Source organism: Oenanthe melanoleuca, chromosome 3 (assembly GCF_029582105.1).
Source record: "Oenanthe melanoleuca isolate GR-GAL-2019-014 chromosome 3, OMel1.0, whole genome shotgun sequence".
Lineage (NCBI taxonomy): Eukaryota > Metazoa > Chordata > Aves > Passeriformes > Muscicapidae > Oenanthe > Oenanthe melanoleuca.
In genome coordinates, this window is record NC_079336.1 from 48794743 (window position 1) to 49948175 (window position 1153433).

Below are 1153433 nucleotides of genomic sequence, written 5' to 3' on the forward strand. Positions count from 1 at the left end.
GATGGGGTGGAATTTAGGCTGGGGGCTCACAGTGCAGTTATGCTTAGGAGGAAGTTCTGCAGGGGTCTGGTACTACCTCCTGCACAGAGCTGAACTGTTGTCCACATTATATCATTTTACTCAGGAACTGACCTGTGAAAGTTTAAAAATCTCTGAGGATGAATCTTATGCTGTATCTCTGAGCACCTGTTCTGGTGCTTACCATTCTGACAGTGGTATTCTTTTCTTTCCTCACTGGAAATTGTGATTGTTGTGTCTGTGAGAAGACCCTGGTTTTGCCTTTTCTGTAACTGCACTTTAGGCTGTGGAAGCTTGCAGTTAGTCCTTACTCTTAGCCTTCTTCAGGGTGAAAATAACCTCTTCCCTCAGCCTTTCCCCATGCATGCTCTTATCCATGTCACTGACCCTGCTCTGGCCTGTCTGCCAGTCACACCTCTTGCACTGGGGTGGCAAAACTGGGGACAGGACAGCAGATCCCCCCACAAGTGTCAAGAAGAGGGGAATAATCATTTCCCCCAACTCCTTCACTGTACCTCTGTTGATGCAGCACACTATGCTGTTACCCTTCCTCCTTGCAGGGATGCACTTCTGCCTCAATTTTAACTTTTCTAACATGTTTTTTCTGCAGAATCATTACCCAGCCAGCCACTTACTAGCCTGCACTGTTGCACTTCCTTTTTCTGTCCCAAGGCATTAAAAATTATCTTTGTTGAAGTTTGAGTCTTTGACTTTGAGCTAATTTTTGGTCCAGCAAGTGATTCACCCATCTTGTAGTCTAGTCATCCAGTCTATATCCCCAGATTTTACAGTTATTATTTTTAATTAGTTTTCTATATTCCTAGTTCCATTGTTATAACTTAAAATTTTGCTCTCTGAGTGAATGACAGCAAAAACTCACAGGGAAAGCAAGTTTTCCTTTTTCATTTAGCAATGAAGAAGAGTGATTTTTGTCTGAATGCACTATCAAGCAGAAGCTCCTTCTGGACAGTGTCTGTAGCATAAATATTGTAATGTTATTACAGGGAGAGAGAAATACTGAGTCAGGCTGAGTGGGTAATAAATAATGCCCACCTCAGCTAGTGCCAGAAATCACAAGCAAGCATGTTTGTGAAGATGAGAGAGGAGTGCTGTGCATCTGCACAGGAGGACTAGCTCTGAGTACTCTAGCTATGAACATCCTGGCAGGTCCTAAAGGCAGCAGGAGGATTATTTCACAAGTTACAAGTGGATGCCAAAGATTAACTGTCCCAGCCATCTCCCTCCCTGTAGGACAGTTATCATTTTGTTCAGTTTACTGATTGGGCACTAGACTTCCAGATGAATAATCTCAGCAAAAGTCAGTACATTCAATTTCCTTGAAGCAGGAGTGCTGAAAACTTTCACATGAAGTTTAATAAATTTTTTTCTCATTAAATTAAAATTTTATTAAGTGTATTTGGTTCCTATTGCTATTTTTCCTGCTTTCTCTGGAGTATTTACTGGAGTAAAACATTAATGTTATCAATCAAATCAATTAATGTTATTGATCAAATTTTCAGTGTTATTCCTACCATATATTTAATCCAGTAAGGGTTCTGACCTAAAGAATAAGTCAAACAAATTTAAGAGCAGTGGTCTGCTCACTCTAATGAAAATAAAATACTTGATTCAATGGAGTAATTTCAGCATTACATACACAATTTTTGACCATATTTCTATTCCTCCATAAAGGAAAAAAATTTTGTTTGGAGAGAACAATGAAGTACTTTTTCCCTTATGAAGGGAAGAACTTTAAAGAATCATGTTAGCAGAGAGAAACAGAATATATAAAAGCACAGATGCCTGAAGGAAGAGGCCAAAGGAGACAACCATTAAGTAATTGGATTAACCTCTATTTGGCCCTTTTCAGCTGAGAGAGATTTATTTTGATAACATGTTGTTTGCTTTCTTCCAGGTTTGCACACAATGTAGCAGCCATTCTCAAAGACTGAAAAAGAAATTGAAACATGCATTTCAGTAAAAGTCCCTGTCTGGGTAATAAAATAAAACATCTTTCAGTAACTTGAAATCTGGAACAAGATTGTTCCAGTAGCCATAACCTGAATAATACACAGATGGAGATATTTTTTACATAAAAATTCTTTCTAATGGCAGCTGTAAGAACACCCTCAGGAGCAAATGAGAACTTCTCTCATTTTACTTGAAAATAGATTTAAGAATAAAAAAAAAGTATTTCAAATTAGAATAAAGCATCAAAATCTAAGACTTTTCAAGTTGAAATTCCAAAGAACCTTTGATTCAAATAAATTATATTTTACATTAATTTATAAAAAAATTTCATCAAGATCTAAAAAAATTGATTGTGCTTAGGTCAACTATATTAGGTGTAATTTAAAAACAAAGTTAATTCCAAATAGAAAAACGTAAGTGTTTTGTTAGAAAAGATCAAAACAGTTAATTTGGACAATTTTGAAAGTTAGAACCCAAATGTTTTCTTCTTATATCTTAGCCTTCTCTACAGATATATAATTTAAATATTATGTAACAAATATATACATTTTATAGGAACTGTAGGAACTGCTTATTTTTCTCAGGCCCTCCATCCTAATTTATCTAGTTTCTGAATATGTTGCTTGAGGAGAATTTCAGCAAGGACATGTTGCATTTTCCATTTCTGTGGATGGGTTTTTATCAGCATTTCCTTTGTCTTCTGTGAGCATAGGTCTGGTGTGAGTGTGTCCATCTTTTATTGAGATAAGGATGGGTTTGGGGCCAAGGGGAGGCTGGCTGATGTTTGACTTGAAAGGAATCAAAGTGCTGCCTGTGGGAAACAGAAGGAACAGATGGCAAAGAGAATATTGGGACTTTGACTCAAAGCAGCAAAGACGAATGAAGCTACTTCACTGCTAATATTAGAAAATCTGAGAGCTGCTGTAGAGGTTGGGATCTAATGTTTTTCCCTGTCCTTCACTCTCATTTAGTTGTGTAGTTTGGCTTATTTCTTTAGTCATGCATTTAGTACCTATTACTTAGAGCTCAGACTTTGCAATGACTTTTACTAATACTTTGCAACTGTCTGGAGACTGAAAATACAAGAGAATTCAAGTCTGTGCTCATTCAGAGCATATCTTTCTGGAGTGCACACACTAATGTTCCTGTATTTGTACTCTCCACACAGTAGGAACTAAATAGGATTTTGTTTAATTTGCTGGCATTGGATAGTTTCAGTCTCAGGATCTTTGAAATAGTGTCAAGGCAAGGAGTTTGCCCAAACATTTTGTCACTGGGAGTCAGAATTTATATGAAATTGTAACAGATAATATCATGGTAATTACTGCCCCAATATCCTGACTGCAGCATAAAATCCTTTTCATAAACCTATCAAACTTCTTAAAACCAGATAGTTGTTTTTGGGTTTTTCCCCCCTAACAATATAACATCTGGAAGGGCTGGTTCTAATGCTGTGTGAGGTTAATGACAGCACTTTCTTTTGGTTTCCATTATGTATTGACAGTTTTATAAGTAGTTGTCCTCCTCAAGATTTCTTGAAGATTTTCTTCAAAAGCTTGAGTATTTAATACTGTTAGAAACTTTGTACATGACTGCTTATTTATATCTTTTACAGTCCCATTCTCTTCACAGAGAGAATATTCATTTCATCACATAAAAATACTTTTAATGAAACTGGTGTTTTTTTCTTAGCTAAAAGCTTTCTGCTTGAGTTGCCTGGGATAGGATTTCCATGAGAAGATGTATTTCTAGATCTAAAAGTTTATAAAATATCTAGAGGCTTGTGCTTCCTTTGTGCTCTCACAGGTTTAGGCATAACACTGAGCAAAGTCACTGAAATATGATAATATTTTTCCATTCTGCAGCTTTTTGGTAACACTTTTTCACCAGCAGCTGTCACACTTCCTGATTTTACACTGAAGATCCAATGCTGGACTAATTACAGAATGTTCAGGGAACACAGAATGCAAACCAGAGCAAAAGTGTTGTTAGAAGCTAAATTCAAGATTTACAGTTCCTTTCCCTCAATCATTGTTCAGGATTTCAGCTCAGAAGGAACAAGATAGTAAATATGTAATTAAAATGGCATAAATCTTACAAATAGTGCAGTTTCAGACAACAAGATTTCCTATTGCAAAATCACTGGACCTATGTAAGCTCTACTTTTTGTTAGAAATGTGGAGCAAGACCTGAGCTTAACTTGTAGAAAACATTATTATCTATGTGTTTAGTTATGAAGCAAAATCAGATGTAACTCCCAATAGGAAAGACATATACAGACATATTTGAAACAAACTTTCTTCTATTGTCTTTATGCTGTCCAAGGAAGTGCTTTGATGCAGGACCAAAAACAAAGAGATTTCTGTCTCTCCAGTGGTTTCTTGCCTTGGGCCTGATGCGTTGGGGAGTGAAAACATGAAATTTTAGACACATGTCAAGTAGAATTTTCTCAAGTTTGGGGTTTTACCAGACCCTTTGTCCCAAAGGATCTTAGTCATATTCTCACCATACCATTTTCATCCAGCAGAATCAAGAACTGGTGGTTCTTGTTTAGAGCCTTGTGCATCACCTTTTGCCTGGATGCCAATTCTATCATTTCACTGTCCATCCTCTTTCATCTTTTAATCTGGAATAGGAATCACTGATACATGAAGAGAGTGAACTGGTCACTTGGCAGGAAAGAAACATCATTCTCTTTTTCACTCTTGCCTACCCTGTGTCTTAATTTTCCTTCCAGAATGCAGCTATTGACATCCATCTATGCTTCTCTCGGGCTAAAGATATTTTGTTCCCATCTGAATATGAAATATCTAGAAGGTAAAGAATAATCTGCTGTCCTGAGTCTTGACAATAGAGGCAATTTCACCTGTTTCTGCCTTTGCTGTAGATAGTGTTGCAAAACAAGTTTCCCCAAGAAACTAAGGAACTGGAGGTTGAGAGTTGATAGTTTGATGCCAGGAAGCAGCACTGAATTGTTTGACTGTTGAATAATTTATAGGGAATGTATAAGTTTTCATGAGGAAAGTAGAAAGTGTATTTTTTGGTAATGTCACATGTATAACACATTTTGGGAGAGAATAAAACAGAGCAAGGTCCTTACTAAAAGCCTGAGAGGGTCTCACTGGAGAAAATGTGGAGTTTTTTATTTCCCTCAGCAGAAAAGCAAAAAAACTCTGTTCATCACTAGATGTCACCCCATTTCTCCACTGTTTCAATGGATGTTTTTCTCAAGGTAGCCAGGACATTACTTGTTGAATTATTTATTTTTTAACAGAGGATGTGAAGGCACAGTGACCCCAGTTTTCTCTTGTGAAACCCTCTTCAGAAATAACTACTTTGAAAGTCAGTGCAGTACATAGGTGAGACACCCTAGGTATGTTTAATTATTTAAGTTAACTTTCATCCTCTTTTCCCAGCAGTCTTAGCAATTTTAATGTGCACTTTTAAGGGAGACTGTTACAAATATAGCATCTCTTTTTGCTCTGAATTAAGTGCTGTTTTCCCTCATGTTGAAATTTATTTTTTCTGGTTTTTCTGGAAGTGGAAAAGGACAGGTTCATATCTTAGAAAATCCAGATTTGGCTTGGATTTAATTATAGCTAATAACTGAATAATACATGCTAGGAAAGATGTTGTGAAAACCTTTTAAGGGGGTATTGACATGACATATGTGGCCATGTGAATAAAACTGCTTTTCTAGTGGTTTATTGCAATGATGAAATTGCTCTGCCCTCAGGAGCTGAAATCTAAACCACACAAACAAATTTGGGTGACTTTTCAGGAAACAATATATGGGTTTTAATAGAGCAGGCAATGGATTCTACAATTGTTATTTACTGTCATAATTTTAAATCTGAAGCAGAGATATGTTTCATTTAGATCAGTTAGTATTTCAGATGAACATCAGACATTGTTATTAGCAGAAACAATGTAGTCAAAATAAGAAGCTAGAAGTGAAATGTTTGCTTTACAATTTGATTTTTCATCTACAGGAAATTGTATGGGTATTTTTTTGCCTAGATACATTCTTTTGTGTATATTTGCATAGCTGCATCATATATCAAACATCAGTCCTCATCCTCATGCTTCTTCATTTTGGAATTGTTAGCTATCAGATCATAGCAGCTCTTTGAGCAACCTCCTACTTTGTAGTCCTCAGTATCACTTCTTCCTGTTACTTCAGTCTTGAGGATCATCTAGTTCTTTCCTATCATCTCTGAATTGATAATGTTATTCTTTATTAGGCTTTATAAAAGTTTCATTATTACAGTCCTAGTTATTTTGTTCTCAACAATGTTCTTAGGAAATTAAATTAATTTTGCTGAAGAACTTTCTTCTGAACCATCATTTCTCTAAATGTCCTCCCCAGCCTGACATATTGATTTCCAATGGGTTACAAAACAGATCTTTTTCACACATGAGAAGCAATTATAGTTTCATTTTATCTTTCATCAAAGTTCTTTCTACTAGAAAATTTGTAAGGAAGAAATTCAAGCCCCCTTAACACTGAAGAGATCAGACATAAAATTAAGTAAGTATCTTTCCTGTTTGGATAAATTGTGTACATATTTTAAGGCCCCACATGTTGAAACAATTGCATGATCCTAGGAAAAACATCATTCAGTCACTCATAGCTAGGGCTTATAATTTAAATACAAGGAGTGATTTATTCTGACATGTAATAAGCAGAGATATAAGTGAGGAACTGAGAAACCAGTCTGTAAGTTACAAGCAGCAAAATATTTGAGAAATTTAAGAAGGCATCATGTTGCATAAACACTTTTCTGTTGTATATAAAATATTATATACTATATAAGCTCTTTATGAAAGATAACAATCATATGTCACAGCTGGGAGTTGTTTCACTGCATAAAAATTTAAGAAAAGTAGCCTTTTGAGTACACAGATTTTGTGCTCTAGCCCTTCATTTTGAGATTTATCCTGGAGACAATTGCACAATGCTTTTGGATTACAAAGAAAAGATTGTTTGATTCTGAAATTATAGTTATAGGAAGCTTCTTTCCATTCCATGAAATAGCTCGAAAGTTGATTAAAAAAAATTGTGAATGTTTACCTGAATTTGACTGATAGGGACAAACCAATAAAAAACATGAGAAAGGAGAATTGTGCTTTCCTAATATGTTACAAGAATCTATCCAGAGAAATTATTTGTTACTTTACTGTTGGTTACAATACTTGTCCTTTACATGAGCTATTTTGTTCCTGTATTGTATTTCATGGCAGGTATTGGACTTGAGTTTTGTTTGTTTTGTTTTGTTTTGTTTTGTTTTGTTTTGTTTTTCTCAGTCCAAGCAGGCTATCTGGCTCTTTCCAGAGATTTTAGAAAAAGGGAAGAATCAAAGAGAACTATTACAGTCCCAAATGCTTTCAACCTAAGAAAAATTATTGTGGGATAAATTTGTTTCATTAACGTGTTCAAGTATTTTCATTCCCCATCAAGAAATAATGATTTAAACATCAAATGATGTCTAATCAACAGCTTTTTTGATTTTCAACTCATTCCCACAAAGCATGATGAAAATATATTTCTTCTGAAATAAATTTCTTCATACTTTTGAAGCTTCTGTTCTAGTGATAGAAAATTGTACTTTGATGAGCAATAATACCACATCCGTTGGAATTATTTCTCTGAGATTCCATAGATATAAAATAATTTCTTTTCAGGAAAATACCATGCCTCTGATACTGATTGCATAGTATGGGTATATATTTTCTCTAATTTCACCTTTATATAGGGTTGTAAAAGTAATTAGTAATTGGACTAAAATCTGTGGATTTATTTTAAAATGACTGTAAGTGTTTCTATTTGGAAAACATCGGTCTGTAAATTATGTGGTAGAGAAATCTTGTTTCTCCAGTTATTTCCGTGGGGTTATGCCACTTTCCTGCTAGCAAAAGTCCATTCAACTAGCCTGCAGGAGTCATACCTAACATTTGTGTTTTTAGAACAAGTATTTTTTATTATTTCAGAATAATTTTCTTAAATTTAACTTGAATAATCCTTGTATTTTTTTTTAATTTAACCATTTATTTGGTCGCAGACTCCATTATTCAAGTGGATTTAAATTCAACCCTGGAGCATTTTCAAGATCAAAGTTTCTTGAAGAGAACATGAAATAAAAAGCCTCCTCCACAGAAGCTGGTTTTTTCCACTCTTCACTAAATAAGGTATAGGAGAATCAGGAGACGAAATAAGGGAAATGAAATATTGTTTAAAAGCACCCATCAACAGGAATTGTTGCAAGAAAATATCTGAGGTGAAAGGCTTCTTTGACAAGCAGCAAAGTTGGCTTGGTTTTCATAAATTAGAGGGTTGTAATTTATTTGTCTTTAACTGACCAAATAAAAAGAAAGGGAAGGTGGTACAAATTAATGCAGCTGAAAATTGGAAAATTGCCAAATAACTAAAATAAATGGTAGCATGTCAAAGGTTAAGTCATTTCTACTTCAATAATGTACAGGAAAGCAGAAGTCACCCTCCTAAAAAAATTTAAAAAAATTAAATCCTTCTGATGGGAAACTTGCCATGTCATAGCTCAAGCCAAGTAATTTCTGAATTTTACCTGGTATTTAATTACCTTTTTTTTTTTTTTTTTTTTTTATTCCAAAGAGAACAATACACAGTAGATAGCAATGTGAAAATGATGAGGTAATAACAGTATATTATGTCATCAAAAATTTTCACTTTGGTACAGAAATAATACTAAACCACAAATCTGCAATTTTTTTAGACAGAGCTCAAGTACTAGAAAACCTTCCAGAAAGCAGAGTTGTATGAGTACTTTTTCAAGATCAGTTTCTAAAGGATCATTGATGAGACTTTATGACTGCTCATGACTGTTTCCTTTATGCACCTGTGAATGGTTAGGCCAATTTCAACAAAGTTTTTCAGAGGAGTTTATTCTTAAATTTATTTTCTTCCAGAAAATGTGGTGTGAAGTGGTCCCTAGGTGGAAGAGCACCTATTGGTGCTTCTCTTGGTGCAAAAACATGTGGAGATGGGAACTGCAGTAAGCCATCCAAGTGGTGGTGCACTTCAGAACTTCTTCAATAGGGAGAGTCTGGAGCTCCTCCTAATTTGCTGGGAAAATGCAGAGTGTGCCATGGAGAGGGTCGAAGGGCTCACAACATTCTGGGAGCAGGCCATAAGGATTTGGCAGACATCTGAGATGAGGAAGATTACAAGACTATGGAAGGCTGTGGAAGGGAGCTACTGTCATGGAAGGAAATGGGGGCTACATTAATTCAGCTGCTGCAGAACAACACTAGTTTTTGTCTCCTTTATTTATTTGTTGAATTAATAACGCTGCTCTCCATTATGATCTCCAACAAATATCTTTACCTTTCTATTCCTTTTCTCTTATGTGTAATGATATTAACTTTCTTTCCATAATTTTGAGAAGCACACAGTTAAAAAAATTATAAAACTTCTGAAGAATGTGACTCCAGGTGGGTAATTTTTTATTATTTTATTATTTAAAATAATAGGGTGGTGTGCAAAGCCAATTTTGGCAAGGATGTGTCATAAAAATTTTATAGAGAGAGAATTAACTCCATTAATGTGTTGCTGAACTAGTGAAAAAGAAAGGCTCATAAAAGTGTTTTGTAAAGAATCTTGGGGATGGTGGAGAATGATAGACCTTTTTAAGAAAAAAAAATCTTCTACAGTATGATAGGTTTAAGAATGGAGAAGAGTATGACTGGTACTGGAATGAGTGAATTGATTGCATGGTGTATATGAGACATCAAATGTTGATGTGAGACCTAGGAAGTTCCAAAAAGTATGTAAAAAAATCACACTGATGGATTATTGGTATTACTTTTTGAAAGGACTGGCTTAGTCTTTTAGATGTTATGACAGTGATTCTTTATTCATTTACTTCTGTTTTTCAAACCACAGGAATCACATGTTTCACAATCTTCTTTGCAGAACTTGTGTTGATTATTCTTTGGGGATAAGTAAGGAACTTAATATAGGCAGCTAAGTTTGCCTAGGCTCCCTCTCTAGTCCATGAGGAGTGATGAGCCCTTTCAGAAGGTGATTCAGAGAATTTAGAATCAGTTTCTGTCTTCACTGGCTCCATTAAGTGTTTATACATGATGGAATAGATATACCCCAGTCAGGATATATCTGGTGAGAGGCAATCACTGTTATGTGGTAACTTATTTGTTGATGCACCAGAATAATCAAGGGGAAAAGTGCTACAGCTGTCAGATCACTTTTTAATACATCTGTTTTCTCATGGAGAGAGGGTGGAACTGTTGTGTTCTTGATAAAAAAGAACCCAAGTATCCCATATGGCCAGAGCCATATGAGAAAAAACAATGACTCAGGATCTCACTTCTTCAGATTCTGTCAGGGCTTTCCTAATGATGTCTCACGAACATATTGATCTTGTTGAAAGCTGTTAGTTCAACACGTTACCCACACAGTATATGTTCAGATGATCAGTCTTTTTCTTCTTCGTGAAATCTCTTTTTCTAGGATGCATTTCTCCTTAGGCAGCTTCCCAAAGTCTAACATTAATTATGCACCAGATTCTAAGGGAGAGTCAACAAAACCACCTGATATGAATGAGCACAGCTGAGCATTGACAGGCTGTTAAACATTTGGGATCTTTGCACCAGGTTTTCCCAACAGAAGGGTCAAATGCAGATGGACTTAGCTCTGCTTTCACAGGGCTAAACCTGAAGACAATGCACTCTATCTGGGAGTGTCAAGGTGAATCAGAATCCAAAGTCATTTCACCTTGGAGCCTGCTAAAAAGGTGCTTTCCTCATACAGAGGAACATTCTTTTCCTGGTAGCATATCAATGCTATCTGTCTTACAGAGGATACTGGATTTTGGCTTAGTTTCTTTCTGACATGTAGTACCAGGAATTAAAATATTACTGTTAACTTTGCTTTGGTATTAGTGTGGTTCATTGGATTTATCACTTGCAAAAACCTAATTAAGACAAATTAACCATGCCAAGGATCACCAGACTTGCTTTATTCATGATTGCTTGCAATATAATGGAGAAGAGACCACAAAACTTCAGCAAAGGTCAGTGCACAGAATGGCCAATGGGGAATACAACTATATTAATCCAAATTTTCCCCCTAGCTGGAAATATTTTGCTGATAAATAACCCTGGGAGAAATGAGTCAGAAATTGTCCTTGCCAAGCTCAAAGATCCAATTGACTTTAAACATTAGGGAGAGGTGAACAGAGTCAGCATGCACAGGAGAACCTTTCCTTAATAGTAGACCATAAATTAATCACTTAATATTAGCAGATGGCTGCTAGTGCAAATGAGTGGCTTTTGACTTAAATTAGCCTCTACTGTGACACTTCCCATGACAAACTGAGAGGTCTGTCCCATAAAACATGGATGAAGAAATGCAAATCCCTTGTGTTCAACAGTGGAGCAATTATAAATATTTGTAGGCTTTCCACCAGAAGCTGGCAATTTGACTATGCATAAAAGATCTGTTAATCACAGATGTACACATGAAGTTCTTACTCAGCTATCCCATCTCTGGAATGTGCTAATTATGTGAGGATTCAGACAGCCCTCCTGCAATCCCCACCTGGAGTTCTAAGGGCAGACCACCCTGCCCATCAGAGATGATGCAAAGGGAGATGCTGTGTATATGCACATGTGTGTCTGTGTAGGATGCTTGTGGGGACCTGAATATCTGTCACTGTCATACTCAGAAAGGCAAGTGTGACAAGGCAATCCTTATTTATTCACTGAAAGAATAGAGATGGACTTCATGCACAAAAAACCTTGAAACTAAAAAGTGCTGATGATCAAATCAGGAATTGCCAGCAGTGATACTGGCTTATGTAATTTGGGCTTCTTTTCTTCAGGATGTGAATTGAGAAAACAATTCCTTTCTCAGCTGGCTGAGCTGTCATGTGGAAGTAATGCTCAGTCTGGCTTGAAATCAACTTTTAGTACTGAGTTCTGCTATCCCATTGCTATTCCCTTAACCTCTACAGTTGCTTTTATTATAAAAGTTAGTCATGTGCCAATAACAAGTTCTCTAAACACCATGCTGTGGAAAATGAGTAGTTAAGTTTTCAACAGAGGGCTGATGATGGATTATTTTTGTCAGGAGATTAATTGTTTTATTGGGTTCTGCTGTTCTGCTCTGCTCTTAGGCCATATCTCATCACTTGATCCTATACTGTTTATTTTCACAGCCATAAATTTGGTGAGTTGAAACACAAGGTATCAACCACAGTATGTCATTTTGCACTTGAATAATTTTGTGACTGATTTTACCTAATCTGCTACATAGATTCAAGTATCTACCTAGATCTCCCATGGTTCTCCATTTTGGTAGAGGGTTGTGCTTCTCCATTGCAGAATAGTTGGATGTTGGCAATCTGTATGTTGGCAATCTGTGTGTTGGAAGTACTCAAGCATTTACTGGGGCTTCCAGGCCTGACATATGCAAAAGACTGCTGTATTTCAGTTTAATGGCCATATTAAATTTAAGCCACTTGGGCACAGCCAGATTTTTGCAAGGAAGCTGTCTCTATGGAAAGAACTTCTAAAAGGGAACCAGATGTTTAATTCTGAATTATTTCAGCACAAAGCTTATTCTTAGTGTTTGTTAATAAACACTGGTAACAAAGTACATGCTTTTTAAGAGTCAAGCAGCATTGCACCTCTTCACTATGCTGGAGTCAACAGTCTGCAGCCCATTAACCTTGCATTCTAAACCCCTAATATAAAGCTCCTCAGAGGTTTACTGAAAAGCCACTACAAAAGAGATCTTCCTGTTTCTTCAGAACTGCAGACCTTCAGAGCTTAGACACCTTTTCTCAAATAAACACCTCAGAAGAGCACCCTCACAGGAAATCTGTGTTTTAGATAGTTTGTGCAAGTACTAGTGGAAATTAACACGTGTTTCTTGACAAATTTTGAAGGTAAAAAAATTATACCAGCAAAAGATGTGAATGTTTAGTTCACTTTTTCTTTATTTCATTGCTCTGTAAAGCAGCACAAATAAAGACATCCCAGTTTCAAATTTTTTTCTCTGATGAATGACAGTATAGACTTGGGCTCTTCAGGTTGAAAAAAAAGGTATAATTTGGGATTCAAGAGAATATCATGAAATCAGGAATATCATAAAGAACAAAAGTAGGAAATGACTGTAGCAAGTGGCAGGTGAAGACAAAATAATGGCTACGTCTCCTCACACAGCCTGCTACTAAACAGTGGAGCCCATTCACTCCTAAATATTTTGGATGCTGGTATTTCACAGAGTTTAAAAACTGATTAAACTCATGAAAGAAGAATTTATTTAAGATTACTAATTGGAAAGAGAGACTTAGCTCAGGAATCTTATTTCTGATGTTTTTGGTTTTCCAGGGAAAACACCATTATGCATCTACTCTCTTCTTACTATTTCCTAGGCATCTTCTGCCATTGATCTGATGAGAGCAAAAATATGTCTATTTTTCTGTTCTGGTGGAAAAAAATTTCTAGTCTGGTTAAGTGGTGTGCTGTTTTATTGCCCTAGGAGAGACTCTGCTTACTTTACCCAATTATTGGTGTATGCTGATTGACTTTTCCATTTAAGTTGTTAATTGTTCATGGAGTAGACAGGAGAATTGAAATCCTTCTGACTTCCCATTCCAGGTTGTATCTCTCAATCCAGTTGAGCAGGTCTTTTGTGGTGTAGCTAATGCAATGCAGTGCACTGTAGACTTACACAAGCTATTTTTAAATGTACTACCAGGATCCTAATCCACTCACTCACCTAGCTTGCTCATGGACTCCTACACAGCTATAACCTAACAAGTAAGCAAAATGAACTCTGCCAAGCACCTCCTTTGCTTTCAGTAGTTCCATGACATTAGGTGATGCTCCTTTCCGCTTTTTCATGTTTCATCTTTTGTGTGGGTTAATCCTAGCTTAGTATTTGGAGAACACTTGCAATTGTCAGGAAAGGAACAGGTTTCACCTTTTATCTCTCTTGGCTGACTGGGCCACTCTTGCAGCATTACAATACTTGATTCTAATTGCAAACATCGATAATTGTAATGAATAAGTGCTCTAATCTGAGAGTAATTTACTGTTTATACCATTTGCATGTATGCGGCTTTCAGGACTATCAGAAATCGCACAATAGGTGTTAATTAACTACTGAGAACAACTTTTATAAACTAATACTCCTTATTCATGTATTTGTACAAAAGAAAGAGACATGAGAGGGTTATATACAGAAAATAAATTATTCAGAATTTGAAAAAAGACATGGCATGAAATATGATCAATTTGATGCAGACAATTCACTAGAGACATCTAAAGAGCATTCAGTGTGATCCATGCACATGGTGGCATGGAAAGTGAATGAAGTTGACCTCAATCTGTTGAGTAGCAAAGAGGCTGAAGAGGAAGTTATAATGTAGGAGTTAGTCCAGTTGGTAAGGGATGGAGAATCCACAATTTTAAATAATGTAGAAATAAAGACACATCACATCCTAAGTGCCATATTGCAAAGAGAATGTGTGGTGGTTAAAATGCTACTGTTGGCTGGATAGGTCTTTATTTTGTCACAGAAAAAGGGAAAAAGTGTCTTCCATGTAATTATTTATATTGCCCCTTCTTTCTCTGTTGCACTGCAATTATGAATTTGGACATGCCCTTTGGCTCACTGACTAGCTTTCTTAAAACATGCATAAGGAGAAGAAACAAGAGAAAGCCAAGTTTTAGGGACAAAATGATGATAAATTTAAGCCCTGAACTTCACCCAGGGATAGAAGCACTTGGGTGTGATGTCACCCATTTCAGTGGTGCTGCAATTCAGTAAATTGCAACACAGTTCACTAATAACCTCTTATGTACATGGTTCTCTGAATGCACTCCCTATATGAAGTATTTATGAAGAACCTTAGCATGGATATGTGTTACCACAAAAATGAATATTAGTGTCTGCACGTTAAAATTTTGCAGAATAAAGTCTTCTATCATATGCTAAATCAAGCACACAGAGCATTAAGAAATTATATGTCACTTGTCTGCTTTTTCTTAATAATCACTGTTTCATTGGAACTCTTGCTTATCTAGAGCACAAAAAATGCCAAATGAAGTTTATTTTGATTTATTAAAGATGTCTTGCTAATTTGATTTTACTCATAGGTTTTCATTTAAGTGAAGTTTTCATTGCTTTTATTAACAAACTCAGTCAGTAAAAATAATTAGTAATAGAAATCCTTTAACAGTATTACACTATATCTTTATTATACCTTAATCACTCGAAAAGGGTACCTGCAAAAAAATATTAAAATGACAAATGCATTTATGATGTTAACTGAATCACATTGTTTTGACTGCATTTTCATTATAATTTTTTTGTAAGGCAAAAATTGCCAACACATGGGACCTTAGTACAAATCCAAGTTTATTTACAAAGTGTGAAAAATGTTGAAAAGGATGAGGAAAAACCTGTAAATTAAGACAAAGATAAAGCTTTTCAATTTTATTTTTCTATTTTTTCTTTATTGATGGGTTAAAACTTTTTTTTTTTTTTTCGGCAGGTCTTTCTTTTGAAATGCTTAGAAGACTGTCTTAGAAGACTTTCCATCTTTTATAATGGAAAGGTCATTTTATCTGATAAAATAGCATATTTTAATAACTTGTTAAAAAAGAATTCAAGACGTATTTAGTTACAGGCAAAACTGAATGGATATGGTGTCCATGAATTCATGCTGTCACATTGCAATATCTTGGGTTGGGGTGGTTATTCAATTCCATAGACCCATTTAGAGTGTGTGTATAAATAGTATGTGACCTGACGTCCAAATCTGTTTCTTTGAGGAAGCTGATTCCTTCAGACGTATTCCAAGCATGCTTAAGAATCATTGTCAACAGTGTCAACAGCATAGTGAAATTGAGATGTATAATGGCCTATTCAGTACAATAATAGAAAATCCAGGGGGTATTTTTGTGTTATTTATTACAAGTTAAGCATGCTGTGAGTGTATGTGCTGGTTTTGCCTAAGGTAGAATTAATTTTTTTCACAGGGGCTGTGTTTTGGATTTATGCTGGACACAGGGCTGATAATGTAGAAATGTTTTTGATTTTGCTGACCAGGGCTAATGCAGGGCCAAGGCTTTTTTTACTTTTCATACTGACACTGAAGAGGGAAGTTAGGGGGGGTATGGAAGGCTGGGAGGAAACACAGCCAGGATAGATGACTCCAACTGATCAAAGGAATATTTCAGACTGTATGACATCTGGTATTTGGGGATGTGTGAGAGAATGAAATGTTAATGTTTAATGACTCAAAGTATTGGACATTTGCAAAAGTAGCAGGGTGCACACATCACCAGAGTGTACAAGCTGGGTGTTGGACAAGATAAAGGAGGAGACTTAAAATCCTGTGAGGTGGGATTGTTCTTCTTATTGTGCCAAAGTCCTTACACAAGTGACTCAGCTCTGAAAACTCCCCTCCAGGGAAGTACCAGGACATCTGTAGACCTGAAGCCATTCTCTTTTCTGATGGGCCATAATTGACCCAGTCATGCTGATGTAAGTGGCAGCTGTAATGTACTAGAGGGTGTCATAAAATAGCAAAGACTCTTCACTTGGTGAGAAGAAAAAGTACAATTAGAAACTATAGTGGAATCTCAGTTCACTAGGTCACATGGAATTAAAGGGATAGAGGGAGTGAGAAGACAAATTACACTAATGAAACAAATCTGATATTAATACTTTTGTTTTGGCATCTAAAACCTGACATAAATACACTGCATTGCACCTTTTCCGTACCTCAAAGTTATTGCCATATACTGAAACCAAGTCCATTTCTAGCTTTACTTCTAGTCACACAGCATCACAGAATCATAGGGGAGTCTCACATGGCTTTAGTGTTGTGAAAGCTACCGAGATATGCTCTTAACAGCAAGTGAAGGAAGACTTATTCCTCTCGTGGGTAATTCATCCCAACCCTCAGATTTTTATTTTAGATTAGGTGAACTCATCAGCAGTTACCAGTCTCTTTCATTGACTAGAGACTTATCATTAAATGCCTTAGACTGGACACCTGACAAAACAGAGATAAAGTGAGACAAATCACGTTCAGTGTCTTTTGACTAATACAGTTCCATATTTAGCTTTTCTTCTATATAGTCACATCTTCACTGTGACCCATTGGGAAATCAGAAATTCAGCCTCAGAGCCTGCTCACAGTTTGTTTTATAGATTTATTCTCATATAGACTAAGGTAACAGAAGTATATAATGCAGATGGATTTTTTTTTTCATTTCTCTACATATTAAGGCAACTCCAGATGCAGAGGTTAGTCCAGCTGCAGGAATGTTAAAACAGAGTTTGATTTCTTTATGTTGGTGCTACTCAACATTTGTGAAAGAGCAATTGTGAGATTCACAAAGCTTTCACTACTGAAGTGAGGTCTGACATCAGAAAGAAGCTTAATGAATCTCACTGTTTTCCAAAATATCTGAAAATATGCTATAGTATTGAATGTGAGAATGCAATAGTTTCCATGAAACACCTCAAATGCTGTTTTAGAAGCTGGTTAAATTTAAAGGTGCATATAATTTCTTGTCACTTCAGAATTTCTTGCTGCAGCAAGGAAAAGAGTAAGGATATATACTAATTCAACCATAGCACTTGGGGCTAGAATGGGGGTTGTGAAGTGATTACCCTTGCTCCTAGGCAGGATCAGCTATTACAGTGTCTCTCTTGACACTTTTATCAAACCTTTCCTTTAAAGGTTATGAAAATTCTGTGGGGTCAAAATTTTTCCACTTATTAATTATTTTTACAACTAGACAGTGGTATGTAACATTTAACCAAAAACCTGAAGTATTTCTATTTTTTTCTTTGATAGTTGGAGCTAGGCAGAGAATCTAATCCTATTTTTATTTCTGCAGTGAGAGGAGTGTATGCATTTTCTTCTTTTTGTTCTCACACATCAGGATTTTAGTCAGCAACCAGAATCACATTTCTGGAAGTAATACACCACGCAGATTAAAAGAGCTGGAGCCTACTCTGCAGGAAAAAAAAATTAGATCTGAATATTTGTTGCTTACAGAGAATTCCTAGTATTGTTACATGAGGTTATACTTTTTTGCAACACAAAGACAGAGTTATTAAGCCCAGGGCTGCTGTTTGCAAGAGCATGTAGTGGTTAAAAAGAATGAGTTGGTTTTTGTTCTGCCATGAACAGAGTTACTGGGAGATGCAGGCAATGGAGCAAATATTTCATAGAATCTTGTGGAGGGCTGAGCCAGGACTTGTGGGAAGGGAAAAGGTTTTACTGGTGTGATATCAGGCTCTGCACTTCTCTTCCTGAGCTTACATAGAAGACACTCATCTCATGAAATAGTAGTGATTATTTTTTAATTTGACAAAGAAAGAACAGTTGCATTATCTAATATTTGTTCCAATATAAAAGAAATTAAGCATATGAAGAAGCCTTTGGCCACATTAAAAGCACAGAAAAGAGCAAAATTAATTAATTTTGGTAAGGGTTGGTTTTCTGTCAGACACAGTGATGAGTTCTGGGCCTTCTGCTTTCCTTTCTTGTACCAGTGAGAATATAACAGAAATTATTTCCCATCGAAATTGAGTTAGGGAATAGAATTCATTGCATTTTTTTGTGTAATCCAACATTTTTCTAAATGTTTAAATGAGATGAGTTCAGGTTTTACTGTTTTGTTTCTGTCACTTTGTAGATTAAAACAAGTATTAGCACACAACATTATACAATGGACTCCTGATAGTTAAAGATAAGATGATTTTTAAGCTAAATTATCATTATCATAGTATCTAATTACTAATATATATTAATGTTTGTATTGTTACTATATGCAATTGAGATGTATGCCAAACCCCATGTAAATATGTTACAAATGGTGGTTACTGATAACAACAATTAAGAGGAGCTCAGGAGCATGAGCTGGGCTCATTCATAAAGCAAAAAATTCCCAGTCCTCACACACATGATGAAGCTCATCTCCATAAAGACTTTTGAGACCATATCTGGTGGGTGAGCTGATTACTTGCCTGTGAGGTGACAGCAGTTCAGTCCCCAGGAAGAGCCAAGCTTTCCAGCACATCACAGTTGCAAGCTCCAGTGCCTGGTCATCAGTTTTCCAAAGAGCACTGTGATCACACTACACAGAGACTATTTTTTCCCCTCCAGAGGATCTAACAGTCAAAATTTAGGATGATGTTTGTCCATCAGTACAGTATGATACAGACATCTCAGTGAATTTGGGCGCTTGCCAGAAAACAGAGAAGGAAGAAAGATAATGCCAATTTTTTAGAGGATCAGCAGATTCAACTGCAGAGCTTGCAGATTGATGCTGGCTAGGTCAGTTGATTTGATCAGGGATTGATATCCATCAAAGCTATTGCAAAAAACAAAACAAAACAAAACAAAAAAACCCCAAAACCAGACAAAGCCTGCTTGTGATTTTTCAAGGGAAATGGCTTGAATTCCTGTTTTGAACATTAGCACTGTACATCCAAAGATAGTCCCTCAGAAATACTTGCAAAATTGACTGCTACTGCCCCAGGGAAGAACAGAAAATGCTTGAGAATAGTAAAATCTAACTTTGCAGCAGTGACTTTATGGTGTCTTGGTTTCCATCACCTCCAAATCACCAGAACCTCATGTCCCCTGTGCCTTGACTTTGCTCTCATCTCCTTTCGCTGCTCTCCTCCTTCTCATTTCTTCCTGGGGTGAGCAGCTGCTTGCAGATCTGATCTCTCCTCTCAGAGAGAGGGAGAGGGAAGGAATGGAAGAAGGTTTTTCTCAGGGAGGAGAGATTCCACTAGCACTCTTGCACTTGTATTTGTGTCTTTAATCTCTATAATGTGCGTGATTTTTCCACTCAATAGTTTTTCTCTAGATATATTTTTCATAAATTTAAAATTGGTCTCATAAACCAGTGCCTAGTTTAGCTATTTTGGAAGGCTTTCTATTAAGCCAAAGTCAGTTTTCAAACTCTTAAATAATTTGAGTTAGTTAATTTTAATATATAAACCTTAATTTTTAATGTACAAATGTGTGCACGTTTAATATGATCTAACATGCTGTCCTAGCTAAACATCTCAGTACTCAAAAACTGAAAATATTTACAGCTTCTCCACTTTTTCATCTCCTGGAGAATAACAGTGATGGGGTTTATTTGAATCTGCATCTCTTGAAGGTTTTCACAGTAGAAAAAATCTGATTTTCAAAATCGAATACAATAATGATTAACACAGACTCATCAAAGCACTACATTGTAGTGATTTATTCAGATCTCTGCCTCATGTGAGCCTTTGTAGTTGGCCAAATCAAATTTCAAGAGTCACAAATTGTCAGAGATTCATCAATGTTGATGGAAGAACAGTAACAAACCATTACTAATGTGGCTGTAGTTGTGTTTGTGGAAAAAACAGACAGGTCTTCATCATTGGAGACTGAAATCTCATAATTACAGACAGCGTAAAAAGAGGGTGCTTAATCTACAAAATTTTTTAGTTTGGCTGAAGCAGATTTCAAAGAATTGCACTATATTCCAGCTTGAGTTATTATGCTCCATACAAAAGACCACAGGTTAAAATATAAGGGCCTATTTCAGCTTTAGATTCCAGGAATTTGCAATTGTGTGCTAAGCACTTGCTTAGGTCTCTGCAAGTGCATGTCCATAGGAGTCCAGGTCCTTGCTCATCCAAACACAGACATTTCTCCTCATCAGTCTCTGTATGCTTTTTTTTTCAATGACTGTCAAAGTGCAGCTAGCTAGCTAGGGTGTAGCCCCACTAAATGTATTTTTCAAGTGATACCTGTTTGAGCCATCAACAGGTAAGAATTCAGACACAGTCTCTGTTGTGTATTTCAGGATTTAATTATTGTTTGCTATTTTTAAAATCAACTTTTAAAGTGTGGGAAATTATTGGAAAAGGTCTTCCTCTGGTCTTATTAAAAGTATTGAACAATTTAATTTGAATAATTTTCTATCACTTAAAAGTTTTGGTTAAGACATTTATATGACCAAAATAAAAGAAGGGTCTGATCTAAAAATGGATACCAGAATTTTCTTGTACTAATACTTCCATTATAATTCTAAAGTCCTCAGCTCCATCCTACAACTGAGTTCTCTGCATCTTGGCTGGTGATATTATTTATATTAATCAGTATTAGAGGAAGTGTTAGAGAATGATTTTACCACTCTAATATAAGCATTTATCTAAATAAAAGCAGATAATTATATATATTTTGGAAGAAAAAGAATGACAATGATTGCATGTGATAAAAGACCCCTTCATAGCAGAGGTCTCAATATGAAGGGTGATAGCTGTCAAATGGGATCATACCCAAACTTGTTAACTGCTCTATTTCTGCAATTTTTTTAGGGAATTTGTCAACTAAATTGCAGAAATCCATTTCACTGTAGTTTGGTAGTCAGTCCTGTCCGTGACACAGCTGCCCACAAACAGATACATCTGTAAAATATCCCCATGAATCTGTGAATTGGTGTCCCATACCCGGATTAATTCTGAAGTATTCTTGCCCTTGATTATGTTGACTTGTAATTTTCGTTAATTGTAATGCACTGAAACTGTAAGGCATCAACAACATTCCTATCAGCTAAAAATGCTAAATTATTTTTTCCTTTAAATCATTAACTTTTGGGCAAATTAGAGTCATGCTGCTGGCTATATTTTCTGGAAGCTGAAGCACCCAGATGTTTCATTTTCATGACATTTAGCATTTAATAACCTCACTGTTGCTGGTACTAATTTTCTAAATGCCTTTTCTGCTTTTGTTTGGAAAATAAATACATGACAAAATGCTTTGGTACTTCAATTTTCTCTTCTAGTCTTTGGGGAAGATTCCAAAATAATTAGCTAAATGATCAATCAATTTAAAAAAAAAGTGAATTTGGAGCTGGTTCACAATGTCCCTATAAGCTATAGGATTCTATTAACTTCTATTACATCTGCCCAGAGGTAATAAATCAGTTGGCAAGGCATTAATGGGAAAAAACACTCTTGACAATAAACTAAAATGGAGGATGATTTGTATGATTTAAACAGTAAGGATCTTAAAATCTTAGAAAAATGGGCATTTTTGTTTTTATCTTTGACTTATTTTTTGTGAATTTAAAAGAACTCTTAATGTTATTTGACTCATCACTCCAGGTCTTTGCTCTAGTTACTAATTTGATTTATCAGAGAACATGTTGTCATTCCAGTTGAAATGTGGGTATGTTAGCATACCTAGGTAATCACTTACATGTGTAAGACAGCAGAACGCTGTATTGACTTTCAGACCCAAAAAAGCCATCAAGCAGCAGTGATTTATTCAGATTTTCTCAAGGCAGACTCGTACACACACACATCAAAGCAAAGGAGACTCAGCTGTTTTGGGAAAGTCTGGCTGTGTGACTTTGGCAGGAAGATGCAGTTTGGAGAGGCACGTGGAAGGTTCTCATCGAGTTGTCTTCATGTTGCCTTTTCTTCACTGAAATGCTACTTTTAAGCTTTAATTTAACAACATGGTGTTCAAGACATCTCCTTTGCATCTTTTCTGAAGGAAAAGAAACCCCTCAGGAGGTGGGTTGCATGATAAATGCATATTTATATCTTTGTGATTCAGTTGGAAATTATGGCTGGAGTACTAATGTTAGCAGCTTTATTTTCCCATTTCTTTGACAGGATCAAAACTAAGGAGACCTAATTTTGTGATACTCCTTTTTACAATTAAAAAAGCAGGTGAATTAAATGTTTCTGTTTTTCTTTACCACAGCTAAAATTTTTCAGTTTGATGATTCACTTTCAAAAAAGATTGCTTTCTTCTTCTAGCTGGAGCTTAACATGGGATTATTGGGAGAACAAATTAATTCCTGAGAAAAATTTAGCACAAAAAATGAAAAGAATTTTAGAATTATGAAAGCAAATAGCACACTTAACAGAAAGAAACTTCCTATTACCTCTGTTACTACCCAAATTCAGCGGTTTGCTGTTTCAGCCACCAGCCATACTATCTAATGCAATTTTATTGGTGACTGAGACAAACCCTTAAGGTTTAAGACATGGGCATGCTTATTACCATTAAGTATTCTGAAAGAAAATTAACGGAACATCTCAGGTACAATCAAATCTGGGAAGAAGTTTGCCTGTTGGCAGAGTATCCTTTAGAATTACAGAGTGATAGAATGGTTAGGGTTGGAAGGGACCTTAAAGATAATCTAGTTCCAGCCATCCTGCCATGGTCAGGGACATCTTCCACTACAGCAGGTATCTCAAAACCTTGTCCAACCTAGCCTTGAACACCTCCAGGGATGGAGAGTCCACAACCTCTCTGGGCAACCTGTTCCAGAGCCTCACCACCCTCACAGTAAAAACTTTCTCTCTAATATCTAAACTAAATCCAACCTCCTTCAGCTTAAAGCCATTCTCTCTTGTCCTGTCACCACATGCTGTTGTAAGAAGTCCTTCTTTAGCTCTCTTGCAGGTCCCCTTTACATACTGGAAGGCTGTTATTAAGTACCCCCGAAGCCTTCTGTTCTCCAGGCTGAACTGCCCCATCTCTCTCAACCTATTCTCATAGGAGATGTGCTCCAGCCCTGGGGTCAACTTAATAACTCCCTTCTGGACTTGCTCCAACATTTCAACATCTTTCTTGTGCTGGGGTTCCCAGTCCTGAACACAGTAGTCCAGGTGGGGTCTCACCAGGGCAGAGTAGAGGGACACAATCATTTCCTTTGATGTGCTGACCACTCTGCTTTTGATGCAGCCCAGGATACAGATGTCTTTCTTCACTGCCAGCACACACTGCTGAGTCATGTCCAGCTTTTCTTCTACCAGCAGCCCTAAGTCCTTCTCCCCAGGGCTAGTCTCTTTCCATTCTCTGCCCAGCCTAAAATTGGTTTTGGGACTGCGCCAAACCAGGTGCAGCACCTCGCACTTGGCATTGTTGAACTTCATCAGGATGACCTGGGCCCACCTCTCAAACCTGACAAGGTCCCTCTGGGTGTTATTCCTTCCCTCCAGCGTGTTGACTGCCTCACACATCTGGGTGTCATGGGTGAACTCACTGAGGGTGCACTGAAACCCACTGTCCATGTCACCAATGAGGATGTTAAAAAGCACCAGTCCCAACACTGTTCCCTGGGGAACACCTCTTGGCACCGCTTTCCATTTGGACATGGCACCACTGACTTCAACATTTTGAGCATGATCATCCAGCCAGTTCTTTATCCAGCCAGTGGCCCAGCTGTCAGATCCACGTCTCTCCATTTTAGAGACATAGATGTCACGAGGGACAGTGTCTTTGTTCAAGTCCAGGGAGATGATCCCTGTTGCCCTTCCCTCATCCACCACTGCTGTAACACTATGGTAGACAGCCAAGAAATTTGTCAGGCATGATTTGGCTTTAGTGATGCCATGCTGGCTGCCAGCAATCATCTCATTGTTTTCTGTGTTCCTTAGCAGAGTTTCCAGGAGGAGCTGCTCCATGATCTTGTCAGACATTGAGGGGAGACTGACTGACCTGTCGTTCCCTAGTTCTTCCTTATCTGCCTTTTTAAAAAAGGGTATTATATTTCCACTTTTCCATTCAGTGGGAACTCGACCAGATTGCCATGACTTCTCAAATATACTGGGTAGTGGCATAGCCACTTCCTCAGCCAGTTCTTTCAGTACCCATGGCTGTATCTTGACAGGTCCCATGGACTTGTGCACCTCCAGGTTCCTTAAATGGTTTTGGACTTGGTCTTTTCCTGCAATGGGTGGAGAAGAAAAATGGAACAACTTAGGTTTTTCTTAATACAGAACAAGAATCAAGCCAAAGGGAACACAGGGGTCAATATTTGAGCAAGAACATATTTTTCCCTTTGAGAATAAGCAACTCATCCAAAGAAAAAGGCTCAAAGTTGTAAACAAATTTTATCTATTGAGTATTGGTAAAAGAGCAATGTAATAAAAGTGGCATCTGGAAAGTGCAATTTTTGTTATACTTTTCCCAAAGGAAGCACTACTGAATTGTTAGACTATTGGACCAGGCAAAATAAAATGTATTCTAGAAATTTTATTTATCTCTATCATAATAAAAGACAAAATTGAAAACTGAAGAAAACTCTTCTTCAGTATGAGATGTATTTACAACAAAACCAAACCAGTCCTTGAGATGTGAGGACTTCAGAACAAATAGATGTGTGGGGTATGTATCACAAACAAGCTGCATACACAAAAATCCGTAAACCAAGAGAAAACCCAAAAATTGTTGTGTTATTCCATTTTTTAATCAAATTACTAAAAATTCAGTATTGTTTAGCCCACAGGTGAATAATATGACTCAAACATTTGCTAGTTGAGAATTTCTGGAGAACTTCATTCAGGATAAATGAATGCTATGAAAACTTGAGTTCTAGTGATCTTTTTGGGTGTATAAATAATACATGTTTCATATTTTCAATTTTCTTTGTATTTCTTCCTTCTGAAGACCTAAAAGGTGGCAAAAATATCACCTCCTTTAAGATGATTCTTTAGCAAATTCTATTTTTATGGATGGTTCCTGCCTAGGAACCTTCATAAAACATTTTGTATTTCCTTTTATTTTGTCAATTACCAGCCTCTCACATCTTCACTTTCATCACTACTACTCATGTAACATTTTTAATTTTTTTCTTGGCTTCCAAAATCTTCAATCCCTGGAAAGAAGTGCTGCCAGTGGTACGTAACTGAGGGCAGTCAGATGCTGACTATCTAAATTCAAAGCAGCTTAAATGGTCAGAGTTCTCCTTAAGGGGGTAAGTCTCTCATTTCTTCCTATACTGAGTGGTGGAAGAAAAGTTTTAAGATAGGAAAGGAAAAACTATTTCAGCTGCTCTCCTGAGTGCCTGTATCTAGCAGATAAAGACATTTCTCTGAAACTGTGCTTACTGCACTTCTATCACGTTGTCTTAGAGTTTTTAACATGGAGAATTTGGCATCTAAACATGCCAAAGAGTACACTAAGTAGTTAATTGCTGTGTATAAAAAAAATCTAGCTGTGAAGTTCTAGAGCTGGGAATTGGTGGGATAAATTTTTGTGGCAATGTACAATTTCCATATGTTCTGTGTTCTAAGTGGTGACCCCAAGTGTGGGACAAATATCATTTTGTTGATTTTTAGTACGACATGTACAGGATCTGTGTAACAACCAGCTGTGATGGGTCAGCCTTGGTTAACACCCAAACCTCCACCCAGCTGCTCACTCCTGCCCTCAGGGAGAGAAAGTGGGAAGAACAAGAATGAGAAAGCTCATGGGTCAAGCTAAAGACTGGCAGATTGTTTGCTAGTTACTGTTGTGAGCAAAGAAGACTCGGGGAAAATAAGCTCACAAAAATTATGAATTCCTGATTTGGATAGTGGGAAACAGAAAGGCAAATATTAAATTAACATCTTTCCTCTCCCTTTCTCGAGTTTAAAGTCACTCTTTCACACCAGTCTCTGTCAGTAATGGTTGGTCCACGGTGGTTCCTCTTCACTGCTTTGTCCTTCTCAGACTTTTAGCCTGCTCTGGCATGGGTGTTTCACAGCCTATGGGGAAATCTCTGCCCTAGTGCCCAGCAGCTCCTCTTCCTCCTCGTCTTCTGACCTTGGTGATCCATTTTCTTCTTCTCACTCTTTTTGTTCTTCTCTGTGGCATTTTCGAACCTTCCTTACAAATGCTTTCCCTGAGACACCATGGCAGCAGGGCTCAGCTGTGCCCTGTACCTTGGAGCCATCTGGAGCTGGCCATGTCCAGCCCAGGACACTCACAGGGGTTACCCTGCAGCCCCCACCAGCATCTGGGCACCTGCAGTGCTGGGCACCAGCACAGTTAATCACTAAAGAAGACTAAATCTTCTTACCCAGACTCTCTGAGCACCCCTCACTAACTGGTGCAGGAGAAATGGGCCATTGAGAAAAGCACTGTTTTGCTGGAAGGTTTTAAAATGGATGAAACTGGACTCCATGGGTAGAAGTGTGAAACTGAACAGGGACTGAGGGCTGGGGATGGGGTCTGAGGACTTGCACCAGCAAGAGCAAACAGCTCTGGGTCAGGCAGCAGTGTAGAACTTATCTCACTGGTCTTGCTGGAAATTGACTGCTCCTGTTGACTTCATCAGGATTTTAGCACCTCAGAGAAAATTGCGCAGAAAAACTGCTGAGCGACACACCTCACCTGTGGGATGGCTCACCAAACTCTGCAGGGCAAAAAACTCTTGAACCCCAGTGCAGAGCTGAGCAACTGCAGCTGTATCACCTCCAGGCTACAGTCTGCTTCCCACATCTGCTCATCTGCCTCAACATTCCTGATACAGCATAGCTCCTGTGGGGTGTGGGAGTCGGGAAAATCACAATTTTTTACACTCTCGGTTTCTTGGTGGCTATTTTCCTTATTGTCTGAACTACAAACTTGTCACTGGAGAGCACAGCTTTGTCTGTACTGGTTGTGCAGTTGTATTATAAATAAGCACTTTGATGAACATAAACGGTTTGGTGTAGATGAAGTCACACCTTGAATGGCTGCAGCAACAATTCAGCTTTCCATATGCCAGAGTGTAATCAATAAAATGTGTTAAAAAGCTGGCTAAGTATTGCTAAAAGCCCATTAGGAGTAAATACAATGCTGGATGGGTAATTTTTCCAGCCTAATTGCATCTTTATAATCAGAAGATTTCTAAAGCTTGCATACATAAACCCTTGTCCTGCACTTGTGATTTCACAGAACAACATATCACAGCCACTGAAACAGGGTTTGTATATTTTATTTTCCAAAATATATAACAATCAGCATAAGTTTTTGCAATATTTCAGGCTAATTTGAGTAAAACCATGCAAACCAGGAACTTTTTTTAAGTTTCCAGATGAATTTAAAGAGAAAAAAGCTTGCCTCTCTAAGTAAACCAGTTTTTTCTGTTTTTCCAGGCAGTGACTAAGATTAGGGAACAAAATTAAATGATTGATTTTACATCAGTTATGCAATTATTTCCAAAGCTTTCAGATATCTAACATTGAAACATATCTAATTGAGCACTATGGAAATGAGATCCAGAACAAATTCTTGTCATCTCCCATCTCAGACAGGAAGGAAGAATTAAGGGTAACTATAATGAAAAAAAAAAAATTCCAAAAAGAAGACAAAAACAACAACAAAAAAGGCTTAGAGTATATTATTTTTTTTTTGTCCTGATTGTTTGCATTAGATAAAATATTGAATTAACTAATTTTGCAGAAAGTTAGAATCTCATTTTTAAGACAGCTTTCACAGTAAAATCTAGGGCAATAGCATCCATCATAATATATACAAAACCACAATTTGGGAAGGAAAAAGTTGCTGGAAATATAAAAAGAGACACCAAAAGAAAATTGAAGATCATCATTCTACCATTAAAAATTCTCTGTTGGCAGTGCTATCTCCAGAGCAGATTTCACAGGGGTCTGGGGGGCCATTAACCATGAACACTCATATCTACACTGTGATTCTAAATGGGAATAGCTACTTCTAGAGCAGGACCTGCTCCTACCTCTTTCTGGTCACCACTGCCTAAACTGCTTGTTGCAATGACAGCTTCTGCAGCACATGACCTGTGCAATATCAGAGCACATTAAGACCAAGGATCCAGCTCATGTGAGGTCATGACCAGCAATAGAGAATACCAACTGGACCCAGCACTGTATCAGCAAAGCTTTCTGAATTGCACTAAGCTGTCAAAGAATCAGCTGTCCAAAACTCACACGAGTCAATTATTTTATTAAAGTAAGATGATGGGCAGGGAGAGTGTAAGGGGGAGGAGACCAATGCTATCTTGATCTATACTAAAAATAAAAAAGTGATATATAGTTTTTGGCTTGTTCAGACTCTACAAGTAGTGGGTTTACACAAAGAGGATGTTGCTTCAGCAGGCAATTACATAACTAAGGTCACGGCTGTATATTTCCCAGATTAAATGCAAAAATATAGTAAGGAAATGCAAACAAATAGCAGCTGGCAAAAATGCATTATTTACATTGCCAGACAGACTGATGAGATGCCAGTTTTCATTTATATACCTTTAAACTGATCAAATGCCATCTTGTTTCTTTTTTTAGGACAATAAATCCTTTATTTCTACATAAATGCACAAAAGAAGGTTGAGGACAAGCACACTTTCAGTTCTACTGCAAGCCATTTGCAGTAGTGTGCTGTGAGAAGTCTTTTCATTTCATCTTGTAAAATGAGATACCTGGATTAATGCATTTATGTTTCATTTTTTCTGATTTTTTTTGGGGGGGTTTGGTTTTTGTTGTTGTTCACTGATCTGAGATAGCATCAAATTCACATAATTACTGGAAATTTGGGTTGCTTTAGTTTTGTGAATGGCATCTCACATCCTAGCTTTTCATCTGGCTTAAGCTAATAGCAAATTTTTGGCTGGTATATTGTCCATTGACATGGTTTTTGCTGCAAAACAATCTGATTTAGTCACAGAAGAAAAGTGGAAGCACTATATTTAATTTGTTTCTTCGGACCTTCATGTCACTAAAACAGTGATTTTCCTAAATTTTGCTACGTGTTTTCACTTTCTCTTCTCCCTTTGGGTCTTAGGAAGAGAAGAGCTTGTATTTCATCAACAGGCTGGGCAAACAGTCCATGCTTTTACAGTTTCAGATTAAATAGAAATATTCATCATTAACATGACTGGTGGAGTCAACTTACTGACAGTGTGTTGAGCTGCTCCGTGTAAGTGTGAGCTTCAGGCTACACTGGTCAATGAGACATAAAAATAGCACCAGTCACAGAGCACATTTTCATGACTTAGTGAGGCATTTTCCTGTCAGCAATTTGATTGAACGTCGAGAAGAAATGGTTTAGGATTGCAGCTAGTCTTGCAATCTTGCTGATATAAGAACTACATTCAACCTCTCACTCCTTAGATAAGATTAAATGGAAAACAGACTCACTTCAATGCTGAGCATGTAGGTAAAGAAAAACAAGAGCAAAAGAGGCAGGAAAACACACGCACATGCTCACACACACAGTCACATCAATGCTTTGTTAGCATTGCAGCCTTTCCATGAGAAACTGGGCACTTTTACATTGCTATCTTTGTTAAACACGGTTCATTGTTCTGCTTGTTCTGCCGCTGCCCCATGGAAACTTTTTCCAGGTACATGAGTGCAAGTGGATCACGTTCTTGCAATGACAAGTACCACTGTAGCTACTGTGGACCTCAGCAGGAAAGATAAAGTGCAAAATGTCAGTGATCACAGGACTCAGTCTCTCTACTGCCCCGGTTTCCTTGTCTTTCTCTTGGAAGTCTTTGAGTGAGTCTTTTCTTCCTTGTTTGAAGGGGGATTAATAGGAAATTGCAGCCCAAATCCATTAGGTCCATTTAGGAAGACACACTGAAAGTAGCGGACAGGAGCTAGGAAAACAAGGAAGAGATGATTAATGTTTATGGTTTCCAAACTGGGGGCATGAGCCTATTCCATGTTCCTTCAGAAAACATCTGCATGAATTTATTCCCGTTAAGTCAGTTATAACATCACAAATTTCTAGTGTGATCACAAGCCAGGTCTCACATCTCAGCAAGATTTTAGCTAAAAAGCTCAATGAGAGATCTTGTAGCACAATATGAGAAATTATTGACAATTTCACATTTAAATACATAATTTTTCTCAGTGTTATAGTCTACTACTCCCAGAATACTTGCATTTTGGGATAGCTGAATGTAAGCCCCCAAAATTCACACATATATTCTCTGGTTTTTATATTTCACAGTGACTTTCAGATATATTGAAGAGTTTCAGAAAGACTCATATTAAATTCATATCTAACTCATATCTATTTTATTAGACTTCAGGTGAATTATCTTTTATTGTAAATAGAGGGATCATAAAAGACTGTTCCTATTTTCTGTCCTTTCACAGTCATGGATATTTTCTCCCTTTTAATTTTTGAGCACTATATATGTAGTCATACTTTCTATCATGTTTTAAAAGCTTTCAAGAACACATACTTCAGCACAGATGAAATTGATCTAATTGGCTTCAAAAGCTGAGTTTTGCACTGTGAGTTTATTGACAAGATTTTAAAAGACAACTATTAATCAGTTATTTGTTTGGGAAAATGACTGGAGGAATGCTGGGATCTGAAACAAGTCAGTTTTCAAGCAATTGATTTTCTGATGACTTTTTTTTCCCCTGCTATTCATACCATATTAAAAAAAGAAAATTTAGAAATAATTAACTGTTGCCTATGACAATTCTAAACTGAGATGGACTTGAGGGCTCCCTGCATTATAAACTAGGGTGCAGGCTTTATTTATTGACTTCCAGGTCCCACTAAATGGTGGAAAACAGAGCAGTATATCAGAAGTGCTGGTGTATCAATCCAGTTGTATTATCCTCTGTGGTTTTCTTGCCTGACTCGTGCAAAGGTTAAGTCCTTTTTGGCTAAAAGCACACTTTAAAATAAAATTGAAAATTAGATCCTTCTGAATCTAATGCGTTACTGCTTTTACTAAATCTATGAATGGAAATTAGTTTTTTCCCCCAAATTCTCAGTGTTTCTGTTTCTCTGTGAGATGAATCTCAGATTTTGTTTGAAAACAGATAAAGCAACTCCCCTGATTAGAGTTTACAACCCAAATGTGCCAGACTAAGGTTTCCTGTGAGGCTTGACAAGCCATGGACCACATGAATGTGCTGAGTCCTCCACCACTGACCTTTTTATGTTCACACATGGCCAGAAACAGAAAGTTTCTGAGAAATAATTTCAGCAAATAGACTTATTCCATTCTTGAACTAAGGTAACTTTTATGAGTAAAAGTAACTGAAAACATTGTATTGTCAAGTGACCCACTGTGATTAAAACCAGTATTTTCCTACCAAAATACTTAGTCAGAGATTTTTCAATCAGATCTTTTAAAAAAATCCCACAAACACAAAATCCCCTAAAACTTAATCACAGTGGATGCGAGACTGACAAAGAGAAATTCCTTAAAGGAAGAAAAATGCCAATTACAAATTAGTCTTTTACAGTTAAAAGAAAACAATTTATGTGTATTTCTTTCATCTATGCAAAAATTAAAAGAAAAAAGTCAATTACACTCTTCATGTAGAAGACAATTAGGGCACCACACACTTTCTAGCCTCAATAAATACAAATAAATATTTTACTTATGGGTAAAAAAATATTACCACCCTGTGTTTTGCATGCTATTGGAATATGAAAACATATCTCTTTTTTCTTTACATGCATTTGCAAAGTTCTGTAATAGACTGACTTATACAGCTACATACTTGCAAGTATTTTAAACATGGTGATGTTATTTATGTATTGCAATTATAGCATGCCTGACACCACAGTGTTTTCCAGAGGTATTACCTGATTATTATTCTAAAACCATTAGTAGAACTAGCTGCTGCAATCATTTCATTTGAAAATCTCATGTATAATCTACTGTTAAAAGCCATTAAATTCATGAAGGGGAAACTTTAAGATTTTTGCAACTCAGCCAGCAGTTACAAATTAATTATGTGGCCCATAATTCTAAATCGGAAAAAAAGAGATAGAAATTAATTATTTTGAAAAAAAATTATGTAGGGATCATGTTTGCTTGGAATGTGAAATGCTAAATATCACTTTATAATTGTTTACTTGGAATGTTAATGCTTTGCTGTGTTATTTCTATCTGCAGTGTTTGTGAAATAAGCCTTGTTTTTTGGCTGGTATGTACTCGTGTTGATTGCAATATGTTGAAGTGATATTCAAATGTTTATATAGCCTATTACTTATCATCTATCTCTAGAAAACATCAGAAAAAAGTTGCATTAAGAGGAACCTCAGGAGAAATAGGGATGGTACTAATGAATTTTGTTAGATTTTGCTGCTAATTGTTTTCATAAGACTAATGTAATTTGTTTATTTGTTTCCAATTTGTGAAACTTTCAGTGCTGAAATTAGCCGCAGGCTATATATATATATATATATTTTTTATTTTTTTTTGCATAGATCACCAAATACCCCCAAAGGTATATTAAAAAAATACAAAATAAAAACTCCCCAAAACCCTCACCCAACAACAGGGTGTTTTGTTTATTTCTCTGCCTGAAGAGTAGTAGCAAGATAGGATAAACATATGTGCAAATGGGACAGGAACAAGAACAGGGAACTACAAAAGGCAGGATATGCAAAACAGGTTTTAAGGTAAGGAGGAAAAACCAACCATGCTTCTTCCAGGATGTGCTGGTTTTGGCTGGGGCAGGTTTTGTTTTCTCTGTAGTAGGGGATACAGGACATTGTTTTAGATTTCTCCTGGAATCAGCGTTGATAATGCAGGAATGGTTTAGTTCCTGCTGGGAAGGACTGACACAGCCAAGGCTTTCTGCCTTTCTCTCCACCTCACCAGCGAGGGGCTTGGGGTGCACAAGGAGTGGGGAGGGGACACAGCTGGGACAGCTGAAGCCAACTGGCCACAGGGATATTCCTGTGGATACTCCATATCATATGGCATCGTGCTCAGCAAATAAAGTTTGGGAAAGAAAGAGGGAAAGACATTTGGAGTGATGGCATAGGAAAGGAGTGAATTAATTCCTTGCTTTGCTTTGCTTGGGCGTGTGGTTGTTTGTTTTATCTATTAAACTATCTTTTTTTTTCAACCCAAAAGCTTTGAAAAAACTTTTGTGTTATTTTTCAACAGTCTACAAATATAAAAAAGGTTTGTATTAATAATTTCAAACTGGATTTTCCTTGGAATGAATCTGAAATGTTTCATTTTGAAAAGTCCCCATTTTCTTCAAATGTTCTTTTGAGGGTTAGACAAACTAAGGCAAAATGCTTAATGAGTTTATCCTAATATCCTAAACTAAGGCTATGCTTACACCTCATTTAAAACTTAAGCAGATTCACTTGTAAAAGATTGAACAATGTTGATATGTTGCAGAGTATGTGTGATCTAGTGGTTACCATTATAAGATTACAAGATTTGATAAGCAAAGTGTTATGTTTCCAATTGTAGGTAGAGAAAGATGTAATTTTCAGGTTTTGGAAACAGTCAAACTATTAAAAAAGCCTTTTTCCCATACTGTCTTTATAGATGGTGTTTTAATAATTCTCTCAGTGCAAAACTACTAACTCATAAAAGCAAATTTCATCCTCATTCCACTGTGGAATAGATCTTTTATATTTTATCTAATGAAACAATCACCGCTTTCAAATTGACATACTGCGAGTCTCCATATTTTCTGGTGAGGATCTCATACTTCTTTTTTTTAAGGCAGATGAATTTCATACTTTTTGTAAACTGAATTGTCTGTCTCTAGCATATTCTAACTTGTTAGGTAAAACAAAGTCAGCAGCCCATATAGTAAGTCTATGCAGGGTGAAATTGTTTCAGTATTACACTTTTTATTATGGCTTCTTTACAATTTCTGTTACACATTACTCATCTTAGGCTGCTTTATCTAGGAAACCTCAGCTGCAAAACATGCAGATAAGAAATTCATTCAGAAAATACTGACATCTGTGGAACTGTGTCTGCAACAGTGTTATGATACAAACCATAGTCAAGAGAACAATTTGAATTTTGGCATGCAAATAAGAACACAAATACATCCCACACTGCCTTTACAATTCTTACATTCAATATGAATGCAGAATGTGTCTTTTAAAATGAAGAGGGTTCTCACTTTGAGAGTATTGTCTCATATCTTCAGAGCAAATGTTAACAAAAAGAAAAAGGAAGGAACAGTAGGAGAAAAATGTGGTTTTACAGTAGACATATTGAATAGACATTGTTATCAGCTTAAGCAGGAAAAAAAAAAAAGCCTTATATCTGGGCTATACTTTTGTTTAGGATTTAGTTTATGAGAATTCATGTAATTACTTAAATGCCCTTATGATACTGAGGAAACAAAAGGTCAATGCTGGAAAAGTGTCATAACACTTTTTAAAAATATTAGAACTGGTATTCTTATATGAGAACATTTGATACATAAGATGAATTAATTTCTAAAAGGCTGGAGGAAGTGATATTTGCTTCTTTCTTTTTCATTTTGGGAAAGGAACAGGAACTTCTTTAAGTAATCATTGCTGGGACAGAAATCAGTCAGAGAGGGAGCAGCCAAGATGAGTTCCAGAAAGAAAAGGAACAAACAAAATCCCCTGGATTCAAAGATGAGATTGTGTGAGGTAGTTTAGGGCTTATACAGTGGAAATGCTAAGTGCATTCCACAGTTACTCATTAAAGTATACAAATATTCCATGGAGCTTATTTGTGCTCTTGATTTCTAAGTGCTATGCATGCCACACAGAGCTGGTTCCAAGAAATGACAGGAATATTTCAAGAGCATTGTCCTGGTGTTTTCAATTCTTTAGCAGAAAGGAGGAAAGCATCCTATAATAAAATTTAATAATCCTAAAGAGCATAAACTTGTTCCTGTTTATGTATTACAACGATTAAAGTCTCATTTTTATAAGGTTCAGATAGCTGTTTTTAATGCAATTCACCAAATTAAATATTCATTAAATAGAAAACTCTTTTAGCATTCTGTTATTATAATAACAGTTCAGTTATTAAGGGAAAATTACAGAGAATGTGTGACAATTATTTTCTAGTTTGAATCGAATTTCTTCACTTAAAGACTGTCCTAATAGAAATAAGCAATTTAAAAACCACAAAAATTCAGACAATCATAGCACTAGAAACTACTATTTGGTAAGCAATTACAAATGAAAGAAAAACTTTAACAACTACTTTAATTTCCTTGTGACTTCTTCTCAGGAATGCACATGAAGTGCATACAAATTTCAGGAATCAAAACTGAACAACATAACAGCAGAAAAAAATTTATTCCAACTACTTGATAGCCAAAGATTCTTTTCACTTATTGAAGGGTCAGGAATAGAAACAAGTACTTCCCCAGTACATTCCCAGTATGACAAAGTGACCAGACAAAGCACAGGGCAGATGGGGAAAGGAAATCATGTTGAATCTTCCATAAGTATCACAAATTTTTGCCTTCACAGCTGCTAAAAAGAAGAATGTAACTCTTTGTGCTTAGTGGCTCTGTGCAACTGACATTTAATTACATCTTATTTCTTCAATAGAAAAGTTGAATGCTGAGGGCCTCTGCAGGAGATCAAATACTGTTTTCTTAGCATGCCCTATGGATACCTGCTATTCAAAACAACATGTTTGGGTCAAAAATAAAATTATTTATTTTTCAATAAATTATTTTCAACTCCTTTCTTATTCATCATGCTATACTGCCACTCTCAGAAATTACAATGCTTAATGAGAAGAAGGATGGGGAAAAAAGAGGAGAAAACATTTACATGTTCATTACAAGTAAACAAGAAATACCTCTACCACTTTAAGTCAATTCTATATATCTAAAAACATCCTCTTCAAATGACATTTTTCTAGCATTGTATAGAAAATGGATAGACAGGGAAAATAAAGCAATTAAGCCATTAAGACACCTCTTTTGCATCTTATTTTGTGTCTTGAATAACAAAAAAATATGAAGAATATTTGGAAAGTAGCTCTCAAAGCTACTTTCAAAGTGTCTGTGATGTAATGCAATTAATTATGTATCTTTGAAAAGACCATCCAAGTTTTCATATCTGTTTTATCAAGGGGTCTGCCAAATAATAATTATGTAATGAAAAAGGGCTAAAGATGTTTGAGGAACTGAATTAAATACTAGCAATAACATTGCTATTAGAGCCATGAGAATTCAGATTCTTCTTAACAGCTTTTTTTCAAGCATTGTGGAACTTCTCCAGCAAGGTCTAGAGAAGGTAAAATAGATTTATTTTATAAGAGTTAATATGCCTTTTCTCACAAATTATGCTCAACAGAGAAAAAGAACACGCAGAAGATTGCTCCATATGAGTGTCTGTGGTCCCAAATTTGCCCCCAAATTTTACTAAATATACAAAAGAAATGAGCCTTTATCAATGTTTCAATGTGGAAAAAAATAGTATCAGTACAAAGTCAGTAGAACTTGTCTCTAATAGTACTTCCTTAGTATAAAATATGATGAAAATGTACCAAATCAATAGCACTAGAAAGGCACTCTCATTATAGTTAATGTCGTTAGAGGGGAAAATATCATCATAGTAAAAAAAAATATGAGACTAAAGGAACAGAACTGGTTAAAAGTTATGATCTATCACTTGTCAAAGTCAATGTTCTTTTTGAAATAAAACAACAAAGCTCAATGAATGTGATCTTTATTCTAAGAAAACCAATTCTGCAATAGAAGGGGAAATTTATTATTTCTTTCTTTTAGCTTGAGTGTGATATATTATGCCTAGCAACCATTTAGGGAAAAAATTCTCTATTTTGTTAGCTGTCTCTTGCTTTGTCTAGTGAGGAGGCTAAATGGATAAATAAGCTGTATATTTATGGAATATTGTTACGTTCCATGTTATGATCACTGCACACAAACCACGTAATTCTCCCATAAATGTGTGAATATCCCCAAAGTGACATTCCCCCAAAAGTCATTAAAAAGATGATTTTTGTTAGACAGTAAAACCATGCACAGTATGGTTAGAGAGTAAAACCACAGTGCAACACATAGTGGCAATGCAGACATTTTCAACAAAGCATAGCAATAATCAGAGAACACAGGCTTTACAATTTTGCTAGCATTGAGTTTTCAAAGGAGTCCAGTACTGGCATGATTTGTTTTATTACTGAAACATAGGAGCAAATGGATGAATCATTCAAAAAGTTTTATGTATATGAGAGGGATCAGAACTTATTGAATTTTTTCACAGTGCAATAGTAATTATAGGAAACTACAGTGATTTTGGTGGGCAGCAAAATCGAATTGGATTCTCTTGCTATTGCTCAATAAACATTGATGGTGTCATGGTAGGACACAACATGTGCTGGTCATGAAATTTAGGCATGTTGAAATTACATTGTCAACTTATTCCTACGTCCAGTACATTCAATTAATGTAATTTCAACATATCATAAGAAAATAATTGTTTCTAAATAATTATCATTCACTTAAAGACTGGTTTAAATTTTGCATAAAAACAGATTTATGTACACAAATAAGGATAAAACCAAAGAAGAAGAAATAAACAATCAGGGGTCTTTTCATGTTAATAAGAATGGATACCAAGTAACTGGAAGTTAATACCATATATTTATTTTGCTGTAAGGCATGGGATAGAGAAAGGAGGAAAGGAGAGGAGAAGGGAGAGGAAAGGAACAGTGTGTGATAAGACAGTTAAGCAGCAAATGAAAAGGAAGCAAGTGTTTGGTGGTATAAGTGATTTCTTCATTTCTAACTGAAATCTTTATTAAATAAAGATTTGGGGGATTGTTGGGTTTTGTGTAGCATTATGTCCACACGCTTGTCTTCCTCAGTGAGAACTCTTCTGCTGGGAACAGCAGACTTTTATGACAATAAAAACTCAGTAAAGAGACAGTGTTGAAACTGTCAAATAAAGCTGAACTGCTGGGAAAGCCTGATAGAACCAAATTCACCCTACTTAGCAGGCACTGGAGGCACTACCTTCTGGATTTAGCTCTAGACATGTGACATAAAGCTGGAAGGCAATTCAGATTCTGCAGGGATGAGTAACCCATTGGAGAAGCTTCTCTCTGATTTACCACGGAGAAAATATGCTCTTTTCTAAGTGCTTAAGATCAGAAAATATCAGATCTATGCCTGTTTGCTACTTACAATGACAAATGGAGCTAAATTAGAATGCCTTCCTCACCCTGAATTTGCAGTTCTGGGAATAAGGGAAGACAGGAAGAAGCTGTAGGAACTCAATAGGCTATCTTCTTAAAATATTTACAACATCTGCTGCCACTGATTAAAAAATTGCATCACATAATTAGGATTTTTCCACTGGACTTCACTATACTGATTATAGTCTGGAAACATGAATTCACTCCAATATCAGGATGCCTGCTTTTAGCTGATAATTTTTTAAAAACAAAACCTATGCTGATGAAAAAACATGGCAGCAATTACTTTCCTAAAGCTGAAGAGGGATTTGAAGAAATGGCCATTTATCTGAAACAAAGATAAATAATCTCTGACTCAGAAAACTGCTGAAGAATTAAATTTTGTATATAACTTTACTCCCACAAAGTATGTCATGGGAATACATAATATGTACTTTTTTTTCTTCTCATGCAATGTGATTTAAGAAGATATGCCAGTCAAACTAAAGGGCAAAATTAACATAGCAATGTTCACCAAGACATTAGACATTTATATTTTATTTGTGGCAAAGTTGGTCAGAGACTTATACAGGTATATTTTTGCTTCATTTATCTTGAAATAAATTTCATGTGTATTTACAAGTGTTTGGAGACATTTAGTTTAGTTTTAGAAAAATGTTTTGACACAGTTAAGGGGAAAAGAATGAACTCGTTGTTCAACTGCATAAATAACATTACTAATTTGATTAATTTTTCAAATTTAGGCAAAAGAGATTCTTTCTACTGGACCTAAACCAGTGTACTAAATAATAAACTTTTTCATTTTTTTCTTTTTCCATAAGCTATGACCCCATATTTAATTACACCACTCTGTCCTGCATTTATAGAAAACATAGATGTTTCTTTAATAATTTGCTAGACAAATAAATTTTGAGATTAACATAAGAAGAAATCAATTAATGAGTTAACTGTAAAAAATCTCAGCTTTTGATCACCTTTTGCATTTTTTGCTTATGCTCCAATTATTTTTTTTTCCAAATGTCCTTTATTTCCAGGATCACTCTCTATGAGTTTTCCCTTAGTGTATTCTCTGGTAGAACTTTTTTCATCCTCTTTTGGTATAGAAAACAACTCCCAGCTCATGTGGCACATTATTAAGTGTAGTAGGAGAGGTCTAATAATGTTTGTGGACCAACATTTAGGGTGGACTTTAGACACTTTGAGCAAGATTCAGGTTAAGTACCATTTGAAATCATGTTCACAAAGCAGATCTTCAATGACAACGGGAAATATCTCTGTACTGCAAGCTGCAGAGCTCTCCAGATACTGAACTTTGTGCTGTGCATATGCATGAGTCACATGAGCCATCTCCATACATTACTAGGTGTGCCTGGGAGCATAAAAATGAGTCTGCAATTATTTTACCCAGTAACCATTTTGAAGTATTTTACATAATAGGTTTCTGAAACAGAAACAGACCTACCTAATAGATGTCTTGTCTATGACTCTTGTACTGATGGATCTGGAATTGTGCAAAGTTGAGAGGGACAAGCAGCTTGAACTCCACCTACATTATTTTGTAACTTGGAAGCTCTGGTGCCCTCCAGGAAAATAGAAACTGTAAAGCTGAGGCTTTCCAGTTGAAAAGGGCTTCAAAAGAGTATCCTCTTAACCCTTTGGAGACTACACAATGACTACAAAGGTATAAAGGAACTGTCATTGTCTCTCTCATTTTAAAAGCAAAGTACCTGCAGCTGCATTTTGTCAAGGGCTGTGGGGGTCCAGAGTATTCCTCTGGCTTCCTTGGAAGGTTTAAGACCCCCCTGGCGGGGTCCCCAAAGACCCTGGAATGGGACCCAGGTGTCTCGGGGGCTGGATATGGCTCCTTGGAGCAGTTTGCCAACATTGAGAGAAGAAATGCAAGCCACAAAAGTAAATGGAGTGTAAATTGGACTGTTAGAATGTAGAATTAGCAGATTTCTAAAATGTTTGTGATAAGGGACACGTGGCCAAGATGGAGAATTGGGGGTGTGAATACCTCTTCCTCCTTCTTCTTCATGTCATCCATGCTGGGTGACATGCTGGCACTTTTAGATTGGATGAGAACAGATCTGGACCATGTAACAAGATTGTATTGTATTGGGGGTCATTTGTAAATACCTAGTACGTAGTTTAGACTATAAAAGATAAGTCCTGCCTCTGCCAGGCGGATTCTGCCATGGACGTCTGGCGAGCAGACTGCTGTTCGCTGGACAAAGCATTCCTGAGATAAGCAACAATAAACAACCATGAAAACCTCTAAGAACAGCCTCCTGCAGTCTCTCATCGGCGGGCATTGGAAAGAGCTGGGTTCCAAACCACCTGCATGTCCACCAGAGGTGATCTCAGGTCTAAGGAGACACCTCAGGATGTGACAAAGGGCCTGATGAAGGTGGCTTGGTTGTAATCAAAACACATCTGGCAGACAGCAATTGTTATTCATGTTTCTGGATCCTAATGAGTGTTTTGTGGGAAAAGAACACTACTCCAGCACTTTTCCCTGTTTCAAAAGCAGGGATGTAGGATACAGAAAACTCTCTGCTTGCACAGTAATGTGCCTTATGGATGTATAAACCTTAGGCTTTATGGAACCTCTCTGACACACTCTTTTGGACATCAGAATTTTCTAAAACAATATTTTGTCTCTGACCTTTTATCTTAGACAGGGATTTGATTGGCAAGGACTCGTTCTGATTATAGATCTTCAGGATTTATATCTTATAGATTTTAAATAAGAGTATATCAATGAAATCTGTAAAGCATGGTTGTGGAACAGCTCAATAATTATTTGCATAATAATCAAAGGTTCTGAATAGCTAATAATATTCAAGTGTTATTAACATATAGCTAATATTTAGTTGTTACAATTAACTGAATTTATTTGTTAAACTAAATGGAATCATCCCTTCTTTTTTCACTGTGTTGATAGCTGTGAAAACTTATGATTGCTTTCTGGGTAGGTTGCCTCTAAACAGATTCCAAATAATTCTTGTCATAAGGCAAAGATGATTGAGATTCAACCTCAGTATTTTCCGACTGAAAACAAATCTAGACAATAAATAAACTCAAGGTAAGGTAATTACCAAATATAGCAAAAAATATAAAATAAAAAAATTAGATCTAGGGATAGATGTTAAAAATCTCCTGTAGAAGAAATAACATCAACCCAAGGTGCTTGTAGATTCTCACCATGAAGTTTTTTTGTTTTGAAAGATAGGACTTAAACCTTTGGGCATTTAAATAACATCTCTGGATTCATAATTTAAAGTATAATGTCACTATGATGAGAGGGTATTTATAAACTCACCATTAACATAAAACCTGATATTTTGTTTTCTTTTCGGTATATCTACAGATTTTGAATTTCAAAACTTATTACAATCTATTAGAAATTTTCCAGTGACATTTAGTCAGTTTCAGGACAGAATCTAAAGGTTTCATTTTACCTAGTTACCAAAATATGGCTTAAATTTTTCCCTATGTCTTTTCTACATAGAAACAATCAGCAAGATTAATTCACGGTAAATTAAAAAGAGGTTTATTAGTCCATATAAAATGTTTATTTGGAATTAAAGCAGCCTCAGTGAAAATTTCACAGTAGGTTAAACTAACTGAAATCAAGGTCACCTTAATTCTTAATAAATTCCACTCCAGCATTAAGCATGGTTTAATTGTGCCCTTTGGACATATGCATCTTCTAAATGGGCAGTATTCCTCCATGTCTTCATTTAGACAAGACTGATGAGATTTGGTCTCCAAGTATTTGCTTAAGAGTCAACTTCAGAATAATGGAATGACAAACAGCAACTTGCTGGAAGGCCTACATAATACAGGCTTGGTCCTCACAGTTCTGACCAACATGAAATGTTGGGACATTCCTGTATATCCACAGAATGGAGGATGTTCTACATGGACTCTCCTGCAAGCAGCCTTAGTGCACAGTTCATCCTTCTCTAATGCTGAGTTCTTGTACTGGAGTGTGATGAACACCCCAGAAAATCTTAATGAGAATAACCTACAGAAACAAGTCTTGTAAATAAATGAAAAGAGATCTTTTACAAGAAATTCTGAAACTTCTCAGAGTGTCAGTTTCTTCTAATGATATTCTAGCAAATAGAACACTTTTTATGTCCAGAAAACAACAACATAAATACTAGTAATTTATTGCTGAATTCTGGTTAGAAAATTCCAGACAGTATAAGCTTATGCAGCTGAATTTCTGGAAGAAACTGCTGAGAGTATGTCAGAACCATCATACATTAGAGACACAGAGACTGGTTGGCAAGGAGAGTAGAGAATATAGTATCTGCAGTTCATCACCTGTCTGTAGATGAGAGCTACCTTCACTGCAGAGACAAAGTTCTTGCCTTCTCTTTTGACTATTGCAGAATATTAAAAAAAATTGTTCAATGCATCTATATTATAGAATATTAACAATGTTTGTATTTAATGAAATTGAAAAAACTTGCTACTTCAGAACAATGAAGAAGATCATATTTTACTCCAAAGTTTTCAGATGCTCTAGAACCAAGGAAAAAATGAAGTGGTGTTACTCTCTTTCAAAATAGTTATATATGGGAAAAAAAATCTCACATAGTGCACTGCTGACAAGTTTACATTCCCATAGCACTGAAGAAATCTCCTTCATAGTCTTCCATATGGCTGTGATATCAAACCTCACATCAAATAAAACTTTCTTTGCTTTTGAAACTGTATTACTAGACAGAAAGTGCAATGCACTAAAACAACCTCAGTAATAAACCAATCCCCACACACTTACAAGACATATAATGAATTCAACCCCTGCAGTTGTTGAGGTTTCCATGTGGTGATGAATATGTGGCATTGAATATGTATTGATAATATGATGAAATGATTGCTCTTTATGCTAGAAAATGTTTGAGAATTGGTATTGCATTTGAGAATCTCTATCACTGCAGTAGATGAAAAATCTAACTTCATTCCATAAGTATTCTTGCATAGTATGTTCATATAAGCAGTGTTCCAACTCTGCTGAATGTTAATTCCAGTTTTCACAGAAGTACTTTAACAAGTTCTTTAACAGTTTCCACATCAAATAAAGTTTCACTCATGTCAAAGAAAGTTTCAAATGTCTAATAATATATGAGTATTACATAATAATATATGTAAGTCTATTTATGACACATCTATTTACAAGGAAGTTTTCATGAGTGGTTTGGTTTCACTCGATCTTTAGAATAATACACACTTTTCTCTAATTAAAAGAAAATACATATGAGAATAGCATCAGTTTCATTAATTCTCACTTTTCACGCTCTTGCAACACAGCCTCCCTTTATTTCTGCCACTTTTGCACATCTGTGGGCAGTAAAAATGTCAACCCCTTCAACTGACTGTATTATAAATGCAATATGCATTGGTTCCAGAGCTGTCATCCAAGAGGGCTGTTGGAAGGCAGTTAGAATAAATATAATCAACTTTTGATCCCTTTAGATTTTCTTTGATATTAGCCTTGAAACAAACTAGAACGTGTATAAGGGTACAGATGTTCATATAAAGAGTATGGTAGATAATCCTCACTAGAGAATTGAATTTGTACACTCTGAATTTCATGCCAAGAGTCAAAAAACCTGCTTCTGTGTGCTTCCAAATACATTTGTTATAAGATAGAGACAAAAATGAATTTCCCAGAATTCCTGTGGGGTTTGGTTTTGGTTTTTTTTTTTTTTTTTTTTTTTTCTGTTGGTAAATTTTAGTCTGAATACAGGTGTCATCTTTGACATTTAGGAGAGGAAAAAGGAGAGGAAAGCATTTTAATTAATTGCCTGCAGATCTACAAGAGAGTGAAATTTAGTGTCTACTGCACATAGAACCATTATTTATGAAGGGTAAAGTAGTGCTTAAAATTCTGTTCAAATGTGAAACATTCTAAAATTGCAGCTATGTACAGCTTTTAAAATTGCTTATTCTTCTCTATCTGATTGCTTTTTAATATCAGGGAAAGGTTGAAGGGTTCTGAAAAAAATCCAAGATCATGGGAATCTACTTTATTCAGCTTTTGAAGGCTGAATGAAGATTTAGTATTTAAAGTTTTAGATTAGCTCAGAATGTGTAAATCCTTTTGTACTTCCATTTATCAGAAAAAGAAATAGCATTCAGTGCACTGGGAAAAAAAACCACTGGCTTCATCTACATACAGAACAGGGAAATGTTATCAAGTTGCAATTCAAGTACACATGACCTGAGACTTGGTCTAAACTTTTAAATTCTCAGTTTGAGCAAATACCTAAAAACAACATCCATAAAAGGGTAACTTATACTTAAAAACAACATCCATAAAGAATAACCTTGACGTTCTTCTAGAAAACTTTCATCCATTGTCTGAAAGCTACCTATTCTTTTCAGCAGACAAAGAATATTTTGAAAACACTTAACATGTAAAGCCAGTTATGAAGAACTCATTTTCCACAGAGCTGCTTATGATCTTAGAAACATCCAGTTGAGAAAAATTGCCCAGTGATAATGTACAACTAAATTAATAGTTGCAACCATAATAATTAATGTAAACTAAAGTCATAGAAACACAATTTTTGAATTATGTAAATTTTGTAGGAGGGTGGTGGGCAGGAGAAAATCCAGTTGGAGAAAATTTCTAGTTTTACACTAAATTTGGGATTTTGATGCGTAGGTGAATTCTTTTCTCTCATGGCAAAATCTTTGGTTTAATGTTCTGTTTATATATTATGGCTAGCACTTCCTGATCTATAAAAGTTCTGTGTTAATTAAACAGCATTAAATTTCTGATAGCATGGATTCTGCCTTCTGTATCTGTCAGTGGATAACATAATAATCAAGAGGAATTAACATGTACATCTGACTCCATATCTCTGTGTTCCTGATTAAAGAAAATAAAATGAAGAATAAGAAAAGCTGTTCTTTTATGTAAATGTAGTTGCCCTTATAAAACAAAATGAGCCATGTGTGCAAATATTTTCATATAATTCACATGGTGACAAATCCAAGTTTTTTCTTAGCACTTAAATTCCATTTTCTCTTCCTTGAAAACAGATTGTCCTGCACTTCTTTTATACTTAGATATCTTTTTTATTATTCTATGATTTAATGTCTCTAAATATGGATAAAAATATAGTTCTAAATAAATAGATGCATATAATTGCACATATATTGCACATTTTATATCATGGTTGTAGGAATCTAAATCATTCTATTTACAGTAACGAGGTCAAAAAAGCATGTACAACAAAACAGTCTGGATGATTAGAAGTGAAATACTTTCCTCAGCAATTTAAGACTACAAAGTTGCATTAGGAGGAATCATATTCACATGTTGCAGATGTTTTCTGTGTAAACCTGATGTTTTTCAGTTAGATCTCAGGTGAGATTAAAGACTTTGACCCTTGTCTGTCATGAAATAATGCAGTTGCCCTGAAGTCATAGCTATTAATTTAATTTATAGTAGTCAAGAATCTGGAACATATATTTCATTTTGCTGTAAACTAATAAAGACAAGATTACACAATGGAAGGAGATTTTCTCCTGAGATGCCCATCTTTATTCACCCTTTTTGCTGGAGTGGAATTGGGGCAGACTGTGATGGGACAGAATTAATGTGAGAGAAAACAAACTGAACATGTTTCTCCCTATGTGACTTTGCCACAGAAAATATTTTCCATGAGGAGAATATATTTGTTTTAAATACTGAACTGCCAGATTAATTACTGACCTCTTGTTTTATAAAGTAATCAGATGAATATATGTTTAAAAATTTAGGAAGGTGCTAAAGCAATACCATTTCAGCAATTCATTCTTCACAGGGGCAAGATTTATGGATTTGATTTCCCTGGCTTGTCTCACATCTTGTCCAATAGACTTGAATTAGAAATGTGAAAATGCTGTAAGTGTGCTCTCCCTTAAAAAAACAAAACCAAAACCAAAACTAAACAAAAAACTCCCACCCAAAACAAACCAAACAAAACCAAACAACAAATCATAACTTTCCTGAATCGTTTACAATAAAGGAAAATCATGTACCTGATGTCACATTTTGATGTCGTGGATCTTCTTTTACTGGTGGGACACAAAAAAACCCACAATTAATTAATCTACAGTTTCAGGTCAAAATATGGAAATACTTTTCAGTAAGGACCATGTTTGTTTCTTGGAATCATGTCCCAGATAGGAATTTCTGTAAACCAGATTTTTTTAAAGCCTGACTCTCCTAGTCCATAATTTAAACAGATAAATTTTCTGTCCAGTATAACCATATAAGCAAACTGCTTCTAGGTAGAAGTTTAGTGAACTTGCTCTGGTTCCACTGCTATCCTTTGAGGTTCAGGATTTCAATATGCAAAGTTTATATGCAAGTCATTGCATTTAACCAATGTAGAGGAGATGTTCATGTCTTCAATCACTTACCTAATAAAATACTGTAATTTATTGCTATTAATTATGTTTAGAGATATAACAAAAACCATTTCTCCATTTGCATATTACTGTGAGAAAACAATCAAGGCAGTGCTGTGTCCAAGAGGTTAGCCAGAATATGGGTGATCATAAATTCTGTCTCATGTATAAAAAAGGGCTCCTTGTTATCAGAGTAGTTATTTTCCAGCATGAAGCTGGTGACCTGAGCCATCAGACAAGCTATGGAGATGAACTTTGCCCTGCCTCAGTAGGGAGCTGGAAGCAGACTGAGTGGGGACTGCTAATCCTCAGCCCCAGTGCTGGGGGCAGGACAGGTCACAGCTGTGCCAGCCAGGAGGGTCACAGGCAGGGCACTGCTGCAGCCAGATTGGGTGTGCTGATGGAATCCTTGATGCTCATATGCAAAGGAGCCACCAGACATTCAATTACTGGGGATTTATGTACAATTTCATCATTTTGGCTTACTTGCATGTATGTAGCAAGACTGAAAAAGCTCCTCTTTCCAATCCCATAAAAGCCCCCAAACCTAAATGTTTGCATTTTTATTGATGTTTGCAGAGATTTTAATCCCTTTGTTACCTTTAGTTTTTTCATCTTTCAGCTGTTTCTTCTCAGTTGTTTTCTCTACAAAGGAAAAGTAGCACAGTTAAAGTTCAGTAAACTGACTTTGAATAGACTTTATTTAGAGTTTTCAAATAAATTTCTTTGCAAATTAATGCAGATATTTTAGGGGTTGCCTCAAACAACAATACATGCAAATTTGCAATATCATACTATTTTTATTGTGATCTTCTACATCTATATGAACACATGGAGTAAAGTCCTACCTTCTTTTTCCTTAGTTGTCTTTGTTTTTCTTGTGGCTAGAAAGATTTGCAAAGAAATAACATTAAGTGATAGGCATCAGAAATGCAGGGCTTTTACAACGAGTACATTGCACAAAGATTCTCTCCCCAGTAATTTCCCTGGAAGAATTACTGTGGTAAATGTGTCTCATGGCATGTTTACAATGTCTGTAATATTGTAACAGTGCCTGCTACACTTAGTGGCAGTTCCAGTTCTGGGCTTTGTGTAGAGTTGTTAGAAATTGTTTGAATATTGCTGGTTGCAGAGTAATTTAGAATCCTGGTAAAGGCTTTAGCATTTGAATTCTGTAATTTCCTAACTACTGCCAGATTTTTCTATTTGTTTGTGGCCAAAATACACTAGGAAAGGCCTCTGCCTATTGCTTGCTTCTTAATCTCTTTCCCAGAGTGATCTCAAACATCTGAAGGAAATAAACAAAAATTCCCAGAATATGGAGCTGATGGACCTTTAGAACTATCATATGAGACCATTCAGAAGTCCTGCAGCAATAGATTATGGTTTATTTTATTGAGGGGTGTTTTTCTGAATCTATATTCACTTAGAGCACGTTCTGTTTCCTTTTCCACATCCTTTTTCCCCAGCTGAAAATGCATTTGTTCTGACTCCATTTAACAAGACAGGTTGAAATTAAGCAATGGATATCACTTTAGACACCTGAGCCCATTTCAGTATTCCCTGCTGACTACAGCAGAAAAATAGCTGGCTACCTTCAAATGGTTCATTTTCACTTTGCATCGTCCAGCCAGCTGTAGTAACATTTTCTTCAGTGTCCTCTGAAGACCTCACCTGATGCACACCAGCTCTTTCTGTGAGGATCACCTGTGTCTAGCTCACCAAAATGTGCTGCAGGTGAACAGTGCAAACCACATAACCAGATGAAAAGAAGAGCCCATGGCAGAGACCTGTGTGGCTGCAATGCTGTCCCTTCACCCATGCTGATTTATGTTATCACTGTCCCTCACTGATGAGCAGCATGCATTCATCAACACTGCTATGTTCATTAGTTCTTTCCATGAGTAATACTGGAAAAATGTAATATTTACCTGATGTTGGGATTTCAGCTGTTGGCTCTCCAGGAAAATAACAGCAATGAAGAGAAAGTGGGCAGGGAAGGGAAGGAAAAGAACAAGAATTTCAGTACTATGTTTTTTTAGGGCATTTAAATAGATCTTCTCTTTCATCTGCAACTTTTCTGCAGGGTATTAATATACAAACAAAAATGCCTTAACAATGGGCATGTATGTAGAATTTCACACTGAAAGCTAAGAGTCTCACTCTTTAAAGTACTATAATCCAGCATGCAATGATTCCTGCAAATGCAAACACTGAGCCAATCCAAGATTTCTAGCAAGCAAATATTTAAACATACTTATTTTTTAGTGTGTCTTCAAGGTTATAGCTGACTATACTATTTTTCAAAAAATGTATTCAATTTGTTACCTGTCTTTTCTTACTGTCCACATCTCCCAACCAAAGAGTGACACTGACCTTGAATATCTGACCCCTATCTAAATTTCTTCCATACTAGCAGTTTGCCTTGCCTTTTAAGAATAAAATTTCTTGAGAGTTTTTCCACACCAGCTAGCACAAGAGAAGCATATATTCTGGTGCTATTATAATACCCAAAATAATTGATAAAAATTGGTCAATCCAAAGGATAGAAATTCTCTGGTGTAAATCGTCATCACTCTTTTTAAATCAAAGAAATTAGCATTGTCATTTTGAATCCAAGAATTTTTTTACCCACCACTACTTCATTAGTTCCAGTTTTATGTAAGAAAAAAAATTTGAAAGAAAAAGAATGAAAGCAAAGCTCCTTTTCCTAGAGCTTAGAGCAGGACAAAAAAGGAATAAGGTCACAAAACATTTCAGAGTATTCCTTTGATTGAGTTATCTCTGTACTTTTCCTCCTGCTGAGTTTTGGCTTCAGATTAACATGAGCTCACACCAAGGTGAAAATGTTTCAGTCAATATTTTTTCAACAGACTGAGAAATTAAGCATCATTTTCCCTAACACATCTCAGGAAACTTCCACTGGAGTCTTGGCCCATAAGGAGATCTGTAAATGTCAGTGCTCAATGCTTAGGCACCATGGGCATTCTGCAAAGGCCACTTTTGCTGCTATTAAATGCTGACATGCCCAAGTCCTTTAATATTTACCTCTTTGTATATAATCTTGCTCATAGCTTCTGGAAGCTGACACATTACTGCACTGTTGCCCATGGAATAATTAATATGTTTTTTTCATTTTCAGAAGAAGGAACTAAGATTTTTTCTGTGGTACTAACTCTAGGACAGAGGTTCATGCTCTCACTTCCTAATTGAGGAAGTGTCTCTCTGAGGGATCTGGATGGGCCCAGTTAGGTGCATGTACCCTAATTTTGGATTAATGGATTTCCTTAGACAGTCAGGTAGGGGGAGACTGTTTACCAGAAGGGCAGTTGGTTTGAGCCCCTGTTTAATGAAATGTAAGGGCCATTCCCTCTTCTCAATGCAGCAACAAACTTCCACTTACTCTGACGATGTTGAGAAACATATTAACCCTATTATGGGGCTTTCATTATAATCCTAAATGGGAATATAATTTGCCAATTATTAGGGTCTTTTTAAAATATCAGCCTACATGTCCTTCCTCTTGACTGCAAACTACAGTTTGGTATTCCTGCATGTGTAAGATCTACCACCAGCTTTGTTTTCTCTTCAAGATAATGTCTCACAATGTGCAGGGAGTAAATTCTGTTTCATTACACATTCAATGGTCAATGGTTGTCAAAGACCCCCCTGTACAGTAAAACAGAAATAGAGGAAAATAAGATTTACTAATTGCTTTTAAAATTCAGTGAGTGACTGTGTGGTCTATACCTGCCTGCCAGGTTACATCATGGCAACAAATTACTACTATGAAAATGTATGTGTCATTAATTTGCCCAGTTTTCAAAGTCAGCCTTGTCTTTATACCTGCTCTCCCTAATGATCCAATTTCTTTACTAAAACCACATTTACTTTTACAGTAAGACTGAACAAGATACAATGCATGAATGAATTCAGCTCAGGATAAATATATTAATTTATTTTACATTCCTACTGGACCTGAACTCCAAAATCAGTGGGTATTTTGTGTTCATTACCACATCTCATACTGAATTACATGATAGCTAGGTTCCTGTTATGGTAAGTAGACTGTACACCTGGCTAAGAAATACATGAAGCAAAGCTATATAGACCTCCATAAATAAAGAAGGCAGTGATCCATCTAAGTGTTCTCCTTTAAGTGGAGAAAGTCAATTTAAAATAGATAGCTCTGGTGTTTAAAATCTTAAGCTAGATCTATTCAAGGATGGTTTGTTCGAAAAGAGACAGTGTATTTTGTAAATGACCATAGGTCTGCTTGTTACTGGTTTTCCTTCCTTTTCTTTTTCTTTTTTTCATTTTCTTTTTCTTTCCCTTTTCCTTTTCCTTTTTCTTTTTTTTTTTTTCTAAAGACACTGTTAACCTTTATAATCATTTCGAGCAGCAGAATATAATCTCATGAATGTAGTACAAACACCCCTCTGCAAAGGTCAGGGAAAATATCCTGGCTATTTCTTATATTCACAATATACCAGGGCAATATAGCTCTTGATAAAAAAAAACCAAAACATTGTATACAGTGATTTTTGTGATGAAAGCATAAGGAATTAGTCACTTAAATCTGTGACAATAGTGAGGGCCATCACTGGGTCTTTCAGACAAATCACTGCAGAAGACATTACATGTCAATATACAGATCCAGTGAAAACAAGACTGAACAAAAGTGAATAATAGAATTAAATAGAACAACACTTTCTTAAAATACTGGCAAAAATGGAAATAAGCCCATGGATAGCTACACAGGAAGTAATAACTTTGCAATAATAACTCGGAATATTGCAGCTCATGGATGATGGAGATCCTTCAGCATAGGCACATTTCAGATGCCTTGTGCTCACACTTCCACTTCACATCTGAGGTTCAGAGCAACACTGTTTTCCTGCAGGTGTTTAAGAGCAGGTTTCATCCTCCCTAACTTTAAGCACCTAGCACAGGTGACTGGTTTAGGAAGTTTAAGTGAATCCTTTTGCTTTGCCTTGTCAGCTTACTTTCCATCAGAATGACACATGGTCTTGATGTGCCAGGCACAGCACCAAAAAGAAAACACAGTTCCTGTGCTAAAGAGGCAGCAGCTAATTCATCTGTGCAAGTTCACACTTCAGCATTTTCACAATTCAAAGCACATAGTACAAACATGGTCCTTCTGATCCTTATCTGACCATGCTTTGCAAAATGTAATGTGTAATGACTTGCCACAATAAGCATAGATCCAGTATTCAGCTGTTTAAGGCAGAAGCCTGCCTTAAAAATGACCTTAAAAAGGACACTATTCTATGACTTCAGTGGAAGTTTTCTGCAATGTGACAAATTCCCCTTGAATCCTCCTTAAAACTAATCTAAATTGGAAATATTCCTTTCTCTTCTTTAATTTAATTTAGGTTTTTTATTTAAAAAAGCTTTTATTGGAACAAGGCAAACAATATGCTTAGCGAATTAATGATGTAAGTAATTTCCAAACGGTAAAAGAAGTAAGGACAAGGTTGTCAAATTCAGTCATGCTACATGCTATTTTCTTATTTTTAATAAACAATATATTTGCATAAATATAAATTATACATCTACACTCATCTAAAACCACCAGAATATCGGTTTTGCTACCAGTGTAATTTACATCATTTTCTAGGGAGCAAAAATTGGAAACAGTGTTTGAATCTTGCAGCTTCACATATTGCATTATAAATGTGCTTGATTTTGTTGTATTTGGCTGTTAGTAAGCAGACAGAATACAAGAATATCTGTAGTATAAGCAAGAAAATAGCATTATCTAACATGACAAAGTTGCAAAAATGCAAATTGAGAGAAAATGCATCTGAAAAGAAGGTTTATATTCCATAAGAAATAAATCATTACACATACTTGCAGTGTTTTTTGGTTTGACTGAGAAGTAAAAAGAGGGAAGAAAAAGATCAAAACAGTCAGGTTCAGCATAATATGGTTATGGCAGAGAATGTTTTTATTTGTTCTATATGTTTCCACACATCAAAACATATTTTTACTAATCTCACAGTAATTAATAACAATCTAATAATGAATGATAGTAGTAGGAGTCTTCTGATTTACAGACTGCAATTGTTTTGCTAGGGTTGAGAATGACTAATATTAACAATACAAATTTTAACTCTTCACTTATTTCCTTTCATGAAGAAGCATGGAGCAGACATATTTTAAACCCATGATGAAAGTCCACAGTGAAACTGAACAATGCTCCTTCCAGCACCAGCATCAATTTTGCTGTCTTGAGCAAGTGAGACTGTGCATGAGTATGATATCAGAGACACTGACCACAGATGATGGATAGTGCCAGAGCAAGATCTGAATAATATATCATATGATACCTGCAAAGGATGAAAATTAAAGTATTGCTCATCCTGGGGGGTGAACTCTGTTGTGAAGTCCAAATAAAAGGCAGATCCCCACAAATAATTAGCAAAATGGAGCCATTTAAAGTAAACAGTTCCAGAAAGCAGTTCAGATTCTTTGCTGGCATATGCCTTTGACATCAGTGGAATTACAGAAGCAGAAATTTGACCTTTGATATATACCTATATCTATATTTTAAAATGACAACCAGCATTACAAGTATGTATAGTGCAATTTAGTTTGTGGTACAGAATGTCAGGGCCATTCTATACATCAAAATGGATCACAGGGCCACGGTCTTGACATTTGTCACATGCAATTGTATTTCACTATTTCTTTAAATAACATTTTCAAAATAAATATGCAAAATAAAAGGCAGGATTGCTTACCTGGTTTTGTAAGGGGAACATCTTTTTCATGTCTGACTGCTTCATGCTCTAGGCAAAAAACAAGAGCTTAACAAAATTGCCATAATGTTTCTAAGTTACATTTTGGACTGATGGTTTTTGTTTTGTTTTGGTTTGGGGGTTTTTTGGGATTTTTTTGGGTTTGTTTTTTTTTTTTTTGTAAGAAGGATTGTATGCATGCATTTTGGGATTAAACATTTCCTTTCTCTTGTTTCATGCTGTTATTTTGAAAAAGAAACCCATAAATGTATGGTCATTAAAAGATTATCCACTGAGGGATCTGCCTCAAAATAGCAAAGTTCATTAGTACTGCACATAGTTTCAAAAACATAGCTATTATTAATGCTACTAAGAGTCATGAATGTGTCTTGAGGAAAAAATAAGTTGGTAAGGGTCTTATAATTTCTTAAATGTAATTTTTATCTATTTTCAATTTTTATTATTGGAGAGAGCAGAGTAAACTCAGCAACCATTCACTCATCCTTTGTTCTTGATTCAGATATAATTGAGATGAATTCCTAAAATCTTGGACGCATATACTGTTGCATATGAATAAATTATATTTAGGTGTGCAAAATGCTTCTCATCTCCACATGCCTGCTTCCCTACCCCTCCTCTCATCCTTCTACTTCATAATTATTGCTGAAAAAATTGCAATATATGTTATGTTGCTGGAAACAGAAAAGTTGAAAAAGTTTTTTTTTTTGGGTTTTTTTCAAATAAGTCTAGCAAACAAAAGTCAGAAAAAACCCACCCCACAAACTTCATAGCACAGTAGCAGCTCTGCAGTGGAAACTGGGGCCAATACATTTTAGGGCTGTGGAATCAATGGACTGCTCTGCTGGCCTTGTTTCCAGGTGAGGTTTCCCACAGCCTAAGAACTGTGCATGACTTTCCTTTTGAGAAATGAGGACCCCAAAGTATTCTGGAAAGTGGAAAGTGCTGAAAATGTGAATGGCATCTGAAAAAAGGGCAATATTCCTCAGCCTTTCTGCTGCTCAGGTGTATAATTGAACTACTAGTAACTGTGATTTCAGGTGGGGAGACAAGTTGAGAAATGCTGAGATGATGACATCATATGGGAATTCAAACATTTTTATGAAGCATGAATGAAAAATTGGTTCAGTGAAGGATAATTCATTTCCCATATCTGGACTTTTTGTGATCATTAAATTATTTGGGGAATTAATTGACAGTTTAAATTATTATTATTGTAGTTTAACTTCCATTTGGAAGGTGTGAAATGTATAGAAAATCAACAAGCAGGTGTGTGTGGTAAGTTAGGTTATAGACCTTTCCTTGAGTTCTTTTTGACTGAGAAAAATTCAGGATGCAGTTATATTAAATTAATTTCCATTTTTCTTTCTTTTTTTTTTTTTTTTTTTTTTTTATTCAACCCAGATAATTTTTAGTTGAGATTTTTAAAAGATTTGTAACTCCTATATGAATTTTTATTGTTGTGACTTTTGATATGGGAAGAGTAGAATGAATTCAGCCCTGCACTGAAGCAACTGGTTATGCCAAATAGCAATGACAAGACAGTATGTTAAATAAAAGGAATGGAAGACATAAAGAAGACTATAGAAGACTATAAATTTAAGCAAAACTAGAAATTTCCTAGGGCATGATTCTTAATGTAAAAGTCAGAAAAAAACACATATCCAACAATTTTAAGGGAATTTTTCTGATTGAGGTAAGAATCACATACTTGCTGTCTTTGCCTGGGCTACAAAAGACAAAAGAGGTTAATTGTAATAGCTAGATACAGAAAGAGGAGAAAATATACTCTTTTTTCCCCCCTTTTATTTTTAACATTGATGCATTTTATTGGAGTCAGTTCTTACTTGTTCTGAGCTTCCTCTACTTGTGCAAGCATGCATAGCATTCAAACCCCTAAAGTTTAGACAGCTTTATGTTGACTGCCAGTGATGATGAGGATGTTCTAATTTCTTGACTGACTCTTCACAGCTTCTAGAACACTCTTTAGTACTTGGTTTTTGGTGGTTTTTTTTTTTCCTGTCACCATTACATTAAAAAACTGTCACAGATAAGACCCAAAGATTTAGAGTTTAGTCCCGAAATATTTTTCTACATAAAACTGATCCAAAGTGCTAATCCATCTAATAAGTTACTCTCATATTTAGGATCTTTTCAGAGGTCCCATTTAGAGCTACACCTCATTTCACTAGCCTATCTCTGGCTAATGAGAGGCTGGAACAAGCAGCTAAAGAGCTGAAAGGCCTTGACCTCTTTTCATCATTGGAAAGACAATTCTTTCAAGACAATAGAAAAGAAGCAACTGCCAGCAACTCTGCCAGTTTTGCTTTATCAGTTACATATTTCAAAATACTATAAAAAATATTGCAATGCAAATATACTACACTAGATGAAGTCCTGAATAGTGTTTAATATCCCGCATCTCCCTCCATAAATCAGGAGAGAATCACTTATTCTTACCTGACTTCTCAGTGGGAGTTGCCTTTTGTTGTTTCATTTTCTCCTCTGTATTGTGAAAGCAGCATTAAAATCACAATGTGTTAGCATATAATTGGGAAAATATTTCTATAGGTGATATTATGCATATGGTTCACAATGACAAAATAAGTGCATGTCTTCAGCATCACTATCCCATTACAGCACTGTAAAACAGCATGCAGGCATTATGAGTTCTGACTGCATGGTGAGATCATACTCATGGAAGAAGCAAATTACTGGCCTAATGTCTCAGCTGGTGGAAAAGAGCCACATACCCTTCAGCATCCTTCAGGCAGGCACTCAGGAGGAAACCACCCTATTCCTGCATCCATCACACCTTTGCCAAATTTCTCAGTGTCTAAGTCCAACAGTGTGGTATCAAACAACACTAAAAACTTCTGTTTAGATACTGCCTAACCACAAACATGGGTGGAGATATCCTTACACTCTGAAGATGAGGAGGATATGGAGACACCCAAGGATGTATTAGCTCACAGAGGGACACAGGAGACAGTCTGAATGCCAGTCCATACCCCCTGCTGCTGGACAAGCCTACCTAGACATATCTGGACATGTCACAAGACCTTAGAGCAGCCTTCAGCTTCTCTGATCTCATGGGAAAAGCTGCCCAAGCCCACATGCTCTTGCCTGTGGATTGGCTCAGCACAATTCTCAGACAATGTGGACCAGTGTCGACATCAGCCAACAGAGCTGAACTTCCTCTTCTCCAAGTAAATTGGTGGACTGCACTTTCTAACAAAGTGGGGCTTGTTTTACCTTCCCAATGCCCCAGTCGGGTGGAAACTGGGATGTTTATGTTCAGATTTCACAGAATGACTTCATTGGAAGGGACCTTAAAGATAATCTAGTCCAACCCATGCCCTAACACCTCAACTAAACCAGGCAACTCAGTGCCATATCCAGTCTTTTTTTAAACCAAATTTCTACTCATCCCAGTTTGGTTAGTTTTAAATTCACTCTACCTCATCCTTTTATAGCTCTACTCCATTTTATGTCAAATTCAAGCCCCTCTCCTAACCTCTACCTTTCAATAATCACATAGGTTGCTAAGCTCTCCTTATATATGCTTAAAACACAGTCAGACTGTGTTTGCCATTCCTCTGTCTGAAATCAGTTTGCAGCCACCTCCCTCTGGCCCCTTCCTTTCCACTGAGGAAGGCATCAGATTGAAGATTGCAATGGCTGGGTGGAGATCAGGTTGGGCAGATATCTCTTGATCCCCTTCTTTTGCTTGTTTGGTCTATTTCTGGAAGAAAATCAGTACACCCTGATGCATTCCCTGACAGAATTATAGGTGGTGGTTGCTTGGCTTTTTCCCTGAATTTCTAGCCACTGGTTGTAGCCAGAGGGGAAACTGAAGGAGTAGAATATCCAGATATAAGGAGAACAGTATCTATAAGGGAATACACTTCAAAGCATCAGGAAGCTTCATAAAATTGTTCTGTTTAACACATTCAATATAAAGAAAAGCAGAGAATAACATATGATAATTATAATACATATTTTTCCAAAAACAGAAGTAATATTTCTAATTTTTCATGTATTTTTTTGTTTTCCATATCATGAGGAGTCTTGCAAATAAAAAAAATAAACCATTTTGAAGACTTCATAAAACCATAAAGAGTAAAAAACAAATTTTATGAATATTTAAAAGAAAATCCTGACCTTAAGTAAGCCCAAAGTTTAAAGTTCTGAAATCTTTCTTTGAAGAGAATTTATTTGCTCTGTAGGGCTCCAGTTATGCAGCTCTACAAGCATTAATATTAATTTTTTTCCCTGATGTACCTAATTTAAATGGAAAGAGTAAGGCTGTAAACATTTCTCTGTGTATTGCAGGTATTTTCAGCAGAATTACATCAGGAATGAATTCCCTTGCTTTACTTCCTTTCAGTGACACACAGAAAATTCTCTTTAAATTAAACTTTTCCCTACGGGATCAATATATTTTCTGAAGTTCCATAGTATTTCAGTCATGTGATACTTCTGAGTCTGATGACAGGGAAAATGGTTTGAATCTGCACTGGATCAAGGTGAAAAGGAGGCCACTGTTTTGTACAGAATGAAGCTTTTATAATTCAAGCTGCTAACTCAAGAGCACTCATTGGCACACAGCAGGCAGAAGCACTATTACCACCAGTGCCTGCAGATTAATACTTCTAGTCATCAAGAGGAACTCAAAACAGCCTCTGTTCTCCAACGCAACCATTAATCACCTGAGAATTGAGATTTTATGCTAAAGGAAATTTAGCAAGCATTTTCCTATGTTTTTCCCCTTCAAGCAGTTAAATTCCAAGGGCTTGGGGTCTGGAATGTACTGTATTATATTAGAGTAACATCCTAACCAGTCTATTATTCCAGTTTGTGACACAGTGCTCTGATGTTTGAGAATGCCTTAGCAAGGAAATTTATTTTCCTGCTGCTGTGTGGGTGATTGGGCTGACTGTGCTGCAGGACTGATTTGATTTAGCAGGAAAGGTGAGTGGTCATGTCACCCATCCAGGCAGCACTTTCTGGCCACCACTGTGGCCACCAAGCTCCTTACTAGGACATTCCTGCCTTGGCTGAACTCACCTGATGCCCAAAGAATTCTGCTAGCTGTTAATACACAAAAAGTCATCAATGAGTTAAATAAAAAGCTTGGCCTATGTGTCTTAGAAAGAAGAAGAGAGAAGTATTTTTTCCCTATTGACTAAAACCCAATACATCTTTACTAAATCAGATCCTCAAGATTTCAGGAAACCTCAAAATTAAAATGCATGAAAATACTTAACTTACAAGGTAGACTATTGTACATTATAGAAATGAATGAGAAAAATACTAAATACATAGGAGAAATTAATTTCTTTAAAAAATAGGGAAAAAGTAAATAAATAAAGCTTCCTGGCTTATCATTGAACACACAATGGTTTATTTAATCACTTGCTCATGAGCACTTCATTTCAATGTGAAGTTCAAGCAGCAGCACTGCCAGCAAAGGTCAATGGGATGTGGATATTTGCTTCCTAAGAGGATACTGCCTCTTGAGTGGGGACTGGAAAACCACTCAGGAGTGATGCAAGCTGAGCAGAAATAGCTGAGTTCTCTGTGAGGTTACCCTCTTAGTCTTGTTAACTCACACCTGACCCAACTGTGGACCCTTGAGTTCCTTCCTCCTCAAGAAACACGATTAAGACAGAACTGGTTGGAAAGGGGGGCCCATTGTCCTGCTCACTGCAGCTAGTTATTATTTACAGTTTGCTCAGGTGCACAATCAGTCCAGGAATAGTTGCTATTCTTGGTTCAGCTCCTGCCTTTTTTGAGTTTCAGGAACTGGAGGCTGACTTTACTGCTGAGTGTGTACTCTATGAGATTGTAGTTGCTCCTTTTTGGGGGACCACACTCACTGAAAAGGTTGAGAAGAGTTAATTCCCAGTACACCTCTTTGATGTAGTGCAGGGCATTAAAGCACTCCTTCCTCAGACACTGGAAAATGGATTTTGCTAATGCTTTTTACTACACTGGTGAGAAAAGTCACAAGAACTGTCAAAAACTCTGACAACTGAATCCTTTTAGTTAAATTTTACTCTCATTTTTGCTCCTCTCCAAGACGTTGAAAAATCCCATGGCACAAAACAAAACACCTGTGCCTAGCTCAAAGAAGTATCCAAGATTTGCAGACCACACATATCCTCATTGAGTGGAGCTGGTGTAAGTGGAGGTTACTTTGCCAAACCTACCTGGCTTAGTCTGAGAGACAGCTTTTTCACGTTTAACACGTTCATGCTCTGAAAATAAGACCCCTTATATTAGAAGGTTTTTTAAATTTTGGAAGATTTAAAAAATAAAAGATTCTTATTATATTTTTAAAAGATGACTTTGCATTACATAGTCCCACTAGATCAGAAAAGAATTTCTCAATTTCTCTATATTTCTCAATAAATGATGTTTAACTATTTTTTCTTATAAAATTTAAATAATAGAAAGTCTTTTTAAACTTTTAAATGCGGCTTAATTATTTTCTTTGTATTTTTAGAAATATAATAAAATTTCTAAAATTTTTAATTGCTTATAATATTAATTGTGATTGCTATCACTGATCTGTGCAGAAAATTTCTCCTTGATGTTTAATATAGAAATGAAGGCAGTTTTATTACAACAGAAATGGGGTTTTCCCATATACAATGACAAATAAAACTCCAGTATCCTGCATAAAGAAAAAAAAGAAAAGAAAGCTTTCCATTTGGCTGTACTACAGCTTAACTTTCTTCATGTTAGCTAGTATGGGGATCCCATAAATATAATGTGAAGCACGAACAATAATGGATATAAGTCAGTATTATAATATGATGTGTATGCAATTTTGTGCTATTTAAAAACAGCCTGCTATTCAAACTCCAACATTAAGAGGCAGAAAATAATTCAGGGGAATTTCAGAAATATATGTAATTTGGATTTGTAGCTGTGTCTAAGCTAAGCTTAGCCTAAGCTGTGCAGCAGGTCAGCATTGCAGCATACCAAGAATTAAATATCTAAAACTTGAGGCAGAGGCCTGGCCAAAGAATTGCACAGACTCTCCCCCATCTCTCCCCCTTGATTGTTTCCCAGTGCAAAGCTGCCATGGAGACAAAAGACATAGGTGGGTCTCAGCTGAATTGGAAAATGGTCTCCATGTAAATTGGAACCTGTGAAACACACCTGGTCCTGCATTACAGAGTCATTGAAAACCAGTTGCATAAGTCAAAATGTTGTGTGAGTTTGTGTTGATGAATTCCCATTTAAGCTGCTAAGTTTTGTGAAAATAAGAAAATACCTTCCTTCTGAAAGTCAAAATAACAATATTCTGTATTGCCTTGGTACTTACTGTGCTCATGAGGGTTTTCTGAGGTAGCTAGAAGTAAACAAAAAAGGCATATTTTAATATTTTTGTAGCTGTGATTCAGAATTTAGTTCATTTCTTAATGACATTTTAGACACATAAAATTCCAGTGAAATCTGTCTTGAAGTGTGCAGCAGTTACATTTTCTTACTTACACTGTCCACCCCAGACGCATAAATGGAACACTTAGCTATGGAACACAGGTACCCTGAATTTCTCATTTAGCCAAAATTTGGTACAAACACCCCTGGAACTCTCTGCAGCTCTTCTGAGGGCTGAGTCACCCTCACTAAATGCTGACCATAGGAACCTAGGGAAATCACCTGGCTAAGTAAGGTGCTTACCTTACTTAGTGCCCACTAAGAGACAGGGAAAATTCAGACCATGTGGTCTCTAATAAAGACATAAAATTAATTTTAGCTTGAGTGAGGAAACAACACCTAGGGCAGTCTAAAGATGAGTCCCTGACAATTGCACCTGTTCTATGAGACCAGAGAATTTCAGATGGATTCAGAGATACTCCAAGAAGCAGAAAGTCATTTGAAATTGTTCATTAACTTCAGTAGGCCACTTCTAAACAAAAGGATTTCAGCCCTGCAACTTCTAAACTTTGTGCCATTTCATTTTCTGCATTTTTCCAGGAAAAAACATTCCCAGATGTGATAAAACTGAAAACCTAGTGAATACTTTCCATGGATGTTAAGACACCATTCCTGAGGCAGAGGGAGCTTGGCAGCTGTACCCAATGTCATTGTTGGTTCTACAGAAGGAAGCAAAATGTCAAGACCTAGCCCTCCAGCTGGATTTTTCTTCTTGACTTTTACTATGCAGCTGTTGTTTTCAAGAGAAAAAAGGCTCTACCACCTGCATGTTTTCTGTGAGAGAGAGAGAGTGATCCCACAGAGAGATGTGGCAGGGCAGGGGATGAGCTGCCTTTGCAGCCCCAGCAGCACAGCAATAAAACTGAGCTCCTGAGCTCCACAGCTCCCACCTGGGACAAAAACCCCTGTGCATGTGGGTTTCTGTTTCACTTGTTTTCTTTGCAGTATAAAATCCACTTCCTTTTTGTATCCAGGCTCTAATCCAAGCTGTTGTTGTGCATTTAAGGAGGCAGCAACTGGATACGGTACGCAAAGTAAAAAAAATAAACCAAACCAAAAACCAGAAACAAAAAACCAGAACATTTTTGTGGGTAATAAAGAGTAAAGATAGAAAGTAAGTGTATATGCTTGCTCCAAACTGAGGAATTAAAAAAATAAATCAAAGGAAGAAAGTGTCCTATGACAAAGCCACATTTGTTATTTTTATGTGTGTAAGTAAAGCTTTCTGTAAATTTAGCCTCATTTAATGCCTCAAAATCAACCAAAAAGTAGTTCCCTAACCATCATAATCTGAAGCAAATTCTGTTGTAACTGAGTTTCCATGAAATATGTTGGAAATTTGTAGAGGAAATAAATATTTAATTGTGTCAAAATACATAGTGAGATATGCTCAGGTAATACGAATTTCAATTTACAAAAAGGAATTTCAAAGCAAAAATTAAAATCAAATCTGAACATTATACCAGGGCCTAGTATAATGAATTACATAACTAATACAGGATATTGTGTCACATAACTCTTTCAGTAATTCACCCAAAATAATCAGAGCTAGCTACATATGAACAGTGTTAATTTAAAGACTCTACTGGCACTGCTTAACACATTTTACAAGCAAGCTTTTGTAATAACATCCTTATCTAAAAATCAAAACAAAACCATTACTTCTTAACTTTCCAGTGAAGCCAGTACAATTATTTCCCTTTTTATGCTGGTAAATATCAGAGAATGTTTAAAGCAACAGGAACTCAGCTAAAGTCTGATCTCTGAAATATGTGAAAGTATCTCTGTTGTCCTTTTCCATCTTTTCTGTGGAGGCATTAATTAGACAAAGTTGTATAATGTCAGCATCAAGACAGATTAAACACTGAGATTTCTGCTATCTGTGCTTTGCCTAAAAGGCCAACTTTCTTGTTTCTGGCATAACACTTAGAGATATTTTGATTAAATAATGAAGATAGATATTCTAAAGTTAAAAGTCTCTAGAGTGCTGGTTATTCTAAAACATATCTATATTTTTTCTATTAAAAATGCCCAAACAAAACTCCAAGGTGAAATTCTGCAATGGTATTTGGCAAAAATAAAACTTTATGTTTTGCAAACTGTGATTTCAGTCCATTCAATATTAATGTATTCTTGTGTGTCATTATCTCATGAAAAAATGCAACTCAAATGACTTACAGATTAAGCAGAAAATTAAAAAATGAAATCCCAAGACCCTTAGATTAATTTTTACAGTATCACAATTATCTATGACATGGGTACCTCGATATTTACTCCACTTAATGAAAACAGGAAGATGATAGTCCAGGTCAGACTTTCCAAAATATTTAATCATATACATTATTTAGCCTAAAGGTGAAAAATTAAAGGCTGTGTTCTGCAGCTCTGGCAATCTCACATAGCTCATGCAGTATCTTGCACTGAAAGTACAAACAAGCATTTTATGTTTTGGCCACTGATGGTGAGAGGGTGTTGGGCTAAATCAACTCTTGGTCTCATTTCAAGTAGTTCTGATGTCATTAGCTAACAGGACTACCTACTGGGTAAAAAAGTATTTATTGTTCAGTGTTAACTTTCTAACTTAATATTAGAAAATTCAGTCCCAAGTGAGTGTTTTATCTTCATGGTTTAACACAAACTATACTAGAGAAGGAACAAGGCCTGATTTAAATTGAATGCAGCTAGATTTTTGATGAAGTATTTGAAGCTATGTAAGAACTGGACCAATGAAATTATCTGGTTCTACTCTCAGCAAAAATTTGAAACATCTTTTCTGCCATTCTAAATTAAACTTGAAAAACAGAATTCATAGATATCTTGCTGGTTTTCACTTAATTTTTTTTTACTTGTCTGCTATTCTGAAGGCTGCAAGGGTATTAATTATATATGGCATATTTTTGTAAATTAGAATCTGATATGGGTTCAGGAATTAAATAATACATTTTATTGAACCATAAATTGGTAAGGCTAAAAGCAGAATGTGCTTTTTGATTATAACATGTCTATTTTCCATCTGGGTAACAGTTATTTGCTATTCAGACAGCAAATGCATTTCTGAGTGTGTACGTTCTGTAAGAAAAGAAAATATTGTGCAGGAAATAAAAGCTATGCTTTACGTTTTAGTTAAGAAAAACAGAATAATAACACATGTTGTAGCTGGGGAAAATTATTTCAGATTAGATAGTTACAGGTGTATTATAAATAAGAAATCTACTTTTCATTAGACATAGTAAGAGCCTGGTTTATTTCCCATTAAACAGAGCAAGAGATTCTTTACCATGTTTTGGAAATTGCATGAATACACAACACACACATAATGTTAATCTGTAACTACATTGCAGGCCGAGAGAGATCAAGATCAACAGGAATCTTCTAATGGAATTATCAAAATTTGAAATGTATGCATTCCAGTTTATGCATCATGACAAAGGTACAATTTGATTTCCCTATTTAATATGAGTTCCTTCTCCCTGAACTACTGAAAAACTATTTGTCCTTTAGAAAAATTAGTGGACATTACTCCTTCCAAATTTCAGTTGCAAGAACTTAAGAGATCACATAATTTGCATAATTTAAAAAAACCCAGGTTTTGGTCTAGTTAGGTCAAAGTTTTTCAAACTTTGGAGCAACTGTATTATTAAGTCAAACACAATAAAATATATTTCTTACATGTCTCAGATAATAAATTCAGAATAAAGGGGATTATTAGGATTTACCATTCTGTTAAGGAGCAGTTCCCTACATTTGTGAAGTTATTGTCTGTACTCTTTGTCATTCAAAGGAGAATTCAAATGTACTCATAAGTTTTTTAGATCGGCAGACCTGATCTTTCATATCTGCCTGTGCCTTACTCAAGTTCTTCTGGCTAGATGAGCAGCTGGCAGACTGTGTTGCAAAGCCGTCTACTGAGCATATGTCTAAAAAAAGTGACTCAAAAACCAGATTAGCTGCAGCAGGATTCCTAAAAAGAGAATGGCTTGTGCTCGTCCTGACCTCTGCTCTACATTAAAAAACTACCTCGACAGAGTATGACCAAGAGTTACCCCTGGCTGAGGCAAAGTAAAGGAAGCAAGAAGTGTGTGGTGGTGGCATAATAGGGGAATATGATTAAAATATAGTGCAGGCTGTAGGAGCCTTGTCCTCACAGCATCCCTTAATTCCCTGCAACATCCATTTTACATTTCTGGCTTGCTTTAGACCTAGTATTTTCCAGGACATTTGTCCAGGTTTCTGAACATTAAGGAAGTATTATACCATATTAACATGATAAGTATGAAATTAAGGCTAAGAATAAGTGATTAGCGTTGTCTGGAATATTTGTATGAAGATAGACAGCTTGATCTTCTTACTCCTACTCTTGGTCTAGGAATGCTCCTCTGAGTCCGTGCATCTCCACAGACTTCCTTGGATCACTCTGTCAGCAGTGGCTAAAGGATGATAATAGGATAAATGGTTAAGACAAACCCTCTTAAAATGCCATGGTTTTCCATTGTCATTAATAACTAACCACTGATATTAGAGCCTGTAGGGTATTCACTTGCAACAGACTGATCTTCCTATTGCCACTTTCCACCAAAAAAAGCTGTCAGGCTTCTCTCACAGTTCTTTCTGCCTTGTTTTTATTACCAGGGTAGCCTGGCCCAAGATTTCTGTCTGCTTTCCTAGAGAAGCTGTGTTTGAGCCCTTGCTGTTTGGTTTGTTTTATACCTTGAGGCTGCATATTGAAAAACGAGCTGACTCTTGGTTTTGGAGGATTTTGTTGATGTTGTCTAGAACTACTTGTTTTTTAAGACTTGTTTTTAACTGTCAGTTCAAGAGTACTTTATATATCAGAGAAAACCAAAAAGTAATAGAAAGAGAGGAAGGAAGGGAGAAACTTTATCATGGTGTAAATATAATAGAAGTAGCAAAGAAGTACAGACATTTCCAATATTTTTAAATTACTTTTAATAAGAGGAATTGCTTCAACTTCAATCTGAGATGCACGCCTTTAGGAATCATCAGTAATGTTCCCAATTTTTCTCTGTTTCCCAGTTTGTCACTTAAGCTCTGGGAAATGTATGTTGTTGGAACAGCAATCTTGCATGAGGCACTGAAAACTAATATCTTTAAAGTACTATGAGTCCTAAAATCCCAGGAGAACAAATCTTCCATCGACAGAGTTGGAAAGAATAAAATTTCAGTCAAATGTAGATGAGGTACATCTGCTGCATTAATGCATTTCATCTTTAGGCATGTGTAGTGAGAGACCTGAAGAGCTTCCTCTCAATATCATCCTCAGCTTCTGACGTTTTCATGTGCTGTTCCCTGAAACTGTGGGATGGGAACACACAGATGAGGGAGAGTATGCTAACAAGCTTTCACTTTTAGAAATATCAGCTTTACATTTGCATATAGCTAAGGCAAAACAGAGTGGAGCTTGGGCTGTCTTTATTGCAACATGAATTATTGACTCACAAAGGAAAATTGAGTGAAATCAGGCAGACTGAAGTTTATAGGATGTTAGAATGATTTTTCAGAGTATAGATGTTAGTTTATGCAAAAAATGTTCACCACTATATAAAAAATTGGAGTGCCAAAAGCAGCACCTCTTGCTGATGTTAATATTTGTTATAATTGAATCTTCAGTTATAATGCCTGTTATTGGTGAGACCTGGCAAACTAACCCCCTGGGTCCAGATTCCATGCAAATAGTTTGAAAAGGAGCTTCTTAGTTGAGATCCTTCTTATCTATTATTGGAATTGTAAAAGTAAAATAATGGCTGAAAATATATTTACATATGTTATTAAGTAAATGTGAAATAATAAATTAGAAAAGAATAAGATGACTATGAAAATTTAGGGAAGAAGAATTTTGGAGGAGATATTAGCTGATTTAAGGGGTGGAGAACAATAAAAATTAATAGGCTTTTGAAAAAATGGACTTTTCACAGCATGCTACTCATTAACATGTTGATTAAAGCAAAGGGCTAATGACTAACTTCTAGAGACATAACGGTACTGAACCAGTTTTGTTCCTCATGAAATGCTGCTGATCACTGCTTTTGCTTTAATTGCAACTTTGTAAAAGCACATTTCTGCAAATGATGTCTGCCTAGATAAGAAAAAGAAAGGTAGATTGACACTAGAAGAACTATTCATTCTGGAATTGCATCTGAATAGAACACCTCTGAGCATTCATTTGCACACATCTTTGTGCAGCACAATAAAGTAATAGTTTATTCCATGGGGAAATTTTCAGCCAATTAAAAGTGTTATGTGGATATGCAGGTGTTCAAGCATATTATGCTGATTGACAGGTGTGTTTCTGACATGATGCTAATATATACGTGTTATACCTAACTTACAGTAACAACACAGGCCACCAATTACACAGAGCACTCTTTATTCAGAAATCACAGCTGTTTCATAATCATTAAAACAGTAGTTTGACTGACTCCAGTTTTTGGTAGCAGGGGCTGAATAAATTACTGTTGTCCTTTAACGCAAATAAGAGCAATTAACACAAGTTGTAATCATAACTGCAATTAAAATGCTATGCCAGGTCTATCTATATGAATAATTTTGCAGGTTTGTTGTAATATAAGACTTAAAAGAGTGTAATATCAATTTCACCTTGAATAGATTACAAAATTGTAACCAATGTCAAGGTTTTGGTTAAATCATACTAAGAATAAAAGTATCAGCATTTTTTTAAAAAACATGGATGCAAGCTATCATCATTAGTTCTATGTGCTATAACTAGGAGTACATCAAGGTGTTAGGTAGATAAACACAGATTTCACCTTACTGTTAGAATGTCTACATTAAATATTTGCATTAGATCCTCCATCCTGGTACAGTGAGTGTGGATATTCAATCAGTTCTAAAGACCTACAAATGACTTATTCCTTCTCACTTCTTTTTAATGTCATATTCATAAAAGAGAGGGATAGGTTCATTAGCAACAAGCAATTCCAATATTCATTGACCTTTGTTTTCTGTTCTTGTTACTAAACCGAAACTACATTCCCTTTTATAATTAAGTGAGAAATAACAGTATCTCCAGAGTAATTGCTCCCTGACATGGATACAAGACAGATGAAACAATGTGCAGATCTCTCCATCAGCGCTATACTGAGCCTAGGGTGTGCACTTTCTTTGTAGATGCCTAACTTTAGACATCTAAATTTGCATGAGGAAAAGTTTCTTAATATTTACATTACTCTGAGTATCTAAAAAAAAATTCTTAAAATTTATCAATTCAGTGAAAAGTCATGGGCTTGAGACATTCACTCCTCTACCTGCTTATATTGAATGGGTCAAGTCTTATCCCACTGAAATACCTGCAATATGGAAAGTTCACTAAACAGAGGTTGTACAGATCATGAAGTATCACATAACCATATAAAATGGATGCAAATTATTTATACCCTTAAGATAGTTCAAGTGGTCAAGCAAATTTCAGTCAACTGATGTAGCCTTTTCAGATAATTTTCTTTATTTAATATAAATTATCTGTTCATCAATATTCCTTGAAAATGCTGGGGATTTGTTATTTTAGCATGGGAAATCAAAGCTCACCAGTGCATGGGTAGCCATCTATTAAATTGAAGACATCTTTAGTCAGGAGCGGATTTACATTGAAAAACATCTTACTGGAAGTTCAAGATTCCTGTAAAGTGTTCTTCAGTAAAATCACTTTATTTAACTCTTGATCTGATGCAGCATGACAATATTAACTACAGTTTGGAAGATCCTTTGGGCTCCATCTTGTGGCTATTTCAGTGATTGTTGCCTTGGAGAGAGCTGCCTGCCTTCAGCTGGTCAAAACATCACTTCTAGTTTCAACAGCATTCTAGCATATGGCTGTATTTATATTTATTATTTTCTTGTATATAATAGAGATATTTTCTATTTTAAGAAAATGGTTTTAAAAGTGTTTGTAATGATTTTTTTTAATCCCTTTGTTTAGGATTAAAAGTTCTGTTAAGAGGCTATGTACTACAATGTGCAGTTATGGAATTAGATAATCTACTTTCTTATCCTTTGATGCTTGTAAGAAAATGGCATAATGGAGCTGTGGTTCATCTTGAACCTGTGGCATCTGCAGCTGAGCAGAAATCCCATGCTACCATGACCATTTTCTTTATGAATAAGATGTCTGACTTCTAATGTTTCATTTCCCCCTCCCCCATTTTTTTGTTTGTTTGTTTTTCTTTCTCTTTTTTTTTTTTTTTTTTTTTCCTTTTCAGTTTGGAAACCATCTTGATTATTATATGTACTGAAAAGGGATGCTGCTGTGCCCTGGACAGTTTATTCCACATTCTGTATGCAGAACAGCAGTTTCCAAGCCATACAGTACCATTAAAAGGAGTACTAGAAGGAAATTAATCTTTACTAAATTGACAAAAATATGTAGTTTAGAGCTTGAATATACATGTCTTGCCCATTTTTTCCTTTTGTTTGATTTTAACTGCACTCAGAATATATACATTTTTTTCACCACAATGAATTTATTGAGAAAAAGTCTAAATGTGATCCCACATACTCTCCTGTCAATCAATTTTGATGAAACTTGTCACATGAATGTGATTTTCATTTTGCTTTCTAAAAACTAGTAAATGAATTTAAGAGCAAGGTGTCAGAGTGCTAATGAATGCTGAGAATCAGAATGGGAGTGCTGCTATTGACAAGCAACCAGCTCCTGCATCTCACTGACTTACAAGTCCTCAGAATATCTGTCTGTAGGCAGTCTACAGAGCAGATGAGACTCACAGGGGTCTTGGAGTAGATGTGCTCTCAGAAACAAGGCAGAGCTTGCTCTCTGTCTCTTGTTCATTAGCTCCAAGGAGAAACCAACCCTCTGGCAGCTCAGGTTCATGAATCACTTTCAGTGAGAGTGTTCTTACACACACTTGTGAGAAGGAGCAACCACAGGGTTTATGACATGGCTGAATCCTGTTTGGTCCACTGGAAACACAGGTGTAAAGAATCTTTACAAAACAAGATTTCCTGACACTGATGGAGAGAGAACTCACTAAGCTTACTTGCTTTAGATGTCCAACTCAGTCCATGTCCTCTATAGTCAGAAATAAACAGGGCATGGGAGATATCAACTGAAATAAGAAATTCCACTTTATGCAGAACTAGGAAAATATGAAGTTTTCTTTGATGCTGAAATATTTCAGCATGTTGCAAGTCTGCTTACTGTTTTCTGGACATGCCCTGGAAATGATGGGATTTATATCACTTCACCAACACCTGGGCTGATTTTAATTCAATTCCTTGCTCACAGTGCTATGAATTATTAGCAATAGTTAAAAATTTTTGTGTACTGGCAGCCAGATTTGCTCTTGGGAAATTTAGGAAGTGTCTTTCTCATGAAAAGGTTTGCTGCCTCTTGCTCTTTTGGAATTGACATTTACACATTTCTGTGACAGCTTCTCTATCCCACACACGTTGAAAGAAGGCATAACATGATGCTGGAAAGTAAAGCTGACCATTTTCTAGGACTTTGGTCACAAAATCCTGGAGACCTAACCTTTTAAAGAGAAATAGTGAATGCCTAAATTTCATGCACTAATTGTGCCTCAAGGTTCCTCTTAGTATCATCCATATTTGGAGAAATCAGCACAATATGTAATCTTTCTCCATCTCAATTTTGTTCTTTTCTGTCTCTTGCCAGCTCCTTCAAATCTGATTTATGCCATGCACAGAAAGTGCCATCGACTGAACGCGTCATTCCATCTTCTCTTTTATGATGGCTTGTCACTCTGTACTGCTCATTATTCTTGTTTCTCTAGATGAGGGATGTGTATTTGAATAAGACAAAATAATTGGAGAAAGCTTCATGTAGAGTACAGTGTCTGTGTGCTGTATGACTCACATGAGAAGTGGTAAAGTGCTGTTTGAACTGGGCATGCTACTACCACAATATATTTTGGATAATGAGCCAGTCAATTTAGAGCACTGCCTAGCTACTTCTATTATTTTTGCAGCTGTGCAAAAATACTGTATCCTTAAGCAAAACCAGTGAACATTATCTTTTTTTATTGCCATTCAGAGGACTACACATGCACCCTAGAGCAATTTCTTGTGACAATAGTATAAGCAGAAATAAATAAAGCCTTATCATATTAGGAGTTAGAGAGTAACATGCAATATTTTCAATGTGGGGCCTGCAGAGAGGGGGAAGCTAGATGAGAAAGCATGGCAACTAAAGCATGGCATGTTCATTTGTTGGAAGAGGCCTTCTTATTTCTCTCCAGTTTTTCAGATTAGTGCATATCTGCTAAAGGCAGGAACATCACTGAACCAGTTTTCCTTACTCACTGGAAGATTTCATTTTTCTGGCTTTTTTTTTTTTTTTTTCCACTATAATCACTACTTTCCTTGCTGACAATGTTGGTTATGATATCAGAAAACCAGAGGGAGGTTTAATCCAAAAAATAAATAAAGTGGTAATATCATAAGAATGACTAGAGATGAATTTCAGTTCATACTTCCATGTTTCTGTGAAATAGGTTGGTGGTAACCAGCAGGGTGAGATACAGCCTGAGCCAGGTGCTTGAAAGTAGCCTACATGTCCTTGCTAAAAAATCCTTTCAACTAAGAAATCAAAGGAAACTTTTTTATGCAGAAGAAATATAGAAAAGAAAATGCAATGGAAATATCTACCTAACTTCAAAGAATGTTCATGAAAAATACATTTTTCAATCAGTTTTGTTCGGGAAGATTATGGTTAAGGGAGTAGAAAATCCTAACTGGTGAAAAATGAGCACTAGGTATTTAAAACAAATACCCTTGGTGTTCTTCTGTAAATGAATGGGTCCATAATCTGTGAGAAGAGAGAAGTAGCACCCTTAACAATTGCCTCATTCTTTTCTTTCCATTAAGAATGCAGCAGTTCATGTTTTTAAACACAACAGTCATTTTGATATCTGAAAACCAGTGGCTCTAAGTATAGCTGCCAGTTTTCTGATTCTCCCTGCTTCATGTGCTACCTTTCATGCCTCAGTTGTTGCAAATTAATCTTTGGACAAAATATCCTGCTTGATATCTATTAGGCATGGTTGTTTTTGATAACTGAAATGAATTTTATTGTTCTGTTAAAGACATGAAATGAAATTTTGGCTTCAGTGGAGTGAGTGGGAATTTTGCCACTAACATCAACACAGCCAAGATTTCACTCATGAGCAGATAAAACAGTTGAGACTATAATTTTTTTTTTCCAGTTCAGTTAACAGCTCTGTACAGGGATAACAGAAAAAAATAATAAATTAGTAGGACTGAAAATGTATTCAGGTATAGAGAGCAAAGGTTGGCTCCATTGTTCAATTATGTGAAATCATAGAATTTCCTAATGGCAGAAGACACATCCTAGCCCTTCCCGCCCCAAAAGGTCTCATCAATAATAAAGGGGGTTTTTCTCATTGAATAAAATATAAATCTCAAATAATCCTAAGAAATATATGGATATGTTCTGAAAATGTTCCCATTGCTCTGTTTAGTGAGAAAGACAAGATTTATAAACTTGGTATACAATAAAGTTGAATAGGTTAAAAAAAATACCATCTTAGTGCAAATTTTTCATTATTTTTGCTGTTTGAATAAAATCAGAAAATTGGGAAAAAAATTGAACTCAGCAAATCTTATTCCAAAACACAACACTATAAATAGATATTTGGGGTCTGATAAATACATTATATTTATCTTTAAATAAAAGTAATATTTTAGGTTGTGATTTAGGGCAATTTTTTCCAGTAATCTGTTAAAATATCAGAGAATGAGTTCAGCAAAGGTTACATGCAAGCTCCATAGGTATCTGAAAAGAGGAAATTAAACGTGCCTAGAAAAGCAGCTTCTGCAAAGAACAAGCACACAGGTCAGCATGCATGGTGCACTGCATGTTTTGTTCTCTTTGGCAAATCCTAACATGGTAACAAAGGCCTTTCATTTTCCTCCCAGCCAGAATGATGAAGTGTCTGGTACTGGTCTGTACTGGCCTGTTTTAAAAAGGAGCTACCAATAGTGGAAATGACAACAGTGTTATCACAGTAGGAGCAGATAAAGTTGGCTGATGTAGCACACGAGGTGCTGTATGTCATCACAGTGCTGTATATCATCCCAGCTGTATCACTGAATGAAAGAAACATTTCTCACAGCAGTCACAGCCTCAAAGACGTTTCAGTCAAGGGAAAAGATTTATTTACCTTTCTTCTCCCCCTCCTTTTTCACTGCAGCTGAAATAGAAACAAAAATACTGTGTTCTCAAAATTGAAGTTAATAGCAGCATCAGTAAAAATAATTCAAGCACCTATATGAGCCTTTGTGTGCATATCTCTAACCACACATATATTATGTCACAAAGGAATAAATTTCTTTGCCAGATGAAGACACTGAAGCATTTCCTCAGAGATACCCAGCTCTGCTAGTGATGAGAGCAAATTCCAGCTTTCTACACCCTCACATGTAACTCGAGTCATGGTCATCCTTCCTCCCAGATATTGATAATGGGAGAGAGAGTCATAAGTGAATATTTCAAAATCAACAGTGAAGGAGAAGGATAGACTGTAATGGCAAGGCATAAAATGGTAAGAGGAGTATAGAGAAAGGTTATAAGACATCATCAGTTTAAGTGAAGTGTGTGCTTTTTTGCTATTAGAAATAATAGTACTAAAAATATGCATAAAATAAGAAGTAAAAAACTGCCTGAAGTTATATTTCTAAGCCTCTGCCGAATATCAAGGTTTTCAAGATTTGATTACCCAGCAATCCCAGCTCTAAATCCCATAGCATGAATTTTATGGGAAGGAAAATGGAAAAGAGTCTGGAAGAAAACTGATACTTTAAAATTTAAACCAAATATAAAATACCTGGAATTTAGTTCCTCAGTGTAAGCTGGGATGTGTTCCCAATATTCAAACTCTGGAGATGGATAAAAGTGCTCTAAAACTCAGCCCAGTATTCCAATAAAACCTTGTGTACATCTACAATAAGTGCTGTGAAATCAACAAAATTTTACCAAAAGGGATGAGGTGGCTAAAATGAGAGTTACCTGCATTTACAGATGACTGCTGCAACTCTGATGGAGATGAGCCAAGCTTATTCTTAAATCTGTTCAAAATCCATGCACTATCTGTTGCCCAGCCTACACTCATAGGACTGAAACTTCTAAAAATGTTGTTACAGATGTCACTTTATTTTTAAATAAATTCTTTTAGAATTGGTCTTAGTAAGTCTATGCCTTAGGCTTGCATTTGCAGGCAAAAGAAGAGAGAGGAATTAAGACTCAGAGCCCATGCTTCTCAGAAAAGGGTGCTCAGCACCCAGCTGCCAGCATGAATGGATCTGATGTGGCACTGGAAATGGAAATGAACAAGCAGAATTATAACTCTGCCCTTCACTGGATAATGTGCCCTGGTACAGCACAGAAATCAAGGATCATGAGGTCAGAAGTGGATAGACCCTCCCTAGAAGTTTCAAAGGTTTGCATTTTGCCTGCTGATCTCTGTCTCCTCAGTGGTCTTGAAATGAGAAATCATTTTACTTCAAACTGTTTGTACATTTGGGTACAACAGATCAAGAAGGAACCAGTTAAACCTTGAATTACTAAAATGCTATTTATCAATGGCCTGTGGCAAAAATATGCTGATTTCAAAGATTTTTCATGTTTTGTAATACTTACTCTCCTTTGAGAATTTTAAATTTTAAGCATCTCAAGAACTTGCTCAAATAAAATGGTTTCATGTCTAGAATCGATGAAAAACAAGGTTACCAAGATCTGGTGCTCTTTGCAAACACTTCACTTTTTTAGGTAATGTGTGTATCAAAGCTGTGCTGTGCACCTTTCACAAGCAGTTGTTACAGCAGATTGAGCAGTTTTTACCTCCAGAGACTGCTATAGGAACCTCAATGGCTTTTGAAAGGTGCACTAGCACAGCTTTTTGTGGTGTGTTGATGTGATTCCCAAACCAACAGAAACCCCAAATATCGAGACTCTGGGAGGGCTGATAGGTGAAGGTGCAGTGCACATCTGGGCTCATCCTGACTCCTGTGCTGCCAGTTTATGGGATGTGGCTCCTCCTGGCTCCTGTGCTGCCAGTCTATGGGATGTGGCTGCTCCTGACTCCTGTGCTGCCAGTCTATGGGATGTGGCTGCTCCTGGCTCCTGTGCTGCCAGTCTATGGGATGTGGCTGCTCCTGACTCCTGTGCTGCCAGTCTATGGGATGTGGCTGCTCCTGGCTCCTGTGCTGCCAGTTTATGGGATGTGGCTGCTCCTGGCTCCTGTGCTGCCACCTTATGGGATGTGGCTGCTCCTGGCTCCTGTGCTGCCAGTCTATGGGATGTGGCTGCTCCTGACTCCTGTGCTGCCAGTCTATGGGATGTGGCTGCTCCTGACTGCTGTGCTGCCAGTCTATGGGATGTGGCTGCTCCTGACTGCTGTGCTGCCAGTCTATGGGATGTGGCTCCTCCTGGCTCCTGTGCTGCCAGTTTATGGGATGTGGCTCCTCCTGGCTCCTGTGCTGCCAGTCTATGGGATGTGGCTGCTCCTGACTGCTGTGCTGCCAGTTTATGGGATGTGGCTGCTCCTGACTGCTGTGCTGCCACCTTATGGGATGTGGCTGCTCCTGGCTCCTGTGCTGCCAGTTTATGGGATGTGGCTCCTCCTGGCTCCTGTGCTGCCAGTTTATGGGATGTGGCTCCTCCTGGCTCCTGTGCTGCCAGTTTATGGGATGTGGCTGCTCCTGACTCCTGTGCTGCCAGTTTATGGGATGTGGCTCCTCCTGGTTCCTGTGCTGCCAGTTTATGGGATGTGGCTGCTCCTGACTGCTGTGCTGCCAGTTTATGGGATGTGGCTGCTCCTGGCTCCTGTGCTGCCAGTCTATGGGATGTGGCTGCTCCTGACTGCTGTGCCGCCACCTTATGGGATGTGGCTGCTCCTGGCTCCTGTGCTGCCAGTTTATGGGATGTGGCTCCTCCTGGCTCCTGTGCTGCCACCTTATGGGATGTGGCTCCTCCTGGCTCCTGTGCTGCCAGTTTATGGGATGTGGCTCCTCCTGACTCCTGTGCTGCCAGTTTATGGGATGTGGCTCCTCCTGGCTCCTGTGCTGCCACCTTATGGGATGTGGCTCCTCCTGACTCCTGTGCTGCCAGTCTATGGGATGTGGCTCCTCCTGACTCCTGTGCTGCCAGTCTATGGGATGTGGCTCTCTGTGCTTCTGCTCCTGAGGCAGAGCCCAGCCCATCCACGCCTGATGCTGCACCTAAGGCTGGATAGTTTCTGTTATTATGCAATTATATCCTGCTGTGACATTTGTTGGAATTTTCACCTTGGCCACAGTATTTCTGATGGAATGTACTGTAAATGCTCAGCAAATCTCATGAGACAGAAGAGGCCTCCTTCTGACCATTGTAGCATTGCTCTGGCCAAATCCTGCTACTCAAACGTAAAATGACAAGGAATAAATAAAAAGGAGCAGAACACTGTCCTTTACATTGCTCTTTCAGAAGCTGAGCAATGTGTCTGAATCTGAAAAGCAGCGAAAAGATGGATGGTTAACCCAAGGAACTTGGTTTGCTGGTCATAAAATGCTAGATTACCTGCTGAATAATGTATGGTATCTAGGGAGGGAAGGACATGAAACAGAGTGATGAACTAGAAAATGTGATGCTCCAATATAAGAGACGCTCTTGCCATGTGTTTTTTACTCTTATTATTTGGAGAAGGAACAAATTTTTGGGCCAACTGTTTTGCTCTGTATTGATGATACTTGTCTTGTAGTTCTGGAATTAGGAATTTGTACACACAAAGGTATTCTATTAGCAGCTGTAAATCACAGTCTGTCTTTTCTAGGCTTATCCAAATCCAATCATATTTTTCAGTTACTATAAATAGTATACAAAGCAAAACATATTTATCAAGAATATACATACCATATTCTGGAATTATAAGTCTAGATTGACAACTTTTACAGAAACCAGAAATGAGCATTGTCATATTTTAGGTTTTGTGAATAGGTTAAACATTTCATTACAAGCCGTGGAGGACTCTATTAATTTTTTTTTTTTTTTTTTTTGAATGTAGGGTGGGAAAATAAGGTAAATTCCAGTGATGGAAAGGTCAGAAAACTGTGATAATGTAACAACTATTTTCAAGATGGAAAAAAAATCAAGTTTAAGATTGTTCTATTGTTTTGGACTTTTATCAGAGATTGGAACCTTGATCACGAGCAAGTCCTTCAATCTGATACATAGTGGTGTTTTCAAAGGACTTTTTTCTGAGCTGTTGAGCAAACACAAACTTTTCCAAAATTGTGAAGATACATTGAAAGCAGCAAAAGACTTGAAAACACTGGCTCCCACTCAAAAACAGTCCTTTCTATGTAGTTTTATGACCCAGCAACAGTCTGAAACAGGTATTTAGTCTGTCATATATACTGTCATAGAAATTACTTCTATAAATTCTCCCTTTATTTCTTTATAAGAAGCAATTGGTTTTCATCCTGAAACGGGAAGTTTTACTTTATTTCTAAATTTACAAAAGTTAATTATAAAAACTGCATTTCCATAAAGATTTCCAGCTTCTCTCTGTCATCTCTAAAGAGCCCTTGACTTAGATTTTGATTTTCAGTCTTATCATGATGATGCTAATCAATCTCACAGGGAATCTTGAATCTTTCCAATTTTATTTTGTATGAGATTTTTCTTGTTTTTGGTAGCCCATTCCAGTGTGACATTATCATGTAAGGGTTTTGTACACAATGCTCGAGACAAGATGCAACCTTGATTTATAATTTGTAACAGTATATGCATTTTTCCTAATGCATTTGCCTATGAAAGAAAAAATTTCACAGACTTGTCTGCAGCAATACTTAGATACTTTCCCGAAATTACATAGTGAATTTAGAGATAAATATTTCTTTAATATTCTCCCTCCATGACATATTTTATTCTATTTATTGACTAAATTTTCTTTGACATAGTGCTGTCTGTTCACCTCATAAATTCAATGTATCACAGCCCCTTCTGATCCTGAATTCTTTAACTGATTTTGTCATCTTAAAATTTCATTACATTGCTATTTCTAACTTATCTTGTTGTTTAGGGACTATAACATGAGTCCAGACAAGGAATCATAAGCAATTATTATGTAAACAAGCCACAATATGAAAATTAATCAATTGCTCTCTGTTTCTTAACCAGATATTTATTTGGTTTAATACTGTAGGTCTGAGGCAGCTCTTTGGCTTCTGCAGGAATTCTTGTACTTAAACTTTATAAAGGTCTGTTTAAACCATTAAATACATGCTGTGCTTATTACTTTATTAATATATTGAAAACAGTTATTACTAAGACATAGTTTTTGTTTCTAGATAAAACACAGGGTGGAACTCAGTGTTTTTCCAGATATTTGGTTTTGTTCTGAAATTAATTATGAATTCACCAAATATCTGACAGATTTTTAATTTCTGAATAACCCTGGAGTAATTTAAGAGTATTTGTCATGACGCAGTAACTGTTTTGTCTGAAAGTGATTGACTAAGTCTGAAAGTTTTGACTAAGTTCTTATATTTATTTTGCTTATAAACATGTAAACTGTAGTGAAACAAGATCAAATTCAAACTCATCCCATGTGTCAGGTACTCCATGATAACTGCTCATATACATGCTGTTATGCTGAAGTGAAAACCACCTCATGTAGACAGCTACAGTAAAGCATCTGGCATTCTCTGAGCTGATAATGTCTTTGCCCATCTCACCATAAATTGTCCATCTGTTCATAGCTTAAGAAGAAGATACTCTTTTAAAATATTAAAGAATTATACAAAGTGATATTTCTCTCTCAGACATTCCTAGAAGATATTTTTTTCTCTCTCTTTCAGTTTTTTTTTAATTCAGAATTTCTCTTATCCATATCAAGTGAAATCATACTCATGTTAAGAAGCCTCAGTTAAAAGAACCAGTATAGTGAGCATCATAGATGAGAATTTAGCCTTTAAATTGGCTGGAGCATCAGTTATTTAGAATGATTCTCATTCAATAGCAAGAAAAACCTTTTGTGCCTTTTTCCTCCTCTGGTCCAGATTTTAATGAACAGATTTGGAGAAATAACCTCTTATTCAATTATATTAATGTATTCTATCACTAATGGGCAAGAATAATGTTACAGCTGAACTCCCTCATAACCTGCCTATCCTTTTTGCCTTAATTTGTAAGATATAGCTGCTGACATACTAAAAAAAAATTTATTCACTAGATAACCCCCAAAAAGTTTACAGTGTTTCTATCTTTATTGCCAGCAATGCCTTAATGAGAATACACAAGGATATTGTCTAGAAGGAAAGTGTGCAAACTCTGGGTTGAATTATCAGTATTCACACTGTATGGATCATTAACCCCATGTGCTGGACCCAGCTACTACAGGGTTAATATTTACAGTATCAAAAGGGGGCACAGCCAGGGCCCAGAGGTAATTCTCCACCACCTCACATCATTTCCTGGGGATGGAGGCAGGATGGATTGCAGGTTGGGTAGACAGAGAGGTCAGTTGTTGCCTGGGGTTTCCACAGGGATCATTCAAATGTGAATCACTTGATTTTCTGCTTGTACATTCTGCCATTAATATAATTGCTGCTATTGTTCATTGCCTTATTTTATTGCTGTTTCCAGCAAATTGTTCTTGTTTCAACCCAGAGGCAGTACCTTTTTGGCCTCCCGTTCTCCTCTCCAGCCTGCCCTGATGGGGGAGTGAGGGGAAGGTGAGTGAGCAGTGCATGGTCTGGAGTGCTCCAGTGGGAACACTAAACTGGGGAATATCATTCCTAAACCACAGCAGTCCTCTCTCCATAAAGTCACTCAGCAGAGGTGGCAAGAGTGGGGTAACGTTCCTGAGCAAATTCCCTTGGACTGTGTGTGCCTGGAGCCTGGTCCAGTGCACCAGGACATAAATCCAGAGGGACTGTGATACACTTGAGAGGAGAGCTTGTGTGAACGTCGTGAAGTTAAACAAGGCCAAGAGCAAGATCCTGCACATAGACTGGGGTAATCCCAAGCACAAATACAGACTGGGCAGAGAATGGATCGAGAAAGCTCAAAAAAGAAATATTTGGAGATGTTGGTGGACAGGAGGTTCAACATGTCCCAGCAATGTGCATTTGCAGCCCAGAAACCTAACCATGCTCTGGGCTGCATCAAAAGCAGCTGGGCCAGCAGGGTGAGGGAGCAGATTCTGTCCTGCTCTACTCTGGTGAGATCCCAGCTGCAGTACCACGTTCAGTTCAGAGGCCCACAGCTTGAGAAGGACATCTAAACCTAAAGGAAGCCATGAATATGATCAGAGGGCTGGGGCACCTGCACTATGTAGACAAGCTGAGAGAGCTGGGCTTGTTCAACCTGAAGAAGGGAATCTTTTGGGGACATCTCATAGCAGCCTCCAACAGCTGAAGGGAGACTATGAGAAAGACAAACACAGTTTACAAGAACATGTAGTGACTGCACAAGGGGAAAGGGCTTCAAACTGAAAGGGATTAGATACTAGGAAAATTTTTTTACTGTGGGGGGGATGAGGTTCTGGAATAAATTGCCCTGAGAAATTGTGGATGACCCATCCCTGGAAGTGTTCAAAATCAGTTTGGATAGGGCTTTAAGAATTTTTGTCTTGTTTGATATGTCCCTGCCCATGCCAGGGGCGGGGGTAGAACTAGATGATCCCTCCTAATTTAAACTATTCTACACATCTATGAGAAAATGGCAATAAAACAGAATAAGCCTGATTCTGTCAGCTCTTGAGAAGCACATTGTCCTAGTCAGGAGTATCCTTGTTTCTGATCTAAAATAATATGTGAAACAATAATTTTATGCATTGAGAATTTTGATTTATTGCATAAACATGCACCAAAAAAAAAAAAAAAGGTTAGATTTATTTCTGGACCCCTCACTTTAAGGAGGACACTGAAGTGCTGGAGTGTGTCCAGAGTGGAGCAATGAAACTGCTGAAGAGTCTGGAGCACAAGTCTTATAATGAGCAGGTGAGGGAGCTGGGGGTGTTGAGCCTGGAGAAAAGGAGGCTCAGGAGAGACCTTATTGCTCCCTAAAAGTGCCTGAAAAAAGGATGTAACCAGGTGAGGGTCAGTCTCTTCTCCCAGGCAAGCAGTGACAGGACAAGAGGACAAACGGCACCAGGGGAGGTTCAGGCTGGGCATCAGGAGGAATTCTTCACAGGAGGGGTAACTACACATTGGAATGGGCTTCCCAGGGTGTTGGAGTCACCACTCCTGGAGGTGTTCAAAAGCAACTGTAAATGGCACTTAGTGCAATCATCTAGTTGACAAGGAAGTGTTCTGTCTAAGGTTGGATTCAATAATCTTGGGTGTCTTTTCCAGCATAAATGAATCTGTGATTTTGTGATTTAGAGGACTTTCAGGATGCTATTATGGAGTTCTGCTTGTACCAGCATGTAGCAGTCTGTAACCCCAGAAAATACCTAAAGTATCTGTAGACATCCTTTCATTTGCAAACCTGTTTTTACTATTGAGAGTGTATTTCTACATACATATGCAGGTGCTTATTCAGCTTCAATATTTTCCTTCAGGAAAAATAATAAAAATATCAAGTATCAAGCCATGGCGACAATTCCACACTGTAGTTTGCCATAAAACATACCTCATCATTACATAACCTACTTTTTGGAATTAAAATTTTAACTCCTTCTTTTTCTAAATTGGTGTTAATTCATATTATGTATGTTACTTTTGTTCTTTTTTTTCTTATTTTCTAATGTCTATTGAAGAATATTTACAGAGAAATGCTGACCCAAAATGGAAACTTTATACCTGCTATTATGACTCAGTCTTGGTTATATACGTGTCATTATCTTAGTCTGACTTTTAAAGCTCTGGTATTTTTTGAAGTATTTCTTACTGACAGTGTGAAGCAATTGTGTTCTGTAAGAGATGGGTCATTTGAACAGGCTGATATCGAGATTTTTGTGTACCAAATATATGTACCTTACATTTTTTTTCTCTATTAGTCAGGATTTTGTGTTATAATTCTACATTGAATGTGTGTGAATTTGATTTTCAAATTTCAGAAATATATGTATTATAACAAAGGGGTTACACTGAGGCCACTTCTGTTACACTGGATTTGACAGGTTTCTGTATAGTAACAAGTGCTAAACCAAACATTGCTATTTCTTAAGGCATTTTTGGTTGGTTAGTTTAACCTGAGATGTCCTCTGAGGAAGCAGCCCATGTACTCTCAGTTGGCTAAAAAAGCAAAGTGCTCATAAAGGTGACCTCTTGCTCACACTTGGTTCCAGGGCAATGGCCACAAAATCTCTGGAATACTATTTCCCAGAGAGGCTTTTCTCAAACTGTCTGCCTGATGTATGTGACATGCCACTTATCATTGCTAGGAAAGAGAGGGTTAGTGATGCACAGCATCCCACATGAGTGCTTAAAGCCACTTTACACATTGGGGTTACACTCTTCTGACAGAATGTCAATGTCTTGTCATGCATATTCAGTGTCACTGAGTTAGTTGTATTTGCTTTTGGAAATGTTGTACTTGTTTGAATTCCAGAAGCTAAGAAACAGCATTATTTGTCACATGAAACAGAAAAGACAGAAACAACTTTTAAAAACTTGTAGCCACTGAGCTGAACTGCCTCTAAAGGAAGATTGTAAAATTGCTGTATCACCAACTTTGATGACTAGCAAATTACTGAATCCTATTGTTGACACAAAACTGGTGTCACTATGGATGAATGTGCAAACTGAGATATTCCCACTCAAGCTCAGCTTTCCTAATCATCTTTTCTGTTGCAGTCCTGCTTCAGGGGCCTTGAAGGATCTGTAGTTCTGCTCACTGGGCAGGCCTAAGTTACACAGGACTTATGAGGCAGTTGGCTTAATTGTGTGTCTGACAGAACCTAATTCAAATATTTTAAGCTATTTTAGAGTCAGATAGAGTCAAATAGAAATGCTACCTCGGGTGTGAGATATCATTTGTTCTCAGTGAGCTGTGCAAGGCATCAAGTACATCCACAGATGACACACAAGGTTTATGCAATAACTGAAGTGGGTAGTGCTCATCTTGCTTGGGAAGCTGGTAAAGGCTGTGCAAACCCAGTGCTACCAAACTTCATTAGATTATGGCATTGCTAAACCAAATATCCTGCTGTAAGTATAAAACCAATCAACTCTACTTCAGACTTCACCCACACTTCTTTAACAGAACAATCATAGGTGTCTCTAATGAGACCCCCAAAGTACACTAGAGTTAAACTCAGCATACTTCACACTAAACAGTCAAATCTACATTCTTGTGTTTTGACAAGCAGGAAATTATAAGACTGTAAGACAACACAACAACATAGGCTTTTATGTTTCTTACAGTGTTTTAATATGTAGGTTAAAAAGTTAGGCCATGTAGAAAAAATCTGCATGAAATTAAGGTTCATTTCTGAACACAGCTTGTACTTTCTACTGCTGTACCATAAGAAAAATCTTGCTTATGTTCTATCAGCTACTACAGGAAGAAGACTTAATTTTACCATAAAGAAAAGAGAGATAGTAGAGTCAATCAGCTCTGGGTAGTAACTTTCCTTTTCAAATATACCAAGCATAAATCACTTCATGGGCAGCTAGTGGAATTCTACAGTGTTTAATTAAACACATCCTTTCTTGAAATAGTTCCGTTTTGGAATTTGACAGGAGTTGTTATTCACCAGTTGTTTCACAGTTTAATCAAACTGAGTTAATGAAGTTATTTTTAAATACTTGTTCTTTGTATAGTTGGGTGGGTGTTTGACACCTCACTGAAGCTAATTCATTGGCACTGCAATTAAAACATTTTACAGACATGTATTTCTTCTTTACAATTCTTGATCTTTTTAAGTAAATAGGATTTTATTTTCATTATTATTTACATTAAGCAATCTTCCAACCAGAAATATTTATGAGAAGAATTAGAGAATAAATTCAATGATAAGGTCAAGAGTCAAATACTTAAGGGTCTAATTAATGTTTATTAACCTAACTGTGTTTCACAGACATTTTTGCAAGAACCTAACAGGAAGATCCAAGGCTTTGCTTGCCTCAAGCTTAAAATACAAAACCAAGTTCTGTTAAACCAATAATCAATGTACAAAATTCTGCCCACACTTAGAACCATAGAATTAAAGTTGTAAAAGAATTTTAAGATCAAGTCCAAGTGTCAGTCTAGCACTGCCACCATTTTTTACTGCTAAACCTTGTCCTCAAATGCCATATCCATAATGTTTTTTAATACTTCCAGGAAAGATTCCTCTACACTTCTCTGAATGGCATCTTTCAACACTTGCCAACTATTTTTGTGAAGAGTTGACTTGCTGTTGACTAAAGTAAACTGGATGGAACAGTACAATAATGTATCCCAATTTTTCTAATGCTCTGGACCTTGAACTGACAACTCAGGTTCATGAGCTTTGACTGCTACAAGGAGTTTCACACTACTTAAGCCCTAGTTCATTTTCATAGAAATATAAAATGGTTTGGGTTGGAAGGAACCTCAAAGATAACCTAGTTCCAGTCCCCCTCCCATGGCAGGAGGGATGCCATTTCCTAGGCCACCTTACTCAGAGCCTCATATGACCTGGCCTTGAACACTTCCAGGGGTGGATCCACAACTTCTATGGGCAACCTATTTACACCTTCACAGTACAAAACTTCTCCCCACATCTAAACCTACTCTCTTTCAGTTTGAAGCCATTCTCCCTTGTCCTGTCACTCACTACACGTTCTTGTAAATAGTCTCACTCCATCTTCCTTGAGGACTCCCTTCAGCTCCTATTAGGAAGCTCCTATTAGGTCACACCAAGGCTTTCTCTTTTCCAGGCTGAACATTACTTTCCTCACAGGAGAGGTGCTCATCCCTCTAATTATCATGGTGGCCTTCTCTGGGTTTGTTCCAGCAGGTCCATGTCCTTTTTGTGCTGGGGACCCCAGAGCTGGATGCAGCTCTGCAGGTAGGATCTCACCAGAGCAGAGCAGAGGGACAGAATTACCTCCTGTGACCTGCTGGCCACACTGCCTTTGGATGCAGCCCAGGATACAATTGGATCTCTTGTCTGCAAGAACATATTGATACCCAGCCTCTCACTCACCAGCACCTCCAAGTCCTTCTTGACAGGGCTGCTTTCAACAGCAATTTTTTCTGGTAGCACTTAAGCCTTTACTTTGATTCAGAATGATATGCAAAGTAATATCTGATTTTTGCTATTCTTCTATATATTAGGTGAAATAGCTGCACTTGAAAACTTGTAAATGTTGTCTTTCATAACTTTGTCAGAGAAAATATTGCCTCAATATTTCTAGTATTCCTTCGGGAAACTTTAAAGATGGGAAGCAATATTATTCAATTATCTGAAACTGTTTCCAAAACCAACTGGAAGATTTTAAGATTTACTACTACATTCCCATAATTTAAAGAACTGCCATTAGCTAACAAGTTATTACATGTTTTTATCCATGTTAAATTATTTACACATTTAACCTGAGTGTTTTCTAACAAAAAAGTGACGTTTTGTCCATATGCAAATAGGATAAAAGTAAAATAATGTTTTGTTTTAATTTATTGGATATAAATAAAAAAACCTGAACATAGTTGGTTAATTAAAATTACAGTGCCTAAAAATGTGTACTGTGAATTGTAATTGATTTTTATTTGATGGTTAGTGCTTATATTTCAATATGAGAAGAGAGAGAGAAAAGTGCAATCAAATAATATGTAGAAGTAAAATGCAATCTGAAATGATTAATTTAAATATAATGAATGAGACAAAATAAAGAAATAAGAAAATAAGTCATTTTGACTTTAGAAACAATAAAATACCACAGCTACAACTTGCTTGTATAGCTTCATATGCACCTTCACTTGTTCAGCCAGGTAAAAAGAATGTTCAGCAGCAAAAGATGCTATTCAAGGATATTTAGGAATAGCTAACCAAAGAAACTAGGATTTAATTTGTGACCCCTTGCACAACAGATTTATTTTTTCAACTGAAACTTATGTTAAGGTTCAGTTCAACTTGGGATTGTTACCTTTTTCCTTAGGATTAGTTGAAGCCTTAATTTCTTTTCGTTTTGAAGAGTCTGAAAAAGAAATCAAACACAAAAATGAAAGGAGAAATTAGCAACGTAAACATACACTGTGCTCATTAGTACTCTGTAACAAATGTACATAACACCAGATCAATCAAAAGCATCAAAGAGTTAGAATTAAGAATTAGAACTTCCATTTAATTCAATAAAAGGCACAAATTAAGTTGAAAGCAAACCAAAATAATTCCCACTAAATTTGCTGGCAAAGTTTCTGCAGGTCAAACCATGCACTCATTCCTGTGCAGCCTATTATTTCAACCTGTCATGTGCATTCAGTAGCAGCTCTGTTACTAATTCACTCAGAACAGACTATAGCACTCCCAGTGCAATATTGGCTGTGCAGTCAGACAGCAGTTAAAGAACAGCACAATAAGAAGGGTTACGACTTTATTATTTCTGAATCATGTCAGACACTGCTCCTTTCAATATATCAGATCTATTAAATGAGAAGAATCTAGGTTTAGTCCCTTTTTGCCAAGAGCCTGTAATTCAAAATATATCAAAACTGCACAGAGATACCAGCAGAAGACTTGTTATTTGCCAGCCACATAATGACAAGACATTACCTTTCTCCTTTAAGGCTGCTGGAGGCTTCACATCTTTTCTTTTACCAGCCTCTAGAAAGAAACATTTAACATTTATCACAAGTCAGGTTAGGGAAATAAAATGACACTTGAATAGAAAGCAAGTCAAACAATTTGATATGTGGAGAGCAAAAGAGATGTGATAATTAAATGGATTTAACAGCATGGAAATAAAGAACAGGACAAAAAAACAAGGTCATCCATTCATCTTTCTAGTCTTGGATATGCAAAATAATAAGCCTTCAATATGTCATTAGTTTCTTCACATTTTGAGAGAATTGTGGAGTCCTCTTTCAAGCAGACAATGAAGAATTACTTACAAAGAAGAAAGAAATTCTACAGAGCATTTGACATCAATGACTTTTTCTTTTGCTGAACCCAAATAAAAAATTAATCCACATCGATACAATTGAAATTTTAGGAATACTGGTCTTTAAAGCCAGAGGCTGCTGATAAAGGAAAGTGGGAGTTTTTTTTTATTCAGGAGTGACAAAAGGACCAGCTACTCATTCAGGACTCCAATATTCTTTTAATATTGAAAAGGCCACATGGGTATTGCCTGTGAACAAAATTTAACTTCCTGCATATATAAGGCCTTTTATGATGACAGGCACACTGGCTATAAAAGAAGAGCAGTGCTCATCCTTCAAATGTATATTCACATATTTTATGTGAAAATGAATAGTCTAGAGACTTAATCATATCTTTAATTATTTGTCTTCAGTATATGACAAAGTATTAAAGGAGATGAGAAAAAAAACCCCTGATATTCTAGTTTTCTCTTTCTAGTAACTGACAAGGCAGAACCCAAGGACAAAAAAACCAAACCAACCAACCAACCAACCAAACAAATCCCCAAAAAGCCCCCCAGAAATTCAGGAGTTAGCTCCTGTTAACTACTAAGCACAAAAAACCCCAAAACTATGATCTTCTTTTGATGCCCAGGTGAGACACAGGGACTGACAGGAGTGGCATAGATGAGGATTCTCAGCCACAAGGGATGTCCTGGCTTCATTTCCTGAGGTTTTTACAAGGAATAATACATTCCTTGCAAAAGTGTGTCATTTTGTTCTATATCTATTCAGCAGATATTGAATATCTCCAACTTCTAAAAAAATGGGACTTTGTTACAATTTGGACTTCAGGTGTGCTGTTCCAGCTCTGGAGCCAGGCACAGTTCTGATAGCCTTTGCTGTTCAGTTTAATTTTTTCAGCTGATCCAGTACTCTAAGAGTGTTTGATACACATCACATTGCAACAAACAGGGTTTTCTCCAAATTGATGCTATCAAGCAACCCCTGACCCCTTGTGAACAGTTAGCAGTGGTCTTGCAGCTGAAAGGGTTAGAGACAGATATGTATGTGCCCATGTTGCCAACAAATTAAGAAAATATCTTGACACATCAGTCACCCTCAAATACCTGGATCTGTCAGTAGCCTCCCCCAGTTTCATTCTCAGGCACCCACATTCCTGAGCTGCAGCCACATGGACCAGATTTAGTCTAGTTCTCTTGAGTAATGTTCCCACCATGGGATTTAGACAACTCATTTTTGACAAACTAACATCAAAAAGTGGTATAAAAATAAATTTTACTATTTCCACCAAGATACAAATTCAAATAGTCATATTTAAAAGAAACCCAGATGATTTCTAGGGATCCTACTGGGATCTGTACAGCACAAATATTATTAAAAACAACATTGTGGCTAAAAAAAATCTAAACAGGAACCAGGATGGGTTTGGTTTTCCACACTTCTATATTCCCACCCAAGAGCTCTTTCTAGACTGAATAGCTCTTCTGATATTCAGGTCTGGATTTCTTAACTTCTTCACTTACCTTTTTCTCTTAAGATCTCTGGATTCCTGGGATTTTTTCCTTTCAGGGAATCTGTAGGGAGATAATTATGTTTCTGAGACTTAGAAGACAGGAGTACCCTCCTTCATTTGAAAGAAAACTCAATAAATATTTAAAACCAAGACAAAAATGGTGATCATAAATAGATGCAAGCTTGACCTCTCTTTACATCCTCTCCAGAAACCAATTTGTATTTTTAAAGCAATAATGTTTGTAGCAAAAGTAAGAAGAAATTGCTTTTGGTGACTGTCTGTAGAGACCACATAGAAGAGAGAAATTCAAAAGGAAAAGAGGAAAATGCAAGCAATGACACAGGATTAGGAATTCTTTGGGTCTTATCCAAAACTTCATGAAGATAGTTTCTGCTTTCTCTGTCTGAAGAATATATCTTTTGCCTCAGTCCTTCAGGGAATATGAATTCAGGGTCAGCAAGCACAGGAAAAGCATACACTATGTTGTGCAAACAACTAATGCTTAAATCTTTTTCAACCAACGCTCTCTTGACATTTTAAGTGTATTTATCAGGGAAATTAGGAGAAAATAGTTTTATTCAAAGTGAAGAAGTAATTTGATAGGCTTATGAATGCATGTGATTTCAGTGAGAGAATGTCACAGCCTGCAGAATGTTAAATCAACCCAGCTTCCATCTGACAGGATATAGCACCTAAGCTTCTAGAAAAAAACCTGCCATTTATAACAAATGAAAGTAAACCAAATCTTCAGTAAAACAGGAAAAGCTAAAATAGGATCCTTTACAAAATAGTTTTAACTCTGAACATCCTCCTGGCTGCCGTGGTACCAGGAAGCAATCCCACTTATCCATCTGGATTTAAGTGTGAGTTGTAACAGAAAAAATTCCCTTCCAGGGACGCTGAAGCTGTTGGGGAAACCACACTGCACAGGGATAGGTTATGAAATTAGGAGCCTGATCTTCACAGCAACAGATGGACTCTTCTGGGGACTGAGAGAAAATTCCAGTGTGAAGCCTGACACCTTCTGAAGTAGCCTCTATGTTGACTATACATAGAGACAACAGCTGCCCCATTTGGCCACTTTACCCTGGGCACACTGGTGATCTCAGTGACCAGCAGCCACTCTTACAGCCACAGCCACAAATCCTTGGCCTTGTGGGTTTTGTGCCATATGCCCATGCTGGTTTTTTGCCATCTATGTAACAGATTTCCTTCAGATTTCCTGCAATCTAAAGAAGGTTCAATACTTTTGACTCTTACAACTTTTGGATACAACTCTTGGTGCAGGACACTTTACATGGTGCATCACATTTCCCACCCTCTGAGCCAAGGATACTGAGATCACCAGTTCTGCTTTTCTTCCAGAGAGCAGGTTTTCATTTTCAGAAGTTTAAGCAGGTACTCACTGAGGATTTTTCAAACTTCTGCTCTTGACTGACCACTTTATTGCTGGTCCCAGAAGGGGAAAAACATTTCATCATAATGCTTTTCTCCCACATTCTACTCCAGGGAGGAAGCTAGGTCAGTTAGGAAGATGGTATAGAATAATGAAGCAGCAGAAGTGAGTGATATACTCAGAATAAAGACATACTTCTCATGCAAATGACAATGACAAATAAATAAATGGACATAGAAATGTGAACTGCTGCTGCTCATAATATAACTCCATTTTTAAGGGGGAAAAATGTATGTTACAAGATAAAAAATGCCATGGGAAAGATATTATGTCATGTTACTTTTGCTTTAAAGGAAATACAAGTATTGCATAGCAAGTGCAAATCAGCTCATTTGTTTCTTTAATGACAGTATACTATAAAGTATACGCCAAGAAAGAAATATACACTACTGACTTATTTCCCCTATCAATCTGTGCATAAAAATAAATAGGTTTATTATCCACACATATCTGACATATGAAAATATTCAAAAGAGATCCCAAAACATGTCAAAAGCAAAGAAAAAGAAAAAAAAGCATTTGTTTGGAAAATAAATCACGGAACACAGAGTGAGAATGAATTTATGTTATCTATACGGGAAAATGCTGTCAATTTAATAACTCAGCATAATGAAAATATCTCAGAAAAAAATCAATGAGGAGGCATATATGAAATATTACAAACTTTTAGTATCACTGTTACACCCTCTGGATGAATGAACTTCTACTCTTGTTAGCTGAGTAACATACCTAACCAAAAACCATGTGGCAAATTCTACCTTAGAGTTTCACTGGCCTCAAGTTATTTGAATATACTTATGTCAACAGAAAATCAGTTTTTATATTTGTGAGTATAAATGGGCTTTTTTACTCTTCTTTACTGCAGGGAAGAATTGAAAAGCCAGTCATAAACTCAGATGGAGTCTTGAGATGTCCTGTATCACTAAAAAATGGAAAACTTATTATTCCAGTGCTCTCTTTAACTACTCTCAATAAAATTAGGCTCCAAGACTGAAGACATTTTATTAACCTCATAAAATAGATAAAGTAACTCTGTAGGGCTATGATCTATAGAGTGTCCCAGCAACAACTCCAAATTCAGGGATTTATTTTTCCTCTTTCTGCTTTAAATAAAACCACCATGCTTCAGTTTATGAAAAACAGCTTGCTTTAGGATAAGGTTTTTGGTCTGGACATCCTCTTTATTCATTCAATCTTAGCCCATCCTTCAAAGGGAATGAGGTGTCAAGATGTGATGATGCTTCTTTTATTGCATAAGGTACCAGACACACATTAATCACGACAGGTATTTAACACTTCTCCTAGAAGTGTTCCTTTATTTAGTTTACATGAATAGTAACAAACTCCCAGGATACATAATTAGGAACTATATGCAGTCATAAAAATCCTTGTTTTCCTGTGTCCTTTGATATAATTGCACTTTCCAGAAAGATCCACTTTTGCAAAAAAAATTGCAAAACACGAAGTTGCAAAGAGTAAAAAGAAGTCCCAGTGACCTGGTCAATAACCTTCACAGAGGCTCACTCATGAGGCTTGGAGAGGTGATGGAGAGGGGAAGGAATGGCATGCAAATAGGTTTTGATTAATTTATGAACTAAGTTTGGGCAGATGAGATGTCTGAAATGGGGGACAAATAATGCTAAACACATATTTATGCAGCTGAGTAATCCATAATGAAATAAGAAAATACACAGCTAAGAAAGGCACCAAGATTTCTGGAAGTTTCTCTCCACAGCTTTTAAGTTGTTCCTCCAGTCTTTGATGCTGATATATTTTTGACTGAGCTCACTAATCAGCACCCTCATTTTTAGGCACAGGCTCAGAGCTATGCCAGTTTGGTGACTATTATGGGAAACAGTGGTGGCTGCATCAGCAAGAGCTCCCAGGATCTGAGGGACAGGCTCAACTGGGCTGCACATCAGTGAAGGGCTCAGGAGCCCGTGATGTCTTCACAGATATATTCAGCAGCAAGTTTTCAGCTCTATTGACATTTAAAAGAAATTACTGCCTGCTCTTTTCTGAAGGTTAGGTGGAGAACGTTTAACCTCCTTAGTCATGTTAGAAGGACCTGTAATTACTAATAACTTGGTAGTTGAAGTTGTTGATATGTTAAACATGAGCACAGGAGACAAAAAGCAGTGCTGTGGCCACTCTCAACAAAGGACACACTATGAAAACTTTTACAGGGCTGGCAAACTAATGTTCATTTGCTCCAAATAAAATCTTATCAAAGAGAAGGAAGTTTTGGGTCTTCTCTCTTTTTTCTCCTCTCCCTGCCTCCCTGTTGAAAGGAGCAGCAGGCTGAATACACTTGCTCCACTCAGGGAAATAGGGGGCAGAGCTGTCACTCAAGTGCTGCTTCCAATTTTCCAGCACAACACCACCAGGCACACACAGATTATAGGCAGTCTGTGGAGAGGGCCACAGGACTCCATAGAGCTTGGGTATGCAGATAACCAAGCCTGTGTAAATGGGGCATGTGTGCATTAGGAGTAGAACACACACAGAACAATATATGCACCATAGAATTTGCAGATTGCCATAATGTAATTTAAATTTTTGAATAAAGAAGTGAGTGAATGAACATAGCTTCTAGGATTTTGAAAATATGTCTAGCAATAAATTATTCCTCCTTTGCTTTTTATGTTTTTGTCATCTCTCAATAGTGCTTGAATTGACCTCTTCCTTCAGTTCTTTTTTGAAATTGCATAGAATGACTATAATTTGAAATAGTTATAGACTAACATCTATATATTGCAGACCATACCTATCTATATATAGCTATAGATTTATAATAGTTATAGACTATAACTTAGAATAAATATTAATTTGACTATATATATGGTAGAGCTTTTTATTCTGAAGATGTCATAAGTAACTTCTGCCAAATAAAGTTATTTCTAGAAAGGAGGGAAGAAATAGGATGTGCAAAAAGCACCCAATAAAACAATTGATGAAAAGAAATTTAACTGAGTTAACCATCTACTCTGTTTAAATTGATGAAAGAGAAAAGGATAAGGAATACAGGAAAGGTTCCCCCCAGCCTGAAGATCTGGAGTTTTAGGTATAACTTTTACAGAGTACAGAAAGCATTTTTCCCACTTGTGCTCATAAACCCTATTTTCTTCCTATTATGATTAGATATCTGTGAAATGATTCAGTTCAGAATTTCTTAACTGGCCCTATTAAAGACTTGGCATTGTTCAGAACTTCTTTGCAAGGTTCTTGTCTATTACACAGAGTGATTTTTGATATTGATTTAGTTAATTTTGAAAATTTTGAAATTTAATTGTCTTGATATATTCTATTTATATTCCCCCCCCCTCCACCTTTTTAAAGCTATAGATCTTGTGTAATATTTTAACTAATGAAATTTTGATTGGTTAAAATTTATAATGGGAAATATGGATAATGATTGCTTTAAAAATTGGCATCTTCATTCTACTTTGTGTGCTTTTAGGAAGTCCTATATTTTATTATGTATTCTTACCTTTTTCTTTTAAAGATGTAGGATTCTTTCCTTCCTTTTCTTTCTCATGTTCTGTAAAAAATATTTATTAATCTTCAGCTACTGTGTTAAACAGTTAACATCTAATGCCTCTAGCATAATGATTGAATAATTGCTGGTTTCTAACTGACACAAGATACCAATTAAATGTGCAGCACAAAATTAATTTTCATCAGTTTTAGCATGCTCATAAAGTGAAATCACAAATTCCTTAAATTTGATGAAAGAACAAAGATCACTCAAAACTTATTTCACTTTGAAGGTTGTAAGAAGTGTTAACAAGTGTTCCTAAATTCTGAGTTTAACCTTCTAAATTTTTATAACTAGTGCAACCTGTGTTCTCTTTGAACTTCTTATTCAGGTAATGCCAATTAAGTTTCATAGTAAATTTACTGAAATAGTATTATGGTTACAAATTCCAACTAAATTATACTTTAAAAACTGAAATGGCAATGCATTCCAAGTTTGTTTTTTTTTTTTTTTTTTTAAATGTACAGTTATATACAAATTACATATACATATATATATATACACACACACTTACATATGTATATAAGAGTAATATACAGATTTGTCTTGCCATCTTACCTTTATCCTTTGTGGCAGCTGGAGATTTTGATTCTTTCTCTTTTCCAGGATCTGTAAAAGAATTAGTCACGCCAATTAAGTGACAGTCAGAAACCACAACTGAGGGAAACAATGAGATTTAACCAGAGGAGACAATTAAGCATATAGGTTGTTCAAGAGATTATGTATTGGAAGACATGGTTAAAAATGCAGTTATTGGAAGATTTGTACAAAATTCACAGGTATCATTCAGAAAGTTCAGTCCACAAAATGTGTTTTGTAGCTTAACTTTTGTAGATTTAATTATAATCAACTTAGTATGAGACAAGGATTGTTTTTCAGTGTTCTTAACCAGAAAGGTCAAAGCTGATGCTTTGCCAAAGCAAAAGAGAGTTTTTGACTTATTGAAGATGACTGTGGCTCATTCCCCTTATCTGGGATTGCCCATTCTTGCTGAGCAATGGCAAGGGTCTCCTTATTGGATCTATTATTTTCTAAAAACCAGATGCTGTTCAAAGTGAGTGAGCAACACAGCAGTGACAAAGAGGTGGGTGAAGTGTTGCTTTCATTCTGCCTACAGACATGTAAAGATGGCTTGGCCACACCAGAATTCCTCAAGTCAGGGAAGTCCCTGGAAAAAGTAGGAAATTTGCAGCAGATGGAAAACAAGAATTTGGTTTCAGACAAAATGTGAGATCATTATTCTGTGCTGATAAAGTGTCTCCAAAGCTTTCCACCACAAAATTAGAAAGGCAGATAAGTCTGTCCCAAAACAGTCTATTCAAAAAGACTAGAGACTTAGATTTTGACATCCTGCATTTTAAGTAATTTAACAATCTGACTGCTGGTTAAACTGTTTTGTACATCTGTCATCTGAGAAATGCTAACAGGTGTTTTCTGGAGAAAAATAAAAAATACTAGGTTCTCCATCACATATAAAGGAAAAATTCCTTCTATTGGAAAACAGCAGCAATTCAGTGCCAGAAGATATTGAACAAACTGTTAGAAGACCCTCATGGTTTCTACACATAGGATAAGAAGTCAAGACTCCTGATGAGGAGGAGTTTTTGTCAAGGAAATGGAGGTTGTGTTTAGTAGATAGATATGAAATTTATATGAGCTACAGTAGGCAGTTTTAGTGGCAATTGTTTACTGCCTTAATTACACACAGTTCACAAATTGTCTCTTTTATAATATCTGCATAGATTGTGTCCAAGGGCAATCTATCATGATATCAACAAAGCTTCTTTTTCATGGTTTAGTATTTGTGTCTGACTAAGACAAACTGAGGTCCAGGAGAATCTGAATTGAAAGAATCTATAAATAATAACTTTTTATTTATGGTAGAAATAGCCATCAAGTGGAAAAATCTAATTTGCTCTTGACATTGAAAGTCCTCTTCTGTTGCAACTGATGTCAAGAGAAATTTTTCATTATTTTTCTCCTTCTACATTGTGTTCCTAAAAAGGCAATTCTAGATACTTCCATACAATATTATTTTTAAAGGAGAAGACTTGGGAAAGAAATCTGTTGAACAAGGTCAAAAATGCAATTTTATTGAAATAAAGCTGTCTCTTCTATTCTGCACTACACCCCAGACATTTGCTTCAGAAACTACTCCTGCTCTCTTGCTTTGACCTTCATGTTTTGTACTCACCAATTTATTATTCAGTCCCTTATTTTCAAAATGAGAAAATATACAATTTACTGGAGATATCTGTAGGCGTATTTGGTGGACGTATTCAGACATAGTGCTAAAGAAAAAAAATCCAGATTTTAAATATTAAATTAGTCACAGAAAACTCTGTGAAGAGAAATAAAATCCAGTTGGAAGACTGAAAAACTTTTTTTCGTCTGTGCTCATGCATAATGAAAAATTCCCAAGAGGTTTCATGTTCAGTGCAGTAGCATCTACAAAAAAAGGAGGACAGCTGAAGACAGAGCTCCAGCCAAAATAAGTAATTCAAAGCATGACATAAAGCATTTACTTTCAGAAGCCTGCCTGTAAGAAATTAAAGCTGTTGTACACCTCCATTATTAAGAGTAAGTTATCCAAACTCTTGTGGAACATGTTATTTTAATGAGTAAAACTATAACTTACTTCCTTGTTTCATCTTTGGTTTATCTGGAGAAAGAGAAGGGAAGGGAAACAAAAGTGAAAGGAGAAAAGAAAATGGAAATGTTAGAATACATGGTCACATGGGAAATTTTAAAAAATATAATTAACTAATGAAAATATATTTAAATGCCTGTTGATCTTACATGATTAAATATATTTTGAACCTCCATTGTTTCTTGACAGTGTGTGAATAAAGTTCATGGCTCCCACCTATTGCCTTTCATACACACACAAAGAACATGAAACCCCCAGCCTGATATGGCCATCTTTAACTGATGGCAAGTCTTTCTTAGTATTATTGGATACCAACAGGAGAGAGAAATATTTTTATCATCTCTTTTAAATATTATTTCTCAGTAATAGGCATTAACTTCCATCTGAAGAAACCATCTGATATTTGCTCATGACATTTTTCTAACAAATAGGTCAAATAGTTAAAGTTAAGTGCCGTCTTGCTCATCTTTTAACAGTTAAAAATATTACATGTAGTTTGGCTTTACAACAAATAAAGGACCATTGAACTGAGATGTTGCTATGATCTTTCAGCCCATTTCCAAATGGAGGGATTTGAATTCAAAGCTGCAATGATCACTAAAACCTCTGTTTGAAACAATGGAGTTATGTCTTGACTGCTAAGCAAATCCAGCCTCCAACATCCAGATTTTCCTGCATCTCCTCGTACTGTTTTTCTTAGATTGCAAGTCTCAGTTTTGACCAGGACTGAATCCCTCCACTTTTTGAAATGCATCCTGATGCAAATTGCTCTTCTTCACTCTTCAAAGTGAGTAATACAAGTATAATATTTAAAAAGTATCCCAAAAGGTTTTTTTGGCTTGATTGTCTTTGGGAGATCAGTGTGTTGGCAGCAGCTGCATACATACAGGGTGCAGAAATGAGAAGCAGAAGGAACTGATGTGTGAAAGTGTTTGTGCTCACTTCTGTGCATCAGAGGAACTGAGCTGCTGCCAGCACTGGGAAGTAGCTGCAGAAATAGTCGTGACAGACATTACATGTTGCTCTTATTCCTTTGACTCAGAGAGAGAAGATAGTGCTGGCATGGGGAGACAGTGCTGCTGCTGACTGCTCTCATGGGAAACAGTTTGTCCTCCGTATGAGTTCTTTGGGTATCACAGCCTGTGGTTTAGAAAACACTGCTCCATGCCAGCTATGTGAAACTAAAGTTTGTACTGCTCAGTCTGTGCTCTTAATGACACAGTTAAAATGTTTGACAGATAAAATCCCAACCAGTTGGGATGGTGGTACATTGTAGAAAGGACAAATCTTACACAACCACACACCTCACTGCTGCATGAGACAGACAAAAGGAGGGGAAACAGTGCAGATGTTTGGAGAAGCACTTGTGTGGCAATGGAAAATAATGTGGAGATACTCAGCCTAACAATGATGGAAATCTAGGCCAAGGCCCACCTAATTATAACATTTTCCATGACAACTACCAAGCAGCTGACAGCTGCTGCAGTGTCTGTGCTGGCTGGAGTAATTCTGAGTAAAGCTGAAGCTGAGAAACTGGAGAAAAGAAAGGGATAATAGCTTGACTGACCAAAGCTACACCAGTAAACATATCATACACCTCATACTAAAGGTTACTGGCAAGTTCATCATTAGAGCTCTAGCTGCCATTTGAGCATGAGTAAATACAAAAATCACCTTAGTAGGCAGATAGGAAGTGCATCACATAAAGGAAGCCTGAGCTAATAAGCTTTGGGGATTTAGACCTCCCTTTTATTACTTTGCTTCTTACCACACTAACCTAAAAAGAACGGATTGCTTTTAACAAGAATGCAAGAAGCAAGTATGCAATATATAATGTTGAAGGTGATAATAATAATAATAATAAAAATAAAACTTTAAAAAATATATAAATGTATATAACAGGAAAAGACACATCTTTAGAGGGTTTAAGGCATCAATCCTTCTCTTTTTGTGTTCACCCAGTGGCTTGAGTTTTGTTTTGGCCTTGGTATAGACCATTCCTTGGTATTCCTGCTGTTGTTGGTTTGGGACACAGGATGCAGACTTTGTGTCCCTCTGAGGCATGTGCCATCAACCTGTGGTTTTTGCAGTCTTTCTTCTGGTGTTCCCACTCAGACATTTCCACTCATGCCTTATCCATACCAATCCTAAGATTTTTGTAAAAAAATTCTACAAGGTCTGGTCTCAAAAGTTTTTGAGATTCTCTGCAGTGGACAGAGAATCCTTATGTGACTCTTCCTGGGGCTGATGTTTTAGCTGGGACAGGAAGGGCAGCTCAGCTGACTTCAGAGGGACTTTGCCCCTACACTTCATCGGAAGTTACTCCATCAGACTGAGTAGCAGAGGCTGATCCCTGTCCAGGCTACAGGGGCAGGAAGCCTCTTGCAAAATCAATAGGACTCTAAGTCTCAGCACAGAACCTTCCATCTGAAGTGGGCAGCTGTCTACCTGAAGCTTTTTGTTGGGGTGGCAGTTTTGTGGAAGTGGGACAAAGCCAGTTTTATAATGGAAATCCTCTGTTCTCTGACAAACACAGCAGAACTCTGAAAAATACTGGTGAACCAATGGATTTAAAGGTTGCTGTCATTCAGCTCTCTGAATCTGAAGTTATTGTTTCTGTGCCATTGTGTTTTAAGAGAGATAACGCCAAAGTGTTTTGTTTCCTTTTTACCTTGCACTGCTGCCTTTGTTGCTTTTCCTTCTTTTTTTTCAAGTCCTGCTGCAAATAAAAGATACAGTTTAAGTAAGATTTCTAGTCAGAAGTGTTTCTACATCAGCCAAAGCTCTTCTTAAAGGCTTACACATTATTTTGAGTCAAAAGATTTAAAAGATTTGCAACCATGAGATTCCCCACCAAGATATGAATACATAATAGATATCTTTCATCTGTCTGAAATAAGAGTGATTTATTTTCTTATTTTCTTTCAGAAAATAAGTACTAGGTATGCTCAAACAGAAGGTGGGGCTGCCCAGTGCAGGGGGCTTGGAACTAGATGATCTTTAAGGTCCTTTCCAGCCCAAACCATTCAATGATTCTGTGATGTCAGGTGAAAGAGGAGCTAAACTGCAGCACATATTATATAACAGAGAAGAGAGCAAACCAAGCAGGGCTTTACCTTGCCCAGCCATTCCAGTGTTCCCCAAGAAAGCAGTTTTCTGCTTGCCCCAGCAGAAACCTCCACTCTGCACCCCTGACACAGCAAGACATTGCCCCATATTCTCAGTTTTAAGCACGAGGTTAGTCTCAGTGAAGGTAGTTGTATGTTATAACATCTAACTTGATCTTTCTGAGTGCTGAGATTTCTGTGGGCAAGCAAGAGGTGTGAACCAGACCACCTGTGCTGCAGGGCTGCTTAACCTTGTCTGAGACCAGGGGAAGCAGCTGCAACAGCCCAGGTCAGGATGGTCATATGGCCATGGTCAGGTGTGGATGTCTCCAATTGCTGAGTCACAAGCTCTGCAAGCACAGTTCATAAATTCATTTACACATCTTGGGGTAAAAGGGATATTAAGGATGAAACTAAGAAGAGGTGGTGCAGGAAGGAGTACCATTAGATTTTGCTCATATAAATATGAATATCTTTTATAGCTTCTGAAAATTTACACTGCAGGTTTGGTGATGTACAAGATTATATCTTTAGGACAACCTATATATTTCTTATCTCATTTAATTATTTGGGGAAATATATTAAATCTATAAATTTACATATTTAGCTGTAAATGGCATTTCCAACACTTCACTTCCATAAAACCAAGCTATTGTAGCCATTATTTATAACTCTTATGCTAAATAAAAGCCTTACCTTAATTTAAAAGGCTATCCTCTCACAATGTTTGAGACAGAAAATATTGCATTAAGAAAATAAGCTTAACTGTCATTGTTTGAAAGTAGTGTAAAGAACAAACAATCAGCATAATCAGCAGGATGTAAAGTGGACAGTGAAAATTAATTTACATCTGATGGGTATAGAAAATGTCTTTGCAGCTTTGGGGCCATTAGCACATAAAACCACTTCTCAGCTTGTTATTCCATCCTGCCATTTTATTAGAAAAAATCACAGTTGAAAATTGTGAGTTTAGCTTTTAGGGACAAAGTAAATTCTGAGGGTCATGTTCTGTTATCATTATTCATTCTGAGAAAAGGAATTCAAAAGACCTTTGAAGTGCCTCCTTGTGTGCTCACTGCTTCCCTGCTGCCTTGACTGCAAGTCTGGCCCCAGGGGCACCACCAGGACACCCTTTCAAGCGCATTTTGAAACTGCTGGGCATGATGGCTCAGGCAGATCAGCTCAGTTAATAAGCTATGGCCTGTCTGCAATGTCTGCTGGTGGGCTGGGCATCAAAGGAATGATCATCTGTTCCTGGATTCCCTGAATCTGGGGTTCAGTGAAAGGTCAGGTATCAATAGATGAACTGCTTCATGTTGAGTGGGATGAACCCACTCACAGGCATGAATTAGTCCCCTGTGATGTGAGCAGGTGTTTGTGAGCAAGCTCCATGTAAACACAGAAATGTTGCACTTCTGCACCTTGGTTACCTCAGGGAAATTATTTTATTGAAGATAATCTTCATTTTTCCTGAAAATAAAATGTAGGTTGAAAATATGTCTGGCTTGATCCTCGAAGAAAAAAAGGGATTCCATTCCATTTCTATCCAAGTTCCTCATTTTTTATTGGTGTTCATGGACACAGAGAAAGACAAAGAGAGCCAAAGACCCTTAATATTTATTGCAGACCTCTGCTATTATCATCCCTGTTACCTGGGCTCAGATCAGCAGCACTGCTTATACTAACCATGAACTAGACACTGGCAAGCCAAGATGAATCTGAGCACTGAGCCCTGCCATAAGCAACACAATATCACAGTGCTTCTAAAAGGATTACTGAGGTGGTCAATATCTTGAACAATAAGCCTATTTGAATATGGAAAAAAAAAACATGTGAAAAAAGGGACACCAGGAGCCTGTCCAATTCACATTCAAAATATATTTTTAGCATTAAAACTGCAAAAGCAGCTATGACAAGAGTTAAATGAGTTATTGAGAACTATTTTCTTCAAAGGATTTTTATCCTTTTTAGCTGAGATGAAAGCAGTTTTGGTTCATAAAATTTCTGAAAATCAGAATACTAATTGAATAAAAGTATTTTTTTTCTGGATACTGAACTGCAGGCTAGAAGTGCAATACAGCTTTCTGAGAAAATCAGGTGTTTAGTCATCTAATGTATGTGGTGGTGGTGGTAGACCATGAGTGTGGTTATCATAAAGGAACCATCCATCCTTGAGAAACATTGAGGCTGCCATAACAAGCAGTGCTGTTAACAATATTCTGGTTATCAGTGCATTCAGTAATGCAACACCACTCCCATGAATGAGTGAGTGCTTGTAAAGAACTTGCTGAGACAGGACAGAGCTTCAGCAACTTTTGGGAACTGCCAAGTAACATCATCTAGACATGGCAGATCAGTATCTGGAAGGACAAACAGGACATTCTGTTATTCCCTTTGCTTTTTCAGAGGAGAGGCACGAGCTGCTTTGGTGATACTGAGAGGTCTTTTATCATCAAGGTAATAGTTGTCACTTTGAAAGTCTGTATAAATAGGAAGCCTGGCCATGCTGAGTCAGTGTTTGAAATAAGATTCAGGAGGTTTAGTTTCTGTTTCTATCAGAACACAGACAAATTTTCTCAGTAGGTCAAGATGTCTTCCCTTCCACTGGGCATTTTCAAAGTTCTTGTCACTTCTGAATGGCAGCCTGAAAGATGATCTCTTTGTGAAAAATGCTCCTGTTCCAGGTATTCCCTATTTAAAAAAGCCGCTCTTTTAGCCATATGACTTAAGTAACATGAATGTTCTAATGTATTATAATTTTTCCTCTGCAGAATGGCAGGCATTAAAAAAAATAAAGAAGTAATACAACTCTCCATCCAAAACCAAACACATGAAAATCTCTTCATGAAACAGTAAAAAATAAAATAAATGCATATGAAGGTAAAATTAGAAATTTGTCAGGAATCCATATTTTCAGTAAAATATAATTTTAAAAAATAGATTAAATAAGTGGAGCAACACTCCCACATATATTTTGTCATTTCTCAGCAAAATTCTTAACAACATGTCATAATGTAGATCAAATGGGCAATTTAATTTATAATTGTTTCTCTGATTCCATCATAAGCTATTAGGAAAGAAATGAGAGACAATTCAGCAGATATTGTTTTATGCTGAAAGTGGTCAGGAGAGCAATTCATCAGTCAAATATTTCTGCAGTCTCAATAGTTGTAGGTTACAATCAAATTTGTCAGAATATTTTTATCCCAAAAGAGTCAGGTTGTATAACTAGCATCCATATCAAAAATATGCATTCTAAAATGTCACTGATTTTAAAGCTATTTTGGCATATTTGCTCAGTGTGATGGAAGACTGAAAGAAATCATTCTCACTGGAAACAAATAAACATTTCACTCACTGAACCCTGAGGTCAGAGGTTCCTCATTATGACATCACAAACATCAATTAATCATTAATCTAAAAAGTGTTATGTTGTGGTTTAAGAACTGTTCAGTTATAAGAAAAAATGAAAAAATGTCATGCTGTAGTGGCTTGTGAGAAAATGCAAGAAAGCTCTATATGAGTTTGATAGCTCATAAAAAGTACAGGCTATTGGGAATGGCCCAGACCTCCTTCTATGCCAACTGATTAATTTTTTTTAATTACTAAAGAAGAGAATTTCATCAAAAGCCTTTCTTTCTTTCTTTTTTTTTTTTTTTTTTTTTTTTTTTGTCTTTAGAACAGAATTGTTTGCCTTCCATGAATATGCTTTAAAAATTTTACATTTTCCAACACCTACTGAACACTGAAAATCACATTGTGCTCAGAGAGTTGCTAAGTCTCTCAGGACAAACAGCAGCAAAATGAGAAACAAACAAATAAATAGAAACAATGTAGAACAAAGAAATATGGATTGAAAAGCAATGATTTTCTTCAGACTTGGAGAAAGGTTAAACACTACTAAACGACCGCTGTTACACACTACTACAATTTCTCTGCATCCCAAATGAATATAGAAGAGTTCCTTTGTGATTCTTACTAAAAGACAAAAGTGACAGCTGTAACATTTTAATATAAATATGATTGTTTTCCCTAGAGTACAGGCTATGTTTGAGTTTCAAATTTAGCAAATGAAGTTAAATTTAGATGACTTGCAAACACGAAATTTTTAGGAAATCAACAATTACCCTAGAGCTAAAATCAGCTCATTTTTATTTAATGAAGAATAAAACAAAGTTGTCATTATTTACACACTGGAAAACAATTTCAAGTTCAATATTGATTTGATCTTATGGTCAAACTAAAACAGCTGAGGCCAATACTTTCAGTTGTGAGACTACTCTTTTGGCAACAGAAATAACAAAATTATTCCCACTTTTCCTACTTATCCTTAATTAAGTGAACTTCCTGAAACTTTTTTTTTCCCTTTTGTCTGAATCAGAATGCTTATAAAAAGTATGATGTTCATTGACAGGAATAAACATGGACTAAGAGTGAAGGGTGGTTTGTTACCTGGCATTCCATTTTCCATTATTGTTTAAGTTACAACTGAAATCTCTAACATTCTTGAAGGCAATTTGGAGTTAGTAACTTACAATGTACATATGTAAAAACCAGACACTGATGTGAAACAAGTAAATATTTGCTATATTTGCTCATCTTGAATTTATGTCCTTGATGTTTCTCACCAGTCCCAGCTGCCTGTGCCTTGTGGAAAGGAGCAAACTTTGGAGCAAGCATTGATGCTCCCACACCTCCTACCTTTTGCCATCGACAGTTCATGTATGAAAGGTGGGAAAAAACTGCTGATCCAAACCTTCCTGAGAACCTCCATAGAGAAAACAGCTGTTCAGTCACTGAGTTTGTCTTGTTAGACTGGTAAAAAGTGAAATATTGCTTTGTGTCATGTCTCTGTAGAATATTGTTTACTTCTCCTTTCTTCCTGTCATGAAAGCCTTATGGCTTGAGTTAGGATTAGAAACTGAATTTCATATTGTTGGAGAATTAAAGTTAGTCTATGAAAAATTTGAGGAAAAGATGCCTGCTTTGAGATGCTGCAAGGAAGACACCATTCTAATTTAAAGGGCTGTTTGCTTTAAATAAGTTATACTGCGAAAAGTTTTTTGCACAAGGAGCTTTTTTTCATCACAGTAAAGTCACAGTAGCATTCTTCCATTTCAATTTTCAAAACAAATCAAATTACTCACCTTTTGACTTTGGAGTTTCCACAGATGCTGTAAAATAAGACAAAACATTCACAGAAACAAATTGCATAAATGAATAAAGAAATTAATATTGATCCTAAAACCTCTTCCCTTTGTCATTATGCTACCTATCTATGCAGAGCAGGAGTTCATTTTTTATGTAAAGAAAAACTGACACACACATGTGTTGCTTGTTTAGATAGTCTCATGGCAGATAACTAATTAACCTGCAGAATAAAAGCAGTGGAAAACAAGGCCAATAGATAAGTTATATATGGAACTTCAATAGCTCTGCTATTTTTAAATATGAAGATGAGACAAGGAGTAAATTAGGCTCTAGAATGGGCATATATTAAACATAGGTGGAACGTATGCAATAGAAACATTCTTTTAACTATTTCAGTGATTTGCAGAAGCTAGGATTTTTTTTCTCTTTTTTTTTTTTTTTTTTTTTTTTTTTTTTAAATTCTATTAAAACTTCTAGAATTGATGCAGAGGAAGATCCAGATTCAAAAGTCTTCCTTTATATAAATTTTCTCGGTTTATTTTCTTTACTATTCTTCATAGCAGCATTAAATAAATGCAAATTAATTGAATTATGGCATTTCTCTTTTTTTTAATTATTCACACCTTCATTCTGAAGCACTGTGACAGGTTTTTATTTTATAGGAAAGAACAGATTCATTTTTCTACAAATTGACTGTATACTCTAGATATTTCTTGCTCCGAATTTCTATCTGAGAAAATAGAGTCATCTGATGAATGAGTCATCAAGCTTGGCTGCAAAAGGAGAAAATCCTTCTGCTCTCCCAAACTCAGATAAACTGGAGAAGTGGATTCCACTTGGGAATAAGAGCACCTTGCTGCAGCAATAAAATGCATGGGTGCTTGGCATAAAAAAAAAACCAAAACAACCTACTTTTTTCCGACCCTCCACATTCTGAATCTTGTATTTGCTGTTTGTTTCTCCATCCATTTACTGTAACTTTCTTTGAAAAGACAAACCTTTAAAAAGCTGAAATAAGGAATTTTCGCCCTCTTGTTCTTCTCAACATTTAATTAGATCTCAGTTCTGGAAGACCAAATGGCTGCTGCACATCCATTCAATTGCTTAAGTTAATTAACTTTAATTAAACCAGCAAAATACATTAATGACTTTATTTTTTTTAGCCCTCTACCAAATCCTGTCTCAACTTAAAATTAAACCAGATAAATGAGACTCTAAAACTTTTACAAGACTTACCATGTACTTTTGCTTCTTTCTTTGGTGCTTTGCCTGTAAAAACAAATTTTTAAAAGTATCAAGTGATGTATTGACTTCTGACAAGAATTAATTAAAAATATTAGGATACTTTAAAAGTAAAATAAAAAGGAGAAAATATTCACCAGATTCCATTACTTTTTCTTTTTTATGTTGTTCTGAAAAAGAAAAAGAAAAGCAAAGTGTTCATTTCTCTTCTTGTAATGCTTTGTTTTATTGCCTTGGACAATCATTTTTCATGTTACTATTGGCCATTGGGTGTGACACATTCCTATGGACTTTCAGTTGAGTGAGTCCTTCCCTGCTTTTCAGTGTGTCAAAGTAGAGCCTTTATGTTTGTAATCAATTTGTTCAGTGGTTTTCACACTGAATAAACAGGGTCAGATTAGCTGTTAATTAGGGAGAGCAAAGGATTCATCTTTTATAATTTGGTGCTGAGAGGAAACCGTAGAAACGGTGGAGGTTAAAACATCTGCAGTTTTGCTTTATGGTGGTTTAAATGGAGGTCTGCAACCCAGTTATCAGGACACAACTGTCAGGTGCTTCAGGACACCTACTTTTTATGGTAGTTTTTGTAATACCTCTTTCCATGCTGCAAGAATGTGCTTTAACACCCCCTCACAGAAGGAGCAGGGCAGCCTGCCACAGACACAGACTGAACAACATCTACCAGCCAGTGCTGATATTCACAGTAGCAAAAAAAATAGTCAAGCTTCTTCTGTCTGCAGATGCTTTTAAACAGCACATGGAAAGGCTGAGCTGTGCAAGTTTGAATCCACACAGGAGCATTTCCTAAATTCAAGAGTATCTGAGCTGACTAATCACAAGATATATCAAAGAATCATCACATAATAGAATATACTGAGTTGGAAGGGATTTATTGAGTTCTAACTCAGGATATTCTATGATTTTATGATTCACAATGATCATTGGGTCCTGCTCCCAGCTCTCACAGAATAACTGCAAGAGTCACCAAATTCTGTGTCTGAGAGCATTGTCCAAACACTTCTTGAACTCTGACAGGCTGGTGCTGTGACCACTTCCCTGGGGAGCCTGTTCTAGTGCCCAGCCACCCTCTGGGTGAAGAAACTTTTCCTGATATCCAACCTGAACCTCCCCTGACACAGCCTCAGGCCATTCCTGGCCCTGCCACTGCTCAGCACAGAGAAGAGATCAGTCTCCCCTCAGTCTCCTCCAGGCTGAACAAACTAAGTAATTTCGTCCACTCCTTAAATGACTTCTCCACTAGACAATTAAGTGTCCTCACAGTCCTCCTCTGGATGCTCCCCAATAACTTTATATCCTCATATTGTGGTGCTCAAAACTGCCCACAGGACTCAATATGAATGTTTTTAAATACAAGCTCATTGCTTACCAGTACCTGATGACCATATTTTTCTCCAGGTTTATTATAGGTTACATTTGTATTAAAGCTGAGGTATAGAGGTGAGCAACATTAATGTTTAAATAAATGGTTTCCACTCCAGAATCAAGATATAAAGTTCCATGTTCAAAGTGATTCTGAATGTTGTACCTTCACCAAAAGCAACCTTATTCATAGATGTGACCTATCATTCAATTGAATAAGAAAAAAGGAAACCAGAACTGCCAACATAAAATTAAATGTGTTTATCAACGTTAATATGAATAGTATTTCCATTAAATATTAATTTGTAATCAATGTTATTATTGACTCCACAGTGGGCAAATGAAAGACATATAATTCATGCAGAGCTATGAAAATAATTAATATTTGAAAGGACAGACTGATTTTAAGTATTAAAAATCCAAGAATTGTTAAGTTTTAGACAAAATATATCATTCCTTCATATTCCCACTCCAAAAAAGCTTATATCAAACAACACATTTCCATTCTCTCTGAAATAAAATATTGTTTTGTCTGAGTTTTTAAATCTCTCTGAAGAGTCATAAATAATTAAAAGAAAATTTTCAAAATGAAGTTTTGAGCCAAGTTGTTCAAAAAAGTTATTTTTCTTTTTTCCCCCAAACCATTATGGAATTACATTACAACTTTGAAAACAATATCTTTGAGCCAAAATGTACCTTTCAAAGCATAAAAATTAATTGGAAATAGAGAGCAAGTTGGCATTTATTGCCTGAATATATGTACTTTCTTAATGGCATCCTACTACCCTGGGTTGCAATTCTAGCACAGGTCAAGGAGGGAAAATAAAGCAAAAGCTGAGAGGACAAAAGTTTGTGACTCAGTGGTTTGACCTCCTCAATGCTCTTATTCATCCACATCTGCAGCTTTTGTTTTGTGGAGCCTGGGTGCTCTTCAGACTCTCCACTTCATGCAGGTATTTTAGGACTCATTCTGGAAATGAAAATTTTCACTGGTATTGTGGAGGTTTCTGTTTTACTATTGCTCAGGACAGATTCCTGGAAACTAAAGGAAATGCAATTCTGTCATTAGTGGTTCTGAGGCAATTATTTTTCTCTCTCATTCTCTCAGCTCTCAAGAGATCAGGGAATGATCCTAGCAACCCTCAGCAAGTGTTTGGGCAAAGTATAAAATAATCAATTTATTTTGCTTTATTTCACAATCTTTTCCCTAAACTGCAATCATTAGGGAAGGTCTAAAGAGCTTCTTTCATAATAATTTTATTTCCAGAAGCATATGAAATAAAATCTTTTTCCATGAAAAAATGAATAAAATAGAATTTTACAACAAGCATTTCTGGGAAATCTTACATGATATGAGATTTCAGGTGATTCATGTCTTGATATTTGAATGGAATGAACTAAAAACTTTCATTGCATGAGCCATAAACTGCAGGAAATTTCAGACCTAGCTATTTCCTGTTTGCTACAAGTTACAGTTGCTTGATCTCAATGTCTCATTCTTTACTTTTTTTGTACTTTCAAGTAGTTAGTATGACACATGAAAGGATATTGCCAGCTGTAAACACATTAGACATTTGTCATGGCATTAGTCATTATTTTTATATTTAACAGTTTTTTACTGTACAACATATTTTTATTCAGGGAAGTTTTGCTGGTAATGTAGTATTTTTCTACCATGCATGGAATTGGGATTTGATTTAGTTTGACATTTTACCATCTTTATTTGCTCTGATGCTTTAAACAAATGGCTTTTTTCTTTTTATGAAAACTGAAAAGTTATGTATACCATGCCCATAAAACCATACAAATGTGTTTTTTGCTTCATTACTAGTGACATACTCCTAGGCAATCCAGAGTAGGTGGGAGACAGAAGAGAACCTGAATCTGCCTCTACAGCTCCTCCCACATTATTCCCTAAAGCAAAAACAGTGCTGAAAAGCATCTAGGCTGGCAAATTGGCTAAGGTGTATTTTAATCTTTATTACCAGAATAGACAGCCACAAAGTGTGACCCTCTGCTACCCAACAGGAAAGAACAATTGATTTCCTGTCATAACTGATATAGGTATGTGCACCCATGCATGAGAGTATGTGTGTACACTTATTATTTTCTAATTTAAATAAAGCATTCATGTCCAAGAATGGTTCAGGAAAATAAAAAATTGTTTGGTAATGACACAGATTGGAAAAGTTTAAATAAATGGCATTTCAAGTGAATTTGCTGTTGTGTGGGATGCACCACATGTTAATTAACTAACATCATTTTGTTTGCACTCAGTAGCTGCATAAAAATGGTGCTTTCTGTACTGTTGTTTATCTTTTACCACAAAATTTCAGCCTACTGTTGTGATATTCTATGCAGTGTCTTACTTAAATCCTTAGCAAAAACTTAGCTTGGTCTTATAGTTTTGTAATCTTGGTTTTATAAGCTATATATAAAACTTCTCAGACTTTCACATCATGTTGGTTAATTAAAACCAAATGAGACACAAAAGTAAAGCTCTCCAAGATATACTGTCATTAGGAATATTTTGAACATAAGCATTTAGATAAAGAGGAGATCCCTTTAGTCCCTTCTGCTGAAGGGAAATGTTGCAATGAGTTCAGTCACTTTGTTAGACCTGAGATAATCCACACAAGAGTCTTGCATCAAACTAGATTTTTCCTGTTCTTCTGCTCCCAAGTAGTATGTGTTCTGCTATATTTCACTGCTATTCTTACTTTCTTGATCATTGTAGAAAACTTCACCATTGTTTTACACTTTGATTTATAAAGACCATGAATTGTACAAATACATTTCTTCCTGGAATAAGAATACACCAAAGAAACCTCTTACATTGTGAAATCATGCCTCAGATATACTAGCTCCTCTCTATATTATCATCTTTTGAGGAGGGCTACAAACAGTTTTCCTGATGGGGTTTTGTGATGAAAAGGAAAGTAGGTGACAGCTCTCTGTATAAGTATCTTAGAAATCTGCTACCTTGTTGGGAAATAGAAAAAGAAAAGAAAGAAAAGCCTGGATGAAATGCAACTGTATTCAGTTCTTTCTATTTGGTCTGAGGCTTTTCTTCACAGGCAGAAAGCAATGGCATCAAAACTGTCCATCATAAATTGTAGATGTAATATAACCATATATGTTATGGAAAAGTCTAATCCATACCACTGCTCCCCTCCAAATCAAGTGGCATTTTCATAATGGTTGAAATTAACCGGATTTATTCCCATCCTTGCAAAGTGAAGTTGGTACCACTTCCAAAACATTAATGCCTGGGAAGATAATAATATCTGTAGTGTATGTGATAGTTCAGACTCAGCAAGGCTGAAGCATGCCCTTGAATGCTTTGCTAGGTGACCCTCCTGGTGGATGCAGAGAAGGCTGTGGATGTTGTGTACCTGGACTTCAGCCAGTCCTTTGGCACTGTCTCCCACAGCACACTCCTGGAAAAGCTGCAGCCCATGGCTTGGACAGGAGCACTCTGTGCTGGGTTAGGAACTGGCTGGAGGGCTGGATCCAGAGAGTGGTGAATGGTGCTGAATCCAGCTGGGATCAGTCACCAGTGGTGTTCCCCAGGGGTCTGTGCTGGGGCCAGCTCTGTGCAATATTTTCATTGATGGCATGGATGAGGGCATTGAGTCTTTCATTAGTAAATTTGCAGGCAACACTAAGCTGGGAGCGTGTCCATCTGTTGGAAGGCAGGATGGCTCTGCAGAGACCCTGGAACAGTTGGATGGATGGGCAGAGTCCATTGGGATGAAGTTTAACAAGTCCAAGTGCCAAGTCCTGCATTTTGGCCACAGTAACCCCCTGCAGTGCTACAGGCTGGGCATGGTGTGGCTAGACAGTGCCCAGGCAGAAAGGGACCTGGGGGTGCTGGTGCAGCTGACTGAACATGAGCCAGCTGTGCCCTGGTGGCCAAGAAGGACAATGGCCCCTGGCCTGTATCAGGAATGGTGTGTCCAGCAGGAGCAGGGAGGTCATTCCTCCCCTGGACTCAGCACTGGTGAGGCCACACCTGAGTGCTGTGTCCAGTTCTGTCCCCTCAGTTTGGGAAGGACGTTGAGACACTTGAGCAAATCCAGAGGAGACAACGAGGCTGGTGAGGGGCTGGAACACAAACCCTGTGAGGAATGGCTGAGGGAGCTGGGGGTGTTCAGCCTGGAGAAAAGGAGACCCAGGGGTGACCTCATCACTCTGTACAGCTCCCTGAAAGTTGGTTGTGGTCAGATGTGGGTTGGTCTCTCCCACTAGGCAGCAACTGACAGAATGAGAGGACACAGGCTCAAGCTGTGCCAAGGGAAATATAGGCTGAATCTTAGGAAAAATTTTTTTTGCAGAAAGAGTGATCAAGTTCTGGAATCATCTGTCTGGGCTGGTGGTGGAGTCACCATCCGTGGATGTGTTTAAAAAAAGACTGGATGTGGCACTTGGTGCCATATTTTAGCTGAGGTGTTAGGGCATGGGTTGGACTCCATGATCTTGAAGCTCTCTTCCAACCTAGTGATTCTGTGATTCTGTGAACTCAAGATGGAGTTTAAGACATGTCAAATCCTTGTTGAAATTGGTCCCAATTCTAGCCAAAAGTGCACTTAAATCATTAAACAAGTTCAGGGTGATGAAAGTTTCCCAGCCTCAGAATAAAGCACCTAAGAATGCCTTTTCTGTAAAGAGTAGACACTTCTATAATCATTTTAGCTCTGATTTTTAAATTGCACTTAATTTGATCCTACTTTATTGACATTATTGTTATTTCATGTATGGATAAAAATCATTTTTGTAGTTAACTTGCTCCCCCTGCCTTGCTTTTAAAGTAGTGCTGTTTTTGTGTTAGCAGTACAAAAGTACTTTGATGCACAGCAAATATCTGATGACAAAAAAAGAAACAAGTCTTCATTTACAGTACAAGTGTCTTCACACACACTGTGATCTGAAAGGAAGTATTGGAAATTCTTTTAACTCTATATTATCCTGAAACAGAGAAAACTCAAAGTATAAATGCAAAATAATGTGCCAAGCTATGAGACAGGTAATTTCAACATCCTAGCAAAAGTAGTAAAAATATAATGGATTTTAGGCCATTTACTCAAAAACATTTTTAAAAAATTGGTGAATAAAAACTGGATTTCAAATTAGAAAGCTTAATGTAAAATAAGCTATTTCATGATCTTTTTAAATAAATCCTATATGTAAAGAATTCATGGTTGTAAAATAAAATCTAACATTAGCAAATTCTTCCCCTTTCAGGGCATCATCTATCGTGTCGTAAGTAAAGAATTCATCTTTGCTTTCCCATTCAGAGTCAGAAAATGGCTCAGCTTACATAATCCTGTGGACATTTAAGACATCATGTTCTGTAATATTTTCTCAGACTTCAACTGGGATGAAAATGTCAGTAAGTTGAGATGATTTGTGGAATACATCTCCATCCATATAATAGATTCCTGCAGATATTAAGTGGCTGAGTGATGGACTACTGCACCAGCACAAGGTTTTAGCTGCTGAGGGTACAGTGCCTTCCTGGCAGACCAGGAGCAGAGCCAGCTCTGAGGCTTCAATAGAGCCTAGTGGAAGCACCCTGGGACAAACAATTGAGGACCAAGACCCAGTTTCTCCTGTTCTTCAGCATACAGCTGGGGATTGAGATCAGATAATTTCCTGCTACTCTGCAAAAAGAGGCAAGCCTGGAACCAACAGAAAGAAAATTACTAAGTCAGAGAAGATACGATGTTTAACTTCCCAAAGAACTAAGGTGGGACAGAGGAAGAATTATGCTAAAATGGATCAAAAGAAAGCTTTGGTGATTAAGAAGGACTACAGAATTATCCTGGATCTAATTCCGAAGACCCTGAGCAGCAGTATTAATACAGGTAGGGCTTCATTATTTTGTTTAGTGCTGCACAAACACCTGCTATCTGAGTGAAGTTTTATTTATTTATTTTGTACAGAAATAAACTGCAAAGCTTGTCCTTCTGCATTCAGTAAGTTATCTCTGACATTTGTTCCCCAAGAGATGGACTGTAAACCTGGAATATAAACCCGGAGAATGGCCGAACTTATGTTCTGCATAAGTCTGAGAGGGTTAACTTCAGGGAACAGAAAATTGAACTGTCTATTCCAGCTACCAGAATAATTTTCTTGGTGACATCAGTATGACAGAAATACATGCAGAGATACTTTCACCAGATGCTTATAAAGAGAAATTTCAGGGCACACAGAGGCACTCAGATATAAGATCCTGAGGAGAATGCAAGATGGAAGACTTTACTATGTCCCTATAGAGTGAGAAAGGCCATTTTCCTTCCTCTAAAAGTACTTACAGGGAGTGTGTAATATAAATTTGACCCTGGTTTTTGAAGTCTCTCCTCTTGGATGAACTACACATATCTACATAAGATGAGAATACATAGTTTGGTAGATAGATGGGTGATACAGAGGGTGTGGTGCTGTGAGTAAAATAGATCCCTGGTGTGTGACTTGAGACCTGAGTCTGAGAAACCTGACAAACAATCCATGATAAGCTTGCCTGTTCCACTATGTTGCTAAATTATTCAATAGAAATACTGATTTTTATTAATCTTCTGTAACATATGATTTTAACTTTCTATATACTTGTGTCCTACAGGTGATAATTAAAAGATAATCAATAATTCAGCTCCTTGATAAAACTTTTCTTCAAACATACTTACTGTGCCATAAACTTCTGGGTTGTTTTCCTTTTTATGTAGACTAAAACTGGTTATACCTTATGGCAATAGCTTTCTTGTTGATATTTTAGTTACAATCATTTATCTTTAATCAAGAATTAAAATAACTTCCATTCTATGTCAATAGGGTCTGTTACCAGTAAAACCAGTAGTTCTGTTGTAGGCAGTGATCTGCATCTATAGAACCCATGCTCTAACCAAGTTTTTCAATATAACCTGCTTTCAAATACATAATAAATTCTGTACTTACCCTATGGACTCATTTCCTATATAATTTCATACAAAATATCCTCCATCTGCTTCTTACAAAGAGTGGAAAGATTTGAGGCGTAATAAAGTAATAATAGTTCTAGTACAACTGGTAGTAGTCAGTTAGGGACATTGGATGCAGCTGAAATCTGAGCACTTAAAATTAGCTATTGTCTGTCACACTTATTTTATTCTTTCTGGATCCAGACTAAATTTTATTGATTTTTCAAGGGGGAAATTGTGCTCAAAAAGAGTTTCTGTTATGAACCCAAAGCAAGTGATGGATAAGATTTGTTTTTGCATATGTGTGGAGAGGAAGATGGGGAAAATTAGGCGTTAAAACCCAGTAATTAGGCAGTTAAGTGACAGTGCAAAATCTGTTAAACATACTGTAAAATTAAATTAAAAATTTCAAGACCATTCCATGGAAATTCTAAGCAGCAATTAGGATTTAATTTTTGCAGTGTTGAAAAGAGTTAGAACTGGTTTTTAAATCAGGCAATTTATCATGGGAAAGGGCTGTCGCTGGCTCTGAGAAACCCTTCAGAGAGAGCCTGCTGGGCTCAGCACGAGGGGTGCCTGAGGAAATCCTGTGAAAGAAACCTGTGCCACTCCTCAGGGCAAAAGGAGGGTAGGTCACTCTCAGACCTGTTCTGCTGTTACTGCTGGGGAGACAATGCACTATGCAGAAAAAAATAAAAAGAAGGAATGGCTGCAGGATTTAGAATGGGAATATCATAAAACAGGGTAACTGAGGAACATGTGCAAAAAAACATCTTCAATTCTGGTTTCTCCTTTTAGAACAGCACCACTTGCATATATCTAAGAAACTATTCTGCATTACAGCCAACTATTGTGATCTCAAGCCCAGTTTCTGATGATTGTCAGAGTGGTGATTTTTTCCAGTTAGAGAAAATCTAGAAATATTAGAAAATATCCACTTTCAAAGTTAAGTGATGGAAATTTATTGAGGCTATTATTCCTAGAGCAGCTGTCAGCTTGAAGATCCAGAAGTTCTCATAGACTTTCAAACTCTGAATTGACTTTCTTTGCTTTCTGTGTATATATATACATATAGGGAGATAAAAATAGTGCATGTTGAATTAGGCAGGGATTTCTCAACCAGTGACATTAAGATCAGGAGCATATGTGATGTAGATGCACTGTGAGATGACCAGCTGTGCTCTCAGTCTGTTCAGTCTGTTAAGAGGAGTAAACCTTGAGCTTTAGGCATTCTTGGGTAAAGGTTGTGATGTAATAAGATATGTGGAAGAAAATGAAATATGAAATTGGATAATGTATTTAATTTACTGTGCTAATAGGCAACAGTCTCCTTACGATGTTGCCAAACATGCATATTTAATATTTTGCTATGGTGAGTTATTCTGGCAGTAAATTAGTTTTCAGAGAACTGAAGGGAAAGCTAAAATGTAGAACACAAAGCCTACTGCTCTTTATAATTTTTAAGGCAAACTAGATATTTAGAAATGTGTAAGAACAGACAAACTTATTATATTTTTCCTTAAAAAGCCATGCCAATTTTCTCCCTTTCTTTATCTTAAGCAGATTACAGTCATCACCACTCTTGCCAACAAGCAGACTCATTGGAATATTTTTCAAACATGAACACAAATATTGGATGCAAGCAGGTGGAGTGAATTAATTATAAGCATATGGTTCTAACATAACGATTTCTACAGAGTACTGTTGAGACTTCTAGGGGTCTAGCTATACAACACACTTTGGCAACAAAGCTGCTTTAAGAAATTACCAGTGACATGAATATAAATGTTTGTGGAGCCAGACTTGCTGAAATGATCCAGGCTGAAAGCCTAGCCACACACACATTCCTAGGACAGCTTTCAGCTCTGAGCCATGGCAATGGTGGGGTTTACACTGTTGTGTTAGCAGAGGTGAGCATGGTGTCAAACAAACACAGCAGGCAGGGATGGGGAGCACTGGTGGGAAATGGTTCTTCCCAAGCCAGCTTCACACACTGCATTGTCCAGCCCCACAACATGTGCTGCAATAACCCAGACACTCTGATTCCAGCCTGTGAGTCTCTGTGGTAGAGAACTGCAGGTGCTCCTAGCTTGCCCTGATCCTTGACTAACTTCCAGCCATCCCTACTGATGCAAGTTATTATTCCCTTTTCCAGTGGAGGAGAGCTCTGAGCTAGATTACTGAAACGGTCTGAATTAGAGAAAGATAGCCAGAAATCTTAAAGGAAAAAAAAAAAACAAAAAACCAAAACAAAGCAAAAGCAAAAAGAAATAAAAATATCTCAGATCCATAGAGGGGGGATCATCTGGAGGCAAGAAGCAGCAGAGGAAGTGTGGGGCTGGCTGCTGCTGGGATGCCAGCACCTGGCACAGCTCAATAACACAGAGTCTGGTGCAGCACCAGCTATCCTGCTTTAGACTAGAATAATATTACTGTTTTATACCCTCCACAATTTCATGTGGGAATTCCTGAGGGGTTTTTTGATAGTTAATATAAAATGTAGTCAAAGTACTAATATGATGACTATTCAGGTTGTTATTCATTATATTGAGTTTTACTTAATTAAGCAGAAATGAGATGTCACATTTTTGAAGATGGCTGTGAAGCAGATGAGATAATAAATAAAAATTATTAGATTTTTACAATCCAGTCTAAATTTAGATAGGAATTTATGCCATTATTTGTTTTAAAAAAGCTTACTTGTCTTTTCAGGGCATGTTTATAATTATCTAAGAGCTCAATTTTGACAACCTACTCTTAGATCAGCATTTTGAAATATCAGATAAAGTTCTCAAAGGGCTCAAACGCAGCTTTGCATGGAAACTAGTTTCTGTAATTATTGCTTTTAAAATCGGACTTCACATTCAGATTATTTTTTTTATATCTCAAACCCTGCAGAATGGCCCAGTATGGCACCCTCGTAGCTGCCATGGGAGGAAAAGAAGCAAGCATAATTTTAGAAATCAGTGCTAAATACTTCTTTTCTTAGCAAATATTTCACATATTAATTATCCTGATTTAGAACAAAACAGGCAAAAAACCACCCCAACAACTAACAAAAACCACTGGTTTATGTACAATCCAGCAGATGGTGCTATGATGCAATAAACTGGTTCAAGAGTACAAGAAATACACTGCATGCAAACATTTTTCTCCTTTACCTGGTGCTGCTGCTTTTTTGATGGCAGGGTTGGCTGCAGGAGCTTTTGCTGGCTCTTAAAAAGAAATAAAATTAAACCATTTATTACAAAGCATTATATTTTAAAAACCCCACAGAAATCTGAGGAATGCCTTCCAGCCAGAAGCCTGTACAATTTCTTTAACTGAAGAGTTAAAGAGATTACACAAAGGGAGAAGAGCTAAGTTATCTTCAATAAACTCAGAGGCAAGAACAGAATAACCAGCTGAAGGGCTAGTAAGCTCTGGTTTTTATGCACTGAATCCCTTCTTTCAGCTTTTTATCAGTTCAATATCTATTGGCAAAGCAGAGGAAGGAAGGCATGTAGGGGTTTCAGCATGGCCTTGTCCCTCAGGCAGCAGCTGTGTGCTGGGAGCCTCTTGAGCTGTGAGAGCAGAAGGTCCTGAACCAGCCTCTGGCAGCTGCTGAGGATTCCCTCTTGTGAATTCTGCACTGGTACCTCAGGGGATCCCACAGCTCTTCACAGTGGCATCCTTTCCCCTAGTCTGAAACTGGCCCTGGTTAGAAAAGGTAAAATTGGGCTGCTTTTGCAAAGTGAATCCAGACTTGGCTATACCAGGAATATCCCTCCATCCTGAAGAATGTAGGAGCATTGGGAGGACACCTTCACATTTGATCCTGCTGTTGAAAGAGCAATTGCTGTAATCTCCTAGCAGAGAAATGTGCTCTCTCTGGCCATTTAACTGTTCTTGGTCTTTTCATGAAGCACTTGCATTATACTGTCTTACTTTGTAGAGCATGTCTTTGCAGAATGAAGTCCTACTGATGAATGGTGTGTGCATCCCCAAGTGGATTTGGGAATCTCAGCCCCATACAGAAGAACCTAAGTAACATACTAGATTTATTCACTCTTTATTAGAATTTAGTTAATTGCTTTTATCCTCAGGAACTACCAAAACAAACTGTACTTAAATCAAAATAGTTTAACACATATCCATAAGCTAAACTCCACCAATAGTCATAAAGGATTTTTTGTATCTACTTGAAGGTTCTTTAAATTAAAATTCACTATTTCATATCTTGAGAGGAAATAACTAATCATTTTAATCAAGAGCTGAATTAAAAAATGATAGTTAATCCTTGACATCTGTCACTGTATTATTACAATGAAAAAGAACATGGCTAAATCAGAAATGTAATTTTGAGTCCTTCCCCTCCAGTATTTTGAGAAGTTCATAAAAGATGCATCAGATTGTCGTGTGAAGCAGAATGAAAACAAAATATAGTTTGCATGTATGGGATTGTTTTATTTCCATCCATTCAAAAGCCCACAGCTGATAATAACATCCTAACTTAGTTATTATCACAGCATTGTAATTATTTGGGATGCTCACTTCTCCTTCAGGGAAATTTGTGGAAGACCTTGAAGAATAATTTACTTTGTATCACTTTTCTGAGTGCCTCTTTTTGCAGAATTTAAAGATCCAACACACATGTTCTACAAGTGTCAAACGTACCTAATACAAAATAGCAGGACTCTCTCATTTATCCCCTTCTGAGCTCTCAGCTAGAACATGCTTGACAGTGAATTTTTTTAAACTATTTTTCATGTCACCTCTGAAAACAAAACAAGTTAGGATTGTTTTTGTTGTACAAAGATTTTGATTTTGCTTTTAAATATTTAGTATCTGAGCAACTAAAATAATTTTAAGAAAAAATAAAATTAAGGATATGTTTGACTAAAAATGTCTTAATTTATTTAATTTTCATATAACTTTAGTAGCACTGAAACAAAAGCTCCAAAGTTTAAACTGGTTTTTGCAAGCATACCATTTTCAGTTCTTTATTCACAAATTATTTAAGTGCTAATGATTCTGCATCTTTATATGAACTACTTTCAGCTGCAAATTCCATTCTGCAAATTCCACTCATGTTGGATGAGGAATTATGTATCCAAATTAATAGGTCCTTTAAGACCTGCTTGAACAGGTACTTGTTTCACTAACAGGACATTACTTGTAGGGTAAATCTATGAAATGTTTTGTTAGATATTTCTGCAAAATTTGCATAAAAATCCAATGTATAAGCTTTTTTTTCATTGCCAAAAGAAATTTTTCAGCAAATTGCTGCAAAACTGAGGGTGGCAGGAGATTGTTCTGCCATAGAAGTCACAAAAGTTCATACATGGAAATGAGAGTCAGGGCACTCTTTAACTGTGAATTTGAATCAGATTTTGAAGCCCCATATTTTTCCTAATTTTTCTTTTATACTGTACTTTCAGAACAGAATGCTGAGTAGATTAAGTCTTACCAAAGAGACTGCCTTACTGTCCCTACTGTGTTGAGGCATTGATGCCTGCAAATTTGCAGAAAAGAAAGATGTAGCTTTTCCCTTTTAAACAATATTGTGTTCTCAGAGCATATTTTGGCTATTTTTTCAGAAGAGCACAATTCCCTTCTCTCTTCAGCCACAGAAGTTTCTCTGTTGGAACGAGAGATACCTAGACAGAGCCCTTGTTTTGAATTTGTGAAGATAAATTTGGTGTTCCTCACTATGTTGAACTCTGAGACTTCCCAGCCTTTTTATGAAAATTGCTGCCACTGAGATCACATTCAGCTGAGACCTCAATTTGACATTTCCTCCCCTATGAAACCTTTGTTTTTGAAGACAGTGATAGGAAAGAGATGAAGGCAAAACTGTCAGTCACAAAGAAGAGTGTGCACGTAGAAGTAAGAAAAGAATGGATTAAGAAAGTAGGAGGCAGCTCAAGTCTAAACACGCCATTTTCCAATTATAAACGCTGTAGCTATCTCCTTGTTTTTTCAACAACTCAATAACTATTATTTTTGGATTAATGAAATGCACTTTTTGAAACTGCATAACATAGAAAAGAGACAGTAATTTCTTACTTTTGAGTTCTTTGGATACAACAGCTTCTTTTTTATCTGTAAGAGAAAAAAACCCAAACATACACATAAAAACATAGTAAGGATAAAGGTGGACAGAAAACTGCAGTGTGTGCTTTAGAGGTAAGTCATTCCATTTCTGTTTTTTTCATGGTATAGTGGCACTAATTTAACCTTAAGGGTAAATACAGGAAAGCCTGTGTGACCCTGAACATTCTTGTTTCATTTTGGTGTGGTAATATGTGGGGTTTGACATATGATTGCTATGGTGGCTCACCATGTGCACATTGTCAGGCTGCAGGAACACTAGGGAGGATGTGCCAGCAGCCTAAGAACAGACACACAATAAAAGGCACTCTCTCTCTGCAGTTGTTGGCAATCACACATCTGAGGACTAGTTTAGAAGATGTTCCCAACACCTTTTGAGCCTGGAGAAACTCAGTCCTACATACGGTCCATGCAAGAGCAGGCAATGTTCATCCCTGGTTGACTTGAATAAAATTGAAATTACTTAGCTGAATCAAAATGCAGTGTGGCCAGGCAACGTACCAGAAAGACCTAACTAGGCTGCTCAGTCCCACTTTCACTTAAGGTAGGATTTTTGTTCAACTTTTTTGCAGAGCTCTTTTTTCTGATGGCTGACGGGTTTGGAATCTTTACTGAGGTGATATAAGTGTGCAGAAACACACAGAGATAGCTTCTCTCTCCATTATAATTCTCTGTGCTATTCTACCCCAGGGCTTTTAACTGGGTACAAAATCACCCATTTCTAGAAACATTCTTGGTGCTTCACATACCTTTTTCACTAGTCTCACCCATACAACCAAGAAATTACTCGTGGGGATCCTGTGGGACAGGAGCAAAGCAGAAGGTACTCCCCTGAATTGTAACAAGGAAATTAACATCCTCTCTAATAAGCTCTAGTGTGCCTGGAGTACAGGCAGGATAATGCTTATGTCCACGACATATATGAATGATAAATGAATTGTACTCTTAAACACTAATGTAAGAAATACTTCAGGCAGAAACTGTCAAATTAAATTGCTTGAGAGACTATGCCATTACTGCTAATAATACAAAGTTGCTTCCTTTTCTGTTGCTTTCTAAATTGCTGTGGAGAAGTTGATATGAGATAAGGTAATGCAAATGACTGCCAAGTAGTCTAATAGTCTTGAAAAATTTGGAGGAAAAATATATTTCTATTTGGGTGATATGCTGCTCTGAACTGAAATATTTCTGGGTTAATCCTCTGCTTCCACTAACTCTCTGTGAAAGCATGTTCTGCAGGCATTACTTCAAAGTATGATAATTACCACATTTAGATGAAATTAATCATGAAGCAGCTTCCAGCCATGTTATCTGGCTAAGGAGCCTATTGAAGCCTTCAAGAAATGCCTATTAGTTGCCAGATATGGAAATTTTGAAAAGTATATATTGCAATGATATGAATCATTTATCACAATAATCTTCCATTGCCAGAGGTTATAAAAAAATAAATAAATTGACAGCATCATTTACAATAACAGACTGGATATAAATAAAGCCCTCTTTATTTCCTTTTTTCATATAAGTTGCCATTTATTAGGGCAACATACTTTCATATATTTGAAACCCATAATTTTTTTTTTAAAGAATCAATGTGTTTTCCCATCATCTGAAATATATAACAAATGATAAGTATAGTAAATAGCTGGACAATCTTTTCAGCAAGAAAATCTTATAATTCGGGGGGGGGGGGGGGGTTTGTGGTTTTTTTTAAATTTGTTTTTAAAGTGCAGAATAATTACCAATAATTGATTTCAATAGCATATATTAATATGAAAATGTAAATAGTGTTAGGATATTCTTTTCAAGCCAAGGTATCTTGCATTTGCTTTCTAAAACCATATTTATCTAACTAGGCTGGAGTGATTTACAGAAAATTGTCCAGAGGAAGTTGTGTAGGACCTAGAACGATGGAAGTGCCTTTGAAGGTTTTTAGCATTTACATCTACACACTTCAATGAAATAAATGACCTGGTTGCAGAGAAATGAAGAACTGTTAGATCTTACAGAGGGGAAAACTGATCAGGATTTCTGAACTCCCTAGATATGGTTACCTGTTATAAGGCACAATTAACACATAACTTGTCAACTCAATGGAAAACAACACCAAAAATGAATTGACCAATGAGTTATACTGGTGCAATTTAAGACAATTAGAAATTTGCCCCATTCCTTTTTTCTTTGCACAGGTCTAGGGTTTAACTTTTAAACTATGGGAGTGTGGTTGGGAACACAGCTTTAAATCAGGTTTTAAGATTCATTATGTCTTTTTCTTAAAAACAACAGCAATATGTTCTCTTGCTTCTTGAGGGGATTTTTTTTTCATGTTAGTTAAGAAGAGGAATATCCAAAAAAGCAATTTCTTCAGAAAATTTTGAAGACACATTTTATATTTAGGTCTTCTTAAAGGGCTGCTATAAACCACCCAAGCACTGTGCAATTCAAAGATTTGGGTACCTTTGACAACCCTATCCATTTCCTTCTCTTGAAGAAACCTGCAACAGACTTTAAAAGGCAAAGCTCATGAAATAATTCTTCATCTGTGGAACACTGTGAAGCACCCTTTTTTACAGCTGTTCTCTGGAGGTATTTGAAGACAATTGTATTCTGATCTATATTCTCAAAAAGTATGCATGCTTGTACAAGCTCTCCTCAGGTAACTGGACAGGTTTATCTTTTATTGACCCCGGTGAAAGACTAAATTACTGTAATGCTTAAAAAATTACTTTATTTTAAAAGATATTTAAACAAATATGATCTGACTTTGTTCTTATCTCTACAGGCTAAAACAATCAATTTTGAATTCAAATTAGGAATAAGCACTTGGCAGGCAGCACAGATGTATCTCAGTAGAAAAGCAAAGCAGTATCTTATTTTTTTGCCTCTTTTTAGCACATAGCTCGATCTTTTCCTCAGGCCTCGATCAGCATCCCTTTGAAGTAAACTACCAGTACACAGTAGCTACAAATGACATCTGAACTACACATGGGGCAAGAAAAATAATAAAAAAAAAATCCCTGTAAGCTTATATAGTGCCTTTCATGGCAGTGAGTCCCTAGGAGGTTGGTAATAAGCTATTAGACAAGGATGCCCCAGTGCTCTCATACAGAGTTTGGTTTTTTGAGTTTAAATAAACTTTCAAAACAGAATATTTCAAACACTGCTCTGAAGTGAATTCCAGATCTGGAGTTCACAAAACTTTTACACTTTTTGACAATGGACTCTTAATACAGTGTACATTGTACATTTCAGAACAAGAGATCTTCAGCAGCTCCATGTAACCTATAATTTTGATAACTAAAAGAAAGTTCTGGGAAATAAATGGATCTTGAATTGTACTCTCTTGAAAGGCTTCTCAATGCCTTTTTTCCTAGAAATCTTGCACTCAAACATACCTAAGGGTATTAAAAAAATCTTAGAGTATTATTCAGACAAATGAGTATTTCAGAGACAGTATATTGATAACTCAGATACTGATGCACCATGTTAAAATAGCAGCTGAAACCCTTCTTATTTTTAGAAACATTACTGTGTATGTTGTATATAAAACAACCTTTCTATTTGGAAGCATACAAAAGAACATGTTGGTAATATCAAATTTGCAAACAGAAACTAATTTCAACATCAGTGGACAACCACAGTGTGCAAGCTGAATGGTAGCTAAAATCCTAATCAAACATGGTGTAACCCAATAGATTCCTCTGCTGCTGATCTGGACTAAGTACCAAAACCCTGGGGAATTAATAGATGCCTCTGGAAGATATGATTCACTAAATCAAAAGCTACACAAAAAAATTAAAATATTAAGCAGTTACTGAAGGAGGAATTCTCACCCGAAACCTCAGCTAAAACTTTCAACAACTTCTGTTTTACCTGATAATCACACACTAGAATGGACTTAATCAAACCCCACTGACCAGTCTACACACACCCACAGAAAATAGGTTCTGAGATGACAATGCCTCACACAACATAACCATAGCTCTCCAAGCAGAATGTTCCTAATGAGACTCACACAATTCTTCCCTCGTTTCTTGGTTCTATTGTTTTTTTTTGACATAAGTATTCAATTCATCTTGTGATTAAAAGTGGGGGAATAAAATGGCAGGAAATTAAAGTGGCAGAAAAATGAAGAGAAAATTCAAGATTCAGAAAGAATTGTGCTGAAAATAAAAATAATAATTTCCAGTGCTTTGAAGTCAGGTTTTTCAGAAATAAGAACGAAAGCTCCTGGCTGTTGTTACTGACCAAAGCACAGTCAATTGAGTGCATGCTTTGGGAGCTTGGTTCTGGCTTTGCAAGTACAATGCAACAGCAGGGTTTTCCTAACACTGCAACTTACTGCTAAGGTTCCCTTTGCTGCCCTGAGCAAGCATTCACATGACTGGAAATAAAAATGATAACAGGTGGCGTCGGATGGCTGAGAACTTCCATCATGTGAGTGGAAAACATAATTAAAGTCACCTAGACACCAGTCTCACTACTGTCTGCTCCCAAGCCAGCAGATGTACCAGGATTTAGAAACAATTTATTAAGTGGCACAATTTGCAGCTGCTAATGTGATTTACAGTGGTGAAAGAGGAACACACTCCAGATAGCTGAGCATTTTTCAAAATGAACTGCTGTTGAGCATATATTAATTAAACAAGGACTGTCAAACCTTCTATTAAAATATACTGTGATTTAACTTTTTTTTCCCATTTATTTGGAGTCTTGGAGTTCTTAGAACTGTTTTTGAAACTTTTTTCCACAATACAGTATTGATTTTAACTAACATTCCAACAATTCTGGGAAGTGTTAATTCCTGAAGTGTCTTTAAGGCTTTCTTACTAAGTTGCTTTTTAATCTATATTATTTTTGATAATTTCTCACTAATCACATGGCATTACTGAAGTAATTTTTACCTTATCACATCAAAAAGCTTTTTGGAGTATTTTAAATTTTTATTACAGTCACTTCTGAAACAGCAGATGCCCACATATTGGGTTGTTATATCAGAGTATCTACCCTTTCCGGTGTAATGTTCCATTTTATGATAAAGATGAAAAAATTCCATACAACATAGAAATGAATAGTATTTATTCTTAGTAGATCTAAAATATTTGAAGGCTTTATCAAAACTGCTCATATTAATCTACTATTAAATTTTTAACATGCCCGAACCCCTAAAATTTGACAGCATAAAACAGCCATTTAGAAATATCAACATTTCTCCCACATTCAAAGTTCTGTGTTTGGACCAACATTTGATTTTGTTCCCTTTCTTAATCACTGAGCATGATATTGCCATATGCTCTGTGACAATTTCTGGCAAAAACTCTTCTTGCCTTTCCAAAATAACATTTCTTGGTGGGCATGAGAAAGGCATCTCATTTCACCAAGGAGGCTGAAGTTGTGCACAAGGGAAAGCAAGGTACAGTGCCACTACTGCTTCAGAGCTGCTCCTGACACAACACATGACAACAATAAACTCTCTGACCAGAGTTTAACTATCTTGCTTTGAGAATAACAGGGAAATTCTTTGGCAGAGACCAGTAAGCCTTGAATCCCAGACTGCAGGTTTTGCATTTCTATCTTTAGCCTGCAGAGATTTCCCCATGAAAAAAAAAAAAAAAAGAAAAAAAAAAAGTGGGCGAAACTGAAGATAATGTTATTTTAGCTGGGTAAAATGAGCAGATGCAGAGCTTCTCAGTGTTAAAGTCAAATTTTCTCAAACAATATGAGATTGGACTATAAGACAGAAATTTTATAATTAACTGATAAACAATGTGGCATGTAAAGGTGCTTGAATAGAGTAGGACAATGAAAAAGGAGTTAGCTAACTAAAATTTCTCTTTTGTTGATAAAAATATAATATGTGATAGTACTCTTAAATGTAGACAGATAATTTTCCACTGGAGCAGGAAAAACATGCAAAACTTGCCATCCACTCTCTGAGAAAGGTACCTTCTCGCCTCAGCGTTCCCTAATTCCTCTCCACCCAGTAGCAGGCTCTTTGATAGTTTCTAAATTTCTTTGATGTCTCCAAATCTCTTCTGATCACCAGCCTTGGAGGTGTTGTTTCCTCCCTGCAGTGTCTCCTCGCACCATCACGTCTATCACCATTTGCAAAGCATCTCTATATTCTGTGCAACCAGTGACTGCCTGCAAGCCCTGGGCACCAGAGCATCCGAAGCAGATAGCAGCCTAAAGCCCCAGAGCTTTTCAGAAAATGTTTTGGCAATGCACATGGATGAAATACTAAATGTTATCTCAAACAGATTTCCCAAGATCATTAAAAGGGTTTGCTCAATAGAGCAAAAAATAAAGCAAGAAGAGGGGGGATGTGAGCAGACAAGTGATTCAGTTACAGTAAGAAAAAGCCTGCACTTGGGGAATGGCCAATTTCAAGTATAACAGTGGTTCATGGTTCCACTAATTGGTGATTTCTCCTTTCTACTTTGTAATTGCTGGAATGGATTCAGTTTCTCTGACTGCAGAGCAGGTAGAAATTTATTCATGTTAAATACATGCTTTGTGCATGAACAGTATCCTGATTTATATCAGAAGTCCTGTGGCCAGACAGCCTAGGGCAGGGATCTCCCTGTACTCGATACAGGTGAGGCTGCACCTCCAATTCTCTCTCCAGTTTTGGGCCCCTCAATTCTTAAAATCACTGAGTGACTGGGTTGAGTTCAAAGAAGGGCAATGGAGCTGGTGAAGGGTCTGAACCACAAGCCCTGGGAGGAGCAATTGAGGGAGTTGGGGTTGTTTAACCTTGAGAAAAAGAGGCTCTGGGGGAACCTTATCACTCTCTCTGCAACTACCTGAAGGAGGTGGTAGCAAGATGCAGATTGGCCTCTTCTCCCAGGTAACAAGCAGTAGGACAAGAGGAAGTTGTGCTAGAGGATGTTTAGGTTGGATATCAGGGAAAATTTCTTTGCAAAAAGGATGCTCAAGCATTGGAAGAGGCTGCCCAGAGAAATGGTCAAGTCATTATCCCTGGGTGTATTTAAAGTGCATGTGTGTTCTCTTGGAGAAATGGTTTAGTGGTGAACTTGGCAGTGATGGGTTTAAGGTTGGACTCAGTAAGCTTGAAGGCCTTTTACAGCCCAGAAGGCTCTGTGCTTCCATACTATCGTCTGTGTTCTTCAGGCATGGTTTAACAAAGCAAAACTCAGGAGTGTGGTATGGGGTTCCAGTCATCCAACACAGGAAGCTATAAGTGCATCTAATTACAGAAACTGTAGTCCTTTTGAGAAAAGGTAATGGTAGTTTTATGTAGCAAATGTGAGTAATAACATTACTTCCTAGAACTTAAGTATCAGATATTTCCCTGGAATAACCTGTCATTTGAACTAGTGTAAATATTAAAAGAGATGAGAATTTTCTTCAGCATTTTTTATCCTTCATTGAAAGATCTGGGGGGTGCACTCTAAACTTTTCTTAATAAAGCTCAGCACCAATACTGTTTGAATGACTCAGAAGAGAATTTTGGGTTAGAATCGGCATTGTTAAGTGCATGTATGTTATGCATCCTTGTGATTTTTCTTTCTGTACTTCTCAACACATTTGCATTTCTTTCTGTCTGTTGGATAGACAGACGTACAGATGGCATCCATAGACAGTATCACTAGGAATAAGATATTTTCTTATCTCTGAACACAGATGCTGTCAACATTCTCACTCTGTGAGATGGGAAATCTTAAAGAAATGTCCATCCATTCATCATTATAGATGACACACCACTACAATTACACTCACATAAGTGAGGCAGAATCTATGAGAAAGCGACTTCATGAAGAACATACTGCAATCAAACTAAAAATCAATGCTTTTATAACCACAGTTATGTATGGCTCTTCCATTAAGGAACATTTGCCTCTTCTATTTTCCTAATCATTCGATAATACTTTATCTGACTTATTTTCTCAGAGTAACATATAGCAAACCACAAAATTGGCTCTGCTTCTTGAAAAACAGATCAGGTGAACAAGCACAGCCATTGGAAACATTTATTGAAAGGTTAAACAATCATAACTAAAGTGAAGTGTAAAGGCTTATATTTTAAGTCAGAAATACCTCTGATCTATGAACCTTTACAGGGGAAAAGCACACAAGAGACTGAAGTATACTTTCAATTCAATGACATGAATGTCTTTATCTAATATGTACTAATCAAAACTTAGTAAAAGCTTTTAAAGCTTTATTTCAAGGTTGAGGGGCAGAAAAATCTTTTTAAATGTTAAAGAAAAGAAAAGAAGGAAAATTATCCTGATCTCAGAATATGAAAATTCCTCCTGACTGACTTTAGCTGTGAGTCAAGTAATGAACTTGTCTATTTAGAAACAGCAGAAAATAACACTGAATAGTTATGTCATTTCTACCTGGTGGATGTATCTGTGCACGGACACTTAACATAGAATAATTATCCCAAATATCAAGCCTGCTGACTCAGATGTGCATCTTATTTTGAAGGCATAGAGCAGTTTTCCTTCATTAAAGAGATTAACTTTGTATTGTTTGAGGCATAGGCATATTCTAATCCTGTTATTTCTGGATGTGACTGGAAAAATAAACATTACATTAATCCCCAGACCAGCATAAAGAGGGTTGAGGAAATAAATTAGATTCTTTAATTGAAGCTATGCCACCCAGCTGCTTGCACAGCACAGGTAGTTCTTTATGCATATTTGAAAGTCCAAAGGCAAACTGTTTCTTAGGTTGCCTGTGTGGACTTTAGATTATTTATCACCTTCAAGCTTGATTATTTCTAGTATTGTATCTCCCCAAAAAGTTCTTTATGAGACTGACAATACAGTGTAAGAAGAGGTTGCCTGTCAGACACTAAATTACTCCTCTGCCCTGCTCATGGAAGGTTGTCCTGACAGCTCAGCAAAAAGTGAGTGGTAGCGCAGACCCAAGCCTCCTCCCTTTTATCTGCATTTATTCAAGGGTTGACATTTCTAATTTTTTGTCAACCAGATCTTACCAATATCATTCACCATTTGCCTCTCTCAAATCTCTCTCTACTTTGTGTAGTCCAAGATGGAAAAGAATGGAGTGGAGTGGGGTGGGGTGGAGCGGAGTGGGGTGGAGACTGCAGCCAGATACTGTCAAAACCCTTGCACTGGAGGGAGCTCAGTGGTACTTTCTAGTTGAAAACCAAGAGAGATAAAGGAAGAAGACCTGCTGTTGAGTCAACAGCTCTGGTAAAATTGCTTTCCTTGGGCTGATGCATGTCCCAGTCCCAAGATTCTCTCAGATACTATACTGAGATACCCACCACCAAGGTACCACCACCCCTCACTGAGTAAAGGTATAGATGTACTCACTCATACATAAATAATACAAAAGTAAATTAAGAATCAGCAGCAGTTAGGGAATACTCTGTCATAACTTCTGTGCTAAGCTGATGGCCTGAACCTCTCTTCTACCTCACAGGGAAGCATATTGGGTAGAGGTATTCAATGCATGCTGAATGATCTTGAAGTCAAACACTATCACTGGCAAGCCTCCAACCTAAACCTGTCACAATTTTATTAATACATTTTATTCTGTGAACAGTTAATGTGAGTCCCTAATGGGTGCTAGAAGCCACTGGCAGAAGCAATGATTTGAAGATCCAGGAGGAGGTTTCTGTTTGGCAGGTAACCCTGAACAAGTCAGTCCAAGCACCCTCTGATCTGGTGAAATGCTCAGTGTAGAGTCCCTAATGGGACACTGACAGGCTGGTTGGGCACAAGGGTCTCAGTTTTCCTGGGACATGGACAGACAAATCAAGCATTAAGGGTTTAAGAAAATCTTTCTTTTTCATGTGATGGTGGGCAAGGATGGGAAAGAATCAGTTTCTGCTAAAGCTGATTCCTAGTAAAGGAAAGAGGAGATGAGTCTTCCACCGGAGAGTCTCCACATCAATTGCAATGGACACTCAGACTGAGTCAGTTCTTATTGTGATGTGAAGGAGAGACAAGGAGAAGGCAGGAAAAACTTTTTTCTAACTCTTTTTGTCTTTGCATTTCATCTGATTTCTATCTCTTGAACACTGAAAGCTAACCATGTCCTGGAATGGCACAAGTGTTGGCTTTCTTCTGGTATAGATAATGTTACCATTCCCAATTGAAAAACTCTTTTAATAGGTAATATGGCACAGAAACACCATGGTGACTTTGCAGCCTCTGTACATTTTTACAAAAGCAGAGGAAGTGTTTAGGAGCTCAGTTCTCACAGAAAATCAATGGGAGCTATGTGTCTGGCCTTCAGGTGACATGCTGCATCTTTAGGCATGCTTTGAAATCATGTTGTCAATCACTGATGATGATGGACCACAGAATTCAAAGTCCACTGAGTGCTTTGAAGTTTCGGTGTAGGACATGTTTGAACTGCCTTTTGTCTTCTTCCAGGAGCAGACTCCCTTAACAAAAAGTCACATGGAGACCATGGGAATTGCCTTTCTGCTGTGTTTGCATCTCTGTTCTGCCAGATTTTTTTCCCTTCTCCCTCACTGTGAACTTTTTATCTGTTTGGGGAGATACAATTTGATTTTTACTAAATAGCCATATCTGTCTTGAGGATTTCTGGAAATGTCAATTAGGAAAGCAGGCTTTTCTATTTTCCATGGAAGACTAAATACTTAGAGGATGACTACCAGTCATGTGTTCAGCTTGAAAAGGCTTATAAAAATAATGCAGAATGGAATTTCTGTTTTTCCAATGTACCTGCAAGGCAGTTGTCTCCAGCTGCATTCCTGCAGTCTCTTTACTACAATCTCTTTTAGCTGATTATGTATATCTCTGAGGGTGTACCTCTGCAATGCTCAAGGCTAGAACACACCATCAGGCTATCTAGTCTGACATTTTTTTGTCAGAGACTCCTATATTTCAGCTAGGCACCTTTTCAGCTGATGTGTATTTTTCATTAGGTAAAAAATCATCTTCTGCAGACACCAGGGAAAGCAATATCCACCCTGTGCTGTGGTAGTTTATCACTCTTAGTGCTTAGAACATGTACCTCATTTTCAGTCTGGATTCAGTTAGCTTCAGATCCCAGTCATTCATTCTTTTTAGGCTGTCCCTACTATGTTAAAGGGAGCTGTTGTAGCCAGAATCCTTTTTTTCTACTTTTTCTGCAAAGGTACTTAGCATCTACAATAATCAAGTCTGAAGAGATGAATTTAATACTTTATTCTTCTATGTGAAAAAAAAAAAAAAAAAGTCATCCTTATTTTGAGATAATTCAAATGACTTCTTTTTTTTGTTCTTTCTCCTTTTTGGACATGCAACTGCCATTCTCTTCAGTTTTTTATAGACAGGGGATATGTTACCATGGTCAGTGTCCCCTGTTATAAGGTTTATGATTTCATGTCTGTGTGAAAAAGAATCAACCTCAATTTTCCATTCACCTTGTCAGTTTTAAAGCCACCTTCCAGATGTAAATGTAAGTGCCAATATAACATGAGACAGTAGGGAATTGGGCCCTGAGGTTAGAAAGACTATATTTGGGTGTCACAGGAGAACATAACTCTGAGTAATGGGATAAAATTAAGCAAGGGAAAATTTAGGCAGACTGGAATGAAATACTTCTTAACTGTGAGATCTATGAGGTTGTAGAATAATCTTCTGTGGGAATTGATAGAGGCCTAGTTACTTCAGATATTTAGAACTAAACTGGTTAAAGCACTTGAAGATATTCTGTAAGGAATTATCCTGCATTGCCAGAAGGGAGGATTAGATGACCTAGTAGGTCATTTCCATCTCCTCTTTCTGTGATTTTGTTGTACAAAGCCCCACAAACAGAAAATTGCTATCAAAGTCAAGAGATGCCTCTAAACTCTGCTTGTGTAAGAGAAAAAAGAGTAAATTACATCACTTGCTGGTAGCTGTGCAGGAATCCTAATCCAGCTTTTCTGTGGGTTAGTAAATGCTACCAGTGCTAATGGCTGCATGCATAATTTGTGAAAGCAGAAGCATCTACTAATGAAAAAAATGCCAGGAAACTGCAAGTGAATAGGATCCAGAAGAGGAGCAGTAGGAAAGAAAAAATCAGAATGGACTTGACATGCATAATAGGGTCATGAGCAAGTTATTAGTCAGGAATGGATTGGCCTGTAGTAGAGGAGATGAAACCTGAAGCTGCAGTCATCCATCTGGGAATACTAGGTGGGTACAGGTTTTGGTGTATGGGCATTGAGTCATATAATGATATAACCAATTGAAATAATAATTAAGATGAAATCAGAGCCAGGGTCTTTCCCACAAGCCAAACTGCAGAACACTCTGCAGAAATGTATAAGTGGATGAACAGTCTAGCAGAGAAAACTGTCAAAAGAATATTGATAGGAAACATCCTAGAGAAGGATCACACAGTTGTAAGGTCCTTAAGTTCCTCCTTTTGTGTGTGTTTTAATGTGGTTTGTTCCTAAAACTGTTCTCAATTTGTAACACACCATATTTCCTTAATTATTGCTCTTATACATTCATCTGCATGAGGAATCACAAAGCAACTCATTGCTTATTATTTCTGTTGCTTCATTTTTACATTTGTCTCTTCCAATCTTTCTAAATCTAGCTGCAAATAAATGCAAACTATAGGTTCCTGTTCTGGGTTCAGCTGGGAGGGAGAAGTTAATTTTCTTCACAGCAGCCTGTATGATGCTGTGGTTTGGATTTGTTACTCAGACATTTTTAGCTAAACCTAGTTTTGGCTGTTGTCAAGCAGTGCTTGCACAGCATCAGAGTTTTTCTTTTTCCCACTCTGTGGGAAAAGGTTGGGAGAGGACACAGCTGGAACATTTGGACCAATTTAGCCAGAGGTGTATTCACTACCATATAATGCCATGCTCAGCAATAAAAATTGAGAGTAGAGGAAGAATAGGGGAAGGATGTCCTCTGCTCCAACTGGCTGGGCATTGGTCTGCTTGGCAAGGTGATGAGCAATTACACAATTTGTTTTTCCCCTCTTTGTTTTATTTATGAATCTGTCTTTGTCTCAGCCCATGAGTTTTCTTACTTTTGCTCTTCCTGTTCTCCTCCCTGTCAGGTTGATAAGGGGAGAATGGATGAGTGGCAGTGTGGGTGTTTAGCAGCTGGCCAGGGTCAACTCAATACAGTGTCTTTTCATCATGAAAAAAAAAAAAAAAGGTAAAAAACCAGTCAGACAGGGTTCTACCACTCAAAATTCCTACCTCTTATTATAGCAGCCATTCTGAAAACAGGTCTGGTCAATCAAAAATGCATCATAGAGCTTAAATGTGCACTTCACTTCCTAAGTGACTCAGTTTTTACCTTTTTCTCATACTTGGTTTAATAAGCCACAAGAAAATTTGTGAATAAACATGTTTAATTTTCTGAATGTGACCAACCACTTTCAAAATACCGTAGGCTCTCTTGTTCTGATTTCACAATTCCATGTTTTCCTTGTAAGCAGCCTAAATTGTGACAGCCTCTACATCTCACTGGCTGTTGCAGATCTTACACTGTAGCCTCCTCCAAAAACACACATCATCCTCCCATCTGCTGACATCTGTCATGTGTCACCTCACACAGGGGAACATGAGACACATCACGGCGTCCAAGCTGGGCTGCTTAAAGCTGTCAGACACTCAGCTGGAAATCCACTCCTGGCAGGGGGCAGGGTAGAGGGAGGAGTTTCAAACCCTGCTCTTGAGAGGCAACAGAGGTGTCTTCCCACAAGTGTGTGCAAGTACAGCCCATTTGCACACCAGGAAAAAACTGGGATCAACATCTGTATCCCCCATGAAACATTCAATCTCTTGCAGTTAGATCAGCCCAAAACTTTTCAGGATGTGTGGTATGCATCTACTTCTCTAGATCAGTGGGTTAGCCAAGCATGTTTTTTTCCCTAATTATAGCTTTTGTCATAATGTATATTTTAATTAATTTTTCCTTCACTGTCAGTACTGAAAGTATTTACATTCTAAAATTATTCTTCTGAGAATAGTGCCACATTTAGATGACATTCTAAATATATAGTGACATATTTCCAGCCATGAAAGCAGTAGGATAAGCAGCATGGGGAGCTAAGTAGTAGGTTCATCATTACTTCAGCAAACTCTTTTAAAATAGTCATATTTGAAAGTAAACAACAAAAACCCCTCAGGCATATGGATTGAAAGAAAAAAATAATTTGCCACCAGGTGTCAGTAGTGGTTCTTTTATTGTCACAGAAGGCTTAATATCAAGGCTGAAAAGGTAGCAGCTGAGCCAAGATAGCCACAAAATTTAAACCATTTTTAAATTGTCATTCAGACCAGGAATTTAAAAATATCGAAGGAATTTCTCTTCCTGCCTATATAGAGGACAATAACGAAAGAGATACTGTTGGTGTATAAAATGGTCTTTTCCATCCATTTTCTGCTAAGCCATTGTGGTTTTGTTTTCAAATTATAAGGACAGTCCTTTAAAGAAAATGCATCTGTGGTCTACGTGTGCAAAAAGTTGCCTGGTCAGTCATGTTTGCTCTTGTCTGGTCACCTCCACTCTGTTTACCTGCTATTGACTTCCTCCAAAAAGACTTTCCTTAAAGACAAACTTTCTTGCTGTCTTGATCTCACTGGGTAACAGAGTAGCAAGTAGCAACCTGGTTATCCCAGTTTTGTGGCAGCCATAATGCATTGTTTTCAACTTTTAAGTCCAAGATTAACTTTTAGTTTTCTTCTTTCATGACTGCAGAGAGACTTTGCTTGGTTGTTATAGTGACATAATTAAAATGCACCTCAGTGTCTGCAACTTTAAGCCCTCAGAGACTTTTCCTATTTAGGATGCAAAGATTTACTGTGGTGGATAAAGAGAGACATCACCACTCCCCTCCTCTGCTAACACTGCCTGGTGTGAAACATATGACACGGAATCATGCGTCAGAGATGTATCTTTACCATATTCATATCTTTATCAATGACCTGCATGAAAGGATCAAGTACCCCACAGTCAATTTGTGGACAATACCAATTTGTGTGCAGGAGTGTTGATCTTCTGGAGGGCAGGAAAGTTCTGCAGAGGGATTTGGGCAGACTGAATTGATGGGCCAAGGCCAGTGGGATGAGGTTCAACAAGGCCAAGTGACAGATCTTGCACCTGGGTCACAACAACCCCAGGCAGTGCTACAGGCTGGGGACAGAGTGGCTGGGAAGCTGACTGGCAGTAAAGTCCATGGGGATGTTGGTTGACAGGCAGCTGAACACCTGCCCAGCTGGCCAAGAAGGCCGATGGCATCCTGAGCTGCATCAGCAATGGCGCGGCCGGCAAGGCTGGGGAAGAGATTGTCCCTCTGTACTCGGCATTTCTGAGGCCACACCTTGAAACCTCTGCTCAGCTTTGGGCCCCTCCCTTCAAGAAAGTCATTGAGGTACTGGAGTGTGTCCAGAGCAGGGAGACTGAGCTGCTGAAGGGTCTGGACCACAAACCTTATGAGGGGTGGCTGAGGGAGCTGGGGTTGCTTAGCCTGTAGCAGAGCAGGCTCAAGGTAGCACCTTATTGCTCTCTACAGCTACCTGAAAGGAGGCAGGTGTTGGTCTCTTCTCCCAGATATCCAGCAATAGGACAGGAGGGAATGGACTCAAGCTGCTTAGAGAAGGTTTAGACTGGATATTGTGAAAAATCTCTTCACTGAAAGGGTGGTCAAGCCCTGGAGCTGGCTGCCCAGGGAAATGGTTGAGTCACCAGCTCTGAAGGTATTTAAAAGATATTCAAATATGTAGAGATACAGTTTAGTGTGACTTGGCAGTGCTATATTAACAGTCAGACTCAATAATCTTAAAAGTCTTTCCCAACCTAAATGATTCTGTGATTGTGTGGTAGATGCATCAAAAAAAAAATGAGTGTGCAACTACTGCAAGCTAGTTCTTTTATTTATAGAGCAGCTCCAATGCTCCTCTGTAGAGGTTTGTGTGCTCTGTTGAGAGCATGCATGTACCAACACAACAAAATGGAAATCAGATTATGCTCCCTGATCTGGGGCACATAGATCTGCACACTGGAACTGCTCAGGGAGGTACTTAAGTGTGGTGGCCTTAAAACATTTATCACTGAGGTCAGAACTGAGGGATTCTTGCACACTGGTCCTGCTAATAAGGCTTTATGGTTTTAGCAAAACCATTTTATTCCTAGACATCAGCTGCATTGTCTGATGTCTCTGGTTTATCACGGGGGAAATAATGAAAGTGTACAAAACTTTGGGATCTTTAATCCAGCTAGCGTTGGTTTAGCTTTCAGAAGATATATATAAAGAGAAGATAAATATGAGGACAACTGGCCTGGACTGCATGTCTGTACCTGAATTTCCCCATATGGAAAGTGGAGAAAAACACACTGACTATCTTTCTAAAGAAGTTAGCTAAGATTTATTATAAAAATAATGCAAGAAGAACAAGAAGATCGTTAATGACAGTTGAAACAGAAGTTTAGGTAGGAAATGATGTGATGATCCAGGCTGACATTTTTATTGCTTTATAAACTCATTTTACCTATGTGATTTGTTTTGGGAACCAAAACCAAGTGGGAACAGGGTTTGCAACAATGAAGACAAAAGCTGGTGTGAGAATCATTTCTAGGAAAGCTGATTCAAGAAGGAGCAGGGAAGCTCCAGACTCTGGGAAAGAGACCATCAGGAAAAAAATCTGAAAGTAAACTATTAGTGCCTGGAAGCACCAGTCTCTGTATAATCATTTTCATGTAGGGTTGGACACCAAAGCTTTAACACAGAGGGTCCCTTTTCTCAGATTGCAGACTGGAGCCCCCTGGGCTGATGTGCCCCAAGCACCAGGACAAACTGGGAAAGCCTGGCAAAAGCTGATACCTGCTGAAGTGCAGCAAGCCCCTTAAAGGGGATTTGGAGATGCAGCTCCTTCTTTATCCAGAGTAGGTCTAGATAGATTTCTGCAAAAGGTTTTGCAGTCTGACTGTGCCAGACCCTTGTGTCTGATAATTATGTTTGTTTGTTAGACCTCTGAGTTTCTAACAATGGAATTATCTATTTTTCAGGACAATTAACACAATGCTTTTGGATGAGCTGAAGGTCAGAGGATTAATGTGGTTTTATCTACAGTGCATTTTTAAAAGCTAATTAAGAATCATTCACTTTGCTCTGTACTAAAGACTGAGAACATTTCATATTAGATGACTCTTGATCCTCTGCAGCAGCAGAGGGGGAAGAGAGAGAGAGAGAGAAATGGGGGAAGAGAGAACTGGAGAAAGAGTGAGCTGACATGCAAATAAACAAATATATCACAGGGATACTGTTAACGAAGAGCAATAAAAAACCTTTCATTCTGGTAGCAGTCGAGATAAAATTGTCTCTTGGACCAAAGCACCAATCTAAAATATTAATCTGCAAATATATTCAGTATTTGCAATTACAAGCATTCCTTGTTAGAGCAAGAGAGATGGAGAGGAATACAGAGAAGTGCTTCTTTCAGAACATTATTTTGGGGATGTTTTCATCACTTAGTGCTTTCAGAGCTCCTCTTCCTGTCTCTCTCCCTTGAGCCTGACAGCCTGTACATGCCACCATTCCTCTGTGGGGAATTCCTGATTAATGGGCCTCCAGCCAGACACGAGTCTTCTGGGAGGAAGCACACAAGGGTGTGGAGCAGCAGTGGGACTTGGGTGCCAGGAGGACCTGGGAGCAGAGGCAGCTGCCCACTGCCATGGGGATGAGTGTGGGTGGCAGTGACAAGGCAGCTTGGCCTGAAAACACCTCGGCTTCATGGATTGCAAAGGTCAGGGGATGCAAAATGAGACACAAATCAGAGATTGAAAACCAGGGTGAGGAGTCTGTTCTCAATGCTATGGCCTCTGCCTAGCCTTTTGAAGGGAAAAGGTAAGAAAATTGGAAGCTGTTCTTTGCTTTTGGACGCTTATCTATTCTGCTGATCCAAGTACTCAGAGGTTGATTTCTGTGTCTGTCCAAATTACATAAAGACTATCAAACATTGAGGCGCCTCATTTCAAAACTGGGCTATGCACTACTGTTCTATTGATCAAATATGGCAAAAATTTCAGGCTTAAAACATTTTAGGAATAAAAATGGTGTTGCCAATCAAAGGTAGAAAGTGCACATGCTTTCAAAGAACAAGCTGAAAGAGAAATAACAGCAATATGTGTAGCTAGAATGCATTATGGATTACCATCCTCTTACACAATGACTAGTAAACTCCAAAAATGCAGCAACCTACAGAGCTAATAAAAGTCACAGAAATGTGCAGATATCTTGGTTTGTCTAATTTGTGTCTTTCTAGCATTGGTGGGATAACTCACTGGATTTAGCGACTGCTTGTGAAGATGAACATATTAATAACTTTATGCTGCTGCTCTGCCATAAAATGTAATCTTTTACAATTCTGTATTCTCAAGTGAAATACAAGCTTAGAACCAGAATAAAATTACAAAAGATATTTGAAATGTTAGCTTATGTTCTTTTTAAACCTGGGTTTATAAATTAAAATATGCAGCTTAGCTAGGAAAAGAATATTCTCTTTCATCCTTATCCCTTAGTGTGTACAACTCCCTACTATAAAAGACATATTTAAATATGGGGCTACCAGGATAGTTGTCCCAGGTAATTTTTGCATTTTTATATTTTCCCAAACATAAATTGCTATTTTTCTTTCCATCCATAAGTGCTTGAATAGGAAAACTTATGCAGACCATATATGATTAAGTGGCAAAGAAACCAGTTGCTTATGGAAAATTGCATATGTAACCCACAATATTAGTAAACAATGGACTATAGATCCTTTCAGCTTTTGATAACCTTAAACAGATTTAAATAAATAGAAAACAGAGAATAAGGCTTGCCTTGAGGACATAGTAAATATAGCCCTGAATATTTACATCCTATTTTGAACTTTTGTCCGTGGCTTTAGGTATTACACTAATCTACAGAAAGGTTAATCTGAGTACTTTGAGGCCTTGTAGAATGATATATATAAAGTGACAGATAAAGCACCAATTGGAATCAGTGTTCCTAGGTATTCTGATGGTGATCAACCACTAGACTGAGCATTTTGTTTCTTCTTGATTTTAATGAGACTGTTTTGCAGGCTGTGTCACTTACTGGAGATACTTTTGCATTTCTTCATTAAATGTACTTGCAGATTGACTGAAATAATGGTGGAGAAAATTACATCATTTTTAGTGTACACAAGATCCAAATTGCTAATTTCTGATCTTGAAATGAAGTATTTATATTTTATGCATAAAACATTTAATTAGGTTTAGGATTTTCACTAGCTGTAATTTTTTAAATAATTTTTTCTGGGCATGAGTAAAAATTCAGAAAATAACCATCTATTTTCTGCCACATTTAGTGATTTGATATGGTAATATTTTCATTTATTACTTAAAATTATCTCTATTTGTAAAATAATTCATGGAAAAATATATGCTCTCCGTTCAGTCTTTGCCATGTAGCCTTTGAAATTAGTTATGCTCTTGATAGATTTAGTGCATGAGTAAAAGCAGTGTTTGTAATTTATTTGTAAATATATTCATATTTACAAATTAATTATATTTGTAAAAGCCCCAGGATCATAGAACAGAAAATTACATGTATTGTATATACAGATATAGTAATATAATATAATATAATATAATATAATATAATATAATATAATATAATTAGACACAATGCATATATATGTGTGTGTGTTTAAATATATATTTATAAAAATATACTGTGATACATCTGTATCTATCTGTATCTCCACTTGGATTCTTGAATGATAATGAACTATATACACCCTTATCTCAAATGCTTAAAACTTGAATGTGCTTACACTAAATACTCAGATATCACTGCAGAGAAAGTCAGAGTTCAATTTCTTACCTGCTTTTTTAATTTCAGGGACAGCTGTCTTCTCATGAGCTTTCTCCTTTTTTCCTGTTTTTTCTAAAATTTAATTAAAGAGAGTAATTTAATGTGCTGGAATTCTGAATCATACACTCAAATATGCAGTCAACCAAGTCCTGGTGGGCACATACTGAAAAAATGTGACTTATTTGGGAGTTCAGATTATTCCCTTATAGCACTTGCACCCAACTAGCCACAGAGCAATCAGCTGAAAATGAAAATTAATCAGTATGCATCAACTATGGATGATTTTGACCTTTAATAATTCATCAAAAGTTAGGCAAAAATTATCAGTGCATGAATGTGGCACCTTTTAGCTTAAGTTCCAGTAGCAATGAGATCACTAAAAATTAATGAATGACTTAAATATTTCACATGAAGCAACACCTTAGTGAATTTTAGATGTTTTCTGAAAACATATGATTGAAATATTATTTAGATGGATACCATGACTTTGCAGCTTGGTCACTTTAAGATTCAATTGTGGTTCTAGAAAATAAATAGATTTACCCACCTTCAGAAACTATGTGCCATGAATTGAGTGATATCTTCCATGAGTTTTGTGTATTGCAGTATCTCTGTATGCCTTTATATATTGACTCCATTAAATTATTTAAAAAGCCCATGGATGGCCACCAAAGAGGACATTTAATATGTCCAAAAATTAGTTTAGGAAATATTGAACACATTAGACATTAGATACTGAAGAAGTGGAAAGAGCAACTAAGAGAAGGACAATACAGCCAGAAGCATAGGATTAACCTAACAGAAAACCATGCTAAATGAGCTAGAAGTGTGAATAAATCTGAATGAGGCCACATAAGAAGTGTTTTCAAACCATACCTTTCATCTTAGTTTCAGTCGTAGTCTTCTTTTCATCACTCTTTTTCTTTTCCTCTTTTCTCTCTAAAAATAGAAATTGAAGTTTTACACAGAAACACACAAACAAACATGTATGTACGTATGCAATATGTTTAAGATTTGATAAACTGGTCACTTATTACCAGCAGCTCAGAGAGTGAATGTAGTGCTAGGGATAAAACTGGAACAAACATGCACACCAGATTATTAATTAAATGCTAATTCAAGAAACTATGCTCATTAACCTGGTGTAACTAAGAGTTTATTGTGGTGATTCAATAGCCATACACCTGTTCTGCTTCTTTTGCAAGAACTGAATGAATGATAGCAAAACTTGCACATGGTACTTGGGAACAACTGTATAATGCCATGAAAAGCTTGCATATGCAATATGCTTTGATAGCACTTTTTATTAATGAATCTTTAAAATTGTCCTTACAGGACTTCTATTATTCATGGAGAGTTGTTGTTAAAGCATTATCTACAAAACATGACATTATTTCTGCCTCTATTTTGGCAGTTATTTGGGCAACCGTAGAAACAAGGAGCAAATTTTTTCCTTTTTTAAAACAAGCTACAACAATTTAATTACTTATTTCATCAATGCTTCGAATTAGAAAACTGAGAGTTCAGTAAAGGATATGAGAAAGTTTTAATTCTTACGTCTCCTTTGGGAAAGGAATCCCCTTTTTGGTGGGAAAGAATACAAGAGTAAAAGAATAGCAAATCTAAGTGCTTTTTAAATTGTTCATCTACAAAAAGCCAAATTTATTACCAAACAGTTTGTGCTGCATGGCTTTGGGTATTGATATAGCTAGTGAAACTATAGTTTTTTTTGTGAGCTTTTTCTGTTACAAATGTGGATAAGAAACCAAGATTTACTATCTTACAAACGATAATATGACTTTAAGCAAGAGTCTTTTCTTTAATTGAAAAATATTGAAGGTATAGGAATATTTTTAAATCCAAGAGACTAATATACTCCTGTCCCTTGCATAAAACTAATATTATGATAAACAAAAACAAACTTACTTTTCACTTCTTTAGGTACCACAATAGACTTTTCTTCTGCATGAAAAAAAAAAATATATACAAGCAGGGGAAAAAATTAAAATTTATACACTATTTTATCTAAACAAAAAAAAAAATGTATGTTTGATTTTTGAAAAATTGAAAAATTGCTGGGTTTATAGAGTACCTGAATTCCATAGTCTGTCCATGTTGATTTAATGAATAAACTTATTTTGCCTATTGTGGAGGCAATGTATTTATTGATATTCAGGATCTCCTCAAATGATACTTCTGCTGATTTTATGACAATTGGTTTTAATATTAAGCATAATATAGATGTGTTCCACTTCTTTCTTGTTTTAAACAGATTTGTTCAATGTGTTTCCCTTGTTATTGTCTTCAGAAAATTCTCACGTGTTCTACAGAATGTTTCAGAGTTTTATGTGCTTAATTCTTCCTGCTGAAACTCTGAGCACACTACACTTCAAGCTAGAAATTCCTCTGTTTTGTGAGGTTTCTTAGGTATGTGTAAAGTATCAGAGGAGTGCTGATCCTGCACTAGCTTGTTTGGAACTTCATATTCTTGTGTACTTTAATATTCTTATTATTCTCTCTCTCTCTCTTTGTCTCTCTCTCTCTCTCTCTCTCTCTCTCTCTCCCTCCCTCCCTGCAACACTTCTCCAGAGACTTGCACTAAGGAGTGCGCCTGTCTTGTTGAAATGGAAGTCCTTTCAGCTTCAGATTTCACAAAAGCTCTTCCACAGCTCCACTTTCCTGTGCCGCCTATGACTCTTCAATGAATTATTCCCACATGTAATGTACATCTCCTCCAATTTCTAAAATGTGATTTAATTATTTGCGTACTCTGGCTGAATTAACCAAAACAGTTAAACATGCTAAGTGTGTCATTTACTGATAGAAAAGAGCTTCCTTCTGTCTTTCTTCCATGACACAACTCACAGTAACTAGAGGCAGAAGTGCTTCTGGGACTTCCATACTGTCCATTTTTTCCTAAGTGCCTCAGTTCTGCTGAGTTAGATTGATTTTTTTGGTTTCTTAAATTTCTGGTGCTAGGTGATGCACAAGAATAATTTGTAAACCCAAGGTCATTACAATAAGATTTTCTTTAATCTGAGACCATTTATGTCTTTGAACTTGTAGCATTTTGCACGCCTCTGGGGCCCAGAAAAACCCACATGAAATCTGCCTTAAGTTGCATAGCAAGGTCCAGAGCCATATGCATCTTGAAAAACACAAGCTAAGGTATGGAGCTTTGAGAAGAGAAGCTTTGTATGGAAGATGTACAGGAAGTGGCAGGAATTTTTGACAATAACCCAAACAAAGATGATGACATCCCTGGCTGCAGAACCTTAATTGCAAAGTCATTCCACCAATTAATCCCACTGACACAATTTTCTTCCAAACTCTCAAGTTGCAGTATTCAGAGTGTTCAGGCATCTTTGAGATGTCTACATTTGTTATGAAATTTCTGGGGCATGATTACACAAAAGTATTAAAGGACTGTGGCCCCTATTTTCCAATTACACTGCCTAAATGCAGGATAACCACTCTTGCTCAAGTCTGAGAAAAACAGAGCTTCCATTCATATCTAGCCCCACTGATGCCCCTCACAGCTACCAGTGAGAGCAATTTCTGTAAACGAGAACCATGGACTTGGTAAATGGTATTATGGAAAGAGCTATTTCTGGCTTAAGGAAGTAATCCCATTTCTTGAATAAATTTATTTCCTCTCAATTTAAGCAGCTGACATTTAGAATGTTGCACCTTAAGTGTATATTTAACACTAGCAAGACTTGTAATTTCTGAAGCAGTAAATGTAGTGTCCTCTATGCAGATATGTACACAGCTAAATTAAGAGGCAGAGCCAGTAATTAAATAGGAACTTAGGCAGGTCTTTTGCACTGTAAAAAATGAACCCCATCTGTGAATCGAAAGCACTTACATTTTTAGGTAGGAACACTTACAGTACTACAAAGGGCCAGCTGCATAAAATGGGATCACAATCTGCACAAGTTGTGGGTTACACAAACAAACACAAGGTGCTTTTGAGGATTTGCCATAGACCACAATATGAGATTCAAGTGCAATTAACTATTGAAAAATCTATTGTTATTGCTACTGTTTCTTGATAATGCAACTAACAGGATTTTTTCACCAGTAGCATTAATCCTGAGCCACATTTCATGGACAGTGTAAGACATACAAGTACAAAAACACCTCACCTTTAAAAGACTGCTGTACATATACAAGAATGAAATAGGGATAGATGCAGCTGGAAGAGGACATGACAGAATCAGTCAGCAAGGTCAGCAAAGGACTTTTCATTTAGTCAAGTTTTTTTTTCTGTAGGCTCTATGCAGAAGTAGAGCTTGATGTAGTATAAGAAGGAGTCCAGTGAACACGAGTATTGTGAATTGAAGAACTGATGTAACATTCAGGTAAAAAATTATTCCTCAGTGAAAAATAAAAAGAAGCAACATAGAAATTGGCTTGCAATGTGGCTGGATTTGAACAAGAACAGTCCCTGAAGCAAAGAAACCTCTGAGATGGAATTATTTATTTTTTATTAAGAGACGAAGGAGTGAAGCCAGTAGAAATCCAAGTAAGATTCAACAAAGACCAAGAAGGAGGTGTTTCAATCTGAATTTCATCCACCATCTTGACAATATCTTTGTGTTATTCTCATTGGAGATCAGCTAATTCTTGGACAATGGTGGGAGGGGAGATAACAGAAGCATGCTAACAATGTGGCACTTGAAGTCAGGCCTGGTAAGACCAGTGTGCTACTCTGCCAGTGTTGAGTGGAATCTAAATTTAGGGATGAACATGAGTTACAGGGCATAGTGTCATGGGAATGCTGCACAGGAACTGGAAGAAGAAGGTGTCTTAGAGCTTCTTTACCATATTGCTCCAGATGGTCCATGCCCTTACGGAAAGTCTGATTCTGGAAGGAATTGTCAGCTCATCCCATTCTGTCTGAAAAACTGAGGTAAGCAGGGAAGGAAAATATAGCCGCAGATTCCTTCTGGTGGAGAAGCATGCATATAGCAAACACTAACTAGTGGGACTGAATGCCAGAAGTTCGGAGATGTTTTGGTTCCCATTAGCTTTCTGAAGTTCAGATCCTCATAGGAGGCTTATCTGTATTTATTTAAAACCTTGTTGTCAGGAAATCTCAGGAGGAAAGCTCATGTGAGAGACTTTGGATATTTATTGCCTGACTTTGTGAAATGCTACAACAGCTTTTCTTGCTTACAGATTCTAGTCCAGGCAGAACTCAGGAGCAGCAGAGACACATGTATACTCACTGACATACAAAATAGAACAAAACAAACATTAATTCAGCTTTTCCTGAGAAACCATAATTCAGACTGAATGCAGTGACTTCATTCCGGATAAGACTTCATTTCTTTTTATTCCAAGCAGCTCTGTACATTTTAAGCTGTCACTGGCATAATTTTAAAAGATCATTCCAACAAAACTCAAGCTGCATTTGAAAAATTTTATTTCCTTATTAATTTTGAAGGGATTACAGTTGTTCTTTGTTTTACTTGATGACTGAAATTCTTTCTCTGTTGGACTCAATAAAAATTTTGCTGTTGATTTCGGTGGGAGTTGGATATCCTTTTAAATATTAAAATAACTCATTGTATCTCAGTTTTTGATGATATTTCTTTTCTTTTGCCTTGGCCTGCTGCTTAGAGTAGAGACTGACAATGACTGGTCATTAGCACTTCTGATTCTAAACCATTTAACAGCCATTCACAAAATAGGATGCCCTAAGGGTTACAAAACTTTTGGAGAAATGAATAAATAATGAAAGAAGGTGTTTCTGATTAGTTTAGGATGTCATGAAAACTAACACTTCTAGGATTTAATCTAAATTTCAAGTAAAAATTTACTTAGCTGTCTTTTTGGGAAAAAAAAAAAAAATCCCTTTCTGGGGTGAGTCCTTGTTGATCTGGTTACTATCTCTATGAGAAATAGCTCTGTCTTGATTCAGACAAACTACTGAAAGACCAAGAAAGATCAAAGAAACCTAAATAGTATTAATCTAAAGCTTCTAAAGTTCTCAGAATTTCTTCTGTTCCCACACAAACACATACATGTGCGCACACACACATGCACACACATGCTTTCTCTAACTTACAGGTGATTGCTTAGGCCAAAATAAAGTGTATTTCTTTGCAAAACCACTTTGTTCTGCAGAGTAATGAAATACAATTTCTTTTCATATTGGGCAAGTGAAAGGCTCTTGGGGCACACAGATGACTGGAGATATAGCACACCCTGAAGGCCTAGACAATCTCTCCAGCTTGACTTTGTTTTCTTGAAACTGCTTCACTGTTTTCAAATCTCAGTCTGAAACACTATTTGGCAGCTGTGAAGATTGCTTATGGAGATATTTTTGAGGCCTGCAGAATCTATGCAATAGAAATATCATGCTTGAAATTCCTAATGCTTTTATGTGACCTACATAAATATTTCTTATTTCTTCCTGTAGTGATTATAGACTCCTTTTTCATGGCTCTGTTGCATTAAGCACCAGAACTCTTTGTTAATTGCATGGGCCATATGTTGCCCTCACTAAAGAGCACAGTGTGGAGCTAAGTAATAAAAATACAAGTGAGATGAAGCCAGAGTACACACAGCAAGTCAAAAAAGAGGACAGACCAACTTCCATAGCAGCAACAGAAACTCCACTGGACAGTGCTCAATGATGCAAATATGATTATGATGAATACTTATATTCCTAGGGAAACACTGATTTTTTATGGTACAACCTTTACTAGTAACAGCCAAAACAACACATCTAAGGTAGTTGGGCTAGCCTTCTCCATCCTTGGGACTAATGTTCCCACTGGACAACAGGAATCAATGTCAGGACCAATTCTGTTACCAGTGCTGGGAAGGGTTTTGCTGACACTTTTTATGTGGAATGCTTTTGAGCAACAGTGTCTGAGCTTTAGTAATGGCATGAGGATGTTATGCAAGGACCTCTTTTGTAAGAGTCTCCCTTTTCTTTCCAAAGAAACATGGAAGTTCTGCCTTTGAAAGCCTGGATTAACTTAATCTCAGTATTTTCCATTTGCAGGTGCAACATATGCAAAACATTATTGTTTTTCTATAACATTTAAAAAGCACTATGAAAAGCTAAAATAATCTTCAGAGTTATCTGTTTGTTTTTCCTTTTCCTAGACTTTTGTGAATATTTATTTTCAAAAGCATACTCTAACATTTCAAATTGTATTATAAATGATGAGAAAATATAATAATAAGCCTAATCAAAATATCCATATCTTATAAATATTTTTTCTTGCTCTAGTAAGCTTTTCTCTTATGTCTGTTTCACTTTTTTGCATTTTTCAATAGAATAAAAGTAGTACAAAAGAGCCTCATGTCATTAAGGAAAATGTCAAGGGCTTTCTGAAACAGTGAAGATTTAGGGTTTTTTTCACTATAGCTAAATCATTAGAATTTGCTGCTTAAATGTCTAATTTAAATCATTAAATAGCTCACTTTGAAACCTTGTTCATATTATTTCAAAGGTTTTACTGTCTTCAGTAGAGACTCATGGAGATATAAGGCCCATATATCTCAAAAAACTCGTTATGCTGTATATACAGCAATGCATTAAAATCAACTAAACTGTTAATCTATTAGCCTAGATTAAACCTAACCCATTGCATTACAATATTTCTAATAGGAATATTTTTCCTTTTTTCTGTTTTTATTCTCTCTTAGATTACAATTTATCAGAAAAATGGATTTTCATCCACAGCTCATGTCAGTGTTTTTATGAATATTCTAAATGAAGAGAAAATTTTCAAAACTGTGCCTTTTATAAAGGGTTGTGTCTTGAATCACAATCTCTCACTGAAAGGATTTTTTTAAGGGTAATTGACTCTACAGTATAGAAGAAAAACAGAGGTTTTTTTATAGAACAATCCATGTACAGAAGAGAAGGCAGACATTGACAGATTGTACAGAAGCAGATTGATTTGTACAAGATTTATACACTGCAGTACATCAAGGGAGCTTTGTCAAAATTTGTATTGACTTTAGTAATTTAGATATTCTTGGTTATATCCCCTAATGTTATATTCATGAGCAGAGATATAGACTAGAAATTCTTCTTAAGACAGTCAAATAATGTACATTCTATATAACAACATAGGTGTAGTTGCCAATTTAGCCTCCCCAGGAGTTTTGGGGGAAGTTAATATGTTTCACAGCAATTTGCTTTAATGCATTTTGCAAAATTTGCAATTAGAGGATTCAATGAACTAAAAAAAATACTTTTTTCCCCTCATAGATCCTCTGAACATGTTACAGAGATTTTTTTTTTTTTTTTTTCTCAGATACCATCAGGATGGCAAGGAATGACCAGTGTGCTTCAGTCAAGGAAGGGGAATATTTCAGAGCTTGTCATGAGTCATGATTCATTAACATACAAGAATGGTTATGTTGATGACTCTTCCATGGTAAATGCTCTCCCACTCAAAGATTCAGGAACATATTTTTAGGACAATATAACTTGGGAAATCATATTCAGATACAGTTCTGTTCAAATGCTTTTTGTGATACACTGCTCTTTGAAGCAGTAAAAGGCATAGGTCTCCTTGAGATCATATACCACATGCATTCTTTCCACCAGGAGAAGGATTTTGATATACACTTCTCACAAAGGTGCTGTGACCTTGTGAGAGGGCAGAGACATGCTATTCTTAGCAATTAACATGGAGATTCCCTGATAACTAGCTAAGCCTCTGATCTTAGTTTTTACACTTGTCTAACTGCAGCGTCTTCCTGAGTGATTGCCCTGCCATGTCAGAGAGGGAAACATGAGAGGAGAATCAGAAAGGAAAATCCTTTTCATGTGAATGTGGAAATGGAGGAAGGTAAAAGCTGTGTGAGCTGAGCAAAAATTCAGGATTTAGGAGAGTAAATCACAGAGAGTCAGCATACACTGCAGAGAAGTTTTAGCATGTCAGTGAATAACAAAATAAAAGAAATCTAGAGTTAAAAGAGGTGTGGAAGACTGCAGCCAAGGAATAAGCAGCATATTAAATTCAAAGTTCAGATAGCCATGGAGAACTGATCTTTTCAAATTACTGGTGACACTAGTGTCCTGACGTGGCAGCATCAGTGTCAGCCAAGCTGAGAACACTGCTTCCAAATACTTGTGAAAGCTCCATAAAAAGATAAGATAAAGAATTTAAAATTAGTTCTTTACTTTCTAGTTTACCAAACAAGGTTTCCAAGATTGAAATACAAGTAGATGCTACATATCAATGCCTTTATCTTCACAAATTCCTTTACCTTCTTTCTCTTGCTCACCGTTACAGGATCCTATATTTTGTTTTATTATTCTCTGCTGTTGGGGATCTGAAAATTCAAACTCTTCATTGAAGTTTTAAGGTAAGATCTTTGAAAAGGACAATCAACCATGAAATAGGAGAGAATGATCTGTTCTTTTCTTTCTGGCCAGATTACTACAAAGCAATTTTCTTTTGGACCAGGAGATATCTGAAAATTTCAACTCATGCACACACTTCAATGCAATTTATTGCTTACTACTAGAACCTAGTGTAAAAATTGGGATTGTCTTAAATAATTATCTCGTTTCCAAAAGATTTACTGTGGAGCTGAAGGAAGAGAAAAAGGCAATGACAACTAGAGAAAGTTTGAGATTTAATATATAATAACAATATACTCTTTTTCTAAGGCCTCAAGAATTTGGCATAGCATAATTTCTACAAGACATTGGATACTATCCAGGATAAGCATTCTATTTGAAGGTATCAAATAATCTAAAAATTTTATATATATGTGGTACATACACACCACTATTTCCACCTTATCAGAAAACAAGAATGGTCCAAGATTACCTGAGGCAGCAATGGCAAAATAGAGCGATACTGAAAACATGTCAATCTAGAAAAAGAGCAAGATCCTTTCAGCCTTCACCAGCTGCATGATTATATATATAATATCACTGAGTTGGAAAGCCTAGGCTGTAAGTAGATTGGTTTAATAAATTTTCTGTGTGATAAGCATTCTTTTGTTCCCTACAGTTTTACCTTTTTTTCAGATCCGGTTCTTCTGTCAAAGGCTAAGCCGGTCTTGATGTTACATAAAGTATATTTTTCGGTTAAAAAATGCTTCAATTTGTTCTCTATTATGAAAAATTATGATTCTATTTTCAACTATATTTATATGAAGAATCTTTTGTTTCTATCTGTCCCTTCTCCTGATCAGTGATATTTAGTGATGTACCAGTCGTAAAGGTATCTAAGCACTAAGAAGTCACATGCAGATGTCTCTTCAGCTATTTTAGAGATTTAAATTTCTCTGCCTACTCCTCTTCTTTCCTTCTGACATTTTGCCAAATATTCTCATAAATTACTTTTTTTTTCCCTAGGGCTGAAATAAAGCTTCAGGGTTTAAGGTTCCTTAAGGCACTGTGGCATATTTTCTCATATATGGAAAACACAGAACAACACAACATTGCAGCTTTTCATGGTAACATTTTACAAGTACTTCTGCCTTCTTCATTTCCTCCAGACCTCTTGCATGAAAAGTATTGTATCCTAGTGATTGGCCTTGAGCCTTAAAGGGAATTTAGTTATATGGTTCTGAGCAGATAATCTCCCCCAAATTTGTTTGCCAAATGGGTGTCTAATTTGCATTCCCAATTACCTGAATTGCATGCATAAATGAGCTAATGAAACAGACAAATGTGTAACTGGTCATAAATAGTCATTTCTATGTGCAATTGCAGTAATTGCATGCTCCTCATGATTTTGAAAATCAAGAATCTAATGTTAATTTGATGCTAGTCATCTTGTGTAATAGTTATATTTAAAGATTAAGCTTATCACTCAGCAAATGTGTCAGACTTGTTCTATTATGTCTTTTTTCCATTATGGTTAATTGATGGATAACAGAGTTTAACATTGCAAGGACTTCTTTCTGCTAATAAGCTGGGTTCAACCATTTTCCTAAAGTAAGCAGGACTGCAAATCTATTTCTATACTGTCTCAAAATAACCACAAATTTTTACTCCTTTAAACACCATGTTTAAAAAGAAATAATCATTTGAGGTAACAAGATTTTTGGGGAAAGACATAATAAGTCACATGACTATTTTTATATAAATGTTCTGATTCACAATTATCACAGAAATAACAGAAACATCTAATTAATGCAACACTTTGTATCAGTCATGGGTCCTGGCAAAACCTACTTCTCATTTTTTGTTTTCAAATGCAGGAAATCTTGTAGCTCTTGTCACTTATTCTGCTGATACCCCATCTGTTTTTCTCATAGACTGCAACTGCTTTCTGGGTAACATAGAACTTAGACCTCTATGAGAGAAATTAGTGAGTGCTGTGACTGAAGGACTCGACTATCATATGAAAACTGCTACATAATTACACAAAAACACTCAAGTGTTTTGTACTATTAAATTATATTGTGTAAAGACCAATAACATATATTGCAGTTGTAGTTCTGAGTCATTGGACATAGTTCATTTTAAAATTAAAATGAGTGTTTCAACCACTTTACAGTAATGATCAGACTATAAACAATATAATTCAATTTCAGGGATTATGTTTTAATCTTCTCAATGTAAAACCTGATTTTATATTTCTCTTTCAGTGGTTTTAACAATAGCAATATGATTGATAAACTCAGAGCCAAAAATATTGCATTCATTATTACAAATAATGCACAGAAGAATTACTGAATAACAATAGCTGAAAGAATAATCTAAAGTATATTAAGAAGATAATGTTGATTATGTTTATAGTTGGATAGCAAGTTATGGCTGAATGCCATTCAAAGCATTTTACAGATTAGGCCTTAGTCCTGTAATCTGTTTCACTCAGGAAATCCCCCAAGCCATCTGTGAGACTACTGTAAGGAATATTTACATCATGTCATGCATTTGTCAGTGTGTCATTCTTGTCCCAGGCTTAGTAATGTGATCACTTTTGTAATATAGGTTATATTTACAAAAAAATTTAACAAAACCCCATTAGGACAAACAGTCAAGTTAATAAGTAGAAGCCAATAAAGGTGGGAAAACTCAAACTTGCCTTCAATAGCTGCTGGTTTCTTTCTTGGACTGTGTTCTAGAAGCAGACGAGGTGGTACGAATTCCTTATGTCCTGCACCTAAGAATACAGGTTAAGAAGCATAGAAAATGTATTCACCAACAGGCTGAGCAGTTTCACTGGGAGGCTGAGCTCCCTTCAAAACAATTCATATTAAAAATATTACAGTGTGCACAAAAACTAATATATTTCAGACACTATAAGAAGGAAATGTATTCTTCAACAAATAGAGTAATTTATTTTTAAGAGTCACATTTGAAACCAATGAAGTCCAAGTGACTCAGACATATGCTGAAATGCTACAGTTGTTTTTCTTCCTTAACTCAAAAGAGAATAATAATACTATGATAATAAGGTTACATATTCATGATGCCTCTTCTACTACAAAGTCTTATTTTCATCTGTCAGACAAATGATCTTCAGTTGCTCCCTTAAGTCCACTTATTATGAGCTCCTGGAAACACTGTAAAAATTATGATATTTGTCATCCTTAAGGATTATTCTTAATTAGCCAATACCAACCAGGTCATGCATTGTAAACACTGATGAGGTTCTGATTCCAGCTGCTGACTGAACCACCTCTACTCTCTCTGAGTGTTCAGCTGGGACTTTCTGTACTGTCTTAGCCTATGCGCAGATATAATGTTTTGTACAAAACACTTTTCACTTCATTTCTCCGCAGATTCATGAGCATGTTTAATGTATTCTTATATTACTTATGCTTCTTTTCTAGTTTATGAAATATTTGCAGTCTCCTTATTTCCTTTTAAGTTATTTCACTGGTATATAGTCTCAGTAGCTATCCTGTCACTGTCATTTGGCAAGTGCAATCGTTTTTGACCTGAGAAATAAAATTAAGTTGTTAAATATAATATTGATTCAGTCTTATGCACCAGCATACATTCACTGCACAAGAGTCCACATGCAAACAGACTAAATCTGTTATATCTTAGTTCCAGCTTCACATGAGAAACTCAAAGCCATGCCTCATGCTTGATGATAGACACAAAAGAAATTAAGGTTTTAATGGGCCTTGGAAACTGCAGCATCTTACTTCCCCCTCTCATTTTGCAAAGGTGTGCATACTCATGGGGAATGCATGAGAAAAACATCATCTTAAAGACAGCAATGGGATTTGAGCATCATGGACTTAATGTTATTGCATCTCATCAACATATGTACAATTGCAGGCACATAATTTGCAAGCATGTGGCTCAGTTCATCCAGCAACTTATATAAAATATCAAACACAGAGTTGTTCAAACTTGATGTGTGCCTGAGCCACTGACAATATGTTACCACACTGATAAAACCAGTGTACTGAAGGTGCTTTGCAACAAATGGTAATAATCCCACATTTTCCATGTATTTTCTGTCTTGGCGATAAACCCAAGTGGATATTTACCAGCCTCATCTCAGAATAACTATAGCCTTAAAATGAATGTTAGGCAAACTTCAGGAATCCAGATGTTTAGCCATGATTTTCCAACCGCTGTATGTCTGAAAAAAAATCATCTTGAAGTTGCAAACTGAACTACTGAGCTGCTGATTACCTTTGTCGCCAACCAGAATAAAAAAGTGATATTCATAACCAGGTCAACACACAGAAACTCGAAAGATTGAATTTCCAGTTCAGAATGAGAACAGAAAACAACATAGCAATGTATGAAGAATAGGTAATCTTATTTTTCCTTCTACATTTGATCAGTCAGAGAATAAACATTAGTTATTTTTTTTTCTTTTTCTTTTTTTTTTTCTTTCCAAAACAAGACCACCTATTCCCCCAGTTAGAAAAAGTGATAGTTTTTATAACTTGGATGAATATATTGTGTGAAAAAGGATAAAGGTCAGTGGCTCAGAATGTTGAATAGGTGAGTAATGATGAAGGATAGTCAATAATTTGGACTGCTGTGTGGTATCTACAGTGTAGGGCAAGGATCTAACTCCTCTAGGTCAAATTGTAGGCTGGCCCCATTATCTTCCTGTGCTCTGTTGTGGCAGCAGTCTTCTAATGATTGCAGCAGCGTGAGCATAATGCCAGTATGATACCACTTATTGCTAATGACTTGTCAAGTTCTATTTTATAGCTTTACAAGTTTTAAGCAAATCATTTATTTCATGCAAATTGACCACACTATATAATATGAGAATGTTTTAAGTTTAAGCTTCACAGATCAAAAACTTTCCCTTAGGCCAAAATGTTTGTTCTGAGCAGGTTCCCATCCACTCTGATAAAAGGCTTCTTTAATGTTTCCATGTCTTATTAAATGTTTCTCTATTCACTTTGATGGGAATGTAAAGGACAGTAATGGATAAATATTTTATCCATTCTTTTGATTAAATATATGAAAGGGGATAACCTAAGTCAAATTTCTTTTCTTTTTCTTCTTCTCTCCTCTTTAACTTATAAAGCACAAGTGGTTTTCTGCAGTACAGATGACTGATAAATAGAAATTAGGAACTGGCCTCAACAGATCAGACCATTAGTATTACTGATGTCTACTGTCTTGACTCTAGCAGTGGGCAGTTGGACACACATCCATGATGTAAATGAGAGAAAGTCAGGATGTTTTTAGTGCTCTCAGTGGACAATCAGATTAGTCCATGAATTGCAAGAAGTTGTTATCCAGATTACCACTATTATTACTGGATATACACTTATCTCACAGCTTTATAAATGCAGTCACAGAAAGCACTGCATAGTTATTTGCTTCTCGTTTCAAACCTAGCCTTCATTTTATTGCTACAAGATAAGCCACTAAATTTCATTTAAGATGCTTTAAAAATATATAAAAAATTAGGTTTTGAATTCTCCAAAAGACATCATTGCAAGCACAAAAACGTACATGCATTTCTATGCCAATTTGTCCCTAAAGTTGATCCACATTTCCATGTGTCCATGCAGCTGTGCTACAAGTATCTCCTTCATATATGATATTGTAAACAACTGACAACAAATTACTCTGATGAAAACTGAAAGAGGGAAACATTTTGTATTTAGGCACGTGGGAATGATCTCACCAAGAGAAAAAGTGTCACATTAAGACACGAGTACCCTCCTCCACAGCCTGAAAGGAAAGAACAGGCTGCAAGGATGAGTAGAAGGTTTAGGACTCTAACTAGGTAACATGAATAATTCATTGAAAATCAGCTAAAGTCCTCAAGCTCTGGGAAACTTCTGTCATCAGTGTTTATCAAATTGCTTGAGATATCTGGAAGAAATTAATCCTGACTTGGTTTATTAATATTTTAGATTTTTTATTGCATGATAAGGAATACAAGACAAACTTTAATTACCTTACTTTTCTCAATCTAGGAAATGTCTTTCTACGTACGTCAAAAATGTCATGTTTGAATATTGTGTATAAATTGATTTCCTATGATAATATCAAATTATGTGTTGTCTTTCTTTCCTGATCTTGTGAGTTCAATTTTTCTGCAGCAATCTTAATAAAGTGTCTAAATATATCTTTCTAGATAAAAAACTGAAATGCTTGTAAAATTTATTATTATTATTACTATTATTATTAATAATAATAGCATTATACAGGCATTTCAGATGGGTGAATATTCCAATTGGATATAGAGAAAAAAAGCCATTACAGAGTGTAATATGTGGAAATACCATTCCTATGACTGTTCTTTTCCTCATATCCATATACCAGTTAATTAAACAGCAGGAATCCTATGGTCCAACAGCACCAACACTTTGTTACAGTTTCTCAGTGCAGCAAAATGTCTTTAAATAAATCTCATTCTGCTCAGATATGACATCATTCTCTAGTGATAGTAAAAATCATTCAAATCAAGTAATTGTCTTTGCAGAGTTATTTGTTACGAAAAATAAATTCCTGTCAAATATTTAATGAATGTTGGAACAAGGCATGGATCAGCAGAATGAGGTAAGACTGCCAAATATGCTTTTAGTGGACTGAAAATATAATGGAGTCCAACCATTTTGCCCAGGCTTTCAGTTTTGAGCTGTCAGTTGCTACTAGTTAAAGGTGAGTCTCTTCCCAGCCAGATTAGGCTGTGACTGTTCTGGCAAACAGTCTGTTCTGGGGAAGTGTTTCTCTGCTTAGTATGTGTGCATGAAAAACCAGGAGCAAACTGTTTTCATTAAGAAAGAACAGCTGGGGATCAAGAGGTGAGATTGTATAACTGTACTGAACAATGCAAATGCTCATTTTCTGGAATGCATTTCTTTAAATAAAAGACTGATGCCCAGTATAGGCACTCCTTCCTAAGGAACACACTGTGACACAAGGATTTCATGCACACTGTCAATTAAATGGTGCCTGGGAACATTACTGGGCTCTGGAATGCAGACATACATATCCTGCAACATATTTTTTGGATAGACTGACAACTTTGACTTGTGCCAAGCAGCAGTGTCTCAAAAATTTCATCGGCTCAGTTCAGGAATTGGCAGGCTCCAGGGACCACTCTCAACAGATAGCTGAGATACATCCAGCCCATTTTGACCTTGAGGAAGTGCACTGGATGTGGATCTCTCTATGAGGGAAAAGATCACCTTCAGAGAGAAAACAGTGGAGTTGAGTTTGATTTAGTAATCTAGATATGGCCACATAATAAAATTATGCCAAATGGGAAAAAAATAGTCTAAACAGGATTTTAATGACCTATTTGGAACTGAATTTTTGACAGGGGAAAATGGAATTAATGGATAATAAAATAAGACTTTTGAGAAAGTATATTTTAGTAGCAAACATATATTTCAGTTTTTAATTGCACTCAGGATGTGGCTCTTTATTAAATGGTTAATTGCCTAACATAAAGTGAAACTGATTTTGAATAAGGTTGATGATATTACTTAAGAAAAACCTATGCTAGAGTAACTGCAGTGATTACCAGTAGCAATGCAATCTTTTAAATTTTAGTGTTATGTCATGCTGACTATCAACCAGTTTCTTTAATGATCCATGAGAAAAGAAGAAAAGGAGAGATGACATGGGCAATGCCAAATATATCTATCTGGCTATGTTCCACTATATCTATGTATTTAAAATTCACTAACAATATAACAAATGATTTTGGAACTCTACAGAGAGTCTAACCTACAAATAAAGCACGTTATTGTTAGATACTCCCTGAACACACAGACAATGAAACCAGGCCTACACAAATAACCTAGCTGCCTTGGGAGTCCAGCCATCTATTAAGCTGAAAGCAAGGGCCAGTAGGTCAAAACTGAGGGTGTAGGAAGGAAGGATGTACACTGATACTCTAAATTCTCTTTTGTAAGGGAGTAAGGGGAAGGATTAAATTTCTCTTCTCAAGGCACCTAACAATAAGTAACAGCAACTTGATAGCCTTCTATTTTTAATATATAAAGATTTGTGTTCATCCTTTGCTGTTCATGATGGATTCCTATACATGTTTCTATGTAGTAATAATATATACTATATGCATGTGCATACATGTACATATAAATGCATATCAATATTTGTTTAGAATGAATCATAGAAAGCTTAGGGTTTGAAGGGACCTTGAAGATCATCTAGTTCCAGATTTCTGCCATTTAGTTTAGTGATGTTTCTGAGCAGAAAATACTTGATTTGGTAATTAAGCAGGTGTGAGAATCATTTTTGCAGACTCCTGGAGGTTGTGTGAACATCAATTGCTGTGTTGTCACTCAGACACCAAATCCAATTAAAGTCACAGCTGGGAATTTGTTTGATATATTTCTTTCTTTTCCTGTGCATTTGTATCTCGCACAATGTAAGTGTGCAAATAACAAGTGTACAAATGAGGCAGGCAAGAGACATGCGGGTAGGGCTATTGGCATTTTGGGGTTTTTTTTTCTGTTTTAATTTAAAGTGGATACTATGGACAGAGCTTGTAGTTTAATCTATTTACAAAACCACATCTCTTGAAAACTCCCTTACATAGATTTTTACCACTAAATCTCTCTATAGCTCAATCTATATTTGTGAAACTGTTTTAATTTTTATGTTCAGAAGACTGAAGTCATTAAGGAGTTAAAAGCTAAGCATTAGCAGTTTTGTCATTATACATTTAGTAAGAAGTCACACAGCCTTTCCTGACATTAAAATAAAATTGAATTGAAAAAAATTGAAAATTGAATTTGCTGCTTCCACTTCCTCCCACCATTTATCATGGACAGCTAGCAGGTAAAAATAAACCCACATATTATGTTTAGAAATATTGAAAGATGGATCTCAAAGAACTAAGTACAAGGACAGTGAAAATTGTGGGTTATTGTGTGGTAATGATGGGTTATTATATGCACAGTGGAGTACAAAAGGACTGTAAAGGCAGATTATAAAATGAAAAGACATATCCAGTCTTTCTCTCTCCCCCCAAATAACCTTTAATAAATTGGTATCATATACAGTGACCCCTAGCATAATTAACATGAATATCAGGAGTTGGAATAGAAGCTTTTTCTTCACAATATGAAGTATCCAATTAAAACAGAAAATAAACCACTGCAACCAAATACTTGCAGATAACAATTAAACAGAACAGAGGAACCCCATAAGCTGTTATGAAGAAAAGTAATAGACACTGACTATGCCATGTGAGCACTGCTTAGTAATTTATGTTCTTTGTGTTTGGTTTATATGTACATATCATTGTTTCAACCATCCTTCGTCCAACTACATCTAGAAACATTCAATGCTCAAGTCAGAAAAGCTAAAAGTGATTGCAGCAAGAATGCTGATACTTTATGTCATCTTCAAGTGATAGTGCATATGCCAGTTTTGCAAGAGAAAAGCCTAACATGGATAAAATCAAATTAGAGATGAAATTTCAGATTGTGGTAATCCCTCACAATATTTGTGGATAATGAATATATTTAATATAGAAATCACTGGAAGTCAAACTAAATCCAAGTATCTCTGTCCCCAAGCCACAAAGTTTTTCATATCTCTGAGTCTTTTTGCTAGAATGAGACAAACAAGAAGTTAATGCTTATGTTACCTGTCTTGTCTATACTTGACAATCACCTAAAACAATGAATCCATAACCATTTTTCAGAAGTTAGAATTTCAATAATGCAGTCTGAACCTAGAGGGAAAAGAGCTGAGAGGTTTTATTAGATCAAATATCAGAGAAGAGCCCAAAGGTGCAGAGGTGTTGGCTCCTAACTCCTGTTTATTCAGTCCCACTGAAATTGCTGGGAGCTAAGTGCCATGGCCATAGTTATGAGAAATACTGGAAGAAAAACCTGCAATACTGGAGATATTCATTATTTTAAGCCAATAATTCTTTGGTAATTATTGATTCTTCTTTCCCTTTAGTTTTGCCAGGGAAGATGTTCTGCCCTTTAAAGATGTTATTTTTAGGATAAATAGTCCTGGGATTCACTGTCATGAGTTTTAACCCTTGTGCTCGAGGCATCCTCCATGATTTTTGGGTAAATGACTTAACATGTCTTTCCATTGAAATTATAAATGGATCTAACAGAAATAAAATAAAAAAAAAAAAAAAAAAAAAAAATTGGACATTGTGAGCATACAGCTACTAAAAATTCCAAATCCTAAATTCTATGAAAGTGGAAGCTCTAAAGGATGAGCTTTTGTTCTGATGAAAAAATTGTTTAGGCTTCTTTTGTTTGAATAATTTGGATAGGGAATATCTTCCACATTTATTCAAGAAAATATTTCTCTCCATTTCTTCTTTTACTGTTTCCCTCACTCCCAAATACTATAGTAACCAGAATGCATTTTTTTTCCAAGTGGCACCACTGTTTCCTTGATTGCATCAACAGCTTCTCCTGATAATATAATTTGAAATCTTATAGAAACCTTGTTAGTTCAAGTCTTCATTTGAACAAAATTCTTGCTTGCACATTTGCAACATATTTCTTGAATGTATGTAGGCTCTCTCACTACCAGACATTTAAAAGTTAACTTTCAGACAGTTATATCTAGATAAGTCACCCAAGGGATCCATTTATAGTCAATGGAGAGAAATTGGTACTTTCAAAGGGTAATTCATCTTTTCTATCTTAGGCATCTTTCTTAGGATGAAATTGTCCTCTGGAGGCCTCCATTTCATACCACTGGCTATAAAGACAGCTAAAGGTTAAAGCTGGGCAATTAACTTTTGGGTATCTAAGTGAGGTGCAATGAATTGCAAACATTTTATTTTGCAGTTGTCCATAAAGATAATGCTTCATGCCACCAAAATATTCCAGGACTAGAAGAGCCATACATAATTTTTCACACTGTATAGACTGTCTGGTAACATATTGCTCTCAAAAACTCCAACAATTATATGTGTGGACATTGGACACCTTTTGAAATCTATGTTATTTACTTTGTCAGATGATACTGTGTGTGCTGAAGGACAAAGTGAAGCAACAGGAAGGAAGAAGGAAGATGAATTGTCAGAGGGGAGAATAGAAGTTCCTGATGAAGAAAAAAAAAGTGGTTTTGACTCATTATAGGTACATGTCATAAGTTACACATCTTTTTGACAGAGCAGATACATGCAGGAAGAAAGCTGAAATCAAAAGAAAGATGCACCTGAAGAGAGAATGGTGAAAGGAATGGATCTGCCACAGATTACAGTCCCAGTGGCTGCAGATGAGATGCATAAGCAGGTGGGCAGAAAACAAGGCAGGGAGAGCATGTGTTGCTTAGGCCAAAGCTGAACACTCTTCTGTCTACTGCATTTCATATTCTCAGAACAGAGGAGGTGAGGAATTCTTGCTAAGCTAAAATGCTTCATGATGGAATGTATCTTGTCAAAGTACTTGTAGATCTTTTCCATGCTCTTTTTATCTATGTGATATGGTAAACTGGTACCATTGCTGTTGTTGAAAGTGAGCCTCCTCATTTTCCAGCAAAGACAGCATAGAATTCTATATTGGGATGAGAAGAGTAGCTTCTAGTTTCACAATAGAGAAATAGGCTTCTCCTTATTAACAAAAAATGCGGGAGAAAACTGGAAGCCCTTCTTGATGATGTTTCAGTGTATTCAGCATCAGGAGGTGTTTAAAGGCACATTGTATAGATGGCAACTCTTCTCCTTGTCATTAAAGATGAGAGATTCAATGTATGATGATTAACTTCCCTAGGAACTTTCAGAATTCTATTCTAACAGTAGCAGATTCATTAGCTCACGTATAACTTTAGAGTTATATAACCCAGCTTATAAAAGTGACTGAAGCAGAAGATTGTGGGTTATCATGTCTCATCAGAGATAAATGTCTGCTTGAAACCCATGTAGGATTGCAAGGATTAGCTTTACTGAAATGGTTGCCATTTAAGATGCTGTTTAGTTTAAGCAACTCTGTGATAGAGCCTTGACTCCAACTTACTCTGACAACCTCCCTATATTAATTCCAAGTGACTCAACCCTGCTTCCATCTCTTGTGTATTTCCTGCTTACACTTGAGTAATGACAGGAGTTCCTTGTAGATCCATGCAAGTCTCTTGCCCTCCTTGGTTTCTTGCTCATTGGGGTGCATCATTCTTGAGCTTGGAGGAAGTGATCCTTGAATACCATCCAGATCTCTTGGACCCTTTTCCCATGAGATCTGTTCCTGTGGGATTCTCCCAAGAAGATCCCTAAAGAGGCTAAAGTCAGCTGTCCTGAAATCCATGGTTTCAATCTTACTTGCTGCCCTGCTTCCTCCTTGCCAGTGCTGAACTCCACAATCTCATGGTCACTGCAGCCAAGGCAGACCCCAACCCTCACATCTCTGACAAGACCTTCCCTGTTTGTCACTCTGAGGCAACCAGCACACCATTCCTTGTGGGATCCTCCACTACCCATCACAAGAAGTTGTCAACAATTCACAGGAGCTTCCTGGACTGCTTGTGATTTGTTGTGTTACATCTCCTGCCGATATTAGGGTAGTTACATTCCCTCAAAAGAACCTGCACCTGGGACTTTGAGGCTGCTTCAAGCTGCCTGTAGAATCCTTCAATTTTTTAACTTATATGATATAACATCAGTATCTGTTGTAATAATTTTAACTGGAAATCAATTATGACAATGAGTCATTAAATGCAATTATCATTTTACAAAGTCACTTGCTAAACTTATTTTTACTTTTTAAATAGAAAACAAATTGTTTATTATTAGCTGTTTAGGACAGGTTTTTGGCATTTAACTTTTGCCTTTATTTTCTAAATAGCTTACTTTTCAAAATTAAAGCAATTGAGTCTTCTGATGATCCTCCATTGAAATCACCCTTCACTTTGAAACTTTTTACTGAACTATGTGAAATGTTTATAATGCTAAATAGCAGTAATAAAACATAATGCAAATGTGAGAATAATTTCTTTACTCTAATCTCTCTGCATTCACAGCTTAAATTGTTTTGTTTCCATTAAAATCAATTATTTAGACTCACACCAGCAAAGGTTTTTGGCTTTCTCTTGTATCACATAATTTTGACCCTCAGAATGCCTTGCAGTGAACTATCAAAGAAAGACATCCATTCCTTTCTGCAGAAGCAGAATACCACACATTCCCTTTGTAGCTGTTTCCAAGAGAGGGAGTGGTTCGAAATTTTTTGGCCAAGTTACAATGAAGTGCCATAAGAGTGTTGACAGATGCAACTTCATGTGCCAGCTTCTGGCTCTGATTCACAGGGGGATGATATAAACTGGGAATAATGGATTGTTGTTTTGTCTCTGTGGGATGGTGTCAGGATTGTATGTTGATAACATCCCCTTTGAGAGATCAATGTCATTTCAGAGTTTGACAAAATAGACAGGTTTGGGGTGGAGGGGCAGTCATAGACAAGAATCTTGTTAAAATTAGATCAGTGGATACCCTCTCATAGTTTCTTACAGCTGAATAGAACTTTAAAGAAGTAATATTTAACTCCAAATGACAGTTAATGTTTATTGTAAGAATTGCACATTAATAAAATAGTTAGAATTTTTTAATAACTCAAACTTAATTTTCAGTTTGTCATACATGTATTTAAAATTACTGTTCATTAATTCTTTCCTTTCAGACTCCTTGAAAAGTATTCAAAACTCTCCCAAAATATTGATGGACAATTACCTGTCATCTCTGAAGAAGAATCCAGATGAGTATTTTCAAATTACAATATTGTACAATATTTCCCTCAGCAGGTAGTAAAAAAGTAAAAAGTTTAAAAGTAGAACTGGAAAAGTCTCACTGCCCATGTTTTTCTTTTGTATTTTGCTTAAAAAAAATCTGGCTTGCTTGTTTTCTACCACTGGGTGCAGGGCCATTGAGTTGTTCACACCAAAAAGCATCTCTCCATAGGAAAAAATAATACTCTTTAGCATTTAATCTCAAGTGTGAAAGCCCATAACTCAGCTGAAAGTTTTCATGCTGAATTTCTCCGAACAGCAAGCTAATAATATGCTACTTTCTTATTTATTATGAGTGATTTCTGTATCTTTTTCTAATTGCACTTCATTAACTATATCCCCAGAGAATCAATATCAAAGTTATATATGTAAATGTATATGTAACAAGTTGAAATGTTACTCCTTGTCATTGAGATATCCACAGCACATCCTAGTCTAATCAAGTAGGAGTGACACTTAAAAATAGTTCAAGAGCCTAAAGCGTTTTGCTATCTGAACAGCGGAGGGCAAGTATTTAGTTCCAGTGCTACAGCCCACCCACAGCAAATAGAGGCATTTTAATTTTCAAAATTAGCCTTTATTTTTCTGAGAAACAGAACTACGATTTTGTTTTGGTTTGGTTTTTCTTTTTTTTCAGTAATATAGTCCATGGTCTTTCAGTAGTGATGCACCTTTATACCAGTGTCTCCATATTTTTTTGATATTAAATGACAAATATCATACTGAGAGTCTTGAAATTCTCTTGCTGGATTGTGTAATAACAGTAGTCCCTTCTCTTTGACAGAATATTTCTTGACAATGGAGGAGAGGTAAGCCTTGGAAGAAAATTGTAGACATGAAGGATTTTCAGTCTACACTTTCCAGGACCAAGCAGTCTGTAAGATTCCCCATGGATACTCATCACAATTTGTCTTAATATCTTGACTCTTCATGTTTGTTGGGGGGGGTGTGTGGGGGTGTGTTTCATGAGCATATGTGCAAAAGGTGAGGCTTCAATGCTTTTTTTAATGACAAGGATGGATGACTGTTTTACCCTATAGCATACTGTCTTGCAATGTACACATGCTGGAAATCCTGGTGAATTTCTCCAAGTCATATATATTTTCAACAGTATAAGATAGGTAAAAATTGTCTACATTGCATTGGCTTTCATATTGGCTTTGGGACTGGCTTTGAGACCCTGGCATGGAAATACACAATAAACATTTAAGGGTACACTGATGGAAGGAACTGATATGGCCACATTCCTTTGCAGTCTGGCTGTAATTGGAAACAGCTATGTAGTGGTACAAGCTCCATAGGGCTGTCATGTGCTTCAGCGATAAGGTTTTGGAAAGTGTAAATTGTAATAATACCATAACTGTGCTCCCATTGTCTTTGTTGCCAATTAGGCAACTGTAAAGATCCTCCAGCAGTGAGTCAGGTCTACTGTGAAATGCAAGTGGTTTAACCAAAACCAGAACAGAGTAAAACTATGCATGCAAAATAAACTTCTAAGTGATTAAAAAGAAAACAAAATCACATCCTGAGTAGACAACATGGCTGTGAGAAAAAAAAAAGGTGCCTTTTATGACTAAATACCCAAGACATGCTTATCACTCTTAATTCATCATGCACAACACCATGCTGAGTCCCATGCAGAAAGACAGACATGCAAGGATCCAATTTCAGTAGCTGCAGAACAAAAAAGGCATTTCATCAGAACAGCTCCTTGATCTGCCAGAGTAGTGGCTGACAAGCATTGCAGGGAAAGCAGAGGAAGAGTGGGAAAACAGGTGTATGGCACAGGGGGAATAAAATAGAGTAAATCTAGTTAACTAGAGTATTGTGGGCTCCATGCTGAAAGTGTGACCAATTAGTGCCCCTGAAATCCCTCCACATGGGTGAGACTCTCTAATGTCAAAAAATAGTTATGAAAACAAGTTTTAAAATTTCTACTAAAATAGAACCCTTTCTCTTACCAATAAAAAATAAACTATGAATAAGAACATTAAAAATACTACTGAGAACAAAATACAGGACTATCAAACAATTTATCAAACACATGGAATAGACTATATTCATGAAACTACATAAGTCAGTGATCTTCTGCATCAAAAATGCTCTCTTGGACTTAAGAAATGCCAGTAGAAAAATGAAGGTACCAGTCAGAACTAATGTTCTTAATAAACAAGTTTTCCACCTAATGTTTTAATTTTTACAAGGAAAACTTGGAAAATTAATCCTAAAAGAAAGGCATATTAATTCTTTCTTTACAGGCAGACAAAAGGAGTTTGGGCGGAGAAATTTGTTAATGCTGAGACAGTTCAGCCTCTGCTGAGCAACTGTAGTCCAGGGACAAATAAGGTCAGAAAATCTATGAGAGGTGATTCAGCAGCTCCTCTGAGAAATTGTCACTTATCACAAGCATGTTAGACACAAGGTAAAAAATATTTGTAAGGCCCATTTCTCAAGAGCTAAAATCAGAAAGCAGTTTTTTATGCTGTATGCAGTAGGCTTCAAGTGGTTGACCTGTAAGTGTGTCAGCAGAACCCAACTGGTCACTATTGCAGTTGTGACATTTATGGGAAGGACTTCTGGATTAGAAAAAATGAGTTTATGAGTTTAAAACTCCACAATTATCTAGTAAAGGGCTGAGAACCTCAAATACTTTTCTTTCATAAAAATTAAAATGTCTTACAAGTTATTTGATATTGATACAATTACTGTGGTTTAAAGGAGGGCATCCATAAAATTTGTCAGTATCAAGGACAAATACTAACCAGAGAAACAAGAAAACCAGCTAGTGCTGCATGAAGCAGCTTAGCAAAAATTCTTCCTTATATGGCTTCCTTGAATTCCCTGTGTACATTTCATTCATTTTTTATAGCTAAGACTGCAGTGTCACGTTGCAACTTTGAGCAAGTGAAGAATATTTCAGCTTCATTTGTTAAAAGCAACACAAGAGCATTAACTGACCTCCCATAGATTGATGTGACTGAAAAAATGCATTAATTGATATATTTTAAAAAGTGTATCTATTAATGAAATCTAAGGAACTGAGCTTTACTTTTAATGTTATTTGTTTGAGGACTATAAAATGCAATATTAGGTGAACTACTTTCATATAAATTCCTGCTTAAAATTTATATTAAAACAAAAAACTTATTCTTAGAAGTAATGCATATGAATTTTTTATAATAGAAATATTTCAAAAGTACTTTGAAAGACAAAAATGCTGGATGATATTACTATTAATGACATTATAATGTAATTATAAGGTTTTTGCCTAAGGAATCAGAAAATTCATGTTTGATGCAATCAATCACAGAAAATTCCAATATGTCTATGCAAAGGAATTTTCTACACCAATTTTATTTTTTCTCTTTCACTAATGGTAATATTGAGATTAATAGAAGTTATTCCTTATTTAAAGGAATTGCAGTGTCAAGGTGACTGTAATTTAATTCCTCAGCTGATTTGCACTCAGAACTCTGTTTGGACAAAGTTCTTTACCATAAAATACAGAGAAAGACAAAAGGATAAAATACACCAGATTGTAAAGCTAATTGGATTTTAGGGTTATTAAAGATGTTTTCCCCATGTTTATCTATTCAGTAAAATGAATTACAGCAATATTTCTGTTCACAAAAGTACAGAGTAAAATGGGCACTGAGAAAGACAGTAACAAACTAACTGAGTACTGTTTGTTGGCACTCTTCTCAATGATTTCCATAAATCAAGGCTGATCACACCTGACCTCTACTGTGCTTCTCAGAAACACTTTTCTGGAGTCTGGATGTTTCAGCACTGCCTGTCACAGCCAGTGGGTTGACTAAAGCTTATTTTGAAGGCAATGCTTTTTGTTTTCCCTCCCACAAAAGTGTATCTGGCTTCAGCACGACAACGATCTGCAGCATTTAACCTCAGCGGTCAACAAGTCACTTGAGAGGTCAAAAATAGTCACTTTACAGGTGGAGCCCCAGCTTTGGGAGGTGTTAAGGGGCAGTCCTTTTCCATTTCACCTAAAAAATTGATTATTTCAGATACTTTATGACTTACTTCCATTTTTTGTAGCCTTATCCTGCCACCCTAGTTTTTCATTCACCTATAAGGCCATTTGCTCACCCTATGTTCATTTAATGTCTTTCAGTTCTTTAACCTGTGGTTTCTTGCCACAAGTCTGTCATAGCACACTGGTATGATACAAGACAAACACTGGAATGGAAGACTCATGTCTCTTATCTTCTGAAATTCGAGTTGCTACAGTATCCCCTCACTATATCACTGCTCCCCTTCATGGTTTTCCCAGTTTCCTCGTAGCTGGAAAGGTCAAAATCGAAAAAAACCCACACTCTCCCTTCCTACAGCATGTCTGCTCTGCCTCAGGAGAGTGTCAAATGGGCCAGGGAACCATCTGGGAAAAAAGAGCTTTTTCACTGCTGTTTGTAAATGTCAGGAGAACTGTAAAAAAGATCCTGAAGATCTCCATGATAGCATTTTTCATAGGATTTGTTAATGGTACAGCTGTGTAAATCCAGAAATTAGGTTCTTCACAATGGTACAGGGTGTTATTTTTTAAATCAAAGCATGACTGGCAGGCTCTGGAAAGTTTGGCAAATTGTTCTCCCCCTCTGAGCCTAAAAGCAGTCCCTCTTTATAGCTGGCTGTCTTTAGCAGTCCTAGAGGAGATGCAGAATTTTGTTCTTTTTTGATGGAACCCACTACCTCTCCATGTCACTCTTTGAGAACAGGACACACAAACCCTCTCCCTTCAGAACCCCAAGATTGTTCATTTTCTCTCCACGAAAATCTTTGTCCTCCCTCTCCCTTTTTGGAGTCTTTCTGTCTCAGCTACACCCTTAGGACTTCCCAGGCTCTGTCTGAACCTGGGCATGTCAAGAGAGAATGTCAGCCACAAGGCAGACATAAGGAAAAGAACAACCAATTCAGAGGTGCACCAGTGGAGAGGTTGTTGAGCAAATAACTGAATAAACAAAGCTGGTAAGGTTTAGTGTGTCCTTAAATATTCTCTCCTTTACTCTTTTAATGGATATGATTGCTTTTCATTCCAAGGGTTATGTCTCTTTGCGGTATGTCCACACTTCAGCAGGAAGAATATTTATTAAATAACTTTAGGCTCAAGTGACTTAATGTTATTAGATGGTGCTCAGTCATCATCAGTAGCTCTATCTTCTTTTTTTCAGTGAGGAATTAAGTGCCTGTGTTCAGGCAGATTAGCATGGAGATGTGGGAAGAGAGAAGATAAAGCACAGAAGTGGTAGATCAGCTAAGGTATTTTATACACTAACAACAATGGAAGTTCTATTTTTGAAGCATTTTGGAGTTAAGGTTTGCTATTTGTGGAGAAAAAAAAACCAATAAAACAAATTATAAGCTATTAACAATAAGCTCTTTCCTCTCGCATCTCAGCCAAAAGAAGCATGGAAAATTTTAGCAATTTCTACAGCTTTCCATTGACTCTACTTTTAACATAACCTTGATTTTAATTCATGCATTGTAGACAGAAAATTAGAAGCTTTAATAAAACAGCCATTAGCTCTTATGCTTTATTAAAACTATTTGCACACTCTTTGTTGCTCTTGTGAGACCTTTGAATAATAAAAAACACACTTTCAATACATAAGGGAGCAAAAACCCTCACAGAAACAGAAGATTATTAGAACAGAGTTGAATGATATAGGAAAGTACCTGGATAAAAATCCCCTTGCGCAAACATGTCAATCACATAGCGACAGAATGCATATTGATCTAACAGAGCAAAAAGGAAAAGAAGAGTAATGGAGAGAGTAAATTTAGAATGTCATTTGTATTTAAGAGTGAAGATAAAGTTTGGCAGCACAAGGACATCTCAGTAGCCTTTTCATAGGTAGTCTTGCACATTATATATTTGTGATTTTTCCTGACTTTCAAGTGGTTTGTATGTTCAGAAAATGACAATTTGTTGTCCAGATCTGATTCAAAATCTCTAGCCAAGAAATGCAGAGCTTCCAGTGTCCCTGAGCTACCACTTTGTTTTTTGGACTGGCTTTGCTTGGCATATATCATAACTCCATACACAAGTACAGTGCAAAAGGCTACAGTGGGACCTGCTGGCCAGAGATCTCATAGACTTTTCATCATCTGTGAAGATTAATTTCACAGAGAGCTGATAGAAAATTAAAAAAAAAAAAAAGTTTTGTATCACAGTACTTTTTAAATATGTTTTTAACCTTATATTAAATATACATATTTAGTGAATGAGAATATAAAGAGAACCCTGTGTAATTGCACTCCTAGAGCAACAAGATTTTCCACAGAATTCTGCTGTTTCACGACAGAATCATTTTTCAAACGTTAATCCTTACAAATACATATGCAAATATATATATATTATATTTGTGTACATATCTATTTTCTCTTTTTTTAAACTCTACTATTCAGAAATTAAGGCTTCTGAATCTAAACAGATTGCTGATTCTGGAAGTGTTGATTGTCTATTGACTTCTCCCATACATAAGAAGAGCTGGAGAGCTTAATAAAAATTTCTAACATTAAGAATGGTGAGGAAAACTTATCAGTTTTAACCAAGCACAAAAGAATTTCAATATTACTGGATTCTTCAGCGAGTCAGAAAAAACAGCTTGTTGCCCCAGTGCCCACTCTAAGAGGCATTTGCTTTGAAAGCTAATGCTGATGTCTAAATGCCAGCTCTGGTTATCTAAGTTAATTCTCAGTTGTCCTTGAGTGAAGCATATTCATCCATCTGCCCAAGACTCTTCTAGCACAGTTCCTGCACTGTAGAAGTTACATCTCTTTCTCTCTCCACCTCCTGTGGCATCTCTGTCTCACCCACTTACAAAGCCACTTGCTTTCCCCATTGCCAACTCCAAAATAAAATGATGCTGTCTTTGGAATAATTAAAGTTTTGGAAATGGCATTGCTGTTACATGTAAATGCAAAATGTAATTCCCAAGTATGGGACACTCATTATGTTATTGACTTTCATACATAGGTCATTGCTATGTCAGTATCACTTGGTGCTGAGGCACTTATGTGACTGCTGCTCTGTTTTATGGACTGACAGCAGTCCTTGGATGAAGAGCTGCAGCTCTCGAGTCATTATTTCCTATGCAGATATAGAAATCAGGAAAAGCTTTACCAACTCAGGAAATATCCAAACACTTTTTCTAGTTGGTAGAAGCCTAGGCAGCTGTTTTCTGTTAGTGAAATGGTAAGGGTAATACTAGCCAAGATTGTAGAGCCTGGGGTAAAACTTTCTGCATTTACACAGGGCTATGGCTGTAAACATTGCCTTTAAAACCTCTGATGAATATTCATAATAATTTTTACTTTCATATTTGGGAATTCAAATTTATCAACTTTGCATTCCATCCTTGAGGCTAAAGTATCTGCCCTAAGTCTATATGATAATTCTAAAAAATAAAGAAATAACAGTGTGTGTGTGTTAAAACATGTACAGATATATTTTCTAAGCCCACCTAAAGCTACTGAAGTCAGCAAAGTGTTTGCCCTGACTTTGACATAGTTTCAATAGGCCTCAGTGAGTATTTATAAATAAAATGGAGCAATGCCAACACTTTACCCAGAAAACAAACGGCAGGGCACAGTTCTTGCACAAAAAGCTGCTTTTCTTAGTTCTCTTTTGCCAAAACAAGCTGTCTCTATCCTTGCTACCTGTTGGGAAGATTTCCTGGACTATTTGGGGCATTGTACAAAAGACTGCTAGAGGATTCAGAACAAAACTGTGGCAGGTGACAGCACACTATATGGACAGCTCCAGCCTATGCTGGTTCTGTTTGAGGGCCTAGAATCACACCATTTCATTGATATTAAAATAATCTATTCTTTAAGCATAGTAGTGTTGACCAGAAAAAAACCAGACTGTGTTGTTGATTTTAGGTGGGGTTTTTTGTTGCTGTTTGTGTTTGTTGCTTGTTTCTGTGGGTTTATCTTATTTTGTTTTGTGGAAATGTAATTTGAATAAACTTTTTAAGAAAGTCTTAAACTTCATTGTACTTCAGAAAAAAATTTTGTATTAATTTTCTCCTCATATCATTTCTTTAGCAACTCAACCCAAAAAATGAGATTTATAAAAGAAACTGTGAAACTTTCCATAACAAAAATATAATTTCTATATAGCATAGCAAGATGCACTATAACATCCTGTTTAAGTTCATAGGAATGCTATCAATTAGTAAAGATTAAAATCAAAGGAATTTTAAATGAATATGATTTTTAAAGTGCCTCTTCATGGCTGAAAATCCATTTTAATCTAAACTCCTTATTAAAATGAGAATTTCACACTTTAGTTTTCACATAAAAATCTGTAATGGTGGCACAAATATTCATATAAGTACTAAAAAACCATGTCAAAATTTTTGACTAGGTTCTTAATGATAAAAATACTCATAGATGTTTCTGTCTTTAGACTTAATGTGATTTACTCAGGAACATGACCTATTTTTTAAATTTTAATTTCGGTACTGAATGATGCAACAACTCTTTTGTGATCATTTCCATATTTTTACATTGTTTCAGATAAGCTGGCAGAGCTACTCCCTTGAGCAAGTAAAAAATTGCAGGATCAGGAAATTTCTGCAAAACTGTGTCGAATTTAAAATTATGTTCACCTTGGGTCACAGTGGGACTGAAATGTAAAAATGAATATTTTTAGAGTGTCCAGCTGTTCAGCACTGGCTTATGGTGGAAAAAAGAAGCACAACAGTAGGAAGTGCAGCTTTCACTTGATGTACAGAGCCCTGCCTTGAGTGATAAAGGGAGCTGAAGAGGCTTCTTCCTTCCTCCACTCCAGCTGCTTATTCTCATTTTCACCTGCTGGGATTCTGTGCACACTCACTGGGGTCACACTCTAAAGCAGACTTGCAAAGTGATCTGTTAATGCTTGATGTCAAGATGTCATTTTGCTAATATTTATCAGCTAAAGTTGTTGTTGGGAATCCCACAAAAAACCAACAAACAAAAAACCACCCCTATTCTATTGGTCTCTGTAATTTTTGATCCCTACTTAAAATATTTTACCCAGCGTTTCTTTTTGAGAGCTTTATCCTGAACAGTATGGAGTGGATCCCACTGTGCACTGAAACTCTGCCAGAGCAGACAAAAATTTAGAGAAGATTTTCACCTCCTAAGTGCACTGAACACTTTGCTGAACTTTGTCCTTTGTCAAAGCAATCACTGTGATAGATGCTGCTTTGATTCCATGCTTCAGAGATCCCAATATTTCAAGAAAAAGACAAAATTAACTGGAATAAAAATAAATGCTAAAAACTACTAGTTCACAAACTATGCACTTCAGAAAGTGAGCTATGTCTCAAACTCTCTGTTTTCTAGAAAAGTATAATTTAGGCAACTCCTCAGGGGTCCAGAGAGTTGGTTAAGAAAGTCTGAGAGAATCTGATCAGGAAGACTCAGATATCCAGGCAGGGACGGCTTCTTTGATGTTCAGGCACAAGGATTTATCTGTGGTTAGCAGCTGAAAGGATCAGATAGGTGCACTGTGCAACACTGAGCTGCCTCTTTCAATGGCAGAATAATCCCGTGGCTGCAGAGCGGCAGTGCAGACAGAAAGCCAGGTTCTGCTGCCTACATTCATACAAAATTGTGCTTAGTGCCACGGAAATGCCACAGGGAAATCAGGGAACCAGTCTGTGCAGCCTGGGAGTAGAAGAACCCAGGCTTACTCTGCATATAGCCAACATCTTGTTAGCTACATGGTGTCAATGCAAGTTGATTCTTTGTTTTATCACTTAATTTCTTCCTTTCACAAGAGTAAAGCATTTCTTTCCTTTTGGAAGAAATTTGGAAGCTGTTCACATTAAATTACATCAGGCAGATATGCCACTATGTTGTACAACACCTGACAACCTCCTACAATATGATGTTAGATAAATAATTATATTCCCTTTACACTGTTGCTTCTTTAATTATGGTTACAGAAGACATATACAGATGTAGAAACAAACCAAAATTCCCAATAGGTCATCGGACAGTCTGAATTTTCGAAAATAACTCTGCTTGCAATCTGCTACATTAGATGCTGAACAAATCCATGAAGTCTCAGACCTATCTGAAGGGAAATTGGTCCTTGGTAAAGAAGGATTTAAATTAAAATGAAATTTTAGCAATGACAAACTTCTAGAACTTTCTGATTATTTACATTAAACTTATTTTATTTTCTATAATCACGTCCTAGCAGTGTGAGGTTCATGTGGAATTTATTTCTACTTTTGTTTCTCATGGCTGCACTTTGGTCCTTGACAGATTTAACTCCATTCTTTCTCTTTCTTTCCTACTACCTCTTTAGGATCTTCATCTGTTTCCTCCTCATTTTGTTTACCTTTCTTGTCCGATTTAGTTACAGTCTGAAGAGCTTTCTCCTCCTTTACTTTCGTTTTGGCCTTTATTAGCCCAGTTTCTGTTGCTTTTGTCTCTGCCTTCTTGACCTTCTCTGCCGTCTTTGCTTCTCCTTTTCCATCCTTCACTTCCTTTTTAACTTTTGCTTCCACTTTAGTGCTCTTTACTTTCTTCTCCTCTGCAGGTAATAAAGAAAAAGCTTTCAGTGTCATTCTCTGTCCCCAAGATAATACTCTGTGCCATTTACTTTATATTGTGCTATTAATAAGGAGCATTTCTTCATTATTAACAGCTTGGTAAGATCTGATGAAAACTATAATCCCCTCGAACCAGGCAGAATTAAACAGAAATATGAGATCCAAAGAAGTTTTATCTGCAGTGCTATACCATGTACTTGGCTGATGCTAAATATAATATTACTCATATAATATTCAGTGTTTCTAACATGATAGTTTTCATGGTAGAGGCGAGGGAGAAAGATGTTGGTTATTAAACAAACAAATATGGTACTATCTGAATAAGTTTAGACTTCAGAGTTAAACTCTGTTATAAACTGGAAAAATAGTGCATGGTTATTTTTAAGGTTTGCTTTCGTGCATCGATTCTAGGTCTCAGCCCAGGAAGTTTTGAGTTCTTGAGTCTGATCTACATCAGGTCTCAGGGCTAGAAGTGTTTGAGACAATTCATAAGATGCCCTTCAGCACAGTGAGGAGGCTTCCAAGGAGAATTACCAAGTTTTAAACATGAGTACTGAAGCTACACAGAGCTTGGTGAGACCCAAAGCAAAGCTCTTTTTCTCACTTGAGCTTTGCATGCTCCCAGCATGTGTGTTTCTACTTTACTCCAGTGGAAAATCCAACAGTAGTAGAAACTACCACAGGATATGAATCAAATTAATCTGTTTTGTGCAAATTTCATACTCCTGCTTTCTTCATAGATCTTAAAGTCTCCATCTTTGAGGCAAAATTTCTATGCTACCAAATTTATGTTTTCTGTAAGGCTCTAGACTCCTATTTCTGTCAATTCACTGAGATGAATAAACTAATTTTCTCAAGACATAAACTGGAATATATAACTATTGCAAACCAGAATTCAGATATTTATATAAGAGCATTGCTACTCCCACACAAAGACAGGTATTGCCAATTAGTGGAGAATTAACTTCCTTAACTAGTTATAGTGAAAATGTCTGTCAGATCCCTTGCAGGTAGGCTTTTTTCTTTTCCAGTGAAATGGTGGTACACACTTCTATTCTCAATTTGAAATTTCAACAGATTTTGAAAGGGATCAAGCATAGAATTAAGTCCGGGATTTTCTACAGATATTTAATTCTGATTATATATTAGTTATTATATATTATATTTTAGTTTCATGTAGCTTATTTTTCATGCACATTTATAATCTCTGCTTAAATAAAATAAAGTTTATGCATTTCAATGTCCATTCAGTTCCAAAAAACTGTAGTTTTTTTCAATAAATACCTTTGGGAGGAGGTTTCTTTTCAGCTTTTTCATGTCTTTCAGGTGCATCTTTTTGACTTACTAGAAATGAGAACAATTGTATATTAGAGAAAAAAACTCACAAAGAACAAGAAAATATTTTCAAACACAACATTATCAATGGGAATTTCAGACTTCCTTATGATTCCTGTTTCTCAGTTTTCAATACTCTAGTTTTCAGATTCATATACTGTGGTAAAAACCTTCAAAATCTCTCTTGAGGCTCCCTTACCAGAGGACAAGTGAGTCATGCAGATCTGAAGCTTCCTAGGGACTGCTTTTACTGCATATTCCAGATGAAACAAACTGGCTCATGTCAAGTGCTGAACAGACACAGAGCTGGCCTTGTGCTCCAGCCTTGTGGCTGCATTTGTCTTACAGAAAGATGTTTTTCTTAGCTTGGGCTCATTGTCTACAAACACAGCCATAAGTCTGGAGCTCACTGCAGAGCCCAGCTTGAGTGAGTTCATGTCTGCATAAGATACACTGTGTAAACACACACACAACTGAGTTCTAGAAAGGCTGTTAAAATTTTATGCAGTTCTCTATCTTTGCTCTCCTGGTCACCAACCAGACAGAATAGCAGAACAAACTAGCCTTGAGAGCTAATTACACTTCTTTCAGCTGATAACTACGTAATAGCAACATCCTCTCTAACTGAATTCCATCCTGGAATTCCAGCCTGTACAAGACATAATTGATATTTAGACTTGGTTTTAATTTTTTTAAGATTTTTTTAGATGTCATGTTTAAAAAACATTCATATCAATGAGGCTTCCTGGAGCCTTTATCAGAGTCTGAAGAATTACCTTGAGCATAAAGAAAACCTGCTGACTGTGTGGGCAGTAGCCACATGGTTTTCAGCATGTCCATTCCCCAGAGCTGGGCAGGACCTGAACATTTTCATTTCCTAGGGACTGCAGGTGGTTGAAACAGCCCCTCAGCACTGCTGGTAGCTGATCCAGTTAGAGCAGACCCCTGAGAAAAGGGAGCAGGCAGTGGAAGGCTCAGCAGCACACTGCTGGCAGAAATGCACCTTTGGACATGCTGAGGACAACTGTCCTGATGCCCTGAGGCCACAGGGGCTCACAGCAGTGAAACCACCCAAGAGAGGGCAGCATGGCCATGTCACACTGCAGCCACAAATCTCCACAGCTACAGTGTCCAAATTCTTCATAAAATTTTCCAGCCAGTGACTGGAGTCGTGGCTGCTATTACACACATTAAAGCCCTAAGTGATTATTTGGTTAGCTAGCAGAAGATAAATGGGTAAAGAGGCTGGCTGCTTATTAGGACTATCTCAGTGATTCTTGGAAGGTATTTGCTTTTCAAATCAGCACAGACACTGTGGGCATTTATTTTCTCTGGCTTACTTCAGCATGACTTCATTTTATGAAAAAAGTCACACACTTTCAAGCTATGAGCTGGAAATAGAAAAAAATGAACAATATCCCTGTAAAAGAGAGACTGGACAATGGCTGCCCTTCAAAATATTTTAAGGCTTAAAGTCTTCATTCTGCTTGCTTTCTTTCTTTCTTCACTTTTACTTTCTGTTTTACATTTCTCCTTAGGCTACAGTCAAGTCAAAAAAAGGATGATTTGTATATTTGTATCTATATTGCCTGAAAATAGTCAAATTAAATACAGTTAATTCATGCATCTCAGCATTATGAGATTAATTTCAATGTCATGATGTACTGATACAAATATACATTGCATAATATTTCTTCAAGAGTTGACTGAGTAAAATAAAAAGAAACAAAGACTGAAACATCATTATAGAAATATTTGCCAAGGAGAAATATCTAACCTCAGAGGAGAACAATCAAATGCCAGGCAATAATAAATGTTAGTCTTTAAAACACGGCATAATAGGGCAAGGTGATTGGATTTTTAAATTTCTCTGTCCAAACCATAGCCAAAGATGGAATTATCAGTCAAAAGAATAGTGAAAATCACCCCTCACACACCAATGATATTGCTATGATAATTATCAGATATGTAAATATTGACCAAAGCCACTGCTGCCATAGAAGACAGTGAAAATCATATACTGAAATTAAAATGTTATTGAAAAAAAAAAAAAAAGGTGAGAAAATGAAATTCTGTTTTTGGATATGATGGAAGACCCACACTGAGAGACAGTAAATACTCTTGTATTAGGTCCACATCAGGTTGAAAACTAATACACAAGAGAAAATGTTTTCAGGCAAATTACTGAATCCCTTTGTGAAGAAACAGGCATCAGGGAATTAAAATAAAATAGTCATAGGTTTCATCCTTCAGTTTTGTAAGAATTGTTTGTAATAAACTCTGCATCAAAACCGAAGAGTAAAGCGAAAAAGAAAATTCTGAACAAGAATTCACTCAGGGGCTGATCAAGACCTGCTCAGGCAAAATGACAGCACCCCAAAAATGTACATGAACTAGAAAAGCTTTTTACTTTAAATACTTATCTCCACACTCTCCCAAGATTCAAGCACTTAAACTGTACAACTTTTTATGATGATCCACAATACCTTTAGATGGTGCTTTCTTTTCTTGTTTTTCTGGCTTTTCAGGTTTCTCTTTGTGAACAGCTAGAAATAAAACCAATATTCTTAATGGTCATTTTAAAAAATTGCATTTAAATGAGAAAAGGATCAAGAAACACAAGTAGGCACCATGGTTATGCATGCAAAGAATGAAAAAATATTGATTCAGCTGCTGCTGTTTATCGTTGATGTCTGGGATCATGGGATTGGAACTTTCAAAAACTCCTCTGCCATCACTGAGGTCTTTGCTGTTGGCTGGAGGAGCAGCAGCCTTTCTAGCTCCACTGTAATCTCATGAAAGAAGACAGTAAAGAAGAGTCATACTTATTCATACTGTTTAATATATTTATATACTGTAATTTACTGGTTTATTTTGATTTATTATTATTTTTTAGCTTCCTGTTTATTACCTTGGCTAATTTCTAAAGGATTTTCTGAACTTCACAGAACAACTAACAGTTTTTCCAGCTATGAATGATTAAGCACTATAATTAATTACAAATCTAATTGCAGTGACATTATAACTAATGTTCTTTGGGGCTTTTTGTTTGCTTTTAATTTCCACCTTACAAATTGAAATTAACTGCTCTGTAGTTACTAGATTTCTGGCTCAGGTTTCAGAATACACCTGAGTCATGAGGTAGTCACTGAGTGGTGGGTAATCTGAAATGTTCTCCTGTGTGGGCTCTGTTTTGGGATTAATGTTTGCACAGTAACTTGTCCATGGATGTGCAGAGCTGATATTTGCATGGCTGATGTGCCCTGAGGTGGCCTGTGGGGATGATGTGTGTGAAAATATGCAGTTCTCTATTTGAGTACAGTGCATGAGATTACCCTAGGAACACAAAAATATTTGCGTGCATTGAGCTGGTGTTTAAAAAGAAAGTAAGAATTGGGGAAGATAAAACAGTGCTACACACCTATTTATTATTGCAAGTAACTACTGGAAGAATTAATCCTGGCCTACTCAGTGGCTGTGCAATTGCCCTATGCAGTATTCCCTTTAAAATGCTTTTTTTTTTCCACATGGCCTTCCTGATTACCTGTGTGACTGATCTGTCAAGTGCCTTTTTCTTGGATGACCATAGTCTCTTAACAACCATTCTTATTGCAATTGCTGGAAATACTCAGTGTCATCATAAGATTACACTAATCAAAGTAAAAAATATATTATCTGCTTTCACCAAGAAAAAATAACTAACAAAAAACATGCAGAAGGAATATTAAAGGCTGCTTAGTGTATAAAACTTCAAACTTTTTTATTATTTCATTATTTTTGTTCATCATATTTTATAACTCTTTTCTTCAATCAAAGGGATACATAAATGGAAATTGAGTAGAGAATTAGCTTTGGGGTGCCTCCCAATGTAAAATAAATTCTGACATTAAATAATTACCTGCATGCCTTTCCTTTTTTTCAGGTTTTTCTTGTCTTTCCACTTTGTCTTTACTTGTCACTAGGAAAGAAAGCAAGCAAGCATTATATATACCAAAAAATAAAAATAAAAATTTAAAAGAAAAGATCACCAAGATAAGCCTTAGGATACTAAGTGGCAGTGTGTTTCTGCTGAGCTGCCCTGTGCATATTTTCGCAGTGTACATCATACTACAGGGCTGTGAGCAGCCAGCTCTGGCTAACAAGTTACTGCCATGGTAACATGCCTCAGCTGCTTGCTGCATAGCATCTTCTCTTGCAACTGTGCCAGTTCCAGGAGAATTTCAGAAAACTGTCGATCACTAAGGCACAGCTCACAGTAAATGCTGCTGCTGTGATGGAAAGAGACCTTCACCTTGGCCACCCCATACTCTGTCAGGCACAGGTTGTAAAAACCCTGGTTTCAATCTGGGAGCATCAGAGAATCACAAGTGCAAATGATACATCTGTGCCTTGCCAGCTGGCTTGAAATGGATGACCAGTAATGGATATGGATAGCTAGTAATGGATACAGACATCTAGTAATGGACACTAGCTGAGATCAGTCCCTGGCAATGACCATCTTAGAACCATAATTAACTACCCAGTATGTGCAAAGTAAAACTAACATTATGACAGTGGAAACTGCATTATGCTATCCACTTGTTCACAAAACATTTTCCACTTGCTTTTCTTAGGATTTCACTCCATGATTTTCCAAAAAATGAAAAAATAACCATGTGGGCTTTAGGGCAGATCTGAAAGAACAGCTGTGAAAATGCAAGCCTAGCTTAAGTCTAACTCCTGTGGAGTTTCCATCCAATTTTAGTAAAACTCCTTTTGTCTAACATGAGGAAATATGGAACTTCTTTTACAGTGCCATGAATTCCACATGTAACTGGATGCAAAAGAAGAGTGGTGAGGCAATATTCAGGCTTCCACATTTTTAAGCAGTATGGGGATGAAGTACACGAGAATATGGCTGACATCTCTGACTGAGAATGCTAAGTGACTGAGACACTTCTAGTTACTCTCTGTGTCATTAAATAACTTTCTTAAACTTCATCCCAGAAGTTTATTATAGATTAGATTAAGATGCTGTTTATACTCCCCATTATCTTGATCTTGAAAAGGCAATGTATTTAATGTAGAAAATTAGCAGCAAAAATACAGGGATGCAGTCTCTGGGGTCTCCCACTTACACTGCAATGAAATGGACCTTAGAAAGACACACATTCATAGTCTTAGTTTTGAAGTTTAATGTACAGTCTGAAAGTAATGTTTATATCTCTGTGAAAACAGAGAATCTCTATACACAGTAGTGTTTCCACAACAGTTTTGGCAATAGTTCACTAAATAAAACCAATAGTTCACTTCAAGAAAAAAATACCATTAGGTGGACTGAATATTCATAGGATTTGTTAGGCAAAGTAAGGCAGTATAATTGTCTTTTTTTTTGTTTTTTGTTTTTTTTTCACTGGCTATCTGAGTTTGGCTGGGATAATTCTTTTCTTGTTCTAAGAAACTTAATAAAACATTAAATATTGTTCTCCTGTGAACAAGTTGAAGAGTTCCCCAAGTTTTCCACATTATGACATAAGTCTTGAAGATAAATTCATTATTTAATATGTGACATTACTTCCTTTGCTTTGTCATTTTTTCCAAATCCCAGAAAAAATTTCACGTTATCATAATTTTATTTTCTACTAATAAATATTCACTCTAACAGACACCTCAATTTATATGTCTGCCTTTAACTTCTAAAATCAGTCTTGTTGGCTCAAGTCACTTTGAATTACTTATATGAAATGGAAAAGCTCCAATCAGAGACCATTAGGAAGGCCTAGTCAAGCACATTTCAGGAGGTGCATGTTCACTTGTGTTCTTGGCCTTAATAGGTCTGCTCTGGCTGGATATTTGGTCTTCCCTTTTCTGGTTTTTGGTTATTTATTATGATCATTGGCCTGTTTGCTCTTCAAGAATGTGCTTCTTCCTCCAGCCCAAGACTTCATTAGCCATAAGTTGGTGCAAAGGACACGTTCTCAGAAGAATTAAAAGTGTTCTGACAAGTAGGTGCACTCCACCAAAATTCCATTTTGCTAAAATATCCTCACAAAAGTCAAACTAGATGGCAGCTCTTGTAACCCAGAGCTAACTCATGAGCTGTGGGTGGAGAGTAAACAGTATCCTGATTCTGACTCCTACAACAAATCTGTAATTTGTTGCTGGCATACACCACCAGGAAATTATTAAGTTCTCTCTAAAACCTTTCCCCAATGTCTCTGAAATTAATCCAAAGAATTTTTTTATTTTTTATTTTTTAAAGCAGATTTCCAAAGCAGAATGTCTACAGGGACCATTTCTAGTATGTTATAATTTACTCATTATATTTTGGTGCAATGTATTCTCAAGGACAAATAATATGCTTGCATTCATTTAAGAAGGATAAAAAGGACACCTATTTGTGTTCTGGACATTTTTTACATAACTTACTAGTACAATTAATATCTGAATATAATTTCAGCTTTTCTGTACAATGATGAGTTAAAATTGTTTTTAAAAAGCTCATTCTCCTTCCAGCTGGCTTTCACAACACCTCCTCCATCCTTAAACATTATTGAGATCTACAGGAACAGTCTAAGAGTAATAGATTAGGCTATTTTGAGTCACTGATAATAACACAAAGAATATCAAAGGCTGAATACGTACCCTTTGGGGGTTCCTTCTTCTCAGTTTTTTCTTGTTTTTCAGGTTTGTCTCGGTGTGTTGCTGCAAATAATAAACAAATAAATAAACCCCCACAATAAATCTGTAATCTAGATGTATTACACACACTTATGATCTCATGAAAGTGATCAAGGAAAAGCCTTTGTAAACCCAAATAATGGATTTTAGCTCTGAGTCACTGGGACTTGATGATATATAGACCTTCCTAATGTCAATATTTAATTCCAGACCCAAGAGAAATATTTTCCTTGAATAAGTCTTCACATATTAGACTATATTTTTCTGAAAGAAGTGATTATTCAGCAACTTTAATCTAATCAGTCCTTTCTCTTTCGGTCCCATTACACAAGCACCCTGACTCTAAGACTTCTGACAGAGGAAATTATTTTCAGCCCTTGACAGCATTGCTTTCTATTCTTAACAAAAAACCGGCCAGCATATTGCTTTCTATGCTATTTTTTTCTTTATTTTTAGCTGTCACTTCCGTCACAGGATGGATTAACAAGAAAACATCTCTTTTAATCAGAGTGTAACCTCAGGAAGAGCAGCTGTTCAAAACACAACTGACTCCATGCCCTGCAAGAGGCAGGCAAACATGAGTCCTCATGGACTCTATTGCCCACCTAGGTCTCAGACCATGTTGTGAAGTGGTTCAATTCCATGTACTAATGATTTTATTCTTAGTAAACCCATACTACTAAAAGAACAGCATTTTGTAATTTCAGGGAAAAATTATTTTCTTTTCTGTACCCAGGTTTCTGGGAACAAGTAAAACAAATTCTGATTAGATAATGGTGAGCTTTATAAACAAGCACATTATGCTTTTGTATCCATTCATTTCATCAGCTTTGCAGAGAATTCCATTCCACAAAAGTGCAAGCACTTTTTTGTTGGCTGTGTGTTTCCACATTAAAAAGCAGGTTGTGTTCATTTAGAGAAATCATTCAGAACATTCAGTAAATTCATTATGTCTTATAAGTGTTTGGATTACTCAAAATTCATTTTCAGTCATAACAAGTAAATTATTGCTGATAACAAACAGCAGTACAGTTGAAATAGATTGAAGAGAGATATTTCAAAGCCTTTAAAAAATGTGGATAAAATATTTGCAATAAAAAAAAACAGGCTGTGAAGAAAGCAACAGCACCAGCAATGTATTATTGAATGCATTAGAGACTGCAACTTATTCAAAAGCTTTAGCAAACCTAGGAGCATTCCAAGAAAAAAGCATTCTCCAAACTGAGTGTTTTTTGCAGAAATCGTATCATGCTTTTCCATCTTGCATTTGTATTAGCAGATGCTGTCTCTATCTAAACATTTTTGTCAGTTTTGGCTGGACCAACAGCACAGTTTTGCAAACAAGGGGTCTGTGATGGTCAGTGTGAGTGAAACATGAGCTTCTGCACATTCAGACAAAAGCTCTTGTAGTCTCTATGCCAAAAAATACAGCTGAACTATGCAGAACAGACTGATAATCAGAAAGCTTGTTTTTGTCCACAGGACATCTTACTTATGTAAGAGAATTTATTGTGGGTTTTAAAAAATTTATTGTAGTTTTTTCATAGTATTCTCTTATTTTATGATTTGAGAAAAAATCCACACAACAACAGGCAAACAAACAAAAAAAACCCCCAAAAAACCAAAAGAAAACAAAAGAAACAAAACCCATACCCACACAGCAAACTCATAAAATGAGCCTTGAACAACACTAACTGAATTGAATGCCAGTAGACCTGGAAGTGGACAAAACAGCTAATTGAAATTTGTTTCATATCCTCAAAATAATGCAAATAGCAAAAATGCAAGGAAATACTAATATTTGTGTGAACTACTGCATAAAACATGAAGAAGGGATTGGTTGGCCCCTTCTTGAGAAAGAAAAGTAACTTGATGTATCTGGGCAGGGAGCCTGGAATGTGGATAAGCAGAGACCAGGCTGGCATAAGCATAAGCTATTTTTCTCTTCCCAATTATAGGCTGAAGGTGATCTCTGGTTAGTTTGAGAGCCTTATCCTGTGTGTTGATATCCCCATAGCCTCAGAGGTTGCTAATCTCAGATTGTAATGTTTATCATTACCCCTTATGGGCACTGTCAGAGCTATGGCTTCCCTTATTTGGAGAGGGCAGGTGCTGCCAAAAATTAAAGTGTTCATGTTTCAGGGCTGGGATCATTGGCCATTTTTGACTCGTCAATCACAAGACCAACAAAATCCATGGGAGCTTTTGATCTGACACATTTAAATCTGATATTTCTTAGCATATTAACTCTCCCCTGAAATGTCTTCATGTTCAACATCATATGTAGTCATAAAAGCTCTGTCATAGAAAATGCATCACTGCCTACAGATCTTTTCCATATTTTGTCACTTGGAGATAATTTTCTTTGTCAAGGGCTTAATATATTCCCTTTCTCAAGCCCACAATTCTAGGTGCAAGCATTCAATTTTGGAATTAGCTAGTCTGGCCATACTGCCATGTTTCTGTGAAACTAATTAGAATTGATTGGATTTTCTTTTCTATATTAAATTTAAAAAAAAATAGCAAAATAAAAAAAAAAAGCACAAGCATATAGAAATGTTTTTAAGGCTATTTACACATTCAGTGGCTGAAAAATGCTGAAGCTAAAACTGTTAATTCAGCTTGAATTCAACAATTTTATTAGCTTTATAACACATTTTGTATTTAAAAGATCACCTCTTTTGTTACTTTTGCTACTAGGATGCTGGTGACATCCCCAAGAAAAAATAATAACTAGACTTAAAAGTCAAGTAGATTTATGGCAATTGTGGAAGCTAAAATTTTTCCATAAATTAAAAGAGATTTTTTTGGACTTCCTTGCAAATACCAAAAAGTCACAAGCTCAGAATGAAGTGTTATTAGCATTGGAAAAAAAATATAACACCCCAACCTAATTTTCACTAACCTAGATTTTGGAAATTGCTGAAACATTTTTGCATGTCTTTGAATGAAAATTCAGCCTGAGGCAAAAAGATGAACATGGGAAATCTCATCCTAAATGACTGGAGTGTGATAAATTTATAAATAATCTAAAATAGAAGCTTATAATGGAAAACTTTAAGGTAATTTAACAATGTATTCCAAACCTAATATTGCTATCTTCTTCCTAGAAAAATAAAAATAAGAAACATTGCAAATACGTGAGAGGATTTTCCTAATTTCAGTCATCACCACAGATTTTATTTGAATCAAATTGAAGACATAATGAGGGAGGATGTGATTTCGTTAATCTTCAGTAAAGTTCTCCAACGAAGACATTCCACACTCCAAAACTGAAAGTGGAAAGAATAAGACACTACTTCTATACCTAAGAGAAGCAAAAATAGTTTCCAGCAGAAGTCTTAAGTCTGCTGCTTAGTACAGAGCCAGGTGATGAGTGCAGTGAGCATGAAGCAGAGATTGCTCACCCCAGCCAGGGGACTAAGTGCTTGTCTGCAGAGCAGCACTCCCAGGAAAGTTAAGATAAATGAACTAATGCAATGAAGTTAGAGTGCATTAGTCAGAGAGCATTAAACCTCTGTGTGGATGCTTTCATTCGGAAGTAAAGCAACTTAAGATGTTTACAACTGAATTCTTCTTGAAGGACCACTGAAAAAAAAAGGGGTTGGCCTGGAGAGGGGCATAGACTCGCAGGCCCAAACCCATAATTAAGGAATCTATGGCTGTATGGCCATCTGTACCATGTTCTCCAGCATAAAGTGAATGCAGGCATAGCTGTATCTGTTCCTTGAGGAATCAGGCTAGACAGACTTGTCTGTGTATGAAATATGCCTTTTAATTTATTAACTTGGTGAAACTATGTGAATTTCTAGCATACTAGGATTTGCATGGTCTGCCTCCATTTATCTGTTTAGTTGTCTTAAATACTTTGTATTCCAGCTACAGCAAATGAACCATCATTATATTGTTTTCTTCCATGCCTCACTCCAACAGCAGTGTATTACTGAAGTGATTTTGGGAAAACTCATACAATAAATCAACCTTTTCCCATTCCTTCTCAATACTTGTTTTAATTAGAGCTATTTCCCAGAAATGCAGGACAATTCATTTCACTGGTAAGATGAGTTTTCCAAAAAATCAGAAATTGTCGTTGGACTTCCATTAGACAGAACTTCTATACTTACTTTTATCTTGCTATTTTTTATTATCATTCTTACTTTTTGCAAAATAAGGTGTAATTACCTCTTATTGATTGTAATAGTGATAACAATTATATCACCTATTTCTTAAAAAGGCTTCAGCAGCAACTCAGAGTCCTGCAAAATCTATCTAGAACAAAATATCTTGATGCTCAGGAGAGTTGTGCACACAAAAATAATCAATCCCTTGTGCCTCTACTGGCTGATCAAGCTCCTGGTCATGCAGTCCAGGTGCCACTGCACTTGTGAAATTAATAATGCCTCAAACACCAAATTGGAAAGACCCTACTTTGTAGTGAATTTGTGCTTGTGTGCACATGTTATCATGAAATAATTTAAGGGCACTTAAGTATGATCAATGGCTTTGTGAAATAATTTCTCAAGATTTCAAGGTTTAAATTTGCTACAATAATTGAAATAGATATTACTGCTTATAAAAATTCATAATAGTTTATCAAAATATTTAATTAAAAGCAAATTTTAGGGACACAGTTTGCCTGGCTCTCAATACTGTTTGAATCTTTTAATTTCAGTCACTTCCATCTGGGATTTTTATTCATTATAACTGTTCCTCATATTTCAGTTCAATCTTTCAAAAATGAGGCTTTGAGATTGAACTCCCTTGTAAATTGTGGGACTCGTACTCAGAGGATTTTGCTGTACAAAAAAATATCATTAAATTACTCTTAAAACTCCAGTGTTCCCACTTGTTGGGCAGAAGACAGAAATAGTTTTTCTGTCTCCTGCTACTACAAATATTAATTTTACTTCTGGATTTTTCCTGTTAATAAAAGACTGTTTGTACATATTTCCTGAAGGTACTTTAGAAGGTAACAGTAAAATTCACTAGGGATTCATGCCTTTATCACACTGTAGACAGAGGCCAGATAGAATGTTTTCTTGTAATTGTTCGTCCTATGAACAAGTCACATTGTTGAGATTAAACGTAAAAACAAAATATAAAAGAAAAAAATTGTTTTGTGCTTCAGCAACTAATTGTGTAACTAGAGACTGCATTATCAGGCACATGAATAATGGGGCTTAACTAATAACACCTGAACACTTTTTTTCTTGGCATCTTATAATTTCTTTGTAATAATTTCTGCAGTGCTAATATTGTTCTGTGTAAAGAAATGCACTTTTGTATAGATGAAATGGTACACAAGAGGCTGTTTTGGTCAAGATTGCAACATCATTTGTGTTTTTAAATTACTTTGCTTGAAAAGACCTTAACTGGGATCCTTGCTAATGGATCTGAGTTCATTACTGCCTGGCCTGCCCACTGGTACCCTAAAAAACTCATTTTGATAAAACATGATTTATTAAATAGTTGGGAAACAGTTCTAGTCAGTCTAGATGACCCTGATTAGCACAGAAATGGAGGTGAAAAATACTATAAAAACATTTTACAGAGGTGTAAAATGCTGTAAAACCACACTAAGAATACATATAGAAATGAATATAAATGCATGAGTGAGGGTGTATATTTATACATATATAAATATGTATAAAGCTCCTTGCTTCCTCCTGCCACTATCAAGCTGAGCTCTGGTGTGTTAGAGGGATGCTCATCAAGTTTTACGTGGCCTGGCCTTCATGGAGGAGCTCTGTTAGGCAAAAAACCCTTCAGATATCCCAGGAAACATCTTTGTTTATGTGACCTCTGGAAACCAGTCCAAACCAGTTCCTCTGTGGATTTTTGGAAAGTGCCGGTTATAGGAGATTAAACAGTCTGAAAAAGATCAGGTTCTTAAAATGGAAGTTTTTCTTATCTCTGATGCACACCTGGCTCCCTCTTAACCATGACTTCCTAACTTGGATGGCACCCACTGGCCTATAAATTTGCTTTTTTCCTTGACCAACATACTTCATGCATTTTGCACCAGAGGAAGTTCATCAGCACTCCACTTCCTTGCACCTTTGCTAGAAAAAAAGATTTCTGGAAAAGTATGGGCAGGAGAATCTTATTATGAATGTGCATTTTCAATCCAGCTACACAAGCATAAAATTACAATTTTTTTTTGTTAATGCTAAGGTATACATGAATTTTTGATCATTTGCAGTCCGTGCCAACTGATCTTTGAAAGCTTCTATGATACAACAGCAGCAGTTAACCAAGTTAACAAACAAAAATTATGTAGTTAGCAAAGGCACTGTATGTTGCACAAATATATGTGGGCAAACAGACAAAAAACCCAGTTACCCTTTGCTGGTGTTCGTTTTTCAGGTCTCTCCATTTTCTCTTTTTGAATTTCTGGGAAAAAAAAGCAACACAAATCTATTAATATTAAAATAATTTTTACACACAAAAAAATCAGATGAATTCTCATACTAAAAAAAAATTTAAATTACAAAGTGCTTAAAATATTACGGCTGCACCATGCTTTGTCACCTACATGATCAGAGTTATATACAATATAGTTCAGTTTTATATATATATATACACAGACAATATATATAGAGAAAAATCACAATATTAACTGTCTTTAATAACTATTCTGTTTTTAATTGAGCCATACAGCTACTTTTAAAGGCAAGAATAGGTTTTGCTGATCTGTAATAGATATACAGTAACACGTGTTGGTCATGATTCAGAAAAACATTATTTACAAAGCATTTTTTGTATTTATCTTGAGTTGTTTACCAAGATTAGTATTTTATGTTTTCCAAATTACCTTCAGAAGGAAAAAAAAATGTTATGTTTACTACATTTTCTGAAATTGTTAAAGCTCACATACTGAATTGGTATCTCCAACACACAGTAGAAGGTAGACTCAATGCTCTGTACAAACTACAGAAAAAAAAGTTCCCTGGTTAGTGATCGTTGTCTCAGAGAATTACTCATTTTGACCATGCTGTACACCAAAAACCGAGAACTGGCTTCTTAGAGGAGGAAGGGGTACAGTATTTATCTGCCCTTGTTATGCCATTCCATTTGAACAAAATTTTTCAGCTGTAAAAATCATAATAAATTACTACTATCTACTTCCATATAAATATTTTTTCTACTGTCCTGTCTGCTGTGTTAAAACCAGGATGATATATAAAAGGTAAAATGTTGATTTTTTGAAAAAGAAAACCAGAATTCAATCAAATCTGCATAGCTTTCTTTGCACACCTGTAGAAATTTAAAGGACATTTATTATAGCTGTGAAATAAAGTCATTAAGACTATACAGAGTGCCTGGTTTAACATATTTTGCACATATTTCCTGCAGTAGGAAGTCACTCTAAAATACTGTATGAAATTTTTTTTGACAAAAGCAAATGCAAATCTCACTAGACCCTGTGGGAGATGCCTTGTATTTTGGTGTTACCTGTGGTCTGCAGGATCTAAATAACAAGAACACTGACCTCAAAATTAGTCCAACCAAGAAAAAGTTATGCATTTTGCATGTCAAGTCTAAGAAACTGCTCCAATGCCTATTGAGGACAACTGAAATATTTCACTTACAACCTTAGTTATTTTCTCAGAATACACATTGCCAAAGAAATCCAGCAGGAAATCGAATTTTCCCTGCCCAGATATTTTACATAAGTCCTTGAAAATAATCCAGAATGGTTTTATTGTACAGTATTTGGTACCTGAAATAATTATTGTGTGTAGTTTGCAAAGACATAGCAACTCTATGGCATCAGGCTATGTTGTCTCCAGATAGAGAGACCATTATTTCACTGAGAGGGTAAAATACATCACTATTAGCCCCTAATGCATGGAAACATAACTAAGCTAATTATATGATGTCATTAGGCTAAAAAGTGTTTTTCTACAGTTTTCATCTTGCTCTTTTCAGCCTGGGTGCACAGTTTATTTATTGTTCTATAAACCTCAAAGGGTGAGAATAGGATGAAATATACTTCACTGATTTATTGTATTTCAGCTGACTCTGGATTATTTTTCTTTTGAATATGTGAGGATATTTTATTTCTGCTGACTGAGAGAATTCTGTTGCTGGATTTTCAAACTTTTCCCACTTGTTTTGCTTAAATGGCTACATGGTCTAGTTTAGGTAGCAAAAGTGGTAGGAATGGTGCAAGACAGGAACAGATGGAAGATTGCCCCCTAATTCTGGGCACATCAGAGCAGTTTTCCCTGCCACTGCTCCAGACTGCCTCCAAACACTGACTCAGGGGACTTAAAGAAAGCTGAGTCACTTCCTCTGCATTGCAACACACAGTGGAGACATATCTCACCCAATTCAAGAGGTCACCCTACATACAGAGATGAATATGAATAAATCATATTCTTCAGGCAGAGTCACTTACACAGACACAAATTCCTTGCTTGTTTAAAAATGCCTCAGCTCTGCTGCATTTCTACCATATATTATGTGTCTCACTACAGAAAAAAGGCCTATCTTTCTTGAAAAAATAAGCATAAAATAAGAATAAATATTTGTTATTAAAAAAAAAAAAAAAAAAAAAAAGAAAAAGTAAAGGTTTTAAAATTACTTTTGATTTAGGGAATTTACTGCTAGTTTGACTGCAAAATAGGTATGGAGCAATGACTCTAGAGCTGGTTATTTAAATCAGGCTCACACTGTACCAGCAGTGAAGCTTGCTTCAAACAAATATTCCAGTAAGGTGCACCAAAACATACCTTTTTAGACAGCCACACTGAGAATCTCATCTAATTTTCTGCTACAATTAGGATACTACACATCACAAAGAAACCTACTCAAATTCCTAGAAGTGAAGTACTTCTTCTTAACACATAAATATGTCCATATTTGCTTTGATATACTGTAAAGTGTCCCACCGTTAAGGTCTCCACAAACTTCCCATTCCATTCTGAACCATCATGAAAAATTGCAGCCTGGATCATATAAATTCTGATGCATTACATCCCAAATTTTCCCAGTACAAATAAATCTAGTGTCAACATAAGCTAAACTGGATCAATTTACAAAAAGAAAATAGTAACTATTTGCTAACTTCAAAACATAAAATCAAGAAGCATATTAGATTATTAAAGATTTCTTGTTGTTGTTTTATGAGCGTTCTGATACTCTCTGCTTCATCTTTTATGACAAATAACTTTAATTTTCTAGTAATCACATCATATCTTATTGCTGAGTTGACAAAGTGGTTGTAATATCATAGAAGACTTACATGGCCAGTTTAAAGCTTGTAATTTATCTCTATCAATGTGACACATTGTTAATAAATCCTAAATATTAAGAATGCATGTTTAGAAAAATGACAGAATCAAGCAGCCGCAAGGATAATCTTTGTCACCACAGCAACCATCCAGATTCTTTATGAGAGGACAGCAAAGTTTATTAAATTATTGTAAGGGAGTATATATTTTAAAAGCTATATTTCATTGTTTGTTTTCTTAAATTATTAGGCAGACATGAAAAATTATCTTTCCCCTTTTGTTGCTTGGGTTTTAAATAGATAAGTATTTCCTTAAATATGGGTACTGTTTGATGCTAATTTCTCTAGACCTCAGGTCTTGTGCAGATATACAGAACATGCAGGATGATTATTTTAAACAACTCCAAGAAGGAAAGCTAGGAGTCTTCTCACTGACCATGTCAAGATGCTGAAAGGAAACAAATTCAACTATATTGCTGTCAGGCTGATTTATCTGTGTTGTGTTGACCCAAAACAGACCTTAACAGTGAGCTGGGGATCAGTATTGCAGGCAGCTTTACTGGAAATCCCTGCTGAACAACAGAGTCTTGCCAGTAGCTTCCCCACCCCTCACCCAGCTAATTTTCATTAACAGCAGTTGACAGTGTCTAATGAGAGCACAGCACTGGCTGTGCACTCCAGCTCCAGGAAGATCAGGATGGGAGAAAAATCATTTCAGTTCTTTGAATCTGTGTAAATTAATGGGTCAGCACTGTGCAGGTTTACATCTGTGTGAATGAAGAGCACAGCCCTTCATGCTAGGACATGAGGAGATTCTCCTGGTTCCTGATTCCATTCTTTGTCTGTCTTTGTGTTTCTGATTTTGTTATGTCCTTTTTTACAACATAGTAAAATTCATAGCATTATTCACAGCTATTTAAATTTTATTGTGTTAGAATAGCATCAATGTGCCTTAGCCTGAATTACTTTAGGTATCACATGGAGCTATAACACAATATAATTATCTCATCTCTGTTACACAGGAGTTCAAATTTTGAGGGACATATTTCTTCTCATACTGGGAAAGCACAGCCTTGCATCTTGCTTCATTAGAGGATAAAATGGTGAGTAACATTCTGGCATTGTCAAAACAGCACCTACACCTCACCCTCCACTGAGTTTCCATCTTACAGAAATATACCTTTAAAAGAAATCCCCAAAACCTTAACAGAAATGGCAATGATATAAGAGACAAGGTGAGAAAAAAAAAAAAAAAGAGTCTCCATTACCTAAGTTGACCCAGAAACACAGCAAAAGAACTGGGATTTTACCTCTGAACCTGACATTCAACATTATCCTCCATGCTTAAAGCCATCCTGTTACCACTTAAATACTGCAGTGAATAAAGAATTTATTTCAATATATCTAGTGTTTTAAAGGTATAATTCAGCAGATGGAATTTTCTATGAAATGACAATAGATTTTTGCTAACAAATTTTACCAGCTGGTTACCTTTTTCATAATCTGTTGCAGGTAATAATACAGTGATATACACCTTCAGTGCTTTGACATTCTCTCTCTTAACAAATATCTAAGTGTGAAAAGGAAAATGAGTCCAACTCAGAGTCTGGTGAGCCAGAGGTTAATAATTTGCTTTTGAGCAGTTAAAATCCTTACACCTATTGCCAGCAATTTAGTGGGGCTATGTCCTTGCTAGTTTATCAAGACTAATTGGTAACAGGCAGCTGATTATCCTGAAGAGTTGGTGGAAACATACTGAGGGCAAGGCCAGAGTTAGTGGTGTTAAGAGCTTTAGAAGATGAGAGAGATGTCATTTCAAATGTGTTTTTAGATGGTGTCTGTGTGAAGAATTGTAGTCAACTCTCTTGCTGTTGGTATCCTCAGGAGAAATTTGCAATTGTGCAGCTGAGGTCTATTTTTAATCTAGATAGTACCAGCTGGTGAGGGTGACAGCTATCCTTGCGGGGCTAGGAGGAGAAGAAAGGAAGCTGTGCAATAGAGCAACTTCTATCTCACTACGAATACATCAAGTAGCTGTGCTCTACAGGCAGAAAAACAACACAGCAAAACCAAAAAAAACACCTTGCAACAGGAAAAAAAGCTTAGGGACAAAAAAATGAAAGCGAAGAAATTATTTAATTGGGGAATTAAATTGGCATATTGTGCCTGTACCCAGGAACAAAAGACAGTGGAATAGGTGGCCTTAAACACCAGCATTCAGTGTTGGAAACACTCAGTGACATGTATGACTTATTCAGGTGACTTCCCAGCCAGCTTGCCAGCAGCACAGTCTTATCCCCAGTGTTTTCTTAGATCTCACCCTGTTCTGGGGATTCAGAGCAACTTCAGCTTCCTAAAGTCATGTATCACAAAAGCTTCCTTGAAAATGCAACAGGGAACAAATTGCTCCTATCAATGAAAATGCTGAACAGTTTGTGTGCTCATCCACGACATGAGGAACCAGCCTATTTAACAGTGCCTGTTAAATATGATTTCAGAAATTTTTATCTGCCTCTTTGGAAATTACAACCACAAGTTAGAGTGAGAATAAAGGGAAAAGGAAAAGGAAAGGAAAGGAAAGGAAAGGAAAGGAAAGGAAAGGAAAGGAAAGGAAAGGAAAGGAAAGGAAAGGAAAGGAAAGGAAAGGAAAGGAAAGGAAAGGAAAGGAAAGGAAAGGAAAGGAAAGGAAAGGAAAGGAAAGGAAAGGAAAGGAAAGGAAAGGAAAGGAAAGGAAAGGAAAGGAAAGGAAAGGAAAGGAAAGGAAAGGAAAGGAAAGGAAAGGAAAGGAAAGGAAAGGAAAGGAAAGGAAAGGGAAAGGGAAAGGAAAAGGAAAGGTTATGTACCATGTCAGGTTCCAATTGCCTTGTTCAACTGAGGATTTCCTTTCCATCCAAAGCCTATTATTATTATTATTATTATTATTATTATTATTATTATTATTATTATTATTTTGAGTTTTGTTTTTCCCCTGGTAAGGTTTCCATTTGAAACAGAAAGGCAATATCTTATCAGGAAGGTTTTTACAGGAAGGGAGGTACTTGCAATTATCTTTGACTAATTGTCCTGTTAGCAGCACTGGCATCCTTCAGGGAGACCACATGCAGAATTTTTATGGTGGAATTTTAATGGCTGGGCTTTTAAAAGAACTGAAAGTGGAAGATATTAAAATTTTTCAATCCTTAACATTCTACCATAAAGTTTTATTCTTAATATACATAAAGATGTTTACATTGTGTTTTTCGTTCCCAGACAGCAGTCCTGTGCCTTGGTTCTAAAATCTAATATGAAAGCTACTTGCACTTTGATTAAAATCAAAAACCAAAAGACAGACAACCTTTTTACTCCAACAAAGCAGAGAAGTGCCACGTGATCAAAACCAGATTTTATTTTCCTTCAGTGGAACATGAAATTGTCTTTACATGCTTCTCCTTATGGATGCCAGACTTCAAACGTGCTACTGGCCCAGTGTTAAATATTCTTCTTTGCCAATTTTATCAGCCTGCATTTAATTGAGTGTCATTTTCTAAAGAAAAAAATGCAGGCAAGACTTTTAGACCTCTTAGAGTAAAATTATATATACAACTATGCCTAAAATCTCTAATCTTGATTAGCACCAACAAAATATTTTTCTGCACTAATATATTTAATTGGTTTTGGTTGGGGTTTTTTTTGTTGCTGTTGTTTTTGTTGTTTGTTTTTGTGAGATGTTAAAAATACAACAAAAAGAAATCATAGACTCAGTTGTCCTACCAAGATTTCAAAAACATGAACTCTGCAGATTCTACCATACTGTATTAATCCATAAATAGTCCTTCCTTCACAAATTCAATCACTTTAGGATCCAATCAATTTGATTTTGGGGGTTTGGCCTGCAGAAAATAGAAGTTTCTGTGGGTCAGGAGCGTGGGCTCCATTTGCTACATCTCTCCTTGGCACAGCAGCAGCTGTGAAGGGATCTGAGTTCACCCAGAAGTATGCAAAACCCCCAGTTCTGATGGTGTGGGTGTAATCGAGTTTTGGAAAAGTCTCTCATTTTCCAGATCAGGCACGGCAGACTCCAGCCTGTGGGGATCTGTTTAGTGCCCTCTCCTCTGAGTGAGAACCTCCCCAGAGCTCCATTACAGGGGCACAAATTAAGATTTCTACAAAGATTGCATGGATATATGAACTTAATGTTTCCCCCAATTTAAGAGGATAACTTCAACAGCTGCAAAGCTCTCTTCTACACTCCTGTCCAGGGTCCCTGCTAGCCTTGTGGCCCAAAGTTCTCACTTTCTCTTTTAAAATACACTTGGTAAAATTGGATTTAAAAGTTACAGATCAAATTGGAAACAAATCACTATACTGCAAAAGGCAAAAGAACTATAATTGAACATCCCTGTACCTTTGTGGTATATTGCCATTTTTTCATCTGCATAATATGGAAAATATTTTCTTTCTTTTATGAAATCCTATTTTATAATGTATACGCTATTGCTGTATTGATCAATGTAAGTAAAATCAGATGAAATTGTTAAAAGAACATTAATAACAGGAATGGATGCCACAAAAATGAAAAATGCAAAAAACACATATCTGGAAAAGCAGTTTAACATCAGAGAATTGAACCAATCAATGATTTCCATCTTTTAACACAGGGTGTACTTTACACAAAGATATGCAAAAAGCTTTGGAGTAAAATGTAGCCTAGGGAGAAAGCAAAAGCCTTTTAGTGAGATCTTTAATAGCAACTCATATCCAGAGAAGTGAACATTACCATACAGCAACATAAAAGAAACTGAATTCAGGAGGCATTATCAATACAAATGGGTATATACTTTAGGGAGGAATGAAGCTTTGTAATTATTTTTTTTAAGACACATATATGTCAACTACACTGCAACACAGTTTTCAGGTTGCATTTATGGTATTCTGAATTTATTTTTTCTAATTCATTTCCAGACTGTAGCCTTAGATTCACCAGAAGTTGTGGAAGGATTACAGCCGTGCAAACACAGTGTCCTTTCACTGGGTAAATGCTTGGTGTATGGAGAGCTCCCTTGGGAAATTATAACTATATTTTTAACAGTTCTGATATACTTCCTGAGGCATTTGCACTGGTCACCTTAGGGCAACAACAAGGACTTCTGTCACATCCACTTTGTCAGCTGGTCTAATCATACATTCTTTGGTACTTTAATAGTTTAAAACAGTCTGGCACACATGATAAATTGTTTGTCTAATAACTTAAATATTTGTCAGTTTATTTACCCTACCCTGCCTGGACACTGAGAACTTAGACTTGTACAGACTATCATATCAAAGCTACTTTTAAATCCAAATTAGAAAATCCCTGCCTTCTCTAAGCACATTGTTTCTTCTCCCCTGTCCCAGGCAAACTTGTATATGTTTACTTAATCACTATACCAAAAGACGATGAAGGAAATGGTCTAGTATGAGAATCTTTCCTTTTGGGAGCACTTTTTTTGTTACCACAAATCAATACCCAGGTCTAAACAAGCCAATAGATTGTGCTGGATAAATTGTGACTGGCCTAACCTTGGGGTGGAGAAGGGGTTAATAGGAGTGGGTGTCTGGCATCAGGTCTGGGGGAGCTGCAGCTTGGGAAGAGCTGCCCAGGGTGAGTCAGTGTAACTGACCATTCCCTTAGAGGCTGACACGTCTTTTAAGAGCATGATGAGTCTTCAGCATATTAATAACCAGCCTAATACTCTGGCAATGATGCTCTCTCTCATTTGAACTGAAGACAGATGGATAAGGTGCTTTGCCAAAAAAGTTATTTCTCTTTTACAAAATTTCTTGTGAACTTTAACAGAAATTTCTAGCCTGTGTTGGCTTTTTGTTGTAATCTATGAATTTTTAAATTATGTTTTCCTATGAAAAACGTCAAAAACCCATTTTTCTGTCTCATATATAGGCTAACTCAAGGAAAATTAGAGATCTATCTCTACCTGAAGGAAATGTTTTTTTTTGATGTTTGGTAAAAATAATCTGAAGCAATAATAAAATTTTCCAGTAACACAGAGATGGATAACTGTCGTGATGGTGCTTTATTTATTTCTCTGCTTTTTAATTGAATAGCATTTATTGAAATTAAAATTATTTTCAGATTAATAAAGACCTTTTTTAGGCATGATTGTCAATGTTGAAGTGTTTGCACTTCTTTACTATTTACAGATCTTTGTTTCCAATTTTGTGTTTTCTCAGCTCTTTTCCAAACTTGCAACTGAGGCCAGTAGTGTCTACAAAAGAAAAACAAAACAAGAAAAAAACAAAAAAACACCCCGCACTTTCTTTTTTATAGCAATAATTTCTAGTAAAAACATATAGGCATACAGCTGTCAAATAATATAATGTGTCTCTAAAGGTGAAACTAACCCTGAAAAAATGAACAAGATTATCAGTTATAACTATTATAGAAAAAAATGAAACCAAAAGCAAATTAAGCCTGAAAGAAAGAACTTAATTTCTCTGTCTTTTGTGAAAATGTCCTATACTTTTTGTATGTTGAGAATATGCATTGTTAAAGGCTGCAAAGTCCCCTCCAGAATAATCTTTCACTATGTCCACTGAAGAATATACTGCTTTGTTAGACAATATTAAATGCTCATTCTTTTATAATTATTGAAGATAAATATTAGTGATAAGACTTGGACTGGCAAAAATAATTGTAATAAAAAAAACGGTGCTTGAGAGGTATTTTCATATCTTCTAAAGGATTCTGAAACTGATATTAATCCCATTGCCTGTGGAAGCCCATTGTCATTACCTGTACTTCTATTATCTTTGCTTTTAATTTACATCTCTAGGAAAGTGATCTTTGCTTTCAAAGTCTGTGATTAGGCTTTTCTTCCTTCATGGCTAGACAATGTCCTTTCCACTCCCCTTGAATTTTTTTCCAATATGCAATTGTATTGTGATACCAGTAATCTCATTTTTTTCAGTTTGTACATTCCATTATAAAGTAAGTTTTGTGCAAATATTTTAACATTCATAAAAGCTGCTAGTCAGCAAAGCAAAAGAGTGAAGGTTTGTCCATTCACTAAAAATACACATGGAGATTTTTCAAAAATTCTCATTTTATGCATGAACACGACAATAACTCTAAGTTAGATCCAATACAAATACTTAAATATCAGGCACAGCAACCATAGTGCACATTTCCAGAATGAAATTTCAGAGAGGTTTCCGTAAAAATGTGAAAAATGTCAATCTGTTCATATTCTGGAGACTGCAGTAGTGTACTGCACAATCTCACTGGGTTTTTTTCTTGTTTGGAATGTTCAAATGCCAGTGTCACCTAAAGAAGGATCCTTCATAAAGCTATAGATAAAATTGCTGCTCAGAGCTGAAGGGATTTTGATACAGAAATGGTGCTTTACATGTAGGCAGAGAAAACTCCATAACAAAAAAAATTTGGTTCTAATATAATGGATCAAATTAACAATTTGACACCCAAAAATCTCCAGATCTATTTGTATAGATGGTCCTTTTTTAGGGTCCAGCCCTAACAGCTGCAACATGGAAAAAAATCATCAGTTCAGTGTCTTGTCTTATTTTGCTTTGTTTTAGAAAGCTTTTGTTCTGGAAATCTTATTTATGGACCATGTAAATGACAGCACAAATTAGTTAGGAAAAGCTGCTTGGAGGGATCTGCACCTTGTGCTCAGGGGAGCAGATTGTGATGTGTGTGAGTGCTACCTGCAGGAGCTCACCTGAGCCCTCAGCTCACCTCCCAGGGCTTTGCCTTCTGCGCTCACGAGCTCTAGCGCTGGGACAGAATTTCACTGTGCCCAAGCACAAAGGCTGCTCACTAGACCAACTGTGGAAGATGTTACTTCCCCCAAACAGTGCCTTGAAAACAAAGAAACCCCTTAGAGCATGCCCCCCCTCCTCCTTATCAAAACTTCTGTTATCTCTTAGGATTCCTCTTGGTTTTTAAAGTTGTTAAGTGATTGGTCTTTTCTTACTTAGAATTTTAAGGTAATTGGTTAGTTTGTAATTTGTAGTTCTTATTGGTTAAGATTTCAATCCCCTAAAAAGCTATAAAAAACCCTTTGTTGTATCATACAATGGGACTTTGTGAGTAGATTCCCTTCGAAGAAATAAAGATACCTTCAGAACATCTACAGCGAGTCTCTGTCTCATCTCTGCCGGCGAGTGTCCTCGGGGCTGGAACGAGTCCAGTCTCCAGGCAGCTACACCACACCACACCACAGAGCTCTCAGAAAACTTCTGCCTAGCCAGGTTTTACATGTTTGTAACATGATGTTTATACAGTTTTAAGAGAGACAGTAGCACCTCTGAGGGGCTGAGGGGTGCCTGTCACCGAGGAGAGGCGCAGTGCGCCGCACTGGCGCTTCCAGGGACTCGTGGCTTCAGGCCACAGACGTTGTATTTCTGTAGCCCTGTAAAAGAGGTGACAAAACCAAGCACAAACAAGGCCAGATGCTGTCTGCCAGGATGAAATGGAGACCTCCAGTCCCCTGGGGATGGTCAGTTACTTGAGGATGTTGCTATGTGAAAGCTTATGGCATTACTTGTGACAGAAAGGGGTACTACCTTCAGCAGGCCCAGCCAGGAGGAAGGTTTTTGCAGGGAGACAAGGATAAGAATGCTTATACTCTAAATGACAAAGGGAGAATCTTGAGCACACATCCAGGAAGTGGAAAAGCCACTCAAAATTCATTTAACTGTTCAGGCAGGTGAAGTATATTTGAATTTGGGCCTTCTCACATCAATGTGGCTGCATTATCCTCTAAGATACCAGGTCTGGAGAAATCACCCGCTCCTTGTCCATTTCCTTTATACCAAAGATAGAACATCCTCTCAGGATTCATGTCCAGAGCCAGGCAGTGAGCTTTGAATAGTGAGGAAAACATTCCCAGCCAGCAGTTAGATACTCAGCTCCTTGGATGGAGCAATTTTAGCTCCAAACAACTGTATTATTACTTCCAACTGCTTATAATTTAAGCAGCCTTCAGCTTGTTTAGGTGACTTCTCCAAATTCTGTTTCTACAGCTTTGCATGCCAATGAAATGGGTAAGGCCTGTGTCACTGATTTCCAGAGAAGAAGGGATTGCAATGCTGATTGCATTGGTGGTGTTGTCCATGGTGTTTTTGTGGATTATGCCTCCCTAGACATGAAGTAGCAGCACTTTCAGCCTGGGCCCTACACTGGCACACGGTTCCACCCATGTAAATCCTTGCCAACAATGTGCTACAGCTTCAGACTCTGTGCACCCTCTGTAAAATTAAAAATGCACCTATCACTGTGGGAAAAGAGACAGGGTGATGCTGACGGTTTTACAGTTCTTACAGATGAAGTAAAGAGATGGAATCTTTTCCTTCACTGTCTGTAAATTTTCCTAACATGAGAAGTCATCAATAGAAAGATAACTGGTTCTGGTCTTTAGGCCTATTAATTCCTTGGATTACAGATTGAGACTGAAAAAATGTTTCATTAAATAGAAGCCTGATCCAATTCTAATTAACTTCAGAGAAAACTGGATTGTAATCTCAGAAGCAGCTGGGGTGATTGATTCTTCAATACGGGCATTTACCTCTTGAGAATTTGATGGATACCAAATTCAGTTCACATAGGGCTGGTTACACATCCTACTGTTCTTGAGCTTTGCTCAATGTGGAGAAAAAACACACCCTAGTTTTAAAAAGCATTACATTCTATTATTAGTAATTCCAGTCTTCTAATATATTTGCATTTTGATTCAATAGAAGTTGAATATAAGTTTTATGTTTCAGCAAAACAATTTCAATATCCATAAAGATTATAATATAAATCCTATTTCCTTCACTTGTCTGCTTTAAAATTTCAATGATAATTAAGTATTTTTTTCAGAAGATTAGGATGCAGTTCTTTCTTTAGGGGCCTGTGTTGGCTTCAGGTAAAATGCTTGACAGTACCTCATCATTATTTCTCGCTAAATATACTTTCCGTATTATTATTCCTGAACTTTATTTCTATCCAGACTTACTTATAACTCCTTGGCATTAACAGGAGCTCCTCAAGCATGATAAGGATATAAATAATATTTCTGTAATTCTATTTTTAGATGAATTTTTTTTAGATTTTCTCAGTAACAATGAAATAGTAAAGAATTCTCGTGGACCAACAAACAGCTCAGTAAATATTATTATTTGTGTTTTGCATTTAATAAGTTTATTAGAGCACAACTGAAAAGGTTAGTAGACTGCCATGTAACTATGAACAGAATTTATGTCACATATGTACAGTTAGTTTTTAAAATTATTACAAAGTATTTTCTCTCTAATGTTAAGCAACTCACTAACCTTTTTTCAGGGAAGGTTCTACTTCACCTAAACCAAGAGAAAAAAACAGATATCAGAGAAAAGATTAAAAAAACAAAAACCATACCAAACCAAACAAACAAAAAAAAAACCTCACAAAAACAAAACAAAAAAGAAAACAAAACCTTTTTTTTCATGTCGGATCATTTTTTTTTTCAAAAAAAATATTTTTCTTCTTTATATGCTAAATGACAAGCATCTATTCTGAGATTTTGGATTTTTTGTAAAAAATCTATCTTGCCACAGAGTTTGGGGTAGATAAATTCAAGATGCAGTAGTAACTAAGGAAATATCCAAATATTTGTGCATCTAAATTGTGAATAAAATTAAGAATTTACATTATCTTTCTACATTTTAAGGAAAGGCTCACTGGTTCTTTTAAAATTCCAAATAAAATACATATGAAGCTTAGCAAGATTGTTAATCTAGCAATGCTTCCAGTGAAACCCAAGGCAAAAATGTAACTATAAGCACTTGATTGCTGCAATATGTTATTGCACCCCCATGTAGGACAGAGAATTTGAAGGAGTGATCCTGAGTGACTGGCTAGGGTGCAGCCTCAGCTGCACTGACTACAACACAGGGTGGGCAGAGTGCCCAAAGCACTTAATTTTTATGTTATAATGCAGTAACATGTCTCACTGCCTATTCACACTCCAGGTTGGTGATGAAATTCCACTTGTACAAAAAACTGGCAGAGTTAAGATTTCCAAATCTAGTGAACATAAGATCTCGAATTTTTGTCTGTCAGGTATTTTATGACTTTTCCTACTGCCATTAAAACTTAGATGCTCGAGTGTTTGAAAGTTTGTTCGTGCTTTGGGAGCTATGAAAAGAAAAAAATGCACACTGATCACATTTTGCCAAACTCTCTATTTTTCATTTTTTCTGTTTGTCAGCCTTAGGAGAGACTGGCTTTCTGCTAGTTATAAATAATATCTCAGAATAGGATGCCCGATTCACAGACTCACATGTAGCAGCCTATCTATTAGCATTCATATATGGCGCTAATATAAAAAGCTCATGCACATATTTAAAAGGTAAACACTTGGTAATATCTCAGGTTTCTGAACAAACAGGTCGAAGTCAGTTTCAGGACATGTCACTTTTTAATTATATTCTGGTGTAGCCAAATGGAATATAAAATAAACTACCGTGAAATGAAGATGTCACTCCTACACGTATCGCTTGTCAGAATGACCAAGATGATGTGACACAAGGATCCACTACTGACTGTGAGCAGTCTCTCTCATACTGGGGAACTAGGTTTTATTTTTTCATTTTGCTTTGGTTTTTTGTTTTTGTTAACAGAAAGACAGTTATTGCCAAAATCAAAATATTAGTAATTTACTTTCATTTATCTGATTATGTCAGATGAAGTATGATGTCGTAATTGTAAAACTGTAATTTCTAATAAACTGAATTATTTGCAATATGCCACACAAAATCCTGTAAGTTCAGTTGAAATGTCATATGTTTTTTAGTTTCTATATATTGCCCCGTCATCAATATGTTAAATTTTAAAAAGTTCTAAATTTCTTGAAGTATCTTGTATATTTTCCAAGGTTCTTTAGATTCTTGCTGGTTAAAAGAAAATTGTTATTTCCATTCTCTGAAGCAATATCCTGATGCATATTTTGGTTGTGGCTTTGAAGTCGTATATGAATTAGTGCTCTTTTCTTCAAGATGTACTGATAGTAATATTTAATTCTGACAGCTTTTCTGTAATAGTACATAAAACACGAGATGAAAGCTAACAAAGAGACCAATTTGCTGATTGGAATAGCCAGTGGATGCTTTATTAGCAACAATGCTCATTTTTCCTTTTGTTTGACCTTCTTGTCTGTGATGTTAGAAGCTGAGTAAGCCATTTTAATGCGTGTAAAACAGCAGTTAGAGCAGGTACAGAAGTCTTTACATTACAAATACCTTCATCACTGTCATCATCATCACTCCATACGATGTCAGACAGTAAAGAAAAAAAGCCATAAATCCAATCAGAAGACTCTTCCAGTGTCTCATGAATGATTCTCAGTGGTTCTGTGCTGAGCTTGTGAACAGATCTTCCTGAGTGCAGAGTTTAAAACAAAAGTGATTTGAAAAAAAGAACCCAAACCAAAAACTCCTACAGTAATAAAAATTAATCTTCATTTTATACAGGACTAATTATACTACCTCTTTTAGCAGAAACTATTGTGAATGTTAATTTTTATTATTCAATCATTTGAGGACAGCTCTCCTTCCTGTGGAAGACTGGTATAAACTGTATCTTACTGCACTTGCTGTTCACAGAGTAAGGACCCATTGTATAATTTAGTCTGATGTTGTACTCCAAGTTCTGGCTCTCCTTCTGAGGCTTGGTTGAACAAAATATAAGTATAGATTTCATTCTAATATTCTTCATTTTAGATAATCTCTTCATTTCAGCCTAATTGTTAATCTGACTCAGATCCCCTACCTCTTGATGCCCATCTAGAATTCAGTCCCACTCATCTCATATCTCCCTGCTGAGCTCCTTCCTTCACACAAGTCCTGGCTGAAGAAATTGTTGAGCCTTGGATTAGCCACACACACAGGTCATGTCATTGTCATGGACCACACGTACAGGATGGGAGGAAGAACACTGTGCATACTCAAGCCAAAATTAACCTGAGCTCAGAATAAACAAGGATGCAAATCCAGACAGTGGCACAGAGACAGGATGTGTTTTCAAACACATACTCCTTTGATTCTGGTCCTTCTCTCACAACTTTTCTGTGATTTCTTACACGGACACTTGTGCACATGTGCACACTTAACCTGTTCTGGTTGTACTGCCCCTGTAGGCAAGCAAAGTGGGAAACAAGAAGGCTGTGCCGTTTCTTGTCCTTCACCTTTCTGGAACCTCTGATGGGAGTGAGACTTCTGCTCCCCTCTATATCCACCCCCAGGCAGCACAGCCATCAGTGGGTAATACTGGTAATACCTTAAAGGCTTTTCCAATTGGAATTTCACCAGATTTCTCTGTACCTGAATCACTACTTCAGAGGGACTTTCCAGACTCTGAAAGACTTTTTCTTCTGACCATTCTGTGCAGCAATTTTTTATTTACTTGAACTTTGTACCAAACATTGCTTAAGAGGGACAACCCTCATTAAATGTTACTGCCCACTGTACCTGAAACCACAGACTGAGTCCTTGCCTGGTCTGTGCTAAGCTTTTCCACAAATACAAACAACTGAAGATAGATACAAATGTGATTTAAACTTTTGGCCTAGTCCTGCTCCTAGGGGTTTTGATAGAAATATGTACACTGAATTTAACAGTATCAAGGTGGGAACCATACCTGTTTTGCATTGCCTTTTTATAGGTAAATATTTTAGTAGGAAGCTAAAGACAATCAGAATTACTTCTGATTGCAGTGTTCTGACTCACAAGCCAAATCTTAGTATTAATCAGAAGCAGTCTCACATGGACTTGCAGGCTAAAAATCATGCATGGTGCAGGCTTAAAAGAACGTTTTCAGTGACAGCAACTGTATGAACAGTTATTTTCTATTAAATGTTGTAATGAAACTTAGATGTAGCTTTATTTGAAATATAAATGCATCACTAAATTGTGCATTTTATTTCTAATAAATTATTCTGAAACACGAGAGACCAGGCTGATTTTCTATTGGTTTGCACCTTCTTGTTGCAATGCAGACCAAAGAAATATTAATTAGTAATTAATATTTTGTGAATATTTTATTATATAGGTGTATGCTGCTGAACAATCAGACACATCAAATAAATTAAAGGTGTGACATGATGCAATGACATAATTGCAAAAAAATTAATTTAGAGTACTACTGTGCACACTATTTTATTCAGAAGGACTGAGTACTAAACCAGCTAATATTCACTTTGTTTAGCATGACAATTATTTGTTTGCATTGTCTTTATGCATTGAGATATAGAGATTTAATTTTTTCAAGTGATTTGCCACAAATTTTCTTCTCAAGCATTAATCAAGAAAAGGAGTACCTATATTTGGGCTCTTCAAAATTAAATCTGTGACCTGACCCCTGATGCCATTTGCACTTTATGCTAATCTAGAGGTGCTAAGGAGTCAAAGTGGACTAACAGAATGGACATGGCCACAGATGACTTAGAATAACCAAGATTTTGATTCACGAGCAGGGATGGTTTAACTTTGGACAGCTGCCTTGATTTTCAGTGTGTCTATCCATTCTCCTTTTACCCACTGGTTCCTTAGGGAGGGCTCAGTTGCTTTTATAGCCACAGGTTTTTACAGCTGCAGGGACTATAGCTGTAAACTAAACAAGAACTGGTATCAATTTATTTTAATAAACTGGTCTATCAACTAGCACTTCGAGAACTGCTTCTGTTTCACAGGTAGCAGAGCTGTCCCCCCTGGGCAGGCAAGGGAAATGCTCAGAGAAGTGCAAGATCAAGAGCAGAGGAAATTATTCCAACCACCCCAAGGCAAGCCATCTTTGCTGATGAATCAGTCTTCAACATCATATCCTGGTTTTAATGCATAGCATCTTCATACCACACTATGTAAAGGGATTAGAAATTGTAAGTGTCCAGAGGCAAAATTGTCCAGTCATGCCTTTGCTAACAGGTCAAGCTGCAAATCCTGTTTAACATAGAAAGTTCAGAAAAAAAGTGTTTGGAGCTGTTTAGAGGACACTTTATACATATTTGCAAAATGAAATTTTGTATTTAAACAGATACCATGAGCTCACTTGAGATCTGATGCGAATGGCACACACCCTGAAAATTATGTCCTCAAGCAGAGATGTTCTGTTTAACTTGTGTTGTATTTCCACTATTTTTAACAGCAGTGCTAATAGTAATGATGTCCTCTAGAATTCTTAAGAACACCACACCAAGTAATGTTGAAGTGAAAACTACAATTGATTAAATCCATGCTTTTAGTTCTCCAAGCAACTTCAACAATATCAGGTACTTTGTGGTCCCTAGTAGAATGAAATACACTAAAATAACAAAAATTAAACAAACCAATTCTGGAGTTAACAAGTACAGATAAAGATTCAATTTACCTCATACACATGCAAAAAAAAGACAACCATTGCCAGAAGATCTACATACTCTGGCTTCAAACGTGAAGCTGAAAGAATGCAGATTTTTATAAAAAAGGTTGAGCTTGAATTTTTTTAAATTTAGAGATGTCCAGAACAGAAAAGCATGATGAGATGTTTTAGAATCATCTTGTATTTGATAGATATTCGACAGATTAGCAGTCTTCCATTCAACTTGTCATTCCTTAGGAAATCTTAGCAGACTAGTTATTTTAAATGTTAAGCTCACAATATATTTCTTTTGCTCACACATGGTGTGTAATATAGAATTTGTAACTAATCTGTAGCTATAATTAGTATTATTATAGATTAATATAATTGATCTAAACTGTAATTAATACATCATATATCACATAAAATCCATTGCTCTGGAAGTAGAGGGGGCAGGGTTTTTAATTTACACTGTAAAGAGCCTTTATCAATATAGAATATCTCTCAGATAGATACAGACTTGTGAAGTTTTACCTTTTGTTCAACTTTTATATAGGAATTGAGCCTATATATTTTTAAATCTGAGATAAAATAGTAAACAATTAATAAACATCTGTTGAAGGAGGTCAAAAGAAAATTATTATTGAGGAGGTTAATTTCTGACATGAAATATACAATTAATATTGAAAATTTTAGTGGGCTCTATGCCATTACCTTTAATCAGAGTTTAAGTTCAGATTTTCATAGAGAAATATACCTTCAGAAGGCAAGTGTCTCTCTTTCCTCTGAAATCTGTCTTAGGGTTACATTAATTAATTTCTAAAGACACCCACCTCTTTCCATTGAATAGAAAGAAAGTCTGAAAAATTAGCACGGACATGTCACCTTATTTTTATATTACTGAGAACATGGATCCTGCTAGTGATGCTGTTTCAGATTTAAATCCTTCTTCTTACTGTATACTTTGGCTAAGCACTTAGATTTGTAACTTTACATTCATAATTAATCCCAGGTCTATACAACAATCTACCTTGACAGATTACTTACATTCCAGTACAGCACAGATTCCACAAAAAATGCTTTGCTAGAACATTTTGTCAAAGTCTTTTATTATTTGTTACAGTATAAGAGATGTTTTTTAGATCAGTAAAAGTTCCTCTTGTGCTGGTGTGTTTATTGCTATGAGAATAGTAACAGTTTTGTTTTCAGAGGAAATATGACCTTCTGGAAAATGCTGAAATTTGGAAGAATTAAAGCTGACAGAGGAAGAATTCCTATCAAATGGAAGGAATTTGTATACCACCTTTAAAAGAAGTCTTATTATAGGACAACTTAATTGAATTTGATTAGAGAATGTTTTTTAGCTGTTGGAGATATCTGGAAGATTGTTTGGATTTTCCAAAGTGATTTTTGGATACAAGAATTGAGTAATCACATGGTATGATTTGCTGTGGTCTCTCAAGCAAATTTGGTTAATAGTCTGTGCCATTTATTCCTGTGACGTGCACAACAAAAAGTGATTAATTAATTATCTGTGCAAATCACTTCAGTCATTATTTGAGTCTTAGTAATTCTGTCAGAAATGTAGTTTCCCATCAATCTTTATTGCTTGTCAAATGGTTAAATGTTCAATCTATGCTAAGGTGTTTTTTTTTAATGAATCTCAGCAAATTAGTTAATAATTGTTGGATTTTCATCAATTACATATTTTGACTCCAGTGAATTGAATGCAATTAAGTTACAAATGATGGTAATTATCTGGTGCAAAGATTGATCTATGAGATACAAACTACTTCATTGACACTGACAAGGTACAGTTGGTAGAGACAGAGAATTTCTATTGTGTTTGATATAATACAAAAGCCTAACTCTAGCTTGTGGTAATAAAATTTATTTTTCAGTAAGATATTCTATTACAAATATAAAGACCTATATTTTAATTTGAAAATTTATATATTTGAAAGTTCGTTTTTTCCTACTCTGTGATCTTTTGAAAACTGTATGTAGTCTAAGAAACTGAACTCATTATACACATAGTCTCTTATTATTAACATTTCTGTTTATCAACAGAACTGTCCTTAGGTCTCACATTTCTGTTTCATAGACTAATATTTTTATCAAGCTTATAGCTGTAAGCCATAAACAGGTAAAACTCTGGGTGGTACCACTGAATTATTAGTATAAAAGCACTAATTTAATTTTTAATTATATTGCATATAAAAACTGTCAAAGAAAGCACAGAGACAGTTTTCTCAGTAATTTCTATTTTATAAGTATGTATATTGTAAATATTAAGACTACAGCCTGTAGCTGTCTCTTGCTAATATGAACCATAAGTAATTATATTGAGGTCAAGTTCATAGAGGAAACTTCACCTGAAATTGAACAAAGAAGCAGTTTTAACTAGAATTTACCTGCCAAAATTTAGAAAGAAATTCACAAACTCTCACAAAGTAATTGAGTAATTTCAGGTTCATTTGATATAGCCCTAGATGTCGATGGGACTGTATGTTTAGTATGGGCTTTAAGTGTAGTTTGTATTATTTGATTTGGTATCAGCTGTAAGGTTTTGATTTGATAACTCAGATCTTCATTAGGTGTTTTTTTCTGAAACACATTTTATCTAAAATAATTTGAAGCTTTATTTTTTCTCATTCTGTGGGTTCAGTTCTCTGACTAGGAACACAGATCTTCACATTAACAAGCTGCTTATAATTGCACAGCAGCATTTTTAAAGGGTGTTTAAAGAGTAAAATCAATACCTCAGCTTGACACCATTTCCTGGGACTCTCCTGGCTGAGGGCATCTCTTAGCTGTCAGATCTACTTCAAGCATGATGTGAAAATGAGGAATAGGCTGCTGCAAGCTCCAGCCAGGCAGAGTTGGGGTTAGCTGAGAAGCAGTGCTGCCTGTCCTGGCCTCTGCTCGTGCCCATGCTTTGTTACCATCCACACACATATTCAGAACACTGCAGGCAGAGGGTCTTTACCAGGTGGGGAACAGGGATCATCACAATGTTGTGAGTAGGTGGCTATGCCTGATGGCAACAGGATGAACCCCAGAATGGGCAACAAAAAAATGAAGAAACACCATTAGCAATAATGAATGTTCTCAGCTGTCTCTTGGCTAAAGGAAGCACTTAAGGAGCAAAGTGAGGAGCTGTTTAATCTTTGTGGGGCTGCTGTTATGTGGCAGAAATTTGAGTTCAGTAAAAACAAAAACAATGTGCTGTAGGTGTGAATCACAGCAAGGTAAAAATGTGGTCAAATAAATACAGTATTTTCACAAGTCATAAACAACTTCTATTGCTGAAAAGAATATATTACATATAGATGATTCTAGTTGAGTTACTTCAGTTTCTTCAACAGTAAATAACCAAAGAATTGCATCACTGCAGTTGTCATTGAAATGAATTTCTGGTTTGATTGTTTGTCTAAAATTAGAAATTTCACAGGTACCATTATGCACTGGAAATGTGCTTTGTATTTTGTGTCCCATGAAGCATATTTAAGAATGAATTCTCCTCTCAGATCCTTCCCTATACATTAAGACGGTTTCTGGAATTTCATATTTTCAACTACATAACCTCACAAAGTTTGATCTATCAAAATTTATTGTCTTTTATACACTGGAACTTTTGGGATGAAAGCAGCACTTGCCATACTGCAATAGTTCATAAACTGCCATTCTTTTCAGTATAAACTCATTTTCTAGGGGTTTATAACTCAGCTGTGAAACCTGCTGCAGACTGAAACATGAGAAGCGAGATGCCATCTGAGCAGCCCTTCTTTAAACTGGAATTGGTCTTAAATCCCTTTAATGGATTTTATCATGGAAAAGAAAAAAAATGTTTTGTAGGTTTTAGGTACATTAATTGAAGTCTCATATAATTCAATTAAGAACTTCATTAAGAACTTTGAAATAGATAAGCTGCTCACTCATGCTTTGAATTGACATTTATAAATGCAGTATAAAATGAATTTCAGACTATAACACTGTTTTGATAAATTCCAGAGTAGGAGATTTGTCTAGGGCTTTACGTGTTTGAAAAAGAGAAAAAAAAATTTATTCCATTAAGTTTTCTGGTGGTTTAAACTAATCCAGAAGTTCATTCTTTTTCCTGACTAAATGCAAATATATTTTCAGTTTTAACACTGGTGGTTATATAGTCATAAAACACAAGAACAAAAATAGGTGTACTCTTCTTTTTTCCAGTTCTTAAAACTTTCCAGAGAACATTTGCCAACAGGGTGACTAGTGATATGATGTTACAAGGGGAAAATGATTGTGTATATTCCTTATAATTATTATACACTCCCCAAGGCCAGACAAAATCTGTGACTGCAAGACAGTAATAAAAATGCCCACAAGTTCAGGCAGGGAAATGGTGACTTCAGACTGTGTTATTCAGAAGCTACTATGGGAAATCCCACAACACTTGGCCAGATGCATTAACTTAAAAAGATTTAAAAAAATATAATTAGAGAAAGCATCTGACTGGATGCGAGCTCCATGCACTGTTAACTCCCCATTCCTAAAGGCATTACCTCCACAAAGATCTGCCTTTGCTGCAGGTCTCTAAAAAGCCTCTTTATGTGAGCAAAACAAATTAGCCCCAACAAAGACCATCCTCAAGTTTTTTTGTTTTTTTGTTTTTTTTAACTTAAGAAAACAACATAGCAAACTCATTCTGCTATGTCTATGTGTGTTTTCTATATTTTCATCTATATCCTTTTTTAGGTAATTTTGAGTTTCATAGATTTGGTGAGGCTTCATTAAGTTTGATTTAGTCTGGCCTTTAGGTGACTGGCTAAATCACTGTCAATTTACTCTGAATATTGAACACCCTGGATCTGAAATTAGGGGGATGTTAATTAGCTGTAATTGGTCACGGAGATGGCAGGAAATTTTGAACGCTCTATTAGCCCATTAGCAAATATGGATTCCTGGGCCATCAATTTTAAGGGCTAAAATAATCTTAAATTACTGAGTTACATTTACCAATTAAAACGTATAATCCAGTTATGTGTACAAGAAATGCATGAAATACATTCATGAATTATGAAGTTAAGAAGGCGTGTTTTCCAACACAAAGGATGGAAGCAATTAACTGTTGCAAAGCACACATAAAACCAAAATTATTTTTCTTCATTTCTGAAAATATTGAAAATATGTGAGATCCTTCAATGTGATCTACTATTTATTCTGTATTCATACACACTGTGTAATGCATAAGATTTTTAATTTCTTCTCTCAAGCTTTTGTAATGCATGTCACCTTCATACCAAGTTAGAAAAATTTCAGTCATGTTCATAGTTGTACAATACAGCACGATAGGAATGCAAGCTTTCATTTGATTCCTCAAAGGAATGAGCATAATGCACTAAAGCACAACACTGCAAAATTTAATTTCCTTCTTCTGGGTGGATAGAACAGGGATGAAACTTTCAGTACAGATCTAATTCTTGTCTCATATTTTCTCCAAATCCACTGCTAAAGGTAAAGCTGATTTGCAGATTCTATCCCTGTCCTGAACAAACTGACACATAACCACCCAGGAAGCAAAGCTTTACACATGTAACCTGTGATATGGGCTCTCCCTTTTATAATAGATCATAGCCAGCACCTCCTGAATAATATAGAGTGCTATAGAATTTACAGATATGTAAAATTATGCAAAACTGTATCTTAAATCTTTCTGTAGCTTGAATTCATGTAATCTAACTTCACTTGCCTAAACCCTAAATGTTAACCTCCCTCAACCTCCCTCATTCTATAAGCTACTTTACAAATGCTGAATGAAGAGCATTTAAAGAAAAAAGACAATTTAGCACATCTACTTTAGGATGAAACTAAACATCTCCCTTTCATATCATTCTGGGACAAATTTCATCTTATATAAATTGCCAAAATTTCGCACACTTCATAGTTTACTTCCAAAAAAATATGAAACCATGGCAATCAAGAGGCAAAGCCTAAGGCCTGGCACTCTAATCACAGAGGGTGGTGTGAAGTTCATACTGATAAATTAAAAGAATATATAAGAGCTAAAATACATATACTGATAATTTATGTCTTTTGGAATTATTTGCCTTTCAGATAATGAGAGCAAATATGTTAATCATTGAAGGAAGAGAATGCTCAGGTTCAAGTTTAAAGTGTTTCCTACTCAGCTCATATGTATTCTTTTTATTGGGCTCCATGAATCTCTGTGTACTCTAGGCAACTCATAATCTAGGGCATTGCACTTCCTATATTTTCCAGAGGTTAGCAGCTCTGTAGTGTAATCAGGGGGGAAAATTCCATGTCTATTCCTCAGCCACACAGTTCCCTGACTGGTTTAGCAGGTCAGCCTGCTCCTGCTGTCTGCTGCACTGACTCCTGTGCGGTGCAGTCACTGCTGCAGCTCTGCTGTGGAGATGGTCATTTCTGGCACAGAAATGTAGTCAAAGTCCCTCTGGGAGCCCATAGATCAGAATCCTCTTCCTCAGCTTCCTAACTGTCCTTCAAAAATCTGCAGGCTGCTCCTCAGTCACCCTCCTGTCTCCTCTAGGCTGAGTTCAGCTCTCTCAGCCTGCCTCATTCACATGCTGTGCATACGTTCTGAATTTGAACTTCATGGAACTTCAGGTAGAGAAACTGGAAAAAAATTGAATGCACTGGCTTATGAAAGGCAAGTGTTCTTTGAGGAAAAATACACTGAATTTTCTCTGGTTTATGGATTTTAAAAGCACGCAGCTGAATATAATTAGCATTTTTCATTTTCATTTGAAAACTAGGAAATTAATTTTAATCATGCTTGCAAAACTAAATTCACAGTCCTGAATATAACTATTTGCTCTTTTTATGTAGGTCTGCTTTTTCAAAGAACAATATCAAACCCAAGGCAAAAAAATTACTAGGTTTTAGATTTAAAGAGACATTTAGAAATATGCTTCAAATTCTACTTTCTATGTGAAAAGAAGGCATTACTTCCACTTTAGGCAAACTGTCCAAAAGTGAAAATCATTCTTGTGTCACTTATGCCAGCTATGTGATTCTATGTAAAATCTTTGGCTATGTCCATGGAATTTTGCCAAATCACCGGGTTTAACTCATAAAAAATTCAGCCAGAAATCAGGAGTGGAAACCTAAGGGTTATGATAACAGCTATGCAACTATCCTTATATATATGTAAATACAAAAAACAGTATAATAAATCCTGGTCTAAAGAAGTACAGCAGTTCCTTCTCTTAATGTTTGACCATCAAGACCAGATTTGAATGCTGGCTTAATTAATCACTTAGGAACAGAAATATTGCTGGGAAGGAAAATAAATAAATTCATAAACTTAAAATACTAAAGTATCATCTCTCAAGAGACCTTCACAAAATAGAAACTCACCCTGACAATTAAATTTTACATTGTTTTATTTCTACATTCTGGTCTGAAAATGTCAGTTTCCATCAGGACCTGTGAGATTTAAGCTCATTTAACCAATACAATGTGAACAGAATTCCATCTGCTTAGAAAGTTTCCTTTGGACTCTGGTAAAAATACAGATTCCTATTGCTTAGCACTACCTGAATTTTTATTGAACATGTGTGATCTGACAGCCAGTGCAGAAATTTCAGAGTTTAAAAGTTTAGTCTGAGTTATGCAGTGGTTCTTGACTTTCCATTGAAAACATAATAAGAACTTGATTAACTGATTGACTGATTGATAGATTGATTAATATTTAATATGGAAAACTAAAGCTGAATATGGCAGTTTCTTGGTTTATTCTCTGTGTTGTAGCATCAAGTGTTCCGTGTTCAAACCAAAATCTGATGCTTATTTTGGAAGGATCTCTCAAAAATAACTTTTTACTTTCCTGATACTCCGGAGATGTCCTTCTGAAAGCAAAGAGAGATGAGAAAAAAAATCCAAGAAAGTTTTGTGGTACATTTTCTCCACATTTCAAGCTCTGTGACGTCTATTGATCCAGGATTTGTTGGTTCCTTTCAAGATCTATATGTGTTTCAAAAGCTTCCTAAGTAAATCTTGAAGTCAATATTGATATATAGCAGGACAAAAAAAAATCTATGAATTTATCAGTAAACTAATAAAGTCCAGGAAATTTACTCCAAAACATCAACTCAATTTCTTTTGAATTAAAAGGCTGAAGTCCGAATTTCAATTCCTAGTTAATTATTGTGACAGATGTGTTAACTTTAGAGCTGGAGTTCTCATTTAAAGAAGATAAGGACCCTAATCATTTGTTTTCTCGTTCATATACATGTTTCCCAATTGCTAATGGCTGTTAGCCTCACAAAGGTTTTACTGCTGAAGGCTTGTTGAATACCACATAACCTGTAAAAACATAGGTAATTAATTTATTTTTCATTATATATCATTGCCAGGTAAGACATATAAATAATCTATTTCTTTCTATTTGCTGCTCTTTTTTTCTGTTCCTCAATTAGAATCAGAGTCCTTGTACCATCCACATAATTTTCATCTTTGTCCACCGTAACCAATACCTTCAACTTGTTCATTTATCTAGCCAAATCTTAAAACTAGGCCAGAGTTATTCCCTTATTGAAAACAAGGCCGTGTCTTAGCTTGTATTAAGAATCTGGTCCTCTGTACTTATGGTTTTTGAACATCAGTTTTAGGGTTAACTGTTAACATATTCATTTTTCAGGATAAGAATGAGCAACAAAATGGAGAGACTTAAATTATAAAGGTGTATGATGTGTGAACTAATGTGTTCTGACATTTCTCACAATATCTTCTCTTTTGTTAAACTCAGCAGGGACACTGTGCTGTCCCCAAGGAGGTGAGACACAGGCATATTTACATAATAGATGCTGCTTAATAAATTTTAAAATTTGAATATACAAGGAGTCATACAGAATATGTTGAGTTTTACCTGCTAAGGTTTTGTAATCCACCAAGTCAAACATTACAATAGCTACTGCTGACCAGGTAACAATCAGAGCAACAACAAGAAGCCATGCAGCTGGTGAGCTGAACGTTGTCACAAGGTCTTCTGTCACTGACTTCTTGCCCACTTTCATGGGTGACGAAGGAACGGATCCGTTCTTGCCATCGATTATCGTCGTGGTTGTAGACATGTGTCCTGGACAAACAGACAGTACAGAGGAAAATAATGTAACAACTTGGAGCCCTAAAGCCCAGAATATGAATGCTGTTTTGAAATCGTTTTGTCATCAGAATGTTTAAAATAGATATAAACGTGTTACTAAAAAAAGGGTTCTTGCACTTTCTGGAAGAAATAGTCACAACCAGGCTTTTTTTATTATACTATGACATTTTCTAGTCTGCTACAAATAGCTACAGGCCTAAGAGAGTGATTGATGAAAGCATAAAATATTATTACCCTCCAAAGGATTGTCTTGTTATAGGCTGTAGGCCAGATTCTCAGGTGATGTGATTAAGTGAACTTCCTTTGACTTTAATGGACCTAATGCATCTATGCCACGTGAGATTTGGCTGGAATTCTGCTGTGAAGGACATGTATCAGTAGAAATAGAAATGTATATACTTCATTTCATCTAACAGAAACACAAATCATTTCCACTTCCAGGATCCTTAAAAGTTGTGAATAAGATTGTAGCTGTATTTTAAATTCCTTTGTTTGTGGAATTTTTCACTTAATGAAATAATCTCTTAAGAAACAAGAGTTAGAATGTCAAAGTAGACTTAATTCCAGAAAACACAGGTTTAGTAATAAAAATAAGGAAATTGAATGCTACTTAACTCAGTAACCAGCTGACACACATTAACTATGTAATGAACAGTAACAGTAGTGACTTAACCTACTTCTTCCTGAGGTATTAAAAATACTAATTCTGGACACAAATGCTAATTCTGGACACAAACCAGAACTATGGCCACAGGAACCTAACTGTATGTGAAAATTCTCTGCTTTTTAAAATACATTTTGATAACCTAAACAAACTAGGGAGGTATTCTTTTCCATTATATACAACAACAATAGTTAAAATATTCCTTACACCAAAGTTCCAACTAGTGGAAAACTACGGTATCCCCACTTAGTTTGCAGTATCTTCTTGTATACTACAGCTGAAATCTTCAAAGATATATTGCATGTGTTCTTGGTCTGGTTAATGACCCCAAATTTCATAAACTAATTTCAGTGATTTAAGGGACCCTTGCCCACAGAGACATCTAAAATTTCGAGGAATCAGGTGGCACTTGGTTTGTGCAGATCTTTGCTTTTCACTTGTCTTCTGTCACAGTTGATACCACCTATAAAAGTTATATTTTCTGTGTGACAGAGTTGCTCTATACGAAGGTAAGCAGAAACAATTTCATTTTTGGCATAGAAAATGACAATAGGCACTGAGAAACATTTCTGGAGCTAAGGTATAGGCTGTTGAAGACTTTTCAACATTTACCATCACAACCTGTATTTAGACTCTCTCTCTGAGAATCACATTTATAATGAAGAAATAAATTTATTACTCATACATACATATATTTTTCCTTCCTATTTTACCCAAACAAATCTTCAAATCTTTATGCTGATGAATACTGGTTTTGTTCCTTTCCTGTAGAATGTTAAAATAATATTCTAAAGTGATACTGAAATGCCCTTTTATGTATCTGACAAAATCATATAAAATTGGGAAGGACGATTTTGGTGGAAGAGGTTCCTTAATTCTTAATCTGTCATACCTGTTGAGTTTTCAAATTCATACCCCAATCTCTTCTATAATTATATTTTATTTTATTTTATTTTATTTTATTTTATTTTATTTTATTTTATTTTATTTTATTTTATTTTATTTTATTATTTATTTTATTTTATTTTATATTGTATTAAGTTATTAATACATTGTATTAATGAGTAATTCCTTTAGCTCTGCCTTTTAATTTTGCTTCTGTATAAGCAAAATCTTGGTGCTGATCAGTGCCTTGCTTCAAGCCCTAAAAAACTGCTCTGCTACATAGCAAAGTTTTAAAAGCAGAAGATTGGCATATTACATGCCTTTTGTTACTTATTTGAAATTTATTCTTATTTATAGAATATTTATTCTGTGTATAAATAATATATATCTCCTAGGATAGAATCTGTACAATTTTTGAAACATATTGTGAAACCATCACTGCTTCCATTTCTTCAAACAAAAATTCTAGATCAAACAATTCACAGCAGGAGGAAAAATCTGCCAAGTGACAACTAACAATAAAGATCAACTTCCTAAGTCAAATTCAAAATTAATAGCATTTTGTAATCCTGCTGCATACAAGATGCAAGTAATTTGTGCATGTAACAGGTCATAAATGACACATTATTCATTTTTTCCCCTTGGGGATATCAGTCAGAGTTTATGATGTGTAAGAGAGAATAGAAAGGTACTGTCTCATCTTGACAAATCTGATTAGCATCACAGCATGTCTTCAAGGACATCCTAGTGGCAGATATTTGCAGTTATAATATGAACAATTAAAACTGTATGTGTTCATCCAGATACAAACTTATAATTACCAGTCAAAGGATCATTCCTCTAGGTCTGCTGATAAGTAAATATAGTTCCTAACTTTTCAAACACAGGCCACTATGTGTCATTGGTGAAGAAAATAGTAACTGATGATTTATCAATCAGAGCAATGCTGCAGAGACAGAGCTCGGGTATGCTAGAAGGTTATCTGTGGCAAGCTTTTGGCTGTTGATATAGCCAAGTCAGACTTTCCCTTTAAAAACTCAGGATGTTATACAATAAAATCACTGTCGTTGCATTCATTAAAGTGTAAGTAAACAGCTATTGATTCAAATTTGACTGGAAGTCAAGCTAGGAAAATACTGTTATAGTGCTGGAAGTTCCTGATACAGGCGCTTGCAGTGTCATTCAGGGGCCTAAGAAAGATCTCCGATGTTTTAAATGCTTTACATTATCAAAGACATCCTCACAGGACTGGCAAGCAAAATCTACAGGAAGCAACTTTGGAACTCCCTAAAAAAAAACCCAGACAGGATGTCCTAAAACAAACAGAAATTAGAATTTTATGTCCCTAGACACCTATATCAACAAAACTGGCTGGAGGATTTTATCTGATGACTCCTGAGAAAGACATTGTTTGCTGCTATGTAATCTCATGTGGGTGGATTGTATATTGATACCATCATAATTTCATGACTCTGAAATGAAGAGGCAATAACACTGAGATGATTTCTCTCTCTCCCCAAGCATTCTGTTATGGTAGTATCCAAGGTGTTACCCTCATGCTTTTCTCTGCCTGTTTCTTGCTTTTGGGTGTCTAGCTGCTCTGCTCGTTTTTGTCCACCTCCTACCAGTGCTGACTTTCCCTACAAACCTGCAGTGATGATATTTACAGAGCTAGACAACAGAGAAAAGGGGTATGTATATACAATACCTCCATCAGTTCAGCCAGCAGTGATTCTCCTTTTTCTCAGACAAGTGTCAAAGTTAGGCAGAACTTGTGCCCAAGAGATCAGCGAGGCTTCAGGTGCCCGGTGGGGGACTGAGGAAAACGGGCATTTTTGTTGCTTTGGGATCACCTGATTGAGTTCTACATTTACAGTTAGCAGAGGTAATTCACCAACAGGGTAAAATCAGATTGCTGAACTTTTATAGGTATCCTTGCAGTTCATATAACAAACATTTTCTCTCTCAAGACAAATTTCTGTGTCTGTCTTACAGCCAGCATGAATCCAAGTCAGTTTACTTTCAGTGAGCACTGCAGTGGATCAGGAGATTCATGAGCAGATCAGTTGTCCCTGCTTTGGGAGAGGCAACATCCATCACAGGAGTTGAGGGTGCAGCTGAAGGCTGCTACAATTTCAGCCATCCAATTTTAATCCACTGCCACATGTCTGCTAGAGCCTCTTGGCACTTTGGGTTGTGATTGCTATTGATTTTCAATGAGGATGGGAACTTAAAAAAGTTATATATACATTTCTATAAAAAGATTACTCCAGGGATATATACCTTTGACTGCACGTCACAATTGCTCATGCACACAGGACTATCCCATCGGGTCACAAATGTCACCTTTACATCAACAGATTGATTTGCTAAATTCCAAACAGCTTCCAAGATTCTTACTATTCCTCTGGTTTCAGAGTTGTCACTTAGAATACAATCTGAAGACCCATAAGGTCTCGTAAGTATAAATATACCTTGACAATTGGTGACAACTCTGAGGAGAATACTGTGTAACTTTCAGAGTCCAGAGTGAGCTTGTAGTCCTGACATCTTAGGTAAAATATCCATTATATTTGTGGGCTGAGGCATTTTCTCCTGAAAACTTAATAAACATAGGAGTCCATGTTTAAGGATGGATGCTTGATTTTACAGTTCAACTGCTACACCTTCTACTACTCTAGAAGAAAAATGAAACAGAAAAAACTAAGCCTCCAAAACTAACAAATAAACCCATTCCACTCAGACTCATTGAGGTGTAAAAGAGTAATTTTCTGGTGTTTTGTCACTTCATAACTATTTTATGTGTAACAATCTTATTCTGCCAATAGGACAAAAAACCTAAGTAAAATATTTAATGTGCAATCCCCTTTGAAGTCCAGGCATATTAAAAGCAGAATGTTAGTCACGATACTAAAAAAAAAGAGGTTGTTCACTTTTAAATAATAATATTGTTGCTAGGGCAATGCAGTTGGAATGTGAGAAACCTCAGTGCAGTCTGCTCTAAACTAGAGAGCTGGTAGATTTTGATTTGTCTCTTGTACTCCCCAGATGAACACTCCAGTAAACAGGCCATAGAGTATTCTGGATTCAGGTCATTAATGGCTCCTGTTTGACCTATTCCACTTCACTCAGAATATTTAAATACTAATTAAGGAAGCAGGAAAGAGAAAAAATGGCTGTATAAATTGACACTGTATGTTAAGCACCAGCTCAAGCCCTGGGCTTTAACCTGGTGACCTTTTCATTCCACCACTGTTGCGATCAGGCAGGCAGGAGGCTCAGCCTGCAGGAAATAGGGGACCGCAGGGAGAAGAGGACAAGGGATTAGAACCCTTCAGTGAAGAGCTGGGCAATGGATATAAAATAATCTACTGCATTTTTTTTTGAAGCTCAGCACATCACCTGTAGTGAGTCCACAGACCTGCAGGCATCACAATAATCACTCTTTCCTCATGCAGAGAAAATGATTTCTACCACAAGAAAGGATTACACCTACACTTGTTGTTCAGGTGATACTTATGCCTGACTGTGACATCCTCCTGTTTCAATCTCTCTGCTAGAGTTTCTTCTTCTTTGGCTTAAATGAACACAAAGGAAAAGACAGAATTAATTCTGTGGTCAATAACTAGTACCTTACAATAAAATATTAGTAATTATATTTTTCTCTGAAGCAACCTAATGACTTTTTTCATTCTTTTTGACTTGTTTATATATTTATGTGAAAACAAAATGCTGAGCAGAGAGAGGAGAGGCCCTTATGACCCACTGTATGCTCTGAGCAGAGAGCCTCTATCATCTTATCTGGCCAGCACCAGGGACCAAAAATGCAGATACTGGACAACTACCAACAGAGCGCAGAATATTTCAGAGAAGAAAGAGGAAGAGCACTGCAGCTGGTCAAAATCTTTTGATGTCCTCCAAATACTGCTGAAGGATGCAATTAAAGAAGATTACAAACCACTTTTTGGGGAAGATCTGTAGCCCTGGCAAACTTCGGTAGGTTAGAAACTCAGCTAGATTCACTAACATGGATCATGATTTCCATTGGACATACATGGAAACATATAGGTAAGACTTTTTCTAATGCAGAGAAGGAGATAGAAACAGGGAGAGAACTTAAATAGGCAAATTCAGCTTCTCTTTGAAAACTCCTTTCTCTCACTGTTTTCTGCAACAGATTGTGAGTAGGACAAGGATCCACAGTGCAGCCCAAAAATGGGTGATGGGCAGCTAGTATAGGACTTCTGACTATGGACAAGCTTCTAAAAGCTTTTGAGCAGGAATGTGAAAATTTTAAGGAAAGCTACTTTATTTAGAGATGCAGCAAAAATTGTCTCTTTGCTTGACTGGCATTCAGCAATCTCTTCTCTTTGTATCGAATTATATCCCCATATAAATGAATGAATGAATGAATACCACTGGAATACCTAAACGGAAAAATAAATAAATGGAGTTTCACAGCTAATGCCAGAATTTACTTTTAAATTCATCACACAATTACTGGAAAAAAAAAAAAAAAAAAAAAAAAAAAAAGAGGAAAACCTCTCAACACTTATCATGTGTATATTCACAACTTCTCAGACTTTAAGGTAGTGTTTCTGCAGACTAGAGGTTTAGAAAGCTGTGTCTGGGACTCTATATGAGAGAACATAAGCAGATTTATCAGTGACTGATAGTTATAAAAATGTAATAATCTTTATGAAATGTGGAAAACAGGGCTGAAGATTATGCAGCCACCAATTCTACATGACAAAAGAAATAGAATAGGGGTTATGGAATATGGAGAAGATGGTGTATGAAAATTAGCTGAATGATTGGATTCAGAAAAGGCACTTATAATTATTATGGTGGTTGGTGCTGTGTACGTTTTTAATTTCCTTTTCTGTTATTATATCTGTATTGGTTTTATCTTTGATCAATACAGAACATCTGATAATTTAAAGAAGGAGATAGAATTAATCTTTCTATTCATTGTCCAAGAAATTATGTACACCAATCTTTTCATTTCATTGATTTCAATAAGCAGCTTTTAGAAGAAAAGATACATTCCATCAAGCCATTTCATTAACAAGTCCAAAAAAACTGTGTTCTTCATATAGTATTAGTAAATAATACTAATAACACACTGCTATGGGGTGAAAACCAGAAACTATTAATGCTGTATACTAACATGTGACATATATTTTGGGATTGTAATAATTGCAGTTGCTTAGGGTGCTGTGGTGGGTTGACCCTAGCTGGATGCTCACTAAAGCTGCAATACTCCTCTCCTTCCCTCGACAGGGGATAGAAAAAGGAAAAACTGAGATAGAAACATGAAGAAATCAGGCTCCTGCTATCACCACAGACAAAGCAGATTTGACTTAGGGAAATTAGTTGAATCAATTGGAATAGGTAATTAGAAATATTATCTAAATCTTTCAAACACTCTCTTAATTTCACTTCAGATTTTTCTACTCCTCCCTGCAGAGCTGCAGGGGAAGAGGGAATGTGGGTTGTGGTCAGTCAGTTTATTACATGCTGCATCTGCCACATTTTTTCCTCAAGGGGGGGATGCAGTCCATGGAGTCTGTCCCATAGGAGACAATCCTCCATGAACTCCTCCAACCTGAGGCCTTCCCATGGGCTGCGGTTCTTCACAAACTGCTCCAGGGTGGGTCCCTTCTCTAGGGTGCAGTCCTTCCAGAAAAGGCTGCTCCAACATTGATTCCCCAGAGGGTTGCATGTCTGCCAGGAGCCTGCTCCAGCATGGGCTTCCCATGGGCTCACAGCCTCCTGTGGGCACACACCTGCTCAGGTGTGGAGTTCTCCAGGGGCTGCAGATGGATATCTGCTGCCCTGTAGGACTGCAGGGAGCCAGCCTGCCCTACCATGGGCTGTACCTTGGGCAGCAGGTGCCTGGGGCACCTTCTACTTCATTGATCTTGGGATCTGCAGTGCTGTTCCTTTTACTTATTCTCTCTCCTCTCTCTGGCTGAATTTTTTTTCCTCCCCTTCCTGTCTTTTATCTCAGAGGTGATACTCTCATCATGATGCAATCAGTCTTTGCCAGTGGTAGGTCCATCTTGGGGACTTAAGATATTGGGTCTGTCAAACACAGAGAAAGCTTCTGGTAAGTCCATCCAGGAACCACCTCTGTAATCTCCCCCACTACCAAAATCTTTCCATGAAACCCAGTACAGATACACAACCCAGTACACTACCATGGGCTAAGTGGAAAAAAAGTGAAGGATCTCAGAAGAAAATAAGTGGTACTAACTAGAAAACCTCCATAGCTGTATGATCACAAAATTACTTTCCAGTGATGTAAAACCAGGTTGCAGTAGGGACTGGACAACTACATGTAATGAAAAAGGACTTTTGAATATGAAGATATAATCTCTGACTCAGGAATTTTCTTTATTTCATATCCCTGAATGCTGAGCAAGTATATTTGCAGGGCAGAGTCTAAGCATTTAATGCCTGAACTTAAAACTTTTTCCTCAGCCAGTGGCTCCTGAAAAAGACAAGATACTTTCAAACCTTCATTTTTCATTGTCTAAAATTATTTCAATGCATGCATCTGATTTTTTTTCCCCCTGAGGACAGTTGCAAAGATTGTCTTAAAAATACTTTTGTTTATATAAAAGATTGGTTGTACCTCATGTAAGTTGACAAATGTGGTTAACTCCTTGCCATGCAGATTCAAATTATGTATTTGAACCTTTACTGTACAAAAGGAGTCAAAATTCCCTGAAGACAATCTGGACTTCACCTCCCTACTGATCAAGGAGAGAAATTCAAGCAGTAGCAATAGAGGATGGTTTGTCTAGAAAATCCCAGAGAATGGAATGGGGTAGTAGGGAAGAAAGGGAGGCAGAGATTGGAAAGCACACCTGGGAAAATCAATTTGCTCTACCAACCAGTGTAACTGATAAAAAAATCATCAGAAGATTTTGGAAAAGAATAAGTATACATGACTGCAAAAAGGTCTCTTTGCTACAATCAGATTTCCCTTGCAGAAGAGAAAATTTCTTTTACAGGCATGCATCACTGGGTCCTGTTGAGGAAGTATTAATACTAGCTTGTTCTGGAATAGGCCAAGGTATGAAATGTATAATTAGATAAATTACATATGAAGAATCTACCTATTTGTGCAGATGTCTTGAAGCAATCTGAGAACTTCAAGGAGGGGAAGTGAAAACCAGTTTCAGTCAGACCTAAACTACACTGTGCTTTAAAATACAATCAGCAGTAAAATAAGTTCACTCCCTCTCAGCTGATATACTTCTAACCTTTGGCTTCAGAGTGCCTGTTAGGTCAGCAGGTATCTGAAGGATTTAGGTGCCCATATCCCACTGAAAGTTTATAAAAGATGAGTCTTAAATCACATTAAAAGTTGAACTTCAGATTTTATAAAATCAAAGCTGGAGAATGTGCAGTTGAAAAGACAAGAGAAATATCATTTGCTGCAGTTTAAACTAGATACTAAGATATGGAAAAGGGACACTGAGCCGCTTCCTTTGCAAAAGGCACCAGATTTCACCTTTTCACATTCTGAAAGTTAGAAATTTACATTTTTCTCTTTTAAGTATCTCTTCAGTTTGATATGTTTCTTACATTGTCTTAGAAATGTGATTTTTTAAAAAATCAAATGATTCATTTCCAGCTTCTCGGTATGCAGATGAGATGAGAATGCAACTGAACACTCAATCCTAAAATAGCAGCAGCCTAAAAAATCCATTATTTGTTTGGTCCCACATCTGAATTTTTTTATTGATCAGTTGTAATACTTTCTTTTCTTTGGAAATAAATTGGTGCTCTGAAACAGTAAAAAGTTTTTCTTTCCCGTTCATCCTAGCAATCTGACATTTCAGAAAGAGATGCCAAAGGGATATTTAGACACACTTCTCAGTTGATATAAGCTGAGAGGTACATCTTATCTTTTAAAATGTCAGAATGAAAGTTGGAGAAAAACGATTGCCATTTATCTCTAAATAGCAGTAGAGCTTATGAAGCAAGAGCACTGTGTGCAGTCCCCTTGTTATTAGATTTTGGAAACTCAGCTCCACACACCCTTGAAACATTCATAAAGGATTAGAAAAAAATATTAACTTAATTTTTATTGTTGCAAAACAATTAATCTGTTCTCATCTGTAAAATGATGATAGTCCTGATAAATAATGAAATGCAAATGCAATTCCAGATCTGAGCTTCCGCTGAAGGAACTACGATTTTCTCTCAAATAAGTGTATTGATGAATGGCTGATTATTTTTATTCCAAGCTAACATGACCATGAAGGTTGGACCAATTTTATATGTCTTAATGGACTGGCATCTACAGATTCTGAAAACAAAAGTAGTTCTAACAATAATTTACTATACTCTCTGCAAGTTATGGTGCAAGTCTGACAAGTCTTCCATACAGAGCTACCCAGTCACTATAGCACTAAAATATGGAGTTCACCACATGCATGACTTGAATGTATATACTCATAAGTCATATTGAAGAAACTTGGTTGCAGGTCATTTACCAGAGACAGAAGATAAAGGTATTTTTTGGCAAACTACAGAAATTGCAATACTAAGTTATGCAGTACAAACACACACACACACACTTATATATATATATAGAGAGAGAGAGAGAGAGAACTTTGTTAAAAATTGGAGTAAAAAATTCTCATCTGACAGAAGGAGAAAACTAAAATAAGTGCTTGTGGCAAGTTAACCATCTATGTCACTGTTAGATCTCACCTGTAAATGGCAATTTGCAGCTAACTACATTATAGATCATCCTGTCTGTGAGAGAGAAAACTGAAAGCAAGCTGCTGAAGAAAACCTATGTGCCTTACAAAATAGTATACCAAATTTCCCAAGAGACGGTAGTTAGCTGTAGGAAACAGATGAACCAAGGTCTATCTTCTGTCAAGAAGTTATTTTTGAATAAATACGGGAGTACTCCATGTGTAAACTTACAGAATAGCTAAAGGCAAGCCCACTACAAAGGCATCTAAAATACTAGGGAAATTAGGTTTTCTGAAACTTGCTTTTAATGTGTTTTTCCTATCAAAATATAAACCCAAAATTATTTCTGATACAGTCTTTTTATTCAGTGTGTTCCCATAAGAAAAAAATTCTAGGAAGCAGTGGCAATCATTATAGAAACAGCTCATCTGCAGGCTTTGGGTTTTTATTTTCTTCTGTTTTTGGTCTGAAAGAATGCTTTGGAAATTATCCTTTCAATTTTAAGGCACAAGAGGGATCTTAAACTGATACAGATGAATAGAATTCAGTGTTTAGTAAAAATTAATTATATGTTTCATAATTTTCTTTTTGCAATAATAGTTCCCAAAATTGTAATTTGAAGTGGAAGTTTATCCTTGATAGGCTAAATTAATAACAACTTTAATCTCTAATCTTTACTTGGAAAAAGGCATGATCTCTAAGGGCAGCTGAGACATGCAGGATATGAGAACAGTTGATCTTTGTTGAGGGTTCATATTCACAACACACCTGTCATTTAACATATATTCTGCAATTCTCAAGAGCTGAGAAATCCTTACACTATTTTACAAAGATTTCTTTAATACAGTCTTGTGCCAGATGATCACATCTTACAAGAAATCTTTATTTCCAATCAATATTAAGTAATCTTGGAAAATGGGATATTTTTGAGACTGTTGAGACGAATTCCTGAATCAGCTACCATAATTTAACCATATCTTAATCACTTTTATTCAGGATTATACTCTGACCAAGTTTTGGAACTTGGTGTGAAAAACTTTTCAATTTAAGTTTGATGAGAAAAATTAGTACATAATATCCACACATAGGTACAGAGCCCTGGATACCTTTTCTCTTTTTCTCCCTGGGCAGGTGTTTTTGTGGAACCTCATGTACACAGTGAAAAAACAAAGAAGATTTAAGATTCTTTGAAGGCTACCTGAAGAAAAACCAAAGTTTCTTCAGTAACTGTATCCATTCTCTGTATCCTTCCTCCTGCCAGCCCAAATCAATCAACACCTGTCTGCAGAATGAGATGATGACTAGGTTTTATTTGTTAGCAAGACCTGAGTTTTAGCCACGAGTAAATTAACAACAAATGAGTCTGTTAATGCATGTACCCATACTTAAGTCCAGAGAACATATGATATTGCTAATTTTCAGTGTTTTAAAATTGTTTTATTTTAAAAATTTATCTATGCAGACTATATCTATAATATTTCTTCACCCTTCTTATGTTACGCTTCTAAACACATAACACAAACCCAGAATAATGCATTATTATAGGCTTATGTGTTTGTTAAATATGTGAAGTAAAATATTCTTGTCTACTGAGAGACATTTTTGTAAAATTATTTTGTTATAAGGTTCCAAATTCTAGAATAGAAATTCAAACTACACACTCTTAGGCAGAGCACAGAATCAGAAAATCCTTTAGGTTGGAAAAGACCTTTAAGATTATCCAGAGCCCAGCTGTTAACTCCAAGCACTGCCAGGGCCATCACTAGACTATGTTCCCCAGTGCCACATCTTTAAAGACCTCCACCATTCCTCTGGGCAGCCTGTTCCAATACATAAGCCCTCTTGCCATGAAGAAATTTTTTCTTAATACCCAAACTAAACCTCATCTGGCAACACTTAAGCCATTTCCTCTCATCACATTTCTTGTTCCTTGGGAGAAGATACCAAACCCCACCTGGCTACAGCCTCCTTTCAGGTGGTTGTAAAGAGCAATAAGGTCTACCCTAGATGCTTCTCATAAGACCTGTGCTCCAGATTCTTCAGCAGCATAGAATGTTGCAAATTTACCATTAACTTTAACTGAATCTCATTGCACATTTCTAGTCAACATTGGCATAAAATTGAAACAAAATGTTGAAATGTCTGAATTCCTCTTTCTGAGCAAGTCTCTGCCCTATGTATGTATGTATGGGGAATCCATTTCCTTATATTTTTGGAATGTGACTTTTTCTGAAGTTCATAGCCTCTCACAGTTCCTGTGTCTACTTTATAAAGTTAGACATAACGTTCAGCCTAATTTGGCAGTGGAAGACTAATTAACATGTAAGAGGACTTCAGCAGAGCAATCCTCAAAACTCAGTGATACATCTTAGAAGAGAGGAAAAGCTTTCCAATTATTTTAATGACATGCTCAGCCCCGAAAGCTTTCAAAATGCTAAAGCTTTGCCTCAGTACTGTTCAAAATATTTTATTTCAAGTTTAAAAAAAAAGACACCATCTTGAGGTGGCCCCTCGATGTTATTATTGCTAACTGGAACTGAAAGTGAGCTACATTAAGGAAAATTTTGACCTGGTTGGAATGATAGCTTCCTTATTGCCTCCCATGGATTCTGAATCAACTAATCTTTAGCATCTGCTGTAAACACACACAAAGTCATCACAAAGACATTCAGCCATGCTTCACGAGCTGTAACACCTCCCCACATTCTCTGCAGAGCAGATCCATATAGCTCCAGTATTCCTAGCCCACAGTAACAGCAGGTGCTGCAAAGTTTCCACCCAGCCTGAGCGCCTTGTGAGAACATCAGGCTCTTGCAGGACCTCTATAATGTTCCTGGCATCTTGCCTTGACCTTCGGTATTTTGTGCTTTGCTCTCTGACTCTTGGTAGGATAGGAGGAGACAAGAACAAAGTTGCATACCTATGCCTGAAGCTCAATCATTAAAAAGCATATTTATGAATGTTTGTTCTAAATTTGTCCCAATGTTTTCCACCTGACAGAAAATCCCTTTTGTTTTATATCAATAATAGAGATAGGAGCTGATATTGTTTCCCAAACAGCCTGTCCTGAGCTCATAAGTTTTCTAATTACTCTCAAACATGTCCATATAAACACAATGTTCTCTTATTTACTATACCTTCAACAAAGTCTCAAGTCATATTAAAATTGTGGAATTGTATTTTGTGTATTTTTATAGCTCTTCAAATCTGGATTCATTTGTCCCTAGTCTTGTAATATTTATCTTCTGTCCGGTTCATCTGATGCAAGGCCATATTATTTTCATTCTGAAGAAAAGAAGCAATGGGACTCTCCTAACTTCTGGCTTATTGCTCCTCTACACTAAACATAACACAGGCTTCCCATGAGTGTAGTTGTTTGTCATCTTCAGCCATCTTTGTAAGCTTTTTATATACATTCAGCATATGTATAAAATTCTTTGAATATTTCCTTCTTGGATTTTAAGAATACTTAAACTACTGTTACCTTCTAATTTCAGGAAACTTTCAAGCTATTGTGTGATATTTCTTTAGTATCAATACAGCAGTTTCAACTCAAAACTTTGCCAGTATAATGAAAAGACATAGAGATGTCCTCTACAGTAGAAGTGGATGGTCCTTTCTAAATTTTTACTAAAGCTTTCAAGAGTTACTCAGTTATCCTGCCTACAATTTGCAAGATTCTGCTGGCCGTCATATTCTAGTCAAAGGCCTATTCATCATCTAACCTTTCCTTATTAATTTCCTTTTCTATTATACCAATAGAGTGCAGCTTCAGCTGTAATTATTTAAATGCTAATAAATGAAAAATGCATACTTTCACATCTATTGAAAATGAACACTTTACAGTCAATATTTCAGCCTTATAGCTTATATTTTCTATTTTTTTATGGTCATGTAATTGATAATCTTTCACTCACTAACACAATCCATGTTCCCAGAACTACAATACATTCACAATGCTATTAAACTCTTATGCTGGAAGACAAGAATAGACACAAGATTTATCTAATAAAATTGAATGAGTAATAATGAATAGCATTCACAATGTGAAATAAAGGAAGGCCTTAAGACATTTTACTATACTTGCTTTTTTTATCCTGATTTTTTTTGTGGTTTTTTTTGTTTGATGGGTTTGTTTGTTTGTTTGCTTGTTGGTTGGTTGATTTGTTTGTTTGGGGTTTTGTTTGTTTAAGATAATGTTTTATTTAGACCTTAGGCCAAGTGTAACACAGGAAGTGTAAAATAAACTGTATAGGATGATCTTAAAGAACTTTATTTACATACTTCACAGCCTCCTGTGCACTCCTCAGGACCTGAACAGGCAGAGTATTTCTCACAGGTAAGGGGAGAAAAGCTAAAGTGTCTTTAGTGCTCTTTCATCATTGGAAACTGTGACAATAAGATATCAGTCTCACATACAGCTGAGCCTGACCAACAGTCCAGATCTACAGTTTATTTTTATTCATCTTGTTGATCAGGAGAGGAGCTATATTTTTAAAGGGACATCCATAAGATATGTGATAAAAGAGGGAACCATAAAATTTTCTTGACCCCAAATAGGCAGACATAGGTTAGGTGGTCTTCACTCCATTTCCAAGTGCTCTCACCTGGAGCACTACAACATGAGAGTCACTTTGGTATTTATTCTTCAGAGTGTGCTATTCCCTAGTAAACCACTGCACAAATGGACATAGAAGACCATTAGACATCAAGGGCTTGTTAAAATCACCATTCCCATGATCAAGTATTGAAAACGTTGGTAAAAAGTCTGCATGTATGAAAAAGTGTAAGATCTATTTTTCATGCAAGAATATTGCCATGATTTTTATCACACACAGGGTATTTCTGTCCAGACACACTTCAATTCACATCACCTTTAGTCAGGAACTACTTTTTTTCAGAAAAGAGTATAGATTAAAAAGAGTTAGAGTGCTGAAATATTTGCAGATTCATGTAGTGGAAATTTTAGCAGGTAACTTTTATACAGAATAAATTCTGATGATACTTTCAGAAACATGCAAGCCATGAAAATGGTATTTGTACAAGAGACCCACAGAAATTAATAGTCTATATGTTTGGAAGTTTACATTATTAAAAAAAAATTATTGTGTCAAAAAAAAAATTCATTAAATTCTGGTTATAAAATCACTGAAGAAAAAAATAATTTATTATTTCCTTATCTTCCCTTTTCATTGCCCTGGCATTTAAACAAGTTGTAAAGGTAAAACAAGAGTTGTGTTTCTTCAACCAAAAGTAAATCAGAAAGGTGCAAAATGCTAATAAAAGACATAAAATATGTGCTTTTTTGCATAAAATATGTACTCTTCTTTTTCAGCTGATGAGACACCACTACAGTTCTAGTTCTATTCAAAGAGATTGAAAATATGCTCTTCAATCACTGTGGGAATAAAAGGTAATATTTCTATATTTAATGTGGCAGGAAATCTTGATTCTTTTAATTAAAATAATGAAATGCATGAAAGAAGTGGAAAGATTGAAAGCTGACACAGATAGTCCTGACTGTGGCTGAAAAAAGGTGGATATTTTCCAAAGCCAAACTCAGAGTTTTAGCAAATTTCATGCAGATGGCATTCATTAAAAGCCTGTGTAAATGCATCTGCTTTTTGAAGACTTATTTAATTAGGAAAAGTGAAAAACCTTAAAAACAAAAAGGATTTTGTTATTAGTAATAGCAACAAAGGTTATTTTAAAGGAATTGACTGGAAATATTCAATGAGTTGGCAAATGTAAAAGAGTTTACAGTAAACACCAGAAGTGCAATAAAAATAGGACTAAGGGAAAACTTTGAATGTTATCTTCAAGAATTGGAGTGTAGAGAATGTACTCTGTGAAAGCTGAAAATATTAGCTGAATTTTCATTCCCACTAACTTGAACCAGTTTAGTCTATGGGAAGGTGGGTCTCACTTGTATATTCCTTAGAGACAACTGAAAAAAAGAAAATTGTTTTAATGAGAAAACTACTGAGCCAACTAAAATATTACAACATACTTTCAAAAATACACTGAAGTTTATGAAGTTTACAATGTCCTTCTAGAACCTAAACTTTAAGACCAGGTGCAGTTGTCAGTGAAGTGTATGAAGTGTGAAGATTTTAACACCTTCATTTCTCTATCAGCAGATACACAGCATATTCTGATTTAAAGTGTTAATGTAGCTCATGATTAAGTTATATTTACTTAAGTGAAGTGCACCCCAAAAGAGAATGGGCATTCAGGGAAGGGAAGGGAAGGGAAGGGAAGGGAAGGGAAGGGAAGGGAAGGGAAGGGAAGGGAAGGGAAGGGAAGGGAAGGGAAGGGAAGGGAAGGGAAGGGAAGGGAAGGGAAGGGAAGGGAAGGGAAGGGAAGGGAAGGGAAGGGAAGGGAAGGGAAGGGAAGGGAAGGGAAGGGAAGGGAAGGGAAGGGAAGGGAAGGGAAGGGAAGGGAAGGGAAGGGAAGGGAAGGGAAGGGAAGGGAAGGGAAGGGAAGGGAAGGGAAGGGAAGGGAAGGGAAGGGAAGGGAAGGGAAGGGAAGGGAAGGGAAGGGAAGGGAAGGGAAGGGAAGGGAAGGGAAGGGAAGGGAAGGAACACTGTGCACAACCAGGATTTCACAGACTTTTGCAAACACTCAATTTTTTAGCATACCTTATATATTTTCTTTGTATTGATACCTACTCTTGTGCAAAAGAAGAAACCTATTGGTGTTTTTTGAGTTGGTTGGTTGGCTGGCTGGTTGGTTGGGTTTTTTGGCAGATTGGAGATTGATTTCCTTATTACATAGCAAACTACCAGCTCCAGGTAACTAAGAAAATGTGTAGACAGGGTGGGAAGAAAATCCAGAGAATTTTTTAAGGACTTATAAGCTATTACTCTACCATTTCTTTCTAATCTTTAACACAAGGATCTGATATTAATCATAACTCTTATGTCTTGTGTTCCCACAAGACCAGGATTTCAGGCTTTTCCAGAATAGTTTGCAGACATCATACAGGGCAAGAGGAAAGGTCTCCCTTCCTGATTATTTTCATAAACATAGAAAAACTGGAAGATGTGGAATTGGCTAAACATCAGATATCTGGGCTAGAAAATAGACACATAGTATAAGGTGTTTTTTTTGTTCTTAGTTAAATAGCTTCACCAGAAGAACAGCTGCTTCCTCCAGTGGGACAAGACCGACACTGGAATTGCTCCAATGCAACCAATGTGCATCTGTCTTCAAAAGAAGATGTAATTCATATCTGCCTACCTGGGCATTTTCAGGGGAAGATGGAACATCTGGAAGTTAAAATTGTATTCATATTTGAGAAATGCCAAGAATATATAAACAACTTGATGAGAGAGGGAAAAGTGTCAGAGTCTGCAGATACAAGGAATCAATGATTACAACTTCATGATATTTGCAAATAAATATTCTGTGTTCACAGCTCCAAGTGTCTAAGTACCAGAGAAAGAACAATGGAGAGGTATAGTTGAAATTTTGTAGAAAGTTTACAGTATCTAAGACAAATTTCTGCTGTGCTGAAAAACTATTTAAGAATATGAAGATTTCTGATATTTGAGAATAAACTCAAAAGCATTCTAACTACAAGGACTAAGATGTACTGTGCTTCTTGTTCTGGTTGAAGAATCACTAATTTAATAGGATGATTATTGGCAGTACAAAAGGGGGAAAAAGTGAGGCATGAAGGTGGGTTGGAGAGGTGTGTGCCTGTGGGGAACATGGGCTCAGCTGCCCACTTCCCAGAACCTGGGACATGGGACCACTGCAGCCATCCAGCAATGAAGGAGAGGCATCCCTGCAAATGGCTCTGGCAGGGAGTAGTGAGGAATCTCAAAGGTCCTGAAGCCTACCAGATGTGGCCATTTCTAGGAGGATGAGAATGTTGTGATCACTTTTTTTCTTCTTTGTGTTTCTCATGTAACTCAGTCATCAAGTGGAAAATGTAAAGCAGGATTTATATATCAGAACAGCACATGGAAGTACTTAAAATATTTTCCAGAATTTAATCAAAAAATCACAGGATCATTTAGGGTAAGATCTCTGAGATCATCGAGTTTAAACTTAGACTGTTCCCTTCCTTGCCAAATAGACTATGGCACTGGTTACCATGTCCAGTTTTTTCTTGAACACCTCCAGGGGTAGACTCCACCACCTCCCTGGGCAGTCCATTCCAATGTATTACAATCCTTTTAATGAAGAAATTATCCTGTAGTTCAGCCTGTACCTCCCCTGGTGCAGCTAGAGGCTTTGTCTTCTTGTCCTGTTACTTGTTGCCTGGGAGAAGAGGCTGAACCCCATCTCTCTACAATCTCTTTTCAGGAAGAGAGAGAAAAGGTCTCCCCAAAGCTTCCTTTTCTCAAGGCCAGGGAGGGTGCTTTTAGATAGTTGTATAGTTCAATATTCAGTTTGCTAGCACATTGAAGCTTAAAATTATTACCAAAAATATTTTATTGTGCAAAATATTAAAGAAATCAAAGAATCTTTACATTATTTTAGGATTCTAGTGAAGAGACTGCTTACAGCTGCATGAAGTAAAGTCATTAGAGCAATGTAGTCCTGAGCTAAGCACTACCACAGGGAAAAAAATTTGATCCAGTGCCACTTTATAGTCCTGACAGCCTCACAGATGTGGTATTTATTTCTGATCTACACTTAGAATGACACACTGAAGAGTGGATAGCAACACTGTTGTAGAAGTTTTACAACTGACTAACTTCCCCTTTTATGAAACTGCCCTTAACATTCAGAGTGTAGAATACATTTGCTTACTCTGATTGATGGCAAATATATGTGCTTAAAACGAATTTTCTACTAATTAGTTTTTAAGACAAAATCCTAGTTCTCCTCACTGTTCTCTCTGTATAGTTAAAATTATCTTAATTTACTAACTCTGGCAAAATTGCTGATTCCCCTTCCCAATGCACTAATATCTGCATATGCAGATTTTAATTCACATTTAATTTTAATTTTAAGTGTATGCTGAAACCTCATCAATATTTGTAGCTAACCTTGCCAAGATTTCCCCAAATTGCTTTCTTATACAACTGTAGCTATTTTCTACGTAATTTCCAAAGTTCATTTCTTTCCAGAGTAACAGTGACCTAGCAAAGTTTCCCTTGTAAATGTTCTTACATGAGCTTTGTATAAAGAAAACAACAAATCACTGGACATTTCTGGTTCAGTAGGAACTTGCAGACAAAATACAATCAAATTGTATTACAATATCTATGGATATCTCCCTCATAATAAATGAAAGAAATAGGCAGGCAGCTATGTCTCTGAGCAGAGTGACACACTGCACTTATTTCTCGAAGGGGAAGGAGGGGAGAGAGTAAGTTGGGAGAGTTTTCACTTCTATTCATCTGGAAATTCATCACTTCATCTGGTTTGCTAACAGCAGAGCAGAGCATTACATTCTCCAGAGAATTTCACACAGCTTCTATGTAATCAATATAAAATCACAATGTCAGAACAAGAGATGCATTTTAGGATAAATGTATCTCATATAGATTAATTCTGCTTGGACATCTGATGATGGGGAATTTTTTTTTTCTTGCCAGTATTTAGTTTTAAGTTGACACGCTTCTCATTAAAGTAAAAACTTTATCAAACATATTTACAGATTAAAAAAAAATATTTTCGTGCCCTTTCATTTTTGAATCAGCAAAAAACTTATGTTCACAGAATTCATTTTTTACTGCAAAATACCTCTTCATCAACTTAATCAGTTAAAAGATAAATTTAGTGCAAACTAGTAGTGGTTCTGCTCCAACTCATAAGACACAGTCAACCATCTAGTCATGTAGATGTCCCAGATAGGCAGGGCTCACATTCAACCTCTACCACAGTTTTTTTGCTATAATACTGTTATTCTAGCACTCCTGGTAAAGAAAAAAAAACCCAAACAACAAAAAAAACCACCAACAAACCAAATCAAAAGTAAATATGAGTGAGTCTAACTTGGGATGCCCCCCTGTAAAATGCTCACGTTTTCTACTCCTATCCTGAATGGTGATGCAAAAACTTCTAGGAAAGAGAGAGTTTTAATGTTTTCCCTAGAAAAAGCCATTGAAATGATACTAAATTTATGTTGCAGTTACAGTTTGAATATTGTGATTGCAAACTATTCAATGTATCTAACCTCACCTCTTTGGGGTGTTAAGGTATATCCTACACCAGATGTGTTCATGTACTATTACAGCTGACTTCAGAGTTGCATGGATAGACTTGAAGTCAGAATTAAGATCCTACCTGCTATAGGATAAAAAGGTTAATGCAAAATAAGGACCTTAACATTTGAATAGATGTATTAAATTATGCCTCTAAAAACAGTAAAATAGTTACCAGAAAACTATATTTATGGTAATTGTGTCAATTGTGAATAGCCTCTCAGCAAAGACTGAAACAAGATTTAGCCCTTCCTGGCATGCATAGAGAACCACAACTTAAATCTACATAATGGAATATAGGAAAAAATTGAGTTCATTTACATACCAAAGGAGGCTACAAAGGCTTAGATTCATTGTGCCTCTGACAATTTGACTCCAGGCAAAGGTACAGAGATACTTTTGAAGTTGTGAGAACATAAGGACGTACAGAGAGTAGCAGGTCTTTACTTATTACATATTTGTAAAGGATTTTTTAAAAGTATCTTTGAAGATAGAAAGAGGAGACTTCTCCAGTGAGAGTTTTTCTGTTCCTGGCATTTAATATTTTCCTTTCTTATGGTAAATGCCTTTGCATGGCACCAAGCAGAACTTCTAGACCAGATGCAAGATCATACTGTGCTCTCAGACTTAATATAAAAGAAGGTCAAACCTGCCCCTGGACTGAAGTGGGGCTTATTCAAGACTTAAAGCCACAGCTTTTTCATTCTGTTTTGTAAGGAAGTAGCATTGGCTATGATTTTGAGCAATTGAATTGATTTGAGTGAAAGTATAACATAGGTAAGTTTTAGCATATGGATAATTTGGGAATTAAAAAAAAAAAAAATTAAAAAATTGAAAATCAGTTCCTTCTATGGATTTTTTTCTATTTTGCTTCCTCTACATTGCATGACCTGTTTTGTTAGCTCATCTCTTTTACTCAAAATATAATGAGTCTAAAGAATAATGTAGCTGCTAACAGTGTGCTTTATGATGTTCTTATATTTTACATGGAGAGGAGAGGAACAAAGAAAGCATTGGAGGCTATGAGGAAAAGGACAGAAGATGGGTCAGAACAAGATCTGTCACCTGGTATTTCTGCTGCCTATTGGTGTCGCTATCTCTTCCATTAGTCAAAGATTTGGTAGCCATGCACTTGCTTCACAATTCCCAAAACAGACTTTCTTACATTAATCAACTGCTGTAGGCACATATTAGGAAAAAAAGCAGAAGCTAAATTTTGCTGGTCCCTTTTGACCACATACAGCTTAAACACACTCCCACTCAGGAATCTAAAGTCTGAATGGACTATTCCAATGAACTAAAGGTAGAGAGATATGACTAGAATATTAAATATTGAACAAAAACATTTGAAGTTGACAAGAGAACATGACATATGACATATCCATATGGATAATAAGCTCAGTTGTCCATAGTTTTAAGGTAAATATTTAGATGCAGTGACTTTATATCTTGTTTATCTTGCCTACCTACTTCATGTACTGTTATGAGTACATCTGTCAATGAAAAGCAGCAAGGATAGGAAGCCTGCCTGTTTGCAAGTTCTCTTTGCCAAATCTTTGGTTTGGTTTTAAATCAGTAAAAAACTGTGTTTGTTTTTTACACCTCTCAGAATATATTTCAATATTACTGTTGAACAATCCTCCTTTATAAGACCCACTAAAATCAGGCTGCAGTGGGGGAATATAAGCAGGGAGTATAATTGTTGATGCTTTTTGAATCATAAACTAAAGTTTTCTATAAATGTCATTTTGAAAAAATGCCCTTTAAAGTTAAAAATTAATTTAAGAACACCCTGTGCTAAGGACCACACTTTCACAATGCTACAATTTTATATTACTAATTATAGGAGTCACATTTATTTAAAAGGAAAAAAAAAAAAAAAAAACTATGATAGAGCCATTACAGTTGTGAAGAGTTAGAGAAATCACTGAATTGTTGGAAACCACTGGCTGAGCAGATGCAGTCAAATTAAGGAAGTCTTTTTTTGAGAGTATAGCAAGTTTGCAAATTCAAAAAATGTATTCCTAATTTCAATTTATTTCACTGTTTGAAATAATTTTTATCTTATTTCTATCAAGGGCTAATAAGGATTTTTTCTTTTTAAGTAGGAAATATTTTGTCTTCCCCTAATATTTGAAATAACATTACGTGAAAAAAAAAAATTAGCTCTATCAGTTACATATTCTTGTAGGATGCAGTGGCCAGGATCTAAATTAGAAATAGCACTATATTTGTTTAATAAATCATTTAATTATCAAAACAAGTTATATTTAAAATAGACTTTTTCTATTTAACCAGTATGTAAATGTACACATATAAACAATTTTTAAATTCTGGATTTGAACCATTTTAATTGAATTACAATTCCCATCCTAATGAAACTTGACAGAAATCACAAGTAAAAACAAAATCATTATCTAGCCAAAGAGAAATGCACCATTTACCATCCTCCAACATTAAACCCCCACCCCAAAAAAACAATATAAAGAAGTTAAGGATCTGGATAAATGACTCCCAAAATATAGAATTTTTTATTAGACAGATATTTAAGTTATCTTTCTTTCTAAAAGGCACAAATTTAGTGGGAAGGGGTGTATTCAGTTGCCATATTAGTCTCTTTTGGGAAAAAGAATGATAGATGACATATGTAAAACACTTGAAAATTGCTAGTTTGAAATCCAGGTTCCTTGTTTGAGGATTTAAATCATTGTTAAAATCCGTGATCTAAAAGTCTTTAAATCTTTTGGATTTAAAGCAATTCACCCTCTACTACTGTAATATGGTTTAGCTGGTAAAATGAATAGTTTGCTCTACTTAAATATTTTTAAACAGAGAGAAACCTGTAACTGTCAGCATCAGAAAAGAAAAAGTTTTCATTTCTGTAAATAGATGACTTGCTTCAAATAGGGTAACTCTGGTATGTTACTCTTTTTTCAGTACTGAACTGAAGCCAGGCCTGTATTAGGAAATGTTTTAAAGTAAAACACTTTCTGCTTTCCAGAACTGAGCAGTGAAAACAGACTGAGTCTACCTCTTACTCAGTATTTATATTGTAGGCAATGCATAAAAGTACTCAAAATATTTCTAGACTAAATTTCTTTTCAATGTTTAGGTCTCTGAAACTGTAGATTGGGACTTCTGAGAATGTAGGTAGTTGCACAGACTTCAGTTTTAAGCCAGTGGTAGCTGATCTACCCAATAACTTGAAAACACTAGTAGGATTTTAAAAACATTTCTCTTCATATAAGAAACATTAAAATATGATCCAAATACTTAAGATCACAAGGTTCTTTTGGAAAAAAAAGTGAATAAATATTCAGACCTACAGTCCAGCTGTTTGCCCACAAGTAAACAGGAGCTAAGTGCACACACACACACTTTTAGCCTGATGTGTTCTAATGTCCTCTGGTTTGTAGGTTTTCAGTCTTCCTGCTGTCCAGAGCTGAGCTCCTGACTCCCTAAGGGGCTACCTAAGGTAATGGATTATATGTAAGTGTTGCCTTGTAGCAACTGAAGGTGCATAAATACAGTATTGGCTTTGAGTAGCATTGTCCACAAATTCTAAAAACTGAAAGTCAAGCTAACCAATTTGACTTCAACAGGCTATGAGAAAACACCAAGACTGAAGCCAAACTAGCCAGCATGGTTGTACAGGCCCACAGTCATGGGGGAATATAATTTTTAAGGAATTTCAGTAAGAATTTGGAGCATCTTTTCCCCACAAAGACTTTTTTACAGGCAGACCTGGTGTTTCTCACTCTTTTTTCCACTTTGTGCAATTAGGCTGTTGATTTTGCCTGATGTTTCTGAACAAGAACAGACAGATTTGTTAAAAAAGTCATAACTAAAATTGTTGTATTTTCCTTACCCTGCTGTAATAGGTATACTGTCTTCTTCCTCATCAATATTGAAAGGCAGAAAAACAAGATATCATTTCATTTTGAAAATTTTCTAGATGCAATTAGATTCTACAGAAGCATCCTAGCTCCAAGCATAAACAGCAGTCTAACTGAAGGGTAGGAAACACCTCTTATGCCTTTAGCCATCAAAATGAATCATCTAATCCAATTTATGCATCTAGGCCCTGTTGCAGTCAGCACAACTGGCACCTCTAGCAGCAACTCATGAATTACCATGAGAAGTAGCTATCTGCCTCTTGCCTCTAGTGTGCCTTCATTAAACATTGTGCCAATTGAATACCTCTGTTAGCTGCTGACCATCACACCCGTGAAATAATTGGGATTTTACCCTCTGGCTCTTGTGTGTTATTTCTCATACATTAGTTGTTTCATGTCTGTTAATCTTGAAGCATACACGTTTTTGCCTTTTGAAATGGTTTAAATCTTAAAACTTTTCTAGTTATCCAATAGCCTGAGAAAAGGGCTGAAATGCAGAAGCTAATTTTGATTTTGTCACTGACAAGCTGTGTGTAGCCTTGGGGCTAGCCTGTCTCCTTGCAGCCTGCTCCCAGACAGGGGAAATATGTAGCTGCATAGCTCTCAGCAGCAAAATAAGGACCAAACTGTGACTCATTGTCACATATCTATTTGACTCCTGCTTCTCTCTTGCTCCACTGGGGAAATAAGTTGTGGCAGACCAACAGCTGGCACAGAAACCTTGTCTTCCTCCTCTCCTCACCTCCCTGGATTAGATCAGTGCACAGTCTCCAGAGCACTGCAGCAAGCAGAGCTGGCTCTCTGTTCAATCCTCTCTGTGTGGGAGGATGAAGTGTCAGGGGATGGCCATCAGCCTTGCACTGTGACCTGCAGGAGGCTGGGCTAGAAAGGACCAGCTATAGGGCTGGGCTGGAGCTGCTGTGCACATACAGATTAAGCTGTACATTGGCAGGAGCCATTTCTCAGAGGTGTCAGCCTTTTTCTGCTCAGTGGTGGCAGCTCCAGCTACATCTGCCACTGAGGCCAGTACAACCCCTGTGTTCAAAGCCACAGTGGAGTAACAGAGTTAGAGACCCATGGCTGTTCAGTCTTAAGTGGACCACAGCAAAGATCCTGACTGCTGCAAGAATATTCAGTAACTGTTTAAATGTAATAATTAAAAGAGCAATAATTAGTATTCATTATAATAATATGACTAATACTAATATTAATATTAGATCCTGAGAGTATAGCACAGATAGAGTACTTAGTCTCTGTACTGAGTCTTTGTACTTTTTTAAATACAATTTTAAGGACTTCCACTTTTTAACAGTACATTTCTGTGATTGCTATGACATGTAATATGAGAATGCTGAAGATAATCCTTTGGAATCTTCTAAATACTTGACAGCTAGAGACATAGGTCCTGCCAACTTTCTAAGGACATTTATGAATTGCTGTCTTCAGGGATCTCATTTTGTCTTTCACAGTGTACATTTCACCAGTATTTCCACAACTAACAATTTGTAGCTGTGTGAAAGAAAAAGTAGGACATGTGGGTATTGGGGCAAGTAGACAGTGTAGGGCAATTCCTTACTGGCTACATATTTAAGTAACCTAATCTCACAGTCATTATCATGATGTCGACCTGAAAGAGCTCCCCATTGTCCCCGTTCATCTCTGAACGGATCATTGTCCTGACACAGTGTCAGGAGGAGAGGCTGAGATGTGCCATGCCAGGGCCATCTCTCTGAGCCAGCATCCCTGCTGTGCCCTGCTCCCTGGTGTGTCAGCATGGCACCCCAAAAGGCAGGGACAGCCTGGCTCTGGGACTGACAGCGGAAAAAAAAGTTATAAATACCTATTGCAAGGAGCAAGCCATTCAGGCCTAGCAAAGTCATGAGGAGCCCAGCAAATCATGGGCTGGGAGGCATTATGGAAAACAAAATGAATTGTGTGAAGCAGTTGAATAGTATTTTGTTTATCCAATCTATATGTTGTTGAAGTTTAAATATAAACTTTCGGACTGTGAGTGCCATACTAGCCCCAGAGGAAAACAAACTGCAGTGAAACATTAGCTCCAGGCTGAATTCCATAAATAAAGTTTCCATCTTATGGATACAGTGTTTAAAAAGCAGTCAGTCGCTACAAGTGCATTCCAAGCACATGAAAATAAAATAAAACTAAGCCAAACATAACTAAACTAAGCTAATTATACAGTTTATTTCCCTGTCATGTGGAAGGTCAGCTTACTGGGGAGCTGATGCCCCTTATCATCTAAGTCCATGCTTTGTACAAAAAGCCCCACAAAAGAGACAACTGTTACAGATGTAAAAACACTCCTGTAAAAACACCATAAAAACAAAATAAAAATATTTTCAGACTCTATTGTCTTTCTCTCTATGGTCTTTTGTTTCATTCTAGAGTCTAATTTTCTTCCTTTAATAAGCTAAATGATTGAAAAGTCAGACTGGTTGGAAAGCCTTGTATTTTTTGTCTTTAATTTTGGACCAAAAATCTCGCTAATTTGGTTATTTCATAGATTTGCCTCAAAACAGCAGAAAATAACCAGTGTTTCCAACAAACCTAGTTAAGAATATCTGAATAAACCAGTGTTAGTATTTGGGTTAGGGCTGTCAGGCTGAGCCACCTGTTTTGGCAGCATTTGCAGCCAGAAGTAGATTATAGATCAGTCCAACTGCTGATTAAAAAATCACATTGCCTCCCTGCTGTGGCTAACCAGACATCAAGCAAGGATCGTGCCACTTGACACAGTCCTAACATCAGCCCTTAGGAAGGAAGGGGATCACTTTCTAATAGCACTTAATGCAGACCCTCTTACAGGTATGAACATAAAAAAATGGAAGATGAGAGCTACATCTTTCAAGCACTGGAACACCACATAAGTTCGAGAAAAATAACAAAGATTACTCTCAGAAGACTGTTTAAAAGCTTTTTGGGTTTTTTTTGGTCATTATTTAATTTTTGTCACTATTAAATTCGAATAAACAGTGGAAAAAAACTTGGAGTGAAATTCAACTAAAATATTCAGTATTAAAGAGTTTTCCATTTTAAATATATCCCCCCTCTGACTTCAGCTGACAAAATATTGTTATGCATCTAAAATGTTATTTAAATATGAATAGTGAGGAAATATTAAAGTACATGAAACATTCACATTTTAGAATATGTATTTATTGGTTGATACAATTGCCTTTAATTTTTACAGGCTGACATCACATATTTATTTCAGCACAATTTTCACTGACTCTCTTAGAAGTCTACCTAAATAAGGATAGCAGAGGGATTTTTACCTCTTACCCTCAGTAACTTCATGTAGAGTTCACAAATACTCTGTGCTCCCTATGGAAAAACAGGACCAAAATAATAAGCTATTCTGACTCTGACAAATCTCTAATTGTAAGGGGCTACCAAAACTTTTTCTGAGCAAAGCCTTGAGAATAGAACACCCTGAACTTCAGATATTCCCTGTTTGTATCTCTCTAATGGAGCTGCCTAAATAATGGTGTTCTGCAAATGAAATTAAGGTTATTTTTAGAGGTGTACAGAAAACTTGCTTTACTACCTGGTAAAAACTCAGGCTATAGAAGTGAAAAAATAAAAAAAAAAACCAAAAACCAAACCAAAACAAAAGAACAGGAAAGAAAAGTAAAAAGGTATCCAGAAAACAAAACTAAATGATCCTGGAGTAAATATATTATTTGCAAGAATAAGAACAGCAAATCGTTTTGACATGCCATTCAATTATACTACTAAAGCACATATCATTTTTGGTTAATTATATTTGAAAAGAGTTACTGTACCTTCTGCTGTTATCTCGGCCATGATGATGGTAAGAGATACTCTGTTTAAAAGGTCAAGATTTACTGTGGCAGCTGAGATAATACTTCTGGGTTGCTGACTCTCGCAGGAGCTGCAGGATGAGAAGGAGGGAGGTCCTCTGCTTTTTCTAATTGTGTTCCTTCTTCTTTTATGCTCCCTGAAATGTCTGTTTCCTCTGCAGAATCCTCCCAGAACAACCCAAGACCTTCCAGAAGCAACACTTAAAGCTCAGTCTAAAGTGTCAGCTTCTATCAAAAATAGCCATGCCTCAGAGTGAACCTTCAGCACGTTTTTCTAATATCCTCAGAACTATTCACACCACAAATAAAATGTAAAAAAACATAGCTCTGAACAGGACAGGAATGCATGGACAGGCAACAAAAAAAAAATCAAAAGAACTGGGAAAGAACTGTTCAATGCTCCTACAGCCTTGCTGGCATAATTGCAGTTCTTTGGGGGGTATGTCAGGAAACATGAAATATAGAGTTCAAAGTAACCTTATCCATCCCAGTACAACTTTATTCTTAGCACACTCAGTGCTTAGCACATTCTTCCTGGCCTTATAAGGCTTGGGGAGGGTCCTATGAAGCTCACCGCTAAGGGGGAGGGTAAATTTAGGTGATTTTCTCCACTTTGACTCTCAGTTGCAGATCAGGAGACAATTAAGACACTAATTTAAACCAATGAAGTTGGTTTGGATTTTTTTCGGTCCTTTTCTGATTTGCTGCAATTATCACATATACCTGTGAAGTTCATCTGAGTAATACAGAATACTGTAAAAAATCTTAAATTATGTTTTGTATAGTCTAGATACATGAATGAAATATGCAAAAATATTAAGCAGATCAGATTTGTTTTTCTGGGTCTGATTCATGGAAAATGTTTAAGTAGCTCAAAAATTCTGTGATTTTTGAAAAAATTTTATAAAACTGAAAACAAGTAGATTCTTAAAAGCATTTAGAGAAAGTAAAATACAACAATTCAAATAAGAATGATTATTTTAAAACCAGAGCAATCTTTTCCTTGCACTGCTTTCAATTTCAGGGCTGTAAAATTATGTATGTGGTCAACAGCTTGAAAATGAAATTAGCAGAAAAGTGCCCTCAAGCCAGCATACCTTTACATAAATGTCATCATCACATGAAACAAGAAACCATCTCAACAGCTCTTGCTAGTGAACCTATAGTCACCTTGTCTCTGCTACATGAGCTGGCATTTACACTTCTCATCTCCCCCCAGGAGATATGAGCACCTGGCTCTGTGGCAGTGTGGAGAAAGGAATCTATTTATCCAATGGACAAGAGGCAGAAGCAAAGGTTCACTGAACAGCAAAATCACCACCAGGATTTTTCTCTTCCCTCTACTCTTAACACACTTCAAACGTTCCACATGTCTGAAAATGTTAGCTTTTGAAATGTTAGCTTTTTCTAGCCAAAGCTTGCAACCAGTGCTGATCCCCATTCTTCTTTAGCTCTGCTGACCAAATGGTTTGCACTGACAAGTTTTGATTACTTGGTGCTAAGTACTTAATGCCTTTCTGATCTTCCCTCTAGCCTCTGTTGGCTCCTTTAGCCTGTTCTTCAGTAGATCCTCCTTACTAAGGCTGATAAAGAGATTTTATGTAAAACCTTATTTCTTCAAAAATACTCTTCCATGAATACCAGAATGGTCCAAGGAATCACTTTCACATGTCAACAAAACAGCTGCCCACAAAAGGTCAGTGGTTAGTAAAGGATGATAGAAGGTGTGATATTAAGGCAAAACCCTTGTTCTTCTTAATTATCTCTCTTCTGCTGAAGCAATTCCATTTTAAATTAACAGTTAAATATTTGGGGTCACCTATGTTTTGACAGCTTTACTACTTCTTTGAGATGTGAGACAGATCATCTGAATACCCAAAACACAGGTCTAATCAATCCGGAGAAATCAGGATTTTTGACTTGTATTACTATTCAAGTTGAATAAAATAGTAAAATCTTGGGAATGTGGGGAGAGAGATAAATGGGGGAAAATCATGTTTGAATCATTTCCTTTTTTACGTGGCAAGATCCTGAGATTGTGGACTACACACAGACACAGGTGTTTGCATGACTAACTGGATGTGCATGATTGTCTGTCCCTCACCACTTTACATTTCAGCTCCTGCCACCTGCCCTCCTTCCTCCATGCCTTACTTCCTTGTTACTGTTTATGCTTACCCTCAATCATGGGCTGTTATTCTGAAATATAAGAGCAGAAGAAGTGAGGGAATCAAACGAATCAAACTTGAAATCAATTTTCCGCAACATCCTCCCAGGAGCCAGAAAGAGAAATGGTTGGTACCCTCTGTGTCCCTTGTATGCACAAAAAATTCATTCTGGGAAGCAGGCTAAAGATGCCATATGCACCAATATCTTACATTTATAAGTGTGGCTTTAGGCAACTGTATTGGAAGTTGCAGAGTTGCTCCCTTTAAGGAGGAAAAAGTCAAGGGAAGTGGGTATCATATTTACTAGAGATAATCATAGTCTTGTTGAAAATACACAGAACTAAAATAAAACAAGTTATGAGTATGTGCCTATACGTTCAATCTGAAAACAAGCATTGTCATCTGGAAATTATAAAGAATGTTATATTAATTCTTTAGAAATCTAAGCAAGGGAAAATCTGATTTTTTTTTTTTTTTTAGGTCAAGTTAAAGTTTTTTCAAAACATGAAGTTTAACTCCTGGTTCAGTCCAGGAGTTTCTGTGAACTGTAAACTAATCTGTGAAACTCACATTATGCAGAAAGTGCAAAATTTATACAAATCTTCATGCAACAAAGTAAACATTTTCCTGGCCTAGCTTATATATAGAAAATTGCATTTTAGTGGGAACCTTTTCTATCTAACCTGAACAGACATATTCTTTTGTAAGATGCCCTTTCTCTCTCCTTAGTCCCCAACAATAAGTTTGGTTCTTGCAAATGATATCTAAACCTGGACACACACAAATTTTCCATAATTTTTTCTGACTATGCCCTGGGAACAATGAGAAAATGCTCTTGCCTCAAGTTAGCAATAGATATTCCCCTCCTACTCACAGGGGTTACATAGTAAATGAACTGTCCTGGGATCAGTTCTCACATTCAGTGGTAGAAGGCATGGAGGGAAGTGTAGATTCAGCTACAGCCTCACACCAAATTCCTCAGATACACAAATCTGTGTTAGACAAAATAAAATGACAGTTCTCTTTGCTCTATAGTTGCCTGGGTAGGGAAAAAAATAATAAGAAGAAGAGAGGAGAAGGTGGTATTATGTGCTGCTGCTAATGTCTGCATGTAACCACATGCCTTGATCTCAGACAATGCATATTTCACTTAGAACCCTAACTGATGAAACAAAGTATAGCAATTATTTGAGAATTTTTTTTAGGGAAATGTCAGAAGTTTATTATTCATCAGATTCTAATGCCAACTTGTGCTTATTGGTGAAAAGTTTGATTGTTAATATAACAAAGTAGGAATATACAAATACTCTATGAGCTCATTTCTGGGTAGTCTTGATGATATTATTAAAAAGGAAATTGGGATAGACAAGAGTTCACCTGAAATTATGAGGTAATGGGAGGAGAGACTTTGATACTGATATGAGGAAGTATTGGAGGAATTGAGTATAACTGTCATTCAACAAGAAAATGCAGGACAATATTTGAGTTGTCTGACAACATGTTACTGACGAATTCCCAGAGCTCAGTCCTACTGAGAATCAAACTATTCATGATAAAAGAGCTTTGTATCCCACTGCATGCTCAGCAGCACAGCTGGGTCAAGGAAAGGAAACTTAACTTTAACTCTGATATACCCAATGGTGTCACCAGATCAGATGGGAGTATGCTGTTATCAGAAACACCCAGTAATCAACTGATAAGAACTAAATATAGGGTGAAAGTATAATGCCAAGGAGAGGGTGAATGGCACTGAATCTACTAACAAAGAGATATGCAGAAGCAAATATAGGATTAGAGTGATATCTGCCAACTGAGCTTTGATGTGCATATGGAGCTGGTTTCCTCTGAATCAGATTTTTACTTTTGATGCTTTAGTTTTGTTTAGGAATACTGTTCCTTCTAGAGGAGATTTTCATTCAGCCACACTGATCATACTGTGTTCTCCAGTATGAATAGGAACACACATTCTGGTGCCTTTGAAGTCCTGATCAGTCAAGGATGTAGCTGTGGCTTTCTATAAGACAAGTTGTCCATAAGTTGTCTATAAGTTGTCCATAAGACAACTCTCATTTTTTTCCCCCATTTGTTATTGATATTTCACAATTAACAGGTGTAATCAACATGAGCAAAATACATATATATTGTGGATATTCTGAAGCACACCCAAAATATAAAGCAAAGCAAGACCTTGATATCACATCTGATCTGGGTTAAAACTTGCCATGTATATGTTTGTCTCATGAATCAATTTGCATCATTTTTCAAAGAATTGCATACATAGTACTTTTAAAAAAGTTTTTATTTGGCATGTAGGAGACAGTAGGTTGAACCCCATAGTGGATCTGTCCTACATTTAATGTGAACTGCTGACAGACAGATAAGGAGCTCCCTCACTGTAGGCTGATTTGTCTGAATGCAAATCAGCCTCTGCCTGGGGACAGCTGACAAGCACACTGGGGTGACATCACCTTGGCACTCTGAGCTCATTAGAGGGCACTTCCAAAGCTATATGATAGAAACACAGCAGGCACAAAAGAACATATATATGATACTGACTATTCTGCTTTACTATGGAAAATATCCCCTATTAGTCATTCTACTGCAAAACTGCTGAAGTAGCCTCAGTCAAGGGGTGTGAATAAAGAACATTTCCTAGCGTCCAAGAAGGCCAACTGATTATAAATCTACTTCCAGGAAATAAGAACATCCTACTTAGTCTTCTTGCAAGCTGGCCAAGTAGGCAATCTATGGCAGGAAATCAGACTAAAACAGCTCCCTAGCTTAGGAAAATTGGGTGTTTTCAGTGTTTTATCTCTAAAAATTACTACTATAAGCTATGTTCAGGGAGGGCATTTATTGCAGCATGTCAAGGTAGACTGCATTTGTATGACCTTCAGCAGTTCCATATAGCACACTTTTCATTTTCCTTTGATTACTCTATTCTTGCTATTCTTGATGAGTATTGCTTTATTATCAGCTATGTGACTTTACTTTCTCACCTAGAAAACTACTCAGAAGCCATTTCACAGACAAGTTCTATGACACTGAAAAAGGAAAGGAAATCTGGAGCTGACCCTTTTTAAAAAACAATGACAAAGAGTACACTGTAATTATCTTTTTCTTCAGGACAATCTCTATCCAAGCTTGACCATGGACAGAACATAGAAAGTTGCCAAACAATTATTAGAGATGGGGATTGGCTCTGACACAACATGAATTACCCCTGTCAAATACTGATTGAGAACTGTTCAAGTATACCAAAGTATTTAGTGTCGGGTCAAAAATGTCCTTACAAAGCCAGGTGACTTCAGTTCCCATGACTTTCCTTGAGAACAGGGAATTATCTGAAAAAATTCACTGACTTAAAAAAAAATTGAAACCAAGTTTTTATGCTGAAAGAACAAGACTGAGAAATATACTACACAGAAATACCTAAAAAAAGAGCAAAATTGTTCTTGTGCTTCAGATTTCAAACCCAGCTCCAAATTTCCCATAATAAATTTTAAATATGTCTCCATATCTTAGCCTTATGAAGAGTTTCAATAGAAATCTGCATTTACTGTTTTTTTTTTTCCCTAGATATGACCATAGTCTAGCACGTTGCCAAAAGAAAAGATGGAAAGACAATTTTGAACAAAAGTCTGATGTCAAAAGACTTAGACAAATAATTTTTTCCATGCCAAGTACTTGGGGAAAAAATGAGTAAAACTAAGTATCAAGTATCTTCAATAACGTGAATGCTTTTTGGGATGCTTTAAACTATCTGCTCAGGCTGACCTTCACAACCAAGGGAATATCTCATCTTCCTTTCCATTTAATAGCTTGTTCTCTGCTTGATATGGTACATTATGTCCCACATGTTCTTAGATGCATGCTGAGTGTATCTAAACTAAACATCCCTAGTCACATTGCCAAAGTATTTGCCTTGCAAATAAACCCACTCCAAATGTCAGGAGGTCCATCCAGATTTTGGCACTTTCATACTTTTCTGAGAGCAGACACTCAGTATCTAGGCACAGTGAATTAGAAGGTATTTTCAAGCAGTTTTTGTCCTGGACATCTCTGTGTGCAATGCAGCTGCAGGTCTAAGAGTGGTTTTGCTGAGGGTTTGTGTCTCCTGTGTTTTGTGTTTGGCTGCTTTTGGATGTCAGGTTTTTCTGCTATTCCCAGGTCCCTATTTTCCCTGGGAAATGCTTGAATTCTGCATTTTGACAGACACAATAGATATCAGCTCCTGGCAGTGGATAAATCATTTTCTAATGAAATTAAAAATCTGCATATGAATTAACTCTCTATGTGCCACAGTGATATATCCAGCAGTACACAAATGTATGACTCAAAATGCTGAAGAAAAAACTGAATCTGTTATTTGTCACAAATATACAGAGAGACAGAGAACAAAGAGAAAAAGTCGACAAAGTATTTCAGCAATTATCATCTCTAAGAAAGAAATTACATGAAAGAAACCAGTTTTATAAAAAAAGTTTCTTTCTACAGCAGCTGTAATTTTTCTTTCTATTTCCTCTTTCTTTCTCCTACATTCTAGTCACAGTCTTGGAGAGATCAAAGCTGGAATTGCAGATGAAGAACCCACTTTATTATTATTATTATTGTTATCACTATTTAAAAAGCAAATCTAATCTGGAAGCTTTTTCATTAGGCAATTTGGCTTCTTTGCAGAGTAGAAGAGGAAACCAGGAATTAGTAAATTCACCCTTGTCAGTGCTGACAGCTCTGACTGCATTGAAAAAGGTATGTCTAAAAATTAAAGGATCTTTTAAAAGAAAACATAATTTTGAGCATTGATGTCTTTACAACACATCATAGCACATATATATTAATTTTCCTTCAATAATACATCACCATATCTGATTGTGAGTCAATTTAGATAACTGTCCAAGCTCCAACATATGTCCATAGTAAACTTCTTTATGCAAACCATAAAGAAGATTTGTCTGCAAAGCATTTACTGAAAAGAACTACTTGGTCTTTCTTTGTCCCCTCCAGTCACCCTGAAAGAGCAGAACACAAATAGACCAAATGTCAAGGACTACAACAATCCCTAAGGGACAGTTATACCATTTCTTGTTCCAAATTCCCAGTTTAAATGAAAATAAAAGCATTACCCCAGAGGCAGGAGGTGGAAGATCCTGAGCTGTGTTTCCAGGGCTGGGAAGGCAAGGCAAGGGCACTGGGGACGGCTGGGAGCTCCCAGTGCATTCCAGGGCCTGAGGAAAGCGTGCAGAGCTGGGGCAGAGGGCACAAAGAGCAGCTGCCAAGGAGCTGCTGGCAGGTGTCCTGGGGCCAGGACAGCCAGGGCTGCCAGGGCAGCACTCGAGCTGCTGTGCAGCCCAGAGCAATCCAGACTGGGACACAACCATCCACAAACAGACTGGGACACACACATCCCCTGGGGATCTGGCCTCAGCCAGAGGGTTTGTGCTTGAGATCCTTCTGTGGGTCTTGGAAACAATGATAACTAAACTTGTGGTTTCTAAACTCATAGGCAGTCTGTGAAGTGGACATTTGGCTATAAAATCCTATTTTATATGCCTTGTACCTTAAAGATTTTTCTCTCTGGTCACTCCTGCTTCTTCCGCTTTCCTCAGCTACCTGGAAAGTTCAGGGTTTTGTTAAAAATTCATATCAGGAGAAAGGTTTTGAGAAGAAAATGTAGCCTGGATATTTGGATTCTGCTTCACCTAACAATGGTGCCTTATGATGAACAAGGATAAACATGTTTCTTGTTGCAGGGGTACAGATAATTTGTTGTATTCTGGTTTTATGCATTCTTGTCCTTAAGGAAAGTAGCTAGGGTTATAGTCAGTCTCTGAGGAAGGCAGATATATCAGTACTTCTATTTTCCACATTTTCAGAGTAACAGCAAAAAAAATGTTATTCATTCTACAAACAAGAACCAGAGCATGACAGCTGAGTGGGGCAAACCTTTGGTTCATTTGCAGAAATAACAAAGGCCACACAACAACAGATACACAAACACAGGACTGAAAGTACAAGCCAACAGAACATGCATTTTGCACAATCAACCATAACATGATTTTCACACATCACCAAACTTGAGCTAATGTCCAGAATCAGTTTGTAAGCCATATACAGAAAAGAGGAGCCTGACAGAAATGTGGGTGTTACACAGTCCTGGGAAGGTTATGCAGAGGCACAAGACTGCAAGTAGTGGTGGTTCATGCCACAGGCAGAGTTATGGTCCCAGTTCCCCTATGCTACCTGTACTGACAAACCTGCTCTGTAAATGGTGCCATCCCACTTTCTTTGCAGCATTTGTCAAATGAGTCCTTCTTACCCCATTATCCCCATCAGTAAATTCTGTTTTTAGTTAAAAATCCCCTAACTTTTCATTTGTCACAGTAGTGCCCTGACAGCAACAGGAACTTCACTTCTGGCAGACTAAATCTTAATGGTCTTTCTAAACCACTGAGAGTAATGCTTCTACTCCATACTAACACCAATGGACTGGAACAGAAATTTACTCCTGCTCTTTTCCTCCTAAAAGACTGAGATCTGTGCATATCAGAAAGACCAAAAAACTCTTTTATATTGTCTGAGTCTACAATGTCTATCAACCCTTTTATTTGATTCAAAAAGTGTGGAGAATCAGGCACTTACATCTGGTGGTCCTGAAGCAAATTCATGTCTTGGATGCTCTGGGTGTTTTTTGAGGGGTTAATTTAAACACACCTGTCATTCTTAAGTACAAGGCAGTTAGAGTATATATATTAATATTCTGCTGAATTATTTAAAAGATATGACTAATGATTCGTGTACCATAAGACTGTTATCTGCAAAAATAGCATCTGTGTCAATCATTGCTGAGTGGTTAGGATTTCAGCACTAGCATTTATCAGTGTTTTTAAGTCCTTAGTGTGAAGGATTCTGCCAGGTTACCAGCTCTCCTGCACTTTTAGGTGTAAAACCCAACCTACAGACTCTTTCACATTGCCTGTTTTAATCAGGGATGAATAAGAGCAAAATTTGGAGTCTCCTTCCTGAGTAAAATCTCATAAACTTTCTGGTAAACTAGACTGTGGAGTAAATATCTTAGACAGACTGGTGTTATATAAGCATTCTTTCAAGAAAGTAGAAATTGTTCCCACTCATTTTTTTTCCTGAGTCCAGAGAGAGCAATATTATCTAATGCAATAGCTCAGGGACTGAACTGAATAAAATCTACTTACTAAAAAGAGTTCTTACAGTCCTATGGCAGTGCCATTGTGTCCTCATATGTACAAAACATTCTTCAATTGCCCTCCAGAAATGAGCCATCACCAAGAAGGAAAAAGAGCAAGTATTAAAAAGCATGAAGAGCAAATTTTGGTACTTTAAATCATGGCACAACATACCTTTCCCCATGGTATGTGTCTGACATCAGATGAAGAACTTTTGCCTTTGCAAGTTATTCATGATAATTATCTAGAGGAAGCTTTTTGTTAGTTGTTGATCATGCATTGCAGTAGAGGTTCTAGCACCAAAGAACCTCTTTCTCATCCAACCTAAACAAATAAAGGCCAATTTTAAGAGTTTTCAAAGATCTCAGCTAAGGCAAGTGAGAACTGTAGGAAATTTCAAAATCAAAGTGTTGATTATGTACTTTATTGCTTGTATATTTGCATTCAATAATTCTACATATGCAATGCTGCATGCTTGTACATATGCAATCAATAATTGTAAACATAAGTAATTGAAAACACATATATGCTGTGATTATGCTGAAATACAATTTTATAGAATTATTGAAAGTTTTGCAGTCACTTGATGAGTTGTCCTTCATCAAATGCACAACATAGCTGGAAATTTGGGTCAGGTTATGGAAAGAATGTGTGAATGTGTGAATGAATGTGTGAATGAATGAATGAATGAATGAATGAATTAATTAATTAATTAAATGAAAAAAATGAATGAATGAATAGTAGCCACATATTTTAGGGGTCTAGTAATTTATTTCCATAACTGAGAGTATGAAGATATTGTCTCTCAGATTTTAGTTTAATTTTGTAAACTTTTTGTTTGCTTTATTTTTCTTTGGAGTACTACAGATACACTGTACAAAATCCAGTAATTCATGATTTGAGGGTTATCTAGTAGTCTCACAGAGTGGTAGCAGCTTACCTCATCACAGTCACAGGTTGTGTAAATCCCAGAAGAAAATACTGGAAAATTTTGGGACTCAAAGCTTGAACAGCAGCAGTGCTGTGGTGCCTGTGTCTAAAGACACTTGAAAGCAAAGGTCCACTGCTACAGCACGAGCTGCAGCAGGCACAGGGAAGTGGTTATCTTGCTTTTTAGACTTGTGCTACCCCTTACCAGAGGAGGTATTAGACAAAAGTGTGCCCTTGAGACACTAAAAAGATATGGCTACATCAAATAATTTATGAACTAAATGTTCATCCTGATGCCTTAGTCATGAGAACTATTTTCTCACAAATTTTCAGATTGGACAGCAATTTATGTCCACAACTCTAAAGAAGAGGTCATGAGCTTCACTTGAATGTGTCTCTCTTAGTTGCTACAATTTTTGTGTTTCCATTAGGATTATTTCAGTTGTTCCACAGGCAAATAAGCTAAAACCTCATGATATAAAATCTAAATTATTATTTAACAAACTTGTGCAAGACTATGGAACCCTGTGTAACAAGCTTACACCTGTGATTGCCTACTGTGTGTGTTGCTCAACATCAAAATAATACAGGGAGTATTCATCTGTCACTATTAAAAAAAAAATAAATCAGAACTATTAAAATGTACAGTCAGCATGAGAATTTTAAATGCTTTGACACATTTTTGTAAAAAAAACCCCACACTTAAAAGCTATTTTTCAAATAATTAACATTATTAATTCATTGCTAAAAAGATTATTTGCATAATTTTTAGGATCTATAATTAACACAGTGATTTGTATGAACACTTTAGTCTTGAAAGAGTTTTAAAAGGCTCTCCTTTCAAATCAAGCTTCTATTTTTATAGACACAACCAACAGGGCAAAATTAAATACATATGCCTTGCTCTTTATACTTTTCATACTTATGTTACACAGAGAATAAGTGTATTTTGAGGCTGTTTGAAAGGAACCACTGGTGAGAGAAATACTGTGCCTCAGCCTTCTGGCAGCCTCACAATGCAGTGTCATTGAGGTGGAGGAATTCCACTGCCAATTGAAATTTTATTCACTGTTACAGCAGATAATGGCTTCTCACACTTTACAAGTTCAGAGACAATTCCCAGCATTTTGTACCTGCTAGATTCAGGAAAAAAAAAAGAAATAAACTTGGCTGCACGAAAAAGTATGTTTAGAAAGTTCAAATGCCAAAATTCAAAATCAGAAGGACATTTTATACCAGTATGTGTAAAATAAGGGTGGCAAAAGTAGTATTCTCTTATCCTTCCTGACTTGGAAAGAGAAAAAAAAAAATCAGAATTTGAAGTTTTCTGTGTTATGCACACATCCCCTTTAAGATAATATAGGTTTAGAGACCTGGTAATCTCAATGAGTCAAAGCAAGCTTGCAAAAAAAATCACCTCACTTTATTTGATTACTGTATCTTTGGTTTCTGCACAATTACTACACTAATTTTGCAAGGAGAGGAAATTCTGAAGAATCTCCTAATAAAAAAGGGAGCAAATCTAACCCATTAATTCAGCACAGTATAAAAACACTCTGTCTGGCCATACCTGCCAATGAAATACCAAAAAAAGCCCTCAGAAATAAAACAATGATACTTGATGCGTTTTAATTTTGATGTTAGAAAAAGCATTCTTCAGCCAAAATGTCAGTTTATTGGTCAGATTGTATCAATACACTGCAGCTATTTTACAGATCAATATCTACTTTAGCCCTGTCTGGCAGATTTTAAAACTGTCACCTTTTGGGGAGTCAGAAACTCTACTCTCACTGCTCTGAATAACTTGTCAGCTGAAGGCTTGGCTTTTTATTGCAAAACCAGGCACACACATAGTTGATTGTAAAGAATTCCTTTAAAAGTTTTTTATAAAATGACAGCCTCTTATCTCTCTCATTTCCCTCTGGAAAAATTTGAATTCACAAATTTGATTTTTTGTCTTCCAAATTTTCAAACATCTCCTGATCTTTGCAATGTCAGATCGATTCTGAGTTTGAGATGAAGTTAGGTCCATCTTGATAGCCTTGTTTCACTATTCCATCTCAAAGTCCTCATTAAAAATACCTTAAAATTATCATTTGTTCCTTTAGTTTGAGATCTGCCACAAAAGAAGCACTGGAACAAGATATTCCCCTGGTATTTCTCACACATCTACTGTCCTCTGAGCTTGCATTCACTGCCAGGACACACAGCCATTCTGCCCTGCAGACCTGCTCCGTCTGCTCCCATCAGGTTTTGGCATTTCTCATCTCACAGCACCAGCCCCACCCATGACAATCCACACCAGTGAGCACCATCAGATTGCTATCATTTCGAGCCCCTTGGCTACAGTGAAAGCTCTCTACCACCTCAAAAATTCTATTCTTTAACTCTGTGGAAATGAGGTGGATACATGGGCTGATGAATAGCAATAGATTGCTTTGTGTTGCAAAGATCATCAGAAATAAGCTGGACAATTTCCATGTTGCACTTGTTTAGACTTCAGATGATCAGCACAACACAAAATATCTCCAAGTCTATCAGTAGTTAGACTAAGCTGACTTTTCCTTGGAGCAGAAGAAATTAATTATCCTAATGGAGCTCATTCTTTCTCTATCACCAAAAATCATGCTACAGACAAAGGCAGAACTAGCCATAGCCCTTTTGTCCCCTTGTGAGTCTCCAGGCACTGTTTCTAACCAGATGGAGCCTCCACCTGTCACTTGAGGCAGGGTTTTTTTGTTACTTTAATACACCACATCAGGGAGCTTAGGAGCAACTACTGGCAAACACCTTCCCTCTGGATGTACCCACCTCCATGTAGGGAGCTGGCAGCTCCCCCTTTGTGTTTGTAGTGGTGTCACATAATGCTAATAACTTCTTTGGTGACTGTAAAGTCTCCAGTAACTGTTGCAGATGTAAGGTTGAATATAAGCACCAGCCAAAATCAAAACCCTCCAAGCACCTATTGCCTTGATTTCAAGGTTTGTCGCATTTTGCAAAACAAAATTAGGGAGCTGATAATCACATCTATCCTTTGAGACCTTCACTGTCTTTGCACACCTACCTGCTTCCAGCTGACTTGACAGCTTGCCTAATTTATGAGACAGTTGCATCAGTGTTTGTACTCTTTCCATTTTAGGGATTCAACTCACTCATCTCAGCTCTCCCTGCCAAATCTCCTTAAGGATCAGAATTCAGGGGCAATATATGGACATTTCTGTATTTCAAATCTGAGCTTAAAGTGGAGACTAAAAACTAAATAAAGGACAAAGTCAACAGCTAAATCAATTTACTGAAGAAGGAAAGATTTATTATTCTGAACAAACTATTGGTGCACTGATAATCAGTGGTGGATAGTAGCAAAAAATTCCATGGAAAAGCTTTATTATTGCACCTCTAATTGAATGTACAAAGATGTGCTGGTTATCCATTGCAAAGACTTAAATACAATCTAGTTAAAAAAAATATATCAGTGCATATATATCAGGACTAAAGGGCGCTGTGAAACTCCTTCTGCTCTCACTCTAAGGAGCTGAAATGTATCAAGTTTATTGTGAATAAGCAGCGCTATTAATTTACCCATGCCTATTTATTTGCAGTGTAACAGGGGTTTGGAAAGAGAGAAAAAAGTTTTCATGAGAATTGTGATAAACAGAAATATTCCCTCCAAAAATAGTCCTGTGATTTTGTCCTTTATTTAAGCCTCCTCTCAGGATTCCAGATTCTTACATGTAGTTTACAGTTTATCACTGGCTCAAATTATCCTTGTGACTTAGAGCATATTCAAGGTGCGTCAAATATTGGAAAGGCTGCTTTTTAAAGTTTATTAATTATTTTGGGAGTGTGCTTATTACTGAAATCACTGAAAATTTCAACTTGACATGCATTTCTTTGCACCAAGATATAATGAGTTCATGAATCAATTTACTTCTGCTGTATTTCCTCCTAAAATAAAAGTATGTAATCTCTGTTTCTGTCTCTGTCTCTCCATTTGCTTTAAATATGGATGGACCACTTGGCTGAAAACTGTCATAGGGTATCTGAGAACTGAAAAAAAATAATTATATTAATTTTCACTGACTGAAAACTAAATCATGAAATTCTCCTCCTACTACTATCCACATCTATATGATGTATATAATGATATATATCCTTTTTATTGTAACTATTACTGCAACTAAAACAGAATCTAAAAGTTACATGGAATGAAAAGGAAAGCTTGAAAGCAGAGAATTAGTTTTTAGCAGTTTCTTGTCAGGTCTCTATTGAACAGCTCAAACCTAAACACCGTACAGGGATTTAGTTTAGCAACCTTTGTATTGCTCCTAACCCAAATTTGGAAAGACAATGTTTAGTGTTTCAGTAAAAAGGCAAATTTTGATACTCTGCAGCTGAGCCCCTATTTCTATATCTGACCTCTCAAGGAATATGGGAGAAGTAACAGTGGGAATGGACAGTGGAAGCACCCAGAAAGAAGAAAATGTACACAATTTTAAAAAAATTATTCAAGTCAGATTGTCATAAAATGCAGTTTTAGAATGCAGTGGGAGGTACCAACAGGAAATTTAATAACAGGGAGCAAAGGGAATTAATTTTGGAGTTGCTATGTCCTCTATCTGCATTGCCATTAGAGAAAATGATTTTGAAGGTTTTTTCTATAGACACCTCATTCCCAGAGGTTCAGTGAACACTTTCTAGGAAAGAGAACTTGATAGGGTCAGTAAAAGGTGAAGGGTTTACAGTGCCTGAAATACAATAAGAGTGTCTGAATGTCACTTCTAAAGTCAACCCTCTTGCATCCTGAATTAGACTCTTAATTTTTATTCCACTGGTGATTTCTTATTATTTTTTTTCTTTAGTAGAATAAGATAACAGTTTGAGTAATAAGAAATTAATTTCTCATGTGTGAGTGACAACCAGTTCTAGACTGGCAGAAGAAAGAAAGGAAATGGCAGATATAAAAAAACATCTTCTTAGAACTTCAAGCACCCTGATCCTTTTTGTTCTGCATAAGTATGCCTATTCTGTGTAGAAACTTTTATCATGTATAAGGCAAAAAGAATAGGAAATACCTTATGTCACATTGACTCAAACATGTTAGAAAGATATTTGAGCCTGGAAACTTTGAAAGAGTGATTGCTTTTTGAGTAGGCAAGCACAAGAGGTATAAAATACTAATTTTTTGTTATCTGTTTCCTACAACTATTATCAGAACTGCCTTTTTTGCACAGGTAATGGTTGATCTATAAATTTTATTATACTATAGTTTCAAGTTGGAAAAAATTTTGACCTTATAACTCAAAGGAACAGTCTAAAGAATAGGCAAAACATGAAAAACAAGAATGAGTATTTTGCCATTAATAAGCCAAATATCTCTAGTAGTTCTTTTCAGTGCTCCAAACAGAGAATATTTCAGTACTGAACATGATCAAAATTGTCCACATTTTTCATTTGCTGCTCAAGACTAGAATATTGTAGATATATTGGTATCTTGTGTCTGCATTCACTCACACTGGAAAAGGGATTGTATTGCTCACTATATTTTCTCCCTGCCAACTCATTCCAAAGTGCACTGGTACAAACTGTTTGTTTGTGGATATGGAGTTTTGCCAAAGGGGTCATTAATGGCCATGTGCTCACTGTCCTATACACAGGCTAGAGAAAAAGAGGAAAGTATTTCCAGCCCCCTGTCACAGACATGCAGTACAGCCAGGGACCAAGCCCTTTTAAAAAATCAGCCTATATTAGACATGTTAAAGATCCTCAGTGAATGGGAGTTCTGGGGGGAAAAAGCATTAGTCACTTGATTTCTCATTTTTGAGCCATAGTTGGACAAATTGCAACTTAAGTGGGAATTCCCAAGTAGGAAGGTCAGTACTATGGAACAGTGGGAGATACCCTGATACTGGGGAGCCCTTGTCAACCCCATAACAGAAGGGAACAAGTCAATTTTTAAAAGTTTGATGTTGCCAGACCTACCATTTGGAATCAGGATCAGCATCCAGGGAATGCTACAGAAGCCTTGGAAGGGAAGATTTCTCTCCTCAGCAATCTTACTTTGCATTATGAAAGAAGTAGTATATAAAAAATCTTTCCAGGTAAGGAATTAAAGATTGAATGTCCAGCTCTGAAGATGACCAAAAATCCTTTTTGAGATGGCTAGCACTTCTATTTCCAGTTGCATACTAATTTAGAGATTTGTAATGGCTAATAATAACACTCTGAACACCTTCAACACTCTTATACCCCAAAATGGTGTTTTCCTCACTTCCAGTGAACCCTACCATGGGCACTGGGATAGCCAAGATCAATCACATGCCTGCCATTCTCCATCTGTCTCTGTCCCTAAAATACCTCAGGACTGCTGTAAAGTTTGCAAAGAGCCTTCCTGTTTCTGTTTTCCTCAGTTTCTGAATCACAAGACTTGGAGTTTTTATAGCCCTTATACACCACTAACCTCAGTCTTCATCTCAGGACTGGGCAATCAAAGGGGAGGTTAGATCATATAGCCAAGATTTAATATTCTTCCCCTTAGTTTTTATTTTTTATCTTTTTTTTTTTTTTTTCTTTTAATAGATAAATCAAATAATATTAATTGAGTGGAACATCCCATTTTTGTCAATATTTCTTACATTTGATTAGTACAGGGTTATTTTCTATTTATTCAATGGTCAATTAACATTATAGAAAATCAAATAAAATACCAGGTAAAATAGATATAAATATTGGAAAAGTACAAAAATACCTAAATGATAATACTTAAAAGAAATTGAGAAATAACTTCTAGAAAATTTTCTTAAATTTAAAAATTGGGGAAAAAGGGAAAATTATTAATCAATGACATGAAACAGGGAGTCTGATTATCACATGATGATAATTCCCCCAGGCCTTTTCAGCAGTATTCAATCCAAGTTATAAATAACATCACAGTAAATGCAAACAGCTAAGTTACACATTCATTTTCCATTTTATCACTGTGAAGATCTTAAGGGATGCATTCTGGATGATGTCCATCATGTCTGTCTTGCAAAATGAGCAGAATTCCAGGTAGGAATCTAAATAATATATTTTAGAGAGGAAGAACATTCTTAATTTTTTTATAAATCTTGAAATGTAAGAAATTATTATGGAAAATCTCACATCTTTCATATTCAGAATGCAAAAATGTATTTTCACCTCTGAATCATGTCTGTGAGAATACCAGAACTCTAATAATAGTCATCATATTTCCATTAGTGCTTATATTTTGTACCTAAATTACAGAACATTGTGTGGCAGATGGTAAGAATACAGATTAAAAATGTGTTAACAGCAACCCACTATGGTGTCTGTAAACTTTGGGATTTTTTGAATCAAGAAAAAATCACAAGCTTTTAATCAATTTACAAAAACTGATAGGAATAGGCAAACCTTATTAATAGCTGAAGGAAATAGGAAACATTTACTGTCAAGCAGATTTTAGAGAGGGTTTTGTATACAAACTATATCTTAGTAATTTTCACCACTGTATATTTTCACCCTCAAATTCAAATTAATTTAAATAGCAGGGGAAGGCAGACATAAATATATTCTGGGAAGGCATCATTACAAACTAAAACTCCTTAGAGTACCAGCACATCATGTGTGATCAAACTTGATCTATTCTGGTTAATACACAGATTAGTAGATTTCAGAGGCAATGTTTGACAGGGTCAGTGGTCCTTTTATAATCTTTCAGCTGGTGCCTTAGGCATGGAGATGTGAAAGTAGCCCCATTTACTTGCTGGAGGTTTCTTCTTTCAGCAAAGATGCCAGAAGAGACTACTTCTTCCTGTTATCAAATTATAATTTAGGTCCACAATAGAAGTCCAGTCAGAACAAAATTCCAGCCAGAAAATATGCTTCTGCACAGCTGTATGCAACTGATGAAGACACTTTTCAGGAGGTGAGCTTTGATGATCCTTGTGGGCCACTTCCAACTCAGGATATTCTGTGATTTACAATTTTCACATTCCCTGTGAATACAGAACACTCAGTGTTCAAGATTAACAAAAAAGAAAGTGTAGAAAGTACACAAACCTTGGCCATGATTTATATATCTCTTATAGTTTGCTCTCCGGTTTCTTAGTTCTCAAGCTTCCATGCTTTTTGTAATTATTTCTTTGATCACCTCTATACCCTTCAAGAAACACACTATACAAATTCTTTATCATCTATGGCTCAAATTATCCTATAAAAACTATGTACATTTGCTGTTTTGTTATTGTGCAAAGTTTGTAATAGGAGCAAATCCACTTAAAAATAATTTCTATTTCTGTTTTTTATCAAAATACATGCTTATTTTCTGTGGTAATTCTTAAAGGAAAGCAATTCAAAAATATTCAGAAAATAAATTAAAATAATCACAGGGAAAACATGATTTCCTGTTGCAAAGACATCCACTTATCTTCAGATATTCTTTTTCTATTCTTATGCCAGATGTGAATTTGGCTCGCATTCCCTTGCATACAAGCCTATTGCAAGTTTAATCAAGTGATTAAGAGAGCTGTTATTTCATTAGTACATCCTTTTACTGATCATTGTGACACATTAGTCATAGACAAAATGAGTATCAGAGTCTTGATTCAAAACCTGTGTATTGTCACTTCCACTCCAGTAACAATTTTTGTCTTTCAGTCTGCAAGAATGTAATTGTACTAAATAATCCGGCCCAATAACACTTTCATCTCTGCCTAAAGGGTGTTTTATTCCAGAGCAATGAAGTTTCTGTTTGGAAAGAGGGAAGGAGGGAAGGAGGGAGAGAAGAAAAGAAGGAAGGAGACAAAAAAATGGAAATGGGTATTTTTTTATTATTATTTTTAAGCACCTCTTGACATGATGGAAAGATTTGTTATAACTAATCAGCCAAGTACCTCCTCCATAACTTGTGGCAAAATTGATCTAACTACTTCAAAAGCCCTATGCTACAGTGTTCATTTTCCTGCATTTGCTCACTCATTTATGCAAATCACTGAGGACAATGGATATGAGGAAATGAGTATTTATTTGTAGTGGATTTCATTGAGAAAATGACTTCATAGTGTGATTGGTGCTATTAATAGTTAGAATTAAAGTATTTGTATTACCTAACACCCATATTTGAGATATAAGTGAAAAATACTAGCAGTTTCCAGTAACACAGAGACAAATTATACAAAACTTAATCCTTTGGTGAATGACATATACCTCAGATTTTCAAAATTTAGAAGACTGTAAAATCCATCCCCTCTTCCCACACATCTTCAGTTTTATACTATGCAAACATAATCACATAATGATGGAAACCATTTAGGTATTCACATACTGTGATGATTTTGCCATTTTGGAGCATATTGACCAAGAGTTTGGCTCAACAGCCCCAGGTGATTTTGTGTCCTTCTGAGGGTCACCTCATTGCCAGTGACTCAATTTCCTGGAATGGATCTGTGACTATTCCATGACTGCCATCTACAGAAATCAGATTCAGCATGACAATGAAAGGGTGGCCAATATTAATCCTTAAAAGGTGAGTTCAAGGAAGAAATTTTAGTAGCTGAAAGCAAAAGCTATTTTTTTTCCTTCCTGTACAATCAGCTACACAGCTCAGAGACCAGCGAAAAAAACTATTTCCAAAGATATCCAAAACTGGATATGATCTAATCTAAGGAGTATGCCATCTTCCTTCAAGAGAGAAACAGACCTTTTAATTTTGAATCAGAGTGGGGACCTAATTGAACAGACCAATCTTTCCCCACAATCTTTCCCCAACTCAAATTTTTAAGATAAATGGATTTGTAAATAGTTGTTCATTCCACCAAGAAAAGATAATTTTCAGGTTAGCCATTAAGGAAGTGTTTGACATCTATTATTACAGTCTAAGGGCTGCACATTCACAATGCCACAAGGTGTGAAAGGGTGTGCTGTTACTTTTTATTGGCAAGTGTGCTGTGATGTAAAATGTGTGGAAGTACAGGAGATGAAAGAGTTATACTGAAATTCAATAACTCTAGCATTGCATGTAAGCTTTGAGAAAAACAGAAACATGCAACTCTGTTGCTGACAGGTAATCAAAGTAGTGGCTACTTTTCACAATTGTTTTAAAAAGGGATTTTTTTTAATAGAAGTTTGAGGTTGTTTTAAAGTATAATTAGTACTGCTCCTTTAAAAATGACACTAACTACCAAAGAGAAGCCAGAAGAATGAAAAGCATTTACAAAAATCATATTTAGTCTCTTGTAAATCCTCTAGCCTCCAAAAAAACAGAGGATAGCCCTGCATTTTGTTATAGGTTTCATCAGTAGATTCAGATCCAGAGCTGCGATTAAGACCTGAAAATCTTCAGCTGAAAGATTCACTTAGTACCAAATATGTAGCAATTACCATGAAATTAAGTTCATTCCACATTTTAGCTAATCACCATGGAAACCTATATTCATTGGCGCCTAATTGGAAATGTTCCCGACCTGGAAAACACTGTAGGCTTAAGAATGCATAATTTCTTATTTAAGCAATTGTACTATTTTGTGTTTGTGACAGAACATCCTGACAATTTTGGCAATAATCCCAGAGAAAAATATTTTTCTGAGAGCCTGCTTCTTGCAAGTGTTTTTCACGACCTAGTGGGACTTCTGCCCTAGAAGGTGGCTTCATCAAGCCACTTCTACTGTTTGTGTCATTAGTACCCAAATACCCAGTCACAGGTGGTCAGAAGGCTGCTGTCCTTGTAACTCCAACCTGAAAAATAAACAGAAATAATAACGAAGGTTACGTCTCTCCATCTGAAAGAAAATTGTGGTGCCGTGAAACCATTAGGAAAACTCCTACCAAAAAATGCTCTTCATGGATTATTTAGCTGGCCATAACACAGTAAAGAGGAAAGAGTAACTACAGGCCGGAAAAAAAACCCTATGAAAAGGAAATTTTAGCTAAGAGTCATGCCACTAGACTGAACTCCAGAGTATTGCTACATTACAGAGACTCTGGTGTCAGAACTAGCTGTTTATAAATCAGTTCTGGTTCATCTGCTACCACACTGTTTGATTACCATGAAAATGCTTCCCAAACTGCTAACAAAAGCATTTTTAAATACATTTCTTTCATCCATTACTGTCTTCAAGAAGTAAAAATTAATCCTCATTAAGCAGTTAAAAAAAGGGCACAAAGTACTTCAAACTATTGGAAATAGTTCTGGGTTTTTTTTTTTCTTTCTGTGAATAGAAAGATTTAGCAAACTAAACTGTTTTCTACTAGAAAATTAATTAAATGATGAGTTGCAAGACCATATTCCTCAAAACTACAAAGCAAAATTACAAAACTGAAACGAAATGTGATTGTGTATAAAAAGCCATGATCTTCAGATGAAGCATAATATATTTATCTGTTTTTCAAGCATGCCTTCAAGTAAATAAACTAAGAAATATGCAATTCTTTTCCATTTTCATGGGGCTGAGACTTGGTCGTGCAGACTGGCAGGATATTGTGCAATAAAGACGTTGGTTCAGATTTTCTCTGTGTACAATCAACTTTCTGGATTTAGTGGGGAACACACAGAAGTAGTGCAAATGTTTCAGCATTTAGTGAAGGCTTTTTTGGATCAACTACAACAAAGGTGTGGAAGCACAGAAAACACCTTTACTCTTTCTATTCTTGAGCTCCTGTTTGGGCTTTGCTTCTGGCTCCCATCACATACATCCTGCTCACTGCCCTCTGTATTTCCTGGTCTTGGCTGATGAGTAGGTACTCTTACTTTTGCTATGAGCACTGCTTGCTGCAAAGAGTCTCAGTTAGAGACTCAGGTTATTTACAGCACACATTTAATTCTCTCTTTTTCTTACAGTGAGCGCTGCCTCAAGGTCATGCTCAGTCTTTGGTGGCTTTTCCTGCTGGTGGTGCTGCTGCCTCAGGTTAGATATGGCCAAGTCCTGGGTGTCCAAGCTCCTGAAATGCAGTGCAGCCTCTTCAGTGCTAAATGCTGCTGCAAAAAGCTGCTCCCATCCCTTATCCCTTCCACTAATGGCCTGTTTTTCCCCCATCCTTTTCTCTTTCTCAGGGAATAACCAGCATATAATCCCATCTGAATTCTCTCCTGTGACTGTGAGCACAAGATGATAAAAAGAGGAACCCACCATTTTCCAATTAGGACCAGGGTTTAGCATTGTCATGAGAGGTTAATGTTCTTTTTCCAATAGGTGTTCATTGCAGTACTCATCACACTACACTCTATCTTGTTTGCTAAATTTGAGTTTTCATCAGGGTTTTGCTGCCTCTATAGCTAAAAGACCAAGTACATCTTATTTGTTCTTTCAGAGAAGCAGCTTCCTGTTGGCTGCTAAAATCTTACATTTGAGATGTGTTTAATAGATTTAAATGCTTTATGTATCTATTACATTGACTTTAAGACCTTCCAACCCTTTGGAACCATTCCTATAAGGTAGCATGGCCTAGCACATTAATTTATCTGGCATAAAGAAAACCCTTAAATTTTGTCTTAACAAAATTTGATACATCTGATAACTGAAGTTCGGGAACATAAGTCTCTTGCTCTTCTCCTGAGAGCCTTAAAAACAATCAGTCTTCAGATAACTAGATACATTTATTCATTTTATTAATGTATTTCTCTCTGAATAGAGTTCCTTTTCTCCTGAAAATGTTTGTCAGACTTTGAAGTTTTCTGTTATCCTAACATTTAAGAGTGTTCAGAGTATTGTTAGCTTTTGCCAAAGTATTCTCCCCAAGTCTTCTTATTGCCCTCAAATCAGCCATTCCCCTCCTGTAAATACTTACATGATGAATAAACACACACTTAAGGCAGTTGCTCTACAAAATGAGCATTTTTTTGAGTTCATGGCTTTATTTCTTGTTCTCTATAATCTATTCCCATAAATGAAACTCCAGAATGTAAATTAGAACATGCATATTTTAATTCTGATTGCTCTCTTAATGTTTACATGACTGTCAGTACCTTCCTTTCTATATGCTTACCGTGTTGCTCTGTTAGGATGGCAAAGAGATGGCAAAGTGATAGGTGGGAAATAAGGGGTTTTTTGCACTTCAGCTGTGCAGAAAAGGAATGCAAGAAATTAAAATTAGAATTCATCAATCAAAAAGCAAAAAAAAAAATCACAGCATAAAAACAATCATAAATATTTATTATCAATTATGTTCATTGTAAACAGCAGAGTAATAGATTTTGTTTTGTTAATTTATATTGAAGACAAGTAAATAAAGGGCTAGTTGTAAAAAAGTATTTGTGGTTGTCAATTCTTCCCCAGAAAAGCAATGATTGGGAGACTCTCCCATGATCCATGAGATAAATATTTTTAGTGATGGAAACAGTAAAGGCAAGACTAGGATAACCAGGAAGTTTTCAGATAGAGGAAGTTTTCAGCTTTCATATCCTATGTGATATGACCAAGTACTTTAATATTCATCTAACTACAGACAAAATGACCAGACCTTGCCTTTCTTATTTTAAAAGCCATCAGAAATATTCAGGTTACATTACTCACCGTATTGGAATTTTCTTCCCCTTGGTATAACCTTAACAAGAACATTTTGGAGACCCTGTTCTTCTTCTGGGAGCATATTCTAGAGGTTATCTGCAGATGGGAAGGCTTCTCATTGAAATTTAACTTTTTGGGACTAAATACGCCATTAAAAAAAACACTGAAAAGTTAATTGAGTCAAAAATAACACTTATGAAAGGAAACACCTCCATTGCTCCTGAGTATATCCTTCTTTGTGCATTCTTCTGGTATGTAATCTTTCTGAGTGTTTTGGTTTGGGAATGGTGTTCCCAGTTTAGTGTTCCCACTGAAACTTTCCAAATCAAGTGCCATTCACTCATTACTCCCTCACTCAACTCCTGCAGCTGCTGGAGAGAAGAATTTAAGACATAAAAGGTAGAGATTATGGGTTGAAATATGAACAATTTACTGGAAACAGTAGTGAAATAAAAACCTAACAGTAACAGCAACAATATCAATAAAAGAGTGTAGAAGAAAAATACAGCATTCTCCTTTCAAGTACTCTGTTACTTAACCAGAGTTCTGCAGTTGTTCAAACCATTGGAGAGAATAGCCCTTCAAAATCTGGCCTGTTTTCTCCCTCCTTTTGTGCCACTCATGACTAGCCTACCTCAGGGCAGATCTCTGAGTTACCTTTCTGGAAGTCTCTGTCCTGAATCTAAACATGGAGTTGACTGTACTGGCTCTAAACCTGGTCCAGGCCATATTGAAAATACGCAGCACACAAAGCATCAACAGAGTGTTTTCCTTAACATCCAAAGGAAATTCAGAATTCTCAAGCTGCTGTAACAAGTCTGAAGGAGAAAAATGATGGGAAAAGCTGGGGAAAATCACCCTCCCCTGTTCTCTCCATAGACAGGGTATGGTTATTAATAGATGCCAAAAGGTAGTGCCCAAAGTAAGGGTAGGAGGGCAATGCTGAATGCACATCCCAAATGACCCTCATTGGCTGTAATGTTCTCTGAGTACAGACAAACCAACCCTGACTCCTCTCCCTGTACTGAAAAAGAGCACAGCTTTGGTCCTATGCTGTATATATGGAAACATATACAGGGTTATGTAGCACAACCACGTGAACAGTCCAAGAAAAATTGTGACCAGTGTCACTGGTCGTAACGTAACAAATGCTTACATTAAATATTTTCCAGTCCTCTCACTGGGCAAACCTGCTGCTATCTCAACACTACATGCCCCACATTGGGTGCCAGATAAGGCTGTTGTGGATTAGGAATGGTGTTCCCAGTTGAGTGATCTCACTAAAACACTACAAACCATGTGCTGTTTGGTCACTCGCCCCTCTCCCTCCTTGTCCCCCTGTGGCAGGATGGAAATGGAAATTGAAGGCACAAAAGGTAAAGGCCATGGGTTGAGACAAGAACAGCTTACTGAAAACAGAAATGAAATAAGAAACAAATGGTAACAGCAACTATATTAATGAAAGTGTGTACAAGAAAGGAGAACAATTCACCTGTGAAAAAAGCGCACTATTTGAGAACCTGCAATACCCAAACCACTGCCACACTACCCCAGACCAGAGGAGAGCAATGACATGAGGTGACAAAAAATAACTTCTGGGTCCTGGCCATGCCCGCTCCTGGTTTCTGCAAAAGTTAACCCTGTCTTGTCTGGAACACTGAGTATGTGACTTCAAATAATGAAACTCTCTTAAAATCATAATTTTAATTCCAGAAGTCAGTTCTGGGAAGAAAAAGTTGATACATGAACAAAATACATGTGTATCTAGCTAAGGTAAACCCTGTCTTCTATGGAGACAAAGAAATGCTGACAGAGGGATTGAGATCCCTGTATTTTTTTAAGAGAGGAATTAATTTTAAATTTTAAAAGGAAGAGACAAGAGAAGAGACATAGTAATAGGGTTCTGAAAGAGGAGAATTTGAAAATTTTGAAATACCCATTTTATAAGGTTAATTCATATACATCTGTTATTAAAGAAATTTATGGCTTTTTTTTTTCTAAAAATGTATTTAGGAGCTTGGGCAGTACAATGAAAGGTGTTAATAGAAAACATAAAAAATATAATTGTGCTGCATTAATTGAGATGGAATAGGTTGGCTGGACTTTACAAAGTTGTTCTCATAACACTTGCTTTATAATACTGTGAACAGCTAAGTAAAGTTCAGAATTTGAGTGTCATGATAATACACACTATCCAAAAGCTTTTAAACTTTTATTAAACATAGAGAAATAACCAGAGAAAACCGTTAAGCTTTATGACATATAAGGAACTAAACAAGGCTCATTTTAAACAACATTTTTACTGTTACTCACTTCTTTTGCTCTAAATCTTTTAGAAAAAGATTTATATCATCCTTCTGGATGGTAGTAGCTGTCCATTTGGGACAGAGAAAAAAAAAGGAGGAGCTGTTCAAAATGAGGTTTTTGCTGCTGTCTATGTCCTTCAGAAAAAAATAGGATAAATAGAAGCAGAAAAAAAAAAAAAAAAGAAGGAGAATTCAGATTCTGATTCTGAGCTTCACTTTTAAATTATAGACTAGGCTATAGACTAGAAGAGGACACATTCTTGCTTTGGACTCACATAATCCATAAATCCTACACTGGGACTTCCTTTCCCTATTTGTTTTTGGCAAGGTGTCTGAGGATATGTAGATTTATTTGCCCATAATGAGAAAAGGTGGTCCAGTGGCCTGGACAGAAATCATGGGGTTCTAGTCCACCCTTCAGAAAATGGGTGTGAACTTTCTGTAATAGGAAGGCTTCTCAAAATCATTAACACATCTTGGCTATACAAAGAGCTGGGAGGCTGCCTTAGCTAATCCACTAATATTCATCCCCCCACCACACAGATGGCTCACAGCTGTGCTGCCTGAAGAAGTTCCTCTTGTCAGCCAGAAAAAGATGAGGTATTTGCTCACTAGACAGTCTCTGTGTGGGGCTGATAAAACCACCATCAGCAGCAGGATGTTTCTTCAGCAATGTTTATGAGATGAAGCTGTAGCTGGCAAAAAAAAGGACTTTTTTGATACAGAAGACCAAAAGAGAAAGGGAAGAAAAAAAAAGGAGAAAAAGAAAATGGAGATAAACATCTGAGGGAAGAGGTGGCATTAATGCTTTAGCTCATATTGTGAAGATGGCCTTTGCACTTAGTTGTCTTCATCTGACATGGTATGTTCAGGGCATTTTTCACAATTCATTCTCAAAGTTTTGGGTGTTACAATGGAACCCCAAAAAACTTGGATGTGGGACCCTGGGGAGTGGATCTCACTTCTTTCAGTAAAGTAGCTTGATGTGTTGGTGGGATGATCCTGTCCACTTTTTTTTTTTTTTTCCCCACCAAATGCAGGAATATTTTGTCCCACACTTGTCAGACTTGTGTGTGTCAGACACGAATTTAACACAGTCCTTTGCAGATAGTTTTGTTTGTATTTTTGTTTACTTGTTTCTGGGTTTTGGTTGGGTTTTGTTTATTTGTTTGTTTTGAGGAAAAGAACAGCTTGACACAGTCAGTATAATACTGGCTTAACGATCTCTGTATGAGGTGAATTTAGAAAGCCATAGATTTTGCTTAGTAAACCAATTGCAATAATTGCACTGACAAACCAAACCCATTAATTGAAGAACATGTGTCAGAAGCTAATTGTACAGAGGTTAAATACTCCTGATAAAAGTGAATCCTTTTTTTATATGACATGACTTGTGAAGAAAATGTCAATCTACTTTATGTTCTGTGGCTGTAACATTATTCTTCATAGACTAAAACATGTCCACGTGAGTTATATCAGAAGTTGCATACTACTGATCTTTTTACCCCTGAGACTATTGCAAATGTCTGTCATTAAGGCAGCTAGAGCTAGCCAGTCAATGTCAATCAAAGCCTGTGAGGCATTTTACAAATTAGTCCCTACTGATATATAATGACATATGAATTAAAAACAGGAGATGGAGCCATTTTTCATTGTAACAGCTAAGTTTCCAATTAGCCTATTTAGCTACTTTTATTGTATGTGCCATGTGTATGCCATGCATGTATTACTCAATGCATTTTAATTAAATTACACAAATACTGGAAGAAGCTAACATTAAATCAGAAATTTTTCAGTTGTTTATATGTATGGAAGTAGGAGGAAAATAACATTTCCTGCTTTATTCTAAACTTCATTTTACCTTCATCATTTGCTTCACGCTTTTTCATACACACACACAGAGACTTAAGTTATAACCAAAACCTTTCTGACAACACTTTAGGGTTAAATTTGGAGATTAAAAATAAAAATCTTGGGTAGAGAATACCCAGAACAGAAATATTTATCTCACTCCTGTAGGTTAGCTTAAATCTCATTATGATCATTGATTTGCTCCCACATTTTACCAGAGAAGATGGAATGAGAAGCTAATCCACACACTACAAAGAATTCCTTGGGGTTATTGTTGCACTCCTGTAATAAACCTAGCTGAAAGTATACTTCTTTCAGTTGTGTTTGTGTACCCTAAAACAAAAACACATGGTCAATTTCCTCTTCAGGAGATTTGACAGGGGACCATGGAGCAGAAGAGAAGGTGGAATGACATTCTCACAACTTCTCTATTCCCTGTCTAGGCATCCCCCAAAGCATAAAACATAATTCAGCAGCTGTTTGATAAGCTGCAAGAAACAGAAAATTGATGCTGTGTCAGGAGCTGCTTTGCTCTAGTTAGATTAGAAAATTTTAATTATTTTAATTATTCTTTATTGCTGTAGATTTTAAGTAGGGAAGTATCTTAATTTATCTCAATTTCCAAAATGTATCTCGTTCATGTGTAGTATTCTCTATCAGAACAGTAATCCTACCAAGATTATTTTAGAGTTATTTTCATGCTACATGCTGATTTTTGCATATCAGATATTAAGTATTTTAGACATTGATTTATCATTTGTCATTTATTTGACCTCTTGTACTCAGAGAATATTATAGTTCCAATAATTAACTTAGATGTTGATTCATTTTAAAATTATATAACACCACGAAGAATAAGATTATTTTCAAGGAACAAAAATAAATAAGCTTCAAAAAATAGAAGAAAATTACACATTTCAGATAACTATGTCAAGTAGTTGCACAAATCTGCTAGAGTACAGAAGAATAATCATGCATAAAAGAAGGAATTGGTAGAAATACTCTTTATTTTCAGAAGAATTCCATTCCAAAGCTTCTTGCCACATATTGTGTTTTGAATCTTCAAAAACAGCCAAGGGATTTACACATTAAAGTTGCTCTGGAAGTGTCTTTTAAAGTTCTCCCTAGGAGAACAGCCTGCAAGAAATTTTGTGCAAGGAGTAATTAGGAACTAAGGTGTACCTGCAAGCTGAGCAAATGCAGAATAACACCATCTGTGTAGCAACTCTCATTCTGCATAGGAGTTATTCCCATAATGTCACCTTTCTTCACTTATTAATCTGATTGTCCTTATTCCACACTTTACCTACCCCTGTGTATTCTCCATCTAGAGAGAAAACTTGAACTCAACTGATTGCATTTTTTAAACAAATTATTAAAGAAACTTCATTTAATGAGAATTAAGTTATTTACTAACTCTTCATGAAGTGACATTACTTGTTGAATTGTAATACCCTGCTACCAGTTCTTCACATAGAGCTGAATGTTATATGAATGTGGTGGAACACAAGTGCTACAGCAAACAAACTGACCAGAGAAGGTAGAGATAAAAGCAAGAAAGAGAATTCACAGGGATTTCTAAAGCCACGGGGCACTGCAGTGTAATAAGTAGAATAAAAGGAGACAAAAGAATCAATATGAGTCAAACTCTTTTGGGGAAGGTGCTTTAAAATGTTTTACAGATGTGATCTACAATCACTCTAGAGAATTCTATACTATTATTAAAATAAGGGCAAAATTCCTGAAAAACTTTACAGGAGATCTTTATTTTCCAGATATAAATTAAGAATAAAAGCCATTAAAATCAAGAGTCTGAGAAAAGAGTTAATTGTTCTCTCACAGGGTAAATACAAGAAAGAAGTGAAAGTGATTTACAATGAAGGGCAGAACTGACATTAAACAAATTAGTGTACATTAGTGAGGAATTAATTCAGGCTGGAAATTAGAAGCTATCTAACAATCCTGAGACCTGTGTTCCAAAAGGCTCAGCATGTGACCCAGAAAAAGAATACATTTTATGCTGGAATATGAGAAATTTATGATGGCAGTTGCATGATAGTTATGTGTCCTGGGCAGTGATTTGAACGTGGGAAAAAATAAACCAAACCAAGACCAAACACCTCCTGCCAACAGTTCCATTGACCTGCTACTTATCATTACTTAAATTTTAAGCATCAATTATCTGCTCAATATACATTTGGACACTGCAAAGAAGAATCCAAATCACATGCAGCTCACATGATAGAAATAATAACAGAATAACACTGAGGTTTAAAGAGAGCTATTTAGCAAAAAAATGAAATTATGATGGTGTCTGCCATAGAAAATTTCAGTAAATATGTCAGAGCCAGGTCATTTCATCAGTGAGATGAGGCTCAGTTATGGCCAACTTATTAGGTAGAAATGACCCAAGTGAATAATTTTTAAAACAGGGAAAATTAGGTGAAAAAATGGGAAGTAGCTTTTTGGGGAAAAAAAAATCAGAATTTAGAGTTCACTCATTTTCTCTCTCCTTTTTTTTTTTTTTTTTTTCTTTCCTCATAAGCAAAATAGTGTAGTTTAACTCCATATTTTTCAAGCATCAAATTATCCTAGATGTTGCTTAAGATCAGATTTATATAAAAACATGGGTGCAGTAGAATTTATTAGAGCTCAATAACAAGAACCACATAATGAGAAATATCTCTCTGAAAATTAAAGTTTTAGTGTGTCTTTACTATTTATTTTATTAATCTAATGCCTTAGATTCATGTAGAAGGAAGTGATTATTATCCTGTGATTATGTCCTGTTTGATTCGTATTATCTCTTAATTAGATTAACATATGCTGTAACACAGACACTTGTAAAAATAATTGATGGTAAAACAGGGCTATCATGGATATAAACATTCCAGTCATCTTGATGCAATTCAGAGATCTTTTCTAATGAATGACTTGAACAAAAGTCTGGATTTGGCTCATACTCTGTGATAATAACTTAGAAATTGGGCTATATTGTTATGTAACTTATTTAGTAGTCTTACAAATCTAGCTAAAACTATAAAACAAAGATTAAAAGGAATACCTTGCAATTGTAGGGTTTTTTTGGTCCTGTTTCCAGTCTCAAATATCTAGGCAAAGTTTCCATTTTTACAAAGCAAATATAAATAAATGAATAAGAGCTGCCTCAGAACATGATCCCACAGATGGCTGGGGACAATTTCTTCTTTGGAGTCATGAACCTGAATCTTCATGGCAGGCATTTGACTTAAATCCATCAACACCTTTGAAATATTCAGCACCACTGAAACAAATGAACTTGTTTAAGACTAACAATAATGTACATTAACAGGGCATCTTCTAAAACAATGACATGGAGAGTCACTTCCTTGAAAAATTTTATTCCTCACTTCCTAAGGCATATTTGAAATGTCTGAAAATTAGTAAGAAAACTGTTCAATTACACCAAGAATCTGAGAGAATAAAAGTGTTTTTCACTATATGTAGAGCTTTCCTTCAACAACTGGTAATGTAAGATTAAATGAAGAAGTGTCATTACATGTTCTTTGTCTGGTATTTAAAATTATACTATTGTCTTCAGCATCAACTCAGACTTTTATTATAAGCAGTGCTTAGGAATCAGTTAGCCTTTGACTGCCTTAAGGAAAGCATTATTTGTTTGAATATCCCCTGTTTATATTCCTCTTTTTGTAATGTTTCAGCTATTGGGCTCAGCCAGACATACTTTATATGAATTGATGTACAAATTACCCCAGTATTTTAAATTCTATGCTCCTACTTCTGATAAGCTCAGGTTGATGCCATGACATATTCTTTCACTTGTAAGCAGACACAGCATGATTCATTCATATCTATTCCTCTCAGCAGTTACTTGCTTTATTTTTAACCATGAAACTGAAAGGAAAAAAGGAAAATTAGGGATTATGTGGATCCAGGGTTATTATATACTTAATATTGAAACAATTATTCACTGCTAGGATCAACCCATCTCTTAAGTAACTTTTGCATACTGTCCTAAGAGTATGGTCAATTTTTCTTCAGATAATTTTATGGGTCAAAGGAGCAATTTCAAACAAAAAAATACTTTAATTCATAATGCACTTAGACAAAGACAATTGTCCCTTTACCCCCCACCCCATTCCAGAACTAAAACAAACAGTAGATGCTGTGATTCTTTGGAGCACAAGTCATTATTCATCCTTGTATGATGTCAAATTGCTCCAATTTTATAAGAATTTTCATGTTCAGATACAAAGATTTTCAGAAGGAATTGGTTGTATTCAAGACTAAAGTTGCAGCTGAAAAAGTTCAAACTCATTATCTGTAATTACATTCTATTCTGTCTGTTTTTACAAATTTCCGGTCTTGCTGTGTTTCTTTTGAAGTCAAAAAGTTTTTTCAAGTGACTTCATTGTGAAAAAATCATCCTTGTAGTTTTTAAGGGATAACTCAAAGTCACAGGATCATAGAATCACAGAAGAACCTAGTCTAGAAGGGACCTCAAAGACCATAAGGTCCAGCCTTCCCTGGGAAAGGGAGAGGAAGTCTAGATGAGAACAATTCCTTTCTCCTGTTAGACTCATTGCCTATATTTTATATTTTATTTTATTTTATTTCTAAAAGTTTCACATCTAGAAAAGACCTGCAGTCTTGCAGTAGATGGATGGTTATGGACATAAGAATTATGTTCTCTCAGAGAAATATCTTTTATGCATATATTCTTCTGAGACTTACTTCTTCTGTTTGAAATGTAAACCAGCAGCCAGTAAATGTATGTAGGAGCTCTTTTGTGAGACACAGGGTGAAATCCTGCTTCTCTTACCCATCAGGTAGAACCTTCTGAACTAAAGGGCCTGACTATTAACTCTGCTTTGAAATGGAAAACTTGGCGGGCAGAAGATTTCACCACTTAAAAGAACAAGGTACACTGATAACAGTTATCTTAGAATTCAGATGGCTCTCTTGCTGCAAAGGTTGCACTAAATATAGAAATTGTTTTGAGCTGAGGACAAAAACCTAGAAAATTCTGCAGAAAACTGTGGTCTAGAAAAGGTTTTTTGCTTGTGAAACTTCTCACATATTAGAAATGAAACAGATGCTTAATTAAGGCCAAATTCCACTAATTTAAAGGATTCCTTGTTAGACCAAAATCTCGTGATTTAGGAGAACAATGGTTGCCAGATTTGGCTGATTTGTACTGTGAGTCAGAAAGAACAAAAAAAGAAGCATTATTCCTTTTTGTCTGCAGTCACTCTCATACAATCTTTTCCTCCCAGCTTAAGAGCATTAGCTCAAGAAGCAGAGAAAGAAAAGGAAAACAAGCGCTCATCTAAAACAAATTTCATTATGTTTTTTGGCCAAAAAGATAGGTTAATATTTTTGGCAACTTGCATTTTTCCCTCTGCAGCTGGAATTCAGCAGCTCATAGCTCTCTGCCAAAACAGATGCATAATCTAGGCCACTGCCTCACAACAGCTTTTGTTCATGTTGTTAAAAGAAGCAGTTTCTAGATAAATACAGTGATAATCTTAAAATCAGAGAGTTTGAATAAAAATGACAGAATTCACTTGTCCAAGTTGGAGTGGAGGAAACATCTGGTTGCAGAAGTTAGGTATGGAGATAGCTTTTTTTCATTTCTAATAAATACACATTATTATTTCTTCCATAAATACTCATAAAATAAAGATCAGCCTGGTAGTTCTAATTCTGAGGATGATCTACTGATGAAATCAAGCATTTTTTACTATATTCTATTAATATAAATGCAATCATCATGTTATCTTGAATATGAGAAAAATTAAATCACCATAAAGTTTTTTGTCCACATTCCTAAGTATTTTTCACTCAGAGTACTGATTTTATTACTTTCTTTTCAAATAGATTTACAGTGTAGATGTGATACTTTCCACTCCCCTTTTTGATTTTCTATTTGCTTCCCTCTCTTTTCCTCTCTCTCTCCATACACACATACACATGCATATATTTACCAATTCAAGAAAATACTGAGAAATGTCCTATTTTTTTATCTGGGTGGAAATGGGTGCTTTATATGGAGGATTTGGGATTGTTATTTACTCAAATGTCTCCTTTCAAAGCACTTACACTATTTCTGGTAAACCAAAATCATTAAATTCATCGGTTTCAGTAATGTTTTATCCAGACTCAGTAGTTTTATGGAGTTGATCAAGATCTTCAGGAAAATTTTGTGAACTTGTAATCTGTTGCACACAATTAAAGCAGTCCTGCATTTTAATCTCTGGAGGCCATCTTTTCCCAAAGTATGAGCTGCTTTAGAAAAGGTGGTTCAGGGCAAGATTTCATAGCCTCTCTGGGAAACCCACTTCAGTACTTGATTGCACTCACTCTGGTGTTGCTCTTTCTGTTACATATTGAGAGTTTACCCTCTTGTAACTTGGGACTGTTTTCTTTCACCTCTGTCTTCCAAGAATAGTCTGTCTCTTTTTGTTTTCCACACACTCTCATTTGATGTTGAAAGGGAGCAGTAAGAACCCCATTCAGAACATAATTCTCTCAACCTTCTCTCATATGTCATGTGCACCAATCTTTAATCATCACAGTGGTTCTCAGCTGAATTTACTCCAATTAGTCAAGGTCTTTTGGAAAGCCCATCATGAAGAAAGCCCCTGAGGGTGGATGTCACAAGTTTCTTGCTCTTCCACAAGCCAGCCATTCTTCTTTGTGTCCCAGCTTATGGGATGTATTTTTAAAAAGAAATATTTCAGGTCCAGAAGTAGTCTGCCCTCTGCATAGTGCAGATCCCAAGCTGGTGCTTCTTCCTGGCACCAAAACAGCTAAGGATGTTGATACAGATAGGTCCAACCAGCACCTTATTAGTCTGAGTGTCTGCAAAGCAGTGAAGTTTGTTAGAGCTTCATGGTTAGAGCTTGTTTCCTATGGAGTAGCTTTTTTCTTTGTTTTTCCTCTATTAATTCCCAGGATTCTGAAGAAGCAGTTACAAAAGCTATATGAGCTGATCAGTCATGTCAAACTTCACTCATTCTCCATTAGGTCAGTTCAGGTGCATTTATACCACTGATGGTGAATCTCTGATTTCTGCACTGTCCAATGGATCCAGACATGGATTTTCTGTAGATACATGGGTTCACATGCTGTGTATCCATCCATCCATCCATCCATCCATCCATCCATCCATCCATCCATCCATCCATCCCTATGGTCTACAGAATAAAATTAATCTAGATGCAAAAATCTACCAACACAAAAAACCTCCAAATCTAAACCACAGAAGTACTTCTTTGTAGCTATTAATGGTGAAACAAGCAGGACATTAGATGTGAATTAAACATGACTTCTATACCAGCTGATGCAAGAAAGATCTTGGCATCTACTTTGTTGTGCTTTTCATGCTAAAATATTAATTTTGTTTAGACATGATGTGCAGAATGATATTGTATTCTAAAACAGGCAGTATTGTCTAAAAGCTTTCCTAACTAATAACTATTTTTGATATCATTTGTGGAAAAGAATCAATATGCTTTAAGGAAATATCATCTCATAAAATAAAATAGTTAAAAACACATACTCCTACATTATGAACAAAGACATCATAAAAAGGAGAGGAGAGGAGAGGAGAGGAGAGGAGAGGAGAGGAGAGGAGAGGAGAGGAGAGGAGAGGAGAGGAGAGGAGAGGAGAGGAGAGGAGAGGAGAGGAGAGGAGAGGAGAGGAGAGGAGAGGAGAGGAGAGGAGAGGAGAGGAGAGGAGAGGAGAGGAGAGGAGAGGAGAGGAGAGGAGAGGAGAGGAGAGGAGAGGAGAGGAGAGGAGAGGAGAGGAGAGGAGAGGAGAGGCTTTTTTTTCATTAACTAATCTCCAAAGTTATCGGGGAAGAAAATTGAATGTATTGAGCATGTATTTGGTAACTCTTAACTATGTACAAAAGTTTGTTGGCCAAATTCATGGCTGCACTCATCAAGCTCCGTTCTCAAGAAGCAATGAATTTTTAATGAACATATTGTAGTTAACATTGTTTTAAGACAAAAAGAAAAATAACTATAATGAACCACAATGGGCATAATTTAATGTTTTTATATTCCTGCCATATGTGATATGTGTTCCTTTTGTACTGCCTGACACATGTATCCCTGAAGCAACAGCCACATGAGGTCACTGTTGTTCATACATGAATCATAAGCTCGAATCACATTTTCAGTTGACTGAAACCAAAATGTGTGACTGAAAAATAAAGTTGGCTGTATTATACATCAACAAAAATCTGTGTTTCACAGCCTGCAAAGAGAATTTATTAACATGGGAAATACTAAATACAAACATTACATGCATAAAATACAAAATATACCTTAACAGTTACTTTGCATTTGAAAAACAGCTAAAAAATATCTCATAACAGCTGAAAAGAGCATGGGCACTATCTACTATATTTTCTGGAACTGTCTCTGTAATAGTTACTCAGTTGTGCTGGTGTAATAGCATGAAAAGAGTTTCAAGAGACTTAGAACTTGGTAATTATTTAATTGCTTATGTTTCGTGAAAATTTTTTTCCTGCTTTTAAATGTAAAGTTTATTGTCTTCAGAAGCATACAAATGCAAAAAGTTTAATTTTACAAGCAATGTGAGATGCTCTGGTATTAGATAAGCAAGATATTAGACAAGCATTGTTATGCAAACTTGTATACTGAACTGTGCAAAGCCATCCAAGCTGTGAATATGCTTACAAATTTTTTGTCAATTCTTAAAATATATTATACCTATTATGCTGATAGACCTTCTCTGAATGATTCATCCATTCATGTGATTATATCAGCATACATTATCATAACAACATCTCTTAAAAGATTACATAGCATAAATGAATTCAGTATTATGAGATTTCAGAGAGAGTACATTTCTTTTTTGTTGAATTCTTCTCATAAAAGAGTAAAGTGTCATATTCACCAGTGCTATGTAGTCATGAAATTAAAAACCTTATCACGATCAAAATCATCAAGAGAATAGAACAGAAATAGCAATCAAAAATGTCAGCTGAATTTGAAGAACTGCATAATTAAAATCTTACTCCCAAAACTAAATCAAAGTCACATTTGTATGCTGAAATTCTTTCAGGGAGGTGGATTTTTTTATGCTGGTGTATTTATCAGCATGCATATGGATGCAAAAGAACAATTTGTTCTACTAATAAAATAAAAGATAGCTTTAAAAGTTGATTAGTTTTTGCTATGTCTTTTATCAAACTACCATGCATATTAACTTCTACATCTGAGCATTAAAACACCTCACTACATAGTGTAATAAAAGACTACTTGAATAGAACATTAACAAACATTAAAAAAAAATATATGTGCTCAAAAATTTTTGCATTCATTTTTTCATCTGTAAGCAGGTGAGTAAATAAAATTCCTCATATTATCCAATTATTTCATACCTTTGAATTCTCATACGGGATTTTAGAGATCATGGAGAAAACTTAAATGTTAAATGTATTCATCTTCAGCAAAAGAGCAACAAAATAATGAGTCTTAAAGGACAGAGCCTGTATAAAAAATGGATGGAAAAGTGGGTCAATACAGGACATTATCCCCAGTTTTTATTGTCTGTATGTAGCCTTAAAACTGAAAAAAAAAAATAGTTCTCATAATTAAATAATCATTAGCTTAAACTCTACAGCTGATGTGACTACACATAATATGACCTCCCTGTTTATGGAAACAAAACATGGTATAATTACAAAATATAATTAACTACACTAATTAAGCTATAAAATAACAATAACTCTCAGTAAGTCTATGACTGCAATTTGCTGCTTAACTGAATTAATTCATGACCATAAAGGAAGGCTAAAAGAACTAGATGCAGAAGTGAAAGAGTTCTTCCAGCCTCAGAAACAACTAAATTTTGAAAATCTGTCAGAATAATTGGTGACTAATCAACGGTGGGAATGGGTGTGAGTGTGCATGGCTGCAAACATCATTCCCATAGCTGGTGGCCCTTCCATGATCTGAAAGGACAAAAAAAGTTTTATCTCAAGGTTCGTTAGCAGGATCCACAAAACAGCAGTTCAGCCAGCTCTTAAAGAGGAGTCACATAATTACCCACAGAAATGTTGATTGATAGGGAAGCAACAAATGGGTATTTTTACTTGTAGAGCACAATACATAAAATTACTTAATAACGCTGTGATTGTGCCAGGATGCAGGAAGAAAGGAATTTTTTTCACTTCCTAGACTCAGATCACTACCACGGAACAAATGAATACTTTTATTTTGGCTCTTATGGCCAAATAGATCTTGATTCATTGTACTAAAAATTGTCCTAATGCATCTGATCTTTTTAACCATACCACCTGTCAATTGTTGTACAAGATAAATATATGAGAGATATTTTCAGTAACAAGTCATACGACAAAAAATTCAACTTAATATTTCTTAGTTGATTATTAACTAGTGAATACCTTCTTTATTTTGGTATTTTTTTCTAATAAAGTATTTCTGCCTAAACAACCAAAGGAAAATATCTCCTGCTACCTTGCCTTTACTCAGTAATCAAAGTCCTCACTGAAATAATTTATCATAATGTTACAAGAATATTTTTTTGAGTGGAATCCCTTTAAGTTATTGGCAGCATGTCACTGGGTTCCCTAGGAAAGAAAAAAATCTTTTTTTTACTAGAAGTACATATTATTGCACCAACTACTATTCCACCTAAAAACTCAGCAGCCCAGGGGACTACTTTTCATCACTGAATGTAAGTGCCCACTGTGTCACTCCAGCAGATGATGATGGGGCAGCTGGAGGGCTCTTATATTCATTTATTTCAAGTGAAGTTTAATTTATTCTCCACCTATTCTTTCACTGAGAACTTCTCTCCCTTGCCTTTATAACCCACTCCATTAGGGTGTCTGGCAAGTCAGTGAAGAGGAGAGAGGGTAACATATTTTTGTGTGAGTCATATGCTGGTAATAGTCTAAGCTATTTTACTGTCTAAAGTAGCACAGCTCTTTCATCTCACAGGTAGTTTCACTAGTGCTGGTTAAAGGTTTAAAGGAATGTATGGCCAGCCTATTTTAGGGACAGCTGACACACAGTCAGAAAATACATTGGGGAAATTTTTGTCCAGTGAGGTTCAAACATTATTTAAAAGCAGCAAGCAAAAAAATCCTTTCACCACAACCATGTGGTCTCAAATGTAGCTTTTTAAAATATATCTCTACAACTTGTGACTTATAAGAGCAATTTGGCAGCATTCTTTAGAAAGTCTTTTGATATTTCATAATTTTAGTAGTTCAAAATTACATTTATAAGAGAAAAAACAGCACAGTTGGTGTCACCCATAACTCTTTTATACGAATCCATATAATTTAAACATAAGTATTATATATTTTGTCTTCATTCCAAATTTGTCATCCATTCACAGAGATGTAAAGATCACTGCTGACATACACAAATCAGGATAAGAAGTCATTCAGAAGTTTATCAGGAGGTAGTAATAATAACAACAATTAACAATAATAATACAATTATAATCATAATTAAGCTTGTGTGTAATTTTAATATGAAGTAAAACAGTTTGTTCCAACTGTTGTGTAGATTTTTAAAGAGCATACTCTCTGTACAGAAGTTTCTTCTTCCAAACCATGGAATCCAAGGTTAAGAGCCACAAAAGGCACCACCTGTCTGACCACCCATCACCATCATATCCACAGATCGTACATATCTTTTCTTTACTTGAGTTTTTTATCATCTTACCAAAATCCTGGAGACATGTAAATAGTCAACTACTTATGATCAGGGCATTTCTGAAACCCATTTTTATTTTGGAAATGTGTGTGCCTTTTTTTTTTTTTTTTTTTTTTTTTTTTTTTTTTTTTTTTTTTTTTTTTTTTTTTTTTTTTTTAATAAATAAGGTTACCGAATAAGTTAGAACAGGAGAGGTCAACTTGTCCAGTCCTCCTTGCTCAAGGCAGACGTACATTCACTAATTAGGCTGGAAATAGCAAGTTATTTTATATATAACATGAGGACAGCTATTGCAGAGAAGCACTTTCATGAGAACATAATCTAGTACCTTGCAATTTTATACTTTAAAGAACACCGTTTCTTAGTTACATTTCTAATATATAAGCATTTCCCTTTACACAGATGTATATACACACACACACTCCCCATGCATAGAGACATGGAAGTTGTAAAGATAAAGGAAAGAATGTATAAATATGCATACATATATATATATATATATATATATATATATATATATTTAAGAAATTGCATCTGTAAAGAGAATATTCTTATATGAAATATCCTAAAGTAATATTCTTTTCCTCATGAAATAAAGACAAATCCACAGACCCTACTAAGAGATAGACAAATCTACAGACCCTACTAAGAGCTATAAAAGGGGTCAGAAAACCCCTTGTCTTTTATTTAGACCAACCTTTTCAAACAGAAGTATCATGAAATGGAGCCTGGATACAAGATGTGACATTTTGAGAACACATCAGATGCCCCTCAGTGCATTCTGTAGGAGTTTAACAAGTCAAGGCTAACCTGGGTGACAACTAATTAAGACCTTACTAATGAGGCCGTAAAAATTGGTGTCCTTAGAGATTTCTGATTATTGACCTCTGTTGCTCTTTGGTCATTATACAGGGAGAAAAGCCCCTGAGTGAAAGTACATTTTCCAGAGCACAGCTTTCTGTGGTAAATAGAAAACAAATGTAGTTAATCATGCAGATATCAGCAAAACATGGTACATTATGCCTTTGTGTTCATGCAGAAAGAAAATGTGTCTGATGTAGATGTTTAGCTTTACAATAGTTTAATAGAACCAATATTTGGCATATTCAAATACCAGACTACAAACAAATGTGCTGTCACTCTGAAAGCTTTCATATGGTTGCAATTTTCAAATTAGCAAACTGAAAGTTATCTAAAAGGCAACATATTGTTATACTCTAATAGGCCATTATGGCATAATTTATTTAGTTATCTGTTCCAGCTTAAAATCAATTTCTCCAGATTTTGGACTCAGAATCCCCATAGGGTTTTTTACAATTTGGCTACTCCTTTCTCAAAAAATAGACATTTTCTTCTGGGCTGTATTACAGGAGCACGGCCACCACAGGACTTGGCAATACATCTGAGGAAATGTGACCTGTATAGGTGTTTTTTTCCTGTACCCATCACCCCTAGTACAACAACAGTGTAATGCAAAGACTCCCTTGTCATAGTATATCCTTGCATACAGGAAGCAACAAGACTGATCTGAGCCTATTCACAGAGAAAATATCTGATCTCAGCACACAGGGAGAAGCTGAGTAAGGCCAGATTGCAGGCAATTGACCTGAAAGGAAAACATCCAAGCTCCCATATTAGTTCCATTGATGCTCTACAGACTGAAAGACATTTATATTAAAGACAATTTCCCTGTGCTCTTTTCTCCAGACATTTTATTTCCCTGGTTTGAAGCAGAGAACATGAAAAAGGTTGCCATCTTTATTCCATGTACATAACCCTAATTCAAAAATGTCATTTTCCCAGAGTCAGGGATCTTTCCCTGACCCAAACTTTAATTGCCCACAATGTAAATGTCTATATATGAAACTGTTGTTTTAAAAAAACTGTCTTTATTGTCAAAGAAAACAAATCTGTGTAGTCAAAAGTGTGCAGTCAAAGTTTACTTGATAAGTAAATGAATCTGTCTTCTCTTCATTGTTACTACCAGATCTCTGTTGACTACAGAGATACTGCATGACCACTTTTCACATGATTTCTAGAATTAATTCAATTTTAATAATGACACAATTTCTCAGTGTAGTTACATCTAGGAAAAAAAAAAAAGAAAAATTATGTTGTTCTGATTTTTCTCTGAAGGGTTGTTTCTTTTAAGCGTCAGACTTTTTACTCTTACATTTCCAAGTGATTCTCAGAATGCATTTTGACCCTCATTTACAAAATCAGAATATACACAAGTGAGGAGGTGAAGTTGTCAACCATGAAACTCAGTGATAACCACAGCTGGAATGTTAGACTCGAAAATTTCATCTTTGAGTTTTACACTGAGTCTACTGCTCTCTGTTGAAAGATTGGCATCTGTGTGCACACTCACTGGATTTGGTTCCAGATTTAGATTATTTAAAAATTTTGGGGAGAAAAAAATGAATTCTGAATTAAATTGGGCATTTATATCAGCCAGATTTTTCAGTGGTGTTGAATGATCTGGGTGTCTGTGCTTTCTACATGCGTAATGGATATGATCTGTCACTTTTCTTGGTGACTTTTTTTAAAAACTGCTAAAAAGCATTGAAAGATTTTTCTCAGACCTGCCTTTTTTTTTTCCCCAATATAGTCCTAATATACAGATGTCTGGAAATAGTCATTTGAAGTAATACTAGAAGAGGAGCAATTATGTCCCAAATTAATGCATGCTCTTTACATATGTCAAGCAAATGTTTGTTCTCCTTCAAAATGCAGTGCGCTGTCTCCTAGACCATGAACATACCATTTATTCTGCTTATTCTAAGATTTATTTTAGAAACAAAACCAAAAAGATTTATCACTGGTTCAGTAAGAGCCATCTCAGTAACCTTAGCTGTATATAGGTAACCTTTTCATTTCATGGTTATATAACTTTTCTCTTACAAAATCATTATATCATTTTATATCTCTTTCTTTGTTTTAAAACTAATTATACCATAACTATTAAGGAAAAAAAAAAATCAAGTTATTTGCATGCTATTTAGGTAGGGTTTGTGGTCCCTAACGTAAAATTCTAGTTGAAATCCAGCACAGTTCTCAGGACAGAGTTGGAGATTTAGACCTCTCTGCTTCCAAGACTGTATATTTAATAATACTATGATAAAATACACCAAGATTATTTGGAGCAGGAGCCAGAAACTGGAAATATCTTCTCTCCCAGGTAAGGACTCTTGTCAGTGGTTTGTTACAACTGGTTTTCCCCTTTCTCCCATATCTTTACAGAATGTCCCATTTTTACCATGAGCATGAGAAACATCTTACTACTATGGTTTAACTGGTGATTACAAGAGTTTCCTTGACAACAGATCAATGTGTAGCTGCTTCTCCAGATTAGTCTCACAAGACCTAGTAGCTACAAGTAAAATATGAAATTATGTGATTAACAGAGGTGAAAAAGTTTATTTAGCCAGGCTATATAGAAGAGACATGCAATCACATTTTCCTTATTGGCTCACACTTCATGAGGCAATGATGACCAATTCTACCTTCCTAAATGAAATTCATAGAAGACTAATTGCAGAAGGACATTTTTTGATTGTTTGTTTCCATTTTCATATATCAACTGAAGACAGTGAGGAAATGGCTATTAGCAAGATTTCAGATAATCCACTCTGTAGTATTTCCTGTTGATTTTCTATTCATATGAAAGATCTAATAAACTGTTGCCTCTAACTATTAGTTGTAATCTGTACAGAAACTGCTTCTTTCAGACATTTTATTTAGGCTCTTTTTGAGGCTATCAGCGCTCTATTCTGGAGGTAGGGCATTGGAAAGGAAAAAATCTTGATTAGCAGCCCAGCTTGTTCCCTCTGGTTACCAACACTAACACAAAACAGACCTGTGAAATCTTCAGATAATAAGGGTGAAGCAAGACTCTTCAGTGTGCTTTCTCATCTAAACTTGCAACTCCCTAAAGCACTCATAAATACACAGGCAGGACTTAATGACTTCTCTGGGGTGCTTCTCTCCTGTCTTCTGCTGCACAGCATGTGGAGCCCCAAGGCCTGCAGCAGGCTGGCTGGTTTTGCTTGGAATGCATCAGAGATCCCATCTGGAAAGTGCACTCATTTCTTCTGCAGAGAAGCTGGAGCATGTGTGGAAGTGTGGGGAGAAGAAAAGTTGGGAGAAGAGGTTGTGCATGGCCTTCTCTTGTCCCATGAGGATAACATGATGCATCTATGCATGGGCTTTTCTTTCTACAAATCAGGACTCCAAGCCTGAGTCATAATGCAGCATTCATGACTCATACCTCATCTTTCATTTCTTTCTGCAAATGGAAAGCTTTAAGTTTTTAAATATGTACTTCAAGGTTGACCTGAGGATAAAAAACTTGGAAGCCCCAAATGCATTCTATGTTACACTGGTGTTTATTGCATCATGCTGTTTGCTACTCTTTTCCTTTCCTACATATCTAACTGCAAGCAATGTATCAGAAAAAAAAGCACTTTTATTCATTATGCCAACAAATAGAATGAAAATACTTCCCAGTTTGGCACACAGAGCATGTGTCACATCTTGTGACCATATAACAGCAGCACACTACACATAAATCCCTTGAGATAAAATAAAGATATAATCCCTTGGCAATGAATCAGTCATCAAGCACCACCTCTCTCTTAAGATAGTGTAATGTAAAATTGCTTAATAATCATGTGCTTTTTTTTTTTTTTTTTCTTCTTTCAATTAATAAGCCATACTTAAAACTTCTCTATTAAGATGTAATGTAATCCTCCAAAATTTTCTCATCGTGACTCGAGGAAACATCTGAGAATCTTGTGAAAATAGGTTTTAGCCTATTTGAACAGGAGCATGTTTCACTAATATAATTCTTAGCAGTCACTGATGAAGGAAGTTTAGAAGCAATCAAAAGAAGATTCCAGTGCCTGTTTGTTCTGACTTTGACCCAATCTGTTGGAAGCATAAAAATCCCTGTTCAAGACTACATTTTTTGGAAAATAGAAGCAACTGGGTGTACTATGGGGTAATTTTCTGAGATGTTAGAAATTTTTGCATTGCTTGTATTACCATATGAATAGAAGGAACACTCTGAAAGATAAATATAATGTTTATAGACATTTATATGTTAGGTCAAATGGAAAAATTATTCACTTTCATTGAGAGATAATGATTACTTCTTATGACTAAATTTTATAGTGCTGCATTATTTACAAAGCTTTGAGCAGACATTAAAATAGTCATTACCAAGGGGAGGATTCTCCTTTCATTCTGTCTCTGTTCTTTCACATAAAAGAACATATTGCAAATGTAAACACACTTTGAGCTGAATATTTACAGTATTTTTAACACTCTTTTTGGCATCTTGCTGGCAGAAGACTAGCTGTGATATAAAAAATGCTTCTGTGACAATTGTTTTATGTGCTTTTTTGCAAGATTTTCTTCTGATACATGTGCTGTCAGAATGCACATGCACAACATATTTATGCTCTGCTGACCACCCAGATTTAAGATATACCAGTTGAATTTAGGAAAATAGATGCAGTCAATCTCAAATGTCTATGCATCTCAGCTCTGCCAACTGAGGAAACCCAGGGAGCTTTCTAATACTTACACATTGTTCTGTGTTTCTGTTCTCTCACCTGTATGTGTTAACTCCATTTGCATGAATAAGATAAAAATAATCTTACACAGGCTATTATTACAGGCAGGATTAGGATTTTCAATGCAGGTGAGGTACACCCTTTGAAGCCCAGTTATCCCGTGAACAGCTCCCAAAGACAGTGAGCTTCTCTGAGACCCAGTTTTATACTCATTTCTTTCTGTAGCCCTAGAATCCACACATGGAACAGACTAACAGCAAAGGTTAGCCTATACAACTGAGAAGGCACTTTTCCCCTCTGCTGGTTGCTCATCTGATCTAATAAAAGGGCTCATGAACCAAGGAAAACCAGATGCTAGCTGCTATCTCTGTGCATCTGCAGATGGGTTAGCCCAGAAACTGAACTCACCAGTGCAGAGGTACTTTCTGCTTCCCAGCACATGAAGGCAAAACTCTTAATCAGAAGTTTCAGCTGGCTGCAATGTTGCTGGAAATTGTGTGGGCCTGCGTGAAAGGAATAATCAAGACCAAAAAGGGCTGTGAGGTTGAGCTCCACATATCTGAAAAATGTAAAAAAGGCCTTACTGCTTTGCAACAGCCACAGCCCACAGGGGAGCAGATTACTGCTGTGCAATTGATGTACCCATAAGCCGATTGCATGGTGTGGGGGGTGGATGTGCAGAGATAGGAAGGAGGAAAGGAAAGCCTATGGTCTTACAGACTGACTGTGCCTCTGGTGAGGAACAGTTCTTAAAACTGTCCCACTATGTTGACTGCCATATGTATGCCCTAAAAAGATCACCTTGAATGAATCATCCAAAATAAATGCATCAAGGAGAGATAAAGCAGACAAATGTGGGGGAAAATAAATTCAACTCATACAGGCTGGTGTTAAAAAAAAAAAAAGGTAACACTGATCATATTCCTTTATTTGTGATGATTTGCATTATTCCAGTCAGCTCTATCCAGTCCTAGAATCTTGTTTGATGAAATGAAAATCGCTTTAGTAATATAGTTTGCAGAGAGCATGGAGAACAAGATTGTTTATTCCTATGTTATAACTTTATTACTCTGCATATTTACAGGGGAAGTTGCTTACTGTGAGAAGAAAAGTGAAGGCTTACAGCTTGGGTATTCACACCTGATATTTGTGGGTTTTTTCACTTAGATTTCATTTCCTGTCTCGTTCTTAGACAATTTAAAAAGAAAGCTACAAATAGAATAAAGTTGAAGATTCAGTTGTAATAGAGAACTTTGGCAATGTCAAAACCTGCATGACTGAAGTATCTTCATTTCTCGATTCTTTTCAATATTTTTGATCAAATTCACATAATCAGCAAATAGCAGAAGTGAGAAGAAAATCCAGAATCTCTGAGTCTTCCTCTCTTTTACCCTTTAGAGATGTTGAATGTGCAGCTTATGAAATTTTTCCCCCCAGTGCTGTTCGAGCAATAATCAGACTACTCTGACTAATGTTTTCAGAGTGAAGAAAAATAAATAAGTGGGAAAGAAAGCCTCAGGACTACCAAAAAAGATCAATTTGAGAGTTTCCTGCTGGAATTATCTACAAATGAACCTCAGCATTCTTAAGAAACCTTGGGGTATGGAAGGGATTTTAGCAAGTGAAGAAAGAATTCCAGTGAAGTGAAGATAGCCTGGTGATAGAAGCAGGACCTAGAGGCAGTGAGACCAAAGAGACAGTGAGTCAATATGTGAGAAAAGAATATGTTCTAGAGTATCAGGGAGTAAAGCAACCAAAGAAAAAGTGATGAAGAAAGAAGAGGTACAGGAATACAATGTAATTGGAGACTACAGTTTTACTCTGGATGATTTATTTATGTGAAATCTTCCTAACATGTACTGAAAGAATACTCCAGGCTGGTTAAACCTTCTTAGGCAAAATAATCCTGAGAAATAGACTGAAGGGGAGATTTATTTTGGCCTTTTACTGAATAGAATGGTAGAAATGGTACTGAACTCTTACCCTCAGAAATAAAGTCTTTTACATTATTTACCATCTTATTCACTATCACCTACTGCTCTGTTTCTTGGGGGTCAATAAAAATGAGAAATCTTTTGCATTATTTTTAAAGAACTGGAGAAAAAATGCCAGCAAAATAAGCATATTCTCAGATGTCATCAAGTCAAATTTAGTGTACCTTTGTGTGCTTCTAGAACAGGTGCATGGGACAGTAATACTCAGTAGCTGGCTGGAGGGATGGATGGGAAACACATGGGAGGTGCATATGTATGGTTAGGTGAGGGAATAAACTGAAATGCACCCCATGAACTCCAATACTAAAGAAGAAACAATGCATGTATTTTCCTAAATGCAAAAATAGAGATGAGGGTTTTACATACACAAAGCAAATAAATTAGATCTCTCAAGCAGGAAGGCTTTTCCCAGAAATAAAGAAACACTCTGTACCATCAATAAAAGATACATGGAGAAGGGAGCAACAAGAAATCTTAAACAAAAAGATACAAAATATACGGAAAAGTATAGGAGCAACAACAATAAAACCCCAGATCTGGTGGCTGCAGGAATTGACAAACCCTTCTCATTCGAATCTAACCTCAAGGCATAACATGAAAAATTGGTAAAAGCATTAATTGGAAGAAAACTGAGAGAGCTGGCATCTGCCATGGCTAAAGAAAAAAAAAAGAAATTAAATCCCTTTCAAATACTTAGTGAATTTAATAGCAACTGAAAAATTCTGCAATAAATATTAACAGGATACAAAAAATAGGTGCTTAAAGAACACAGTTTTTAATGGCTAGCCTATTTAATGTCATTTCTTAAATGCCCAAATGTATTAAACATTTTATGATACAGTTAAAGGCTCAATCTCTGTCCTGAAGAATTCAATTTATGTTTAAAGCACAGCTTAGGAAAAAAATGTATTTCATATAAAGAATTGGAATTGGTAGTTTAAGGCTACACTGTTCAGCTGGTTGCTTGTTAAGCTTACAGGTGTCTCAGTAGTGTGAAACCTGTATTTCATGCTGGAAAAAACATATCAGGCAATAATTTTAAATAAAGATTTAAATAAGGAGAAGATAATGAAATGTGTGAGAAAGAAGAAAATAACCCCAAATTTCTAAAAAGAATCAGATAATATTACTTCTAAATAATCAGATTGATGGACACTTCAGGACCCTGCTACTAAAAAGAAAAAAAAGTCATAGGTAATTCCAAGGCTTAAACTAGCCTGACAGGTCTCTGATAGTTGGGTGACAGCAGGGAAGTTTATTTCACAGTTTTTATGATATGATGATAAGCTTGTTACAGGTTCTTCCACCAAAATATTTAATTCTTGTCCTGAGGAGGTGTTTGACCTAAACTTCCTTTATTTCACTTTGGCAGAAAAAGAAAATAAATCTGAAAGAAAAACCACCCAAAAAACTCAACCCCATTAATAAAAAAACCCAAAAAACAACAAACCAAGCTAAAACTGTTTGACAGTTGTTATTATTATAACTAAACTAATATACCTTTAGTGGCATGAAAGATTAAGAATTTTCCAGCAGGTATGTCCTTTAAGCACAATAACATCTTGAACTATCATCTCCACATATTAAACCTATCTCAAATCTCTGTATCAGCTATATAGTTGAGGAAAATCACTATTCATGAAAAACAAATAGAAAGGATCATATTCAAGTGAATATAAACGAGTTTGCTGTTATCCAAAAGTGAGACACAAAATGTGACATTGCTATTTGATAAACATTTTAAGCCAGTCAGCAAAACTTGACCCACTAAAGCCCTTTCTCAACTCTTTGTGAATTGTGTTAACCACAGAGCTGGAAGTTGTTCCTGTGCTTTTTGTACCAGCTTTCCAGGCACAGGAGAGGAGCACCACAAGAGAAACCTCTTTGCTTATGTCTTCCCCACCAACAGTGCTGAGGATTTCTGCCTAAGAGCCAGAAGGACCTGAAACTTCAGATGGCCAGCCCTGCTGTCCTCCAGCACAGAAGGGAAGCATGCAGAAGTAAAGTTTTCTCCTGCCTCTGTGCCTCTGACCAGGGAACTTTCAGCAGCCAAACCTGCCACAGCAGGGCTGGGGCGAGGACTATCAGGGGCCCACACTGCCACTGCAAGCTTGATGTCTGGCTCTCCAGCACAATTCCCCAACATCCCAGCCTGCACAGAGGAGGGCTTCTGGAAACCTGATTTACAGCATGATTCCATGCAGAGTGGAACAGTGTCTCTGCTCTGGGAACGTGGTACATCTTGGGGGATGCCTTATTGAAAGGGAAAAACAGGAACTCCTTGCACTGATCTTACTACTAGCAGAAACATAATAGGAAATTGTATCCTGAGACTTGTGAGAAAATGTGACTCATGGCCAAAAAATATGCCAGATTCTGGAAAAAATCATACTGCCTATCTTTGGCAGCACTCTTGCACCTGCACTTGTAAATTCACTTTTTGCCTCTTGACATTCATTGCATTGGGAACTTCACTGCACATTTTACCAAGCAGCAAGGCATCAGAGTCCTTTTGCAAGTGTTGTCTGATGATGACAAACTAATAACAAGAGGGAATGATGGAGAGGTGAGGGGAAGAGAACCATCAAATTTAGCAAAAAATGAGGACACTTAGAACAAACGATTAAAATCCAAAGAATATGAGGAAGAAAAAAAACTTTAATTGCCTGTATTGCAAGGCTAGGAGCCTTTTTAGTAAACAAGAGCTGGGATGGCTCATTTATGAGCATGAATTTTTCCTCATTGGCATAACTGAGACTTGATTGGGTGATCTGCATGACTGGAATACTGAAATCACTGCCTGTAATCTATTCAGGAAAGTACAAGTTGAGAGAAAGAGTGCAAAAAGACACTCCATGTCAAAAATGGCTTTTTCTAAGTGCTGACAGTGTGGAAGTGACAAATATTGGAAGTTTGAGGGTGAATATTTACCTGGCAAAGTACAAAGCACCAGCTGGGATTGGCTGCCAGTTGCCATTTCACAGCAGGAAGCCCCAGGCTCAGATGAGTACCTGTCTATAGTGTAGGAGAACTAAATGGCTCTCTAATCACAGGAACTTCAGCCTGAGCAACATATGCTGAAGAAATTCTGATGCCAATGTTAACAGTCTTCAGGAATTCCAAAGTTAGAGGTAAAAATTTCTAACATATTACTAGGTGAAAATCATGGTTATATTAGTACAAATTCTTAGATTTGCACAGAAAACAAAGAACAATCAACAGTGATCCTATATTGCTTTTAATGGGTTTACTTCAACGAATTTACAGCAAGTAAGAACCAAATTAAATGGAAGAGGCGGGAGGGGAATATATCATAACATAATGAGCCTACATTGAAGAAGGAACCAGAGAAAATAGATAAAGGAAACAAAAGTAAAAGAATACATAACCATTTAATAATGGACCTCAACAGATTCAAGTAAATGAAGATTAATCAATTACAAAATTGAAAAGGCAATAAGACCTGCCATGGCTGCTAAGGTCAATAAGAAGAGAGACTATCTGGCCTTTTTTTAAAAGGATATTAAAAGCAAATAAAAGAGAAGAACAATATTGGTTTTGCACTAGCAGACAGGAAATGCAGAATAAAGAATAATAATGCAGACAAACCATAGGTGCTTAGTGCATAGCCTCATTCTCTGTTTGGGAGGGAAGAAAGTAAAAATTTTATCATAGGGTAAGGCTGAAGTATTTTCCATTCCAGTGGGCACTCCAGAGAATAAAAGGTAGTTATTAAAAACACACATTTCCAAATAAAAAGATCCAAGGAATTTTCATTGACAAGTTTTAGAAAAATCTGGTAAAGAAATTAATTCTCTGAATCAATAATGCTGATTCTCAATAAGAACTGAAGCACCAGAAAAGCCCCAGTGAAAAGGAGGAAAGCTAATGTTGTGCCAGTATTTTAAGGGGGTAAATGACCTGTCGGTCTAACAGGCAACATGATGAAATAGATTATATAAGACTCAATGATTAAAGCTGATCAACATGAGTTTATGGAAAACAGATCTTATCAAGCTAACTTGATGGCTTTTATTGATGAGATTACAAGTTTGGATGATGATGGTAACCATGCTGGTTCAAAAATTTTTGATTTTTTGAGCTCAATTTGATGACCATGTAAGAAGGAAAACTAGAAAGATGAAAATTCAACATACAGCATATTCAGTTAGTTAAAAAGGTAGCTAATGATACATCTCAAATTAGAACTTTAAATGGAAAAGAACTCCTGAACAAGTCAGTAGCACCTTTAGGTAGCATCTACCTTTCTAAATGTTTCGACATAAAAGGAAAAACAAAGGAAACGTCTACCAATATTATATAAAGATGAAAAAATAGCTTCAGTGGCATGTTTTGAAGAGGGCTGGTTGTTTTATGTAACTTGGGTAACCTGGCAAGCTGAATGTAAAGAAACATTTATCTGAGCAGGGCAGAACACAAAGTCCTATAGCCAGGAAAAAAACAAGGCAATTCAGAGGGAATCCATGGAGAAGCCTATCTCAGGAAACAGAACCAGACAAGAAGCTCCAGAGATCATAGGAGATGAACAAGATGGACAGGACATTTCATGAGGATGATGAAAGCAAATCTGATATGAGACTTTTTGCATTTGAAAATGCCACATTCCTTAATAACATACTGTGCTCGCATCCACAGCCCAAATTTCTAGAAAATATTGAACCAGTAGGGAGGATTTAAAATAAAAAAAAAAAAAAAAAGTGTGAAAATGATTGAAGGATGAACAATCTACATAGTAGTATAACGCACAGGGAGACCAAGGTTTTTATCTTATCAAAAAGAAGATTATATATTAAAATGGCAACAGTCAAGCTTATAGAGAGAAGGAAACAACCTTTTTGATTTCTAAAGGGAACTTTTCTGTGGTGCTGTTAACAGTTGAGCAAAAAGCAGTTCTTTAAAAATAAGGTTTAGACTAGAAATAAAATTAAATTTTTTGGTATTATTTATTCTACTGGATCTCTAAGATTTATTACAGAATGCTTTATGTATTCCTTATTTTTAGAAAATTCTAAATAATGTCTGGAACAATATTTCCCAAATTTAGTTCAATCAAAAATCAGCCCAGGGAAGACCTATCACCTATTGCAGAAAGCCAGTCTGGGCAAAAAAGGGGACTCAATTTCGCCTAGAAAGTCACTAAAATGTTATAAACGAACATAACTTGAGTTATTCCTCTCTCTGATGTGGTGTGCGAATTGCAAAGATCTGAGGAAAACAACAGGGTGCTCCAAGATCAGAGTCCAGAGGAGATGCTCAGACCTGCGGCACGCCTTTTCCTTCCTCCAGGTCCCACCGATTCCCTGAGAGAGCCGCGTCAGGCACGGCCGCCTCCCGCAGCCTGGTACCCGCGCCGGGCTCCCCGTCCCGGGGCAGGGAACCTGCATCCGCAGCATCCGCAGCATCCGCAGCATCCGCAGGAGCGGCCGGCGGCCGCGCCGTCTGTGCATGAGCGCACTGCCCTCTTTCGACGGGCTTCAGCTTGCAAAGAACATCAAGGTTCAGCTGCAGCCGAGCACTACCGGAGCTCTTCCAACTGCTCAGAGCTTCGGAGAATGGCAGTACAGCCGTTCATTCTACTTCTTCTGTTTTCCTGTCAAATCTCTTCCTTGAATACAAACCATATTTCACCCGTCTCCCCATTTTTCCCCATTTCAAAGACCATAGTCACACTTCTGTCACACTTCTGTTTGTTTGTCAAACGTCAGGATTTTAGTTTCACTGGCAACCAAAATATCTGCTGAAAACCGTGCCTGTTTATTTCAGAATTAAAAATATGTTAAAATAATCTGTTCAATAGATTACATTAAATACTTGATAAATGAAAATTAGATTTGAGAGTGACTTAAGGAAAAAAGCAACTTTCAATAACATTAATAGCAGAACACTTAGTATGTTAATGGGTATGCATCTATGATTTCATGACAAGGAAGTAAATAGAAAAAAAAAAGTCACAAAGAATAATCTGACCTCCTCATTGGCCAATTTTAAATGTGAGAAGAAATTCCAGCACTATGAAAATGATTTCTCCCTTATGTTACCTTGCCCTAGGCCAAATGAGAACACATTTATTTTCCAGATGAGGTGTATAAGAAGCAGAATGTTTAATCGACTTGCTAAAGGTTACACAAGTTTACAGGAGACAGATAAGAAAAATTTATTGTGGATGTCCAAAGTACCTAACATTTGAAGTGTTTCAAACCTCTGTATGCAGATCTACTGAAATGTAGGATCAATAATAGTAAATTACCTATACAATGCTTTAATGTCCACAAGTGAGAAAACATTGACTAAAAATAAAGTAGAGATAGCATTATTAGACTGGTTTTTCCCCAGAAAGACTAATAAGTGCACAGAAAATAAGTGCACAGTGTTAGTTAAGTAAAACATTGTACAAACTGTGTCCACATAGAGAAAAAATAAGCCTTCAGGATGACAATTTTGTTTCCATGCTTCTTTGAGAAGCAAGACAACATGGCAAGGAATTCCTCCTTCCCTCCAATTCTTATTTTTCCCATTCTCCCACAGAAGGTAAGCAGTCTGAAAAATGCCAAAGCTTTTGCATCCTTAATGTCTCTCCAGCCTGTGTGGAAAACAGCAGCAGGGATGCAGTGACAGCACTTGGCTGCCATTGATCTGTGGACCCAGGGCAGGGTTTTTGCCACTTGTGGTGTGCTGCAGTTGGTGGCCAAGGAAAGTCAGACACCCTTGCACACTAGTCTGCTGATCTCTGCTCATACCCTGTGCTGCAGCACTGCAGGAAGCCAGCTGAGCACCTGGGTGCAGCACCCCTCCAGACAAGTTCAGCATTCATCCTCATGTATAACTCAGTATGATTTTCTACCAGTGTTCATAATGGCAGACATGTAATGGCTGCATTGTCTACGAAGCCAGTATATGACAGAGTTCCAGGGACACATCATTCTCTTCTTCAATCTAACAGCTTGGTGAACTTCCCCATCCTATTCCCTTCACATTTTGGAAACTGGCTTGTCCCTTGCATGCACAGGAGAAGTGTGATCGCTTCTATCAATACTTCATCCACCCATTACTAGTAATAAAATGCCTAGAAAATTCCCTTAATGTTTAGTATTGATAAGTAGAAATGACACATCACATTATTTCCAAAATCTAGTCACTTAGAAACAGTCAAGAAACTGAATAGATTAAATGAATGGATTATCCATGTTACTGTTATTACTTACATCTCATCTAAGGTATGGATTCTATTGTTGAATCATAAAGTAAAACCTTATTCTTTTCTTTGCACCAATTCCAGTGACCCAATATTTCACTCCATAAGGGAAAAGGGAGACTGTTCCAGAAGCCAGAGTGCATGACATGGCTTCAGATCTCCAGCACAGGTTGGTAGGAATAACAGGTTTTGGAAATAGATGCCAAAGACTTTTTCATCTTTGTACAAGCTATGATGTATCAGTATGCTTTTCACTTCTATTTTTCATTTCATTCATGAAAGGATGCCCCTCCTAATTTATCTCACCCTCTGGCTAGTTGTTGTCTGGTGACTTTTACAAGTCTTAAATTCATGCCTGAAAGGGATAACACTGCTCTTCTTGTTCAGTTAAAACAAAGACTTACTTAGAAAATGTACACATTTAAGCCCACTTAATGTTTCAAATATCATTATTTTCAGTAGCAACTGCTTCTTATTTAAATGGTTTTTCAGGCATCAGACTATTATATGACAGATGATTTTGTCACTATGCAAAATGTGAAACCTGTAATCAACTTGTTATGGCATTTCACAAAAGTATGTGACAGTAAAATAAGTAAACTGTCATTTGGGCAATCAAGTCTTGAAATCCTGCAGGAGGTAAAAAAAAGTACCTGACACTCAATCTTCATGGTAGAGATAATGTTCAAAAAAAATTGTTTAACACTGTCTTAGAGGTTTGAATAGAATTTTTATTGCAGTGTGCTTAAGCCTGCAATAATTTTGTATTATGTTTTAATCACTTATTTTTCCCCTTAATTGATTCTTTCCCCAGAAAAATCAACATGAACGTCACACAGCAAGGTCTGCTCTGTTAAGAAGGTGTTGGTTAAATTGAAACAGTATTTTCCCTTTGCTATTGATGACAAGATTATCAATTACAAAGCATTTTCAGCCTGGTTTGATACTAGAATGGATGCAGTAAGTAGGAGCCCATGCTGATTTACTGGCACCTGGGACAGCCTGGGGAGGTGGTGCTGGCAGCAGCAAGCTCCTACATGGCTGGGACGCTTGGGATGACGCGCTGCTGAACCCACACCGTGCTGCCTTAATGGATTTCACATAGAAGTGTTTTTAAAGGAAAGGGATACAGAAGGTACGGTCCATAAGCGCCAGTGGCCCTTCCTGCCGGTCTGTTTGGCCTGTGGCTTGTTCTTGCAGGTCCTTGTTCTCTCCTGTGGCTGCTGGCTTGATGCAGCACTGGCACCTGCAGCCCTCCTTGGGCTGCCTTTTCCCCCAGGTGCTCCTCCAGGCTCAGGGAAGAAGCAGACTAGGGTTAGGCTGAAAACCAGGTAGTATGTCCTGTCAAATCACAGGGAAGGCACTCTAGGGGACACAGGCTTTGACCATTATGCCACCAAAACTTGTGTTCCCCTCTCGTCTCCAAAGAGCAGACATCCTGGGTGTACAGGCACTAGCAATGAACTCCTATAACTGGAAGTGTAAAATGAATCTGTAGCTCCTGTTTCCAGTCATTAGTGACAGGCAAAGATTTTGGAACTGATCTCCTACCAGAAATGAGTTACAGAAATGGGAATAAAATTATACTTGATTGAGAAGACTGGAGGGAAAGAGGGAAACCTATTTTTATCGGCTCTTCTTTTTTTTTTCTTTTTTTGCCTCTTTATGATTACAAATCAACTGTTGAAACCACTGTAACCTACAAGTTAATGTTTTGCACGGAATAACCTTCAGTGAAGAGCACTGCACAGCCTTCGAAGAAAATTGGTTTTGTTTTGACAAAGTTATGAACATTTGGAAATTACTCACTGAGCACACATAGCAGGCCTTTTGTTAAGCCTAACCAGGAACCAGAAAAAACAGTATTGCTGTGTACACAGCTGATTTTGCTGAAGCTGCAGGGCCCCAAGAAGAGGCTTAGACTGGACTCAAAAAGGCCCTGACCTGAGCATTTGACCCAATGAGAGCTCAATCCTGTGGCTCACTTCGATAAAAGAGATTAAACAGATAAAAGTAACATGGAGAAAGGAAGTTTGTGAGGACAGATAAGCCACAGACGAGGGGAAGTGGACAACAGCAGAGAAATAGACATATTTACATTAAAGGTACTTAGGAGAAGGCAAACAAGTTGAGATTCTCACTACAATGCAAAGCCATAGGAGAAGGTGTTGAGAAGAAAAAGGATCAGGGAGCTTTGGGAAGCTGTTGGAGTCCATGAAGACTGTCATTTTGGACTCTTTTACTTAGGAACCTCCCATGTAATCTGAACAACCAGATCAGCTATGGGGACAGAGAGAGAACTGTTTGCTTCTTCACAAGAGTCCAAACAAGCACAAGCTGCCCTTTCTGTTAGCTTCCCAGCTCCCAGACTCGGATAACGATATGCACTGTTCTTGCCACTGCAATGTGCTATAGGATGACCCTGCCTGACCAGGGAGGTTGGACCAGATGTAGTCTCTTCAAACGCTACCCATTCTGTGATCCTGTAAGTGTAAACATGATACGCTGAAGAAGTTAAAAAAGACTGTTTGAGTTGAGGTACCTGAGCTATTCTCTGCCACTTGCTGGACATCTCTGCTTTCTGAGCCTCAGCTGTTCCACAGCTTTATTTGTTCTCAGCTATGGCTACCCCTAGTAGCTGCCTGCTTAGATCCTGAAGTGAATGTTTTCACTGTGTTTGGTATTCCTCGTGCCCAGTGATTTGACTGGTCCATACTGTGTCCTACAGCACAGAGGCTGACAATCAGAACGTACCCATGGAACAGAGGACAAACACCGTCACTTTTGTGTGTGTTTTGCTTCCCTGTGGAGTGTTCACTACATTATAAGAATTTTAGGAGTTGTAACTGATCATTTGACAGTTTCCCAACTATTTTGACAAAATTGCTTATAAAGTGAGAGCAAACTAAATGAGGTTCTAAGCTTCCAGAGAGCTTCCAGTTTTACAGGATATTTGTGCTGCAAACAAATACGTTGTCAGGAAATCCAGTGACGTTCCTCCAGTTCATAATTGTTGATGTCACCGATAAAACTACTTCTGTTAATGGGCAGCTCAGTAAGAGTGACCTGGTCCAAATGCAATGTCAAGCTCGTTGCTGATGACACAGCAATTAACAACCTCTGGAGGCTGACGGACAGATCAGATCTTGACACATAATTTCCCACCAACATGATGTATTCTGAATGCTTTTAACTGCAGAGGAAGGCCGGATCAAGTCACTAAGTGCAAATGTTCCTCACCATAATGTTGGGCAGAACCAGTTCCCTGACACCAATTAATATTTTTTTTCTACAAGACCAATCTTACCCTTCTTTCCCTGCCCTCACCCTCCAGCTCCTAGCCTCTGCCTCGGATCTCTCCCAGTTTTCCAGGTCAGCCTCTTCTGCTTTGCCTCCGCCGGTGCCCCCTGCTCAGGGTGGGAGTGCCACCGGTGCGGCGGGCAGGCGGGAGCGGCGTGTCCCCGGCAGTTCGGGAGCTCTCCCCGGTGCGGCGGGCAGGCGGGAGCGGCGTGTCCCCGGCAGTTCGGGAGCTCTCCCCGGTGCGGCGGGCAGGCGGGAGCGGCGTTTCCCCGGCAGTCCCGGGAGCTCTCCCCGGTGCGGCAGTGGCGGGAGCGGCGTTTCCCCGGCAGTTCGGGAGCTCTCCCCGGTGCGGCGGGCAGGCGGGAGCGGCGTGTCCCCGGCAGTCCCGGGAGCTCTCCCCGGTGCCGGCGGCGGCGGCGGGAGCGCAGCGCGGCTGGGGCGGCTTCCCCTGCAGCGCCGCCCGCGGCCCGCCAGGCGGCAGCAGCGCGCGGCACCGCGGGGCTGCGGCCGCGCCGGCTCCGCTCCGCGCCCGCGGCCGGGCCGCGCTCCCCGGCCTGCCCTGCCGTGACCGCGGGCCGGGCCGGGCCCCGTGCCGCTCACCACAGCCCCTCGGGCAGCGGGGTGCGCTGCGGTGCGCCCCGCGCGGGGTGGGCGCGGAGAGCTGTCCCGCCGACACAAAGCGCCCAGGAAGGTGCAGCCGCGCTCGCCGCGCCCGCACAGCCGAGGCGCCCCCGCCACTGCGCCGCCTCTCCGCGCCCTCCCGCGGGGAGCCCCCGGGAGCGGGGTTCCCACGGCTGGGGCTGCCTGAGCCCTGCCGGGAGGAGGAGGAGGAGGAGGAAGGCGGGCGGGGGAGCAGCTATGCCGCGGGCTCGCTTCTGCGAGCGTGAACCCAGCTTAGCGCCGCCGCCCGCCTCGCCTCCCCGTCCGTCCGTCCCTCCCTCCCTTCTCCCCTCCTCCCCCCGCCTCCCCCCGCCGCAGACGGCTGCGAGCCCGGATGGTTTGCGAGCGGAGTTGAGGGGGCAAACTTTGAAGCCCAGATGCCTCTGGGGCTGCGCGGCAGAGCGCGGCTGCTCCTGCAGGCACCTGCCGCCGCCCTCCCCCCGGCGCTGCCGCCCTCCGCGGGGGCGGCCGGCCCCGCTGCCCGCCAGCGCCGAGGCGGCGGGCGCTGCGGCCGCGGCTGAGGGCGGGCGGGCGGCGGGCGCGCCCCCATGCGGGTCCCGGGCTGGGGAGCGCCGGCGGCAGGCGGGAGCCGGGCGGCGGCCGGGCGGTGCTCTCCCGCCGCCTGAGTGGGCGCGGCGCGGGACGGCGGCGCGGGGTGCCGGGAGCCATGGGCTATTGCAGCGGCCGGTGCACGCTGGTGGCCGTGTGCGGCGCGCAGCTGGTGAGTGGCGGCGGGGGCGGCCCGCGAGCAGGGGGGAAGGAAGGAAGGCGGGAGGGAGGGAAGGAGGGGGCGGCGGGGCGGCTCCCCCGCTGCCCGGAGCGGGGGCCCGGGGAGGGGCAGGGTGGGAAGGCAGCGCCCGCGCTTTGGGCGAGGAGCGGCCGCGGGGGCCGGGATGGGGATCGGAGCTGAGGCGGCACGGTGGGAAATAGGGGCTGTGTTACAGGTAGTTCTGCTGGGGAGGCTGCGCTGGGCGCACGGCGGAGTTAATAAACTCGGGCAGTTCTTGCAAGCGTTGAGCCAAGTTGGTACCTGGTTTCCTTTGACTGGCCCTGTGTAAGGCACGGACGCGTGTCAGGGGTGATGCGCAGCTTGCAAACAGTTTGCCATACAGGTGTGTGTCTGTGTGAAGTTGTCACGCTTGAGCCGTTCTGCAGATGTGGTTTGTTTATTTTTCTTTTTTTTTTTTTTGTCTTCTTTCAGACTTGCTGTCCAGTGTATTTTAACACTGTATCATTATGTTGCCACAGAACTCAGCCATGTATTTATATTTACCTTTGGAAGAGACTTGTGGCAGCACTTGTAAGCTCAGCTACCAGCGAAACTAGACTGAGTTTAAAAAGTAGGCACTGAGATACAATAACAAAGAAGCTTCCTAAAAATAGATCTGCAAGATGGTTAGGCTGTGTAATTGTATTGTGGCACTTTGAAAGAGAAGGGGTTTAAAGTTAAGAAACTCATATCCCTTCCTGTCATGTATACATGGGTTATTTCATTGTTGTGAAATCAGATACATGATGTAAGAATTCCTGTGGATTTGGATGAAATGACATACAGATAAAGACCTATCAATGGAGTATGCCCCATTTCTTATTCTCATTATATTGAATGTTCATGTGCTGGCAGAACAGGTGCTGGAGGCACCTTTGTTAAGCAGTTAACCTTATGGCAGAAAAGAAATATTTCATGTTACTCCATCCCTCTACCTCTTACTGAATAGTTTTGCTGAGAAAGTGTAAGTCAGTGTCAATAGCAACCAGCATTGTTGCCAATTTCTTTCCTCCAGGCAGGTACTAAGAGAACTACAGAAGAAGAAAAATAATAGATTTCTGGAACCAAATCACTAAAACAGTATGTAAGAAAGAAAGATGTGTTAGCAGATCAGAAATTCTAAATGCCTGTGATCTTTTTATCAGTTGTCATCAATCCTTAATCCTTTTGTATTCTGCAAAACAATACATTTTATTTGTATGTGCTGTTCCCCACCTAAGTTTTTTAATTCTTTGTAACTGGATGTATCCTATCAGACATGATTTATTCATGTATATTGTCTAAAAAAGAATCTTGAATAGTAGTAATAGAGTGAATCTTGACTGGAATGCTAGGAATATAGCCTTTTACTGCAATTGGGAAACATAAAATTAATGATTGAAGTTACTCAGATACATTGAAGTTTTAGAGGCATAGTTTTTTGTTTTTTTTTTTTTTTTTTTCCTTCAAAAGGGACAAAAATGGTTTAAATTGTGCCTCTTACAGAGTTGTTTTTTTTTTTTTAACACATTTAACAACCAGGAGATCATGATGACTATAGAATGTGCTAAGACGTTGAATCATTATTTTTTTGAAAGTTTGTGAAGGAAAGCATATTTGCTAACTCATGGTGACAAAAAATACATGCAGAACTCATAAGGACATCAACAGAAGTGCCCTGTAGGAATGTATCAGCAGGTGGATCAGCAGGTAAGGTAATGAAGAGCTGTGGTATTACTTTCTACATGAAGCTTCCTACAAGTGATTGTAAACTAAAGGGTCAAATAAACATATTTTTTAAAAATAAATACTGTTTTCTGGAGTAGCTTAAGGAAATTTTTAAGAGAATAATAAACTGAAAGCTAACTTGAAAATTTATTGAGCAAGAAAAGGATGTGCTAATGGCAATGCAAACTTCTGAATCACGCTTGGCCTGTGTCATGACATTTAGATAGGTTAAAAGCAGGAGTAATCACTTAAATAAGAAAAAGGAGATGGAATGGAAAAAAAGTGCATTTTATTAAAATCACATGTCATATTCTTTCATGTGCCATATCCCATCAGATGGGAATAGATTATGAGTTTTAAGTCAAGGAGATTTAACTCTCCTCAGTCGGCCCATGGGTGATTAATCGGTTGTCAGTACTTTTTTAGGTAGAGTCTACTTAAAGGAGCAAATGCTGTCAAGATTCATCCTGGAATTAACAGCCATAATAAAAAAAAAGGATCTAGTAGTTGTCTGGCCTGAGGAGGTGGGTGTGGGAAGAATTTCCACAATGATAACCATACTTAAAAAAAAAAAAAAAAGTGTAAAACTTAAATATGAAGACTATGTGTTACTGGTACCTGGGATTCAGTATAAAACATATTTGAGTAGAAAGTATACTTTTGTTTTGGGGAAAAAAGTTGGTGAAAAGAAAGGTTTCTGTCGTTTTGGTTTTTTTTAAAGTAAGTATGTTCTTCCATCTCTACAAACCAAGGGTGTGGTAATCTGATTGGTCTTTGTAGGCACTACACAATAAGCAATATTGTGGAATACTGCAGTTCATTAGAGAAGCTCTTGCATACTGTACGTACATAAATGATGTAGATGTCATAAATGGGTAAAAAAGTGGGTTGTTTCAAATACTGGTGCAGGAGTAGAGCTGTATTAGCTCGAGAGACCCTGCACAAGAATAATTATTTTCATAAATGCATTTTAAGTGCTCATAGTTAAGGCAACAACTGTATACCATCAGATTATCCGAAACCTCAAGGAATGCTTCTGCTCTCAAGGGCATACTGATCATTGCTCTCTGCTTATTAACATACATATACCTTGCTGTTTGTACTCTCATTTGTACTATGGAAAACAACCTTTGACAGCTCATTTTCCTCTGCATTTGTAGCCAATGAGAAAAATTAGCAGCAAGTAAAAGCTAATTTTGTTCATGTTAGAAGCAAGGCATTGTCTTCTGTATACAAAATTAATTATCTCTATATATATATTTTTTTAAGATACTACATTTGGTTTCTCTTGCTCATTTCCCTTCTGAAAAGAACCTTGAGTACAGGGGCACTGGTGTTTTTTGTTGTATGGTAACTATCCTGTACAATAAAATACTTCTCTGCTATTTCATTTTGTCCTTTAAATCTCTTTTTTTTTTTTGGGTGTTTCCTTTTCTATTAATAGCTTGCATCAGTAGCACTAATATATTATTGGCTAGTCTTTTTAATAGCAAGAGCAGCAAAGGTGAAACTGCCAAGAATATTTTGCTTTCTGGAAGCCTTCAAGAGCCAGAAACCAGTTTGAAACTTTCTTCTTTCGCATTGTTGCTGCTTGGGAAAACTTGGAGCATGACAAAACAGTAAAAAGCACAGCTTGTTTTCAACTTAGAAGATCTCCCCACCAAGTGCAGTGATGAGGAAGGACAGCATTTCATACGGAAACTTTAAGTCCCTATTAATCATTGCTGTATTGTTTCTCACCATCAGACAAAGATTGCCATACTCCCAAGGCTAATTAGATAACAGATAATTCAGCTTTTACACTCCCTTCTCTCAGTTTCCATCTGAATTTACTGAATTCATTTATATAAATATTTATTTAAAATTTGCTTGTTCTGCCTGGTTTTTTTTTTTTTTTTTTTTTTTTTTAAGCAAACTATATTGCAGTTAGATATTCCAACTAAATATCAAAAACCGTGCAAAATTTGTAAACAAGCCATATGTATATGTATGGAAAGGGTCAATTAGTGATTCTGAAGTGCTTGATCTGATGGTCTAAAGAAGTGTGTGTTACAATGTATATCCCTGAATCTCTGAAAACCGGTGTCTTTCACAAGCACTAGTGTATGATGCTTGTAGTTTCTCTTTTCTCTTGCTGACACTTCATAGCTGGGGCTGTGAACACACTGACACACATCCTCGTGGTGACTCTTGCTGTACTCATCCTGTTACAGTTCTGGCTGAAGCCACTGTCCAAGTCTGTCATGCTGGCCCAAGCAGAGCAAAAAGACATGCAGACTTGGTTGGGTTTTTAAGAGGCCAAATATTTTGAGCTAATGAAATTAATGGTCAAAATGCAAATGGTTTGTGTAGAATGTCCTTGTTCTGTACTTTTCCACAAATGAATAAAGCTAATTAAGAGAAAATTAAAATACTTTGTTTCAAAAACTGTTTCAGCTGGGGTAATTTCTATACTTAACCAAGATATTTGTGTCCATAAACATATTTAATTGCCTATTGGACGTGGAGATATGTGTTTGAACTGCAGCAGGTAAAGTGGTGGAACACAAGAAATTAATTACATACAAACTAGTTTGGAAAGAAGCATCTACCATATTTCTTCTATGACAAGAGTGTCACGAGGGATATCCATGATCTGTATTGCACACTTGATATAAGACTGCAGTTTCTTGTACTCTTCCAATTCTCCTTTGCATTATTAAAAATTGGCGCATGTAATTAAAGAGAACAGAGTGTGATACTCGGAGAAAAAGTCTGCCTTAGTGATCACTCCTGTAAGGTTTAGATTTGCCTTTTTTAAATAAGAATAGCAAATATTATGCTCATTCAAACACTTAAGGAACAGTGATCATGGAAGGTTCTAGTCTATATCACAAATCTGGCTACAAGGTTTAATAAAGTTTAATGTCATCAATATTCTTACTTGGAGAAAACCTTATGTTTTAAACAGTTTGGAGGTTGAATTGCCTCAGGATTTTCAGTGAGTGAAGTTTGCTGCTTTAGAGCTCAGTTCCCACTGTGAGCAAAGCAAAGGCAATGACAGTGGATATTCTTTAGAATTAGCTATCTGGAAGTATTATGCAATAAAGAACATATCTTTTTTAATATAGGGTCTTACACCATGCATAGTGTCAGGGTACTTTGTCACAGCACACCAAACTACTTAACTAGTGAATGTAGTTATGTTTTTTCTTCATTTTATTAAAGGGAAGAGGTAGTGAAATTTTGGGACTTTGCTTTTAATTGCTGGGTGTGGGGGAGAGTTTTTTTTTGTTTTTGCATGCGTGTTTTGATTGTGTTTCATTGCACTGCTGCCAGTGGTTTTCTATAGCAGCTTTAGGAGAGAAGTGTCTGCAGTGGAAAATTCTGATGACATGTACATGTTCCTACATTTTCTGCTAGCAAAAGGGAAATGAAAAACGTGGGCTTTTTACATGGAATGGAAAGTGATGCTACTGTGCTTAGCTGTGGATCTGTGATTTTATCAATCTGCAAAGAATAGAAAGAATTGGTTTCTGTGTTTTGGATAGTACTTAAATGTAAGTGCTGCCTTTGAAATTGTGACTGTCAACAACTTGTGTCTGTCCTTTCTTTAAAGTCCTGCTTCTTGCTTTGTTTCAAATTTTGATAGGAAAGTGAAAGTTTCATTGTATCCAAAAATCTTGTGATCCTGCTAGCAATGAAAAGGAAACAGTCTGTGAATAGCAGACTTTCAGCAGATGCGTGTTTGAGAGCTATTGTATAACACTAAGGAGTAGATTCTGAGGTGTTGCTAGAAATAGATAAACCAGAAACTTGATTGTGAATTCAGAGCGCTAACATCTCTTGTCATGAGAGAATATGTAGCAATTTTTTTAAGTTTGTGAGTCCTTGGTAGAAAAATAAGCACTTTGGTTTTTATTCTGTTTTTGAGATAAAATACGCATGATTCATAACCAAACTTTTTTTTCCTTATAACTTGAGCTCAAAAGGGGTGATGAATGTGAAAAATGAATGTCTGAGGCAACAGTCCATTATATAATTTAGTTTTAGTGGATTAACATTTGCTGTGAATGTGATGGTATTATTTTTTGTAGAAGTGTGAATGAATAAAAGCGGAGTGTGTTGTGTTAAGTTACAGGGGTAAAAAATTTCAGACCAGCTGAATAACAGTTTTAATTCAGTGCGTTTTGAAGCTCTTTTAGAGTTGAGTTAGAAGACTCAACATTCTGATACTCTAGTGTTTGGTAGGACAGGAAAGTTTGAGAGGTGTTGTATGAACTACCTGGTTATAGGCACCTGGAATATCTAGCAAAGTTACTCTTCTTGTATAGCCATGGGGAAAATTTGTGACAGTAGGAATTAATTTCGTATTGACATAGACTTGAGCTAGCACCTTGAAAAATGAGTGGTTCTGTAGTTTTATTTTCTTTTTTTTTTTTTTTTTCTGTTGCTTTACAAAAAGCACTAAGTAAGAATTTTAAAACTACACCAAAGTTTTTCTCTAGTCAGTCTGTAGTCAATGAAGGGAAATATCTCATTTTGTAGTTAACAGAAAGGAGCAGATTCTGTGGTTGAAAACAGAAACATAGTATTTTAGGTTGGTAGTGACTATTATCCCAGGCTGGGCTGTGAGAATGTACACAGTGCAAAGTGCAGCAGATAAGGTGTGAAAACAAATACTTGGTGAATTGTTCCAGAAATTAATCTAAATCCATATGGGATCTTCTCAATATTATGGTGCATTTGATGACACAGATGTCAACATCCAGTTTCATTTAGCATGACATTTTTAAAAACTCCCCTGAGCTTAGGGACTGGTGAGATCCAGACAGTGTTTGCTCTGGAGGCTGATATCAGTGAACTGTTTGTGTATCCCAGTACACTCCAAACTTCAGTTTTGGTCTCATTGTCCCACTGAGCTCAAGAGATTATCCCAGATGTAAAATGCCAAAAGAGACAGCTGATTCCAGTGGTGTTTTATAAAAGGTATGTCAGAAATTGCAAATTTTTATTGGATTTCATTTAAGGTTCTGAATTCAAGTGACATTTGATGGAGAATAACAATAGTGAGTATTTTCAGATTTGGATGAGGACAAGACTATTGATGATCTCACTAAATCAGAATAATCTCTCTAGGCTTCCCTGCAATCAGAAGAAGGAGTCCATCAGGGGATAGGTCAGAATGTCTAATGCTGTTTCTTGGCTTAAACTGGCCATTCGAGTTGTATCTTAAGTGGTCTTTCACCTCATGTAGACTTTTTGAAAGTGGGAGAGAGAATTAAAATCACAGACCCATTGTATAGTGTTAGTCATTCACAGTACTTATTATTTATATTTTCTTTCCTCTTGCATTTTCACTTGTCATTTTAGTGAGGAGTGTATGATTTTACGGACAATTGTGATCTACAGATTGAGAAATGCTGTTTTGGAAAGGTATTTGTGTCTTCATTGACTGTCAAGAGAAACTAAGGAGCCTGCTTTCACTAGAACAATGTCAGTCTTTGTGCTATGGTGCTAAAATCACGTGGATAAAACCAATTTATGCTCACTTTGGGGTTTGGATGATTTTTCTGTAGCTTCCAAAAGGAGTGAAGAAGACGGGGAGTATTGTAAATAATGTGCGATCAAAAAGGGTGTGCTGAAAATGTAATAACTTTAAAGAATCAGATAGTTTGTTATCATCCAGATTAGTCTTCATTTATTTGATCACAGTGAGTGGAAGTGAGGGACTATTCAGTGCTACCTAGCTTGTAAAGTAGAATGGGTGCAGTAGTTGAAATGACATTTTCTTGCCCCTGTAGCAGATAAACATTTCACAGTTCATTATTTTATGTCCTCTCCCCAGTTGTACATGTACCAGCTGGATGGCATCTGAGAATCGTTTAAGCATTTTATCATTTTATAACCCTCTGATGGAAATGACATTTAGAAGAAAAATTACTGATTTCTGTGTTCACTAAAGAGTAAACATGCATAGCTAATGGTTCTATTCACCACAGATCATACTTATGCATTTTTAATAAAAACTTGATTTTAATTCATACATAACTTATGAGAAATGTTTATCATTTTGGAGATCTGCTGATTCCTGCTTAAATGTTTGCATATATCTGGATACCTTGAAAATACCTCTCACGTGATGCTTAGATTTAGGTGAATCTTTATGGACAACTGTCTACAAACAAGGTTCTCTGCTACCTACATAATGATGTAAAGTATATAGGAAATGCTGATTATTATATTGATTGATGAAAGCAGTAAAAAACTCAATTTATTTGACATAAGTTATTTTCATATTTTCTTATGCTGTTTGATGAAATAGCTTTCTAATATTAGAGTTTGGGGTGGCAGTGTATGCGGGGGGTGTTCTTCCTTTTTTTTTTTCCTTTGTATTTGGAATGTTAGGCAGTATCTCTAGTGGCAAGTCACCAGTTACATGTAACTGGCAAGTTACCAGTTGTGTGAATGGGAATAAAAAAAGTCTGTCATATTCTATATTCATACCATAACAGATTGAGTTCTGGTTTCCTCCTCACCCTCCTTTTTTTATGAAGGAATTCTCATTAGCGGGGTTTTGTACAGAAAGCAGCATGAGAGGTTAATTCTATTATTTCTAAGAGATATGTTGAAATGGTGATGCCTGTCATGTTTATACATTACATCACCTTTCAGAAGGCAAAAAATTTGGGACCATTTGCAGAGAGTGGGAGAGAGACTCATGCTATCTCATTCAAGCATGTAATGAATAGGCTCTGAACCACCTTCTGGAAGTGGCTGCCTCTTTCCATTGACTGTATAGGCCTCTCTTCTGCATGCACCTTTATTAACCTCATTATACAGTTAAGCCTGCTTATTTTTGATGATATCTTTGTACTAAAGAAGATTAGATAGACTGTCAAACTCTTTTCTTGGAATTCAAGCAGAACATAATTGAGTGATACATAACCTTTCTTCTGGATGAATGGAAGTCATTCTAGAGGCCTAGAACAAGGGTCAGAGGGCTGCCCCTGTTCACCTTGAGTAGCATTTATGTCACTCTGTGTGATGCTGCAGTAGTGAATTAAATTGGTGTACAAGATAGCATTAAGAGATAGAGGGTCTTGAATCTAAGGTACTGCCTAATATTTGTGTAAGAAAGCAAAACTGTCTTAGCAAATTATGTCATTCTTCTCCAGGTGACTCAAAGTATGGGTCAATTTGCTAATTAAAAATTCCTTTAAACTTCTTCATAGACAGACTAGTAATTGGCCCTCAATAAGTATATTCTTCTTGTTTGAAGACAAAAAGCTTTTGTGAGGAGAGGAAGATAGATGCTGCGATGCCTCTTTAGAACAATGCATGTCTCTTTGAAAAGCCATTCTTCAATAATTAAACAAAATGTAAAGTTAGCAAATTTTTGCCATGACCAACAATGGCTTAGCATTTTTCATTATACTCTGGTCACAGTCTTTGTGGCAGGGTGTTCTATTACAGAGCACAGAAACAAAAGGAGAAAAAACCCTGTTGTGTGTCATTGCTGCCTTCACAAAGCCACAAATACATTAAACTCAAGATACTGTTCATTGTGCTGTTGAGCCACCAGTGACAAAGGTGCTGAAACAAATGAAAACATTAGCAGCTAAAGGAGTGCAAAACAGTAAGAGGCTTGACTGAAAAATATGTAATTTAAATGTTATTTTTGTCATAAGTTATGAAGTTCATTTTACCTTTTCCCTGTCTTCTCTTTTTAATTTACTTTGAAGTTTTTGTCCACGCCCATTTCATGCCCTTGAGGCCAGTTAGCTTTTTTTTCTTTGACACTTGCAGCAGTCACAGGCAGTGACAGCAGCTTGGTAACAAGCCAGATGATGGCACTGGTTGTGTTAACATAAGATATGAGCTTCAGTGTATCCTGAAAACAGAGTTCACTGTCTTGGATTTTATCAGACAGGCTTTCCTGAGTGTGGAGCTGGCAGTAAATTTGGTACTATTAGAAGGAAACTCACAACAAACTGGAGTTGGATGCAGTATTCAGCAATATTCCTAATAATGCCTATTTCTAGTCCTGGCAACCTCTCAGTCTATTTAGAGGGCCTACTGTCTAGTACAATATTTTTTTTTTTCCTTTCTTTTCTGTAAAGGAAAGCCATAAACCAGTGGTGGGGTCATAGTGGCAGGTACAGAAGTAAAGTTACTGGCCTCAGCCACTGGAAGAAATGTCTGTTCTGCATCGTGCTAAACTGTGCTGTTTCAGATGCATAATAAAAGTTATTTATGGACACTGATAAAGTGGTATCTGTTGTATAATATCACAGATAAGACATAAGGATAACAACAAAAGGCAGCTGGTTTAGTAAGCTCTATTTGCTGCAGAAATGTGCTGTTCTCTGCGAATTGAAATTACAAAAGCATGGAAGAATGCTGGGGTTTTTTTCCTGCTTCCTGGCATTTGCAATCATTCTTGCTTTGCAGTGTGCTTATAAAGCCAATTATGTGGGTCCCATGTCAGTATTACATTTGTCATGACTAGCACCTTATTAGAAGACAGCTGGTCATCTCTTCCCAGCACATTTATGCAACTACCACTGATGATAATAGAAATTGTGAGTGTAACCCTCCTCTTCATTTCACCAACGGGGAATGCTGGAACTCTCGTGGTTTCAGTTAAATAACTTAGGTATAAAGCCAGAAACGAAATTGTGACAGGTCTGCAACGATTCAGTTGCTTGTTCAGAGTTCAGTGTCTGTAAGGAGGTTTTGAATTCCAGCAATTATTAGCTGGCCTTTTTAACAAGGTGTGTAAGAAAGGCACTGTCCAAATGCACAATATCTGAGTCTTTCAGTGCATGCTGAGTGTCTTCACTAGAAGGCCAGGTATTCAGGACCCCATCAGCCCAAGAGCAGTCCAGATAGCTTGGTGTGCAGGAGGTACTTCCAGCTTGTAAGCATTTTGTGGTATCTCCTTGGTCTCTCTTTAATCCCATCAGGATTTAAAAAAACCAGGAGTGACCAGATTTTTGCAAAGATACTCAGATGCTGTAAGGATGCTTTGACTGCTGTCACTTCTGCTGAGAACCAGACTGGATTGGAACAAAGGAGAACATAGCAGAGGCACAGTGCCATCATAATGCTGTTAAGAACTAATGTCAACTCAGCTGGAGAAAACCATTTGCAGCGAACAGCAAGGTTTATTGACCATGGCAAGCCCAAGAACATATTCTCAAGAACCACCTCTTGGCATTTTAGCTGTTTTAATGAGCTACATATGTAAATCTGTAAGCACTTGCTTCTCTTGGCTCAGAGCTGCCTGGTGGGCAGCCCAAACTGGCCTAGGGAATATAAACACATGCCTTTATGTTCATGTAAGTTTTGTTTTCTGTTTGCTTTTCCAAATTTGAGTAAATTGGAAATTCTGCACTGCTTGGGGTGACTAATTAGATTTCTTTGTGAGCACAAACCCTTACTTTTTTTGGGAGGTGAAAATTATTCATCTTGAAACTGCAGCATCTATTCCAGACAGTTTCCTTACTAATTTCAGACAAGATACAAAGCCACAGTGATGAATGGATTGAGCAGTGAATATTTGACATTTCCTTTTATGCTTATGCCATTTAAAAATAGCTGACTTTTGACAAACTGCTAGTACGTTTTTATATGAATTAGAAAACCTAGACTTGCAGTAAGTTCACTGCTACCTTTCATTTTGAGCTCTCTGGAAAATGGCTGTGCTAAAGGTTCCAGCTGCTTTGATGTTCAGCACGAGCACAATGATACTAAATGGGGTGAAGCTGTTGACTCCCTTGAAAGCAGAGAGGCCCTGCAGAGAGACCTTGACAAATTACAGGGCTGGGCACTCACCAACCATATGAAGTTTAACAAGAGCAAGTGCCAGATTCTGAACCTGGGATGGAGCATGGATATATGTACAGGGTGGAGAACAAGACACTGAAGAGCAGCCCCACAGAAAGGGACCTGGAGTCCTGGTTAGTGGCAGGTTGGACATGAGCCAGCAGTGCCCTGGCAGCCAGGAGGGCCAGCCCTGTCCTGGGGTGCATCAGGCACAGCATCACAGCCAGGCAAGGGAGCAGATTGTCCCACTCTGCTGTGCACTGGAAGATCGTATCTTTGGCACCACAGTATAAGAAGGATATAAAGCAATTCGAGAGCATCCAGAGGGCAGCAAAGATGGTGAAGGGCCTTGAGGTGAAGCCTTATGGAGAGCAGCTGAGGTCACTTGGTCTGTTCAGCCTGGGGGAGGGAGACTGAGAGGAGATCTCATTCCAGCCTACAGCTTCTTTGTGAGGGGAAGAGGAGGAGCAGGCACTGATGGCTTCCGTGTGGGGACAGTGACAAGACCCAAGGGAACAGCATGAAGCTGTGTGTCAGCAGTAAACTTTAAAAACTTAGATTGTTTTTTTTCATAGTAATATGAGATGTATTAAAGAGTTAAAGCTGGCAATACCAACAGGTGCCAGTACTTTAGAACAGCCCTCTCTGAGGCAGCTTGGGAGTTATGTTATGTCTCATAATGAGATGCCAACCTCATATTTTTGCCTCTATGGATTTCATTGTTGCATTTGGGCTATGGGAGCGGCAAAAAAAATATAGCAACAAACTTCCTGCAATGGAGAAGCAAAATGCCCTTTATTTAAAGAAACACTACACTTATATAGAGTAGTTCATGGTAGCAAAGATAGAAATTATTTCATTGGTGCAAGAGAGGGGACACCCCTAGTAAACATGCTTTCCCGAGAACAATCACATCTCTCATGCACCTTGCAGGTGCATAATCATTGTTATAATTCTGTTCTTTTATGTTTTCCTTGCGCAGCATGAGAAATCCAAGCTGCTTCCCTGGTTCCCAGCAGTATCCAATGACATTTCATGACAACATGATTCTAATGTCTGCACCCTAAGCCCACCTGCACTATTTAGGACAAGATTTTTTTCTATTCTCATAGATGTCTCCCTATGTTGGTAGTGTCCTGTGGTGAGTACATACTCAATATCCTCCATGTAAACTGTGAATGGTGGCATCCATGGGACTAAGCCATGCTGGCACCCTTCATACCTCAGTGCAACAATAGCCACTGAATTGCATTCTTACTGTGTGACATTATTTCACAGTGAATTACGTCCATTTTGTATCCACATAACACAACAGGAAGGTGAAGGAGAAAGTCTGTGCTCGTGCAGACACCAGAGACTCTTGCATTGGATTGTCTTTGGTCTTCTTTAGTGGAATTTTGTAACTTAGATCTTTTATCCCATTTATCTTGATGATGTGAAATTTGTTAAGGAGTGTGCTGAGACATGCTTGCTGAGCGAAGGAATGATTTATCTTCCAGGAGTGTTTCCATATAAAGCATCAAATTACTTTTATGAGGAACCTGTACATCATAGCCATCCTAGGACTTATATAAGGTGGCTATACAAACACAGCCACCAAAATCTCTTTAGAACATCAAATTTGATAGAGATAAAATGTGCTTAGTGATTTTTTTTTTCTAAAGGTCAAAAAGGTAAAGATCATTTATTTACTTCAATTGAAATTCAGCAGGTCTTAGGTTAAAGTGAGGGACAAAGAAAATAAATCTCTAGAATTTTGTTGTACTTGACAGAATATTGATCAATAATTGTCTCTACAGGAGCTGATGGTGAGCTGAAAATTTGTTTACAAATTTACATAAATATTTCTGATTGACATCTTGTGAATATTTGTACATAGCTTTACCCTAGATTTTTTTCCACACTTTGTCTCCACATTAATATTTTGGGAATGTTAGACCATCCTTATTTTTGAGTAAAAAACATGTTGGAAAATTCCGTCTTTTGGTTAATGTTCATGTAGTGTAAGAAAATATATATTTGCATGGACATTTTTAGCTTACTAATTTCTTGAAGAAGAATGTTTTACACTGTAGTGGTTTTACTGGATACCCCCAGAATAAGTGGAAGTTCCTTACTGCAACTATAAGGAAGTTTGCCTTGGAAAGGGAAGAATTTTCAAAATGATAGGTGGAACAATGCATCTGTGGAGTCATTCTGAGGAGACTACTCATACTTGAAAGATGTCATACAGATATTTTCTAAAACCTTTCTTCTTGTGTCTACATTACAGTCTCCCTGTGCTTGCAGAAGTAATACAGGGTGCTTCCTTCCTTTTAAGGGTGGGTCACCACAGTCTTTCACAAGTCAGCTAGTATAATCTTAAAGTATTTCTAGTGTGCCTTATTGGAGATCTGTGTCATTTTCTGTGCTATTTGCTTCATTTGCTGCCATACTGTCCTGTGCAAGCAAGCACCTGAGAGGAATTCCCTCTAGGTATTCAGTGCCTAGGCTGCCTTTAGGGGGGAAGTTACTATTCTTTGCTTTAAATCATGCTCTGAAAAAACAAGTATCTCCATGAACTTGGTATAGGATATTGAGTCATAAATTAGGTGTCTGGAATACGTAGAATACTTGTGCTTTTTCTGCTCCCATGCATATCTGATGTATACTTGGTGCTGAAAATAAATTAAGTTAAAATATGGATAATTTTTTTTCTTTTTTTTTCCCCTTTCTCTTTATCCCTTTATATTTCACAGAATCACAGAATTGTTGGGGTTGAAGGGATCTCTGGAGATGATCTCTCCAACTGCATAGTCCAACCATCCTGCTAAAGCAGCCTCACCTAGAGCAGCTTGCACAGGATCATATTCAGGCAGGGTTTCATAACCTCTCTGGGTTGCCTGTTCCAGTGCTCTGACACCCTCAGAGTAAAGAAGTTTTTCTTCATGTTCAGGTGGAACTTTGTATATTTCAGTTTGTTCCTGTTGCCCTTTGTCCTGTCACTGGGCACCACTGAAAAGAGTCAGGCCCCATCTTTTTGACATGTACATGTTCTGCCATAATCAAATTTTTGAAAGTTATATCATCTCCTTATGGATCTGCATAATACATCAAGGAAAAAAAATAAACAAAAAGGGGCTATTTCATTATTTCTTGAGGTTTCTTCATGCAATAAGATGAATGTAATTGTAAGCAGGAAAGCTGTAAAATAGAGTTAATAAAGTTCATCCCCTCGTAATGGTGTCTGAGTGTTTACTTTCCAAGAGCTGACGTGCACTAATGGAGTATGTGACTGTGATTTTTTTCATACCTTCTTTTTGTCACTGTTCATATCTTCTCACTACTCAAGTCCTACTTGTTTTACTTCCTTGAAATGTTTTGGAAGGAAGAAAAGCTACATGGAGCCACTTCTTAGTTGGTATTTTTTATATTCGCTTGCCTTCTGCTGCTGCTGTGAGCTATAAGCCAAGCTATACAAACAGCAAGGATTGCTTACTAAGTAGCTACTAATAAACATGAAATATTTCTGAGTGGAATCACTCTTTCTGTTCTTTCATAGCTTACTGAGTCTGCATGAGTTTTCTTGGTTGCAGTCAGTCAGTGATCTTTGGTGACAAGGCAGTGTGTAGCTAAATACACCCACCTGTATTTCACTGGACTATCTTCTTTATTCCCATAGGTAATAGTGGTTAAAAATGTGAGGGCATAACTGTTCTGTTGAAGCATGACAGGAGGAAAAGAGGCAGAGCTGTTCCCCAAATACTGCACATCTTGAGGAAATGCACCTTTAGTGAAAGAAAATCCCTTGATAATAAGTGAATGAAATGACAGTGAAGCTTATTGAGTTCAAGAAGTGCAGGTAGGAAAATAAGAACTGTTCTCTGCTGTAGTTACAGCTAGCATGAGATGTAGGAGTGAAGAAATGGGGAGAAGAGATAGAAGTAAGAGAAAAGGAAAAAAAAATACATCATTGGTGGAACAAGTTTTTAATTTGGGGAATTTGTTCGCAGAGGGGTTTCTTTCCCCTAGACCAACCTCTTTATACTGGTCTGAAACTAAAAAGGACAACAGTTTCTCAGGGGTTCTTGGTTCAGATGAGATGAAAAGGTTGAAAGAAGAATGTCAGTTTGAAACATTTATTCAGTGTATGTATATATATATATACAGGAAGTGATTGTCTATGTGTTTATCTAATAGGAAAAAAATGTGTATTTATCATTAATGTGTGAAGATGTCATAGTTGCCATTGAATTAATGCTTTAAGCAGTGATGTGTCAGGTACTGCAGGTGTATTGCAGTGCACGCATGATGGCAATGAATATGTCATAAATTGAGGACTTTCAAAGAAAAACTCCCATAACTTTACCACTTGAGCTGGGAAATTTGGCTTCTGGGGAAAAGTAGATGAAGCTTAGGCAGAGGCAGTCTTAATATGTTGAATAGAGGATGCATATAAGCAGTGGATTACATATCCATTTTCGGCTCAGTGTTGCAACAAAGGAGACAGAAGCTTAAGAAAATATGCCTGAATGAAGTCACAGCTCTGAATGTGTGTGCTGTGAGTTTTTAAAATAGAATCCTGTTGAATTGAATAGAATCATAATCTCCTACGCTGCATGGGTGGTACTTGAGACTTTAGGGGAATGGCTGATAAGTCTGATACTAATGGAAGTCTATTAGAAAGAGATATGAATTTATCTTGCATGTGTCACAGGTGAATTTGTCTTTAGCAGACCTACGGGTTGAGTAAATGATAAATGTTTAATATTTATGCCATTGAATTAAATGGGAAAGTTCCTTCATTCAGCCACTTCCTACTATTATCATCAGTGCTGGACTGCTAATTTGGGAGAAAAAGGAAGGAGAGCAGAAGAAAAAAAATGTGGACGATGAGTGAAGGTATCAAGACTCAGGGCCATTCTAGGAACACAGAAATATAGAACTACTCTTCAGAGGTGGTATAATCTCCAGGAGCAAACACAGGTGGAAGACTTCTGCTGCTGGATCTTGCTAGCCAGGGATCTCTGGGCATTCTTTAGAGGCATTAGGACTGCAGTCCAGGGTAAGGAGAGGTTTGTTGGTAGAGGGATGGACAAGCTGTTGCATGCCCACAGAGTTGGCTTTGTTATGCCAGTAACCAGTATAACTGACCATCAGAAATTATTTTCCTTTTGGTGGAGAAATGCCCTGCATTTCTGTTCTTTCCAATCCCTCATGGCTTATTCACCTAACAGAGAAATCAGTTCAGGCATTTGAGCAGTGGGAGTAAAAAAACCCCATACTTCTAGCTTATGTTCCCTATCAGCAAGCACACACATTTAAACTTCATTTTGTAAAAAAATCCTTAAAAGTACTTAGCCCAGTAGAAAATAAAAGTTGTGATAAAGTCTATGGGTTATATTGAATATATTTGGAAAGTCTACTAAAATTTAAGCTTCAACTCAGATTTTACAATAAAGCAATCAACATAAATTAGCACCCTGTATAAGGTCAATTAGACACTTTTATTCAAAAACTGTATAAATTTTGATTTTTAAAGCCCACACTAACAAGACACATGATAGAGGAACAAATGCATTACAGTTCGACAACTATAGTATTTTTAAGACTACCCACAGTGAGGGAGCATTTGGCTAAGACAAGGTAATAGTTTTCAGGTTTCGTCTACTTATGAAACCTGCTCTTTTTTGCTTTTTTACTCAAGTTTACAAAAAACACAAAATAAATGTCCTTTTCCATTTTTCCTTTCACTTTTTGTCAAGTGGTACATGCTTTGTAGTTGCTGAATGTATAATAATGAATGTTATTTTGATTTTGTGGGGGGTTAATTCTGACTGATATGAGCTTTTAATGTTGCCTTTTCCCAACTTGATTTCTCCTTTAACTATGTGTTTATTTCCTGGAGTTTATCAATCACCTCCAAAAAAAATTGATCAAAATTAAGTATGTACTGCACTCCCTTGAAGCTTTACTGGTATCATATTGATGCATCTAGCATACTGATGCTAGATCCTTTCTCTGTATTCTCTTTCCTGCACTTGTCCTTGCTTATTTTAGCTGGTACTAAAGATTGGATACTTCCCTGCTTTAGCTACTTGGTAAGCTAAGAAATAGTCAGTATAGCAGAAGCTGTTTAGGTAAGTTCCATGGATGTGCCTTAGGTCCTAACATGGGCTGCTTGCTTGGTTTGTCTGCTGTGAACAGGGTGTGCAGAGCAGGCAGAAGAACTCCTGGGTCATTTTGAGGGTGTGGAAGGCATCTCATTGCCCTTCCTGGCTGGGTTTGTGACCACCCTCTGCACACATTAGATGCCTGCATGGGGTTAGGATCCACATCTTCACCCTGTGCTTGAGGCAGGAACTGAGGTTGCTCTGTCATCCCCAAGATGAGGCTTGGTCCTTTCTGTCAGGGTGTGTCTGGAGAAGGAGTAGTGGTAGCTGTAGCACTGCCGATTTTTCACATAGTGAGTGAATTGTTAGTTTGTGCACACATGAAGTAACCATCCATTTGTTTGCCCTCATGAGAAGGTGGGGGCTGAAGTCTTCATTTCTCAGCCCTTTTCAGAGTGAGTACCCTTGCCAGCAGCCAAAGACCAATGGGAGCTATCCAGCTCTAGACCAAGGTCTAGACCAAGGTCCAGGTCTAGACCAAGAACAAGACAGAGAAAGAAGATGCCTGAGCTCCCTCTATCTAAAATGGAAGAGTTCCCTATAGAAATGTACCTGGACTCAGCTCTTTGGACCACTCTACTAATTTTCTGTAATAGAGTTATAAGATGCATAAAAATGTTAAAAGCAGATCTCTACTGGGAATTTGTTTAGTGTGGTACAGGTAAAAATAATCTTAGTCATTCACCCAGAATCATGACATCAAGTAGTGGGAACTGGATCTGAGTCCTTAGCCCTTGATGCTTTCCCCTTCAAGACTGATCTTACTTAATTTCCTTTTCACTGAAGTGGTTCAAAGATTAGCTACATTAATCATCTCTGTTACTGAAAAAGTAGATTCAGGCTCCAGGACAAAAGCCTCTTTATGAAGCAAAAGGTCTTATTAAAATATTAGCTAAAGTCTCTGGAAGATCCCTTATAAAGACTGCTGTTTCTACAACACCAAATTGCTTTGTTAGGGAAAGCAAGATTATGGTAAAAAGATCAAGCTGAATTTTTTTCTTTTATTTTTTTCCCCCTTACACTGTAAATTGATTGTTTCTATCATCATCAGTAGTTATCTAAAAAAACTTTATGGGGAGAAATATCTTCAGGTTGTTTTCTTCTGCTCAGTTACTGCTCATGGTGTCAGATTTTATTTAGTGAAACATTGTCAGTTTCAACAATAACAATAAATGAGTATACTTGGAGTTCTCTGTGCCTAGAAGAAACACTGAGCAAGTGTGCATATGGACAGGGTGATAATTGTTATGACATCACTGCTTTCTGTTCATGATCGTAGCTTTGCACCCCTGTGCAGGACAGTGCTGTGAGTCTGCATGAGAGACAGACTGCATGAGAGTCCTTCAGACATGGAATGCCACACGGGAGGGCCAGTGGCAGCACCCAGAGCACTGTCACTCCTTGCCAGAATGTGGCTTTTGCCTTTGAGCATCCCTCTGTGGCTGTTTTATTTCTCCTTACAACAGCGTCCAGACCTGATGAAAATACTCTGATGTTTGAATTAAGGTTGGAATTAAGATTTTTTTTTTCTTTTTTTTTTTAGAGTAATATTTTCTTTTAAATGTGCCTTGACAATGTTTTGCACAGAATGGTGTTTTTGATAACCACTGTCCCATGTTTCACATGATTCTTGTGGGTTCTTTCCAACTTGAGGTATTCTACGATTCTATCCCTGGTGTCTCACAGACAGAACTGAGCAGTTCATTTCCTAACCCATCCTTCTCTTTACCTGCACTTTTTTTTTTATCTGGGAGGAAGAAAAATGATGTGGTTTATTTCTTGCCTGCCCATTTGATTATTTTGTTTTAAACTTGCTGCTGTCTGCCAGATAGAAAAGGGAAAATCCCAGAAGACCACCAACACCACAAGAAAAACCCCAAACCCTTACAGCTGAAATGTATCTCTTCATGACCTCCAGTCTTCCTAAGTACAGTTCTGGTATTGTCAGATTGGTGTTGTGCTTTCTGGTCTTGTCAATGGTCAGTGATCTTCATGTTTCCTGTGTCTTCATCCGAGCAAGTGTGCTTTCAGCAGACAGTTCTGAGTTTGTGAAAGGAAGACTCAAGTTTTTGAAAGGCGCCTGTTATTCAGTCACTCAAATCTGCTAAAATTTGACTATAAAATGGACACCCAAATGCCTTTCTGACAGCTTTGAAAGTCTTAACTTCTGGGGTCTCTATTGCAGTTGCCAGAGTAACAGTCCATGAAGCCTGACAAGCGATTAAAGGAAATTATTGGTAGCCACTATTATGGTTTTGTTTTCAGTGGCAAAAACATTAGCATAGTAGCTTTGCTGTCTTGCCTCAGTTTTTCATCCAGACTACCAGTAATAAAAAGTGTGATTACTTCATTGAAAATGTGCTGCTTGCTATAATTCCTGTAATCACATATGGTTTATTTTCTTTTCCTTGTCTTAGTTTTATTTCTCTTATTATACAAATAAAAATTAATCAGAAGATGATGTTTGGATTTGTAAAACTTAGATTGTGCCTTATATTTGGCAAACACCTCAGGGATCTTTTCCAAGTTTCCCATTGCTCACCTATATTAGTATTTGTAAATATTGTCCTAAAAACAAGAAATGTGGTAGAAAACTGTTTCCTGACTACTTTTTAATTTCTTCCTTTTTTCTTCTATACCATCTCCCAATAAAATTTTGAAGCATACATGCCTGACTTCCTTTTCTATATGAAGGGATTAAATTAAATTATATTAAATGTAATAACAGATGGGTAATTATATGCATGATAGATACTAACTCAGTATCTTTAAAATATATCCTTATAGAATTGTTTACTCATGTACAGGTTATTATCTCTTTAAGGAACACTGATAAGTGATATTATGTGGATGCCAGTTGTCCACCAAAGTATCTCTATCCTTCCTCGGACAGGGGAGAGAAAATACAATAAAAGGCTTGTCACTTGAGATCAGGGCAGGACAAGATCACTCACCAGTTGCTGTCATGAGAAAAACACACTGATTTGGGGAAATTAGTTCAATTTATTACCAATCAAATCAGAATAGGATAATGAAAAATAAAAAGCAAGTCATGAAAACACCTTTTCCCCCATCCCTTCCTTCCAAGACTCACAAATTCTCTCCTTCCTCCCTCCCTGTTGTGGCACAGTGGGATGGGGAATGGTAGCTGCATTCAGTTCATCGCACATCGTCTCAGCTGCTCCCTCCTCTCAGAACGATCCTTCCCCTGCACCAGCATGGGGTCCCTCCCATGGCAGACAGTCCTCCACCAACTTCTCCAATGTGAGTCCTTCCCATGGGCTGCAGTTCTTCACAAGCTGTGCCGGTGGGTCCCTTCTGTGGTCTGCAGTCCTTCGGGATCTCAGGCCCCCTTGCTCCAGTGGGGGTGTCCTGTGGAGCCACCAGTCCTTCCAGCAAGCCTGCTCTGTTGTGGGCTCCTCTCTCCATGGGTCCAGAAGTCTTGCCAAGAGCCTGTTCCAGTGAAGGTTTCCACAGAGCCACAGCCTCCTTTGGGTACTGCTGGGGTTTTCCAGGGACTGCTCCACTCCAGGGACTGCACAGCTCTGCTACCCCGTCCATGGGCTGCAGGGGCACAGCTTCTTCGCCATAGTTTGCACCATGGACTTCAGGGGAATCTGCTCTGCTGCTTGGAGCCCCTCCTTCCTCTTCTTCAATAGATCTTGGGGTCTGCACAGTTATTGGTCTCACATATTTTCTCTCTCTCTTTAGTCAGAGTTGCTCAGGTTAGGTTTTATTTTGTTTTGGTTTGGTTTTTTTTAACTTTTTTGTTTTCCCCCTTCTTAAGTACAGTATCTCAGAGGCACCACCCCTGCTACTGATAACTGGTTGGATAGCAAAATGTTCCTTTGCCCTTCATGTTGCCTTATCTTTTGCAGCCTACTACATGAAGGGTTTATGGCAAACAATAAAGTATTAAGGACCTGCTTTTAGAGATTTGAAAATTTTCTTAAGCACTGTAGTTTGCTGCTGGTGATGATGCCTGCTGAGATGGAAGTTCAGATGATAGCAGTCTTGAAAACAGAGTTGAGAAGGTGATTTGGCTTTGAAGTGGTGATCCTTTAACTAAGGGTTGAGGGAACAAGTAACCATGACTGTTCACTTTAGAAATCTGTTGACAAGGGCCAGCTTGTTATCTCTGAGCTCTCTGATAGTGTAAAATGGTTTTGTTTAACTACCGTCTATGTGATGTTGTAACTGACATGTAGAGTTTAACCTCTCAGGGCCAATCTAGAAAAGTATAAGTTTCTGTTGCTAACAAACACCCTCCCTCCTGTTATATATACATACTCTTACAGGGCATTGCATCTTCAGGCTCTTTTACAATGCTAATCTAACTCATTACAATATTTAAAGGACTGCAGTCTCTCTGAATTTTGTATCAACTGAAAACCTGAAGCAGCAACATTGTCATTGATTAAGTTGTAATAAATGATTGTACTGAAGTATGGTGTCAACTGATTTCTAAATGCAAAATATTAGTCTAAGAATGTTTTTCTTCAATGTTGTTTTCAAGGTGTGGAAATTAATAATCGTGGGATGATCAAAGTGAATCATGCATCTTTTCCAATTCAAACAAATATTTGGAAATGCTCATTACTAAGCTATATGTGAATTTGGTCTAGTACATTAATTTTCAAAAAATATGCAGGCATGTTTAGTCTAGAGCAACAGTGATCAAATCAGTATCTATTCTGGTAGTGAAACACAGTCTGGGTTAACACCTTTATTTTGGGCTAATCAGTCTATCTGTTTCAAGGAATCTCTCAGAAGATATTGCTCAAATTTTAATTAAAGATAAAAATTGCAATTGGTAGAATGAATTTTATTATGTACTTTATTTTTCTTCTCCTCATATGTGTGTTTGTTTCACCTAAATGTATGCTTAGCTTCAGTTATTTTCAGTAATTCATTTATTCTTTGACTTTGACCTAGAAATTGTAGGACATACTATAGAAGTTATAACTGATTAATATAATATTCTTTTCAATTACGACTCTTCTTTAAATACTACTTGGATATTCTTACCAAATTATTATATACTGTTCTTAAAATATTTACTTTTTCTCAATAGTTGAAGTGCTATTCAGGAAAAACTTATATATAAATTACATCTTTGACTTAAAAAATGGCAGAACACACAGGACAAAAGGAAGAAAAATGTGATTCCTCGAATTTGCTCTTCGATCAAAGGTGACTTTCAGATTTATTCTCAAGAAATGCTCAACTATGAAGAAAAATTTAGATTTTTAAATTTCTTTTATTTTTCCCTAACAAGAATCTGACTTGAAAAGGTAGCCAGAGCTTTTGATACACGGGGATACAAGAATAACTAACTTCTGAAGCAATAATCCAGAATTCTGTCTGATTATTTTGGATCTCTGTTTTTTTTTTTTTTTTAATGCAATTTTTTCCACCTACTTTTAGTGCTTTAAATATGTGCTAAGAACTGTATGATCATATGATTAAAGACAATATCATAATGCATATCTTAATGGTGTACCATGATCTCAGAAAATTAAATCTGCAGAGGCTGCCTTTTGACGTTTTTCTAAAATTTGCCTGTGCATTTTCTTCAGACTTTCTTATCAAATTTCTAGCTTACTTAACTTGTTGTTATTATTGAGAAGTGTGCACTACAGGTCAACCCCTGCTAGCTGTTAGTGGGGGGAGCAGAGTCTGTGATAGCTGTTGTGTGCTGTTTGTCCTCCCTCACATCAGTCATTAGTAGTGTCTAGTGCCTGCAGAGTGCTCTGTGGATGGGTTTTGCAGCTGTGTGCTGACAGCTGAGGAGCACTGAAACATTCAAGATGTACAGTTTCATTGACTCTGGCTCCTGCAGAAATGTCCATCCCAAGCCAAAGGATGCTTCCTGTGAACTTGACTATGGAGCTGTAAGTCTTCAGCATTACCTGCTCTCAGCAGGCAGTTAAGAATCCTTTTGTCAAAATGTCCTACCTGCAGAAATAGTTGCTCAAAATAGCAAGTTCTTGCCACTGATGACATGCTCTGTTCATTCTTCTGACTGTCATATATCTGCTGTTAGTAACCTTATAACCTCTCTTATGAACTGAGAGGTTGAATGGAAACTTGGGGTGGGAAAGAAAGCTTCCATTCCCAGATAGGCTTTATTATTATGATGATTTCAATTTCCTGAGTCTTCAGCATCTTCATGATCTGGAACAGTGCTCAGTGTATTGCAGACATGCTGGAGGACAGCAGGACTTCAACACCAGCATCTCCTGTGACATCATGAGACTTAGAGTATCTGAACCATGTATACTGCCTCATACTGCACCAAATGTCTCCCTCCTTCATCTCTCTGTGCTGCACAGGGTGTCATTTTCCCCTTCCCACTTCTGTACTAGGTTTGTCCACGTCCCATCTGTTGTATCCTTGCAACCCACCTACTCTTAACTCACTTTCCTAATTTGGCCCCCTTAAAATAAAAAGGCAAAGAGCTCAGCTCCAGTATATGGTTCAGTATTAGAAGTGATAAACTATGATGTCTCTCTCCTAGTATCAATTTAGTCTATCTGGACCACATCATCTGAGCCCTTTTTCATACCTCGCTGTATCTGTCCTTGTTTTTCTGCTTTCCCCATTCCCACCCACCATGATCCTTGCCATACTTCCAGGCCTCCTTCTTCATTTCAGTCCTGCCTCATTTTTCTTCTTACAGCCTTTTTTCTTCCCTGTTCCTTGTTCTGCTTTGTGGGTGTCAGGCTGCCTCTTCCTTTATTTGGCATAATTTGGCATAACTGAAAGCAGGTTAAAACAACATTTTATTGCATTGACACAGAAAGAAACCCAAGTGGATTGAAGTCAGGTGGTGTTGTCATCTGTCAACATTTGAAGAAGTTCCTGAACTTCATTGTATATAACCATCAAGTGGGATGTGTGTTGTAAAGATCCTAGTACTGTTTCAAGTGAGGTCTGACATCCTCCCTAGGTTACCAGCTCATGTATGGAAGAAAGATGTGGCTAGTAGAGCAGAAACCATGTCAGGAGTCCAACTTTTCCTCCTAAATCAACAGCCTTGGAGTGAAAAATGCCTGATGTCTAACCTGATAATGCTGTTGTAAATGAAGAAAGTTTGACTGGTGAGAAAAATTGTGATTTGGAAGCAAGAGTAATTTCTCATGTGTACTTGTAATCTCTGGCGTGTGATTTTGTTCAATATATGAAATGTGGTTCTTTAAAATACAAAAATGTAATGTTGGAATGTATTTTCATCTGTCTTTACAAACTGTTAGGCAACCTTCCAGTCCCTGATTTTGTAATTAAGATTACTTTGTCACTTTCTAACTGAGACAAATGTAAATTTTGAAAGAGTGTGTATTGAATTCTGGTAGTTCCTGTGTCAGTTATGTTGACAGAGTGATTAATAAAATCACTATGTGGTGTTATATAGTCTTGGGTAACATCTTTTGGAAGAGTACTTAGTTCTTACTCAAATTGAAAATACCTCTGTGTGCCTTACTGTACACCTTATTCAGAGAACCTCATGCTGTGTGTTCTAGTCATTCTTGGCTTCAGAAACCTCTGGTTGCCCTAAAGAAATGGGAATAACACTGGATTTTCTAAAGTACTAGCAGCCAGGCCAACAGGATTTCTTAATGGATGGGAGTGATAGACATAGCAAGGATTTGTCATGGTCCCTGGTGGTTTCCAAGTCAGAGAGGAGAGGTGTTCAAACGCTGCTGAGGCCAAGGGAAGTCCTAAGGGATGTGTCCTTAGTGGGGGTGAGGCATATGCTGTGGGGTCCCCATCTGACTGGTGATCACTGATACTGGTGGAGTTAAGGTTGATTCATGGAGCAGTTATTGAGTTCCTGAGGGTGCTGTTGCTGAAGCAGTCCAGACATTGTCTGGGGTACCCACCCAATAGCATAGCAGATACACAAAGGTAGTTCAGTCTCACTGTTGAAGTGATTGATTTGTATTCTGGGTGAAGAAGATCCTGAGTCCAAAATTTCATCAAGAGGCCCAGGGTCTGTAATCACCATCCCTTCCATGAGTCACTCAGGGGTTTAAGCAGCTATGGAATTACAGAGCAGTGGCCACAGGCAATACTGCAGCTGTCACACTATCTGAATATCATGCATTCATTAATCACAGATTTGTGATTGTCCCTGATCTGGGGATGTGTAGTTGCCAGCAAGATTCTCGGGACTGCACTTTGACTCCCCATGGAAATAGTTTTTATTTACTGTGTAATTAATTGGTAAGTTAAACAGCTGAATAACACAGGGCCTGACATTAAGTTTGATGCTGGTTTTCTGGCAGCCTTTCAGGGCAATGCTCTTCCTCTCAGTGTTCCTAGAATAAATAAATATAATTCATCCTTTGAAGGACTTCAAAGGTAGGAAGGAAAGAAAAGAGAACTGCGAGAGCAGGGAAGATGCCAGAGAAACAGCAGAGTGAGAGTCCTTAGCATGGGGGAAAGGGAAAAATGGGAACGGGATAGGGACAGTATTTGGGCAGGTGGAGGTGGTTAACACAGGTCTTTCACAAGTAGCTGAGAGTAGTTGAGGATTTCAAGCGATTCAAAAGCACAAGCACTAACTAGGGTGTTAGCTGATGCATAATAGTATGCTCTGTATATTTAAAAACACATCCCTTTATCTTTTTGGTACCCTTTCTAGGTAGATATACTTGTAAGCATTAGAAAAATGTTTTAGGAGGATGAATGACCATGTTTACAGAACTGGCCATTGCTTTCAGATAGCTCAATTTTATATATAAGACTTGAAATATACCAGGATGTAATTTCACTGGGGTTTATAGCCACAGTTTCTGTTTACTGTACTCTGAATTTGGATGCAACAGTTGATTTTAAACCACAAATTTACTTGGTGGGATCCATGAAGTAGTTGTTCCCTTGCAAAATACGGGTCCAAAATGAACTTCCAGTCCCTGTATGATGGCATTAGGAAAAAACTACTAGTTTCTGAATGCAGTATGTGCATTTTATTCATATCTGAAAGAAAGTTAAAAAAAAATATACTGCAAAAAGAGCATATGATGCTAATTTGAATCCCTGAAAGTTTGTTCTTGTGGAGTTTACAAGTTGTGATTATGGGACTGTAGTAGTTTTTAGAAATTAAAAAGCATTTTGTAGCTTACTTATGAAGTAAGTTAAGAATTACAGCTCTTCAGTTTTCACTAAGAGTCATTGATAATTACAAGAGTAAAAATTTACTCTTCACTGAATGTCTATGTAATTCAGGCTTTTTTCCCTCTCAGCAGGGATAAAAGGAAGGCAATGGGTGGCACAGGATGTATTGAATTAAGAAAATAAAAATACAGAAGTGAGTGTAGAATGGACCTTAGAGTAACAATCAGAAAGCATTCAAAGAACAAGTCAGTTAAGAGTTTATATCTAATAGGTAGGTAATTGGAGACAGATAAATTACATGAGGGATCAGATACTGGAGCTCATGGATTTACACTAGTTAATTTTTAGCAGAGGGCTTGGTATTCCTTTGGGGATCTGTTTTACTGCCATTCTACAATGCTACCTCTGATCATTTGCAGTGAATATTACTGGCAACATGTGGGAATCCTGACAAGGATCTGGTGATAATTTTATAATGTGCATTTTCTGCAGCTTTGCTGTTGTCATCCTTCATATGCCTGTTTAAAGTACCTGATTTTGGCTGCCAGCATAAGTGCTCAGAGCTAAATTGGGGCTGACTGCTGCCACTGCTGGGGGTGGGAGGGCCACAGAGCAGAACATTCCTGCTTTTGACCTGAAAATTTGGAGCCACAGCTAAAAGTCTGTGGAGCCTGAGCCAGAGCCACAGCTCAGGCATATTGGTCTTTGTGCCTGCTGGGTGTGATCCAGAGTAGGGGGCAGAAGGACCTTTTACTGCATCTTGCTTTTTTTCACTTTGTTACCTTCTTTTCGCTGCTCTGATGGAACATCAGTGAAATGCTGTACCATTTATTTACAATGCTGTATGTATTCATTAGATGTGCAGAATAAAATAGATATACAGTGAGTCTGCAGGGGAAAAAATAATCAGGGAATCAATAGCTGGAGAAGCACTGCTATTAGGCTGTCAGCTGTTCTCAGCAGAGTATGGCAAAGCAAACTTCAGCCAAGTGACCTAGAAAGACTGATGCTTTATCAAGAAGTCAGCCTGCTTCTCAGACGATAAAGTATTGCAAGTGAATGGTTGGTGGCTGTCTTGCTGACCTGTGTGCTCTCCTGCCCTGTTGCAGATTCTGCTTTTGCCCTGCCTCTGCTGAAAAAACACACAAGCTCTTACAGCTCAGATGCTGTAAGAAGAAAAGAAGTTATTTCACTGGAACAATTTTTTTTAAAAGTTGGCCTTTTCCATATCTTTCCATAAAACTATCAAGGCTGTTGCTAGTGTACCAGCAGGTAGGTTGAGGCTGCAGTCTGCTGTGCTGGCCAGTTGTATTTGACTGATTCAGAGAGGTATCCTGACTGTCTGTACCCTTCTGCTTATGCCATAAGCTCTATGCTTCATTTACTATCATATATTGTATTTTCATTATGCTGAGTCCTGAGATCTGACATGGATTTTACACACTACAAAAACACCTCTATTACCATGCTCTTCCTTATACAGGACTTGATGCAATCATCTCTCTGTTTAAATTTTCAAAGCAACACTGTAGTATTTAATGCTTCGAAAACAGGCTGCTTTCAAAGCTCTTATGTCATACAATCACTAATCCTGAAGCATTGCTAGCACTAAAAATGGGAAGGAAAATATTTCAGGTGTCTTTCGCAGGATATGGGTTCACTTAGCTCATCATTTCTGTTGGTTTTCAAGAACAATAACAATTCTTCATCCTTCAGAGATTGGGGCATGGAGCTAATTCCAGCAGGAGAGCAGACTTTTCACAGAATAAGATATTACCAGTCAAAATGCTTTGATGATGTAAGAATTGGAGCTTGTTTTGTCCCCAGCCTAGTGGCTGGTACTCTCAGGATTTAGTGGCACCTGCAGTCTTCTGAGCACTTCCATTTTTTTCCAAAATATATTATTGTGTTCAAAAACATGTGGGTACTCTGCCACACTATTCTTTACTAGCCTGCTTGGAGTAGTAGGCATGGTTTATCTTGAACACTTCAGAGGCCTGCTGGAAGGATTATAATGCAATTAATTAACTAAAAGGAATATCATGATGAGTGAAGAACAAGATGTTGAATATTCTTTGCATGTGCATCTTCTAGCTTCATAATGTGGGCAATCTGAGTATTCATTTAATTTATTTTTTTCTTGGTATTTAATTTAACCTATTTCTTCACCTGCCTCCAGAAAGCTTATAATGGAGAAATGTAATGAGGCCCATATGTTCATCAGTACTACTGAAAGCACATGATTGATAGCAGGAGAAGGTGTTATTCTTAAGTGCAGCTCAACTGCTACTGGTCACCAGGATTTTGGAGATACAGCATCAGTGGTACAAAGGCACTCAATTCACTTTAATGGTTTTGAGTGGAATGCAGAGCAGCACTTGAACAGTGAGAGAACTAACTGGTGAAACATTCTTGCTCTGTAAAACAAGAGTGTAATCAATAGTGTAATGCACACTTACAGATGTATAGGTGCATAGAAACACATGTCTGTGGGCATGTGGATCTGGGAAGTTCCAATATCAAAGCAAACCAAAAGGGGCAGATAAATTTTGACATGAAACCATTGCATATTGCTCTCTTTGGCTTTGCAGAACCTGGCTTATTATTTCTGCTCTCACTGGTTAGTGATAACTCCTTGCCAGATTGCATATGTCAGACCTTCAACCTAGACTCTTTGATCAGCTTATGATGATATTTTCTTCCTCCCCACCTACCCTTATGCTTCTGGATATCTGCAAGTCTGTAATATTTTTCTTTTAGATTTGACATTTGAGCTTTTTCACATTGACAGTTTGTTTTCATGTTTCAAGAATGGATATTTTTGCCCTCTTTTTGTCTTTTTGATTTTTTTAATTGCCACCCCTGACTAGCCTAGCCAGCTTGTTTCTAGCAGCTTAGTTCCTTATCTGCCAAGAAAGAGGCAATCAAAAATATACAGAACTTCTCTGTACAAACTGGATTATCATTACACCAAGCTCTAGCTTTCTGTTTTATAAAAGATTTCCTTCCATAGCTGATTTACTTCCACAGCCTTTTGCTTCTTTCCCTCCCTCCCCCTGGCTTCCCAATCTTGTTTGTGGGACAGACAGGCTTGCTGGGGAAAAAAATAATCCTGTCCTTCATTGCCCTTTTAAATTAATTCTCTGTTGTCTGGAAATGACTGAAGCAAATAGTACTTATATTAAAATCTGTAGCCCTGTGGGTTCTGATGATTCTAGAAATCTGTTCAATGCACAATCCTGGGAAGCCATCATATCATCCTCCTGGGCATCAACCTTTTACAGATTTGTTTACTGTTTTTCAGAGTGGAAACTTAAATGAGGATCAAGTGAAATCCTTAGGAAGCTGGTGATCTCTTCATTTATTATACACTTAGAGCCTACAGTTATGTTCTACTCATGTGTTTGCAATTTCAGAGACATTCCAGTGAAATTTCTAAACAAGGAAGCTGATATTACTAATATGTTGGGGTTTTGTTCAATTTGGTTTGTTTGTTTATTTGTATTACATGGAAGCTTTTAGCTCTGTAGAATGCCACCTGGTAAAATAACTGGAAATATCTCTGATTTTCAGCCTCTCTTATTCTTTATATATTCTTCCTTTGGTTCCTGAATGCTTGATTTTCATGTATTTTTCAGGTTCTTGTCCTTTTAAATTATTTTAAAACAATACTTCCACATTGTCTTTTCTGGATATTTATTTAAACACTTATTCCAGTAGAATTTCACATTGTCTTACCTGAAGCCTGATAGCATGTTTTAGGGTTGTTTGGGGGGTTTGCTGGTTTGTTTTTTTGTTTTTTGGGGTGGGTCAGATTGTTGGCTCTTGTACTCTTACTACTGTTCGTGATGATACTCCTGTCACTTATCTAAAATAAAATCTTTAAGCAGGCTTACAGTGGAAACCTTTTTATTGTCATCTGTCCTCATGTACTACAGACAAGAAGAGATATGATTTGCTCTATTTTGTCTTTGCAAAAAGACAATGGAAGGAAGGATTACATTCAAGGGTAATATCAATTTCCTGATTGTTTTGTAACAAGATTAAGGAAAAGGGTTGGGGGAGGCCAGTCTACCTACTCCAGCTAATGACTATCTCATACCCACCGTTACTGGAAAAGAACATAACACGGAGAGCAGAACAGCAAACGCTGGTGACCGGTATTGTTGGGAAGTTGTTTGATTTTTGGAGAGCTCACCCGTGGAGAAGACCAAAGACAAATGATTTTTCTTGCAATAAGAACCTTATGGTATAGGAAATAGGAAAGAAGGTTGACTTACCCCAAGGTGCCATTTGTTCCTCACAAAGAAGCAGAGATGTGGCAGCAGCGATAAGGGTTATCCACATCTTGTAAACTGTTTCCTTGGCTCCCTGAGGTGTAAGGTCTGACTGTTACCTCCTGCCTGGATAACTATGTTGTTATGAGTCTTGAAGACAGGGGGCTTGGGACCCCTTCTTAAATGTATATCATGTCTAGCACCATTTGATTCTCTCATTTTCCCTTACCTGCAACTTTTCAAAAGGCATGACTTTTTGATCAGACCAACCAATTGCCAGAAATAAACTAGATCAACACCTTAGTTATCTGTCCTTAATTAAAATGAAATCCTCAGACCTTGGGTGGTTTGAAACATTAAGAACAAAGGAGTCAGAAAAGTTAGTTACCAAGAAGGGGATGCATAGAGTAAGATGGGAGACAGATTGTGTGCATGTGTATGTATTAGTTTTGGGTTTTTTGGGATTTTTTTTCTCCCTAATGGAGGTAATAAAGAGGGTAAGATGAAGTTTAGTAGCAGGTAGGCTGAGTAAGGAAGAGGGAAGCGTGGATTTTTTCACTGACATTTTAAGATTGAGATCTAGGAAAAATGTAACTGGCATGTTACAAAATGGTAGCATCTCAGTGTAATGTGGTTGGTAATTTCAACATATACATTTATAAGTTCTGATCCATCATAAACTTGAAGTATGAAAATGTGAAATTTGGCACTTTCTCCCTGTTAGATTTTCATGTAGAAGGATTGTGTTTTAGAAAGCAACTATAAGGTGTAATTATAACATCAAATTTATTATGCTAGTTTCCATATTTAAATTATTTGTCATTCCAAAGTAGATGGCTATCATGGAGAATTCTGTATTGAACTAATGTTTTAGGTTTAATTAAACTTTTATTATGTTTTGCTTTTAACTTTTGAATATGGCCATTTATAATTGATCTACTCTATGATAATGAATGAAGATAGTCCACTAAGAATAATATTCTTTTTAATTAAACATGGATGGATGGATGGATGGATGGATGGATGGATGGATGGATGGATGGATGGTGCTTTCTTGCTTCTCAGTGAGATCACCTATAGGGTACGTCTGAAATGCAGATCTAACATACAGCTAAACATAATTTAACTGATGGAGTTACTAGCTACTCCTAACATCTGTGAAAATAATTTCCCTCCAGGCTGTTTTAATGTCAGCTTGCTATTTGGGACTAATTGTGAAAATGTGATTATCATCACATATTATGTAGTATAAGAAAGCAAGGACAAGGTATACAAGGTAGATTGAGTTGATAGCCTGAAATTACTTACTCTTCAGTTTTGCTTTGTCACTTTCTTTTTTTATGTTTACAGTTTATATAAATAACCTATGTCTGTGTTTCCTTTGGCTTGGTGTTGCAGGGAGAAAAAGAGAACATAAAATTTTTGTATGAGAAGAATAATTTTCTTTTCCAGAGGAAAGTAATTTGGTTAAAGTGGATAACATAGAAAAGCCAAATTTTTGAAAAGACCACAGTCTCTTGCAAACACCCCACAGGTATTCTACTTCCATTTACTATGAAGAGTATAAATTCTTGGTCTGGTTTTGGGTGTGCACACATTTGTCAAACACTGTGTTCAAATCTTCACTGAACTTTGGATCCAGCACAAAGTGGTGGAAATCAGCTGTGTTTGCCATCTAAAAGTGTGATTCCTCATCTAATATGTGTGCAAATCTAGATATATGATGTTACTGATGGTGGAGGAGTGTACATAGAACTCATTGTTTAATAGCATGTATTGCATCTGGGATGGGGCAACCCTGGTTGTGTGTACAGGCTGGGGAATGAGATGCTGGAAAGGGTCCTGGTCAGTGGCAAGGTGAGCACGAGTCAGCAGTGCCCTGGCAGCCAGGAGGGTCAAGTGTGTCATCAGACACAGCATGGACAGTCAGGCAAGGGAGGGGATTGTCCCACTCTGCACTGATGTGTCCTCACCTTGACTATTGTATTTTTAGCACCACAGTATGAAAAGCATATAAACCTATTTGAGAGTATCCAAAGGAGGGCAACAAAGGGGACGAGGACTGGCAGAGGTCACTTGGTGTGTTCAGCCTGAAGGAGGCTGAGGGGAGATCTCATTGCAGATACAACTTCCTTCTGGGGAGAAGAGGAGGGGCAGGCAGTGATCTCGCCTCTGTGGTGACAGTGACAGGACCCAAGGGAATGGCTTGAAGTTTTGTCAGGGAAGGTTTAGATTGGATATTAGAAAAATCTGGTTTTTCACCCAGAAGGTGGTTGAGCACTGGAATAGGCTCTCCAGTGCCAAGCCTGAGAGAGTTCAAGAGTTTGGACGGCACTCTCAGGCACACGGTGTGATTATTGGGGATGGTGCTGTGCAGGGCTAAGAGCTGGAATTGATGATCCTTATGGGTCCCTTCTAACTCAAAATATTCTATGATTCTATGATTCTGTGATTCTGTGATTGAATGATCAAGAGCACCACCTTATTGACAGTCAAACCTCTTTCTGAAATAACTATAATAAATCAAAGTATAAAACCTCTTCCATGTGTTACTTCTAGCCTTCCTATGCTGTGAGTGTTGAATTTTATGTGGTTCTGACTTGAAAAGCAATTCTCTGAAAATTACATAACAACGTTCCATTTTGTATCATCTTTTTGCCTGTCAAAAGTGCACACTTTGCAAGGAATATTTTTTTAATGCATCTTTAATTATCTACTAGCATGTCTGGGACTGAGAACTGAAATTGTGACCACTAGTTTATATTATTAGAAGGTTTTTCAGGTGAATCCTGTGTTTGGGGTCTTTATATTTGCATCAGATCAAAGTTAGCAAGCTGTCCTATTGACTCAGGAATGAAAAGCTCCAGTTTGTGCTCCAGTTTGTCTGTGTTAGCTTGGGAGGTTTCGTAGGACTAAAGTGCAGTTTACATTTTCATATTGGTTGGCTGCATACTGCACTAGTACATGTGATATGTAATACTATGCTTCACCTTGGTTATGCAGTGATATTTCTTTAAAAATTCCCAGTGGAAAGCTGTGGTCTGCCTTATGGCCAGTTTGCTGCCAAAAACTGGGCTGGGATCATTGCAACTGCTTCCTATATGAAAAAGGCATCAAGAAGCGTGAAGGTATTGGTAGAGTGCTTGTGCTGGAGGAGTTTAGTAAAGAGAGTGCAGAAAATGGTAGGATGATGACAAAGACAGAGTACAGACAGATGTCTTTCCAGAATTCACGGGGCTGAGCTGTGGTGCAGACTGCAGTTTGGTGCTAGAGAGAACAGTCATGGTGCTGACTACTTAAGCAGAATGGACCTGTTGAGTAAGGCAAACTTTCTCACAATCAGTTTTTAAAGATATTTAAATGCTCACCTACTACTGATTTCACTGAGTTAAATGCTTAAATAACACATCTCTATTATTTAACACACATTAATATCTTTGCTGTCTTGTGTGCTATTGTTATCTGCATAGGCATCTAAATGGTAGGAAGAGCTGTGCAAATAAAGATACATTGAAAGAGAATATCCTCATTATAAAAATGACCTTTGGAAAATACATGATGTGTTAAAAAAATTGCTGTCAAGGTAATATGACCTACTACACCCATGCTAGACACCAATTTAAACAGAAATTCTGGTTAAGTTGCATTTTAATACTAGCCTTAATTTTATTCCCACTTCTGTGTATTTGTCAAGCAGGGTTGTACAACTGACAGTACTACTCAATGGCAGAGAATTTTATTGCTAAGCGTCAGTGTCCTGGCTAGAATTCTACGTTTTCCATCAATCTTTGTTCTCAGGATATTATAGATTATCTATGGCTGTTACAGATTTCTGTTATTTAATGGTGTGTGGCAATTATGACACAATATCTGATGTGATGGTAGGCACATGCATTTGTATTGTGCATTAAACATCATTGCTGCCTGACATTTTAGGTCTCTCAGCACCTGGAGTGTAAATGTTGCTATCCAATGTCTTAAATTAACGTGAAGCTATCCTAAGTAGGTGTTCATTTGAATGTCATTACTTTAATTGGTCTGCATAGACTTCTGTCAAAATTATTAAGGCTATTGTATGTTGCAGAGGTGCAGTAGGTTGAATGCACTGATTGTAACCTGTGACTGTAAATGTGTTCCTGAGCTGTTTTCAAAGATGCATTGTGTTGGAAGTTTAGGTAGAAGTACACTATGGTCACCAAAGTACGTAAGTATTGTGATGCCAAATGACTTGTAATTTAACCATTAAATTTAATAATTAAACTTAATTATTGGGAAGAAAAAAGTAGATAAATCTTTTTTTTTTACTCATGTGAAGTCTAAACTGAATTCTCCCCAGTATGTGTGGTAGTAACTGCAAGTTTAAAGTCTTTGATCCCAAACCACAGCTGTTCTAGGAGCATTTCATTCATGTTTTCTTCAGGATTTTTCTGTGTTCCTATGAAAAATGAAATGTTCTCTTCAGCTGATAAACAGGCTTTTGTTGTTGTTTTATGAATATGAAAAATGGTAGTTTAATTAGAATACCAAATATGAAGGACAGAAATGCTACTTTAAATTCTTCTTAACTGAATAGTCTTGCTTTTACAGCATGCAGTGTACGAGCATGTATAAGAAACATTTTGTCTGATGGAAATTGTTTGCAAATGGTCCTTTGAAGGCATGTGACTGATGAGTATAAAATCTAAATTGTCTGTCTGCCCTATATGTCTTCAACATATGAAAAATTCATGGTTGGTCCCATTTTTAATGGATGCTGTTCTTTGTTTACTCTGTGTTTTACCCAAGGACCACTGTGTCAAGCTAGTATTCCATCTATATGATGCAGTCTCCTAAATTCTCAAATTTAAATTTCTACATAAGGCGGGGATTAAGCAGGCTGGTTTTGCAGCCAAAGTTTCTGTTTGACCAAAGTAGAGCAGCTGTAGCTCTGGACATGGAAATGTGCTTCACAGTCAGGGAAATGAGTCCAAGACACAAGTCTCCAAGAACAACCATTGGGGTTCCCTGTTGACTTAGCTAAAGGCATCAAGCTATTTAATTCTTTACCATTTCTTTACCATTTGGCACATCTGAAATACAGAATGTATTTAATTTAAAATATTAGACTTTAATATCTAAAATATTCAGCTGACATCTTACTATGTCATCACTGCATATAAACACAGACTGTAACTGTGATTTTTTTCAATCTGTCTGTTCTGTAGCTAGTAGCCCTTAGTAGCTGTAAAGAAGTTATAATCATGTAAAAAAAAATTAAGAATTTTTTTTGAAAACTGCATATATTTTTTTTTAGATTGGCCATAATGGCTCCAGTGTGTAAACATGTAATTATGGAGTTTTCTTAAGTGCTTACTATTTACTCAATAGGCTGTGAGGGCTACAGAAGAAGCTCTTTATTGCTTTGCAGATCATTGAACTTATAGACTGCATAATAGCTCCTTTGAAGCCAACATGTGCTGTTTTTAATGTGGGTGCTGCGTGGAGTCCACATGCCCACATCCCATTTTAAAGAAAGAACAGTGAAATGATCTTCTGTTAATAGAAAAAGCAGTTGCTTCACACTATGGGAGACCTCAAATGTTGTTTTGGAGTACATAAACCCTTACTGATTTAGGCAGATAGGGTTTAGGTTTTTGTTAGATATTTTGTGATTTTGTTTTAGGCTGTATGACCCAGTTTGACATTTTTGCAGCTAAATATGACTAACTGAATATAGAGCTTCATGAAAGAAAATATTTACACGATTTAGCATTTGGAACATGAATAAAGCCCTGCAGAGAGACCTTGACATAGTAGAGGGCTGGGCAATCACCAGCCATATGAAGTTTAACGAGGGCCAGTGCTGGATTCAGCACTTGGGATGGGGCAGCAAGACATTACACTATTGGAGAGTGTCCAAAGGAGAGTTGTGAAGCTGGTGAAGGGTCTGGAGGAGAAGCCTTATGAGGCTTGGCTGAGGACACTTTTCAGCTTGGAGAAGAGGAGGCTGAGGGGAGACCTCATTATGGTTTTCAACATTCTCATGAGGGGAAGCAGAGGGGCAGATGCCAATTTCTTCAGTCCTGTGACCAGTGAAAGGACTTGAAGAAATGGAATGAAGGTGAAGTGGGGGAGGTTTAGGTTGGATGTCAGGGAAAGGTTTTTCATTCAGAAGGTGGTTGGGCACTGGAACAGGCTCCCCAAGGAAGTGGTCACAGCACCAAGTCTGACAGAATTCAACGAGCATTTGCACAATGCTCTCAGGCACTCTTGGTGTGTCCTGTGCAGAGCCAGGAGTTGGACTATGATGATCCTTGTGGATCCCTTCAAACTCAGCACATTCTATGACTTTATGATAAACTTTAGCAATCTGATGCTATTAGGCTATTAGTGCTGGTAGGGAAAAGTTGCCAAGCTGGATCAGAAAGGGCAGGAATGGTATTGGGAGGGAGTCTATTCTGCCTGCAGTTACTGATAATAGTCAATTCTGTTTGACTTCTGTTTAACTTCCCAGTTTCAGTCCCGGACCTGATTGGTGAGGTGCCTGACATGAAAACTACTAGGGCCATGTTTTTAGTAAGCCATGTTCACCTCTTTCCAGGACCAATTTTCTGCATCAATGGGTGAGGGAAATGCTGTGTAGATATGCAGAAAAAGCAGGGCATCAAGAAGAAGGACCATGTTTGAAGCACTTGCCAAAGTGGAGGGTGAATCTAGCTGGCAGTACATGGTGGGGAGGAAAAGCATCTACCAGGTGATGTGGAGACAAGAATGGCAGAAATGAAATGTTTTGTTAGCTCTTCAGAAGTCACAGTATGGTTATTTACGTGTTCTAAAAGCTGGTAGCAGATAGAAATTAGTTTAAAGAAGTTATTTCCCCAGTAAAAAAGGGAGAGAATGCACAGTATTGTGAAGACCTCAGTACTGCTCCTGAGCAGTGTGGGAGCAGAAGATCAAAGCTTCCATTTTCATTATTTCATTTAACTTCTCTTCTATTTAATTAGCTACATCTAGATGTACAAGAAATTATGTCTGAAGAGTAAAAATGATAAAAATTCTGAGTCTGACAATACTAATGAGCTAAAAAACAGCATATATTCTGGTGACTGAGAAGAGGATATTGTTCTGTTCTTTAATAAGAGCTTATGTCTTCCAAGTGCCTGAAAGCAAAATCAAACTCCATCACAAACCAAATCTTTTTGCAAGGAAAAAGAGTTGTGTCATGTCAATTAGTGTATTGTAAATACCTGAATTTCATGTACAGGTTCAAAGAAAATGTTTCTTACCAATGAAGAATGGATGAATTTGGAGAGTAACTGTGGCTAAATAAGAAAGCTAGCATTCAAGCTGGAGAATTTAATTAAGAGTTCTTAAACTTCAACAATCTGTTAAGATATTTGAGATGAGTGTGTTGCAAATGAAGAGTTTGCTGTAATTTCAGCATGGATGTCAAAGTTAGATACAGCACTATCAATTGGGAATAACAACCCTGTCAGACTTTATGTATGCCTTTCATTTTGTTTTTACGATGTAGTGTAATGATGTTTCGTTAGCTGACTAATTTGTTGATGTTCCACAGTATACAAAAGGGCCATTAGATGCACCAACATAAAAAGCTTTTTCTATCAGTCATTCACAGAAGAGTTTATTAAAAGGCAACATGGTAAATATCTGATTGGTTCCTAATCCAGTTTGTACTTTGTTACTGGTGGCGCTAATGGGCATTGACTTGGTAGAGATGAATAATATTCTGTCTCTCTCAGCCCTCAAACAGGCTTCTCCAGTACCATCAAATCAGCCACAGGCTGCACTAATTTTACCTTTATTGAAACTGTTGCACTACATCAGGCCTTTACAGTCTAGAGCTTTACAGAATTACCCTCTGTAAAAATAAACAACATAATCATCTATGCAAAAAATAAAAGAAATAAGACAGTCCCTCCTATATTCAGCTTGGAGGCTTTTCCCCCTAAAATAAACTGAAAGTCACTGAAAGTGAAAAAGGTAAAAATAATGTCATTTTATTTATCAGAATTCTAACTCAATATCTCATAGGGACAGGTGGGTGTACAAGTTCATCTTTCAAGATGATACCTTCATTCTGAAGAGTGTTGTTACAAAGATTTTGTGAAGAAAGGATGGAGTAAAAACAAAATATCCCTTTCCCTGGGGAGTGGCATGTGAAATAGGACTGCATATTTAAAGATGACCCATCAAAATAAAATTACTTGCAGATGCAATGGAGTTTGAAAAAGCAAATTGTTCTTTGGAAGTGTCTGTCCAATGCAGACTTCTGTCTTACATTGAAATGAATTGTCCACAAGATAAACTTATTTGCTTCCACTCACCATAGGCAGTATGGAATTTCTAGTTCAGATGTAACCAAATTATGTATAGAGTTTAGAAGTCAGATGACACAGTTTTCACCATGACTTTGCTAACCATGAAAGCCCTTGTGCGTCACTTTGATTCATTGTACATTGAATGTATTGCTCAGAAATCTCCCTAATCTTGTGCACAGCAACTTTTAGAAGTTAATTCTACTGCTGTTTGTAAGGCAAACAAAGAAAGTCGTTGTGTGTTCAGTATGAAGCCTACTGTGTCAGAGTAAGCAACATTTCAAAATGCCTTTCAGTAGAACACAGATCAGTAGAAAGTACATGGAAAACCTTTAATCCGGGCAACGTACATTTTGCTAATCTGTTGTTTATTCCAACACTGGTTCTTCCATCAGCTGCATGGATAAAATAACACTCTGTACCCCATCTCCCATCAATCCCCTAGTGTTTTGTAAACACCTCCAGTAAAAACGATGGAGTTGTATTTCCAGTATCACTTCAATCAATCTCTCTTTATAATGGCTTTTGTAGGATTCTCTATTATAAATACAGCAAAAAATAACATGTGCAGGAAGCTCACATTCAAAGTCCTCCGGCTGCACCTAGTTTCAAAATACTTTTGTTTGTGTACTCCTGTAGCATATGAAAACACCAAAACTACCTCTAAATTCTTCAGCTGTGAAGTTTTGTGTAATTTTACTAAAATAATATTTTTTGCAGAGGGATGAATCTTCTCAGACATAATCTTTGCTATCTACAGCTTTAGAAGCAGACAGGTGAAACATCCTTTGCAGTGCACTTCTTAAAATAATGTCATGGGGAAGGTTCTTCAGTGAGGGAACACAGGTGACCTGGAAAGTGCCAGGTCATTGGAAGGAGCTCTCCTTGGAACAGGTGGTCATCCCAGGCCACAGGGGACCTCAGGAAAATGCTGGAGATGTGTAGGTCGGGCTGCACATGTTGAGAGTGTAAGTGATTCAGATAGACTGGCTTGGTGGGGAGAGGGACTGTCATTAAGCATGCCAAATGTTAGAGCTGTGCAAGCTGGAGACATTTTTGACATTCCTGCTTCCTGTTCATACTTTCACCTGCCTCCACTCTGTTTCTATTCATCCGTTCCTCTCCTACTGTAGTTGAGTGGAAAATGGATTGGAAGAAGCAGTTTTGGAGGGTCAGTTCACAGTGAGTTGAGATTCAGCCTTACAATGAGTCACTACATTTTATACAAGTGAAGTTTGAAGAATTTTTCTTCTTTGGGCTGTGCGGTAATATTCTCTGAGGTGATTCTGTTTCCATTCTGCCACGAGCCCAAACCTGTGCACCTATACAGAGTAGTTTGTGTTCATTCTTGTTTTACTTTAAGAGTAACTGATCATTACTTTATTCTTTCTCTGATTCATCCTTGCCTTTCCAGACCTATTGATTTTGAGAATGGCAGCATGCTACTGAGCTCCAGCCATACATCAGATTTGTTTCTCTCTGTTCATGAATTACAATCATATGACTCACCCAGAGCTGCCAAGAAGATAATTGAATCAAGTCACCATTAGCTTCTAGAGTATAATTCTCATCAGCACATATTGGCATTTTTATGAACTTACTTAAAATGCAAGACAAAGAAATCTGAACCTGTTCACAAAATACTGTGATTAAACCCAGTTGCCAGTAAATAAATAAAATAAAAAAAAAAAAAATTTAAAAAATCAGCATTTTCATGTACCTTGAGAGTCTTAAGGGAAAAGACATGAAGTATAGATTGGCTAAAAAGGAGGAAGAATCAGGCTTCCAGTCACATTTGGAAGGCATTTTGGAATTGCGATTAATGGTATCAGTGTGTCTCAGGATCATCTGCAAAACCAACAATGCAATTTTCTACATTGGGGAAAAAATAATGATTAAGAAGTTGTAGAAAGACTCCCTTCTCTGAATACTTGTCTAGGAATGAAAAAGAAAAAGGGAGAGATTTGCAAAATGTTACTTTATAACGCAGACTGCATGAGTGAATGGTTGTGAATTCCTGCAATGTGTCCAGCAGCACTGACTAGGTGGTCAGTTGCAGCTTGAGAGTAATAGCATTAAATCTGTATAGGCTTTCCTGTCGAAATGGCTTTTCAGAAAAAAACCCTTTTTTTTTCTGATGAAAAATGTTTGTCAGAATTACATTTTTGGTGAAATTTGTGGAGTGAATCTTATGCAAGCACCCATACTGTCTTACCAAGACACATGTTCCTGGGATAGCTTATGCTGAAACACTTCCATAGATGAAACTCAGGTTAGTGTCTCTGCTGTGCCTTATTTAAAGCTTGGACTCACAGGTGTCAAGAAGGTGTGCAGGTCTCAAGACTATTTTCTGCTCAGTATTTTTGCCTTAGTTTATTTTAAGATTTTGGGTTAATTCCTGTGCTGAATGTAGAAATATTTTGAAACCTTGATATTTTTGTGGAGCAAAGCTCTGCTTCTCTCTCATTCTATATTTGCCAGCTGATGTACAGCAGAGTGGTCTCAAAGCTGTGCATGCAATTTGCCAGTTGAAAGGACAAATTCCAGCAGTCCTTCCCTTCTCCTGTGCCACCTGGAACCTAGGGACTGCACAGTATCTGCCAACACTATTGTTAATGCTCTTGAAGAGGCATACAGTTTTGTTAATTGTGTTTTGAGATTGTATGAGACTGAAAGAAGTTGTAAATACTACTGAAGTGAAGAAAATGGTCATTAAACAGAAGAGCAAGGGGTTTTCAATTTGACAGGGGAGCAGCAATTTGCTTTTGAGCAATGTACCTGGGATAGTTGTAACATTTTAGCTCAGGGAGGTGACAGTTCTGTTCAATACATGGTATACTGGGCCATGGGCACATCTCAAACAATAGCTTAATTTATTGGTATGCTTTAACAAGCTTGTCAGGAAACTCTGGAGCTTGGAGTAGGGAAGAGTTGCCAAATAGTGAACTTCTGACATAAAAACTTGCACAATGTTGCTGAGCAGCACACAGAACCCTATCTTCAGATTTTCCACCTGAGAAATTTGTAAATATTCTGGGGCAGCCACAGTATTTTTGTTGAGGTTTGTTTTTTAGTTCTTTTCTAAAAGTGATCTGTGAAAACAGGACAGAAAAGTTGGATGTTGTGGCCTTAATCTTCCACTAGCAATATGTAGAAATGGAACTATTACAATTAAAGAGCCACATAAATTTACCACTAATGTGCATTCTGGTCTGAATTTTCTTACTAAAGTCCTTGTCATTAAGCTGGAATGATTTTTGTCCTTACACTGTTTCAAGTAGGACTTGAATGACTCATAAGCTTTGTAATGATTCTCTGCAAGATTTGCTTTTGCCTTCAGCAGAGAAGAGAGCATAAGTTAGATGATAGATAGATAGATAGATAGATAGATAGATAGATAGATAGATGGATGGATGGGTGGGTGGATGGATGGATGGATGGATGGATGGATGGATGGATGGATGGATGGATGGATGGGTGTGTGGGTAGATAGATAGATAGATAGATAGATAGATAGATAGATAGATAGATAGATAGATAGATAGATAACCTAAACAGGAACATGTGGAAATGCTATTTTGTAAGTTTTATGGTTTTATGTTGGGTTGGTAGTGTCCAGGTTGGCAGAGATCAGATTATCATATGTGCAAGATGTCTGGGGAAGGAACTGGTTGACTTCTGACTGATCATGCCAGAATGTATTTCTTAAGGACCCTTTATTCAGTTTCATCTCGTCTATTTTCTCTATCTTTGTTATATCTACAATAGAATTTATGAAGTCAACAAGTTTTTACTTTTTTTCTCTTTGTATGTGTGGCACATTCAATCATGAATCTTAAAATAAAAGCAAATTCTATTATTCCAGTGAAAGATGAAAATTTCTATTCTCATCTTCAGTTTTAAAGTTTACATTCCTTTTGCTTTGTATATCTCTTATCCTTTCATATCTTTCAGAATTTGACAATAAAACATTTACTTACAGAGAAAGGAAATAACTCACTCAAGCTCCCAAACTTCAACAGAACTTTACAGAAGGTTCAGTTAACATGACCCAAGCTCTCCTTTAATACACTTCAGTTAATCCACCCTATGTAAAGGACATTAGTGTGCCTGGTGTCTGGAAACACCATCTTCTGCTCTTGGGAAGGTTGTTGTACCAATCATTAAGCATTTTCTATTGAAAGAAAAGCATAATGTTTTAAAATCTCAGTCTGAACATGCTACCCGTAATCATAGTAGGATTTCACCCTCTTCCTCAGCTATCCTTCTCTGTAATTAGGATTGGGTTTTAAAACTAAATGATTGAGCTTGGCATTTGTGTCAAATCACAGGAGCTATAAGGTCAAATAACTTTATCCTGCCAGGAAGACATCGTATCAAGACCAGTAGACAGCCATCAAAGTGCTAGTTAGGCTGCTCACCTGGGCATTCAGGTGAAATTCTTGAGCCACATAAAATCACATCTGATGACTGTTGAGCTTAACACTGCTATGGGAATTATAGCACAAAGCTCAGCAAGAAGGTCAGATGGGCACTGGTGCAGCAGCCTTTGGGTCAGAGGCAAAGAGATGTGTTAAAGAAGGACCTCTCTGCAATGAACAGACTTCTGAAAAAACACAGCATTATGTGTTCAAACAGATAATGGCTATTATAGGGGACACAGCTGGGACAAAGCCTGTACTTCATTATTGATACTGAATATCCTATAAGAAAATGCTGTTCTGTTAAAAGATAATTAGGAGCAAACATTTTATTCTGCTGTATTACTCAGAGCAAAAATGATCTAATGAGATATCATATATATTATGCAAGGAGTTTAATAAAAATTTCATAAAAATTTGTGTAACTTGGCAAGAGAATTTTTCCCGAATGGAAGGAAAGATTATCCTCTCATCATTATTTAAAAAAAAAAAAAAAAAAAAAAATAAAAATAGAAATAAATGCAGCATATGTTCTGGAACTATGCTGCATATCTTAATAGACTATTGCAAGGGAGAGGTTATATGTCATATACTTAGAACACTTACACCTAAGAAAACAAAGGAATGCCTTTCTCGCTCATGTAAAACCTGACTAGTATTTGTGCATTGCCCTAAGCATAAGAGGGACTAATGGCTTTAAGCTGAAAAAGGGTAGATTTAGATTGGATTTTAGGAAGAAATTCTTGACTGTGAGGGGCATGAGGTACTGGGAAAAGTTACTCCGAGAAGTATTGATGCCCATCCTGGAAGTGTTCAAGGCCAGGCTGGATGGGGCTCTGAGCATCCTGGACAAGTAGGTCTCCCTGCCCGTGGCAGAGGGGTTGAAATTAGACTATCTTTAAAAGTCCCATCTAAATCAAACTGAAACTTTCCATGGTTCTCTGGTTCTGTGATTCTAAAAGTTGTTTCTGAGGAATACTAAAACCAGAATGAATTCTTAATTTGAAAACAGGCCACAAAGGTATTTGCACTAGGAAAATAAGATGGTGAAAATTCTCACTTTGTGAAGATGAAAGAGTTGAATATGACATCTAGAGTGAGCTGCTTCTGATTCCCAAATATAGTGGTCCTTCTGTTAAGAGATTGTACCCTGCATTTGCAGAGTAGTTTTATACCACCAAGGAATTAAAAAAGGGTCAAATCCATGAACCAGACAGAGAACACTAAAATGACATTATTCATTAAGACTGTATTTTCTTTTCTCTTTACCTATTTCAAATAATTGCTTGGAATTCATTTTTAAGAGCTCAATAAATTAAATATAACCCATGTACATCTTTATGACATAAAAATATGACACAAACATAACAGGATAGAAATTAATCATTAATGTGTCTCATCATATTGTCTAAAAGCAGCAACAATATAAAAGATAAAGTTAGGGTGTATTAAGCATTGAATTTGTGTCAAGCATACAACCAAACTGTTAAAGGCCATCTGTGTAGTCAGTAACTCTTCCTTTTTGTCAGGAAAAAAATAGTACAGAAATGCTAATTATTTTTTCCAGTTTTGAAGTAATTTGTTTTGTTCAATTATTCTGTCCATTACACTAACAAAGGGTGTCAGTTATGTTTCTTGGTTAATTACTGCTTCAGAATGGACAAGTGGTTACTATGAAACATATGCTTGATCCAGACAGGTGATTTAGCAATAAATGTGATTTTTTTATTTTCTAGTGACAGAACAATAGGTATCTTTCAAAAGCTACTGTGATAAATACTTTCTATGGCTTTTCCAGAAATTCGACTTTTTTCAGATTTTGAAAATCTTTTTCAGGACTGATTTAAACATGACTTTAAGTACCAAGCAGAACTGGTTCGTTTGAAAACTCCCAGAGCTGTCCGTGAGTCTGTATTCTCTCTGCAAAATACTGTGCTTGAAATCCCTACAGATTCTTTAATTTTTCTCTTTCTGAAGTGAACAGGAATGATATATTCTGGTTTTCAAGGCAAATCAGCAGAATATCTCTTCAGCTACATACAGACACCTGAGATCATCTCATGGTTTTCTAATACTTACAGTGGAATATAACTAATTTTTTGGTCACCATTACACTGAAAGTAGATAAATGCAGATGTAGAAACAGAAGTCACTCCACAGCAGTACACTGCTATAAATGTGTAAAAAAGCTGCATTTTTGCTGTGCCCATCTTGACTGTTTTCATCGCTGTCACTCTCTTCCTTTTCTTCCCCCAGTAACTTCCCTTAGATTCATGCGCAGAAATCAATCTCTACAGTTAATGTTCTCCCCACATCTACATTCAACTGTTTGTGCATATGTGAATTTGAGAGTTTGACTTCCATAAAATTCTGCTAGTAATGTGCATTAGCAATCCATTAGCCTTAATCATCTGTTTAGCCCAATATGGGTTTCCATTAGCACCCTTATGGAAACTAAAATGGAAAAATTATTTGCTCATGAAAGAGAGAAAAGGAAAGATTCCGAGAGATGTGTTCTTTCATGATCTGTACATCTTTCTGATCAGCCAGCTGGAAAGGCATGTTCATTGAAAAAGTTAGGATTGCATACTACTGGTCCTATTTTCTCACGGGTCCCTGTAGGTGTTTGACTCTTTGATTCCAAAATTATTTTTTGTAGATACTCATGACATGAGGACATTATTAGTAACACATCAGCTACTAGTTTAATTCTCTATATTCTTTCATAGTTAATCACTGAGTAAGTTATGATGGTTGAAAGCAAGTAAAAAATTTCCTATAGGACAAGAATTTGCCAGTCTTTCAGAGAGCTTGGATGTTTTTGCCTTTTCATTCTTTGGCAGTGCTTTTTTTTCTTTTATTTCTTAAGAATTTTAAATTTATTCTCTGTATTCTTACTACTGTTATCTTTTTCTGTGCAGGTTATAACTCTCCATGATATTTCACACTATTTGTAAGGAGAGTGATTGCAGGGCTGTAACGTGATATTGTGAAGGATTTACTGAAACTAGTGCTTTCCCCTTCTTTAAGTCATTGTAATTTTTCTCTCATTTGGTTTTCATTAATATTCTTAAGATTTCTACTGTAGGCTACAACTAAGAGTCAAGAAAATTGACTCTAGGTTTGAGTGTACCATGAGCCTTGTGATTGACTATAATATCTAATGCCCTCTGAGGCTGTTCATGAATCTCTGAGATAAATAAATAATTTTTGCCCAAATTTAGTTAATTTTGATATATATAAATTAAAGTGCAGACAAAACCTTGATGTCTTAACTAGTAATTTTCAGCCACTTTTTTTAATGTATTATTTTCTGTGTAAGAAGAAACGTCATATAAGATGATATTTTATAGAATCCTGAGTAAGTACATAATATTAAAAAAATCAGGAAATGTAGGCAGCTTACTACATTTTTTTATTTATCTCACTTATCTAATTTTTAGTTTTTGCTCTTCAGTGAGGATAGATTAGGGAAATTATGTAGTCACATCTGGTATGGCTTCAAAGAGTTATGCCAAACATTAGCATCATCATAAAAATGTCTGGAAAAGGATTGCTACTTTGCTGAAAGAAATAGAAGTAGATGCTTCTTGGTCATTAGGCTTTAGTTCCAAGGGAGAGAGTAATATGTAGGTAGCAATGATAGAAACTGTGTCATCTGTCTGTGGGTTGCTCTAGGTGTGTTTTCTTGTGTTGTGGATTTGGCTTTGACTCCTTGGGGTTTTTTGATGCATACTTTATGAAATTAATAGCATAATCTAACATACATCAAATTAATAGCATAATTTAACATACATCCTTGCCATTATCTCCATGGGGAAGGTGGAACACACTGGAAATGTTATATAGACAATGCCAAAATAAAGCAGCTGACACTTGTGGAAACAAAAGTAACCTTTTCTTCATTGTTTGTGTGATTGGTTTTATTTTTTTGGGTTTTTTTTTGTTTCTTTTTTTTTTGTTTGTTTGTTTTTTTTCCCAGGTGAAATTACTGGTACTGAAATAACATTTCAGCAATAAAAACATAAAAATGATACTCAGTGGGAGATCATTAAAAAGTATCCTGTCACTTGAATCAGACCATGTATTGTAATGAAGATTATATTGATTTGCTGCAAGTTTGACATTAAAACTAGACTTTCCGTCAACGGAGCACAAGTACTGAAACTCTTTGAATTACAGTGGCAAGCAGCAGGGTAGTTGGTACAACATCTCTCTTACCAAAACTTGAGATCATAAGGATATTAGCAGGAGGTTTTCAGACTTCTTTCTGAAAGCTCAATAAATTATTAACCAAGTCTATTTCTACTCTTTGCACTACTGCTTCTGGATAGTTTTCTTAAAAAGAACAGTGAGGTGCTGTGCCTTTATTTTTATTGTAAAGTAGAATATTATTCATGTTGTTATTTTCAAAGATTAAGAGATATTATCACAGACAAGATACCCTTTCCCAAGATCTAAATTCAAATCTTCCTTGTTATGGTTCCCTGCGATTACCAAGGCTGTAAGAACGTTCCTTGTTGCTTTCTGAAAATGTCCTAACTTTATCAGCCTTCCCTTTGGTAGATACTGAATCCCACAGCCTGGAAGGATATGAGCAAGAATAGGAAAAGTCATTACAGAAGGCATGTTAGGACTGTAGATGAGGCTGCTGGAAGTATTCTCTCAAATCATCCTCTGTGACATTTGAAAGTACCAAATGCAATAATGAACTTTTCAAAGTTAGTCTGATTGGTCTGAGTCATGCCAAATGGAGTTTTTCTCCCCTTTAAGTACTGTGATGCCTCATTTATGAACTGAAGCCCATGGAAGTACAGCCCATCCCTTTTTTCATGTTGAGTCAGAAAAGGTTTTGGGAACATATAACAGTAGTTAATATCCTGCTTTGGGGAGCTGAGGGATAAGTAACTAAATAAATCTACTTCTGAAAAAGGCAAGTAGAAAGAGGCCATCATGATTCAGTTACATTTAATGTTGCTTTAGGTTGCTCTCCTTAAATAAAGGAGCCTGATGGTCACAGAACCAATCTGTGTGTGCAAGAAGTAGCCTTGAGGCAGGGCAGAGGGTGCTGTGTGAGTCTGGTTACAGCCCCTAAAGTGTGAACTACATCAAAGACTGAGCTTAAGGAGGCAGAGACAATTAAAGAGAGAATGAATCCAGGGCTGTGCTGAGCACCACTTGGACAGCCTTTGGCAAGGAGAGGTCAGTTGTTGAGGACCACAGGAAGCAGAGCTTCAGGCAGAGCAGGCACAACCCCCCACTGACTTTTGCTGCTGAGGACACAATCTCAGCCTATGTGAGAGTGCTGGAGGAAAAAGTATTGGTGATTCAATGCTCATCTTGTCTTGTCAGCTCTTCATCTGTCACAAAAATCACACATCTGAGAGCTGGGACCAGGAAATGGAATAAGACCAGAATTGCTTGGTAGCTGCTGGTGATACCTTTGAGGATGAGCCACTACCACAAAAAACTACTGTATATTTTTCATCAGTTTTCAAAGAAATTCCATTCCATAACCTTGATGCATCAGTTCAGATCTGTCAGATTCTGTTTCACATTAGATCTGGCTTTGATAATATTATTTCACCATTACTTTCCCTGACTTTTCAACTAAAGAAAAGGAATGCTTTGTGATTTCATTTTTCAGCTTGATTTCATACTCTGGATCAGGCTTTCAGTGTACTCATGTATTCTTGCTGTAACTGAGTGTAACCCTAATAGAAGACTACCCTTTCAGGCTGCATGACCCTGTCAGAGAAGAGATAGAACATGAACAACTTCTTTCCTTCCCTAGCATTACTTTGTCAGCATACTTACCTTCCATCTCAAGGAGCCCCATTTAATCATGATGAATAGCTCTTTCTCAAAGATTTGTTTCGTCTTGGGCAATTTCGCCGTGTCTGTTGTGATGGTGCAAAGTTGTAGAGGTGGGATTTTTCTTAACTGGTTGTGGACCCAGTTTGCTACCTTCTGTCAAATAAACTTATGTATAGGGAACATGGTGCAGGCAGTTCAAATCATCCTACAGCCTTAAGTACCAATTTCTGTCAGTTCTTGTCAAAATTCTATCTTTTGTGATTTTGGAAGGATTTCTTATACTAAAAATGTAGCTGAGCTTTACCCCCATATTATGCCAAACTTTCAGCTAAATGTGTGTTGCTTTATACTTACATGGTGATTTTCCATAATTTTGTGGATTTCTAAAGAGAAGGAGGGGAGATGTCTGACCAGGTGCAAGTCTGAGAGCCTTCAGCATTGTTAAATTACTGACATTTCAGTGCAGGTTACTGAACACTAAAAAGTGTTGAAAGTGAAAGACAGTTCAAAAGGATTACAGGAAATGCAAAATTTAAATTGCAGACCTTAAGGTAATAGGTTTGTTCTTTACAGGTGTAGATTATTGTGACTATAATGGCATCCATGGGGTTACGTATTTTATGTCTTTTCACCTGAAGAGCCTTTCCTTTTAGATAATGTAGTTTTCTGCAGACACAAAGAAGAGATAATTAATATTATATTATTTTTTTTATTTCTACTTGTCTTCTCATATGTGATATTTGGTGTCTCTGTTTTTTTTTACAGATGTTCAAAATTGCTAAATAAATGTTGTAACTCTTGCCTGTTTTTAGTATGTTGGTGTCTTTTCCAAATGTTAGATTTTCAGTGCACTATGGGATCCTGCCAAAAGTAATTATTGCCTTTTTCAGTGTTAAGATCACAGATTTGAATTAATTGCTGTTATGTTATTTATTTCTGTCTTTTAGAAGACTTAGTAATACATTTGTATCATGTCGCAGCATTTCTGGAGTAGAGCTAAATTAATGGCAAATTCATGGAAGAGGGCTAACAGGCAAGAGATCTCTCTGGCAGGAGAAACAACTGACAGTGTCAGTCTGAGTTACAGCTTAGGGTGGACTGTTCAATATGGAGTTCATACACAGCAGACTGAGATGTTCCAGTACCACAAGTGACATGAGGGGTCTTTGTTCAGTAATTCTTTGATGTTCAAAAGGGGCAACTTGGTCTGTACAGTTACAAGTTATAAATTAACTTTTTAATCAATGTAATCTGTGTTTCAGGCTCTTACCCTGATAGCACTGAATGGCATTGAGAAAGAAGCTCATATTTTAGATTCATATTTTCCTGGACTGTATTTCAATCAGTCGGGGTCACACTTCCCTTCTCTTTGGACATGTAAATGAGATTATTTTCACCCACCATCTAATGGAGAGAAGCAGCTACATCAAGTAATGGCAAACATCTCACATCCTTATAGTGCAGTGAAACACATTTCTTATGTATCTATTTCTCTCACTGATTAGAGAAGATTAACTAGACTAGGGCTCAGCTAGTTTTAGCTAACCTATCACTGTTTAATTTTGGCAGAATCACTGTATTCTTAATCCCTACTTCAAAGTTCATAATTTATCACTGAAGGTTTTTAGAAGAGTTGGACCAAGTTGCAGGAATGTTTATTTAAAACAACAAAAGCAAATGAGCAAACAAACAACAAAACTCGACCAGGAATTGAAAAACATTTCCTTAGCTGCCGATTAAGCAGTCCCAATATTTGAACTCTTCCTTAAAAATGTATGATTAAGTTCTGGAAGCAGTGTTGAAATTGCAAGAACTTCACCATATTGCTGTAAGATCATGTTAATGAAGTGAGAGAACTGAAAGGAAGGCTTAAAGAAAAATCAAAACACTTAGTGTGAGTTAGCTGTTGGGATATCTTAGATTCAAAAGAGATGTAGGGATCCTGCATAGGCTGGAAATACACCCAATAAGAAAGAAGGATGAGACCCATAGTGCATGACATCTTGCTTAATAATTACCTTTTATTAAAGATTCTGAAAGAGATTTTGTAGTTCTTTTCTTCTTTCAGGGAACTAACTGGCAAAGCATGTGAAGATAGAGAGCTTTGTCAAAAGATTCGTCACCAAACAGTAGTTTTGATCATGTGATGGCCTCCAAAATATTTCTAATTGATAAAGTGAAGTATGCAACCTAATAGCTGAGGATCAAGGTGTAAAGTTGCTTTCTACAGATGAAGCCTGTACTGAGAAAGAAATTAAGCAGCTTGTTTTAGACTTGGGCATATTTTTGAAAAGGTAGAGGTATGATAAGTGTGAAAGTCACAGTACCTTTCCTAAATTATTCTGACAGTTAAAAATTATGGACCCTAAGAAATCCAGGCTTGCTTATTTGTTGACTAGCTAAGCTTAGGATGTTCTTTTACTTGGGAGTCATAAAACAAACTGCACATTGATAAATGGGTAGTGCATTTTCACAGTTGCTTTCTATAAATAAACAAGCGAAGTCGCGTTAAAATATGGCAATAGCAGCTCCAAAGTTTTACAAGTAGTTATTTTTTTGTATTTCATAGCTTTTTCTTTCAGTAATTGCATACCATATTGCTTAGTTATATGGAGAGGAAAATCTTTGTTTCTTTTATATCTTGAGTAGATATCATTTTATTTGATATTCCACCCTTACTGGAAGGTTGTCTTTCTAGCATTAACCCAAGGAAGCTTTCCTACTTCTGTCATATTGGAATTAGTTCTTCAGTTTTTTATTGTGTAGAATACACTGCCAGAAACCCAACTGAAAAAATGTCCTCACCTTGAATTCCAAAAAATTCCCCCTGAACCCTCAAACAAGCAACACACAAAGAAGAAACCTGAAACCTCAACTGAGCAAAACCATAGAAATCCATTGATATTTAAAAGATTTTCATGTCATAACTTCTGGGTTGCTTGTCAAGAGACTGGCTTGTTCTATAGGGGATTTCAGTAGGCAGTCACAACCAAAAATTTAATTGACAGACAAAGAATCAATCTTGTCAACTTCATTTGTGCTTAGAAGAAGTTGATATAGAAGATGTCTGTGCAAGCTTAGGGAATTCAACTGTTATAACCCAATAACAGGGGTAGAAGGAATTCTTTAACTCTTTCTAGGTTCCTATCTCATTGGCAGGAAAGCCATAAGGGCCCCTTTCCTCCCTGATCTCTCCTGTTACCCTAACTCCGTGTCCACATCCTATTGGCTTCTTTCCAAAGCCCCTCCCTGACGTTTTCCCTAGAAAAGTCTGTTAGCTGAGACCCCAACCCTCTTTGTCCCCTGGAGTCATCATGCAATAAGCAAGAATCCTGAGAAAGACAAAAAGCCTCTTTTGGATTCCTTCTTTTATCTAATGTAGCATCCTTTAGCTCCTTCAGAGTAAGTAGCTAGGAGGGAGTTACAGTGTGTTACATACAACTTCCATTGTTTGTTATTCACCATGCAAATGCCTTGTAGTTCATCTTCCTTGTCTTGCCAGTGTTGCATTGTTGGTATCAGTAGCAAGGTCAACCCAAACTGAAAGTTCAAAAGAAAAATGTGGGAACGAAAACGTAAGAATTCCTGCCTAGCAAAGCAATTCAGCAGAAGCATATTGGCAAGCTCTGCATGACATAAGCTGGGATGAAGCTTCATGCAAGGCTGAAGTATGTCTTGTTTGGTGAGTGGCAGTAGTGCTTTATTGTCTCAGTTGCTGAAATTGTTTTGAAGTGCAATCCTAATCATAAAAGCAATATTAATGTTTTGTGACAAATTTGGAGTTGATTAAATGTTTATTTACTTTTCAGGACACACAAAGAAGCTTTGTAAGTGGCTATTATTTATCCCAAAGGTCTCAAAAGGTACAGCAATCACAGGAAAGCAAAAAACAGGAAAATGCTAGATGAAAAAGACAGAGGCAGTTTCAGCCTTTCTTTACTATTTCCTATCCTTCCTTTTGGTTCTCCATGCTTTTCTTTTTTTAACCTCTTTTCAGTGATACCTCTATACTCATACCTGGTAATTTCTAGCAATATTTCTTCATTCTTTTGCTTTCAATATGCCCCGTTTCAGTACAGATAGAACATATTGCTTAGTTTTGGGATGGAACTTCAAGGATGACAACTGGCACAATTTAAACTCTCTCATTGAACTGCCTCCTTTATGAAGAACATCACCTATAAAAGAGCTAAAGAATATATGAGAGGGTACTGATTATTATTATTATTTATTCACTTGGTTTATTATTTCATAGGCACTCTTCTGTGCCATTCAGGAAGCAGCTGTCAGACTAAATAAAAATACATGATAAGGAAGCCCTCATCTTTTTAATTGATATTAATCTAGTTGAATCCAGCCATAAAATGCTCACCATTGATGATATGGCAAATAATGTGACTGCAATTAGTTAGCAATTCAATGTGCCTTTCAGAAAACAGTCTCCAAACCTTCCTGAAAATAACTCCCTTCTGCCAAAATGATTTTTTTTTTTTTTTTTTGTGAGACATATGAAACCACTAGGTTTTAGAGTCTCTTCAGATTTGCATTCTGAAAGTTTTTATGTTCTTTCTGAAGTTAATTCAGAAGCCTTGGTAGATGGGTCAATGGATGCTGTTTTCAAAAGGAAATAAATAACAGTGCATACAGATAAATATCCTAGTATATAGAAACTCTTCTGTAAACATTACTGAGGGGAATGTTAAAAAAAAGCTTTTTTTTTATCTTTTGCCAGTCTGACAAATGGATTGTCCTGAAGAGTGGTATTCACTGTAGAACTAAGTAACGTTTCACGTTATTTTCAAGGTAATGTTGCCACAATTTAGAGGTAGCCTTCTGTTTGTGTTTCTATTTGGTGATAAAAAGGAACATTTTATTACAATTATTCACTATATTTTAAGCCACAAGTGGTAATCAGGCCATTAGTGCATCACTTGACAAAGCTAAGTGGTTCTGGAGCATCCTTTGGTAAGGGGAAATTCTTCTTCTCTGCTTCTGACTGAAAATGTCGGGTTGACTATACAGGTTATTCTTCTGGCACTAGATCCATTGCAGTCAGGATTTAAACATCCTCAGCCCCTGTGCAACCCTACAGAAGTTGTTTGGTCTGGATGACCTCAGATTATTCGCTGCATGTTTTGCTATATTAAGGAGGGGGGAAAAAAACCCCTAGAATATAGCAACAAAACTAAGATTAAAAGCTACAGCTGAGAAGAGCACTGGGGTAAGTGGAGTGTGATTACCTCTGGTTAGCTTTCTTCTGTTTCCCCACCTGCCTTTCTGTGGTGCAAACAGCCTTGTCATTGCTGTTGACATGAGAAGCAACATTTTATAATTTCCAAGCTGGTGCATCTGGATTTAGATTGCTGGATGACTATCATTACCCCTGTTCCTATTTTTTTTTCACCTGAGTCACTTTGACTGGTGGGAATCATAGTGAAACATGAAGGCAAAACTGTCATTCACCTGTTATGGTGGCAGATGGGCCCCTCCCAAGCTCTTACTGAAGAGTCAAAGGAAATTGTTCCCTTTGTAATTTTTATTTTACTGTGATTGGGGTACTAGTGGCAAATGAGATCATTCCACAAAGTGACTTAGACCCCCAGTTCTCAGTGCATGTCAAGATTGTGCTGGTTTCACAGCTGGTTCCCTGTTCTCTGTCGGTTTCTGACAGACCAGACCAGGCTGCAGGTGATTCCCCTGGTGGGTAAGAGCCTGATACATTTTAAGTTGGTGGAGGAGCTTGGCTTCTGGTTAACTCAAGGCTTTTGTGCATGTTCAAGGTACCTGCCTGTCCAGTATCCTCCAGGCAGTCTGGCTCTTGATGTAACCCCTCTGCTGATATTTTGTTGCTGCATTGTTTGGTGTACTTGAAAGTCTGTGTATTTACTGATTCTGCCTTGACTGAAGACCATTTCTTCTCTGCTCTCATAAGGGGGAAATACCATTTGATTATTGCTTTATCTCAGCTAATTTACATGGTGTTATTTGACCTCTACTACAAGAAGATTTGAAATTTTCACTGGGAAACTCTTGAGCCTTTTTTCATCAATAAGCTTTTGCAGCAGAGTTAATATGTTTCATATTCCCAGCACCCTCTAAGATTTCTTGAGCTCCTGGTGTCTGGTACCTTTAAAGTCATGTAATGTGGTTCTGTTGAATCAACTAAACACCTTTTAGTCTTCTTCTTAGTTGTCATTAACTCTGTGTGGTTGTACTTGTAAGAGAAGATAAGGCTACCCTTGGTTTGCTAAATTTATCTTTATGGAGAAGTGAATGACCTTTATTAATGTGGTACTATTGTACATTTTTCCTTTTCAAGAAGTTTCTTTGAAAGTAAAGTTACAGGTGTAATATATTACTGTGAGTAGGCATAATGAAATATCACTTTAAGTAAAAATTATTTTTAGTTGTCACCTAATGATCCCTACCCTTAGTTTAAGTACTCTCTATGGAATAACATGAGAATATTTTTGCCTGTAGGCTATTTCTGTTAGGTATATGAAAATTATGTGTAATTTATATAAGCTAGCTTCTCTCTGTAAAAAATATTTTTGCCTATAGGACTTTCAGCACTTTTTACATACTTCTTAAGTTTATTGATTTATTTGAAATCCTCTGGAAGTCAGAGATAATTAAAAATATTTGAAAGTGTTTGTTTACTGCAGTGATCTTTTGAACTGTAGAATGAATACAGTGCTTATGCAAGAAAAAAAGTCTGATTATGAATCTAATGAGGATTGTGTTGGCAAGTGCTTCTAAAAGGCAAGTAATGCATAGCCACAATGACTTTTTAACACCAATGGGTGAGAGTAACCAACAGCTTCATTTCTCTGAGTTTTCAGCTGTTGAAAGCAATGAGAGGCTTTCCATGTTTTGTGTAATACAGTGTCCTTGGGTGGAAAAAAGAAAATAGGGAAAAGGAATATATTTTAAATCTAAAAGCATGAGTTTTCACTAGGTCAGTGAAACTGTAGCACAAAATTTACCATAGTGACTTCATATAGGATGCATTTAAGGGCTCAGAAGTGTAAAACCTAATTGCTTTTTTTTTTTTTTTTTTTCCTTTGAGATGTAAATAAAAGCTGTTTGCTAATTCATTTAGTATTGGTTTTTTGTTTAGCTTTGTTTTGGGTTTCTTGAGTATATAGGGAGATGCTGGGTAGGGAAAGTTGTGCTTTTTGCCCCCTATAGGAATAGGTAATATATGTAAAAGAGTATTATTTCTTTTGTAAAGCAGAGCTCCTTCCCTTCCTGCATGGTGTCCATTCAATGACCTATTTTGTGTTACCTATGTGAACTAAGAATGTGAGGAAAGAAGCTGCAATGAAAGATTTATGTTTCCTTTTCTGCTAATTACCCAAGTTTACACAGATGAAAAAAAAAAACTCTTTCTGAGCACAAGTGAAAGGACCAGAATGTTGACTTTTATTGGAATAACTGCTTTAGTTGAAGACAAATGCTTTTTTTTTTTTTTTTTTTTTTTTTTGGATTGTAGTAGTGTGTATTTATTTTAGATTTATTTGACACTTTAAAGAGCACTCACTCTGGGTTGGAAATGCTTTTGACATTTATGGAAAATACAACTGTATTCTAAGCAATTGTTGATTTTTTCCATAATTATAGAGGCTAGGACTCAGCAAAGCATGTATATAACTAATATAACTAAAAACACACAGTTAAATGCACTGATGAATAGGACAGCTTGGCTACACCATGGCAGTGAGGAAGAATGAAATGGAAAGGTCATGGTCTCTGTTTGAGTCAATCTGCCTGGGCAAAGACACCAGAAATTTGATGTATTTTGCTATGTGGATGTGGAGACAGCAGAGGCAGATTTTACTTAACTCTTTCAGAACTCCACCAGAGAAATGTGAAGAGACACATGACAGAAACACATCAGCCTGCAACACATCCTATGTATTGGATATACCATAGTGTCACCAAACACTGTGGTATCTATCTGGTGAAAATGAGGAGAACAGAAAGAGGAAGTTAAGACCTAATAGGATCTGTGAGAGCTAAGGAGCTGACCTGGAGCAGGGAGTAGCAAAGACTATCCTTATCCTTAACTCAGGCATTGCTCAAAAAAATGCAGAGTTAGAGTATTCAAAGGTAAGAAAATGTGTATCACTTAACTTTTTTCCCCTGTTTGATTCATTGGGAAGAGGCTGCACACTCCAGTTAAATTGATGGATTCTTGTGACCAGTTTACTGCTTCAACAGCCTTTGTTCCAGTAGTCTCACTTAGATGAATGGCCCAGTAAAAAAAAGGGGAGGAAAGTTTCCAGTAATATTCTCTGTAGATCTTGCATTCTCTTAGTGACCTACATACCTTTTTCCACTACTTTGTGCTTTGATAATTTATATAAACACAGGAATTCAGGCCTCTTCCTAAATAGGAAACAAAAAGTAAATGTACTGTTATAAGTAGTCAGGTTGCAGCTATGTGAGAGATTAAAGTGAGGTATAGGATCACTTCAATTATAATTTTTAAGGAGAAAACCACAAGTAGCACTGTTTTAAGTTGCAGCTTAAAACAGTTACCTAAAGTTCTTAAAACTAGCAGCTCTGTATTCACTTCAGGCTTTAGATTCTGAAAAGCACTTGTCTGAATTGTCAGTAACAATTACTAAATAAAGCTTTATCTGAGAAGTGAGGAATCCACAGATTAATCTCACACTTGTAAAGTAATGGAGCCTTCTAGCATATGCTGTCCAAACAGGTGTTGGGTTCTAGCTCTGACCGCTGTTAGTCTAGGGGAGGTCAGGGCTGGAGCAGATGGCTTCTGCTGAATAACTGAGCTGAGCACAGGATGTGTCACAGTGACCCAAGGCTACAGATAAATATGCATTCATGTGGAGGCTGACATTTGGTCTCTGTAGAAAAATAAATAGCTTTACAATTAAAGAATGGAAAAGAAAAAGAGACTATAGGATAATGCTCTCATTTTGTTGTGAAATTTTTAGGTCAGAGAATCCTATAGTAGAGCTGTAGTCCTCCTTGACAGAAAGGAATCCTTTTCAGTTTTGTATCATTTTGAAGGCATGCTTTTAATACAAAGTTGTACAGGCTTTCAATATATTAATATATTCAGCTTTAGCCCTTTCAAGGAGGAGGAAATAGTGCAGGCTATCCTCAGTTTATAACATCTTGCAAAAGAAAGAAGAACCAAAAAGAAAGTGCCTGTCAGGGATCCTTAATATTATTTTCTGTGGGAATTTCGTGACTGAAGATTGCAGCAGAGTTGATCGGTTCCTATTGTGTAATTCTACCTACCCTACATGTGTGCAGAAGCACAAAAGGATACTGAAATTCCAGCATGATACCTAGAAGTTCATTAAAATGGAAGTAACCAATACCTCTAAAATGATTTTGTAAGTAGTTTGTTTTGATCTGTCACACAGACAGAAATATTTCTTAGGAATTAACATAGTGGATGCCATTACGGGCTGAGGCAGACAATAAGGATATATAGTCATAGTGGGAAAGAAAGATTAATAAGTATTAATAAGTACTGGAAACAATAAAGCATATAAATTAAAATAACTATACTGCCTTTACTGTCCTCTTAAAACAAAGATTTTGATAGGGGACAGATAATATTGATGTTTAGTCATAATCTACTCATCCAAAAATGTAATATAGGAAAGGATTTGAGAAATGGGACTGGGAGCCCTTCAAAGATTCTATAGATAAAGAAAGATCTGAATGAAAAATAATTATTTGACCTAAAAAACAGAAGTGCATTAAGAAAATAATATACCAAATTGGGATAAAAATTCAAATTTTTTTTTAGTCTTTTCCGCAATATTAGAGTGTTCTTGGTTTGAAATAGAATGAAACAATTCTATAATATTGTTTCATTTTTGTGTATTACTGCATTGCTATAGATAAATTCCCCACCTGCCAAATGGTATTTTAAATCAAAAATGTAGCTTTTCAGTCTAAGAAATTAGAAGTAAGATTCTTAATTACTTTCTGGAGTTTTGAATGTCAAAAGCTGTCTTCAAAAAACAGCCCTTTTCTTTGAAATAAAATCTTTTATGAAGATATTATCTTGCACCCTAGCTAGATTTGCAGACTTTAGTGTTTTGGAATGAAGTTTTTCTACCTTCATCTTAAAGGACACAATAAACTGGCTTTATCAGGAAACTCTGCCTCAGGTATTAGTACAACACTTTAATTTGTTAGAAAGCTTAAGGGAGGAGGTAACAACTCAAGCAAAGAATCTGAGATCCAGAGAAGTAAATACTGTATACCAAGAAACAAATTCTGAAAATGAATTAGAGAGATAAGAATTCTTGTACTAGAAATTTTGTATCTCCAGGCTTTTTCAGTTCAATAAATATAGACAGATACAGCTTCAATAGTATTGATATTAATAAATGGAGACAACTGTATTCAAGTACACTGAAAACCTGAAAGTCATTCCCCTTCTTAAAGAAGATATTGACAAGAAAGAAGAAAAGCCTGTAGTTTTTTAAATACCTTGAAATGTGGAGGAGACTCCAGGCACTGCACTTCCATTGTTCATTTAATGAAATAAGCTATTGCCTACACATCCATTAGAACATAAAATAGAAATAACATCTTAATTGTTAGGCAGAGTAGGGACTAAATAGCATAGTAGAAGCTGGAACAAAATGAGAGGTTGACTTGGAAGTTTCATGCTTTTGTCAGTGCTTATTGCCACATGGGGTATATTAACACAAAACTATTTCTTAGGAGTGTCTCTGACTGCATTATTTTTACCCTTTTTCTTCATCTATTTGTTTCTGGGTTGGGTTTTTTTTTTGGTTTGTTTTTTTTTGTTTTGTTTTGGTTTGGTTTTGGTTTATTTTTCTGAAAGTGGTGTAAGTACTTTTGTAAGACTGCATCACTTTCCTGCTGGCATTATCTGTGGTTGGAAGTTCATATGAGTGGGAATTATGTTTTCAAGGGGTCTCATTGTATAGTATTTAGATGTAGAAGATTTAAGTTAATCCCTCCCTGAAAACATAGCTTTTTAGGTCCCTAATATAGTCTGTACAACAGACAGCTGCAAATTCTTCAGAGAGATACCTATGTGAAAAAAGGAGAGTAGAATTATGACATCCCATTATATAGAATTGAAAGTGGCTACTGCCCAATGTTTTGCAAGGAATGTGTTTGTGAAAGTTGCTAAATGGAAAAGTAACTGAGCCCAGGAAGAGGAAGAAGTTTATAATGAGCAGTCTGAAGTGATACAGACATTTCCTGTATTTTCTGACAACTTAGTCTCAGTTGTTTCTTTCTTGGAGATCTGGCCACATCTGTTCTTTCAAGTGAACAACTCAAAACCACTAAAGGTGAAAAGCTCTTGAAATAGAGAAAATTCAAGACTTACTGGTCAAGATGGATTTAACAAAGAAAGGTTTGACAGCAGATATCTCTTACCCCTCTCATAAAAGCTTGGGATGAGAAAAAAGAATAAAACACTGAAAAATAGTTAAGACAACCATTATAGAATAAAGCAAAGTGTGATGAAAAAGAGATTTGAAGTGAACAAATTTACAGTTGACCAAAGTATGGCTGCCATATAGTCCTTCAAATAAAGGAGAATGCATCTTCTCAGTGATGTTATATTAGACTAATGTACAAGACTAAATGATGACATCTGAGTAATTTGGCATATATAAAATAGACATTGAAATAAGTCACTGTCTTGGAGCAAATATATCTTTGAAAACAAATGATTCTGGCTCAGCATTTATTCTTGATTAGTTCCTTGTGCCCACCTCTGTTCTGGAGTTGCAGTAGCTGTCATGCTATATGTTATAAAAAGGCATGAGTGTGTGTGCCCCACACATGCTGTTTAGATAAAGCAGAGGCACATGATTCACTAAAGAGCAAAGGGACTTAGTGACTTAGTAAAAATCAATATGAAAGAGAATGGGTCACTTTTAGCCATTTGACAGTTCTGACTTTGTAAGTAGGTCACTGCATTGGAATATTAACATATTACAATGAACTTAATTACATGCAAGAGCAGGATTGTAAGGAAAGGATTTTAACAGTAGCTTCTGGATCTGCATTGAGTTCCTTGAGCAGAGAAAAACAGATGATTGATTTCCTTTCTTATTTTCTTTTGTAAAGGAGCCAAAATAATTTTATCCAAAGTTGTTTTACTTGGATGTATATACTGTAGATACCATTTTATAATGCTTAATCTTAATTGTTAAGTGGAGGGGGTCTTGTTCAGCTTATGCATATATAGTTGGTTTACTTTCTGAAAAGCAAATGGAAATAATTTGAGAGAAAGAAGATGTCACAGAGAGAACCTGACCTGGACTTCACTCAAAACCACAAACCTTGTGGAGAAGATAAAATCTGTGCTTTGAGAGATCTTGCTTTAAAATGCAAAGCTATCTCCCACATTGATGTCAGCAATGAAGAGCTTTTTTCACAGAGGGTTCTGCTTTTAACTGTAGAGCACTACATCAAATTCCAGAAGATAAATGGACATGGAATGAATTTGTACTGGCTTTGTCAATAACTAGTCTGACATCAGCATTTTAACTCATGGACAAAGGCAGCTTTGAGATCTGGAGAAGATTGCAAAAGGTCCTTTTCTTTGTGTTTAATTTAAATGTTAAATTTATATCAGCTCAAGCACTGTTATTAGTTAAAAAAAAAAAAAAAAAGGACAGAAAAGGAGCTGATGTTTGCTTGTCTTCCAGAATGTGCACATGTGCTGTTTTACTGAGACCTTTACAAGCTGCTGTTGGCTAGCCATACGCTCCTGAGGCTGTTTTATTATTGTTCACTCTTTCTGCAGAAAACAAAATACAGCAACTTATGCCATGACATTTTGTGACATTTCCAGATTTGAACATCTGGGAAGTTTAGTGTGACAGTGACAGCAAAGCTGACAATGATTTTCCAATGCCACATACAGCCTGGGCATCTGCAGTCATTGCCTTTTCATTTTATTTTCCTTTCCCTCCCTCTTTCCCTCTCTCCTTCTCCCACCTAAATGCTTAATGCAGCCTTCCTCTGTTTTGGCCTTGAAGATAGAATAATATCCCACATTTATTTCAAAGCTGTACATAGAACATGGTACATCAAGTGCATCACAAATCGGTTCAGAGCAAAAGGGAAGAGCTTTCCAGCTAGCTAGAGGAAGCACAGCTGCACAAGTTGCTCTAATTGCAGACATTGGATGGATTTCATCATCAGATGTCTACTCTGCATAAAATCGAAGTTAAACAGCTAAACATTAATTACTTCTATTTATTGCATTTATTTGTTGAGATGAAAGGAGGAAAAAAACCCAACAACCTACACATCTTGGGTAGTAAGCCAAAGCAAGAGAAGGCGGAAAAAAAAGAAAGAGAAGAAGAAAAAAGCTCTGAATAGTTGCTGCATTCTCGTTTGTGTGACAAAAGGTGCACTGGAGGAAGGTAACATTTTATAAATGTACCCAAAGTACAGCACTAATATGATTAGCTAATAAAATAATGTAGAACAAATAAAGGTACATTGTAACTGTCTAAAGGAATTGCTGTGACCTAATGGTATGAGCACAAACACTTAGTCAACATGTTCTTATGTCAACTTCATTTTCAACTTATTCTTATTAATTTGTTTGATTTTTTTATTCTGGTCTCTTAGACATCTACAGAATATTCTCTCTGTTGCTTTGAGAGACAGTACTGAGTAGCATTACTAAGAACAAGAATTGCATAATCTATCTAGTGTGTTGCAACATTTTCAGCTATGGGAGCCTGTTAAAACCTCAGAAAATTGTAACAACAAGGCTTTAAAATTACATAGTGTCTTTAAAGATAATTTCAAGGACTAATAACTCAAATAAATAACTCACTATCTTAAAAAATATTCAAGAGGAAGATTCAGTATCCACTGAGAGTTTTATGCTGTACAAAGTTGTACTTCAGTACAGGGCAACAACAAAATCACTTAGATGTTATTATTGACAGTGGAGTCACTGTTCCTGGAGGTGGATCTGGCACTTAGTGTTATGGTCTAGTGGTGTTGGGTCATAGGTTGGACTCAATGATCTCAAAGGTCTTTTCCAACCTGAGTGATTCTGTAATTTTTGTTTGGATTTACTGCAGTCAAACACTGTTTTATGTTTGACTGTGTTTAGACACAACCTCACATTTTTCTGTATTTAGTAGCCTTGAAATATTCATAGTGTGTAGGTGTAGAAGAAGAGATTACAGGTGACCTCACCCCATAAGTCACAGTTGTACTAATTGTCAAAGAAGAGCAACAGCCTTGTCCTTAATGGGTCACAGCTGTGACTAATAACTTTGATAAAAGAGGTGGGGTTGTCTGGGATGGTGGGAGGGGAAGGAAAAGAGATGGGGAATTGGAATCTTGGAGGAGAAGGACTTTGAGGAGGTAGAGGAGCTCTGAGGAAGGAGGAATGATCCAGAGAGGCACAAAGAAGAATGAAATAAGAGAGTTGATGCAGTAGAAGATCTGCTGTGAGGTCAATGTGGGTCTGATGGAGTCAGAGCCTGCAGTCACAGCTGAGCTGGGTGAGAGCTGTGTTCAGAGTCTGCAAACCAACACTGGCAGTCACAGTCAGAGCCTGCAGCTGGGCCCTGCAGTGGGAGCTTGCTGCAGTCAGAGTCAGGATGGCTAAGCTGTAAAGAAGGATAAACAGAGCCCTTTTCATTTTGACTGACAGTCTGTGTCTTGGCTCATTTCTACCCCTAATGAGAGGTCTGCTGTGACAATAGTGTTACTTTAACAAAAAGGGCTAAGATGAGAAGCCTAAGGAACTAAATCTAACAACATTACTTGTTGTTCAGTGAGCATTTTGCTCATACCCTCTAAGAAAATTTGTGCTCCCTCTTTTTCAGAACAGCTGTATTGGGAGAATACAAACACTGCATTGAATTCAGTCCACATTTCTGCCCCAGACTGGACAGTATTCCTAGAAAGAGTATCAGCTTTCTTGGATGGAACATTACATTCCTAGTTTTTATTATCATATATCACCTGAAGCACAAGGTTTTGTCTTCTTTGAACAATAATCCTCTTGTGAAAATTTTCCTAATAAACTCATTCATTAGAGTATTTCCTGAAGGCAAAGGCTAGAACTTCTCAGTCGAAATCCAGAGAACTGACATATTGGGCCCACAGAGTAATTCCTTGCTCAACCAGGGAAGCTGATGCTCTTGGAGGATGTTTCCTCCATGCTGCTTGCTGGTGAGTGTTTGCCTGGCCAAAAGACAGCAATGACTTCCAATAGATAGATGACTTTCTACTTTCCCCTATAAATATATATAATGAGTCAGAGAGAATGTCTGGGTTTTTTAGACTGCCATTAGCAGTTGTCATTTCAGCCTGAGACAGTTCTGATTGAAATAAAGTAATTTCCTGAATATATTAAAATAAAGGAGATTGTTATAGTCTTAACAGGAAAATAGTGTGATGAATCAGATTCCACAAAAGGTTTCTTCTTCACCTCTTCCCCCGTTCCATTCTCTCCTTCACTCAGGTTTCTCTTTGTTGTAAAGTCTCAGACATCTGTTTACTTTCAGAACCTTTGTTTTATTTTGCTTTGCCCCTTTTTATCCTCTTGAAGACCTAAGCAAATTGATAGAGCAAAGCGAAAATACAGTGCCAAAGGCTTACAGAGAGCTTTCCTTAGAAAACAGCAGGCAGTAGACTTGCATTTTCTGCTTCACCGTATGGGGATGCAGCAAATACAACCAGCTGTTCCATGGAGAGTTTTGGCTCAGTGAAACCATTTTGTACAATGATGCTCTGGCCTGGCCCCAAACTTCCTGTCTCCTAAGCTCCCTTATGCAGTGGAGACCTCAGTTAGCTGAGGGATGCAGTGTCCCACTTCCCCCACCCCAGCCCCAGGCATCTCTGCTGCAGTTTGAGCCACCGGTGGAGAAGAAATATTCTTTCTATTGCTTTCTGTTGCTCTTGGCCCTCGTGCATCAGTATCAGCAAACAAAAGGTTCTTTTTGTCCTCTTCCTTGCCTAGTCGTTGGTTTAGAGTGTTGCATCATCTGAAAAACCTACTCTGCATTTTTGGCTCGGTTAAGTGACCTGCTGTTCACCCTGACCTTTGCTTCCTCTTGTGGCAGGAATAGCAAATTTAGTCCTGTTCACAGCAGCTCTTTTTCCTTCATTCCAAAGCATTTCTCCTGAAATTTTCACCTTTTTGAACTGACAACTGCTTTGCAGCTTCTCTAAAGATGTTACCGCTCTTACATCGTTTGTCATCTGCATTCATGGCAAAAATCTGTCTGTATTTTTTTTTTTTTTGTTTTTTTTAAGTTAAACTCTGAATGAATTAGTTCTCTAATTGTTTCCCAGGTTTTTGTGTGAAGGTTGCTACAAGAATTCGTCTGTCTTCCATGTGACTCCTGTGCTGTGGTCTGTCTGCAGACTAGTTTGTGAATGTACATTGCTGGAAGTTTAAAAAATCCTAATGAATTATTTGTGCACTGGCAATTACCATAGCCTTGTGTGGGTATTATTGATACTCATGGGTGACCAGGCTGTAGTGCCACTGGCACAGACACAGTTTAAAATCACTTTATTTGATGTGTAAGAAGTTGCCATCCAAGGAAGAACCAGGGCTGATGATACACCAGAATTGAATCTGAGAGTAGAAAATCTCGTGAAATAGGAAATACCTCAAGCTCCTCAATACCTCCATCTGGTGATGGAATCCCAGCTAATCTATCTCAAGTGAACCATGGAAATTTTCGGGATTTACCAAAATATAAAGGTTAGAGCATATTTTGGCATCTGATGGAGTCTGAAATGGGGAAGGTTCACTTTTCACCTTTTTGCTACCCCTTCAGGATGCTGGGCACTGTACTTTACAGACTTCAACTCTTTAGCTAGTTTCTATGCCTCATTTTTGAGAGAGACTCCCACAAAATTTTTGATTTACATTGGTTCTCCCGCCCTACGCCAAATATTAAAACCCACACAGAACAGTACAGAAGTGGGAATTGCATCACGCTGCTTATAAACCTACATAGATTACAAAGGATATATTAAGATAGTTTAGTTAAAAACTTGAATGTGAATTTTGCAAACAATTTAACAAAATACACAATAAGAACACATTAATATTACAAAAATCAGGGAAAGTTAAGAAAAATCAGTTTTTCAGGCTGTAGCACAAGGGACAACATGTTCGTTTTGGTTTGTGTGCCTGATTTGTCAATACATTTATTAGGGGTTTGAGCTGCCTTGCAAAGCCACTGCTTGCACTGCACACATACTGTTACACTCTGATTTTCCCTCTGACATGATGCTGGCTTTCACCCTGAAGCTCAGTATTATTTTATGCCATGTGTTAATTTCCTGCATGAATGCCTTATTTACCTTCATTTAGAGCATGCTGCAGGTGGAAACAGAACAGTACTTACTGGCAATATTTTTGGTGGCAAAACACTGAAGGACAGCTCAGGGTCTTGAATAGCTCCAAGGTATCACCACTGTGAAAGCAATTTGGAGGTGTGATTTGTCATTAAAGAGGACTGGTTTCTTAAATACTGGTTCTTCATAGGACTAACCACAAACACAAAGTTTTTCAGTCTCTTCGAAGAAAACAAATATAATAATTTCTATGCTCGATTCAAAAGCTGTTTGAGTAGATGGGAGTCCTTCCTGGAATTTCAGCCAGTGTTTGATATGGCTCTCAGGAACAGTTTGTTTTGTTTGAAAGTGTCTGGTAGAGCTACTGAATTCTTGGGGATAAATTTACAGATTTATGTAGTAATTGGGTAAGGCTCTCTTACTAAATTGTTATTAGGTATCAGTAGCTGTTCCAGCTATTTTTTTTCTTTCCTTGTAAGATACAATAGTTACTGCACTTAACTCTGTTTTATGAGCATGTTACATGTACCTATACAATTTATTTTAGTTTTCCTATAAATCAGGTGCCCTGACTTCAGTACTTACAGTTTTAGTGCACATTCAACAAGGGCAGCTCAATAAGGAAATTCATTAAGCCAACTTTACCTGATGTATCAGCCTTTGTAAAAGATCCATTCAGTGCTGCACCATACAGAGGGATCATTACTTTGCAGAGTTTCTAGTTGTTTTCCTTTGTTACTTGGGTGAGGTTTTAGTTTTTGATGTTGACTAGGCATTTGCACTGTATATATGATTTTTTGACTGTTGTGGAGGTTTTCTAATTGATTTGCTCTGCAGTCGTTGGATCCTCTGTTAGTGAGTTTCCAAACAATGGAGCTGGTCTTTTTGAAGTAGTAAGCTCCACATTTATTCAGTTGTATTTAATGACTAAATACATGGCTAAATTCACTAGGCTGTTTCAGCAATGTACATTAATTTTTTTATTTTTCCATTTTCTCCTTCACTATTCTCTTCAAGAGCTAATGAAACAGCTTTTCTGTGTTTAAAACTGAATTCAGCAATGGAGAGGGCTTAACATTTATGTCTGTGTGAGTTTATGCACTGGCTGATTATTAGAAATAAATATCACATGTATATGAAGGCATGTATACCATAATTGTGAGAGAGTAAAAAAGGGATGTAGCTAGATGTAGAGTATTTTTTTCTTAAGCTTTTGTGTTATGTGCTTCTCTTTACTTCTCCTTCTAGGAGTGCAGAAACATGGTTTGTGTTTGCTTTGAGGGCAAATATGGGAGCTGCTTAAATTGTAGCCACAAAAACTTACTACCTTTTGCATTTCCAGAGCAAAAGTGCAAGAAAATTAAAAGCAGAAGGAAATATTTTGAAATTAAGCTTATACAATAGTAGTAGAATAATACATTTGAGCAGCCTAGAACTTGCTGCCATAAGAAACCGTATGAGTCAGAAGTTTAGCACAATTTTTATGGACACTAAAGCTTTGGGGCACTTTACTTCTAAATTCAGATAAAAGAAGCAACTTTACCTATTGAAAGATAATTCCATAATTGCCAATTTCATGGTTTCTTGCCCTTTTCTCTGATGCTCGTCACTGTCAGAAAGAGGGTATTGGACTAGGTGAATTGGTCTGAATCACTATAACAATGGCTGTTATTGTGAGGAAATGATGATTTCTGCTTGTATCTTACCAGTAAGAGCACTTCTAACATGTATGCACTAGACTGAGAAACATTCTGTGAAAACAGACAAATGTGTTGATTTTAGAATGCACAGCTTTAACATGCAAACTGATCAGCCTGTTTTTATTGAAGAAAATTAAATAATGCTTTGTACATTTTTAAAAGAAGCATGATTCAGAGCTCTGCTCAAGCTAATGAAAGTTCAGGGTTAGTAAATAATGTAGAATACGGGATGGGTGAAGCATTTCAGATGAGCAGCTCATGACCTTTTCAGGAAAACAAATGTGAAACTTCTTCCAAATTTCAAATTTTTATCATAATGATTTTAGGTCTATAACTTGGGTTACTAGGACATATGGTAATGCAAATAACAAACTGTAATAACCCTGGTAAATATGATATGTTTTCCCTGTTGTTTACTCTTTTTCTAGCCTCATTAGTAGCAGCAGAACTAACAGTCCTTTTAAAGTAGTGACTAATGTACCAGAGGTGAGTAGATATGCTTCATGGGAAAGTTTCCTGCAGCAGGTTACACACAGGACATTTTGCTGTTTGTTTTTGTGGGTTTGTTTTTGTTTGGTTAGGGTTTTTTTTGGTTTTTGGTGTTTGTGGGTTTTTTGTATTTTCTTCTTCTTAAAAACATTCTCCACTAGGTGTCCCAAGTACAAGGAATGTAAGATTAATGTCTTCTAGTTTTAAACTTTGACAGCTTTCCCCAAGTCAAGCATTCCTCATACTGTTACATTTAATTACATTTTAAGGATACCTGCCTAAGTACTTCTAGAAAATGGATAGCAAAAGATGAAAAGGACTCAATATACATTAAGTAATCTTCTTCCTGATTCCTGCCTCATATCCACTTAAAACTGATCTCCAGGATATCACCAAGGCATCTATAAACACCTGCAGAAAGAATTTTGTTATGGCTGTTTTTAAGACTTGAGGACAAAGCGACATTCAAACCATATCTTAGAATATGAGCTGATTCCTCTAGTACACTTGAATACAAAATAATTCTTTAAGTTTCCAGAAATTTTTGAGAAAGAGAGCCAAATGTTTAAAAATTTTGCATAAGAATGTCCATCAAACCTGTGGATTGTTGAACATGCTGCATACTTCTCTGTTGTAGAGAAAAGAGCTTTCATTAATGAGGCCTCATTTTGAAACATGTAAAAATATCTGGCAAGGACCTTGACTTGTCATTGCAGATTCAAAGGCAGGAAACAACAACACATATACATATACTGTGTGCCATTTTTGGGGACAGAACATACTGATGCAAACTCCTGCTGAGAGGGAGCCAAGATGATCAGATCTGCTTGGTCATAAAATTTATTCATTGGCAAGCTTGCAGTTTAGAATGTCAAATTATTAGGTCCTTCTGGCATGCTATGATTTTCTTAATTATAATAGGTTTACAGATTTTGTTGATGAGGTCACCACAGGAGCATTGAAAAGAATTTTCTATGTGCCTAATTGCTGAGGGACAGTGAGCAGCAAAAGCACCCTTGCAAACAGCTCTAGATGCTGCAGTTACCCTGTTACAATGGAAATCTGTGTGGTAATGAGCCACTGTCTTCTTGGCTCTGGAGTTCTGAGATCCCAGGAGCAGCATAGTCATCAGAGAAGGATCTTCTGTTTGGATGATGCAAATTAGTTCTGCACGAAAAAGGGCAATGCCCTTCACACTTTGGAGGATTTATTTGCTACTTTTTTTCCTTTAAATGTGTATATGACTGCAGAAAAAGAGAACAGACTTTTCTGAGTGCTGGTCCATGTACAGGGTAGAAAAAAATAAAGAAATTTCTTCTTTGGGATGGCAGAAGACCCTAGTACCTGCTCAAGGTATAATGAAATACTGAATTTTTATTGATTTGATCTAGTAACAATCCTAACTAGTCTGTTTTGAGTTATCATTTTGCCATGTTTATGGATTTGCACTTTTCCTTGCATTACAAGTTACCTTTTTCTCATTCTTGGTATTGATGTACTCAACAACATAGACTTCAAGGTCAGAAACATTGTAGGTTGCCTCATACCTGTCCCCAGCTGTTTTATCTTCCTCTTAGAATCCACTTTTCTGAGAATTTGTTTCTAAAGGAAGTGAATATTCTCTGTGATCTTCAAGAGGGGAGCAATTTACTCATGAATAAGAAAGAGTTTCTGTTCACACTGTTTCATGGTTTTCCCATACAAAGGAGTGTTTGAGAGCCCTCCCTACCTTCATTACTCCATTCTAATTCAGAAAGACCTCTTTTTTATTTTTTCAGATGATAGTAAATACTTGACAACACCTACAGATCAATTTGCAGTTTTTTGTATGGCAGTCTTCTTAAGTGTGTCTAAGCTGGATAAGCAATATTACCTGAAAACATCTTACAGACAGAATTTAGAGAGTTGGCAGTTCTCTCCTTATTTACTTCTGATATAAAGGTCCTGGCAAAGTAAAGACAAAGAAGTATTTTATTTTTTACAAAGATCATGGTGACCTGTGTGGTTTAGGAGATGTAAGCCTTCATGATAGTGTCTTTTTATGTAATTGGTATAAGAACATAATGTCCATAGAAAGACAGACCTAAACTCTAAGTAGCCTATAATGCTCTTTCCAGCACCTTAACAGCAGGAGCAGTGCAGTTAAAGGCCAGCCATGTAATGATACTTCCCCAGAATATTCTCAGCCTGCAGGAGCTGACCCTGAGGCTACCTCAGTAGTGTAGAGCATGGTGGCAGTAACACCAAGGTTGTGAGTTCAATCCCTGTACAGGCCATTCACTTCAGAGTCGGATTGATGATCCTTGTGAGTCTCCAGCTGAGAATATTCTGTGATCTCAGTTGTAAATCAGAGACAGCATATTTATAGTTAGTATGGCTGCAGGGATTTCTTGAACTGGTAAAGGCTTTCCTGGAATTCCTGGAACTTTTGTCATTCATCCTGTTTTTCTTATCCAGATCTTGAGTTCTTGCTAAAATAATGCATCTCTATAGATCTAATTTGTCTGCATAATTTCACTAATCATCTGTTTAGGGAGACAGATCTCAGTGTTTAGATGTTTCAAACTTTTTATGTGTAAAATAAAATAAATAAACCCTTCTAGATTTTTCATCAGACTCCTAATTTTTTGTTATGAAGTTTATCTAAAGATTACCTAAAAAACTTTTGGAGATTATAAAGCTGTGTGTTAAGGTAATAGAGCCTCAGGGTGATACGGTTCCATCAAATTGGAAAAAGAAATTTTCCTACATCTTTGCAAGGCATCTCACTCACTGTCAGATTTATTTAAAGTTTCATGGACTATTAATTTGAGGAGTCTTCCACAATACATGCTCATTCAGTAAAAGTAGTGCTTTGCAGTCTATTTTTAGGGCAGCTCCAAATCCCCACAGTGTTTAGCTGAAGTCTCTGCATTTAAGTCATTAAGCAATCATTACAAACTCTGAATGAGAAAGAAAATCTACTTGCTTATACAGCACCAGAAGTTCTTGTGCATTTGTTGTCCATGGCTTTATAATAATGCATACCATACTGTGGCTAGCTTTTCTTTCCCTGTATTACAAACCATGGTGAAGATTGTGTTCTGCAATGGAGGAAGACCTGAATTTAGTTTCATCTTTCCTCTTCCAGGCACAGAGTTCATGATGCAGCCTTTGCCAGGTACTGCAGCATATTCCCTTACTAACACTTTGAAACCTGATTGTACTTTGTGGAGTATTTAATCTGTGGGATGATGAACAAACATGTCAAGAAGCTGTATTCAGCTTTTCTATTGATCAATAAAGTCTATTTTGCTTTCAGTTCTGGGCATTTCTTTAGTGCTTACCAGTTCAGCCACTTTCGTGATTATTTTGAATGAGTTTACACTCTGCTTGACTTTGAGAAAAGTGTGATTGTTCTCTCAGCCTAGGGAATCATTTATAGCTTCACATAGAGAGGAGTAAGCAAAACCAATGATATGTAAATTAACTGCTTGTTTTACCCCAAAGAAACCATATTTGGATGAAATATAATTCCAAGTATTCAAATTTTGCTTAATGCTCTTCTGCAGTGATTGGGAGAGTTAAATGGTATAATCTTCAGTACTCATCAGAAGCTCTGGGCAAGGAATGAACATTTTATGGCTTATCAGTCAGTGACTGCCAGAGACCTGGCAAGAAAAACAAGTTTTGATTGGTTAATGCATGCATTTATTGAGAATTCTAACCCTCTGAACATAATATATGGTACTGAACAGGTGACCAAAATACCAGCTACCCCTTTACAACAAATCTGACACTGCACCACCTACATTTTTTGTAGAAAATATATGCAGCTTTTTGTTCTAAATAGGCTATATAGAACATCTCTATGAAGAATGGCTCTAAAGTACTCCTGTGCAAATATGTGGCTTTGTCTAGCTAGGTCCTGATTTCAGAATGACTGGAGTATGTAGGCACCATTAATAGCAAAATTAAATGTCTCCTTAAAGCCTGTGGATGTGTGGAGATAATTGACAATGATGAGCAAGGCAAATGCTACATGTGTAGGAGAAGTTTCTGCTTGCAGTTTATATGAGTTTATTTATATGAGAAAGATAATCAGCTGGTTAGGTTTAGGTAGTCTCCAGTATCTTCACCAAAATGATAAAAGGTAAGGTTGCTAGAGAGCTTTTGATCCCATTGATCAAATCCTATACATCTGATATCTGAACTTATTAAAAGAAAATTAATAAAGCAGTTTTCTAAAGAAGTGGTCAACATGTGAATGTTCTTTAACACAAAATGTTAAGATGATGAGCATGGTGGTTATAACAGCCATTGTCAAGGTACAAGGAGCTCTAGCATGGCAGTACACTAACTAGCATTTTCAAAAAATTAAACTGTTGTATTGGAATTCAGCATAAAATACCATGTAATAGAGTAAAACCTATTACTCAATTTCACCTATTAGGTGATTTACTTTATACAGATTAAGTATCACACTGGAAAACCATTCAGACATAAAAAAAAAAGTTAGCCTATATATGCATAATCTCACCTTTCTCATTTCCTTAGAGAAACTCACTAACCTGAGTTTGCTGAAGCTTTTAGTCATGTCCATCTGGAAGCATCACAGAGCCTTTAGATTCTGTTTTCATTTAGATTGGTAGCTGGTCTAAGTTCTGTAATGATGATGAAACTAAACCTCTGAAGGATTGAAAATGTTTGAATACCTCTCCACAACACTTTTTTTTTTTTTTTTCTTCCCCCTCCAGATTCAGGAGAATGAACTAGCTCTTTAAGTTATCGTGTGATTCTCCTCAAAACACTTGAGCTAACAGCTGTTACAATGTCATAACTTTATAAAGATGTTTCAGTGGCCAAAGGTTTAAAAAAGTTCAGGTAGTTCTTCACCTCTGGTAAGGGTGAGTGGTTTGTGTGGGTGGGTGAGTTAAATTAAATTCCATTGTAAGTTATTCTTCTATCCCTCTTTGGAAGGTTTCTCTTATCATCTCAGGTCTGTTACTCAGAGTGTGTGGGATGATGGCTGGAGTAAAATTGCTTTATTTTTATCTGGATGTAGGAGGTTTACCACTGGATGTGGTTATTTTATGTGACTTTTTATGGTAGGAAGTTGATGCATGGGAACAAAGAAAAACCTGTTGAATCTTAAGGTAAATAGAGGCTTAAGGACTTAAGTAGGTGTTACTGTGCAGTGCCATGTCCTCTATAGCCTTGTAGGGCTGATATGCTGCAGGGAGACTGTGTTAAATAGCCTGGGGTGACAAAACCAGGATGTGAGTGAAAATCCTGAGTAGTAATGGTTACTGGGATTTTATCTTGTTATGGAAGTTGCTGTTTTGTTTGTATTAGCTCTTAGTGATAAAGACTGGACTCTGATCTCTTGAGGCATGGAGATATAGCAGTTCATACCTCACATTGTATATGGAAATCCTAAATAATGGTTCTTAGAGCCTCAATTGCAAGAAATATGTCTCTCAGTAGAGTGGTAGGAAACAAATATAGGGCAAGAGGAAGTATCAGTTAAGTAGTATGTCCTAAAGAAAATTATAAATAATCTTTAGAAATGTGCAAGATTAGTGATCTTTTCCTCTTGAAATACAGTCTTTTTATATATCTCTCTCTCCATGTACATATGCATAGTATAAAGGTGGCTTATTTGCTTATATAGGCTTAAAAAATGTCTCCCCTGAAGTCAAGGGAAGAAGTTTCCCTGGGATCATCATGGTCCAACTCTTGGCTCTTCAGAGATGACACTGAGAGTCACACTGTGTGCCTGAGAGCATTGTCCAAATGCTTCTTGAACTCTGTCAGGCTTGGGGCTGTGACCACTTCCCTGGAGAGCCTGTTCTAGTGCCCAACCACCCTGTGGGTGAAGAATGTTTTTCTAATATCCAGCCTAAATCTCCCCAGACACAGCTTCAGGCCATCCCCTCAGGTCACCACAGAGGAGAGATCAGTTTCTGCTTCTATCCTTCCTCTCATGAGGAAGTTGTGGACAGCTATGAGGTCTCCCCTCAGTGTCCTCTTCTCTGCTTGAACAAACAAAGTGACCTCAGCCACTCCTTGTATGGTTTCCACTCTAGGCTCTGCACCATTTTCACAGCCATCCTCTGGGTGATCTCTAGTAGCTTTGCATAATGTTTTTATTATGGCACCCATAACTCCCCCAGCACTGGAGGTGAGGCTGCCCCAGCTCAGAGCAGAGCAGGACAATCCCCTCCCTTGCCTGGCTGTGATGCTGTGCCTGATGCCCCCCAGGACACTTTTGGCCCTCCTGGCTCCAGGGCACTGCTGGCTCTTGCTCAACTTGCCATCAACCAGGACCCTTTTCTGTGGGGCTGCTCTCTGGTCTTTCGTCCCTCAGTTTCTATGTACATCAAGGGTTGCCCCATCCCAGGTGCCAAATCTGGCTTTTTTTTTAACATCTGCTGGTTCGAGTGTGCTTTAACAATAAGATACATTTTGCTGATGATTCTACTGTAAATTATTGCTTTCAACATGAATTTGTGAATGTGCTTTACATGATCTTTGTTTTCTGCAAATGAACAGAAGAAGAGTACAGGACCTTCTTTGCATCTTCTCTGTTACTGGTTGGTTATACCTTCATGTCCAAGTGAACCACAGGGTAGGTTTAAGTGACAGGGAAGAGGGGAAACGTATATAGTTGGACCTAAGATTTCATAGAGCAAGAAGAGATCAATATAGAATTCCAGCTAGGGAATTCCAGTCTGTGAAGATGTCACCCTGATTTTAATAATTTGATGTAAAATGGTAAGATATTTCACTTTTAAGAAATTGCTCAAAGGCTAGTGTAATAAAAGCTCTTCTTTTAATAAAGAATCACTGGGTGAAATTCCCTGGCTGGTGTTCTGGAGCAGGTAACTCTAGCTAATCACACTTAGGGCCTGCAGAACCAAAGACAAACTTTCTTCCTTGGGTCCAAGCTAGAAAAAACATCCTTGCTGAGGTTTTAGCAAGTGAACAGTGGTATACAGATTTATTGAAGCTATGATCATTTTTACGTAAAGCAGTGAAACAGAAGCACTGGACTTTGCTTTATTGAATTCTATTGACCTAATACCTCCATTGCTGGTGATGTAGAATGTGATCTTAAAAAATACTCATGTAGAAAGCTAAAGAAAGTAAAAATTTCCAGCTTTATGACAAATCTCTACATGTTTAGGAAGATAAAGAAATGCTTCTGATCACAGATTTAGAAATAATGGAATTTCTTTGACAGCAGAAAAGATCAACTAAAATTTTTCATTCTGTACATTTAGACCCTGACTTATGCTCTCAATTAAGAAAAGTAGGTATTTTTCCCCCTAAATTAGCTCATTAAAGAATGGAACATGATGATCTCTCCAAAGTTAGTGTTAGAAAAAATTAGCAGTCAGACACTGAAGAATAGCTATGGAACAAAGAAGATGGGGTCAGTTATGGTTGGAAAGATGGTCTTGGTTAGGAACTTTGTTCTTTCTATCTTTCTTAGGTTTGTGAAGTAAAAGTAGGTTTGCAGTAGAAATTTACAGCATGATATATGGTAAAATGGAGAGTGCTGCATTTTGCAAACTTATTTTTGTTTGTTGGAACACAAAATTAAAATGCTGAAAGCCTTCAATATGAGATGGCTCATCTGCTGATCAGTCATTCTAATGTGGCTTCACTGAAATCAACTAGTGAAAATCAGTCTCTTGTTAATTTTTCCGACTGGGAGATGACTGCTTTTTTTGTTTTATGTAGACTGTAATATTTTTGAGAGTGTACTGGTTACAGCTGGAGAACATTTTGCAGGACTCTGGAGTCAGTGTTCAATTTAAAAGACGTATTACATATAAGAAACATTTAAGATTAAAAGGTTTTATTTTGCCCAAGTAAATTACTACAGTGCCATTTAAATCTGTAACGGTGTTTGCAATAGAAAAGAAAAATCTTTGGGGTTTTTTGTGCTTCTGGAGACCAAAGCTTCAAGAGGCTTTATAGCAATACATTTTCCAAGATAAAACTGTACTTTTATAGCTAAATTCCCAGAGTGAGAGCTGCCTAACTCTCTGAATTAATACTGTAGCTAAAGAGCTATAAAAGACAGGAAGAGTAAAGTTCTTGGAAAATGAGGATGATTAACAGAGCTACCCTTTGAGTGTGCACAGTTTTTAATCACCCTTAGGATACATGCACTTTGCAGTGTTACTCAGCCCTTAATCATATACATTAGTAGTTATAATCTGACAATAAGGGAAGATTAGCTGTAACTGAGAACCATTCATTTTAGTTGTGACTCCATTCAAATGAGGGGAAAAGCATCTTCTCCTCAGTACTGGACCATGACTGGTAGCAGTCTGGGCGGTTTCCCTAACACTGTGGGTGTTGTGGCTTTCTGTTTTCCATCTGAGTGTTTCATCCTGCTCTTTGCTCCAATTTTTGTCGTTTGCTGTAGTCATAAAGTGATTGCCCACATAAAGAGGCAAACAGGTAACATATTCCTATGGGTTTTTATTATCTTTTTAATTTATTTTTACTCTTTGCTTTCTGTGTAGGACCAGTTGAATAGCTGTTGTCAGCACTTTGGTACAGGCTGGGCAGATATGCTTTCTGATGTTGGAGAAGAGAAAACCCTTGTGCATTTTCGGGCTGATTGGAGGTGCCAGAAATACCAGAGAACTGATACTCAAATGTATTTAGGAAGCTAACACTAGTAAATATGATTACAAGTGCTTAAGCCTTGTGAAAATCTCATCTTTGTGATTGGAGACACGTTCTTCTCTCCCAAACACTGTGTATGGGTGATGGAAGAGGAGGAATCCTGCTTGATATGAATGGGGAAATTGGCAGAATGGGAGCCTCTCTAATAACAACATGATGAATTTAAGAGGCTATCCATCAACAGATGGAAGTAGAATTAGGGAGGTGGCAGCCAGCAGAAGAGGGCAAGAAAGCAAAACTGCAGGTTCTGATACTCGATGTTTGATGCTTGAATTCCAGCATCAGCTGGAATTCTATCTATTGTCTTGTTCCAGCTCCCTCCTCTAGCTAATTACTTGAGGGCAAGAGACACCCAAAAGAAAATTAGCTCTCAGGATGAAAAATTTAGATTGTGTAGATTGTTTCATTCTAATCACTGGAAGTGCAAAACAAAACAGAAAATTCTGACAGTTTCAGTGCTGCTGTATTTCCTATATTATCTAAAGCTTCATACTGTTTTTAGAGTTACTATTTCAGCTGCCTTTTCAGAGGCTGTTGTGAGAAGAACAGGCAGGCAAGATGGAAAATGGGAGCATCATTGTTTGTATGATTAAGATTTTTGGGAGCTAGAATAAATTTGAGCCATAATGTTTGCATTTGCTTTTACTATTTCTATTTACCAAACAATTAAATCTTTGATTTTCTTGCTGTTTCTACTTGGAGAGGTGCTTGCAAGAGAATGCCTGAATGAGATCCCTCACAAATTTTTGCCCTGTTTCCTAGCTGATTGTTAAAACTACAAACATCCCTTTTTCTTTTACTGCTATCACTGTACTTGACCTGTTGCCTGGCTATATGGGAATTTTTGGTTGCAGCTGGGAGGAAGTCATGGCCCATTGTGGGCACCAACAACATCAGATAAAACAGTTTGAAAGAACTGTGGAAAAAACCATTGAAGTTTCCTCAGCATCCCTGACATCAATTTTAATTTCTCATATTTGTTGCCTGCAAGCCTCTTACTGACTGAGAAAAAGAGAGTATTGTCTCTCATCAACAGAGGACTGTTTGCCAGCCCTTTGACTCGACAGGAGAATTTGGAACTTTTGCAAAATTTGCCGTGGAGCAGATGGACAGCACACAGGAGGCCAAAATGACACAAAGGGAGCCCTTAGTTTGTAGAGCACAGTCTGGATCTGTCTCTAGATTATCAGCTTTGTGCCCTCTGCAAACAAGGCTGATACAAAAGAAAGAGTACAGAATTGAGACTGAAAGAAAATACTGTGGTGTGTAAGAGCACAAAATGTGGGTCAAGACTTTTAAATATCCTCCCTAGTTCTTCAAGCTGGATAGGGAATGTGAAAATTGGAAGACTTATACTCAAAAATCTTTGCTGTGCTTTCTTACACAGCACATGCCTTATGTTTAGCAAACACACAGATAGCTTTTGAATTTTTTCCATCAAAAAATGTCGAGGCACATCACTGTGACCTTGCAAGACATAGGATTCCTTTCTAGTACAGCTTCACTTAAGATTTTCTGAGCAGAAAGCACTAGCATGTGAAATCTGACACAGACTTCACAGTGACCTGAAAAAGTGATTAGTGCAAGAGGGTGGCCTTTCCTCTTCAGAATTAGGATGAGAGAAGAAGTTAATTCATGGAAAAAGGAAGGAAAAGGAAAAAAATAAAAAAGGAGAAATTAAGAAGCACATTGGTGCTTAAGAACTCCTTTGGTCATCTCCCTCCTCAAAGGCTTCTTCCTTTGTTGGAGGCTGAGGTATTGGCACTTGACCCACAGGACTTTAAAGGAGGAACTCATGACATATTGTTCCCAAAGGATTTCTTTGATACTTTAGTCAAATTGTCATAAAAATTCCAGAGCTGCTGCTGGAAAAGCAGGGGGCAGGGTAGGAAATAAGCTGAAAAAGGAGAAAAGCTAATAGTAAAAAGGAGTCTGATTCTTTCCCCTTAGGACAAGACATGTAGATAAATTCAGAAGTCCTTGAAGGAAAACTGTGAAATGTCAATGATGTGGCATGGAAAAAAACCCCACCCAACAAAATCCACTGATTTTACTAAAGCATTGCTCTTCTGGTATAATATATTAAAAATAAATTTAAAAAGTAAGGATTCAATTGACAGTGTATTCTATCTCTCCCTAGCAGCAACTCCCCACTTGATATTCTCCTGGAGATAAGATGGTAGCAGTGGCCTTGGCAGTGAAGTATTAACCCTGACCTGCAGTGATCTGGTTTCTCTAGCTCTAGAAAGTCAAGGTCCACGGGGAAATATATATCTGTCAGAAGGAAAACAAAAAGTTTTATGTAACAATAAAAGAATATCTAAAACATTATATTTTCTTTCTTTCAGCCCAATCATGTAAGGCATGATTACTGAAACACTAAGCAGATATTAGTCCCAAGGGGACAGAGACTGGGAAATTAACTCATCTTTTTCCCCCCCTTTCTGTTTTATGGAGAGGCTTCCCAGGAGGAGAAATTGTCCTGCCTTAAGTCAACATGACATGTGGTTTTACTTGGCAAAAGGAAAGCGTGCCCAAAACTGAAATGAGATTGCCTGTACAAAATTAATGAGCTTTGTTTTAACAAAGGGGACTTCACCAGTAAAATGACTGACCATTATGACATCATCAATTGAATCAGATCTGGCAGTGAAATTTCTAGATCACATATAGAGGGCACCCAAGTCCCTGCCCAGAGGCCTCATAATAGGATTAATCTCAACAAATTCTAGATATATACAATGTGGAGATTTGTCTGCAACAGCTGATTTATTAAAAGATTAGACAATGAAAATAAATTAATTGGAATGCAATTTGATATATTTGATTATTGTATTTTTATTTGTATGTTTTTGTATTTTTAATAGTATTTGATTTGATTGTAATTTGGTTAAGTGAATTGTTACCAGATAGTACCTGTTCCTCTCTCTGATCTCAAAAAAAACCCAAACATGAAACAGCAAACCAACCCAAACCTACAGTGAGCATCTTAAGTGCAGTCAACTGCAATAACCTACAAAATAGACATGTTAAATTGATGTGTTTCTGAGATTGAAGTCAGTTATGTTCCTTACTGATGAAGAATAAAAGCTGCTCCCAAATTTGTTTTAAGGAACATAAACTTTCGTTTTGGGCACCACAAGGACAGGCATTCCAGGTTCAGCATGGGTTGAATTAAATATCTGCGCCCCGAAGTACTTGCAGTATTAGACAGCAGTCCTATGACTGCATACCCAACTTGGTGTTTTTGTTGGGATTTAGTGGTTGTTTTTTCTTGTTTGGTCAGCAAAACTTTTCTTAAGATCTTTCCAAGTTGAGCTGAATCCCCATAAATGTGCTGAATCTCCATAAGCATTTTCTGAATCTATTTAATTCTGAGAAACATTCAGTAATGTTTTTGCTGGCCTCTTGATGTCATGGCCACATGCTTCTCAAGCAGGTGTTTGTATGCTGGAAGTACTAATTTAAATTGATTATCATGTCACTTATTCTTCCCAGAGTATTGGGTACAAGTGTGTTACTGTTGCAGGAAAATGGTCAACATTTGTGTTGAAGAACCTGAAGTACTATTTCAACATACACTGTTAAATCCTCAGCAGCAATAATACTGCATTATTTGGCATTTTCAATCTTTGGGTCAGGGCCAACGCCTGATTGTGATCTGTATCTTAGAAGTTATAGGAAAAAAAAACAACTGCATGATTTGTAATTGTTCCTAAAACAATTAGCTGAGTAAAGTGCTACAGCAATTAAAACAGCCTCTAGGTTTACTAGTTAAAATTAAAATACTAGGGTTCCTTTCCAAACTTCTTTGTTGCTCATAAACTTCAGTTATATTTTCCTCCTTGTCCAGTCCTCTTTCTTACCTGAATGTGGTTCTGGTAGTGTTTTATTGTGGACATTTTGCAACAATAACAGTTCTACCATTTTTAGTATATGAAAACTAAAGGAAAAAGCCTTTCCTCTTCAGTGACTCTTTGGATTTGTGCTTAAATGTTCCTCTAGTCAGTGTGGTGGGAGATAGAAAGCTGAACTAGCCCTTACTGTGGAAAAGCAACTTTTTTTTTTTTTTTTTTCTGGTGAAAGCTGGATTTAGTTTGAGTAAATGAGGAGGAAACTGCAAAAGTACACGCATGCAGTTTTTGTGTATTTTAAATAACCATTTAAATGTGATTTTTATCTCAGAATATACTCAAATAACTGTGGATATTAACCAAGGACTTTGCAATGGAAAAGCTGTCAGTTTTATATCCCAAATAGCACACACAAATACTGAGCAATAGCTTTTTGCTTACAGCATTTCTGTAGCTCTTATTTTATCAGTGTCAAATAGATCACTACATTTTCAATATGTAGCTGTTCCACATTAACCCTGGGTGTAATCAGGCAACTAAGGTCTGTACAAGAAGGAAAGCTAATGTCCATGACAACATATCTAATTTTCATGTGAGTTTGCATGTGTATAGTTCTTGTGCTAGAAAACAATCTTTATTTAATTTTTGTAAGCTTCAAATGCAATGTTTTGTTAGAATTTACCACAGAAAAAATACTGCAGGTTTCACAGCATCTCTAAATCATAGGGTGGAGGTTAGGTTGGAGCGTGCTATGGGCAGGGACACCTTTCACTAGATTGGATTGCTTGGAGCTCCATCCAATCTGGCCTTAAACACTCTGGGATAAGAAATCAGCTTGTCTGGGCAACCTGTTCCAGTGTTTTACCACTCACACAGTAAAGAATTTCTTCCTACCACCTAATCTAAACCTACACTTAGTTTGAATCCATTCCTCCTTGTCCTGTCACTAAATGCTCTTGTAAATACTCTCTCTCCATCTTTATTGTAGCCTCCCTTCAGGTACTGGAAGGAATTAAGTCACCCCATAGACTTTTATATTCCAGACACAACAGCCCCAACTCTTTCCACATCCGTGAGGTGCTCCATCCCTCTGATTGACTTGGTGCCCCCCTTCTGCAATCTCCAACAGGTTCATGTCCTTCCTGTGCTGAGAACCCCAGAGCTGGACACAGCTGGACTCTTAATGGAGTCTCATGAGAGCAGAATGGAGGGGCAGAATCAGTCCCTCCATCTGCTGCTCTTGGTGCAGCCCAGGATGCTGATGGCAATAAGGTTATAGAAATTCATATGACTGATGTGAATTCAATCCCTGTGCCAGTGTTGTTAAAATTTTAGCTCTTTGGTGTCACAGGAATTGTAGTGGAAGGGTTAGTCAGCTGTTGAAATGAATACAGTGCTATTAGAAGATACACACTGATGTTCTGAGAGCTGGTATGTTTTCTTTTGTGCAGTACATTGATAAAAGATTTAATTGTTATGTACTTAAAAATCTATGTCCTAGAAAGAGTTTCAGAATGAGTTTTTTACAACCATCATTGATGTTTTGTGTTTGACATTCCTGGTCTGTGATCAGTGGTGTGTTTTTGAATCTGAGATATGAAAGCTGAATTGGTGAAGGAAACATTGCCTGTCATCTGTCTTAGGCTTCTGATCCTGTCCTGGGGTATCTGATAGCACCTGTGGCAGTAACCTGATTGGTTCTTTTAAAAACACAATACATTTCTATAAATCACATTGATAATTGTGTTCAATGTAAAAAATAAAATGGTGAAATACCTTTTTATCTATTACCCAGATCTTTCAAAAATAAGTTTGTTTTTCAAGAATGGGAGGTGGCAAGGCAATAAAAGTGGAAAAGGTCCAAAATATTCTGTAGAAAGAGATGGGTGTATCATATAGCAACATCCATCTTTATTGCTGAATACCCCTTGTCTCTCATTAACTTCAAGAGGAAATTGAAACTTTTCCAAATGCCACCAGAAATAAACGATGTGAATTGGTTGATACAGTATTTTGAAGAATAGAGTGCAAAGCTGTTAATGAGCTGTTGTGGCTCCCTTCTCCAAGAAGGACAAGCTGCTTTAATCAGAAAGGTCATGCATGCCAGATAGCATTATTGTTTCCTGTGTTCACTTGATTCTACTTCAGTCTGGGAGAATTAAGATTTCAGTGAACATTATTAATACTTAAGACACATGTCTGGAGATGTGGATGCTTCTGCATTCAGCTCTGCTGAAATTTCACTTTTGATTTATTGGCATTGCTGTTAAGTACTGCTTAAATACAGTCACCAAAACTCCTAGAGTCATGCAAGTGTTAAATTTATAGCACAGAAAATACCTTAGGGACCAGTGAACCACTCACTGCTAGTTCTACCTTGAACTTGAACTCTAGGAACACTTTAATCATTCCTAAGTTTTAAGTGATATAGTCATATTTCTTAGATATACTAGAAAGAGAATGGGAGAGTTGTGATTCACTTAAGTTGAGACTCAGGTAGCTGGGAGATTATCTGTAGACTGCAATTCCCTGCAGTGGTTAGGCTGTCCCAGAGTTTGTACTTGTTTGGTTATCCAGGGGATTAGATAGGCACCTGTTTGGAGGGGCTGCTCCAAAGACACTCTAAATGCAGACTTCACTCTGTTTCCTCACACCCCTGTTACATTTATCATTTCTGTGGATCTGCAAGCTGGCCAGTAGTAGTCACTGCATAAAAAATTATTAGAAATATTAAGGATATTATGAAAATTTTTAAAATAAAAAGATGTTTTGAATGGTATTTAATAATAGAATCCCTCAAATAACAGAAAGCTGCATGTGGGGTAATTTGAGAAAATATCATTATCGTTTGTCATATTTTGGGAGGAGTTTTTTATGCTTGCAATTTTATTATATATGTGCATGCAGGAAAAAGGATATGTTCATCCATTAGGAGCTCACAAAACTGGTTTTGCCCCCAAAATGAAAAAAAAACCTGTGAAGTGGGAGGAAAAACCCACCACTGTTCATTGATGCTGAAAATGTTTGGTGAATTGTATCCTGATGAGCGTTTCAGGCAGAATATCTTCCTGCAAACTCCTCTAGCCAGAGCAGGAGGACATCTGTCAGGTTCTACAGGAATCCCTGTCCTAGCAGAAACACTAGTGTTGCTGTCTGAGTTCTCTTGATCTGCAGGGAGCCTAGACTGTGTAGAAAGTCCTTTATCACAGCTTGAGTGGAAAGGAAGGATAGTCATCTTGTGTCTGTTATTTCTGTATAGGTACAGGGAAGAAAAAAGGAACAGAAAAATGAAGTGGAAATATATTTAGATCATTGTTACTACTATAGCCTTTTTATTGGACTGAGGTCAAGATTCTGCTGCAGGAAAAGTTGATAAAGGCTAACATGGGAAATGATTGCTTTCAGAAATTACATGGCAATCTTGCCATATTGTTTCTTTTTATTGCCTGGCAAAGGACGTATTTTTTTTTCCCCTTAATGTTTACATTGATATGTTTTGCCTCTTTGGTTCACTTCAGTGAAAACTGGAGGTTTCTTTGCTTTTTTATTTATTCTTTCTTAATCCTAAAGTTTATTCTGCTCCCTCACCTAAGCCCTTTCTTTAGGTGCAGTGAAAGTTGGTTATTTTTGACTCAACTCTTAAAACCCAGGTTATAGAATACAGTTTGGTGGTTTAGAAATTTAGATGAATGTCCATATACCCCAGTTTAGAACAGTGTCAGTACAGCTGTGTATGAGTGTATGGATGCACACTGAGAGCTTATTAGGATAGATAAAAATGATAAAGTCTTTATCTGTTGGAACTATTGTGTTAAAGTGAGGTGTGCATCTAGAAATCACTGAACTTCCATTCAACTTCCCTTTTTAAATAAAAAACCCCACACCAGTCAGCTCCTTTTTGCTATAGCATCTGCCTGTGCAAAGGCTGTGGAGCATAAGAATACTTTTCAGAGGTAGGGCTGTCCCAGCAAGATTAGATGGACAGGCCAGAAGTACAGCATCTTTTTCCCTCAAGGACTATGATATCCTAGAGGAAGGCCACTAATCTTTTCCTGGTGTGAACTCTTGTCCATATCCATTTTTATCCATTCCCATATATGTTTGGATACACAGCAAAGCTGATTCTTCTTTTAAAATTCTCTTCTAACCTGAGCAGCATGCAGCTGTAATGAAGATCTGTATTCTCTATACAAATTTTCATCTCTTTTTTTCTTCCCCAAGAAAGATGGGAAAGTAGCTGTGCAGCCACTAATTACTGAGAGATTAAAACAGTCTTTGTGATAAAAAGGAACCTCAGTGCTATTTTTTCAAGCCAAAACTGGTAAAGAAGCTAGCACCAAATACTCCTTTTTGGATGTCCATGAGATAACACTGTAATTGAATGTGCTACTATCTCAACACAAGGGCAGCTATATAGGGTGTGACAACTCTGATTATGTTGAAAAGCCAACAGGGCTGTAGCATCTGCCAGTTCATTCCTGTTTGTGATGTGACAGATATCTTTACCGAAGGAAAGCTAGAAATACCTACATTAACAGTACACAATTCTCTCTCTCCCTAATTGATTTTTGATGCTGAGGAAGAGGAGTCATACCAGCAAGGATGCTTATGGGTTTACTTTTGGAAAGTGAAACTGAATATTATACTGGCAGAGAGAAAACTTGAAGTTTCCTAGTATAAATGCTTTAGATCATGAAGAAAAAAAGAAAAAAAATCATAAACTTCTTCCTCATGATATCTTATGCAAGAGTGGCCTGGCTTAAATGCTTAATGAAGAAGAAGACTGAAGATTAAAAATAGTAAAATTTTTTTCTTTTTTTTTTCCTTTACTTGCACAATTTTATAGAGGTATGGTAGTTAAAAGAGGGCATACTATCCAATAGGGTTTCAAACCTTTGGAAGAGAGATGCCAAAAGTCACTGTTAAATCTCTGTAGCCTTCTATAGTGGCAATACAAATAGAAGCAAAACCAGGATTTTACAAGTTGCCTAAGAACATCCCTCAGGGCACCTGAGGTGCTACAAGTCAGATTAGACTTGTCCCAGAAATCAAAACTGTGAACTTGTATGGGTGTTAGCACAAGTATCAATCTTGTACCAGTGGAACAGAAGGAAAGTGATAATTTAAAATATAATTGTACTCGCATGTCCTTTGTCTTCAGTGCAGCTATTATTAACATAGGTGCTAATTCTATTCAACTATATTCCACTAGATTAAAGCTGAAATAGTTACTGTTTTAGATTTCCTCTGATGTCTGTAATTGTCTGTGTTGTACAAGTTGTACTTTATTAAAGTAAAAAATGGTAATAATAACAACAGCAATAATTCTGTAAACAAAAGCCTTAATAATGTTTCCTACCCAGTCAGCCTTAAGCTACATTTGCATCTGTCTGGTTGCTCTGATCCCTGTGATGTGTCAGATCAGCTCTCGGTGCTTTGCTTGCCCTCTGGTGGCATTGGAGGGCTGGGGGTGGCCCAGGGGCTGCACTGCTGGCTGACATCCCTAATCTGGGAGTGTTCAACCAATGAAGAAGAAAACACAAGCAGTTTTGTTAGCAGAGTGTCTTCTCTTTGCCTTGGCTGTGAAATTGGAATCTTTCAGGTACAGGTTATAGCTTCAATGCAAAGCATCCAAGAAAATTCTTTGACTGTATGGGGGAAAGCAGCTTCATTCTTCCAAATGAAGTTACTGTTTACAGGGATGCTTGACATATTAGAGACAGAAAATTGCAATTGAAAGAGATATGAGGATTGTCTCATTCTTGTGTTGTTAGAAGGCTACTTTAATTTTATAGCTGACACAATTTTTTGACATTTTCGCTTCTGTGATTTCTGTAGAATAATGTCAATTGCAATTCGTTAGCTGTATTTTAATTTAAATACACGATGAAATTGGGTTGCATCTCAGAAAATTTCCTTAGCTGAGTCACAGAAGAGATAAACATTTGTTGATTTGCCTTGACATAGTATCCTTTTTCTCTAAATTGTATTTTGATATATTTTATAGCTATAAGTATCTTCTGCTACCCACAATTAAAACTTTCTGTGAGATGGTTACACTCCAATTTCTATAAAAATAATGAAAATACCAATTCAGATTGTGATTGTTCAAGAAAGTCAACTGCAGGAATGGAATGCCTTCCAATCATTGCTCCTTGGCACTTGTCACTGCTACAGATACTGCTAAATTTTGTTATCTTTTTTTTTTTTTTTAAAGTTCAGTCCTTATGAAATTGACTATGTGCAGATTGTCATTTCTCAGACCAGCACAGGTTGTGGTCTGTGATCATGTAAGACCTACTCTCAAGGACCTTTTTTCAAGTAAGTATGTCTCAATTTCAAGGTATTCTCAGCCCATTCTCTCTCTTCAAGTGCAAAACCTCTAAGCTGTACTAAGCTTGCTTATAACCACTCAGGTTGTTTTTTTTTTTTTTGATAGATGCTATGATTGTGTCTATAGTCAAAATAATTTCTCGATCCTTGGAAGGAGAACATGTATTTCATGAAAATGTTTACACATTTTCAGGTGCTGCTTTTGCCTGTAACTTTTGGAATTCTCAAGTACTTGTGTTTGTGCGTATGCAGAGTTCAGGAGATGAAGTGCTTGTGTGAACATTCCCAAAGAGCAGTTTTGCATGCAGTCACCTGTTGAATAAGCCAGGTGTTTTTTGGGTAGCTTCCTCTGTGCCAAGAATTCCTTGAATATTTATGACTAGGATGGGAAGTGACAGCAGACTGTCTACATTTACCTAGCAAAGAATTGTTGTGCCTTTCTTAAACACCAGCAACAGACTACCTGGCTCTCCTGAACCTTGAAATATTCAGTCACTTGTCAGCTTCTGTGTTACCAAGAGGCTATACAGGAGTAGCTCCTTCAGGTAACTTGTTCTAGGTAGGGAAATTCATTTTTATCCTTAGTAAAGGCTGGGTTGTTCCTAATGCATACACATGCAAAGCAGTACTCAACACTTTATTTTTAGTTGTTTTCATCAGATCACCTCTCTTTCTGAGTATTAGGTGGCATTTACCTGTAAAATCAAGTGTTAACACAAACCCAGCTTGTCCTTTAATCTGGGGAACTAATATGGAAATTCAATGGATTTACATGTTTTGTTTTGTCTTCCAAGTCTGTTGTATGCTTGATTCATGAATAAAAATTCATTTACGTGCTACACTGTTAAATTAGTTTTTGGAAAGAACAAAAATAAAAGTGTGGAAAAATGCTTTATGGTATTGCATATCTTGAAGTTTTTTTTGCCTCAGAAGTATATTATGTCCCTTTTGTTGATGTTTTTCATATAGTTAGTCTTTTGTTGTGTGAGACACAATGCTGAGTAAGACTTAATACTTAGAAGAGTGAAGAGATTGGTATGTAGAAACTGAAAAGTCAACTAGAATTCTTAATAATGGCTCTTATACCACTCCTATCATCATTGAGCAATATTTTTCCTCAGAAAAAATAGTCCTTTGTCAGCTTAGTTAAAAGGAGATGCCTCTTGCAAAGTTTTATTGCCAGCCGAAGCAGCCCTTTTCATTGCTGTGTTTGCACCATTGGCAGCATCTGCTTGGCTGCATAAGAGTTGGCATGTCTGCATATTCATTACTGTGTTGAAGTATTCTTCAACAGTCAGATCACTGGAAAATTACTTCTTGTTTTTGAAACTCCCGGTGCAGAGACTTCTCTGTCCTAGGCACGTGTATGAAAAAGCATGCATTTGCTAACAGTAAAAAATATGTAGCAGAGCTCCTAACCCAGTTTACTAGCTTCAGGAAAGTAAGTTCTGTGAAATGTTGAATATGGCATCCTGGCCTTTCTCAAAAGTCATGTGGCCATCAGGGCCAGAGAAGTGATTTTCCTCCAGGACTTGGCACTGTTGAGGCTGCAACTTGAGTATTGTGCCCTGTTCTGGCCCCTTAGTACAAGAAAGACATTGAGGTGCTGGAGTGAGTCCAGAGAAGGGCAACAGAGCTGGTGAAAAGCTGAAAGAATAAGTTTTATGAGGAGCAGCTGATGGAGCTGGAGTGATTTAGTCTGGAGAAAAGGAAGCTAAGGGTGACCTCCTTTCTCTCTAGAACTGCCTGAAAGGAGGCTGTAACCAGGTGGGGACCAGTCTCTTGACAAGACAAGAAGAAATTCTCTCAAGGTGTGCCAGGGAAGGTTCAGGTTCAACACTGTGAAGAATTTCTTCACTGAAAGGGTTGTCAAGCATTGGAACAAGCTGCCCAGCAAAGTGGTAAAGTCACTATCCTTGAATGTGTTCTAGAAAAAACTGGATGTGGCACTTAGCACTTTTTTGGTTGACATGTGGATATTGACTCAGAGGTTGGACTCAATGGTCTTGGAGTTCTTTTCCAACCTTAATGATTCTATATAAACCCACTTTACTGGAAGCTTTAAAGTTGGCATGTAATTTGCTGGTATCCATGTATAATTTATATGTTTGTTTTTTTTTTTATCTTTCTCTTAGATTCATTTTTCTGCTTATGAGTTGACCTCTTTAATATCAGTAGTAGACGTAATAATACAATCATGGTGATCCTAGGGTATGTACATCTTTTCATAGCAATTTTTCATAGCAAATCAGTTCCAACTGGCAACAGAACCTCAAATCAGAATGACAAGAGAAAGGTGAAGATAGACTGAGTCTGCTTGGACTAGATATGCCAGCCGTAAAAATATGCACACCATTCTAGAAACTAATCATGCTTTCAGAAAGGAGAGCCTTGGAAGGAGGGCATGGATGAGTGTGGAGATACTGCTTAGAATCAAGTAATGGTTTATGGGGAATGTCAAACTGCACTTAGCTGTCAAAGCTCATAATTTCATTCTGCAGTGGACAGCGCTAGGAGAGTTGCACTTGTCGGGGATAACAATTTCCTTTGAAGAAATGTAGGAAAGCATCACATGTAGTGTAACTGAACATAACAGGATGCATATGACTGTCATCCTGGTTATAAATAAAATAGAACCTTGAAGAAGGTAACCTGTTATTAATGAGATTATTTCTAGGAAAAGTTGTGCTGGAGATGTTTTTGGGGGGATGGCCAGAAGGAGTAAGTTCAGCCAAGTGAGCTGAATCTCTCTAGATTGATCATTTGTTGCAATTTGTATTAGTTGCCAAAAGACAGCCTTCTGTGATTATCTTCTGTCTTGTCTGGGAAGTCTTTAATAGATAACACACAGAAACCAAGAAAGGAGATAATGGTAAACTGCATTAACATGGACAGCTTCCAGTGCTGCTGGTGCTGAAGCTTAGGCATCAAAACTCTTAGAGGATTTTCAGCCAGGGCACTTGACAGACAAGGGATAACAAACACATTTCCTGCAAAAACAATATTTATTTATTTATTTTTAGAAATAGTTATTTCTAGCCCTGGGAGCTACCTTTTGTACCTAGCTGTCATTACCATCATACATTGCCACTGCAAAGCAGCAGCTTTGAAGGTAAATGGGCAAGTAGCCTAGCTAAGTTACCAAATCAAAGAAACACCCCCCTCCCACCAAAAAAACACCCAAACAAACCCAAAAACCCCTCAAGACTGTCATTGTAATACCTACTGAGTAGTGTGATTTGGTGGGAGGAAGGTCCTACTTGTGTTGTGTCCAGTAGTCAGTGTACAGAATTCAGATGAATAAAGAGCACTTTGCATAATGAATATTAATGAATGCATATATTGATAGATGGAGAATTTTCTGAGAAGTAAAATACTTATTTAAAGTATTTCAAGCGTGAAATACTTTAAATGTAATTAAGTACCTGAAACAAAGTGCAGCATGTTGTCAGCCATGTGGGAAGTTCTCTTGACCCTTTAGGTAAAACTTAGTGTCTGTTATTTCTGTGTCAATTTATATGGCATGGCACCTGACTGCGTTACAAGTTTGAAATAATTTTAAATATTTCTGTGAACAGGTTTCTTTTGATTTTTACAGCTTTAGTCACAGTGTGTGTTCTCAGCACAGTGAAGTTTTCAGAATTAATGTCCACAAACTGTTAATAAAAAAATGCTTAACAGAATGGCTTTTAATACTTTTTTCTTTACAGGGAAAAATAGATTTTATTTATGGCTAGATATTTACCTCATGCCTTAAAGTCTGCATAGTAAGATGGGTTTCTTGTTTGTGTTTTACAGCTGGGATTGAGAGTTTAGTCAGTTTTAAGACTTGAAAGCATTTCAGTTTGCGAGATGCAAATAATGTTGGTGTTTTCACACCTGCTACATTTAAATAGGTTTAACAGCCACACCATCAAAACTGCAGATACTTTATAATGAGGCACCACATAAGATGAGGTTTTTTTCAACTCTCTGATAAAAAATTATTTTTGTCTATCATCTGATTCTGCATTACCAGGGAAATCTTGCTTTGTTCCCTCAAGAAAGAAGATGTGGGGTTTGAGCATTTATTTAGTTATGTTAAACTAAATTCTCCAGTCATCAGAGTTAGTGCAGGACTTGGAACCTCACAGAATTTATTAGGATTTATTATAAACCAAAGGAGAGAGGTGAAAATGAGTGGTCTTATTTAGATCTTTCCTTTTAAAGTAGCAAATGAAGCAAAGCTTCAAAGAAGTGGAAAAAGAATGCTGAAGTAACCTGTCTGGACTCAGAAATTGCTAGCTGGTAGTTGAGCCATTAACAGTTAACTAGATTAAAAATCTTCATCATGTAGAAATTCCATTTGAAGTGCATGAAAAAGCTTGTAGGTGAAAGTTTGAAAGCCTGCAAACCAAAGCAACAACCTCTTCCTGATGGTAGTGGAATTCATTAGGGAAATACTGCTACATCTACATTTCCTTCACACTTATTTAGAAGGTAGCAGCTTCCTGGTTTGGTTTTTGTTCTCTTATCCATGTTTTCTTGAAAATTGAAATGTAATTCAATGTGCTTAAAAAACAAAAGTCAACAACAAAGACTTCATAGGAAATAACAATAGAATTGATGCTGGCACTTGTCCTCTCCAAATGTCAAGGTATTCAATAATACACTCCCTGAGAAATCAAAAAGTGTAAACTGGGGGAAAATGGTAGAACAGATAGCTTCTACAAGGCATTAAGGACAGATCCACAAAAAAGGCCTAAGAGGTGGGAACATAAACGTCCTCTGAACAGTGTCTGCAGCAGCTTTTGAAAGCCAGCTAGTACATCTGAGCTCCAGCAAGCCATTAGCTGAAAGGACAACTGCATGCATTTTTAATGTGCCTCATTTGGATCCTTCACATCCTGACCAGTGTTTGTGACTCCTTGAAAACACTTTGTAAAGCTATTATGGTATTTTGTTTAAGAACATTATTTCTATTTGGAGAGAAGCCACTGAATAGAATGGGAATGTTGTTCAGGCCTTTTTAATATCTTGCAGATAATGGAAGGAGTTCAGACTGGCATCTTCAAAAAGTTTGCAGATACCTCTGCTTGAACTTTACCTTGAAAATAATGTCTTTCATGATGCAGTTTGCTGATGTTTATGTGTATACAGATGTAAATATTATGTTTTTGTTTATTTTTTTCTGAATGCCTTTGTCATTGACATAATGCTATTTTATAAGGCTTTGCAGTGGTGGGTCTGGCCAGGGGCATAAGTGCAACCTGTTTTTTACCATCTCTATACATCGTTAGAAGTGAGAAGACAGCAATGTCCAAATATATTTATAGTAGTATGACAGAATCTAAACCCTGCTGAAATATAAAGAAATTTATAAAGATTACAGTAGTATCAGGATTTTACTTTTAATTATCAGTACGTACAATTTGTTCACACAATGCTTTGCCTGTATAGATTAGTAATTGCTTGCTGCCTCCAAATTCTTTGTTCAATTATATCTAGGAGAGAGGAGTTCCCTAGAGCAGCTAATATGTGGTGAGCTCTTTTATAGAAGCTGACCAGTGTTGCCAAGGATTTCACTTATGCTGTCAGGTCTGATTTTTAAAAGGGATCAGAACCCAGAGTGATAATCGTATTATTGAAATTAATAATTTCAATGGTGTTGAAATGAAGCTGAACATATCTGAAAATCTTGGCCCAGGTTTGACTTGCAAACTGTCTTGTGAATTGTTCAAGTGAGAAAACTACCAAGTGAGAGGAATGATCTTTGGAAACTAATGAAATGAAACATTCTGTAAGAAGCAAAAATATCTCTGCTGCCCAATTAAAAGGTTTTACTTAAAAGTAATCTTTTTCCACTTGAAATTAACCTTAAGAACATAGAAAAATTCTTCACATGTAAGAAGATTTTCTATATCGAGCATTTAGTTTAATGATATTCTTATTTTCATAAAGTTAACAGGCATGAAATCCCATCCTGATAAAGTGAAAGGGAATCTCTAAGGTTTTGTAGGATGCTGGGGTGTTTTTATTTCTGTCTTCATTTTGGGCTTTGTTAAAAATTAGAGGGAGGAGAGTGCTAGGTTTTTTTTAAATTTTGTTTTGTTGTTTTAACGGTTTTATTTCCTGGAATGTGTAAGATAAGGAGAAATCAAACTTATCTGAAAGACAAAATATAAAATTGCTTTTGACCTATTCCAATAACAGCTTTCTTTTACAGGAATTACATGCTCTTTAATATTGAATCAATGAATCTTAAACATGTATGGATACCTGTATATTCACCCAAATGACTCGATTTGTTACTCAGGTACTAAATGAAAAGGGGAGCATAAAATATTCCAGGCTGGAAAGTTAAAATATTAATGAATCATAAGTTTCAACATCATGAGAGGTCTAAAAATATCTTTTATATATATATATATTATTCAGGTTCTGTTAACAGGATTTTTGGTAGAAAGTCAATTTCTCTTTAGCCTTTGGTGCTCTCAAAGTAACTATGAACATATGTATAATTTTATACCATCATCACAAAGCAGCATCATGCTTAAACCAATAAAGAATCTTTGCCTTAAGTTAGTGTTCTAAATATCTGAGTAATTGTGGATTGTGGAAACTTCCACAGTAGAAAGTGTACTTGGGTGTGATGAGTTAGACATGTAGTGTTGAAACTTTTGTTATTACTTAAGGTTTTATTTTTGCAAGAAGCACAATTGTTGTGAGAGAACAGAGGAATAACACTAAGGATATCTGTTGGAAAGGGTTGACAGCCCCTGCAGTTTTATACTGAATATGAATTCACAAACCCACTGCAGATGAGAAGGTGTATTCAGTTGGATTATAAATAGACTGTAGTTAGCTTTGAAATGCATCCATTTTATTTTGAGCTTCCAGAAAAGTCCTACAGATATGCAGCTACAGTGAGAGCTCTAATGTTCATAATAAAGAGGAAATGACAGGAGTTTTATTTGGAGTCTTCTGACAGCTGTAGAAGAAAACAAAATCCATATGTTGTTGTGGTGCCTGTTATCCCTATAAACAGTGAAAGAGTAGATTAAAAAACTTTCCATTCTCAGAAAACAAATCCTTGTTCCCAGAAAAATATGCTTGTTGTGACTGGAAATGTATACAGTTCTTGGGCCCTTTTCTTCACTCTTCCTTTCTGGTGCTCAGATGCAGCAGTCCCAATATAACCCAGAAGAATCCAGGTGCTGTTCTTTCTTGTGGTCTAAGAGGTGGAATGACAGCACCTATGCTTTTGCTTTTGTCTGCAGAGCACTCAAGTACCTCGAGGTGGTACTCAGCTGAACACATTGGTCCATGCAGCATTTTTGTCATGCCAGCAGTAAAGTCAGTCCTACGTGCTGCCCAGCCCAAATTAGTAAACCTTGTCTTGTAGGGGATGATGAGGATGACTGGGATCCAAGGCTCAGCAGAGTCTCTGTGGAGTTGCTATCAAAGGACTATTGAACAGTGTACCCCTGTCCTAGGTGGAACAGAAGTGTATCAAATTAAGGCATGTTACTCTTTGTATATTAAATGATAATTCTATGTAATCTCCCGATTAACATCTGAAACAGAGGAACATTTCTTCAGCCTCCTTTAAAGTGCATGTTTTAGTGACTGAATGAAGAGTCTGTTCTTCTGAAATATATCACAAATGTGGGAAGTTTTGAATTCAGATGATCATTTTTAGCTTTTTTGTGGCTGAAACTGCTAAACAAAATCAGAGCACAGTGCTGTTGATTCTCCAAGTAATTTGATGTTGCATCAGGATGGCAATGATAAACCAGTGGAGAGCTGAGAGTCTTCAGCTTGTGTTAGCAGCATGTTGGTCTCCAGTTTTGGACTCTATCTAACCATGAACTCCTTTAAGAGGGAGCTTAAGTATGCAGGCAATGCAATCACTGCCTTTGCATGGAGTGCAGAGGTCTTCAGCATTTGCACAATTCATTTCCTACACAGCATAATGGGTTTCCTCAACATCCATACATGACTGCTTGCTCACTCTGATAAAGTTCAGAGAGAAAATGGACACTGCACAGTCCAATATTGCAGATAGTTTGCAGTGGAACAGGGAAAGGATCAGTTTGCACCAATCTGGTGCTCAGCCAAGGTCGTTCAGCATGTGGAGGATTTCAGGTAGCAGGTGAGCTGGTGTATTCCTAGGCAGACACTGCCTGATAAACTCTGAATCCTCTGGGCTTTTTGCAGCACTGATATAACCACTTAGGCATAAAGTAAAAACAGGCAATCTGTAAAAAGGAGAGACTAGTGGTATTTTTTCTAAGAACATACATACTGTTTATCTGATGCCATGAGAGCTATTCACTCCTTGACATAATCATTTTTATAGTTTCTGTGCTGCTAAGGGTTTCCATCATTAAAAAACTAAATAAAATATTTAATTTTCTATAAATTTTCATGTTCATATGTTGCTTTTGTTTGTCCAAAACAAACTGCAAAATTTGCAGTTCTCTGGGTCATAAAATCTCACATCACTATATGAATCCAATCATTAACATTGTTAGAAACAAACTAACATGAAGCATTATAAAATAATACCAAACAAAACCTAGCAATAATTGTCTGTGTTCTTTCACCTCAGACTGCATCTGAGCAATTTTCTTACTTTCCTCAAGCTTCCAGGCACTGGTTTTTTTCTCCAAGAAGTCAGATTTCCATTCTTTCTGGGTGTTTATCAGTCTCAGTTCTGATGCCTGTCTCTCTGCCTGTCTTGTTCATAACAGATGCCAGTGCTGTGAATTTTTTAAGGCAACTGCAGCCACTGTAGTTGATGAAATGTTTTGGGGCAATATGAGGTCTCATACTAAAGCAAGAATATGTTCTTCATTTTTCTTATCTCAAAACACTGAAAACAAAAATATGCTGTTGTTGCAAAATATTCTGCTGGTCTGTACAAAAGGTCATATTAGCTTGAGAGCATGTTTCTTGTGATTATTTCCCCAAATTAACATTTTCTTTTGCATGCCCATCTTCCAGTGTGACTGCTCTAATGCCATTGTGCCACTGCTGAGTGTAGTGTACATTTACATAATAGGCTCCCTTGTTGGATTTACTTTGGAAGTTAGACAAAAAAAATATTATAAAATCAAGCACATTTGGTAATTGAGATACAATAAGCATAGACCATAATGATGTCACTTCTATGGCCATTTCAAAGCACAAGTGCACTTCATCTCTTTGATCCCTTTGTTCTAATGCTCAAAATAAATGTTAGCCACTGAATAAGATTCTATAGTGCCACATTTAAAGTTGGATTTTTTTTTAATCAAGGACCTAAGAATCTTGTTTCATTGTACAAAAACAGTAACAATTTGACAAGGAGGACTGGAGCTTTGAGATTTTTTTTTTCCACTGTTGCAATAATTAATTGCAGTGGGGCATCAAAGTATTCTACTGTGCAGTTTGCAAAGAACTTAGTTGTCACTCAAAGCAAGTAATGAAGTAATATATTTACATTGCAATAGCTAACATGATATGTATTTTCTCTGTAAAAATGTTTGCTTAGCTTTAGAAAACCTTCTCTCCTATTAGGAAAAAGATCCTCTATTTTGATGGTCTTTCTTTGTTAGCATGCACAGCAAGATTTTCAAAAGGAAGTGGATGTCCATGAGCATTAACAATTTTAGTAGTGAGATTTTTTACTGGGATCTTGGGGCTTGCCTGAATGGACATTAGACACTTTCTATATTATCCAGACTCTGGATGGTGCAAAATCCAACTGCTTTGACTACTTGGACTATTTCTCTTCTCAGCATGTGACTTTTGGAGAATATTTTGTATTTCCTGTAATTTCCTCTCCCCTGAATGAATTTCCTTTTTGCTTGTACAAGTTAAGCAACAGTTGACTTGAGTCCACTGAAGCACTTTTTTTGACCTTTTCAAGCAAAAAATCTCTCATCACATCTGTTGAGAAACTTCAGGAAGGAGTGTGTAAAACAGAGAAAAGCCAAACCAAAACTGTAAGTGTGGGGTAACTTATTTTAATATGCTACATCAGAAATAGAATTTTATTTAAAGGCTGGCTTATTGATGCATTGCCTCTATTTAGCATCTATCATGAACTATTTGTCTATTATGTGTGTATAGGTGCATATTTCTTGTGTAGGTCCTACACTTAGTTTTATTTTAGTGGTGTTAATTCTCAAAGTATCTCTATTTAAAACTGAAAGACATCTCTTTGAAGAAGTTTCTGTTATTTTACACCTCTGCTCGCACTTCTCCACCCAGTCCAGCCCCCAACCAAGCAAATCTGTTGTTCAAGGCTCATGAATGTTTCTCTTAGATTAGGAATTCTTTTGCATCCTGTTTCTCTTCTTATAAAGAAGGAAAACTGAGATATGGAGACAGGTTAAGCTGGTTAGTCAGCAGAGAAAAATGCAGAGCAATGCTACACTAAATTTTGCATGGCAATGTTGCATGATTTGACAGTGTCATTACCTATTTGGTAGTCATGGAATCATCAACAGCCTTTGATAAAAAAAGCAGGAATCTGTTTTTTTCCCCATTCTCTTCATTCATTGACCCAAACATCCTCTCCAGAATGCTCGTTACCCTTTCTTTGGCTTAGGAAAAGTGTACCATCCTTACCAAGAAGTTGAAGCCCTCTTGAAATACCTGTTGATGAAACTTTTAAGTTTTCATATGCTTTTCTACTCCTAAGCATGCTTATCTTTAAATGTGTAAGTTGCATGAAGTGGTGTTTCCTTTCAAGAAGGCTATTTCTGAAATTTGTCAATTTTATACTGTTTATTGTATCATTTGTTCCCTGCCTTTGCCTCACAACCTGTTGTGATTGCTATCATTACTATGACTATCCCAGAAAGGTATGACTTCCAATATTTTTTCATGGTTTATGGGTTTTTAAAGAGGGTTTTAACTTCCTTTGCTTGCTTTGTGTTTTATCTGATAGAATTCACGTATAAGGAAAATACTAGGTGATCCAATCTGTTCAGTCTCTTCCTTGTACTCTGATATCAGAGGATAATTTTATGCTGGCTATATTAATGTATAATTAACCTGACTGTACTTATTAAAAAAACAATTATGGTATTTTTAACCCATAATTCTTGTATATTGTAAATATTGAGTTATCTGAGACTATGACAGAAATGCCTGATCAAACCATTAAGGATGAGTTCAGGAATGCTCTCTTTTTTTCCAAGTAATAGAAATATTCTTTGTATTTTTTAAGTAATATGGATGCTTCTGCTAGAAAGAGCCCAGCCAGAACTTCCTTACACAGAATTGGCTGGTAGTTAGAAGCAGGATCGGATTTATGTTGGGAACCAAATTTTGTGTGGAGTCACTAAAGAAGAGAAATGAAAACCCTTTCCCTTTCTCCAACCCCTGCTGTGCTTTCTGTGAAGTTAAGAGCAATAAAATATTTTAAAGCTGTCCTCAGACACCCTCATTTGCTTGGAAAGCTTTTATTGGTAAGTGCCTGCTGGTGGATAGTGTAGTTTTGCAGGCTGAGTTCACTGTACCATAGTAGACTGAGCAGCACCCTGTGTGTGTGATATATCACCTTGATGCTAGTCAGCCTGTCTCATAAGCTCAAGCGTTTTACTGGTTGATTTCATAGTTCATTAAAAGACTTGCATTTTCCTCCAACAGCTGAGTGGCAAATAAAAATACTACTGGGTTGCAGAGACTGTGCTGCTAAGTAATTCTAGCCTAACTGGCCATGCCTCTAGTAAGCAGTAAAATTGTTAACTGTGACAGCACCATTATTAGTAACGTCTCATTCATCTTGCAACCACGTTCCTTGAATTGAACTGCTTTTTCTTTTGCCTGCTATTTAGTATTATTTTAAATTATTCCCTGAAAAAAGAAAAAGGAATGGATTTAATTCATCCTCTTATGAAAAGTTTCAATGCTCTGTCTTCAAGCAATTGTCCTCAAAATGTAGACAGATAATAAAACTGAATTATTTACTTATTTCTGAAAGGTTTTCTTATGCAAGTCTTGATTTACCTTGATTAACAGCAATTTACCACACATTTCAAAATGTGTTGCTAGTATTTGTAGCTGCAAATAGAGATACCTTAGAATTCCCTACTGTATTGAGCACTGTCTTGAAGGCTGCAATTGCAGTTTAATTTTTGGAGATACAATACAATTTCAATTCAAATTGGTTTTGATAGTGAATAACCAGTGAAGTGATTTAGTGCTAAACCTATATTTAGTCTTTTCATTTTTTATAATCACTTCTTTGGCTAACACCTTCAAAATGCATTTTTATCCAAGTAGCATGAGGCTTATGAGGTAAATATAATTTTCTTCTTTTTTTCTGGAAATGTTTAGGGTTGAACCAAATGGTATAAGCAAAATGGCTGATGTTAACTAAAAGCATTCAACGCTTTTTCTAAAACCTGACAGCACAAGTAATAGTCTAAAGCAGGCCTTTTAGCTATGTTCTTCTGTAAGAATAAGGGGGATTTAGTTTTGTTGTCTTCCATGGAAAAACACCTCCTAAAATGGCTTGCAGAGATCACAAAAACAAGTGCTGGTGCTATAAAATTATAGAATTAAATATCAGATATTTTTTCTTGTTTTTAGTGATGCTACTTCTCCATCTAGCGCCTATGAGAGATTAACCAGAGTTTACAGTGAACCCCACCTGTAGTAAATGCTATTTCACTTCAAGGTTTTGAAAATTTCTTTTGCAAATATGAAGAATCTCTGTGCCTGTTGTCAAGAACTAGCCATTGACCATCCCTGGAGGTTGTGCAAGGCCCAAAAGCTATAATGTGGCTCTGAGTCCAGCAAGCTTTGAGTTTTTTACACATTCTTAGGGAATTAATTTGTTATGTCCTAGGGCTACCCTTCCTTCTGAACTTCTTCCTTTTGCACTAAACAAACAAAGTTTGATGGAATCAGGTACACATGAACTGAGGAAACATTGCTAGCAGGTTAGGACATAATGGCAGAAAATGTGGGAGTAATTCCTCTGCCTTCCTACCCCAACAGCCACCCTCCTATCAATGCCAAAAAGGGAAAAAAACCAAAACCAAACAAGCAAAAAAACCCCAAACAACAAGAAAAACCACCCACCTCCGCCCCAAAAAAACCAAAACCAACCAAACCCCCCAACCACCAAACCCCCTCAAAAAACAAACTAAAAAACAAACAAAAAAACCCAAAAACAAAACCCAGCCAAAACACCCCAACCTGCTAACAAAACAAAAATCCACTTAACAGATAAAAATTAGGGTAGTCCTTTTGAGGTTTAAAAAGAACAGAAGAAAGAAGTGGACACCCCTGAAGTCTTATTTCTCAATATTTTCTCTCGGTTTTTTGTTGGTTTTTTTTTTTTTTTCTTTCCAGTGGGTCACTCATTTTCAGGGGCACCAGCCCCTCCACTGTGTATGTGACTGCCAAAGAAATAAGGTAGCCTGTGAAGATGCCAGGTGCCAGGGAGATTTGATGGAGTAGGGGCTGTTATCTGTACATGCAGGGGCAAGAATAATGATTAGGAGCCAAAAGAAACCTACTTGAACTCTTTGCTTTTTCTTCTTTAGCATTCATTGGTTTGCTTAATAATTTCTACCCCACAAACTTCCATGGGGGCGAAAAAGTGAGATTGACACAGCCACTATGCTATCTATGGATAATAGATTGTGAAATGCAGCCCATTTTTCCCAGAAAGATTAGGGAAATATTTGGCAATATGTTTTACAACAGGGTAATCTCTGAGTAGTGCATCAAGTTATTCTGCATTAAACACAGTGACAAACAACGAAACAATTTCTGCAGGAATTAGAAATTGGCTTAAGGCTTAAGGCTCAAGCACATTTCTTAATGAATGTAAAAGCTGGTACAAGACTGAGACATATAGAGTTCTATAGCAGAATGAATTGTATTAGCAGCAGGATAACTTCAGCTGTTCATTTTTTTGGGTTTGGTTCCCCCCCTCAATATTTGCAGTGCTATGGACAGATTCTGTGAAGCAAAGTTTTACTGAGTGAGTTAAGGCTGGATACAGAAATATCCATTTAGAGCCTGTAATGTTTTTAAGATTAAACAACTCTTTTAAATGTATAAGACCCAGCCTGGCAGGGATTTCAGCTGGGTGCTTGGGGTGGTGGCAAGATCAGGGTCCTCTGGTGAGATCTGAAAGATAAGCCAGAAGGAAGCCAGCACGCAAGCAGAACATCATAGCAGAAAAATAAAATAGTGAACTGCCATATCTTTTATTGCTTAGAAAAGATAGCACAGCGTAGAGATTCTGTAAGTAATGGGCCCACATGCATGGTTACAGTGGTCAAATAGTTAAAAATTATGTGTAATACACTGTTTATTAGACATTATTGGACTGTTTTTTGTCTGGTTTTCTGTTGCATATAATGAACTTGATTTCTTCAGATTAGATATGAAAATATGTTTTAAAAATATCCAGAAATAGCACTGCCACTCTTTCAAAAGTCTAGGTGGAATTAGAGATTTTATATTCATGTTTATCTTTAAAATGCTGTATTGAAATATGTGGATTTTGTGAGAGAGGATAAAATCTCTTGTCACAACACCTTTTCATGGACTGCAATTGTCTTTTGAAATTCCCTGTTGCTTCAGTGCATGCTGGATCAGGTTCACAGTAAATAAACCTGTAAAAAGATGTATCAAAGCAGTCAATGAATAATTTTTCTTTTTAAAAAGAAAAAAAGCTTTTACAAAGGTTTTTTTTGTTGTTTAAACTTCAGTTGCATTGGTTTCTTGTTTTTCTTAATTTCACTATTAAACCAGCATTACCATACATTCCTTTGAATAAAGAAATTAGAAAAAAATCCTTCCAAAATTTGCTGCCCTGTCCTATTCTTATTCCATGGTTTGCTACTTCTGCTTGAATTAATCTAGTTTTATTACTACATTGAATGTTTAAAGAAAAGTAGATTTTCATGGTTCCATCCTGATTCGTTAAACTGCATCTCATAGTTCACTGTCAATACAGAAAACTTAAAGCTGTTCCTGGGGTTATTCTGTCTTTTCAGATGCTCTTAAAATAGTCTATCTCACTTAAGAGTTTTTCTTCTAGAGCTCAGTTGGAGCCACCTGCCTGGGAGATAAAGTGCATTTCCTTAGGCTCAAAGTCAGCTTCTGATAGACTGCAGCCAGACCTCATTTTTTACAATTTTTTTCAAGTTAATTTTTCCTGATGTTTCTCCATATCACGATTTTTCTCATTAACTGCTCTTCTAATGTTACCAGACCACCTGGGGTGCTTCAACACTTCATTTCTACTTGGGTTGTATATTCTGGTTCAGTGATGCAGGTTGATTCCCATTCATCACTAGCACAGTATAATGCCTTCCTGAACAAATCCCCTACTTTCCTAATGTACCAAATTACTGAAGCCACTTTTGGCTGCCTCTTCACCTTTCTTAGGCTGATCAGTGACTCTTGAGACCTCTTTTTGGCTTTATGGAGCAGCCTGTCTTATTTTTGTACAGGCAAACTAAACTGAGAAGGAGCAACCAGGTGCCTGAGCAGGGGCATCAGAGGAATACACAACATATAACCTAAGACATCAGCAGAGGCTGGGCAGCTAGGCAGTGTGATTAATGGGAGACACTTCAGGACTAGCAGCTGGAGAACACTCAGGGTGCTTTAAAGCACTAGATACATGTTTTTAGGCTCTCAATGACTCTGCATAATTCCTACTCTGAAATAAAGTGTTATTGCAGTTAAATGAAACTAAAACTGCTCAATCCAAAATACACATTTGATTTGGTTTTTTTATTCAGTTATTTTAATGGTCATAGTTGCAATGCCTATTCTAATTGCAATGTATAAACTTGAGAAAATGTGTCTGTGTATGATTAGATCTGAAAAATCACAAGAAATATTTGAGGTATGGTGAAAGAATTTGAGGCACATAATGTCTGAAAAGAGCCCATTGGTTCTAGTTAATATAGAAGAAAAACTTTTAATGCAGTCATTCTTTCTGACTATGCTGTGGTCCTGCACTGGAGGGAGGTAAGGAAATATTATTAAAATATACACACTCATGCACTTTAAGCCTTACTTCTCTTTAAACTCCCTTCAGCCAGAGGAGTTAAATAGCACTGTACTATTCTTAGAGGATTTAATTTTCTTGTCTTTTTGCTGCTAGACTATTTTAATTTCCTGATAGTACCAAAATATAGACACTTTGAAATTTCAGGTTTCACTTTCTTGAAATTGTGAAAGTAGTTTTTTGTTGAATCCAGGCTTTCAGAGAATGTCCTTTTTTCATAAAAGAAGATCCCAATCTTGAAGGGAGAGCGGTGGGGGAATGAATATTGACTTGTATTAATGTTGGAAATAAAGGAAGGCTGAAGCATAATTTTCTTTCAGTGGAGCAATGAAAACGAGAAGAGATGCTTAAAAAATGCTAATGAAGGACTCAATTATGAAGAAACTGCAAGACTCAAAGCACCCAGGAAATTGCCACTTATTCATATTGCAGTGAAACACATTTGTCCTATTGGGTAATTTTTTTTTTTTTCATGAGCCAAAGTCATCATTATTTCAACTATTTTATAGCCTTGACTCCCACACACAGCTGCACTGGTATTTGGGGTTGGATGTGCAGGAATAAGCAACACTGGCAAATATCTCATCTTTGCCAAACGTGGTTAAAAAAAGAGAAGAACCTGCTGTATCTCAGGAGAACAAGGAAAATAAGTAGGAAAAGTTGGACACACACTGACTTCTGTGCTCAAGGTTTTGTTTAAGAGTGCTGTCTCTACACTTATATGTTGTTTCATCTCTTCTGCTCAATGGAGAGATTGCACACACACAAAAAAAAAAAAAAAAAGTGAAGTATTATGCTCCTTGGAATAAAGTTTTTGTTGGTGAAGTGACATTTCTGTGTTGGACAAAGCCCAGTAACAATGGCAATTAACAGATACCTCTATTCTGAGTATTTTCACATTCTAGTTTGAGGTAAAACAGCATTTGAAAAGTTTGAAGCTACTAATGGTAGCTCTAAGTATGCTCATGGCATATTCTTGATGAGAGCAGAGCTCTTGTCCTTTGTTTTCACTATGGGTCCAGGCAAAGACACCTGAAAAGATTTGGCTAATTTAGTGACCAGTGTTAGCTCACACTTGTTCCATTTATAGACTAGATGAAGAACTGTTTGCTATTGTCTCTATTATTAATGACAAACACAAGCCCAGAGAAGAAAGAAACTTCTGAATTATTAACTGCCTGATCAGCAGCTCAGTTGAGAATTTCACTGGGTCATGAATGCTGACAGGTTGTCAGGGAAACAAGAATAACTTAACCAACTGCCTAGGTTGGAAGATGAAATCTTTTTACATGGTTTTGGTGTCTAATAGCTGAGCTGTATTTGCAAATGGAAAACATAGTAATGTTTTTCATTCAATACAGGCATCTTGAAGAATCACAGAATGGTTGGGGTTGGAAGTAACCTCTGGAGACCATCTAGTCCAATTCCCTGCTCAAGCAGGTTCACCTAGATCAGGTTGCACAGGATCACGTCCAGGCAAATTTTGAATATCTCCAGAGAAAGAGACTTCACAACCATTTGAAGTCTTAGACAATTTAGGTTTTAATTTAGAATCTTGATCTATAGGTTCTGGTTTGATTCATGAGAAACTCCTTGCATTTTCATTATTCCCCCCCTCCTTCATCTTTTTCCTGTTTTAACCATTCATTAAAATATTCCTTTGATATTTTGGCAATTTGCAAACAATTAATAGTATTATGAAGCTTGTTTTAGCTTCCAAGTATGGTGAGCCAAAATTCAAGGTGGTTCAGGTGCCATCATTTCTGCTCAGACTTTTGTTTAGTCTGCTCCTTTGTCAGTCATATGCCCTTCAGGACCTGTAATAGGTACTTCCAATGGCTGAGGCAGTTTCCTTTTGTTCTGGGTCATAAAACAACCACCTGGAAAGGCAAGTTGAGAATCATAGGGAGGTAAAAAAAAGGCTGTGTTTAAATGGGAGCAAGATTCAGTTTAGGATTTGGAGAGATGAGGTTGTGACTCTCAGTGACATGCTCATTATAATGATTGCTGGTCCATAAAGCTTACCTATTCTCTTGAGTATTTGCTTATCTGGAAACCATCCTTCTGGAAGAGGACTAAAACATATTTGCATTTCAAAACTTTCTCTGCTAGGATATTTGGTCACTCTTTATCTGTTTATTTCCTGGTTCTTAGTCTTTATGCTAGCACTGGTTAGAAAAATGAAGCAAAGGTTTTTTACTCACTAGTTTTTCGCTCATTTGACCTGTGATTGGACATGTAGAGAGTAAGACAGTATCTGACTATCAGTGGCTACAATTCAGTATTCACCAAATGTTAAATGATCTGTTATTTTTGCAACCAATCTCTTGAAGTTTTTTGTGTTAAGTAAGAGCCACTGTGCCACTGAGCATTTATTAATACAGGTATAGTTCTCAAATCTCAGAGCAAACTAGATCTTCTGGACAGTTTGCAAGAAAGAGTACTGATGTAAAGTCTGAAATCAAAAGGCATGAAATAATCCTTGACCAGCAAAATATCAAAGATGAGGTTTTTAAGTTTTAGCTGTCTTCAGAGTCTCAGATTTAACCATGTTACATTTACACAGTAGGCCCTTATGATATCTGAAGCCAGATTTTCCTGAATAGTCATCATTGTAGATGGAATACTTATCAAAGTATTTTTTCTCTTCCTTATTCTTTTATAAAATTTTGTACCAGTCTGATACTCCTGGAGTGGACAGATTAAAATACATGGGAAAACTATGTCCTTGGTGCTGATCCTTACCATTCAAATGTACAATAAAAAAAATAATGCATTGCTGATGTGACTATTCCAAGTCACTGCTTCTCTTTTCTCACCCCTTTATGTACTTCTTTTACAGTGCTTGTAAGTGCTTGCCATCAGCATAATTCTGGTGTATTTCTGTGTCTTAGTGTTGCCCTAACAATGGAGAACAACTTGTTTTATTTCACTCAACTGGTTGTCTAGAGCCCCTCTATACTTACTGGAGGGAAACAAGCAGAAGAAAGCAATTTTTTTCCATCCCACAATGTAAATACCTTGCCTTTGGATCAAGTCTGCTGACTTCATGGAAATGCATATTTCCTTCTATCAGCTCAGATAACTGAAGTGTTTAAATCTAGGTCTGGGCAGATTAAATGCACCAAAATGACAAAATGTAAGTAAAATTATAGCTTTTATTTATTGGAAAATAAAACATGGCTCAATCAGACTTTCTCAGAGCTTAAATAATTTTCTTGTGGGTTAGAAAGCTTGAATAAAATTAATATTCCAGGTAGCAATATCCTATTTCATATAACAGAAATTTCCTTTGGTATGTATTGTGATATGTACATTACTGGATCCTCTTTCAGCTAGGCTTCTTTTTTTGTTTATATTTTGGGGTTTTGTTTGCTTGCTTGTTTAAGTTCTAAACAAACTTATTTAACCCATAGTCACTAGAGAAAATTTCACTTTCTTGGCTAGACTTCTAGAATCTTCTTATTCTAGACAAAAGTGTACTTCCTCATTTTTCTTTCTTAAATGTAGGAACAACTTCCCTTTTACATTTATTGGAAGATTTTTAAAAAATCTGCAGTGCCTTTTGGCTATATTTTTATTTGTTTTTTTTACAAGCAAGCCTTTTACAAATGTGATACCAATAAAATAAACTCTACATTGCCTGTTAGTAAAATGGGGAAGCAAAACTGTACCTCATAGTATTCAGGATCTTCAGATCCACTTTTTCTCCATATCAAAGTGGTGGTTTTTAACTGCTAATGAAAGCATTATAAAGATTGGCTTCTGAAGGGGGAATAAAGCCTTCATTTTTTTCTGCTCATATTCTCTCTGCCATCAGTTTATGGTTCAGAAACACAACCATTTTGCTTTTCAGGACTAAATTAATTTGATGCACTATCACAGTGCATTCAAATTATCAAAGTCTCATTCTTGCCCTAAAATATGGTACTGAAGTGAGAATTCTGATCTGCTTGCATTTCATGGAGAGCTTGAAAACACTGAGCTACAAAACTGCAGAGGAAATTACTCAGTTTCTTCTTGTAGGTGATTATCTTTTTTCCCTTCCTACCATGTATTAAAGTATTATTTCCTTGTAGATTGATTGTTTTCCTCTCTTGTTATCTAGTCAAAAGCTCCAATTTTTTTATTCTCCCTAGGGATCACTTAAACTGGGGGCACTGGAGCTTTCACAGCTGAAGAACAGCTTTAATATCATACAGTCAGAGCAAGCTACAAAAGCCTGGCATACAATAGGGACTCAAAGAAGAATGAAAATATATTTATTAGTGCCTTTTAATGGGAGCTCTTTTGGTAAATGAAGATCAGATTATCAAATGAACTTTGATTTCTTTTATTTTTTCAGAGTAATACTATCACTGAAATGTAACACATGCCATTCATACCAGCCCAAACCTAATGATTTTTTTTGTCAAAAAAAGGTGAAGTGGCTTAATGTTCATCAGTGGTGGCTTATATCCCTTTGCAAAATTTTTGTTATGTCAACTGATATTAACTACTGAAGACTAACTTGAGTGATAGAAAAGCATGGTAATAGAAAAATACCATTAGATAAAGAAAATATTTAAATGTTAATTTAAAGAGTAATTTTATATGCATTGCTAGTCCTTGATGATGATACTTAGGGAAGAATTTTCTCATTTGTATTTGTTTAAACATTTTCTGCAAAAGAAGGGAAAGATACTGTGAAGTACAAACTGCTGACTGCAGGTCTTTCAAGGTCTGCATGAAAAACATGATGTGTAATTAGCACAAGAATTCTTTGCATAAGGTACAAATATCAAATGCTATGTCTGAATTTGGTGTGGAAAAGACCAAGAAGTTACACAGATGAAGAGAGATAACATGAGAAAGGAGTGTTTTCTGTACCAGCATTTAATAGTTACCAGTGCTTACAATCCAGCAAGTTTTGTAAGAACAGGCAGTATTACTTTTCTAATACTGAAAAAGTGAATAGGGCTATTAGTTCATACCTCAAAAGCTGAGTCATCAGCAGCTGGAAGATTTCAAGGGAAAAACAGTGGTGTCTGGCAAATATTTGGATTAGAGGGACCATTGGTGCCTTGATTCATGTGTGCTTACTCCAGAAAAGCCTCCCAAGAGATTTTAAATTTGTACTTAAAAAACCTGCTGAAAATCCTTTTATTTCTATACCATACTGCTTAGGCAAAGTAGAGAAATTGGAGTTTTACCAGTTTTATGAATTATTATTTCCATATTTATAATTAAACTCAATAATTGTGTATTTATATCACCATCAGTAATTAATTTTTGTCTTCCTAGTAAAATACTCAAGCTTGGCATGTTTAATATCTGTTTCTTATGACTAATTAACAAAGTGACAATATTCACTTATTTCAGTTTTATGCAGGGAAGTGGCATTATGGCAAAACACTAATTTATCATTAATATGGGTAATTGAGGAGGATGTTTCTTCATTTTATAATCCTTTCAAATTACATACTACATCATATTAATAACATGTTACACTGCTGTTCTTACAACTTCTTTTGGGCAGTCAGGAGACATCCCAGTTTATAGTCCATATACTCTTTGATCCTTGGCACTCCTGCTCTTCCTGGAACTAATTTGGAGGGTTAAAAGGATCAGGATCTTTGCCACCATTTGTTCTATTGTATTAAAGGATAAATAAGTGAATAAAATTGTGCTCTGGTAGTTTTCAATTTAAACCCCTATGAAAGTGACGTGTTCCTTGCTTCTGTCAAACTTTGGAACTTTTTCTTTATTGCTGAAGTTCCTTAACTGCAATACACATCTAGACCAATAGTAAGAAGTTTCTGGACTGTGGCCTGAAACAAAATTTGCTGTTTCTTTTCCACTTTTTATCACTTTCCTGTATAGAAAATATTATTGTGTTTGTTAAAGACTTTGGGAAAACTTTTTGACTTCCAGTGGAAAAAAAGATTTTTACTTCTGACTGAAGAGGCCTTTCCTGGTCCTGTGTGTGTCTTTATTTACTTTTTGTTGTTGTTGTTGTTCTAATTTTTGAAGTTCTAAGAGAGTTTAGCAATCACTAGACTCTGAGGATGTGTCCTACTGGGCAGTTGTACTTGCTTTTAAATTCAAATAGTTGAGGGTGGATTTATTTATTTGTTTGCTTTTTCCCCTAGGGGCTGACATCCATAGTCACATTCTGCTGTCTTTAGAAAAGCTTCAGTTGGCCTTCAGTTTGACTCTAGTGCATACAGCCAAGCTCTTTAACATCTGAGAACAGCCTCAGGATATCTAAGAGCACCTCTGTAGGGGTTTATCTTCTAATCTCCTTTTTCCTCTATAGATGCCCCTTCACAAAGCTTCTTATATCTGTAATGAACTAAATAATGATAAGGTGGATAAAAAAAATTAACATACTTGTTTTACCATGCCATACAAAATGAAAATACTCCTTTAGGGCCTAAAATATTCCATATTCCATGGACACACATTGAATGGCAAAGCAGTGGCCCCTGAGCTTTCTCTGTTCAACAGAAAGCCAGGCTTGGTTCATGGTAGTGGTTGGTAGCAGTGAGGTATGGACTCATGGAAATACATTACAGTGCTAATTGTTTATTGCAATCTTGTCAGAAAGATTAAATAATATTGGCAATGAAATTCATTCTTTGGGTTGTATCTGTTTGGACAAAATGAATCAGTTTCTACTTTTTGTTATCACACATGTTTGTTCTTGTCTGAACAAGTGCTGCGAACCTCAGGCACAAGAGCTTAATTTTTTACTGATAGAAAACAGGGATGGTAACCTAGTAACTTTTGTCTCATTCAAAGGCTTAAAAATGAAGCTAAGTGGTTCTTTTATAGTGGTAGTGATTATAGTGTTTCATTTTATTATTTTAAAATTGCATATAACTAATTTTTAAGGAATCAGAATTGATATAATGCAATTTTCAAAATAATTAAACCAAGAGCAAGCTTGCTCCACAAATTCCTTTCCTTTTTTGCCTCTTTCTCCCTACCCAATATGAAAATAGTATGTAAAACATGTATGTTAGCATTGTCATGAAAATCTAGTGTGTGTCTAAGTTCTGTTTATCTCATTGCAAATGCAATAGAAGACAATATTTAGCTAGTGAGTTTTCTCCTTTCTATAGATATTTATATACACACAAGTAATATGGAATGATATTGTTGCTAATTCCTCAGATATTTAATTCTCTTACTTGTATAAATAATTAATGGATTTCTTGGGGTTTTCTCTCTTTTTTCCTCTTTTTGCAAGAGTTGGATTCTTTAAAAAATCTCATTCTAGACAACAGCATGACTTTAATGGATTTTAATATCTACACAGTCTTTCTTCAGTATTACATTTTGGAAGAAGCCTCCAGCTTTTATTGCTAACAAAATTTTCAGTACAAAAATTTGAACTACAATTTCTGGCTGTGTCTTGTCTATTAAAAATGTTCTGGCAACTGTGTTGTCCTACAGTAAGGCAAACCTTTTCATTCAGAAAAAATGCATCTTAACATACTTTACTGAGAAAACAGCCATTTAAAATCTTCCAACAGTCACCTATACCTATTTTGTTGTGTCATGTTGACAGCACTTTTGGAGAGATGCAAGGGGAAATGAGAAGGGGAAAACCCTTTTCAATACTAAAGCTTGAGTATTTTTCCCCTTTTCCCATTGCTTGTTAGGCATCAAATTTCCTTCATAAAGATTAAATGCTTTTTTCTTATTTACATGAGTAAATTGACATCACCTAGGAATGAATTAGTAGTACTAAACAGAAGGACTAACCTGTTAAAGTCTAGCAACTCATGTGTGCTTTGGATCTCATGCCTGTTTCATTTATGAGTGATGACATATGGGTAGAGACCAGGTTGTACTTCCCAACAGATTGTCATCATTTGGGAATCCTTAGATCCCTACACCCTAGTTCAGGTCCCATTGAGATTCTCCAAACCACCAGAAGGTGCCACTTGCTTGCTCCCCCACTTTCCCCTCCCTCTGCAGAGGGTTGGAGAGGAGAATTGGAGGCACAAAAGATAGGGATCATGGATTGAGGTAAGAACAATTTACCAGAACGGTAGCAGCAACAGTGTGGATGATGAAGGGTGCAAGAAAGGAACAATTTGCACCAAACCCCCCAAACAACTGACAACACCCTAAAGCTCAGTCTGCCAGGTTCACTTGACCAGAAGGAACCACTTCTCTCCATGCCTGACAATGGGGTGAGGTGGGATAGAATAACATCCAAGCCTTGCACCCTGCCTGCTGCAAAAATGAACCCAGTCCTGGCCAGAGCCAACACAGAGAAATCAAAGAACCACTTCTTCTAAAGACAGGAAAATAACTTTTTAAAGACTTTTGGTCACTCATTCATTTTCTGTCTTATTTAGAAATGGTGAAATGTTAATTCTCCACATCTTCCTGCCCTGATATGTTAGTTACATTAGAAATGCTACTTTTGTAGTGTCTAAAGCACCATAAGATTAATAGATTTTCATTACAGTATAATTCTGAAAGTGATTAGAGAACTCTAAGGAAGCTTTATTGCGTGGTCAAAATAATAACTCTAATTTATATGTGTGCTTATAAATGTGCTGGGAAAAGTCTCTGTGTATAGGTAAATAACTTGCCTTTCTAGGCTTGAATGAGTAATAGAAGCTGCTGTGACTGTGAATAAAATTAAACAAAGATGTTCATTAACACATGGAAGATAGGGAGCAAAAGTAATTCATCTAGGTCATAAAGGAGATAACCATATGTGGAGAACAGCAAGAATGCTAAGACCAGTAGGCTGATTTTACTTGTGAGACAAGTAGTGTCATAAAAGCTAGCAGAGCATTAAGTGCATAGACATGAGAAATATTGAGTTTAAAGCAGTGTGAGATGTTTCATTTGTGGAGGGAACAAACCCTTAAAAATCGACTTGCTTTTTTCTCCTACTGGAACAAGACTGTGAAATCTTGATGAAACAATATTTGGTAAAATAATCCAACACTGAACCATGGTAATGGGAATTACTACAAGAGGAACTTAGTGATATAACAGTCTTCTAAAAGAGGAAGACTTTTTTTTTCCTTCTAGATATTTTACAAAGCTAGTAAATTTTTTAATAGCTTTAGATTTTACTGATATTATCCACATTTTGCTTATTGGTTTGATGATAGCTCAGACAACAGTAAAGGAAAATAGATGATGCCTATTGGCCAGCCTTAGTCTCCTTAAAAATAAAAAAAAGACAAATAAAAAACACCACACCAAAGCCATAAACAAGTCTAAAACCCTCTAAAATTTATAGTTATGAGGGTTTTTTAACTAGAAATTAGTATCTTCAAATTACAAATATCACTTCACTGTAGATTGAATGTCATTCTGGGCAGTAAAAATACTTTTGAATGAAGACCTACTGCAAAATTTTAATAAGTGAACCAGTAGTCTCACCATCCAGGTCCTGCAGAGCTTGTCCAAAACAAGTTCTGGCAAATAGCTGGATGGATACTTTAAACGTTTTGGTAGGGGTTGAGCTTTTTTATTATATTTTTAATGATTCAGTAGTTCTGGATGTGCATTTGTGAATTTACTAATTCTTAGAAATTTGGAACAAGGGCAGTGATTAACATGTTTGTGTAATTGTAATTTCTGTTTGGGTCTAGGAAAAAAGAGCATACAGTGTCTCTTTTGAGAGGTATGTCTTCTGAGTATGTGAGATTTTTAAGAAGGAATCTTAAATATTAGTCATCAAGAGGACAGCACAAAAAGAAGTGCTTTCTATCAAAGATGATTAAAATTTTTTTTTGGTCATACTTGAATAGTGTTCAGAAGGCATGATGCTGACTAGTTTCATGAAAGTTCTAAAGCAGAGAGATTTTATTTTTGAGTGTATATGTAGTGAAACTTCATGAACAACTTGAAAGTTTTACCTTCTACAAATACGTTGGATCTACTGGATGAAATGGAAATACAGCAATAACTTCCAAGTCATTAAGTAGAGAATACAAAATGTATTAACAAGTATATGCTATTCTCTCCTTGTTTTCCAAGCAGATCACTCTTGAGTGCTGTCACTTTGATTGTTCTACAGGCATAGTTGCCATCAGGCTTTGGGCTCTGAACATTTGTAATATTCAGGTGACAATGAACAACCAAAGATTTTTTTATTCTACACAATGAGTGTGGTAAAGGAGGCTTATGTGCATGTACAAAACAGCTGCTGTGGTGGGCTTATCAGGTACTAACACATATAACAAATTTAAATATGACTCATCTAGTGAAGGTGTAGGATTCCTGACTGTGCTGTACAAAGCAACAGGGCTGCTGCGATCAGAAAGAGAAACAGGTAATTTCATACATTTAAAAAAAATAAATCTGAAATACAGAATATTTCATCCCAGTAGCAAATTTCTATTAACTGCATAGGTGAAAGGGTCTTTATAAGGGATAGATGTCAATAGTAATAGCAACACCAGCAACATAGGTGTAACTGCCTGTAGGGAAATTCTCTCTGAAATAGCAAGCTAATACATGACTATACTTCATTCAATGTCAGTATTTCCAGTGACTTTAGTGGTTTCTGGATGCAGCCTTCTATATCTGCCTTAATCTCTGCATTGAATTAATTTCCAATTTTTCTAATTATCTTAACTCTCTTCATTTCAGAAGGGCAGTTCACCTTGGACCTCATGAAGTAATGATTTTGTTATGGATCAAATTAACATTTCCTGTCACATAGCTCACTTGCTGTAAAAGGAAAAGATCTTCTAGCATGAATAAGATCAAGTGTCCATCTAACCTATTTTATGGGCAGAATTCTCCTATCCTCAGGCACATCGCAGCTCTTAAAATATTTCCAGACCTTAATTATTTTCCTTTGTACGAGTATGGTATATTTAAGCAGAATGCATTTAGTATTTCTCATGTGACACATAGAAATTGACATTTAAATCTTGAAAACCTTGCATAGTCTCTCTCACATGAAGTTCAGCTGGGTAGTCAGCAGATCCATATGGATCCCTATAAGGAACTCTGATCATACTTCTTCATATAGAAAAAGATCAGTGTGTTGTGCATTCAGAAATTGTGAAAAGGCAGAGGATTGTAAATGCATAATAAGCCATTTGTGCATGTCAGCAGTTCACACAGAAAATATTTGTGGTCGTTTCCTCAAACAGTTTTTGCTCCCAGGGTGTCGTGGCTTCTCACATTGTGTGAGGCTTGTTCAACCCCACAGGCAGGGCTGGGTGAGAGCACTGCTGACACTCCAGAAAACGGCACATTTGTAGTCCTGTTGCCTTTATCTGAGGGAACTTATCTTCTCCAGGTAATGTACAGTTAGGATCTGCCCCTGGGTGAGAAAAAGATCATAAAATCCTGCTGCTTGCAAAATTTTAATCCATTAAAGACATAATACAGAGTTTCTCTTTCAGCTCAGAATGTCCTATGTCTAACACAGGCAAATAATAACTGTATCATTAATCATTAATAGGCCAGTAGCAAAGCACAGGATCAACTTAATCCTTTTGGACATTGATGAGTGCACACTGCCACTTTAAATAATGGCATAAAAGGCATCATTACTATCCAGTATGGATTTACCACAGTAAATGAGTTTGAGTTACTGTATATATTTTGCACTCCATACCCTGTTATCAATAATAGTCCTCATGCCTCACAAAGGGCAACATGAGCAGGAAAAGAATAATTGCCATTCTGCATGGAGGCAGTTTATTGATGAGGTGGACAGAAGTAATATTTTTAGCCTGCTGGGTGTCCATCTGTAAGCAGTTTCCTGGAGCTGCCACTTCTCCCTTCTCTGGAAACTGTTATGGCTTTTTCTGTCCAATGAAAATAATGAGATCCATCTATCAAACAGAAAACAAACAATAAACTCTATACCTTCCAATTAATTCACCTCTGTTTACCAATGTGCATGCAGTTAACTATCCATCGTATTATATGCATGTAAAGGGTATATTTCTCAAAAGGTTGAATCTATTAACCCTTTTGCTAGAAAAATATATCTGCATGCCCTCCAGCTAAACAAGAGACTTGGAAAAAAAATCAATCCTTTTGAAGTGCCAGAACATAACAACATAGTGTGCAATAAAATCATACCATCCAATCTAAAGTCTGTATCCTCTGTTATGTTCATAACTTATATTCCATAAAAAACCTTTTCATGGCAAAAAAAAAATAATACATTTCAGTAAAAATATGCAGTAGAGAGTAATTTCAGGATATAGTATGTTTACATTAAATGTAGAGATTCCTCAAAAATGCATGGCTGTGGTACTTGAAGTCAGAGTGGCTTCTCACCACATTGTAGTAATATACTTTGTCCTAGCTGTATTTCCCTTTCTTAGATGGCTTTCCACTGCTTTTTCAGGGATTTTTCAAAGACTGTGGGATTGGCTGTACCACACTATGACCATGCTGTATACTCCTTTTGGCCACTGATGTGGTAATTGTGTTGTTTTTGTTGGTGTGATTTTTGGTTTGGGGTTTTTTTCAAATCATTGCTCTGTTATGGGGTTTTACTTTTATGTCTACAGCGTTTCCATTTGGATCATTAAGAGGGCTTGAATCTATGTTATTAATTTACTTGAACAGGTTTCTGTGCTATTTCCATGTGTAAAAAGTGTGAGTTCAGCTTACCAGGACACAGATGGCACATCAAAAAAACGTAAGAAGCCAACTAGACAGAAACACTGGCATGTCTGCCACCACACAAACATACACACACACACAAAACAACTGAGGAAATCAGCTCCAAGGTGCCAATTTTTTGCCTAAAAGCCTCAAACAATGAAGATGATTCACAACAGTTCAGTCATCCTTCTGAGACTATGTCTGAGGAAATTCTTAGTGCTAGAAAAGCTAGAAAAGGAGTCATACTTCAGGTCTTGGGAACCTGGCTGGCTAACTACAAATAGTCTTGTATTAAGAGCTTAAATACTGTATCATTGGCATCAGCCATTCTCAAATACAGTAAAATTCATTAGGGAAGAATTTGCTTGCTTTTTGAAAAAGAGAGGAATCTATTGTGAAGGAAAGGGTTAACAGGCTTCAAAACTTGTGTGGCAAAAGAAAAATGAGAAAGAAAGCCAAGAAGAAAATATCTTTCTATGTATTTCTGTCTAAATCAAATCAATTTCAAATCAATTTCTAGCTGCCCTAAGTTAAACAATTGGTAGATGACATTTTATGCAGATGAATCAATGTGTTCCCAATTATAGTTGTATATACAATATCTAGCATGCCATCAGCATCTTAACTAGTGTTTTTTGTCAAGCTGCTCTGAGCTGACCCACAAATATGTTGTAGAGAGAAGTCTGAAGTCTGTACTTTTTGAGTAAGTGTGAAGGAGCAAGTCAGTTGTATAACCTAGGAAAACTTGTAGATTCATTTTAAAAATGGATGTGCAGCACTGGCTACACTACAGGATTTTTGTTTGTGCCACAAGCCATCCACAACATGATAATAATTCAGAAATGAGCCCAGGTTCACTGAGAGATCATGTTTCTAACTAGTCCTGGCCTCAGCTGTTGGAATTGGTACATCTTTAAGGAAGGAATGTCTGATCTGGTGCTCTTCTGTTATTTCTGTCATGATATTGGTCAGCCACATACACTCAACTAGTATAAATTGGCTCAATTTAATGTTTTCTTAACGATGCATACTTAAAAAGAGCTACAACTAAAACATAAAACAAAACAAAACAAAAAACCCCAAAGACCAAAAGAAACCCCTCCAACAACCTTCTACAGCACAAAAGTTGTATTAGTCATAAGTATGTTATTGAACATCTGTTTTATGAAAAGTTCTCCTGTACTTCTCTGCATTTTTGCCTTTTTTTCCTCCAATCTGGTTGAGGTTTTAACTTCTATCATTTACTAATGCATTGGTCACTACTGTCACTCTGCCTTTTTCTCTGGTTTATATATATAAACAGTCCTGGACCCTGGTGTAATTCATTCAGTCTGAATTTCAGCACAGTTCCTTTGAAGCCCATCCATGCAAAATCCTTTCCAGTAGGATCACACTTATCTCAGTAGGGCTGGAATTGATTGATGGTGTTGATGTGTACGTGCCACTTCACTGTGCCACCTCCCATACGTACATTGCAATGTATGTAATGTGCCACAGAGGATTTTAACATTCATTGCTACTGTTTTTGTAATATCTCTCTGGGTAAAAGTTGCTAGTAACACAAAGTGCATGAATACTCTAGACTGACAAAAGGCTATTAAACTCACTAAGACTGCCATGGAAATGTGTGTTTTCAAGCAATACATTTGGAGCATCCAAGTACTTGGTCCTAGAATTTCATTGTCAAATGGGAGGATGTAATTTATTGAATTTGCTTGTATAAATTTTATATAATGTGTGAGTTCTTATAAAATAAAATCTAGAAAGTATTTGTTGATGGGCTCCTTTTGCTCATATAAAAGACTACAGCTGAATTAGGTAAATCTTACTGAAAATCTTGTTCAAAGGAAAAAGATTATTGAGACCCAGTTCTTAGCTGAAATAACTGAAAGAACTCTACTGAAGCCTGCAGAAGATATATGAATTCATACTTTCCTGGAGTATGGACTACCTTTTGTAAAGGCTTAGAATATGACCTGGTGAAATAAGGAATTTGGCTTAAAGATATTTCTATAAGATCAATCTGTTTCATATGGTCAGCCTCGTTGAAGCCAGAGTGTTTAACAATTCGATTCTCTTACTATTTATAGTTCACTTCAGACCATATGCCATCAAGTAATGACCAGAATTTTTTCTTGAGTTACTCTAAACTGACTGGTTGCCAAGATATTAAAGGGTTTATGGCACTTGATGAAATTTTACACATGATGTTTTATATCGGCTACTCAAGAGTCTGACTAAACTTGCATGCATCTACTGTTGAAATTTAAAATTATGAGCACTAGATATATGTGGCCACAAAGAAAAGATTATTAAGTGTGATTTCTTTGGGGTTTCTTTGTAATTCAAGGTAATTTACAGAAATAGTGCTTAATAGGGCAGAAGTGCTTCACTGCTGCCTAGAGACAGTATGTAAAAGCACAGTATTTGTGTAAGGGTTCTCTAAGGGGAAAAATGCATTAATTTGAAGAATCAATGCTTGTTTCTGCAAGATTATTATGGTATAGGCTTTGCAGAGAATTTTAATATGTGTCACAGACTTTCCAAAATAAGGCAAACTGTGACTGACTGGAATAGCTTGGTGTCTCCAGGTACCGTAATATTATTCTGTGGGTTTTGTTTTTTTTTTTTTTTTTTTTGGGTTTTTTTTTGTTTTTTTTTGTTTTTTTTTGTTTTTTTTTTGTTTGTTTGTTTGTTTGTTTGCTTGCTTTTTTCCCCCCAAGTGCTTCAAATATTTCATAATTGAATAATACGGCTGATGAACTTCAGCAAGTAAATGTGTAAAAAGAAGCTTTTCAAACAGAATGTAGATTCTTCAAACTGTGCAGGATAAGCTGCCTGGACACAGCCCACTGAGGCATTTATGGATGCTGCTTCATACACCTAGCAGTTCTCTCACCTCATGTTTTAGGTATGACATCACTTGCATCAGGAGGAGAACCTGGATACTTAACTTTATTAACATGCTCAAGTTGTTTGCTGGATTGGGATGAGTTTTAGGAACCAAGCTCAAAAAAGTGTTTTCTTTAGGGAGAGAGTTCTCCACTTTGGGAGAGGGATGTGATCATATATTGATCATTTGTCTTCAGAATGAAGCAGAAATTTCCTGTGGATGCTACAGAAAAGAATTTCTGTAGGAAAAACAGATCAAATGTTAAAAAATGGATATATGGATGTACCTGCTGTTTTTATTTTAGTTTGATGCTTTTATAGTTTTAATTAGTTGCTCTAAAGGATATCTTAAAATGTGTCATGAATGATCCTTAAGCAATATCTATCCACTGTTGCATGATTAATAATTTTCTAAACTAGAAGATTAGATGTGGTATTCAACGTGTGATGAACTGTGAATTGTCAAGAGAGAGTCTTTTAAAATTAAAAATGCAAAAAAGAGCATAATTTTGCTATGAATAATATTCAGATCTGTTTCAGATAATATCACAGTATATTAAAAAAAAAATAGAAGTACAACCATCTTCAATGACTGCTTCTTTCTTTTCGAGTTTATTTCTTGGAATGGAAAAAATCAATCTGTTGGAGAAATGCTTTCATAGAAAAAATAGATTCTTCTATGAACATGGAATCTGATTCTTATCTTCTTTTTAGTGATGGTAATTGTAAAATGCTTTACCCAAGTGTGGACTGTTAAGAGACACTGGAGAGCCATGGTCCACAGCATATTGGCAGGAAACTGAGGAAATCTAGTGAAAAACACAATAATTAGATAAAAGTTTTTGTCTAGTGAATAAAATCTTTTAAAATTTTGTAAAAATGTGTGTATATGTAGAAAGTATGACTTTTAGGAGAGGGGAAGATGTTCAGGCATCAGATAAGGTGGCAACAAGATAGGCATTGCAAGATGGAAGAAAATCTGTAAAGAGCCACGCATTTGTAGTCTTTTGTAGTGCTTTGTGTTTCCATGTAGGTTGATACTAATACATCTGGGACACAAAATCCAAAGTAGAGAGTACTTCTAAAGAGAAGAAAAGTACTTTAAACCTAACCCTGGTATTATGTATATGACTTAATAAACCAGGTCAGTAACGGAATTAGGAGCTGTTACACACTTACATATGTCAACTTTTGGCTTTAGATATTAAATTGCTTTTCATGCCATATAAATAATCATAAAGTGCAAGTGCTCACAAAAGGATATGTGAACATATGTAGTTTAGAACCTGAAATTCACATTTTGCTGATACAACTTTGTCAGTTAGACAAGCCCCAGCTAACTTCATAGCAGATGTTAAAATGACATGGTGGGACAAGTTTTGTAGCTGTAATTTCATCACCTTTTAAGCAACAGAGGTTATTTTCAAATCAGCCCAAGCTGATTCAGAATGGTTACCTCATTCTAAGAAAAAGTCACGGGAGAAATGACAATGCTTAGCAGACAAGCAGAAAGTAAGGGGTCATAAATGCACAGACAAAAGAACATGAATTTTGTTAAGGACATTAGAAGCAGGAGAACAAGGAGAAGGGCGGGCTAACAGTTCTGCTTTGTATCCTTCTGTAAGGACACAAAAAGCATCCTCACTTTTTGTACTTCATCATTATATTTTGGAGTAGCCAAGGCTGTGCCTTACTGGTGATAATTCACCAGTATGTCAAAAGAAATTGATCATAAGGAATGAAGAAAGTAAAAATCAGCCCCTAATGACAGCCCCTAATTCTCCCTTACTTAAATGGTCAGAAGGTGCTACAAGTTGCACATATCTTTTAAATTTTTTTTTTAGACATTAACACTTAACTAAGGAATTAGGTTATTTTGAAGCTGAAGGTGTTAGGAAAAAAAACAAGCCAAAACATGATTTAAATAAGAGAAGAGTAAAATTCTTAGGTAATGGAACTATGATGTATAAAAATATTCAGATTAATTTAAAACAGGTATCCAAGGTACACTAACAAAAATAAATTATGATGTATGACCGATACTTGCTGCAATAATTTCTGTCGAGGAGAGGAGAAGCAAAACAATTCTGCACTTAAAGTTGAAAACACATGTATATAACTTCCTGTGAGGGAGATCAGGTCTAGTTTCCACAGCTGTTGTCCACAGATGTTGAAATAAATAGAGCTTGGTTTACGTGCATAATATTTGTATTCTTGAAAGAACATAGAAATCAAATTTTTCCTTTGGAGGTGTTAAACTTGGCTGCTTGGTTAACTAAAGTTAATGCCCCTGCTATTCCCACCAGGGCTCAGGCTCATGCTAGTCACCTCTTAAAGTAATTAGTTTCTCACATTTATTACTAAGACCTCATCTGAGATGAATTTATCCTTGCAACATCCCTGTTGAGATCTGTTGATCCAGACCTGAGTTTACCCCCAAATTATTTTAAATGTTGTTGATCTGCAGGAGCCCTGAGAGACTAATCCTCCTTTCCTGAATAGAGGAATCACGCTGCTTTTCTTGCCTGTAAGGTTTTATGTATGAGAAATAGGGCGAATTTTACCCACAGGATTTGCTTTTTACTTTTCAGGAAAGATGAAAACTTGTTACTGAGCATATTTTAAAGTCATCCTTCTATCCTTTTTCTAAGGTAGATTTTTCCTGTACAAAGCAAGGGGGAATAAAAATTTTATTTTGAAAGAATGAATGTTATAGATGTGAAACGGTGCCAGCAATGTCAGTGTTGTGTTGTAGGGTTTTGAAAAATGAAATAATATACTCAAAGCAATTAACAAACATCAGATTTTTATTCTAGATGCTGAATGTGATTAGAAACTGTAAATGAACAATTCTTCATTCCAGCTGTTCTGGGAGCAGGTTTCCATGCACCATAGCTACATTAAGCATAACTTTACTGCTATTTACTTGCACAGCCCATCAAAACTGCATTTTGATTAATAGGCTTTACTGTTTTAGAGAATCACAGTTATAAACTATGAGTCTCTTTATTAAAACAGAAGAGTCTAAATCTGTAATATATGGTAAAAGCTGTAGTGATTCTGTTTGCACCAAAAAAAAGTCATTGGACAAAATTCTATTAAGCTTCTATTTAGAAGTAATGTTTCAAGGTGCATGTTGGTACTTTGTTTCATGGAATAGACAGTTTTTATGTGTATAGTTTGCAGTGGTAATTGCAAGAGAATCTAAAGTTTATTGCCTTCCAATTCTCCAGCGTAGTGTGTTTTCACTCACTTAAAAGTGGTTTGTTTATTGTTTGATTTTTTTTTTTAATATCTGTTTCAAACTCTACTAAAAAGAAAAAAATAAAATTTTCTGGCATTTTTTTTTCATGGTGAAGGGTCTCTGCTGACAGTACACTGAAGAAACTGTTTTTAGGAGGAAATTGAGGAATGTAGCAGTCTTACAAAAAAATCATGGACAAGCTCTTGGCATTACCTGAGATATTTCATGTTTTAGTGCTAATCTACTGGGAACCCTTTTCTATTAATCACTGGTCACACCCAAGTGATAAAGTCATGATAGTTTTTTTGTGATGTTTTCATTCCTGTTGATCATGTGATACTTAAACTGCCAAAACCTTTATTCCCATTTAAAGTAGTGCTATTAGTTTGGAAATGGGAATTAAAGGCTTTACAATGAATTTTTCTCCATGTACTTTTCCTTCATGTTAAGTGTATAAAAAGCTTTTGTGTGAATGTGCTTGTAGGGCTTTAATCATTCATGGACTTGCTTGGAAGCAGCTTCCAAGCCTCTCACTTGGTCATGTATTATCCAAGTGCCACTAAGTAATTTCCATATTAACTTTTCCATTTGCTTATGATAGTTTTATGAATGACTGTTGTGCTGATTCTCCCCTACTCTCCTCTGTCTCCCTTCTCCCTGCCCGTCTTTTCCTTAAGCACAGAAGTTAACTGAGAGCCTGCCTCCTAACACAGTTGTTCTGCTCCAGAAAGAAAGCTAGGGCTTCCCTTGTCATGGAAGCTAAAGTTTTATGCCATTAATTGTTTCTGCTCATTGATAGATGCAATTAGTAAAGAATTGCAAATGTTTTGGGATATCAGCATCCCTTTGTGCTTTGTACTAGGTCTTTACTCTTGGTTGTTTCTTTTGTCATCTGTTGCATCAATGCAAATAGAAAGGATGTACCATACAAATGGAAAAAGAACTTATTTATATTGTAAAGTCATTGAAAAAGGCATGATTGGCGCTCCTCAAGTCAGTCATTCTGTCCTTGGAAAGCATCATATTGTCATCCATCTTACTTGCAAGATCTTGAAAGCCTCTGATGTTGGAAACTGTGGAACTCCATGCAATCTGTTACAGTACCTCGGGGTGTTTGTCAGTAGGACATACACACATGTATCTTTGTATATATGGGTATCATCATGCATCCAGAGAACTTAAAACCCTTTCACAGGATTTAAAGGCCCCTTTGCTACTTGTCCATGGTGGATTGAGAGAGCAGTTAATTCTCCTGATTGATGCAGCCTTTTTATATGTTTAAATTTGTTGCTATATCTCCAATTGACATTTTATGAACTATCCAGCCCCTCTCTTTCATGTAATTTTATCACAAAGATGGAAACACCGGGGCATATTAGGTTTCAAATTGTGAGGTTTGTTTGTGTTTTAGTTGTTATTATCACAAAGCTGAGGGGAGTGTCCAATCCCCCAGGGGGGCTATGCAGTCCTTCAGAAGCACTGCAACAGAGCAGAGAGATGAGCAGAGAATAACTCTGAAATTCAGTAAAGGCAAATGCAGGGCAAATGCACTTTAGGGTGAATAATCCCAGGCACCTGGGGGCTGATCTGCTGGAAAGCAACTCTGCAGAGAAGGACCTGGGAGTCCTGTGACAACAAACTGTCCATGAGCCAGCAGTGTGCCTGTGTGGGCAAGAAGCTATCCTGGGATGCACTAAAAGAGCATTCCCAGCAGGTTGAGGGATGTGATCCTGCCCCTCTACTCAGCCCTGCAACAGGTACCCAGAGAGATCGTGGAGTCCCTATCTCCACAAGTGGAGATATTCAGGAACTGGCTGGACACAGTCTTGTGCGATGTGCCTGGACGACCCTACCTGAGCAGGGACCAGATGACCCACTGTACTTCCTTCCAACCTGACTCATTCTGATTATTTTAGTGCTGTTTCTCAAAAAGGAGTGCTATGTTATAATAATTTGCTTATTATTAAAGCATTGACAAGCTATTTGTAAAACTTGACTTCAGCAGTAATAATATACAGGTTAATCTCACTGATCAAAGATCTTGGGGTTTCTTTAAGAGATTCTTCTTGACTTGGTTGTTGTAATTGTATTTGCAAAAATTAGAATTTTAGCACAGAGAATAATTATGTGCTTCTTGGCATTTATTTATGCATACACACATACATACAATATGGCTCACACTGCTTCATTTTCATGTTGAGTTGGACAATTAGTGAGTCTGAAGAGAGAGAAGCATAACCTGTGTGCTCCTTCCTCCAAAAGTAATTTGTATCATTAAACGCTGGCTCCTTGTTTCAGGGGTGTCTTGAGCGAGTGCAGCAGATGAGGCACCAGGCACTTTATGGATGTGGTGGGGATTCTGAGCTCATTTACAGCACCTGGTTTCCTCATCATGTCCCTTCTCCTCCTGGAGTTCCCAGCTCCCTGTGTCTGGGAGCCAGCAGCACCAGAGAGAGGGGGTGTCAGTGGTGCTGGGGAGCCAGTCTGGGAGGTGCAGGAGCAGAGCACAAGCACATCACTGCTGTGTTTGTACACCTCTGCACCCACCTCTCCCCAGATGACAACCTTTCGCTGTATGAGGAATTATTCTTTAGAGGCTTGCCTTTCTTATGCTAATCAACAGAGCTGATGTTATATTCTCCTCTTTTTGCTTTTATCATCATCCTCTTAGCTTATTTTCCTCTAGCATCAAACTCTCTCCAGCTCTAATTCTTCTCTCACACAGATAAATCGAAAGCTGCAATTATTTACAGAGTGAGAGGAGGAGGGAGGAAGCACATTAATTTATAAATCATTTTAAATTTACTATTCATTAAAGGTGGAGTATGAAGAGCTCTGGCCTCCATCCACTCAGCATGACCAGAAAACAACAGACCTGTTTAGTCAGAAATAGTGCCAACTATTCCAATCTCTTCCAGCAGCAGCCTTGTTATGCAGGGACCAGCTGAAAGATGAGGTCTGCATTTCCCTGACCCTGCACAGTTTGTGGCTTTGCTACTGGAAAAGTCAATACCTCTTCTTGTTCTTACATTGAGGCTTTTTGCTTTCTAGGAGACTGGGTTGTGACTGTAAGCGTGTTTTGCCTAGATCAGAGAATCCCCTCAGTGTTGCTTTTGGAGGGTTTGTCTGGGGAGTGGTGGCCAGGAGACAGACATTGGAATATTTTTTATAGGGTATTAAGACTGCCTGTGGGGTTGCTCAGTGGAACTGAGAGGTGAGAGGGAAGAAACTAGCACATGTTCTTAGACTGTATTCCATCAAATTAGAGAAGAACAGATGTACTCATCTTTTCTGAGATAAGCAATGTGTAATCAAATTTGTGGAAGGGTGTACATGGATGTGGTTAAGGTATGAACCAAAGAGCACAGTGGTAGGAATGGTTACTGAAAACATTTGTTAGAGCAGGTGGAAGAAATACTTCAAAATTACCCGTGGGCAAGTTTCCTGGGTTTGTGTGGCAAGGTTTAAGAGATCCACCTGCAGCCCATGGAGGACCCCACACCAGATCAAGTGGATGCTCAAAGACGGCTGTGACCCAGGAAAAGTCCGTGGGTCAGGATCTGTGGGCCCATGGAGAGAGGACTCCAAACAGGATCAGGTTTGCTGGCTGGACTTGTGACCCCATGAGGAACCTACACTGGAGCAGTCTGTGAAAAACTGAAATAAATCACACTGAACAAGTTGGTGGGGGACTATCTCATCTATTAGGGACCCTGTGCTGGTGTGAGAGAAGCATCTGAAGAGTGTCCTGCTGAGGAGGAAGGAGCACCAGAGACAACATGAGATGAAGTGACTTTACCCCCATTCCCATCCTCCTGCACAGCTGGTGGGGAGGAGGTATTGAATTGGCAGTGAGGTTGAGTCTAGGAAGAAGGAAGAGGTGGAGGCAAGGTGTTTCATGATTCAGTTTTTATTTCTCGTTTTCCTACTCAGGTTTGATTGGTAATAAATTAATTTCCTCAAGTTGAGTCTATTTTGCCCACGATGGTAACTGCTGAGAGGTCTTTTCCTGTTCTTATCTTGCCCTATGTACCTTTCTTTATACTTTTCTTTGTCTAGCTGAGGAGGGCAGTGATAAGCAGCTTTGGTGTTCACCTGGCATCCAGCTGGCATCAAACCACCACAATCCTGTAACATATGGAATAAAATTACAAATATATAGCATGCATGTGTAAGGAGCATAGGTGGATTGAACAGCTCTTTTCCTCCTGGGTTCCACACAACCCCGGAAGACAGTAAGAAAGATCCAGAAGAAAGAATCATCAGCCATGGCGTATATCTAAATAATTGTGTGGGCTTGTGCAAAAGCTTGAAGACTTGCATGTCACTTTCAGAGAAAATGCCAGGAACCTGTGCCCTTTTGGCAGCTGTCTTAGACTGGGTGCTGGTTCTGGCAGCAGCTGGTGGTGGGGGCAGGGAGATGTCTGCCAGCCCTGCACCCCTGCCTGAGCACATGTTGTGTAGTCAAATTGCAGCCTTGGAACATGAAAATTCATGATTGCAGCTCTGGTGTTACTCATGCTGGTGATCACTGTGACAATCTGGTTCCTTCTTCCCACCTTCATGTCCATGCCAAAATGAGTTTTAATTATTGTATTTGCTTTGGGGTAGTCTCTTCAATGGCAGTATGACAGAATTCAGGCTACCAATGCCTATCCAGTTTTCCAAGCCTTATCTTAAATTATTTTTTTTTCTGTCCCGGCCTTTCATGTGGGTGATGGTGAGGGATGGCCAGGGCTATGCTATGAAGCAGTTTTAGCTAATTTTTTAATTACTTGGATTTGCAACATTTCATCTCTAAAGAAGCTTAGAAATTAACACAGGGACAGGTGCAATCTTCCAAATTCAGCTGTGTTCACTGCAGACAATACTCCTCAACTGCTGGTTGATGTTGAGTGCCTAACTTTTAACACCCTTGGAGCTCTACAGTTTAAAATTAGCTGATGTGGTTCATTTGTGTCTGCTGATAAAGTAAATGAGGCGTGCTGGTGAGACTTCTCCCTGCAGAGTTGCATAAATGCCCTCTAGAAATGAGACAAACATGCAAGAGCACCTTCTCTCTCTTTAGTCCACATACCCTTATGGTCTCCCACTCAGATGTGGCTCTTGATCAGCAGGGAATTCTTGTGTAACTGAGGGATGCTACACATTTGTGTCATCTGGTTCTGATTTTGTACTGCCTTGAAGGTGTGCAGAAGCCTTTGGGAAAAGCAGTGTAAAATGGGGATCATCTCAATGCTGAGTACTGGTACTACACTCAATGAATCAGTTCTATGAAAATGAATTTCTGTGGTATGTTTATTACAGGAACCCACTCTGCAGCTGTACTTCAATAATTATTCTCCTCCCTTCCCATCAACAAGAAAAAAAAAACATAAATAATGCTATGGAAAATGGAGCAGTGGATTCTGTGGGAGTTTTAAGCTGAGATATCTAGTGCAGGAAGGGAGCTTTGCAACTCAAACAGTGCACCACACTTTTCTAGATGGGTCCCTGTAGTGTCATAATAGGAAAAAAATTACCTGCAGTGGACAGCAGGGGTTTTCCATGAGGTTTAAGTACTCCAACCTGTAACTAGTGGTATTTTTAGAATGCTGTTGATCTCTGTGAGAACATTTGCACACTTTCAGTACAGAATACTCTTAAATAAGTTGCAAGAGAAAAAGGGTAGTATGCTCAGGATGTAGTCATTTGAAATCTTGGATCAGTACTAATAGAATAAAAATCCTTCTTTTTTGTTTGAGTATTTTGAGTTCCAGACTATTTCTTTGAGGTTATGAACAGGAAGTTCTTTTCAGCCTTTATATTAGGAATTGTGGATTTGTTTTAATAACGTGCAAAAGGACTCACTTGGAAAAAAAGTGACTAAACTGGTGGAGAAAGAGTATTTTCTTAACTAAAGTGATGTTTTATGGTGAAAACATTTAGTTAAAAACCAGCCAATTCTCAGCTGACAAGATTAGAATTTCTATAGAAAAATGTGCATTAGAGGGAGTATTAGACTGTAGTTTTGCAACATCTTATTTTATAACTAAATTGCTAATGCTAGTCATCTTATAAATGCTGTTAGAGAATTGGTGGAGAAGTATTATTATTACTATTTTCTTTATTTTAGATGGTAATCTAAACAGAACAAATTATCAGCCATAGTCTCCATTAGAGACTGTAAGTGTGGGGGAGGCTACTTTTTTCATGTACTTAATGGGCTTTAAAAGTCACTATATTAGCTCTCCTTTTAGCTAGTTCACCTAGACCTGGAAGTTAATTATGCCAACACACACCTAATCATATAAATATGCAGTGATGCTTCCTGGTAGGAAGCTCAAAAGCTGGAACATTCTTTTCCACTGTAAAGGAAAATACTTCCTATGGTTTTATATAAAATTTGAGAATCTGATAAGATGAGAAATGAGAATATATTATGTTCTATAACTCATTTTACTTGAAACATCAGTTGTACTGAAATGTATTGACAGAAATAATTAATTGTCTGTGCTGATAGAAAATAAATTATAAAATTTTTAAATGTCATGAAATTCAAAGCAGAAATCTAATTGACAGCCAACAGCAGAAACTTTAGTTTTAAAACACTGAACTATAAATTCTGAAGAAAAATTGATATAAATGGAAACAAAATTGTTTACTACAGGAGCTAATGAGAGAGTTGCCCATTAATGCCAGTTTTTTATCAGTTGTGGAAACATTCAGTTTCCACCAATTAACAATAGATAAGTGCAAATAGTAAATTTTCATCATCCAAAAGTATTTAAGTTTTAAAATAAATTATTAGAATGAAACTACATTTTTAAAAGTGGTATTTTAATATTGTTCTCTAAAGGTTTTGCTAAATCAGGACTTTTAACTTACCATTTTGCTTTATGTGGGAAAACCAACAAATCTCTTCCAGAGTGGATGTTAGCCATTAAAACTGATTTAATATAACAATTTAAAACTGCTTAAGGGGCAGACAAAGCTTCTGTCTCCCACTGCCTCTTACACCTTGTGGACTTCCCCCTTGCATGCTCTGGAATTTATCTGGGTGCAATTCAGCTCACTGACTTTTTCCAGTTTTTTTATTCAATATTATTACTAGATGAGCTTTAAAGTGTTGTTTCAACTCAAACCATTCTGTGATCCTATGAAATTCTGAATTTTTCAGAAGCTGTATTTCAGGGGGTTGCCTTAGCTTGTTCCCTCTACCTTTATTCTTCTACCCTTTCTTTACTACTGCTAGCTCTAAGTGCTGCTGTCTGCAGTCTTCTGAAGCATCTCCAAATTTGAGGCACCAACCTATATTCTTTCTCTAAGGAATTCCTTGCACTGGCTGTTCTGATTCTTGAGCTGCTGTGATTTAATTTGATGAGCAAAAATAGCATTTGGAAGACATCTCTGAGTTTTGGGACTCCTTCCTGAGGAACACAAGCTCCATGTAATGCCTCTTTCATGGAAGGGTTTAATGAGACACTTATCTGGCATTAGCTCACACATAGCTCTGTACAATGCTCTTTGTGCAGAACTTGTACTTCAAGTAGTAAAAAGAGATTCCCTTTGGTTATTATTTTATCTGAATACCTGACTGGCTATGTGGACTTATTTTAATAAAAGTATGAGGAAACAGCTGAGAGTATTTGTGTGCTCATTTTCTCAACTCCCTATTTTTCCTATTTTTAAAAAAATGGTGATGATCATCTACTGCTTTAAGCTCATTCACATAGCCAAGATTTATATGGATTATGCTGTCCCACTGTTAGTGCTTTTCTTACTTGAAAGTTGTGACCATTCTGGTGAATCATGTCCATTGTTCTATCTTGGGAGGCAATGGAGCACAAGATATTTTGATATTTGGGTAATGAAATACTGCCAACAGAGACCCTTGAATTTGAGGTGACATTCAGAGATAAAAACAGAGTTAGCAATTTTATTTTCTATGCATATAGAAAGATTTTTGTTTACACATCTACACAGCTTTTTAAAAGTTATAGACATGAGCACCATACATGTAGACACAGGGCTGCTAATTTGTAACAAACCTTAATGACCTGACATGACCATCAGCTCTGAATATGACCTTCAAATCACATGGGCTTACTTTCTGACCTTGGTCTTCAAGTAAAACAAAAAAAAAGTATGTTTAGGATAGCAGGCTGGTGTTTTCAAAGGAGCTTTGGATGAGCAATACCTCTGAAATTTAGAGACTGGAATAGCTTATGGTTTGCTAATGATGCATTTGAATTAGTTTAGTTTAGGTATTTGAATTGGAATATTTGTCTTAGTCTTCCTTTATCTCTCCAAGATATATGCTAGCACATTTTTCAATTAAAAAGAAAGACTCTTGGGCTGAGTTGCTAAATTTCAGCATAAATTTTTATTCTGAAATTATAAGCCCCCCAAAATAGCAAGGGGAAAGATTATAGCTATCTGACACTACCTTATCTGTATAGCTGAGAACAGCATCACTACAATAAAAGAAGATAGCAGTGTCTCCCATTGATTGTTGTTTGATGAATGTAAAGCAATTTACTGGAATGCAATTAGCATTTGCAATCACATTACCGTGGGGATTTTTTTTTCTATGCTGGCTCTGAATTGAAAAATCTATACATTTTCTGTCAGTGAGTCACTTCTTAGGAAGCTTTCTTTCATTTGTAAGACTGTGCATTGCTGTGGAATTAGTTTTATAGAGTTTTTATAAGAAATATATCTCTTGGGAAAAAAAAAAAAAGTCTTCTAAATAGGAATATCTTAGCAACCTTAAAATAATTTTATATAAATAAATGAAGAAGCTTGAAGTACAAAGATTAAATAAGCAAAGCCGTGTCCTGAAACAAGAAGACATATAATGGCAGCCTAACAATAGTGCTAAAAGTAACAGTGCTACCTTTTAGCAAACATTCAGCTTGCCAGTAAGAAATGTGCATGCATGCAAGTGCTCAGTTAGACACACTGTTCTGTCTGCACTTTAAATTATTGTAAATTTAATTATTTTTACATCACACGAAGTTCACACGAAGTATAGAGAGATTTTTAGGGAAAAAACCCATGTTGATTCCCAGTTTGGATTTTCTGTGGACGTGTAGGTGAAGGATTTTCAGTGCTACAGGAGAAATCAATCCCAGCTGATATGGAGAGGGTATCAATGAAAAATGTGTGTGCTGGAAGGGGAAGTCAACATCCTCCTGATGCTGACACATGCATACAATAGCAAATATGGACTCTACTGTGCTTTTTAATGGCTTCTGTGTGTTATGGATCAAGGGCTACTGTCCTACCTCAAAGACAAACATAGGGAATAATTTCTATAGAGATCTATCTGGGAATGTCTGTTGCTTTAAGAAACACACTTATTTTTAACACTATCAGCTAAAGTATTCTCCCTGTAATTGTATATAGTGCACCTTATCCACTTTAGGAGAAGTTTCTCTCCTATGTGTTTGACCTTAGAGGTCTTACAAGGTCCATTGTCTGTTGCATCTTGTATACCTTAATTTCTGTGAGGTCTAGAAAGAATTGCTACTGAACTCCTGGAGACTATATTAGCTTTACCAGTGGGACATTATCTTCTGAGCTTTCTAAAGATTTTCATTTATTTTTAAATGAAAACCTTGAAAGAAAGCAGAAACTCCTTTGTTCCTGTTCCTGTTATGTCTTTATATATATAATAAAATGCTAAACCCTGTCAGTTCTTTTTTTTCCACTGAAAACTTCCTTCAATTTTAATGGGTACAATGGCATTTTTAACTGAGGTTGGCATTAATATTTTAGTGGAGTTGGAATTATCTGTGTGCCCTGTTGCTACTTTGCTTAAGAAAAAAAAGTTTTTATCCCCATTTATCCACATTCACTGCTGTGCACTGGCATGTCTGCCATTTTAAGGAGAGGCTGGAGGTTTTGGGACACATCTTGTGCTGGTAATAAGCAAATCACCACCCTTCACTGGGTGGCAATGCAGTGCCCACTTCCTTCAGATTTTACCCTGATGCACTTTCATTTAGCATCAATAATCATTTAAATACTTCATACTCTCACATTTTGTCCTTGAGGAAAAAGACTAGATAGTTTTGCCACATTGACACAGCCTCAAGTTTTCTGTTATTTTTATGAAGACCTAAATTGACCAATATGAAGAGCAGGATGCAAGGAATGTGGTAACATTTTGATTGTATGAACAGAAGTCTTATCATTTTCTAAAAATAATAAAAACATAGATCTTCTGTTTCTCTGGCTGATGTACCAGAGACTGGATATAGCCGAGTTTCAAGGCTAGGTATGTTCTTAAGATAGTTATTGCAGCTTTCCCAAGGAGGGACATTTGTATCTTTTATTTTATTAACTTCTACAGTTAACCTCTTTTTGCCTCTCCTCCCCTGTGTTGCTGTTTTCTTTACATTGCTGTACCCTTGCTTGCCTATCCAAAGAATGCTAAGGCTAAAAACAGATAGTGGCTTTGTCCAGTATGAGACAAAATGTTGCTCTGAAGTGTTGTTTTGTGTTTGGAAGGCTGGTCTGGCACTTTCTAATATATTAATCTAAATTCTGTCAATATTCATCTGCCATTCTTCTGGAACACAGGTATTTCCTGGGCTTTAGCAGAGTTCAGTGTTTGAGCAAGAAACTGCTGGGACTGCACTGTGTGTAATACTGGTAATTTAGTGCTGGGTGGTATCTACCAGTTTCTAGGTTAGGGAAGATGCTATGTCCCTGTATTTTTCTATTCTGTAAGCAGTGACAGATTGTGGCAGGAGTGTTCCAGGCAGCTGCTGAAGTTACTCTGCTCCTTAGGATCAATGCCTCCTGGTCCTGTAAACTGACTTTACAGGAACTGGTGCACCTCAGGTGATAGGAGCCACTGTTTGTTGTGATATTGATTATTTGATTACTGCTGTCTTGTCTCTGTGAAGGCAACAGTCCGTGTTCCATGAAAGGGTGGGTCTTGTGGCTTCACACTGAGCCTTCTCACCGGGGCCAAGGCTGCTCTGTGGCACTGTGCACAAGCTCACTGACATTTGGGAGCCTCTGGCTGTCTTGAAGGAAGTCAGTTATCAGTGGGAGCCCAGAGACATCACATGGGGGCAGGAGTGTAAAATTCATGTGGGAGAGAATATGACAGGCAAAAGGAATCAGGAGATCCTTCATGGTAGAATTTAAATTACTCCAAGAGCTTATAAAATGTCTTCCCACTTCCATGTGAGGCAGACATCTTAACTTAGTAGCCTAGTGCTACTTTCCTTCCACCCGCCCCATGCTCTTGAATCATTGTGTACAAGGATCTTTTTGACATTTTTGGATTTTAATCCTTTTAAGGATGCTCACTAGAGGTTAGAGGGTGACAGCTTGCAGTGCCCTTGTAAGAAAGAAAGTCTGTGCTGAGACAAGGCAAGCTCTGTGCAGTGTTTTGATTTCATTTTGACTCTGGTTTTGAAATCATTGGAAATTACTCAGAGGAAAGAAAGCATTTTGGAGGTCTTACCCCTCTCTACCAACTACTGTATCCTGCTCAGGGATAGGCTGTTGTACAAGGAGTTACCAGATCAGAGGCATTTGATGTGGAAGCTGGAGGATTTTCATTCTGGCTAAGTGATAAGTGCTCAAAACGAGCCAATGAGTTTGGGTTTTTAAGAAAAGATTGCAGCTGGAAAAGTTGGATTTGATTAAATGTACAAGCAAGACATTTAAAATATAGTGAATAGGAGAATTCTAGTGGGTAGAAAAATTGCTTCTAAGGCAACTGGTAGGGTATATGGACCCATGGAGAGAGGAAATTGAGATTTTTTTAGGAAGTGAATTGCACTGAAACTTCCTTGAATTCTTTTATTTTGATATAAAACCAATGAAATCACTATTAGCCATTCCTTCTCTGAAAAAAGTTTCATGTTTGCTAGATTTTTCTAATGAACTATCTGAAAGCATGAAAAGATGCACTAGTATAAACATATGAAAGTTCTTGAAAGTGATATAGTTTCAGAGGGTTTAGGACTGAGTGTCATTAAGAATAAAGGATGACTGAGATAATCTTGACACAGTACTGGTTTTCTTATGGTTTCCAGGGTAAAATTTCCCAATTAAAAAAAAAAAATGGACAGACCAATATAATCACTTAGTCATATTTGAACTTGAAAATATGCTTAATTCTCAATTTGCATTGGATTTGGGTTTTTGTTTGTTTTTACTGTGTTTTTATATCTCAGAAGCTTTTACAGCTTCAAAGGTTTTAGGGTTTACTTTTGTTTATTGTAAGGGTTACTGCTTTAATTCCAGTTTGAGCTGTATTTCATATCTTAATGAAAAGATGTGTGCCTTAGTTGGTTTTGGTCTGAGTAATACGAATCATATGAATATGTGATATGAATATAATATAAATTTCAGTAATAAAAATATCCATATCATTATCCAATATATAATAAGATTAATCATTGTCTAGCAAAGAAATGCAAAACATGCTTTAAAGTCCAGGTTCTTGAGCTTCTATATAGCTTAAAAAAATTTCTACCTTGATTGCAAACTAAGAAATTCTGGCTCCTCTAGGATTTTATACTTCATTAGACACAATCTACTTCTACAATAGTATGAGGTCACACCACTAGAATTGTGTTTGGGTTTTGGTTTGGTTCAGGTTTTTCTCTGTTATATTAAAATTGTATTTGGGTGTTCTGGAGTTGTTTTGAGAGTTTTTTTCTTTTTTTGTTTCCTGATCGGGTTTTTGCTGTTGTTATTTTGGGTTTTTTTCTGTTGTTGATAATATTTAAAAAAAAAAATCTTTCTCTGTTCCTAGGAGAAAGAATACGTGGGCTTTGAAAGAAAATGTTTAACATGTAGAAACCTTTTTGCATGCAGAAGGTGCTATGAAGCTGTTTAGAGATTTGAAATGTTAAAACAACTCTCGTGGGAATGAGTGAATGAATGAGGAGTTGATTTTATCAGGCAGTTAGGAGACAAAAATTGTACAGGTATGGTTAATTGTTCTAAATGCACCCGTACCCTCAAGCATCTACTGTCTTGTTGCTGCCTCTTCTTGTGAAATTGCACTCTATTGTTTAAGAATATCTACATGTTTTACTGAACATTCCTTCTTCTGTAAGAGCAGTATGTGAAGTGTTCAGTCTGTCGGCATACAGGAAACAGCAGTTAAGAACTCCAGTTTTATTCTCTTCCTTTTGGAAAAGGAGTAGGAAGTGATCAGATTTTTCAGCAAGCTGCTTTGTATTAAACATCAAATTGAGGAGTTCCCAGGGGTGCTGTTAGATGTTCTGTGATAGATGTTCTGTTGGAGACAGCAGTTGGTGAAGCTGCAGCGTGCACACAGTGATGTGAATGCTCCTCTTTGTGTGAGCTGCTGCACATTCATACCCATGCACGAGCATCTTTAAATTCTCTGCCTGTCCTTTGATCATATAACTTTCACAGGTAGTTTGTGAACCACACAAGATCATTCTTAAGAGCTGGATAGGCTTAGTTTAGAAAACACAAAAGAAAAAGGAACACTATCACCTGTGCCACTCTCACCTCTCCAAAAAGAAATCAAAACCAAATGCAAACCAAAACAAAACCACCATGAAACAAGAAAATGTTTAGCTAATGAAGTAAACAAAGATGTTTGCATGAATAAGTCATTGCTCTATCTATTTGTTAAACTGATTGACAGGGGAAATGAAAGGGATATACTAGAGTTGCAGCTTTCCTCCTACCTCTGATGCCTTACAGTACTCTGCCTTGTATTAGGTCATGATGGATTGCAATGTTGTCTTTGTAAACTCTGAAACTCTGTGAAGTTGCTCAGGTTGTTTCTGGACTTAAACAAATTAGGATACAGAAAGTGATAAGCAAGTGTGTAGCATCACCTGCCTGTTTTTTCAGCTAAAAAAAAAGATCCTGATGACTAGGCAAACAGCTCATGCTAGCATACATTCACAGCTATTTTTTAATGGAAAATTACTTTGTGCTAATTGTCCTATTGTAAGATAGGCCAAGGCAGTTGTTTGTTTTACTGTAGAAGATACTGTTGCTTGTTCTATGAACTTATGTGCATGTTTTCTTTGTCATTCACGATTGCACCATTGAATAAAGAAGAATGTCCCACCAGTGATACTTTTGCTCAACATTTTTGTTGTTTCTAAACTGTAGCAAAAATAACAAGTATTTAAGATCCATAAGAATGGATCTTAAAATCTTAAATAGGAAATCTTAAATAGCAGTGCTTTTCCTAAGAAGCATAGGGATACTTTCTGACATGGACAGATTACACATTCATGTTTTGATGCACCCTTGAAGATGGAAGAAAATTGAGAAGAAAGTATAGGTGTAAAGCATAGTTCCATTGGCCAGGATTAAGGACAGTTTTCCTACCCAATTTCTATTGCATGTGTATTTTTTTGAAGTTCTGTAAAACCTTTCAGTGAAGGAAAAATGTGACCTTTTAATAAGTGGATACTGACCAGCAGTGTGTGAAGTTTATCAAAGGCTTTTAGGACAATCAGACATAAATTTTTATACTTGTTAAGTATAAAATGAAAATGATGGCATAAAACCATTCAAATCTGTCAGATATTTGTCTAAGTATTCTGAGTATTTAGAAAGTTGCTTCTAGACAACTTTATCATGTCTCATTTCAAGACAACTTTGCGTAGATATAAAGAATACTTGTGGATTTTGTAAAAAATTCTTGAATTGGCCCCAGCTGAGAATGGGAGCACCTGGCTTGGTTTCAACGGGAAGCTGACAGATACCAAAAGGCTCCCAAGTTTTCAATACTGCTCCATAAAACAGAAATAAACTTGTAGCTATATCATAAGTCATTTGTCAAACTAACTTGCTGTCTGCTGATTGAGACCTGTGGAAAAGAAAGGCTTGCAGATCCTTTCTGCTGCCAGCTAATTTTCCAGTTGATCTGGGCTCCCTTGCTTTCTGTCCATTTTCAGGGCCACCTCACTGCTACAGGAAACCTTTTGCTTCTCAGGGCAGTGTCCCAGCTGTGACAACACAGCACATTGCCTACCTCCTTCTCCCTTATCAACAGCCCCATCAGCTCTGCAGAAGTTTCTCCCAGTCAGACATGCTCAGTTTCCTTCAGGGAAGAGGTCTTTTCTTTCTCTCACTAGGAATGTCAGCCTAATAAAGAGAAATGGGAACAGGTAAAAAGATGACTGCTCTGCCTTGTTGCCTTGTTTTAAACAGTAAATAGCTAATCAAACACTTGTAAATTTGCACTGGATATGAAAAAAAAAATTATATTGCTCCAAATTTTAGCTAGATGTAGAGAACATGTTATTATTTCTTACCTGGCTATCTTAATCATTCATCTACTGTTCTTGGTGGTGGTGTTCAAAATCCTTTGTCAACTTCCTTAGCCTGCTGTGCTCTGAGAACAGCAAGTTTTACAGTGGTAGTGTGATCTTGTTCCATTTTTCTATGTCATGCATAAGTTCTTCAAATAGAAACCATCACAATCATTACAGGTGCAGGGTTTCTGGAAAGAGTCAGTGGTTTTAGAGTTATTTCCTCTTTAATAACCATTTATATGCCTCCTAATTTGTCTTTTGGTTTTTTTTCTCATCTGCAGTTGAATTTTTTTTACCTCCATATGCTTTACAAATGTTTCATTATCTTATTGTAATCATTATTTGGATAGCTAAACTATGACTGATTTGTTCTTCTGAATATCTGAAGTTTTCATGCTGGTTTCTTCTAGATATAATTCGTAATCACAGGACCACTGTATGGTTTGGGTTGAAAAGAGATCTTAAAGGTTATCTAATTCCAACCTTCCACAAGACCAGTTTGCTCTAAGCCAATTGATCTTGAATACTTACAGGGATGGGGCATCCACAACTGGAAAAGAAAGTTGATACACTTCTTTAAAAAGTAGACAAACATGGTGCTGCTTCTCTTAATGTGCACAAGCTGGAGATGAGGTGTGGTATCCCTCCATAATCCATCCTCTCAGTGTGCTGATTTGGCACCCCCAAGTCTCCTGCACCACATTGGGATTGCAGCAGCAGTGCCTGTACAGCAGAACCTACAAGCAGCAGGCAAACCAAGTGTCTGTGCTGAAAACTCCAGTTCTAGCTTATATATTCTGTGCTGCACATCTCAGTCTCACTCATGTTTTCCTGGTATGGCAACTGTCTGATTAGTGTAATTAGTGAACTGAATTTGAAATTATAAACACTGGATCATTGAAGGGAGTTTTCATTTTCAGGTAACAGGGTTACCTTTGAGGTGTCTCCAGCAGTTGAAGTGGCTGTAACAGCCCCTGACAGCCTGCCTTGCTCAGTTCTTTCCCTGGAGCAACAGCTGTGCTGCTGCTGTCATCCTCAATGAGGGGGCAGATTCTTTGTGCTGATTGAAGACCTGTTTTTGCAAAGAAAACGCACTAAAAATCTGAAAGCTTTTTGTCTCTCTTCTGCACCTGGTGTTTTAGACTTCCACTGTGTAAATTGCAACCTTTATTTGCTATGTCATTATTTTCTTTCCCTCCAAGGCTTAGCCTTTTGAATTTGAATAATAAAAATCATAGAACCAATTTGCCTGTGTCAGAAAAAAATTGTGAATTCTGCAGAATATCTGTATTCCCTATAAGTCACCTGTAATTGCATAAATTAAAATGAGCATTACTACTGGTAGTTATACTAGTAAAACAGTCATTTTGCTACAGTTAAATTACTATTTTGAATATTTGAGAGTTGTTTTGTCTTTCAAGTTAACTCTGTGGGGGATATTTTTCTATACTTAATGAGTAGTACCTATAATAATTACTATAGATTCCCAGCCAGCTTGTCTGCAGTTTCAGAGATTAGGTTGGAAGAAGGCATCACTGTACTTTCAAGTTTCAATGAAAATCCTATGCTCCTCTTGTTTTAACAAGAAAAAAAAAAATAATCTAAGGAACTCCAAACCTGTATTTAGTCCTTACAGTAGAAAATTACAGTAAAAAGCTAATTTTAAGCTGGCCTACACAATTTTTCCCAGATATCATATATACTTCATAAATAATGCAGAAACACTCCCTGATTTCTGGGTGGAGTTGCTCTCTGCTTATGATAGTTGTACTTTGGTTTTGTTTTTTTTTCCAACCAGACTAGTGCTTTTGCCACTTGTTTAAATTATGGTTAATAGCTTAATTGGGAAATATTTTAGTGATGAGAAAGCTTTTCTACCTGATCTGGAGATGGTGCTGCACTAATATGATTTCATGGAGCCTCCAATGAGTAAAGGACATGCAGTCATGAAATTAGACCAACAGAATTTCAGCTGTGCTAAAGTTTTAAGAAAAAAGAAGAAAACTTTCTCACCCAAAGCATTCAGGTAGTGGAAAATGTTGGTGTAAATAACTGCTAGAGTACAAAAAGCATGATATACTGGAGCCATCAAAGAATGGGAATCTGAACAGATGAGGAGAAAGAGTAAATGTCACTGAAATATAAGAGATAATGGCTTTTTGCTGCCACATAAAGGCTGAGGCCACAAGGTGAATCAGAAGAAATTTCAAAACAGGCAGCATTGATCCTGTGATAACAGTCCCATTACTATGATTTCATTTCTATGACACTGCTTGATTGATACAGATGCAATCATTTAATTTCCCATTTGCTGGTCCAACAGAAGGGTGTTCCCTTAATGTGTGCACAGTGCCCTTTTCCTTGCACAGTCAAAGCTCCCACTCCTATCTCTGAACCAGAGCAGGACATAGACTGATGAAAGAATTAATCTGTATTTTTGCTTTGAGGCAACCATGTGCAATTGTGTGTTGTGTTTTTATTGCATATTTTTGCAGCCAACCTAGATGCTTCCTGAAGTTTCATAATCCTTAAGTTACACTCCTAGTAAATTATGGATGTGCATCTACCAGTATGACAAGCCATAAATACTGAAACTGCTAAGAAATATAAAGCAGTCATTTTGTCAAAGCCAAACCCATAAAGGAAAGAAGAAACAGTTTTCAAATGGAAAAAGATAGTTCAACCAGAGAATTCACACCAAGCTCTTACACTTCCTTTAAAAAATTGTGTTTGGGGGATATTTTATTTTTATATTTTATCTTCAGAAGTCCAAAAGTAAGTATTTTCTTTCTAAAAAATGTTATTGATCAGCATGAAAGCAATAATTAAACACCTGACAAACATTTTAATGAAATGTGGATTGTGTATGTGTTAATGTTTTTTTATGGAGTTAGTAATGACTGTAGAGCTGTGGTTGTTTAATGATGTAAGTAGGGAAATGCCTGTAAGAAATCTATATTTTATTGGAGCAGCTGATGTAGTTGGAGGTGGGAGTCAGACAAGATTTTGGGCACACAAACCCTTTTTCCTCTGCATATGTTTCTTCTGTCTTTCAGAAGCATGGTTCAGAATCTAAAAAATATGTCATACATCTTTTCCAAACTGTTTATAGTTTTTATTTAAATTTAATTTCTCTAGATTTTAAAAATATTTCAACTTCTGAAAATATTTAAAGTATAAAAGAACTTTTCAGTCTTAAAATAATTTATTTCATATTTTGCCTTATCAAAATGACTAGTAACTATTATTAAAAAAAAAAAATACTGCACATATTCTGGAGTTCCTGTTCATGTGGTAGTATTTCTTGAATTTCTGGTTTTCCAGACAGTCTTGCTGATACTGCACTGGAACAAGACTAAGAGATAACCTTTTTTGCCTAAGTATAACTCAGATATAATTGTGACATCTCAGGATAGCATCATAGGACCAATGAAATCACTACACAAGGGACTCTCAAGTAGATTGATAGGTACAAAATCAGAAGAAATAACAAAAGACTATGAACCACTGACTTATAGGTGATGCAAAGTACCTAGTTGTCCACACTTCCATTATTATAAATAAACAAATGCACTGGACAATCAGATTTCTATATTTATTCTCTTTTTTTCCCTTGCAATGGGGAAATGCTTAATTGATGCATCAAAGGGATTGTTGAGATTAATTAGCGATTATTCAGTGCTATAAAGAATATTATTGATAGTAGCCAAGGATGAGACTGAAGTTATTTAGCATTTCTGTACACTAGAACCTTTACAGAGAGAATTTATTGTGAATACATGTTCACTTTGGGTTAGTTTTCATTCATTCTGGACAAACCAATCAATGAATGGAAGATTAATGCATTTGACTTGTCAGAAATGTTGATGCTTTCACACAGGAAAATTGAGCTGAATCAGAGTCTGGATTTTGATGCTCATCTGTCCTGTACATTTGGCATCTCAAGGACTATCTACATATCAATATATTACTGGAATTCTGATAAAAGAGAAGGCATTTTTGCTATTCAGGAAGTGCTTGCACCATGGTTTTAATTTCATGTGAGGCCTCACTTGCTCTTGTCTTTTTGCACATCCTTCTTGATGTCTAAACTTTAAACCAAAGCAAAAACAGTACTTTTTTTTTTTTTCCATAAGTTATTCTGACTGTCCTCAGTTCTTCCAACTTTTATCTTTTCCCTGCATCTGTGTCAAGTGCCCTAATCCCATTCAAGACTGTGTGCGGTCACAGAAATTTTACTCTCATTTAATTATCACCCTCTACAATCTCATCAGTGACAGTGTGAGTGAAGTGGGGACAGATCTTGCAGCCATACCCATTGCTTATGGTCACTTGCATGGAAGAGCATTTGAAGTTTGAGCCTGTCTGAGATGGCTGAATTACTGATACCTGCTGAAATTATCAGTGGTGAAGTTTGGTTTTGTCCCTGTTCAGTAACAGACACTTTACCAAAAAGCTGGTTAAGAGTCACCATATAATTTCTACACATTCAAGAAAGACACTAACAAGAAAATGAAATTCAAACAAAACATCTCTTTTTGCCTCCTGTCATAATCAAAAAACTTTATTTTAGTTGAGCTAAAGATCATTATGTCCTTCTACAGTAAACATACTACCTACAAAAAACCTGTTCCAGATTGACTTTTCATTGAAACTAAATTCTTAGTATTTTCCTGTAGTTACACTTTTGAATTCAATTTAGTAACAATCTCAAAAGAAATTGATTGTAGACTGTGGGAGGGAAAAATCTGAAATATTTTAACTAAACCCACCACAAGAAATGAATTTAAAAGACGCGTGACATCAATTTTTCTTCAATTTACATCTTTTAAAATACATAGTCAAACATTAATTTAAATTAATGTTCTCAGTTTTTCTTCTGGTGGAATCCTGTATTTATCCTTCATTTAACTGAAATTCTGAATGGGTTCTAAAGCATGCTTCTCAAGACCACCATGTCCTAAAATGCCCTTTGCATCATTGTTGCTATGGCATTTCAGGGGCTGACACCAAGTCCTTTTGCAGAAATAACTAGAGCACATTTATAAAAGGCATTTTATACAGATAAGAACAGTGTATAGTGTTGAAATAGGGGTACATTTTCAAAAACATTCCTGTTTTCTAGTAATAATAAGTAATATTATTTATTTGCAGCATGCTTTTAGGAAAAATCACTGAATTCCCAGATACTGTTCCAGAAAATTCCTGTTACCATTTTCATAGGAACAAAGAAGTCTTGTTTCTGTTCCTTTGAGGTTTGCATAAAATGTGTGATTATTTTCACTAATATTAATGGCAGTTATAAAGAGCAAAACACCTACATTACTTGGAGATAAGCCTCTAAACATAAAGCATGACCTATAGACTTGGAGTTAATGAAGTATGTACATCTGTATGTTGCACCACATAAGCTGAATGTGATAAAGAACTTGCTGAGATTTCATGTCATCAACAGAAGAATTTTTGGAAGGAAGTAAAACTTTGAACTGAAATCAGAATGCATTCTGTTTGCTTTACTAAAGATGGTTAAAAAAATGAAAGTAAAATATTTCTGAGGTATAATACACCAAAGATATTTCTGGTTCTATATATTCAGTATATTTTGTGCCTGATTTCTAACACCAATGCTGTGTTTTAGCAGATGACAAGCAAAACAAGCATTTTGCAGAGCATTATTACAGCAAAGAATGAAAAATATGTTACCAGGACTGCTATAATTTGAGATAACTTTCCTATATGAGATTTAGATTTTCCCCTGATCCTGGCCTCATATGCTGCTCAAATACATAATAAATAGAAGGAAGGAAAACTCACCAAATTCATGGTATCTCACTAGCAGAGCTGTTTCAACTCTGGGCCATTGTTTCATGAAAACAAATATAGTGGGGAAATGGGCTATAATTTTCTCATAACTGGAATATTTCAGAGAACTGGTAATGCCTAATTTGTTTTGCCTGTTTATGATAAAATCTGAGGACAAAGAAGTTACCATCAAACTGGTAGAGAAGTGAGTTTTAAGGCAGAATTTGGTGAGTGGTGAGACTGCACATGGATGCTAAGGACAAAAGTCATTGGAATTAAGCCTGCACCCCCTCAAACTCACTGTGTTTTATTTGTAGTAGTCTCTGGGAATAATTTGTAATGTTGTTCTGCAGTTTTAATGAAATCTTAAAAATAATTAACTCATTTAAGTGAAGGATTAAAATCTTCTACAGGGCAAGAAATTTTTCCCACTAGTCATCATGGTACTGTATTTAACAAGGATATAGACAATAATTTTTATGCTGAATGTGTTGCAGTATGCCTTGACTAGGATGTGATACAATACCCTGCTCTGCAGATATTTTTCCTTTTGTAGTATGACCCATTGCACATTATAAGATTATGAGATATAAGGTTAAAAGCTCAGGTTGACAGGTACCTTTTGTTTAAAAACTGATTCCAGGTTTTAAAGTTAGCATTTATATAGGTTGTGCTAAATGGATGTAGATGCAAATCCAACTAAGTAATGAGGCATGCATATATTCTCCATAATAATCTATATTTAAGAACTACTTTCCTTCATGAAGGCAGGTTGCTGTATTGCTATTTATAGTGAAGTTGAAAACCTATGAATATTCATGGTATCTAATATGTCTTATATCTGATTATTGTGAAAGAAGCACAGTTCCCATAAATAAATATTTAAATAAGCAGATGAACTGCAATAGAAGTATAATGCATATCAGTGTTCTCCAAATAACAGTGAAGCAGGCACTTCAGTGAAAGATAAACCTCTGAACAAAACTTCTGTTTTTACACATCTTTTATTTTCTAAACAGGATTATGATTATGGCCTGTATAATTGAAAGGTGAATATAGAAAAATAGTCTAGAATCACAGAAAGAACACATCTATTTCCTGAAAAGCCCTAAATTGTTTTTTTAAAAATCTATATTCCCTGTGATCTCTATTATGCTTCAAGCTGCATCATAGTTTATATCATAAAGAGAAGTTACATTAATTTTTTGTACCTAAATAGGCCCTAAATGCCTAAATTCAGGAGTGGGAGATGATCTCTGGGACCATAAATTGAAAGCAGATGAATGTTTTGAAGTGTAGCCACCAATAAAAATAAAAGCAACTACCTATATGGTTCTCCCATTCCAAAGCAGTATAGGAAGCCATTTAGGAACAATTTAAACTGTCAATTTGTAAACAAAAATGCAAACATTGAAAAGAAAAATGGATCTCAAAAAGCCAAATAAAGCAATTATGTTCTTGTGGGTGTTCTGACTACTTAGGGTTCTAGTAGTGCACTGCAAATTCAGCTTAAATTGAGTTCCTCTACATGCTTTCAGATCAAACAAACCTGAACTAATGGAAACTGTAAGTTACTTTCAAAGTCCTTTCAGTGATAACCATGCACACTCCGTTTAAAATAAAAAAAAAAAAAAATAAAATAAAAAATCTCTCCTTCTCAGTACTTACTTAAAAAGGAGTGTTTGGAAAAAACTTATGGTTTGATTTTTTGCATCCAGTGAACTAAGCAGTTACATTACTTTTTTTTGTGCAGAATGAAGTGCTACAGTAACTAAGTGTTTGGGGGTGTTGTTTTTTTGGTTTGTTTTTTTTTTTTCTTGCCTTTTCTTTAGGGAAGGAGGCCAGATTATTTGCTTTGTTTCTTGCCCATTATGTCTTGTGAATGAGACTAGCACAAGGGATGCCTGCATCTCACAAATGGTTTACTGAGGAGGAGCAATTTTATTGTTATTTGTATTGAGTCTATGCTGTAATACTGCTTAACATTCTGCTGCATATTTCTGCTGACAGTGATAAGAGGAAACTGGAGAGTCTGGGGATAGATCCCCACCAAACAGCTGGCTTGGCAGCTCCTGCAGTCCCTGCTCTCCTCCAACATCCCTTCCCCTCTGGGAAGCAAAGTGCTCCTTTCTCAGCTGGGGAAGTTAGGGTGCTTTAGGGACACTTGCTAAGGACACTCCTGTCTCTGCCTCATTTGTGAGCCTCAAGCAGACACCATCTCTGCAACTACCAGTTCAGAGTGCTCATCATGAGAAAAAGCCCTGGATATGTACAAAAATGTAATGAGTTGGTTTTTGGAAAAATCCTTGCTACTGCTGGCCAGATTGGGCTATTGGCTGATGTGACAGTTACTTGAATCTTCTGTTACTGTTAGCATGACACAATTTACCTAGCATCAACTTAAATACTTCTACCCAATATAATAAACAAAAGAAAAAAAAAAACAGAAAAATTAGTACAGTGGGATCCTATTTTAGGAAAACAATTTCTTTATATTCAGAGTAGCTAAAATTTGTTTGTTAATTTGAGAGGATAATTTTGAATACAAGTTTCAAGCAGGTTTGATGAGAAAAATATTGTGCAATGGAAGAAGTGATCAATGAACTTCTGATGCCAATAAAAGCATTAGTTTCTTTGTTCATCTCTCCTGCTCTGTTGCTACTCTCTGTATGCTACCAACTTTTTTTTGCTAATATGAAAAGCAACACTTTTTAGATTTTGTCTATGTTCAAGTCTAGGTCCTTGATTCCTCTAAGGTGATTCAGCAAACATATTTCAGTGTCACAGCAGACCTCTCATTAGGGGCAGAAATGAGCCAAGTCACAGACTGTCATTCAACAACATGAAAAGGGTCCCAGTTTATTCTTCTTTACAGCTTTCCCATCCTGACTCTGGCTACAGCCAGATCCTACTGTAGGGTCCAGCTGCAGACTCTGACTGTGACTGCAAGTGTTGGTTTGCAGACTCTGAACACAGCTTTACCCAGCTCAGCTGTGACTGCAGGCTCTGACTCCATCAGACCCACACTGACCTTACAGCAGGTCTTCTACTGCAGTAACTCTTATTTCATTCTTCTGTGTGCCTCTCTGGATCATTCCTGCTTCCTCAGGACTCCTTAAGGTCCTCTTCCTCCAGGATCACCCCTAACCACCCCTTTTATCACACTTATCCTTATTAGTCACAGCTGCAATCCATTAAGAACAAGGCTATTCCTCTTCTTTGGTAATTAATACAACTGTGACTTATCAGGGGTGAGCTTGCCTGCGATCTCTTCTTCCACACCTACATTTCAGAATCACATGAAGCAAGAGTCACTGCCTTGTATCTTCAAAAATATTCCAGATAGGATTCACTCTTCAGACCTTTAGCAAGTACCCCAACCTACTCCTCTGTGTAGCAACATATTGTCCTTTTTTGGCTTTGGAGGCAGTCCAGAGGTCAGGATTAAAAGCTATGTCTCTCTAGGAGACCTGAATTTAAGATCAATCTCCTGTTTTCCTTCAATATTTACTCCTTCCTGATGAATCTGACTTGTAGTGTAAAATACTGACATGGAGGGGTTAAGGGTAGCTCATTTTTATTAATGGAGGTGCTCTTAGGAATCAGGCTTCTCTCCTACATTTGAGCTCTCAGTAAGGAACTGTTTGAAGAACTCCATCCTTCCCTGTAGACTGTGTCTTTCACACTTACCTGTATTGTTATTGCTAATAGCAGAAATCTAGTTGTTTATTAGCTATGGTCCCCAAGTGCCACTACTGCTGTAACATCACTGCAGTTACTCTTTAACATTTAGTTGTTAATTACTTGCCTCTCTTATTTGTGTGGCTCTCTATTCTCACCACAACTTGCCTTTTCTATTCCATGTTTGCTTACATCTGTTTTAATCATGGCTACAGTATTTAGTTGGTTTTTTTTTTCCCTTTTTTAATGCACTTGCATATAATTCCCAGTAATATTAAAGGGTCTTAAACATAAATGTTAAAAAGACCCAAAAAAACCCACAAAAACCCCAAAAAACAAAACAAACAAACAAACAAACAAAAAAAAACAGTTAGAATATCTTTCTTCTCTTGCTTAGATTTTTTTAACCACTTGATTCTGTGGTTCTTTTAATGTATTATTTTCTTCTTGCTTTTTAAAGATAAACGCAGCTAATAGACTATGCTGCCTTCTCTTAGTACTTTAATTGGTATTATACCTCCTTGACCCAAAAGAACAAGGGCACTTTTTCTAAAGCAAGCAAATTATATACTTCAGGTTGTGTAGCAACATGGTGCTGATGAGCCACTCCTTTAAAGCAGTTCTGCAGGAAGCACTTTGAAATTACAATATACTGGAATAATAAAATCTCCATTTTTTAGCATGTTATTCTCATGTTGCTGTTAACAAAGCAAATCTAATTCCATTTTTAAAGACATTGTAGTACAATTTTCTATTCTTAAATTACATCTATAACATTTCAAATAACTTCCAAAATACTGTAATAAAAGTAATTATAATTAATCTGTTATTTCCATTATTTAAAGTCTTTGAGTATATTAAAAAAGTGCAAGATAGAACAAGATAGTAATAAAAAAAGACAATTAAGTATAGGGACAAAGATAGCTGCATTGTACAGTTTATAGAAATTATCAAGCAAATGCACTAAACATGTGCAATTGGGAGTGGAAATTGATATAAACTGATGCTTCTTATTTATGGAACAAAAGCAATGTTAGTTAATCCCAAAATTCTGAGGTCGCTTAGCAGCAGCGTGAGAGTTCAAACCATCTCTTAAATTCCGAGGGGATCAGGGCAGTAATTAAGTCCCCCTCCATCCCTCTGAGGTCTAACCAATAATTCCTCTTTCATTCTAGCAAAGGCAAGATTCTGCTTCATGTTGCTCGTAGCCAAAGACCGGCAGAGCTTATGGTCTCTGTAACCAGGGGACTGGATGTGGGAAAACAAGGGCTTTGGCAAGGGGAATAAATTGCCTGCCAGCATGGGACTGAAATTGAAGCACAAAGCCAGACAGAGCTCACCTTCCCTCTGCCCTGCAGAGTGGTTGGCAATGCTCTGTGTCAGCTAGCACAGGCGTGGAAGAAGATGTCAGCCTCACCTTTGTTAATGAGGTGCTGAAGGCTAAAAATACTCTCCTTGTAAGCGATGGAAAGACAAGATAAGGTACACACCCTGACTCCCACGTGCTGCAAAACTAGTAAGGTTGTGTTTGCTGAATGGCAATTGAGTTAAAACCGGGAAAATGTAGCTTCAGTGCAAGCTTCAGAAAGGAAAGCCGGAAAGAACTGTACATTTTACTTGCATACAGAAAATTTCACCTCCCACACAATGAGCTCTGATAGCAGCAGTGTGTCCTGGTCCAAACCTACAGATGGGGTCATGGGGTTCCCTTTAGCTCTCTGCAACTGCAAACCATTGAGAGAGCTGAACAATACCACAAAGGAAAAAAAGCTATAGTTCTGTTAGCAAAGACTTTTGAAACTATGTCTTCTTGTAGCAATGCAGAGACACCTGAAGCTGGGAAATGGTGTTTGTTTTGGAAGGAATTAAACTTTCTAAAGATGTATAGCATTAGGCAGCTAGCAAAAACTCCCGTATTTCAGATTTTTTAAAAAGAGCAAAATAATTGTGCCATGGAAAGTCCATTGACAGAAACACATTTAGCACTTTCTATTCTTGCTGATTTTTTGTCTACTTTAAAACCATATCAGATACTCTGTATTGAAAGGCACTACTACGTTTTAAACTTGAATGTTGCTTTATTTCCATTCTACTCAAAAATGGTCTAAATCAAAAACAGTGGAGAAAATACTGAACAGAGTAATCTAAAAAAAACTCCAAAAACCAAGCCTCCTTCCCCCACCTCTCTCAAGTTATTGATTCTTGTGCAAAAAGACTTAAGCAAAATTATGAAAAATTTAATGTGTTGATGTTGATCTTTCCACTTTTCTGACACTAGCTGTCTGGTTACATCAGTGTATCTACTCTGTCAGAAGGATGCTGAAGTGTGTGATCTTTCAGGTTAGCTTTCCAGCAGATAAGTGATGACATTAGCTTCACATGGTCCTTTTCTTTAATATTATAAAACATTAGCATTTTATTTCCACACAAACATCAGTGTTTGACCAGAGGTAGCCCATTAGGATGCAAGACAATAGTGTCATCTAATACACTCACATTATGTTAAATAGTCATGGACACTAAAGCTAATAATAAATTCTGGTTTTGATATATCTCTTCCATGCAGGACAGAGTATAACTCAGCTAAAAACCAGGATATGTTTTCACTTCAAGGAGGAAACCACTAAGCTATCAAGCAAATCAAACTAGCTATCTTCATGTGGTGTCACATCCCAGATCAAATGCTACAGACCAGTGTCTACAAGTTTCTCATGGGGATGGCTGGTATATTCAATGTATTTTCTGATGTATTTTCTACCTTTAATACTTAGTAAAGAAAAATCTCCTGAGAGAAATATGCTTTAAAGCATAGAAGCAGAAGAGTTATTTGAACCTGGATTTATGCTGATCCTGATGTTGGTTTTGAAAGGCTTTTTTTCCCAAAGGTGTAATAGGGTCCAGAGTTGGATGGACAAGCACAAGAAGTTCCAAAGTTTACAGCTGAATAGGAAATGAAAAGCAAATGTAATCAGATATCAAAGGTTTCAGTTTAGAGGAAAATTGCTCTCTCTCAAGATTCGTCATTGGTTTATTTATGTGACTTGCTGTTTCTGTCAGTTTTCATTAACATCTTTAGTGACTTCAAAAAAAAAACTCATGGACATCTTGTCCATGTACTTAACTAAACAGATTGGGTTTTTTCCTACATCACTGCAACTTCAAACTGTTTGGTACCTGAATCTACCTACCTGTGGTGGTAAGTTCTAAATATGTTCTAAAACCTTTTCCAATATTGATAGTTCTACCTACTCTGAATAAAAAATATATTTGAAAGCTCTGCATCTTTAGCTGATTTTGTAAAGTCAGTGATGATCAACCATATATATAATAGTAGAATTCAAAGTGCCTGTACAAGGTTCCCTGATTGTAACTCTCAGCATCCATTAGAGCCATAACCAGTTGCACAGTCAACATTTTTTGCTACATCACCTATATGTCCTTGTGTCATGGAGTCCTTCATCCATGATAATTAAATCTTTTCCTTGCTGATAATCTAAATACTTGTTCTCTTTCCACTCAGACCTTCTTTGACTAGGTGATTTTTTACAAGAAAAATAAGAATATGTTTAAAATTTTAAAAGAGATCCACAGTTATGAGGAAGAAAACAGCATAAAAAAATAGAAAAATACGTTTTATTCAGACGATTTCTTTATATACAGATTAATAAAAGTACTTAGGGCTTAAAATGAGTCCTTCAAGAGCCAGAGAAACTTAGTTTAAGTTGTCTAAGAAGTGGAAGCAATATCAATAAAGCGTTGCTGTCAGTAAAAGGCTAAAGCAAGGATGCACAATACCACCTCATTTATTCCACACGACCGAGAGAAAGAAAAAAAGGTGCTGGAAGGATTTAGAGATCTTTCAAGATGAATAGTAGATTTTCCAGTAATTTGAGGTACATGAATTATAAAAAATTCATATACTTCATAAGATGATGAATGAAAGATTGTAGTTGAACAAAAGGATGCATATCATAGCAAAAGAATATGGATTTGCACTCAATAGCCAAACCAAAGTAGACAAAAGAAAAAGGAGCATGAATCTGATGGAGAAGGAGTGTTATATTTAGATTGGAAGTTTGGTATGTAGGCTAAGTTATTACTCCAGATAGTAAAGAAAGCCCTGGCAGGTTTATCAAGGAATGTTCAACTTCAATGTGAAATCCATGTTTTGGAGTCAGAGTGCAGCTCCACTAGATTTTTAAAAATTTCATTTCATTTCTTAATAGGCACTTGAAACTAGATCTTATAGAGAATTGTTTAGAGGTGTATGTCCACTGAGAAAGTCTACTGGCTGGGTCAATGCCATAAAGAGAATTGTGTGACAGGAAACCTTATCAACTAGAGAGCAAGTCAGTAAACTCGGATTTGTGATGACAATCAGTCAAGGATAGCTGGCTGAAGAGTACAAATGCAAATGAAGAGGAGTTAATGAAATTGATCACCTGTCACTCAGAAAGAGTAGTGATAATTAAACCATTGTCACAAGATCTGATTTATCACAGCAGCAAATCTCAGGACAGTTATGTTTAGTGATCAAAGTAATAGTTAACAAAAGTAATGTTTACCTTTAGGAAATTATTGCCATAAATTATGTAATGTTCCTCTTGCTGCTTGATGCAGCCTTGCATGTCCTATATCCCATCATGCCAACATCTTTACATTGAGTCTCTAATAGTGGCTGGCACAGCCTGAAGAAAAAAGAACAATGCTGATTTATCATGCTGGCAATGAACATGTTGCTAGCTGCTTGTCTGAGGTCCAGAAGATGAGTCTGTATCCAGCAGATGATGCAAAGTAGATTTTCTACAGCCCTCCCAGATGACTGTCCCCATTGCACTTGCTGTTGCTAAAAGAAATTCATGCATATGGATTGGGTACACTGCTGGAAAACCTCTGAGAGGATGTTTTTTTCTCCTGAGGAAGGCATCCTCTTCCTTCCTAGCATGTGGGAATCACTCTGCCCTGGCATGTTACCTCAGCCTTGGTTCCACCTCAGGAGAAAGCATTTCAAGTGCATTTCAAGATGCAGTTAAGTCCACACCACAGGACTGAAATCCAGATATAATGCAATGTATTTCTGTCACTGAGCAAGTGAACAGGATGGTTCTAGTTCACTAAGTGAGTTATGTAGATGTACCCTCTGCATCCCTCCTACACCACCACTTTCTTTGTCTTTTGGCAGTCCTGCCAGACAGATGAAGCTCTGATAAAATTTCAGCTTTAGAAAATATTATGATTTCCTACAGAATGCAAATTTTATTATTTTTCTAACAGGCCAATTCCCAGTTTTACATAGTTTATCTGTAGTATGCTGTACTACAGTTTTTCTACATTTTACCACAAAAGTCCTTCCAGTGAAGTGTCAACACAAGAGGCAGGACAGATTTATTCTTGGTACACTAAACCAGATTGTGTCTGCAGAGATATGTGGATGAGGTGTGGATTCTCTTTGGCATGTACAATATTTAGATCGGGATAGCTACGAATGGCAACTTGAGCATACAAACATCTTATCTATGATCATTCATCTATGGCATGGCACAGTTTCCAAAAAAACCAGCACATATTACCAGTCTTTAAGTATGTACTGTCCTCATTCACTTCTTGGATGAAATCTTTTAACGTATGTGTATTTGTGGTGACTCTTTCACCTTTTCCAGGGCATAATTCACATTTTGAAATTAGCACTGGGCAGAGGCAGAATCTCATAGGCATATACATATTTAATCTGGGGAGCAAGTTCATTTGTATCAGGTTTATTTTTCCCCATGGTGTCTATGCACCATCAGTGATTTGTTTAATGAATGCATTTTAACTGTTGCTTCAAATCTCACAGGATTAGAGTTCTTAAATATTTTAATGTCATTAGCTACCACTGGAAATCTCAGTGTAACTCTGAAGAAAGTAATTGTACCAAGGTGTTCACTGTTCTTTTCAGTCATATGTATTTTTTCCTGAATATTAATTTTAAAGGGAGCTCTACTTCTATGTACATATTGGAAGGTTGATGGCTTTCTTCTCAACTGAGGAGCATTCATTAAGAAAAAAGATAGTAAATGCTGGTTGCAATTACCCCTCTATGGATTATGCCTTATGTGTCCTCACTCAGAGTTTTTGGGGTATTTTGTTCTGTGGAGTAAAAATGATTCTTGATCTGATATTTTATGGTTTTCAATGTGATTTTTTTTTCTATACATTGGCCTTTGCAGCATTTTTCTAAAACAGTACAACATAACAGTGCCCATGACATTGCTATGTTTGGCAGCACACAGTATCATGAGATGATTTGTTTCATTGAGGGATTCCAGTCAGTCTCTTTGAGGACAATTAAGAGTATCCACACCAAGGGGATCCCTCTGGCAGAAAGAGATACTTGCACTGACATCTGTGCAAGATGCCACTGTTGATCATCTTCTCACAGGCTTTATTTTCCAGTTCTGCTAGGTTTGAAGATAGTTGTCTTTATTCAAATAAGTAGAATAAGAGGTTGAAAACAGCTGTAGTTGAAAGAAGAAGGAATAATGTCTCTATTAATAAACCTTTAACCATGGGGATCATATTCTGTATGTTTACTTGTGAGGCTGAACCTGTCCAGGGGATGGTTCTTTGAGCTTCACAGATACCTTGATGGGAATCATTGGGTTTTTTTGTCCTTTTTTTTTTTTTTTTTTTTCTTAGTTAATTCAACAAAGAATTTGTGGAGAAACAGGGTTTGCTTTTCTTGACCTTTTAATACCAGATAAGTTTCCATGGCAAGTTTCCATTGCGCTCCTTTGACTTAGGAGACTAGAAATCCTGGTGGAAGTACTCTTAATGTTCTTTTCTGCATCATAGTGTAAGTTCTTTAGAGCTGTAGAGACTAGAAATCTCTCTTCTAACTTAAAACAAATATTTAAGTTGTGGGAGGTATATTTTTTGAGCTAGCATTGGAAAGCATTCATAAATAGATGTACAAGTAAATGCTTCCTTGTCTGTCTGATTCTACCTGTGACAAAGCACTTGAGCTGTATAGGAGCTGAGTGATGTGCTAATACAGGAAGCTTTTTATACCCCACATCTGTAATTTAGAGGTATCTAATTTGTCTCATATCAAGACTGAATGCAATATTCATAGTTTAGTCCAGCCAGTGCCTTGTTGACTGCCTTCAATATTTCCTTTACCAGAGCTAGAGTAGAGTTTAATTTCCAATCTTTGTGCCCACATTAAATTGATCACTTATAATTTACTAATCCACCAAATCTTATCATCTATTTTTCTTAGATTTTGGATTTATCACATAAATTTTGTTAGTCATTAGTTGATCTTATTTGGATCATCATTTCTATTACTTCTGCTTTTGGTTCAAATAATTTGTCTCTTATGATACTGAAATTGTCCTCTGAATGTTGTTCCTGTTGTAATTTTTTTACCAAAATTGGAGTTCTGGGAGGAGGAACACAAAACAACAAAAAGAAAACAAGTGACTCCAGATATTTCCTGTCCTTCCTTCTCCAAGTTGGTGTCTGTATTTGGGTGAAGAGGGCTTGTGGAATGGTTTCTGCCATCTAGAGAGCTCTTTTGGTGATGCAAAATCTAATATATGATAGTTGCTTAAAGTGTTAAATACTTTTCTTGCTACGAGGCAAAAGAAAATCTGGAGTGAAGATCTGAATCTTCTGAATTCTCATTTGAAAAGTTGAAAATTGATATGATTTTTGGAACTGATCATGTTGTTGATGATGAAAATTACTTGGCATCTGACGAAGTCGATCCACTTGTATGCACTTAATGTTCATTTATGGATTCATTTGTTTTATTTAATTAGCTGTGCTCTTGTATTCATTCCCCTGAAACATTACAATGTAATGTTTATGGAAGTGCAGGTGACCTTGGAGATGTACTTCTAGCCATTGCCTTGTCTTCTGAGAATACAAAATCCATATGGTGCTATCCAAAAAGAAAAGTGTTTATGCTGACTTAATGTCAAGTTACTTATCATTACATTTGAATAAAAGGTGAATAATTTGAGGCAAAACAAACTATAATCCATTGCTGCTCATATTCTTTTTGCAAATTGGACATTTACATCTTTTAATAACAATGCAGAAGGTCAAAGTACAACTTTGTTAATTTTATTATTGCCATCTATGCTGGTGTCATAAACTCTGGTACTGAGAGACTGTTGGAAAAATAGCTAGAGAGCTAATTGCTTGAAATAGTTTTCATGAAACTTATTAGTTGGTGTTGTAGTTATCACATATGAAAACATGAAGAGAGTGCTGTAGTGGACCACTTGGTTTTTATTGAAAACTTTGTTTCTTTTGAAAAATAAACGTAACCTGACTGAAACTATTTACAAAATTTAAATGAATTTTTAATTCATATGAATTCACTGAGATAATGGATAGCTTACATATAATGAAGGAAATATTTTCAAAATGCACTTTGAAAATTATCAAAATTATTCTCCAAAATCTATTTCTAAACTGAAAACAATATTTGATTCCTAAGTAGGCAAATTTTGTTTGATACAAACTAGTTGCTTGAGCAAGCAGAATTATTTCAAGTTTATGTAAAAAAATTTCCTCCTCCTTATAAACCTACTAAGCAAAAATTATCACTAGAATAGAATTATATTTCATAGACCATGGTGTTCATGAAAGAAATGTTAACATTTAAATATGCATTTGAAAACAATAGTTATAAAATTAATATGGAAATTGGTAGGAACAGAAGGCTGTAGGAGATTGCTAAGGAGGTCTTTATGTTCAGTACTCTATAACCACAGACAGGTATCGAGCAGCTACACATATCATGATGGTCCACAAAATATCTGCCCCTACAAAACTGGCCACAAAGCATTTGCCAGTATCTTACATCAATTCCAACCCTAAAGGACTGAAGATCGAAATGAAAGCAAAACCAAAACCAAACCAAACAAAAAAACCCCCCAAACATCCCAAAAACCCAAACAAACACCTCCAGCCAGTGTGCCACAGAGGTAAAGAAGAGAATGAAGACACTGTTAGTGTCATAACTGCCTCCATGCATGCCTGCAGGTGTGCTCTCCTCATCATGCTATTAAATGTTGGACTTTGGAGACTGTACCTGACATGACAAATTCCATCCAATCCTCAAATCTGGAGATCAAAAATCCTAATCAGGTGATCTGTACATTCACCAGATAATACTAAGAGCTGAAATCATGTTCTCTTTATTTTATACATCTGGTTCACTGACAATTCCTGGAGTGCTTGATGCAGCTCTCCAATCCCAGTGGAATTAAATGTGGAATTGAAACAAAAACATCCCAGATTATGAAAGTCCTTTCTGATTTTGCTGGTATTCTTAAATATTTGGGAGAAGCAAAAAGATACAGTGGAGTTTTGTGTACTTCAAGACTCAAACAGGTATTTGTCAAAATATTTTCTGTTCTTTACTTCTCTCTGGCCAAAAGAAAATTGTTTTCATTGACATTTGAAATGATGCATTCAAAAGAGTTCAGGGCCACGTTTCTAGGCTCTTAATGTCCATTTGTGGGTCACAGAGCTTGAAAAAGTTAAATTCTTGTTTTCAGTTTATCAAAAGTGTGGCCATGGTGACACTGATGACCAAGCTTTTTCAGAGGTTAGCAGCTGGCATGTTGATTTTCCCTTGAAAATCCTCTCTTGAGTGTGGCAGTCAGAAAATGCTGGTGATGGTGCATTCTGCAGACTGTACGTGCTGAAGCTTCCAAGCAGGGCTCAGTTTGAGTGTTTTTTACTTGTAACTAGGCTCCATCTGAAGATTTCTAGAGTGTGTTGAGATCACAGATGGTTTAATCAACAACTAAATTAGTGATGAGTAGACTTGATAACCTGTTTATGTGTGCTTTCACATTAGGACAGCATATTTCTGGATAAGAGTATGGCTGGACCTCACTGTTTTCAAGGAGCTAAGAAAATTTTCAGGCCGAGCATATTTAGTGTGAATGTCAAATGGTCATCTGCCAAGTAATGACACTTTAGCTTGTAAAGCATAAATAAGTTTGCAAATAAAAACAAAATATTCTTGGTAATATTACATAGCCACTATCTTGCTTGAGCTCCTGAAAACCACATTAATATCTTTTACTTTTAAAATGTGTGATTGGATTCATTCGTAATATCTCAAATACAACCTTGTAATTTAAATGGATTTTTTAATGTGTATTAATTTTAATGAGTGACTGGGAGGTTTATTGGAGGGAGGTAAAGTAGTGTCTCTGAAGCCTGACTAGTTAATCAAACTGCTATAAATAACCTTTGGTAGTCTAAGGCTCTATTCCTAGATGATTTCTCTCATCATTATCCAAGATGTTAAAGAACTGACACCTGCAGAGGTTTGCTTTCAAATGCTGGTAAAGGTCATGAAAGTAAATCCTCCCCCCCCCAAAAAATTCCTCTCAGTAGAGAGTGTAACTAGTGTCTAGTATGTCAAATCTTTGCTCTGTGTGCATTTGGTGGGGGAAAGTCATCTTATTTAGATGGCATTCGTGGTCCCACTTCAGTGTCTGTTGGTCATGGAAGGAAGACTGCGGGAAAAAAAGTGTGTGACCTTACTCAGAGGCCTGCTTTGTGCTTTCTCCATGAGCAAAAATAGAGAAACTTTCCTAAATTATCACAGAGATTCAAAAGGTTTCAAAAAACAAATCAGGTATATGGACTAGGAGACTTCTCTCTCCAAGTGAATGTTGCCAAAAATGGCTATGAGCCCCTCTATGTCAACTCATACTCTTTTCTTCTTTTTTAACCTTCATCAGTACTGCAGTTCAGTTTTTCAAAAAAAAAAAAAACTAGATAAATTTTACTGCAAACCACTGCAGTTATAGTTTCCATTTTGAAAGCATGGGTTTAATACCAAGAAGTTAATTTGGTTTTCCAAATTAATGGAAAAAAAAAAACCACAAAAATCCAAAACATCATGAAAGCTCACAAGGAGCAGGAATCATTCAATCCTGGGTCCTACACATTCTAAACAACCATCTGAATAATTTAGCTCCTAGTTTCTATATTCTTTATCTTGGCTCATTCTGACAGACTGCAGCCTGGCCCTGGTATATTATGCATTGTTTTTATCATATCTGTGGCTGTCCATGACTTACTTCTTTTTTGTGTTATCTATGTGTTCATGCTTTCTTGAAAATCTAATTAAGCTTATTAAATATGTATGTTTATTTATATGTGCATGGGTGTACATTCACATTTCTGGTAAGTACACACTATTGGGAACTTTGGATGGATGGCAGCAGATTCAGAGTAGGTCGAATTAACTTGATCTTTTGTATTAGTATTAGTATGAGATTAGGTTATATCTTTCAAATTTTGCTTGTTCAGGACCAGAGTCACAAAACTCACTCTCGTTTTCCACCTTTTTTGCTTGTAGTCTTGGCTAAAATAAATTGTGTAGCAAGTGGGATACAGAACAGAAATCACCTGTGCCTACTAGAAATAGCAATTTAAAATCTGGGATATTTTGTACTGGTGAACAAATGTGAGCTGATTGTCAGCAACAAGGCGTGTAAAGGCTGTTCTGCAGTTTGCACACCATCCTAATATAAATTGGGGTCTTAATGGTCCACACTTAAAGTTAGGGGACAGTGTCATTGTATTTAGATAGCTCTATCTGTCTGAATGAGAGGGGAGAAATGCAAACCTGTTCTGTTGCTGTCTTTGTGACAACCTTGGGGTTGAAACTTTGAAATCCACAGTTCCCTCAGTCAATATAAACACTGCATTTCCAGAAAAAAAAGGAATTGAGAGTAGGTTTTCCCTGGTGTACCTAGTTAAATACCTTCCTTCTCATCTTGCTTTGTTGTGCTCTGGGCTGCACACCAAATTGGCTGTATTTCAGTGCCACCAAATGTGTACAGCTTGATAAGCATGTTGTAGCAAATCTTCAGGACGAAAGTCACTGTATAAACGTCAAATTATTTACCCATTTTAAAGCATTTTATCCTCCAGAGCTGTAAATCCAGCACCATTTGCTAACACAAAATTAGCTTTTTAATGCTGTAGGACCCTCTAACACTAACATATAACAACATCCACATCCTTGCTAGGGGGGAGGAGGAGAAAGTGAAGGTTGATGTGTCTAGGTGAAGCTTCAGCAATTCAAATGCTTTATTCACACTGGATTGAGAATCAGATTAACAGGCCATATTAGGTCTCAGTTCAGCAATTCTGTCATCCTGTCTTCTCTTAGGAGCAGCAGAGACCAAATATTGTCACATAAATAGACCCACCACTCACAGAAATCAACAGGAGCAGCAAGCAGGCAAGAAAGGGAAGAACAGGGCACACATGGTTTGTGTGTATTACTGTATTTGCTTCATAGAAGATTATGACTTCTTTTTTTCAGCAATTAGTTGTGGTCACCTGAAAACTTGAAAGAATTGTGGAAAGCCTACTTGTTTATTTCCAGACTGGTGATGCTGGTGATGTATTACACACTTTGTGTTTTCACTTTGTTGGTGTTCCACTGTGAATTACTCTTTTTTTTTTTTTTTTTTTTTTTTTTTTGTCAGACTATTTCCTTCAGCTTTCTGTTGCCTCAATTTGTCTCACTACTTTCACATCCTTTTGTTAGAAGAAAAGATCAGTAGGAAGTGTTTTTAGCACTGGCACAGCAGAGTGGTTTACTGCAGAGAAGGTGCTGGTGGTGCCAAGACTGCTGACCTATATATTGGGATTTTGGTTAAGCAGCAGATAATCATATGGTGTTCCTTTAATATGTGTCTTTATCTGGACATATTTGGAGCTGGGTTTTGTTAATACATAACAAAGTATTTGTTTGCTTTTAGATTCTGAAAAAGGACATAAGACAGAATTTTGTTAACCATTTTTCAAATGCTTCTCAAAGACTATTTATTTCACATATAAATTTCTCTTAACAATATAATTCTGGAAAGCAGGGGATAGAGAAGTATCAAAGTACATTCTGTCTTTAATGGATTTTTACTTTTATTGATAGTGAGGTGGGATATTACTGCATGTTCCTCATTTTAGAACTGTAAATATACTTCATATTTTGGGACAGGGTCCATTTCCCATTCAAGCCAATACTCATGAGATTGGAAATTGTAAGGTGGAAATTCCAGAAAGAAAATTCAGAACTCTCCACAAGTCACGGTGAAAAATGCATCCTTGCTTATCTAGAGCCCTCCTATTCCTATCCCAGATTAAGTGCAATTTGGCAAAAAATAATGAGAGCCTAAGTCACATTGGGTGAGGTAAGGTAGTTTTCTTTCTCAGTTGGAAGACTTCAGCTTTCTTCTTCCCTCATGGGATTGAATTCTGCCCCCCCCAGTGGCCATGCATTTGTGGGCAGGACAGGAATGGGGTCCCCTGTCTGGAATTGGTAACCATGCAGCTGGGACTGGAAGGGGCAAAGGGGAGGAAGGGAGGAGAAGCAGGGAGCCTGGCTTCAGCAGTCTGCAAAGGGTCTGGCATGAAGGGGATCCTAGGCCAGCCAGTTCTGAGCATAGCTCTGTGCTTTGCATAGCCCTCACTGTGAATGAAGCAGCAAATACTGCCTCCTTATCAGTTGCTTCTCCACAGCAGAGTTAGACAGATTCTTGGCTTCCTTGGAGACACCCTAGAGGACTTCAGAGTGAGGAAAAACGTCTGAACGTGACACTTAATATCTGATTTTAATCGGGTTTTTTTGATCAATCTAATCATGGCATTCATTACCTGCCTTGACAAACATTTAGGAATGTGGACAGCAGATGGACAGTAAGGGCAGCCTCTGTTGAGCACTGAACTCAAAGAGTGGGGCTGGGTTTTCCTGTTGTGGTGTGGTTTTCCTCTACTCAGTTCATTCTCTGCTACTGCACCTTTTTATTTTTTTCTTTCACTATAATTATAGCAGCCAAATATCTTTTGTCTTCCTTTAGAGTTGTAATGTCTGACTGAAATTAGGAGATGTCAGTCTCCAGATGGTTTGAGATTTTCACAGGCCTACGTTAAGTTGTAAGAGAAAGAAATTGTAAAAGATACTGTCACAGAAACACAAAACAGAGTGTAGTACTACTACACCAGATAGAATTCTTGCTTTGTAAGGAAGATGTAGCTTGTCACAAAGCTGTGAGAAAAAACCTCACAAATTCTAGAGTCTTCATTTACAATCTTTTTAATTGCTGAAGGTCCCTAGGATTGATGTCTGCAGAGGCAAACAGTAGAAACGAAGACACTGAATGGCAAATGGGGGGTTTTAGGGAGGTTCCATGATGAAAGCTACACTCTGTTTCTGGAAAAAGATAAATCAGGTAATTCAAGTAAAAATGGCTACCTGAAGTCATCTTTTAAATGCCTTCGATATTGAACGTGAAGTCATTTGGGGGATTTTTTTTTTATTTACCTAATATTATCATTTTGCCTTTTTACTTCCTACCTAATGAAGATATCTTGACTTCAGACATTTTAGTAAGTGCTTTCTATGCAGATATATGGGAATACAAAGAATTTGAAGGCATAAGAGAAAGCTACACTAATTAAAGGCCTAATATAGATAAATGCAGAGAGCGGTGTTTTGCATTTTGCCTTCTAACAACAAGTTCACAGAAACAAGTAAAGGTCATCTTTTGCTATGGCATTATAACCTTGGCCTCCTTGGTATCAAAATATTAAATATTGTAAAGAAATGTTTCTGTGTGATGAGGATTTTAATTATGATACATCTTTATGTTTTCATTCTAGCACCAGTCCATTTTCTTTCCATCCTGAAGTTCTTGGTAATTTATTCATGACCTTTAACTGCTTTTAAGAAGCACAGATTGGGAATTATTGTTTTCCTTGCCATTGGAAGTGACAAGGCAGAAATGCCTAGAGAAGCTTCACGGGATTTTATTAATGAGATACACATCTCACATTAGAATAAAACATCTGAAGCTGCTGGGTTTGCTCATCCTGGTGGTATCTGGAGGATCGCTGTTTAAAGTCACTTGGAGACTTTTTATCTAAGATGAACAAGTGATCAGACCACATAAGGGTATGCAATTTATGATGAACAATCTGATTTGTTTAGGAATAATTTTTATCCTTGTGGTTCAGGCTTCCTTCCCACTAAAAGGTGAGTTAGTACAAAAAATCTGAGTTCAAAGCCTGAGAAGGAGAAGGAAAAATTCTGCACGTGTATGAATGTATGGGTATGAGTATAAAGCGTGTCTACCCTTGTGTATGTAATGTATGTTCAGAAACACAGATTTTAAATGTATTTCTTCCCAAAGCTCCTTTGTCATAGTGACCTAACACTGCAGACACAAACTTCAAAGAAAGATTTAGAAAGTCAATACTTAAGAACTGTTAAGACTTCTACATGATTAATTTTATTGCTATGCAAAGCTGGTCAACCTGATGCCTTAACTGGAATAGAAAGGTCAGAAACCCTGTTTTCTTTATGTTTGTAATACTTTCCATACCCTGGTCTGCTGTGGGTAGCTCCACAATCTTCATACAGAATAGACCAGGAGACAAGAGGGAAAATGAGGCAGGGAGAAAGAGATTGATACCCAGTCTATGTGAAGATAGAGGCTGTGAGAGGAGGAAGGGAGGTTGAGAAGGTATTCAGTTCATGGGCTAAGCCTAGAGGAACAAGCACTCAAGCTTTCAGAAATGTGAATTTGCATATGTCATATTATTTGGGATTTTGATAGGAGTTGAGAGCACCTTCACAAAAATCTGCAACATCTGTGCACTCCCTACACCTGCAGCTCTTGCCATGTGCAGGAGTGCTAGGGGCACAGGAACTGAAACACTGGGATTCATGTCTCTTAGTGTTCTCTGCAAGCTTTCAGTCTGCATACATCAGGAAAAAAGTCTAATAGGATATTTCAGGATGTACCAGATTGTGGTTATAAACCTGTTTTGAAATAATGAATTCAGATTAGGAAGAATCCAAGTTTACACCTGTGCCTCTGATGCAGGGAATTGCAGTGGGAGGCTGACTGAGATTTCTAAGTTAGGGTCCCAGAGAAGGAATCTATAAAGAAGAACTATAAAGTAAGAAAGAGATAAGGAAAGGGCAGGCAAAGCACATGATATCTAAAACCCTTTATGTTAGCAAATAGCTGTGAAATGTTGACAGTGTGCACATTTCTCAGAGAGAATGTTAGAAGATGGCAAGCTCTTGGTTTACTTTGCTCCAGCAGAGCATTCTCTTGTGGATGTGTGCTGGGTGACCTGTACCTCATATGGATTGTTTGAATTTGTGATCTTAATATTTTGTCTTTGGAGATCATAGCAGAATTTAGGTTAGAAAAGACCTGTAAGATCATCAAGTTCAACTGTTAACCCAGCAGGGACAAATCCACCACTAAACCATGTCCCCAAGTGCCACATCTAAACATCTTTTGAGTGCCTGCAGGGATGGTGGCACAACCAAATCCCTGAGCAGATGAAAGGAAGGAATGGTTTTAATTATTGCCAAATGCAAGTTCAGATTTCTAGTGTTTAACATGTTCTAGGACTGTTAACCCTATCTAATATATTTATTTTAATAATACATGATTTTAACATAAATTGGTGTCTGCATTTCTTATAGACAAATGCAGTTAACCTTCTTTTAAGTTTATTCTACTTACTCTATTTCTCTACCTACTTTACTCTGCAGTAAAGTATAAAACAACATTTCAGAAACACCTTCAAGTCACTTCAAATTTTGTACCAAAATTTACTTAGGTCCTAAATTTAACTTACTGTTGAAAGAATGATGTCTTTTTAGGAAGGATTAATTTACACTTATGATAAACTCACTTGCAACCTTTATTAAGGGAGTGGCATTTATTATTGGCATGTTGTGTTAGAGGTCATGAGAAATTCATGTCTTATTTCTTTTCTAATGGCTAGAGGATAGGCCTCTTGCAAGCAGTAGAAATATTTTTTAGTATAGCGTCTTGTGGCTCAAGTAGAGATTTTTTTTTAAATCTAAGGTGTGATACAATGGAAAGGAAGGATAAAATTTTGATTACAGCAGTATAAATTAATAAATGTACTGCAGAAAATAATTTACTGTGATATGCTTTATTCCCTATCTATTTGTGTGGCTTCTCTCCACTCATAGATTCTTTTAGCAACAGGATTATCTTAATATTGTAACAAGTTCTTGAGCAGTGCAAGGCCCATGTGATGCATGATATCACTAAATTTTAGATGCATTTGCAAAACTGGAAGTTTGTAACATTTTCCAGGTATTCCCAAATCCAAACTTTCATCTCCGAATTGTTTTTACACAATCAGTTTTTACCGTATTATATTCATGACCAGTAAGTGTTTACCATTAGATGCCTGGAACTTTTAGACCTTGCCTCAAATAAAATCTAAGAACAAGTTAATTGAACTTGCCCCTACAGTCTCCTTGCAGGTAGTTGTAGAGAATTCATGGGATTGCCTACAGAGAATGAACACAGTCATTCTGGTAGCTGTAAATGTTCCTAAAAATCTCCAGCAGATTCTGAACTAATGTTTCAGTTGTTGGTGACCAGCAGTCACCTGTTCACTACTGCTGTCCTTACTCTGCTACCTTAAGTAGAAAAACTATGTAGAAGATCTAAAAGTTCCTCAAATAGCTGATACTGGAACCCAAATTTGAATTAAGCATCAGGAATTTTTTTTTTTTTTTTTCACTCTGCTTTTGAAATCTGACTAGACAACAGAGAAATCACTTACAGAAGTAAGGATACAACTAAAGTGATGAAAGCACAATTTAGCATTTAGAAATGACAATGCTCTGGATGCTTCTGCAATGTTAGTGTCCTCTCCTTCTAACACACCTGTAAGGGTTTTTCTTGTTCACACTCCAGGCAAAGAGAAGAATGGGCCTACTCTGGGAATTCATTAATACTGGGTAATGAAACCAAAGTGTATTTTTTTTAAACTGACTTCTGCATCACTTGCTGCAAAATTTGGAAAACCTACACTAAGTAGGCAAAGAAATGCAGAATAGGGTTCATTTCAGGACAGAAGGAGATGACACTTATTCTGAGAAATTGTACCCTAAGCCTGCCACTAGCACCAAGTTCCTATCTTATGCCTGACAAGAGATTAAAGCAGATTTTTCTTAGATATGATTGTGTGTTCCTTATTTTAAGATTTCTAACCTAAGATACAGATTTGAAGATGTGGAAAATGGGCTTCAATGTATGAAATGCTGTATGTGCTGAGACCTTGAAAGTCAAGTCTTAAGTATCTCACCCTGACCCTCAGAAAATAATGGAAGCCTTGACCTTGATCTCTCTGTGCTACAACTGTAGTAGCCACTAGTGTAAAGGCTTCTGTGAAAATAAATTAATAGATTTTTTGAAAAATCATATGTGGGAAAAATCACCAGAAAAATAGCTATGAGAAAATTAATAACACTTAGAAGAAATTAAAAACTGTGTCTTTGGAGCAGGACATGAATAGTATGCTGTAGGTAACAAAGGGAGAACATGCATTGAGCACTAAAAAGAAGACAAAACATTTAATTATTCCTTATTCAAGTGTGTACTGTCCATCAGGAGCCCCAAATAAAGTGGAAATTATGCAGAAAAAAACCAGCATGCACTCAAAGATATAATTTGATATGCAGAAGGGTCTATGGAAAAGTCAACCTCTGGAATTGCCTTGCATTTGAGTACTCAACCTTGCAACTATTTTAATGTCCTTTGATTAGAATTTTGTTTCATAAAAACTCATGTGCACATAAATCTGTGTATATTTCTGTACAAACGTTTATTACACAGATTCTAATTGGCTGATTACATTCTGTTTCTGTAACAAACTAGATTTTTTCCTATTCAAGCTTTAGTTTTAGTAGACCCTTAGGGCTTAATCCAGGCTTGAATTTTACTAGTCGAGCATGATTATAACAGCCTTTTTACCACAAGTGTTAATACTGTTATAAATTATTTGGGGCTAACTTTCAATGTATTTTGTATTAAGTTTCTTAATGAACTAAGTTGGCTTTCTTAGTGTTTTGACTTAATGTTTTGTCCTGCTACTGGAGATAACATCTTGTATGCCAGATGACCTTTTCTGGACATTCAAAAGTCTCTAGTTTTCAGGGTATTATTATTATTATTATTCTCCCCTTCAACATGTACAAGTTAAAAAAATAAGCTATGAATTGTCAAGGTAAATGTAGATTCGATACTATTGCCACGTTTATCTGTGGATTCTGCCAAAAAACCTATTCACATGAAGTGCTGAATGGATTTTAAAGCCACACTAAAAGCTCACACGGGATTTGAATATAGATTGGCTTGCAGCAGAACAGCAGCTCTCTGCAGTTTGAAATAATGTCAAACAAAGGAAACTGAAAGTTGTTCTTCCGTGTGTGCGTGTGTGTATGAGTGTGTGTGTGCGTGTGTGTGTGTGTGTGTGCATGTCTCCAGGGTGTTAGCCTGTCTAAGTGCAGTAGAGTTAGAAAGAGGTTAGTTTGTGCAGATGATGCAAAAGAAGGTTTGGGAACTACTGTTACAACAATTAATTCAGAATTGGACAAAAATTTTTAAATGGCTGCTGCTGGAGGCAGGCTTAGCCAGAGGAAGGGCACATCCTGCCCTTCTTTTGGAAACATTGCAATCCCGTCTTTTGCCAAGTACTCATAACTGCCATTTATTGCAGAGCCTGCCAGAAATGCATGAAGGCTTTTCATCTAAGTCAGAGAAAGGTTAGCAATCAGTATTTCCACCCATTTTTATTCCCAGTGTAAGAGGACTCCCTACAAATACAGCTTGTAAAAAATGTACAATAGCAGTACAATGTTTTGATGCTTAGAAACTGACATGATTGCTTGCAGTGACTGCAATTTCCTCTTGAAAATCTACTCTGACTAGAATTGTAACAAACTAAAATTTCTGTTTTGCATAGTATTCTGCAAAGTCCAAATTGGCAAGCTTCAAAGGCAGAAAATTGAAATTAAAATTGCAATAAAAAATTCAAAACATAATTAACCTTTAAAAAGACATTTTGCTGTAACGTAGGAATGTGCTGAAACAGGAAGCTTACTGTGAACTTAAAAATAGTATTCTATTCCCAAAATGAAATTCGATCTGAAAGTGTACACTGGTATAATAACTTTCATTATTGACACTGTGCCTTTCTATATAGTTTTTACACAATCATATTTATTTTCTGATGGGAAGTTTTTCTGACAAAAATTTTCTAATCTGTTCAACTTGTACCAGCCTTTTATCTAAGCCACTGAATAAAAGTATTTCTTTGATATAGAAATTAATTTATAACAAGGAATAGGAAGTCTCTTTCTGAGCATATAAGCTTTGATCAAAAGTTATGCGGGTTTACCAGTTGTGCATGGTGATGTATTTCAGCACAGTTTTCTCAGTCCTTTCAAATTGTAGGACATAATTATACAATAGAAATGTATAAGAAGTCCTGTTTACATCAAAAGTATTCAATTTTCTTGTAAAAGGAATGGACTGAAGTGAAGTAGAAATGTACAGTAAAGGTTTTGGGTTTTAAAGACAGAGTTCATTCTGATACAGAATTAAATATATTTTTAAAAAAATCTGGATGCCTGAGAGTAGAAGTACACATTTCAGATTTATAAGACATGGAAAATGCAAAAGTGGTGCTTCCACCCAGGCTTAAAGTCTTGAGCTTGTTCGAAAGCACGCACCCAGAGCTTCTGCACACGCCAAAACCCATCCTGGGATTTTACCTAAACTACAGGAAAAGTTAGAGCTTTTAAGGCAACTCTTAGTGTCTCAGTGCTTGTCTTCTGCCAGTGTAAGACCTGGAAGCTTGAGATAATCAGATGAATATCAGAAGCTGGCCAGTGGAATTGGGAAACATGGGTGTTCCTGTAATTTGGCAAAAAACTGAATAAACTCCATGAAGCAGTTTCAGTGAACCAGAATTCTTCTAGAGGAGAACACAGACAGTAGAAACTCTTATGGCATGGATGTTTTGACAGAGCTGTCTCCTGAAACCCTTTTACAGCAGGTGAGTTGTAACTAGCCAAATGTCTCAGTGCTCTAAATGTATTTCTTTGGCTTTCTCAGATGTGGCTGACTAGGTGAAAATAGGACCAGTTTTAAAACTCATAAGATTGCAAACCAATGGTGGCTGGAAAAGACTATGGAGAGGCACTTCAGTGCCAGTTGAGTGATTAGCTCAGAGTTTACATCCTCATAGTTGAAAAGTGAAAGTTAGGCCTCATTGAGAAGCATAATTTGAACTATCCATAGACATTGCTGGGTTCTAACAGAGCAGTGAGCACTTGATGTTGTCATCGACTATTTAATGACTGCAGCAGGAAGCGAAAAGCAAACATGGTGTTGGAATGTTTAAACAGACAGAAAATAGTGATATGCTACACATGAATGAATTATAACCTCTTGTCAGAATAAGACAGTTCTGGCCAAAAAAGATCATTCAGAAAAGAGTATAATAGAATCTTAGAACAGCTTGGATTGGAAGGGACATTGAAGATCATCTGATTCCAGCCCCTCTGCCATGGGCATGGACACCTTCCACTTGACCAGGTTGCTCAGAGCCCCATCCAGCCTGGCTTTGAACACTTCCAGTGATAAGCCATCCACACTTCTCTGGGCAATCTGTTCCAGTGCCTCACAGTAATTTTTTTTTTCTTAATACTTAATCTAAACCTACTCTCAGTTTGAATCCATTCCCTCTTGTCTTTCACTACACATTCTTGTAAATAGTCTCATCTCCTAGGCTTCCTTCAGGTACTGTACAGCCACAGTTGGGTCCCACTGAAACCTTCCCTTTTCCAGGTTGAACAATTTCAAATCTCTCAACCTTCTTTCATAGGGGAGAGGGCTTGGTGGCCCTCCTCTGGACTTACTCCAACACATCAATGTCCTTCATGTTCTGGGAGCCCCAAAACAGAATGGAATACTCCAGGTGTGATCTCATCAGAGCAGAGCAAAATGGAAAAATCACCTCATTCAACCTGCTGGCCATTCTTCTTTTGATGGAGTCTGGGATATGGTTGGTTTTCTGAGCTTCAAGCATGTATTGCCAGCTCATGTCCAGTCTCTCACTGCATCCCCAAGTGCTTCTGGGCAGTGCTGCTCTCCATCTGTTCATCCCAGCCTGTGTTGACACTGGGGTTGCCCTGACCCAGGTGCAGCACTTTGCACCTGGTCTAGTTAAACCACACAAGATTCCCATGGGCCCACTTCTCCAGCTTGCCCAGGTCCTTATGGAGGTACCCTATCCTTCAGGTGTGGCAGCACTCTGTTGTTTCATCTGCAGATTTGCTGAGTGCACTTCATCCCTTCCTGTATGTTAATAATGAAGTTAGTGAATAACACTGGTCCCAATACAGACCCCTGAGGGACACCACTTGTCACTGCTGCCATTGTGCCTCTGAGCCACTGACCAGTACTCTCTGGATGCAACCATCCAACTGCTTTCTTATCCATCTAACAGTCCATCAGCTGAGCCCATTTCTTTCAGATTCAGAGAAAGATGTTATTGCCCTTCCCTTGGCTGCTGATGTAGTTACATCAGTTACTCCATCATAGAAGGCTGGTTTATATGAGAAAAGCCACTAGGTTGGTTTTTGAAGGGAGGCTGACCATGACAACTTCTATACAAAGACTCGACACGTTATTTTTATTCAGAAAATATAAAAGAAAATAAATTACATAATGTAGATACACACAAGGAAGATAAAGTACTCTCTCTTACCTAAATTTATTATTGTATAAAAAAGAATGGATAACCGAAAGAAAATAAAGAACAAAAATGTAATTTTCTAAAATACAAATTTTGTAAGCACAAACTATGTGTAAATCTCATTTTCACAGTAGAATTGAGGCCAAGATCTTAATACAGTTTGTGAATGAATTAGACATTTGCATGCTTCTTTTGACTTCGTATTAGATCAAATAAAGGTTTTGCTAGCAATATGCCTTTCAGGCTTAAGAGTTAAGAAGAAACATTCCCAGTAGGCAGATTATTCTATGGCTGTTCATTACTTTCCCTAAGGCATCTTGCTATGCTCTCTGTTTGAGACAGGCTTCTGGAATTAACCAGTGTTACAACTTTTTAATAAAAGTACACTGTGCAGTATTTTGAATGTAGCATTTTTTAATGATGTTAGGCCTGACTATGTAAAAGCACTTTTCAGGCACTGTAACTCAAGCTTTGAGATGCATACAGGTATTCCTATAAAGTCCTGCCCTGCCTCCTATCAAAGAAGGAGTTCTGCTCTAGCTCACTTGCTGTATATCAGTGATACAGATAAGCGAGAATAGAGACAAGAAGCAATACAAAAAGCAAGAAAAAGGTTTAACAGCCAAAGGAAATACAATATACAATAAAAGGACTGGCTTGACTGTATAGTCCTTCCCATATTTTAATCTTCTTCAATTCAAATTAATTCTGAATTCAAAAAGAGGCTCTCAAATATTTCATAAATGAGAAGGTCATTTTAAAAGTGGTGTTGTTTTAGCACTTCTTTTTCTTTACAAATTTTCTGAGAAAATAAAACTACTATTCACCTGAAACATCAAGACAACCAAAACATTCAAAAACATAGTGAAGCATCTTAGATACTTATGATTAATTAGCCAATCTATTGATGAGACTGAAGTGCAGTCAGAAATATTTGAAGAGTGCTTAATTAATAGTTTTTATGATCCCTTGTTTCTTCAGTGTTGTTTGCCATTTCAGAATTTGAAATCAAAGCTTTACAAACTTGTTGCACTCTTGCTCATTGGATTCTGCAACTCTTCATGTGGGCTGCTACACAAGAGCAGAAACTCTGGTGGTATGTGGCCTCTAACAGGAATAATTTCTCATGTTACTTCAGTACTCAGGAAAATAAGATCTCAACTTTGTTCATGCTCCAATACTAGATATAATATATAAAATTTGGGACATTATTCTGCATTCCTGAATTCAGTTGAGTAACAGTGTTTCTGGTCACTTTTGTGGAATCAAAATCAGAGAAGAGGTACTTTAACTTATTAGATTCTAGCCTTTAGTGGTTATTAAATGTATTATTCTTCAGAATAATATCAACCATTATGTTTAAGGGGCTACCTTTCTATTTACTAGATCTGAAAGTTCTTTATCCTTTAACTTCTGCAGTGTCCGTTTATATTCATCTATTTATCATCTATATACTTCTGAAAAAGTATTTCCATGGACTAACTACACATTTCATCTGTTTTCCTTGTCTTGCTACCTCCTAAGTTTCATTTGATACACCCTAGTTCCTGTATTTGAAAAGAGGATGAATGACATAACGCTTCCTGCTATGGTGAGACATAAAAAAAATTAATCACCTCACTCTTGCTTTTTTCTGACAGAAAAGGTAGTTCTTAATGGAAAAGTGCAAGTTACTTCACTAATTTTACCCTGAAAGTATCACTGGAACAGAGGCTGTTCTTATAGTATTGGTGATGTGATAGGAAGTCTCCAAAGTACTTTATAATGCAGAGCTTTTCTTTAGGGGAAAATGCTAAAATGGAAAGTACATTTATTGAATTGCATTTGAGCCTGGGCAGGAGTTCTGCTGCACCCTTAGCACTTGTTACTGGTTTACTGTGGGCAGCTCCTCTGTCACCCTGCTGGTCCTTCCTGGAAGCCTCCAATTTTCCTTAAGTTTTGCCCTGCCAGCTCTCCAGTGTGTGAGAAATAGCTAAAGGTGCAATGCCATGATATTATGGCTGACCAGTAAGAATGGGATACAGATCTACCCGTGCATAATTCACAACAGGATGTGGGGTTTTGGGCTTGGATATTGTCTGTCAGAAATGAGAGGGAGTCCTTCCATCAACTCTAATGAAAAGTAAACAAGACTGCTTTTCAGCAAGTAGTTAAGAACAAGCCCAGTTTTCAGGCACAAGTTGTTGATTTCAGAGGAACATGGTACATGTGTAAGTACCTTAGAGAATTGAGATTATATTGAATGAATCACTGTCAGGACTGACTAAAATGCAAACACAATAAAAATCTAATCAAAACAGCAATATTAAAGTAGCAGACATTGGCTTCGTTACATTTTTTACAAACGTGCTATATTTATTATCACCATTTCCATTCAGCCAAATCTTCCTTAGAACTCTTTTCTAGTACTCAAATGTATCATGAAATGATTTATATTATTTTGACAGAATTACATATTCTCTAAGAGGTTCAAGAGGAAGAATATTCCAACCAAAATACAAATGATACAGAACCGAGTCTTGACATCCCAAAAAAAGTAAATGCTGGATTTCATGTCATGTTTTGACCTGGTAAGAAATGTCAGAGGAGACAAGCTTTCTACAACTAAGCAGGGGGAGGTGTTGGGTGTTGTTTGGTGCCTGTTTCTATGCTGGCTGTGTTCATCTCTGTTGTAACTAAACAATGGAATACAGTATCTGTAATTATTCAAATAGGCACATTTGCAGTTATAATGTATTCTTTCACATGCAAAGCTATTATTTAAAAATTAAAGGGAAGAAATGAGCTCTTTATGGCTTTAAATTAAAAATACCACATAATATGATAGAGCAATTTATAATTGTCAGAAAAATTAAAGGTTTTTCTTTGGTTTTGCTGGTCTTATGTTGATCCAAAAGTATCAGCCAACTTGCAGAAACTTAATTTAAGACAGTAAAGGTGATTCTGTTATTCTGTTTTATTTTGTCCCTTTTTTTTTTTTTTTTTTTTTTTTTTTTTTTTTTTTTTTTTTACTAAGAATTTTGGAATTACTTCTGCTAGTTGATTTATAATGTTGGGATAAGATGTCTACCTCTTACCCTGTTCAACTCTCACTGGTCAGAGTGTTTTTATTTTGCCATATAAAGCCTTCAGCTAGCAGAAATGTACAATTTTTATTCAATCTGTTTCTGTCTGTTAGGGCATGCTGGTGTATTAGTTTAAATGGTCTGGTTGAGCTTTCACTTGATTCTGTATTAGAGGAGCTCCAAAGCTCCTCTAAAATGCATAACCTCATACTGTTTGTTAGGGAAATTCAAATGATAGTAGCTTAATACTTTCTACTTTTACAAGGGTGTAATTTTTTGCAGCAAGAGAAACATAAAACTTGAAGAACACAGCAGTGGTTCAAGCCTTCCTCATTATTAAATTTGCAAGAAGTAGATTCTCAGTAAACAGGAGTTCATTCATTGTTTATTCAGTTTAAAGTAATAATTTCCATTGACTCTAACATGCCATAGGTAGTTATTAACTGTATCTGGTATAAATTTCTAGAGTTACTTTACAAAAAGCCTGAAATGGACACATTCATTCCTAGGTCCTGTTTAATTACAGTTGTATATTGTTTACTAACCATCTGGGTATCTGATTAGATGCTATAACCATCATTTAGTTTGAGCTTCTTTACTTGCACTAACTGCTAGTTATAAAAGATAATTACTTGGAAGTGAAAATATGCAGCTCACATGGGTAGCACAAGCAATTGATTTAGCTAGCTTTGCTGTTCTTTCTATTCTGATCATTTGTGTTCAGAAGAGGAAAAAATCCTCAATGTCTCATACTCCACAAAGAACCTGGTTTATGCTGTGTGAAGGTTTACTGGGCTTTGTGCACTCTTTATGACCAAATCTGCAAGAGGAAAACAAAGATAAAAGCTTTATTTTCTCCTGAGCATTTTGTGTTCATAGAGACTAATAGCCAATTAAGATAAAAGGAAATATTTGATGTCTAAAATCCAGTAATAGTATCTTTCCCAGGTCAATTTGACATTTAATATGTTGTTTCCTCTTCAGCAATTTTACTACAAGAGGAAATTCAAGCATTTGAAGAGAAGGAAGACTCATCTGTTCTATCTATTCTATCTTCTATAGTTTTTGAATTTTTTTTTTTTGCTTAGGTGAGGCTTTATCATTACAGCATTGACAGTTATTTACGTACACAGATGCTCCATAAAAATTTTATCTCTATAGTAAGGGATTTATTAGGATTGATTGAAGAATTATAAGTATTATAAATAATTTAACACTATTGAATTGCTGGATTCTTCTTTCCAGATCTATCATTAAAATAAGAGAGTGAAACAGTTATACTTTTTTGTGTGTGAATATATTTTGGTAGTTTAATGCAGGATTATTGAATAGCTTTGTAAATTAAGTAAGAATACCTAAGGTGTCAGAAATATATCTAAGCTGCCAGCACCAATAATGATGTAGACTCATGAACAATCAATAACTGCTCAAAGCTTTGATTATTAAATAATTTCTCTGAATCAATGCCAATACTTGCATGGATAGTACTCACAAGTATTTTCTTGATGAATCCATATACTAAAAAGAAAAAAGAAATATTAGTAATTATTGATTTTTACTTCTTTTGAACTGGTAAATAGAGAGTAAGTGCAAAACTGAATTGAGTTTATCATGAACTTTTGCCAGCTGAAATAGTGAATGTGCTTCTTCAAGTACCTCCATATAACAACCAACTGTTATTTAAGGCATTCATTGGATTGTGATAAATAAGTGGTTTATCTTCAGGGTATGGAAAATTTCTGCTTTTAAAATCTTTTTATAGCTCACAAAAAATTGTTTCTGTCATGCATTTCCTTTTTTTTTTTTTGTTTTGTTTTTTTTTTTTGCTAGCACATTTTTCTTGGTTTCAAAAAACACTTGCAAGTTATCATGGTGAAGAAGAATTAGAATCACAGCTCCTGTGTATGTCAAGTTCCCTGGTTTAATAGCTCAGGTCTGATTTACAAAGACACCTCTGCTGTTTCCTATTACAGACCGAAAAAGAAGATATATTCAGATAATTTTTTTTTTTTTTCAGATATAAAAATTAAGTAATTCATATATATAATCTATGAATTGGAAACTCTGGCTTCTGTCCTATAAATATAGATGTCATTTCAGATGCATTCCTTTTGTTTGTTGTGCTTCAATGATTGCATTCCTGTTGCAAGATTCTCCCTCATCCTGGGACAATGAAAGACACACTGCTTCTTTCAGTTCTATCAATTGTGCTTATTAATACTGAGTTATGAGAGCAGGGACTCCAAGCAACATTTGTGTTTTGCCCACCTGTTACAAAGGGATTTTTATGCATGCCTTATAAGTCACTTCTACTGATAAAGCAGGATGGACAAATATCTTGTTTCTCTTCCAATTTTGAAGGACAGATTCCCATGCAAACATAGTGTATTTCTGTGTTAGAATGACCACGGGAATTTTTCCCTCCTGTACTAGGGAAATTCCTTTCCACAGAGGCAATGGAGTGAACACATTCAGTTCAGTGCCAGAGGGCTCTTGTGGGTCCTGGCTAGCAACTCTTGAGGCACGGAGAGCGTATTAATGCACCATTGGTTAAGTCCTCTGCATTTTCTCTGCGCCTGCTGATGAGTTCTGTAAGCCCTACCTGAGAAAAATTTCTCTCTTCTTCCAGAGTCTAGCCACAACTTTGTGCAAAGCCCACAGCCCACAGAGAACAGTCACATTTTACAGCCAGACTTAGACTTGCTTTCATTCTCTCTATGATGCTGAGCATTTTGCTTTATTTAGAAAACAGAAACTTAACTCAAAACAACATCACTTTTTATTAATGCTTTTTTTTTGTAAATGCTCTGTCAGTATTTGATCAAACTTACATTCTCACTCATGCATCAGAATCCTGCTGCACCAGATAGTATATCAACATGGCATGAAAATGTCATTCTTGCTCAGATAGGTTTTTTAAGATAAGAGATGGCAGGTTAGTGCAGAAAGTGGGCAAAGGTGTTGAAACAATGAGGTGGACCTGCTTAGATGGAGGGGTGGCATTACCAGCCTGCCAGCAACTTAATCACTGTCTGGCACCAGTGCATTTCAAGGAGGAACTTAAATAAGGTTAAAGAGAAGTCTTTGTGGATGCTTACAATGAACTCCTATTAGACATTAGACACAAAGACTTTGTATGTTTGAAAATACAGCTAGTAGCAATACCAGTGTCAGGGATGGAAATTGTGACAAATAAAAACAATATATAGAAAAGGAATCATATAGGTAGTGTTTTGAAAATTGGATAAAGTCAGTCAAACAGAGTTTATGCTTAAATGGGCCACATAGTGATCAACCCAGTAATGATCAATGCAGTGCTCTGGGAAAATAATCATTGCAAAACCAGTAGATATTTGGAGGATGCAATTGGCTTTGTTCAAGCAAGCCTTTAGTTCCTTGCTGGATATTCTTATTTGTTGTGAAAAGGGTCTCTGATAAATCATGGGTAAAATGTAGGAAAAAATCTGCATACCATTTTTTATTAAAAATACCATTCAAATAATTGTTCTCATTTCTGTTTTCTTTCAAATCCAACATCCTTTCAATCCAACATTATTTTCCTGTGCTACTTTAAAATGTCAAATTAATGTATTTAGATTTTCCCCTTATAATAGTACTCCATTATGACTACAGTATATGATAAGACATTCTTATCATTCATCTGTTCCTCCAAAATCAGCCTGAATACTTTCATAAAGCTCCTTTTGACATATTTTATAGGAGAAGTAAATTTCTGGCATACCACTTTCCATTGAGGTGTGGTGCTCCATTTCATTGAGGTAAACAATTTGTATTGAATTTAGCAAATTGGTTTAACAAGATCTGAAAAAATGAAAACATAAAAACTAGATCTCTTGAAAAAGCTATTCCCATTTCTCATCTCAGAATGCATTTTTCCAAGGTTAGTAATTATTTCTCAAGTTTTTGACAAAAAATAAGTGAGTTTTAGATTAAATAAATTGAAATATTTTCTTGACCTTTTATTAATTGTATTTTTTTCTCCTAGCTTGTCTGTTAGGGTTTTTTTATTTCCAAAATTTATTATAAAATAGAGTATTGATCTGTCAAGCAGTGTGATCATGACTCAAATTTTCATTGCATGCAGAATTGCTGTGTCTATTGTCTAGATTCCTACTGTATCAAATATCTTTGGATACTACACCTTAAGGAAGATGAGTATAATGCTTTTTTAATGTTCATATGCTCCTTTAATTTAGGTATTTTTGCATATTTTGAGTGACCTACGAGTTTTATAAAGAAATGAAAAGCACTTGTGTATCAACTACTTATTTTTATCTTCTTTTACTTATTTTAATCTTCTTGTCTTTCTATCATGAGAGTTCCTTCACTACTCCCAACAGTCAGAGTGCTTCAGTTTTTAAACTTCATTCACCACCATGTGGGATATATATTTGCCAAAACTTTCAATGGAAAAATTGTTCATTTATTACAGGACTGCTTTTGTAAGCATGAAATGTATTTAAGAATATCTGGCAAGGATCCACAAATCTCTTTTTTATAGAAATAAGGGATTTTATAAATGGTATGAAAAATTTTAAACTGTATAGACCTGAGTACTATTTCTTATATTGTAGCCCACACACTAATAATATCTATGTAAAAAATTATTCACTTATGATAAAAGTCCACCTCAGAGCTCTGCAACAAGAAAATAATAATTGTTCTCTTTCTTTGTTTTAAAGCATCCACATTAGTTACAAGTTGCTCTCTTGTGCCAAATACTGTATTGCTGCAAAAGTTCTTTGAAGTAGCAGTGTTGCCTTCTATGCTATTTTTTGCTATCTGTGAAAATGGTTCTGCCTCTTCTAAGCAGTGCACATGTGTGGAGTTGATGTAGTGGGAATAAGGAATGCCATGTCTGATTCATTAGTTGCAATTACTTATCATTATTCATTATTTATTTTGATTTATAATGGATAAAAAGAACCTACCCAGGGCCATTTTAACATGAATGATAAATGGAGTCTCATAAAACGATTAAACTGGCAACTGCTGCTTGTCTTTTAAGTGGACAATAATTGATGCAAGATTGAGAAATTCCAACCAATGCTTGCCTCAGTCTTTTTTCATACAATTCTAATTATAAATCTGGCCAATCTTCCCCAAAGCCAGGAAACTTTTCAGAAATTTTTAACAAATGATAAAGAAGCAAATTAAGGCCTCATGTAAAATCAGTCAATCTTTTCAACACAGGTAGCAAAACTTATTCTTAAAGACCAGCAGTAAATTCAGTTCAGAGTCTGTAGGAGACTAAAAAAGTATCAGGGAAAGGTTTGAGAGAAAAACACTTTTGTTCTTGTTCAGGATATTGATCAGACGATCTAGAACTTCTTCTACAAGCTGGAAATCATCCTTCATGATAATAATGTAGTACAGCTACTCTTTGAATAATTAAAATTCCCCACCAAGACCAGGAAAGTACATTAGCTGTTAGGATGTCAGGAGCATTGTAAAATACAATAAAATAGTATACCAATCATTTCAGTGTTCCTAAAGCAGTTCTATTGGAAAGGAAAAAAAAAAACAGTATATATACACACACTAGTATTTTTCAGCAGTTCATATCAAATTTATACAGGAAAGGGCCAGTATGCCCATAGTACATATGCTTTAACTGATTCTATCTACATACTGTCTACCTATTAATGCCATTAACTTTACCACCCTTGGTAAAAGGAAACCTTAGTGCCTAGGAAAGCCTTGAAAATTTAAACATAATGGAACATAATTAGTCTTGTAGTCACCAAGAAAACTATTCTAAATAATTTTGATTCCGAGATAAAAAAGTTTAATTCAACTATTATTATAAAAGTATCCTTTCTCTTTTAGGAACAAGAAGAATACATTGAAAAGGGTTGTCCACCTGTCCCATGGCAAGCATGTCCTTATGACATGCCTGAAGGAAATTGGCTACTTATTGTTTGTCACAGTGATTTGTGAGCACAGCAGTTCTCTGTATTTTGGCTCTCAGTGTATCTTAATGTGGAGTTATCCATAGCAGACAGTCTTCAGTGAAGCCTAGCCCCAGTTTTAAGAGCTGGAGATCTCCATGTTTGTGCCTTGAAGAGAACTGAAATTTAGTTACATCATTCCTGTAGTAAGATCTGCACCATGGAGCCAGTAGAGTTGTTTAGTAAACCTTGCAAAGGACAACAAAGCCCCTCGTGCTTCTTTGACTCTTTTCTGTTGCCTGATGTGGTCTTCAAATGAGGGCTGTGGAAATACCTCTCGGTCTGAGGGAACACCATGGCAGCCACACAACAAGAAATGCTGTCTTCTTAATAAAGATTATCTGTTCTTGTACACACATCAGCTATGGCAGACCATTAAAAGGTTTCTACTCTGACACCTAGGGAGGTGGTACAGCTTAAGCATGCTACTGAATATGCTATTGAGTGTTCTTACTAGTTGTTGTATCAGCTGTGGAGCTAATGACAGCGCCTGGTTTCCTACTGCCTTTTGTCCTTTAATCGCTCAGATCTGTCTTCCATGGAAATAACATCTGTTCCTTCCTGAATCTGTCTGTGACACCCCTGCAGATAAAGCATTTTGTCATTAGTCTGCAACTAGATATGTCCAGATTGCCTGGCCCAGCTGCCTTCAGATGGGGTGTGTAGCTGTTCCATTCCGCCTACCTTCCTCTCAGGATATTGAATCTCAGGATGTAGCTGTGCCCACAGTTATCTGTCTCCCCATTTTCTAGATTCCAAATTTTTAACGTTTTTTAGACATCTTTTAGAAAGTCAAATTCTCTTTGAGCTTTTATCCATTTGCTAAATCTACCTAAAATTGGCACACTCAAAATTAATTTGAGGGATGTCAGGGAAGGAAAAGTAGTTAGCATAAACATTCTGTCTTGAGACATTTTAAAATGAGAACTATCTCTTAAAATTCTAACTTTACATCTTATATTTACTTGATAAAATCTGGTAATACTTCTCTAGTGTATAAAATGAAACTTACTGGTATTCAGTACATTAACAAATATGTGTAGAATTCATTGTATACTATGGAATCATCAGCATATTAATCACATAAGTAAATTTATGAAGCTTGCTTTCTCAGAAGTAGCATAATGTTTGAAAAAAAATTTAAGCAGTGTTTTGGATGTTTTTACTACCATGTATTGAACAAAATCCAGGATTTTGATTAATATAGACTATGACAGGATTTGCACAGATTTTATGTAAGAGTGAGAGCAAATGTGATGAATACTGTCCTAGAATAATTTTAGAGCAGGCACTCAGACCTCTGCATTTTTTATAGCTTCTTGTAATGTTTTCACACTTTGCATACTCTAGGACTCCTCTGTGCAAAGGCTGGTGTTGAAGACTTCTCAGTCACTGATTTTTGCTGTCTAGAGTATATGTTGAAAAGCTGCTAGGTTTCTATTATACATACCTAACAGCACATAGAGGAGGTAAAAAACAATAATGCACATGAGAATAATTGGCTATATTTATGCTTTACCCCCTTCTGAATTAAGAGTTAAATTATGCTTAGACAACATAAAAGATTACTCCCCTCTGTGCCCTGACACTTCATCACTTAATGGATAGATAGGTGGAACTTCAGAAATGAATTATTGTCCCAAAACAAATATAGATAAATCATGTGTAAGAACTTGATTACCACTACAAGACTTTTCCTAATATTAAGTCTGCCTCATGTGCTGCCTAAAAATGCCAGGTTTATGTGGTAAAGGGCAAGATGGACAGCTCTGCAGCCATGTGCTTGCTAATTAACCAGCACTGAAAATAGCCTTGTCATGAGAGAACAGTCATCTCCTGTGCAACTAGGAAGCAAATGATTTTGCTGTTTAGACCAGAAGATGAATACAGAAGCAGGCTGGATGCCACTAGAATAAAAGGAAAGCAACTCACAGAAGACTGTTAGGTACCAAAGATGCTTTTTCATTCCATATTGAGAATTTGGGCACTATAAAATTACTAGACTTATAGCTTTTTTACTAGTAGCCCTAAACTGAATGGACGATGAAAAAGTAAAGCAGAAAAAAGGAGAGATTACCCAGACAGTGCTGTCAAGGTTCATTAGCTTTATTCTATGTAATCAATTTTCTGCCATTCTTCCAGCACCTTATTTAATGCTTCCAACACTTGCAATAACTTTTGTTTCTGCCTTCTCTTAAAAAGCCTGTATTTATATGCAACAGTGAAAATAAGTTAGGGAATTGCTAGAAAATTAGGGGGTTATGATCAGTTGTGATAGTTCTCTCTTGTTTTATTTTATGAGAATGTCCTTAGCTGAAAATCAGACAATCAAATAGAATTCTCTGACAGTCTCATTTTCTTTTCTGCCTCTAACAACACATTTGTGTGTGAACACCTGTTTTTAATAAATAATTGAAGCTACTGAACTTTTGCTTTTCAGAAGTGTCACACTAAGATAATTGATATTGGAAGTGTACTGTGAAGCAACCCTTAGATTTTAAAAAGCCAGCTATTATAATAACTTTAAACAAGAACCATAGAAGTTAAAGGAAATTAGCTCTCTATTGTTGGTGGCATGAATTTGTGACTGCTGCAGTTGTCTGTATTATGAGTCTCAGTACATATAACTCTGTTTCTCAGTGTCTATCTCAATCAGCTGATAAGGCTTAATAATTGAAAATAAAATAATACAATACATTTCTACTTGTGGAAGATAGAAATAATTATTCTGTTTTGAACATTAAAAAGTATTAGAAATGACAATAATTTAACCCCATGAGGATGCAGAATGTAATGATAATTTCTAGAAATTATGTAAAGGGTATGGATGCCTCAAGCAATGAAATAAATAAGCTTTATTGTTTTCAGAGTTTTTCATGACAGAAAAAAGAAGTATTTTTTTTAGAATTATAATTTGTTTATTGACAGTGTAATGCCTGGGGCACCAGTCAGAAACTCATAGTTCCTTACAGAACAAATATACCACATGAAGCTTTGCTCATGTTTGGGAGATCTCCACTAACACTGGGATGTAATGTCAAGCAGCTCCTTCCAGCCTAGTGGGTTTGATTCAGGTGAATTTAAGCACAGTTTTCAATGAACATTTAAAAAGAGTCTTTGATAAATGTGTAATATGTTAAACTTAATAGGGAAAGGATAAATATACTTAGGTCTAGGATGATATTTATTTTTATTTGTGTAGCAGTACGTGGAAAATTTTTGGGAGTAGAAAAATTACTCACTAACTATGCCTTGAGTCTAAAGTAGCATATGCTTTTCCTATTAACGCTTTCCTCTCTCTTTGCTGTCACAATTCAATATCACAATGTTTTATCTTTTACAATGGATTTAATTGCTTCTTGTATAGGTATTTACTCCTGAGTTATTCCTGTTTTACCCTGTCCTGGCTTTGTACAGCTGGTATAAGAGTTAGTAAAGCTGTGTGTCCACAGCCAAATGATCTGCATAATGTATCCTTCCTGTAACTTCCAGCCAAGGTAGGATCAACATGAGTGAGTATCAGCCACAGGCAGAAAATTTGGGTTCATCAGCCATAAAGGAACCATGGTGTAGTTTACAGCTCCAACAATTAAGGGACCAGAAGAGGGAATCAGATTCAGAACATATAGCTGAATCTTTAGATAGAGCCTTGGAGAGTCTTGGCCTGTTGCTGTTGTTGTATTTGTTACTTTTTAAAATACTTCTTTGCTCAAAACAAAAAATGATAGAATGGCCATAGACATTAATGTTAATCGGTGATTTAAATTCTCCAGCAATTTACAGTGGAAGCTCAATAGCCCCATTATTATCTTTGAGTAAATTTTATAATTCTTATGTGAACTCTAGCTAGCTAAGCCATAAAATGATAAGCACAGAAGTGTTGCAGGTGCAGGTTACATGTCATATAAATATGGTTTAACTCCTGAGAAACAGCCAAGAGAAGAAGGGAGAAAATAAACCTTGTAAGAACCCTAGGAGTTGAATGATAAGAATGTACTCTTGAAGACATGCAGTACATGCAGTTCAAGCAATAGGAAGTAGCTGTCCAATCTTTTTTAAGTCAGTTGCCTATCTCAAGTATAGTGAGCCAGTAGTCAGTGTTTGTTCATGTCTCCTTGAGCTTTATTTGGCAGAACCTTCTACTATGAATATGCACCCAATGGGGTGTGGAACTACTTTTCTAGTGCTACTTCTGACCACCTGCAGTGGCAAGAGAAGCCAAATTTGTCTGGAGTAGCAGCCTGGGCTCTTGGCTCTATTCATTTCAGGAAAGATTGAACTCATGATCTTAAGTCCTAGTCCCTGTTTTGAATAAAGATGTGCTTCTTTCTCCACTTTATGCCACAGGGAGATAGAAAACATAGAACAATGATTGATTGATAGCTCATTGGAGAGCAGAGATTCTCTCCTTAAGACCACAGACACTGCTGGGCTCCCAGTCAGTCCCACGGACAGGAGCATTCTCCACTGAGGAATGCTTTAGACAAAGGATTAGTACTGCAGCAGCATCCAGAAGCCAGTTCAGTGCCAAACACATTGCTAGGATTATGCTTTTTCTTGATACTTCTGATCATCTGGCTCTTGACTTCTCCATGCCTGGCTACCCACATTCTGGCTATAAAAGGGAGAGTGAAAAACACATTAACCCAAAGCTCAAAAATGGAGTATATTAGTGTTGACCTAGATGAATCTGAGGTACTTAAACAGCAATTTAGATAGGCAGATCTGGTTTGTTAAATGAGCATGTGATGATGACTTCTCTCCTACACCTGAAAATGCATCCACCTGAATGGCATTACAGCAAGTAGGTGCTGCCCACACTCTCTCCCATCATTGTCAAGGATAAGGAATTCTTTAGTCCTGAGCAGATGTTCTAGCATCTTGATGAATTGTTGACTTAATATTTACCTGAATATTTAACTGCTTTTTTAATGTCACCAATATTTTATATTGTGTCCTATATTAGAAACAAAATAAACATATTGGCACATTAAGATTAGATTAGTAGAAAAAGGATTTGTTTATAGAAATTTATCAGGAATTTATAGTAGCTGTAAGATATGATAAATAGTGTTAGTGATAGGACTCTGAAAAAAATCTTCATATGAAAGAAAACAGAAAACACAGTAGTTAGAGGAAATTTAATGTATGGATGATTTTGCATCTCTCTCTCTCTTTTTTTTTTTTTTTTTTTCTTTTTAGTTATTTGTACATATGAAATAACCTTTGTGTAATGGAAGACACACAGTAAATATTGTAAAATTCACATATACTTTTTTTTCTGTTCCTCCATTTTAATGCATTTTAGATAAATATTGCACAAGTTTATTTTTTATTTTATTTCCTTAGACAGTTGCCAGGATAACATAATAGGGAATCAAACATGTGACTCCATATGTGCCAGACAAAGCCACTAGTAGATAAAATCTCTCCAGTTTCTTTGACATTCTTAAATTTGCAGCAAATAATATTAGCATTAGACTTTTACATTTTTTTTTTCTGAAAAAGGCCAGCAAATATCAGTTTTGGCCTAGGCATCAATATTTATTATTGCTGTCATTTCAAGCTGTTATTTCTAGAAATCTGAGAATTGTGTATGTCTGATGGTTACAACTGAAAGGAAAATCTGGGTGAACTGAGAATTCAGTGAGTGTACTTGGGTATTGTAGTGAAGCTTCACACCTGTTGAAAGAGATTGCTTACAAATCTATTTGTTACACTATTCCCTGTGATTATCTTGGAATATAAACACATGAACAACCTTCCCTTTAAATTAATTGGGGTTTTTTTTTGTTTGTAAATGGTAGTAAATTCCTTTCCTTTGAACCTGTATAAAAGCTCCAGGAGATAAGAAAAATATACAGAAAAATTCATTGTAACATACAGGTTAAATTGCTTAGTACAAAGCTGTGTGTAAAGGTGCTTACTAATTATGGTGAAAGTTATCATAGAAAAATTATAGATTGGGGCAAAATAGAACAGAGGCACCTGACAGAGATGAACACTACCGAGTGAGACAAAGCCATTCTGTTGGATTCTTTTTCATAGGTTAGTCTAACAGTTACAGGAAATACTTTTCATATTCATCAAGCTAAAATTCTATGGAGTTTATTTTTAGAGTGTTCAGGATTTATATAGAATTAAGACCTATAATTTCCAGCAGCTGTCCATCTTAGTATAAGGATGCCCATGCTTTTGGCCAACTGGCAGTCTCATTAACAAATGCTCTTTTAATGGCATATCAGCATAAATATACTATAAATCATCTTTTTCTGTAGTCAAGATAATTTTTTAAAATAATTTTTAAAAGACTGTTTCTATCTTGGGTGGAGGAGAAAATTCTTAAAGAATGGTCTGTTGGGACATGTAACCATGGTAACTAGAGAGCCGACTTGCTATAATTTGTTGTAATTTAAAAGATCTAACACTGATTTACTTTTTACTTCACCAAACGTAATGGATTCTCCAATAAAGAATCCTTACAAAAAAGCATTGTGCTTCTAGGTGCTGTAGAAATTCACTAAAAACATATTTTGGGAAAATAATCTGCAATTTAAATAACTCTTTGTTTTCAGTTGTAAGTCAGAAGATTGTATCATATTGATACTACCTATAAAGTTAAGTTACAGTATATAGGTATTTGTCCTTCCTAATGATTATCTATGAAATATTTGTGTAGGGCAATTTTAATAATGTTCTTATGACAGTTCTGAGTGTATGTGCTTGTATGTTCTCCTTCCACCATTGGCAGTGCTGAATCCTTCTATGTTGTCCCTGTGTTTCCACTTTGGGTAGTTGTTTTGCACCAGTACCTGAAAACCAGAACTAGAAATCCAAGATAGATAGAAAGGGTAAAAACTAAACCTAACACTCATGTAGCCCTACCTCCCTAAGCACTGTTTGAGGAGCTAAATAGCTGGGAGGGATTCCTGCAAACCAAGTCTCTTTTGGAAACAGGGAAAGAAAGGAAACAGAAATGTTAAGTCAACGCTTCCCAGGCTGGAAGAATGAGTTGCTCTTTTTAATTACACTTTAGATTTGGGGTTCTTTGAAGTCAAGGATTAACAACCTTCCACTTTGAGATTAAAATAAAATAGCTAATTAGCCCCTAAGAGAGAAAGTAAGTCCCACAAAGTCGAGCTTTTGGCTTTGTTTTATGTTTCTATGACCTCTGAGGATTATCAAGGTTTTGTTTTGGAAGTAAAGGCCCGTTTTGTAGGAAACTGTAACTCAAGGGGATTCCTGTATGAGCTGATTAGGACCTGCAGTGTCTTTGTACAGATTCTCCAAGTGCTATTTCTAAGAATTAAGGCTCAGATACTGAAAGAAAATTATTTATTTTTGTCAAATGCTTTGACTCCCAGTGCTTTCTGAACAAAACATATATTTTCCATATACCTTTCAGCTATAGTAATTGCCTTGTTTGAGTAAAGACATTTTTATATTTTGCTCATAATTCCAAGCATTTACATGACATTTACTGTTAATTCATGAGGGAAAGACGGATTACAGTCTCTTCTTATGCTATTCCTTTCTTTGACATTCTTTGTAAGATCTCTGTTCTATGTCATTTGTGAAACAATATCCTTTTTAGGTATCTAAAGGTCACAGGTGGGTTTAAACAGCATATACACATCCTGCAATTTGAATATTTGCAAATTTAGCAGAAAAAGTTCCTGAATATGCTGAGTTAAAAAAGGATGAACCTCATATCACTATTTGTCACATCTGCACCAATAATTGATAGCAGTTTCAGAAGCCACCATTAACTTAGAATATCACAAATGAAATGGAGTTTGCAATATCAATCAAAATTTGAATATAGAAATAGATGAAATAATTTCTATGTTGAAGCCTATCCATTTGAAGAATCACCCAAAAGGCAAGCTGTCTTTTTATAGAATTTATGTGCTTTGAAGCATCTTTCTTTCTATCAAGAGTGAATATATGATATAAACTCATGAAGATCAATTTCTATAAAATGCATCTAGATTTTATGAAAGAGTCATAATGGAAGAAAACAAAGTGATGCAATTAGTGCAAATCAATCAGCCTGAAGCAAGAAGAGCTAAGAATATCTTCTACCCATATTTCTACCCTTCAAAATTTAGTACTTTCTCCAACACAGTTTCATTTGGGATCTCCTTACAAATGATCTTTGAAGTGTAGCTCAATCTTGTATATGACATTTTGTCAATAAATATCTTTGAAAAGAGGTATGTTTGTGAAAGAAAATGCCAGCATGCTTTCTTGTGCAGGTGCACATTCTACTAAGTATTAGATCTTGGAGTTCCACTTAGGGGTTCTGTTTTATTATATTATTTCTAGGGAAAAGTCTTTCTTCTGTGGGAATTATAATATTGAGACAGCTCAAAATATTGAATTGGTTTAAAAATAACATTCCCTTAATGCAGAGAGACCTGAGTCAAAGGGTAGTATATCATTATGTAATTAAAAGGTACATAAAATATTCATATGCTCAAGAGATAAGACTTCAGAAGTTCAAATTTAACTTTTGAATCTCTGATTTTTGATGAAGGAAAATTAATTTTACATGAATTTAGTCTCTTACTTGAACATTCAAAAGGAAGAAAAATAATCTCCATTGTATTTCTTACAATAATAGCTGGAGTTCCACATTTGGAGGTGTTTTGGGGGCTTTTGGGTGTGGTTTTGGGGATTTTTTTGGTTTTCTGTTTGCTTATTTTATTTTATTCTACTTTTATGCTATGCTATTCTTTTTTCCTCTCTGATTGCATAATTAAAGCCAAACTGTTCTAATTTAAAGTCAAATGGCTCTTCTTTTCTCTGTTATGATACAGCCTCTGTCACATATAAGCTTTCTCTGGAAGATAGCTTTTACATTACTGAGTGTGAATGGTGGCTCTGGCTTCATACAAACATATTATTTGAAACAGCAACCAGAAGCTTCATAAACTGCTGGAAGTAGTGATTTTTCTACAACTAAAGAGGGAAATGTAGTTATATCTAGAATTCTACTTGGTTCTGACAGCATTGCATCTGAAACAAAATACAGTTGGAGAATACAAGGTTTTACCATAATTAGTTTAATGGATGATTATCAATTTAATGTTCTGTCAAGTAATTATCACTTTTTATCAAAGTCTGCATGAGTGTATTCTGTTTGAAAAGCTAATTGTATCTCCACAGGGTGCTGTCTTTGCTCCTGTGTATTTAAACCAAACCACCATCCTCTCTCCCTTCCTGATTACCTCCCTACTTTTTTCCCTCCCTCCAACCCTCCCTCCCAGTTTTCAGGTTCCAATACCCACAGAAAATCTAGGATATGTTATCAGGGGTTAATATCAGAAATAATTCAGGTGAGATAAATATGAATAGTATGAAAGGAAGGTTTTATGGAAACACAATTTTTTGTAGTTGTGCACAAGGTATACAGGAAAAGAAAGGCCAGATAGCATATAGCATGTGAACTTGACAAGAGGACTGGTGGCAGGAGAAATTAGATTCCAGAGGGCACAGGAAGAAGACATGAAGCCAAAGGTAAAAAGAAAGCAAAGCCAAGCAAAAAAAACAATCAGCAACAGCAGGAGTGATTGGGTGTTCATTAAATCTACAGATGCCTCTACATTGGGGAGGATAGTTGAAATGATAGAGGAAAGGTCTGCCATACAAGAGGACTTCAGCAAATTAGAGGAATGGATTCTTCTCTGAATTTCACCCAAACTCAACAGAAAAAAAAAAGTAAATACTTGCTTCTGAGATAGAATAACACATGAAGCAGTATTGTCTGGGGACTGAGCAGATAGGAGCAGCTCTGAAGAAAAGGAGCTGGGGGTTCTGGTGGACCAAACTGGGCATGTTTTAGCAGTGTGACTTTGTGGTAATGAAAACTAACACCATATTAGTAGCCCCATCCAATAACAGTCTATATTAGCAGGAGTGGAACCTGCTGGTTAAGGTACATGATTATTCTTTCAGCAAAGGACTGACAGAATTATGTCTTGAGTACTGGTTCATGCTTTGGGACTCTCAGTATGGTAGAAACATTGACAAACTTAAGGAGAATCACTAAGGTTGTCAGATAAGTGCAGCACAGGAGACACAGAAAAAGCTGAAGGAGCTCTGCAGGTTTAGTCTGAAGAGGAGAAGAGATGGAAGGGGGAATATAACTCCACCCTTCTATTACCAAATACAGATTTCAGACAGAAACAGACTCTTTATCACTGCAGAAAAAGAACAGCTGCAGGTTGCATTAATGGAAATTATGGTGAGTTATGAGAAAAATGAGTTTTACTGAGAGTGGTTTGACAGTGGAGAAAATTTTCAGAGAAGCTGCAGAATCTTCACCCTTGAAGATTTCCAAAATTCACCTGAAGACCCTGCTCTGTGTAATCATGAGCAGGAATTTGGACTAAAGGACTTTCAGTGATCCCCTGCAAATTCCTATGTTTCTGTCTTTCTATCTAAAAAAAAAAAAAAAAAAAAGAAATTTCTGTCAAGTCAGGTGTTAAGACTTTAGTCTGTGTACCTTTGCACATGTTAAAAAGCAGTAATTGTTGGAAAACCTGGTTAGTTTTAGAAAGCTGCTTTAGAAAAGCTGAAAGTACTCTATGTTTCTGTTACTGTATGTTTAAGTACTTCTTGCCTGAAGTATTTAACTACTGAAATTATACTTTGTCAAGGGCACAATGGCTATGCATAATAAATCCTGCTACGTGGCTTCAGCTGGCAATCTGCTCTCCTGACACTGCACAGGTAGCATTGTGTTTCAGACAGGTGTATCATGGACTTCTTAATTTTTTGATCTACCAGAAATTTTCTTAAACATAATAATTCATGTCTCTACTTTATAACATACCCCACAAAAATATTTATAGAAATGAACTTCCACCACGTAAGTAATGACTGTGCATCTGATGCTCATGTTGCAGTAGGATACAACATCTGACACACTGACTCTGACAGCCAGGCAAGCTGATATGAGTGAGTTTGTTCATACTGTTGACTATCCACCATAAAATTATTACTTTTATTAAAGCAAACTATTTCAGGATTTTATTTTTTTTTTAATATGTGCTAAATTGCTGCTCATTTAGTACTGCACAAGTATTTCTGATTTACTCACATTCTCAATATGTACCATATTTTTTCTCTACTGAACCAAGGCATTACCTCCTTGGAGCAGGAGGTCATGCATAGAAACGTAGAATCATAGAAATGTTGTGGTTAGGAGAGACCTGAAAGATCATCTAGTTTTAACCACTCTGCCACCACCTTTCACTACATCAGGTTTGCTTGTAGCTCCATCCAGCTCAGCCTTCAACATCTGCAAGGATAGGACATCCAAAATTTCTCTGGGCAACCTGTTCAGCCTCACCACCCTCATAGTAAAAAATTTCTTCCTAACATCTAAGGTTTTCCCTAGACTTTGGTAGTCTGTTTTGCTAGAATGATGCCATTTGAGTGGTAGCTATTAAGGTTTTTCATTCCTGGCCCAGGACACCCCTGGCATCACCTTGATATCATATACTCTAAGCTGTTTAATGATGCAGCAACTTCATATCCTCAATTAGAATTCTGCTTGAACAGTGAGAGATTCTCTGAATTGTTGCATCCTCAAATCACATCTCCTGTGTTACGTAAATGAAGTGTAAAAATGGCTTACAACTCCTGCAAGATGCACTGCTGTACAAAGAACTGCTCATAAAATTACCGGATAAAATGAACGGATTAAGAACATTCATGCTGTTATTTTCAGTGGATTAAGTATCCATGCTTTTTATTTCAAATTAATCAGTCCTTTATACTGCAGTATGGGAAAAAAAAAATCCCAACCCTGTCCAGTAAGCCTCAGCAACAAGAATCATCATAAAAACCTTCATTGCCATGAAGGAATTGCTGAACTTTTCAAGATTGCAAATTGAACTTCCTAAGTATGTACTGTGCCAGTTCTTTTTAAACTGAATATAAGGGCTTATTAAATGATGTATTCAAAAAGTTGAGTTGAAAAACTTTCACAAATATTCTAAGTCATGTTATTCATTGTGTCTAAATTGTAGCATGCACTCTGTATAATGCACCTTAAAGTACTCCCACACATGGTACTAATTTTTGCTGAAGGAGACTGGATGACATAATGTGGGGTTTTTTCAAATTGCATGTCTTAATAAAGAGATTTTGCCATTGACTTACTGAATGCACAAAAATCCCATATTACTCTGTGATTTACCCTAGACCAGTTAAGCAAGTAAAGCATAGTTTCCATAAAGATAGAACATACACAAATGTGAACCCATAATAGAAACCCTTGTGTGACATGAACTTGAACATTGTGTATGAAGTGCCTCTTGTAACTCTTATATTTTATACAATTATAAATTTTCAATTGTAATCTGTATTGATGAACTGTAGGCAGTCTTGAAAAATAGATTCCTGCTAGTTCTTCCTAGCAGGAGGAAGTATAACACTGATGGTGCCCTTTTTAAGAAAGTATAGTAAGCATCAATAATTTTCTCTAATAAAGGCTCACCAATGTGCCACATCAATAGCAAAACGTAAGAATTATAAATAGATGATGAATAGATGATTCTAAACTAGTAACATGTGTCTATTACCAGTGGTATTAAACTTTTCTAGAACTTTTCAGGGTACTGCATATTTTATCAGAATAATTTTTTAAAAAAGGATGAGGCCTTTCCTGAATTTTAAGCCAACGTATTCTTATGGCAGCTAACGTATTATGGAATTATTATTATGGGAGCTGGCATAGTTTTTACCTCACCAATGTGCCATATTCCCCTTCTCACCCCATTCTTCTAGAAATAGTATCCCTTGTCAAACATACTGATGCTAAATCCCTGTTTGGGCACCCGAACAGGTCACATTTCTACTGTCAGTCTGTACCTTAAGCCACAACATGAAAGAGAGCTGGATATTCTCATCATGCATAAGCAGTTATTTCAAATTACCTTGGGCAACGTTTTGAGGATATTCAACCACCCCAAAACTCTCATTCAGCTATTGCTAGCTACTTTTCCCAGGCGAGTCTTTCCTGTTTGCTCCCTAAAGTGAAATTTATGTCAAAATGACCAGTTACCATAATTGCTTGTGTACAGCTAAACTAACTTTTTTTTTTTTTTTACAGTTTCTAATATATTATAATTTATTTAGAATATTTCCTTAGCTTGAAAAACAACCTAGGCTGCCAAAATAATTTTTAAAAAGTCTATGAATCTGAACTATTTTATGTATATTCCAAAGAAAGCTGTAAACAGGTCCAAAATTTGAAAGCTATTTATCATTGCAAGTTCCTGTCAGTCAAGTAAGGGCTACTGTAATTTCATAATAATGGCATAACTCCTAGCTACCTAAGAAATAATACCAAGTAGTCTAATAGAAACCCCATACAAATTTCATACATTTGCTGTGTGAGGCACTGCATGAGACTACTGGACTGAGGCCATATTCAGCAGACTTGAAAATTCTCTAAATTCTCTGTTCAGACTGCATATTAGTTTCCTCATACAATACAGCAAGCTAATATGAGGCAATGGTGGTTAGCCTTTTAACCCCAGCTTACCCTCAGCAAACCTCTTCTTGGAAGGATAAATGGCTTCCAGGATAGGTAGGAAGAGAATGTATTCTTCTGGCTTACAGATCAGTGTTCTTCCCTTAGGCTACAAGGATTTTTTTTTTCTTTTTTGGAAACATGTATCTGAAGGGTACTAATTTTGTCCTCAGTAGCCAGACAATAGGCAGTGGGATTTGACTGAAGACCTGATGCTTCAAATTGAAAGCCATGACGTATGTTTTCCTTGTAATCTTTGTGCACTTATGCTGCATTAAGCACAATTAAGCTCTCAAGATTTTTGTCTTTATCTGTGTTTGATGTAGTATTCTGCTAAACATTTCTATTTTGGATAGGAAATAAAGTCATCTTTTTTTCCTTTTTATTTTATACAAAGTACTGTTCCTCTACTGTTCTTTCCCTAGCATGTCTCAAAGAATACAAGTATAGCCAATTTAACAGGGTGAATTTTTGTCTACTTGATTTTAACTTGTCTTTTTGAGTTTGTGATATATCAGTACAACTGTTGCTAAAGTCATGTCAGAAAGGATCCATTATATTACCAAACCTGTGGAAGGTCAAAACTGCCCTGGAATTCTTTATCACCCTATCAGAAGTCATAGCATCAACATCACTGAAATGTGGTAAGTCAAAAAGTCAGTCTTGTTTTTCCTAATTTTAGCAGCTATATCTGGATGCAGGATAATTCTTGACCCTGCATCTCACTGCTTTCCAGAAGCTTGCTTGCTTTTATATCTGACAGCATAGCAACATAGGCTGCTGCTCTCTAATCCATTTCTATCAAGAAGAGACAGCATTAACACTAGGGCCACACTGAACTGGGCCATTCTAGCCAATTTAAGAACAACTTAGAGACTTAGATCCACAAATCCATGCTGTGCTGTGTTTGTGACAAAGGACACTTGTGCTGTACCCTTTAACCTGGTTAAGCTCTAGGCAGCATGTAGCACCAAGCACAGCTTGATGGTCACAGCATTTCTTTGCATGTGTGCTGGTTTTGTCTGGGGTAGAATTAATTTTCTTCACAGTTGCTGGTATGGAACTGTGGTTTGGATTTGTGCTGGACAAAGGGTTGATATTATGGAGATGTTTTTGTTATTGCTGAGCAGGGCTTGCATAGAGCTGTGGAGAAATGATAGTGCAGGAGGGAATCTTCCCCAATGATTTGCAGCTATACTGACTATCAAAGTGTGTCTGCCCAATCAGTTTGGGGATATAAAGGAGTGGGGTAGCTGGCCACAGTTACAGGCACTTGCAGTTGGAGCTTGAGAGGGAGAGGCTGCTGGCTGTGCTGTGAGGAGGTAAGGGACATGCAATCCTGCAAGGGACAGGTGTGGTGAGAAGATGCTGCGTGAGGGACAGTCAGGGTCAGGTGGCTGGGAAAGGACAGCTTGGGGTTAGCCAGCCATGCAGAATGAAAGGAGTCAGAGCTTGTGGAACTGCCTGTGAGACAAGGAATCAGTGCAGTGTGAAGCTGCCAGTGAGAGAAGGAGTCAGAGTTACCAGAGAGAGGTCTGTGAGAGGAGTCAGGGTTGCATGAGAAAAAGGCCTGTGGGAGAAGGTGTTGGTACATAAAGACTGGTGGGAATGCCAGTTAAAGGCTGGTGGTGATACCAGCCCTGTCCAGCTTGGCTTAACTGTGACACAGTGCTACAGCCTTTTCTGCTTCTCATACTGCCATAGCTGCCAAGGGAAGTTGGAGGTTCACTGGCAGCTGGGAGGAGACATGGCCAAGACAGGGGACCCAAACTGGCCAAAGGGATGTTCCAGGCCCTATGACATTATATTCAGTATGTTAAGGGTGGAGGAAGGGGGGAACATTTGGAATGATGGCATTTGTGTTACAAGGAATCATTATAAGTGCTGGGGCCCTGTCCTCTTGAAGATGGATAAACCACTACCTGCCAAATCCTTGTTTTTCTTTGGTTGTGTGTGCATCTTTTTCTTTCTGTATTAAGCTTTGTCTCAATGCACATTTTTTTTCTTCTACTCTTCTGACTCTATTCCAGTCTTACTGGTGGGAGAGTGAGTATGTGGCTCTGAGGGGTTGATAGCTGGGGTTAAACCATGATAGCCTGTGTGCTTTGTACTTATGGTATGTATTACAGCAAGTCAAGCAATGCTTAATTGTATTGTTTTTGCATCAGTTCTTCAGTCACTTGATAGATCTCATGGTTCTTTATCAAAATACCCAAACATCTATGTATTTGAGAACAGGACATCATCTAAAAGCCATTAGGTCATGGAAGATCCTGTTTAATTCAAGCTTGAATAGGTCTCTAATGGGACATGTCATTTTAGTGCCATGGTGTTGATGAGGCAGGGAAGGAAGCTGAGCTGTTGCAGATTAGTCAGAGTAGTTTATGGCCTTTATGCTTCAGAGCTTGTGTGCAGTTGCCAAAACAACAGGACAACTCTCCTTTTTATTTTTTTTCATTTGCTAATGGTCAACTTGCCAGAAACAAATAGTGATTTAAATTTAAAATGAGAAATTTTTTACTACAAATACTTTGAGTAATGGGCTGATATCCATCTTTCAAAAAAAAGTCAACTAATATTCATAAAAATATTTTCTGATACTTCTTTTTAAAAACAACGCTTGGTTAGTGTTTGCAATAAATCTTTCCATTTTAGGGCTAAGTACCTGAGTCACTGCTTACTCTAAAACATTGGATGAATAGCAGTGCAAGCAAGATACCATCTAAACCACATCCTCATTAGTCAGAAAGTGGCAATACTTTCCTCCTAACCTGGGACCTTTCCATACTGCTTACAGCTGAATGGGCAAGTTATTTAAATTATTTGGTAAAAATGAGTTATCAGATAATGAAGAAATTCCTTGAAATGTGTTGTCTTGAACATAGTCACTTTGTTTTAAGGTGTTCTGTTGCTTGCCACCCAGCAGAATTAGCACCTTGAATTCATCCACATTTCCCATGCTTTGCTGTTCAGGGTGGCTCATGTGGCAGGAGCTGGTCAACCCATGTACTCCCTCCCCTCTGCTGAACTCAGCAAATGCTCCGTGCAGAACTCCAGCAGATGGATGCATTATCTTCTGAAGACACATGTTTCTCTTATGGACCATTTTATAGCTTCTGCTTGTTCAGTTTGTACTTTAATAGATACACTAATAAAGAGATTATCCCTGCAGTTCAGCTCTTCACTTAAAAAAGGTGAAAGGTGTCATGAAAAATAAGATGAGGACAAATGCCTTGATTTCAGTGAGACCATGAGACATTTAAGCCTGCCAATGTACACCCTTTGTTTATTGTAACCCTAAATAATGTATGTATTCTTTTAAAATTAAAAACTCACCATTTTATGTTCTATTTAAATATGTTTTCTTGGTATGATTTACAGTCCTAAGCTGTGGTAAAAACTCTTTCCTGGACATATTGAATTCCATTCTGACAGTGGTTTTCTGAGAAGTCTCTGAGATGGGGATTAAGCTCGCCATGACGCAAAGATTTTGATAATTAATAAGAGTGTTATTTATAAAATACTGTATGCAAGACCTAGTCAGGATGGGATTAAACTGTAGTTGGTGTGCCTGATTCTGTGGTCAAATATAAGTGCACTTTGCAAGGAAAGAATGACAATGCTAGGGAAATTTGTACAGTAGATCTAAAACAAAGATATTTAGAAGAAAGTAGTAGATAGTAAAGAGTAGAACAGGAGCATACGAGCAGAGCATGCAGGCATGAAATTTAGAGAATCTGACCTCAGATATGCCAAGCAAACAATATTATTCATCTTTGCATGTATCTCTGTCACTCAGAACATTTTGAAGTATTTAAAGCAATCTTCCCATTTGAAATGAGAAGAAACCCTATGTGAATAAGTTCCTGAACAATCCAATACTATTGTTTGAAACAGTGTCTTCAAGAAATCATCAAAAAAGGATTATACATCCCTTAATTAAAGGAAACTTTAGTTGAAATTATGTTTTGACTCTGACTTTTGTGGTAGTGGGGCTGTGGGCCAGGATAGAGGTTTGGGAGCTTAGTAGTTCTGACAGCTCTTTAGTAGCTGCTGTAAGCTCTGATTCATTCTGCTTTGCTAGTAGGGATGTATTTTCATCACTTGATGTTAAAGAAGTAGTCCTATAATTGGCAGCACCAATTGTCTGGGGACTGAGAGGGAGGAATTTTAAATACATCTCTTCAGGCTAAAAGGATACTCTTTGTTTATTCAGTTTTAACAGAGATACACTTACAGGTGCCTTTATTCTAATGTTGTGGAAGATTCATTTTTTAAACATGCTTAATTTTGAAGAGTAAGAATGTCCAAGCTCTGATCTAAAAGTTTACAGCCTTGATTGCCATCAGATGTTCCCCTTCTGTGGAACGTGGGAATTTATGTAGCTGAGACTTACAAGTATGTCTCTTGGTTTTTAAAGAAGGCAATAATTTTGCTCATATTTAACACCTACTGTGATGCAGTCTGGTGTCTTGAAGTCAGAGAGTGGAAGGACAGGCAGAGGGAAAAGCCTTTGGGTTTTTCAGAGGAGCCCCAGACTATTGTGTAGTTGAGAGAAGCAGCACTTATTGTAAACCAGCTGCTCGGGTGCTCCTCACCGTGCTGGGTGGCTGTGTGGCATCCTCTCCCTTTCTCCCAGCTGTCCACATCCTCCTACACCCTGGTGTTTGCACCAGAATTCTCCACCATATACTCACCCAGCACTCGGCCTCTGCAGCATATGTCCTTCTGAGAATTACGGAGTTTTCTTGGCTTACAAGGCCTGTTCATGATTGAAGCAGAAGTACCAGCTTTTCTACCTTTCTGGAATGATTTTGACATCTGTAGAATTCTACTGACTGCAAGAATGCAAAATATAATTTGACACGAATCAGCAAGAATCCCTGTGTGTACAGAGAAAGAGAAAAAAAATAGGCCTGTTTAAATATCAAAATCTTTGCTACAGTGATGTGAAGGGACAGTTTGAAGAAAGCAAAAGAAAAGTTAAATAATATGAAGCAAAAATCTTTCTGTATTTCAGATGACAGTATGACTATGTAGTTGTGTAATTCAAGAACCAAGTGATTCAGTCAGAAATGTAGTAACTGATTTTTCAATTATTTCAATTTCTTCCTTTTATACTCTGAAGAAAAATAAAGAAATGAGGACATATGAAGAAAATAGTTTTCAAATCAAGACAACTGCACATTTTATTGTTAGAGTGTTTTTACTTTATCATGATGAATTTTGTTCTGTATTTCTTTTAAATTTAAAATTATATCTTGGAAAAAAATGTATGAAGTGCAGCTATATATATCAGCTAAAAAAGATTAGAAATTATTAGAAGACTCTTCATATATAGGTGGTTCTTATGTCTTTTTTTTTTTTTTTTTTTTTTTGACAGGTTAAAAAACTAGGAGGCCTTTTTTCTTCTTTTCGCAGAATCTGTAATTGACTTTACATTGAAACTCAGTATTGATCAAATGTTGTGGTAAAGTTAACAAGAGTAAGAAATGTCAGAAATGGTGATGGTTGGATTACTAGGTTCCCTGGTATACCCCATGGATCTGGATGTTTGCATCACACTCTTCAGACCACTAAACTCAATAACCAGTAAGGAGTTGGTCTTATGTTTTATTGACTAAGCTTCAGTGTGCCCATAATGGAAGGGAGTAGAAAAGATGCAAAGGCAGAGAAGTTGACAGAATGAATCAGAAAATCTTTGCTTGGATTCATTAGTCCTATAAAATTGTCTCTGTACCTGTAAAAGATCAGTGTTTGAGAATATTATTGTCTATGAATTTGAACCAAATGAATGGGTTATTTGGGGGTAAATAGCAATCTTCTGGACCCAGTGTTGCCAGTTATTCATCGAGGAGTTGTATTTATGTGTTCAAGATACCCAGCTTTGAATCACTGGCTGCACTGGATTTTATCTTGCTTATCTGTAAGTGGCTTAGCTAAATGCACCATGCAATACGTAGGTTTTTTTAAATATTATTTGTTTAATGTAATAGCTTTATAATCAGTTCCTTCAAAAACTTCCTAGTTAAATTTGGACTGTAGATTTTGCATCATAGCAGTCAATGTCACGAAACTTAAAATTTGTCTGGTGGCAATAGGATACAGTTATTCCAATGTTTCATCTCAAACTTACACTCTCTAAAGGTAAGAAAGGCTATTCACAGAAATACCATGAAAAATATTCTCAATGGGAAGGGTCACATGGTGAGGGAAAAATTTATCTTTCTGGCAAATTATCCACAGAAGCATCAATATTTATTAGTTTGTGAGTAATTCCAAACTCAGCTCATCTGTTCTGGAGTTGTACTTGGCTGCCAGTCATTCTGACACTTGTTACATGCTGCAGAATATCATCCTGCTCATCACTTAGGTATCTTCTCCTGTGCACTGTGCCTCCAGTATTTGCTATTTGAAGTCCATGATTACCATGCTAACTCATATGATAATTTCCTGTAATTTAGATTTCTATGGAAGCAAAATATTGGACACAGTACCTGTTCACTGGAGAAAACATGTTCCAATTCTTCTTATTGGCTGAAACGGGAATAGCATTAGGCTGGTTAAATACTAGCTGTAACACTTAAAAAATATAATGGCAATAAAAATCAGGATGAAGGAAATTCTTGAGATTTCTTGTATGTGTGCATCTATTTTTCTGGGTTTTGTTTATTGGTTTTTGTTATTATTTTGTTAGGCTTATTTGTTTATTGTTTTTAATATCTTGTAGAAAACTCAGTCATGGCTTACGACTCTGTGTGAATACCAAACAAAATGACATTTGGTGCCTTGAAAGTCTGATTGCATGAAGGAGACTGCCCCATCAGAGATAAAAGACACAAAGACAATGAGTTTGATAGGTAGTATGTTAGCAGTCTAACTTTGTGATGGCTTCAAGAAAAAGAAAAAAGAATTATAAAAAGTCATGAACGAGAATAATGAGGTAGTTCTGTCTTGTGTTTGGAAATCTTCCAAATCTGAAAAGCAAAACAGGGAGAAGAGAAACAGATTTTTTTTAAGCATAGTTACTGCATGAAGGCTGGGATTATGGGCTAATCAGTGGCAGAAGTCAGTCTCCATGGCTGATGAGAGAGAAATGGTCTTGCTAATTGAGACTGGGACTGAGTCAAGAGTGAAAGAAAAGACAAGTGGGATGGAGTTAAATGGATGCCCCTCAGTGACTTGCTGAGTACTGTGATTGAAACTTCAGATGACAGAGACTTTTATACATTTTGTATATGCATGTACAGGTGAAAAGGCACAAAATATGTAAGATATTATGCAGTGATAATCTGCAAGGTTAAAGATAGATAAGTACTTAGGTTTTTGCAGGGTACTCTCTGGTTTAACATCCTAATTAATTATTTCAAAGAACTAAATTACATGTAAATGAAATTCATAGATAACAACTAAAATTGACAGGAAATGGAAACATTTAGCAGGGAGAAGGCATCCAAAAACTGGAAGAACTGGTTAGTGTGAAAATGTGAACTTACTAAAGCAGGACTGTTTGCAAAGTTCTAGGGCAATAGAAAAAAGGCCAATGATCATTAAAAATTGAATATCTGTAGGTCAAGATATGTGACAAAAGTGTGGAAAAGACTCAGAGGTCTAATTTGAAAGTTGTTACAGATTGCCAGTGTTAGGTTGTAAAAGGTTTGGGGCAATACTGTTAGTATTACAGGAATAAATTTCCTTTGGGCTATTTGAAGTTGCCTGATTAAAGAACAAATGATTTAAATTATAGTAGGTTTTATATGTTTTTACACTGCATAATCAATTTACCAACAAGAGAATACTTAATATCTTACATTGACCAGTCATTTTATAAGACCTATTGCTTGAAAAGAATCCTGCATATGAGTGTTCCTGAAATGGATCAACTTGCTGGATGATGTAAAGAATATATACAATGTACTTGGTTTTAGAAGAGGAATTATGAATAAGTGTGTAGACTATCTTGTAAAACTAAGCAGATTTAACAGTTCCAGAATTTAAAAATTAAGAGTTGGAACTTCCTTAAACATGAATGTGAAAGATACTTAAGGGAAAATATTTCATTACGAACAGTTTAATTTCTCAACAAATAAATAACTCCTCCTTTTTTATTCTTGTTTTAATGATCATAAGCAGATAGTTGGTTTTTTTTTAACTTTTTAATATGAAAGCTACACATCAGAACTTGGCACACACTAGAAGTGCAGGAATTGTCAAATATCAAGCCAAGCTACAGCATGCAAAAGGTAATCAAAACAAATGATCTTTAGCCATGTAAAATTAAGAATAAAAAAGGAAGAAAAAGGGTTTTTCTCCTAGGATTAGACAGATGTTAAAAATTGTTACTTTTGCCCCAAATTCTAAATTAAAATCTTATCAAAGCTTTCTATAAAGGCAAAGATGTCTAATATGGAGAAAATTCTAAAAATGAGGACATGGAAATGTGACTTACTGTTTCACAGAGGAAAAAAAAAAAAAAAAAATTCTTCATTCCAGAATTTTGAAAAAAAAAAAACGTGTTTAAAACCACAGATCTATTTAATTAACTTATCCTTGGTCAACCTTCCCAGGCAGACATCATATAGTCAGGGAACAATGCTGAAGTCTACACTTTAAATTCAGTGAGGGTTTTGCATTGAGTTTAGAGGTTTGGGGTAGTGGATTCATCTGGCCCTTATTACATGCAAAGTTTTTAGAACAAATTTCAATGGTAAACATAATGAAAAGTATGAAGGCAATTAAAATGTGACAAAACACGACATGTTTTAAACTGCAATTTTTCTTTGATAAATAATTTTCTAGGCAAATGACATGTAGTAAAACTCATCTGTTTGGACTTCAGTTAAATATTTGATTCAGTGCCAAAGAGTAAATTAAAAATAGGATTGTTACAAGAATTTTAATGCCTTGCAAGGAAATTACTAGAGGGGAGAAAATCATGTGTGATATTAAAACAGATAAGATACCCCCTCCCCCTTCAGTGTTTTTGTAGGGGATTTTCAGCATTTTTGTTGTGTTCTCATTTAGTATTTCCTTAATGACCTCAGTCTAAAAGGTAAAAGTGTGTCATTGGTTTTTGTCTATGGTACATCTGGTCAATTAAAAAAAAACAAACTGCCAAAGGGAAAAGAAATAATTTTTAAAATTTGAAGGCATAAATAATAAAAATGAGAACATGGAATTAAATTCATCAGGGCATTGGATGGTACTATATTTAGGGACTGTTACAAATTTTTACAGTAGGAGACCTTCAGTAGGTGAAGGGAGAAAACAATTGTATGTAATAAATGACTTAATCTTCAAAATTGTTCAGGTAAAAAAAAAGCAAATTTAGTTGAGGGGTTGGTTCTGAAAATTAAAAAATGCTAATTTCATTGTGTAAGGAAGTATTCAGGCCTCCTCTGAAAAGCTTTGTAAAACTGAGGTTACTAAATCTAAGAAAAAAATTAATTCACAGTGTAACTGATGAACGAAGGCATCCCAAAAGAGTCAATATGGGGGAAAAGGCAGTAAAGTAGAAGATATCAAAAAGCTGGAAAAAACCTAAGGCTGAAAGCATGCATCATTGTTTCCTGTAAATCCACAAAAAAAGAAAAAAAATACAGGAAAGCAGAATATTATAGAGTTAGAAATTAGTTTTACCAAGAGACTTAGTTGAATACAAACTCTCAGTTAATTATTTCAACCTGGAAATTAATAGATTTCTAACCATCACAGGTTTCTGTTTAAAGCTTTCTATCAGAAATAGGAAAGCAAGAAACTAACTGCTTTGAAGATAATACATATTTACTTTACAAAATAAATTACCTGAACTAGCACTATATTAAAGTCAGTGAGCCAAAAATTCTTACAATGTTCCTTTCATAACCAAAGGGAAACATGGAATAAATATCTGAGGGACATTTCATTTTTCTTTTCCATTATTGTTTTTAATATGGTGTATACCAATAACATTACTGTAAGAGTGCTGGTATACAATATCAAACAGGATAAAAATCATCTCTTCCTTTTGACTTAGAGAGAGCTCCTCAGAAAAAAAGGTGGAAGCCTCATCTCCTGGGAACCTTTAAAACCAGATTCAACACACTTCTGGAGAAAAATTCTCTAGGGAACAAAGTGACAGTGCAAGGATGAGACTCAATGAGCATTTTCCCCTCCCTGCTTCCTGGAGTGCAGCCCTTGTGCTGTTCTTCACTCTGGTATGGCACCTCCAGGTCTGCACATAGTGTGGCTGCCCTTCTGAATGCATGGATTAGCAAAGTAGCTAGTGAAAATGTTCAGTAGCTATTTTCAGATTTAAGTCACTTTCTATTTCACTTTTTTCTTTTAATTACAACAACCGCTCGCCCGTAAATTGTGCATACCCTTTGATTGTTAATGGGAGATTTAATTTTCTGGTTGAATATTCTGTTGAATATTCATTCTGACTGAATATTTGACTCAAAGAAATTAGCAGTTTCTGGAAACTAGTAGCATATATCGAAGGACTTTTGAGAAAAATATAAACCTAGAGAAGTATTTTCTTTTTCTGCTACCATCCCAAAAAATAGACAAACTTGTCTGTGGAAAATGAGCACATTTAATTTGCTGTGAGAAACTTTACTTGCAAATAAAACCAAGGCATCTTCTATGACTTTTCTGAATGTACAGAGTCAATGTTACTTTGGGAGTAGAGCAGAAAAATCTCCAGACTGTCACGTCAAGAAATACGAGTGTTTGCTCTCACAGAGAAATCAGTATTTAAACAATAAAATATACCAGGACTGTAGACTTTTGGATTTATTGTCTTTTAGCCAAAGATACAGTTTTACAAGAGAACTTGCAAGCAGACCATTCAGCATTCACCTTCTGGACATAACAGTGTTTCATAGAAGCCAAGCATTCCATATGCACATTTCAGTTTCAGAAACATTTATACTGTTGTAAGCAATTCTGCACTGGGATGGAAAAGCAAGTAAATGGCCTTATTATTATCAGACCCTTTTTCTGAATTTGCCCTAAACCTTTGGCTGAAGATTTTATAATTGCTATTTATATATATATGTGGGTGCATGCGTGTAGATTAACCAAGTTAACAGTTTGCACTAGGATGAAAAAATTCTCACTTTGGAGGCCTGATTTTGAAAGAGGAAAGGAATTAGTTGTGAACTTCTGCTAGTACTAGTAGGGGTAAGAAGAAAGTTTTGTTTCCTGGGTTCAGCACCATACCACTGAAATTGCCTTGTTTAATTCTCCAGATGTCTTTGTGAATTACTTACCTGGCACAAAATTAAAGCAAAACCTAACTCCTGCTTTTACTGCACCTGTTGTAAAGGCAATATTCCTTCCTAGCATGAAGAAAGTGTTGAATTTTTAAGACTTGTGTTTAAAGTGTAAGCTTTTCTTTAGAGATGTGCAGTAGCACAGTGCTGAGTTTTACATTCCTTACTGAGCACTGAGGAGTTTGTGGAGGTCAACAGGAAATAGAGCTGCTGTTATTTAGTGACACCATTTTCAGTGAGACCGAGTTGCTAGGCAAAGTATTGTTAGGTGTACAATAAATTTAACAGTAACATGTTATTACATGTGTAAATCGGCCAGAAATTCTCCATTTAATAAGTACATCTTGTTAGTTGACACACAATTATGTTAATGCAATGGAATTGGAGAGTAATTTAAATGTAATTATCATTTTAGGGCTTAAAAGATAAATTGTACAGAACATGGAACTTGTTCTCATAGACTATGTCTGAAATACCAAGTATGTTTGAAATACTGTCTTACTATTATACCTTTGAAATTCATTTTTCTCAAATGGATTAAAATAAGAGCAATTTGTAAATCAAAATACAATTGTGCTGCTCAGTGGTTCAGTTCCAAGTTTAGACTTGCACAATTAAGACAATAAAAAAACATATCCTTAATTGAAGTTCAGTATAATCATGTATTTTATCATGGCTTCAGTTTTTCTGTTTTATTATTGTGTAGTATGATAATAAATTATAAATAATTTATTTGTAATGCTACATTAAATTTCTTATCAAGCTTTCTTCAGTACTTAACTGTCTATGTATGCATATTCATGTCCTATTTTAGAGATAAGATGAATTTTTTGCCATCAATATATAATATCACCAGTTTAGGAAAAAACAAACAATAATAATTGTGTTAATCTATTGATTTCACTATATCCTTATTTTTTAATATCAATATTTAGACTGTTTTATGGATTTAATTTTTAGGATATACATTTTTACTTTTTGTATTTAATGTATTGGTTTTTATTTAAAACTCTTCTGTTCCCTATTAAAATATTATAATAATATTTTCTAGTTTTCCCTATGCATTTTTATGCAGATACAAGCAAGTGGCAACAGGTAACTGCAGACCTGAAATTGGTGTGGATGCTTTGGCTGGCCTAGTGTGAGTGTTTAGTTTATGCACCTGGCTAGGAGTTCTTACATGGCCCTGCTCCATGTAATGCTCTTTTGGGGAGCACCAGAGGCTGTGTGCAGCTTGGAACGAATGCTGGCTGCTTTCTGGAGCAGTGCTAAGCTGTTAAACAGGTGATGTGCTCCATTTTGATAGAATTTAAATACTGTCCAGTTGTTGCTTCTAGACCATAATGGAGCCTTTGGTAAGAAATGTCATCTCCCATGCCTTTTGAGACAGTTTTGAGCACACACAGATGAATAACCAGGGTAAGCCAACCTGGTTACTTTAACCACCTTCAGAGTTAGACTGCTAGAAAAAGGAGTTGTTGGAACTTGCTTTGGGGACCACATTTGGGTTTAAGCAAAATAGTCTATCCTTTGCTGTCAAGGGAGCAAAATGTCATCCTAAATATTTTTCCTGGAAACTCCTCAAACATTTCTAAATCCACAGATTTTACTTTCTCCTGCTACAGCACTGAGCAAGTAAAAGAGCAATGCAAGGGCCACCCCACAGTTTTAAGAAAGCTGAATTGTCTCCTACAGTCTTCAAACAACTGTGTAAACACAGTAAAAGGATACCAGTTTTATTGAACTGAAATCGTTGGAATATTAAGCAAAGACTTCTTAATTTAGGAAAAAAATATTTATAATTGTATGGAGGTGTACTGTGACAAGTGTTTCAAAATCTGGAAACATTGGTCAATATCCTCAGCCTGATGTTAAGGCTGCTCTGCTCTATTTTCTTTAGAAAGTCATTTGCATCACATGTTGTTTGCCAAATGGAGACATTGTTTTATGTGTTACATTCTTGTACAGTTTTTAAGCAGCAGGGATCTCTGGATGTCAGAATGGTCTATAAGCATAAGTGCTCTTCACAAAGGGCACTGGCATTATTCCAACCATCTGTCCTAGAACAAATTCCATCCAGTATGAGTTTTTAAAATCAGTATGTTTTTTTCTCTATTTTGATTATGATCTGCTGAATATTCTATTGAAATGTGAACATCACTATGTATTGGTCAAACGACCCAAGCTGCCTTTCTTCTCAGCAAAGCTTGCTTTGATTCAGGTTTTTAGTAAAATGAGGTGTAAGAGTGAACTTTTAAGTAATCAGGAGTGTGTTCTGAATTTGTTACCAAGGAGGTAAGAGGAGCGAGAGTGCAAAACAAGAAATTTAGGAGCAATTTAATAATCCCAGTTGCTTAGGACAAGCTCATTCAAATGACAGAGCATTTTTTAAAGGGTATAAATTAACATTGCACATGAAATATGCCTCAAATGGAATTCAAAATTTCATGTCCTGATCTGCCAGGTATTGCTTCCTGCCTGCTTGGTGGCACTAATTCAGCAATTCCCATTCAGTGTATCTTCACATGCATCTTTCAGTGCAGGTATGACTCAGACCCACCACAGAGTAATCTTGTCTCTTCCTCAGGTCATTGCTGGGAGCCCTAGGAACAGAAATACAGAGTGCTTTTGAAGACTCTGGGTTGACATTAGTGCCTGGAGTTATTGCTAGACAATCAGGAGGTCATAAAGGACAGAGCAAGGATCAAGGCTATTGTGACAGTGATGGTTTAAGGACAGTGATTTAGATGGTCTGCCCACCACTACAGTTGGTCAGATTTAATGTCTAAATATCAATCCTCTTTCTTCAGGTCAAAGAAGTCGTATTGAAACCGAGGTAGCAATGTGTCACCAAGAAATCTGTGCTGTAAATGTCAATGCAGCAATGGTTTCAAGGATGATTCAATTAATCTTCTCTACTTGCTAAAGGTGTGAGTTAGGCCTGCTTTAGAAAACTCTGAGATAGGCATGATTTGGTTATCCTTTTTCAACCCTATTGAAGTAAAAAAAAAGAGAGATTTTATGGATTGAAAGACAATTTCTGAAATGCTTGGCTGACGGCTTACCAAAGGTTCATTGACAGCAAAATATAATTACACAATGAACTTATTTCAACAAAGATCATTAAAAATTTGCCATTTTTAAATAATACAAAGTTCACACAAAAGAAAAACACAATCCTGTACATGTTGGTCTCGAGAAGAATTCAGAATTGAGAACTATTTTCACTCCAAGGTATTAATACTATTTTTTACTGTAAGGTATTTTCTTTCTCAGTGAAGGGTAAAAAAGTTACAAAATCTCTTGTCTTCACAAGAAGAGCAAGACAACTGGTTTTTCTCTGTTCCTGTTTCAGATGTTACGTTAGTTCTGTTGATCCATTTTCAGGAATAGCAGGAATATACACTGTATGGGAATTAAAATTATCCTCACTCTTGCAGTTCTGCAAGTTATTAGAGTGATCTGTATCCAGAAAAGTAATCTATAAAACCCATTCGGGAAATCCTTTTCCAAAGGAACTACTTGCAACTTCAGTCTGTTGAGAAGCACTGCAAAATTGTCTAATTGTTATGCCACAGATTTGTTTTTATCTCAGCTCTTTCATCAGTTTGTGAGTTTGCTTTTTCTTTTGCTTTGTAAACTAAAATTTTCAATCTCTTCTTGTCTTTTCTCCTTGAAGAATTATACTCATCTACTGTTTGACCTTTTGCCAAAGAGCTTTGTAGTCCATAAACCTGTTTCTCTCCTTGCTACTTTCTCTAGGGTGATAGCTCTCTGGGAAATGTATTGCTTCCTTCCCAGGCTATCAGGACTAATCCAGGCAGGGACCCCCACTCCTTAACAAGACATAGGGGAGGTGCTGCAGGCATTTAAAGGGGAATGTGCCTCACCCTATTGACAGTTTCTTGGTTTGGCATGTGGGAATGATCACTGATTTATCTCTAAGTTCTGTCTCTGGCAGTGGCTTATAAGACCCAGTGCCAAAAAAGACATCATACACATGGCACCTGAACAATTGGGTTATTCTGAGTGAAGTAGGATAAATTGATTCTTTCAACTTGATTGTGATTTATTTTTTTCTAATTATTTTTGTAACTGATGCAGCTATGACTGTAGCATGTCTGAGAGCCTGTTGTCTGGATTTCCTTTGTCTGAGGTGAAAAAGATGAAGAGCTGGTTTTATCTGGTAACACAGAGTATTGTGGAGACAGCCATATAAACAATAGGGGATAGATTCAAACACAACCTGTCCTCCATGCAAGGTGCAGGAACTGCAGCATCCTTGATAGAGTGCTTTGCAATCATAGCATTGGCATGAAAAGCACTTTTGGCCAAATACATTGGAAAGATCTAGTATGTTGAAATTAGTAACAGTAAGGAAGTTTAAATAAAGGGTGCATCCAGACTCTCTTTTTGTTTAAAGATACAGGGCTTTATCTCTAATAAAATATCTGACCAGAAAAATAAAAATGCTGTTAGCTGTGTGTATTTGAAAACATTTCATGATTTCATACAGAGCCATTTTAAAATGTATCCAAAACCAGACTGATAATTTGTGAGCGTTGACTGGAGTAATCACTTATGGATTTTTCTGATTGCAAATTGAAGGTTTTATGTTTACATACAAGTCAGGTTTTGATTTTGGCTTTTTTTCTGTTATTTAGTCTTGTCACTTGGGCCTTTAGGAAATAGCATGGCATCATGTTTCCAAATGTCAAAGCCAGAAGTATTTTATTTTAGTTGGAAATTTTTGTTTTGTTTTTTCTGGGGTGGGGAGAGATGGCTTAGGACTTTATTAATTAAAAATGATTTGTTTTCATGATGTGGATGAAGTGCTTTCACCAGATGCCGAAGATACCTCTGAGATTCAGGCAGAAATTTGTCACATCAACCAGGAAATCCTTATCAAAACACAGCTTGGATCTCTGGCAGCACTGAGTGTATCATTTGATAAGTGAGTCCTATTTTCTTGTCTGCACACCAGTCCTTTGTAGCAAAGGGCATTTATTAAGGAAACAGATGGGGAAACATCAGTTATCTTTTGTGCCTTCTGTTTTCTATAAAGGCCAGCAAGACAAGGCAAGCTCAACCAAAATAATTGAAGGCTTCATAGAATAAGTCAGGTAAGTGAGGGTGGAAGAGATTCACTATAGCTCTAGCAGCCCTATATTTCCTGATTTTTTTTAAAAAGTGTTTTTTATGCAGATTGGTAAAACAGCTCAAATTTTGAAAAGCCACAGAAATTATTTTTCAAAAATTCTGATCAATTATGTTACTTTTGCTAATACAAGCTGCTGTGCTATGTATACATGTAATTGGTATTTTTCTGAACATGGATTTTCTTGAAAAATGAGAGCCTCAGAAGTGCTGAACCATCAGCTGCAGTTTTTATGGACTTCTGCAGAAATAGTGAACCATTATAAAATCCTAAGATACCTTTAATCAGAATCATAATTATTAAGAGCAGTATTTCTTCTCCTGCTTTTGAGTTTGTCCTAGCCATGTGGTGGGGTGACCTTGGCCAGCTGCTGTGTGCTCAGCCAGTTGTTCTCACTCCCTTCCTCAACAGAAGAGGGGCAAAAGAATTTGATGAAAAAGCTCATTGGCCAAGATAAAGGCAAGGAGATCACTCACCAATTATTGTCAAGGAGAAAACATGCAATTTGGGAAAAAAATTGCCTAAATCTATTGCCATTTAAAGTGTATTTGGATGGTGGGAAACAAAAACTAAACACTTTACCTTCTGCCTGGCCATTTTGCCCAGCCTGAAGAAAGTATATAGAGAGTGAGCAATACCATTTTAATATGAGTTCTATTTTTTTGTGACAATACATGCATGGGATTACAATAGTTTAATCAGATTTAGTGATGAAATGTTTCCCTAGCAGTTATGCAGAGTCACACAGACTTGTGCTAGGAAATATCCCATTGAACACACTCTGGAAGGACAGTAGGAGGTTCCTCAACTCTACAGAGTTTTGCCAGTGAAGGACAGAACGAGGAGCACAGTGACATGGCGGAACAGCACAAGTTAAGAAACACACTGAAAATGAAAATATCACATTAACATATATGATAAGATCATAAATCTGTGTCTGAACACTATCTCAAGTATTCATGCAAAAAAAAAGTGGTAATTTTTTTCTATAGTGTAGTGTATTGTTTCATATTATTTTGATTCTGTTCATCATGTTCTGTTATCCTTCAGACCATATTAATAGCTTGCCTGTTATGGTAGTCATAATATCTAGATACAAGTGGAACTATATTTCCCATTGCCTAGATTAATTAATCAAATGGGTAGAAAACCACAGTCATAAGCACAGATTTGTAAACCCATATTGTACTTAAGGTACATAAGCCACCTTTTTTGCAAATGCTAAGTGTCTGACTGATTCAGCTTAAATCTGTGTTTGCTATCTTTAAATATCAGGAAAAGTTTTATTCCCTACCTTAGTACTTTCTGTGTCAAGATTGGTGGTGTTTTTAATCATTACCTGTTTTGCCATTGATATCACTGCTGCTTTCCAAGGCAGTGAAATTGTTGTATTATTGCTACAATAATGCAGCTTTTCTACAGACTTCTGATTCCAACTGACTCTAGTCACTTTTGTTTGTGGATTCACAACAGGAAGAAAGTGCTGTAATTGTGATTTGGAGGTCTCTTAAAAATAACCATTTTTATTTTAATGTTTTTCTTCTTCTAAGAAGATATGTATTGTGTACCATAATTGAATTTTACCGAGTCAAGGAGTCTAGAACTCTTAGCTACCTGCATTTCAAGGAAACTGTGCAAAGTCCTATCCCACTCCCTTATCCAACCAACTTATGAGTTCATGTTCATTCATGTTCTCTGGCCCACAGCAAATAGATTGCTAGTTTAGGTATGAAAAACTTCAAGTTTAAGATTATTTGTATAGAAAGACTTAAAAGGATGGTTATCTACAATGTCTTGTGTGCCTTGCCCCCAGCTCATTATTTCAGTTATGTCTGCTCTTTTGGAACGAGACCTTGAGTTTCTTTCATTTAGAGACAACTACTCAGTAGTAACCAAAATTACTGCACTTTTCCACTTGTGCCAAATTCACCTTCCCTTTTATAACTTAATAAGGTGTAGCTTTTTTACTGGCCAACATTCAGTGGTTGGTGGGTGACTCAAGAAGCATGCAATGGAGTCTTCCATCTGCCATTCTTTTCTTCCTATCCAGACTTTATAATAGAATATATATTTTCTCTTAAAAATATTGCAGTTTATACTTGCAGAAGACTTTGTCTTGTGCTCCAGCTTGCATGAGGTGACACTAATCTGTCATATCTGAGAGATATTTTTTCATTGCAAAATACACTGGTTTTTTCTTATTACAGTGACAGTATTTAATGGGGGTGTGTCCTGTAGCAGCTACCAGATGTGTCACCTTTTGGTGTCATGCTAGCTATGCTCATATGAAGGGCCTAACTAAAATAAGGAATTGTTCCTATCTTGTATTCTTTTAAAGCTTCAGGAACACCACCAATTTATTGTTAATGTACCTGACAGTCTTGCATTTTTTCATGGCATACACTGTTAGAGTCAGATAATAATATAAATAACAGATGCTTATCATAAATGGATAGATGAGTCTCTTCAGGTTCCTGATAACAAAAGAAAAGTGCCACCTAACAGTTGTCTTCAGTGCAAGCAGAGACTGCCACTGCCATCTCCATGCTGGTGTATTCAGCTGGATGAATTTCAGTAGATAGTGGTGTTTCATGCCCTTTTACAAGAGTCTTTGGATAAAAAGCCCAGTTACAGAATTCCAAATTTATTTAATTATATATGTAGGCTTGTTAACGAACACAGAGGGTCTGAACAACTGAAGAGAAGGAATAGCTGAGTAGGATCAACACTGCAATACCTATCCCCAGGATAGACAAAAGTAACCCATCATAAAGGATTACTAAATCCAAACTTGAGGTAGGTTTCTTGTAATCTCATTGTATCCACAAATAAAATGGGTTGTTCCTCAGCTTTGTTCTCCCTCTTTACCCCCCTGTATCTTGATGTGTAAATAGATGGAGCTTTTTTACAGTACTATTCAAAATTTTTGAATTAGTGCTGTTCAACATCACAGTTATGTATGTGCAATAAACTGAAAATGAAAAGAAATGGATAAGGACTTGGAAGTGATTTCATTTTGTACTCTCCTAATTCTTGGTATTTCCCATTTGCCACTAGAGAGCAGATTTCTACAGGACCAGAGAGAGATTACTGTCCTGCAGAGTTCCTGAAATGTAAACAGGGAATGTCTCCAAAATGATCATGTTTAAAAGTCATTTTATAAAAAAGTTCAAGCAGTAGGTTTTTAGATCATGTTGATGTTGTTCCTGACCCAATTTAAATCTTAACACTTCAGACTTCATGTGTCTTTGTGTGGCACAATGTTCTGTGACTTAAGCATAAATATACATATTCTCATATCCCATCAGTGGGCATAATTTCAATAAGGTTTGTGATTGTACAGTCATATCATTGCAGTTTGAATTGGAAAAAAAACAAAACCAACCTAACCCAAAACCTGTAAGCTGTATCAAATGGAAGATAAAAAAGCCATATTAGATGAGAACAAAAGATCACCTAAGCACAGAAATTTGCCTCAAGCAGCAGCCAGTTGCAGTTGCCTAGTGAACAGTGCAGGACCCTGTAGAGCATGGTCATTCCTTCAATTTACCCTCTCAGCTTTCAGCAGTTAGTAATAATGAGACTTCTTAAACCAAAGGCTGTAGCAAGACCATCATTTTTATCTGCTATCAATGGACTAATTTTCCATGAAATTATCTGATTTTTTTCTGTCTAAAACACAAAAGCCTGTGGAAATATATTTCCCAGCTTCATTATTAATCCTATGAAAATATATTTCCTTTTTCCTTTTCAGTTTTTCTCACTTCATTGCAGCCAACTGTCTCTATGGCTAGTGCTAGAAAAAGTAATAAAACTTGCTCCTTACCTATTTACTTTATGTAATCCTTGATTTTAAAGAGTTTTTCATATTCCCCTACAGCTCTCCTTACTGACTTCAAGAGTCCTAATTGGTTTTGTCTGTCCTCAGTAGAAATCTTCCACTATTCTGATAATCCCTGTTATATTTTTTGTACTTTTCCAGCTTTACTGTCTCTACTGTTGTAAATGTGGTGCTCTCTTCAATGGTGCAGTTTTCTGTTTCATTTCCCACTCTTTCATAATGATTTCTAAAATTTGGGGTTTATTATCAAGCTGACATTTTATGCTAATTTTCTGGAATAATTTTATAATTTCCTGAGTAGTGATTGTTAGTTTAGAATCATCCACTGTGTATGGTAAATATTCTTTCCCATGGAGTTACATAATTTTGCATTTATCAGGACTTTATTTCATCCATCATTTTGATGCCTAGTCATTCACTGTTATAATATCCTTTCCAACAATATTGTGGCAATTTTAATATTGTCTACCCTGCAAACTTGGATAAAGTTTCATCACTTTCCCACATAACTTCCTATTACAATGTACTTCTTTCAAGTATTCAGTGTTACTAAAGCTTTATTAAAGAAGTTATACTGGGAAGATTCAATCACTGTGTGATTGTGTTATAGTGTTAATTCTCCCTAACAAATTGCATTAATCATTTTTTTTTCCCAATCTAATCTCAAGTCTTCCATACAGGAAGAGAAGAAACTGGTCTAATAGCATGAGAAAATTTTTACTCCATCACACTGGTTGTTGATAAGACATTTGTTGATCTCACCTCTGACTCCTGGCATACTTTTACAAGACTGGAAGAGGAAGTCTAGTGTATAATAATGCTGCAAGTTAATACTTGCCTTTGAGCAGCTTTTACCTTACAGATTAAACAAAAAAAATAAAAATTATTCACAATTACTTAACTAATCTAGGAACTTAATTAAAGTCAATGAAATCTACGTTTCCACATGGATATTATCTAGTTCTAATAATGTATGCTATCTCTCCATTTTGAGATCAGGATATAAATACTGCCTAGCTGTGTTACCTTGAAGCTAAAAGATTTTGTCTGAATCCCATGGGGAATCTGTGGCAATCTCTGAAACAGCATAGATCCCAGCAGTCTATTCCTGGGCTATCATATGTATTGATTAATTTAATAATAATTGTGGTTCTTTCAGATTAAATTGATAAATCATAATAATTTTGTCTTGCTTAGGTGCCTGGACTTAGAGTGGATTTGCCTCTGGAGGCCTACAGTAACACACTTTAATTCAGTATACCAGAAATTTGGTGGAGATTCAATATCTGAAATGTAGATAGAGGTTAGAGTCCTGGACCTGATTTCTAAATAGGAGTTATGACTGGGATGGGCCAGTGGCTTCTTTTCTAAGATAGTATCCTTACAAGAGGAAGGTCTATTTCCTTAGCCCAAAGGGTTTTACAGCCATGTGTGGGGTGAAATCTGCTAGGCAGAGGATGTAGGAGAGACTTGCAGTTTAGCAGCACTCCCCACAGCAGGAAAGACAGTTCCTTCTAAAGGAGAGCAGCTATGCAGGAGTCAATGGATCCTACCTGAGCTCCTCACAAAGTGAGGACATGAAGATCCCCAATATTATCAGTGCTGACAGCCATTATCAGTTCTCAACAGAAATCTAAGAAATTAGGGTCCACTTTAATTAATTTCCCAGGGAGCAAAGTTGTCTTTACCCTAAAGATGTATTTTTTGCCATAATTTACTTTGTATATTGAGATATGGTAGTGGAATATTTGATTGCTCCTCTTTTTTCCTCCTATATTTTCAGATGTGCACAAATTTTATCTATTCCTCCTTCTTCTCCAATGTAGAATTACCTGTCAATATCAGGGCATCTTGAATGGACATTGATCCTTTCTTTCCTTGGCTGAGAGAGCAGAGCAGCAGGGGTGAGAGAGGTTTAGTTACTCTTTCCTGCTTAGAAAGAAGGCAGTTGTCACTAACCAGAGTTCCTTTTCCATCTAACTGCACTGTTTGCCAGGGACAGCAGCTTCCTGTATCTTCACTGTAAATGGAATTGCAATCAGTGTGTCATCAGGTTAGAAGCAAACCACTGGGTAAACCATTGCCACAGTCAAAGCTGTGCCATGCAGCACAAAGCAGGAGCCAGCAGGTGCTGCATTCACTGCACAAAGGTATGCTGCTGCCTTAGCAGAGAACAGCAAGCACAATATTATCAGATTATCTTTTCCTTCTGTTAAAAATACTCTCTCTAGAGAGGTCACCTATGCTACTAAGAAATGCTCCAGCTTTTGGTGTTATGTAGATGTTATTTTTTCCTATTTTTCCATTAATAATAAGAGTTTGCTTTGGAAAATATGCTGTAGTTACCCTCAAATAATTGTATTAAAAGCTGTTGTCTTGCAGGGATTAGAAAGTCATAGACATGCATAATTTCAAGACATTGGCTAATACATTTATAGGAAGAAAGGCAACTTAGTTTTTTTACAATTTTGTGTAAGATATCAAGCAATATGCAATTAAAGTGAACACTGTTAGCCTTCCCCTGTTAGTGTAATACACACAAAATTAGTCAAAATCAATAATAAACATTTCTTTTTTTGACAGGTCATGACTAGATGGATGATTTTTTTTTTTTTTTTTTTTTTTTTTTTTTTTTTTTTTTTTTTGTAAATTCAAGATAATTTACTGACAAGCCAGGGCATTTAAAAGGCTAGATTTAAGCAGCTAACCCAGAATTGTCAGGTTTGATTTTGCTCCTGAGATTTGTTGTTGTTTTGGTTTTTTGGGGTTGTTTTGTTTTTTTGGTTTTTGGGGGTTTTTTTGCTAGGCACTGTAGAAAGCTCTGGCTCAGGCAGTGTAATTTGCCTTTCATAGTCTATCACAAGGCTCATGATTATTTCTTACAACAGAATATTCAGTGCAACAAATTAGTAGATTCTGCTGTGTTGGTTGGGCTGCATTCCAATTGCTGCCTTAGTGATGCTGGCTGCCTTCAGCAGCACTGCCAGCACAATAATTATTGCTGCGTTTTCGTGAAACCAGCAAGGTGATCACCCCCTTGGAACAGCTGGGCATGTGAGGTATGAAAGAGTGGAAGGCAATTGCTGCAGCTCTGTGCTGTCTTGCCAGCAAGTGCCACTTGAATGATGACAGCTATTGGCAGGGATGGGCCCTGCTGGAGGGAGCTTGCAGCAGTCCTGGATTACAGCTTTTGCTGCTTCCAAGAGGAGCTGCTGTGGGCACTGAGTTAAAGCAAGCAAATTGGAAGGTGGGGAAAACAAAGATTTGAAGGCAAATGCAGAAGGGTGGAGGATAAATTCTGACAAGGAACTAATTTTTTGGTTTACTGTATGTGGCTGGCTCTCCCTATGAAGAAAAAACCTACAAATACCATCGTGTCAGCCATGCAGCTCTCTACAGCCTTCCTCCCAATGTTAAGGTAGCAACTGGTGTCAGCAAATGGATGCTATTCTTTCAATACAGAGAAGTGTAGTATTTTTAATCAGTTTTCTTACCATATGAAGAACACAAGGAAAGTTTAAAAATACTTATTTTAGGTATTTAACAATATAGTCATCATTAAAATACCTTCTGAGAATGTGCTGCTCTGCTTGAGTGCATAGTTTGGGTAAGCAAATGAATTTAATCCAGGACACAACAGTAGCCTTCAATATACAAGGTAAACACTCAGTAAAAGTCTGACTTTTGTCTTAAATTAGTTGATGTAAATTATTCTCAGATAAATGTTTTTGATTCCAATAAACATTTATGCAAATAAGCAGACAAATTATATCCACCTTCAGTATCTCTGCTTCTTTTCCAGTACCTCCCTTTCTCCTGAAAATTTTAATTTTATTCCAAATACATTTTTTTCTGGACAATCTACTTGCATGCAAGTGTATATTTTTACACCATTCTCATGTCTCACTGACACCTATTAGCTCTATATAATACATCAAGCATTCATCTTGTGTATTTATTCTTTTGTCAGAGCTTTGCATCCATCCTTTTCCCTGTCCCCCACATTTTAACTTTTCAGTATAAGAGACTGGGAGGAGAGCTTTGCAACTCACCAAGTTGGAACGTTATTATAGTTGTCCCTTTTTCTGTGTTTATTATCTTTTGAGTTGTTAAAGCTTGGATGAAAATAGTGTTTCAGAAAGAGTGTATTAAGAGAAGGAAATATTTGTATCCATACATGAATTGGCTACTAGAAAGGAGTTCAGCACACCTAATTAGCACATTACTCATTACAGACTGGCTTTATATTCATAGCATTTGTCATAGGGGCTTTGGAATGATCAGACTGCTTCTTAATTTTATTGAAGTGTTAATGTTGGAAAAGACTAGAGAATCAGACTATAATCTGTACTGCTTACTTATATTACAGAGGCTGTGTTTCCAGGGGCAGGTGATAGGTTTTGTATTTTTCCAAACCAGAAAGCTAAGGGTCCCATTCATTTAAGCATATTGTTTCAGGAAAAACCAGGACAATAGCTATTAGCTATAAATAATAAATCAGGAAAATTATTCAGGAAATAAAATCAGGAAAAACCCACTTCTTTGTGTTTTCCTTGAAATATTCAACAGGGATAGTGTCTGACTGACTCATGCTAGCTATCCATGGGAGTTGGAATGAGCTGGAGTTTTCCTGTAATGACAATGACAGCACAGAGCACTTCCTATGCTGCCTTTTTTCCCCTTTTAATCGTGTTCCAAAGAAGATTGAATAAAAATGATGAAATATTGAAATATGATACAAATTAGCCAGTTCCAACCAGTAATTCCTGAGTTGAATTAAGTATTGAACTAGCCTATGGAAATACCACATTTTTCTTAAAAAATCAAAAACAAAAAACAAAAAGAAACAAAACAAAACAAAACAAAAAAAAAAAAAAATAAAAAAAAAAAAAAAAAAAGGAAAAAACCCCCAAGAAACCACTTGATCCTTTGGATAGAAACTTATGTTTGTAGAATTGGGTTGTAGACAATAATTGGTGTTCCCCAGCTGCCATTCAATTTAAAGGTGCTGGTCCTGGGAATTGGGAACAGTGGACATCTGGAAGATGAGATTTAAGACCTTGTGCTTCTCCCTTGGACTCTGTAGAAACCAGATGACAAGGCTGACTCTAAGGTAGCCATGTGCAGAAAAGATGTCTTGATTCCTTCCACAGTTCTTGGAGTCCCAAAGGATGGGTGGCTTCATACACAGGTAATAGACAAAGTTCAGCAGGTAGAAACTTTTCTGTCTCTGACTCAGTGTTAAGATATCAATTATCTTTCTTCGTAAAGTGAGCTGTATAGTTTAAATATCAGTTTTCAGGTGATGCCAAGGCATGAAAATGTACCAGGTGCTTCAAATATTCTGTGTGATAATGATTGCTCCAGTAGAAGCATCTTAAGGGAGAGATTTCTGTAGGGACAGTAAAGTCAGCATTCTGCTTGCAGGTTTAGTTGTGGAATGAGAGATTACAAAGGAGCCCTCTGTGCCTTACAGTCCTGACATGGACTACTTGTCATTCTCTCACCATGTCATTCTCTCTCTTGCTTTGTGGACACTCTTATATGCCTGCATACAAATAAAACCACCAGGACACAACAACTAGTGACTCTACATTGGCTATTTTCACTTGATGTGAAATCACTAAATGCCTGGTTATTATTATGAGATTCAGTCCTGATGAGATAATGAGTGATCCCTGCCAATTCCACTCAAAATAATTTGGCTAATGAGATTTTTTACAGGTGTGCCTTTCCTGCTGAGAACTGGAGACTAATTTTTTTTACTGTTGTTATAGGGTAATTCTTTTTTCAGGTATTAAGCCAGAGTTTGTTCTGGATTGAGAACTGTACACAGAAGTTAGGTTCATTACCTGAAGATACCTGAGATACTTCCTTCTGTAAATTCCATGACAACATTATCACATCTTTCCTGAGTTCACAAATGTATAATTTGAACCAGTGTGTAGAAACCACTTGTATATTTTTGAATGAAACCAAGACCTATTTTATTGATAAATATCTCCACAAAGACAGAAACAATTTGAAAGTATTTGATAAGGTTAATCTTTCTGAATGATCTCTGAATGCTTGATTTTGCCTTTGGGCTTTACTGCAGGCTAATTCAGATTATTCAACTATAAATTATTATTAAATCTCAATTCAAAAACATTTTTACAATTAGAATTAGTTCAAGCTTTCTCAGCAGGATCAGTAAAATTGAATTTTGCCACATTAAAGCAAGGTGTGGGTGCCAGTGCTTCGATGTTCTTTTTAGAAAGATATGAACAGGGAAGAGAGAGATGGAGGGAGAAATAAGGGTCAGCCAAAGAGATGGAAGGAAACTTCTGCAGTGTTTGAACTGATTCCCACTGGTGGTCACTAGCCCATCTGTCATTATCCCTCCTTTGGCCACAGTCACAGCTAGCCTTCTTGTTACACCCCCTTGCTGGGACTTGGCAGCTGAGCATTTTGTCCTATAACATCATCTTGGTTTTAAGGTAAAAAAGAACCTCAACTTGACCCAATTTATCAGTTTGAGAGCAAACCACTTTTATGCACCTCTCTCTGGGTTTGGTGGAGTGCAAATACATCTTATTAAATAATTACACTTGTTATTGCAAGTGCTCATGAACAGGAAATGAAATACATTACAAGGATTAAAACTTTTATCACTTATTACTAAAGTTCGTCCTGTACCTGAACTACAATTTCTTGACAGTCTCATGGGTAGAAGAGTTTACATGAGATGGATTTTTAAAGTTTTCTTTCAGACACATAAAAGGATGTGTTCTGGCACATCTAAGTCTTGCTACTAGTGGCCAGGCAGAAACAAGAAACTGGTCTTAATGCATACACATATATATACACACAGAATTTGCTGTACCCTGATTTTAATATCTGTGCTCTAAATTATGGCATGGACTTAAGGCTCTAACCCATCTAAGCAAGTCACTGAGATCGAGTGTGCAGTTGTATTCAAAACTTAGAAACAAATGAATGAAATTAAATGCTGCATTCGAGAGGATTGAAATCAATATACCTCAGAAATTCTGGACTTCTGTTGTTTTAAATATTAGCAAAAGTGAATTTGGCCTTGTACAGTGAAAACTCTAGCCATTTTTGGCACAATTATCTCTCCAATGCTGTCTAGATATGTTTCTCACTGCTACATAACAGTGAACATACTGTAGAAAACTTGTACTTGCCATTTTTTTATTATTGCAGTGCTCAGTTATGGGAGGCAGCAGCTGAGACTGAGAGTGCACTCTGTACCTGTGGAGAGGTTTGTTGTCCTTAGTAGGTCACAGCAGAAATCCACTTATACACAATATGATGCAGGAATGTGGTCCTACACAGGATTTTTAAAAACTATGATTACCTTCTTATCAAGTGTGGTGAAGGCCTATTCCTTCTCTCAGCAACATCAAACAGATTAAGGATGGAGGCTTAGTATTATATGTGTGATTCCTCTGAGGAACGAATGGACAAGTGGAAACTAATTCCTTCTTGATTTTAACTTGAATTAGCTGTTCTTGCTCTGGTTTTGATGGTTTATATGAGATGTGTCATTGTGTCCACAGCTCTTCACAGGACTTCATTTTAGTGTTGCCTTTTTTCTTACCAAAAAAAAAAAAATTGTTTTTATTTACCCTGCTGCCTTGCAGTAAAGGACTTGACTCACATGCGCCTGCACACTCGCAGATGTGTCTGTGTATTTCGTATAGATTTGACTTTCAAAATATTAATCTGTTTTTCTGCACGGTGACTGTGGAGAATTTTCTGAGTAACTGGGCCCTCTATCTCAGGATGCTATCTGAAATTTTGATGAAAAATTAAATGAACCTCTCTAAGGAGCTGCACAAATAAATGCATTTTGCCTCAAAATGATGGAAGTGCTGGAGGAGTGTTGGCTGGGGATATTGTAGTCATGCAGGCAGGCTTTAGCATTAGAAATAATTTGTAAGCTAAAGGACTAAAAATACCTGTATTTATTTGGCTGTTTAATTTCTATGCCATAGAGCAAGAACTGAAAATCATTTAAAAACTTAAAAGCTAACTTAAAAGCAGAGGTGAATTAGATGGTGTGAGTATCTGATACAACACAGTTTTGCTGAGGGGACTTAGTGATTAGGGCTTCATTTCTTTAGCTCATTCTTAGCATGCACCAGTCAATGATACAAACCACAGTTGTTTAATTCTCCTGCACTATAATTTAAGTTAGTATTCTTCTTTTGGAGTTTGTTGAGAGCCTGTTACCACCACTCAGCCAGTTGTGTGACCCTGGTGTGCTGAGTGCCTGTGTGCTGTGCTTGCTGTCCAAGGACCTTGGCTGGCAGGGGCTGCACATATCATCTTGTGTGTGTCTGTCTGTGTGCACTTTAATTTATATCAGTGCAAATTTGGGTTCTGTATCATTGTAAAGTAGTCCTGGTTGACTTTTTTCTCAAGGAGCTTTCTGAGCAAAGGCATTTAGTCATTTTCCATTTTGGAGTTTGTATTATAAATCATCTTTTGACTGGTTTCTCCTTTGTGGTTCCTATCTGAAATTCTAGTCCAATCATATACTTTAAAAATCATCTCCAAATGTTTTTCATTTTCCTCTGGAAATTCTATTCATAGATCCCTCAAGGTCAGTAACACTCTTAATCTATTAACAACCAGCTTCTGACAAGAATCTGGAAAGTTTCTGAGCTATGCCAATTTGACAGCATATGGGTTCATTTTATTTTGTATTTATTTTTACAACAGTTAGCAGAAGTCTGGAAAAAATAACGCATTAATAAAATGGTTCCCTTTAAATAAAGTATTCTGTGAATACATAAAATAATCTGCCTAAGAAGACAATGTGGTAGGTGTTTATTTTCTAACATGGACAGAATCTGACTGTCCATAACACTACATTCTGAGTTCACTGCATTATTAGAGTGGAGTTGAATTAAAACATATTGTTCTTTTCTAACCATACTATACATTTTCATCCAAAACATCCATTTTTCCTTTTTGCTTTTTTCATTTTAAACTCTTTTCCAGAATCATAGAATCACAGGATGGTTCAGGTTGGAAGGGACCTTACAAATTATCTAGTTCCAACACCCTTGCCATGGGCAGGGCCATCTTGCACTAAGGCATGTTTCTCAAAGCCCCATCCAGCCTGGCCTTGAACAGCCCCAGAGATAGAATAATCCACAACTGCTCTGGTCAACCTGTCCCAATGCCTTGACACCCTCACAAGGGTTTCTTCCTAATGTCTAATCTAAACCTACCCTCTTTCAGCTTAAAGCCATTTCCCCTTGAAAAAATCCCTTTCCAGGCTTTGCTACTGAGGGGATGCTTTAAGGCCTCCCTGGAGCCTTTTCTTCTCCAGGCTGAAGAGTCCCAACTCCCAGCCTGTCTTCATAGGAGAAGTGTTCAGCCCTGTGACCAATTTAATGGACTTGTTCCAACCAGTCAACATCTTTCTTGTACTGAGCATCCCAGAGCTGGGTGCAGCCCTGCAGGTGGGGTCTCACCAGAGCAGAGCAGAAGGACAGAATCCCTTCCCTTGCCCTGCAGCCCATGTTGTGTTTTGATGCAGCCCAGGATGGGTTTGCTTTCTGGGCTGCAAGTGCACATTGCCAGCTCGTGCTTTGCTTCTTGTCCACAAACAACCCAAGTCTCTCTACACAGGGCTGCTCTCAATCCATTCTCTGCATGGCTTGTATTTGGGCTTGGAATTGTCCAAATCCAGGTGGAGAACCTTGCACTTGGCCTTGTTGAACTTTGAGGTTTACACAAATGGACCTCTCAAGCCTGCCAGGGTCCCTCTGGGTGTCATCCCTTCCCTCCAGCCCTTTGACTGCCCCACACAGCTTGGTGTGCTCAGCAAGCTTGCTGAGGGTGCACAAAACCCCACTGTCCATGTCAATAATAAAAATGCTGAATGTGCTGATATCAATATCAACCCCTGAAGAAGAAGAAAGAAAATTCCTTGACTTTAAAGATTAATATTTCTTTGTTAGTTCTTTCCTTTTCTCTCTGTAATATCCTTGAAACATCATTAAACATTTGAAGCTAGTGGGTATGATTTGAAGAAGTGCAGTTGTTTAACCAGAAATTTTGAAGTAAAGGAATAAAATGCTTTCAAAATCAGATCTATATTTTCTTTTGCTATGTAAGGAAATCCCTTATGATTCTGACATCTGTGGAAGAGGAGGAAGCTACATTATACTATTTTTAATAGTCTTTGTCACCACTTTGTCCTACTTTCCAATTTTCTCCTTTTAGAAACACAGACCAAATGAGATTTTTTTAAAAGCCATGTAGAAAGTCTATTATATTTATGTTCATTTGTGCATGTTTTATTTTCTCTCCACCCTCATCTCTTCAGGAAGTAGGAATAAAGATCTAGTTCTATCCTGTAATTTCCATTTGATAAATCCATCATGCATCTTGCCATGTTAGTGTGATCTTCCAAGGAAGAGTTGCATTTCCACAGCATTTCATCTGTGCATACCCAACCAGAATGCTGCCATTTCACATATCCAGCAGTCCCCACACACAGCTAATTCCTTGAAATGATGTGAGAAAACCTAACAGCAAGTCTGCCTGTGGCAAATGAGAGGTAGATATACATGGGCAGAAGTGGTGCAGACTTGTCTTTTTCTTCTGTATTTACCCCCTGCCTTGTGTGCCCTGCTTTCTGGTATGTGCTCACCCCAAGTTCAACATGACCACAGACTCTGAGAGTGGTTGCTTGGTACTGAAGGAATTGCTAGTAATGGGGAAAAAACAAAGAGTGTATTGGAATGTGGAAAGGAAAGATTCTCACAGAATAGCCATTTATCCAATGCAGTCCCATAAACAAGTTTTGGTGGAACTTTATCTTTCACCTCAAGTCAAGCAAAACAAAACATGTTGATGCATGATAACAAAGTTTCCTTTTAGACTAAAAGTCATGTCAGTGATATGAGGTGTTCTACTTTTTACACAATTAACTAGCGTGTTGCAATTTTCCTCTATAATTGGCATACTTAACTGGATGATCTCCTGCTGTTTGAATGATTTGCATCTTCTCATGTATTGTTTTTTTGCTTGCTGAATCTCTACTGTTACTAAACTATAAGTGTGTATGGTCTCGACTCTTTTTGCTACTGCTTTGCTGTTCTCATTTACTCTTTGTTTATCTGAAGAAAATAAGAGTTCTGTGCTCAGAGAAAACATTTTGCCTTTGTTACCTGTTTAACGCACTTAGTGTAACAGGTCTTGGGATTCTGGGAACTTTTCTGTGACTTCCCTTTGCTAGGGAGGGTTGTAGAATACCACAAATCAGTTCAGAAAGATTTTGGATAATGTAAGAACAGAATTTCTTTCAATAAATATGTAAAATAAAATGGTGGTCAAAGTACTAAGATTGGTTATAAGCAGGATGCATTGTGTGAAAGGGGTCTTTGTTGAAAAGAGAAATTCAGTGTTTGACATGAAACTCGAACATTCAAATTTTAAATTACATGGCTGACAGACTTTCCCAGGATTATTTTGGCAGCCTCCATTTCAAAGTTCAACAAATGTCAGTACATAGTATATAATTAACAGCCTTTTTACATTTGCAATGCTGATGTAAATGTAGACTATTTTTTAATAAAAATTTTCTTACTTAATTTCAAAAAGAAGGTGTTGATGTGATAGTGGACTGTGGCATGAAAATTAAAAAAATCTCCAATGGTGGTGTCATAAAAGAGCAGTAGTTAATTACTCGTTTAGTACTTGATCTCAAAAGGTGTGATTTTTTTAAATGAACAGAGTGGTTGGCACATAAACCTAATTCAGTTCATCCACAGCATAACATAAACTCAGTAGTCACCTGTTATTTAATGGAACTTAATCAAGAAGCAACAACCTGCTCTTTTTTCTTTTCTCCTTCTCCTCCTTCTCTTTTTTCTTTTTTTGTTTGTTGTTTTTTTTGGGGGGGGGGTGGTGTGGTGTTTACATTGCTGTTATCTTAATTATTATTAATAATGTTATATTTTTATTATATTTTTATTTTATTTTCATTATTCACATTTTCATGAAGTTCATCAGTTCACCATTCCAATTAGTGAAATTGTTGGAATGCTGTCAAAGAGACTCTTTCTGTCTAAATTCACTTCACCATTGCATTGCCTTCTAATATTAACATAAATATTTGTCAGAACATGTCATTCTACCTATAGGTTGGGCTACAGACCTGTATTTTTACATAATGTCAAAACACCAGTTAAGGGACATCTGGTATTGGAATTATAAAATTATTTCTACTGATACTTTTAGAAAGGGATTTTTTAAATATCTGATATATCTGTTTGGAATGCTATTACTTCTAAACAGTAATCATCAGCTTGGGATTGATCCTCAATTGATTTTTAAAATTATCTATCTAGAGTCTTGGGGGAGTTTATACTTCTGCTGATGTTTGTGACAGTGGAAGAAGGTAAATTAGTCATTATCAGTAGAACCAGGTCAAAAAGTTGTATGTATTTTGTTACAGGTGAAAGCCCACTGACAGAACAGCTGGGATAGAGAGAAAAGATAAGAATCAAAATGTAGGGAAATCGTGGAAGAGATAGGACCAGGCTAAAGGATGGTGTAGTGAATGGAAACAGTGTAGCTGAGAAGTCATAAACCTACCACGTATTTTCAGCACTGATACTCTAAAACATTATAGCATTTGCTGGTGTATACACCAAAGTGATTTGTGTTTCTCCTGCAAATGGATCATTCTAATTTTGTATCTTGGTAGAATATACCTCAGTAACTAATGAGAAGAAGCTGAAATACTCATTTTGCAGCTTACAGGAATTTATTTTTAACTCAGAGCAATTGTGTTGGGTATGGGAAGGGGAAATATCTTCATATATGTTTTCTGGTTTGTTCTAATCTATTTATGCTTTTGCTTTTTAATCGTAGGTTTCTGTGCTCGAGAGGCAGATATTTGACTTCCTTGGTTATCAGTGGGCACCCATCCTCGCAAATTTTATACACATTATTATTGTCATACTTGGCTTATTTGGAACCATCCAGTATAGACCTCGTTACATAACAGGAGTGAGTATTTGATTTTATTTACTTCCTTTGGTGTGCATGTGGAAAAAAAAAAAAAAAAAAAAAAAAAAGTCTGAAAAGGGCTCCAAACTGCATCACTCATAAAGCAAATAGAAATCTTATCTTGGTTTAATTTTCTTCTGTAACATTTTACATTTACTTACTGTGCTTTTGGTACACCTGCAATAATCAACTGGTAACAGTCTCCAAAAGTTAAAAGTCAATATAATCATTAGCTGCACGACAATATGAACTTTCAGGTGGAGTCAGCTTTAGGAATTACATCTTCAGTATTAGGGGAATTTAGAGCTAGTCTAAATGTTAGCCATAACTTTTCTAGATGCATTGGACCTCCCCAACAGAGACATGATTCATTATAGTTACTCATTATTGTTATTAACTACTGTTGCTAGAGTGCTTATCTGTTATGTACATGCCTCCTAGAATTTATAATCCAACCTGAAAGTGAGGTATGATGATGTTCTAAGAAATAATGGACTGAGGGCTCCAATATGAAAATAAGGATTTAGACCATAACTAATATTTTTAATCCATTTCTTTCTTTATTCAGCTACCCCTTGTACAAAGACTTACTATGTCTGTACTCTGTGGCACAATGCAGTATAATTAAATCCTTATTTCATACTCTTGGTTTGTGAGGTTTTTGCCATTTGTACTTCTACAAGGAAAGAATAACACCAACTTTGAAAACCATCATTCAGAATACCTTTTGTGAGATTTTCATAATAATATTACTGCCAAAATTGACTATTAATTCACATAAAGCTTGCATACATTTCAGTGACAGAAGTTGAAAAATTTGCCCATGTACAACCATATATTCATGGCAGATGGAAACATGGGAATCTTAAAATGGTAGAATGGTTTCTGTTGGAAGCAAGCTTAAAGATCACCTGATTCCAGCCTGGCAGGGGCACTTTTCAGTAAACCAGATTGCTTTAAACTCCATTCCAACCTGGTCTTGAACCCTTCCAGGGATCGGGCATACACAACTGCTCTGGACAACGTGTTTGAGTGTCTCACCAGCATTATAGTGAAGAAGATTTCCTAATAGCTAATCTAAACCTACTCTCAGTTTACTCTTTCAGTTTAAAGCCATTACCCCTTGCCTCCATTAACTCCACTGAATCTGCACCCTCTTCTGCAAAGTCTGTTTCTTAACTGTTCCCTCATATACCGGCAGTCACTCAAAATATAGAAAGATTTTGCTTTTATCCCTGTGCTACCATCCATCTTGCAAAACTGTGACACAAGGAGAAATACATTAACATTTGTGTCCGTGATCTATATGCAGAAAATTTGTATCCACATGTGCAATGCCTTTATGCATGCACACAATTTAACATATTCCAAAAAAAATTACTATAAACAGTGAGAAAGATGTTGAAAGACTTAAATATTTCGTTTTTCTTCAGGTTACAACACTGGGAGTCATGTGAACTGCGGTTTCCTTTCATTTCTGGTACTTTGACCAGTACAAAAGACTTGAAAATAAAAATGCAAAATTTAAGCATCCATTAAAAAAAAAAAAAAGGTTAAATGTTCAATCCCAAGATTATTCTGTGGCATAAAATGAAGCATAAGCATAAAACGCCTAGCTGAGCTATACAAAAAGTTAGATTTAAATGACCTGCTACTATGATATGATTGTGAATGAATGGGGAAGAACACCAGCTTTATAAATTGAGTGCATTCGCATGATTTTCTGAATGATATGATTTGTGCAATACTCTTCTAAGTAATTTTCACACACATCTTTCTTTGAGCTCACCCCAACTGTGTAGCCCATCTGGCTTTGTGAGTTTGCCTCTCTGCATCATCTCATTGGTTTGGATAGGACCAATCTAAGATCAAACTGTCTTGCTCAGAGTTCATAAAAGACACCTGAATGTGCCAGTTATCACAGACTGTTTGAATAAGAAGACAGGGATAAAAATTTCATTCTTTATTTAGTTGGATCCACAGAGGAGCTCTGTGGCCCTCAGTACAAGCAAGGTATGGACCTGTTAGAGCAGGTCCAGAGGAGGGCCATGAAAACAATGGGGTAGAACATCTATCCTCTGGAGATAGGCTGAAACAGATCAGGCAGAGAATTTGTCTGTGGCCCATCTTGGAAATGTTCAAGGCCATGCTGGATAAGACTTTGAAAAAAGATTTTTAAAGGTCCCTTCCAAATTTATACCTGCTCACATTAAGTCTGTGAGAAAAGGATTGATTATTAGTAGTACATTACTTAACATGTAAATGCTGATATGCATGTGAAAAAAAAAAAAAAAAACAAAAAAACAACAACAAAAAAACAAACAAACAAAAAAAAAAAAACAAAGAGAAAGAGCCAATTGACTCTGAGCTTGTTGCAGCATCATCAGTCTGCCAAACCTTTAGGCCCCAGAGAGTAGAGCTGAGTTAATCTCTGTCTTTTTAAAGACTAGACATGGTCAATCACTCAACACACCTAGTGGGATCTAATATCTTATATGACAAGTAGCCCTGACTCTGCCAATTCAGCTTTGGAGTATTTCTCTTGTAAATTGAAATGTATTATCTTCCTTTTTAAAAAAATGTTTTAAGCAATACATGAAAATGTTTATCAGTTCATCTCCCATACATACATACCAGGATAACAGCCAACAATTGTAACCATGCCATGGGAAGTTGTAAAGCCTCTGAGCTACCTTTCTGCATTTTAAAGACAGTTAGACAGTCTCCATATGGCAAATGATTTGGTCAAGATTTTTGGTGAGAAAACATTTCAGAAGAGTGTTTTGCTAAATCTTGTTAAGAGAACCAATTGTCAGATAAAACAGTTATTTATAATAAAAGGATTCTTATGCTTAATAGTTTTAATAAGTGAGTTCTGGCATTAATACACCTTATTGACATAATTTGATTTATCTTCCAGATAATGGCCTTATTTATAATAAGAAAGTGTGTGTACTCAAGCTTAGTACAGAAATTATTAAGAAATACATTTTCACAGAATCACAGAATGAGTAAGGTTGGAAGGGACTAGATATCTAGTCTAACCTCCCTGCTCAATCAGGGTCATCCTAGAGCACATGGTACAGGATTGCATCCAGATAGTTCTTGAATATCTCCAGTGAGGAAGACTCCACAACCTCTATGGGCAACTTCTAGTGCTCATTCACCTGCACAGTAAATAAATTTTTCCTCTTATTTTACTTCTGTTTTCTTTTAGGTGTTAAGGGAAAAAAAAGGTAAACCCATTTAATAAAAATGATGATTAAATTAAATAGAATGGTCATTGTGCATGCTTGTCAGCTTGCAAGACACAAAATTGTGAAGTCTGTGAAGTCAGACTCCTACCTGAATCTGCTCTCTATGAAAGGTTTTCTTAGGAAGTACTTTTCCATTCTGAGACAAACTATTCAGTGCTTCAGCTTAATTGTACTTATGTGATGATTTACTGTGTTGCAACTGAGATGCAGACATTTATTTATAGAAGGAGGCACACAGACACAGAAATTACTTCTCTGCTCTACACAACTTTTCAGAGCAAATGATAATTTGGGAACATAAGCAATAATTTTCTGCATAATTATTTTGAGCTAATGCCCAATAATATTATAAGTACAATTAAGTAAATGACCTTGAACATTTTAGTAGTAGCTCTGTCTGGTGGCTGTCACGGGAGACTGTGAATCAAGATGCTTATTCTGTTTCAAACTGTGCCATTGGAAAGATGATTTGTTTGTTCAAGTTTGTTCAAGCACACATAATAATATTCTTCAGTTTCTTCCTTGATTCAGCAGTTTGTCATGGATAATAATGAATTCCCATTCACAATTTTTTCTGTAGTTCATAGAATCATAGAACCATAGAATGTGCTGAGTTGGAAGGAACTCATCAGGGTCATTGAGTTCGATTTCTGGCCCTGCACAAGACACACACTTGGTGCCTGAGAGCACTGTCCAAACACCTCCTGAACTCTGTCAGGCTTGGTGCTGTGGCCACTTCCCTGGGGAGCCTGCTCCAGTGCACCCCCTGGGTGAAAAATCTTTTTCTGATATCCAGCCTAAACTTCCTCTGTCTCAGCTTTATGCCATTTCCTCAAGTTCTGTCACTGGTACCAGAGAGAAGCGATCAGTGCCTCTCCCTCCACTTCCCTTCATTGTGAGGGTGTTGAAGACCAAAATAAGGTCTCTACTCAGTTTCCTCTTTTCTAGGCTGAACAAACCGATTTCAGCTCCTCTTCATAAGGGGCTCCAAACCCTTCCCCATCCTAGTGTCACTCCTTTGGATTTACTTTATTAGCTTAATATCTCTTTTATATTGTGGTGCCCAAAACTGTACACAGGGCTCAAGTTGAGGCTGCCCCAGAGCAGAGCAGGACAATCTCCTCCCTTGCTCAGCTGTGATGCTGTACCTGATGCACCCCAGGACACTTTTGGCTCTCCTGGCTCCAGGGCACTGCTGACTTGTGTTCAACTTGCCACTGACCAGAGCCCCCAGGCCCCTTTCCATGGGGCTGCTCTCCAGCCTCTCATTCCCCAGTCTATACATACAGCAAGGGCTGCCCCATCCCAAGTGCAGAATCCAGCACTGGCCCTTGTTAAACTTCACATGGTGATTGTCCATCTCTCTAATTTCTCAGTGCCTCACTGCAAGGCCTCTCTGCCCTTGAGGGAGTTGGTGGCTCCTCCCAATTTGGTGTCCTTGGCAAACTTAGTATTCCTTTGAGTCCTGCATCCAAGTCACAAATGGAGATATTGATGAGCACAGGGCTGAGGATGGAGCCCTATGGAACCCTGCTAGTGACAGGACACCAGTCTGATGTCACCCCGTTCCCTATAACCCGTTGTGCCCAACTCATGTGGGTGTTGCTCACCCATCACATAACACAGTCATCCAGCTGTGAGCTGGATGTTTTGTCCAGAAGGGACTGTGGGAGTCAGCATCAAAAGCTTTGCTGAAGTCCAAACAGAATATGTTTCCTTGCTTTTCTAGATCAATGAGGTGGGTTGCCCTGTTGTAGAAGATCAGGTTTGACAAGCAGGATATTCCCCTCGTGAACCCATGCTGGCTGTGCCTGACTGTGTTGTCCTCCAGGCATTTTTCCATATCTCCAAATAATATTTTCCATGATTTTACCAGGCAGTGAAGTGAGACTGACAGACATGTAGTTTCCAGGGTCCTTCTTGCTCTTTTGAAAACTGGAACAATGTTAGCTAGCTTCCAGTCAACTGGTAGTCAACATCTCTGGATTCCCAAGACCACTCAAAAATCATTCAGTGTCATCAGCTAGCTCTTTGAGGAATCTGGATGAATCCCATCAGGCCCCATAGATTTGTAGGTATACAGTTGGAGCAGCAGATCCCACAAAAGTTCAAGATCCATTGGGAGTTGATCATTCTCACAGTCATGGTCCTCCAGCTCAGGGTGCTGAGACCCTCTTGGTCCATCCTCCATGTTGAAGACAGAGGGAATGAATGCATTAAACACCCCTGTCTTGTCTCTGTCCTTTGTTTGTGTGTTCATATCTATATATTCATTTCTGTATTTCAATGTGTTTAGTTAATGAATGAATTCTTTCTAATACTCACAAAGATTTCTAGTAATTTTCTTTGTAATTTGAATAACAAAGGAGTTGACAATTTTATCTACTATGTTTCAGAGAAGATCAGCACCTTAGATTTGTATTTCTGGCACAAATGGGCTTGAAAAAATAGAATTTATTTCCTGCAACTATCACTAATACCAGCAGCAGAATGATTAAGTTTTAGGATATTCTGTCACTCTGTTTATTAAAATCTTTGCTGAATGTGAGCTAGAAAGCAAGCTGAACAAAACTGAAGTAAATCCATTTAAAACTGGAAATGGTACTTGTGTGAAACATTTTTCATTATCCATGCTGTTCTCAGTGTAAAAATTTCCAGGATTTATTTGTTTCACTCAGGTTGAAAACAGTGCAATGCAAGGTGATTTATATTTTAGTACTTACCAGCCAGATCAACCAGGAAGTGTGTGACCACAGTTATATTTCCATGTTAGTAAGAAAATCCATGTCAGTGAAAGCTTAAGTAATTACTAAAATGTCAGGGGTAATCCAAATGTACACCTACCCACTGGAAAAGTTAAAACAAAACAAACAAGAGAGGTATCTCAGGGATAAGCAATGAAAGATAATGTTGACAGAATAGCCATTTGCCCAGATTTAGTAGAATTCCAGGAGTTAAACTTCACATGTGCTTTTAACAGGGAGGACAGAATTGATATTTTATTTGAGCACTGCATGTGTATTAAGATGTTCTTATGCATGGGAAGGAAAAGCAGATGTTGTCATCCATTAGTTTCAAATTGCTGTATCATAAGCACACTACCATTACATTCTCAATCAGAAAAATCAAAGATTCAGAAAATTCAAATGAAGCAAGATCAAGCAACCCCCAAAGTGGCCATTACAGAAAACTCTGCCTACGCCTAAATAGAAAGAATGATCAGGTGAAATTTTAACAAAATAGTTCCTCAGCATTATTCATTTTATTCTTGTGGCTGTTGATTAAAAATTAGTTATGTTTTCTTCAGCTGAAAGAAAATCAGATGAGTTTTTAAAAACAGAATTATCTAACTATAACTAATATATAATAACTGATATAACTATATCATCAACTAACAGTGACTACAATATTATTGGTCATTGTGCCTCAGGAAGTATCAAGAAACAAACATTTTTTGGTAATTCTTATCTTGGTGAAAAACCAATGAATGATAGAATCATTAAGATTGGAAAAGACCTCTGTTATCATTGAGTCCAACCATTAACCTAACATGGCCAGACCCACCACTGAACCATCTCCCTAAGCACCATATTTGCATTTTCTTTGAATACTTTGAGGGAGGAGGGAATAGAATATTGCTTTAGGATCCCTATAAACTCCCTAATTAAAGGGGAAACAAAGCAAGGGAGAAACAGCACATTCATATATATTGTTAGTAGAGATAGTTAACTATAAACATTTCTGAGAAAGGCTGTATCTGATGAAGTAAACATAGAAATAAAATTGCTAAAACTATTGCAGCACAGGATTCTGTTGAATTAAATAAAAACTTTGAAGTGCAAAATGTGCATATAATGCAAGAAGGTGAGGACAAAGAAGGAATGCAAGCTAAAACTAGAAAACTTAAAAAAGCAGTAGTAAACCTTGCAGAAAAATGTTTGGGACACTGGTAAAACTCCATAATGTGAATTAAGACTTACAGCCTGGAGAATCCACCTCAGCCCTGAATAAGCTTAGTTTTGTTCATAGTTTAATTTTTGTTATGCCAGAAAAATTGATGGTAATGAAGCACTGGTATTTTATGGTTTCTGCATAGGGGCATTTTCTTGAAATGCTTTCCATGCCATGAAAAGCAGCATAAATTCTCCCTAGCATTTTCCATTACAAATATTCAATGTGTTAGTATTCTTTTAATCCCAGAATTTATACTTAATATTTTGCTTGAGGAATGCTTTCTAATTGTCAAAGCTCTTCTTAAAATTATTTTTTTAATTCTGGCCACATTTTCAGTAGTCCTTCCTCAGGTCTTGTCAATGTTTTCTGAAATATTTCCATGTTCAGAAATACCTGGAACAAGAGCACATTATTGCAACTTTTTTATCTTAAAAATTCTCGTAAAAGATTAGTGACACAATTTGGATGCCAAGGAAGAGCAGAGTTTGGGATTCCTTTTATAGTCTCATTTTACTACTGATGCTACCTCCATACAAATGAGCTTTGTAAACTTGGCTAACTGTTATTTTATTGGAGGGTTTAGCTCATTTCTGGGAGATGCTGTGGAAAATCAGTAGGGATGTAAGTAGAAGACTGCCCTTTGGACTTTGAACAACATATGCTGAAAGGAATTTTGATTCACAGGGAGGTAATGCTGTTTAATAGAGTGCTTTTGCTGCTGTTGTGTTAAAAGACTAGATCTTAGTATATTGTGGATTTAAATGTACTTTAATTTATATTTAAAAGGACAGGCTCAGCAGTTTATTTTTGTAATTCAATCTAGCCTGCTTTAGGGTAGGGATGGGAATGTGAAGGGAGTAGAATTTTGTGAATAACTGGCTGGTCTTAGCACTAGTCCAAATTCTGAGTCTAATGGCTAACACATGTACAGAATTTGATCAAACAAAAGCTTAAGTTTTTCAGTTTTCAAAAAGTTGTTCTTTCTGTATGCTTATCAGTTAATTGGTGGAGTATTAAATACAAGTTTAAAACAAATGGTCTTGTTTTTTTCCTGGTAATCAGTCCAGAAAGTTGGTTTAAGATTTGATGGGCCAGGACTTTTGACCTCTCCTTTTAGATATATTTTGATAACTTGCAAGACATCTCAATTCATTTCAAATTGTCAAGCCCTGGACATTCAGCTAAGTCTTGAATAAATATGTTCAAGAATCACTTCCAGTATAATATTATACAGAGTGCATCTGTCTTGACTGTATGGAAGTAGATGAAAGAAGATATTCTGCAGTAAATTTCTCTGCATTTTCTGTCCTTTTTTGGCTCTTTATTTTAAACTTTTCATATTATTTAGGATGGAGTATTTTTTTCCCTATAATTGTCTGCATGAAGTTTGACTACTTTCATCTGCTGTCTTCAGTGGGATTTATTTATGTGTGAGGCATTGAGGGTACAAATAATTAATCTAAAGGAAATTATGTAAAGGATGGTTCTTCTTTAAAAAGTGTAAAATATTCTTTCAAGTTTAAAGAGTACTCAGACAGTTAATCTGCCAGCCCTAGGAAAGCACAATTGGGAAAAAAAAAACCCAAACCACAAAACCCCTGCTGATCAGAGAACTAGTCAAGACATAAAAAGGAAGTGATTCCAGATAAGAGCTCCTTAGTCTCCTATTCCTCTAAATTTTGTGTAGGACATTACTTTCTCAGAAGTTCCCTGCTGTCAGAAAACAAAGTTCTAAAGAGCAAAAGAGAAACTGCCAGACTCCAAGAGGCTTTATAAAAAGCATTTTAAAAACACAATATACTCTTCTCACTTATTTGAGCATGAAATCTCTTAGGTTATTAAAGCCACTGATTCCTGAAAATTAATTTGATATATTTTCAGAAAAATTATTAAAGACACTCTGGACAAGACTTCATTACAGAATTTACTTGAACAGTTCTGCATGGAGTTTTGTTTTTGTTCAGACTGAGATGGATTTTCACTAATTTTAGAGTGTTTTTTAAGTTTACCATTACAAAAAAAAAGTCCTTTTAAAGACACTTAGCTAATACTGCTTTTTAGTGATTAAAATGTTGATTATTTGAAGATGGAAGATTATCATTTGCATCATATAATTAGTCCAGTTTTGTTCCCAAAAAATTTTATGCAGAACATGTTCAGTGATGGAAAATGACTGATACTTTTAATTTAAATCCACACTTACTGGTCTCATGACAGGTTTGGCTGGTGTAGAATTCAGCTATATTCATCCTTTCCTAGAGCTTTTATCCCCATTCAATGAATTTTATTCACATTTAGAAAGTAGCCATTCAAAATGGTTCTCTGTCTCCCATTCTGCAGAAAAGGAAGATTGTTTTCCAGGGAATTGCCACTGAGGAATAAAGTTCCATGTAGAACTGAAAATAATGTATAACAAACATTGTATTTTGTTTAAATTCAAACCAGAGACCTCACCATGGAAAGTTGAAAACATGAAGTCCCTCTGCATTTCTTTTTTTAGAGCAGATCCTCTGCTTTGTCACCATAATAACAAGTGGACTTTTTTCTACAGTGGGATCTGTGCTTCATTTTTTAAATTGTTTTTTTCTCTTTAGAAGAACTAGCAACCCTTTCTGTTAAAATTATGTCTAATTGGTACTTTGTAGTTGAGATACTATAAAGAGCATGGAGAATGAATGGCTTAGCTGATGAAGTCTTTCTACAGATACACGGAGAAAGAGATTAGAGATTAAATCCATGGGGTTTGCTACCTCGACCTAAACTGCAGTGGAAAGCATTAAAATTTTCTTATGCACCCAATTGCCCTGGCCAGCTAGACATAATTAAAAATCAAACAAGGATAAGGTAATATTTCCACTGCTCTGGGATGACCTCTGTTGTTCAGTGCTGAATATTTCTCTTTATCTAGCATAATCAAGTTTGCTTGCATTTCCCAGATTTACACCTGTTACTGTAGAATTTCACATTATTTATTTAGCATTTTTTCCAGCTGGTGTATATCAATTATGCTGACATTTGTTTGTCTAAAAGATTATAGCTCTATCTTTTTATCTTTTATTTGTTTATAGCATGCATTCATGGAGATAACTGTCCACCTCAGAGCTTTTAATGGCTCTGTCCTTGTGTCACGCTGCTGGAGTAGGAAAGTGTTCTCCCACACTGCTTTGAAATGTGGGAGCTGAAACATTAAAAGTCTGAGACATTTTCTAATTATCAGATGAAAGACTGTGGCAGATAATCATGTGAATCCATTTTTCTCAAGTTACAAGCCAGTGTTTTACCCAGTGCATCCAGGAAACAAGGTAGGGATGCCACAAACTGTCTCTAAAGTTTAGGAATAAAGACTGGAATCACAGCTAACTAATAGTGTGGAATACTTCTGTGAGACAAAAAAAAAAAAATAAAAATAAAGCAATCTTTTGACAGTATCTCTCTGTCCCAGCTGTCAGCTATGGTCCTTGCTGCCACTCCCCTCTGCTGGGATGGGGAAGAGAATTGAAAGTGTAAAAGTGAAAAAACACATGGGTTGCGATGAAGACAGTTTAAGAGATAAAATTTGCACATGCAAGCAAACCAAAGCAACAAATGGATTTGCTGCTTCCCATGGACAGGCAGGAGCTCAGCCATTCCCAGAAAAGCAAGGCTCCATCATGACTAACAATTATTTGGGAAGACAAACAGCACTCCAAACATGCCCCTCTTTCTCTCTCTTCCCTCCGCTTTATGTACTGAGCCTGATGCCATACAGCATGGGATGCTCCCAGGGTCAGCTGGGGCTGGCTGTCCTGGCTGTGTCCCCTCCCAGCTTCCTGGGCACTGCCAGCCTCCCTGCTGCTGGGGTGGGGTGAAAGGCAGAAAAAACCTTGGCGGGCTGCAAGCACTGCTCAGCAACAACAAAAGCATCTTTGTATTATGAACACTGCTTGCAGCAGCAGCCCAGAACATAGCTTCATACCAGATACTCTGAAGAAAACTGTCCCAGACAAAGCTGGTGCATTCTTTTGGCAAGGGAAAGTTGCTGATGCCTGAACCTGGCCTTGTGATAACTTTTGTCAGACTCAGTGGCTTTTGCAATGGCTACTGGTATCCCTTGTTGCACTTCTTTCTAAAGATTAATGTATTTTAATTATCAGCTTATGTACAGTGAAATATACATTAGAAAAGAACAGGAAACGTTTCCTTTAGTCCAAACTACCTGCTCAAATCTCTGTTGTGCTGCTTTTCCTTTGCAACTGGCCCCTGGCTCTGGGCTTGTTGTGAAATACCATCACAGAACAACAGCTCTGCTGCTGCTCTTCTTTCTTTTCCAGCTCCTTCTGTATTTCTATATCTCCCTCTTCATTTTGATTCAGTTGCTAATCTCTACATGTATATTTGAAATTGCATTGTGGTGTGTGTAGCTAAAATGAACTTTTGGCTTTAATATAAATGAAGTCTGACCAGCACTGCTTACCAGTACTGTACTGAAACCAAGTTGTTCTTCTGGCCAATTGATTAAGATTTATGCAATCTTACTAATTTGAGTGAAGCTGACTTTAGTCATAGTTGTCTTATATCTCTGCACAGGATGACCTGACAGTAAATGGAGTCCACCCTCATATTTTTTTCAAGAGATTTTTTTTCTTGGAAATGTGGCTGATTATTTTTTGTGAAATTCGTTGTCACCCTGAGGTCATGCTACAAGAAAGGTGCATTAAGAATCACTCAAAGCTATGCTGCCCTATTCATTTACATATTCATTTGTAAATGAATTCTGAGAGAAGATGGAGATGCTTTTCTTCTGTTATATTCCAAATGTGGCCTGTTTTTTTTACCCCCACCTGAACAAGAACCTGCATAAAAAACATTTATAAATCTTGTCACAAATCTCCATTTCAAAACTTCAGAGATGTTTTTCTCTTCCCATCTCTACTTACCTTTTAAAATTTCTGATGTTTTCATTATGGTTTTCAGCTCCCAAAGCTCCACAAGAAACAGGGCATGGAACTTCTTTCAACTTTTTCCTATTGCTGTGAGAACATTACCAATAGAGATATATTTTCTGAATGACACTGAAAGGTGGGATAAACAATGAGTAGGGTTGTAAAATGCACTATTAAACATATTCCAAAATTTCCAATGCTCCCTACTTCTATAATTGAGCTGTCAAGGACACTATTTACTTGCATTTTGGTTTATGGGTTATTATGTATGTTAGGCATAGATGTTAATGCTACATGCATTCATGTTAGTTAGATCATAGTGGAGCAGCATTTTATGTGCTATGAACTCAGCAGGTAAGATTTGAATTATAAATGCCTCTAAGGACAGAATTTTGCATATCAATATAAATTTTACTTCTAAACAAGTCTAGTAAAGTAACATTTTAGTTCTACAATTAAATGGTATGATTCCCCCTATAGCAGTTCGAGCTACCCGTAGTGCTGCTGCTCAATTTGGCTCCTAGCTGTAATTTCTTAACTATTTCCAATCATCCTGTTTGTTAGATTTCTATTTCTTTATTTATTATATTAAGCTCTGCAGCTGTTTTCATTGATTTCAGTATCAATTTTGGGTGAATGAGACATACATAATTTTGGGTTTCATGCTGTTTTTATCAGCTAGTAGGCCAGTTAAAGATTCTGTGCTGATTGTACTCTGAAACCAGTGAGTATTTTTGCTTTCATTTATGGCTCAAAAAATTAAACATTTAGCTGGTGGGTTTACTGTCCAACTAGAAAAATGCAGAACTCATTAGAAATACCTACAGAGGTTTTCAAGTTTATTAAATCACCATCTTTTGGAAGAGCATATATGTTGTTCCTTGGATAAAAATTTTGTAAAAGGACATTGCAGCCATGTGTCCTTTGTTAAATAGTTTGAATAATTGATGATAAATTTGAAAACAAGATCATGCATTTTAATTGGCATAATTTATTTTATCATTTCACTGTTAATAATTTCAGCTTTTTTTGTCTAGATCTAAAGTAATTTTCAGAAGGTTTCTGCAGTGAGTAAAAAGCAAAAAGTTGTTCATAGCCTATGGCACTGAACACACTACATATTTAATTTTGCATCTGCCTGAAGAGCAAATTTCTATTTGAAATGTAATGTTTAAACAAGCCTGTCACTGATTTTGTGAGTTTTGTTTTGCCTTCTATTACTTTCTGTGAAACAAGAAGTACTCTCCTGTGTTTAATCTTGTTAAAATGCCTATTCATAGATTTGAAATATTTTTAGTGACATAAAGGTTTTGGGTCCTCTTAGTTGTCTAGTTAAGCCATTTTTTTATTTCATATTGATGTTCTGAATTCTGTAGCAAAATGAGATCCTATTTTTGTCTTGAGAGATTTACCCTTGTAATAAATTTAATTACTACCAATTTAATGGGTTTGTCTGCATGTCTTAGGGTGATTGACAGTGCTTTTCCCTCATAAAGATGTCATTGTTGAATTCACATAGGTGTAGACATGGTGTGAATAAACAGCCTTTTGTGATATGTGTCTGTTTCTAAAATACATTGCTGTTTCTGTGTGAGAAGTCTCTTTGATGACTTTATTGACACTGCCTTTTTACCATTTGATATTTGAGTTCTAGGATAACAGATTCTAAAAATGGCCGGTTTTATTTATGATCACAAAGTCTCTGAAAACAGGCACTGACTATGGAATGAGGTAAAAGAGTTTTGATCCTTATGTGCTGTGATTTGCACTCAATTGCACTTTAAAAGATGTGCTTAATAGGAGAATTCCTGCACAAACCACATCACTGAGAGTCTGTAGAAAAGAAAAAGCTCTGGTTAAGTCAGGGACGTGTTGTGTATGTTCATGCATGACAATGACTGGGAATTTTAAATACAGTGTTGCCTTTTCGTAAAACTAGTCTTCATTCCACTAGTGGGAGAGATGATGAGACTCTCAGATTTATCCCTTTCTGTCATCTGGGAAACAGAACTGCCAAGTAAGTGCTGGCATTGAAAATCATGAGCACTAAAACACATTGAAATACATGAGGATTTTTTATTTTTTATTGCATTAAAGGAGCATGTATCACTAGAGTGATCCTGAGAGTAAAATTTTCTTGTCTTGAAATCAAATAAATAGAATATGGAGTTAATCACACTGTATTACTCTTGGCCCTGTTTCTCTATAAAAAAACCTTCATTTATTAGTTGCAAAATGTAATGAATGTTCTCTCCTCACCATTGAATAGCTTAGGTCACTGTACTCTGGCATCTCTGCTCTCCTGGACTGTGCTGTGGTGCAAATTCTCCACTCACTTCCCAGTCTCAAAACCAGAGCCTATGCAGTTCTGCTGCCTATGGACCCGTGCTGCAGCTAACCTATCTGTAAAAATTATCCCTTCAATGTTCAACTCAGCTTTTTGTGCCTTCTGCTTTTCCATTTCTTTTAATCCTCTTATTGGCCTTTGTGTCTCTGTTGAACTTTCTAACTGGACATACCAAGTAAAACAAGTTCCTGTAATAAAGTACAGTAGTTTTTCATCATCTTTCAGCATCTGTTGTGTTTTGGAAATTCAAGTTTTCCTTCTTATGTCTACAAACCAAATGAGATAGCAGGTTTTTTGTTTGGTTGGTTTTGGGTTTGGTTTGTTTGTTTGTTTGTTTGTTTGACTGCCTCCTTGGCATAATTAATACTTCTTACAGCTGGGTTATTCCCTGCTAAGTTCCTCTGAGTCCTGTTCAAATTGGGTAGTGTAAATGTGACTTCAGTTCCACGTCTGAATTTTGACTTATATATTCCAGATAAACTGTTAGACTCTTCGAGTTTTGCATTTTTTTATTCCTCAGGTCATTTAAACAATTATGATGAAATGAGCTGCAAAATATTGTCTTATGATCCGAAATCTAGAGTGCTCCAGTCACATATTCCCAGGGAGTTTGAGGTACATTAGAGAACAGTATGTTGGACAGACAGTATTTTTTAATTAGTTGCCTAATAGCACATAAGTATTTTGCCATTATTTGAATGGCAAAATATTTCAGTATGTTTCTTTCAAAACACTAACTCAGATATCCCATATCAGCTTTGACATCTAGCAACTATACAGGTTTAGCCCAACAAATTTTGCAATTTGCTTTTACTATCAGTAATGTACATTTTCACAGAAACTGGCATTTATTGATGTTAATGGTTAGGATTTGCTTTCATCAGTCTCTCTCTACGAAATCTGAGTGGAGATAGGAATGCTTCAAGCTGCATTTGTTTGCTAATTGGGCCATGAGTTTGCCTCATGACAGAAGCAAAGTAGCTCACATTCACTACATTTTTCATTTGGCTTTGTTATTGCTTGAAGCCTAATTTTATTACAATTTAAATTTGACATGGCAACATATTTGTTTTGACAATGAATTACTTTCTACCGAGATAATTCAAATCTAACTATGTGGGGAGGTTAGTAGGGGAAAGTAGAATTACTCAATACAATAATGACTGTTCAGCTGATACATGAGGGAGAAAATCTAAGTCTCTACAGGCTTTGAATTTATTCTACACATCCTGGGCTGGTGCTGTGTTATAAGGTCAGTTTCTTAAGGACTTCTCTTTAGTTATCTTTTTACATTTTTTTGGGTTTAGTTTGTTGGGTTGTTTTTTTTTTCTTCAATACACCTTGGAAACAAATCTCAAATGTGAAATCTCATTTTACCTAATTGGAATGGGTTTGGATTTTTTGTTTTTGTTTTAGTTAGTTTGGTTGGTTGCTTGCTTGCTTGCTTGCTTGGGTGCTCTTTTGGGGGGGAAGTAGTGCAGGTGTTAAGTATCCTGTGGGGGATTGTTTGCCAGTTTGAGTTTGGATTTTTGAGTGAGGTTTTAGACTAGGTAACTGTAGCATTTGTTGCTTCCTATTTAATTTAAATCTATCAAAGTGGTCACAGTCAGATCCTGCTGTTAGTTGAATTGGAGGACAGTTTCCATTTCTTTACGGTGTAACCTTTATCCTGAGGGAGTACAAAAATCAGAGAAATGTTAGCCCTCTCCCAGTAGGGCTTGACTCTCAATAAATAATCTATCATCTGTCTCTCCATCATTTTTATGTAATCTATTTGAAGCTGCACAGTGAGTGCTGAGTGCTGAATGTCAATGACAACTGTGTTAAGACAGCCAGAAATATTCATTAATATGCTTATGCATAGTTTGCTATTTCATTTCACTGATACTTGAAACTATTTCAATTCATTTATTAGGAAGCATTTGCACTTATCAATGTTTTTTTTTTTTTTGAGAACTTATATATGGAAATTAATTGCTTAGTAGAATATATTTATTTATATTCTTCAAAGATCTGCTGCCCATTAGGACTTGTTAGCTGGTCAGTGTAGCACAGATAGGGAATCACATTAATTGTTTTTGACCTTTTATACCAAAAATAAAAACCCTTTTCAAATTATTCAAAGTGGTTGAGGTTTGCACCAAATCTTGTGAAACGAGGGTTACTCCCATAAGTTTAAAGACAGGATTATGGCAGGATGGGTAAAGACCTTTATAAGAGGTTGGCCAAGAAGGCCAATGCCATCCTGGCTTGTATCAAGAACAGTGTGGCCAGCAGGATCAGGGAAGTGATTGATTCTCTGTACTCAGCACTGGTGGGGCCACACCTCACATGCTGTGTCCAGTTCTGGGCCCCTCACATTGAGAAAGACATTGTGGGGCTGGTGTGCCCAGAGAGAAGGCACACGTGTGACTGGATCACAAGTACTATGAGGAGCACCTGGGAGAACTGGGGCTGTTCATTCTGGGGTAAGGGAAGCTCAGGGACGACCCTACTGCTCTGCACAACTCCCTGAAAGGAGCTTGTAGAGGGGTGGGGGGCAACCTTTTCTTCCAGACAATTAGTACGTGACAAGAGGACATGGCCTCAAGCTGCACCAGGGGAGGTTCAAGTAGGATGTCAGGAGGAATTTCTTCACTGAAAGGGTTGTTAAACATTGGAATAGACTGCCCAGGGAGGTCGTGGAGTCACCAGCCCTGGAGGCATTCAAGAAACAGTTGGAAGTGGTACTTAGTACCATGGTCTAGTTGACAAAATGGTCACCAGTCAAAGGTTGTACTCGATGACCTTGGAGGTTTTTTCAACATAAATTATTTTGTGCATCTCTGATAAGAGAGCCATGCTGAATTCTGTCTTACTATGTCTCCCTTTGAAGCTAGACTGCACTGCTTTCAGTTATACTTCTAATTACTGAACCTAGGAAAACCAAGTGACAAGAGGACATTCAGAAAGCCAGGGCATATACTGAGGATGCTATGCTGCAGTGAAAACTGATTCTCACCTGTCTAAGGCTTCCCTGCTGTAAAGCTTCTGTGAGAAGTAGCATGGTAAGAGAGTGGAGAATGACATCCCTAATGGTTGAATTATTTGAAGTTTTCCTGAGCTATAGATGAAATATTTATATCTACCAGAAGGAGAAATGCTATTAATCCACTCCTCATGAAAGGCTTTTAGTCAATAGTTGTGTGTATGCTGTGGTTGTCACCAGTGAAAATGGAAAGCTTTTAATATACGTAACAGATAACACTTGTAATTGAAATTCTATTTTTTTCTTTTCACTAATCCAAGGAATGAACAACATCTTAAAAAATAAATAGCTGCAGTTTGGCTAACTACTTATTTTAAAATGCTTCTCCAATTGTAAACTTTCTCTCTCTGTATGTCTTTCCAGAAAAAACACATATCCAAAAATTTGACTCTGCTTTTACCAAATGAGTAGAGTTTTGCTGTAACTAAATTATATGTAATCTCAATTTGATTCTTGTAAAAATTGCAGCCCTCAAAATGCCAGGTATAACTCGAATATTAACTTCTGCCTTTTTCTTTAAAAGTTTAAAGGCCCTTTCGGAAAATAAAATGGATACAGAATATCACTGTTTTACTAGTTTCCATAGTCTTCAACAAGTATCATGAGTATTGTGACAAGCTACTAAGAATGTTAAAGTTAAAAAAAGGTTAGTGTTGATGCTAACACAAGATTTAATTAGAAGGTTTTAATTTCACTTATTTTTAATGTAGTTGCATTACCTTTTCTTTAATTTTCTATGAATAGACAGCTGTGTGGAGTCATGAGATACTTGCTGAAGTGAACAAAGATATTCAGACAGCTAAGTAATCAATCCTACATACACCTACGTGCACATTTTAACTTCTTATTTATCAGCAAAACACTGAACTTAGCAGGATTACTTAGGTATAAAGACAAGCGTGACCACGTTTGGAAAATTGTGGTTATAAAATCTGAACTGCAATATGATTGATTGAAAAGAAAATTTCTGCTGGAATTTAATATAGAACTAACACAGAACAGAAAAAACAACTTCTCTTTTTAAATAAATCAAATTTAAATGCAAATCTACAACGTGAAAGCATTTTTTGCCTACTGAGCTCTCTAATCTTCTTAAACAGAATGATGACTTTGCATTTCAGATCTGTGGAGGATGTGCACTTGTAGCATGAATTTTGAAGATATCGTGCCAAAACAATATATCTGTTCAATCTTGCAAAAGCACTTTTGATAATATGTATGCAACATATCAAAGTATTTACATTGCTTTCTGTATCTTCCTGGGAGTATTCCTTTAAATGACCTTAATAAGCATGAAACTTTGAAACTGAGAGACAAAACAATCCAGTGATTATAATCCTGTACATTTGAATATTAGTTGAAGTTGAAAGCAAATCCTACATTCATGTGGAATATTCTTAGTTCACTGTATTGGTTGTTTACATAAGTCAAGCAGCTTTGCTTTCATGTGAGTTCTGAAACAGTCTGAACAACAGAACTAGGTACTGTCTTGACCAAAACTACAGAAAGGAACAAACTGTTACTGTTAAGTAGCCAATTTGTCTTATATGATGTTGGAGTCAAACTTTGAGTATGTAGAATATAATTACAAAAATGCATTTTGATTATTTGTGAAGTAAAAAAGTACAGCTTAAAAAAACTTGTTTCCATGCATTTGCAATTTTGAAAGGGCATTTCTCAGCATTATCACCTACTTATGTAAGTAATAAATTATACATTCTATGGAAAATTGCAGACTAATTTCACACCTTTTAGTTTAACTAAGCTTTCTTGTCAGAATGCTGGGATTTGAATTATCACACAGTAAAATGCATGGTCTGTAAAGTTGCTCCTGTTAATATCATTATTAATCACTTTTGTTGCAGTAAATTCTAAGAGCTAACCAAGAAGGTGCTCTGTTGTGCTAAGCAGTGTATAAATACAGCAATGATGGGATAAGATAGTAACTTGGGGAGAGAAGTTAAAGTGAGAGAACATAGCAATCACAATGGCTAGAGTCAACCTGAATGAGGAGACACCTGTGAGTTAGGGCAGGCATATACCAGGCTGACATTTTGCAAAGGATTCCCCATTAGCTCCTAACCCCTAATGACCATGGATTAGGTGAGACTGGACTTGTTATGGTTTCCTGTGACTGTCAAACTCCCTGAAGACCCTGGAACTGGGAGCATCCCCCATGCACACCCTCAGCATGCTGAAAGATGTTCTGCTGTAACAGAGGAGGAAAGCATTGACATGCACAGGCTCAGCACAGGGGATTCTAGGCATAACTGCAGAAAGGTCTCAGACTCTGATGTTCCCTGTCTGGCTTCTTTCTGCGATTGAAAAGGCAGGAGAGTCCCTCTGAAGTTTTACTTCATTTTCCTGGGGAACAGAGAGGGATCACTGTGACTGTCCAGTGTCTGCTGTTTGAATCCTGCTGGGGTACAATTATTATGGAAGAGTTTATTGATAATCTTAAAAATAAGAGCTTGCAGATAAGCGTCTTTACAGCTTTGTCTCCTTTTCTAACAAGATGACATGTTAGATGCCACAGACGTTATTAAATGTCTAGCCTGTATCAGATACAGGATGTCACAAAGAGATGACACAGTTATCACAGGCCAGCAGACACGAGGATTTAAAATCCTTGTCTGGATTATAGCCCTGGTGTAAATACATGGGAAGCTATTGCTTTCAGTGGAACTTAACTGAATGTACTAGCTAAAAATTTGTTGTTAAGAGCTAAACGTAAAGCTGATAAGAAGGGGATTTTTCCCCATGGTAAATGGAAAGAAATAACAACACCACCACCAAATTAGCAGCATAACTGTAGGAGTATTCTATTAGAGCCTGAAAATAACCAGTATCTATTTTGTCAACATCTTCCTCCCTTTCAAAATCTCATGATGTTGCAGGTGCAGAATTCAGTTCAGGACTTGTTTTTTATTTTTGTTATGTAATTATCATGGAAAGAGGCAACTTGATAGCATTAAAAATTAAGTCATGTTTTTTTTTACACTCTGAACAGCCATGAGCAGACTGTAATTGACATCTGTGTTAGCATCTGCATTATAACCTGACAGGTAGCTCATCATAGGCCAATAGGTGGAGGAGTGGATTAGTTCCAATAGTAATGTATGTAAATTTTCCATGACAGAATGTTTCAAACTTTGGCCTGTCTGCCACATATAATCTGATCAAAATAGGTATTTTTACAGAACTCAGTACTGTAGTCTCTAAGTGCTTTACAAATATTTCACATTATCAGCATTTTAAGACTGAGAAAATCAGGTCATATTTCTGAAAAATAAATATATAGATATAAGCATAATATCTTTCTTCCAGCATAATCTGGTGCTTTAGAAAGTTTTTTTAATATATATTTTTATTTGTTTTTGGTTTTTCTTTTCTGTTTGCTTCTTCTTATTCTATTGTTTTTATAGATGAAGTTTCATAACATCATTGCAGACACTGGTAAGGGAATTAAGTTTTGATATGTAGTGTCTGTAAGACAGCCACTGAATTTAATAAAACCAAAACTCAAAGTTCATTTTTCAATTGTATCACATTAACATTGCATTTTGTTCTGCCAGCTATCTCATGCACAGTGAGTACCTAAGTTCCTATGATTCCAACAAATTTTGCTTGAAGTTAATAATTTATATTTGCATGTATTTTCAAATAAAGATTAAATTTATCATGCTAGTTTAAAGCATTAGATAAGAAAAATTGTGTTTTAGCCCATGCAATAGATATTACCCAATGATGACCCCAGAATTCCTTCATTTATTGCTATTAACTGAGGCTGTTTGATCCAGTCACAGAAGAGAAATGGTTAAGAAATTTTTGATTTGTCCTCTTTAAATCTGTATATGTTTGGACCTACATTTAGGATCCAGTATGAAATTCCTGAGCATGCTGTGTAAATGTTTTCAGTGCCAGCTTAATATTTTTCCACTTTTCTCACCACATAGAAAAATGTAGTTAGATTTTACACTGTGTGGAGCTTGCTAAAGGGGAAACACAAATGGACATGCAGGAGTGACGTATGGTGTGCACACAGAGAGAGTGTAAACACTAGTAAACAGGTTCCACAGCAACCCCAGTATGGGTCATTAAGACAGTATGGGCCATTAAGAAATGAGAACTTTGCAGAGAAGTCACAATAAATTGCAGTGTTGTGTCTCTGAGTTTTATCTCTTGAAACCAGTGAGCTGTGAGTCAGGTTTTATCATTAGTTTTGGTGGTGAAAGGGAAAATACTGGGTGACATGAAATTAAACAAAACAAGTAAATGCTTGAGTGGGTGGTGAGAAACACAAGGGTTCTGTTATGAAGGTAGAAACCATCATCCTAGATACAGAGAGAACAGTTGTGGAGCTAGTTGGAATGTCCATGGAAGGTTAGCCAATATGTGACAATATTGCTAAAAGTGAAAGGAAGACGGATAAAAGTGCTGGGGGAAAAAACCCAACATGGTGAACTTCACAGTCTACAGCTATCCAGTTTTGCTTTCAAGGACAAATATAGCAGGTATTGCATCCTCTGATTTCCATGAATTTGTGAAGTCATGATTTTGCTTACAGCTGTATACTCTAGGAACAGAACATATGGCTCAGGACCTGAACAAGTTTTGCAGTTGAAATAACTGCAAACATCTCATTGCTGCTCAAAAATTCTTTCAGGTCAATAACCTTTGCTACCTTTAGAAAAGGCTTGAAGAATTTCTGCCAGGAATCATAGTGAGATGATGCTGAGGTTGTTGTTTGGTTGCTTGCTTTTTTTTTCTTTTTAATTTATGGAATCTCTTCGAAAATATGGCAAGATATTTTTCTGGTTCTTGTGCTCGAAAATGAGTCAATAAAGCAATCAAAGCTTCTCACATATTTTGTCACAAAGAAACAGAAGTTTAAAGATAAAACTGTAGGCTTTTGGAGCAGGGAATTGTTGGCTTTTTTTTGGGTAAGGAAACTACAAGAAGAAAATAAGAAGGCATCATTATGGGAATAAAAAAAATAAAAATGAACATAAGTAGTTGCTAAGAAAGGGAAAACATTGAAGACTGCTTACCTGATCTTTCTTAGGATAGCAACACAAAGCAGGAAATCTCATACTGCTGAGAAATCTTTAAATATGCCAGAAGCAACTGACAAGTGTAAAATTATTTTTGGAGTAAAGCAAAGCTACAAAAAAACTAAAAAATAATTCAACAGCATGTCTGACAACAGAATAAAAAAATTAAAGACCAGTTGTAAACTCAGTGTTGGAAAGAAATGGTGTTAGGCTGATATTTGAATGTTACTGTCTGCACAGGTGATGTTTGGAGTCTTTGCTCTTTATATTTACACAGTTTTCATCATATCATTTTAAATTAAACTGAACTAAACTAAAAATATCCTTATAAATAACAGTGGACTAGGAGCTTTGTACATATAATTTTTTTAAATCACATTCATGGAAAGGAGGATAGCATGGTAATGAAGCAGCATTTATATAAATATATATTTATATATAATCATGGCTGGTTTTCATACTGTTCTTTACTAAGTGTTAATCTATGGAAATGCCACAACCCTTGTGATAAATGTTTCAAATACAGCTATGTGGCTAATAGACTTGGAGTCTTCCAGTTGTGAAACTAAATTAGTCCAAGCCATGTCTTCTGCTTAGAATTAATATAAAATGAGAAAATCAGGCATATAAAAGTTCTATACTTTACCTGTCCAGTTAAGCATCCATTTCTTAATTGCTTTCTAACATGTAGGAAAAAAGAGGTAGCCAACTAATCATATAAAATTTTTCAAATTTGCCAGAAAATATATTGTCTCTTTCCATTGAATTCCTGCAATTTTCGTTTATTGCTATATTTGATCCACAAGATTGGGTGTCAAAAAACATATGGAAAGGAGCTTGCCACACCAAACAGATCTTCTCACTTGGTCTGTCATATCAGTGATTTATACATGCTGGCTACATATCATTTTGAGGAAGAGTTCTTAACACTGCAACTCATGCCAGAATCAAGAATTTAGGGGACTAACATGTTTCTTTAACTCAAAGATTCAGGACTTTTATCTGATTAGGTAGATGTTCCCATATCTTTCCTTCATCAATAAAAATGTTGCACTGGAGGCTTTTTAAGGACTAATTTCTGCAGGTTTAGATATATAGCAGTCTTTTATTTTCCACAGCAAAATAAGATCTTAAGACAGAAATCCCTGCTGAGTCAAAACAATTCTACAGACCAGTTCTCTTTTCACTGAAAGTTACGGTATCACTTCTGCAATCTGCACTTGACACCTTCTCTAAGACTTGCTATCTATTAGTTTGAATGTTCTGTGTGAGGTTACGACTTCTGCAAGTGCATCCCATGGGATAACTCGAAAAAGATCCACTTCATTGCTTTCTAATACACGTTCAGCAGGCAAAATCTTCAACACACTTAGAGCTGCTGAGGGAAATAGAGAATGTAAGTTAGAGTTTGAGGCTGCACAGGAGCCTCTCATGCTGCTTCATCTGCTTTCTGCAGAGTTTTGTTCAAAAATGAGTGCCATGGGAATGTCACCACAACAGCAGGTTCTCACTTAAACTGGGAGTAGACAAGGAAGCAGAATTAATTCAGCCAAAACCACTAAAAGTGTGGGAGCTCAGCAGAGTACCAGGGTGCACTAATCATCCTTTTCTCTCCATCCATGCACCTCCAGGCAAGTGCAGTTGAGGCTGGGTGAGACAAGAAAGTGTTTAGTAATGGGAAAGGACGGAGGCTTCTGAGTATTTTCCTCTTTCTAGGTCTGCATCTGCTAAAAACCCAGTTAATACAATGAGAATTTACATAAGTCCCCAGATGAATCCATATTTATACGGCTCAGTCAAGACTTTATGATTCCTTTGGACCAATTCTGTCTGGTAGGGGAGAGTTTTCTAATTTTATAACTACATGTATGGTAGTCTATGGTTGTTCTAGATTTCCATCTTTTCATTTTGATGCCAAACTGCTTTGCAGTTGATTTCACTGCATTTCTGTTGGGAGGGTGGTCCTTCAGTTGAGATTGCAAACCTAACCTAATTGTTCTTTTATCTTTCTTGCCATTTCATTAGTGCTCTCAGACAGAATCCAGCTGCCATGGAAGTTTTCTTAATACTTTTGCTCTAATTTCTTGCTGATTGCTACTGACCTGATAATGGTACTCTGGCAATTCTTTTTCTCCCTTTTTGTTTTTTTTCCCTTTCTTTTTACCCTTGGAGTTTTGGAGTTTTATACTTATCTTTCTGGCTTTTGTTCACAAGTGCTTTCATGAGACACAGATCCTGTCTACATTTTAGAATTATCTTTTCCTTCTGACTATAAAATCACACTTTTTATGCTTTAATTCTTTTAAATGTGACCATACTCTCCAATAACCTCTTGTGTCTTCTATATTTGAACATTATCTTATTTATTTAACTTTTCACTTCTTTCTCTTTTGAGACTTTATATCTCTTTGCAGTATTAGTACTTCTATCTTCCTTACCCTCTTTGCTTTGAAAGTTCTCCTGTTTGTTCTCTGTATTGCTAATATTATACATTTAAAGTAGAAACAAGGGCAAAGGAATATTTAACAATATGGAGAGATGACCAGAAAACAGAAGCAAGATTTGGCCAACTTATTGAAATTTCTGGTAGAAAAAGGACAGCAGATCTTTTCCATGGGACTATTTCTCTTAAGTATCATCAATGAATGGGGACATATCTGCTGAATATTACAGAAGTCCCAGCAATGCATTTGCTCAACATGTGAAGTTCAAAACAAGGCTGAGGAAAAAGAAATTACTCTGTCTATTTAATGATTTCCAGAGTGATAGTCATGTTTAGCAATAAGTGTTTATATGTAAAGTTGTCCAGCAGTTTCCATTACAGAACCTTGATATTTAACCACTTTTACGAACATGCTAAATTTAAACCCTTCAAACTAATGTTTTGCCCAAATCTATTCATTATTTTACCATCAAAGTGACTCAGCCTTTCTGATCATCTAGATCGATGGAACTGAAAACAAACAAAAAAGCAGTAAGTTTTTTTGGTGTTTTGACAGCCATTACATAAACATGTTCTCATAATTCTTTCTTGCAAAGTCACTGTGACATTTGATGTGGAAAGAAAGAGGGAAGAGATGCCAAAGGGCATAATTTAAGGCTATCCCTTGTCCTCATTGCAAATTCATCTAGATTTTTTAGAAAGGGCAGTGGTTTCAAATCAGGAGATGGCAACAAACTCTAGACAAGGGAGGCAGGATACAGCCATCCACCCTGCAACTGAGCCTCAGTGCTGAGGGAGCAGGCTCTGCTCCTGCTGAGCAAAGGGATGAACCCTGGGGGCTGCTCAACCCGTGTCTCTCCTGGCTCAGGCAACTGGCCCCTTTGTAGAAGGGAGAACAAAGAAGAACACTTTTCTTCACACCAGTAGTGACGGGGGAGAGGCAGGAAACCATCATTCAGTGTGGGGAAAGAGGGGAGGGCAGAGCACAGAAGCCTCTAGCCCATATATTTGTAGGTGAGGGGTATTGCCTTCTGTCATTTTGTTGCCTTGATTGGCAGTTTGTTTTGAGAGGCTGAGAGTCTCTAATGGCTCACACCTTGATCAACATCTCTATGTAACAATGGTTTTGGGTTTCTTTTTGTTTTCAGTGTGTCTTTTAAGCAACACAGAAGTTTTTATACCTATGTATTAACAGCAGATTCATGAGCTATTATCAGCTCATGTGGAAGACACTGCTCATCACATATTATGAACTGTGGCTACTTGATTGCCTAACACCCACTGTCCACAGTAAAAGTGCAGTTGAGAAAATGCTTACACATACACTTTTTCAAGCACTGGAACAAGAGTCTGTTAAAGCTGCAAATGGGGCATCCAAGACCGACAAACTCCCAAAACCGATGCTGCCTGTGTGACTTTTATTTAGCCACCTGTGTTTTTGAATTATGCTACAGTCTTTAATTGTGTGATCAAAGTGACCATCTCCTTATTAGTGCACATGGCTTTCTGGCACTGGTAATGACTAACATGGTTGCCTTCATCACCCCAGACTCATTTGCAGCAGAAATTTCTCATCTCTAACATGGGACTAATAACTATTATCCTGCCCAGCCAGTGCTTTAGGAAGGTAGTCCGTGCTTAAGAGGCACTCAGAAGCTTCAGTAAGTCAGCTAGCCTAAGAAAATCCAACAAGCAGGTGAATTTTGGATGATATTCAGTAAATAAAGCACAAATATGGACTAAGTGATGATGGCAAAAAGAAATGTTGAACAGTGACATCCAGTGAACCTCTACTGTGTTACATGAGAAAAAACTGGATGTTGATGTAAATTTTCATGGGTAACTGTTTTTTTTCATTCTTTTCTAAATTTTCTAGGACTTTACTTAAACTTGCCTTTGGATGCTTAGAAACATCTGGAAACATCTTTTATTTCCCTTCTTCTTTAATTTTGTCTTTTCAGGGAATATATTTTTGTGCTTTGACAGAAATATACTTTTGAAATATCCAAGCAATCAGACCAGCAGAATTGTCTAATTTAATTCAAGCCTGAAAAATAAGTCTGAAATTAGCTTGTATAGATACAAGATTTTTCAATGGTCACAAAATTATCTTGTTGATTTTCAGCCAGCAGCAATTAAAAAATGGCATTATTTTTCTATTGGCTGTTTCAGTACTTATTTCCACGTACCTGGTGGAGTAGGCACTCTTTCTGGCACTTTGAAATGAAATTGAGAACAGGAGAAACTCATTCAATTTTCATTATATCTTCTAGAATTTGGAATAGTTCAGTCTGGTTGCTTAAAAATCCCGGTGCTTTTCCAAGCACATTTATCAGTTTGTCACGATGTCGTCTCCTGTCATAAAACTGTCATCACAGTCTCTTGATGTGGCAGTGCTGGGGGTACTGGCAAAGTTTCTTGGCTCAGCTGTGCTCAGATTTTGCATGGCAAGTTGGTTGCTCCAGTGAAAGTCACACGGCTCTTGTGCCACAATGTGGAAGCTACGGTGCCTTTCATTGCTAATGTCATCAAATGCCATCTTGACATCTGGATATATTCCCACCCCATTTGAAGTATCAGCTGTTTATTCCCTCACTGTTGACCTTTCTTACCTTCTTATAGTTTTTTTTGAGCTATCATCCTTTCAACAACCTGCTATTTTTACTTTTTCTGAAAAGCTCTGGGAAAGGATCTGTGTAGCACTGAGTGTTTATCAAAATAATGTGTATGCTTTTCCATCTGAGCTGTGCATAAGTCATAATGGCAAGAAAGACATGTAAGAATCAAAGAACTGGAAGAAAAGCTGGGTTGGGAAGAAACACTGGTAGACATTTTACTAAATATCCCCCTAAAAGTGAAGCAAAGTTCTGTAATTTGATGTTTCAAGGCAGCTTATGGACCCACAGTCGCATTGTTAGTTTTCTTGACTATATTTTCTGTATCTCCTGATGTACTTACATCAGAAATTATGCTGCAATTAATTGTATTTATGGTGCATTACAAGTTCATATGCATCTTGTACACTGAAAGTCAGTTTACTTCCCTCATCGTGTATTTCTCAAAAAAAATTTTAAAGGCTTGTTTAATTTGAAGCTTAAATAATCTTCTTAGATTCCAATTTGCTGAGTTAGGAGTGTTATAAAAAGAATATGAAGTCTAGTCTTAGACTGAAATAATATCTACTCTGAACAATGGTCCTGAAAACAAAAACAACAAATGATGATTAAATTTCTGTCAGAATGGTGTGCCATATCTTTGGGACAAACTAGGGTTATTTTTCTATCTCAACTGTATGATTTCATATAATAATTTGTTTACTTTCCTCTTGATCTAATCCAGTTCCATTTGCAAAGCTTTCTTGGTTTAAAATTTTGTAAAGTGGGGTGAGAATATATTTTTGCCTTATTTTTCTTCATTTGAATTAGAGACATATGGTGCACAATACTTAAACTATACTCCTAACCTGCCCTACTCTCATTTTATTTGTAGTGGCTTTGTTCATCAGTGTCATATCTGCTTTTATTCTGTTTCACTCTCAATGCCATATTTTTCTTTGTAAAAGAGATACAAAAATGGTGATGGCAAGATGGCCATTTTCAGCAAGTGAAAAAATAGAAAAAAAAAAAAAAAGGAAAACAAGCACAAAGACACAGTCTATTAGTATCTTCAGCTCTAGCATTTCTTCCTACAAAAGAAATGGCACTTTTGTGGCTATGCAGGCTGCCCATGTAAAACCTTTTTTTGGCACCTGTGTGTACTGAAATCGTCCAACTAGCTGATAAGCAGGCACCATGCCACCGAAGCAGATGGGCATAGCTGTAGAGAGCCAAAAGACAATGTATGTGCATCAAGTGTGGATGTTGGTGGCAGGCTTCCCAGTCAGTGATGTCTTAACGATTAAATGTCTCGAGTTTTTTGCATCTGTAGTTACAGAGATGCCAGGCTTACTACTGAATGCTGTTTGAAATTTTCTCCTGGTTTGTTTATAAATTACAGGGAATTCTTTGTGAATGCTTGACCTGGAAGGTACTTAGAACAAGAAGGTTAGTAGTAAAGGAAACAACTTAGCAATAACTTTCCCCAGCCATAAACAGCTGCATGTTCTCACTCAAAACTAAGCAAACAAAAATTCCAGAAAGCGAAAGCATTTTTCAGAGTATTTGAGATATGAAGAGGATAGAACCAACAGGTACTTTAAGAGAAATAAAATAAAATACAATCAGAGATCTACATTTACTATAATATTACCAAGAAAAGTATTTGGAGGTGACACCATGAAAGAAGGACTCAAAGGCATGAATAAAAAAAAATATTATTTTCTTTGATCATATCAAATTTAAGGAAATAGGATTTGACCATTCTATGTATATTAAGAGGGCTGAACCACAACATTATCTGACTTCATCTCTAGTTTCTTCTCAGAACTGCAAAAACCTAGGGCATGGAATATCTTTTAGCTAAATTTTTTGGATTGAAAGAGAAGGGAAAGGCAGTTTCCCTAATACCATCTAAGAGAAGGACTTTCTTTGTTTCCTGAGTAATACAGAGAAAACTTGCACACTGAGTCAGATATAAACCTCCTTGAGGAAGGCCCTAATTCATCCAATGAGCAAACAAACTGTAAAGGATTGTGATGATATGAGAAAAATCAGAGATTGATTGATTGACTGATACAGAAAATACTTTTAAAATAGTACTTCCTTTGAATATATGCAGTCTAGTTTCAGCACAAAATTATTTTTTTTTAGACAAACAGTCCTAAATCTCCCTGAAGAAACTAGAAGATTAAGTCCATTTTGTATTTTATCCTCTTTTTGAAATGGATGTTTGTATATCTACATTAATTGTTAAAGCTTCAGATTCCTCTTTTGTTTCATTCAATACCTTCAGGGTTGAAAAATATTGAAAAAAAAAAAAAAAAGCCTTGTTGTATTAAAACATACTGATCTTGCCAAATCAGGCAGTCTTCCCATCAGATTTACTAAATGGAAATAAGGGAATTAAAAGATTATTCTTTGTCTTCTTTCCCTTGGCTGTGGCTCATTAGACTCCCTCAGAGTCCATCCCACAGAAGTGATGTTCTGGCAGGTGTGCACCCCTGCACAAGGAAAATGCATCTCACCCTCTCCTCCCCACACAGTTCCATGAGGCTTGGTTTGGTGCCTTCAGAGTCTGGCTCCATCCCCTCCAGCTACCTTAACCTCCTGAACAAAATTCAGCCTGGCTCCATTTCCATTTTCTGTGTGTTATCTCCAAAGAATGGGAAGTGACCTTTGCCTTTGATTGGTACTCCCAAAACAGAGTTGCCAGCCAGTGACTCTGAAGGTCTGTTCACTCCATTCTGCAACTCTAAAACAAAGTCCAAGTTTTTTTCTGAAATTTTGGTGTGGTCTAAGGAATTTCTTAAAAATAGTGCAGTAAAAAACAGTTTGGAGAGAGGTAAAGATTTTATTTGTCCTCATTTATTTTTCCTGTGGTAAATCTTTAAAGCTATATCTCCTTTGGAATATGAACATTAAAGACCACACTCAACAACCACTGCGGACTCAACCACCAGGCTTCTCATGACTTTGTCTGTTAAGGCATTAAGCCAAAGAAAACTGAAGAAAGAAAACACCTGAGAAACTGAATAAAAACATCTCAATTTAACAAAAATAAATTACTGTAAATGGCTTCATTTTAGTTTTAGCAAGAATTTCCGTATATTCTCTGAGGGAGATGGATTCTCTTTATAAATAGATGTAGCTGGCACTCAAATACTGAGGCATCAATAAACGAATTTAAATAAATGTCAGTAGACTTCTGTTCCTAGCAACAGTGGCTATTGATTTTATTTTTTGCACTCTGTTAAAAATGAGCATTGAAAGAATTCTGATTGTCCCGATTTGTATTTTTAATAGAGAATTCAAATGGGAACAGCTGCTAAACGTTCCATTAAAATAAACTGTTCAATGACTGAATTATAATCAAGATTTTTCTTTTTTCTTTTTGGGTGTTTCTGAAAAGCCCAGAGACACCAAGGAAACAGTCAATACATGTCTAGCTCCATCAATTGCTGACATCTGAAGCAAATTACAGCTTCCCCTTTTCCAATGAGAAGCCCTTCTCATTAAGTTACAGCAAGGATATGTGTCTTATGTTTATTTTAGCTGAAAGAACACCTTTCCCTCCTCACTGCACAGTGTCCAGTCCAAACTGGAGGAAGTGAAAATATTCCTCCTGAGGGCTGGCCACTCAGGATAGGCAGATTCTGCCTAGAACTGCCTCAAGTGGAAAGGGCTTGGAGAATTCACATTCCACCAGTCCTGGGTGGAATGTGAGCTGAGGCAAGGTGAGCACAGCACAGAGCCCCCATGGATGAGCACTGCTGCCCTGCAGAGGGGCTGAGCCATCACTGGAGCTGGCACCATCAGCAGCACCTCTTAGCAAAGGGATCCCTGGACTGGACAATGGCAGGTAGTGAGCAGCAAGGGAGCACTCAAAAATTCTGCAGAAAAGCAATTACATAATCCTCTTCAGCATGTTTTCAAATATTTCTTAACAACTGAGGCAGACTTGTACATACAAAACCATTCTGCCACCTATCAATTTCATGCTAAATTTGCAGAATTTTTAAAAATTTTTTTTTCTATTTTTCAGTGTGAAAATGCCATTGTAGTATTCACTCTTAAATGAAGCCTTTGATAAAGCAGTTTATAGTATCCAATGATCTTGTTCATGTTTTTTTTTAATTGGTAATTAATTGGTAAAATATTCTGGTGAGCTACAAGTTACAGTGGAATTTTAGCACAACAATTCCTGCAATTTTCCCCTAAGATTTGTTATTTAAAAAAAAATCCATTGGACACATTTTGGATTCCTGTGAATGCAATTTCAGCACTGATAACAATGTATTACCTCTGAGGAAATCCAAATCTTTAAATGCTTAGTATTTTAGGAGTGTTCTAGAAGGTAGGGTTTGAAATTTTTGTAAAACATTTCTAGCCCTGTAATTGAAGAACCAAATAGCAAAATCACATCATTTTGGTTTCTATATTTTTTTCCTATGCCAATTTTAATATATATTTAACAGCTGATTAGAACTGGTCAAAAAATAATGTCATTTCAAAGCCATTACTTCAAGTTTTTATATCTTGAACAGCATTGATTTCTACTGCTAGTAGCTCTTGTGGTAGATCCTGGAAGATTAATGTTGGAATTGAAGCAGAAAGGTTAAAAAAGGTTCAAAGCAGTGCTATTTTAAGATTGGCTATTGTGTAAACCGCTCAAGTTATGTCTTGAAATATAGAGATATAACAAGAATTCTGTTATAAAGAAAGCATTTTGAGTTCTATTTAAATAAGAACTATCCTTTTCCTGTTACTTACATTTAATTAGTAATTTCTAATTTGACAGACTTTATAATCTGTCCTACAAACAAAATAAAGAGTACTGAAAAAGTATGGAAATAACATAAGAGGAAAAATATCAGTCCATCTGTGAATGTATGTATATATATTCATGTGTCTGCAGCTGGTTGGATATGTACTGTGCTGCAGTACACTGAGTATTCAGATGTTTGAAGTTACTTCCTGCTGATAAATGTTTCACAGCAAAGATGTGATCAAAAGATATACAGGAATTGAATGATGAGTGAAGCCAAACCAATTAAATTTCTACTGCTATGTCAAAAGATCAAATAAATATGTCCTGTTAAAATTTCTGTCTTACCTTACTTTCTTTACCCATGAAATAGACTTTTGTTAAAAAAGCTCAAGAATCGTAACATATTGATGCAGAAGAAACCTAAATCCCTGCCAAACCACCCTCCAAAAAAAAAAAAAAAAGAAACAAAACCAAAGCCAACAATAACAAAAAAAGTTCTCTAACCAAGACAAGAATAAAAGATTTGAGATGAAAGGAAGAAAATTTATTTGCTTCCCGTTTGGAAAAAGAATGACAGAAATTTTGACTTTTTAAAGAAAACTTTTTGTAAAAGAAATTCCCCAGTTCCAGAATACTTTCATTTGAGGATCCAGACTATTTGTAACTCCCTTATTGTACCACAGTATATTGACTGGACAGTGCTACAGTGCTACAATGTCAACTAAGTTCTACATTTTGGCCTTTGCCCTTATAGCATCATATTGAAAGAAATTATTATTATTATTATTTGTAAGAATAGAGTGACTATACTGAGAAAATGTTACACATCTTCCTTAGGAAAGCTGCATGAATGGGCTGATGTATCTCCAGAGTTCTTAGTAGTTTCTTGGAATGGAAATTTGCTTTTTAGTGTTGAGGGTTTTATCTTCAGTGGTTTAGTTGGACGCCAGTTTAGAAGCTGAAGAACAAATGAAAGTGATTCAGTAGCAAAAACCACTTTTTTCAATCTTTTACACTGAATACTAAAGAGCTGTGAATCAAAAAAAAAAAAAAACCAGGAAATGAACAAATCAATGTTTCAAGCCTAAACACTAATGGACCATCAGGAAGTGTAGGATTTATGCAACAGTCATTCTCAGAACATGTCTCTTCAGCAGTCCATCAGTGGTGATGTTTACATTACTTTGGTCTTTTTGTTTATGTGGGGAAAAAAAGGAGTATATATCTTCATAGTGCAGTGCTACTACCTTATTCTCTATGTCACTAGTACAATATTTTTAATGGGATCTGTGACACTAGGAATTTTGCCCTTCAGAAGTTTGGCTTTCCAAACAGCAAGGGTAGAGTGATCTGTGTCAGACACTTGGAAATGAACTGAGCCCTGAAAGTGCCTTTCCTCTGAATTGAGTGTAATGGGAATCTTGATGCTGCTCAGAGGAGGACATCTGCATTGCAGACATCTGAATGTGGGCAGATGGATACTACTCTGACAGTAATGTGCTCTGTAAAAATTCAACTTATTTTATGCAAAAGGAGTTGGAGCCATGTCTTCAGAACAAAAAGCAAATCTCTGCTGTGCTTTCTGTTCCCGGCATGATTCTGGCACAAAGAGGAGGGAACAAAACAGAAGCAGCCAAAAGAAAGAAGAAGCCCAGTGAGTCCCACTCAAGCTAGAACTCCCTGGCTATGTGCTGATTGAGGTCTGACTGCACATCATATCAATGTACTGGGCTCTGGGCTGTGCCTTTGTCCATTTATGACCTGAACAAAACGTGCCTCAACTTTCCTCCTTTATGCTTATGGATCCTTCTTGTGCACATCAAGGGGAAAATAGAGTTAATAAATAATATAAAATCAGGGCTTATAACTGAGTTCAAGGAGCTGGAAAGCTTATACATAGCCATGGGGTGCATGGAAGCCTCTGGAAAGAAATTTTAAGCAGCCTTTGCTCTATATCTGCAAGCCCTGATTACTCAAGAAGGAAAAAGCCATTCCAGCAGCAGTTTTCTGTTTGGTAGTGACCAGCTCTGATGTGCATGACAATTCAGCATCTTTCAGTCAGTCTTGGCAGAAGACACTAATTATTGAAGTGTAATGACAAGGAAGTAAAATATAAGGCAGATGTTTGGTTTTTTTTATCTGAGCAAACAAAGGAAAGGAGAAAAAAAAATGCATAAATGTGTGACTGATGAAAGACTGAAGAGTTAAGGAATCACAATGCCAATGGATAAAATAATTCCTTGATAAACACAAGCAGAAAGCTAGACAGTCATTGGAATTTGAGGCAGCAAACTCCAGCAACTCAAAATGGATGCTACAGAACCAATTCATATTTGCTTGGAAGCAGATGCTTACAGGATCAAGGATGGACAGTGCTCTGATACTATAGCAACAAAAAAATTAATGAAAAAAACAAAACCTTGCAAGAAATATCTAAGCCTTAATGACAGGAAGAATTTAGCCAAGCAAAACTAGTGCAAGCCTCATGCTGTGACAATCAACAAGCAAAGAAAAAGAAAATCCACGTTGCCATTCTGAAAGAGCTTCCCAGTACATTCAGGAAGGTCAATGAACATTTATTGAAGTTGAACTTGTTGCACAAAGTCCTCTGCTGCCACGAATACAAGACTTTTATCTGAATCATTAAAAACAGAACACTGTCACTCTTTGTGTTAGGTTCCTGAGAACAGCAGTTCTTAAAACATCTGGTCCCCATGCATTCAGACACTGAATCTTTGCTGGGTGAGAATTTGCCTTCAGAGTCCTCTTTGGAGTCAGGCTGTGGTTTCTGATCCTGCTCTGCACTGTAAGCTTCCCACTGATGTGTGGGTCCTGTGGGTTCTAGGACTGGACTCTCCACCATGTGGTGCTGCCCATATCCTCATCAGCTCTCCAGGAAAAGCCTCAAGAAATGGGAATAGGAAGGGAACAGCAAAATGCACAGAGCAGATGAAATCAGAGATGGTGCCTACTAAGCAGCCATGTGAAGTCCCACTGTGTACTGATGTTCTTCCTGCTTCAGATGGACTCCTCACAGGGGAATCTAGGTGATTCTGTCAGTTCTGGCCACATAGAAACAAGAGGCAGAGATTGTATACTGATGCCAAGTATTCAGAATTTCACTTTTTATTTTATCATATTTAATGGGGAAAGATAGGTTTGAAAATTGTATTTCTAAGTGATATATCTTCATAGACTGAGGAAATTAGGGGAAAATAACTTTAGAAACAAATATAATTATATTGTGGACAGTTCTTACTGCATTACTGGAAGGACATGCTCTTCCAAGACATGCTGGGCTCAAGGTAATCTTTGAACAACTCAAGAACTGTTGTCCAGATAGCATAAATTATCATATATTTAATTACTGTAGTAAATATAGTCATTATAATTTTACAAATTCTTTCAGTTTCTTTTTCCTGAATGTAGCACAGAAGGATCTTGGGGAATACTTTCAGATTTGGAAGAACCTGCAAATAAAATTGTGTACATTTCTAAAAATAAAATAAGTAGCAAATCATTAATCACAAGAACAATTAAATTGCTTTGAATTGCACAATGTTGGTCTTGGCCCATGTATCTCTCAAACAAATGTTCTGTGTCACATATCAGAAAAAAATTTAGGAGCAATCCACGAGAAAAGCCATGTAAAGTTCTCTGGAAAAAAGAAATAATAATGCTTTAATTTAAAGTACTCATAGCTATCAGAGTTCCTGACTATTTCTGCTTGAAAGGTATGGGACATATTTCTCCTTCAGGCAGTGTGACAAGAGTATTAGATGTGAGCTCTGGTGACTATGTTTATATCAAAGGCAGCTGTGGCCTACCTGAACCTTTGCTTCTTGTGCCCTTGTGATCATTTTTCCATTTGGCTTAGATATTAAGTGAAGTGATTTAGTTTCTTTGACCTCCAGTTTCCATGTTAGTAAATTGGAGATATTGTGACTTAGCCAACTTTGACAGATGTATGAAGAGAAATCTCAGTACTGGTACAAGTATTTTAATACCTCAATTTTCCATTCCCCAAGAAAAATAATATATCATATATTAACTTGTGATGATTCCTGGTGAATGCAACTATAAATGCAATTATAAAATACCTAATTATTCTTAAAATTCTTTGCAGAGGGTTATAAGTCATGTTTACTATTCAAGTCTTCAGTCTTAACCTTCTAGTTATACCTCTTTCAATTGTGGATCTCCATAAAAATAATACACTTCATTGTCATTGCTGTGCCCCTTCTCAGTATTTCCTGCTTGGTCAAGTGTGTATTCATCAAAGTTCTTGTCTTGCTGTTGTGTGACTGCTGTAGCATTGTGGTGGCTTCTGTCAGATAATGCAGCTGTCTTGAACTCCCACATATGAGAAAAAAATACAGCTTTAGCCCTTTGAAGAACTCTTACAAAATGTGCTTCTAATTAGATACACATAATAGAGAGTGTCAAAGGGATTTGTTCACTGTCACAGACCTTCAGTGCTGATTTTTTTCAACAATTTGCTGAAGCACATAGAAAATAAGAGGCATCTATCTCTGCATGTGATGCAGAGATAAGAGATGTGCTACGTCTGAAGTCTCTGAAATAAGAAGCAATGGGAAGCAGAAACATCCTTGTATTTCAAGACAACTAAACTCAGTGTTTATCCACAGAATTCAGGCAATAAGCACTTAATACAATATTTCAAAAGGAAGAAGTTTAAATCATACTTTTAAAGGACATTTTTAGCCTTATCTGTAGCCCAATAACAAGAGATTCTTGTTAAAAAAGGATCTAAATGGCAGATAAATGCGCCAGTTTTTGGTGCTAAACTTTGCAGTGAAAAATAAGTTTTGTTTCTTCACATAATAAGATTCTCTGCAGTTCCAAAGTTCGTTGGAGTGCTCTGCAGAATGTCCTGTGCATGCTGAGCTTTTTAACCAGCTGCTGCTGACATCCAATGGCACATGTTGTGCTATGAACAGCTGACCTAATAAAACCTACTTTCCAGTGTCTCTCTACCACATTTTTCCCCATTCATGTTTACTGTTAAATTATGATCTTGCAAGTCCTTTTCTGTATAAAGACTTAATATAGTGTCTATTCCCATTTGCACCCCCGTTTTCCTGAAACTTTTTTTGGATAAAGTATCTTTGAATCTTGTATTCTTTCATCCGATTTGGTTAAAATTGTTCTGAAGCACAAAAACATTTTTCAAGGGAACAGAAAGTGCACATTTTGTATGCTTGAGAAACCAATCTAAATGCAGTATTTAGAATTTTTACTTTAAGAAATGCAGTTATCTTCATGTGTCAGAAGGAGTGTTTTTATTATCTACATATATAACATTATATATCTACATAACTATGTATATAACATTAAATTATTACAATAATTGACAAAATCCAACAAGTTAAGGTGCTGCAAAGTTGATTTAAAAAACCAACTGAAAAACAAAAATTGAATCTAAATTGATATTTTCTTCCCTTGTTTTGTAGTTATAAAGCTCCATGTTATATATGAAGAGGGATGTACTGTAAGAAAACTACAGGGAAATGAAATGCTTAATATGTTTAATGTCTCAAAATTATTTTTTTTTTTAATGGAGTTTTTTAAGACTCTCCAGCTGAACTAAGTTCCTTTTTTCTAAAGTTTCATTAGCAGCCCACATTCAAAGTGTAGATGTGGATTAGCTGGGCCATCTCTGGAGATATTCTGACATCAACTGGATAAATCCCTGCAAAACTTGATCCATGCTGGTTGTGCTTTGAGCAGAGATTGGACCAGGTGACCTCCAGAGAGTTCTCCTGACCTAAATAAATCTGTCATCTGTGACCAGAAAGAGCTGCTTATAAAGTATATGTAATCTGTATTCTTTAAATTACCTGGAATTATTTCTGTATAAAGCACTTCAAGCATTTATAGCTGTGTTAGCTTCCATTAAATCAAAACTATTTTTATCATAACTTTATAAAATCTGAACATACTTCAATTAATAGCTAGGCTGGCTGGAAATTATTTTGTTATCTATAAAAATAAGAAATTAGAACAGGTCTAAATTTGGGTCATATTGGATATAGTCTCACTTTAGATGCTGGGAAATGGCAGAATTGTTTTCTTTTCACAGTATCTAGAAGATTAGGTTGAAAATGCCATGTTGAATAATGGACAGTGTAATGCAGAACATCACTTGCAAGAGAAATGCAAGAATCCTGCATGTGTTGTTACTCAATGAAAAGGAAGAGATTGTCATTCATGAGAAACAATAGTTTGTCATGTATTTTTTTGTATGGAATGGATTGTATATAATCCAAAATGTAGTCTGCTATTCAGAATGTGAACGTGTGGAGGTGTGCAGAAAATAATGCCTCCTGATTTGGAAGAGGAGTTATCAAAATGTAATCAGTATGGTTTGGAGAAAAGGCCACAAGACATGAAGAGTAAGTCTGTAAACACTTGTGAGAAGTGGGGTGGTGGTACAAAAGGAGAAAGCAGCTCTCAGCTTTAGCAGGTAGGGAATGGTGTCCTATAGCTGTTGTATCTCACATGTATGCAAGGCCTTGTGGAATGAAATAAACAGACATTCAGAACAACATTTGAAGATCCTGAAGTTTATTAGATTCTGGAATAATTTGTCAAGGGAAGTTCTTAAATTACAAACACTAGGTAAGAGTAGCAACAGCAGGTCAAACTTTATTATACAGGATCCTCCAGCATTACAGCAGGGAAATGCACTTCCCAGTCCTGGCACAAAAGGTCTTATGAATACAAAACAGAAGCAGAATAGTGGACAGAAGGAGAGAAAAAATGTATTCCATTACTCAAATCAGATACATGAATAAGATGTTTGGCAACTACCAATGAACAGATATTGTCTAAATATGAACTCTTCTCCTATACACTCTAAGACAAAATGAAAGAAAATTAGAATAAGATTTAAAAACCCCAAAGAAACTGGCAATTTAAAATGCAGTCTGCCTCTTGAAGGTGTTGAATAATTATGAACTGTGCTTTGGAAGGTCACAAAATAAATTGATAGAGGCAGGTGTCATGAACAAATTTCCCCATATTTGTAGAAATACTGCAAAAGATAGATAGATAGACAGACAGACAGACAGATTTTCTTCAGGTTGTATATCTGCTTGGTTTCTTGAGACTAAATCTGAAGTGTTGAAAAAATCCAGTGCTAGTTCAATTAGGCTGTTATTTAGTAAGTTATGTTTGAATGATCAGTCCTGCACTTATAATTAATACAATAATATAATAACTTCTAATAGTAACTTAAATATTTGATATTACATGCCTCTCTATTGTAGCATTACCCATTTGAAAAAAAAAAGAAAGAGATACAGATTAGTCTCCAATTCAAATGCAATATTTACCAACTGTTTCCTGAGATGCAAGTTTTCTGGTGTGACTGAGTACTCACTAAGTACCCTGTGTCAGGGAAAGGGAAGAATTTATTTGTGATTCTCTCTTATGTGTAACATTTTTATTGCTAGGCACCATACTTATAATCTGGTTTTGTCTTGGATTGAGCTAATGAACTGCATTTAACTCAGCTGGGAGTGGAATTGTTAATTCTGTGTTTCTCTCTTCCTCCCTACAGTATGCTATCTGGCTGGTCCTTTGGGTTACATGGAACGTGTTTGTTATCTGCTTCTATTTGGAGGCTGGAGACCTTTCAAAGGTAATTTACCACTGAACACATTTAAGCCATGAACTCTTTGTAGCATGCCTCAGGCTGTGCTGTTTTTTACTCATACTTTCAGTGTTACCTAAATGAATGTTCTAATATGATAGAAATTTGGAGTACTCTTGGTATGTTAGAAACTTTTAAACCAGTCAGTAATGAGCATATACATTCTGATGCCCACAACAATAATTGTATATATTCTTTAAAAGAAAATTACCTCTTTTTGTTCCCCTCAGTAGCCCTGCAATGCAAATTTCACCCATGCGAGAGACATTAATTAATGATTTCATGAATACAAAACATTGCCATCTCAGGGGCAAACAAATATTTATTGTACATTAAAGCTTGCTGTTTCTTAGCTAGATTCCTTTCAGGGGCCTTAGAAATAGTACAATATTTATAAAAGAAGGAGTTTTTCATTATATTAAGATGTAAACTGAGGTGCCAGAACAGATTGCCATTTGGCTTCATCACTGTTTTTTAAGAGTGTGCTTCTAGTAGAATTGTTTTCCTTGAACACTTATACACAGTAAAAATCCATAGGAAAAATAAGAACTATATGTTTATAGAGTTTTACTGACAGTGTGATAATACATAAAGTAGCAATTGCTAATGGCCTCAAACCTCAAACTCCTACTTTCTAAGGTGTTCCCAGAAAGGTGGCAATTTGTGCAATAAAAGATTAGCAGTGGCAACAATTTTGTTTTAGGGCAATGTGCTTCAACTGAGTCTAGATATTGCTGAATTATGCTCACAGTGCTTTGAACTGACCATTAAGGAGGATCCCTCATGTCAAACACATCACATTCTCTTCTTGACTTAGATTTTAATTTTTGTTCCTGATTATAGGGAGTTTAGCCCAGCTTTAAAAACAGATTTAATCCTCTGATCCTTTGTGAGTTACTGATACCTTATTATGCAGAAGGTTAAACACAATTATAGGAAGAATAAATGAAGCAGATACTTCCCTGCCTGTTGTTTCTTTCAAATCACCCCAAAGTACAAAAACTAGAGATGAGGTATTTCATCCCCATGTATTCTTTTTCTTCAAAAGATGCTGACTTCAAAACGATCAGAATTTCATTGCCTGAGGGTGTAAAGTAATTTTCTGCAGGTAAAACGTTACACTTTTCTGGTTTTATACTTTCAGACAGGCCCAATCTCATTAAAAGCTTGGCAAAAAACATAGAAGATAAAAGAACTTTTATGTATTATCTTTTATTTGGTCAAATTTTTTTCTTTGTTGCCAGGAGAACTAACATATATAACAAGCCTGGAACCTGTTGCACAGTTATACTCAACCCAATCCACTCTCTTTTTTTCAGCCATCTGCATTCCCAAACTTGTAATTGTTGGGATGATTATCTTGCCTTGGAAAGTGAATGGGGATGGGAAAAAATGGAGAAAGAAGTAGCTGTTTGAGCACTGGGTATAAAAACAGCCTAAGAACACCAGTAAGTGCTAGCTGGAATAAAAATGGGCCACAAGCTGTATTGAAACCATAATTTTTTTTTCCTGAAGTCTAAAAATTATAATCTGGAATGTTTCCCAAACAACTGTAGGGTTCAGATCTATATTTGAATGCAGTTTAATCTTTTATTTGGTCTCTAGAGGTATTATTTGCTCCAGTGATAAGATCTGCCTTGAAATACCCAGTAGAGTATATTCTTTCCACTTCAATTGGCTTTCAGTGCACCAGAGTTGGTAAAGAGAGGGAGAAAAGGAAAAGTTCTGAGAAAACTGGATTTAAAAGCATGGTAGAGATCAACTCATTACCTGCAAAAGATCTAATTCACTTGTGGGGCATCATTCTCCTCTCCTTTTCAATTCAAATGGTACATCAAGACTTCCTCACATGGGAAATATTCTAGAAGATCTGGTGCTTGGAAATGAACATCTAATGTAAAGATACCAACTGTTCAGGCTGATATAACATACCCTCCCATTCTAGATACTTCAAAGGCTCTGGTTGTTTCACAGATGTAGTTATCTTAGAGAATAGATTATTTCAAGTGTATTGTTTCTCAGGCATATTCATAAATCTTGCACTGAATCTGGGAATAACTGTAATTTTAAATCTTTGGTGATAAAGCTGGATATTTTCTTTTTTGGAATGGAATGGAATGGAATGGAATGGAATGGAATGGAATGGAATGGAATGGAATGGTATGGTATGGAATGGAATGTAGAACCTTGAGAAAAGCTCTGGGTCTGAATAAAAAACAACCTTTAGGCAAGTACCAAAGGGATGCCTCTGAGGTTGTAAACCATGAGAGAAGATCCTGTGCAGCATGGCTTTAAGAATTGATAGGTTAAAATTACAGCCTAATAATAGTTCAGATGGGTATAGTTTATTTTTATATGTATTATTTGTAGCTTGCTACCCAATAAAATAAAAATAAGGCAGGTTTTTTCCCCAAAGTTTTGAGAAAGCTTTTGTTCTATGTGTGTAATAATTTTTCCATCATCACCTGCTGAGACAGTGGAGAGGACATATTTCAATTGTAAATATATTTATTTTACTTGTGAGGGTGGAGGTCATGACATTTTTACAGCTTCTCCTTATTATACTGAAACAGGCCTGTAAAAGCTCAGAAATTTTTAGAACAATGAGATAATCATCTCTAAAGAGATTGAGGAGATTCAAGGGCTATTTGTGGACATCCATGTAAATCCGTTTGCATTATACACCTTTACAATCATAGATACCATGTGAAAAATGGTGTCACACCAAGTATTTTCCATCCTTGAGGCACAGTTATCTTTGCTGAAACTCTATCACTAAAAGATGGAATATTTATGTCTTTGTAAGAAAGCTTCCTAACAAAGAGGAAGTACAACTCCTTGTTTTTAACCTTGATTTTTATGTGGGTCTGCGAATAAATGCTTAGAAAACCCACTTCTCAGGCTTACTTTTCTGTATTATTCTTCAAAAATATGTAATTAGTCTGTGTGTTGTTTTGCTTGCTGGTGACTGCTGTATGCTCTATAAGGAGGACTTTAAGGTGTCAGGACTGGTAATATTTATTTTGATGTGTGGCTAATCAAATGTAGCTCATGAAAAGCATAACTTCTTGCCTTGAATGAGGCACAAATGAAGTACACTAGTAAAACAAAAAAAAACCAGGAAAATATAATAGAAGGCATTTCTGAGAAAATGTCATATTCCTGTGATATTTTTAAAGCCAGGAAAGTACACAAGGAGACAGATTCAGCTATCTCAGAACAAGAACAGAAAATACTCATGTGTTTAAGAACAGTATTCTTCATTTAAGACATTTGAAGCTTTCCCTAATGATGTCTAATGATACCACAAGCAGAAAATAAGCAGAATGAGAACTATCATCCTCCCATTTTTAGTTTTGAAATGAGTAAACATTTTTTGCTGACAGGACCCCTTCCCTGAGGCTGCACTTGTCCCATGGAAAGTGTGGGAGTGGAGATGCTGTGGCTGTCAGTTTCTGGGGCTCAAGGCAGAGGTTGGGTTTGGGATGCTGAACAATGGGACCAGCTGGGCCTCAGGGTCCAAAGCAGCCCTTGCTGCACAGGGTCCCATCCTGGGGTCAGTACTTCTGGTTCTCATTGCATGCAATTCTGTTTGTGTGACCAGATCCAAGAGTTCTCTCACTGCCACCTGGCTGAGCTCTGGAATCACTTTACTACAGTCCCCAGAGTACTATGTGAATATGACCAAGAGTATGCTTCTGAAAATCTCATTTTAACTGTCAAAATTAGCTTAGTTTCTATTTTTTGTGGCATTTTTTACATCTTCTTTATTTAAACCAAATAATATACAAAATTTTCATTTAGTATACTAAATCACTAAGTTGTACTTACATATTTTTGACACAAAAATTAGGTGTCTGAAAGTCAAATACTCTGGCATCAAAAAATGCTAGAATTAAGATTACTTGGCTAAGCATGATTTAGCTCTCTTGTACATTCGTTTTTACATACCTTTTAATTATGAAGTCACAGGTGTATATTTTTCTTTAATCTCTGTGCCACATAGCCTACTTCAGAGATGAAGTTTTGGTAGCTGAGTGAGGCTGCCATACTGGATCTTACTCCATATACTGCAGCAGTCAGAAAAAGCTTAATAACAAATATAAATGTAAATCCTGTACTTCAGTTCTGATCTGAAACATGTAGAATAAGAAAGGTTAACTACAGAACTCTGGCACCTATGATCTCTAAGCACAGAAGTGATATTGTGAACATAGATCACTAGGTGCAGTCAAACTGTGGTTCCTCATTATTCATTCTGCAGGTCTGAGCAGCTGCTCTAAAAAAAAAAAAAAAAAAAAGTTTCTATTTGCATTCAAATCATGTTACTTCCTTTCCTGTATTGCCCTGTACTGCAACAGGGGGAACATGAAAGAATAAGATTTTAAAAATGCACTTATTTAAAATTGAAATTGTTAAATAGAATACAAAGAACTGAATTTGCTGTAGTCAATAAAATGTAAACTAAAGAAAAATATGTAATCAGGTTGTTTTTTGCCAGAAGTTTTAAAGGAAATTAAAGGTTTCTGAAGACTTTCTCTCCTCCCCACCACAAGTAACTGGAAATATAAGATAACTTAGACTTGCAAAATCACAGACTTATTCATGCTGGAAGAGCTCTCTCAAGGTCACTTAATCCAGTCTCCTGCTCAGAGCAGCACCAACTTAAAAGTTCTATCATGTTGCCCAGAGTTTTAGCCAGTCAAGTGTTAGAAGTTTTCAAGGATGAAAGTTTCACAACTTCTCTATTTCTTAACCATTCTCATTGTGAAAAATTTTCCCCTGCAATGTAGCTGAAATTTCCATTGCTGAAATCTGTGACATTGCCTCTTGTTCTTTCACTGTGTGCCTCTGAGAAGAGTCATGCTCCACCTTTTCTAACACTCCCTTTAGGCTTTTAAGTGAAGCTGAGTATTTTGGCTTTCTATTTGTTCTTTCTGTAGTTTGCTTCCTATTTCCAACCACAGGTGGCTGGCTGCACCTCAAAAGAAAAAAGCTAATTGCCTTGTAATAGCTAATTGCCTTGTAATAAATAATCAGTTCACTTTTCACACTTTTGCTTTACTATGGGAGAAAAATGAAAGATCTTCACATATATGTAAAGCTCTATAATATCTTATGTAGAACATGGAAAGATATAGGTTGTCCATGTTTGGAAAAAGTAGCCACACATTCAAAAAGAATTAGAATCCTTTAGTTCAAAGACAATTCAACTTGTGCTAATATTCAAGTTTCCTTATATTATATTTAACGAACTACTGAAAGCCTTGTGTATAAACCCTGCAGTCCAGTAAAATGCTGCAAATATGGAACTCTTCCCTATTCCTGCTGAGGTTATTAAATCAGGAGGGTTAACCAAAACTTGGTGAAGGCTCCCAAGCTACTGCTAGGGAGCAGTAGGAAGACATTATATTGGCATTGTTGGGAAATAGTCTTGAGGAGATAGTCATCTCTGCAAAGCTGAAGGAATGAATATTTAGGGAGAGAGTTTGCTTCTATTTCATAATCTGGAAGTACTGCCCACCCTGTAGCTGATCTGCAGGCTAGTCTGTTTTCCATATCATTAAATCACGGGAATAAAGACAAATGTAAGAACTCAAGTCCAGCTGCCAAAGTGCACTGTGTTTAAAGTCAGTGTTTACATACTCATGGTTATGGTTCAGAGCAAAGTAAAGACAGAAGGGACTTTGGGATACAGCCATCAGTTTTCCTGCCTCCAGCCAGACCCATCCACCAACCTGCACTGTGGGAGAGCAGATGATGCAAAAGATCTCAAGGAGGAAATGAGCAGTTTGGAAATCCACCTACAAATGATGCTCATGCATTGGCAACTTGTCATCACTGAGAAATCCTCCTTTCCATTGTTGATCTGAGATGTTAGTTCAGCATTAGCCATATATAGCTGACTTTTAGTGGTTCTAGGGCAGCCCATTCTTTCTCTTTTCCATTGTGTGACTAATGAGAAGAGGAAGAGGCAGCAATGGTCATAGGACCTCCTGTCAACAACTTAGCACCAGTCCTGAATTGCTGGTGGAAATAAATGGAAAGGGTGGGAGGAAATACAGAGCCTATTTTGCCTTCCATCTTGTTGTCTTGTCCCTACCATCTTATTGTGCAAAATTATAAGGATCAGCCAGAAATAGGCACCTTGTAGTAGGTAGTGTTTTTCCCCTTGGATATCCCAACCTTCACAAGCACACATCCACCTATGTGTCTGTGTCTCTGTATCATACCACTGCTTGGATTGATACCCAGTTGCTCAGAAATCCAGTTTATATCCCTATGCAAATTAACTGCAATGATGCAAATTACTCCAGGATATGATTTGCATAGCTTGTCACTCATGCTGGCTGTGAGGGCTGAAACACTTTATGCAGCTAATATGCTCTGATTTTAGAGGGAGGGCTTGATACATAGGTGAAGCTGAGGAAAGAATGAAACAAAATAAATGGGTATTTCATCTTCAGCATAGCTCAGCTGCAACAAAGCAATGAACTTGGCAAAAAGTTTGAACCTTCACCAGCTATGCATTCATTCTACATTGCTTTGTGTCCATTAGTATAATCATCATACTGCTTTGTTTTCACATTTACTAATTATTTTTGGAAAGCAGTGGTCATTAGCAGTTAAATATCAATGTCATACATATTCTAATAAAACAACCTGCAGGATGGTTAATGTTGTTAATACTACCTTCATTGGATGTTGTTTTAACAGATGTCCTGTTACGATAACAGAGAAATTAAATTAGTTTTCTACTCAAAGCATCTGGTTAACTTTGTAGGTAAATGCCTTTGAGCAGTAAATCTGACCAGGGTTTTCAGATAAATAGCTATCAAAATGTTTTAAGTAAATGACTTTATTTTTTCACATCTATTACTTAGGGCACATTTGACATGCTTGATCATATATCTAACAGATGAAAATTGAAAATAGGGCTGGCAACCAGCAGTGTTAGGTTATTCAGGGGGTAGTTTCATGGGTAGATACTATTAAGCATGCTTATGGTTTCAGAAAATTTAGTTCTGCAGCAATTTTTAAACCTCAAGATCTTTACCAGCTGGAAGATAACTGATTATAAAATGTAATCTGTTTAATACTGTAGACATAGCATATGGTGGAATACATTTAGATAAAAGTGGAATTTTTCATCTTTTTAATGGTGAAGTAAATTGTGATAGGAAATCATTCAAAGTATAGAAAAAATATGAAATATGATTGTATATATTTTACTAATTGTAACAGTTTTATCTTTTAAAATCCTGGGACATATTTTTCGTTGAGTTTATGAATAAACACACATCTTCTTGTTGATTTATATATGCTCATTTTTCCCACAATTTAATAGCTTTGCACTGAATACAGGAACACATGAAAACAAGTGTAGTGATTGGTTAAATGATAATTCCAGATGATGATTTACTTATGTGTGTGTTTACACATATATTGGGTACCTCAGTTACACTGTTAAGATTGGTAAGCATGCATTTTAGCATGTACCTTAAAGCTGCATATATTATAGTTACATGCAGCTTTGTGTATATATATATATATATATATATATACATCTAAAGGCAGTGCCATGGATATTTCTGCAAGTCTTTCAAACATTACAGCCAAGACATTGCAGAAAAATATCTAAATATATATTTATGAGATTACTTTTTAATATTTATTAATTATATTGCAGTACCATCTAGTGGCCCCATTTTGATATCAGGGTGCCATTATACTATGAGCCCTAGGCACACATAATATAAACAAACCTTATCCTAAATGGTACATACTCTTATTTTGTGGTTCTATGAGAATGGGAGGTGGAAACCAAAAAATAGTAGACTGCTGTGAGAATCCAAAACAGTGTTATATGTTTGGAAATCTTCCTGAAGTCTGCATTTTCACAACTTTCTTGTCCTATTTTCCCCATGTTTCTCATCTCTGTGAGAGTTGATAGTTGAGTGACACAAAGTCCTGCTCTGACAACATTTTAAGGTCCACTTTGGTGAGGAAAACACCCCTGTATGCTGTAGTGCACCATTGCTAACATTTCACCAGTCGTTTAAGGCACTGGGGGGAAAACTGTAGATTTTGCTTAAAATGAAAGATCAGAAGCTAAATTTATTTCTAGTCAGGCAGATGCTCAGAAGATCACAGCTACAGAAAGCATGTTTGCTATGACAGCTCATCTGAGGGTGGTCTGTGCCTCTCATACACAGTACCTTTGCTGTGGCTGTATGAGTCAGCTGTGGACAAGGGCTGAAGGGGATTTGCCATTGTTGAAAGTAGGGGGGTCTGCCAGAGCAAGCACTCATCTTCTGTCAAAGTATAAAAACATACAAAAATATGCTCTGTTTTGATTTTCACTGTCTCATGGTGTCCACCTTGTGTTCCATTATTTATTCATTTGAGGTAAAGATGCAGTATTTTAACATAGTCCCTGGCATTTTTTTTTTGTTCTAAATATGGATGCAATGGCTAGAATATATTTCCCTACATCTACTCTTCCTTTAAATATAAGTATATAGTTGACCTTCCAATTAGAATCTCTCAAATAAACATAGTCTTGTGAACCAGGAATCTACCAAAAATTTCAAGGCAGCACTAAATCCATGCATTTTCTGAGGAGCTTTGTGTTATTTGGAATTTCTGAAGGAAGCCATTCTGATCCTTATGTCACTAAAAATTATGCCAGTGTTAATCCAGTAGGAAAGAGAAATTCTGTATTGCCTTCAGCATCTTTTTACATATGGATAAGCATTTATTGAACCTAGGAAAGCAATGTGAGCTGTGAAGTGCTCTCCTTTTTTGATCCTGTTTCATATGGAAGCCCCACAGTCCTTTCTCACCACTGCAGTGGTAGCAACAGGCTCACAAGCCATGCACTGAAATGGCTGTGGTGACTAATTACCTCTTACAAGGATTCATCATCTTGTGCACTCTATATTTGCAGTTTCCTTTCTGCTGGAGGCTCCCACTCCCATGGTGCTGTCACTTGAATACTCATGATCTATCTCTGGGCTAAAAACACAGGTGTGTCTTAAGGCACTTTGAGCAGCCACATAAAATTCATGCTTATACAAACACCACTTTGCACTGGAGCTCCTACAAAAGGTGCCAATTGAAAGCTAAGGAGACAGTAATGTGTTTAAACTGTCACAAATATTTCAAAGTGAATGCCTGCCCTGGTCACAGAGCCATGCTATGCTTTCTGCACTGTGAGAGCATTTATACTCACTATATAAATTTCCTTGAACATTTAAACAGGCATTTCAAGAAGCATGTTGGGGTGTAATTATTCAAGACAAAGCATAAATTAATTTTTCCTCCTGTAAAACTGCTACCTCAGAACTGTAGAATTATTTTAAGCACTAGAAATCTTTCTCATGTTGTTTTCTTCCTTTCTCATTCCCATGAAAAGGATTTTTCCAAAACTAGTACTGAAAGGCAGTGATCTATGGTATATGGATAAGTGAATTAACTAATGTCAGCTTCAATAACAGGATTAGATGATGATTTTTTAATAATTGTCTATAATAAACAGAAACAATATTTTCTCATTGACTGTCACACTGCAGTTGGTTTTATTTTGTTGATTTCATATGCTCAGAATGAAGCATTAGCTGTGAAAAATATTTGATGTCCTTTTTTAATAAATCATTAAACTCAATGATTACCTTAGTGAATTTATCCCCAGAGGATGTTTACTCTAGTGTTGTTTTCAAAACTTGCTGCTGCTACTTCAATGATAGTAATTTTAAGGGGCATCCTATCTGTTCAGGAGTGCTGTAGTATGGTACCACATCCCACTTATCAGACTACCACAAATACTTGTTTGTTTGGAAATTGGATTCCCTGTTTTAAGGGTAGGATTTGATTGATTGAGTAACCCTGTGAATTGAACTAAAATGTGGTTTATTGTGGGTTTCATACTAAAAGCCTGTTCTTCAGCATGCCACAGTATAACTCAGGCTATTTTTCTTCCTCCCTACCTACAACAGGTGGGTAATTCAGCAATAATGAGGTGATCAGTAATGTGCTGTGTCTAAGTATCTCACTGGTATCTTTAAACTGCCAATGAATCCTTTTATAGAAAAACTGCTGTTTGTAATGCAGAGGTAGAATAAGATCAGAGTGTTAAAAAATATCTGAAGAACCTCCTCTATGGATAATTTGAGATATACCTCACTACTGAAATGAAAAAATAAAAGAGGTTAGATTTGTCAAGCTTTTGATAATATCTTAAAAGTGAAGGGCTCTCTTTTCATAGGGCAGCCTCATAGGAAGGGTCCTTCTGTGACTTCCAATCAGATGCACAAAGCAATTCCTCTCTCACTCTTTTCTTGACAATTTTATACTTGTCACTCCTCTCTTTTCCTCTGTCAGCTTATTAAAGTTAAATACTTTTTTTTCATCTTGGCTTTGCTCACCTCTAGCACATTCCTCTGACACTTAGCACATCCAAAGGTATTCTATCTTGATTTGGCTAAACTGGCCAGAGGTGTTTTTTATTTGAGAGCACAGGGAAACACTGTGTTTGAGTGCATGTATTTCTCTTTAATCACCATTTACAGAACACACTAACTGTTGTTGCTCTTGTCTGCCCATTGTAACCAAATGCACTAGATTCAATGTGTCCCACAAGTGCTCTTAAATCACAAATACAAGATATTTGTCCTGCAGCTGCAATGATGGAGATTGATTTGCATTAGGTGGAGAAGTTAAGCAGTTGCAACCTATTTATCTTAAAGTTTGACTTAAAGACACCTTTTTTTCCTCATTGGAATGCCAATATGAAGTTTATGTCATACTGGGTATGACATCATAATAGAAATATTATGAAATAGAAATAGAAATGAAACATTGTTAAATGTATTGCTGATGTAATCTAAGTAATATACAGTATAATATACAGTAATAATATAATATACAGTATAAAAACTACTTGCACAAGTATGCACATAAGAATTATGTAAAATTTGATACTGAGGGTTGTGCAAAGCTTATCTGTGATTATCATCTACCCAACTGTATATCATTCTAGGTGTTCAAATGGCCATGTAAGAAGCACTGCCAAGAACAATACTGAAAGAGGTTCCTCCACTGGAAAATCTTCTCCTTAAGCTTAGAGAACTAACCATTCATTTTTATTGAGAAACAGACTTGTACATACAGATATACATACATATATATTAGATCAGTGTTTTCCACTTCCTTTAAAGTATTTCTATCACAAAACTACTTGCATCTCAGCACAAGGATATACAACTTAGCATAATTTGCACAGAATTAGAAATCTTTGGAGCTTCTAGCGGTGCATTTTTCCTAGTTGGCAAACAATAACAGGGTTAAAAGCATGAGATATTTCCTAAAACCTCAACTTCTGGCTTTTGTGTTTGCCTTCTTGAAATCTGTGGTTTTAATTTTTAATAAAGGAAAAAGTCATGAGTTCAGACAGCTGTTTGGAAGAAAAGGCTACAGGAGAGCTCAGTAACAACAGACTATGATACTATATAATTATGTTTTTTTCTCTTCATTAGCATATACAACCTGTTACAGGAATGAGAATATAATGATAATTGCCAGACTCTGGGGTTTTCACACTTGGAAATAGTGTAAAGTACAAATCTAAGGTAATAGGGATTACTTCAAGAAATGTCTCTCTCTGCATAGTGAAAGCAGGGGCTTGTAGCAGACTGGAGATTTAATTTTGATGTTAAATTTCTAGCAAAACATCTCCAGGAGATAATAGCATTTATTCTCATTCTGGTCTCAAAGTGAAGACACATGTAGCACTCATTCTTTAACTTGCCATTAAAGGATGTTTGTCTGTGTCACAGCATGTGGCATTAATGAGAGATTCTGAAAAGCTGCTGGTATATGAAAAGTCACTGTAGACTAAAGTTTATTGAAAAAGCTTACATGGGAAATTCCTTTGATTCCTGTACACATTTTGTTTAGCTTTAGGCAATATTTTTATTTTTTCACTAGCACAGTAATATCTCTGTTAAAAAGAATTTATAAAAATAATATATTTTTTTCCACTGGTATCTCTGTACAGTACTCCTTTTTTTCCTTTCATAAAGAATCATGCTTTCAGACTTGGTAAGTGTCAAGTGCCATCACATAGTGGCAGTGCAAAATACTAGGAGGACTTGTGGCAATTTGGTAATAAGTAGAATATTTTTTCACCAATAAGTAAGATCTTTGATAATCCTAAATCTAAAAATTACTTTCAGATACTCAAATAATGTCCTTTCTAAGCAGGACATGTCTTGGTGTGCTGCTATCCTCCCATATCCATAGGACATGCCCCTTTCCCATGTGTAATTCTTCAGTCTCTCTTACTCCTTAACACTGCCCCTGTTTTCCTGGACACCTGCCTGATGCAGGTGGTGTTGGGCTGAAATATTCTTTGGAGATCCCTGCTTCTCTGCCTAGACTGCCAGCATAGCTCAGAGGAGATACCTGACTTCTAGGCAGCTGAAGTTAAATGAGCTGAATCCAACCCTAAGTGCTTATCACCCACTGAATTTATGGTACTTAGGCACTAACAGGATACCTTCCTTTAGCACTGAGCTCCTAATATATTTAAAAATCTGATGGCATGGAGCCTAAATTGCATTTAAATAGGAATTTAAGTGTTTAGTCTGTTAGTAATTTCTGAAAATTAGGCTTGAGTTCTAGCAAAAAAATCTTTATCCTTTCTTCAAAATCCTGCATTTATTGATTTGCCTTTGAGAAAAGGAGAAAGAATGGCAATGGTGTTTTCATTTATAGACATATTGAAAAACTGCTTCTTGTTTTCAATTGGAGTTACATAGTTTATTTTATTCTTCTCCTTCATTGATTATAATTTTGTTTCAGAGTAAGGCAGTGAAGCTGCACATGAAATAAATTAAAAACTTACCTGCCATATCCATGAAACAATGGGAGTCGGTTTTGAAAACCTAATAAAAAACATCATACTGACATGTATATGAATAATAAGCTTTTGGTTCAGAACATGGAATAGCTGAATTTCAAAACCTGAAATCCTTAAAATGGGAAATGAAATAAAGTGCATGCTTCAAAGCAAAGAGCAATGTCAAGAATATGCAGCTCTCTATTGATTGGTAGACACTTATAACAAGAAAAATGGAATGACTGCATGAAAAATTCAAAGCAAAAGATCTGATATGAAGATTCCCAGTACTAAGGAAGGGACATATATTCAACATACTGAAAAATTTAGGACTAAACTTTTATTAATGGCTGTTTCTTTTCTGTATTATTTCCTTTGAGATGGGCTACACGTTACATGTTAGATTGGGTAAAAAGGAGAAAGAGGCAAACTTTTGAATATATAAGTCCTTGAGTGAATAAATATTTTATTTTACTTTTTTAGAATTAAATGTCAAACTGAAGAAATGTAGAATCCCTGTATTTTATACATAGAAAGTCACATGGAACTATGTTAAGTATAAACTCCTTTGGGATTATTTACTTTATCATGAGAATGAAAAAGGAGAAAAAAACAAAACAAAACAAAACAAAAATCAGATAACCAAATTATATATTCATGTGTTATTGATAAGTTTTGGCAAAAATACCTATGAGTCCAAAATGTCCTGTCTCTTTTTCTTCTCTATTAAGGCAATGTTAAATTGCCCAAAATAGAATTACAGAAACATGAAGATAGAAGATATCTGCTTATAATATTTGTAATATTTTTTGGACATAGAAATATATAATGATATTTGAACTTTCTTTAATACTTGGTTAGCTAAGTGATTTCTTATAAACTAACAAATTGGTTGTATATCATTACTAAGTAACCTGTTTTACATGGATGTAGTCCTTCCCAGTATCCAACCAAAATGGTTTTACAATCTTGGACTTTTTCTTAATAAGCAGAACAAACATCCCCTGTATTATACCATTTACATGTTAAAAGATATTTATTATGTTGATTCTTCATTTTCCTTCTTTTCTGTTGACAAGGGGGATTTCTTTTTTTCTTATTGCTCATATTTTCTACGTATTTTATTCACATTGTGATCCTCTATATTCTTCCCATATACTCTGCAGTCTTTTTAGTATGGAGTATTTAAAAAAAAAAAAAAAGCCATTTCAGTTAAGACTTCATCAGCACCAAGTAAATCTGACCTATAGGTATATATATTTATTTAGTATATATAGGTGTGTGTGTATATATATATATATATATATATATATATATTTACTATATATATATATATATATTTAGTATTTTATTATAAAACTGCCATTAAGTGTTACTGAATGAGATTTTCTTGATTTTTTCAATGCTACAGTGTTGGTTTTCACTTCTGAGTGACTATTACAATCTCCTGCAGTTCTCTACCATATTTTACTAGCTTGCCAAATGTTGCTTGCTCTCATTCTGTCTGATTTCTCCTGCCTACAGGAAGCACTTTGCTCTTTTCTTTATTTATTCCACGTTGTTGTTCTTCAATTTGCTGAGATCTGCCCTCTACAGCATTTGCTATCCTTTTCCTGCACAATATAAACATTGTTAAATTCTATCATTCAAATCATTACTGAAAATATTTATTGAGTTGAATGTGGAGTGACACCAACCTTCCGCTTCAAACTTTTTCTCAGCTGAGCACCCAAACCTGATGAATTTTCTTTTTGTGAACAGTTTTCAAGCCAGCTATAGAAGTTGTTCTGGTGATTTACATGTACTATGCACTTTCTTTGTATATAAGGGACACCAGACAGTCTAGTGTCATAAACTGGAATAAATTAGGTCCTATCTACTGTTCTACCTCTCCAAAACCACCACAGCCAAATCACCAGTCACAGAGGAACAGTGATTTTAGGAAGAATTGCTCTTGAAAACAGGTGCAGAGGGATTGATGGATTAAAAATTTTCTTACAGAATCTCGAGATCAACTACGAATTCAATTTTCTCAAACTGTGAAAAAAATGGCTGTGTTTCTGACACTCTGTAGTTACTTCATCAGCTTTTTTTTTATATTTTATTTGTTCTGCTTTTTTTTCCTTTTTTTTTTTTTTTTATAGTCAGAAACTTCAGCTAAAATCATGTCCTTACTGAAGTCAATACATAGGCTGTTTTTTATTCCATTTACTGCAACAAGACCAGGAGCTAACACAGACTCTTCAAGAGCTTCTCAAAGTGTCAAGTTTCATCCCTAAAAGCACAATGATGTCTTGAGACATCTGAGAATTCTGCACATCAAAAACAATTTCATAATATAAAGAGAAGATTTTCATTTCATTGATATGGAAATCATGTTATGGAGCATGCATCATGAAAGCATTCTGTGTCTAAACTGACACCATGTAAGACATGCATAGATAATTTCAATCCTCACCAAAATGTTGTTAATTTAGATTTAGTGAAAAAGATGTACTTATCATCACAAAACACAGATAGTCATATGAGTAATAGTATGAGTTCTGTTTTGGTTTTTTGCTTTCATATTTCAATGCAACTGGAATATAAAAGATGTGCAAATCTTAAGGGATCTGAATATGTACATGAAGAAGCAAACATTTATTAATCTATTAAGTATTATCTGCTCATTGAATAAGCCAGTTATTTAACTGTGGAACAAGAACATGACTTTGTAGTTCAAATCACTTTACTGAACCTTGGGAGATTTAATTCCACTTTTCAGCTCTGACTGAGATTTCCTGCAAATCACAGCTTTTACCTCAGCTTTTGCTGTCAGCTCTTGCTACTGTAAAACAAAGGTGCTTGCAGCTGCCTGCATGGAAAAGACACCACCATAGTGAGGTTAAATCAGTATTCCTGAAGTGCCTCACAGTATTAGTGGAGACACCCCACTCTGCTGGTTCACCACGTCTAGTCCTGCTCATAAAAGTGGAATTACTTGAAGCCTTGATCATAGAAACAGGTCCCTTTAAGTTTTCTCACGCATGAATTTTTCCCTCTCTCAGTACATCTTCAGCCTACTGCTAATAAGACACCTAGTTAACAGTATAATTATTCTTTCTTGTGCTAATCTTTGTGAGGGCTTTATCATACTTGTATATTCAAATTATTTATTGAACTTTATGGGAAAAATATATATTTTTTTAGAAATTGTTTACAGAATGACTGGCAGCTTGGAATTTGGTACAAAATATTTTTTGTTTTTACTGATTTTAATGTTATAATTGGATTACGAGTCTATTTGGAGTACTGGGTTTACAAGAATGAGAGTCAATGAAGCAATACAGGTAGTAAATATGTGGCAGGGTCCTTGTAATGGTCTTTAATCTTTTGTCTGGGCAAAAGTTTTGGGTGATCAGATCTGGAAAACAGACTCAGAGTACAGACCAACATTTCAGTCTATTTTGTATTAAGTACATGCATCTGTAACTGTTACATTTGTGTTTAATGTATAGAAGTGATATGAACAATATTTTTTTGGAAACAGTATACTTACCCACTTAAGTAAAGATAAAAAGTGGTTTACGATGCAGTCTTCTGGGTTAAATGAGTCCTTTTATCTGTTTCATTTCTTTTTTTGGGGCACAGAGGAAATGGGAAAAAAGAGGATGATAAACTGAACAAGATTCTTTTGCAATTTCAGTGACAATTGCTTAAAGTTATTAAATTATATTTACTCTAGGGATTATGCAAGCTAAACATTTGTACAGTATTCTAAGTTCCTAAAAGAAATATTCTGTCTTAAGTCATGAAGACTAACAGCAATCAATATAAATTAATTCTGATTCACTGAAAGTTTCTCCTTGTCATTTTTCAAGGTGTCATATTTTCCTATGGAAAAGGTGATTTTCCCTGATAAATACTACGGAAAGTCACTTCGAAAAAAGGAAGCTTACTAGTCATTTCTATGACATGAAATGAAGTACAGCTGCCTTTTTAAACAAGAATCTCAGAGGGGAAAAAGAAAGTCTGATTTATGCTTAGACATAACTTTGAAGTATTGTAAACAACAGATAGAGAAATCACATAATTTGTAGCTGAACCATAGCAGTGTCTGAAGGCAGAGGTATGAACAATCATTTTTAGATTAGAGAAGAAGAGGAATATAATCAGAAAAGGAATTCACATATGCAGAATATGATTAAATGTTTCTAGTCATCTACTTTGCTGCAGAGGCCAATGCCTCTCTACAAAAATATGATGGGATCTTTAGCAATCACAGATTCTTAAGCATTAAATAATTTATCAGAACTATCTGTAAAGGGAAATCTATCAGAAATTTTATTATTTTTCAGCCTAGTGTGGCCTCCACCTACGCCTACCCCTCCAGGAGACCTGAGGGTTTCCCATGGGAAAGAACACCTAGAGAGTAATGTCATTTCAGTGGTGTAAATGTTATCAGATAGAAAGCCAGGAGCTTTGCTGTAATATTATCCAAGTAAAATGCTGTTTATTTCCCTTTAAACTTATTTTTTAATTCAAATATTATTTGATAATCAATTAGCAGATAGGACACAGAAAATAGAAACCAAAGACAGAATTTCCACAAGGGTAGAATTGGCCAATGTATCCTAGCAAGATCTGTGCTAACCTTCTTTTCAGCAAAATATTCAGCACTGGTCAAGCAAAAATGATTAATAAAGTAAGGTTGCAGGAATCGCTGAGTGTACCAAGAACTTCAGGTTTTCAAAGTTAAAAATCTAGGTGGAATTGAAGAACAATCTCGCAATCTTTGTATTTTGGAAAGTAGCTGATAGGACAAGTTGGCCCTGATGATAAATGCCTCTAAATTACCTGTTACCACTTGTGAAGTAGATCTATCATGTGACTAGTTCTTTGAAATCATCAATTCAACACTGAAAAAAAACAATCTTAAAACTTGCTAGCAAAGGGACAGATCACCAGGCAAATAAAGTCATTCTACTGACAAACCACAGCAAACTCCAGTATTAGGTAATGCCACCAGTTCTGTTCATTTGTAACAAAAATAATGTATAAAATTGTTTAAGAAGGATTGGGGATGCTAGATTGGTTTCATGGGGGAAGAATGACGGTCACAATTTCTTGGAGTAAGGAATATTTTCCTGAAGTGTCATTTTTACACTGTAAGTGTAATAATTTCAAGCTATAGTGAATAGTAATAGGGCTATAGTTTCAGCTTGGTCTATGGTTCTCATGTGTTTTGATTTCCAGGAAATATAATTGTTCAGATTTGTTGCTTGTAAATATAGTCCTCCTAAAATAGCAATAAAAAATCCATCATAAAAAACTTAAGGACAATTGGACCAAATTATTTAGGAATTTTCTAGTAATTGGATTTTTGTTTGTAGCTGATGAATCACTGCCTACCCTCCCTCTCCTCTTCTGCTCCAGTAAAGCAGAGAGGAAGAGAGTGGTGATAATCCTTCTGGATGGAAATATTTTACACTTGTTTTGTAGGTGATAAATGCTTTGTTCCAAGGGGATTAGATTCACTAAAGGAGTGAGTGTTTCTGCATGCACACTAAACAATCCAGAGCCGTGTTGAAGCAACAGTAATAATACTTTTTCTGTAGGAACAGCTAATGCAGGACCAACGACCACATTAAGTTTTTTGGGTTTTGTTTTTTTTTTTTTTTTTTTAATTTTAATATTCTCCTGCAGCTACTGTATTGCGAACTTGTTTAATTGTTGTGGAGATTTTTCTTTCACTAGCTCACACTAATCTTTGCACTTAAATCTTAACTGAGTTAGTAAGAGGTATTGCATTTTCTCAGGAAACAAGGGCAATTTTAGGCAACTTAATGTTTTAAGCCAGATGAAGCATTTGTAATGATCAGCATTAGAGTCACCATAAAATGTTAATAAGTGTATATCCTAATAAATGCAAAGGGTATAATATTGCAAGTGAAACATATCTAATTTCTATAATTTCTTTAAACATTACAGTTTCATTAAAACCTGTCACTGAAAGAACATGCCTAATTTTCAAGAAAGGCAACTGTAAGAGCATTCTATATTTCTTATCCAAATCAATGCACATTCTGAAATACTGTTGAGAACATTCAGACTTTTTCTTACCTTAATGAAAATAATGTAATAAGAACTGCATGCTTGAAATGAGAAACTGATTTGATGATTATAAGCTGTTTAACTACTTTCAGATATGTCAAATTATGTAAAACATTCTGTTGCTTGGAATTTCTTCAGTCTACATAGAATAACAAGGCAAATAACCTATACTAACATTGAATCCAAACAATATGAGATTTAAAGGACAGTATTAAAAGAGTAAAGTGAAAATGTTTTCTGATTTCTTCATTTTTTAAGCACAAAACGTAATAAAAATTCTTATGAAAAGAAAGTTTATGGACATTTTATATTCTATTTTGTTTTTCCTAATCTGTCATGTACTATCCATAGTTATGTCCTAACATGCAATCAGAAGGCTGCAGTGGAACACCAGGAAAAAAGAACCCATTAACTCATCTAATGCTAGATATTTCTACTACCAGATGGCATCACATGGATGTTTTTAAATGGTGAGCTTTCTGCTAGAACTGAGTGCTCCATCTGTGACAGATTAGCTCCCCAAGTTGGAAATACTGCTTTCAGTCCATTTCCCTACTAGAGACTGAATGCATTACCTTTAAAAAGCTGTGCTTTGACCACAATTATGTTTACTTGGAAGCACCATTGTAAGATAGTGCCCAGGGAATTGATGCCAACAGATTGAGCCATGCTTGCTCCTGATTGAAGATTGCTTGTCTTGGTAGACTTTATACTGGTTATTGCCATTCATGATCTCAGTATTGAAAGTTTTGGGGGAAGGAGAGATTTAAATAATTATATTTTATTTCCCTCCCTTTTAAAATGCAGTTTATGCAGTTCTGCCTTCAACAACATAGGATTGCAGGCTAAGGAAATGGAGCCACCTTGCTGATATCTGCTGTACAAGAGAAGATGAAGGAATGATAGGCCAGAGTGATAGAGAGCATCAGTTTGGATGTGAAATGATTGCTGGGAATCTTAATATATCTCCCCTTCAAAACTGAGATACATTCCCTTCACCAGTTCCTTTTGCAGGCTTTGTGCCTGATGACTTAGACTATGCATACACTGTAGGCTGGTTTAGGAGGACTCTCAATTTATTTTTTATAATTTCATGGAAATGTTTAAAAAACCTCAAAACAAACTAATGGTAAAATTCTGAAAACATTGAATTAAGAGTCTTTTCTGTTTTCAGTACCTTGACATTAATTGCACAGTTTAAATGATAGGCAATGCTTTTTAAAAAAGTATTAAGATAAGAGAAGCAAATCCTGATAAGCCACTACTGTATTTTTCTGAAGAACATGTCATTTTACTATTTGAAAAAAGGTACCAGTGATGACTAATTAGATCTTGAATTTAATGCTGAAATATTGTAATTTTTTTTTTTAAGCCATCATATATAAAAAGCCATCAAGAACTGCATTTACAGTGCTTGGCTTATAATAGGTCATTTCATAGTTTTGTTTAGGCTTTCTAATATGCAATGCACTTATGATGGCAGAAGATAAAATGATCCCTCCTCTGCTGATTTAGGCTATAACATTTAGATGCTGCAGTAACTGGAAAACCCATCTGCATCTTAGTTAGAAATTGTTAGTAATTTGTTGGACTGCTAAAAATCTTTTTGACATATGCAAAATAGAAGAATAAAATTTTTCTATGCTAATGGTGCAACACTAAAAATATCTAAATATTTTTATAGAACTGATTTGGTGGTTAACATCAAAATTTTTCTTTTTAATGGAATGTAAAGTTTTAGCACTTTAGACATAAATAACACTTTTGGCAATAAAAATGCACAGTATTGGAAAGTCCACTGAATATATTTTCATGTAGATGAAATATTATGTGAATTTTTACTTTCAGATTTTTGCTTTTAAAGTTGCAATAAATCTTTTTAACATAGGATGATATCTCACAGCCAAAAGTAGAACTTAATCATCAGCCTCAAGAGTGGGGGAATGTTTGGTGGAATCAGTCAAAGTCTTCTTGAACAAGTCACGTAATAACAAAGTTTACGTGTTTCATCTTTACTTAAGACACGTTTCTAAGTAGTTCAAATAAGGAATTCTGGATATGGGTCATTTTTTTGTGTGAGAATGATGACAGAGGTGCATGGGGTGGTTTTGTGGTGTACATACGAGCACAAGAAGTATGGAGGGTCAAGCATAAAATAATAAAAAATTATAAAATATACAGTTATATATATGTATATATAATATACATATACCAGTGTATAAAATATTCTATGCAGAAAAACAAATATTATTTTTCTTCAACAAGTCTGATATTTTGGGGTATTCCTGTTTTATTGACAAACTTGGTGTATGTTCCTCTTTGTTGCCTCATTACACTGTTGATACAAATAGATGAACAGGTAGAGGGGGGGTTAAGTATTTTCCTTGTCTAATCATTGGCATTATTTAGTGAATTTTACTTTTAAAATTCTGTGGACATTATTAGTCACCATTCTGAAGACCTTTATTGACAGCTCTGAGATGTAAAGGACATAAAGTATCTCCACAAATCTTTGCCTGGGTAGCAGCACGATAAAAGGAGGCACTACTTCTCTTCAGATTCTATACTGAATTTTGTGTTCCTTTATTCTGCTATCCAGAAAACATTTAGAAAAATTAAAATTGAAGCCATGTATTTAGTCTCTTGTAAGTCTAGTATCACGTCTTGAGAGTTGCAGTAGATATGTGTTATAGCACATCTTTTTGTTGAAATACATTAGGGTTTTCTTTTTACCTTAAGGACCACAGAAAACAATGATGTTTCATCAGAATAGGAGATAAAGTTTTTACTTCTGAGGACATAAATTGTGATTATTAAGAAAGTTCATTTTAAAAAACCCTTGTTTTTCTCATTCTTTTCAAAGATTGCAGACATAAATTTAAATTTAGAATATTCTCAGTAATGCTGTAAGCAGTCACCTGCTTTTGAAAATTTTAGTATGTGAAAAGAATGGAAGTTAAGAAAAAAAAATATTACAAGGGATCTTCAATGCTGAACAATAAGGGCTATAAAATTACTTTAAATGAGAGGGAAGTAGATTTTTATTTTTACTGTAAAGACAATAGATTTAAGTAACCCAGTTTAAAAATAATGAGACTTGTCTTTAAAAAAATATTATATTAATGGATTTGTGGTGCTTTTTAATGGGAAAATGTTTTAATTTGTCCCTGCTTTGCCTCATCAGATATATTGTCTGTCAAGAAAATACATTAGATTGGTTAACTCGTGCTGAAGGAAGAAAATTGACCCATATTTTGTGGGGAAATAATAAAAGGGTCAAAGGTATTTCTTGAAATGCTAGGGCAATTTTGCTTTTATACTTGCTATGTACTCTTCTGTTTAAAATTACGTACTTGTAAGCAGAGATGTAAGTAATCAATTTTAAGACAGTGAGAGCCTGTTATAATCTCTCTAGTTTGATCTTTTGAATAACATATACCTTTGAATTTCACTGAGTAATTTTTCTGATTCTGCTGTAGCTTTTCTTATCTTATAGAAAGAAACTCACTGTAGTCTAAAAAGATTTCAAATTCTGGAAAATCTATTGTTCTCTGTTTTACTGAGTAGGTACCTCTGGGGTTAAAACAGTGTTCTTATCTCATCTAAATTTATTTAGCTTCTACTTTCATGCTGTGGATCTTGTTATGCCTTTGTCTGCTAAACTCAGTGTCTTGTCAAAAATGTTCTGTTCATATTTATATTGTCTTCCTTCTTGTACCAGTTGTTCTGTATCATCTTTACCAAGTTTCAACTATAAAATTACTGCTATTAAATGACTAAGTGATGTAGATTAAAATTCTTAAATTTATCTCTGTAATTCAGAATTCCCAGATCCAGATTAACTTTTTAAGTTCCTCACAGAACTCTTTTCTTTTTCAATTTCCAAGTGAGATGTGAGAGCTATTTTAAAGTAATGGTCTCAGCAATGTAAAGAACAGGGTAAATAAAACATCCAGTTCAAACATATCCTACCTATATGTTCAGGGATTTATACTTTCTTCTTCATTATTTGATTCTGGGAACTCTAGTTCATTGATCACTATAGATCTCAAAATCCTTCCTGAAAATGATTTTTCTTCTCTCTGTGTTGGAAAAAGATGGATTTTGTGGGTGGATTCTTAAATGGATAATAGAATCTTGGATGGTTGCATCCAGAGTTTAGTGATCAATGGCTCAGAGATGGACATCCCTAACAGCTGGTGTCCCTCAGGGGCCTACACTGGGACCTGTGCTAATTAAGATCTTCATTAATGACATAGATGAAGGGATTGAGTGCACAGATTTGCAGATGACACCAAATAGAGCATTTGTCAACATACCTGAAGAACAGGATCCAGAGGGATCTGGGCATTCTGGAGAATTGGGTCCATGGGAATCTCATGGTTGCACAAGACCAAGTGCAAGGTGATGCACCTGGGTTGAGGCAACCCCAGTATCAGCACAGGCTGGGGATGAACAGATCAGAGCAGCCCTGGGGAGGAGGACTCGAGGTGCTGCTGGGTGAGAGGCTGGACATGACCCAGCCATGGGCACTGCCAGCCCAGAAAGGCAGTTGTGTCCTGGGCTGCATCCAGAGCAGCGTGGGCAGCAGGGGAGGGAGGGAATTCTGTCCCTCTGCTCTGCTCTGGTGAGACCCACCTGGAACCCTGCACCCAGCTCTGGGGGCCCAGCACAGGATGGACATGGACCTGTTAGAGCAAGTCCAGAGGAGGCCACCAAGTTAATTATAGGGGTGGAGCAGCTCTCCTAAGAGGAAAAGCTGAGACAATTGGGATTGTTCAGCCTGGAGAAGAGAAGGCTTTGGGGTGACCTAATTGCAGCCTTCCAGTACCTGAAGGGAGCCCTCAAGGAAGATGGGATAGACTTTACACAAACAAGTAGTGACAGGAAAACAGGGAATGATTTCAAACTGAGAGGGAGTAGGTCAAATTCAATTTTAGGAAGAAATTCTTTTTTGTGAGGGTGATGAGACACTGGAACAGGTTGTTCAGAGAGGTTGTGGATGCCTCCTCCCTGGATGTGTTTGAGGTCAGTTTGGATGGAGCTCTGAGCAAGCCAGTCTAGTAGAAGGTATCACTGCCCGTGGGAGAGAAACTGGAACTTTTAGGTCCCTTCCAACTCCAACCATTCAATGATTTATGGTTTTATGATTCCAAAATTCAGGCATCCATAATCTCTGATGTGTGTTCCTTCTTCCTCGTTCAAAGATGTTAAAATGTATTATTTTGAAAATTTGCCTTACTCTCTAACGTAGGTATATGTGTAAAAATGTCTGCTCCCATGAGTGTTCATCATTGCACCATTTTTTTGTCAACTGCAAATTTTTGCTAACATGAATGTGCAAATTCTGAAATAATGAATATTATATAGATCAAGATCTTTGCACTAGCCCACTAAAAAGTCCTTCCTTCATAATGGTTCCCAATTAACAGCTGTTTTCTGAGATTAGGCAGTGAACAAATTTTCAAATGATTATATGCTACAGGGAATTTTGTATAGTGCTAATTTTTAATCTGAATGTTGTGCAGACAACTGCCCTTACAGAAGTCATATTATGTCAATACACTTTCCTGTGTGAACAGAACTTGTCGCCTCATCAAAAGTTCTGATGAGATCTGTTTTCCATAAAACTGTCCTGATTGGCACTAATTATGCCATCATCCTTTATTTCTTTAGTACTTTTATGTTGCATCAGCTTTTCTGTGACTTTGCCGAGAGCAGAAGTTCATCTAAGCAGACCATAATTACTTGGGTCATCTCATCTACCTTTTACAAAATATGCTACAATAGACAATTACAGCTCTTTTTCCTTTCCATTATGTTTTACAAATATAGCATAGGATCTCCATACAGAACAGAAAGTACCATTTTCTATAGTGTGTCCTTGAAAAGGACTCGGGTTGCAGGCCATGGAACAGGCTGTCTGACACATGGCAGAATATCTGCAATATATATGCAAAGGCTGAATATTGGTTACTTTTCTCATGACAGAGTGCATACTGACAATGCTACTGGAAAGGTTACAACCTACTTAAACTCTTCTCTGCTCCATTAAGTTGTTCCATATCTCAGACAATCTCCTCCAGTATGGCTCAGTTTGAAAGACAGGTATCTGCTAAGGAAGGCAGGAGCCTCTCTTGGAATGGAGAATGTAAACCCCCTCCCTCCAAATTATAATAATTTTGAAATTAAAGGGTTCTCAGGCAAAGATATGAGGATAGGAATAACAGTTGTTTACTAGTATGTATAAATAAAAAAACACAACTACAACTTAATAGGAAAATTAAAATAAAATGCAATAGTACAAAAATCCCACTGCTAGTCAGAATGCAACCTGACACCCCATCAGTCAGGGCGTTGGTAGCAGTCCAATCAAATGGTGGCTGCAGTCCTCCTGGAGTAAAGATGTAGTTCTGTTGAAGCAATGATCCTGGAGAAGGGCTTAATTTTGCTCTCAGTGTCCAGCAGTGGTGTACATGCACCTGGTCCTCCTCTGGGAATCCACTGGAAAAAGGCTGATTATATACAGGTAGGAACGCTTGGCTCCTCCCCCTGGGTGGAACATCTCACGATGGGATGATGTAATTTTATCAGTCATGCAGTGGGACTCAATGGCCCATTATCAGAAGATATCTCCCTGAAGAGAGGATGGGTCATGGAAAAAGATGAAGAACAATATCCCACTTGATTTTAACTACTGGCCCATTAACAGAATATATCCCTGGAGTTATGAGGCACGGGTCATGGAAGAGATAAAAGAGCATTCTCTCACCTGGTTTTAACAGATGGTGATAGAATACATACTTCAGGTTACATCTTGTGTTGCAGCCTAAGACACAGTGGTAGTTTTTCAAAGCCTTTGTCCCAGTTCAGCATCACTGTCTTGTCTGCTATGGCAGGACATCACAGGATGCATGTCCCAGAGACACCATGAAGATGGGTCAAGATCACTACACAGCATGTGCTGCTCTCCATGATGATGGTTCAGACTGACTTAATTGCATTTAGAAAATAGAATATTTATCGATTGTGGATCTATACTTCTCAATCTCATGATCTTTATGTAGTTATAATCTCAGGGCCAGATGCTCAACCCGGGTAAAGCAGTGTCAACAGGCAATGCTTTTTTAAATTACTTGATATCATTATGATTCCTACAGCAGCTGAGCAGTCATACTTGTTCTGAAATGGCATTAGCGCAGTATTTTGCTTTTACTCCTGAAGAAGGTTACGAGAGTTTCATGGCATTACGAAAAAATCTTTCTGACACCTGTAAATATTTAGTATGCATTTGGACTATTTCCAATATTTTTTAAGATTAGTACATCAAAAGGCTCCCCGTGAAGTCATACCAAAGAACAAAACCCAGAAAAGTAGCACAGTCAGAAAAAGAACACTTGCCCTTTCAGAGATGCACTTATAGGAAAAAAAAGCTTGATTTCTCCAAAAATCCAGTCTTCTCTTGTGCAATAAATGAGGTTGGCCTATACAAAGGAAGTAGCTATGATTTGTAGTGTTATTTTACTAGCAAATCAGATACATATTTTGTAGCCATTTTGATCTTGGAAAATAATTGGAGGACTGAGTGTTTTTGAAATGTGCCAGCAAAAAATAGTATGCTGGAAGTCCTTTTATTTTGAGGTGGCAGTGCAATCCATCAAACATCAGCAAAACTCTAGAGGTGTTGAAAATACACTGCAATAACCCTGATTTCTGTGTGGAACAAAAAAACATGTAAACAAAATCTATTTGATTATACATATTGATAAAATGTGTATTAAAATGTATAAGAAGCATAAATAAATTTTGGAGAAAGTAAAATATGATCTGCATACTATGCCACAGTTGAGGATTCATAGCAGATGTCACCTCGAGCAACCACTAACAAATGTTCATGCACATGTACATGTACAAACCTTAATTGAGACACTATTTCTATAATACATGCCATGTAATTTTCTCTTAAGAAAATGAAATCCAGAGAAGTGGTGAGCTTATGAGGCTAATTCATGTCTTAAATACCTGCCTTTTCTATGGATCACCTTTTCATACAGAAAACATGTACTCTTTGGTTTCAGTCTGTCCTTAAGAGTTGTGCTCACTGTACTGCTATCAAGTAAATGGTCCACTAAATGTTAGATCCAGGATACATTATAATCCAAAAATACATTCAAAATTTTCAATTCCATGTAGTTGTGTGTATATCCAGGGGAAAAAAAAAGAAGTATGGCTAACCCTACCATATTGCAATTCATGTTATTGAATTATGAGGATTAGTATGCAGGCATTTGGAAAGGGAAGCCCTAATTTATTATCCTCTTGTGAAGGCAGTACTACACAGAATGTGATCAAATGGTTGTACACAACTTTTACATCAGGACCATGGTTACATTAAGTGCATGAATCATACTTTGTGGTCTGAAACAGAAACATGTTATTTGTTGGAACATTGACATTGACATTGGAATGGGCTGACCAAGGGAGGTGGTGGAGTCACCATTCCCAGAAGTTCCCCAAGAAACAACTGGGCATGGTGTTGTGGTTTGGTTGGCATGAAGGTGCTGTCAGTCAAAGGCTGGACTTGATGATCTTGGACATCCTTTCCAACTAACTAATTCTGTGTTTTTTTCAGTCTCTGCATAGAGTAATAGCAATATCCTCTTGAAGGCTGCCTTTATAAACACAATGTTTTCTTACAGAATAAGAAGACTATGTATAGTGCCTAGCCATAATAAGGCCACCTTTTTTTTCCATGATAAACTTTTATTTGCAAGCAATATAGTAACTATTAATTAAAGCTCATTGTGTATCAGAAACTAATGCATGCAAAGGTACCCACTGAAACATTGCATGAATAGATTTAAAATAGTTATGCAAACTGCATCCTGATAAGGCAGTCCAGTTTTCTTTGCAAATGGTGTGCCACGGGCAGAATATTAACAGAACAGGAAGACAAATCAGGCATTTCAGCTCCCTGGCTACTCCTTGATCTGATGGGAACTGTTCCTTTTATCTAAATTACTTATTTTAAGGGTGCCTAATAATCCAATTACACTGCATCTAAAAACTCTGCCCTATCTTTCTAGGAAGAATGCCAGCAGTAGTAACTAGGAATTAATGCCAACAATAGTCCAGAGTAGCTTTCACAAATTGTCCCCAAATATTTCATGGAAGTTTGTGCATTAATGTTGTTCATTCAGTGCTCTAAAACAGACTTTGCAATGGCATGTACCAAATCCTCCCAGCCAGTTTAGCAGTTTACTGCACAAGCAAATCTTTGGTTTATATCCAAAGATGCTATTTTGTCTGCTCATATTGCAAGAAATACCCTAGATATTTTCTAACTGCAAGCCTTGTCTGCCCTGATTGTGTCCCCCACTGGAAGCTGGCACTCTGAGTTACCAAATGGTTTCTCAATATTATGCTGAGACAGTGGTCTGCTACTGAACAGAGGGAAGAGTGCCAAATATTGAATCATCAGTGCTACTTTCCTTAGCACCTGGGATTTTCTTTGGAAAGGTCCCAACCTATTATTATGCAGGCCAGAATCTGCTTACCTTATGAGATCTGATGAGATCACAACCTGAAGAGACACAGATGGTGAGGTATTCCCATCATTACCAGCATCCACAAGCAAATGAACTACTTTTTGTTTAGATATGCTTCCAAGGAAACTTAATATTTGATAGATATAATTAGATAAAGTGAGTCCGAATTCGGGACTAGATATGGAACTATACTTGCAGTGCATGGATAATAAATCACAGTTATGGACACATGACAGTCCTAATATCTGAAGTTTGTGTACACAGCAGAGGGCTGTATAAGAACACTGTAACTCATTATATAGTTGGCCATGGGGAAAAAAAAGATCACACCAACTAAAGAAAACAAAACAAAACACCACAGGCCTACCAAATGGAAATAAAAACCAAAACACCTTTGTTTGTGGGAGAGTTTCCATACATTTTGGAGAATATGGAAAGAAGAGTGTATATCTATGTGTATATTCATTTCATATATGTATGAAATGAAATCAAAGGCTGCAGACTTGAAAGAGTCTTGGGAGAGATCCAGATCTCACCATGAGAAAAACCCTTAAATTTCCCCTCTGAGACAACTGAGTGAAGCCCACAGGAGTGATTCCAGTCAAAAGGCAGAGGAGAGGTAAGAATAGATGCACCCTAGAATAATATGGGAAGCCTAATCACATCATAGCAGTTATTCTCCCTTTCTAACTCTGTGACTACCTTATCATTTTACAAACTGGAATAGCTCCCAACTGGAATAGTTTCCAACTATGAACTTAAAAGGAGGTATTGCTATTCGATCTACCTGAAATTTCAGCCATCAAGTCTGAGACACTTGTGTTTCAACACACATTATAGCTGATAAGAGTCTATATTTATCTGAATGGTGGGAGAGTCTAAAACAGGTCAAGGGGATTTCACGTTCATTTTAACTCTTCTAATCATTATACTATCAAATACGGAAAAATAGGAAAAATATTTTCAATTTTGCAAGTGATATCTCATAAGAGAACACCTTTTTAAGCAATGCTGGAATCAGTTGTTTAAACATGTTTCTCATTTGGTGTCCTGCAAATATGGATTCTTGGACTCTGCAGCAAAGATAAAATGCAACAACAAAAAAACCCCCAGTGAATTAACAGAACTAAAGAAATAAAACATGCTACAAGTGAAATGTTACTGTCCAAATTGCCTATACATAAAGTTAAGGATTTGTACCATCTGCCTCCTCTGTTTTTTTGAACTCCAGAAATTCCATCCCAGATGTTGCTTTCCAGTCTTTTAATCTTTCCAAAATCTCTTTTGATTTTTCTTTTTGTGAAAGATCTATTTTTTCTTTCACAGAAGTCATTTTGTGATTCTTGTCTCCCTCCATATCAGAATGCCTTTCTCATTTAGTTGAATTGCAGTGCTTTGGCACAGAAATGTTACAATCCTTTTCATTGATCACAACCCATGACCCTCATGGAACACCTGCAATTCATCTGCAGCAACAAAAATGAGTCTGCCTTGATACCATTTACCTGCCTCCTTTTTACAGTAGCTTTGTTGTGGTTCAGGGCAATCATTTCAGCAGCAGTGAAGCTTTTCTTATAATATACATATTTCTGTCTGGGATGTAGATGAAAGGAATATCAGTCTGATTAATAAGCTAAGATATATTGTCTTTCTGACTCACTTTAGGGTGGGAGCAGACAAATGTCTGAAGAGAGATGCTTTTTGTTTCTCTTGTGTTTTCTCCAACTCATAAATAAATTCAGGAAAGAATATAAGCTACCCAAAGGAAGGAAATTCTCCCATAAAATGCCAAGACAGGCTTGCTTGCATACCATTGTGTGATAGCCAGCATCTCAATCCTCTCTGCAATTATGACAACATTTTGCTTTACAAAACTGCTGCAATTAGCATATTTAAACATAGTCATTTCAAAGTATGCTGTTTAGCTCAATTTTATCGGCATTTTCATAGCATAAAATTTCATCTTAATAATCCATGAAGGTCAAGCTATTAGCAAGACACACACACAAGCTCACAAAAAACATGCCTGAAGCACAGTGGAAAATTCATGACACTTAAGTAACTTGGCTATAATTCCTTTTCATCTCAACAGCCTTTAAAACTCTCCACATGAAAACAGCAATAGCCTTATGACATTTGCAGGGCAGTGTGTTTTCTGAACATTTACTTTTTTGACTTTTTTTTAACCTAAGGGTAATGTTCAATGTCAGTATATTTGCAGAAGTTAAAGGAAGAAACAGAATTCAAGACTGTGAAATTTTTTCATAAGAGCCTTACAATATATTTTAAAAAGATACACCTACATAAATGCACTATATTTGCATTTGCACAGTATTTTCTGTGGATAGCCTGGATTTTTATGAACAGAAAAGAAAATCCATTTCAGTTTTTAAGTACTTTTTTATGCCCCACAATATTATTTCTTATAAATATTTGTTCTGTTGACTTTCTGAAGTTTTTTCTGTGAAGTCTGCATGAGGCAGTAAACTTCAGAAGTTAATTTATTTAAAAGAGGAAGTTCTATCAGGATTATTTTGACAATTTGTGCTTTAATAGTAAGATCAGAAAATTAGTGATCAAATGCTCACTAGGGTTCACTGTGCTTTGATTTTAGCAGTGCAAAACAAGCAACCCCCCAAACACTCAACAATTTTGTATCTACTCTTCTTCTCCTACAAACACAACATTGAGGATCCAATTGCATTCAAATTTCACTCACTCTTCATGTCATGAGTATAAATTGCCTTCTCAATACCTTTGGCATTGGATTTAATGAGAAACTTTTGAAACATTTCATGATGTTCTATTTGTGGTCCTAATTTTGATCTCTCAGGGACCTCCATACTTTATTTTTAGCTTGCATTTAATTCAGATTCATCTGAGATGCTTTTTGCTGAATACTGCACACATTTTCTTGCACATTTTTTCTACCTTACTGATCCATCAGCTGTGCAAAATTCCATGTCATCAGTGGAGTTAATGGGGCAAGCAAGTGTCCATTGTCTAATGATAGATGCAAGCTGATACAAAAGCACATGAAATAACATTTAGTGGAGTTTAATAAAGAAAGGTGGGGGAGGTTTCTGCTCCACAAATGCATGTCAAGAATGACAGTAGTCAGTGCTATGGGAGTAGACAACGGGCAGCTGATGTCAATATTCAGTCATTAATAATGATTAAGACATGTTCATTACCTACTGTGTTACAAGTATCATAGAATCAGAGAATCATTTAGGTCAGAAAAAATTCCTAAGATCATTGAGTCCAACCAGTAACCTGACACCAACAAGTCCATCAAATTCAAATTCCTTTTCCCTTGCAACTTACTGGTATTAACATGCCTTCTAAGGGGAATGGGTTGGTGTTGAAGGAGGTTTTTGCTCTTCTTGAACCAATTTTAAGCTCAGCTTAGGAATGAATCACACTGTGGCCTAATCATTAATGATAAAATGGTTTCAGTTTTGAGCCGTGCTCTTTACTGTGTTGACTTTAGTTTATTATTTGGTATAACGTGTTCTGCCATGAATTTTTCCACAGTATATGTAGTTGGTAAGTAGGAAGAGCTGCATTTCGACATAATATATGCAGTGAACAAGGAATATATTAGATCCTATAGCTTCATTATATCACCCAGATATAGAAACTATTACTGTAGTTTCTATATTGTAGAAACTATTACCTCCTGTCCTGTCACTTTTATAGAAAAGTTTACATTCTTAAATACCTACCCACAGGGATCAAGAAAATGCAATTTTATATATTACTTCTAAAGATAAAAATAATCAGTTGGAGAAATTCACTCATCCTAGAGACCAAAAGAACCCAAAATTATTTCAGCTTAGGTCATCATCTGTGCTCTGCTTTCAGGAGTGCAAGGAAACAAGTTTTAGTTCAATGTCGTCAAAGAAAAAAATCTGACTCCAAATAATTACTTGCATTCCTAGATTATTTATGATTATAGTTTGTGTTCCTTTGGGCATAAGATCCCTAAGTTTCCTTGAAGTTATAATGACCGAAGTTATAATGACCAAAGTCATAAGTCATTGTATTTTACATGCTTATATATGTTTCTAAGTGTCTCTATCTTTTGTTGCTTAATGTAAAGAGTCTGTGGGCCTTCTTAATGTCTTTTACCTTTTTTATAGAGATGGCTATTTGCTTAAGTACAAGAAGTTCTTTAGTGCTAGAATGAATTAATAATACTTACATACTTGTCTTGGTTTGGGTCACCTCAGGACAATAGTACATATCAACCTAGAGGATTTTTGAATTCTTAACTTAACTGATTTTCTTGTTTTTACTAATATCTTTGACTTTATATAATTCTGATCTGTGGTGATCATCTTTTTTTTTCCTAAATAACAAATTCCTAAAATGTTTCTAGGTTAAAGGAGCAATCTACATTTATCTTTAATATACTTATCATATTCTTCTATTTAGTACCTTAGTAAGAATGAAAGCAAGCTAGAAGAGAAGGTCTCTTTTCCAGTGAAGTAGTATTGTGTCGAGAAGGATTTTATTATTTTGTTGGTTAGGGAATCTAGTAGGAGGCTTACAAGTCAAAATAGGGAATTAACTTACCAAGAACGGAAGTGATTGTAAATTTTAAGTTCACATGAGTCCTAAACTTAAATTATTTGCCCAGCAGAAATGAGTCTGATTAGCTTTCCCTTTCTGTTGCATGGCAAGTGTGTGTGTGTTTGTGTATGCATGTGTCTGGTAAGTGGAAGTCAAATTGCAATTTTTCGTGGGATTGTTAAACCTTGCAAGATGCAGTGCCCTCCAACAACAAGATCGATTGTAAGTCTTATTTCTACCACCAGCCTCTATGACTTCATATAAAACTCCAGAATTCTGATAAACTGTCATGGGAAAAAATGATAAAATGATTTATACTCAATTTCGCTGGAAGGGAGAAATGCAGAGGCTGTCAGTCTGGGTCTTCAGAACAAATGAGTTACAGTTCATGAGGCAGCTCAATAAGGCTATCATTTCCCATCAGCTCCTATCACTGACAGCCACAGATTTACTGGATGGGGAAAGAGAAAATGGCTGAGTTCTTGTGCCAGGTGAGTCCACACTATTACTCCATCAACCAGACTTGTGTAGACAAGAGGCTACCATGAATATTTGATAGTAGCTTCTTCACATAAGTGCCTGTAGAAAGTACTAAAGCTGTTCTTTCATTTGTATTTAAAAAGCCCTTCATCTCTCTGTTTGGATCCAGTAGAAAATGTCCATTTGTAAACCACTAAGGTTTTTGTGATTTATTTTGTGAGTGTGCATTTGTTTCATTCAGCAGTCTGTTTTGTGCCACATGCCTTATTTATAGCCCTTGCCGAAAAAACAAAAGAATCCTCAATCTGCTGGGATTTCGTATACAATGCATTTGTCACTATCCTTTTCACAAGACTGCAATACAAACACAGCCTCAGAGCCACCTGTGCATGCCCAGAGGAAAGAGGACTTTCATCTGCCACAATTACAAATTGTTAGAAATATCTGTGTTCCAGTTCCAAGAAGAAAAATATTTGGGTCAAAGCTGAAGTACTTGCTCTGTATGTGCTCATGTTAAAATAGATCAGCATAAATGACTTCTGTATCGTCCTGGGTTTCTCTTGCACAGAACTTTCCTGGCAATTGTTGGCGTCTGTACAAAATCTACTATGTATGCTACCTGCATTTTTTATGAGGATATTTGCACAGCCACATTTCTTAACAGAAATCCAGATTTGCTTTACTGATTCATGCTGAAATATTTAGCTTTTCTTTAATCTTTAGTATCAGTAATGGATTTGGTCCCTAGATGTCAGCATTAAACATTCTCTTGGGCTGGACTGTTGTATAGATAATATAATATAATATAATATTAATATAATATAATATAATTATAGAATAATAGAATATCCTGAGTTGGAAGGGATCAATCATTGAACCAAACTCTTAGCTCTGCACAGGACCATCTCCAAGAGTCACACCATGTACCTGAGAGCATTTGCCCAAATACTTCTTGTGCTCTGTCAAGTTTGGTGCTGTCTCTCTTCCCTGGGGAGCCTGTTCCAGTGCTCAGCCATCCCCCAAGTGAAGAACCTTTTCCTGATATTCAACCCAGACACAGCTTCAGGCCCTTCCCTCTGGTCCTATCACTGTCACCAGAGATAAGAGATCAGTGCCTGTTCCTACTCTTCCCTTCACAAGAAGTCACAGACAGCAAGGGGAATGTCCCCTCCATCTCCTCCAGGCTGAACAGACCAAGTGACACCAGCTCTCCTCATATGGCTTCCCCTCCAGGTCCTTCCCCATCCTCGAGGCCCTCTTTTGGATACTTTATAATAGTTCAATGTCTTCTTTATGTTGTGGTGCCTAAACTTACAGGTGTTACTGCCAGGCTGCTTTTTAAGATAGAGATATACTCCCAAAGGAGAATTTAATATGACAGAAACAAGGCTGTGATGTTCTCACTATCACTGATACGTCTTGTTTATCTGATTCTATGTTGTGAATCAAATACTATTGCACCTCTATCAGTCAACAGAACTGTATCTCTGTCCCTTATTTATCTGCAGAAACAAGACAGACTCCAAGTCTTTGCTTGTGTCCATAACTTAGACAAAAAATTGTTAAATACCTGTTCAATTGCAGAAACTCCTTGCATCATATGCCCACTGAAAATAAAAGTTGAAGAGTTTGCACAGAGAAAAAAATCAAATTATTATCCAATATGTCTTTCATTATTAATTGGGGCTGGCTGAGATGGTGTTTCATTTTACAGTCTAAGAAGACCAAGACTATACAGGCATTGCAGGTATGACTAACCTACTACCAAAAGAGTTAATGATGACAGTCTTTGATTTCTTTTTATCTTGCTATGAAGATTTAGAATAACATTAAACCTTTCTACATTTATGGGAAAGTACATATAAGACAAATATTGCTAATATTAAAATGATGGGGTTTTACCTGAATCTTTAAACCAGTGCTGGCTGTTTTGTTTTGCCTAGGTTATTTTCCCATGTGCTTAAGCCATTCCTGTCATTACTAATAGGTACCATTTCTTTTTTCAAATACTGCTCTGCTTTCATTTGCTTAAATGACTGAAAGCTGTGTACCAGTTCTATCTTTAATCTTTTTCTCTTAAGCTTTGAGAATCTCAGTAAAAACACTTTCAAAAGTAGAAAAAAAATTCAAAGTCAGATCAGATTAATGGGTTTGTCATTTCATAGACCACTTTTCATCTAGAAATAATAAATACAAAGAAACAGTTTCTGATTTGTGTTCCTCTCTCCTGGAGCTGGAGAGGACTGAAAAGCAGTGTGTCATAAATGGATCAAACTGTGTAGACAGTGTAAGGAAAGTACAGGACAATTACAATCATAGAGTCCTTATGTTTCATGTCAGCCATCTGTCCTCTTAAACTCTAGAGAACATAAGGAACTACACATTAGTTTAATCTTGAGAAATCCTAACAAACCTATTGCCACATGTTTTTCCACTCCTTTTGGTTTTAATTTAGCTGAACACAGGACATAGTGATCCTATGGCAGAGCCTTAAAATTCTCTATGCATGGAGCAGGAACTCATGGAGATCCCCGCATCACTTCAGTTTTTGTCTTTTTGAGTTCATATAAATGACCACAGAAAGCAAACCTAGCAGTATAGTACATAGTATAGTAGATAGTACAACAAGGCTCCATGCAACTCTTTCCTGCTCTCCCCAGTGACTGAAGCATGGAGCATGAGCTGGAAGAACAGCATTTTTTCAGAATATCAGATGATTTTTAACATCCATGAACATCCTTTATCTCTGTGGAAATATTATGGCAGAAAGGCAAGGAAATGGAGAAGGAATGAGGAGAGAAGGCAGAAATGAAAATAGCAGACAGAAGGGTAGAAACAGCAGGAAAAGGAAAGAACAGGAAAAAACAGGAAGAGGAAAGGTGGAAGGAGAAGGGGAAATGGATAGAGGAAACCACATATGTCAGGTTTCTCATCTAGCACATATTCCAGAAAGAATCCTTAATTATAACTGGAGTTAATGTTATTGTTCAGGAGTGATTTCCCTTTGAATTTCCTTCAAATTTCAAATTGATTTGTGTTTCTTGTAGCTTCAGCTATGAAGGATGAGCTACAAATCATTGGTTTGTCAAGACTTCCAAAATTTTAGGTGGCATAAATTTCTCATTTGAGCCAAAGTTTTTAAATTTTATCCTGTTTTCCACTTTGCTAGAGAGGTGTCCATCTTAACTGAGAGGTCTACAAAAGTATTTTACCATTTTGCCTAGCTACAGCTGACTATCAGACACATTGTTCTGAAATTTTCTGGATCAGCATTTGAAGAATGTTCTGAAATAATCTTTTTAAAGCTCTTATGGTGGCTGGTACACCTTTAGTTTTATTTCCCAAATTAACTGCATCCTTTTTGTGATTCTGGATATCACATGAGATTCAAGATCTGCAATGCAAGACAAAATGAGTTTTCAGTTTTAGTCCACAGTTCACATTTGAAAGATATTTGTGTTACAGAACCACTATGAAAGCTGGCAAGACTAACAGCAGAAAAAAGCCAGAACTGAGATAATCAGGCAGGATGAATGTATAGCTGAAGAGTATCACATGGACATTTCCACATTGCCTGCCTGAGTGCCTTCCCATGATTTCTGGCACTGGTTCTGGTATATTTTCTAACATCCTGTTGAATGAGAGTCTTATTCTTTGCCTCTGATTTTGTACTCACAAGGTAAAAAAAAACCAAACAAAACAACAAAATATGTGAGGTTTTTACCAAAGTCTGTGGAGAACAAAGGGATTTGGAGTCAGTGCAATAATGCCCTGACTTCTGTACTTGAATCAGCCCTTCTGTGCAAATATTACACATTCAAGTTATCTTCAGGAAGAAGAAAATATCTTGTGAATCTCTCAGTTACAGTATCTCAGGTGAATATGTGCATGTTTTTATGACATTATCTCCCTTTTATTTTCTAGTCAAATTTTAGAGCTGTTACAGGTTGAGGATCGGTGAAAAAAAAAGATAAGAAACTTACTAGAAGGTATTAATTGCAGTCACGGTTATTAATGGATTAATTATATAAATTTTGCTGTAAAACTGAACTTGCAAGAATGCAGCTGCTGAGCCATTTTCAATCTCTATGCAGTTGTGCAGCTAGTGATAGGTGAATCTGTCACCAAATTGCATCACTCCACTTTTCTCACATAGACTAACATGGAAGTCCTTTACAGGTAAGAAATTGTGTATCTTGCTCAGGGATCAAATAATTTACTTTCTAGTAGTTTAATCACTGCTCAGATTTCTTTCTTATATTCTTTGTTTAATAAACTAGATTTTCCAGCAGTGTTAAAGAATTAGAATAGAGTAAGCAGAGAGGAAAGACTGAAGTGTTTACAATAAAGTTGAGGAAGTCTTTAGAGCATACCATCCTGGTACCAGCAGAAGCTTTGAATTTTAACTATCTAATGATACTAGGTGTATTCACTTAACTTAAAATGAGCCTATGAAAGTTACTTTCTTTTAATCCATAGTTTAAAAAAAAAGAAAAATAAAGAGGCCACAATTAGCAGATAAACATCAAAGGCAAAGGCGTATCTTGACATGCATGTTTTCTGCAAGGCTGCCATCATGCTTATGGCAGAGAAAATTCAAGAGAAAGGATAACTTTCATTCTTTCTTTTCCATACCATATGATAAACAAACTAAGGAAATTACACAGGGCTAGATTAGTTGCATTTGTATGAGATGAGTTTGAGTTGTACATATACATCACTCCTCAGACACAGTTTTGGCAATAACAGGGTGATGCAAACCATTATGAAATACCTGTCTGTGAGGTGTAATTCACTGGAACATTGCAATGCTATATATGCTACAAAGCCCAATGAATACGAGTAAGATCCTAAAGTGGAGTCCAATCTCTCAGCTACTTTTGCTGCTTAGACTAGCATATTTCTGGAGATGAAATAAAGGATGCTGATCATCAGCAGGAGGCAAGGGGCAACTCCAGCTGTGGGTTTGTTTTAGCTCTTTTCAGAGATGCAGATGTAACAGCTGCAGATGTAACAGCACTGCCTCCCCCTCCCCATCTCCAAATTTGTAGCCCACAGTACCCTGTGGAACTGGCTCATCACCCCCATTGCATGGCTCCACCAGGTCTTCTGGTTTCTTGTCCACAAGAACATCTGCTCTTTCAGACATTTGGGTTGACTCAATGCACATCCCCAGGCACATATGCTTGGGGAAAAGATGTGAAATACCTGGCAGTCCTGCATAATTCCTGTGAGTAGGCTTCCCAGAGCATGATCCAGACACCATCAAGGGGAGAAGCAAGGAGGATAGCTGCTGTAATACTGATGATGTACTGGAGGCAAGGCAATATGTCACTGCAACTTTGATGTCATTTGCTGATGTGGAGCATTTGCCACCCTGGGCAGTTCTCACTGGGCCAGGCAGAGAGCTGGTCCACAGGAATACTGGCTCTTCCTTTAGGATAGTAGCACTGGGGTTACAGGGTGGCATGGCAGTCACCTGCCATGGGGGATATTGCAGATTTTCCTTCTCTCCCTGGAAGGTCAACCCTAAACCTCCAGCCATACTAGAAAGTGATTTAGCAGCAACATTCTCTTTTGAAGTAATAATACTCTTTATTTTTGTAAGAGGTTATATGCCATAGAATTCTTGATTATTTAGACTTAAGAGGTTAAAGGTATGGCCCTATGATTCAGAACGTGGGGACCAAGAGTGTCAGATGCCCACAGGGATCTGAGGAGCATCATCTCCTTCCTTATCTTTAAAAGTCTTAGAAGTTGGCAGTTTTGTATGAAATATCTTAGTTTCTTCAAATTGATGTTTGCCAGTGGCACATTTCATTTGGTGAATTTGCATCCAGCTCTCTTTTGCAAGATGTTGAGAAAAATCTGACAAGAGACCAAATTCATGTCAAACTTCTTTTGTAAATGGAAATCTGTCACTTCTGTTGGCAACAAGAACTAATGATTTGATTGTCACATAAAATTTGTAGCAATCCAGTTCCAACAAGCTGGAAAATTCACTGACATGCAAGAATTCTTTGTCTGCCTAAACATACAGATATATCTAGAAATCATTGATGCACATTATATACCATTATTTTGATTTGTCCAAAATATGCATTTAAAAATAAAGAGGGATTGAGAGTCCCCCTTGTTCCACAAAATGACAGACTCCAGCCACATCTTTTAATTATTCACTGACTGGTTGGTATTTAGCATGACTGATTTCCTTCCCACTTGTATCTAGAAATAAGTCTTTAACCCTAACCAAACTGCTCTTTTGAGAATCATTTTTAGGCTGTCTGAATCACTTTGATTTCAACAGTACCATAGTGCCTCTGCACATGCTTGGCCATATTAATACAAACTACCAGAACTACTGAAAGACTTACCTAAAACACTCATAACTATTTTTATTGTAACTATTAAAAAAAACCCCTTTTTGGTCTTTATTAATGAGGTCATGGGTTCTGTTCTTTCTTAGAAAGCTTGCTATGCATAGTGTATATTACCAGAGCTAAGAAGGACACAGATTTTCACTGCTTTCATAAATACTACATTAGTAATGGTTTGTTTCACTGGACATAGAATAAGAACACTAAGAATCCTTCTTTTTCAGTTGAAAATTTTGTTTCCTAATTCAACTTTTAAATTTTGTGTTAATGATTTACAGTACAAAATGGCAGCTACATTTCAAATCAACTAAAAATAAAGATATTTTTATTTCTGTCTAAAGCAAGCTTGCCTAAGTCTGCCAATTTTCTCATGGAACACTTTTATCATAGAAAATGAGTATATTTGTAACATAAAATGTTTCCAAAATCTTGGTATATTTTTAATTGCCTTCATGTATTTCTGACTGTGTTATAGAATTTTGTGAAGTTCCCCCACCTTTCTATGTGCTTTTGATGAGCCCTTTATATTCTGTTTAGACTTTATCATTCTACATGGAAGAAAGGAGTAAGGTAGAATTACATTTTTACTTACACTGAGTTAATTCTGTGAAGTTTCTGCTGATATTTACCTGCTGAATTTTCAGCAGATAATTTGTGTCTTTATACTAAACTTGTGTAGTTTCTTTGTGATATGTATTTTGCTTTTGTATTTTTATTTTCATAGTGATTTTACTATGCTTTAATACTTTTACTAGTTTCTCTTTCTCTAGCTTTGTTTTTATATTTCACATCATCATACTTTTTAAAAAATTGAACATATCTTTTATCATAAGTCATTCATTCATTTTCTTTAAAGTTATGACTATTATTCTCGACATTTCACATTTCTTCATTCATGACAATTTCTTTGTTAAGGGATAAAACTTTACTAATATTTGACAAGACAATTAATGCAGAGCTTTTTGGGAAGACAAACTCTGCTTCTTTAATATGCTCAGCTTGTAGCAGTTGGAATTTTATTTCTCTGATTACATTGGCAGTGGAAAAAAGTGAGTATTAAATCTTCAGTGTAATGTCAGATTTTACTTATCTTTTTATGATCTCTATCTTGCTCTGCCCCTTATATAAGAAAAAACAAACTTCAGTGAAGTGCATGTTATTAGAGACTGTGTTAAATTTTTAAGGTTTACACTTTTTCCTTTTAGTGTGATTTCAGCTATCAACGTAGGTGGTCTAGTTGCTCAGCTTACTGTTCTCTGACTCACATAGCAGGTGATTGACTGAAATGTTATGAATTTTCATCCCAGTACTTATAGACTATTTCAACAGTGGTATAAAATGGGCTTGTCTGCTCAGAGGAGACCCAAGAGTTATTTTTTCCACACAAGAATCAAACATATGCTCAAATAAAGCTTGTCCTTTTTCATTTTCTCGATTCATGTTACTTTCTTCCCAGTGGGATGGAATAATTAATTTTGTTCCTTTCTTTAAGGGAGAAAATTGTTTTGATTTCCCAATTGGAAATTAAGATCTCCATGAATGCCCAAGCTTGTATGGGGCTGTGAATCTTGTACTAAGAAACATATTTCTTGTTTCGAATTGACTTCAGGGAAAGGCATCAGTGCCCTTGAAATCAGAATCTGGATCATTTTAGAACTGGGAGACTTCAACTCATAGAATCACAATATCTCAGAAGAGGTGAAGCTGGGAGGGAGCTCTGGAAATCATCTAGTCCACACACCCCAAACACCACCCTCAGCAGGCAGGGTGAGCTGTGGCAGGATGTCCAGGATGATGCTGCTCCTGATGTGCCCCAGGACATGGATGGCCCTTCTGCTATCCAGACCCTGCTGATGCATATCCAGCTTTTCATCAGCCACGACCCCCAAGTCTCTTTCTGGGGCATTGCTTCCCAGCATCTCACTCCCCAGTCTGTCCAGACATCCAGGGTTACTCCTTCCCAGGTGCAGAATCTGACACTTTCCACTGTTGAACATTGTCACTCAGATCCCTTGCCTGTTGGTCTTTCTCTTGGTTCTACAGAAAAGACTTTGGCTTTCTCATCTTCCTTCCTTTCCATCAGGTAATTTACTTTCCTTGCTTCATTGATGAGAAGTCTTTTCCTCCTCCCTCCTTCCTTAGGACTGCTGTGGAGAGGACAGATCTCCACAAGTGCCTGAGCTCATCTGGCACCATGAATCAGATTTTAGGCAATGGTTAATTCATTGTGGGTAATTAGCAAGCCCCAGTCTCATAACAAAGGCAGTGCCTTTTGGAAAGAAACTGGAAGGAAAAAGGTAACACAGGAATCCTTTTTTTCTGAAATACAAACAGATTATAAATATTCTAAGTTTGCCATTGCTCTGTAACTGAGAAATTAGTGGAAAATAGATTTAAAGCTGTGATAGTGTCTGCTTGTATTTGACTCATTCTAAACCACCGTTAAGTTCTGTTCTTTAAATTTAGTTTCGAATCACAAACTCAAAAACATGCTCTGAGTTTAAGAGACTTGAATTTCTCCTAAAAGTAGGTCACAGAAAAAAGATCTGAATCATTAAATGATGCTATCCATATCAGAAGAGGAAAGTCAGAATCTTATTATGTACTGTTCCAGGCTTTTAAGCGCTGAAACCTGAAGCTGAATTTGAGTTAACTGAAAATACCTTTCAAATTTGGAGTAAACAAAAAAAAAATCTGTCAGCAAAAAATATGAATCTTTGATAAACTCATCTGTCAATTCCAATCATATTCCACACTCAATGCATGCATAGACTTATAGAACTGTCACACAAATATTAAAGGAGTAATAGAAATATCAATTTATTTTATGTCACTGAGTCCAATACTTTAAATGCTGAATATTCTTATGCATTTTTAGGATAAAGCATTTTATCAGAAAATATTCATCTGGATGGTAAAATAAGCTGAGAGATATACTAGTACAGATAGAACACAGGTTTCATGATGCAAAATGCTTTGGAGAAAACATTGGTGGTTCATTATCAAATAAAAATACAATGGGAAATGCATAGCAGGATGAAAAAATAATTAAAAGTTGTTTTTATAGAACAGTTCATTAAATAATATATTTGTCTGGTTTTTTTGATAATTTGCTACTTTCCAGAATTTCATTCAGCCTTTTGCATAATGTAAAAGTATGTATAGCAAATGGGTTTTTTAAATTTAATCTTCTTGAACTTTTTAGCAAAATCACTGTACTTCTTAAATGGCCTTATGTTGTTTGAGAACTTCAGGTGTGTATGTTTGAAATTGCTTAAGGGTTGGAAATCTACCACTTAGGAGCACAATGTAGAAGTTTGTAGGGATTCATGAAAAATAGATGTAGCCCAGCTGTGAAGCAATAGAGAAGGCCTCTAAAATACATGTCAGCAAAAGTGTCAGTGAAAAAGCCAATTAAAACTATGATAACCAAAATGCAACCTGAATTGTTCTGTGTAGTAGTTTTATTGGGATTTTTCATGTTCCTTCTCTGCATGTGTAACCATTGAAATATGATCCAGGTGAGTTCAAAATTAGAACACTTGCATACACTTACATTTAGAGCTCTCCACAAATTATAGTGTGCATCTTCCTTTATGTAGACAAATTTTTTCATTAACACATATGCAATCTAGAGATGTTGGGGAACAAAACTCTATTCTTTTTACCATTTTGCTGCTGCTTGATTTTGGGAAAATTAGTTAATACTTTGTATGAAAATTTTGAAGAAAAGGTCTCTGCATATTAAAGTGCTGGTGGCATGTTTTTTGAGCTACTGAATACACCTGGTTATTGTAGTATCATTTTTGTCTCAATGGATAATTTTCGCATAAACAATCTGTTTTCTAAAATCCATAGAAGAATGTTTCATCTTCACAGTGAAAGACTGGAAATATGACTTTTACAAGCACTGGCTTTGGTTAAAAATTGGAAGATATTTCCAAGGAATAATTTTATGGATACACTTAATGTATATGTTTGCCTAAAGGAAATTATTTTTCCGGTTAGAAGGGTTTGAGGCATTTTTTTGCCATGTCTGTGCTTTGATCAGTCCAGGAATGATTGGTGTTTCTTGGCTAGGTTTTTATCTCGTATGGAGGGAAATTTATACTTGGACGTTTTAAAACTTCTTGCATATTTCAGAATGCTGTTGCTACAGGGCTGTTTTAAGGCAAGAAAAGGAGGATATAACGCAGAGGCAAAAGCATTTCCCATCTCTCCATCTTTCACACAGATTCGATAGAATTCAAATGAAAAGTGAGTTCAAATGAAAACTCAAATGAAAACTCACAGTGTAGTAGAAAGCCTAGTCAGTCAAACTTACAACAAATAATGTCTAACTCTGTGCCAAAATTAATTGTGTATGTAAATGAGAATACTGTAATAATGGCCTAGTACATGGAGCACTGGCATGTCACATCTATGGTCATTTAAATCTAACCTGAGGTTTGAACCACAATTAGGAGAGTGCCTTAGGGTTATTACCTGTTAGACAGTAGTCTCCCATTAGGCCTAATAAAGAGAATATAATTTATCACAATTAGGCTTAATTGGCAATTCTCAGTCTGTGTTCAGCAGAATACCAGGACTAAGACAGCATGGACAATCACTTTATTCTTTTCATTCTCAAAGGTGATTTTCCTCAGCTCAGTGATAAACAGTATGGGCATCTCATTAAAAAAAAAAAAAAAAAAAAATTATAGATTCTGAATCTGTCACATATTTCATTCTTCTTCAAGGCATTCTAGGTAGTTCAGTTAAGAGATATGACACTTAAAATATACCTCAAAGTGTATTACATTATATGCACAGAAATTGAAAAAATATGCTTTACATTGCATGCCCTCATTATATTTGCAATTCTGCTGCATACTATGATGACAAACCTTTATATGGTTAGAAAGAATAAATAAAACCTAACACACTGGCAAGCTCACCTGTCCCCAACTCAGACTATATTTTTTTGAAAAGCTGCACCAGCATTCAAGCTTTTTTACCTCTCTTCTGGAAGGTTTGATATCCCATTCTACTGCTGCTAAGTGTTCCAAAACTGCAACTTATGCTTAAACATCTCAACTCTTCAGTAAATTTGGTTATTTCACGGGACATCCTTCCTTATCAGCTTTTTTTTTCTTTTCTGTTTGCAACAGTCTGTATTACCAACACTGCCAAATGCAAAATGTTCATAGGCAAAAAAAAAAAATCTCTGGTACACATCTGCCACTTGCACAGTAGTTTCATGGGAATAAGGAGAAATGTGGGAAAATTTAAAAATCTAGGTTTTTTTCTTTTTATATGTGTAGTTTTTGATTTCTAAAATCTTACCAAGTGTTGTAGTTCAAGATCCATGTTAGGGTGAAGTGTGAAAGCAGGGCTCTATTTCAGAAATAATTTAAATAAAACAAAAAGAAAACAAATTCCAGCCTAGCCTGTGATTTGTTCGGGTTGAACTGACCTAAAAGTCAATTATATTCCTAAGAACATGACACTAAATGTGGACAATTACCTTTCTATTACTAGAAGTATGGGAATTACTCTCTTCTGGGAAAACTGACATGAAGTGACTTCAAGGTATACAGGGCTTCCTTACTGAATTTGGTGTTAAGATACCATCGTGATAAGATGGTATGAGGAACAAGAAAATCTGTCAGCCTTCCCTCACAGTGTTCCCTCTTAAGCAAGGGCAATATTAAACCTCAGGATGTTTTTTGTTCAAATTGTATGGTGTTGGTTTGTTGGGTTTTCTTTGAACAATGAACAAACATTACAGAGCTGAAGTGTTCGTGGGGCGTTTGGTTCTTGAAGGACACATTGAGAAGTAATCATTTCTTCTCAGGGTTAAACACAGTATTCACTGGCAGCTGCTGCTCTCACCAATAATCCCTTTCCATTACCTGCACCACCTCTTCAGCCTCTGTAAGGACACTTGTTCAGCATCAGAAGCTTATACTCACTCCCTAAGAAAACTGAAAATAGATGCAAATGTGGCAAATGTAGCCACATATTTTGACAAGCATTATTTGTGCTAGAATTTATTGTTTTGTAAATTTATGAAATGACAAAGGAATTATCTCCCTCTAAAGCAACATAGTGCTGTATTTGAAGAAATTTATGTAATGAAGAATCAAGATTTTACTCTTTCACTTGAAATATAAGATCTATGTCTCAAAATGTGCTGGTTTTGACCTAGGAGCAATGGAGAATTTAAACAGTCTCTTCAGTGCAGTAACAATGCAATACATTTCTACAACATCTTCCCTGAGTCTCAAGGGGCCTATCTGTGATCTTTCAACATGTCAAGCATACTAGATCTAAATAATTTCTTATGTGCTGAAGGGAAAAATGGATGTTGTTTAGGTCTCCTAGACAACAGACTATGCTTCAAAGGCAAACTATGTAATAGGTATTTATCTGATTCAAATCTAAAATTCAATTTAGGAGTGAAATAACATGACCATCTGGCATTGTTTTACTGGGCTGCTTCAGATGGACAAATAAAACTCAGCCAGGCTTCAGTACTGTTCAGTGCAAATATTTTTTTGGGTTTTATTTTTGTTGTTTTAATAGATGTCTAGACAGAAATATTTCTCCTTAATTTTCCTTATAGAAAAAATAATTCCAATAATTTTAGTGTATTGATCTTATGGTAATTTTGCTTTGTGTAAATTATATTTTGCAAATGGACAAAAGCTTACTATAAACAAATAACTAGTATTGTATTTATTTGTGTCTCTTTAAATATTATTTTCTAAAAAAAAATATTCCTTTTTTTGACATATATTTCCCCTTATGAAAAATTTAACTTTTCCAATAAATGTCTGCTCTTCTCAATTGCCAACTCAGGTACCAAGTAAAATGAATTAGACTGAAATTTTTGTAACTGGCTATAAAAAGGGAAATATTCTTCACAGAATTTTTTTTAAATAAGTATATCAGCAGTTCTTTCCTATATACTGATGATGACATCTTTAAAACCACAATTATGAAAAAATCTTGCTGTGATTTCTAGCATATATGTTATCCTTTATAAACATTGGTTTGCAGTGTTGATTTGAGTAAAAATAACTAAATGAACTAATTTTCAGCGACACCAGATTTCAGATGAAAATCTCATCAACCTAGGCAAATTTAGATTAAATTTTTTTCAGGACTACTTCTTGTAGAAAGAAGGAAAAAAAAAGAACAAAAATACTTTGAATTATAAACAACGCGGACAATCCTTTAATAGTATTTTATCCTAAAGAAATAAATTTTCTGGGTGGATTGTTGAATTTTGGCATTGGAAATTCATTCAGAGTCTCCATTCTGCCTATTAAATATGCTAAAGTAACATTTTAAAAAATCGTTTTCTCTGAAAATTAATATTCAAGGTACCCCAGATTAAGAAAAACATTTTAAAATTGACCTCCCATGTAATATTACTTTTTCTCTATCAGGAAAAATAATGAGTTTACTTCTTACATCATTATTGCTTTTAAAATTTGTCATAGCCACAACCTCAAAAGTTTAAGAATATAAATTCAAGAATCCATAAAACTTAAATTATACCTTTATAAAATTAGATGGACTTGCCAAGTAATCTTTAATTTAAAATCTTATATGTGAATATATGAGTAGATATGCTGTTTTGTAAATTAAAATGTTGCATAGAAAGGCATTCTAGCAAAATGAATTTTAAAAAAGGCCTCGTTTTGCTGCCAGTTCTTATTTTCAGGAGCAAATACTTGCCATATTTACATGTCTGAGACAATCCCTATACAAAATAATAAGATAATTGTAATTAACATATCTTTTTTTTCTCATTAAAAGACTTGATATATCTGTCTAGAGCAGCTGTTTGACTGTCAAAATCAACCATGTAGCTTTTTCCTGTTAAGAAGTGTTTGCAAGAATCTTTTTACTGCTTAAAATAGTTTGAAAGTTTTTTCAGCTGTTTTATCTCAATGTTAACTGCACTGCAGTTATCCATAGGAAATAAATGCAAATTATTTAGTTTATATCATTTTAATTGAAAAACATGTGCACTTTAAGATGAGAAATGAAAAGATAAAGTCAGAATAAGAGATAAAATTTAAGCCCAGTAATTTTGCAACTATAAATTGCTAGTAATTTTTTAGATGAGATTGCTTTGAGATGTATATATAAAATGGACATTTTTTTCTTCCCTCATACTGGCTTTCATAGTAGTGTAATTCTGTGGTATTTGAAGGACATTTATAAAAGCTTATCTCAAGCTTCTATGCCATTAACCCCTGACATGATGAAAAGAAAATGCATATAACTTTAGTGGGACTCTCTCCTGGTACTCTGATATGGGACTGTACCTGCATGGGAAGGGGTGGGGAGGGGTAGAATGTGGGATCAGTGTCTCAGTAAGGAGACCTCAGTGAGATAAGGGTTGCAAAGGGTGACAGACTGTCAGGTCACCAGCAGCTGCCCCCATCTGTTATGATCTGATTATTAAAAGATGTCTCTGCCTGGATTAAGGTGCAAACAAGATCATAGGCTGAAGTCAATAGTATGGATTTTATTTATTTAACAGCAAATGTGAGGTAGAGAGATAGAAAGAAAGAGGAAAAAGAAGGGGGCCAGACGGTTGGGGGAGGGAGAGAGAGAGATGGAGAGATCAAGCAGAAGATAATTACCTCCCATGGATACTGTGGGATAGATACTGCTGATCCTCCACCCTGGTCTTCTCAGTGGTAGGGGTCCCAGAATAATTCTTCTGGTGGTACTACCTTGATACAGTTCAAGTTCTGGGTATCCTCAGGGCAGTCTCAGATTTTCCTACAACATGGGCTCACATGGGTGTTCACATTTGTTTTCTTTCTCACAGTCTGTGCAGTGGGAATTTTTGTCCCGTGTGCTAACTAAATCACCACATCCAGGAGGCCAAGAATTAGACCCTTTCTGATGTTGCTATCTGTGCTTATCTCAATTTTCTGCTGTGATGGCTTATCTTGTTAGTTCCTTGACTATTCTTTGAGACAGGCAACTGCATGTACTGCACGTTTTAAATCATTACACTATTCCATGGGAGAGCTGTTGCTTGACCTGGACTGCAAAAATACTCTGCATTTTTTTCCAGTTTTCAAGTTTCATAATTGTGTGACAGAAGCTCTTGATGCACAAGAGATCAGTCTGTAACCTACTCAGTGTTCAAAGCTGGAAGAATGCACCAGAGAATGACTGGATATATGTGTGCACATGTTCTCCACTGAAGCTTCTGAAACTGGTCTAGGTCATAAAAATGACACCAGATATTCTTATAGTTGAGTGTTGTATGGATGGAAAGAATTTGTTTTTACTCTCTGGAAACTGAGAGCTCAGAGCTATAATATATATTTAGTTTCCCAAATGCTATTAAAGGCTTTTTCAAGGTAAAAGGCTTTGCAGTGCACAGTCTTCACCTCATATTCGCATGACTTAAATTTTTTCAGGTTATAGTTACTGACAGACTGTTGGAAGAGCCTCAGAGTCCACATGGTTTAAGTACTCACATTTGGCCACAGATGCCACTGTGAGATCTCAAATTGCCATTGCAAATAGCTAGAATATTAAAGGGGAATTAAATCTCTACAGCAGTAAAAGATGGAGAGAGCATCTTCTTTTACGCTTCCCTGCCCTGCCTGAACTCCTTCTCTTATAGCACCTGCATTTCTGCCAACAAACTCTTCTTTCCAGCAAAGAATTATAAAAGCAAACTGTCCTTGCCATTGAGGAAAGATGCTGTCAGAAGGAAGATGCAGTGATCCCCTGCATAATATGGCATCAATTCTTTCCCATCAGCATCACACATGAGTAAGTGACTAACTGCCAAATGCCATTCTCCAGAATGGAGGCATTTAGACAGTGCTGGAGAATCTACTTTGGATCCCTAAAGCAACAAAACTCAGGGTCTCATCTCTGCATAAGAATGAACTTAAATCGTGTCAAACCTGGGTTTATTACTAAAGAAAGTAAATGGGTTAGGTAAGGTGGTAAAATGAATTTTGCAGGTGAACTTCTGTTATGCATGTTCCTGTCCCTAAGTAAAACAGATCATGTATAGGCCTGATGAATACCATCAACCAAGTGAAAGCTGTGTTTTTTCTGTACTAAATTTGGGTGTGATGTGTGTATGTAACTGTAATGCTTGGTACACCGAGCAGGTGGCCAGACAGCTCTCTGCAGGTGCCAGTGTATGAAATATGCAGTGCTGGTGGTTCTAAACAGCAGAGAGCTCCTGCAACACACAGCAGCCAACCAACCTGAGTTCTTCAGGCCATTGTACTTTAAATGCTGCAGTATGTTTCCAGATTAATAAAGAACTGCTTTGCATGAATGAGAGTAATGTGAATGGTAATAGCTGAGAAGTTATAATGTAGTGTAGGTACAGTTTCCATGGAAGTCCTTGAAGCTAGCATGCTATCTGCTAGGAGTGATTGGATAGCACGTGCCAGACAGTGCTATGTAGCATGAGGCACTTCAAATGACACTGCAGAGACAGATGTTGGAGAAAAAAAATGATGGTATCCTTAGCACCCCACCAAAGTGAAATGATGGCTGTCCACTGGAAGCAAAATCACTCTCCTTACAGGAAATTGTGTAGCTTCTGTTTCTGCATAATGGTGTAAGGTGTCAAATCTAAAACTCCTCCCTTTTCTCACTTTCTATGTAGCCTGTGTTGTCTCTTAAACAACTGTAACTTTTCAGTGAAGAAACAACTCCTTAGAAGAGGGGTTTTAGAAATAAAAATGGCAAACATTTCACACTGTGTAGAGGTGTGATATGTTACAAGTAATCTTGGAAGAAATGCAGTAGTGGGCAGAGTTCAGGTGGAGTGTTCAGAGCTGCATGTGTAATTCACACTTAGTGTGGTGGGTGCTATAAAAAAGTCAATACATAAACTCGAAGGCGGGTGGAATTCATCACACATCTCTGCTGTTTGTCACCTGAATATCACCAGTAGGTATAGAATGCATCTGTATAACTTGATCTTATTTTCCTTCTAAAAACACATGCTAAATGCTTATAATTTCTATTCACAGAACTAGAAGTGTTTAGTGTAAAATATGTCTAGGATGCTGAGAAGTTTTAACTGGGAATAACTTGAATAGTGCCAGAACAAAATGCATCTTTTTCATTATCACATTTACTCCTCATCTAGAGATCTGTCATATCAGTGCTTCATTTTGGATAGCTCATTCTGCTGAAATGTATAATAAGTACTTAACTATAACAACAACAAAAAATACAAGAAAACAAAACCTATTAATAGCAGCAATCATTATCCCATCCTTATTAAATATATTATGCTTCCGTTTCATAGCTAGGCCAGATGCTGATTTCTGACATGTAAATATTCCTGTTTTGCCATTTGATTGACATCTGCAGTGGAGTCCTAAAAGAATGAGGAATGACTGAGGTATCTATGTATGTTCTTGCTATGGTAAATAAAAAGTGGCCTTCAGGCCTTTGATATGATATTGAAAAATTACTTATTAAAGGGAAACAGTAGGAATTTGAAATGCAATATAGAATTTTCGGTTTTCTGAGAGGCACCTTCCTGCTAGTTTAAATTGTAAACATCTGGAAATACAGTGTAAATTGATGTTATATTTACTGTGCAGCAGTCACTTCAATATGCTTGCCTTGAAACCTCAAAAGCAAAATCCTCTGTATTAATCCTATGGCTTCAGAAAAGCAGGGAGAAAAATAACCATTGATGCTTATAAATATGAAGCCTGCAGAGTAAAAGTAAAAGAAATTTATACAGAAAACCTTGAACAATTCCTACTGCAACACCAGCCAGTTTCATTCTGAGCTGTTGAGCCAGAAATGTGAGAAAATGAAGTGACTGAAGCCTGTCAGAAAAGAAAAACAGCTAGTGGAGTGATGATATGATCCAAAGATGGAAGCATTGAATCCACTATCCTCACTGCATTGATTAAAGATTGTTACTATTCAGGTGAATTGAAACCTTCACAGAAGCCATGGTGGAGATGAGCACAATAAAAAGTTGTTTTTCATCTGTAATTCAGTACAACTCAGAAGTAAAGAATTATTTTTTTCTTTAACTGGGTTATATTAGAAGGCTTACAGAAAGAAATAGATATCATGTACGTTTCTTCCAGTAAATTCTTTAGTTTATAGAACATGTTAGCAATCAGATTAGGCAAAACCTTCAACACAGCTAAACTTTCCAAATATAGTTTTACCTTACTGGTAAAGCTTATATCTTGAGTTGATCCAGTTTGCATAAAACATGCATCACATTTAGCTTCAATAAAGATGAAGCTGAACTTTGAAAATACCACAGCTTTCAACACACTTTGGTCTCTCCTGATCCAAATGGATGTTGGTATTTCATTATTGTGACAGAAAACAATCCTTTTTCATGACCAAAAAAAAAAAAATTTCAAATTTTTTTTCAGTATTTTGAACTTTGTTTTATATATGTTGCGGCTTTTTGGTTTGTTTTTTAAGAGTTCTTTGGATTTTGTTTTTTGATGTTTGTGGTTTTTTGTTTGGTTGATTTCTTTTTTCTTTTTTTCTTTCCTTGAGAAGACAGCAATTTTTATTAAACCTTCATCTTTATAGCATTTCACAGCTTGTGGAGAGATTACCTGATCAAAGCCAGAGACATCACCCCTGGAATACTCCTGAGGCACAGATGACTTCCAGGGAGGAGGCATTTACATGGAGCTTTTTTCCTGACTCAGAGCTGAGTACTTAATCTGAGTCTCCCACATTTCAGTCACACCTCCTACAGACACACACTTGGTGCATGTAGATCTTCCCAGCAACTTGGGTAGGAACTTCTCCATTTCAAATACAAAACTCAAGGAAGTTATTTCAAAAGTTAGATTTTCCTGGTCTGCCTTCATACAATGAAGATAGTATTTTTGCCATAAAAAATCTTGCAATAACATTATTAAATACATTAGTCATGGCAGGCCAGGACCTGTAAATATCAGGTATGTGGAAAATGCTCCCAAAACTGGAGGCTTGTCAGGCATTTGACACACATTTAAGTGAGATTCAGCAAAATGCTATAATAAATCTTCCTACTTCCTTGGTATGAAAGAAGGCCTGAAGTTTACAGCATTCCACAAAGAATTACTTGGCTTTACTCTCCAGAACACATCAGAGCAAGCCTCTGGTCTGTCACTCATGTATGCATAGTAGCAGAAATCATTCACTGAAGCTTAAGTGTAAAATAATTATTTCTTCTAACAGTTCTTAAATTGACAGGACACTATTTCAAATTCATGAAGTTAAATTAATTCAGAATCCTTTCTGTCTCTCAGTCAGATTTAAAACAAAATATAGACTTTATTTCTTATAACTCAGAAATGTATAAGTGAGCAAAATACACCTTCTAATTTCTGTGAAACTGATTTGATATGTGACTTGTAGTAGTAGCATTCAACAAAACATCCTTAGACTGCCAAAATAAAAAAAAAAAAAAAAAAAGTACTATATTCTGCTATGTTGCTGTCTTGTTTCTACTGAAAAGCTTTCAAAAATCAGGGGAAAAATCCCTGGTGATTTTAACAGAAAACCTCCTTTTAGTAGTAGAAAACTCAGCTTTTTCTATATGCTTTATCCTGTCTCGATGCTCTTTTGGCATCAGTGCAGAGGAGATATTTATTAAATTATTGGAATATGAACTGTGTTTTGAGTTTGCAATATGAAAATATAAAAGTCAATCATTGTTCAGGGCCTTGAATGGAAGGAGCTTTTATTTCAAATGGCATCTGTTAACAGTAACATGTGATTCCAGTAAGTAATCTTTATGGAAAAAGATTGTAACTCAGCATTCTCTGATATAAGTTTATTTATTTAAACACAATTATTTAGAATTTATTAACTTTTTGATTAAGAAAGGTGTCTAGAAATGTTAGGTTGTTGATAGTTTCTTTCTTTTGCTGCTTAATGCTGTTTGCATCATTGCAATTAACTCTATCCATCCTTACATAAAGCTTTTCAGGAATAACAGAAAAATGTCAATCCTACTAAACCAAATTCATATATCGGACATAAAGTCAAAATCAACTAGCTGCCACATATTTGTAGTTTCTATCTGCTGCACCTGAATGCAATGAAATACAAATTGTTAGTTAAAACCAAAGTACTGATAAAAGAATATCCCTTCAATGTGGTTTCCTTAGTGACAAAATTTGGCAGGATTTTGCGGGAACTTAAACGTGAAAAATAGCCATAAAGAATGCCTGATCAGAAACTTTAGTCCTGTTGATTCTTTCCTCATGAGCTGACTTTGCTTCAGCAATATAAGAAACTCATTACCACAATGAATTATTCCCATGGTAGCAACAGATGACATAAACTAGACTGCTCGCCTTCACAGGCTCCAGAATGTCACTCATATACTTCAGTGGTGCTGTTTCTTTTCTTTTCCAACAAATACCAGTTCACCTGAAGGGAAATTCAAGGTGTCTGTACATAGCCCTAACTGTTTAACATCTGATTTCCTGCAAGACAGTCTCTGCAAAGCCATGTTTCCTGTGTTAATTGCCCATCCCATGGCTTGTGAGATAAAAGTCACATGCCATTCATACTCTTGGCTCATGTTTCTGGAATTGATCCTCCATGGATAAGTGTGACTACTTTTAGAACTGACATAAGATGTGAGCCATGTCAAGTTATTTACTTTATATTCATTCCCATTTAGATTCCTGATTTTTTTTAATTCTTTGAATGTTTTAGGATATAAGGCTTCCAGCAAGGGATCTCACAATAAAGTGGTCCCTATCATAGAGAAAAGAACCTGTTGTAATTTTCCTAAATTCTTTAAAGATCCCAGGTTATGAAGTGGGAGTTTTATAAATGTACATTTTAATAATTAAAATTAAAATTAATTAGAATCTGTGCTGCTCTATAAGTTTAGGATGAAAATTCTTAGTGCATGCTAAGCAAGAAGAACAATGAATCAGTTGCAACAGAGATCGTGGGGGAAAATGGGAGTTCCTTTCACAGAAACATCAATATTTGATTTGATCTGGAGCAGCTACTAATGCCTTTTGAGAAAAATGCTTCTTATTAGTAAGCCTATCCCCACCACATACCCCTACCACTGCATGTGATACCTTGCAATAGATCAGTGGGATAGAGCTGAGTGGGAGACCAGAATCCATCTTCCAAATTTGAGTTCCTTATCACCTGTATTTGGAGATGGTATTCATCTTCTTCATTTTTATTTACCTCATGTAAGAGGCAAGAATGAACAAAAATCTCAGCAAATGCATGCTTTTTCTGTGTTTGGGGTTAAGCAATGGCTATTACAGCAGAACAAGCAGATATATTTCTCCCTGTGTATCCTTGTGGATTCAACTAATCACTCTTTTAAGAACAATCTGAACAAGAATTTGTTCCCACTCTATTTTGTTTGGTAGGATATAAAAAAATTTCTTCCATAAGATTCTGTGGTAGCTTTTCTAGTCCAATGGAAATTCCAGCATTTAAAGAAACTAGTATCAATGAATTCCACAGCTGGAATGTGTGGAGTAAAAAAAAATTTAATTTAATTTTCCTCAATTCCATTTAGCCTCTCTAGTAGAAGAAATACTTTATCACTTTGTTCTAAAAGCTATTCTATTGGCTTTCCAGTCTGAAATTTCTGTCATAAACAAAAGGAAAAAAAAAAAAATTTAAAAAAAAGGAAAGAAAGTAAATCCTTGTAGTAATCATCATTAGAAGGAAAAATTTAGTCTTTTTTTTCTGCCATGGTCTTGTCTTCTCTGAGTGCTCATCTATAGGCACTGAAAACTGTTTGTCTGGTTGAGCTCTTCTAATGAATCTAGAAAAAAAGGGTTTTTTCAGACTTTAATGCATTTACAAAGTACTTCCTCACACTTCCTTTTTGGCCTGTGTTGTCATGCTTTTACATTTAAATGCTCAGATATTTTTATATTCTTTCTGTTCTTCTAGTCTGAAAGCAAATTATAATTTCTTTATTGTAAGATACCTTTTATTGCAGATAGCTTCCACCTTTTGTTGTTGTTGTTATGTTTAAAATCTTGATGATGAGTGTTCTTCTAGCAATAATACTCTTTGGGACCATACAAATTTTTGTATGGACTCGAATTCATGGACAGCAGAGAGCAAGCAAAGAATAAATCTCACCACAGGCCCTGGATTGATGCACCACACCCCATTTTAATGGCTAATGTAGACATACCCATTTACTTTGAATCTCCTTCCTATGATTTGAACACTAATTTACTTTGAATTACATACTACATTTACTATTTACTTTGAAATACATACATTTACATAATAATTTACTTTGAATCTCCTTCCTATGATTTGAACACTACCCACGATAACAGCAAGCATTTTGTACCTTAGGTTTTACCTTTTCATTTGCTTTTGTAAAAATCCTTGCTTTCTCTTTCAGAAATTCTTACCCTGTAGGTTTTATGTTTTTAATGTGTTCCTTCAAGGATGCAGATAATGAATATTTTACCATGACTATTATAAAATGGCTCTTATAGCCATTATGCCTTAAATCAGATTCTTCGCTGCTGTACCATTTACCACAAAAAGTTAAATAGAATATTTATCTATTCTTATATATATAATGAAAATTTAATTAATTGGAAAAAATAATTTACCTAGCGATGGAATATATCAAAGACTGAGGATTCCACATTAAAAATTAGGTATAAAGTCTGCTAAAATGGTAGAACACCTTCAAAGGAAAACATTTTTAATAAAAGCAGTTTCACATTCATCTACTACAGGCAAAATCCTAAATCCAGCATAAATATAACTGCTATTATTATATGATGGAACAGTGAAAAGCAGATGGACCTTATTTGCAATAATGTAGCTGGGCTGAAGGTATTTTTCTGCCTCTCTTCCTGCATTAATAATGACAGGTGGTGTTGAAGATAATTTTAACCAGATTATGATGAGCTGTAGTTCAAATTCAAAGACTTTTTTTTTCCTCCCTGGCTTCTCATGCTTGGTATATGAGTGAACGTACTTTTAAATGCAATTCTTCAAAAACAGCATTTGAAGATTTGTGTGTGTGGGAGCTGATGAGGTTCCTGCCTTTTCTGAAAAGAATTCTTTGAAAAACTTAAAAAGGACATCTTTCAAAAAAAAAGAAAAAAATTCTTCTGACTTTCATGTGAAGATACCTATTTTGATATGAAAATGCTTGTGTTTGGAATTTCCAAATAGCAGATTCCCACCTTCTGAAAAAAGGATCACAAACTAGGTGGAGAACAAAAAAGAACTGTATGTTCAGTTTAGATCTTGCAGGCTGACGAGGTAGTGTGTTAATTGCAATCTGCTTGCAAGGCAGTGTTTCTTCTTTTTAAGAAGAGAATAAGTGTATACATTTTTGTGGTACTTGGTTTACCTCCCAGCTCAGTGAGTTACTTTCAAAGTTAGCACAGCCCTTGAAGAGAATTTCAGTTTCTTACTCACATTCTTTGAGTTTCACCTTCTGTGTTATGTGCATTTATGCATATGAATGTATGCAGATATATGCAAATGACTGCATATGTTCCAACTTTCTGTAGTTGTTTGACTATGTAGTGGGTGAACAAAACACTGTGATACTAGTTTACAGCTTAAGTAGGCCAAGAAATGCTTTGTGAAAGGGTTAATAATCATAGCAGCCCTATTCAGCAGAATGAAAATACATATTAAAATACATATAATAATTATAAATATTATATTATTATATTAAATATAATTATAAATATTAAATACAGAACTCGTGCTTTCTTTGTGATTAAAAGTTTCATTTTATGAAAAGTGAAGTGTGTTTTCAAACTGCAGATATAAATAAAACAAAAAAATGCATTGAGTTCAGTCACAAATTTGTTTTGAATGACAACTGAATTACTAGGCTTCAGTACTTGAAAAAATGGTAGCTACTGGTATTTATTTGATCATTTCAAAGACTGCTTGGGAAAAACTCTATGAAGAACAGTGGCAATTGACCATGTAACCACTCATAGAGTTTGAATAATTATAATTTCTGTGAATGTTTATTTATTCTGCCTCATAAAGCTGAAACTTCATGCAGTTAGATTCTGGTATCTGATGTCTCCCTGCAAAAGTTTGCATCTCTGGAAATACATACGAGGTGCTGCCTCAGCATTTGCTTGAATTCATTTTTGTCATCAAGAACCTGAGGGAAAGCTGGTGATAGATTCCACAGGAGCCCAAATTCCAGGGAGCCCAAAGCTGAGGCCAAGGTCAGGGGCTCCTTCCTCCTGTTTGTAACCAGCTGACTTTCTTTGCTGTTTTGCTCAGCTGAATCCTCACCCATAATTTCAGCAAGTTTTCAATCTGGTTAAAATGCAGTTTAAGCAATAATAAGTCACATCAGTAGTGAGTTTTTATCACCTGAGCTAGGCTTATACATAACCATAATTTTAGAAAATCTTTAGAAGACTCAAAGCAATGCTCACCCTTTTCAATGTGAGCTCACTGAAACCAGTGAAAAAATGATTCAGAAAAGAAAGATGTATTTCCCAAATAAATTCCTTATCATAAAGACAATCTCCATGAGATTCAGTTTTTTCTTTAAAACACCTTGTGGCATTTGAGGATTGCTCCAATCTAGTGTTTCAACTTGGTATGAAGTATTTGGTAGATCTTTGTGACATGCTGTTAGTGCAATTGCTTTGCACAGTAATCATTTTCAGACTTGGGCTTTGTTAGTTGATGACCAAAGTAACCAGGTAATTAGCAATACTGGCAGATATCTTGAAAAATTTGTCAGATGACATGCTGCATGTTAGCTTAAAATTTCAGCCTTGATTCTATGATACTGTTATCTTGGTTCAATCAAATGCAATAAATCCAACTAATTTAACTAAACCACTAAATGAAGTTGTGCAGCTACTTTTATTGCAGTTTAAATGAGGCATTTTTCAGTGTAGCACAAATTGGGATCTGTTTAAGCTAAACTGAAACAAACTGCTTTTAAACAGGGTTATATATACACAGTGGAGTTTAATTCACTTTATGAAAAAACTTAATAAGCCACAAATCTCCTGTGTGAACAAAACTTTGTTCTTCCTGTACAAAACTGATAAAAGATTATTGAATATGGTTTCCACATCCTAGTAGAAAAATGCTAAACAAGTCACATTTGACACATGGTAATCAGAGCACATTTATACTTCACAGATATATATTAGATAGAAAGTAAAGTTATGAAATAAAAATTTGGTTTTGCCAGAAAAATATTTTGTGAGAAAATATAAATAAATTAATAAGGTCTCTGAAAAGCAAGTCCTTGTATCATTAGGGAGAGGTAAGAATAAAATGTAAAAAATATCTTGGTTCAGGTGATAGATTCTTCACTAGAATGAAGATGGTAGAATTGCAATGATATATTTATATTATCTAACGATCTGCCTTCTTGTAACATACTGCTGAAATGTGATTTTTTCATACATAAACCTGAATAGAGACAAACAAAGTTTTAAAGAAAAACATTAAAGATAAACAATTAATATTCTTCAATCATGTGCCTTGCCTCTATCAAACTCCTGAGCAAAGAGAGACTTAAGCACATACTTATGGATGTCCCACTGGGACTCTGCACCATTATTATCTCTAACCAAGTAAGTACAGGTTCTCCTGTGTTGTAGTGGAGTATGACTGAAAAATGAAATTGCTTTTGACTTGAGAATAGCAGAGTACCTTGGAAATGTGTTTTCTTCAGCAACTTGAGACCTCTTTGTGGACAAGAGGCATTTGGAGTAGTATAAGTCTGCTGTGAAAGAAAGATATTTTCTACTAGCATAGATATCACTCATGGATCATACTTATAGGGAAATTGTATTGAAGATAACTTTCATCAGGTTTTGGTTTGGTTTTTTTTATTTTTTATATCTGACTTCAGTGAATTCTTCCCCAGCAGACAGTAAACATTGTAGGCAGCTCAACAGCACTCTCACATGTACCAAATGCAGCAGGATAGATGTCCTCATTGTGACACCAGGAAAGGATAAAGGAAGAAGAGATGCTCCACAAAAATATCACAAGCACTTCATGTCTGGGGCCATGGAGTTGTTCAGGCACCATTCATGACTTAGATTTGTATTGAAACCTTCACTTGAGAAGCCCTGTCCTTGATACTGTTTTGCTGAGCAATCCAGATCTTCTGGACCTGTTTACATGAGAAGAGCCTGGAGAAGAAAGTGATGGACAGCTTCTCAGCAAGATAAGAGTCTCCCCTTCTAAAAGAGGAGCCTGTCCTTGAAGAAACGTGGAACTGGAGATTATACCAGGGCAGGTAAAGGCAGGACTGTAGTTGTATGTTATGATCTCCCTGTAAGGCTGTATCAGACATTAGGGAGGAAAAGGCCTGAGGCCACGAGTTAGATCACCAAGAAATTTTGGTTGATTAGTGATGAGACAACATTAAAAAAAGGATCAAGATCAATCTTAAATAGGAACTCTGTTTTCACAGCAGAGGACTGACATGGAATATCTGACTCTTTTTAAACTGTGTGTTTTATTCAGGATAAAATGTTGTCAGAATTCAGTTATTTAAAAATAAATAAGCAGCAACTTGAATGCAGATAAAGGTACCCAACTCTATTAGGAAGGATTTTTTTCTGCAAGTCTGAAAGCAGGCATTATCCTTCTTTGATAGAAAAACACAGCTGTGCAGCACTGAGATACTAATACATTCTGCATTCAGCAGATTGTAGGGAAAAAAGACATTCTTATTTTGGATACAATTCAAACTTTTGGCACTGTCTTCCATCTTCTGAGGTCATTTGCATCACTTCATTACAATGCACACACATTGTTCATACCTTGTTATATGCCAATTGAGTATAAGTAAGTATTTGCATATTATTGCTCCACAGCTTATTGAGAGGCATTTCATTTAAGAATTTTAAATATTTAGTGACCAGGTGTTTAACTGCCAAATAAAAATAATCATGTCTTTTTCTTATGAGGAAAAAGTCTAACCAATCCAGTAAGACATTCTCAGCACCAAGCCAGTGAAGCATGTAAAAATGTAGTGAGCTAAATTCTTTTCTCATTTAAAACAGCATAAATGTGCAATTATTCCTCTGAAGCAAAATGTACACCACCAGATATATTTGATTTTAATTAAAATTAGAATGTGGACTCTAGCAATCTGTATGTTAGTGATGTTTTATATGAAAACAAATACAATGGATGAAATCACTGGTCATGCAAAGAATAAAGAAAATAGAAGAGATAACATAATTTAAGCTTCTTAGCCTTTTTTTATTTTAATCTTTTTCCAATAATTCACATTTTATATTTTTTCTCCATTGTTTTCAGTGGTTTTGTTTATTTGTTTGTTTATTTGTTTTTAAATGATGGCTGACTGTTAGACCCTAACATGTGCCTAAATTAAAATAGATTGATTTTTCGAAGTCATAAAGCATCTTCTGTGTTACTTGGTTCATTATTTGACCATAGAATGACTATTAAGAAGAATGTAATGGGATCATAAAAAAGACAGATGTTGCACTGCGTTATGTCAGGTAAGATATCTCCACTAGAAGTAGGAAAGTATTGAAGCTGTTTTACAAGGCATAGCTGAATTTTCATACAAAATGCAGAGTATAGTCCCAGTGTTTGCAGCCAAGAACCAGGTATTTGAAAATAAAAGAGTAAACAGAAGCTTTTGGGATGATCAGAGTTATGGAGAGCTTGCAAGAAATGACTACGAGGATTCAAATTATTCAGTTGAATTCAGAAAAAAATGTAAGAAAGATGGCTAAAGGAGGGTGTCATTTTCCTGATATCTCTTTGTACCTCTAATACTTACAGTATTAGAAACCTCCTGAGATATAGAAAGCTATTCCATACTACCAGCCATCCTTGCCACTTTATGTGTGCTGAGTAGTATCACAACCTTGTGTCTGAGATAAGTGGCCTGAAGTGTGCACACAGTAATTGAGATTTACATGCATTATGCATTTGTACAGTGACATAATTATGTTTTCCAATTTGTCTTCTTTTGTTTGGTTTCCTACTTTGTATATTAGAAAATAATTAATATTGTCTGTCTAATATAATCTTTCTTTCCTTTGTTATTATCTTTTTTATGTCTACAATCATTCCAAAGGCTCTTTTCTGACTAGTAACACCTAACTCAGTCATCAATGAGTTTATATAAGTTGAGATTATTTTTTTTTTTTTTTTTTTTTTTACTTTGCTTGCTTTACTTTGCAGCAGTTAGCACTGAATTTCTTACACATATTATTTACCCAAAGATGTAACTTGTTCTGGTCCTGGTATGTAGCCTATATTACTAGACTTAAAAGAACTCAGACAGGGAACTGAATAACTGGTTCAAGTCCATATCCTTGCATTGTTCAGCCAGGTCCATCAAATCATTGCCTACTCAATTGATAAGCACTGTTTTGGCCCTCAAAACAGGGCTTTTGAAATACAGCTATGAGGTAGGAAATAATGTGGCCAAGTTTATTGTTCAAATCATGACTGTATATCTTACCTTTACATTTAGAAGGTATTTATTAGATGAAAGGAAAATCCTCTACTTGAATCTTCTGGGTTTGTCCTATTTTTACATAGAGGCAATAGACACATTGCTTAGCAGCATGTTTTACTATGCCCCCACTCCGATTTGCTTTCATGTTACCAAAAGCCTTGAACTTTCCACATTTTCATGATTGCAATTCTTCATCTGTGCTCTGTCATGGGCATCTCTGCCAGCCCACAAGTTTTTGGGGAACTGGTGCTCCAAACAAGTGTTTGAAATGCGCCAGTTACGTCATTTCCAGTGCTGGGATGAGAAAAGGACTTCCTTCCATGCTTTACAGAATCTCTTTTTGCTTCTTAATATGGTATCTTCTACTTTTACAGCTATTTAAGGAAAATCTTTTCTTTTGGTCTCATGCTTCTGAGACCTTCAGTAAAAGTAATGTTTGCTTCCTTTAAATATCCCAACCATTTAAAGGAGGTTTTCTGGGTGCCAAAACTATAATTTAATTTGAGGATCTTATCAGACGCCAGTATTTCATTGCAGTGTATAGATATTCTTTCTTTATTCATGGACTTTAAAAGAGAATGATTGATGAATGGAATTACTCCATCAGAGGTAATGATTAAAGCTTCAGCTTTTAATACTCACTCTAGATTATTTCTTTTACCATTTTAACTTAAAGCACTGAAGTCATAAATGTTTCATTAGACAAGTTTAGAGTCTTCAAACTAGAAAAGTATTCCATTAGGTCAGACAACAGATAAAAGTTTAAAAAATTTCCAACAGAAGTGCTGAGGGCAGTTTTATGAGCCTTTTGCACCATGATGCCTTATTTTTGGCCCATTTTTAAGCTAAATAAAAAAAAGAATAATTTGGTCTGAGAGACTTTTTCACATTTTCTTTCCTTTTGTCTAAATCATTTAGAAAAATAGATGAGAGTGCATAAAGGAGGAACTGAGTTCTTTGACAAATAAGCAGTCCCTCTATGAAATCACAGTCTAATAATTATGACCCCTAATGTTCTCCTAAATCTTCCAAATATAAGTAAGTAGATGTTTTGTTATTATTAAAATAGTTTTTCAGCAGTGTTTTAATCTTTCTTTTCTGCATTTGATGTTCTCCTGCTTGAAAAAATAGACTTGTTTAAATCTTCCTCTGGTGACAAGACATGACCTGGTTTGATATATAAGCTCTAGACTGTATGGAGAAGATTATCAGCTGTTTCTTGTTCGTTTATTTATATCTTTTTATTGTTATTATAAGTGTCACATTAAGAACTCTATGTGTTCTCTGCTTTTACATACCTGCAGTGCCAAAACATTTTAACACTTAATACTTTTTTAAATTTAGAATTAGTCTAAAGAGCTAGCATGTTGGTTGTTGTTTAAGAGCAAAACAAATCTAAACCAGTCCACCTACAGGCAATTAGAAGTAGATTTTAAGACAAGCTTGATAAAAGATCCATAAGAAAGGCTGTAAAAACTATATGAGCACTAAGATGCTATAACTAAATACATACTGAGGGTTATTATTTTCAATATGTTTCCTGTTTCCTGTAGAAAGCAATTGCTTTTATAACTTTTACTTGTCTATTATTCTTTATTTTTCAAATGCACAGTAAGCTATTCTAAAAATAGATGTGACTGGATTCCTCTTCACATGTTTTCCATACATTTAGAAATTTGTCATGTGTACACTGTTACACACAGCACAGAGAGAGCAGCTCACTGGCTAAAGGCAGTTTATTTGAGCTTTCACAAAGTTGTCACCTCTTCTATAACAAATCATTCAGAAATTAAAACTCTGCCTAAAGCTTGCTTCTTACGTTTTAAATTTAAAAATCCAAGATTCTCAGCATTCTTTGGTCTCACAGGCAAAACTGAGGTTCCCTTTCAACCTAAAACTAATAGGGAGCAGTGTTGGAAATATCAGACTCTCAAAAGCATGATTATTTCCATGCTAAGCCTTTAACTGGTCCTGATTAAAATGATAGCTTTTGTAAAATTATAATTTCTGTATATTCTATATATCTAAACTACTGTATAGTATCCCATCTTCCAGCAGAGTTATGATAAAAGCACTCAGAAAGTTTTCCTGTAACAACAGATACTGCTCTTAAATGCTGGATCTAGCACGAGTCCTGCTTTGAGATGTTTGAAGTTTGATGGCCAGCAGCTGTTCACGACCACAGAATGTTAGAATGTTGATTTGAAGAAACAGAAATAGATGTTCACAGTAGGTATTTTTTTACTTCTCTCTCTTCAAGGGGAAAAATACAAGGGAAAGTAGAAATGTCAGCAGGTATGCCTGGGCCTCTGGTAATTCATTTGCCATGTTGTGCTCTCATTTATGTCTATTTGATAGCCAAAATAAAGAGGATGCCCAAGTTAAGTTATGCTTTATTTTTATTTTATTAACTCCAGCCTTGGTATCTTGTTCCCTTTTTCCTGCTTAGTGCCATTACAGACATTTCATTTATGAGTACTATCAGCAGTCATGAAAGAGCAATAAAAATGATTGAGGGTCTGGAAGGGACTGATTTATGAGGAAAGGAGAAGAGCTAAATATGGAGTGCCTGTCCAAATAATGATTCATGAATGGCATGCTAAATATCTGTAAGTGTTTTAACGGGGTAAATGAGAGAGGAATCAGGTAGGGTGGCTCAAAGAGAAGTAACCAGGAGTGACTGAATGGAAGTAAAGGAAGGATTTAGGCACATTTTCTTTCATAGCCATATTTTTCTAATAGTAAAAGTTCATGCAACAAGAAACAATCTCCTAGGGATGCTTAAAGCAGTGCTGCCACTTGACTGGATCAAGTGCACCATCATCACTCTTTAAAAAACAGTCTCTTAGTTGGCCACAGCTATAGGGATTGCTTCTTTATACATATTTCAAGGTGTTCTACAGCCAGTACTTAACACCTTGGGAGATACCTTTTGGGCCAGGTGATGAGCATTAGGGAGAAAAATCAATATAGACACAGGTGTTTGCAAATTATGACATAAATCGCAAGTTTAATCTTCAATGCTTCAGCTGGAATCACAAAACTGAGATGAAAGAGATGTTTTCCTTGCAGTCTAGTTACAGGGATCAGGAAATCTTAGTCCCTGGTTCCATCTTCTCCTTTATTTGTGGATATTTGGAACTATGTCCATGATCTCCTAAAGGAAGACCTAGCCAACCACATTGAGAGGAAATGACTATGACGTTTTTGAGGTGCATGATTCCATTTTCAGCTAATTAAGCTATCATGCTTCCTGGAAAATTCTTCTGCATGAACTGCAGAAAAGCATTGAGAATGATTCTGTAGCATGACAGCCCTGGTGGTCCTTTGGAAGTTGGCCTTATTTGTGGACTTATAGTTAGACTTGATGTGTGTGTCAAGTTCCCCTGAGCAGAGCAGGAAGTAAAACTTCCTGCTGATAAGTCACCTGATATTGGCCATTCTGGTCATATCACATGGATATTCTTAAACTGTGTAAAAGGAGACAAAAGAAATAAAGAGTTTTATTCATTCCAAACGACATTTTATTTTCTATTTCACACATAAAAATTTATTCACTTTCATTTACAATTTTATTAAGTTTGTCAGTTCTGCTCTGAAAGAAAAAAAACTGACTGACAGCTGCCAATCATGTGAAAAAATGCTTCCATTAATTCTAAATCCCAAATATCCACCTGCCTGCAAAGGTAGATGACTTAAAAACATTCACAGCACTAAGATTAGGGAGAAAAAGCCAATCACCAAATATCTCACAAGAATAATAGTGAGACAAACAGGAGGGGAGGATTTTAAATACCAGGGAAGTTGCTTTCCTCTTTTTAGAAGATCCAGCATTCTCATGTTATTACTATGTGGACTTAGAAAGACAAAGATTAGTGACTGTTTTCCCTACTGTGACATTTTATAATTTTACTTCCCTATTAGAACATCCTGCTGGATTTGTAATAATTCAAAAATGTAGTTCCATTTTAGCTCCTTCATAAGGTGGTTTCCTCAGGAGATGAGGGAATGGTGTATATAATGGTACAGATCTGTAAAAGGATATGAGACAGAATGCAGAAACAGAGAAGCTACAGTTGAAAGGGAATGTTAAAGGTCATCTAATCTAGCTACCCTGCTCAAGCTGGTCTACTCACAGCCAATTGCCCAGGGCTCTGTCTTGACAGCTTAATATCCACAGGGATGGAGACTCCACAACCTCCCTGGGCAACTTGTGGAAGTGCTTGGTCACCCTCTTAGTGAAAAAGTGTTTCCTGATGCTCAGAAAGAACCTCCTGTATTCTGCTGGTCCTCTTACTGAGCACCACTGAAGGGACCCTGATGTTTTGCACCCTCTCTTCAAGTATATTTTATATATAAAAGATCTTCCTGAGCCTACTCTTCCCTAGGCTGAAGAGTCACAGCTTCTCAGCCTCTCCTAATTTGACAGCTCACTCTTGATCATCTTTGTGGCCCCTCTCTGGAATCTTGTCAATATGTCCACATTTGCCTTCTACAGGGAAACTGAAAACTGGACTCCACACGCCAGGAATGGCCTCACCATTGTGAGTGGAGGGGAGAGATCATCTTCCTTCACCTGCTGACAGTGCTCCTCCTGATGTAGCCTAATGCTGTTACTTCCTAATACTGTCAGCCAGCTTCACATGAGGGTGTTGTGCTGCTTCATATGCAGCTTGATGTCCACCATGGTCCCTCTTTCCTTGACAGAGGCCCTCCAGATAGTCCTCCTCCAGCATATACACTGGTGCCTGGAGTTATTCTTCCCCAGGTTCAGGATGTCACACCTTGTTTAACCATGAAGGGGTCAGAGTAATGATGCTCAATTTTTAAAGGACAGATGCTTTTGCTCCTTTTTCAGACATCCTCTCCTCTGTTTGCACTTTAAGTTGGGTCTTGCATTATTATCAAGAAGTACCCTTTTCTCAATTTGCCTCCTAACATACACCCATTCAAATCTTAGCAAGGAATCTGCCAATTTGGACTAGAAAAGATGCAGTCAAGAGCTGTGAACCAATCAGGAATCACTTCATTTGGTATGATCTTTAATTTCTTCAGAGAAAGCTGATAACTGAAGGTCTTTGGATTCTTAGCATGCAAAGACTATTAACCTTCTTTATTTAACTGCTAATTTTGCGTTTTGCAGAAAAGACTCTCCATTAGCTTTCATATTTTTCTTCTTTTACATCATACTTCCTACAACTAGAGGAATTGTTATTACCATAATAAATTATGTCTAACAGTATCCATGAAAAAAACTTTGAGGAGAAGAATTTTTTTTAATCATCTAATCCTGAATCTTAAAAGCTATTTTGGACTTGCATGGGTTTATGTACTAGTGTTAATTACAGAACCAAGTAAAATATTAATATTTCCTTTTTAGAATACCACAGTAGGTGTAGAGGTTGCACCATATATAATCTGTGTTCATAGACAAGCATGACTAATGCAGTGTACATCAAAAGGAATCTGTCCTAAGGCATTATGCATGAGTCACAGAAAACACAGTATTATTTCTAGAGTAATAATTAGACAAGAAATAGCAGACTCCTAAAATTCAATGGGGTCATTTAGTTAAAAAGTGTATTCTCAGTTTTTGTTAAGCTACAGACTGGGGTTATATGTGCTTGGTTCTTTTCCTTTCTTTTAAATTCTGTTAAACAACCACATGCAATGGAGCCATAGATTACCATAACATTAGTCCATAACCTCAGTGAGGTAATAAGAGGTGTCTGCAGTTTCTGTTTTGCAGTCATGTTGCCTGCATATTCTGGGAATCATTGTGGTGAAAATAAACGTCTTTGTAATAGACTGCCTGCCTTATAGGAGAATAATCCTTATTGTATCACTGTAGATGATACAGACAACCTAAAAATACCCAAAAAACACTGCTTCAAAGGTGGCTGAGTCCAGATAGTCAAATAAAAACAGGTAGGAGATTTACCTTTTAAGTAGGGTCAGGAGTCAGCAAACCTTCGCCATTTTTTTCTTCTGCTTTTAAGGGAAGGAATAATACAAGAACTGCTGTCTTAGGTTCCTCACAAATCACACGGGTTTTTTTTTCCTTTTCTTTCTGGAATAGCACAGCTTCTGAAGAAAGGGTGTTTTGAATCAGGTGCTTCTTTTTCATGCTGTCCCATATATATTCCTGAAAGAAATACCTCTCTATTTTTCCTTTTTTTTTAATTATTTTTCTTTTTTTCTAAAGTGGTGGACCATCATTAAATGAATATAATTTTTTGTTATAGTCTGTGGTGATATGTTTGCTTAATACTTTCCTCTACTGTTCAGGAACAGCAACTACTGCAAAAATCCTGATATTTTGAACTATTAGTGAAATTTTATACAGAGAGGAAGTCTAGGTTTATTCAAGAACATGCTTACTCAAAACAAATAATCTACTATAAAAGTAAAGGATCTCTAAATGTTAATGTCATCATTTCTTCATACATTCCATAAATCTGAGAACTGTCAGGCAAGAGTTTCTTCTATACAAAGATAAAGATATTTCAACACAGGTTTTGAAGTAATAATGGGGAAATTTTTTTCACTTGTCCATTTGTGTCTTGCTTTTGTTTTTCTGAGATGTCTTTCATCTATTAATAGTATAACCATAGACACAGGGCAACATAAATTAATGATCCTAATATTTCAGTTGCAAATTGTATTTTTCACTGCTCCAGTTCTAGAAATAGCAGCCAGACCTGAGTTAGTTGAAATTGTTGGCTATTATCTAACACTAGTGAGCTGGAAAAATTGCTTTAAAAACAAACCAGCAAGTTAAGCAAAACTAACAACCCAAAAGTGGGGGAGGGGTGGGGGGTGAAAAGAAAGAGGTTTTTTCCTAGAACAGTTTTCTATTTAGGCCATTAATTACCTCATAAAATAAATCTTAAGAAGTCACCTTTGTGATGTGGTGTTTGGTTATCCTTTTCACTGGACATGCGAAACAGGAGGGTAATTTGAAATTATTATTTTTTTTAGGACGCTCTGTGCTTTGCACAGTGTAGTCAATATACAGAATCTGATTTTATCCTGCAGCAGAAAATAAAATACATTAACATTAACAAAGTACTTTGTTGATACTTATCTTATTGAAGAAGAGGACTTCGGACTGATGCCAGCAGGTTTGGTGATTAACTGAGGTCAAAAAACACAATGCTGTCAAAGACTCAACTTCTTCATAATGCTGGTGTCTTTTTATACCCCACAGAGATAATGACTGGGTTGCTAGGAAACTTACTCGAGTTTAACAAAGGGTAATGTAGGCATCTTTTCTATGGAAATGATGCATGAGCCAAAAGCAATGTTCCTTAAGGAGCTACTTACCCTAAAATGCTTTTATTTTGTTTTACAATGAGTGGACAGGTGCACTTGTCTCTTCACCGAAATATTTTAATGTATTCTACTCTTGCCAGAGTGTATAAATGTACATTAATCAAACTCCAAAGGGGATATTTCTCTAAGACTTGATTGGATCATTCTGTTATCAGAAACACATAAATGTTCAAACTATATCAGTGGAAAAACCAAGGGACCTTACCTCTCTTGCCTGAATCTGTCTCTAACAAATTCTGCAAATCTAATATCATGTAATCAGGAAGTTGGAGGGGAAGAGAGATATTCTTTGGTTCTGTTTTTATGAAGGAGAACCTTAGTTCTGAATACCTTTTCCTTAAGACAAACCTGCTTTTGTGCAGTTTTTTGGTGCTGTCCCTTCACCTCTCCAGCCTTTCCTCTACAGCTCCAAAATAGAATAGGCAGCATTAAAATGTTCTTGTGCCTTCCCCCTCTGAGCTGCCACAATGCCCAGGGTCATTCAGGCAGCTCCAGGGGTGGGTGGCTCACCTGGTGGTGGAGTCCCTCAGATGATGCCCTCCTTTCAGCATCACCCTCTGCACAGGATTTAGAAAGTTTCTACCCAGGGATTTACCTATATGAAGCCAGTGAAGACACTGATATGCCTTCTTCTTATTTTTAGGGGCATTTCCCACCAGGCCACAATTTTATATCTATTGCCCACACAGTCAAGGTGACAATTTGACTTTGCAACATTTTTGTGAAAATATTCTACACAGACATTCTGTGTGCTGGTTGAATTCTATTGGTTTGAATTGTATTAAAATTTGCTGTGAGCTTTCTCTCCTCGGAGTAACCATGGCAGCATAATTACCTTACCTGTTATTTCGTTCTTCCCCTGTTATCAATATTTTTTCTAGAGGATCAGAAGTATATATAAAAATAAAGCCCCACATTGAAATAATATTAGGGGGCTTTGATGACATTTTTACCCTCAGAGTTTTATGACCACTGAGAATAGATTTGTTTTTCTCATTGGGAGTATGGCAGCTATTACTTGCACCACTTTAACATTGTTGAGATCATAGAAATATCATCAAACTGATGTCTGATGCTCTTCAGCAGAAAAATTTATATCTATTTCTTGCTGTCAAAAGAATAAGCTTAAAATAACTAGTCCAAGATAAAATGAAAACAGATCTTATGGACTTCAACCTATAATCAGGGCTCCTGATTACAGTCAGTATCTGAAATCATAGATATTCAGAATACTGAGCATGGGTTCCAAGTTCACTGGTGAATATAATTTTTTAGTTTAAAATATCATCTCAGAGGCAAAATATTTCTTTTAATGTCAGTCAAAAGTTCTCACTTCACCTATTAAACAGATTATCTTAAGGACAGTGGAAATTCCTCTGTAGAACTCAAATCACATGCTTCTTTTTGGTTTTTTTTTAGGTTTTGATTTTTTGGGTTTTGTTTAAGGGGGTTGAATTTTGGGGTTTTTTGTTTGTTTTGTTTGGGGGTTTTGTGGGGTTTTTTATTGTTTATTTTCGTTTTTGGTTGGTTTGTTTGTTTTGTTTTTTTGTGTGTGTAATTGCTGGAAATAAACCTATGTTAAAGTCAGGAATAGCTCCTTTTAGAAAAAATATGTATAATGTGAGCAAGATTAATCTAAAACAGTGGTAGTAAAGAAGTATTCCAGTCCTTGGACATCCCAGAAAAGGTAAATATAAGACTTAATCAGTTATTAATCTATACCAAAAAAAATTCACCAATTAAAACCATGAAAGTAATGAGAACAGCATTTTTATTGTTATAGAAACAATTGCAGAATTGGGATTTGAATCAGAAAATTAATGTAACTGTCCTGACTATAAGAGAAGGAAATGAAAAGGTGAAGGACGGGAGACTTGTGAAATTTTGGGGAATTAAGTCTGATGAATTCAGAAAGGTCATCTGAAAAATAAGCAGTTTATATCACACCTGTCTGTATATAATACATTCTATGATATTATTCAGATTTTATATGTAGGTGTGCAATGATTCTAACTGTAAAAGGAATAACAATATTATAAATGTGATTATTTTTCAGTGATTATAGCCAATTTGTGAATTTTTTCAATTCTGCATTACTGAGTTTGAAAAAAAGAGAATCTAGGGATTGTTTTGAAAAAGAACTGAACTAAGAAACACTGATCCTTCATGAGACTCACTGAATTTGTGTTGAACTCAAAAAGCCCAGAAAATTGGTTTCTTTGAATTCTGCAAGATCAAATGTGCCACTCACTGAAATTTTGTCTAGTGGTGAGCAGAAAATTGATGAGTCTGATGATCCATCAAGACACTTTTATGTCCTGTCTTTATTGAAACATAGTCACATGTTAATTAATGTTTCTTCTCAGACCTTTTAGCAACATTTTTGCATCTGCAGTATTCAATAATAGTTTTTATTCTTTCTGAATAAAACACTGTAGAGATCAATCTGTGCTGTATGACGTAAAAACAACTAGAAGGCAAAGCTTCAACTTGATCAAAAAGCTAAAATTTCCTTTTGTATTAATGAAATTGTCTTCAAGTGAACAAAATCAACATTAAAAATAGTGACTGGAAGGCTTACATTCACAGATTTGCTAGCAAATTTGGCAAGCAGGAAAAACGCAGTTATAAAGGAAGAACCAGCTTAGGTCTTGTGAAGGTTATGATGATCTGCAACGTGTATTGAGCAACAAAAGTACAAATTATGGCTTTAAACCAAAAAAGGTTATTCAGGTTCCTCTGACCACAAATATATCATCAGACATCACTGACTTAAAAAGTCTTTAGTGCTCAAACATCCTGCACGTGTCCAGAACTGCTGTTGTTTGAGGATCCCACTTCACACCTAAGCTGTGTTCTGTGTGCCTGTATTCTGCCTAGAAAGTAGGTCATGTGGATTCAGTTCTTTCCTTCCTGTAACAGCATTCAAAAACAAAAAGTGTCCCAACTCCTAGAGGATGCCTTAGTCAACAAGCTAAAAAATCTCCACCATTTTGAAGGAGGGATTCTGCAGTGAAGAACTCAACAGAGGGAACTTGTAGAGGAGGGAGCATGAAACTACAGCCTTGTAAATGATGCAGTCCTTTTATGAGAAAAATATACTAATTCTTTTCTGTTTGTGCATTTTATGTTTCAAAGCCACTGCTAAAATATTGAATAGCATCTTTCAGAGAGCATATCCAAACTCTGATCTCTTCTCTCCTGATGATTATCTTATTACTGAACTTCCCAAAGCCCTGTGGATCCATACTCTTTCCTGCAGTGATGCAACTTCAGAAACATAGAAGGAACTTATCTCTGACATAGAATAGCAAATAGCATAACACCTGGTACTTTTTATGGAAATGCAAATTTTAGGTTGGACTCTCTCTCACTTTTACATTGAAGACCTGACAGAAGGAGGTGGATATCAAAGAGAAAGAAATGTTTAACATAGGAGTGAATATAAGATTAACACAAGGTATTTTTTTAATATACAGCCTTTTTTTTTTTAACATATGACCTAACTATGCTTGTTCATTGTGTGAGATTTTTAGGTTACAGTTCTAATACTTAATCCAGTAAGTCAAACTTTCATTTGTGATCAACATGCTTAAAATTCAAACCTTCCAACACCTAACTTGTAGTCAGCCAAGTTGTTCATTAGACCTATCACTACATAACTCAACCACTAAAGCAATGCCAGATGGTTTATCAGGCATGACATCTGAACTAAAAATCCATGCTGTGATCCACAAAGTTAGCTGCTCTCACTGCTGAAATACCCCGTGCAGAACTCTGTATCCAGGTTTGCTAGGGCATATTTTGTAACACAGGGATGGCAAAACGAGCTCAGTGCTAATTTGGCCCTACAACTCCGTTAGTGCAGCCCAGCAGGAGATTTTCAGAGCAGAGTTTTTGGTGCTGAGGACCTGACTCACACAGCATGGAGGGTTCAGGGTCAGACCCTGTGGCTTTAATGCCTGCAGCAGTGAGAAGTCATTGGAATGCTTCTGGAGTACCTCTGGGGGTTTTTGCCCAAAATTAGGTGTCTTAATCTTGCACTGGATTTGTTTCTTGAATTCAGAACCTGGCCGTGATGAATCTCCCAAAGGACTTTATAAGTACCAGAAGAGTATCCTTGTTAAAATCATTCACAGTAGGATTATTCAGATCAATGTAAACCTTTATAAACTGATCTTTTAAGAGGAAATATATTTTGAAAGGGCAAGTAACTTCAGCAAGAGAATGTCAGTGTCTCAGAATAGACTCAAAAACTGGCTTCCCTTTGCAGGGAAACCAGACTACTTAATGCTGTATGCTACTTGCAGAACTGCGAGTTTTTAATTTACAACATGAATTTATTTTTGGTTTTGGAATAAATATGTTTATGGAGGAAATTTAGGATTTTGAGTTCTACAGGAACTATCCAGTAATATAGTAAATTTTAGAAACTATCAATTTGCAGGGAAATCTTGCAGCCAGTGAATAATTCTCTCTCTCTTTGGCTGCTGTTATTAATTCCTCTCTTGCAGAAGAGCAGTAACTCATTTCTCCATGTGCTTGAGGGACAGATTTTTCCTCCTCTCATGCACAGAGACAGACAGTGCCTCCACAGCTGAGGGGCTAGGGTCATCTTGCTTTATTTAAATCACTTCTGTTAGCTTTCCAGCCCTCATTTTACTCCATCCACTTCCTTTTACTTCTTTCTGCATCACTTATGGAAACTGAAGGAACAGATCTACCTGCTTTACAGTGACAAGAGTCCCTCTGTAACAGGCAAAAAAGAAATTAAAGATACAGATGGGAAAAGGCAGAAGGGCTGGAAGGTCATTAGCAGGCACATCTGTGTTTTAAGAGAGAAGTTAAATGTAGGAGAATTGAACATTAACTCAGCCCTCTGGGCCAGCAGGCAGGGATGGGGAGCAGAAAGAAGCTCCCATAATCCAGGGGAAAATGGTCAGGGATCTGCTACACCACTTAGACACACACAGGTCTGTGGGGCTGGATGGGATTCATCCAAGGGAACTGAGGGATCTAGAAGTGCTCCCTGAACCACTTTCAAACCAGGAAGTAAAACATTAATTTTACCTGAATTACTACCTCAACACTTGAAGGCAGGCTGAATGTCTTTCAAAAGTTTTGGTTGTCCTCAAGCCTTGATATAATCCTATGATCTGATACTCAGAAATCTCTTCTAATTTATACTGAAAATCTGCATTGCTGGAATGATGAGAACTCATTGCAGTGCCATTGGGGTCTTTGCATTTTAAAACAAAGAGTAATCTAACTAAAAAGTGGACTTGTCTTTTTTTTTTCCTCTGCTGTTTTTATAAATTATGCAAACCATAACCCATGGCAGGTTACTGCACAGGATTTAGAGAGCAAGGGTGTTCTCTGTTTTCCATTCCTAATGATCCAGGATTGATTTGATTTGATATGATTTTGAGCAAATTTAAAACTAGAATTATCAGAGATGACTTTATGTTCAAATTGTTTTGGTAAGTGAACTAAATTAACTTCAGTACTGACATTTTAGCTGACTAATTTAGTGTGTTTTATTAATTTATTTATTTTTTTAAAAAACTGCATTCTGTGGTCCAGTCATATTACGAGCTGGATTAAAAAAAAAAATTGTTTTCATCAAATCATCAATTTGGAATTTATACCTTTAAGTTTGTTTGTTTGTTTGTTTGTTTTTGGTTTGAAAAAAAGATTCTGAAGTATCTTTTCAGAAGTTTTAATCAACTTTTCAATATGAAAAAAATGCTTTTGATTTGAATCTCATTAGTAAGTATAATAATAACTAAAGTTCAATTCTTAATTCCATTTTTGGTGATGAAAATCAGATAAATTACTTTTGTACAATTTCAAACTATTTTTACACAATTCCTGAGTGTTAATGTTTTGCCATTGATTTGAGAAGTACTTTTAAATTTATTTTTCCAACTGATATCCATGTAGGAAATTCACATCTTCCTTTTTCTAGATAAATATAGACAAAATATAATGGATGGTTTAACTGGAAAATAAAAAAAAAAAAAAAGTTTCTTTTCCAGATTGCAAATACTTCAAGGTATCATTTTTGCACTTTGCATATGTAATAGGAATGGCTAATACCATTCCTTTCTTTCAAACACTTCACCTGTGCTTGACATGGAGAAAATGTCATTCATTATGTGGCTGCTAACACAGTTTCTGTTCATTGACCCCAATTACACGAGCTATCACAGCTCAGGCTTAAGAAAGCACTCAGGCACACACTTGAGTTCCATTAAAGGGACTTGCTGAGTGGCAAAGGCAGACACAGGTTTGAGTGCCTGCTTGAGCAGGGCCCATCTCACTCCCTGGCCCTGCCAGCGCCGATATCTCGCTGCACAGCAGAGACCTGATTCCAGCAGGGCAGCTTGTATGAATAAAAGGTCAAAACTAAGTACCAGTCTGAATACTGGCAGAACCAGAAGCTGGATGTCTTTGTAGTTACCTACAGACAGCTGCAAGCCAGCCTCATCTGCAGTGCAAGCTGCTGTCTGCATGCTGCCACACCTGCAGGCTCAAGCCCTGAGTGCTGTGTCAAACCTGGAAGGATTCTGTTGCACTATTCCCTGAGCAGCCACCGAGTCTGCTGCTCTGGGCCATCGTGCACCACTGCACAACTGGGATGATGGATTTGGGGATGGCACACAGGACAAAGAGAAGCCCTGGCAACAGAGGTGTCCGTGCCTCTGCATTAGGCAGCTGTGTCTCAGTGACAGAGAAAACAAAGCAGTTAAAAACATCATTCACAGCTGCACAGTTCGCATGGAGCTGTCAGAGCTAGGACATTGGAAACACCTCCTCAGATCACACATTGGGCAGCCTTTCCCCAGTCTCCCTCAGTACCACTCACTGACAGGAGGGGCCAGGGACAGCAAGGTGCTTCCTTATGAAACAGAGAAATGAAGTCCAGGGGTGATTAGAAAAATTAAACGATTTTATGGACTTTTTTTTTCCTCCAGAGAAGGGAAGCTAAGAGTGAGCATTTATGGTAAAAGAAAACCACCTTGTGTCTGCACAGAGCACACAGTTTTCAGATGGGTGAGGGATTTATAGGGAATTGGTATCAGTAGTTCTGCATCAAAACAGAAGCCAAATTTACAGTATGTCATTAACTCCCCTTTGATTATTCTGTGAGATTTTTGCTGAAGTGGTTTTTACTCTCACATGACAGTCCATTGAATTTAACAAAAACATCCAACTCCTGTCATTCTTGACAGACTTACATGTCCTTGTAGATCAGATTATGCAAAACAACCTTTCTGTCTATTATGGCCCTAAGAAATCAATGCACTGATGCTTCAGGTGCATAACTTCTTGTTAAAAATACAGCCTGGCAACAAGGAAACAAATGTATAAATTACCTCTGGGCCAGCCATCCTATGTATTTTTTTTGCTAAACTGAATTATTTCCTAGGCACTTGCTGCAACACTCTCATATCAAAACAGACAATACAACATCACGATTTTTCAGGATGAAGAAAGGAATTGTAATGAAAATGCCGCTTTTAATAAGAAAGCTCAATAATATTCAGTCTTGGTTGTTCCAGCTGAGATATTAATGTCTCACACTTCTTTCTGGAATTCAATAACTGAGTGAAAAAGGTAGGGATCGAGGGGTTAAAAAATACTTGGCTGTGCTAAGCATATGAGGTAACAGGAATTATTGGGAGAACTGATCTAACAGCAGTTGCTCTTTAAACATTTTTTATAATATTTTTTGAGTCAACTGAAAAGGAACTCCTTACCTGCCTAGAGCATAAAAATGATACCTCTATATAATGCAATATAGAAGCTGTATCACATAAAGAGCAAGAAAAAGTTCTGAAATATTTGGAGGGAAACATCTTTGTACGACCATTACCTGTACACAGGCACAGTGATTGAATGCAACTGCACCTCAAAGTCATGGAGTAGTATTGGGGAAGACCTGGTAGTCAGATATTGAAAAAACCAGGTTTTGCATTCACGTGCCATTTTCTGCTTTAAGATGCTCTATTTGGCCTAAAAAACACTGTAGAGAGACCTGCTGACTTCACTGACTGCACTTGCTCTGTGGAGTTATGTGCCCAATGTAAAAAAACAGGAGCAGAAACATTCTGTTTCACGAGACTGTCCTGTGCATAAAATTGAGTGCTTTTATACTCCAGGAGATTAAATCCACTATATTCATCTATGTGTGATCAATAGAGATATTTCAGTTAGAGACTTGGGTGTGAATAAGGACAGCCTCAGCTGAGGATAATGCTTCAGATGAGAGGAACTGACTCCTTTTCACTACTTTCCCCTCCGTCTAAAATTGCTGAAGTAAGATTGCTGCATAAGTAGCAAATCCTCATATATCAGAAAGAAACTATGGGCAGCAGCTGAAAGGCTTTTTGATAAAAATTTTGACATGTAGCCTTGCTAAATTTCCTTATCTTTCCACTGAAGTAATGGTATTTTTTGTTTCTTCTTTTGTTTGTTTCTTGTTAATAAGAGTTTCAGAATACTTGGGAAGACTAATGTTTTGCTTATTTTATTTTTTCCTTTTTTACTCTTACTGTGGCATACATTTTGATACTTCAAAGATGAAAAGAAAATAAAAAAGAGAAAAAAGTAATAAAGGAAAATAAATGTTGACTGAAACATTTAATCCCAAGACATGTTCTTTTTGAGCAAAAGAAAAAATTACAGCACTACTATTTCTCAAATATCACTTTGTTTACAAAACTGTATCATTTTTTAAAAAAAGTCCTAAATTTTAAAGTGTACATTTTGTGTTTTAAAAATTAAAAACTTGAGTTTTTTCTTTTAAGATTTTTTTTCATATTATACCCTTCAATTCTAAAAAAAAAATTAAACAAACAATGAAAGGAAACCTAAATGTTTCAAGTTATTTTAAAATCCAAAGGGCCAAGCAAAAGCTCATACCAAAAATTGTAGCAAGTAAGAAAAATCTGTTGGAATGTAAGTTGTCTAATTCAGGCCCAAAAAATGCATTCAAACTAAGTTGTACAGAATTTAGGTAAATGCCTAACAGACTATGCTTCATTCATTTTAAAAAGTCAACAGCTATTTGGATAATGATGGTAGTCCTTTTCTTTTACAAATAGTGTAATAATGAAAAAATTTTCCTTGTTGAATCTTAGAAAAAGGTCTCTAATCAGATTTCAGGGTTTCAAATCCTCATCTACTACTTTAATGGAAAATTTCTTTATTATATGGGGTACAGAACAGCTGGGAAATAAATGGGTAAACCAAGGCTGGGAAACAGTGCAGCAAAGTATACAAGATTTATGACTGAAGAAAGGAATACAAAAGCATCAAACTCTTTAATCAAAAGGTTAGCTGACTCCCCTTGAGGGAGGAAGACCTGGGGACCCTTATCCCCAGGCTGTTTTATGCATTCTCACTAGAGAATTAATGAAAATAATGGAGAAAAAACAATAAGGTGAATAAATCACTGCAAGACAGATAAGGTACTTTGAATAAAAAACCTGCTATTTTCAGTTTTGTTTTATTTTGGTTTTTTGGGTTTTTTTAAGGAAGGGAGGATCTATGATTGTTCATGAGACTGCTATTGCAGGATGGCATGACATCAATATAGGTGATGCACTGGATCTCCACTCAAACTGTGTTTCAAAGATAGTGAAATTTCAAACCCTTTTCATAAGCATTGTTTGGGGTTTACCTAAAAGTTACATAAGCAAAAAGTTTGAATGGCCTAAGCACAGATTAACTTAATCTGAAATTGACCTTTTGGAGGTGATTCAGTTCATTCCCCTGGCTCAAAGTAGAATCAACTATAGCACATTGCCCAGACCCATGCCTAATGAGTTTTGAATATCTCCAAGGATGGAGGTTCTGCAAACTCTCTGGATGTTCTGTACCAGTTCTATTTAAACAACACAGTAAAAAGTGTTTCTTGATATTCAGAGGGAATCTCATTATCTCTTCTTACCAGCCTGGCCCATCTCAGCTTTCTCAGTCTCTCCTCATAAGAGAGATGCTCCAATCTTTCATCATCATCACAGTGTCCGTATGTCCATCCCTGTTTTCTATAAGGGAGCCCAAAACTGGGCCCAGAACTCCAGGTGTGACCACCATTGCTGAGCAGCTTCCTTGAATGGCTTGTCCTGCCTAATGATCCCAGGATTCCATTGCCCTTCCTTGGTATGAGGGTGTACTCATGGCAGGGCTGAGTGTACTCAGGTCCTTTCCTGCAAAGATTCCTTCCACATGGTCATCCTCCAGCCAGCACTGGTGCTTTGGTTTTTTCTTCCAGAGGTGCAGCACTTTGCCCTTCACTTTGTTGAGCTCTATCAGGTTTCTCATCATCCCTTTTCTTAACCATATATACAAAATACAATTATTCTCAAGATACAGCACTCAATCTTATATGATTGCAATTTTGCAAGTCTTTGAAATAACAAGTGCTCTAACAAGTGAACACAAGTGAGGCCTTGTTGCAAAGTAAAAACTGGTGGTTTATTTTTTTCTTATTCTGATCTCAGTTTTCAAAATACAGAAAACTGAACCATTGAAAGGTTTTGAGCTTTTCAAGTACAGTATAGTCTTATGGATGCCTCCTGTTGGCTGATTTAGAATCCATAGAAACAAAGAATATCTGCTTTATTATTATTATTATTATTATTATTATTATTATTATTATTATTATTATTTAACTGTCTCTCAAATGCAATAATAAATGGACTTTTCTGTACCAGTGAAAATCAAGGATCAAACTGGAGTTTTTGTAAAGATGACAGACAGGATATCATTGAAGCAGAAAGGCTTCCCTGCCCATATGGAATTGTTTGTACCTAAATAAAATTGTTTGTACTGCCACCCTCCTTAGGATTTCATATTCTAGTGATCCAGTTATGGTGGCTTAATCAATCCCAATCTTGACATCAGTCTAGTTTTATGAGCTCAAATAAATGTATTTCAAAAACTGATTCCTCAGCTCTATGATTCCTCTTGTTATTCCAGCTTGTGGATTCCAGCTCTAGTTATTCCCAACATCTAGGCCAGTGTCAGAAGTGTCCATGAGCAGTATGCTTGAAATCTGGGTGAAGAAACACTAATTGCAAAAAATAAGAAGGTTTGGGAAAAGAGGCAGGACACCAGTCTTTGTGCACAGGGCTGGAATTCTTAATGTAATTTTACCACTTCTGTAAATAGCTCTTATAAATAAAGGGACAACTGGGACTTGTAAAGAATAGGTGCTCCAATGTAATTGCATAGTGCACAATGCATGAAAAAAATGTAGAAGCTCTCACAGCAAGGAAGAAAGGGTGATTAATAGGAAAAGAAAGCAACATATTGGAACAGAGCAGGAGGCATCCAGGAAAGACTCAGACTACCTGTAATCCTTATTTCCAGAAAATAAAGCACTCTTGCATAAACAGGAAAGTGGTGGTAACAAAAATTAAATCTGTGTTTGTAGTGATTATGGGTGATGAGGGTAAAAAATGAGGGTATTAAGATGAAGTTCATTACTACCCCTTTTAAAGGACAGATTAGGAAGTCAGTGAGACAGTGTGGCTAGACATAACTTTCCATCAAATGGCTGGCAAACACTGGAGGACAGCCACACAGGAGAGAATAAATTGGATATGAGCTGTGTTCTAAGGAAAATTGATCTGCTACTGATATTGGGTGCCCAGTCTCAATGTAAATCCCTGCAGACTCCCTCTGTAGTGACAGAGAGTAACAAAACTTCTCTCCAAAAAAAGGTCAGAGATTATTTATCTCTTTTAGAAATCTTTAGTTTGTTCAGTGTTAGTGAAACTGAAAGGTTGGGTGGAAGAGATTTCATCAATAAAGGCCAAAAAAACCAAAAAAAATCACCAACCTGTCCTTTTTTGGAAGCAGAAATGGGTCTCAGGAAGTTACTGGTCCCTAAAGCTGCCACAAGACTGTACCTAGGAAGTTTGTAACATGTTTTCTTAGTTTTTCTTAGTTTTTCAAGTGGCTCAATAGCTCTAGATAGTTTCTTCCAATTTTCACTGCCTTGAATGCAAAGAAATTGCTATCATGGGGAATAAATTCAGTAAGGATTATTGAACACATGTAATCTACTGTGCTGTAAGAGTATTTTAGAAATTAAAGGAAATATGCTCTCCCTTCTTATCTGCCTTCCAATGCAGCTGATTCTGGCCATTGACAGAGACAGGACACAAGTCAGGATGCATTTTTTGTCTGACCCATTTGTTCCTTTATATTCTTTTCTTAGTTAGGATATCCTGCACAAGTCACTTCAGGAGAGTACAAAGTTTTCAGAAAGTTAGAATCAGATGTGAGATTTGTAACACCAATTTCTAGGAGGCATTATTTCAAAGCAACAAAGAGTTTAGTTGCACTAAAGTGGCTCCCAAACAAGAGTGACCAAGCTACAAAGGGTAAAAGTTAAAAGGTGGCAATCCTGTTGGAGAATAAGAGCTTCTGGCTAAGCTTCAAGAGCCCTAGCAGCAGGACAGAAACACTGAGTGTTTAGTCATACAATGTCCACTACAGTTATCATTGAGATCAGCGTGACTGGAAGGAAAACATTCACTTGCTATCCAGTCAGTGGTGGGAAGAGAGTGAGAAATAATCCTTGTCATCCCTTCAAGGCTTCTTGTATTCTGATTATCCCAGCAGGGCTGTGTGAGACCAGCACCAACAGCTGTGCTCCTCCCAGGCAGTGTCAAAGTTGGCCAGGGATGGCCAGGCTTTTAGAGCACAGTACATTTTATTTCAGAATGAAAGAAGAGAGGAAATAGATAACAGTGCAATAAGCAGCTTACAGTCACACTTTGCCTTCCTAACACTGCCTATTGCACCTCTAGGAGCTCATTTTCTTCAGTCTGTGATTTTTTTGTTCTGATTTAAGGTCCCCTATCCTACCAAAGCAATATGTATTATGGTAATCTCTGTGGAAGTTATGGATATAGGAAGAGGTAACACATATCTATACAGAAATACATATAACTCTTGTAGTACACTGATGCAATACTTTTTGGATAGTTCACCATATGCCCTAACATCTATGTCAATAGAATATTTATTATTACATTTTTCCAAAATATCTCATCTGTTATAAAGGATGACATCCTTTCAAATGCTGCATTTTGCAACTATGCTATTAGATCAGTGAAAAATTTCATTCCAGCTGATTTGTGGAGGCATTGTAACCCCTGCTACACTGAAAAGCAGAAGTATTGTGCTGGATGAGCATGACCAAGTCATAGTGTTTTCGAATAAGAAAACATGATGATGACAGTGGCAACATGCAGTAATTTGATAAGAAATTCCTGAGAAAGTCAAGGTTTATAGATGTTTGCAAACATCAATTGCACCAAGCACTGGGGAGCTGGACAGAGAAATCCATTTATTTAATTTCAATGCAGCACCAAAATATTGTCAAACTGAAATAGAGTTATAAGGGCCTTGGACAGTTTTCAAATAGAAAACAAAAGCATAGTGCTAGGAAATAACCACTAAGACAGCAAGACAAATATGGAATAGATCCCACAGTGGAGCACAAGATACTACAACATGCAGTACTTTATTGGTTTTAATGTACCTCAGAGGGAAGAAAATGGCAAATCTGTGAAGAAAAGGCAACGCTGGCCATGCTGGAACTTCCACAACCTTCTAGGAAACAGTAAAAGACTCACATGAAGTGGGGTTCTGCACTGCACATAAACAGTTTCTCAAAATGTGTAGAAGATATCAATAGGAGTTCAGTGATCCTGTTCACACCTGTCAGCACCTGCAGGAGAAAGTGGTTTCTGCATGTGAACTAACAAGCTTAGCTGAGCAGGTAGAGTGCTCCAAGAAGGAGAAGAACACCCCATAAACACAGAGAAAGGAATATAGGAAAAGCAAAGGGCAAAACATTTACTCATGCCAAAGAGAGTGCAATGTCCATTAGAGGAATCACAAACACTGCAAAGAAGGTTTGAGATAATGTCGTGCTAAGCAGGCACCCTTTAATAAGAAAGGAGCAAAGGTTCTGAGACTGAGAAATCCTGATTGTTTCAGTCACATTTGAGCTAAACCGAGTGAAAGACAACAGGCTGAGCCTCAAAGGCTTCTAATTGTGTTATACCACTACACTTTAAAGTATTGAAATAGGGAAAACTATCCTGGGAGCTCTGTCTCCTCTAGAGAGAGAATAATGCAAGAAAATAATGCAAGAATAATGCAAGAAAAAGGATATTATTTTGGTCAATGCAGCAGAAGATTTATTGTGGTTATTAAAGCAAAAAAATGTTGGGTTGAGGATGAAAATAATTTTGTTAACTTCCCCCTATGTTGAATATCTGGTATCAGCAAGTTAGACCAGAAGTTTCAGAGCCAAACCCATTTTCAGGAGGGAAGAGAAGCAGAAGGTAGGAAAAAGGATTGCAACTGGTACCTGGAAAACAGACTACATGTGTAAGCAGCTGTAATGGTAGGCAACTGCAGTGCCTTTGTAGACAGGTTTTATTTAATGAAACTTGTACTTTAGTCTTTTACATTCTTGTACAAAACAAGCAAGAAACATCAAGATGAAGATGAAAGCTTTCAAAACATGAAAATAGAAAACATTTTGACTCCCTTGCTTTCCCTTAGGCTGTCATCCTGTATGGGCTGGAGAAGGGAGCAGCAAAAGCAGGGCTGTCCTGGCATGGGAGGTTGAGCTGAGGGGATCTAGGTGACCACAGTACAAGCAGTGCCCTCAAGGACCTGGGCACAGCTCCGTGAAAGGTCTTGCTGACAGACAAGAGGTAATGGGTTATGTCCATGTCCTTCCAGGTGAGCAGCAGAGCATGCCACAGCCAGGGTTGAAGGCAAGGATATCCAGTTCATAATCCTGCAAGCCAAAGGCTTATATGTGGTCTGCCCTACTCCTGTGTGTGGATCCAGTTTCTTGCAACTTAGGGTATTTTGCAATAGGGTTATGTTCATTACTCCAGAAATGTTTAGTTAAATGCTAGCATTGCTTAATTTTCTAAATGCACAGGACCACGTAATTCAGATTCAAGCTAGTGGCAGATGGCTCTACCATGCTTTGCTGAACTTCTTGAACTGATGAGGATACATTATTTAGAAAAATGTAGTCAATAATTTATCACAAGTCATATGGTATTAAAAGGCCAGTGTTGCAATAGTGCACCAGAAAGCTTTGCTTTCCCTGGGTTAAAGTACACAAAAAGTGTGTTTTATCAATATTTAAGGACTGTTCTGTAACTGGCTGGACCGAGTTCTTATTCATAAAGTGTAACAATATCAGACATATGGGATAAGGGTCCTCAGTGAATTTTGCAGTTTGTAATGTTAAACAATGGCTTCTCAATTCTGTGAGACTTTAATTCAACAAAATGAATAGTGTGAAAACTGTGTAAAAGCACAGATTTTATAGTTTTGTATGGTTGGTACAGATTAGTGAAGTGAAAATCAGAGAGATTTCCACTTCATAAACTCATTCATTTGTGTAGGCAGAAAACACAGCCAAAGAGGCCTCTTGGGGATGTGTGGTGCTTCTGTTGAGTCAGTGAAAACCTCAGACTTGCCCAGAAGAGGGAAGGATTGTGGCATGGGATAGTACCTTGCCATTCCTGGAACAAATGAATAGGAAGCTGGGTGTTCTGCAAAGAAGGATTTGTCGCTATAAAACTTTACATTTATCACACAAAAGGTTATTTCTATATTGTTGTATAGCAGCCCTGAAAGCTATATAACAAACCCTTCACATTTGGCTACAAAAATTTTGTCTCAAAATAAGTATTTTTCTGATGCTGCAAGCTGGAGCATCATGCTTCCTTACCAAAGTTTACACAGAAGCTGATAATATCTTCTTCAGATTTTTATTCTTTCTAAAGCACATTCTGAATTGTGCTTGAAGGCTGTATATAACAACTCATTGAAAATTAAGAGCACCTAGCAGTAATTTCTTACTTTGAAAGCAAGATTCTCTGTCTGGCTTAAATTATTTTCAACAGGAATTGCCAATGATTGTATAAATTACTCTAGATGAAACATACTTGCAGTCACTAAAAACAATAATAGGTTCCAGAAATGCACCTTAGCACCCCAGTGGGATTTAAAAATGGAATATAAAAGTAGCTGAAGCACCAAGCTGGTCATTTGTTAAATAATCCTTTGGTTTCTTACCTTATTGAGCCTCACCTGCCTTCCCTTCACCACTAGAAATGTTTGTTATCTTTCTCTTACCTCCCCTTCCAGATGAAAGAAGAATTATACTTATCTGCTTAGAAGTTAAAAGCACCATGTGCTGCAGCACTAGGGAAAACATTTATGATGTTAAAATATTTATACAGCTGGGTTCAGTGAGATGCAGCATCTCCTTTTAGGTTAACAAGCTTGTCAACTACTAGTTAGAAAAAAAATATAAGAGATACCTTTTGAGCCAAAACACCCTCAGATAATTTTCATCACAATCTTATGAACCACGTAATTCACAAAATTATTTAAAACCATATGCAATGCCACATCCCAAATACAAACCAGGACATGCACATAAATGCATGGAGAATACACATACACTATTCTTAAGTGTCTGTGCTTGGAAAGATTTTATTTTAATTCTAACTCTGGGAAGAGAAAATATTTCCAATAGAACAGGAAAATTGGATCCTTGTCTAGGTGAAACCAAGATCACCCATTTGTTGCTCTTTGTAATCTGGTAAAATTGGAGAAAGCATTTTCCTCATAGTAACAGCCAGAGCTGGATTGCTTTGATATGTCTTAGATAAAGCTGTTATCCCAGGAGTAAATTAAAGGTTAATATACAGTATTTATTCCAGTCAGTCATATCATTATTTTTGAACTGACAAATAACATCTGAAATTACTAATTTCAAATCACTAATTTAGAAAGCAGGAAAAAAAATCTATATGCATGACCTTGTTACTGCATAATATTGCTGGCACATTTCAGCACACACAGAGTGGTAGCTCACTTAGAAAACCTGGAAAACAGGAAGCTGGCAAACCCCCTCATGATGTATGCCTGTCTGTCAGTCAGGTGCATATACATAAATCTCCTAATTTGGAGAAATTAATTTTCTGTTTGAGCTGTTGGGAGGAGACAGTCTTTCTGGACAGACCCCAGGCAAGCCACTGCCCTACTCTGGTTCAAAAGCCACCAGGGTTTTGTTCCCTTCTCCTTCTCTGCCCTCTGTAAGACAGAGTCTAAACACCACAGTCTGTGCCTGGCCATTGCTGCAAGCACCTGGAAACACTTCATGCTCTGAGTTAGTTTACCAAAAAGAATTACCACAAGATTGTCTAGATTAGCTTTTCAATTTTTAACTCCATTTTGTGGTTCTGGAAATGGAGTCTGGACAGTGTTTAGTGCCCATGAATTTGTTTCCAGGGAAGTTTACCTATTCCACAGACAGCCAAGGGTGAATACTTATGCAAGATTTTCTCACTGTGGATTTGGACATTGCTCCCTGAAATGCTGAAAGGTTTTATAAATTTTGAGTTTGTGATTTAGATATGATTTCACAAAAATGTAATATTGTTAAACCCTCCCTGAAGTTAATAAACAACTATTTCTATATTTTAAAATTGTAAGGATTACAAATAGGTGTCCATTGGAGAAAATTACACTCCTGACAGTTTTACTGCAAACAAATGTATGAAAAAATGTCTGTTTTATTTAAAAGCCATAAGGGGTCACTTGTGGGATCACTGCCCTGGAGCAGACCTTCCAGTTCCATCTCTAATTTGGGCACAAGTTGTGATCTGATTAAGAACTGAAACCAAATTATAAGCAAACAAATGAATTTTCCAGAGTCAAGTCAGTTTTATGGATTAATCTGGATTGCTTGGTGAAGTAGACTCATCTGAAAAAATGCAAACAATACAAAATCCACAGTCATGCTTCCAAGAGAAAAAGATATAAATTGTTCCTGTGAAATGAAAGAATATTTTTGATTGCATTGATGTTAGACAAAATCTGGAGGCACAAGAGATGAAGGAAAGTCTCAGTTAGCTACTATAGCTCTGAGGATAAAGACAACCTGTGGGTATAGAACACTGCAGCTGTAAATGGATGTTGGTCTCCTGGATGCAGTTCTGCTGTTGACATTTTTAGAAAGGTAGTGAACAACAAGAGCAGTGAGAAAAGAGTGATTAATAAAACATAGCAAGAAGTGTAGGAAACTCAGTCTATTCAGTATGTTCACTCCAGTATAATGACCAGAAAAATTCTAGCAGATAATTTTTTCATAGGAGAACTCAAAGTTGCAGCAAAAACTATGATTGAAAATTTTAGGTAGATAAATTCAAAGGGCTTGTTTATTAAATAGGAGTAATTAACTTTCCCTAAAGAACCTGGAGGAGCCTTCATAGCTTGAAGTGATTAAATCAGTGCTGTATGCTATTTTGAATTCTGTGCAGAATGTCACTGAGCAGTATCTTCATACTTGGTGGAACAGTCTGAAGGTCTCTGTCATGTTATGCAGAAAATCCCATTAACACTCCCCTCTGACTTTAAAAACTACATTTCTGGTAATGTTAAGACTTCTCCATGAAGAAAAATGCTCTGCAACTTCCTGAACTTCCTGGTGGCATTTAGCATTGCCTATTTCCCTTATATTCTGTTGCCTAGTGAATAGAAGAGTAACCAAGTTCCAAAGGAGAAGCCTTGATTGTATGTACATTCATAGGGGGGCTTTTCTGTGGATGTGTATGACAAATTAGGATGTACAGCTTTTTTGATATCTTACCTTAACCCCTGAATCATTGTTCACTCTGCATATTGAGGTTTGGTCTGCAGCTATCTGCATTCAGACAGGAAATAATTACATTTACATATGCAAACAAAATCATCTTCAGTAACCTAGGTCTTGGAAGCAAGGTCATTGCATTAAACTGATTAATTTTATCAAACTATCCTTAGGGGAAAAAAAAAAAAAAAGGATGAGAGAAAGGAGAGAAAGAGAACAGACTTATACATACTTACCTGTGCTGCCATAGCCATTCAATATGTGCTATATTTAGAAGCAGGAATCAAAAATTTTGGGCATGATTTACGTGCTTAGTTGTGGAGTCTAATTCTAATTGCTTTTACCTTCTTTGGGGATTATTATCATGAGGTGAGACATCACTCATCACATATAATAGTGCCACAATTAAACCTTTCGACAGCAGAGTCAGCAAGGTAAATTAGGCATAGCCCAGAGTGAACAAAACTGCCTTTTTAAAACAGCTATATGGATATTAAAAAAAAAAAAAAAAAAAAAAAAAAAAAAAAAAAAAAAAAAAAAAAAACACAAATAAAAACCACCAAAAACCAAAAAGAAAAGCCCACCAAAAAAAACCCACTGAATTTCAGGCAATAATTTTGTTCATAAGTGGAGTAATAAAAAATCTTATTGCCAGATTTTACTATGAGCAGAAAGAAAAAGAACAAAATTTACTCAATTTTAAAATACTTCACAGCTTAGCAAGATTTGTTTATTTATTTTTTTAGGAAAAAAGAAAAAAAAAAACAGGCTTTCTTTGATATTCAGGAACACAGAGGCCCTTGACTTTGCATCCTTAACTAAGACACTGAGCACAGCAGTGGTCTCAGGCATGTGACATTATAACTTGTGTTCATTGAACAAAGTATCAGACTTCAAAAATGTAATTCTTCAGATATGTTAATAACTGATTTAATGTTAATGAAATGTTACAGTTTTCATGTCCTTTTTATAAAGTTATAACATCCTGTCATGCTGTCCTCTATGCATTAGAAGTTCAGAACTGAAAGCCACACTTATATTAAGCAGTCTGGCTCACAGCAAGGTGTTCAACTTGACATTTTGAGGAGCATGGATATTTCTATCCCCTGTTTTTTTCAGCTTAATGCATGATAATTATGCATTTTAAAGCATTTTAATTCAAATTTATTGCTCTCTTTCTAGGCAATATTCCTCTCGAGTCTCATAGAGCATATAGTTCATGACAAGTATAATATTTTTTTTCAAATTGAATCCTTTGTGTACACTCTGGTGCACCCACTGTTATTGCTCAGAATTTAATATAAGCCAATTAAAAAAAATGCCCCTCAGATTCTTGTTTATCTCTTGCTTTATGCAGACAATAGGAACAGAAATCTGTTTCACTGTGACAAGTAGTGTCATACATGCTATACATTTTTCAACTGCAATGTATACTGTAAGATACTCACACTGTGTGCTAATGAACAACACAGGGCTGGGCTTCCTGTGTAACTTCAGCTGTGAAAAATTCTGATTCTCTCTGTCTTCTATACAATGGTTCTGCTTTCCTACTTTTAGGAGCTTCAGTTTGTCTAAAATAGCCAGCAGGATTAATGTCCCAATGTGTCTGAGCTGGAGGTGCACCAAGTAACAAGATATTTGCTTGTGTTTTGTGACTGTATCTGCTGATTTATTTCAGTCACACTCATAGGGTTTTTTTCACAAACATTGGTACAAGGAAGACCTTATTCATGTGAATAGTCCAAGAAAGGGAATAAATCGTGAATACTAGAAAGAATAGATTTATAGAGTATTCACAGCTAGTGAAAAGCATCATAGCCCTTTATTAAAGCTCTTTTTTTGTCTATCACAAGAGCCATCAAAACCAGTGGATATTCATGCATAATTCATTAACAAACAAGGCATTTTTTCCTTTATAATGCATAGGTCACTCATTCTTGGAACAGAAATAATACCATCTGATTTGGTGATTAATCAAAGTGCACAGACTAAAAAGAAAATAATCATACTGACCAGTTCTGAATTAATTGTACAGAAGGTTAAAAACTGCATATAAACCACTACAAATACACAAATACAGATATTTAATTAATAACCTATTCAGGAATAGTTGGCAGAATTACTGTATTCATTGAGAAAAGTTGTACTCCACAGTTTGCAAACACAATAAATATTCACTTTTTATTGCGTTGCTTGGACAAGCAAAATATGTTCATGCTCTCAGTCCTCCATGAAGCTCTTCTCTTCTCTTCTCTTCTCTTCTCTTCTCTTCTCTTCTCTTCTCTTCTCTTCTCTTCTCTTCTCTTCTCTTCTCTTCTCTTCTCTTCTCTTCTCTTCTCTTCTCTTCTCTTCTCTTCTCTTCTCTTCTCTTCTCTTCTCTTCTCTTCTCTTCTCTTCTCTTCTCTTCTTTCTCTCCTCATGAAATGTGTTTGATTTTAATATCTAAATGTTTCTGTTAAATTTGATTTAAATCTGTCAGCCGGCTCAAAAATTACATAGAAGAAGAAAAAAAAGCAGTTATACAGAAATAAATATATCAAGTCAGGTAGTAGAATGATGTAAGCATTTTTTTTCCTTATAAAACTAATCTAAAGTTCCTGTAATACATAGTTAAGTACAAAGTTTTAAATATTTATTTACTGGCTAATTAATACACAAAATATGGGATTCAGAACACCCTGAGAGTTTCTGTGAAACACTAGCTGTATTTGAAAACAGCAGTTTTTCAAAGACAGATAATGCAGTGTAGGATCTTGGCAGGTGACAGCAGGAAGGTGGTAGGTATAGAGAATGAAAAGCCTGCAGAAAAGTTGGTAGCAGTGGCCTGAGGAACTCTTGTAATCTTCAGCCTAGTGGGAACTTAGAGGGAATGGCACATTTAGCTCTGGTGGCTTTTCATTGCTTGGCAGCCAAGAAGCCCAGGAGAGACATGAGCAGCCTTGGCCATTGAAAGCAAACGTGGGCACAATAAATCTGTCAGGTTCTCCATCTCTGTACTAAGGTGTCCTTTGTACCAGCCAGTGAGGTACCTGCCTGTCTCTGCATTATAAATCTCTGTGCATTTCCTGAAGGTAAAGAAAAATGCCAGAACCAAAAATAAAAATAAAAAAACCCAACACAATATATTCTATTACTGGAACTGCAAGTAAACTGTTATGATTTTTAAAAGAAATCACCTGACTGATGGAAGTGCTTCCCAGTGTTCACACCTAGCATGCTGAGAACTCAGAGGTTATTTTTTTTTGCACCTGTGATAACACTTTTCAAGTTTCTTACTGTCAGAAGAACAAAAATACAAAACAGGTTCCTCTTTGGTTCCATCCAAAACACCCAAGAACTCCACCTCTTATGAATAATAAGTTATCCAGATGTTTTCTTATTAATGACACCTATGTCTAAGCAGATTGCCTAGGAGTATCAGCCACCAGCCAAGCCTTTCTCTGCCAGGTGCTCTACAAACATATGACAGAAACCTAGTCTCATGCAAAAGTGCTCACAATTTCAAGCATAAGACAAAAAAAAAAAAAAAAAAAAAAGTCTAGGGAACACAAGATAACAATAATGTAATAATGTTAGAGGTGTAAGAGGTATTTAGGATACTTTAACTCTGCAACTCTGTGCTACCTGTTTATCCCATATTCCATTTTGGCTGGTTGCTTTTGTCTAGCTTCACTAATGTTTGTGAGTTTAAGGTCTGTATTTATTTGATTCCACTTGCTTTATAGATATGTATTTGCAGTCACACTCAATTTCAACAATGAGTAGGGAGATAGAAGTGGTCCAAAAGTAGTATTTCCTTCTGGTTTGTGACTTGTATTTCTTAGCTGCTCCCAGGCCAAGACCATTTTCTCCTTCAACAGAAAATCCTTAATATCTTCCATGCAGAAATACTGCAAACCTTCAAGAGAACAGCTTAATTTTCTGCATACAGGATTTTTTACCTATTTTATTTTTACCTTTTTTTTTTTTTTTTACCTTCTGACATTGTGTCTTGAAAATACAGAAGCCCATTCACTTCAAATTGTGATTCTGTTGCCTTTTTTGTTCCAGCTAGGACTGCAGCAAACACAGCACTAACAAAGCTTGTGTTTTTACTCACCCCAACTTTAGATTTCCATACTTGTATCATTTAAGCTAGATTGTCTGCAACATACAAGGTGATAATAACTTTGTGTGTTCCAGTTTTTCTGCAGAGTTGGATGAAAGTGTGGATGCAGTTTCACTGTCATACAGTATATTCTGCATTTTGTTCCCAGTGCAAGCAGTTACATTTGCTGATAACAAAATGCATTTATCTTCAGTGGCATTTCAGATAGCTCCACAACCTGCTGTGTATTCTAATGAAGCCAGTATCACTACCAATTAGACACCTGCAGAAGAAGTGGGCTATGCAAATGCCTTGCCCCCCAAATGCTATTTTCCCTCTCTCATTAAGTTTTCAAACTAAATTATATCACAGCTAATGGCTAAAGACTTTCCCCTCAAATTTCAGTGTTGCATGGAATTTAGCCAAATATCTCACACAGACTTTAAGGAGTTGTGTGACTGCAAGTCTTTCAAAATGTATTTTCCTTGCTTCCCATATGCTTAACCTAGCCCTGCACTTGTCCACCTTCCTTTTCTTTCACTGACACACATGCAGAAATGCACTCCCCCCACCCTCCATCATTGTGACAAGGTATTCTGGTGGGCTTGGAATGCTGTAGATTATTGCTTTGTTTTTCATCTCTGGAGGTCCTTAAGTTCAGATGTATTAGATGTAAGTCAGACTTGCTGCAAACAAATATTTGTTGATTGTATACACAAGATAGAGATTAAACAGAGGAAATCTTGCTTATGAGGTTGTATTTCCATCAAGGGTTTTCAATGACATCATAAACCGTGACAGAAAAGCAAAGATGATTTACAGAGTTGCCACAAATCCCAAGGTAGAATGGTATCTTGGTAATTCACAATTACCAGTTTGTTTCATGCCAATTTCAGGACCTGTTCGAAGCCCTGCCGGGGATACAGTCCCCCTCTTGTTCCCAGGAATGTTGCATTAACTTTTCATTTGCTCTGGGCTCCTGCTGTTGCTGCCCCATATTCCAATTTGTCTGGCTCCTGCTCTGGTTGCTTTCATCTCCTTCTCCAGGGTGCTCTCTGGTAAATGCTTTGGCAGGAGCTGTAAGCATTACCCCATATCTATTAATTACACATGCGAGCACATTTCTGAAAGCATGCTGTGTGTTCATAAGTCAAAACTGGATTATGAGATGCCTAAACTGTTTGTGCCCACAAGCGAGTAAAAATATGTGATCATCTCTGAAAATATGGACTGCACAGATTTGGTAGTAGGCTTTAGATTTCCCCTTTGAAATTTTGACCAAAGCATTTCTAGAAGAAAAATGTGTCAAGAAAAGGAACACAGAAATATTAAAATCTTAAAACACAGGAGGAGGGTAGTGATTAAGTATTTTATTGACTCTTGACATACTATCACTTAAACAGGATTCTCTACAAGTCTGTTATTGTTAGCATGCCACAGAAAAGTCATCAGTACTCTGCAGAAAGAAAATATATGTCCTTCCAAGCTGGATCATCCCTGCCACAAAAGTGAGGGCTACTTCATTTTTACCTATATGTGGTTATGACTATGACTTACACTTTTTTATTGGGCAATTTCAATGAGATCAGTTGTAAGAATACCCTTGGTTTGTGTAAATCACAATGGAAATCAATGTCATTCTACCTTCATGCACATTCTTATTTCTATAACCAGAAAGTAGAGAACAGGCTGGATCTGGTGTTGAGCTTCACTTCATATACTTTATATTTTAAGTAATAGCCAAATCTGGAATGAATTGAAGGCATTATACTTCACTTTGGCTGACCATAAAACAATTTTGTTGTGGATTAACCCCAGTGGGCAGCTCAGGTCCACACAGACACTTGCTCACATCCTCTTCCCAGGGACATGGGGAAGATGATTAAGACTAAAAGTGAGAAAATTCCTGGGTAAAGACAGGAATAGGAATTTAATAGATAAAGCAAAAGCTTTGTCTTCAGGCAATGCAAAACCACCAAAAAAATGAAGAAAAATAATTAAAAAGTTCCAATTCTAGTAGCTGTGAAAAATATGGGCAGAAGTTTGGAGAGAAATTTTATTCTGATTGAAACATCAGGAGCATTTTCTTTCTAGCTAGCTCAAAAACTGCAAGAAATTTGCACAGTAATGTTAACTACAAATATTGCCTTTAGCACAGTTCAATATAGCTGGCTATAAAGTAGCATTTACAATGTGAGCTTATCCTTATCACAGAGATCTTTGCTCAAGGGGCAAACTCTGTGAAAAGGGATGTCAAATGACTATTTAGTGAGCAAGGTTTGTTTTTATTCTCTGGATGGTTTTTTTGGTACTTCTTTTGTTAGCTTACAGTAACACCTGTCTAGGTGACAGAAAACATTTGAGTTTGCTTTATTTGCTTTATTTGCTATTGCTCACAAAACCTGAGAGAACAGAAGTGTGTAATTATCCTAAATCTCAAGAAAATGAAAATTTTAGAGATTGCGAGACACCCCATTGCTAACCTGCTTACTGAAATATTTTTCTGGCAGAACACAAGAATTTCTTGAATCACAAACAGCCACTCTTTTCTGTCTCAGAATTAAATATTAATTGGTTTTGGTCAAAATATATTTCTGTTCTTAATTCCTTGTTGAGGAAAATATATTCCTTTCGTTTTCTATGTAGTATGCATAACAAGGTGAGACAAGTTTAGGGCATTATTCTGTTTTTTCTGTCATGGTCCTGGCCAAAAACAAAGGACAGTGACTGGAAAGATTGAATGAGACTGATAAGGGAGTTCAGCTCCCAGAACCCATGGAAAGAAGTAAACTGTGCTGCTTCATAGCAGTAATTCAGCCTCTTTCAAGTATCAGTGTATAGTTGCTCAAATTTCTAAAAACTGTAAAAATTTTGTGGCTTTAGCATTTATCTCTGTAATATTTTGTGTTTTGCGTGATTCCTGTTCTTGTAGATAAGATTCACCAAGGAAACTACTTTCTATCATAGGAATACCTTAATCAAGGATCTAAAAAATATTAAGTAAAAGTGTTTTAATTACAACCCTCACATTCATTAAGAAACATTTGGAGTCTTGGCACGATACCCAAAAAGGTTCAGAAACCTATGAAGGGAAACAATTTTTTTTAAATGTTCACCTTTTTAAACTTAATGTCAGGATTCTGAGAGACAAGTTAAAGATTTCTATATGTTTGATGTTGTAAACCAACCCAAATATATTGGGTGAAATTTGGATTGGACTTCTTCTCTCATAAATATTCTGTATTAGAGAGCATCAATGGAAGGGCTCCATAGCAAGTCTTCCCATTCCTCTCCACAAAAAATCTAGTCATACACAGATTAATAGCTCAGTCAGGATCATTTTGGGCTATCTGGGGTACTATGAGCTGGTAGCAACCATCAAAACACTGACTTCTACAGTTATTGAAGAGACATTGGCATCACCGACCTGAAAGGAGTTTGTAGTGAGGTGGGCTCAGTCTCTTTTTTTTTTGCACTGGAAATCTGGTTAGGCACTGGAATAAGTTTCCCAGGGAAGTGATGGAGTCACCTGTCTGAAAATGTTTAAGAGGTCTCTGTATGTGGCACCTGGGGATGTGTTTTGGGGTGATTACAGTGGTGCTGGGTTGATGGTTCCACTAAATGGCCTTGAAGGTCTCTTCCAACCTTAAGGATGCTGTGATTTTGTGGTCTTTTGAAAGTTGTTAATTTCATCTTACCCTCTGAATAAGAAGGGAGTTTAGATGATAGACTGAAATTTGCCCTTTGGATGACTAAAATTAGGTGGACTATGTTCCAGTCTTTTTTGGTAACATTACATAATGATTGCATAATTAAGAAGCATTTGGTGCTATTTCTGTACAGCAAATACTGCTTTATCATTTTTTCTTTTGTTTTATGGAGCAACTAAAGGATTGTTTTGACAATATGTTATTGAACTGGAAGAATCACAATCAATAAGTATTACAGCTACTCACTGACTAGATTATTAGAAAAATAAATTAGGAACTATCCTGCTTGCAAATAACCATTATTTCACATGATGGGTAGAAAAAAGTTGTATACATGTCAAGGCATATTGTTCATTTGCAAACACAGAGAGACCTTTTCTAATCCTATAAATTTCATTTATTGATCAGAGATCATGATAAAGTGGTTTCTTTTGGAGTGCTCTTTGTCTAAGTCCTCTCTTTTAAATAAAGTATCTATTTTACATTTCCACAACCCAACATAAAAGCTTTGTGCCTGGGTGTGTACAAACAAGTCACATCAACATAACTGTTAGTTTTCTTATTTAAAAAAAAAAAAATCAGTTTTTATCTTTCTCCAGTTGATCTTTTTGTTCTGGTATAGCAAACATGCTGCTACCTATTGTGACTCATGCTACGGGCGAATTTGACTTTTGCATTTGTACATCATGTGCATTTTGAAATAAAGAATTGACAGCTGATCTGCATGTTGAAAGCACTGTGTTCTATTGCTCTATAGTTTGTTGGTTTGCTTTGTCTTGCTTTGCTTTGTTTCCTCTGGAAGCTCTCACAAGCTGCTGTGAAAAAATTGTGTGTTAAGAAGGAAAAAAAATGTGTGAGTCTCACACAGGTTGGTGCAGAGCAAAATTGTCACAAAGCACCAGACCACGGAGATTCAAGCCTTTGTGTCCTCAACAATAAAAATACATCAAGGTGGCCATAGATTCCCTATATGGAATTTGCCCCTCCCAAGCACACCTCACACTTTTTTGTTGACCGAGGAATGACAAGGTCTGAAAATACAACTGCTTATCCTTAAGCAAAATAAAAAGGGACTGTGGTGGAGAAATACACAGAATTAAGTACACAGAAAGAGGTTTTCCAAACCGTGATATGCACAGCTCTGGTCTCTTTTGTAAATAGCAATAATCAAAAGCATCTGGCTGCCTGTGTATGTGCCTTTCTTTGCCTTACTTGGTAAATGCCAACTCACAGATAATCACATGAAGACAGCTGGGAGAATTGAAAGAAAGTGGATAGAGGCAGAGAAATGAGAATGAGTTTGTGGAAAGTGGAGAAAATACAGAGACTGCCACTGTGGTACAAAGGAAAGAGATGTTAGGAGAAAGACTTCAAGGACAAAATAATTCTTATGCTAATATTTTCATGAGGCCATTTTTAATGCAAAACTGTCTATAAATTCAATTTCTATAAGGTAAATTTTGGAAGCCAAATCAATACAAATCGTTCCTGCTCAGGTGTGTCTCACATTTTCTCTGTATGAGGAGTTGAAACATATCAGCTGCCTAAATATATTTACAGGGGAATGCCAAGGCAGAAAACTAATCAATAAATGACCACAAAGCTTAAGAGAAAAAGGGTGAAGAATATTAGGCTAATCAATTCCAAAACTTATAATAATGCAGCCCTAAAAGTCAAGTGGTGCATGGGTGGTACAGAAAGGAATTGAGTGCTAAACAGGGGTATGGAAAGCACAGGGTCTGTACTGAGTCAGCCTGCAAGGCTCAAGCTCTTCATCCTGTGTTAAGCACAGGAGTTCAGTGCTGGCAGCATGTACACCACTGACCAGTCCTTCCTGTAAGTGGAACAGATGGAGCACAAGGGCTGCAATGACAGGAGACCCTTTTATTTCCTTTCCCTCACAGTGCAGCTGACCCCCGATACTACAAGCCCCACCAGTTAAATAGCACGATATCTCAAAACCTGATCTGTATACATTGCCTTCCTCCTCCTCTTCTCCAACCCTTGTACATCTGGGAGAAGAGCTTTATAGAGCCAAGATGGTCTTGGTCTTCTTGAATAAGAAGAATGAATAAGACAAACCAGTCTCTTTCAAAGGCATGCTAGGCTTTTAGTTCCCCATTTCAGTGGTCATCCCAGGCTGAGCCAGGGGAGCTATGTTATCAGGGGAGCTGAGGACAGCATCCACACAAAACAAGAGCCAGCCTTCTGCAGTGATTGTCAGCAGTGTGCTCATGACACCATGCTCAAAAACCTCCACTGTATTTATCTATCACAAAAGCTTTTGTCCTTCTTTTGGTGATTTTCATTGCATAAATGCAGGATTTGCTATTTTTCTCTCTTTATTACCCTAAATCCTAATGCATTAGTCTGTGCACTAATGTATGTTGCAAAATATGAAATATGGCTGATGTAATAATAACATTAGCAACTGATTGATGATTTTTGAATCTTTAACTCCAGAAATTTAACACTACATTAGTTCTCATTTTTGCATTTAAAAGATAAGCTCTTGTTGCACAATATTTTGCTTGAAAATAATTGAATGTTTGGCTTTTGCAGTGGAATCAATATCACATTGCAATTTTTTTAAAGTTTTCTAACTGTATCATTCATTTTGAATTAAAGTGAGTATAGCACTCAGAAATTATTCCATGTTTCTAATCTAAAGAATAATTCATGTAGTATCTACTCTCCAGCATAATGCAGATAGTATCTCTTCTCCAGTCTGCAAATTTCCTCCTCTGGGTTTTATGAAGGTACAGGTTCTGGAGACCAGGGAAGTAATTCATTCTCTGTACTGATCAAGTCTCTGACCTTGTATCAGATGTTTAAAGCAACAAAATATTTCTTCCTTACTCTTATCTCTGATAGATTCCATAACATAACTCTGTGTGTAGTGGTAAAAAACGTTCATAAGGGACTAAAGAAAGAAATCATCTTCCTTTCTGTAGCAAATGTAAGCGAAGAATGAAGCACTATAGTAGGAAAACATAAGGATACTTTAAAAAATGCTGTTCTCTGCTGCAGAAATGTATATGATGTCCTGGACTTAAATAGTACTTTGGGATGTTCAACATTTGTGTCTAAACATTGTGCACAGATCCAGAAGTGAGAAACAAGCAAACCTGTTTTCATGGACATCAGAATTCTAGGGTGTAGCAATATAAATGGCTCATGCTAATGACTAGATGTGTCAAATTACCACCAAAATCCCAGTAACCAGACCTTCCAGAAGATAGCACCTGCTTTCTAGAAAATTTTGCTTCTTTTAGAAATAAGATTTGCAGGTACTCTACATCAGTACAAAATTAATTTGTCCTCTATTGCTGTGCTTTTTCCTGCACTTCCCACTACTCCCTGAAGGAAGACAGATCAGGAAGTGATTCCTACCACCTACCTGCAGCCTTCTCTCTGGAACACTGCATCCTTAAATAAATCCCTTATCTTTCCTCAGTTGCTGTGGAGTATGAAGGTAGTGCTATCTCCTGTTCAGGAAGTGCAAGAAAGAGAACTGGTTTGGGTTTGATTTTTTTTTTCCCCCGGTTATAATATACTTTATTCCAAATCTCGGAAATCTGCGCAGATCTTTTGGATCTTGGTGCGAGTGCTCCAGTTAACCATGTACTGAAATCCAGGTAATATCATGTTTGCTTTCTTAGTTCTTCTTGCCTCCTTGTACTCCAGTAAAGGAGAATATACTCTAAAGAAAATTTAAAACAATGTGAATACCCTTTCCTAATGACTGAGTATAACATAGGCCATCAACAATGAGAGTCTTTATGCCAAGAGTGAGCAGCATATCAGATGTTGTACAAAGCACTAAATAAAGGCAAATCCAAAAGTATATTGGATAAAGCTCATTTTATAAATTAAATACCCTGCCAGAAGACTTAAGCCAAGTCACCTTTCATCTGTTGAGATGGCTGCCTTGAGAACCCTGTGAAAATTTATTTAAATTTTCCCAAAAAGCAGATCTTGCCAACTGAACACATGGACTACAGTTCTGCAATATTTATTTATATCAGCAGAACTCAAGTCTATAAACAAGCACTACACCCCATGTCATTTGTTATGTTATCTGTATTTTACTGTGATTAGAACAAACAGCCAGAGCAGTCCTACTTGTTGTATTTACAAAGTAGCCTGAAAGTCAGTCAATACAGTATTTTTCTGTGAGGGATGAGAACAAACTGTGCAAAGCAGGCTTCTCCCACCCCCTTTTCTCTTTTTGATCATTACTCCTGTTTTGTTTTTTTTTATTATTGTTTTCAGCCAAAGAAAAGCACCATGTGACCTTTGAGAAATGTCAGGAAAACATTTTTCTTCTCTCAGTTTGCGGACATCGGGTACATCCTTACTCCAAGCCCATCTCAGAGCAGTGTATCTGAGACAAGTCGTGCTAAAATGCCTCTCACTGCACTCTTGGGGGTGCCACGCACCCCTCCTGACCTTCTCTGACTGCTAAATGTGTCTGTGGGAGTCTCACTAATGAGCAGCATTGCACCATCTGTTTGGCTCCCACTGCTGGACCTCCTTAGGGTGAGGGAGGAGCAGCAAGCAAATGCCAGTCCAATACCTCTGTCTGACTCACAGAGCACTACAGCTGCCACTTCTGTGCTTTCTGGCCTTTTTTTTTCCTTTCCAGAATGACTCAGAAGTATTATTTTTCAGAAATAATTCAAGAGTGTAGAAAACTTAAATGTGTAGAATAGAAATAAATTCATCCCAGTATATGTGATAAAAATAAACAAAGGAAAATTCAAACATTTAAAAATTGTATGTGTCCTGCATGCACGACTGTGTGCACAGGTGTCTGTGACTTAAGAATATGAATTCCAAACTGGATAAAACGTTATCTGTGAACAGTTACAGAAGTACATGTCCTGGGTTCTTTATGATTCTACAAATTTTGACATCTGACTCTAAAAAAAAATCCATCTTGGGCATAAATTTTGTATCAGGCCTTTTACATTGCACTCATTCAGTAAAAAAAGTTTTAAAAGTGAGACATATTCCTTCATTTTAATTGCACTTCCTTTTAAAATCCTTGGGACAAATACTCTCTCTTTTCTGTATAGTTTCTAGTACCTTTTTACACAGCTGTGTAATATAGATTTAAATTGTATGATAGAAGGACAGATGATTAACTGTGATATGTAAACTGGTATACTCAAGTTTTATGTATAGTAAATAAGGTATTGTCATTCTGAAACTATTTTAGTTGGTCCTTAGGCAAATGAAGGAAAATGTTCCCTTTCCATCTCTTTCAAAGTCTAGCAGAGGACTGGGCTGGGTGTCCTGGCATTTCTGATGGACAGCAGAGTGTTGCTGCACTCCTGGCTGGGCAGCCTGCAGGTGATGTGATGGCATCACCCAGATGGGATTGCCTGATACAAGACCCAACTTTTCTGGCTACAGCAGATCTTCAGACCTGGGTTAGGGCAGTCTTGTTTGAAACTCCTGCCTCTCCTCCACAGTGTCCTCCTTGCTCACTGTCAGCAGTGCCTGCGGTGGCTTCATGTTGTTTTTGTGCAAAATCACAAATTTGGCCTTGGGTTGATGAAGACCCACGTTGGTGCCAGTCCTGAAGTCTCCATGGGCAAAGCTCCCTCTCTTCTCCACTGGTCAGGGCAAGTCCTGTGCCAGACCTCTGCTGACATCTGGGTCCTTCATCCAGCAGCCCTCTCTTTGCCCTGGGAGCCCTGCAGAGTGTCCTACTGCAGGCTGTAGTCTTGCCCTGTCAGTCTGGATGCTCTTCCTGTATTGCCACAGTCTCTGACAAAAAAAAAAAACACCTGAATTTTGGCCCTTCTCAAAGCAGCATGACTGCTCCTGCAGAGCAGCATAGTGCAGAGAGACATGATGAAACACAGGCAGAAATAAGTTTTTCTCATCCCAGCCTCTTCATGTTGCTTCTGTTCACAGTATACAGATAAATGCAAAATAGCAGCTATGTGGAGAGGTTTCTCTGCTCTCTGGGGAAAAGTAGTAATGAGGAAGCAATTTTTTGCCTTTCTAGTAGGACCAGAGTCTGAACTGGATTAAGTGGTATAGGAATATATTATTCTTTGCTTTCTGCAGGTGTGTGCAGTTTAAAACCAACAGAGATATGGCCACAGTAAAAGAAAATACAAAATGAAACCAAACCACAGTACTAAAACCAAATAAAAATCATGTCACTGTTGTGCCAGATACAGTCAGAGACATAAAAGAGATGTTAATTAGTTGTGTGTGACTTGCTTTCTGCTCTGCATTTTGTGGCTCTTTATGGGGTTGAGTATTGTGCAACAGAGTGGGAGCAGATGCTATGCTTCCTTTGTGAGCACCTATGCCAGTGACAGGATTTGAGCATATCAGGCACATGTTTTATTCACTAAGGCTGAGAAGCCATTTTCTGTAAAGTTGAATACTGAATGATGGAAGAGGTATCTTGCATTAATTTTATATTTTTTGGTGGTGGTGGGGGGGGTGCCAAAAAAAAGATCAAATCTGTTTGGAACACGAGATATGAGAACAGCTGCATTTTGATAATAATGCAGAGAGAGAGATGACCTTATTAAATTGTATCTCCCCAAATCTTCCAAAGCAAGAAGCACAATTACATTAGAACCCTCCAGAAACTCAGTAGATTTTCCTGGATTTTTATTCAGTCATGTACAGTCCAACTATTAAACTCCTATCCAATGAACATGACATTGAATGATATACTTCAAAGCCTAGGCTTTAGGTACGATGGTAAAATTATTAATTTGGAAAAACAGTAAATGAAAAGCATCATTTGCAGACTACTCACATGAAAACTCCTACACATGTGCCTTTGGGCTTGATTGGAGATCCATGAAAAACTTGTTATATTGTTCAGGCCTTGTGTGAAGAGAACTGACTATTGGGAAGAAGAAAGGAGGAGGGATAGATTAAATTAAAAATTAGAAAGAGGAATTTACTCATTGCTTTCTCACCACATCAGCATTTCATATAAAAAGGCAAAAATGTTTAATTTGTGGCACTTATCAGATTTTTGTGGTTTCATTTTATGAATTTATTAAAACCTGCAGTGTTTTCTGGATTCATAAATTTCCCAGGGGAAAAAAAAAAGGACATGGTTTTGGCACTTACTGCACACAAGACAGGTAATTTAATCAATCCCCCATCGCCTGTATTTGTCTATCATAGTGATACCAATTTGATCAGCAATTTGAAATGGCTGTCATTTAAGGGTGAGTGTGATTCACCAAGGGCAAACCAGGCTGGCAAACCTGATCACCCTCTATGGCAGAGCACCGTGCTCGGTCGTGTAGGGTGAGCAGTGCCATGGCACACCTGGATTTCTTCAAAGCTTTCAGTGCAGTCTCCCACAGCCTCCTCCTGGAGAAACTGGTGCTTTATGGCAGGTGGTCAGTGCAGTGGGTGGAGAAGAGACTGAGCAGCTCACCCAGAACACCAGGCATGCTGGTGAATAGCTCTGTTCCAGCCTGTCACAAGTCAGATCCCCAGGGAGACATACTGGGCTCGATGCTGCATTTACAAATGATGTGGAGGATAGGCTCAAGTGTACTCTGACTTTGCCAATGAGACCAAACTGAAGACTCTGGAAGGGAGGCCACCCTGCAGGAAAACCTGGACAGGCAGAAAGAGTGGGATAAGAAGATCTTATCAAGCCCAACAAGATCTTGCACCTGGGAAAATATAGTCCAGGAGCATGGCACAGACTGGGATCTACCCAGCTGGGGAGTACCTCTGTGGAAAGGGAGCTGAAGGAATTGTAATAATCACCCCAGAAAAGAGGTGGGTTCCCCAGCGTTGAACACTGAAATTCAGCTGTACAGGGTGCTGAGCCATCTTGTCTAGACCTTTTGGCAAGAAAGGTTGGACCAGCTGATCCTTTAGGGCCCCTTCCAACCTGTGTTGGAATGATGGTATTCTATGATTCTGGGATGACAATCCATTTTATTGATTATACATGCCTAGTGTCTTACTTCTGCATTGAAGGCAGCCTCAAATTTTGTTATTGTTGCTTGGCTAAAAGGAAGGAGCAGGAGCAGGTATTAAAAAAAAAAGCAAAAACAAATCCCAGGACTCAGGATGCCCTCTTCTTCTCTGCCTGCACCTGCAGATCTTTTACTTCCCTGGACATGAATCAATGGCCTCAGGCAGAAGGCAGCAATGCATCTTTCTCACTATGATACCTAAAAGACCTCACCTATGGGGCAACCTTTTAAATTTCTGTGGTAAAATCTTATTTATTGTTCCAACTAAAATAAAAAATCAGACCTCCAAGAACTCTGGACCTGCAAGGGGGAGCTTAGCAGGACCCAAGACAAAACACAAGCTTTCTCACTTGGGTGGGATTTATTGTGTCACCAGTCACTCAACAACAAGCTCTTTAAATACCACTTTTTGCTCAAACATGGTTTTGGAACATACTGTGGTATTGCATTAATAGGAGTGGAGACCACAAAAGTTATTTAAATAGATATACCAGATTTATGTAGCAAAAAAAGATGAACTAAATTCTCTTAGCTGAGTAAAGACTTTCTGTAAAGAGTTCTTTGTATGACAAATAAGATATAGAGCCAAAAATTACATTAAATCTTTATAAATTGTAGAGTCCTGTTTAAATAAAAGGATTTATGCTAGTAATTCTATTAATGGTATTGATAGCTATCTGCATGCATCACAGCCTTTCAAACAGGAAAATATGTTTTTACATTCAAAATGCATCTGGAGGTCAAATAATGTAGCACTGTAATTCTTGCTCTCAGGAAGATGAGAATGGTGTTCTGTATGCAATTGTCATATACATTAAAGAATAATGCATCAAGATATTTTCAAGCAATTTTTTTAATAGATTGAAAAATAAGAGGTTTGGTTATCTTTCAGAAAGACTGAAGAAATATGGCCTATAAGGTCTCATTTATTTACTGTTCAAATAATCTGTAACACTTGGAAATTTAAAAATCTTTTTGAGATGAGTCCATTTATTTTTATCAAACAGGAACAAGTTTGTTTAAAAGAAGTATTAAAAAATTTCCAGATACATTTCTTAAAGCACCCAACAGCTAAAATAATTATGTGGATTTTGATAATTCCTGATGAGTGTACTAGAGTTCTGGCCAAATAGTCAGTAGAGAATAGGAACAAATGCTAATATTTGATTAAGTTCCTCTAGAAGTTTGCCTTTAGATTAGGTAAGAATCCTACCCAGTTAAGCCTGGATAAGGAACATATTTTCAGAAAATTTGTGGAGTGTGGGAAAGGGGGCAGCGGTCATTATTTTGTCCAAATATCCTGCCAAAAAAAGATTTGTAATTTGCAAGTTGTGGATCTGAGCTCAAAATTAGGAGTGTGTGGGTCTTCACAAACCTTAATCCTGACTCTTGTAATTTAAATAATGTTTGTACTTCCAGAAAAAAAAGGGATGAATGCATCCATAGCAGCAAAGCCATACTGGGAAGGGTGTATGCCTCCTGCCCAGCCTCGTTTGGCTAAATGATCCCACTGAGTACTGAGCTGCAGCTCAGTAGTTAACCAAGCTGGCTGAGACCTCAAATCTGTGTAGGCATTGCAGTTGTCTCTCTTGGAGGGCCTAGGAGTCCATCCAACAGCACAGCATCCCATGGAAAATCCCATGGTGAGGTCCTGGCAGGAGCACTCATACCCACCCAGCCTGCTTTTCTCTTGGCACCCCATGCTTGTGTCCTGCACAGATTACAGGATCACAGGTTGCTTTTGCCTTTTACACTGAGACAGCAAAATGGTCACCTTTGGTGTTCAATTGCTGTCAGGAGGTCTAGGGATGCCCTCCTCAGCATGATGTATTTCTCAGTGGTGGATGTCAGGTCTCTGCTGGGCAGCAGAGCAGGGAGCAGGAGCACGGAGTCCATCCACTGAGCAGCCAGCACTGGCTGAGGCTGATGGTGTGAAGTGGAGCCCAGGGTCCCAAGCAATGCAACAGGCTCCTCTCTGCCTGGCTGTACCTGCCTGGGTGGGCTTTTACATATGTTGCTGTGTAGGGCTTTTTTGCCTTTTAATTTCCAATCACCTAGACAAGGCTCTTCAATACTCCTACACATATTTAGCCAGAGATGTGCAGCTTTGTTTCAAGGGACATTTGAATCTTATTTCTGCTACATTTGTTAATTGAATATCTTGTGTTATGTGTTCAAATAATATTTATTATGTTCGGTGTGACCAGAACAATTTTATTGCTCTCTATTGCATGTTAACTTGGAGATAGTAATCCAACAGTGCTGCAATTTACTCTTTGCTGAGGGAATGGAAACATGCTAACACCCAGAAACTCTGGATATCTGCTGGTAGAGGTAGGAAAAGAAGCCTATAGGCACAGTATTTAGGACAGAGTATTCTGGAAGGGTTTATAGGCACACTGAGAATCTTCTGGAAAGACTGATTGAGCTGAAAAAGAATAAGCAGAATGGGAAAAAAGATGATGCTTTTATTGTTCCTCCCTTACAACTGACAGGAAAGATCTTTAAAAAGTAGTCTTTGAAGAGAGTTGTCTAGTTCTGATTATTTTATTGCAAGTCCATGCCACTGCTGTGTGTTTTGATATATGTTCCTTCTCTTAAATAGTTCAACCTATTTCAAAGTAATCAATGCATCCGTTTTTGTATTCCTCAGGCTTATATACAGTGTGCAATCATTAGTGAAGTCTGTGGCTGATATTTTATACTTCTCCACACCTGAAAGTAATGAGAAACTATTTTATAGCCAGACACATCTTCTGACTGCTTATTTTATAAAAAGAAAAATTTTTAAGCAGCTGACAAAATCAGAAAAAGTACTGAAACTACTCTTAATATTCATATTTTTTTCCCTTAAGATTATTTTTCAATGGTCATTTATTTCTAAGGAATTTTTAAGCAATATTAAGACTAAATAGAAGAGAAATGCTGAAACAACAAACATGCAAATCTGAAGCAGCAAAGGGTTTTCAAGACTACCTATAAAATATGTTTTATTTCCCACTGAGGAGATTGTTCACTTCCTCTGAAGAAATGGTGTGCCTTCTCCAGTAAGACCAATCTGTAGAGCCATAACAGGAGGAAAAGAGGAATTTGAATTCCAGATGCTGGATTTCCAGGGATTCAATCATGACAGGGATGATTTGTTGTTTTTAGAATGGATGGAATTCACTCCTTCAGGCAGCCTGTATACAAAAGTCACTCTCCAATCTATTCCAATCTACCTTAAACTCCTAAGTATAGATTGTTACTGGTATTCTAAGTAACGTGGAGGGAGAATTTTTGTTTCATTTACATGCAAATGGTTGACTTCACAATTCTCCAAGGAAGACTTGTGGAACTGTGAAATATCAGACACAACCTTCAGAGGATGAAAATAAACATTGTACCCTTCCTCCCATGAAGACCACTTGCAGAATAACAACTGTGCTGAACTTCACCCACTGCTGAGCAAACACATTTCAAAGCTTCACTTTCTGCACTCAGAATTACTTTGGGATTTGTTTGGTTTTTTTGTTTGTTTGTTTCGTTTTCAACTGTTTTGCACTCCAAAATTACATCAGGATACCTGAAAACCAGCTCCAATGAAGTCTTTGTATCAAATTTCACATCAGGGTTTTTATCTTATGTTGCAACAAAGGGAATAATTTCTGATGTGCTTTAATATATGCTGCTGTACCTGCTCAGAAAATGAGGTCGTTTATATGAAATTTCACACAAAAATTATATATAATTATCTCACCTCTACAAGGGAACGTAGTAGGCTGAATAGCTGTAAAGAGTATTTAATGCTATTTTAAAAGATAAAAATGTAGGCAGACAGATTTACATTTAAATCATATTTCAATCAACCTTAAAGGTTCAGTTTATGCAATAAGGGTATAAAAAGTTAGCTCATTAAATATGCACAATGTTTTGCATTGCATGAAGTATGTGGATTGTACTTTCAATTTCCAAGCAAATTAAACCTGCTGTCAGTAAGTACACTGTAGCAGGATACAGTGGGCTCTGTGGAAACCAATTTAAGCAATTTATGCTACTGCATATCAGTTGAGTGAATTGGATTTCAGATAAATCCTCAGTGACAAGCTTAGGTTCTTGTAAAAGTAGGAAGAATCTACATCTCTTTTTCTGATCACTAGTTTAGAACAATACTTTACACTGCATGAAAAGGAGTTGAAAGAGTTGTGGTGGGAGATCCTGCTCAGAAGGCACAAAAAAATTATTATGCAGCGAGAGTCAGTCTGTCTGACTGTCTACATCTTGCCATGTACACATTAGGGATTGATCAGGGAACTGTGTACCTTGAGACCAGCTCACTTATCCCTAACCTTCTTCTGTGTGAATGTAGCCAGTGACCCCACTGTATCCTCCTTTCTCATTTCAGTTCACAGACACTTAGAGATGCTTTTTTCCCAGCCCTTGAAGACTGCATGAGGGGACAGGTTGTTCATTAATTCATTCCAGTCAATTACCTCATCATATGGTTTTCCTTAATCTCTGTGTTATAAAAAAAGAGGACAAATCCTGTCTATCCAGTGCCTCATGGTTTGGGTTTTTTTTTAATATAAGGTGTAATTAGTAAACTATACTTGAAATCAAGTTTTGAAACACCAACTTTCCACTCCTTCAAAGTGCTCTTATGAACAGCCAGGGACACATCATCACATATCACTTCTTCTGGTACTTACTGTGCTTTAAAAAGATATTCTAAGAACTTTCCAAACATTGATTTCATCATCCAGCTGAGAATTCTGTGGACTCCTCTGTTGAGATAAACACTTATGATGAATATGTGGCCATAAAGTAACTGTCTGCTTTTAACTGAAAAATGTTTCAAAAACTGTATGTGTAACATAAACAAACACAAAAAGTTTGAAGATAACCAAATTTCTAAGGCAAGATAATTTTATTGAACAATTACAGTTCCTTAGTAATAATGCATTTATATCTTTAGGTTAGGGTGTTCTTTAGAGATTGCATGCACTGTTTTCAGTGTATTCATAAAAATAAGCAAAAAATCCTGGATGGTACTCTTAAAAATTGAGTGACTCAGCAAAGTCCTTTTATGATTCTTTCTCAAAAATACTCTGGGAGGCTTTATATTGTCATTATATCCTCCCAGTCAACATATTGTTAAATTGCTGCCACAACTGAAGAAATTGGATTCTGTTTGTAGAACACCCAACCATATTTTCAGCCATCTTATCACTGGACAACAGCAAATCCAATTTCCAGCCACAAAGTCTGTTTTTCCAAAAGTGGCATCCATCTCCCAAAAGATTTCCATCAGACATTTCTGTAAGCATCTTTCAAGTTTCCTCTGGATAAATCTGTCATGCAATTAGGTTATGGATGGGCTGCTGTGACAAATAGGTTGCCATTTCCCTTTTGATGTACTTTTGATTTTGATGTTTTAAGTATTTCCTTCTTTTAAATGCTGTCTTCTGGGAGATGTACCCACTCTATTTTGTGTTTTGGATAAAATACTTGCAGCAGCATCTTTTCTTTGTGAATCCAAAGAGCATGTATAATGTGTCATATTTTTCCCAGGAGTGAATATTATTTTGAATACTTACTGTATTGTGGAATAGCTTGAAGACTAAAGAGTGTGTTTCCTTTATGGTTTTCTCTGGCCTGAGAAATCTTTCAGTTGGTAAAGTAGAATCATAGAATCATAGATTCATGAAATGGCTTGGTGTGGAAGGTGCCTTAAAGATCACCTAGTTCCAAGTCCCCTGCCATGGGCAGGGATACCTTCCACTAGACCAGGCTGAACACTTCCAGGGATGGGGCATCTACAACTCCTCTGGGCAACCTGGGCCAGTGCCTCACCACCCTCACAGAAATTAATTAAATCATTCTTCCAAAATATCTTAATAGTAATGTTTCCTGTGAAGCCTTCATTGGCCTCTGCTGCCTGTGGTTTATGATACCACATTTAATTATATCATGATTTACTATTTTTCCTCAGCATCTCTGCCTTGTTCATTGCACAGTGGAATAGGTCTGCAGATAAATCACCTCTGAGGAATGACAGAGACTGCTTTCTGAGGGAATTCCTTTGTTGAGCTTGGAATAGTAAGGCAGGAACCTGAAAGAGAGAGAAAAACTAAGACAGCTCTTGCTGCTCTGGAGGAATAAATTCAACTCCTCTCTTTACTCCCTGTATTTCTGAGTGGTGGTACTGTCCACTGCTAGAATGACTTTTGCCTAATAATTGCTTTTCTTCTTGTTCCTTTTTTATTATTTTCCATTTTTTGCACTGTTTGCACTGAGATATCTTTCTAAGAAAAAAATAAATTGAATACTATTTTAAAAATTTAAAATGTGGGAGATAAGAGCTATCTCTTTATTATTTAGGTAATTCTATGGTTAAATCCAGAAACTAGTCCATACTGCTTTACTCCCAGCTTCTAACTGATAAAATTTTCCAGTTTTTCATGTCTTATTTTTGCCTGGATTACCCTATACCAATATGGAATATTTCAGGTCAAAGAGACCTAATTCATTGCTATAAATTACTTCTTTAAATTCCAATCAGCATGAGCTTTTAGAAAAATAACTTCAAAACCTTTTGCATTCCTGCTTTTCATAGCTGTGTTTAATGAAGAAATTATGAATGCAGATTTTATTGTCATCAATGTGAGGATATTGCTTTTGAATTTTGCAGCACATCTAGAGGCAAAGAAATAAAATGGCCCTTTAAAAGCAATGCTTTTTACTGCAAGTAGTTAGGCAGCTCCTTAGTTCCTCTGCACATGAGCAGTGACTAGTCTTGTTTCATTTGTGCAAACGTATAACAAAATTCAGATTCTCCCCCTAAACCAGGAAACTGATCTGCAAATAAATTTGAGTTGGGTAGTGAAGAATATTGTTGTCTGAGGGCTCCAATTCCAGTCTTATTGGGTTTTTTTTTCTCTTAGTTGTTTAATGTCCTTGTAGCTTAAAGCCCAAATTGCCTTGCAGTTAATGAGGCATAATTACTTCCACTTTCTAACACTAAGTATTTTCTTTCTTTTTTCAAAGTTTTTAGGTCAAAACACGAACACTTAGGAATAGTCTGCATTCATACTCTTCATTTGGGTGGTTAAAGGATGGGTTTTCTCAAAGCAGTTAAGTAATTTAGGAAAGTATGTGCTACTAGTTTTATGCACTGGTCAGCATAAGATAGCATAAATGATTTAGAGCTCTGATACAATAGCTGCCAAATGTACCAGATGACTCTATGGTCCAAAAACACTTTTTCAATATCCAGGTTATAAAATAAGAAGAGATAAGGAATTGAAAGTAAAAAAACAAACAAACAGAAAAAGCCCATAGAATGAAATTAAAAGCTTTATCAAGGTTTCCTTATATTTCAAATTCCTACTAGAAGTCTTTCTTGAGTATCTACTTCATTTTTATGCTGCCATCCTTCTATTGCAGGTAACTAATTGACTCTCCAAAAGATGAGTTTAACTCAAAAGAGAAAATACTTTAATTTAGAGGAGAAGACCCCCAAGTTCTTCAGAGAAAAAGTTTACTTCCCCATGAACATGCCTCTAACAATGAAATTGCTGCCTTTTTCATCATAATGTTTCAATGTCTTCTTTTCAATTTATGTTGTCATAATTCTGTTACTTTTATGAGATAAGGAGGCATAGGAAATTATGTTATATACTACATAAATATTTTTTTACCTACAAGTAGTTGCAGGCCTTTCTGCATTAAGGATGTTGCCTTTCTACTGCAGGCTAAGTACTAGAAATTGTACTAACCAGAAATATAACTACTTGTTCAAATATTAATATACTCCCCTTATAGTCATTATAACTAAAAGGGAAAAATTGCTTTGGAGCATTTCACATTCATCAATAGTTCATGAAAATACGAAACAAGTTATGACACATCTAATAAAGATGAAAGGGATGAAAATCCTTGTGAATTTTTAATGTGGATAATAAAGGGCATTAATACAGCTTAATTATATTGATAAATAATTTAAATTACTTTTAAGATTATGTTTTATTTTTATTTGAAATAACTTTATGTGGTATTCTTGGAGGAATTATAAACATGACATTATACTACCAGCCCCTCTACAAGGGGAAGTAAAAGTTGTATTGATGATCTGAATAAATATGTCCATTTAAAACATTCTTAGAACATTTCAGACAAAGTGCTGTATCTTTTAAAGTATCCTTTTAAATCCAAAGTTTAGATAAATATTAAATAACAGTGAAAAACACTCAAAGGTCTGTCCAGAGATTAGATGTCTGATTGGTCTGCCCTCTCAAGGCAAATCAGTTTCTGTACACATTATCATACAAAAGAATTATGTTGCTGTCTTTGCAGGGGATACATTTGGTTTTCAGTCAGCTCAGGTATAGCTAAGTTAAAGGAAATGTACGTATGTCATTTAAAACCAGGGGCTTAAACCAAAGTTCAAAACTAAGTCCCTAGCTTTATCTCACTGAAATATTGTAACTTTCTCAGCAAAGTAAGCTAAGATTGCATAGGAGCTTTAACTGCTTAGCAGTCCAGGGCTCACATGCTTTTAGCAAGATCCCTGTTCCCAGAATGAAATTTGTCTTTTTCACCTTTGCTGCATTTTCATAGGGGTGTACACTAGTGTATTCCCATTCTCTCTTTCTTCATCTGTCTCCATGTTCCCTGGCTGCAGCCTGCTGACACTTACCGAGAATCACGGAATTATAGAATATCTTAAATTCTAGGGGATCCATAAGAATGACCAAGTCCAATTCCCTTCTTCCTACAGGATTGCCTAAAACTGAACCATATGACTACAAATAATGTCCAGACACTCCTTGAACTCTGTCAGGTTTGATCCCATGACCAATTCCTTACAAAGCCTGTGCCAGTGACCAGTTACCCTTTCAGTGAAGAACTTTTTTTCCTGCTGTCCAGTGAGAACTTACCTGAATACAGTTTATTTCCATACATTTCCTCCTTTTCTATCACTGGTCACCAGAGAGAGAGATTAGCACCTCCTCCCCCTCCTCTGTCTCCCTTGAGAAAGCAGGGAGAGCAAACCCTCAGCCTCCTCCAAGCTCTGCAAACCAAATGACCTCAGCCTTTCCTGATAAATCTTCTCCTTGAGATCTCCAGCATCTTCTCACTCTGCCCTGCATACACTCTGTAACTGTCCTGTGCACAAACAAATTGCAAGTGTTCACTGCCAGGTCACTCTATTGAACATTCCCCATCCTCCTCTTTGAAAGATCCCTACAGAGAAATACTTAAACACTGACACTATGCCAATAAGGAAGCCAACATCTACATTAATAAAGTGCTAAAATCTCTGCATATTTATCACTACCTCCACATATGTAAATTCTGAAATATTTATAAAGTGCATAATACTTTTTCTGTATTTTATATTAGAAAATAAAAATTAAAAAAATATAGTTAAGAAATTCTGTGACCTCTCCAAAAGTGGGCACTAACAAGAACTTTTGGTTGGAGCCAAACTGCATTTTTACTACAGCTCAACAAAACACCTGCTTTCCAGTGACAGAATGTGACTGGTGCACTTCTTGCACTCAGGGAAACACCACCTCCATGGCCTCCCAGAAGAGTAAAATTGAGATTTTTTTTTCTTTTTCTCTGTCTGTTTAAAGCTGAGGGTAATGAGTGGCAAAGATGATAGAGAAGGAGAATCCCTCACTGTCCAATGATATTACAAGTCCTTAAAAAGTCAAAACAAAAAAAAAAAACAAAAAAAAAAACCCAAACCCCAACAATACAGTTACTGAGAAATTAACAGCTTCATAGATATCTATAAACCCTCTCATGTAAATATTAAAGGAAAGTATTTAGTCATGCATTAGAATAAAATAAGCCACTACAGCTGCGGTAAAATATTTAGGAGCAAAATGTAGTGATTTTATTTCACAAAATATTTTTAAATGTTAAAAAATTGTTGCCTTCCAATTAAGAGGGAAAAACATACCAAAAATGTCCCTAGGAATCGTGCAAGAAGAGAAGTGGAGCAACACCTGCCCAAGCTTTTAGAAAATTGAAATCTTCCATCCAGAAAACACTCAGATTTGAAAGGAAGAAAGGTGACAGAGTGTCCACTTCAGTGAAAGCTATTTCAGCTTCCCTGCTGTCTCCTTTTGCAGCAGATGACATCCAGAGGTCCCTTGATCCGAGGTGTCCCCTTGAACAAGGACACCTCTTGCCAGTCACTGGAAAGCAAGGTGCCCCATGGGCCAGACCACCTGCAGAATTGGACCTGGGGACATGGCTTATAAACCCCTATAAAACAAGGTTGCACTTCATCAGCATCTGGCTTGTACCACATACATTTGGACTGAGGGTGAGCGCAGGGCTGCCTACAAAGCCTTGTGTCAAAACATTTTGATTTCTATGCATTTTCGTGCATTTCCATCTAAACATGACATTTATCGAAGATTCAAAAGTCTTAATAGTTTTCCCACTGTCTTGAGTATTTAAATGAAAAATAAATTCCCTCTTTTGATAAATTTGATCAAAATACAACTGCACAGTCACCACAACAGGGAATCTCCATCTGAGTTGTGTTTGGGGTTTGCTCATGCACTTGCACACCTGCAAAAAGATTCATCTAGATAACAGTAATGCTTCTGCTTATGGGAGAAGAACAAAATTACAAGAGCATATGAAGGGACAGTGCCAAAGCAGTAGAGGAAAAATATGTCAATAAAAGTTATATAAAGTTGGACTGAAATTAAATTTCTTCAGCAATGATATTCAGCCCTACCACACCTTAAACAAAAATTTATTTCTTGGTGCACTAAAATTGAATCCTGTTCTTTAACAAAAAAATGCTCGATCTTAAAAACAGCTACATGGAACAGTATTAAAATACATCTGTTGATATAGTAACCTTTGTTATCTCTCCTTTCTTCTTCTGTACTGTTTTGCTTTTTGAGCCTGTCTGTAAGAACTGTATATCAGACCATAGATAAAACAAATAATTTCATGGGTTGTTCTCAATAATTTAGTGCATTACAGAGATCCAGATTTTAAGAAGTTGTAATTTCTTTACTTCATTTTGCTGGATTTTAGGCTGAAGTGGGGGTACCTAAAACTCTGAGAGAAGAATGTCTTTTCAAAATTAAATGTCACAAGGGACATTTTGTGACTTCTTCAGACTATTCAAACATGCTGGTGATTAGATTTATGTCAGCTAAAATCCATGCTTGTTAAAACTATAAGCAGCTATGTCTTATATGTAGATTTGAAACATCTAATAATAAACACCCACTGCAAAATATGATAAACCTTGCCTTTCTCTGCTCAAGATTACTAAAGCTGTGTTAACACAGCATAGGTGACCCAGGGTCAGAACTCCAGGCTCTCACCTGCCAAGTCAGCTGTCATGGTCAATTTATATCCATGGCTTCCTTCCCAGCTTGGCCTCGCCATTCAAGCAGCACAATTTAAGGCCAATTCTACTTAACAACTAGTTGCTATTAAGGGATTTTGCAGAGTGCAAGCATGGTTGTTGTGAGGCAGGAGCTTATTTTTCAAAAGGAAAAGAGGAGTTCAAGATGAAGGTTCAATTTTTAATTTGCAGATGGTGCTGTTTGGTCAGATGTGAACTTTGGGGGAGGGTCAGCATTACTGATTGTATTCACTGTTCCTATCACTTTATGGTAGTTGGCTAAAGTTTTACTTCATTGTGGTCTTAACACAGCCTACTGCTTTCATTTACCTGTTTAATTAATATTTGTGGAATAACATCCTATTTGGTTTTGAACTCTGGCTTTCTTTTCACGTAACAAGATTTTCATATGTGCAGTTTGACATCCTGGGATCTGAGGGATTTGTCAGCCATTCTTTAAGTTGAACAGTTTAAAGACAAGTGAGAATAGTCCATTCAGATACTTCAAAACTAAGGGGGCACATAGTCAAGTAAACTGGTAAACTCCAACTGACCCACTTATGCAACACATGCCCACAGAAACAAACCTAGGCATTAACATCCAATTTAAACAGTCTAAAATATACATCTGCAAAGAAGGGTGATTTTGAAACCTTCATATCACAAAAAAAAAATTGAGTGTATTTAGTGTGGGGTTGCTGGAAGGTGCCAGTTGAATGGGGAGGTCTTGATGCGACAGACAAACCATTTTGTGTAGTGCATTATGCAAAGCAATTACACTCCCTAAGAGAAAATTTGAGGAAATTCTGCTGTAGATTCTGGTAAAAATGAAACATTTCATCTGCTCTGACTAGAGAAAATGGTTATAATTCAAAGCCTTTTAATATTATCTTACATGTCAAGGATGACTTTTCTGATTGTTCAATTAGTGTAGGCAAGAAGAAAATCAAAACTACCTTTTGAACAATTTTTGGGAAAAGATTTCAACTTAAACTCAGAGAAGAAACAAGCAAGAGAGTTGATGAGCAGTTATATTCACCAGCAGAGGGTCTTTTTCTAATATAGAAGATAAAAAGTATTGAGATCTGAAAGTGAGAAAAGTTGTAGGATTCTGGTTCTCCCCAAAGAGAAATGAAGGAAAAATCTCAGACAAAAAAAAAAAGGAAAAAAAAAATCGATACATCTATATCTATCTATCTATCTATCTATCTATCTATCTATCTATCTATTTATCTATGACCTAGGATGAACTACAATTAGGAATTAGTGTACATGAAAATAATAAACTTTATATAAGTCTGACCTTTGCAAGGCAGATTGGTTTGATTTTTGGTAAAATATTAAATTGCTCTTCAAGTCTTTCAAACACCTTCCATGACCCAGGGAAAAAATCAAAATTTTGAACCTCCATGGAATCTATAATATTTTGAACTGTGATTTTAGTTCTAAACACTGTCAGCTATTTCCCAAATATGAATTGGATTCATGGGCCTAATTTATACTTTCTATGAAGTTTTTGGCTAAATTTCATGTACGAGCATTGTGTCTGTGTGGTTGGGTATGTGTGTTTAAAATAAGTAACCAAAACCTACAAGGAAGGGAGTGCATCTTACAATAAGGTATCTCAACCTGTAATGATTAGTATCTCAACCTGTCTCTGTTTAGTGCTGCTACCAGCTACTTAAGTCTTTAATATTTCTTTTTGTGAAAATTAAAATTGGAGTTTTGATTTTGTTGTTTATTAAGCATATTTGTTTCTATTTAACATGATGTTCCCTTCTTTGTGAGAAAAGCTTAAGCTAAGAGAAATGTGTTCAAATATTCTACTTCTGTAATTTTACTGAAGATAGAAGAGTGAAGTTTGCAGAAAATGCAGGCTTTTATTAGATGAAATGGAAAAGATGCTGTCAGGATTAAAGCAGCAAAATAATCAGAACTGCTGGCTTCCCTTTATCAGTTTAGGTGTTTTTCTAAGTCTCAGAGCCCTTTTCCAAAAGTAATATCAGGGTCCTTTTTATTATTTATTTTTTTCTTTTGAGGAGTCTGTAATCACTTTTCAAATACTGCACTCTCAAATCCCTTTCTGAGACAGGCACACCTTCCTCTCTGTAGTTCTTGAGAACCAAGCCCTCTTCCTCTCCTCACATGTATTATTTATGTGAGTAGGCAGAAAGCTGAAAAGGATAAATTGGCAGATCCACGACTGCACACCACTCAGGAGAAAGGTTAGGGAGCACTGCACCACAAAAAATCATCAAACTTTCCAGATTCCACTGGGCACTTTGAAACATTACACCTCTTGGGCAAGGTGGTTTCTACCAATAAAATTGGAAATTGATCATCCTCTTGGGCAAGGTGGTTTCTACCAATAAAATTGGAAATTGATCATGGCAACAAATGCTTGTAAGACTTGTACCTTCACTAATTGAATCCGAAGAACAGTAATAATTCAAAGCTCACAAGATTCTCCTTTACTACTTTTAAATAAGTCTAGTAAAGAAAATGCAAAAGCAAAATGTCTATCAATTAAAGTATTTTATGGAGGCTAATAATTTCTTATGTCTTCCCTAAGCAGAATTTTCCCTCTGTCTAGCCACTATGTAGAAAGAAAAGGGAATAGCTTTTTTGGGAGTTTTGCCTACACCTGTTGACTTGGTGACAGGAACAGTGGGAACAGTAAAGTTCTGCAAACATAGGCCAGTAGTAAGTTGCTAGCTTCTACAGAGAAAAATGAGAGTATTAGTATAGTCTTTTCTGTGAGATGTTCCTGGAGAAGAAGAACACCTTGACATCCATTGGAGTAGACATTCTCACATGTCTAAAGAGTGGTTGAAGAAATACATTCAATCATAGCAGTACCAAAGAACCCTAGACTGGGGTTGGACTTAGTCTTAGTCTAACCCTAGGCAAGTACAACTCAAGCCTATGACCCAGTGTGATGTGCAGCAAGGCAGAAAGGCCTCTCTGAGCTGAACTACTTGAAGGTGCAACAAGTTGATACATGCAATTATGAAGAGCCTGAGTGAAGGCATAGAGGGGCTTTTATCTGAAAGAAGCATCCTAAAATGTCATTGAAAATATAAAATCCAATTAAATGGCATGAGAAGTGTAAACCTCTGAATGATGTTTCCAAGAGGAATCATGCACACACAGGTATGCTGTGGGAACCATAGCTCTTCACAAGTGTTTATGGTTTCTTTGACTGTGTTTTTATACTTAACTGTTACTGATAAGAGAACAATGCAGCACTGAAATTTTATGAAGGACAAAGAAAGCTTTATTTACCACAGATGAACATTTAAAACCAGAAAGTTAGAAGATATATGAGGAAACTTCTCCTATGAGCCTCTCCATTAAAGAGTTTCTCATCTTTAATGATTGCCTTCTATATTCTTAGTCTACTTCAGAGATTTGCATGCCATTTCATTCAAGGCTACTTCTGCTAGACTGTTGTTTGCTGATAATCCTTTACTACTATTCATGTCCTGAGTGTTGTAGTAATACCCTATCAATCTCTATCAACATGAAGGCTGCATTTTCCTGTATGCTTTACAAACACACATAAAATGCAAATCCACACAGATATATCATGACTTTATCTCACTGCTCAAAATAAAACAAACATTTAAAAATGTTTTATTTTTAATTATGGTTTTTGTCACTGTGAGCTTCCCATGTTTTTCCTTAGAGTCCATTCAAGTATTTTCAAATAATAAATTAGAGAGAACAAAACCCTAGAATACAATGCTTATGCTCTGGTAGGTAAACAACTGCACAGTATATTGTAGTTAAGGTTTTTTTGCCTCCTGAAGCTGAGGACACAGTCAAATTGCAGAATTGAAATTCGTGTTTTTATCCCATACTATATACTCTAGAAAAGCTATTTTCTGGATTACTGAATGCAGGCAACTAAAATGGGGGGGGAAATGAGATTATGATGTTTTACTGCTGTGTCTAAAGCTATTTGTGATGGATTAAACTACAAAGTGAAGTTAAAATTCAAATTCCCTTTTCACATCATGCAGTTCTTATTTACTGATTTAATGAGTCTATAGAATTTAAATTTGAAGAGTTGCCATTAATTTTATAAATCCTGGTCTTGTAACTCTTTGCAAACTACTTGTATAAAGGATGCAAGGTTGTGCACTACTTTTTTCCTACGGATTTTGAACTTTTTTTTTAGCCTGCAATGTCTTTTTTTCAACTGCACAGTCAGTTATTCATTTGACTTTATCTGTTACCAGTTTGCTGTTACTTTTCCTGTAAGTTCTAGCTGGATGTAGTAGAAAGATTTGTTGACTGGGGCAAGAAGTTCACCAGACCTAACAGGGCATGCCAGCTCAATGTTGTGTGCCTGTAAAAGAGCTGTCAAGAGAAGGTTCCAGGAACAAGAAGAAGGCTTCAATGATCATGTGGATGATTATGATTAGCTTTATTGCTAATAAAGTATATAAATATTGCCAATGCAGTATCTAAACAGCTCATCATCTGCTACAATGGATCTTAGTATAATCCAGTTGTGGTCCCTCCTCTTGAGTCCTGAGCTATAGTGAGACCTGCTTGCTTCCTAAGCTTCTCAGAGAAGTCTAGGTGTGGCTCTGTCCACTGAGTTTCAGATTTGGCCAACAGACTATGTCTAAGGGGTTATAATATAAGTAGGTTCAGCTGGAAATGTTACAGCCTCTGGCTTTGCAGAATTCACAATTACAAAGCAACAAAGCACCTGGGTGGCCACAATTTTATGTCTGTATTTGACTCAGTGCTTTATACTCACCCATTCAAAAGTGAGTGTATCCCATCTTCAAGCTGGACATAGGGAAGGTATCTACCTGCAAGCTGCCTAAAACTAGACCAGTCTCCAGCAGCATTTGACACCCTTTTTGCAGGTTGGTGTGCATCAAAGTCTTCACCAACATCTCAGCTCCCCCATTTCTGGAATGCATTAATTATGTGAACATTCAGACAGCTCCTCCTGAAATACTCACCTGGTGTTCTTGCGTTAGGACAAACCACATCACTCATCAGGGAGCTGGAAAAGGAAAGAGGTTGTTGGGGTAAGACACACACAAAGATACCACAGTGTCACCAGCACTGTGCCATGTTTGATCACTACATTTACAGTTTTCCTGACCTGAAAAAATTTGCTAACTGCATGTACTTTCTCATTTTTACATGGAATGAGAAAATGTTTTGGTCCTCCAGTCAATTTGTGGAGAGAGAAAAATCTGCATGACAGGAGAAGAGTTAAAGACAGGACACAATAAGCAAAAGTGGAGTGTGTTGCTTCTCAGCTACCTCATCCTGGAACATTCCTCTTCCTTAGTGTTTTCATCTGACCCTACCATCCAGAGCTCTAGAATATGATACCCTAGATTATATAGGAAAGAGACCTCTATGTATATGTATAAAGGAACAACATTTTTTTACTTCTAAAAGGACTTTTCCCCTTTGATTCTAAAGGGATTCTACACACCTTTCTTAGCTTGTCTTTGTGTTATTACATTTTACATGCTTAAAAGTAGGTACCACAAATACCTCCCTCTGTGCCCAGAAAAAAAGATCAAAGCAAACCTGCTCCTTACTTCAGTCCCAGTTACTAAAATGAGTAAATAAAGCCTGCTTATATGAGACTCAAGTGGAATTCAACAGGTGGCAATGCATAACTCTGTGTTTAAATCAGTCAGTTTTCTCTCTTGTGACAGTTACCAGAATTATATTTAACAGAGTTAATATGCTCTAGGATGCAATTCACCTCATCTAAAAAAATCATCTAATAATACAGGTCATAGAAATCACAGTTAAAAGTGGTTGCTTGCCTCCCCTGGCTGTGAAATGGGAGCCTATAGTGTGATGATGGAGGAGCCTGGTGTCAGGATGAGAGCTTGTAAAAGCCTGGCTCCCAGAGTCCACAGATTTTGGTTACAGACCAAAGCTACACCTTAGAGTCAAGCACTAAATAGCCTAGAAAAGTTATTCATCCTGAAGTTTTCTGTTGTCTTCACTGTCATTCATTCATTTAAGCTAAGTTATACTCTCTCGTAATTAATTGGACAAAAACCATGCTCCTGGATCCTTGTAGCAGCTCAGCTGACAAGAGGCAGCTTGTTAAGTCACTTCAATTCAATTGTGTTTGATTGTACTGCTGTAACCTGAAGCTTTGGCTTTCCTCTGCTGTGGGTTTAAATCACGAGTAACTTCCCTGAAGACATTAGATTTATTTCACAGAATAAAACAAACATGAGAAGAGAATCAGGGCCTTAGGCCACACAGATTGTAAAACAATAAAAGGAGAAGGGGAATTTATGGATGACATCATCAAAGCATGTCATAAAACCAAAATTAGAGCTGGCAAGTGCTATACTAATTAAAAAAGTGTATTGCCAAAGTTGGAGAATAATGTAAATACCAACATTGTACAAAAACATAAAGACTTTTTAAAATAAAAATTTAGCAGCTGAACAATAGCTAAAGCCTGCACAAGCATTGAATCATGAGTGCTTTAATTTGATCAGAGGCATAGGAGTTATGTGCTGCACAATGGAAATATACAGCTTAGACAAATCACTGAAGTGAATATGAATCTTTAGGTACTCAGCTCTGAGTATTTCCTATCATATTGCAGGTATGTGAGGCATGAACACTATTTGATTTTTCAGTTAAATACATTAAAAAACAGAAGCAAAACCAACACACCATACAGTTCAACATTACAAAACAATTATTCTATTCAGTCAGTGCTTTAAAACAAATCCATTCCAGAACAGCTGGAAGCCTGCAAGTGACATTTATAACAATTGCAAGTTGTAGTTAACATAATGTAGCAAAAGAAAAGCTTGACTCTTTTGGCCTTATTTTACACATATTTTATTTCTAAATTTATATTTGGTTTATGATTTTCATGTTATATCTTGCCTATTCTTTTATCTCTCCTGAAAACTTCTAATTAGCAATTCTCACTGGTTTTGGTGCACCTGTCACTGGAACCCCTCCTAATGCATTTTAACATGCCCAAAGCCTGCTCCAGAGTGCTTTTTAAAGTGTTTTTTAAAAAAAGTATGTATATTTTGCTTGTTTGTTTGTTTCAAATTTAGATACATCCCTGTAAGCAGAGGTTTACCTGCCAAAATGAATAATGCCAAGTATGTACTCATAGCTGATTAATTATTCTAAATATAGTAGAAGAAGCATTTTAATGAGTGCTTTTTTTTAATCTTGACCATGTATTTATGTTATTTAGGGCAAATATCAGCAGAAAGCAAGGTAAACCACATCAAAGAGATACTCTGTGATGACCCATTCTTGAAGAAAGAGAAAATTAACTGGGAGCAGGATGTAAATGCTCAGTTTGAAAGGCACTAGCCTGTTCTTTTTATCTCAGTAGAGATGAATCATTAAACTGACTAATACCAAGGCAGATCAACTCAGACTCAGATTCCCAAATCCAGAAATTACCCACTGAACTAGATTTATTGTGCTAATACAGCAAGTCATGGTGCTGGTTATGAATGTTTCTGTTAGCAGTGTGAGAGCATGAATGCATATTTCACTTGAATGACCAATCAAGAGCTATAAAGTTAGTCCAATAAATGAAAATCATTCATTGATGGAAGACCAAAACACATCATAGACAATCATGTATCTTTAGGCAAAATAAGTCAGTTAGAAGCATCTTCAGCATCCAATGGACTTGAGAAATGGAGAATGGCTGAAGATACTTCTGCTGCACAGAAACATCTCCACAGCCATAGTTTGTGTCCAGATTCAGCAAGTGCAGAAGCTGTTCTGTAAATGCTTTGGCACACCTGGGGAAAATGGAGGTAATGCTGCATGCCTTACAAAGCCTTACCACGTGTTGTGTGGGTCAGCACCAGCCCTCATCCATCTCATCTGCTGAGAGAGGCTTTTATCTGTCCAGCATCCAATGGCCCAAAGGTGCCAGACCTTGTCCTCTGTTGTTTATTGTTGACACACAGCTTTCTCCAAGGCTGTCTGCACAAAAATGTAGGTGCAAACTCTCTGGTCTCCTGAGCACCCAGGACTTCCAGCGCTCAAACATGTGGCTTGGCTGCCCCGTAAACACCTCCATAAACTTTTCCATAGTAAGTGGTATCACTTAAGTTAATCTCCTTCTCTGAGTGTCCATTTAGAGGTTTCAGCCACACTGGAATGACTGCAGAAGTAGTGTGGGAAGAGCAGACCTCTGAATTAAATTCTTCAGCCTGATTTCTGGTGCTGGGCAGTGGGACTCTACCACCATGCTGATGCTGTCAGGATCCAAGAACCACAGAGCTGCACAGGGCACTGAAATGAGCTCCTGCAATAGTTACAAATAAGAATTTTACCTGTTACACATATACACAAAGTATTCTGGGGTTTTTTGAGCTTCATATTTAGGAGAGAGGGTATGTTGGGCTTTTGTTAGTTTTCCACTGACTCCTTGCAGACCCTCAAAGAGCAGACCAGACTTCTCATTTCAAGACAGCAGAAGAGCAGTTTGGACAGCTCTAAAGTACCATGTACTTTTATTCCTCCAAGATTCACCTATATCTCTGCATGCAATTCATCTGAGCAAGAATTGATTAGAGTTCATGGTGCTCCACCCACACTCTATATGGAGGAATTTTCAGAGGAAAAAACAGCCAGTGACATCATGTTGGAGGGATCAATAAGCAGATGCATTTTAGAAATGTTCATCTGTAAGTAGATTAATACAAGCCTAATCTACTATTCAAAAATATTCTGATCTTTTATCAGATTTTTAATTCTCAAGTTGTCAAACCAAGAAAATATGGTATTTAACTGGTGATACAACTCTGGTTATGTGACAGTAGGGCTAGGCATTTTCATATTTGCTTTTGTGTGACAGAAAGGCCCAAAGATTTTTTTAACAGAGTTTAGACAAAAGAGAGAATGAATCCACTGTTTGACTTTCTGACTTTGTTTTCTTTTTCTTGTGTCCTCTCCTAGGAAGATGGCACAGCTTTTGATAAGCCTTTGGGGGTCAATTTTAGCCACAGAAATAACTCAGAATATTTTCTTTGCTTTTTTGTTTCCAAAGAGATTAATAATAGAAGGAATAAAATAATAATTGAACTTTTTCCCCTTGGATTTCAGGATGGTATTCTTTAAAAGTAGTTGCATTTTTTTTTTCTGTCCTTCATAGTTAGAGTTGGGAACTTGTTTCTCCCCTTTGTATACTTGACAGAGTAAATTATAGAAACTGCTACCAGTTTAGATTTTACTGTAGCCTAAACCTTGTCTGAGACTGTTCATGCAGAGCACAACTTAGTCTTATGACACATTCTGAATCTGTGTTGCCTAGGTTTTGTTTCAGATATTTTGGGCTGTAAATCTCTCACATCTCACTGAACCTTATCAAAATTAGTGTTGATGTCGGTAGTATTCAGAAAATGAAGGAAAGGTCAATACCATTAATTCAGCTTCAACTGAGGTCATGCCAATCTCCAGGACAGATCCTCATGTAAGATATGATGACTCATCTCCTTGAAGAAACCTGCAGCATGGTTCATTTCTTGGTTATTGCAGAATGATGTATTTAGTCATCAAGGTCTGCGGCTGCCAAAGAAAGGAAAATAAAAGCTTACCTAGCTCTCAACTTCAGGGAAAAAAATGTTTATTTCTTCATCATCAGGCATCTGTATGCATGTCTGGCCACAAAGTAAGTGTTTTTTATTCAGGTCTTACTGAACACAAAAGCATTGTGCATTTTATAAGTATAGTCTTGCTCAGAGAGTGCTATATACAATAAAATCAGGGAGGAGTACACAATACTTCACCAACACAGTCTATAATCTGAAAGATAGTAAACATCCAGAGAATGCAAAAGTGAAAAAAAAGTAAAAAAGTCAATGCAACCTTTTCATTTGGTATATGGCCTTCTTTTCCATTTTATCTTTTGCTCTTTTAGTAAAAGCTTCTGGGCAAAGCTACTGACTGCAGAAGCTATGACCCAGAGCATACAAAGCCCATCTTCACAGAGAATAACCTGTTCAACAGTCCCTTCCACACAGTGACAAGCCTGAAAGCTGTGGAAATGAAGGAAATGTCTGAAGGAAGCTTCAAATTCTAGGAATCAAAAGATCTGCTTTCAAAAAATGTCTCAAAAAGTTACAGTGTTGCTGTTGATTACCTGCTGTGCCCAGAGTTAAGTAACCAGGTTCAGTATGTCCCTTTATTCCAGGTTCTGTACAGATTTAAAGAAAAAAACTTTTCTTTTTGACTGAATTTGCAGGGCAGACCCAGATACCTAATAGGAAAGACATATAGTTTAATGTAACAGTACAATGTGTAAGAGTACTAAATACTGTTTGAGTTCTAGTCCATAGTGAATTAATTATATTCAAAACTATGAAGTGAAAACAACTATTTCCTACCAACAAAATGAAACTCTATTGAGGACAAGCAAGATTTAATAAGTTAATATGTTTGGATTGTGTTTAAACAACACAATAAGGCATTAGAAGCCTGGAAAGTAAGGCAAGGCACATAGATAATGAAATTGGTGAGGAAGCAGCAGCAGAATAATGAGGAAACTCTTTTGATCATTTGGTGGCTGGTATTGTAACATTTACCAACTTTTGTTCACAGTCTGGAAAAGCTGCTCCTAAAAGAAGGTTTCCCTCTTCGAGCTTTCTGATCATTTTGGCAGGATGAGAATGAGGCAGCAGGGACAGGGGAGCTGGCCACAATATTGGCAGTAGGATCTCCACTGAGTCTGATCACTTGTGGCACGGAGACATCAAACAGGTGGCAAAGAGGGAAATCCCCTGTTTCTTTGTGACATGTCTTTGGGCTTTCCCAAATGTGTAATTGTTGCCTAAAATCCATGTAATCTCATCTTCTGTTGTAGTCCAAAGGTATGAAAGGTTGGCATTACTTTGAGTAGGAGTGACCAGCTGAAGCTGTCTGACAGTGAGTTGTTTAAAGTGATGCTAATCACCTTGATGTCCTAATCACCTAATCCCAGATGAGGTATTCATCTGGAGAGGTGGGATGATTCATCCACTGGAGGTGGCCATCACTCCTTAATCCTAACAAAGGAGCCTAAACAGCTAGCTTGGTCTGGAAACTTGACTGAGTTTGATTAGTCAGCCAAAGATAGGTGAGATGAGTCTCAGCCTCTGTACATAAAATTGCTCCTATCTATTACAAAGTTGTCCTTAGTCACAGAGTGCCTTAAGATGACAGATGCCAGCAGGTACCTTTCACTGACATAGGTGGAAGAGTATTTCAGAGGAACAGTGGTTCCAAGTGGTGCCAGGGGAGGGTTAGATTTGGACATTAAGGAAGCATTTCTTTACCAAGAAGGTGAGTAACCACTGGAATAAGCTTTATAGAGAGGAAGTTGATGCTCTGAGCCTGTCAGTGTTAAGACATTTTGACAATGCCTGTAACATTGTGCTTTAACTTTTTGTCAGCCCCAAACTGGTCAGCAGCAGAACTAGTATGTTCCTTCATAGTATGTCATTTCTGTCCAAAATATTCTATTCTATTCTATTCTATTCTATTCTATTCTATTCTATTCTATTCTATTCTATTCTATTCTATTCTATTCTATTCTATTCTATTCTATTCTATTCATTTTCTTCCTTATCTTTCTATGGGGTACTTTGGTATTTTACTGCTGAAGATCAGCAAGTTCAGGATCTTTTTAGATGAACACTTTTACAGTCATTAAATTGGATTATCAGTGATCATCCTTAAAATATATAAGTTTATATTTATATATTTATATCTATAAATTTAGGCTCCTAACTGTCAAAGTTTTTTCCTACAAGTTGCTCCTCTTCTTCTGGTTTCGGGGAAAGTCCTTACACAGACTGTGCTGGGGATCCCAGACAAAACTTTTAAATCCAAAAAGTTTTGTCTTTTGAGCATTGATCTTAGAGATATATAATAGTGATTTCTCTGCTCAATTTTTGTACATAACATCCCTCCAGCAATGAAAAAAAAAAAAAAAAAACAAACATGCCTCATAGGTGTTTTTATCTATCATCAGCCTTTTACACCAGCTCTGCTTTACTTCATTGCTCTGGAATTTTCCCTCAGATGTGTCACACACCCTGCTGAACAATTATCAGCAAAATTAAGTGAGTTTTTATCCTGTTCTGTCCCACTCTATGAACGGCATTTCCTGGCAAGATCTGGAGCAAAAAGTTGAGCACTGCCATTAATTACAGTGTGTTGATAAGAGTAAATTCCATTTGTATCATTTGTCTTGGAAGTGCAGGTGAATAAATTAACTGGTGTAAATGTCCAAGGTTCATGGGTAGTTTTACACTTCAAATAGACTTTTCTCAAATTATCCCTAGGAAAAATATTGGCTTTGGATACAGATCTGAAATCGAATTTTCTAAAATATTCAAGCTATTTTAATTGCACTCTTTTTCTTCACTTGCTTTCCAGGATCTAAAAGGGTATAAGAACATGAAGCAAATTGTAAAATCAATTCTGTAATTTGTTCTGGATATTCAAATTTGTTTTCAAGCAGCTGTAGAAAAATTGCATTTTTAAATTAAATTAAAAATAGCTAGTATAGAAGTGGATTTTAATTGTGAAATTATATTTCTGATGTTTTAAAGCTTTCCTAAATTAGTCAAATGGTAAGAATTTTCAATGGTCAAAATTGCAGAAAAAGGAGTACATATTCTATTAGTAATACAAGTTGATGTTCTTGCAATTGGTAGTTGATAAATTTTTCTGTTTGTTCTTCACCAAGAATCTGTCCATGTTATTTCTTTTCCACAAACTTAAAAGTGTGCTGTGAATGCAGACAGGTCAGAACAACAGCCTCTTGTATTTTTCACATTTTTATGTAGGTTGCACCATTCAACTGTTTGAATATTTGCAATACTAACACTCCGAGGTTAAGGTTAAAAAAGTTTTATTTCAAAAAGTAATTTCCAGAAAGTATTTATTTCTCTCAGTATATTGGGCAGCAGTTAGATGAAAATAAAGTTTCCCTTTATAGAGAATTTAGTTTTTTTTGATTGTGAGCAACAACATGTACTATGAAATTTCTGTGAATATTGAAGTTGTCCATGTGGGAGAGGGTAAGAAGGAGCAGTGGAGTGGAGCTGAACTCTCTGCTTAAAGAAACCTTTCATGTCTTCCTACATTGATTTGTGGAGCTGCAGAGCACTGCTTAGCTTCCACTGAGGTGTCCAGAAAGAGCTTCTTTATTACAGCTCAAGGCAACTGAGTGCAATTCAGTGTGTTTCCTTTCACAGCATAAACTCTCCTGCACTTGAAGTTGTGAGAAAAGATTGCAGCAGGAGCAGCCAAATCTGCTTATATGTGAAGAAGTTTTATATGTAACAGAGCTTTGCCATTTCCCTCAGTTTCCTAAGGAAAATGCCACCTATATTAGCTACCAGATAGAACTACAGGTAAAACCTATTTTCAGAGATCAGCTTATTGGTCTTTTGAAAGTTGCCAAAGCCATTAAATCTAGACCTGATGTTAGAAATGTGAGCTTGGAGATAAACAGGAATCCTCCCAGTCTGGAATTGTATTGGAGCTCTCCGATTCTATTACATGCATGAAAGACTCAGTGGTGTAGCCTTGCAGAAATCTGTTATGAAATGAGCCTCAAGGACCATGAAGAGATTGATCATTTATATAAAATAATGTTCTTTTTCTGGTTTATTCTGTTTGTGCAGCCACTGGAAAAACATTTCGTTTCTTGACAAAAGTGTTGTTCACCATCCAGCCACTCTTATGAAGCTGAAAGAAATAATTTATTTTGCACAAATACAAAGAATTTTATTAAATACTTTTCCATTATGTTAAGCAATGTTCTGCATGACTTTTGACTTATGTTTGCTTTTTTTCTTACAAAGGTATAGTAATTGTATCTTTCTTTTCTGTATTTTGGATACAACTGGATAGAAGGATTTATAAAAACTGATTCTTTCGAATTGTATTGAACAGGGTTTGACCACTTATGTTTACCAAAAAAAAGAAGACAAAAGTAAAAAATAGAGAAAATTTCAGATGGATTGACTGAAATGCATAAAACCTTTGAGAAAATCTCAACTAATCCTCTAAGTACAAGGAAAATTGCTTCCTGTATCACCTCATCCTCCTAGTTGGTGCCTTTGCTTTTGTCTGCAATTTCAGAAATAAAAATAACACACTGGGGGGAAAAAAAGGTCAATGTGTTTCAAAACAAGAAAAAAAAGGAAAATGTCATTCTTCTGACACTTATTCAGTGGGATGTTTGGTCTTATGCCTAGCTTTTGCCATTTAAAAGCATTAGGCTATAAAACCAGGCTGAGGTTTGTTGGAGTCCTGAGTACCTTGCTTATCTGAGCCTCTGAACAGAAAATACTTTTATGACATAGTAGTTTTTATAAGGGAGTTCAGGGTAGGCCAGGTCCTCATTTATGGATTTGATCTCCAATTCTGTGGAATCACCACTGACCATTGGCAAAGGTGCTGGAGAAAGTTGCCAGAGAGTTCCTTAAAATGTTTGATATGTTAGAAAAATTACAGACAGATTACTGTTGTTTTTCTGATGCAGCTAATCCTTTTTTCTCCAGTGATACAGTTCCTTTTGATCTTTAGGTGAAGCATTGCACAGTCATGAAAAAAACAGAGCAGAATGAATATCTGCCTGGGATAGCAGGTGTGATTTGCACTATACTTTCGCTCACAGGTGATAATATTCTCACAAAAATACTCTCTAACTCTTTAATAATTTGGCTTTAAAAAATAATCTTATCATATTACAAGGCAAAGCTGTAATTGACTGCAAGTCCAATAAACAAATTAATGTCATTTTTTTACTCTCATAACTCTGATGCTATCATGAGAAAGGATGTCTTGACTCTAAAAAGGTCATTTCTCTTAGGCTGTGGGAGGACTAACAAGCTAATTACAAATCCAGCTGAAGGGAAGACTTATGGAGTCAGTCCATAATTATGTCTGGAATTAGTTTATTCTGAAAGTATGGTGAACTCAGTGGAATCTTCTGGGATTTCAGGCACTGAACACAGACTATTGAAATAAATCCTTAACACTGTTTTAATTTCTTTTTTTCTAAATAGACTAAGTTATTCCTCATGTAGAGGTTTTGTTCTAATTATTTCATTGTATCAAACAGGCATGCAGTTTTGAGATACAACATATTCTATGGGTTATATATATTTCAGTATATAAATGTATACAAAATTTGACCTACATTTAAGAGAGGATGTGAAGATATTTTGAGCCCAAAAGGAAAAAAGGATGTGTTCAGCTATTTCCTGGACTAGGGCTCTAGTTGCAGCATAAATGAAGAATAATGGGAGTTGCAAAGGGGAATATTTCTCCCCTACTGCCAAGTGACTGGGAAAATTAAAGGAGAAAAAAAATGAAGTCTCAGAGGTTTTTATAACAAACCTTAGGAGCAACATGGGAGATGGATGTGAAAGACTGCATTTTAAAAATTGTTTTACAAGTTCAAAAAATAATCTTTTCTCTCTTCATTTTAAGGAGAATTTTAACATCAAATGAATGACCTTTTTATGTACAATCAATAGTCCTGAATATGTAAATGGTGCATTGTAATCAATATATAGGAATAAACACTAAGGCAGAATTATTATCACTGACAAAAACATCTTCATATAGCTGAGAAAAAGCAGAGATGAACATTTATTTTCTAAATATAACCTCATAGCATTTTTTCCCCTCAGTGTGAGTTAGTGATTGGTACTGAAGGGCAAACAAAAAAAATAGATTTGAGATATAGTTATAATAATCATACTAAAATTAATATCAACATCAATATGAAAGATCATAAAATATACTGAAAAAAGCCACTTCTTTTGAGCCCTCAGCTGCAATTCAAGGAATCTGCCATATTTATTGATTCATATGGGAGTACTACAGCAAAAGCTTTAAAGAATGAAAATTTCCTGAGTAATATTGTGTCATTGCCAGTAAACAGAGTTTAATGTTATAACTTCATCCTCAACAATGCTACCTTTTGAAAGAAATTTGTGCAACGTGACCCATTTCTCAAGCTGAGCTCTCCATTAACACATGACAAAAAAAAGAACTCATATAAAGAATCAGACATGTTGATAAAACTGAGTGAAAATGTGCTTTATTATGTTACTGATCATGTAGAAATATCAAACAAAAAACTAAAATTTTTAATTATCCCCAAATTTTGTAACAAATGTAAATGTGAGAGAAAGCTTTGAGATATTATTGAAATTCATAACTGATTATTTTTAAAAGTCTAAAATTACCATTCAACAGCTTTTGTCCAAAGGCAATATCCATAGGTAATCAAGAAAAACTTTTCCTTTGCTCACACAGCTATGTAATGCATTTTCAGTATGTAGACTGACAAATGCATTGAAAAGAGCATTAAATTTGTTCTATTTTCCCTGACTGAGCAGAAAAGTTCAGAGGGTTTGTGATTATAATATACGTTTGACCTTGGATTATTAAGTAGGAAAAAAAAGAATATATATTAAAAATAAAAGGTTTATATTGTTAGTCTTTCTGTTCTTCAGTCTGTCATCCAATAAAGCTGAATATTTAAGTCTTACTATAAAACAGCTTTAACTATTCTGTCAAGCATGACTTTTTAAACCTGTCAAGCAGTCATTCCTCTCCTACTGCAAAACATCTAACTGCAAGCTTCCTAGTCTTACTGCTAAACAAAAGTTTTGGAATAAACCCCCACTTTATAAAAGCCTATTTACAACTAACCAACAAATTCTGGAAGATGGTCCAATTTCCATTTCATATCAGATGCTAAGTTAACTGATGTTTCTGCACTGAGGTCAAAGAAACTTCTATAAACAATAGCTAAGTGGGGAAGTTTGTGAAACAGCTAATATTTTTGCCCATTGGTTGTCACCTGTCAAAAGTAATAGTGCTATAGTATTTTGCTATCAAACTGTCAACATTAGATTTAAAGTTGTATTTATCAGTTGTAGCACAGGTTGTGTAATAAAGTGTTGTCTTTCTGTACTGCTACCTCATCAGGAAATTCTAATAAAAAAAATCTGTATCATTAATAAGCTACTGAAAGTAAATGAAAGTGTCTTTCTCTGGCACTGGATAGTGTAAAAAATCTCTATTTGAGGCTGCTTAATACGTTCCACTAAGAAGTCCCAGTTTTCAGTAGCTCATCACTTTGCCTTAGGTCAACTTTTCACGCTGAAATTTTCCATATTGGCTTAATTTTTCTTTTTGGGACATGGCTGTTAAATTCAGCAGAGGTTCAAGTACTTCAAAGAATGAGAGTAGATAGTAGTTTTACCAAAACAAATTTTCAGGTATTTGATGCATTCTGGACCATTTATACTTTAGAATAGCATTTTGGCAATTGTAGTAAAGACTGCTGTTGCAGATACACATCTCTTCCTCATTTGAAAGTCAGATTTGGCCAAATTAGCAGAGTCTTAAAATGTCCTGGCACACCTGTTTGCCACAGATCCCCTGTGCTTAACCCAGGCACCTTACTCCTGCTCTGGTCTCACAGTGTGCCAGCTGCACTGAGCCCACTAGAGCTCCCCCAGGAACAGAGCACACATCCCAGAAGTAGAGAGGCATAAGATCAGCAGATCCTTGCCATGGGGCTTGGGGCAAGAATGAGACAGAGCTCTCATTTGAATGATAATCTAGTTTTTCCAGGAATAATTGATTATCGATCTATACCTTCAACAATCTTCACAATTTTATAAGATTTTATGTCAACTACTAGGCTGCAAGCAGACAGCAAACATGGCTTCAATATCTCACTAAAAATATCTGGCAAATTCCACAAACTCTCTTCTGGATGATCTGAGGCTGTGACTCCAGCATCCCATTGCAAATTTTCTCTCAACTTCACCAGTGAACTGTAAGAAGAAGTGAACCCTTTTAAAAAAAAGCTGCTAAATCTTAACAGAGAATCCTTTGCTTTTTGAAGATAGAAGAGCAGAGAGTCTTTAGCAAAGGGTCTTTATATATTTGAATGCCATAAGAAGTTGGTACCATCCAGATGTGACCACAGCTGGGGTTGGTTCCAGGCTGGGCTGTTGGAGGCGTTGCCTACTGTTCTCCTTCAGGAGCAGAGAGTACTAAACTGTTGAAACTTCTTTCCAGATATAGATAGTGGGAGCTATTCACTTCTGGAAGTTCTCTGTTGCTCTGAAGTCTTTTCCAGTGCCCAGACCCTATGCTTTCTTACCTCTGGCAAAAAAAGCACCAAAAATTAGACATAGAGCTCCCCCTCTCTCCCAACTATGCTGCATGAACAAGCTTAGCAACATAAAAAAACCTGTATAATTTTGTTACAACTTAAAAAGTCTTAGGACAAAGGAGACCAAAATGTTCTTCGTGACTAGATCCTGCACTTTGTTCTAGTTGACCTCTGAGAAGATTCTAGGGAAACTGAAGAGAAACAAAAAGCCCAAGCCAAAGATCATTTTCCTCTTGACTCAGCCACTCAGAGGCTGACCCCTGAACTACTTTCAAAGCCCCAAACTCTTTACCCTAAAACTACATTGCTCTACACTTGGTTTCAGGATACCATGATAACTAAAATGGGCAAGCACATAGAATGTGCAAACTGAGCTAAAATTGCAACCATTTTGAATGATTTAATGAATACAAGTTATGGTTCTGGAAGATAAGGGCAAAGAGCTCTCCTGAAAATTGTATTCACTTCCACACTTTACATTCAAGATCTTGGTTTTAGGGACTGATAAAGCATAGAAGTATATGGAATGTCATACTTGGTTTTAGTTATTTCTGATTTGTGGCCAACTTCACATCCAAGATAGAATGAGGCACTCTATTCCTCATATTAACTGAATACTCAAAAAAAAGTTTCTCACTCTATAGATTTTTTTATACCTTACCAGTATGTCAGCTTAGCTATTCCCATTGTCTCACAAAAATGAGACATGAACTCAACCTGCACTGTGTTTTCTGAGTAGCACTGTGAGACCTCAGCTGAGTTTGTGACAACCTTTGCACTGGTAATTGAAGAGGACAGGTAGTGACTTGTGACTGATACTTGAAATCAGATTGGCACCTCCATGTCTTGAAGTTTCTCTTTCAATTTAATTGAAATAAACATATTTTAAGGCCATTGAAGAATTTTGTCCTCAAAGTAAAGGCTAGAACTGGCTGATTGGAACAAGTTCACACCATCTTCTTGTAATTTTCCACACTAACAACATTTATCTAAAGCATAATGAACTCTTCTTCAAAGCCCAGTCACATACTACATTTTGAATGTGTTCTGCACTGGCCTAAATTATTGCAAAACCCCCCACGTTTTTGCAAAACTACCTTTCTCAGGGAAACAAGCAGAATATCAGCAATAATGTGTATAAGTTCAAGTGTGCTTTAAAAAGTATATGCCTGTAATTTCAAAACTGCTGACAGCAAGTTTGAGTAGGGATGCAGTTTTCTGCATCCACTATAAAACTGGGAAAAGCCTTCTGTATTGTCCACTCTGGCCCCATAACATCTTTTTAAGGTCTGTTTTTAGCAGAGTTACTCTGAGTAATTAATGGTGCAGGATTGTCACCATTGCACAGAAGAGAACCTAGGGGAAAATTGCAGGTCATTTCGAAATATGTCAAAGCAGGACTGTTTTCCCTTGGAAAAAGCAATATAGCAAGTTGTAAATGCCAAGGTCACAAGAGTTTTACAGCTTCAGTCAGGCATCCTAAAACCAGTAAATACACAGTATGTCTTATCATATGCAATTAAAGTGATTTTTTTTTACACAAATAGAGATCAAAAACTTACTTTGCACCCACCCCTTCCTCCTCCAAACAATAGGAAAGGAAACAAACAACACATTGGAGACGTGTGACATTTTCTTTTAGTCACTACTGGAAAACAGCTGGAGATTACAATGATGAGATCAGTATAAGGCTGCTATATCAAACGAAATGGAATTGCTTTGTGACAGCAGAGAGGCTTGAATTGTGACAGCACTTCTGGAGCACAGAGCAAGGTAGAACAAAATGGTCATAAAAGCACCCACAGTCATGTTTTGGCTCCATAGCTTATATCAGTGCCTAATGGCTTTGTGTTGTTTTGGGTTAAACACATCATGATTCTTAAAAACTTCATGAAGCTGGATGGAAGCATCAATCTATAAGTGGAGGACTTAGCAGAAGCCCATAAAAGCAAAGTGCCTGATTTTAGAAAATGAAAATATCTTTTTACTCTGAACTGCAATGCAAGGCACAAACAGATTCCCTAGTGTTATAGAACATGTTACAGAGAGAAGAAAGGAGCTGTTAAAACACCAGGACAGTCTCACCAAGTCTCCTGGGCTAGTATGAAATTATTTACTGGCTTTACAGTGCTTGATAGTTTTTCATTCACAGTGAATGTCTGAATTTGCATTTAATGGTTAATTCTTTGAATTCTCCTTGCAGCTTACTATTATTCTCTAATCCTCTGCTTTTCCAAGAAATTACAGTGGTCCTTGGTAAACCATTTCCATGAGAGACCTGCCTTTGCAGATATCTAGACTTTGTTGATTGGTGCATAATACTAGACTTATACAGAATCAAGCATCTCCAAAGTGATAAAAAAAGACAGTTGTAAAGCATTTGCCTAGAATATATTCCTACTGGGTTTCAAACCACTTCTGTGAAGGATAGTATTGAAAAATTCATATTATTCATTAGGCTGAGCACACAGTGGCACTGAAATTTATGTGGTTCATTTTTTTATTTGTGTGTGGGGCAAAGTTAGCTGGGGTAAAAATGTCACAGTATTACACTCAGAGAACAGATACATAGGAAATATGGAGCAAATGTTATCATTAATTGCTGAAAAAACAAGGTCCAGTTCATTACTTTTAAAGACATTCTGATAGCTTCACTTATGGAGTACTCTGATATCAAATGATATAATGGTACATATTATATTTCATTTTGGATAGAAAAAAATTAGTCCTATGAATGGAAAAACACCTCACTATGCAAAACCTTCTACAAATATTGAACACATTTTAATACTGAAAATGTTAAAATAATAATTTAATTATTTCAAGATGCTTTATCCTGGAAAGAAAAAAGTTAACACTGCATTCAGGTTAATTTAGAGGCAGATTGTATACTAAAGGATTGACCTAATTAATTTTAAATTTACACAAACAAGCTGAAGCTGTAAAAATTGGCTTATAGTCTTGTGGTTGAACACGTCTTTATGCAGTTCTCAGGTGATGAGTCACACATTTTGGTGAAGATTCTGTATTATTGTATCTTATTAATACATTGATATATTTCATGGAGATACAAGGCATCTAGGATCTGGAAAATATTATTCATTTTTGAGATCTAAAAAAAAAATAATAACTTTGTTAGGTTTGGGTAAACTCAAAAAAGTTGTGAGGTAGAGTTGAAATAAGTAATTTTCCAAATGCAGTGACTAAAGAGTGAAATAAGGTTACATTCTAGGCATTTCTTTGGAAGTAATCAATATTGTGTGACAAATTTTCGAGTTATAAATCCTAGGGAATATTTTTTCCCCCTCAACTTATTTGTGCATGCTTTCTCCCTAGCTTTAAGAAACAATTGATAGGCTTTTGAAATTTTCTGTAGTACTCACAGTCTTAGCTTCATCCTTATTTCCCCACTACTATTAAATCTCTGCAAATCTCTCCTAAATAAGGAGAGATGCTTCTTAAACTATGTAGTGGTGCTACTTCCTTTTTCACACATGGATGATAAGTGGGTTTTTTATTATTTCATTACTACAGTCTTTTTTGCTTTCATCCCTGTAGAAGGCATATAATTAAGCTTGATATAATGGCAGAGTTTTTTCCCTTACTAAAGTATTGGCATCAAATGAGTTATACGATGGAAAAAATTACAAAGACATAATCAGTTAAAAATTTTAATAATATAACCCAGTAACTGTTGTGGGTTTTTTCAAGGAGTGGTATGACAGAAGAGCAATTAATTTCAGGTCTCTGAAGAATAATCCAGAAAGTATGTGAATAAGCATAGTAATTTTTCTCTGTATTTACTGTGCTTATGCCAACATGGTGTTCATCCTCATAGTAAAGGGACAGACAGCCCTCAGTTCAGGTGAGTTTGGAATCTTGAACCTTTCACAAAATAGACATTGAAGGCTGACTCTATTATCTGAAAGCATGCAACTGCATTGACAAAAAAAACAACAAAAAAAAAAACCAAACAAACAAACAAACAAACAAAAAAAAAAACAGTATGAGAAAAGCAACAATTAAAATTAGAACTAAGGGAGCACTTAAACATAATTGTTACATCATACCAGCTACACCTCACATCCTAGTTCTGCCTGTGAGGTCTGTGCAGAAAGCACCATTCCAGCAGGTCTTGTCATGCAAGTGTGCTTTTGTGTCAGTGATTTGCTAATGCTGTCACCTTGCAGAATGAAGCAGCATTAATCTTAGGAGTAGCACAGTAATATTCCCCAAAGGATCACAGAAGTTGGAGCACCTGCATCTGGTGGTAGTGCTAAACCCTCATCTCACAGAGATGATCTGTCTTTTTATTATCTTAGTTTTGGTCTGAGAGAGAGAGAATTTGATAGTTGCAGGATGACTCCAGCACAAGGCTTCTGGCTCCAACAGACCAAAACCTCCTAAGTGAACAAAACATAACTATAAATCCTTAAATGTCAGACTTATTGTGTCCTTACAAATGCACTTATGTTCCTAGTTTTATAATATATGTTGATACTTGTGGGAGCCTAAAGAGTGGTGCTTATACTTTACAAGAGGAAATGTCATTAGCTCCAGCAGATTTCATGCATATTCCCATCAGCTGCAAAGTGTTTGTTCCCATCCACATAGTGAGCTACATATAACCCTGGTAAACACTTATTTAAAATCTGCTTCTTAAAGGTCTCCAATCAATCCTCAAGAGAGTCTAAGACCTAGAGAAGGTGGATTTTATAGTTGCTTTCATATGGGGGTGAAAAGCAAAACCCCATATCTAAACTTCTTTTTTTTTTTTTTTTTAATCTGGCACGCTTGCCAGATGTTTTCATTGGTAGGTAGAAAGGCAGTTAGAATGGAAAGAAACAATGGGGAAAAAAAGCTAAATTATCTCCTGTTTCTAAAGTTTGCAACAGCAAGGGCCAGCAAGGGGGTCAGCACACCTGATAATACCATGGAAGGAAGCAAACTGTGCCTAGGTGGGAAACAACTTCCTGGATTGGGCAACACAGGTGTTCCTCATTTTCTGTAAATTCTGGAAAAGATAGCATGTAATCATGGTTCCATTAATCCCTTCCTAAATATGGGATTTTATAGCAAATAAAAAAAAATCTACAGAACAGACAAACAAAACCAGATTTCTGACCCATCACAGAACACATCCTGTAAAACATCAAGACAAAAACATGCAGCTTTATGAGTTTAGAACTTTTACCTCTGTAACTTGGAAAAAACTATGAAAGTTGTCAGAAGCTGCATTTAATTTTTTATTTTTTTTTATCTCTTTATATTTGTCACCAAAATTCATATAATTCTGAAGATATTTTAGAAGATGAAAATTCAGCAGCAGATATCTGGCAACATCTATGCATACCAAAATAAGAACTGTGAGGGGTATTTCCATTAAAAAAAAAAAAAAAAAAAAAAAAAAAGACTTCTTTGTACAGAATTATCTAATAATAGAAGTCACTTTAAAAAATAAAAAAAAGTGGAAATTACACTTGGAATCTTTTCAGAACCCTTCACGTGACGTTTTCACTGGTGATACTTAAATAATTTTTAGGTTTCTATGGTGGTATGAAATTGAGAAAGCTCCACATGGAGGTTACTTGAACAGTTTACATCTTGAGTGGGTTGTTAAATTTGCCTTGTAAATATAGCTAGTAATTGATCCAGAATGGGAAAACATTGTTTATTATTCTTCATTTCCTCCATAGCAAGAGTATTCATACATCCAGTCAGAACTGGGAGCAAAAACAATTCATTTGGTATTCTGTGCTATAGATGGAGCTGAGCTGCTCACCAGGAAGGAGGGGTGGGAATTGCTTCTGGTGGTGATGCTACCACCAGAGGAGGAAGTTTTTATAAGCTCTGAGCATTTATCTCTTTGCAGTATTCAGTGTTGTGGTTTACTTGGAGGAAGATGAATCTGGGGTCTAGAAGCCTGTGGGCTGACAACTGGCATTCACAGCCACAGATTGATAACATATTAAATTGATTATAAGCAACATGGAGTATAAAAAAGTCTTGATCTAGCAAACTTTTCTTCTTCTGAACTGTGGGCTCTGTTGAAGGAACATCCTTCTGCATATTGTACAGAAGAGTTTGCAACACCTGTGTATACTTGCAATGATATTTTTTTCAATTAATTTGACAGCTTAAAATGCAATGGGGCTGTCTGGCATGGATCTAAATAGGGTAACACAAATGTATGAAAGATATTAAATTAGGCTGTGGTTTGAGGTTTTGTGGGATTTTCTTAATAATGACTTTTCCCTGGAAAATATTTTGTCAAAAAATATTGTAATAAATTATAAATAAACTGTACTTTCCCTTTTGAAACAAAGCTAATTCCTCTATGCCTAGCAGAGATAATGATTTATTTATTTTTATGCCTCTCTACTCATTAGTGACAATAATCTAGAAATGCTCAATATGAAATAGCTATACATTCACTGAAATTCTTGGAGGTGAGAATTTAAAAATAGGTCAAAACATCCTGTACAAAATGTACCTTTCTAAAGGCATTTCACTTATAGCACCACAAAAAGTGATGGAAATTGCATTAAGAGTTTAATTCCCAACTCAATCAGACTCATGAAAAAAAAGGCTTCTAGTTGCCTAAAATACATTTGGATCTGCTCCTTTTTCATTTTTATCTATTTCTATCTACTGTTAATATATGAAATGAATAAGTTATTCCCCTCTTTGTCTTTTGAAGGGAATTTCTAGACTGCTGTTAACTAAAGCAAATTCTAATCTTGAATCCTCATTAAGCAAAATAAGGAAGATAGAATTTGGTCTAATGGCCCAAAAACAAAGTTGGAAAAGAATAACTCTACAGTCCAGTTTTGTCAGAATCAAGTCACTTTCCTGTCTGGATTTCTCCACCTATCATGATTTTATTACTCCCACTATATATCCCATGCTATTCATTAATCCTAAAGTTCTTTGAAAATATGAGTCAAATGCTGTTATTAAATCAATGAACAAAATAATTAAACTGTCTAAACAGAATTGCAAAGAATAATTAGCAATTAAACAGGATGCTATTATCTGTGTAGTGTGATGATGAGAGCAAAACTAAGACAATCAGAGCCTATCTGAATATAGAAGAAATAAGCAACAGTGAAAATTTATTTAAGTTTCAATTCATTAAACTGCACCTAAATGACTTCCAAATATTTTAATCTATTAAGTGATCAGATCTAAGACTTTGAAAATAATTTTCCCTTCTATTTACAAATTAATTTTGTTATTCAACTTCGGCTCTGCACAATCTTGCAGAAACACCTTTCTGAAAGTATTCATGAAATGCAAGCCTCCAGCAATCTCATCAATGTCAACTATTATAGCTTAAAAAATTAAGGTAGTATCAGATCTGTAACATATCCTTAATCTGTGTGTTCCTAAGCCTAAATATTCCCTTTAGCCACATGTGTTCAGATCTCAGTGGAAGTCACTGGTAATTGTATCTGGCATCTCTGGCCTACCATGATTTCATTTTAGAAATATGTGCTTTGAAATTCTGTAAGTGGCAGGTAGATTGTCAAAGACCATGTCATTGCAATGGTTGTATTGGCAGAAGAATAACAACCCCAAGGATATGACCTGCACTCTGAAAGAAAACCCAGAAACTGTCTTGGTTATTATTCCATTAAAATTAAAAATTTAATTCTCTTTCAATAACAATGGGTGTGATTTTCTGCACAGGTGTGGTGGCCCATTTAAATCTAAAGGTAGTAGTAAAGCATAACATATGAATTTGTAGAATCTGAGATTATTTCTGGGAAGTACCATTTGAGAGTAAATTAAATGGGTAAATCAGCAAGCTGAGTTCTGGGAGACTGGTTCAGATCCATTCTTTGTCACAATCATAATCACTCAAAGTCTTTTTAACACAGATTTTTTAAAGGATTTAAATACTCATCAAAATGGAATAGGCTTTTATATGTCATGGAAATCCTGCACAATTCTAACTTCTCCACAAAGAAAAAATATGAAAATAATATTATTCTACCAAAAGAGGAGGCCATGAACATAAATACAATATCTTGATTTATTCACACAAAACAGCACTATCTAATATAGGTGAAGTTGCAGAATCACATGCTCTTCTCTGCAGTAAATGTGAAAACACCACTGTTTCTTGTGCTGCCCCAAACAGACATATCAGAGAGCTGCAGTGTCAATAAAGAGATGCAAGTACTACATAGTTTGCATGTAGAATCAGGCCACAGGAAATTCAAATTAGTCACTTTATACAGGCACCAATCCGCTGACTTCTCACCAAAAATTAGGAGAGTGGAGGAGGCATTCAATTTGCATTGTGTTTTCTGGTTTTTTTCAGAAGGCTTTCCAGATTGTTGTATCACTATTAAACATGTGAAAACAACCAACAGAAGAAATGTTTCTTCCTAGGAGAATAGAAGGAAATGGAGGCAATACAACAGGAAATCTATAGACCATATTTTCATATGGGGCAGATTTAAAAATATTGAAAAGGAAATATTTGGTGAATCATCACCAAATATGATTAATCACCAACATGAGATAAAAAATATTGTACAAAAGAAAACTTGACATAATTTTTAAAGCAAAACATTTCAATTTATCTTAGTTACCATCATAGGAATAACTAGCCTGTAAAAAAATGGGTAATTTCACAAAAACACTAGTGTGTTCTACTGACAAGAGTCCAATATCACAAGTTATGTAAATACTCTAAAGACTTTCTCTGAGTTGTTCTAATAAAAGTTTTCTTGATCATTTAATTAAACACCCCACAGAATCTAAGAAAAAATTGAAAGAATATTTAGATGTCAGCAAAAATGTGCTAATTACCCATGAATCACAGAAAACAAACAAGGAATGTTAGTGGGTTTTAATCAGAAAAGCACCTAATTTAATAACAAATCTTAGCTGAATAACTGTCACATGAAGTGTCAATTTTGAGCAATTCACTAGTTACTCTAGAGACTAGAGGAAAACACATCCAGGTGAGTTCCCTTACTCTGTTGGAGTGTTTAACACCGTGCAGACATCAGAGGGCACAGCTGGGGTAGAGAGGACCAGTGAAGTGATGAGGCAGAGCTCCAGCCAGTGGAGCGAATCCCAACACGCTGCCCAAGGGAGATAAAACTTGCTGCAGGGCAGGCCTAAAACTGTAAATGCCAGGCTGGCATCCAGGCTAAAAGGTAGGAACAGCAGAGCTGTGAAGAGCTGGGATTTGAGATGTATCAAAGAGGAAGGCATGCAGTCCTGAGTGAGGAAGCAGAAGGGAAAAGGAAGAACTGGAAGTAGGAATAGACTGGTGGAAGCCACCATAAAACCACTGTAATTATCAGTAAGAGGCAACAAATGAACATGCTAAATAAACTCTCAGTGGTCAAGCCAGGCCTCTAGGAGTCTGATTGTCACAGCTGGTTGGGAGAAGGTGGTAACTGGTCACAGCACTCCAGACATGCTTATTTCCTGTACAGTCAAAAGACAGATACTGGTCAAGGCTGCATCCTTTTATTATTTGACTGCCAGGCCTAATGGTGTTGACCAGCTTTGCTTGACCATAGTTTTCAGATATGATTATACCACATGGATCTCAGCTGCTCAAATATGTTCCATCATCCAAACATCTGCCAAAGTTTATTATACCCTTGTGAAGTACTTCATCTCTTTATTGTTTAAGAGGCAGATAAATTTAAATAACATAACTAGTTGAACTTTATTAAACTGACTGATAATGGTAGCATTGGTTTTGACTAAATTACACATCCAAGAAAGTGGTAACTTTGAACACACTGTGGAAGTGAGGAGGACTTCATCTAGCCCAGATGCAGTGGGGAAAAGGTGTTTCTGAAGCCTATCATTGTTTATTTTGTTATTAGACTTTATATATAAATGACTGAATTCAATTGATTGAATTCTATGACATTTTTTAAGGTTTTTAGATGCATGAAGATAAGCATTAAAAAAAAAAACAAAACAACAACCAAAAAGTTAATGCAAGTAGAATTAAAATTCTTTATTAAGCTTCCCTCTTGAGAGACAACTTCTGAAAAGCATTAGGACAAAGTACAGTACAGCTTCAAGAAGCACAATGACATCAAGAATACCAATGATACAGAAATGAATGATCAAGCATACTGGCTGAAAGCATTAAGTCATAGTAACCCATGCCAGCTCAGTCCCCTTGCACTGCACCATTCTGTCTGGAATGTGCACACTCTGTGAACTACAAAAGAATGGGCAGAAAGAAAAGAATTAATTTTGTCCTATTTATTAGTCACCTCCTGGTTTTCTGGATACTGCTGAATAACAAGGGAATATTCTCACCTGCTGTTGTGAGTTACATTATCTCAGATAATATAAACATATCTCAGATATGTTTCATAAAATTGTGCCCAAAGAAAGAAGTATTAAAAGAAATTCTGTACTGAATATTGCTGTGCATTAACAGACTTTACCAATAAAGCTTAGGGGTTTAGATGACAAAGCATGCAAGGTCAAGACTCTGCAAACTAAGCCTTTTAGCATGTGTGTGTTCAAGTAAAATTTATTATTATCTAATGAGAAAATAGCTCAAAAGCTTGGAGGGTTTTCTAGTGAGTAAAAATAAATTAACACAGCATCGAAAGCCAGAAAGTTCTAGTTTGAATCCCATAAAAGAACACTATAAACAATCTGCCAGAGGGATCAAAAAATGTTTAAAAATAGCAATGACAATAGCAATGAATTTTTAAATCTTGATATACCAGAGGAGGCAAGTTTGGAATCCATACCTGTAAACAAATCAGGAAAATAAGGTTGGCCTGTGTGAAACTGCACAGGACTGCAAAGGATTTTCTGCAACATTATCTGTAGCATCACTTTATCCCTGTAGCTGACAATCAACTCAGAAAGTCTAGGAAATGTTTGAAGTCTATATGGTAAACACATAAGTCTATTGACAATGTCTATGTGTTGCAAGAATACTTGGGAAGTTAAAGCGTCACATACTTGAAAAACCTGAAATCAGTTTCTTACACACCTGCAATTCATGCCTTGTTGTACATAAGCATTATCAAGATAACAGTGTTCCCCTCTTTCTTCCCTTTTTCTTTTCCCTCTTTGTCACTGGTTAATGAGATTCCTTTATGCTATTCAAAATCTGCTACTTCAGCCTCAGTGGATGGCTAACAAAAAGAAGGACAATGGAAAATAAATGACAAAAGATGAGGCCTTTGTTTCCTCCCTGCCAAGTATATTGGCTCAAATACATAAAGTTTTTTTAGATGACCTTTCTACCAGGAAAAGAGTATTAATATACTATACACCAGAGCAAAGGAAGTATAAAATAAACTATGACCTAAAAATATAATTTTAATTGCAAGTAACATGTGATATGGCATTTTATGTAATTTGATGCAGTCAGAACAATGACAGCTTTTTTTTTTTTTCAGGTTAAATCTAGATAGCCATATGGTTCTATAGCAATATGGATCTTACTGCCCAAAGCCCATCTAGGGTCTCTAAGCAAGTGGCTCAATTATTTTGTGCATCTTCTTAATGAATATTGCTAAGTAAAATTACTTAAATTAAAGCTAACCAAGACATATACATCTAAGCTGCAAACTCACTCTGAATTTTAATGCCACAAGACAAATTTTTCCTCTTTGGGTAGTTTAGTTAATATGAGCCAACATGCTGGAATAACTCACATGTCAGTTTGTAACATAATTATCATAATGACTAGAAGATAGATGAAATTTCAGTAGAGATTATAATACTAAATATTCATTGGAACAACTGCAGTATGGTTATCTAGGAAAGTTCAGGGTCTGGATCAGTTGAAATAGAATTAGAATTCACTTGTTTTTAATATGCAATTTCCTGATTACAGAGGAATCTATAGGTTGTACTCTTGATTTCTGCCAAAATATTGCATACACAGTACAGTGCTAATGGTGTTGAATGGCAAATATCCTGTTCTGAATTTAGATGTGCTAAAGGAAACTTTATAATGTTGAGTTGTTTTTTTTTTTTTTTTGTATAGAGATGGCTGGTCCTTCTACTCTTTGCTTCCAGTGTTCACATTTCACATGCAACATACTTATACTTCCTGTAAACTGGAAGTAATCTATAAACTTCTTCTTCTTTGAGTTGACAGGAAGACATTAGTTGTTTAATGCCAAGGTCGATCCCCATAGGGCCCATTCCCCTAAGAGCTGGACTCAGGGATCCTTGTGGCTCCCTTGCTCCTCAGAACACACTGTGATTGCAATTTTCCTAATAGACCTGTAATTTCCAGGCACACATATACTCCTATACTCAAATGTTACTAAAGTGAATGCAGCAAAATCAGAAATCCTATTTTAAAGAGATTTCCCATGAAATTGCAGTTTTCTTTTTAGTGATCCAATTGTGATGATTTGAACACATTAATATCAGGGAGTTTCCTAATAAGTATATTCAGCAATCTTTATACTTTTTCTGCATCCTAAACTGAAGAAACTGGTTCATTATCTTGATAGATTAATTAAAAACAGGTTTCTAACTCTGAGATCAGATAAATAAAGATAGCTTTGACTGTGGTTTGCCAACAATAATACAATATGAAAAGCTTTTTGGAGATTCCATACTGTTCATATTTTTCTATCCATTTTTTTCAAAAACCTTCATATAATGAATGGAAATGCTTTAGACATGCTCTTGATGAAGAAAAATATTAAGTTTTTATTTAAGGCAGATGAACATACATTTCTCTGTATTAATCAGAAGAAAAGTACACCTTTAAGAATGTAATAGCTGAATTTCACTAGGAAAACACACAGTATGATTGTTCAATTCATCATTCAGTAGTAATATCAGAAACTCCATTACATAGAATTGTATCCAGAGATCCTGTGAAAGTGTTCATGACTCCTGAGCAAACGCTGCCACTGAAGACTGATTTAGAGAGTTGCATTATTGAACAGAACATGACCCATGCACACAGAACAGGAATCATAAACCTTAATCTGCTTGTTATCAAGGGGACATATTGCATGTTAGTCTAACGTTTAATATCTAATTTGAAGTGAGAAATAGCTGATGTTTCAAAAGCATATGAACTCTGTGCAGGGATCAAGAACCACTGGATCTAATAGAATCATTGGTATGTTACATGAGTATAGGCTGGTAGTCACAGCTGGTAGCAAAGGAAGCTGACTGGACTCATTCAACTGGTAGGTAGGTAGATAGATAGATAGATAGATAGATAGATAGATAGATAGATAGATAGATAGATAGATAGATAGATAGCAGATAAGAAGTGGAATAATGCTGAGTAGGAAATCAGGACTTATCAGTTATGGAAATTTTCATCTGAAATTTGAAAATCAGAAAATAACTTTCAGGTTTGTACCAAGAAAGCTGAACTTCTACACATGGTTACCTGTCTCACTTAGCACAGAGTAAATGAATTACAGGTTACCTCACCTTTGCAAAAATCTAGACTGTATCAAGGACCATTTTATTTGTAGGCAGATTTAAATTTAAAGATCCAAAATCAAGTGACAAATATTTTAATATTCTGAATAACACATGAACCAAATATGCTCCATGGTACTACAAGCTATTTCTGATCCCAGAATTTTTCATCTGTGTTGCTTTTTTTCTATATCTGAGATTTTTAATAACTGATAATTCATTACTTTGCTTTCCTTTTGGTAATTCAACATTTGTGTTCAAGATAATACTGTCAAAAAAGAAAGCCCAACAAAAATCAGATGCATTAAATTTCCTTGTTGTCTCCTTTTATTTAATTTTTAGTTTCAGTTTGCAAACCAATTCCTCTTTAAAAATTAGGTAAAAGTTAGCTGTCTGTAATGTTTTTTTTTTCTTTTTCAACTCTGTGGTGCCAACCAAATTCCAAGGAAAGTTTTGATATTATTATGCACACAGTCTTATTTCCAGTCTTGGGGTGGGATATAAGATACCTATCAGAGAGCTTGGTGTTCCAATGGGGAAGTTTTGAAGTTTGAATATTTAATCCAAGCAGTACATTCATGGCAAAATGATGGCAGAATCCTGGGAACTTCCTACAGCACTGCCACAGTTCCTGGAGGCCTCAGACACCCATAAATTGACTATTTGGTTAATTAGTTTGGAAATCAATTTTCTGGTATTGCAGACCCCCAGGAACTTTGTCTCAGAGCCCTCAAATTTTTCATGCCACATAAGTTCGTAGCTGTTTAAGGCCAAGTTCCCAAAAAGCTTCAGGAGTTATGGAATCATGTGTGCATGTCAAAGTGATTAATTTAATTTTCAAGTAGAACTTCAGCATTCTTCCAAAGGAAATGCCACATATATATTTAACTAAAACTTTTTTTTATTATTCATTAGGGAATTTCCAACTTATCAAATATTTGCTGAAATACCACATATTTCTAGTTGAAGTGCCTTTTGAGCACATCTATCTACAGAAAACAAGGTGCTGGCTCTCAGGTTACATATATGTATATACATGCACACATAATAATTTTTTAAATTTGATTTCTTTGTACTCCAGGATATCCATACTTGTGGTTTTATTTCTTAAGCATATGGAGTTAAACTGAATGCAGATATGTACTTTTGGATTAGTATCTTGAGCTGCTCTAAAGCCAAAGGACAGTAAGGCATTATTCACCTCATACTGAAGAAAACCTCCACACCTTTTGAGATTACTCATACCCTCACAGCACCTTTTTAGCTCCATTGCTCCATAGGCAACTAGCTCAGAAGTAGACATCCAAAGCTAGGGAAATGCAGTCCAGCTTCTACAGGCCATACTCTGTTTCAAGAGCTCCACTGCATGGACTGTGCAATATCATAGGAATTTTCCTGCCAAAAGCTGAGAACCTGAGGAAGAAGGAAATTTTTATAGTCATTCCTTTAAAATGACTTCTATAAACAAGGTTTCTTTTTCTTGCATTAAAACTCCTCACATATCTTAGAAAGCTCCAGGGAAAAGTCTTATATTTAAATTCAGTTATATTTATGCTTTACATGTTGGGTACTTCCAATTATTATATTAAGTATATCAAATCTCAGTGGGATGACTGGTGATAAGTGTTACATATTTATAAATATTATGTATTCCCAGAACAGTGTTTTGGGTTATTAGAATCATAGATTCACACTGATGAAGGGCTCAGTAGGTCAATTAGTCCATGTCATCAGCCTAAATATGCATGAATACATGACAGAACTTAATCTATTTGGTTCTTAAAAGCCAGTGTCACTAGATCACACAGACTCCCCAGTCAGGTCTCCAGTGTTTTCCTCTCCTTTGGCTTCAGAAACTTTCTCCCCCAAGATCTAATTTGTATCTTCTTTGCAATATCTTTGTGATGCAGTGGAGTTCCTGGGCCAGTGATGATATGTAGTAATTATGTCAAGATGGACACAACTGGCACCACCTCCAGTCCCTTATTAATAACTTTTTGTGTCTCCTCTCAGGCAACTCCATACAGCACTGACACCTTTCCTCCTTCTCTCTGCAAGTTTCATTCTGCATGGCTGGCTAACCCCAAGCTGTCCTTTCCCAGCCACCTGACCCTGACTGTCCCTCACACAGCATCTTCTCACCACATCTGTCCCTGGCACGACCACATGTCCCTTCCTCCTCACAGCACAGCCAGCAGCCTCCATCCCAAACTGCAGCAGGCTCTGGTTCTCCAGCTCTAACTCTTTTACACCCATCCTCATTGGGCAGGCAAGGCTGTCTCCACAGCTCAGCAATCAGCTGTAATTCATTGAGGAAAATTGCCTTCTGCACCATCCTAACAAGCTGTCTTCCCACAATGATGTACCTCCATTATAGGCAGGGAAAGAGGTTACTCACCTCATTCCAGCAGCCAGGAAACCCCAATTCCTTCTGCCTTTCTTCACAGGTCTTGTTTTCAGACATCTGCTCCTTCCAGTCCACAGTCTTAAAGGCTTTTGAGCTGAAACCCTGTCAATGCTAGAGAAAGTTTGTGCTGTGATAACTTTCCCCTTCCTTGTAAGAGAGCAACATCCAGAATTTTGTTACTCAAACTATGTTTGTATCTTCAGTTATTTCAACACAAATGTGCTTTTCAACTTTGTCCTTGCTGAATAGCAGTTTACTGGACAAATCCAAGGTTTCTCAAAATGATTTTGAATGTCAGTCCTTTCCTCAAATGTTCTTGCAATCTCTCAGTATCATATAATAAAAAGCCTTTCCTCTTTTCAGTCATTCACATAACTAATTAAAATATATCAGCACTGGACCCAGAACAAATCACAGCATAGCATCTTTTCTTATTTCTTTCCAACATGACTGTTAACTACTGAAATTTCCCTCTGGACATAGTTTCCCTTTTTGTGCAGAATGTCTAATGGGTACATCAGAATAAAAATTGTTTTGACAACATTAAACTTAGTCTTGTGTGACATTTGCTTCAGTGTGCTAAGGAATCACAGTAAATTTATCAAAATCAGCCGGAAAACCATACCCAGAATCAAAAAATACCCAAATCTCCACCAATAAGGAAAGATGTATTAATGAGTCCAGATATATGTAAGTCATAGTAATGACCTGGGAAGTGTTTATCTGAATTTCTGGTCTCAGTGTAACAAATTTAATCTCACGTGTTCCATTAATTTAATGAAATTATTATTATTTCCAGTTTAAAAAAAAAAAAAAAATCTGAAATTATCTTGGATTAAACTGTAAATCTCTACAGGTTAAAAGACTGAAAAATACATGAGGGCTTAATGATGAAGTTTTACAAGATGCTGTGCGCTCAGCCCAGGCGATAAAAAATTGTGTGTAATTAATACTCTACTGTAGTGCTGAGGTGCAATAAGGCAGAACCAAGGAGTTTGTCATTTCCTAACCTTTGAGGATTTAACCATGTGATCTTTATTTTCATTCCTAACTCTGCCATTGAGCTTAGGTCCTTTATTTATTTAAGAGATGTATGACTTTAATGTAATAATACTTTATAGATTCACCTTTCAGATTAAATTAAAGCATTTATTTTAGATTGGAAATATATAGGCCTTTACTGCTGGTTTCTCTGGGCAAATTCAACTCCCAGTGAAGTAAGAATTGCACTAATGCACGTTGTAGAAAACTGCTGCAATCCTGGGAATTCAGAGAAACATTAATACTTCCAGTGCTTTTCTTCAGGAATGAAAAAAAAAATCAGTGATGTTGATGTAAAAATTATGTGTCTTTATGTAAACAAAAGTATTTTATGAGAATTTTACTTCAAGGAAAAAGACAAAGCAGATGTGGTGTATTGCTGGCATTTTACAGTGAAATGACTCTATAGATTCTGAAAAAATCAATTATTTATTGAATTTTATATATTTTTCCATTGGGCAGGTATACAGTTCCTTGAAAATATTCTTAGCCAATCTAAATTTAATAAATCAGATGTGCTATGTTTATTCCTTGACTAAAAAAAATGAATTCCACTTCTTTGAATTCACAGAGTTTTTCAGTATTCCTAAGCACCAGGAAATCAAAGAGCTCTTTGTATCACTCTTCTCCCTGCAACTGTTCTATTGTGTGTACCAGCTTTCCAATTCCAAGTAATAAAAGCATCGATCTTCTAACTTCTTGACAGTGGAGTTCATCTAATTCTGCATTAGCACTAAACACAAACAAAAAAAATAAATTAGTATAAGCAGCCCCAAGAGACACTTCAACCAGATTTCTCCATTTCCCTGGGCTAGATCAGCTCCTCAAAACTCAATTTAAGAAACTGACACAGACACTACAGTTAGAATGGTAAATCTACTCCCCATCAGTTTCTTAAATAAAGTTTTCAATCACTGATTTGGTCTACAGAGATAGAGCTCTGTTCTAGGTACTCCTCTCAAGCTATGCTCATTAAAGATCATTGCTCCTAGTGTTTCATCTTAATCCTGGCTGGAAATTGGAGGGTCTTTAAGTACAGAGCTGGATACTGAAGAGATTTTCTTAAGTTTTAGCTAGCCAGTAGGAAATGCTAGCAAGTAAAATGTGAACACTGAAGAACAATGATATGATTCAAAAGGAAGATACAGAAAAGGAAGAGACAGAAAATATCTTGAAATAAGCTTTCTGAATTTTTGCATGTTTTCATTTTTTTTATTCCCAAATACTGTGCTTTCACTACTACCATGGTCCCCACTATTTTACAGTAGGATTTTGAGGGTTACCCCAAAGATACTCATGCACCAGGAAGACAATCCATTCTATTATTTGAAGGGGTTGGGATTTGTGTTGGTTTGGTTGGATTTATTGATTCAACCTGGGTTTTTATTTATTATTTGAAGAACTACAACAACACTTCTAAGCCTTCAAGGAAAGACACATTGAGTCGTAAAATGATTTAGGTTGGAAGATCACCTTGTGTAACACTCTTCTCAAAGGAAGGACAATTAAATGACATTGTTTGGGGGCTTTTTTGGTCAGATTTTGGATATTGCCAAGGGTGGAGTTTTTTCCTCATTTCTGGGCACTCATTCTAGTCTTTGGCAATTCTCATGGCTTAAAAAATATTTAGAAATAATTAGAATTGTCTGTGTTCCAGCTCATGTTTTTTGTCTCCTGTCACTCTGCCAGGGAGCTCTGAGAGGATCCTTCCCTAAGCACTCCCTTTCGCTGGCTATGGGCACTAGTAGCATCCTCACAAGCCTTCAGCTATTAATGCTGCAGTGGCCTCACTCCTTCCTCCTCTCCTCAAATGTCCTGTGCTCTAGTCTATATCCAGCTTAGAATCCTTTGCTGGATTGGCTCTCCTCTGTGTGTGCCTCTCTCAGACTGGGATGCCCAGACCTGGACCAGCCCTCCAGGTGATTTCTCACCAGGCTGAGCAGAGACAAGAACCACATTCCTCAGCCTGCTGGTGACACTCCCCCAGCACAGCCCAGCAGTCTTTACCCCCCAGCACTCCCAAGTTTCTTTTTGCAGAGCTGTTCCCCTGCCAGTCAGTGTTCAGCCACAGAGAAGAGCTCCATTCTCACTGAAAAGGAGCAAACTGCTGCTGGTCCTGTTAGAGAGCAGAGCCAGAGACCCCTCACATCCATTCAAACACTCTTGGGCACTCAATGTAAATTTTAACTGAAAGCCAATCTTCCCTTTTCCACAGCCCTGAGAGATGGAGCAAAGCATCCAAACATAAGCAGAGCATCCAACCATAACTTCAGCAACAGTGCAGCTGACAGCTGACATGAGCTGTCAGTGAACTGTCATTAAAACATAGCTGATCTAGGAATTAATTTTTAAGAATGCCTGCCGGGTACTGGATTCTACTCTTCAATTAACAGGGTTTGCTTTGTTGTCTTTTCTAAAATATTTCTTATCCATTTGTTTAACACATAAAGTAAAAAGCAATTTGATTAGATTTTAACCAGTTCATATAATTTCTCTTAATATAAATTTTAATTTAACTCTTAAAAATAGAATAAAATTTCTGCAAGACCACTAGGAAAATACAAGACCAAACAGCATTTGCTTTGTCAATAAATAACATAGTTATTTGTTACCCACTATATGTTCTACAAAATATCAGATGAAAATATTTGAATCTAAGGGAAAAGAGTCTTAAATAATGGGAAACGAGAGCTGATGTAAAGAGTTTTAGAAAGAAAGCATGTGATATGTGGAAAATTACTTTTTACCACCTAACCATATCATCAGTTCAAAACTGTAACACCACACACTGAATCTGCATATTTTTTCTACATCTTATGCATATTGTACAGGCTGGTATATATCTTGTGCAAACTGATGCTAAGTATAAGATTAGGAAAGCAATAGATCTTTTTGTTGAGGTGATTTTGCCATCTAAATTTAGGTGTTCTTGCATTATATGTAAGAACACATAAATTCTTATATATGCAGGTAGCCCTCTTAGGCTTTAGCAGCATTGCATGCCACACAGGCAAGAGGCACAAGAGGGACAGGCTATTCCTCTGTGGATTACTACCTAACTGGCTTAAATTGCTGCAGTACATGAGATGCTTTCCTCCATACTAGCAAAAAAAAACTAGCATGGTGTCACAAGATTATTCCTCAGGGGGTGGTTTTGAAAATGTCATATAACCCATACATTTATCCAAAGTTATGCACTGAGTCTTTTTAAATGGCTTTGATTTGTCCTTAGGAGGCTCTGGTTTACTACAGGGGTGCAATTCTCATGTCATAGCAGCAGCTCATTTGCTTATTAATGTAGGTGATTAAGTTTCTTTTCATCTGTTTCCATGAGACTTTTAATGCCAGAATATAAACCAGATTTCATATATTTATGAATAGCTTATTTTTCATTTCTGATTCAAGTATTTGAACCATATCCCCTCCAATGGATATGTGGGACTTGTAAGAGTTTGCAAATGCAGACTAAGCACCTCAAGTTTGGAAAACTGTACATTTTCCTATGAAAATGTTGAAATGCATTTTCCACAGTGTAGTTCACTTTCTTGTTATTTTCATTTTGAAAGCAAAAACTAGTTAAAAATTGATTTCATCCCTAGTAGTCTCATTATTCAAAATTCTTTCCAACACACCTATTAATAGCAAAACAAAAACCAAAACAAAAAAAGACAAACCATACTACTACCAAACCAAAAATGCAACAGCAAACCACTGAAAAATAATTATCAGCTCTAGAACAGAAGCAACTGTGTACTCTGTTTCTTAAAATAATTTTGTTAAAATAAATTTTGTTAAAATAATTTTCAAACACAGAAAACAGCCAATGTACAAAACATACATAATTCACTCTGTGTTCAAGACAAGTTAGATCTTATTATTTCTGTACTTAAATGATGGTATTGGATAGTCAAATTAATTTTAATAAAACTAATTTCTGGTCCATGTTGAGTGACATGATATCACACCACACGAAGAGAGAGCAATTACACCTACTGCTAAATTAATTAGTTCATGTACAATGAAAATAAGTTGATTTATCAGATCTGATTTAGCCTTAGGTACTCCAATAATAACCTTCATCACCTACAAGGACTTGAATAAACACTCTATGAACTAAAGTTTATCAGAGTCGTATAACATGTTCCTGTGACAGATATCTTTGCATGAAAAAAACCTAAATAGGATCTTTCAGACAGGAGCTGAAGGTGGTTTTTGACGTCTGTAGGGTTGGTACAGCTCAGGCAAAAGTAGCTCTTGCCATACATAACATTGAAAATTGTGACACAGGTTTTCCCACATCACCTGATGGATTTCAGCTGTGCAATTCCTTAAAATTGGTGAAAAGTCATACTGGGGAGTAAAATGTGTTAAAGTAATGGTCAGAAAGAAACCTTGGATATTCATCAGTGTTGCAATAGAGACTGCCACATGCAGGCTTTGTGCACATCATGCTGGGCTTGATCAGTGCTTCTGCAGACCTCTGACTTTTCTTTTACTGGCCCAAATTTGCAAGGTACATGAAAGTTGCATAGCTTCAGATCTGAATCTAATACCGTGGATGATGAAATCTGTCAGCCTGGTCAGCAGTGGAATTAGTTATGGTGAAGGAGCCTGAGGTGTCTGATGCTGCACAGTTACTCCACATCATTTCTTGAACAGCACCCAAGGGCTCTGTGGAGGGAGCCCACACTTCTTCTGTGCTTCCTGATAATCACTCTGTGGCTGGTGTGCTGCTCAACATCTTACCTAGGTTTCAAAACAAGCTTTCCAGAGCCCTTCAGGAATATTTATCACTCTGATTCAACTGGGTCCTTTCTACTGACTTCAGAGGAATTCAAACCATTTAAATCTGAATGTTTTATTTTGCACTGAGAATGCAAGTGGGTTGTGAGAACAAGCTATGCTTTTTACATTGATGCTTTAGCTCATTGCAACCTCCCCACAGAAGTAAAGCCTTTCAAAAATATTCACTTTGGAATAGATGTGTATCAAACGGAGAAAGATGACTCCACATTCCTTTTTAGTGATTTTCTGACTTATCTAGGCATCATTTTAATGATTCTGAGATCTTACTGCTTATAAAATCACCACTGGCTAGAAATTTAGGCTTTAGAGCACAATGTACACTATATTGTATTTCACCTCAGCCTGGTATTTCATGAAGCCCACCTGGGTTACAATAATCTCAGGTTTCCTAACATATTTTTTGGGGTAGCAACACCATTTTTGTGGTTTCAGAACTCTGTCCAAAGTCTTCTTACTGTTTCCTACACACACTACAGGCACTAGATAATTATTTACATTTTATAAGATAATAAAACAGGAAACAGAAAACATAAATTTATCACTGTACACATGCATTTTGTTTTACAGTGCCTAACACTAAATTATAGCCAACACCAGGGGACACTGAACAGACTGCATCAGCTGAAATGTCTTTCTGCATACATTCTGTAAACTTTCTGATGTTTAAGTTCTACATCATGCATTTCTGCATTCTTCCTTACTAAATGTGAGACAATCCTAAAACCTTTCCTTGGACAGAGATGATCAAGCAAAGTATTTTTGAGATGGTTTGGTACCTTGGTAAACCTTTTATTCTAAAAAAAATAATTTTAAGGATATTAATTTCACAATTAATGCAATTATTAATCAAGGCTGCAATTTTAATCAAGGCCTAGAACTTTCTGTATGCAGCCTTCAGAATGGTAATCCCAGCTCACTGGAAACTTTGCATAGTCTTTTGGATATGATCCAAGTATAAGATGTCCTTGTGATGCCTTAACATTTTTGCTTTTTAAATATTTTTCATGCACTTGCAGATTTCTAGACTGTTAATGCATAGTTATAAAGCTTGTAGTTGCCCTGCCCTTTCTCTCACATTTTAGAACAATAAGCTAACCCTTTCTAAGACATTCCTGAAATTCTGTTTAGTCTTATTCTCAAGAAGATGGATTCTAACAAGGACACTGTTTTGCACTAGAACTTAGAAGACATAACAAGAAATAGGGCAAAGAAACTCCTGGAGCAATTCCAAGGGGCAGACACAAGGGTGGGTTACTGGGGTGACTACTCTGGTTTTGGATGTACCTGCTAGATGCACTAATTAACTAACCTTATAAAATTTATACTAAACCAATCACACACATGTGCAGACCCATACTTGTGCACCTGAAAGCTTGCATTAAAGATCTGCTTTTTACATTATCACTCATAATATTGTTTGGAAAGTTTTTGTCTTTTATTGTAGGCAAGACTTGTGCTTAGAGGGGTTTTATTTAGAATTAAGAGGTTATGTATATTTGTGTCTGAAAATTCTAAGCACTATTGATCTGTGTATTTGCATGAGTAAATCAAGAGACATAATTCCTTTACTGTTTAAAAATAAAGGGGGAAAAAGTCCCAAAAGTATATTGAACTAAACATTTTTAAAAGCATTATGACTTACTCATAAAAAAACTGGTACTAATATATTGTGACAGCAGAATAATCATGCATTTTCACCTCAGTATTAATAACCAGGGTTTGGAAACCCATCAGAACATTCACTTCACTTCAGAAAGAGACCCAATACTACACTGATTTTAGTTCAATCATAAAATTCTTTGCTAGTTTTGTTTCACGGGACACAGGTGAGATCTGGTAATTCCAGGGACAGATAACCTGGAAAATTGTCCACTGTACACTCACATTATCAGAGCTTGGATATAAGATGTCTTTGTCAGAGAATGGCAATTTGCCAAAACAATGTATTATATTTAACTCAATTTCCTTAAACAAATTTTCTCAATTCCAGAATGAGATCCTTGATTACTGCACAGTGTGAAATAAATATAAAATCTGACAGAGTTAGCTACTACTGTGGGATGTGAGTGCCTCTAGTCAGTTTTCCATTTCAGTGTTTTATCACTGCACAAGCTCACATCCTCCAAAAATTGAAGAAATTGGGAAAAAAAAAAGTTCTTAGAACCTTCACTAAACATGTACAATAGCCAAATTAAAATTTCTATTTGACTGCAACATCCTAGTTCTCTTGATGAATGACACTTGCTGCTGTGAAGGGCTAAATTCTCATGTTCTGCATAAGAAAATAATTCAATGAATCTTAGTCCAGAACATTCTGAAAAAATTCAGTTTAATTATGAAAAAAAACATTCATGGAATAGTAATATTCATGGAGCAGTAACAATCACATTAATCTTGCAATATAAACTGAAGTTTCTACTTCCTTTTTATGATATTTTAATTGAAGAACTAAATAGATAGAAAATTTTTAAAGAAAGATATCAATAAAAAATATTGATGTCACTGAACTAATTAAATTAATATTCTGGAGCCTAGCAAGTACCTTATTTTTTTAATGAGTAGAAACTGAGCAGAGAAAAATTTTTAGATTTTTCAATGTACATATTTAACTACTAGAAAAGTATGAAGATTTAAATTAATATAACATTAATTGTAGCTTTATTAATTGCAGAAGATAATTAACAGGTATGATGTAACAGAATAATAATTGACAATGTCAAATTCTGTATAGCTTTTTGAGGATTATTTATAGTATTTTATTAATATAATATTCTAGTTTCATTTCAAAGATGAAAATCAGGACATCTGAGTCATCTCTTTCATGCTAGTAACTTTATAATTAAATCCTTCAGAAGTACATTGGTACACAGGAAATCACTTAAAATACATTTGTAGCATTTTTAACAGAATATTGAGAAAAGCTATCAGAGGGACAATTTTTGCCAGTTTTCATTGATGAACTTCAGAAGTGTATAAGTTGGGTAGATTCAAACTGGTCGAACCTTATTGATTAATGATATAGATAAATCAGGTTCTGTAACAAATTTTCAACTATACTGGTACAAAATGGTTTCACAAGAAGAAATTAAAAAAGAGAATTCCAGTAACTGAAAAAAATTCAAATGGATGAGAAAACAACACACATATACAAAAATTGGGAAGGCAAAAAACCCAATTCAGATGCAACAAAATAGAAAAAAATTATATTTAAATGTCCAAATATCCATTACCCCTACACAATTCTACAGTAATTATTTTCAATATATCAACTTTGAATTAAAAAACAAACAAACCTCCCCTCCTCCAAAAAGGAAAAAAAAAAAGAACCACAGCTGACAAGCAGTTTTAGTTCTTTGGTGAGGAGATATTTTTTCTTTAGACAGGAAAAAGTTTGCTTGCATGAGAAAACGGTACTGCCTAGTGGTGGGAGTTAGTTTTAGTGGAAAAGTGAGATAACAGAAGAAAAAAAATGCCTGTAGAGGTCTCTGTGCATCCCAGGCATCCAGAACTACAGATGCTTTCAGACCCTGATCTTTTATCACTGAAACCTTGTGTGATTGTTCACTCTCCAAGCAGCCTGCTCTTGCTAGTTTGAGTTTGAAAAATGAAACAGGTGGTTACATGGCTGTATTTTACAAAAGATGTACAGAAGCTTGGCAGGTCTGCACAGATTTCAGCAATTCCTAATTAGAAAAATAGAAGAAATCATTTCCCATGACAGAGCAAGCCACAGCCATTGAAATCAGTACAATTAACTTCTCTGAGTCTGCAAGGTCTCCTGGACTTTCAAGGAGAATCACCCTGAACTATTCCTGCCTCTTTTTCTCTTGTGGCATGGTTTGGAATTAGATTCTTTGAGTTGCAACCAACAAAAATCATTGAAACAGAAATATATTGTTATTTCTGCAAAGAGACAGCACACTTGCTAATATGTACTAGTACTAATACAACGCACAAAGATCTGTCTTCCTTTTGAGCACTGCTGTCCTCCTGCTGTGTCTGATTACAAAGAAGCTTTTATTCTTTTTCTGGCAGCTTTTACAAAGCTTTATCTTGCCATGTTCTGTCACTAGCTGTCCTCAGCCAGAAAATGCTATGTACTGTGCAGTTGACCCCAGGAAAAGTCGCCATCTACTGTATTAAACATAGGTACAAAACCATCAGAGTTCAACATTTTTTACCAACTAAGATGTAATAAAATTACAGATGTAATTTGAAGATGTCTCATATCCTAATCTCAGAAATTTGAGTCTCCAAACTTCAATATTTGTCTAATCTAGCAGTACTTTTCCTGACCACTACAAATACCAACACATCTTCAGAATGCCAGCAAAGATGTCCTACAAAATGTTTTCCTTTGTTTGTTTTTTTTTTGATGAATATCAAAATCTACTTTAATGCTCCAATTTTCACTAAAAAGCTTTACAAATACCAGCAGAATTTACAAAAGCAGCACAGTGATCAGCAATAAAGCCCTTACAGATATATTTCTATGTCCACAAAGGATGCAGCTGTTTGTTGAATTTAGGATAATGAAATCTTCCTTGACATACAGACTTTGAACAACAACATATTGGCTTGCCCAATGTGTATCAACAATTCTTGTTAGTTTTCATAGCTTCAAGGCTTATCAGACCATTTCTCTGCATTTCCCTGAACAAAGTTTGAGCCACAGATGTTGGAAGGGAAACAGACGGCAAATACTCTAGAGAGGATAATAAATCCCCAGCTCCCAGTGTAGACTTTGTCTATGTCCACTAAAACTGTATTCAAACAGTGAACAAAGTAAATAGCAAGCAGAGTTTGTCCAAAAATAGCTCTAAATGCTGACAGTAGAAGAGATGTTAATGGTAGATACATCATCCCCTTTTTGGCTTCCACAGTTCTGCAAGGGGATTCAAGTTCTTAAGTGTTTTCTCACTAAGGGAAACTTTTTCATAAGCTGGGTGACCTTCAATACTGAGCAACAGGAACTGCCCTGCTGTTATAGTTGCATGAAAGGGGACATGGCTTGAAAGTTATAGGCAAGTTCAAAGCACATAACAATTTATACCTGAGATTTAACTGTGCAGCAGCTTTGTAGTTAATAGGCTCCTTCTATGCCTATTCTGATCCCAGATATTTTAGGGATAGAAATTTGCAAGGTCTGACTTATATGTTGACTTCTCGATTGTCATTCTTAATCCATCCAAGTCAGACCTCAGACATGAATGGTGTCTATTCTTACAGAACCAGACTTCACATCTTATTGTTTTCCTTTCTGAAGATGACTTTTTTTTCCCTAACTGGGAAAAAAAGCATGAACCAACTGCTTCTCAAAAGCCTTCTCAACCACGTGATTCAAAGTTATTAAAGATTTGAAGCTATGGCTTTCAGTAGGATTGTTATTAATACTATTATTATTATTATTATTATTATTATTATTATTATTATTATTATTATTAATTGAATAGAACATTTCTTTGTGAGGTATCAGGTCTATTTTAAGATCAAAGAAAACAGAATAGTGTTTTACTGATTATTCAGGGAAATAAATAGAATATAAATCTGATAAAGAGCTATAATTTTTTTGACTGGTAAGCACTCAAAGACTATTCCTGAACAAAACAAGTCCAAATCCCAACATTCATCTTAACTGCCAAAAAACTATTGAATGCAAAGGAATTGTGCAAATATTTTAAAAAATCATCTGGGGATAAATTCAGGGATAAAAGAAAGCTAGATTTTGTGAAGTTTTATTTACATATGTAATCATAAATATTTTAATGTGTAATTATATTTCCCATGTAACTTGGAAATTTACTTGTGCTTTTAACTAATAAAGTTTTTGATTACTGAACCAGTGGTAAGCAAAAATCACTGCCTCTAGAGAAATTATATTCTACCCACAGAGCCCAGTTTTGATTTTTATGTTTAGTTCCTCTTAATCCATTTTCACTTCATATGGCAGATGCATAACAAATACTCAGTTCCTGCAAGCCAGTTTATCCCTTTCTTTTTCAAGGAATACACTGTTCATCCCTAGTCTGCACTTTGTAAAATATATTTAGTCCATCATCATTCTTCTCAAGGTATTGCAAATGCTAAAATAGAAATAGACAATAAGTCCTATTCATTTGTGCTGCATCTTTGATAAGAGACAAGAGGTTTAGAGTTTTCCATGGTAACTAGAATGGCTGAAAGTTCATTTGACAGTAACACAATGAATTCCAGTTTTAGTGATTTAGGAATAAATCTGTTACTTTAAGCAAAGTTACTCCAAAGATGTCCATTCTTCAACTTCTTACACCAAGTGAGAAGACCAGTGTTCTACGTAAGGGGCTGTAGCAGCCCTGCCTTTAGTAAGAAAAATATTCTGGCCTGGGTGAAAGGTAAAAATTCCCATTTCCAAGAAACAAATGGCACTTTCCAGTGTCTATGGCTTTAGTAGGGAATTATCCAGAGAAAGGAGATGGTTTTTGGGGGTGAAGACTTATAACTATACATCAATATATATATATAGATATATTTGGGCACAATTTACATACTTTATAGAAATGTTTGCTGTAGCTTTGATTGAAACTAACAAGTGCTTGAAGTCAGTTGTGAGATTAAATTCATATGAAGCATTTAAAATTTTCTCATACAGCTCATTATTTGCTGGATTGGACTGTTGTGGGAATGAAGGGTAATTATTCATTTCAAGCATATTTAAAGTCCTTCCTGCCATCTGATAGCTTGTGTGCTTATGCAGGGTAGTGATTGATTTTTTTTTAATGTAAAACATTTCCATACTTTTGGTATGAACTGGAAATTTGAGAAAAAACATTAAGCTACACGGCAGTGTCAGGTGCAATCACAGATCAGTTGACATGTGACATTATCCAAAACCTCTCTGGATGGATTTACCTCTTCCTAAATTAGTGCCAAAAGGAGAAACAAGTGGGACTGAGAAAACGGCTATTTTGAAGGGAGGGAAATGTGAATACAACTTATCTGCTACAGAATAGCATTCTATTATTTTTGGCACGATAAGCCTAATTAAATAGTTACATTTTAAAATCTTTATGAGAATCTTAATTATTAATGACATCAACAGGCTGAAAAAAAATGTAGGTTAGGTGTGGGGAGAGTTTGGCTCTGCAAAGACATTATTTAAAAGCAATTTTTTTTTTGCATGACTGAGCACATGTGCTCACAGACTAGAGAGTCACACTTTACAATGAGGTTACAGTTATAAATTATTTATAAAATGTTGGTAAACACTGTAGGCAATTACAGAATCCACAGAGTCCATAGTTTTGTTATAGCTATGTGTAACACCCTCAAGTAATGTGCAACCACATATAATTTATGAAAGTAATATCCGCAGTATTGTTTATGATGTATATTAATAATGTATTCATCCTTTATGAACTATTTATAAATGCACTCCTAATGGAAGGCACGGCTGACTAGTTACTCCATCGCACTGGCTGTATGGGAGTTAAAGGTTGCACGCCTCTGCCCCTCCTTTTTAACTAGCCCAGTGGTTTTTAGACAAGGCAACAGTCACCATTTCCTGACAGGATCCTAGGAAATTAGAAATCAGAGAGAGGCATTGTAAAGAGATTTGCCTCCAAGCAAGTGCACAGGATCCTTTTCTTCAATCTTCTCCAGTATTTCAGTAGAGCTACCATAGGTCTACTTCACTGGGTCTATGAGAAAAGACTCTTTGCAGATGATGTGTGTATATTAAAATGTATTAATTTTGGGGAGGACTATTGTAGAGTTTGGTACATCAGACCACCAAAACATGGGCCATCAATCCTTATGGCATCCACTGGAAAATGGGCAATCAACAGAAATGACTGCTATAGTCTAGGCTGGCATGGTGTCTAGGAACAGATCCTGGCTTGAAGGATTATTTTTCTGCTCCATAGCATTTCTGCCTGACAAGGTACAGATACTTCTGCTTGCAGCAGGCAAGCTCCACTAACTTTCATGTGACACTGCAGTTTTATTGCAGCTCTTTGCTTCTTTATGCATGCTGTGAAATCGCTTGCTGAGGCACTGGATATCAGAGTGCCATCCCCACTATTGTTCTCTTAATTGTTAATTGCATTAATTGTTCTCTTGCTCTTCTGCAGGAAACAGATCTCATTCTGACCTTTAACATCTCAATGCACCGTTCTTGGTGGATGGAGAATGGGCCAGGCTGCACCGTGACCTCAGTTACCCCAGCACCCGACTGGGCACCAGAGGACCATCGTTACATCACTGTCTCGGGCTGTTTCCTTGAGTATCAGTACATAGAAGTGGCTCACAGTTCTCTTCAGATCTTCCTTGCAGTAAGTGTTTTCAAATAACTTCAATTCCTCCACCGTTTCAGGATTTCTTCTTGTCTTTACTGGAATAGTGGAACATTGTGGCATTCATTCACAAACCCTGGCTTTATGTCTTAGTTTAGTTATGAAGCTAAACTTTAGTTTTCATGCAGTCAGTTCAAGATAGCTGCATGTAAAAATTTCCAATATACATATTTATTATTCTGCTAAGAACTACTGACATGACATTTGTTTTCCTGATAGTATAAGTTGTGACATAATAGCAAGTTACAGCTATTGTTGTGAAAGCCAAATTAAATATGAAATTGAATAAAAAAGACAAACCAACAGTAAAAATAGATTCACTGATCAGTTCACAGGACTCAAATCTCATCAATTTGTCTTTAACCATATTAATTAATAGACACTACACTACAATGGAAGAGGTTTTCCCCTGCCTCCCAAAAAAGTTACTCTTATGTGAAAATCAAAACCCAGGATCTTAAATCTTTTTCAGGAGCACAAGAATTCACTTTTGCACTGCAGAAAATTTATACGGAATTAAAACTGTTTGATTGGTGAAAAAAATGTATAATGGAGCTCACAGCTATCCAAAAAGTGGGCAGCTTTTCCATCTATCTATTCCTCAGCATTTTTTATCACTCAAGCTTGTCTCATGGAATTATAGCTTCACAGAATCATTTTGGTTGGAAAAGACCTCTAAGATCATCGAGCCCAACCCTTTAACTGAGCAGTGCCAAGTCCAACACTAAAGCCTGTACTTAAGTGCCACATCTACACATCTTTTAAAAACCTCCAGGGAGGGCAATTCCACCATTTCCTGGGCAACCTGTTCAAGTGTTTGTCAAACCTTTGGGTGAAGAAATTTTTCCTAATATCCAACATAACGTTTCCATGGTGCAAGCTTGATCCAGACCAGGATGCCATTGGCCTTTTTGGCCATGTGGACACACGGCTGGCTCATGTTCAGTCAGTGTTGACCAGCACCCAGGTCCTTTTCCAGCAGGCAGCTTTCCAGCCACTCTGCCCCCTGTGGCAGTGCCTAGGGATGTTGTGACCCAAGGGCAGGACCTGGCACTTGGCCCTGTTGAACTTCATGCAATTGGTTTTGGCCCATTGGTCCAGCCTGCCCAGATCCCTCTGCAGAGCCCTCCTACCCTCAAGCTTTCAAAAACAGATAACCTGGCTATTTTTCTGCCATTTTTTTTTTCAATGTAATGATGAACAAGAAACTCAGGGTAAATTTAGTTCAAGCTCAATTCTGTTCCTGATTCAACCAGGTTTTTTGTGTTTCTGTTCTTAAATACAGCTGTGTTTTTGGATAAGCTCATTCTTTTCAAGTCAGAGTAATGGTTCAAAATAACAAGCCATTAGTAATCTGCTAGCTGTAGCTAACTACATCTGTGTTGTACTCCCATTCATGTTACTCTAAATGTGATAATCACTGGTAAAGAGCTGCACAGCATAAGTATGGGTCAATTTTCCAAACCTTGTTCTTGACTATTGCTTGCATCACTTTCACATTTCCCATTGTGGCTATTTTTTTTTTCTAGTAGAAATGCTAGTGTGAATTCACTCCTATATTACATGTGATAAATGGGAAACAGAGGAATTAACTGGTAAAGCTCAGTGACATATAACACAAAGTAAGAAGAGTAGATACTATTTGTATCAGGAAAATTAATCCACAAACTACAGAAAAGGAGAAAAAGGAGAAAGAGGAGTCCTGTTACTTTATTTGAATAAAGAGAGAGACCTTGGGGCATTTTTAGATGACAGCCTCCTTTTTGTCTTAATTTCCCAGCTACATTTCCCTCTCTCTTTGCCTATTGGCTGAGGTACTTGAGAGGTACAGACTTTCTAAATCATCTAATACCTAAGACCCCCTTCTAATACATACCTCCTCCTTTCCCTTGTGTCAATCAGTGGAATTCCTATGGAATTGCATTGTCAGTGGAGTTGGACTAGATGATTTCCAGAAGTCCCTTCCTACTCTAACAATTCTATGGATCTGTGATTCTGGGTTTCATGGAACCACTCCTTCATTTCCTGTCCCCACCAGTTCTTGATCAATATCATAGCTGGATCTGCAAAGGTGAGAGCTTCATCACACTTTGACAGCAACAGCTATTTAAAGGTTTTCTGATACATGAAGAAGAAATGCATCATTGTGGCCCAAACTAATTCACTATTTTTGTTGGACAGTGTTACTTAATGTAGCCTGTGTTCACATACTCTCCACTAGACACTTCTCTCCCAGAGAAGTCTCATTTACAGAGCTCCCAAGTCTTGAGCATCAGGCCCAACCCAGTATGCTTTGCAATGACCACAGCTCTGTCTGCCCTTATGTCTGCAAATTACCAAAATGAACTGGTCTAGTGATGGCATGATTCATATATCCATACACTTCAGACAATAAAGTGTCCTTGTGTGTTTAAAGGTTGATTGATTCTTGTTGCTTGCATTAGAGAAGCTATTTCATTTTCAGGCCTACTGGGTTATCAAGGATAGATATACTTAAATGACTGATCCCTGGAGAGAATTATTCCAGGTAAAGAATGAAGTCAGTGGTACTAATGGGGATTTGATTTGCAGCTCTTTGAGTTGCATTCTGTACAGTATTTGCAGAGTGGAGGCTGACTGAAAACTCCTACCTCTAAACAATAGGAGGTATAGCTGCCACTTCACCATGGGGAGGGCAGGGCTTGGGAGGGACACAGTTCAGGTTATACAGCTCTGTTGTGTCTTGGCATGAACTGAAGGTAGTCACTGGCTGTGTGTATAAACAGCATTTGTATCCCAGCCTTTTGCCATGCAGCTGGAAGAGTTATAAGCTGGCAGCTTCTCAGCACTCACACCTATCAATGTCTAATTCTACCTACAGAGCCTATGTACAATTTTCTTCATTTCCACAGTTCCTTATAAGAGAAGGTGAAAAGCTTTCCAGTTCAGGCCCTGAGCTGCAGTTCAGGTCAGAGGGTTCTGTGTCCAGATTGATCACAATGTTCTTTCGAAAGTCATTTCATCTCTGTGCCTCTTTCCAAGTACAGAAGAGAGAGAAAAGCATGCCTAAATTTTTCATGTTCATTTCATAAGATTCTGTACCATTTGCATAGATAGAAATCTCTTGAATCTTTCAAAAAGCCCCTAAATATCAGGAACACCCAGTACAGTAAGGTCTTTGTGTGGTACAAGGAAATTATAATGTTAATTGCATTTCATACAGAAATTGAACTTAGAGTCTCTGCATCTTTCTTCTTTGTTTTACTCTTTGATTATGCATGACCTGCCCTCACTCCCACAAGTCTGTTCTTGCAAAAGTCAACAAATTAAAACCCATTTGTAGATCAAAACTCTGAAAATATGCAAATTAGAGATCAGCCTTGGAGATAAATGTAACAGAATTACATATCTATTTGCCAACACAAGATTAAAAGCATTTAGTATGCTTGTCTTTTACTTCTCGCACACTCAAAAATATATTGATTTTAGTGGAGATAAGTGCCTGAGTTATGGGAATAAGACTAATGCAAAGGCATCACCTTAGCCAGTTTGGGTTTTAGTTATATGGTCCTCGAAAAGATGAACTGTGTAATATTATTCCAGTAAAGCAAGTGGAGGAAAAGCATTTCTTATGTACTGCATCTGCATTATTAATGGTAATTTACATACCAAATAAATAAAACTATAAGTAAACTGTTACATAAAAGTATTGACCATTTTCAAAGTGATCCTGTCCACTGACTTTTAGTGCTATATTTTAGTCCTAATTTCTTTTTGTTCCTTCCTGTATTTGTGCTTGAGTATATGCTTCATGCAATCATTAAAATTATTATTTCATGCTTCAAAATTTGCCATATGTAATTACCCATCCATAGTATTTACAGTAAATGTATACTGTTTGGATTTCTGCAAAGTCTGCATCATGCACAATACCTTTCAGGCCCTGATGCTGTCAGATTGATTTAAAACATCATGAAGCATGACTGTGTTATTAAGATGCAATAGTACAGCTATGAAGTTGGGATGCCAGCATCAAAATCTCTGCTCAGTTGCAGACTTACCGTAAGACCTTTGGCAAGGTGCTCAATTCATGCCAATTATTGTCTGTACTATACAAACAGAGGTTCTTAAATAGTTCAGAAATATGCTGCCAGGATAATTCCTTTAAACATTGCAGTAATCCAATATTATGGCAAGGTGGTCTGTGTATGTATTTAAGCACTTAGAGCAGTAGAATAGCATTAAGGTTCCCTGCTTCTCTTAAGGATTAATAATTAGAATAGGGGCTGACAAGAAGCTGGTGTCTCATCAGCAGTGCACTCTCATACTGACAGGAGGGGACAAGTCAGGTGGGACAGGCCACAGAGAGTCTTGCAAGAGAATGAAGTAGTTGAATTTCACTGGAAGAAACTAAGGAGAAGAAATGGAGGTTATAAAGCTAGAGGTGGAAAATAATCTCAGCAGTGGGCATTTTCAGGAGCAAGAAGAAGACATGGCACAGGAGGAGAGGCAGGATGCTCCTCAGAAGCTGAAATTCACAGAGTGAGAGATCAAGAGGGTATCAGCAGGGCACCAAAGGTTAAACAAAGAGATTATAAAGCTCCTGCATTTAGAGCAGGAGGGGAAAACAAGCCTTCTGCAAGGGAAGTACATTTGATCTCTTTTTCTTTTTTTTTTTTTTTCTCTCTATGGTTTTAATTTTATTTTTTTTGGAAAGATATTGATAAGACCTGAGCAGAGAAAAAGGCCAGAAGTTCCTCCAGATACACCAGCAAATTATAGAGCAAGACTAAAAGAATCAGGCAGCAGAAATATCAGCATGACAGACTGCATTGTAGGAGGAGAGGCAAAACAGCAAAGGCAGGGGACATGAAGGAAAGAGTCACAGGAATGCATGGAAAATAAAAGTTGCCTAACTAATAATGTCATTAGGAATGAGGCAATCAGCAATATTTTGTCCCAAAATATTCATAAATGGCATGAAACAACACAGCCAGGTTGGCCCTGGCTAGTCCAAGTTGAAATGCTAAAATTAAACAGGCAGATTCAACAGAGCTGCAAAAGAACAATCTAAGAACTTGTTCTGTAGTAACAGCATTCACTGTGCTCAGATGGATAATACTCATTTTTAGGATGAGTCACCTATTGATGTAGCCCTTGTGTTCTGCTAATAAACCATCATATTCCATTCCTGTGCTCAAAATACATACAGTGTGATGTGCTGGGAAAAAACAAAATGCAGCAAAACTCTTGCAAAATACCAAATGCAGCATAAACCTTATGTTGTGTTCTTATTTTTCCAGTCCTTTTTATCCAATATAAAGATCTTCACTTGTGCAGGAAGCACATCTTGCACATAAAAGCCCATTCTTAGATTTGTCCTTGCTAATTTTGTTCCTGCACCTCCCTTCTGACAGCAGCCTCCATCTCTTCTACGTGTTTATACTCATACACATACCTTGCACATCAGCTGTCTCTTCCTGTGCTTTTAGAGTGGTGAGAATATTTATGTCTGAGAAAGGAGCAAGAGCTCATGTAATTAAGTTCTGATTCTTTGAACCTAATGGAGAAAAGTAACATTATTTAATTAAGGCAAAAGTTCTTTTCTAGGGCAATACAATGGTTGAAAGAAAATTGATTCTTAATGATATAGATTAGTACTTTAGAAAGTCTTTTTTACACTGCAGGACTGGGAAAAATCAGCACAATGTGGAGAGAGTATGAATCATTATGGAGTGTTAATAACACTGTCTTGCTATGTTAGCAGACAGGCATCAGGTTCAGGCATCTTTGACATTGGCTCAGAGCACACTATATTGCTCTTTCTGTTTGACAATAATGCTAAAGCTTATGTCATTAGTATTTTGAAGGATTGCTATAAGAGAATTTTTTATGTCTGTATGTATTATCTGTTATTGCTTCTATCAAATTTTACCTGCGTTTCTTCACTACTTCTTGCAGAAAACTGAATTTTACACATAAAAGCATAAATGTTTTTCATAATGAGTAGAGAGCTTTGTCAGTAGAATTGTACTCATTCATTTCCCTAAAAACTTCCCTTCTTAATGAGCTGTGCTTGTATAAAGCTAAGCTATGTAATTATCTGAAAACAAGTTTTCTCCAACTTAGAAGAGAGAAGTCAGCTTTAAACAGTCTTACCTAACCAAGACAAACAGGATTGTCTCTGAAAGGTTTATTTTCCTGATGGAGAGAAAGACAACAGCAACAGCATAAGCTGAGACCGGAAGAAGCAGTTCAGCTTCTTATAGATGTTCTTGCACTAGCAAAGGCTAATAGAGTATGTAAATTTTTTTTTTGAGCAGGGTTGGAATTATGAAAACAAAGAGCTGAACATTGAACTCATTACTTTGAGGCCTGAGGGAATTTTCCTGAGAATCTGTTTTGACCATCTCATATGTATCCCTTCACACAGGGGACTCTGATTCTGGCTGACCCTGTAGTGATGTGAGAGAGCAATGAGATTTTGGATCCCCAGGTTCAGTGCCTCATGGCTGTCCTGGGGCTATGGATGCTGTGCTGACTGGTAATGCTTTCTTGCTGACTTGCCGCCTCCCACAGCTGGCATTTAGGTTATTCCTCAGTTCTGGTATTGGAATAGTCCTGTTTTTATTTCACTGTCATAGCCTGAGAGCTGCATGTGAACATGCTCCAGCTAACATGGAGCAGATGACCTGGACTGGGGTCTATTTACTTAGTATTGGTGAGCCTCTTTCTTTGAGGAGATGCTGGATAAAAAGCCTAGTCCATTTGATTTTCCCTCTATACAAAGGAATTTACGAGGTAGAAAAAGCTTATTTGAGCTTTTTTTGAGATACAAGAATAGTACTGAGAAGAACAGCAATAATAAGAAGTAGCACAAGCTTCTGTAATCATAAGTATTCCTTTACAACATGTAGTTAAACAAAAAGCATTTCCTCTTCATACTGAAAATTCAGAGTCAAGTGCCAGGTTCACCAATCCCATTCCTGAGCTGATTCTGAAGGTACAAGAAAAATGAGGGCTGTTTCTTGGAAATATTGAAATCACCATCCACAATACAGCTATACCTCAGAATACTATGTTTGGTATTCCTGCTGATATTACAGTACTGCCTTGTTCTGCTTTATGCAAAAGCAACATTTGCCATTTTGCTTCATATCCCAAAGAAACCCCCTCTAGTTCTGGAAGTACAAGTTTATGAGTTTATGAGTTAAGGTAATTTTTTCCTGCATAGAACATAGAGAATCATAAAACATATAGCAAGCTTCCTCACTTCATTATGGAGATAAACATATGTTAAAAACCAAACAAACAAAAAAAACCCCACCAAAAATAGCAGAAAAAGCCAGAACTATGATTGTTTCTTAAATTTGTGGTGAAACTTGCATGGTATATTTTAGGTAGTATGCTTCATGTTTCATTTATTGTGTGCTGTTAGCATAGCTTCCTGAGCAGAAGATGAATTGAGAACATAAAAGTATAGTGTTATAAAAACATAGAAAGAACTGTTTTGCAGCTTTAGTCATGACTGTTCTGGTCACAATACCATGATTCTGAAAATCTGGTCTGTAAAATTCACCCAAGATAAACAATGTCAGCAGCTGTAACTGAACCTGTATTAAAGGCACCAATCAATGATAGATTCCTGAAATTCTATAACACAATTTGAGTTCGTCTGGTAGAGCTAATTACCCCATTAAAAATAATAACTAAGGAAAATAAAAATCTAGGAAGTGTTTAGATATCCCTGATCTTTAGTGTGTGTACAATAAGAACAATTATATGACATGAATTCTGCATTTTCCCCCCATTTTCTAGCACAGACAGCATAACAAGGCTTTTACCTTCCAGAAAAAAATTAAAAGTCCTTTGCTTTCATGCAACTGTGTACCCTAGAACTCTTGGAATAAGTGTCTGAGTCAGGCCAAGGTAATGGAGTCAGAAAACTGCTCGCAATATTTTTGATATCTTAAGTTTCTCTTGCAATCTCAGAATCAGAGCTAATTGGGAATTTTCTGAAGGAACATGATTCTTTTGAAAAATGCATCAGCCCTGAAATGTTTTGTCTTTTCATAACAGTGTCATGATCATTTAAAGTGCAGGCAAATGATCTTTAACATAGTACCTGGTTTCCTGGTGGGATTTTTTTTTACATTTTTGACAGTATGTCATGCATTCAGCCCAGACCAGTATCACTGTCCCAGACTCTGTTGGGCCATGGGTACAGAGGCAGCACAAACCAGGGAGCATCTCTGATAGCCAGTTTGGATCTGCTCATCTTGCTCTGAGGCAGAAAAAGAGCTTATTTGTGTGAACATAAGCTGTGCTACACCATTTGGCCTCTAGGCCAGAAGACAGTCTGTAGATGATTTCAGTTGATCCTATGTCTATATACACTTCTATAGGTTCACAATGTCATGGCAATTGCACACTTAGAGTCTGTGTTCCCTGGACATTTAGCAATAGCAATGATTCCAGATCTCCAGCTAGTGTTTGAGTCATGCTGTGGACTCTGACCTTGGAGTTCAGGAAGGAAACATGAATTGAAATCCTAGTGCTGGGAGAGGAAAGTTTATCATATGTCTTCATTTTTTGTTGCTTACATAGCATATTAAATAATGCACACAATAAAGGTCCTCCATAGACATGCCCTAAGGATTCTTGGCTCTCTGCAGTGCTGCAGTTCTAAGGAAAATGGAGTCTGAGATTGAAAATTGAGTCTTTTTGTTGCAAATTTTCTGAAATTTCCACCTGAAGCCTATATTTTAAGTGACAGGTAATATTCATTAGTGGAAAAGTCATTGTTCCATCCAACTGAAGAAAATGACTTTCCCTTGAAATCAGAAGTTATCTGTTCTTTGCTCTTTTCAGCCAATTCTCACCACCTCTTTAATAGATGTTATCTTCAGCACCTGTTGGGTGGGTAGAGAGCACATACCTGCACTTCTGATGTGTTTGGGGGGCTTTCAGGGTGTGCCCCTGAGCAGCACCTTTCACCTAATCTGCAGCACTATTGAGACATCAGTTTTGCAGTACCCATCTGCTTAAAACTGACTGGCACAAAGTGATTCATGTTTTCAAAACCATTGGAGCAGGTTTTTCCCCAGCAGGCAGAATTCTTTTAACTCTACCTCTGAGCTTTGTCAGCCTCTAGATTGAGCACTGTAAAGGAAATAGCTATTTCTTAATGTATACAATTTAATAATGAAATGTTGTGACTTTTCTTCTGCTTTATTTTACTTCTGTATGTCCATGTTTTCTGCAAACAGATTGGTCGAGTGTGCATAATAACAACCAGAGGGAAAAAAGGCATCTACAAAGCCACAGGAGCATTTGTCTTCTGGTAACAACTGCTTCCATAGATGGGAATTCAACATTGCCATGGCAGAATTTATTTTTCCTTATATGTTCACAATGATCAAGTAGTGACATCTGGAATCTACCCCAGAGGTTCAAGCCAATAAAATATTAATATCTGCCATTTCCAGCGAGCAGGTTGTAACAACAGCACAGCAGAGAAATCTCTGACATTTTTCACTATTGTTTCGCACCTAATTAGTTAACTGTTTCCTCTTCCACATACTCTTTTCCTAAAGATTAAGAAAAATAAATCTGGGACTAGGCTGGAATTCCCTACTTTCCATTTAGGTAAGCGGCTGTTCAGACAGCCCTGTTTCCTGGGAGTGCCCTGGGGAGTGACACGGGGCTGGATCTTCAGATCCTCCTCCCCACTCCCACGGAAGAGCAGCTCCAGGAGGAGCTGTACTGACTGCACACAGCTGATTCACAATTAAAGCCAGGCACAGAAATCAAGGCAGTGCTGGGCAGCCTCACCTGAAGCACTCACCATTTTACCAGGAGATTATCAAGGCTTTCCTTAGTAATTCAATTCAGTGTTCTCAGTCACGAGGAGCAGAGAGAGCTGGAGGAAAAGAAGCACTGTCAAGCCTTGCTTTAGACAACTCCATTATTCCCATTCCTCTCATTCAGTGCATAAGTATTAACAGTCACTTATGCATAAGAAAAAATAATGAGGTTTAATGAATCTCCAAAGATCAGCTACTTCATAAAAGCCAATGCCATGCTTTTATCAGTAAAAGCCCTCCAAGTCCAACATCAGCAGCAGAGGGAATTTCTATTTTAAAGCAAATTGCACCCAGTTTCAGTAAATTATCATAGAATGATTACTCAACTTTTACCCAGTCAAAGTTATGCCTCCCTAGTGAACCAGTTTATTGTCAGTGTGTCTGTTTCAAAACATGTCTTTCCTGGAAAGTGAGTGCTCCTTCATTCAGCCTCTGCCACTGGAAGAGGCAACAGCTTGGAGCTAGCAGCTGCTCTAGAGCAAAATAGGTAGAGAGGCAGAATGGCTGCTGAACCCATGACAAAAAGCACATCATGGCATAATTACAGTCAATCTCCAGAATGGTCTTTACACATAAAATTCGGTATGTTTTGGACAGCAGAAGTGTGCATTAGTAAAACCATAGTATAACAGAAGCCTTTTCTACAGAAGTCCTGTTAGCTTGGAATTGATTTTTTGTCTTGAAAATTATCACTGACAGAACAGATAATATTTGAATGGTCAACTAGTTAGCTTGGGGGGGATATAATTAATATACTGAAGGGCAAGAGCAGCTGAGAGAAAGGTTTGGGGGAATTTTATGGTTGTAGCTGCATAATCTAATACTGGTGCATCCATTTAACCTTTCTTTGATATGCTCTTCTTTCACCACTGCATGTAGCAGCAGTTCTGTTTTCTAAATGTCTTCATTTGACTTTGAGCAGGTTAATAGGATTTATTGCTTCTGCAGCCTGCCTACACAAAACAGATTGTCAATATGGGCAATCCTTTGTGGTCTGCCAGGGAATAATAGACTGCTTTCTCCATCCCTGCTTTTAGGAAGTGATTTAGTTTCCCGAAGATTTAGGTACAAACAGGGAAGGGGGGCAGGTAGTTTTTCTGTGTGAGTGTATGGTGAGCTGGCAGTGCTAAATAGCCACTTGGCATTTGCTGTATCAGCTGGTGGTGCTTGCCTCATTCTCAGATGGCAGCCTCCTGATTCTCCATTGGAGATGCCTGCTGAAAATTTGCTGTGGCCAGGCAGCAGTGGTAAAAATACATAACCCAGAAACATTTCAAAGATTGCAGAGGACTTCTGCAAACATTTTCTGTTACAAACTGCTTGAATTGATCTTATCTTCAAAAACGTTAATCTGCTAAATCATTGTTTTTTACTCTGAACCTACATTTTAGGTTTCAGTGGCTTTGTGTTTTGTAAAGATTGTTCTAAAATCACTGTGTATCATAAGAAAAGGATTTTTCCCTGGGCTGTTAGCTCTTTTTTGCCATGATTATTGCTTCCTACTGCAAGCATCAGAATATAACGATGCAGCAAATTTTACAGAAATGTGAATTACATGAATGAAACAAATTGTCATTTTTAAAGTATCAGATCTTTCCAAATGTCTTCTGAGCATGAGTTATGAAGCTCTGACTGGGTGGAACATGTTAGTCACATTAAAAATTATTATACTGATTATATCTGAGACATAGGTAAGCAATACATGCTGCATTTCCAGTATCTTTTTTATTCTGAAAATAATACTGCTATGGGAGGTTTGCTATGAAGAAATTTCCTAAAAATTACCAGAAGTAGTACTTTAATGCTGTGATTTTTAAATATGGGAATGAATCAAATCCCTCCACAGTACATTGCATTTTCTATCCTGAAATACTTCTTTTGTGTAGCCGTTTAGCTCCCTTAAAGTTTCTGATTTATTTTAATTAAAACAGTCAAAAAGAACCTGAGAAAGAAAAAGAAATTATGTTTGGGGGTTTTTTGCTTTTTTTGTTTTGGTTTTTTGGGGTTTGGGGGTTGTTGTTTTCTTTTCCTGATTGTGTAATTGTATGTAAACAAAACCAAACCAAGCAAAAAAAAAAAAACCTCAAAAATCAACAAAAAACCTACCAAAAAAAACACCCCAAAAACACAAACAAAAAATCCAATAGGTTTGTTTCCCAAGTCATATGAAGGTATTATCCTTTTATGCGCTTACTGGGAATTGCCTTGGATGGTGAGATCCATAACTAACGAGAATTCATGAATTTTCAGAAACACAAAATTAATCCCACTTATTTCCAGACAAGGGATTTCTAGACCAGGGCAGCCCCAGCTGGCAGCTGACTTCAGTGGACTGAACTGTGCGCTCAAGCAAGGTTTGATGTGGGGATATTGATCCCAGAATAGGTCTGAACTGGGAGCTGAGCTTTGCAAAGGTGTCCTCAGCTCTAACACCCTTAGGAGCAACAGGCTCCATTTGATCCATAGCTCCTTAGAGAGCTCCACTCAGCACACTGAGCTTTGAGCAGGGCTCAGGGGGAACTTTGAAAACAGTGTGAAAAGCATTAAGGCCATTAGCTGCCCTCATGGAGGGATTCTGTGGCATTTTGGAGTCAGCAATTGCAGCTGCATAGACCATTCAGGTTTATAGTTCTTCCTCTAACTTCAGGTGTTTAAACAAAACTGCACTGAAATTAAAATGTAGCATTCTTCCAAAAGACAATGAAAAAGTTTCTTCTCTTCCAAACAGGCTGCAAACTTGAAAAGAACAAGCATATTTAACTGCTGAGAGATTACAGAATGACTTCTGGTGAAACACAAAAGTGTGTTTATCATCACTTCTGGAAAGTTGGCTCTTTTTGAAATTTTATTTTTCATGTCTTAAGGGCATCTGTCTACAAGAACCTGCCATTCTTTTCCAATATCTACAATTACCTTCAAAACGCATTCTTCTGATGATCTTCAAAATGGCTTCTAAGAGTCTCTTTGATAATAGATGAAAAAAAATTTATATGAATCCTAGGGTCTAGTATTTTTCTATACTAAACATTTAGCAAATCAGAGATTCACATGGTGAGTTATATTCAGCTATTTTCAAAAGAATGTCTGAGACTTAAGTTTCACATGAAAAAGACCTGTTAGCTGGCAATGGTGAATTGTTAAACTATCCAACATTCCTCCTTAAAGCTTGCCTACTGAAATATGAAAATATACCCTTAGTTCAGTTAGCATTTTCTTATTCTAAATTAAAAGTTAATACTTGTGTTGTTTGTTACAGTTATTTTTTGCTTGAATGTTGATGCTGTTGTTGTTGTAATTTGATCTTATCATGTAAAATTCTTGTCTCTCAGTTTGATCACTTGTGCTATCAAACATCATTCAGGGTGAAATTCAAAAACTAAGCATATTATCATGTCAGATTGTTTCTGCAGAACTGCCATCATACTCTACAAATTTATGTTTGTTTACCAAAGCTACCTTAGTGTTCCAGATACGTGACATGGCATCTATTGAGCATTACTGAGCTTTACATGAGCTGTTAAAATTCAGCACATTTGTTTGATTCTTTTTTTCCCTTCATTTAACATAAATGGCACTTGTCAAAATTGCAACCTGCTGACTTAAATTGGGGCATCATTCAGCCAGCCTCCACGCACAAAGGTACTTTGGCTTTACTTCATGCAATCTGGGACCTTTGTTTGCTCTCCTTCTTGACAAATGGCCCCACTAAAGCTACAGAGACAGACAGACTGACGTGGGAGAGCACACAGCAATTTGGAACATGCATGGCTTGGATTTTTAATGCCATCTCAATAATGATACACCTGTGACTGAAGCAGGTGATTGGAAGTGGAGCGGATGCATACAGGCAGATGGATTAAGACAGCAGTAATTGTGCTTTCTCTTGATTATAATATTAACAGGCTCCAGGTGATTTCTGTTTTTCACAGCGTCACTCATCTCAACAAATCCCAGCAGGCTTGGAAGCAGGGTAGAGAAGCATCCTGCTTTTCACACAAACCTGCTTCCAGCATGAGCACTTAAGAGAGTTCTTCTGTCAAAAAGCAATTAGCTTCTGCAGTCTAGGGTGCTACTTAGAATATCCAGGCTCATGTGTTTCATCATAAAATTGACCTTTTAAATTTTTTATGCCTGAGATTCCCCACTAAAAGAGTAAGCATTAAAAAATACAACCCTAGAGAAAATACTGAAGGCACATGTAGAATTTATTAAAGGATGTCTGGCCCTGAAGTGCTGCAGATAGGAACTCCATCTGAATACAATAAATATGAAGTATGCATTATTGTGTGCTTAATTTTTAAGTAATTGGTGTCATTATGTAGCATAATGATACCAATTATATAAAAAGCATAGGAAAGCAATATGTGCTACATTTACAGGCTCACATTTTTCCTGTAATAATTGCTTTTCCATACAAATAGTGTCTGCTTGCTGATACCTTTGAATAACTGTGCACAAATTATCCCAATGTTTCAGAGTTTGTTCTTCTTTTTTAGTAGCAGACTACTGTCTTTGTAATTCACTTTTTGACAAAATTTTGCACCATTTTCATGTGACAGAGGCTTTCAATTGGCATTGACATTCAGGATAGACAAAGAAATGCCTCTTTTGCCCAGCAAACTTGAGTAAAACCACTGCCAGCAACAGTAACATCTTACCTCCACCTCTGAGATCTATCGAGTGGGAGAGTTTCAATAGTGTAAGAGTACTCAAGATTTAAAGAACAAATAGATGTTAAGCTTTAGGAATATCTGGCAGAAGCTAGCACAGTTTTAGAACACTACTTCAGTATTTTGCTCTGAAATTTAGAAGCGAGTTTCACTCACTATTTAAAGTTTCATCTCTACTGTTTAAACAGAAAGAGGACATGACATCCCCTTAAGCCCTGCTTGGAAGTAGCATGAGGTCAGCTCAGATTCTTGAAGCTGACCTCTATTCCTACTTACAAACTAGTATGCAAGACCCCTACAAAAATGATGCTCTGCTGTAGCAAGGTAGAGACAGTGCAGAGAAGAGCAAATGGAGGAAGCAAGAATATGCATCTATGCAACATACATAGACATCTATGTGTGTGTGTATGAAATTAATGAAGCAGAGCTCACTGCAGTCCATACAGAGGAGATCTTTAGCCAATGTGCTGTAGAACATTAGTATAACATGCAAAGAAATTGTCCAGATTTATGCCTTGTGACACTCATTTTTCTGCATTCAGCTAAAGACGCATCTCTTCTGTCAGGATAAGAAGTGTAGAAAATCAGCAAAGACATTGTTCTATAGACATGATATAGACATCAGGATAATTCAGGGGTTCATCAGCTTCAAAACCCAATTTCTGACACCGCCAATAAACAATGTGTCAGAATAAGCTGGAAATTTACTCAGTTGCTTAATGAATTCATTGGGTCAGTTCTGTACTCTGGTCTGAAAGATGACACATGAGAAATAATTTTTGCTAGAGGATGGGTCATCCTTTAAGAAAGTATCAAATTGTTTCATTTTCCAGAGGAAAGGAAACAAAACAAAAATAAGCAAAACAACTAAAAGCAGCAAGAAAATCCACCCATTCTGTGCCCTTTAATCACCTGAAAGTCCTCTTCTCACCTCTGAAACTTTTCCATACACACTAGGCTACTTCTTCCTTTCCCTTTGCTCACTGGGGATGCTCTAGCTCATTAAATTGTATCTCCTATTTCTACCATTTCCCAAGAGTTCCGTTTTGCACTTCCAAAACTTTATTTCTTTAGCCTTTCTGTTCTTTATTCTTTATGCAAAATGGTGCAGTTTTTCTTTCACCTTTCACCATCTTTGCTGAATCACCCTAAAACCTTATGTTTTATCTTAAAGCTTTTGAAAAATTCAAATGTATGTAAAGGATTCTGACTATGACCACCTTAATCTTTTCCCTTGTCACACAACTTCCATTTATTTTCTAAACATTCCACTCCACTTAGAAACTACTCTCTGTTCCAAAATCTGCTTTGAAACTCTCTGCTGTCTCATTCTCATGGCAAATATTTCTTCTCAGCTTTTGCTCCATGCTGTCTTTACAGTGCATGTTTGTCAAGTTATTTAGATGCTAAGTCTATTGGGGTCCATGATGTCAGTTTGTTTATAATACTCAGTGCAATATTATTGCCCTCTGTACAACAATAGTGAAGGCACATTAAGATGGATAAGTGAATTTGAAGGAAAGCTTCCAATGATTAATGAACTTGTCAAATCAACTAGGACACCTGCTAATCATTTTTGAGGTACTGACAAATGTAACAGCTGTTAATCATTCCAGCTGCAGCCTCCTTAGTGCTCAGGCAGTTTTACTATCATTAAAATAGCAAGAGTTTTCTGAAAGTTACTTTGTCATTGTTTCCTTCCCTTCACAATACCTGCTGGGATAAGAAATAGAGTGTACTGGATTTTGCTTGTTAATGAGTTATTTAGGTTTAAGCTCCCAGAAGCCACAGTGTGAGGAGAAGCACAGGCAGGCACAGAGGGCTGAAGCAGTCAACAGAAGAAAGCACTGTACTTAGAAAACTAATTTTCCTCTAAGTATGGTAGATTGCAGCTCTCTGAAGCAGAGTCCTTGCTTTCAAAAAACCAATTTCTGGCAGATTGCAGAGGTTATTCCCCTTTGGTTTTCCAGCATCAGACAGGAGATTGGAATGGTGGACCCTCTCTCAGGGGGCTGGCAGCTTCACAAAAAAAAAAAACAGATGGGACCTGACAGGCTATTTCCAAGAGATGGAGTCTCTGAAGCAGGAAGGCTGTGGGGAAAGCTGCTTTTAAACTGGGTGAATCAAGGACTCTTTTGACAGGAGACAGCATCCCTTCACAGGCTACCAACTGTCCTCTTTGTTATGTGACAGCCTTACCAGTCAGAGGTTGTGCTGTGAACTGCAAATCAGACATTAGGGTAATGTCTGACCAGCACAACACGAGCTGTCTCTCCATGATTTTGACAAGAACAATTTGTTTTGCCTTGTCAGTGGGTGCACCTCCCTCAGTCTCCAGCCCCACCTCACCAATCACATCATAACCTACTCATTCTGAGCTGAAATTTAAGTTTCACCCACAAGGGATTTGAAGCATCCCACTTTTTCCTATCTCCTACAAATACTTTAAACCAAAAATAATTTATTTTCTGAAAATACTTTAAATTTAAACAGTTGAAGATTTACTTCTGAGAACCTTTGAAATTCAAATTTCTCATCTTGAAAATGTAATTGAGTGTTAGCAGAAGATGCACATTGCATCTGTCAGAAAAAGGCTGTCCCTGAGGAGCTACCTTTGTGCTTTGCAGGCATGCAAGCAGGTACATCTCTTCCCCAGCTGCAGGAAAATGTGCCAGCTTTTTAGCAACTGATGAGAATAAGCTCATCAGTTAAAAATTAAAAAAACCCCAGAAGTCTGGATGAAAAAGGCTGATATGCAGGTCCTGATCTCGTTTGCTGAACAGTGCTGTTAAGCTTTTAGCTGTTGGATAAAGGTAGAAAGAAGGATACTCCAGAGGTCACTCAGTTCTTAGATACTCCTTCTACTTAAACCAGAAATGTACTGAAAATGCAGATATGGGTTTGGGCCACGGCTTGTATATGAAACAATGTGTTTGGGCTCTTCTTCAGTCAGGAAAGGACCTGCAGAGATTGAGGTCTGCCTACAAGGGAGGTGGGAAAATCAACATTGGAACAGGTGGTCATTCCAAACAATTGTCTTGGAGTAGGTGCTTTCCATCCTTGAAAAAAGTGAATGGAATTAAAACCTCACCAGCACAGGTGGATCTAAACACAGCCTGTTCCCAAGGAATGAAAGTTACAGCAGAGGCCACGAGGTGATTCTGCAGCTCTAAGTGTCCTCCTGTCTTGGTGTTCCTGGGCTGGGGCAGGGTCTGATGTGAGCCCCATGGAAACTCTTCTGATGCCATGGAAGCCTCTGAGAGCTGGTCTGTGGACGCAGCACTTGCAACTCTGTGACCCACCCTCTCTTGAGGATTCTTAGAAAGAAACTTTGTCCTTACCTTGCTTGCCTTGCCTTACTGAGCTTTCCTGACACAACCAAAAGCCATAATTAGGGTCAGGCAGCTTTAAGTCTTGTCAGACAGCATTAGATCTTGTACAGATTTTCAATATGTTTTTACATAGCTTTCTGTGTTCCAGGAAAGGCACTTCACCCTAATATAGTTAATAAAGTTATTGCTTGTTGCAATATTAGGAGCAGATTTCTAATATCTCCTGTCATCATTAACATGTATTTAAATGGATTTCAAATATGTAGGAAATTAAGCCAAATGTAATGTAAACATTATGTCAAGTTGGATTTTTGATGCAAATCAATGTATTTATAGCTGTGCACCCATTCATGCAAGGATGTGCATTTGTTCATTGAGTTTTAATTAATAGAATCCTTGCCAATTCCTCTTTAGACCTTTATTATCCCTTTATTTTAATGCACTTCATTCATCACTTTTAAAAATTAGACCAATTTAGTTGCATAATTTGAATCCATAATTGAATCTGCTAGCTACTCTCAGACTTTACAAGTTAATCAAATGGCACAGTTTTAAATGCATTTCCACTGCATGGGAAAAACTGTGTCAGTGACCAGCCTCCATCCCATTTAAAATGGGAAACTCATTCCAAGCCAGGCTCTGTGCTGATTAAACTTCTTCTCCAGACTAAATTTTTCCAATCCCTGATAAAAATTAATAACATAAGACTATGTGGAAGGACGAATAAAGTATAATTCTAGTTAAGAATAGGAAATGACAAATAAATGAAAAATCCTGTGTGAGGTAGGAAAGAGATGTGTAATTGAAAAGCATAGAACCATATGTCAAATGTCTTCACACAAAGAGGCAGGAAAGGAAAATCCCAACAGTATCTCAGTGAAAACACCAGCACAACTGCTTCTCCTTACTGGAGTGCTGTGGACTCACCAGGGACATCTTACCTGGTCTAGCATTTGACAAGTCTCTGTTTATGTGTGCTGTCACCCAGACAGTACTTTTTATTCCTCCATTCTGTGTCTCTCAGGCTGAAAAAAGCTATGCATAAGCTACCAGGAAGGAACCCAAGTAAATTAGGTGGGACTGACAGCTATCAGAACTAGGAACTAACTATATCAGAAAGTTGCTTTGTTTTAAGCCCTGAATGTTTGAATTGTACCTTCCATTAGACTTGCATGTATTTGTGTCAGAAATTATTTGAAAAGTATGGCAAGAAGAAAATGTTTTATCTATATAGATGTAAGATTTCAAGGGATGGGGAGGTGTGATATAGGAGAAAAGAATATGTAGATTTCCTTGGAATAAGGATATGAAAATTCATGGAATGCCATAATGAATGTCCATGGCATTACTTTATTTTCCTGCCCCCAGCTGTATAACTTTACCAGCAAAAACGTAATGTTTAAGTTATTATATTAAAATAAATGTGAAATCTGGTAGTGAAAATGACTGAAGCTATAGCAGCAGAAAACTAGTTTTGTCAATATATTCTACATCTCTTTTAGAAACCTTTTCTTGTGTGGCTGTATTGATTCTCAGTGCAGATATATGTTTCCACTTTAATATTACATCTCTGCTTTTTCCTTACTGTTTTGGCTTGTGGGCAAAAATGTTGAGTAAATGCTGCAGTGCAAACAACATAATCCCGTGCCTTTCCACTCAAAAAAAGAAACATAATTTTTTGAGCACAAAATAAATAAGATTTAGCAGCACTAGAATGTCTTGCAAATAACATATTGTGGCTTCAAGGATATAATTATTATTAACTCTTTGAATTCCTTTCTTAGCAGCTTTTCTGGATGGCAAATAAATGACCTGTAGGCAGCAGGGTGCTACTTGAGACAATATGCACTGAGCCCTAGATGTCAGGAAAAAAGAACTAGAAAAGGAAAGGTCAGGTACTGGCAGTGAAATGAACAAAATTTCTTTCCACTGCTCTTAGTTGACTTTCTTTGTTTCATCCCTTTGCTGTTAGCATCACCCAAATCTTGTCACTTCCTCTTCACTTTCCTCCTGTTGCCAATTTAACAGAAGAAAACAACAGCTGCCTAACACGTGCAGTTAAACCTTCACCCCATTTATGTGAGGAAACATTCAACCTTTCATCAGCTTCAGAGCTGTAAGATTGCCTCCCAGAGCATGAACTTCTCTCAGGTCTCAAATATACATTTGATTCTGGAGGGCATCACCTGTATTGTATTGATAAAAAATTGCTGGTCAAGGCTTTCTCCTCAAGGCTTGTGGTTGTGTTTGTGGGCTCTGACTCAGAATTGTCATGAACTCAGGAATTCTGATGCTGCTTCTTCTGCAGCCCACATTGCACAGTGACACTGTACATTCCATTTCAACTCTTCTTTTCATTGGTAAAAAGCCTAGAATAGTTCCAAATCACTTTACTGTTAATTTAATGGCTTATGTATATTTTTATCCTAAGTAAAATATACAATGAATATATTTGATATAATGAAGGGTCTGAGAGCATTTGGTTGTTCTAAAAAAGACCATATCTTTCTTAGAGTTTCAATTAATATTTGGCTAAAAGCCAAAGAAAAATAACCAAAGATCTAAAATATATTTCTCAGATTGATTATTGTTTTTCTGATAGATTTATACTTTTAAAAGTAAGTTCTACTACACTCTAACTCCCCAAAACCTGGGCTCATTTCCAGATTTAAGCTTGAAGATTTATTGCATTTCCACCCTCTATTCTGCTTCCCAGGCACTATCTGCTTTTGGCAATTAATACAAACTTTATGGGGTTTGATTTGCTTCACTGCAGCATGTGAACTCAATTTCTCTTCATTTGTAGCTTTGAAATAGCATAAGCCTCTTTGTGACAGTCTCTCACATTGCCCTGGTACTGCTTACTGAGCTGTGGGCACACACCATCAGAGTCAGCTGTACAGAATGCATCCCTTTTGTTTTTGCTTAGATGCACTCACTTTGTGCCATGTCTTTAGACAGAGAAGTGTTACAGCTGGGTTGGAAATGGGTTTTTCAGCCATCTGACTAATGACACACATAGCTTTACATGGGCTATAAAGGCAGTGGAGGGAGCCCCACAGCTAAGAAAATTACATGACAGCACCAAAGACTAAAGCTTCATTTGTTTTTATTATGCAGAATGACATGTTGTATATCTCAAGTTGTTCCCCACACAGCCTCACTAAAAGACCCTTTTATTAGTACCGGCTAATGTGTCCAAAAAAACCAAATTTATAATGGCCATCTCCAACCAGACTTCCACAGATGCCCACTGCTACTGCTGCAAATCCTCTGGGAAACAGCTGGTATCTGTAACCAGATGTGTCTGGAGCAGGTATCAACATCAAATTTTACCTGGTAGCAGTAAACCACATTTCAAACTCATTCCCGTGTCAGAATATCTGCTCAGGAAGAAAAATGTTCATTGGACATGGGAAAGAAAAATGACTGATCAAATTAATTTGAAAGTAAGGTCATCCCATGCACACAAGTATCTGTGTAGCTCTTATGTGGTCCAGAACCAGCCTGTTCCCAGCTGTAACTGAGAGCAGACTGGAGAGCCTGGCCACCAATGTAGCTGCAGCAACAACCTAGCACAGGGTCAGCTGGCTATCCCACAACCACAGGATGAATCCTCCTGGATGGGCTGTAGGGTTTGACTGCTCCAGCAGTCCCAAGGCATGCACCAGATATGAAAATATGAATATTGCACTCATTGTCCTTAAAATCATTCTTTCATTCCTCTCTATAGCATTTTTGGATGGGAATGGGGAGGAGGGAGGCATCAATCTCTTCTCTGTGGTGACAGTGACAGGACCAAGGGAATGTCCTGGAGTTGTGTCAGGGGAGGTTTAGCTCGGATGCCAGGGAAAGGTTCTTCACCCAGAGGGTGGCTGGGCACTGGAACAGGCTCCCCAGGGAAGTGGGACAGCACCAGCCTGTCAGAGCTCAAGTGTCTGTACAATACTTTCAGGCACATGGTGTGACTCTTGGGGATGGTCTAAGCAAGGCCAGGAGTTGGACTCAATGATCCTTGAGGATCCTTTCTAACTCAGCATATTCTGTGATTCTCTGACTCCTGTTGTATTGCAGCATCCATTGAGAATTTGGAAGATGACAGTGATGCTTCATCATCAGAGTATTTCTTATTTGTATTGAACCTCAAAAGACTTTTTAACAGGGTGAACAAAAAACAACTAATGTTGCTTAAGTTAGATTAATGTACCTGCTACTCTTTTTTTTAATTCTTCTTTATAATAATACAGTGGTCATCAGTCCAGTGTTAAGGGAGCTGCAAGAAGGAAATGAGGAAATTTAGAGAAAAAGTACCTCTGCCTCACACAACAGAAACCACCCAGAAACACCCAGAAAATACCTTGAGCAGCTGGGTTTATAGGCTAGAAATATCATGCTCTGTCTGAATTTATCTGCCCGTGAGACAACCACTGTTTTTAGCCCACTTACAACACACTTTAAATTTCACAGTTGTCAAACTCAAAGTATTACATGCTTCATATATGCAGCTAAGAGTTTATTGAGACCAATTAAAGATTTAACAATCCTATCAAAACACACCAATTATTACTAGTCAAATTACAATGATACTAATAGTCTAGTTTATCCAATTATTAGAGGAAGGTCTGAATAACCATGCAGTTAAAATTGTTAGGCAAAAACTTTCCAGTATGTACTCCTTTCTTTGGTGTTACATTCATCCTTTCAGTCTCCTAGGCTTGAGGCTGTGATGTCAGTTTTACTTGTATTGTATCACAGTCTGAAAGACAGGTAACTGAAATGCAGCATGCCTTCTCCTAGGCTATCCTGATGTTGAAAAGACAGGCTTTATAATTAAATACCTTGGAAATACTGAAGGATGATAGAAACAGCTATGCTTATTCCCAATATACTTTTTTTTCAGAGATACCCATTTCTCACAGCCTTTTTCACAGCCTGCTAGAGGGAAAAAGATTTCCTCTTATCCGATTTTCCTCTGAAGAATGAAAAGGTAGAAAAGGCAAGAATGAATAAAGCTGAGGAAAGAGTTCCTGACTAAAATATGTTATTTATGTGAAGATATATATGAAGAAAATGAGACATTCTTTAAAATTAAACAAAGATGTTTACACTTCCATTCATCCCTAACATAGATATAGGTCTGGTACTAGGAAAGGCGTTTGAAAATGTAAACTGTATCAAAACACAGCAATCAAATAGCATAGAGAGTTATCAAAGACGTAGGTTGTTCACATATCTAATCTCTCCTTAGGTTTGCCCACACTAAAACATCTGCATTAGGGGCTTCTTGTCAGTCCTGTACTCTGGCTGTCCCCACTGACACCACCTGAGGGCTAATGGGTGCACATCTCAGATCATGGTAAAGATTTCTGACCCACCTCAGCAAGTGCTGTTGCTTAACAAGACTTGCCCCCACACTGCAGGACTGGGAGCTCCTTTGGATGTACCATTTTCAAACAATCACACATCTAGTTAGAAAATGTGCCACCTGGTTTGCTTGTTGAATAAGTAAATACCTGCACACCCAAAGGCTGTAAGCATCACTGCAAGTGTGGGTGTGAGGCATAGAGCCAGAAATACAGTCTTGTCCATGGAAGAGCCAGAACTGAAACCTGAGTTACAAAATACTTACATTCTAGTCTCCATTAAAATTAAAAAAAAAAAAAAAAAAAAAAAAAAAAAACCCTAGGCATTTATGTTCATTGAGTTGTTCAGGCACCACCTAAATGCAATTCGTATAGAAGCAATGCAAATGTGCACTTTTCAGGACTGCAAAATAGATCTCAGCTTGTGTCTAAACTTGTTGGGTAAGACTTACTTAGGAGAAACTCAGACTCTCTCATCTCTGTAGATATTTCAGAATACTCAGGCTGCCAGAAAAATGAGTCTCAGTGTCCAGAGAAGTGTGAGTAGGAGCCCTGCTGTGAAAATTTGGTTATCATACGTTGGAACTGACATTTATAACAGCAGTAAAGCAATTGTGGGAGCTTAATAGCATGATGCATTCTCAATTACTGCTGTGTACACATGTCATCTGAGATAGCCTCCACTATCAGCTGGTATCATCCCATCTAGGTTAGCAATCGAGAGACAATGATGTGTCATCTTGTCACGGTTAAAAATAATTCTGTAAAACTTGGAGTATCAACAGTTTGTCGAGTATGTTTAATTGAGTTAAAGGAGCTCAGTCACTGATCAAATCATTATGGTATCACAGTGACATAATAGGCTACAACACATGACAGTGTGAATTATGGAGAGCCTTAAATGATAGGTAAATAATTGGAGTTACAAGAATGGAAGTGCATCAGGGGATGCTGGGAGTGCTACAATAAGCCCTTCATGCAGTGCTTTGATAGGAAGCATCACATCTACTTCCATTCTTGATGTTCACAGTTCCTTTTCTGCACTGATGAGATGTACATAGTATTACAGTTCCAAATGAGCCAATTTGCTTTGTTCTTTTAAAATCTTAATTCACACTGGTGTGATTTCTGTCTGATGCCAATTTTCACTTTACCACAGGTAATTTATTGTGTCTTATTTCTGTGTTTCCTTTTTAATGAGACCTACACTACACAGTGGTAAGCTGTGTATTGGCATTGTTTTCCAGGTTTTATTCAGGTTTCAAAAAGAACTCTGGTCTGATTTGCCCTGACTTGTTTTTCTATTGCCACTTTTTACTAATTCTCCATAGGGCTGACTGGAATATTATAACTTGTCACATCCTGCAGTACAGGAGTTTCTTCCTGGGTTGCATCTGCTCTGAAAGGCACTTGCAAGACCAGACCAGAAAATAGGTGCCATTCATGTGAGTTGATGCTTTTCTGTAATCTAGGAAGGAAAAGGAAAAGAGTCTGAAAAATTATACTGAAATCCTTATGAGTATAAAGGACACCAGGCATGCATCTGGTGGGAGCAAATAGTTCCTAAACTAATTTTATTATTGGTTTATGCAATTTGTGGTAAGCTACTATTAATTTCCAGTCCAAGTCATTCATTTTTTGACAACTTGGTCCAGCCCATGCATGCAGACATATTACCTGGTATCTGGTGTAGGTCATTAGCACCTGCATATCCAGTCACATGGCCTGGATATTTAAATCTTTAAAGAAGTTAGAGACTCCTCCTAATGTGCTGATGAACCAAGGCATTTGGCAAAGCAGCCTCAAGGAGCTGCCATTTGTGGTTTTTACCTCCCTAGATTTAAAATGCTTATCTAACCATGGGAAATTGAGTCTTGAAAAATTGTACTCTTTTAGGAGGGCTGTCTTTTGGAGCACAGATAAACAAAAATGAGAAATTTTCCTGTCACCAATGCCTGATCTTATTTCAAGAAAATAAAGGGTAGCTAATGAATTCTCTAAATATGCCACCTTTCAGTGATATTAAATAAAATTATATCTGCTTCCCAGTTGCCAAAAAAGCACTGTTAGCTCCCATTTAACCCACAGTGTAAAAAAACCAAAAACAAAACAAAACAAAACAAAACAAAACAAAACAAAAAAAAAAAAAAAAAAAAAAAAAACAAACCCTAAGTTTCTGTGTTATATTAAAGAGCTCTATGAGAGCATTCTGTTGGAGGCCTTGTAATTCCTCATCATCTTCAAAAAAAGATTTATTTTCTTTCATTTACTCTGAGTTTGCAGTCCAAAACTGAAATCTTATTTTCTGGTGTAAGAGGAGATTTTTAATAGCACACACACAGCATAGGTTGTGATTCTCTCTGTGATTCTCTGTAGCTGGGCTCAGTTTAAAGTAGTAGTGCTTTTGATCTTTGAACAAGCCATCCTCCTGGAACAGCTGCATTTTTCTGTTTCTAGACTATCAAGTAGAATCAGGATGTACATCAATTGCACTTATTCCCAGGTTAGCTGTCCTCTAGCATAACTTAAAGAAAAAAAAAAAAAAAAGGAAAAAGGAAGCAGAGTAAGTAGCATAAAGGTAAGAGGATTTTTCTATTCAGGTTTTATCTCAAGTGTTCATACAGTCACCTTTTGTGATGACTGGAAAGAACAAAGAATATTTATTGGGTCCAGCATCTGGCCTCATGACATCACAGTCCATATTTGCATTTGTTTTCTTCTAAGGAAGGTTTTTGTGACATGAATAAATTGCTTAGCATCCAAGAGCTTAGAAATCCAACAGCTTTGTGAGATATTCTTTATTGTTTATCTTTCATTTGCACTTTGCTTTGATTTTCATTAACCCATAAGGAAATTTATCTGCAAATTTTAAAATAATTGCATGAAAGTTTGATTGCTATCCCTGATTTTATTCTAGTTCTTGTGTTTTTAAATATAGTATGATTATCATGGCTAAAAATATTCCTTCTGTAATGTTTTCTAATGGGCTTTCAGAAGTGGTGCCTTCCACAATTTTTCATTTACAGCCAGAAAATCTAACACTCAGAAAAATCACTGTCAGACTTCACTCCTCTTTCTTCAGTGTGTGAGAATGGCACAGTCTCAGAGAAAAATGAATAGGAATCATGTTGAAAAATTATTATCAAAAATTATTATTAAGCAAAAAGGTCTAAGGCACTCTAGACCCTCAACAGAAGTTCAGAGAGGAAATAATTTGCAATAACAAATTGTGAACAGCTGTTGATCAAGGAAACAAGTCATTATATCAGCACTTAAATCAGTGATAGCTGGTTTATAGTGGAGGAAAACAAGGAGACATGCCAAATATTAGGGGCAGAAAGATGTATATTGCCTTTGTAAAATCTTGTTTTCACAAGGGTACTTAAATACTCTTTAAATGAAATTCAACATCTTTGACAATGATATCAATATCTGCTACATTTTTCTTTTCATATTCAGTTTCTTCCCTCTGAACTTAACTTTATATCTTCATCCTCAGTTGTTTAACATTTTCTTTTTTATCTGTTTATCAGGTATAGCTGAAAACAGAAGAAAAGGCATATCCACTATCTAATTACAGATATAATGAAAAAATTAGATGACCATTTGCAAAACATATGTAAGAAAAAATATATAACTTTGAAATTAAAAACTAGTAAAATTCAGTTGAGTTCAGTATCATTCAAGCCTAAATGAAGTATTTTGTTTACTTTCCAGAGACAGGACAACTGCTTCACACAATTAAGTTAGATTTTCAACACATTCAAGGAATGTTAAGAACCAGAGCATTGATTTGATCCTTAACCAAACTACAGCTGCTGAAGCATATCAGGGTGATTGCAGGCTCCCTCATCTACAATTTAATTGACACCAGTTCTTGGGCACCAGTAGCAAGCAATTAAAATAAATAAATAAATAAATAAATAAATAAATAAATAAATAAATAAATAAATAAATAAATAAATAAATAAAAAGGAAGAATTGCATATTTTCAAGCCACATATCACAGAATGCTCTTTATCAGTAAAAAACAGATTCTAATACTGATATTCTGTCTGTGCTAGGCTAAAATCCTGCTGTAAAGGTAATGCTGTACATACTTTGCTGTGCTGGGGAGCAGTATGCATTAGTGATGAAGCATTTCAGTAAGTCTATAAAAACCTCTAAACCAATCAGTTTTCTTTTTGCCTAACAAAGTAGATTTGTAGTTGCCATCAGCAAGTCTAATAAACTACAACAATCAGCTACTCAATGAATTATTATGCAATTTTTCCCATGAAATCATCTTGAAATACAAATATGAATTCTGCAGTCAACAGCAAGCAAAGAACAACAATTTCTGTTATTGTTGCTTTCACTATTACTGCTGTTTTCATAGGACCAGCTCTGGCAGTTAGATCTACAAAGAGTCTGATCATCTAAAAGAGGGCTCTGGCAGAGTAGTGAGATTCAGGCCATGTCAAATGAAATGTAAAATCCTTTTTTTATAGTGTAGAGAAGGCTCAGAGGTGATTCAGAGCATCAGTCAGATGTCCATTGCTGGACAGCCCAATTAACTATTTGCTGCCTTTGCTCTGTTGAGGTGCAAAGACATCTCACCCTGTGAGTGCCTGGAGTTTGCTGAGCTTCAACCAATAGACTTCCTTTAGCATCTAATGTTTTGGATTGGCTCAGAAGTATCAGTCTTCCTTGTGACTGAACATTAGGTAACTATTTATTCTGTACCCTCTGATCTCTGATTTTCCAGTTGCTCTGATTTTACAGTTAACTGCGGGTGATGCCTGGATGTGAAACATGGCTCTGATCTACTGACCCCACAGTGCCCATCCTGAGTACTCAAGAGCCCAAACAATACAAGGGCTGAAAACTGATCCTGCAAAGAGAAAGTAATGGTGTGTTTGTTTCTGAGTTCACAGTTTCAGTGCTTGCTAAAGCTGGAGGCAAGAAGGCTCAACAAGCTTGATGGCAGTCATGCTAGAGGCAGAGGGTGTGAGCTGAGACCCAGCTAGAGCTCAGGAGCAGACCCTGCACTAGGGTCCTTGAAAGCAGCTGCTTTCAGAGCAAGGATCAGAACCCAGGACTCTTCCCTCTCCACTTGTTTAGGAAATTCTTGTTTCAGAACTGAACACTAGCAAGGAAAATGGGAATACACTTCTCATTGCCTAGATTTACTAGGGCAGCAAACCTTGGGTTTAAATTACAATGAAGAAAATACAGAAGCAGCATAGTTCTGTGCTGAGCATAGAAGTGGGGAGTTACTGATATGGATCAACTGGGCTAATCAAAGAATTTTTTCCAGGAGAGGTTTCTGAGGCATTTTTCACTCATCCAGCAAAACATCTGTCAGGAACAGTACAAGGTAGAGCTAACTCTGCCTTGAGGTTGGAAGAGTCAGTAGAAGTGCTTTTCTCCCTTCTTTCATATGATCCCAAGTGTTCTTTAAAAATGGATTATAATCCTGAGAAGTGTGATCCAGGAAGTAATTCTGCGCACACACACACAAACACACGTGAAAGGAAGGAAATGTATATGATTAGACAAGGAAAAATCTTATATCACCACATCAGAGGGGACAGAGAAGGGTTTAATGCAGTGGTTTCCATCCTTTTTCTAAAACAGGCCCTGAGTTCCTATTGCTGCCTCCCTGGACACTTTCTCCAAGTTTATGATGTTGGTTTTCCCTTCCATAGCATTTTTTGACACATCATGTTGCCTTCAGGACTGTCAGCACTGGGATCTGGGCAGTGGATAGGTGAAGACACACAATGGAGCATAATTGTTCTGAATCATTTTTCCTGGTTTGTGTCCCACATTAATTCACTATTAACAGGGGTTGGGGTGTAGGATAACAGACCAAGGGAGACCAAGACAACAGAGGGGATTCACAGGGTGGGTTTGGAGGGAGGCTGCCTGCAAGACAGGTTGTGCACCATGGCTGTATTCATTTCGTGAGCAGAATCTAACTTGAGTTGAAGAGACAGAAGCAGCACTGAAAGGCTATTGAATGGAGCTAAATCCACTTTGCAGCATTCCCCTTTGACCTGCAGTGTTGACTTGCACTAATGAAAACATAAATAAAAGCAAAAGAGATATATTTGCTAATTACATCTCTTCATAGTTTCATGTTGCCAAACCTCATGAGTTGACAAACCTGCTCTAGGAAAGAAGTACTGCCTTTCTGATGTGGACAATGTAGAGCAAGGAGCAGAAATGTTTAGAGCTGTTAAGGGAAAATGAGATAAGTATCTAGGCTGGAACTAAAGAAGGGGATTCCTCACCTTTCAATGGAATATGTTGGCATTCAACAGGATCTTCACAGAGCAGCCTGCCTATTACCACAGGGAGGGAGTGGCCTTCACATATATTAAAAGGGGGGCTGAAGCTTCCTACAATTTAAATTGCACTGAATTAATCAAGAGCAAATCCTACATGAAGCAGTGCCTGTGGTGAAAGCCTGGGATCCCAAGCTCTTGCTGCATGCCCCAACCACCAATTCCAGTCCTCACAAGTTCCAAACAAGCAAAAAGGAAATAAGGCACCATGACATCTTTCTGTCCTTTCTGTCCTCAGGGCTAGTGAATTGCTACCTGAGATCTAGAAAACATATGAGAAAAATTATATTATTATATTCTAGCACAAATTAATTATTACTGTGTTGAGGGTACTTTCTGAAGGGAAAAGTTTCGTCTTTCCCATTATTCAAAATTAGGGGCCTGAAAGGGAAGAATTGTTTGCTGCGATACTTTTGAGGGAAATGCTAGGAAAAAGCTTTGAAGAGTATGGATGTGGGACATATCCTGTGTTAAAGAGAAAAGATGGTGTTGCTGCAGAGGAGCTAGAAAAGGAAATGGCATTTTGGCAATTGGATTCAGTGTGTAGCATGTGCACTTAAAGACGTCATGACCTTCTTCCTCCGTGTTCACACATACGCACAAGAACTGCAACATTTATCCTAAAACACTGCTGCAGCTGACACTGCAATGTTGAGTAATAGAGTGTTGGGCTGGAGTGTACTACACAGAAAATATGTCCACAGGATTTGTGCATATAACTCCTCTGTGCTCTTCTAAATGCTCTAAAGGCTCTTATTCGCTAAACTGCTTGTCTGGGGTTTGTGCAGCACAGACATTCAAAAATCCCCAACACTGGTGGCATGTTTACTAAGTAGGGTGGCCAGATATTCAAAAACACCAGCAAAGACTAAGGTTAAATACCTCCCTCAGGGGTTCCTTTTCTGAAAATATTTTATGACTCTAAGTTATTCTGAAAAGTATTGAATTGCCTTTTTCTGTTGCCTTCCCACAGCATCACATAGAGCACGGGGAAACAGGCAGAATGACAAACACAGAAATAGAAATATCAAGAAAGTGCAGTTCTTTACATTTTAGAAACACCATATCATTTCTATTAATCTAAAAGACTAGAATCTGAAACAGAAGCTAAAGAGTAGTTTGACACACAATATTGAATTATAATGTAAACTGTCTCTTAAGCTCAATGCCTGAGTCATGAGGTTCAGCTTAATGAGGTTTAGCATGAGTTTAAAAAAATCAAGACAGCTAATGTGAATAAACACAAATTATTTCCAATGACCTGTTATAAATTCAGAAAAAATCCAGTAGATTTTTGAAAATTAGAAGTTTTGTTTAGTTTTGGAGGCTTTTTAGTAGTTTGGTGGCTAGTAATGTATTTTCTGTATTCAGATATTTCCCTTATATACATCTTACTCTCTCTGTAATTATTTATGTGATTACTTACATTTTCACAGTCAAGCATAGGGAGATAGTTTTGGAGTGTCATAAGCTTTCTGGTTGAAAGCAGTTTTAGCCATGATGAAATAACCATCCCTTAGGAAACTTCCTTCCTGGTGTTTTACCTCTAAAACATTTCCAAAATTATCTTACTAGAAAAGAGGTTGGTTTTTTTTTAATTTTTATTTTTTTATTTTAACTCCTGTGCTTTGAGGTTTTCTCCAAGAAGGTATTTGCTGTCATAATGAAGAAATATGTTAAGCCTTCTGTCAATTAGCCTAATTGATGTAAAACCCTGATTGGGTCCTGAGAGAGATGAGTTTTTCCAGCTGAACCTTATCAAAAAACAGTTTAGCACAAAATAAGGAAGAAGCCAAAACATGCAAGACTGCCAAGAAAAAAAACTTGTGATGCTTTGAGACAAGGTGAAAGAAAAATTTAGGTGTTACAGCAGGCTGCTGTGTAGGTGTTACGAAATTAGGTCAAGTGTTCTCAAAATGCTTTCCTTTCAGTGCATAGATCTAAGGTAAAACCTTTAGAGTAGAAATGAGGAAGAGATGCCTGTGAGATAAAAGATTTATCAGGAGATAATATCAGATTGTGGAAAGGATAGGGACTGTAAAAGGCAGTGGCTAACAGGCCAGGGAAGTGACTTGCTTTTTCATTACTCATTCCTTCTAGAAATGGCTGTTATAGAAGGAATATATTACAATGAACAGAGTCACAGGAGGTGTGATGGCAGAGGGCTCTGCTGTATGATGCTATTGGCAGAACTGGCTGTTAAGGGGTAAAAAACACAGGTGGTGGTGAGCACATGAAGCTCAAACTGGAATGAGAAAAAGCTGCTGCAAATTCTGCATGCACATGTGCAGTAGAAAACTTGGCCAAGTAGTGGAATCAAATGCCAAATTATTTCTAAAATATTCCAAGTTTCCCCAAAGAAAACCTTCTTTTCCTTCAGGTCTGATGAATTAAATATTGGCCAGGAGTCAAGTACTAAAGGAGTTCAAATTTTGCTTGTAGAGAAATTCTATCTGTACCTGAAAATGCACAGAAATTCAGCCTCTGAGTCAGGATTGGAGCCTGTGCTCTTAGATTCTGAATACACAGTGACCTCCTGGTAAACCATTTCATTGTTATCTCCCATTCTGCACTTGAAAACAGAGGCAATAAATTACCTGGAACTTTGCTATAACATTGTAAATTCCTTGGCTTGTGTGGAGGGGGAAAAAAGAACTTTATTGGAATTACTTATTTTTGCTGGCTTTAAAGTGTATGTGGGAAAGACTGTTCAGATTCATCAGTTCTGGTGAAGAGATGGACAAGTGGTGCTACATGCTGAAAGCTTCTGCTGGGCAGGTTTTACTGTATTTAATCTAAATGGCTCAAGAAGCTGCAGTATTATTTTGAGTGCTCTGATTTTTGCTGGTGCACTCTTTCACTGCCATAAAACACCATGTCACATCCATATGCATTTTTCTCATAGTAAGGACAGAAAGGTTAAGCAGACATGGCAGAAAATATTATTCTTTTATGCTAGTGTCAATTCTGAGCTTTCCTTGACCCTGTACTTTAATATTTACTTAAACAGTTACTAAACTAGGACAGTACATGAATACATTTCTGGAGATAGCTCCTTTCAGAGAATTTTCCCAGAAGGCAGGATGGATAAGACAAGATCATCCTTTATTCCTTCAAGCTTACACAGTTTCCCAGTGTTATCCCAGATCCTTTGAAACTCCAAGCACCCCTACATACTGTCCTGTTACATCCAAGAGGCATGACACAATCCTCAGTCTTGCATCCAAGTTTACAGAATTAAAGATAAAATTGAGGAACCATCTCAGTGTAGGCATCAATATTCAACAAGAATATTTTCTGCTGTCTCTCCTCTGCCTTGCCACTTTCACTATGAGAAAAATGTGGATGCTCTGCTATGACACAGCCATTTGACAGTACAGCAACAGTAAACTAAGTGCAAAACCTCGCTCTGCTGGGCTGTAACACAGGCAGCATTGTTTCAGACACTTTGAATGGGAAAAGTAACACCTCAAAGAAGATGGCATTGCCTCAGAGCTGTAAATCTCTACCACTGTGGAGTCACAGGAGTCTGAGTGAAGTACTGTGCATGGCCCCTGTGCTTTAGCTAGAGCTACACCAAAACAGTGCTGTCAAAAGCCAGTCTACAAAATTTGGACTGGAAGCCAGAGATTGGCCCTTGTCCCTTTCCTATTTAGCAACATAGCCATATCCAGAGTATCTTTCCCTGTATCATTAATTGTTCAGGTCCCAGGAATGTGCTCTGCTTTAGGAGCAATATTTCCAGTTCTGCAGTGTTTCTGCATTGTAAGTGTGGCCCTGTTCCATTGGACACTTGATTTAGGCAACTGTACAGCTTCCTGTCATTGCTGGCTCTGCAGTTGACTTCTTTTAATAAGTTTCATGAAGGCTGCTTGCTGGCAAGGGAGGGCTCCACCAGCCGTGGGCTGCCCCAGTGTCCTTGTAGCCTTGAAGTTTCTGCACCTGATCATTTCATGAGAGAGGAAATGTCTGGCACTGTGGTTGTATGGGCATCAGCAGAGAGGAGCTGTGTTTGCCTCAGGCAAGCTCCTGCCAGCAGTACAATGTCTATTTTGAAATTTTGTCCCTCTGCACATTTCATACTAATCCACAGCCCTCTGTAGAATAGGCAAGTCAGAAATAATGAGCTCCATAAAAAATGAAAAATTAAAAAAAAAAAAGGAAGTGAAAGAGTGAGTTAGGGTGTCATATTTCCTCAGTTTTCTCTTTGACCTATTCCCAAGTGCTCCTTACCTTCTTTAACTTCTCTGCATTTTGTTTTGGATGTATATTTTAAGATACTACTGTCTTCTTTTCTGAAAACTCACATATAGTTCCTGACATAAGTGCTGAAGCTTTAGAGGTGTGCTTTCTTTCCTCATATTTCCATATTAAATATAAAGCTGAGATCTGGAACAAGCTGGTTAGCCCTCTCCTGAGATTCCTTGGATTTAATTCAGCACTTATATAAATAGCAATGTAAATTACATATCTAATGAATTAGATGTTGTAATAATGGTGTAATATGCACTGTGCTACTTATTACTGAATCTGCAAATTGAAGTTAATTTACTCAAGAAGAAAAAAGTAAAAGAAATCATAATACAGTTGAGGGTAATTGTACTCCACTGTACCAAAATGAGCTAGATACTAATTACAAATATTTTACTATCACTACAAGTTTCTCTGTTATTCTTCCACTAAAGCCGTGCTCATTTTCCCCAATTTTCAGAATTAATTTCTTTCACAAATATTCCTATATACTAAAATCCTTACATACTAATATTATGTACACCTATTATAGTGGAAAACCATGAAGACAGAGGAAAATGCTGCAGTTACCTAGTCTGACTTCCTACATAGCACAGGGCATAGAGATTCCCTGAATTAATTGCTGTCTTAAGTTAAAAAACATTTAATATTGATATTAAAGTGTCCCACATTTGAAAGCTCACCACAGTTCTTGTGAAAATTTACCTTTAACTTGTCTAGCTTTCAGTCTAAATGCTTACAATGCAGTTATCTGAAAAAGTACATCAACCTGTCATCAGGAATATTTCACTAGCTGGTTTTATGATAACAATTTCTTTTGAGTAGCCAAACTGCTCTGTCTCCTCCCCCTAGCCCTCTAATCACTCGCAGAGCTCTTTTCTGAACCTTCTCCATTGTTTCAAAATCCTTCCTTGAGTGTGAATTTAAAGAATAATTTGAAATAATTTGAAAACTACACATACTTTAGTATAGTACTTTAGTTAAGTACAGACAAAATGTAGCATCCTTGTTTGGAGTTAGAGTTCCCTTTTAAATAACCACAGAGCACACAATCTGTTGAGTAAGGGAACATTGCTGTCTGACCATCCAGGAGCCAGTCTGTGCTCTCTTGCCCCAGACTCTGGCCCCACAGAGCTTAACCTGCAGCTTACACTGCAGCTCCACTCCAAGCCAAAGGCACTAAGAGTATTCCCAACATCTCTGTTAACTGGGAATCCACATTCTAATTCTAGTGCTAATTATGCACTATGAACCACGGGTCTGGAGTCACTACTCCACAGACAACCCATCTGTGAGACAGGCTTTCCTGCCTCTGTGTGTTCAGACACTTTATTTGCTTGTAATTGCAGTATCAAGATGTCCAGATTGCTGTGAAGGAGTGGCAGTTCTGCAGTCTGCATATTCTAAATTCAGTCGGTTTTTAAGATTGTTGTAGGCATGTAGAAACTCTGAACCTCTTACTTTATTCTGCTAGAATGGGCTTAATTCAAATAATCAGGCTTCATCTTCTAGAAGCTGAAGCTAGGGAACAATGGGGTTTCTTTCCCAGACATGAAACAGAACAGACACCTCTGGAGAGATTCATCCAAACCTCTTTTGGAGAATTTAGATCCCTGAAACAGGTGGGAACTTTTGTTCCTTCTATAGCTTCCAGATTCTCCAGTGACTACAAAGGAAAGCTTAGTTGGCATTTGTTTTCACATTTATGGGGAAAAAAATGAGGATAATTATATTTGTCACCAAGTATTCTTGAGGTGAAAACTTCAGAAGCTGCAGGGCAAGTAAAACTTGAAGGCAAAACACTAGTTCTGACATTTTTATCATGGCCATTCTCCTATGCCACAAACAGTGAAGCAGCAAGCAAGAATTTTTGGCTCTTAGAAGAAATATCAGTGTATTGGTATTCCATTACTCTCTCACTAAGCACGGGGATTGCCTTGATACTACATTGTTCATTTTGGAAAACTGAATAATCCATGACAAAGATGGTCTAACTGGAAAGTATTTCAAAGTTGAGATGGCTACCACAGTCATTACATTCAAACAAAGTTACTCTAAGGTTAGCTGTAAATGCTACTGCTAATTCAACATTACAGTGTACTTGTGACACCTTTCCATCTTTATTTGTACACCTGCATACAGGTGTACTTGTTTACATCTTTTCATGTGTGATATAGTGGCTGACTAGGGGAAAACAGAGTTGATGGAAATAGCACAAGAAGCCAGTAGATGGCTAATAGAAACTATAAGGCCATATTTTTGTTTCTTGACAGCAGGAAACAGACTAGTTGACATATGGAAGACAAAAGACATTTTATTAGAATATAGAATCTCCCCATGATAGCACAGTATCAGTGTGAAGGAGCCATAAATAATGAAAGCATGCAAAAGGGTGCATGTGAAAGATGCAAAAGATGATTCTAAATTGATTGAAAAAATATTGTTATCAGTATTGGAAGTCTGCCTGGTTGAAGCAGCAACAAGGACAATGAAGACAACTGCAGTACTTAGTGGGCTCAATAAGAGCTCAAGATCAAGTAAATCGATATAAGAATGATGAAAAAAAAAATATGCCATCATCAGGACCTTTAGATTTGGCAGAGAAATGCAATGACCTAAAAAGAATTTGGAAGGATATCTCCAAAAGAACACAGAAGAGTTTTAGGATGACTCTGTCAGATTTGAGTCAGGTGGATGAGGGATCATTATCCAGATTTTGTGTTGAAGTTGAATGAGATGGCTGGGCCGAAAATGATCAGCATGAGAATCCAAAGGATCCCAAGGCAGGCTTTTGTGCTTCATGCCATCCTCCAGATAAAATAGACATCTTCATGAATTATGCAACTAATGTGTCACTGAATACCAGTAGGGCTTCACATCTGTTTGCTGCCCACTTCTATAAAGTTTTCCTTCGTGTCTACATTGCTGCATGCTAAAGACCACTGTGAAATTCAGAGGCAAGCACCTACTAATTAGGCACCTATTAAGCATGAAGTTTAACACCTTGTTGTGGAATTATGTCTTCACTGACAATTTTGCAGAGTTTTCAAGAGAAACTTGTGAGCACACAGACTTTCTGGGCACATAAGCAGCCACCTGCCTCTGCAAATCTCATTTCCATTGCAGAGGAACAGCAGGCCTCTGCAAATCTGAACAAAGGACTGTGAAGTTTGTAAAAGAAAGATCTCCATTCTCACCAACCCAGACTGAGCTCACACTTATCTCCTCCTTCCTTATGCCAAAGTTTGCACAGGAAAAAATATCTGGATACACATGCTAAGCAGGAGCTGTGCTTGTCCCCCAGTAATTAAAGCAAAGGGACCAAGACCATCAGATTAGAGCTCTTATCTAAACTTGTCATGTAGACACTACTTGCAATGCTTTTGGAAACTGAATGTTTCTGCCCTAATGAATTTTCTACATGAAGTCTGTTGGCAATTTCAACTTAATTTTAGCCCATTTCTTTAGTATTATTAATGTATTTGATAGGTTTCTGTTTTTTGGGAAACAGAGACCTGCTGATTGGATTTATATCTACTCTGGTTCATAGGCAGCCAAACAAAGGAACTATTTTATATATTTTGGTAGCACATTCATATGGCAAACCTTGCAAATCTTTTATCTCTAATAAGGCCTGCTGCCACTCCAGCTCCTGTTCACTGAGCTTTTGGCTGCTGTTTCTTTTGTCTTGGCATAAAATATTTGGGGGGTTTTCAGACTCTGTTTTCCTCCATTTTCTATAACTCTAAATTTATTTTGCAATGTCTCTGACCTTCCACTGGACTTGCATACCTAATGTGTTATACCTGTGTTCATGCTGCAATCTTATGTTCCTGTAGTTTCATGATGTCTTGCCCACTAATACTATTATTAATTTTCCAAGAACATCCAAGTATCTTCTTGAGTATTCAAAAGATAGTACTAGTGTTCTACTGCCCTAATGTGAAAAACTAAATAAATCTGAGTTTATGAAATGTAGGACATCTGTAAAAAGAGCCTTGAAAAAGATAAGGTGATTTTAAATCTTAGATCAAACAATATATTAATGCATATATTCAGAATTTCAATAAACATCTTGTTGATGTGCACAGCATTTAACAAATTAATAAAGCATAATATGGGGTTGGATCTAGTGAAAAATTTTTGCCTTCACTGTGAAGATTCCAGAGTTTATTCACCTATTAGATAGGTTTACTAATAGATGCTATGATTTAATTTAATTTTACTTAAATTTATGAGGACAAAAAACAACTGTCACTTTTCATTTACCGCTATCAAATAGGGTGAAATGCATGCCTAATATGTTGTATATAAAAGATAAAATTTTGTCAAAAGCTCTCAAATCCCACTAACAAAAATCATCACATACTTCCCCTAAAGGTCATCAGTGAGCTCCTAGGTCCCTTGGTCAACTTAAAAATGAGGTTTCTATGTCAGATTTACTTTCTGTAAATTATTTTTCCATTTTGCCCAAAAGGATGCTGAGAGTAAATAGTCAGTGAAGACACTTAGCTTTGTCTATTTTGTAAAGCAGGATGGTTTCACAAATTAATATCCTAGCTAAATAGTGAAGTAATTCCCTAGCTGTTGACCTGATAATCACATAATCTTTCTAAATAAGTAACTTCCTAACCCATGAGTTACGATGATGTGGAATGTTTTCATGAGCTAGCAAACTACATATCTAAAGACAGGGGCAAACTGAGTGTCTCTTGTAGACCAGTAGATGGTTCCAGATGTCCATGATTCTCTGAGATGAAGCTGGGAGCCATGAGACAGTATGGACATATCTCCTAATTCCTAATGTTCCTTGCTCATACATTCTTTCATTGGGCACCAGTGAATAATGAAGGGTAGGTCAGGATGCCTGTGTGCACTTGAGTACCTGGTTCCTTTTTCCATCTGTGCTGGCACTCTTCTTTCCCCTCTGACAACATACTCTAAGCAGCTCTCCAGTGCATTATACTGCAAATAATGCCTCTCTTCTTCCTTTGCCACATTCTCCTGATGTTTCCTAGTAGATACAACTCTGCTGCTCATGCATCTTGATATTTGAAAAATGGAAAACATCTCAGATTAAAGCTCTTGAATTGGAAACATGACTAGAACTGGCCTGTGACAACAGAAGTTCTTTTCCTTCTTTTGAGAAGTCTAACTCAACTTTATGCACACTTTCCCTAAAACTCTTTCATTAACTTCTAAAGATTTCAATACAATTTTTTCCACTTATTTTGGATATATAAGAAACCAGGGGGCAGAAGACCCCTCACTAAAAGTGACAGTTTGGCTTTACCCTATATTTATTGTTGCTGTGCAGCTACACAGCTCAGCAGTCTGCAAAGATGGCTGTGCAAGCTGGATCTCATTGCACAGTGCTGTGTTCTCTCATGTCTCTTCCATTAAATTATCCTTCTACCCTTTATTCTGCCAAGTCAATACAACCAAATGAACTATTTCTCAATTCTGGCAATGAACTGGTAATGTAAAGGAACCAAATACCTAAAAATAATTTCTTCTCTAACCCTCAATAGGAAATAATATTGTCTATCATTTTTCAAAGACTTGGTGCATCTGTTCAAGTCAACACCAAATTTCTGTCTACTAAATATATATCTTTGACAGAAAATTGCAAAAGAAGTGATGCCATAAACAGTTGGAATACATAAATTAAATACAAACAACATTAAAACCAAAGCATTAACACATTGCTGATATTCTGCACAGAGTATTGTTGTAGATAAATAACAACATAGAATAGTATATGTAGCTGTAGCACTTTTCATGCCTTCCATGCAAGAACTGAAACCAAAACTCATGATGCTCACTGGAACTTTGCAGTGCCCAGGCAAAACAGGGACCTTTATCTCAATGTTACAGATCTGGTGAGGAGAAAAAAAAAAAAAAAAAAAAAAAAAAAAAAAAGGACTAAAATGTGACTGGATTGCATTGTTTTGATATTCATGTTAGGGAACTGCATCACAGAAGCAGAGCATTTTCAGGGACAAAGAAACACAGCTGCTGTACCAGCATGGTGGCTACTTGTGTGCAGTTGTCAAAGCAGAAGGAAAAGGTCTGTGGCTTTTGCTCTCACTTCATGCAGTCCATTGCCAGTGTGCAGGCTCGATGGAAACTGGCCTTCTCTGTTAGTCAGAAGCTTTCTCTCACCTCTCCTGCTGGGGCCAAGGCAACCTAATCTGCCACTAGATGGGCTGCCCTGAGTGACCCATGCCTGGAGCAGGTGACAGAGCAGCAGCCTGCACCACATGTGGGTTAAAGAAAACACAAAACTCACATTTTTCATAGAGACTAGCATGTTGAAGTGCTGCTGCCACTTGTGCTCTTCCTACCAAGCAGCTTCTGCATCAGCATGTTAAACAGCCTGTTACTGAATCCTAGGGAAGAGATGTGTGCTGTGTTACTGAGAGCCACACAGCTCTTCAGAGCTTCAAGGTGGTGATCACTGACTTAGAGAGAAATGTGCCCAGTTCAGACGAAGCATTTATTTTTAAATGGGCATCTGATGTCTGTCGATGGCAGAGGTCTAATTCAGACTTCCTTGATCACCATGGCTGGCACACTCCCAGGTACTGCATTATATTAACAAGGTTCATAAGCTGTCAGAGATATAGCTCATCCACTTAACTCTCTGCAACGAGGCACAGGCTCTGAGGACATGGCCTTTCCGAGAATGTTCTCTCTTTGTAATTCGTCATTCCCCCGAAATGCCTCATGTGATATGATGTTACTGGAATCTTCAGCTAAAAGGTTCAATGTTTTTTCGGTCACACATATTGCAGAATGTATTCATACGTATTCTGCCACTCTAGGCTGTGACTGGGATCTCTGCCATCAAACTATTTCGGTTTGGAGCAAGGAGATCACTATTTTTCATGCTGAATAAACAAGAGAGTGATCCCCTGCCCTTAAGCAGAAGGTCTGTAAGGGGAAAGGTGCCTTTGACCACAGAATTCAATCTGTCATTCTGCTTGGAGCCTCTAAAGCGTACTCTCTCTTTGTACCAGCCTAGGCTGCATGGTGTGATATTCATTTAAACTCTCCGGTGGTTCTCCTTTTGCAGAAAGGGTTTTCACAAAGCGCTTTGGCATTTGCTTTTTGAAGCCTGCTTAGCTGATTTTGCTGAATGGAAAAGGTAGCCCTGAACCATATCTTTTATTATAGTTTTCAAAGGTGGAAAAAGCCTGCAGTAGGCTAATGCTGAGAGGAAAAATAGCCCTGAAACATTAGCTGAGTTCAGTTACTTTAAACATAGACACCACAGGAAGAGGTTTTATTGACTTTGAAACCCCCCTGACACTTGATGCTGTTATATTGTGCACCTGGAGCAAAATGCTTGTGCTAAGCAATGCATTTGCTAGATGTGTGGTTCCTAAGGAGATGGAATGATGTGAAGCACCCTATGCACACTGCTTTGAACTTTCAGTGAGATACCTCTATTTCTTTACTCCAGAGCATAAGGCTTATGGTAGTTATTTGGTTAAGATAAGCTCATTCTTCCTCACCTTCCTTACATGCATTTCCAGAGACAGGGTGTCTTGTCAAGTAACCCACCTTTCCATATTGTTCACTGGCACAAACAGCCAGAGGGCTCAGGCACAGCCTCCACCTGACAGTCACCTTCCTGGCAAAGTGATCTGTCAATCCCCTCCTGTTAGTCCACAATCCCCACTGAGCTTCTGAATAATTATTACTGTATTTTGATAATCCATCAGCATTCAGGTTTCATAAGTTCAAGCCCTATTCCTCTTGATCACACTCTCTAGAGCTGTTCCTATGAATGCCTTATTTGTTTTTCTTTCTGTATGTTAAAGTAATGAGCCTGACTATCAGGCTGCTGAAGGGCTGCTTCAGCTGAGCCGTGCACTTTGCATACCGTGCATCCATCTGCCTTGTCAGCACCACCATCACCAGCTGTTGTAGGAACACTTTGATCAGAGCATTATTAGGCTACTACAACATGACCACCACCATGGAGTCAGTGCAGTGCAAAAGCTGTCATGTTTCATGAAGTTTCCTGACCCTGTGACCATCATCAGAGGCTTCAAATAAACAGCAATTCATCACAGGGAAAATAAATATCACCACAGAGTCAGCTGTTACTGAAAAAGTCCCTTACCTCTGATGAAATGTTCTGGCTCTTTTCATTTATGTGACAGCAATGATCTAATTTAATCTAACGTGATGAGGGAGAAGAGAAAATTACCTGTGCTTCCTTTCTGAACTTTTACTCCATACAGTGTTCATGGTTGGCCACAGTCCTGAGAAACTGGCAGACACAATATATTATTCTCCTTCTCATCTTCTACTTACTGTCTTCTGAATGTTTCTCTTTCCCACATCCAAGAGCCTGGTGTTCACACTCAAAGCATTGAAATTTATTTGCCATATGGATGCCTCAACATGGAGGGATGAATTTTCACTGAACAGAAACACTCATATGTGTTTGTTTATCAGAAATTCAGAGCTCTCCTGTACCATCAAAATATTTTCCCCTGTACAATCTGCACACATTTTATATATGATTTTTTTTTTACTGCTCCTCAAAAGAGTGAGTAGCATTGATAATCAACTGTCTCTTCTAACAGAGTTCAATTTAAAATGCTAGACATTCATTTGGTGGGCAGCAAGGAGTCTGTGGCTTTGTTAGATCTGCAGCATAAAGAACCAATTTTTCTTATCCTAATCCTATGGCTGTCTGAAAAAGGTGACACACAGTTGCACATAATGATAAGAAAAGCTACTGCTGCCAAAGGCAGTAAGATACCAAAGCCAGATGATTAAACCATTCCAAAGCTTTCCCAGAAGACAAGAGGAGGCAAAGGTCCAAATTTTTTTCATCATGCTATAAAACCTTCAGAGCAAAGCCCACATAGAGACATATACATTTTCACTTTAATAACCCATTCTTACAATTTACAGAAAAAAAATGGGGTGATGCATGTTTTAAAACCTTTCACTTTAGTTTTTTGTTTGTTTAAGCTTCATTCTTTGTTGGGGTTTTTTTGTTGCCAAGAGGACAACGGCAGTTTTGCTTAAAAACAAACAGGATTGTTTTTCACAATCTGCACTGCTCTAATGGATAAATAACTTCTATGTGAAGAGCAGGCACCACAACACACATTTGAACCCTGTACAATCAAAACTCTGTTCTTAAAATGACAAGTTGGGATACAGAGCTATGAGAGGAAACAGAGCAATAGACTTTTCTGTCTTCAGGACTTCCCATACACTTGGATTGGATGAAATTAACAAAAATATGTAACCAAATATTTTCTCTGATCGCAATGAAGTCAGAAAATGTAAATTGTGGACAATTCCACAAAAGCAGAAAAATAAAAAATTTAAGTTTCTCCAGGTTTAACTTATTTTTGGCATCACTAATGCCTTCAACCTGTACTGAGCAGTGTACATTTGATCTGTGTACCTGCTGAATGCAGGTGGAGAATTTGTTCCTGGCTTCTCAGACCCATCCTTGCTCCAAGCTGTCACCTGGGGATCTGCACAGGTGAGCCCACTGTCACCTCCCCTCTGTGCCTGCCTCAGCTTCTTGAGGGAATACAGCAGAATCCTGGCTGGGCCATTGCACCTGTGGGAGCAAGAATGTGAAGTTCAGGGCTAAGCCTGCATCTACAAGATACTCCACAGTGCAGTTAACACAGAGGTCAGCAGTAAGTGATCCCCAGTTCTACCTCATGTGAACTGTGTTTTAGGTTACCTTTCAAGTCAGAGACAGGAAAAAAGGACATTCGACTCTTTAGCCATGAGATGAAATCATGTGGTTATCAAAAGCATAAATCACTCTGAAATATCTAGGAAGAGCGAAGATTTGTAGAAAGCTTTAGGTCAAAACTGCAGAAAATTTTCACTAAAGTTTAAACTTTCTGGAAATTTGGGTTGAGCCAAATGTCTGTAATACAGCTACAAAACAGGTAAGTATCTCTTGCTTTCTGCTGTTGATAAAGGTTTGCACTGCTCTTTTGTGACAAACTACAGTGCTGTGGTTCTCTGTGCCCCTGTAGTCTCTTCAAATCATCAGGTGCAGGAGCTTGCCAGGGAAGATGCTCAGGGAGCCCTGAACAAGATAGAACCACTCTCAAGTGCCCAGCAGCATTTCAAACAAAACCTTCCTAGCAGATCTTCACAGGGACCTTCAAATGCTTATACAAAAGGAAACCTTCAGAAAACTGAAGAGGCCATGAGAAATAAAGGAAGATTTTATGTTATGCACCTTCTAGACAGCTGATATAAAAAAGATTATGATGCACTAGTTGAAATAAATGCAATTTTTGTCGTACTTCTCTTTTCCAGTGTGCCTAGACCTACCTGAATTTATAATTCATGGTTTTTCTGTGTCTGCTAAAAAAACAAAACAAAACAAAAAACCAAAAAAATCCACAACCAAAACCTTTGGGGCTGAGTTTTTAGCTCAAGACAGGAAAGAAAAATAATTTAATGACGACACAGGCTAAGAAATTATCATTTTAGCTTGCATTTAAATTTGATAAGTGCCCACTAGATATTATTGTAGACATGTCAGTTTGACATTAGCTCTTTCAAGTAATTATTTTATTGCACAGAATAAAGCTACTTGACCATAGTAATGAAATATTCTTTCTGGATAGCACATGGATAGCTAATTCTGTAAAAGAATGACACCAAGGCCACACAGCCTACCTTCTCTATCAGGAATCTTCCTCATACCAATAGTTTTCCTCTTCACTCCTTTTATGATGAAAGAGAGTTAAACTTGGAGGAATGACAGGGTTTTCATAATGTGAAATGTAAGCACAAATAAAAGCATACCTCAACAGAGTAGTTTCCATGGAACACAGCTTGAGTTTTATATTAAACTCCAGCAATGATGTTCACTCACTGATGCAGCACTGCTGAAGGCAGTGAAATCATGCTTGAAAGGGTTTTTGCAGGGGGCAGCTTTAGAACCCCCATGACACCGACTTAAATCTACAGATATTGAGAGAAAGGTCTCAGCCTCACCTTTCCTGCTAAATAATGAGTATGATTCTTCTGAGAATCAATACACTGAAAGCTTTCTAGACAGCAATTCTCCAGTTCTTCAGTTGCTCATAATGTGTGTGTGTGTGTATATATATATATATAGAGCAATATATCTCCAGACTCCAAAAATCCATTTTAAAGAAACATTGCCCCTTAAATGAACAGCACTACAAAGATTTTATGTGTGCAGACCACTGTAAGCCTAAGAAATACAATTAATTTGCACATAGCTGGACATGTAACATCACAGCTTTGCAATATAGCATTGCCAGGGCTGGAATTACACCCGTGTATTTCTGCCATATGATTGCTTGAACTAGCCCATATTTTGCTTAGGTCTTAAAAGCAGAGTGTTCATAGACACCTGCAAAAACTTAATAATGAAAAGTAAATGCACAAGCCTCAGCTGTTTCAGAAGATACTGAAATATTTTTCCATAGGGAAACTCAGTAGGTTTGTGTTTTTTAAGTCTAAGGTCCATTTCCCTAGAACAAGTATGGTTATAGAATAAAAAGGTGAATTAAATGAAACCTTGGTATGTATTATTTCCACAACACTTAACTCATTAATCCTCATCTCAAGCCTCCTCCTCACCACCCTATCCCAATCAGATCCCCTTTTAGTTTTTGTTTCCTCCTTGCAGTCACTCTTTTGTTCCAAGTTCCCTGCTTAATAAACATAACTTTTAGTAATTATCTATATAGATATTGCTTTAGAAGAGGGAAGTGTGAGGGCCTAGACCAGCAATTATGGTGTCTTATATGATAGCCTTTTTCCCAAATCTTGTGCTCTTTGCAGTGTATAAAAACATTCATCTCCATAAAAGAAGTGAGAAAAAAATAGCAAGATGAGGATTTTGATCAATACTGATTCTGATTAAGTTTGATCACAGCACTTGACATTTTGAGCAAGTCTGGAAGCACACTCACAGAGACTCAGGATCCGCCAAGAGTCCTCAGCAGTGTAATGGAACATTGTTGACTTAGGTGGGAATATTCTGTCTACATTTTTATTTGCCTTATATGGCTATGATAAGGCAATAAAATGCATTAACTTCATTTTGCAGTTAATCTTGTTACCAAAGCTTCAGTTTTGCTGTTTTATTGCTGATTTATTTTAGGCTTTTCCTGTCTTCTTTTTTATCTTGACGGAAGGAAAATGTTTTTATCAGCATACTTATAAATTTAAAAAAGAAAAAGAATATTAACTGTTTGAGACCATTGTTTATAAAATTAAGGTCATCAGATGCTGTCAAAGTACACCCAGGGAGCTGGTGCAGGCATGGATAATGTGTCACTTTTAGAAAGAGCAATATTCATTTATACTCTCATATGGACATATCAGGGAAAGTTGTAAACAGCAGATTTTTTCAAGGTGCAGAAAATGAGGTTCATAAAAACATGCATTCACTAATCACTCTATGTATAAATGAGCAGGAATGTTGTTAATGATTCCTTCTTCTCTAGAGGCCCATACTACAGCATTAAAATGTGAGTGGGACAGATGTAGACACCTAATCTTGATAGGTCTGGGATCCAGAAATTATCTTCTGCTCATTGCACCTATTTCTTTTTATCACTGCATGGTTAATAAAAAACAAAGCTCAGTTAATTAAAAAGACACAGATAGGGATGCAAAGCAACAAGATTTTTCAAGCTTACTTTCTCAGTTTTAAACTGATTTTCTGAGACAGACAGGCTCCTTCTCTTCTTTATCTCTGAGGACTCATTTCCCTCCTTCTGTAAGACAAAAATCTTTTGGAGCTACTGAATCAGGAAGACTCTTCTCTGTGTAATTATCACACTGCACTGAGCACTGCTGTGTTTGAAAACTTCTCAGGAATATATTAAGCAATGTGACTAACTTCTATCATTTGCTTTGGTTTAGTTTCTTCTCTCTTATATTCTTCTCCGGGGTGAGGAGTGTATTCAGTGTTTTGTTTGGATTTATTGGGGGTTTTGGGGGTATTTTTTGTGATAAAAAGGTATATTGTGATGTGCTTTTGTTAGAGAGAAAAGGTTAGAGAAGTGCATCTTGCACTATAACAAAGGTGGTAAATTTTGGGAGACCTCTCCATCCATGTGGAAATTAAAAATTTTAGTTGACTGAAGTCCCCAAGAAATCTCTGCTGTCTCCATAGATGAGCTGTACCCTTCTTATGGGGATTCCTGGTCCACAGGGGAGGAAATGTTCCTGATCTCTGTCTTGGGGATCTCTGCAGTCACCATGGGCTCAGGTCATTGAGTAACATCTAAGTGAAAACTGCCACTTTTGGTTCTGAGCTTCAGCTCACAGTGTGTGCCCACTGCTGCTGATGCAATTACAAGATAAATCTTGAATGGCTGTCACTATATCAGAACAGACAGATTGAAAAAAAAAAAAAAAAAAAAAAAAAAAAAAAGAAAGAAATAAAAACATGAGATTCAAATAAGAAAAAAACTATTATGTTTACCAAGCAAAGGGTTGATAAATGTGGGAGCAAGGGAGGTTTCTTTCATGAACTCTGATTATCTCATGGGAAAAAACCTTGACATTCCTACTTAGATCAGAACCATTTGAGCTTTAAGGCATTCTTTTAATCAACAAGCTCATCTGATGAAATGCTGTAGGATTTGCTTATATATCAAAGGAGTTCCCTAGAGATTTAAGCGATGTAACTGAATGCAATTAAAAGATCAGTTGTAAACACCATTTGTGATACAGTTTGTTTGCTGTGCCTTGTGAGATAAATTCAGTTAGTAACACATGAACTTGTGGTGGTTTACAAGACAGTAAAGTATTGAACTGTAGTGCAAGAAAAGGATTACCATAGGAGCCTGTTAGAGATACAACTATTCAGCTATCTTGGGTCTGATGGTCTGTAAAAAGAGAACACAGAAACTATTAAGCCAAGGTTCACATCCAAGAATGGAATCATTTATGAACAACCTTTCTGGGCCTAATTCATTGCTGAATTACACCTCAAGTAATGTCATTGAAGTCAATGAGGTCATGCAGGGCATAAGTCACTGGAGCAAATTAGCCCTCTGTCTTGAAGCCAAGAAACTAAAGGGAAGAGTGATCCAATAAAGGAGAGATGAAATGCTGACATTAGCTGAATGCCACTTCTTGGTACAGTGCGTTCTTTGTGTCCAGCAGTGAATATTTCATCCTTCCCAGGTGTAAAATCTTCCCAGCAGCACTGCAGCTTTATAATAAGTGACAAAATTAATGGTTTAGTTCCATTGTAATGCATCTTCTGGGCTTCCAACAGGAATTTAAACTGTGAGCAGACAACACTTATGCTGCCATCAGTGTCATCTCCCAATCAAGTCTTGATCTCTCCAGGAAAGCCTTGAGACTCATTTTTTTTTTTTTTCCCTTTGCCATCTCTTATTAGAAGATAGCATTTGTGGTTATAGGTAGCTTTCTACATAGAAAAGTGACAGAAATTCCAGGAATATCTGTGTAAGAGCTGGAATAAACTAGGCATAGTAACTGCCTCAGGTATGAAGGCACTATGAAATGGAATGGATTTGCATTTAATTTATACATGGGTAATACTAAGGGCTCTAAGAACCCACAGTATTGCAGTGATTGTACATATGCCTTGGATTAATGAAAAAAAAAAAAACAATTTTCACTAACCAGCATTCGTAATATATGGTCTCTCAAATTTCACTTCTTCCACTGTCCAAGCCTCTGATTACTCAAACTGAGGTTAAGACCATCATCTCCCTCAGCAGGAGATTATGGGTTTTGTACCATTCACAGAGAGCTCAGACCTGGCTGAAGCCTCTAGGCATGTTTGTTATCCATATACAGAACAAATTCCCAAAGTGTACAGATGGGTTTGCAGCTCATGGAAATATCTCTGTGAGGTGGCCTGTGCAGGATAACACATTTTGGCAGCAAGGTCACTTTTCACTGCACAGAGATCAAAAAACTGGAATTCTTTTGACACCCTACCATGCAAACTTCAGTGATGAGCTAAAGGATGAAAAATTATTTACTGTAATCTAGTAGATAAAACTCTCCAGACCTACATGTAAGCAAAGTCGTGTAAAGCAGGCAATGTGTGACACATGTTGCTACTCCAGAATTTGTTCTTCTGCTTCTGGTTCTAAGTTAGCAACAACAGAACTTGTTATAGGGACCAGCAGCTGACTCACCTGATGCTTGGCCTGTTGCATGTGTGATATTGGCCATTTATTCTTTTTTTATTTTCATTATTTTCAGGTGGTACTTCAATAACTACTCCAGATTTTCATTTTCTTTAAATCCCATTGCTTCTGTTTACAATTCAATTCTGGGCATGCTCTGCAGAGAGGATTGAAGGGAACAAGATACAAATTTGCCAGCTGCTGTGTGAGATGATGATGTAAATACTTCCAGGGCTATCCAAAGTGACTTGTCATGAGGCTTGGGGACTATTCCAGATATGGGAACAAGTTCCATTAATCCACAGCCCTAATTTCAACTGATAAAGTATCATTATAAAGCTGGTTTACAAGTGCATTGAATTTGCCCTTGATTTAGTTGGCACAGTTCTGATTTTTAAAAAAGTTCTGCTAGAGGTCCAGCTTTTGCTGGATAGCAAATCTGATTTTGACAGAAATATTTACATTCCCAGTAGCTAAAAGCTCATCCATCCAAATACCCATTCACTTTTCTATTTTTTTGATTATCAAAAAGTCAACTGGGTATTGGAAAAATTTTGATCATGTTTTGGAATTTTTATTGAAGGATGTGTTTTTCAAACAAAATGCAGAATTCCCCTATTTCTAATTAAAATTATTAAACTGTTGTGGAGAATTACCTTTACCTCATCAAAGAAAGTCTGTTGAATTTTGTTATTTCTGTTTCTGTAGTCTCTTTTCTAAAGCCATCTCTTGTTTCTCCATGGTATCAGTCTCACATCTAACACTATTACATTTTGTTTCAGCTGGCAGGCTTCATCTATGCCTGTTATGTTGTGAAGTGTATTACTGAAGAAGAGGACAGCTGTAAGTACTAAAGTTTTATTACATACAAAATAATATTTTTTTTTTTAAATCACCCCTCCACTATGCTGGCTCTAAATGACTTCAACTTAAGTGCCTTATTATACTGTAGCCAGATCAAGATTTCTGTCCATCCTTCTTGGTCTAAAATCTGGCAATGTCTGAGAGACAAAAGAGTCATGAAATACTGATTTATAATTACATACACCTTTCTTCTGGGAAGATCATTGCAACTCTTTATCTCACAATTTAGCTTAAGACACAAAACAAGTTTGTTTAAAAAAAACAAAACAAAACAAAACAAAAAAACTTCTAAGTAGTAAACACAAGATTTTTTTCCTTGCTCCAGGCTGTTATTAACTATTTTCAAAGTAATTGCTTACAACTGGAGTTATTTTGTGTTGGCATGTATGTTGTCTTGCAAAAGTACTTCTAGCATAAAAATAGCTTCAGATCATTGCAGGACGTTCATTTATGAGAGGTGAAACAGTAGAGCTCTTCTTTGCTCCTGCTGCTCCCAGGGTACAATTACATGAAGTGAAATGATTTCATATAGATGTAGGTTTGTGTTTCTTCTGCTTATTTGTATCAATAGAATCCTGTCCAGCAAAATTTGCTCTTATTGCATGCTGTAGAATCAAGCCATTTCCTTTTTTTCCCTCTACTCCAACCTGGATTTTTTTTTAAAGGACCATTGCAGCTTTTCAGTACATCTTGGGATTCATACTAAAGCACTTTAGAAACAAGTATCAGAACTGCATGTAACTTTGATATAATATACATGAATCCTAGGGAGAGCTCTGCAACAGGAAGCAAAAGGGTTTTTATTTGATTGAGAGCACTGCTAGGGCTGGCAGGGGTTCCTTTGTGTGTTCTCCTGCGTGGAAAATAGCTCCAACCCTATAATCTATTGGCAATACAGTGTGACTGTGAGCCATCAAGGGGAGATTTAATGATGAAATCAAACCACCACACTTTGGAGGTCGTTTTGACTATGCTCATTTCAGTTGTCTTTGTGTTTCTGTGCAAGTGAGGAAGGTATAAAGAGTACAAAGGGTTTGGGACAGCTGTGTGGAGCAGAGGAATGTCTCACACAGACATTTCTGTTTAGGAAAGTACCCAGTCATATGTACTTTCTCCTGCTTTCCCATTAAGTGCATCCATTATCCACAGAGCTGGAGGAGAGTTATTCCTTGTCCCTCAAAATGAAATCCCATTCAATACTGTTCTGCCCTCTCTTCTAAGGGTTTTAAATATTTTTTCACTATTCTGTAATGCTTTAGGGCATGATATAAGTAAAAAGCGAGGAAGGGACCTAAGACTTGGCTCACCAATCAAGCACAGAAGTCAGAGCACAGTTGAGAGATTTCTCCCATGGTTGATAAAGTGGCATTCCTGGCAGCAAAGTGCCATGGCCAATATGGTATTGTTTTCTTCTCTCTGTAGCAAGAGCTCCCTGTTGTTCAGCAGCCACAGATTGTCATGCTTCTTTGAACATTTTCTTGCCATCACCTTGACTATTTTGTCATTGTTTTTGTAATTTAGATTTCATTATTACTTTGTTCATACACTCCAGCCAGGTCTCCTTGTCCAGTCAAAGAGCATCTCACCCATCTGCCAGCACCTCTCTGAGGCACCAAGGTGAATCCCCACCCAGTGCAATGAAGCCAGCAGAAGCTCAGGTGCTGCAGCTTTCCCTCTGCTGAGGTTTGGAAGCTTGGCTGGCAAAAAAGAGAAAGAGAACTTCTGTGGCTGAGTTCTGCCAACAGTTTAATAATGCTCAGATTGGATCTGACCCCTCAAGGTATCATAAAATTAAAACAGCTTTAGTTTTTATTGAGAAGCCTCATGAAGTAACAAGTAAGAATGATTCTAGTTCTCTCTCTGCTCAGATATCCACTCTGCCATGTACCAAGTGTTCACTGTGACAGCCTGGGCCTGCAGTCTGGCCCTGCTGAGGTTTAATTTAAAATTATTTTATTTTCTTAGATACATTTTCTCACCTTTTCCACCCCTTTTGGCAACACATCCATCTATTGTGCTCTTATGAGAGGTGTATCCCTTATGGATCTCATGTTGTTTAGTGTTTGTACTCCAGAGGGAGATGCCTAAGCTTGACTTGCTCCATATAATCACAGATGAGGTCATCTCATACAGACCAAGTGAATGCTAAGGAGAAAACCTTTCAGGAAAAGAGGACTATGTCCCAGATTCATTACTAGAGCTTCCTGTATGAAGTCTTTGATCTGAGATAGCTCCAGGTCTCCTAGGGGTTTTTCTCTTTCTATAGGCTCTTCTTCCACTTTTCCAGTTCCTCACCCCTTCATGTTGCTGTGGAGCAAACTCTGTGACAGAGGGATGAAGGTGCCACTCCTACTCATGGTGTACTCCCTCCTGAGCTGCTGAGCATCTGGCATAGGAGAAAAAATCTTCACTGTGCTACCCCCAACCCCTGCCTAAAATCCACACCTGATAAGGACTGAGGCCAGGCTTCTGTTTCAAAGAAGTTTGGCAGCTGGTGTTCTCTGTGTGCTAGCAAAGTGTCAGCTGTGAAAGATCCTCTGGTAAAAACAGTCACCAGAAAGCAACCACCTCACTACCCTGCTTTCCCAGCACCAAAGTAGTCTGGGTGGGTCTTCTTACCCACCTCTGTATCCACAGACATCACAGGAGAAATCTAGATCTCTGGCTTTCAGGATCACTATAAAAATGGGATGCCTTACAGGCAAATAGAGAGACCATAAGGGTAAACATATTGGCTCATACTGAAGTGTCATTTAGCCACAAGTCCTTTCTGATGAGACAGAAGTCTTTTGCTTTTCACAATGGACAAAGTGAACACCCAAACACTCAATTCCATTTCTTCTGCTTTGCTAATGGGCCATGGGAACAACAGCAGTCCGAAAGAGAAGCAAAAGAGGCAGAAACATTGAACCTGGCAGTACTGAGCAGCCAAGCATGAGACTGGAGAAAAAGCCATGCAGTGTCCAAGAGCCAAACATGGGCATGTTCCAGATTTTAACCAGATGAAGATATTGACACTGCTCAGGAGTGCAGAAGCTGTCTCATCTTCTGTTGGCACAGAGCCTCAACTGTAGAAACACAGTCAAGTTGCTCTTAAGCTGCTTCAGCTGAATTAGCTTTGCTTTCAGAGTAATTGGAACAAGCTGAAAGAATTACTATTTCTCCATTCTTTATGCAGATTTTATTAAGAGAACAAATGAGTTAGGGTAGAATTAAGCAAACATTTCACTAAGATTAATCTGCTCTAACCTCACTAGAGGATTAGGAATGGAACAATACAGTGATCAAATCATGGTCATAACTAGGACTGAATCAGCAAGTCTAGAGGTTTTAATTACTCACACACCAAATAAATCCAGCTGCAGGCCCCTTAAATCAAAGCTCAAGTCTGTGCTACCTTTCATAAGAACAATGTGCTTTGGGTTAATTCTGCACTAAGGATTAAAGAGGAAGTTGTTTTCTCCCCTGCTACAGTCCCAGAAGGGCTCTGACACCGAGTGCACCAAACTGCAGCACCCATGTCCAAGGGGCAGACAAGAGCACTTTTCCATGGATGCTTCTCAGTGGAGCTCTGCCACTCCCAAACATTTTCCCTGTGGCTGCATAGGAATGAGGAACTCTGAAGGCTGGAGTGCCTCAGGTCTTTTTCTGTGAAAGACAAAGGAGGATGGGAGCCCAGCAGCACAGCTGCCAGCTCCAAGCTCTCCTCTCCACCACTGCCATTGGAATGCCTAAGCCATTGCCATTCATACCTCATTAGCATTATTAGCTGCAGCAATTAAAAATAAAACATGAAAATGTCAGCAACAGCCATAACTTGGAGGCATTCAATGACTGTGAACTTATTGGAGTTCCTCATTTTTCTCACAAAATCATGTTAGGCCTGCATTTTTCAAAGGCCAAACATTATTTTTAATAACATAGAAATGTTCATTTAATGTGCATTTGCTTACTAGCAATTTGGCTCCCTGCTATATAAGCTGCTACTGCCTTACTAAAAGAAAATTCAATGCATTTCTGAAAACTTCATTAACTATATAGACATTTTGTGGAAAACACTGGAATATAAGTAGTCAAGCAGCATCCTCCCAGGGCTTTTTATCTCTAAGCAATTAAGAAAAAAACCTGGGTTACTGAAATGGAAATTCTGCACTCACCTTGCAGGTTCTGTTGAGGGTAAGGAGATTTGCTTGTTATTAGAGGGACAGCTTAGACTAGGAATGAAGCCCAGCTAGGAGAAAATCTCTAATTTAGTCCATGTCTCAGAGTAAAATCCTAACCTAGAAGGCTCTCTTGCTGACCCAGAGAGGGAGCAGAAATAGCATTTACTGGCTATTAGGCAATGGCAAGGCAATCAGAGAACAAACACAGCCCCTCTGAATGTTCCCTTGTGTACCATGAGGTACAACCTTTGCACCATCTAATGCTAACAGAGATCCAACCTGCACATACACTGTCTTCTTTTCTCCTGGCATTGTTTCCAGCTAAACTGCAAAAGAAATTGCAACTTTGTCTGGAAGATTTTTACTGTGTATTGCGTGGAACTCTGCTATTGGGGATGTTCTGGCACAGAAGTAAAGCTCTATATAACCCTTTAAAATTATTTCACTCCTCCTCCTCCAATTAAAATTTGGATTAAAGATTCCATTTGAATTACTGAAAATATTCAGCAAGACAGCAATACCCTAGATAGGAAATGTCTTCTGGTGAGCAATACAGTATTATGTGCCAATAAACTTGGTGCCAAACAATAATTTACTCTGGGATCCTAGGCCTGACCTCAGAAGTACAAAAGTGATTTCAAAGATTTTCTTTTAAAAGATGATATTAAATTCATTATATGTGAGAGATGTGAAGTTTTAACATGCATATGGAATAGATAGAAAAACATTTGCTTTTTATCTCTGTTACAGGCAGCCTTCCACCTTTGGGCAGGTTGTTTAACCTCTCCATACTTCTGTTTCCCATATTTAAAATGGGAAATAATGACAGGGACAAACTCACAGGCGTGTTGCTTCATAACTTTGAGCTTCTGGGATGAAAGGCACTATTGAAGTGCAGAATATGCTCAGGTATTGCTTTATTTCTGTGCCAAATGCTTTGCACAATCTGCTTAGCGAGACCTAACAGAGAAATAATACCTCAGCTTCCATCCCTGCTTCAAAAAATCTCTAAAACAAAGAGAAACTGGTAGCAAACATTCGAGTATTAATTCTGCTTCTTTGTTTCCATCCCAAGTGTGTGGTTCCCAGAAATTCTTGACAGTAATTTGCTGTTTGTGGACATCCTTAGCCTTGAGAGGACTAGCTGTATTTCATTTCCCAAAGTGGTCTTTTCTTCCTGAAAGTGTCCAACTATGTTTGAACCCAGAAAGGTTTTATGAAACAGCTTGCTGAGAGAAGGAGATCTGATACCTCAGCTATACACTTTGTTAGTTTTGGACCTACCATTTCTATAGTACATCCTGAGTCTCTCTCTGGAAAACACCAGTGATTCCATATTCACCTTTCCCAGGCTGTCACAGGTGGCATCCATCTCACACTCCTACAGCCACATGTAAGCAGGCCTGCAGCTTAAAGGGACAATCAAGATGTTCACCACAGTCATTGGAGGCAGGGATGTGACTCCAAAGAGCAATCTGCCCTGTCTGTGGTGGGCTTCCCTCTCATGACAGGGGTATCACTGCTCTAACTTGTTTGGCTGGTGCTAAGGACAGCCTAGAGAGCCCGCAGAGCCAGCACAGCAACAAATAATAACAGGAACAAATAAAAGCCAATATTTAAAACACATTTGTTCTCCAAACTGTTGAACAGGTCATTGTGAACGGCAGTGCAAAGAATATGCTACAAATTTGAAGCTTCAGCTTGTTTTTTCTCAGCTGCACTCTTCAATTTACAGCCTGCAGCTGAATTAGAAGCTTTTTCCATTTACTTGTTTCATTGAGTGTGGTGACTGCTACATGAACTAAGAAAACCAGAGGGAGGAAAATGGGATGCCTTTGGCTGTCAGGATGCTGATAGAAGTGTGGAGGGAGAGAAGCATTTGAAATCCCAAGGTGCTACTTCATGTTTGTCATCCTAAGGACAGCTGCCTTGGAGAGCCATGGTGCCACCAGGAACACTTAGGAAATTCCCTGAGACGCCTGTACAACATCCATCTTTTGCACACATCAATAGCTGGTTCCTGTGTTATTATTTCCAGTCATGTCCTGTCTTGGAGGGGGCCCCTCACAGAGCAGAAGGCTGGTGTTGAGCATCTCATTCTCCTCAGCACAGAGCACAGGCAATCTTTGTCCCCTGGGCTGTGCTCGCTGCTTCCATGGCACAGGCTGAAAATGTCTGAGCTGCAGAGAGCGAGGCTGAAGCACAGGGGAACACGTTTATGGCAGGAAGATATGACAAGTGAAACCAGCTACCTTTGAGATGCAAATAGACCCGAGCAGTCCAAGGTGTCACAGGGCTTGGCAGACATAGCACAGCCTGCTCTGTCATCATTTGGCACAGCACTGCAGAGAGAAACAAACTTAAAAGCTCTGAGGAGGTGCAGTTTGTTTAAATAATAGCTAGTAATTAGTCTGAAGACAAAATCAGTGATGGCATTTTATAATTACAATTAATTTAAAGGTTAATTTCCTTTGGTGCTAAAATCTTATTTAAAACATTTACCAGGAAGGGAAATTAGGATGTTACTATCTAGATGCATAGAATGCTTCTGGGAATCCATGCCTATTATCACTAGAAAATTAGGTTAGACTCAAAGTGGGAATTTCAATTCATTTTAGTGTATAATAGATGGTGGTCAGGGCCTTGAGTCAGAAGGGTTGCTTAGGGTAGACTGCATGATTTGCATTTTCTTTGTTTGTGGGATTAATTGCAAATGTTTCCAACAAAAGGGCTGGGTTTATACATGAACAAGCTTGACATGAAAAGAAAATTGGTTATGGATTGCTACCTTCGTAACTAATGAAGTTGATGTTCAAGGAATCCCTAGGAGACAGGGTTGTGGTATGAAACAAATATATAAATAAAATCACACAAGGGAAAATGGTGGCATTGCTGGCTTCATCTATGATAATTTCTTTTCTCCCTCGCTTGTCTTCCCTGCCACTCCCCTTGCATCCATCACCACCTCCTGTGGGGATTGTCAACCCCAAGTTTAAAAATGTCTAAATAACATAATATAAAGCTTGAAGGAAGTAACATGCAGCAGCTGATCACAATGCAATACTGTTTAATAAAATCAAGGCATTTTAACAGCCAGAAAAATATATTTACCTTGCATAATTATTTTGAACTAGAGACCACACAATTTTTATCTGTTCAAGAATGACATTGCAGAAGTTGGAAACAGATCCGCACATGTCAAAAGGGAATGAACTGCTAACATCTGTTTTGTTGAAGAAAGATACATTTCCTACCAAACCATTATGAAAATATTACTCATCATTAATGATTTGTTTCAGGACAGGAGCACAAAGGCACTCAGACCATGAAACAATGTCCCAGGCAGTTGTGTCAAGCTGGTAGCAGAAAGGAGGTAGTAACTAGGGATGGTTCTGAAAAAAAGGCTGCAGATCATTTGAAGAGATGCTCTGGTTGTTGATGCAGCTGAATAGGGTGTGGTCTTCCTGGACATAGAAATGTTTTGACACTGAAAATAGAAAAAGCTCATATTCAAAATCAGGAAAAAAATAGCAAAATCTGAAACTCCCCACAAGCTGAAAATTGCATGAAAAATACATTCAGGCATGTTTTGTTCTGATGCTGGTGAAAGACTCCATTTCAACATCAGTCCTTTCCTGCCATTTGCACTGAACATGGAGGGCTGTCTTTGAAAGGAGATGGGGAGCATCCAATGGGGAGCATCTCCTCCTTCATCCCTGAGGCAGAGAGGCAGCTTGGATCCCAAAGAGGAACAACCTGCAGGTGTCCATGTGGGGCTGCTCCCCACCCTGGTGTCCCACCTTTGAGGGCAGCTGGCTGCCTTCTTAGGGTTTCAGCCAAAATTAGTGGGTGGAGCATGGCAGGTCCTGGCCATCCAAGTTCCCTCCAGCCTGACAGATAGCAGTCTCTTCGAGAGGAAAGGTGATGAGCTGCTGTGGGTGGACCAGACTAATTACTTCCAGTGGCCCTGAGAAGGACACCTGCCCACAGCCTCACTGTCCTTCCTGCTGTGACAGTCAGAGTGAGCTCCTTGCAGTTTCCTACATGCCATGAACAAATTATTTTTATCAGCATGACTCCTGTTAAAGTTTTCCTTATTGCTTTTCCTTCCAAATATCTAGATAGGTCTTCATTAGCATTGGATTGTTAACTTTCATAGATTTGGGCCTTAATTCTCCACTTTGTTGCACCTACTAATGACTCTTTTTCTAATTTATTAGTGTGGCAGTCACACTTGGAGGCCACTGCCCCAGGCATTTTCTTTCTCCTCCTTTTTTAGTTTTTCTTCTTGTTATTACTTGCCCCTAGCAGTGATCTGTCTAAGAACAATTTTTCCTAATGACTCATTTGATAACTTATACAATAATTCAGTCTACCACACATTTAGTTCTTAAAATGATTTGTCAGTCAAAAACAATATTGCATGGCTAGATTTTTTTTTTTTTTTTTTTTTTGGTTCAGCACTTGGGAATGAAAATTTGAAAGCAAATGACCATTACTCAGCAATTGTCCGGTTTAGAAAAATAATATCTTGTTCAGACTATTATTGTTCTCTTAGCTTATTATCGTTCTCTTGCTCTCTTAGCTGAGTGAAGGTCTTTTACAGATTCTTTCTTTACAGAGCATCAGACAAGCCCCACTGCAAGTTTGGAGACAATCCTTGCAAAGCCTTGCAGAGGTCAGGCAGCAGCCCTATTTCCAGGTGTACAGGCTGACAGGTGGCTTGCTGTACTTGTCAGTATAAAAGGCAGTGCTGAACATTTCAGTCCAGTATTTCTCATTGCTGCACCCATGCTCCTGTTGTTTCCTCCTGCCCTTTGGTCCTTATTCCTGCTGCCTTATCCCTGGTCCCAGTTTCTGCCTTCAGCTACTGAAGACACGGCCATGCCTCCCAGCCTTTGCTTGTTTATTCTTGACTAATTTCATCCTGGCTCCTTTCTGCTCAGCAAGGACCTTGGTTCCCATCCTCTCAACATGGTTCCCACTGTTGGCCAGCCCTGCCTTGCAGAGGCCTTGCTCCAGAGCATGGTCTTCCTCATGTCACAGTCCAAGATTCTGCTACCAACCAGATACCTTCTCCACCTGGGAACCTGAGACAAATTGTGACTTGTCTAATTTCTGGACCCACAGCACCATTCATCTTGGTATTTTCTGCTGGGTACAACCATGAGCTGGATTCACCTGGAGAGCATTATCTGCATACCTGCTGCTCCCTAATTTTAGGGAGCAGCAGGCAGAGATCCCTGCCTGTATTTCTGTAGGGGCAGAAACACCAGATCATGCCTATTAGACTTCACAAACTTGCGTACCTCCCCAGACTTGCATCTTGTCTCAGAAAGGCTGATCAAAGACTAAGCCAGGGGATCAGCAGAAACAGAGACAGAAGAAGATGCTTCCTTATACCAACAACATGATAAGTGGAGAATAAAGTAGTGGACAAGGCCCTGTGAAGCAAAAAATTACTGAATAATTTTGATTTATACAAACAGCATGATAATAGTGGCAGTGGAGCAAAATCTGAGCTGAGAAACTCCATGAAAATTTATGAAAGGTCTTCCCTTTGCAGCTCCATTGGCCATTGTAGAGCTCAGAAATGCCATGAGGTTACAGTTTAAAAATCTGAGGTTTTATATTCACCTTGCAAATGGCTGAGCTGAGAACACTCACAGGCCCTTCATTACTGACTGCTTGGCAGAAACAATGCTCATTACACCACAAGAACTGGACCTCATATCCAAGTTCTTATGCCATTTCTGAATCCTCCTGTGACAGCAGGAAGGGCACAGCCTCATGTGCTGGCAGATGTCCCCTTCCCCATGCTTCCCTGGTGTTTGGCTCTGCTGTGGTTCACGCCTAAATCACTGTGTACTCAGCACAAAGACCAATAATGTTTGATTACCATTGTAAACAAGCTTTATGGAGATCACATTCAAGCAAACCTCCTCCTGTGTGCTGTATTGTGGAACAGCCACCAGACCATGCTCACAGCATAAAAAGGCAGCAGCACTGAATTGGTTGGAAGTGTCTTCACCAAATGGAGAACTGGGTAGCAGGATACTGGCAAAACTGCAAGAGCAAAGGTGTCCCCATATGTTCTTTTATATTTTTGCCCCGTATGTCATTTCCAAGGTCCTTAAAACCAAACTTAATTTTATGCCACTCCATTTATATTTTTTCTCAATTTGGCCAGTTTTTAGCTGCTGCTATTTATGCACAGCTCTCTCTCTCGCCTGACGTACTCACTTCTGCACCAGTAGCACTTTCAGTAATGTTATTAGCTGTAGTTTGCTTGCCATCTCTCCTTCCTTCCAGCTGCACCTGCAGGGACATCCCTTGCTGTGGCAGTGAAGCTCAATTGCAGCACTTTGAAAGCCTGAGTCCAGAGAGCCAAGTCTTTGGCCTCTGGAGAGAGTGAATATAAATTTAAGACCTCACAGGACTTAAATGTAGGATATGAACAGCACATGTTGTCTCTCTGCTATACCACATAGGAAATATGTCCAGCCATGACATGCACTTGCAAGGAGCATCCATGTGCACATGCACATACACTTCTGTGGTCATTAGCTCTTTCTTAAAAGGTATCATCTTTGTAATGGGTAATTCTAGGGGTTTTATATTATTTTAGTAGACTCACTAATATATTTAAGGACTCCCATAATGCCAAGCACTGTACAAATGTGAACACCAGCCCTGTTTCTTGGAGCTTGCAATCTGCATATTAGACAACAGGCAACTGATGGGTACAGGCAGAAAGTGAGCACAAAGAAACCATGAGCAGATATTATTTATTGAAGTAAACAGGAAAGTAAGGGCATGGGCAGCCTAATTATTGTCAAAGAGCAAAGAAGTGTTTTAGGGGAAAGAATGAGATAACTGTTTGTAAAGACATTCTCGTAAGGAAAGACAAATGTTTGGAAATTTGACAAATATGGAGGTCAAGCTGGTGACATGGGGGCAGAATTTAGCTTTCAGTCCTGAAAGGAAGAGAGATTGATTCCAAGTCTCTACAAAAGGCTTTAAGTGTAAGAAAATTCAGTGTATGCTTGATGTAATACAGAAGGTTAAATCAGTAGAAGGATGTAAAGAAAAGTAACCTAGACAAGAAGGTAAGTGCTACAGCTTAAGTCCACATTTGGTGAGTTCAAAAATAAAAAAGAACAATTGTCATATATGACACTGAGAGCCCTGGGTAAATGTTACAACTGTGTCAACAGGCAGAAGAGTCTTCTTCTGCTTCACTATGCAAAAAAAATCTTCAGAAATTAAATCCTGCACAGCTCACACCAAAGTTGACACCAAACTTTTACCCTCAAGTGATAGACGGACTTGAGGACACAAGTTCACAATGAAAGACAGCAGAGAAGGTTAGAAAGGAGCAGCTAAGAGTTCTGGTTTTAGCCATGCAGAACTGGAACTGATGTTTAATTATCCATGGGTAAACATCACAGAGAAACTGGGATTTAAATTTGTATAGGAGAAGAAGAGTGAGCAGGAGCCAGGTAATCTGTGACACTTCAGAGCACTGACAACAGCAGAATTTGTGTTTGTGAGTGGAATCATCCTGACCAGGAGGTGGAGGAAAATAAAATGCAGAGGTTACTGCTCATTGGACCCAGGGACATGATGGAGAGAGAACCCCCAAGAAAGGAGATGATGATGATAGGAGGAGGGTGAGCACCAGCAGAAGAGAAAAAGGAGCCCAGCAAGGCAAAAGTTTCAGGGAAAAGAGACCAACAAGTGCATGGAAGGTGTCTGGATGGCCACAGAGAGGACAGTATGGGCCTAAATTTGAATAGGAAGAGGTGATCTGACTGAGGTTCCAGCTGCATGCAAAGTACAAAATACAAGATGGAAGAAAATCTTGTAAAGAAATTGAGAAAAGTGGCTCCAGAGACTGCTTGGAATCATCCAGGACAGTTCAAGGGAGAAGACTGGGACAAGTAGAGATAAGGATGGAGTTCCTTTATTTTTTTTAAATTAAAAATATTTACATGTATTTTTGGGGGGGAGAAAATGAAAAAAAAAAATACAATAAAGTAAAATTAAAAAGATATCAAGAGTGTCACTGGGACAAGCAGAAGGTTTATGGAACAAAATTCTTATTACTGTAGTAAGAGAGAAGGGGAAATTAATAGTAAAATGAGTAAAGAAGGCTGTCAAGCTGAAGAAAGGAGTGTTACTTTATCAATTTGCACAAAAAATGGGGCAGTTGAAGTGCAGAGAAATGACTGAAGGTGACAGGAGTGAAGCAGATGAGGAGATGGTGGGGGTCTCTGGGATAGAACTAACAGAGCCAGAGGAGACAAACTAATCCATATGGGAGATGAAGTGAGGGAAAAGAGAGGAATTAGTAGAGAAGTCACTCTTAATACAGCATTACTAACAAATAGATTTTCACTTTTAAAGAAGGAGCCATGGGCAGGAAACGGATGTGATGGTGAAGACAGGTTTGAGTGCTGACAGTATATTCACCCCAGTGAGAGGCAGGTCCTCATGCACCAAGGTTAGGGATGAGAGAATCAGCAAAACAAACAGTGGTAGCTAAAGAATGAAGAAGAGGGTTTGAAAGGAGTCAGGATGTCATCTGTGCTGCAAGTCCCAGCTTGGCCAAGTTGAGTATTTTCGAATCTTTCCTTTTCCTTTTGTCTGCAGATAAAGCCATTCACCTTTGTCCCCATTCTTAAACTCTATATCTTTTCATATCTAAGTCTGCATTGGCTTTTGCATGCTTATTAAAATGCAAGGAAATTCAGAGTGTCAGTCACATTTCTATAGATATATGCCCTAAGCAATTCTTTGGGTTAGATCCTGAGCTAATGTCAATTAGCATTCCTTCATAGACATCACTGGAGTTACCAACATATTTATTGGAGGACCTGGATCTTTGTGCTTCTGTATTTATATCTTACAGAGGAAAATCTCTAAAAGTAGAATAGTGTTTACTTTTCTGATTCCTTGTAAGAATCTTTTTGCTTCCTATAGGAAGATGTTGCTTTTATTCTATACTCAATCCTTTCTCTTTGTCCATCTGTTGATTTCAACAGCTTTTTTCTCACTGTGAACTTTCTTGCATATCAAATCCATGCTAATGGGGTCTTTTTTATGCATTGCATTTTAATGGTCCTTCTATATACCGCAGACTTCCAGAAATGAAAAATGAGAAACCTATTTATGCCTCTCATCATGTACCAATGTACAGCAGAAACAGTGGGGACTCTGACCATATGGAGAGGCTGAAACTTCACATTCCTGAGGGTGCTTATTGATAGAAAATATATCCCTACTTTGAGCCATATGTCCTGTGTTACACTTGTAACAGTCATATGTCTGACAAGACCCTTAACACAAGCAAAAGAAGAAAATAATCTGAATTTTTTTAACACATTTTACAGATAAGTAGTTTGCTATTATCGTATTCGAGTCCAGCTAGGAAAATAAAAATTTCAGCACACAGTATTTCAAAGGTGGGTTTACATGGCCAGGTTTTGAGGAGGTTTCAGGAGTGTGTTCTGTGAAGAGCTGCTAGAAGCTTCTCCTGTGGCTTCTGCTAGAACCAATTCCAGGCAGCTCCAAGATAGATCTACTGTTAGACCAAGGCTTGGCCTGGGATAACAGATTTAAGAGAGGGAAAAAAACTGCACAACTTCAGTTGAAGAGTGAAATGAGAGTGGGAGCAACAACTCTGCAGACCCCAAGGTGAGTGAAGGATGAGGAGGTGCTGCAGGCACGGATCAGAGATCCCTGCAGCCCCTGGTGCAGAGCAGAGGAGGCAGCTGTGCCCCTGCAGCCCAGCGGGTCCATGGGGAGCAGAGACCCACCCGCAGCCCATGGAGCACCCAGGGCAGAGCAGGGCCCAGAGGAGGCTGTGACCCTGTGGGAGCCTGTGCTGGCTCCTGGCAGGGCAATGGACCATGAGAGAGGAGCCCACAGCAGAGCAGGGCCCAGAGGAGGCTGTGACCCTGTGACAGCCTGTGCTGGCTCCTGGCAGGGCTATGGACCATGAGAGAGGAGCCCACAGCAGAGCAGGGCCCAGAGGAGGCTGTGACCCTGTGACAGCCTGTGCTGGCTCCTGGCAGGGCTATGGACCATGGAGAGAGGAGCCCACAGCAGAGCAGGTTTGCTGGCACAACTTGTGATCCTGAGGAGCTGGAGCAGGCTGTTCCTGAAGGACTGAGCCCCAAGGAAGGGACCTACTGGAGCAGTTCATGAAGAATTGTAGCCTGTGGGAAGAATTCACATTTGAGAAGTTTGTGGAGGACTGTGTCCCAAATGAAGGACCCCACATTGGAGCAGAGGAAGCATGTAAGGAGTCCTCCCCCTGAGGAGAAAGGAACAGCAGAGGGACATGTGATGTACTGGCCACAACCCCCATTCCTCATCCCCTTATATCACTGAGAGAATCAGGAGTTGAGCCTGGGAAGAAGGTTTAATATTTGGCTCTATTTCTCATTATCCTGCTCTTCTTTCATAATAATTCAAGGCTATTTTGCCTGTGATGGTAATTGCTGAGTGATCTCTCCCTGTCTCTGTCTGGACCCATGAACCTTTTGTTATGTTTTCTCTCTCCTGTTCAGCTGAGGAGGGGAGCAACAGAGTGGCTTTGGTGGACAGCTGATGTTCATCCAGGGTCAACCCCCCACAAAAGGAATGGGATTATGTTTGTATGTTCATGTGTGCTTTTACTAAAGTGAAACATAACATGAGCCTCTTGTCATAACAGTAACATGTAAGATGAATGTCAGATAGAATAGTCAGAAAAGTGTTTGATGTGTGAGGCTAAGGATGGAAGCCTCTACTGATCCAGCTAATGAGCCTTGTTTTATTCATCTGATGTTATGGCTGCCAGGAATGCATCAGTTGTACAACACTTTAGTGACCTTTCAGGCACAGCCAGGGTAAAATGCCTGCAGAAAGGGCAGCCTGCTGTATGCTTTAAGAAACTAGCTCAGAGCCCACAGGGAGCTTTTAGAGCAGTCTGGACACCACAGGGTTTGCAGTGCTGAGAAGCAGCTGCCATGAAGAAACCTTGCTACAAACAAATTGATGAAATCCTTTTGTGTTGGAGTTTGCTTTTTATTACCTCCCTCCACCTACCCTGCAAAGCTTGTTGTTGCTGTAAGAAGCCACTGTATGTCTCCAGTGAGGTCATGGTAGTGCTCTGCCCTGCCATCATTTGGTTACACACATGGGAACTTCCATAGTGAGCTGAGCACAGAAATGTCTCTACGACCTTGCTTTGTTTGTCACTTGGCAATCTGGTTTATTAACTCTCTGCTTGCTCTGTACAACAGGGCAAAGCCACAATGCACAAAGAGATACTCAGCATGCATCTTTCCCTCATGCTCACACAAAATCATTTTGCTCAAAGAAATCATTTTCTTAACACATTGGTTTAGCTTTCTGAAAACAACCTTGAAGACAACCTTTTGCCCCACAGCTGCAAAGCAGAGAGTCTATGCCTGCAGCCTACTAACAATGTTTTACAAGTTGCTTGAAAAAAGTTCTAGGAAAGTACAAAAGAAATGCAAAGCTGGACAAGTGAGTATAAGCAATACCCCTAAATTGGCATGGGTGGCATGCACAGTGAGGTGCTTGATCCAGCACAGGTATTTTCTGACTTGTGTTGTCAGGGATCAAGAATAACAAAAAAAAAAAAAAAAGAAAAATTGGGCAAGCAAACAACAAACCATACCTGCAGCGAACATACATCCATTTTTTTTTTCTGCAATCTTTGTATTTGAACTGGGGAGGCAGGGGTTTCCTCCCAGCCTAGCACTTCACTAAAAAATATCCTTCATTTTCTGCCTGTAAACTTAGTATACTCCCAAAGACGTTCACATTTTGATAAAGGTATTCTCATGGTTACAGACATTGATTAAGTAGAAAGCAACAAAATGGCATTTTTCTTGATCTTAGCAAGATTTTGACACTATAAAGGTTTGTAAGAAGTTTTGGGAAGTATTTTCCAGGTGCAGTCAGCATAGGTTGAGTGCAGAATTGTTTAAAACTATTTGAAATGTAGTTGCAAAGCAGATGGGACATTTCAGATGGGATCCCACTGGGACCTCGGCTAGGGAAATAATTCTTCATTATTTTTATAAACAACAATGAGGATAGATGAGAGAACACGTGTAAAAAATTAAGATTAGACTGGGAAGGGTACAAGCACTTGTGAAGATAGGATTAGAAGTCAAAATAATCTTAAGAAGTGGCTTGAAATCAAGAAGGTGAAATTAAGTACAGACAAGTGTAAAAGAACTCCTGTGGGGAAGAATTAATCATTTTCAAATAAAATATAGACTTCTTGGCTAGGCTACAGTTAGTGTCAAAACAAAAAATAAATAGCTGATTATTAAACGTTTGTAGGATGCTGTTGAAAAAAAAAAATGGAAACAAAACCCAAATGACACAAAAGAAGAACAACAAAAACAAGAGAAAAAAACCCAACCAAACACACAAAACCTGAAAACTTACTGAATTATTTCAGGTAATGACTGTATGGCAGTTGTCCCAGTTAGTCCTGATTTGTGTACTCCACTTTAAGAAAAACATAAGTAAACTGAGGAAGGATCTTCAGGCTTCAAAATGTAGAAGTTTGGAAAACATGTGCTCTGAGAAAAATTTTAAATAACTAGGTTTGTATAAACCTGAAAACAAAGGATAGCATGAAATACCTTTTAAAAAGGCTTAAAAGCAGCTGTAAGAGGGGAAAAAAAAGTCTCATTTTTCTTCATATCCATAGGGAGAAAAGGCTAAAATGTAGATAAGTAGTTAATTTGCAGGAAATTATGTTTAAAATAGACATTTGGAAGTTAGGCACAGGGAAAAGCAACACAGAGAGGCTATAGAACCTCCTTCATTAGAGATGTCAGGGATTAATTTAGTAGCACATCTTTCTGGGATAGGAATACACATAATGCTGCCACAGAGCACAGAGCTGGCTGAATTATTTATGCAGGGGCCATTCTTGCCTGCAAAGAATGACTTGATGACAGATTCAACATGTGTGCAGCTGCAATGGAGACATACTGTACCCAGCCAGTGTTTTGTAGCTCTTTGCTTGCAGAGTAAATGGTGGATGGAGGGGCACAAGAATTTGATTTTTTGGTCACATATCTGGATTGGGTGAAACAGTATTGATTAGTGTGACTAAGTGTGGCACTGAGGGGTACCTTAGTATTAAAACAACTTTATAAATGCAAGCATTAAAGAGTCCAACCACTGTGGAGGTTCTCAAACCAGGTAAATTTACTTTTTTGTTGTTTGTTACTGTAGATCCACAAGAAAGAAGTCGTTGTCTGTCAAATAACCCTTTCTTTTTTTTTTTTTTTTCTTTTTTGCTATAATGTACACAGAGCCAGTCTGTCAGTAGCAGTGACCAGATGTGAAAAATGCACTTCCATACCTGAACTCTTTGCCCTTTCATATCAAAGTAAAGTCCAATTCAGACCTGTGATGTAAGAGACATTATTTCAGGGGCGAGAACTGCCCCCAAATAACCCCTATAAGCCAATAGTTGAGTCTCCTGGGACAAAAGAAGCAAAGGGCACCCTTTTACCTGTGCAAAGAAAGAGTTTTAGAGGAGAAATAGGGGTCTTGGGCTCAGATGAGATTGAATTTTCCTGGAAATTGTTTAAAGCAAACATAAGAAGGCCATCAGGAACTGGCAATTGTGTGAATTAATAAATAATTCCCACCCTACAACATTCTTACAGACCTTCAGCATCTTGAGAGAAATGCAGGTTTCCTTACATCTGTGAAGTTTCATCTCTGAAGCTCAGATAAATTGTTCCAATTCTGTTCATGCATTTCAACCCAAATGTCAAAGCAGAGAATCAGAGAAACTTCTGTCTCTCAGACAGAGTTGGATCAATGCACTCCCTCCTCTATATCCTCTACTGAGCCATGGTATGACAGCAAGCCAGACACAGTAATCACAGTCAGAAGCAATGCATTCATGCCAATAAATAAATGGTTTTCAGCATTTGTAATGTCTGAATAGCATGTTGTTTTGTATTAGTGAGGTGGTCTACTTGAAAAAGAGGGGTGTGTGGTTATTTCTGGTGGAAAGATGGCTGTTATAAATCCTTTACTGTTTTTAAATTGAATTGATTTTAAAAGTAAAGAGGGAAAAGGGGCCTTTCCTTACTGTTTTTCTGTATCTTCCCGATTAGCTGGTCTAATATTAATAGATTATTAGAGGACCTGTCAAAAATAATCTGTCTACTGTGTGGTTATTGAATGACAGTGCCTATCAGTTCTGAAAAGGTGTTGCTAATGAAAGCAATTTCTCCCCTTTCAGTTGATTTCATAGGTGGATTTGACTCTTATGGCTATCAAGGTCCACAGAAGACATCTCATTTACAGCTACAGCCCATGTATATGTAAGTACTTAACTTCTAGGATTTTCAGCAGAGTGGCAGCCTGATATTAAAGGATCATTAAGCTGAAGGATGGCGTGACTTAAAAACTCAGAATAGGCAGAAGCCTTTTTTGATGGACTGAATTCAGGTGCACTCAAGTACCAACATTACTATTGTGTTGAATTATAATGATTTCTTAGGGCAGGATATCATGTGTCACAGTTGTTCAAACAACATCCAGTTCTCACCTGATTTTTCCCTATTTTCATTCAGGTAGGTTCCACTCAGAGACAATGACAATTTGGTGTAGAAAAAGCACTACTATATGTGACAAGCCTTGGTTGGGAAAAAAAGTGGATTTTTATTAATTTTTATCAAAAGTTCAGCAACTTGCTAATTTAGTTGATGCATTTAACATTTGTCTTACCAGAGCATCTGCTCACCAAAGCACCTCTGCACCTCATTTCCCGTTTCCACATTTTAAAAAGCCAAAACAAATGTAACAACATATGGCTTTTTAAACTAGTTTGAGTAGGAGACAGTATTTTACCTAACCATTGAGTGACAGCTCCATCTTAGAGTGTAGTCTGATATATTTAGGAATTAAATGGATAATCACATCTCAGCTCATACACACAACTGGAGTATATTCACACTAGAGCTGACATACAACCATAGACCAGCCCAGGAATAATCATCTCCAAATATTTCTTGTACTGATGTCAATTGAAATTCAGAGCAGTCCTGACTGCCCAGATAAATCTTACCTCACTGCTGCAGCCTTTTGAAATATTTTTTATTTGCCATCAATGCCCTATACACTAAAAGCACAGCACCAAACAGCTCATAAAGGAGCAACAATTAAGTTTATTTCCTTTTTTTCTGTTCTGAACTTTTCTTTTGAGAAAAATAACTAAGTTCAAGCAAATAGTAGCCATCCCAACATACAATGCCACTCATCTTTGCATACAATTTCATTTCTTTTGATTAGTGGAAGCAAGTCTGCTAATGGGTTGCAGTGCTTTTTTGCATGGGATCTTGCCTTTATCCCTTTATTGGTGGTACAATCTGTTCTGTGGTGGTGTTTGGAACTGGGCCCTTCAGGAGCTTTGCTAGGAGCTTTTTAATAATCTCAAATTACAAAAGTGCATATCTCCAATGCTGTCTTTACTTCAGTTTCCCATCTGTCTGTGCTCAAGTAAATATTTTTCACCTGCACTTTTGGCACAGTGCTGCATATTTAGAAAATGTTATTTCCTTCATAGTATTATATGAGGTGCATAGGTACTTAGAACAATTCTAATCCTATCTCTTTCTCACTATACCATACCTTGTCATCAACATATGGAGCCCTCTAGCTATTATCCCATTCTCTTTATGTTCTTGGTGTTTCTTCCAGAGCAGCAGATTGCATTTACTGTGCATCTTCATATTGACTGTAAAGAAAGCTAGACCTGTGAAAAAATAGAAAGCAATATTTTTAAGTTTGTAGCTAAAATAAAGAGATAGATGATTAATCCATGTAAACTGTGTTCTCTCTTATTTCAATGCTGCATGCTCACTGGAGTATAGGTGATTTAGCTGTCTTAACTGAGAGACAGGAATCAGAATGTGAGTTGACATTTTGTCCAATCAACCCACAAAAGTATTGCCATGTCCCAAATGCAGTCAAACAAAGACACTTCACGTTTCCCTCTGACTGTATAGTGTTTGACAGGGTTCTCTAGGATTGTTGCAATCTGTCCTTAAGAGACTTTTACAGCATTTAGTAATACCTTTATTTACAGCTGAGGCACACCAGGAACACATGCATATGTATTCACATTGCAGTTGCTCTGTAAATGTAGGCAGTCCATTAGGTAGTAGAGTGACAAATTTGAATGTCAAGTTAATCAAGTCAAGGTTTGATCTGCTTGTAGCACTATTTACAGCAATATTATGTCTTAGAAATCAAAACATACTGATATGATAACAGCAGGCCATACTTGGGAGGAGAGGAGAGGAGAGGAGAGGAGAGGAGAGGAGAGGAGAGGAGAGGAGAGGAGAGGAGAGGAGAGGAGAGGAGAGGAGAGGAGAGGAGAGGAGAGGAGAGGAGAGGAGAGGAGAGGAGAGGAGAGGAGAGGAGAGGAGAGGAGAGGAGAGGAGAGGAGAGGAGAGGAGAGGAGAGGAGAGGAGAGGAGAGGAGAGGAGAGGAGAGGAGAGGAGAGGAGAGGAGAGGAGAGGAGAGGAGAGGAGAGGAGAGGAGAGGAGAGGAGAGGAGAGGAGAGGAGAGGAGAGGAGAGGAGAGGAGAGGAGAGGAGAGGAGAGACATTCTGCTTTATAGTCATGCTCTCACCACTGTCCAAGCTATAATCATTTCCATCCAGGACACAATTATACCCATATATGTCCATATATCTGTATTCATGTAACTATTTCCATAACTTTATCAGTTGCTATAAAATGTCTTTGAATCCATAGGCAACAGAAGATATATTAAGCATCATCCCATCTAATTCCTGCCAAAGATCAAGAAAATACAGAGATCACTTTTTGTCACCACTGCGTCCTCTCCTATTCAGACTCACACTGGGCACATCTCATATGGAGCTCTGGATCTATAAGAGAAATTGAACAGGAGACAGGAGAACAGGAGAAATCATCTCATTCCTAACTATATGCAGAGGCACAACAGCAGCCCTTTATGCTGTGCTGTGCTGGGCATGCTGCAAAATGGAAGGAGACCATATGGCCTCCTCTTTGAAGAGCTCACCAAAACAATATCAGCTTCTACTGGTTGTTCAGATTCTATCAAAATACAAATTTCAACATGTAGTTCAGTAATACGGAACAGAGAAGCCCCTACATGTTTACCAGATCGATTCATACACAGAGCTAATACAGATCTTAAATACATACAGAATTTTATGTTAGGTCTCAGTCATTATCCATGTACTGCTTGCTGATGTGAATTGATTTAGTGGAGTGCAATGACAGAAGTCCATCAACAGAAACTTATTTCTTTGGAAGTCATTATGGAAGTTTTTCATCCAAGTGGTTTAAATCAATTTTAACTCCTTTATACATGCACTATTAACTATTATTCTGAAGGAATGCTGGGTTAAGTAATTGCTAGCTGTTAAGATATACTATTTTGTAACCAGTTTCTTCGTGTGCTAAAGTTAGGACTTCATTTTGTTAATGTGGAGGTTATGTTACACCAATTTACATGTGTAAATTATATTGATTTATTCAAACTTCTCATACTTACGTTTCTGTTGTGTCGGGACTATTTTATCTAAAGATTTATTACTTTTTATTTGTGATTTTCCTCAATCAAGCTCAACTTTTAAGAACATTCTAATTCAGTTTAGACACATTGTCGCTTTTTGTGGTGTTTCATCAGTTACACAAAACTACCCTAAATGAACAGGATATCTACAGAAAAGAAAAATCTTGGCTTTTGAAAAAGAAATATTATCTTTAGGTAGCTAATTGAAGTCACTATCTCTGTCTACTGTTACTTTTAATAGTCTAGAATGATTAGATTCAGACCCATATTGAAGTTTTTTTCTCTACGTTTTAGGCTTTGAATTCCAATCACAGTTTACCTTATCACTTCTTCCAATTTCATATTTAATTTAAATCAGTTTACTTTTTAAAGTGAAAAATATATGCAATTTAAAACTATGTTTTAAATAAAACACTGATGTTCTGGGGAAGAATTCTTATGGTGATATTTCTCTACCTGTTATAAATGGGATTTTTTTATTATTTAAGTGCCAACAGTGTGCTCTATGCTGTACAAGCCAAGAAGCCTAGACAGTCCCTTCAAAACGAATACGCTTTTTGAACAGAGCGGGACAGAACCGATGCTCATGTGCCTCCTTGCAGAGTGGCCACAGCTGATGTGCTCAAAAGCAGCTTCCTGGCATTCTGTGCCGGAGATGCCAGTGCTCATTTCCAGACCGTGGGAGAAGGACACAATAAGATGGCGGAAATCAATTGTCAAGACAAAATTTTCCTCTTGGGAGGGGACCGAGGAAGGTGACTAAACACTCCCTGACACTGATTCTGCTGCACATGAAAGAACACAGTGGTAGTTGTGGAACAAGACTGCACTGCATGATCACTGTTCTAAAAACAGTAGGAAGGAGGGAGGGGAGAAAGATCTTTATGTTCTTCACACTGAACTTGTTTGCTTGAGAAAAGAAGAAGTGAAGCAAAAAAACCCCATGCATGTCTGATGCTGATGCCTAATGCACTGGAGAAATTGCTCAAAAGCAGTGCAGCCCTGAAGTGAAGCATGCTTTCCTCCTATTGTGAAGCCTAAGAGTATTTGCAGTATCTGCTCTCCTGTACACACACACATACAGGCATTTGTCTAGATAATTGCACGTACTGAAGGTGCTACCTACCTCACCGTTCACTTAAAGTAAAAATTAATCACAAAAGGGCACTAAAACTAGCACCTTGAGTATAACCACCATGACACTCAGCAAGTTCATCCAGTACAATTCTTCTTTGTAATTATCTCTTCATGTTTTGGGATTCAGACACATTTAAATAAACTACCGCCTAAGCTTTCACTATCAACAAGCAACAACTTGTCCATTTTAGACCAAAAGCTTTAGTCACAAGACATGGGTTTGGGACAACACTGTTAAGGTGCCCCGGCTGTGGCACTTGCACAGGCTCTCTGCTTTGTGAGTGAGCCATGGGCAGCTTTCCTCTGCACCTGCAATTCAGCCCTTCTGTCCTCATACAACATCACTTCTTGGTTTTACAAAGACAACTATGCATCTGACGGATTATATTATATATCAGATCATATTCCAGTTGACCCATGGACAGTTAAAATTATAATTAAATATAACTCCTGCCTAAGATTGTTTAGAAAACCTTCACTGACTTCTCTGACAATGTTCCAGAGAGGGCCAAGCAGCCACTTGAGTAAACACTTTGTCTTTCTGTCCTCTTCATCCTGTGTGTACCTGAACTGTTACTGGTTTGTGGATTACACTTGCTTGCAAAAGGGCACCAGAGCAGCAGGGCAGGGATTAGATATGTATATGGTGGATTATAAGTATTGTTTTTTCTCTGTCTTTCCTCTAGGTCAAAGTAAACATGGGGACTACTCAAGGTGGGCTGGAGGACTTTTCAAAATATCTTTCAGGATGGCCTCCTGGTTCTTCAAAAAGAAAAGAAATCCAATTGTTGTTCTACAAATAGTGTATAAAAGCTGATTGAACAGTGAGACAGAAAACAACAGAGACCTTCAGCCTCTCTTTCTAACAGGTACTAAAGGAGATGCCCCAGACCCCCTCCTTGGACCTCCTGCCTGGCAGCACCAGTTGGACACAGCAGAGGCATTGGTGCCACCTTTTGTCCCTTTCTCTCCCCCGCCACCGCCAGCACGGCCCACCTGGATTAAGACATGAACCCAGCCCAGGCAGTGCTGTGGGAGCCTCCTCCACACTCCAGGCCGTGCTGAGTCTCCTCAGCCCACACAACACTCAAATACCAGGATGACCTTGCAGCAGAAGTCAATAGACAGCGCATTGTTTGCCCTGAAGGCTGTACAGTTCATACTTGCCTTAACCCAACTGCGTTGCACATTAGAGAAACTACGTGCAAGCTTTCTGAAGTTAACATGCTGCTGTTGATTCTGAACGATTTCTAAGTCAGTGGTTTTCTTCTGTTTGGTTTTGCTTTGTTTTCATGTCAGGGAATAAGGCTCTGTTGCTCCATGGCTCCAGAGCAACCAAGTAGAAAACTGCCAGCTGTCTGATAAGTGCTTTACTTTTGGGGCTCCACAGTGGTCAAGGAACAGTTTATAATGATTGAAAAGAAAAATGAATAAATAAATAAATGAGACCTTTTGGGGGTCAGGGTGGGGAAAGGGGTAACAGAAACTAATAATTGAACCTACTGGAAATAAGCAGCAGAAACAGTGCTTCTTAATCCCGCTGGTTTTATTTATCGCACTGTAGGTGCTTTTATAGCTATCTAAACATCTTTTACTAACTACAGACACATCTGCAGATTTCTATGAACAAAGGCCAACTGAATATGTACTAGCTATGTTTACTCTTTTATAACTTATTTCAACTAAAAATTCTCTGTAAGTGAATTTTTTTTCTAATTACACCATAAGGGATCCACATATTTTGTTTTTCAATTTTGGTTGGAGAGGGCAGGGAGGGACTAGTTGAGTTGAAGAAATACTGAAGACCTTTTTGTGGTATATTTGGGGGATCTGTTGTGTGTTAGAACGTGTATTTACCTTCCTGTATTATTGTGGCTGAAAAAAAAACTCTGTGCTGTTACGTAGTTGGCAACAAGATGCCTTTGGGAATTTTGCTAGTAGGTCAATGTGTATATGAAATACTCTGAACTCCTAGGAACATATGTTTTATTCTACATCTGATCTGTATTTTCAAGAACGTAGATGGCTTTCACTAGGAAAACCCAATATTTTGCTCAGGTTTTTCAGGAACTTGGATTGTCATTGTTTCTTTGCTCAGACCTTGCATAGACAAACGCACGCACCTACCACACCTGAGGTGACCACGTAGCTTTTGAGGGCAAGAGGGAAGGTCAGCGCTTGGAAATGCTCGAGGCACCCCCGAGCAGCTCCCTTGTCCCTGCTGGCCAAACCCTTGCTCCAAAGGCCTGTGTGCTCACACCACCCACCATCCCTGTACGAGCCAGTGCCCTTTGCTGTGCCTGCATGGATGTACAGCATCACAAGCAGCAACTCTGGACAATGACAGAGGAACAGGCGTTCACCAGTGAACACAAGATATAGGACATGTTCAGGAACTATACCTACATTGATCCAGTGAGATTTATATAGATATAGATAGATATATATATATGTAAGTGTGTGAATGTGTGTGTATGTCTATGTATATAAAATACACAGGACTAACTATTGCTGGGGGCTGCATCACCCAGGAAGATTCTGATGCAGTGGACTGGGGGTTCCCACCTCAGATACGGCTGGGAATTTCATGCATGAAACATGAACATCCCCTAGGCCTGATCCTGTAAAGCATTCATTGCTGATTTGGGTCTCAAACTTAAATTTTCATATGTGGGTACCTGAAAATCTGAGTTCCTACTGGATAGAGCTGCTTTTCACCCCCTGGAAGCTCCATGCAACTTCCAAGTGACAGGATGAAATTTCCAATAACTTGAAAAATTAAAAAAGTTTCTACTTTTATGTAGTATTAAGTATAGGAGATGTATAGTATAAAACACAATGAAGAGGTTTAAATGGGATGAAAATGTCATAACAGGTTATTTTATCTTTCCCTGTATACCAGTTAATCAAAATGATATTTCTATAAAAATCATTTTTTAACATGAAAAGAAACCAGTTTAGGCACCTAAGCAGCAATCCAATTTTCAGGAGATAATTTTTCATACCTTTCAGTGATTTCCCATGGAACAGCAGCTACTGGTAGTTAGCAATTTTAGAAGTCAGACAATTTAATGAAGTGTCTACACGTAGCTTATAGGCCTGATTTTAATTTAGAAAATTTTGGCCTTAATTTCTCTGTGTCTTAGTCTTCCCAACTATAATACGGGAATAATATGTGCCTCACAGGCTTTTTGTGAGGTCTGAATTGTTAATGTTTGTAAAATGCTTAGGAAATAGGAAGCACATCTAACTACTATGGATTGCAATATAAATGTGTATTCATATATTACATATAGAGTAGATACACACACTCACATACACACAGTATATATATATATATGTGTATATATATATATATACATACATACCTATATGTAGTTGGTATTCATAACCCTGCTTAAGTTGCAGCTAGAGCACCATCATTAAAAAAATTAGGACTGTTGACTATTCAACTAAACAATTAGTGAGCAGATCTCTTCTGGAAGCAGTTTAGAGCACAGTAATGTGAGAATATCTGGACGGCATTTTTGATTTGTACAGCTGTATCCTCCTCAAAATCCAGTAAAGAATGTTATTTTTCTAGGCTGGGCTTTTGTTATAAACTAAAATATTCAGAAGGCAAGAGGTACAATCCAAATGTGTCTTTTTTTTTCTTTCCTTTTTGACATTTGTTAATTCTGAATGTATTTTTAACAAAAGTGATTTTTTTGACTTACTAGTGTAATTTGCATTTTAAAAAAAATAAATGGAAAAAATATAGGTTTCCAAGCTATTCATGGCCCCCTGCTGCTATTCAGAACTTACAGGAAACTCAGAATTACTCTTCCCAACTGAGCAACAATGCAGGATAAAGAATCCTATTACATTTACATGATGACAATCCCGTTCTGTGCAGTGCATGGATGTGACAGCACTGAATAGAAATTGTTGGGTCATGACACCATTTTAACGCTGTCATATGTACCAGGTATTTTCATTATCACTGACACTAAAAGGTTTATTTTACAAGGCTGACTGCAACAGACTCTTCACTTAGAAAGCAGGGCTGATTTTGCCCACTCATCAGGAATTTTAAACCCATGATAGGTATAGAGTTGCCAACAGTGTTAAGTATTGCAAAAATAATACTTCTTAAGAAGGAGCTATGTAACATGGATATTTCCTCTGCATTCATATTCTTTTATGTGCTATTTATTGTCCCTACACTGAAATGATGGAATCCTGTCGTAGGCAAAATGTTTATGGAGCTCATATATATTGACAGCTTGCCTGAGGTCATTTAATAAAGGTGGAGCAGAATGATACACATTTTGAGATACTCGGTCATGCTCTCTTAGGATGACTCTTTGGAAAGAGAGTTCTTTCATCAGGTCTTCATGATAGTGCAAGTGATACTTTTCAGACAGGTAAGGAGAAATGGTTTGTGCTCCACTTGCTTAATTTAAGTACTGCTAGAAATACTCCACTGCTGCACAGCATTTTGACAAAGTCTGGCACAGTTATGTATTGATCACTGGATGCCTCCAGGTAGGAATGGCCATTAACTCAGTGTCTGAAGGCTTTCATCACTCGCATGCTCACCTTCCATTTGAGCACATTGATAGTAGCCAAAGCAAAACTCCATACACCATGAATCACTCCAGCTTGTAATATTTTCTTTTCCAGCCCTCTGTTTTATTTTTAAATGCAAATACTAAGAGGAGGAGGACTTTTCTCACAGAGATGGAAAGCCTCATTAATAGTCTATGGGTATGTATTCCTTCCTGAGTGTCTGCAATGAGCAGCTGAGATGAAAGTGATGGAGTTTATTTTCTAGCTATTCTGAATCTGGCTTCTTCCCAGTACATGTGGATTGACAGCAGACACTGAAGGTAAGCCAGGTTTTGTTGAAGAACCAGTGCACAGCAATACTGTAGACAGCACTGCAGTGTACACCGCTCCTTGGAGAAAGATGAAGAAAGTTGTTAAGCTAATTGGTCTGCTTCAAGCTATGTGCAGTATTAAATGCAATTACAATGCATAAAAGAAACTGCCCTTTAGACTGCAATTACTCATTCACACACAGAAGTGGCACACCAGAGAATCAATCAGTAAAAGAGATTTTCTTCCTGTGCTTCATCTCCTGGCATGGATTGGAGAAATCAGCTCTGTTTGATCCCATGTCCTAAGTCACTCTGTTCAGACCTTCAACAAGAGGAGCAATTGCAGTGAGTTAGAGTTGAGACCTTGGCATAGCTGAGTGATTTAGGAAGATACTGTACCAAATGTGAAGTTCTAAGTAGTATCATATGAACATTTGTTGCACATCTCTCTTTACAAAAGAAGGGTCGTTTAACAATGCACTTTTTCTTTATCTCTCAGAAACCAATTGAAACAGATTATGTCTTTTACAAGTGTCTTCCAAACCCTGCTAAGATCACAAAAGACTTTTTTAATAAAAAAAAAATCCAATAAAAATGCCACCTTTTCTGCTCTCTGTTGAGTAGAAGACTTAGCTCTTGGGACTTCCAAATGCCTTAGGATTATAATTTTGCATAGATAGGAGCACTGTGAAATGTGAGAATTAAAAAGCAAATAATGCTTGTGGTCATCTCTGATTCAAAATAATATCTGTACAAAAGCCATACTTCTGCATCCACCAAAGGAAAAGGGTCTTTATTGCTATCTGGTACCTTATCACTTTCCCAGCTTTGCCTTTGTCCTGCTGGGAAAGAAGTTATGGGGATCTTAAGCATGTTCATATTCAGTATGTGTTATCCAACAGCCTCCAGTTCTCCCACACAGATGCTTCATACCCAGTTAATTTCTGTCTCTCTGTCACCATCTTCTTGTCCTATTCTCACTGTCTTTCTTCCTGAACACCACCCCAAATTCCCTCCCAAAATTACCTACTGCTCTTTGTCACGTCCATTGTTTCCAATTCACAGAAAGGTGGCGATGGCAGCCGTGGAGGAGAGTGTCACTGAGGATCTGTGCAAAACGAGGAGAGGAAGCAGAGGGTTATGTACATCCTCAAAAAGCCTCAGACAGGGAGACATTTAACAGAATGGTAAAGGTTGGCAGCATTACAGAAGCCGTGAGACACAGCAAGCCCTGGTAGGAATCAATTTCACATGTGCAGTTACATTTGCTGAAGCTATAGTTCACTGAGTACACAGAAAGTCATAAATATCCAGAGCTACAAAAGGCACAGGTGAATTAAAATAAAATTAATAAAAAATGTTTGTGAACACTTTTATTGGATTAGATTCACATTTTGATTTCTTCAAAAATTGTCTCAGGATTGTGTTTTTCCCCTTGCAAACATTTAGATACTTGGTTTTTATGCATGCAGGTGAATATTTTGTTCCTAGGAGAGCATGTAAGCATGTGCAATTGCTTTAATATGCATTGAGTTCTTGATTTTTATGCATCTGTGTGCGTTTGTGCTTTATATTGGCTCAGTTCACTCAGTTACACATATATGCACATATACACACATCTGTTATGTGACTATATTTTATATTGGAGATACTTAACCATACACAGTGTCTCACCTTCTTCTGCTTAGTTTTTCCTATCCCTCCTCTTGAGATATTCAAAATCCCAAGTGTTTCTTTTCTAGACAGGCATTTGATACACAAAAATTATTATTTCTGATAATTACTAGATGTACGAGCATGGTGCAATCTATGAGCAGAGTAAATAATGCAGTCCTTTTTTTTTTAAAGTTAAGGAGAATATTTCAATTAGGAAAAAAAAGAAAAAATATTACCTCAATCTCACTGAGCTGTTAATTTCAGTTAGTTGAAGTGGGTGACAAAATTCAGAAAAAGGAGAAGAGCAGGTGAACAAGAACTTGGAGTACAGTTATAAGGTGATATGGTTATTTACAGCATTACATATAGGAATTAAGTAAAAGAATCAGCCAATTATATCTTACTAGGGTATCCAGTTAATTAATGGTAGCTTCATAGAGACATATTAAATCTTATCTTACATTTTAAAGGCATTTAAAACAGTAGCTATGGAAGAAGAACATCAAAGGGACTGCATATCGATGTAATCACAAAAGGTTGATGGATTGATTCAATTAATCAGTGACTCATTTCTAAGAGTTCTGCAGGGATTTATTTACCAAACACTTACATTGTTTATTTTTCTCTCTGGAGGGTTTGTATACTGTCATTTTTCTTCATTATTCTTCTTGTTTCATTCATCAATTTCTGACAAACGTTTTCATGCTGATATGTGGCATGTTAGGCATGTAAGTTGTCCACATTTACTGATTTAAAGCACTACACTCCAAACTTTCAGGAGTTGGGACTTTTGTTTATTTCCCTCAGGTCCTGAGAAGCAGTAGCCATCTATAATTAATATAAAGATGTGTTTTCTATTTAATCTTTTCCTTTAGTGTCTGCTCAACATAACCCACTTAAACTTCAGACAGAAGCTTACTATGGAAAACATTTTGAACATCTTGACATGGAATAACTGTTCCCTCTTTGGCTCTTCCTTATATTTTGTAGTTCAAATCCAGGAAAACAACGCAAGAATGTTTTAAGAAGGTCAGCAGTTTCACTATGTTTTCCATAAGTTTTTACAAGGGCGAGACGTGATAGGACAAGGGGAATGGTTTAAAACTGAAAGAGGGCAGCTTGGGCTAAATATTAGGAAAAAATGCTTTCCTTTGAGGCTGGTGAGGCACTGGAATAGGTTGCCTGAAGAAGTGATGGATTCCCCATTCCTGAAAGTGCTCAAGACCAGGTTGAGTGGTGAGTGAATCAGCACATACAGAAAACCAAAGGCAGCCACCAAACCACAGCTGAAATGCAAAGAGTGCATTTATTTCCTTTACCTCACTTACAGTGCTGAGCAGCAGAGACACACAAGGACACAGGCTCCATCCTGCCAAGAACATCCCAGCAGGCAGCAGCAATCTGGTCTAGTGGAAAGTCTCCCTGTCCATGGCAGGGGTTTTGGACCTAGATGATCTTTAAGGTCCCTTCAAACTCAAACCATTCCATGATTCTATTATTTTCTATATTAATTCTGTATGTGCTTCAAAGCCAATACATAGAAATGGCTGAATTAGGTCAAATCACAGATTTCAAAATGGCAGATGCTGGGCACAACAGAGGTCTGTGAAAGATGAAGAGCTGAAACCAAAAGGAAACCATTCTTTGAAAATGTTGACTCCCATTTGGGCAAATATTTTTAGTTTAAACTATCAGGAACACTGAACAGCTAGCTATTTTTTTTTAATTAACATATTCATTGTGTGCATACATGCAGCACAGGTGTGATTTGCAGGCATCTTCAGCAGTGGCCAAATTCTTACTTCACTTTTAGGTGGCTCGGAACAATTTCTCAGGAAAAGTGAAAGATCACAGACCCAATGACTAGAGCCCTGTCAGTCTGCATCCTGTGACAGTCTTCCCCAGTGGATTTAGGAAACTCCACCCTACTATAACAGGCAGATGGAGACAGACCCCTCTCAGGGATACCTGGTGACACACACAGAAACAGGAGGTTCCCTCTGAATATCAGCAAACTCTCCCTTACTGTCAGAGTCACTGAGCAATGGCACAGATTGCCCAGGGAGGTTGTGGTGTAGTGTCTCCATTCTTGGACACTGTCAAACCTTGACTGGACATGGTTCTGGGCAATGTTCTGTAGGTGGTCCTGCATGAGTAGGGTTGTTGGACTCAACAATTACCAGCTGCACCTTCCAGCCTCAACTACCCTCTGATTCTGTCATTTGCCTCTCATTCAAGCTACATTTTTTCCCCATTGGAAATACTCCAATTAAGGCCAGTGGGAACCTCACTGTTTGTTTCAATGAGATTTCAGGATCTCACACTTTGTGATTAAGATTTGCTTTCCTTGAAAAACAAAAACCCATTGCCATTATCCTCAATAATTGAGATTTTTTTTTCCCTTTTGAGGCTCAGTATTTATGAAAGACATGGTCTGGTGATATAAAAATTTTATCTGTACTCTTCTGTGCTGACCCATATAACCTGCTCATTGCCACATTTGTGCCAGTAAAATCTTTCTATCATTCCCACTCCTCTGTGTATTTCATCTCATGTGAATGAATATCACCCAGGGGATTAACACCCTGGGAGGCTTTCTGCAGAACATGAGTATTAGAGAGAAATCAAAATACATTTGCATAGCTATTTGGCCAATATTATAGTAGGAATCTGCTACATAACCTCTTTTCCCTTTATAAATACATGTTAAATATTTGTTGTGACCCAGAATTCTCAGTGTAAGTATTTCACATCCTTCTAGCCTCTTGCTCAGTTGCACAGAGCTCCTCAGACTTGATAAGATTTCCACTGAGCAAACTAATTCAGCAGCAGGGAAATTTTCACACATAAACAGAAAGATAAAGCACCACCTCAAAAGACAGTCTAATAATATCCAGTGCTTCTAGAAATCCAATACTTTTGCCAAAGGCATTTCTCAGTCTGAAGTTTCTCCTGTGCAAAAGTGCTTCTTGTTCATTAATTTGCAGCCTGAAATGCAGTTCCTGACAAAACTCTGTCTGTGTGAGACTCCCACCCTGACAGTCACTGATGTGTACAGCCCATATTCTGCTCTGTGAAAAGAGATAGAAACCAGCACTGCTCCTTCAGGCCTTGAGCTTTTCCTGCTCACACAGGAGCACTTGAGACTGTTGCCCCTCAACAGTCTCAGTTGTCATGGACATGTTGAGTTATTGAGCTGAACCACTGATGAGTGCCAATTAAAATTAAGTAGGTCTCTACATCCTTAGTGGAAAAGCATCCAGTGCCCCAGTGGTGCTGAGCCACCTGAGCAGGGACAGATCTAGGCACAAGTGGAGTAGAGAATCCTCCAAGCAGGGGCAGCCAGGAAGGGCAGCAACATCTACATACCTACTCCCAGCTTCTGCCAGAGCCCCGAAGACTCCCACTCCCTGTGTTGGCTCCATCACCAGTAGCACCCAGAGCTGACCAATGGTATCATCCAAGAGGTCACATCCTCCTGGCACTACTAGCAAGAACAAGTCTGCATCTGTAGAATCACTTCCAAAGTCTCTGTTTTAACTCAGATCATGTCTTTCTTGCAAGAGAATAAGTCAGACTTTTGTCTGGGTACAGCTTTTTACATTTGAGGTGGCAAAGCCCTGTCTGGCTTCACTTTGCACTTGCTGAAGAGCAAGTTCAATTAGAGGAGGTATTCTGGCAAGCAGGGACAACATTCCATTTTTTTTGCATTAGGAAAGCTATAGTTCAGGTGTACTTCTGAAAAATAAACTATAGGTGAAAAAAAGATAATTCACTGTTTGAACTTGAACATATTCAAGCTCCTTTATGGATGTGAGGACATCCTGAGTCATGTGCATAGTTATTTAGGGTCATTACTTTTATGATTGCTTATTGATGTAAATGCATGCTTTATTTATTGTATTAAAATTTCTCATACCTTTGGGGCACCTTTTACATTTAGAAATACATATTACACGTAGCAAAATCAAAGAAAATAGCAGGAAAAATTGGTATGAAAGTATTCTACAATACCAGCATACTGCTAAGTAAATTGTCAGGACCAATCTCAAAAACCATCCCCAAGCTCAGGCCTAAAAACCACTTACACTACAAAAAAAACTCCTCAGTCATGGAAGCCATACAGCTATGGCCAGAAGCTCTCTTGATCTCAGGTTGTTAAATTCTACTTAAATTGCTGGTTGGTCACTGTCCCAGGTCATGTCCCAGTCCTATTGCTTTTGTTGTGATTTGCACTTATAAGGGCCCCAGGTTTGTGAAATGGAAGCTTATAATTCAGTTTTTATCCCTGAGTTATTGGCTTTTCATCTGTATAGTCCATAACAGAACCTGGAGAAAGAAACCAGGCAGATTCCTAGAAGGACTTGCAGGCATGTATAACAAATTTCTGTGGTGTTTGTGAGGAGAGTAACCCTCAAATCAGACCCCCAGTTTCACTGAAAGTGAGCAGATCTTAAATTCTTCTTGGGTATTTAGCTCCTTAGGCCTTTTTGAATGGCCACTAATGTTTATTTTTATTTTCAAATTCCTCTGAAGTGGAACAAAAGGACCTTTGAAAATCAGTGCCTTGTGATTAGACCCTGTGGACAGGCACACTTTGCTCATCAGGCTAAATAAATTCAGTAATTTGATTCAGCCCTCGAGTTTCAGGTCTCCACATGTATTACAGTCTCCTAATTTCCCTGTGATTTTTCACAGCTTTTATGAACAAAGAAATAGAAACTTCGTCCACATCTGCTCTGATGCTGTTTGAGTTCCTGATATAACAGATGCATGTCAGTAATAACAAAAATAGCTGATCTGTGAAAGCCCACGCTCTGACAGTTTGTACAATAATTTTTTTTACCCTCAAACTCCATCACTTCAGAATCCCTTCCTCTTCCATCTGTCCTAAAAAGTGGGAAAGGCTTTTTTGCTAGAAAATGTACTTTTTTAAGTACCTCTCTGGAGGAGAACATAACAACTCTGCCTTAAGAAAAATGCTGTTAGTCCTTTCCGTGTGTCAGAATGGAAGCTGCTACTAATTATAACCAAGATCCTGTCAGTTATCTGAATTCACTGGCAATTCTCATAAGATCCTGAAGAAAGTGAGTAAACACATTAACAGGAATGTGCCAGCAGCAAGTCACCATAATTCCCTTCCCAGCTCTCTAAAACCTACTGCAGCCTTACAGCAGCAGCAGCAGCAGCTCTGTGCACAGCCCACAGAGCACCTGGGGCCAGTGCAGGCAGCCTGACCCAGGCTAGCAGCTGTCTCCAAACAGGCACATCCACAGCAGGAGAGCAATGCAATAGCTGACAATCTTCTTGACAGGTCTGGAATATACAGGAGGTTTCGACAACAGTGGGGAAAATCTGTCACTCAGGCTTTTTTACCTGAAGAGCTAGGAGGGAAGAAAACCCCTAAAGTAAAAAAGGGTGTGCATTAAAATGTGGCACCAGCCTCCCTGGAGGTTTGGGTATACTGGGTTGTGCCATGTTCTTTGTTGAATCCAGAAGAACAGAAGTCTTTCTGCTGAGACTCAAGCTGTTGTTAATATTTCCATAGAGCTAAGTCTTCCCTAGGGACAATGCCTGCAACCCTGGGCACACAGGACACGTGCACAAATCAGAAAGGACTGCTTTTCATGAAATAATAACCAACTTTGCTACTGGGACTCCCTTGTACCTCTCTGGAAGTGTAAATAGCCCTTCACAGGAGTGACTTTAAAAAACACCCATCTGAAGACTCCTGCACTTGCTAAAGGTGGCTTGGGGAGAACAAGAACCTGATCCAATTCTCAGCAGAGAGCAGGTTGAGTATCCTCCTTCTTCAGGGCTTTTTATTATTATTCATAAACAACAACAGGTGCAGTAGCTGATTTCTTTTTCCCAAAATACACTACAATGCCTTTTTGGAGAGGGTTTGAAAGATGGAATTTTTCAAGCCAAATGTGACCATGGAACCACACTGCTGGGTGACAGAGCACCCTTCCCAGGGTTTAATACAATTCATCTTTCTGCACAGAGGGCAAGAGAAGAGGAGGAGAGGGAGAAGAGCAGAAAAGATTAACAGATATTGAAGAATGCAGTATATTCAGTAAAAGCTTAATGAGACAATCCCATGGTAACCGTCAGGCTTTGGCTTTTGTGCACAGCTATCTGCAGAAATGCTACCAGCACATGGCTTGTTTGCTGCTGACACTTTCTATTAAAGAGGGAAAAGTCTGTGAGGAGGTCTGGATTACCCCCAGGCTTGGCAATAAGACTTAAATCTAGGGCATGGTGTGTGCATGGTACATGTACTCTGGTGGTCTGGAGAAAACGGTTTCAAGGTATCTGGTAGTATGTACTACAGCTGTAGCACGGTATGGGGAGTTAAAATTTAAGATAGGGTGTCTAAACTGATTTTACAAAAATAGGACTTTTTTCTTTCTTTCTCAAAGAAGACCTGACAGCTTTTGCAGAGTCAAAATTTAAATAAGCAACTACAGAATCCTTCAACTTTTTTTTACAGCATTTATAGCATTTTTTTTCCCCAAGTAGCAGATACCATTTACTATCAGGTACCAAGTCATTTAATAGCTGTCTGAGTGAAAATTCAGAGTCTTTTCTCTTTTATTTCTCATCTGGAACAGCCTAACTTCATTTTAACTTCCATCCAGATTAGTGTCAGGCTTTGGTCTTAACTGCTCTGAATAGAATGGAAATCAGCAGTGTTGCATAGGAACAAATTACTAACCCATGCAGTGACAGACTCAGAACAAAGGTCTTCTTCCAATTTCTCTTGGCTGTGACAGCTGACAGTGCTGTCCTACTGCACTGGCTTCTGGAATGAGTGATCCTAGGATCAGATTAGTCTGAAAGAACTGACACAGGACTTCAAAATAATGAAAACTTAACAACCTTCTCTTATTAGGAACTCAGGCTTGGCACATGCTGATAGTGACCAAGAAGCATTATTTAAGGGTTGCTCGCAATTATTCTCCTGAAAAAGTAGTGTTACAGACATGTAATGTTTGCATTACTGCAATACAGCTGCATTCTGTCACACGAGGGCTGCAGATGCCAGCCCTCACATTGCTGTAGATGAACTCCAGTGGCTCAGTTAGCTGGGGAGTTGCAGAGTCTTAATGCAGCCCAGGAGAGTTTGAGCTGTTCTCCCCCTGAGGAATCTGCAGTGCTCACACATCCAGGATGGGTTTGCAGGTCTGAGTCACACCAGTGAGTCATGCTGTCAGCTAGTACAGAGTCAGAACAGCACTCAGCTTCCAGGCCATCCATGCCTGTCCCCACTGCTTGGTCCCTGTGTTTGGCTGAGAGCAGGGCTATTTCTAGCCACCAGCTTGGTAGCCCTTGTTACCTGTACTGATTGGTCAGCAGAGAAATGCCCTAGCTACAATCAGCATCTCCCAGGGACCTTTCAAAACCTGAAGAGGAACATGGTTAATATTTATGAGACCAGCCTGAAATAGCTCCTGAAATGGAAGAAAACTTAAAGAGGAGACATTTTCCCTAAATTGATAGAAAAAGTCAGGGACCTATTTACTGGCTTTGGAACTCAGTACAAAGGAATGAAATGGTAGCACACCTTAAAAACTGCTTCATGTGCTGATTGAGTCTGGGCTGTGTTGTTTGATTTGCTCAGCTGGCAAAGCTGACATGACAGTTTCACACTTATCAGAATTAGGGCCTAATTCCTTAGGCAGATCACCTCTCTTGGGTGTTGTCTTTCCAAATAAGACTGTAAGCTGATATAAAAAATCTGCTACCATGTCTTTTTATCTGCAAAGGATCCCTTGGACTGGAAGTGCATTGTTCTTTCATCCCATCATTTGCAATTTTGGTACTTAATTGAAAATAGTTATGGCACCCTGAAGTTTCTTGCCAGTGTAAGGCTGTTTATCTCAATGTTGACCTCTGATAGGTAAAGACATTTCAGAAATCAAACGAGAAAACAGCCCTGGGCCACCTGTTCAGTGTCCCTGCTCAGCCATATGTTGGAGTAGCCCATCTCCAGAGGTGCCTTCCTACCTCAGCCACTCTGTGACTCAGGCAGATGTGGCTTCTTGCTGAGCTGCAGCCACCATTCCTGTCAGCCAGTAAACAGAACTCTTTACATAAGGCAAGCAAGGCCCTTCTTACAAACTCAGTGTCTCTATACTTCTCTGTTACATAAGATTAAGCATACAAAATTGAAAAAACATGCTGTTCCTGAATCACAGCTTGTAGAATACTTAAATCAGCATGCAGCTCAGTACCTGCCTTGAATACATAAATGGTGATAGGGAACAATTCAAGATATAAGACAGTAAACTGTCTGGAATTGAGAATACCCCAAATCCTGCTTGTGAGATTTGGAGGACCTCATCACAGTGAATTGCTAGATCTTGAGCTCCTGTGTAGGATGAATCCTCCTAGACACACTGAGGAGGTGGTTGGTGCTGTTCTACTTCTTCTACTTCTTTCTTATGAAGGGTGCCACAAGTTCATCAAGACCTAAAAAAGGAAGGTGAGTACTAGAAAGGAGATGTATGTATGGCAGAGGAAGAGCCCTAAAGAGTGAAGGAGCCTTAAATCAGGTGGAGAGACAGGTGAGAATATTCCATATCAAGAAATATCCTGGTCAGTTTTTACAAGATCAAACAACAAGTAAGTTCCCCCACTTCCTACCCAGATACAGGTGGACATGGCTTCCTTTTGAGTCTGTATAACAATGCAGTTTACTCCTTCCACGGGGAATACAAGCCCAGGCACGGGACATGCATTTAGGAAGCTTGCTGTATAGAGTAAATGTCTCATTTTGTGAGTGAATGCATCTTCAGGGTCTCTGACCAGAAGCTCTGAACATGTTTTCACAGGGAAGATGAAGCTCAAGGAAACCACAGGATCTGAATCAGGATAAGGATGCTAGGAATTAACTTGGTTTAGCCAAGAGGTGCTGTAAAAGTCCCCTAATTTTTAAGCCTGGATTTTTCCCACAGCTGTATCATGGTCTGTTCTACACATTCTTATATATACTCACTAGGTTAAACAAGGCTGTGAGTTGTGTTGCTTGTTTTCTCTCAGAAGTAGATGGCTTGATGGGAATCACCTTCCACACATAACAGAGCTTGTGTGGTCAACACCTGCCATACTCATACAGACACAAGTGGGTCTCAAGCATCTGTGATTTCACACAGAGAGGAGCCCCTCCCTTGGCTCAGAAACACCCAGCCCAGGGTGTTCAGTTATCTCACTGGAGTGGCACTGTTTCTTATAATCCTCTTTTCGAAGGAATTTTGTATACTGGCCCTTTTATCACAAGTAGTATTTCTACTTTTTTCCTCTGTTCACTCAGCTGTTTTATTTCACCCTGGTGTGAGGTTTTGGGAAGGAAAACACAGTCTTTTCACAGAGGTTACAGCTTTGCACTTTCTGCTTGCCTGTGAAGATGAAATGTTTGACTCCAGAAGTGTGTTTTAGCAGCTTAATAAAACAAAAGAGGTAGCACTCTTGACCACCTGGAACAGTATCAGGATCTGCTGGCAGAGTTGTGTGCCCTTCAGCCAGCCCCAGGGAGGGTGAGCAGAGCCAGTGGCTGCCTCTGCCCCTACTGGTGTGTGTGCCTGCACACAAACCAAACACTAATGCTTGGAAATTTTTCAAATCTACCCTGTGGTTCATTGTGTGAAGCGAGGTTGTTATTGCTGCTTTAGCTCATTAACATCGCCTTTGTGTCACCCAGAGATCATCAGTGCATTGTCTATTGGAGCTGCCTCAAACATATTTTTGTAATAATAATCAGGCTAAGGATATCCTCTAGATCAGTTATCCATTGCTCCTGGGCTCTCTAAAGTACATCATCTGTTAGTATAAGAGCCTCTGCTTCTGCCTCTAGCAGTTTTCATAATGGAAGTATCTATTAATTCACTAATGCAGATCAACTTATTCAAATGCTTCAGATGCTGTTATACACATATTATTGCCATATGAAAGAAAAAAAAATATGCAAACCAGCAGAATGTCCTAACCATATCTTGTCTTTCATGCACATTTAAAACTGGTGAAGTATGTCTGATCCTCTGACTTCCCATAACATCATTGTCAGATCCATAAATCTTTGCAGATGCCTGGAAGGACCTTTCTTCAGTGTCACTATTTTCTTTACATTCATTTTCAAGCTTAACTTTTTTTTTTTCACACTCCTGAGATCCAGATGGAACAGGAGGACTTGGTTTTGGACAAGTCATCCTGACATTATCATTCCTTTAAAAGATTCATCATATTAATATTCTCTATTTTTCTTTAGCATTTCTGTAGCTTTTTTTTTTTTTTTTTGCTTTTTTTTTTTGCTTTTTTTTTTTTTCCAAGACACCAGCTCATGTTGCTACAGGAATTTCTCTTCTGGGCTTGTATTTCACTTTGAAGTCATGCCTTTGTAGGTTTATGATCATGTGCAAAGTCTAGATGGTGCAGAAGCTTAAGATTTGTCAAAAATATCCCTGAAGGTTTGTAATCTATTTCAGCTATACTGCACAGTATGTACTGACATCCAGTGACAGTGGTAAATTCTTTTCTATTTGAGTATAATTTTTCTGTGATAGTTCTATGCTCTCAATTCTTATGCCCCCAAAGTGTCTCCTATAAAATACTGCATTGTCCACTATTTACAGCTTATCTACCTTCACAGTGTTGTGACCTGAATTTCTAGGAACATACCCTGGAACACATCCAGTCAGTTTGATGCTGCCATTTGTTGTGGTTTAAAAATTATGCAGCCCCCATAGTCTCAAAGTTCTCATCAAATTTTCCCAATAAAATGTGCTTTCTATTTTGGGTTTCATAACAAGGTTCTGTATAAATTTGTTAACAGGTAAACCATTGTGTTTATTATGGATTATGACTTTTCCAGCGAGATGTTAGAGATTTGAGAATGCTTTATTGTCTTCACTTTGTTTGAACAGGTCCAGAGGTATTTTTTCCAAAGGTTTGGCCAAAATAACTCACATAACACCTACTTTTATTTTGCAGTGATTCAGTTTTAGATGGCACTCCATCTTATGAGTTCTGCCATTAGGTTTTTGTTGAGCGTCTATATACTAGGTTGTCAACAGCAAGGACTTCTATGCCACCTAATATTTCACTGTACCCTTTCTGGACTTGTGTTATATGAGTGTAGGAGAAGGTATATTCCAGGAGAGCTGTCTTCTAGGCAGACAAAAGTCAATTCCTTCTTCTTCAGATTTTCCAATCTGACATGGTGACCCAAAGCAGACTTTAATTGCTAAAGTGGGCATGTAAGTGATGTCCTTTAGGCTGGTTAGACTGTAGCTGGGCTGTAGGCTGGGAAGTGAGACATTTGTCCCAAGGATGAGGTCCTGTATAATCACATAAACCAGCAGAAAAAGGGAGAAGACTGGGTGCTGCACAGTAGCTCAGGCTCAGCAGAGACCCTTAGTTCTGATATTTGATTTTGGTAGCTACAGAAGGCCTGTACTGCCTTATCTCACACAAGTGTTGGAAATCTCAGCTGCTGAGGCTCCCCTTTTTCATTTATGCTCAGCCACATGCTGGTGCTGTCCCCTGTCATGCTGCATTTAGAAGTATCTGAATATTTGGGAATCTGGGAGGCATCCCTTAAACACACCAACAAAAGCTTCCTCAGTCTTTTCAGCTGGAAGGCAAGTTCTCAGGCATTCCATAGACTATAAAATTGTTACCATGCTTCCTGAAGCTAAGACAAATATTCTTAGGAATGGCTCTGTTGTCACAGCTATCACACAGGCATCAAGACCTGTCCAAATGCTTACATCTAAACCTGCATTTCCCCAGTAGGCCTTTATGGCATTATCAACCTTGCTGACAGAAACTATATGGATGTTGTGGCTTAGATTCAACATTCTGAGTTGTTCTGCCCATTCTGGCAGGGCAGTTCAGGCAACAGCCATGAGGCTTATGTACATTTTCTCATACTGCATTGCAGCAAAAAGGAAAGTGGCTGCACTGTTGCTAAAACTTCCATCCCTTCAAGGACCTGAACTGTGTTTTTTTCTCTGCCTATTCCATGCAGAAGCCTTTGCTCTCACACATTTTGTTAATATTCTTATCCAGCAGCAGACACTACATGCTTCCTGAGACTGTGCTCTGCCACATGCTTTCCTTCAACTAGTCTTTGTACCTTGCTGCTGCCTCCATACTTCTTTTTTTTTTCTTTTCTTTTATTTCTGACTATATGGTTTTCCATTACATATGTATCATTAATATTGCATATATCACATATATATCATGACTCTTTTGACCCAGGAAGTAATTTTTGGCTCCTTTCCTGTCTTTGTTCACCCTTATTGTATCCTCCTCTGTCTGAAATTGTTCTCATTTTTCTCTTAGAGAGGTTTCATCTGACTACTGCAGCTGCTGTTGTTTTGTTTCTTCTGTTTATATTTCTTGGTTTAAATTCATTTGATGCCCAAGAACCATTCATTTTGCATATCTCTTTGTGTCTGTCTCTACAATTGTTCCATGAAGTCCCTTTGCCTCACTTTCAGATGGTTTCCTATTTCCTTTAAAAAATATCACCTTGCCTGTGTCTGAGAAACAATTTGTCTCTTTTCCCATGGTTCAATTCTGCTCATCTTGATGAACTCTAATTAAACTTTTCTCTAAGTAGCACCTTTCTACTTTCTTCCATACTAACCTTCAAGCTTGCATACACAGCTGCAAACTTAGCATCAAGTAATTTATTTTCTTCTACCAAATCCTGAAATACTTTTGTCCTAATCCTGAAGGTCTAGTCATGCATCACTAATTAGTTTCTTCTTCCTTTTTCAGGGAACAGAATTCTCCTTGACTGTACTGCCTTTCATTTGTGCCAATTTTAGTGTTTGCAGTCTTTCAAAACATTCCTGTGAGGAAGCAATATGGTTTGAATTGGCGAATTATGAAAAAATCAAAACAACTTACTTGTGCACATGACATTTCCAAAAGAACACAATTGAACAAAATGAAGATGTAGTTTAAGCAGCATTAAGCAAAGTCAATTCTATTTGAACAGGACTCTTGGTTCCTTAAAATTTTCAGTTCTTAAATTCAGTGTAAAAGCAGCTCAAACTTAATTTCAAAACCGGTTGTCCTCAGTAAACTTACCACAGCTACACTGACAATCCTATCACTAGTTCAAACAGTGATTAAGGAGCAGCTTTTTTTCCAGAGAGATAGATAAGACAAATTCCAAATTCTCTCAATGCAACTTATTCAGGAAATGTGAAAGTGTGAGCTGAACAACTTGATTCTGGAGTATGCTGCTTGCTGTTAAGATGATTTAATGGCAGAAAAATAGCTCAGATTTCCCTGTAGCTGTAGTAATACAGTCTGTACAGCTGATTTCCAGGTTGTCAACCTTAATGAAGTTGAAAACATGCTGACAATTCAGTAATGTTTTCTTTTCAGCTGTGCAAATGCTGCAGCCACAGATTACAACAGGATTGTAAGTACTTAACAAGAGCATTACAAAAAGAAAATAATAATTGGGATGAGAGATGAAAAGAGGAAAAACATGGAAATAAATTAATTTAATAAAAAACCTTTTCATTACTGTAAGATTTATATCTACAATAGCAGAAAAACTAGCCCACAATGGATTTCCCTTAGTGTTTTATGTACCAGTTTTAAAGCTGTCTTTCTGCATTTTTTTCACTAGGAAATAAAAAGAAGCAAACAAATGAACTTCTGCTAATTGTAACTGTTAAACAGAATGACACACCAAACATTTCACTGAAAGCATTTTGGATAAATGTCATTATTCTGAGCTCCAGCACAGTCCATAATATGCTAATTTTGTTGGAATTATGTATGCTTTGGAGATGTACAAGTCTGTCTTGAGGTCAGAAATTATCATGATCCAAGCACAGACCTCAGCACTGATTTGCAGTAGAAATTTTAAGGTAAAATTTAGTTAAACCTATTTCTGGTTTCATGGAGGTATTTCAGTCTCAGAAGGCTGAATAAGGAAGTTGGAAATAGCTGCAGAAATTGAGTGAATTGTGTGTTTGTCTGTTTGTGCATGTGTATGCATGTTGTGGGAGAGAGTTAATTGATGAAAGTATTGCAGATGACCTGCCTATCAAGAGTACAACTCATGTCTCACCTCAGTGCTGTCCAATACCCATTCAAGTGTACAGATCTTTTCAGGGTTGAAAATGAAAAAACTTATTCTTGATCATGGAACATGATATAATAGATCCAGTATCTCTCTTCTAGCTCCTGGGATGATAAGAAAAGGAGATTTGGTCAATAGGAAAGCTTAGGATACCTACACCAGTTTCTCCACCTCTGCTTTCATGGTCCCTTGATGATGCTGCTGACCAGTAGTAGGGACACATACCTTCTCTCACACCTTCCTAGATTACCTCTACCATTGCAGACATGATTTGAAGACAGAAAGCATTCTTGGAAGCAGCTAAGTAGTTCTACAAAGATTATGTGTCATTATTTTCCATTTGCAGAAGACATCTTTCATTCCAACAGGTAAAATAAATGGCCTACAAAAAATTAGTTTTGCCTTTTGTCTAAACTGCTCAAAAGAGCTGCCACCCTGTGCCTAAGCAGGTCCTTTCTATGAGGACTCAAAAAATTCAGAGCAGCTGTCCAGCCATGTATGCATCACATTAGCAGGTTTAATCAGGTTCTACATCAGCTGTACAATGGCAAATACAGCAGAATCCTCCATTCATTTCTAGGCAGCTACAGTGCAATGAATAATGAAGTAACAGATTGAACATATTTCAAAATGTCCCAGATGTCTATCAATGTCATCAAAATGGAATTGAAACCACAACCATTTCAAAAAATAGGGAAGATGTCGTAACAGAAAACATTTTCTAAGATGAAAAGAATGGTCAAGTTGGAACATAAGTGCAAGGAGAATACAATACAGAAGGCTCTTGATTAATGGTGTTTATATAAATGTTAACAGAGCTTGCTATGCTGCATTTCCCACTTTCTGTTTTGAGAGTGCTGATTGTAAAGTATATTTACAGCAGAAAGCCAAATATTCTCCTCCTATCCAACCAAGCTAGTGGCAAGTCACCATGCAAGGAGAGTTTAAAATTCTGGCGTGCGGTCATTTGCTATGAATCATACACAGCCTTACTATCTGACATCCTGTAAACAGCTATTTTAAATACAAGCAGTAAATACATTTAATTCCCAGAAGACCCACCACAATTACTTTGCTTAGTGCCATGGAGTTTGATTTGCAAAGGAAGCAGTTGATACTTATCTGTAAATCTATTTAGTGGGAGAAGGCAGGCCACCATTTCAAGACTTGTTCAACAGTTTGATATCAGATTTATTTAAGCACTTGGGATATGAGAAAAGGACTTTCTTGGGCTTTTCTGAGTCATCCATCCACATGGCAAGCACAGGTGAATGTGGGACATGGTGGCTCAAGGCCATCAGCCTCTGGAGGAGCAGCTCCCATAATCTCTGCACTGGTGGCAGCAGCCCATGGTCTGGAGCTCAGCTCCAGCAAAGAACAGCTACAGCCTCCATTGTGCCCAGGGTCACCTCACAGCCATCCTTAACCACCCAGTCTCCCCTTTTCCCTTGGCAAAAGGGAAGATACTTCAGGCAAGAGTAAACAGGCAAGTTCAGACTTAGTCTGTGGATTTACAATGCAATGCCACATTTACTCTGGCCTATGCATTGCAAGTTGCAATATAATTGGAAGAAAATAATTGTTCTTTTAGGAGCAATCTAAGAGCCTGCTTACAAATATGTCATGTTCAGGTGTTCTGAAATTAGTATTCTGCCTTTTAACACATTTTTGAGCACTGACTCCTCACTATTTTATACAAGATTATTCCACAAGTTTATAAAGCCTTTGGAGAGCTCAATTTTTAAAGGGCTTAGGTATACATCAGTAGGGTAGAGCTGCCATGTTATGTTGCAGCTCAGGTTAAGTAACACAAATCAGTCAGGTCTCTGACCAAGCAGACCTCTGTCATACTCCTTGGCTCTGCATGACTTCTGAATTTTTAGTGCATTTTGAAGATATTCACTAAAAAACTCTGTCCATGTTGCAAACTGAACAAAGGCTACATATTTGTGATCTACATGTACTTCTGCCTTCTTACAAAAGCTTCTGAATCTGTTTAAAATAAACTGGCAAGTGGGAAGAGATCACAGTTCTACTTGATTCCTATAAAGGTGGGGTTTGGGTGGGAGGCATTTCTAGATAGATAACTGAGTAGGCTTGAATAGAAATTGAGGGAGTGGCTAATACCACCCTTCAATTTGGCATCTGCACTGAAGACAGACTCTAAAACCAGGTTTCATCACTGCTGAGAGAGCAGCTCCTTGGGTCTCAGACACCAGACGTTATGAAGTGCCTGAAAGAAGCAGCTGGAGACTGTATCTGTGGCAGATCTCTATATCTGGAGACTATTGTGATAAGAACAAGAGTGACAAGCACACACTGCAAAATACATTATGTAAGTTGTCTATACATCCAAAGTTTTAGTTTGCATATTTATTTCAATAAAATATTATTGAGGACATTGTTTCCCAGTGATGACTTGATTCTTCACAGCAGTAGCATGACAAGATGCCTATAGAAGCCCCCCTTAGATCAGCACAGTTTTGCTTCCTGCATTGTTCTCTTTCAGCTGTAGAGTTTCTACATTCCTCTGTCCCACTGAATATGCTTTTTAAATTGCACCCATCCACTTCCTCCGTGTTTTATTCTGAATTGTATTCTGTTGTTTCTCCTAGCCTGATCCAACCACAGGGATCCAACCAACCTGATCCTATAAAAAAGAAAACGAAAACACCTAAACAAACATACCTACTCCCCATGGGTATCGCCTTTCTTTTTCTGAGATTTGAGGTCAGTTTCTTATTATTGTTTGCCATTTTCCTTTGTCTTCCTGAGTATTTCCATTTATTCCCAGTACCTACATATCTCAACAGTATTTATACTATCAGTGTTACTATCAGTGCTGCTTGGGAGATAAAAAACTCCCCTGGTGCCTCAATTTGCAGAGCACACAAGTTGTTTTCCAGCCCAAATAAATGGTTCAGGCTGTGTATAAACCTCGTGTTTTAGGGACTCTGTTCCAGTCCTGAGTTTCAGCCAAGAGACAATTACAACCTTTGCTTCTCACTTTAGATTATTCACTAAGTTGTTAAATTATATCAGTCCACAGAGTCACTATGAGCCTTTGGGTCTGCATAAGGTACATCCATATTTGGATTTGGACTATCACCCTTTGATTATGGCATTGCAGTCAGCTCTCAATCTGCATTACAAGTTTCCCTTTCCAACTCAATTTGAATTAATTTTGAGATTACAATTTTGTGCAGCACTGTAATTAAAGGTGTGAGTGCAATCCAAACACAGACATCTACAGATTTTCCTTCACTCATGAATGTTGCAATTCTATTTTTAAAAGCAGTTAATGACTGTGGCAGAGTGTCTTCCTTGTTCCTAAGGTTGCTTGTTGCTCATTTCTTTTTCATAAAAGAAGAAGGGAGGAGCCAGACCCAGCAAGTATAAGGAAAATAAGATTTCAAAAAAGCCATGCAAAACAGTCTTATAAGCCCTTTGTACCTTTTGTACTGGACACAAATAGAAGACTCTGCCTCTGTTGGTCTTCTTGTACTTTCTTTGGGGGTTTTGAAATATTTTATCTTTACTCCAATAAAAAATCTTAATCCTGGTCCATAACGGGGTTTTTTTTACAAGAGCTAAAAGTACCTTATCAGCTTCCCCTTGCTTTTCTCTAACAATCACACAGTTACAAAGGGAATGAGACATGCAGCAGAGGGATTAACTACTTTGACCTGAGGGAAAAAGCTGTAGCATTACAGGTGAGATTGTAATACCTGTCTCTTCTCAAAGAGATATCATGTCTGCTCACTCTTCTGATTGCATGTGATAGCTTCACATTATTTTTGGGATCAGTAATTCTTGGGATTCTCCTCTGTCACCTTTTCCTTTTCCCATCTCATTCTTCATATGGTATTTTCCCACATACAATATTAAACCAGAAAATGTACCCTGTCAGTAGCCTCAAGGTTTCATTTTCAGCTCAGAATAGCACTAAAGAGGTTGAGCTGAAATTACAGCTATAAACAAAATTAAGGCAAATCAAGATTGGATCAGAGTTTTCACAGAGAAAACTGACATTGCAGGCCCTATTTGTAATTTTAACTAAAGAATCTTAATGCCTACTATTATTGAGGCTCTTTTTCAGACCTGCCAGCTTCTTGTTATATCATTCACTCTCTTTAACTAAGAAAATTTTGAAAGAGTGGTAGAATCTGTGAAAATGTGATCTTAAGACATAAAAAGTGCATAGCACTGAGTACAGAGACAGTCTACTTATTGATCAAAAATGCCATAAACAGCCATGGTTCTTGCTAACTGCTGAGTGCCATCTACTGCTGAGAGAGTAGAAGCTGAAGGCATTTCTTGCAAATTGTACACTTGCAATGACCTTCAGCAACACAGCCAGCACAGGAGAGAGAAACCACTGCAGAGCCCCTGTGGAACTTCTGCTGAGCTTGGGCTTTATGTCTGTCTCTCTTCCCAGACTCTGAAGATTTCTCAGGGGCTGCAGGAGGCAGGAGCTGTCCTTGTGCTCACTGTATGCCTTTGTTTAGGCTCATTATCCACTCAATTCCTGGTAGCAGTTCTCCCTTATACCCAATGTCAGTAGGGAATGGAGGGGTCAGAACTGCCCCAGGATCCATGTCAGATGGAGGGAGGCTTTCCCCACCAAACATGGGAAGGACCTGCAGCCATCTAGCTATGCCTGATTTCTCACCCAGTATTCTCATAGCCAGGAAAGCCACTTACAAGTATGAATCAGTTCCTGAAAACAGGAAACCTATTTAAACCTGTGCATGTGAGCTGGCTTTCTGTGGAATTTAAGGGTTCAGTATTCTTGTTGAAATGCTTAAGCACAAGAATGAAAGAATACACCCAGAAGTGTCCCACTGACCTCCAGCTGCTCTTCCAGAAGGGCATGGAAGAAGCTGCCCTTCTGCAGCTGGTGTGCCATATTTGCCAAACCACTGAGGGCATCTCAAGTGACATTAAATTCCTGTGATCAGACAGCTGCATCAAGGCACTAGATAATATCATGCATGGAGATTTTGGTCGACTTTTTCCCCAAACAAGACATCTGTCTTTGTTCTGTTCAATGACATCCAAAATAACTGACAACAGTGAAAGTCTAGGCACCAAGCTCACGTGACATTGAATTTAGATGCCTCCATTGGGACCTGAGTCTTAGCTCACATGTCTGCATACCATCCAGCCACTCAATGTAATGCCACCTGTTCAACACTTCCATTTAATTCTGTCCTTTACACTTCAATGTGATTGCTGCCCTGCTCTAATCAGAAACAATGGAAATCTTCATGAAATTGTTAAAGCTTCCCATCTGAAAGATTTTATTCACCTAATAACAAGAGAGGAAATTAAAGGTTTGGGAAAATAAACAGAAAAGGCTGTGGGATTTCTGGTTGACATTCGTAAAACAGTGTTAGGAGCTATACCATTCACAGTTCTTCTATTCTGTCTCCATCACACTGCAGAACCAGTTTACTGGAGATAGTAATTGGCATCAGAAGGCTATAGACAGGTAAGCAGTTGTGGTTTGATCTAAGTGAAGAGATCAAGGAACTGGTCTGGATTTAAATTATACATTTCAGACCAAAGAGACAGTTTTGCCATTACATAAGGCAGCATTCAGGGATTCAAGGCTTTGGAAAGTGTGAGTTTTATGCTAGGAGTGCATGACTCTGTTGCTCTAAGGTCTGTGCTTTTGTGCAGTAACTTTTCTTTCTGAAGCAAAGCTATTGCTCCCAGAGTGTTGTAGGCATGTCAAATAAGTTAGACCTCTCAGGTAACCACAGAGGCACAGGAGACAGCAGTCCAGGGCAGGATCTGAGAGAGCAGTGCAAGTCTCCTGTGAGAGAAAGATAGTGATAGACATTGAGCTGGGAATTCAGTCTGAGAGACCAAGAAAGATCAGAAGAACAGCTTAACCTTCCTACTGCAGTATCTAAATCCATGTAGAAAATCAGCATGGAGGCAGGAGAAACAAGGCAAGGGCACAGTCAGCTACAACTCTGCAACCAAGCATCCTCAGAGCCGGAACAGTGTAGCAGATGAGCTCTCCTTGTCCTTCAATAACCCAAGTGATTAAAAAAAAACCCTCGTCAGATTGTGTTGCTGCCAAAACATGCTGTCTCTGAACCTTTTCTCTCACATATTTAGACCTTTTCTGCTAATTGAAAACCGTAATCTATTCATGGCTACCTTATTCCCACACAATTTGATTGTGTGCAGTGATAAAATACAACTGATACTTCTTTTCTGAGCTTTTAACCCTGCTCCTGTCTTTGAATCACATTAGAGACTCTCAGCAGGTATAAGAGTCCTGTTGAGACAGACACCCCACTGGGATCATACATAACAAAACCCTGTCTCCAAGGTATAGTGATGTGCTGCACAAAACATCATATATATTCAGGCCAGGGTCAAAATGAGCAATTGCCAAAGCAGAATTAGTCTTGTTAATGAGGCTTTCATTCCAGGAAAATAAGTGAAAGCAATTCCCCATATTTCTCTTCCCATATAATAGCTACTTTTGTGTAATGATCAGAGTAGGGTAAAATATTGTTAGTGATTCAGAAAACAAAGTAATAAAAGGGCTTGAGTAGCTTGGAGGGTAGAGGATGCAATGAACTTTGAAAAATACTTAATGCATCCATAAATAAGCTAAGAGAATATGTAGAGTCATATAGACTCTCATAAGGAGCACTAAGAAGATGAGAGTAATGACTCATAAGAACATAAAGAACAAGAAGGATAAAAATACATATTTGGTCTACCCTTCTCCCCATCCCAATCTTATAAAGATCAGGAGAAGGTACTAGAATTTTTACTCTCCACAAAAGTGCTCCACCCTGCAGAACTTATTTGGCAAATTAAATAGTCTTTAAGATGTTCCCAATGCTTCATTTCATTGTTATGCACTTTTTTGAATATGATGATTTTTAATGAATTTCCATTAAATAAAAAATGTATAATGTATAGAAATATAATTTGCTTTATATACCTGAATTATTAGTTTAAATGGTCAGAAATATTTAAATGATAATGCAATATTTGAGTTTACAATGCTTTTTCTCCCATGAAGGGATTTTTAAAAGCAATATTTGAACAACTCTAGCCTCCCAAAATCCCGTGCTTTTGCTAAAACTGAAATTTGTCTCCTATCTACTTTTTCTTCAGTTACAGCATAGAAACTAGAAGAAAACATTGGGGAAAGAGGGGAAGGAAAACCATAAGAAATATGATAGAGATTGATATTGACAGAGGAATCCCTGAGTTCCTATCCTTCCTCTGAGCCATCTCTATTCATGTCATTCATGCCTGTATGTTACACAGTATGAAGTCAGTGAGCAGCCCTTGGAGCCAAGAAGGGAAAACACAGAGTTATCCCAGCTATTCAGCTGGCAGAGTCCTCACTTTTTCTTCTGATTCTTGTGAAGCACTTTTTATTTCATGGGAAGCAGAGTAACTTAGCAGGAGGTATTTAGGTTGTCATCACCATTTTGCTTCCACTCCACAACCTGGGCCAGACATTGACAGATGAGATGGGAAATGAAAAATTCCACTCCAGGAAACTCAAGAGCTCATGCCAAGTTTTTGCTTAAAAACTCTTCATTTAAATCACATTCTTGAAAAACAGTTTTTACTCCAAATACCAACCAGAACATCTCCGAGCTCCAGGCAGGATTCTTGAGGTGTGTGGTGCTGAAGAGGGCTGGGTCCTGGCAGGGAGCAGTAGCAGGATCCCCCATTGGGAGCCTTGTGGCTGACAGACTGGCCAGCTACTCAGCAAAACTGAGTTTGGGGACACTTCCACCGTGGCAAGCAGGCAGCAGAAGTGTCAGGTCACCCATCACAGCAACAGCTTCCAGTCACAGCCACTTGCTCCTGGCTGCCAGAACTGGCTACTAGGATCAAATTTGCTTTCATTTCAAACCAACCATTTGATTTGACTGTCATCATGGCCATTTGGGACAATGCATGGGTCAACAGCAGTGATAAACCAACAACAGGCAGTACACGACAACTTTTTCATGACCTCTAATTTGGTGCTTCCTGAATGTCTCTTTGCAGCTTTTCACATAGATCCTCATGTACTAATCATGGAGTCACTGTTGGGGTGTCTTACACTTGGGCTTGATGTAGGTCAAGACTTCCTTCATCCAAAGCACGACATTCTCTTCTTTGCAGTCACACGTGATGCTGCAGCCTCAGCAGAATGGCACTGCTCTACTCCAGCAACAGAAAACAAGAAGGGAAACCCTGACAGCAGAGGCAGACAAGGGGGTTTGTGCTGATTCTGGCTGGAGTTCATTTTCTTCTTAGCAGCTACTATGGAGCTATGATTTGGCCTTGACTGGAAGCAGTGTTAATAACAGGTGATGCTCTAGCCACTGCTGAGCAGTGCTCTCCCAGAGTCAAGGCCTTTTCTGCTTCTCACCCCTCCCCACCAGCAAGAAGGAGGTAGAGAAGATGGGAAGGGACACAGGCAGGATAGCTGACACCAGCTGACCTAAGGGATATTCCAGACCATCTGGAACCATGCTCAGCAAAAACCTATTGGGAAGGTTGGGCAGGGGGTCACTCCCCAGGGACTTGCTGGGCATTAGTTTGTTGGTGGTAAGAAATTGCTTTTGTTTTTACCACTTATCTTTCTTGGGTTTTATTTTACTTTCTTTTTCATTATTATTATTTTGCCATTATTAGCTCCTTTTATTTAAACAGATTTTCTCCCTTTTGCTTTTTTATTTTTTCCCCCAGCTTGCTGTGGACTGGGGCAGAGGAGTGCATGAGCAGCTGTGGGGTGGCTGAAATTAAACCACAACAGTTCTTTTGGTGCCCAACATGAGGCTTAAAGAGTTTGAGATAATAGCAGATTACCAAAGTGTATTAGAAAGGATTTATATCTATTAGCAATTGCAGGTCACAACATTGATTCATATGTTCTCAATATTAGTTTATCAGATCTGTGCCATGCAATTTTTGTGCTGTAGATATTAAAGCTTGGAGTTGGCTTTTTCAGTTTGCTGTGCTCTGTGGTGAGTAGTGATGTTTTGACTGGGAGATTTTTTTATTAAAACACTGACCTTGAGCTTAATCTAGTATTTGAGCCCTGTAATGAAGTCATTACTGTACTTTGGGTACCATCTCCTGGAGACAATTAATAAAGATATTTCTTCCTCTAAGAGGCTTTTGTGAAGAAAATACAGAGTGATACCTTCCCTGCCTTCTTCTGTGGTGTTTTCCTCTTCATTGCAACAAATTTCCAAGGTCTTGAACATCAATGAGTAGTTAAAATAGTTCTATTGGCATTTCCTGGGAATATTGTTTCAGTTTTGTCTAAGATTAATGAGCAATTTAGGGGTATGACTCAGTCTCCATGAGAGTATGATCATGGGGTGAGTAGCATGTGGAAGAATATGGGCAGGTACCTAGAGACCTTCTCCCCCTCAATGAGAACTTCACTCCCAAACAACAACAGGATGATGATGAATTGACAGAATTTTGAAAAACAAATGTTATGGTTATTCCATAGTGGCACAATTGACCACATCATGCTGGGCCCTGGCCAGGACCTGCCAAACTCTGCTTGACATCATGCAGCACTCTCAGGAAGAAAGGGAAAACAAGCAAACAAACATTATAGCAAGCAGTTGGTAGTGACAATTTGTTTATGGGTACTAAAAATGTCTTTATAACAGCAGGATGATGCTCAGGTGAAGAAATGTCTTAACATAGTATCTTTGATAATTTGTGTGAAAAATTCTTCCAAACTTGGTCAAATTATAAGAACACCACAAACCCACAAGTACAGCAAAACAGTCTTTAGCCAAACAATTTTAATATTCTACCTGCAGAAGTTATGTCATATCTTCTTGTGGCTTTTCCCTACTTACCAGATTTTTTATGCCATATTCTCAGAATGGAAAACATTTTCTTCCATTTTGGACTATGGCAGCTGAATTATATTTTCTCTGCAGTCTATTTGCAGTCCCTCTGCAAGGATTTTGTGATATGTAAGAAAAGACAAAAGATTCTATTTCACCTCTGTTTTTGATATATTTTCTTATACATTTGTTCTTCCACTCTTTTGTTTTCTCAGAGTTCAGTGTAAGGGACAGTGCTGGGAAGGGTAGTGACATTCTTGCTATAAGGAGTGTATGTAACAGCAGGTTAGAAATCTATCAGTCTGTTTGGGGCTCAGTATTATTGAACAGTGCCAAGCAAAGCTGATGCTGCCAAGCTAAGAGTTAAGGTAGTGCTGTAGTAGTAGCACATATTGTAAGTTCTACCAGCTTTGCAAGCTGAGACAGCTCCAGACTCAAGAAGGCACATGGCACCAGCTCTGCTGCAGGTATCTGTCACACACACATATCTCATAAAAACAATGGGACAATCAGCAGTGTAGTGCACTGGGATGAAATAAGAAAAAGAAAAGAAAAGATAAGAAAAGCTTCATGCAGGGAGCAGAAGGCTCCACTGGTTGCTGGCTGGCCAGGAGTTTGCCATGGTTGTGGTGCCTATTGTGCTGCCTGGGTGAAGGAAGCCACAGTGTCCATATGTGACAGAGAGGGCAGAGGTGGCTTTTGGGGAAGAGCCACCAGTACAGTAAATGCAACCATAAAATTAGCTTCAGTTGTGACCTGAGGGATGATAGTTTCATGATTAAATCCCTGGTTTAATCTCTACTTCTACCTAGAAAAGTTCTGATTGACCTTGGGGTGACACTGAGAAATTAAATCCTTATCTCAACTATTTTAATGCTGCCACCACAGCCCAGACATTCAGCTGCTCTCCAGCAGAGTGTTTAGAAGGTGTTTAGAAGCCCCAGGGTGAATGCTGGCATTTGGTAGACAGACAAATAAGCATCAACAGGTTCTAATGAACTCTCTTTGAAAATTAAATACTTAGCTTGCTCAAGCATTTCTGAATAACACAGCAGGTGATAATCTATATCTTCATAAGTATTTTAATAAATGTAGCTACTTCTGCCTCTTTTTTAGCTGCTCTCTTTAATAGTACTCCCCTAACACACTGAAGTGCAATGACTATAAATTCACTACTAGTTATGTACTGTTCAAACATGAAATACTGTGGAAACTTTTAAGTCCCTACATAAGTATGCAAGAAATATATGTTATAGAGTTTACTAAATTGCTGAATTTCTTGCACTGATGATAAATGCACAGGAGAGGGGGCTGTAGGACTGGACTGATTTTCACTGAAGGAGACTTGCAAAGCTGAACACGGGATGATGACTAAAGGAGTATAGGAATAATGAGAAAATAGCTTTAATGTCAGCTATTTTTTTAAAAGTCTCTGAATAGTTTTGCAGCTAGCCCAACATCAATGGATGCTCATAATTTTACCTGTATATTCCAACGGCAGAAATATGTCTTACAAAGATTCTTGTCTGCTTTGTGTGACATAAACACATCCTAGGATTATGAGATCAGAGTGGCATAAGTGTTAGTCCATGCAGAAGAGGAATCCAGGTGGAAAACAGGCTCCTGGAACTGCGGAGATAGGTCAGCTTGAAAAACGGGAATTGGAGAGCAATCAAGATAATTTTAGTTTGTTCAGTAGAAGCATTGAGTTTAGAGATAAAAAAGAAAAATAGATTTCCTGCCTTAGTATGTCCTTGTCCCTTTATTGTGTGCACAAGGTCTGCTCCAGGTTGCTTCTCTTTAGACTTTTTACAACTTCATTTACAAGTAATGTATCAGTAATGGCTGCATCCCCCAGAAGTTATCACTTTTTTAACATTACCCCCATCTGATTACTGTGGCTCAAACATTGCACCGTGAGATAATTTCCTGAAAGATATTCTAAAATCTTAACCAAAAAGATTACTTCAGCAGATTTAAATGCAAGAATCCACTACAAAGGCTTCCTCAAGTATAAAAGAAAGCTCCTAACAGCGTTTACATGGAGTACTTATCATGTCTCTACAAATAATCTGAGTTGTTGTCCAAAACTGTAAAGTATGTGCTGATGTTTTGTTTCCCACATGCAGGGTACTTCATCTGCCTCAGACAGTTTGTTTTCTTAAAGTGAGCTTTGGGAGCCTATGCCTTCTGCAATGCACAGCTTAGAGACTAATGCAGCTATGGTAGAGCAATTCAGATGTCTCTGATGCCATTATCAGAGTCAAAACCCACACTGCAGATCCCTTTTGTCAATATTTATGATGTGATTGGACTAGCACACTCCAAGCAAAGACACTCTGTCTTTTAAATCAGAAAAGAAAGAAATGTACATGTCTTTTTCCCTAGGAAACCAACACCATAGAATTGTATTTTTGCAGGTTTTATCACTTTGTCTTATATGGTAATAAGAAACTGGTGCTTTAGATTGAAGAAGCTGGCCAACAGCTAAATCATGAAGCATTTTAGATTTTTGTTCTGCCTCAGAGGGAATACTTGATGGGTTTTTTAACCTTTTTTCTTAGAGAGCAGTAATGACTTATTGTTGCTTTTTAGCTGACCATTACATTTTTCAGCCTGTGCATACTTACAACACACAATGTGCAATTGTGAGATGTGTGAGTAATGGATATTTTGCACCAGTGAAATTCTGTGCACAGCAAGGTAAACCTGGACTTGTTGTAGAGACCCACAGAAGTGAAGAAAAGTGGGCTCCTCCTACCCCATCCCTAAAAATGGACTTAGATAAGAGGGAATGACTTGCCTTCCTGTTGCAAGATACTTTTTCCATTGCTTGAAAGGTCAGAACCAGACCAAATGCCTCCCTTTTAGGTGACCAATGTTAGATGAAATTAAATTCCCGGTCAAGGCTAAATCAAACCTTGTTTGGATTGAAAAATTCCCTACATATTGTTTCAGCAATCTAGGTACATTTTGACTTATTTTTTCCCAGGCCCCATTATGAGATGAGACCAGCTATGTCCCTGAAAGCTTGACTAAAGCAGATGTCACGGTTATTTTCATTAAAAAATACAGTGGGAGGAGGAACTACATCCAGGTTTTACACAGTAGGTGACTTATTAGATAGCTCACTCAAAGATGTGGGAGCTCCACATCAAAGTGATTCAGTAGAAAAGCAGGCAGCCAAAGCTGCCACCCCTGACAGGGTGATGACTGTGAGTACAGCTCTCTTATGCTGCAGTTTCAATGAGGCTGAGTGATCACAGAGCATGATCGAGACAATTGACCACACCACAATAGGATACATACACAAAGATACAGATCTTTTATCATTATTTGGTCTTGGATGTAACTGAGGGTTTTGGTGCTGTTGTGAGCTTGCCTTTCTACATTAAGGTAAGTAAATCCCTTGATTCTTCTCTGTCTGCATTCCTCAGTTTGCAAAGTGGTTTTGCAAATATGGCACCATCCTGGCTACACTTGGACCACTTGAAAGAGCAAACTTCAGACAACTGAAGACATAACATCTGTGGCTCTTGCCACATTTCATCCCCACTTCCCATGGCAGCCAGCAGCACTGCTCATGCCAGGGGGCTCCTAAAGGCACATGCTAGCTGTCCTGAGCCTGAGCTGGACAGGTCTATGACTGAAGGGAAGTCTTCAAAATCTACGACTAGCTACTTTATATACCAGCATTTCAGTTCATTGTCACTTACTCAGCTTGGGTTCCCAATTCTTTATTTTAATGAAGTCTTATTATGAAGTCCCAATGTAAACTGTGCACAGAAGATGCTTGCAAAAAAAAACTAAATAGCCTTGCAGTATCCAAAAATGGTGCAGAAATCTCTGGCACCTCATTGTGAGATCCCTAACAGATAGCAGTAAGTTAAGTGAGGCATGAGCTCCTGGATTAGGCCAGCTGGTAGCGCTACAAAAAACAAGCAAGCACAGAAGCCTTTCTTCCCATCTCAGAGGAGAGCTCCCAGTTCAGCATAAAGAAAGGCCAGTGTGTCCCAGACAGAGGCATCTGTCCGAGCCCAGGAGAAGGGCTGTGTGTCCAAGGCCACAGCACTTGTGCACCAGCACTGCCCAATGGCTTTTGCTGATGTGTTAGCCAGCCTAACAAAAGCTATTTTTTCTTCTTCAAGTATTACTGTATCTACATCCTTAGACTATCACAATTACATCAGTGTTTCCATTTGTATAGAAAAAAACCTTAAATCATTCCACTAACAGGGAGTAATTTGTTCTCTATCTTGGTCATCTTTTGTCTCTCAGTGAAGGTAACACTGTCCCTTGTCTGTGTCTGCATCCAATGAATGCTAAGAGAGCATCATGAGAAATTAAAAAGTTTCCTTTTGGGAACACCTGGGTTTGTCTTCCTCCCTCCTGCAAATAGCTGCTGAAAATTTTAAAAGTCTGTTTAACCATCAGCATTTTTACATAATTCCTGCATTAGGGAGAGGAGGATAGTAGGGAGGTAGGAAGACAGGAAGGAACAGTAAGCACTATGCTACACATACTCATGGTTTATTTTGTATTATGCATGCTGTGTAAGAGTCCATCTAGCCCATTGTAATCTTGCCAAAAGTAGCCATAAAAAACTGCTCAGGAAAGAGTAAGAACAGGACAAGCATATGCAATGCACACATTTAAAGCTCTTCCAGAAATCAATTATTTCCATCCTGGGGACTTTCAGGCCTAGACAGAGTTTCTTTGCAATTAGTACATCTTTATCAACTTGTTCCAGCCCCTCTATTAACATCTACCTCCTTTGGTTGAGCAGTTGGGTTCATGTCTCACAGAACTTTATATATACCAACTCTGAACTTCATCTGAATTCTTCCTGAAACTCACAATTAGCCCTACTTCCTAAAAAAAAGTTAGGGTCATCTTCAATCTTTGACATTATCTTAATTATGGTTGTTTATGAACATGTTAAACAGAACAGACATCTGGATGGATCTGAACTACTTTGATCAAGTCTTCTTGCTCTCAAGGATTGACTTGAAATTTATGCTTCCTATTCCTAAATGAGGTTTTTACATCTTCACTTCTATGGTAGCTACCTAATTACTGCATTTTAGATGCTTGGTCTGCTGCTAAACCAGGATACATATGGTGGTCAAAGTAAAAGCAAATAGTATGCAACCAGGTTTGGAAGCATGAGAGCAAGGTGAGAAAACAAGGTTATTATGATTTCCTAGGCTGTCTCTCCTACTGCTTTCTGCAGAAGAGTAACTTATGCAGCTTCTGACTGCATCTAACCTGAGTCAGAGAGAGAACATTCTATCCTGATTATTGAAGGAAAAAAAACCCAAGGGCCACCTAGATGTCCACCTGCTGAGGTGGTCTGCACACTCTAGGCTTAAGGAGAAAGCCCATGTTGAAGGATCCACAAAGCAGCACAGCCTGAGCAGCAGTCACACTGCTCACACATGTGCTGAGCTGCTACACTCTTAGTGCACCCAGCAGAGCCCAGTTCCCTGCCACATGCAGCTGCAGAACAGCTGTGCAGAGATGTCCTGCTGAGCCAACATTCTCTTCTCACGAAGGATGAGCATGGGGGGACTATGGGTATTGGCCAGAAACAAGAGGTGCCTCTCCCACACCACCTTGGCAGTGACCTTCCTGGGTAGTGTAGTTGCAATGGCTGGACTCTCACACTTACAGCATCTCCCCTCCATCCTCCATCCAGAACTCTTCTCTGTTACTGGTGATTATCAGCTGGCAAAATCTCTCGGGCAGCCAGTTTCAGCAGGACTGGAAAAGCTCTAGATAATAACATCATGCCTCACTGGCTGGCATCCCACAAGTGTCTGTGTCTGACTCTAATTTTGTTCCCAGGCAGCTCCTTGTTTTTCTTTCCTTCCCACCCCCAGTCTGAAAGAAAACAAAAGTCATTGAAGCTTATTCTAGGCCAGCTGGTCACTGTAAACAGACACCAGTTCTGCTCATAGCCCAGATGCATGAATACTTACACAGGAACAAGCTTAACATCCTTGTACTTTCTCTGCATAGAAAATACTGTGTCATATCTGCCCCACTGCCTCACTCTACTGCAACCAGGGATAAGTGCCACCTACTAACAAATGCTCTCTCCTCATCCTCACCATCTTCCCCTTCCTCCACTGGCCTTTGGCATGGACCCTAGCCATGGTAAAGTCCTCTTTTTCTGGGCCAACCATTAGACTGGAGAAGGAAGTCCTCTCAGGAAATCTTCTGGAGTGCAAGTGTGGATACTGTGAGAGCTAGGGAAAAAGCAGCTTGAGTCTTTCTCAAGCTACTCAAAAGAAAAGAAAGGGAAAGAATTAATAACAGAGACTAGCACCTGCTTTTGGCACAGGAGAGTGCGTAAGAGACGTGACATTTTGGTGAAAGCATGTTTACAAGGGGTGTTGCCTTCCTTGCACCAATGAAATTAATTCTATCCTCAGTTCTATGCTCTAGTCTATAAAAGTGTTATTGCTTCTTTAATAAATTACCTTTCTTCTGCCTCTGAAGGAAGTCTTGTGTTGCTATATCTTTTCGCTGCTCCTAGCCCTATAGTGACATGCAAGGACATAAAGAAGATATATAGAGAATATAGGGGTCACAGGGGAACATTTGGAATATGCTCAGTTGGAAGAGACCTATCAGGATCATCAAGTCCAACTCCTGCTCCTGCACAGGACACCCCAAGAATCACACACACTATGTGCTTGAGATCGTTGTTCAAGCACTTCTTGAACTCTGTCAGGCTTTGTGCTGTGATTATTTCCCTGGAGGGCCTGTTCCAGTGCAAAACTTCTTCCTGATATCCAATCTAAGCCTCCCCTAACTCAGCTTCGTGCCATTTCCTCATGTCCTCTCACTGGTCATGAGAATGAAGAAATTGGCACCTGCCCCTCTGCTTCCCCTCATGAGGAAGTTGAAGACCCTAATGAGATTTCCCCTCAGCCTCCTCTTCTCCAGGCTGAACAGATCAAGTGACCTCAGCTGCTCCTCATTCAGCTTCCCCTCAAGGCCCTTTACCATCTTTGTTGCCCTCCTTTGGACACTCTCTAATAGCTTAATGTCTGTTTTATGTTGTGGCACCCAAAACTGTATATAATATTCAAGGTGAGGCTGCCTCAGTGCAGAGCAGAGCAGGACAATTTCCTCCCTTGCCTGGCTGTAAAGTTGTGCCTGATGCATCCCAGGACACTTTTGACACTCCTGGCTGCTAGGGCACTGCTGACTTGTGTTCAACTTGCCATTGACCCAAAACCCCCAGGTCCCTTTCCATGCTCTCCAGCCTCTCATTCCCCAGTCTAGGGTTGCCCCATCCCAAGTGCAGAATCCAGCACTAGCCCTTGTTAAACTTCATGTGTTTGGCTACTGTCTATTCCTCTAATTTGTTGAGATCTCTCTGCAGGGTGACTCTGCCCTTGAAAGAGTCAACAGTTCCTTCCAATTTCGAATTGTGTCATCAGCAAACTTAGTTAGCTTTTTTTCACTTCCATAAACACTGCTGAAACAGAGAGCAGAGCCCTTTCCTCGGTATCCCTCTAAACATTCTGTGCAATTGAGGGTTTAAAACTCCTGCTGGGCTAGGATAAAGGGTTGAGGAGGTCCTTAAGGAGGAGTAACAAGTGCTGGTTTTCTTAGCAGACCCTGTGATGCTTCTGCAGGCAGCTGGGGGGGTGGATGCCAAGGCAGAGCTCACCCACACCCTCTGAGGTCTGGCTGGGTGAGTTGGAGAAGAGAATCACGCTGTCCCTGCAGCTGAATGAGGCTTCTTTGGGGGCCCAAACCTGGAAATAGTGCTAAGCCTAAGGCCTGCTCTATTTTCTTGCGAAATGACCTGCTTCAGGCTATTCTAGAGTTACTCAGGAACTCTTTTGTCAAGAGCAGGTGGTATGACTTGTGCACTGCTTTGGGACACAGAGCCTGCAGGGAGGCTTCTCTCTGCAGCATCAGGGACATCTTCTTCACTTCAGCCTCTGTGGGAGAAAAGAACAAATTTATTTTGGGAACTGAGTACCAACAACAGGGAGTAAGTGGCTGCTTGGTGCTTAGCTGCTGGCTGGGGTTAAACCATGACAGTCTCTTGCCAGAAATAGTGCACAGCATTTGTGCCCTGACTGGCTTCTTGAGAAGAGGACTCAGAGGTGCTCAGAGTCCCAGCCATCCTGCACTTACCCTGCCCATAAACCAAAGAGAAGTGTTCACAGCCAGGCTCCTGGCTCTGGTCAGCTCTGCTGGTCCAGGACTGGGTATTCATTTAGGTGTGGTACAAGACTGGGTCCCTGGGAAGCAAGAGAGGGACACCACAGTTTTCTGGTCCTTGGGTTTTGATGGGAACAGCTTAGTGTGCAAAGAAAGCACTCACCATATGGGAGCACAAACAAATCCTGATAAAAACTCCTGAGACCCCAAGTTTCTTCCACCAGTGCCAAGACAGGCTGGTACTGACAGAGGACAAGCAGAGTAAGTGGCATACTCAAGTACGGGCTGTTTTCAGTGCAGAAAAGTGTCTCCTGGTGACAGCACTGGGATATTTTGAAACAGGTTGAGAGGAACATTGGGTAGCCACAATACCATTGCAATTCCAACCAGGTACTTTAAAGCAGCATAAAGATTGTAGGACAGACACGGATGCTTGTGCTCAGATACACATGGATGACTCCATTTGCCTAAGTTCATAAAATAGTTTGGGATTTTTTGAGAGTAGTTACATTCAAAGTCTTGGCAAAACTTTGAATTACAAAGCCATTTTTTGTTAATTTCTAAAAAAAAATAACAGCATAGCTTAGCAAAAATATTTGGGCATTGGAACTGGGGTCCTTTGGATATCTGCACTACTGATACAAATTGAAACATAGCACAACTCTAACTCTTGGACTCAACGAGTAAATTAAGCTCTTTCAAAAGCTTAAGTAACATAATAATTAAGAGCCGTACTATTACCTCTCTTACTTTCCAGGTTTTAAGACAACAAATCAGGACATATCTACTGGCTAGCTAGTTCTTTCCTTCCAGTGATATAGTGATAAATAAAAGTTCATTTAAAAGACACACTAGTTATTTGGTAAGTAAAAACTTAGGCAAACATGCCTGTTTGCTGGATAGCAAGAAAGAAATAATTTCTTTATTGATCTACAGAGAAGTAGATAAAATCCATTTACCCATGTCTCTCCTTGACAATCCCATGGGTCTCCATCTTGGCCTTATATTCGAAATATATTAAGGCATATTTACTATGAACCTATTTTTTTTCTTAGTCTGTGGGTAAAACTACACCATGCCTGAGTTTAAGAGCTTTAGTGAATTTCACAGGGAATAGAAAAACTGACAGAAAACACAGATTAGTCACTGCTAAGTCTCTTCCAAATAATTTTGCAAAAGAGTTCAACAGTTCTGTCACCAAATAAACACACAGAAGCCAAATGTTTTGAAGTTTCAGTCAGTCACTCGAGGCCTCCACTGATGTTAATGTTCCTGGAAAGTCATTTGACCAGCTCTGTTAAGCTGGTTTTTTTTTTCTCTTTGTCCCTGAATGGAGCTTCTCCTTTAAAAAAATAGTAAACAATAATCATCATTATGATCCTTTATAAAATCTTCTAAAATGAAATATTAAGGTTTTACTCCCTTCTTGACTTTTTGGGATGTTTTGCTGTATGCAAATACCCTACAGAGCAGAAATACATCAGGGCAAAAGGAATCCTGAGGACAAGTGACTGAAAATCATCTACCCTAACTGATACTTCATCATAAAATGCACTTATACCAAAAAAATAAAAATGGAAAACACCCTCCTCTTTCCAGATCTGTAGAAACTCGGGGAAAACCCTCTTCAGTTTTACCTGCAGCAGGAAAAACAAAGTGCAGTACTTGTTGCCTGTGTCACACGAGCAGGAATCCAGGAGAGGATTTACCAGGGCAGCTCCAGACCGCCCACTATACAGGCACACAGCAGAGCCTGTGGTGCCCACAGCAGAGGGAGCTGGTAGAGCCTTGCCCTGCTTCCCATTTAGATCCTGGCTCTCTCTGCCCCTCCCTGCACCAGGGAGGCTGGTGCCTGCCAAGAGGAATGACCTAGAAGCTGACTCTTCAAAGCAGGAAGATGGGAAAGTCCCCAATTAAGAAAAATATTAAAGGGAGTCTAGAGTTGAAGAAAATGTTGAAGTTCTATTGAAAGCAAAAGGAAAGGAATGAAGAACATTTTTAAACCCCATTAGCTTCAATAAAAGTTAAATATGTGATTAAAGGTAAGTGCATACTTTTATGAATAAGACTTCTTTAATGACCCTTAAATCTACAGCTGTCTCATCGACACTATCTAGAGTGGAACCAGAAATTGTTTCCAGTAATCTGAGGCTAAATTACTTGAAAATTAAACTCTATGATGAGCAAGGAACAATGATTCATATTAGAAATCTAGTTCCCACTATGTCAGTCAAAACCAAATCTAAATCTTCACCTCACACACAAAATCCTTAAGGGTTTTTATTATTGCTAAACTACTTGAAAATTAAACTTTATGATGAACAAGGGACAATGATTCATCTTAGAAATCTACAGTTCCCTTTCTTCCTTTCAAATTCAACCCTAAGTCTTCACCTTGAATATGCAAAATCCTTATGAGTTTTTATTATTGCTCATCTTTATTATTTTATTTGTAGCTTTTATTTTCTTCTTAAAACTAGAAAGAAGCCATCTAAAAACCATGTCTACCCTCTTAAAATTGACAGCCTCAAAGTAGCAGTCAGACATACTGAAGCTGCATTTTTCATAGCTTAACTGAGCAAATCTTCACAAGAAAACCTGTGTCACTTTAAAACATCAGCAGCACACGCTGTCAGCTTTCACCCCACTACATGTAGTGGTATATCCTGCAGTACCCATCCCAGCACAGACACTGCTGAGCGAGCTGAGGGCCACACGTGGGGCAGGTGTCAGATAGACAATGCAGCTGCAGAGCCCTGGTTCCATGTCCCAGGAGCACGTGTCCCATGTCCCCAAATCACAGGCCCTGTAGCCAAGGTCCTGTCTTTATGAGCAGCCTTGGTGAACCTCTTCATAGAGCCACCTTCTCATCCGACTCAGACCTTTTAGGGGTGGTCACCATTCCCTACACACTTGTTGAAAGTAAATTGCAAGGGGGAAAACCCTGATATTATAAAAGTTGAAACTTGATAGTCCATCATTGTACTGGTGTTTTGTCCCCTTTAAAAATCTAAGGCAGCACTAGAATGGTATCACTTGTCTTTTTAAGTTATCTCTTCCAGGAATCTCCAGGATTCCTTCACCTTCTGAGATATAAAGATCTGTTATTAAAAAATTGCAGCAGGAGTTTCAACTTATTGAGTGTTTTGTTGGGGTTTTTTCCCAATAAAGTAGAAAAAACCCAAAGAACATTTATAAGTTTAATATTTCTTGCCTTCTTCCTTGTATTCCACTTCTAAATTTTTTACATTGCACTCTGAGGAAGAGAGGTGAAAGAGCTGGACTTCAGAATGAGACATCTTCATATTTTTGCTCATCCTAATCTGAGAAGTGCAATGGTTTTATTATTTTCATGGAAAAGGTTTATTTTTCTCCTAAAATGTTTATTATATTCTACAGCTTTCTATTCCAAGAGTTGTACACTTCTCCACTGTGGAAGTCTAACTTGGTTGTTACCCAAGTGTTCTCCTAGTAGTTCTTCCCATAAACACAAGATGTCAGGTTTTCAGCAAAAACATCTCTAAGCAAGTAAAAAATGTTCTTGGCATTGGATAAATTCCAGTATCACTGAAAAGAAGAAAATTACTAGAAAAAAATTAGCAATGGTTGCACAGTCTCTGGTATGACAAGACCATTAGTTCTTTGTTTCTAAATAAGTGCCATGCTGGAGATGACAGACTAGGAAATTGGATTTCACACTCCATATCCTGAGACTGGCAAAAGGCAAAGCACAGCACCATCATTTGATCTTAATAAACTTTGTTTGATCACTGAAGACCTACTGTGTCTCTTCTATGTCCTTCTGAAAGATGGGAGACAGACTAAAATAAGTATGAAGAATTATGGGGTTGAAAAAAACATAAAAATCTTTCTGTTTAGAGAAAACTCCTCTCTGAAATCAGATGTTTCTTAAATAGTCTATGGTCTGTTGTACAAAAATAGCAGTGGTTCTGAGGCATGAAGCAGGGAACATTTGGATCTGGACCCAAATGTTCCCAAAGCTTAAAGCTTTTAATGGACAGCACTGCGGATCAAAACTAATGCTACCATGGGAGAGTGTTTTTGTTCTTAATCTCTGATCAGATCCAGCACACACACATGACCTGGCTGCCAGCTGAAGGCGTGGTTAGCCCTTGAAGCAGCATGTTCCTGGAGTGAAATTGCAGATGACACTGACATCCATCATGCTCTCTTAACAATCACTCTTTAGCTTTTAGTGCCTCATCCATTTATTAAAACTGCGTTTTTGCATAAACTCCATGTTGATTTTACACCAGGTTCTACATTCATTAAAGGTTTTTTTTTCTAGTAAACTGATGCATTTCACTGGTTTTTTGATTACATATCTCAAAGTCAGTAGGAAAGGGAATTCAGCCTTGGTGAATTTAGCCCAGGTGAAGGAAAGCTCTCATACCAAGTTTTCATATATTGTTTATAATAAAATCTAGAAAATATTAACTATAGAACTCCATATGTACTAAATGCATTTTAAAATAAAAACCCTAATGTTTGATTTCCTCTAGGATACAGCCAAAGCTATTTAAATGCTTTAGGATTTGAAATTACAATATCCTCCTGTACATAATGAAGGCTTTTTTCCCTTAAGCCAGAAGAGATCAGAATTAAAGCACTGACAGTGGTCCCTTACTTTGTCCAGAGCTTTAGAGATAATTAGTGGAGGAACAATAAAAATACAAGTACTAAAAGCAAAATCTGCAAAGCAAAAATTCATAGCAGATAATGCCACAATCACTTTACATATGGCAAGATATCAGGCAGGAGAATAATGTCCTGGAAACATCCATGTACAAAAATGGAGAAGGCAAACTGAGAAACAAAGAGATCTGTATTGATAAAATCACACAAGTGACTTTTCAGGAAGCAAACCTGTAGAGGAGTGGAGGAAGGACTTTATAAAAAAAAAAAAAAAAAAAAAAAAAAAAAGAGAAAAGAAAAAGAAAGCAGAACTGGCAAACTACTTGTTTCCCCTCCTGAATTCTCTGCAACAGGATTTCCTCATCACATCATGTGGAGCCATGTAAATATGCCCCCTTTGGCTACGTGACAGGAATCATTTCCTCCACCCTGCTTGCAGGGAAGGAAAGCAAAAAAGAAAGGTCAGGATCTTGGGGATTTGTATTAGCAGAAAGCACTTAGTCAGGAAAAGGATAAAGATTACAGGGGAAGTGGTGCTATTCTTTTCTGTCACACACACTTTATATATTAATAATAAAAAATATGTGAAAAAAATTAAGCTTTACTATTCTTCACTTTCAATTTCTCATTGGTACTTAACAAAGGTATAAATGCCCTAGAAGAAACTCACAAGCTGAAATTTTGTTAGCATCCACAAATGTGAGAGCTAGTATAACTCTCAGGGAAAAAAAATCACACTGCAAGTGAAGTTATTAACCAGGCAAAAGCTTTCTTAAAGCTTTGTTAACTCATGCTTAACACAGCTGCACAGAAAAAACCCAGAGTCCTATAGCAGCACTATGTCTAAACATTCAGGCGAAATAAACAGCTGCTTTTACCAGCTCTGATCAATGTGCAGTTTTGCTGTTAACAAACAGAATCATAAGAACTAATTAAAAAAGAATTTTTCTAGTAGATTTGAGCCTCATTTTCTACTTATTCAATATATACAGAGTACACTTAATATATCTTTGATGGAAAGACAATTTATAGAAAAGTATCTATTCTTGAAAACTTTAGGCACTACAAAATCTGTTACAGACTAGATTTGTATGTTGAAACATACTAGTTTATTATATTAAGACATTTTATTGAAACAAGACTAACACAGTCAAGTTAAACTCCTTTGTAAAACTTTGCTGGTTTTTTTTATTGTTACTCACTAGCTATTACTCACTCTGTATTTTCTCCCTGTTCATGAAATTGAGCAGTGCCAGGACTCACACAAATCCCCACTGAACTCTACAGGAAAGAGCCCCACCTGATGATCCTTCCCTACTGACGGTTACTTCTTGAATTAATTCACCAGTTTTTTCATCTATTTTGCATGTATAATACTTTTGTTGCAATGTATTGTGCTTTAAACAATAATATTATACAACATTAAGATAAATGCTTTGCCCATTTTTCAATACATGCATATTTAGTCAATTTTAGATATTTTAGATGAAATTATTATACTGTTGATATGAGTAAAGAAGCTGAGAAGACACTAACTAGAAGTATATTACATTAACATACACTGTTAACTGATTTATTTAAATAAACACATCTTGTTTTGGATATTTTTTAATTGGCATTGGTGCAAGGTAGACCAGTTTACTTTCACTAGCTCTGAATTGCATCATTTTAATTTCACTAATCTGAAATGATGCTGAAATCATTAAATTCTTACTTGAAAAAAAAAAATATTACGTTTACTTTATAGTTGTGTCCCAAAGGGACCACAGACAAATGTTTTCACTAGAAAATAATAAGTACCCAATAAATGCACTTCATTGCTATCCTCAGAATAAAGCAAGCCTACAGCTGTTTCACATATTAATAAATTAACCACTAGTCTTCTAGCATTAGGCTTTTACACATGCCAAAAAGTTTATAGGCAACAAAAAAGACAAATACAATTGCAACTACACAATTGCCCTCCTCTTTAGTTTTATGCTCTCTCTTTTAAGCAGATCAAATCACTTCAAGTAGCAGGTGAGATCACACTAAATCAAGCAATCATAAGCAGCCAGATACCTCCTGATCTAATTAATAGAAAGAACACTGTTGCAATTATATTTACTATTTCTTTATAAAATCTTCCACTGTTCATATAAAAGTGAAACTTAAGACTGACACTGAAAAACATGATGTTGAGAATTTTCTCCACTAATCTATCTCAAGTTTTTCTGAGGTTTAAAGTGAAATCAATGCTTTTTATCTTTGTGCTCCACAGCTCCATCAAATAAGTTAGGCTTGGTTCTTGTCCTCATAAAGAGAGATTCATGTAACAAGAACCCACCCAACAGCTGATTTCCCAGCAGACAGCCACATGAGTGGCTCCTTGGGAAGGCTCCTGTGATAGCTTGGCATTTCTGACCTTTTTTTTTTTTTAATGTTGCTGATAAGCATACCAGAACCACAAAACAAAGTGCAAGGCTTTTGCCGCAGCTTTGGCTTGACAGCAGTCTCAGATTCCACTCTGACAGCATAAAGATTTTGTTTTCTGCCCAGAAAGTCTCTTAAAATGTTACATTTTTTCCCCCCCAAGTCATGCTCCCCTAGGATAAGAAGTTTACTGATGCCCTTTCAATACACTAGGGATTGTTCTGACATTTCCATCCAGGACCTAATCTGCAAACCACACAGCTAACCTTGTTGTCAGGGCATGATGTACGAACGTTGTGTCTGAAAGGGCTACTAAGAAACAACTTCAGAAGGGAGAGTGCAAACCATTTTTCACTTATATTTATCAGGATCCTAGCTGTACTTTTCTTTTAAAACAGCTTTCGACTGCAATCTGTAGATTGTTCTAGCTGGCTGGCACTTCCTAAAAGTATAATTTGGGCCTGTTTTAAAACAAGACATGCAAGATAAGAGAATATGGGAAAAGACTTCTAGGAACAGTTTTTTCAAGGTTTCTGAGCACTACGTGCAAAAGGATGTATGACACGTGTAGACTCATGTACGTACAAGAGTGTGGTTTTCAGCTGTATTCTAAATGGTAATGCCATTTACCAATAACTTCTTTTTCTATGTATGCAATGAAGGCTTTACAAATCAACCTTTAGATTAAATGTGGAGAAGTCAAGAATGCTCCATGAAAACAAACAGTCTATAGCAAAAATATTGAAATTACCTTTCAAGGAAATAATTTAATTGATTCCCTGTTAATTGCTGTGTCTTAGCAGCCCTTCAGAAAATATGTGGCTCCTGACATTGTGTTGTGTCACATACTGGATCTGTGTAGCAGCAAGTTCAGTATTAAGCTTTGTCAAGGTAATTTGCTGTCTTGCCTGTTTCCATTTTTAAAGCTTCTCAATCCTCACTGCAGTCAAGCTATCTATAGAATAATCAATTGAGCGTATAATCAATATATCACCACTTTAATTTTGCAGAGTCATAATTCAGACTCCCTTTTTCCTTCCAGTTGAGAAGATTTTCTTATCATGGCACCTCCACAGTGAAGCTAGCTTTACAGGCTGGAAAGCACAGGGACATGCAAATTAGGGACAAAGGCATAAAATGAACCTGTATTTTGACCTGTGATGTTATGAAACCAGCATCATCCCACTCTGCAGAATGACTAACTAAGTGTAGTCAGACATTACTTCTTGTGGCAGTAATTTATTTGTGGAAAGAAATTACAGTATTTCAACCCTGCTAGTGAATTAGGTTTTATTCTGGCCTTTCTTCCTTTGGTGTAATTGTCATGCATACCCTACTAAATACCCGTTTTGGTATACCAAGTAAAATTCCACTGGAAATCTGGACTCATAATCTGAACAAGGGAAAATGTTTTGATCTCTGCATTCTTACACAAAGAGAGGATGAGGTTGAAGGTGAGTTAAGTTCCTGGCGTTAGCTTATGCAAATAAAACCCTCACAGCACACATAGTGCTATTCAGTAATTACTACAGCCCAGCAGAAAAATTTTCACGAATCTGATGTTCCACAGCCAAATGAATTAGAGAGAAGTATCTGAACATATGTAATTCTACTTTTAACTATAAAATGTGCTATTAATGAGCTAATTTCACATGGCATTCTGGAGGAAATGACTGTGTTTTGTCTGTGATACAGTAGTACCTCGAGCATCAGCCAAGACCAGGGGGTTCACTGGGTCACACAGCGCTACAGCTGCCAACAGTCCTTGTCACACACTGCTTACAGCCTAAATAATGGAGACAGGCAAAGGGTAAAAGGGGAAACAGAGATACAGGAGTATCTCATCCAAGGTCACACGACTGGTCAGTAACAGAGCTGAGATTAGAAGAGGGGCCCCCCAGGTCCTCACCACAAGACCTCACTGCCCATCCCTGGGGGCTGGTGAAAACAGCTCCCCTTGTTACAGCAGCTCCCTGTGCAGACGTGGTAAGTCTCCATGGAGGCACAAAGCGTGTAATGGGAGTCTCTGCTGATAACAGCAGGGGTTGCTGAATTACAGAGATGAACTTAAGGAAGTCTTCAAAAGCATTCTGAAATCTGGCTTTAAGAAGCAAAGCAGCATAATTAAAAAATAGCTAATTTGAATAGCTCTTTGTATCCCCAAATGTCTGATCAGGTTAATTACTTAATTTCACTTCTTTTCCGAAATCCTTTTAAATTATTTGCATTGCAAAAAACCTCTCTAGTACAAAATGAGAAAAGCACAATTTGATAATCCAGTAATAAGGGTAGACAATTGTTTTAACAAATGTTCAACAGCTTTTCAGACCTAAAGCTAAGAAGGAAAAGATAGCAATTTACACATGAGAGAATGACTCACAATATTTTCAAAACCGTAGCTCCTAAGTCTTTATTTTACAAAACATTGTATTTGTGTGTCATTCCACATAGTTAATTAAAGCAATAATAGCTATAAAATATACTTGCCCTTCAGCACAATTTACTCTCACTGCGGTGTTGTGGCCAACTATTACTACAAAAATAAATTCAAAGAAATATTAATAAAAATAATGCAATAATGAAGGATTCTTTCTTTGGGAGAGTATTAAAATGCTGATGTGTAATTTAGAACGGGCTCATGGCTGTACTGCTGCTGATGGTGGTAAATAACTTCTGCTTCTCCAGAATGACTGCACTGCACCCAGGCTGTGCATTGAGGCATTTCATTCCAGATTAATCCTAATAAATTATTTGGGTGTTGCCCATTAAGGAAAAAAATGGTGATTGTGGGATACATAGAGTGTAGCTTGAGTGTGGTGTGGTTCTGGGACTAGCAGTGAATAAATTCATCTGGGGAAACAAGCCATGGTCATGAGATTCCCAGCTTGGTTTCTCAGTTTTAACCTCAAGAACATAAAAATATATACTCCAGTTCTATGAAAAGTAAGTTTCCTGCTTCACTCAAGTGGTTCTTTGCATTTGTTGAAGATGAAAGTGATTCCTGATTTATGAACTCAGGTGACATAAAGGACAATAATGTGATAAGAAAATCTAGGAAGAATAATAGATTTGAGTGATGAGGAGAGGGAAGTAATTTTCATCAGCTTATGTTCCTGGTTGGTCTAACCCTCAGTGGAAAACTGGATTTAGCAATATCCAGAACACAAAGACAGGCATGAGTCTATCTACAAAGCTGCAGGCTAAATGCAGATCTTTGTAACAAGTTTAGGAAGTGAAGATGTGATAGGAAAAAGAATAAACATACTAAAATATTAGTGATGCAGGCAGAAAAACAAGAAAATAAAAACAGTGTTACAAGTGTAAAAAGGACTTGGAAGAAGTGTGTAGAACAAATTATTCCAAAACAAGAGAAGCAATTAAGGAGGATGCATCAAGGTCTTAAGTGGCCTTTAGTATATTACTTGACATTGATAAGATCTGTTTGGAAAGATCCATAAATTCTAGAAAAGCATTTTCTCTCCTTAGCCCAGATGTTGGCAGCAAGCACAAAGTACAAAGGTTTGATCTGTTTAAGCAATGTGTAAGATACACAGTTATGTTTTGAAGGTTGTTTCCATAGTGCTAGATAAAAATAATGGCACAGATTGTTTTCAAAATAAATACTGTAACAATTAAACTAGGCACACAGTCACTCTTCCTGATCTAATTAGGATGCTCATAAGAAATTATTCTAGTTCATGCCTTTTTCTAACCTATACTTTCTGTAAAACATACATAAATCTTTCACCTCAAAAGATTAACAGAATCCCAAGAATCCCCCTCAAAAAGTAAGTTCTGCACCCAATGACCCAGTACCCTATTGCCAGCTACTTACTTCCTACACAGAAAAAGAAAGCTTCATATTTCCTCAGAGGCTATCAGCAGAAGAATGAATGTTAATTACTTATCCTAAAAATATTAATTATTTTCAGTAAAAGTAATTTTCCAGAAGTCTCAGGAGTTACAGCCCTGGGAAATTAAGTCCTCTTTTCATATATAAGTATATGTGACACAAACAGCATGGACTGCTTTAGCTCTGCTGTATTGCTGAAAGTATCTAATCAGTTTTGTAACTCGTTATAGAACTGCTTTTGTGACTGTTTGTAGCAATGAATTCTGCAGTTTGCCTATATGCTGCATAGCCCAGTACTTCCTATTGCTGAAGTTTTACATAAGCTTGTGCTCGTTGATTAAAGGAAAGAAAGGGAGGTAGGAAAGAAGTAACTGAGAGAAAACAAGGAGGGAGATTCTCAGGCAATATTCTGGAAAATTTTACAAATTTGGACAAATGTAGTTAATTGATGCAATAGTCATCATGACTTCTTTTTCAGCGTGAATAATTAATAGCGATTAACAATCCCAAATTTGGGCATTACTAGAATAGTGTCAGCCAATTACAGTCATTGTTTGAAAATACAAGTGTCTACCCTGGTTCTAAGCCGTGGAATTTTAAAATCAGGCATGAGTAAAAAGACCAGCCATAAACACACCTATTCAAACCAAACCCTCCAATTTTTTCAACAGAGAAGAAAAGTATTATGGAATTTGCTGCATTCCCAAAGATAAGCAAATCCAGGTTCTGGTGGACAACATTGGATAGGGCTTTCCAAAACCGGGGATCTCTCACAGATAATTAATGCCCTGCCAGCTGCTTCTTCATACTTCATTTGCAGAGTTCAAATGTGTGAATCTCTGTGGAGTTTGACTTGGCAGTACATCACAGGGAGAAAAGTGATTTTTCAAGCAACTAGACTCAGTTCTACACAACTGTGCTCAAACATAATGAAGTTCTTGTAAACCAAACAGTTTGGTGATAAAAAGGTATATCTCTGTAGGATAATTTATTTTAATCTGTTATCTTATGCAAATCCAGCAGCGCTGCTATCTTTTTAGTATCTTCCATAAGACTAGACATGCTCCCCAGAGAGTGTGAAATGTGTGGATCAAAAATCACATTTTAAATCAAGAAAGTTTTAGCAACAGATGCATTCAGGATGCAAATCTGACTTACAGTTTCTCAAAACCTGGGCAACATAAGGCACATCATGCAGCCTGTCAGTCAGCAGCAGCACAGCCTCTTTGAGATCCACAAATTCATCCCTGTGAGAAGTCTTGCTTTGTGTGCCCACACACCCACCAGCAGTGCATGGAGCAACAGAACCAGTACCCGTCACTGACTGCTCCTTCTCTCACCAGCTCTCTTGCAGAATAAGCAAGGGCCATGCAACACAAAATCCTTGTTTTGTCAGATTTTGGGGCTGGTGGGAGGCTAGGGTGGTCTTTTTGTGAAAATTCTCCCTTAATGTCATTCAAATATGATTCTGTGTAAAGGCACAGTGGGAAAGGCCATCAGTACACACTAGCAGGTCACATAATGTTTAGCCTATATCCCCCCCACCCCAGACAGAATGGGGGACCCTGGGAGCAGCTGGGCTGGCACATCTGCTCACTCTTCACAGCTGGACCAGCAGGACCCATGGCTGGGCACAGGCCATTGAACTACCCATCCTTAGACATAGGCTAGTAGAGCACAGGCAATTCTGCAGCTCCTATTTGTTTCATGCTTCCCCTCAGCTAAGAACGATTATCATTGCCATCCTGAATTCCCAAAGAGCCCTCTTCCTCTGCCGTGCTTTAGCACACACATTTCTGGATTAACAGTGGGGTAACATTTTGGTTCTTCAATGATTCTATCTTTCTGGTTTTTACTTTAAGTTCCAACTTATGTGGTTGACCTGTACGAAATTCTAATGTTTTTTTCAACCACTTTTTACACTTCATATTTTCAAAGTAAGCCTTGGGATCATAGTCTCTAAAGGCTCAAATAAGAAAAGTTATACATACTGTTTAAAATAAAAAATTCCTCTACGTTGTTTTCCTGGAGGGGTAACTATAGTCCGACATTGCACAAATTCATACCCGCTGACTTTCACATCTAATTGGGTCTGCATTTTCAAGGCGAAGAGTCCCCCAAGCCAGGAGCTGTTGCCATGTGCTACACAGAGCCAGCGGTGCCTCCACCGCAGCCTTCAGCAGGGCAGGGCAGGCTCCCTGTGCGGCTTTCCGGGAGGCTCAGCTCCTTGCCAGGGTGCACGTGTGCTCCAGTGCTGCACAGGAGCCTCCAAAGCTGGACTGGCCACATGCAGTGTCCTCAACGCCCTGCACCCTGGGACACTGAGCAGCTGCGTTCTGAGCTCAGACACAGAGCCAGGCAAGCGCACGGAGCTGCTCCCTGCCTGAGCCTGCCATCATGAGCTCACCGGGGTACCACATGCACACAGCCATGGTGTCCCTGTGGCATCTCCCAACTTGCAGACCTCCTCCTCTCACTGCAGTTAAGCACGACACCATGTCCTCTCAAGCAGAGCAACTGATTAACCTCTGACTAACACAGCGTTCAGGATGGAAACAGCACAATCCACGTCAAGGTACTCAGTTGCCGCTGCAGCAGTTCCATGACATCTTCCCTGATGTAAATGATGACGTCAAGGCCTGGAGATGCCCTCTTCAAGCAGAGGCACTGGCGCACTGGCCAACTCTGGGAGCAGACTGTGCATACAACTCCCTAATCCCCTTGTGTACCAGAGGAAGCAAATACAGTGGATACCCCTGTTATTAACAGTTACAATTATTTTTGTGAATGCCACTCTATTGCCTTCATGCGCGGCTCTCACAGTGGAGTTGATGATGGTCACTACAATTTTTTGGGGATAATTTTTAAGCAGACGCTCACCATTTACTAGGAGGACATTACTCTGCGGCCGGGCCGCAGGCACGGGCACACGGCGGAGGGCACCTGGGGCCGAGCACAACGCTGCCGGCGCCGCTCGCTGCCCGGCGTGCGGGCAGCCCCGCCGTGTTTACGGCTGAATGAGGGGCGCAGCCGAACAGCTGCGTCAGCGCGGGAGGGGACGGGCCGGGGCGGAGGGGACGGGCCGGGGCGGGGGAGGCGGGCGCGCCCGGCGGGGCGGCCGCCGCGGGCGGGGGGCGGTGACGCGCGGGGCGGGCCGGGGCGGCTGCGGGGCGCGGCCGGGCGCGCTGCCCCGCGGCACCAGGGGAGGCTGCCCGCGTCCTCCCCGGCATGGGGGTCGGGCTCGGGCCCGGGCCGGCACCCCGCGGGCGGCGCTGAGCGGAGCGGCACCCGCCGCTGCCGCCGCTGCCTCCCCCGCGCCCGCAGCCCCTCGGCGGGGAGGCCGGGCGGCGGGGGGTTCGGCGCGGCGGGGCTCGGGACCCGGAAGCAGAAGCGGGGCCGGGAGGCGGCTGGATGGGAAGGAGCGGCGGCGGGCGGCGATGGGGGAGCAGCAGAGCTCGCTGAGCGCCCCGCGGGCGGCCGCCGCGCCGCCGAGCCCGGCCGGGGCCCCGCGGGAGCCCGGCCCGGACGAGCCGCCTTCGCCGCGAGAGGCGGTCCCGGGCGGCGGGGCGGCCGGGCCGGGGCGAGGCGGGGAGCTGCTGCCGCCGGCCGCCGCCGGCTCCGAGCGGCGAGGGGCCGAAGAGGAGGCGGAGGCGGCGGCCGGGCCGGAGCAGCCGCCGGGCTCGGGGGAGCCGGCGGCCCCGGCGGAGGAGGGGCCGGAGGGAGGCAGCGGCCGCCGCCGCCCCCCCCGGCGGCACGTGTACTGCACCGTCTACTGCGTGGAGAACGACCGGCCGGCGGCGGCCCCCGGCTCCCCGCGCGGCGGCCCGGCCGCGGGGCAGCCCCCGGCGCGGCGCGGGGTGGTGCCGGGCGACGACCCGCTGTCGTCCGGCGGCAGCATCGAGGTGGTGGACCTGTACCTGCTGCCCGAGCCCTTCTCCGGGCTGATCGCGGGCGAGTTCGGGCCGCTGCTGGTGCTGAGCTGCCGCGTGTGTCTGGAGGAGAAGCCCATCAAGCCCCTGTCCTGCTGCAAGAAGGCGGTGTGCGAGGAGTGCCTACGGCGGTACCTCAGCTCCCAGGTACTTCCCAGCGGGGTGTGCCGGGGGGCTATGGCCGCCTGCTCGGGCACTGAACCGGGCCGTGGCGGGGGGTGCGGAGCGGGACGGAGCCTTCCCGTCCCGTTCGGAGCGCGTTTCGCCGGCACCTGCGTGCGGGCCGCGGATGCGGCGAGCGCCCGTTCCCGGAGCGCTGCTTTGCGCGTTGGTCGGGCTGGTCGCTAATGCCTTTTCAGACTCTTCCCGTCTTTGCAAGGATTTTCGCTTTGAAATCTCAAACTCTTGCTGCAAAACCTGACCGGCGGCACCGGCTTTCTTTAAGAGGAGGCCAAGGAGCGATAAGGAGCGGAGTTCGGGAGCACTGGCAGCCGCCTCCGGAGCGGCTCCCGGAGCCGGGGGTTCGCCCGCTGCCCCTTGGGGCTTGCTGGTGTTCGGGCCCTTGGTGCTGTTCCTCGCGGGACACATCGCGTTTGGTGCTACGCCAGTTATGCAAGGTTAAAATAGCGTGTGTGTGACTGTTGGTGAACAATTGCAGTTAACAACAGTGAACTATAACTTCTTTGGAAGAAAAAAATTGAGAACACAATTTTTTCATCCTGGGCAAACACAACTGCTCATCCTGGGCAGATAGCTGGCATGAAAGTGCTTACATGTTCATCACTGTTTTGTCAGCCGGAACTGCTATTTCAGACAGAAATCAGCAGCTTGATAACTAAGCTCTGTCTTCGCTAATGTTTGCAGTAGTTAGTTTAGCACCACAGAATATTTGTGTGTTTCTGCTGCTAGTGTAGTCATACCCTAAACATGAAGAACAATGGGAGAAGTATGGTGTATGTGGGGAAAACAAAACCAGCTAAACCCTTTGCTTACCTCCTTTATGCTTTTATTCAGCAGAAGCTTTTAGGATGTGCTTGGTGGAGAAGTGCTAGTTTGGTGGTGGAATGTATTTTTGCACCTGTTTGGGTATGGTGCTGTGCTGGGGCAGTTTGTGCTCCTGCTGGGCTGTGCCTGTAGGGAAGGAATGGATTATTACAGCTACCCCTGCACTCTATAAATAGTTGACAGGCCTCTTCTGACCAGAGTACATTTCACTGCTTGGAAATTTCACGTGCTACCAGAAGTCAAGTATTTTCTCCTCTTTGGGCCCTGGTAGCTTATGTAGCATTTGCTGGTGCTGGTAGTGTTTGTTCTGGCTAATAGTAAACTCAGTAGCATTTTTATCATCTAGTTTTGATATGTTTAGGTAACAGTGAAGGACTTAACTTGGGAACTGATGGATTGGATGGTCAGAGTTATATTTTGTGTGTTTCCTGTAACACTGAAACTTGGGAGCACATAATAAGCCTTCTTGAGACTTCATGCACAGAGACCAGAATGATTTGATTTGTAGATAAGTGATAGACTGGAAATTCTCACTTAAGTTTTTAGATTGTATTGTCAGTGCACATTTGTGCTACTTTGAGGTCATGTGTCAGAACACTGACTTTCATTTAAGCTGGAAATTGAGAAGTGTTGTGATGTCAGGGTGGTCTTCCCGGTGTTTTGCAGGTGCCTGCAGTTTACAGTGATGTAATGGAAGTTACATGATCTGGTATCTAAAGCCATACTGAAGAACTCTTCTGCCTGATTTAGGCTGGACTCTTGGGAGAAGGAAGCAGTAACTTGGTGGCTGAAATAGCTGGCTGGCCTAGGAAGCAGGTATATGTGCTATGAAGTGAGTTTAGCATTGGCTAGGGGTTGGATGAGCATGCAGGGATGCCCTTCAAGGAAGCCACTACTATTGCTAAGCACCTGCAAAGCTGATCCCAGCAGCTGTTGAGAGACTGTGTGCCATATGGGTACTTACTCCTGTACATTAAAGGTGGGGCAGGGATACTCATCTTGAGGAGTGAGATTCCCAGAGCTCTTCTGTGGACATGTTGTTACAGATGCTTTCATGACCAGGCAGAATTTTAGTTTTTTGATAAATTTGTTAGGGAAAATTGAAACAAAATACAACAAATAGCAGTCCAATGTGTTCTTCCCTTATCCTCCTTTTTGCAAAGGACAAGAAAGTGATATTTTTTCAACAAGAACAAGAAGTGATCTGTTTTTCCTTTGTGCTGTGGAAGGACCCTGTGAGTCATCCTGGGAAGAGAAAAAGGCAACTCCGTGGCTGTTATATTAGAAGAATTTCTGGAAAGGATGAGTGAAAACCCAGTATAGGTTAGAAATCGTTACCTTTTGTCTTTGAGGTGGCATTTTTTTGTAGAAAGTTAAAAAGAAAATTTATGAGAAAGTCAAAAGGAATAAATGCTGAAAAGCTGAGTTTGTTTAAAAATTTCAGAAGATCTAACTTTTGGATATGATTAGCCTGATTTAAGAATGTACCTGAAATTGAAGACAAAAGGCTATTGAAAAACAAAACCCCAAGCAGCATTGTGCATAGTTTAGAGCTGGTTTTCTTGTCAGAGAAATAGTAATCTCTGCACTGGCTGACTCTACATCTCTGGAGGAGTGGTCTCTCATGCTGAAAATGTGGAATATGTTGGCAGAAGTATAACACTTAAAATAATTTGTGTTGCCTTTGATGTCTGTGTGTGTTCTCTCAGTTAAAAAGACTGTATTCTTCATGATGGCTTCATTGTGATTCCTGAAATGATGTTTAATGGAGTAGCAAAGTAAAAACTCTGTTAATGCACCCTGCTTTCTTCTATGCAAATATATAAGAGCATCAGAACTTCTCCCTTTGAGCCCTTTTATAGATAAGAAAATCAACTGAAGTTTTAGGCATTCTTAAAAGGAATGCCAGATGAAAATACTCCAATTGCAGCGTTTTTGCTCATCATGTTACCAGCATGCTGGAAAATGAGGGTAACATAACATCTGAAGGTCCTTAGAGGTCAAGTCCAGACTTTCTTATCACTGGCACCTTGCTGCATAATCCCTTTCAAAGATTTAGTGGCTGGAGCAGAAGCTTAGCAGGCGAGCCTGGAATGCCCAGGCTGATCTGGAGCCTGGCTTTGGGAAATTGCATAACTTTACTTGTGCCTCAATTTAGCTATTCTGTCTCACATCCTGGTAGTCATGGAGCACTCAGAGCTCTGGCTATGACCAGTTGATCTACCATTCACAAAAAATTTCTGTGATTATTTGGATTCAAAGAAATTGACTATATGGTGATTGATAGGTGTGGATGGTGGGTTGTTGTGGAAGAGGTTGTGGCTTTCGCAGCCCAGAATGTGGTGTGGTGGCTTTCACAGCTCAGGCATCTGGTGTGGATCCCACAGAGCCTGAGTCAGGTCCCAGCAAGCCCTGTCTCCAGGAGCTGATGCAGCCCAGAGCTGTTGTTTGTTATGCTTAATGGATGAGGTTGAAGAGTGTGATTGTCTGAAAGGCCGGTGGTCTCCCTCCATGGACTGTCAGGTATGTGGTGAGTGAGGCTGGGATCAAAAGTGTGGAAGAACCATTTCTCATTCAGCTGGGAGCTGTGGGTTTCTGCACTCTGTCATCCAGAGTACAAACTTGGGACAGGGAAGCAAGAACCAAGACACTTAATCTCACAGGTGTAATATTACATCCACATCTCCTTCACTTCCCATCTTTCTCTCCATTATACATGGCACCAAACCCAGGTTATTTCAGAAAGTGCGTACTCCCGTTTGCTAAAAAAGTGATTCGCTTCCTAACCACTCTGGGCTGCTTGTATTTTTACATCAGAGAGAACATTTCACTTTTCCTATAAAATGGCTGCAAAAGTTTTATAGAAACCTCAGTGCCTGCTTTTTCTACATGCAAATAGGGAAACTTGATAATCCAGTTTTGATCCTGTGCTCGTTAGTGATGCTTTATTTTGTAAATCTTGGAACTCTGTTGGAGTAGTCATTCTTATAGTAAAAGACTTCGAGTGAGTTAATTTAAGCACCATACTGTATTCTTCATTAGATTTTATGGTGCTTTAATTATAGGAACTCTAATGAGATTAGTAGCCATGTAAATCAGAAGGGATGGTTGGGGGTGGGGAGAGACTGCATCTGACAGTGTTTCATTCATGATTAGCTTTGGTGGGACAAGAATCCTGCTTTCTTCTGAGCATGAGATGTGGAGATCATCCTCCCTCTGCTCAGGACCTCAGTCTTTCTGTGACCCAAGATCTTGTTTTTGACTCTTTCCTTTTCTCTACATGATTTCTTTCTGAAAGAGCTGGAGAAAAAAAGCTGCTGACTGTTACAGTCAGGATTTTTGTGTGGAATATGATTATAAAGCTGTATAGTGAAAAGTTTAGGTGCAGTCTGCATCACATAAAACTAGAACTGGCTTGGAGCTGGAGGGCCTTAACACCTGTGTCTCATCAGGTGTCTGATGGTATCATATAAATGATACATCTTCAAAGCTGTAGTCTGCTGATGAAAACCAGCCAGCAGAAATGTAGGCACCAAGTGCTGAATCATCTGATGGTTAATGAGCTGCTTGTGCCCTGAGTCAAACCAGAGCTCAGAAAGGCCACTGTCATTCAACACAGAAGCTGCAGTATATTTGCAAAGGTAATAATTCTAAAACCTTGCTTTAACACCAGCTACCAAGTTGCTGGAGGGCTGCAAACTGCCTACCAGGATGTGATGGCAGGGTGAGCGACCACCCCTCCAGTGACATTGCAAAAATGCAGAAGTTCCCAAAGGAGGAAGAGAGGTGCAGGAGGAGAAAAGAACCTGCTGGTTTACAGGCTTTCTGAACCAAATCAGCAACCTCAGCTTCTGTAAGCTGGCTGTGTTCCCAAGGGGGCGGAGGAGAAGGCAGATACACTTGGTCTGTCAGATGAAAGCAGCCTATAAGCTGCAGGAGCACCTAAACAATGTCATTTTCAGCAAGAGCTTCTGAAAGTCTGTCGTGTTCTCCTGATATGTTGTATGCAGTTCCAGTGTCAAAATGATGCTCCTTGGGTGTCATCCTGAACTGTGGCATCTGCCTAAGGGCCTCTAAGATTGTAAGAGTTAGTCTTTCAAGCTGACAAGATACATGGCAGACTTTTAGTCCCTCTTGAATCCTTGGTGAATCCAGTTTGTGCCAAGTTTCGGACAGTTCACAAAATCCAGCATCGATGAAATTAGCTTTAACGAAGACAAGTTTTGAGCAATGTTCTTAAATGATAATACTGCTTAGTTATCCTAGTGTGTGTAGGCCTAGGTGCTGTGTCAGCATATGAGCACTGCATGGGGTATGTTTGTTCTCTGTGCAGAAGTAGCTTCAAGCTTACACTACATAACTAACTGTGGCTTCCTCTTGTTTGGATAAGTCTTTGCCAGGTGTCGAGCTGGATTTGTGGCTGTCCTTTCTTAGCCATGCTGTTATGAAGTGAAGTGTAAGAGAGGGGCTGTTCTTACAGCTAAAAACATTTTCAGTAAAACTCTGGGATACAAGATACTGAGAACAGAAAAGATGGTGTCACCTTTGAACAGTTGCAGGAAGGGTTTTGCTGATGGAAAAAGTCCTGAGTTCCTGAGGGGAGGGTAAATGGCATCATGAAGTGGTTGATGTTGGTAGTGAGTGGTAAGGGTAAATGGTGGTTGCTACAGTGATACCATGAGTATGCAGATGTTGATAATAGTTGATTTTGAAGTGTGAATTCTTCCTATGAATGGGAGATTGCAGCGGGAGATGGAGAACCAGTTTTGTTTTAGCTGGGGTTGAAGCCTAATTTTGAAAATGTGTAATTTCTGTGAAGCAGTAGCCCTCCTTGTCAGCTGTCTCCCAGCTGGTGTGCTGCATCTCGCTGGGCTGTGATGATGTTGGCATTGGGGACCACAGACAGGCTGAGCCATTAGGAGATAGTCTGCTGCATGCCTTCCCTCCCACTGCTCCCACCAGCTGTTCACAGGAGCTACCAGGCACAGGCATGGACTCACTCCAGGGCATGTAAAATTAATTGAGTAGAAGAGTGAACTGTTGGTGTTTAGTTGCCCAAACAAAAAGAAATGAAGGAGTTAAATGAGCATTGGGAAGGCCTTCAGCTCACCTCTGCCCCATTCCTGCTTCTCCACCCAGAACAACTGTTCTTCCAACTGCTCTGGGGCCTCTTGGCCCTTTATTCCTCTTTTCTTCTTGTACAAATATCTTGCTTCCTGCTGTCTAAACCAGCCAGGCTTGAGGAAAGTCTGTATTTTAAATGGCCAGGATGTCAGTACATTGTCAAAATGATTAAGAGTTGTAAGGGATGTAATTTCTTTAAAAGAATTCAAACTGGAGGCTTCCCCCTGGAGAAGGGCATTACTTACCCACCTGGGTTTATCTTTCTGTATGCTTTATCTGTTTGTGCTTATGTTTCTCCTTTTTTAAAATACTTTCTTGATGAATTATATTTTAAAGTAAAAAAGTCTTTGTCTATAGGGTTTTATTAAGCAAATACTGCTTTTTCTATACTAGAAAAAGTGACAAATTTGCATAGTGGTGAAGAGGCTATTTAATTTTTGAGTCCATTTTTAAGTACTTGAAAAATTTTTGGTAAGGCAAAGAAATTAATTTTATTGGAAGTTAAAAATTAGAATGAAAAATTCAAGATTTTACTAAGAAGAAAACTTTATGGATTTCAATTCCGGAAGGTCAGAAGTTTAACAGTAGTTTAGGCCAGATTTGGAATTAAAACTGAAATGGTTTAGATTCCATGTTCAAGTCCACATCTACCTTAAATGCTACCTTACTGCTTTGATTTGAGATTGATATATTTTTTCATTGGCAGCCTTGTTGGGATGTGGTATTATTCTCATTTACTTAGTTATGAGAAAGGCTGTGCAGTTTGTGGATTAGAATTCCATGAAAAGATAAAGAAATTTCCAAGTCTATCACACTTCCATTTCCTTAGAAACTAGCTAAGTAGACTGCAGAGCACTCATTTTCCCTAGTGATGTTTTTATTAAGTACAGCACAAACCATATAAGATTTTGTACTAGCAAATAGAAGGGGCAAAGTTTTATTTTCTCAAGCTTAGTCATCCTGATGCCATTGTGTATTGTTTTCTACCACTAAGATGATAGGAACAGCAGCAAAGGCAGGTACCTCTCTAGTTTACTTGGCTTGGCTTCCTGATCTTGTAGGAATGGTGGTGTATCATCTTGGGGGTGTGGGATGGGGATTTGAGTGACTGTCCCTTTAGCTTGTAGGAAAGGGAAGTCCTATCCAAACTGTTTCAGTTGTGACGTGGCTCTGTGGGGTTCTCACACAATACAAGGAAGGAAGAAAAGGGAGAAGAAGATTGCTGGGATGGGAAGGGCAAGATGATCATGTAGGAATTGGTTTGCTCCAGAAGGTGAGCTTGCTCAGGGTAAGCTTTCATAAGACAAAAGGGAATTGTGAAGACTGGTGGCCTCCATGTAGGGTGGATCCTTGGCCTCTATTTAAAGCTGCAGCTGAATACTGGCCAGTTATTCTGGTAAAGGGTGGCCAGAAAGTGAAATGGGACTAGCTCTTTTTCTGGTTTCCTGTCGGAGAGAGGCAGGCAGGAAATAAATCTAGCCTTAAAAAAGAAAAAAAACCAAACATAATAAGATCCTAAACACAGTCTAAAGTATAGAACTTCCAGGAAAATAATGGGTTAGTGTTTTACTAAGCTGCTGGAAGACTTCTATACCCCATTGGCAGCAGGGTGGGTGGAGTAGGTAGGTAAAGCATTCCATCTGTGACACAAGTACAGATTGTCTGTGAGGTACCACTTCCCCACAGAAGCAAAAGGAAGTCCTTCACTGTCGTCAGTACTGTTGCTGCTGTAGGGGGACAGAGAAATTATGGGGAAGGGCTTCTTAACCTTTCAGCCACTTTAATGTTGCTCACTATGAGTGTTAACTGAGGAGAGGACATCTTATGCCTTTCCATTCCAGTGCACCTGTGCAATGCTGGGTAAAATCTGTCCACTTGAAAGCCTCAAAGGAGCAAGCATATAAGTTGCTTAGTGCTTTTTCATATGCATGTGCAGTTCAGTTGTGCAATAGCTTGGAAACTCTGTTTAGTTAACTTTATGGCATTAGCATGCAGGTTAAAAATGGGAAAAAATGCAACTTTAGAGTTTTTTTTGAAATGGATGGATCTGCAACAGAGCAAAGATAGCCCACAATATTTAGATGCCTAGTGTTAGATACCAACTATAAAATGTGCATGTTCGTGTTTTTTTTGTGATGAACTAATCCATATGGAAGTTAGGGCAGAAAATGAGTTGTGAAGTACAGGAGTTCAGTCTAAGTGTAGTTGCCATTAGACACTTGTGCATATTGGCATATACAGGTCCACCTAGACCTCAAAGTGGCCAAAGTGTTAAAAGTATTAAGATCTGGATATTTCAAAGTATTCACATATCTGGTGGTCCCCATTTGCCTTACATAAGGGCAGTGGAAATCAAGCAGACTCAGAAATTTTTCACTCATTTGTGTAATGGAAAGTAAATTCATCCTACTGTTGTATTTCTCGGTAATACTTAAAGAGTAATCTTCAAACTTCTGAAGATATCCGTTCTTTCAAGACATTATTTGGAGTTCTAAGTTTATTTTAAATTACTAGCATTTTCCCAGTCAGTAAGATATAAATCTTCCTTCCAGTGAGTTGCAGCAGTTACTGATGGACATCACTGAGTGCTTTTGTCTCAGCAAAGTAGGTATTTCATGTCAAGGCTTGATTTGTTGTTCTTTCAGTGAAAGCAACTCATCAAATCCTACCTGAATTATCCCAGAGTGTAATGCTTCATGGGAACCTCACCCAAGCCATGACAGGTAGTCAGACAAGACCAGGCTATCACTTCTGGTAAATTAAGGATCCAAAATGAGTTCTGGATCTCGTTCTATTTTCTCTCCATGTCACGAAAAGGAAACTTGTCTAAAGCTGATGGCATACAGTGGTTGTAGCTAGCCGTGCTGCTTACCCTGGTCTGCTATTTGTTCCCTACTATTTGTGCATCATTTGACCCATCATCAGGAAAAAAGATCTGGTTTAAAAAAGTAACCTTTCACAGTCATTTTTCGCTTCTTTTATTCTTACCCAGTTTCTGATTGTGTTATGCACAATATGCAAATGTTTATTTCACTACAAGGTAGTACTGAATAAAGTGCTAAGCTGAGCTGTTTATTTTGGCAACTGTGGCAGCCTGTCAAACAAAAACATTTGAAAATTGCATGTTCACAAAGGTGGCAGATGGGGGTTTTCATTGGGGCTGGATGAAATCAAAACTGCAGTTTGGTCCTTTAGCTGCATCATTTCCTCTTTCACAATCCAGACGGAAGTTACAGTTTATGCAGTGCCTGGAGGTGCATCTGCACCCACAGCTCTTGGGCAGGCAGGGTCCAGGCAGCTACTGCAAGCTGCTCACAGCACTGAGGTGCCCAGTCAAGCCCAGGCTGGTACCCACTGGTCTTGTCTGCCACCTGTGACATCATTAAATATGAGCTTTCAACTAGCTGAATTCTAAAGCATCCCCATGTGTTTTGTAACATAGATTATTCTGAAGATAGTCTTTCAGATGAAGTTTTTTATGTGAATATTGTTGCAGAGGAGGAACCTGTCTTTTGATCTTGCTTGTTTCAACAGCTTTAGTTTGCTGCAGCTAGGCAATGCCAAGTATGATCGTTATTTTCTTGAGAGAAATTTTTTTCTGCACCACAGAGCTCTCAAAGGAAGTTTCTTGTTGTTCCTAATCCATTTGAATAACAAGTGAAAAGATGCAGAACTTAAAATTCTAGAAGAATTTGGAGGTTTTATTGTGTGGGCTATGTTGTGATTTGTTGAGGTTTTTTATGGTGGGTGGGAATAGGAGTGTTAAGTTTTTTCGTGTTTTGTTTTGTTTGGGTTTTTTTTCCTGAAAAGACAGAAAATGCACATTGGTATTAAATACAATGTTTAAAAATGTTCAACAGAGCAAGGTATAACGCTGTCATGGGGGAATTAGTATGCATAGTTAGATTGTGATAGTGAAGGTTCTTTTGAGCTTGGTTATACAGTCTCTTGGTATAATTAAAAACCCTAAAATTTCTATTGGAGAAGACAACCAAAATAATGTCTATTCCAGCATATTCTTTTCCACTCTTTTTCACTGTTTTTGTTTCTGTATGTGTACTGCTTTTGACCCATAAAAATTTTAAGCCTCTTTTTAAAATTAATGTAGGTTTTAAGAAAAGTTCTAGCATGTGCACTGGGTTGTGACTACAGTTTTCACAGGCTAGAATCATGTTTTTTAGTGGGCAGCTTTGAGATGTTTGCAGAAAGGAGTGGAGAGCAGGAGAAGGGTCCTGTTTCATTGCATCAGTAATGAAGTGGCACCAGATGATAAGTTTTCTGATACTAGCTTATCATTTTGTTTCTGCATCAAGTTTCCATGTAGAAGAATTTTATCTATCCTTAAGGTGAAAAGAAGGAGCAAGGAAAAGGTTTTTGATTATTTTTATTTTTCAAGTATGAGCTTGTCCAGCTGTTGGGATGTTAGTAGGAGACAGCGTATCTGGGTGAATGATGGCAGATGATGCAAACTGCTCATACTGATGAAACCACTAAAAACCTGAATGCAATTTGAGGCTCTAGTACAGAGGGGGAGAGCAGTGAGGCACTTGTATCTTCTGAGGCTTTGTTTGGAATCTCAGCTGTAGTTGGTTGATGCTGCCCAGATGCCAGACACCCACCAAAGCCTCTCTCTGTCTCCTCTCTGCAGCAGGACAGGAGAGAGAAAGTACGGGGTGTTCATGGGGTGACATAAGGACAGAGAGATCACTGACCAAACCACCACCATGGGATAAACTGAATCAGATTTATGATATTAATTAAATTTATTACTAACAAAATCAGAGCAGGATAATGAGAAGTAAAATAAACCCTTAAAAACACCATCTCCCTACCTCTCCCTCCTTCCCAGCTCCACTCCTACCCCAGGATGCTAGGAGACAAGAAATGGGGGTTATGGTCAGTTCATCACATAACAAGTTTCTTGTGCTACTCAGTGAGAGGAGTCCTTCCCCTGCTGCACCGTGGGGTCCTTCCCACAGGAGACAGTTCTCTGCAAGCTTCTCCAAGGTGAGTCCATCTCACAGGCAACAGTCCTCAAGCTGCTGCAGTGTGGGTCACTCTTCACAGGGTGCAGTCCCCCAAGGACAGGCTGCTCCGGTGTGGGTCCCTCTCTCCATGGGTCTCCCACCAAGTCACAGCCTCCTCTCAGGCATCCCCCTGCTTCTGCACTCCTCCATGGGCTGCAGGTGAATTTCTGCGTTGCTGTGGTACTCCATGTCACTCCAGAAACTCCTTTTTCTTTTGTTTTAAATTGTTACCCCAGAGGTAATGCCACCACTTCTAATGGGCCCAGCCTCGGCAGGTGGCACATCTGTCTTTAGAGTCACCAGGGATTGGCTCTCCCGGACGTGGAGGAAGCTTCTGGCAGCTTCTCACAGAGGCCACCCCTGTAATCCCCACCTCACTACCACCCACAAACCAGGCCATGTAAACCAAATAAATCAGGTTTAAGAAAAATGGACCAGAAAAATGGACCCAAGAAGGACTGCAAGGAGAAAAACAGTGTTGTGCAGATGCAGGACTGTTTAAGGAGAACTGGGGGAAGAAATGACTGTTGTCTAAATGCAAGAGCTGGTAATTTGGGTAGACACTTGTAAAGAATTTTGACACAACATAAAAAACTCTAAAATTGCAATGAATTAAGTTAGGCTAGAAATCAGTATGAGCCTCTGTTGGAGAGAGGGATTTGGGAGTGTCTTCCCAGTCTCTGAAATTGGGAAGAAAGGCGCAGTATCAGAGCAGTTCACAAAGCCAGCACTTCACAAGAAGGCTTTCCATGTGGTGTGCCACTGTGTGTGCTGAATTTGGCCCAGCTGGGTGGTAAGGCTGCCCATGCTTCTCAGTGCACTCTATTGAGAAGCTGGAGTCCAATGAGGAAACAGTAGAAGATTTTTATTGTCCGGTGTTACTTTTTTCTTGACCATTGAAAACATTAAAATACTTTGTAATGCCCAATGTGTACCTGCTTTCAGCACGCTTCAAACAGTGCTGTATGTCTGTTTTGTTTGTATGAAAGGTAAAGTCAAGCATCTCACACTGGTTTTTGGAGAAATAGCTCTCAAATTTCAAAACAGAGGTTTTTGAGACAGTTTCTGATTAGACTCTTCTGGCTGAATCAGAGCAATTTCCAAGCAATTCCTTCCCTCTGCTGGCAGGGGAGAGACTGCATTGGTGTTACCCGAGTTGACCTAGGCTATAGAGGATGCCTTTGTGAAATAACTCTCCAAGGGAATTCATGCACGATGTTGTATAAAGAAGCTTGTGAGAGAGAACATTTAGCAAAGACCAGTGATTGTTTTAGTTTCCACTGATTGCTTTTACATTAAAACAATGAACAGAACAGATGGTTAAGGTGAAAGAGCTATGTAACATTGAAAAACAATCTCTGAAATCATGTGGTTTGGGCGTGGGGTCTGTTTTGGAAAAGATTTTTTTTTTTTTGTGAAACTAACTGTTACCACCTGGGCAAATTCTCTGTAAATTACTGGAAGGAAGTAACTAGTTGTTGAATGTCCTTGTCTTTCTGTTAGTCTCTTATTTAGCTGTGTCTTTCAGTTGACAGGCTCAAGTATTATCATTCTGGATTTATGTCCTGATATCTCATTCTAAGTTGTTGTTTTCTCTTTTTTCTTCTGGTTTTTAGTACCAATATCTGTCAAGTTTGGTGGAAGGATTTTGGCATTCTTTGAGTTCTTGGCTGCCAGATAGTCCTTTGGAAGCTCAGGGTGCTTGCAAGGTGGTTTATTGGGGTTTATGGTGAAATCCTGGCTGCGTGCCTGGCCTGGTGTACATAGGGAGGGCTTTGCTGCTGAGATGCAGTAAACATTGAGTTTCTGTACTGATCACTAAATACATCTGCAAACTGTCTAGACAAACTTGTTGAAGCTGTTGTGCTCTTTATAGCTGCTTTATGTAGAAACTAGATCCACAGGGAAAATCAATAAATCTTGCAGAGAAGTAAAGGCTCTGTAGCCATGCATACATGCCTTATGTTTTTAATGTTCTCTGTGTGTTTGCACCTTTGAAGACTGCAGTGTAAAAGAATTCTTTTTTATTTAGTTCTTGTTAAGTTAGGTTTATACCAGACCAAACTGGTCTCCTGTAGGGTTATATCTCCTTGTGTCACTTGAGTTCACCTGTCAAGTCTGTCTGGAAAGACAAATTTAATGGAACCACTGATAGATGCAAATTTTGGCTCTGCAATCAGTATGAGCACCAGTTGGATCACAGCAAGCCCACTTCTGGATTTGAATAAAGCTTGCATAAACAAGAAACTGATATATGCTGACACCAACAGGCGTTGAAACATTGAAAATATTTCTGAGAGTTGTATGGTTGTAATGGATTTCTTCATATATGTAAGCCATGGTGGAAAAACTGATGAGCATTCTCTCTGGAATGCGTCAGATAATAATAATCAGATTTATTTTATTTGTAATAATAAATCAGATAATAATCTTGTGTAATGGTCTCTTGAAAAATGCAATGCTGCTGCCCAAGTAATAAGATGGATGAAAAGAAGTAAATGGTTGGCTGATACATATTTTGAGTAGACTATAAAATCTTTATTTATGGCAGGAAGTTTAGCTTCTTCAAAAGATATATGCTTATCTAGTGAGTGCTGTCAAGCTCCTGGAGAGTGACCTCTGTTCTCACCAGCTTCCAACTTTTGCTGTCTTTCCTCTTCCCTTTCCTGAATAAGTTTCCTTTCCACTGTCAGGAGCTTTTTTAAGTGTTTGTAGTAGCACTCTGAAAAGTTTTATAGAACTGAAGAGAAACTTGGTCACATTATAGATTGTTCATGAGTGATTGTTCATTCAAGTGAAAATTACTCAATTGACAACTTCTCTTATTTCTGTTGTCTTGAAGTGCTTTTGTTTTTCTTCCTGGCAGTGTTTAATTGACCAGGGGATAGACTTCCCTGCAGGAGGATCTTTGTAATTATGTCACATCCTTTTGTCTGATGAACTGCCTTAGAGCAGGTAGTAGATTTACTTGACAGCTGTCCATGCTTTGCTCTGCTGTTGTCACTGTTTTGTTCAGCTGAGATACTTAAGACAAGGTTGAACCTTCATGACACACAATTTACAGCTGGCTTCTCTGTTCCTACATCCTACATGCTACACTGTATGCCGCTAGAGAGGGGACTGAACTATGTTCAAAGCAGTGAATGGTCATGGGAAGCCTTGTTACTTGTGCCTTGCAGAAATTCTGGGCTGTGTTACTCTTACTCATCTGTGGTTCTAGCACACTGGTTTTGAAGACAGAGCTCAATAGCTTTGTTTCTATTATATGAATGCTTCTATTATATGAATGGGTTTGATTGCAAAGTGGAACAGTTGTAAAATTTGGAAGTATAAAAGTGTGTAGTAGTTATCTTACTGTTGCACTGGTTTTTACCAAAGGTTTTGGAAGACACCCTCCCATCTCTTTGAAGTAGCAGAAGAGAGAGATTTTGTTCTCCCTTTTCTAACCTGTCAAGCTCTGTAAATAAGGAGAAGAGAATGGAGTAACCATGAGATTAAGACTTCATTTATCTGCTTTTCCTTCCCTTTTTTCCTCCTCCTCTCTTTGAATGGAATTTGGATGGGGGTGGAAGGAAGAAGATCTAATCTTTCTGAAGCAGTAGAGTTCCTGTGTGTGATGTCACAGGAGACAGGTTTGCTCCAATTGTGGCTTTAATGATTCAGTTAACCCTGTATATGGTGTTAAATGGACTAAGAGGTGTTTTGGTGCCATGTAGGTGTCCAAATGCTTGTGCAGGAAGTGACTAATACAGCTGGGCAGGTAGGGCTGCACTAATGAGACCAGAAAATAAGGGGCTTTTTTAATAACAGAGAAGCTCTCACTACCCAGCTTACAAAACACATCACATGGCATTAAGAAATTTAGTATTGCTTTGGCATACTTTTCCTCACTACTTATTCACATTTTAGAAATTTTTCTTTGGTGGTTTAGTTTTTAGAAAAATTATCTGCATAAGTCGTGTCTTTGGTTGTACAAGAGATAAATTAGTTGTGGTAATACTCCATGGTGCAAACCCAAGCTAAAAGTAAATTGCTCCTAGTTTTGTTTTTGGTTTGGGGTTTTTTTTAGTGGAAAAACAGAATTAGAGCAGTTCAGTCATACTTGTCCTATGGTGACCACAATAAAAAATCCTTGGAATCCTGCCTAATTGTGGCTCTAGTTCAAACTACTTTAAAAACCAGTTTTGCCTTAACTCTGGGAAAAACATGTTGCTTTTTAGTATTGTTTTATGTGAAACTAGTTGCAAACTTGTAAAATTCCAACTTTTTTTTTTTCCACAAAATCTAAGTTTGGGGTAGTAATACCTGATTGTTGAAATTTTCTTGAACCTGAATTACACTGATTATTGTAATAATATGAATATGATGATAATTAAACTCTCATACTAAAGCTAAAATTACAGGTCAGATAATGAAAGTGGAAATATTTACATTTTGCATAACTTCCTTTCTCCTTTCATGTTTTCTTTTGGATTTCTGTGTTTGAACTCCTGCTCTCAGGTCCTCTCTGCTCTCCAAATTTGCACCCCTCAGTAATTGTAAAGTTCCTGGAATATAGGCAGAATTTTGGTGCTCCTGTCTTTAGTGGAGACTAAGTAAAAGTTCTGGTCTACTGATGTGGACTTTTGTTCCACTTTTGTGGTTACATCTCAAGCAGTTTCTGCAAGTTGTCCAGGCTTTGCCATATTGCACTCAAATTTACAGTTTAATGGGTCTTTCCAAGGGTCTCTTAAAAGTGCTTCTGTTCTGTGGTAGTCAGATGTGAATCCAAGATCTTTCATCCTAAGGTATTTGTCTGCTGTCATAGCTAAGGAGGAAAATCATGTGAATCTTGTGAATTTGGGAAGTGTATTTTTAATTTACTAAAATTACCATTTTTGTATCACAAGTGCGATTTGTCTGGTGCTAGAACTGAAGAATCCCAACACAGACTTCCAGATTTTCTTGGCTTCTTCCAGATGGAGATGTTTCATCCTGCTTGAATCTATGGTGGAAATCCTGTGAACAGATAGTTTGAAGAATTCTGAGCGTAAACTTTGGAGAAGCCCACTTAACTTGGTTTTTCCTGTGGTTAACAAATACAAAACAAACAAAAAAAAGGGGAAGACCCCACACAACACCCCACCCCAACAAATCACATGTAGGTTATTTCACTAAAAATCTTCAGTGTTTCAGTGACTGAGGGAGGAACTCAGTATTGCAGGATGTCTGTCTTCATGTTTACAAATGTACACAGGTAATGTGCTGTGGTGGATTACATTGCATGGGACAGGGCACCTTGTTTTGGATGCTGTGCCACGGGACGGTCCCCAAAGGCAGCCTGCATTCCAGTGGACATCCAGTGAGGCTTCTGATGCGGAGGATGAGGGCTGACTGTCTGTCTTGGTGAGGAATGAGACCAGTGTGGTGTGTGGGAATCCTGGCACAGAGACCAGAAAAGACACAAGAGACAGAGGCAGCAGGGCAGAGGAGGCTGGGTGCTTGCAGGCTGCAGGGCTCTGCTTGCCTTCTCTATTTACTGTGCCTGGGATGTGATGTCTCCTGGCACGTATCTCCCTAGCAGCTGATCAGCAGGAGGTAACTACCTGCTACTCCTCGTAGTTATTCCCTTTGATCAAGAGTTCCTTTTTTTCTCTTTTTCCTCTGTATGTGAGGAAGTGATTTCCACCTTGCTGACAAAAGTGTATAGAAGCTGATACTCTCTCATAGAAATGTTTTTGAGGAGTAGAGGATTATTACAACTTTCATGAGTCTAGGAGCCATGCAGTGAGAGAGAATGATGTGGTAGTGAAGGTAGACTAACTGTGTTGACAGTTTTTCCTTTTCTGGTACTATTAAGCCCTTCAGGACGATCCCAGCTAAGTCCCTGGGGACTTCTCACAGGTGACCACTTTCTGCAGTGATTTGTGAACTCACCTTTGGGACTCATAATCACTAGGAGCTGTGCTTTGAGGTCAGTCAGGCTGGTGTGAGGAAAAAGACATTCATACTTGCAAGACATTTATATTTTTTTATGAAAAATGAATAATTTTCTTTCGAGGTTTGGTGTGCAGAATTGCTGAAGGGGCACATTAAAAATGCTTTCATGATCTGTTTTATCATTCTTTCTGTGTAGACTTGCTAACTTCTTTCTTACTGATTACAGTTTTGCAAATCAGAAATCAAATGGAACTGTAATTTGCACTTTTGAGCATACCTGTTTGTACTTTAGAGCCAAAAAATGTGTAAGTGTATGGAAATTATTATTGGTATGGGGTTTCAGTTTTTTCTAGTTTTAATAATGTTTATTGCTTTCTTGCATTACATAGTTTTGTCAGAACTGAAGACTGTATAAATTCTTTGGAAATAATTAATGAAACTAGAATTTCTTCAACTGGTATTGAATTCAATTACTACTAGCATCCGTGACTTCAGAAATGGAGATGCATGTAGTTGACTTGATACCTTCTTCACCTGCCCACCTCCTGTGCCCAGTCCTTTCTGGTGGTGGTTTGAAAACTTACCTTCTGGTATACTGCAGAAATGCTTCTATAAAAATTCAGTATTACCAACCAGTTTCTCAAAAGTTTAATGCTGGCAGAAGTGGAGTATCCAGGTATCTCACAACCTGTTCATCATTTTTCAAACCTTCATAGCCAATAATCCTTGATTATTCTGGTTTTGTGTTTTGGTTTATTGCAGGGGGTGATGTTGAGACAAGTTTAAATTACTTTAGTTTGTAAAGAAGTAGGCAGTACGTACAGAAATAAAAAGTAGTGGTTTTCTTCTGATTGTGAGCAGGTTCTCCTACCATAACCATTTTTAGTTTGGAGTTTCTAGAGGTAGCATCTTTACTCTTGGAATAGAACAACAGAATATATTCAGTAAAAACTTCTTTCAGTGCATGTCAAGTAAATGAGGTGTCCTGTTCATAGTGTATCTTTAAAAAAGCATTGTTTTATTCTTATGGTCAGGTGCTTCACAATGTTTTTGTAGCTTATGTGACAATTGTTGGTAGAGTTCCTCCCTGCTTCTTGGTCCAAAGTTGCTGAGGTTACCTATTAGTTGTTTCATTACAAGTAATATATTTCTTCATCTTGATAAACCTACTTACTTTATAACTATTCCTCTTGCTCTGGCTTTATAGATAAGACTCTTGTATCCTTCAGGAGACAGTTGAGAGGAGAGCAGCAATTGTGCCAACAGAAGTGGAAAGTGTGAAGACCATCTGAAGGGCTGGGGGGTGAGTGTTAGAGCAGATGCTAAGCTGATACCTGAAGCTCAGTGAAGGATTTTTGTGCATGTTACTGAGCATTTGAAGTACTTTGCAAGACGGAAAAATATACATTAATACTCATAAGGCTAATAATAACCTAGCTATAGCATAATACAAACTGCTTTCTGAGGAGCAGAAATTCTGGCACCTGTACAGAAAACACTGCCACTTAAACTTGCATGGAGGCAGTGACCAAGTGCACCCCTGCAACCCTGGTGCTGTAGTTGCCATTAAGTATTTCTTTTTTACTGAGAGGAGCTGCTGAGAATATTTTGGGCTTGTAGCTTCCTAAAAGTAAACACAGTTAACACAAGATGTGCTTGGTACTCGATCTGAAAGTATAGATTGTCATGACAGGTAAGACAACTGGTGGCCTGCTACTCTGTGAGAGTCTCTCCTTGTCTGTGTGCTTCCCACATTTCTCTTGGGTCATGAACTAGTGATCATGTGTCACGGGGGGAATTAATTCAGCTACTTCATCAATTAGAGAGCTAACTTAAAAACACTTTGGTCTCCTGTGTTAGATAACTGAAACTTCTCTCCTTGTAGCCTTGCAATTGCTCTCTAAAGGAGAGAGGAAGAAGGGAAGGCTACATTGACTTCCTCCATAAATTTTTATCCATTGGTCATGGTGCAGTCTGAGATAATGTCAGTCTTGGTTGTGACCTGATGGAGCGCTTAAGGGGTCTGAGACCAGGGGAAGGATACTGGGAACAGCTGGTATGGGAGAGGTCTGTCTGGACCTGCACCCCAAACCTTTCAGGTCCTTGTAGGTGTTTGGTCACTTAACTGGAGACCTTGAGTTAAACTGGTAATACAGGGTAAACCTGGCATGCCATCCAGAAAGAGAAGTCTGTGTTGACAGGAGTCCTCTATTTCCTTTCTGTTCCAGGTCAGTCTCTCTAACCAGCCAAAAGGATGATAGCAAGTTTCTGAATTCAGTGACAGCAACAATTATTCCTACCATTCCATTCATACACTGTCTGGGACTGCTGTTACTCTCAAAGTGATTAAAAGCTTAAGGCAGGGAAAGGAAACTTTTTATCTTGTGGTGTTTTTTTGGTTTTTTGGGGTTTTTTTTCTCTTTTTTGCAAGTATTTCCACAGCCTTATCTCTGATCACAACAGTACTTTTGCACAAATCAAATCTCCTCCTTACTGTTAACACTGAGATTTTTAGCCCAGAGTCTAACCTGGGGCACTTGACTTACTCTATCTTAGTTGTTCATTTTTGTCTCATCACAAAAGCAGGCTGTCCAAGCACAACACTACCTTGCAACATCTTTACCAAAATCATATCAACATTTTGAAATAGTGAAAGGTTTGTAGTAAAGGTCATATTATGTTATACTTTTCTCTTAAGCATAGATTCACATATATAAACAGCAGATGAGATAACTAGTAGTGGGTTTGTTTTGTTTTGTTTTTATAAAGACAATTTGTAAAAAATGAGAAGTCCTAGTTTCTTCCCCTGTTGTAAACCTGATGCAAAAATGAGTCTATTAATAGCATTGTCAGCTGATAGAACTGCCTTTAGGAATTTATATGAACTTGCTTCATGTTCTCTCTGCTGTGGGGGAAAGTGGTAAGTGGAATATATTGTTCTAAACACAGTTATAGTTTGATTTTCCTGGTATACACCACCTGTATTGTCTGCTTTCCCCCTCGTTTTGCTGTTTCTAGTGGTTTTATGATCTAAAGGTTCTAGCTGATTTTGACAAACAAAGCCTGCAGCAATCAATACACAAACTGTCTCTTAATAGCTTCAGCAGGGACCCTACTCTGTCAGATTCTTGGATAAACTGAGCTGACATAGTAGCAACACCAGAATTACAGCCAGAGTTTGATCATCAGGAGAATTAATTCTGATAGCTTGGCTGCTTAATAAACTGTTTAAAAATTACTGTGCACCACAGACAAGTGCAGCACTCTACAGGATTAGATCAGTGAGACAGAATTGTACTTTCAGCTTTCATAAGATGAGTTTTTTCTTCTGTACTACAGGTTTTTGCTGAGGTATCTTAGGTAACAGTTAACTCTGTGGTGGTGGGTAATTTGCTACCAGCTGGGGTGACACTTCAGTTCTGCTTCTCTTCTCTGAGTATGGATCAGTATCACTGTTGAAGCTTTTGCCTCAGATCTCTGGAGAAAGCTGTCCTGTTTGCACTTGTTAATCTTGTATATTTGCTCCCTGTGGTGGCTGTATCCGTCATTGCATTAAATGTGAATTGAAATGTGGTTTCAGCTTACAATGCACTGTGAGAAATAACTTGTAGTGTGATATTGGAGTTATAGCACAGTATCCAGGGTTTGTCAAAGTTATTGCATGTGGGGAGAAGTTTTTTCTGCATTAGCCTTTCCCAGGTTTATTCCTGAAAACAGGTCAACATGCACATCCATCACTGAAGCTATGTAAAAGTTACCAGTTTCTGTCACTTCATGGTACCTTTTATTATCACAGGCTTTCATCAAAAGCAGCTGTGTTGTGAATTGGTACTGGTACAACGAGATGCATTACTTTTCAAAAAGGGAGAGCAAAATAACTCTTTTTAAATCAAAACTTAGCTCTTTTGTAACAACTTGTTCACATAAAGAAGTTTATTCAAGTTACCTTGTTTCTAAGGGAAGACAAGTGATGGTATTTTACCCTCAGATATATTTTACCTTGAATCTAAGAAATGTCTACTATTACTCCTGACAATGACCTGCCAGTTAGAAAATACTTTTCAGGCTTCCTTCTGCTTTTGCTTGTAGCTATAGAACTCTGCTGTTTCTTTATTAAATTCATCAAGTTTAGAGGACACAATTTGGCTTCATGTCTGATAGTCAAGCATAAAAATACTGATTATTAGTACATGCACAAAAAAACTCGCAAACTCAAAACTAGCGAAGGCATGGAAATTAGTTGTAGGTATCTTTCTGAAGGAAAGCAGGAAGGAACAGCTATTAAATGCCTGTCTTTTTTTTCTATGGGCTGGGGAATGTAGATGATCAGGTTGGTTAAGAGAATAGTTGAGACATTTGTGTTAGAAGTTGTCACTATTTTTCAGTATTCACCCACATCCATGCCAACTCTGTCAGGTTTTGTAGCCAGCTTCTGGAATGTAATAGTGAGATAAGGAAGAGCATGCTTCTCTTACCTCCTTTGCTTGATTATGAGAGCTTATCTTATTTTATGCTAAGTACCACTTTCTGTTGGAAAAATATCAGGCATCATTAAGTGTTTCTGTAGGTACAACAGTAAAACATAACAGCAGCTGTTGTTGGAGAAACCAAGGGTTGATTAACTATTGCTGATTGTATCAGCTGGGTTTATCTGTATTAGAGGTTCAGTCAGTAATACAGGTTATTGAACAGGTTGTGCAAATATACAAATACATTTATTTGAAATAAATAAAGTACTGCTTGGCAAATGGGAGCTCAAGAGCCTATTCCAGGCTGCATATCTGGTGGGGAGCCTGACTACTACATAGCAGAATAGTAGAAGAATGAACTTTTGATCTTGTCTTTTTCAACATAAATAGAATAAATTTTCACTGTTTATGGATTTTTCTTGGCTCCATCCAGAGACTAAAGTGGTGATTCCAAGTGAAGATTGGGACCTTTTTTTTTCACTGTTCACAGCTTATCATAGAATGGTTTGGATTGAGAGGGACATTAAAGATCATCCAACCCCTGTGCTGTGAGCAGGGATGTCACCCACTAGACCAGTTTGCCCAGGACCTGATCCAGCTTGGCAGTTAATAGTATTATTCCATTGGAATTGGTTTGAACCTGGGTTAATCCAGCCTAAATGTGGTGGAGGTTGGAGTTTGACTGTAGATGCTTTTCTGTTATAAGCAAGACATGGAAATATCTATATTCCTTTTTAAGCATTATTCCTGTGGGAGAGTGTCATACTCATAAAAATTACCTGCTGAAGTACCTGAGCACACTTGGGTTTCATCTCCTTAATTGGGAGAATTGGGTTTTGATTTTGGGGGAGTTAGGTTATTTTGTTTTCTGAGGTAAGTATTTAAACGAATTACAGCGAACACATCATGACTTTCATGTTTTTGGGAGTTCAGGCATGCTGAAAGGGAGGGTTGCTGCCCAGTGGCAGGGAGAGTGTGAATGGTCAGTGCCCTCTTCACCTTCCCATTGTATAAGCATGAGCTCTTGCAGTTTGTGCCTTAACAGAAAACTCAGATGAGCAGAATATACTTGGGTTAGTTTTGGTTGGTAACAAATTCAGACACAGATGACAGTTTCTACAAGTCTTATGCTGGCTATAGGAGAACAGGCTGTCCCCCTCTGAATTTAGGACTATTAATTGAAGAGGTAACTGATAGTGTTTTATCTTACTTTACAAAAATCAGCTATGCAAGTTGGCTTGTTCTGATTCTATGTTTCTTGGCTGTGATGTTTTTATACCCATTCTGAAAGCCTAATAAACCATTACCATTACAAAGGTGGTGTTGCTTCTCTGCTATTTGTATTTCCTAATGCTACTGAGACCCTTCAAGCAGGGCTTGCTCCTGAGAAGCCCAAGTTATTTAAATTTATCATGGTATGTGGATGGATGGTTTCCCAGCCCTTGCTTCATTTCTGAAATTCTTTCTAGTACCTGCTCAGTTTTAATATGGGGTCTTTTGGTCTCCTAGGCAGGAGCAACTGCCTCTGTTTTCCAGCTGACAAAGGGCAGGTATCTGGCTTGTTCTGCTGTCCTTAAAGCTGTTCTTTCATGAGTATCTTTGGATCTTTTGTTAAAAATGAATGTGTTTTCTAAGGAATAGAAAAATCAGCATAAGCATACTTATATTGGTAATATGCAAACCTGGGTAAAATCAGAAAGTGTTTGTGCTTTTCCTTCTTCCTTTAATGAATGCTGAGGGTTGTGGGTTTGGGTTAGATTCCTCCAAGGTTTGCAGTTTCTGCCATTCTTCCTAGGTTAACATCCTCCACTGGGATTTCCCCCTCCCTCTGCCCCCATACACATATGGGGAGGAGAGGTGAAAGCTTTCACAACCTCTGGGGGCCCAGGAGAATGCAAGATAAAGCATTCTGCTGGTCAGTCTCTCACTCTAACTCTGGCATGCCTCTTTGCCAGAGGGTGACCTAGTCAATGGACAGCCTTCCAGGTGTACCAGCCCTGGTTTTGTCCAGGCGTGGGACTAAGCTTTACCTCTGCTCTGGGTTTCAGCTCCTTGTGGGTTCCAGAACACCAGAACAGAAAGCACATAACCTCCATGCTTGCTGATGATGTGCACTAGGTTTGATGAGTAGTAGCAGGCAGAGGCATGATTTAATGCAGTGCTGTTTTTCTGAATGCATTGCTGAGATAAAATTGTTTCCTTTTTAATTCACTCAATGAAGTAACAGGAGATGAAAAGACAAAAAGGGAGAGCTCTCCATATTGATAATTGTTCACTTCTTGCAAAGGAGAATTTTAGTATTAATTCTTTTTTCTAGAAATAATTTTCTATAAATCCCATCCCTATTTGATGAGGACAAGTAAAATCTGAATGTTTCTATTGATGTCAGATCTGTGTGAACAGGTAACATCTAGTTCTGGGGAAGAAAAAAGGAGTGGAACTACATGTCACCATGTCATCAAATGAGAAAGCAATTTAGGAGACTTTAAGAAAAAGGTTTGGTTGTGTTTAGGTGCATTCTGAAGAATATCTTTCTAGTTTATCCTAAAGAGTTTTTTAGGAGAGTTGTAGATGTGACTGTGGAGTGACTTCAAAATAAGTTTGAATGGGAACCAAACAGAATGGTGTGGGGTATTGCTCCAGGCAGCCAAGAACAGTTTTGCCAGTTAAGGTTTTGGGTTGTTTTGGGGGCTAAAGCCATTCTGGTCTCTTCCCACACAGGTGGTGCTGGCTGTGACCCTCGCTGGTGTGTAGCTGCACCATTCCACAGTGCTCCTGGGGACATGGATGTGTGTAAGTGTGCTCCTGACAGTGGTGCTCAGAGTTGTGAATGAAGCTGGAGTCCTGGCTTCTGGCTGAAGTTGTGAAAACTAGATGACCTTTGAGAATTTAAGTTGATGTTGTGTTTAAATATGCTTTATAAAGCAGTCAGAAGACTTGCTTTTGGAGCAGAAAGGTCAAACCTTTGATGTGCTGGTGGTGGCTGGATGCAGTTATGTACACTTAGATTCCCTCCTAGCTTCTTGCTTTTGTGTGCCTTTCACCTAAAGGATGAGGAACTAGCAATTACTTAAAAGGCCCTGAGACTTTGCTTCTTTTTGTGTCTTTTTTAGTGTAGACAGTGTGGTAATTAATGCAAAACTCATTGAGAATAAATCATTGTCAAAACTAGAAGAGGTGGTGTCTGCTCAAGGCTACAGTGTTTGTGCCTTTGTGACATTCTCTGAATGTCACAATGTCACATAGAGCAGGAATCCCTACATCATTGTCATGGCTGCATGTGCAAGTGTGGTGCTTGTGGAAGGAGAAAACCCTCTCAGGGCTGGTCTGTGTGAGCTGGTGACACAATAGAAAAGACTCTGGTTCAACTTTTATTAATAGCAAATGGCCTTTAGATGATCTTAATGACAGCTCAAAGAAATAATTTTGCACGCCTTGTGAGTCCTTTTGAGGACAGTGATACATGCCCTGATAAAGGCTCCTGAAGCCCTTCCCTTCTGAGAGGAGGAGTGATGGCTCTTGAGTGATGTTACAGATGGTTGTCAGAGAAGATGGTGGAGCAACTGAATGAGACACATTCAGGAAGTAATTTATTGCAAGTCTGAGAAATTAATTAAAGAGGGAGTAAAAGTGAAACACCCCATATGATGCGGTTTATGAAGTAATGAACAGGAAAGAAGTTGTGTGAAAATGTTCTGTGGAGGAGGTGGCACACACAAAATGGAAGGTGCTTCTACTTTTGGTAGTGATGCAACTTAAGTGGCTCCTGATCTAATTATTCTTAAGTTCTAGGTGTTTATTTGTGCTTGTCTTGCACCACTGGCAATTTGTACCATTTGAGAGCAAGGAGGGAGGATGAATGAACTAAAAAAAGAAAATGTATTTGACCACTTTTTTTTTTAAGAATTTTGATGGAGAATGCCAAGATATCACTGGCACAAACCAGGGATCCAGACTGATGAAGTTAGTACTAAAAACACAGAAATGCCTTAAAGGCAGGTGCAAAATGTGTAGTAAAAGTTTGAACTGTCTTTGGTTGCACTTCTTAAATAATGTCTGCTTGGATTTCATTTGGTTAGCACCTACCAATGTGGAGTTCTGAATCATGGTGATTCCTTCAAGTGTTTTCCACAAATTATTACTGGTTCTTTTAAAGCAAATAAATCCTTAATGACACACTTTCCAAATGTATAAGAAACATAATTATGTACTGTTTTCTAACTTACTAATGAAAATGAAAGAAATGTTTCCAGTGAACTGGAAAGGAATAGAATTTTGCTTGTAAATAAAGGTAATTTAATCCAACAGTTTCTTTACTTAGAGTATGAAAGTCCTCTAGACTGGACTGTCCCTTTTCTTGAATCTGTGCATTTCCAGAATATTCTTTTTAAATGTATAACTTCCTTGGTAATTTACAGGGGATGTGGCACACTAGTAGAAATTAAATTTCTCTACAGAAGTGTATATTTGGCATGGCCATGTTCACTTTCAACTTTAAGAAGTAAGAGCAGTTAGGCATGTGTATCTCTGAACTAAGAATGAAGTTTAGTTAGAAAAATGCTTGTTTATAGATCTGTGTTATAAAATAGAATGGCCCCTTCCTTAAGGAATATAGCTGCAGTACAGGAGCACAAGTACAGTCTGCAAATGTTGCATTACATCCAGCCTGTGGCAGGCCAAACGACAGGTATAAATAAATGCTTTTCTGGTCTAGTTTGAACTTTGTTTTCCGTGTAGTTACCAAAGATTTCATTTAAAAGAAGGCTCAGGGTGTGGAAATAATTTTCTGACTTAAAGTATCATGCCATCTGTTTCTGTTTTGTGTTGGGTGATATCATTGCTTTCTTGGGCAGTAAGTAAATCAGTATAGAGTCTCTGTATGTGTGTGTCCTGTCTCTGTTACCCCCTGCCCTTTCTCCTCTCTACCTCCCACCAATAAAAACACTTAAAATAAAATGTCAGGAATTGGCAGGGGGAGGTATATACTGTTCTCCTGATAATGTAAATGTTACCTTTCTGTAGGATGAAAAGACCCTGCTTTCTCCTTTGTAATTGTAAGCAGAGATGCTTTACAGAAGTGAAGCGCAACTGAGTATAAGAGCTGGATGCTGTCTGACATTTAACACTCCTGCAGCTCAGCTGCTCTTAGACACAGGAGTCCTTCCTCATGCTGTGAAAATACACCATGCTGTTCTTTTTACTGAGGGTTCTGAAGTTCTTAATACACAGTGGTTTTCCTAAAACTTGGGAGTTTGACATTGTGAGAAGCTGAAATTGAAGGAATAAGGCTGTTCAAAACAAAAAGAAAATGAAGGAAAATAATAAAACTAGTTATTTTTACCAATATGGTAAGAGATTGTTTTATTTTTTTTTTCCTTTCTCATTGTGAGTCCATGGCAGCAGGTAGTCTGATAGGCTACCTCTAAAGCTATACTTCCATCAATTGCTGATGCTAATACACAAAGATGGACTGTTTTGGAAGGACAAGGCTCCATTGAAGTTACTGCTAATAAGCAAGCCAGCTCTGTTCATTTCAGTCGCATTGAAAACACAGGAAAAGGCTCAGTCTCTGCCAAACTTGAAAAGCTGAAACTATTACAGAGGTTAAAAATTATTTATTTCAAGTGGGTGTAAAACATATTTTGAAAATAAACACTGAAACCACACCTGACTCTTACCACATATATTAATCATATTCTGTGTGGGCATGAAGAACAGAAAATGTTGAGCTTTATATTCCTTGGTTTTATAAATGCAGGTTTGTTCTAACTACCATTTAATATAAGCAATGCTTAAATACTGTCAGATACAATGTACCTTTTCATTATGTAGTGCTACTCCATTGTAGATTGGTTAACTCCTGGTGCATTTAATATCTCCCTAATGCTTTAATTTTTAAAAAAAAAAAAAAGTAGTCTAAGGTGGGATTTATTTGACTATTCACTTCTATAGTGTACCTATACTTGTCTGAACAAAAGCTGATGCTAATCCTAGTGCAGTAGCTTTTTGTGTTTCTGTAGCAAATTATTCTCTTAGTTCAGTGTGCTTGTGTTCTGTTATGCTGTACTGATTGTCATCTGCTTTTTAAGTACAGCTCCTTGATGCTGGATGATTCTTGAGAACACTCCAGTGGTCTGTATGCTTGGTTTCAATTTTACATGCAGGTGAATCAGTGTCTTACAGGTATAAAATGTTGGGGTTCCCCAGCATGTAGTATTTGAGGTTTGGGGGATTTTTTTTGTTCAGTTTTTTTTTAATGCCTTTGAGTACATACTTCTCCTGTACTTACACTTGTCCATGTAAAAGCCAAACAGAGCCTGGTGTTGTTTGCATGTGGCAGAGCTCTGCCTACCTTTTAGTGCTGGAAATGAAATGTGGGGAATTTCCCTCCTAGGAATGGGTGTATAACTGTGGAGCTGCCTGTCCTCTGTACTGCAGACAGATTTGCCTCCTGACCTGCCCGTGCCTTGAGCCAAGGCTGCTTGGGGCACTGTGGCAGTGATAGCTTGGTGAGGTGTTCTCCACCATGCCTGGTCTGAGACTTGCTGCCACCATCCACACCCTGCACTTCTATCTCTACCATATACCTAATCTCTTTGCTCCCCTGAGTTTTAGCTACATTGCTAAGAGAACAGAGGTTGTGTAGTAGGATTTTTTTTTAAAAAAATCAGTATAAACCTTGGGTTTGATACCGTGTTAAGATTCTTCTAATCCTGTGGTTCCTAACTGAGTTATTCAGTTAGTTCATGTGGCTCAGTTGCTGAAGCAGCAATGACAGAGTTGTGTTGTGTTGCTTTTTGGGGTTTTGCCCTCCTTTTTTAGCTTAAGTACTGCATTAGTGGAGTCTTTGTGTCTTCCTGGTACCACTATGCAGCAACGAGATCTGCGTCCAAATTTGAGGTGTTTCTTACTTAGTGTATTGTTTGGAAGTTGGTCTAATTGGTCATGTTAAAGAATAAGCAGTGTAGGGCAATCAAACTTTCCAACTTTCAAATAGTAATTCCTGGAAAGAGATGCTGGTTGCACCCTTTATCTCTTTGTGGGTATACTCAATAAGGAAGGAGTTGGACTGGTGGTCGGCTGCACTTGTGCAGTCAAAACTCATTCAAGATTAGTTGGGGCAGACACAAACATGCTCTAGCTGCGTCCTTGCAGACTCTCAAGATCCAGCAGTGTTTATTAACTTATGCTCACTGCCAAGCAAATGCAGCTCTGGTGCTCCCAGACCAAGTAGGTTCTGCTGTTTTGGCATGGAGTCCGAGCAGTTAAAGCCTGCCAAGAGTGAATGGTGCAGATCTGTGTCCAGCGTGGTTCTTGGATCCAGGAGCTCTAGAAACATCTGAACATATGGATCAGCTTGGGACCATCAGGACTCGTTAGATCAGCAACAGTTTCTGTCCTGTTAACCTCAAGCTTGTTTGTTTGATTGGTTTTAGTGTGGTTTTTATTAAGATTTTTTTATGTTGTTGTTGTGGGAGGTGTATGTTTTTTTAAAACTTCTAACTCTTGAGTTCTGGGGAAATGTATTAGCTTGATCAGCCCCAAGCTCAACTAAAATTTTCTGCGTGTGCAGTATGGCATATAAGGAGCTTCTTGAAAGCAGACTGCAGAGGCACTGAGTGTACTGAGCAGGAACCAGCTCAGGGTTCCTGAGACAGAGCTGCTAATCCTGAAATGACTTTTAATTTCTCTGTGCTGTGAACCTGTGGGTCGTTTTGCAGTGAAACAGTATGGAAATGTTTCCATTTTCTGCTTTCTCACAGGCAATGTGAGACAATGTGCTTCTTTTCTTTGTGAGCCGTGATTGTGGTGCACTGACCATGATACCCAAAATACGGAGTACTGGGTGGACATAGTTAGGACTTGTATTTGGTTATGTGGTGTATGTAGCCATGGTACATGCACTGAGAGAATATGTTTAATAGCTGCAGTTGTCAGAGTAATTAGCTTTTCTGTTTGGATTTGAATATGCTCTCTGGAAAAATTGCAGTGTGCTTGGTCTAACTCCACCAAGCACAAATTAAATAATTTAAGGCAATATGCTAGGTAGCCTCTGGATTGTTACAGTATTTGAAGTTAATTTTCCTCATAAAAGTCACCAATGCTTGCTTAACTTTTCCAAGCAAAAGATCATGCATCTCTTTTTTTTTCATGTGCAGGTGCAGCTGGGACAAGCAGATATAAAATGCCCCATCACAGAGTGCAGCGAACACCTGGATGAAACAACTGTCCTCTATAACCTGCCCCATGACGACATCATCAAGTATAAATACTTCCTGGAACTCAGCCGCATAGACTCCAGCACCAAGCCATGCCCTCAGTGCAAGCACTTTACAACCTTCCGGAGGAGAGGCCACATTCCTACCCCTGCCAAATTGGAGAACAAGTACAAAGTGAGCATGCTTGCAGGGGCTGTGGGTTAGATGGCACTGCAAAAGTAGGACAGCATTTGGTGAGCATTAAATGAACTTCTTTGTTTCACTGGAGCTGTGTGCAAGCTGTGATTAGGAATGTGAACCTGTAGTACATCACTGATTAAGTACTTCTAAAAGTTCAATCAGCTGAACTCTTCAGCCTGTTGTTTTTTTGGTTTGGTAGGTGGTATAATTTTGTCCTGACATAGATTTTAATTTAAAGAGTGTTTTCTTTCTGACATGCAAACAATATGATCACAGTCAGAAGAGACTGGGAAAGGGGAGTTACCACTATAACCAATAATTTTAGACAGACAATTTATAAGTTTTCCCTGGAACTCTGCGTGAGTGAGTTCTGGGCATTTATTATGCTAGGCTGTTGACATTGCTTCTTCCTTAATAATAGAGCTGCTGTCTGTCCTGCTTGTTGATTCTGATTTCTTCACTTCCTTACCAGAAGTTACACATTACTGTAGTCTCCTCATTCACAGTGCAGAACTTTGAGAAATAGAGGGGGGGAAAAAAACATTTCAATAGCATTTCTTTTCATAGAGTAGTTGCTATACTATGATTTTAATCAAAGATAAAAAGCAAGAATTTAGAATAAGCTTTGAGCTGCTGAAAGTCCATCTAAGTTCCAGAAGACAACAGTTGTCTGCAGCACCATGTTCTGTGGTAGCTTTCCGTCCGGTTATTAGATTTGTTGTGGTTAATTTCATGATTGAGCTGGCCTTTCCTGGACAAACCAGTTCTCAGTAGGAGTTTAGATGACTGTTTAGATAGCCCTAATTACACAGCATAAGATTCAGCCCAATGTGAAGATTAAAAGGTGGAAGGTTGTGTATTCATTGAAGTTGAAAAGTTGCTAAAGCTAATTCTGAGTCATGAGCTATTTGTGCATATCTCTGTAGGGCATGAATTACATGCCACACTCTGTTGGACTCAGTGTTTTCCAATTTTTGTCATCTTACACTGAGGTGGAAAAAATTTCATACTGCAAGTAAAATTCCTTCTGCCCAAAGCTATTCTCTTTCACTCATTTGCTTCATCATCAACACACATCAGATGTAATCCAGGGTAGATCAGAGCTTGTAATGCTTTGGCAGCCACCTCTCCAAAGGTGTCAGAGGCTGTTAGTGTCCCACAGGTGTGGGTCGTTGGTGGTGAAGCTGTTGTATCACAGGCCTGCCAGATCTGAGAACGTTCCTCAGGGAATGGTGTAACCAGTGCTCTTTTATGAGTTACAATGCCACAGTTAAAATGTCCCCAACAGCCCTACAAGCCACAGTGGGAAGGTATGGGAAACTGTGTACAAGCCAGGAGCAGTTCACTGGTCATTTGGCAGTTCAGTGTGTGTACCTGTGATCTGCAGAGCTTAAATCTCCAGGCAACAGACTGGCAAAATGTTTCCTTAGAGCTGAGCACAGTGTGTGCAAGAATGTGTAGTTGATGCTAGCCAGAAATATAATTGGAAAAATGCTGTCAAGCAGTATGGGTGATCATGGTCCACAGGACTTCAGCATACTCTTGAACCTCAACTGTTTTCTGGTGTAGGTACAGTTCTAGTGATTTATTTTAAGCATAGCACAAGGAGAAGTTTTGTTGCAGGGAGAAGGTTTAAAAAGATGGCTATATATGACATGGAGTATATATGTGAGTAATTTACATGCACACATAGCTGTGGACCAATATTGCCTGTTTTCTTAGGTGATTACACGTACTCATTGTGTCTTGAATTTTAGGCTGTTTGGGAGCAAAGACACTTTTTTGTGTGTGTATAGCATAGGAGACATCTGACTGGAGGCTTTTGAGGTGTCCCTGTTCACATGCAAGTAATATAAACAAGCAATTGCACCAGATGAATTCTGCATCAGCACTGCAAGTGTTGGCTGCAAGAGAATGTGTGGGGAGCACATAGGCACATGCCTGCTGGTAGGATCACAGCATGGCCAGTATGCTCACTTTTATACACTGCAAGGAAGAAGCACTCTAAAATACAGGACTTCATTTGAACTGATGCTTTAAAAATGGTAATGCCACTTTTAAAGTTTGATACAGTATTTAAAATGACAGATAACGTGGAAATTTAAAGAGGCAGCAAATTTATAAATTTGCTGGTCTAAGTCCAGAGATTCAATTCTTGGTGTGCTAAGCCTAGAAAGTTAACATGTATGTTGAGGTAGGAGGGGAAGTAAATGAGAGCTTGCTATCCAAGCCTTTCTTCTACCATTAGTGCCACATAAGGTCACATAGAACAGCAAGACAACTATTTAATTGTCTATATAAAATATTTTTATCACAAGTGGATCCAGCAATAACTCTGAAAATTTCCTTGCCCCCTCCCATATGTTCTGAATTGAGAGTGTAATGTGGTCTCACTGTTTGTTTTGTTGTTGCTTATTTTCAGCTGTTTCAAGAGAAGGAAGCTGTTTTGACTGGAGCCCATATTTATTTTCAAATAAAGTGGCAGTATCTGCAGCTAGAGACTAATTCATGTAATCAGTTAATTGTGTAATTAATTTGGCCATCCTGTTATATAGCTACTGTTCCACCAAGCAGCAGAAAATCTCACTAAGCTTTTTGTACCTTCAGGTTCTAGGAATATTTTTCATGTGCAGTCAGTTTTTCTATCATCAGGTCACATTGAGTTAGCTGTGTTTTGTCTTGAAATTGTCTATGAGTTTTGAAAAGTATCTATCTGTGAGGTGAAGAAACTGATAAAGTTGCTTGCAGTAAAGAGGTTTGCTAAGAAAGTGGAAAATGTTAGCCTCAAAGGTCAGTGTTTCAGAAAGCTGAGAACCAAGAGAATTAGAACACAAAGTTGTGTAATCTTTTCTATTTCAAGGGAGGCTGATCTCCAGATGGCATGGAAGTTCCTGTATATATCTGTCCTCTCAATTCTGATCAATAGAAATAATAAAATAAGTGGGAAAATGTTTGTGTGAAGAAAAACATTAGGAAAAACATATTTGAAAAAACACAAGGTTAATGTTTTGTCTTACAGATACAGCTTGTCTGCTTTGCTGGACTATAATGTATTTTATTGGTTTAAAATCCTATGTTGATAGCATTTCTGTGTCCTTGCTATGGTGATTTCTTGCATAACTACTGAATCAAATAATATTTGACTTTTCTTTCAGAAAAGCAGAGAAAAGGTGAAATAAGAATGTGAAAGGCTGCTGTAATTGCCCTGTTCTGTTTCTGTTTCTTAAGCACAGGGGCATCACACTGTATCCAAGTTTGAATGGTTTTAAGGGTTTGTTTTGCAGCCACTAGTTCCAAGAAAAACAAGGTTCATAACTACTTAGAGGACATAGTTTTCTTTGCTTGCTTTAGTTATGCTCAGGAAGCATTGAACCCACAGAGAAGTGAAATGGCCCATTCAAATTATAAAAACTATTTACAAGTTCAGTTTTGAGGAAGGTGCTGTCAGGGTGGCAGGTGGAAGAGGAAACTGGTAATGAAACAAAGAGTTCTTGCTAGTTCAGTTAGGGCCATTTGTGGTAAGAAATGTTATTTTGAGTTTCTGTGGTTATAGCCTCATCCTGTATTTCAGTACTTTCTGATTAATGTATTTGGAAACACCTGATGTCAGTGTGTGTGTCTAAGTTCAAATATATATCCTGGTGGCTGCTGTGTTGCTTCACTTACCTACATGCTATAGTAGAAAGGGTATGCAATTAATTTGTCAGATATTCATCAAAAACAAACCAAACAAAAAGCAAACCCACAGAATTTGTACTTTGAATTATGTTGCCTTTTCTTTAAGTAAGAAGCTTTAACTTGCAGCTTCCTGGCCTGTTGATTCGGGTTTGTACTTTTTAACAACTGTGTTCTATCTCAGATGTCTGAATACTGAATTCTGCAACTGATAAAAGTTTTGTAGATTGTAGACCACTTACTTGTGGCTACAAGCTCCATCTTTGGCTGAGGCATAAACAAATACTGAGCCCTACAATATGATGCTGTAATCAAGTCTTCCCAGCAGCAGGACACTGTGACATGTGTTGTTGAAAGACATAAATTCAATGCTGGGAGGGAGTGGAGGAGAAGAAGGACAAAAGAAAGATATGGAGATATGGGTTAGGATAGGTTGGATAAGTGTCTTGTGCGTATTGGTTTTTTAAGTATTGTGTGAACATTGATCAGTGCTCTGTGTTAGTTTGGTTAGTAGCAATATATATATATATCATTCTTTAGGTTTCTCAGAGCAGGAAATTTCCTTTCTGTTGAACTGGTTTTATTAGGAGAATTCATCTGGGAAGCAGAGATACAAGTTAGTATATTTTCATTGATCCAGCATCTTGGCTACTGGCTCATTAAATTTGAGAAAGGACACTATTTTGTATTGCTTTTGTTTTATACTTTATCATGGCCTTGGACAAGTTTTCAAGTAAAAACTGATGTTTGTAATCCATATGTTTCAGTTCTAATGTGTTATTTCCCTTTAAATGAGATGTAGTGATTGCATGTGTAAATAATTTTGGCCAGCCCCAGAAAAATATATAAGGAAGATACAGCACCTATTTTGGACTCCTAATTGTAGTCAAGGAAGCATAACACCAGTTATCATGCTCAACAGGAGGGAACAGCACCTGGTGGGAGTGAGAACTTGAGAAATATGTTTTGGGGACTTCACATGTGACTACACTCTGGGATGTAGTTTCCTGAGAAGCACCCCACAGCATGCATGGTCAGCACAGATGTTTCTGTGGGTTGGTGGTGAACCAAGTTTGGACACAGATATGACCAAAAACCCTTGGTTGGGCTGGTTGAACTCCTCAGTCCCATCCATCAGCTGGGTACACAGCCAGAGCAGTGCCAGACATGGACTGCAGCTGGAGATGGTGGACAGGGCTTAGAGCTGCTCAGATGTTTTGCTGCCAAACACAGCAGAAGTAAACATGTTACAGAAGCCTGGATGTGCCTGAGTCTAATGTGGCTTCTAGTTCTTGCTTTCCTTAGTCATGATCCAGGTTGGAGGCCTGTCTTTCATCAGATAAGCAGCTGCAATGTGCCTCTGTTTATTACTGCTGCAACACAGCAGCTGCCTTTGCTTTTCAGAAAAAAGTAAGCAGTGGAAGAAGACATGATGACGATGGTACCTGTTTGACACAATGATTTAAAACTGAGGGAGTGGAAAGAATAGATCCCTTCTCAATTTGAATATGGCTTGTGGGTTTTGCCATTAGGCGTGGTCTGTAGCAAGTGGGCTGTTTGGCACAGCCTCAGCTTGCCTTGACGCAATCAGGAGCAAAAGGAGGTGCCTGATTTCCTGTTGGTAGTTGTGGCTCTTGGATGAGAGCCTTGCTCATGGCCCCTTTTCCCAGGACCATTTCTAATATAAGCTTCATAACCCATGCTGAGTTCTGTAGAGCCTCTTCAGAAGACCAAGTACTTTCTGTAATAGCCTTGGCAGTGCAGTTCATTCCTAGAAAAAGACAGATTCACTGCACTGAAAACTGTCAACTGATTTTTGGGTGTTCTCACAAATGTATTGGAGGCAATTGAATAAAATTTCTTGGTTCTGCCTTTTTTCAGTTGAGCCACACAATCAGTTTTGGGAAAAGTGGTTGCTTGTGATTAAACCAAGCTACTTGTGCTTCATTTGGTTGAGGCCTTTCCCAGCTTTAGCAATTACTTCTGTATTTTCTCTTGTTTAAAAAGGAAAAGAACAGGCTAGCTTCCACAATTTCTTGTGTTTTTAAAACCGAGCCTCCAAAAGATGTTAGGTCTTTGCTGGGCAGCTGCTCTCTTAATTGAAGAGCAGTGATTTTTAAACAGGCTTGCTAGTTGTATCAGCACCCAGCTTGCAAATGTGTGGTGTTTTCTCATTTATACAGATCCAGTGTCCATCTTGCCAATTTGTCTGGTGTTTCAAGTGCCACTCTCCCTGGCATGAAGGCGTTAACTGCAAAGAATACAAGAAGGGAGACAAGCTGTTACGTCACTGGGCCAACGAAATCGAACACGGGCAGAGGAATGCCCAGAAGTGTCCAAAATGCAAGGTGAGCTGCTCTCCCTTGGCTTGCAGGTAGTGGCTTCAAACTGTTCAAATATACATTTAAAGTAAATATTTGCAGCTTCTGCTCTGCATTGGAAATGAAATTCACACTTGCTGTGCAGTTTCTTGTTAATGACCCATTGAGGAACACGGGTCAGATATTTTTTTCCTGCGCTGATTCTGAAGTGTGTCTGCACGTAAAAGAAACATGGAAATTTTTAAGAGGGAGCTTTGATGTATGCTTAGAATCATAGAAATGTTTGGGTTAATTAATGTCGAATAAATTAATCCTAAAATAAAGCTTTAAAGAAATGGAAAGCTTCAGGGAAATGCAGTGCCCTTTATCAGGTTTCCAGACAGTTTGAGTGTATTCAATGTCTGAGTAAGGCTGGAAATACTCTGTCAACAAGTTAATTAAGGGAAATTAAGACTTGGCAAAACTGTAAGTTTTGTAGGCTTGAATGTGACTTCTTCACAAGCTGTACCTCAAGGTGGGACTTCACAGGCCACACCTTGGGTGCTGTGTCCAGTTCTGGGCCCTTCACTTCAGGAAGGACATTGGGGTGCTGGAGTGAGTCCAGAGAAGAACAGCAGAGCTAGTCAGGGGTCTGGAGCACAAGTCCTGTGAGGAGTGGCTGAGGTCTCTCTTGAGCCTCGTTTTTAGCCTGGAGAAGAAGAGACTCAGGGAGGACCTTCCCATTCTCTACAACCGCCTGAAAGGAGGGTGTAGCCTTGTGGGGATCAGCCTCTTCTCCCAGGCAACCTGTGACAGGGCAAGAGGGCATGGCATCAAGCTGCACCAGGGGAGGTTCAGGCTGGACATCAGGAGGAACTTCCTTGCAGAAAGGGTTGTTAAATATTGGAATGGGCTGCCGGGGAGGTGATGGAGTCATCAGCCCTGAAGGTGTTCAAGAAATGACTGGATGCAACAGTGCCATGGTCAGGTGACAAGGTGATGACCAAAGGTTGGAGTTGATGATCTCAGAGATCTTTTCCAGCATAGATGATTCTCTGAAGTCTTTCTCACTATTAATTTTCAACACTGAAATGCAGTTCCACACCCCAAAAATGCCATTGATCCCTTCAGAGATACGTATTTCCCACTGCTCAGATGAGGTGCATCAGCCCTGCACACCCCTGTCCCAGCTGCCCTTAATGAAGATTGCTCTTAAATTTGTTCACTATATTTTCACAGCTTCCAACAGAGTAGTAAGTCAAAGCAGGACTGTTTCATAGAAAATGGATATTGAATGGGAAGATTTACTTACAGACATACAAAATATATGTCACACTTTGAACCTTACACTGTGCAAATAAGGAAATGTTCATCATGTGATACCATAGCTTGAAATTGAAAGATTTCAAAACACCGAGCAAAATTGGAAAGTTCTGAAATCATCAGCTGCTTGTTTACACTGCTTCCTCACACGTGTGACCTTTTAACAGAGTTTTTGCAGCTTGTTTTTTGGTAAGAGTTGATAGGTTTGAGTCAGTTCTAAAAATGTTCACTTTCTGGGAAGTCTTAAAGTAAAATACTTTGTTCCTTTTAGAGTGGGAAGTAGTATGTTTTGATTTTAATTGTTTGACTTGTAGCCAGGTTTAGATTTTATGATAGTGGGAATGATGTAACTTGAAATAAATTGTCCAAAAAATTAAGAAAATGGACCAAGAAAAAAATACGAATGTGGAAAAACAGGAGTGGTAAGAAGGCTGATCGCTGGAAAGAGGAAGGAGCTAAGACTGCTAAGTCTGACATTAAGCCTGAATAAGTTAAAATTTAAAATGCCATGTTTAAATATTCAACTCTTTTCACCGTCTTCAAAGAAAAAGCTGGACACTTGAAACTTACATGGCTTGTTATCAGTTCTGAAGCATGAAGTTGCATGAGTTTGGCTGCTAATTTAAAAAATGTTTGAGGTTTCTTTTCTTAATCAAAGGAAAACAAAACCTACATGGTGGGAGGTAGTATGGAAACTTATGAAACTAGCACAAGAAAAAGAACCTCTGTTAAGTCCTTCCTGGTAATGTGGCACTGTAAGTGAATATTGAAGAAGAAATTCAACCTTTTATTAACCTGTGTTGCTACCCCAACTCTCAATAATTTTTGCTTCAGGGGTGAAAAAAGTTCTTCCTGCCTACAGTCTCCAAAACGTTTCTCTCAACATTCTGACTGTTTATTTTTAAATCAAATCTATAACCTGCAAGTAATCAAAAGTACCACTTAGCCAGCAGTTAGTTAAAAAAATACATCTTTGAGTAGTTCAGAAAAATATGTCTTAAGCAGTGCTCTTTGTCAAATCTTTAGTAGGTGTTTGGGCACATGGGGATAAGCATTCTGACAGTTAACAATTTGAATAATACTTATCTGCCTCTCTGTCCCATCCATCCCTGCCTCTAAAACCTATATATAAAATAACCTTGAATGAGATGATAATATATTTCCAAATAAAATAAAGAGTGACAGAGAAAATAATTTGCAACGTATTATGTGATTTATCTATGTTGTCGGTCCACAGAGGCAATGTTTCAGGTGAAGATACACTTTATTTTTAATCTCTTCTGTATTTTAGTTGAAAATTTGCAGCCAAAATTGGGAAATGGAATGAGGGAAAGGCAGTATTAAATTGTATCTAAAGATGTTGGTATTTCATGTTTACTCTAAAACTGAAATGAATGGAAATTACAGGCAGGAACTTAAGTAGAGGTACAGTTCCTTTACTGAAGTAATAGGTAAAATCACTGGTCACTTCCAAAATGTGATATTGATTACAGTGTAAACTGTCACCTTATTTTTCAAATAGCCTCAGGAGATAATTACTTACATGCACAGATACATACACACACAGACTCTTTTTAGGTGTACTGTGGAGAAATTGAGTGCATTATCTTGTCTGGGCATGCAAGTAAGAAAATCGAAACACACTTACAGGGTATTTATATACAGAGGCAGAACCTCAGGCAAATATGAGTATTTCAGTGGTTTGGGTAAGTGATTTGGAAGAGCATAATCCTTTATAATGTCAATATAGCAGGGACTAGAAAATAAGCTTAAACTTGATTACTTTTTCCTGTAGTTGGATGCATCTTTACTGCATCTTGTAGGAATAGCTTATGTTTACCTGATCTCTCCAAGATGTGTTTACATAAGATAATAAAAATGTTACACACTGTTCAGATGCTTAATTGTAGATTCATGTTTTGACTGTGTGTCAGTATGGAAGTCTGGAAAAATGCTACATTTTAAAACTGTGTCCTAAAATTGTTTTGACTTTTTTTCTTAATAGACCTTTTTCCAAATTTACTATACACAATTCTAAGAGTCAGTATAGACCATATTTCTCAAAAAGACCTGTCCAAAAAGTGCTGGTCTTGTTCTAGAGTAAGTTGGCTAATAAGTGCAAATTTGCTACGTGTTATTGGATGTCATTTGCCAAAACCTATAATATTATTTGTCTTTCCCCAGTGCTGTTTTAGGGGTTATTTTTAACAGTTTCCTGGTATGCTTGCAACAAAATGCTTTTGTTTTCACAAGTGTTTTTACATTGCAGTAAACCAAGGAAATACTCCATGTTGGTGTTATCTTACCACAGATTTCAAAAGCAACACTATCTGAGGAAACACCATACAGCAGCTCTAGCTTAGAAGGCTTTGAACCACGGCAGAAATTTAAGAATAAGCATGTCAATGCAAATAAAGGAGTGTGTACTTCTTATCTGTTCTGATTCATATAAGCATCATCAAATAATTCAGGGCAAAGTTTTTGGAAGCACTCTGCAAATTAATTCTCATTCTCTGAAGGGAGGAGAGTCCTTATTTGTATACAGAGGGTTAAAGCTGTGCAGGTTTTCTTCAGGGGTGGAGGAGACATCCTCAGAACTCTTGGCAGTGATTTCCCTGGAAGATTTCTATGAGAGGACATGTGACATGCAGAGGGGGCAAAATAAGGGTCTGAAATAGCCACTGTGCTACTTCAGTTGTCTACTTAAGACCCGAACTGGATGTGTTTGCCCTGGGTGTGTAGCTTTCACCCCTGTTGTTCTGGAAGTTATTCTTAGGTTTCTGAATGGCTAAACCTTCCCCTGTAAGCTCTGATACTCGAGCCATGGGTGATGGCTTTCTCAACCTATAGATTTGTAATCCATCTCTGTCAGTGCATTATCTGGGGGCACAGAGGCATGCCCATGTGAACCGGAGATGAAGCTGATCTGGTGAGATGTCATGTCTTAGCAGCCTGACCAAATGATACAAAGTTCACCTGGCTTTGTCAGTCTGCAGAGCATGTGATGGGGAATCTAAACCCTGCATCTAGTGTTTTTGGAGTTTATTTCATTTTTTTAATCAAGTCTTTGCTGGCTGGGAAAAAAGGAGAGTTTTTGCAATAAAAATGTATAGGCGGGTACAGCTGGTTGTTCCAGATTCATGGCATTTGAACACACTTACATGTGCAGATGAGTAGTGACTAAAATATTTTTATGGTTTGCTTTTTGAAGAAGCAAACATGAAGTGCATGTAGTTGCAGTATTTGTAAGAAAGTAAATCCTTATCAACGTCTTTCATGTTTCAAGAAGACAGTATGTCTGGAGAATTTAGGGCAGAAACAAGTAGGCTGACAAATGTTTCAGGAGTAATGACTAACTGAAGCTGGGAGGCTTCTAGGAAAGCATGGGTAGAAGGATGGCAGGCAGTTTCTAAGAGGTGGATATTTCTGAAAGACATGAATGGTAGGACATAAAGGGCTATTGCTAGCATCTCCTTGAAGTTCTTACTACCAATAAAATAAACTTATTTTTGAAATATGAAGTAGTTTTTGTTTGCATCTAAGATTTTTATAGGTTCCAGGATTCTGCAGAATTAGAATGAGGATGAATGGTAATTTAATTGACTTGGCAAATTAGAGATGAGAGAGGAGAATTCAACAGTTTTGATTCAAAAAGAAAAAGCAACCAGTTAATTCTCATTAGTCACAAAATCAAGTTCCATCATTTACATTTTTAAGATGGAATCAGCAGATGAGGAAAATTACCCTTTAAATTACAAGTCTCTATAGTTGCTGTTTAAGTTTGTCCCCTGAAAAATTAATTTGAATTCAATTTCAGAGTTAATTTGTTAAAATATTTTTAGTAGCTATTAAAATTCCTTCATTTCAGTTGTATTTAATCTGAGGAGTTACAGTAAATATACAGTAAAAAAAAAATAAATAAACTGCTGCCTAAGTGGAATCAACATTTTTTTTCACTTGAAGAAAGTAAGGAGTACTGAGAAGTAAGAAATCAAACTGACAGTGTAATGTCCCTTAAAAAAATTTAAAAACAGTGTATATCTTAAATTATGCTTAAGTTGGTATAATATTGGATAGACTTCTCTTTCTACTTGCCTGCTGTCAGTGCTTAACTGTGAAAGTTTTAAAGTAAAGTGGCTTATAAAGCTCATCAGCAATGCTGTTTTTTCAGGTGGTTCTGGAAAATAGGACACTTGTAATACAGCAGAATTCCTTGGGGTAGCGGGGGGGATGATTGCTTGGTCAGACAAATTTTAAGTCTACTAGAATACTTGCCCACTAGAAAGCATTTTTTTTAATAGCCCAGTTCTCTCTTTTGTATGCAAGCAGCATTTGAATGCATAGAAACACAAATCCTGAGATCCCTACTGCGGCACAAGGATGCTGGCAGGTGTATCTGGAACTGTGACCTTTGTAGCTCTTTTACCTTGAGTGTTGCAGGTGGAAAGCATCCCTTTGTTACATGTGTAAAGGGCCAGTTTCAGTAGATGTTTGGGCAAGCAAGGTGAGAGGCCCAGATCCCCTGATCAACATCAAATCACAAATGCATTTACTCTCTCAAGAATGTCAGGTACCCCAGGAGTCATGAGCTTCTCTGGAGCTCACTGAGCTTTCAGTATTTGGTGTTTGCAGGGCCTCTGAGTGGCCATGCCATGTCTTTGCCTGTACCTCCCTGCAAAATAAATATATATAGGTAAGTATGGGAGTTTCAGGAGGCATTGATTTATCTGGTGCAAATTTCAACTGGTGAAATTCAAATTGGATGTAATGGAAAAAAGTATTCCCAAGGAGGATGGTGAAGCATGGTATAGATGGCTCAAAGAGGCTGTGACATACCCTTGGAAATTTTTTAAATCTAGTGGGATGAGACCTGGAGCAATCTGATCTGTCTGGAGTTATCCCAGCTTGGAGTTAGGGGTTAAAATAGATGACCCCAAGCATCACTTTCCACCTCAATTATTAGGCTATCTCCCATTCCGCTGTGGAACGTGGTCTTGGAATGCAGGATGGGGAACTATTTATGCAGGCAATAAGTAGAAAGATGGTTGTTGAGCTGGGGCAGCCCTGTTTCATGCTGTGCTGTGGGTATCATGAAAGCTTGGTGTAATTTTTTTATTCCATGTATAGTTTGTGCTTTTTTTTTTTTTTTTTTAAGAAGGAGAAAATATCCATACTTCTCAAAATCATGCACTGTAATAGCAGTGTCTTTCTGGTGTTTATTACAAAATGCCAAAATCAGTTTGTGATGGAAAAGGGAGTGGAGCCACAGGTGGCCTAAGAGGGAAACCCGTCTATGGAGGGGTCAAACAGAGTTCATAACTGTGTTTGCTGTGTTGTTTTTACTTTTAATAGAGTTTGATGCTAACATATCTACTTCAGCAATAAAACCAATAATTCTGTAAGGGCAAGAATTCTCATCTGATATGAAGAGTAGCGAAAAAGGAGTATTATGTAGGAAATGAGAATCTGGAAACAGTAGAACTTTAATGCTCTGACATGCCTCAGAAAACCATTATTGTCTTAAGCCAGCTGCAGTATTAATTAATGAAAATACTGACTTTGCAGGGGGTTGCTTGCAGCTTCTTTTCATCTGACACATGAGCTGCCCCAGGTAGTGCCCACTTTCCTGTGCTTAGGAAGGGGACAAAAATAATATTCCTGTTTTCCTTCTGCTCATACAGATCCACATCCAGAGAACGGAAGGGTGTGACCACATGACCTGTTCACAGTGTAACACTAATTTCTGTTACCGTTGCGGGGAGAGATACCGGCAGCTGCGCTTCTTTGGAGATCACACGTCAAACCTCAGTATCTTTGGATGCAAATACCGCTACCTCCCCGAGAGACCACACTTAAGGAGATTAGTGCGAGGCTCTGTCTGTGGTGAGTGGATTAATGCTCCTTGTGGAGGGATGTACAAAGAAGTGACTGGGGGGATAAGGCAGTTATAGTTAAATTAAAACTGGTGGTTTAAAGGATTGGATGGGCAACTTGTTTTTTGGTTATTCAAAAAGTAGCTTATAAGTATATTCAAGTTTATGGAATTTCTCCTCCCTTTTTAGATGGACTGTGTACGATTAGGTACTGTGTCCTCTTCTGATGGCTTGTTTCCTAATTTTTTTTAATAATCCATAAGCAAACTGGAAAAGTGCTGTCAATATGCACGTCGCTGGCTGTATTCATTATTCTGAAGGTATATTGGAGAAATAGGTTAGAGGAGGAACCTTATTTAAATTAACCTTGGTGTAAGTCTGTTTGAATTAAGTGCTTTTTGGATTTGAACCTGATGTGAGTTAAAAAACTCAAGGTTTTCCCATATAAATAGGAGGATGCTATCTTAACTGTTAGCTTTACATTAATTTTACTCACAAAAATATGATGCCAAAAATATCTTTTTTAAAACAAAAAGGCTTTTGTTTTTGAGCCAGATAGATATCTGTTTCAACCAATAGAAGCACAAGATAATAAAGTAGACTCTCATATTATGTGGTGTCTTTCATATATGTGAAGTTCATTGTAGTGAGTATGTAAGCATGTAAGGTGACCTATATTGTTATAGGAAATTTGTCTTAACTGTCAAAAACTGGGAACCTATCCAGCAAAATACAACTTTTCGTACTTTGAATTAAGGCATAAAAATTTGAGATGATTTGTAGTTCACTTAGGATGAGGAAATGCTTTGAGCTTGATTGTAGAGGTAAAGAAAGGCAAGAGACAGAACATGTGGGAAAAAGCAGACCTGAAGTGAAAACATTACTCCTGAGCCAGACATGTTCTAATAAGAAAATTAAGTGGTTTCTAGAGTAACATAAGAATTAACACACAAACTCATAGACCTGGTAATAAAAATGCCAATCTTCCTGCTCTGGGAAGATTTGTAAACCTGGGGTGCTTGTTTTAAACAAGTGACAAGGTGTCATCCAAGACCATTAGTTTGACCTCAGGAGCTTGCAAGGCTTTGGTAACAAACTTTGAGGGAAGTGATTTAAAGACACAGAAGAAATTAGAAAGGAAATAAAAATTGAAAATTATTAGAGGTGCCTACTCTGAAACATTCTGTAGAGATGAATTGCAACACATGGGAAGATCTAGTTTAGATGAAAGACAGTGCTGGCATTAGGGCACATGGATATAAACGTTTGTTAATAATTTTAGGCTTAAACTATAAGAACTGTTTCAAAGCACTTAGTAAGATTTAGTAAGAGCTTTTAATAGCCACAATGGCAAACAATGTAAGTTGCTTTTAAATAGATCTTGTTATATTTGGTGAAATTAGTCTCTGCTGTAGTGACAGATTGTACTTTGAGACATTACCAAGTCGGTGCTGCTCACGTGCAGAACCATGGGTAATCTTATTAGAATCATAGAATAGGCTGACTGTGGGAGACTGAGTTGTTGCTAGATATGTGGGGGTTTTGTATGACTTTGTACTTTATAGCTATGGAGAAGAAATACTTTAATAAATGTGATTTTGTTGCTGTGTGGAGTGAAGGTTTCTTGGGCTGTTTCTAAAATTTGGTTAGGTGGGGTGTGTAGAAAGATCACCTCACGGCAGGCTGGTGTGCTGTCATGGTTTCTGTTGAGAAGCAAGTGCATACAGTCACAAACTGCTCTGCAGTAAAAATAAAGGAAAAGTATTTATGGCAGCATAAATTTAAACATACTTTTCTTCATAAGCCAGCTGTTATGTAAAGGTGATAGTAATCATGGAAATAAGAAAACCCAAGAGCAGAAGTGATCTCTGACGTTTCTCTCTCTTCTTTAGTCAGCATGGTTTTTAGAGAAACTGTCCTGTAAGCAGTAGTCAAATGAAATTGTTTATTCTTCCATCCCAGCAGACTTAGAGATTTCATTCTCATTATAATTGTTCAGCTGAATTGTTGAAGGCAGAATTTTTGGTTATAACTGAACTCAGTGATGAATTCTACAGGAAGGAAAAGCATGTACAGCTGTCTTAAGTGTACTCAAGATGGCACTGGAATGCCACTTGGATTCAGTTAATGAATTGTATTCAAAATCAATTGCCAGGTACTTCATGGATCTTAACAGGACACAAGCCATTTAAGGTGAATTAATTTTTTTTTGTGTGGTAACCAGCATTTCAGGTAGGATTCTGGAAGCAGGACTGATGTTTATTCCTGTCCCAAGCAGAGCACAAGGTTCACTTCATGTAAGCATGGCTTTGAGCCCCACGGGAGGCAGCATGCAATTCTGTGATCCAGCCTTCATTAGCAACTTCATATTTTAGTTGGTCTGACTTGTAAGAAGTTGTCTTTACGCACTTGATAAGACTCTCTAAAAACAAATGCAGACTTTTATTAGAACTTATGTCTACCCAGATAATGCTGGTTTGCTTTGTAAGTAGACATTTTTATTGTCTCTGCTTAAACAGTAATAATATTTAGACTTGAAAGATAAAATTTAGTATTTCTCATATGTTAGTGATTAAATCTCTTTTATAAAACTAGTTTAATAATTTTTTTTTTTTAATGTGACAAAGAATTCTCATAAGGATATATGAGGGTTTGGATATATTACCCTGAATCCTGTAACTAGACCCAGAGTTAGGTAAGGGGAAAGTATGTCCTCGTGTTTCCTGAAATGCTTTATATTGGAGAAAAACATGATTCTCTGTATCACAAATAAGGCAACTCCTCTGAGACACCTGCAAATGCAGTTGTTATGCTACCATGAGTGTCTACATCTTCATGCTGGGCCACCCAGTAGAGAAATAGTTTACCATTAATTTGAGTGCAGTTGTAAAAAGGTTCTGTTTCAATTGCTTTTTGTTAAGTTGCCCTTAAAAGCTAGCTTTGGACAACAGCAAGCTGGCTGTCATAACCTACTGCTGAGATCACCACATGGGCTAATGACCCAAGATTTTATTCAGCTCTGAGGCAGGTGTTACATTGCTCTCTGTGCTCTCAGTCTCGGAGCTAACAGATGTAGGACAGTTTAGTGCCTGCAGCAAACATCCTTAGTCTCAGTGACATTGCTTGGTGTGTCTTGATTCCCTCTAAGATTAAGAGCCTCATAATCCTTTGCACTACGACAAGCCATGTTTGTTAAACTGGAATTGAATATAAAGTAGTTTTCAATTCTGACATGTAAAACTGAGCATTTTGTAATTGTCTCATACAATGAAGATAAAAATGATTGGAGCAAATAGTATGTACCTGCTGCTTTGCCAGTGATTGCTGCTGTTTGTACTCTTCCTGATGGCAACATTTGCAAGTCTCGTTCACCTTGTGTTTGTTTACTTTTGTTTGGAAAGGTAAAGGAATGTTAAGGATTTGAATGTGTAGATACAGAAATAGAAAAAGTATTTGTTTTTGAAATTTGGTCTTTAGAAATAATGCATTGATAACCAAAAGAAGATACAGTTTCATGATGATAAGTCATTTTATTCTGTAAGATCTTGGAACTATGCAATACTCGTAACTTCATATTCTTAGAAGGAAAGACGCTACTCATGCTTTATTTCAGCTCTAAGTTTGTCAAATGTAAATGAATGAGGTTCTTGAATTAGCTCAGGAGCTGTTCTTTGTGTCTGAAAAGAAGTTATTCCAATTGTAGGCTAGCTTAGCTCTTCCTATAGACTCTGTTTCTGCGTACTCAGTCACTAACTCAGTGATTTAAGTTTTTAATAATTTTGGTACCAAACATCATAATTTTCTAGCATTCTAATTACATGACTATTAATGAAGTAAGGAGTTCATACCTTAAGCCTCTAATATTTTACAAGCTTTTCTTGAAATTGTTGAAGACTCTGGTAATGTTTTAAAATGCTTTTAATTTCTTATTTTTGGACCTTTCTTGAGGTTTTCCTTCACTTTACAGTCATTTTTCTGTCTACACTTGAATAATGTATTTGACAATTTCTGTGTATAGAAGACAGCTCAGTGGAGTCCCAGGAAGGTATGCCGTTAGGATGCCTAGCAACTAGAGTAATGCAAATATTTGCCAATTTTTTTTTTCTTCTAGGAATTAATGTTTCCCACCCACAACACTCCCATGAAATTTAAAAGCTATCAAAACAGAGCAAGAAAAGGACCAGTTCATTTAACTGCTGTAAATATTTCCAAAATATCACATTTTTCCTTCAGACTGCTCAAATTAGTGTCTCAGGTTATGGAAAGGTTTACATCATTATTGAATGAAGTAATCCACTTACTGAAATCTGATATGAGTGACTTGAGAGGGAGAAGGGCAGGGAAGAGAGAGGTAGCAAATTCAATTTTTCTTCCATTCTAGAGGTGGTCTTTTAAACACATATCTAACTTGGAGAATTGCAGAATTTCAAGTCCCTGCTCAGACTGCTGGTGTATCAGTAAAAATGCCTTCCCTCCTGCATTTTCAAGCAGCTCAGTTAAGTGATGTCTTGGACCCAACTGTTCAGCCAACAGAGCCAGGGAGATTCTTCCACTGAAAGTGGGCAATGCAAGGAAGAAAGCTTGGGTTCTGGTTCAGTTTCAAATTCACTTTTTCAGCAGGACCTCTGCCTTCAGTCTGTGAACTTCTACAAATCATGAACTCCCCAGAAATGAAGAATATGAACATGTTTTATTTGTTCTTGGTCTTATGCTCTAGCGAGTATGCTGCTCAACATCACTGCCCTACTCATGTAAGAGCCACAACATATCCTTATAAATGTAGATCCAAAATAGACTTGGCTGTGGTTTGACTTAGATCTAAATCACAGCTGTACATGAGCACTTCAGTGTAGCCTTTTAAAGCGAGTAGAAATGTATTTAGAGGTGATGGTCTCATCACCTTGAGCTAACCTAAACTTTCCAAGATGCTAGTTTGTCTGGCATCTGTCCAGGCTGGTTGCTGTGCAGTAGATTCCAGAGAAGCCAAATTATAGTAGCTTTATAGCTATCACATTCCTGTCAATGCTTGAGGGATTTCAGAATGGAAACAGAAATAAATGCAAACTGTTAATGTATGAAATAAGCTGTGCTCAGAGAATTGTGGTGGATGAAGAGGGCAGAGAGAAATGCATGTAGGGAGCTGACTGTGTGGTGATAGCTCCTGGCTGAATTTGTAGGATGAAATTACAAGTAGGGGTCTTATTTGTAGAGGTAAAAAATATTATTTTAAAAAGAATAGATTAAAATGTTTTGTGATATTGAAATATTCATGATTGTTGGAAAAGAAAAAGTGAAAATTCCTTCTTTGAACTATTTAATGAATTTTGCATTTCAGCTGGAAAACTACTCATTACACCCCTAATATTGGTTCTGGGACTGGCACTGGGAGCTGTAGCTGTTGTAATAGGTAAGAGTTACATATGTGCATGAATCTATTCCTGCTTATGCAGTGACTTTCTCTATATGACATCTCAAAGACATGTAGGCAAAGTACAGATTTCACAGATACTGTTTTAGAATTAAACACATGACTTTTTTTCTAATTTTTTTTTAATTTTTGCTTACTAGCTTTATTTTTGTTGCCATTTATTTGATTTTCCAAATAAATGTCTTTAACTGCTGTAGATAAACTAGCAAAAAGTCCAGAGTAACTTAAATGTAATCCTGGGGGCTGACTGACTTGGACCCAGCCTTTAATCACCCCATTGAATCACAATTTTAAGATCTTGGCCGTGAGTATGACAAGATTTTTAGGGACCAGCTTGAAGATGCAGCAGCAACAAAGCAGCAAACTGGGGTGAGTCAGTCTCACAACACGATCCAGCACGAAGGCTGCCAAACTGTATTCCATCACAAGCACTGGTACTGTGAACTCATTTGATTACAGTGTCAAAACTCTGATGTGGTTGTATTAGCATGGACACAGATATTTTAGCAAAGCTGCTTTTTGCCTGGCTTAGCTGAGTTTTCCCACAGAAAGGAGATTAGCTGTGACAACAAGGTACAATTTTGCTCATGTGAGTGCATATCCACTCTTTATGTTGGCAGCAATATGTCATTCAGGAACCATGCTGCTTCACAGCTTTTCATCAAACTGCTTATTCCACTGAGAATTTGCAGTGCGTGCCCAGCCCTGAGATTTATTGGGATGTGGCTCCTTTGTTTTGATATAATAAAGCCAAAATACATCAGGATAGTTATAATAATAAGGTTGTAAGTAACCAATCAAGCTATAACCAAAGTACTATTATAGCTTTTCTAGACTACATCTGGCCAAATAAGGAGTGTTGCTGTAATTTCTGTATTTAGATCAACCATCTTCACTGAAGAGTGAGCGATGTTGATCTTAAATATATATTCTATTCAAAAGCATTTTCATGCCAATATTTTAAACAATAAAGAATTCTTAATGCCAGTAGATCTTATTTTGATCTTCCATCTGGTATAATCTATGATGGGGAAAAAACCCACTTTTTTATCTACACTAGAAATTAAGAGAGTTTTGCAGTAATATAGTAACAATAATAATCAGAACGCCTTTGAAGCCTCATCCTAGGCTTGGCTGGATAAGATGTGATCAAGGCCAGCAGTATGAGCAGTTCTAAAAATGTTGATTATTTATAGAAAAGTTTTGGGTTTGAGGTAATTATAGCAATATTTGCTGCCAACCACAATTAGAGTAATCTCGGTTGAATAGCTGTAAACCATACTGCACCATTTACAAGGCTATTGAGCAAAGCCCTGTGATTGTTGTAGTCTTTTTTTTCTATGTTATCACTGTAGTGGTGTCTGAAAAGAAAATCTTCGGCCATTTCAGTCAGGTGGTGGTACGAGAAAGGGGAAGATGCTTCTCATTTGAGTTTGAGTACAAACTATTTGACGGATTTCTTTTTTTCACTTGAATGATTGTGATGTATTTATTTTTGTTTTTACAGCTTTCTTTGTCTCAAGACTTTTAAGAATAAAGAGTTCCCTGTCCAAGCAAGGATAAACACTTGATATTATTCAAGATGAACATTTGGTATTACTTCACAGTAGATGAGGATGCTCATAAAAATAAATAAAAAGTAAAGCTTTAACATGCTATCTCTACTGCATTTGAATCTAATTGAAAACTAGTTTAGTTACATCAGCTTTGAATTTAGATCTAAGAATTTCCAGAGTGCTTTTGGAAGTCTTATGTTTGTACCTTATACCAAACAGCATGGTTTAGAAATTAATTTGTCAGAGATGAGTTTAGGGTTAGCAGGAATTTGTTGTGACAGAAAAAGGGTAAGTGTAGCTTAACTCACTATCAAAGACACTGTTTGTTGCAGGTTTGTATTCTTTTCTTGTCCAAATGCCTGGTCTAAATTCTCCTGAGACATGAGAAGTTCCATCTGAATACCTGTATCTAAAGAACATAACGTGTGCACAAAGGATTGCATTTAATTATGTTTTTTCTCATGTTTCCTTCTTCTGGCAGGTTTATTTGTGTTTCCTATCTATTGCCTTTGTAAAAAGCAGAGGAAAAGGTCACGGACAGGTATGCCCTGGTGAGGACGGACATTACTCGCCTGAACTGAGCTGGTCCTGCAAGGGCTATCCGTGTTCTGTGAGACAGAGCAATACAGTGCTGGTTACAGCATCAAAGCCACCGCCCTGGAGGAGGAATGGGGGCTCTCCTGCCATCTTCCCTTCCGAAAACACTACTGCAGACCAGAAAGCCTCTTTGCTCTGGTGCGCTCTCAACAAGATGAGCCCCTTGACTGCTGCTTTTTAAATGTCTTTTGGTTTGGGGTTTTTTTAGTTATGACTTTGGAGGGGTTTTTTTGAGTCTAAGTTTCTGAACCAGACAATCCAAGCCTGTATTGTAGCCACAACTCTACTACCGATTTGGCCTGTGAAGAAAGCATTTAACTGCTAACATGTGCTCGTTTAACTTCAGCGCCAGCCTTTAAGGTGGAAATGCTTACAAGTGTTCGGACTCTTACTGTGTACTGAGCATACTACTTTTGGTATTAAAAACTACTCCTGTAAATAACTTCCATCACACAGCATTCTGTTCAGCATACTGAAACCCCGTCACATGCCAGAGCACGACAGCTGGTTGTCTTCTGAGTGCTCCTGCTAGTGGAGTGCATTGCCACCGCCAAACTGCAGTGCCTCGGGGGAAATACCCTTAGTGCTGAAGTCGTGATACTTCAGAGTATGGTCATTGGTTTCACTTCACTAATTTATTTATGACAGTCTGTTAATATTAATGGCAGGGGGTGTGACAAGATTTGTTACAACAAGACTTCATTTTTAAATTCTCACAGTGCAGAAAAAATTTGAAGGGTTTAGATAACAAGATGTGTCAGTGACTTAATCTGTCCCGAGATATCCTTGAAATGTGTTTGCAGGGAACCTGGAAACCTGCTCTTTTGTTCTGACTTGGAATATGATAGACTGCTACACACTACCTGTGTGAGGATTGACTTGTTGAAATTTTATAAACTAAATAGCACATTTTGTTTGTTTGTTCCTTTGAGTAGGCTACTACTACATAAGTCTTGGAGTATCCTCTGATGTCTCATGAGGAAAATCTGTGAATCCAGGGTAAGGGAAGTGATCATAAATTCTTAGGAGACCACTTCATTCTAGCTTTCTGCTTCCAGTGTTTCTCCTCCTGGCACATTACAGTTCTGAAGAGAATAACTATCTTTGCTCTTTTTTTTCTTAATCTCCACTGTTTGCTACCAAACCTCTTTCTCAGTGCATTGCAACAAAAGCAATGTAATTCAGCATAAGGAGTCAGTTACTGAGAATTTTTACACTTTTAATTTTAATCCAAATTTGTCATACAAATACAACTTTAAAAACTAGAATAACTGTGTTTAGACAGAACACTGAAACAATAAAGAAAGCTGAATATGAAAAATAACTTCATACTGTAAAAATACAGGCTAATCTTAACGAAGATTGGATTTGTACTGTGAAGGTACTTATTTTCAGTGTGTGTGAAGATACACATGTATTTATATGTAAGTTTGTGTATATATGGGGAAAGGGGAAGCAGGAAGATGGGAAATGTCCTTAAGAGTCTACTGACTTCAAAAATTAGGCTTGCAAATAACATATCATTTAAGAGGATGTACTTTATACCACTTTCTTTGAAAATTGTTGTTAAATCTGAATCCAGTTGTAATTTTCAAGCAAATGGTGTTCTGCCCCACCAACATAGTACTGTTATAAGATACTTTGACTTCAAAGCCTCAGTGGAAGAAGCTGATGACTTTTGTTTACCTGGAAACACAAATATCAGCTTACCATAGTTGGCTAGTATGCTTGTTTTCTGTCAGCTTCTAGTTTTGTTTTCTTGCAGTTTTTTTCTTCAAGCACACCATTGTAGTCGATAACTATTTAATTTCCATTTCAATTTAAGGGCATGTTGACCCTGTTACCATAGTAGTAAAAAAAGTACTTTTCAAAGATTTGCAAATTAAGGAGGGAAGCAATGATATTTAGAAATAAAATTCAAAACCTATTGTCAATGCAAATTCACCTGCTATTTAGACTTACTTTCTTCTGAGACACATCAGTTTTCTATTTGTGTTGTCTGAAGTTGGAAGCTGCCTTAAAATTGGTCTTGGTTTTGAGTGTGTTTTCTGAGGCTATACATATCAGTTGTCTTTGGCTTACTCAGGGATTTTTATTCCTCTCTTTAAATGTCAAATAATGAAGATATTTTTGTATTATTTAGAAAAACCTTCAGACCTCAGAGAGTGAGATATATATAGATAGATTTGGGTTTGCAATGCAGTCTATAACTTGGTGTCAAACTATTCCACTTGAGAATATTTTAGTACTTGAGATTCTGTAATAACTACACAGTGGATTTATTTCCTTTCTTTTCCTGGTTCTGTATAAATGTATCAGATATTCTTATGGTCTTTGTAGCTGTTTTCACTCTGCCTTGTTTGCCATTTTCAGTTTTTTTAACTAGAGTTCAGTAAGATCTGAAACTAAGATACTAGATTAAAGAACATAAAAGGGAAGATAATAGATCTGCACTTACTTCTATTCAGAAAATATGTCCTTGTGGATGGAGAAGAGGAACATACAACTCAGCTCCTACATTATCATTTCATCTAGACCATTTTGATTTTATCAGAACAGATAAAATCAAAGGGAAATGGTTCTTCATTTTCTATACAGGGCTAAAAGAGAAATCTTTGACCTTGTAAAGATGAGTGAGTCTGTGCTTTTCCTGTAGGGCAAAAAAAAAAAAAGAAATTACAATAATTTTTTCTTTTCTGTAGAACAGGATAAATGTTCAAGAACCAGGCAGAATAGGGCTATGGAAGTCTTTTTCCATCTGCATAAAAATATTACCACTTGAAAAGCACATAAATACAATTTTTATCAATATTATATACATAACCTACTAAAGCATGAGAAGTAGCTCAGTACAAAGCTTCATTTGGTAAAACATTAGCTTTTAAGCAACTCATCACAGCAAACCTTATATACATCAAAGCCACATCATTTGTTTTAGAAGCATTAATTTATTCGTTTGAAAGAAACTGAATGGACTTCATAAGGAAATTATGTTAATGCAATGTATTTTTTGTAACTACTCTAAAGAAACCATTAGGCTGTTCTGCTCCATTTTTATTAGCAGAAAACTTCATCAGGCAGCTATATTAACCTGCTAAGGCAGATTTCACACTACTGTATGCTGATCATCACTGGTTGTTGTGTTTGCTTTCACGACAGTTAATATTTAAGATAATTTATCTTTGTGCAAGGTTGTTGCTCGTCCGTACCTGTGTCCAGACTAGGAAATGCTGAAATCCCTTCTCCACTAGCCTTCTGTTCCAAGCTTTCCTGGGGCTGGATTTGCTGTGTGCTCAGCCCAGCATGCAGTTGTGCAGTCAGAGCTGGGGCTCTCCCCATAGTGCTGTGGCTGTGTGTGCCCCATCCTGCCCCTGCCGGGAGGGCTGGCTGGACACACCACCCCGCAGGGCTGCACTCCCTTTCTCCACTACACAGAATTTAGTTGTGTTTCATTAATGGGATCAAGTCCCAGGGCTACTCAGCCATAGCAGCAGCAGCATTGTTTTCTGTCCTGTGACATCTCAGAGCATAGTTAAGTGTATATATGGAGTTCATCCAGGAGCTTGTGACTGGAAAATAATTGTGCTTTTCCTTATGTCAGCCTATTAGCCAGTGAGAGTAACAGGCTGAGTAGGAATATAAGCAAGAGGCAGAAAAGCAATTCTAGGAAGCTTTGTGCTGAGCTGACCAATCAGGTTTAGTTTTGTACAAAAAAGTCAATGAGTCTTCAGTTCTCACCACCTCTGTAATGAACAGCATATTCCTACCTGTTCAGTGTCATTGAAGTACAGTGCACTTTGAGTGATCTATTATCTTCCTTTGAGGCAGTGCAAATGTGTAAGGGAGGATTTTTGTTTGATTTTGATGCTCCTAATGCTGACCCTCCCCCCCCAGTGCGTTAAGGTTTTTTTGTAATTTACACCTATTTATTCATTATAAAAGTTTTACTTTATTAAAATTACTAATTTGCGAGGACTACTGCCAATTTGAACTAGAAAGCATTTTGGCTCACCATCAGGTATTCTTTTTAGCCAAGGGGCTTTTTTCTCTTCCAAAGACTGTCACAGTTTGTGTGATGTTAAATGGTGTGTAGGTGGGGCAGTAATTCTCTCAGAGGACACAAAATCACCAGTGATGGAAAGGTTTCTTATGCCAATTAGATTTGAGAAACTGTTTAATATTCAGTGGCCAAATAGTTTGCCATGCAGATCCTTGGTTTGTCTGTTAGATTTTTTTAAAATTTAGTTGTGTTTCTTGAGCAAACCTTACATCATTTTTGATATGCTAGTTGTGGAGGTTCAAGTTGTAGATAAGAACCACAGATTGCTGTTACTGTTATAATCTATATTAGATCTCTGTTGATGGAAAGAATCCTACATGAGGAAACTATTAAATAATTTCTTACTTTCTTTTAATTGTTAAGCCTTATGGTTAGAGTGAGTCAGCTTCATTCCTGACATCAGTCACAGCCCCATTAAACCATAGAAAACTATTTTTATGCCAGTGTGGAATTTGGTTACAAATACTTTTATAGAAACATCTGAAAGTATGTTGATAGCCATGGAAAACCCAGTTCACTTCTTAAGAAGTGCAAACTACTATGGAGTCACTCTTCATTTGCAGAATGGTGCCAATGTATTTAGTAAGCACAGGAGAGGGAAGGAGTTGGAAAGAATTTCTGGACAACATTCTCATTAGAGGGATACTAGCTTTTAATATAATAAAGAAACCTTAATGCTTTGAGCCACTAATAAAATTAGAAACAGCACCCAAATACAGTGTTAAATAAGATTTCTTCAAATTCTGCTTTCTTCAAAGTGATAAATAGCACACTGTTAGAAATGGAATTGCAACTCTTCAGTATTTTTAGGACTTAACACATAAACTTGAGGACACACAACATCTAAAAAGTTATATTGCTGATGTATTTGGTAGTTTATCTTGCTGCTGTTACATGAAAAACCAGCTGAGCCTTGATTCGATTGAAAGAGAGACAGTGTTTTCATTGGTGTTACAGCTTGAGCAGTACTTAACACCCTAAAACATTTTTGTAAGAAAACTAACAAATGCAGTTGCTTGCAAACTGAAGCTTCCTTGCTGATTCTTCCTTACCTCTTTCTGTGCATAAGAGTTCAGGAACCATATGTTCTCTCTGCAGTAAGGAACAGACGGCACATATTAGGCAATTAATCACTGATGCTTCTCTTCTCTTGGCCTAATAGTGAAATTTCGTAAGGGAAATGAAAAGTGATCTTAGAGTGCATGCTCTGATTTCAAAGGTAAAAATGTGTAATAAGTTTTAATTACTCCATAGCAAAAAACCAAATGCATACATTTTGAAACATAGTTCCAGATGTTTATTTATAAATCTCTCTGTATGACACAATAGTTACAATAGTGATGCATTTATTAAAATAAGCATATTGTGCAAAAGAAAACCTTTTTTGGTGCTTATTTGGCTTATCAAAACATGCAAAATTAATCTGAAGTGTTTTGGGTGGATCAAAGTCAGAAGAGAAGCTTATTGTGTAAAGATACTTGTTTAGCATAAATGTGAATTTTGCACATATCTTAAACACAGTTGCATGCCAACCCCGTTCAGTGTTCACCTTGTTGAAAATTTGTCAGACTGAAAACAGTATTTTTGAAATTTTTAACTTGCTGTCACAGAGGACAGAGGATGATGTTACTAACACAATGCCACATTTACCTCATTTTTAGAAGGAAATATATTTACAGAATCCAGAGAAGTGGTTCAGGTGTTAAACCTGTCCTGTAAAACTGTGATTCAGTCAGAAAACATCTTCATGCCTTATGCAATCTCTGGATGAGCAGAAGGATTCAGTCTTTAATCATGGTTTATGTTTTTGCATAAAAAATGCACTCTTAAGAGTTTTTTCATAACAATTTGCATCCTGCTGCTTTGTGTCCAGAAATTGCAAGAACGGGGATGGATTTACATTTCACTGTTTACCATCTCATATAAAATGTTTACTGTGTTTTCATCTTATACACTTTGCTTGTATGCTCTCCTTCTCTTTCTAAATTTCATAATTTGAAACTGACTTGTGAAAATGGCTGAAGATCAAATTGGACTTGTAAAATGTGATCTCATAAGAAGTTGCTTTGTTAATGCTTTGCTGAGCTATAAGCAAAAGATTAATTTTGTTGTATTTACATTACTTGAAAGCAAGATGAAATCTATTTTTTTTTCATGGCTTTTAATTTTGCAATTTTTAAAATGTACTTAAACAGCACAGTCATCTTTGTTACATAACTAACCATCTGAGTACAAAATGGCATTTTCGGGTATTTGTTAATTCTTGTCACTAGGATAGAGATGAGATTAGTGCTGAAAAAAGAAAAAATTGTCTCTGAGGAGCACGTCCAAGCTGAATTTAATTCCATGACAATTCAATGAGAAGTCTTCCCTTGCCCCCATCTCTTGTTTTGTGTATTTTAGGGTAAAGGGTTCCCTTTAAAATAGATTTAATTTGAATGGCAAGGGGTGAGGATAGTGAGACAATAGATCACATCCTTTTTGGTGTAGAGGCTTCTGACACAACTAGCATGTTGGCCAAACACTGTGGATTCATTAAGAAAGCAATTTCTAGTTCTGCATTTGGGCAACATACAAGCTAGGTGCATCAGTGATTGAACTTTTTGTAGTATATGTGTGGGATGACTAAGAACTTACAAAACATGGAGGAAGGCAGTGCCCATGAAATCAACACTTGAACTGCAGTATTTAGTGTTTTTTATAATGAGGAATTTTAAATGTGTAAGTGCCTTACTGCGTGAAACAAATGAAAGATGTTCACACCCCTCAGCAGAGCAATATGGGAATTCCTGTTCTGTGGACTCCTACAATTACATCAAGCCAAAGTAATGAGTATTGGTTTGTTTAGAAAGTTGACAAATATTGTATTAGGAAAGAAGTTAGCCTATCATAAAAATAATCTGGCACGCTTGTTTTATTTCTGGTGATGTCATTTCTGTGGTCTTTTTAACTTGTTCTTTGCTCCCATCCCTCCCTATGACTCCTCCAGTCTTCCTTCAGACATCTGCAGAAATGCATCTTAAGTTGTTGTTAGAGTAAGTTTGGCTCCTCCAACATAAGAAGCCATGAGTTTTCAACCACTGAAAGAAATGCAGCCTTTTGGAGAAGAGAATTCAGCCAAAGTCCAGTTAGAGCACAGCCTGTTGTGGCTGTACCTGCCAGCTCAGGGCTCCACTCGAGCCTTGTTAGCACTAATTGCTGGAGGTGGAAGCACCAAGGAATATGGCACATGGAGGTGCACTGTAACTAGGCTGGGACTTAAAACAGGTTGAGAGCATTTCAGTGGTGTCCAGCTGGAATAACATATCCTGTTAATACAAGGTGGTAACTCCTCTGGGGTGGGTATCTGGGTGGACAAACCATCAATCGAGATGGTGGCGCAGCTCTGGGATCTCTGCCCAGCCCTTCACTGCAGAGTGGGAGGTGTGATCTGAAAAAGTATTACTCATTTTGCCATCGTCTGATAGCTTCCAAATGGGTGTTGTGGGGTTTATTTCTTCTTACTTGCTTTTCCAGAAGACAGTGGAAATTTACCCTTTATGTTCTAGACTTACTAAAGGACCTGTTTGTCCTTACTAACCTTGATGCCACTCTTGTCCTTCTATTATTGAAGTCAGTAATAAGCTACTTTTCTAAAATTACCTTGAATTTCATGACCTTAAGGTTGCAATTATCTGCCAAAAAAAGTGAAATACAAAAGGTAATTATCAGAAGGAAATTGAGTTAATGGGGGGTAGAAAGAAAAATAATGCTTAGAAGGTCTATTTTTTATAGATTTGTGATCATAAGATGGTTTAAATATGTTAAATTTCCTCCACTGAGAATTTGTAAAGGAAAAGAGGAGAAATTAAGATGAGTATCCCTTTGAACCTTTTATTTTCCTGAAATTCTTCAGTTTTTCAGAACTGTAGGAGGGGCTTTTTTTCCACCCTGGAGTTACTAATTGGTAATATACTGTCACAGTGTTATTGTGAATACTAATGTGACTGTTTAGTCAGGATTCAGCTTGCATATCTGAAGGTTTTGGTGATAGAGAATTTGATTTAGAGCCATACTGAAAAAATTATAAGTGAATTATCTCACATCTTAATGACTTCCATTTCAGCATTATCTCAAAATTTTAGGCATTAAAAATTCAATCCTTCTATAATCCATTAACAGAAGAGGCCGTGTATCAAAACACTCCTTCAACCTTTATGAGTTACTGTTTATTTTTACTAGTTATTTCCTTAAATGAATCTTTTCTCTCCTAGAACCAGCAGACACACAACCAAAATGCTGATAAGATTTCCCCACTATCTTTGTCTTGTGTTTAGCTGATATTGTATTTTCTGTTGCACTGTATTGCAACAATGGTCTTCATGCTGTAATAACTTGATGAAAATATTCAGTAGTCCTGGGCAATATTTTACAATAATTCATCTTCAAGTTGGTATTTTAAATGTATACCACTAATCACTGTTGAGTGTGCTACCTGTGTGGCTGCTTTAGTTTATGTCAGTGTTTTGTAAGGATTATTTCTTGCTACCCTCTTCAGAGTGCCTTTTCATTTAGGAGGTCTAGAAGATGGTTCATTGAAGTCTTCTGTTGAATCTACCATAGTAATGTCTGATCTTTAAACTTGTCCTGATGAATGTATAACTAAAATCTTGTTCTTTAAAAAGCTATAGTAGACACAGGTTGTATATGCACATGTACATGCATGGATACAAGGGAAGGTGTTCTGCCAATGTTCGTCCTGCTGGACAGGACCTTTCGAAAGTAAGTCAATTTTTTAACAGTTTTATTTTCAAAATGTTACCTCACTAGTATTCAGTAGTAGATATGTCTCTGTATTGCTTCCCTTTGCTAAATACAATCACGGTAGGCAGTTTAATTTTTAAAAGACTCTGCAATGAATCTGGTGTTCATATGAGACTGAATTTCGTAAGACAAAACTTACGGTACTTTGTTTCCTTTAAAGGCATTCCTTTCACTTACACTGACATCCCAAGCCCCTGTTAGCAGCAGACTGAAAAGTGCTTCCCATGATGAAATGGAAGAATGTAAAGTGGCATTTGAATGCACTCCTTCCATCTTGGAATCAATATTCAGAAATGGGGGTGGGGGCAGTGGATTTGTTTAATTGTGGGGAGACATGCATTGTAGAGTTCATTCACTTGGCACACAAGGGGTTTTACAATGTCATCTAGTAATGTCTACCTAATAAAGTTTTGAAAAAATAAATGAAATTGCCTGAATGTTTAACTCTTTTTTTGAGTAATTCTATACGTGAAGGATAGTTGACAATCTCCAAGGAGTCTTCCTTAAGTTTGTAATACTTTTTATGATATTTATATAATCTTATAAAAAAAAATCTCACCGAATACTTTAAACTTCAGAATCTTTGTGTTCTCAAACCCTGTATTAGAGTCACTTCACTCTTTAGCTGCTTCAGCACAGGAAATGAAAGTGGAAGTAAAAAGCCAGTTTACTGTGGTAAATATTTTAATGTAAAATACTCCCTGTCATGTGGTGTCATCTCTAGCTACTGCCTTCACTTTTAAAAGCATCTTAATATCAACACAGAATTTTACCTTCTCATGAAATGTTAAAGTGTTAGCTTACAATAACTGAACACAGAAAAAGGAGAAAATTCCTGGAATGAAATTTTCCCGTTCCCTTTTTACGACTACTTCCTAAAGCTTTATCACTTTTCAGAGGGTTTCAGAGAAAGCAGTCTGTAGCTGTAAACTTGAAATAGGTAACCCATTAATTGAAGCAGGTGTCTCTTTTCTCTGGAAAGGAACTGTGTTCAGCTTCCTTACTAGGTGAGCTGTGACTATTGTTGGAATGTGTTTTCTGATGTGTTGGGGATTTTTAAACTCTACACCTAATTACGAAGTTGCACTTGTACATTCATAAACAGGCACACAAGCTATCACCATTTACCTGTGCTTTGTTTCTGTAGGAAATAAAGCTGAAAAATAATTCCCTGCCAAGAAATGCACTGCAAAAATCTCGAGGCTTATGCTTGGCCCTCTGGTGGAGGACAAACCTTCCAGCCCTCTTCCCAGCCCCCTCCAAAGGAGTCAAGATTTGCAACGAAATGTCAAGGACATCATACCAGAGGTTCCTTATCTGCAGGAATTCTAGTGTGCAGTGTGCAGCAATGGAAGGCTAGTCCCCAGGCCAAAGGAATCTATAGCCTTAGAGCCAAAAATGAAGTTAAAGGCTAACTTGTCTTGCAATCTCAAACTGTGTGACAAAAGGCAGACAGCAGACTTTGATTATAGGCATGGTATTTCCCCAAGTAAATAGTACTAATGTGCTCCTCAGAATTGTAATCTTCAGATGCTCCCCTTCAGCTGATTGGCATGTGCTTTTGAGGGTTTTCATGATTTGCTTAGTAGTTTGGCTTGAGCAGTGAAATGAATCACTGAGGTATGTGTGAAATACTGAATTAGAATTAGCAACCATGTGAACCTGTTATGTATCTAAAAGGTCAATATAGCTTTTATGAAGGAGTCTTGTCTTATCAACCACAAAGTTTATTAGCAGATCAGCAAGTTCTGTAATCTCAAATTAAACCTAGACATGGGCTAAGAAGAAGGATTTTGCATGGGCAAGGTGGGCATAGTTTGGTCAGAACATACAAATTGATTGGAGTAAATAGCTTTTACCATGAAGGGAGGATGCTACTTGAATTCTGCAGAGATCTGTGTTTGGCTTGCTCTTGAACATATTTGCAAATTACGTAAAGAAAAAGGTAAGCAATGGGGTAATAAACAATCTTGAGTTACCCAGGAGTGTGGAGATGAGTTAGTAACAGTAATCAAATAAATTGATTTTGGACAACAACAAAATGTGACTGATTGATATTGGTTATCATGTTTGTACAAAGGTCTCTCAGTGATACAGGAAAAACACAATAGTGACCTGATGGTATCTGGTTTAAAAAAAAAAAAAAAAAAAAAAAGTGAATCTTGATGAAACAGTGAAAGACTAGTGAACTCTCCTGCCAAAGGATATTGTAAATGCTGAGAGCTGATATGAAAACTGGAGCAATTACAGGAGAGAAAGTAGTGGCCACTCACTTAAAGTACAGAATACCCTGTTTGGCTCAGAAAGTCTTTTGAGTCAAAAATATTTCGAAGCCTGAACAGTAGTAGATGGTGGTATTTTTTTTGCAGTGTTTTCCATTCTCCCCCAGATACCTGGTTTTATTTACTGTCAGAGCTCCCTGAAGGATTGCTCTGTCCCAGTATTTTTAGGTAGTTTCCTTTTCATTGAAATTCCCTAGGTAGCGGTAATGTCATAGTGGATCCTGGCAGGGATCCAATGAGAATGGGAGGGAGATGGCCTCTTCCATCCTACTTGAAAAACATAGAAAACACTACCGTGGATGAGATGCTGATAGGTAAGATAAGGGTTTGCAAGGGTGAAGTGGTGCATATGTGTCTCCTTTGTGTACTGTTCTCACCATCATCTAATTTTTTTCCACCTGTTCTGAGCAATGTTCTTGCCTCAACCTAATTTCCACCCAGCTTGTCCTCTTACTCTCTCTCTGGGATGTTTTTATGATCATCTTACCCTTTCCCAGATTGTTTTCCCTAATAATTCCATTACTGGACTACTGAAGTAATCTGAAGCTAAGATTTGTTTTTGTGATCCTGTTGTATGCATCCAGATCCATATTCTGTGCTGGCCCAGAGCTTGCCTCCTTGACCAATCTGGACATTAATAAATAACACTACTTCTCTAGAAATATTTCTAAATGAAATGCTGTTTTAGGTGTCCCTTACCCACTTTTGTCTGCCATCTATTTCATTAATCCCATTTTATTTTGTAAATTATGTTTTCTCTTTTGTTTTCTTTTATGCTAAAGAACTGACAGTCTCTCAAAACTCCAAGTAGGTAAAAAAAAAAAAAAAAAAAAAAAAAACAAAAATGCAGCAAATCAAAATAAAATTACAGTGCCAGAAAAGCAGCACTCTGTGATTAAATGGGACTCTGTAGAGATTCCCCTGCCTGGTGATTGGACACTTGTACACTCCTCATTTTGATTTTTGTGGTTTTTTGTTTAGCATGCACATGATGCATCTAAAAAGTTACCTGTGGGTCTGTTTTGGGTATTTGGTTTTGATCTGTTTCTTTTTTTCTTGGTTTTTTAGGGGGAGGGAGGGGTAAGGAGACCATGGGGCTGGGGTGGTTTTTTATTTGGTTTTTGAGAAGGAATCTGTATGCACTTACTGGCTGATGAGGGATGGCCATGTCCTGAGGCTGAAGCCAGCTGAGAGAGGGTTTTGATGGTCCCCATGATGCACGGCTTCCCAAGCCATGCTCCCAAGAGCAGAGTGATGGATAAAGCACCATTCTGTGCCTGGGTCTGGCACCCAGGGCATTGCTGCCTTCATCCACTGGGGCAGGAGCATGGCTGGTCCCTGTCCCTGCCTAAGAACTGACTGCCTTGTAGTTTCTCTTCTTTTAACTCATACCTTGTCGAGTAACAGCAATGGCAGCTCCAGTCACTGGTACATCACCCCAGAGCCCTTCATGGAGCAGAAATCTGGGAGGAGTGATGGGAAGGACACTGCCACAGGGGCAGTAGAGTGGCACCTGTCTCCCTCTGCCCCAGCCTGCTCCAGGCATCTCTCCACAGCTCTCCCCTCTTCTTGATTTTAACTTCTTTATTTTCAAACAATGTCTATTTTAACTTTAGTTTTACCATATGATTATTATTTATTAAAAAAATACTTTCAAATACATGCCTTCATTTTGATTTCATTTGACTTTTATGAGGTGATGGACAAGTCAAAGCTAATAATAAATGGCTTAGTGACAAACCTTTGCCAAATCAAACAAACTTTAATTCAACAGAGCTTTCCAATAACGCCTTCAGTGGTTCAGGCCTTCTGCTGTTGCCTTTTTCTCAAATTCCTTTACAACATGCACTCTATGTCACCACTCCCCTTTTGATGCTATTTTTAACAGATTACTTAGATTTCAGGCACATTGAGCCTCCATTTAGCTATCATTTATTTATGTATTGTAATCCTGAGTTAGCTCTTTTATGGCTTTGAACCTTAGAGATGATTACAGCGATGTTATCTCCCCTGTAGCAGTAAAAGGAGACAAAACAGACAAAGGCTGACTTTTCCTCTCCCACAAAGGAGCATTCAAGGACTAAACATGGCTGTCAGAAATGTACTTCATAAAAATCAACCTTTGGGGGGAACTTCTTGTCAGCCTGATGGTGAAGTGGAGCAGCTGTCTCTGCCAGATCTGTTCACTCTCCTGACAGCCTGTCAGATGAGGAGTTCTCAGAAAAAAGTGGCTGAATGTGAGCTGCGGTCATCGCTTTGGTGGCAGCCTGTCCTGAGCTGCCATTTTCTCCAGCTGTTTGAGGGGTAAGTGTGGGGTGTGTGCATGGGAACTTCAGCAGGTCCCAGTGCCCTGGATTTGGTGTGTAGGGTGCTGGCTGCCCGAACCATAGATCAGCCAAGTCAAAACAGAGCCTTGCACATCCCAGTCTTGCTACTGAAAGATGTTATGGGTCCCAGTCCTGTCAGTGTGCATAAAGGTAACATACTACTAAGTATAATTTTTTAAACTATCATCTTTTCATAGACCTATCAAGATGGGAAAAAGAGCATCTTTCAGCACAGAGTTTCTCTGCCTACTGTAAATGAAGTCAACAAATATTTCTGAAGTTAAGACACAGAATTTAGAAAAATACATTTATGTGATTCAGTTTGTTATGTGTGATCATAGTACTATGGTATGAAAGCTTTTGCTCTCTTACCTTTTTTTTAAGTATGTATGTAATAAGTAATGATTTATGTTATAATGTAATAATATATAAAATTATATGTATATATATTTAACCATCTGAAATTCAACAATGGCAAATGCAGCTGGGAAGGAATAACCCCAGATACCAGTATAGGCTGGGGGCTGATCCAATGGGAAAGGAGGAGAAGGACCTGGGGATCCTGGTGGAAAACAAGGTGTCCATGAATCAGCACTGTTCCTATATGGCCAAGAAGGCCAATGCTATCCTAGGGTGCATTAAGCAGAGCATTCCCAGCAGGTCAAGGGAGGTGATCCTCTCCCCTTTCCCAGCCCTGGTGAGGCACATCTGGAGTGCTGTGTGCAGTTCTGGCTTCCTCAGCACCAGAGAGACACAGAGCTCCTGGAGCAGGAGGAGGGCTACGAAGGTGATTAAGGGGCTGGAGCATCTCTCTCATGGGAAAAGGCTGAGGGAGCTGCACCTGTTCAGGCCCAAGAAGAAATAACTGAGAGGGGACCTCATCAATGTCTGTCAGCATCTGAAGGGAGTGTGCCAAAAGAATGGAGCCAGGCTCTTGGTGGTGCCAGCAATGGGACAAGAGGTAACAGGCAAAAAACATTCATAAGGGACTTGCACTTGAATATGAGGAAGAATTTCTTCGCTGTTCAGGTGGCCATGCACTGGAACAGGAACAGGCTGGCCAGAGAGTAGTAAGGTCTCCCCCACCTGAGATACACAATCCTGTGCCGTGTGCTCTAGGATCACCCTACTTTAGGAGAAAGGTTGGACCAGATGATCCACTGTGGTCCCTTCCCACCTGACCTATTCTGTTATTCTGTGATATCTTCTCATCTGCAGGTAGATAATAAAAGCAAACCAATAGCATTATTCATTCCTTGCTGGTTTGTCATGCTGCATAACAAAAGAACTGCAGTGAAATAATTTAACTGCCTGTTTTATTGTTCATATACACCTCTAGGGCTTTTTTATTATTACTCTTTTGCTAATTTGCTTATCTCAATGGCATTCTTTGGCACTGATTTATCTGCATTCCAATGTGCAAATGTATTTCTTTGCTTTAGTAATTGCCTTTTTATATAATGATTGTCTACCTCCTTTAAGATAAGAACAAGGTCCTGGAAGATGGTTGTTGATTTGAATTTGTGTATATTAAAAAGTGAAACAAGAACTAGAAAAGGTTTTCAGCTATAAAGATGATAGCAAAATAGGATTACCAGGTAAACTGCTGACATGAAGGCATATCTGATGAGAAATGTACATTGTTTAGGTTAGAGACTAACCACATAAGACTGATGCACCCAAAAACTTTTATACAACTCAGTGATTAAAAGCAGAGTCCTGTCATTGTTTTTGCTGGCTACTGAGCTTCTTAGGCATAACATATTTAAAATTAGCTATTCTATGAATGGAAAAACTAAAAGTGTGTTTCCTTGGGAATTTATTTTCTGTGCCCCTCCATTATAACCTATGCTCTACCTTTTTCCAAAGACTGTAGGTGTAATAGAACTGTGATGGTTGCCAGACCAATTTTCAGGAGCTGTCAGGCAGTTGGCTGCCCACTAGGAAATGGTGACTGGGTGCTTCACTCCTTCTCCTACTTCAATTGTCTTTGTCCAGGTAGTGATTTTCAAAAATCCTATTTGAGCGTGGTTACTCTAGGCCACCACACAATGTAGTGTCCACTTCTTAAGAATCCCAGGATAAAATGGAGATTTTCAAATGTGTGTGTCAGGTTTTCCCTTTAATTTCAATGTGAGATTTCATTTTTTGAACATTAAAGTATTAAACCACAGCAATGGTAATTAGATCATGGAAAGTGAGCCAGCTGTATGTTGGATAACACTATTTGCAGGAAGTATGAAAAAATATAAAGAGAAGAGGTACATGGGCAAACACAGAGCAACTTTTGGAGCTAGGAATAGAAATTAAAAAGTATGATAATTTTGACCAGATATTTCCTGGCTATGGTGACTCTTTATTTCTTCAAGTTTTTAGTCTGAACATACAATGAATCTCCAACAAAAATTTCCCGTAACTGGAATTTTCGAATCCCCTTCTGGTGTTGTGTGTGCCACCTGCCAAACAGTTGCTAGGAAGGATATCAAGAACTGCTAATAAAAATAAATAATATTTGTTTTCATTTTTTATTCCATAAAATACATTTTCCTTATCTTTAAATTTTTTTAAATGCGGCCTTTATATACAAGTGAAGAATTACTTAGCAAACGTAACTTTAAATCATCGCAATTGTGCAGAATAAAAAAGCCATGGATCTACTCTTTTGTTGTAAATAGCTGTTGATTAGATTTATTCTGTAAATGGTCTAACCTAAAATATTTCAGAATTGTGATGCTTTGGGTATTTTTAAATAGTAAAAAAGCTGTTTTAAAAGGATTTCAAATTCTAAGAACTTGTTAAACTAGTTCCAAGTTACTGCACATCTGCTAAGCTTTACTGTGTGTTTTCTCCATTCAGTTTATCATTCTGTTTAGGCCATGCATTTCACCAGTCTGTCTCCTTACCTAGGTAGATGCTACAACCAGTAAGGGAAGAGTTCACTTTCAAAGTTCTTTTTTCTGTATATAGGTACATTATTCTATATATTCCATATAAATATATTATTATTGTATATTCCATATATAGTTTGATATAAACTAAATGTGGGAAACACTTTCTTATTCAGTCTGGTTATACTGGCAAGTATATGAAGCCTTAGGAGACAAAGCAGTTCATTTTTTTAAATCTCTCACCTTCACATCTGCTTATTTTATTGACAGCCCACCATGCCAGAAAAGAGTTTTGATCAACTGGGTTAAGAGATGTGGCATTACATTTACTGTGTGTTAGTGGTTTACATAATGTTTAAGTAATATTGTAGGATATGCTCTTCTGTGAACCAGGCATTTAAGGAATTTGTGCAGGAGTTGACAAAAGTTAAAAATTACCTTGGAGAAAGACCGCACATCAAGCATATTCATTATTATAAATCAAATTAAGGCATTTTTATGAGACATGTTTCATGTAATGAAAAGGAAAAAATGGAGCCATTTCACTGAAGAATATTGTGCTCTTTTCTTATTAACAGAAAACTAAATTGGACTACACATAGTGACTGGAGTGCTGTTCAGAAAGGCATTGAAATGGGGTAGGGTCACTATATGACCGACCTCAGTGGATTTGATGGATGCAAGGTATTTTTGAAAAGATGCCATGAACTTGGGAGTCTTACATCAGCCTTATGTGTTTGAAGAATGCTGCCCAAACTCCTATATTAAAGGGCAAGGAACTGCTTGGAAGTGTGTGGTAAAAGCAAACATCTTCGAAAGATTTTTGCAAAATACTGGGCTATATTTTCAAAATAGAGTTTAGCCTGATGCACACTCTCCATTTTATTGTGCATGAGTTCAAAGAGAGTTGGAATGTAAATGAGTCCAAATCCAATCCACCCTGAATAATCTGGATCTTTCTAGAGGGACCACTAGGAGCCAGGAAAGGTTTTTAGGTAGGAGTTGTGTAGCACCAACTAGGAATAAACAAGCACAAAGAGTCAAGGCCAGCTGAAAATGGCTCAGCATTTTTAAAAGGTTAGAAAGTAAATTACATAGCATTCCATTGGTATTTATTCTAAAAAATTGTCTTGGTAGACAGTATTTTTGGGCTGATATATTCAAATGTTATGTCTAAAATTACATTTTTAGGTAAATGATGCTCCTCACAAACAGCAATCTCTGTGTGTTGTGCTTTATCAATCTAACTAGTTAGAACTAATTTAGTTGAAATATGACTGTAGGTAATACAGAGGCTGAGACCAATGTTTCATACTCACAGTTCAAAGTTTTAGCATGTCTGGATATACTGCTTCCAGCAAGAGGGTGACAGCAGTTTGATGTTGACTTTGTGGAATGCTATCAGGCACCGAGTATGCAAATTTCTATCTGAATGCATTTTTAATTACTTTTATATAATTTTTGAGATTATTACTAGATTGACCTGAGAGGCAATAAGGCAGATGGCTGCCTTCTTGCATGGAAACATTCAGTTAATGAGGTGAATGGAACTTTCACCATAAAACACTAAATATTTTCTTCTAGGCACTGTGATCTCAAGCTGATAACTTCCATTTGGAACTAAAGCAAAAGGAGTGTGGGTTTTGGCACAAAAGTATTCAGCAGGAAAAAAAAAAAAATGTTAATAGCCAGACTGAGATTGTAGATGACAAATAGTTTTTTCAGTCTCACTAATACATTTTTTCATTATCTCTCCCTCCCACACTCACAATTTGACAGACCACTTACATTTTAGTAAACTGATCTCTCCCCTGATCATAAATAACCTCTTTTTGCAACCAGAGGCCAACATATTTGCTTCCAATTCTTGGTCTCTCACATGTCATTTTTCCAATAGATTTTCAGTCCCTTTCCACCTTTCAGCTGGAAGTATCAAAGGTTTCACACCAGGCTGTGAATGTGAGAACAGCACAGGGAGAGCCATTCTGAGGCAGATTTCTGATCCCCCAGACACTGTGGTGTTCTCCCAGCAGCTCACAACAGTGTTCCTGATCAGTACCTGATCCTTGGGAGCTTGTACTGTACTGGATCAGACAAAGTCTGGTAACACACAACTTGAGTAGTGTCAGAGCTTGTTAAGCACTCATGGACACTCTGCAGGACCTGCTGGGGAAGAAGTGGTATTTTTGTGTTTTGTTTGCCTTACAGGTATTTTTAAATGAAATTTCCCAATAACTTTTGAACGAATGCAAATTTTCATTAATCACAATATCCCACAGCAAGGGAGGTGCAAAGTTAGCATACATTACCTGAATCAGTATTTTTTTTAATTTGGAATTGCCAGTAGAATCCAATATGCACTGTATAGGAAGAGACAGTGAACTGTCAGCCCCTGCCCACTGCCACCATGTTGTGAGCTTTGTGTGCCCCTGCTCTACATAACATTATGTAAAATTCTCCTTGTTCTCCCTCACCCAACATCTCTTTTCCAAGCTAAAGATCCTTTGCCTGTGAGCTGCTCACACAGCAGAAATTCTTCCAATACTTTGAATGATCTTATTGCTGTTCTCTGGTCCTTTTCCAGTTCTATCTTTTTTTTTTTTTTTTTTTTTTTTTTTTTTTTTTTTTTTTTTTTGTTATGATAGGTGGTACAGTACAGAACATAGATGAGAGAGACACAAGGTCCTGAATATCTGGGAAAATATGGACTTTTATAATGGCTTTCTCATTTTCCATGCATGATTGGCTTTTTTGACTGCTAGTGAGTAAGGAAGTGAAAGTTCTTTGAAAGTCCCCTTCAAACACTGAGGCTTCATTCCTGAGTCCTGGTTAGTCTGTACTGAATTGAGATCTGGGTAGGTTGCTAGACAGGGTGTAAAGACTCTGGAATCTAGGAGATTGTTTCAATTTCTTCCTGATTTAACTTTTTTCTTCCTTCTGGAAAATAAATTTAGTTCTGACTCAATTTTCTTTTTTCCTTTTTTTTTTTTTTTAAGATTATTTGTTACTCCATGTTTCCTTAAATATAGATTTTTGTTTCACTTTACAAGCCTATATATAGATATGTCCTGTCTCCTCAACACAATAATCTGAGGGATAGCTCTAATTATAGCAGTTACTCTTTCTATTTTAGTCTACATCTCCAGAAGTGAAGAGTCCTCTTGATTATTGCTTCCAAAAGAGTTGCAAGAAACTATGCACCAGGCAGAAGCTAAATATTCTAGTAAGAGAAAAGAATCTTCCCTCTAAATACCAGTAAGTAAACTGCTGGTATATGCCAAGCTGGGAAAGGGCTTGGGTCCTTCCCAGGTCTTTTCCACAGTTCTGGTATTCTCTATTCAACCAGTTTTCAAACCCCACTTGTTAAATTACTCAAAATGTTCCACTTTCACCCATCCACTGACTTCTCATCCACCTTGGGAACTAAAGGGCAGATTTTTTCCACAAGGAAAATTTCTTGCTTGTCATTTTCTCTACGCACACTAGGCAGTTAACTCATCAGAAAAAAATTCAGCCTGCTTATTGATATTGTGGACATATATGTAAAGCCAAACTTTTAGACTGAATTATTTGTTTCACTTAGATGGTTATGTAAAATGATAAAATAATCAAATAGTGCATTGCTTACATGCAGATTATTTTTCCCTCTAGCTTACATACAAACATATATACAAACATATATTCATTATTACAAATTGCAGTATTAGTTATTATATTAAAGTATATGTTGCTACATGCAGTTTATATATGTATGTGTATAATTTGAATCGTGTTAAGTACTACCCATTTTTAATCATGTTCACCTGATTGCAGTAGGCTCATACATTAATTCTCACACACATTGAAGCAGCAGCAGCACTGGCAACAATGCTGTGTTGAACTGTATGTGCAACTGTGGTGAGGCAATGTATGCTAATAATTCCTTCCCACCATAGGTGACCTAAGATTAGGACATATCTGTTTATTAGCTGGGAATGCAAGTTTACTTGTCAGGGCGTGTCAGAAGTGCTAGGCTGAAACCAGGAGCCCATCCCAGCTAAACAGGTGGGTGCTAAAAGTGAGAATTGGATAGAAGAGCTGTAACAGTTGAAGTCTTGCCACAGAACAGACAGAAACGTTCTTTCAATAGAATAGTGTAAATTGAACTTTTAATTACTATGTGCTCTTTTCAGCACAACAGATGAAAAACTGGAACTGAGCAGCTGGAAACGTGAACTGTTTTCCAGGAAAAACCTGCCTTGGAAAGTGCTTTGTGAGCATGTCAGAACTGGGGAGGCAGCTGTGTGATTTCACAATTTGATTCTAATTGTGCTCTAACAGGCTTGTATATTCAAGTTCTTGGGTTGGAAGACTGGCTGAGAACAGGTGCTGTTTAATATGATTCAATTAGACTTTTGTGAATCAATTTAAAAATACAAAAGTAGCAGATAGATGCCATGCATAATATTAACGAGATTATTATGCAAACACCTTTTGCAAATATTCTAAAAATTGTACAAATCATTGGCATTTTTGAACGTGGCTTCTGACACCAACATCTCACTCTGATCAGAAGCTAAGCAGGAGATCAGAATTTAAGCAGGAGTGAAGATAATTGCAGACATGGCTGAGACACTTCTACCATAGCACACATGTCAGAAAGTGTAGCTAAACCCCTTTGCTCAACACAGCACCTTTCACTGGACTGGTAGTTAATTGCCCAAGTGCATGGAACTGTGCCCACTCAACACCTCACCTTGCCCCTGGGTGTAACTCTTGCAGATAAATGTCTTCCTAACATCTTCAAGGTGTCCTTGAGACAGGTGCCTTCTGCAGTTCCCTCTTTACACTTTTTCATTCTGCATTTACCATAACTCTCAGTTTCCCTTTGCAAATTTACCTTGATGCACAATTTTCTCCCTCTTTCATACTCTCAGAAGGTACCCACAGACCTTGTTAAGCATACAGCCCATCCCTGTGGGTTGTGAAGGAGACCTGCACAGAATGCTTGCTGCAACTTCATAATTAACTGCATTTCCCTTAGGGAAATTAGTACTCAAGAGGAGTTTGTAAATGTACAGCACGTTGTTCGTGTCCATCCTGGAGCAGAGCAAGCCAGTGGAGGTCTTTCCTTTGTGCCCTAAAAAATGCTATGTGTGAAAGATTAGGAGTAGCAGCACCTGGGCAGTCTCCTTCCTGTAACTTCTCCAAAGCCAGCCACACTACACCAAAATGTCAACTTGCCTGTAAATTCTGCCTGCAGATCCTTAGCACAAGTACATACAAGTGCCTTCTCTCACCCCTCTGTCTTTCACTACACCCAAGTCCTAAGGAACAAGCACTTTCTAATTATGGTTCTTCTGATGCTGAATTGCTGCTAAGTGTTATTGTAGCTCACTGTCCTAAATATCAAATCAAACCTACCTAAATTCTCTCTGCTAACCAAAGCTAAGAGCCTCCTGAGCAATCTTGTGCTTGCTCTTGCCAAATTCTGCTCATGGTGATGCTAAGCCAAGGGCTGTGAGTCAGTTGGATTTCACTGCTGAGTCAACCTGCTCAGCTAATTTTATCCTGGACTCAAATATAAATGAGAGTGTTGCAAGTGGTGAGGACATGATGCTGATCTGCAAAAGGAGGTGGCTGTGGAATAGACACACTGTCAGGGATGTGTATGGGAAAAAGGAGCATGCCAGAGATCTGTACATGCCTAGTTGTTCCCAGCTAGAGGATGTAAACACCAAGTAGCTCCACATCACAGAGAGAGAGGCCAGAAGAATCACTTGCAGATTGTGTTGATATTTAAGATACTCACACAGATATATATAAGCTATACACAAGATATGCACATTTAAAAACAATTTTCAATGCTGAAATTACAGTAAGTGAATGATAATGTCTAATCTTCAAATAGCCACTTCTATCCCATCTAGCCCATAGAAATGATAAATGTATGTTTGCTATGAACAGTAAATACAATTCAAGCTTCAGTTTAAACTGCTTTTCAAAAGATGGCCTGGTTTCATAGTGTTTTTAGCTTTGACTGTGTAAAACATTTGGCACCATCAAGTGGTAAAACGGTGGACTGCTCCTTCATAGCATTCTCACTAATATAAAAGGGAACAATGATGTGATTGTGTATTAGAAGGGAGCCTAAAATTTGAATATATTTTATCAAGGTTCTTTGAAAAAGTTTCAGAGATTTTCTTGGGAAAAGTACTGGATTAAATGGGGTTTTTTTCCCAGCAAATTATGTTGGATCGGTTATTGTTTGTTTGAATATATCAAGCAATCAGTATCTTTCAGTCTAAATTCCTGAAGTTGAGTCAATTTACATGCAGTCAACATAGAAATAATGTTCACTTTTAGAAACTAGTATGAACTTACATGAACAATAGCTCTATAAAATGGAAGCAGAATTAGTAACCTGCATTGTTATGAGATTTGCCCCTGCTGGCCATTGAATAGGCTTGAATGGGGCCAGCCAGTGGTAAAGGCAGTCTGCAAAAGAGGCAACTGTGGGCAGATAAAATTAGTAGAAATTAAATACAGAATTTAAAAGAGCCCAATTAATGTGATTCTAAAACAATTAACAGCAACATAGTCTTTTGCTAGGCTAAACTCAATTCTCAAATCTGAAGAGATTTTAAATTATGCAGTAATCATGCATCATTTCAATTAGTACCAGCTTTGGTACAGGTAACACTTAATATATGCATAACTTGATTAAAGAAATAGTAGACTTACCTGTGGGGTAAAATCATCTATAATTATACTGGTTGATTGTTACATAAATGTTTTTATTTTTCCCAGTGTTTGCTTATAAAATAAATAAGGTTTTTAAAAATATCTCTTCTTCTAAAAAAAAAAAACCCAAATCAAACCCAACCAACCAACCAACCAATAGGCCAAACCTGCTCCTGCTAAAATAACCTTTTCTATTACTTAAAATTTTATTTTAATGAGAAACAAACTCTAGTGGATGAGCTCACACAACTGAAGAGATAGAAGAGTCAGGCAGATGAACTGACCTCTGAGAAGGAAAAGCAGGTAATTGGTGCCAGGCAGCAAACCAACCTGAATAACAGTGAACAGAAAATCCTTGTGTTACAGTCAAAGGTCTTTTTCCTGATATCACTGAATATGGATTGAATTCTCATGTTTATCTGAGAAGAAATATCTGATGCAGAAAATATTTTTCCATTTTGTTATGGATACAGAAGATGGAATGCAGCTTATCAGAAAAGGAAATTATTAATGTTAGTTTAAATTAATTTTTTTTAATCTACTCTTCAAACACATAAGCTCAATATTTTAGTAAGAGATTAAGACTTCATCTGTTTGTTTGAAATGGGATTCTCCTAATGGGAAGGGGAGAGCATTTGCAGACTGCAGCAGGCTCCTTGAAAATGAGGATGCCCAGCACCTTCCTGCATCCATAGCTTGTAACATTATGTTTTTCATACATGTCTTGGATTTCCAAAAAAGGGGCAGGGAAATTTGAAGGGCTTTTGTGACATCTTGACCAGATTTTAGGAAGTTACATGCAGAAAAATATTTTCCAAACTGTCTTTTTTTTTTTTTTTTAAGTACTGGATGCACTTGATTGTAGTAGCTTATCCAGATTCAGGAAATAATGTGCTCAGAGAGAAATAAGACAGTGATTCCAGAAGTATGCAGAAGTGCACAAAACCCTCCCACTGTTTGTCCCAGTGTTAGATCCTAGAATCCCAAGTACAAATGCAGAGAAATGTATGGTAGTTTATAAAATGTTACTCCTTAATGATTAGTCACGACCAGAATACATGAGTGCTGTGTTAAAGTATCATAGAAGAAAAACGCATTTATGAGGGAGCAATGGGGAGTGAGTCAAGGGAGATGCACTGAGTTTCATGGAGCCTTGAACAATTTTTTGGTGTAATTGCCTTGTGGAGGCCTCAGTCAGTACTCGTAAGAGAGTGATTGATAGCAGCACTCTGCTGCCACCCTGCCAAACCCCACACTTGGCAGGGAAGAGGAAAGGCTGCTTCAGGCTGTGCTGCTGGCAGGGAAGGTGATCTGGGGAATGGCAGCGCTGCCCTGCCAGCAGCGGTGTCTCAGCTCCACCCAAGCGCCAGCCGACTCCCAGGAAGGAGCCATGGATCCCCACGCTGGCACAGCCCTGAATCCAAGCTAATGCACTTTGCCTCCAGCTCAGCTTTTTGCCTGGGGCTCAGTGCAGGCTGGCTGGAGTCCCTCTGAGCTGGAGCACAGGCAGGCTGCTCTGAGAACTGCTTTTCATGTAAGCCTTGGGAAGCTTTTGTAGGCATGGTCTGAGTAACAGGGTGTTTCATTTCACCTTTGAGAGGAATCTCTTCTATGGATCACACATCCTTCAGCTTGATCCTCGTGTCATCTTGACTCTCACTGAATTTAGAATTTGCCAAAGCAAAGGACCATGCAGGGATGCCACTTTACCACATGGATAAAACCATGGCTTAACAAGTGCTTTGAAAAAAGCCCTGCAAAGTACAAAGATGTCAAAAAAAGAATATGCAGTCTGTGATTTAATTGCTTTAATAAATGAGGTAAAAAAAAGGAGCTATTATATATTTGCTCTGCTTCCCACCACTCATTACTAAGGAAAAGATGAAGTCAAAATGTGTGGCAGATTTTCAATTAGCAAGCTACCCCTTATCCCAGAATATTGGCATCCCAAATTGGTGGTGTGGCTTTCATGAATCCTCATGGTGATGTAGGTCTGCTTTCTTATATGTTTACCAAGAACTACAAGCTGTAGAGCAGCCACTTTCTAAAAAGAGGAGAGAGATTCTGAAATTGCAATGGCTGTACCTGACAAAGAGGAGGAATTTTTTTTTAAATAGTGATAGCACAAAAGTAGATAACGTGATATCAAGTGATTTGGCTTATGGTAGTTGGAATTTTGAAGGCACAGGTCTCAATTTTTAATGCATTCTATTTTTGGGAATCAGTTCTGCTCTTATGGAGGTTGAAGTCACCCTAAAACTGGGCATCCAATTCTCTGAATACACTGCTCATTGTGATAGATTGCTGGCAGTTCTTTCTTATTCACTTTTTTTTTAAGAGAAAAGAAAATGAAATTTTATTCTGATGTTTGCTGATTCTGTGATTGATTCTTGAGAGGCATCCTTTATACTGTGAACTCCTTTTAAAGAAATCTAAGGGGTTTTTTCCATTTTTAGAAGGATCCATCAAGAGTTTTACATAAATTGGAAATTTCTTTTTAAAATCTAACCTTTCAGTGAAGTGTGATTCATATCTTTGCATCATGATGCTAAATGAATACCTATGTAAGGACATTACAATAGAGTACTTATCTGTTTCTGCTATTTTTTAAAGAGTTGTTACGTCTTTCTCTGGTGATAGAGATAATAGTCAGGAATGTTGCCAGGTTGGTTCAGTCTCTCCCAGTCACAAGGCAGAATGCACTTCCACTTCAGTCTGGAGATGCAGGATTCAAGCCCCAGAAATGGGGCATTGAATACCGCAGTGCAACAATAATTCCATGTGCAAGGAATTCCATCAGTATCAATAGCACTTCAAAGAAGAACCTCCTTTAAGAAGTTGAATTAAACACTTTTCAGCAATAGCTTTTTTACCAGATTCCCAATACACATATACAGAAATGAATGCTTTCTAAACCAATTAAGAAATCTACTTCTGAGCTACATGTGAAAAATAAAGTCTATCCTTGCTTTTCTTACCTTTTGTATATAAAGGAAACATTCTAAGAAGACAGAAGAAACAACATCAGTTCTCCTACGTTAAAACTAAATCACATCTATAATGATTATTTTATCTGTATCAAAGATTGATTGTGACCCACTAAAAATTTAATTGTCATAATACAGATTCACCATGTGAACTTTCTTAACATAGCCTCATTTTACAGCATTTGCTAAACCCAGAAGTTTATTGTACAGTTTATTGTACAGCAGGATTGGCACATCACTAGATCAGTGGACAGAGAGATGGATTGAAAACTGACTGAAGGACAGGTTCAAACAGAGTAGCCCAAGCCCAGCTAGAGGCCAGTTACTTGTGGTGCACTGGTCTGCAAGAGATAGAGTGGTGCCAGCAGGCCAAGGGGGTTGATCCTTCCCTGTGCTTAGTGCAGGTGAGGTCATGCGTGGAGTGCTGAGTCCAGTTCTGGGCAAACATGGAAATATTTGAGCAAGCCCAGCAATGGATGATGAAGATGATTGAGAGATTGTTATTTGAGGAAAGGCTGAGAAGGCTGGGATTATTCAGCATGAAGGCTCAGGAGGAATCTCATCACTGGGTACAAATCCTTGATGCTTGAAGTATCACTGGGGGCAGCCCCTAGGCTTTTTGTTCTGCTGGGGAACACAGGCAATGCTGTCTGCAAAAATGGAGAACCTGAACAAAATATCACCAAAGGACATCTTCATGGGCACAATAGAGAGGAGCTCCAAAAGGATTCCAAAACCAGACCATATGAAGCAGAAGAATCAGGTGGTGGGCCTCTGAATCAGAAATTGCACTCTAAGTTTCACAGAGGGTGACTGGGGGAAGGAACTCCCTCTACTGTGGGAGAACTTACAGCTTCCTGTGAGTCTATTACAGGGTGCAGGCTGGGGCAAGGTGTTTGCTTTTCCTCAAGTTAATGGCTGTGTACAAAGTTTTCATCTGCACGAGTTAAACTGATTGCCTGGTGTTTGGTTTCTGAGTTTCTGAAGTGTGTAGTAGCAATGTCCATGCCCTACTTCTGAAAGAGGGCTATTGACTATGCTCTTGGGGAGGTGGAAAGCTTTATTTAGGAGTATAAAACCACTGTTTTACACTCCATACACGACTATTGAAGTTGTTAAAGGTTAATGGCTGATCTGAACAAAAGCTAGCACCAGGATACTTAGAGCTTACATAAAGTGGCAAGGATGTTCTTTGATTGTGGCAGGGGTGGATGCACGTTGTCAGGCAGACTTGCTGAACATGCAACAATTCTGCAAACACAACATGACATTAAGTACATCTTAATAGGGACTCAGCCTACATATATTTAGCCCACACCTAGCTGCAAAAAGTAGGATTCAGTTTTATGGAAAGCACTTCAGATATCACAGAGTCTTACCTGGTCTGGATCTGCTGTTGCTCCACAGCAGTGCAGGGCTCACACTGGGGTTAGGCTGCACATCTGTGCTATATCAAGGCATCCCAGACTCCCCAGGATCTTCCAAGTGGCATTGGATATTTTTCTGTAGGTAACTGAGTGCCTTCTGTACTGAATATTCCAAGTGCTGAAAGTTAAATATCTACTAGTATTTTAGAAATCCTACAGTATCCTGTCCCAATATGACATTTCACAGAACTCCCACAGACCTTGTGTGATATGTGCCAGCTCATGTGGGTATCTCAGGTCTTTTGGGACATCTAAAATGGTTCTATGTATGTATGTTTAGACATTTAATTGCATTCCTTCATTTAGGCAGCTAAGTTTAGTCGTGTGCCATCTGGTGTTGAAGGATACCATCAGGGAATCAGCTCTGAGCTCTCATGGTTGCAGCTCATCTCAATAACTCTAAAGCTGTGTCAAGGTGGCAGGAACCCCAGCCTGGAAATGCTGGGTTTCTTTTGTATTTTAACATGAGAGATGAGCCTTTACATTGACAAATAGCATATTTCATCTTACAAGTTTTATGAATGAACGCTGATTTTTTTACGGCAGCATATATATCTTTTAGAAAGTCCTGAAAGCTTAATGCTAACACATGCTCACACTGTGGTATCCACAAGCCCCAGGATATGTCAGCAGTTTGCAATCACTTCATGTGTAAATTCTAGTCTGATCCAACCTTCATTTTCAGTTTCTCTCTCTCTCTCTGTCTCCCTCTGTCTCTCTGTTTATTGGATTTTGGTGAAGAGTTGATGTGCCTTCCCACTTGCTCATCCTCCATTTTTTACCTCACAGTATCCCTTTTCAACCCAGGTAAACTGGAAAAACATTTGAGAGAGAGGGAAAAAGATATTTAATTGATAGGACAGTGAGAAATCTATTGAGTAATGGGGAGGAAAAGTATTTATTTCACTTCTCAAAAATATTCTAGATGACCTCTGTGAGTTGTAAAAACCAAACATTTCATGGAAGGAAAAGAAAAAAGAAACTACTTTATCATGAGACCATTAAGATAATTTGGAAAGTAGTTCCAGAACCATTAGAAAAACCATGAAAATCTGCTGATAATAATGTAGATTTAAGATTTCAAGTTCAGATTAAATCACTAAGGAGCAACCTGTTCAGCCTTTTTTTGTTAGAATTGTCTTCTGCTGCAGGTCTGGCATGACATCCAGTTATGGGTAGCATGACATACATGATGGTAAAATAAATACATGCTTAGATTGTATTCCAAATAATTCTGCATGTTCTTAGTGTATGCATCCTTACAGCCTGCAAGGCTGTCTACTAAATCAGTATCGAAATTCTGTTTTGCAGAACTGTCATCTCTTTATACAATCTTATGGATTAGATACACATATAAAGAAAAATATTGTCCTACGGTAGACACATATATGTGATAAAATTAATGTAATGCTTCTTATTTCCATTATGTCTTCAGACCCAGTCCTGTCCTCTGCTATGCATTATTTTTTACCAAGTTTTACCAAAGAAGGTAAAGGAGAGAGATTTTGGAAGAGATTCCAGGAGCAGTTTCATCTTGATATAAGAAAGACATTTTTTACAATGAGAGCAATTAATCACTGGAATCCCAAGGAATGTGGTTGAGTCCCCATTGGAGCTCACCTTCATGAACTTATGGTATGCTTTAGGCATATTTCCTCTCATTCTAGCACCAGTAGAAAATGGAGTTGAAAGTTTTACTTATTGTTAAGAGGTAAGGTCTAGTGTGTATAATACTGTTAGTAATGTATATGTATAATTTAGCTCAGTGTTATTTTTATAGTGTTTCTTGTATCTCTCTAGTGTTTTTCCAGTACCTTTTGACCCATGGAGCCAGAACTCCGCTGTATGAAACTGCAGGCTAAACTGCAATCCCTGTTTTCAAATACACAATGCAAGTAGCATCTTCTCACTGTTGTACACTGTAGTAACACTGACATTTCACACTTCGTGTTCTAAATTGCAACATTGCCCTAGACATTAAGTATACAAAGAATAAGAGACAAACATCAAAATAACTTACTAAAGGTTAAAGAAAAACTCTGAAAGAAGATTAAGCATATTCTATTTTAATTTTCAGTATTTTTTTCAAATATCAGAACTCACAATATTCTGAGAATTTAACATTTAACATAGTGCATTTGGCAAAGAACTCAATGACATCTGAATGGAAGGAAATATATTGCAAGGTCTTGTGTGAACTCGTGGTTTTTTAACCTTGTACAGGAAGACACAGAGCCTATCCTTGGCTTTTCCATCCATGGCATATTCATAATCCATTCCAAGATTTAACCTGCTGCTGGAGATCTAACTTTGTATCACAACTGGAATGCTGTGCTTCACTGCAGCCTGCCATCTTTTCATGTATGTACATGCCATAGTCCATTCTGCTAAACAATCATTCAGCCTTAAGGACCAACAAATTCCACTGGTATTTCACAGTCTTTAGATGGTTTGCACTTCTGTGAATTATTCAGTAGTTTCCCCCCAGTACTTTCCATGGAAAACCATGCAGAATCCTGCCTTAATCCCCACCTGCAAAATGCATGTAGTTACTCCCTCCAAGAAGAAAGGCATCCACTGAAGGCTAGCATGAGATTGGATATTGTCACTTTTGTGTTAGAGGACAAGAACCAGTTTGTGCAATGACATAAACGTGATATATTTATTTCAAGCCTATTGCTGTTTTATTGTGAAAATGGTGTAATTGGAAGTCTGTGATAATACATAATTGTTTAAAAAAAATCTGTCTTTGTTTCATTGTGTCTGACCTCTTAAAAACCAACAAAACCCAACTGTTTTTAATTTCAGCATGATGGGAGAGACAATGACCTTTCTCAAGCAACAACTAAGCTCCTATAACTTGATTGAGCCCTTCCAAGATAGAAAACAAAGTCTGAATTATGCCAGTCTCTTCAGACATAGAAATAAAACAAAATCTCTTGCAAGGCAAATTTGATGAGGAATCTCACTAAATCAGTGATATATGTGGGACAATATGAAAACGCATCCTGTTGTACTGTAGGTAGAAAATTAATCAGCTGTTTTACAATTAAATTGTGTGATTTAAATGGGATATTAATATTCTAAAAATATCTACCTTTTAAATGCTGATTTCCTAGCTGCATGTTGCAGGAGGATATTGTAAATGACTAGTTTCTCTTTCCTGTCAAACATGCCATGAGATGGACAAATTACTATGGAACTCAAGACTTATAGGGTTGTTTTCCTATTTATAGCTCTCTTAAATGTAGAACTAGTTTTGTTGTTCACCATAACTTGCTAGATAAAACACTGGTTGGATTTTCTTTACAGTAGATGGCATTCCTGGTGTGGAAAAAGAAGTAATGTATCTAAATGTAAAGGATAAATCAATCTCAGCATATAAGCATCTGGTAAATTTCCTGTTGTTCAGTAATTTGAATAGCATATGCTGCTGTAAGATTTGTAATTAAAAAATTGTACATAAGCACTGTTGTTAATATTATTGTAGCCCTGTAAGTAGATGGGGTGCTGAGATTTCATTGTGCTTCACAGGAGCTGCTTAGGCTGCTTTAGAAAGCCCTGCCTATATTTGCAGAAAAGTACATTTTCTAATTATGCTGATAGTTTCACATGTTGAGAGAAATTTCTCAGCCGTTTCATGCATTCGTGGCTGGACTTGGCTTTGTGTTTTTCTCATGTAAATGTTGCTAGCATTTCTGAGCTTAAATCTTGTCATGGTAAGATGTCTCTGCATTTGAAATTACATGAGTGCAGGAATTCATTCTTCTGACAACCTCTGTTCTGCTTTTGTCAGTGGTAAATTCCAGCTCAAGGAGATGTCAAATTACAATGAAGAGAGGTTTGCTAAGGAAAAAATAATGATAATTCATGCCTCAAGGAAATTAAAATTCAAACCCACAAGCGTGTGTATTAAAGGAAAATCTCATTAGTTATATACAAATTAAATCTACCTTGGCCTTAGTTTTCTGGTTTTTGGGGGTTTTTTTGTCTTATTTTTTTGTAAAAAAAAAAATTTGAGAAATAAGTAATTTTGATGCTTTGCTACAAAATTTTAGGGAAAAAAGAAACTCTTATTTTCTAGCTATAAATGTGGGTTTTTGTTTGACCAAACCCCATAATCATTTTCTTTTGATTATTTTCTCCAATCAAAGTATTACCCATTTGTATAATTTCACAAACTTCTTCCATCCAATACTTATTTCATCTCCCTTCACTGCTTTGTTATTTTTAGCAGTGCAGGCTTGAGAAGCAATGCATCGTCAGTGTGTCCTGGAGGCATTCAGCAGCATCTTATACTCAAATTAGATACAGTGTTTGACTGGATAACCAGCCTTGGAGAAGGCAGCCTTGATAAAACAATATTCTGGACCCATTCATGAGTGAAGTTAATGCGGACTGGTAACAAAGTGTGGAAGTTATGCTGGCACGAGCCAGCCTGGCTCTGTCATCCCTTTGCATGTGTTCCCATGCTTCTGCCATGGGAAAAGGCAGAACTCGATACGCGCAGGTATTCAGGTAAGCCATGAACTCGTTCATTTCAGGCACTTCGCTGTGCCGCTGATACACCAGGTGCCCTTTGCTAAGGTGGGGAGCCTGTGCCTTGCGGCTCCTGGCTGCTCCTGGGGGGAAATCCCGAGTGCCTCCCCTCAGTGCTGTGCGGTGGAGATGGAGGAGAACAGCCGTGACAGCCCGGGGTGCTGTGCGGTGGAGATGGAGGAGAACAGCCGTGACAGCCCGAGTGCTGTGCGGTGGAGATGGAGGAGAACAGCCGTGACAGCCCGAGTGCTGAGCGGTGGAGATGCAGGAGAACAGCCGTGACAGCCCGAGTGCTGAGCGGTGGAGATGCAGGAGAACAGCCGTGACAGCCCGAGTGCTGAGCGGTGGAGATGGAGGAGAACAGCCGTGACAGCCCGGGGTGCTGTGCGGTGGAGATGGAGGAGAACAGCCGTGACAGCCCGAGTGCTGTGCGGTGGAGATGGAGGAGAACAGCCGTGACAGCCCGAGTGCTGAGCGGTGGAGATGCAGGAGAACAGCCGTGACAGCCCGGGGTGCTGTGCGGTGGAGATGGAGGAGAACAGCCGTGACAGCCCGAGTGCTGTGCGGTGGAGATGGAGGAGAACAGCCGTGACAGCCCGGGGTGCTGTGCGGTGGAGATGGAGGAGAACAGCCGTGACATCCCGGGGTGCTGAGCGGTGGAGATGGAGGAGAACAGCCGTGACAGCCCGAGTGCTGTGCGGTGGACATGGAGGAGAACAGCCGTGACAGCCCGGGGTGCTGAGCGGTGGAGATGGCGGAGAACAGCCGTGACAGCCCGGGGTGCTGAGCGGTGGAGATGGAGGAGAACAGCCGTGACAGCCCGAGTGCTGTGCGGTGGAGATGGCGGAGAACAGCTGAGGCGCTGAGGCGCTGGCCCGGGACGGGGCCTGTCCGGCCATGCGGAGCGCCTGTGGGGGGCCCTGGCCGCCAGGGGGCGCCGCTCGGCGCGGCGCGGGGCGGGGGCGGGAGCGGCAGCGGGAGCGGCGGGGGGCGGCGGCGCGGCCCCGGCTGGCTGTCAGCGCCGCCCGAGCCGCGCTCCGAGCGAGCTCCGCGCCGGCTCCGCGCTCCGAGCGGGCTGCGAGCGAGCTCCGCGCCGCACGCACGGCTGAGCCCCGCGCTGCCATGGAGCCGCAGGCACGCGGTGAGTCTCGTCGGGACACAGCCCTCCGGGTCGGCGCGGGGTCCCGTCCCTGCCGCCCCGAGCTGCGCTCACCCCTCGGGCAGGGCCGAGCCGGCGCGGGGACAGCGCGAGTCGGGGCGGGGGGTGCCCGGGGGAGCCGCAGCCCGGGCGCGGGCGGTGGGAGCAGAGCGGTGAGCGGTGCCCGGAGCCCCTGCCTGTGGCGGCCCCAGGCTCGGCCCAGGAGCGCGGTATGACCCGGCCCGGCCCGGCCCGCGGGGCGTCCTCGCCCTGCGCCCCGTCCTGCATCCCGAGCCGGGATCCCCTTGGCTTTCCTTAGGGTTGGGGTGTTGGCGGCCGCCTTCTCCTGCTGCCTTTAGACGTTTGGCGGTCAGGTGGCCGGCTGACAACTCCGTGTTAAGTTGGTGCCGCCGAGGTTGCTGGTTGTGTCCTGCTCCGGCGCCCGGGCTGCAGCCGCTGCCGGCCGGGGACGAGCGGGACGGGCGGGCCGGAGCCGGCATCGCCAGCCCTGTCCGGGCGCGAGCCGCCTCCAGCAGCGGGGACCTGCGGCTCCGCTTCCACAGGGCTCTGGAGCCACCGAGAGCCGCTTAAAACTGGATCCGCTGAAATATTTCTGCAGCTTTGCGAGCGCAGCATTCATTCTCCTAAAGCGAGCTTTTTCTGTTGCAACAGTTACGGCTTACTTAGCTGTTCACATCTATCTCTGGATAAAGTTAATTGGCGTCCAGAGAAGAGAAGAAACTTTTCATGCGAGTTACAAATGATGTTTGGGTCAGCCTAAGATTTTAGCACAGACAGGCCTTGCTCACCTTTATAATCTTTTTTTTTTTTTTTTTTTTCTGTTTTCCAAAGAACCTCGTGGGTTTGTCACACAGGACGAAGCGAGTGGTACAAATATTTCTGCGAAATCAGAATGTTTAGGAAACATTTTATGTCATCCGTAAAACAAGGAGATGAAATAAGCAGGAGACATATACTCATTGAAACTAACTGAAAAAATAGGCTTCCTAATTGGATAGTTAAAATCTGCCTTAAACAAATACACTTACAAGAGGCAACGTTGGCTGCAAATACGTTTGTAGGTAAAGGAATACAGTGGGAAATTTGAGTTCATGATGCTTGTGAATGGGAGTCTTTCTGGCAAGTGTTGTCCCAAAGGATGCATGGCTGAAGCTGCCTGTCAAAATAAATAGGTCTGTGGCTCAGTTCTTGGGATTTTTAGAAGTCAGTATTAAGACTACAGCATCAGATTGTTATTTAAACTAGTTTTCTGAATACATCTGTATAGCTACTATGATGGGAGCTCCTGTTCATTAAACAGGAACGGATACAGAATGATACAGAATTTGAATAATTTCTTGTTTTGTAGAGCTTTTGGAAGACAGTATCAGATTCTGGTTAGCTGGATATATGAACACGTGAATCTTTTGCCTTCTCTGAATAGTAAGATGAGTAAGCACACAAGTTTTCAGTATGTGTTAAAAATTTAGGTCAATAAATGTGTTTTGCTAATGCATATTCGGGTCAGCAATTCTGTTACTTTCCCAGGTCTTGAATGAATTCTTCTTCTGGATGAATAGCTGTTGGCTAGTGAGAGAATGTAAAATTTTACCTGTCACTTTTTTCTTCAGTGTCTCACCTGTATGTCTTATTTCTGCAGTCTCTCAGAACAGACTCCCATTACTAAAAAACAACCCAACAAAAAAAAAAACCAACAAAAAAGAGTATTTCTTTGATAAACTAGCAACACAGTCCAAGATTTTTGTGGTAGGTGTTTGCATGCCAGCACACCTTTGTTTTTATCTTCCCTTGCCTTCTAGACTTAATTTAATGCATGGTACTGCAGTTATGGAGCCTTGCTGGCAAAAAGAATTCAACCTGTATGTGTCTAATGCTGTCAAATTCAGTTAAGTACATGTAAGCACTGGCTAGAAGTCTGAATTTTTCAATCCCAGTTACACATTTTGCAGAGCACAGTTATAGCAGTTCACTAACAAAACAGTAGCAATTTGCTTGAAAGACTGCTCTACTTCCAATATATCCTTAAGCAGCAGGAGAAATGCGTATACATTTGAATGAGTTTATTAATTGCTTGTAAAGGACTTTCAGATGCCCACAGAGAAATGAATTCTGAATGGTTTGTTCCAGTGAGCTCTGCTGGGGCATTGTATTCCAACTAAAAAGATAAAGAAAAAGCTATGCATTTAAAACCATTTAAAAACATCATTTTGTTGTTTGTGCCATTTTATATTGTCCTTAAGGCAGCCTATGCCTGAGTAGAGCAATTTTATGTTCAAAAAATGCATGCAAGTATAAAACACAGATTTCTTCAGAGCAGAAAAATAATTTTGTCAGCATTTTTACATAGCAGCATGAGTCAATTTTGTAAGTCTTAATGCAATGGTGGACAAAAAAAAAAAGTATTATGTGTAAATGTATCAAGGTACTGGGTAGAGGTCACAGCTAAATGTCATGAGTTTCTGCATATCTGTCCATGCCCCGAAGACTGTGAAAATTAAAGACGCTGATACTTACTTTAAAGTAGTAGAGAAAGTTCATGGACTGAAACAGAATTACTGTTAAACATATTGAGTATGTCTGGCAGCATTCTTGTGAATGAACTAGATGAGACAGTCAATCAGACAGGTAATAGTAAGTAATGTTCAAATTATTTTCTAAAGAAATAACCATATGCTCTATGTAAACTAATTCATATGTGTAATAAAAATAATAAATTTTACTTTATATAAATTTTATCTTTAAGTCTCTGGTTGCTTTTTTCTTTGATTACTTGTTGTTCTTAATGGAGGAGCTGATCCAGGAACACACCAGCTAGGTTTGTACTAGGAGCTAAAAACTTTGTAAGGGCATATTTGTTTTCCTTCCTATGGCTGCCAGTTGTTTCTCAAGTGAAAAGTTTGGAAATCTGAAGAGCAGTGTTCCTCTTTGAAAGGTAGATCCAAACTATGTATTTGCCTTTCATCATACTCATTCTTCTCCAGGTCCAGATTAACTAACACATGTAGTCTTGCTTTCCAGTTTAAAACTGTGAATGTCCTGTAATAATGACAGTACCATGGATGTCTTACTCTGTCTCTTATCTGAGAATCCCATATGACTTTAACACTAGAGCTTTGCTCATTACACATTTTTCTCCTTTTGCAATAATTCTCCATTTCTTCATGCATCCAGATATAGTTGTACCTTTTTTATAGTTGTACCTTTCATCCTCTCTTGATTCTTAGTCTGATAAAAAGCTTTGATATGCAGCTTTCTGCTCCCCCTTTACCTACACAGGTAGCTCAACCAGCAGCATCTTACCAATCCTCATGTTTGAGGTGCTTTGCAGAGGAGCACTGACTGTTTTGATCTATGTGCACCTTTTCCCTAAGGATAGGGTAAAACTACTGTTTTGGAGCTGATTTAGTGTAATTGTTTTATGAGAAATGCCTGTCCACATGTGTTTTTTGAGGCATTAGGATTCACTCTAGTTATCTAGGGGTTTGTGCTGCTTCTGTTACTGCTTTCTAGAGCTCAGCATTGCCCCACTATGGAAAGCAGGAGAGAGGACTTTGAAAAGGGTTATGAGGATATTGGTGTAATTGAACTAGCCAGTGATAACCTGCTTATTTCACTGCACAATGGAAGTTTCAGCTGCTGTGTTAGTAAGACCACATGAAGAGGAGGTCAAGTGGAAAAGGCAGGGTTGTAATTTATGATAGGATTTTTAAATATTTAACAAGAGTGCACAAAGCTCAAAATAATACAGGAAGAGAAAATGCATGTGTGGAATGGGTTATTTGGTATATCAGATTTTAAGCAAGTAAATGTCTGAAATCAAATGCAGTGCTTCTCTTTTACACTTCTGAACCTGTACTGTTTTCAGCTTCATGACTCTTGTCACAGGTTGAAATTCAGTTGACTGAGGCTGAGAAAATTTGAGTGACTTCATGCTTCACCTGAGAACTGAAAATAGCATGTGGGATTTGGAAATGAGGTATAAAAAAGGGACATCATCTAAAATCTAGAGCCAGTCTTACAAGTCTTTATAACTTTGACAGTTTTGCAGCCATGAGGACATAAAATGTAGAATATGCTAAAACAAAGACATTGAACTCTAAATCATGTTTTAAAATTCTTGCTCTATTTTTTTCTCCTGTATCTTATTTTCACAGGTCTGGTGGTATGAGCCCTACAAAGCAGCACAAGTGTAATATGAGTCTGCTCTCTGTGCTAGTGGAAAGATGAGTTGCAGATGCTGTCCTGACATGCCTCACTGACTAGTACAGTAGAGAAATGCATTAAACTTTTGAGGTGCTTTGCTTAGGCCGTGTGCTGCTTGAAGAACGTGGCACAGCCTTGGCTGACAGTTGCAGAGGGTTTGGAGGAATGTTGCCATATGTAGAAATTCGTGTATCAATTGGTAGCTTGTTTTGCACAATCCTGGAATTCAGATTTAGAAAGAATGTACTCAACACCTGATTCAGAAAGTGTTTTCAGGGTAAAATGAATTCTTGCTTTCTAATTAGAAAATATCTTTTCAGGTAATAGATAAAAATGAGATCTGGGCAGGCTAGTTTTATGTGATTTTATTTGTATCTCATAGAAATGCACAGTTGCCGTGCCAAATTTTATACATGTAGTGTGCTACAGTCATATCACTGCTGTCTAAACTGGGCCTTTTGGCGGCTGCATACTCTAAACCCATCTTTTGTGAGAAATGGTGAGAAGGGACTGACAAATAGGGATTTTAGTATCAGATGTCACAATGACCTTCAAAACCCTTTTAAACTATGTAAGTGGATTTGTGTGATTCTTTAGGACAGAGATAATATTACTTGCTCATATTTGAGGTCCGTGGATCAAAATCATACCCAAATAGGCTATCATGATTACACTTCTACATCCATGATGTGATTAAGTGTTGCAGGTGAGTAATTGTAAAAGACATATTTAACAAGTGCTTGTATTGTACTTTAGCAGTGACTCTCCCTTTTCTTCCTCTTGTGCTGTCTCTCAGTCCCTCTTTCACTTCATACAAAGAAATAGAACGGCAGCAGTGAGGATCTTGTTGCAAATGTTCTTATCGAAAAGTGTAAAACAAGTGCAAGAATGCAACAACTACAAAGTGATACTTCCTGAAGTGCCATCCTATCATAATGATAAAGCTCTTATAGTGTCTGCAATTTTCCCTCTCCCACTTAAGTACATTTTACTTTTTCTGTACTTGTAGGATTTAAAATCACCAGATGATAAGAAGGGCTTCTAAAAGGCTGCTCTTGTTAATTAATTACGTCTGTGTAAGATTTCTTGAACTTTTTCATCCTTTGTTACTTATTCCAGCAAAATGTTATTGTGCTTATATTAAGTGGCTTGTGGTTAATGGCATGATGAAGTGAAGGATCCGCTATTGGATCCCCAAGCAGACTGCAAATAGTTGCAAAAAGTACTAGGAATTTCTGTATTCTCTTCATGTTACCTGTCGTGTTTTTTTATGTAAGCTGGTTGTTGAAAAACATCTCATGCTTGTAGCTAAAACCCTAGTCTTTTACAGCAACCAAATAATAATAATAATACAGCAGTGAAATTTATGAAGATAGGTTTACAGAGAAAATGAAAAGTCATGGTTATGTGTGTGTATCCCATGGCCAGATAAAATAGCTTCTCATTTAGTCTGCTCTCCAGCTAACGGGCTTTCAGATGCTTAGGAGCTATGTAGTCAGGGATCCAGTTCTTGGATTTTTTTTTTTACATTCTTTGCATTTCTAGTCACTGAAGAAAAATCCAGGGAGCTCAGAGAAGCAGGCTGGGAACAGAAGAAGGTCTAATGACTTGTGTCATTTTCAGAAATGGAAGGCAATGAACTTGAGCAGTCAGTTCTTTCTGTGGCAAGAACGGCTATCAGGAAGAATGCAAACTTATGGATTTTTTTGTTGGTCTTCTAGGGTTTGGTTTCTGCAAAGTTGTCCTGCTCTCACCACTAATGTACTTTAGCCAGCAACTATCCTTGCTGTCCACTAAGAACATAAAGAAAGTACACAGGAGCTAGAACTCTAGTGGTGCTTTAGGCAGAGAGAGACCTAAAGCTACATTCATAAAACATTTTTGATATTCATACAAATGCCTATAGATACAGTGTTGATTTTCCCAGTGAAAAGTGTTTGCATAAAATATTTACGTATCAGGCAGCACCATTTATTTTCATGTGCTTTCTTGCTGAAAGGGCTACTTTTGTTTGTTGATCAATGAAGTTTGTTAGGATCAGATCCTCTCCAATCTGTTTCTTCCTCTACTGCAAACCATTCTTTCTGATTTTTCTTTGCATTTATACAGTCTGATTTTTCTCTGGGTTTTGCATTAATTTGTGAAACACCCTTCCTCCTTAGCCATCCAAACACATAAGTTGTCTTTCTTTAGTACCCGTGCCATGCTTTCAAATTGTATTTAATAATTGCTTAAAAATTAAAATTACTAACATACAAATTGTAAATAAAGCATAATTGAAAACTACATATGGTATGAATTTAAAGGCTTTATGATTTATATTCTGTAAATATTTATAAAGGGTAGCTGACAGGAGGTAATGTTTTCTATGTTTGCTTCTTCAGTAAAGAGTTGGGTTTTTCTGTGTTTGCTGGTTTTTTCAATTGTCTTTTCACCAGTTTCCTCAACTTGCCTTGCCACCTGGGTGGGATGAAGGTGATACAAGTTTATGGTTACAAAAAGATGGCTCATAACCCTCTAAAAGTTTTAAAATACTTCTGCATAGTTGCCTTAGAATAACTGTTTTCAATGTGTTTAGGTGGATTTAGTAGTAACTTGTCAAGCTGATATTGGCTCAGGCATTTCAGGTGCTTATCTAATTCCTCTTTCTATGTTTCTCACTTCAGTTAAAATGTTCTTAATGCACAGAGTAGACTTCAGATCACACTAAGATTTTTAGAGGATGATATGGAGCAAATGTGTCTAGTTAGAAGACCTTCTGAAGGCCTTAGATACATTATATTCTTTGTCTGGTGCATGCTGGGCTGTTGCAGGCTAAATTTTCATTAAAAAGTGATCAGAGATAGTTGTATTTAAACATATCCAGATTTTTCTTAGAGACTAGTAAAATATATGTACATTACAGAGTTAGAGGGGCAATTATGCCAGGAACAGAAGATTATCTTGTGCTCAAAGTATTTTAGGTAGATGGCAGCTATTAACTTATTATTGTGGGAGGAAGGAATCAAAGTCATAATCAGAGAGAATGATGTTTGCCATGTCATTACCTAACCAGTGCTGTGCACTGTTATGTGCATATGAGGAACCAGTGCTCTTGTGAGAGAAAATCCTTCAGTCATGTAGTGGGACAGGTTGTTCAGAACTCTAATAGCAAAGAAAGGATGACGGTGAAGAAGGAGTAATTACTTGAATAGCCTGACTGATTTAAAAAAAAAATAAATGGCTGCTGAATAATGTCATTCAAACATTCATATAAACTGAATCACAATGCAGACTTGAAGACTTAAATAAGGTCTTTGCAGAGCTAAATAACAGATATTATCAGGAAACTGGAAGTCAAATACTACAGGTGGAGGAGAAATGTGTTCTCTTGGTTTAAAATTGCTTCAGAAAACATAGATAATCAGAAAATATAGATGAAGCCTGAAATAAGCCCCCATTTATGAGAGGCTCAAAGATAGAAACCAGATTTAGACTGAGATCCAGAATTAGAAGACTTCTCAGCTGTGTGCAGTTCTGCACAGAAATATGGAGCATGGACATGTCCTCAAAAGGGAGCAGCAGTATTTTGGTCATAGTTATGTGCTGTGTGTGGGAGTCAAGAACTGGGAGGGTAAGAAGAGAGAGAAATTTTAACAGTAAAGCTGGGTAGAGATGAAGATGTGAATGAAAGTTATTAGCAGAGGTGCAAGTATTGGAGTTCTGGTTTATTTCAGAAAAGTATGCTGTGTTATGTCCATCTTGCAACAACTTCCTCAGTAAAATATTCTTACTTAAGGTAGCAGAAGAGTGAAGAGAAGACAAGGATTGCCTTGTGCTCATTTTCTAGACCTTCTTAAGATACTGAAGTTAAAATAGGCATTATTTCACACTGGGTGACCTGTAAAGATTCTTGGTTGGAGGTTTGAATGATATTCCAGCCACTTGAGTGCGGTCTAATGCAACTTCAGTGGCATGGCAACTCATGCCATGTACTTAGCTAAACCCCATCCTTCTCACCCATTGGTCTGCCATTGCCTGTGCCCACAGCAGCTGTCATAGAAGCTCACCCTCTTTGGTTCAGGGCTTATCTTCTCAGCTGATCTTCAAGGAAAAAAGGAAAAAGCCCACACGCTGCCTATGAGATGTATGAGCTGTATGAGCTGCCATTTTCTGCTGGTGTTTGAGGCTGAATTTGGGACCTCAAGGATTGAGGCTGTATGGTGTGGCTGGAAGTGCCCGTCTCTGTCTCCTGTTTCCTGAAGCCCCTTGTCCTGAAGCATGTCACTAGGATGGCTGCATGGGGCATGCCACCTGTTTCTACACAGATAGCCAGGTCCCTAAACTCCAGCTGCCTCCACTCAGAGCCCCACTAAACAGGCACATTTCTTTGTAATGGTGTTTTATGTAACACTGGGTGAGCAAAGCCACAAAATTAATGATGCTAGAAACTCTGAAGGCCTTAACTTGAAGCTTAACACTAGGAGCAGAATAGTAAGTGCTTCATTTCACAACTCAGGGTGCTGGCAAAAAAGCTTGTGGGAAAAACAAATGAAATTTGGAGTTGGACAAGTCCAGGTAGATGGTGCCATTCTGACTGAGAAGTGTTTTGTGTGGTCTGTGTGCAGAGAATTACTGTTACACTAATTTCAAATTCCAGGTTTATCAGGCAACCCACTGCAGCAAGACATCCTGGCTGAAAAGCAGTTCATCTGCAGGAAGTAGTGTGGCACTTAAGTGAGTTGTTTGTCAAGATATTTGGAATATTTCCTTTAAAAAATAAAAATTTTTGTTTCATCTTGAATGTTTCATCTTGAATACAGGGCCTGTGCCACAGAACATGGCCATTGTCTCTATTAAAATGTGTTATTTTCAAATAATATTCATATAAGTGACCTTTATTTTAATTGGATTTAAATAAATTGTGTTGCAGGTAGATGCATCCAAGAGTGGGTCAAGTTTATTTAGGGAAGATTAGAGGAAGTTTCCACTATCATATGACCCCCCCCTCCCCACCCCCACCCTGTTAGGATGGCAAAAGTGCACTGGTGCAAAGTAGCTAGTCTTAATTATGAAGGGATTAAGGGGTGAAACAGGTGGTACTTAAATAATGTGGGGCTGGGAGGGAGGAGGACACAACACACAAGACATGTCTGCTCTGAGAAGTGTATTGATTCACTGCCTCATTTTGGTGGCCATGAGCTTTTACATAATGTAACATAAAAAATTAAGAAAGACTCTGGGAAAAGTAACTGGACCTTTCTCCCAATTTAGGAAGTGATGTCAGCTCTGGAGCCTCCAACTTAAGAAAGACATGGATGAAAAGGCTTTGAGGAGAACTTACAGTACCTGAAGGGGTCTTCAAGAGAACTGGAGAGACTTTTTTCTAGGGCATGTAGTGGCAGGACAAGGGGAAATGGCTTTAAACTGACAGAGTAGGATAGACTAAATTCTAGGAAGAAAATTATTTACAGTGAGGGCAGTGAGACAAAGGAATGGCTTGCCCAGAGAAGTTGTGGATGCCCCATTCCTGGAAGCGTTCAAGGCCAGGTTGGATGGAGCTTTGAGCAACCTGGTCTAGTGGAAGGTGTCCCTGCTCATGGCAGGGTGGTTGAAACTAGGTGATCTTTTAGGTCCCTTCCAACTCAAACTATTCTATGTTTTATTGTTGCTAATTTGTCATTATGCTGCCTACAAATCTTGGTCACAGATCATGGATATTTTGTGCCAAACAGGATGCAATAAGGCAGTCCTGGTCTTTTAAAACTGTGGCCTTTACTCTCCCAGTATGAGAGATTGATCACAGAGGGGAAAGATAATTTGACCCTTTTCTCCCAGCATTTCTAAATTTGAACTTCAGTATGTGTAACAATGTAGAAACATTTATTCTGTATTAAAACAATGGGAGTAATGAATTTGAGCCTGAAGAGCATAAAGAATCTGTCATGTACCCAATTATAATTGTTTCCTGTGTATTTTCCCTCGTACATTTACAGGACCAAAAGTGACACATCTGTCTTACATGTTGAAATAGCTGGAAGGGGTGTGAGAAAAGCAAGCAACCTGCTGGCTGCAGCATGACTTTGCTAATTTTTAAATTGCACTTTTAAAGATCTTGTTTTGATCTAAAGGACACAAAATATGACTACATGAAAAATTTATTTTGTAATTTAAAAAAATATAATTTTATTACTTCTTGCAGTATGGATACATTGTTGGAAGTTAATTGAGGAGGCTTTTGGGTTTAATTATACTGCTGTTAGATTGCTATCTAATTATATTCTTTTGCACCTGGCTTTAGAAAAGTACAATAAACTGATTCATTCTTAGAAAAGGTTATTAAATGCTGCCATTAAGTTTCAGTGATTTTGATTCAGTGAAGCAAATGCGTGATCTTAATTATACAATTGATGGGATTGCCGTCACTTCTACCAGCTGAGGACCCCAGGTGCCTCTCTATTCAGGGATGAGAAAAATGTACTGTCATGTATTTTTAGCATGAAAGGGTAGGTTTAAGAAATGTGACTGACAGCTTCCACCTCTGACTCCTAGCATTTCCATGCCATAGTTCTTATCTTCCCCTACATTGCATTTTCTCTAGTTTAATTATATAGGCATTATTCCTTCATTTGTTTTATGCTGTCTTACAGTTTCTAGAGTACTTTATTTGTAGAGAACAAGTCCCTTTTGTGATGCAGTTATCCACTTTCTCATTCCCTATTATTCTATTATGGCTTCATCTTTTTCTTTCTTTTCCCCTGTTCTTCTTAAAGAAAAAGAGATGACAACTCTTCCACTTGAGGCATTTTTTTCTTACCAATGTCTTCACAGTAAGTTGTGCAGCATGATCAATAGAAAGCACAGAAATTGGTACAATGCTTTCATTACTTTCAGTTTGACATAATAGAAGAAACCTTCTACTGTCTTTAAACTATTATATTTCACAACAATTGCTTTGTTTTTCTGTAGCTACAGCTTGAAAATGCTACCCTTGTCTTGTCCAGGCATTCAGGATTATTATTCTATACAAAGAGATCTTGCTATAGGGTAAAAATGTATAAGATCATCCTTGCATTCCTGGACATTTCCAATAATTATTTTGCTTGGAAGATCAGTTCCCAGGTTGAAATCTTAGGTTGAGGTAAGTGATATGTATTTTTTTAACTGTTATTGCTGTTCTCACTTTTAGCCATCATGCCTCCATGTTTGGCATGATTATCAAACTTCTTATCAATGTATATGGTTTCTTGGTGTAGTGGTCAAACTGTTGAGTCTCTTTTCTGCCCGTTTTTTGTGTGTAGATTGTCTCTTTTCACTGGCATAGATTGGCAGCTGTGTCAACGGTTTCTGGTGGAAAAATAAGGTAGAGACTTCCTCAAGGTATGATTAATTTCTTTTTATTATACTAAAACAGAGAAAAGGATCAGCATGGAACAACTGGCTGTTTATCCAGGAGCTTCAAATAAAAGTGTTCCTTTGTTTGGAAATCTGCCAGTCTATCTCATAGCTGTGGATAGATTTTCTTACTGCTTGGGTTTGCAGGGGTTATGAGATGGAAGGGAAAGCTTTAATGAAGGTAGTAATAAGCTCCAAGTTCCAAAATGACCAGGGACACCTACTCTGAGATTTTAGACTACATCCTAGAACTCTTGAACACCCAAAAGCTGTACTCTCTCCCTCTCCTTGACAGTACTGCCAAACTAAATTTCAGTTGAGAGAGGGAATGAAGACACTTGCCCATCCATCTCTCTCTTCCAAGGAGCATACTCAGAGCAAAAAGAAGACTGAGCCTACATGGTTGCAGAAGGTCGAACCTACATTTTTCTGTGATGTTTACATTTTTAATCTACATCATTTGTGCATCTTGAGTATTTCCCTCTCTTAACCAGAGGGTGAATCCAGCCTCTGAGTTTGTTTTTCAACCATAACTTCAAAATCGACCTTATATTCTCAGTTCTAAGTCCTTTAGGAGAATGGCAGGCTGTATGTAATTGTTAGACTGAAGCCTAAGCAAGTTCTAGGCAAGTTCAGACTTGTCCACAGTTAGAACCAGAGAAGGAAAGATCTTCCTTCAGTACTTGTTTTCTAGGTAAATTAAATGATAACATATTTTCCTATTTTGATCTTCCAATAACTTTGTAGTGGAAAAGATGGTGTGGAAATCCTTGCAACTTCTGATAGCTTTTTCTGATCAATTTAGTTATTTAGTACATGCTTCTATTCCCCCTTCTCCCCCCCTTAATCTCTATATCTGGCATTAAGACTACATTATAAAGAAGATCAAAGACACTAATGCAGTGTCTGGACAGTTCTTTTGTTCTACTTACCATTTCATCCCTTTGAAGACTTAACCGCAATTTAAATTTATGAACAAGTGTTTTCCAAATTAGGAACTCTAATGACACGGCAAAAGAAGCTGTAGCAAGTAGTTTTGCTTACTAGAAGGGTTATGTAATTTGTTTTCTCACTATTTGATGTGAATGCTAGATAACAAGGTAGATACGGTGTTTTTAATTAGTTGGAAGACAAAAAAGCAGAGCAGTAAAAGCACTTCAATTCTTTAATACTTTGTTAACACAAAGGATCATCTATATAATTCCCTGAAATAATGTTAGAAAATGTACACAGACATGTTTTTTACCTTAATTTTGCTGTCATTATGGTTAATTCAACATACATCAGTGCCTATAGTGTAGCTTTTCCTATGTTGGATTTTTGGGGAGTTTTGGGGTTTTCTTTTTTAAACAGTCAACATACAAGAAATATGTACTACTCTAGAACATGGGTCTGAGATGAATACAGAGAAAATACATGAAAAACACTAATTAAAACAACTTGAGGTAGTTAATCTTTAGATACCTGAATAAGTCTAAAAATCTGTCATGGATTTTATCATTGTATTATTTGGTTACTTTAAATTTGCAGAATAGTTACAAATCTTCTGCTAGATTCTAAGTGGCTTATTAAATTTATCATCCCTGCAATTCTACTGGCAAACATATGCGCAGGTATTGATCGATGCTGAAACAGTTTCTTGCATTAAATCAGATTTAACAGCAGACTGTAGAATTAAGGTCACTAGTCTTAGCCACAACTACTATGAACATCAGGAGAAAACTCAAAAATGCCCGTTTCAACACACTGGAACTACTTGCATGATTGTTGTATTATGTTATCACATGAATCTTTCAGAAGAACACAAGAAATGTGTTCCCCCGGTTATCCACCTCCTACTTCTCTGTATATAAGTCTCTTAATACAAAGGGGTTTCTGCTCATTTGTTTCAACTTGGATCCTTCTGTATGACTTGCAGTTCCTAATTACTGATAATCCCATACTTTTAATGTTTCATGCATATTTTATGATGATTATATGTCACGGTAATATTTCCTTTAAAAGTAGAAGGCAAACAGCGTTTTGTGTTGATTCGAACCTGCTATATGATTTCTCACACTTCTTGAGAGTGGAGTTTTTTGCTATTTTGAGGTAATGTGTCCAGAGAATCATTAGTTTGCCTGTTTGTGGAGGATAAATGAGTTACACATGAGTATACTTCTAGTGTAACTTGCTGTAGCAACAGAAGACCATAGGACCTGCAGTTTTGATTGTAGTCTGCAGCAATCCTACACCACAAGAAGGGGTTGTCTGGAAGAGATAATGAGGGAGGTGGGCTGGGTCTTGTGTATGTCTCTGGGCAGAGTCTTATGACAGCATATCCCAAAGCTAATTGTTGATTGATTGATTGATTGATTAAGCTGTGGATGGAGCTTCATTGCAAATGAAAGAAGTGGAGAGATGGGGATAGGTAATGAGAACTCCTTAGCTGTCCCTGGAGAATGAGGGAGGGGAAGTTCAACGAACAGGTTCTAAGACAGCTTCTGTTCCATTGATGCCTCTTGTGTGATTTTTTTTTTTTTTTTTTTTTTTAGTGTAATAGGAGTGCTGGGCAGGCACAGCAACTGAAATTAAAATCAGCAGTAACAGAATTAACTTAATCTGTGTAAGACATACTAAGAAAAGAAAACAGATGTTAGTAGTAGTGTCTAGGCTCTATCCTCATGCTTTACCTGTTAGTGGCCTGCTTGAATGAACCTTGGAAAACCTATGCTTTAGATCAGTATGTGGAGGTCAATGCCTAAAATACTGTGCTGTTAGTAAAGGACATAAGAGATGCAGGACATCAACAATGCCACAGATTCTTGTAAATGGCTGGTAATCTACTGGATGAATTCTTAAATTCTTTCAGGGAAGCTTGTAACACCTATACTGCAAGGTGAAGCAAAAGCTATTCACCCACCCAACAACTGAATTGCTCTTCTAAAAGGGTGGAAAGTTAATTTCCAATTCCACACTTGGACATTAGTGCAATTCTGAAATAATAGCACCTCCACATCTGAACAATTTAATAACAATTTAATCATAATTCCAGTTTTTCCAGATCTGACCACAGCTGGAAAAAAGGGATGATCTTCAGCATTTCTGGGTGGAGTGGGTAAGAGGAGAGGAAACATGAAAGCAATTTTTTTTTTTTTCTGCTACCAAAGACCTTATGTTCATCTTGAAAACAACTCAGCTACCTGTACAACTTCCTTCCCAGAGGGATCAAGCCTTCATGGCTCATAACTAATACCTATGCATCTTTAAACAAAAATACTGTTTTTCCTCGGAGTATTCCTGTGTGTATGTAGCTGGGCAGGAGAGGAAAATGCCTCAGTGTTCTTCAATCCTGAGAGGAGACTTCATATCAGTTTACAGTTTTCTCATGAGGGGAAGTATAGAGGCTGACACTGATCTCTTTACTCATGTCCAGTGACAGGACCTCAGGGAACAGCCTGAAGCTGTCTCAGGGGAGATTTAGCTTGGATATTAAGGAAAGGTTCTTCACCCAGAGTGTGGTTGGACCCTGAAGAGGTTCCCCAGGGAGGTGGTCACAGCACCAAGCCTGACAGAGTTCGTGAAATGCTTGGGCAGTCCTCTTAAACACATGGTATGATTCTTGGGGTTGGCCTGTGCAGGGCCAGAAGCTGGGCTTTGGTGATCCTTGTGGGTCTCTTCCAACTCAGGATATTCTGTGATTCTATGCTTCTATTCCATGCCCATCCAGGATTTTGAGACTGTACAAGAGCAGAATGTGTAGGTGGGCTTACATGACATCCATTGACATCAGTTGTAGTGGGATCAGTTGATCCCCTTGACATCAGTTGTAGTGGGATGTGCTAGGCTGCTCCGTCTTCTGCAGGGTCACAGAACTTAGTCTGGAGACTAAAGTGTGAGAGACTACAGTATCTAGAGAGAGAAACCAGTGACTGGTGGAAATGTTCTTCTGGCCTTGCAGTGTCACACAGTGCAGAGACACCCACAAATCCTGAGCAATAGGTACACCTGTGATCCAAAGCAACAGTCCTAACTCCAGGATCTGAAGCACTATGTTGGGTTATCAGCACACCTGGGCTGATGACCTCTGTAACTCCAGTGGCAAACTAGTCCAGTCTGAGCTGATGGATGCAGACCTCTGTTGTGCTCCGTTACAAATATAATGTCATAATTGTAACCACTCTGCTATTGTTGCTGTTAGAATCTAAGTATTCTCACATGAGGATGTTTCAGAACTCAGACTGCCCTAAAGAAGGCTGTGGCCCACAGTATGCTGGAGAGATATTCAGACCGGAACTGTGAGATGACTAAAGTGAAACTTTTGCAGAGGAACAGTGATCATTAGGGAGGACTGTTGTGGCTTGAACAAGAAAGTAGAGACTGAATGATCAGACTAGATTTTAGAGGACTTAAGCAAGAAGCAAAGAACAAAAACTGGGAGAGGAACTGGATGAGTTTGGAAAGGACCATAGAGAAGATTGACATGAATTTGCTGTTTTGGAATGAATTGCAATTTCAGTCCAGCCTTGAAATTTAAACTTGGCCATTCGGCCTAGTGTTAAGTGTTATTTAGTTGTTTCTGGTGATTTTGTCTATGTTGGCTTGCATCTCTTACCTGTCCATTCCCATACTAGTATTGTCCCTTGAGCACAGATCTGCCCTCTTTTTGGCTTAAGGATCAGCTGCTCCAAGATCACCTCTTTTCAGCATCTATGCCAAGGCTTCTTTTAAGGGTTTTCAACCCTGTTGTCTCTTAGATCCTTCCCATCATTTCCAACAGCTGCCCTGTTCCACTGCTCCTCCATCCATGAACAAATACTCCTTTCAAGACTGTGCAGACTAAGTTTAGCTTGAGTCCCATAGCAACACTATTAATCCTCAAACAAATACCAAATAACAATTGTGTTTAGAGGTGTAGGGGTGTTAATAAAGGTGATTTGGGAGGGTTCCTACTGAAGAAATATGATTTTCTTTTGTTGTGACTTCAGCAATCTAGGTTTTCCTGGCAAGCTGCTTTTTGGTAATAACTAGGATATCAACTACTTCTATATGCTTTCATGTTTTTAAAAGGTTTTGTGCTTAAGGGTGGTGATCTATTTCTGTATATGGAGCCAGGCAGGGGTTCAGCACCTGTGTTGCTGTTCTTTATCTTCCCACTCAAGGAAGATTGTAATTAACAAGGCTGAATTCACTCCATTGTGTTCTGCAGGGAAGTTGATGGTATGAATTGAATCAGTTGTCTTCTGTTAAATAGAAGGAAATCCAGGTACACTGGGGGACTCTAGGTGAAGGAAATGGCAGAAGGCTGGAGGGAATTTATTTTTCTGCCTGAAAATGTAAAGTACTTAGTTACAACAGACTTGTTCCTTGTAAACTCTGTTCTTTAATGCCCAAACTTAATCTCTGTATAATAGAGTATACAGGCCTCTGTGGAGCTAGGAAAGAAATTTCTCTCTTCCAAATTAAGCAGTATATAGGTGTCAGGAATCAGCAGAGATGGCTGATTACTCTGCTAGGGAACTGAAATAAAGGGAAAAGTGCTGTCCCAGGTGTAAGCTGGAGGAGATTTTTCTTCCACAATAGAAGAAGAGCTAGAATTTTAAAATTTGTTCCAAAGTAACCAGTTATCTCATGGTTTGCATTGTTTTCTCTGCAGACCGTAAAGAATGAGAGGCTCTTAGTGGCTGGTGCCCCAGCAATCTTCTCTTCACTGAATGATTGGAAGATAGGGAATTTTGTTTCATCAGTGCCTATTATGACAGGCAGGCCCAAGTTTTGCAAGCATTTATGTATGCACTTATCTTGCTTATTGTAGATACTGACCCTGATCTTGGGCATGCAGAAGGAAAAAGTAACGAGGTCCAGTGTATTTGGCCTCCCCTTCATAGCTTTAGACTGAGCAATCAAGGAATGCTTCTCACTAACATTCAGAAAATTCAAACAATAGGTGTGGCACTTGCTTCTGCAAACTGTGTGCATCTGTAATGTTTCAAATTGCTGCAATCAGAGGTACTTTTAGAGAAAAATTGGCTCTGTAATATACTTCTTTTATTATTCAGTATACTATTGCTACTCTTTGCATGAGTGATCCACATTATTCAGCTTTCTTATTTTGAAGAAAAAGCTTTCTTTTTTTTCTTCTCTATTGTTAGAAGCAAGAAAATGCCTTATCAGGGATTAGTGGGGTCCAAGGTCTTTGGTTTCTGGGAATGATTGGTTCTTACATGTATTAAATTGCTCCTGTGCACACATTAGCCTCTGATACTTCCAATAGCTTTTCAGAAGAGAAGCAGAATGCAAATGATTGTAGCAGGAAAAAGTTGTATTTTCTTTGTTGGCTTTTATTTTTTTTTTTTTCCTAGTGGATGAATATTAAATCATTCTTAGATTTTAGGAAAGGCCAATGCAATAATTGAAATAATTAATAATGGTTGTCTTAATCTTTTAAATTTTTAAGGCCTGTTGGAAACTCAGTCATTCCATGAAGCAGATGAAGATGTGGTCACTGATGTTGATTTCACCAATATGATTTCTGAAGAAGAAAAAGAAGAGTTAAAGATTGAGCTAGCCAAGGTAATGAATTTGAATTTTTGTGAGTGTTACTGTTTCTACTTCCTTAAACTGGAAGCTATTAATTGTAGTATGAAGTATACATTATAAAAACATGCCCCTCCTTTTGGATAAAATTATTCTAGGCTACAATAATATAGCCTATAATTTTCTTATATCTCCTTTTTGAAGGTTAAATATCTTCTACTTGATGATTGTACTGCAAAAGTCAAATGAACGTTTCCATGTTAGTCAAGACATGTCTTTATTTATAAACATTCCTTTAAAAAGAATGAAAAGTGTTCTCATTAGATCTGTGGTATTGTTATTACAGTGCCACCTGATAGAAATTTTTTTTTGTGGTGCTCAGAGGAAAAGGTAATGGTGATGGTTCCAGAAGAGGCTGATGACAACAAGCACAGTAATTTTATCACATTTTTGTTTCCTTTCTGCTGACGTGTTTTGAGAAGGGAGTATCTTTTTTCAGGAGTCTGGAACTCAGGACCCTGTGAAGAGGCTTAAAAAATAATAATGAGATGGGAGGAAAAAGGTGTGAATCATGTGATCTCTTTATTACAGATTTAAAGAGATTGTCTAGATTTGATCTACCATGGAAGGATGGATTCTGTTTTAATTATTGCTGAATACCACAAAAAAAGTGAAATTTTGGAATGGCAAGTAGATAATGGGGAAAACTGTGGGTTCAGTTACTTGAAATATGAGTCAAATAACAGAAATCACAGCCATACAAAGGTGAAGAGTTGGTTTTTGCCTTAACTGTAATACTTTAATTGATATTAAGTTGTAGTACTTAGAGTACTTACAAAGTATTCTTTTTTACAAAGAACTAACATGGTAATGACTTACAAGTAATTTACCTGCAGTTCTGATTCAGGATTTTCAAGTAAAACAGAAGACTGTTTTATCACTGTAATATTTTATCAATCTTCGAGTTTCTGAGTTACTAGTTAATTTTTACTTCTTTGCTGATCCTGTCACATCTGTAAACAATCAGATAGAAGCTCACAGTTTACATGTTCAGTTTATCAAACAAGTTAGGAGTTGGCATATTCATCACATATCGAGACCACAGGCACTGGGCACACACTGAAACTCAGGAGGTTCCCCCTTAATACCAGGAAGCATGTTTTTAATGTGTGTGTGACTGAGCAGTGTACCCCAAGATGTTTTGGAGTCTCCATTCATGAAGATATTTAGAAGCTTTCTGGGTACAGTCCTGGGAAACATGCTCTAGGTAGGGCTTGAACCAGATGTCCTACAGTGGTCTCTTCCAGCCTCAGCCATTCTGTGATTCTTTTCTCTGGTGGAGAGGACTTCACAGGCAGATAGAAACAAGGAAGGAAAAAAGCCAGAATTTCCTGCAGTCATCTGAGAATGATATGCCTCTCTCAGCAGAGTTTAACTCAAATGTTTCTGGGTGTCCCTTCTGCTTACTGATTGCCATAGGAGAGAAAATTCCCCATAGCTCATGCTGAAAATGCTTTAATTCCTGTACTCACATGCTAGTGAGAGATTGCCTGTCAAATATTATGATCTTGACTGACCTCGGAATTATTTTCTGAATTTCTCATAGCAGTTGACTGGCATGCAGCTGATGCTTAAAAGCAAAGTAAAACTGATAATTACACTAAGAAAGGTTTGGAAAACTTGAATGTAGAGTGAAACAAGTCTGAACAAAGTCTAAAGTCTAAAGAGGTTTATGACTGTTAGAAAAGACTGCAAAAAATGTGTGACCTTGCCTCCTTCAGAAAGAAAAATTTGCTAATGTGGGAATTGGGTAATGTTTCCTTTTGAAAAGCTGTTAGTCTGTACTTACAACCCCTTTCTGCTCCACTGATGATAGTTTCATTTTCTTCCATGTCCTTATGTGCTACCTAATACCTGTTTGAGCCTGTAGGAACAAGGACCTCTTACTGTTGTGAGAGGTAAAACTCATCCTTAATTCTGCTATCATTAGCTGGTAAAATGGGGATCTGTTTGTGAGCACCTGTTGTGCATTTATTTAAGCAGAAAATATATGTTCCATCTCTGTGTTGTGTATCTAATGCATATATTCTGTTTTCTCCCTCCTTCCCACTCTTACATTAGGAGAAGAACAAGCACTACTGTTTTTCTGGCAGGATTTTTTTGTATCCTCTATTCCTATTCTCCTGCTAATAGTCTCTTTTTACTGGAAGCTTCTCAGAGCATGGACTTACTCTGTTCTTGTATTTGTAGCCTAGCTAACACAGCAGGGCTCTGACTCTAACCAAGCCTTAGGATTTCTACAATGCAACTAAAATGAGTAACTCTTACAGAAACTTGTAACAGTCATCTGAATTTACAGAGGTCAGTCTGACTTTTCAGAATAACAGCAGAAAATTGTAGCCCAAAAGGTTTACATAAGGCCAGAAGATTGTTAGCAGAACAGATTCCTCCCACCCCCCTCACTGTGAGGAGCATTGTGCAATGACTCCTGAGTCATGCTGGGGGCTAGAGATTTTGAGGTGCCTTGCTCACTTCTGTCAGTTGTCCTTCCATTACGTTCATCAAAGTAGTGATTTACTCTTTGGTGTCTTCCCCCTCCCACACCTTCCCAGAAGGAGCTATCTGGTTTGATCTAGCTGATGCACAGGTTCAGCAGTGTGTGTTACTGCATGTTTGTTCCCAGTCTGAGGAAAGAGAATAATAATAATACCTTTTTCTGCAAACTTGCAGGAGAAAAGAACTTTGCCTCATATGCATCTATATTCTTCTGGCTCTGTTGCACTTTGAAAGAAGGGAAGCATGAGAACTAGAAGCTTGTATTTCTGTTGACTTAAGCACTAGTTTTATAATGGAGTTATAAACATTTACAAAAGTGGACTTTTAAAAAATTCCTAAACAAGTGATGCCTGGCTTCCATGAGAGTTATGTATGTTACATGCTTAAATGCTTTTCAAGATCCTGCTGTAAGTCCATAATCCTTCCTTCCTACTTCAGAGTCGTCACTGATATTTGAGCACTTGAGGGCGGCTTTGTATCTGTCATTGCTTCAAAATGATGGAAGTTGAGGAGGATTTTGTCAATTCAAAACTGATTGCTGTGTTATAAATAATAAATTACTTAATAAAAAATGTTGCTCATACTTCTGCCATTGAGCACATGGCTGATGCTTGCTTTGGCTATCACAGCTTTAAGATGTCTATTCAATGGAACAGATGGAAAGTAATTTTAATAGAAGCCCTGAAATGTTTATGTATTCAAGAACCTGATGATCAGCCTAGTGCTGGCCCATAACTGTCCTGGCATCAGTTTAAGTTAAGTTCTTTAGCAGTGTTGCACAGGCAGTCGTGCACTAAGGGGTTGCTCTTGGTGAGGAACAACCTAAAGGAGCTCTGAACTGCTGCCTGAGGAATGCTGACATTTGTGCTTTCTTTCTATAAGCATTTAACCAGTTATCCTCTCAGAAGAGAGACTCTTGACACCTGCCTCTTCCATTTGCAGTTTAGGAATATAATGGAGTGTAAAGGACATGGGGAGGAATGAAGCAATTTGGATTGCTCTGTATCAAACAACAGTGTTGGTGAAGTGTTGGCATCACTTCGCTCAGGTCGTGATTTTGCTTTGTGTTTATAGTCTTGCTGCTTAATTCCTGAATTAACTGAATATTTAGATAGCAGGTAGTGACAAAAGAAAGTGATAGCCAGGGGACTCAAGGATGAGACTTTTCCAAGAACAGTAAGCTTGCACCCAGTTTTACAGTGAACCAGAATGTATGAATATGTAAAATAAAATAATGCTGGTACTGATGTCCTAAATATAGCCTTGGAGGTCAGCACTGTTTCAGCTGGTGCTTGCATCATTCCCTGCAACCTATGGAGTTAAATCACAGGGAGACTGTGGTTCCAGGGAACTTAGCATATGGCAATCAGATAAGCTGCCATATGTTACCTTACTAACATATGGAGGAAGGAACACAGTTGGTAATTTCTAAACTTGAAGTGAAAGGCAGCTGCTCTGGTGTCACTTGCCCTTGTTAGCTTCAGTATCTCTGTGTGCTGCTTGTATAGATTGGCTGGGGAGGCTTCCAGGTAAGGAATGCAAACCCCTGCTCACTTGCAGGAGTGCTGCCCAAGGAGCAGGATTCTGAGCCAGCGGCAGGACCGTTCTGGAGTCCCTCCTCTTACAGTCCTGTCTTCTGGTTCCTGCCTTGGTAAAACACTATCTTTGATTAAATATTTCAAAAATATGTCTATTACATGGAGAATTATATTCCTCTGTTTGGGCTGGATGGCATCTTTACAGATTGAAATTGCAGAATTTGGTTAAATACTAGGATCTCTGGAAATACTAATCTGCTCTGTCTTCTGAGTGCTCTTATGCTTTGGGTACTGATCACTCATGTTAATAGTTCAGCTATAAATTTTTATGTTACAATTTTGAAATATGTGAGGCCTAAAACACATAAATAAAACTCATATGATAAGGATATAATGTTTGATGGTACTCTCAAGTCATATATTATCGTGCAGTTTTTTCTGTTTTTTAATCTGCTCCTAAGAGTTTGCATATGCTTTTTTCAGAACCAGAAGACTAAAAATCTGCAAGTATGAAGTTAAAAGCCTGTGCATTCAAAGAAAGATATTTGCTTGAATTTTCCAGTGTTCTTTTGTCCTGTCCATTCCCATTTTACTAGCAAATGAAAAGCTGGTGTTTGAGACTCCTAATGCCCTAAGGCAGATTTGGGTGAAGTTGCTTCCTTACTGGACAATTCTCTCTCTTATCAGATGCATGTGTGTGATGGTGAACATAGGTGACACAGAGGCACTAATTTAATATAGTACCAGCTCTGTTCTGGGCATGCCTTTGTGACTTCCACAAGCACTTGACTCTGTCTCTCATGCTATCTACAAAAAGCATGAGTTTGTGAGATTCATTTAGCCTCTTATCATTCTTTGGGAACAGATTAACACCTTTCTCCTTTCTCCATTTTTCCCTCAGCTAGAGGATGAAATTTCAACTTTGCGGCAAGTGCTAGCAGCCAAAGAGAAGCACCTGGTTGAAATTAAACAAAAACTTGGCATAAGTCTGATGAATGAATTGAAGCAGAATTTTAGCAAAAGCTGGCATGATATGCAGACAACTTCTGCGTGAGTACTGAGCTTTATACTTACACATATGAACATACCATGTTTTTCTAAAACTTTTTGGACTGAATTAATAGCAACATTGGTAGAAAGAACCACCCACCTTTCATCAAGTGCTGTCTGAAAAGTCATTTGCTTTTTTTTCCCCTCTTCATTTGACAACTGAATTTGACACTTAAGGAGAAGAAGTGAGCTTCTCCACAACTGAGCTGAACTGGGAGCTGACAGCAAGGAAGGCAGGGGGGCAGTGGCATCATCCATGAAGGAGCAGTCCCACAATACCTGAGCAAAGAGAGCAGAGCAGGTCCAATGACAGCAAAGAGGGTCAACACAAGAGTTCAGATCTCCAAGTGCATCTGATGAGCCAGGTCCTAGGTCAAGCCAGGGAGTTAAATCTGTGAGTTCAAGATCTGTGAGGTACCTGGCCAGATACAGACATATCAGTAATATGACTTGACTAGGTTTTGGTATAGCTCCTAAAAGAAGGGAAAAGGTGCTCAACAAGATTCTCCCAACTCTTGCACAACACTTTCACACAGTCTTACCCAAGGTTTCACAGCTGTGCAGTGCCAGATCTCACCTTGAGCCCCCAAATTCAGGGGAGTGGGGCAGAAAGCATTAGCAGTTCCTCTCGGTGCATTCAAGGTGCTGACAGAGACTTGATAAAATATTTTAAAATACTCATTTTTACGTTAAAAGAACTATTCCTTGTATTTTCATAAGAAATCAAATAAGGTATAAACCCCTTAATAAAAATACAGTTTGTTTGTCTCCTGTCTCTCACTGTTGGATGGTTTCTCATCTAGGTCCTGTTTCTCATGGCATGTCATTAGCAGGGGTATCAGTGTTGCCTTGCTGAGGATGTCTGGCATGTGCTAGGAGAGGACAGTCTAGAGACACTAAGCTTTAGGAGAGAGGAGAGGCACAAGACATCTGAACTGGAATTACTGGGAGAGACTAGCAAAATTTTGAAACAAAAGACTTTCATTTTTACTTCAAATTTGATAGTAAGTTTCCAGATAGCTTTTCATGTTTTCTCCACATTGACATTTTCCACAAAGATAGACTTAGGAGACTTTTTCAGTATGGTGGCTGCTACTTTTTATTTAAGGTAGTTTCAGAGACTACAGTCCATTAGGTAGTAAGTGTCCAGAAATTGTTATGTGGAACTGAGCAGCCAGAGTCCCATTTGTGCCCCAGAAAATTCTCATGTTTATGGTCCAATTGCTGTACAGTCCTGCTAGACCCTTATGCCAGAATACCAGTGCTGGTAAAAAACATGGTAATCCAGCATTCTTAAGAATGGATGTGTTGAGTAATAGAGGTGATTCATTGTTGCTGTACCGAAATAGCAGTGGAATAGCATTATTCACAAAGATTCTCTGATGTAGGAAGGATGAAAAGCTTGTTTAAAAAAAAAAAAAAGTTCAAAATATTTATATGCCTGTACTTTAGGTTTCTAAATCGACAATTACATATTTTAAAATGACCTGGTTTTAAGAGGACAAGTTTTTTTTTTCACTTAGTTGGTGTGCTTTCCTGTAAGTTAAAACTACTTTTCTTTACCAGGGAACTTTTCAAAGCCACAGAGCACCAAAGTTTTTGTCCACTTATTGTTAATCTTTTAAAGATGTCAATTTAGGGATGCATTCTTAGCGTTAGAGTGGACTTAGGGGAAGAGGAGTGGACTTCTGTCAGAAAGAATCCTGTAAAATGTGTTTGACCACTAGTTAAGAGCTGTGACCTCACTTACAGGATGCATGCCACCTCTACTGACTAAATTTAATCTTGAAATTTTGAATATTTTAAAGCATTTACATTTTAAACAGTTGGCCACAAGTTCCTTCTTAATTTCCTATACTATTTAGTGTACTAATGTTTTGTATAATCTATGAGATGGGGGAGGTAAAGGGTTGTGCTATAGAGGACATCAGTAACTAGAGAGCAAATGAATGCCTTGAGTTTGGTTTGGTTTCATGGTGGTAAAGCATTCAATTGGAATGGCTTCCCACACACACCTTTTTAATAATTGGGTTTTCAGTGAATAGAGGTGGGTGGGTGTTCAACTTCTAGCAATGCAGGTTTTTTGTATTTTAAAAATAGATAATTCATTCTTATTTAGATGCTAGAAGCAGGGCCATGTTGGTGGATTTTGAGGTTATTTATTTTAGCTTAAGAAATAATTACAAATGTCTTTACATGGATATTTGTAAAGACTATAATTGAGCTTTTCTAATTATTGTTCTGCTGCTAAAGAAGGGTTTTACATAACCTGAATGCTTTGTATTCTGTTGAAGCTTCTTGGTGGTGCTTCTGTAAAGTTCCCACAGGTCTCCTTACCTTCTGTACTTCAGACTATATAGTGGATTAAGGTAGAAGATAGTATTTATGAAGATTCACCTGTTTTTAAACGGAATCACAGAATATTTGAGCTCACCAGCTAGAGCAGAGTGCTCAGGACCATGTTCAGTTAGGTTTTGAATATCTCCAAGGATGGAGATTTTACAGCTTCTCTCGGCAACCTGTTCCATGTTCAATTAATCTTGCTGTGAAAAACATTTTTCTTAAATATTAAAATATTAATATATTTTAGTATTTCTTGCATTGAATTTGTGCTGGCTGCCTCTTGCACTTTCACTAGATAATTCTTAAAAGGGCTTGCCTCTACTTTTTTTTCTCCTTTCATTAGGTTGTTTGTACACATTGATGAGATCCTTCCATGAGCCTTCTCTAAGGTGATGTCCGAGCTTTGTCAGCCTCCTCATATGAGAGGTGCTCTGGTCCTTTACCACCTTAATGCATCTTTGCTGGACTTGCTCCCATTTGTCCATGTCTGCTTTGTGCTGGGAAGCACGAGACAGGACCCAGCACTCCAGGTGTGGCCATAACCAGGCCTGGCAGGGGAAGGATCACTTCACTCAACCTGTACTCACTTTTCCTAACCCTTTTCCTATCCCCAGGATATTGTGTTAGCTGCCTTTGCTGCCAAGGCACATTGCTGACTCATGTCCAATTTGTTCTCCACCAGAATTCCAGACCTTTTTCTGCAAGGCTGCCTTCCAGCTGGTTGATCCCCAGCCCCTACTGGGTTATTAAACCCAGCCTGCGGGACACTGCATTGCCCTTTGTTGAAATTCCTGAGACTCCTGTTGCCTCATTTTTTTTCAGACAAAGTCACAAGTAATTGTATTCTTCAATGCAGTTATCAAATTGCATTTCTTTATGTATTGAAAAGGTTACAAGGGTTAATTTAACCTTTCACTAGTCCATCATATTAAGCACTAAAGACATAGATCCACAAGATATCTTGCCTTTTGCTGGGCATTTATGTTGTAACTATGCTCAGCTTTCTCTCTCAGTTTTTCATTTGGTGCTTTTCTGTAGTTCTTTGGAAAAAAAGTAAGACATTATAGTCCTGTCCTCTTGGAAGATATTTCAATTCTACTGAGTTTCTAAGGAGCAGTTTTATCTGTAAAATTATCCACCAATAAACTTACTCCAGCCTAGTAGTTCCCCCAAATTTCTTTGCCATCCTTTCTTAAAATGTTATCAACTGTTATAAGACATAAACCTCCTCTGTTTTAAATGGTTAACCTCTCAACCCATGGATGGAATAATAACTATGGGGAGAGCTTATAAGGAAATGAAAATGCTTAGTTTGCTACTAAACATCTCCAAAAAGAAATACTCCAGACACTCAGACCACTGTAAGCATCAGTATTGCCTTGGCAAATAAATTACTAGAAGAGCTGGAAAATTAGAGGAAGCCTGTTCTATTTTCAAGGGCTATGGTAGTGAAGTGATGTGAAATGTTTGAAAGTCAATATGTTTAGTGATTCCAGCTGGGGGACTGGGAAGCCTTTGATGTGATGGAAAGTGGACCCATGCAAGGCTAACATTTAGGCTAGAAATCTGACAAAGCTCTTTTCAAAATGGCTTTTCATCTTTTGACCTCAGACAGAAATTTTCACTTGTAGAAAGGGAAAAGCTCATGAATTGTAGGCCAAAATCAAGAGAACTGTAAGTGCTGGCTCCAAACAGCATGCTTTCTAGATAGGGCCCTGGGCTTTTTTTTTAGGTGGTGACTGTCTTTTTAAGCCTTTTTAGGAAGGCTTCGGCATTGCCCTGTTCTTGCATATTAATTAATTAATTAATATTAATTAAGATTTGGGACAAGAACATTCAGCATGGACTTGGCCTTTTCCTCCAGAGACAGAATAAAGATCTATTCATTGACTATGGGCTGAACTATATGAGCAAGCTTTGTTCTGCTGATAGGAAACCTGAGGACAATTGCATATGTTTCAACAACTGTTGGGAGCTCACTGTTTTACAGTTGGAATTTCTGCCAGGTGATAGAAAAATAGAAGGTAATTGCACTGCATGTGTTTTAGGCTTATAATCTATGGCAGTCTTTGTTAATATAACTTTAAATATATAGTAATGTGTTCCAAAGTTTCATAACTTTTTTCACTAAGTCGGATATAATTTGTGGACAGCCACAGTCCTACTGTGACTTCTAGGAATTAAATAAACTGTGTTCCCACACACATGCTTCTTATGAGTGGTAGTAAAAGAAATGTGGGTGTTTGTTCATTGCAATGTGTAATCACCTTCTGACATTTTTTTAAATTTGCAAGTAAATGTAACAGTTGTGTAAGTGAAGAAATTACGTGTTGGCTTTAGCAACTGCTTTGCTTGTGTGTGAATCTGTGCTATATGGAAGTAAAAGGAGCCTCTCCCTTCCACTGCCTTTGCTTCCTTTGGGTCAGATCAGGCAACCTTCATGCTGTCTTCAAAGAGAATTATTTTGATGCTTTTCCACATGTGTCTCTGGCCTTGAATTTGGAAGGGTAGAGTAATAAGGACTTCAAGAACTTAGCTTGATCTGTTCTCATTGTTCTTTGTCCAAAAGATGGATGTCTGTTTGTTTGGATGAGAACCTTCAGCTAATAAAAATTCCACAGTAAGGTCAGGTGATCTGTTCCAGATGTTCATTTTTCAGGGAAGAACCCACTGTAATTATCATAGGGCACAAGAAAACATATGCATGTGTATTATAGTGATCTTTTCTCTGTGTGTATTTAACTGCAAGGATGGGAAGGGAGGCCTGAATGTAACTTTGAATCTCTGAAATTACGAGGATTAAAAATACCCAGGAAAGAATTAGTCAAAAAGAGGGGAAGGGAAAGGAAATGAAAGGGAGGGGAAAAAAGGAGAAGAGAGGCTGGGATATGTTTAATCTGAATAATTTTGTTAATCTAATGTACAGTACAGTGCCCAAAGGCAGGGTTACTGATATAGTTTAAGGTGTCATGAACTGCCTGTAATGTCTAAAAATCATTTGTGTATCAGCAAAGATATTTTGGCTTTTCTACCTGGAGAGTAACCATAGCACACCTTTTCCCCTCTATTCAATGCTACATTTCACAAATAATGCATTTCAAACAACTGTATCCCATATTTTTCCAAAGTGTTTGAAGATTACAGGGCAGTACAGCCCAGAACATTTGTCACCTTTGTCTGACACCTTTCCTGACCTGTGGCTTTCTCCAGCCAATTGAACAGTCACCTACCATGTGCTGCACACAGATTTCTGCTGCAGTCTGCAGAGGTTCAGTTCCCTCAGTTCTTTCCTTCCTCTCTCTGTGGGAGAGGAACTACCTGGGGCATACTTCCTTAGATTTAGGTGTATGTACCCATCCAAACACCAGCACTGTTTCAGTTAACTCTTAACATCCCTGGCAATGGGAAGGAAGGGAAAAAGTACTTCTGTCATTTGTCTTGAAGTTTGAATAAATTTCAGGAGAGTACTAAAATAAAGCCCATGAAAACAGAAACCCAAAATAATTCACAACAGGTTAGAGTTCATTTGTGGCAAAAATGACAGTAAGAATGCTCTTAGAGAATGTTTTCTGTACCTTTTATCTGTCATATGTGCATTTATCTCATTTGAGCATTAGCATAATTTAGTTAATGCTGGGCCCTGTTTCTCCCAGAAAATCAACAGAAAAATAGTTTTGTAGCTGAGAGGTTCTCAGGGATCCAGATGCTTTAGACTGATTGCAGAAAAGTCATTCTTAAAGCTAAGTTTGAAAAAAAAAGAAGTTTGAAAACTGAAAAGAAGTAAGCTCCATAGGGCATGGCTTGTGCTACCAGGCTCTGTTCTACTGTATGGTTTTGTTGTTAATTGTTTGCATTCTGTTACATCTTCTGTAAGCCTTATCACAGGCGAGCATTATCACAATCTCAAATGAATTAATTTTGCCAGCAAGCGTTGATGGAGAGGCATAATGTTGAATGAAGATGTCCTAATTAGCACATGTACTCATTTTCCAGAAGATGAATTAAATTTCTTTATCATTTACTGCAGTACATCAAAAGTGCAGCTTGACATGCAAAATATAAATATTATATGTGTAGCCTACTTCTGTCAGCACTCCCTGTATTGCACCTGTGAATGAAGGTTACATTTAGCTCTGCCATGTAAAGGGCAATTCTGTACTGAGATGAGATGAGTATGATTGTCCTGTCATATCCTGCAGATGATGTTGGCCATTTAAATGTATAGTTCTCTCTATATGGCTGCTGCTTGGCTGTTCTTTCTATAAAGCACTCATTCCTTCACATGCTGTGTTTTATGAAACAGTATCTCCTTATATTTCCTTTCACTGTCTGTAAAAATCACAGTGAGAGATATATATAAGATCTGGTTGTCACAGAATAGCATAACCTAAATGTAGTATGTGACACTGTCGAGTGAGTATGCAGTCAAAATATGCTGCAAATCTACTTTGTTAAAATAGTATGTTACAGCACTGGAGATGTGAGTTGTCTTTAAAGCTTCTTTTAATTATGTTGGGCATGTTATTGGAATATAGCTGCAATATCAGCATGTTTTGTGATAACCTCTGATAATCAGTTTTATAAATTGCTTCTGTTAAAGAAATACTCTTATTTTAAAATTATAATTATAAGTTGATGGATGAAATTTTTAGGTTAATGTCATATATAAGGTAATGTTCAGATGTTCACAGATGAATATGACCGTTGTTAACCATTGCCAGCAGTTCTGTGCTATGGAGTGTTTTCAGATGCCATGAAAAGAGCAGCAATTCCTACTCTAACTGAATAAATCAAGTAGGCTGTTTCTACTTTTACTGATGCTACCTAGTGTAATGCTGTTGGTGCCTTTGTATGAAGATAAGGATGTATTTGTGTAAAAAAATTCTCTCCATGACTTGGATGGAAGGTACCCTTTCTTGAATACCTGTATCTTAAATTATCTGAGTTTGTTTTTGCTGGAGTATTTCTGCCTGTAAATTTTGGGGTCACTGGTCTAATCTGAGCTGCTTGCTGACTGACCCCTTAGATGCTGTCACCTGTCTCAATGAGGTGGTAGTCAGAAGTCACCTAAAGATTGTGAGCAGTGGCTGCTGAAAGGATGAGAGTGCCCAGGTGTTGTAGATGACTTTGCATGTAGAACACTTGTTGGTGCAAGGAGGACTTAAACCATACATAGAGTGCTTTTTCCAGTTAATAAGTGTTTGTAGTTCTTACCTAGAATATCCAACTTTATTTCTGCTGGTAAAGGTTTCTGAAAATTATATCAGCTGTTCAGTGCATTAAAACAAAAGTACCAACTTTGGTGAGTTACATGAGATGATGAAAACTACTTGGTCAGATGATTAATGTGCAGTACAACTGAGCAGATTTCCAGATGACAGAGAGAATATGTTGAAAAGATCATTGTTACCAGAGTGCTTGGCAAGATATCAAATGAAATAACTATGAGGATAAATATATCTGAGCCAAAATACAGTGCATCATACATCCAAATATCAACACAGCACTTAACTAACTACAGTGAGGCAATGTGCTCTGTGGAAAGATTATTTATGAAGAGGGCATAGTGATACATGTAATGATGGAGAGGTGGGAATGGGCAGGGGGTTTGATTTTTCAGCTATCAGAGAGCTCTGCTGAGATGCAAATTAATGTTTCTTGTCTTTGGTGACAGGTATTGCATGCTGTGCTCCATTTTCACCTGTGTTATTTTATTGTTTCTTATAGCTTGTCTTCAGCATTGCTGAAGGGAGGATGGGACATGTCATAGGTCATTTTTGCTGAAGCTGGTGCTGAAAACAGACTAGTTGTGTAACAGTTTTAGCTGGATTTACACTCTTATGTAATGTCAAAAGTATTAGGAACACAAATGCAGTCTTCATGTCCTCCTCACTACTGGAGGATGTTTAGTTTATGGGATTTACAGAGAAAACACAATATTGTTGGAATGTCAAAATCAGTGCCATTTCAGCCACTTCCCTGAAGATGTGCTCTGACCAATGTAATGTTCAGAAATATATAGGGGATTCTAATGTTTCTCAGTGAAATTTGGGTCTGTCTGCTGTATGGTGCATTTTGGACTCTTCTCTAAATAGTTTTACATGGTGTGAAGAACTTGCAGTGAAAAGATAAGACATAGAGATATTTTATCATGAAATTAAATATGCCTACAAATAAAATTAACTCCAAGGTGTAATTTCAAAAAATAAGTTCAGAGGGATGTCTGAAATGTATTTTACTATATACATTCAACCTGTACATAAATAGGTTGCACTACAAAGGACCTTTTGTCTTGGAAGTCAAATCTTGGCCTTAATTTTGTCATCAGCAAAATTCCACTTGTGCTGAATAGTTCAGGAAGCTTTAGCAAACTCTTTAAGACTTGTATACCACAGGCAGTAGAGTATTTGATTTTCTTCTTTTCCATAGGAACTCTTGCCAAAAAGCTATGTGCTTATAGTTTGATGGTAGCATCCTTATTTTAGGGTCTCAACCCATTCTAGTTTATATGAGAGTACATCTACTGTCAGCAAGAGAATGACACAGCTATTAAACTAGTTAAGCTAGAGGATGAGGCCTCAGTGAAATAGGAGTATTGCATTCTTGCTATGTCTAAGGACAGACTGGCTAAGAAGAAAGGAGATCTGGTAGAAAACAATCTTTTCCATCTTCTCTGTAGTGAACTAGAATAAATAAAACAAGCATAACCATTGCTTCTTCCTTTCTAATTATAATTTGTGTTCCATCTGTAAGTGTTGCAATGTTTTAGCCTTTGTCATTCAACATCTTGCATGTGTTTGGTTCAGCTTATCTGACTGGAGGCTCCTAGAGATTCCATTCCCTAGTCTTCAGTTGCTCCCTGTGGATTGCCTTGCTAGGTAGTGAAAACAGACATGCACCTTCATAGAAGGAGCTCTTTCATTTGGCAGTTTAAGAATGTATTAGGTCAGTAGGGTGTTATAGCTTAAAAAAAATAAAAAATCAAAATAAAAAATTAAAATCAAAATATATTGTCTGAAAGAACAGAGCATTATGTGGCCTATGCCATCAAACCAGTGGTTTGTGAAAGTCCTGAACAGTGCACTTTCAGCAACAGGTCCTGCTGGGGCTAAAACAATGTGACATAAAATGTGATGTGCCATATTGCAAATGTTAATCTGATTTCCCGTCCTTCCTCCACAAAGTTACTACTTTCATATACATAATAATAAGGAGAAAATATCCTGTTGTAAGGACTTAGGCAGTAGGATTTTTTTTTTGCCAATTGCCAGTGTATTTTGGTACATGCTTGCAATCCTATAGTTTTTGTTCAAAGGAGAATGATAACCAGTGGAGTTGTATTTCTGAATTTTTCATGATAATTTCTTCTTGTCTGCCAACATACCACAGAAGACTGATTATAGTGTGCTCTCCTTTTGTTACTAGGTCAGTACTTCTAATTCTAAGCTTGTCTGCGTCACTGGGAGTATCAGATAATTTACTCAGAAGGAAGTTTCTGACATGCTCAGAGTTAGTTTAGTCAGCAGAAAATCATCTGTGCAGAAAAGCTTATTGATTACCCTGAGAGTGCAAGTTGACTGTACTGAAGGGTCTGTATGGGTCAGAGCATGTATTCTGGATCAGTAAATTAAGCTGATTCTGTGTTTGAATCTGCATGCTATAATGAAATAAGTGACATATTTTTAAATAATTCAGTACTACTAAGAATATGCATTCACTATCTAGGTTTCTACATCTTTCTTTCTCTGTCCTTCCCCAAATCTTCTTCCTTTAAAGAAATTTTAAAAAGTCAAAAAAAAAAAAAAAAAAGGAAAATTGTGGCATGTGGAAACAGATTTGATGATTTTTTTTCTATTTTAAATATCACAGAATCATTTTGAAGTGTATCTGTTAAATGTACCTAAATATACCAAACATATATGCTTGAAAGAGCAGAGCTCTATTTGTCCTGATTCTTTTCTGTGCTTCAGACAGCAGATTTTGCCAGAAGGTCAGTGTCTGCTGCAAGAATACTTGATGTAAATATGATTTTCTGTAAACAGAAGTTGTATCAAACAGGTATGCAGCAAATCAGTGCATTCTGCTTTTAACAGTGTGTACTGGCCCATGTGGGGGATGTTATCTGCAAGGGGAAAGAGAGGATTGCTAAGTGAAGGGTTGCTCTGGAGAACCCCAAGCTTTGGAAGCTGTGCAGAAATGGGCATGCTCACCTATGTTTGTTTTGAGCTACAGTTACTGTGTTTCTAAACATTTCAGTGGATGGGACTTTGAGAGAAATTAGTTGCAGAGATTCTAATCTCTTGTTTTTTAATACTTACCACTATTTCTGTTCTGTTTTATGCTTCCAGTTACAAGAAAACACACGAGACCCTGAGCCACGCGGGGCAAAAGGCAACAGCGGCTATCAGCAATGTAGGAACAGCTATCAGCAAGAAGTTTGGAGATATGAGGTACTGGCATCTGCTGCTGCTCTGGGCTTAGAGGACTAAATGTAAATTCCTTTTACATTAGTGTTTTAAAGGTTCAAGTAGTTTGTAGTTAGAGCATTTAATAACATTCGTGTTTTTTACTGAAAAGAAGGCATAATGATGACCAAAGATAGAATTTTTATGAGTCCTGTTTTTCCTAAAAAAAAGTACAGTCAGAAATCCTTTTGTAAAAACTTTGCAAACTCAAGGAAATACATAAGTAAAATGAAACAAAAAATTGCTGTTTCATCTTTATTAACCAAATTTTATTAATATAAAAAAAATATCATGTAAAGAAACGAAGCCTACCTAGGAGCTGTTTGTGATAAGACAAAAAATATTTCAGGCTATTTTCAATCTTTTTTTTTTTTTTTCAAGATGTACTGTTTTATTCTGCAGTTGTATAAAAATGGATATGATGGAAGTAACAGGAGTTGAAGTCAGTAGAACTGTCATTTAAAGGCAACTTTAGTGTTAGGCTTTATATGTTGATGTATCTTTTAAAGTTTTGGTCTTAAAGTTCCTCAGTATGAGAGCAGAAATTGTTTACTGTAATCCAGCATTCCAGTTTTCATCAGGGAGTAGGATTCCAGAACTTCCTGAGTGTTTGAAGGAGCTGATTTTTTGTGATAAAATAAATGGACACGGATAACTCTACAATATACTGTTTGACCTGCAGAATTAGGGTCTCATTTATTAATAGTGTATATTATCCCATTGGTATGTACTGACTTTTGTTATTTTGTTATATATATCCTAAAATCTGTGTGTGCTGCAAATGACTGAAGCTTAGTTCATGGCTAAAAGTTTTTTTCCCTTTTTTATTTTTATTCTGGATCTTAAATCTTTAGAATCCCCCTTAATACCTACCTTTTTACATGCAGCTTAATAAATCCTCTACAGAAGTACAAATGTTTTTGTAGGTGAAACTAAAAAAAGAAAATCTTTGTTACTGTATCATCTCCTTTACAGTCTTTTTCCACACTGTAGTTCAAAATGGAAATTTAGTCAGTGACTTGCAACCAGGGTATGAACATAACTAAGAATTTTTTACTTGATACAGTTAAACATTCAGGAGTAGTATATGCCTGTCAAAGGATAAAAGAATAAGCAGGCATGCAATTATATTTTCTTAGTATATTTTTTAGTGTTCAGAAATCTAAGAGCTGAAAACTTTCTAAAACATAAAATTGAGCCTTTAAAAGTTTTTTGAGGGTTTTTCTTAATGAATTTATCATTATTTAGAATATATTTTAACTTATATGAACTTTTGAAATTCATAACACCTCATGTCTCCCTAGATGGATAGAAATTTATGTGGTAAATTCTGTGGTTCATTTGTTCATCATTCATTCCCTGTTTGGAGTTTTCCTGGTCTTTCCTTTGTGCCTTCTGGCTCTTCCATTATGAGACAGTGAATGAGTTCTTCTGACCTTCATTTCACTCATTATTTCTTGTGGGTTTATTGCATTTCACTTCAGTTCCCTCTCTCCAGGCTCCAGTTGGATGAGTCACTTTCACAAGCCTTTTTGTTACCTTTGTTAATTCTTTCTGCCTTCCCTGCATCTATAGTTGTATTCTGTGTTTTGAGAAATGTATAGGATGTGTGTGATGCATGTGGCACCAACATATTCCCTGTTTCATTTTATGTTCTTTCTTAACACTTCCTCTTGTAGAAAAGACAAGCCCACAGCTCAGAAAACAGGTCTTGTTGCTGTTTCCATGCTTTAGATCCTACAGCAGTGACCAGAGAGTTTCTGTGTGAACACCTTGAGTGCTGGCTCTGGATTACAGAGGGAAGAATGACTTAGCAGTTCAGGATTTCTCAGGTCCTATTACTTGTACTTTGCACATGATGTGATATCAACTGCAAAGGCAGAAACGTCGTCACTAAAATACAGCATGTTCATCCCTTAATATTACAGTTATCAAATGCCTTTGTCTTACCTATCTGTATCAGCCCTCATGCCATGGCAGACATGCTTCTGACATGGCAGATGGGAGGTGTTTATCCCATTAGCCCCTTAGCCAAGGGCTCAAAGCAGAGGCTGTCTCCAAAAGCATTTTGATTAATCAAAAAGCGGATTTCTAGTAGCTTTCTATGATTGAAATTATTACCTTGAACCTGGTGGGGAATTTTTCAGAAAAATATGATCGACCAGCCCTGCCTTTTTTGGTGGATACTTGCTGTCTTCAGTTAAGTTTTCAGTTAGGAGAGTTTTCTTGATGCTTGATAATGAAGCACCAAACAATCTAGCCAGGTTCCCACAGTTATAGAGAGTGGCGTGACTTGGACCATCTGCATCTGCTGTACATCCTAAATCTAATAAGTGATGGTCAGCATGCTTCTCTCAGCAACAAAGCTGGCCTGAATTCTTAGCTGAGCTTGGCCAGGTGTAGTTCTGTGTGGGGTCATGTTACAAACCTTACCACTTAAATAACCTGATTATTAAAAACCTTCCCCCTCCCTTTCCCCCTGACTGTTTGGGGGAGTAAACTGTAAAGAGGCAGGAATTTTCTGTGTCATTGTTGGCTTGCTTTTTTTTGCTAATCCAAATAATTTTATTTCAGTCCTCTAGTGTATGGATTATCACCACCCCCTCCCATAATGCCATTTTAAACAAACATCAGACTCTAGCTTAATTCTCTTGGTTAGGCATTAAGGCTGATAGTCACCAATGACATCCAGATGCAAATCCCTGTTCTGCTTTCACTCAGAGCAGACACTTGAAATTGATTTCTAAAATCCAGATGTCATCATAATTCTCAGTATGTTCAGCAGCCTTACCCCCTGCCTGTGGTGATGGTGATTTTGAAAGGGTTTGTTGACATACTGACTAAATACTGAAACCTGCTTTCTTTATAAAATAAAATTGTTTTCTGTGTTGCCTGCTATGTCAGCTGTACAGAGCACTACATAAACCACATATTTCTGTTCTAAAGTTGTTGAGTCTTAAATTTCATCTTTTATCTCTAAAAATATTACTAAAATATCATATAATAACAGCAGGCCAGATAGACTCCCCTAGATGTGCTATTTTGCAATGTTAGCATTCAAAAAGATAAAATCTATGAGAAAAATTACAAAATTCTGTGTGTCTGAAAGAACAGATGCCACCCTTTGGGGTCCAAGTGCTTTTTATGCAGCTTCTGTGCTTCTCTTTCATCCCCACCCCATCTTCCCAGTGTCACAACACTCTAATTCATTTTATGCATGAATAATCAATAGCGTTTTACATTTTCTGAATTTTGTATTAATAATAGTGCTTGTAAGGTCTCTTTAAGCTCATAATGTATCCAATTTAGTATTGTGTTTCTAGAAATACAAGAAATGCATATAAAGTCAATGTACAGATACTTGTGCTTCAGGTTACAAGCTAGACACTAGCAATATAGCTAAGTTAATAGATTCTTCATTAATAGGTCTTGTGATTAATTATATACCATCAAGATTTTTTTTGCTCCTCCACCTTCAGCTCACATTTTCTCTTTAAATATTTCTCTGGTGTGGAAAGTTAAGAGGAAGAGGATAGTCCCAGGTCACACACAGGGCATTGATCAGGGGCTCAGATCTCTCAGTGTTAGATATTGCATTGACATTTTAATGTGGCTCTTGCTAAGAAGAGCACAGATGTGATAGAGTTGACAGTCTTTATCCATTTCTCCTTTTTGAAATTATTCAAACTTTAAATTTTGAATATTTTCATGCTATATTGCTGGATTAGTCTGCAGCAGTCTGTATGGATCTATGTTTCATCCCTGCTGATGACCTTTTTAGAAACAAGTTGTGATACCAAGTGAGAGACTTTCTGGATTTTGGGTTGCATAAAAAAAAAAAAAGAGAGAGAGAAAAAAAAAAACGAAACTACTAACACTACACTACTATATGCTCACTACCACATACGTTGCTGCTATTCAAGTAAATGTATTTAAAGATTAAGCTAACAAAGGCATGCATGCAAATTAGGAAGTCAGCAGTTACATTTTGTATAGCTCCTTCATTCAGCTGTCTTGTAGGTTTTCTTTAATTACATGATCACACAGACCCCTTTCAAATTCAGTGCCTGGGATGAGCCAGCTCTCAAGATGAATAAAGGTAATTTAACGCCTCATTCCTGCCTGGAGTTGGAAGGCACTCCTGGAAAGACACAAAACACTGCAGGGAGGGACAGCCTGGGGGCATGACTGTGGCAGTTGAACATGCCCCTCAGAGATCAGCAGAGAAGGTAGAGGAGCCGCCAGAGGGGTGGAGGAAGGCAAAGTTAATTCCTCTCCAGAGGGGCAAGGGAAGTTCTGGGAAGTATAAAGCAGATACTGGAGGAATGCATTAACCTGTTATTTTCTAAGCATCTAGAAGATAGCATGATGGCAAAAACATAAAAAGGTTTGTCAAGAACAATTATCTTGAACTGACAGCACCTGTCATAGAGGATAGATGGAAGGTAGGAGATGTGATAGAGCTTGACTTTGATAAGGCTGTCTGTACTGTTTTTGCAGAACTAGAGAAATACAGCTTAGGTGTTATTGCTTTAGCAGGAAGAGGGCACAGGGAATTGAAAACTGTATCCAAAGAATAGATCTCAGTAGCTGACCATAATGTAGGATTTTGTAGGCATCTGTCCTGGGTCTGTTACTCATCAGCATTTTCATTGCTGGGTAAATGAAGCTGCCAGGATGGCATCACTTAGAGTTCCCATATGACTGCAGTGGCAGGGTATGCAAGCACTTTAGGCGCCAGGATTAGAAATCCACATTATTTTAAATTATAAAATTCAGTGTAGGAAAGTGTGATTGGCTTTATTGACAAATGAGAAAAAAATTCAAAAGCAGATATGGGGAGCACTGACCAGGCAGATCAGCAGAGAAGGGCTAGCAAGTCTAGCCTCATGGGCCATAAGTACAGCTGAACAGTGGTTATTTCTGAAGGCTATGAAATCTCTGTCATTTAAAGTTTTTAGAAGCATTTGAGCCCAAACTCTTTTGGTGATGGTTCAGGTATGATTGATCTGCTTTACCACTTTGGGTGTTGATTTTTTGCTATGTCTTTACTGTTATGCCTTTTGGGGGTTTTGTTGTTGTTTGTGGTGATGGAGTTTTTGCACAGCCTTTTAGGATTTCTGTGATTTAGTGATGTTCTGGACACTTAAAACTGCTGTCAGATCTGAATTCCTTCAAATGCTGTAGCTGTCATTCCTGAAACTGCTGTTCTCAAACCTTTCTGTCTTTTGATACTCCTTTTGATAGAGAAAATAGCAATACTTCCTTGGTTCAGAACATTATTTCATAGGCATTTCTTTTGCTGATGGGTAAGGAAGTTGTTTTCTCTCACTTCCATGAACATTTGTTCCTTAATTTGTGCTGGTTTTAAGAGGTCTGCAGTAACAGAGATTTATTTCCTTATCATATGTCTGTGCAAGTATCTGTGCTGGCATACAGAAGGGGGTAGCTGTTACTGGGAGCCAGCAGGTAGTAAAAGGAAGGCAACAGTATTATTTAAATGGGTCTAAGTATTACTTATTACTTTAATGGGTCTAAGCAGAAATGTGTTGTGAAGACAAATCCTTGGACGTTTGAGAAGCACCAGTATATATGATGATGTGTATAACCTTGTAAATAAACCTGAAGAAGCTAATGCTTTTCTTTGGAGCAAAGTATGAACATTGCACAGTAAATAATGCATCACACCCCACATCGAGAAAGGATGTGAAAAATAAGTATTTGAAGAGATGTTCATTAAGTGTGCACCACCTCTGTGGCTCACTGCATGAGGCAGGTGTTCCCTTGAAGTGGTCTGTAATTAAAGACTACATCAGTAACACAGATGAAGGAGAGGCTTGTCTGCCTCATCATTTCTCAACTTTGGAACATTAATGACATCCTTTGAATATTGTATATCAGTGTGTCTCTCCCAGTTCTGCCTTAATTAAGTTTCCTCTGAGGTGGAACACAGTGTCAAAGTGTTTCAAGAATTGTTTTCAACAAGGAACACGTATTTTAGAAAATGTCATTTTAGGAATTAAAAACTCCTTATTTTTTCCATAACCTTTTGTAACTGAGGTATGATTAAGGAATTCAGAGGGGGAAAAAAACCCCATTTGCTCTTATGTGCATGTAAAATTCCAGTTCACCTATACTTTCTCTTTAATGATACTAAGGGAGACTATGAGGAGGGAAATCAGTTAGCATTGTTTAAATCTGTTCTAATGAAGAGGACACAAAATTTACTAGACAAAACTTCTGCCTTTCAATGTATACAGAATAGGTGACTGCATAGTGAAGGACTGTCTGAAAATTTTTGCTTTGGAGGAATCTGAACTGATCCACATTCTACTGTGAATTCCAGCATCAAGATTTGAATGCAAATTACTTTCTTTTTCTCCTTGGGCAGTTTGATGTGCTACATAGATGTTTATGTTTATTTTTGTTACCTTTTCCTAATGCTTTTAACTCTTGCTTTTCTTTCCTTGTGCATCCTCCACAGATCGCATTCAATTAGGTAAGACACATTACTTTCCTTGAATGCTGCCTCTGTATTTGACAGGATTTGTTTTATGGACTGTAATGCAGTAACCTCTTTCCTTTCAGCAACATTATACAGAAAAAAAGCATATGCTACTTAAAGTGTTATGCCTAATTTTTACAGCGTGGTGAGTGTAACAAGAAAAGGATTGGCCTAAGTGTTTGCCTTGAGTAGATTAGTCTCAAATGCAAATAATGGACACATTCAAAAGATGCTGGTCTTAGGAAAACCTGCTTATATATCATCCAGTTCTCTCAACCATATTCTTTCTGTCATGAACATGAACAACAAACAGTAAAAATTCTATTCAGTTGAGTTTTATAAAGATTATATGAAGTATTTAATTACCTCCTCTTCAACAGAGAAGAAGTATCTTAGTCATGATTCTTTTAAAGTCTTGAGTCTTGGGGAAATTTCCAAGTTCTGAAGATGATAAAAGAGTTCTTTATATTTATAGTTTGAGTTTATTGATTCTGTAAAGCACTTGAATATATGATTAATTAGAAAAGAATTTAATGTGTCTCAAAGATTGTATAAGCAGTCTGGCTTTACATCAGTTCACCCTGAAGAGAGGCTGAACAGCCCTGAATGCCTTGCCAGTCCCTCTGGCCTTGTAGTGTCTTCAGTGCACAGAAAAGCTCAAGAGCATTTTTTCCATTCAGCTAAGTTATCCTAACAAGGACTCTAACTTCACTGAGTAAATTTCAAAGTACAGCACAGATTTACCTTCTTAACTCACTCTGACATGAAACTGAAATGTAATATTTACCAATCTCTGTTATGATGGATCTCTTCTCTGCAATGATCACTATCACAGACATGTATGTTTTTAAAAAAAGCTTAATGTTTCCAGCTTCTGCTAAAAGATTTAGCACTGTTTCTATAACTTGTATTCTTACTTCTTTAGAGAAATTAAAATATAAACTAAAAAAAATAAGCACTTAATATTTGGATTGTCTGTCATGTGCCATCTCTCAGCTGTGTGAACTTAATCTTCTGACTTAAACTTTTATATTTGGAATGTTTTGCTATTAGAAGAGGAGCAGTCTATGCTGAAATACTTCCAAACTTTATTTTTGCCTATTTGTTGTGGGTTGCACAACTAAAATGGCAAGTATGCTTGCTTAATGTAATGAGTACTGTTAAAGATTTGCTGCACTCGTGAAATGTTTGGGCTAATCTTTCATATGTCTTAAAAATTACATGAAAAATTGAACATGAAACATTAGCATTGTCTGCTGTCAGTTCTCGTCTATCTGATCTTAGCAAAAGCCTTAAAGTATATACAACAGCAAACAATTTCTATTATACCTCACTATTTCACCTGCTTGCCAAATTTTCCTCTTTCCCTCCCTTCCCCATTCCCATTCCTGAATCTTTAATCTGGAAAAACAAATCTGTATATAGAGTCAGTGCTGATCTGATTTTGTATAGTTTAAAGCAAACATGTGTGCTATTTGTATGAGAGCTTTAATTTTTTAATGCTATAATCGTGTTTTGCTTGCAGCCAAGTGTTGGTTATCCTTACAGTAAAGCTCTCTGTTCTCAGTCAGACCAGGCTGCAGCTGTCAGTCCACACTGAAAGCAGCAATGCAGGGATTTTTGATAAAAGACACACCCTTGCATCACACACTTTACTTAAAGCACTCAGATCTAAGTGTGCTTATGGGAAGTTCTTAAGCTTCAAATAAAATTCTTACATGGACCAGGCTTGATGCTTCCCAGCAGCAGGGAACAGGTGATGTGAAAGCAGAGCTGGTGTCTCAGGTGGGAGAATTTGGCTCATGTAAGTCAAGCAGTCAGTGTGGGTGGCATCTGCAGGTCTAAAGGTGTGCAGCATTTGGGGATCTTTGGGTAATGCAGAGGCGCCATCCTCTGCTTGCAGCCTTCCAATACTCCTGCTGCTGGGAAGTCTGGGAGGGAAGTGTCACAAGGAGAGCTGGACAAGCGCTGTGGAAAATAGGGAAAGTAGCTTCATACCTTTGGTAAAGTTGAGTGAAGGTGGAAGTGAAATGTCCTGGAGAGGTGTGGAGAAGTGAGAGTGTTGCATCTCTGGTTGAAAAAACCTCTTGTTTAGGTAACCAGTTGTGCAGGAGCCTTTTGAGACTGAGGGTTGGCAGAACCAGCTGTGCACAAACCTGGAGTGTATCCCTCCTGCCCAGCACAGGGACACGGAGGTGGCTCCCTGTGCCCTCTCACGTGTCTCTGGAGACAGCCAGGATCTGCACCATTTAAATGGATTTTGCCAGGAGCTGTTTTGCATCATTCTTTTGAGCCCCATTGCTGTTCAGTTGACATGAGAATGTGGTGGTAAGATCTTTAGTGCTGAGAGTAAGCTGGAGTTTGACAAGCCCTTGCCATCAGGAGAGGAAGAATACCAGCACTCTTGAAAATTTGTATATGTACATTTAAAGCTAAGTTTAAAAAATACATTATAATCATAATGGAAATTGGATTTTACAGCTTTCTTTTCTTATGTTTTGCTTTCATCCCACAGCTATTCTATTCGCCATTCCATAAGCATGCCTGCAATGAGGTAATGTGCTACTCACATTCTATTTGCTATGGTGATGTTCAACAGAGTAATGAGGGGGGATTTGCATACTTTCATCCTGATCCTGCAGTTTTTAGTTGGATGAGTAGTCTCACTTCAATCAATTAAGGTTACTCATGTAGATGTAGATAGGGCTGCAGGACAGGCTAGCTATGGGTGGTTTGTTTTTTTTTTTTTCATTTTAATTGTATTAACTGCTTAATCTCTTGCACAAGCCTTTGAGAGAATGAAGCAGTTCTGAGATTTGGGTTGTTATCAGGTTTGTATTACTGAATCTGAAATTCAGTTGTTTTACTGTCTCTAGAACATTATCCAAAGCCCATTAACGTCAGAGATGCTTTCCACTCCAACAGGCTTTGGATCGTGCTCCTATGGAGGGATTTTACATGAGTGCTTTCATATTTTAATGGCTATAATCACGCTTTACTTGACTGCAGCCAAATATTGACGTCTGTTCAAGTAAAGCTCTCACTGTTTTCAATAAAATTAGTATCCAGCTTTCTTTTTATTTCCTTGGCCTCTAAATACATGATTGTCCCCACTATGTGCCAAGCATGCATGAAAAACAAACTCACAACTAAATGATGGATGCTAATTCATTCAACTTCAGCAGGTGGGTAGTTTAAGACAAGCATTAATGGATGTGACCTATGGATCAAATATAAATTATAAAACTCAACTTCTCTCTCCTTTTGACCCTTCTTGCCCTATGAAAAAGGGCAAGATAACAGAATAAATAACAGAAACTAAATTTGCATTATTTTTTCAACTGGCTTCTGTTTTCCCTTCCCTTAAATTGGAGTCATTTTTACTCAGCCTAATGAGGGATATGATATAAATGTATTTGCAGAACCAGGAACTGTGCTGGACAACAGTGCCTGAGCTTCAGAGTATTCACTAATTATGAAGCACAATATATGCTGTAAATGAGCTCTCAGGTGCCAAGCAAGGAGCAGAGAACCAGAAGATCCCCTTCAACCACTGTGGACTTGCCCAAGTCTCCTTTGTGCTGGGTGAACACAGGAAAAAGCTTAGCTTAGTCAGAGAGGCACCTTAGGAACACAGTCTCTCTAAAGTCTTTGAAAGCAGCAGTCACAAAATCCAGGGGAGAGGGGTGCAGGATTCCTCATAGGCATTTGGGATCCACTTCCCATGTGGTGCTAATCTTCTTCCCAGCCTTAGGACATTAAGCTTGGCATCTTTGTAATAATGTAGGTTATGAACTTGCTCATCAGCTGAAAAAAATGTTTATTTCTTTACAGCAACAATACAAATTGATAAAGCCATAGAAAAGCAGCATTACAGGCAGCATTGTCTGGTTGTTCTTCTAAGAACATGACAAATGTGTCACAGAGTAGGCAGGCCAGTTATCATTTGGTTTCAATTACTAGACAGGTTCTGCTTTTGAAAATTTGTAGCTAAAAAATACTCATCCGATTACCATAATTGGATTTGACTGACAGAGCACAAGTGAGTGTTCATAGCCCTGTGCTGCCAGCCAGCCTTCATTCTGTGCTGGCAGTGTTGCCTGGTAAGAACTGATCAAATTGTGGAGTTATCCCATGATGTTGGCAACTGACTTTTTCCTCCCTTCAACGTTTTTTCTCCTAGGAATTCTCCAACTTTCAAATCGTTTGAGGAGAAGGTTGAAACCACTGTCACAAGCCTTAAGGTAAAGGTTAGGGGCAGAGTTTGCATGCCTGTGTGTGGTAAAGTGTGACAGCTTAGTTGTCCCTATCATTTGTACAGGAAATTGATTGAATTTGTTGTTCCATCAAGAATTTTGTGGTAGTGCAAAAGCACTAATGGAAAATGAAGGCAACATGCAAAGATATTGCTTTCCTTTGCTTTGTTGCTAAGAAATTATTTCTGATGCCTGCCAAAGTAAGCAAGTGGTCTCAGAAATGCCAAAAACGGTGGTAAGGAGTAAGGAGGAAAGGACTGTTCCCAGTCATCTCAATGTGTCATTCAGAAATAGAAAAAGGTAATTCAAACTGCACAGCTCTGAAGACCATTTCCTCTCACAGTGGTCTGCTTGAGGAGCCTGATCTTATTTTGTTGATTAAGCAAAGGTATTCTAGAGGAGAGCATTTGTCATGCCAGCTCAGCCTGTTGTGTGCAGAGTGCTCTTAGATCATCCTTTAAGAATTCTGTAATTAAGCAGGACAATACAGTAAGTTTTGAATCTGAAATAATCCTCCACATTTCATGAAACCTTCATTGTCTATCTTTATTGGCAAACTCAGTAACATCTTCTCAAAATATTTTCCTTGGTATATTTTCTTTCTTTCTTTCATTTCCCTGTGCGAATGGGGAAGGGAAGCTGGATAATGGATCTAGGGTGCCACCAGGGTAGACTGCAGATAAATGGGAATTGCTCCTCCTTTTTCCTGCCTCTGTTCCAAGGCTTGCAAGATTAGGAGGACCAGAGGATGGGATGGGGGAGAAATCATGGAGTTACCCTTCAATTCTAGGGTTTTGTTGTGGTCTCAAAAAGTGGGGAACTACCCAGAGGTCCCTGAAAAAAGAACAGCAGTAGTCTTATCTTTGCAACCCCCATATCAGCCACAAATCTTCAGTGATCCTACAGTGTTCTCCAGTTTGCCAAAACCGATGTTCAGGTTTCATAACCTTTAGAAGTCAAATTTCAAATTAGATTTTATTTGCTCTTGGAGTTTGGACCTTGGGTTGCAGCATTCTTGGGAGAGAATACTAGTTAATTTTCCCCTGGAAATCAAACAGAACCAGGGTGCCTCATTCTTTTCAACTTTTCTGAAAATCTGAACTCTGATGAATTAAATGTTTTATTGGACTTTCAAGCAGCTGTGCTAGCTAAAGAATCAGGATTACGTAGGATTAACCCTTTGGAAACTTAGAACACAAAGTTCATTTAATTAAAATAATCTTCCTAAGCATTCAGTGGCTGAGGTTGAAAAAATGTCAGCTTGTCTTTGAGTTCTGCTGCAATTCTAGGATAGAGTAAGAGGTTTTGCCCTATTTTCAGGTTTGAATCAACTTGGAGTGGGCATATCAGCAAGCAAAGCCATAAAAGAATGTTCTCTTACCAAGACAACCTAGTCAAAAGAGTTTTGTCTCTATATCACTTAGTCTTGATCGTTTCCAAATCTTTAGCTACAGCTCTATCTTTGTTAGACATCTTTGTAAGAAACTTCTTTTTCAAAGATTTAGTCTTACTGATTTTTATTTTTAATACTTATTACAAATTCAGTGACTTGAAGCTTCTGGATATGTAGATATGCAAGCACATTGGATATGTTTGATTATTGTATTTAGGCCTCTCTTCCCTGCCTTCCCCCATGAAAATGCTGCTGGCAGTTTTATATGCAATTATCTAGGCAGCTACAAGTGCTACTTGGTTACTACATTCCTTCTACTGTCCAAAATCCCAGTATCGTTTATGTATTTTGTGAGCAGCTGTGTTGCCACTCAGCAAATGAACCAGTTCATTTTAGTATCCATCTCTTATCCAGAATGCATAAATTGGAAAAAGAACAGTGAAACCACTGTGAGCTACTCAGGTAAACAACCACATTGAGATTACTGCTAGGGTTTAGGAATCTACCTGGCATGTACTTAGGGACTGGTTCCTTTAAGCATATGAGATATGCCACTGTCAGATTTTGTGATGGCAGCCTAGTTTAGAAAGGAAAAACCCATCCCTACATGTTCTCTGCCTGAACAGTTCCCTGGTCTCCTTGACCGTGGGGTGGATTGGAAACAGGATTTGCTTCAGTGTGAGCAGAGGAACTTGCTGTTCTCTGTTTGTCTTATTTCAGACCAAGGTTGGTGGGACAAGCCACACAGGAGGCAGTTTTGAAGAAGTTCTCAGCTCTACAGCCCATGCCAGTGCTCAGAGCTCCCTTGCTGGCACCCGAGTCCCTGAAAGTGAAGAAGAGCTTCAGTGTTAAACAGCAGGCACTCCTGAGCCCCACATGCCTCTCTTCAGAGACTTGCCCAGACAGTGACTTTCAGTTCTCCCTCACCACACAACTTGTGCAACAAGGTTTTGTCAACTTTGGAAAGTTGCCATCCTGGCCTTGTGTTGGAGAAATGTTTCCTGTCCCTATTTCTATTTTTGATGGGCCATTTTATCACCAGGTACTTTGTACATCATCAAAACCACATGCAAGTCATTGGCTATAATGCACTAAATTGTGTTAAATGACTACATAGTTTTCAGTTACCTGTAACTTCCCTCTAACAACCTCCCAGTCACTGTTTATTTATTTTGGTTTACTCTTTTCTATCTGTTGGTTTCTGGCTTCCCTCTCAGTGCCACATCAGACAGATGGACTTAGAGCTGTGTAAAGCAATTGCCAGCAGTAGCCCATACACCAGCTGTCTACAATCCATACCAGGTGCCCTTTGCTCAGGAGTGTCTGTACATCATCTGTTTCCTATTTCCTATCATCTATTACAGAATTAAAATCACTTATGGTCACAAAAAGCTGTTTCTCCTTCACTGGTACAGTCCAGCATTGCCCTGTACCCATTAGGCAGCAGAGTTAAGGAGAGAAGGAAGAAACACCTGGTTATTCATACAGAAACAACCTATCACAGCTTCCAATTTCAGATGGTCATTTTGGCTGGAAAAGTTTCAGTTTCAAAATGTGCACCATTGCTTTCTCTCTTTGTTTTGGTAAGATGTGGCAATGAAATTAATTTGAAAATCAAGTAGAGTAGAAGGAATCTCTAATATTTTTGCCTCTGTATCTTCCCCTCAAAACCAAGGGAAGATATATTTATGAGCCTCTGTCACAAGATACAGCCTTAAGTGAAAGAATACAAACCCAACATTTGGCTTCAGATGTGCCATAGGTTAGAGCCCATGCCTTCAGAGCTGCTAGTGTAGACCCTGTTACCTGACAATGCACAGGACCAGTAAGACCTTCACTTTTGGTGTCAAATTTTGTTGTGCTTCGCTCCAGGATGTAATTCCACCAGCCGCATTATCTCCGCTCAGTCACCAGGAGCCAGACGTCTCGCAGCTTTGATGCAGCATGTTTTCTGAGTTGCATTTTTAACGTGTTTTCTAAGGAAAGAGCAGCACATTTGTGACACTCTCTTGCTGTGTAGTGAGCAGTGTCAGTCCACATGTTGCGTTGCTCAGCTCACCGCACACTGAGGCGGGTACAACGTTACCAGTAAACAGGATGGAAAGAGCCTGGCTACTTTGAAAATGGATGCGTTTTTTGAGCACACGCCAAAGCTTCAAATCAGTGCTAGTGAGTTTGACATTACAGACTGCTTAACATTTTGTGAGAAAACGTGGCTTTAAGTGATTTTCATTTTTTCTTGTGTGGCTTTCGTTAGTTTTTACAAAGTTGAAAGTCCTTTTGTAATGTTCTACTGGACACAAGTTAACCTTGGACATTTATAGCACTTGCCTCTTTAGTGTGATTTTTAGCATGGAAGCAAATCTAATTGTTTTTCTAGTATTCTTGTGACAATTTTCTAGCTTAGTTTAAGTGGTTTTGTGCATAAATGTGAATTTATTTAAAATGGAAGATATTAATTGGTAACTTAGTTTGTGTAAATGAAGTTCTTGATATTCTTATTAAAAATAAATTTCTCTCTTTTACCCTTTGTGATACTTTAATTCTGTGTTTACCAGTAGAACTGAGAAACATAGTGGAAGGTGCCCCTGCCACTGGAAAGGGAGTTGGAACTAGCTGATCTTTAAGGTCCCTTCCAACTCAAACCACCCTGTGATTACTGTGCATGGGGTTCCAAGCTCTGTCCCCTCTATCTCCTGCAGAATGGAGAAGACTCCTGGTGCACTGCAGGAATGGACTCTTCCTGCTTAGGGTAGTATTTGTGCTGGGTTTGTTTCTACCAAACATCTCTACAAGGTCACTTTTCTGGCTTGTCAAGAATGTTCTCAATCCTGCCCTTCTATGCATCTGTAGCTCTTTCACACTCTGCATTCAATGTAAACTAATGGAGACTATGGTTTGTGTGCATCTAGGTGAAATAAAAATGCTGACAAAAACTCAGTGGGCCCCACTCCATCCCCCTCTGCAGTATGACAATCTGTTGCCAAGAACCACTAATCAGCTCAGCAAAGTGCAACCTGTTCTTCCAGGGTTGCCACAGGGCATGACTGCTGCCCCAGGGGGTTCCTGAGCAGAGCAGGCATCTCACATCTCCTCTGAACCAGACCAATATGCTCTGCAGATTTTGTGCACTGTGCCAGCCATTCAGGCGAGAAGCTCCCAGCATCTCTGCACAGCACTCCGCTCTAGGAAAGGCACCAGCCACAGAACACTTTGTGAGCTTCAGTTGGGCCCCCGAGGTTTGCGTAAAGAAAACATTTCCTGAGTGCCTGAAAATGTGTGTTCAGTTACATTACCTACCTTTAAAGGGTATGACAATTGAATTTAGTTTCATGCTGCTTCATTTGACATGAGGCAGAGACAGATAACTCCAGGTCTCTACCATGTAATTTTTCCAGGTAAAAATTTTGCTTATTAGTGATGGCATTGTCCTCTTCTCCAGCTGAACACAACTCAGCAGTTGGGTGTGCAGACATTGGCCTCATTATGGCATTTCCCATCACTACAGCTTTACTGCAAAATCATTCTGTACTTTTACGTTAGCGTCCACTTCTGCCAGAAACTCATTTATGGCAGAACTGGTGCTGTCATGGGATAGCCTGAAGAAGGGAGCCAGCTTTACATGGCTGTACAGGCTTCTGCATTAGATTGCACAAGGTCCAAAGGTCCCTCCCAACCTCAGGTATTCTGTGATTATCAATTACCTGTGAAGGAGTCAGTAAAACTGCCAGTCTGGGGTGAGGGGAAGTCAGGAACAACCTTATGGCACCATTCCCTGATAGAACACATAAACAGGGGGATAGTTGTATGAAACAAGATATTGAGAAAATGTAATTAATGAGATTACCAGTTTTATGCACCATCACTTAAGGCTTATGCACTCCAAAGAAATCTCATCTCTAAGCTCAGTCAAGAGCTTCTACAGACACATGCTCATTGGTCTTGTTTCTGTGTAGCACTGAGTGGATATTAACCCATTTTGAAGGTACTTAAATCCATACATATTTAGAAATTCACAGAACAAGACCCCCTGTCCCACAGAGTACATTGCATGAACAGATTAGACTGCAATCAACTAATTTTTAAATGTACCTGAATTTCCCCAGTGGAGAATCTATTTGTAACTGAGACTGCACATTAATCAGTGGCTGATCAAAAAGAAGGAAAAGCCCAACTCCAAATATACTAATTCTTTGTTCCCTGACACAACCTCTGATCTAGGAGGCAACTACACTACCTGCCCCTCTCTAAGTGGTCCTAGGACTCTCAGCAGTGAATGCACAGGAAAAAAAAACTGCCAGCAGAATCAGTCATGTTAGAGGAAAAAGAATAATGACCAAAATATAAACCAAAGTATTTATTATGGCTACAGCATTTAAGAACACCTCAGGAATGTGGATGAGATGGGGCAGCTATTCTTTTTTTCCTTTCTGTGTTAATCAGAGATACAAGCTGGAGTATTTCTGGGTGAACAAACTTCCCTGCAAAACAAAAGAAAGGGAAGGTTAATGAAAAATGCTCTCATTTCACCATGTGTGAAAGGCTGGCATTGGAGTGATAGCAGAGATGTCACTTTAGGCTCAGAATAAATGTCAAATTATTCTTTTAAGAAAGTGAATGCTCCCAGTTCAATCCAATTATGAAGAAAATGTAGTTACACCCATTCTTCACAAAAAGCTTGAATTTTGTGCTCTATTAAGACATTTAAGAGCTGAAAAAGGGATGCACCCTGACCAAGATAATCTGATGCTACTTATCGTGCTACAGGAAATCACTCCAATTACAGGTGCACTTTGGTATGTGCTGTAGGCTCTACTCAGACACCAGCTCAATTTAGGTTGCTGAATTCTGGTAGGGGAGCAAAGATGTCAGTTAAAATACAAAGCATTACAAGCTTCCTTCACGTTGTCCTGTTTTTTCCTTTGCTAAGCAAAGTCTCACAGAGAGATTATTATTTCCCTGGGGAGTCACCAAAGTATAAATGGACTTGTCAGGAACTCTGTTTGGTGACTGCTAGTCCTCTTATCCCTAAAGTCTGTCTATCCCTAAAGTCTGTCTATCCCTAAAGTCTGTCTATCCCTGTTTTTTTCCCCAGGACATGATGAGTTACAGTCTTCCTCTGGTGTTCAACTATCTTGGCAAAATGATACAGATTACCATTTTACCTATCTCTGCTTTCAACTTCCAGTGTATTTTACAAAGGATGAAAAGCAGTGGATAGAATAAAAAGCAACATATTTGCAACTTGATCATTTCACTGAGGTGGTTCTCACTGGAACCTTGGGTTGGTCACTCAGCTCACTTGGGGATAACAAATTCTACTTCACTGGCTCCTGAAACACTGACAGAGTACAAATAAGCTGCTGTCAGAGCATTGGTGAACACTGAAGACTCATTTATGAAGAGTGTGAAGTTTCAGGGAGATCCTTATACACATGGAAGTGTAATGAAAGCTAAGCCTCTCTCTAAGGTAAGAAGTGATGTAAAAGGAATTTGGCATAAATGAAATTGAGTTTTAATACCAACAGATATGTTGGTATATATCAACACATATGTTCACGTTACAATAAGTTTCCCCAGAAATACTAGGGGACTTGAGCAATGAGTAAAATAACTAGTTCTCACTTGTTCTGAATGTGTCAGAAAAAAAAAGACAATTTATATATTTCATTTATGAAATAGGAAAAACAAGCCCAAATTCATACCAGCAGTTGAATCAAAAAAATCCTGCAGTCTGCCAGGTGTGTTTTCCAACTCCTCGTACTCAAATGCTTGCAGTATCATCTCACACTGATCCAACTGCTTTACAAACTTGGCCTCTGCAGTAGACTGGTTTTCATATTCCTGAAATGATTTGCAGAAATAATTTTCTTATTCTGAGACAGAACATTAAAATCTCTTTATATATCTAGAATTTTCTTCATTAGGACAAGCCACTCCAGAAATATTTAGTGCAATTACATCTTTCACTTCGTCTTTCCAAACACACTGTGGCCAGCAAAACACTTGAATCGTGCCAATTTTATATTAAATGCAGTGGGACATAAAATACAATCTTTTGCACAATCTAACTGCAAACATACCAATTGTTCTGTCTGAATCAGGGAAGATTTGGAGGCAACTCTGCATGACATACAAGTTAAGCAATAGGTTCAATTTAACAGTATTTTATGTATAAGATCATTTCAGGCCTGGTTAAGGCTATGAATTACCACAGTGTGTGCCTATGCACTGTCACCACCTATTTTTAAGACCTATTTTGGACTTTTCTCACCACTTGCTGTTTCTATATAGAGTTGTTCTTTATATTTCTCCTGTCATTCCTGCCTAATCTTTTTGGTCTAATCTGTCTGAGCTGCTTATGTCTCTCCTAGGAGACAGGAAAGGGGAGTGGTTAAGGGGTTTCTTCCCCTTCAGAATTTAAGTCCTTCAATCTCTCTGCTATCTTTTCCCTCTCTACAGTCATCATCAGTATGTATGAGTATTTATGAGTGATTCACATTTCTAGTCAACTTGAACAACTTGGCTGTCATTTGCTTCCAGTGATGGCTGCAGACAGGTTTGGCATTGCACTTTCTCTTTTCCAGATCTACTGCATTGTATGTGATGTCTCATGAGCAAGTCTTCTTGACTCTCCTGATTTCCAAAACCAGCCCCATAAATAGGGGCTTTCTTCTGTGCAGGTTACCATCACCTTGATAGCATTGGCAGGTCTGACTCTGTTCACCATCCCACCACCATTAATCATGCCACACTGGGCCCATCTGTACTCCCAGATCCACAGAACCTGTGGATTATAGCACTTCCACAGAGAAGAGCAGCAGGAGTGCAGGAAGAGGTTTGCCTACTGACCACAGAACCTGGCATTCCTTTCTGCATCTTAAGACAACAACTGTGGTGTCATTCACAGTAACAAGATCCTGGCTTTGTAATTCCAGCACAGTGATGCTCAGATAAGCATGACAGTCATTTCCTTGTCTTGCATACTATTAGGAGCCTTTTCTTAGGCTTATTGCTTTACCTTTGAAGTCAGAAATCCAGATTTCAATAGCCATGATTGATTGGTTCATTATTCTATTTAGATTTCAATAGTACTTTGAATTTCTAGTTACATCTTCATCGTTATTTTAGTAATAGATTTCATTTCAGTGTTTTTATCTTGTTTTTCTCTTCTCAAAGCCAGAGCTTTGCTTCATTTTTAAATTATTTAAGTACTACTTACTTTCTTAAATCTATTTATTTCTACTCTATTCTTTTTATAATCTACTTTGTGGGGGGGAGGGTCCCTCAATGACCACGAACTCTTGGCAGCATTACAAAGGAGAACTTCAGGAAAAGGAGAGGTAGGGCTGTTCACCTTGGCCCCACGTCCAACAATTAGGTGGGAGTATCAATCTGTTATTCATACCTCAGCTCACATGGCCCTCAAGAAACACCAGCTATTACATGTGCAATGGTGCACAGTGCTGAAACCAACACTTACTGTTTCCTCCCCATATGTGGTTAAGACTTTGAAATAACAGTGTACTTTGGAAAAACACTAACTGGTCTCTCCAACACCACAGGCCATCTTTTAAAAATCATTCCCATGCTTTTGCACTTGAGAATAAAAAAGCAGGACAGAGTTGAAACGTGCTGACTCATTTACTTAACTGGTTTTTCAAACATGGGATTAAGTTATAAAGTGAAAATATATCTGAGGCATCTTTCTGCTGCCTCTCTCCCCTACACTACACTCACCAAGTACCCAGCAACATCATCCAAAGCAGCAGTCCTTGTAAAGCTGAAAAGCAAAGAGAGAGGTGAGGGCAGGGCTGTGCAGGAAGGACTTGCTAAGAGTGTCAAGAGATCTTGTCCTGCTCAGCACTGTTCAGCTCTGGTCCATAACCACCTTCACTCACAAAAAAAAAAAAAAAAAAAAAAAAAAAAAAATCATAGGTAAATGTCTCTAGCTAGCTGAGAGCAGAGCAGCACACCAAGTTATCAGAGGCTTCTTATTTTCTTCCTCTCTTTCTTTTCTTTTTTTCTTCTTAAGGAGCAACTAGCTGTTCCACTTAAAATAGCATGTGAATAGTAGATTTTTAGGGTACCCTCTCTGCCATGTGGGTTGCACTCATACTAACGAATTGCAGGCCCAGTGCCAATAAATAAACCTGAAGGTAGAAACAAAGACCAAGTTATCAAAAGTGTGCACATACTAAATTATGGTAAATGAGAATGATGAAAAGCTAACATGCTGAAGAAGTAACTCCATACTGAACCTGCTCTTACAGTGTCAAAGATTGAGACCAGCAAAGAAAAAAACCCAATTATACAAACTAACCTTATCTAACAAAACCTCATTTTCCTCAATTATAACAGTCTCTCAAGGGAGAAGGAACCAGTGCTCCCTAAAAAGATACACACATATTATTTCCCATATCTGATGATATGATGTTGGTTTACCCCCTTTACCTTAAAACATAGCTCTGAGAGCCCATTCCCACTGCCTGTTCAACCACACAACTACAACAGGGAAAAAAAAAACCTAAAAATAACCCTAAACCTAAAAAAAACCAAAAAACATAAGCAGGGGGGGGGTTGTAGCAAAAGGCAGAAATTGGATGAAAATACCTGGAATTTAAATACACCCTAAGTAGAAAAGAATATGAATGTAAGATACAGACTTAGGTCACAGAGTTGTTTGAATGAGAAGTTGTGGATACAATTCCCCCCATAAGACCACATGTCAGGAGGAGATAAAGCACAGTAATTATAAACCTGAATAGTTTGGAAATAATCTAATCATCCCTCATTTGCAAGTATAAAAGATCTTATCAATTAACAGCATGGGTTCCCATGAAAATGGCTAAATCACCTTCAAACACAGAAGATACTTTCTAATACAGACTTTTAAGGAACCCAAGACCAGAAATCTCCAGTGTTTTTAGAAAAGCACGGGTTTTTGTCACATTTAAGTTTAAACTTTAGTTTACTTAATCATTTTAAGTTACTATTAAGTATCTTGGCCCAATGGACTTTCTTAGAAAGAAATTAAACCCACAGAAATTACTTGCATAAAAAGCAGAAGATAATCCACAGCACCATCACCTACCATTTTTTTCCCTGTATTAAAAGCTGCAAATGGCCAGATATGAACGAAAGTGATGATGTAATAAAAAATCAGATTTATATCCACAGGGCTCGATGTAGAGGTCAAACTCTTCCTTCAGCTGTACAAACCAAGCCCTGAACATCCGGAACTCAGAGAGGCTAGTGGCAGAAAATGGTCATTTTACCAAAATCCAAGGTTTTTGTTTGAAAAGGATCCTAAAATGACCTTAACTCATACTGTTAAGTTTTATCTTCTAAGCAAATAAAACTCACTTTCTTGAGGTCAAAATAAGAGATGGTACAATTTTACATGGGAAGAAGGGAATGGGTCACCCTGAATTTTAACATAGATTAAAAAAATGCAAACTTACTTCCCAGAGTTCATAGATTTCTTTTCTGAGGTCCTCTGATAGAAGCTGGGTCAGTTGTTGCATAGCTGCCTGCAAAAAAGAAGCCATTTCCATTTATCTACTTCCTGAGCAACATTTCTATCATTATCTTTTCTGAATAATTATCTAGTTGTTACCAAGCTAGCAGAAACATTCACTACACATCATATTACTGTATTGTTTTGGCATGGCAAGGTTTGGCTACAGCTCTGGCCAAAGCCAAGGTGGTAGCATCTCTGGGATAACATATTTAAGGGAAGGGGATATCCCTGTGCAACTCCACCCAGAGGGAGGATTGAGAGGATACCAGTGTTAGTGAAGAAGAAGGAGGTGCTTCAGATGGCAAAGCAGAGGTTCCCCTGCAGGCTGTGAGGAATATCGTGGTGAGGCAGCTGTACTCCTGCAGCCCTACAGAGGAGCAAATATCCACCTGGGCCCCATGGAGGATTCAAAGCAGGGGGATACCCAAAGGAGGCTGTGACCCTGCACTGGAGCAGGCTGCTGGCAGAACTTGTGACTCCAGAAATTGTTCTGCACACTCTGTGTTCTCCCAGCTGATCAGTCTCACTTCTGTGCTGTCCCTACTGTTTGCCAAATAACATGAAGGACTGCTTCTGAAACAACCAATATCACAGGCAAGACAAAGGTTTCATGCCTGATTGTTTCTCCACTTAATTACAGGATATAGTGTTACAATATGGTTCCCTATTGCTTGCCACCACTGAAGCATCAAGTTCTCATTCCTTCTCACCTCCTTCCAGCTCTGGAACTCATCAGATTTCAAGGTTAGGTGGACTCCAAACAACATCCTCCCTCCTCCAAAAAAACCCCAAAACTTCTTTTTTTAATCAGGTTCATTTTCTGCTGCCTTCATATTGGTGAGACTCACTGGTTAAAGTTACTGCACAAGCAGCAAACTTCGGAGCCAGTTCAATGATAGCTGTAGAGCAAACAGAAAAAAGGAGAACTCTGCAGTGGAAGCAGGAGTATTGGTAATTCACTTCAAGCCATGTCTTGAAGTGGCTACCCATTGTCTATGTTTACAACAAAGTATTTCAGAGTAATCCCAAATGTTTAATGCTTCACTCTCCTTCCCACAAAGTCAACAGAAAATCCTCACTTACTCAAATGGGAGTCAAAGGAGTTGCAAATACTTAAGAAAACTTCTTTAACATAACTAGGTATCAAAATCTCTTTTCCCTTACCTAAACTCACATGAGAATTCTCTCTAGACCAAAGCTGAAGGCTGATCCTCAGTGACACAATAACCTTTAGAGGTTTCTAGGAAAGTGGTTTCTTCTGTTCAGTGTTTTGAAGCTCTTTGAAGAGTGTAACAAACACTTCAGTGATTATTTGCCCCGCTTTTATGCTTATCTAGTTAAAACTAGGGGGCCATGACTAACTCTAGGAGCAAGCTCTTTGCTAGGAAAGTGGAAATTAAAGACCTAAGGTGAATTTGGCATTCTTGAAGTACTATCCTTACTGACTAATTTTCGTGTTTCTTTTCTTCAATATACTTCACAGTGTGTTCTTACACTGGAAAAAAAAAAAAAAAAAAAGCCTCTGAAGAGTTTCTGAGGCATGATGTTGCCCTCTAGCTGTGCCTACAGAAATTGTTTACATTTTCTTCAAATAATGTCAGAAAACAAAACCAGCAAACCAACTGTTTGGATAAGTGTAAGGCCAAAAATAAAGTGACTCTAGGCATGCTGCACTCAAAGAATCACAACAACAAGACACCTGCATCTGAGGTTCTGTGCAAAAGGTTTAAATGAAGTCTTTGTCAACCTCATGATCTGTCACCACACACACGATCTGACATGAACTGTCATCCATCCTACTCAGTGCACCTACTCCCTGCTCCTCACCTCTTGGTAAGGCTGCTCAACATGACTATATCAGGCTACCAAAACTGCAGCTAGTTCAGGAATAAATGGCCAAGGTGAAGATTACTTCAAAGATTCTTCCATAACTTAATACTTGGAGACATTACAGTTACAAAAATCACAATGAGCTGAAAAGTCTACTTGGCTGTGGCAGGCTTGTCCAATGCTTGCCAATAACAGTATTACATTGCTTGGAGTATTCCTTCACCACAACCAGAACATTAAAACACACAGAATGCTCTGCAGCTGGGGGTACACCTTATGTTCATACCTCTTCTCTCCTGTGTTTCTCCTCTTTTGGGATGTTATCTGCAGGAGCAATATCTCCAACAATGCATTCAGCCATATCATGAACCAAAGCTAATCGTATGCACCTGACAAGAAGAAGGGACAGAATAATTAGTTTTTCAGCATTTTAAGTTGAAAACTTATCCAAAAGGCTAAGAAGCTGCAGAATTTATTCCCCTTCTCAACTCTAAAGGTTGGTTGGAGCTTTTCTTAAACTTTATGTAACATTTTTCACTTTTTTAAGGGGAGTATTTTCCACCTACACATGATTTTGATTTCTAGTCCCTACTGATTGTAAATGTAGATTTAAGTATAAACACACTAGTTTGTTTATATTTATTTTATTATTTTATTAAGTATAAACACACTTGTGTACCAGGACATACTATTCAAAGGTAACGTACTTCTGTATCCTTGGCTTTTGGAGGTGTATTAATTAACTACATTATACACTTCACATTTTTCCTTCAAACTGGTAGAAGGTAATGTGATTGGAGGAATCCCCAATTCGGTATATAATCTGTCACTCACAGTTCTGTAGCTATGCCAGTCTGCAGCAGAATACTCAAAAAAGTCTTCTTATCAGCTCCTGGAGCTTTCTCTGCTATGCTAGAGGATTTCTGTAGCTCCTTACTGCTGCCAAGTGCTCCTTCAGTCTGTCAAAATCCACATGGTCTATGGCTCTGACACAGCTGGCGGTTGCTTCACATTGTTTTTTAAACAAGGGTCTTCAGCCTATTTATTTGCTGCTTGAAAAAAGACCAGCTTTGAGCCTCTGCACGAAGGACTTGCCTCAATATTCACAGTTAAGAAATAAAGATTTTAGCACCCTGTCCAAATGAGAGAGGGAAAAAAGGAGGGGAAAGGATTTCAAATTCCTTCAGTGTGATTTAAAAGCTCGGGAAGACAGCTTTTAGCATTTTGTGTACAGTTCTCCCACAACATTAACATATGGTCATGATAAGCAGAGGCAATCTCACCTGTCCTTGTTAAGGCTTTTGTCTTCAGTCACCAAAGCCATCATCGCCATCCTGTACATATGGTCGGAGACGCTCTCCGGCTTGGCCACGTTCCTGTAGACCCATCCCGTCCGCGGTACTCTCTGCGCCCGGGGCACAGAACCACACAATCAGTCAGGTTGGAAAAGGCCGCAGAGATCATCGAGTCCAACCACCGCATCCGCCAGACCAGTCACTGCAAAGGGCAAACCCCTCGGTTTTGCAGGCCCTCGTTTCAGCGACACGGCAGAAATTCCGCCCCACCGCGGCCTCCACGCTGCGGCGAGTTCTGATGTTCCCAGAGCTGCCCACGGCCCGGCCGCAGCAGGCACCGCCGCCACAAGGGCCGGGACACGGCGGCACCGCCAGCCCGGGCACTGCCGGGGAACACGGCCCCCATGGCCCCGCCGCCAGCCCGGGCACTGCCGGGGAACCCGGCCCCCATGGACCCGAACCCGGCCCCGGCCCCGCGGCCCCGCCGCGCCCACCTTGATCTGCCCCAGCAGCCGCAGGAAGGCCAGCAGCCCGGGCCCGCCGCCCGCCGCCATGGCCTGGCCGCGGCTCCTCCTCCTCCGGCCAGGGCGGAGGCGGCGGTGCCCGCCCTGCGCTCCGCAGGTGTGCGGGGAAGGGTGTCAGTGCGGGGCGGAACCACGGCCCCAAAGCTCTGCCTCCTCGGGGTTCATTAACCACAAAAAAAAAAAAAAAAAAAAAAAGTCGCGGGCTGCGACTGTAACGAGAAGAGCAGCAAGAGAAGCCGGGCTGCTGACGGGCGCGGAAGGGAAGGGGGCAGGCGTGTCCTCTCCTCCGTTCCGCTGGGTGCAGCAGGGAGGAGGGAAAGGCGGCCTCGGAGGCGGGAATAGCTTGTACTTCTGTCAAAGCTGAGCATTTCGGTGACCTTTACCATGCCTAAAGTAAAATAAAAATGCTCAGACTCATGATATAGTTCAGAGAAGAGCGGATAGTTATCAGGGTTGCTGATGAGTTTTAAATTATTCTGTGGAGTCCTGGCATCTTGCTGCGAGCACATTCACAGCTTTTATGAGTTGAATAAATAACACGGTGACTTACCTGATGATGGATTTTCAAAATATATTGCATTTCTTTGCTACTTTTATATTGCCAACTAAAATAGCAGATAATGATTTAAATGTGGTGATGAAATAATCTGTTTCAGGAAAAAATATCTGCAGTTTTGTCAGCTATCAACAGATGGCAGAGTATTTTTATTTTTGTTTGTGCAAATATTTAAGCTCCTGAATTAATAATAAAGCCCAGACAACATTTTAGTGACAGTGCTGGCTGTACTCCTGATGTAGGCTGTTGTGTCCACTGCTCCATCCTTGTCCGTGATAGCAAACCATTTTATTAGAGGATGCACTCAGGTTGGCCAAGTGGGATTTGTTCTTCATAAATTAATGCCAACTGTTCTTGACTGCCTTCTTGTCTTTTACAGGTCTCTTTCTAGTAGAGCTTCATCAACATTCTTTCTGTGTCTGAGGCGCTGACCTCAGTGTAATTTTTGTAATATTTGTCAATTGTTTAGCCTTTATATATGTATAATTCCTCTACCTGCGCTTTGTGTGCTGTTTTTGCATATTTCTTATTGACATTGGTTTCCCACCCAGTCGTTCTTTGGCAGTACTTAGAGATATCATTTATGTGTTTTTCCAAGTATCAAATGCATCATGTGTAGTGTTAAGTGCATGGACTCTCAGTAGGCTGGAGGACCCAAACATAGTACAAATATTAGCTCTGTCAGGATTTTATTCTTGAGTAAGTAGCCTGAAAACAGAAACAAATCAGCTCCATACAATTTTAAGCAGCTTTTTATGTAATTCAGAAACTTCAGCAAGGATTAGCAAAGTCCCCCTACAGGACATTAAGGTAGTGCTAAGGCTTAAGTCTCAATCTTTCATCAGTCTCAGCTGGCTTTTTTCTCCATCTTTTGCCAGAACAGATGGCAATTCCAAAAAAAGAAATCCCAAACAAGCTGGTTACTGCAGAGTAATGATAATTTATAAGCTGGAGATGGCGCTCTCTGCCCACAGATTTCTGCTTCAAAAGCTTTACTACTGCCCGATGCCAGACTGAAATTGTGCTTCCATTTGTTTAAGAAATAGCGCTGGGGAGAGGGATTGCTTTGCACATTTGGTGCAGCAATGTGAAAATCATCTCCCCAGACCTGGTAACTACTCCTAAAGCTGAATCGTATTCAGTTTGTGGTTTATATGAAGTAACACAAATAATAACACATTGGGTTTTGAAAACCCTTATGTGTTCTGCCAGCATGGGCACAATAAACCTTGTGTTGGTAAAATACCTTCAGGAAAAGTAATTAATTGATGGGATTCATTTGTTACCATCTGGCAGGAAAAAAAAAAAAAAAAAGAAAAAGAAAAAATAATGTGTAGTTCAGTGGAGAGGGCGAAATAGTATCAGAAAGGAATAACAGCCTTGATGCCTAATAGCAAAAAGATTGATGAGCACCTGCCAGACACTATAAATGATCATTTCAGTTCTCCAGACTATAATATCTTCCTTTATCTAGGCAATCTTAGCAACTATATAGAGTTAGCTAGTGAAAATCTATTGCAAGAATTCTTCAGTAAGGGTACAGAAGAGCAAACTTCTGGAGTGACAGTACCTGTGTGCCATGTGGCTCCCTTCGCTCTGCCATGCACCTCCCAATGCTGGATTGTGTGTTCTTCTGCCCAGGGTGCCCCACTCTCCCCTGTGTGGGCTGTCAAAGCTGGTGAGAGGCACCTGAGAGAGGCACCGTGCTCTGATATCTGTGCCAAGGGCTGGACATCTTCTGCTGAGACTTCAAAGAATCACAGAATGGTTTGGGTTGGAAAAGACCTTAAAGATCATCTAGTTCCACCCCAATTCAGTGACCGCCATAGGTGGGGACACCTTCCATTAGACCAGTTTGCTCAAAGCCCCATCCAACCTGACCTGTTTTGTCCTAATAAGCATTTTATCCTAATATCTAACCCAAACTTAGTCTCTTTCAGTTTAAAGCCATTCCATCTTGTCTTGTCACTGCATGCCCTTGTAAAACATCCCTCTCCATGTCTCTGAAGGCTGAGGAGAACACACAATTATGGTAGCATTCCAGCGTTAAGCAATAACTGTCCAGAGTTCAGTGTAGCTACCCAGTGGCATCACTGCTAGAATGAAAAATGTTTTTCTTGCTGCTGTTGCATAACATCTTGGGCTTTCTGTCATTAACAAGAGATTTTCTATCAAAACCCTTAGGATTAGTGTATCAAAACCTTCAAAATGAAGAAAAAGTTGTTTTACTTTATATGTGTAACAGATCTGCAGGGCCAAGAGTAGAACTTTAGAATCACGCATTTGGGGGAAAAAAAAGTCAATTTAAGAGCAAATCAATCTTACATGAGAAGAACATTTCTAATGTAAAAAGGCAGCTGAATTAGAGGATTAGGTCACAATGCCTGATTAACATCATTTGATCTTTTGCTATTGAAAAGCCACTGGTCTTCTCAGAGAATGGAACCATTGAAACTTTAAATGACACCACAAGCCTGGCTTAGAAAAAAACCTGCTAAACTGAAAACAACTTGCCTTGCTTCAGTAATTGTTGATTTGTCTCTGCTGTGAGGGGATGCATCCAAATCAGGATTTAGAAATCCCTCACGTTTTGCTATAACAAAGGACTGCAAAACTGAATGAGGGCATCTTGGGCACCATGTAGGAGAGGCCTACAGCATGTGAATCTTGCTTTGCTTTGCCATATCATATTTATTTCTTGTTTAAAGGTGGAGGGCATACTCAAATATCTGTTTGATGTTTGTTTTCTTTATTACATGTTCATTCCCTGTTGTTTTTGTCTTTTTAATTTTGCAGGGGTAGAAGGTAAAAAAAAAAAAAGCAGCTCACCTTGGACCACAGAGCCCACTCAGAATCTGAGAGGTACCTGCTGATGACGTTTGATAAGAGAGCAAGAGAGGGATATAATTTTTAGAGAGCAACACAGTTTTTATTGGTTTTAAAGCTGAATTTGTTTTAACTAAGGAACATGTTTAAAAAAATGAATTTTTCTTAAAATTGTATCTCTCTCTTGTGAGCCTCAAAGTAGTATTGCAACAGATAAGCATTGGCCTGAAATTTTCTAAGGTAAAGCGAGAATGAGGGAACCATTCTATGATATAATTAAGCCTTTTGTCACTGGAAACACCAAGAACAAATCCCATTAAAAAAAAAAACCAAAAAAAACAAACCTCTGGCTATCTCTCATACTTTTTCTGTTAAAAAGCTTATACTGTTTTCACTTAATTGTACTTAAATGAGTTTTGAAGGGATTTTAACAATGACCTGCCACCATCAGCACTTAGTAAACAGCAAGCAGACAGAAATCAAAGAATTTATTTCCTATCTCTAATGACCTGATGATCAGTTTAATCAAAGGATATTTCTGTGCTTTTTGTAAAGTACTAACCAGTATTCACAAGCAGTGTATTTTTATTATTTTTAGAAATGCTAATTTAAAATTCATTGTTATTTTCAGTCACAGTGTTATTTCAGTTGCTAGATATGGAGAAAATCAGTTTTTAAAGAAACAGAAAAGCTGTGAATATTCTTGTTATTCCCCCTGTCATGCTTTTAAGCACTGCACATTCATATAATGAGCACACAGATCCTGCTCAGACTCTTGCTTTTCAGCCATCTCCCAAATGTCAGCCAAGTCAGACCCTGCTTAACTTCCAAAATCAGATGTGATCGGGCATGTAACAATGTAAAGAAAAATAAACCCTGAAAGGCACCCTGAATTATAATGTACATTTTTTTTCCTGACATGCAAGAAAGAATAAAATGGAAGTTTTATCACAACTCTGCTTCCTTTTGGGTGCCCCCACCCTCCTTTATTACTGTGAGCAACGTTTTCTCAAAATAAAGGCACACTGATTTGTTTGTTATTTTAGGCTCTGAGAAGCAGGTCAGATGGAACCCTGTCCAAATATATGCCTCTAGTCCCATGAAGGACCTCTGAACGTACTTATCTCCATCCGCTGCAGAGGAGTGCATTGTCTTCCAGAGAGGGCTGCTGGTACTGCCCCACTCAGTCTATCACTCTATAGCTCCTGGTACTGCCCCACTCTATCACTCTATAGCTCCTGGTACTACCCCACTCAGTCTATCACTCTATAGCTCCTAGTACTGCCCCACTCAGTCTATCACTCTATAGCTCCTGGTACTGCCCCACTCTATCACTCTATAGCTCCTGGTACTGCCCCACTCAGTCTATCACTCTATAGCTCCTGGTACTGCCCCACTCAGTCTATCACTCTATAGCTCCTGGTACTACCCCACTCAGTCTATCACTCTATAGCTCCTAGTACTGCCCCACTCAGTCTATCACTCTATAGCTCCTGGTACTGCCCCACTCTATCACTCTATAGCTCCTGGTACTGCCCCACTCAGTCTATCACTCTATAGCTCCTGGTACTACCCCACTCAGTCTATCACTCTATAGCTCCTAGTACTGCCCCACTCAGTTTATCACTCTATAGCTCCTGGTACTACCCCACTCTATCACTCTATAGCTCCTGGTACTGCCCCACTCTATCACTTTATAGCTTCTAGTACTACCCCACTCTATCACTCTATAGCTCCTGGTACTGCCCCGCTCTGTCTATCACTCTATAGCTCCTGGTACTACCCCACTCTATCACTCTATAGCTCCTGGTACTGCCCCACTCTATCACTCTATAGCTCCTGGTACTGCCCCACTCAGTCTCTCACTCTATAGCTCCTGGTACTGCCCCACTCTATCTATAGCTGTGCGTGCTCCTGAGCGCTCCGGAGCTGCTCCGCTCCCCTCGGCTCTCACACAGGCAGAGATGCAGTAATTAGCTGCCCTCGCTTCCTGCCCCCCTCCACACTGCTCGGCTATTATTCAGACGGCTGGTGACAGGGCTCTGGAGCCTCCCTTCCCCTCTGTCACCCTGGCTGGCAGCCGCGGCTGGGCAGCCTGGTTTGTGCCCCGCCAGCCCCGGAGGGAGCGGGGAGCAGGGGGAACACCCCAGGGCTCAGCACTTCGCTGCCCGGGCTTCAAGGGGGCTTCTAAGGGCAGGGTCGCTGGCCAGGGCTGGGGCGGCGCTCCCTGCTCTCTCATGCGGCCGATACAGCTGCTATACCAACAAAAAAACTCTGCTTCGCTATTTTTGTCCAAGTATTTGAGCCCTTCAGCCATCCCTGAACAAAACACACCAACCGTAGGCATGCTCTTGCTGATCCAAGGGAACCTTTTGCATGGGCCTCTGCCTTCTAACCTGAGATTGACTTTAATTATCCATTATTTTGTCTTCCTCCCTGTGAGCCTCTTGCTGAATGCTTTGTGCCACCCAGCATATTAGTCAATCATCACAGCTTACAGAGCGCTGTACTTCACATCTTGGCTTCGGTGTCATTCATGTGCACTGAGTGGAGACAGCAACCACTTTTGAGACGCTGGGTAGGTTTAAGCATGCTAGGGCCTGTCTGTCCCTATAGTAAATAGCTTTGCTGACATTTAAGCTGCACATGGCTTGATGTTAGGTCAAACAAAAATGTCACACTATAATCACTTTTTAAATAGCTGTTTCCGGCTCAGTTAGGACTGTATAGTTCCAAAAGAGAAAGCACTTACAAGCTGACAGACAGAAAGGGGAACCGTCTGTATAGGATGTTTGCCTAATCCCATCCCTGCCCTTGCCTGTCAGGCTTGGAGGCTTTGTTTGTTAAAAAAAAAAAAAAAAAAAAAAAAATTACGCATACAATTTAATGCCACTGTACTTTTCAGCTGGGCAGACTCTAAAGAAAACTCACTAATAAGTTCTGGGGAGAACTCACAGCTTTGAATGGCCCAGGGAAGAACTCAGAAGTTTTGGGGCTGATACTGTGTATTGAGGCACAATGCTGCTGAGATTCTATTGCTGCGAGAAGACATCTAGGTACAATCCTAATGATCTCTGACAGAAGAAAATGTGAGGGTTTTCATATTCCCTGATATCTCTCCTTAAATTTGTCTCTGCCCCTGAACCAGCCTATAAAGGACATGGACCGTGGGGGAGCCATGGCAGACTTGCTTCCTCTCTCATACGCCTCAGTTTTTGTGTGATGGTCTCCATATGGAATCACAGAATAATTTAGGTTGGAAAAGACCTTGATATGGTTTCACTGAGACTCTGCCATCCTACCCTAAGCAGGAACTAGCATCCCTGTGGGGCACAGCAGTGGCTTGCCAGAGAGCGCGGCAGTATTCCCCAGATCCTGGTCCCCATTAACACAGACAGGTGCTGGGTCAGAGCGCCCTGTGATGAGGTTGAAGTGTGTGTGTGTCTTTACTCTCCCACCCAAATATGGCTGAAGGGAATACTTGCATCTCACCACTCAGATCCACCGTCCCAAAATCAGCTACGTGTGCAATTCTGCCCACCTGCAGTTTTGTCCTTGCCCCCCAAGCTCTCCTGGGGGTTATTAGCAGTTTGTTTTGTGGCAAGGGACAACTGGAATCAGAAGGTGGATCATTGGATCCTGAAGCACTTGTATAAGGCAACACATGAGAGTTCTACAAAGACCAGTGAGAGTGCATGATCGAGCTTTTGGGAAGAACAGAAACCCATGAGGGAATAAAGCAGTTTTTCATCAGCAGTTTAGCAGGAAGGACGAAACCAGCCCTTCTTGGCTTCCACTGTAGCCTTTTCTATCTAATTTGATCTCTGGGTATATTATTTCTAACCAAGTGTCAGTCTAAGAAGATGCTATAGATGTGCCTAAATGCCACAATGAGAACTGAGCCCAAGCCTTGAACACTCCTGGATGCTGCTCCACAGAGGCTGCTGACCCCTGCTTGTAGGTCTGTTGTAAGTCATTTCCCTTCCTGATTAGGTCAGAACAGTGGCACCAACCTGAGTGTGTCAACATGGGGATTTCCTGCTGTGTTGATTTTCCTCTATGCTAAAGCAGGCTGTGTGCTACACTTTGTGAATTGCAAAGCAAATTTATTCCTGTAGGACATACATTTCCAAACTGCATATAGACAGTAAGCTGTAAATCTCAACACATTCCTCGTTTCACATCATAGTTACTGCAGGTGGTGGTTACTGTCTGATCATAATAATGAGCATGATAGAAAAACAAATCTCTTCCACATTCAGGCTGCCAAAGATAAGCTTTTGCCAAATGCAGTTGCAAGCTATGGGGCACTATGGAGGGGGTGTTGGGTAAAATATTACAGTCTCCAAGAGGCAGGGCAAGTTAACCTTTTGTTTACAACCATCCAACATTCCTTAACCCAGATGTGACCTCAAATTTGTATCAGCAACCCTTTTTTTCAGGCACAGTTTGCTGGGAATGACTGTGCCTTTGCTCAAGCACTGATGTGGGGGTGAGTGGTTGCCATTGCATGCAAGCTGTGGGGAGTCACTTTGGGGCTGTTGGAGCGTTCCTTCTGGCCAGGAAATGGGCAAGGGAGAAACAGAGGGATGGAATCTACACAGCACACAGTAAATTTAGAAAGAATGACCCTGCAAGTTCAGCCACTTGTCCATGTTTTACACTCTTTGCAAGAACAAAGAATGAAATCGAACTAGAGGAGCCAAGAGCAGGTGAGCACTCCTGAAAAAGCACAAAAAGTGGCATGCACTGAGAAACAAATGCTGTGATTTGGGATCTAATACAGATTCACTAGCCAGGGAAAAGGAAAGGCCCCACTCATGATTGAGAAACTTTCTAAATATGAGTTTACATCCTTGTGTTGTTGAGTTCCTCCTCATAAAACACACAGAGCAGAGTAGGGGTGGGCAATGGCAGTTTTGTTACCAGTTACATGTGAGATCATTTATGCCATGATGAACCATCAATTAAATGTAACATTTAAAGATGTAAGCTACCACCTTTTGTTTTATCTGTTCATCATCAAATAGAGACTTAGAGAACTCAGGCAAGAGAATATTTTCTTCAGTCTGCAACATTTGAAATACATTCAGGCATTCAGATGAAAGACATTTCCCAGGAAATAAAAATTTAATAAGTAAATATTATTTAAAAAATCTCAATTATCTCTTTGAGGGGTTTTTTCCTTGTTAAAAATACTTAGCTTCCTTTTTATTGTACATCACATTCACAATATTCAGTTGTAAGTGATTAGTAGCACATTCTTGCAGCATCACAAATCATTCTCATTAGTGAAGATCACAGAATAACAGAATGGTTGAGGTTGGAAGGGATCTCTGCAGATCATCTGGTCCAATTGCCCTGCCCAAGCAGGGTCAGTGAGGGCAGGTGATCCAGGACCACATCCATGCAGCTTTTGACCATCTCCAAGGATGAAGACTCTGCAACCTCTATTTGTCATCTTTAATGACAGTGTTATCCCTTTGTGCCAGCCTTAAAAGGAGAGGAACTTCCCATCAGCAGCTGTTTAAGTGAAAATAAAAGAACACACTAAAACTGAAAAGATGTTAGCATTTCCAGTTTTTGCTTTGCTGACTCCACAATCTTTAGTCATATGTAAAAATTTACACAAGGATTTTATTAAGTAATTCTTTACACCCACAACTTCACTGTTTCTTTGAAAGTGGATTATAAATCCCCCAAAAATTTTAAAGCTAAAACCTGCAGCCATATGTCATTGAAGTTCTCAGGGATTTTTCAGCATTACAAATTGTCTTCTGAGGTACCACAGCTTTTCATACTCTGCATTGTTCATATGGGAAATCTAATACAGCAATATCAACCTGAATTTCTTCTGTGCAGAAAAATAGTGATTTTAACCTACCTGCCTTTTAAACCATGTTTCTTTAGATGGGTGAAATATTAAGAGCATTTATTTTCTTTTTTTTTTCTTCTGTTTGTTTTGTTTTGTTTTTGGAGAAAGACTTCATTTGGACACATGATCTTGTATATTTTATGTTTTAATGCAAATTTTTAATCAGTTTTTGGGTCATGTGGACATATCTAGAGAGAAGACACATTTTTGATGAAGTGGGTATCTCGGTTTGGCTTTTTGGCCAAGTGCACTGACGCACATCATCCACACATGCCTTCCCAGGTGGAGTTGTGTATCTGCTCTGTGAGAGTTTAGTATTTAGTATTTAAATTTTAATTGTTTTGCTAAGAGTAAAGTTACTGAATGTTTTCACAAGCAGAGGAGTGAGATCCCTGCCAGAGAGGTCTCTGAGTGTGGGAGTAGCACAGCACTCATACGAAGACTGAAGAAAGCATTTCAAGGCTGCTGGAAGCTGCAATAGCTGCGAGGCGCCCTGACAAACTGCTGTGTGAGTGTGCCAGTGCAGGGCACTGACAGGTCAGTGCAGCCACATTAGGAGGATGACAGTGATGCTGGAATGGTGATTCCTCTTGGAAAATGCTCCCTGCTTTTTGACTGTTCAGTGGGTCGCTCAAACTAATGACACAAAAGAAGTGCCTTATAAAACTGTTGGGGCTAAGTTTGTGATTGTCTTGGATAAGGTAGCTGGCTGGCCTTTGTAAGCTGGTAAACTGAGCAATTCACAATTCACAACAAAAGCTACCCCAATAAAATATTTGTCTGCTGGCTTCTTTTTGGCTGCTTTGCTTTTTTTTTTTTTTTTTTTTTGGTTAAAAGGTTTGATTTTTATGCAGCTTGTCAGTGAGATTCTTGATCTTTCGAAGTTCTGTATTTTCTTTTTCTGTACAAGCATTTCAATCAAACCAAATATGACAACTTAAAGATGTGCAGATGGCTTTTGAGCTGAAGACAACTGGTTGTCTAATCTCACGGGTAGAAAGGGGAGTCTTCTACTTGGTTGACTGAAATTTGGCTCTGTTAATTTAGTAATGACTATGTTTGTTCATGTCTTAAAGTTTTTTCTTTTTTTTTTTCTTTTTTTTGGAAGTCCAAGGGAGAGGTAAAAATCCCCCTCAAGCATCCAATTTCATAAATATTTTGGAATTTTTTTTACACTGGGGTGGGTCCATTATTCATCACTGTTACTCAACTTTCTCTTGTAGACATTTTGCTATAAAAATTTAAAAAACAGTAAGCATGTGCAGAAAGGTGAAAGAGTAATTCTTCCTTTCTCACAAAGCCACAAAGCTTATTTTCCATGATTGAATACTTGTTTGATTTCTTTTTTAATTTCAGTTTTTTCTTCAATTTTTTTTCTTTTCGATTTTTTTTCAATTTCCTGTTCCCTTGCAGCTTAGCTCCTGGCAGCTATGTTATAAGGTAAGTAGTCTAAGTAGATATTAATCTGAAATAAAAAAGTGTTTTGCTCAACAAAAGTTGCAAGGCTCAGTTTGTTGGCAGAGGAAAAAGTGTTGGTCTCGCCCTTCCCTGTTCTTACTAAGGAATGTTTTAATGTCTAAATTAGAAGACTAAAGGACTATCAAGCAATAATATTTCAGGTAATTGAACTTGGGATTTGTGAGGTTTTTTGTGGTCATTGCTTGGGAATTAAGGGCTGGTCTTGGATTTTAACTTTTCATTTTGAAATATGAACTCTTTATTTTTAGACAGATTAATCGGACGTTTTGTGGCTGATGGCCAAGAAGCTCAATTACAGATTTAGCTATAAAGTTACAGCTCCATTTCGAGCAACTTTTTGCTTTGAATTTGTGACTTACCACATGCACATTGAAGGGGAAGACCAACAGTGAGCAGCTGCCATGAGATCCCCTATTTCACTTGCAAGCAGTGAAGCGCTGTGCATCATCCCTGCGGGAAGCCCATTCCTGAGCAGGGAGTCCTTGGACCCAGCAAAATGTTTTCTTCACCTCTGAATGCAGCTGTGAGCAACAGGCTGTACTGCACCAAATACAGTTTGTTGGCATTGGCTTGAACTTTATTCTGCTGGGTTTTTTTCTCTACTCCCCATGTGAACATTTCAGTAAACCTTTCTGTTTGGCTTCTTGGCTGCAGTATCCCTAGGAAAAAAACAAAAGGAGATCTTTTGTGACCTACAAAACATGGAAATAGGAGTTTAAATGAGCAGTTGGAAGTGGTGCCTCCAAAATCTTGTTCACAGGTGTTTTTTTGGCCACTCAGCAGAGCACAGAAAATGCCACAGTCGCACTGTCTGTGAGGAACACAGCTGAGATACAGGCTGGACAACACTCTAAGCTTGTCTTAAACAGCTTCCTGGCCAAAAAATATTCTGCTAAAGAGGTAATGAGTAATTTTTAATACTAAATATCTTCATAACTTTGTACAACAAGAAAGTACAAATGTGTCACTTTAAAAGACACTAATTGGAAATCATTTGCAAATAAGCAAAATTGTCAAAAATAGCCTACCAAAATAATTATGAAAAGCACTTTTATTTAGGAAATATTTACTGCTCCAGTATCAGATTATTTCAAGAATGTATTGTAAAAAATGATCCTATGCCAAAATCTTTGGGATTCTTCCAATCCCACTGGAGTTGTGTAAGTTTAATTCAGTGCTGTTCTATTATCATTATCAATGTATTTTTGACAAGTGAAATAAAATATTTAAATGTTTTATCAAAAGTATTTTGATAAATAGTTAAATTCTTTATCCAAAGCATTTTCATGTATATCTCTTAGCTCATAGGATGCCTCTGTTTAAATTTCTCTATTTGGTCCTTGAAACCTTTATGTGTTTGGGGGAGGATGGGCAATGCAAGCATGTGCTATCAATTGCTGTTATACTGACTATAAGAACTGGGAAAAATACTTATCTTCAAATCAACAGAGTAATCTGGATAAAGCAGTCATTTGTTTCCATTTTCAAAATTAAAATAGGAATACCAGGTCACAAACTATAATTCAAAATTTAAATAAATCTTTCTGAAAATATTTTTTCTCGGTTTTAATTCATTTCTAATCCAAAACTCTTTTCAAATTTGACACGAATGCTTGCATAGTTTCAACCTGTGTCTCCTTCTACTAACAGATAAGCTATTTAGGTTAAAAAAAAAATTTACTTGCTCCAAAGGTACCTCTTGCATATTGGATAAGTAATGGTTGCTTAAGCAACAGCAATGGTTAAAATTACAATAAATTTATCCTCCAGTCCTATGAAACAAAACTACATTATCTTTTTAAAGAATTATATATATATATATATAAAGAATATATAAAGAATTATATATATATATAAGTTCTACTGTTTGCTTTTGAATCACCCATGGCTGCTGCTTGATCACAAATTTGAATAATTTGAATTATGGAGACAATCTTCCAGGGCCTGCTGGTGATTAATCGCTGTAACTTGTGCACGCCTTTGTGAATCCAGCAGTGTGGCTGCAGATAAACAACTAATTAGCACTTTTATACAAGTGAAATGGATTTCCAATTACTGCTATCTCCCCCCTCCCCCTTCTTCTTCAATGCATTTTTCTTAGGCATTAGGGATGCCTCATGGCTTACCAAACCAGATAGTCTTGTCTTTCTCCCTTTCCCCCATTCAGCAAGGATTTTATCCAAGCCAGGCTGCAGAGCTGCTGTGCCTGTCCTCATGCTGCTGTCCTGGTGGGAGAAGCGTTTTAAAGGAAAGAATAAACTTCTTAGGTAAACCAAGAAAACGTAAAAAGCATTTGGGCAAGGACAGTGGTAGTAGTTTATAATCAGATGTGGCACTGCCAGAGAGCTGTACTGGGAAGAGGCCCTAGATTTATCCCAGGTCCCTAGATTAGCTCAGGACTAAAAGGAAAAAAATGTGACCAGCAGAATGTAGTGTATATGGGCACAAACTAGGAAATCCAGAGGAATCTGTAACACAGTGTATTACAAGCAGCATAGAGGTGCAAACTAGTCCTGTGACCTGCTTATCTGCAGAAAGCTGGGACTGGATCCAGCTACTTTGATCCTCCAGGAAAGGAGGGAATGCAGCATCATGTACAGCTAATTTGGTAGAGTTCAGCTAGAGTACAGCTCCAGCCCTAACGGGGCCAGATGGCGTGACCCCGTGCTGTGCTGCCCGCCTGCCCAGAGCACAGCACTTCCCTTTGGCAGGCAACTGCCGTTCCACCATGTGGGATTTCTGTCTTCAGAGCTGCTTTAAGGAAAAATAAATGCCTTGCACTTCTTTTGCTCCGAAAAGGAACCCACCTCTTGAGCACAGTAGTCCTCTGTTTCCACCAATGTATTTGGAAATCTTTACAGTGTTCCACCAGAGCCAATGCAACTTTGATGCTTTATTTCTCAGAGGCAGAGCAAGTATGGAACACATTACCTTGCTGGGAAAATTCTGACTTGGATTATTGCTTTGGCACTTTCCAAGTGGCTTTCTCACTCTGTATCCCGAATTGTCTCACAGGGTAATAAATTACATTACCCACAACCAGTATGACCTCAGCAAGATCCACCTATGGCCAAGAACAGCTCCATGTTACTGTCAGTTAATTAGTGGTGCCATTCATTAACTGAGGAAGTGAGAGCCAGGAAGCAACCCTTTACTCTTTATGGCCAGTGTCACAGCATGGTACTGAAGACATCTAACCAGTCACCATCAGCTGGCTGAAGGGAGTTAGATATTGACAAGGAGTTTGTTCCTCTGACCCATGGGAGAGGCATGGCACATGGAGTCACCCTTGCATGCATTCCCCATGCATGGTCACATTTGGAGTTGTCATCCCACCTTCCTGCAAGTAAGGCCTGAGCTGCTCTCCCTTTAAGCTGTGCACTGCTCTGACTTTAAACCTTAACCCTGTGTAATCTGACTGGGGTGGCTTCCCAATCCTGCAGACTGGTGCCCTCTAAATTCAGGCTAAAACTTGTTCCCCTGACGCAGAGAGACTGGTGTATCTAGTCACACACAGCACACTGATACAGAATTAGGGGAACCCGGTTAGGGTGCTTGCTGCTTCTCTGTGACCACCCAGGGAGCCTTTCTAGGAACAAGGATCAAAGAGTCCATATTTCAATGTAGAGTGAAAAAGACGTCTCTGCTTCTGCACCTGGTGTGATTAGTGCCCAACTTTGATTCTTGCAAGCCCAAGTGCTAAATTGAGGCACAAGCCCATGGAGAGCTGGAGGAACAGAACACAGCTCCTTGTGCTCCAGAGGGAAAGGTCCACACTGCCCCACTAGCTGGAAATGCTGGTGTGGATGCTGCTGGCAGCATGCAGAGAGGCTGATGCTGCTCACAGTCCCCCACATGGGCAGTGCCCAGCCCTGCCCTCCTCACTGAAGACATTCCTCACCTGCAAACAGAGCTGGAGGTGAGGCATTAGGAGGATTTTTTGATCCATATGAAAGGCAGGTAGAGAGCACTGCAGAGACGTGTATGAGCCTGAATGCATCTGTAGTCTCAAGATCTCATAGATATGTAGATGTACCATGATGGGCTTCTCCCTGAATGCTGACATTCTTTGTCATTCTGCTCCTTCACAGACACCTCTCTGACAGCCTACAGAGCTCTTCAGTATCACTCCTTATTCCATTCAGAGTTCATCCACCTCTCTTAACCCCCTTAACTCTGTCAGCAACCTTCCTCACCCTCCCACAGATAACAGACAACCAGTTCCCCCCTAGAATTTTTTTTTTTTAACCTATGAAAAATTCCTTCTTGTTTTTCCCTCTCCTCCTCTGCTCTTCTCCACACCGCATATTCTGGAAGTCACCTTCAGACCACACTGGAGTGTTACCTCTATTGCCCAGGGCTAGGATCATGTTACAGCTTTCCTCTTCTCACTGAAGATGTGTGCTCTGATTTGAACTTCACCAAAGTTCAGGGATGTTTGGAATCTGGTCTTCTGGCTTGGACCCCTCTCAGTGCCTCGTGTCAGCATCTAGGAGTTGACAGAAGTTGTTTGCAGCTGAGGCAGCCAGATCTACAAGATGCAAATGACCAGGAAAAAAAGAAAGAAACTCTAGCCCTCTAATTAAAGTTGGCCCTATGAGGAATTGTCTGGCCTCTGGAGACATCCCAACATATCTTTCTTCCCCTGGAAGCCACAGGTCAGGCACTGCTCACCTGGCTACTAGGTATCTCAACAAGTAAGCAGATTCCAGGAGTCTGGGGTCACACATCCTGGCCTGGTTGGCACACACCTTCATATTCTTGCTTTCCTTTCAAGGGACTGGGCTAGGAGAAGGTGATGGAGAAGATGCTTGCAGACAGATGACTCCGTTTGCCACATTGCTACTTTCCCTTTACAATGGCTTTGGGGGAGAAGAGGTGATGGACAGAACAAGTGTTTTTTGCTTTTTATTTATTTTACCAGAGTAGGCTTGGCCAGCTCAGCTTTGACTCCATAACAAGACTCAGTGTGCAAAGGATGGTGGGGGGAAGATGAGACTTGTTCCAAAGCCCTTGTCAAAGTGCAGGCTGTGTTCCTCTGCTGGCACCTCATCTCAGCAGCATGGCACCCGTGGGGTTTGCCTGCTGCTGGGGGATGTGAGAGAGGCATCCCGAGCTGTGCTCTCCACATGCCCTCAGCCTGCCCCTCAGGGAGGGATCTTACAGCACCAGCCAGGTGTCTGTGCAAGGCCAGGGGAGCCTGCCCAGCGTCAAAACAAGCAGCGCTGTCATTTGCTCCTCTTCTGCCTACAGGAACCGAAAATTTCCTTCCTGCCCTTTCCTCCTGGCAGAAAATAGGCAGCTGAGAGACAGGCCAGAGAGGCCAGGGAGGACCAGTGGCCCACACACTCTGGGGATGGCAGGGAGCTGCTGCAGCCCAGGCTATTTTTAACCTGTTTTTGTTGCACACCGGCAGTCTCGTCTCCCACTGCTTTCTTCCTTTCTCTGTGCCTCTGTGTGTCGTTGCAGCTCCTTCCTGCTGCCCTGAGATGGGTGAGCTATATATGGCCTGGGAAATGTGTCCCAGGCAGTATTTTTAAAGCAGGCCTCTGCTTTGCAGGCTGCAGTGACGCAGTCCGTCCGAGCCGGCCAGTTTCTCATGGGAATGCAGGGTGCGCGGCAGCAGCCCGCGGTGCTTCTGCACCACGCAACCCTTGGGGCCCAGGCTGACATCTCAAGACTTGGGAAGCTGCAGACTTTGTGTGTGTGCAGGGGAGAGTTTGAGCCTGGCTGTCATCACAGTGCAGCTTTCTGGATGGCAGCTGCAGGTCTCCAAAGGGAGGTGACTTTTCCAGCTGGCCAAGCGTTGCCATCGAATCTAGGGAGCGGGGCAAGGCATGACCTCCCAAGGCACCTGCCCTCTCTTCAAAGTCCCTGTCCATACCCTCTGTGGAAATGGTTTTTGTAATATTTGGAACAGGTTTACAGTGATAAAACCCTGGAAAATAGCCATCTAGTGTAGAAAAGACTGAATAAAAAAAAATACATGAAGAAATATTCTGGAGCAAATCACTTCACCTGCTTCACACGCCAAATAAACCTTTGTTCATTCCACTTCCACAGCTAAAATTCTACCTGAGTGAAAACGTTCTGCTGAGGACAAAAAGTTTCCTTAGTTTTTTGCTTTTTTTTTTCTCATTGTTACTTTTAATTTCTGTTTTGTATTCAACAGAGGAAAAAATAAAAGGCTGGTTTGAGAGTCTTTGCTGGAAACATTCTGTCCAAAAACATTCTTTGAGCATTTTCACTCTGAGAAAAGACAGAAGCCACTTTTTTTTCTACAGCATGAACATCCATTTTTCTCACGGTGCTAGCTTTTTACTGAAATTCTTGAAGAAGATAAAAAAAATGTTTTAGTCACTCAGAACCTTGTAAATTAAAGAGTCAATCAGATTTTCTTCTGTGAGAAAATGGTTTGTTTCGTCTTCTTTTAATATTTATGATGCATATAGACTTAAATTAAATAACCACTATCTGTAGATTCTCTTATATGACTCTACTGCTGTTGAAAAATGAATCATAGAAACATAGAACTGTGTAGGTTGTAAAAGACCTCTAAGATCATTGAGTCCAACCCTTAACCCAGGACTGCCAAGTCCACCACTAAATCATGTCCCTTAGTGCCACATCTACACTTCTTTTAAAATCCCCTTGGGATTTGGTGGCTCCACCAGTTCCTCAAGCAGCTTGTTCAGATGCTTGACAACTCCTTTGATGGAGAAATTTTCTAATGTCCAATACAAACCTCCCCTGGTGCAACTTGATGCCATTTCCACTTGTTGTATTGCTCATTACTTGGGAGAAGAGGCCGACCCCCACCTGGCTACCCCCTCCTTTCAGGCAGTTGTAGGGAGTGATAAGGTCCCCCCTGTCTCCTTTTCTCCAGGCTAAACACCCCATGCTCCCTTTGCCACTCCTCATAGGAACTCCTCATAGGAACTCCTCATAGGAACTGTGCTCCAGACCCTTCACCAGCTTCATTGCCCTTCTCTGGGCTCACTTCAGTGCCTCAATGTGTTTCTAGCAATGAAGTGTTGAAAATTGAACACAGGATTCAGGATGTGGCTCACCAGAACTGAGGAGCATGAGGATGGTCACAGGGATGGTCACAGCCCTGGTCCTTCTGGCCACAGGATTTCTGATACAAGACAACCTTCCACATGTCAGCTAACTGGGCCACTTTGTCAGACAGGGAGATCCAGTTGGTTGTATAGGTTTAATTGTGCTTTGGACCACATCCATCTCTTTTTTTTCTAGATTCATGAAAATATCTGTAATTTGTGAATATTACCCTTTCAGACTTTAAGGATTTACACATTTTAGGGAATGCTGATCAGTAATAATTTGACCTCTATACCACTCCATTAATTTATTTTAAGTGCTAATAAGGCACAGTATTTCAGTTTGCCAAAAAGTGAATAATCACAGATATTATAAGAAAACCATGGGGTTTGGTACCATGACACCACACAATGTTATGGACAAGACTAATTTCTCATCCCAACTGGACCAGTGTAGGGAAGTCTCTGTGCCCAGGAAATTGTTTTTTATGCGTGGTTGGATTTATAAACATTTACATAAAACAACACCACAGATGTGAGTTTAGCATTATTAAAAGAAAGCATGAGACACATTTATTATACCTAATAGTAAGGCAAAGGAGACAGATAGATAGATCCTCATTACTGCACTACTGATAACCACCCACAGGAATTATTTAGGACCTAGTGATGTTAGTAAAGATGCATTCCCATCTAGTAAAGAAAATCTAGGATAAAATTCTGACAATGTGGAATATTAGATTAGGTGAAGCAAGGAATTTATCATGCTTGGTAATTTTTATTTTCTGAGTAGATATTTGTTCATGAAAACAGCATTTATCTTAACACAGTATCATATCAAAACTTGGCTCTAATTGTCTTCTTTCTATCAGAAAAGGTCTTAGTTTAAGCACACACATTATTTCGGGATCAAAATGGTTTTATCATTCCAGAGATGCTTTCCAAAATGTTCCCATGACATGAAGTGGTCAGTGGACTTTAATTCTGCAGATGCCAATTAGAATCCAAGGTCTAAGAGGAAGTTCATTTCTGAGCAGTGAGAGCACGTTGTGGGTGGTCACAGACGCCACAAAGCCTGTGACTTCAGCCACCTGAGAAATTAAATAATGAACCCTGGCTGAGGAAGCTTGCAGGCATTACATCATTTACACATAAAAACAAAAAATAGATTTATAGGGCACATGGGTGGCTGTGAGCCAGCAGCCACTCTAGAAGTCTCAGCTATATCCAGCAGAGTAATGCCCTTTAATACCATTCTTAGCAGAAAGGGATCCCACAAACCTACTCCTCCTTTGCTTGGGTTTCTCTTTCTCAGTTGCTTCTACAGATTGACTGTGACTCTCAGATGCGTTGCCTAAACTGCAGCTGTACAGGGTGTGCTTTGCACTGAAGGAATAGGATATGTGCCAGGTGTTTTTCCAAACCAGTGTAGCCCTGGAGAGATGAACTGCTGCTGCAATTTAAATGGGGATTTGGAACCAATTTAAGGGGTTTCTAGAGATCTGATGTGTTTGAAATATTTTATTATGACGGTACTGACTACACAGAAGGGGGAATAGGGTTTTCTATTTCAGAAATTATCCTAAAGGGTTACTAACAGTCTGAAAAACAATTATTTGAAAAAAATAAATTGCCTAATACAAAAGCTGGAGAGTGTCAGAGGGCATAGCTCTGGTGGTGTTCGTTGGGAATATGGAGAGGAGGTCCTAAGAGTGGCTTTAAATGAAGGAATGATCGAATTATTTTGCAAAGAAAAGGCAGTGAGGCTGTTCAGCCATGACAAAACAAGAAGGCACACAGGAGGCAATGGTTATTCCAGTCTGGGCCTCCATGACAAAAAGACAATGATGGTGTCTTTCGGAGTGTCATGGATCTCTGTTGCTTTGGGCCCTGAAACTCCTCCCTCGCCCCAAAACACACCCATCACCTCAGGGAGTGGGTTGGACCATATCCCTGGAAAAGCACCCTCTGCACACTGACCCTGGGCAGTCTTGCTGAAAGCATCTCTGAGATTTCTTTAATTAAAACTTTGATTCATGCTGAAGCAAGAGGAAGCAAACCTTGTCTGGTTGCAGCGTTCAGATTCCCCGATGGAAGCCAGATGTCCCAGCTGGTCCTGCAGCTGCTCTCGGTGTGACCTCCTGCCACACAAGGGCAGCAGCCACAGGCCAGCCCAGTAGCTGCCCCTGTGTGTCTTGCTTTAGTCTCAAAATATGTTTCCTGGACTTTATATGCTCACTCTTCTCTCTCCTTTCTCTTTTCTCCTCGTTCTTCCCTCCCACCTTGAGACTTGGCAGACAGTGCACTGAGTAGCAAAACGAAAGAAAAAGAAGAAAGAAAAAGAAAGGAAGAAAGAGCACAAGCCCATGGCTGTTTGTTTGTCTCTAAGGCAACAGGTAGGAACTGCAGGGCACTGGCACTCCCCCAGCCACAGCCCAGGGCTGCTCAGTGCCCCACAGAGACTGTCTGTCTGTCTGTCTGTCAGCACTGGGGAAATGGTATGAAGCAAATAAGCCTCACTTGTGCTCCCATGTCAGCCCTTCATGCTGCTGTCGGGTGACTGCAGACCAGTGAGCAGGCAGGTGAAAAACATGATCTCAGGTGGCCTCAGATGACAGCCTAAAAGCTGAGACATGTTTAAAACAACAGGACTGGAAATAAATTACTTCCTCCTCCCGGGGTTAAAGCCAGGTCATAGAGGAAGGAGGACAGGATTATCACTTCAGGAAAGAGAAGATGCATTTGGCAGTTGAAATTTTTACTGAAATAGATAAAAGAGAAGGCTTTTTCATCTGTTTTCTTTCCTTTGGTCTCTGGACTTCCTTCACCTGCCTCCATCCATCGTAAGCAATCATCATGGGATAGCACATGAAACAGGGGTCACAGCCCAGAAAGGGCAGGAGGACACTCAGGTCAAAGTGAGTGGATGATGAGCAATGCTGAAGCCAGCTGAGCTGTCTGGGCTCTGCTGAAAGCCATCCTGGAGAGCCTCCAGGGCCTTGTGGGGCATGGGCTAAAGCAGAAAGGGGCTTGTGGAGGGGTTGGAGCCTTAGGAGTAACATGGACAAAAAATCACTGTCACAGTGGCTGGTACTAATGCTTTTCCTACCTTTCCACCAGGTAAGGGCTAGCAAACATTTTCATACCAACTGATTACTTTTAGCTAGGCTACTGGAAAATACAGAAACATGGCAGAGGAAGATAGAAGTTGTGATCAAAATGTAACAGATGTGTCTGAGACAAGAGGAGATGTACCAGAGGTAGGCTATGAGCTTGTCTCCTTCTCTCTCTCCTTCTTTTACTGGTGGGAGGGAACATGCCACCACATGTTGTGGGGCCCAGCCCTATATACTGAGGATGGCATTGTGGTCTGTCTCCAACCCTGACTTTGCCTGAATGTTTTTGAAGGCTGCATTTAACTTACCTGGAAAGGTTTCACTGAGCTGTCCTGTCTCCATTCACTCAAAAATATCAAGCATTCAAGTTTCCATTGTCTTCAAAACTAAGAAGACTTGCAGAAATCTCTGCAGAATTTATTTCTGAGGTTTTTTGAAATATCAAGCAGCTGACCTGTCTTTCTAGCTGTTGCACTAAATTTCAGAAAAAGCCCAGGGATTATTCTGGAGTGAATAATCAGAAGTAACAATAGGAGTTTCTCTGCAGGCAGGTATGTTGCAAAGCTAAAATTGTTGTCAGAGAAATCCAGAGTAACCCTGTTGAAAAGAATGACAATATTTCTTTCCTAGATTATGATGATTAAATTTAAATATGGGGCTAATAAATCACCTCTTGCTCAGTCTAGTTGAGCCTTCCATATGTAGTAATGACTTTTCCAGGCAGAATGGGTTGGGTGTTGGCAATGAATAGTGGGCTGTGCATTCCCTGCATCTGTATCTGTGTGTGGCTATGGCTGTGTGTCTGGAAGGTGTGAAGCATGCATGTGAATGTTGCAGGGGGGATGTTCCCTGAAAGAAGAGGCAAAGCAGCAAGAAACAGAAACAGCCTCTCTCTGATGGTGGCAGAGATCCACCAGCGTCGCTGCACGTACCTCCTGTTCTCAGAATAGTCTGTCATGTACATCATACCCAGGCTAGATTAATAAAATGGCTTTGCAGCTGTATACCCAAATAACGTCAAGTGAATAGACAAAACCAGCAGGATTTCTTACTACACCTACTTTCCATTTTTGATTCCTGTAGGATGGTTAGTAAGTAATTTTTGGAGCAGTAAAACTTTGCTTGCTTTAGAAAATTTTTCTTGTCTTGGAAAACTAGTGCCTTCTATTTCTAAATTAACACTAAAAAGTTATGACTTAAAAAGTCATCTCTTAGTTATCTGGATTTAAAAATATGAAGCAAGTACACAATGTGACTTAATTTGAGCTCCAGGCAGGATTTAGAAAGCATCTTGGAAAAGATCATAGTCTAGAACTTCCTTTCATTGGTATGTTAACATAAAATGTTTTGAGTTGGATTTTTTGTGGTTGTTTCTTTTCTACATTTGGAAGTTAATGTGTCCCAGATCTGTTGTACCTCATCTTTATTTATATCCAGGTCTTTTTTTCTGTGCAAATTTTATTTTTTAGTGTGGCTCCTTTTGAAAGAAGAATGATAAAAGAGAAAATTGAATCATACAAAAAAAATGTGTCCTTCAGCTTGTCAGAGGTAAAGAACTGTAGCTTTTTTTTTTACTGCAGGGAGTATGATTGCCTCAAAGACCACTTTATTTTATAGCACCAAGTGGTTCTTATATTCTTTATCTCTGTTTTTCACTTTCTGTTAAAGGATTTTTCAAGATTTCTCATTCTATAGAAAATCTGCATATTGCAGACATGAAGCTGCCTACTGATGAAAAAAATATCAAGATTAAATTATTACATGCAAACATTTCTGGGACAGATGAGATGAGTGATTATAGCACCACAACAGTGGGGAGACACTGAACAAGGCACACTAACAACACATGAAGGACCCCTGTGATTACAACTTGCTCACAGTTCCGGCAAAGAGGAATTCAGATCTGTGCCATCCTGCACTTGAGAGACTCCAGCCTGATGTGGGCAGCACAGAGTTTCTATTTTCCATGGCAGGAGGGGATGTAGTAACTGCCTGTATGACGCCAAACTCAGGAAAATGATGAAGCGTGTCCCAGCTGAAGCACTTGAGTAATCACATGGCAGGTCAAACATTCATATGGAACCATCTGGCTCATAAGATTTGGGGTTTGGCCAAATGCATAAATTAAAAATAACTTCTCCCTGTTCTCCTAGAGGCACTAGGACTTTTCTATTGAAGGAAATATTATTTGTATATCAGATATCCCTTGATTGCACAAAAGGCCCATACCCAGACATGCTGGTTCAAAAGTGCAGCTTCTTTTTCAAAAACAAGAAGATACTGAGGAGCTGCTTATGCATTCAACTGTGCAAGCAGCACTGCATTTAGGTCAGTGCCTTTACAATGATTGTAATGGAAAAAGGCTTTTCCCCAAGGTTTGGGAAGAACAATTGCTCTCTAACACGACTGCCCTGCAAAAGCAGTTGTGAAAACCTATCTGCTGGTCTTTTCACACCAACTGAGGGTGTTCAAAATTCTGTAAGAGCAGCCCAGGAGGGGTTCGTAGCATCTCTGCTGCTTTGGGGGTTGCCATTAGGGTTAGTGAAGGGGACCTTATGGCAATGTACAGCTTAAATTCCATTACTGGTAGTGCTAGTTGTGATTCTTTGGAGACTCTATGGCCAGCATGAAGGTCACTCCCCTAGGGTTGCTTCAGCTAAGGTGGGGAGCCCTGAGCAAACATGCCCAGAGGACTAATTCTCTTTTTGTCCTAGAGAAGCTAGGGCCTCAGAGATACTGTGCAGGCTATGACATGTAGAAATCCATCCCAAGAACATAATTTCTCTGAAAACGAGTGGTCTTTAGAGCAAAATGAGTGCCTTTGACAGGAAACTCACCTGCAAGTACCTGTACAAGCAGTCTGCTCCTACAGCAGGTGCTGGCAGAATGACAACTCCTTCGTCCTGCCCCCTGCATATCCTGCTTTAAGTAAAATAAATGTAACCTTTAAACTCTTGTAAGAGTTTAAAAAAAATTCAGCTCCTGAAAGATGTGGCATTATCTGATGCTGACACCAGAGAACTGTAACTAAGACTACTGAAGCAGCAGCATTTCCTTTTTTCCCCTTTCCTGCCTTTGTGGTTCCACCTGAAATAAAGGGAACACCTCTGTGAAATAAAGCCCATTTCTTTTTATTACCAGCTGAGTTTTCTCTGAGGAAACAGGAGGAAGGCAAAACTTCAGCTAGAATTGTACTTGTTACGGGATTTTTCAGGAACTTCAGTGGCAATTGCTTGATTTATAAATTACATCCCACTGCCAGCTTATAAATCATCAGCATTGCAGCTGTCATTTCAGCATTGCCCATACTCTTTGCCTGCTGAAGAAAAAGATGGAAAAATAGGAGAAGGCACAAGCACCACTTTCCAAGATCAATTTGTATGTTTTCAGGATTTTGTGCCCAATAGCTTTCTCGGGGCATTGAAATGCTGAGCTTTCAAGCCAGTAAATGGCAAACATAATCTGCTGGTCCCCTCAGCACAGACAGAAATCTGTTCAGTTGGACTGTTTCTACATATGCTGTCAGGCAGAGAAAGATATCCACCAATTGTCACCTCCTCCATTGGCTTTGGGGGTGACTCTGCATAATTCACTGAGTGTGCAGGGAGGTTGCTGGCACAGCAGTGCAGGCAGCAGGGAAGAAGGCGGGCACTACCAGAGGAAACAGCACAATGAGAGCACAGCTCAGCACCCTCCCATATGTGTATGCACACACACATATACGCTCACATAGTGAAATGTGAGAAAGAAGGGAGAAACTGGGGAGCAGTGAAGTGTAGCACGTGTCCAGGGAGAAGGGGCTTGACTGTTGTGGCTTTTTTTCAACCACAAGAATTTAATGCAACATTAATCTCTGGTGATCTTGACATCCCTGATCACAGTCTTCTGATTTCATGTTAGCAGGCATTTCCAGCACAAATGCCTACTTTTTGTGGGAGACTTGATTCCACAGGAAAAAAAGAGACCCTACATCTCAGCTGGATACTGATTTTTATTCTCCAATTAATTAAAATTGAAAACTCTTTCCACCTCTGAATGATGTGAAAGCAAAGGAGCTCAGGGATGGCTGAGGTTGGTTTTAATTCACCTAATTTCTGGCATTTAAGGGGAAACATGAAAGTGATCAACTTAAGCATGTTTGAAAAGAGACATTACTTGAAAACAAGTCAAAGATTTCAAGTGAATTATCAGCAGGTGCCTGAGAATCAAATCCTTTGCTGTTGATACCAGTGGCAAAGCTAATTTATCTCAACAGCAGTGGGCAGCAGTCTCTGCATGTGGCCATAACCTGATAGCTGGCACTGTGGTTGCATCCCATTCCCCCAGTTTACTCTGGGCTGAATAGAGCCAACTTCCAACAAAAGCCACCAGTGACCCCTGAGGCTCCCTTCTCACCTTGCCATGCAGCCAGCTCGAGCTGTCAGGGCTGTGTGTCAATGGAATTTGCACAAAGCAAAAGTGCTCCTGCTTCAGAAGAGAAACTGGGACACTTCTACACTTGAAAACATGGGACAACTGTGGCAGCATCTTCGCAGTTGCAAGGACATCAACCCAAAGTGTGACCAAAATAATATCTCAGGCTTTTTGAATTGTTTTCCAGAGCAACAGTAGTTCTGTAAGGTTGTCATTGCCATAGAAATAAACAGATCACTGGGGTCTAATTTAAGAGTGGGCAATGTGTGGATATGCTGAGCTTCCAGAGGAACTGAGAGAGAACTGACTGCTGTGATTTTGTCTACCCAAAATATTTTTATCTGACGACTTTTCAAAGAGGTATAAAGCAAGGAGAGGGCTGAGTTTGTGGAAGGGATTTTTGAGCTTATATCCTTACCAAGGAATATAATGCTCTTCTACCCTGGTTTTTTGGGACTTTTTTCATGTGATGTGGCTGCATACTCTTGGACAACCAAAAACTTCTGTTGCATATGAAAACCAAAGAGCAAATGATGCTTCTTGTCACCTCTGAAACAAAATACCAATAAGGTGTAAAATTATTTGGAATATTATGTGCTAATAATGAACTACTTATGTCCATCTAAGCTGTAACATCCTTCTTTGGTCCAAAACCTGTCAAATAAATATAGTCCATCTGTCAATATTGTTGTCATGCATGGTTGACAGTGGGAGTCCAACTGGTAGAAAATGTACTCTGTGCATGCTAAATGGCACCTCTGTATATGGTGAAAGTTTAGCTAAAAAATTCAGGGGGAAAAAATGCCCCAGTACAAATTTATTATCCAAACCTCTGTATTTACTGTACAGTTTAAAGTAACTTTGTCATTGTTCTGTGAATAAGATTCAAATCCACATGGGAAAAAGTTCAAGACATAAAATAGTGACTTTAGAGAATACATTGGGAGTGCAAAGCCATTATGTCTTCCTTCAAGCTGTGGTTTCTCATGGCCTTCTGGAGCAAACTAGTAACCTGAATGCTGGAAAAAAAATCTGCATACTTGAAACATGTATCTGACCACTTGGGGTATGTTGTCCTTTGTGCCAAGATTTTTTTTTTTTTTCACATGTGTTGTATGAGAATTGATTGCCTTTGTGATTTTTATCCTAGCTGAAACAAATGCACATGTTGTTCTTATTTGTATGAATGGCTAATCCATTTTAATATGCAGTTTTGACAGATGTACATGACTTTTGCAAGTTAATAGAGGTGATTCACATCTGTCACGCCTTTCCTTCTGTACATTTCCCTCTATACTGGCTTATGTTAAAGATAAGAGGGAAATATATCCTTGTGTCAATGATAATGACATGAATTTTTTTAAGGGCTGATAGGCATCAACTTGGTACAGTACCAGTAACCCCAAATGGCTTCTCTTTTGGAATGACCCTCTACAAAATCACCAGTGTATGAAATTCCTTTAGGCATTTTGTCTCTCTTTCTCAGCTTGCCTCAAAATGCCCTCTTTCTGAAACACTCTGTGTGGGGGTTAGGATGAGGACAACGTTTTGGTACAGAGATTCATGGTACTTTTGGTACTTTTTCTTGCCAAAAGGCAGGGGTCAATCGGGCATAAAGTGGTATGAGGAACAGTACTTTCCTGCTTTATTTGCACATGTCTAAACCATTTATCTGGATATTAAATGTTATCTCTGAAAAGAAACAGATGCCTCACCAAATCTCCCAAAAGCTGGTGCATTAGTCATCAGGAAGAACCAAAGGAAAGAATTCACTTGGTCTCACCTTACACACCTAATTTTGGTGTCATTGCCAGATTTAAAGTAGGAGCCTGAAGTGGGAGTTGTAAATCATTGGCTGGATAAGCAACATTCATTCCACTGATTGTAAGTGGAAGTCTATGGAGAATTCACTTTGGGCAAGACATGGGTTTCCTCTCTCAAGAAGTCAATGTTCTATTGAATTCAAACCAAAAGTCAAAAACTTGTAATCAAGATGCTCTTAGAGGAGAAGAGGATAATCTTTTGCTATAACAGATTTTGAAAATAAGAGTAGTCAAACTGTAAGCTTTGAGGGGAAAAAAATAAATCTCCTATGGAAACTGAATATATTCCTGATTATTTCCATCTGCACTACACCCTGGCCATCCCATGTGATTTTAACCGATTAGCAAGGAGGAAGAAACTAATTTTCCAGAAATATTTTGCTGCACTCATGCAATAAGTACATTCCGGTTCACAATTACTTTGAATGTAAAAGCCAGGTCCTTTTACAGTATGTGTATGAAAAGAATTATCTAAACAGGGGCTGTGTACATTGTAGCTGCCAAGGTGCTGACCACATGAATACCCTGTGACACAGATTTGGCAAGAATGAGATTAACTTTGTTAACTTGGCCAAGTTCCAGAATACGTAACAAAAGTTGGATAAACCTAATTTGCTTTCAATTGTAGTAGGAGATACTGAGCGTGATGCTGCTGCTTTTTACTTTAGGTTGTTATTCTCTTTATACAGGATATAGAATATTGCCCTTTTGACATCACTTTTACCCCAGCACTCCAGAAGTAGAAATGACAATCATACAAGACAATCACAGCTTTACTTGGCTCTTCTAACTCTTTCCTAGTGTTGCTTAATAGCTGCTTCTTCTCAGTCAGATGAGGGGAATATCCCCATACCCTCAGCAGGTTTCAATCTGTAATACTTTCTTTGGACTTCAGTGAATTGTCTGCTTGCTTAGCTGAAAGGGTCTCAGGGAAGATAAGTCAGAGAAGTAATGTGGAGTGTAATCAAACTCACAACTTTATAATGCCCTCTACTTGACCAGGGGTCTCCATTTAAATTTTTCTTGGTTCTGTTGGCAAGCACATAGCATCCAATCTTCTTATTGCATGGTGAGTCCTGAAGCAAAGAACTAATGTCAAAAAGAGCTAAATAGCTTTGACTGACAAGAAGGGACTGCTATTGTCATGGTAGAAAGCCCTAGATGTCCACAAGAGAGATCTGGGGTCCTTTAGGCAAAAGGTCTGTTCCCAATGTACACCCTACACATGGCCTTTGTGCAGGCAGAGGCTCCATGCTAACAACACATGCTATTGACACTGTCAGCTGCTTTAGAGGGCTGCTGAATAAAGGGAGCTGGGCATGAACAAGGGAGACTCTGCGTTGGTCTCTGATTAGAATCAGTGCTTGAGACAATGCTGGTCTTGCAGAGAAGGCATTGGCATGGAGTTAGGATTCCTAGGAGATGGAAATGACTTTTTCTCCCAGGGCTAACACTCCCTCTAAATGGAGACATGAGACCTCCCCCTTGCTACAAATTTGACTTGATATCAGACTCATTACTCAAGTTTTCTTCATTCAGGCAGTGTGACAGGCAGCAGAATACTGGCCAAACATCAAGCAATGGGTACAGCACCCTGCAGCTAAGATCCAGAACTCACTAGTCAATGTCTCTATACAAAGATATTCTAAGATATAGTATCATGTCTGTTAAAATGCTGTATAAATGGTGTAAACTTTTCAGATGTGTATGTAGTAACCACTAAGCTGCAAAAATAGCTGACTACCAAAATATCCCCATCATTGCTGTTGGGGCTCTTCCTGCTTGCAGGATTTCCAGCTAAAGTTCCAAGTCTCTTTGGGCTAGCTAGGTTGTAGACCACTTGCTTCTGTTTACCTGTCAACATGGACAGTACTTATATAATTCAGCATCTTTGCTTAATGCAGAGTTGATAGCAGCTGAGGGGTTCCCTGCTGGAAGACATGTACAATTTTCCTGAGCAGAAAAGCCCCAGTTTATGTCCCAACTGGTGTTGTAATGAGTTGAGGAGTTGTTTGTAAACACATCCTAGATGAAAACCCAAAGCTGTGCTATTTGAAACCCAAGCTGCCACTTCATGCAGAGTTACAGCATAGCACAGGACAGCCTCACTGTGTTTAGCACCTCCGAGGATCCCTCTGCCCTGGGGGAGCTGCACTCATCTCAAAGTCAGCAGTGGTCCTGCTGCCTCCTCCTGCTAAACACTCCTGAAGGAAAGTGCCATGCTCCTGCCAAGCCTCCCACACAAACCTTGCACCTGAACCTGAGCATGCTGCTGGCCATGAGCCCACACCTGAGGGGAGCCCATCTGCTCTCTGCTGATGGGTGCTCTGGGATCAGCAGCTGGGGAAACTGGGGGGAAACTCAGTAAGCTGGATCGTGCAAGAGTCACTGTTCTGAATGGTTCAGTTAAGCTTCATGTTGACAGGGAACTATTTTTAATATTATGACTAAGAAGTACAGTGGTACAAGTTTATATAACAAAGTGAAAGAAAAAAAAGGGGGCTCGATTTTAGGGTTAATGATGATGTGTCACAATTTAGCACGAAATTTTCCTAAACTCCTTCTGACATGAAACTAGGTATTGCAAAATGATCTCTATTTTAAATGCAGGTTTTAAAAACTTGGAAATGGCTCTAAACCAGTATGTTCTAGAGTATGTTATAGGTTTGCAGTAAAAAGCTTCTGCCATTACTGTAGGCATTTCTTAATATTAATTCAGTCCCCACTCAGGCAAGGCTTTCATTGATATCAGTCAGAACTTTCCTGCAAAGTGATTTTGCAAAGCTCTTAAAGGCTGTTTTATGTGATACATTTGTAGTTATACCCTCCCCTCCAAAAAAACTGTTAATTTCATCTTTGCCTCCATAAACCCTTAGTACTTCTCAATGCTGCTTAAACAGGGATCTAGATGAAAGTGCTTTGTGGAATATGGCTCCTGTCAGGGTTAGTAAAGCTGTTAAAATTCCATTCTTTCAATTTTAGAAATGACATTTATTTGCAGGCTTATACAAAGTACCAATGCACACATGCAAGTACGTGGGAAAGAAAATTAAACAAGCACCAAAAACACAAACCAAAAAACAATGCAGGGAAAATGAACTGGATTGGAGATTTGAAAAATGCCATCAAGTAGCCCTGTCAGTTAATGTCCATTTATTTTCCCATCCATTTTAATTCATGCATTTTATTTGTTTTTCAGGCTCTCAATCCACTTATTCTATTTAATTAAATAGAATATTTTCTTCCAAAATGTTCCATGTGCCAAAAACTAATGAAAACCAAAGATTTCTCAGCTATGGACAAAAAGACCCCATTTTCAATGGAACTAATTCACCTTCTGTTGGAAAGCCATTATATCAGCCTTCCAATATATAAAGGGAGGCTAAAGGAAAGATGGAAAGAGACTCTTTATCAGGGAGTGTAGGGGTAAGATGAGGGGCAATGTCTTTAAGATGAAAGAGGACAGAATTAAATTAGATATTAGGAAGAAATTCCTTCTTGTGAGGATGGTGAAACACTGGACTGTCCATCTCCCTCAGCCTCTCCTCCAAAGTCCTGTGCCACAGCCCACAGCCAGTTTGGTGTCCTTTGCTGGGCTGGCTGAGAATGCTTCTGTCTCATGTGGAGGGGAGCCTGGAACTCGACCCAGCACTCATCAGTGCTGAGCAGAGATGAAGGATCACCTCCCTTGACCTGATGGCAATGCTGCCTAAAGCAGTCCTGCATGAGGACATTATCTGCATGGACAACTACAGAAGGCAAAGAATCTTTTGTAGTGTTTGCAACACAGGTGACATAACTCAGGAAGGGCAGAAAAGGTAGAAATGAAAGATGACTTCAACAACAAGACATGGCAGGATTTCTGGAAAAAAGATGCAAAAATGCATTTTCATTAAAAATGCATTTGAAATAAGCACTTCAGATAAAGAGTAGTGATATATAAGAGGGGTACTGTGACAAGACTAAGATACATTGATTATATTCTGATTCAGCATGATATTACAGGAGATGGAGGAGTGATACTCTAAGGAAACTGGGATGACAGTCACAACAGCTGCAAAATTTGCCAGTGTTTACATGGAAAACAAAGGCCAGCAACTGAGGAAGCAAATTCAAAGCAAAAATGTATAAAGAAAACCTGACAAATCAAGAAATAAGAAAAACATATTTTTTACATACCAAAAAGAAACATGCACCTCTTTGGTTGTGAGTTTTATATGGATGTATCCAATTTTTTCTGCTTTTTTGTGCTTTCATATAAAATCAACTTCTGGGTCATCTCATTCAACTGTTACAGAGTGTTTGCACTAAAGACATGTTCATAATAAATAAATATACACAGTTAATTAAAATACTCTTTATCAAACTGCTGAGCCTTTACTTAGTACTTACCTTACAATATTTATTCTCCATTCATGAAGATAAATCTTCAGCAAGAAAAATATAGTAATGTGAAAAATGGGCATATGCAAGCAAACATATTTTACAAACACTTTAATGTTAACTTAACTATTATTTTCTCTCTTTGCCTCAGATTATGTAGAGCAAAAGAAGATGACAAACCTCTTCATCCCACTACATGGTGATCGCTTCCACAACTTCCTCTGTGATGCCCTCCAAAAGAAGGCCAAGCCTTATTAAGGCTTACATAACTGCAAATCAATTAAAAATGTACTGGAATTATTGAAATTGCTGCTAGAATCACCACACAAATTACAGAAGCTGAGAGTTCTCCTAGGACAGCTTGCCCTCTTTCCATGAGATTTAGCACCTTAACCAACCATCAAAGTCAATTATTTGCCATTGCACCAATATAAAAACTGCAGGAACACTGTGTATATGGTAAGACCACTGGGAAAAGTAAGGTCAGAAACTGTATAGCAAATGTCCTTTAAGAGGACAAAGCTTCTGTAAAGGGAAGTGACTTGCCTGGGGTTAGGTAAAAAAAACAAGGACAGCCCAGCTTCACTGCTGGTTGGGCCTGTGTGCAAGCCTCAGACACATATTTCTTGCAGAAGCAGTTCCTCAGCTATGGTCTAAAGACTCTTGCAGACTTTCTGATTCAACCAGTATGGTTACCCATAACAATTTCATTAAACTATTTCTGTACAGTCTTTTGCTTGTTAGTCTTTCCCCTGGTAGAAGTCTGTATGTTCTGTGCTCCACTCCTAAAACAAACAACATGCAGACAAATATGGTGCAAAGCACTTACCACAACTGAAAAATAAACTTCTAACCACAGCGAGGGAGAGGAAAAGAGCTGGGTATTTTGTGGTCCCCAAAGGAAATTGAAATCTGCTTTTTGGTGGAGACATGCTTCAAAAGATGAAACCAACCAAATGGGGAAAATATCTCTTTTTCTCGGGCATGTGTGCAGCACATATTAATGGTTGCCAAAAGTTAAATGGGAAGCACTATTGATATTATTGTCTGTTTGTTATTAAATAAAAATCATTCAAGCTTTGTTCTCTTCTCCAGTGGATTAAAGAAAGACATCACCCTGAATCAAATGTGATCAAGTTTCCTTTTAGCATATCATGCCTTGCTGCAATACGCTTCAGACAGTGGCTGCTGCAAAACATTTTGTTTAGTGCCTTGTTTATTATTGTTTTTCTAGTAGACAAATGGTCCCAAACATAATTTTTTCCTAAAATTCAAATGGTCCACTATACTTTAAAAGAAAACGGATTATAAAAACTTCCTTTAAAATTTTGTGTTTTCTTTAAGCAACTTCATAAATAAATTGAAATTATTCTTTAAAAGGAATGAAAGAGAGAAGACAGGAGGAAAGAGAGAAAGAGAGAAAGAATGAGCAAATGAAAGAATGACAAAATGAGGGAAGGGAAGTTTCAGGGAAGTTTCAGGGAAGTTTCAGGGAAGGGAAGTTTCAGGGAAGTTTCAGGGAAGGGAAGTTTCAGGGAAGGGAAGTTTCAGGGAAGTTTCAGGGAAGTTTCAGGGAAGTTTCAGGGAAGTTTCAGGGAAGGGAAGGGAAGTTTCAGGGAAGTTTCAGGGAAGTTTCAGGGAAGGGAAGGGAAGGGAAGTTTCAGGGAAGGGAAGGGAAATTTCAGGGAAGGGAAGTTTCAGGGAAGGGAAGTTTCAGGGAAGGGAAGGGAAGGGAAGTTTCAGGGAAGGGAAGTTTCAGGGAAGGGAAGGGAAGGGAAGTTTCAGGGAAGGGAAGTTTCAGGGAAGGGAAGTTTCAGGGAAGTTTCAGGGAAGTTTCAGGGAAGGGAAGTTTCAGGGAAGTTTCAGGGAAGGGAAGGGAGGGGAAGGGAAGGGAAGGGAAGGGAAGGGAAGGGAAGGGAAGGCGGCGGAAGGGAAGGGAAGGGAAGGGAAGGGAAGGGAAGGGAAGGGAAGGGAAGGGAAGGGAAGGGAAGGGAAGGGAAGGGAAGGGAAGGGAAGGGAAGGGAAGGGAAGGGAAGGGAAGGGAAGGGAAGGGAAGGGAAGGGAAGGGAAGGGAAGGGAAGGGAAGGGAAGGGAAGGGAAGGGAAGGGAAGGGAAGGGAAGGGAAGGGAAGGGAAGGGAAGGGAAGGGAAGGGAAGGGAGAACATATATACTTTCTGTAGTTAATGAGATGGTTTGTTTTAAATAAAAATGACTAGTATTTTCTAGACTAGTATTTGTATAAACATTCAGAAAGTCACAGAATAACTGAATATACTGAGTTGGAAGGAACCCACAAGGATCATCAAGTCCATGTCCTAGCCCTGCTTCTGCATCCCCTGAAGCATTCTAAGCAAATAATTTATATATGTTATTGAACCAGACATTTCCATGTCTCCACAGACTCGGGAATGATTCATGTCCTTTCTTAATGACAACAATACAGTAGGCTTTTGACCACTAGTGAGCAGAGCTGGCTTGAGCTGGTGACCTGGAGATGAAATGTTTACTGCCAATCTCCCGGGCAACCATCTCCCCCTACAGGCACCTTTCAATAAATCTTCCTTTCTTATTTTCAAAAGACACTTTGGAAACATGCCATTTGAATCTATTGAGAATACTTCCAAAAATCCTTTTGTTTAAGACTTGTTTTTGCAAGTATTTTGTGTAGAGCAGGCAAAGTTTTCTTTCCTTAAATTTTTAGTAACTTGCAGATTTTACATGGTTTTATTCCTTTCATTTCTCAATGTCTTATGCCGTAGCCTGTGGCACGGCACTTTGCTGGTGAGCATTCCTGCATTAGACACTGCTTAGGCACCCAAATCCCAGCTGTCATCTCTGCTCCTGGGAGGAACTAAAAATGCTCTACATGCTCCCTTCCAGCTTCTTCTCCCACCTTGCCTTACACACCCCAGGTACCATCTCTTCTGCAAATCCTTTGTTAAAACTGAATCCTAAGATAAAAAAAAAGGATGATGGCATTATAGAACAGGTCCTGATCTAAACTATTAAGTCCCATTTTAGATGAAGAAGTATGAGAGTAAATGGCTCCACCATAGCCCAGCACACATATCCAGTATTATATGTGGAAACAGAGAATGGTACCTGACACATAGCTGTGTTTTTGGACCAGTTTGAAATCTTCATGTTAAATATTCCCAGAAGGTAATGCTTATTATTCCCATTAGTTTCATTCAAAGACATGCCCATCTGCTTGTGAAACTATCATATAACAATGGTTCCCGTTCTCCGTGCCTTACTCAGGCCTTTGTAAAGCCAGTTACTGGAATTTTTATCTGGGTCAAGAAATTCAAAGCAGGACAAAACAAATTCAAATTTAATATGATGAAACACTCAGAATGGAAGTTAAGTGTAGGAGTTTTTTCATTATTTTTGTTACTCTAAGTGCTAAGAGAATATGCCCACCATGTTGGTAAATGCTATATTATAATATTCACAATGGATAGTTTCTCTCCTTACATTTCCATATGTGCAGAGTAAATTACGTCACTCTGCCTTCAGATTTTTACTAGTTTGTACCTTTCAAAGGCAGGGATGAAATACTTAACTGGGGTGCAGACTCAGATACCTTGTGTTTTGAATTTCAGTTACAGTTTTAGTAGCTTTGTATTCTGCAACAAAGGTAACAAATACATTTTATTTTTTATATGAGTGATCCACTCCCAGCTTTGTATCTTGAATCTTCTGTTCCACAGATGTCTAAATCAGAGCACTGTAACTCAGCATGTCTATGCTGAGAGCAGCAGCAATGCTCCTGCCATGTGTGGTGAGCTCATCCCTTGGTGAAGGGATAAGACACTTCCCCTTTATGCCACAAACTTTGACTCCCACTGCATTGCCTTTGGCAGTTCAGGATCTGTGGTCTGGTCTCATTGTATCACCACATCAGACTTACCCACAGCCACATCTCTGTGTCCTGGTAAAGCTTGTCTTGGCCAGTGCAGCTCATCAGCCACTTGTGCATGCCAGCTCCATACTTCGAGGATTTGGGCTTGGCTGATGCCTGAAAATACAAAAAAATTATTTGACTTTCACTGCTAACAACCATGAGAGTGAGCTGTACACTCCTCCTCTCCAAGGAAGGCAGTGTCTCATTTTGAGGATATGTAAACTAGAGGGAGAGAAAAGATCTTGCTTTTCTCTCACATTCCTGTTGAGATGGATGCAGCCTCCCATGGGGGAGAACAGAGGGTTTTGTTCTCCTAAGCATCTTGGTAACCTGGTGCTCCTTCCTTGCAGCTGGAGGCTGAAATTGCCACCCAAAGACAGCCAAACTCAAAGATTTACTAACCAAAGTTAAGAGCACTGTTGCTGCAACAGGCAAGGGTTTGTACTCACCTATGGTGAGTAGGAGCTCAGAGGGACCAAGGAGCAGGGGAAGCAGGAGGACTGAGGGGAAGGGAAAGGATGAGCTAGAGCAAAGGGTACTTGTTGCCAGAGAGAGCATCTGGATGATCTGACCCTCCTGGAAAACTCCATTTAGAAAGTGAGAGGTGATTTCCACCAGCTTTATCATATGCCAGAAACATATGGCATAATAGCTGCCTTTGTGGCTTCCTTCTGGCTCTCTTTGTGGCTTTCTTTCCCTGTAAGGGGAGCCATCAGCACAACAGGGGATCTACCACAGTTTGGGGTATGCTTTCAAGAGGCTACAAGAGCCAGCAGTGCTCTGGAACAGGTGCTTTTTAGAATATTAATTTGATTTCTTGTTTTTGGAATAAGCAAATGTACCTAATGCCTTTGATTGAAATGGAGATGAGTGGAACACATGCAAATAAAAATAGATAATAATTTTTGTCATTAACAGCATAAGGTTAATTTCCATAGTTCCAGGTAACCAATTAATGATCCAACTACAATTCTTGATCAAGGTCCCATATTGAATGAGATGTGTCAAATTTGGAGGAGATACAATAAACTGTGAATGCTGCTGAAGGAGAGAGTAGGGGACAGAGAGCAAGGAGGCTATGAAGAGCCCTGAACAGTGCTAAAGTGGAGAAGATTTACAAGTTGTTGATCAAGAAAACAAAGAGTAATATGGGAAGAAACTTCCATGGGGAAAGTGTACAGAAATCTAAAACACTAAAGATGAATGGGTGGATTACAGGCAATTTTTCAGCTTGACATGCCCATTTTCATACATGACAACATACCCCAAGGAAAAAAACTAAGAAAGAAAATCAAGAAGAACATGACTTGCAGTTACTGGGAGTAATTTTTTAGCTACAGTGAGATGGCAGTAAAATAGCAACACAATAAGGGTTTACAAAATGAAATTTCTTAAATATAGCATGCCATGAAAAAGGGCAACAAAATGTGCTGGGATGCCAGCTTTGAAGAAAACCAATGAAGCTTGAGAGGAGAAGCAGGTATTTCATGGAACTGCCTGTGCATATCATGATCAGTAGAGGAGTTGAGCAATGTAAAGGAGCTTGCTCCAAGCCAGATTTAAGAGGCTGGGGAAGTGTCTCTTGTCTGGGGTTGTTAGAAATCACGTACTTGATTGCTCAACAATGCAATCGTAATTAGAAGAGTAAAGACAACTCTATGGAACAAGAAAAAATTTAAGAGTTTTATTCTCCCCAATGGGATGGTGAAAACTGATGAAGCAGAGCTTGCATGCCTTCTCATAGGGCATTTACTGTTACTGAGTGGGACTGCAGAGACTTTTGAGGCATCCTCACAGACCCATCAGTGGTGACTCTCAAAGATGGTGATGGAAAGGGGAAAAAGGCTTTAATTTTGAATAAGGGAGTTGGAATCAGTCACATTCACAAGGAATATGAGGAACTCCTCTGATCAGGCAACTCATCAGGCATCTGTAAGCATGGAAAACAGATAAAAGATTTTAAGTGAGCTGCACTAGTGACAAACCATTTCTTTTCCACTTTTGCATTTCTATTTTTGAATAGCATTAGCATTACAATTGCTTCATATTTTGCTAAGTACAGAACAGGTCTGATTTGAGAGAAACCAAATATTAGAACCAATGGATTCCTAGCATGAAAAGGCACAATTTTTAAGAACCATCTTTGTGTTCAACACTCAGAACTTAACAGACAATTTCCTTGGCTACCAATTTAGATGTTTTTAGCTGTTCAGTAAGCAGAGACACATAAGATTTCTCCTTTCTACAGGACACATTTGATTTTTTTTTTTGGCAAGAAGACAAAGGATTGAAAAAAGAATTTCAAGCAGAAGTTTGGGAAAAAACAGCAGGGAAAACTTCCTTTCCTAGTTGGACAAATCTGGTTAAGGCCTCAAGAGTGATTGCTAAGGTTTCCAAGATGGAAAATTGGAAGCATAACTTTGTTCTTACCTTGTGTCCATCCATGACATTTGTATATTAAAACTGTGAGGTTCTGGCTGATTGTCTCGCTCTTCTATCCCTATTCATTCTATAAGATGTCTGTGGATTTTTGGCATGTAGCCTTTTGTAGGTGGTTGGACATAACACCAGGCTCTTCCAGGGTGAAGTAGAGGGTATTGGTTATCTCTTAGCACTTTCTCTCTGCATCCAATAGACATAATAAGGTTCTGGGCAGTGGCCAAGATGGAAACAGGTCTTTGATCCAGCACTGCATGTGCCATGGGTTTTCCAGAGAGCTGAGAAGGCTGCTAAGTAGCTTTGGAAAGAGCAGGCTGCTGCTAGAAACCTTACATGTTTCCAAAAATGGATCCCAGAATCACAGAAGTACAAAACTGTAATGTACCACAGAGGATCATCTATGCCCTCCATTTACTCAGGGGTAGGATGACATTTGCCAAGGCAAACTGAATGGAAAGATTATCTTCTTTCAAAAATCTCCAGTGAAGGAAGACTTCTACTTACCCTAGGCTGCATGTGCTACCTTTTTCAACATTTTTTTAATAATAATTGCTTTTTCCTAGTACATAACTTAAATGCCCTTTACTTAATCTGATTATTTCTTGTCCTAAGACTAGGGAACATAATGATCAACAAATTAATCTTTTTTATGACTGTTTACATATAAGAAAACTGCCACCATGTCCTCCCTCATTTTCAAGCCTTCTAGACTAAACAAACTCACTTCCTCTGACCGTTCTCATCTATTAAATTTTCCCTACCCTCAACTCCTTCTTCCTTCTATTCTTCTTAGTATGTACTTCACATGGGGTAGTGTCCTGGGGTCCCAGGGTCACTTCACTTCCCTAGGTAAGGTTTGAACTATTTCTCTTCAGAGGAAGAGGAAACAATAACCTCTTTCATTTTACAAATGAAAGTTCTGAAGCTGCACTCTAGAAGTCTTCCTTCTTTTTTGTTACACTGTTCATCTAAAATAGCTAAAAATAAAACGTAGGTGGGTATTCCAAGGTCCTCCTTCACCTTGCTGGTGGATGTAAGGATCTTGGTGAACTCTCCTCAAACTGAACTGTAACTGCATAATATATATTTGTCAAATTAATTTTTTTATGACTAATCCTCAGTTCTAGTTGAGGAACAGAACTGTACTGTAAAGATATTTTTGCCTCCAGATAGAGCAAGATGGTAGAATGATAGACTTGCAGTACATTGTCAAATTCAGTCAGTCTTGTACTACTTAGAATCATAGAATTATTTAGGCTGGAAAAGATCTCCAAGATCACCAGGTCCAATCTTTAAACAAATCTCTAAACCACTGTGCCCATTGAACCATATTGCACAGTACCACATCAGCTTGGTTTTTTAACACTTCCTGAAAGGCTGACTCCACCACTTCCTAGAGAAGCCTGTTTCCAGGCTTTTCATTACACTATCCTGTCCTACGCACCACCACAAACGTGCTGCCTGGATTTGCCATGATTTTTATTTTTTGCTGTTCCCTCCAGCATTAAATTTAACAAAGAAAAATGCAATCTGTCTGTCAATTAAGACAGGAATGACATGCAGTGTGGATTTCAATTTTCAGAAAGCTCATGTGTCAAAGAGTTAGAAATGGCCACTGATCTTTCAGAGTAATTAAGTAGCACCATAAAAAAAGAAAAAGGATTTCCACAAAGAAAAGCCCATTAAAAGTTTGTAGTCTTTATGCAGCTCACCAGGCTACTTTTACAGGAATTTTTTTGGTAAAGGTTTCTCTATTGGAAAAACTCAGGCAATTGTACTCTACCACAGGAAGCAAGTTCCAGTTATAGCTACACTGAAAGATCCTCAAGGAATATTTTTCAGAATATTATCAGGCAGTCTTACATTGATAACATGGTTGTGTCAGCAAGGTATTTTGTGCATTTAGAATAAAAGCACTCCCTGTAAGTGCAGGAATAACAATGACAGACATTTTTAAGGCAAACTGTTTACCAGAAACAGCCTATGAGGAAAGCACATAAAAGACAAAACTGCCCCTCAGGCAGTTGCTGGGGATTGAAAGAGATTCAGAAGTTTTGGGTGGGTTATTTTTGTACAATTATGTTCCTTTATTATCCAGGATGAAACAGAGTGATCCAAGACAAAAGTTGTAAATTTTGGACTTTTTTTTTTTTTTTTTTTTTTTTTACCTCAAAGGACACCTTGTCTTCCCATTTAATGAACAATTTTTTTTACCAAGTAATTTGTTTCAGACCATCATAAGGATTACAGAAGTTATCTTACCAATGGCCATGCTGTTACAGTTCAAGTTGGTTGTTCAGTTACTTGCTGTCAAAGTCTAGGAAAATGACAGCCCTGAAGCAGTTGGTAGATGCAGGAGCAGAGGAAGAAAGAAGAAACTTTTTCTAAGTCTTGGGATAAAAACAGGAAGTGTTTGACATTCTGCCCTGGCATCTGTGTAGTGTCCATAGCTATTAGTTTAATTTTGGACATTTTGGTTCAATGAATACGAAAAAGAGGGAGGGAGGGAGGGAGGGAGGGAGTGGGGGGAAATGCTCTAAGCAGAGTATCCTAAAGTAGTAGGAAAGTATCCCAGAAATGCCAGGGAAACCTGTTTCAAAAGCAACATATTAAAATGCAAAGGATGATGCCCACTTACTGCAGTTAATAATGGGTCTTGTCCTGAGCACACAGACACAGATTTTACTTCATGTGTGACCTACAAACTTTCAAATAATGTGAGCTAACTAACCCCAGCAATAGTTTGATGGAGAGAGAGGGGGTTTTCCTGTTGTTCATGGTTAGCTGCTTTGAGAACCTTCAGTAGTTTTGGGTTTAGCTCTACAACATTGAAACCAGTAATAGTTTTGTCATTGCCATTAGTAATAAGAGAGGGGGAGAATGATTATTCCATAATTCTGAGCTTGGGCAAAGCCCAGTGTAATAGGTACATTAAACAGGATAGAAAGAGGACGATCTGAAAACTGTGAATTATTGAGTGCTATCTAATCCTGCACAATTGCTTTTTATTAGAAGCACTTCCTGGAAACTCAGGCATTTGTGACCTACTACATAAAGGCCTTCATTTAAAAGACATAAGAGTTGAGAGAGTGAAGATAAGGCATTCAAAAGAGGCTGTATAGTTTTGTCCTCTGTCTAAGTTGCTCTGTGAAAGCAAAACTGATGCAATGTCATGAACTGAGTCTTAATTTCCAAGTCAAAGACATTTCCCACATTTTTCTATGTTAGTCTTTTATATGTGCTACCATGATGTTTCTCATAAATGTTATTTATTAGTAGACAAGTTGCCCCCTGATGTTCTCCTAAAGAGGGCAGCACACACAGTAGGAGCCCAGTAAATTCAGCTGCTTTTTGCTAGAACCCCACATGTACATGATTACTGTTTTCTCAGAAATTCATATTTGCATGTAGAATAGCAAAGGTGTGAACCTGAGTTTCAATGCTATGCTCAGGTTTCCTTCCACACACATTAAAATTGTACAAAGGAAACACTGGTGTTCAGACTTAGACAATTCTGCTTTAGCCACAGACATAATACAGTTACAAAGATTTAAGGTAGTGGTACTGAGAGACATTTAACACCAACTGATTTAAATTAGAGTATGAAGGGGCTACTAGGTTTTCATGCATTTTTAAAATGCAGTTCTTAGCCTTTTCTCTGTGAAGAAATACAATGAAAATATAAATTATCCCCCCAGGGAGAGATATAAACAAAGTAATTGGACTACAGTATTAACTACAATGGTAACATTAAAAGCTAATTAGTGTTTATAAATCAAGGGTGAGGTTTAATGACTGGCTTTGCCCATTCTGGGAGCAAACCTGTACCAGAGCCATGGTCCTTCCACCAATACCTTCTGTTGGGCTGTTCTGGGGCTGTTCAGCCTGGAGGAGAGAAAGTTGTGTGGAGACTCAGAGAAACCTTCCAGTATCTGAATGAGGCTGGCAGGGAAAGCAGAGAGAGACCCTTCATTGGGATCTGTAGAGACAGGACAGGGAGTAACAGTTACAAACTGAAAGAAGGAGAATTTAAGAAATTAGGAAGAGATTTTTTTACTGTGAGGGTGGTGAGGCAGTGGAACAGGTTGCCTGGGGAGATTGTGGATGCCCCAACCCCAGCAGTGTTCAAAGCCAGGTTGGATAAGGCCTGGAACAACCTGGTCTAGGGGGAGGCGTCCCTGCTCATGGCAAGAGGCTTGGGACTTGATCTTTAGGGTCCATTCCAACTTCTCAACATTCCATGATTCCATAAAATCCTTTTGGGGCTGCCAATCTTCTCCATGCATCATGATTCTGATGTGCTTATTGTGGATGTCTTTCAGAACATCAAGGTAATAAAGTCCAAATTATTGTGTTTGGATTCTGAAGGATAGCAGAGGGTTTCTGGGATCTTTTTTTTTGTTTTTTTAAGGAAGTTTGGTTTTTTTCAGTTGGTTGGTTGGATTTGTGGCTTTGGTTTTGATTTTGGCTGTTGGTTTGTTTGGTTTATTTTAAAAGAAGCTTGTTAAAAAGAAGCTAGAAGATGCTGTTAAGAATGTGAGTGAAATAATAGGGCAGAATTGAGTGCTGAAATCTTGCTATTGGTTTCTTATTTCATCTATTAGATAAGCCTTGAAAAAGGTTAAAGGGAAGCTGATATGATTAAATACAAAAATTTGACTATCTTAAACATGAGATATTCCTCCAAAAAGATGAAGTTGAATCCAGGCAAGGAACATACACTGTAACATACACTGTTTTCTAGCAAAATGAATACAAAAACATAAGTAAGCCAAAAGAGAACAAGAAGTAATTGCTAAAGGACTCAAACCCAAGACTAAATTATTCTAGCCCACCAGGAAGGTGCAAAATGCCCTCTAGACAGTCCAGAAGCTGAATGCCATATCAGTGTGTGATGTACAGGTCTTCTTATCTTGAAGAGGCTATATTGAAACAGTGAAATGCAATAAAGATGATAATGGTGCAAAATGTCTTCTCCAAGTGGAACAATGAAGTGGCAGTAGTACCCCTCAAGCTGAAAAAGGAACAACTTGAGTGAGATATGATAGATCTCTAGAGAATCATGAGTGGTCTAAAGGAGGATTTAACTTTTTATTGTCTACTCCCATATGAGAGGTAGGAGCCATCATACAAAGGTTGGAAGATCCTGGGCTGGAGTAAGCAAAAGGGGATGATTCCTCATGGAACAAAGATATGCAGCTGCTCTTGCCCAAGGAAAGAGTTCATATGGGCACAGTGACAGACTGGAGAAGTAGTAGGAGCAAGGATCCATTGAAGGCTGTTGAACAAACAGACTGTATCAGGTTCCCAAAAGTTCTACCCACTTAAAAAACGTTAGACATGGCGGAGGGCTTAAAGAGGGAATTTCCATGCATTCTTGTCCTGTCCTTATTTACTCTTTATCATCCATATATGGACACTTAGGGAGAAAGAAGACCAGGTAAAAGGGACATTTTCTCTCAACTAGCACAGACATTTCTGTGGCTGCTTCTGCATACCATGCTTGTAGAGTCAGATGAAAGTACTCCAGATAGACAAAGAATTTTTTCTTTTTAATTTTTTATTTTAATACACTAGGTAAAGTGTCTCTTCTTGGATTCATAAGATATAGAGATCTGCTTATCTTTTTTTCTTGTAATTCTTTCTTGAAAAATGAGTTGACCCTTCTTCCATTTTTCAAGCAGTTCATGGGGTCACAGGGTCTTGGACAAATACTGGTCCCTAGCTCTTCCCAAGTACTTTCCTCATGTTTTCTTGTCAGGCTTTTGGAGGGATTGGAGTGGGGGGTGGGTGTGGTCCATTGTTTTTGGATTTCTCAGGAGAGCAATTGTCTGTTTCCAAATTTTCCACTTCGAATTGACAAATGATATTTCATCCAGTATCTTTATTACACATAAGCCAGTCTAGTGCTGTTGGTTTCCTAGCAGTTAAGCCCTAAAGATCCTAACAGCATAGCTCAAGAGGTGTACTTGTTTGAACATGTTCCTCCTCTGAATGAGGGCTTGAGTGTGTGCACACATGGCTGCGTAGCTCCTCAGGAAAATACAAAAGAAACTTCTGCTCCTGCAGTAGCAGCTGGTTAATGCAGAAGCAACTGCACAAAATGTCAAGGATGTAGAGTGTGAGATGGCTCTCTGCTATTATATATTTTTAAAAATAATTTATACTCAAAATTCTGTGTATTAAATGCTTTTTTTTTCCCCACAGGTTGTCTGAACAGAAAATACCAGCTACATGTCAGTCAGAACATGTGTTTCTTAGGCTAGATTTTTCAACAGCTCATAAAATCTAATTCCTAAGCCTGATGAACTATACCATGGAAAAGCACCAATAAGTTAACTTTGTACACATGTGTAGGCAGAGTATTGTCAATATACTTTAGGGAACACTGCAGGTAGGTCATGAAGAATACAAGATGACTAGGGTGGCAAACAAATGGAAAGGGCTTTAAAAAAAAAAAAAAGGATTCCAACTTCACATAATGGTTCAGGTGTTTTTCTTTCCTTTCCTCAGGTGTGCATATTTCATCAATGCTGGAAGAATTAGTTTTGAAAACAGAATACTGTAAGTTGTAGACAAACAAAAGAACATGTATTTTCCAGGAAAAAGGAGAAAAGTGTAGAGCATTAAATGAGGGTGTCCTGCCTTTGTGCCTCTATGCTAAACTCCTCTACCTTGCTAAGAATGTCAGAGTTTCATCACAGAGGCAATGACAGTATTAACAAGGTAGTCAATAAAATCTATGCATGCAGTTAGTTGACATCAGCAAGAGGTATCACACTCAAAATATGTGAAAATAACATGCATAAGATTGCACAGACATCTGGTAGAGAGAAAAAATTTACTTAAATCCAGTACTGACACAAACACTAAGATTGCTGTCTTCAGAGCTATAAAAATGCACTCATATGGTTATGTGGAGCATGTGGCTGCTCAAGGAAGATGTTTCTCAAAGACGGTCAGGAAAGGGAAAACACAACCAGGATGGCTTTCGTATTTCCATGTTTAGTGGTTTACAGCAGTGGAATTCAGGGCCTGTGATCTATTATAGTGGGAGGGAGTATGTAAGTCATGGCATCATCTGGTTTAAAGGCCCATAGCTGTTGTTCTTTTCCATCTAGGATCAGACAAAGCGGCATGAGTCTCCACATAATTAAGAGCAACTATCCCACAGCGGCAAGGAAAGCAGAAAAGATTTCATTAGGAAGGAGGACTGACTACAGTACTTTAAAGACATGATTGTAAACAGAAGAAGCAAACCAGAGAATGTTTTACAGGAAAATAGCATTCTGACCCTCCCTGGATTAAACGCTATCAATCAAATTTAAATTTAGCTCCTGCATGGTCCCACATGAAAAGAAGGCAATAGGGGCAAGGAAAGCTTAACGCCTGAGAATATTTGTATTGCATGGCAAGGAAAACAAGCCCAAAGTCAACAAAGAGCAGCCTGTAAAAACAAATAGTCCTGATGAGAACAGCACTGCCACCCGAAAGCTCATTAGCAGCCAGAAACTGAAGAATTGTCTCTCTGCTCTTTCTTTGCTGGCTGCCCCCAGCCCAGCGCTACCACAGCGCTTCTGACTCAGCTGCTGCCTCCCTCCTGGTGTAACCCCTGAGCACTTGCCAGCACCCACACAATGCATGCCCTCAGCATGAAGAGTGTTTCCCCAGGGTGGGCTGGGCTGGTCTATGGTGGGGGGCAGGAGTGGAAAAAGAGCAGGAAATTTCTGAGGTTTTTTTCAAATAATAGTAATGTATACATACACGTACAGTAATTGTCTTTATCTGTTCTAAGATAAACCAGCAGAGGGAAATTTTTGGGTGTAAAATGATGAGAAGAAACACTACCATGCCCACCAGCAAACACATGGGATTTCAGAAATCATGTGAATTCCAAACCCAACGTCCCATCTGTCATCGCCTATTCACTGCTGGTGGAGTCACAGCTGTAGGGCAGTGAGACGCTCCATTTCCTCCTGGTGCATGGGAAAACACAACCATGCATTTGGACAGAGCTGAGATGTCTGGTGATCAGTAAGATACATTTTTTAACCTTGAGAGCCAAAATGTAATTTTAACAAACTTGCATTTAGGTACCTGAAAAAAGCAGTTTGATAATATCAAAGCCGATTTACAGCACTTTGAGATATATATGCCTGTAGGTTTTACACTGGTCACAGGAATCAGTTCTGTAGATTAATTTAATCTAAAATTAGATTAAGTTAATCTTAGTATGTGGCAGCTTTTAAGATCTCCAAGTGTTATAAAAGATGTTCAACATTGCAGTTTTATTTGCAAGTGCCATATTTTCCTTTTCTCTTCTCTGTTCAGACCACAAAACTGCAGATAAATGGACAGAAAAAAAAGAAAAAAATCCCAAACACATCAGGGAAGTTCCTCAAATGTACCAAGTTGGAAGACAATAGCTGTTATGCACAGCAATCTGAATACTTTCCTGCATCACTGTAGTACCTTTCAGCTCCCCCATCCTGCTGCACTGTTAGACTCCTTTCCTTACATTTAAAGCACCTGCATTTGTATAACACACTAATACACAGCTTTGAGCTGGCTTCATTTTCTGATGTCTGCATCATTTTTTTAGGCATGCAAAGAAGAAAGAATATCCATCAAAGCAGAGGACCAATACACCATATACATGAATTTAGAAATAATTTTTAACGCTCAATTTAAGAAAAAGCAGCTCAGAACAGAATCTAACCTCTTAGAAAACACATTTAAGATGAAATAGCAAGAACATATATCAATCTTCGACATGCAATTTTCATTTTTTAGAAGACATTGAGCTACAGCAGTAAAATTACAATTATGCAGGTGAAGTATCTAGTTTTTCTGAGAAAAGAATGCCTGATTTTCAAGAATTTTTAATTATAAGCATATATCTATCACTTCAGATCTTTGATTTCATTAATCTGTAATCTCAAACTGGATTTTCTTAAGAGTAACTTTACCCTATATATTCTGCAGTTAAACAATTTTCTTCCTCACTCTTTTCATGTTCTTTTGGGTTTTTGGTATTGCCCTCATTTGCAATGGGAACTGTAGCACCACTGCATTTTCTTTTGCAAACTGAATGGAGAAATTAAAAACAGGCACAGGCACCTATTACGCTTGTTATATTGAGATGACTTTTTATACTTAAGAAAGAAAAAAACCTAAATCTACAATATTAAATAATTTGTTCATAAAAGAAGCTGCTTCACAATATTTGCATACTCTTGCATCAGCTTTAGAACAACACTTCTATGAAAATGAATTTGAAGCTCCTTCCCTAGAAACTGTTAAGACAATAAACATAAAATATGAAATTGAAAGGGAAGAAAGGTTGAAGTTTCCCATTTTACTGTGAAGAATGTGGAAAATCATGGATGCATTTAGACTAACATACTGTTTTCCAGAGGTATTTAAAATAAAGTCCCTTGAGGAACACCCTCATCCTTGAATGTTTAGTGGAAAGAATGATGGCAAAAGTCTTTGAAAAGTCACACAAGTGTTAAAATGTCCATAGGTAAAAAAATTGGGTAAGTCCAAAGGAGGGCCTTTCCAGCTCTGTAGCATGACAGGTATTTATTTCCAGAAAAGTGCTCTTCTGACTAGGTAAATATGAGCATGAGGAGGAAAGAAAAGAGTTCCATCTACAGGTTAAGTTTACTTCAGCTTCTGCATGTGTTCATCCTTGATTGCCCAACAGAAGCTGTGAGCAAATGTGCTGGTGGCAAAAAAAGGTGACAAATGCAGAAAAGCATCTCCATTTTTTCAGGGTTGTGACCAAGCTCTGACTGTCCCAGGTTGGTAGCAAGCACTATAAGATAAGGTATGGAAATGTAGGAAGCACCCTCAGCATCTCTGGTTGCGTGACTTTGCAGGGTGTCCCCAAGACAGCTTTCCTTGCCTCTCTGCCTGAGGACCTGAATGGGAACAGAGGAAAAAAAAAGGCAGAAAACTGGTGGCAGCATTCAGGATCTCACACTGTTTTACTGATGTTAACCACCCTTCAGACAGGGTTGCCAATAGAAGCGTTTGAAGATCTGTTTGGGTGGAGGTAAGCCTCCATGGGGTGCCTGAGAGCAGCTGCAGGAGCTGAGATGGTGGCTCTTGACCTCCCTCTCCATCCTTCTCCCAAGGGCCTGACCAAGGCTGCCTGACTGCCCTCAGGAGCTGGGTGGCTTCGGGAGCATTTCTTGCACTAAACCCTTGTCACAGGTCAGTTGCTTCCCCCAGTTGTATTTCCTCTAAAAATACCCATGTCTTATGGCTTCTGTAGTCGCATAACTTCATGTCTCCCTTACTCCTTCCCCAGAGGAATGAAGAATGTTGAGCTGCTGGCAGCTAAATTGTATTTAAAGACATTTTTATTTTCTGAATCATATTCTGTGTGATGCTTGTTTTAATTATATTTTATGCCGAGTGCTGGAAGATGCATGCATGAAAGCCTGTCCATAAATAAGCATGTTTTTAAAAGTCCCTATTTATTTTCCTTGAGCCAATTCCTGCTCCTTTGCCGAGGTGCACACAAGCTGGGGTATATGGTCTCCAAAGCCCAACCACAGAACCTAGACACCACACAATGCCAAGCAGCCTCTTTGCACCACATCTGTGTGGGCTTGTCTGTGCTGTGGCTGGCCACTACAGGGGCCCAAAATGGCCATGGCTTCCTGGGGGAATCAGCTACTGTGCCTTCTGGAGAGACAGGCACCCTCCAAAAGCCTCTCTTAGGGTAGTTGTGGGGTGAAAGACAAAAAACTCGCCAGGCAAACACATTGTGAGCATCAGGCAAGCTCTTACAAGCTAGTGAGCCCAGAGCACAGGCCCCAGTGGAGGTGCTGTGACCTGGCTGTGCCCCTTCTCAGGGCTCAGAGCCCCTCAGGGCACCTGTGGGATGAGGGAATGTCACCTGCCATGGCAAAGGGTTGGCTCAGCAGCGGGGGATCAAACAGCGACGGCAGGCGTGGGCCTGGCTGTCAAAGGGCCCTTTAGAGGCCAATAAAGAAGGGATTCACGTTCTGCTCTGTTCCTGGCTGGGTTCTGAGGATGAGGCGAGGCTGAGAACAGGCCTGTGAGCGGCATGGGCTGGAGCGTGGCCAGGGGACGCTGGGCTGTCTCACTGGCTCTCACAGGACCTCTGGCTGTCACCAGCCCCCTGCACACAGACTCCAGCACGGCCCTGCTGCCCAGCCATGGCAGCCCTCTGGCTGTCACCAGCCCCCTGCACACAGCCTCCAACACAGCCCTGCTGCCCGGCCATGGCAGCTCTCTGGCTGTCACCAGCCCCCTGCACAGCCTCCAGCACGGCCCTGCTGCCCGGCCATGGCAGCCCTCTGGCTGTCACCAGTCTCCTGCACACAGCCCCCAGCACGGCCCTGCTGCCCGGCCATGGCAGCTCTCTGGCTGTCACCAGCCCCCCACACAGCCTCCAGCACAGCCCTGCTGCCGGCCATGGCAGCTCTCTGGCTGTCACCAGCCCCCCACACAGCCTCCAGCACAGCGCTGCTGCCCGGCCATGGCAGCCCTCTGGCTGTCACCAGCCCCCCACACAGCCTCCAGCACGGCCCTGCTGCCCGGCCACGGCAGCCCTCCCCTGCCCCCCACCCAGTACTGAGCTGGTCCTGGCTCAGCTTTGCCAAATCAGCTGTCTCCTGACCGGGGAAAATGATCTGGGATCAAGGACAAGAAACTGGATCCGCACACACGGGCGAGATGAGAAACTCATGTTTTGTGGCAACCCCCCTCGATCAAAGTGCTCCACCTCCCTCTCCCACCTCCAAGCAATGAGAATTGAAAATAAAAGGAATGGAATAAAAGCAGGTACACCTCATTTTATTTTTTTCTAACCTTTGTGTAGGCAAAAAGGAAAGGAAAAGAAAGGAAAGCATCTAATCACATTTTTTTCTAGCATCAGCATGCTATCCTGCTCCCATTCCCATGACAGCTCCTGTGCCCTCACCACAGACATGTGAGATGGTCCAAACACCTAGGGTTTTATGGAGAGGTGTCCCTTAAAGAAAGCCACTGGCAAAGACCAAGGAGGGTAGGGCAGCAGCCCTTTATTGCTGCAAGCCCCAGCCGCTCTCTGCCTCCTGCTCCTGCCCCTCACACATCTGTGTTTGAACACCCCTGTGATCCCTCACACTGCTGCTGCAGCCTGCACTGCCTGGAAATGTTTCGAGTGACTGAATGTGCTGCTTAGAAGAAGAAAATGGCCTTTGATATGTTTCTCGAAAAGAGGTAATTAAAGAAAAGCAGCCCACAAGCCTTCTGAACTGGCTGTCTGTCTGGAAAGCAGCTCCCAGTCAGCCCTGCACAGAGCCGTGGCCAACCGCTGGGAATGAGTGGAACCATCTGGTTCTGCTGCCCTCCGTCCCCGTTGCCCTCGGGGGGTGTTTAACAGGGATGTGTTTGCTACACCAGCACCATTGCCTTAGCAACACAACCAAAGTGTTTGTCAACATGCGAGCAACATGAATGATGGCGCCTTGTCCGAAGAGTCTGGGTTGCATGTGTGGTTCTTCTTCACAAAAGCTGGTTTCACCACTTGCCTCACAAAAGAGCCTGAGCGGGAAACTGGGAGCTGGGAGGGAAACTTTCCTGGGAGTCAAAAGCATATTTTTCTTCTAATTGTGTAGGAACTGCCTTGGCGATTTGGAATCAGTGGCGTCTTAACTAATAAATAGTACCAGTCTAAAGCTGATCAATTTCTCAACTACATTTTAACAAGTGTCTGCTATTTTTAAGCAGTAACAGATCTTCTGCAGAATAGTGGGTGCCACTATGACCTGCTACAGGGCTGCATCAGCCTTCTGAGGGCCTTCCTATTTCCTTCAACCTTTCCTAAATTAGGCCTAAGGAAACTGCTTATATCTCCCTATTGTACTGCTGTCAGTAGGTTTAAATGGAAATCTATTCACCAAAATCCTTTTCTCATCAGCCATTTTTTCCCAGATCGGATCAGATGTCAATACAGTCTTTATTGGGAAGGAGCAGGGTCATGCCTAAACAATGTTGTATTCTTTTAATGAACAACGCCACTTACTTTTCATGCCCTCATGTTCTCAGGGAAAAAAAATAAATCTATTTCCTTACTGTTATTCCTTATGACACTTTCCTCTTCTCTCCTTTTCCTGTTCTGGTTCATCTCAAAGTGCATGTTTTCCCATGACCAATTCTTCTTGACAGACATCTCTGTCAACTAACAGTGCAGTTGCTCTCCATAACAAAGATTGCAGAAAAACTGTTCACCAAAAAAGTACAAAGACATGAAATCTTTTCATTACCTGGAAGAAAAATGGCACAATGGATGAACTTGAAAAAACTCATTCTTTCTGCAAGTCCTTCCTCATTCAGTGAACAAATCTAAAGGCAAGAGATCTAGAGGAAGAAAACAGAAGTTGAGAGAAAATTGATCAACTAAATTGAAACATAAAATCCTAAAGGTGTTTTTGCACTTCCAACCCGATCCAGGTGGCTCCTAAACTTAGAGAAACTTTATATCCTAAAAACAGGCAGCCAAGCTCCAATTGACTTCTAAGAGTGATCAAGGCCAAGAGACAAGTGTCTTTCCTTCATTTAGATCCTCAGAGATGCTTGATTGAAAAGTTTTATTGGAACAGTCTCAAATATCTGCTATGAGCAACCTACTTTAAGACAGCATCACTGATTTTCGGGGTTTGTTTGCTTGGGTTTGATTTGTATCAATCCCTTTAAATAATAACTTCACAATTAGATTATGCAGCCAGACTGTGGAGGACCTGAGCTTGGCTTTTTCCTTTCAAATCCCCACATCCTATGAGGCTGCTCTGACTGCCAGACTGCATTTTAGTCTTTTATGTTCGTGCTGGATTTAGAAGACAGGACAAAAACAAAGAGCAATTGCAGAACAGCTGCTGGTTGCTGCTTCAAAAATTGTATTTTATGAAATGGATCTTCAAAGGCAAATCCTCTCTCCTCTAACTGTAGTTGCAGGCAAGGTTAGAACGTTAATTTTAGGTTGATGCTTCCTTTGGATGCCATAGGGTGGGGAAACAAAGGTGCTACTTGAAAGTGTCCAAGGTTAATTCTGGATATGTACAGCACAGGGAGTCTGAGGGGCCACACAGGGATTCTGAAATTCCTCTGTGTTGTATTAGAAATAGGCATTGTAAGGCTCAGATTTTTATGTACGTTAGGACAGGACTCAGTTACAATAACCTAACCCCAAAGGCAGTTTAATATCTCCTGTGAGGATGGGTGACCCACCAGCACTGCCTGGTGTACTCTGTGATTTTATCACTCGACCACAGAACCTTTTTACCCCACCTTCCAGATTGATACAGCCCTGTGATTCCCACTGAAGTCACCCAGAGCCACAAATTTTGTGCACAAACTCCTCCTTTTCTGCAAAGAGCCCCGACTCTCTGTGGGTCCTCTAAACACTCCTCCAAAGGTTTCTCGTGTCCCTGTGGAGCAGAGAGCAGAGCTGAATGAAGAGGGAGAGTGGTCAGAAGAAGAGACTGTCAGTTGTGTTTCTCAGTAGTCATCAGAGTGTAACATGAGATGTTCCCCATACGGTCCACACTAACATCTGTATACATGAAACAGAAAGAGTTGCAGCCACAGAGGGAGGCATGTTTTATGTGGTGTACTTCTGTTTGGAGTATGCTGTTCTGCATGACTTCAGTGCATTGTCACAAGCAAACGATGTTCTTGTGTTTGTATTAAAATGTTAATTCTTCTTTTTTAAGTTTTAAGCCACAGTTTTAAAGATATATGAGAAAGACCTTGCCCCCTGCAGATGTGTATCAATCTACAAAAGATGTAATATGACTTGTAGTGCCAGTAGGGCTGGTGTAGATTCTTTGATGCTTAAGCATGGGAATTTATGAAGTGTATTTAGTGTTCTCCCATGTGGTCTGGTAGAAATAATGTCAAAAGAGGGATTGAAAATGAGATTTCGGTAAACACAACTACATAAGGACAGTTGGATTTTTAGGACCACCAAATTATATAAACACATCTCAAAAACAGGAACCTGCTACAGTAAGAAAATACTGTAAAAGAGTTGAAGGCAACTGTTGAAGGGAAGAAGAGCTGTGTATCATGAAGTGATGAGGCCGACATAGAAGACTAACATGAAGTCTTTTGGTACATCCAGTTTATTTAGGCTGAAAACTAAAGTGCTGTCAAGAGCACAGTTTCAAAAATGTTTGACCCTTCAAATGAGTGGGCAATCTAGAGGTGATAGAGCAACTGGAAATTTTCCATCATTATCTTTTAATTAAAAAATAGAATGATAAGTACATAGTTGCATGTAAAAAGTGTATTATCCTAAAAATGTGAACAATTTGTAAAACAAAAAAAAGGTAAAAACCACAAACATTGTTGAGACAAAAATATTTGCTCATCAATACTTGAATACTTTTAGGACAAAAGTGCTATTAGATCTTGTATAAAATTCTAGGCTATATAGAAGGAGGTGACAATAATGAAAATGCCATTGTGTTCTATTTGTCAGTCTTGCTTTCTATTTGTCAGTGGTGTATGCAAACTGAGTACATCTGCATTTCTTGCTTTGTCCAGATGTTTTCCCACAGACAAGGTGCAAGTAAAAATTATACTTTTGGTTGAGCTGGCATGTGCTTTAGGAGCTTTGCTTATGTGATTTAGGCATTGTAAGAGAAGAACCAGATATTAAAGGTTAATATAATTTTGTTTTCTGTGTGCAAAGGATGACTAGGGCTGACACTAGCCATGACTCACCATGAGAAAGATAAAGAAGTGCCTTGCACACTCTCTCAAGGGAAAGACAAGAAGAAGTACAGCCTTAACTAGGAATGGAAATGCTGCTAGAGAGATATGAGTCAAACCAAGAACAAGATGTTAACACTATGTGATCAAGAAACAAATTTATTATGAATACTCATGAACAGCAGCTGAAGATACCTCTTTGATCAGAGAAGTACCTCTCTTCTTCTTCTTCTTCTTCTTCTTGGTCACACCAAAATTATTTCCTGCATTAACTACTGTAACTCTCATTTTAATAGACTCCTGAAGCCATGCTCACTGAACTTCAAAGTGCCAAGAAAACTGCAGTCAGACCACACAGCCTTTGCTAAGAAGCTTCATCTCTCTTAACTTTTTTCACTTACTATCTCTCTGCCCACAGAATTCAAATTGACTGCTAATTCTTTTAATTCACTTTTGCCTCACTCTGTATTCAGCCCCTGGCCTAAGCACAATTCAGTTCTCCTCTTCCAAATTTTGCCTTTATTATCATTCACACAGATGAATTTCCATACCTACAAGCTAAAGTTAGGAAAGTGGAACTTTTCAAGAGTTTTCTGTGAATTTTCCCAGCTGAAGAGGCAGAAGTTAGCTTTTGGCCTTTGAAGACTACCATTTTGAAAAGGAGACTACCAAAATAGTCTACCTTTTAAAATTCTTTTCTGAATTTTCTGTAAGTCCCAGGAGCAGAACAAATCAGATAAACAATATCTGTTTGAACTCAAGCCCTCCTATGCCTCTGTCTTTCCCTTTCTTTTACTGGGCCATTACTTTGTAGAAGCATAGGAATTAGATCTTATTTTCATCTTCCTTTGATTTCTTCCTTTTATTTCCTCCTCTTATTTTAACAATCCCAAGCTTCTTAGACATCAGTATGCCTAGTTTATAATTGTCTCAAAAGTGCTGTCTACTTTTTGTTCTTCCAGGAAAAAATCCTATCTTAACAAAATTGTATTTCTCTTTTTCCAGGTGGTAGTAAACCTATATACAATAAAATTTGTCTTTTGTTTTTCCATATACTGTCTTAACTCTCTCATTTGTACCACACCTATTCACTATCTCATCTTCTAATCCATGGCATAATGAAGGCTGCTGCAATAAAAAAAATAATATTCTTTTTTAGCTAGTAAGCATCTCTAATCAAGAGATTGATTTCTGGGTGAACCACTTAACAGTGGACTCTTTTGTCTGCTAATGTTCATGAAATTCTTATGCTTGGTTTCATAGATCCAGCACATCAACCATATGTGGTTGGAAAACTTTAAAATTAAACATCAGAAGAGTAAGGGAAAGAAAGTTTCCTTTTGCCTCTCGAGAAAACGCATTGTTTAATTCATTCAAATACAAATGGAATGCACATACTAAGCCACTAGGATGTGCTTAATTTCTTAAAGATGTTTTTTCATATGATGAAGTATCATCTGACCCAATAAACCAACTCTAGCCTGGGTTTGTAGGTTCACAAAATATAAGCATTGCCCAACAAACTTCCCACTTCCTTTTCTTTTGGTTTTCTGTGTGAAAGAATCTCTTTCAGGGGAAATGTTAGAATGATATTTTCAGATATCCAGACCATATAAGACCAGACCACAGAATTAAAGTATTTTCTTTGTCTTATGATAGCTTTCTTCTCTAAACATGAATAAATATTTGGATCAGATCAATTGTTTCCTTTGAATTATAGTAAAAGAGAATTAAGTGGTTAAGCATACAGTTTACTGGTATTATTTGAAGGGAAAAACATTTTCATCTGATCACTCTTTAAGCTTTATATTGATTAAAACATTCTAAAAATTACTGCCTTTAAGGAATATATATGCCTGGAGTTTTATGTAAAATGTCAAGTGAACTAATAAAATGTCCTTTTACGTAGGCAGTGCAAATGCTATAATTAAAAAAAAAACCTAAAAATACTCATTATCTTAAGTTTTATGTAGAAAACAGAAAATGGTTCAAGTGACAAGAAGAAAATGTTAAAATACACTTGTCACTACTCGCTCCTGGATGGTTCCACTCTCTTACAGCTTCAATCAGAGGTAGCTGTGATTTGAAACAATAACATGTACATTTTGATGTACCAGGACTGGAAAAGCAGTGCTCTTTTAATAACCTGGGCAAGTTAAATTCTTTGCTGCTTCCATTGTCATGCAGCTCTTGTGTTATCAGCCACGGAATGAATGCTCAAATGCATCTCACCACTTGTGTAGCTTTTATTTTTTTTTATTGGACAAAGGTGCACCTCTGAGGAAAATCCCAGGATGCTTAGGGAGACCAAAGGAATCCCAAAATTTTAGAATTTTTCATTTATTAAAAAAAAAACAAACTTGTTTAATGTAATTCACTCTCAAAATGCAGGCCCTAATTTCTAATATCATCACACTTGTTTCAATGAGTTTGTGCCTGATTTAAGTAGATAACAAGAAGGCAAGGGAGTCCCCAGAACCACTGCTTGAGGCTTAAATCAAGAGCAGGTCACCTCAGTTCCTCAGGAAAACATGGTAAAAGCTGGCATCAGTGTGCAGGGGTTTCTGGCAAAAGCTTCCATATGAGTGAGAGGTGCCTACTCCATAAGAGCTGACTGGGTCACATGCTGCTGGTTTTCTGTACTCATGAGGACCAAATGTTGCTTTAAAAGTGGCAGAGGAACGAACAGCATTTAAAATAAGCCAATTTAAAGCCTGGGCTTTTGCTGAGCTTTTATAATCTGCTATTTACTGAAAATATCTCTGTGTGTGAGATCTTTTACCCTAAGAACATATGTCCTTCCTGCTTGTTCAGACTCTGATCCTAATCTCAATTGTTTGATGTCATAATCTGTAGTATGGGAATGCAGAGAAATGCCTTCAAAAAAAAACCCAGTACTAATTGAGAGAAGGTGCCTTCTGGGGGTTTTCTGTGTGCAATAGTTTCAGGAATGGCTGGAAGAAAGCATGTTAATCAATTTTGCAGATGATTTGCAGTGGGAAAATATCATAAACCACTGAAAGGCTGGGGATAATACAGAAAATAGTTTTCATAAAACAAAAGAAAAATCTAACATCACTTGGAGCATACTGGAAATTCAGATCACTTCCCACAGTTACTCAGCAAACACTTTTGAAAACATTTTGAAAACCAATACACAAGAGAATGAATCAATGACAATGTAAGAAACACTTTCATGCCTAAGCCTTTGGAAACACCAGGAAGAAACAAGTATTTTCAGTACCCAGTCTTATTCTCCTAAACTCCAGAAAGGATAATATCAGTCTTTAACAAAATAGTGCTGTGGTACCGTGCTGTTATTTTAGCAAACAGGATGGGATAATAGAAATCTGATATCCTGTTCAAACACATTGTATCCTAAATGTCATGGTTTTTTATGCTGATAGTAACAATGAAGGTCTGTAAAGTGTCTTTTAATATCAACCCTCATAGCAAGATTTAGTCTTTATCCTCAGAGGAGACGATTTTTTCTAATGAAATCAAAACAGTTTTTTCTTATATTCACTAGCAATTCCTGTGTGACTGCAGAAACACAATTGCCCTGTGTATGATGCAGAGATCAGTAATTTGAAGCTTCCAGCAAGTTACATCAAACCTCATGGATTTTCATCAACATGCAAATATTAAATATACTTGCTAATTTTGCTTGTAACCCATGAATTGCTTTAGATAGTATTAGCACCATCTTGTCAAGATGTTTAGAGTTGGAAGAGTCCAGGCTTAAGTAAGCACAGCAACAAGCCTGGTAAAACATGCTTTAAGAAATTATCCATCTGAATGTTTCCACATTGCTTTTGATTTACAAAATATGTAACCTTTAATATAATTTTTTCTGAATTTTTAATATTTGTATGCTAATATCCCATTACCTATTTTCTTTCCTAATAGCTTACATTTCAGAAAGTCATAAAGCATGGCCCCTGGAATTTCTGTGATTTGACTGTGGAAAATAGAAAATGTGCATTACACAGTAGGCTTTACACAGATCTTTTGATTAGTAGTCTTATCATCTGGGGGGATGAAGAAAAGAATGATACTCAAGTGTTCCCATCCTATTATGGGGTCCCTAGTACAGATATTTTACATTTTTGCTTTAGTGTCCTGATTTGTAAAAAGACAATTAAAAACCTATTTGCCTTAAACAGATACTATATGGGAGTTAATTGATAACGTCTGTACTCTGTTTTGAACATCTAAAGAACAATATGTAAATGGTAAGTGCTGCTTTCTCTTTCATTTTTTAGTCTATGTCTCACACTCAGCTTTTACCTCTCTTCTCTAAACTCTTCCTACAGTTATTTTATATTTTTACTATTGATAAATCCAAAGTCAGCTTCTTGAGTCAGTCTTACTGAACGTGGAAAAATTCTTCTATGGGATCATGTTGTTTTTTCTTTTGTATTCCTTGTGTTATACTGTCTGTTCTTTGTTAATTTTATATTTCTTCATGTTATTAAAAGTCAGATGGAATCTTTGCCTTATAATACTCATTTCTTTTTATCCAGATTTCTAGACTTTTCTTGGAATCATTTATTCTTATTTCTTTCATTTATTTTTATTTATTTTCTGACCGTTCGTGTACAAGAGTTTTCTGAATATACAGTATGTGAGACCATTCCAAAAAATCAAGTCAGTTCTAGCTTACAAGACCCAGAGAATTCTGTATTCCTAGTGTTTAAGATGATTTTCTCATAACTTAATTATGGTAAACAAGAAGGAGCAGGCCAAATGAAGAACGACGGAATGTTTTGTTTTCTAATGAATTTCACACAGACGTAGCAGTTTCTCTCGTGCTGGCTTTAAACAAGGAGCACGCAAGTGGTATGAACAACACTGTCAGCAGCAACCTCATTTACTTAACCTCAGTGCTTTAGAAAAAAGAGATGAAGTTTTTTGGAATGCAAATATTATTGTGAAATGGGGGGAGAAAAAGAGGAAAGGAAAAAATATAGGTTACACATGGCTGCTTTTAATGGAAATAGTATGATGTAGTTTCTCCCTTTCTTCATGGTTTGAAGTCAGCATTCCCCAGAGAGAAAAATTCTGAAGTTGTAATGAAAAGGGATCATTTCAGAACACATAACAGGCAGTTCCCTCTTCTTTTATGTTCTATGGAGAGAGAATGTTTCCATTGTATGTGGCTTTTTGATATATGACTTTGAAAAGAATACTCAATCCTTCCATGAAAAGGTTGAATATTCTTCTTTGCTTAGTTCTCATTCCTGAATTACATTGAAATCCCACTCCCTGGTTATTCATAACTTGCTAAAGTTTCCCTGTGAGGCTTAAAATTGTAGCAGTCTAGTCTAGTGAAGACATTTCAAAAAAGAAATACCAAGCTAAAATAAATAATGCATTGCAGAATAAACAATATCTGAGACATAGCAGAGGGAGAATCAACACCATTCTTCCCTTTTTCTTTCCCTCATGGTGACTACAGAAAAATTTATGCCAGTAAAAGGTTTTGCTTACATTAAATTGTGAGGCCATTTGTTGGCACAATGCATTTCAAGCTCAAAAAGTACTGGAAGGCCGAACTTGAGACATTCACATTATGTAATAATTGCTCCACTTAACAATTAAATCTTAGGCAGTTCTGTTACTGGATTACTCTTTTGAAGCCTGGCTTGAAAACCGATCTAATAACCGATCTATGTGTCTAAAAGAAAACTGGAGCTTCAAGAAATCTGTGCTCTACATTTTTCACTGACGTTCTTCCTGTGCTGCCAACTCAGTTTAAATGTTCCATAGTATGAAGAATTTCTAAGGACAGTTGGATTAAATATAGATTTCAAACAACAAAAGGTGTTGTAAGCAGAGATGTATGTCAGTGAAAGGAGGGCGATGTGGCAACATCTGTAAATATCAGCTGAAATTTTTAATCCTCTTTTAATTAGACTTCTTAGAAATAATTTCACATGTTGAATCTTGAAGTAAGAAGTCAAATATAGTGCTACTGCACAATTTCCAGCTGACCGATTAGATGTTTGCTTTGCAATTGTTGTGTTCTACTGACTGAAGAGTATTCTGTTCATCTTTCCTGACACTAGACCAACAAAAATGTTATTAACCTAAATATGTACCTGTATAGCCTTTGTAGAAAGGGCTTGCCAGTTATTTATGTGCTTTTTCTGGATAAGAAGACTCTCCCTGTGAATTTTTTTCTATTGACCTGCAAAGGAAGTTAGGTGATCAGTCCAAATGTACCTATTATTTCAATGTTAATTTGTGGAAGAATTGGTTCTCATCAGATCTCATGGAATTTGGAATACTGCTTAAAAAGTGTTCTCAAGTAATATTAAAAGAGTACACACCTCACCCAAAAATCTGGGTATGGTGTAAAATCAATGTTTCATAGCAGGGATATGAATTTCATTCAACAACACCAGGGAGCACAGAGAGTCACAGGAGTCACGACCGACAAAAGTTCTAGTCCACAGGCTAGATGACTTTTATGAGCACATATCTCTTTTGATGGATCTGAATAGCTTTGTGAGATTTAACTTGTCTTTTAAATAAAGTATGCAAGATTTAAAGTTTCAACTGACATGCCCAGGCAACTTACATCTGCATTAAATATTTCAGGATTTTCCAGCAGTGTCTTGTGGTATTCATTTTCCATTTCTATAATAAAAAAGACAGTGACTTTTACTAAGTGAGGCACATAGGTTTAACTCATCCAGTAGGACTTCATTCAGGGTGACTTCTTAATTTCTTATTGATGTGTTGAAAAATATTAATTTCATAGTAAATAGTTTTGTAAATTCTGCTTATGCAATCCTCTCCTGTCCAGCACACTCTGTAGCTTCTCTAATCACTCTCTTGTGCAGGATTCAGCTGACCTAACTTAAGACATAAAAGGTTAGCACCTTGCCTTAGTTAATTGTCTATACAACTTCTAGAGACACTGGTAATCCCATCTTAAATCAGATGTTTCAGATAGGTGCATTGAATTATTTCCCTCAGGTGTGAGTATCCCTCCTTCCAAAGGAACAGAGGTGGCAAATGTGGACAAGACACCTAACTTGAAGGGAGATCAAATGAATTCCAACACAATGAAGTTCACATTCTATATTTTCTTGGAGCAGAATCTTGCTCAAAGAAGTTCCATGAAAGATGAAATTATCTCTAGGCTTTTTTGAGAAAAGCCCTTTCTACTGGAACAACAATGTTTCACAGAATTATCTTTTCCCTTTACTCTTCAATTTCTTTCCACCTCATAAACCTCTCTGAATGCATTCTGATGGTTTCCAAAGTGCCCAAAAACAATTTAGGAAGGGTGGTATATAGACACAGGCAGCCTGAGCAGAGAAAGCAGCTCAGAGAGAAGAGCCTGGGATTCAGGTGAGGCTCACATGCTGTTGTGCAGTGAAGGGAACAGTGGGATGACAGCATTTCACATCTGAGACTGAGACTGACTGGGCCACCAGAATGACACTGAGTGATGAGGAGTGACAAGACCATAGTGGGAACAGCTTGAGTTATCAGCTTAGACTTGTAGGACTTGGAGTAGGACTTGTGTAGGACTGGTGTTTCCCTATACCACTTTACACCCTGGCCACAAACACATGAAACTCACCAATAGCACAGGTTTAGCCCATCCACAGACAATAAAATGGGATGTTTTGGCAAGACTGCACTTAGCCTGATATACTTCAGGGCTAGATTTGTATTTTATATGATGTATTTCCTTGCATGGTTTCTACAACCAGTTCATTTTGGTCACTGCGGTTTGAGGTAGACTTTACCAAATCCAAATCTTGTCATAGCCATTTTAGTCACAGTGTAATTATAGATTACAGCATTTTTAAATGGCCTGTATTCATGACTAAATTCCAAAAGGCCCGTACAGAAAAATCTGCAGCAATCAAGTGCTTAAGCATCATTCAACAAAATCAGCTTGCAGTTTGGTAATAAAAATTTGAATCAACACTCTCTGGTAACCAGTAACCTTGCACTAAATGCCAGTTGAACATTTAATCTGAAAATGCAAAGCAGAGAAGCACAACAACTCAATTACCAACTTCCTTTATATAAAGAAAATATTTATTCAAGTGAGCTGTTCTAATGATCAAGTATACCACAGGAATGTGCCAGCAATTAGAGCACTCAACATAGCACACTTTTTTCAACTTCTTATCTAGCATCTTTTAAACACTAAGGAGAGATATATCTTTTGGCCCCAGACTATATGTACAAAAACATGCTGGAAAACAGCTTTAAATTAAGGAATGCACATGTTCACTGTGTGATCTCCCATCTCAAGCATTACTTGGTTTATGAAAGGGTGGTGAGCAAAGGGACCGTGCTATCTGCTGAGGAACATGCAGAGAGAACTGAAATAAACCATACTTTTTGAGCTAAAACTTGAACTCATGACTAGGTAACAAGAATCAGTTCAAAACTCACCTGTAGTGTAGACAAAATTGATGTCTGCTTTCCCAGACGTTTTTCTACCCATGGTCAGAGAAAGAACAGAGGTGCAGGAAGAGACCAGGAGGAGCAAGGTGATGCTAGAATTGAAAGCAGAAACTTCCTTGCTCTTTAGCAACCATCCTCCTCCTGGCTTTCCAAGGCTCTGGCACTGGAAAAGTTTTGCTGCCCTGTTAAGAGCAAGATTTGTAGCAATAATTTTGAGGTATGTAGTGGAGCTGGGACATGAAGAGAGCAGAAAGGAAAGAAGAAGAAATCATTTCTTAGGAACAAAATACTCTGGGGCACCCTGTTAACACAGTACCTGATATATGGTGCAACTTTGTGCCAGGCTAAATAGTGAGCACCTGTACATGCTGGAAGTGCTTCACCTTTGTCAGCCCAGTTGGAGTGCTAGAGAACATCATTGTTCTAAGTCCAGTGACTGCACCTTCAGCAGCTGCAGAGCAGAAATTGCCATCTATAGTGATTATTTAGTCCATTTATGACACATTGAATTGGAAATTTTGAATGATTCACTTGCAACTTAATTAGGACTGGAAGCCAGTTTTAGTCAGGGGATATTGTGTCACCTACCACATCTATTCTATGTAATCACTTAGGTATTTCCACAGCACATCTGTCTTCATTATTCATCGAGCAGCCTAGCACTCCACTGACCATGCTCCTGAATTCTTTTAATATAACAGAACTTTAGCATAAGATTGTCCAGCTATCAGAAGTCTGAGACATTATAAAATGGTAGTCAGGATACTTGAACAGTACTAACTTCACTTTCTGCGCCAACCAAAAGGGTAGCAATTCAATAATTTTTCCCTAAAGACAGAAATACAAAAGCAAATATTTGAACTCCACCAAAGGCAACAAGAAAATCCTAGTGCTATTGCTGTTATATAAGTAGGTTGCTAATACTTGTGTCTCACATTTCATGCCTTCATGAAGCTTAACAACGTGCATGATTTTAGACATGAGAGGACTTTAATATGTGAATGGGCTTGCAGGTGAGAGAACAAACAGATGGCAGGTATGCCATTGTAGCAACTGTGAACTGTGGGTATTTCAGGCTTTTACCACAACATTGCTGAAGTGCTGGGAGATGTTCCAAATTACCTCACTAGCTTATACAATTACATTTTTTAAAAGTTGGGGAAGATGGCATGAGCCTGGGGCAGTAGGCAAGAAAAGGGGAAAGAGAGATGGGAAGGGGGTGTGGAGATACTGAGAGAGAGAATGAAAGAAAGGAAGAAAAAGAAAGAAGCCTCAGAATTGTTCTTTCACTTTTCAAATGTTTTTCAAAAAGTATCAAGATGTATTGAGCCCTAAGGCAACAGCCTAAAAGCTCATCTAAGTTATACGTGGAGAAAACAGGAATAATACCACAGGTTTCAACCAAGCTTTACAATAACATGAATGAAAGCTGATTCTGGCAGAGCTCCATCTACTTAATGAAAAACTTGTTGAAGAGGAAGAAATGTCTAAAAAAAAGACTGATAGAAGATTAGCAAGAACTAGCATGAACATGATTGCAGCAATTGTATATCTATCATTGAACACCATCTTATTAGTAACAAATATTTTGTTTCCAGGTTTTTAATTGCACAATTCCCATTTTGAATCTGCAAAGCCATGATCATCTGCCAGCTTCTTGTAGATGTCCCAGCACATAAAAGTCTTGGACATGGATTCAAAAACTTCTAGTGTTATTCAAGGACAGTATCTGTGCACGGTGGTGTAGCAAAAAATATGAAGGTGGCAACATGGAAAGCAGACCCAAAGGCACACTAATAAACACTTTGCTTCTCAGGTCCTTGTAACTTTATCAGTGTTTGCCTCTAGCCCAGCATCTCACTTTTGAACACTTCAAAGAAAGCATGCAAGGAAATCAGTTATTTGATTATCTCCTCTTTTGTTTCATTCCTTCTCAGGCTCAGGCCTCTGCTTAAGAAGGCAAATAGCAACACTATATCCTCAAAGGCATAGAAATAAGAGCTGAAAAGCCATCTCTTACATCACTTAACACAGACTCTGCCAAGAAGAATTGCTCCCTACAGCACATTCATAAGTGTTTCCTACTATGCAGCTCTAAATGACCAAAGTGATCGGGCTTCCGTTGTCTCCCTGGGGAGGTTTCACCACAGCCTATTCAGGAACGCTGTTTGGAGAGCAAGAGACAGTGATTTCATTGTGTATCACCTCTCGGGGTTTCCACAGAGGGGTTGGCTCCATGCTGCACCTGGAGCAATCTGAAACATTCTGATGATGCAGTGGTGAAATTTCCTGTTCACTTGTCATCGTGAACCTGATGGGCAGCACCACCGCCAGCCAAAGTGCAAGTGAGCCAAATTCCTAGTCAGCTCTGCTTGAAATAGATTCCATGCTAGGATATGACCCTCAAGTGAAAACATCTTGCAACTTTGCTTGGCTTCAATTCATGTCCCTTGGAAGTCCACGGACAAGGGACAAAGATGTTTCAGTAAGCTCTTTGGGACAGTGACTAGCAGACTGTGTGTGCTGATTGTCGTAAGTAAACAATAACAATAACAGTTGTCAGAAGTCAATATTTACAGTTCTTCCAATAAATTGACATGATAGATATCTGGGGCCAGAGCCAGGAAATGCCTAACTCCCTGGTTATGAAAGAAGTGGAATTAGGGGACTAGCTATTTTCAAGAGATTAATGAATTACACATTGTGATACGGGGTCTGATTCTGATCTAACTCAACTGGCTCCTGTGGGGCTCTTCTTCACTAATATCAGTGCAGTGGAACAAGCTTACTTCATTTGTAAGCTGTGAATGTTTGGTAGCAGCAACAGTGCCTGTAGCATTCCTTTCTGAGAAACAGTACAGATGTTGGTAGGATGCTGGCACCAGATATTACCACAGTGGTATAAAATATTTGAAACCACTAAGTGGCTCATCTTCCTTCCACTGGATTAAATATGGTCTAAAAAATTCTCTTTGTAATTTATTGAAGCTGCTACTTTTTGCCAGACAGATAAAAAGAATCTTAGCTTAATAACATATTTTGTTATGATATTGGGGTTTTTTGAGAAGTACCGTTAAGGAACATGGAACAGGGAGAAGATGTTATTTGGAGGTTATTTATTCTGGAATCAACCTCTCTGAACTCCTGGTAACATTTTCTAAAATATTTCTGTAGTTTCAAGGATGCAATGCTTAGTATTTTCATATGCTGCTTCCCAGCACTGGTGAAACACTGGAGTCACATTAGCAACAGCCTTCTGAATTTCTTATAAGTACATATTTTCAGAAGAGCTTAGCATTGGCATGATTCTGTTTCCTGTGATGTAAATGAGGATTTCCTGCAAACTTCAACAGCAGCATAGAGAGGCAAATACTGAGCACAAAGTCTCACCCTTGGTGACTTGCCCTTATTGCAGCTAACTTTCAGGAAAGCCAATATCACAGCAAGTGTATAGGCTGTTTTAAACCTACTTTGCTTCTTTCATTTGTACTATAAATAAATTCAGGCATTTTTGTTCCAATAAGCTCTATTCATAATGACACTATGCTTAAATAGCAGGAATGCACTATAGTAATATAATGAATTCTTTTCTGTGTTTTGTTTGCAAGTTGATTAAGTGCAATCACAGTGGCTTAGCTCAGAATTCTTCCTTTATGGAATACATTTAAAAATAAAACAAAACACAGTCACCCGTGAAGGACTTCATAAAATGTCCAGGCTGTGAAAGGCAGTCAGCAATCTGTGCAAGTCACGTTCAAAACCTTTGTTTGACAAACTTTCCCAGAAGATTGGCAAAATGTTAAATAGCAACTGTACATGGAATTAGAAAATGAACAGAATCAGCTGACTTGAGAAAGATCTGAACTTGTAGTTCTTCCCACAGCCAACTCTATCATGCAATTTTTTTCCAGAAACATTATGCTGATAAAATCTCCCAGGCTCTGAATATTTACTGCTCAGTCATTTATTGTCCTTTTTAATAAACAGGTCAGGGGAGGTATTTGTGAACATGGCATATTTTTTTCCAAAATCATCAGGCAGCCAATATTTTTCAGTACAATAGCCTACTTGTCTTGGACAACTTTTTCATTCAGAACAAGGGCATGAATGTTTCAAGATTAGCAGGACAAATGACTTATTTATGTTTATCCCTCTTTTTATTGTACCATTTCTTTAAATACCCTTTCATTCCATTCAACTATCCTTACCTTCACTAGCTGTTGTAGACAGTCTGACTTGTGCATGAATTATTTTAGTTTTATTAAAGAATAAAGGTCTCTGAAGGTCCCATTACAGTAGTAAGACAACCTTAATGCTTGCATCTCTTTGCAGGGTAATGCAGTGCAAAGACATGGGTACAGTGTCTTGGGTGATATATTCAAAGCTGCCTACAAGTTATCTACTTACAGCAGGCAAGAACCCATAGGTCTTAAACTTCTATAGGTATTTGAACTTCTAACCTATAGGTATTTGAAATTCTTTACTGTTAGTTCAAACACGAGCTCTATATTTCTATACTCATCAAAGTCTGCCTGTTTCAAGCCTTGAAATTTCATTGACTTCTCTAAGCAAAATAGCAATATTTTTGTCCTCTTGTCATTTGCATTACTTTTGGCAGTGCTTAGGGTGCCTGCCCTACCTCTGCCCCCTTATGATACCTATACAACCCCATGATCCCTGGAATGCAGCAGTGCCTGTGATGTGCTGCTGGAGATGAGAATGCCAGAACAGGAAACTTGGCTGTGGCAGGACACTGCAAACACTCCTGGGTGCATTGGCTAATGTTGTGCTGGGATGGGAAATCAGAGTAAAGCATTTAATTATTCTTAATTACTTCCTCCTGAAACAAGGACTCAGAGACCCTTAGATGGAGTGATCAGCCTTTTACTTTGCCCTGAGCACCACTGGACTTGATTCATACCTGCTGTTGTGGAACAGGCATGCCATAATGGGCCAAATTAGGCTCACATCCAACATCCCAGCAGAACCAATAAAACCACTCAATATCTATGCCATCATGCCTAATTTCAAAAGGTAATAATGTAAAAATATATTTTAAAAATGTAGGATTACATAAAAAAGGAAACCTCCAACTTTTGAAGAGTAAAGTCTTTGCAGATGGCATTTATAAAATTCAAAGATATTTGTCCTGGTTTTGGCTGGGATAGAGTTAGTTTTCTTTTTAATAGTTGGTAAAGTGCTGAGTTTTGGATTTAGGACGAGAATAATGTTGATAACACACTGATGTTTTAGTTGTTGCTGAGCTGTGTTTGCACAGAGTCAAGGAAATTTCAGTTTCTAATACTGACAGAGAGGAAGCTGGGAGGGGACACAACCAGGACAGCTGACCCTTACTGGCCAAAGGGACATTCCATCATTCCATACTGCCTGGCATCCAGCTCAGCACATAGAGCTTGGGAGTGCTGGGCAGGGAGTGGCTGCTCCAGCTGAGTGAACAGCAATTGTGTTGTGCATCACCTGGTTTGAATTTTTCTTCTTCTTCCTTCTTCTTCTTCTTCTTCTTCTTCTTCTTCTTCTTCTTCTTATTATTATTATTATTATTATTATTATTATTATTATTATTATTAATTTATTTTCTGTTGTATTAAACTGTCTTTCTCTCAGGAGTTCTATCTTATTTTTCCAATTCTGTCCCCCAGCCCAATGAAGTGAGTGAGTGAGTGGCTGTGTGGTGCTTAGCTGCCTGCTGGGTTATACCACAATAATTGTGTTTTGGAGGAACAGGGCAATTACATACCAGATCCTTAAAAAATCATAAAAAGACCAGAAGAAAGCTGATATGATGACAACTCATTGAGGAAGATCTCTCTAAGAAAATGTCATTAGGTCTGGATGGTTAAACAGAATTCACCCAAAGGCAGGAATTTTGAAAAACTATTGACAAAAGACATGGACATGCACAATAAATAATTTTTCAAACATATTAGAAAGAGGCATCTCGCCAGAGAATCTGTAGGGTAAGAGTTTATCTAGTCATAAGAGTCAAACAACATTCTCTTTTAAGAAGAAAAGTGTAAAATTACACTTCCACTACAGCACCTTGGGAATGTTTCTACATTAGGATCCTTCTTTGCACAGATGATTTGCTTCAAAACATTTTTATTAAAAGTAAAAATGCAACCTTTCCTTTGAGAATAACAAGTCACTGGAAGCTAGGAGACCATCAGGTGATGTACCACTGCATACTTATTTTGTTCTTATACTTTCCCTACACACCTTCTATTGATGGCTGCCAAAGGCAAGATCTTGGCCAAGGCAGGCCTTTGATTTGGTTTGATTTAATCCTGACTTTCTTATTGTTTTTTGAGATAGTGTGTCTGTGCATGGGAGATGTGCCCCTGTGCTACTGCTGGGACAGCAGTTTAGCTGCTGCAAGTGGTTTTCAAGGCTGTCTCCCCTCAGTGCTCACACTGAAGAATTTCCTTTGCTGGTTAACAACAAGCTGGAGCCTAAACACAGCCCAGGATGAGGTGAGCCCTCCCTCCCCACCTCTGCCCTGATGCTGTTTGACTTGGCACACCTGTGTCAGTGGAGGATGTGTGGAAGACAAACAGCATGGGGAAGGGGCATTCATTTTTCAGTAGCTTAAAACAGAAAGACCAAGATGGATAGAACTGATTTCCAATGTTACCCTGGAGATGTAGAAAGCTTATAGAGATGGTGATATAATGTTGATCTAATGGTCTCTACAGTGTAAGCACAACTATTGTTTTATAACTCAAAATTGTTAGATTTTAATTAATTTGTTTTTTATATTTAAATAGCTCCTTAGGGAGGCCTGTGAAGTAGAATACATTGATTTTTCAGCCTGTTGTTATATCTGAGTTTATACAGGAGACTGTCATTGGATTTTTCTAAAGCTGCTTTTTTTCTACTCAGAAGAGAAAGAGACAAGTTGCTTGCAGTCTGTTGCTCAGCCTGTCAGCTTCCCGCTCAGCCATACCAAAGTGGAAAGCTGGCTGTTATACTAAACCAAAACATCAGACCCAGCCCTGACGGGTGCCAGAACCTGGGCTAGGGAAAGTATAGTACAAGTTTGTGCAATCTGAAAGGTCAGAGAGGCAAGACACAGAGATAGGATGGCCTTGAGTAGGGTGATGGACAAAGCACTTCCGTTTACAAATTTCTTCCTTTTTTGATAATCAGTAGTGAGTGCTGCAGAGCACACTGAGCATGCATGTTGTCAGCAAGGTAGCACTGGAAGAGACAAACCAACCCAAATTACTTCATTTGCCTTGGCTCTGCCAGTGTGTGCACCCAGAGCTCTGCAAGAAGCAAGACTTTCTGCTGCTTTGATAATTATCAGCTTTACTGAAGTTCTCATTCTGTGGAAAGAGTACCAGCTAAGTCTTTGGGGATAGATTTCTCTCTTCTTTTGAGGGGAGCTTGGGGATATTACATATTGAACAGGTCTAATAATGAAAATAAAAGATTTCAAACATTTTCCTTGACATGTCAGTGGAAAGTTGCTGAGCTGGTTTTAATCTGCCAAAATTATTCTGATTTTTCTGAAACCAGGAGAAAAGTGTGTTCCTGTTGTGGAGAGCTGTGGCTGTTTTACAGCATACCTCCAAAAGCCTATCTACTCTACTCATTTTCAATGCAGCCCAGGTCACCTCCTACACATCATGGGAGAACAGAAAAGTATTTATTCTTCTTGCACTTGCTTAAAGTAGAGGAAATGGTGCAATTTCATAAGGATATTTTTTTAATATGTATCAGATAAAAAAATAGACCAAGACCTTGCTTTAAATGGATTTGTGTGTCAGCTTCTAACTTCCAGCAGTGATGCTAATGGCAAAGCAGATTAGAAAATTGAAAAAGCAGTAGGTGAACAGGAGTTCATACAAAGAAGTTTGGGAAAATATTCAAGCAAGCGGCATCAGCAAGAGAGTTTATAATTTAATTAAATTATGAAAAGAGTAATGGGTCAAGTGATGAAAGCAACAATACAGCCTTTCAAGGCAAGAAGGATTAGAGAAGCCATCTTCCAACTCACAAAAAAATCAGTCCTTCATTCCAGTAACACAAGAGCAATTGTAAATTCTTTTGATTAAGTTTGCATGCAGTGAGACACTAGATCTGCTCTAAGCTCTGCAAAGCCTACTTTAACAACTGTGCCACAAGTGCACAGTGAATATTCAGAATAATTTTATGTCCATAGGATGCCTATGGACCACAAGTGTGAGTTCAGGTCACCATAGAAAAAATAAAATATGAAAATGTTAGGATTGTCCAAAAGTTTCATTTTTCTTGATCATTTTACAGCTCTAAGATACAGGCTGTCAAATTTAACACAAAGGCCAATAATTGCTCTTCAGATGCCACAGAAGCAAAACCATCCCTGACTTCTAATGGCATCTCAGACTGAGCCCATTCTATAGCTCTTCCTTCCCTGCCTCTTACCTTGTTTTTCCCTTCATTCCTCATAAGCAGAAGGACCCAGTTCCTGATTGTTCCATACTGAGTTTTAGGAATACAATTTCTTTTGGTACTCAAAATATTTTTCCTTTTTCTGAGTTGCTATGCCTGTTTGCTTTGCTTTATACAGCTAAATTTCTTCACATTACAACAGCTTTGGATAAAGTATGCAAGAAGAATGCAAGTGAACTTTTAGTATACTTGCAACAGCATTGAGGTCTTAAACTGGTTTAAGTGTCATAACCCTCTTCTGATGCCTTTTTAAATAGCTGCCAGTGGTCCAGAAATTCATTGGAGTTTTATATTATTATCTTGCTCACAGTAATAACACTATTACTGCAATTTATGATTAATAGAATTATTCAGATGTTTAGTTAATAAGCCTTTAGTCACATACTTTGCCTGTTAGCAAGTTGATTGTCCAGATCACTGAGCTATTTGTGATGCTTCCTATTTCATTTCTTCATCTCTTTGGCACAACTTGTTTTGCTCAGGAGCTCAATATCACTCATAAAACATAAGCAATTGCCAGCAGCTTGTATATGGGATAGTAATAATAATAATATGATAGATGAGGATTTTGAGCTTGGAAACTCTATTTTTAGAAGAAAGCATAAGGATAGATCTAATTAGACTGTGCTAAAAGAGGAAAGTGATAGGGATACTAACAGTAAATATCTTCTCCTGGACCATACTGACATGAAATCTGATTTAATTAAGGAAACCAACACACCATTGAATGAAGCAGATGAACCTCCAACAGAAAATGAATTTATTTAGTGTATAGCAGTTATGGGAGACGTTTTGTCTTGCATTCATATGGTAATCCTGGGCCAAAAGCTTCCTTAAACCTTCTTTGGGTTTTCAGTGCTATTGCAGAGATATGAAAAAAGGATGTATCCCTGCACTGATCTTTCTCACAACTGCAGCCCCATAAACCTTGTTGCTGTCTTTGGCAGCCCTTGATTAGTGATGAAAAGACTTGGAAGAATAGTTGTCTAAGCACGTGACTAAACCATCTTAGTTAGATCTACAGCTAAAATATAATAATATATCATCAGTAGTGGGTAATGTATATAATTAGTTTGTTACATTTTAGCTACAGTGCTAAATAGGATATTTTGATCATGTAATGCAAGAGGCTGCATTATGTTCTTCAAGTCTTGCAATAAGCTGAATTGTTGAAATCCTTCACATTTTTTCCTATATCTGGACTGCAGCAGATGATAGAGAAAGCTGCTAAGACAGAAGAACAAGACATTCCCACATGAAAAAATATGAACAACAAGTAGCAGAGGACTGTGTTTGATGCATGAAAGAGCTACAAATACTGAACAGATAAAGTAAGGCTTATTATCTCTTCCTTCGTGCTTCAGGAGTTTGAATATGCTAAGAGACTCAAGAGCTGAAGTGCTGTAGGAGGAGTAATCTGGAGAGCAAGAAACATTGCCTAAGTGCCAGGACTGCCAGGCTGTCACATTCCTACCTGGGCTGGCTCTCAGACAGAAGTGTGGCCAGAGGTCTGCAAGTGTCTTGAATACTGTGCATACCACCAACAAACTCTGACAATGTTAATGTGCCAACGCTTGGGATGGGTTTTTTCTTTGTATTTTTGTTGGGGTTTTTTATTGGGTTTTTTTGGGGGGGAGTGGGGAGGGTTTTTGTTGGTTGGTTGGTTGGTTGGTTGGTTGGTTGGTTGGTTGGTTGGTTGATTGGTTGGTTGGTTTTGGGTTTTTTTCGTAAATAAAATTTCAATCATTGTAGGTTTAGGGTGGATTCTTTTGTCTGCAATTATAAAATGTCCAGGCTGGGAATATATTACTTGAGGTATGGGGGGGTGTGGCAGATAATCTGTTTTTTCCTCTAAATTCTTAATCAGGTATCCTGTTGCTTAATGCTAAACACTGAGCAAGGTGGGAGCCACTATCTTCTGTAGTTTGAGAACAATAGACTTTTCTCATGGAAAGAGTCTCCATAGCTTTCCCATGAAGACAAGCAACCTTCTTACTCTGGGTAAATGGGTGCAGTTCCTCTCAAGCCAATGAAAATCTGGTTTTAAGGAATTGTGTAGCAAGTGTTTCTTGTTTTGAGTCTTTTCCTTTTTTAGACCGTTTGTCATTTCTGGTCAGTCAAACACTTCCAGCAAGCCAGGAACACTCTGTTACAGAGGCTCTGATACAAATATCCTTGTCCCAGATAATGCAGTATTAAATGCAAAAGAACTTTACAGTTCTGTGATATGTTTTCAAGTCTGAAAGAATCTCGTTTTTGTTAAGGAACATGCCAGAGGTCTGGAAACTGTTGTCATATGAAACTTAAAATATGTTGTACAACAAAGATCTTGACTTTTCAGAGTTTGGGATGTTTTGGAGAGTGGCCTAGTACTTGCCTGGCTTTTTGTTTTGGGATCAACTACCCTTTGTTTGGTGGGCTTTCTTTCATTTCTAAAGCTACTTCCAGTTCCATAATTTTTTCTTCAAACCTTCCCACTTTTCTAAGACCTCAAGATACATTATGTGCTCCTTACTAAATTCAGGATATAAGTGTGGGGCCAAAGCCTGTTACATGCTGCTGTAAAAAAGGTCAGGTTTTTGTCATTCACTTCTCCCCTTCCTTTTCTGTTTCTACATGAATCACTTCATTGGCAGGCTATAATTTTTAGTTTCCTCCCTGTAATAGAAGTGCAAATGGTTCATTTTACTGAAATAAATTATATACAAAGAACATGCTTAAAACTGATCAGGCTTATGAGCCTGCTCTTGCAGCCTTAATTTGTACCTTATACAAAAAGAAAAATAATAAATGAAAAGAAATGGCATAACGGAGTGTGACAATTAAAATAGGTGAGAAGAGAGGAGGGAGATCTTATTCTTGAAAACATTTTCTTTGGAAACTTAATTAACTCCAGATGAATCCTACCAAAAAAAAAAAAAAAAAAAAAAAAAAAAATTTGCAATTTATCACTGAGTATTAGCTCTGTATTTTTTTGTGAAATAAACGAGAAATAAATATATAGCCTTTAATAATTATATAGTTAAAGAAAAGAAAACAAATCAAAATCCCCTAAACAAAAAGAAGCAAAGTTTATAAAATGAGAAGCGCTGTGTATTGAAATTTGGGAGAGGGAGCCAGCAGCAGTGCAGCAACATGTCTGGGTAAAGCAGGAAAACCCAAATCCAGTGAGCTATTTTGTAATTTCAGATGCTGGTCTCAGTGCCTGCAACGCTAGTAATGTGTCATTTCTGGAAGCTAGGATGACACAAAACCTGTGTGGGAAGGAGGGAAAGCAACCTGCAATGTGGGATTGTTTGCCTTTTAATGAATGATGGCTGAGAGGTTAATTGTACCGACGGGTTTTTCATGAATGCAGGTAACCTGATCCTGTGAAATCTGTGGATGAAGCTCACCCTTCAGCTTCCTGTGAAGCTTGGCATGGGGGCTGCTATTGTGCACAGAACCACAGCAGACAGCAGTGCCTGGGAGGCAGCAGTCAGCCCTTGTTTGCTTTCATCAGCCAGCTCCAGAGCTATGATTATGGCTCTCCCCAGCTCCTTCATGCTTTCCATAGGAATAACCAGCATCACTACATGATACATTTTCTGTTAGTAGTGGCTACTGCATTACTTGAAATTCAATTCTCTTATTTTAGGTATTGCTTGGAAGCTTCAACTCATGGACTTTAGGGAAAAGCAGCCACTGCATTCCTCTACCAAAGTGAATGTGCTTGTGTTAGATTTTGCTAACTAGATTTTACTGTCTTCAGTGCTAATATAAGTAACATCAGTCCTGTTAGCACAAGGGTCTTGGAGATCTGTGTGAGAATCATCACAGAGGGAAACACTCGGGACTACTTCTACCAAAAACACAATTTGCTTCACAACATCATCTGTTGTTGTTTTGATTTTTTTAACCCAACTGAATCCTTAATTAACTTTAAAATACCTTTGGCAACTCCTTCCTGGATATATAAAAAAAACAGGGAGAAAAACCTAAATTGTCTTGCATGGTATGCTTTCCAAACATCAAATTGGAAAGCGGTGGGTCATTTAACAAATAACCACCTTGACAATAAGAAAGAAACTAGTGCTAATTATAAGCATTCTATACAGTAATTTTCCCTGAAATAATGCTCCCAAATATCTACTGGAAATCTAGCAGCTTACCCAGGCATAATGGACTCAGTTTGCTCCCTGGTGTTCATACCCTTCTGTTCAGGTTGGTGACCATGAGATTTATGACATGAGCATACTCTGTCTTTTCCCATTACACCTCAGAACTAGGAAACTGCAGCAATGGAGAATATATTCAAAAATGCACCTGGATCAGAACCTGCCTGCTTAGCTGCCAGAGTCAGAAAAACACTCCCAAGGTAGACAGACCATCAGTCAGCACAGCATGTCTTGCTGCAGCCTGCATTTGAAAGGCTCTTATTTAGCAGAGGCATCTGAAAATGTTGACTTATAGCTGTGTAAAATAAATAGCATAAAAATAATAAATAAATAAATAAATAAATAAATAAATAAATAAATAAATAATAGCCTTCTTCTCTTCAAGAACATTCCTGTTGGACTGTAGAAGCCAAATGGTGCTTCTTGTGAGCAGTCCCCTCACAAGCGACCCCAGTCTGCTGGTTTCACATGTTTTGCCCTAGAGCATGACAATGAAGCACATAGTCTACACTTCTTTTTCCTGAAGAAACTCATAAAAAAGTCCCTCCTACTACTGCTATTTAAATATCAAAACTGGACAGTTATTTTTCTGTAATTTCTAAAATTTCACAGGCCCAGCAACAGGCTCAACATATCCAGGCTTCTGAAGGCTGACATTGGTGTATCACATCTATAAGGCAGATTACGTAACTCTTGCTAAAGGAGTAACTACTCTTAAACTAGGAGGGATCTTCATCCCTGCAGATAATATCAACACTGCAGTGCTTTTCTTTGTTTTTGTTTCTGCAGCATGAATGAAGAAATTCCTTAATTATTGATCTGTTTCAGAGCCACTTTAGACAGAACATCACTGCCCTGGGTGAAATCTTGGAAAGAGCTCATCACTGGAAAAACTCCCAAGACAGCATGATATTTAGCTTAAGATCCTAGTTTCTATAATCTTATGAGCTCACTCTAGATGGAATATAGGTACTATAGCTCTAAAGCTCTTTTTTTCCTTTTTGACTGTTGTTAGCATGGATCAAGGACAATCTTCACATAAGTTAGTTTTATTTTATTATTACTCATTGACCATAATACCATGCTGTGGAGCCAAAGTCAAAAAGAAAAGAATAACTGCCAATAACTTATACTGGAAATTAATTCAGAATCTTCTTTTTTGACTCAGTGAGGTATACTGCTAAAGTTCACAGCAAACTTATTTTTTTAATATTTTGAGATAATTCTAAGAAAAGCAGCATAAAACAGCTTTTAAAATTTTATGCAAACAACCATGTTCAAAGCACTGTTTTGGCTTGTTATAATATTTTTAGAAGAAATTGAGATCTTTCCTTTAAAAAAAATTTAAAGATGGTTTATTCAGGCTGAAACACAAATCCAGATTGAAGCTAATTGAAAAAACCGAAGATGAACTTCGTAGAATTGGAGCGGGAGAATTCATACAGGAACAAGCTAACAACATAAATAACAATTCATTAAAGATTTTGGTTAATCTGAATGTGCTTGTGTTTTAATCAGAGAGCATTGTCCACTTCCATACTGATGGCTATTTCAGATTGTAGTCTCCGTGGACAACTTCAAAAACAGCACTGTTTTTTAGGCCAAGGGTAGAGTAACTGAGTGCAATCCTCTCTTTGATTTAAATGGAGTCATAACATTGTAGTTAGATTAAGTTAACTTGGAAATTTAAACCATTTAGTAGTGGTCAGCTATGTGCATTGCTCAGCTCCACTACACTGTTCATGATCAGAGGAAATTTAAACCTCTGGTTCAGTTCCATGCTATTAAAAGATTAAGTTTCCTCCTTCCTTCCACTAAACAAGTATAAAGTCCGGTTTTACTAGCAGTGCAATCATATCCTTTGCATTTTTCCAAATAGCAAGTATTTTCAGTCAGTCTTTAATGCACTTGCTGTTCTAACTGCTACAAACTATCTCGTTCAACCAGTAAAAAATAGGATCCAAAGAATGCTATTTTCTTTCTCCAGTTAGCTCAGGAACTCTGTCTCATTATGGTGAGATATTTCATGCTGCCACACCCACCTTTGTCACTTCCTAACAGGGCCAGAGTAATAACCAGGAACACAAGACAGGAAAGGACATTCCAAGTAAAGTTTGTCCCACTGCTCTCCTTGGCGCCATGTCATACAACCTCTTCCATTAACTTGTCAAGCTTCATCTTTACAACAGGTGATCTGGCTGGGAAGCCAGTCAGCCCTCTGGGAATGCCAGCCAGAGCTGGCTGCTAAAGCACAGCCAGAAACACACCATGCCCATCCACTGGTGCTGGCCCCAGATTCCCACCAGAGCACATCTAATTCCACTCACATATGGCACCAATTCCTCATGCCAACAGATCCAGTTCTTGCAGCATGAGCAAGGCCACACAACGTACTGCTGAGAGCTCCAGGCTGAAAACCTTCACTTGAAAGTGGGGTGTTGCTGGTTGCTCTGGTGCTCCTGAAAAGAAACCTTGAGAAAGCAGGGAAATCCCTCTACACTTTTGTGGTTTCCCAAATACCTCCCGTGACTTCCATAGCTTTCCTTCCATTGACACCACACTTTAAAGATGAGAAAACCTCTTCCAGGAGTACCCCACATCAGAATTTAACAGTTTAAAGATGACAGGTAGGGCTCAGACCTGGACTTTGTTTTTTGCTTAATGTCTAGTGTGATCTTATCCAAAGAGCAAAAATTACCTGCCCCTGATCCAATGTTATTTTATGTATCTATCTAAAGTACTTGTTTATCTGAACCTACACCAAGCCAAACTCATCCTTCACTGAAGCAAAAATCTCAGGGTATTATAGAGGAACTTTCTACTGACTTCATCCTGTGCTGGCCTAAGCCTTTATTTGGCAATTTTCTTGAGTGATGCAAAAGGGAAAAACAGCATGTGTCTTCTCCTGGGGGACAGAAAGCATCTTGTCTGCCTCTCATTCAAGGTTTCAAACAATAATTCTCCTTTATAGCTATGCATTGTTTCTGGCAATAATTACAGATATAAAGCCAGATAAGTTTGGTGTAAATTAGCAGCACTCTGTGAAGTCACTGGAGCTGTGCCAGTATATACCAGTTGAAGGAATGGCACATAATGTGATGTTCTGGAGCTGTGCCAATATATACCAGCTAAAGGCATGGCCCGTAATTCTCTACATCAGCATCTTTGTGCTGTGCTCTTTATCAAAAGCTGCTACATATTCTAAAAACAGAAAGAGAGTCCTGCCTTTCAAGGTCTGTGGAGCACAAGCAGTTTTCTCATTACAACTCTTTTACAGGGTATTTGAGAAACAGACACCATATGTGATTAAGGTTTCTGGGCCCTTTCCCAGTGTAAATAGAAAAAAATAATTGCATTAGATCCATGCAGTGTTTTTTCATGTCAAAGGTGATTTGGTCCAAGTGATCTGGTATCCTTCTAAACTCCAGAAGATGCAGAGAGCTGCTTCTTTCAGCTCCTCATACACAGGCATTTGGTACACAGGAGCTTCTGACCATTGTACTGCACTAAAAAGGCACAAGCAACTCCTACCTACATCTGAGCTGCACAAGAAGACAAGGGCTCGGGCATAGGGCATGTTTATATTTATTCAGTTATTAATATAATTTCATATGTAAATGTTTGATGAATTTGACTGTGTATGTATTAAGATGATTGAATGTTTGGTTTTTTTCTTGCTTAAAGATAAACCACCAAATTTTAAGCTCCAGAAGGTATAATTAACAATATTTGCAGTCTGCAGTTAGGGTGTTCTGCCTTGTGTTCTAATGCAGGACATGAGTTTTGCTCCGAAGTAATTACAATTTGATGTTGACACAGGTAGTAAAATACGTTTTGTTTTTTTTCTTTGCCTCATTTAATTTATTCTAAAGTCAGCTACACAGCCAAAGCCTGTAGCTGCCACCCCCAGATTAATACTTGAGCTAGACCACCTAAAAGCACTTCTCTTACACAAATACAAATGAGGACAATTGCTAGGGATCCGTGTTTCCCCCTGCAGACAATACAGCCTTTGTTCAGTTGATAGATGCTTGGGTTTTGTTGGGGTGGTTTTTTTCCTCTGAAGGAGTGGTAGCAAAAGCACAGCCTTCCCATTTTTCCTTGGAGCCTGGGATCAGTAGACTGTTGAGTGCGATTTCTTGCCTTATCTAAACCTCTCAGGGATGGTCACTCGGGAGCAGACAGGCAATGCCACAGACGTTCCCAGACAGGAAAAAGTGGCCCCAGAGGAAAAGATTGAGCAGGTCTCTGCTTAAATGGATCTGACAGCTTTGCTTAGGGAAAGATGTTTGTCCCTGTTATGGACATGTCCTTTTCCCCCTTACGATTCCCAGGACCAGCATTACATTTACTGTGTGTCTGACTGTCTGCTTAGGGAGCCGGAGGTCATGTGTCCCACAGCCAGTGGGGATGGGTGAGAAATAAATCCACCAAGGCTGCTGTTCACAAGGGGGTTGAGTCTTTTCCATAACATTTCCATTATTCTATTTAAAGTTTAATACCCCAATGACAGAAGTCTCTCAGTTTATATCAATGGAAGTACGGTCAGTGTCTGTCCTAACCTGCACATGCACATAGATCTTCACATGAACCCTCCTGAGGCTGGAAGAACAAAAATGTCAAAATCATTTTACCAGTATTTAAGTTACAAAGTGAAATAAATTGGTAATCAGTTGCTTGTACTGATTCACAAATTTGTTTTTCCAATCTGTGTTATATTCTTTTACTTGTCAGATAAGATAAAGACTATTATTTCTAAGCAAAAATATTCTATAGACTTTTTTTTTCTGTCAGTATTTGTATTTTGAGGATATCTAGCATAAGAGAATCTTCAGCCAGAGTTTAATTTTAGAAAGGAAATATGGTATCATGCTTGAAGATTTTGTTAATCAGTTGGATTTGTCCTGACTTTCAACTTTAGATAAGAAAATAGACCATTTTATCACAAGGTTTTAGTGTGTGTGAGGTTTAGTGCCAACCAAAAATGGCTCCCAGTATCTTAGTTATTAAAGTCACATTTGCTGGTGATTATAGCTATTTCCTGCATAAAATGAAGTTTCCACAAATACTTAATAAGTCAAAAGAAGTCAAATAAATGACATGCCTCTGGAAATATGAAATAAATTAATATTTTTCTGAGATTTGAGTATCCCATCCACTGGGTTAAACATACGCAGGAACTTATATTTATTCCTAATAATGTCTAAAACATCCTGTGTCTAATAAAACTTCACCAAGCAATTGTTTTTATCTTCTAAGATGTTAAAGTGCTCTCTGTGCTCTCTCCTCCTGTGTAGAGTAGCCAGACACTTTCCACCACTAGACAGTTAAAATCTTTAAAAACCCAGAGACTTTTATAATGTTTTCAGTTAGTTTTGTCATTGTTTTTGTTGAAATTTTTCCTATAAACTTTGAGATATATATACATATACATATATCATAGGTAAGTCTTTTTTAATGATTAGTTAGTAATTTTTTATAAATGGTTATCTAAAAAGTACTATATTTAATAATGCTGCTCTTAATCAGAGAAATGCAGTTATTGTAAAATTATTGGTATTGAATTCAATTCGCATATTGAAGGAAGAATCTTTTGAAAGTGCACTAGGCCAGTCAGAGATAAAAGGAACTTCAAAAATTGACAATACAAAACAATACGAAACAAAGTAAAAAGTAGTTTCAATGTTTTTTCTACTCTTTTGCACAATCTTGTGTTTCTGAAATAAGTGAGCCCTGAAGGGCTTGATCCAAACCTATTTGAAGATGAAGGGAAAATGTGCTGTGGAGCTTTTGTCTGAGCCCTGTAGGTGCTCCTGGTGCCCCAGGTTTAGCAGCCCACCCACCATGGATGGCCATGCAGAGTGGCCACACTTCTTGGTGTTTGCAGGACATTGATCACACAGTGCATTGGGTCCTGACAGTCCTGTGCACTTCATGTTCAGCTTCTTTCATCAGGACAAAAGAGGGTGTCTTTCCCCTGGCTTCAGTGAATGTGAGTAAAGTCAGATATAAGAAGAGTATTTTGGAACAGCCATAATGGCTGCCAAAGAAGGCACGAAGTCTAATAAGACACAGCACTATTGCAGTTCACAGAACAAATGATAGAGAATGGAAGGAAAGCCTAAAGTCCGCAGTCAAAAAAATAAAAGGCTAATCCTTGATGCAGACAGAAACAATTATTTGCCTGCAGCTGGAAAGAACCACAAACTTGTGAACACTGACAGCTCATGATCTATTTAGTCATTGGTGTACACACCCCACAAAATAATGGCAGGGTGCTAATTATATTGAACCGTATACTAAGGTTCTAGTCCATTTTTAACTCTGGAAAACTGCCATGAAATTAATCAAAGGTAGAAACTGAAGGACTTGGGCTATTGTAGCTTAAAAACAGTCCTCTACCACATAATTCTCTGGCCAAATGGTTTTTGGGCAGCTGCAAATTAGAGTTTTGCTGGTTTGTTCTCCTTAATGAAAATCTCATTACAAATCCCAGAGATACAAATTATTTGCAAAAGGCACCAAAATCAAGGCCCTTAGTGTCCACCTGACTCATCTTTCACATCTGAAGTCTTTCTTCTGAATTCAATCAAGCCTTCAGCAAATGCTACAGCACACAGACGACTTTGACAATTACTCCCAGGAGTACAACTAAATGGGACATAGTCTTGTAATAGCATGACATGCTTGCCTTGAATATCAGTAGAAGGAATATAAAAATTCCTTGTGTTTGCCCCCAAATTCCAGCATTTTCATAGCCCCCTCCCCTGCCCATATACAGTACCTTCACATCATATGCACCACTGCTGCATGTTGACTGCAAGAAGACAATTCCAGATGGATTTCTGCACCAGGTTGCTCTCCACAGACAATTCAGGGATTGAGGGGAGCTCCTAAAGAGGAAAGGCAGGACTCACTGCTCTTTGGCTATAGATAACTTTTCAGCTGACCCAAGTATGACTTGTCATAAAACATTGACCTACTAATTTCCCTCTGCCATTTCTTCCAGCAAAGAATCTGAAGGTGCTTTGTCATTGTCTCATGTTCACTCCTGATGAAGAAGAACTCCTGCATTTCTAAACCACAAATGCAAACACTCCTATGTGCAATGGTATGCTTCACTTCTGAAAATGGAAATGGGGCAGCTAACTTCAGCTGCTCTCCCTTCTCCTCAGTGCAAGCCTTTGGACTATTGGGAAGGCAAGATATCTTGAGGACTTCTGACATTGTGACACTTAGTTTCCTTCCTCATTTGCCAGGGACTCACAAACACACCTTGAAGTTTCTGAACAGCTTCTCTTTGGCTTCAGTGGTTGTTGGAATGGGTTTGCAGGTACCACTCCAAATCTATTCCCAGTGGTGCAGTGTTTCTGGCCCCTGTAAATTGGTTATTTGGGATTCCCTGCTTTTTTCCAAACCTGAGGTCTACAGCTATGGCATACAAAGTGCTCAAGCCATGCCAAGAAGCCAACTAGAATAATTTTCTACATGAGAACTAATTAGGTTTAATTGGGTGTCTTGCTCTGAGGGATTCAATCAGAGAGATGAGAACGAGAAAGAGCCTGGCTGCTTTGGCATGAGCAACAGCATGAGATTGTGCTGGTCTGTGAGAAACCTGGGGCTGGCAAGCAGTCTTCACATGATGTCACCTTCCCTGGACGTGAGCAAAGGTTGCAAGGACCTGCAGCAAGGCTCCCAGAAAGGCTGGGTCTTGCTGCTCCTCGGTGCAGAGTGGCTGCCTGGGCACACAGCTCATAGGGAGATACGTGCAAGGCAAACAAAGCCCCCTCCAGGAGTGTTTATCTCAGGGCACAGAAGCCGCAAGCCCCCGGAGCAGAGCTGGTGGGAACAGATGCAGTTAGCAGCGCAGCAGCTGCACTCAGATCCTGTCCACACCCTTCCTGTTTGCAGTGGCCTACCAGGGGCTATTATGTTCCCAGCAGGGCGATGAGTGCCCCTCCTTCCCACCCTGCTGCCGCTCTCCGGGGAGGCTGGACCGGCGCTCCCTCGCTGTCTGCCTTGGGCTCTCATTGTTCCTCTCGGAAGGTGCAGATAGTGGGCTAGACACTCCTTGGCTGGTGCTCTGATAAGGGTCTGGAAATTGTTCTGTGTGTTACTCAGGAGCTCGCTTGAAAGAAGGAACTCTACCCAAAATAACAAACTGACCTCAGGGCTCATTATTTTCTTTCAAATAAGGGGATTGAGCCTGTCCAGACTGGAAAAAAGGAAAAGGTCAGTGTGGCCAGACTGTATCTCTTACTGGACTGGAGTAAGGTGGCACTGCAGTTAGTGATGTTGCCATGCTTTCCAGCAAGTGCTCTGGAGACTGCATTCCTGCTCTGCATGCAAGGAAAACTATTTCCTCCCTGTCCTGCAATGACTTGGCTGTTGTCCATGTAATTTATATCAAGTTTGCCTTACTAACTGTGAGCAACAGTAGTGTAATCTTTTTTTGGTAGAGTGGAGAGAACTGCACTCGCAGTGAAAGGAGGTGGCTGGAAAACAGGTGTTCAACAAGAGGACCTGGGCAAGAAGGAAGCATGTTCCTTTTCATCCTGGCTGTCCAATAACCTCTGATCTGTCCATTAGTTTATGATTGGTTCAACCTGTAAAACACAGCGGACATGGTTCTGACTTTCACTCATGAAAATCAGGAATACTTTCCAAAGGTATCACTGTGACTAATCAATGGAGTTTGGATTTTAAAATGCCTTCTGATTTGCATCTGTAGCAAAGACAGAAATCCTTGGCAGCTTTGGTCTGGCATTGTCAAGCAATAACACAAACATTCCTACAGGTAAAACAGTTCCTCTCAGGCTTCCAGTGTGAAGCCTAATTAGTTCAGAAGAGTCCTCATCTTCAAAAGATCATTTAAATACACTGCTAGAAGGCACAGTTTGTGGTTTATTTTTCTGTGGTGCTTGTAAGTTCAACAGCAAATCTGACACAACGGGATGTAATATAAAGCAGTTTCTCTCAGAACAAGTATGATCCTTCCCCTCTACTGGGCCATAGTGAGGCCACATTTGGAGTATTGGGTTAAATTCTGGTCTCCACAGCCACAAAACAGAGGTCCACAAAGATGATTAGAGTTACAATGAGACACTGAGGGAAGTGGGCCTACGTAGTCTGGAAAAGACTGAAAGGGGTTCTTATCAATGCATATAAATAGGCAGGTGCTAGGAGGTACTAGGAGGATGGTGCCAGACTCTTCAGTGGTGCACAACAACAGGATGAGGAGTAATGGCCACAAACTAAAACACAAGAAGTTCCATCTTAACAATAAAGAAGAACTTGTTTGCATTGAAGGTGGCAGAGCACTGGAACAGCCTGCCCAGGGAGGCCATGGAGTCTCCCTCTCTTGACAAGTTCAAAATCCACCTGGACTCACTCCTGTGTAACCTGCTCTAGATAACCCTGCCTTGGCAGGAGTGTTGTTGGACTAGATGATCCCCTTCCAACTCTAACTGTTCTGTAATTCTGTGATTGTATCAAAATTCTTAGATTTCTTAACTTTTTGAGACATCTTTGTTTGCTGTATTACTATATCATAGAGGTGGTAAGAAAGCCACACTGATGGCAAAAAAATCAATTGCATTACCTCCACCACAGGATGCTCCAAGTGACCAAACCAGTGAGTGAACAGACAAAATGAAGATAAAAAATATAATGGGCTGATAAATATTAAAAATGTTTTGCATTTTAGCATTTCTTTAAGAGAAGAGAAGATATGAACTACTCTTTAAAAACCCGATTTGTAAGGTAACTCATTCAAAACTACAGAACTGCAGCAGAAAGTGACAGGCACTTGTGCACTCTCAGGACCTTGTTGGTCCATGGGTCACCTACCCTCTTAAATGCTTAAATGCCTCCTCTCAAAGTTCTGGTCCTTGCTCACTCTTCAGTACAGGATGTTGGATCACAGAGAGGGCTTTTGCCATTTCCAGTGTCCCCAACATCTTTGCATCCTGCTTTTCCCAGATCAACTTCCATCCTCACAACCCATCATCAAAGCCTCTAGATGATGCTTTTGATGGGAGTGCAAAAGGCAGTGGCTGTATCTGTACATCCATGGCTGTATCTGTGATGATAAAACGTGCTGAGATCTGGGAATGTGTTCTCAGCTGTGAACATTTTAAATTTCTGAAATGTCCCTGGCACAATTCAGTCATGCCAGTTAGCAATTCTCCCAAGGCATTCCTGGCCATGTGGGGCCTGTTCCCAACAGGCAGCCTACCTATGGACACCCTGCCTTGGAGGTTAACAGAGTTCAGTAGCTACAGATGTGGCCAGGCAGTATCTCCAACTTTGGAGCCAGACAAAGGGCTGTTTAGTTTACTGATACAGATGAAGCCAATGGCTTTAAAAACACCTCTCAGTGTTTTCCTGATTAACCTTTCCCTGAAATAATACTGCAGAGGGAAACTCCCTGCTTTCGAATCCTAGATCAGGCTGTCTCTTTCCTGGGTGTTTTCTCTCTATTAATTTGTTATTTTCCCTGACAGCTTATTTGTTTTCCCAGTTGTGCTTTCCTATCTCCCAGTTTGTGCAAGTTGCACTGTCCCTTCCTTATTTCCTCTGTCTCTGGTGTTTCCTCTCCCACCATCATTTTACACTGTGGCATGTGTGGGAGGGGCTTTCCTTTCTCCTCATTGCAGTCTGTAAAGGACATCTGCAGCCCCCCAAGTGGGAATGGGGAGGGAGGAAGGAAGGCAGCTCTGCCTGGTGTTTGGTGTTGGTCCCTCTCCTGTGCAGGGACTGTCACATGCTGCTGCCACACTTAAGATGGTATGGGTTTTGATCTCTGCTGTCAGCTCTTTTCTGGCTTTCCATTTTTTTCATCCAAAGTCTCTGCTAAGGCAAGAAGCAGGTCACTCTCCTTCCTTGCATAGTTTGTTCCTCTGCACAGCCACAGCATCAGCAGGATAGCTGATATCCTCTGTGCACAAACACAACAGGTTGCCAGGATGGCATGTCCAGTTTCAAATGCCTTGAATCCCTTCCCACTGTGCAATGAGTCCCCTGGTTTCTTTTCTCTGAGCAGTCTGAGTAAGAGGATCATTTAACCAATAGGATTGTCAGATGTAGTGCAGCAGTAGCCATAATGTGCCCATCTCATTTTGGTCATAGGAAATGTCCCACAAAGGGACAGATTGTCTCTCTCTCTGGGAGAAGACATCTTTGCAACCTTAACCTTGTCTCTGACAGCTGGAACTGGACAGGATTTCCAATGCAATTCCATATTTTTTCTCTCTATTAGCTGACCATAGATGGCTTTACAGTCAGGGTACTCAGGACACTTTGCTAAAGTGATAGAGGGATGTAACTCTGACTTTTAGATTACATTCTGGGGGCCCAGCACACAGTTTGTAGTTGTGTTGTCTTTTTCTCGGGTCTAGCTCCAAACAGCTACTAACTGTGAAATACAATTCAGGGAGCTAAAAGTCACTGAAGGAAAGAAATAACACAGATATTAATGTAATTTCTGCCTTATGATTGCTGTGTCCACAGCTAGCCCAGGTCAAGAAACCAACAGGAAATAATGTGTGTTTATAATACAGCACAATCAGACAGTAACACCAAGATATTTTGGAAGGCAAAAGGTGACCATTGTGTGCATGGCTGAACGTGTATGCACAAGTGGCAAGTACAGGCACACGAGCACACGTGCACAAACACACAGAGCAGAAGGCATGAGCTGTCAGAACACTGCAAAGTCTGCCTGTTTGGGTGTGTTTTCTACTTAACAAATTTTTAAGTGTTTTTTTATTATTATTTTCTTAAATGTTCAGGACCCCAGCATAAGCCAAGAGCCATTGTATATATGCAGGTGTGTGTTTCATCCTCCAAAAGGCTGCTCCTGGCAGAATGGCAGAGAATAGCAAGGTGTACAGGAGCTCCATATCTCTCTCTTTTTTTTTTTTTTTTTTTTTTTTCCCAGTAAATAAGTGTTTCTGAATAACATACAACACAGATGAAGTTAAATTTCATCCTGGTTGATGGCTATGCTGGGACCAATCTTTCCTAGATTTCCTAAGAACCACTGCTGCTTAGTCCATAGATTACAGGTAGGTTCTGTATCCAAAGAATGAAGAGTTTGATACATAAAGCACCTGTATTTACCAAGAGTTGTAGTATTACTGTCATGGGAGCTGATGCTGAGAAACTCCAAGACTGAGCTGATATTTGAAGATATTTCTGTGCTGCTACAAGTTGAAATAGCAAGGAAAGTAGGCTACAAGACTCTCCTCATGACAAGAGAGCTGGGTGCTCCTGGAGCTCACCGTCTGCTTATCTGGATCCTTGACCCCTGCCTGCACCGTTTGATCCACATGCCTATGACTGCTGGAGATTTATCTCTTGCAGGAGGAATTTGCCTGTGCCTCATGCACCCATCTTACAGCCCACTTACAAAGTGGATTATGGGACTAACACTTCAACACTCACAAGTGGGAAACCTGAGAACAGGTCATGGTCCCCATCACAGGCGAGGTGTAACAGAGTCAAGTGGGAGGTCAAGCAGAACTAACTGGGTGAGGCTCAGCATGTTTCATGACTCTTCCCAGCCACAAAGGCTCTAGGAGTTATCAGTGTAAAAGGATCACCAAAAGCACATTTAGTAGCTAAATAATTACTAGTTTCATTGAATGTAAGTAATTTTGTCTTCCTGGTCTCTTTCCCAAATTTGATCTTTTCAAAATAATTTTATACAGGTAATGGAATACTCCTTCCCAGGGCATCCTACAGCTAGCAAGACTGCATGGGTTAGGGAAAACCAGAAAGAAAACCCTACTCCAAAAACAGTGGAAGTTTGCAGAACAGGAGGGAAGGGACATATTGTAAAATTATCAGTTGTTTGAGAGCAGACTTGTCTTCCATCCTAAGAGGAAATATGAGCTAGATGACATTTTTTTTTTCCAATACATTATATTTTGGTCCAAAATTATTTCGCCTCTTCCTCTCCCATACTGGTATATCAGTAATTTTCCATATATTCTGTATGTGGCATTCCCAGCTTGGTGTTTAGGATACATTCATTTTCCAGAACTCTTTTGTTGTATTTGAGCATATTGATCCTTCCCACTGCCCCACTACTCATTATTCCATGATTCTAAAAAAAACCTGACCGTTTACTTTTGGTTATGACCTTCTGGGCTTTTTATAGAGCACACTATTTCTAAGGCTTGTGCTGGGGCAGTTGTGTCTTCTAGTCTCTTGGCTAACTGACAGCCAGTGAATAACTTTTCTTAGAAATGGAGGAGTTTCCTGAGGAACTTCTCTAGCAACTTCTTGAGTAGTTAACTGCTGCAGGGGAGAGAGGCAGGAGGCTGTGATCACTGCAGCAAGCATTTGGTTTCGCCTGGTGACACATGGCGTTCTAAACTAAAGGGCTCTGAATAAAATAAAAAATATCAAAGCCATGTGTCTGCTTGTGGGTGCCACATTCTTTAGGATCACAGTGGCCGTCCTTCTGCACGAATGTCACAGAAACGGCTCGGTTTCATCCCGCTGGAATGATGTGGCAATGTTGTGAAACAGGGTGGAAAAGCGTCCCGAAAACCGTCAAGTGAAGAAACCGCTGGAGAGCTGGAAAGCGGCTGCAGAGACCCGAGTGCTGTCACTTTAAAGGGGTGATTGGCCCCTGAGCCTTTGAAATCATTTATCACAGAAGCCCTAACATCTGCCACCATCTTGGATTCATTCGAGAAGTGCGTCTCAGTAGCCATTTTAAATATGTTTGTTTTCAATTCAAAACACGTAATTAAATACAGGCTGGGGTAGAATATATGCCTTGAGCTGCTTTCTCTCACCCTGGTTCAGAGCACGGCTTTTTCACAACTATGTGCTTTGAATTGAAAGATTTTTTTTTTTCTTTTTTAGATTTTTTTTTTCCTGCAGGGTCTGTTGTTTCTCAAGAATCAATTGAAAGTAAAGCTGGAGATTTAAAGGAGCCCATCTGATAGGAGCCCGAGCATCCTGAAGCCACAGGGGCTGCCCGGTCTCCTGGGCCACTGAGCAGCTCCTTCCTCCAGCATGGATGGAGCTCAGCCTCATGGACTGCAGCTGAAGCCTTGCTGTCAGAAGACTAAGCTATGCCTTGTGTTTAATCAAGCCATGTCCCACTTCTTAGACGAGGGACACTCAGGTGATTTGTTGTCATGGAAAGAATGAGCAACCTTGTTACAAGTCTCCAGAGAGGCTACCAGAAAGTTGGTTATGTCCTTAATATTCTGTCCTTAATAAACTGTTCACATCCTTTTTCCAGGCTTTCTAGGAGGCACTTCAGAGGGACAGCATGGAGACAGCACTTGGCTGTTTACATTGCCTTCAGCTCAGCTGACTTTTATCACCATCACTGACACGTTGCAAACAAGCCTGTGGAGAAGAGGAGCAAATGCTCAGGAATGAGCCACTCCACACAGACAGGGGATGGGTTGGACCTGCTGTTCTAATGTTATCTCCTAGAGATGGGAAGAAAAGTGAGTTGCTAATACAGGAATGAGTCAGAAGCATAGGTACTGCAATCGTCTGTCCACTCTCCCAAAGAAGAAGAGGGTTTTGTGTGAGGCTGGGACAAATCCATCTATCTGAAAATTCAAGTACAAGTTTTCTGAATGACCAAAGTGCTCAGGTGCTGGGGCTACATGTGTGCTGGTGCACCATCCCCTTTCCTCAATTCAAGCAGGCAAAGAAGGTGGGTACTTGGGGTTCTTAATAGAGACCTGCTCCCTGCTTCTCTGTGTACCATGCTTCCTGTGCTGAGGAAAATCAGGTCTCCAAGTGGGCCAGCATGTGCAGCATGCTTTAACCACCGAATTTCCAGCTGAGATGGCTTCGGAATGATGGGAGAACTGGGGCTTTGTGATGTGTCACAGTGAGCAGCCCACACTAATGAAATGCAGAAATAGATTATCTCAGATTTCAATGACTCCATGCTTTTAAACATGACACCTTAATTTAAAAACACGGTGTATATGAGGCAGTTTTTCTTTCCTGAAGTTGCCTGTCAACACCTGAATTCAGAACTATGCAAACGGAGAAGACCCTGTCATATGTCTGCAGTGAAATGAAGAAGCAGAGAGCTTTTGCATAATTTATGCTCCAAGTTTCTATAGGAGATACCTACAACAAATATGTTCCTTGGGTGATGGAATATATTCACTATTCTGTCAGTGTTTCAATTGAAAGAGAAAAAAAATGGAGGAAAAAAGAGGAAACTAATGAGAGCACTGCTAATGATAAAGTCCCTGCAAGAGACTTCTGTCTGTGGTCACAGTCTTGTACAAAGGAGATGGGATGCATCTATGTTGAAAGTAAAAGTATCTGCTTGGTATGCGTGCTCCTAGTGCGTGTTTGGGACTAGATTAAATCTGATGTGGGGAAACTGAGAGCAGAAAAAGCAAGATACCTGCTGCTACTTGAGCTAGTGCTTCTGAAACATCAAGCCAAAGCATGCTTTTAATTTTCCACTACACCCATCTTTTTGAAGTGTCTCATATCCATACAAGGGGGGGTGTTATAGATTTCAAGGAGTAGGGGATTTGTTTTCTTTCTTTTTACAAATCTGTTTCTCATGGGCTTTCTTCTTTGGGCACGCATTCCAGCACTGCAGATGAGTGCTGAAATTACAGGGGTGCGAATTCAGCCAGGAATGAGTAACATGCAGCCGTACGCACGAAACAGAAAACATCCTCTTTGACTAGGTGATAATTAGAAAGGCTGCCACACTGCAGTGTACACAAACAAAGCACAGCCCCTTTGGGAATGTGTTTTCTTTCCTCTGATGTGATTGATTTTTTTTTTTTTTTTTTTTTTTTGTGAAGGACAGTTTTTCAACTGCTCACTGACATACCTTTAAACTTAACTTCTTGTGCAGCAGCTGCTTCCACATATAGGCATATGACCACTACCTAAATGGGTCTAGCTGGTATGTTGGAGAGCAGAACTAGTGACTGATTAGAAAGGGTTGATAACTTATCAGTGCTCTGTGCTACCAGACCAAAGCCAATTAAAGGTGTCTTGGAAATAAGCTACTATCTCCTCATCTTTGGCAGAAACACAGACTGATAACCCTGTAGCCACAGCTGGTGACTGACAGGCTGAGCCAACTATGAACATATGGCTTTTTCTTCCACTAAAAGGCTCATCTTCTCCCAGTCCACTTCTATTCAATCCAGAATGCAGGGGCTTTCCTCCAGCTCTGACCCTTCCTCTGCATTTCCTCATCATGGTCTGACTGTAACTTCACCAGCCTAGAATGACCTTCCCAGAAAAGCTGTATCTCCCCATGCAGGCTATAAAGGAATAATTTATGAGTTGTAAACAGATGCAAATATGACTTTTTTGTATTAAAGGTATGACAGTGTTGGATATCTTATAGGCAGGCAGGCAGGCAGGCAGGCAGGCAGGCAGGCAAGCAGGGAGGGAGGAAGGAAGGAGGGAAGGAAGGAAGGAAGGAAGGAAGGAAGGAAGGAAGGAAGGAAGGAAGGAAGGAAGGAAGGAAGGAAGGAAGGAAGGAAGGAAGGAAGGAAGGACAAAATACTATTTTTTATGATATCCTTCCTGTGTGCATTATTTTCTTGAAGAGGTGTAATCACATTGAGAACCAACCTCACAGGAAGGCTGATGGTGATGACCCTCACCAGCTAAGCTTGGCTACTGTTGTGGTCTACATGGAGGCAAAAATATCACAGCAACACTTACAGTGTCAGGGAAATTATATGTAAATTAAGCTAAGAGACATGTGTAAATAGCTACAGTTCTTTCTGGTGGATAATTATTTCAAGTTCTGTGTGATCTTCAGGAAAAAGGAATCATGTGAATTCAAAGCATAACTCATTAACTAGCATACAAAGGTTTGTCCAGTGAGGAGGATATTAAGGTCAAAGCTGAAACTTGATTTAGGTTTTATGTTTTTATTAAGATTTATTAAGATCAACATTCTGCCTTGTATTCTACAAAGAAAAGGGCATAGCCTCATAAAAGTTAACAAGTCTTCTTAAGGTTGCTATTATCAGTAAGGGGAGAATGGCAAGGTATCATTTTCTTTCAAAGTGCATCACTTACAATATTTGGATGTGATTTTGTATTTAACCAAAGCAAAAAGAAAAGATTGTTTGATGAAAAAGTTCAACAGAATTTAAATGCAAATTTGAAAGAAAGCAAAATGTTTACTGCCTTGCATGTACAGTGATAGCAGCAGGCTAATACTGATGTGTTTAAGTGCATTCAAAACATATAATTTACATTTTTCTTCAAAGTTTTAGGATCTATGTGCACAGCTTTTGAAAGGGGCATTTGAACTGAGATTTAAGTAGGACTCACAAAACCCACTCCTAAATGAGAAAAGTTGAGGAACTAAAAAGATTTGTGCACAAATTTCCAAACTGGCTGTAAGGCTCTAAATGCCATCATATTCCAATGCCATTGCATGTAAAAACAGTCATGTAAGAAGCAGGTGACATCTTTTAAGATATAGCAAGATAAAACAGAGGTCAGGTTTGCAACAGGTTTTATACTTTTTATAGTATAACATATATGTTATATGCAACAGCATTTCATATTTCTGCAGTGAGATATGTTTTAGCACAATCAGGTGCTGGTTCAACAAAATCTATGACAACATACCCGAATTTTGGTATCTAGCAGAGCCCACCAACACAAGTCAATCTTAATCCACACCACGTTCAGTAGGTCTCCACAACATTATTTAGAGTCAAGCTCAGGCTAAGGTGATGTATTCAATATAAGAGCCAGCCTTCTTCACCTGTATAGCTGGGTTTGGAACTATCTCCCTGTTTGCCTGACCTCAGCAAAGGGCTGGGACCTGCTTTTGCTCACCATGGAGGGCAGCCAGGAGCACAGGGCAGCCCATGCCCTCTACAGAGGCTGTCTGGGGCCATGGGGCAGCAAGGGGGGAAGGTTGCCCTGCCCCTGACACTCAGAGCCAGCTGCAATTGGCTTTAAAGGGCTGCAGGAGCACAGGGTTTTCCACAGATTGACAGGAACAATGGAAACAAAGCATATGGTTTCATCTGAGTCAGAACAAAATACATAGCAAAGACCATTTTCATCTTAAAGGTGTGCAAATAGTTCTTGGCTAATATCTGTGTTCTTCCCATAGTAATGCCCCAAAGTGGTAGTTTTAAGTTGTAGAGAATCCAAGAGCTTTCTAAAGTTTAAAAATAAATATATCAAAGAACAAAATAGAGGCAAAGCTGTGTCACTGGGCTGAAATTCCTTTGACAGATGAAGAGGTCTTGCTGACAGTTATTTTCCAGGTCTGCAGCTCAGCAATCCTGCCCCGGAATGGTTTCCCACATGAAGTGTTTGAAGAAATGCTCAATGTGTGACTGATCCCCAAGGCCCACTGCCTGGTCTTCTTCAAGGATGGGGCAGGCACAGAAGGAAAGGTGATGCTGATAAGGGAATCTGAACCAAAGTTTGTCCCATTCTAGATGTGATTAGATGTCCTTGCTGTGACACATTACAGAACCTGAAAGTTGAAAGGGATAACCTGGGGTGAAATGCAGCCACAACGGGGGGAGATGCTTTTTCAGCAAAGAGCAAAAGCCAAGAGAGAAATTGTTGTAGGTGCCTGAAACAAGTCAGGTATCAGAGCTTCTTCTGTGCTGTGAGAGATGTGATGCTGCAGTAAATTTCCCCCCAATCAGACCTACTCTCATTTGCATTTATACCTTTGCAAGCTGCTGATAATGTGAAAAAAATGCTTATATTTAATGAAGAACAGGACAATACTACAGGCCATTTTTTATAAATCTGGGTTATTTCAGGTGTTGTTTTTTTCTTGCATGCCTGAATGAATGAAAGCTTTGAAGCCTAATGTATGTAATAGAATTAAGAAACTTAAAATTTGAATGCTCTCTAAGCTTACAGAAAATGTTTGTATATTTGTTTCTAAAAAAAACTTATTGATTCATAAATTTCACATTCTTAATATTTTTCATGGCCTATGAAATAACTAAATTATCCTCCATTTTTCCCAAAACATTTTTATCAAATGTCAAGGATTGAGGCAAGGATTCCAGGATTTAATGTTATCACTATGCATTTTTACATACACGTTATCTGTAAATACACATTATTGTATGTGTTGATAAAACAAATTGTTGTGCAAGTAGAAGGGAAAGTGCAAATTTTCCTACTCTAGAGGAAAAACTGGCAATCTCCCACTGAACTAGGTGGCACACTTCTCTCCAGCCTCAATACCTCTCACACATAGCCTGGGTTTGTTCCACTTCTGGATGACATAGTGACTACTAATTATTCCCCAGCTTATTATTTAATTGCTGAAATCTTGACTGGCAGTTAAGGTATAATACAGAACAACTGGCCATTAGTACCCCAGATGTTCAAGGCTTTCTAAGAAGTTTTGCAGAGTATGAGGGAGGATTTGGTCTAAACTGGATTTGAAGTCCTGCTGGTACCTATCTGATCTGTTTCCCCATGTTCAGAACAGGCATGGTACAACACAGGTGTGCTGTGCCTGGTGAGGCACCTGGCTGCCCCTGAAGTTGAAGGGTAGTCTGAAGAACAGCCCAGGGCCAGGGGACATCAACTGAGCAGAGGCAGCAGCCTGCAGTGATAGTCTCAGCATCCTGTTGTCTTTTCCTGATGTGGCTGAAATTGTAAATGTTAGCCTTTATCAGGCCTGCATCTGCCTAAGTAATGTCCTGTGGTGATTCTAATGAACAGAAAAAGATCCATAGTCTAGGAAAGATTAAAGTGTGGGCTCTCCCTTTTACCTCACTCCTATAGCTAAAGAGGAACTGTGACGAGACTGAGGTTTTACCACAATGTAAATTATTGGTTTGATTGTCCCAAAAAATGCATGTCTGGAGGCAGCCAGGTGGTGACCACTGCTTTGAAAGCAGTGCAGGGGTGCTCTGTGGAGTTGAGTTCAGCAGGAATTTTGGTTGGAAGTGTGGCTGTGACAGAGAGGATCTATGGCTCAAAGTTTCCCATCCCTCACATATTGTGACTCATTGTGTCAAGCAAGAGTTTGTAAGAAGGAAAAGGATAACAAAGGGACAAAGAGAAAAATAAATCCTTTCTCCTTGGTTCCTATCTTCCCCAATGTCATACCTTATCCATTTGAGAAATACATCTTTTTTTATCTCCTTCCTCAAATCTGTGGAATTTTAAAGGCTATCCATGCACTCCTTCATTCCTTCTTTTAGTCTCCTATTTCCCTTCATCACAAGCACTTTCCATCAAAGAACTCTGGGCACATTTGTATTGCAGGTACTGGAAGAGGAGGACTGCTGCCTTCAGCATACCCTCATTTCACCCATTCTGCCCTTCACCAGGTCTTCAACCCCTGCCTGATCCCATCTCTTTGCTGGCAGCCTCACTGGGGTTTGAGTGGCTCATCCCTGACTTTGGGCCAAACTACACCAGGGACACAATGAAGGGTGCTGCCCTTTGTTTATTTTCTGTTCCACCAATAAAACAGGAAGCTTTACAATATAGTGTTGCAGCACAGATACTTAGTTTGCAAACTCCTGCCACATGTTCATAGAGTGTCTGCCAACCAAGAGGTCCAGCCCATAATAATAACCATACCAAAGCCTGTATGGGCTTTTAAAAATACATCTACATGCAGAATGAGAACACTGGACCTGCAAAAAATGTTATATTGCTTTGGAAGATGAGTCAGGCAGCTTGCTTAACTCTTTGTGTGGTGAGCAGAATGAGGTCCCTGTCCAGATGTCAGGAGGGCCTGGCTGAAGTCTGAGCTCAGCAAGAAGCTAAGAAGGACACAGCAACATGTGACAGCAGGGTGCTGCAAAAGCTCTGCTCATAAATGCACACCAAGTGGGGCTTGCCCTCTTTCTCACAGCTGCCAGCTCATTTAGGTGTATGGCGTCATCCTGCTTTATTAAATCAAGGCTTCTATCTTGCTTTTGCCAAGAAGACTAGCTCAGCCCTGTTTTCTTCCTCAGACATGCTATCCAGTTGTCTTTCTGGTTACTTCTGGTTACTCATTTCCACAGTCACTCTGTTTAGCAAGGAAGCTTCAACCTCATTTTTCAGGTGTGAATGTTAGGCACAGTGGGCTGAGAGATAGCAGCATGTAAGGAGCTTTCTTCTGTTTCACCCTCTCTCTTCAAGCTCTTAGTTTGCCCTTCATAAAAGCAAGAGGGGATGCTAAACTTCAGAGGCATTGGGCACAGTAAAGAGGATAAAAAAAGAAAGCTCTGGCATTGACTGAATGAAGTTTGCTTGTCATGTTTTGCTGTATCTAAGCTTTTATTTAGAGGGAGAAGTTGAAGGTCCCAGTCCAGGCTGTTAGAAAGTGATGGAAAAGAATGCATGATAATGTACAGTCAGAAGGTGAATGGTGAAATCACCCCAAGTGAACACAAATGGTCCACTCCATATCCCCCACAATTTGTACCATAAACAGGCGCAAGAGAAATTTCCCCACACACATCCCTTCAGCAGAGGTGGTGGACAGGGACAGGAGGAACTCTTTTGCCTGTCTCTGTCTCTTGCAGCCTTCCTTTCCCTTTTTATGCAGCTAGGTACACCTTGCTAAAGGGTAAGAGCCTTCTCTGATCTTCCAGCTACTGGTTCAACCCTCACTTTTGGGGTCACCTTATGCTGTAGCCTGATCTACCTGTGGAGAGTATTTTTACTGCCAAACTTGCAAGAGGCGTACACAGTGAGGGTGTCAGCAGCTCCTCTGATTGCTGCTGAAAGATGAGCTGCATGGCCCCACAGATGCCGAGGCTGGGGAGGAGCGGGAAGAGATGAAAGATGAAAAAGTGGGAGGGAAGACTTGCTGTGTCTAAAGAAACTAGGACTTTACTCAAATTCAGGTTTTAGCATCCCTGACCCCAAGGTGACCTGCTGACCTCTCCTCCCTGCCAGGCTCCAGCCCAGCTGTTTCTCCTGAAGGAAAGGGGCCAGACTCACCTCCTGCACTCTGCTTGACAGCATATCCAGGCAGACTGCTTCCTGCCAGAGTAAACACAATTACAGGGTGTCATGCACAGGGTTTGGGCCACCTAATACCAAAGAGGTCAACAGGATAGGTGTCCCAGAAAGCCCAAAGTGACAGTGCCATCATAACAAGTAAATAATTGCACATGTGCTACTCTTCCAAGTTTGTTGATTGCATAGGTAAGAATTGTTGGATGTTGCTTGTTCTCCACATAGATGTAAAATCTGTAAAGTAAGGGTCTGAAGCAATGCATGAGGTTTGCATCCAGCTTACAAAAGATGTTCACTAATCACTTTCCTAGTCAAAAGACCCTAACAAAAAAGGTCTGTGGCAGTATGAAGCATGAGGGCTAAACCATCATGGATTAGTAAAGAAGCAAGACATGTATGGCTAGCTCCTGACAGAAGAATTATGTGAGAGGAAGAAGCAATATTTAAAAAGCAGTCAAGAAATAATCTAGTCTACAGCCAGGACAAAGCAACTACAATTATGTGTGCTTGCAATAGGAAGCAGCAGTGTTTCCACTACTAAACTCCTTCCTCAGGCAAGAGATCAAAGGAAATTACACCCGTAAGAAGAATTTCTACAATGCCTCACTAATTAAACAGCAGTTGTTTCACATAATATTGAAATCAAAAACCATGTAAACAAACTTTGAGACAGGTTTGAATATTTTCCATCCAGACATGAGCCTGAACAAACTCTGTCTTGCAGTGTTCCTGACTTTTGGAGAAGTCTGAATCCAGAGATGGATGGATTCAATTTTTGTGATCTGGACTCATCTTCACTTAGTATTTATGGAAGTCAAATGCAGCAAGGAATATACAGTAGCTTGAAAGAAAATGCAGAACACAACCAATGACTGATAGAAAAACGTCAAATTAATCCAACTTTAGTAAAAGACTAAAAATGAGCCTGATATGCCACATACTTAGATGCAAGTAAGACATTCAGTAACTTTTAAGTGGTTAAAAAAAGGAATGAGCATTACAGTAACATAACAAGTAGCAGCACCTTCCAGTATGACTGAGGAAGTTCCCAAGCTGGTGGCAAGGAAGCAACAAAGACAGCAGCATCCTTCTTTCACACTTCCTCTCTGAGTCAATTTACCTCCTGGAAAGTTTATGAGTGCTGCAATATAGGTGGTGCTGAGCTGGTCAGAAAGGCACAGAATACTAGCTAGAGTTCACCACAACTTGTTTATACCAAAGTCTATGAACCCTGGTTTTGAAACACCTACAAATCTCTTCCAACAGAAGTGTTTCGAAGGGGCTATCCTGCAACCACATCTGGGCACCAAAATTAAAAAAACTGATACCTAAAACCAGGCAGCTGTGGATTGATTGGCTCTTTTCCTTTCCTTTACCATTGTCTTCTCTTTGATTTAAGACTTATCTGCAACGCTTCTGTCCATCAGAGTTCCTACTGGGAATACTGTGATTGTTTCTCCCCTTCATAACAGAGATCTTCCTTTTCAAACTAGCTCCTGCATGCTCCAGTTTTGCTCTGGCTATGCCTGCTCCAGTGAATTCAGTGAGACAAGGCACAAAGCTTAAGCACCAGCCCACAACTACCTCTGACACTTGGCTGTCAGCACACTCCTGGGAGCAGTGCCGACGGCTGCTCTGAGCCTGCATGCACTGCTTGGGCATGGCTAGCAAATGCCAAGGACCATTTTCTCACACTAGAGGTAACCCTGAAACCTCCATCCCTCTCAGCCACTGCCCCTTCCCCACGTTCAAGAACCACGGCACCTCATTCATGATTACTTTCATGGTAACACGGGTCTGTAAATATTCACACAGTGTAACACCACAGTCCTCTGCTGTTCCTGTTTTTCCCTTTGAATCATAACCCTGGAGCCCTGCAGCTCTAGGCAGCCAAGTTTCTTTCAGAAAGAAGATTTACAAAATGAGAATTTCCTTCTCAAGAGCTCATCTGTTCAGTCCCCACCTGCACTCCTAATCCTACCAGTGACATCAGAGGGAATGGGCAGACATTTAAATTTTCAGTAAAAGGCAAAAGTGAGTGGTCTCATATTCACTTTCTCCACCCACACCCATCTGTTTAAAAAAGCAAAAAAAGAAGTTTTAAAATAAGATAATAAGTAGAAACAATAGCACACACAGAAACATGACAGAATCCAAAAGCAAACACTTCTGAATTTCCCAAAACAACGAACTGGATTCACAGTTCAAGTACCCTTTGGATGTGGTAACCAGGAGCTGGAAGGAGCAGCCAAATGCTCAGCTCGGATGTGGCCTCTTGCCAAGGGCAGGGTAGGAGGTTCACAGGAGCCACACTTTCTCTCCCTGAGGGCAGAGTGCCAGGAAAGAACATCTCCCTCCCTGGGAGCCAGGGTGGCCACAGAGCTGGCCCAGGTTCAGAGGCAGCCTCAAAAACCCTCCCATCCTTTATGTTTCTACAGAAAAGGATATTCCTTTCCCAGCTCACCTGTGCCAAGTGCTTCCCTCTCGGGGCAGCTCAGAGCTCTGCTGCCTACCACAGACATCTGCAGAGGCCCCTCTGCAAGCAGCTACTTCCAAACAGCTCAACCCACACAGATTTTTGCTTTGCTGGAAAAGGACATTGCACTTAACTGCTCATTTGAGAAGTCCTTGTACACACATGGACACACACACACATTCACAAATGGCAGGGTTAACAGCTGTCCCCTGGGGACAAGAACATTCAACACTGGCTTAGAGCTTAACTTCACTGCATCCCCTCATTTGATGAAAAAACTTAACAGTAAAATGTCTCAGGAGAAGAAGCCACAGGGCTGTTATAGCTTTAACAGACCCCAAGTGCTTATCTCAAGCTGAGAGAGTGATTTCATGGCAATAATTTGTTTAAAGTGTTGCTGATTGCTTCCTATTTCTTCCTAGCAAATGACTTTTACACCTTTCTACTGTTGCTTTTATATGAGCTGCTATGGCAATTACTCTGTGGGAGGCTGTGTAAACATCACACAGACCCTTTTATCTCTCTACCAAAGGCCATAGAAGACACTCCTGAGACCAGATAAAAAGTATTTTCATACCTTTTCTCCTTCCTTGAAAAAAACAATTGTTATTAAGTTGCTAACAGTTTTCTCTTGCTCTTAGAGAATTCGTTCAAATGTACTTCCAACAGAGACTGCCTGATGCAATCCCTTTGAATGGACCTTAAATAAAATAATAAACAAAATAAAATAATAAACAAAATTACTGATATTTCATAGGGGCAAGGAACCACCCCTTCTCTGCTAAAAGAAGAATATCTCTGATAAAATTATTTGAAATTGAATTGACTCTTTTAGAAGAAACATGGCTACACAGGAAATGATCAGGGCTAATCTGATCATCTGAGGCATCTCATTCTGGTACCTCTGGTGCATCCTTCTATTCTCCAGCATGAGTGCTAGCTGTTAGCTGTCTGTTTCTCTTGTTCCTGCAAGGAGCAGATTCATGCAATGACTTTTGGAGCCTGGCCAAGGCTCTTTGCATATTTGACGGGAGCTTCAGCACAAAGATTTCATTTGGCCCATTAGAGTTTTCTTCTCAATCCCAACTTCAAAGTTTCTGGGTTCTCTTGTCAGAGATATGCAGAGATATGCACCCCATCAAATCACCTGTGGAGCTCAACCTCCATCCCCACCTCTGTCAGATTAACCAGAACACACTACAGAGCCTGTGCCAGTTTTAGGCCTTTTTCTGCCATTTTTATTCTGACCTTGAGAGGACTTAAAAATAGCTGAACCAGCACAGGGAGTTAATACAAGGTATGACATATATCCTCCTGGTACAAAGTTGGGTTGTCAATGGGTATTGGCACACTTCTGCTGATGATATGAATTTCTTCCTAATCAGTGATTTGTGTCATGTGACCATAGTGGTGGGTTTTTTCTTGTCAAGAAAATCCTTAAATTATCCATGAATAGTGAGAAAGACACCCTGATAGCAATTGGTAGAAAGACAATGACAGAGGATTAAAGCTAACAGGATGATTACCGCAATAATTCATTATTTTAGCTAGGATAGTGATGCAAGTTCCATCTTAATGCTTGATTTTCAGTTGTGTGAGGGATTTGATAGTTTTACTGCAACTTATATAAAAATAATTATTTCAGTTCTCCATGCTTAACAACATATTGTCTTCCTTTCTATGATTTTCGTAGTCTAATATGATGTTCCTTTTTCTGATAATCTGTGTCAATGAGATGTTTCAAATGTCTTATGGAGGAAGTCCCAAAATGGAAAACTTTTAACACTTTTACCTGTAGGCAAAATGGGGGAATCTCTGTAGTGTTATCATAGATCCTTAATCACCATTTTCAATTTAGTATACAGGTTGTATCATTATTCCATTTCACAGTCTCTGAAATCTTATTTACTTTGGGACATGGTAAATTTGAAATCAAGCACATCAGTTTACTTCCACAAGCTGCCACTGCCATTGTCTCAGGGATGAAGAGCAAACCTACAATGTTGTGAGGGGGGCACTCTTAGTTTTGTCCAGTTGTGTTCTTTACCTTTTCTGAATTATGGGCCATGTTGGTCTTCCATTCACTGACCTGCTGGTCCCTCTACTGATACACCATTAATAATGCATAGTGGCAGCTTCTTACATTAGCCTCCCATAATAAGTTTTGGGTGGAGTTTTTTCAGTGTTTAAAGTGCGTCATCAATTTTATCAGGGAACAGGACCCCAACAGAGTCACATTCAAGAAAGGGAATAAAAGGTATTATGCACATCCTTACTCACACAAACTTCTCTTCTTATCTCTATTTGTACTTCTGGGCAGCAGAATAACTCCTCAGCTTTAAGACAAAAGCAGGTACTCATGGATAGGTTCTACAACATCTGTTGGGAGACATGCTGTGTGCAGCATGATGTCAAATAGGGCAGCGTGAGCTCTTTAGGATGTTATGAAAGGAGTTTCCTTGTTCTTGGACTGACAGCCCATTGCTGTCTCCAGGTGGTAAAAACATTAAAATAAGACCAACTGTGCAACTCTGCTCATTTCACACAAGCATGAATCAGTCTGGTACAAGAACTGTCTGTCAAGTAAATGAAATGAGATAAGCAGGACTAACATAGTATTATTATGTTCTTGGCATAACAGTAACTTCTGTAACATTATCTAGATGGATCCATAAATCGTTCTTAAGTGCTCCAAGTGGTTTTGCATGCATTTTCTTCACAAACAGGCTTGGTAACATTGTTCTTCCCGACCTTTGTACACCCTTGTACACTCCCCTTCAGCCCTCAGAAAGGAGAGCTGTGACTGTGTGAAACAAAAGCTGAAAAGTTTATTCACAGCAGTAGTAATTGAAGTAAAGTCTTCTGAGATCTATTTGTTGTATATGCCCATGGGCGCATGAAAATTCAATGCAATACTGCCCCCTATTAAATGAATATTTATTTGCCCAACATAGAAGATCCTGGTTCAAGTCCCAAGTCTGCAAGAATACCACTTAGACCAAAAAGAAAGGAAACTGCTGTACAGTATCTGATGATCATTTACAAGCTAACACAGAGCTAACTAATTAGTTCCTTAATATTATCATATTCAGTCCTAAATCCTCCCTTGGTGTGAATGGTGGCACTATTTCACCACAAAAACTTTTTTCAGGTTAAAAAAATACAGTGTCGGTGTCTAGTCAAAGTTGCTTCCCAAACACAGTCCCCTTCAAGCAATTTTGTACATGAGACTATTTTTAACCTGTTTAAGTGGAAAAGGAGAAGTATTTAGAAAAACTCCCACTTTCCCAGCTACCTTTATCAATTTAAATGCTGTATGGTGTTATTATAGAGCTCTGGGAGAGGTGCAGGGCCCCCAGGCTGCCTTACCCACCCTGGGTATAAGGGACACTAGGGAGAAGATCCCTGTGAGGGATACCCCTGCATGCCTGCCCACAGGCACAGAGATTTTGGAGCTCCCAGGGCACTGAAGACAGAGTGGGAGGCAGGTGGGACTTGTGTGCTCTGGACCAGCAGTGTGAGCAGTCTGGGTGTCACTGAACACCAGTGCCCATGCAGGAGGTCCCAGGGGCAGCCTCTGGACAGCGTGGGCAGAGACAAGAGGAAATGGACTCAAGTTGCCCCACAAGAAGTTTAGATTAAATATCAGGAAAAATTTCTTCACCAAAAAGTTCGCCAAGCACTGGAACAGGCTCCCTAGGAACATGGTTGAGTCACTAACTTCAAGGGCTGAAAGAAATCCCTGGTCCTTTTTGTTCACTGGTGTAGGTGTAACCCTGAGTTTCCATGGTGACACTTCTTGAAGAACTTCACTCAAAGAGAGTGAAATAATATATATCAAATTGTATCTTACTCTAATAATGTAATTACAGCTTACTATAAAAGAAATATCCAGATGTCAATTTTCCAGCCTTCTTTAATCACATCTGACTAATCACAACTCTCTCCTTGAAACAGAAAAAGAAAGGAAATAAAAGAGCACGCACAGAGAATTCAATTTTGTCTAGCATTTCTATTTCAGCTATTTCTATCACTTCTCTGAGATGTTGCTTGCTTGTCCCTATCCAGCTGTCCTTTCAGAAGCTCTGGGAATAGTGGGATGAAAACCCCTAAGACGTTATTGTCCCCAGGATGTCTCCATCCCTGCACTCAGACTCATCTGCCATTTGCCTCACAGCCTAAACCAGTTCAGGTTGACAGGGCTTCTGGGAGCAGCTGAAGAGGGGATTCTCCAACTGCCCTTACATCCCTGAAAGAAGGGCAGTCGTTTGCTGCTTCTAACCCAAGGGTGGTCACAGAGAATGTTCGTGGGACTTGGGCTCCTAAATCATTACTGTGAAAGCTCGACCCCAAATCTGGAGCATGATGTGCAGCCACTAACTGCGATGCGAAGGGACTTGGATCTCTCTATTCTTAGTGGATTGACTGTGGTTCCTTGCTAAAACAAACTTTTTAGCAAGTTTGTCTCTGGAAGCTGTTGGATTTATTATCTTGCAATGTTTGTTCTTAGAATGGCCTGTTGCAGGAAACACATATTTTGCATTCTTTTTATATCTGGTAACACACAAACTTCAGGCCTGTAATTCTATTCTTTAGAGTAATTGTAAATCTTTATATCTTCTTTCACACTTCTATTTCTCTGTTACTGCTCAGATAGCAATTGTTATAACCCACAATTTGTGAGATAGATGGTGAAGTGCAGATGACAACAGCAGAGCCAGCAGCATTGTTCCTCATGCATCCTTCTTGTCTATGCTCCTCTTCCATTTGGAAAGAAGCAGCTGGTTTTTTATATAGGTTATTTTATTAGCTCTGCTCAAATGATGCAGTGATTGCCTACAGTCTGTGAACATATTCCTCTGAGACCCCATGGACCATATGATCTCAAAAGAAGTTGTTCCAGGAGATACTTGCCTTATTTTCTACTTCTGCAGAAAACTACAAACCAGAGAATGGAAGAGGGAATAATTAACTATATTCTTGCTTCCTACTAGAAAGAAAAGTAGTAACAAATTCTCCAGCTTAGGAAATTCCCCAATCTAAAAGCAACCCCTGTAACGTTTTATATCACTTTCTACTAGGGTACTTTTTCAATTTACTAGCTTGAATGTAAGCCTTTCTTTTCAGTTTAATAATAGAAATTTGCCATGTAAATTTATTTCCTATTGTGTAAGAATTTTTATAAAGTTTATTATCAGAGGATCATAGAATCATTTAAGCTGGAAAAGACCTTTAAGATCATGAACACAGCACTGCCAGGTCCACCACTGAATGCTTAACCTAAATGCCTCCTCTACACATCTTATGAATACCTCCAGGGCTGGCAACTCAAAAACTTCCCTGACCAATCTGTCCAAAAGCTTAAACACCTTCTTCATAAAGAAATATTTCCTAATAGTCAATCTAAACTTTCTTGGCACAGCTTGAGGTTGTTTTCTTTTTACCTGTTGACTGTTACTTGGGGAAAGAGAATGACACCCTTAGTGTAGCCATCTTTGCCACAGAGTAATTCTTGAGGCTGCATATTTCTGGTCCTTGTAGGCAAATCTATCATTTCTCAGTCATCTTTAGTCACCTGAATTCCCACCACATAAATGTATAGCACAGCTGTTAAAACAGGAGCATTTTCTGTATTTCTATATTTATTCACATCCTCTTCTCCCAGTTTTCTCAGGGGTGTAATATCATGTTATAAATCTTTATCTATTAAGTATTTTAAAGTCATCACACGCTTTTAAACTGGATCACAGGCAAGTGAAAAGTATGTGCCGCACAGAATGGCCAAGTTAGTGGCATTTCTTGAAGGAATGATGTTTCATTTTAGTTTAGGAAAAGAAAATACCAGCAATTATCCAATCTGCATATAGCTGAATATGATAACACAATTATTACCTTTATGTAAATGAAGAAACTCCCTAATTTTATATTCAGTGCTGTTACTCTGCAGATTGGAAGTAGATATCAGTTGAGAAAAATGTTTTCTTTCAAAGGCACAAGCTCTAGAGCACTCAGACAATTTGGCAGTATGTCTGGCAGTAGATAACATAACACCTATTGTTCTTAAACTTCTTTGAAATATGAATGAAATCCAACAGAGAGTTAGCAGCTTGACTGACTTCACTCATCATGAGTGGTATCATATAACCAAGCAACAGTCAAAGTCCGAATCCCTCTCCTGGAAGGAAATACCAGTTATCTTGAGGCAATTCCATTCCTAGCAAAATACAAAGCTGCCCCAGTTGCAAGGTCACAGTGAGTGATGCTACAGAGAGCAGACAAAGACTAGATCTTAACTGAAAGAAGTGAGGCAGGAATAAAGAAACAAAGACCAAGTGAGGGTTTCTCTGTTATGAGGGGAAACTGCACAGGTGCCTTAGCTGCTGCTCCCCATGGAAAAGAAGAGGTGGGGCTGAGCTGGGGGGATTGGAAACCGCATGTTAACAATGAATGGATTTTTGCCTAGAGTGTAGACAGCTTTGGCCAACACCTAACCAACACAGTGATATTTATGTTATTTGTCACATCCTGAGGTGTCTCCTTAGACCTGAGATCACCTCTGGTGGACATGCAGGTGGTTTGGAACCCAGCTCTTTCCAATGCCCGCCGATGAGAGACTGCAGGAGGCTGTTCTTAGAGGTTTTCATGGTTGTTTATTGTTCCTTATCTCAGAAATGCTTTGTCCAGCGAACAGCAGTCTGCTCGCCAGACGTCCATGGCAGAATCCGCCTGGCAGAGGCAGGACTGATCTTTTATAGTCTAAACTACGTACTAGGTATTTACAAATGACCCCCAATACAATACAATCTTGTTACATGGTCCAGATCTGTTCTCATCCAATCTAAGAGTGCCAGCGTGTCACCCAGCATGGATGACACGGAGAAGAAGGAGGAAGAATATCCACTCCCCCAATTCTCCATCTTGGCCACGTGTCCCTTATCACAAACATTCTAGAAATCTGCTAATTCTACATTCTAACAGTCCAATTTACACCCCATTTATTTTTGTGGCTTGCATTTCTTCTCTCAATGTTGGCAAACTGCTCCAAGGAGCCAAATCCAGCCCCCGAGACACCTGGGTCCCATTCCAGGGTCCTTGGGGACCCCGCCAGGGGGGTCTTAAACCTTCCAAGGAAGCCAGAGGAATACTCTGGACTCCCACAGTTATTGTTCTGTCAGATCAGATTGACTCTTGACTGCATTAAATGACACCAAAAGCTGGAGTCTGTAGGCTTAGGGAAGCAGTAAGTTTCTACAAAGCATCTTGTGTCCATGTTTGTTCTTAAACTCTTCAGGAATCCAGCTCAATCTATAGGAGCTTTTTTGTCTGCTTCAACATGTTCTGACATATTCTCACTCCTACTCCTCTGGCGTATTCAAGAAGGAGATCACAGTTATCAAAGCAGCATGTGTCATTTTGGGATGGAATCCATCTTCACAGACCTTATTAATTAAATTATAGGCCCTCATCTGTTCAGAGTTCAATTTGCAAAACATTTTTCAGATGAAGAGACATATTACATGACTCATTCCACATGATACAGCAACTTCAGTATCCTATAGAAAAAGCTCCTCAAAGATGATCCATGACGTATAGCCCAGAACATTAACTAAATATCTATAATTTGTATTTTATCACTATCTAGCTTTCTTTTTCCACCTTTCCATTTTTCTGTGTCTTATATTTTTGGTAACATAATGCTGAACCTTGCATGCAGAAAAGCCTTCAGCAGCCTGTGCCTAAATTTGGATGGGAGCTGATTTGCAATACAGTCCGGTTACACTGCCCTTGTGTTGTGCAGCTGGGGAAAAGCAGGGAAGTTACTCTCTTGCAGGGTAACTCTGAGTGTTCTTTGCTGGAGTTTACCAGTGACATCAGTTTTTAGAGTGCAAGAGTCAGTCCCTCACAGAAAAAGATGCCTTCCAAATTTTTATATACTAGTATGGCATTTTCAGTGGGTTAATAACAAGTTGCTTCTGGCAGGACCTTCGCCATAAGCTGTCTCTATGTTTCTGATTGCACAGCTCTGTTAATCAATTTTACACCACTAATGTTCCTGATCTGCTACCCAAATGTGCCCTCAAGGGTTTCTATGATCTGCTGTAAGCCTGATAGTATATTTTTTAAATTAGTTTGCCTTGGAGGGGAAAAAATTAAGGCCCTCTAGACCCTTGACTACCTACTTTTAGGTCTTTGCCAGAAGATGTATCTCTTTTATCTCTCTTGCAGAGAAAATTTCTCTCATTTTGTGGCACTGGAGGTAAGACTTCAAAGCCACCCACTGTAAATTGAAGGACAGAAACTTGAATACTATTAGCTCATGGAAGCTATGTTATTGGCTCCAGGGGGGAGAACAAATTCTGATACAATCATAGCACAGCTTTTCTTTGCACTAAATCTGGGTCCGCCTCAGAGAATGTTTTTTAGTTACTTCCACTGCTATTACTTTTGGCATAATATGCAACAGGTTTCATACCCCAGAATGCTTAGTGCTTTATCTCTGCCTTGAATTTTCAGTTTGCATGGAGATGCAAAATACAAATGGTCACAGATAATTTCTGTGGTCAATAAGTTAGAGAGAGCTCGCAGTGTATTGTGGTGCTTTCTGGAACTGATTTTCTCCTGCAGGATAACTCCACTATTTTAAAGAAACATTTCACTGAAGTCACATTAGCATAAAGAGATGCAAAGGAGAAGTGAGCATTTGACTGTATTTGTGCATAAAGGTCCTCATTGTCTGTTTCTCTTGCAGCTTAATACCTAAATTCTCTGCAGAACAGCAAGTGTTTGTAATGCTTTTCATTGTACTGCTCTATCTTTTTTTTCATAGAGTTCTGCTAAAATTCTCTGCTGCAGTCCTATTCATGTAAATCTCCATACTGGCACTTCAGAGGAAACAATGTGCTGCACACAAATCAAATCAAAACAAAAGCACAGACCAAGGACTGTTTTGTCTGTCCCCATGACTTGAAAAACAGAAGCGTTTATCTCAAATATGAAGTTGAAATTACATATATAGTCTTAATTAAGCAACTATGCCAGGCTGTTTACAAATTTGCCAACTGTGGAAACTGTAAACATACAATGTGGAAACAAATTAAACCAAAACACTTTACCTATTGATCTGTTTACATTTAGACTGTTTCTGATCATATCTAAGCTGTTTTTGTTCATGAGCAGCTGTCAAGAGATGTCCCTCTACTTTTGATGTTCAGATTGTATTTCCACTACAAATTTGACCCTAATGTTTATGTTTAGTACCAAGAGCTAAACAAAAATCAATATATTCAAGAATATGAGATTACATGAAGCCAGAAAATGCTCCCAGGCTTAAAACTTACTATTTATTCTTAGATAATACCTTTTTTCTTTCACAGTTTTGCATTATATATATACAAAATAGCTATTGCTCTTCAATACTTTTCTAACCCTATACTTCTTTGTTGGCATACTGCTTTTTATTCAGAATTAGATGAGGGTTTCTGGCATGCAGTTGCAAGGCAAGTAGAGTTGTAGATGCAGTTTTGTCCACTGAGATCACAGACTCACTCAGATCAGTGACTAAAGTACAGCACAACTCCACAGAAAATCTATGCAATGAAAGTTTAGATACCAGGTTTAAGAATTGGGAAAGAATTCCAAGAGCTTTTTCAAAGGTAGGTTGGACCAGCATAGGAAAGCTGGCCTGAGCTTTTGATATTCACCACTGATATAGGAGTGTTTGGGACCAGCATTCATTAGCAGATATTTATTAGTCAGGATTGAGTCATCACTGCTCCATAGGAGCCTAACAAATATGTAGATTAATAGGATATGTCTACCTTGTGCTTCTCAGGGAATAGAAACCACAGCCTATTGTCTTCTCATTGATACTTCTATACTGCATTCTTACAAAATGAGGAAAAGCTCACAAGCAAATGCCCAGCCTACTTCAAAGCTCTTTTGGCAATCTCTCCCAACATCTCTGTGGCCTCTTCTGCCCAGTGTTGCTAGAACCTGACCAGGATAGAGAGAAGTACTCTATACTCTGCTTTTTAGGCTACTCTTGCTTACACAAACCTGTCTCAAATGTCAACAGCATTTACAGGGCTATCAGGAGAACAGCTGGGGCTGGGGCCAGCACCATGCCATGCACGTGGCCCTCACTCTCAGGATAAGAGTGCATCCTTTGCCAGCCTGCACTGGCTCAAGAGCACTTTGATTCTCCTTCACCAATTCCCTGTCTCCAGCTCACCTACTCAGTGCCCCTCCTCACTGTGAAGTAGAAAGGAAGGAGAAAAGCTGTTTACCCATTTTCTCTCTTCATTACAGTCATGGTTAACTGCTGTTTCTGTGTCATCTGTAGTGCTCCAATGACCTATCAGGTTTTGAGGTGTAGAGGTTGCAGCAGGATGATGTGTTAAAGACGTGATGAGCAAAGGTCCTTCTCACTTTTCTCCCTGTGCATGACAAGGCAGGAGGCAGAGCAGCCTTTTTCATTCCTTCCCAAAAGCTGTGTACTGCTGGGAGAAACAGGAGAGGGAGGGAAGGTGAAATGGAAAGGGGGAAGAAGAGAGATAAATGCCAAGAGATAAAATATGGACGAGAGAAAAGGGCCATGCATAACCTCAGGACCTGGTGCAGCCTAGTCACACTTTTTGCAGTTGCAAGCTTTGACAGCTTGCTAGACCATTCAGAAAATGCTTCCACAAGAAAGGGATTTAAACTTCCAAAAAACCTCTTATTTTTACTGTTATATCCTGAAAATTTCCAGGATTTCTGACAACATGCCAGTTTCCAGGGAGACATAGAAATCCATATAAGAAATTATTAAAACAAGAAGCACATATAAGAAATTAATAAAACATTTGCTGTTCTGCCTCTTGCTTCCTTTAATAAAGGAGGCCATTAGCATCTTTCAGCTGAACAGTTTCCACCCAGTTCCTGTGTACCAGTGAATGCACACATCAGGAGCATGTCCATGTGAGACTGATACATTCCTCAAAACTCCCAAGGAATGCACAGTGCACCATTGGCTGGTACTGCAGGCCTCCAAGACTGCAGAGTGAAAGTTAATTTTACAGAGTGAGCAGTAAACACACAATACAATACTCTCTGCTATATCAATTAAATGGAAAAGTCTGGATCCTTTTTGAAAAAGAGAAGTCTACTCATTTCCCAGGCACAAAACACTATGTCAAGAAAGTCATGAGTCATGGATTAAAAATGGCACCTTTAAAATTCTTCTTCAATGCTTCAATACTTATGATCTGAGGACCTGTAGCCCACAGAAAGCCACTAACATGCAGAAAAAATGCTTATACCTCAACACTTGTATGGCACAGCCTCTCAAAATCAACTTCTGTCCTTCCTCAACAACATCTATTTTTTGTACAGAAATAAAAGCAAAGCCATGCTGGATTGTCTTGCCTTTTCCTGCCCCCTCTCCATCTTTCATATTTTCAATTATGGGTTAAAACACTGAAGAAGAAAGTTTCATAGCTCTTGATCCAGAGCTTAAAGAGAGTGAAGCAGAAGGGAAGTGAAGAAGGGAGTGGGAAACTCCACTGAGCACAGATCATCTTCTGTGGTCTTAGTTCTGTGAAGAAAAAAGCCAAGATGGAGCCCAAGCACACTATGGCGTGCTCTCCCTGTTTACTCTAGAATATCCCCAATTTACTGACAGCACAAAGCAGTACGGTATTGTTTATAATGTCATTTCTTAAGAATGCAATGTCCCACCCTCTCCCGCTCTCAGCTTTAAACTTGCTTGATGAACACAGTTTTCCAGTAAAGGCAACATGATATTTGGCCAGAGTGGTGGAATAAGAAACATGATTCTTTTCATGTTGGACACTTGTGTAATATTTCTCAACATCCAAAGCTGGGTTTATGCAGGATTACAGCAATCCTTTTATTATTCATGAAAGATGACAGCATGTCGTGTGATAATGTTTAGGTTAGTCATCATGCAATTTACAATAGCTTATGTGGAGGGAAATATGAAATTTTAGTTAGTAAAATGAAGTCTTTAATTAATTTCATCTGCCCAACATTTGCTCTTTTTTTTTTTTAATTCAAGCAGTAAATATCTTCCAAAAGATTCACAGAGCAGAGACTTGTCTTACAGCAACAGCTAAGAAAAGTGCTTTATAATGCCCTGAGCCTGCCATATATGACATAGACAGGTTTTTCATGCTGTGGATCTCAGATCTGCATGAGAAAAACAGATTGCACACAATCATTTGTTCCCACTTCAAGCCTGTGAAAGCTTGCACGTCCTATGCTGGAGAACAGCATTCCTGCAGGGGAAGAGGAAAGGAGACAACCCTCAGCCCATCACCACCACCACCTCCTCATGTAGGTATTGTTACTACCTCCACCAGAGCAGGAGAGACACAGAGACATCCTTCCAGGGAGAGGAGAGGAAAAAGCAGGGAAAACCACACGTGAGACCTGTAGAGATCGACTTTTCCAAAAAGTCTTCATCTGACCCTCTGGGTGCTATCAGTAATATTAATCATAGATGAACACCTAAAGGCAGTGGTATGAGGCATGGACAGGCTTTATTGCAGTACAGCCATAAATAATTAAGTACAATGTAATAAATGAACCCGTCAAAACCAGCTGGCATAAAGTTAGACTGACTAATGTGATCTGACTGCCAAAATCAGCATACAAGAAAACCTCCATCTGTGAGCTGAAGGCCCAAGGTGCTCAGGGGGCCTGTTGTGCATGCCTGTCTCAGCTACCCAGAGCAAAAATGATGTTCAGAGGTGCCCTGTGAGGGCAGGTGGGTGTCCCATAGGACGAGGAGTGTGAGGGACAGTACTTAATTGCTGCTGCACATCACCATGTGTCATACATACAGCACAGCACTGGATTTTTATTTTGTTCTTTTTGAAATAGGATAAAACACTTCAGGGAAAGCTGACCCTCCAGTAAAAGCTTTTTCTTGCATGTACATGCAATACTTTTTACCTACATGAGCTGTATTAATAAAATATCTTTGGTTGTGTGAAGATTTACTTAGAGCCAAGAAGTTAAAACTACACCCTTAACTCCAAGGCTTGAGCATTTTTAAAATGTGAGTTTTCTCCTCTTTCCATTGTGCTAAAAAATAATAGTAAAAAGGAAATTATTCTGCAGCTGACCAAAACACACTTCAAAACACATACATCATAAAAAATTTTTGGAAGATGACTGTTGGCCACATATTGGTGATGTTATTGGAGTTTTTCCTTTAAGGTCAGACATTTAATCTAAGTATTATTAACACTTAAATAATTTGCCAATTTTTTTCCTTTACTAAGCTCCTTTTTAAAAATGGTTATTGTTTTGTTTCCTTTGAAATTGTGTTTCAAGTGTGATTTTATTGATATTTCAATAACAAAATCCCTTTAAAAGGTCAAATACATTTTTGGGAAATGAAAAATATTTCAGAACAGAAACCTTGCAATTTCAAATCAGTCTCAACCCTTTCTATGCTGCACTCTCTTATTTATGTCTGACTGTCCATTTCATTTAAGCTAAAAAATCAGACAGATATTTTTGCTGTGTCTGAGCACATATATACATGTCAAAACATAGACAAATACACACACAAGTGTACTTTTTGTCCAAGGCCAATTTGGATAAATAAAAAGTCAGAAATGGATGAAAATGGGTGATCTCTGCTGGAATAACTCTGTAGCTACAATAGGCATCAATGGTACCAGGAGGTTGCTTTCTCCATCTAAGTGCAATTAACATTCTAGCAGGGCCTAGAGATGTTGTTGTAATTGTAATATATCAGACTGAGATAATGATTTCTTGATAGTCTCTTCCTTCTGTTGGGGCAAACATTCTCACTTTTTAAGTTTTTATTTATTTGTTTGCAGTTGGATGTGTTTTTGAGTATGTTCCCATACCAAGACCAGAGCTAAAGCTGAGGAAAAGCATTTCAGTGTTTGAAATTTTTTTGTTGACACACAACCTTTCTCTCTCTCTTTTACATAAGGACAATAAAGAGAAAGGGGATATCATCCTTGCACATACTAATACAACATAGATATTTTGAAGTTATTCGTGTAGATTAAAAAAAAAAAAAGTTCCTGTTTCTGCCTCCCTTTCTGCATCACATTTCGCCAACAGCTGCTTCATTTAGGTATATCAGGCATGATGCATTAAAAATTGCGTATGCTCTGAGCAGAGCTAATGCTTGAGTGACGTTAGAGGAGAGGGCTGAACAATCGGGTGTGGGTACAGCTAAGGAATCTTTGACACTCTCCATCACCCAAAGCACTTCAAGGTCATTCGCACTTGCCATCGCCAGAAAGACCTCTGTTTTTTAGCAGGTAGTGAGGGGACAGATGCCAGCACCACAATTCCTGCTGTTTTCCGGCTGGTGCGGTGCGGTGCGGGGCATCCATCCCTGCACACACACAGTGAACGTGCTGGCACCCAGCGCATCCCTGCCCGCTCGGCGCTCCTAATCTGCCTTCCTGCAGGAGCCGCGGGCCGGCAGAGACGGCGGCACTGTTTGTGCTGGGTGCCTGCCTCAGCGGCGGCCTTTTCCTCGGAATCGCAGCCCGCAGCCAGCTGGCCGGGGTGGCGAGGGAGCCGGGCAGCGTGGCAGGAAGGCAGCCCGGTGCGGAGAATGGCAGGAAAGCCGCCGTGCTTCCCGGCGCTCCGTCTGCCGCGGGCAGCGCGGCGCCCCAGCCAGCCCGGCCGCCCTCAGGCCCGCCCGCCCTCAGGCCCGCCAGCCTGCCCCTCAGGCGCGGCCCGCCGCTTCCGAGCGCGGCCGCGGCTCCCGCCAGCAGCCAAGTATTTCACCCCAGAGACATGCTACACTTCCTGATATAGGATGCACTTGCGTGTCTCCTGGTGACCTTAAACACTAATAAAAGAGTCATAATACGACCTAGACAGGCCTTGAGAGCCAGCCGGCACACGGGTGGCTGGGAGGGAGGTCCGAGGGGTGGGAGCGCTTGTCTGCTCTTTGTTCGGCAGCTTTCGTGTCGTGTTCCTTCCCTTTTGATTATGCAGAGGAAGGGATTTTAAAACACATTTGTGTTGCCCTTTTGCCAACAGCAGAAATTAATCCAATGTGCTGGGAGAGGAAGAGCTCCGTGTGCTGGCGGCTGGGGCTCGCCAGCATCTCCCGGCTGCTCGCATCCGACCCAGGAGCGCTCTCCGCTCTTGCTCCCTATAACTGCGGCCGAGCGAGGGCAAGGGCAAACACTGATCCGCCTACGGATCCTACTGACTTATTTCCACTGCCTGGGCAGCCAAGATGCTGCTGTGCCTATGTATTGTGGGCATTTTAAGGCTGCCTTGCTGTTCTGAGCTCAGAGAGACCTCCAGCTCCTACCCAAATCACAGGCTGAAGGAATCGTGAGGTTCTCGATGTTGTTGGGCCAGAATTTCTTCTGCTGACCACAGATATACCTGCACTCAAAAGAGTGGAGGACTTAGCCCCTTCAGTGTAAGGAAATACAGAGGCTAATACATGCTGCCTTCCACCACATGTGGAGTTTTGTGCTGCCTTGGCCCTACAGCTAAGCAAAAATAAGCAGAGAGAGGTTAATTTTGGACTATGTTGGCAATCCAGCTATCAACCATAAAATGTGCTCAGACTTGCTAAGTAATGAGTGAATGATGACTTTGTTACCAGCAAAATAGTACAGTGTCACAGTGTTAGAGATCAAATGCAAGCCGAGGAGAAACAAGAGACCACCAGGATAAGAGGCAGACTTTCTCATCACCAGAGAAAACTATTTTACTCTTTTAATAGCTCTAAAAATACTCTATTTGACCATGAACTTAGGTTATTTAGATCTGTTTATTTGCAAAAGGAAGGATAACAGTCTTCAACTCTATATTACATAAGATCAGCTGACATTTGCTATGATATCATAGACCAACAAAATGAAATAACTTGCAGAGAAAATATTGACTTTCTTTCTCTGAAATTAAGCCAGCAGACGGAAGAGAGATGAATATAAAATAAGAAAAAATATTAGAGCAGACATACCCAAACTAAATTTAGTTACAAGTGATGCATGTCCTAATTTAGGAAAGCACGAGAAAAGATCTAAAGCATTATTATCACTAATATAAAAGCTTTAAGTTGCAGAAAACAATCCTCAGCTAAAAAACAATGCATTGAGGCAATTCTCACAAGTAATGAAAAGTAAAGTGCACTATGATATCATCCTCCAGCACTTTCACAGGATTCCACTGATTTTGACAGGGGCTATGCACACGTTTTGGAGGGAGGCCTTCGGCTGCATGGAGAAACAGGAGGCTGAACCTGCACTCTTAATGCTCGTTTTCACTACACAGCCCAGCAACTCAAAACACTTTAAGTCTGCTCTCAGCTAAGACACTAATCAAATAACCTCACATCTGACATGCCCTTAGAGTATCAGTCTGCCTTCAAGACTCTTTCCCAGGATCTGACTGACAAGGGCAATTAATCAGGGCTGGGTCCACTGTAGCCAACAATGTGACGTCAGTGCAAAGTTGGTGAGAAGTCCACACCAGAGCTCTTTTTTTTGCATCAACTTTGTTCTTAACATAGTGCTATTGCTCACTTACACCTCATTTTTTAAAAAAAAGTACACATTTTTGAAGCTTTTGGTAGAATACATTTCTGTACTTTGCTCAATTCAGTAAACTTAATAGAAATTTCTACAAAATCCTTTTCACTCACATTCTACTTTTTGCAAAGAGGAAGGAAGCAAACATGACTGTCTGAATATTTCTGTCATAGAGACTTTTATAACATTTCTTCTGTACATTCAGAACAGTCTCCTGCATAAGTTTTCTAGGGTCTGATATGCTCACTTGGTTTTTTAAATTCACCATTGTGTGTATGGAAAATATTCTCCTGACTTTTCTCAAATTCTTCCGTTTTAAACCAGTATGTCTAAAAAACAACTCTCCCTTCTCACAGTACTAGGCTTGGAGGGGATGAAATGCTGTCTCCTATGTTCTCTAGGGTTTTAGGATGGCAGAAGCTTTGAATGTCAATCTTTCTTTGATATTTACAGGAGCTAATACATTACACGACAGCCTCACTACTGCGTTTACACTGGTGGTCATAAATCACGCCAGGTCAAGAACTGTACTGAGGCCCTCGTTCATTCAGCATCTGGCCTTTATGTAGCAAAATCAGATTCAGAAGGCATTGGAGACCTTGCTGCTTCTTAGAGAATCCTGGTCTTTTGCGTTATTTCTGTTTTCCTATAGCATCTTATTAAGCAATTCTTCTATCTCCTGTTACCCCCTAGTTCTATGCAAGCAGGATTGTTAGTATCCCCCTGCAATGCTTCAGGTCTCTCCACCTCTTTCCTTCTTCCTCTTGGCCTTTTGTCTGCTGTTTCTGTTGAGTATTTCTGCACAGCATTTCAGTTTCTTTAAAGGCAACCCTATTGGTGCCTCAGCTGATCTCAATTTGTATGTTACACAAGAGAGAAAAAAATATAAAACCAGCCTGAAATACCATTTGCTTCTTCCTGTGTAAAATACACCATAAGTTCACCTCCTGCCATGTGCTTGTTTCCATTCTCCTCCACATCAATTTTTCCATGGAAGCTTGCACCAGTGTCATACGGGACAGGAACGCCCCGCACCTGGGCTTGCCCTGCGTGAGAGGAGAAGGGCACTGCTGGGAAGGTGAGTGTGACTGACAGACAAATGGCCCAAGGCTCTTTGGCACATGTGTTTCTCCAGCTCCAATTGTGAGTTGACATGTTTACATTTCAAACCACTCACAGATTGCGGTGGGTGCAAACAGGCATCTTCAATTATTTGTGCGGCCTCTTCCCCATAAATAAAATATTAAGAAAGAAAGAAAACTGTCTGCTAGCCTGTTTACTGCCAAGATTTCTCCCATCTTGTGGTACTCAAGCAGAGTGACTGGCTGTTGAGGGAACAAGAATTATGACAAATGAGCCCAGGCAATGGTCAGGTGAAAGGCACCATGATGATGGCATGGCCCTGCAGCAAGGTGGGGGTCAGAGCCCTGGCTGACATGCAGGCACACTCCAGCACATCATCCCAGACTGGCTGTCACCCCACAGCAGGGAGCTGTTGGCCACATCAGTCCTGCTTGCCCTGGAAACAGCGCTTTCAACCCTCCCAGCTGCTGAAAGGAGGTCACCAGAGTAACACAACAGTATAACCCAGGTGGCATCTCTGTCACATCCAGCTCCTATGTACCTCAGCAGGACTCCAAATCAGTGCCAAGGGGGCTTCTTTTGGGCCACTATACATGTTCCTGTGTTCAGTCAGATGTTTTTCCAACGTGGTAACATGGCACAAACAGAACCACCGATGGCAGATAAGATGTCCCATGTGAATCTCACATAGATGTAGAAATAGCTTTGGTCTAGGTATATTTCAAGTGGTGTTTTTTTCCTAGACAACCTATTTGAGTTATAATCTAAACACTGTTCTTCAAAGTGGCCTTAGGGCATGCCTCCCTCCAGCTCTTGGTCAGCTAATTGCTTGTCCAAGGTGGCAATTGGATCACTTCACATGTGACTGGGCTTTGCACATCTTGATCTACAGATATCCCTCCTGTTTGGCATGTGGCAATGGAGACAGGAACACAAGGTCATGGGTCTTGTGCAGGGCACTGCCTGACTCCTATGACACCGCCTGGCACACAGGAGAAAATAAGAGCTTCAGTTCATGCTGGGCATATTAGCAAAGAGTGCAGGGACCAGTTTTGCCAGTACTCTTTTTGATCTTTTACAACTAATGAAAAAGAAATTTATACATAAATAAATAAATAAAGGAAAGCAGAGAAAATACACACATTTTGGAAAACCAGTCTCCAGCAACGATCTGTGAACAGCATGGTTCAGCAATGCTGTATGAATGTTGTATTCATCCTGCCTTCAAGGATTGGTGCCCCTGCTTAATCAGATTTATAATAAGCCTAATATTTAGGTTCTCAAGAACAATTTGAGATTTCCTTCCAGTGAACGTTAGAAAATGATACTGTGATTAGCCATGATATCTCTCTGACTGGGACTGTTAAACAAAACAAGCAGTTGGCACGACTATTTGATTTGGGAAGAAAAAGAAGCAAGAGTAATGACAGCCAGTTTCCAGGTTTTTAATAAAGGAAATGTTTTTGATACAGAAGTCCCATCCCAGTTGTATTTAAGTTCACATACTAAGTAATACAGGTTGTTTTTCAAACATGGAAAAGTTCAGAAAAGTTGATTAAAGTAATTTCTTACAGCCCTTTATTCACCTTTTTTCTTTATGCAGCCTCTGAAAGTTAAAAGAGTTATGACATGTAAGATAACCAGAGGGTCAATCCTGCCCAAAAATATATTACTCAGCTAAGACAAGAGCAGTTTTTTTGCCCAGCATTGCCATAAGGACTTTGTTAGCATAAAAAGACACATTATTTTTCAGAGAAATATGATGTCAGTGGAGCTCTTGAAGAATAAACAAAATCTTTTCCTTCATTGTGCATTACGATCTTAGAAAAATAATGACCTGACTTTCTTCTCACATTTTTACCATGAGTGATGCTCAAGGCAGAAAAAAAACTTCATAGAAATCAATAGATTATGAAATTTCAAGCTGAACCTAAAATACTTGGAAAAGTTTTAAATTTAACCACTGTGACATTGAAACAAGTGGCAGAACAGAACTCTGCAACTTTACATTTTTGTTTTCTATGATTCAGTCTAATCCCTTCCAAAAACAGAAGACTATACAAGGCATTGACTAGAGAGCTGTTTCTTTTTCTTCGAATTTCAAAGTGCTTTTTTTCCCTGTCTGAAAATGTCTTAAAAGTAAACATCTGTCTTTCATCTGCTGGATGGCAATTTAGGAACATCTACCATTAACCCCCCAGGCACCTCTGCAGATTTGAGGTCCCTCATAGCAAGAGATGCTTGGGGCTTATGGGGGTCCTTGGCTGCAGATTAACTCAGAGGATCTATATCTCTTTCTGAGAAGAAGAGAATACAGCATCAGGGACCCCTTTCTGCAATGCAGCTGGGGCATATGGAAAAAATCATAAAACCAAAACATATCTTACAGTATATGTCTGTTCCTACACGTGTTCCCCGCAGTGTCTTCAAGACAGACCTGCTTTAAAAAAGAAAAAAAAAAAAAAAGGAGAAAGAATAGCACCTATTATAACTGAATCAAAATTGTACTCTATGGGATTTTTATGTCTGGAAACACTGTCTTTCTCTCACATCTTTAGCACCCAAGTCTGTCTACTGCTCTTTTTTGGAGCAGCTTTAAGAGTTCACCTCCTGTCAAGTACTTGTGCACGTTCAAGGCATTTGACACTTTAGAATATGTCTAATTTGGCAAATGAGAAGAAAATTCTTTGCCTCCTTTGTTTGATATGCAACCTAATATATTTCAGGAAATATGAAATCAGATTGAGTCTGAAATGCCATGTCTCACTCAGTGACTCCTAAGTGGCATTTCCCTCTGCTTGGGATAAGTGCTGGATACCATTTCTTCATAGAACAAACTGAGCTTTATCCCATCCCAAACTGGCTACCCCAGGACTTGGAATGGGCCTCAAGAAATTTAAACTATTGTCTGCCAAATGACTGCTTAGCCACTAGAGCAGCTAGCCCATTCTGCCACTCCTCAGCCAGGACAGCAAGACCTCTTTGCTCAGGGAGTAAGAAAAAAAGTGATGGTGGCTGGGCTGGGGAGACCCAGGTGCTGTGACACACTGCTAGAACGTTGTGTTGTTCCTCCAGGTTTTAACACAAAGCATAAGTATTCCAGGGACTAATGCCTAAATATCTTTCAGCCTATTCTATTTTTTTTGTTTGTTTTTGTTTTGTTTTTTTTTAATGGGGATTACTGTGCCTTGCATTTTACCACAGCATCCAAGCACTATGTTCCCAGTGGTCCTACCACTAGACCTGTTTTTAAAAAATGGGATTTCACAAGTCAACGAGGCACTTTTGAAAATGTCTCTCACAGTCGGACTAAGCCCTTTGGGCTTCCCCCCAGAGAAGCTGCTGGGATGCCTGGGACCTACCAGCACAGAAGCAGTTAATTTCTATGAAGACTCTGAGAAAAAAAAAACCAGCCTAAGAGCAGCCCTGTGTTGGGAGGAGAGCTAGAAAACGAGGCTGTTGCTGTTGTTTTCATTGTGTGCACTCTAATCAGAGAGAGTAAGAACAATAATGCATGTAATGCTGATTTTGGACCGTTTCCATGCAGCTTTTCCCAGGCTAGGCAGCCTTGGGAACCACTGATAGTGTGGCACACCAGGGGCACAGCCTCAATCACCAAGCACAGGGCAGGGCAGCCTTTTCTGCGCATAAAATATGTGAGGGATGACAAGAATCTTCCCAGCATGGGAAGTGGCAATAACAAAAAAAAATATACAAGGGGCTGAAGCTGAAGTGCAACATCCACTGCAGAGCCTGCCTGCAGGCAACACTCAGATTTGAAAGGTAGACTGCTATTTTTCATTTCCTCCCCCGTTTTGTGCTTGTTTGTTTGTTTGTTTGTTTTCTCTTCTTTCATTAGATGCCCCCCTCCCCCTCTCAGCACCACTTTGAAGCCAAGATGAAAGAATTGCTGTGGCTGCTGGCACAGAGCACACACAGGGAGACTGACTGAAGTGTGCTTTAGTTTAAGATGGCATGGCTTTTTTTTTTTTTTTTTTCTCTAAGTAGGGGATGGACAGGGGGAGGGGAGAAAAGGAGAAGAAAGTTATTCAGCTAAAAACAATATATTACACTTCATTGAAAAGCATATTGTACAGCTTGGATTGAAACATGGTCCTAATTTTTCAAAGCTTTGCTCTTCAAGGACAGAGGCTTTTGGGTAGCTAAGATGTGGCATCCTCCCAGACAGCAACTGCCCATATTTTATTCATAAAACCTGCCACATCAGTGTATGATGAGAATTGACACAACAAGCTGTAGCTCCGTGACCTGTTTTGAATAAGTCGGTCAAATCAATGATGTTTGTCCCTTAGTAGCAGAAATTTATGTAGCCACTGAGGGGTGGAAAAAAGTCACTTGCTACCATTTTTGTTTCTAAAACAAAGAGACACTTTTGAACAGTAACAATAAAAGGATCAACTTGTTTTCTTTTCTTTTCTCTAGCAATTGATTTCTTCTGACAACCACTCTGAAAAAAAAAAAAAAAGAAAAAAAGAAAAATTTAGCAGAAGGAGGGATAGAATTTACAGGCTTCTTTCTTGACACTGGAAGATGTGATTGTCTATGAGTGGCTGAAATATTCAGTTATTTGGGGAAATCCTTGTGTCAGTGACATCAGCAAATGATTGTCAATGACTTCAGCATATCCAACAAGGTCCAATCCCACCAAGTTCATCATGTGCTGTCCAAGCCTGCAAGGACAAGGTCCTTCCACCAACTCAGGCTTGTCCCATTGATGAAAAGTTGTACAAATGATGGGAAAGTTGTACAAAGACTCCGTAAAATCCAGGGAAAATGGAAGGTCACCATGGATGGTGGCAGTATTTTCTCCTGCCTTCAGCTCCCAGCCCTTGCCCCTATAAAAGTGTCATTCACCACCAGAACTTCATGCTTATTTAATATCTGTTAGTCACTGTTAAACTGCCAACAGCTAGCTAAATTCATACTAATGTTCTTTGAAATATGCAGCAGTCCTACCATTTACAATCATTATGGAATTAAACTGTAGAATTAAACTCTCAGGTCAAATACCTTAACATATATCTAAAACAGCATTAATTAGCATGTCCAAGGATTTTTTGGAAGCCCTTGAAGAGAGCAATTACAGCAATTGGTGAATATCCTTTGAAGGGTGGATTGCATGCAGCTTAGCAAGTTCGAACTTCTATTAATTTATTTTGAACTAATTCTGACCCTGCTTCTGTCTGCTAACTGCAAGCCAACTTTCAAAGGCCAAATATACTGGTGTACAAAGTAAGCCAAATTTTCTGGAGAATAGAGAGCAGCAAGCCAGCTTCTCAGAGGGATAGGACTGGTTCAGTATCAAAGATTAATAGAGAAACAAAAGAATCACAAAATAGGTGTTATCATGACTGTTACACAGAAAAATAATTTTATAGCAATATGTTTTGTACATGGAACAATCCAGAGCCCGTGTTAGGAAACAGCACAGCCATTGTAAGAATTTATTGTCACAGCAGTAACAGAGGGGACTTGTTTCAAACTAAGCAGTTTCCAAGCAAGTAGCAAACAGGATTTTGTGACTGTGGCATCACAAGAGAATCATGAGGAGACCTTTAAACAATAGACAGACTATAGGACTTGAAAAGGTTTTCTGGCTCCAAGGAAGGACCACTTATGCCTAAACTATTCCAGGCATGTTTATGGAATCTTGTCTTTAAGATCTCAAATGATGGAGATTTCTCAGTTTCCCCAGGTAACATAATTCGGTGCGTAGCTGACTACACATTGAAAATCATTCCTGAGATCTACCCGAATCTCCTTTATTACCCTTTGGTATGCATGCATCACATTCTTCTGGAAGGCAAAACGCATTGCACTCTAACATTTTCATTTGGGCTTCCTTTATCCTTATCATAAATATGTCCTCTTCTCTCCTGATGGCTCCAGGATGGTGAGATTAAAGTTGGAATATGCTCCATTGCTTGCAGCATTTTGCCTAGGCAAATTCTAATTGTAGGACTCCTTTTTGTGAATGCTGTGATACACTTCCTATCACTATTGTTTTAAAAGCACTGGCCCTTTCAAAAGTGCAAGCAGGAGAGGGTTGGAAAAGGAAACATCCAACATTTAAATCAATTGCAGTAACTGGGTGCCAAGACATTGGGCAATGAACTTTGCATATCAGACAACCTCATGAATCTGTCTTAGTCTGAACCTACAGGTCAATAATGATAAAAAAGTAATTTTAACTGAAAGATAAAAAGAATCAAATAGAACAATTCTGCATATGGGTATTCTCCTGGTACTACACAGAATCCAGCTACAAATTAAAAACAGCAGAGTGGTGAAAAATCTAGGATCCATAAAGAATTATTTCTCAATGTGGTGATATTAACAATGTTCTCTGAAATTCTCTCTTCTCAAATCAGTGGATTTGATGTTTCCTTGAGATAATTGTAAAGCAGTGACACAGGAAAGGCAGAGGAAATTTTAATTCTTACCTAGCATCCAAGAAATGCACCACTTATTTTAAAGACCAGAAAGAAGATTCAGGTAAACTTTGGAGGGCTTCAGTAAAAGTGTTCAATGTTGCTCAGAGACAGAAAATTTAAATTGTTAGTGCTGCGAAAAAGAGATTGGACAACTATATGAAGAATAAAAACATAAGTGATAATGCTGATTGAAAAATCCACAGGAGACATTAAACCTTTTACTTTAGGATTTAGGTGGCTTTGAATATTAGTGCTAAGGAAAAACCTGAAGAGGGCGAATACACATGGGTCTGCCCGTGTGAGGCAAGGTTTTGACCAAGTGTCTAATGCTGATTGTGTTTCTTGAGGTGCCATATACTGGTCTGATATGAGAACTACCATGTTCCTGAAAGGAAGAGATATTGGAATAATTCTAAAAACAGCCTCAAGGTAACATCTTTTCCCTTTCCACCATCATATCTGGAACAGAAATACTTAGCAGGGCTGGTCACCACTAACCTCATTCACTAACTTATTTTTTTTACCAGCTGAGCTACAACACTTCAGCACTATGTTTCTGGCTTTAGATTTGAATTACAGTATCCAGCTCTCACTACACCTATATGCTCCCCAACCATGAGTAAATTTTCCTGGCCATGTCTCTGACTCTACAAGACTCTGTGTGCAGAATCCCTTAGGAAAAAGGAGCAGTACCCCTGCTTTTCCCACTTCTAGTGTAAGCCACTACACTGTCCCCCCCTTACAGCAACCACAATTTCCTGGATCCTTGGGTTTTGTCTAGTTTATTTGGCCTAAAAGGCCATTTGTTCTGTCAGTGAACTGTGAGCTACATTTAGTGTCCAGCAAACAGGCTTTTGTTACTGCTCCATTGTCCCTGCTCCATAACCAAGTCAGGAGCCAGCCAAAGCCTGCACACTTGTTCTGCGGGGATCACTCTTATTGATGGACACATGGTTGAGTGTCTAACAGGAAAATATCAGTTGAAGACAGTTTCTCCATTAAATAATTAAATATTTTTCATTAAATGACACTGAGATACTAGGTTGATTTTTCAGTCCTTACGAATGCCTTTGACAGGCAGCAAGTCCGTGTGAGTTACTGACTCCTGCAGGATAGGGCAGAGCCCTTTTGAAAGGTTACAGAAGAATTCTGGTATTGGTTAACAAATTCATCCTCTCCTGGGTGTGACTGGTATAATCAAGGAAAAATGTGCCAAGAAATACTTGAAAGAAAAAGGGTAGGTGTGTTTTAAAGCACAAATAATTCTCTACCTTTGCAGTCTCTTAGCAGATCACAGCAGGCAGATTAAGGTTCTGTGTCACTACTGGTGGGCTGTTTGTAGCAGGCTTGAAAACTTACTATCCTGACATTAGTCCCAAACTAAGGCTTATTAGCCAGACCAAAAGCAGCTGTGTTGCCATGACCCACAGATTTTAAGGAAACAAAACAATTAGTATAGTTATAAATAACTGCTTTTGAAGAGCATAAGTCATACATTTCTGGTTTTCTTTTGTGTCCCTTAAAAATAAACTAGCCCTTAAAATAATTGTGTTAAGAGCTAAGTCATATGAGATATATGACTGTGACAAGTAAGAGCCTCTTACAAAAATGTGGGAGTTTGGGGCTTTTACACTCCTAGAGTAATAAAGAAGATATAAAATTTTTTTAAGGAGTGTAATGTCATCTTAGAGAAAAGCTTCAATTGCCATTGACATTTGAATCTCTCGGTCAATTATGTGCAAACATATTTCAAAGTAATGGCTATGTTATCTTCTTCTGATTCTGTCAGGAGCAGAGAGAACCTTGGATAGCAGGGTATCTCAGCTTCTGGCCTCCTGAAGCCAGGGATTTTGCCTCCAGCACAGCAGGAATGGCAGCAAATAGGGCAGGGAGCAATGTGGAACTGATCAGAAGGAAAAAACGCAATGCCACCAACTTGGTCAAGAGGTCAGATACTTTCTATCTTTCCCAACTGCTTTTACTCACTTTTCTCTTCTTGTACTTGTGCTGTTTAGTTAAACCTGCTATGTCAGCTGGAGTGCTTATCTAGATGAAGGCTGTAATGCTTTCTGTCACACTACTCTTCTTTTTCTGAAGCTTCCACTAAAATCACTGTGTTATTCTGGAGAAAGTAATAGGTTTAGTAGAGAGAATAAATATATGGAGGCAATAATATCCTATCTGAACATATACTTCCAGCAAAGGAATGCAGATTCAAAACTTAAATAAAGTGGCAAGCAGAACTGTGACCTCTTCTCTTGCCCCTGAGTCACAGCATGGGTATCACAGAGGTAGAATAATGGTGCAAAAGAGCAGAGCAAGCCCTTTTCCAGCAGCAATAACAGCAAGGATACTGAAAGACTTCTTGAAACTGGCATCAAAGAGTTCCCTACATGCGCCCCAGCATTACTGAGAGGGGTACTGAGTAACACTAGGTTTCTAGATGATGGAAAATTTTCTTTTGGCTTTTTGGGCTTGTTGACTGTGTGAATGAGAGACTCCTGAGCAGGTACTGTAAGACTGCCACAGTACTTTCCAACATGACCTTGTAACAAAACTTTGGGTCTCACCTTACCTGAAGATAAAAGTGCTGCTGTGGAAGAGCCCCAGCCATAATCCAAGAAGGGAATATTGATCACAGTTTTCTTTCTTCACTGGGTAACAGCTATGGATTCCAGCATGGTGTGAGGCAGGGATGTTATTTTTGGATTCCAGAAGGTGATAAATCCAAAATGCAAGGCAAAATGTGTAACATTCCTGCTGCTTGAAAGCCACCGGGCAGAGATGTTAATTTTAACAATTTTAGCAATCTGCCACAGATGTTACAGATTGCTAAACTAGGGACTTGGCTATGAAGTCTATTTTTCAGTTCATGGGAATAACTTAGTTATCTAGTCTAGCACAAACCAGCTTACTGCTCCTCTCCTCTGGAAAAATGCATAACAGGGGTATAGCCTCGAAAATAGGGAGACCAAACTGAAAATTATAACAATTTCAGCTCCATCAGAGACTTCTGCTCTGAATTTGAGCAGAGCTTTTGGATGTGTCAGAATGACAGGATGGTAAATATCTTGGCCCTCCAGCCCAAGGCTGATCATGAAATCAGTGACAAAAATGCTTTCGGCCCAATGCTCTTTGCTTAACCATGGGTTTCCTACTTGCTGCACATTCCCATTTCAAGGCAGCTGCTAAACCCCATGGCTGACAGCCCTGGGAGGACTCAGCCAGGCTGGGGCCCTCTCTGCAAGGCCAGAGCTGCCTTCTTCTGCTCAAGGGGCTACTGGGATGACCCAGGCTGCTGTTAAACTGATCACCCTCCATGGCAGGTGAAGGTGACAGGGTCTACAACAGCACAGGAACATGATGTGATGGTCTGCTTGGACCATGTCCCTCCTATGCTCTTCCCCAAATTCTTTCATGAGAGCAGCAATGACAGTAAGGACAGTGACAGATCCTGCTTGGATGCTGTCAGCCTGACAGCAGACAAAGCTTGTCTACTTTTTTACACCCTTTTGCCATAGTAGGTCGTGGAACACAGATGTGGAGTGGAAATCTTCATCCTAAAACTATAATGGCTATTGCCTTGCATAAGAGAACTCCGTTACTGCCTTTGCCTTCAGTATAGACAGTCTCAATAGCAGGGGAACATCCTCCTGTGCTGATGGGCTGGTGTGTGTTTAACCTGTCTCCCTGGCATTCCTGCTGTGACCAAGAGAGATGGTGTAGCAGAGACTGTAGCTCAAAGGCAAAGAGGTTTTCTGATTCAGTGGCTGTCTGTTATCACACAGTGATTGAGTTACAGCAGTGCAAAAGAGGCTGTGAGAACATCTCCATCCACTGGCCACAGAAACAGAGAGGCCCTTCCAACCAGAACTACAGAACTGATATAGATCAGCAATGGAGTTCTCTGCCTTTCCAAGCCCAGACAGGCTCTGCAGCAGCTGTTATACATGACATGTATATGTATATGTATATGTATATGTATATGTACATGTACACATACAGTACATTAGTCCTGGCCTTCTTGCCTTCATGACACTACCCCAGGAAACAAAAGTTTTGTCTTTTCTTCCTAATCTGCTTTCTCACATATCATTTCTTAGTGTGGCAGGGCTTCAAGTGGCCCTCAGTTTGCTGTGTCTATGTTAAAATACATTAAAGCAGCCTGATTTTCAAGAAGGAAGTTTTATGAGGCTTCTCACTAGTGGTGCTCCTTAAGGTTCAATACTGGGCCCAATATTGTTGGATTTATCCATTGATGAGTTGGATGAAGGGGCAGATGTCTTCTCAGCAAGTTTGCTGATGACACTAAGTTGGGAGGAGTGACTGCTACCCCTAGGGGGTTGTGCATCCCTTCAGAAGGACCACAAAATGTCAGAGATAAGCGGAGAGGAACTGCCTGAAATTCAGCAAATGTAAATGCAGGGTCCTGCACCTTAGGATGAATAATCCTGGGCATCTGGGCATCTCTAGAGGCGGGGGCTGATCTGCTGGAACACAGCTCTGCAGAGAAGGACATGGGAGTCCTGGGGGGACAAGAAGCATCTGTGAGTCAGCAGTATGCCCTTGAGGCCAAGAAGGCCAGTGCTAGCCTGGGGTGCTCTAAAAGACCATTCCCAGGAGGTCAAGGGACATGATCCTGCCCCTCTACTCAGTGCTGGAACAGGCTGCCCAGAGAGGTTGTGGAGTCTCCCTCACTGGAGATATTCAAGAATTATCTGGATGCAATCCTGTGCCATGAGTTCTAGCGTGACTCTGCTTGAGCAGGGAGGTTGGAGCAGGTGACCAACTGTGGTCCCTTTCAACCTGACCCATTCTGTGATTCTGTGATTTGCAAACTAAACACATTAATTGCTTTTACATTTGTACTCAGTGTGTCAGGAGACAGTAAAAGCCAGACTGAAGGCTAGTCTGGAACAAAGACTGTATTTCAAACTCATAGGACCACTTCAGCAGAGTGTAACCACCCTGAATTCCATTATGGTCACAACCTCATAGGTATGTCTTCTGGATTCTCTAACAATCATGTAGCCAAAATATGAGTATATAACAGAATATGAGCCTGAGGGCTCATATATTCACTAGATTCAGTGGCACACAGTCCACCAGTGCTGAAAGTAGAGAAAGACTGTATCTGTTCCAGCTTTAGAGGTGCCTCATTCTGGATGAGTAGTGCCAGAACATGATCAGTTTCTAGGGTTAGACTGAATAATACTGCGAGAGCTTTGGTGTGTGGTAGTTCTACAATCAAAAAACAATTGATTCACGTGGTTTTACATGGCAGCCCTATTAAAAAAAAAATTAGCAAACTAACAAAAAGAAACAGTACTATAAAAACACAAGCCACTTAGAAAGACATTTAATTTTTTCAGTTTTACTGTGATGAAAGATCTGTCAAGATCTATGCAACCTGGCATAATTTTCCTCTTGGCAGCACTTACCCCTCTTACTTAGCTGACCTGAATTCCTCTTACTTCTTCAATGTGTGTGCTCTCCATTGGCTTTGTCACAGAGTCTTCACCATCTGTGTCACATCAGCAGCACTACGACCTTACAAACTTGAGAAAGGCCTTTCTCTCAGCCTACAACTTCCTAACCCATTGCTAGGATTGCTCTTTTAAGACTTGCTTAGGAAGACAAGAAAATAAAAGGGAAAAAAAGAAGAGAAGACATGAAAGGAGGAGAGATAGGAGATAAGAGCAAAAGGAAAACAAGTCCTTAAAATATACCCCATGAAACATATCTTCTGTTTATCTGTATTTGTTACCAAGGGAAATTTCTCTAAGTGAACTTTGATGGAGGAAAAAAGGGGAAAAAGAGAAAAGAGGAAAAGGAACACAAAAAAAACCCTGTGGCGTAATCCCCATGAGAAGACCATGTCCAAGAGTGACATTCTTGAGGCTAATCTTCCCATATGTCCTCTCTAACAAGCACGGTAAGAAATAATTGCAACCATTCCTGCTCAAGTTGCATATGCTGGCAAAAATTATTTCACCAAAAGAGCATTCTTTTGTACATCTCCCTGAGCGCCTGCACGAGGCTTCAAGGCTCTTTTTCTCTCTCTCTCTCCAAAATTCTTGTTCTCTGGAGTGTGGCATTCATGTACGGTGTGGGCTGTGCTTTTGAGTATAGTGAGCAAAGGTGACTCTCACTGTTACTGTAAATTAACCTGTCAACACCAGCCTGAGAGCTGTGGCCAATAAAAATAATGGGCTTGCGAGTGAAGAGCTGTTGACACAGCATTTCAGAAAGACAAGTTCAGCACTTGGGGCTGCAAGGGCACCAAACGTTTTTGTTTTGGTTTTCGGTTTTTGTTTAGTTTTTTTCCCCCCCCAAGTTTGCTTGGTAAATACAGAAAAGTGGGCAGCATTCAGCATTGTTTCCAGACTGCTGGTGTAAAGGGATGGTGTGGATATCCTGAGGATTTTCAACCCTGCAGACCACCTGAGATTGGATACTTCACTTGAATATCTATATTGAATGAGAAAATCAGTAGACAGAAGGTTAAATGTGTTACTAAATCATTTTCAGCCATTATGCTCCCTAAAGTGGGCTGATAATAAAAAACTGAGCCCTCAGTTTTCCCAGCCACTGCAAAATCATCACATATATTCATGTCATTTCCTTTGGGAGAAGCACTCCTGTATCTTCTCAGAAAGCGCTGGCATCTTCCTTTTCTCTTAAAACTCCCCTTAGCTGCAGATCAGAAGTACAGGTACACTTCAATGTGGCAGAGCCTAAGCTCTGCTTTGTTCATAGTGGGTTTTTAAGTAGCCATTGGTCTTCAAAGCTGTCTGAGCTCCAGCAAGATGAGTTACAACTACTGTGAAGTGATTTTTTGAGTATTGTTTCCAGTACTCAGGAACAATTCCTGCTGTGCTCCTTACCATTTTCAATTACACCAGTACATGCAGAGCTTGTCCCTCCAGCCTGATCAGGGCAGTCCCTTAACCGAAGGGAGCAAGTACAAAGGAGCCTGTAAGCCAGCTGTGTGGTGGAGTGTGGGAGGGAGAGGAATGATCCCCTCTGCCCTGGTGGCTGGGACAGCAATTGCCTGTGAAGAGACTTGTCATTCAGTCATTCTTGCTGTTCTGGTGCTCCTCTGAGTCTTCCTGACACATGGCTGCAGGTCAGAGCACTGATGCCCAGGTGCTTTAAACTCAGTCTCTGCCTCAGCTACGGGCTAACTGAAATGCTGGGTGAGACAAGAAATCTAACACAGGAGGAATGAAACCACCCAGTATCTGTGTATTGTGTGTCATAGCTGAGGGTCTCCATGCCAGGAGTGCTTCTTTCCCTGTGTTTGTGCAGTGCCTTCCTCAGGGATAGCAATGTCTCTGAGAGCCGTAGGGGAGTCCAAAAAACAACCAGTCAAATGCCTACATGCAGCTTTTTTTTTATCTTTTAACAATAACTGCTACAGAGCTTAGCATTATCACACTGCCCTGCCATCCTCTCTGGAAAACTGCTTTCTATGAGACAGTGCTCTCCTGCTTCTTTTTGTTTGCTTTGGTTTCTTTGGTTTCCTCTACAGGAGTTTGGCAGACTCACCATCACAGGCAGAAGTACAGCTTTTTCCATAGGCCAGAAATATCCTCCACAACTCATTAGGGTTTTACAACTGTTTTACTGTAAAAGAGTTGCCCAGCACTCACGCAGAGCTCTAGACCAGTGAGGTGCCATCTGTTGCAGGCAGAAATGCAGTAACACGATTTTCATCTCAAAGAACCTGCTAGCTCACCCTTCACACAGTGATAGCTCTTGCCTCTGCCAACCTTTAGTTCAGCTTTCTTAGAAATTATTTTAAGTGCAGTGTTTGACTCAGAGCAATTTTGAATTTTTTTCAGAAGCATTATTTGATTTTTAAAGACTTTAAAATAAAGTAATTTGGAAATTTAAGGCTGGATTTACCAAACTACTTTTAAAATCTTGAGAACATGTTCCCTGAGCCTATATCCTTAATCACCAAAGCTTGCTTGTTGCAGTATTTACCAAGGAGAAAAAAATTCAACACTCCTCCTTGTGACTCTACTGCAGAGAGCAACATGCTTGAATTTGGGCACTTTACATCTTAGGAACTTGTCTCAACACTCAGAAAAGGTGAACTGGAGTGCAGCTACCCAGTTTTTCCAACTGAAGCTTCATACCAAATTATAGAAAGTAATTAATTACCCACTCAGACAAGTGCTGTAAACACCAAAATATAATACTGGGTTTCAAGGGAGGGATGTGCAATCTTCTCCCTCTTCTCTGCATTGGGAAAGTTGCTGAGTTGCCCCAAGGATCGAGCCTTCCAAAATTCAATGTTTCCTTCTGAAAATGTCAAAATGAACCAGTTGGACACTTCCAGAACTTTGTCAGCTTTTGTTTCAGCCAAAAGCAGTTGTCCTGCTTGACCCAGTGTCACAAGCCTGAACTTTTCGGGCAAGCGCTCGATTTACTGGGGGGAAGAGAACAATGGCAGAGTGCTGGTCTGTGGCAGCTCCTTCCAAGCCAGGTGGAGCAGCTGGGGAGCAGAGCCCCTGCTCCATCCTGCCTGGGCACGGCAGGCAGCCTCTGACCAGCCACAGGAGGGTAGCTACTTGTGTGGCAACATGTGGCATTTCTGCTTAACAGAGAAAGAAATCACCAAAGCAAAAACAGATGATAGAGAGTAGCCGTTGCTGTGACACTACAAATAAGTAAACAATCCTTGGGCTTTGTGCTGTTGTTATTTTTCTTTAATGAGGACTGTGGGTGGGAGGCCCTGGCGCCTCTTCAGTGCGCCCAGCCTAGAGAAAGAGCTCTCTCCTACCCTGATCGACTTGACAATGCAACAGGAGTGGTACCTCCTGAGCAGCTCAGCACACAGCTGGGGAGACGTCCTCCACTTTGAAGGCTTCTGCTGCTGACATCAGAGTAAAATATGAAAACCCTGTCTCTTCCCCTGGATCAAATTGTGCAGTTCTGCTCCCACAAGAAGCTGCTGTCAGGGACTTGGCAGGCTTCCCAAAGCTCAGCGGTTGAGCGACAAGGAACAGAGAAGGGCACTGTACCAGGGCTAGTTATGACTTTTTAGCTTATTATTAGGTATTAAAAACCATAGAGAAGATGTCCTCAGAGGTGCAAATCATTTCAATTGTAAGCTGATGGCAGAGTACATAAAATCTCATTTTGAGGACAAACCAAACTGTACCGCATCAGTCAAAAACCTTTTGGGCACACTTGCAAAATGTTTTCCTGCACTCTTAAAATATTATATTTGTCCACTATGAGACATATTCATGAAATAAAGATATGAGTGGGAGTAAGGTACAGGAGTTGTCCCTGGAAACATCTCCAGCCTTCAACTTCTATATTCAAGTATTCTCCTACTTCAAGAAAGCTTATTCTAATTTATTTTGACAAATGCAATTGCACTTACACATGGGTTTAACAATTCTTCTCTCTCTGGACCTCTATGCCTACTTTTTTTGCAACAAAACTGGCCCCACTACTGGAAAAGAAAAATGAGATGGCTATTTGAGATTCCAGCTGGACACCGGATGGATTGTTCTTCTCCATGATACAAGCCCAGCCTCATGGGACCCCACAAAAAAGAGGGCAGCATTTCTTTTCCATTCCTCCTGTACACTGGGGCACTGCTGCTTCTTGTGTGTCTTTCTGCATGTATTGTCCTGATGTCTTACGGATTTTTTCAAAACTATTAATAATGCTCCTTACCCTTCTGTGATGAAAGGGCAGAGAATTTTGTGCCCACTTCAGCAGAGGAACTGTGCTGTGTAAGAGCTGCATTCCTTGTCAAGCATGAGTTTGAACGTGAACGTTTGTAGCTGTTCCTTTGGCATCCTGCATTACTCACATACATTGCTTCCTTTTCCTGATTTCTCAATAAAACCTGTTGCTGTCACTGCCACTTATTCCTTTCCTAACGAGTAAATGTGCAAAAAGTACGAGCTGCAAACATTAATGAATGCACCTTTATGCTCGAGGGGAAAGCAAGAACAATGTGGGCTGACCAGAGCAGTCGGCTGCCCCATCAGCTGCTGCCAAAGCAGGGGCAAGGGGAGAGAACTGAAGTGCCCACCAAATGCGTCACTCCAGGTACCAGCTCAAAGGGCACATGCTTTCCCACAGAATTCTATTTCAAAGCCAGTGTCCTGAGAGGAGTAAAGTTTCTCCTTTGGAAAACTCTGTCTCCGGTGGATTCTCAAGTGTCTACAAGAGCTGTGCTCCCCCAGCAGTGTTTCTCTCAGCTGGTGTTATGCAACAGGCTTGTGTGATTTCATGAAGCTTGCAGGGACAGCATTAACACCCTGTGGTTCCTACCAACTTTAGCTGGCCAATTGCCAGCTGCTTTGAAAATTTTCAAGGGTGTGGATATGAACACACACATGCATGCCACATTGAGGGGTATGTTGGGAGCCTTATTCCCTAGAAAACTCAGCTAGTAAATAAAGAAAAATCACAAGTAATATTGTTGGCACTAGTGTCAGCAGCCTCCTGTCAGTACCTGTCACGGTGCCAAGGGCATCCACAGCCCTTACTGTTCCCAACCAGCCTTTCTTAGACTACCCCTACCTTGCACACAGCCCAGGATCTGGTTTCAGTTCAGCCTGGGGTGGTCAGTCCCTGCCCCAGGGGTGCCAGCCCTATCTCCTGAAATGGCTAGACCTGTGCCCTAAATAGCCTGTCTCCTGGATGTGCACAGCAGCTTGTCTCCAGTCCTGTCTCAGGTCTGGATGGACACTGGAGCCATGAATTAGGCTAGATCCATCTCCTCTTGCTTCTGACAGAAGCACCTGGATGGTCCCTGGCCCTGTTTTGTCACTTGCCATGTCTGTTGATGGGTGCTGTCCCAGCCTCTAGACCTGCCCACTGTGACCAGACACCATGGGACAGCACCCATTGGTGAGGACACGACCCACACTGGGGTCCCCTTCACCCCTCAGCTTCAGGAGCCAACTCTGCACACTGATGCTACCCACCAAACAAAAGGGCACGTGGTGAAGCTCTGAAAGTTATTGAAAGACTCACATTAGTTAGGCACTATAAAACATGCCTAAGAGATACATCTCAAGACACTGAGGTGTACAGGACTCTCATCAAGACCATCAAAATGTTAAAATTTCAGTACATATTTTTATAGAGGAGATAGGGAAACTTGACCATCTCTGGCCAGGAGAAAGAGCTCCATCCATTCTATCAAAGGAGACTTTGTACAGAGCCAAATGGCACCCTTGCATGTCTAATGTGGAGTATTTAGCCAGTTAAAGGTAGATCTGTATATATCACCTCTTAGGAGTATAAAACCTTATGAAGTACACGTATACAACTTCTCAGTAGATAATTTAGGGTTACAGATTTGAGACTAACGTCACAAGCTTTGGGTGGAGGAGATAGAGGGCAAAAATGAACAATGATATCTCTGCTTGTAAAGAATTTGCCACTTCACGTGTTCAAAAAGTACACATACTTGATATGACATTGTACAACACGCTGGTGTTCCTTGGGGAATCTTCCCTGGTGAGGAACTGCTGAAACTGATTTATGTGGTGAGTAGGAGTCTTTAAGACTAAGATCTCCTATGAAAAAGGCTAAATATTTTACAAGCAAAGTCACGACTCTATTTACACAAGTATTACCAAATTAATTCATACACAATGAGGGTTTTTAGCAGAAAAAATAAATTTAAATAAGAACTACAGCATTGTGGCATGTGTTAGCAAAATAATTACAATATTAAATAACTCCTACAGGGCTTAAGGTCATGTAATAATCATTGGAAGCTTGTTCAGCTTCTCTGAAATGGAGGAAATGCAAATATGTTCCTCCTGCTGCAAGCAAGATCACAAACCCTGGAGTATTCTCAAGAGTGTGTTTATGGTTAACTGCCTATATGGTGCTTTAGCTTGGCTATTTGAAGCCATGAAGAAAGGGTAGGAAAGCTGAAGTTTAGAGCTGATAGCAAAGAAAATGAAAGAGAAAAATCACAGAACAAGTCTCAAAAGCATTGAGGATGGAAGGCAAGAGGTGGCAAAGAATGTCACGAGGAAGTGTCAATTGCCAGTGAGTGAGTATTTGATAACTCAGCCCGTTATGAAAAAATATGAAGAGGAACAAGTTGGAGCTCCAGCAGCAGTGTGCTTGGAACTACAGTAGGTACATAATCTAAGGCTGCCACTGCCCTGAGAAACCAGAGCAAGAGCTTTCACAAGGGTAACAAACATGGTATTCTTTGTATAGTCAGAAGCCAAAACATGTTGGGATCCTGCAGTGTGCTCATTCTCCAGTAAAGTGACAAACATCATATTCTACTTTGTTAAGACAAAATCAGTGAGTTAGTGTTTGGTTTGCTTAATCATTGTGCAAACATTTGCCCGAATGTCCTCAGTAGTGCTATTGTCATGTTTTACTGTCTATTCTTTGAGATTTTATAGGCACATCCTTCAACAGCCCCTCAGTTTTGTCCTGTGTCAAAACCCTCTGTAAGACCTATCAAAGTCACCTGTGGGCCAAGCTAGAGGGCAGCAGCTCCTTATGGCACCTTCTTTCCTGGGGACTGTGGAGCTGCCAAGATCCACAAGTTCAAGCCTTGTGCCTGTCTGGCAGCACTCTGCAACATCCAGGCTTCAGCTGCAGCACATGCTTGTCAGCAACTGCAGGAGAACTCAAACATCAACATTCACACCTTCTGAGAAGAAAATGTAGAAACATGGTAAACCTTTAATCCTCCATTTAGTCAGAGCTCAGAATTCAAAACACAAGCGAAAATTTCTCCAAAAAAAAAAAAAAAAACAAAAACAGAGAAGGAGAAAGATGCCGAAATATCCTTCTGTTCTTGGGGGATTTTTTTACAAGTTGATGAGCTCTTCAAAACTTGAGATGAATAACACAGTAGAAGAAGCCAGGAAATGACTGTCAGGTTATTTTCACAAAAACACAATCAGATCCTGCCTTTCTTTTTGAAAAAGAATTTCTGCTGTCTTTAGCTATAGATGATGAAGAAAATCTGTTCCTCTGCAAACCTGTGAAAAAAAGGTTAGAAAAAGTGTCATATTCCTTACTTGACATAATAGACTAAATAATAAAAGTCAATTCAAGCATTCAGCTGGTACTTACAAACATTTTCATCCAACCAGCCAGATACTTCAGAATATACGTCTAGATGGATCTAGTCCTTAGTTCAACTTTTCTTTTAGTGATGTCAAGATGTAAAAGCTCAACGATCTCTTTCATGCAGCAGGACTCTAATGGAGGCCTGACATTGTAAAGAACAGGCAACTGAAAGCAGTGCCTAAAGTGTGAGCACACTGCTCTCTTTCCTCCTGGTGAAGTGTTGAATGACTAGTCTAAAGTACCTCTGGTTTATGCTGTAAAAACATTTTACCATTTCTCAGCCCAGATCACTGCTTTATTGTGAATTTTTTTTTCTCTTTCCAGCCAGAGCAAACTAGTGATGGCTTAAAACATCTCTCTGTACACCTGTAGAGTGTGGTGTGTCCTTTCAAACCAGCATGTCAGGAACATTAAGTTGTGAAACCTTTCATTCCAGTGCATTGTCAGTTGTTTTTAATCTGTGTTTGACTGTTGACTGTGCAGCATATAAGAACCATACCTTCCAGTGCTGCTTTGATCACCCATAGCCTTGAGACTGGAACTCTATAGGTACACCTGCAGTTCCCAGTTCAGGTCTAAGATCTAGTACTAAGGAAGGAGGGAATATGATGATTGCTTTCAAATGTATGTACTCAAACACCCAGAGCAGCCAAACATGAATGCTTCAGCTTTTGTGCTTTGCAGGCATAAAGACCTCAGATCAGGACAGCATCTATGGATGTGTTTAATTAGAAACACATGCTAAAAACATGGACATCAGTTACACTAACTTCATTGCAACTTAATCGAAAATGTGCGTAAATATTTCCTGTTTGAGGCCTGAAAGAACAAGAACACAGCTCTTCAAAACAGAGGACATTCATTTTGTGGAATTTTAAGGGACTTTATGTGCTGCATATGCTGGCAGTATTTACCCTGAAAAGCGGCTGCTTCTGAGGTGGAACATTTTGTGTGCTATGAGAACAAACAGCAACACTGCAGCAACTACAGACAATGATCATATCACGCCCAAATAAAACCAGTGTAGCAAAACAGACAACCAGAGCATAATTTCTCTGTTTGACATTTAGAGGAGAAACTAAGTGTTACAAAAAGCTGTACTGAAGCTTTGTCAATGAGCACGGAGGTCTGGAACCCTCAGCTTCATGCCAATACACTGATTCATTCCTCACTTGCAGGGATGAATGACCTCTTCCTTAATTAACTATCAGGAGAGCATTATTCCTTGTGCAGCATTTAGCCTTCCTGCAAGGTGTTCCATGCCAAAAGCCGTGCTTAGCTTGCAAGAATGTCACAGTCTGGCTATCTTGGACATAGGGAAAGGGCCACCTAGCAGTCAGAAAATGTCATAAAACATTTTGTCACTGTTGTTTATTCCTGTTATTGCCTTCCACTTAGGACACTTAATCCTTTGCACTTCTTTTTAAAAGCCATTCTGCACCATTGCTTCTTCAACAGTGTTTAAAAATTGTTAGCACAATGTGTTTCACAGCTATGTGCTTAGCCTCACACATAGCATGTCTCATTTGCTTTCAGCAGCACACGTAGCAGCTGCACAGAAACACAGCCTGATGCACGTGAGAGGGGGCACGACAGAACGAAGGACATGCACACAGAAGCTGCAGTACTTCAGCTGTGGCAGTATGGTAAAGCCTCCAGATACAACTCCATTAGCCAGAGAAGTATTTTTGGCAGTAGAACTACATGACAGGGATATAATTATGCCAGTTGCCTTTATTCTGCTTAGATATATATGCAGTAGATCCTGTGCTGGACCATTCATGTTATTTCTTTAAATTCACTTTGTTAACTATCACCATATTGCAGTCAAAAAAATTTCTTGTCTGAGACCTTTGACTTGAAACAACCTGCTTGCATGATCACAACACAAATTTGTTCTGGAACACATATGCCAAACAGTGTCAGTCTGGAAATATGGGGAAAAATCTGTTAACACCATGTAATGTTAAGGAGAACTCCATTTCTTCTCAGTTTTGTCTCTGTTTTTTTTTTTTTCTTCTTCTATTGCTTGATGCCCTCTTTGATGAGTGATGTAAAAGACTTTTTTAAAGGACATTGGCAACAGATTAGTCTATGATGTGAATTAATCCCATTCCATGTTCTTAAAACATTCATCATGTCAGAATTTACAAGGCAGCTATGCAGTAATCCTACAAAAGATTATTGCATGGCTGAAATTACAATTCTACAATATACACACACCAATAGACATAAAAGACAACAAAAAAACCATACTCCAGATACATTAGTAGTAAGAAGACAGGAAAAGAGCTGGACCTCCATGTTGTGTGGAAGGAGCTACACCACTTGACCAGACAAAGGCAAAATATTGAACCTTTGCATCAGCCTTCAATGCAAATTATCAGGTGCAATGAGACATTAACAAAACCCACCTCAGAACTCAGTTCTCAGGCTAAGACAGCAGCCTGACACTGAGTAGAGAATATATAGGAAAGTTAGCTGTTTAGTTCTGTTGTTTTCCAAATCAGCTTCCTAATTAATTTTACCCTCTATTTCTTTAAAGAATTAGCTGAAGCTGCCTTGAACACTGACAGGACTCAGATGGCAAACACAGAATGGACATTCATGCCACCCAGTGAGGACCATCTGAAAGTCACACATCATTAACAACCTACATTGCAGAGTCATTGGAGACAAGCATCTTCTCCAGAATGTAATTTCATCATCCTAAAATGGTTCCTAAAATGAGTCAATTGAGGTAGCCATCTCTCCCATAATTACAGTGGAATCCTTGGCAACTATTTTGAACTGGACATTTTTAAATTGGACAGCATCCAGTGCTCCAATATCTCACACCATGTAACCTGAATTGCCTTTATACCTTCAGGAAATGGATTGTAGGGAAATCACGTCATCTTCATTGCAGGAAAACCACTAGAATGAAGAACCAAATAAACTATTTGTGAGTCACTGCTTGGTAATGAGGAAAGGCATACAGTCAATTTGGATTTCAAACCTTCAAGGAGAGTCCTGTGGCTGGGTACAGGCTGCTGTGGGACAGGTTTTCTCAGCCCATCCTAGTATTTCATTTTGCATCTATAGTAAGAGAGTAAGAAATATTCTTTTCCAAGTGCTCTAATCAGGAGCAATTTGTGAATGGGTAGCAGTGGCAGCTGGATGTGCAGGCAGCCCTTTTGGCACCTTGGTATCTGCTGGAGCAGTCTCCTCTGTCCCCAGTGCCATTCATCAGAGGTCAGGGGAAGAGGGAGCAGAACCAGCTGGAGGGAGGGAGGACAGTGCTGGTGGTGGTGCTGTAACACCTCCTCTCAAACAGCCACACAGATCAGCCAGCTCTATTTCACCCCTCCCTGGGTTTTGGCTACAGAAACTTATCTGGCTGCATGAGAAAGAGCTCAGGCACAGCAGTGGATGGGGCAAGGACCCTGAGAGCTGAAACAAAGAGAGTAAAAGGAGTGATGCTTCTGCCAGAGAAGAGTATGAGTGGTGTCATAGGAAAAAGTTTTTTATACAGCATCCATACTGTTTCCTATTCAGACCTTTCTTGGGCAGCACCTGTATTAAATGCCCATGCTTGTTCCTTTCATCCTAATGTTTTAATATGGTACCTGTTTAAGCCACCTAATACTGTCATGGTTGTGTTAAAATTGTTCTGATAGTAGATAAGATTAGTGTCTGGCTTTGTTTGACACTCTTTTTTTCCAGCACTAACTTTGGAACTTAATTCATTTTTCTGTTCCTTTTCCTGTGCTTTCCAGATCATTTTATTTTCAGTAATATTTTGGCCAGACATGCTGCTGTGCAGTTGCAGAAGAAAACACTCCAGGTACAGCAGAAGCAACCTGCTTCCAGCATGTTGTGTGTTTTAATTTAATTTTTTAGATTTTCTGTAAACTACATAATTTTGCCACAAGGTGAAACAGATGTAATAAATTTTCAGCACTTGCCTTTATGAAGGGATTTCAATGTCCTAAATTTTGTGCAGTGTCAGATCAAATATTCCCTAGAGAAAACAGGGCACAGATTACATTTAAAGCTATGAAAGGCACATGCTGACCTATATATACACCTCCAGCATTCATTTTGAATATACAACACCTTGAACTTCAAAGAAAAGATCACTGCAACAGATACAAGAATGTACAGGGTAGAGAGCAGTGAAATACAGCATTCGCTTTTCCTGTTTTTATGTACAGAGCCATCAGTGTTTTCCCACATGACTATAGTAAAAAGGAAGTGTTTGTTCACTTAGAGTTGATGGAGAAGCATAGTTATATCTTATTATACTGAAGAATTGGAAAGATAACTTTTCTGTTAGCTGTGGGTTTTCTTCTACTAGAAACTGAGCTTTTCCTTTTCTTTCTCAGAAAGTAGTCAAGTTAAAAAATATATAGATGAGCAAATATAGATGTGCAAATGATTTTGTATAAAAAATCAATAAAGTATATACATATTTATTATATATATTTTATGTATGAAGTTCTGCTTTAGTACCTTGTCTTCATTGGAGAGGTTCTCTGTACTTTTGTATTCCAACTAAACTAAATGTTCTCTCCTGTACTTTGATGGAGAAAGCCAGGGCTTATAGAGATAATGCATGTTTATATGCCACAAGCTGTGTTTCCTGCCCACTTGAACCTCTGGTGAAAGCTTCTCATCTAAAATGACTAGATATTGTCAGTTCAGTAGTCTCTCCCATTCTTGAAAGTACTGCAGAAGGTTTTGGGTTTAAAGGGAGAATAATAATACTTTGTAAATATTTTTTCACAGTTCCAATAGGGAGGTAACAGCATGATTGGATTGTTGGCAAAGGAATTCAGAAATAAAATGCTGCAAAGATAGCCCAAAAGTGGCAAGTAAAACCAACATAATGTGATTGGCACCAGGGATACAGGACATTGCACCAGTGAGACAAAAGATCCTTTAGAAGGGTATTTTAAGCCTCTAAGGTTGATTTAACAGAGACAAAGTTTACTGTGGTACAGAGAGCACCCTTGCTCCATGGAGGCAGCAGAAAGCAGTCATCAGGTCCCATCTGAGCTGCTGGTAGGAAGGAAAGGAGAGGGAAAAAACAGAATCAGTATATTTCCTGAAATGCTCTCTCCTTCCACTTCTGGTCTTCAGTTAGTTTGTGAAGTTTCACCCCAAAAGAAGACAATGATTTGGAGGGCTGACTCAGCCTGGTGTCCCAGTCCCTGGGATAAGCGCTGGGAAGCTGTCTGGAGATCACAGGCACTGAACAGCCTGGGAGGGGAAAGAGCTGCCTGAGCATCCCCCATCTGCACTGCTGCCAGCCTGCAGCTGGCCACCCTCAGGCTCCCATGAGTCCTTTAGATCAAGGCCTCCTCATCATGGGAGTCTCTCCTGATAAATTGTAGGCTTGGATCAAGACTAATTCATAAATAAGGGCAAACTCAGTGTTCCTCTCCTAGGACTGTTCCCCACATCAATTCTCACATTCCAGTACACAAAGACTTAGAAACAAAGTCCTAAGAAGATGATGGGGAATAAAATCATGAACTCAGACCAAGAAAAAAGACCCTACCGAAATACAGCAAGTAAGGTAAAAAAAAGTACAGCTCTCATACCTTTCTTACCTTTCTAATGTCCTTGGTAAAGACTTCTCTGACTCCCTTTTCCCCAAGTTGAGTATTGTCCCACAGAACCTGAACATACCAGGTTCACCTCCTCTCACAGACCATGTCATGGCAGGGCAGCAGCCCAGGTTTCTCTTGGCAAGTCTGCCTCTAGTCCATTTTGCCCAGACTACTTTGTGAGCACTACTCTTTTGCTCTGTTTCCCAGCTTCCCTGGGAGGTGAAGACGTGAGGAAGGTACCACTGCCCTGTGTGCCATATCCCACTGCAAGATGCTTCTTTACCATCACCCACCCAAAGTTCAGGCCATTGCAACACAGACCCCAAAAATGGGGATCTCTGCAGCAATCTTGAGCAGAATGTTTTGGAGAATGGAAATGAGGTCTTTACTACAATAATAAACATCTGTTAAATTCCAAGCACACAACTATGAACAGTTACCTCTCAAATTTATCTTCTGCAAATGAAGCTATGCATGACAGCACTTTACCTTTTTCATACATAGAGGGAATAGACATCTTTTTCCTCTCTAAAATCTCTGGCTAGTTAGTTTACTGAAAGTAACATCATAGCAATCCCTAACACCATAATATAAAGAAAGATTCTAACGTGCCAATCAAAGCTGAAATTATCTTATTGTGTGCATCTTGGCAATGCTTTCTTTCCTGGCTTGACCATAAGCTGTACCAGTACAATGATCACAAAGCCAGAAGTAAAACTTGTGGAGGGAACCCATTGTTCATAAGAGCCCTTTTTGGTCAGCTCTTCACAACATAGCTCATGGAACATGACCTAATTTCTTCATTATGGCAGTAATGATATTCAAAAGCACTTGGTAGCTATTTTGTCATCCTGTAGAAAGAAGTACTACTTTAGTTTCCATCAACTCTTTTTGCACCCAGAGAAAAAGAAAACTGTCCATTTGTTTATCGATTAGAACTATGCAGCATCCTGAATTCAGTCATACTAGGATGGAGCCCTGTTAAAGAAGAATGTGATGACCCACATACTGCAGCTCTACAGACACACCTTAGCATCACTAGAAGACACCTGGGTGTTTCTCACCATGAGTGATACATGAAAATCTATGTCAAACCAATGAGTAGATCCTGAAGCCAGGCAGCCATACAGACCATCAGGAAACACTGTCATCAACTTCTTTATTCAAAACCTCATACTGGTGAACTATGAGTTCCATAGGCCAGCTCCAGACAACAAGTAGTCACACTTGGTTTGTAAATCAGTGGAATAAGAAAAGCATTAGCCTGCTCAGTATTCATAGCTTGTGCATTCCTTATTTTTTAATCCCAGAGTTTTGAAGACAGAAACTCTGTGGGACTATCCTCATTAAATAAAACCACCAGCAGGTCTCCCCATGCAGCCGAAAGAGTGGAGTTCAGAAGAAATTCCATCCTTAATGATAGTTTTGCACATATTTATCTGTGAGACAAAGAAACAGATCTGCTTTCCTCCAAAAATACGAGTATTTCAATGCTTTGCTGCTCATGTACAAATGCAACTATGACCTTATGTTTTTATACTTCTTATTATCTGCTGTATCTTTTTTTGTTTCCTAAGCATTGAAAATAAAATCCTTTGGCAACAATTTGTTGTCTTTATTGCAGCCAAATACTGTTTGAAATATGAGAGATCTGAAGCCCATCCAAACTTTTTTTGACATTGTTTTTCCAAGCATGGCCCAAACTTTGCCATGACTCAAGTGAAGTTTAAGACATACCGGTGCTGTACAAAAAATAAGGCATCATCCAAGAATTTGCATAATGTGACTATACATGAGGGAAATATGAAATTAGATAGTGCAGGATTGGTAAGAAAGATATAACCACAGCCAAAGTTTCGAGAAACTGACAGAGAGCGTCAGAGTTTTGCAATGGAGAATAGTCATGTGGTTTGCAGTGGTGTCAGAGATGAAAGAAATTATTATGATTTTCAGCTGTTAGTAGTGGAAGCCATTTCACAAACTTATTTCAGCCCAGGAAAGGACACAAACATGTGCCAAATGCTTCCATACAAAGCATCCCATGTAGTCTGTACGTCTATGTGTGTCTACCAGAAGCACAATGTCAGATTACCAGACAGATGATAATTACCTTTGCCATGGAATATCAGACTCCCTAAACGTGTGTGTTTGGCCCAGACAGCCAAAGATACAATTTTATTCTGAAGATTTTTCTGTCATAGATGGCAAGTAAAGCTGATAACCTCCAGCTTGGAGATGGGAATGGGAGGGATAAGCTCAAAGAAAAAAAAAGTTTATATTAAACTTCAAAGCATTAAAAAATTCTCTAAATATGGGAGGGGAAAATGCTAAAGTTACATGTCAAATCAAGCCTTTGCATACAAATATGATTCTTATTAATCCATGTTGTTAATGCTTTCTTCATCTTCATTAAATATGCCCTTATTTTCTTCCCTAAAGCTCAGTAGCACTATTACATACTGGTGTTTTCTTTGTCTTGATAGTCCCAAAACGACTCCATCTCTGCAGCAAGCCTCTCCCACTCTACATTACCCAGTGTTAGTAGCAATCCAAACAGCTCCTAAACTTCAAATATTTCTGAAAAATTGGAAGAGCATTCATAGCTCCATTCTGCAGTGGGAAGAACCGCGGCACAGAGAGATAAAATCATCTGTCCTTGGCAGGAAGCCACCTACAGAATACTTGCTTTTTGTTCATTTTTTTTCTCCTGCCTTTATAATCCAGATACTTCTTAGATATTTTTGTTTTCTTTTTTTTTGCTAGTATTCTGTTTGATTATCTTTTTTTTAATCTTCACCTCGTTTATTGAGGTGCCTGTATTTTTAATTACCTCTTCCTACAGGCTATTTCATAAGAGAAAACCTCCCCTTGGTTGCATAAAGTCACTACTGAAACATCCAGCAGGACCAGGACTAAGCATACTTTCCTGTACTTTTGTCCCACTTTTCTCTGTCCCTTGGATCCATTTATCCCTAGTTCTTTCCATTTTGCGCTAAACTTTTAACTCTCCCCCGCATTCCCCGCTGCCGCCTTCCTATTTTCTTTCTGTCTCTCTCTCCTCTTTTCCCACCAGCTGGACATAAAGGGACCAGGATTTGAAATACCAAACAATAGCTTTTCAGATCTTGGTATGTTTCCTAAGGACTTCACAGGACTGAAGTCTATGGGAGGGGGAGTAGCCTTTAAAAAAACAAGTTGATGTTCCTAATCATTGCCAGGAGATGCACTAAGGGGAGCCTACAAGGACTCAGTCACAAAAAGGGAGTGGTATTTTCCTTGCCATGAGCCCAGTATTGCGCTAGCCAGCACTCTGAGTCACTGGGGGGAGCTTTGCTGGGAGAAGTCGTGCAGGAAGTTCAATCCAAGAAATCAGTCTCAGAACAGCCATTGCCCTATTTCGGAGAATATCAAGTATCAACACACAGAGTTTCAGGAACGTTGTTCAAAGTAATATTCTCATGTTGGAAAAGCATCAACTATGCCAGAGTAGAGCAGTCCTCCTTAACAGTATCTCTCTGGTGTCCCTCTGATGGTCATTGTGACCCAGGGTCATCTGCTCACTACTGATTGGTGGCATACGTTCAAAATGTCCATACGTTCCTTTAAATAGTTCAACAAATATTTCCCTAATCTCTGAGAGTTTTGGAGATATCAAGTTGGTAGTTTAAGGCAGTTCCTTCCACATCTTTCCCAGCTCACAGCTGTTGCTTTTATTCATAACATCAGCATAGTTTATCAATTTTCACTAAAATTACCTAACAACAAATAGTTAAACAGAGATATTCCCAGGTATCTCTCCCTGCAGCAGTGACAAAGTTGGAAGCTTGGGAAAAAAAAAATTCATAGAATGCTCCCTTCCACAGAGATAGAAGAGAAGAGGATTATAGAAAATGTTGGGAGGGCTTTTAGCAAACTGGCACAAAAACCAAGAAACAAACGATGGATGTTTTCTAGTCTTAGATGTCTATAATGGATTTCAAATCAAGCATTAACCGTGGTGTATTTGTGTTGGAATAGATGTCCCACAGACATTTGAGACAGGTCCTTTGTTACAAGAAATCCGGAAAATAAGAGCCAGCTTCCAAAAGATCTCTTTGATTTATATTTGTGTATCTTGCATGGAAAATGGAAAAATTTGGTACAGAGTCACCATTTGTCATTTAAAGTGTGATGTGCAAACAATTCACAGAAGAGTGACATAACATTGACCATGGGCCAGCTTGTCACCTACTGCTTTACATAGGTACTCTTCCTCACAAGGCCTGCTAAAATATCACATTAGCTAATCTGTGTGATATAATGGCATACAAAAACAGCCAAGGGCATCTTTTCACATGCCTCCCTAATCATGGTAAGCCTTTCTTTTTCTGAAACCCACGTGTGGGTTTTCATCTTGTGGCATGCAACATACAAAAATGAAGAGTGGGGAGATTGCATGCTTGGTCACAGAAAGGGAAAAATATGGAAAAAAATCTCAATATCAAAATCAATATAAAAAATATCTCAATATCAAATGTGATGTTGATGTTCATTGTTTATCTGACTTTAATTCTACATCTGGGGATAAGGTTTTCTTAAGTCTGTCACAGACCTGCTACAGCTTTGGGCAAAGCAGCTGTTTTCTCTGTTCTTCTGATATTCCTCCCTTAAAATGAACTAAATAAACCTAAACGACCACGAGATTAACTGATCCTACTCACAGATGAGACCTACATAGCACCAGGCTTTGTTATTTGACCAGTCCCCCAGTACCAGCTCTAAGCCTGAGGCAAGCCCATAATCCTCACTCTGACTGTGGGGGCAGCCAAAACCAGACTAAGAAGTGGAGCCTCTCTTCCTCACTCATGCCCTAAGTCCCAAGGTGAGGAAAGGCATATGCATTTGCAGAAGACAGCTCCAGCATTTTCCAACAGATCCCATGTTTAATGAACTAGCAGACCAGAACAGAAAGCGAAGAGAGATTACTCTGTACACAGACACCCCTCTCTTCAATGGAAATTTAAAAGAAACCACAAAACTAGTCCTTCAGTCCCATAAAAAAAAATAAAATAAAAAAATAAAAAAAAAAAAAAGAAAATTCTCAGTATCTTATAGGAAGGACCTGCAAACAAGCAAGCTGATCTGACAAAATGTAGATGCACCAGATCATGTGGCCCTGGACAGAAAGGAGGCAGGCATTTGAAAACCTTCTGTTTAGGGAGTCTTGTGTCCTTTTGAAATATCTCAAAGACAGCCTTGTGCAGGCTTCACAATTAGTGAGGGAAAAAGAGGATTGGGGGGGGGGAAAAAAAAGAAGAAATTAAGGAAATGGAAGCAGAACATGAAGAGCATTTCAAGAGGTTGAAGGCAAACCCCCCACCACGGACAGTGGGCAAAAAGGGATCTAAAAATAGGCAGCATGAGACAGGGCTTTCCAAAAGAGAGCGGGAAGGACACTGTGTTCTGGAAACTAGTGTGACCAGCCACAAACAAATGTGCCAAGACTCTTGTACATTTTGTTGGCATTTTGCTCAAGGCTGGCACATAATCCATACCAGGAAAGGTATCACCAAGTAGTCAGTGCCTTCTTTGGGGCATGCTTTGTCAGTACAAACACTCAGAGACCAGAGGTAAATGGCTCCTCAGAAAAATGATAAAACAAAGACTTTCCTGAACTCTCCCTTATCACCAGAGGAATTGACAGAAGCACATTTTTATGTATTTATCTAACTCCATGAAAGAAAAAAAGTTTGGCTTTTTTGGTACCTACTTAAAGTAGGTACTTACAGTAAATTTATAGCCATTTGTTCTTATGCTTATATTAGTATTTAGTTTCTTTCTAAATTAGCTTTATTTGGCTTATCTGCTCCTCTCTAGTGTTTACAGAGAGTAATCATATGCCCCCCACTAAGCTAATATACCAGTCTCTGCTATTTTCTTATTGTATACAAGATCTGCTATTTTGTGATCATTCTCCTTCTACACTTTTGCACCTGCTCTGGTCTAATCTAGTTTCTCTCGAAGTGGGGTAAACAGAGTAAGTAAGAACTAAACTTCAAATACTAGCTCACAAACACCTTGCAAAATAATACCTCTCCACCTCCACTGGAGTTACCAGACCTGATAAAACCTCTGAGTGTAAGCCTTTTTTCTTCCAAGTCACACTCATGTTTCTAATTTATATTACCTCTTACAGAGATCCAGCTTATAACAGATGTTTCAATGACCTCCTAAATGCAAGGATTGTCTATTTGTACTAATAAATTCTATCTCATTTCTGCTCAAGTCATCTACAAAGTGGTCTTCAAAGCCATCTTCAAGCAATGGTCTTATTTTCATCTGTATTGACTTGCTTCTCTTTTTATTTATCACTGGCAATTTTCATCAACTTATTCTTGTTTTTTATTCCAAACTCATGAAACAAACATACTGAACGACACCAGTGCCAAGACAGGGTCTCAAGACACCTCCTTGCAGCCTGACAGGTTTCCTTTCAGCACAGCATGTTGTCCTGCCCATTTCATGTGCAACTCAGGTATCCAATATTATTCTCCATTGTTTCCAATCTGACAGCATAACAGCTGATATAATATAAAATATTTCAGTACAGACCAGGAATGTTCAAACTGTCTGCCCAGGAATGTGTTGGGAGTCACCAGCTCTGGAGGTATTTAAAAGAGGTGGGGACATTATTTAGTGGTGGACTTGGCTGCACTGGGTTAACATTGGACTCAATGATTTAAAAATCTTCTCCAACCAAAACAATTCCATGATTTCACTATATTTTCTTCAGTTAGAAATCACTTATTTATCTCAAAGAGAAATTTTGCTATGCTTTATTCAACCAAGGTAATATTTTATCATGTTTTCTATTTATTTCCATTTGTTAATTTTCTGTATGTCAGCAGTAAACTGTGCTAAAAATCCTTGCTGCTAGCACTAACACTTCTCCAGCTGGTCTCACAGGTGAAGATTGTCAGTGCCTTAACTGGAGTACATGCAGAAGCTTTGGAGAACACATGTTCCTCACGGTCTCTTCCAGTCCAAGGAGCAAATACAAGAAGGTTGTACTTCAATCAAGCTGCAGGTAACCTCTGGAATTTCTTCTCATGAGATGTTATGAATGGTTAAAGACAAAAACAGGGGAGAGGGTACATGAACAAGCAAATGAAAGATGAAACAACTGAGGGACAACACCTACAGCCCTCCCCAAGTTTACACAAGTGCATGAGTCCCAGGCCACAAACTGCAGGAGGATCAGAAACTAATACTGTACTTGGAAGCATGGTGAGATGGATTTTCAAACAAACCCAGCAAATTGACTCCTATATTAATGTAATCTACCATATATTATTTGATTGCCTTATTTCCTGACTTATTCTTACTTTCATGAGTCTTATTTCCACCACACTCATTCTAAGATAACTTCTACCATTCACTTCCTCACTTTTTACTTCATGGCCAATATCATCACTAAAGCTGAGAAAAAGTGTTTGTTTAGCTTTTGTAGGATATACAGATTATCTTTAAACCTTGTAATATCCTTAAGGCACATAAGATGAACATTCTCCCTTTTTTTGCTTTACATTTCTTGCTTTACCTGCTGTCATTTTTTGTAATTTCTTTTGCCAAGAGTTGACTTCTGGAAATTCTCACTTGGTCCCTACATTTCCTAAGATCCAGGAAAAGGTTTATTTTGTGATAAGTCTTTTCTCCTTTCCTTTCAGCTCTAAAGTTTCGTTCTTGTTTGACACAACAAATCATTAGGCCACAAATGGGCCTCTTTCTGCAAGTTGCCCCTTGCCAAAGATGAGGTAGGTTTTACATCTTTGAGGCAGATTATACGTTTTACACATAGAGATAGATATTACATCTCTGAATTGAGGAATTCCAGCCCTCTGCTGCCTCTCAGTTCTTCATGTTCTCTAAGCAATGAGAGTAAGGACAGCAGCTCAGGAGATAATGCAATGTAGATTTTGGCATCTGAAGCCCCTTTCAAGCATGTAAGGTACTTACCTTCAACAATTGCAGCCATCTAGTGGACAAATACCAGAAATAGTCCCTAGTCAGTACAAATGTGGTCTTCCCTTGGTCACAATTGTTCATTGAGTGGACTGGTATTGGTGTTTCATGGTTAAACAGGCAATATAAAATAAGCGCCCCAAAATCACTTTATCATGAGCTTGTATCACAACACAGCTGTCCTGGGCTCTCTGCTAAGACCTTAGGAATGAGCACACCTTGCTACCACAGAACACGGTACTCCAGGGAGTCACTTGGGCATACAGATTTATTCTCTTGCATTTCCAACACCTCAAAAAATTATGACTTTACTAATGCTGCCATACACTGTCAGTGATAATGAATACACAACCAGAATGGTTTCTACAGTGGGACACACCACTGACTCTCTTGGGTACTTGACAAGTGAGTGTGGAGGCAGTGTTATATGTGTCAAGGCCTTACCCTACAGCAGTGACTCCCAGCCTGTGCTACACCTGCCTGACTGATGTATTGATGACTCTGCCAAGGGGAACATCAGCAGCTGCTGATTATCCCTGGTGTAAATGTCTGCCTCCACAGAAGGAAGCTACATAGACAATTACCACTTTTGAAAGCTCAGTTAGCTCAGTCAGCTAGGTAATGGCAATCCAACAGCATCTGCATTTTGAAATGTGGGACTTGTGGAAGGTAAATAGGTCAGCTGGCATGAATTTGGTGGAGTAGAGGATGCAAAGTTTCAGGAAAAGAAAGGACTGCAGAAATCTCTTGGCCTGTCAAGAGCCAACGCCAAAGACAGAAATTGTTGCTACTGTTGTTCTGGTAATTACCTCTTTTAGCATCAGTCGTGGTCTATCTATGTA

At 37.9% G+C, this 1153433-nt stretch overlaps 5 protein-coding genes across 26 annotated transcripts; 3 read left to right on the top strand and 2 right to left on the bottom strand.

The window, feature by feature from the left end:
• Nucleotides 1–22324: 22324 nt before the first annotated feature.
• Nucleotides 22325–251295, bottom strand: TRDN (triadin). Of its 19 annotated transcripts, none has more exons than XM_056487084.1 (40): nucleotides 251186–251295; nucleotides 215478–215687; nucleotides 209574–209621; nucleotides 203494–203631; nucleotides 201547–201573; nucleotides 188340–188390; nucleotides 181962–182021; nucleotides 179236–179295; nucleotides 177824–177883; nucleotides 175287–175346; nucleotides 173789–173983; nucleotides 169120–169179; nucleotides 152336–152413; nucleotides 142230–142265; nucleotides 141180–141242; nucleotides 140313–140375; nucleotides 120450–120485; nucleotides 117563–117616; nucleotides 106203–106235; nucleotides 106060–106092; nucleotides 104820–104846; nucleotides 99237–99281; nucleotides 96554–96577; nucleotides 94474–94524; nucleotides 93868–93918; nucleotides 88932–88982; nucleotides 87077–87127; nucleotides 86451–86501; nucleotides 73577–73606; nucleotides 61267–61293; nucleotides 60143–60190; nucleotides 56388–56432; nucleotides 55639–55656; nucleotides 53913–53960; nucleotides 53020–53040; nucleotides 49077–49103; nucleotides 47994–48029; nucleotides 47746–47790; nucleotides 46774–46809; nucleotides 22325–24762 (listed from the first exon to the last, which is right to left on the bottom strand). In XM_056487084.1, exons 1-40 carry the CDS (start codon nucleotides 251277–251279, stop codon nucleotides 23270–23272), a joined length of 3684 nt encoding a protein of 1227 aa, XP_056343059.1. In that variant the 5' UTR covers nucleotides 251280–251295; the 3' UTR covers nucleotides 22325–23269. The 19 variants fall into 19 exon arrangements, with proteins under 19 accessions (XP_056343059.1, XP_056343058.1, XP_056343071.1 ...); XM_056487083.1 differs by having other exon boundaries at nucleotides 99237–99284; XM_056487096.1 differs by lacking the exon at nucleotides 251186–251295 and adding an exon at nucleotides 243853–244367 and having other exon boundaries at nucleotides 99237–99284.
• A 51641-nt stretch (nucleotides 251296–302936) lies between these two features.
• Nucleotides 302937–809703, top strand: NKAIN2 (sodium/potassium transporting ATPase interacting 2). Its single transcript, XM_056488624.1, has 7 exons — nucleotides 302937–303044; nucleotides 529039–529176; nucleotides 569132–569212; nucleotides 732907–733107; nucleotides 782880–782940; nucleotides 801430–801511; nucleotides 806585–809703. Exons 1-7 carry the CDS (start codon nucleotides 302991–302993, stop codon nucleotides 806592–806594), a joined length of 627 nt encoding a protein of 208 aa, XP_056344599.1. The 5' UTR covers nucleotides 302937–302990; the 3' UTR covers nucleotides 806595–809703.
• Nucleotides 809704–858690: 48987 nt separating this feature from the next.
• RNF217 (ring finger protein 217) lies at nucleotides 858691–919418 on the top strand. 2 transcript variants are annotated; one of them, XM_056487756.1, is made up of 7 exons: nucleotides 858691–859579; nucleotides 889136–889369; nucleotides 895234–895398; nucleotides 902355–902556; nucleotides 907164–907297; nucleotides 907882–907953; nucleotides 910012–910101. In XM_056487756.1, the coding sequence occupies exons 1-6, from the start codon at nucleotides 858941–858943 to the stop codon at nucleotides 907906–907908; spliced, it is 1401 nt and encodes a 466-aa protein (XP_056343731.1). In that variant the 5' UTR covers nucleotides 858691–858940; the 3' UTR covers nucleotides 907909–907953; nucleotides 910012–910101. The 2 variants fall into 2 exon arrangements, with proteins under 2 accessions (XP_056343731.1, XP_056343732.1); XM_056487757.1 differs by lacking the exon at nucleotides 907164–907297 and having other exon boundaries at nucleotides 910012–919418.
• A 23732-nt stretch (nucleotides 919419–943150) lies between these two features.
• On the top strand, nucleotides 943151–992453 carry TPD52L1 (TPD52 like 1). Of its 3 annotated transcripts, XM_056488114.1 has the most exons (8): nucleotides 959128–959176; nucleotides 960826–960887; nucleotides 961336–961451; nucleotides 966411–966559; nucleotides 977251–977352; nucleotides 986388–986426; nucleotides 988056–988116; nucleotides 990242–992037. In XM_056488114.1, the coding sequence occupies exons 2-8, from the start codon at nucleotides 960863–960865 to the stop codon at nucleotides 990371–990373; spliced, it is 624 nt and encodes a 207-aa protein (XP_056344089.1). In that variant the 5' UTR covers nucleotides 959128–959176; nucleotides 960826–960862; the 3' UTR covers nucleotides 990374–992037. The 3 variants fall into 3 exon arrangements, with proteins under 3 accessions (XP_056344090.1, XP_056344087.1, XP_056344089.1); XM_056488115.1 differs by lacking the exons at nucleotides 959128–959176; nucleotides 960826–960887 and adding an exon at nucleotides 943151–943304 and having other exon boundaries at nucleotides 990242–992453; XM_056488112.1 differs by lacking the exon at nucleotides 960826–960887 and having other exon boundaries at nucleotides 959089–959176; nucleotides 990242–992043.
• A 1410-nt stretch (nucleotides 992454–993863) lies between these two features.
• On the bottom strand, nucleotides 993864–1002930 carry HDDC2 (HD domain containing 2). The gene is made up of 6 exons (XM_056488116.1): nucleotides 1002664–1002930; nucleotides 1002158–1002279; nucleotides 1001161–1001263; nucleotides 998986–999054; nucleotides 995227–995365; nucleotides 993864–994002 (listed from the first exon to the last, which is right to left on the bottom strand). Exons 1-6 carry the CDS (start codon nucleotides 1002721–1002723, stop codon nucleotides 993908–993910), a joined length of 588 nt encoding a protein of 195 aa, XP_056344091.1. The 5' UTR covers nucleotides 1002724–1002930; the 3' UTR covers nucleotides 993864–993907.
• Nucleotides 1002931–1153433: the final 150503 nt, after the last annotated feature.

What these genes read in the sequence shown, in the direction of transcription:
- TRDN (XM_056487083.1), bottom strand. Translation starts at nt 251,279, where the DNA reads ATGCACTGGGAGCTCCCAGCCGTCCCCAGTGCCCTTGCCTTGCCTTCC. An exon ending in GACTGAAACTAAGATGAAAG is followed by an intron (nt 140,376 to 141,179) that starts GTATGGTTTGAA and finishes ATTAAATTTTAG; the next exon opens with AAAAAACAGGAAAAAAGGAG. An exon ending in AGCTGCCACAAAGGATAAAG is followed by an intron (nt 93,919 to 94,473) that starts GTAAGATGGCAA and finishes TATTTTTTACAG; the next exon opens with AACATGAGAAAGAAAAGGAA.
- NKAIN2 (XM_056488624.1), top strand. Translation starts at nt 302,991, where the DNA reads ATGGGCTATTGCAGCGGCCGGTGCACGCTGGTGGCCGTGTGCGGCGCG. An exon ending in GACCTCGTTACATAACAGGA is followed by an intron (nt 529,177 to 569,131) that starts GTGAGTATTTGA and finishes TCCTCCCTACAG; the next exon opens with TATGCTATCTGGCTGGTCCT. An exon ending in AGGCTGGAGACCTTTCAAAG is followed by an intron (nt 569,213 to 732,906) that starts GTAATTTACCAC and finishes GCTCTTCTGCAG; the next exon opens with GAAACAGATCTCATTCTGAC.
- RNF217 (XM_056487756.1), top strand. Translation starts at nt 858,941, where the DNA reads ATGGGGGAGCAGCAGAGCTCGCTGAGCGCCCCGCGGGCGGCCGCCGCG. An exon ending in AGTGCGAGGCTCTGTCTGTG is followed by an intron (nt 902,557 to 907,163) that starts GTGAGTGGATTA and finishes TCACTTTTTCAG; the next exon opens with CAGGACCTCTGCCTTCAGTC. An exon ending in AACATCACTGCCCTACTCAT is followed by an intron (nt 907,298 to 907,881) that starts GTAAGAGCCACA and finishes TTTGCATTTCAG; the next exon opens with CTGGAAAACTACTCATTACA.
- TPD52L1 (XM_056488112.1), top strand. Translation starts at nt 959,149, where the DNA reads ATGCTGGAGAGATATTCAGACCGGAACT. An exon ending in TAAAGATTGAGCTAGCCAAG is followed by an intron (nt 961,452 to 966,410) that starts GTAATGAATTTG and finishes TTTTTCCCTCAG; the next exon opens with CTAGAGGATGAAATTTCAAC. An exon ending in GATATGCAGACAACTTCTGC is followed by an intron (nt 966,560 to 977,250) that starts GTGAGTACTGAG and finishes TTATGCTTCCAG; the next exon opens with TTACAAGAAAACACACGAGA.
- HDDC2 (XM_056488116.1), bottom strand. Translation starts at nt 1,002,723, where the DNA reads ATGGCGGCGGGCGGCGGGCCCGGGCTGCTGGCCTTCCTGCGGCTGCTG. An exon ending in AAAAGCCTTAACAAGGACAG is followed by an intron (nt 1,001,264 to 1,002,157) that starts GTGAGATTGCCT and finishes TCTTCTTGTCAG; the next exon opens with GTGCATACGATTAGCTTTGG. An exon ending in TTTTTTTGATTCAACTGCTG is followed by an intron (nt 994,003 to 995,226) that starts GTATGAATTTGG and finishes TTTGTTTTGCAG; the next exon opens with GGAAGTTTGTTCACCCAGAA.